Genomic DNA, 915,043 nt, shown 5'->3' with positions numbered 1-915,043 from the left:
AATCCAGGAAATAACTGTTTGCATGACAGTGGACGTCAGGCAGTAAAGGGGCAGTGATCCCTATAGGTGATGGGTAGGTTCACTATATTGTGATGGTTTTTCAGCTATATTTATCAAATTATATCAAGATGTACACTTTAAAATTTTTTTAAATGTTTATTATTTTTGAGAGAGAAAGAGAGCAAGCACGGGAGGGGCAGGGAGAGAGGGAGACACATCGGAAGCAGGCTCCAGGCTCTGAGCTGTCATCACAGAGCCCAAGGCAGGCCTCAAACTCACAGACTGTGAGATCGTGACCTGAGCTGAAGTCGCTGCTTAACCGACTGAGCCACCCAGGCACCCTGTCAAGTTGTACACTTTAATTACTGTTACATCGCTATTAAGCTTACAGTATTCCAAAAACAGTAAGTTCTAGAAATCCAAAAACTGCACCACCACCAAATTAAGGGATATTAAAGATGAAAATAAATGAAAGGATATACATAACTGTCTTGATGATTTTGAAGGTTCATTTCCCCAAAACTGAGTGGTACATTCAGTGCAACCCAATCACCATCTAACAGCAGGTTTTGTTATTGGAAATTAGCAAATCTGAATTTAAAATGTATATTCAGGGGCACCTCGGTGGCTCAGTCAGTTAAGCATCTGACTCTTGATTTTGGCTCTAGTCATGATCTCCTATGGTCATGAGATCAAGCCCCACATCACGCTCTGCGCTGGGTGTGGAGCCTGCTTAAGATTCTCTCTCCCTGTCCCTCTGCCCCTCCCCTGCTCATGCTATCTCTCTCTGTCTCTGTCTCAAAGACATGTATATGCAGATGCAGTGACCATAGCTAAGACAATCAAAATAGAAAAATAAATCTGCAGGACTTAGATTTTGGATATCAACACTGTGGTATAGGCACAAGGATAAACAATGTCCAGAAACAGGCCCCAATATCTTAATATATGACAAAGGTGACACTTTAATATTGTGGTAAAAAGATGGTAATTTTGATAAATGGTGAGTTAGTCAGCTGTGTGTGTGTGTGTGTGTGTGTGTGTGTGTGTGTGTGTAAAGAAACATTTTGACTGTAGCCACCCACTATACACAAAGACTTGTTTTGTGTGGATTGTATATCTAGATGTGAAAGTAACACTTTTAGAAGAAAATATAGGCGAACATCACAGCTTTGGTTAAGACAGCTTAAACAAAAAACAAAAACCATAGATACACTATATATTAACTAACTTGGATTTAAATTTAAAAAAAAACGAAGATAAATTTGAAAACATTAGAATTAAAAATTGCTGTTTGTTCAAAAACAAAAACCAAAAAATACCCAACAACAACAACAAAAAAACATGAGTTAAAAAGCCAGCCACAGCCTGGGAGAAGATAACTGCAATGCATATATCAAACCAAGGACTCTTATAAGGCATATATAAAGAACTCCAACAAATCAGTAAGGAAAGGAAAAGTGAGCAGCAGATTGAACATAATTCACAAAGTGTATTTAAGTGACCAGTAAATGTGGAAAGTTGCTCAATTTCATTAGTCAGCAAGGAAAAGCAAATCATAATGAATATGTGATTACCAGTATACACCAGAATGGCTAAAGTGGTAAAAAGAAAAGACCAACCGATGATGAAGATACGAAGCAGCTGGGACTAATACGAGTTTGGTAGGAATGTAAATTGTACACTGTGGAAAATAGGCTCTTTCTGCTAGAGCTAAACATGTGTGTACATTTGGCTGTGTAATTCTACTTCTAGGCATATATCCAACAGAAATACATGTTTACTGAAAGAATATTCATAGTACTAGAATTCTCAATGGAAGTAGAAACGGCACACATGGCCACAACACTAAAATGAATATATAAACTGTGCTGTTCATTCAGTGCTATACAGCAGTAGGAATGAACGAACCACAATTACACGCATGCAAAGAACACAGAAGACTTAAGTGCTGTATACATGTTTTTCATTCAAAAAGCTGGCAAATCTAATATATGGTGTTAGAATCCAGGTGGTTGCCTGGATGGTAGCAGCTTGCAGAGCCTATTGTGAGGGGGCTCCTCTGGTGCTCATCGTGTTCTTTTTGTCTCAGTATTGATTGTAGGTGTAATCAATTTACAGATGTTGTTACTTGCGAATATTTACATATATATATATATATATATATACATGTTTGAGTGTAAATGTTCCTTAATAAAAGCAGAAAGTCTGACATTGTTCACTCTCTGCTTAGATTCCTCCAACGGCTTCCCCGTCTCATTTAAAAACACAACACAAGATGAATAATTAGGACAACAGCAGTAAGCGTGTGTGAGGGATCGCTGTGTAGTAAGTGCTTATGTATGTGAGTTTACTACAGAAAGTATTTTGTTCCCTTCTCAATGTGCTAAATAACAAAGATACTCCATGTTAAAAGCTAACCAATTTCTCTGTCTTACCTATTCAATAAACATGTTAAGTGAAGTAATATTCCATAGTTTTACCATATATTACACATGTTCTCTCTCAGTTTCCTGGCATATAAAAGTGGATTCGGCCAGTGTTTTGTATTAATTCTTCAATAAAGAATTCAGACACTGTGTTTATGAAGTTGTTATCTGCGTCAGGATCCATCAGTGGGTATAATGAAAATACTGATTACACAAAAGCCAAATCAATTAAAGAAAGCAGATATTAACAGTACTACTTGAGTTCAACACAGTACTGCTTTCCATTATATGAAGAAAATATCCAGCTGAAACATTCAGATGAGGAATCCACTTAGGGATGAGTTGCATAGCCGAAGCGTAACGAACCATGTACATTTGTGTTGTGATGTTGTATATACATATTTTGTCTTATTCCTTTCTTCCCAGTGTAGGGGAGGCCGTAGAATTAGTTACCAGATTGCCTGGGCTCATATGATGTCTGGCCCTGTCACTAGATTTGAGACAAATTACCATCTTTTGTACTCAGACTCATCTGTCAAATGGGGACATTAGTAGTGGCTACTTCATAGGGGCAATTTAATATGAGCTGTGTATGTGTTAACTGTTATTTCTTAAATTAACTTTCAAACAATTGATAGGTTCTTACAGACTCTTAATACCCAACACATTTTTCCCTTGATGGCAGTGCCTTAACTTGTAATTTCTCACCTTGGCCTTGAAAGGTTCAGAGGTAAAGAACAATTATATTAAGCTACTCATGAAAGACACTCCCCTCCAAGATTTGTTTGGGATTGGCCCGTGTTCTAGCTGTCATCAGAGTTGTTTGCAGAAGTGTTCTGGAAACTTCCGGGAAAGGTTTCTTTCTTGCCCAGCTGAAGTGTTTTATGCCTGGACTTGACACTTAGTTCTGTCTTGCAACTTGCAGAGGTAGGTGGTGGTCTGAGGATGGTGGGGCAGAGAGTGAAGGGTTCATGAGGATGTTACTGAGTTGCCTATTCTAATTGTTCTACAGTGAGAACGGATGGAGGTTGTATTCAGTGTAGGCAGAGCATGGAGTAGGTTCCCTGCCCAGGCAGGACCAGTCGACAGGCCTCAAGGCTGGCATATCTTGTTTGAGGAACTAGTCTGGCAGAATTGTAGTCCCAAGTTCCCTGGCCATGTGGGCCAGTGTCCTCAACTCAGCAGATAAGCAGTGCTGCTGGCCATGATCTCCACTCAAGTGCTGTTTCCCTAGGCAGCTTCCCAGGTGCTCAGGTCAGGCTTTTTACCTGGTGGGGTGGGCATCTCTGCACTCAATAGTGGGTGGGGCTTTAAATGAATTCCCCTGACTGGGTGGAAAAGGGAACCAGCAACCAGCCATGCGAGGCTTTGTGTGTGTGGTCTTAGGCTTGTTCTGTGGTGGTGCATAATTCTCTAACAACACTAGTTTAAAATTAAAAACAAAAACAAAAAAACTTAGTAAAAATAACCATAAATACAATAACATTTTATTCAATATACAATATATATAAACTGTAACATCAATAATGAAAATGTGTGAGAGAGGAGAAATAAAAGTGTAAAGCTTAAGAATGCTGTTGGATTTAAGTTATCAGTTTAAAATAGACATAATTTTCATATACTTTATGTAAGTTTCATGGTAACCACAAGGGAAAAACCTATAGCATTTATGCAAAAGAACATGGTAAAGAAGTCAAAGCATGCTCACCAAAAGGCATTAAAACACAAATGGATAAGAAGCAAGGAACAATGGAGCTACAAAAAAGAAAATAACAAAATGCCAATTGTAAGTCCTTATCTGTCAATAATTACTTTAAAGTAAAGAGATTATAGTCTTCAAAGACCTAGAAAGGTTGAATGGATAAAACAATAAAATCCCATGATAGGCCGCCTACAAGAGACTCTAGCATTAAGTTGCATACTGACTGAGAGTGAAAGAATGGAAAAAATATTTCATGCAAATGGTAACCAAAAATAGCAGGGGTAGCTATCCTTATGTCAGACAAAATTGACTTTAAACTAAAAATAGTAAAAGAAAAGTTCATTATATGACAGTAAAAGTGTCAATCCATCGAGAAGATATAACGTTTGTATATATTTATGCACCCATCATTAAAGCAACTAAATATATAAGGTAAAAGTAGCAGAGCTAAAAAGGAAAAATAAACAGCAATGCAATATTTGGGGACTTTAATACTCCTCTTTCAAAAAGGATACATCATTCAGACAGAGAATCAACCAGGAAGTACCGGGTTTGAGCAGCACTGTAGGCCAAAAGGACCTAATGGACATATACACAGAACATCAGAATACACATTCTTCTCAAGCATGCATGGAACACTTTATACAGGAGACCATATGTTCACAAAACAAGTCAGCAAATTCAAGAAGACTGAAGTCATACCAAGTATCTTCGTTGACCACAATGGTATGAAATTAAAAAATCAGTAATGGGAGGATAACTGAAAAACTCCCACTGGAAATTAAACAACACTCCCTCAAAAACAAGTGTATCAAATAATAAATGGGTAAAATAATATCTTGAGACAAATGAAAATGGAAAGACAACATACCACAACATATTGGAATGTAGCAATACTTTCCCTTCTCAAACTATTCCAAAAAACAGAAGAGGAAGGAATACTTCCTGATTCATTCTATGAGGCCAGCATTACCCTGAAACCAAAGCCAGAAAAGGACACTATAACAACAACAAAAAAAACTATAGGCCAATATTTCTGATGAGTATAGATGCAAAAATTCTCAATAAAATACCAACAAGCCTAATTCAGGAGCACATTAAAAGGATCTTTTACTGTATTCAAGTGGGATTTATCCCTGGGATGCAAGGATGGTTCAATATATGCAAATCAATAAAGGTGATACAACACATTAAAAAAAAATCATATGATTGTCTCAGTAGATGCAGAAAAATTCAGTAGCTGAATTATTTATTTATTTTTTTTTATGAATCCGAACATTCATTTTATTAAAGTAAGGCTAGTGAAGCCATGGCATGAAAACCTGCAGTCATTTGGGGCAAGTGGATGATTTTATAAAGCTAAAATCAAAAGACTTAAGACATGAAAAATTCATAAGTAGGAGGAAGTAATAAAATGCAAAGCGACCACAAGAATATATTTAAATATATTTAAATCTCAGACCTGGGAAATGGACACAGCCTTCTAGGTGAGAAGAGAAACACCTTATATGTTCTGACAGCACTGCATCTTTGGCTTGTTTTCAGTGGTTGGCGGAACATGAATAGGAACCACATTGTTGCTTGGAGACATGTCATTTTCACGTCTGTCTGACATTTGCTTTCTGGGAAACAATGCAGTAGATCTGTCAGAATTGTCTGAAGAGCAGCTTCTACGTTTGTAGAGTCTAGAGCAGAAGTCTCAATGAATGACAAACCATTCTTTTCTGCAAAAGCTCTTGCTTCCTTTGTAGGTACTGCCCTGAGATGATGCAAATCACTCTTACTGCCCACAAGCATGATAACAATGTTACTATCAGCATGATCTCTCCGTTCTTTCAGCCATCGTTCTACATTTTCATATGTGAGATGTTTAGCAATGTCATAAATCAATAAGGCACCTCAGTAGATGCATTTGACAAAATTCAACATCTGTTCATGATAAAAACTCATGACAAATTAATTATGGAAGGAACATACCTCAACATAGTAAAAACTGTATATGACAAGCCCACAGCTAATATCATACTCGGTGAAAGTCTGAAAGCTTTCACTTATGATCAGACAGGGGTGTCCCCTGTCACCATTCATATTCAACATAGTCCTGGAAGAGCAGTTAGGCAAGGAAAAGAAATAAAAGGTATCACAATAGGATTGGAAGAGGTAAAATTGTCTATATTTGCAGATGACATGATTTTTATATAGAGAAAATCATAGAGACTCCACCAAAATATTGTTAGAGCTATGATTTCAGGAAAGTTGCAGGACACAAAATTAGCAGCATTTTCATACACTAACAATAAATTTTCAAAAATAAAATTCTGTTCATGGTAGCATCAAGAACAGGAAAATACTTAGGAATAAATTTAACCAAAGAGATCAGAGATCTCTTCACTGAAAACTACAGGATATTGATGAAGGAAATTAAAGAAAACACAAATAAATGGAACGACATTCCATATTCATGGATATAAGAATTAATATTTTTGAAATCTCTATACCAACCAAAGCCATCTATAAATTCAGCGCAATTCCTATCAAGATTCCAGTGGATGGGGCACCTGGGTGGTTCAGTTGGTTAAGCGTCAGACTTTGGCTCAGGTCATGATCTCACCATTTGTGAGTTAAGTCTCCTGTGTTGGACTCTTTGCTAACAGCTCGGAGCCTGGATCCTGCTTTAGATTCTGTGCCTCCCTCTCGCTGCCCCTCCCCCCACTCATGTTCTCTCTCCCCCCCCTCAAATAAATAATAAAACATTAAGTAATTTTTTAAAAGATTCCAGTGGAATTTTTTACAGAAATAGCAAAAAAAAAAAAAAAAAAATTATCCTAAATTTATATGGAACAACTTAAAGACCCTGAACAGCAAAAGCAATCCTGTGAGAGGTTCACACTTCCTGATTTTAAACTGTTATAAAGCTAAGGTGGTCAAAACAGTATGGTACTGGCATAAAACAGACAAATAGATCAATAGAAATAAATTGAGAGCCCAGAAATAAACCCATGCATATACAGTCAACTAATATTTGACAAAACAACCAAGAATGCTCAATGGAGAAAAGACCATCTCTTCAATAAATGGTGCTGGGAAAATTGGACATTCACAAGTGAAAGAATGAAACTTGACCCCTATATTACTCCCCCATAAAAATGAACTCAAAATGGATTAAAGATTTAGATGTCTTTTTTTTTAATGTTTATTTTTGAGAGACAGAAACAAAGCATGAGTGGGGAAGGGGCAGAGAGAGAGGGAGACAATCTGAAGCAAGCTCCAGGCTCTGAGCTGTCAGCACAGAGCCCAATGTGGGGCTCAAACCCACCAACCATGAGATCATGATCTGAGCCAAAGTTGGACATCTAACTGACTGAGCCACCCAGGGGTCCCAACGAGTAGGACTGTCTTGAAATAAAAAGCTCTGCACAGCGAAAGAAATGATCGACAAAAGGAAAAAACAATCTATGGAATGGGGGAAAAATCTGTAAACCATATATTTGATGAAGGGTTAATATCTGGAAGATATAAAGAACTCATGCAACTCAACAGAAAAAAAAAATTTTATTTAAAAATGGGAAAAGATCTGAACAAACATTTTCCAAAGAAGATATTCAAATGGCTAACAGGTACGTGAAAAGGTGCTCAACATCACCAATCACTAAAGAGATGCAAATGAGAACCACAATGAGGAATCTTTTGCTCGTTAGAGTGATGGTTTATTAGAGTGATGGACATGAACAAGGGTGTTGAGAAAAGGGAAACTTGTATTCCTTGTGGGATTGTAACCTGGTGCAGCCACTGTGGAAAATAGTATGAAGTCTTCTCAAAAGATTAAAAATGCAACTACCGTATGATTCCTCTTCTGGGAATACATCCGAAGGAAACAAAATGCCGAAGAGACATCTCCATCCCCTTGTCCATTCCAGCATTATCTACAATAGCTAAGACATGGAAATAACTGAAGTGTTTACCAACAATTGAAGGGAAAGAGGTGTGGTACACACACAGTGGAATACTCATCCACAAAAAGAAGGAAACCCTGCCATTTGTGACAACATAGATGGACTTTGAAGGCATTATGCTAAGTGAAATAAGTGAGGCAGAGAAAGACAAACGCTGTGTGATCTCACTTAAATGTGGAATTTAAAAACCAGAAAGAAACAAAAACAAAAAACAGACTCCTAGCAAAAGAATTCAGGTATGGGGTTACCTGAAGTGGTAGGTGGGGGATGCGAGAATTGCATGGAGGTGATCAAAATGTATAACCTTTAAGTTATAAAATAAATAAATACTGGGTATGTAATGTACAACATTATGACTGTAATTAGCTCTGCTCTATGGTAGATATGAAAATTGTTAAGAGAGTAGATCCTAAGATTTCCCATCACATGGAAAAAAAATTTTTTGTATCTACTTGAGATGATGGACGTTAAGTAAACTTCCTGTAATAATCATTCCATAATACATATGTCAAGTTGTGCTGCACACCTTGAACTTACACCGTACTGTGCACCAATTATATCAATAAAATCCAGGCAAAAACACTTGAAGTAAAGATGTCTATAAAAGTAGAATCTGTATTCTACCACAGAGGAGTGTCATTTAATGGAAAGATTGTGGTAGACATTCTGCAATGCATTTAGAGAAGGACCTAAAACTTATATAATTATTATGGTTCTATTAGGGCACAGGTAACCTGCACTAACAAGAGTGTTAGGGAACAGGTGTGATAGCTGTATCTGTTAACAGGTTAAGAGAATTTTTAAAAAGTAATAAAAATGTTTATACTGCTGGGTGTATATTAGTTTGAGAAGGATGTTGTTTCAAGGAATGGAAGTGATAGCCTTTCAGTATGCATTTAGAGAAGTGTTTGAAACACATGTGATAAAAATGGGTGTAAGAGTGCTATGTATAATGTGACTTGGAGTATGGTGTTGTATTAGGAAATTGATATGTTAGCCATTCTGTAAATTATATGCAGAAGTGTTTAAACAGACATGTAGTAGGGGGCGCCTGGGTGGCTCAGTCAGTTAAGCGTCCGACTTCAGCTCAGGTCACGATCTCGCAGTCCATGAGTTCGAGCCCCGCGTCGGGCTCTGGGATGATGGCTCAGAGCCTGGAGCCTGCTTCCGATTCTGTGTCTCCCTCTCTCTCTGCCCCTCCCCCATTCATGCTCTGTCTCTCTCTGTCTCAAAAATAAATAAAACGTTAAAAAAAAAAAAAAACAGACATGTAGTAAGATGGTCATCGCAGTGATACATGGGTCCATCGTTGAGAGGGTTGTTATTTCAGAGCAGGGGTGTGATGTCCATTTTGCAAGGCATTTGGAGGAGAATTTAAAACCAAATGTAATAGCAATGGCTCGAAGAGCGCTACTTGCATTCTACTTTGAGAAGAGTTATTTCAGGACATGGATGTGATATCTTTTGTATTGAACGTAGAGAAGCGTTTAAAATCACATGCAATAAAGGTGGGTATTGGAGTGCTTATGGCATGAGCCCTGACAGTTGGGTTTTCTCTTTTTCATAATGCAAGCACGTGACTTAAGTCTGATTGCTGAGGGCCCACTTCACAGCTGCTCTTTAAGTAAATACGTAAAGAGCTGGCCTGCACCCCACCCCTGAGGCTCCTTTGTTTTGGAGATCTTGGTAGGTTTGGTAACTGACCCTTTGGGCTACTTGTTCTTTCTCTTCCCAGTCTTGATTTTTCTTTACTTTTTACATTTTTATTTATTTTTATTTTTTCTAACGTTTGTTTATTTTGAGAGACAGAGACAGCACGAGTGGGGTAGGGGCAGAGAGAGAGAGGGAAAGAGAGAGAATCCCAAGCAGGCTCAGTGCTGCCAGCACAGAGCCCAACACAGGGCTCAATCCCACGAAATGGCGACGTCATGACCTGAGAGCCAAACCGGGAGTTGGACACTTAACCAACTGAGCCACCCAGGCGCCCCCTGTCTTCAAATGCTTTAAATTCGACAGTGTTATGTTCAGAATTTACCAATAAAAAGCCTACCAATAAAAAGGCCCCCACTCTCAACTCCAAGAAAAGTAGAACTCTAGCTCCCCTTCTCCCCACCTGCAACCTTCAAGTGTGGCCTCAGGTGTGCATGTCATGTCCAGGACTTGTAAGTAATAAGCCTGGTTTTTGTTTTTGTTTTTGTTTCAAAGTTTCCTGATGGTTACTGCTGAGGGCATCTTGCAATCATACTAAGAGCCACAGAGGCCGGTCCAGCCACACTGGTTATCAACAGGCTGAGCCTGGCACACGAAACAGTGCTCCCGGCAAGCTATCTTTACAAGAGTTCTTACGGGGAACGAATGCTGTAGACATTCTGTAAAACATTTATCAGCATTTAAAAACACACAATAGGGGTGCCTGGGTGGCTCAGTCGGTTAAGCGTCCGACATGGGCTCAGGTCATGATTTCACGGTTCGTGGGTTCGAGCCCTGTGTCGGGCTCTGTGCTGACAGCTCAGAGCCTGGAGTCTGCTTCAGATTCTGTGTCTCTTGCTCTCAAAAATAAATAGACATTAAAAAAATTTATTAAAAAACACACAATAGACATGGTTATGGGAGTATTATGTGGAAGCCAGTGTTATTCCTGGGGATGGGGATGGTTGCTCTTCTGTAGTGCATTTATTTATTTAAAAAATTTTCAATGTTTATTTGAATGAGAGAGAGAGAGAGAGAGAGACAGGAGGGGAGGGGCAGAGAGAGAGGGAGACACAGAATCCGAATCAGGCTCCAGGCTGAGTTGTCAGCACAGAACCTGATGCGGGGCTTGAACCCACAAACTGTGGGATCATGACCTGAGCCGAAGTCAGATGCTTAACCGACTGAGCCCCTTTATGGTAGCCATTCTAACAGATTGTGATTTTGATTTGCATTTCCCTAATAATTAGTGACGTTGAGCAACTTCTTATATACCTGTTAGCTGTATCAGTATCTTCTTTGTAGAAATGTTTATTCAGGATATTTGCCAATTTTTAAATTGATTTTTTTTGCTTTTTTTACTTTTTTTAAAAGTTTATTTATTTATTTTGAGAGAGAGAGAGCACAAAATGTGGAAGGCAGAGAGAGAGAGAGAGAGAGAGAGAGAGAGAGAGAGAGAGAGAATATCCCAAGCAGGCTCCATGTTGTCAGCACAGAACCCGATGTAGGGCTGGATCTCATGAACCGTGAGATCATGACCTGAGCTGAAATCAAGAGTCGGGCGCTTACTGAACCGAGCCACCCAGGTGCCACTTTACATATTCTATTAATCCCTTATCAGATATGTGGTTTGCAAAGTATTTCACCAGTTCTGTAGGCTTCTTTTCCATTTTGTCCATTATTTCTTTCACTGTGCAGAAACGTTTTAGTTTGTGTAGTCCCACTTGTTTATTTTGTATTTTGTTGCTTGTGATGCAGGTGTCACATAAAAAGTATTGTCGCCAAAACCCATGGCAAAACACTTTTTCCCTACGTTTTCTTTCTGGGAGTTTTATGGTTTCAAGCTTGCATTTCAGTCTTCAATCCATTTTGAATTAGTTTTTTGAGTTTTTTAAATCTTTATTTTTGAGAGAGAGAGAGAGAGAAAGTACAAGCAGGGGAGGAACAGAGAGAGAGAGGGAGACACAAAATCCGAAGCAGACTCCAAGCTCTGAGTTGTCAGCACAGAACCTGATGTGGGGCTTGAACCCATGAACCATGAGATCATGACCTGAGCTGATGTCGGACGCTTAACTGACTGAGCCACCCAGGCGCCCCTTGAGTTAATTTTAAGATGGAGAGCTACTTTCATTCTTTTGCACCTGACTACCCAGTTTTCCCATCGCCGTTAAATGGAGAGACTCCACAAGGGAGTGCTTTTGGCTCCCTTATCAAATATTAGTTGACTGTGTATAGGAGGTTTATTTCTGGGTTCTCTTTTGTTCCACTGGTCTCTACGTATCTGTTTTTATGGCAGTCCCATAGTGTCTCAGTTATTACAGCTATGTAAGAATCAGGAAGTGCAATTCCTCCTTTGTTCTTCTTGGCAATGCCATGCATATAATACTTTCTTAAGATCTTATGTATATAATGCTCTATTTCATGCTGGTAGCAATTTAATTTCGATGGCATTCCTAAACTTTCCACTTTTACTTCCTCTCTTCACATTTTAGGTTATTGATATTACAATTTACATAGTTTTATATTATGTATCCGATGGCAAATTATTGCACTTACGTTTATAATACATTTCAAAACCTTAAACTACACTTATAAGTGTTATGTACCATTACAGTATTGAGGGTATTGAGGAATATGGCTTCTATCTATTTACCTTTAACAATGAATTTTACCCATGTGTCCATCTGTTCTTATGATGTTAATTTGCATCCTTTTCTTTCCACTCAAAGAACACCTTTCATCATTTCTTGGAAGGCAGGTGTAATGACAGTGAACTCCTCTGTTTCAGTTCATTTGGGAAAGTCTTTATTTCTCCTTGGTTTTGCCTCTCTGTAGGCCTCGGTTTCCCAGTTGTCCCGTGAGGAATTAGACTCAGAAACTGTATCAGTGTGAACCCAGTGGCCCCAGCTCCCTCTGCCCCGAGTGCTGTGTGGACAGGGTGTTAAATGCCCGTCTAGGCTGCTGAGTACTCACCCCACCCCCTGTGCCACGTCCGCGTCCACATACAGTCCCACTGGCAGCCTTTTCCAGAGTCCCTGAGAAAACCTGGGTGCAGCCAGGGCCCCAACTGTGAGGACACAGTGGGGTTCACACTTGGCTCCACCTTCTTACTGGGATTCTGGGCGAGGCACTGAACCTTCTGGGGCCTTCCCCTCCTCTCCTCAGTGGCTCTCTGCGATCCCCACAGTGGTCACATCCTTGTGTGATTTCCTTCTGTGAGCGTGGACTGGACTTAGTGGCCTCTTTTCCATAGAAGACGGCAAAGCTACGCACGTCACTCCCAAGAGTTGGAAGTGACTTTGAGTAATGTTTCGCCCACTCTTTCTTGTGTTCTGGTCTTCTCCCTCTTTCTCTCTTGCGTCACGTCCCCCGTTGTGAGGCAGAAACAGAAATTGCATTGGTGCGTAGGAGAGGTTCATGCAGTCCACAACTGAGAGACACTGACAGGGGCGTCAGGCCCTCGGTCCACCCCGAGTCCTGCCAGCACCCCCAGTGCACGCGGCTGCAGTCCTGCAGCCTTGGCTGACCAGAGCCCCAGCCTCCCGAGATTTCTTGGGGAAGAGGCTCCCGGGACGAGCTGGATTCCTGGTCCACGCAAACCGTGAGGTAATGCATGTCCGTGGCTGCAAGTCGCCGTGTTTGGGGTAGCTTTTCCACCCAGAGACACATTGTTGACGCGGTCTCCCAGGCCCCAGGCCCCGGGTCCCAGCCCTGCCCTCCTCCTCCCCCGCCCCTCCTCTTCTCCCAGTGACAAGCCAGCCGTGGTCGTGCCTTGCTCGTGGCATCTCTGGCCGCACTCGCTTGTGTCACTTCGTCTCCGAATCGCTGCAGATGAGCCCCCCCCCCCCCCAACACTGTTCCGAGGCGCGTGCAGGGCTGGCCTTGGCCTGTCATCCTGGTCCCGTCATCCACGGCACCTCAGTGTGGCCTGTTCAGACCCGCATCGCCTGTGGCGCCCAGCCCTGTCTCACGGCACCGTGCTTTATTTAAAGACAGCGTTTGGCCTTTGTCTCCCACGTGTATTTGTTTCTGTGCTGTTGTCCATCTGTCCCTCCAGCGTGTGAGCTCCTGGAGGGCAGGGCCTAAACCGGGATGAATGTTCCGGGCACAGTTGCCAGAATGAATAAATGAGCGGATCCAGGAGCCCCATCCCACCTCGGACCAGCTCGGACCGTGTAGATGGACGCCCATAATTGAAGGTGCCTGTTGGGCCGGGGCAGGAGAGTGGCCAGAACGACCTCCGCGCGGATCTGCTCTGGCGCCCCGCTCCTGCCGAGCACGGCGGGCACCGCCTGCCCCCTGGTGGCCAGCACTGGCATTGCCGCCTCAGGCGGGAGAACCTAGAGCAGAACACCTTTGCTGGGGCATTCCAGACAGCAAGAGGGAGGAAAGGAGGAGGACTCAGAGGAGCGTGGCTGTGTGAGCCTCCCCAGAGGCCCACAGAATCCTTCTGCTCACTGTAAGTTGGCCGGGACTTCACGTGGTCACTCTTAGCCGCAAGAGGTGACGAACTAGGTAGAGTCCTTCAGCGTGGTGACTGGTTGCCCTGAATGAAACCGAATCTCTGCTGAGAAAAGTCGAGAAGAGGAGAAGGACGAGGCCAGGGCTCTTTTCCTGCACCAAACTCCGGCAAGAAGGGGGCAGCGGCGCCTTTCTCAGAGGCCCTGGGCGTCCACGTACCTACCACGGGCTCTCATTTCTTGGTTTTGTTTCCAGGGAGAGAGAAAAAGTCTTGGCTTCTAACCAGGATATTTGAGTAGGAAACCTGCTTTCACACAGTACGCCATGGGGACAAGGATGGAAATTACGGAACGGGACCCTCAGGGGTATGTGGTGACGGATGATTCACAAGGTGTGCCTAGAATGAATCGATGGGCAGCCTGCCGGGGAGAAGGACCCAGGTCCAGTGGTTGCTCCCGTGAGAAGCCACGGTCTCTCACCTAACCCAAGCCCCCAAAGACAGTGTTGGACCCGGAGCCCCCAGCCTGAGGGGGAGGCTGGAGCTCCTCGGGTAACGACCCTGCTGTCATCTCAGGTGCCTGCAACGTCTTCTCCCCAGCTGTTGGGGAACATGAGCCAAACGATGTGACAACCGACTGACCCGTGAGCTGAACCTGGGCACTGGGGGGCTCCTCACCCCGTCCCCATCCTTGGAATGTGGGGTCCGCTTACCTTTCCCTCTCCAGGGTCTGCTCGAAGGACAGCATGTTGAGACGGTGATGTGTTGAAAACACCTGCACAGTGTGTGACTGGGTATTTTATTTTATTTTATCCTATTATTTGAGAAAGGGAGAGATAGAGAGTGGGTGCAAGCGGGGAGTAGGGACACACACACACACACAGAGAGAGAGAGAGAGAGAGAGAGAGAGAGAGAGAGAGAGAACCGCAAGCAGGCTCCACGGTCAGCACGGACCCCAACGTAGGGCTCCATCCCATGACCCTGGGATCATGACCTGAGCTAAAATCAAGAGTTGGATGCTCAACTGACAACCACCCAGACGCTCCAGGGCCTTTTTATAAACTTTTAAGATTTGGAGAGTGGGCGCAGGGGGAGGGGACGCATTTTTCTTGCTGCCACCCGAGACAAACCTCGTCTGCAAGTTCCCTTTGCTGTTATTAAAATTGCCACCTACCGGAATGGCTTGCCTTTCTCTTCCGTCTCTCCCCGGCCTCTGGGGGCCAGTCTGAGATTACACCAGGAAAGCTCCTGAGGTTATGAACTGACACCAACCTTCCCCAAGTGTCCCCAAAGCTGCAGACATTTACCAGTGTGACCATACTCTGGGAAAAGGGAAATGCTGCTTTTTCTCAGGACTTACATATCGTAGTTTTGGACATACTCTGATTCCCAAAGATCATACATACCACGCGGCCCATCAGTTGGCATAGGGCTTTGAGGTCTGGGGATAGAAGGAGTCTTAACCCACATTTAACAGTTTGTTTGTTGGGACCTGGACTCTCTCTGTGCGTGTTTCTTCCATCCCAGAGTATAGGGAATAGACACATTAGCAACTGGTGGAATCCTTGCTGTCGTCTCTGGAACCTAGGAGTGAAGGTTTGTAGAGAAGAAAGGGCTAAGTAGACTAGTAGGTCCTCGGGACCGCCTCTCCCTCAGAGTAGACGGCAGGCCAGTCCGCATCCATGGGGGCGGGGGAGAGATGAGTGGCTTCCTCGGGCCCTGGGGGGTTACAGGGTTGGGCCTTTTTACCGTGCTCGTTTTACTCGCCGTGTTGGCCACTGTGAACCCCAGATGGGTCGTGGAGACGATGGTGGGCCTTCACGGACTTCGTGGGATGCAGGAGGCGCCTGCAGCTATGACCCTGCATGTGGGTTCTCTACTGCTCGACTCCCCCAGTTGACCCGAGCCTGCAGAGAATCCAGCCCCAGCAGCTCACTGCTGCGGGAGGGGCGGGAGCTTGGTGTGGGACACAGGAAACCCCCCAGCCCCTCGGCCCCCACGTTAGGCAGCCAGCCCCCACCGGGGCGGTTCGAAACCAGCGCAACTCAACTACCTGGTCTCAGCTCCCCACAGTACGGCCTGGGGGAGGAGGCACCCCCGCTTCTGGACCAAAATCTGTTACCGCAGCTGCTGTACTTGTCTGTAATTTTACGTCAGCGAATTTGGAAATTTGAACCAAACGGACACATTCCTTAGAGGAAAAAAACCTGCGTGACTGGTTGGTGAATTTTTCCTACCCGAAGAAATGTTCAAGAAACGTCAATCTCTTCTCCCTCTCTCACGGAAGCAAGATGAAGTTACTTTATTGTCACAATTGCAAGAGCGCATTTTTTTTTTAATTTTTTTTTTTCAACGTTTATTTGTTTTTGGGACAGAGAGAGACAGAGCATGAACGGGGGAGGGGCAGAGAGAGAGGGGAGAGGGAGACACAGAATCGGAAACAGGCTCCAGGCTCCGAGCCATCCGCCCAGAGCCCGACGCGGGGCTCGAACTCACGGAGCGCGAGATCGTGACCTGGCTGAAGTCGGACGCTTAACCGACTGCGCCACCCAGGCGCCCCACAATTGCAAGAGCGCATTTTAGAGTAACGCTAACGTTCTTTTTCAGCCATCCAAGTACCCGCTGCCATCCCTCCTTCCAGCGTATTTCCAGTTTTCCCCGGGGAGGTGAGGCTACTGCTTTCCATGTTAAGACTCCAGCGACGTTGCCTGGAGAGGAGATGACTCCTGTGTGCTAACGTTTCCTCCAAGAGAGATGCAGCCCGCTGTTCGGAAACATTAGTTGTCCCTTCTGCCCAAGGAGCAGGCACTGGATGTGGCCAAATGACTGAGGCGGAACCTGAGGAATATGACAGGGGTGATGTGGATTGCGTCTGGGCCACGACCGGAAGGTTCAGCCATGCCTGCCCCGTGTCCTCCTCCCTCTTCTGCGGGATGAATTCTGGCCAAATTGGAGAAGTCTTTGTCTGCACACTGCACTGAGGGGGAAAACTGCCTCCCCGAAAAAACAGGAACATCTGTCATGTGGATGAGGCACGAACGTCCATTATGGCAGGCCCCTGAAATGTGGGGGCTCTGGGTGTTAGCATAATACACATGTGAGGGGAGAGGACATAAGGTATTACTGATGTCAGATGACATGAAAATAATTTTGCTAGAGGGGCTCCTGGGTGGTCAGTCAGTTGAGTGTCTGACTCTTTTTATTTATTTATTTTTTTGAGAGAGAGAGAGCATAAGCAGGGGAGGGGCAGAGAGAGAGGGAGAGACAGAGAATCCCAAGCAGGCTCTGCACTGACAGCAGAGCTCAGACTCACAAACCGTGAGATCATGACCTGAGCCAAAACCAAAAAAGTCTGGCACTTAACCGACTGAACCACCCAGGTGCCCCTAGACTAGCTAGGTCCTGATCAGGGTCGTGAGATCGAGCCCTGTGTCTTGGATTCTCTCTCTCTCTCCCTCTGCCCTTCTCCGTCACTCATGCTTGCTCCCCCTCTCCCTCTCTTTCTCTCTCTCAAAATAAGTTAAACATTATAAATAAATAAGTAAATAAATAAAGATATAAAGAAATAAAGTGATTTTGCTAGATAAATCTTCTTAACCAGACATGGCTAAGAGCAGTAGCTTCCCCACTATTCATTGTTTTCGTCTTCCACAGTAATGACATGTCTGATTTTAGCTAGGAGCATGGGGGCTGAGAAAAGAGGTGAAATGACATTTTCCAGTTCCCATTGTGTGCCAGGGGTGTGACCATGTGACTAAAGGTGGCCAAGTGACTAATTCGAGTTAATTGGATGTGAGCTACAACATCACGTGATAGCTGGTAGAATCCTTCCTTAGAAGAGAGAAGCTTTATGCAGTGAGCCCTCTTCTTCTTGATTCTTTTTTCCATTCTGCTCCCTGGAATGCAGATCCAATGGCTGGAGCCCTGACTGCCATCCTGAGTAATGAGGGGTGCCCTAGGGATGGTAGTGTATGGGGTAGAAGGAGCCTAGGCTATGAGGATCTCATGGATTACCTACATTCAGACTTACCTATGAGAGAAAACTTACTTTTGTATAATCACTCTTATTTGGGGGTCTCTATTACATGTAGCTACCGTGAATTTTAGTTGAAAGACTTGAACGGTAAGTAGGAGTTTACCAGGTTCGAAAACTTTGAAAGGACACTGTGTGGGAAGATCAAACTATATTTGCTTAACCCTTGTTGCTAAAAGAAAAAAAAAGTTACCAATTGATCTCCTTAGTAAGTGCAGCCTAAGGAACAAATGAGTCATTCTTACAGATTGGAGAGCCATTGTACTAAAGGTCTACAGCTGTAAAAGTGAAGGTGCAAAAGGTCTGTGTTAACTGAGTGCCATGTTAGTGTCTCAGGGCTTCTGTAACAGAGTTTCGCAAGCTCAGTGGCCTGAACAGCAGAAATGTATTGTCTCCCACTGCTGGGGGCTAGAGGTTCCAGGTCAGTGCATCAGTAGGGTTGGCTCCTTCTGAAGGCTCTGAGGGTGCCTGACCCTGGCCTCTCTCTTAGCTTCTGGTGGTTTGCTGGTGGTCTGCCTGCGGACGTCTCGCCCGGATCTCTGCCTCCTTCCTCCCGTGGCATTTTCCCTGTGAGCATGTTTGCATCCAAATTTCCTCTTTTAGAAGGACTTCAGGGGTTCCTGAGTGGCTCCGTCGGTTAAGCGTCCAATTTCAGCTCCGGTCATGATCTCACAGTTCGTGAGTTAGAGCCCCACGTTGGGCTCTGTGCTGAGAGCTCGGAGCCTGGAGCCTGTTTCGGATTCTGTGTCTCCCTCTCTCTCTGCCCCTCCCCCACTCACACACACTCTCTCTCTCTCAAAAATAAAATGAACATTTAAAAAAACAAAAGGCCATCAGGCATTTTGGGTGAGGGGCCCCTCCTGTTCCAGTGTGATCGCATCTTCACCTAACTAGTTACATCTGTATTGGCCCTATTTCCAAATAAGGTCTTAATCTGAGGTCCCAGGGGTCGGTGTATCAGCGCCTGAATTTGGGAGGGGAACATAATTCAACCCCTGACACGTCCTGACATTGGAAAGTTGATGGACTGCAGATCCTTCCTACTTTGTTTCTCTGACATTGCTAAATGTAGATCGATGACGGCGTCCGTTACTCGAGGGTTGAGGCTAATGATGGATTTACCTGCCACGTGTTTTCTCGGGGGTGAGCGCGTGGCCCACACACGGTGAATGCGAACCAGTCCCCGTGTTCAGGACGGCGTCAGAGGCAGGGCTCCACGCACGATGCGGAAGCAGAGCCCAGGAGCCACCGCCACCAGAGAGCGACCATTGGTGGCGACGGCCGTTGTGGCCTCAGTAGATGGAAGTGACAGGGGGCCCCTCGGAGCTGGGGGAACAGAGGGCATGGATGCGGCCCTTGGTCGGTCTGATGTTTATGCCAGCTTCAGAGAGTCCATGTGGGTGGGAGGCAGGTGAGGTGTGGTGCAGGCTGTTCCCAAAGCTGAATTGAGGGCGAAGGAGCATCATCTCCTCCTCCGTTTTCCATGACCTGTCTTAATAACGTCAGGCAGCCCCGGCGTGGGGCCTCTCACTCTGGCTGCGCGCAGACGCCCTTGGGCGCGGTGCACCCACACCAACACAGAGGTCCGACCCGAGGCCCAGACGTGTCTGTAAAGCAGCCGCTAGGCGGGCTGGATCTTAAGCGCTTTGGGGAACCCTACTTCCCCCGTGGCATTTGGAGTTAGCTAGCACTGCAAGACGGCAAAGGGATGGGACGAGCCACTTTGAATTTGACCGCAAAGTCTGGCAGGTAAGAAACTGGTGATCGGGGCGTCCAGGTGGTTCAGTCGGTTAAGTGTCCACCTCTGGATTTCAGCGCAAGTCATGACCTCAGGGTCGTGAGATCCAGCCCTGAGGCAGCCTCAGTGCTGGGCGTGGAGCCCGCTTGGGTTTCCCTCTCTCCCTCTCCCTCTGCCCCTTCCCTGCTGTCGTGCTCCCTCTCTCTCTCCAAAAAAAAAAAAAAAAAAAAAAAAAAAAAAAAGGAAACTGGTGATCTGAATCATGGAATCGTGGAATCCTGTAATAATAAAGACCTTCTAAACAAGTAGGGGGAAACAGTAAAAGTTTATAGCAAAATATCCCTCTTCGGCTTATTTTGGTTCTCTTTTTTTCTTGGATTTAACTATAACTCATGACACAAAAGGAAAGGCGGTTTTTCTCATATATAAAGTCTGTTAGGTTTTCAGAGATGGAAGGAAAGAAGAGGAGAAAGAGGGAAATTAACATTTAATTGGTACTGATACTTCTGTGCTAGGTGGCTTAAAATTCACTGATTTATTACAAAACAGGGATTACTATTTCAATTTTAAGTAAAAGATGATGAAAAGTTAGAGTAGTTAAAAACGCAATTCTGGAAGACTGAGAAAACCAAAATACTCTTAAAAAGAACAAGGTTGGAGGATCATGTTCCTTGATCCCACGACTACTGGAAATATATAGTAGTCATGAAAGTGTGGTATTATTGTCTAAAGAATAGACATAGAGACCATAGGCACAGAATGGAGCTCAGAGATAGATCCACATTTATACCCTAGTTGTTTCTTGACAAAAATACAGAGACAATTCAGTGATGGGAAGGGGCTTATAATTCATGTACTTTTGTGTCTAATTTTTCCTGCATACCATGATGTTTTTAAAGGCTTACCAGTGTTATTGCATTTATCAGGAGTTCCTTCCTTTTACTGTGAAGTAATATTCTATCACACAAAAATATTATATTTGCATACTGACGCATTCTACTCTTTAAGGATATTTGAGTTGTTTCCAGTTTGGAGCTGTTATGGATAAAATAGTCAGGAACTTTGTGGTAGAAGCTCTCTTTTTGGGCATATGTTTTATTTATCATCGTAAATACTGAGGACTAGTCTTGTTGGATTATAGAACAGGTGCACATGTACTTTTATAAGAAAGCAGGGTGACTGTGCCATTTTACGCTCTAACAACAAGGTGGGAAAGTTCTAGCTGCTTCACATCCTCTCTGATATTTGGTGTCTTTAGTCCTTTTAATTTTTAGCCCTTAGAGTGTTGTGTATTGGCTCCTTTTCACTGTGGTTTTGTGTTTCCCTGATAACTAATCGTATTGAGATTGGGTCCCTATTAATTAACTATTTGTATATTTTCTTTTGTGAAGATCTGTTCAAATATCAGGTTGTTTTCTTTACAGGTGTAGGAGTGCATGATTATATAATATATATTTTTATATAAATTAATGTTATATATAATTTATATAATATATATTATATATATCTTGGATTCAAGGCCTTTAATAGGTAAGACCTTAAACAGAGAAAAAAAGGGCCATTTTTCTCTCTGTTTGATTTTTGGAGAGGGAATGCGTGTGTGTGTGTTATATATAATATGAAGATATGCTCCAAAATTTCCTTCTAAAAATTTCATAATTTTAGATTTCCTACTTGGATGAAATGTGTCCTTATAAAATTAATTTTGGGGAGTGGTAAGTGGTAGGGGGTGTATTTATTTTTCCCCCACACAGATGGTAAAACCAAATTCTGAAAACTTTTACAATCTTTGTAATATAACAATAGTATTGTAATATAATCTTTGTAACCACTGCCCAAATGAAGATATGAAGATACAGAACATTTCTGTCATTCTAGATATTACATATATATATTTACATGTATATTTATACTAGAGGATTAGCTTGGGCTGCTATAACAATGATACCATAGACTGGGTGGTTTACAAAACAAACACTTATTTTTCACGGTTCTGAAAGCTGGGGAGTCCAAGGTCAAGGCACTGGAACATTTGGTATCTAGCGACAGCAGCTTCCTCCTTCACAGATGCCTGCCCGTCACTGTTCACTCCACTCACCCTAGAGAGAGGAAGCAAGCTCTCTGGTGACTCTTCTAAAGGCACTAATCTCGTTCTTGAAGGTGGAGACCTAGGACCTCATCTAACCCTAATTACCTCCCAGAGGCCCCACCTCCTGATACATCGCATTGGGGCTAGGGTTTCAACATTCGGATTTTGAGAGGACACATTCACAGACATGCGTAAATAGATAGATAGGGACATAGGGACATAGGGATATAGACACATATCTAGACAGCTAGATGATAGACCCATGTCTATCTGTCTGCATCTCAAGCTCTCTATGTAGCAAGGAAATGGTGGGGGGGGGGGGGGGCGGTGCTTGTAAATCTGAACTCCCTGTCAGGGCAGGCTGGACTCTCCCGCAGGAGCTCATGCTCCAGGTCGCAGGTGGAATTTCTTCTTCCTCGGAAAACGTCAGTTCTGTTTTAAGGCCCACCCAGATTTTGGAGGATATACTCATTTATTTAAAGTCAACTGACTGTAGATGTTAATCACATTATAGCAACACTTAGTGTTTGGTAGATGAGCACTCTAAGTTGACATGTAACACCAGCTATGGCCCCTTTGTACTTTCTGACGGGATTAACCTGTTCTTGGACTTCAGATAAACGGAATCATGGACAGTACTGTCTTTTGTGCCTGAGTTTGTCCTGGAGTGTGTTTTTACTCAACAAAATGCAAACTGCTGCAGAGAAAGAATTTTAATGGAGGCAATGTCACTTGAGATCTTAAAATTTTAGCCAATATGTTTGTCAGGAAAAGGAGAATGGAGCACAATAAAGAGGAAGTGTGTCCATTTGTAAAATTTAGAGTCATAGGGAAGGAACACATTGAATCATTTGATAAAAATGTGTAGCCCAAATTATAAAAATTATGAGAGGCAAAATATTTGACTTACATTTTACATTCAGTTGCATAATTTTGTGCATTTGGGTCCCATTATAACCTATAATAATCTTATGTAATCTTTTAAAAATAACGTTTATAGTTCTGTTACAGTCTACACTAGACAGAAAGGTTAAACAGCAGACTGCCCAGTTCAAAATCAGACACGTGCTGCCTAGTCATGATGTTAAAAAAGTGTACCAGTCAGCATCTCTCTCCGCAGGGAACAGAAACCGAACCTGTAATCTGAACAGGGATAACTTAATATGATGAATTGCTAAATGGTAAGGTGTAGAACTACTATTTAATAGGGATAAAAAAAATAAAGATAACAAGAATTGCAGCTAGGGTGCAGACTCCACCAATTAGATCTGAATTTTAATTCGAAAGTAAGGTACTGAAGGAAGGAAGCTCTGCATTTTGCTGGAAAAAGTGGATGCAGGAGTGTTAGTTAGGCTTTTGGAAGCATGGAGGCCGCCAGGAACACAGGTCCCGGCGCGGGGAGCAGTTGGAGGAAAGGCTGGAGGTTTGGCGCCACCTTGTGGTTCTGAGGGAAAGAACCACCGGATGCTGGACAATACACAGTTTCGCTGTGCCCGTGTGCCCTTGTCTCCATCAGCTGACCCCCTGGACACCATTCCATGTTCCAGCACTTCCTTGATCTCCATTATTGCCCCTGCCAATGTTTACCTTTTCTGTGTACCTTTTTTAAAAACCATTTTTTTTTTTTTTTTTTTGTCAACGTTTATTTATTTTTGGGACAGAGAGAGACAGAGCATGAACGAGGGAGGGGCAGAGAGAGAGGGAGACACAGAATCAGAAACAGGCTCCAGGCTCCGAGCCATCAGCCCAGAGCCTGACGCGGGGCTCGAACTCACGGACCGCGAGATCGTGACCTGGCTGAAGTCGGACGCTTAACCGACTGCGCCACCCAGGCGCCCCAAAAACCATTTTTTATTCACTTTTCAAAGTACCAACTTTTGTTTGTTGATTTTCTTTTAGGTTTATTGATTTTCCCTAGTGTATTGATTTTGGCTTCTTTTCATTGATTTCTGCTCTTACATGTATAATTTAGCTACTTCTGCCTTCTCGTTGAACTTGCTGTTCTTTCTCGGGCTTCTTGCAGTTGAACCTTAGTTAACTAATTTTCAATAACTCTTCTTTTTTAATATAAGTATTTGAGGCTACAGTTTACCCCCTAAGCAAAATCCACAAGTATTAGTATATTATATTTTTATTACCATTCAGTCCAAAACATTTTATACATTTTACTGTGATGATTCCTTTGGCGCATGAGTCATGTAGAAGAATGTTGCTGCATTTCTGAAGAGTAGGGATTTCCTGGTCCTCTTAATTCTCATCTGTTTTTCACTGTTTTTTCAGAGAACATGCTCAGTGTCACTCCAGTCTTCTGAAATTTGTTGAGACTTGATTTACTGTGTAGCATACAGCCTATTTTGGTGAATTTTCCATTCACGGTGGAAAAGGATGTCTATTCTGCCGTTGTCGTTGGGTGTGGTGTTTCATGAATCAGGTCAAGTTGGTTCATCAGGCTGCTCTGGGTGAATCAAACAAGATTAGTTAACCTGACCTTGATTGGGTCAAGTTGGTTAACCTCACCGTGTCCTGCCCGGTTGTGCCCGTTTGATCCCACAGCTAGTTCCAGAGATGAATAAAATCTCCAACTATGTTTTGGATTTATCTGTTTCTTCCTTTATCTTGAAGGTATATTATTACCTGCATACACATTTAGGATGTTTACGTTGTCCTATTGAGCTGGCCCTTTTAATTATGAAATGTTCATCTTCATCTCTGGTAATAATTCTTCACTTGAAGTCTGCTTTGTTTTATGGTAATAGAACGACACAGTTTTCTTTCCCTTCATGTTTGCACGATCTTTATGTTTCTATCCTTTTATTTTCAAGTTTTTCAGGTCAATCCGTGTGTGCTGCTTGCCAACAGCATATAGTTGAGTCTTGTATTTTATTTCAGTCTGGCAATATTTACACTCAATTTCCTTTTATATACACTTAATTAATGTAATTGTTGATATAGTTGAATTTATGCTCACTGTCTCGCCACTTTATTTCAATATTCTGCCCTTTGTCCCAGTATTCCTCCTTTCTTGCTTTTTTTTGGATTATTTTAATTATTCAATTTTCTCCTCTATTAGCTTTTTAAATTATATCTATGTCATATCTGGGGTGCCCGGGTGGCTCACTCGGGTAAGTGTCTGACTTCGGCTCAGGTCATGAGCTCTCAGTTTGTGGGTTTGAGCCCCGCGTCAGGCTCTGTGCTGACAGCTCAGAGCCTGGATGAAGCCTGCTTTGGATTCTGTCTCCCTCTCTCTCTGCCCCTCCCCCACTCACATTCTGTCTCTCTCTCTCTCTCTCTCTCTCTCTCTCTCTCAAAAATAAATAAACATTAAAAATTTTTTAAAAAGTTATCTATGTCATATCTCCCTATTAATAGTTTAAATTGCTACTAATTTTTTTTTTCTGACTCCCCCTTGAGATTTGGTTCTTTCTTTCTTTTCTTTTGGGCTCATTATTTTTTATAACTCCACTTTTCTCTTCAACTAGCTCTTTAGTTAGGTATGTATCTCTACATTTATATCTATTTCCATCTATGTATACATAGATATATATAGTTATTTTAATTGAATTTGTAGTTACTCTAGAAAGTCAATATTTATACTTATAGTTACATGGCTTATATTACTTTTGTTACTTTTGTTTTTTATTGTAAATAATAAAAACATTTGAAGACTCATTACATTCTTTTATCATCCTTTTTTAAATTTTATTTATTTTTAAAAATTATTTTAACATTTATTTTTGAGAGACAGACACAGAACATGAATGGGGGAGGGACAGAGAGAGAGGGAGACAGAACCTGAAGCAGGCTCCAGGCTCTGAGCTGTTAGCACAGAGCCTGACATGGGGCTCGAACTTACAAGCCGTGTGATCATGACCTGAGCCAAAGTCGGATTCTTAACTGACTGAGGCACCCAGGTGCCCCATCCTTCTTTTTTTTTTTTTTTAAGTTTATTTATTCATTTTGAGAGAGAGAGACAGAGAGGCCATGAGTGGGGAGGGGCAGAGAGAGAGAGAGAGAGAGAGAGAGAAGGAGAGAGAATCACAAGCAGGCTCCATGCTGTTAGCACAGAGCTGGACGCAGGGCTCGAACCCACGAACTGCGAGATCAAGCAGAAATGAAGAGCCAGATGCCCGACTGACCGAGCCACCCAGGTGCCCCTATGATTATTACTTGTTAAAGTCAATGGTAAACATTTTCTTTTTACCTATACACGTATATTTGTTCCTCTTCACATGTGTGTATTTTATACACGCACTCTCTCTTTTCTGCTTCTTTCTGCTTCAAGTAGAAAAAGTTTTCTCCAGCCTGAAGAGTTTCTGTTAGTATTTCTTGTAGTGCAGCTCTAGTGATGAATTGTGTAGGTTTGGTGGAACATAGTTTTCCATGGACTGCTAGTTCAAAAAACTTGTCTTAAAAATAATGAATGAGGGTAAAGGTGGGCATTTTAGGCAAACAAGCAAAATATTGGATAAATACTTTGAATTAGGGGGGAATTTGATTACTTTTCAGATCACACTGGCATGGGCAACAAACTACTTTCTTTGTTCAGATGTCAAATGTATTGGTCACTGCTTGTCGTAATAATTTCTACATTAGCAGTTCTGTTGAAGGTTGTATACATTTCACCCAATAAGATACCAGCTTATTTCACTGCCTTAGTTAATTGATCTTAGCATAAAAGTGCGTGGGTTATGGTGAATGCTCAATAAACATTTGCTGCATGGGTGAACACAAAAAGAGGTTTTTTAAAATAAAAATCGTTACGTTGTAGACCCAAAGATAAATATAAGCATACTCTGCCACGTCAGTTTCCTCAGACTATTTTGATCAGCAAGCGTGCCTAATAAACATCAGTTACATAAGCCAAATGTTGAGCAACAGTGAAGTGTATGACATTTAACAACAGATTTTCTGGTTACAACCGCAGAAGAGATATTTGAGGAAAAACCTTGAATGTCAGAATTTTTTCTTACAATCATGACAAATATCACACACTTTCTATTGGATTTGATGCAGCATTACATTAATATTACATAATTAGAAACATTATAAATCACGAGCCAACTCCCATCCAGATGGAAATGAGTGTATTTATAGGAAATGATCACATATTTATTTCTTGAAATTTAGGAGGAACAAATTTTGTATTTAGGACATTGGTAATTATCGAAGGCATATTCATTTATGCCTGAATTACATTAAAAGGCAAATGAGTCATATCAACATATGTCTCCTTTCACTGATGTGGGTAAATTCTCAAAATTCACCTCCCATCAAATTTGCCTTATGGTCAACATAAACATGTGATGTGTTTGTATGGAGATACATAAAACACAAACGCTCACATTAATGAACCACGTCACAGTTTATTCACTTCAAATAGCTTTTCTTATATTGAGATAGTTTGAGGGACATCTGGGTGGCTCAGTCGATTCACTTTCTGACTCTTGGTTTTGGGTCAGGTCATGATCTCATGGTTCGTGGGATAGAGCCCCATGTCGGTCTCTGTGCTGAATGCACAGAGCCTGCTTGGTATTCTCTCTCCCTCTCTCTCTACCCCTCCCCCGTTCTTGCTGTCTCTCTCACTGTCTCTCAAAAAAAAAAAAAATAGTTCAGTTTTCTATTTGGCGCAAAAGTAGGCAAGGAGTCATATTTTTTCCCCTTCCGAAAACATTAACATAAACTTTAAATCACTATCTCTTGTTTTAGGAAATTATTGTCTATTAACTCTAGTGGCCGTAAAATCAAACATAAAATTCTGTATGTCTCTGAATCTAAGTAACCACTTGTGAGCCCATTGTTTTATTTACCAGAAAACTTCCTTCATTTTACTATTAACCCATGCTTAAAAAAAAAAGAAACTTTTTATTTTAGAACAGTATTAGGTTTACAGAATGTGGAGCTGTTTCGTCATTACTATTGTTATTGTACATTTGGTGACAGCTCTTGGAGACTTTAGGTATGGATTTAAGACGTCTATCTTTTTCATACATGTGGGAAAAAAGGAACTATCAACAAAATAAATTGTTTCAGGCATTCCCAAAGCTTCTTGGTGTCAGTGTTCCGCTTTTCTGACTCGAAGTCCCTGATGTCCACTTTTTCCCCCTACACTCTGCTCTCCAGAACCTTGGTGACGCTACAGCTCTTGAAAGCATCCCTCCCCCACTCTGCCATCTGATTGCTGACATTGTCTTCCTTTTTTATGTTCATTCTGCAAGTTTGACTACTGGTCCCCTCTCTCTGTATCAGGTGTCAAAATGATTTCAGATGATCAGGACGCATATTCCTTTCCTTAAAGGTCCTTCCTTTAAGATTCTGTTGACTCAGATGGCAAGTGGTGGTCATTGTCCAGACAGGTCCCAAGTAGTAACCACCGAAGTCACATGTTTATAGGCAACAATAGCTACGTCACAATCCCAACTGGACGACTGTGTTTTTATGATGCAGTCAATTTCAGATACATGCCAAACTGTGAAAAGCATGTGACTCATAGAATGTATTCAATACATTAATTCTTTTCTCATCATCAACCACCCTCCCCCCACCCCTTACCCCAACTGGGCTGGGTAATAAAACAATGCAACATACCTATAATTTTATTATCCCTATTTTGTTTTATTTTTAATTTCTATTATTTTTTAATGTTTATTTTTGAGAGAGAGCAGGGGAGGGGCAGAGAGAGAGAGGGGGACTGCACTGACAGCAGAGAGCTGTCAAAAGTGGATTTTACTGGTTATGAGCATGACCTAAAGAGCACTGCACAGGAAAAGTAGAGGAAACGAGAGGGGGTTAGGACAAAATGGGCTTAGGAAGTGGGAAAGGACCCACCGACAGAGTCCATGGCATCTTCATGGAACAGGTGCTAACAGCCTTTAGAATCAGACAGACTAATGTCTGAATTCTAGGTCGGCCAATTCATAAATGTGTGATGTCGGGCAAATGACTTTTCTGAGACTCGGTTCCCTTTTCCTGGACTAAATGTCTCCTAGGATTGTAGGCAGAATAAATAGGATATGAATATACTGGCGTAACACCTCACCCATAGCAAGCGTCCAACAAAATGGAGGCTACCCCATGTCACTAATTAAAGAGTATCTGTGAATTTTTGAGGATTCTTTTATGAAAAACTGGCCTTTAGTGGTAAAAACGAACTTATACGGATTTGGGAAGCTCATTATGGCTTTTCAGAGCACACAGACTCTTCAAACTTAATATACGTTCTTTCAGTTAGCAGGAAAATGTACACACATTTCGTATTACAAATCATTACAGAGCAGCTGTGGAAACTAGAATTTGTAATCCTCTGTCCACAATGTCATTGAGATAGACGTTTCTGTATCATTTTTAACACATTGGAAAGACCCCACTCGCTCCTAAGTCCCTCTTTCACACCCAGAGGTCGGCATGCCTTGAGTTCTGTTTTTTAGAAATCAATTTTATAGGCTTTTCTTTTGAAGCACAAACATCTGTCCCTCCTGGGGAGGGTGAAGGACACATTACCACTTCTGTTTGGCAGAATATTGGCCCCCAAAGATGTCCATGTACTAATTCCCAGAGCCTATGAATATGCTTCTTAACATGGCAGAAGGAATTTTAAAGATGTGATTAAGTTAAGGATCTTAAAATGGGGAGATAAGCGTGGATTATCTGGGCAGCCCAATTTAAAATATATTAAAAATTTTTTTTTAATTTATTTTTGAGAGACAGAGAGACAGAGGTAGGAGCAGAGAGAGAGGGAGACAGAGGATCCAAAGGTCTGAGCTGTCAGAGGATCCAGGCTCTGAGCTGTCAGTGTAGAGGCCAGTGTGGGGCCCGAACCCATGAACAGTGAGATCATGACCTGAGCTGAAGTCGGACGCTTAACTGAGTAAGCCACCCAGGTGCCCCTGGGAAGCCCAATTTAATCATAAGAGTCCTTATAAGGGAAAGAGGGAGGCAGAGAATCGGATTCAGAGAAACAGATGTAACAACAGGGGCAGAGGTCCAGGGATGAGATTGTTGGCTTTGAAGGGGGCAGGGGCCACAGGCCAAGGAGTGTGGGCAACATCTAGAACTGGAGAAGGTAAAGCCATATCCTCTGTTCGACCCTCTGGAAGGCATGCAGGCCTTTCAACACCTTGATTTTAATCCAGTGAGATTCATCTTGTTCTTTGACTACAGAGCAAGAAGAATAAATGTATGTTGTCATAAGCCACTAAATTTGTGGGAATTTGGTACAACAGAAATAGTAACTAAAGCACCACTTGTATCTTGTTGTGAAGTAATTTAGTAGGTGTTTCTTCTAGGTCCATACACAATTGGAACAAGAAGGAACTGGGGGAAAAAAGACCAAAGATCCCCCCAACAAAGGGCAATGAAAAAATGGCTGAATATAAATTTTTATATTTTGCATTTCTTTTTCCTTGCCTGGAAATGACCACACAGAACCACCAGATTAAACGGAACAAAAGAAATAAAAAACCAATCCTGAAAACAAACAAACAAGGACCTATTTCAAATGTAAGGCTGGGGCTGCCTGTGCTTGGACTGAGTCAGTGTGATGGATTCATCTGCACACACGTGGCCTTTTCATCCCATTGTCACTTTCAAGGTGTCCAAAGCATTATCTTTCTCGTGTCTTGGCAAAGTGTATTTAAATAACTGGACTTTAGAGGCATCTGGGTGGCTCAGTCGGTTGAGCCTCCTACTCTTGATTTTGGCTCAGGTCATGATCTCACCACAGTCGTGAGATCCGGCCCCGCATCGAGCGTCAGGCTCCTCGCTAGACGTGGAACCTGCTGAAGATTCTCTCTCTCCCTCTGTCTCTGCCCCTCCCCTGCTTGAGTGCACGTTCTATTTCTCTCTCTCAAAAACAAACAAACAAACAAACAAACAAACAAACAAATAATAACTGGATTTTACTTTTTCGGGAAGAAGAGAGAAATAGCTGATTCCCATGTATTCTTCTAGAGTACAAAGGATTTGGGGAATGGTGAGTCAGTGGCCATGAAATATAAGAAAAAGTCTCAGCCAGGGTGGGGAGTGTGGGACACATCAAGTCTTGGGGGATTTAATTGGGACATGTTTCTGGATTCCACCATTGAGGGTTTGGGGGCTCTAGGTGGAAGAGAGAGAGTTATTTTTTTGGAGTAATAACGTACAAGCATAAAGAGAAAATGTGGAGCATGACGTGTGTTTCAGAGATCACTATTGGTTTTGATGTTGAACCAGCTTCAAGCTAGAATAACTCTAAGGCAGAAGAAAGATGAACCATTTGGTGGCCTGTCAAATAGTGCGGAGTTTGAAGGACGAAAGGAAAAAGACAGTAGTACCAAAATTGAGGAATTCAAATATATACATAATATGTATGTAATTATAATTACAGATAAATTATATATTTGTATATATTCAATATATAATTTATATTACCTTCATGTAACATATACATGTTATATAAACATCTGCATATTTATATCTAAAACTATATGTACTTATATATATATATCTATACATAAATCTATGTATATATATGAACAGTCATTAATATATAAATATACTATAGGAACATTTTACATAGTCATGGATAAATTTTCCAACTATGAGTACACTTCCATGTAAAATCTGGAAACAAATGTAAACTGTTACACTAAAGGCCTGAAAATGTATACAGACCATTCAAAACGTCGCATCATTATTGAATATGTGATATTACATATTTCCTAAGCTTTTATTGCAATGAGCTCTTTGTTGTTTCTAGAGCCCTAGAAGTAAGAACAAAAATATGAGAATGGCCCATCCTGCAAAGAAAGGCCCCGACTGGAGAGTGGGGAGCATTGTTCATTTCACTGGCTAGCGTGGAAGGCTGTAGAGCCTATCAAATTTCTCCTTGAGGAGTTATTGATCACACATTAGATAGGAAACTACATATACTGAAAAAAAGAATTCAAATCAATTGAAATGTGGAAGTTTGAAGACATGCTTTTAGATTTTATTCTGTTCATTCACTTAAATACATTGTAAGTACCTGCCTAGCATCAAAATACTTTCCTAGGCTCTTACACATGGCAGGGGCGGGGCGGGGGGGCGCGCGGGAAGAGACAGGAAAAGTAAGCAAACACCCAGTGTCCACAGAGCTTACATCCCAGTGAGGGGAGATAGGTCACAAATGCTTTTAAAAATGTGTAAGGTAGGGGCGCCTGGGTGGCGCAGTCGGTTAAGCGTCTGACTTCAGCCAGGTCACGATCTCGCGGTCTGTGAGTTCGAGCCCCGCGTCAGGCTCTGGGCTGATGGCTCAGAGCCTGGAGCCTGTTTCCGATTCTGTGTCTCCCTCTCTCTCTGCCCCTCCCCCGTTCATGCTCTGTCTCTCTCTGTCCCAAAAATAAATAAACGTTGAAAAAAAAATTTTTTTAAATGTGTAATGTAATAAGTGCTGTGAAGAAACATCCAGAGGGGTAAATAAGTTGAGAATGGGGTGGCAAGGTGCTATTTTGGAAAGACCCTACATGGTAGGGTCGTCATAGGGTCTGTCTCTGAGCAGGTTCTGTAAGAGCAGAGGATACACGCTTTCCCACAAAGCCACCCCCTGGAGAGCTGGGAGGGACATGATCTGGGTAGACATGGCAGTGATGCCATTGGCCAAAGTCATGTGGTCTCAGTTTCACCTGCACCTAAGGAAACCCGTCTATGCTCTTTCTCTCCTGTGGGTGGTGACTAGACAGTTCTGGGCAGCACAGACCCCCAAGTTCATTTGCCACCCAAAGGCCTTATCATCCTAAAACCAGTTTGCCTTTTCTCCTGTTGCTTGACGTGGAACTCTGGACTCTAGAACATCCCCTCTGCGCTCTTCCGTAAAGCCCCCACTGCAAAATCCGAAGACAGGGCACCTATAACCAACCTCCAAAGTGTGGCTTCCACTGTAAACATCTGACAGCATCTGGGACAGTGAGAATTGTGAGGATCTTCCCTTCCCTTCATTCTGAACGGACTTAACTGCACATCTTGTTCCACTATGTAACGTAAGATCCAGCATAAGAAATAAAATTATGGAGCTTTCAGAAAGCTCTGCACTCCCCAGAGAAATATTTGAACACTGTCATCAGTGTGAGTGTCAGGTGCTGGGAGGTGGGGGTGCCTGAGCCGGGAGAGAAGACTATTTTGGGGGCTTTCCCCTCTGCACTGACCTCTGCTCTGTAAAGCAGCAGGAAGCCTTTATCAGAAAGGAAACAGAAACGTCAGGGGTTGAGCTGAAAAGGAGCCAGAGTTTTGAATCGGAAACGAACAAGCAAACAACAACAATGGTCAGCTACCAGCTGAAGAAGCAATACCAGATGAAGACTTCAGGAAAATGTGGCTCTCGGGGGCGCTGTGAAGACTTAGCCATGACCCTGGTCGAGGACCCCGGCTCGGCTGAAGGCGAGAGCCAGTGGAAATTTAAAAAGCAGAGAAGCATGAAGGCTCAGAGGCACATGTCCCTGGGTAGAAACCCAGGGAAGGTCTTAGAATTCCCAGGAACGTTTTTCTTTTCTGTCTCTCTCTGTTACCTTTGAAAGCTATGGCTTAACGACGTCTTTTTCTCCTCTAGGTTGGTTAAAAATCTGCTTGGAAGCTCGGAAGTTCAGAGTTTTGACTCTGTCTCTTTGCATCATCCTTCTCCTTGAGCAGTACTTACAGAAACCATAGGTTCACGTGCAGGATTTGGCCAGGAGTGGGGTTGGGAGTGATGTGGTGCTAATAGGCAAATAGTGGATTAGAAGAAGCGAGGAACGTAACAACCTGTTCCCCTCGCAAAGTCAGAGCCTACGACACGTGTGATGTCACCGTATCTAAAACGCCACTGACTCTAACCACGTCACCAGTGGTCTTGCTTGTGGATGCACGCGTCTTGGTGTAGGTGGGACACACACTCACTTTCCTTCAGCCTCCCTTCTTCCTCCCTTCCTGCTTTTTGGCTCCCTTCTGCTTGTCGACTGTGCCTTGAGGCAGACAGGGTGCCTCTAACACAACGAGATTCGCTGGAGTTAGGGCAAGAAATTACGGTCAAGTCACTCATTGGTTCTTCAGAGGACGGAGCAGCTATTGTTCTCTGAGTGGCTGCTTTTATGTGCACTGTGAGGTTGGACAAGCCAGTTTCGGAGGCTGAGTTATCAGGAGGGCTGGGTGGGGGTGTGAGCTTGATCCCAGGAAAGACAGACGTGGGACTTGCTGGGATCACTCACTCCTTCCCCCCTCAGTGATGCCCTTGACTGTGAACTATGAAGAATGGCTCAGGCCGTCCAGGAGGTTTAAAGTGGAGAGAAAGTGCTGTACAGGAGAAATGAGAATTGTCTTCATATATCCAGGGATATGCCATATGGATGAGGGGAGGTTATTACTCTGTTTTCTGTTTCACTGCTTTCTCCCCCCTCATTTACATAAAAATTGAAAAGCTGTATGCCTCTTGCCTACTTTTTTTTTTTTTAATTTTTTTTTTCAACGTTTATTTATTTTTGGGACAGAGAGAGACAGAGCATGAACAGGGGAGGGGCAGAGAGAGAGGGAGACACAGAATCGGAAACAGGCTCCAGGCTCTGAGCCATCAGCCCAGAGCCTGACGCGGGGCTCGAACTCACGGACCGCGAGATCGTGACCTGGCTGAAATCGGACGCTTAACCGACTGCACCACCCAGGCGCCCCGCTCTTGCCTACTTTTGTTTATAAACAGATTTAATATAAGTTCAAAGGGTGCAGTTTCCTGCATATGCCATATGATCTCTGTTCAATATATCAAAACTTTGTAGTGTAGATTTTTCTTTATCCACCTTATGGAAAATGTATACCTTATAATCCAACTGGCAAAGCCAGCCCTCACTGCGAAATGAATCAACAAAATTCATTTACTTTATGTTACAAAAAACCTGACCTAATGTTCCAGTTTAAATAAATGCGATTATACATGTTCTTATGACAGCTACCTCACCTTTGAATTCTAACTCATAGATTAGTGGATAGATGGATGGACGAATGAGTGGATGGATATATGGATGGATACCATAGAGGCATGGGGCTTTAGTATAGGTTTGTTCTCTGGATAAAATGAGACACTCCACTCTTCAATATTTCTTTGAAGCTCTATTTGCTTTTCTGCTACAAGACACTCTCTGGGGAACTGTGCATTTAAAAAAATTTTTTTTAACGTTTATTAATTTTTGAGACAGAGAGAGACAGAGCATGAACGGGGGAGGGTCAGAGAGAGAGGGAGACACAGAATCGGAAACAGGCTCCAGGCTCTGAGCTGTCAGCCCAGAGCCCGACGCGGGGCTCGAACTCGCGGACCGCGAAATCGTGACCCGAGCCGAAGTTGGATGCCCAACATACGGAGCCACCCAGGCGCCCCGGAACTGTGCATTTTAAAACTGTCCTTTTGTGAGGCACCTGGGTGGCTCAGTCGGTTAAGCATCTGACCCTTGGTTTCAGCTCAGGTCATGATCTCGAGGTTCGTGAGTTTGAGCCCCGTGGCTCTATGCTGACAGCGTGGAGGCTGCTTGGGATTCTCTCTCTCTCCCTCTCTCTCTGCCCCTCTCCTGTACACTCACTCTCTCAGAATAAATAAATAAATTTAACAAAAATAAATAAATAAAACTGTCCTTTTGTTTATTGTCTAGATTGTTTGTGCACACGAGTGAGACTCAGGCCGGGTGAGAGGTGTGTCATGTGAAGTAGCAGAAAGGCAGGTGTGATGGAGGCGATGATCTTCTAGTCAGGTCACCTTTGAGAAGGAGTACCTGTGACAGTTGAGGATCTCACAAATGACTTCCTTAAACTGACCCTACAGTAGTGCTCCCTGGAAAGTCCTCATGTATCCCCACTGATATGCATACACTGTGGAAGATCAGTGCCCTAGAGGGGAAGGCTAGAGCCCGTGGATACAGTGTAGCAGAACAATTAAAACCCTAAATAAAAAGTGGTCCACTTTGTTAATGAGTTTCTTGCCATTGGAATTACTTACACCGCATCTGGGTGGTTCGTGGTCAACAATGCCATAGGAGGAGGGACCCTTGCTTGCATTGATTTGACTGGAGAGTATTTACATTTTTTTAATGTTTATTTTTTGTAAAAGTTTTTTAAGTTTATTTATTTTGAGAGAGAGAGAGAGCAGAGGAGGGGCAGAGAGAGAGGGAGAGAGAGAATCCCAGGCAGGCTCCTTGCTGTCAGTGTAGAGCCCGACGCGGGGCTTGAACTCACGAACCATGAGTTCATGGCCTGAGCTGAAGCTGGATGCTTAACTGAGTCAGCCAGGCGCCCCTTAACTGGAGAATATTTAAAGTTTTGTTGTTTTTCCCCCCCAACTAAAGGATCTATGATACTTTATCCAGGAGTGCTCCAACTTTGTAGTTCAGTAAGATCTTAATCTTATGTTGGAATCTTGAAAGAAAACAAAGGAAGCCATTATCTCTTAATGAACAGCGAGTGTTTATTTTCCTTTTCTTTATCTCTGTATCTCTGTTTTCACACATTGGTTCTATCTTCTGAAGTCAAAGTCACTTCTGTTTGCCAAGCTTAGCTAACACAATGAGAAAGAACTTGCTTACTAGTACACAGAATCATTTTTGTAACGTCAGAGGTGGGAAAGTGTTAAGTCGCGTTACAAAGCATATATGAAGTTTATATACTCGGTGCCAACAAGGTAGGAGTTACTTCTGGGTGTAGGGACACACGGAAGGCATGAGGAAGGGAATTGGGGTGGGCTGGGCAGGGGTAGCAGAGAGAAAGGTTGGTGTATTAACTCCGTTTTCCCACCTTGATAAGGAATCATATGTGCACTTTTTGTTTCTGACAGAGCCAAGAAGGAAATGCAGTTTCAGCAGGTATCCTACCTGGGTTTTCGTGAAGCCTCTAGTGAGTCTGATCTTGAAGCTCGTGGGCGTGTGGATCGGTGGTGGAAGGGGAGGGGTGTGGGGAGCCGTCATGGATCTGACCTCTGCCCCACACGTGCTCCCACTACGGCTGGGAACAGCTAGAGGCGCGTCACTGATTCCACGGCCCGGGTGGCGATGGTTTCTTGCAAAGCTACTGCGAAAATACTTAACCTCTGGCTTAGTGGCAAAGGACTGGCCTTTTGATATTGTTCTGAAGTTAATTTCAGAGGAGGCCCTTCCCTGTGATGTCATAGTTAAAGGTCCTCCCGACAGCTGGTAGGTAGTATTGGGCCTCCTTAATTATCTCTGTTAGTTATGAACTTCCTCCATGTTTGGTTGGAGCCTCTACTGACTCTTTCCATTTCAAGCTAACCTAGATAGTGCGACAATGTAGTCAACTCTTTCTAAATATAGCTATCCCTGCTGGGTGGAATCCATTCAAGTGGTCAGATTTCTAAAGGCACTTTGTGTTCTGGAAGCCAGGGTTAGTGGGGCGGGGCCGGGGGGTGGGATTGTGTCACTTAGAGATCTGTTTGTATCCACGTGCCAACAATTTAATGAAACAGATTATTATTCAAATTTCATTGGCCTTATCGAACTAAATGTTAAAGAATCTTTCCTGTGCTGAGTATGTGAATATATAGTCAGCATTGCTTTCTATCTGTTTTCCTAGCTTGTGAGTGGCTGTCCATAGCAGAAAGACAAATCCCATATTTGTCATCTTTATGAATTAATCGTTTGGGGGAGAATGATTGGACGCAGAAAGGTAAGTTAGTTAAGAGGGGAAGTTAGTATTAGTCATGAGAAAACACTGTGGGATTAAGTCAAACCCATACCCAGCCTACATTGTTATTGCCAATAGTTTCCTCCAAATCCAATAAGTAAAATCACTTAAAAATCAAAATCCCTATTTTTTTATGGAAAAGAACAACCAGTAAAATGAATTAAGGACTAAGTATGATAGGTAACATCATTTACAAACAAGACATTATGAGAGATTTAGTCATTTAGTGAATGCAGAACATTAACATTGACTTTTATTTAAAACATCCCCGCTGTCTAGAAACATTATACTGTCTGGAATGAAGAAAAATGCAATGAAGAGACCCCTGATGTAATGAGTTTTCAGAATTACAGAGACAAAGATGCATATCAGGAAGATGACAGAAATGGATGTAAGCACAATTTTGGTCACTCTTGGCTCAAATGCTGGCTGGCTCATCATATTTGGGGGTTCGCGGGTGCGGAGCACATTCAGGGCAAACTTTGGATCCTCTAAAATATCTATCCTGTGGAAGCATGGAATCCCTTCCTTCCCCAACAGAGATTTGTGATGTCTCAAATATTTTCCAATAGCAAACTGGCAAATGATTTGGTGTCAGAATAGGCCAAGTGGCAGTACAGACGACGGGAATGAATGCAGGACTAAGTGCCATTTCTCCTTCCACTCTGCAGCAAGGTTAAGTTGGTAAATCTCTTATGAGCCAAGGGTAGATACTCTATTCTTAAAGCACATTGCTGTGGAGAGTGCGAGAGAGCTCCCACGGTCTGGGCTCTGATTGCAACAAGATTCTCATCAGTGTCCCCATGTAGCTCGAATGAGAACCCATCTTTCACAGTCACCTTAAAAATTTTTGTTAAATGCTTATTTATTTTTGAAAGAGAAAGAGAGAGAGAGAGAGAGAGAGAGAGAGAGAGAGAGCGCAAGCAGGGGAGGGGCAGAGAGAGAGAGAGACACATACAGAATCCGAAGCAGACTCCAGGCTCTGAGCTGTCAGAACAGAGCCCGATGCGGGGCTTGAACCCACAAACTACAAGATCATGACCTGAGCCAGAGTCGGATGCTTAACTGACTGAGCCACCCAGGTGCCCCCTGACAGTTACTTTTTATTGGTAATTACTTTTGCCTTTTATTGACTCTAATGGGGGTCCTCTGTGCTTCCTGGATTTTGATGTCTGTGTCTTTCCCCAGGTTAGGAAAGTTTTCTGCTATGATTTGCTCACATAACCCTTCTACCCCTATTTCTCTCTCTTCCTCTTCCAGGACCCCTATGATTCTGATGTTGCTCCTTTTTAATGAGTCACTGATTTCTCCAATTCTTAAATCATGCTCTTTTGCCTTAATCTCCCTCTTTTTTTTTTTGCTGATTATTCTCTATAAGTTTGTCCTCTCTATCGCTGATTCTCTGTTCTGCCTCGTCCATCCTTGCCGCCGCTGCATCCGTCCATGATTGCAGCTCAGTTATAGCATTTTTAATTTCATTCTGGCTATTTTTTACTTCTTTTATCTCTGCGGAAAGGGATTCTAATCTATTTTCGACTCCAGCTTGCATTCTTATTATCGTGATTCTAAATTCTGGTTCAGACATGTTGCTTGTATCTGTGTTGGTTAAATCCTTGGCTGTCATTTCTTCATGCTTTTTCCTTTGGGGTGAATTCCTTCATTTTGCCATTTTGAAGGGAGAAAAGGAATTAATGAGGTAGAAAAATTAAAATTAAAAAATTAAGATTAAAGAAATATTAAAATTAAAAAATCAAACACACACACACACAAATCTAATAAATGATGCTAGATCCTAGGTGTGTTTTGGTCTGGGTGTTCAAAGTGGTTTGACAGATTAGAGAAAAAAAAGGGGAGGGGGAGAAAATCGTTTGAGAATTTGAAAAAATGAATACACTGAAGTAGACTAAAATGAGATGATGGGAGTAAAATAGAATTTGAAAAAATTTACACAAAAGTAAAAAATATAGTAGAAAAAATTAAAGAAAAATATTTGTAATAAAAATTAAAAATGAATTTTTTCTCTTTCTGCATTCAAGAAAAAGAAAAGAAACAAGAGAACAAAGAGAGAAAAAAGAAATCGTTTGAAAATTTGAAAAAGTGAATACACTGTAGTAGACTAAAATAAAATGATGGAAGTAAAATAGAATTTGAAAAAAAATTACATAAAAGCAAAAAATATAGTAAAAAAATTAAATTAATTTTTTCTCTTTCTGCATTCAAGAAAAAGAAAAGAAACAAAAAAGAGAAAAAAGAAAAAAAGGAAATCGTTTGAAAATTTGAAAAGGTGAATACACTGGAGTAGACTAAAATAAAATAATGGAAGTAAGATAGAATTTGAAAAAATTTACACAAAAGTAAAAAATACAGTAAAAAAAATTAAAGAAAAATATTTTTAACAAAAATTGAAAATAAAAATGAATTTTTTCTCTCTCTGCTGAATTCTGTGGTTCAGGTTGTGCAGATTGTTGTGTTAACCCTCCAATCAGTTTTCTAGGTGTGTAGGATGGTTTAGTGTTGGTCTGGCTGCGTTTCATGGACGCGAGACGCATGAAAAACTTCCATGCTGTTCCGCCATCTTGGCTCCTCTCCTACTTTGGCCTTTTAACAATGTGAATGCTGTTGGTTAATTCTAGTGGCGAATACACTGACAGGTACACGTGGCATCTCCAAGAAGCGGGAATTAGGGTGAAGGGTGGTGTGCAAAAAATGCCCAAGAAAGACCACAGTCAGACTAAGGAACTTCTGCTCTAAAGAGAAGTTGGCTTCATTCTCTTTACAACTCTGTAAACGCTCTGGATGAGGGGACATCTCTTCCAGAAAAGTGCTATGTGCAGACTTACCTTTGTGAAGTATAATTTCAATAAAAAAAGTGTGCTCATCGTTTAAATAATGTTAAATTCTTACTGCCCTTAAAAAGCATGCTAGATAGTTAAAAAATAGTGATTATTTTCATTAGAAATATATGGCTGCGGTTAGAGAACAGGAAGCATTGAATTCAAGGGTGAAATTCCTCAGTTCAGCCAAATAAAAATTTAATTAATTGTGGGAATATTTAAATCAGTGGAATGGTCAATTACACCCGAATGACTAATCCCATAATTTAAGATTTCGCAAACATTTGTATTACCTAATCCCCTCAGCTTGTAGTGGGTAGTCCCGTTCAGTTACAAGTAATAGGTACTTAGCCCAATGCCTTTAAACTAAAATGCTAAGTTTTACAAATACCCGGGACAGGCAAAATACATCTGAACAACCATGCTTGGGAGAAGTGTGCAGATGCCATTGGGCCTTGGGAAAATCAGGGGTAGATGGCGTCTTTCTCTACTCTCTCTTTGTCTCTGGAATCTGATTCATCTCACTTTTTCCCACATCAGTTTCTGATGTGCTCATACGATGCATATGATACATACGATGTGTTCATGTGACAAGTCACGGCTGCTAGCTCCCGTGTTTCACAATCCTGGGTGCGTGAGATGAGACTGGCTCCAATCTATCCCTCAAATTAAAAATTCTTTGGTTAATTTTTTGATCAGTCCACCTGGGTACCAATCCTTGGATTCATTAACTGAGGTCGAGAGAGCAAAGTTTTGTTTCACAAAATTGCCTCCCATGTAACCATGTAACCTCCCCAAAGATATTTATCAATTTCCTCCGGTGCACCACTCAGTTAAAAATCAACTCTTGCCTGGTTGCTCTTTCCAACATTAACATGTTCTTATGCCTCATTAATTTTCCATAGTCTCAGCCATTTTTTTCTTTCTATAGCTATAGGTTATATCTAGGCAATTTATGTAGCAAATTATGGAAGACTTCAGTACAACAGAAAACTCTTCTTATTCAGTCTCAGTATTAATTTCATATAAAACTGTTATTGGGGTACCTGGGTGGCTCAGACGATCGAGGATCTGACTTCGGCTCTGGTCATGATCTTGCAGTTTGTGAGTTCAAGCCCCGCATCAGGCTCTCTGCTGTCCATGCAGAGCCCACTTTGGATCCTGTCTCCCTCTCTCTGCCCCTCCCCTGCTCGTACTCTCTCAAGAATAAAATGAAAACATTAAAAAACTGCCTGTTATCATAGAGTGTAAGAAAAGTAGTTCATTTCCTGGCAATTTGCATTGATCTCCTTGAGAATCATGACAAAATGGTTCATCAAATCAGACAGAGCTTGCCCTAGAGAGCATATGTCCAAAGGATAAACTAAGAATGAGGATTTAATGACAGATGAAGGAGATAGGAAGAGAGAGAGAGAGAGAGAGAGATTCAGAAAACTGTTTTCTTGGTCTTGCTTACAAGGTGAAAGTTGGGAAGTTTCCACAATGAAGAGGCAGTGTTTGGTTTCTATGGCACGTGCTGTGAAATAGCATAATAGCCACAAATCAATTAAGCAAGACATTAAAAAAACCCCTCACATCCCTTGCCTAGACTGACTTCAGTTTATACCTACACTTGCAGAAAATTTAAAGTCAATGCAGTGAAATATGATGCTTGGTTTTTATTTTCAGGAGGAAAACATTTCTGATGGGTCCAAAAGAAATTAATAAACAATTCTTTAAAAAAGGGGGAGAAAGGGATGCCTGGGTGGCTCAGTCAGTTAAGTGTTCAACTTTGGCTCAGGTCATGATCCCACGGTTTGGGAGTTCGAGCCCCCCTTGGGCTCTGTGCTGACAGCTCAGAGCCTGCTTGGGATTCTGTGTCTCCCTCTCTCTCTGCCCTTCCTCCACCCATGCTCTGTCTCTCAAAAATAAGTAAAAAGTCATTTAAAAAAAGGGGTTGGGAAAGATAAGCATTTCTTTTAAAAGGAGGAAAATAAAACCCCTTGTTCATGGGTTTATCTAGACAGAATTTTTCCTCAGACTCTTGGAATAAGGATTGTGTGTGTAGACACATTTTACACATGCTTAATACACACTCCTAAACACATTATCATATGTGTTTTTGGGTTATGGCGGCAACACTATTGGCTGTTGAAGAAAATTCTAGCGTATATAAAAAAGAGAGAGTAGTCTGTGTGCATAACTGCCTCTTCCAGAAGGAACCTTCCGTGTCTCTGCTCTTAGAGCAAAAAGCCGCAGCTGTGCAGACTTTGGATTAAAAAGCAAGCAAACCACATTCTTTGTTTATTAATAGTTTTATTTCCTTATTTCACTGTTAAACTTAGGGGATAATATCACCACACAGTTGCAGGCATCATTTTATAGTACAGACAATTGACGTATTTTCGGGAGAAAGAATGAACGTGGCATACGGCATACCAAAAATGATCACTGAGGAGGTGAAGGCCACCACCAGGTCAGAAAAACAGGTAAAATTCAGTGCCTTTGGTAAAGATGTGGACACTATTATAGATGCAACTATGATACATGCCTTTTGCTTACAAAGCAAATACGTAGCCATCTCTTCTCGACAGTGGTTTCTCACTATACCTTCATAAACGAGAAGGATATGATGATCACTGGACGCATCGTAGATACTTCCCAGAAAGCTTCTTGCCAACAGAAATCAACTTGGAGGCCCATTTTAATTTGATTATCCTCCATCCTGCACCAACTTAGTTCCCGTGTTAAAAAAAAAAAAAAAAAGAAAGAAAGAAAGGCATTGTTCGCAATGTCGCCTTCGCATAGTCTTCAGTACAAGCCCCGAAGAAGTTTCTCTGAGTGTTGTCTGTAGGAGGCTGAAAATGGCCATGTAGTGGGTGGGGGAGGGAATGTGAGAGAGGGCTTTTGTTTACTGCTTGTGGAACAGAATGGGTCCTCCCCTAACTTTCCACACCCAGCAAAGCTACACACGAAGATGTCTTAAGCCAAATGACAGCTCTCACTTGCACAAACAGAAAACTGACCTTCGCGGACTCTCCAGCCTCCCTCAGTACTCCTCGTACTAGGATGACCAAGGAGAACCAGATGGAGTTGACCAGTCCGGTAAAAAGTCCCCGAGTTCTAGGGATAAAAGAGACAGTTGCTTCCCCTTCCCGCTTTCTGTACTCTTACTTATATCATTTACTTCAAGTCTATTTAAAATATTTCTCCTCGTTGCTTAGCAACATCTTATTAGCTAACCATTATCACATTTTCCTTTAAGTGACTTTTCGCAGCTCCACTGAGCTAACCCCTGACTACTGTAGCAGTGTGGGGCAGGGATGTGCACATAATCCTGATAAATATTTGATATATTAATTCATAAGGAGTATATATTACACATTCAACAACACTTATTGAATATCTACTCTTTGACAAACACGGAACCAGTGACAGGAGACAGATGGATGGATAAGACCCACTTTGTATCATCAAGGAACTCCCAGAATTGATCAAAAGTTTGGGGCTTGGTGTGTGAATTGCAGAGTTGTTAAGGATCTTGGGACTTCCAGAAGGGACAATAATAAACTTATATATTCTGGGGATAATATTTTTTAGGTTAAGATAGGGTTCCTGGGCTCTGATTTGGGTGAGGAACGCGTTATGAATATTTCTCTTTCGTGGAGGCTATGGCCTCGTTTCCCATTTGCCTTTTATGTGGGACGTCTCCTGTGGCTCAGAGGGGAGCCACCTCAGGTCTCAGGGCCCAGCCCAGGCCAGGGTAGGAGGGTCAGAACTCAGTGCTGAGTCTCTGTGGTTCTGCTGTGACCACCACAGACCTAATGTTCTGAAGCCTTGGTTCTACTCAAGCATTTGGTGTCCACTTGTACATGTCTCCAAGCATACTGTCTGTCCTTGTGTGTGTGAGGCTGTGAATGTAACATATGTCCAAGTAAGGTTTGTAGCACCTGTCTGTTTCCGAGCCAGTCAATACAACGTTGTGCTTGCAGGTGCGAACTTCTGCCGAGTAGAGTCGCTTTATTAACTTGTCCCTGTCCATGTTCATTCCCTCAACAGCCTCCTTTCTCAGGCAGTAATGCTAAAGCCAGAAAAATACAATGGAAGTCTCTAGTTCTAGAGAGCCCTGGGTTACCATCCCCAGAACCAGACTGTTAGGTCTGGAATATTTACTCACATAGCGTGAATCCAGGCTGAGATCTACAAAACACAGTCATGAAGACACAAGGAGAGAGAGCACGTGGCCTAAATCTGCAGGGGGAAGCCGTGCGATTTTCCTTGAACCTGAAGTGTGGGCTGGATCGTTCACTGTTGGACCAAGCTCGCCGCACATTTCACTTGGGGAAAAGTGCGCTTTTAGAGGAGGACGTGTGAGGCGGGGTGAAGAAAGGATTACTGTTTTAGGTGCTGTGCTCTGCAGAGTTTTGGTCCCTTTAAGAGGAGAACCACCGTTGTGAACCCCCAAACACCTGCTCCCCAGCAGCTCTATTTGCAAGGCTGTTGGGCCCCAGGCGGGGGTCCCGGACTGGAGTGGTATTTCAAACAGTCCAATTTCAGGTTCACCCACAAAGTGTGAGTTCCTTACATTCCGCTGTTTTGAAATGTAAGGAAATAACTGACGGATATAAAGTTTTCAAGTGTTCATCAGATACACCATTTCACACTCCCCGCTGTTCTCGCTTACCTCCCACCAGGCCTCAGTTTTGATCTGTTTGCGATTCATTAGTTACTACGAGCTTATGGAGATGACCCAGACGGTCTGAGGGTAAGTGACATGCATGGCAGGGGACATGTAAGTCCCTGGTGACAAAACTGAGCCAGGAGCTCCCCCTGCCCCCCCATGCTGGTTTAGTGTTTCTTTGTGCTACCTTCCTTTGCCCCCTGGAGCTGCTGGTGACAGACTGTTCTCAGTGATATGTCCCCATCTGGGTGGGAATCATCTCTGCTCAGGTCACTATGGGACACCCAGGGTAACCCCCGGGCGCTCCCCCTGTTTCTGTAGTCCAGATCAGGCTCCTCCAGCCTGCCTGAGCCCTGGCATTCTTCTTCCGTCCTGAGGTGCACCTGAGGCAGCCCTCTGCCTGACTCTGCCCTCCCACTTCTCTCAGTTGATGCCCAGGGGCTCTCCTCCCTCTCCAGAGCAGTGAACTTGCCCATGTGCGACAAGGGTGCTTGACAAAGTGGATATGCTTCTGGATCTTTACCCACGGAATCTTCTAATGCTTATGCTTTCCTCTTTGTTTTCTCTGTCAGAGTGGAGAACTATTACATGTGAAAGAGTGAACAGAAGTGGGACATATTTAGAGTCAAGGCTGGATTTCTGGCAAGGATGATGCAGGATTCGAAGGAGAACCGGCAGAGACTTCAGGTGGGTCATGGGCTGAAGATAAGAGAGCCAAGGGAAATAGGGGACTGGATAGGTCAGTTCTCTCATTCATCTGGTAAGGCCTGGAGAACAGAGAATAGGATAGGTGTGTGTGTATGTGTGTATATGTGCTTGTGTATATGTATGTGTGTATGTGTGTGTATATATGTGTAGATGCGTGTACATGTATATGTGTGTGTGCATGTATGTGTGCATATGTATATATGTGTATGTATATGCGTGTGTGTGTGTGTGTGTGTGTCGGGGGGTGTTCTTCATGTGTGGTTTATTCTAGGCTTAATTATTTTCCTCTTTCAATTAAAGCAAATAATCGTGAAAGCTCTCTGCAAACCTCACTTCTGTGGAATAAAATGGTTTGAGGATAAAGACACTTTGATCTTATGGAAATGCTGAACCCCTCCTCTCATGACATACCCTTGGAGAGCTGCACGTGTAGCCCTGTCCTGTTAGAAACACTCTTACGGGCCACCTGGGTGGCTCAGTCGGTTGAGCGCCTGAGGTCATGATCTCACAGTTCGTAGCTTCAAGCCCTGCGTCAGGCTCTGTGCTGATAGTTCAGAGCCTGGAGCCTCCTTCAGATTCTGTGTCTCCCTCTCTCTGCCCCTCCCATGCTCATGCACTCTCTCTCTCTCTCTCTCTCAAAAATAAATAAATATTAAAAAAAATCCACTCCTACAGCTTTGACTACATATCCTGATTCCCCGTATTCGAGAGAGTAGAATTTTCCTTCTCTGGAAACAACCTAAGAGTTGGCCATACCTTTCTATAAACACAGTCCACAGATAGCACTGAAAAACAGCTTTCACCCATAAGAGATTTAAAAATTGTAAAGGGGAGCTAGAGTGTTGGGTTTGATTCCTTTCTGCCATTATCAGTGTTAGAGAAAGGCAAGGAGAGAATCATGTTCAAGAAGAACCGTTAGTGACCTTCGCAGCTTGGCCAAAGCTCGGGGGTTTCTCCATTTCTCAAAATCTAATCGTCTCTAATTTTGTTTGAAAAACAGGCTAACAGCCCTTTGGGAAAAAGGCAGGATATCAAAAAGATTCAGAATGATTGAAGTCCTGGGACACTCGAATCTGCATTCACGCATTTATTATTAGTGCCAGGCCAATGGGAGAAGTAAAATATGGATGTGGTTGCTCACTAGACATTTCACAGGTGGATCACAGAACATTCTGTAGTCTGTTCTACACGTTAGAAAATGGTCTCTGGTTTTTCTTGTTCTTTGGTTGAATGTGGGTCAAAACAAAACAAAACAAAACAAAAACCATCATTCTTTCAATGACACTGATCTGCTTTTTAACCCTTGTCATGTGACTTCAGATTTGCTCCGTTCAGGGTCCATCAGGTATCAAGTAAAGAGTGGTTTTCCACACTGACGTTAACGTTACAGTTGGCTTTTGATTGCCCAGGAGTTAGGTACTTGCTGACGCCAACGGGATGGCTGTCTTCTTCTTCCCGGCCTCATGAAAGCCCAGTTCCCTGCACGTGTCGCTCTAGAGGACCTTAAACAGTCTCTTGCAAGGGACACCACGGCTGAAGACTGAAGAGTAATATTTATCAACATTAAATAGACGGGTGGTGAAATATGCATAAATATTTCTTCATAGAAACGTAACACGAAATTAAATAGTTCAGCAACACGCACACCACTGAGTCCACGTCTGCTGATGTTGCTCGTAAACACCAGCTTACACTGAACACAAGCAGCCTCTGTTCTGGCTCTGGGTCCACGACACGGACGCCCTGTACAAGGTGAGGTTTCTCCTCAGTCCCCCCCCACCCACCCCCCCCCCCCCGCTCCCCACACGGCCCCGGCAAAAGGAAGGAGAAGGAGCCCCGACAATTACAGCAGCGACGAAAACAACAGCAACGGTAGCAGCCCTCCCCTCCCCGCCAAATACAACATTTAAGCTTTTGGATCAATTCAAAGGAGATACAAAAATCGTTGTCGCGAAATGTAAGGAGATCAATTGGAAGCGATACTTCCCAGAGTGCTAATGCTTTCTTCAGAGGACACGCGAGTTCCTAAACCCCACCGACGGCTGGGTGAAGGTCACAGAACGAACCAGAAAGCACTGGCCACTGCTAAGTAACACAGGTGTGAGCCCTTTTTTGTTTGGAAGGTGCCAGGTAGCAAGAAATCCAATCCCACGCTCTCCTCCCCTCCTCGCACACCCCACCCCCCCACCCCCCACCCCCCCCACAGTGTCCCTTTTTGCTTTGCCATCTATATTGCTGTGTGTGACATTCAAGCGTGACACTAGTACTGAGTTTCAAGCAGTTTGGATAGCAGACATTTCGTTTGGAAACATTCAGATTTGAATGACTGAATTCAAACAATGTGCATGTGGTTCGTGTTTTGAGCTCAGAGGGGCCCCGGTTGGGTTGAGCTCTGTAGAGAACACCAGCAAAGGACGAGGCTTATGCTCACGAGTCTGGGCAAGCCGTGGCCGCGTAGGACCTGACTCTCAGGGGCTGGCCTCTCTGCTGAATATTCCCCAGGGTGGTTTGTGGACAAAAAGCCCTGGTTTCCAAAACATTACACTGGGTTTATTTCACTTTTATGTTGTGTTAGGATCCTAGAAAACTTCAGTTACCAAAGTACTGAAAACATATTGCAGGAATAATTTGCCAGCTCAGCGATTCCCACTCTATTATATACACTATGTGTGTGTGTGCAGAAGTCTCTCTCTCTCTCTCTCTCTCTCTCTCTCTCTCCCTCCCTCACACACACACACACATATATATATACGTCTATATTTTTATTTTGTACGAGACTGGAACTGCACAAAACAGTACTTGGCAAGAATCAAGTCCACAAATAGAGTTTAACAACACACCAGAGAAGACGGAAGCTCTATTGGGACAAGAAGGTTCAGCTTTGCATGATGTAATTTCAGAACCACGGGGTCACTAGCCTGACGTGTTCCACGTGGAATCCTTGGAAAGGACGTGGCCAAGTGTGTCGGCTAGTTACGCTCATCTGAGATGCCAGCGCTATTGGGAATTACAAGAACCAAGCAGATCAATTTGGGTATGTAATTGCTACGAAACAATTTTTTTTTTCCTTTCTTTAAGAAAAAAACACTTGAAGTCTATTTAAGAATAAATCTCTTTATACTTTATATTCGGTAATACGCTTTTTTTTTTTTTTTTTTTTTTTTTTTTTGCTGAATTGGTATTTGACTTTCTCTATTAAAATGGATTTATTCAATGGGTCAGTGAACAGGCAGCTCCTTCCATATCTGGGTGATAAAAACCATATTCATCATGCCCAGAAATCGCCCCCGCCCTCGCCTCATTCCCTGCTAAGGTCTGTGGGCCGACGTGCGTGCGTTTGGTCACCGCGATTGGTAAGACCCCACTCTACGAGGCCTGCTCGGGCACGCGCTTGTGGAAGATCACCGACTGTCTCTGCTGATACTGCTGCCTGCGCCTCTTGCGTTTGTCGCACTGGCACAAGAGCAGCATCTTGAAAGTGGTTCTGAATGTTTTGTTGCACAGGGCATAGCACACGGGGTTCACGGTGCTGTTGATATAGCACAGCCAGTAGCCCAGATTCCAATAGGTTTTGGGGATGCAGCTGTCACAAAAGGTGTTCACCAGAACCATAATATTGTAGGGGGTCCAGGTGATGATGAAGGCAAGCAAGATGGCGCTGAGGGTCTGGGCCGCCTTCTTCTCCTTGATGAGGGACATCCGCTTCCGCTTGGTGATCTGACTTCTGGTCTTCAGAGCAAACCTCTTGGCCAGAGTGGCTTCCTTGAAGGACAGGGGGAGGGTGGCCGTGGCCTTACCCACTGAGGAGTCGGCCTCAGAGGTCTTGGCTGTGTCCACGGCTGACTCTAACTGGACGGGAAGCTTGGAGAAGCTTTTCTGGAAACTGCCTCCATCGTCCACGCTCTTCTGGGTCTGCAGTTTGCCGGCCTTCCTCTCCAAGTCCGGCGCCCCCAGCTCCTCGTCAGGCACCCGCAGGTTGTCCGATGAGGGTAATTTGGTGGAGTTGAGGATGGTGCTGTGGCCGGGAAGCTTGAGCACGATGGAGTAGATGGCCCTCGTCTCGGAGCCGATGTCCTCCTCGTCGGAGGAGGCCGAGTTTTCCAGGGAGGCAGCAGCGTCGTTGTTGTTCCAGCTGTCGCTGCTGCTGTGGTCTGCGTCCATCTGCTCGGCACTGGGCTTCCAACTCTTGGTGGCGAACCAGAAGTGACAGCGTCCGTACTTCCTCCTGGCCGAGCGTTTCATACTTTGCTGTTGAAGCTCATAGCTGCTGCAGCTTCGAGAGCTGCCCGTGGGGTGGACAAAGTTTTCCGCCTCTGCTTCTGTCCCCGAGGCTTGCAGGCCGGCGAGCTCTTTGGTGCGTTTTTCAGTTTCCTTGTAGATCCTCCAGTATAAAATAGTCATGATGGTGACAGGCATGTAGAAGGCAGCGATGGCCGTGCCGAAGGTGATGGTGGGCTCGCTGAGGAACTGAATGAAGCACTCCCCTGGGGGCACAGTTCTCTTCCCAACAAAGTACTGCCAGAACAAGATGGCGGGGGCCCAAAGGATGAAGGAGATGACCCAAGCCAGACCTATCATCACGCCGGCTCTTTTTGTGGTTCGTTTGGCTCGGTATGTGAGTGGCCGCGTGATGGAAAAGTACCTGTCGAAGCTGATGACCAGAAGATTCATGACCGAGGCGTTGCTGGCCACGTAGTCGATGGAGAGCCAGAGGTCACAGGCCAAGTTCCCTAAAGCCCATCGGTTCATGATGATGTAGGTAGTAAACAGATTCATTGAAATGACCCCAATAATCAGATCAGCACAGGCCAGACTTAAGAGGAAGTAGTTATTGACGGTCTTTAGCTGCTTGTTGACCTTAAAGGCCACTATCACCAGGATGTTGCCGATGATGGTCACTAAGGCCAGCACGCCCGTCAAGAAGGCGATGAAGACCACTTGCCAGATGGTGTGACCTCCCAGAGGGTCATTGGTGGTGCCATTGGGAGAGGAGAAGTTCCCAGCTGCTCGAGAAATGTTGTAGCTGCCAAAGTGGGTGGCCGTTCCTGGGGGCAGCCCTGCATCCGAGGGGCCGTGTACCCAGGGGGAGCTGATGTTTGGAAACAAAGGCGAGGTTGTACTGTTATTGTGCAAGGTCATTGTGATTCTCTGACATAGTCTGGGGAGATAAGAGAGAAAAGACCCGGTTAGGAAAATGTCTGCCTTCGTTTGATTGGTTCTTTGCATCGAGTGAACACTTTAAAAGACATGGAGACCTCTTACAGGATGCTGACCCTCAGGCAGGCTAGAGACACCAAGCCCTTCCTCTTATTTTTAAAGGTGAGGAGTCTAGAGCAGGTAGGCGTTGATTTGTTTGAGCACAGTTAGCTGGAGGCATGCACGGAACATTGTTCTTTCTCTCCACACTGTCCTTACTTTTAAGAGTCTGCCACCTACACTCACACATAATGCTGTTATCCAACAAAATCTTCCTTCTCTTAGTTTAAAGAGAAGGGGGAAAATATTAGATGCTCCTGTGATACTTATCTAGCATAGCTTTATCATCATGCTACTCCAGACCCTGATGTCCCTCATCTGAATTTTCTCCACCCGGGCACTTACCTATCCCGGGCTGCGGACGTAAGCAGCGATAAAGAGGTGCCGAGCACTGAAGCCTCACCAGCCTGAGCAACATCAACCCGGAGCAAGGGATGAGATAAGTGTAAGTGACCTCACATTGTATCCCCTCTTCAAGACACAGATAGGAAATAGCGTACTGGATCCGTGTAGTGGTTGGTAACAGTACGGAAGGCAGCTGCCATATGCTTGATAATAGGCAGGATCTTTACCAGAATATTCGGAACTGCCCAAACTGGTTTTGGAGATTTCCACTATTTGTAGATATTTTAAATTCAGCGATAAAAAGTATTGTAGCACCACGCATGCACATTTGTGTACAAATAGTCGCAAAATTGCAATTAGTTCTTTTGGACACTTGTCACCAAGATATAGAAATGACTAAGAATCATTACAATTAATGCGTCACCAGGAAGACCCCCGTGCTGTCACAGGAAACCTTGGGGGAGACCTGCCCCATCCTCTCGGAGCCTCTGGGGTCGTGAGGCCTACAGATGCTCACGTCACCAGCCACTGTGGACCTGACTCAGTCCATCATTCCTCAGTGGGTGTCATTCTATGAATTCAGTGTTTGCTGATCACAGCAAAATACTACTGGGAACACTTCTGTTGTGTTTAGGCTCTTGATTTAAAAAGCGTTCAACCGGGGGCACCTGCGTGGCTCGGTCGGTTAAGCGTCTGACTCTTGGTTTCGGCTCAGGTCATGATTTCACGGTTCGTGGATTCGAGCCCTGCATCAGGCTCTGAGTGGAGAGAGCACAGAGCATGCTTGGGATTGTCTCTCTCTCCCTCTCTCAATCTCTCTCTCTCTCTCTCTGTCTCTCTCTCCCTGCCCCTCCCTCACTCTCTTGCATGCTCTCTCTCTCTCTCTCTCAAAAATAAACTTAAGAAGAAGTGTTCGGGGCGCCTGGGTGGCGCAGTCGGTTAAGCGTCCGACTTCAGCCAGGTCACGATCTCGCGGTCCGTGAGTTCGAGCCCCGCGTCAGGCTCTGGGCTGATGGCTCAGAGCCTGGAGCCTGTTTCCGATTCTGTGTCTCCCTCTCTCTCTGCCCCTCCCCCGTTCATGCTCTGTCTCTCTCTGTCCCAAAAATAAATAAACGTTGAAAAAAAAAAAAAGAAGAAGTGTTCAACTGTAAACTCTTACATATAAAGATGTGCACACGTCACATGGTAAGAGTCCTGACTCAGGCCTTTAGACACTGCAAGTCAGAGTCTTTCAATGGAGAGCAGTCAGAATGACATGTAGTCTCTTGGGGCGGCCTCAGCCTGTAGCAGGAAGACCTTGTAGTCCCAAAGGCGTAGGTTCAAATCTCAGTTCAACTACTTTCTGGTGGTGGGATCTTGGGTATTTCTTAAAAAAATTTTTTTTAATGTTTATTTATTTTTGAGAGAGAAAGAGAGAGCATGAGCAGGGGAGGGGTAGAGAGAGGGAGAACACAGAACTGGAAGCAGGCTCCACGCTCTGAGCTGTCAGCACAGAGCCCGACATGGGGCTTGAACTCATGAACCATGAGAACGTGACCTGAGCCGAAGTCGGACAGTTAACCTACTGAGCCACCCAGGCGCCCCTGTTTCTTAACTTTTTTTAGTGCCAGTTTCCTCACTGAAAAACAGGAATGAAACATTCTGTACAATGCAATAAACCATTGAGAAATTTAACACAGAATTCCATAGTAAGTGGTCAAAGAAATTTTGTCTCTCATCAAAACATTTTAATACGTGCAAAGAAAGTACTTCATGCAGAGCGTGGCACACAGAACGTGCTACATAAGGGTAGTGTCTAGTGTTACTTTACTCTTCTTTTTTTTTTTTTTTTTAAATTTTTTTTCAACGTTTTTATTTATTTTTGGGACAGAGAGAGACAGAGCATGAACGGGGGAGGGGCAGAGAGAGAGGGAGACACAGAATCGGAAACAGGCTCCAGGCTCCGAGCCGTCAGCCCAGAGCCCGACGCGGGGCTCGAACTCCTGGACCGCGAGATCGTGACCTGGCTGAAGTCGGACGCTTAGCCGACTGCGCCACCCAGGCGCCCCACTTTACTCTTCTTCTTACGAACAATGAGCTCACTTTGCTTTCAGGATGCTCAAAGCTCAATTTAGTGCAATAATAGTGATTAAAACAGAACATATATTGGATACTTCCTATGTGGTACACGTGCAAATTGCCATGTTTTCATCTCGCTTCATCTTTAAAATAATCACATTTTACAAGAAACTGAGACACAGAGAGTTATTTGTCCGAGAATCAAGCTAATGAGCGACGGAGGAGGGGAGCAGAGATTCATTCATACCCAGACAATCTCGAGCCCACCACCTCTGTGTTTCACTGGGATGTTTCTCTGCTTCCCACCAGCCTGTCCCAATGCTGCATACACCTGGCCTGACTAGCTGAAACTCTTGATGAACCTCTTTCAAGTGGAATTAATGTGCATTTAAAGATCAATGAGATACCATTTGTCACCTACGAGGCAAAATATAAGTGATTTGATGCATGGAGTATTGACAACAGTGTGAAGGAAATAATTTCACGGTCTTGGCTGTAGGGTAAACTGGTCAACAATCCGAAAGGTAATTTAGCAGCATGTGTCCAAATAATGCACAAATTCCAAGATTCCGGAAGCTGACAGCGTGTACGTGTAGCATGTATGTACTGTGTGTGTGTGTGTGTGTACTTACACATAAAATACATAAATGGTTGGGCATACAAAAGCATACACATACAATTTTACATGCACTTACATTCATACACATATACACATGTATTTACTTCAGGACTATTTGAAATTGTAAAAAAAAAATTTTAATAGTCTAAATGTTCTAGTGTATTGTTCTATTACAGAGAAGAAGAGTTTAAGAACTCCTGAATACCCAGCAATGACACTACTAGGAATTTATCCGAAAGATACAGGAGTGCTGATGCATAGGGGCACGTGTACCCCAATGTTTATAGCAGTGCTTTCAACAATAGCCAAATTATGGAACGGGCCTAAATGTCCATCAGTTGATGAATGGATAAGGAAGATGTGGTTTGGGGCACCTGGGTGGCTCAGTCGGTTAGGCACCTGACTTCGGCTCAGGTCATGATCTCACAGTTCGTGGGTTCAAGCCCTGCGTCGGGCTCTGTGCTGACAGCTCTGAGCCTGGAGCCTGCTTCGGATTCTGTGTCTCCCTCTCTCTGTCCCTCACCCACTCACACACACACACTCTCTCTCTCTCTCAGGAATAAATAAACATTAAAAAAAAGATGTGGTTTTTATATACAACGGAATACTACTTGGCAATGAGAAAGAATGAAATCCTGCCATTTGCAGCAATATGGATGGAACCAGAAGGTATTATGCTGAGTGGAATAAGTCAGTCAGAGAAAGACAGATATCGTATTTTCACTCACATGTGGAACCTGAGAAACTTAACAGAAGACCATGGGGGAGGGGAAGGGGAAGAATAGTTACAGAGAGGGAAGGAGGCAAACCGTAAGAGACTCAAATACAGAGAACTGATGGCTGATGGAGGCAGTGGGGGAGAGGGGTAAATGGGGGATGGGCCTTGAGGAGGGCGCTTGTTGGGAGGAGCCCTGGGTGTTGTATGTAAGTGATGAATCAAGGGAATCTACCCCCAAAACCAAGAGCACACTATACACACCGTATGTTAGTCACCTTGGCAATAAATTATATTAAAAAAAAGGAACATCTGGGGCGCCTGGGTGGCTCGGTTGGTTGAGCGTCGGACTTCGGCTCAGGTCATGATCTCGCAGTCCGTGGGTTCGAGCCCCACGTCGGGCTCTGTGCTGACAGCTCGGAGCCTGGAGCCTGTTTCGGATTCTGTGTCCCCCTCTCTCTCTGCCCCTCCCCTGTTCATGCTCTGTCTCTCTCTGTCTCAAAAATAAATAAATGTTAAAAAAAAAAATTAAAAAAAAAAAGGAACATCTGAATAACGCATAGATGAAATTACCGCAATGCACTAACTGCCAATCATAGGTGATGGAAGGGGTCCTCTTCCTTACTTATTTTCACCTCTTTGGGTTTTATTTTTTATTTATTTTTTTTTTACACAATTTTTTTAATGTTTATTTACTTTTGAGAGAAAGAGAGAGAGAGAGAGCTGGGGAAGGGGCAGAGAGAGGGAGACACAGAATCGAAGCAGGCTCCAGGCTCTGAGCCATCAGCCCAGAGCCCGACGCGGGGCTCAAGCTCACGGACCATGAGATCGTGACCTGAGCTGAAGTCGGACGCCCAACCGACTGAGCCACCCAGGCGCCCCACCTCTTTGGGTTTTATTAGGTGCGGTCAACTCATCCTTATCTCCAGCTTTCTCTCACCGCGGGATGTCTGTATTCGGGAAGTGAGACTTGCTATTTGGGTACTCTGTTGCATTTACGGTTCCTTCCCAGATCCATATGCAGAAGATCTGTTTCTTCTCCCTCCACCCGGTTCCCAGCTTCCCATAGGATTCCTAAAGGTGTCTGCCCGTCTTCCCCATCACACTCGCACCCATACGGATGGATGAGAACGGATCCGTCTCGAACCAGACACCTCAGCTCAACGTCCTGTCTCTGAGGTTAACAGCCACTTTCTCCTGGGGAGTCGAGGTGCCTGTCCAGTGTCCTCCACTGCATGTGCTCAGATGGGCGTTACTTTTTTCTTCTTCACATCATCACCCGTTGTCATGGATTCCTCTTCTTCCTCACGTACCCCTGCTAATTTTCTACACACTGAGTGGCTTTTATCTCCCCAGCGTCTTCCCTTCCAAAGCCTCCTGGACATAGCAGCAAGGTCCACGCTTGGGTTGCACTACAGCGAACGTCATATTTCTCCCTTCTTCCTACTCGCCCTCCCTACCCCAGCCCCTGCTGTGTGCTCTGAATCCCACATATCCTCTGCAGCACCTTTCAGAATTCTTAAGAACACTAAGTCTCTGTCATCATGTCCCACGGAATTGATCATGTTCTGTACAGTTATTTTCACAGCTTCTGCCATGCTGATGTTCTCATACATCATGATAACGGCCAATAATCCCAGTGCTTTGTATTTGTGCTGATGGCACATCTGTCTTCGTTCATCTTTGTTTCTTCTTACCAATGTCATGCAGAGGCTGTCTACTATGTGTCTCTCCTTCGGCCATTCTTTTAGAAATGGCCTGTCATCCACAGTATGTAATTTCTGGATGACCATCAATCATGTGGTCCTGACTCCTCTACTTCAGCAATGGGCCTGAAGAACATGCAAACAGGAGCAGCAAGAGTAAATTTAGGGAACTGATATGCGTCCTGGAAAAGGAGGGCAATTCTGTGTTCCTGGGGATTTCTAGGTGCCGGTGACCTATTTATATCCACGCGGAAAACCTGAGAAGCAAGCGTAGAGCGGAGATACGGGGGAAGGAGAGAGATGGCAGGCAGTGCGGAGCACAGAGACGGCATGATCATGATGTCTTCTCAAACCTGGATGGAGCCACTCCTGAGGTCAACCCCTCCTCCTTGACCTTGCAGGATATATATGTGAGCCAACCATTATCTTTGTGGCTGGGGCTACCGGAGATAGGTCGCTGTCATCTGCAGCCAAAAGGGTCCCAATTAACATAACTGTCATCCTCAACATCAACACTTCTCATTAAGCCACAACTAGCTTTAGGCCATTATGATTGGTGCCATTGAATTCAATGACTCAGGACTCTCCCCTCCATGGGCTTACCCCCAGATGAGATATGGGATATGAATAAAATAGTTTTTAAAAAGCACAAAGTGTTTCAGGCAATGTCATATTGCTCCCCGCAGGTCATCACATTACGTTTGTAAAAATTCAAGAGCAAATTAATTTGCTCAGTTGACCCATGTTGATGAAGAAACACGTAGGAATTTAAAAAATATGCCTGAGATCAATTCTTTTTGTTTGGCTCACTTCATCCTGTGAATCTGTGGCACACCACAAGTTGTATAATATTCCATTCTAATTATACTTTGTTGGAACACAGGATATAAAAGAAACCAGAATTGAGAGAAGACACCCATGCATAGGGCTATGTCTCTATCCTGGGCTCATTAAATACTCGTTCTGGTGCTGCTGGAGTCTGTGGGCTTCTTGATTAATCACTAGAAACCCTGTGAATCACAAACTATCAGGCGATCTTTGACTTAAGTTCTTTGGCATATCTACCAGTGGCCATTGTTCTCTTTATCATTCAATGCCAATTCAATATCTAATATCCCTTAAAAGTTTCAGATATGTGCTTTTTCTTATTTTAAAAATATTCTAGTCTCTGTCCATCATACCATGGATATAGATTATGAACTGAGCAAAAATTTTACTGTTGCGAAAGAGCCATTCACAGAGAATAACCTGTAGTTACGTGCTCTCCCCCCCCCCCTTGTGATACAACATCTAAAGGACAGTAATTAAAAAGCTAATGGTTAATAATCATGTATTCACTCCCGAAAACTACACTTGTTTCCTTCTAATATCTTCATATGTGAAAGCGAAAACGAAGAATGTGAATCTGGTAGGTGAACAGGTCACTGAGGAGAAGAAAGCCTTTCAAATGGGAGATGGAAAGTAGTGAGCAAAGCAAATTACGAGCGAAAACCTGTTATGACTTCTGCCTCTGAGAGGGAGAAATGTCTAGGAAATCATGGTTGCTCATCTGAGGCCACCACATAATGAGATGCACTAACTGCACTTCTATCAATAAATATGATGCTGTTGTTATCAGTAATAACTTTTCCCTGGAAGGCAGCCAAAGGTAGTTGAAGAAGCATGGTCTTCAGAGCCTGTTTGATTTGGGTTTGAGTTCTGGGCTGGCTGAGAAGGAGTACAAACTTGGCAGAATGCCTCGCTTCTCTGAGACACATTTCTTCCTCTGTCAAGAGGGCTTCCCTATATGGAACCACAAAGGACCCCAGAGAACGAAAACCATCTTGAGAGAGAAGAACGAAGCTAGAGGCAACACAATCCCTGATTTAAAAATACATCACAAAGTTGCAGTAATTAAAGGAGTACGATCCTGGCCTGAAGACAGACATACTGACCCAGGTAACCAGAAAGAGCTCAGAATGCCAAGGACACACAATGAGGAAAGGACAATCTCTTCCACAAACGATGCTGGGAAAACTGGACGGCCACGTGCAAAAGAATGAAACTGGACCCCAGTCTCATGCCATGCACAAAAGTCAACACAAAGCAGACGAAAGCCTTACTGCACATAAGACCTGCAACTACAAAACTCCTAGGAGAAAACAGAGGATGGGCTTCATGACACTGTCCTTGGCAATGATTTCTGGGCATTTATCCAAAAGAACCGAAATTAGCATCTTGAAGCGCTTCAAGCCCTTACTCCAAGCCTTACTTCCTTACCACTGGCCCTTATTTCCTTGTTCATGTAGCACTACTAACAATCGCCAAGATACAGAAACAAACTAAACATCTATGGATGGATGAAGGGATGAAGAAAGTATGGGGGGTACGTAGAGCGGCATAGTTTTCAGCCTTAAAAAAGGAAATGATGCAATATGTGACAGCACGATGAGCCTTGAGGACATTATGCTGAGTGAACTAAGCCAGTCACAGAAGGACAAACACTGCGTTACTCATATGAGGCGTCGGAAATAGCAGAACTCGTAGAAGCAGACAGCAGATTAGCCATGGCGGGTGCAGGGGGAGAGAGGGAATGAGGAGTTACTATTCAATGGGGCACACGTTATGCAAGATGAATGAGTGCTGGTGACCTTCTGCACAACACGGTGTCTGCAGTTAACAACACTGAAGCCCGCACTTAACATTGTCCTAAGGGGGGGGGGGCGCCTGGGTGGCTCAGTTGGTTAAGCGTCCAGCTCTTGACTTCATGATCTCACAGTTCATGAGTTCTAGCCCCACATCGGGCTCTGTGCTGACAGTGTAGAGCCAGTGGGATTCCCTCTCTCTCTCTCTCTCTCTCCCTCTCCCTCACTCATGTGCTCTGTTTCTCTCTCTCTCAAAATAAATATACTTAAAAAAATTTTTTTAAGGAGGTCGATCTCATGTTAAGGGTTCTTATCAGAATAAAAACAAACAAAAACCCTGGCCACCGCCTGCTCTCTGTGGGTCATGAAGAGGGTAAGAAACATGGTGTGACAGGCTAATTCTCGGAAGTATTAACTGATATGCTGCCTGCTTTCCACTAATGCCAACTTCTCGTGTCCTCAGTGCTGGGTTGTGACCGCAGGAACACAAGGAGAAAGAAATCAGACCATGCTCAAAGTGTGCTTTTAAAAGCAGACTTCAAATACTCTGGTAGAGGGGCGCCAGGGTGGCTCAGTCGGTTAAGCATCGGACTCTTGATTTCGGCTCAGGTCATGTTCTCACACTTTGTGAGATGGATCCCGGAGTCGGGCTCTGTGCTGTCAGCTCAGAACCTGCTTGAGATTCTCTCTCTCACCCTCTGTCTACCCCTTCCCCGCTTGTGCTCTGCTTCTCCCTCAAAAATCAATAAACATTAGAAAAACTTTAAAAAAGAAATACTCTGGCTGAAACAGGGCTTTAGGGATAAGTTCTTTTTATCTACAGACATTTAAGTCTTTGGGCACCAGAGAATGGTGTACTGGCCTAATCAAATACGAAAGATCCCTCCTCACCCCGTTAAATCTAAGTAGGTGGACAAAACGGCCACAAAAAGTGATTCAGCAGGATCATGGAAAAAATAGGTGTGCCATGAGCCAGCAATTTAAGTTCTAAGTATCTGTCCTCTAGAAAATCTTGCATATATTCAAGGAGATGTGCATAGGATGTTTGCTGAAGCATTTGTTGGCATGACAACAATTAGGAAAAAAAGAACATCAGTTTGAGAGTGGATTAAGAAAATTTGGTAATACATAAAAGGGAATACAGCAAATAAAAGTTTATCTATCCATGATCTATCAATTTAAAACATTTTAAATGTTTATTTATTTATTTTGAGAGAGAGATAGAGCAAGCTGGGGACGGGCAGAGAGAGAGAGAGAGAGAGAGAGAGGAGAGAGAGAGAGGAGAGAAAGAATCCCAAGCAGGTTCCACACCATCAGAGCCCAATGTGGGGCTCGAACTCACAAACTGTGAGATCGTGACCTGAGCTGAAACCAGGAGCTGGATGCTTAACCGACTAAGCCACACAGGTGCCCCTCATCTATCTATTTAAACATAAGATCTGAAGCTCTAATTCTAGAAGAAAACAAAGAGGATAAGTGAGCTTCATGACCTTGGTCACGGTGATGATTTCATGGCTGGATATATACGAATATAGTTCTAAAAGCTCTAAAAATATATTGTTGAGTAGGAAAAAAATGCGTGTGGGGTGATGAATAAACATGATATGATTCAGGTACCAATAAAACATATACAAAAATAGTATGTACCTTATATAGATGCTTATATGTTTAAAATTGTCATAAAAAGACAGAAAGATGCAAATCCCATAGTAGCAGTGATGTCTCAGTTGGGGAAGATGATGAGGGCGCGGGTGATGGACAAAGGGACTTCAGCCTAATCTGTAACGTTCCTAATGGGAAAAGTATGCGTTTCCAAAGCCAGAGGGAGGCAGGGAAGAGAGTAAAGATGGGAAGATGCTGGAATTTTCCGCCCGCCACCCTGGTGTTGGTTCTCCGTGAGGAGAGGGTCAGGAGAAACCAGGTCTGAGGATGCTGGTGATGCAGGGGTGACGGGGGGCCGCACACGCTCCCTGCCTGGCGCCCGGTGGGAGGTAGGGGGGCGTCTCTGCCTCTGGGTCACGAGGGCAGTAGCTGCGACAGCCTGCACGCACTTGGAGCGGCTGGTCCCTCGGCCTCACAACTCCAGAGCTCAGCTCAGGCCGGCTGACACCCGGGATCTCAGCTTTTAACACCCCGACCCGGGAACCCTGCCACCAGCTGAAATGGCAAATGGGTGTTGTAAGCTGCTGTGTGGCGATTCCCCATGCCGAATGGGGCGTGAAAACGGAGACTGCAGTTGGTGTATACAGATGAGATTCCTTGCTGGCACGGGGCAGCATTCGTGGGTGGAAAAGGTAATACCCACGTTATACGTGAATAGTTAACGTCCTATCTGACACGTGGCAAACCCCAGTTCTCCAGTCAGTCGTGCACCCTGTCTCCCCACGGCTGCGGGGGGCCCTTCTCCCATTTGTTCCTCCGTGGGAACATCCACAGGGGCCATGCATCTTCACAGCACACTGTCTTCTATCCCCAGCCAGGGGAGTGCATTTCCAGCGGCCCCAGACCCTCCACAGCGAGCTGTACCCATTGGATCTAGTAAGGGGGTGTCCGTATGTGGCCAGGAAACAAGGCCTCCTCCTCCTCCAACTTTCACTCAGGTACGGGTACCGGAGACATTTTCCATAACCTTCTCCCCGGCCCCCTGTGCCAGATCCATCTTCTTAAAAGCACCCTCGTGCTCTCGGAGGTTCAGCGATGGAAGTCTTGTTGGTACGACATCAGAGAAACCGATCAGAAGGTCCTAAGGGCTTCCATCAGGACTATCTAGAAAGACTTATTAGACATGAAGTCACCTACTCTCTTTCCGTACATACCCCTGCCGTTCAGAAGTAACATGTAACTTGCTAAGAACCGGGGGTCCTGGGTAAGATCCAAATGAAACGATGATGAACGTGGGGCTCCTGTTTAAGGCCTTTCCCCGAGGAGGGGATGTGATTTTGAGGCTCGGCACTCTTTCTCATCCTGACTCAACAGCCTACACACTGTGGAGCTCGTCCATCAAAAGCCTACATGCTCTAGGGCTTGTTTCGAATCAAGGAAGTTCCTAATCTATGGTCACCGAACTGACGTCCACTGGTGAGGACGTGTGAGGGAAGCCCCGCCTTTTCATGCTCGGGAAGGAACAGGCGGCGGGAACAGAGGTCCCTGCAAGCTAAGTGATCCCAGGCAGAAGGCCTAGGAAGGCGGGCTGCCCAAGGGCAAAGGGGTGGTGAGGCAGGAGCAGAACAGGGATCCAGAGATTTCCGACCCGTCGGGTGGGAGCCGGGGCCCGTGGGGGTTGGTGGGACATTCAGGGCATTGCTATGGAAGTGTCCCAGCCTGCAGACCTCAGGCGAGGCATTCAAAAACAAGCAGGATCCTGCCAGTGGGTGGGGACACGAAGTCCTCCCCCACTATTCCGGGAGGAGCGCCCTATCCCTCCACGTGGATCAGTGACATCTGTGCGTATACAGGTTGGTTCCCGATTTCACCTCTGAGTGTACATTTTTCCAGACCATCTTCACCGCATTGTATTTACGAGCACACACAGAATTGCTTCGCTGAGTTTTTCAAAACAGAAACCAGAAACCAATCAGTGGGCCAACCGGAGAATAAAAAAGACAAGACACAGAATTGAACAGGGCATATCAGAACACATAATAACTGTAAGTACTGTTTCTGAAGACTTCTTTTTAGGACACACATATTCACATACACAGGTACGACATAAAATGTAATTTGTGCTGTCGGTCCTGGTCAGCAATGTTTGAAAGTCACTGCGGTGGATAGTTTGGCCTCTTTTCTTAGTATTTAAAATGAAAAATTGGAACAAAATGTGAACTATTTGAGAGTGCCAAGAGTTGAAAGTAACGTTATGAGAAATGTAATCCCCCTAAGTTATGGGAGAAGTTTTTGGGATTATAAATCTGTAAACTACCTAGATGACGTTTTAAAAACTTAAAAAATGTAAATATCCGATATGAAAACACGTGTAAGAGTGCTTAGAGACACCTAAAAGGCCAATGTAAATGTGAGGCATTTTTTAAATGAATTCCAAGAGACAAAGCCATTTCATTTCCTCTAAGCCATCGTGAAAAAAAAGGATCGGGGGCTGTCAATTTTTAAACCTCCTGAAATGATTAAAAACGTGTAAATTAACTTTTTCTAGAACTTTAATTCCACTTCTGTTGTTGTTATAACTATTACTATTACTATTATTACTATTAAATCACGAAGGGCCAAGGGAAAAAAAAAACAAAAATACCTTTCCGGTTCACAACCATGCTTTTTTCTAAGATCAACTATTCAGCCCTTCCTCCACATTCAGCATCGAGTACGCATCACTTCTCAGGGTTTGCTGTGGGTCTCTCCTCCCCTTCTTTGTTCAGAGGGTCTCTGTGTCCTTATTCGCCAGTCTTCCATGAAAAGGACTTTCCCCAACGCTACGTTGTTCAGATGACAGGCAATTCCAGAGCCGGCCACTAGGTGGCGAAGCAGACCCGGAGAAGCGGCTCGGCGGGCGGGCGCGAGGCTGCAGCCCTTCTCCCCAGGCCGGTGAGCGGGAACCTCCGCGCGGCTCAGTCATGCGGTGCGTGGAGGGACAGCCAAAGGGTCAACAAACCCGCTGCAGTCAAACGTGTCTTTAAAGGGAATCAAACCTTTGCAGACTCGCACAGTCAGAACCAAACTTTGTGAACCCAGCTCTTGTTTCGAGCTGCCAGGAGGAAAGTCGTGCCCTAATATGGTGCAATTGCTCCTGTTGCGAACAGAACATTCCGGAATGCCAAAATGGGAATAAAACGCCACTTCAAAAAGAGAAAGCTTGTTTTTGAAAAGTCGATGGATCATGCCGCCTCCCTTGGTTGCTGCCTCTCATAGGTTTTATGCAATTTGACAACAAAAAGGAAGGCTGCTTGGCAAAGTATTGGCCTCACTACTGTCTATGCACAACAGCTGGCTGCTGAAATAACACGGTGGAGCCTCAAAAACAAACGTCTACATTGGACTAATTATCTGCATCAGCACTCTCGAGCCGCACACCTTTTGTTATTAGAATTTTTAGAGCAACAGCAAGAAGTAGAAAACAGCTCAGAGGGGTTCACTCCCTATCCCTTTACTTACTCGCTTCTGAGGGAAAAGAGAGAGAGAGGGGCCAGCCGGATTCTCTTCTACCGCAAACCTTCAGGATCTAGGATTTACTTCTTATTTTCTCGATATTCTGAAAATTTACTGTTACTTCTTTTGAATACGGTGTGTGCGTTTGTGATGGGTGAGGAATCGTGTCTGTAAACTGACAGAGCTAATGCACTCAGAGAAATAATTCTGATGAAAAATCTAGTGAAAACAGACTTGTGGACTACATATTTTTTTAAATAAAAAATTTTAATGTTTATTATTTATTTTTGAGACAGGGAGACAGAGTATGAGCAGGGGAGGGGCAGAGAGAGAGAGGGAGACACAGAATCCGAAGCAGGCTCCAGGCTCCGAGCGGTCAGCACAGAGCCTGACGCGGGGCTCGAACTCACAGACCGCGAGATCATGACCTGAGCCGAAGTCAGATGCTTAACCACCTGAGTCACCCAGGCGCCCCTGGACCACATGTTTCTAACGTGTCCATTTATATACTACTAGGACACCTGGCAAAGAATGTTCTTTTGACTTCACATTTATGTTTTATGATTGCTTTCAGTTAGACTAGTTATGATTTTTTTCAAGGTCCATATTTATCAGAGTATTTATTTTTGTAGCTGGACGTATTTCATAGATCTGATTTCCTTTGAAACTTTAGCCGATTTGCACCTCCCCATCCCCACGTGCCGGAAGACTGTTTGCAAAGAAGTAGCAGTTACTCGGGGGCGTGCACATAAGGGGAGACTGAGTCCGGCCCGATCCCGTTAGGTCAGCAAACGTACCCCTTCTGCCAGGTGGGCAATCTCCTGAGCACTCTGATCCTGCTTCCTTAACCATAAAATGAGGATTATCCTACTTGAGGATTAGATAGAATGTGTAGAGAACATTCAGCATAGCCTGACGGGTCCAGAGCAGTTTCTTGAGAATGGTTAAGACTATTAAGTTTCTGTGATTGTTCAATTTTACAGAATGGTTTTTTCAAGGCTAAACGAGAGCCAGCCTCTGTGGAGTTCTAAACCCAGGGTGACTCTGCCCTCGGGTGATGTTTGGTAATGTCTGGACCCATTCTTCTTGTCACAACTTGGGGAGAATGTGCTACCAGTGTGTAGCAGGGGCGGTGGGGGGGGGGGCAGAAACGCCGATAAATATCCTACAGCACAGCCCCCGACGACAAAATTATCCGGCCCCAGAGGTCTGTCGTCCAGAGGCTGAGAAACTCCCGTGTATAGACAGATAACAGAGATCCAGAAAAATGGATCCAGTGCCTGGAAAACGTCCTGGCACTCATGAACCTGGCAAGCCGGTTGGCAAAGTCTCTTCAAGAACCAGCTCACGGGGTGCCTGGGTGGCTCAGGTGGTTAAGTGTCTGACTTCGGCTCAGGTCATGACCTCACGGTTGGTGGGTTCGAGCCCCTCGTCGGGCTCTGTGCTGACAGCTCAGGACCTGGAGTCTGCTTTGGATTCTGTGTCTTCCTCTCTCTCTGCCCCCACTCGTGCTCAGTCTCTCTCTCTCAAATAAATAAAACGCTAAAAAAAAAAAAAAAGAATCAGCTCACATCTAATTCCTCTGGAAATCCCACTCCCCACCTACGGGAATCAATCTTGTCATCATTTGATCAACCCTTCAGTCATCATCTGAGACAGTCTGTGCGTTTGAGCGCTTACTGTGGCCTCGGACTGGGGACAGGGTTCTTGCTCCCCAGAAACCACTCCTTAGGGACACCGTTAACTACGGTGAATTGCCGCAAGAGAAGGAGTCCGGTGAATAACCAGCTTTGCTTGAGTCGGCGGGGGTATCTGGCGAGTCTTGAGAAATAAAACCCCAGGCTGCCAAGCAGGAAACAAAGAGCACAGCATTCCAGGTAGAGGGAACAGCCGTTGCAGGGCGTAGCCGGCCGCCCTACACGCTCCCGTCCCTCCGAGCACAGTGTGTTTCAGTTTTTCTCCCTCAATTCACCGCAGGGGAGGCGCCTCCAGGGAAGGTTCCTGCTTCTCCCACTCGCCGTTTTACTCGGAGATCTGCACGACTTCTTTCCCACAGCAGACCCAGAACTGTGGCCTGAGCTCCCGCGTCCCTGGCATCAACACAGCCGCACTTAGGACAGAAGCGCTGATAACGGAAGGGCCCGAGGAGATGCGGGCGCCCAGGGTAAACGGTGGCGGCAGGGAGGCAGAGACCGAGGTCGCATCTGATGAGAGGCCACTGGAAGGGAAGGAGCACAGCGGGCTCCTCCAGAGGCGGCTGCAGGGGGAGGTGGAGAGATCGCCTAGTGCCCTTGGGGCTGGGCTGGTCCAAGAAGATAAGAATTCGGTGGCACCCATGACTTTGGACAGAAAGGAGGTGTGGCTGGGAGAGAGGAGTCCCCATCGTCAAGGGCCTGCCTCAGCCTCTTCCACGGCAGAGAGAGGGAGAGAGAGAGGGGGGTTCTCAACCACCCTGTCCCTCTAGATGTCCCTCCGTGAGGGGCACAAGGCAAAGACAGGCTTGCCTGGGGGAAAGAGCCACACGGAAAACACCATCATCTTGTCATCGTTCTCCGCTGCCCCCTATGCACTCTGGCCCTCACACTGGTGACCCTGGACCCACACCCTGTGCTGGGAGTCCTGTGAGGCGATTGTCCGGGTTTGGGTGCTGCCTTGTCATTTCCTCAGTATCCGCACCAGAAAATGAGCAGGGGTAACACCGTGTGGCTGTTAGGCACATTCAAGGAGATAACAGAGAAAGCGGGGGCACAACCGTCATCACTCAATAGGCGTTTATTTATTAAAAAAAATTTTTTTTAATGTTTATTTGTTTTTGGGACAGAGAGAGACAGAGCATGAAGCAGGGGGCGGGGGTGTCAGAGAGAGGGAGGGAGACACAGAACCTGAAACAGGCTCCAGGCTCTGAGCTGTCAGCACAGACACGGGGCTCAAACCCGCGAACCGTGAGATCATGACCTGAGCCGAGTCAGGCACTTAACTGCCTGAGCCGCCCAGGCACCCCTCAGGAAGCGTTTTATAAGAAGGTGTCGGTCCTCTCTTGCCTGCCATGTGATCACGCCCAGAGCTGGAGTCCCTGGGACGTACCTGGGCCTTCCCCGGTCAGAGATTTGACACATCGCTTTTTGTTTCTACGGATCTTCATCCTCCTGACAGGTTGTAAGCCTCTTGGGGGCAATGAGCAAAGGCATTTTTATCCTTACTTTTTGAGTTTCCAAGTCTGTCTTAGAATTCACAACTCAGGAGGAAAGCGGCCCCTTGGTGGTAACATGTTCAGTAGATTGACCCTTAAGGCATATGGTTTTATTAATAATGTTCACTTTTGGGGCACCCGGGTGGGTGGTTCAGCAGGCTGAGCATCCGACTCTTGATTTCAGCTCAGGTCATGATTCCAGGGTCATGGGATCGAGCCCCACGTCAGGCTCTGGGCTGAGCGTGGAGCCTGCTTGGGATTCTCTCTCTCTCTCTCTCTCTCTCTCTCTCTCCCTCTGCTCCTCTCCCTCCCTCTCTCTCTCTCAAAATAAATAAAATGAAAAAAGTAATACTCACTTTTTCTTATAAAAGCAAATCAGGCAAGAGAAAGATAGAGTAATTGTGATTCCTCCTTGAAAGCAAAAACCCCTCAAGGTTCAAATGAATTCTACTGAAGAAGAGGAAAAAATGGAGAACGGGGAGAATTAATCTCCAGTAACAGGAAAAAAAAAAAAAAATGAACACACTGGCGAGGTGGCTTTGGTACGATCGGCGAAGAATTTACACAGGGCCGAGATATTAAAAGGCTTTGCGGGAAGGAGAAAAAATGGTGGAAATGTAAGCAAGACCCCACAATTTTATTTTGACTTCTATTGTCCTTTGGGGGACACGCCTTCTTGGTTCCTTTCTCGTGATTTTAAAGACAAACACCACGATGACCCCAGGGGCTGCAGGTTTTGATCTCAGTTTCCCTTCCAGTGCTGCCATCGATAACATCTGTCCTCCAGGGACCCGGGCTCTTGCAAGTGCGTGTGTATTAACCCCTGCGGCCTTATAATCATCCCATGAGGTGCGGACAGTCAGGCCTCCCGCCTGCAGCGTGAAGAAGCCGGTGCACTGAGCGCCGTAGACACCTGCCCCGGGTCCCGCAGCTAGCCGCGGCCGGCTCCCCGTCTTTTCCTAACCTCTACCCTGGTGGCGCATCCACCAGGCCCATTGCCAAGCAACACCCAAATGTATGAAGCACCAATGCAGGCCTCTTGCCCTGCCTCTCTCACTCCCATGCCCTAGAGGTAACCACTGGCAACAGTTCACTTGTTAAGTGAATACTTGGTAGAGGAATGGATATGTCCTTCCAAAATCACATATGTACGTATTTAAGCACTCCCTGTGTGCCAGGCACCGTTCTCTATGTTTAAACACATATTAAGCCATTTAATCCTCACGACAATTCTGTGAGTTAAGAGTCTTTCATTTAATGGCCAGATGAGGAAACAAGAGGCACAGAGAGGTTAAGTCACCGGGCCAGGGTCACACAGCTTGTAGGCTGCGGAGATAAGATTTGCACGAAGGACGAAGGCCGTCTAACCCAAGACATTGCTCCCAACCAGCCAATGTGTATTATGCTGTCTACCTTGCTTTTTTTTCATTTAACGGTATATCGTGGACATCCTTCTCCTTCAGCGCCAATAAATGTACGTCACACATGCCTAAAAGGCACCCGGTACCATAAAGAGGGATGGGCCAGGATTCATTAATTAGCACGTTATGTCCTGGACTCCAGCAGGTTTTCACGGCAGGAGAGCGTATGAGACACAGCGTCCCCTGACGATTCTTCCTCCTTTTAAGTGACATGATGCCGAATCAGCGTGAGCGTGGCCAATGCGAATCTCTTCGAACCTCCAAACAAGACAATGACTGGTTTCCAGACTCCTGTTCCGCGCTTGCTCTACTGAAATTCTAGTAAGAAGGCAGAGGGCCATGTCTCCACGTCCTCGGCAGCTGGCCCACATCACAAAGCCGTGTAGAAGTCAAACAAATGAAGAGATACGAAAGGACTGTGATGGAGAAGATGTGGTGGTGGGGGGGTCAACCCTTTTTTGAAAACACTACCCTCCAAGAACGCTCACAGATTTTGATGAAAGAAAATGGACACTAAACTCTCAAACTATGGTAAAGTATAAAAAAGTGACTGTTCAAAGCACTACGCATCTGTTAAAATGAAACAATGAGAGCAGAAACTGTGAGATTTAAATAAAATAATAAAATGTATATTTTGGCACAGCCCTCACAATTAAATATTAGAAAACAATGATCTCTTGTTTTGAATTTCCTGAAACCAAATGGAAAGTAAAGCTCATATCACTATTAATTCTGGCTCCACGGGATTAAAAACAAAGGGCAAAGGAATAAGGTTGAACCGGTCTAACAAAACAGTGCGAATCCTTATTCTAAAACCGCACAGGAGTATGAATGCAAACATTAGATACCAGAAGTATGAAATTAATAAAATGAAAAGATTTATCAGACAGAAAAGAAGAAATTATACTGAGGATTCGGAATAAACGCAAACAAAAAAATAATCATGGGCAGAATACTGAGGTTTGGTGCCCGGAATTATTTTTAGAAATCCCCATCAAACTGCCCTTCCTCTGGGCGATTGGGCACTTGCTGTCGGGGCTTCACTGAGGGACCGTGGCACGGGGGGGCCCTGCCCCGATGAGCTCAGAAGTGTCACATCTCCCCACCTGCCTCTGAACTCCAGAGGGCAAGGAATGGCACTAACACGCATCTGTAACCCAGCAAGGGCACGATTCGGAGCTGCATCCGCATGATCGCATACCTAAGTTGCCTGGGCGGGTGGCTTCACCCTCCGAGTCTTGTGTTTTTCTTTCCTGAGATAAGAAAGGTTAAGCTTCTGATGCAGTGGCCACGATGTGACGTCTCTGTCTGTGGTAGATATTTTTTTAAAGGTTATTTATTTTGAGACAGAGACACTGGGAGTATGAAAGGGGCAGAGAGAGAGAGAGAGAGAGAGAGAGAGAATCCCAAGCTGGTTCTGCACTGTCAGTGCAGATCCTGACGTGGGGTTCAAACTCACGAATGGTGAGATCATGACCTGAGCTGAAATCAAGAGTTGGACACTTAGCTGAGCCACCCAGACGTCTGTGTGGTAGATATTAACTGTATCTCACTGTTGATCTGCGAAGCAGCGAATGCTTCATAGAACTAATAATATACCACAATGGAGTGGCCATGCTTCTGTGAAGGACAAATTTATCAATGGCCAAATCCCAGACCCAAATGATTTTAAAGCCTTTATGATGTCGGCGATTCGACACGTCACATCACATTAATATTGGAGACTGAACCGCACATTGCACAGAGCTGTGCAGAATGCGGGATCGTTATGCTTCAGCAGGTGCAACATGACCCATGACATAACCAATTCTGTGATAACTGGTCATACTGTCATCTATCGAGCGCCTATCTCATATATGGCACATATGTTATGTACATATTCAAAGTATATATTCATTAGGGCAAATCCTTAGAGTAATTCTATAAGGTGGATATTCTTAACATTTTATGTTTGAGAAAACAGAGCCTCAGGGGTTAAGAATTTGCCCAAGAGACATCGGACGTGTCCAATGGGATTATAGACTTTGTGTGTCAGACACTAAACCACAGTCTCCATGGTTTGCTTAACCTACTCTACCAATGGGGTCTTCTTGTAATTGGCATGAAGCACATCGTTAATGTTGTGTTCATTCATTGCTAGTTTGAGAATCGATTCCTCTTTCTCTGTAATAGATGAAGCAGGAAACGGTACGTGGGAGAATCCCAGAATTACAGGGGCAGGCCCTTCCCGAGTTTAAATTTGTACTCTTTGATGCAAGCGTGTCTTATTCATTCTTACCCCCCTCATTATGAGTTATTTTCTCCGGCAGAACCGAATTTTAGAATTGGTTACGTCTCTGACACAGGCTCAGCATATCCCAGTCTGGGACCGAGGGCTGAAATGCCACCCCCATGAGCCACTGATACAGTGACGGGACTGGCTGCCAGTTAGCAGCTGCCCCTGAACACGACAAAGTACTTCGTTGTTCTCCATTGCCGGTGGAGCCTGGTTCAACCAGTCTGCACGGCCTTCGGTAGAGCTGTACAGGGAGGTGAAGTGAGTTCGCGGGGCAGTTGTTACATGACAGAGGAAGCCACCCTAAGATTCCTTCCCTGGCCTGCAGACTTGGGAACCTGGACTAATGACGATTAATCATTCGGGGAAGCTGATTAACGCCCTGCTTGGCTTCTCTGTGAAGGCAGCGACACTTGCATCAGAATAGATCTCTTTATCCAGTCTATTTCTTGTTGCTGTTCCTACTGACACATGAATGTTGGTGTCAGAATGCATTTGTCTCCAGAGGAGAACACCACAGTGACCGTGAGCACCACCGCCTTGATGATAAGAAACCCTTTCCTCTCCAAAAACAGGCTGTGAAAGAAAAGGCTTTCTATACGAGTTGGTATTTCAATATATTCCAATCAGGGGCAGATACAGACTTTGTGGAGACTGAAGCTTCTACAAGTTTACTGTCCCCCTTTAAGAAAATGCATACGAAGTTAGGAGTATAAGATGCCATCACTCTCCTCTCCCCCAGAGGCTTGCATAAAGGGAAAGAGCTTGCCGTTTTAGCTTTACTAGCTTCACAGTAAGTTTTCTCCCAATTCCAACAAAAATTCAGACGATTATGATTGAGGAACTTAAAGTTCTTAAAACTCTATATGCAGCTCACTCAATATGTGTATCTGTAGACTTAGAGGTAATGGAGTCTTCAAAAACACCTCAACAAGCAAATGCAAATACAATGGCTGGAAATTCTGATGCTGTGCAGAAGGAAATTGGAGTTGGCCCAGGTATGATGTATTCCAATGAATTAGGTTTGAGAACGTTTAATTAGCTTCTAAAGTTAAGAACCCATGAGATCCCACTGTATGCCACCAAATGATCACATTCGAAAAAGGGTGGGCAGGGGAGAAGGGAAAAAGGAAGGGTTCCCCCTGCTGGCAGGCTGGTGTCAACGCAGAGCCAGTAGTAAAGGGACCTGTCTGCCAACTCCCAGGAAGCTAGTCACCGAAGCAGTCTTATAAGGACACAAAGGGACAAATTGGGACATGCAAACCTCATATTTGAGGGATTTAGTTTTCCTGAGAATGATAAAAACTGACAGAAAGGAAGTCACTTTGAGTCAATCATATGCCAAAGAAAGGTTTATGGGAAAGTTTCCTCCACGTGTTTGGTACAATGTGGCTCACACAGCGGCCCAGCGATGCTGATTGGAACCAGGCTGGTATACAATTAGCAGATGTGTGACAAATGGTACCCTCTCTGGCTGTAAGCAGGTGTCTACTGGGGTTCCTGAAGGAATGGTAGTTTCAGCCCACTTAAAATTCTTAATTAGAGATCTCGAAATGAACGCTAATGAAATTTTCACGTGATATTCAACTAGCAACTATTGAAAGCACAATATGGAAGTCCACGGGACTGCCTGCAATGTTACAGTTTATTTCAAGAAAGCCTCTGACCAGATAACATGCTATCCATGGCCACAGAAGGTGGAGGACCTACGGAAGGGTTAAGTCGAAACTGATTCCAGGAAATATTTAAATAAGATATGATAATGAGACAGAAGAGCTGGCCCTGAGAAAATGTTTCCATGGGAACGTCTATTTTTTTCTTCCCCGTGATATTTTAAATTAGAATACATATCCATCAGGGTTGGAAGCCCTCATGCGAAAGACCCCAAATCACTGGTCATTAGCACATCCCCTGTGCCATTCTGCTGGCCATCCAACACCGCTCAACACCCATCGTGTGCTGCCTACGACTGTAACCCAGGACTGCCCTCCGCACGTTCTCCAAGGTTTGGGCGCCAGAGAAGATGAAGTCAAGGCTTGGGTTCTGCCTCAAGAAGCATCAGGAACCAGACCTACCTTACTTGCTTCCTCAAAAAACGTCTGTCACGTGACCGGCTCGGAGTACCAAAAGCACATGCAATGGAGAAATCAGGGAGCAGTGTCTGCAGCACTAACCGTCGTAACAGTTTTGTTGATCGATCAGAAATAACTAGGTCGCTTAGCAATAGCTGTGAGAGCCTTTTAGTTGGCCATCCCCTCAACTCTCTGGTCGGGGAATCAGAGCCAGGTTAGCTTCCATATGACCGACCAGAGAAGGAGAGAGGCCGAGGAACGATCTTAACCCAGTGCACTTGGATCGGTTAGCTGTTTCGCGGAGTCACCTTGCCCTCTGTCGAAATGGGCCTGGTAGGAGCTGAAGATTCCCTATGTGGCCTTTGAGGGAAAGGCCACTGTTGGTGTTGCGCTGACGCGGGATTAATGGCTTAGTCACCGTGCGAGTGTGGGAGGCACGAAGCAGATGTGCCCTCTACTTGAAAGCACAATGTGGTTGCTGGAGTGCCCACCACACAGTCATTGTTGCCAAAGTTGTCACCAGATAAACGGATCTGCACTGAAAAATATACTGAGGACTTCAGCACAAAAAGCATCCAGTGGTATTTCTCTCAGGGTACAAGAAATAGTCCCAAGATAACCGCAAGAAGCCAATCAATTTGACTAGATGAGTATATCCTTCCCTCATATAAGCTTCCTAGACTAGTGGTTCTCAAAGTGTGGTCCCCGGACCAGCAGCATCGGCAACTGGTTGCTTGTTAGACGTGCCCATTTTTGGACCCCACGGAAGACATCCTTTTTCAGAAATTCCGCAGCAACGCATGTCTCACCAAGCCTCCCAGGCATTTCTAATACATGGTGAAAGTTTCAGAACCCACTGTCCTCAAGACACCCACCGGGGAGCCTGGGGCTATTCCGGGGACATCAATTATTTTCCATTTCTTCTAAGGCACCTGCCTGTTACAGTTTCTCCAATGATCTCTAAACATTCTCTTCAGGCATTCCTCCCGGTCACCTCCCCGCCCCAATTCTTACCAATCGGATTCTAAACAGACGGCCGACTGCAAGCTCTTTGGCAGCGAGAAGGAACCAAGACCGGCAGCATGATTTCCTGTCTTCTATCTGGTAAGACACCTGCTGCTGGTGGCTAAGTACAGTCCACTTGTTTTCTACCAGCCACTCAGCAAGAATTCACTCTGCACCTACGAATTCAGCCTCCCAAGGCTTTGGGGGATATTTACCAAACTTCAAGGCATGCTTTTAAACTCAAGAAATTAGAGTCCCCTGAAGAGAAGGAAACAATCAGAAGCATTGAAGTCATAGACAGGTTTCCGTTTTACTTTCCCTCCACAGTGCCCGATACAGTGAAGGGCCAGGGCGGACCTTTGGTACAGACCTGCTCACTGCCAAACCAGGACGTGTCATATTTATTTTTTTTTTAACGTTTATTTATTTTTGAGACAGAGAGAGACCGAGCATAAACGGGGAGGGTCATAGAGGGAGACACAGAATCTGAAACAGGCTCCAGGCTCCGAGCTGTCAGCACAGAGCCCGACGCGGGGCTCGAACTCACGGACCGCGAGATCATGACCTGAGCAGAAGTCGGTCGCTTAACCGACTGAGACACCCAGGCGCCCCGGACGAGTCATATTTAAAACTTAGTAGCAAGCACCAGACATGTGTTGGATTTACTCTACAACCATCCACAGCCACGCATAGGAAAGCTAGAGTAACTAAAAGAAAAAAAGAGATTTCAAGATGCCCGAGGCAAGCTGTTTTTCTTACCCTTTATCATTCATTTATACAAGACAAATGAACCAAATCGGTTTCAAAAAGCTTCATTAATGGAACTAATAAGCACCTACTCAATCTTCATAGGTCAGTGTATTAGTTTCCAGTGGCTGCCTTAATAAATTACAACTTGGGTGACTTGAAAACAGCAGAAATTTAGTCTCTTGCTGTTCTAGTGGTTAGACGTCCAAAATCAAGGTGTCTTAGGGCTGCTTGTCCTCCAGAGGCTCTAGGAGAGGGTCCCTCCTGTGCTTTCTTCCACTTTCAGGGGCTCCTGGCACTCCTTGGCTCATGGCTTTCTCTGCCTCCCTGGTCACACTGCCTCCTCCCGCTTTCTCCTCTGTCTTATGAGGATACTTATCACTGGACCCTCATAGATAATCCATGAGATGATCTCATCTCAAGCCCCAAATTACACCTGCAAAGACTCTTTCTCCAACTAAGGTAACAGTCACAGATTCGGGGAGGTGAGGGTGTGGACCTATCTTTTGGGACCTGTTGTGTGCAAACAGAAATCAGGCAAGTTTAGCTTTCTTGAGAATAGAATTTGCATCAAACCAGGGCTGATGTTTGTGTCTGTTGATGGGTTTCTCTTTTCATATGATAAATATATTTCCTTTGGAACTTCAGCTTTGCCAAAGGTTTTTCATTTGCATGCGAAAGATTTTAAGAGGAGAGAAACACTTTCAATAATACTTCAAGAAAAAAAAAAAAAGACCAAGAGATTAGAGGTGGGGATAAATATAGATCAAGATGTAGGAAGTAAAGCCGAGGAGAAAACAGATACAGTGAAGTAGGAGGTATTTCATTCTTTGCTTCTTTCCTGGCATTTTAAAAAAGTTTTTCATATGTCCAGCAGATAAGAATTGAGTGTGTCCATATTTGTTAAAAGGGATGGTTTAAGACAAACCCAGAGCTCGATTCTGTGGGTTCAAACCCGCATACTAGTTTTGTGCCTTTTGACAAGTTACTTGAACTCTCTGGGTGCCTTAATTAATTATTAAATTAATAAAGCACTTAAAATACCGAGCATATAGGGAACAGGTAGTGTTTGCTCAGTAGAGAAAAACAAATGTGTCAGGTTCTGAGCTAGCTTTTGGGAATGAACAAGACAAACGCAAGGTATATATCCTGGTAGAAAAGAGAATCCTTCACAAAATAGACAGACACAATTGAGATGCTGTTGAGGAAATAAACAAGGGTCTGTGGTGGGGTTAAAGGTTATGTCGGATACAGGGGGGGGGGCATTTCAGAAAACGTGGGGCGGGCTCGGAGAAGGTGACCATTAAGCGTCGCACAAAAAAGGAGCCATGCAGAAAGTTGGGGAAAGCAGTATTATAGACTGAGAGATGTGCTTCCTGTTAAGACTAATTGTTTCATACTTTACAAGGATGGGTCAGATAAGAGGGGCACTCATTCTATCGAGTAACTGATTCAGTCATTGTTACCATTTGTATGTTTCAAGAGAAACATACAGAGGGTGGAAATAGGCAGGAAATTCTCCTGAACCACAAGGAAAACATCACACCTGAGGGAAATATTTGGATACGTAGTTCCTAAACTACTCTGGCAAGACGATCCTCCAATAATCTTGAAGTGGCGAATCCTTTCTTTGCAAAAAGTAGCCTTGGAGCTGTCTCCCTGAGTGGAAATCACACCCAAGGGTAAACTTCATCTCACCTGTCCCAGTGGGTGTAGCGAGTGTACCCCACGACAAAGCACGAGGCTACGTGGCCTCATAGTCACAGCCATGTATAGTATAAAGATATGTACATATAGGCAATAATTTAGCGTAGATGAGGCTTTCCTTCACATCTGCCTTCTTGTTGCTCCCAGACCTGTTAACAATTGAGCCATTCTCAAGTTTTCCTACATACGGATGTGAAAGGCTAAGTGACTATGTCTCTCTGTGCCTCAGTTTCCTAGGCAGCAAAGAGGAAATGAAAATAGTTCCTATTTCACATGACTGTGTTGGGATCAAGTGAATTAGTACATGTATTCTGAACAGTGTCTGGCATGTAGTGAAAACCCAGTAAGTGTTAAATGATGATAGTTATTATTACTAGTCTCCCCAGGACACCGTAATTCACCACAAAGTAAAAGCAAACACAATAACTAACAACAATCACATACACACGCAGGAGCAGCTTTGTACGAATTAGCATACGATTTGGGCAAGTAGTTTTTCCCTGTGGGCTTCGAGTTTTCTCCTGGGTAAAACGAGGACAATGAAGGTAATGAGTCGTTCTCTAGCTGCAGCTTTGTAGAACTCTATGTTTCTAAATTCCCCAGTGCTTCTGGCTCTGTTGGGCTTTGCTAATGGTCCAGCTCTTCTGCCTGGCAGGGGAAGAACCATAAAAAGGTTTTCTCCCATTGGTGAAACTCTAGCTCGAAAAACTTACTTTAAATAGTTATTCAAAGGGCATAGGAAGCAGATGGTTGAGTGCGAGTTCCAAGTCAGTGGCTTGGGGAAGAACCCTGGGAAAATTAAGGTAAAATCTGGAGATGTGGATTCTTCTGTCTGATTTAGGACATCGCAAACTTTGGGGAAAATGTCACGGAGGGCAGGGTGAGGCAACTGACGGTTACCCGAACCATAAGCCGGTACATTTATGGATGGAGCCCGAAATAGATTTGCATCTTATTTTTTCCCCCATTTCTTTCATTATTTTCCCCCTTTCACTCTCTTTACCCCTGTGAAAAGTAAGGGAGATGATTCATTTTCAGAAATACCAAATAAAAGCTGGGCTGTCTAGTTAACATATTAGAAATATGTACACACACCTCCCTCCTGGCAGTGGAGTCCCAAATCCTAGACACTTCACTTTCTGGTTCTTCTTCCCCTCTCTTGCCCCGTTTCATGGGCATTTTTTCACAGGCTTTGCAATGAGCACAGGCCAAGGACCTGAAGTCCCTGCCTCACCTCAGGGAATGTACATTTGTTCCAGTCAGAGTACTTTTGGCCTTACATGGGCATAGGTAACTTCCAGGTGAGGCTGTAACCTCTGTAGTACTCAGCCAATGAGGAATCAGGGGAGGGGCTTGTGCGCTAGGAGCCAATGAGGAATCAGGGGAGGGGCTTGTGCGCTAGGAGCCAATGAGGAATCAGGGGAGGGGCTTGCATGCTAGGAGACAAATCGTCTGCTGTAACTGCCCCAGGATGCCTGTCAATCAGACACCTGCTCTTGCAAGAACGTTGATAAGAGCCTCACTTCACTGTGCTAAGTCTCCGTGTCCCTCCATCGATTGGGTTGATGGGTTTATTTCTCACACCCCTCTCCCACTTTCCTCGCTAGACCAGTTGCAGCAGCTTCAGCAATAGGCACTACCCTCTGGTTCCTGTTTTTTTTTTCTCTAGTGCTTGCTTGCTGCTGTTACTACTAAGTAGCTTACCCTCTGCTTCCTCAGCTGAAAACTGGGATTGCTAGTTTCCTCTTCTGAATGCTCAGGCATATACAAATTAGCAGCAATAAGCAGATGTTTGAAATTACCCGTTTTGTTTTCATGGCCCTCAGACACAGATAGACGTCTGTCTAGAGCTACTGATACGACTGCAGAGGGGAGATGTTTCTTGAAACAGTCAGACCCCACAAGAAGCTGGGTGTGAGCCAGGCAGGGTGGGAGGTTGACCACCTTTGGTCTGGACCAGCAGGCCGTTCTCTCGGGTGGCGGGAGGAGGGAGGGGGTGGGGGCAGAAGGGGTGAGAAGCCTTCCTCCAGCCCGTGGCCCTGTGCTGGGACCAGCTGGTTCATCCAGAAGCCTGATTTTCAATCTGATGATTCATGATTCGTGGCTTCCTTGCCAGGGGAATTTTCAGATCGAAAAAAGGAAACTCGGCAGATTTATGACTGTCTTAGCAAACATAAGCAATGCAAAGTTGGTTTCTGAGGTAACACGTGGGTATGAACATCAAATTGATAAAACCTAGAAAGCACAGCCCAGCTGGGATGACCTACAGAGACAGTCCAGCGGGGCTGATCAGAGCTGTTCTTCCCAAGGGTGGTCTAGTGGCACCGGCATCATCGGGAGCCTGCTAGAAATGCTTGCTCTTGGGCCCCACCTGCTGAACCAGAAAGTCCGGGGGTGACACCCACCCAACAGTGGTGTTTTAACCGGCCCTCCCGTGATCCTGATGCACACTTGAGATTGAGGACTTTTGGTTTAAAAGAGTCTAGAATCGGGTCCCCTGGGTGGCTCAGTCAGTTGAGCGTCTGACTCTTCTTGATTTTGGCTCAGGTCGTGATCTCACGGTTTGTGAGATCGAGACCCCTGTCGGGCTCTGTGCTGACAGCGTGGGGCCTGCTTGGCATTCTCTCTCTCCCTCTCTCTCTCTCTCAAAAAAAAAAAATTAAAAAGTAGAAAATCAATAAAAGTCTGGAATCATTCTCTCTGCCATATCCCTGTACTTGCCACCCTCTCGACCTGGAAAATCCTGCCTCACCTTCCGCGGTCACCTGGTCAAGTCCAGGAGGATGCTGCTGGAGCCTCGCTTCCTCAGGCTGGGACAGGTGTCCCTGTGGGGCAGTCACAGAGCACACGACACACATGCTCTCATGGCAATGATGAAACCAACTGTCCTTCAGCTGATTCTTGCCTCCCGTGTCCCTGTGGTTTATCTGAGGGCAGCAGCCTTTCCTGAATGTCTGACAAGCTGCCTGGTACGGAAGCAGTGAATGGACGGACATCCGGTGTGGGGGAGAGGGGAGATAGATTTTATTTTTAAAATCTAACAACTTAAAAAACACTGAGAAGATAGTCATCACATAAAATTTTCTGTTGAAAGAAATTCTGGATTTTCCCCTCCTGGGAAGAAGCGGAATGCAATGAACTGACCCTCGGGGTTTGAATTTTGTCACAAAACGATGTGGCTTTCGGCAGTTCAATTGATCTCTTGTGGACTCAGTGTCTTAATCTATAAAATGGAGAGATTGCATGTCTGCTATAGTTTTGAAAGGGAGAGACAATGTGTAGAAGTACGGGGCACCTAATACCAAAGAAATGGCAAGTGGTAGGGGCGCCTGGGTGGCTCAGTCCGTTAAGCATTCAACTTTGGCTCAGGTCATCATCTCGGGGCTCATGAGTTCGAGCCCCACGCCGGGAATGTGTGCAGCCTGGAGCCTTCTTCGGATTCTGTGTCTCCCTCTCTCTCTCTCTCTGCCCCTCCCCTGCTTGCACTCTCTCTCAAAAATGAATACACATTAAAAAAAAATTAAAAAAAAGGAAGTGGCAACTGGTGTTATCATTCACCAGTGAGACTTCACAGACTGTGTAATTGAAAGCAATGTATTTTATCCTTTTTAAATTATAGGACTGTAGTTACTCAAAGTCTCCAACTTCTTTTAAAGAAAAAAAAATGCCTTTATGTTTCAAAATAAAAATCTTGCAGTTAAATTCCGAAGGAATGATTATGATAGAAACTGTAACTGAAATCAAAATTACCTGAGTACCTTTGATGGATTAAATTTGCAAGCAAACGCAGACTGGTGCGTGCGTGTGTGTGTGTGTGTGTGTGTGTGTGTGTGTGTGTATGTCTTTCTGAGAGAAAGGGAGGGAGAAGGGCAACTTTTTAAAAAAAATTAAAAAAAAATTTCGTGTTTATTTTTGAGAAACAGAGTGTGAGTGGGGGAGGGGCAGAGAGAGAAGGAGACACAGAATCCAAAGCGGGCTCCAGGCTCTGAGCTGTCAGCACAGAGCCTGATGTGGGGCTCGAACCCACCGACTATGAGATCATGACCTGAGCTGAAGTCGGACGCTTAACCGACTGAGCCACCCAGGCGCCCTGTGCAGGGCAATTTTAACATAAATTTGCTGCATTTTCTGTAAACCCCTTCTGATACAGCTCTTCTCCCGACATTACACAGTTGCTTTCTCTGTTGAAGACGTCAACCAGGATGCAGAGAAGGTGAGGACAAAGTGACAGTTCTGTCTTCTCCCGAGGGCTGTTAATAAGCAAGTGTGACTCTTGCCAGCACACTTGGTCTGTGGAACCCCTTGGTGACCCCGAAAGCTGAGCTGAGAAAAGTAAGGGCCGCGAAGCGACGGCTGAATAAACACTATGGGGAACGGACGGTTGGCACAACTGAAGTTACAAAAGAAAATTATACGGTGCACGCCTAGTGTAGAGTAACGTCCCTAAAAATCCTCCGACTTTCCAGTTCCTGCTGTGCAACCTCGTCGTGCTGGTGTGTGTGACTGGCCAGGGCGAAGGGACTGGAGAGGTTGCATGGCATTCTCTCTCCCAGGAATGCATCTTTGGGACCAAGTGGCAGCCAGGAGTGTGTGGGGACCAGTCTGCCGTACAGTGGGGACGCACACTCGGGCTACTGCTGTGTTGCCTTCTGCGTACCATTTACACACACAGAGATGTAGGGTGAGTTTGTCCACAGAGGCCACTAGGGCTCAGATGAAGACACTGTCCTGCTCGGGGTCCCAGTGGCTTTCCAGGTCCCAGTCAGGGCCCCCCCCATCAGCCTGCCCCTTTTCCGGGCTCCCCTGAAATCCCTCATCGTCATATGTGAGTTCTGCTTTGTGCTTACACTGCCTGCAGCTGCCTTCTAAGCTGACCACCGCCTGGGCCGTAAGCAGTGTTGTGTCCACAGCAAATGCAGACCAGTACTTTAACATTCAGAAATCAGACCAATATTAAGGATGCGGGGCTCCTTATCTTTGCACATAACTAAAAGTTAAGTTATGGAAGAAGACCCCTTAAGCAAATAATTCCTGTCTAATCGTGTTCAGGAGAGCTAAACCTGAACATGCGTGGTTTTGCCTCTTCTGTTTGCTTATGAGCAAAAGTGGAGTTATTCAGCAGGATACCAGTGGGAAAGCTGTGGAAATCAGCTTTCTGAAGCCTTCTGTTGCCACAATGTAAGGATTAAGATCTCCTCGATGTCGTCACAATTTAAGGATTAAGATACCGTCAAAAGATTTGTGGTCAAAAGATGTCATCAAGTACCTAGCCCAATCTTCTGGTTACTTCTGCAACACTACATGAATCTACCTCCAAGGGGGAGTTTAGAGAGATGGCTGGGGTGGCAGTAATGCTCTGATTTGGGGACAGAGGGAGCTCTTCAGTGTAAGTTTCTTTTTTTTAATTCATTTGATATTATCTTGGAAGAAACAAGAGGAGAAATCATAAGAAGCGTTAAATAGAAAGATATTAATATACAGTTAATTTCGACCAAGTGCTGGTCATTTCTGCCAACAGGCTAACTCAAATACCAAGAACACCGATGATGTATGCCAGAATGAACATAAATCATCAACGGCTATACAACATCGTCTTAAGATATAGCCTCTTACATCATTCAGCTAGGTCCCGACTGTCATACTGTCCCATAGATCAGGGGTTGACTGTGGACCAAATCTGTCCAGCCTCCTTTTGTAAAGCTGGTGAATTAAGAATGGTTTTTACATTTTTCTTTGAAGAGATGCAGGCTAATATCAGAGGAATAACACTTTGTGATACACAGAAAGTATACGGACTTCACCCTTCAGTGTCTATAAAGTAGTTTACTGGAACACGGCAAGGCCCATTTGTTTATGTGTTGTCTGTTGTCGCTTTCCCGCTACAACAGAGCTGAATAGTGAAATCAGGACTGTGTGATGGCAAGACCTAAAATCTGTACTCCCTGGCCCTTCCCAGAAAAAGTGTGTGGACCCCTGCCACAGAAACATACTGAGCCTTCTTCGTAACACTTATTCACTCTCCAGCGTTACGGGTTCTGAAGGGCAGAAATCACGTCTGTCTTATTACCGCTATTTACCCAGCATGTGACATATGCCTCGCACATACTTGGCATTCAGATATATTCGTCAAATGATTGAACTTCTGGGTGTTTTTCTAGTCAGACACATGCAAAGGTATATGATGTACTGACCCTGCATTGGATTGAACGTGTGGGTTTTGTCCCAACGAACGTTGAGACCCTTGAACAACACGGGTTTGAACTGCATGGGTCTACATATACGCAGATTTTTTTTCAATCGGTACAATATTGTAAATATATTTTCTCTTTCTTATGATTTTGTGGACATTTTCTTTCCTCTAGCTTACTTTATTGTAAGAATACAGTATATAATGCATATGGCATACAAGATACGCGTTTATCAACTGTTTATGTTACTGGTGAGCCTTCCAGTCAGTAGTTAAGTTTCTGGGGAGTCAAAAATATATGTGGATTTTTGACTGTGCTGGGGGGGCGTTGGTGCCCCGTGTTGTTTTTTGGTCAATTGTTTTATGTATATGGCTTAAAACTGAAGTTGCAAGGAAGCTGTGTGAAGGAAGTCTACACTCAGTGAAGTCAAAACTGTCTGAATTCAAAACTAGTTTCCTAGATTGGTGCTGGTGTCTCTGGCCCGTCTCCCGCCCTCCTGGGCCTCACTTTTCTCATCTGTAAGATGGGGATAACGCCTACCTCTCTAGGCTCCTGTGAGGGTAACAACAGAAGATATATGTAACGTACCTAGTTGTGCTGGGCACACGGTGTGCACTAGATAAATGACAGTCCCCATGTGGTGAGAATTCTGTCAACACCGCACAGAGAGCGCCTGGTGGTGGGGCATACCACCGGGAAGGCGAGGGGCACCTTGCCTGGCCTGTGAAGAGCCAGTTCCCGGATCCAAGAGGGCAGGCCACGGTCGGGAGGTGCCTGGCACAGGCAGAGAAGGAAAATGAATCGAGGGTCCAGGCACAGGGAAATGTGAAAAAGACAGAGACCTTCAGGAACAGTGCACCGTGTGGGTCCCCAGTTTGGGAAGTTTTGACTCTTAACTAAAAAGAACAGAGATCTGCTAAAAGGTTTTTTGTTTTTAATTAAACATTTTTTTTAACGTTTACTTATTTTTGAGAGAGAGAGAGACAGAGCATGAATAGGGGAGAGGCGAGAGAGAGGGAGACACAGAACCTGAAGCAGGCTCCAGGCTCTGAGCTGTCAGCACAGAGCCCAACGCGGGGCTCGAACCCATGAACTGTGAGATCATGACCTGAGCTGAAATTGGACGCTTAACTGACTGAGCCACCCAGGTGTCCCTTATTGAAACTTTTTCTAATGTGTATTTATTTTTGAGAGAGACAGAGAGAGCATGAACGGGGGAGAGGTGAGAGAGAGGGAGACACAGAATCTGAAGCAGGCTCCAGGCTCTGAGCTGTCAGCACAGAGCCTGAGCGGGGCTTGAACTCATGAACTGTGAGATCATGACCTGAGCAGAAGTCGGACGCTCAACCGACTGAGCCACCCAGGCGCCCCTAAAAGTTTTTCGACAGGGAGTGGTAGGCCCAAGGGAGTGTGTAGAAAATTCCCCTCACATCATCACCAGTGCAGTGTTTCAGCTTCTGGAGACCCCAGATGTGTCTGCCTGTGTCCATCCAGACTGTACGAGCCTCCTGGTCATGACTTTACAACTAGGTGGGCATCTCACCAAGGGCTGTGCTTCCCTAGCAATCCCTGTCTGGGCATCATTTCAAAAGTGCTTTCTGGAAACAACCATCTTCTGGTCCTAGATTCTACATGCAGTTTAGGAAGAAAAATGCCAACAAACTTTCAAGCTGAACTAGAGGAACTCGGACTAAAAACACAGTTTTGTGCAGGTGGCTACAGGCTCGGAGAGATTCGGAGCCTGCTGAGTTTTGAGGTCTGTTCCTGACATCTATCCCAGCATGTATAGGACTTGAAAAAAACATACCCACGATGCTAAAAATACTCCACAGTCTCCCCTGTCGGCAGGCTGTCAGAATGTTATATTCCGATTTCTATACTTCCTGCTGATATTTGGACATCTTCACAAGTATAGTGTTTACCATTTTTTTTTGGTTTTGTTTTGTTTTTCTCTATAAAAGTAGATGGCGGTGCACTCAGGCTTAGGGAGGGCAGCCTCGGAAAACGATGCTGTGGCCTGTCATTCCGAGTTGCCGCGGGCAAATCACTCATCTGTGGAGTTGATCTCAGGTTTGGGCCCCTCTCGCCATGTGGGGGTGAGTTAGTTCTCTTTGCAGGATTCTCACCACGGCTACACCTCTTCCTGGGCCTGGCCAGGCCCACACATCTGTTGGGTATCACTAGTGCTGTGATTTGTCACAGGGTCTGAGCTGGAGGGCAGTCACCGGCTTGCCAACCTCGACCAGCACGCTGATTGTCACCTCATTTTACAGACATGAAGACCGAGATCTTCAGGGTTCCTGTCTCTGAGTGGAAAGTGGAGATGTGACAAAGGTTCAGATCCTTGGACTCACGGAAAGTCTGCGTTCTGACCGCACTGGCTGGCACGTTTCTAAACACTCACGTGTCCCCTTGACCCCGAGTTCCAACCTGTAGCTTTCAGGTTAGACGGGTCCCGGGACACAGGCCTCGCCAGTATCCTTAACACCAATCGTTCCCAAAGCGACCAGACCAGGGGCGAGGTGTCCTGGCCACCTTACCAAATCTACCAGAACAACCACAGACTAACTGATCTTTGTTTCTGTTTTCAGAATCCAATCCACACAGTTAGTCTAATTAATTAGTGAGAAGTACTGAGACTGCCTATAAACATACGCAGATTTACGGCCTTGATGACTTTTTTTTTTTTTTTTTTTTTACTCTTGGACCCACTTAAAATTCTCAGCGCGTCCCTCATAGTTGGCAATATTTGGGAATGCTGCCTTTTACTGATGAGAAAAGGAGAAACCAGGTTCTGTAAGGCACTTACAGAAACTCCGAAGCAAGCAAGCATTCAAGCTCCGGAATGCCTTCTAGGCTGGGTAGCTCACAGACAGCAAGGATCCAGACAAAATGGGACAACGGGGACGTATGACTACGGAGCAAACCAAAACGAAGCAGAGGGAGACCACTAGCCACGTATTCGGATTCAGGTTTATGGTGGTGCTTCTTTCCATCTGTCCTGTGAATAGATCACAAGCCCACAGGCTAGTCTGCGGTTCATCCCAGCCAGCCTTCCATCTTTCAACCAGAGACGCTCTCTTTCTACAGAATATCACGTGTTCACGGCAGCACTATTCTAACTTTTCACTCTCCTCGATCATCTTCTCTCACTAGTACATTTGGAGTGATTCCGCGGTCCCAACTTTGCAACCCCCCCCCTGGGGGCACATCTTGAAGAGGGGATACTGCTGGGGTGGTCGGACGCTGTACGTTGGCTCAGCATCGCAGCACGCTGACGGGGAGTCTGGACAAGCCAAGGAAGGGAAGGGAAACCCCAAGTCACCCCCGTAGCTGGTTACCGTTTTCTATGCCTGCTCCCTTCCAGTGAAACTATCTGTCAGCAATGCCTCAGGCAAAAACTAACGATTGTCACTGGAGTCAAAAAAGAGGATAAACACGCCCAGCACCTGCGATGATTGCTCAGGTATTTCACACCCCAGTGAGAAGGTATGGAAAGCAGGATCTCCTTGGCGCAGTTAGTTTGCTTTGACCAGATGTGAATACTAAGAAAAGTGGCCAGCGAGGTCAACAGCTCTTCTAGAAGTCTAACCACAGAGTGAATGCCGAGCACAGAAACACGCGGGAGGGAGGCTTTTCCTTCCCAGAACAGCAGGTGGAATTTGGGGGGGGGGGAATAACCAGAGAACAAACAGTGAACCAGCCCGTAAACCCTGAAACTGCTCACCTCTGAGCTCGAGCCACCCGTCAGCTGGTCCCTTTTATGCTTGAATTGTGCGTCTGTCCAGCGCTCCCAGGAAGGGACGGTGTTGTATGTCTGACATTCAACAAACAATATTAATCCTTATCATACGACTTAATTGAAGGCCTGCACAGGAAACTGGAAGACAAGGTTTCCTCTGCCCTCCCTGCCCGGAAGGGAAAATTCTGCTTGTTTGGACAACTGTACGGACCTGGGAGGTGGACAGCCACTCAGTTTTTCACCCCGCGCTTCTTTCCGTGTGCCTGTCTCTACAGAGATGCGACTTCTGGCTCCATTTGCTTCTGTCAGCATTGCATACAAATGCCTACTCTTTCCCTCTTCAGATAATAGACTCCTTGTGTGCAAAGATGGTGCCATTGACACACGTGGAACTTCCCAGGAGCGCCTCGGAGAAGGGACCTCTATCCTATTCATCTTCTAGTACCTAGGAATAACTCAAGAACAAGAACGCCAGAGCGGCCCCTGAACTTGGAGTTCACGTGGCAGTGAAAACAGTAATCCCGTGGGGCGCCTGGCTGGCTGGCTTCGTTAGCAGAGCATTCCATTCTTGATCTCAGGGTTGTAAGTTTGAGCCCTGCGCTGGGTGTAGAGATTACTTAAAAAACGAAACCTTAAGGATGCCTGGGTAGCTGGGTTCAGTGTCCGACTCTCGATTTCGGCTCAGGTAAAGATCTCATGGTTCGTGAGATGGAGCCTCAGGTCAGGCTCGATGTTGACCGCATGGAGCCTGCTGGAGATATTCTCTCTCTCTCTCTCTCTCTCTCTCTCTCTCTGCCCCTCCCCTCTTCTCAAAAATAAATAAACATCGGAAAAAAATTAAAACCTTAAAAACCGCCCAAAACAAACAGTAATCCCAAAATTGCTTGTTCTGAATAGAAGGCAATGTTCACGAAACCAGCCATCAGAGAGTCGGCAGTGCCTCCCGAGTGCTCCTTCTCTTTGCCAACTGTCCCCGTCTTTGTGGCTGCCGGAAATCCCTGGCACCCTACCAGTCAAACAGCAAACATCCCATTGAAAAGTGTTTGCCAAACACCCTCGGAGGAGAAGGCACAGGAAGATGTTCAGACACAGCCCTTCCTTACAGGAATTCACAACTGGGCACATGAAGAGACGATACCTAATAAGAAGCAATAAATTCTAATACCAGGCACACATCCAGCTGGAGAGCTGGAGGAAAGAAACCTTGGGGGCAGGCCGGCCGGGGAAGCGCTCAGCCCAGAGAGTGGGGACCGAGGGCCCCAGGCTGAGCCAGGCCACGGGGGACTTTGTCGTTGAGGCTGTGTCCCCGGGGGGAGGCCCCATAGAGGCTGACCTCCAAAGAGGAAGGACAGGCCTCCAGATCCAGTGCACCCAGTGTCCCACCTAATCGCCTGATCACGCCCCAGGCTTACAAGGCTGTGTCTGACTGCGTGTGGTTTCCAGACGGAGAGGTGAGAGCCAGAAGCCGGACAGCACTGTGGGCCCCCTCCCAGCTGGCCCCTCCATCATGCTGTAGGACTGACTCTCACCTCCTTCACCTCCTTCCAAGCCTGAGCCTTGATCGTATCCCTCCAAATCATACCTGGTCGACGGTCTGTAAGGTATGACATTTTGTGGCTGCTTTTAGTTCACGCTGCTGGTGTGCTGCACAGAACCCCCTGGTACACGGCCCCCCGATGACGAGCAGCCGACACTGGTGGGCCTCCCTACCCCCTAGCCGTGCTGGGCTTTGCTCCACGGTGGGGCCACCTCAGCGGGACCGGCGGGCTCCAGAGCTGTCCTGGAATCAGGCTGAAGCAGTCTCCAGCCCGGACCCATCCTTGCTCAGCTCCTGAGAGCACGCCCCCACCACCGTAGGCACAGTAACCCTTGCCTCAAGCTCTGCTTCCAGGGAACAGGACCTAAGGCTCCAAACGCAATTACACAGGCGTGCTTATTTGAAGTGGGCAGTCTTGAAACTGAGGCTCACGGTCACGAAGTCACAGTGACAGGAGCAGTCTCACTAGGAGCCAGGGCTCCCTCTTGGCATCGAGCATCACAAATTCCTCTCCCCTTCCTGCGGGGCTGAGGGGGGACCCCAGGCTCAGGGGCCCTTCCCTGATCCCTGGATGACTCTGTGGGGGAAGAGAGCACCAGATCTTCTTACATTCAGCTGGGCAAGGAGCGGGGGGGGAGGTGGAGGAGGTTGTTGAATGCCAGATGGCGCTTGAGAAGGACGTGAGAAGCTTCTCGATCGGGGTCATGGACTTGGCTTGAAGCTGTGGGTGAGGGAAAACGGCCCCTGAACGTTCCTAGTGAAGTGGGCTTTGTTTGGGGTGTTTCTTTTGAAATATCTGCACCTATTTCATTTACCACTTAACTTCTGGAACAATGAGAGAGAGAGAGAGAGGGAGAGAGAGAGAGAGAGCGTGTGGTCGCTGGGGGGCACTCTGGCCGTCCGTGTGAGTACACGCAGCATTTAGTGACGGCTGTAAGATAAACATGCCCACGGGAACTGTGCACGGGGTCCCCCCTTGCAGGGTAATCATTTCAGGTCCCGGGAGGTGTCGCCCAGGGACTTGTTCTGGCAGTTCCCTTCTGTTCCCTGGAAGCCCTCAAGGCTGTCGCCGAGCAGTGTAGCGTCCTTCCCGAAACTCCTGCAGAGGTCTGGCTTGTGGATCTCTCTCCAGTGCGTGTCGAAGGCAAGGTGGACTTTGGGGCCGGGCTGCCGTGGGCATGCCATCGGTGGGCGTCCGCCCTGCCTCGTTTTCCTCCGTGGCTCGCCCTGGTCTGGCCACGCTCACGACACATACACGGCAGCAGGCTCCTCTAATGTCCGCGTGGAAGGACACTCATAGCCAAGAGAAATGCGCCCCCATCCCTTCTGGGGACTAGGGACTCTGCCAGATTCCACAGGCAACCTAAGGCCACTCGGAGGGGAGCCGTGCACGGTGTCTGGGCCCACGGGCAGGCCACAGCCGCAGCCGCAGGAATACACCCTATTTCTCTGGTATGCACTTGGTTCCTGCGTCACAGGAGTCACACACTTTATGCGACCTTCCCTGTGTGTTGGCAAATCCCTGCTCCTAGGGGGTATATTCCAATTCTTTACCCTCCGATTAGTGTTCAAATAGGCAGAACGTGCACCTGTTGATGCTGTAAGTACAAGGTCTCCCGTCCTCAGCACAATCTTCACTAAAAAACTATCCTCTCTAGGGATGGTGTCAGGGAAAAGCCATTCTATTTATGCTTTATAACTCTATTTTTTTATGTTTATTTATTTTTGACAGAGAGAGAGAGAGAGAGCATGAGTATGGGGGGTGGGCAGAGAGAGGGAGACACAGAATCAAAAGTAGACTCCAGGATCCAAGCTGTCAGCACAAAGCCCAACACGGGGCTCGAACTCATGAACTGTGAGATCATGACCTGAGCCAAAGTTGGATGCTCAACCGACGGAGCCACCCAGGCTCCCCTATAACTCTATTTTTTAATGTTTATTTATTTTTGAGAGAGAGAGAGAGAGGGAATGAGCTAGGGAGGGGCAGAGAGAGAGGGGGACAGAGGATCTAAAGCAGGCTCCACACTGAAAGCAGACGGCCCGATGTGGGGCTCGAACTCACGAACCGTGAGATCATGACCTCGAACTGGGAGATCATGACCTGAGCCGAAGTCAAGACGCTTAACTGACTGAGCCACCCAGGAGCCCCCTATTTTGATTGGAATAGAGCAATGTCCCTCCGTACTGTGGGTGCCTGATTGAGGCTTTGGGCTAGGACTGATCTGTGCAAACATTCCTGCCCTGAGGTGGGCAGGGAGGGGAGCTGTAGTGGGCAGCCCAGGGCTCCAGCAAAGGCTCCAGACTCAGGTAGATGCAGGTTTGAGCGTGGTCCTACCATGCACTAGCCGTGTGACCTGTGGCAAAGCAGTTTCCATGAGTAATTATTCATTTTTCCGATGTAAAATGCAAGTAGGGATATCTATTTTACCGTACGATTGCTGAGTTTCAATAGCACGGTATATACAAATCCCAGCTAAAGGTTTATTAATCCCTGGTGATTCATAATAATGGATATTTGCTATTTTTATTTTCTTACGTCCATTTATTTTGAGAGAGAGAGTGAGCACTAGTGGGGAGGGGCAGAGACAGAGAGAGGTAGAGAGAGAGAGAGAATCCCAAGCAGGCTCTGTGTGTTGTCAGTGCAGAGCCCAACACGGGACCCAATCCCACAAATCACAAGATAATGACCTGAGCTGAAACTAAATCAGAAGCTTAACCAACTGAGCCACCCAGGTGCCCCTTACTATTTTTAATACATAATTTTTGAAATAAGGCTAGTAGTTATTATTCATCCCATATGCAGTCAAGTGAATTCCTCTGCACACAGTAATTAATAATTTTTGCTCAATGGAAAAAAGCATATGCTACATTATCTCTTCCTTCTCAAACTACTTTCACGTTCGTTACCCTACTCAACTGTAAGGATGTCACCCTAATATTTCCCGGCTCTTGCGTTTCCTCTGAATTTTTGCCTTCCAGTTCACGTCCACTGCCACAATCCTGGTTTACAGAGGCATTTAAATTTTTTTAATATTTATTTTTGAGAGAGAGAGAGACAGAGGTAAATGGGGGAAGGAAAGAGAGAGGGAGACACAGATTCTGAAGCAGGCTCAGGCTCTGAGCTGTCAGCACAGAGCCTGACGCAGGGCTTGAACTCACCAACCGTGAGATCACGACCTGAGCCGAAGTCGGACGCTTAACTGACTGAGCCACCCAGGCGCCCCTAAAACAGAATTTAATATTCTTTAAAAGCAGAGACTATATAGCCAGAGTGCTTGGTGAATCCAGGTTTCACCCTGCCTGGCTGTGACTCTGGGCAAACTTTTAATCAATCCCAGCCTCAATTTCTTCCATCTGTACAATGGGGACAACAGTAGAGCCCCTTCATACAGTTATTGCCAGGATCAAATCAGGCCCTTCATGGAACATGCTAGAAAGGTATCTAGTGTGTGGTAAGTGCTCTAGCTAGCTCTGCCTGGATGCGTGCCTACCAGTCGCTGTTCTATGCAGGGGGGCTAAAGAGCTGAACCAGTGTGAGTTTCTGTGCTCAAGGAACTCACCTGCTGTGCCTGTTCCTTTAAATTCGTTCTCTCTGCTGGTAACAGGTTTTAAGCCCTTAATAGAACAGTTTTGATCACGTCTCTTCTCTAATGAAAAGCCTCTGATGGCTTCCCATTGTCTGCCAGATAAAATGCAGCCCCTTTAAGCCTGGAGCCAATGTCCTCTGCAATGCCACCCCAGTATTTGTACCTTTGATTCTTGCTCTGCTCATTCTGGTGAGACCTGAATTGCTGTTACCCTTTGAATGTCCTCCCCTCCTGCGCTTTCCGGCCCCCACTCCACTCCTGTATTCCCACCACAGACAACGCCCACACTGCTCCTCTCTCCCTCAACCCTTGTCCACATGATGTGCCCTTCTAGCTGCTTGGACTAGATCAGTCTCAATGCAATTCCTGCCACCCCCCCCCGCCCCGCTTTCCCCTTTCTTCCTTAATTTGCACTTTATTCATTTATTTCTTGAGAAGGTAATATATTCAGATGGTTCAAAAGTCAAAAGCTCCAACTGAAAATGTTTCGCTGACATCCTATCCCTCAGACACCCAGCTTTCTGCCTCACAGACATCCAATGCCTTCCGGGTCTCATGACTCCTTTTAGAGGATGTTTTATGCATATCCATGTTTTTACACAAATGGGAACATGCTACATACAACATGAGTTTACTGCAGATACTATTCTCCATCTTGTCCTTTCTCACTTGATAGGACATGGAGGAGAATGGGTCCATGTCCATTCCAAGGAGATTCCTCCTTCCCCGGATGCCTGCATTAGACTTCACCGATGGATCGTGGTGGGTGGATTCGTGGGTCATAATTTAATCAGCTGACGGCCACTTAGGTTTTTTTCTGTTTTTGCTGTTACACGCAATGCTGTAATCTACATTCTTCACTCTACTTATGTAACATGTGCCACTGGTACGTCTACATACTCCCAACAGTGGACTCGATGGTCGAAAGACGTGCACACTTGGGACCGTGACAGAGGTCATCACGGCCTCATTCGGAGAAGACGTATCCCATCAACACCGTGTCAGAGTGCCAGAGCCTTTTCACCCTTGGCCACGTCATGTGTCACGACGCATGTGAGTCTTGTCCGATCGGACAGGTAACAAATGGGATCCCGGAGAGTTTACTTTGCACGTTGAGTCTGTACTTTGAGAATCGCAGAGAATCAACTCGTAACACATTCGTACTTCTGGTTTCGTGTTTGACTGCAGCAACTTCAGGACAATTTTAGTGAGGTGGGGGTAGTGACTGCCCTTGTCTGATTCCTGATTAAACGTATTCCTGATTTCTGCTTCTGGTCTTTCCCCTTTAGGCTCAGTGTTAGTCTCAGAGTTAAGAAGTGGCGTCTATGTAGAAGATCTTATCATTTTTCTCCTTAGATCTCTTGTGTTGAACTATACTAATCAGTTTCATAATGGTAAAACCATCCTTATTTTCCTGGAATAAGCAACACGTGGTCACGGGGCGTTTCCTCCTAATCCCTAATTGCTGCAGTGTTCTGTCTGCTACTGTCATATTAAGGGTTGGTCCATCACTCTTCAAAAATAATACCTGTTTGTGGTTTTTGTCCTTTGCTGAGTTTTATAACATTGGATGCTTGTGTTGGTAGGGTTTCCCCCCTCTCCCCGTCAACTCCACACTGTGTTCTGGAACAGTATTAACAGCACTGGGGAATCTGTTCTTAAAAGGTTTGGTAGAATTCCCCTGGGAAACTGTCTAGATCCTGTGCTCTTCACGTTCCCGTGTCAAGGAGTCACCCCTGATGGTTCCACCTGCCACCCTGACCTGCCACCCTGGCTGCTATGCTTTCTCGGGGTGACACCAAGGAGCTAGAATAAGGTGCTCTGGCCAGAGGTCACCCACACTGTAAAGTGACTCAGGACCTGATGCACTGTGCTCTCGGGGATTCTGCATCCGAGATGCCCACACAGAAGGAACAGAAAGTGGCCAGGGCTGCCCATCATGAAATGACGGCTGGGTGGCTGCAGGCACTATAGTCACAGACTGAATTCAGACCAGCCATTATCTCCATGCTCTCAGAGGAGGGCTGAACGTGTCATTGTGCCTTTAGAGCAACAAGGTCTGAGCTTAGATCTCAAGTGTCTCTTCCTTGAAATAATATAAAAAAAAAAAAAAAGAAATAATATGAAGAACTTAAATAGGGGCGCCTGGGTGGCTCAGTTGGTTGAGCGTCTGACTCGTGATTTCAGCTCAGGTCATGATCTCAAGGTTCGTGAGTTCAAGCCCCGCAAGGAGGGTGGGGATTCTCTCTCCCTCTCTCTCTACTCCTCCCCGCTGCCACATGCATGCATGCTCTATCTCTCACAAAATAGATAAATTAAAAAAAAAAAAAGAATCTAAATAATATGAGAAGATGTGGCTTAGCCATAAGGAGTGCAGGTTTTGGTGCTGAACAGGCCTGGGTTTGAGCTCTGGTCCCATCTCTGTCAGCCTCTCGACGCCCAAGCCAAGACGCCTAACTAGCCTGGAAGGCTCCGCAGGGCAAAAGCCCCTCTTGATATCCTGAGGCTCAAAGACATTTATGAAAATAAATGGATTCTGTAACCTACTGTCCATATTTAATGATTCAAAGTTAGGGGCCTTCTTTTGTAAATCTTTTTTTTTTTTTTTTTCCACAAGCCTTTTGATTTAGAATTGGTAGGCTGAAAATAAATGAGAAAACTGATTGTCTCTGTAAAGTGTCACTGAACTTCACAGGAATGTATGTTTTGACCTACACAGCCGAATGGGAAGAGGGCTGCATTAACGCGAGCAGCACCTGGGTGATTCAGCCCACGAACTCCTACTTTTCCTTTCTGCCGCAACGCAAAGGTTTTCATCATATTTATTTTCACAACATGTTACTAAGTAATAGGCCACTTATAGAAAGCAAATTAATAACTATGAAAACATTACATTTAATGACTAGCCTACATGTTTAAACCTACGCTACCTGAAAATCTCTACTCGAAGTGCTATTTTTAAAATGTCAACCCTATTTTTCTCTCGTGTTCTACCACCTTCTTGGGACTCAGTGAAGAAAAGAAGTAAAAATAACGATGTCACTGGACTTGTCATTTAACGACTTCCAGAGCCTAGTCATCGCTGCTTGGATAAACCTGCCCTTGTCAACGTTCTTCTTTGATGTTATCTGTAAATGAAGTCAAAGGACGATGAACGTCCAAGAAGGTGATGCTCTAGACACGTTACAATTTTCTGACACAGCTTCCTCTTTAATAGCCTGGATTTCTCACGTAAGAGGGAGACAGGCTGGCCTGAGAGTTGTGTTTTCTAGAAGTCTGCATAATTACTGAGACTCATCACGAACTTCCTCTTGTGTTTACATAAGATTATAATACTCCCAATATCCTGAGAGAATTCCCTAGGTTTTAATTTTTTTAAATGTGTATTTATTTTTGAAAGAGAGAGAGAGGTTGAGCGAGCAGGCAAGGGGTAGAGAGAGAGGGAGACACAGAATCTAAAGTAGGCTCCAGGCTCTGAGCTGTCAGCACAGAGCCCAACATGGGGCTTGAACTCACGGACTGAAAGATCATGAGCTGAGCCGAAGTCAGACGCTTAACCAACCAAGCCACCCAGGCGCCCTAAGAATTCCCTAGATTTTAGAAGGCTGGGCAACCTCTTTGATTTTGCAGCCTTCGTTCAAACAAGCGATCCTGTATGAGCTGAGAGTCTGGGTCTAGAGGGAGGCCTGTCGCCGGCTACTGGAAGCCAGGGACAAAGCCTCCTGTATCCTAAACTGTCCTGGCGAGTCTTTGCAATAGCTTCAGCATGGGCTCCACAGACAGTCCCAGAGAGAAGTTAGTTTTGCATCTGCAAAAGTGTTTCTCTCTTCAAAAACCATTCCTGCCTTTCTACTAAAACAGTTCATGTATTTTTTTCGAGAGAAAGAGAGAGCATGAGCAGGGGGAGGGGCAGAGAGACAATCCCAAGCAGGCTCTGCACTGTCAGCGCAGAGCCTGATGCAGGGCTCAAAACCATGAATCATGAGATCATGACCTGAGCTGAAATCAAGAGTTGGACGCTTAACCGACTGAACCACCCAGGTGCCCCTGTTCATACATTTTTCTTAGATTTGATCAGCTTAGTCAATTACTAAAATCACTCGAATTAAGAAATACCGGGACAAGAAAACACATTGAAACAGTGGGCTGGGGGATCTCTATCTGAGTTTCCCAGGGACATTGCCAAAGTCCTCAGAGATGTGCTTTCACGGAGCAAGGCGGCCTCTGGACAGGGGACTAAAGAGTCCATGTGACCTTGAGCACGAGACTCGCACCTGCTCTCCCGCCTCGCCCTACTTGGTCACGGGCACAGTTCTGAGGCCCCGTGTGGCCCCGCTGGCCTCCCCAGCCTCATCTTGGGCCTTTCCCTGCACCCTCCCTGCTCTCCAGCCCCGGCCGTGTTGGTCTTTCCACCCCTACCCTGTTTCTTTTCCCTGCGGTCAGCTCGGACTGTTTCCTCTGCCTGGACCCAGCTTGCTGCCCATTCTTGCTCGGCCATACACAGCCATCCCTCAGCTGTCAACTCCACCTTCTCTTCCTCAGGAAGTCCCGCCCAGTCCCCATCTGCCTCCGCTTCCACTGTGGACCCCATGATTCCCACACGCAAGGGCGTGTCTCCAGTTGTGGCTTCACTCGGTTCTATGGTTCCTGGACCACAGGGCTCCCTCCCCCTTTGCAAGCTCTGCAGAGTCTCTTTGGTTCATCGTGTCCCCGGGGCCTAGCCGAGGGCCCGACCCATAAAATATGCTTGGTAGAATATAAACTGAATGTTATTAATAACAGATATCAGTGACAGGAAGAAAACACAACCTCCTAAATCTTAGTCGCGATTCTCCCACTAAGTGACATATGAGATACTGGTGGCTGCATTTCTTTGCTCTTTAATTTCTCACCCTGTGAATATGCACAATAATAATAGCATTCAAAGGATATTATAAAAACGAAATAATATATTATGGTAACTGCTTGGGATTAATTAAAAAAATTTTTTTAAGTTTATTTTTTGAGAGAGAGAGAGAGAGAGAGAGCATGAGCAGGGGAGGGGCAGAGAGAGAGGGAGACACAGAATCCGAAGCAGGCTCCAGGCTCCGAGCTGTCAGCGCAGGGCCCAATATGGGGCTTGAACTCACAGACCTTGAGATCATGATGTGAGCCAAAGTCAGACGCTCAACCGACTGAGCCACCCAGGTGCCCCTGCTTGGGATTAGGTTAAAGGATATCTGAAATGCTTCAAATTTCTTTGATAAACTATATTACTGGTGTGTCTGATGCCAGGAATTTGAGCTGCATGGACTAATTTCTCACTTCCACCCTATCGGTTTCTATCTGTATATTTAGAAACAATTAACAGACAAGCATATTTGTAATAATTTATAGTTTAAAAGGCTTGTATACCTTTGATACTGTGCTTGCTGCTAAATGCAGAAATGTCAGTATTCATACTTAAAAAAAATTTTATTTTAGAAAGAGAGAGTGTGAGAGCAGGGGAGAGGGGCAAAGGGAGAGAGGGAGAGAATCTTAAGCAGGACCTGTTCTCAGCACAGAACCCCTCATGGGGCTCAGTCCCACCACTGTGGGATCATGACCTGAGCTGAAATCAGGAGTCGGACAGCCACCCAGGCTCCCCGGTATTCACACATTTTAATTAGAATCATCTTTTTGTATAGTGTTTTGTAGTTTACAATGAGCTTTCACAGACATTATTAGGGTTCCATTTCCTGGTTGAGATAATATTAGGCCCAAGATCACGGGCCTAGAGCTGATACTTGAGCTGAGATCTTCTGCCTCGAGTGTGGGGCTCAGCTCAGACTCCCCGAGCATCCCCGCCACCTGCCTGGTTCCTAGGCAGCTTTCCTCTCCTTGCAGCTGCAAACACTAGAGAAGGCGGACTCTTCTTTCCAACTGCTGAGTGTCAGGTTCTTGGGCTACATATTTCAGCCTTGGCATAACTTGAGGCTGGGTTTTAGAGTGTCCCTGAAGCTCTTCTAATGCCCAGCTGGGGTCAGGGCGATTTTGGCCAGGTGCCACCAATAATGGTAAATTCCGGCCACTGTGATGTGTGGGTGCCCGCTCTCTTTCAGATGTTGTCCCGGCTCCTTTTTATCCATTACATGTCATTTTTACAATAATCCTGCAAACTAGGCGTTACTGCATCCGTTTTACGGTAAAGCCGTGGACTTGCCCAAGGTCAGGCTACTTGGTGCTAGCAATAAGAATCGAAATCAAGTCTGTCCAGGTATAATTTCTTCCTAATATCCTCCTGCCTCTTTAACTCATACCAGAGGATCCAAGTACAGAAGACAAAAGAGTGATCTCAGACAAAGTGTGCGTCTGGCTGATACACAGTCGTGGCCACACCGGTGTTCAAGGCCAGAGTCTTTCTTGAGTGTTAGCAGCCCAGCCATGTCTGCTGGTAAATACCTGAATACCGACCTCTGACGTAAGGCACACACTTAGCACCATATCGTTTGCCCACAACCTAACTGGACGTTTCCAAACAATTAGCCGGTGTCCCTGCCAATGCCAAAGCTTCCATTTCTAGCTACTCTAAATGGGCCGTGATAGATGGAATGAGCAAATGTTTGAGTCACATGCAAACACTGAAGGAAGGAAAATAGTCGTGTTCTCAGTCTTTCTCAAAATTATGGGTATGAGAATTAGAGGTGCAGATTTTCTCCCCTAGCAGATTAAAGGGGTGGCTGCTTTCGAGGTAGTTGCTGCTGTGCCCACTCTCCCCTTCCCTCCCTCCTGCTCCCAGCAGTGGAGGTGAGGAGGGGCAGGAGGGCGAGTGCAGCTGAGATCCAGCAGCAGGAGAGGACTGGATCTCACTTCCTCAGCTGACCCTTAGTCATGCTTCCCTGTGTCACATCCCTTCTGTCCTCCCTTTTCCTTTTCCTCCACAGGACTCAGCACCACATGCTACACAATGTATCCATATTTATTATCTGTTTACTGTTTGTTTTCTGCCCTGAGGATGGTGAGCTCCAAAAGGAAGGTCCTCCCCACCCCCCACTTTTTTTTTTTGTTTTTTGTTTTTTGTTTTTTGTAAATTGCTATTACAAAGCGCCTAGAACAGCATCTGGCATATGACAGGCACGATGCGTATTTGTCGAAAGAATGAATGGACAAATGAACATGTAGACAAACTAAGCCTTCTTTCAGGTTTACGTGCAAACAAAACCCTAAAAGCACATCTGGTCTTAAAATCCTCATCGTTGCTGAACTGAAAGCAACAAAGTGGTCATTCTACCTCTGGCATGTTCTGGAATGACGGTGGGGTGGGGGACAACTTCGATATCTTTTGGGTATTCAATGAAAATGTAAATTAATGGTGTAATAAAAAAAGAAGACGTCATGTTCTTTTCTAGGCTTGTTCTCTCTGGTTTTCCATTGTAACTCACATTTATCATTTGCAAAAAGCTTTGCATATAATAATAGTATACCTATTTTGAGATTAAATGATTATACGTGTATGTGTATATATATGTAAAGTACTTAACACAATGTGTGACACATAGTATGTACCATACACATATTATCTATTATTCACTCAATCAATCTTTATTAAAAAAATGATGTGAGGGGGCGCCTGGGTGGCTCAGTCGGTTAAGCGTCCGACTTCAGCTCAAGTCATGATTTGGCGGTTCATGAGTTGAAGCCCCGTGTCAGGTTCTGTGCTGACAGCTCAGAGCCTGGAGCCTGCTTTGGATTCTGGGTCTCCCTCTCTCTCTGCCCCTCCCCTGCTCATACTCTGTCTCTTTCCCTCTCTCTCTCTCAAAAATAAATAAAACATTCAAAAAATGATATGAAGTCAGCAGGAATATGAAAAGATGCTCAGCCTCATTTATTATTAGGGAAATGCGAATAAAAACCACGAAGAGATACCACTTTATGGCCACTGGGGGTTAGGCATGATACAAAATAAAAAGAAAAAAGAAAATAACAACTGTTGACAAGGATACGAAGAAATCAGAACCTTCACACACTTGGTTGGAATGTAAAATGGTGCAGTGAGTTTGGAAAACGGTGTGGTGCTTCTTCAAGTGGTTAAACATAGAGTTTCCATGGGACCCAGTAATTCTATACGAGGTACACACCCAAGAGAAATGAAAACATATGTCCATTCACCAACCTGGACCCAAATGTTCTTAGCAGCATTATTTATAAGAGTCAAAGGGTGGAAACAACCCAAATGTCCATCAGGTGATGAATGTGGTATTTCCATGTAATGGATTATTATTTAGCCATTAAAGGTGATTAAATAATGACACGTGGTACAATGTGGATAACCCCCCACATCATTACGCCATGTGTAAGAAACAGGAAACAAAAGGTCACGCATTGTATAATTCCATTTATATGAAGTGTCTAGAATAAATAGATGGAAAGCAGATTGGTGGTTGCTAAGGGCTGGAGGTAGGGGGATATGGGAAGTGACTGTTTAATGTGTATGCATTTTGCTTTTGGGGTGATGAAAATATCTTGCAACTAGGCAGAGGTGAGTTACCAACATGGTGAATGTACTAAATGTCCCTGAATTAAAATGGTTAGTGGTTAATTTTATGTTTTGTAGGTTATGTAAATTTTACCTCTGTTAAAAAAAAAATCCCCCAGACTGTATGAAGCACACATGATAACATTTCCATTTTTTCAAATGAAACTCCTCAGACACAGGAAGGTTAAGTAACTCATTGCAGGTTTCACAGGGAGTTAACGGAAGAGCCAAAATAGGAAGGTGGGCAGTCTGATTTCAGAACACGCACTCGAACAACTACACGCGAATGCCCCTCTTATTATTCCTTTCTCCTATTCTTTGATTTGACAAGTGACAAGAAAAGCTAAGAGCCAGCTCTGAAGGAGGAAGTATGGAGAAGGAAAGGGATGATCCAATATACACTTAAAGGGAACGCATTCATGTGTGCGATTAAAGAAAAACATCACCTGGTTGTGCAATACTGTGAAATCATGACGGATGTCAGTTCGCGAGAGCTCTTGAAAACTGGTCAAGGAATTTACCTGTTGTCACTTCCAGCCCTCTAATAAAATGACCAGGGCAAAATTAAGTGAGTTACTTTGAAGTCATTTTGCTCTTTGGCAACTGCTGAGAGTTATGATGGACACAGAGTGAGCTATATAATCTCACCTTATATTTACAGCTTTATTTCCAAAAGATAAGCAATTTCAAATAACATCTGTGTCACATAACTGCCTATTTTCCTGAGGGAACACAAGGATAATATCCAAAGCAAGTTCAAATCATGTTATAACTAAGACTTCAGATAGACAGCAATAGTGGCAAAGCATGATTAAAGACCACGGGTAGGGGCGCCTGGGTGGCTCAGTTGGTTAAGTGACCTGACTCTTGGTTTCAGCTCAGGTCACCATCTCACAGTTCATGAGATCGAGCCCCGTGCCTGGTTCTGCACTGACAGCGTGGTACCTGCTTTGGATTCTCTCTCTCTCCCTCTTCCTCTCTCCAGCTCACTCTCACTCTCTCTCTCTCAAAGAAATAAATAAACATAAACAAACAAACCTAAAAAAAAAAAAGACCACAGGTAACTAAACAAACCTTTTGTCAGCTGATAAATTATTTTACCCCTTGTATCCGACTGGTTGAGAAAGTCTGACTGTGCTCTCATCCCTCAGGCTTACCCTGCTGCCTTCCAGGTGTGGTCAAGGTCTTAGACAAAGTAAACAAAAGCGCTTCGAGTGATGGTCCAAATTACTTAAAGCGAACTTCTGGCCACACTAAGTAATTAGAATCACTTAAAAATGATATAAATAGGGGCGCCTGGGTGGCTCAGTCGGTTGAGCGTCCGACTTCGGCTCAGGTCATGATCGCATGGTCTGTGGGTTTGAGCCCCGCGTCAGACTCTGTGCTGACGGCTTGGAGCCTGGAGCCTGTTTCGGATTCTGTGTCTCCCTCTCTCTCTGCCCCTCCCCTGCTCATGCTCTGTCTCTCTCTCTCTGTCAAAAATAAATAAACATTAAAAATTTTTTTAAATGATAAAAATAAATAAAAACAAATGGCACATACTAGGTTCAGTAGCCAGACACCCAGTTTATAACTTCAAAAATATTTTGGAATGATAAGACAAATTTTAGAAAGATGTTCTATTTTTATCTTCATTTTTTATTATTTATATACATATATGCACACACAAGGTTTTCTTTCTTTTTTTGAAATAGTGATTTTCTTTTCTTTTCTTTTAAATATGAAATTTATTGTCAAATTGGTTTCCATACAGCACGGAGTGCTCATCCCAACAGGTGCCCTCCTCAATGCCCATCACCCACCCTCTCCTCCCTCCCACCCCCCCATCAACCCTCAGTTTATTCTCAGTCTTTAAGAGTCTCTTATGGTTTGCCTCCCTCCCTCTCTAACTTTTTTTTTCCCCTTCCCCTTCCCCAAGGTCTTCTGTCAAGTTTGTCAGGATCCACATATGAGTGAAAACATATGGTATTGGTCTTTCTCTGTATGACTTATTTCACTTAGCGTAACACTCTCCAGTTCCATCCATGTTGCTACAAAAGGCCATATTTCATTCTTTCTCATTGTAGTATTCCATTGTATATATAAGCCACAATTTCTTTATCCAAGTAGTATTCCATTGTATATATAAGCCACAATTTCTTTATCCATTCATCAGTTGATGGACACACAGTTTTCTTGATTATTATATATTTTCAATACTTGAAAGCAACAAAACTCTTTTCCTCATTTTTAGGGAGCACCCCAATATTTTGTCTGTTTGTTGGGCTATCATCCATAGATCAGCTTGGGAAGGTACCTTCGTTTTTTTTTTTTATTTTTTAAATTTACATTTATTTATTTTTGATAGAGAGACAGAGCATAAGTGGAGGAGTGGCAGAGATAGAAGGAGACAAAGAATCAGAAGCGGACTCCAAGCTCCGAGCTGTCAGCACAGAGCCTGACGCGGGGCTCAAACTCACAAACCGAGAGATCATGACCTGAGGGGACATCGGACGCCTAACCGACTGAGCCACCAAGGCGCCCCGGTACCTTTGTTTTTATGCTCCAAACAGGAGAGATCCTGGTTCCAAATGGAAATGTCAAAAACATTTCTATTTTAGCTCTCTCTGTATAAGATGTGTGCTGAGACATTTATCACCTTCCTTGTAAACACTGGGATCAGTGACTGAAAGTTATGCATCTGGTTTTCGCTTTGGCAGCTTTCTGTATGTCCCACACTTGTCCCACACTCACTCATCTCTACCCTTGCAGCTTCTATCTGAATCTTAAGTCCTTCAAACAGCCTCCTACGTAATCATCCAAGTTTTAAAAATACTCTTGAATGCTACTTGTCTTCAGGGAGCTTTCCCCAGGCAAGTTTCAGCCACCAAAAATACAAGTGCTCATTGGCCACCTCCACTTTTAATCAATGTGCTAACGAGATTGTGTTCAGTTGAGGGTTTGGTTAAAATTTTCCACTGAGATGAGTCTTACCTACTCTCCTGATGAAATCTCATTCATGTAAGTGTCAGCTTTTCCAAGAAGCCTTCACTTATCATCCTAGGTAATGGCGTCCTTTCCTCCCTTTCCCCCTCTCTCCCTCCCCCTCTTCCCCTCTCTCTCCTTCCATTTTCCTATCCATAATGTTTATTGAGTACCACCTATGTGTCAGACACTGTGTGAAGCGCTTTGTCAACTACCCCTGCCTTTCATGGTTTATAATACTCTGTGGCCATTAACTGTCTTTCTGGTGGTGATTTCATACCACCTGCACAGCTACACGCACCTTGGTTCAAGAACTCTTAACTGATTCATGGCTGCATACACAAGTCTGTGGTACCGGGGAAGGAATAGAGATGGGAGCACAGGCAGGGTTAGGACAATTAGCACCAGGCTCAAGAGAGCAGTCGATGAAGCCAAAAAAGAGAAGGGAGAACACTGGAACTTCACAGAAGCCGGAACAACTGGACTAAAATTCTGAGCAGCTTATGATATTTAAGATCACCTGAAATGATCCCTTCCGCGAAACTTTTACATAAAAATTACTTAATTCCATACATCTGCTGACATATTTAGGGGAACTGATGTCCACAACTAACTTGGAAATGCATTGAATAAATATGATGGCTTGTTGGATGGATAGATGCAGATATGTACTATACCAAGTACAGCACAACACTAATTATTGACTCTAAGAGGTTTGTTTAGGGATGCCAACTGTAAAATTCTTGTTTTTGAGGGCTGAAAAAATTTTATAATCAGTGTTGGAAAAAAGCTAGTTATGACATAAAAAGAGATGACCTCTTCTTTTGCCCACTGGTCAATCTATGAGCAGACATGTTTACCTGTCAATAAAGTCTATGCATGCAAGTGTGTGTGTGTGTGTGTGTGTGTGTGTGTGTTGTGCATCTGAGAAAAGGTCCATCTGTTTGCAAAACCCATTCATGTTGACCGGTTTCACAGGGCATATTGATATATTAAGCTAATGTGCATTCAGTTCATTTATAGTCTTCCTTGTCTTCATATAGTGAACAAAATTCTTGTCTAAAGGAGGGAGTGTTTTGGAAATAGTAATTCGTATGAGACTTACATAAAGATTTCTGTGTAAAACTGAGTTAGGTAGTTTCTGAATAGATTTCACGATGAAGCTGCTAATCAAAAAAGGTCAACTTCAAATCTAAAAACCCCTCCGTAGTTTTTATGTGCGCAGAGATATTTCAGGAATGCGTGAGGACTCATGATCATTTTGACCATTTCAAAGCCATTACTGAAAGGCAAGGATTTATCCAAGGGACACTCATGTTCAAGGAGGCGTCACTAAAGTAACTGGAATATGCTGGAGAGTGTCTGAAACACTTAGTGCTTCTGGATCAATAAAATATATTTCCATCTGCAAAGTCAAGAGTGAAGGGCATTACCAGAAAGAACTGCATAATAAGCCTGTTAAATCTTTGCAGACTTTATGAATGAAGTGACATCTGACACACTGTGAAAGAAGGACCTGACAAAAACTAGGAAGTGGCTTTTACTCTTGAATTTGAGCAATGCAATTTATAAAATGGAGCTATTAACTTTAAAATGTCTTCCACTTATCTGAATTCTTTTGAGTAGCATAGCATTAAGCTTTCAGAGGGAAGGAAACATACTAGTGCTCACAGTAAATTTTCCACGTAAAAATATTTCTGATATCTCTAATAGCCTTAGTGATTTAGAATGAACAGATTGGTAAAACCTTTGGAATTATATTTCTTCTTTGGGAATAATAACGGCAGAGAGCCCATGTTTCATGCTGGATATGATTCCTTAGACATGAAACACAAGGCAACAGGTGGTTTGGAAAGTATTTGGCCTTTTTTATTATGAACCCAGGTGGCGTATGAGTCATGTTTTCTGTAAATCACCTAAAGGCTAAATAGAGCCCATAAAAGTTGAGCACTTTGGCATTTGCCTTATTATCATTTTTTTTAACATGCCCAGTAGAAGCTTTTACACATCGGACAGAACAAATGTAAGCTTAAATGCCTATGAGTCAATATATCTTGACACACGGTCTCATTACAGGGACATGGCCACCATGACAGATGGTGTTGTTTAATGCTTTTGAACCATAGAGATGTCAGAGTTTGTTTAATAAGAAACCAGATGACTTGAACAGACAAAAGTCTTCACATGAAATTATTATTTCTCTAGCTTCTTTACATTTGGACTCCTAGGGTATGGCCAAGAATTTTCCAGGTGCGATCAACAAAGAGATTCATACATAGAATAAAATGTGTATCTCGAGGATAACCAGGGAACAATCCACTTAAGCTTTCATAAATCACTGACTGTTCTGTTCACACGCTGCATGCATTTTTCAAGTGATCAATCAAGTGGGTATTAGGGGCCAGCTCTGTGCCCATTGCTAGGGTGAAATGTAAGAGCCCTAAAAAGCACACAGCATGGCCTTTCAAGAGCTTGTAATCTGGCTGGAAACAATTAGTGAGTGACAAAAGATCCAATATAAAAGAGTATTAAAGACAGTAGCACAGACTATAGAAGTTTATTATTGGTGAGACAAAGAAAGTACACAGAATTGATGCAGTACTTGCTATAAACTCTCCTAACAGTTATCAAGGCACTGCTAACCTTTGTCAAGTTAGATCTCCACAGCACTGGCAGGGTCGAAAGCTCATGGAAGAAAGAGATTCATCTGGGTCAATTCAATTCAATATGCATATTAAATAGCTTACATAGGAAATGTAATTGCTTCCCTTGTCATATTTCCCTTTGGAGGAATATCTCCAGTCTTACACAAAGGAGAGAAAAAGCAGGAATCATGGAATTTAGTTTTCAAATCATCTTTGTAGGTCCTGTATCTTTGATGTCAATTGGAAAGGAACAGCATGTGGATGATTTTAGATTTGCTAATTTACTCTTATGTAACTACATTTCAAACTATTCACAATACACAGCTGGCTCTCAATGCATATCTGTCCTATATTCCCCCTAATAATTATTTGCAAATCTGATCACCTTGTAAAATGACTTCTAAAGTTGCATAGTATGACCCAAAGTAACTTCCATTATAAAAATACTTTGAGCTCTATTTTACAATAGAGTTCACTATTTCACTGTTCCTTACGTAAAAAGGAAATATGAAAACATGAAGCAATGCAATTACAAAGTGGGCAGAGGATCTGAATAAACATTTTCTGAAAGAAGACTTTCAGATACATAAGCAGGTACATGAAAAGGTGCTCAACATCACTTATCATCAGGGAGATGCTAATCCAAACCACAGTGAGATGTCACCTTATACCTGTTAGAATGGCTATCATAAAACAGACAGGCGATCACAAGGGTTGGCAAGGATGTGGCGAAAAGACAACACGCGTATGCCACTGGTAAGAATGTAAGTTGGTGCGACCACCATGAAAAATTCTACAGGGGTCTTCAAAAAATTAAAAATAGAAATACCATATGATCCAGTATTTCCACTACTGGGTATATATCTGAAGGAAAGGAAAACAGTAACTCAATATATGCAACCACATGTTCACTGCAGCGTTATTTACAACGGCCAAGACATGGGAGCCACCTAAGTGTCCACTGATGGATGAGTGGATAAAGAAAGTGTGGTGTACGATTTCACTTTTATGCGGAATCTTAAAAAAAAAATAAGCAATATCAAAAAAGACAAGCTCATAGATACAGACTGGTGATTGCCAGAGGTGGGGGGTGGGTGGGAGATTGGCAAAATGGGTGAAGGAAGTCAAAAGGTACAAAATTCCAGTTATGAAATGAATAAGTCCTGGGGATGTCAGGTGACTACAGTTATAGTATGGTGATTACAGTTGACAATAGTGTATTGTATATTTGAAAGTTTTTAAGACAGTGGATCTTAAAAGTTCTCATAAGAAAGTTGTAGCTACATGTGGCGATGGGTGTTAATTAGACTTCTGGGATAATCATCCTGATATATACAGATATTGAATCATTACATTGTACACCTGAAACTAATATGTTATGTTTCAATCATATCGTAATTAAATTTTTTTAATGTTTATTTATTTTTGAGAGAGAGACAGAATGTGAGTGGGTTAGGGGCAGAGAGAGAAGGAGACACAGAAGCAGAAGCAGGATCCAGGCTCCGAGCTGTCAGCACAGAGCCTGATGCGGGGCTCGAACTCACGAACTGTGAGATCATGACCTGAGCCGAAGTCGGACGCTCAACCGACTGAGCCACCCAGGCGTCCCAATTATATCTTAATTTAAAAAAATAGTAAAAAGCCCCAATTAAAAAAACAAATAATTCAAATCCTTTCCCACATTCTTTCCTCATTTATTCTATATGTATATTGGTTTCCATAACGTGATGTGAATGTGATAAAACCTCTACATAAAGCCTAAAAATACCACATTATAGATTAACTGCATTTATTTATGTCTTGACCCAACATTTATCCATTAAAAAATCATCTTGAAATCATTCTACTCAATAAATCCATGAGTGAGGGAGGGGCAGAGAGCGAGGGAGACACAGAATCTGAAGCAGGCTCCAGGCTCTGAGCTATCAGCACAGAGCCTGATGCAGGGCTCGAACCCATAAACCATGAGATCATGACCTGAGCCAAAGTCGGACATTTAGCCAGCTGAGTCACCCAGGTGCCCCAACTCTTTAGGAATTTAAAGCCACTTTCTCAAATATTCATTTAGTTGTGAAGGAGATGTTTAAATTTAAAAAAACCAAAACCTCACAGGATGAGACCAAAACTTTGTAAGAGACTAATTTTTAGTCATAAATGGTTTTGCTATATTAAGAAAAGCAAAGAAAATAAACATGGTGGGATTCAATTTAAGAAGTTCTAAAAAGAGCAAAGATGAACATCTCAAGGAGCAGAAAGAAAAAAATGTGAAAATAAAGTAATAAATTTATCTTAACACAGAAAAAACGAAAAATAAGTATAGTAACTGTCCAAAAAACCCCAACAAACTATGTTAATTTCTTTTAAGAGGCATTATGAGAAAGCGAAGATACAAGTAAAAATTACCATGTAATAAACACTTGTCAATACGTGAATTAGAATGTGCACAATGCTAGACAAATTTCCTTTAGTAATACTGAGTGCAAACTTGTTTTCATTTCCATTTAATTTCTTGAAAGTAGTTTTTTTCTTATTTTAAAATTTTAATTTATTTTAGGGGCGCCTGGGTGGTTCAGTTGGTTAAGCGTCCGACTTCAGCTCGGGTCATGATCTCAAGGCTCGTGGGTTCGAGCTCCGTGTCGGGCTCTGTGCTGACAGTTCAGAGCCTGGAGCCTGCTTCGGAATCTGTGTCTTCCTCTCTCTCTCTCTCCCCCTCCCCCGCTCATGCTCTGTCCCTCTCTCTCCTTCAAAATAAATAAACATTAAAAATATTTTAAATTTCAAAATATTTTCAACATTTAATACAATATACACAGTATCATGAGGATCATATGCCTACCCTCAGGTATAACAAATTTGCATTTTGCCCTATGTGTTCCAAATTAAATATCGTTATAATTTAAAAAGGAACTATTAAGATACAATTTAAGTTCAGTCCCTCGATTCCATACAGTCTGTCCCAGAGATAACCATCATCCTGAATTCTAATCCTTTTAAATCAGATCTTCTTAGTTGACCAATACATGGATGCATTCATGAATAATGTATAGAACTGTTTTATGAGTTTTAAATACATACATATATATATATATAAATTATCAAAATAGTATGTAGTTTTATAATCTGCTCTAACTATTCAAGATTGTGTTTTTTGCGATTCATACATGATGGAACACAGATCTAGAATGTTCATCCGAGCCACTCTTCAATATCACTGTATGAATAAACCATTCCTTATGAATCCATTATAATCTCGAAAGTATTTTTTAACGTGTTAAGTTACTCATTCATTCTCTTTTGCTCATTCATTCACTGTTCATTTATTTTTTCCAGTTTTATTGAGACAGAATTATCATATGTCATTGCGAAAGCTTAAGGTGTATGGCATAATGATTTGACTTACATAGATTGTGAAACGATCACAAGAGGTTTAGTTAACATCCATCACCTCCTATAGATAGAAAAAAAAGAGAAGAAGAAAAAGAAGAAAAGCACTGTTCTTCCTTGTGATGAGAACTCAGGATCTACTTTCTCAATGACTTCTGAATATACTAGACAGCTGTGCTGGCAATTCCTTGAAAACATTTTATGTCATGATTGGAAGTATTTGCTTAATAATTCTGGAGTATATGAAGAATGAAGAAAATAGGAGCAAGTGGAACAATTGAGATTTGCTGTCCATAATCCAAGCTTCTACGCGCACCTTTTTCATTTACACATTACTTTCTGGAGAATTTACTGGCATTGTGGGTCTGAATGCTGGGTCAAGAGGCCTGGAATCTCATCTTGGCCATTAGCTATGACTTTATGGTCTTTGTTTCAAATGAAAAACTCTCTCTCTGAGGGAGGGAGGCAAACCATAAGAGACTCTTAAATACAGAGAACAAACTGAGGGTTGATGGGGGAGCAGGGGAGAGGGGGAAATGGGGGATGGGGATTGAGGAGGGCACCTGCTGGGAGGAGCACTGGGTGTTGTATGTAAGCGATGAACCACGGGCATCTACCCCCCAAACCAAGAGCACACTGTATACACTGTATGTTAGCCACCTTGACAATAAATTATATTAAAAGTAATAATAACAGGGGCATCTGGGTGGCTCAGTTGGTTAAGCATTTGATTTCAGCTCAGGTCATGATCTCACGGTTCATGAGTTCAAGCCCTGCGTTGGGTGCTCTGTGCTGACAGCTCAGAGCCTGGAGCCTGCTTCGGATTCTGTGTCTCCCTCTCTCTCTCTCTGCCCTTCCACGGCTCGCACTCTGTCTCTCTCCCTCCAAAAACAAACATTAAGACAAATTTAAAAAAATAATAAAAGAAAAGAAAAACTCCCTCTCTGGAAGGACATGATATTACTTATATCTGAAACTGCTCAAAACACTGTAATTGAAGACCTGAATAATATGCCTTGTACATAATCATTATATCAGAAGGGACCCGAGAATCATTTCAAGAGGTGGAAACAGGCTGAGTTGTAACAACTAGACCAGGCTCCCATTACAGTTAAGGGCAGTGTCACATTCACCACGTTTTCAAATTTGTCAGACAGCCTCCCCCTTTCCCCTTCTCTTCTATGAAACAGACATAGATGTAAAAAACAAGCCTTTCCCAAGATACTCAGAGCATGATTCCTTGACTTGGTGAGGAAAAGATCTCCTTTACAACCCTTCAACACATTCAGTGTTAATAAGAATAGAGTGAGTTACTGGGTGTTGAATGGGAGCTAGTGTCATGTGTTTCTGCTCTTATGTGAAGGGTGACAGTGAAGATGACCCAATCAGCACTTCGCAAATGTGAGCATGCCTGCAAAGGAGCTGAGGATTTTTTTTTAAATTTTTCTTTTAACGTTTATTTATTTTTGAGACAGAGAGAGACAGAGCATGAACGGGGGAGGGTCAGAGAGAGAAGAGGGAGACACAGAATCCAAAACAGGCTCCAGGTTCTGAGCTGTCAGCACAGAGCCCGACGCGGGGCTTGAACTCATGAACCGCGAGATCATGACCTGAGCCGAAGTCGGACGCCCAACCGACTGAGCCACCCAGGCGCCCCGAGGATTTTGTTCAAATACATGCTCTGCTCCTGGGGGCTCAGGTTAGGACTTGAGATTCCTCACTTCTTTTTTTTTTTTTTTTTTTAATGTTTATTTATTTATTTTGAGAGAGACAGAGATAGCATGAGTTGGGGAGCGGGGAGAGAGAGAGAGAGGCAGGGAGAGAAATCCCAAGCAGACTCCACACCGTCAGAGCAGAGCCCGGTGAGGGTTCGAACTCACGAACCATGAAATCATGACCTGAGCCGAAACCAAGAGTCAGACGCTCAACTGACTGAGCCACCCACGAGCCCCGAGAATCCTCACTTCTAACGAGCTCCCAAGTGATGCTCATGTTGTCAGTCACTTCGAGAAGTGAACGTCTACCAGATGGAAGGAAAGCCATTTGGGACGAAGCCTTTCATTTAGTCACTAATTTTATGGAGATTCATCTCTAGGGGGAAGGAAATGACACCTTTCCTATGCTAGCTTTATGGAACAGAGCAAAGACTCAGCAGGCAAGCAGATGGCAGCCACACTTCCTTATACACGAAGTTCTAGGCCACTGCTGAGAGCCGCACACGCTTTCTCCATGTCTACATTTCCATGATCCTGGTTCCTGAGAAGGTGTCAAATTTTGCTATTTATTTCCTATTTGGAAAGGACTGTGGGAGTTTAGTATGTTGCAGAAAGGGTTTTTCATCGAATGTGACTAAAATCAAATCTGGATTCCTAAGGAGCTAAATTTCATTTCTTGGACAATTGCATTCGATGGAAAAGCTTCTTCTCAAAGGAGTAAGAAGAGGCTTAAGCCTGTTTTCTACAGTTTTGTTTGCTCCTGCCACAGAATACTGGAAGATAAAAACGCTTTGCTGTGCTCGCTTCGGCAGCACATATACTAAAAACGCTTTGCTTGTAGGTACAGTCATTTAGTAAAGAGACGCTTCTTCTTGAATAAGGAAAAGATGGAAATTATTTTTTTCTTAGAATTTCTGTATTTCGGTGATGGGAATTCCACCTAAACAGCTAGTTGTTTCTTAATGAAGGATTAAAGATCACTAGATTGCTTTCTTGAGTTTTTTTTTACATTTCTGAAATCAATGATTAAATTTGCTAGATAACCATTACTTCTCAACACGAATTGCAATTTTTTTTATTCATTCAGCTCATGTTATGTATTTCACTAGGAAGTCATAGCAGTAAGTTTACCTAATTAATGTTATTTTTCCTAAGCCAGACTTGGTTTTACTCACCTCTTCCAGAACTTCACTGTCTTTTGGGATATAGACTCTGAATCTTAGGGTTTATGACAGATATAAGAATGCCACATGTGTCATAGATGTCCGTAGTCTAGAAAACATGGATGTTGCTTTTCTTCTGCTTGATATAAATATGTGGAATGGTAGAATCACTATTTTTTTCCATTATGGGTAATTCCGTTTATATCTTAACAATGGGAACATACAGCAAATCATATTGTTAGAGGCTGGTATATCCCATACTTGGAAACCTACTCTCCATAGATGGCTTGTTACAACAGATTTCCCACCAATGATGTGAAAGTTTTGAAAAGATTATATACTCCTTAAGTGTTTCCCCAGTAATTCAGCAAATTTATATTAAAAGTGTGTGGTGGGGTGCCTGGGTGGCTCAGTCAGTTGAGCTTCCAACCCTTGATTCTGGCTCAGATCGTGACCCTGGGGTTGTGGGATTGAGTCCCGTATCAGGCTCTGTGCTGAGTATGAAGCCTGCTTGACAGTCTCTCTCTCTCTCTCTCTCTCTCTCTCCCCCTCTGCTCCTCTCCCCTGCTCATGCTCTGTCTCTCTCTCTAAGAAAAAAAAATGTTGAAAAAAAAAGTGTATGGCAAGTGTAGAAAAGGGATCAAATATATTTCGATAAGAAAACTAGGGCTCATGAGTCAAACATAGCAATTACATCTATTACTAACAGCCAGCATCCATTGGGCACTTACTAGCTGTTTTCCTGGTATTCTCTTATTTCTTTTTCTTTTTAAAATTTTAAAGGGTATTTATTTATTTTGAGAAAGAAAGTGCATGTACAAGTTGGGGACGGGCAGAAAGAGAAGGAGGAAGAGAACCCCAAGCAGGCTCTTTGCTGGCAGTGCAGAGCCCGATGTAGGGCTTGAACTCACAAACCCTGAGATAATGACCTCAGCCGAAATCAAGAGTCAGCCCCTTAACTGAACGAGACACCCAGGCGCCCCTATTCTCTTATTTCTTGGACAAACTCTATGAGACAAATGCTGTTGTTATCTCATTTACAAATGAGGAAGTTGAGGAAGGAAGAGTTGAATCTACAAAGTTACACAGCCAGTGAAACAATTAGCTTTATTGATCGAGTCAAAATCAAGCAACTTCAAACGTCTGTGCTTTTAAATACTACCCCAGAATAATTGGGGCGAATGTCAAAATATTTTAATGGGACCTCTCAGTATTTTACTGCATGATAAATATCTGTATTTTACTTCTTGAAAATTTTATCATTTCCTATGACACTTTTTCTAGTATTCAAAGAGATGAAGTCAACAACTCCATTATGCAGTTAGGATTTTGGTTCTGTTTTACGACTCAACCCCGAGCATGCGATGCACCTATAATAGGAAATGTCTGTAGATGGAAGAATGTGGCTGTTGGTCTTAACTTCGTGCTACAATGATACTTGAATCATCACCAGTAATAAAGACTCCGAGGACCGTGAAGCAAATATGCAAAATCAGAATGGTATTCAGCGTTTTCCTCCATTGATGTGTTGGCTTTGCTAAAAACAGCCCAGATTTTGCCTGAATTGTAAACTAAGCAAATATGACTGGAGGGTACACAGGGAACAGATGTTGATTTTTAAAAGACCACTTATCCATCATCACTTTTTTATATAATCAGCTGAAACCAGCATTCAATCCCTTTTCTTAAAATTGTTGAGAGTTTATCTATGAAGACTAAGCCTCAAAGATTATATGGTGAAAATGGAATAATTTCTTTTGAAGACTCTATACTGTAATGATGATTTGGTGAAGTTATTTATAGATGATCAAATTATTTTCAATCTTATTGGGCCAAGAATGTGGGGAATTGTATTCCTGTATGTGCTGTGGGAACACCAAGACAGACATGCACCATAATTAGATTGAGTCAAGGGGCATTTATTTATTTATTTACTTACTTATTTATAGCAAGCCAGGGAGGGACAGAGAGAGAGGGAGAGAGAATTCCAAGCAGGCTCCGCACTTTCAATGCTTTGGCTCGGTGTCAGCAAGTGTGAGATCATGACCTGGGTTCAAATCAAGAGTCCGACACTTAACCGACTGAGCCACCCAGGCACCCCCTACCTATTCTTAATAATAAACAATAGGCGTGTGTTACTCTGTTATAGACACACATGGAATCCTGAGATTCCCTTGCAAAAATAAATTCACATATGTATAAATACTTCTGACCCAGTGAAGAGTCTCTTCCCAAGTTGGAGAAATACAGCATAGGAGGTCAGAAACTAAGACCAAAGCCTGCTCTTATTGCTTCCTAGGTAGGACTATCAGTCAGGTTATTTAGCTTGTCTACACCTTAGCTTCCATTTGAAACATGGAGATAAAATCTCATGAAGAGAAATATTATGACAGACCACTTGACATAATACCCAGCTGTCAGTGAGTTGCAGTGGTTTTCTTTTTTTTTTTAAATTTTTTTTTTCAACGTTTTTTATTTATTTTTGGGACAGAGAGAGACAGAGCATGAACGGGGGAGGGGCAGAGAGAGAGGGAGACACAGAATCGGAAACAGGCTCCAGGCTCTGAGCCATCAGCCCAGAGCCCGACGCGGGGCTCGAACTCACGGACCGCGAGATCGTGACCTGGCTGAAGTCGGACGCGTAACCGACTGCGCCACCCAGGCGCCCCAGTTTTCTATAATTTTTTTGGAGAATCATTAAAATCATATACAGTTGACCCTTGAATGACACGGGTTTGAACTTCACGGGTTCACTTGCACATGGACTTTGTTTTTCAGTAAATACACATACAGTTCTGCAAATGTATTTTCTCTTTCTTACGATTTTCTTAATGTTTTCTTTTCTCTAGCTTACTTTATGGTATGAATATAGTGTGTTATACATAGAACATAAAAAAATGTGTTAATTGACTATTTATATTGTTGGTAAAGCTTCCAGTCAACAGTAGGCTATTAGCAGTTAAGTTTTGGAGGAGTCAGAAATTCTATAGAGATTTTCAACTGTGCAGGGGTCAGTTCCCCTAAACTCTGCGTGGTTCAAAGGTCAACTGTAAAATCAACCTGTGCCCCAGGGTGTTTGGGAAATACTGATGAGTAAAGTATATTGTAATTTGCTATGAGTCTGAACCAAGCAGTGAAAATGACAGAGCGAACCAAGATAATTTTGAGGTCAATCTATTTCCAGAATAATTTCGAATGTCAGAAAAGATTGATCAGAACTCTCTCTCCTCCTTTTTAAAAGCATGGGAGGTGGGTGGGAGATGGGCTAGATGGGTCATGGGAATTAAAGAGGGCACTTGAGGGGCGCCTGGGTGGCGCAGTCGGTTAAGCGTCCGACTTCAGCCAGGTCACGATCTCGCGGTCCGTGAGTTCGAGCCCCGCGTCAGGCTCTGGGCTGATGGCTCGGAGCCTGGAGTCTGTTTCCGATTCTGTGTCTCCCTCTCTCTCTGCCCCTCCCCTGTTCATGCTCTGTCTCTCTCTGTCCCAAAAATAAATAAACGTTGAAAAAAAAAAATTAAAAAAAAAAAATAAAGAGGGCACTTGTGGTGAGCACTGGGTGTTGTATGTAAGTGATGAATCACTGGGTTCCACTTCCGAAACCAGTATTGCACTGTATGTTAACTAAGATACAAAAAATAAAAAAATAGATATTTCCATACACACACATAAGCATTAAGGTAGTGATTGATTCCTTATTTGAGTCAGAGCCAATTCTATTACTGGATAATGAAAATTTTCTGAATTAGGACAATGTCTCCCCAGCCATGGATAGATGGATGTTATCTATTATAATTAGGCAAATTTATGCATAAAAGTCTTAACAAAAAGGTATTTTTAATATGAGGGTAAAGACTGTGTTAAATGGCGGTTATTTCTATTTCTTTAAAAAAATTTTTTTAACGTTTATTTTTGAGAGACAGAGAGACACAGAGCGTGAGTGGGGGATGGGCAGAGACAGAGGGAGACACAGAATCCAAAGCAGGCTCCAGGCTCTGAGCTGTCAGCACAGAGCCCGACGTGGGGCTCAAACTCATGAGTCGCAAAATCGTGACCTGAGCCGAAGTCAGATGCTTAACTGACTGAGGGTGGTTATTTCTGTTTCAAAGAACGAGATCAGCTTCTCACTACCATGAACTCATGTAGTTATTTTTCCTTTACTTGTTTCCCTCACGTAGCTCAATCCTACATCTATTTTTGTTGCTGTTATTATTGGTTCAAGAAATTCATACCAATAAAAAAAATCAAAACCTTTGTAATACTTACACGTATCTAAATCAAATATAAATACTTATGCTATATATTATTTCGATTATCTGTTCAGTGATTTCTGAGTCAGGGCATAGATTCTAACAGTCTGCAAATACTTCTTCTCTCTTTCTGTCTGAAATACACAGATCCTCTCCTTGTAGCCATGCATATGAACACCTCGCTAAAAAGACTTAATTTCCTATCATCCTGGCAGTCAGGACTAAGCTTGGCTAATGAGAAATAAAAGGAAGCATTGAATGTGTTTACAGAAAGTTCCTTTAAAAGAGAGGTGGGATACCATACCTACTTTCATCTTATTTTTGAAACACAGATGTGATGGGTGGAGCTACAGCAGCCACCTTGGATTATAATACCACGGATCAAATTCTATGGTGAACAGAGCCTAACACTGGAGGGAGCATGAGTACTCTATAAAAATAGAGCCATGTCAGTCCCGGCCTGCTTCTAGACTTCTTTTACATGTGAGAGAAACAAGTCATCATTACTCAAGCTTAAAACTCTGTCTCCCACAGCTGAACTTAGCCTTAATCAATGTACAAGGTATTTTTAAAAAAGTTTATTTATTTGAGAGAGACAGTGTGTGTGTGTGTGTGTGTGTGTGTGAGTGGGGGAGGAGCAGAGAGAGAGGGAGAAAGAGAATCCCAAGCAGGCTCCACACAGTCAGCGCAGAGCCCTATGCAGGGTTCAGTCTCCGTCTCACGGACTGTGAGATCATGACCTGAGCCGAAACCAACAGTCAGGCGCTTAAATGACTGAGCCACCCAGGCGCTCCTCAATATATCAGGTATTTTATGTAGGGTGCTCATCCAAAGACATTCTATCGAAAATGGATTTATTTTAGGAATTACTATATGCCATATATCTTCCCTGGGAATTCACCATATTAACATAATAACATACTAAAAACTCAGAGAATCCTATAATAGAAGGAAGATGTTTGACTTCATTAATGCATTGATTCCCAAATGTATATGACCAGAGGTTTTTAAATGTTGGGAACAACACTTACTAATACCCTGGATTATTAGTATTCCTTCCACACAGTGCACTCTGGGAAATGCCGATCCATTTCTGTTGCTGTTCCTCTGAATTAGCATTTGTCATGAATTGTCCATATTGCTCAGTCTTTTGCTCACTTGCTGCTTGGGGGGACCCGTCCCTCAGTTTTGTCTCAGATCTTGGCAAAGCTGGCACTTCTGGACTATTTTTCATCATCTTGTCCGTTGATGCATTAGACTGAGAGTCTTTTCTTTCTGTGACATGGAGGCGATTAGTTTGACTGAATTTAGATCAAGTCTGTTGGATTTTTCTTGAGTTTATAACAACAAACTACTAGGTATATACTAGGAGTAATAATTTTCCTTTACGTCTAGATAAATGTTCAGGCCAATAACTACCGTAGTCCCAAGAATATAATTTTTCTTTTGGGCCCTTCAAGAGAAAGCATTTTCTGGAATTTACTTTAAAAAGGACATTAACACTGCCATCTATGTCAGAAAATTTACAAGGAAACAAAGTGCACATTTATTATATCAACAGGATCCCTGGCCTAGAAAATGTCTATTAAATCATAGCTTTAAAAAAAACTATAAAATTAACTTTAAAATCACTGAGCCTGAGGTAAGTATATCAAGATACATGTTCCTCTTCCACAGTTAAAATTTCATTAGTGTGGATTGAAAAAAATGTTCCCACCTATCTGTCTATTGATCAATTACTTTCTACCAAACCTTTATTCTGTAAAATCAATATAAATTTAAGATGTATTTCCAGAAAGGCAATGCTTAAGATGCTTTTTCTTTTTTTTAGAAAAGCAAAAGGGAAGTAAGGTTAAAATCAGCAAGGATCCATCTGGAAGTATATGGCTGACAGTGATATATAAATGTCCACCCTGGAAGTATGTTTTGGCATGTATCTGTAAAACAGGCCAGAAATTGGAATGTGGTATAGAAGACCTAAGCCTTCAATTGTTTAGTGGATGTTCTTTAGATATATCAAAAGTTTGTTTTCTTTTATGCATAAAGTATGTCCCTTTATGCAAAATTGCTTCAGAAAGAAAATTATGCCTTGTCCATGTAGTGAACTCCAGCAATTTAAAAAGTATTCTTCAGGTTGACGTAAGGGGTGGGGCAGCGCCCAAATGATAAGAGCTGGGTCGATGACATACTGAGTGAAGCAGGCACACTACAAGATGACAGGGCATGATGGGAACCTTCTGGAAACATGGCACTGTTGACCTGTGGATTCAGATCCAGCGGTGCTGGGTTTGTCTCTTCAAGAAAAGCGTGTAACCATCCCGATTTTAAGATACTGGCAACTAACGATTTAAAAAGCAAAAACAGACAAAACCCCCCACAAAAATGAGCAGGGTGAAAAAAAAATCAACCAAAAACTATAGAAAGCCAACAAATTTGTGGTTCAATTCCTAATTTGGCCCAGGGGCTGCAGTTTGCTCCACCTTGTTTATACCGTCCTATTTCCTCAGTCAACACCTCACTGGGGAAGAATTTCCTACAGTTTTCTAGCATTTCTTTCTTAATTGGTCTGTCACAGGCATTATGTAACTTCTATATCCTGCGACTAAATGGAAAATAAGGAAAAACTCACTGTGAACGGACCACAGCCTCTTACCTGTAGATATCAAGCCATTCAGCCTATCTGTGACCTCTGCTATCTTTAAAAGAAACATATTTTAAACAGATTAAATCTCCCCTGAATCTGGAGGTTAGAAAAAAAAAAAATTCCAGAATCGTCTATAAGCACCTTCCCTTTGTTGGCATTGCATTCCATCTACAACTTTCTCAGACCATCTTCTCCCCACCCCTGAACCCTGATTAACAAAACGGGTATCAGGGTCTTGGTTAAGAGCCTTGGCTTTGAAGTCAAACGCATGGGGTGACTTTCTCTTCTGCCACTTTCCAAGTAACTCAGGAGAAATTATTCAGTCTCTTTGCATCTCAATATCCTTATTGGTGAAACAGGCTGGATAATAACATAATCTACTTATGGGAAGGATAGAACCGAATAACAAATCACAGTTCACTCCATTTAATAGTAATTATTAGTAAGGGCAACCCATTTAATGATTACATAGCTGTAATTCTCAGGGAATTCTCCGTGAATTCAAGTTAAAATGGCACCCATTAGCCTCATTGTTTGGGCCTGAGCAATCAAGTTTCATCTTAAATGTAATCTCAGACTGAATGGGTGTAGTTTGTTGCATACAGAGAGGGGATTTCCTCTCACTGCCTTTATTCTAGACACTGCGTTTTCCCCTGTAGTCTGGGATCACCTCTGCCATAGGAAATAATAGGTACACCATACCAATGGCTCACACTGAACTCACTAATACGTCAAATCTTTAAACCTTGATTTTTGTATTCAAGCATAGAACCTCACATCTTATCCCTCTTAGGCCTCAGTGAAAAAATACATAATTTCAGAAAAAACTGGCAGCTAATCTCGTCTAGATATAAATTATCTATCTACGATCTGTTGAAAGAGAAACTAAAGCTAGCATCTTTTAGGTTCTGGTTTTTAAACATTTACCTATTTCATATGGAGTTTCCTTAGAAAATTTAAAATAGAATTACCATATGCACTTGTAATTACACTACTGAGTATTTACCGAAAGAAAATGAAAACAGCAATTTGAAGGGATACATGTACCCCCATGTTTGCTGCAGCGTTATCTACAATAGCCAAATTATGGAAAGAGTCCAAGTGTCCCTCAATTGATGAATGGATAAAGAAGATGTAGGATGTGGTGTGTGTGTGTGTGTGTGTGTGTGTGTGTGTGTGTAAAATGGACTATTACTCAGCCATAAGAAAGAATGAAATCTTGCCATTTGCAACGGCACAGATGGAGTTAGAGAATATTATGCTAAGCGAAATAAGTCAGTCAGAGAAGACAAATACTATATGATTTCAGTCACATGTGAAACTTAAGAAATAAAACAAATGAGCAAAGAAAGAAAGAGACAAACCACAAAACGGACTCTTAACTATAGAGAGGAAACTGATGGTCACCAGAGGGGAGGTGGGTGGGGGGGGATGGGTGACAAAGGTGAAGGGGATTAAGAGGACACTTATCATGATGAACACTGCGTAAAGTATGGAACTGGTGAATCACTGTATTGCCACCTGAAACTAATTTAACATTGTACATCGATTGTCCTGGAGTTAAAAAAAATAATCTTTTATCTGTTTCTTCCTTTCATTGGGAGAGGAATAGGGGCACAGTACTTCTATGTGGACAGTTACAGTTTTTTAGCTGGTAACATGTGGAAATGCTACAGGTGCTGGATTACTATCTTTTAGTGTGGGCTATACTTTTTCTTTTACTGCTCGCAAAATCTTGTGCTGGATTCCTTCCTCTGTCTATATAAGACCACTGCTGAGTCATTCATGCCTTTAGCTAATCTGCTACATCAAGGCTAATAAGGCCTCAAAGGGATGCTAAGAAAAGCGAGAATCCAACAGAGTTTATAGCTTAATGGAGTAGGTAAGAGACATCAATAAATAATTATGACATACATTGTCATGGGTCCCTAGTGCTACAATACCACATTTTACAATTCTGCTGAAGTCTTGGAGGATGGGCAGAATTTAGTAAACAGAGGTAAGGAGTATGGTGATGAGTGTATGGTCAGGAGGATTAACGCAAGCGAAGCCACAAAGTCACCAAAGCATGGTCCTTGTTTTGGGGCAGGACATCTATATTGCCTGGAAAGTAAGAAGTAAAAAGACCTAAAAAGCAACAAAGTAACTAGGAACAAGAAAGCCACATAAGGGGTTTTGTCCTTATTCGGGGAGTGGTGGGATCAGATCGCCTGAAGTTTACAGAGAGGAAGGAGGTGACCACAAAAGTGTAGGCTGTGGTCTAAAGAATGGTTAAAACATGGAGGGTCTAGGGGAAGGAAGACCATTTAAGAAGAGTCTATTGATACAGTCTAGGTGAGGGGTGATGAAGGTCTGAGTCCTGGATGGTAGCCATGAGAATGGAAATCTAACAGTTCCTGAGATATTGGGGCCATTATTTTAACACTTCTCGCCTCCCAATCTGCTGCTATCCCTTATGTTTAGTGTGTGTGTGTGTGTGTGTGTGTGTGTGTGTGTGTGTACATGCATGTGTGTGTTGGGATCTTAGATGATCCATCCAACTTTGGGATTTTATGAAGACATTTGGATTCCTGATAACTCAAAGTGATCAAAATCCAGGCCAAAAAGATGCCTCTAATTCTGTACTCTTGTAATGTGTTGATCAATCCTTCCCCTTTCTTTCCTTTTCTCCCTCAGCTCTCCCCACCCATCATCAACAAAGTAGAAGAAAATGGGATTTAAAGGTGACATATTATAATTCCATGATATACAACAACCATAGGACTTAGACTCAAATTCTAGCTTTGTTTAGTTACGTAACCTTAAATAAATCTTTCAGTATTCCTGAACCTCATTAGTAAAACAAGGGGCAGCCCATTTCAGCATCACCTGGAGATTTTCAAAGTACACAGCCTACCTTACAGGTGTCTCCCCCCTACCCCCAGCAGCTGACAATCCCTAGAGTAAGTGGACTCCAAGTTTCCTTCCAGATATAAAATCTTATTATTCTAGAATTCTATTTTGCACAACTTCTCTCTGGGCTACTTCCTCATTCTACCCGGTTTACTTCCTGTTGTCAGACACTAGAGATGGACACTACTTTCTGGGGCTTCTGAGACTGTCCATCTTCCCATCGAGATGAAAATAAGCCAGTTGTGCTAATGCCTTAAATGGTGCTCTTCAAGAGTCACACATTACTCTGGACTCCAAGTAGAAAACGAAGTGCGTCTAGTCAGCTTCTGTGGCCTTGGTCATCTCTCATTCTTTGAGTTCAGTTTCTACCTTAATAGCCAAAGAATTTAGGATGCCAAGTCCTACAGCCTTTTGGGTTTCTAACCACGTGGAACTTCTCTTCATTGCAGAAAAAACTGGGGTCCTGCACATCTAATGAAGAAAACAGCAGGTCAACAAATAATGGAGTTGTACTCTTTGTTGTCCTCCCTTAGAGAGAGCTGACAGTCTGTGAATCTGCACACAATAGAATTCTACCGTGAATTGTAATCGATCATTGAAGATGAACATCGTTCTCTTTTGTCGAAATGCAACGTAAGGTTCAGACATGCCTCACCAAACCCCGCATTTCTTCCAAATTCATCTCCAGAGCACTCTAGCTCAAGGTTCATACCGAAAGTTCTAGCAAATTGTCCCCCATGTGCCAATATCTAACACATACTACACTGGTATTATTCCAGGAGAGGCTGATTCCATGAGAAAATTCGGCGTTGTGTAAGGAGCTTGATCATACCTAAAGGCATTTCTCAGCCTTTACGGATCAGTAAAAGGCAACACTCATGTTCTCAATGCTTGCTCAGTACTGAAGAAGACACCGCGGGTCAGTTTGTAGCAGACAAGACAGGCAGGGTGTCTTGACGTACAATGTAGGTGGGTGGCTTCTGATCAATCTGTTCTGGTAGCTGGGCCTTTGTAAATGGCCTCAAATTATGACGTTTCCTCCGTGTCTGCTGCTGCCCACACGTGCACCATGAATCAAGAGACAATCACTCCCTATGCCAGGGTGACAGCAATGAATATTAATCACCCCAAAACGGAACAAGCGGTGGCCGTGCTCCATCTCTGAATAGCATACTACACATCGAAACAACCCTCGAAGTCCTGAAGACAAAACACCACAGTAACTCTTTTTCTTATTCGAACTGCTGCTCCTCGAGTTGCCGGAGGAGCACATAGATGCAAGAGTGAGATTTCTGTTGTTCCCAAGATTTTGTGTGATTTGGCTTTTAAAGCCGGATCGTGGAAACTTTTTCTTTCCAATCCCAGAAGAAGTCTGTACCTTGGTCAGCAACAATTCCGAGGTCCTGCCATACGTCAGTGGCGTCCGCTTCCTCTGCCCCCCGAGCCTCTCCTCTGGGCCAGGGGACCACATTTTGACATTAACTGTAACTTACTTGTTTGCATGACTGGAATATTGTTTTGCGTATTACTGTCACTGTCTTCCAAGTATCAGTTTATTAGGAGTTAAACTGGAGGAGCCAGACTGCTTCTTTGGGCATGACTGAGAACAGGAAACCAATGCCGTGTGACATGTCGGAGTGCTACAGACCAGTGATTGGCTCTTAAATGAATTATGAGGCCTAGAGATCATGTTAATGGGGAGAATTCGTTAAGGTACACGCTGTCTTACGGTAACTGACTTCCCATTAATATCTTTAATGGGATGCAAAAAAGAGAGACCACAATCAAAACAGACTGATATGTTTCCAAATGTACATACAGCATAAAGATAAATTTATAGGCAATTATCTGGATGAATATGCCCAAAATTGAGGGAGGAGAAAACTCTCTGGGTAGGAGAGTGAGACTGAGTGCTGGTCAAGGGAGATGACAGTTCCACCTTTCCTGTTTGAAGTTTTTCTTTTTTTAATTGAAAAAATTTTTTGTAATGTTTATTTTTTGAGAGGCAGTGAGCAGGGGAGGGGAGAGAGAGAGGGAGTCACAGAATCCAAAGCAGGCTCCAGGCTCTGAGCTGTCAGCACAGAGCCCGATGCGGGGTTTGGACCCACGGACCGTGAGATCGTGACCTGAGCTGAAGTCGGACACTTAACTGCCTGAGGCACCCAGGCGTCCCTGAAGTTTTTAGAGCAAGAATTCATGCATTATTGTTGAAGTTAAAAATAAATAACACTTGTAACGACTGCATTAATGGATTTAAAAACCGCGGTGTGAGCTAGATTGGGCTCTGCACTGGGGGATGACACTCTTCCTCGTGTGCTGGGAGAAGAGCCTGGGTCTACCTCTTTCCTCTCTCTTTGCTTCAGCTCTGGCTCCAGGAGTGCTATGGAAAAGAACTGTCCACCCCTCCCCCTGAATTCAATATCAAGGTTCCCAAAGCATTTATGGCCCAAGCTGCTTCCCGGTAAGCCACGTCCTCCTTGCCTCTCTGTTTAAGTGATGGATATGAATAAGTGGACCCTCACGAGGTTCTTCTCACTGACTTCAATATTTTAAAGCATATAAATGGTAATGTTCCTAAGCATCCTATTCTGCCTTGGGTAATGCTTCCCAAAGCCCAAAGAAAAATCTATCCCAATAAAACCTAAAAGACACGGTTGACCAGTCCGCAGAACCACTGGAATAAATTATGTATCTCAAACCAAATATACAGTCTGTAACACCTGATTATTAAATCATCTCAAAAGACTTTCATTTGTGAGGCAGATCTAAGGGCAATGAAAGTGGCTTTGAATTAAGAGCTTCAAGAACCACCTGAGTTCCAGTCCCAGTATTCACCAGCATGACCTGATTAATGAGCCTTAATATTCTGATTTACCAAGGAAGGCATAATAATACTTACCATGCCTATCTTAAGGGGTTATTTGGAGAATCAAGTGTTTTGAGAATGCCCTGGAGGGCAAATCAAATGGAAGGGGGTATTTATTTTGCATTCTGTATTTTCAAAGATGAATCTAATGCTCCCTTCTTTTTACGTGACCTCTTAGAAAATCTGTCCCCAACCAAGTTTGAATTTTTTAGATGACATGATGCTTTGCTTGACATCTTCCTTAATCTAATTTGAATTTTCTTGGTTCTCTTCAGAATACATAAAAGAATATCTAGCCGCATTTTTTTCAGAAGTGTCAGTCTCCCAGAAAATAATTTCACATTTCTGCAAGGAGAGCTCTCTTCTTTACCTATGATAATATTTTACACATAAAAGGACCCCATTGTATTTTACAGGGCTCGTGGTTAACAGTCCAATAAGAACTAGGTTCTGGGGACCCTGTCATATATTAGGAGATTCCCTGGATCTGCAGGCAGAAGATTCCAGTGTCCACTTTGTCACGAAACCAGCTATGTGACCAGAAGAAACCTCTTGGGGCATGGTTTTCCTCCCCTACGATGGGCTAAAACATCATAGGCTGGCAGTAAGGAACAAACAAGATCAGGTGCTCGCAAAGTGGGCAATTTTAAAGAGCTTACAAATGTTGAGAGGAGCAATGAAATAAGGAACGCGTTCTGCTTGCCAGTTACAGCCGACACGATACCTATATATTGTGGTGCTATCCCAAACTGGGTGAAAACAGATGGTGTTTGTGGTGGAGCTTGGAATCTTCAACCACACACATCTGTCTCCAATCACATCGCTTCTGTCTGCTCCGACACCTTCCGTGGGTCCCCACCACGTGGACTCAAGTTGACGCTCTGTTGCCTACGCTTGTCTGACTCCACGCTGCCCTTCAACCTCGTGTTCCAGGCTTCCATTTATAGACCCCACTCTTGGTCAAAGTAAACGTCTTCCCATCTGCCAAATATTCCCTGAATTTTCCAACCTCACTGTGTATCCACTGCTAAGAGGGCTCTCTCCCATTTAAAAATTCTTTTTCCTATTTATTTATTTATTTTGAGAGAGAGAGAGAGAGAGAGAGAGAGAGAGAGAGAGGAAGGGGTAGAAAGAGAGAGAGAGAGAGAGAGAATTCCAAGCAGGGTTGGTGCTGTCAGTGCAGAGCCCGATGCAGGGCTCAAACTCTGGAATCATGAGATCATGACCTGAGCCGAGACCAAGAGTCGGATGCTTGACCGTCTGAGCCACCCAGGCGCCCCCTCCCGTTTTTATACATCCTGGTCTTAAGGGCTCAAGCCAAATGTCACTTCCTTCATGATCTTTCTTTGAGTCATATGTTTTGAAGTATGCCCTTCTTTAAAATTCCACGGAGGTTTGCCATTTTACTATTTCTGCCTTTTAAGGTTGTTATCTAGCCACACAACTTATCCTCACAACTGCATTGCAAACTCTTCTAGCCTGAGTCAGCCTGTTTCAGTCTCATAGTACCTGCACAGCTTGGCCTGAGGCATCACACTTAATAGAAACTCAGCAAATGAGGAATGAACGAATGGATGAATGAATGAACGAATGCACGAGTGAGAGGGGCTTCATTCAGTTGATACAGGTAACAGAATATCAAAAAGAGACCCCCACTCTAACCCTCTTTAAGGGACTGGCGATTTTAGATAAACAAGTGAAGTCAGCAATCTATAAACTTCTGAAGGAGAAATGTCTAGCCATCATTACGTAATTGTGTGGTTAGGTGTGTAAGTGCAAAGATATTTTGAGGGCACTGAAATTCACTATTATCAGACAGTTCTGCCTGTAGTGTTTCACCTTAAGCTCTGTGGCGTCTCACGAAAGCTTACATAACATAATGTAGCCATTAGGTCTCTGGAATTAATTGGCTGCAAATGTCTGCTAGGGTCTGTAGTTTTCTAAGGAGGGCAGGGCAAACAGGGGGAGGCGGTGAGGACCAGCACCTGACTCCCTCACCAGGGTCCGTGCCTGCACAAAACTAACCAGTGACGTCAGCTTCAGGAAGATCTGGACACAAGAGGCTGGACTGGACAACCTTCTGTGGATTCGTTCTAATTTTGCAACTCTAGGCCCCCGGATATTTTTCTGGCTCTCTCGAGCTATCATTAAGGATGTGTCGAATGTGTCATTTCATTGGCTCTAAACAGACACTTCAAAGGGCAAGCATGGAAATGAGAGAAAAGTAAGATGTGTTCTCTGCTCATACACCGTGAGGCATGACAGATTCTCAATTCACGGCTTAGCTAGCATTTCAGTGGGTGATCCATGAAGCACGAGGCACAGTACTCAATTTCTTCTCTTTACAACCCTATCTATTATGCGCTTCTGACAGCAGGGAATGATGGTGACTCTATGCTCCAAAGATCCCTTGCCCACTTCTCTCCATCTTACCCTTTAAAGAAACTTTCCCTTTGCGGCTGCTTCCTGTGAACGTCAACAGGGTTCCAGGAATTCTAGGAGGGTCGGCCCTCAGGTGAAAAGGCGCTTTGAGGTTGGTGTTCAGCAACGGTGGGGATGAATTAGGATCCCACACTTCTCTCAGAGCAGGATGTTAAGGACAGAATTGGCTCCTATAGGCAGCTTCCCAGCCAAGAAATATACTGGGATAGGAATAACAATCACAGGGTTTCTTATATTTTTATCAATTGAAATATATGTATATGCTTCTCTTTAAAAAAAGGGGAAGGATTTGACATGGCTTCATTCAGCAAGCACCGTGCCAGGCTCAGACACTCGGCCGGGCACAGAATGAGGAAAGCACACTCCCTCCGAAGCCACACCCTCTCTTGGTCTGAGGATAGGACTTTGTTTTTGAAACAGGTTCGAGAGATGGGCCTAGAGCAGCTTGCGTTTCCCGATGCTGTGTTAAGTGTTCCTATTTCTCACTTAGGAATTTGCTGGATGGGGAGCTGGTCACGCGAGCTCCACCAATTCGAAGCCAATATACTCCTCGGTTGAAACAAGAGGTCACAGCAGGTGACCGTCTGGAAGCTCCGTCCATGAAATACCATCCACGCCTGTGCGTAAATGGCAGTGACCACCTTCTTCTCTACTAATGCATCTCCATCAACCCACAGGACGACCTCCTCTAAACTACCCTGGGTAATCACAGTCTTTTTGCGCAGAATATATTACGGGGGTGTGTGCACCTGTCCTTCTGCGTGGCCTGTACGGGCTATATATGGTATTACTTACTGGGCGTTTATGTAGATGTTTCACGGGGAAAATGCGTGGGTTTCCTGAGACATAGGTGGGGTCTGTAAATCCAAATATGAGACAGAAGAGTCTGGTTTACTCCCTCATCATACTTTGTTCTTAACTAGTTTCAAACTTTGTTGCTAGCATTGGAAGTTACTCTTTTTAAAAAATGTTTATTTTTGAGAGAGAGAGAGAGGGAGAGAGGCAGAGAGACAGAGGATCCAAAGAAGGCTTTGCACTGACAGCAGAGAGCCCAGTGCAGGGTTCGAACCCAGGAACTGCAAGATCATGACCTGAGCTGAAGTCAGATGCTTAACCGACTAGGCCACCCAGGAGCCCAGAAATTATTCTCGAATTGGCTTTTCATTAGGTAGGTTCCCTACAGCCGGGCAATTCCAAAAGCTGTTCTCTACCCAGGTCAGCTTCTGGAACACTTCCTTTGATAACACCAAATAAGCCAGATCATTTTCTCCTCTGCACCTGGTACTTAGCTTTCTTTATTGTGCTCACCGCATTGTTTTGATGGTGATTTAATGCTTTCTTTCCCCCTACCGGACTATAAACCTTTTAAGGGCAAGGACCATGTTTTATACCTCTGTGTTCCCACTGATTAGCACGTGGATGGTTAATCCTTATTTGTTACATTTAATTTGAAAATAAAACTAAAAATTATTAGCTTGAAAATCTTTAAGGCGTTCCTTCAGCTGTTGCAAAAGATAGGTCAGGAATATGGTTGGTTCTTTGTAGAAGACAATACCTGAGCTTTACTCAGACCCATTTAGAGATCCAAAAAAGTGATCTGTATATAAATGTATCTTATATGATATGTATGTAAAATGGCCTCAAGGAAAATATCAAAAGTGATTACCTCTGGGAAGTGAGTTGTACGTCATCTCTCTACATATTTCACTGTAATACGGTGAACGTGTATTATTGTTATAACTGTAATAAAGACAGTAAGTATTAACCATGTGGCAGAAGACATGTGTGAGATCTTTTCATCCGTGTCCTCCTACATGTTATGAATAACAACTGAAACATGGCAGCCAAAGAGTTAGTTCATCAAAGTTCACTACTGCATGAAGGGATGTTTATACAGAGCTCACTGGTCCCGGGAAGGGAGAGAGAGGCAAAGTGGTACAAATATGATTCAGCTGGGGTCGCGTGGATCCTTGACGCTTGTTTGACATTGGATACTCTCATACTTCTCCTCACAACTTTAGTTTCTTACAACCCAGGGGCACCTGGGTGGTTCTCCGTTGAGCGTCCAACTCTTGATTTTGGCTCAGGTCATGATCCCAGGATCATGGGATCGAGCCCTGTGTCGGGCTCCACACTGAGCGTGGAGCCTGCTTTCTTTTCCTCTGCCCCTCCCCTGCTCATGTTCTGTCTCTCTCTCTTTAAAAAAAAAAAATAAATAAAATAATCTCTTACAACCCGAATTGCAGTGACTTATGTACATGGTCATTGGTTCTTCTGAATCAGCGGGCTTCTGACTTTTTTTGTCTTACAGAAGGAAAGACAACCTAGACTGTTATCTGGGGCACACATAGCCACTCTACTGAGCATAAGTCCCATGTGATAATATCTTCGCTTTATGGGAGGTTCTCGGATGCATTCTATTCTGTACTATTCTAAATAAGAATGTGCTTCCTGATCTACTAAATTGATTTCATGTCTTGTAACTTGAAAACCATTGTTTGAAAGTCTAAGGGCTCTGAGGTCGACAACCATGCTTTATTCATCTCTGACTCTTAAAATGCCTTCACACATGAAAGAAAGTCAAGAAATGTTGTTACCTAATTTTTTTTCCTAGTAAAAAGAATAACCTCCTGAACAGCACTGCCCAAATGATCTTTTGATTCCCCGCCCCATGCTTCCTATGGTGCAGAGAACATAGTGGGCATGAGCCAGTTGCTTGCTGAAAGACCACGAAATCTATAAAAGATTCACACTTGAATGTCTTCATTGAAGGGAAGAATAAGGAAAGGGGAAAAAGGAAAGAAAAGCAGAACCAGATCTGTGCGTCCTCAGACAAAAGTTACAGGAATGAGCTGGCACGGAGAATCCCGAAAGAAGGAAGATTTGCTGAGTCTCATGTTGGCCAGAAAGAGTGCCATGTGATTTATATTCAATCATTACTAGACAAAACTTTGCTAAAGGGAAAACACCTTAAATCAAAATGGCAGTTTAAGATAAACTAGTACTTCTCCCTTGATCCCAAGCCCCACCACCAGAATCTAGCAGACTTGTCCTCTGACATCTCCATGTAATGAAAATGAACTAATTAGCCAGAAATCAAAGCTTGCCCATATCTTCATTTGCCTTTCCTGTAGCGTCGACATTAAGCATATAACCTTGTGTATGTGTTAAACTTTAACCTAAAAAGATTTATTTCGAGAACCTTGCCCCTGATGGGACTTGTTCAAGCTGTACTCAGCATGTGTCATTAAGAACTTGGTGCTACCTTTTGGGATGAGCACTGGGTGTTGTATGGAAACCAATTTGACAATAAATTTCATATATTGGAAAAAAAAAGAACTTGGTGCTAGATCATGGCAGGAGAAAGGTAGGTGATACCTGAACACCTCTCGGTCTATCTTGGCAGCCATATCCACAGAAAGCTTTGTACGATACTTCTTTTCTTTAATGTTTATTTATTTATTTTTGACATATATATATATAGAGAGAGAGAGAGGGAAGGAGGGGCAGAGAGAGAGGAGGACAGAGAATTCTAAGCAGGCTCTGTATTGCCAGCTCAGAGCCCAAGGCGGGGCTTCAACCCATGAAATCATGAGATCCTGACCTGAGCCAAAACCAAGAGTTGGACGCTTAACCGACTGAGTCACCCAGGTGCCCCTTTTGCTACCATATTTCAAGCGTAGTACCATAGGTCTGAGTAAAGCGTCATGGATACACAGAGAGGGAGCCCAGCCTTCTGCTGAGTGTAAGAGTCAGTGTGGGGAGGTGGAGGGTTCACAGAGGAGGAGCCATTCGAGCAGGGCTTTGAAGACTGGGCAGGAGTCATCAGAAGTAGAAATTACTGGTATGGGGCATTCGGGTTAGTGGGGACCATGTGAACTTATCTGCCAGCAGCAGGTTAAGTGCAGGACACCTGGGCGACTGGTGAGTGGCTGGGTGTTCTTGTTGCCTAAAGGTTTATGGTCGAGGTGGGGCAGGAATGGGTTGACATCAAGTTGAGAAGGACCTTGAGTATTATGGTGGCGAGTTGAGTGTTGAGCATTTAAACATGTACCACTTTGTCGATTCTCTAATTGTCGAGTGTGTGCAAAGCTTGTCCTCTCCAGTGTTCGTGATGTAGAATTATACAGCTGGAAGGGGACTCAGGTTATTTTATACAAACCACTAATTTTGTACATGAAGAAACAGAAGTATAAGTCATTTGGTTAAAAGGGTCTTTTCCCAGGGCTTGGAGGGAATTCAGCCTATTTGCATATAGACAGAAAGCAATCTTCCTGCTGCTGTTGTATAGACTGGCTCTTAGTCAAAAAGAAAAACAACTCACTGTTTATTTAAATTAAGCAGGAAGGAAGTGTGGGAGCAGGCGGGTATGCCCGATAATCTCACTATTCAGGACAGAGAGGAATTTGGTGTAAAGGTAGCTTTGATTTGGACACGGTCCAAGGGAACTGAGCTACAGAAAGTACCGGAAGGACTTGGTAATGAGGCAGTTTTATGCCGAAAGTAATCACAAGTAAGAGCCTCTCTTGGACTCCACCAAGGCATCTTTTGCATTCAGGCACGAACAACACACATAGGTCATCTCCTTGGGGATTTAAAACAAAGTTCTCCTTAGTGAGAGTACAGAATTCCTCTGTTGGTAAAAGTAAGTTCTGGGATGGAGGCTGAATCCCATGAAGACCTTGGGTCTGAGAGTATCAGCCTCCTTCAGTGGGTCCTGTTCCGACCTCCACTGGGATATAGTGTGAAAATCACAGGACGATGTGACCCAGGAAGAGGCTCTGCAAAGTCACCGCCTGGAGGAATTTGAGAAACCTCTCCTCTCCTCTGGATCTCTCCTTCAGGCCCACTACCTCCTGATTTCCATAGACATCAAGCTCTGGGTTGTAGGGCGCCATCTTGAATCTATGCCATATTCATCATTCATCCTAGAGACAGGACAAGCCTGGTGTTTTTGCATGAGCAATAAGAAGTCTGCTGAGAAAGATCTTATCCTGAGGCAGGACAGAGTCAAGATACTAAGTTCTGTGCCAGGAAAAAGCCTGGTTTCCATGGGGAAACACCAAGTCATTTAACCCTGGTTCAGCCCCAGCCTAGTCCTACAAGACAGACGAACCCCAAATCCAGACAACACAAAAGCAGAGTTTTACTAACTGTCTGGGAGAATGGAGCTACAAGGCTTTGAACCCAGCTGCTGCGTTCTCATTGCTAAGGAAGGCTGGGGTGCCTTCTTAGCATGTCCAAATAAGGAATGGATACAGCGATGGGTGCCTATATCTCCAAGAATGAAGACAAATGCCACAGATTTTGCATTCAAAGTCGAACAAGTAGCCACGGACATCTAGATGTTGTCATAGGCAGCATGGATTCCAGCAGTCTGCTTTTGTCCCAGTTTGACAAAATTATAAGTGAAGGGCAAGAACATGAGAAACGTAACCGGCTGGGAGCCCACCGGTGGAGAATCATCGCTTCCTCCGGAAGTCAGGAGGTCAGCATGACGACAGAGGGACCACAGGTGTTCACACACAGCACTTCCCTCTCAAGCGATTTTACCATAAAACAGTGACAGGCTCTGTCCTAGACCACACGCAGGAAGATTTAATTCTTCTCCTTGTTTCCATAAGGGTCGTGAGCAAACACTGAGCATGAGGGCTGAGCCAAAAGTGTAGTGGTCTTTTCGTAAATATATAAAGCATAAGCATATAGAGAATATCAGTGCTTCTAAGAGGAAAAGAAAAAATATTTCCACTCGCTTTCAAAGTCCTGCTGTTTCATGCCTGGTAAGATATAAAAATATCGCCTTCAACCTATATAACACCTGATTCCATCACGTGGCACTTAGTAAATTGTGCCCCCAGAATATTCTGGTGAAGCATCCCCCACCACCTGCGGGCGCTCTGGGCAGGGCACCTCTGGACCTCATGTTCTGCTGAAATTCGAATGTCATTTTTAGAGAATGGATAGTCAAGCTGATGCTGAAATGAAAACCCATCCCCTTTCCTTAGTGCCTTCTCAACAGCTCCATCAGGGGCCGCTCCTTCTTCTATAACTGGAGACCAAACTGTGGGAGACGAGTTCCCATTTTTCTGCCCAGAACACTTACCATCAGACCGCCAGGGATAGAGATATATTTTTAAAAGTCCAATACAGAGAAAAATAGCTCCTTCCAGGTAGTGTGTTTGTTCCCCCAAGCTGGTCAAGAGGTATTTATAAAAACACTCGGTGACAAAAGACTGCTGGAGAAGGGAACCTCGGACACCCTCAGCCTGCCGCTCCCTCTCCTGGCCCATCTGGGCCCGGAGTGTGACCACTTCTGCATTTCACTTCTCCGATAATTTAATCACAGGGAATCCAAAGGCCTTAGGGAGCATCTCGTTGGATGTCTCCCATGTAGAGCCTAGAGGATGCAGAGATCGACCGATTCACGGCACAGCCTCACCCGTCCCCCTCCTGGCCACGTCCCTCCCCTCGGCAATGCTGCCCTTAGCGCTTTGGGGGACACGTGGAGAAAAACAAAGAATGCAGTGGTGCCCAGTAGCACCATTTCCTACGCGTGCCCTGAAAACACAGAGCCCAGATTAAAAAACAAAAATCCCAAGCACAAAGACAATTGTGAAAACCTCCTTGTGGAGTAAAGGGCTCTTCCCTGTCCTCAGACATCAAGCTCTGGGTTGTAGGGCGCCATCTTGAATCTATGCCATATTCATCATTCATCCTAGAGACAGGACAAGCCTGGTGTTTTGTCCTGTCCCACTCCTGGCCACGTCCCTCCCCTTGGCAATGCTGCCCTTACGTTGCTATACGCAAACGTATAGCGCCAATAAAGGAGCGGGATGGGATTAGCGGAGTTCTTTCTGAGTTGAAAATCTATGGTGTTTCCAAAGGCACGTTTCACAAATCACTGTTCCAGGGCACGGGTATCATTTCACCACTAGAAAGAATTCTTTGAAAGAGATACAGAGATTTTAAGTATCAAGCGTTTTTCAAGTTCTTTAAAAGTAGAGGTGGGTAGAGTATTTGAGTAGAGAGAAGAAATAATAATTATAAGGAACTCCTTTATCAAGCAATGTATCAAGCAATCTCCAAGTGCGTAACAGGCATTAATTTTTGTGGTCCTCAGAGCAATCCTGTGAGGGAGTACTGTTGTTATCTTCATTTTAGAGATGAGCAAACAGAGCACAGAGAGGTTGATTAATTTGCCTGGGATCACACAGCTAGTAAGTAGCAGATCTGGGTTTGAAATGCCAGGAGTCAGGCTCCTGAGACCCTGCTTTAACCACCCTGTTACATGCCATTCTCCAACCTGCAGACAGACTACATGGCTCAGAGGGTTTTTGGTAAGGCTGGTATAGACTAAAATTTACTTGAAAAGAAATGCTTTTTTTTTAAATTTTTTTTTTTAACGTTTATTTTTGAGACAGAGAGAGGCAGAGCATGAACGGGGAAGGGTCAGAGAGAGGGAGACACAGAATCCGAAACAGGCTCCAGGCTCTGAGCTGTCAGCACAGAGCCCAACGTGGGGCTCGAACTCATGGACCGCGAGATCATGACCTGAGCCGAAGTCGGCTGCTTAACCGACTGAGCCACCCAGGCGCCCCAAGAAATGCTTTTTAAATATGGAACGTAAAATATGGTAATGGATAGCAGGTGTTTTAGAACCCCAATGATGGAATAATTCTTCAAAAAATTTTTTTTTGACATTTATTCATTTTTTGAGAGACAGAGAGAGACAGAGTATGAACGGGGGAGGGTCAGAGAGAGAGGGAGACACAGAATCCGAAACAGGCTCCAGGCTCTGAGCTGTCAGCACAGAGCCCGATGCGGGGCTGGGACCCACGCGCCGTGAGATCATGACCTGAGCCGAAGTTGGACGCTTAACCGACTGACTACCCAGGCGCCCCCGTTTCTTGATCTTAATGTAAACCAGGCTAATTAACTTTAAAAATTCTAAAAGTTCTAAAAAAAGAGGAGGGGGAAGAGGAAGAAAGAAAGAAAGAGAAAGCGAGAGAGAAAGAGGGAAAGAAAGAAAGAAAGAAAGAAAGAAAGAAAGAAAGAAAGAAAAAGAAAGAGAGAGAGAAAGAAAAGAACAAACGAATGAATCCATTGAGTCCCCATATCCAAGCAACCGTGGTAAAGTTTGGTGTGGCTGGGAAGCTCTGTGACTGAGCTGCAACGATACCTCTGGTAGAGGAAAGAGGTTTACAGTTTACATACAGCTTATAGTTGGGGAAACCAGGCTCAGAGAGGCCAAGATTTCCACTGCTGGAATCAGACTTGGAACTGTCAGTTCTGCATGTATCCACAGTTCACCCAGATTCATTTATTTCACGAAGAGATGGAGTAAGTTACAACCAAAGCAAACCACAACAAAAACAAAGCGAGCTGACATGAAGGACATTTTGAGAAAGCAAGTTTCTGCACACCTGTTGAGGCAAGTCACATTCGGCGGCGTCCCAGTCAATCGTCACTGGCATCTACAACGCTTACTGCATCCAGCACATCCGCAGACCCCATACTCTCTGCTTAAAATGGACCCAGAATCCTAGTCCAAACTGTGACCATCACACTGTACCCACGGCAGCCAGTGGCACTTGTAAAATATAAATCATATCACTCCCAGGCATAAAATCTCCCCGGTTTCTTCCCATTCACTTAGAACAAATCCGTATTACAGCTCCCAGTTACTTTCTTAAATTTCTCACATACCATTCTTCCCCTGCCCCACTGCTCTCTGGCCTTATATGCTCTCTCTATGCTGGGATAGAGAGATAAAAGCTTGAAACAGGCTTCTACCCCAGGGCCTTTGCACCTCCTGTCCCCTCTTCCCTGAACGGGTCTTTTCCCAGAGACCATCACATCAGTGCATCGTTTACTTAAGTGTCACTGTATCAGCGTCCATCCCTGACTACACTAGATAACCATCCTCTCCATGCAATGCTCTCTGTAATCATTTTCCTTCATGGTCATTATTGTTCCATAACACACACACACACACACACACACACACACACACACACACGTGTGTGTGTGTGTGTTTCCAAACAGGAATATAAGCTCCATGAGAGCAGGGGCTTTGTTCCATTCACCAGTGCATCCCTGTGTCTAGAACACTGCCTGGAACATAACAGGTGCTTAATAGCATTGTGTCTACGGAGGACTGAATAATTTATGATCACAATAGTGAATCTGAAACACAGAGAGAAAGTTAAATTTTCTTCCACACCTTCTGAAAAAAAACTTAAAGAATTATATGGTGTACTTCATAATGATTTTTTAATTTAAAACACATTAAAATTATCCTAGCATTTAATACTTGGGTACCAAAAAAACCCCCCCATCTTTGTAGTTGAAATCACCTAACATTTATGAACAGTTGAGGCTCACTGTTGGGTGAAAACTATGTTGAATTTTTCTGGTGGGGTAAAACTGTGTTTTTAAAGATTTCATATTCTCTATGCACAGTGAAATTTATGATGGTCTCCAAGTATATCTTAGCAAAAGGAATAACTTAACAAAAATAGCGTGAGAAACAGCTGATATTTATTGAGGTATGTTCTTTGTAGGCAGTGGTCTAAACATTTTATCTGTTCCCTTTCATCTAATCCTTTAAAAATCCCTGAGGTAGAAACTATTATTATCCCAAATTTACCAATGAGGAAACTGAGATACACAGAGTTAAAATATCTTAAACAGTCACACAGCTAAAGAGCAGTGGAGTCGGGATACAGTGGCAATTAGCCTACTTCTACTTACTCACCAATTTTTAATGAAAAAAAAAACCCACCTTTTCATAGCTACAATATGGTGGCACTGAGTTAGGTAAGGGGGGGGCACAATATAGTGATGGGACTCCTCCCCTTCCCTGGAACAGAGGTATGAACAAGATGGCGGCCTGCCCAAGAGGCTGACTCCATGTGGGGAGATGCAAAGAAGGAATAGTTCACTGGTCAAGGACTCAGACCCTTCTCCATCTTTATTCCCACTTGTTAAAAAAATGTATTTATTTATTCTGAGAGATAGAGAGGGGGAGGGAAGGGGGATAGAGAGAGGCAGAGAGAGGATCCCAAGCAGGCCCATGCTATTAGGGTAGAGCCTGATGCGGGGCTCGATCTCACGAATCGTGAGCCCATGACCTAAGCCAAAAATCAAGAGTGGGATGCTTTAACTGACTAAGCCACCCAGGCGCCCCCCTTTTTTTTCCCATTTTAATGGTGGAGTCATTGAGCATCACAGAGGGATCCCTCTTGGTTCCCTAGCGTCTTCCACTGAACCCAGAAAAGAATGGGACTATTTGAGCAATGAGTTGCCTAAGGTTTAAGGTTTGGTTCTGGGGGTGGCCTTGAATTTGTAACTTTGCAGCCTGCCACTCTTCCGCACGCTTCATCCAGGTTTTTCCTTGACATCTGAAGAGGCAGTGTCTCTAGAGAGTATATTTCTGTATTTCTCCATATGCTGCTTTTTGTCTCCTTATGTATACTGCCAATAAAACGTGTGAGTTCCACCACAGGCCAGCCCTGCAAACTTGCCTGTGGTGTTGGCCTGGAAAGGAATATATGATTGTTGTTTCCACTGATTTACATCCTTCCCTCTATTGTAGAAATGATACTTTCTTGCATTTTCCCCTCAATGTACTGACGCACTTTCTCTCATCTTATTTTACCCGTATTTCTTTAGAGTACTCACGAGGTTGCTTTTGCTGATGATTGGCCTGCTTCCTCCTTTTATCAAAAATCCATTTAATAAAGTGCCCTGCTTCTATGTTTATCTCAAAGCTTCCTTTGATTACTTATCTGATTCTTTTCATTTTCCAACGCTGTGGATTAAGGTAATTTTTTTGCTTATTTGGTCCTTTGCCACAGTCTTCTCAAAATATCAGTGACATTGACCTTGGTTTAATCAGACTATGGCTGCACATAACATTGAGGTCAGAGAGAGGTCAGGGATGCTTTGATGTTGGAGAAATTTCTCTCTCTCTCTCCTTCCCTGCCTCTCTCCCCCTCCCCATTTCTCCTCTCTCCCTCCCTCCCCATCACCTCCTTCTCTCTCTCTCTCCTTCCCCATCTTTCCCTCTCCTACCCTCCCTCCCCATCTCCCTCCCTCTCCCCTCCCCATCCCCTCCTTCTCTCTCTCTCTCTCTCCTTCCCCAACTCTGCCTCTCCTTCCCTCCCTCCCCATCCCCCTTTCTCTCTCTCTCTGCCCCACATCCTGCATTTTGCAGTCATTCAAGTATGTCTATTGAGCACCTTTGTTTATCTTATGTTTTCAGGGCCTGGAGAACATAACAAATGACACCAGCATTGTAAAACAGCAAAAGGCAAGGACCCTTAAGTTCTTCACAACTGAATGCGGTGGGGAAATGAGCATCAGTAATTTTTAAAAACATATATTTAAGTTGTGGCAAAATACACATATATAAAGATACCACCTCAACTATTTTATTTTTTAAGGATTTTCTTTTTTTTAAAAGTTTATTATTTTGAGAGAGAGAGAGAGAGAGAGAGGAGAGAGCACAAGCTGGTGAAGGGCAGAGAGAAAGAGAGAGGGAGACAGAGAGACTATCAAGCAGGCTTCACGCAGTCAACCCAGAGCCCGACATGGGGCTCAAGCTCACAGAACCGTGAGATCATGACTTGAACTGAAGTCGAGAGTTGGCCCCTGAAATGACAGAGCCACCCAGGTGCCCCAGTATTCATACTGTTTTACAACCATCACGAGAACTCTTTCCATCTTGCAGAACTAAACTCTAAATCCCCATTAAACACTAAGTCTGCATCCTCCGCGCCCCCCGACTGTGCCCGCCATCCCTGACAACCACCCTTCTGTGTTCTGTCTCTAGGATTTGACCCTTTTAGCTACCTGCTACAGGCGGAATCATACAGCGCTTGCCCTGTTGCACCTGCCTTGTGTCACTCAGCACAATGTCCTCAAGGTGCACGCATCTTGCAGCAGGCGTCAGAACGTCCTTCTTCACGGCCGAATAGTACTCCACTGTATATGTATGCCACCCTTCGCTTATTCACTCATCTGTCCACAGACTCTTAGGTTGCTTCTATCCGTGGCTCTCGTGGATAATGCTCTGTGAACATGGATGTGCAATGATCCCTTCAGAGCATGTGTAATTTTATTTTTTTTGTAGGTTTTTTAAATGTTTATTTATTTACAAAATTAGTGTTTATTTATTTATTTTGAGAGAGAGACAGGGAGAGAGGGGAGAACGTGAGTGGGGGGAGAGGCAGAGAGAGAGAGGGGGAGAGAGAATCTCAAGCAGGCTCCGTGCTGTCAGTGCAGAGCCCCGTCTGGGGCTTGAACTGAACTCACGAGCCATGAGATCATGACCTGAGTCAAAATCAGGAGTCGGAGGCTTAACCAACCGAGTCCCCCAGGCACCCCAGGAGCATGTGTAATTTTAAAGGCCCAGGGTTCACGGAACAGCACAGACATGTGATGAACACCTACAGGTGCACACAGTGCCGGGGGCAGGCGTGTATTGCACAGAAAGCATCACAAGAAGGACTAGAGACGGGTGGGGGCTCTAGAAGGGGGCTCTAGAAGGGGGGGGTTGTGAAGTGGCACTTTCAGTGTGTCGAGAGAAAAGGTCTGAAAGGGAAGAGAGCGGGAGGGCACTTGGAATAGCCCTGGGAGCTGGGAGCTGAGTGATGAGGTGGACTGGGGGATGGGGCATTCTCGAAGCTAGAACATACAGTGCTAGCTGCAACGAAGGAGGGGCCTGCTAGAAACTGATATAAAACAGGAACGACTGTGATTGCAATGTTTTCCAAAGAAATCAAGACGACGAAGAAGCTGTGAGCGTCTCAGAACTGAGGAGGCATCCATCAGACGGTGCCTGCTGTGAAGGCAGGTGCAGCCTCTACTGTCATCCAGGGCCCAGCACAGAACTTGCACCGGACATGTGCAGCAAGGACCTGTCAATCAGCCAACCGCAGGGCATGACTGTGGCGGAGAAGATGGGCTAACAGAGAAAGCTGGAGTCGAGGGTTTTGTTTGCAGGGATCAGGGTTGCCGGGCACGGCTGTGTGAAATAACAAAGCTACTGAATCTGAAATACACTAAGAAGGAAGAGTCCGCGGGACAAAACGCTGGCACTCTTGGTTGGGATTTTGTTTATGTCTCTTGTCCATCCCAAAACCGTTGCTCTGTCCTAAGAAAACTCATTTATCACCGGTGGGTATTTAAAAAAAAATTTTAACACTTCTTTTGAGAGACAGAAAACAGAGAGCGAGTGGGGGAGGAACAGAGCGAGAGAGGGAGACACAGAACCGAACCGGCTCCATGCTCCGAGCTGTCAGCACAGAGCCGACGCGGGGGCTCGACACCCACGAGCCACGAGATCATGACCTGAGCCGAAGTTGGATGCTCAACTGACTGAGCCCCCCAGGCGCCCCACTGGTGGGTATTTTGACAGGTGTCAATATCCTTCCTTCTGCCCTGGGTGTGCTCTTAATCATTCATTTTTCTTTACAAGGCTCACTCAATATTCTCACACGCAGTCAATATTTCACATGAAGATACAATGCTGAGGACGCAGAAACACAAACCCGACCCTAATTAATGGATATGCTAATTTCTCAGACCGGCCTATCTTTACTTCTTCCAGGGAAAAAGGAACGATACATTCGTTAATTATCTTCCGTTTACCCACAAACTACAGAGGTTTTTATTTTTCGCACTGGGCTCTGTGATTAGCCAGCGCTAAACGGAATGCCATTGGCATTGGATAAGCACCGAAGGTTGGGATTTGATAGTTTGGCATGTCAGGCGGGAAAGGAGGTCTCGTTCACAGTGGCACGTTGCAACAGCTTCCGCTGAAGGCATGGATCCACCGTGTGCCTTCCCGGACCCTAATGGAAGACGATAATAGGTCTGTTGACTGCTGCTCTCTGTAGTGTCCTCTCACCAGCATGGTGTCTCTGGTGACAAAGTTACAAAGTTTTCAATTCGAGAGTCAGGATACGAAATGAATGGGTGTGTGCTGGAGTGGAGAACAGAGACGTCTGGCACACAGGGCACGAGGGACTGGAGGAAGTGAGGCATCGCCCGCCCGGCCCTCTGCAGGTGCAGGCGGGGCGGGGGGGGGGGCCCTCTACTCCCCAGCAGTTACCAGTCTGGGCTTCGAGCTTTAGGTATTTGCAGAGTTCCCGCCCTCTGATCTAACACCCCCCGGTCTCCTTTACTCCACTTACGTCTCTCAGTGGCTTCTGGCATTCTATCCGCTTGCCCATTTCTCTTCAATCCCTCTGGAAAACGATTTTATTTCCCTAGTTTACTATTTTACTTAAAAAAAAAAAATCACAAGAGTCTGCTGTGTTCTTGAGTTGTCCACTTTTTTTTGCCTTTCCTCTTCGAAACATGCCACATAAGCTCTCGTTATGAGAAAAATATGCTTTCGTTTTATTAAAAATTAAAAAGTTTTTTGGGGCGCCTGGGTGGCGCAGTCGGTTAAGCGTCCGACTTCAGCCAGGTCACGATCTCGCGGTCCGTGAGTTCGAGCCCGCATCGGGCTCTGAGCTGATGGCTCAGAGCCTGGAGCCTGTTTCCGATTCTGTGTCTCCCTCTCTCTCTGCCCCTCCCCCGTTCATGCTCTGTCTCTCTCTGTCCCAAAATAAATAAAAAAAGTTGAAAAAAAATTAAAAAGTTTTTTAACATTTATTTATTTTTGACACAGGAGAGAGAGAGACAGAGCAGGAGTGGGGCAGGTCTGAGATAGAAGGAGACACAGATCTGAAGCAGGGCTCCAGGCTCTGAGCTGTCAGCACAGAGCCCCGATGCAGGGCTTGAACTCACGAACTGTGAGATCATGAGCTGAGCCGATGTTGGCCCCTTAACCAACTGGGCCACCCAGGTGTCCCTATGAGAAAAAATAATTTTTCAGTGTCATGAATTCATAAGTATTTTCTGAATTTTTCTTAAAGATGAGCTGACTCCTCAGTAAGTTATTTAATTGGGAATATTTTGGATAATCAATTGTAACATATTCTTCAGGTGACAGTAACTTGAGGCTGAGAGGGGAGGGAGCAGGAACGCAGGCGTATGGGTTGACACGCTGTGAAACGGGACCCGGAGCAAGTGGGCAGAACCCGGGCATCACACAGGTGGCCTTCCTGCAGCAAGGCTGGGGGATTTATCATCACTGGCTTGTCACCGTCCTGCTTAAAGGCACAAGGCATGAGCATATGGGGCCTCGAGGCTTTTCTTGCCCTATCATTCTGTAAGGTTGTTGGTTTTTACATTCCTAGTTGCATGTGATGAAGTGACTGATTCCAAGCCTCCCTTTCCAGAGAGATGTCATCTGTCTCCCTCATCAAACTGTCTTGATAATCAGATAAGGTGATGCAGGACATGTTGCTTTGAAATTTATAAACAGCTAAACAAACGTTAGAGATTATTACTAGAGATTGGGTGATATATATTGGCCGTGATCTCACTCTGACATAAATCTGTGATAAACTTTCTGCCATTGGTTTGTCATGCCTCAGCCTCAAACTCCGAGCACCTGACAGAACAATTCTTTACGATGTTCATTAAGTAACACATTTTGGGGGAGGGGAAGCCACAGCTCTAGTCTATTTCTTTGCCGCTTTACCTGCGGGTCTGTCCTTTACCTTACCGGGTCTGTCCTTTTTCTCTTTTTCTTTCACTCTGTTTTCCGCGTCATTGCTTCTCCAAGACCCTTGTTACTTGTGTAGTGATCCCAACCTTGCAATTTCCTGGGTTCCTCAAAGGGGTCACTTAATGCAAAACCCCTTTCCATGTTTCATTTATCAACAAAGGTGTTAGTGTCCACAACACAAGTTTACCTCCTATTGATTAATTATATTCCTGGGCGCCTGCGTGGCTCAGTCGATTAAGCATCGACTCTTGATATTGGCTCAGGTCATGATCTGACGGTTCATGAGATGGAGCCTTCCATCGGGCTCTGTGCTGACAGCACAAAGCCTACTTGAGATTCTGTCTCATTCTCTATCCCTCCCCCGCTCATTCTCTCTCTCTCTCTCTCTCTCTCTCTCTCTCAAAATAAATAAGTAAAAAAAAGTCATATTCTTTTGCTTCGCATGTTAAGGTAAAGGTGTAGATAATAGGAATCTCTGTGCGTACCAGGGTTACAATAATTTATTGAAAGATAACCGGATAATTACCTTCCCAGATTGATCCTGAAAAGCAGGATCCGGGTCTCAGTCTAAACTTTTCAGTCGGTGTCGGGAGTTTTTCTAGCTGTAAAAGTTATTTGAAGAAGTGCTGACTGGTTTCTGGAGAATGACAGGTCTTCAACAGGCTCACATTTGTCGCTGGATCAATCACTACCCGTCACGGTGCACCCACCTCTGGATACGCTGAAGCGGATTCTGGTTAAGCAAACGCACCATCTCTAGAAAGGAGCAAAGCTTCTCTCCTGCAACTCCTACTCAGTTTAGTGATCTTTGCACTAGTCTCTAGCACAGACACAAGTTACAGGACACTCTTCGGGAGTGCCAGCATTACAACTAAATTACACGGATCGTTTGTTGGTTATAAAAGAACAACTGTTGTTTAATCATGTTGGCTGTGGTATCATAATTTCTGAATGATGCTATAATTTCACGGATTAGATTTCCATCTAGAAATACCTAACATGAAAGCCTGTCCTTTATCTCTGATGTTTTGAATGCTCACAGAGCAGTTTTAGAAAACTATATTCTGGTTCTGGAATTTAAAAATTCTGTTCCAGCTGAATTTAACCTTCTGCAAAGTAGATCCAAATCTGACCCTTTTTGTTCTTTATTCCATAAGGAACTGAGCACTGGTGTGCAGGTCGAGGGGTAGTTTCTCATTCCAGCGCCCGGGGCCTGGGAGACTGGCAGAGACAAGGCTTGTGTCCCCACCCTCCACCGCCTTGTCCCCTTATCACTCACATCTCCCATGGCTCCTGTCACTTGGTTCCTATTTCCCACCCAGCACTGGGTAGTGCCTGCCCTCTGTTGAGACTAGAAAGCAGGTGCAATCAGAACGTGCACCAGAGGATTTCTGGGAATATCCTGATGACTGATAAGACTGGAGTGTCATCTAAAGACTAAGAGTTACATCAAGGAAATGGCAGCAGAGGGACCCCCTTGCCCTGTTTTCTAGGAGATGCCTCGGATCTTCCCCACATGCTGAAGTGGGTTAAGTGGAGGGGGATCCCGACAGCCACTGTTCTTTTGGATCAGACAGAGATCAATGTTTATGTGGCTGATTAGGGACCCTAACCATAGTATTGCTGCTTTATCCTGCATGATGGAAACACTGCCAACTGAATAAGGTGCATTGAATTGTATTTTATTTACTTTTTAATGTTTACTTACTTTTGAGAGAGAGAGAGAGAGAGAGAGAGAGAGAGAGAGAGAGAGCGCGCGCAGGGGAGGGACAGAGAGAATCCCAAGCGGGGCTCGAACCCATGAACCGTGAGATCATGGCCTGAGCCAAAATCAAGAGCCAGACGCTTAACCAGCTGAGCTACCCAGGTGCACCTGAATTTTAAAGAGAACTGTACTAGTTGTGCTCAGGTGGCTCAGTCAGTTAAGGGTCCGACTTTGGCTTAGGTCATGATCTTGTGGTTCATGGGTTCGAGCCCCGCGTTGGGCTCTGTGCTGACAGTTCAGAGCCCGGAGCTTGCTTTGGATTCTGTGTGTGTGTGTGTGTGTGTGTGTGTGTGTGCCAGCACCCACCCCTCCTTGTGCTCTCTCTCTCTCTCTCTCAAGAATAAATGTAATAAAAACTAAAAACAAATATATCGCGGGTGTGGTCTTCTCAATTTTGGGACGGCCACTGGCCCTGTTAGGTCAGAACATGTGGCTCTTCATGCTCTCCTCCTTGGAAGGTTTGCAGACACATCACAGGATGGTAATAAGCCCACAGAAATCACAACAGGCTGTGACTTTTCCAGCGTGACAGTGTGAAAGAGTATAAGTAAGGAGAGAAAGGAAGAAGTCTCAACTCAGTGCCCCCACGGTGAGTCTCTAACGAGTCACATACAAATCCAGCTATGACCGTTTCTAAATGGCTATTTTCTGAATGGCATTAATGAAATTGTTTAGAGAAACACATAGTTTCTTCCGGAAGGCAGAACAGCAAGGGCATGCCGTTTGGCCACTTGTTTTGTGTCTGTCTTTTTTATTTTTATTTTTTTTTCCATTCATTTATTATTGGGAGACAGAGAGATACAGAGCATGAGCATGAGAGGGGCAGAGAGAGAGAGAGAGAGAGAGAGAGAGAGACAGGATCCAAGGCAGGCTCCAGGCTCCGAGCTGTCACCACAGAGCCCAAGATGGGGCTCAAACTCACAAACCAAAAGATCGTGACTGACCCACCAACTGAGCCACCCAGGCGCCCCTGTTTTATGTCTGTCTTAAGACCAAAGTGGCACCTTCCCACTCAGTGTACTTTAGAACCATTGGTTCTTGTGGGTTCAGGGATTTAAAAATGAATGATCTGAATACCTGAGAGGTCTTATCCACGTACTAACCCCAGGGTGTGGCCTCCCCTGCGTCCTCACTGCCAAGTGGGCACGGGGGCGGACAGCAGTGTCCGGGGCCGCCCCCTAGGCTGTGTCTAGAAAGTGAGGTTGGTGCGTGAACCGTAAGCTGGCCAGGGTGGACGGGGGGTGGAGGATGCCAGATCGGTCTCGGAGCCGGAAGATGACCGGCAGGGAGAAAAGCCCTTCAACACCTCTAGCCCACTCTGTACTTCAAGCCTCGCTGTAAACAGCACATTCACAAGACGATGGCATTTTGATTTAGCAGCCTCGCATATGTCTCCGCTCACGGTATTGGGGGCTCCACCGCCATTTTTTACCGTACAGGTTTCTTCAATGAACGTTTCAGTGTCCCCAGCAACTACGTCCACAGCCACACTATGCCGCCATCTGATCTTTCCATTTATCTTCCCTGCGGCTTTTATACATTGATTTAACTTTCTGATCAGCTTTCCCTGATTATTTACATGTATGCGCAGCTCCACACCTTTCACTAGTTTCCCAGAACTGCCAGGAAATAACAGAAAATCGAGGTCGAGTGTGGGCCGAACGAGGAAGGGGCTATGGACCCAAACATCTGCTATTCTTCTCCCTCAGGAGGGATGACAGGTCCCAAGATGACACCTGATCTCTAGAAATAGTAGAAACTTGCAGCCGTGGACAGTGTTGACCCTACCCCTTCCTATGTGTGTGATGACATTCCTGAGCAGGGACCGCTTACAGGGGACCTAAAATACCCACCTGCAACTTTGGGGTCACCGGCCTCATCTATTTGGGGTGCCACTGGCTGGAGGGAGGGCAGGGCCAGGGTGCAAGGAGGTGAGACAGAGCTCCCACGGGGGCACAGCTACTCGGCTTGGGGGACACCCAGTCAGCCAGGCATGCCCAGCAGCAGAAAGGTGAGGGAATGAATGGCATGGGAACAGGTATCCCAGGATACAACATACTCTCAGGAGCGCAAAGTGCTTGAGCTGCTGGGATGCTGGCCAGGTGCATGAAGCAGGTGCTTGAAGCAGGTGCATGGGACACGTTCATGAAGCAGGGGCCTGAAACAGGGCTATGACTCTACATTAACCGGGCTGCATCTGAAGCCCGGGACTCCAGGGCAAGAGGGACACGTGCACTTGACTTAAAGATGAAAACCCACGTGCTGCCAGGATGTGGGAGAAGCAAGGGAAGAGTGAGCAAATGTCACTTACTGTGCACCTGTGCAAACCTGCCTGGTCAAAACTCTAATGTCGAAGTCCCCCTTCCTGATGTGACCATTTTTGGAGAAAGAGCCTTTAAAGAGGTTAATTTGGGTTAAATGAGGTCGTAAGGGTGAGGCCCTAATCTGGTAGGATTGCTGTCCGTATACATTTTTTTTTAACGCTTTTATTCATTTTTGAGAGAGACAGAGTGCGAGAGGGGAGGGGCAGAGAGAGAGGGAGACACAGAATGTGAAGCAGGCTCCAGGCTCTGAGCTACCAGCACAGATCCCGGCACGGGGCTCGAACCCACGAACCGTGAGACCACGACCCGAGCTGAAGTCAGACACCTAACCGACTGAGCCACCCAGGAGCCCCAGGGTTGGTGTCCTAAGAAGAGGAAGAGACCCCAGAGATCTCTGTCCAGGCGTGCACGGAGAGGCCATGTGAGGACACGGTGAGAAGGCTGTCATCTGCGAACCAGGAAGACAGGTCTCACCAGAAACCAACTCTGCTGGCACCTTGATCTTGAACTTCTGTCCTCCAGAACCATGAGAAAATAAACGTCTGTCGCTGAAGCCTCCCGCCTGTGGTGCGTTACGGCCACCTGAGCAGACTGGGACCACGCACTGCACACCTACTGTTAGCTCACCGGTTTCTCAAAACCTCCGTGCAAGGCAAGCTTCTCACCTCCATTTCATACACACAGAAGAGCCTCAGAAAAAGAAAGTGATTTCTCTGACGTTGCACGGCTGCTAAGCGTCAGCGGACATTTGAACAGGGAAGGGGGTGCAGTAATACAGGAGCTCATTGACTAAATCACAGTTCCCCGAGTCTGGAGAGGGGGGAATCTCTTTAAGATTTAAAGAGCTGTGGGAGTGTGTGGGTGCAGGTGGATGGGTAGTGCTTTTCTCCTGGGGAGGGGATGGGGGTTTTGCATGCATGCACTCCTGTGTCCGGGGAGGCATCGGCTGAGGAGAGCTGAGGGAACAGGGAGGCAGAGGGAAACAAAGGCAGCGCCCCCAGTAGCCTGTGGCAACGTCCACACGCCTTTGAGAGACTGTAGGAGGCCCTAGGGACCCACAGGAGCTCTGTCCCATGGCCATCTCGGTGGGGCTGTGGCCTGTCTTCAATATTTTGGTGGTTCTGCTATCCTATGACCCAGCAATTGCACTACTAGGTATTTATCCAAAGGATACAAAAATGCTGATTTGAAGGAGCACATGTACCCCGATGTTTACAGCAGCACTATCGACAATAGCCAAATTACGGAAAGAGCCCAAATGTCCACTGACTGATGAATGGATAAAGAAGATGTGGTATGTATATAGGATGAAATATTCCTCGGCCATCAAAAAGAATGAAATCTTGCCATTTGCAACAACGTGAATGGAACTACAAAGTATTATGCTAAGCGAAATAAGTCAGTCAGAGGAAGACAAATATCATACGATTTCACTCATATGTGGAATTTAAGACACAACAGATGAATGTAAGGGAAGGGAAGGAAAAAGAAGATAAAAGCAGAGAGGGAGGCAAACCATAAGCGACTCTTAAATACAGAGAACAAACTGAGGGTTGCTAGAGGGGTGTTGGGTGGGGGGCATGAGCTAAATGGGTGATGGGCATTAAGGAGGGCACTCGGGATGAGCACTGGGTGTCATACGTAAGCGATGAATCACTAAATGCTACTAAATTCTACTCCATTAGCACACCATATGTTAACTAACTTGGATTTAAATAAAATTAAAAAAGAATTTGGGTGGTTCTCGAGGTGGGACAGTTAGGGAATGTGACTTCACATCAAACTGACTGAGAAACCCCTATTAGGCAGGGAACAGTAAGGGGAAAAGACTCAGGGAAGGAGACCTTGAGGGAGGGCTGGTGCAGGGGGCTCCATAAGTTCTCTGTGGGTGTCCCTGGCACTCGGTCAACCTCAGGACCTTCAGAGCCTGGTCTCACCGCCCCGGAGAGGGTGACAGGCACTGGTCCAAGTACTGTGCAAAGCTTCAGGCGTACATCCATTCCCACTTGCGTTCTGTGAGGCAGGTACTAATACCCCTAGTTTGGAAGGAAAGAAAGTGAGGCTCAGAGAGGTTGGATGCAGCTTCTCGGGTCGTTCAGCCAGCAAGGAGAACAGGCATTGAGCCCGGGTGGCCCCACTCCCCTGCTCTCGAGCACCAGATTACAGTGCCTGGTGACTCCCCGGAGAACCCCACTTTCCCCCACGCGTCCCGGACCAGGAGCAGGACAGGCAGGCATGGCGGCCAAAGTTCTGAGCGGGGTCTCAGAAGGGCTGACGTTGAACCCTTTCTTACTCCACCTGTGTCTGAGTTTGCCTGGCTTTCAACAGGGTCATTCACTATAGATTTTGCGTACAGACGCGCTGCGCGGGTTAGTGAGCGAGTGCTTAGACATTATGAAGCTCGTCAGGAAAACAGGATTACGTGGATCAAAAAATGCAAAAAAGCAGCCAAGAGCTGGACCAGTAAAGCAAGACTGTATTAGGAAAGACTATCTCTTTGAAGCAAGGCAAACACATTCCCTCAGCCTGAATCAGCCTCACGGGAGTGGGCAGCAGCAAACATCAGTCACGCCGAGGCTCTGCCTTCCCTGCATTCTAGATGCTTCTCTGCGGCCCTGCAGCTCAGCCAGCTACCAGGGCATCTAGATGGTAGCAACTGGTGGGTGAATCCTCCCGAGAGGTGACCGTGGGAGGAGAGTCTGAGAGGAGGAGACTGACATGGCATCCTGGCTCTGCTTTTTGTGTTCCCGAGTGAGAAAGGCTCAGCCAAAACCCAAATCCAAAACCCAACCCGCATGGCATACACGGATAACTGGCAAATGGCAGGGACCTACTGTTCAATTTGTCGCTGAGGTACAAGGGCTTGCATCGATTTGGCTGAACTGCTGTCACTACATAACCTTCAACTCCAGAAGAGTCAGTTAAAAGTGCAATTTAAAGCTACATAAAACCTGATGTATACATAGCATCAGACCATGCACCATGTGCCCCCACGGCACACACGAGCGTCTAGATGGACACGTCTTCCCCTCCCGAAGTCAGTGTATCCCTGGTCAATGTTCCACTAACATCATTTCATTCTACCTTTGACTGCCTGTAGGCTGAGTGGGACCTACCCTGTAGTAAATATTCTAGCATTCTCTTTATACTTGGGTGTGTGAGAGCTCACCTTCTTCCGTTTTTCAGATTATTTTTTTTTTGAAAGAGGTAGGTTTTCAGAAGGATTGTACTTCTGAGCTTACAGGCTTGCTTTTAGTTATGGTAACTTCCAAAATGGGTACTGATTAAATAAAGATACGGGTTAATCCATAGTTTATGGAATGAGAGGCAACGGCAGGAGAGGTCTGAGAGTGTTTTAGACAAACCTCTTCATTTTACAAATAGAGTAACTTGATTACAAATGGAAGAGGGGCGCCTAGGTGGCTCAGTCGGTTAAACACCCGACTTTGGCTCAGGTCGTGATCTCACAGTTCGTGAGTCCGAGGCCCGCGTCGGGCTCTGCGCCGATGGCTTGGAGTCTGGAGCCTGCTTCGGATTCTGTGTCTCCCTCTCCTTCTGCCCCTCCCCCACTCGCTCACTCTGTCTCTCTCTCAAAAATAAATAAATAAAATATTTTGAAAAACGGGAGAGAAAAAGTTGCACAAAACAACATCCAGACAGTTTAAACGCCGAGTTCAAAGTCACACATTCCCTTTACTGGGTGAGTCACGAGAATGGGTACACACGGAACGGCCATGACAATACAGGGAGTCAATACAGGGAGATCTGTCAACACAACTATTTTCAATTTTATTCATGAATCCTTTTCAACTCTTTGACTTGCAAAATTCACTTTATCCCTACCTTCTGGTAACGAGATAAAGAGCTAAAATGTATACAAGGGATCCATGGGTAGGCTGCCAGAGGAGAGAGAAGGAAAAGCAAAAGGCACGGTAACATAAGAAATCAGGAGGGGTTGGGGCGCCTGGGTGGCGCAGTCGGTTGAGCGTCCGACTTCAGCCAGGTCACGATCTCGCGGTCCGTGGGTTCGAGCCCCGCGTCGGGCTCTGGGCTGACGGCTCGGAGCCTGGAGCCTGTTTCCGATTCTGTGTCTCCCTCTCTCTCTGCCCCTCCCCCGTTCATGCTCTGTCTCTCTCTGTCCCAAAAAAAATAAATAAGCGTTAAAAAAAAAAATAAAAAAAAAAAAGAAATCAGGAGGGGCTGAATCCTGCCCCTGTCTCTGAGGCTGGCTGTCAGTCACCCTCAGCAACCACTTGCTATCAATGTTATCATTTACCGGACTTTCGTGTGGTGCTTCCCGTGAACTATCTTCTCACGAGCTCAGTGGCAGGTCGGGGTGCCTCACGCCTGAGACGACTGAATCCGCATTCAAGCCAATTGTCACTAGCTTCCACAATGCCAAGGGTGCCAGCAGGTACATGTGGCAGTTCCCACGGATATGAAAGAAAAACACCACCTCCAAGGGTGGCGGGGGGAGGGAAAGGAGGATTTGGGTGCCTCTGAAAGGGGCCATATTCAAATATTCCTCTCCAGGCAACTTTGATGTGACTCAGGACTGTTTCTCTAGCATGAGGCTAAGAGGAGAAGCAGTCAAGACTGTAAGGCAGAGGGGCGCCCGGGTGGCTCCGTCGGTAGAGCGTCCGACTCGGCTCAGGTCACGATCCTCGTGGTCCGGGAGTTCGAGCCCCGCGTCGGGCTCTGGGCTGACGGCCGGAGCCTGGAGCCTGTTTCCGATTCTGTGTCTCCCTCTCTCTCTGCCCCTCCCCCGTTCATGCTCTGTCTCTCTCGGTCTCAAAAATAAATAATGTTAAAAAAATTAAAAAAAAAAAAAAAAGCCTGTAAGGCAGAGAAGCCTGGGTTCGCTGAGAAGTACATCAAACACAACCCTCTGGCGACCTTCTTAAAATCGAACTTTGTCTCCCCTGAGCAAGGACCTAGATAACACAAACGAATTTTATGACATTGGGACAGGGAGAGCGGGAGGCAGGCAGGGAGAGAGAATCCACATACTAACCTTCCTCTCCACTTTGAGATTAACCGTCTGCTTCTAGTCTATGGATACGCAAAATGACTTAAATTCATTTAAATTTGGACTGAAATAGCCAAAAAAAAAAAAAAAAAATCCCCAATTGGCCTTTTAAGACGGTCTCATCAATGTTTTCTTAAAGAGAGTTCATAACTTCCACCCGATTGTTGGGGAATTGGAGTGAATAAAAAGAAAGGGCTTTGTCAATAGGAAGGCAGTTTACAATTCTAAGTGCGACGGCTGCTGTTACTTTATGTGGTGGGGATTTCCCAATGCCCTCCCCTCCCTCTGGAACAAGACTGGGGAGACGAGGTATTTGCCGAAGCAGCCAAGGAAGATAATATTTGCCAAAGTCAGTTCATGGAAACAGTTCTTTTTTGTTTTTTTGTTTTGTTTTTTGGTCAAACAAGTGATTGAAATGCTGGGTAGTCCAAATCAGGTTCTCCCCCCCATTTTTTAACTGTAAATTTTGCTGCTTAGAATCACTAACCTACTGACACATATTGTGAATCTCTGAACAGGAGAATACAGTGCGCATCCTTGACTAAGTGAGTTTTTTTTAAAAGGGAATTTCACATGGTCAGCTTTCTGCAGAAGCTCTTTTTTCTAATTTTTAATATCTATTTGTTTTTGAGAGAGGGGAGAGACAGAGTGTGAGCGGGGGAGGGGAAGAGAGAGAGAGAGAGAGAGAGAGAGAGAGAGAGAGAGAGAGACACAGAATCCGAGGCAGGCTCCAGGCTCCGAGCTGTCAGCACAGAGCCCGACGCGGGGGCTCGAACTCACCAACTGCGAGGTCATGATCTGAGCTCAAGTCAGACACTTACCGACTGAGCCACCCGGGTGCCCCTCTGCAGAAGCCTCTTTATGAGGTGGGGTGCAGTAATGGAAAGAAGGCAGATTTTGGAAGGCGGTACACTGGAGAGCAGGACCCCGGCTTTTGCCATTTCCCACGTATGTGACCTGGGCGCTTTACTCCGTGAGCCTCTTGTCTCCTCTGCAAAATAAAATACCTGTCCGTCCAGGGTGCTGGGCTGGAGACTGTGTAGTGTGCTTGGCCAAGCCGCCAGCACAGGGAGACACCCAACTAGGTGGTGGTCGCATCACGACCTTCATTTCCGTGATGGACTGATGGCTTGCTCATTACGACCCGGTGGGTTTGCAACTAGGTATTTTTTGCAATTGTAGAGAGATGTGATTTGTGGCCAGCAGCGTCAGCCTTTTATAACCCTATTGTACAAATCCATGTGATGCGGCATCTTGGAAATTAGAGCACCTTCGACAGCACTCCTAATACAATTGTACTTCATTATGCAGAAACCCCGGACTCCTCCTGTGCTCATTTCTCATTTCAAGTAGCCTTTTGAGTTATCCTAGGCAGTACGTGGGGCTATCTTTCTTATTACCTAATTTTGCCGTTGCTCAGGTGGTCTTGGGTTTGCCTCCTCTAAAATATTATCAAATTAATATCTTTTTCCCCCTCTGTGAAATGTTTCACAATATACTCTACAGTTTCTAGGAAGCCCTACCACATGCTACTTATAAGTAAACACGGACATGCTTACAGGAATATTCTCCATTTAACAGAGAAGATTCCAAGAAAAAAGCGGCTAAGGGAATTTCCTCATGTTTCACCATCAGCGCTGGGGGTGGGACCCCAGACCTCGCTGCTCAGCAAACCACCAAGGGGCCTGCCCGTCCCATTGTTATGAGTTTGTCACAAAAGCAGAATCGGATCGCCTTTCCTCTACAAGAAGTGATGGTTTATAGTGATTATAGCAAGAGACTCCAGGGGACAAAAATCTTTCCCCAGGACGGAGGCGATCGGCCAGTTCATGCATGACTGAAATGAAATCAAGCTTTGCTCCTGGTGTTGAGCTGGGGATCTGTGTTGCTGAGTTGGTAGCCATGGTTTCAAGGTCAAGCACACAGCCTAGGTGTGGTCTATATACAGAAGATATCCAAAAGTCGAAGAGATGGGTTGAACACAGCACAGACTCAACTGGAAAGAGATTAGTATTACTATAAATCTCACCCGAGTTCTCTTGGTATAAACCAATCATCTTAAGTAGTATTTAAACGAAGTAGACATCCTTATGTAAAAAGACTTAAATGGGGGCCCCGCTATGGTTTCTGTCCTCAATGTGATATGTCACGTACTGTCCTTCTTCCCTGGAACCAGTGACTTGCTTTGTAGTCTTGGACGCCATTTTATTTTTATTATTATTTTTTAACGTTACTTATTTTTGAGAGACAGACAGAGAGAGAGCGTGCAGGGGAGGGGCAGAGAGAGAGAGGGAGACACAGAAGCTGAAGCAGGTTGCAGGCTCCGAGCTGTCAGCACAGAGCCCGATGTGGGGCTTGAACTCACAAACTGTGAGATTATGGCCTGAGCTGAAGTTGGATGTTTAACCCACTGAGCCACCCAGGCACCCCTATTTTTATTATTTTTTAAAAGTTTATTTATTTTCAGAGTGAGAGAGAGTGAGCCAAGGAGGGGGAGAGAGAGGGAGAGAGAGAATCCCAAGCAGGCTCCATGCTTAGTGAGGAGCCTGACATGAGGCTTGATCCCACGAACCATGAGATCATGACCTGAGCTAGAATCAAGCCACCCAGGCACCCGCCTTTTTATTTTTTGAATTCCACCTGACACATATCAATCAGGCTCTTGACGTGTTTTGTCAAATAGAGAACGAATGCGTACGGGGATATGATTAGAAACCGACCTGTGGCCTTGGACTTTGTCTCATGTTTGCTCACTTGCAAAATCTACCCAGTGGCCACTGAAGAGCTTTTCCTTCTATTCATTCTGGTTGCCTCCTCATTGGTGACACTTTTTTGCTTCTACAAATTGTTTTTCTTCTCCTGTCTTCAAATGGCTTTAAAACATCTTTAAACTGTGCTTAAAATATACAGAAAACTTCCTTCTCCCCCGAAACCTTTCCTTGGAGGGACTCTGACATCGGGTGGTCTGGTAGCCATATAAAACCTGCAAAGCGTGAGCCAACAACATGCAGGTCTCATTCAGGTGCCTCCTTTCCTAACTCATAAAGGTTAGGAGGCCAGTGGAACTAGCCCACGTGAGAGAGAGACTCTGGGTTATGTGTCCTCATTCTGTTTGCTCAACTGTCCTAGTGAAAATGAGGTACCAAACACATCAGACTGTGTCCAAGGAGTCTGAGAATAAACTTGCTTGGCTGAATTAGAGGAGACGGAGGGAGGTCAGGGGAAGGCAGGCGACGACCCACAGTTAGGGAAGCACCCGGCTGTAGCAGCCAGAGGGAGGAAGCTGAGGCTGGCACAAAGGGCTTTAGGAAACAGCGAGAAGCTTCCAGGGCAGGAGTGACAGGATCAAAGTGGCTGGCAAGGAAGACGATTTTCACAGCGGTCTTGGACGGCCTGAATGGGAGACAATAGGTCTCGTGGTCAGCATGCTATCAGCTGCCAACGGAGCCACCACATCACAAGTGCTAAAAGAAATCTAATCACAGACTTCCTTGGAAACAAAAGGCAGAGCCTCCCTGTAGAGTGGGTCTGCTCACGGTTCACAGACAGCATTCTCAATGAAACCCTGAAACGTTACCTGGACTTTGAATCGGGATGGCTTCTACCGACAAAATAAAAATCATGGCCATGTGCGAAATCATACACTGCATCTTGCTTTAAAAGGAAAGAGACTTTTAATTCACACGTATGTATTGAGTATGCTTAGCCACGGACGAGGTAAGGTATCAAGTTTCCTCCGTGCCCTTAGAAGCGAGTGGCACCTGGGTGGCTCAGTCGGTTAAGCGTCCGACTTCGGCTCAGGTCATGATCTCACGGTTCATGAGTTCGAGCCCCGCGTCGGGCTCTGTGCTGACAGCTCAGAGCCGGGAGCCCGTCTCAGATTCTGTGTCTCCCTCTCTTTCTGCCCCTCCCTGCTCGTGCTCTGTCTCTCTCTCTCAAAATAAAGAAAAAGAAAAGAAGCAAAATTTATGGTGGTTCTAAGCATTTCTTTGGAAACTGTGTCTCAGAACCACATGCTGGTACAGGTACTCGGCAGCTAACTTCACGCTTACGGATGGGCGTTTTCAGAAGCACCACCATGGCATATTACAAGGTGTGAACGGTCAGTTGAGGACAGCCCCTTCCCTTAGCCTCGGAGCGCTGATAAGCAGGTGGCGGTGTTTAATCACAACTCAGAGCCGACCCCATCTGTTAGCTCTTACTAACAAATGATGAAGGTGCCTTTGGACTTGACCAAGGATACAGGAACCATAACTATGATTATGCCAAAACTTAACATTTGTCACTTGGCCCTCAAAGATAGCTACCGGGAAATGAAGCTTCCAGTAAATTCCACAGAGATAACACTGGAAATAACTGGTGTGGCTTTAACTTCTGGGATCCTAAGCACCTGATTTGGAAGTCCTCCCCCTTCCTAGTCCGCCAGGCCCGTTCTTCTTGATCCTGGGATGTGTCCCACCAGGCACTGCCTTTTTAAAAAAGTCTCACAGCAGGAGGTCAACATTCCCCTGACCGGCCTCGCTTTCCCCTGAAAGACCATGCAGTCCCGGGGGCCACGGGGAAACTACGGCTGTGCCTTGGCCCCCCATGTGTCCGGGGGTGCCTCGAGCGCTTCCTCAGGATGGCAAAGCATGACCTCAAGTTCTCCCTCATCCCTTTAATAGCCCAGGAATCCAAAGCATCACAGATCCCTTTTTGGTAAGGGAGCTGGCATCTCATCCTGGCCCCCAGTGTTGCAAAAGTATGTTTGGAAGAATAGTCATTACACTGTGGAAGGTACAGAGCACAGAGCAGCGTGGGTCCCCCAGCCCGTGGCTTGGCCCCGGGGCAGAGAAGCACAAGAACAGCAGTGGCCACCTTCTGCACGTGGGCCTCCCGCGAGACCACGGATATTAAGACACAGGAGGGAGCTTTGCTGGTCTCAAGATCAAAAAATGCAGTGGCCACACACCCTGTTCCTCCTTTGTTGAGTGGATGGACCTCACCTTTCCTGGGCCTCTGGACCACCGGGTGCACAAGTGTGCCGACCTCCTCACGAGGCGCAGCAAATTGGCTCACAGGGCAAAAAGGAGCCTTTGGTGAAACAAGAACAGGAAACAGCAATGAGTGGGCAGGAGATTCACTCCCGGGGAGGGACAGGGTGGCGGGGACAGGAATGGAGAAGAGGACTGCAGGGTGAAGACCCCCGGAGAGGCCGACCTTGGAGATACTGCGGGTTTGGTTCCAGATGGCTGCAGAAAAGCTAACATCACAGCGAAGGGAGTCAAGTGAATTTCTTTTTGGCTTCACCGTGCCTATAAAAGTTACGTCTACACCACACTGTGGCCTGTTGGGCGCACAATTAAATCATGTCTAAAAAAAAAACAAGGTGCACACCTTAATGAAAAAAATCCTTTATCGCTGAAAAATGCCACCATCTGAGCTTTCAGTGAGTTGGCATCACTGATCACAGATCACCATAACAAATATAAGAGCAATTAATCATAGAATCTTTGAAATACTGGTTCCATTACCGAAGTGTGCCACAGAGGCACAACGTGAGCAAATGCTTTGGAAAAAGGGGGGAAAAAAACCCCATCAACCCGTGAACTCCCTTATTTCTCCTTTTGTAAAGATTAACACACGATGCTTAACTGGGAACGAGTCAAGACGTTAGTAACAGGAAATTACTATTACAAACAAGCCTTTCAACAAGTGCTTGTCCCCTGCATCAATACAAGCCATCTTTGATGGCTTTCTAGAAGAGTGCTGATGAACTCTTTTTAGAATCAGTGTATTTCTAAGACATAAAACTACTCTGGGCAACTGTCTGGGAGGATTTTAAAGGGTCTACGTAAAGTCTAAGGTGATGAATAACATCAGAGGTTCGCCCTGATTTTTTCTTCATGATCCATTTCGCGTTGTAGGAGACAGGAAGCATGGCAGTCTTATCACACTTGATTCATCAGCCCTATAGACACGGCAAAGACTATCACTAGGCATTTTCGAGGTGATAAATAAGAGGCTGTCTGCTTTATTCCTCTAGATTTGATGCATTACTATACCTAGAAAAGATCACCTGTGTCAGAGTGAAGATGGTTCACACAGCATGTAATTAAGGCAGCATGACACTGCCTCCTGAGCCATAGCACGATTTTAGGGGGAGTTCGCTTGGTCTCCTTTTGTTCAGACATCCCACGCTGAGTTCCCGCCTTCAAGGGGGCAGACGGATCCTGCCCATAACAGAGCCTGGCATGTTACTGACAGAGATCAGGGCTGTATGTATTTTTCATGCCGGGTAGGTCACGTGGAGGGGCAAACGGGAGAGGATCGCGTTTCCTTTCTGCTCCTCTGACTTCAGCTCTGGGTTTTCACGGGTAGGTGCGTGTGTGAGAGCCTTCTCTAAGGCTGCCTTTATGGAGCTCCCACGGAGAAGTCCCTTCAGAGGAGCCTGGTTGCAAGGGGCGATTCTGAGGCTCTTCTGATTTGGGTCAAAGCAGCCAGTGTCTCGAAATGGCAAGAGGTGGGCGATGACTCACGAAGAATTCAAATGATTTTTGGGATAGGTTTCTTTAAAAAACATCTTCATTTTTTATAAGTATCACGCATAGACATTGCAGGACGGCTTGGAAACAGACGAAAGAAAGGAATCAATGAGATCATCCTTAACACCCATGATGCCGCCTCTGAGCACTCGCTAAGTGCTTTTAAGATTCCAGTGTATTTCAGCATTTGGGGAGATGTGTGTGTGTGTGTGTGTGTGTGTGTGTGTGAAACAAAACAAAACAAAACAAAACAGAAACTCGATGGCGTGTGTTTCCAATGCATTATAGCAAATTTGCCTCTCTTACATGTACTGAAAGGTATAAATTATGTCTTTTATTTGGTGAGGCTGATGAGTTAAAATACAACAGAGCGTGTAAAGATCAAAGACAAAGTGAGGAAAGCCAGAAAACATTTCACCTAAATATTTGAATGCAATGCATGATTACTAAGCCAAAGGAAAACTATTTATCTGGCCTGAAGAATGTTATTTAAATCCCAGGCTCATTCATGCTAAACAGAGGCAACATTTTCCATTCACTTCTCCAAGGGTTCTCTTCTCCTGGAAGTGACCCCCTCCTTTCTCCCTCTAGCATTCCTATTTATGGGCTTAATGCCCACAACTCAGAAGGGTAAGTTTAGAAGGTGCTCATTGCCAAAACGATGATGTTTAAGTGTCAGGTCAATTTTAAACAGGGTGATGTTTTTAGGTTGTGCCAACCTATAAACATTTTTCTTGCCATAAAACTATAAACTAAGACCCACTAATAAAAAGGCCAGAAGGATAATTATTTACAATGATGTAGTAACGAGTTTGAGGTACCTTCCCTTTTCCAAAGAAGTAAAAAGGAACTGAATTTTTTAAGATGGAAAAGTCACACCGTCTTCTACCTAAGTGAGCCGTTTGCTCCTTTCCTTATATTTTCAGTGTGTTAGCGGTTAAAACGTGCAGAAAAATGCATTTGTCAAATCTCCCTATCTTGCTAGACACAACCGAATGCTAACGTCAGATAAAAAAAATTTCATTAATAAGAATTTTCATTATCATCGCCATCAAAACTCAAGTGGAGCCACCGTCTTTTAGAATATTCCCTGAGCAGAGACCGTGGGTGCTACTCTCGAAACAGAATACATGCTTCCTTTTGGTTCTTCTGCCAACTATTTATTATCTTGAGGTCTGAAAGATAATGGAAGTGCATCTAATATTACCAGATTTCTTATATTCCTAGCTCTTCTTTCCATGTTTCTCTTTCTTTGCCCAAACTGCCTGTTCTAAACGATGAAAGAAAAAAAAAAAAGCTAAAATATATCTGTATTTTAGAAGGGGAAATAGCATGTAGGTATGTATTTGTTTTCTACAAGGTATTTGTTTCTGCAACTGAACACGGTGATGGTCCATCTCCCAGAGGAGGCCCTGGCAGTCTGGCTTTGCCACACTTGAGGTCACGTGACCTGCAACGCTGTCCGCCATTACTCTGCAGGCCTAATACGTCTGGCTTACTAATTCCCTTACTGCTTTCGGCTTAATTCCCAAAGTCAATCCTATTTTCTTGCTAAGCATGCCATCTGCTCCCGATGGACGCAACAATTATAATCTCTGGCTGTCCACAGATGTGTGTGTGGCATGTCATTCTGCCCCGTATCGCTGGGCCCTGCTTAACACCTGGGCGCAGGTGGTTTTTGGTTTGAGTGAGTGAGGTCAAAGCAATTTGTAGGCATGCAGAATGCCGGAGGAGCAGAAACTCGAGATTTTCAGTTCTCTTGGTCATTAAGTGGTTGCTCGAAGCCAGGCAGAAGGTGTCACTGAACTGGAGGCTGCCGGCTGAGGGCTGATTACAGCATCTCAGAACCTCTCTCAGGGATCTGCAGGCAAGAGTGGGGTGGGGGTGGGGTTTACGTGGGGCTGTGCCAAGGTTTCTGAGCAGACTGGGTTCCCTGATGGCCATGGGAATCAAAAGCTTCCAAAAAACAGATTCAAGCCCCAGGAGATCTCTCTCTCTCTCTTTCTCTCTCTCCCTTAAAATGTGGTACTGAAATGCCAACTTTAAAAAAAATTTTTTTTTAACGTTTATTTAGTTTGAGACAGAGAGAGACAGAGCATGAACGGGGGACGGTCAGAGAGAGAGGGAGACACAGAATCTGAAACAGGCTCCAGGCTCCGAGCGGTCAGCACAGAGCCCGACGCGGGCTCGAACTCACGGACCGCGAGATCGTGACCCGAGCCGAAGTTGGACGCTTAACCGACTGAGCCACCCAGGCGCCCCTGAAATGCCAACTATTAAGATGCCGGAAAGAAACAGTGGAGGTGAACTTCTTTCGAATTGACCAATAAGGGAAATCAAGTGCTTTAAAGTTAGTACCGTTAATAATAATAAAAAATGGTGATGCTAATTACAGTCTCCCTTGGAGCGTGTTTTATACTTTACAAAGCGTTTTAAAGTACCCTAGTTCACACAGTCCTTACAATAACATGAGAGGATATATGACGACGGCGTTCCCATTATCCAAAAAATGTAAACCCAGACATAAATACGTGTATGAAGTGACAGAAGGGATGGAGTTGGGGCTCAGACCCAGGTGTCTGTTCCACCGATGCTCACCCTGCTAGTTAACCACTCACCCTGCTAGTTAACCATTTTCCCTCTTTCTGCTGCTTTCTTTCTTTCTGCTTATTTAATGGTTTCATGATGGATTTGGCATTTTGCGGGGTGATCTTACAGCTGAGGGAAGCGAGCCATCGGAAGGTACCCACTCCACACTCCACAGGGTGACTGTGAACTCCGTAAAAATGTTGTACATTTTGCCTGAAAGCCAACCTTGTGAATTTGTATGCTTAAACCAACTTGACAGCTGAAGAATATATTTATAGTTTTCTTTACTGCAGACACAAATTCCTCCAGCCTTATGGGAAGGGGTGAGCTCAATCATTCCTTGCCCATCCACTGTAAGGCTGTGACTCCTCACCTCACCCCTCGTCAGGCCCCAGATTCCAGGGCCAGAGGCTTTCAAGTCTCAGAAACGTCGATCCTTTTCACATGTTTTTCTTCCCCAGCTACTTCTCTTGACCCGGACTCTTCTCTTCCTCATCCTACTTTGCCACTCTGCCTACCTGAATTTATGAACTGCTTATAACTGCTTAGATATCCAATGTATAATTACTGAAAGGTGTGCAGTAAAAGAAATTTATCTGCATCAAAGGGTACAGGTCAATGAATGGCCCTGAGTGAAACGGTGTAAATATTTATCAAGCTTCACTCCAGGCCTATGAGTTATAGCTCACAATTAAGCAAGCCGTGTCCTTTTTCTGCACACCAGGAGTCAGATAAACAGCACCAGACCGGAAGCTCTGTACGCTGATCATGGTACGAACCTCGTCGAATCTCATCAATTAAAGGGCACGGTGCCAACCTGTCATCTGCAGGGATTAAGTGAGATGTCAAATGTGAAGTGTGTAGCCCAGTGTGTCCTGAAACATAATAGCTTAAAGTACAATCATTACCACTCTCATCATTGTGACTTATTTTAGGTCTAGAAGGCGAATAATGTTAAGACTTAAGGAAATGAGCCACGGGTGACTGCAGAACAGGGAAGGAGCAAGAGGTGGAAATGAGTTAATAATCTTTGGGATAAATGAGGAGAGATTAAATAGAAGTACTAACACAAGGACATGATAAAAGAGAACATTTTCGAGAGAAGAAAAGAGCTTGCACAAGACACGGCCAGGCAGAGAGAAATAAAGGGGAAGATATACACGGTATAAAGTGATGCAGAGAGAAAAGGACTCTTGTGAGAGGAGCAGAAAGAAGATTCAGAAGAATGAGTACCCTGTCTTCTGCTGCCCCCTGAGCCCCAATTAAGAGGAAGGGGCTGCATTTGCCTCAAGCTAAATCCTAAGATTTGGGAGTGAACTTGCACATGGCCCTGTGGACCACTGACTCTCTAGGAAAGATGCTGTGAAGTTCAGAGTCACCATCAACTTGGCTTCCTTAGAAACCCAACTACAAAACAAACTCCTTCAAAAACAAAAGGCAGTTTTGGGCCAAAGGAAGGCAAGACTTGCACCCTTAAGAAGTGGTAGGTGGGTCCTCCACATATGCAGCTCAAAGGCTGGTAACTTTGAGGAACTTCCCCAGGAGAGAATGTCAAACAGCAAACACACAGGTCTTTACCACAGGAAGAGCATTTTCCACAACACGGTCCTTTATGGATAAAGGAAAACAGTGGCTGACATGTGAAGTTGCAATGGGATAAATCAAGGGAGGGGGGAGTCAATTTCCCTTCATGGAAATGACATCTCGTTTATCACCCCTGAGTTTTATTCAGCTTTTACTTCATAATGTGGTTCCTCTTTCCTATGCCACTGCCCTTGGAAATATGTCAAAAGACGGTTGATTTTGTGAAAGTACCTTCCGTGGATTTTCTCAGTAAAATCATAAAGCTGTCATCACTGAGGAGAGATAAATGTTTCCCGAGAGGGGGAATGCTCCTCTCTCCCATTACCACGATGCCTACTGCTTCTGGTGGCCATAAATCCTCTGATCACCAGAGTTTCAAGGTAATCGGCTTGCTTGGCAAGTCTGGCAAATCTTAGAATGGCAAGATACCAGCCTGTCTGAGGCAGGACTGAGAGTTAAATTCAGACAAATGCTAAGGAGATGTAAGGCACTTACCGGGATCTCCAACAGGCCATCCTCACAGGGAGGGGTGAGGCCTTTCTTTTCTGCTTCAATTAATCAGAGTCCCCCTCTGTCTGGCAACGTGGTATATACTCTTAGCCTGTACCATTTAACTTGTTAGTCACGATCACCTGCCTTATGCCTTTCAGATTGGAGTTTAGTGCCTAAGGCTATAATATTCAGACTAAGAAAAAAAAAAGCTGATATTCAAGAATTTGTGATTATCTGACACTGAAATGATAATTTTGAGGATCAGTCAAGTATGGGTAGAGAGATCAGGTACCGCTTGAAATGCAAAGCTCTTTGTGTCAGCTTCAGCTGATACAAAGGGAAAACATTTCCCAGGACTCTTGCCTCATAGTGATATAACACCCTCTCTGGGAAATGTATGTCTTTTTTAAAAAAATTGTTTATTTGTTTTTGAGAGAGATCTGGGGGAGGGACAGAGACAGAGGGAGACAGAGAATCTGAAGCTGGCTCTGTGCGGAGAGCAGAGAGCCGGACGTGGGGCTTGAACTCACGAACCATGAGATCATGACCCGAGATGAAGTCAGACGCGTAATTGACTGAGCCACCCAAATGCCCCAAATGTATGTCTTTTAAAAATAAGTTGGTAAACAGATTCACGTAAACAGATTCACGGTTCTGAAGGCGGTGTGATGATGGACATGCTTGCCTTGTATTTTAAGTACCTCCCCCTTCCATTTTCCTCATCCCAGCCAATGGAGTAAGTGCTGAGAACACACGTACTTCCAATCCACGTGCTCGAAGGAAAGTGTTCTCGGAATTCGCTGCCGTGTGTTGGGCTTTGTGTTGAAATAACGGACCATCAAGATGGGCCAGCACGATGGAGACCTGCCCTCACCAAAACCAGCAAGAAGGTAAGACACGGGGATGCCTCCGTGCCTCCTTGTTCACTGGGGGAAATACAGCTTTCTACTCAGTTACCCTGTGAAAGTTTCTACTCAGTTACCCTGTGAAAGAAGCGTCTAAATGTGTTTTCGCACTACGATGTGAAGGACTCCATGTCACCTTTCTTAGGGACGTTTGTCTTTTCAAACAATGGGATCAGATTGCATATGGTGGACTGTAGGCTCCACTAGAGGAAATAGTTAGCTTCCCAGTGCCTCTCAATCAAATCTCAAATTAAGATTTGGAGACGACTCCATGTGCCATCTGCATGTCTGAGTGCTATGCCTCTCAGCTTCCTCCCCTCCCAAAGGCCAGTGCTGCTTCACTGCCTCTGGGAGACCACAGAGGGCGCTGCTCAGCCATTAGATAGATCGTCAGCAAGGAACTCACAGGGGTGGTATCACTTTGAACTGGTGTTCTCTTAGATTTCTCGCGGAATCAACTGTGCTGAATTTTTACGTATTATCAGCTACTGGTATAAGATAATTTGCAAAATTATGGTACTGTATGGTTCAGAACAATATTTTTCTTGAGGATAAGCCTCTGGGTTATTAGCTTAAGGACCCACACACAAAACTTCAGGGTTCCTGTTGACCCTGGGGTCTAACCGATGGTCTCAGCAACATCAGACTGCATCGTTCCAAAGCAGCTTGACTTTCTCCAAACCTGAACCTCTACAGAGTCTCCCTTAATCGAAAGGATCAAGGTGTCTCACTTAGAAAAGTCAGGGATTCGTGATAGGGAGAAGGAGAAAATTTAGTCTGTTTTTGTGGAACAGAGAGCCATAATGCATAAGAGAATCTGGCCTGCCTGGGGCTACGGCTCCTGCCGCACTTGCCCTTGGCCACCAGGTCAATCTGTGGGCAGCAGGCATGTTCATCCACATCCCAGAATGAGCATGGTGCGTATCTGGAAAGAGTGGTATCACAAGCATGGAGAAATACTACAAATGATCAGCTTGGGGTGGGAGATGATGGGCATTAAGGAGGGCACTTGTTATGATGAGCACTGGGTGTTACATGTGAGTGATGAATCACTAAATAAAAAAAACCCAAAAAACATAGGAAGTAGGAAACAAAAGAAAAAAAAAAGATTGCCTTGTATAGCTTCTAGAATGCAGACTTGAAATGCATAGAAGAGAATTTCTTCTTTATAACACTCAGTGCTACCCTTTTAAATTCCATTTGTGTAAGGAGTGAAACCCATTAACTGTCACCTAGTAATGCAATTTATAAAAACTCATTACAGACCGTCTTTTCCTTTAACTGTGATGGCTGCTTGGCAGAGGCACACATTAGTGAGAAAGTATTGATTGTCTATGAGCCTAGAACCCCGGATCGGATACTGAACAGAAAAGCCAGTCAGTCTGCTGATTGTTACCATGAAAGAACCAGAGGGAGTAAATATCCAGGTTCATACAAGACACATCTCTATGATTTTCAAAGTCACTCTGCCAAATGCATCGACCTGCTTTGTCTCAGCTTCTCCACTGAGTCTTGGACGGGAAGTGAGATGCTCTGGTCCCAGCCCCGGGTCTCCCTTCCTCGGGAGGCTCAGAAACCCTGTGGCTGACAGCAGGGACTTTGACGAAAGATAGATGTGTGCTCTGGGGCAAACCACCTGGCTTCTCTAAGGCCCTGTGTCCTCAGATCCAAGTGGAAACAATCATAATATGTACTTCAGAACACTGCCACGAATACTGGATGTGATAACGTATGTATCGTGCACCATGCCTGGCTCGTACGCAGGAAGAACCCAATAAACGTGAGCTGTTGTCCTCAATGTTGTTGAAAGGCTGACTAGCTATTCAAACCTCCCTGGTCCCCATTTCCTCATTGGGATTATATTAGTGCTTCTGAACCTTTTTCTCTAAGGTACCCCAGCAGCTTCTGATTGAAAGCATCCCCTGGAGGCCAACTGGGAGTGTAGCCTGCAGGGGGTGATCTCCACCACAAAGAAATCCCATATATATACATATATATATATATTGCTCTGTCTCTCATATCCCATATATATATATATATATATATCCCATATTATATATATAATATAATAACAAATATATATTTTTTACAGTTTACATTTTTCCTTGCAATTTTAAAAACCAAATTTTGCATTTGCCATCATAGTAAACCTTTGTTTAAATATTTAAGAAGATACCAGAGTTCGAACTACGTTCAGCCACATTTGACGCTGCAGGAAGAGGAATCTGGATCGTCCTGTGGGTCTATGACAGCGACAGCGGCTGGCGGAACCTGTGGGGGGTGCATTCCACAAAAACCCTGCTGCGTAAGGCGTGGTCTGCAAACCAGCATGTAGGCGCCCCCTTGGAGCTTGTGAGACGTGCGGAATCAGGTCTCGACACAGACCCACAGGGGCAGGACTGCATGTTATCAAGATCCCTGCGTGGTAGTATGCCTATTAATGCCGAGAAGCATCGCATTCGGTTTCCAAGGAACCACTGGTGCTAACCTACTCTGATTAAGTCAGGTGAGGAAATCAGCACACGGTCATTGAGCGTGGGAGGCTGACACTGTGCTAATTAACGTGGGGAACGCAGCGGCGACAATGCCATGCCCCCCCTTGAGGGTTTTCTAGCTGGGAACGGGAAGAGCAACGACCTGGCCCCACAGGAACCTGCCAGCTGCCCCACTGGAAATTTGCTCACCTATTCATTAGAGATTGTCCACCTTTAACGGGAAGTGAAAATAAAGGAGGTTGGTGATCTGAATCTGGAAATCTTAGAGAAATGGCCATCAGCCTCTCGCCTATTCCCCTCTCCACCTCCCTCCCTATCTCCAGCCCTATTAAAATACTCGTTAGTGGTTTTTTTTTTTTTTAACGTTTATTTATTTTTGGGACAGAGACAGAGCATGAACGGGGGAGGGGCAGAGAGAGTGGGAGACGCAGAATCGGAAGCAGGCTCCAGGCTCTGAGCCATCAGCCCAGAGCCCGACGCGGGGCTCGAACTCACGGACCGCGAGATCGTGACCTGAGCTGAAGTCGGACGCTTAACGGACTGAGCCACCCAGGCACCCCTACTCGTTAGTGTTTTAACATATTATTCTTACATCCCTACACATACCGTTAGTGTTGAAAAAATTTAACTCCCTGGTGTGAAGAGGAACTAAAAATCCATTTTGACCAGACTGGCATTAAGTAGTTTTCTTAAGGCAGCTGTTAGGATGCGTAATGAGTTGTCTGTGTATCGCAGACACCTGTTTACAGTCTCAGCTTCTGACACCCTCTCATTTGGCTCTGCCGCTAATAATTCACGGGTTCGTTGAAAGTTGCAAGGGAAGGAGAGCTTTTCTGAATTTTATGGAGCCCTTATGTTCTCCCTGAGACAGGCCTGCACGGAGCAGTTCAAGTCTGATGTCGTGCAGAGTAACATTTTCACCCGGAGACCACAGGATCCGCGCTGTTACGAAAGACTGTCAAGGCAGAAAAAGGAAAAAGTCCAGGGAAGCCCAATCTGATTGTTTCTCTTGACGTCCACATGTGGGACTGTGTCACTAAAAGGGGCAGTGGTGGCAAAGTGTCGTCTGTGGCTCCGGGCTCTTTGGAGAAGAGGAAGATAAGGACAGAACCGGTGGGCTGTTTGGGGGATTCCGTGAGGCGATGCTGGGTTCCTAGGAGTCTGGGTAGGAGTCTGGGTACAGGGAAGGGAGGGAGAGCGTCTACACTGCCCATCAGAAGTGCAGATCCACAAATGCAGTCTCATTCCTCGATGGTATCAATGACGTCTTGATTCTTTCCTGTCTAACGTCACGAAGGTATTACCACGACTAGTGTCCCTCCTTCCCATAGGCTCATTTAAGCCCGTTCCATCTGGCTCACACCTTCCCACTTGAATCCCACAGATTCTGCCCATGACCTCTTAGGCCTCAAGTCCAATGGCTTTCCGAAAGGTCTTCTCCCACTAGATTTTACTCCAATATTTGACACAGTTTGTCTTTTACCATCCTCTCTTCCTTTGGCACCTCATTAATCTGCTTTTTTTCAATGTATCCGGTGTTCTCTTCTGAGTTTCCTTTAATGGCTTGACCCCTGAGCCTGTCTGTTAAACAGCCACTTCCTCAGTCCCAGCCCCCATCTTTCTGAAGCTACGCTCTCGTTTTTAAATATGCATCCACTCCAACAGCTTCAACGGACGTTTCATTGAATACCCCCAGAATACACATATCAACAACTGAGGTCTTTATTTCCCCGGATCGAGTAATAAATGTCCCACCGTCTCCTGGGCATTCGCATATGATTAATAATCTCTCCATCTACCTTTATCAACTCGATACACTACCACCACCCCGGGCTGAGTGTTGGTCTTATTAGTACCATGAAGCCTTCAATGACCTCGAAGCCTAGAACAACCTCTCTCTCCCTACTGAAGTGTGCCAGTTGAGATCTGCATAGTAATATCTGCTCTTTGGTATTTCACAGAGCTATTGTTCTCCCCAGGACAGTGCAGGACTGAGCAGAATGATGTGCAGAGTAAGATTTCTGCCTTGCATCACTCACTTATTTAACAAATATTTATGGAGTGTCTACTGTGTGCCAGGCACTGTTCACACAACTAAGAATAGAGAGGTTACCAAAAAATACTTCGTCTATCCAATGACCCAACAATTGTATTACTAGGTATTTATTAAAAGGATACAAAAATGTTGATTCAAATGGGCATATGCCCCCCCCCCAATGTTTATAGCAGCACTATCGACAATAGTCAAATTATGGAAAGAGCCCAAATGTGCATCAACTGAGGAATGGGTAAAGAAGATGTGGTTTATATATACAGTGGAATATCACTCGGCCATCGAAAAGAATGAAATCTTGCCATTTGCAACAATGTGGATGGAACAAGAATGTATTATGTTAAGTGAAATAAGTCAGTCAGAGAAAGACAAATATACAATTTCACTCATGTGTGTAATTTAAGACCCACAATAGATGAACAGGGGAAGGGAAGGAAAAATAAGATAAAAACACAGAGGGAGGCAAACCATAAGAGACTCTTAAATACAGAGAACAAACTGAGGGCTGCTGGAAGCGTATTGGGTGGGTGTTGGGTGGGGGGATGGGCATGAAGGAGGGCACTTGTTGGGATGAGCACTGGGGATCATATGTAAGTGATGAATCACTGGGTTCTACTCCTAAAACCAATACTATACTGTATGTTAACTAACTTGGATTTAAATAAATAAATAAATAAAAATAATAATAGCAATAATTATTAAATAATAATGAATAATAATTAATAAATAAAAACTAATAATAAAAAACACTTTGCCATCAAGAAGCTTACATTCTAGAATGGGAGGGGGATCTGACCAATCATCTATCTGCCTACCTACCTACCTACCTATTTTAGGTGGTAATAAGCACCATGAAGAAAAATGAGTAAAATTAAGAGGGAAGGAAATGACGTGTTTACAGAGGAGGGCTATTTACTTAGGGTTGTAAAAGGGACCTTTCTGCTGGACTGATATTGAACAGAGACCTAAAGAGAGAGAGAAAGTCATGCACGAAGACATCTGCAGGACGGGCATTCGGTGCCAGGCGCAGAGCACGCTTGCGGTGGACCGGACACGGTGGTGAAGCCAGTGGGGGCCAGGCAGGGAAGGAAGGGGATGGTGGGAGGAGAGGACACTGGAGAAGCAGCAGGGAACACATCACTAAGAGCCTCAGGTTCCAGCAAAGACTTTGGATGAGAGAAGAAGCCATGACAGAGTTCTGAGTAAGAGTGTTCGGGCATGATGAGCCAGCTTGCGTTTTGTAAGAGCTGTTCAGGCTGCCATGCTGAGACCAGGCTGGAAGGACTTTTGTATCCAAAGACAGAGAAGCAAGCGGTGCAGTGAGGCGATGATTAAAATAGTTCAGATGGGGGCTGATGGTGAATTGGGCTGGGAAGTGGTGTGGGGCTGGTAGCACTGAATAGATACTGAATATATATATTTTTAAAAGGAGAGTCAACAGTAGGAGAGAAAGAAAGAAACAAGGAGGACCACGAAATGTCGGGTCTGAAGACCTGGAAAGAAGGAGGTGTCAAAGACAGAGGAGTCGGTTAATGGCCGTTGGAATGTGGAATCTGGCATTGGGCTTTCTGAGTTTGAGGCACGCGCTGGGTAAGGAGGTGAAGAATCAGAAAGGCGGTTTGTTATATATGCCCTAGTTGTCTCACTCTCAGAAGACTAGCGCATTGAAAGCACAGTTTTTCAAATGCTGGGTCGCAAAAAGAAATCGACTCTACAGGGGAAGGGAGGAGGCATATCATACAACCTGCGACCGCTTTTTTGCATGCCACATGCTGAAAACAGCCATCTACCACATGAAGCTGTTTCCATTTCATAATCGAATTACTCCCTCAAACAGGCCTGACCATTTTCATTTTTAAACCATTATTAAAAAAAACACATTATTTTGGGACAATGCAATCCTTCTGTCTTACTCCTACTGCAGAAACTATCAGTGTAGTAGTGGAAGGTGAAATATTGACAGAGTTGTGAATCCGTTAGTTTCCGAACAACAGTGGGTCAGACATTTTCTACTACAACATGGCGCCCGCCCAAGAAGGGATCACGGGGTGATGCCTTTCAACACCTGAAAGCATCTGAAAGGTGGATCAGCCCAGTGCTCCGACCATGGACGTTTGCTAGCACACACACGAGTCTAAAGCGTGTATCTAACTGCGCCAGAATGTACACGGAGTCCGCACAACTGATTTCCAATTTCTACCAGCGATTTAGGAAGTACTGGAAACATCACACCGAAACTCTGCCTCTCTGACAGAGCCTCTGGAGATGTTCATTTTGAGACCTGCATCCCTTCAAAAGTGTAGTGATTCTTCTCTCTCCTGTGACTTATGGGCAAAATCCCTGCTTTCCATTTCTCTTTTTTCTGTGATCCCCCTTCCTTCTCACTTCATCTCACTATACTTTCTTTCTTCAACTCTAAAGGAAAAGACAGAGTACAGAGGAAGGAGGAAACATTAAAATTCCAACATTTATATATACATTCAACCTCGGATGCTCTAGAAAGACGAGGTTCCATCTGGGTGCAAATTCGACATATATTAGTTCAAAGCAGGAGTGTTAACAAAGCCTTAAAACAAACCATAATAACAACACGAATTTCAACATATTGCATTTCTTTGATGAACTTAAAAATACGCTTAGCCAGAAGACTCCACAAAATGTCTCGTTTGTGTTCCCCACGCCAGAATGTAAACGTCACGGAGCATAGTCAATGTGGAAATAACAGCATAAAGTCCCCTTATACCTTATCACATGGAGACCATGGTTTATTTTATACTCAACTCCGACAAAGATGAACTGGTCAGACCTAATGTGCTGCCAGACAAGCAAATAACAATTTCACTTATTTAAAATGTGATCCCTCCAGGGACGCCTGAGTGGCTCGGTCAGTTGAGCATCCAACTTCGGCTCAGGTCATGATCTCACAGTTTGTGGGTTCGAGCCCCACATCAGGCTCTGTGCTGACAGCTCAGAACCTGGAGCCTGCCTCGAATTCTGTCTCCCTCTCTCTGCCCACTCACGCCTCTCTCTCTCTCTCTCTCTCAAAAGTAAATAAAAATTAAAAAATTTTTTAAAAATATGATCCTTCTAAATCTGAGAAGAAAAAAAAGCGACACTGTTCACAAAAATGCAAGGATGATCAACCTTCAATAAAAATGGTGAAGCTTGTCAATATTTTCCCAATTTCTGAAGCTACAGCAAATCCACTCAGGAAGCATATTATTACAGATTAACAAAGCATTGTATAGGATGAAAGAAACAAATGAAATAATTAAGAGAAGGCCTTCATCTTTGTTCTCCTGCCTAACTCCAGTGAGTTTTGAGCACTGTATTTGGACAGTTAACAAAGACTGAAAGCCACGGGGACAGCATGGAGAAGACCCGCTTCACACGGGATTAATCACAAAACAACCCTGGAGTCACTGATGTGCTAACTCACAGCATGAGGGGTTGAAATGACCAGTAGTTACACAGATCACTCCCGATGCAATTAAACTCCACTGGTGAACAAAATTTAAAATCACTTCACTCAAAGGCATAGAGTCTCTCGAAGGATCTTGAAAAAAATTACTTTAAACAACAATAGCAAAATTATGGAAACAGCCTAAATGTCCATCAACTGATGAATGGATAAAGAAATTGTGGTTTATATACACAACGGAATACTACGTGGCAATGAGAAAGAATGAAATATGGCCTTTTGTAGTAATGTGGATGGAACTGGAGAGTGTTATGCTAAGTGAAATAAGTCATACAGAGAAGGACAGATTCCATATGTTTTCACTCTTATGTGGATCCTGAGAAACTTAACAGAAGACCATGGGGGAGGGGAAGAAAAAAAAAAAGAGGTTAGAGAGGGAGGGAGCCAAAACATAACAGACTCTTAAAAACTGGGAACAAACTGAGGGTTGATGGGGGGTGGGAGGGAGGAGAGGGCAGGTGATAGGTATTGAGGAGGGCACCAGTTGGGATGAACACCGGGTGATGTATGGAAACCAATTTGACAATAAATTTCATATTTAAAAAACCCCCACATTTTTAAAGTTTATTTATTTATTTTGAGAGAGAGAGAGTGTGTGCATGCAAGCGAGTGAGCACAAGCAGGGAAGGGGCAAAGAGAGAGGGAGAGAGAGAATCCCAAGCAGGCTCCGTGCCATCGGTGTAGCGCCTGATGAAGGGCTCGATTCCATGAACCATGAGATCACAACCTGAGCCGAAATCAAGATTCAGACGCTCAATGGACTGAGCCACCGGGCACCCTGAGAAAAATTACTTTAAATGATCATCCACAAAAGTAACCATTAAACCCATCTACTTTAGTAAAATTACTCTTAAAGACCATCAGAAAATACCCATTATCTCCCACCTACTTTTTATACCAGCTCACTTTCAAAATACAATTTAACAAAAAAGCAGTCAAAGGACTTTATATAAGTTAACATCAGAGAAGCCAATATTTTCTTAACTTTTGGTCAAAAGAAATGTGGTTGGTGCAGGAAATGTAATAATTTGTTTTTCACACAAAAAAGGGAAAAATAGTTATTAAAGATAATTCTACCCTCTTATGATTAAACAGTACCACAGCTAGATATAATGGAATGAAATTGGACCACTTTCTTACACCATACACAAAAATAAATTCAAAATGGACTAAAGACCTAAATGGGAGACCTGAAACCATAAAAATCATAGAAGAGAACACAGGTAATAATCTCTCTGACATTGGCTGTAGCAACATTTTTCCAGCTATGTCTCCTAAAGTAAGGGAAACAAAAGCAAAAATAAACTATTGGGTTTCCATCAAAAGAAAGCTTTTGCACAGCAAAGGAAACCATCAACAAAACAAAAAGGCAACCTACTGAATGGGAGAAGATATTTTCAAATGATATACCTGACAAAGAGTTAATATCCAATATATATAAAGAACTTGTACAACTTAACACCAAACCCAGAAATAATCCGATTAAAATGGGCAGAGGTTCTGAATAGATAGTTTTCCAAAGAAATGCAGGTGGTCAACAGACTCATGAAAAAGATGCTCAACATCACTCATCATCAGAAAAATGCAAATCAAAACCACAGGGGGATATCACCTCATACCTGTCAGAATGGCTCAAGTTACAAAGAAATAACAAGTGTTGGCAATGGTATGGAGGAAAAGGAGCCTTTGTGCACTGTGGTGGGAATGCAAACCGGTGCAGCCAGTGTGGAAACCGGTAGGGAGTTTCCTCAAAAAATTAAAAATGGTGGGGCGCCTGGGTGGCGCAGTCGGTTAAGCGTCCGACTTCAGCCAGGTCACGGTCTCGCGGTCCGTGAGTCCGAGCCCCGCGTCGGGCTCTGGGCTGACGGCTCGGAGCCTGGAGCCTGTTTCCGATTCTGTGTCTCCCTCTCTCTCTGCCCCTCCCCCGTTCATGCTCTGTCTCTCTCTGTCCCGAAAATAAATAAACGTGGAAAAAAAAATTTTTTAAAAAATTAAAAATGGAAATACGATATGATCCAGTAAGTCCACTATTGGGTGTTTACCCAAAGAAAACAAAAACACTGACTTGAAACCTCTGTGTTTACTGCAGCATTAGTTACAATGGCCAAGATATGAAAACAGCCCAAGTGTCCATCAATAGACGAATGGATAAGGATGATGTGGGGTGTGTGTGTGTGTGTGTGTGTGTGTGTGTGTGTGTGTATGTATAATGGAATATTAGCCATAAAAAAGGATGAGATTGTGCCACCTGCAACAACATGGATGGACCTAGAGGTTATAATATTAAGTGACATAAGTCAGACTAAGACAAATATCATAAGATCTCAGTCATATGTGAAATCTAAAAAACAAAACAAAACCCCAAATGTATAAACAGACAAAAATCAGAATAAGACATATAAAAACAAAGAACAAGGGTGCCCGGGTGGCTCGGTCAGTTAAGCGTCCGACTCTTGATATTGGCTCAGGTCATGATCTCTTGGTCATGAGATCGAGCCACGTGTAGGGCTCTGCACTGAGTGTGGAGCCTGCTTGAGATTCTCTCTCTCCCTCTGCCCCTCCCCTGCTTGTCTACACGGGCTCACTCTCTCTTTTTCTAACAAAACAAAACAGAACAAAACAAAACAAAACCCAAAACAAAGAACTGATGATGGCCAGAGGGAAGGGGGGAGGGGTATGAACAAAACAGGTGAAGGGGCGTGGGGGGTACGGGCTTCCAGTTATGGAATGAGTGAGTCATAGGCTAAAAGGCTCAGCATGAGGAACAGAGTCAGTGCTATTGCAGTGGTGTTTTATGGTGACAGACGGTAGCTACAGCTGTGAGTTGAGCATAATGTACAATCTTGTTGAATCACTCTGTTGTACACCTGAAACTAATGTAACATTGTGTGTCAGCTATTCTCAGATGGGAAAAAATGATGCGCAATGTCATCAAAAATAAGATCAGTTCTATATTGACAGATTTTCAATATCAACAGCTAGTGTGCAAATGTGAGTTAACAGATTAATAATCTGTTCTCATGTATGGATACTATAAACTAATTTGGAAATCATCCAAAATTGGATGTTTACAGAAATGTGATAGCAACTGAATACTGTTATCTGGCCCACAGAATGGTTGTTCTGATATTTAAAAGACATTAAATTTATTGATATGACCAGAAACCTCTTGAAAATGTAAAACGAAAGAAAAAAAATGATGGAATGGGCATACAGCAATGTAATACCAGTTACCTGCTTAATATTAAAAGTGGTTTAATAGCTTATAAAACTTGTAAATTAATAAACGGAAACACTGCTGCTTGTTCAGAGAGAGTGGTAATTAAAAGCACGGAGAGCCGAAACAAGCCTTTGAATTCATACAGCTCACCCAACTCCCACGTTTTTACTGGCAGGAAAATAAAAACACAGGTTGATCAGGTTAAGACAAAGCACAGGATGTATACAGCAGGCCCTCGCCACTCTTCTCGCTCTAATGTCTGAACTCTTGGCTTGGTACTGAAACATCCATTTGAGTTGTTGAATGGTCACACGATCTAATACAAATTACAGGTCAGTCAAAGGGAAAAAGACAAAGAAGGGAACAAGCTTGTAAGTGGGAGAGACAAGGCTCAAGTTGATTCCCAGGCGTGTGCTATCCTGGTGAGGTTTTGCCCTACCCATGTCTATACAGTCACCGCGGCAAATAGCGTACCTCTCATTACTGCATATTCCGTCCCATGTACGGTCAGCAGTGTTAGAGCCGACACCTGTATCTAATTTGTGTTACTGTAATCTGTATATTTTCCATTCAGAAATACTTGCCGTCCAGAAACTAAAAATTTTCTGACCTAAACAGCCGACGGGGGGTAGTCTGGGAGGAAGTACAGGTTAGATTCTCTGAAAGTTACACATCTGCTCGCTTCCGGTGCAGAAGGTTGTGATACAGCGAGAATTCCCCGACGTCCTCAGAAAGCCGAGGCCGTAGGCCAATTTCCAGCCTTACAGTGTTCTGAGTAGTCCAAGCAGACGAGATGTTTTCGCGCTGAGAAGCTCAAAAGATAAGAGCATCTATGACAGCTTTAGATGCAGGACTGCTAATCTGACATGTTTAATTCCTCTGCCTGAGCAGTTAAGTAAAATTTTGGTTGTTTCTAGGAATCCTTTTGTTTCATATTAACGGTCTCACCGCTAACCACCAGTTTTTTAAAAGTCCCTAATGTGGGCGTGTTCCCTCTCATTCTTTTCTGGAATTAGGATAACTTGGTGGATACTCCATGAGGTGACTGTCCTCAAAGGGAAGGCCACTGATCTTGCCGGGACCCTCCTGACAGCTCCATCCCAGCGAAAAACTATAGGGTCATTGTAATTTTATTTATTTAATAATTTTATAAATTACAAACTTATAAATAAATGTATTTACTTATTTAAAAATTTTGTGTATCACTACCAGGAGCAGACAAAATTGTTTTTTTCTACATTTTTTTTAATGTCTATTTATTTTTGAGAGAGAGAGAGAGAGAGAGAGACAGAGTGCGAGCGGGGGAAGGGCAGAGAGAGAGGGAGACACAGAATCCGAAGCAGGCTCCAGGCTCTGAGCGGTCAGCACAGAGCCCGACATGGGGTTCGAACCCATGAACCTGTGAGATCACGCGCTGAGCCAAAGTCAGGCACCTAACCCACTGAGCCACCCAGGTGCCCCAGGAGCGGACAAAATCTCAACCTTTTGAAACAAAAGATAAAACTATATTAAAACAAACAATCCCGAAGGAATCCCTAGAGAATTAAAATAACCAGTGCCACACCATCGTTCAGAATGGATACAGATTTTAAGAGCAGCTCAGTAATTCACATGCTAACGCTGGGAAGGTATCCAAATGTGTGACAAATAACGAGAAATAACTGAAGCCCATTTGTTGTGTTTTCTGAAAAATAACTCAGAGGCTAGTCAAACTGTCTCTAGCCAGGAAGAACAACCAGCAAGTTCAGGATTTGCCTTCCTATTGGTACTTGTTTTATAAAAGATAATCATTTTCTATTGAATGGTATCTGTGGCTAGACCAGTCACAACTACAGGCTAGGTCTTGCTGTAAAATGCAAATCACAGCTGTGTCACTTACTCCTGTCGTAAGTTACCAAAGACCATAGCAACACCACAACTTGGCTAGCAAAGCGTCAAGCTCAGGGTCCAAGGCTTAGGTGTTCTATTGGACTGTGTGGTCCACTATTTGAATGTCCTTAGAAAGAACCAGTTATCCTCTCTGAGCTGTGAACTTCACCATCTTTAAATTCCATTCAAGTTCTAACATCCTGTGGCTTTATACAAACACATTTTGGTTTTCACAGACAGCTAGAAACAACAGGAAAACAATGAATTTGAAAGTCATCTTTATAGTTGGTTGAAGATGAAGACAATCTTATAAAACGATCTCATCCACTTGTGAACATTAAAATGCATGTTAATATTGAAAGTTTCTCAGGAATTGTTTGGCTGGGACCCACACAAGAAAAGGAAGTGGCTTTTTGTTTGTCTGTTCCAAGGCTTTCCCAGAGCCTGCCAGCTAGGCTTTCTTTCTTTTCTTTCTTTTCTTCCTTTTCTTCCTTTTCTTCCTTCCTTTCTTCCTTCCTTTCTTTCTTTCTTTCTTTCTTTCTTTCTTTCTTTCTTTCTTTCTCTTCTTCCTCCCTCCCTCCCTCCCTCCCTCCCTTCCTTCCTTTCTTTAATTTTTTTATCTTTATTTTTGAGAAAGAGAGAGAGAGAGAGAAGGGCAGTGAGAGAGGGAGACACAGAATCTGAAGCAGGCTCCAGGCTCTGAGCTGTCGGCACAGAGCCTGATACAGGGCTCAAACCCACAAACAGTGAGATCATGACCTGAGCCGAAGTCAGACGCCCAACCAACTGAGCCACCCGGGTGCCCCTTTTCTTCTTTTTAAAAAATCAATATTCTGGGGCGCCTGGATGGCTCAGCTGGTTGAGTGTTCAACTTCGGCTCAGGTCATGATCTCACGGTTTGTGAGTTCCAGTTCTGTGTGGGGCTGTGCTCAAAGCTCAGATCCTGCTTGGGATCCTCTGTCCCCCACTCTCTCTCTGTCCCCCCCCCACCCCCTCACTTATACTCTCTCAAAAAAAAACATTAAAAATTTTTAAAAAAAAATCAGTATCCTGAGTAAGAACTGTAAGACTAATGACGTGTATTTATAGACAACATATACATACTACTGTAGACCTCCTTGACACTGTCCACCTATCCAGGGTGCTTCTGGAATCCCCATGCCCCATTTCTTTCTCACTTTTCCAGCTGAATCTGTAGACTTCTGTCCTGTGTCTTCACCCAACTCCATGAGGACCTGCCCCCCCCCCCCCATCATCTTAGTGTCCGTGCCTAATGAAATACATTTGGCTTCCCCCCACTCACGCTCTCAGAGCTGGCAGAGATCATACTGAGCCTTCTGTTTGGCAAATCTTTGGATGGCCAGGAGGATGTGTCATGATCTCAGACATCAAACGATAAAATTGACTAGAAAACCAAAAACACCAATGGTAGCACTTGTATGCCTGGTAAAGATGCAGAGATATCTAGACGTATTTGCTCTTCTTTTTTTTTTTTTCAAAGTTTATTTACTTTTGGGACAGAGAGAGACAGAGCATGAATGGGGGAGGGGCAGAGAGAGAGGGAGACACAGAATCGGAAACAGGCTCCAGGCTCTGAGCCATCAGCCCAGAGCCCGACGCGGGGCTCGAACTCACGGACCGCGAGATCGTGACCTGGCTGAAGTCGGACGCTTAACCGACTGCGCCACCCAGGCGCCCCCGTATTTGCTCTTCTTAATTCATCTTGCTTCAGCACGTCTTTAATTATATTACTGAAACTGTTCAGCCCGCCCCTTTTAAAGAAAGTCTACTGATCTTGACAGACTGTGGGACGTGCCTTTTTTTTTTTTCTTCAGAAGAGACTGCTGCGTATATCTTCCTGTATTTTTGTTTGTGGACTTTTACCAGGTAACGATAATAATCTAACTGTGAATAATTGCATTGTACATTTTTCTTTTAACAGTTCCTTCCACGAAGTCACACCCTTTGTACAGCTGCAGAGTCGATGTGGCTTTGACTGCCAGTGTGACTTTCATGTCAATAGAGGTACGTTTTGAGGCACAAGCCCAGTCTTGGCTCTACTGTGTCTGTGCTCCAGGAGATTAATTGACTTAGAAACCAATACTCTGTGCAGGAGGTCAGGGAACTCACCTTGCGCTTTTCGGTCTGCTATTAACAGCTTTGTGTCTGCCTCTGTTTAGGTTTGCACAATTGCCAGGCTAAAGAAAGGGTATTTATCGTTAAGTAATCCCCAAAAGACTGAGGAAGAATTTTCTCGGGTAATCCTCAAAAGACTAAAATGGAACTAACTGTGTATTTATTCAGTGTGGCTGGGAAGGTGATACTCTGGTTAATAACAGCTGAAATATATGCATTATTTCCTATCACTTACATACTGCGCATTGACTGGCTAATCTTCACATTAATTTTCTCTTCCTCTGGGCATACAGCTAGATAACATTCTCTAGCCTCCTTCATAATTCGGGAGGGTCTGGGGTTACCAATGGGCTACGAGCAGAAGTACTGAGCACCACTCCAAGCCTGGCTCACAGCATCCTCCCCTGAGCAATTTTATATGCTCTTTTTGTCTTCCAAATTGCTGCAGTGGAGACACCCTTACATGATGGAGCCGGAGGATGGGACAATCATCAAATCACTGTTCAGAGAAGAGATGCCTGACCAGGAAAACTCAGAGTGGACTCATGCATGAGCAAAACATATGCTAATACTGTTTTTCTTTTCTTTCTTTCTTTCTTTTTTAGCTTCTTCAAAACTAACTTTCATTTACTTCATGGACGTGAATTGCATCTTAATTTTCAGATTTAAAAATTTGAATTTGTTTTTTGTATTTTACTTCCAGTGCAGTCAACATATAGTGTGTGCAATATAGTGATTCAACAATCCCATACATTACTCAGTGCCCATCATGATAAGTGTCCCTTAATCCTCATCACCTAGTTCACCCATCTCCTCCCTCTGGTAACCATCAATTTGTTCCTTGTAGTTAAGAGTCTGTTTTGGATTTGTCTCTCTCTCTTCCCCCCGCCCCCTTTTGTTTGTTTTGTTTCTTAAATTCCATACACAAGTGAAGTCATATGGCATTTGTTTTTCTCTAGCTGGCTTATCTCACCTAGCATTATACTCTCTAGATCCACCCATGTTATTGCAAATGGGAAGATGCCATTCTTTTTTATGGCTGGGTAATATTCCATTATGTATTCCACCATACACACACACACACACACACACACACACACACACCACACCTCTTTTTGACAGTTGGGCTGCTTCCATACTTTGGCTATTGTAAATAATGCTGCAGTAAACATAGGGATGAATATCCCTTCAAATGAGTATTTTTGTATTCTTTGGGTAAATACCCAGGTGTGTGATTCCTGGATCACAGGGTAGTTCTATTTTTAATTTTTTGAGGAACCTCTACACTGTTTTTCCATTGTACCAGTTTGTATTCCCACCAACAGTGCAAGAGAGTTCCTTTTTCTCCACATCCTCGCCAACACTTGTTGTTTCTTCAGTTTTTGATTTTTAGCGATTCCGACAGGTGTGAGGTGATGTCTCATTGTGGTTTTGATTTGCTTTTCCCTGACGGTGAGTGGTGTTGAGAATCTTTTCATGACTTCAGGTTATATAACAAAGCAGTAGTAATCACAAGGGTATGTACCAGCACAAAAATAGGCACATAGATCAATGGAACAGAATAGAAAGGCCAGAAATAAACTCACAATTATATAGTCAACTAATTTCCAGCAAACGAGGAAATAATATGCAATGGGAACAAGACAGTCTCTTCAACAAATGGTGCTGGGAAAACTGGACAGCTACATGCAAAAGAATGAAACTGGACCACGTTCTTACACCATACACAAAAATAAACTCAAAATGGAGTAACGATCTAAATGTGAAACCTGAAACCATAAAAATCTTAGAAGACAGCCCGGGCAATAATTTCTTTGGTGTCAGCCACAACAACGTCTTTCTAGATCTGTCTCCTGAGGCAAGGGAAACAAAAGCTAAAATAAACTATTGGAACCACATGAAAATAAAAAGCTTCTGCACAGCAAAGGAAATAACAAACAAAACTAAAAGAGAATCTACTGAATGGGAGAAGATAGTTGCAAACGATATATCCGATATATAAGCAACTTATACAACTCAACGCCAAAAAATCAAATAAATAATCCAATTAAAAATGGGCAGAAAACATGAACAGACATTTCTCTAAAGAAGACCTACAGATGGCCAACAAGCCAATACTGTTTTATTCCACTGAGTTTTTGGAATTTATCAATTATATTAGCTAGAATTGTCATAATTAATACGTATTCAATATCCTCTCAAAGAATTAAGGTAGCATAAAAAATACTTCATAATCAAATGAAATTTAATCTTTCTTTGGTGATTTAACATATTCTGCAGAGTCTTTCATTCGGGGTCATCCAAATAAAAAACATAAGAAAGTCTAGTTGCTGAAGCTCAGTGGTTGTCTGATTTCCCAGTATTAAAATATTGGCCCTACTTGGGATTCAGGAGAAAACCCTTGATTATTCAGTCTAAAATTACAGCAAAAATGATAACTATTCTCATTAACAATGTACTTTATATACGTGAATGTACATATTTTTGTGTTATAAACATATAACATTTTATACGTAAAATCTTTTTTATGCATATCGGCACATTTAATCCCTCAAATATTCTTTGAGATACACGGTATTAACTTTACACACTAGAAAGCTGTAGGTATGATATGTGGTCACTTACCTAACGTCGGACAGGCTTGTTCAATGCCAGAGCTACAATCTGAACTCAGTTGTGCTGATCATCACGCTCATTCTTATTAAAGGATGAGTCAGAGAAAGTGGTTCCCACATCCTCTTGCACGGGTCGGCGTGTTCACACTGCAGTCTGGGCTGTGTTTCACCCCACTGACCTACATTCAGGTCACAAAGACCTCTGGCTCACCACATCTGATGCCCCTCTATTGACCACTTCTGCCATTGGAACCTCCTGTCTTGGCTTCTAAGACTTGATTCTCTCTTGGCGTTCTCTCCTCCTCACAAGCTTCTCCGAAGCTTCCACACGGCTTCTGCCCCGTGAAGTTCTCACCCCGCATGTGGGTGGCTTTACTTAACTGCCCGAGTCCCCTGCTTCTACCGGCCACCTTGAGGCGGAACACTTGTCTCCTCACGTTCCAGACACGGCTTTAGCTGCCTGGTGGGTCCACCATGATGTGATGACTCTGGCACTTGAGACTGTGGGCATCCAGCGTCTAAGTTCACAGTCTTTCTTTTCCCACCGGGTCTTACGGCATGCTCTATCTGAATTGGTATCATTGACCTATTTACAAAAGCCAATACCCTAGATCTGAATCTTCTCCTGACATTCTCCCGGGTTTACTGCAATCACCCAGCAATTAGTCTTCCTGCCTTCTGCCTGGCCCCTCTGCCAGCTGTCTCTGCGTTCAGGCCGGAGTGGTCTTTCTGAAAAGCACGTCTTCTCATTGAACTTGCTTGCACAGTGTCCTTTAATGGCTCTCTCTGACTTCGAACTCCCTGGTTCTGCCACAGGATTTCTACAACCTGGCATCCTGTTCACCAAACCCCTCTCCTGCACTCTTCTCACTCGGTTCTCGCCCTGCCTTTCACTGTGCAGTGTGGACACCTCAAGCGGGTGGACCCCACAGAGCTGAGGTTTTGCCTAATTACAGTGTCTACCCACAGGAACGTTGTGAAGTTGAAAGAGGTAGCACATGTAAAGTGATCGGAATGGTATTTGGTGCACAGTACTTCTAAGTGTTGGTGATAGTTATGATTTGCTTTTGCTTCACCGTAGCCTAGCTCAGTGGAGAGAAAATGTTAATATAATGGACCATATACAACTGGGGAGGGGAGTGTTCTTAGAGTGCATTTTAAAAATAAAACTAAATCAGGGGCGCCTGGGTGACTCAGTCGGTTAAGCATCCGACTTCGGCTCAGGTCATGGTCTCGAGGTTTGTGGGTTCGAGCCCCACGTCGGGCTCTGTGCTGACAGCTCAGAGCCTGGAGCCTGCTTTGGATTTTGTGTCTCCCTCTCTCTCCCTGCCCCTTCCCTGCTCGCACTCTGTCCCTCTCTCAAAAATAAATAAACGTTAAAAAAAATAAATAAAATAAAACTAAATCAGACTGCATCTTGATAAAAGCAACACCCAGTCTTCCTGAAACCAAACTGCCATCAGGAGAATGACAGGCTGATGTTATTGTAGGGCAAACAAAAGATGGTTCAAAGTGTAGCTGATGAATCCCTTCACGTACAGTATGGTTGGCCCTCAACCAGCACGGGTTTGAATAGTCCGGGTCCACTTACACATGGATTTTTTTTCCTAATAAATACAGGACAGTACTGTGAATGTATTTTCCTTTCCTTGTAATTGTCTTTATAACATTTTCTTTTCTCCAGCTTACTTTATCAGAAGAACACAAAATAAAATACATATAACATAAAAATATGTATTAATTTACTGTTTATGTGATTCGTAACAATTCCAGCCAATAGCAGGCTATTAGCAGTTATGGTTTTGGGGAGTCCCAAGTTGTAATGTGCAGATTTTCAACCGCGCTGGGGTTGGCGCCCCAACCCCTGTGTTGTTCAAAGGTCGACTGTGTACTCAAACAAGTCACCTGAGATAATGTGTTTAACATATCAGATCTGTTGGGGCACCTGGGTTGCTCAGCTGGTTGAGCGTCTGACCTTTAATTTTGGCTCAGGTCATGATCCCAGGGTCATGGGATCAAGCTCCGCATTGGGCTTCCTGTTGAGAGTGGAGCCTACTTAAGATTCTCACTTTCCCTGCCTCTTTCTCTGCCCCTCCCCTGCTCACGCCCTCTCTACACATGAAACAAAAAAGTATCAGATTTGTTGATATCATGAAAGCACCTGGACCCACTTTCTAAGATTACTTATACCCACATGTGCACGCACACATGCACACTTGACAGGGTTTGTTAAAATGTAATTTTACTCAAAGAAAATATTTACACCTCCTCGTGAAGGAAAGCCTCCTAAGTGCCAGAGAAGGAAGGATCTACAAAGTAATCTTTTCCATGAAGATTAAAATAAAAACCATAGCCCATTGGCCATGGCTGCTTCCATAGTTAGTTCAGTCCCCATGTTTTCATGAAGGAACTAACTCTTGTCAATCCCAGATAATATATGTGGAGTCAGGAGAAATCATTATCCAAGGCGAAAATTAGCTGAGGAAACCACAAGATATCAAGAGATAATAAGAAATTAGAACCTAAAAGAAAGAAGGAGGAAGGAACAAAAGAAGGGAGAAAGGAAGGGAGGGAGAGAGGGAGGGAGGGAGGAAGGGAGGAAGGAAGGAAAGAAGGAAGGAAGGAAAGAAGGAAGGAAGGAGGGAGGGAGGGAGGGAGGGAGGAAGGAAGGAAGGAAGGAAGGGAAGAAGGAAGGAAGGAGGGAGGGAGGGAAGGAGGAAAGAAAGAAGGATGGGCAAGAAAGAAATTTCACACTGAAAGAAGAGAACAGATAAAGGCAAACAAGGACAAGGAGACTGAGGGGCACAGAGAAGTCAGTGCAGCTGCGAAAGAAGAGAGCCTTCCATCTATGTGGTCTCCATGTGGCCAGACAGAAAGCCAAGGGTTTAGGTGATTTATTTTTCTACGTTTGTATCCTCAAATTCTCATTCCAACTAAATTACCAAATCCATTGAAAATAATACAACCTCTATAACCCAGAATATAATTTTAAGAAGTCACATAACCAAGTCACATAAGGTTTCCCTACAGCATTAATTTCACCTTACCTATACAAAAGAAATACTCCTAAATGAAGTTACAGGGGGTTCATCTATGATCATGGGCCACTGGGGATGCTGGCCTCGGGCTGTGTGGCTTTATACGGGAGTGGTCACACTGCGGAGGCTGGAAGGCTTGCCTCTACCTCCCTGGTTCTGACTGTTCTGAGACCCTCAAATCGCACAGAAGGAGCCACAGCCTTGCTGAGCGGTCCCAGAGCTGGCACGTGTGGCCGGCAGAAATCTCGCCAAGTCAGCAAACTGACAGATGACAAATTGGAAAGCGAGCAAGGGGACAGAGGGAACAATGCGAATGCTGGACACCTGTAGGACACAACGCTGTTTGGTTTTAATTAATAATTTGGTATGCAGATCTAGTAAGCAATGGAAGGAGAAACAGGCGAAACCAAAACCACTGAAAAACAGACCTGGGAGAGACATCAAAAATAAGTGAGGACCGCGCCTCCCCCTCGCCCCCGCAAATATTTATCAAGGGAGGAGACACATGTCACAGGACTTGTGTAAGGCTTTGCTGCTGAGAAGTTAGTTTGGTCCCTAAAAAGATGAGCAAATAGAAACAAACAAACCCATACATCAAGGTTGATTAGGATTAGTAAGTGATCACCGTAAATACAGAGAGAGGAAAAAGTGTCCACTTGTCCTTCTGACAAGCGACGAGAAGATAATGATAAGCTACCCTTCTGGAAGGAATAAGAGTGGAAGTGGAACCACAGTCAGAGACATCACCTTGTTGAACCTATAAGTGAGTCTCCTTTAAGGAAAGGGCTTTTTATGGTCATTGTGAGTGTTTATAATCAGGGAGGGAAAAGTTGGACAAAAAAGGCCAAAATGAATAGGATTTGGCATCCCCTGTAATTGTGGCTCGAAGGAGAGGAATGACAGGATCGCGTGTGGGTAACGTCCAAGTCATTTCTGAATCACATCCAAATCCCCTAGCTGCTATCAGGAAAACACTGTGTGCGAACTGACCGGCCCACCATCATCCACCTCGCGGCAAGGGACGCGCAGTCCTGAGGCTGCCCTTCCAGAATCCTACAGTGTTGCTGGAAAGGGGCCAGACAGAGGCGGTGGAAAGGAGGAAGGTCGGGAAGGGGGCTGTGAAGTCTGTATAAATTCTCATCTGCCAGGATGAGTGTGTTCTTACACAACAAGGGATGCACATCTAGAAGATCATGAAGGCGTGGGTAGGGTAAACATGGAACTTTTATAGCCAGATGCTGTGAAAACCCAGAGCTGGGGAGAGGCTGGTGGAGGTGACGCCCTGGAGATGTCTGAAGTAAACTGAGGATAAATCAAAGTATCACTTAATCAGAATATAGTAAACTTCCTTCACTCAGTACTTCAAGAACTGGTAAAGGCTGAAAATACATAGCACTCCAAAGGATGGCTTATGTCATATCAAGTCTAATAGTTCAACCTGATGTTTTGAGAGTATATCCCTATTGGGTTCCCCTGAAGAAAAGAAGCTGGTATCTCATCTAGGTGTCCAAAAATGCGACCTTTCGATGATTTGACGGATTCAAGTGTGTTGCTAATGTCTTTCATCCATCCTAGAATACAGCCTGGTCTCTATGAGCGACTGTTCCTTTGTTCTTTTCTGCACTCATTTGTGTCTGAATAGCACAGATTATTAGGCAGCCTTATGACCTGTGTGCTCAGCGAATAGAAGCCCGTGTCTTCTCGCTTTGTGCACACCCATGCCCTAATCCCTTTAAACAAAACTTTGTGCCTTTCTCAGACTTGGAGCTTACTGTTTACTGAGTTATACGTGATATACTTAATGTTTTCTCGGCCTGAACCTTTGCTGCAATTCTGTTGGTTATAACTATCCCACCTCAAACAGCACAATCCCAGAACAAAGTTTTATGGAATGACATTAGTTCTCTTTGTTATTTGGGATGTCAATGACTGGTCTAATTACACATCCATCTCACTGCATTATTAAGCAATCCATATTTTGTCCCCAATCACAGTGCCTTGAAAAACTGCCAACTGTCTTTCTGAAATCAAGACGCTCTCATCTGAAACCAAGATGCACAATGTTTAAACGTTACCGATCTCTTCTGTCAAATCCGTGATGATGTTGTTGGGGCTTGACTTTTGGTGAGCTCTTGTTCGTCCCACTTCTAGTTATCCATTGTTAACAACAGTGTTTAATAACCTTTTCTAGAATACAAACATTCCAGTGCATTACAGAGACAGCCAAAAGCTTTGGTTGAGGGAGTAAGTGCTCCAGCTCATGGATGAAGGATGTACCATTTTACATTGTACTAGACGGGCAGTCCCCGGTCGTGGACCTCATCTAGCAGATCCTGTCCTAGGGCTGAGTCTTTCTTTCCTGTCCTTCCCTTTCTTAAAATTGTGTGAAGGGGAAAGGGAGACACGGATCATGGCGTCTAGTTTTGAGCGGCAATGTTGAGAGAGACGAGAATGTATCGAACAAGACTTTATAGTATTATCCTACTTAATAACTGGCACTAGTTTGAAAATTTTACTGAAGATACTATGTTTTCGATATGGTTTTTAGGACTTTAGAGTCGTTACTTCATGTAATCTTTCGTAACAACTTTATAATGTAGAAACCAGTATGACCCCCATTTTACAGATGAGAATACTCGGGCTTTTAGACACTCTACTATGCTGCTGCGGAGCTAAGAGGAGACATATCCACAGAGGCTGTATCGTCACGTGACGCCTTTTTCAACAGAGAAGACAGCGCGAACAAAATGAATGGAGAAATGGATAAAGCACACAAGAGAGCCCACATGCACAGAACGGGTCAGACTTCTCGAACTGCAACATGCATAAAACACGTATAACATGCATACAACATGTATGACGAGCCTTCAGGTCTACAAATACCTCTGCAAGGTAAAAGCCTCTCAGGGCTAAGAAGCCACACCAGGGCACCATGGCCAGATCCATCAAATCTCCCTTCTTACAAACTCACTGGGATTGCCCTAAAAACTCCACCTGCCGCCCCCACCCCCCAGCCCTGTCTGCTGTCACTAACACCGGCTGCATTAAACCTCAGGCTTCTCCTCAAATTCGGCTCTGGGATTATCTATTTCTCCTCTCTGTTTTCCACAGATAATACAATGACGGTTGCAATATGCCACAGGTTTGTGGCATATGGTAACATGATATGTTCAACAGTTGGTCTTTCACAATACCTTGTGCTTTTTTCCACCTGAAAACGGAAATCTTGAGCAAACGTGTTACAGGCATTCCCCCAGGTACACAGGCGGCCGGGGACACAGCAACTACTGCTTGGTGAGGATTTCTGGGAAGTTCGGAGTACAAGCTAAAGCTGTACTGAATTTTCTGTGTAAGGGGGCTTGGAACACTTCTTTATTCATGCTATGAAAGATAATATGTGTTTTTAAGGCATTTTTCACGGCAGGATTTTTTAAAAATGTTTTATTTTATTTTTGAGAGAGACAGAGACAGAGACCACGAGTGGGGGAGTGGCAGAGAGAGAGGGAGACACAGAATCTGAAGCAGGCTCCAGGCTCTGAGCTGTCAGCACAGAGCCCGATGTGGGGCTCGAACCCACAAACTGTGAGATCACGACCTGAGCTGAAGTTGGATGCTTAACTGACTGAGCCACCCAGGTGCCCCTCACAGCAGAATTTTTTAAAGGTTTGAAAGTTGAAGAAAATCCCTCCCACCTTGGTAGAAATCCTGAACATTTTTGCAGACAGTCCTTCATGTTTTTTCATTGATTTTTAAAAAACTTTATTTATCTTATTTTGAGAGAGAGAGAGAGAGAGAGAGAGAGAGAGAGGGTGCTGGGTGGGGAGTGGGGTGGGGAGAAGGACACAGAGAGAGGGGGAGAGAGAGAAACCTAAGTAGGCTCTGGGCTGTCAGTATAGAGTCTGATGTGGGGCTCGATCTCACAAACCGTGAGATCAGGACCTGAGCCAAAATCCAGAGTCAAGCACTTAACCAACTGAGCCACCCAGGTGCCCCGGTCCTTTTAGAAAGCTGACTGTATTACATAGAAAAACAGTACCTCGAGTTTCCCAAATAAGTCCTTTTCCGGGAGTAATACTTAGCTGTGCAAGGCTGCAGTTCAAATATGGTTGGAGAAGTAAGTAGGGAAACTTTCAAGCTTCAAACTACTTCTTTAATAATAAATAGAAAAGTGTTACTGGATTATTAACGTGGGCGTCAGACATAAAGTCATTGTTTGATATTTTAGTAATTTGCAAAACTGATCTAAAATCTTTTTTTAACTCACCTAAAGAAATAAAATAAACTTCTTTTAGGCCATGATCCCAAATTGGATCAGACAAGGGAGGCTGTCAGATAAGGGAAGAGTATCAAAGAGCATTTCTTGCAAAGTTTCAGTTCAGTAGAGTTCCAAAAAGGCAGAATTCATATAAAGAATACACGTGAGGTTTTTGGGTTTTTATTTTCAGATCTTCTTTTCCATGAAGCTTGACTTTCTCTCCTTCCCTAAATCTTCCTTTCCTGCATCCCAGACTGGCTATTAGGAAATGCCTGAGTGGTACTTGATGTCCTTTTTTTCTGTGAAGGGAATACCTTCTTGATTCTTTTCATTAGTAGAAATATCTGACAAGGCAGGGATCAGAGAATTCTTGTTTCTAAATTGAGAAACTTCACCCACATTCTTCTATGAGCCAATCAACCCCAGATTTTGGAGAAAGCTGCTGGATAGAAAGTCTGGGTGGAGAACCCCGGAGAGTCAGCACTATTCTGAAACAGGACTCAATCCCTCAGACTTGTATTTTATTTAATGGCATGTCTGTCATGGTGTTTGTTTTTTGGTATGTCTGTCATTCCATTTCATCAAAATATGTCACCCAAGAACTTCGGATTCAAAAGAAATTTTATTTTGCATTGGTCCCTAAATTAAATGTTCTTTTTCTATATCTTGATTGTACAAGTCTTTCTTTACCCCACACTGAAACTATATTTAGTTTTCACGATTAAGCAACATAGGAACCTCTATGCGTTGTAAATACCTCACTTCTCTCTTTTATTATTTTTTATTAAAAAAATTTTTTTTAATGTTTTATTTTTGAGACAGAGAGAGACAGAGCATGAATGGGGGAGGGGCAGAGAGAGAGGGAGACACAGAATCGGAAGCAGGCTCCAGGCTCCGAGCCATCAGCCCAGAGCCTGACGCAGGGCTTGAACTCATGAACCGTGAGATCGTGACCTGAGCTGAAGTCGGACGCTCAACCGACAGAGCCACCCAGGCGCCCCTTATTATTTTTTAATGTTTATTTATTTTTGAGAGAGAAAGAGAGAAAGGGGTAGACACAGAATCTGAAACAGGCTCCAGGCTCCGAACTGTCAGCATAGAGCCCCACGCGGGGCTCGAACCCACAGACCGTGAGATCATGACCTAAGCCAAAGTCGGATGCTTAACCAACTGAGCCACCCAGGCGCCCGTGCCCCACTCCTCTCTTTAAATAAACACATTGCCTAGGTATTCCTACTTTGACTTAGAACTTTAAGAGCGCCTAAATGAGGCGACACAGCCATGACTATTCTAAGAACAATGACACCAGTGGACTCATAGGGAGACGAAAGCTCAAGGGCACCGAAGAATCTACCAAGAGCAATCCCTGCCCCAGAGCAGTAGCGAGGGGCCAGGAGTTGCTGGCATGCAGACCATGTGGCTCCTGGTGCTTGGCCTGAGGCCCACCACCTGGATTCGGTCCTCACAACAATCCCATGAGATACACGGTATTGTCTCCTGTTTCGTAGTTAGGACAAAAAGCCCAGAGAAGTTAAATAATTACCTCAGGTTCCCATAGCTGCTAAATAGTAGACCTAGAATCCTCCTGTCTAACTTCAAATTTCATGATTTTTTTTCTAGTACGTCTGAATCCAGTGATCTACGAATCTGACAGTGCTAATCAACACCGGCACAGACAATCTTCGCTCACCAGACACTCTTCCTCCCTCCTTCTTCCATTCTAACAAAATCCTTACGTCCAGAGGTAATGAGGAGAGATTCCTTTAATTAAAGGAGGCTATACTCATCCCCCCAAGTCTAGGGGTTGACTCACAATCGATGTAGACTAGTTATCTTCATTTCACTGCCCTGGACTAATGATTGAGAGGGAGTGGCCACGGGTAAGGGGACAAGAAAATGTAACGCAAAGACTTCTCTTTCATAATTAAAAGAGCAAGAAGAGAGGTCTTTTGCTTCTATACTTTATTTCCTGCTCCAGTGTGGACGTGATTCTTGGTGACGCATAGCCATCCTGCAACCATGAGGCAACACGCATGAGATAGAAGCCAGCTTGCTAAGAAACAGTGAACGTAAAGATGAAAAGGGCATGTGCCCCTGATGCCAGCAGTGAGCAGGTAACTCACCATCAATACTTGCCTTCCTCCAGACCGCATATCTGAGAACAGGAAGCACTTAATTATCTGGGCCATAAATAGAGGATTCCATTACTTGCAGCTGAATACATTCACTACGAATATAGCCATAAAATCAACATCTTAGAAGGTGCTACTTGACTTCCAATGCAAAAAGCTTTGGGTTGTCTTGGCCACTCAGGTGATGCTGAAAACATCCGAGTCCACAAAGCAATAAGGCAGACCCACATGTGCACCCCTCTCTTACAGATCATTCACGAATAACCCTTTTCTAGATGGGGATATTTAAAACATTTTGCCATACGAATCTGCATTGTAGACTTCACTGAACGTTTTAAAATTTCAGTGTAAAAATCTCCCTATCACATCCCTAAGATTCTTAAAATATTTCCTTAACTAGGAGCCTTCATCTGCACAGATTTAATGAGTGTTTACTGTGCGCTAAGCTGTGTGCTGAGTATGGAGATTCAGAAATGGAGAGACAGAAGCCCTGCCTGAAGAAACCCAGCCTAATGGAGGGTGTGAAAATGGAAACAGTTATATATTAAAATGATGGGAACAGCTTCTGGATGTAGGAGATGGGAAAGATGTGGGCACCAGTGGAGAGATAGAGGCTCAGATTTCAGGAGATTATTCATTATTTCAGTATTTTTCTGTAATGGAAATACAACACATAATCATGTACAAGTTTAAACAATATAGAAGTATATAAAAACATAAAGCACATAAAAACAGAAAATTTCCTTGCCTTTATACCTATCCTCTCTCAGAAGAGCTCTCAGTAATATTTGGTGCATATTCTTCTGGATTTTTCTGTCTTGTGCATGATGTATCATGTATTTGATTTATTTCTATTTGCATTTGTCTCTATCTCCTTCTGTCTGTACACATACATATCTTTTTAACAAAGATTGAAAGGCAAAGAAAGATAGCATAACAAACATAGGATATATCAGTAGTATACTGTTTTCCCTAAGACTATATTGTGGATATCCCTCCGGGTCAGCACATGCAGACTTACTTAATTGTTCTAAATATCCAGTCCGTAATCTACACCAGGGCTTGGGAGCCTACAGGTCTAGGGGCCAAATCAGCATGTCCTTGTTTTTATAAATAAAGTTTTATTGGAACACAGCCATGCTTATTTGTTTATGTATTGCCTGTGGCTACTTTCTTGATATAAGAGCAGAAGTTAGTAAAAATGGTCGAGATCATATGTCCTGCAAAGCCTAAGATACTACTATTTGAACTTCTACAGAAAAAGTTTGTGGACTCCTGGCATCCTATGTATTATGCACTAGAATAAATTTCATTGTATCCATATTGACAGACACTTAGATCACCCAATTGTTTTGTCACAAATAAAATGGTAATAAATGTTTTGAGTATTTCTGTTGAAGAGCCTTCTAGAAGTAGATTTGCTGTATGAACAGATTTTCTTTAGAAATTTTTATTTTCTTCTTTGGAGAGGATCCTGGTGGCAGTATGGAGAAGAGTCTGAGTAAGGAGTCTTGGGGCAAAGGGATTAATTAGAAGGCTATTCCTATCAGCTGGGACAGAGACGAGGGAAACGCAAAGGTTGGAATGGGCAGAACTGATGGGGGGGGTGCCTGGGTGGCTCAGTCAGTTAAGAGAACAACTCCTGATCTCGGCTCATGTCATGATCTGACAGTCTGTGGGTTTGAGCCCCACATCGGGCTCTGCGTTAATGGCGTGCAGCCTGCTTGGAATTCTGTCTCTCCTTCTCTCTGCCCCTCACCACTTGTGCTCTCTCTCCAAATAAATAAATGAACTTAAAAAAATTAAAAAAAACGGGGCACCTGGGTGGCTCAGTTGGTTGAGCGTCTGACTTCGGCTCAGGTCATGATCTCGTGGTCTGTGAGTTCGGGCCCCGTGTCAGGCTCTGTGCTGACAGCTCGGAGCCTGGAGCCTGCTTCGGATTCTGTGTCTCTCTCTCTCTCTGTCCCTCCCTCACTCATGCTCTGTCTCTCTCTCTCTATCAAAAATAAATAAACATTAAAAAAATTTTTTAAATAAAAAAAAAATAACTGAAGGAGGAAATATTGAGAAAACACTGGCTAAAGTCAAGATGCAAGAGGGGGTAAGAAGAGCTTCTGGGGTTAAAATCCTAACTGAAATAAAAAAGTGGGTAACTCATCCCCTGAGAAGAAAGGATGAACACCACCAGAAATGTGAATTTAAGGAAATATATTTTCTTGAACATCACTTTTCTGACAAATCGATGTAAAACTCATGTACACGTTCATGTCGTGATAGGTGACATTGTGAACAGAGATTTGTGATTCTTTATACTGCCAATGTTAGCTGTTTTATTTTATTTTAATTTTTAAATGTTTTTTTAAATATTTTTTTTTGAGACAGAGAGAGACAGAGCACAAGCAGGGGAGGGGCAGAGAGAGAGGGAGACACAGAATCCGAAGCAGGCCCCAGGCTCTGAGCTGTCAGCACAGAGCCCGATGTGGGGCTTGAACCCACGGACTGTGAGATCATGACCTGAGCCAAAGTTGGATGCTTAAACATCTCAGCCACCCAGGCACCATTACTGTTACAATTTTTAAGAGGAAAGGAGCCACCATAATGGGATTTGACTAAAAGAAAGCTAAACGTTGGCCTAAAAGGAATAGATGGATTCCCAGAAAAGAAATGATTCTGGATCCTGAGAAGAAAAAGTGATGGACTTACTGAGTGATCTAGGAGAAGAGTTACAGCAACAAAGCTGATGGCAAAACGTCATGATTCTTTTTGGAACATGGCGTTTATACAACTTTTCCGTATACCGAAGAGGTCAGTAGCCATATGATGAAAGTTCACATTTTTAAGCAAAGAAGATCTGGTGGCTCTCTCTGTCTGCGAGAACCAGAAACCGATACCAGAGTTCTTAGCTCTGAATGACATAATGGCAGCATGGTGCCTTTGCCTGAGACCTCTGAGGTCAGATCCAGGGAACTGGGGTGGGACTCATCAAATCCTGGTTATAATGACCAGTCAAGGGTGCCAGAGGCAGGTGGTGACACACAGCTGTCCTTTGCTACCCTGCTTCCTCCCACACTGGAAGGGAAAAGCAAATAGATCCCCGTCTTCACCACTCCCCCCATAAAGCAACTGAACTAAAGAAGAAGTTCAAAATGCTGATGTGCGGGGCGCCTGGGTGGCTCAGTCGGTTGAGCATCTGACTTGGGCTCAGGTCATGATCTCACGGCTCGTGAGTTCGAGCCCCGCGTCAGGCTCTGTGCTGACAGCTCGGAGCCTGGAGCGTCGGTTGAGCATCTGACTTGGGCTCAGGTCATGATCTCACAGCTCGTGAGTTCGAGCCCCGTGTCAGGCTCTGTGCTGACAGCTCGGAGCCTGGAGCCCGCTTCCGATTCTGTGTCTCCCTCTCTCTGCCCCTCCCCAGCTCATGTTCACACTCTGTCTCTGTCAAAAATAAATAAACTTAAAAAAAAAATCAAAATGCTGATGTGTAAATATCATGCAGGATGTGTTCTGAAGAAAAAAAAAAATCACGGATGTCCTGGCCTGGCCCCCGTGGAGAAGTAAGGAAAGGAAGGAGTTTCTAATAAGGGAAAAGGTTCAATCTGGAAAATGTTCTTAGCTCCTACAGTCTCCATAAACAATCCCTGCAGTGTCTAAGGGCTTCAGTAAAGGAAGCATCAGATACAGGAAAAAAGGAGAATTTGAAACTACTAATAAAGTTTACAATGAGCAATTCCTCCCTCTATTTCTTTCATTTTCTTTTTTTTTTTTTTTTTTTTAAGTTTTGTTAGTTGGTTTGTTCTGACAGAGAGAGAGCAAGTGAGGGAGGGGCAGAGAGAGAGGAAAAGAGAGAGAGAGAATCCCAAGAGGCCCCCTGCTATCAGTGTAGAGCCCGACATGGGGCTTGATCTCATCAACTGTGAGGTCATGACCTGAGCCGAAACCAAGAGTCAGACGCTTAACCGACTGAGCCACCCAGGTGCCCAGCTCCCTTGAGTTCTTACTGCATTTTTCTCAACCTCCATTTAGAATTCATTTAATCCTGCCCTGAAGTTAATTTTTTACACATTTATTTTCACCAAGTTGAGCTCTCCTTGAAGGCACGGGTCCTGCTTTATTCTTTTTTGTATCCCCCCCACCCCGCCCCCGCCATTGCCTTCCCAGCTCCAGTAACTACTAGGCATAATAATGGTTATATAACTTTACCTTATTCTGAACACTGCCAAGTCTTTGTTTTAGTGTCTTCCAGAAAAGGTCAGTCAGCATGATGGAAAGCAGCACTTCTAAAGAGAACCCTAATCCTCAGGTATGCTGGATAGGGAAAAATTTCTATTACCAAACAGATTTGAAAAATAGGATATATGCTCCTCTCCTTTTAGATCACAATGCACATTAACAAATTAAAGGCTACTTTTTTGTTTTGGTCATTTCTAGGGAAATACTCTGGGATTATTGCACTTTACAGCTTTGCTACTCAAAGTGTGGCCAATGGTCATTAGCACTGACATCTGACAGCTTGTTAGAAATACTCAAAAGGATTCACACACACATCAATGTTTGTAGAACATATCTAAGGAAACTCTGGTGTTCTGGAAAGAGCATTCATTAGCTTTGGAACCAGGTAGATCCATCTGATTCCATCAGTTACAAATTGTATGAGCTCCTGCAAGAAAATATATATCTTGTGTGGTCGTTGTAGAGATAATATATAAATCACCTGGCACACAATAAATACTAAATAACTTCTAGGAATTAATATTATGGTTACTATTCATGCTCTATATATACTTCACTCATTAGATATTACATAATATATAATTATAGTTTTTCATTTCAAATGATCACCAGAATTAATTTGTTAACAGTTTTGATTTTAGAAGTACACATTAGTGTAACTAATGTGTACTGTAATGAAAGGGGAATTTCATAATCCTGGAAAGTCCCCTTGGATTCTTCTCCATTGGAATTTTATTTATTTACTTATTTTTAATTTAATTTTTAAATTTCATTTCCAGCACAGTTAACATACAGTGTAGTATTAGCTTCAGGTGTACAATATAGTGATTCAACAATTCCCTACATCACCCTGGGCTCATCACAACAAGTGCCCTCCTTAATCCCCATCACTTATTTCACCCTGTTTTGCCACCTCCCTTCTGGTGACCATCAGTTTGTTCTCTATAGTTAAGAGTCTGTTTCTTGGTTTGTCTCTCTGTGGTCTTGTCCCCTTTGTTTTGTTTCTTAAATTCTACATATGAGTGGGAGCATATGATATTTGTCGTTCTTTGACTTATTTATTTAGCTTAGCACTGTACTTCCTAGCTCTACCTATGCTGTTGCAAATGGCAAGATTTCATTACTTTTATGGCTACATAATACTCCAGTGTGTGTGTGTGTGTGTGTGTGTGTGTGTGTGTGTGTGTATCACCTTTTCTTTATCCATTCATCTATCAATGGACACTAGGGCTCCAGGAGTTGTTTTTATTAGAGGGACCTACACTTTTAGAGGAAAAGGACATTGCTTTATAGAAGTTCTAGAAAGTTCTCTGTGATTGTTTGTTTTTTCCTGCAGGAGAAATGAAGGACACAGTCTTGGAACTTAAGTCTTGAATCTGAAAGGTTTACACTCCTGAGACCCAGATTTTATGCCATTAAATTAATAATCTAATATTTAATTAGCCATTGAACTTCAGTTTATCTTAGGCACATAAACAATATGCATTAAAAAAATTCAGCAGCCTGATTTTCATGTAGCATGTAGCAGACATTTACTGAACTATAATTAGAAAGAAAAATGTTCAAGGGTTGTCTGGGTGGCTCAGTTGGTTGAGCATCCGACTCTTAATTTTGGCTCAGGTCATGATCCCAGGGTCGTGATCCCTGGGATCCCAAACATGGGGTGTGGAGTCTGCTTAGGATTCTCTCTCTCTCTTCCTCTGCCCCTCTCCCCCACTCATACTCTCTCTCTCTCTCTCTCTAAAAGAAAAAAGAAAAAAAAAGTATTCAAGTCAGTTGGGAAAGAGGTGAAATTAAATGAAAAAAATTTGATTAAGAAGCAAAAATCCTTCCTGTCCACATTTCTAGATTTGCTATGTTATTTAATATACACCTTGTGAACCCTGTTTGCATTTTGTACCCACGCAAGCTTTAAACGGCCAACATTGTAATTTTTTCTTAAGATTACAAAGTCCCAGAAATTATGTGTTTCACTCTCTCTCTCTCTCTCTCTGCTATATTTTATGTATAATATGTAACACATATAACACACACATAATATACATTTTTGAAAGCTCGGAATTTAAATCTCGCATTATTTCCAAGAAGTAGAAGAGACACGGCAGTGTTTTTTTTAATAGGGAATTTCAGAGGCCTTGGGGAGCATAAGGGACTTACAAAGGAATACAGTGTTTCGCAAGCAAAGCCAGGATAAGAATTCAGGTTTTCTGTGTGGTTCCTGTTGTTGCTGTTGTTTGTATTCAATTCTGTTTCTAAACCTAGTATTGCATCAACAGTACATCTTCTGGGATATGGTATAAATATAGAATGGAATATTACTCAGCCACAAAAAAGAATGTGATCTTAACAATTGTGACACCACGGATGGACCCAGACGGGATTAGACTACATGAAATAAGTCAGAGAGTGACAAACACCTTATGATTTCACTTCTGTGTGGAGTCTAAAAAAAAACAAACCAAATGAACAAACAAACAAGCAAAAGACAGAAACAGATCCATAAACACAGAGAACAAATTGGTGGTTGCCAGAGGGGACGGGGGTGGGGGGGAGGGGATGGGCAAAAATGGTGAAGGGGAGTTGGAGACAGAGGCTTCCGGTTCTGGAACCAATCAGTCACGGGGATGAAAGGAAGTGTATGAGGAAGGCAGTCCATGTACAGTTGGTAGTTCTACTTGTGAGCACAGCCTAAACTATGGAGATGTCCAATTACTATGTCTCATACCTGGAACTAATGTAACACTGTGTGTCTACTAAAAAAAAAAAAACCCCAACTTCCTCCCCACCCCCCCACCCCCCAGAAACCATTAAGTCTTCTGGAAGTTGGATTCTACCTCGTGGGAGTCTGCACGCTCAGAAAGTGGCTTAGCTGTTGGAAGCTTGACTGCCTTCCTTATGCGAAACCCCCGCCCCATCCACCTGGCCAGGAGGGTGAGTGTGAGACATGACGGGGACAGCATCTTCCCGCTCGACTCTACACGGGATGTCACAAAGACAGAGCGTCTGTGAGCGGGAGGGCAGGGTATTTTATGAACTCTCCACAGTTCCCTGTGCGCGCCTAACACGGGTCAAGCAAAACCACAAATGACATTAATAGTCTACTGTCTCCTAAAGTTGAAGGGGATGATATTTTAAACTTTACTCAGAGTACTGGCAGTCCATATTTACTTATGATGCTTAAAGGAATTTGTTATTCCTCGTGTGTTTCAACAAGCCTCAGAGAGACACTATGCTGTGGTATGCATATTGATTTTTCTCGTTTTCTGTTTATTTTGTTTTCTCTATATGACAACATATCCATTTACAGTAATCCCACATTTGATGATAAGCTCTCAGAATTTCAGTTATTTATGCATACCATTTGTTCTTAGGTATCTCTCCCATTTCCCGCATTTATTTTTGGTAAGAAAATATCCACTCATTTTATTAAGTTCATTTCATTGCCAGTTTGATTCTCGTTTGACCATTTAAATGCAAACTGAATATACTGACTGCTTGAGAGTCTTTCTACTATGGTTCATACATTCTTACATCAAATAAAAGAGGTAAAAGTCAGAAGGTGGGCTCCTCCCCTACAAAGCCGCTTTTGGTGTCAGGTAAGAAGGAGATTTCAATTTTTATGGTCAATCTGACATCAGCGACACCAGGAAATTAAACTACTGGTCTTTTAGCCTCAAAATGTGCCATCAGTTAATTTCTGTCAAATATAGCTGTCGAAATAAGAGTCTCCAGACGTTTCTATTGTCTGTTGCTATAAACTATTGGCATTACAAATGTCATCACTAGAAAATAATAAAGCATTAAATGCACCTGACCCTGAACAGGACTTATTGCCGTAAGGATGAGGATTTAAAAGCAGCCAGCTAAGACCAAGGGCCAGTGGCAGAGGGACATTCACGCTTCCCAGGAGGCAATGGAGAACGGCAGGGTGGGGGGCAGAGAGGGAGTCCCAGGCTTTGTGAATAGACAGAGATCTGTAGAGAGGTTTGTTGGGTTCCACTGTGAAAGATCAACATCTCCCTGGAGAAGCCTGGCCAGCACAACTGCGGCACCACTAGCACCTTCCAGAACATTCCGAGTAAGGCACCCTGTGACTGATACAGTTCCCTCGTCTCTAAAAGGAGGGAACAAAACGATCTCCAGGTTTCTTTTCACTTCCAGATTATTATAAGTTTATGTTTCCAGACAGACCTAGGAATTCTTTTCCCTGGGATATCCTGAGTTCTACAGTATGGCAAAATGGCAGAAAAAGACTTTCTAGAGTCATATAACTTCACCTCAGTGGTGGCCAGTCGGCGGTGTGACTAAATTCCTTCACACGATCACACGTGTCCAACAAAAGGCAATTTCGGGTTTGCTGGACAAGACTCTTTTGAATAGTAGTGTGTAGAGTTAAGTCTTTACCTGTTCAGAATTTGTCAAGCCAGGAGATAATTATGAGGAGAAGAAGTGGCTAGAATAGCCTCTCTTTGCTAAAAATATTCTATTGAGTTCCTGCAGCCTAATTTATCAACCCATTCTGCTATCACTGGACATTCGCAAGCTAGCAGAATCCTTGTGTGTTGTGAAAAACTGCATGCGCATACAGAGAGGACAGGAAGGGATTCTGAGAAGTGGAATTTCCATAGCAGCTGCATAAAGCCCCTTGCATTCACACCCGACTCCACTCTGCCACCTGTCCTGTACCCAAGTTTCATGCCCAATGCACACATTTGTGGACAGCTGATCTGCCCCATGGGCTCACTGAGAAAGCAGTCCACCTCAGCTGGAAATCACTCAAGGTCCACCTACCACACAACCCTCTGTGCTAATTCACTCCTGTCCCCCTCTGTTCAGATGGGAGAGAAGTCTTCCGCATGCAAAGGATAATTCTTCCAAGTCAACATCAATTTTATCCCCCCCACTTTTTTTTTTTTGGTCCAAATTTTCAACATACACTTCAAGAGACCCTGTTATTAACTTATCATTATTTATTTATTTTTTACCCTTTGAGAAAGATACAGAGAGCAAGCAGGGGAGGGGTGCAGAGAGGAGACAGAATCCCAAGCAGGCTCCACGTTGTTAGCCCAGACCCCCACATGGGGCTCGAACTCACGAACCATGACGTCATGACCTGAGTCGAAATCAAGAGTGGGACGCTTAACCGACTGAGCCACCCGGATGCCCCTAACTTCTCATTTTTAAAGAGGAATACAAAACAACCTAAAAATAGATAAATGATCAGAGGTGTCACGGTAACCTACATCACTAACTCAAGCTCAACGGGGAAGGAGCTGGTGGCATCGTCGGCTTACAATATTAACGGTCATCCTACCCCCCAGGAGTAATGAACTAAACGCTCCCTGAGGACAAACGTCTTAGGTTGTCTTTTCAATTCTTAGCGCCACAGTATGGAAAGTGACAATAGGTTTTCTTTTTCCCTGAGAGTGGAAGGAATTCATGGGAATTCACAGCAGCACTTTTTTGGGGAAGATCCAGTCTCCAGACCACAGACACATTTCTCATCTTCCATTTTATAGCATTTTGGTGCCTTCAAAGTACTCCACCATGCATCCAGGCATTTGGGATTACCATTTGTTCGACCCAGTGTTGTAGAAATTTCTGTCTGTGCAGACAGTGCTGTTAATTAGCTACCTGCCTGGAAATGGGATTCATTTCTTTGAGACCACTCAATTTCAGCATCTGCAAAATGGAAATAATATTTCACGAAATGGCTGTGAGGTTTAGATGGTATTATATATTCTTGAGACACTGAGAAAGTCAAAAAAAGCTATTTGGACGTCGGGCTTTCTTCTGCACACCCGCACACGGTTAGCGCAGGGCCTGCTGAAAACCTTTCTGATGTTCATAACAGTTTGTTGTGTTTTTCATTTACTGGCTCCCAATGCTAAGGCTCCTGTTTTGGTTTTGGTTAAAGGCAGTGGTTGTTCTTTTTTGTTTGCATGTTTTCTTTGATACAGCATGCTACTTTTCTGTACACACAACTCGTTCTTACAGAGAGGCAAGAAAGCAAAAAGGGAAAACGGGAATAAGGTTTCTTCGTGGATTCCATTTGCAGGAGTTTAACAGCTTTCTTCTTAAAACCCTATATTTGCTAATGCTCTTAAAATAAAAATAGATCTCAAAAATGCCACAGGATTTTTATATGGGTTGTATAATTATGATTGTGAAAGGATAATTATCTTTGCCACTTTTACAAAGCATCCTATAACAACAGGAAATTTCATTTTTGACGCGTTTTCAGCTTGTGATTCACCACGGCTCTTACAATCTTATGTGGTTCCAACCCTCTCTATCATGGCAGGTGGCTTAATTCCTTTCTAAAACTTAATAGCTTGTAGTTTCATTTAATTTTACTTACTTTGTGATCACTCATCCTACTTGCCAAGGATATAATTAACCCTAATCTTATATTTTGAGATTACGATTCCCTTCGGGTTTGGTATCCTCTACAAATTTAATGAACGTGCTTCTTACTCCCTCCTTCCTGTCACTGGTAAAATTATGCAGAAGGACTGAGGGGAGAAAGCCGAGCAAAGGCAACTATTGGAAAATGTATTTCGTTTTTCTGCAATGTTAAACAGAGGCCCAAATTCTCACGTATTAACTAATGTGAACATATTATAAATGCCTTTGTTCCTTCGCGCTATTGGGCTGTGGGACACACCGTGGACACATTCTGTGATGTGCAGTGGGTGACTTAAAAAAAGGGTGTATCACAGGTACAGTTTATTGAGAGGTCATTTGTAAGCCTCAAGGAGCAACGCAAAATCGACCAGAGAGGTGCTATAATGCTGGAAGAAATGATGAACTGAACCACTGTAGATGAAGTCACAATCAATTCTCCTGGGGAAAAAAAGAGACTCCTAGACTTTCATTAAGGATGTGATGGCTGAAGCAGGGTTTAAGGAGCTGCAAAGAGAGAGGGTTCCGGAAATCCGTCGGGTGTGACTGGCCGGTGCATGTGTAGAAGGAAACTATCTGAGGTTGGGGAATGCATCCCAGGGAAGGAGCAGCAAAGCAATCTTCAGACCACACAGGCCAGGAAGAATTCACATACACACACCTTTACAAGGCACTCTGAAGACACAGTCAGTCATGGGGTCAAAAGTAGCTTTAAACTAAAGACCTTGGGTCTTTCCTGAAAAGCAAGCCTCAAAAAGATTGAAATGTTTCCCACTTAAATGCATCCTACAACAAAGAGAAAACATTTAGAGGGATACAAAACGTCAGGACCCCATAGAATAAAATTCACAATGTCTGGCATCAGATGTTAACATCCTCAGACATGCAAACAAGAAGAAACCCACAATCCCTAGTGAAGAGAGAATCCACAGAAATGGGTCTGGACATGAAATAAAGGGCATCGTTAGTAGACAAGGACATTAAAGGAGCTCACACACACACACACACACACACACACACACACACACACAATGTCTGAGAAAGTAAAGTATGGGCATGGTAACAGAATCACACAAGACATAAAAAGAACCAATCAAACTTCTACAGAAAAAGGGGTGCCTGGGTGGCTCAGTCAGTTAAACATCCAACTTCAGCTCAGGTCATGATCTCGCGGTTTGTGAGTTCAAGCCCCGCGTCAGGCTCTGTGCTGACAGCTCGGAGCCTGGAGCCTGCTTCAGATTGTGTCTCCCTCTCTCTCTGCCCCTCCCCCACTATTGTTCTGTCTCTGTCTCTGTCTCTGTGTCTGTCTAAAAAATAAATAAACATTACAAAATATTTTTTAAAAATGGGATGGTACACTGCACAGTATTTTAGAAACCTTGTCCTGAATAAAGACTAAAGAACTAATTGGTGTGCCAAATTTTTGGTGTGTGTGTAAATATATGAGATTATATACTATATAACAATATTATACATTATAGAAAAAATATAATTATCTTAAATATAAGTATTAAATACAAATATATCAATAGACATTAAAAGGCACATGTTAGAAGGTGGTGGCTCAGTCAGTTAAAAGTCTGATTCTTGGTTTGAAGTTTGAGCCCCATGTCAGGTTCTGCACCAATGGTGTGGAGCCCGCCTGGAATTCTCTCTCTGCCCCTCCCTCTCTCTCTCTCAAAATAAATACATGAAACTTAAACAAAATTGTTCCACTATACCTATATAAAAAAATAATGTTCTTATTCCTTGATCAACTCAGTACTCGACATTTTGTTACAGGAGAAAGAGCAGGGGGCCCACGCTCATTTTCTCTGTGACTTCCCGGCTGTGTAAAAATGCACCACAGAGGGCACAACCACACCCATTTTCCCTTTCCAAAATCTCCTTATTTTACAGTCTCTTTTAAAACAAATTGGAAGCAGCAATATGATTATTGTTGCTATTTTTGTACACAGATTGAAGAACAAATTCAGGCATCTAAAAAGACATGGTCAGTATTATTTCACCTTGGCTCGACAGGCTGCAGTTTAATTGTCTAATCTCTTTGGTCTTGTGGTTACACAGGATTTACTTGGCATACCAAAGGCCTGTGACTACTTGTGCTTATAACTCCTTCCTCAGAGGATGACAGGTATCCATATCTATCGTCACTCGCTCCTTGATACATTAACATAACACAAAAGTCTAGGTAAAATTGAACAGATAATATATTTTAAAAAACTTGTTCCAAAATAGCTTATTTTTACTGAGTTAAAATCCAGCCCAAACTGTGTATGTAAGTATTTTAAAATAGGAGTTTCCTCTCTGCAAAAGCCCACAGACCTGTGGGATATGCCTCTTAAGTGAAACACTGAGTTAGGAGGAAGATGTCGAGGTGCTGATTGGTCCTCCGCCCCTGCTTTTCTGATGTAGGTATGGAGCCATTTAATAAATCAGAACTCTCCATTGCATATACTCTGGGAAACCTACACATTCAAGAACCAAGCACTTGATTATAAGACAATCCATACAGCTCATTCTTTGATTTCTTTTTTTTTAATTTTTAAAAATGTCTTATTTATTTTTGAGAGAGAGAGAGACAGAGTACAAGTGGGGGAGGGGCAGAGAGAGAGAGGGAGACACAATGCAAAGCAGGCTCCAGGCTCTGAGCTATCAGCACAAAGCCCAACACGGGGCTTGAACTCATGAACCGTGAGATCATGACCTGAGCTGAAGTCAGATGCTTAACTGATTGAGCCACCCAGGCACCTCTCATTCCCTGATTTCTTAGAAAAGGCTTTGAGTTTCCTGAAAGGTCTCCTTCAACGGCCAGATGTATGAGCACTGGGGACCACATCAAGTCCAAGCTCTGTTTTGTTTTTTAATTTTTTTAGATGTTTATTTATTTTTGAGAGAGAGAGAGAGAGAGAGAGCGGGGGAGGAGCAGAGAGAGGGAGACACAGAAACTGAAGCAGGCTCCAGGCTCTGAGCTGTCAGTACAGAGCCCAAAGTGGGGCTCGAACCCACTAACTGTGAGATTATGACCTGAGCCGAAGTCAGGAGCTCAACTCAGGTGCACACCCCACCCCCCCAACCCCCGGCTCTGTTATGTGAATGTTTACAAAACAAAGTCATCCGCATCTGAAATTCATCATAACTACAATACGAAAAAACAATATACTCAGGAAGATAAGAGCTTTCCCAAGGGGGAAAAAAACAATAGAATTACAAAATATAATCTTTCCTTTGAGTCAGTTATATTCCAAACTGTTTTTAACAGACACGCCAATTAAAAAAAATTCAAGCATTTAACAATTTCAGTAACCTCAAAATTACGAAGCATGAAGACAACTCCTACAATTTGGATAAAATTGGAATCATTTACATATACGTCTTTACATATTCCTGTTCCAATAAGCAATTGTCAACCATTTTCATGGAAATGTGCTGATTCTCCTACAATGCCATCACCATCATTATATACCACCTTGTTTGTGGGCGTGGCAAGGGGAGACACCATGCAAGGTGCCATTCTCTGACTCATCCAGCATTCATTCCCCAACGGCTATTAGGTGGGGCACAGCCCTAGAAGCTGTGGGAGAATACCAGGGGACAACAAAATATATCTCCTGCCTACCATTTAGCACACAATTATTAAAAATCCTGGATGCAAAAGGTTCTTTCTTAGTTACTATTTTGAAACATTTATTTATTTATTTATTTTTAAAGATTTTTACTTTTAAATAATCTTTACACCCAACATGGGGCTCGAACTTACAACCCTGAGATCAAGAGTCACATGCTCCACCGACTGAGCAGACAGGTGCCCCTTAAGACATTTATTTAAAGTTTCAAGAGCTACAGTCCTTGGAAAGAACTGTTTAAGGCCAACTCAAGCTTTTCCTTATCCCCAGCCTACCCTCAACTGGGGTCTTAAATTTGGATATTTGATTCTCTTTTTTTTTTTTTTTTAATTTTTTTTTTCAACATTTATTTATTTTTGGGACAGAGAGAGACAGAGCATGAACGGGGGAGGGGCAGAGAGAGAGGGAGACACAGAACCGGAAACAGGCTCCAGGCTCCGAGCCATCAGCCCAGAGCCCGACGCGGGGCTCGAACTCACGGACCTCGAGATCGTGACCTGGCTGAAGTCGGACGCTTAACCGACTGCGCCACCCAGGCGCCCCTTGATTCTCTTTTAAAAAAAAAAAAATATTTATTTATTTTGAGAGAAAGAGAGGGGGAGGGGCTAGGAGAGAGAGAGAGAGAGAGAGAGAGAGAGAGAGAATTTTAAGCAGGCTCCTGTCAGCCCAGAGCCTGACTCTGGGCTTAATCTCACAAACGGTGAGATAATGACCTGAGCCGAAACCAAAAGTCAGACACTTAACTGACTGAGCCACCCAGGCATCTCTGAGTCTCTTTATTAAAAAAATCTAAATAGCCAAATTTTTATATTCATATATGGATTTGGGGGGGGGATGGTCAGAGGCTAAAGTTACATTGGTGACACGCAAGAGAAAGTATTCTTCTGCAAGGTGTCAGTCTTGATTATGATGGCCAATGAGACCAGGCCCATGCTAAGTTCAGAAGAGTTACGCGGTAAGATTCGCGGTGTTACAAGCCACTATCAGTAGTTGCTATTTATGCAACAAACTGCTGAGATGTAGCACTGTTGGGTTGGGCAGTGCTGGGAATTATTTAATTCTGCAAATTAACTTGGATTTCTTAACCACACATAAGATGTTTGCAGTTGACTGACTGCTTCTGACCTATGAGTCACTCAGGAAGAGTGAGTGGCACTTAAACATCTTCATTTCACTAGGATTAAGCGCTTAAGTCATTGCTGCTTGTATTAAGGGGACTGCCTCCCTTTGTCTATTTCATGAGATGGGCAAACGGAATGCATTAACATTCAACATTCATTTACCAAATGTTTATTGAGCTTTAAAGTAAGAAAAGCAAAGGATTAAAATGGATTGCTTATATTGAACTTCTACTTTAGATAGCCCCTGGCAAGTACATAAAAAACAACTTTCACATCTACCATCCAGACATTCTTAATAAGGACATCTTCCCTACAGTTATTTTAAAATAGGGTGTGCAGGGGCGCCTGGGTGGCTCAGTCAGTTGAGCCTCTGACTTCGGCTCAGGTCAAGATCTCATGGTTCGTGGACTGGAGCCCTGTGTCGGGCTCTGTGATGACAGCTCAGAGCCTGGAGCCTGCTTCGGAGTCTGTGTCTCCCTCTCTGTCTGCCCCTCCCCTGCTCACGTGCTCTGTGTCTCTCTCAAAAATAACTAAATATTAAAAAATTTAAAAAATGAATAAAAAAATTAAATAGGATGTATATACTGAATGAGGACATATACACTCGTTACTTAGAGGGGATAAGGTAAGAAATGTGAACAGTTGATTTTCAGTATCTCACTCCTTGAATTAACAATCAAAGGAAGTTTGGGATAAATATGAATTTGACACTCATGGATGAGGGAGACAAAGTAAAAATTGTAACAACATTCATTTTGTTCTCAAAAACCTTCAGCACCTTTGTCTTGAAATTCTCAAAGTCCCTCACAAATAATATTCATGACATTGTCATGTGAGGGAAGAAGTAGGAGGCCATAGAAAAGCATGTGGTCTATTTTAAATTCCATTTAATAGACTGTGTATAATTCCAAAACTCTCCAATGATTACAAGTCACTTATCGAATGCTTAAAAATGCAGATTACCTATATCTCAGAATTTCCTCATAAACTAATATGAAAGTCTACAATATTTACCTCTGTGTAGTAAAAGGCCAGAAATATTATGTAAAAAACTCAGGCAAGAATAAGATGAGAAGAGGGGCGCCTGGGTGGCGCAGTCGGTTAAGCGTCCGACTTCAGCCAGGTCACGATCTCGCGGTCCGTGAGTTCGAGCCCCGCGTCGGGCTCTGGGCTGATGGCTCGGAGCCTGGAGCCTGTTTCCGATTCTGTGTCTCCCTCTCTCTCTGCCCCTCCCCCGTTCATGCTCTGTCTCTCTCTGTCCCAAAAATAAATAAACATGGAAAAAAAAAAAAAGAATAAGATGAGAAGAGAGTAAGGACAACGATTTACTTCTGCTGCCCACTGTGGGCACCACAATTTAACCCCAACTGGATGGTTCTACACCTCACAACTTTAGGCAGAGAACAGGTCAGCCCTCCCCCTCCCCACCTTTGCTCTCATAGGATCCAGTTCATTCTCCCATGATTTATCATTATTTCAGTAACTAGTATATTTTTCTTCCCTATTAGACATTGGGTATTAGAACAATAGTGGTCCAATATATACAAACATTTTAGGGCTATGCATTGTACTCTATCTGCATTGGTTAGTCCTTTTCTGGAATAAATCCATAGGCAGGACATACTCCACAAATGCAATTACGCTAATCTAAGGGTTACTAACAAAGAGAGAAGAATCATCTAATCTGTAAGCTTTAATTATTATGAAACACATATTTTCCATTTTGGTAGCATTTGATTTCAGTCCAATTCCTCAATTCTCTTTACCTGTGATGGTGCAAAATGAATAAAAGACGTTCTCTCCCTCAACTTATGTAAGGGGCATTGGAAACTATGGTTTCACCCATGCACCAGCCTGATGACGCAGGCTCTCATGACACTGAGTAACTTTGCATCCCAGTGTGCACTTGAGGCAATCTGTAGGTCAGGAAGACACATGTCCCATGATGGGGGATAAGAGGTACAGAATTTGCTGTGTTCAGTTTCGAATAGTTCCAACTTTCAAAGGTAGATTTCCAAACTGAATTTCCCATACAACCGTCTCATTGATCCAGCTTTATTAGGAAGTAAGATATTCTAAATAAGTGGTGTTTTCCCCCCAGACTGTTACAGTTAGTCTTATAGCCGGCACAATTGTAAAAAAATTACGAATTTGGGAAAAAATTATGAAATTTGAGGGAAACCTTGTAAAAGGGGCTACAAACTTCTCTTGCTTCTTTCTATTTTTTTAAAATTTATGTTTATTTATTTTTGAGAGTGAGAGAGACAGAATGCGAGCAAGGGAGAAGCAGAGAGAGGCAGACAGAGAATCGGAAGCAGGCTCCAGGCTCCGAGCTGTCAGCACAGAACCCGACATGGGGCTCGAACCCACGAACTGTGAGATCATGATCTGAGCCGAAGTCGGACACCAAATGGACTGAGCCACTCAGGCACCCCTCTCGCTTCTTTTCATATGGTTAGTGTGACCACCAGTGTCTACACCTAGGGAACCAGCAGCGTGCTGTAGGAAATGCCTAGCTGGATGGCTTCTCTGAACAAAACACCCTGGTTCCAAACTCACATGGTTTTAGAGTTCCTTTTTTGTCTTCCAATAAAAGTGAGGTACCCTTTGCCTGTACCTTTTCCGTGCCAGGCTATAGGAGGTCCTGCTGCAATCCTTAACCCAAACTAAATAACTCCCTGGCTGTCCATTTTTCAATCTGTCGCGAGCCAGAGAAGCAGATAACAAAACTTCTTACAACGGTGTGTAAATTGAGAATACATCGACTCCCAAGAGAGCCTGAAGTTTCTCATTTTTGGCATAAAAATCGGGCGCTTTGTTGCTTGGGTTACTATATCCTAGATATTCGAGATTCACAGATAAGGCACTTCCTGGTAAGTGAGGTTTTATTGTGTTAACTGAAATAAAACACAATGGTTTACAGAATTCAGCCTGGGGGCTGCCTGACATACCTAAGGGAAATGAAACTTTTCAGAATGTTGATCACAACATCCCCAATGGTTTTGAACAGATTTCCTTTAAAAAAGAGGAGGATAGAGTCAGCTGGAATATTTAACCTGGTTATAAAGCACTGATGAGGAGCTGCTTTGGATTCAGTTTTAAGAGAACAAAGAAAGGATAAATCTCATTAAAATTAAAGAGAATTCTACCTCAATAAAGTAGGAAAGTTCTGTAAGCTTGGCTGGAACAGAAAAGTCCCTTAATCCAATCCATAATCCTTTTAAGACAGGGTAGGACAGCCTTGAGTCTGCACATTTAAAATTCATTAATGTTCTTAACCTGAGAATAAGACTGGGCATTTTTTTCCATCATCAGACAAATTATGAAAGAAAGTCTTCCTTCTTCCTTCTGCCTCTTTCAGCCTCTGGAGGACTAGCCCATAACTCATGGATTTTAAGTTTTTCTTCCTCATTGCCCTCTGGTTGGGGTTACCCCAGGATCACACTTCCCTTCCTGAATGCAGCATTAATTACCACGGATTCTGGTAGAATCCTTTTTGCCCTGTGTTCCAGTGTGTGCATGGTCTGCCCACGCTTAGCCTGAGACAGATACCTAAAGTTGGATCTTCAGAACATAGAAATGGACGAAGACTGACTTGATCTCCCCGCATGCTTCCGGATGGGAAGCCAGTGATAGTCTGGACAGGACGGTCCCCCATGGTACTGAGCTGTCCGTGTGCTGCCAGCATGTAGGGATTTCAGCCTCTGTCCGAGGTGCGCTGTCATTGCGAGAACTGAAAACGCACCAACATATTTGCAAATGCCTCCTAGAGGGGTGGTTCCGGCCCCACGTGAGGACCACTTAGACGCGGTGCTGTGCTGAAATGTCTGCAGAAACCATCACAGCCACCACCATCTCAACAAAACCCATACAGGGGAAAAGTGCTATCTGGTGGCACCAATGAAGAGCCGCTTGAGCCAATGTGCAGAAGATGTTCAGGTTCTAAGTTATTTGTTCACGTAGTACTCAGATATTTATAATCGTGGTTACCAGACACATCTCCTTGGTACCGACCACTGCAACTGAAAGACATTTGTCTGGAGTTTGTCTGCATATACTAACAGCCTGGTATTTGCTTCTGAGCTGTAAGCTCACTGAAGGCAGTCTCGCCTCCCTCGTGTGTCACTATAGTAAGTACTGAAAAGAGAACAAATGAATGAGTAAGCGAATGAACACAGAAAAGCCTCTACCGACCATCCGGGACACCTACAATCCAATGGGCTCTGTCACACAGGATTGACTGCATTAAAAAGGTCAACAGATACACAGGATGGATGATGTTAAAAAGGTTGACAGATGAAACTGTCTTCTATTGAGTTACTTTTCTTACTCTGTCCAAAATGTCTTTTAAAAAAATCCCTTGGGAAATACCCACTGTTGTCTTTTTAGTGACTATGGTCATTTGCCAAATGACACCTTCCCCATCTGCAGGTTTGCTTATACAACCCAGGAGTAAACCGAGGCCTCCCTGCTGCTCAGACTTCTACAATCATCCACTCATTCAACAAAATATGGGAACTTGCCATCTCTATCTATGTCGGTAACTATATCTATATATCTATATTTATATATGTAGCTATATCTATATATTTATATCTATAGTGTCTCAAGCATCCCTCTAAATCCTGGGACTGTACTCTGGTGAACAAGACAGATGTAACTCCTGCCTTCAGGACACTATAATGCAATTTCTGTATTCTAAGTGCCAAATTCCTTGGAAGAGGTTTCTATGCTCACTCTCGTGGATTTCACAAAGAATATAAATCATTCTAATCTTACACATAGTAGACTATGCAGTCTTGCTCTCTACCTTTGGTGGCTTATCAAAGTAGTTCTTCCAGCAAATACTTTTGCTGTCCAAAAGAGATATTTAAAAAAACATCACCTATCTCCTTATGCATAAATATCAATAAAAATAATGCATTATCTTGAAGCTTCACATTCTCTTTACCAAGATAAGAATAAGCTAACACTAACCCTGACCTTAATCCCCTTTTGCTTTGATTTGTTTCTTTTTTTTAATGTTTCATTTTTATTTTTGAGATGGGGGAGGGGCAGAGGGAGAAAGGGAGACAGAGGATCTGAAGTGGGGCTTGAACTCAAGAACTGTAAGATTATAACCTGAGCTGAAGTCAGACATTTAACTGATTGAACCACCCAGGCACTCCTCTCTGAAGCCTAGTGAAAAAATATGTAAAAAATACAGTTATCACATCTAATAGACAATCATAGGAATTTCAGGATTTTCCAATTTAGAAAAACAGCTTAGGAAAACTGGCATAGCTAAACTATTCTATTTGTTTTTAGAAATGTTTGAATGGATAAATTTGGCAGTTGTTTGTCATAAGCTCACTTAATGTTATTTCATATTTGAAAATGGAAAACAAAATAATCCTTACCCTGTATTTTTGTTGGCAATTTTTCAATTAGGAAAATATTTAACCAAAGTGGTGTTTTGCTAAAAGTCAGTAGTCTCTAATTCTCTAATACTGAGAACTGGAAGTTATCTCATAAATGACTTATTCCCATTCCTCATTTAAAAAGAAGAGGGGCTTCTGGGTGGCTCAGTCGGTTAAGCGTCCAACTTCGGCTCAGGTCACGATCTCACGGTTGGTGGGTTTGAGCCCCGTGTCGGGCTCTGTGCTGACAGCTCAGAGCCTGGAGCTGCTTTGGATTCTGTGTCTCCCTCTCTCTCTGCCCCTCCACTCCCCAACCCTTCTCTCTCAAAAATGAATAAATATTAACAAAATTTTTTTTAAAAAAGAAGAAAACCACAGGGGCGTCTGGGTGGCTCAGTTGGTTAAGTGCTCAACTTCCGCTCGGGTCATGATCTCGTGGTTTGTGGGTCTGAGCACCGCGTTGGGCTCTGTGCTGACAGCTCGGAGCCTGAAGCCTGCTTTGGTTCTGTGTCTCCCTCTATCTGCCCCTCCCCCATTCACGCTCTGTCTCTGTCTCTCAAAAATAAAATAAACGTTAAACAAATTTAAAAAAAGAAAACCACAAAACTATACACGTTAGACAGGCTTGACTCACAAACTCTCCACGTAGGCAATTTCCAGGGACCTGTGTGCGCTCTGCCAATCTCCCAACAGAAGACTGACGGCTCAAGGACAATTCATTGTCCTTCTCTTCCACGGGAGCAGAAGTGAGGGCGCCCAGCAGTCGTGTGGAGTTCTGTGATCGTTCCCCCCCCCCCCCCCCCGGTGCAGTCTGATGGACCTGACAGGTGTCACTTCCACGCCCGACCCCTGACCTCCCACATTTGCTGCTCCATGTTCTGTGTCCTTTCCCTGAAATGGACAAAGTAGAGAGACCTTGAAAATGACCTCATGAAGTAGAAACTCACTGACTTGGAACGTCCGTTGAGCGTCTTTAAGCAAACAGTACCTACACTTCTGCATGCCTTCAGCTCTAGAACTATAAGGGATCTTTTGCTACCACGGCATAGCATTCCCTATCTAACACACAGTCTTGATGGACTCTTCCAGACAAATTTGTGTCTTGCCACTTTGCTTTAAAGTAATAATGTGTTATTAGCATGGCTCCTATTTTAAAAAATGCTATTTTAAAAAGTGCTCCACCCAATGTTAAACGCTTGACCCGGGTCATATCATTTATTCACACAAACCCCCTCAGGAGGATTGTATTGTTGCCCCATTTTGTAGATGAGGATATTGAAGGTCCTTGAATAACTTGGTGGAGCTGAGATGAGGGTCCTCGTCTGTCTGACTCCTTATGCTCTTTCTTCTGAGCTGATAATTGCTTGTTTCTATGGAGTTACACTAGCTGGCTATGTTGTAAATGGGCAGCAGCCCATGGTTCCAGCGTCTCAAAGAAAGACGTTGGGAGTAAAAACATTTTGATACAAATGTCCTTAAGAATCCCAGAAATACAAACTTTTTTTTTTTTTTAATTTTTTTTTCAACGTTTATTTGTTTTTGGGACAGAGAGAGACAGAGCATGTACGGGGGAGGGGCAGAGAGAGAGGGAGACACAGAATCTGAAACAGGCTCCAGGCTCCGAGCCATCAGCCCAGAGCCCGACGCGGGGCTCGAACTCACGGACCGAGAGATCGTGACCTGGCTGAAGTCGGACGCTTAACCGACTGCGCCCCCCAGAAGTACAAACTTTATTGAGAGGATTGAAGTCTACTAGCTCTTAGCTCACCAGCACAAGTCAGTTTCAGATGACTGATGTGAATTGCAGATGTACACAGCAGAAATCAAATGGCAGACATCGACAGGTGGTTGGTGCCTTTAGCCCAGAAACCAAACCTCACCCTCATTTCCCTTGGAAGCAACTCAAAAGCTGAAAACAGGAGGTGGCAATGACTCCTCAGTCACATCCCCTCGGAGGATAATTATTTTGTACATCATCATTTGGCATATCATCTCTGTTTAGGGTAAGGTGAAAGAATCCACCAGGAGACATCTGGTGAGAAGAACACTTTTGGGTCACGGCAGAGTAGATTCCTTGAATAAGTCCTCACACAGACATGGAATTTGAAGAGTTGACCGAATGATGGCAGCAACACAAGTCCTTACAGAAAGAAATCTCCAAATGAATTGCAAAAATGCATTTGACAATAAATGCATATCACCGGTGACTTCCTATTCATTCATTATAGGTCTTGCATATGTTTTTTTTCCATTTTCCTTTTCATAGCCTCTGCTGTGTCTTCTTTCAAGCACATTCGTATCTACTTGTCTATCGGTTTTCCATTTATATCCTGCACATATTTACCAAACCCTGTTGCAGCCAGTCCATCAAGAAGGTTGCAAACCTTGATGCTGAGTTACAGGCACAAAGATGGGGGTACATACGGATCAGAACAGTGAGGAAAGTCAGTGCTCCAGAAGGGAGGGGTAAGAAAAGTTGTCACAGGACGGGTGATAGTGAAGATGAAGCTTGATGTTATACAACCAGTACTATCTCCACTAATAAAAATTCAATCTACAAATAACTATTTCTTCAACAGCAGTCATGGACTACCCTAACCCTTAACTGCCACTCAGTGCCACAGTCTTGTGTTCCTTTGTATCCTTCACACAGGCCTTTATAACTCAAGTAGCCTCCTTCCATTTGGGCAAGTAAGTTCTTCGATACCTTCAATAGACATTCTCTAATCTGAGGTCAGGATGTCCTACCTATGTTTTAATTTATTTACAATAAAAACCCTTACCTAACAAATGCCATCACTCTGCTTGGTGATTAAACTGCCCTTGTTCGAATGCTCCCTGAAGCCCGGAGGCTCACACATGATGCAAAGCCACCCCTGAAACTTTGCGCCGAGCACGTCAGAGTTTGGAGTGATAATGAGAACAGGTCTGCTTTCCTGCTTTAGGATTTATCCGGCATAATTCGGCATGCACAGCAGCCTGATCAAAACCAGTCTCCCAAAAGGGGGGGGGGGGGGAGATTCCATTTAAGCTCATTACTGCAAAGTTGTCAAGGGTCAAAAGGTAAAGTTTCACTACTGGTAATGATTCCTCTTTCTTTACCAAAGAGTGCCGAATCCAAACCCACATTTTATTAAAATATAAAACAAATATGGAAGGGGAAAAAAGTATGTCCCTGGCCTTCTGAACCGGTGGGGAACACATCCTGTGGTCTTGGTACCCACACTGCTCATCACCTGGGTTTGCCTCACCTGTACCATAATGAGGAGTCATCTCTCCTGCGCATTTCAGTATCAATGCTCATTTCCATGCCTGTTTTCACAGGGTTGGACCTCTTTCACAGAACTGCCAGTACAATCTCGGTATTCCACAGAAATCGTTTTCCCTCAATAAAGCTATCCACTCCACGTGAAGGTTAAATATCTCAGCCCTGCATAAATCTAGACAAGGCTAACTTACAAAATAGAAGGCACGCTAGAATTTGCATCAACCTCTTTTGTCTTCTGCAAATTGTTCCTTGTTTAATGACGTTGGTGTTTAAGGGCTAATTATATTTACCAAGTGAATTCAATCCATCCATTTTGGACTAATCACACATTCCCTGGCTGTTCCTTCTTTCCTTCCTAATACTGAAGTAACAATGAGACAAGATCTATGCAAATTGATTCCAGTTAATAACTTCATAGTTTAAATTTTTCTGACTTAGAAATTGACTTCTGCACAGAATTTATTACTTAACTGTCCAGACATTTCATTAACTGAAAAACACAGTATACTTAAAAATTCTATGGAATTAAAGAGAGTCAAGGACAGATGGGTATTGTGATTTATCTTTTATGGGAATAATGGCTGAACAAAAGTCCACCATAAAATGGGAGGTTGATCGGGCTGAGAATTAGAAAAAAAGTGCCCATAAAACTCTGTCTACAGAACAAGAGAGAATTGATGTTTGGAAAACCAAAATAAAACAAAAATGAGGAATGTGACTCTTAAGATGAGAATGAATGATAAGTAGTTAATAATACCCAATACATTTTGAAGCAGTGCCTATAATGGGTGAGTGTGTGCACACTTTCTTCTTGGGTGGTGGTTTGAGATACCCCAACAGTTGATAATCTAGTCCAGTTTTACAGAACGGTGAAATCTACAGGTGTCTATTCAAGTTAAAATAACATTATTTCCTTATTCCTATTTTGATAGTGGTCCTTTGCACAGCACTATTTCTGCTGGATTAAAAACACCATTCTACTTATAAAACTGATGTGAAACATTTCACACGTGTAAAATACTGACCAAATTACACATTTTTAAACAGTTTTTACTTAAATTCTGGTTAGTTAACATAGATGGTAAAATTGATCTCAGGAGTAGAATTTAGTGCTTCATCATTTACAACACCCAGTGCTCATCACAACAAGTGCCCTCCTTAATGCTCACCCCCCATCCAGCCCATCTCCCACCCACTTCCCTCCATCAACCCTCAGTTTGTTCTCTCTCCTTGGGTCTCTTGTGGTTTGCTTCCTCTCTCTCTCTTTCTCCTTCCCATATGTTCATCTGTCTGTTTCTTAAATCCCACATATGAGTGAAATCATATGGTATTTATCTTTCTCTGACTGACTTATTTCGCTTAGCATAATACACTTTAGCTCCATCCATGTCGTTCTAAATGGCAAGATTTCATTCTTTTTTATGGATGAGTAATATTCCATTGCATATATACCACATGTTCTTTATCCATTCATCAATCAATGGACTGAAAATTACACATTCTCAAAGAAGAACTCTGTGCCCTGTGTTTTCTCAAGTTGCTCTCCATGTTTGACCAAAAGCTGGGAATTTGATAAGAAAAGTGCAAGAATGGTTTGTAATGGAGGACCAATATATCACCACTTGTTTCCACAAAAGTTTCCCGGTCGCAGTCCTAATCAGAATCCTGTGAATCTTTTAAATCACACAAACGTCCTGGGGTCCTGTGCATCTTCAAACTGTTCCATGGACAATTCTTTTTCTGTTTAATATGTACTTTTAATGTTTATATTTTAGACAGAGAGAGACCGAGTGCAAGTGGGGGAGGGGCAGAGAAAGAGAGGGAGACACAGAATCCGAAGCAGGCTCCAGGCTCCGAGCTGTCAGCACAGAGCCTGAAGCGGGGCTCGAACCTACGAGCTGTGAGATCATGACCTGAGCTGAAGTTCGATGTGGGGCTCGAACTCATCAACCGCGAGATCATGACCTGAGCCGAAGTCGGACGCTTCCCCGACTGAGCCACCCAGGTGCCCCTCCCCCACTTTTAAATTTAAATTTAAACTTAAATTTAAATTTAAATTTATTTAGTAAGGCTTTTCAGTCTGGGAGAGCAAACAAAATCTCTTTACTTAATTTTGTTTATGGACGTTTTGCTCTTCTACCTGCATGTTGACCAGGGAGGGAATGAACTACTTAGAAGGAGAACTGATATTTACCGACGAGATGGATAAATCTTCCTGAGAGCGTTCCAAACTTTCTATGAGAAACAGTATTGGCAGGACCCTTCTACCTGTCGATGTGCATTTTGCTTTACATACCCGAGTACGCTTTCTCGTAACAAGCAAAGCAGAGGCAAGTGGAAATAGCCATCACTTTGGATATGAGGCGTGTATCCAAGTTATTTACATCGCTTTGGAAAAGAGGCATGTATCCTTAGCCAAGTTATTTACATCTCTGAGCCTCAGTACTGTCACTTGTAAAATCACACATGGAACACAGCATTTTAAAAATTAAATAAAAATTCATGTGAGAGTGCCCGGCAAAGAAAAGACACGCAAGAAACGCGGTTTGGTATTCAGTCTCTATGGACACAAAGGATAAGCTTCTGTTGATCCTGGGGAGTTCCCTTCAACAAGCTTTAAGACATGCATATTCCCAGCTCCTCCGGCTTCTGTTTGGGGAAAATGCTGTGCTATTTTTCCAAAATGAAATACTGCAATTTGATCAGTATGATACGGGTAATGGTATTCAGCGATAGAAAATATGAAGGTGTTCTGAATTGTCGCCTTTCTTTTTCATATACTAAATAAAAATGGGATTTAGTCGCAAGGAAGTTGGATCAGTTTCTTCAGGAACTCAGTAAAGAGGGTAATTAACTGTGACACCAGAGGGTCCAGCTCTGTGCAGAGAAATGTGATTGTTTATAAGGTACTCACATTTCAAAATAGATCATCATTTCAGAAGGGAAATTATGTAAGGCCTTCAAGAAAAAGAAGTCATATCATATTATGCTCTAACAAAAATTACAACAATAAGTAACAGTAAACACAGGCCATTATTGTTTCTTTCAGGAGTGTTTTTTCAACATGAAGAGGTATATATCATCTTTGCATAGCACTTGACCTGTCCATTGCGTGACTGTCACTTTCAACCTTGTTGGTAATTATGATGTACACGACTTAAGTCTCCTCCTCTGCAATTTAACCTTCACTGTGCTGCCAGTTACTTTTCTTAATGATGTGTCCGGTCATGTTACATGCCTGCTTCAAAGACTTCCGTGGCTCCCATCTGGTTGCAGAACAAATACTAAATTCCTCGGCATGTCCTATAAAGATGGTCGCAATCTGGCTCTCCAATCTGTTTCTCTAACCTCCCCACCACCCCCTTCCGCCCCCTCAGTGTCTTGTCCTGCAATCCAGCCACATCTGATACCGCTCCCTGAGCGCCAAACCTTCCCTCGCCCGGGGTCCTTGCTCAAGGTCAGTCCCTTCACCTGCAATGTCCTCATCCCCAATTTCTGCTCCTTGATCTAATGCAAGTCCTTCAGGATCCAGCAACTCCTAGTATTCCCTCCCCTGTCTGGGCTGCCACAGCCTGAACCGGTCTATGAACTGAGGAGTCCCACACGGTGTGCCAGTCCAGATGTGCTTCTGACATCCTTCATTCCTGCATCTGTCTATGTGCTTCCTCAACCTCTCCCCTATGGATGTTTAAAAAGCATCTCAAAATGAAAACATCTAAAACAAACCCTCCCCTCCCACCTGTCCTTCCCAGTCTCCGTAAACCTCCTCTTACTGTCTGCCTTCCAGCCACCCGGGCCTCCTTGATCTTTCTGGAACTAGCCATTCACGCTCCTGCCTCCGGACATTTGCACCTTTCCCTCTGCTGGGAACACCCTTCCTCTCTAGCTGCCGGACCCTATCCCAACTCCTCCAGGCCTCTGCTCAGCTGTCGTCTTCTCGGTGAGGCTTTCTTTGACCTCCCTACCTAAAACCACAATCCAGTGACTCCCCATCACTAAGCCCAACCCCCACATACACTCCCTTTTCCTATTTTTTCTACTTTCCCTATAGTACTAATGATCTACTTATATGCTGTATATTATCTTACTTACTTTTGTTGTTGTTCTTGTACCTCTGATCTGAATGTAAGTTTAATAGCAGGAACTAGGCCAGTTTTGGTCACTGCTGAATCCCTAGGGCCTACAGTAGTGCTGAGGACATACAGTGGCTCAATGAATACACATTGAATGAGAGACGTATCAGCTGTATCATTAAAAATGGAAAACACGTATGTTAAGATTTAAATAAATAAAAATAATTTGATTCTTTTTAAAAAAAATTTTTTTTTTCAACGTTTATTTACTTTTGGGACAGAGAGAGACAGAGCATGAACGGGGGAGGGGCAGAGAGAGAGGGAGACACAGAATCGGAAACAGGCTCCAGGCTCTGAGCCATCAGCCCAGAGCCTGACGCGGGGCTCGAACTCACGGACCGAGAGATCGTGACCTGGCTGAAGTCGGACGCTTAACCGACTGCACCACCCAGGCGCCCCAATTTGATTCTTTATATAAAAAAAAAGGAAGGCACTGAGACAGAAAGAAATTGAATGGTCACTTCTGAGTAGTCTGGAAAGGGGATAAAAGTTGGTGGTTAGAAACGTAGGTTTGGATCTGGGTTCTAATCCTGGTTCTACCACATGGTAGCCAGGAGCCCCAAACATGTGGCCAAGCCTCCCTGCCTCGGTTTGCTCTGACGTGAAGTGGGAGCAATGAGACACCTCGTTTGGAGGTCGTGGGGGACACATGTGTAAAGTGCCTGCTAGTGGTCCAGCAGGTCATAACGGTTCCATCAAGGTCAGCTGTTACTGGGATCGCATGCAACTCCCAGGCCTCGTAGTTTCAGACCATCCCCTTTAAGACCACACCACTATTTCCATAGGTCAGTTATCAAGGAACGTTAAGTTGGGTGCTCTGTCAGGGTCTGGGAGCTGAAATGCAAATGAGAAATGGCCCTGTGCTCAAGAGAGAGGACACGTGACCAAGAGGACACTGATGTGTAAAGCAACAAACAGAGCCTGATGGGCTAGAAGTTCAGTTCAGGGAGGCCGACAGAGGAAGTTTGATGGGAGGCGTGATGCCTGCCCTGATTCTAACTGGGGAGTAGGAGTTAGACCTCCCAGCTTCTCATCTACGCTCTGTGCACAGTCTTTACGATCCTCAAGACGCATCTACTGTGACCTGGGATTACAGGGGAGAGCTGACCCAAAGTGCAGTAGGTGTTCAATAAATACTAGGGCAATGGCAGCGGCCATTACCGTTTTCACCACTAGCTAACTGTATACTAGCACGTGGTCAGATGATCTCACCTTTGATGATTCAAACTGACAACCCTCTAAGAAATAAACTTGGAGAGGGGTGCCTAGGTGGCTCAGTTGTTTACGAATTGGAATCTTGATTTGGCTCAGGTCATGATCTCACGGTTGGTGAGTTCAACTCCCACATCGGGCTCTGTGCTGAGAGTGTGGAGCCTGCTTGGGATTCTTTCTCTCCCTCTCTCTCTGTCCCACCCCCTCCCCCAAAAAGAAAGAAACATGGAGGGCTTGTGAAAGAAATCATTGTAGCCTAAATCATGGTTAAAAGCAAAGATACTTCCCCTCCCCCCCTCCCCAAGAAGAGGAAAGAAGAGAAAATTTAGGAAGATAGAGTCAGGATCACTGGTTGAACTGTCCCCACCCTAACTTTGTTTTTTCTTAGGGACCCACCATTTCTAGAAGCTGAAAGTCCTTTTGTATGTGCTGTTAATTAAGGACGCCTTTTCTTTCCAAAACATTCACGGAATAAAGACTTTGGTTAGAAGGACACTGGGGCTGCTACTATACCATCTGCAAATAAAAGCAGGTGGGCTGCAAGAAGAAAAGGAACATACGGAGAAAGCTGCAAAGGGTGAAAGGTTAAAACTGTAAATTACAACAAGGCACAGAGATTTAGTAGGAAAAAAGATACACATGTATTTGTGTTAAAATACCAGCTGAGTACTTGCCAAGTGCTAGACCTGAAGCAAGTTAGCTCGAGGGCACCGAGGCTTGGTTCTTTCATCTGGACCAGGATAGCGACACTTTTTGGACTGATGGCATAGACTGGATTACATTGTAGGATACAAGGAAAGTGTGGTCCTCAGCGCCCCAGCCACGCACACTCTCCACAGAAGTGGCTGAATGAATCAATGACTGTTTGACAGAGCTCCTGGGACTATACTTGGTTATTGCATGGATATAACAGAATGCCCTCTCTCTAACAATATTGTTTGGAATTTTCCAGATTTGAGACAAAATATTCATATTTTTCACAGATTCAAAATGACTTGTAAGCTTCTGTGGTCATAGGTAATACATTTGTAATTGGCCTCTTTATTTGGGTGGTGGGAGTAGGGAAAATTCTTCTCAGGAAAGAAACGTATGCTTTTTAGCTTTATGAAGGAAATTGTGAAATCTTACCGTAAATTTTCCCTACAAATGGAGGAATATGCTATGTTCCTGAGTAAGAATATCATCTTTTGTAGAGACGTCCCTTTTTCCCAAACCATGTCCACCCCCAGCTCTCCTGAAGCACAACTGGCAAATGTATGCTGTCTTTCTATCGGTTGTAGCTGAGATTTGAAGTGATGGGGCTACTTGATGGGTCTCTCACGCACAGCAATCTCATTGCCATGTCTCATAAAAGCGCAGTGTGGATAGGTTCGCGTGAATTTTATTAGGAATTGATTCTCCCCAGCAAGAAAACATCAATGCTAAAATGATTAAAGGGTATTTACGCTTAACTAGAGTTTACTGAAAAAACAAAACAAAACAAAACACCTGGGATACAAGAATAATGAGGAACGGCACCCAATGCTTGCGCTATATTATGTGACGAATTAGAAAACATTGTTTTCTCTGGAAGCCAGTTTCAACTTTGAGTTCAAATTATAAATAAAATGAGTAGTAAAATGGAGCCTTCCTCACTACTTAGACAATTGCTAGGGTTTCCACTTAAATAGAAGTTACTTTTTTAATTGATTTTACTTTGGGCTCCAAGTCATGGCATCTGTTGAATATGACTAGGCATTCAACATATCCCCAGACTGTTTCCCCTTTCGATAAATTATAGAAACTGGTAGCTTTCTAAAAAGACCTGTGCTCAGGAGGTGAGGTTAGTGAAGGCGGACGGTGGTACAGATGAGTCACACAGGCAATAGCCACAGAGATGTTTGGTTTTCTTTCAATTCTCACAGGGTCACGGGTTTCAAGTGAATCTTGTCAGAAGTTTAAAAATGACACCAGACTCTTGTTTCCTTAATATTCAGACTCGCGACATGCTGCTTCTTTCATTTGCGTGTCTACCACTAACGAAATGAATGTGACAAAAATTAAGATAGCAGTAGATTTTAAAAAAATGTTATTTCAACATTTTTCATGTTTATTTTTGAGAGAGAGAGAGCAAGGAAGGGCAGTGACAGAGGGAGACACAGAATCCGAAGCAGCCTCCAGGCTCTGAGCTGTCAGCACAGAGCCCGACACAGGGCTCGAACTCAAGACCTGCGAGATCATGACCTGAGCAGGAGTCCGTGGCTTAACTGACTGAACTACCCAGGCTCCCCAAGATGGTGTAGATTAAACATGGTCACAAATGATTTCTTGTCTTTCCCATCTTGGGAGTGTATTTCTTCAGCCTAGAATCCAGGCTGGACTTGGGACTTGCTTTGACCAAGAAGATGTGAAGGTCCTGACATCGGTGACATCCAAGTGTGGCCCTCGTGAGGCCTGTGTTTCTGCTCCCCCCCTCTCAGACTGGCAAGACCATCATCAGAAGCCTGACTATCCTCTTGGATCAGCCATGCAGAGGGGAACTCAAATACCTGCACACAGTCCTGCCAACTGCCATACAGGTGAGCGAGACAAGCTTGGACCATCGGGCCCCATTTTGGACCCCTAGATGACCTGAGCTGAAGTCAGACATTCAACCGACTGAGCCACCCAGGCGCCCCTAAAATATGTCATTTTAATATAAACTTTCTCTTGTATCAAGTTCAGCCAAAACTATACAAACAGAGAAGGAGTAAAAAAATGTATGCAGACTGCCATGATAAGACAAGACAGGTAACATTTGTTCAGAACAAATACGTACGGCAATTGTTTTGGCTTATCTTTTTATTTTCCCAGAAAAAAAGAGCTGGATTCATTATTTCACTGAAGAAATTCAAAAGTGTACAGGAATTTCTCCAAAGGTGTATTATAAAACCAACACTTATATTAGGTTTCCACTGATTCAAACTATCACGTTCCTTTTTGGTGCCTCGCGGTGTCCTCGGATCCGTGACTCATGAGGCCCAGAATTCATATACGCTTTTACACATGACATGATTAGAAAGCTGTAACGTCCAATTATTTAAGGAATAAACAGTGCAAACTACTGGGGCTTACAGGTCAAAATCGAAGTGCAACCGACCTTTGCAAGACTGAGAGAGAGGCCTGGGGTTGGGAGCCGTGGGCGGAAGCGTTGACTGGCCCCGGGGGCTGGAGGAGATGGTGACGAGGTGAGGGGACCAAGAGATGGGCGGGAGCAAGTAGTGCCATGATGTGTGGGGCCGATTCTGCCTTGAAGGGACATAGGCAGAGATGCGGTTGACCAGCAAGATGGAATTAGATTTACTTTGTGGAAAGAAGTCTTCTTTCGTCTACCACAACTCTCGCTCTGTGAAGTTAAATATAGCTTTGGACGATGACACAGAAATATAAGGGGCGTGTGCGTAGCGTGACTATAAGTATACAGGAGGGGGCGTGGAGCTTTATTGTAAATAGATAAAAAGGCTTTAACTGACTGAATTCAGCCACTACTCAACTGGCTTCAGTGTCAGAATTCCTTTTATTTATTTGTTCAAACCCAGATGTCTTACTAAGAGGATACGAGATTGCTTATAGATCGCATACAAAGGGCTGGGAAGAAAATACACGAATACATCAAGAAAAAAGAAAAACAGGGAATCATAACAAGATTAAGCTGGGGGAAACGCTTTTAAAAACAACGGTGATTTATTTTTACTAAACTTGACCTTCCCCCTCACCTCAGCAAGTATTTGTGAAAACACCCTCAGTGTCAATTTCCTCAGTAGCCAGTGGGACCTCAGAGCAAGGAGCCTGCATGTTTCCTGCTGAAGCTCCTCAGGCTGAGCCTAGAACATCTTGTCAAAATTCCAGACTTCCAGTTTTGAAAACGGGAAAGCAATGGTAATTTAAAAAAAAACAACGTAATTTTTCCTCAAATCCTAGACAAAGCACTTCACAATATTATTTTGAGAAGATTTCCAGTTGTTGTGTTAAATAATAAAACAATAGTTTTCTCAACTTTGGTTGTAGCCTCAAAAATTCCTGGCCTGGAGAACATCCTATTCCCTGACAGGAAGAAGGTTGTATGACAGAAAGTGACCTTACTAGAGACACCCAAATGCCTCAGAGCAGACTAACCCTTTTCTGGCGACAACCCTTCTCACGGTGCTCCACTCTTTCTGGAATACTCCCCCCTTCCCTATTGCCCTTCTGACTTGGAAACCAGCACACTTACTCCGTGAACGCTCACAGAGAAGTGACGTCCCACACAGGCACACACCTCTCTCGATAGCTGTCCCATGTAAAGCAGCTCACAGTCTTGGGAGCTGAGTGGCTCAGTTGGTTGAGCATCTGACATCGGCTCAGGTCACGATCGATCGCTCAGCTCATGAGTTCGAGCCCCACATGGGGCGCTCTTCTGTCAGTGCGGCGACTGCTTCAGATCCTCTGTCCTCTTCTGTCTCTTCCCCTCCCTCGCTCACTCTCTCTGTCTCTCTCAAAATAAATACGCTTAAAAAAAAAAAAAAAAAGCAGCTCACATGAAGCACCAGGACAAAAAGCAAAGTCAACTGGCTTCCAGATGCCAAGCACCCACCAGCTAGCAAAGTATAAGAGAAATCAGTCTCTTTGAAAAAAAAAATATTAGGCTGCTAAGGAAAAGAGACATTGAGTTTTTTGACATCATGTGTACTGTTCTTTGAGATGACTGAGACATGCCCCATTGTACCCAGGACAGTGTTTAAAATATACCTCCTCCCGTGTGACCAATGCTCTCTGGGTACATAATATGATGCTGAACTCTTCACAATCGTACAAAGCCCTGATGCCTGACGTCACAACTGAGCTGGGTGTTTTCCAGACTAAGTAGGGGGATCTCTGCACTCACCATCCTCATTCACTATAAATTCTCTATCTCGGGCACAACGGAAGTATCCTGCCTAAAAGTGACTGTGACTCAGCTCTCCTGACCAAAGTTTTAGCAGCTACGTGATGTTCTGTCCAAAGACCACTACCGTTGGCTTGATTTGTACTGTTTTGGAAGAGAAAGGCTTTCGGATTTTTTTCTTCCAGATGAAAAGGGCAAAACAAGTACGAGATTTGAAGTCCTATTAATAGTCTGTCCAAGTGCCGCAGCAAAGCCCAGTACGCACCCGTTTTCAAGTGCTTCTGAAATGACAGGGAGCTTTCAAACAGAACCGGGCGGTGCATTTTTCCAATGCCTACCCGGGCTGGTGCTGCCGTGCAATGTCAAATACACACTACTGAAAAGCCCAATTGGACACCTATTCGCTGCAATGTTCTTGGCTGTTCTCCACCCATCCTGTCTCAAGATAGAATCTGCTCCGAGCAGCAAGTCTATTCTTAGGTGCTTCCTGTAGTGAGCACTAACAAAACGATTGAAATCGATGGAGGCAGGTAGGGATGGGGAGGAGAGCCAGGAGGAGAGCGAGACTCCCCCCTTCCACAGCCCCGCCCCCGGGAGCAACCTCAAAAAAGACAGAATGTGTAAGACGCTTCCTAGTGTGGATGGGGACTTCTACATCAAAAACGTGTCCTGAATGACACCTATCTTTTCCAGAGCCTTGTGTGGATTTTTCAGTCCTTTCCAAAGAGATCCACCACTCCGTATTTACACGGTGCTCGGCCCAGCGCACAGAGTCCACATTACATACCTTTAGAGAGAGCAGAAAGAGCGCCGAAGTGGTTAATTTTCAGTGTCTGTTCCCAGAGCACAAGAACTAGCAAAAGAAAGTGAGTCGTGGATCTGTCTGGACCAGGCTTTGTCTCTCTCTCTCTCTCTCTCTCTCATTTCATCCCTTATGTCCAAACATCTAGTTCACGCGTTTCTAATACCAAACCGATGTCATTCGCTCGCCAAACATCAGAGCCACACTTGCCTGAGGACAAACGGGTTTGGGGCCATCCTGTCAATGTCTCATTTGCACACAACCCCTGGCCCCCCAAATCTCTCTGAGCCTGACCCTGGGATGATAATCCCCATCTGGCTGGCTGCGATCACCGGCTGTCCCTACCACTAAGCCCCGGTGCTGACCACCAGCCAGGGCTGTACATGTGGGGCGTGGGTGCTCGCGTGCTGAGGATCCAGCTTTTCTCTAATTCTGTACAAACAGAGGTGGATCCTGCAACCACAGATGGCACCAGAATGAGGCGACGAAGGGCACGGGGTCACCGGGGCGGAGGATGGGGCTGAGAGAACGGATCAAAAGCTGTTTCCCAAAATGCAGATATAGAGTATGATTAAAGGAAAGTTCAGTTACACGGATGCTTCCCTGCAAAACCATCATGGAAATAAACCTCATGAACCTCAAACCCTATTAGGTATTCAACCTGCTCCTCTTAATTCTTGCTGGCAACAAAAGAAAGAGGCAAACTAAAGAAGCTATATCCGTGAGTAATTTTTTTAGGAAAAAATTTCAGTTCAAGAATGAACTGACCAAGAGAAATAAATACAATGTTCACATGTGTTCAGAAAGGTCAGTTTACTTGATTTGTTGACTCTTGGCGTGTGATCTCAGATACTTGGACGGGCATCTTTGTAATCCATCATGGTTCTCTCTTTGTCGGAATGTTTTAGAGTTTTCGGAGTTAGCTGTTACTTCAAACAACTCCAAAGAGCAGAGAGAGCAGTGCTGAGCTGTGATGCTCTGTTCTGGAAAACATTGCTCTGCCCCCGGGTGCCCCCCACAGGGCCAGGTTGAGGCTGCAAAAATTAATGATACAAAAATGCAAGAAGAAAGTGGTTGTGTTTTTAAGGGTGAGGAGCAGAGGACATTTCGACAAAAGCTAGCGAGGTCAAAACTACCTGGCAGAGCTCTGGCTTTGAACTATGTGTTTGGGACATTGGTGAATGGTGCTGGACACATCTGAGCACCTATACCTATGGTTAGTCATGTTTTCTGACATCCTTTTTCTCTAAATGATTTGTGGCAACAGTAACATTATTACTTTCTATGACTGATGCTGTAGGTAGTAGTTAGATTCAAGTTCCATTATTTGCTCAGACTTTCTGTGGAAAATTCATTTTGTCTAAGTAGATCATTACAAAGTGGCTATACTCATTACCCACAGCGACAAAGGGTAACAATTAAATTATAAGTTATTTTGTCAAAATGTAGTTAAAAATTGTCATAAATAATATACTAAGATAAAGATGTCCTGGGTGACTAACGATGGTGAGCACTCAGGCACATCATCCTTAATATGTATATAGTACTTCACAGGGACATGGTTGAAGAGATATATATGTGGAAAATTAGGTATTAATTTGTTTTTAATGTTTATTTATTATTGAGGGACAGAGCGAGACAGAACATGAGCATGGGAGGGGTAGACAGAGGAGGAGACACAGAATTTGAAACAGGCTCCAGGCTCTGAGCCGTCAGCACAGAGCCTGACGCGGGGCTCAAACCCACCACCAACTGCAAGATCATGAGCCGAAGTCGGACGCCCAACCGACTGAGCCACCCAGGCGCCCTGAAAATTAAGTATTAAATAAAATACAGACTAATTGTCCAGAAGTTAGTGTTTGGGGGAAAAATTCCTGAAAGGAACCCCACACATTAAACTATTTAGAAATACTTCTGTAAAGACCATGGGGGAAGGGAAAGGGGAAAAAATAGTTACAAGAGAGGGAGGGAGGCAAACCATAAGAGACTTTTAAATACAGAGAACAGGGGCGCCTGGGTGGCTCAGTCGGTTAAGCGTCCGACTTCAGCCAGGTCACGATCTCGCGGTCCGTGAGTTCGAGCCCCGCGTCGGACTCTGGGCTGATGGCTCAGAGCCTGGAGCCTGTTTCCGATTCTGTGTCTCCCTCTCTCTCTGCCCCTCCCCCGTTCATGCTCTGTCTCTCTCTCTGTCCCAAAAATAAATAAATGTTAAAAAAAAAAATTTTAAATACAGAGAACAAACTGAGAGTAGATGGTGGGAGGGGTGGGGAGAAGGGAAAATGGGGGATGGGCATTGAGGAGGGCGCTTGTTGGGATGAGCACTGGGTGTTGTATGTAAGAGATGAACCAGGAGAATCTACCCCAAAAACCAAGAGCACACTTCAGACACACTGTATGTTAGCCAATTTGACAATAAATTATATTAAAAATAAATAAATAAAAATAAAAATAAATAAAAATATTCTGCAGTAGCGGTAATTCCATACAAATATAAATGTTTTATATAAATGTATTCCCACATTTTTGGTAAGACTGAACTTTCACACAAAACTAAATTAAGAGCAGAGAATTGATTTCTGTGATAACCCAATGGATTGTTCTAAGTAGATTCCAAGTTGGAGCCATTTTATAGGCAATTTCTTTACAAGTGACTTTACTATGTTTAAGGAAATAAAACATTAAAAACTGAATGCTGCCAATTTGATGCTGGAAATGTAAATTTTATTGACATCATTTGTTACAGAACCAGTATGAGCAAGATCAGCAATTAAGCTTACAAGATTTTCAAGAACAACAAAAATGAGGGGCGCCTGGGTGGCGCAGTCGGTTAAGCGTCCGACTTCAGCCAGGTCACGATCTCGCGGTCCGTGAGTTAGAGCCCCGCGTCAGGCTCTGGGCTGATGGCTCGGAGCCTGGAGCCTGTTTCCGATTCTGTGTCTCCCTCTCTCTCTGCCCCTCCCCCGTTCATGCTCTGTCTCTCTCTGTCCCAAAAATAAATAAAAACGTTGAAAAAAAAAAATTAAAAAAAAGAACAACAAAAATGAGATCGAATTTCCAATCTACGACAAAGCAAAACTGACAGCATTCAGGGTGAACCCGGCAGTCATTAGGTTCAGTGTCTGATGGTATATCCTAAAACAAATCCTTTATTTTTATACATTCAAATTTTTTTGAACATTTATTTATTGTTGAGAGACAGAGAGAGACAGAGCATGAGCAGGGGAGGGGCAGAGAGAGAGGGAGTCACAGTTTTCAAAGCAGGCTCCGGGCTCTGAGCTGTCAGCACAGAGCTGGACATGGCCTCGAACTCACAAACTGCAAGAACCTGGGCCGAAGTTGGATGCTCAAACGACTGAGCCCCCCAGGCGCCCCTAAAATAAATCCTTTATTTCCAGAGCAATAGCTGTGGACACACCAATGTCTTTATGTATAACACAAATGAGCTTGGTATCTTTTGTGTTCTCGGCAGTATTACGGTCAAGATGGAGTTAAATGATAGAGCAACATTTTTAAATTCTTCTTTTCCTGCACATTCCTGTGTTATTTGGTGGTTGGTTATATTTTTATTTATTTATTTTTAAAGTTTATTTATTTATTTTTCAGAGAGAGAGAGAGAGAATGAGCTGGGAAGGGGCAGAGAGAAAGAGAGGGAGACACAGGCTCTGAGATGTCAGCACAGAGCCCAACTGCGGGGCTTGAATTTACAAACTGTGAGATCACGACCTGAGCCGAAGTTAGATGCTCAACTGACCAAGTCACCCAGGCACCTCTGGTTATGTTTTTAACTACACCTTGTTTTTTTTCCAGCTGATCGTAGTAAGCTATTCACCCTTAGGGAGGCTGTACCGAGTAGAGATGAAAAGTGCAAGGTTGAGCTCAGACTTCAGAGTTCAAATCCTGGTTCTGTCACAGTCCAGCCCATTGGCTTTGGGCAGCTTATCCTATACCACCAGCTCCTCATACGAGATACATGTCTACAGTAATAACATAACCCCTTCCTCACGGAACTGCTGTGAACGGCACACAGGAAGGGTTCAGTTTCTATCCACTGTTGCCATGTAATCGAGAATATAACATTATAGAGTTGGTTTATTTCTCCTTGCCTTCTAGGCTCCAATATCATGAGGGCAGTAGTGATGATGGGTATCAGCACGTCAATAATTTGTCCCCAGTGTTTACAGAAGGAGCCCTCACTGCTCCTTATGCACATTACAGCACAGCACTGCTCCTTATGCACATTACAGCACATCCATGCGTGTCTGAGGAAACCCCCCTGTATGGTCTCAGCTGCTAAATTATTTCAGCGTAACTGCTTTTCTGATGCATTTTATTTGTGCAAATTACATAATGGCGTTAATTTGTCAGCATTCATTTTAGGGGAGGCAGTTTTCTCTGGATGGCAAATTTCAAGGAGAAAAGAAAAGAAGTGACTCAACCAGGTCCTCAGGAAGTAATGACCACTGTAACATAGGTGGTCAGAAAAAGAAATGTGACAGCAATTTATACCTCAAGCCAAATTACTGCTTCATTTACGATTTGTTGTTTTTATTCACTGCTTCAATTTTATTCAGAAGTAATGAGTCTGTGCCTGGGAAAGAAAAAGGTTGACAGTGCCTTGTTTTGACAAAAAACATTCAGAACTACTGTGTGATTTTTTTAAGCTGGAGTTATCATTTTTAAAAGAATAATAAAAGCAGGGGGAAAACGGTCTTTCGTTTTATACTTGTCAGTGACATGAAACATGTTAGTTGCAGCGGATAGACAGGGCTGAACAAGATTATTTGGCAATACAGGAAGCAGACACAGACAGTATGTTCTGAATACCCAATTTCTGCATTAAGCAAATCAGCATCATCTATAAAGCAACGATAGAAACTACTTGGCTTGCTTTGAGAGAAGACCCATAAAGGACCACTGGACTTTGATATCAGTCACATGATCTCAACCAGGGTGATATGAGGGATGATAAACTCATGTTACACTGATTTTATACCAAAGTTTTATGTTTCTGTGTCTGAGCACCTTTATTCTGTTTGCTTTCTTGCCTACACAATGGGTAAATTAGAAGTATGATAATTCTTTCCCTATTCTGACATCACCACCTTTTTTGGGGAGCAGGCGCAAATGCCCTGATGTATTTCAAATGGGTACACCTTATGGAATAAAAAATATCTATTTTTATATTAAATAATGGAAAATTTCCAGTGTACACAAAAGTAGAGATATCGTATTGAGCTCCATCACTCAGTTTTAACAACTGCCAACATACGGCAATCTTATTTCATCTAAATTCCTACCTACTTCTCTCCATCTTGGATTGTATTGAAGCAAATCCCAAGTATATAACCACTATGTCAAAACCACACCTAAAAAATTAACAAACATTCCTTGATGCCCACTAATAGTATTTCTCTCATTATATATGAGTGTTATTTTATGGTTGGTTTGCTCAAAATCTGGATCAAAATAAGGTCCACATATTACATTTGTTTGGCCTTAGTTCTCTTTTAAATCTATGCATGACCCCTCCTCCCCTGCCCTCCTCCTTTGTTGAAAATCCTGATTTATTTATCATGTGTAAGTTTCTCATCAGCTTTTCTGCTAATCGTCTTGACAGTGAATGAGGATTATTGCCCAGATTCATGATTTCATTTACTGGTTAAAAAATAGTGATGTCTGAAGTTTTTCCACTTGTTATATTCTAGTTATTAATTGGAATTCTTCTAAAAGGATAACATTTCCCGCATCAGTTGCTTGGGATAGCCTGAGATCCCGTTTGCAGAGAGGAGGCAGGAGAAACACTTGAGTCCTTGCCTTCAGTTACCAATTTCCAGAATGCTGCGTTGAGTTCCTAACATTCTTCCGAAGCTCAACTCAATCTCCTCTTCGGTCCTCACCCTTTAATTTTACTTCAAATGTTCCCCTGTTAAATGACAATAAATGTGCTTTGTGATAAAACTACAGTACCTCTGTGTGCATCTAAAGAGGTGATAACAAATCAGGGATTTATTGCTAGTCTCTAACTTAAGACTCTTTACCTGGAAAATTACTAACTACTACTACTACTAAAATATTTCTTGGATGCATAGTGTATGCCAAGTATATACCTGCAAATCGCCATGTGACTTACTGTTAATAGAAATTTTTGCTTCAGTTCCTTCCATTTGTTTGTAAGTCTTTGAGACAGCTGGAGAATCCCTGGGGGTCTTTATTTCTGTTCTACTCTGCATCTCTCTTGCCCTTGGAGCCTCCTCCTCCTTTGCATACTCAGGGAGCTGTCCAGATGCTGGTGCTGGACCCAGTCTCCACTTTAGTTCAGGGCTGACTGAGGTAGTTGGTGGTATGGTTCAGGATTACAGGCCACGGAGAAGTAACTCAGACAGATTAGAGAGCTAGGGGGAATGGAAGAATTTGGGGAACTTTATTAAATGCCCAGAAAAATGGATGATGAAAGGGTCAGATGACATAAAATCTTTTTGGAATAAAATGGCATTTAGACACTGGAGACATCTGGAGGGAAAAGATCACTTCTAAGAATGTAAGCAATGTTATAATGACATTTGTTCCTCTTTTTAGATGAAGTTATCCCAATTAATCAAATGAAATGAGATATTAACTATGATTATCTAAATGTGATATGTTTTAGACAACTTCACATGAATCATTGAATTTATCTGTATGTGGATAGAGGGTCAACCAAGTGAAAGAAAGTCTTCTGCTCAAGCCAGCTGTGTCCTATAGTTATGTCACTGAACATTTTCTAGACTCAGACTCAGAGATTTTTCTTTGTTAGAAGGTTTAAATTTAAAGGTTGCTAAATGTGTTTGAACCTGTTTATATTTACTCTTTATATTGTAAAACCATAATCCTCATAAAGCAGTTTAGTTTACATTTTACATTACAATTTAAAATATAAAACACAAGCACATATAGCTAATTACTGGTTAATTTTTCAGTTTTGGACCAGTGTTTCTGCCAGACCATTGAGGCCAGCACAGCAGTAAAGATTTCTAAGTGTTTTAATTTTTTTTAATGTTTATTTATTTTTGAGAGAGAGAGAGAGAGAGAGAGAGAGAGAGAGAAAGAACGAGTGGGGGAGGGGCACAGAGACGCAGACCCTGAAGCAGGCTCTAGGCTCTAAGCTGTCAGCACAGAGCCCAATGTGGGGCTCGAACCCACAAGCTGTGAGATCATGACCTGAGCCGAAGTCGGGTGCTTAACTGACTGAGCCACCCAGTCAAGATTTCTAAGTGTTTCTGAAGGAACAATCTTCATGGCTATTTACAGATCATAAATGGTTGGCAAAAGGTACATTTGAATCTAAACCAAAATTTAAATGTTTTAAATTATCTAAATGCTGCCAGATATTTAACAAGAGTAGATTTGTACTAGAAAGTGTTCAGTTTCCATATACATTCACATTCACTGCACCCCTCCCTCTTTCTCTTTCTCTTCTCACTCTTTTATTCTTACTCATGTGCAAGAATGCATACAGATCTCAACATATATGATAGCATGTGAAAGCCAACTGTGACAGAGAATCAACCACTGAAGTCTTCAGTTGGGATCACCAGCTGGGATGTTCTTTAATCACAATCTCAGGGAAACTGAAGGTTGAAAATGAAACTCTCCTAAGTAACCCAACAGTCACTACAATAGACAACATCATCTGCAGTATAGTTCCTTTTGTCCCATGTAGCTCTTTGACACTGACCCTGCTCTACTCTCGTCCTATGCCTGATGTCTAAGTGATCTCAGCCAGAGCCGTGGAGCCAGTAGGTGTTAACGTTTCTGTATCAATAGCATCCACATCTTTATTTTCAGCCTCTGTGTTTTTCCTAATAGAGGTGGACATTCAAGTGCTCATTGGCTCTCTCCATTTGATGATCTAGTCAATCAACAGCTCAAAATGTTACAATATATCGATCAACGCCATCCTTCTCCAGTTTTTCCCTCATTTTTTCTTTCACGCAAAGAACGGCACCATTGTTATCCAACCACCCAAGCCAAAAACTTAAAGCCATATATTTTTTATCTTCTTCATCATCCTCTGCATTCAGTTAGCTATAAATCTGACCTCACTAACACGGATCAAATCCATCTCTTCATTCTCCCTGCTTCCACCTGCTACTGCCAGTTTTTCTCACTGCCCACAACAGTCTCCAGGGTAGTGCTGGAGTCGGCTTCTTAGGATGGGAATGTTTCTGTTGTTTCTTCCATGGTCAGAACCATGTGCAAGCTATACTGCTCCAGCGTCCACACTGTGGCTCACTCATGCAACCTGAATTTGCAGTTTCCAGAACATAGCATGTTCTCTTACAATCAGTTTCTCTGAACAGTGTGTTCTCTCTACAAGAATGCACGTATTCTCCTTATTGGCTGAATGTGAACTTGAATGTCAAGATTCAGACAAACATCAAGAGTCAGATAAACTTAAAGACTCAGACACATTGTTATGTCCTTTAAGAAGCCTTCCCTGTAGAAGGGAAGGAAAAATAAGATAAAAATAGAGAGGTTGAACATCTTAATGGCTATTTACAGATCATAAATGGTTGGCAAAAGATACATTTGAATATAAACCAAAATTAAGATGTCTTAAATTATCTAAATGCTGCCAGATATTTAAAAAGAGTAGATTTGTACTAGAAAATGTTCAGTTTCCTTATACGTTCACATTCACTGCACCCCTCCCTCTTTCTCTTTCTCTGCAAACCGTAAGAGACTCTTAAATATGGAGAACAAACTGAGGGCTGCTGGAGGGGAGGTGGGTGAGGGGATGGGCTAAATGGGGGATGGGCACTAAGGAGGGCACTTGTTGGGATGAGCACTGGGTGTCATATGTAAGTGATGAATCACTAAATTCTATTCCTGAAGACATTATTACACCAATATGTTAACGAATTTGGATTTAAATAAAATTAAAAATAAATAATAAATAAATAAACAAACAAGCAAGCCTTCCCCATAACTTCTGTGACTTATGAGTCCTGCCTCTCTTCCCATAACCTCCTTACAGAACTTCTATTTCAGTGTCACACGCAAGGGAGTAGCTGAATTGCTCGTTCTACTTCTACTAAATTGTGAAGATGAAGGTTATGGTTTTGAGTCTGCATTGCCCGTATCTAAACCACTGCATCTCGAAATTTTGGGCCTTAGTCCTCTCTAAACCATTAGAATTATTGAGCACACCAAAGACCTTTTGTGTGTGGGGTATGTGTGTATCAATATTTACTATATTAAAAGTTAAAACTGACAGTTTAAAAAAGAATCTAGAAATAAGCCGATTATGTCAACACAAATCATGTATTTTTATTGAAAAGTGGCTGTATTTCCTAAAGCAAAAAATGTATTGGTGAGAATAGTATTCTTTCACATTTTTACAAGTTGCATTAATGTCTGGCTTTATAGGAGACAGCCAGATTCTTGTTTCTGCTCCTGAACTGAATGTATTATGAGAGATGTAGCTTTGGCTGACATACACGAAGAAAATCCAGCTTCACACAAATATATAGTTAGAAGGAGAGTAGTATTTTAATAGCTTCTTCAGATACCTGTGGATATTTTACTTTGAAAATACACTCAAACTCAACAGTGGCAGTTTCTTAAATACGAGATGCAATGCAGAATCCAAAACCATATCTATAGAGTTTTCACGATGTTATATTTGAATCCCTTGTATTTTGACTGAATTTTTACCCATGACTCTTGCATTAAAAAAACAAAAGCAAAAATAAAAACACTGGTCCACTGAATTATGCAGATCTTCCAAATTTCAACATGTTTCATTATATAATACAAAAAAAAATCACATTAATCAATATCACACCATCTCATCAGAAAACTTTTTAAATACCATGAAGCCATCAAACTCACAGTGGTGAATATAGTTTTTTCAAAATTTTAATTTTTGCTTTTCTGAAAACCTAAATTTTGTCATTGGCAACAAGTAGTCAAGTATTTTCCTCAAAGTAACAGATCATTTCATTCATTATTGAGAAAATAGCTGTAAAATACCCAAGTCTTAATAACCCGAGTTTATCTGTTAGTCATTCTTTTAATGGGATTCCCATTCTTTTAATGGGAAATACAAATGGGATCCCATGAAAAAAATGGTTAGTTCAGCTTGCATCTCAAACAAGCACACATGTTCTTCTCTTTTTTTAAGTTCATTTATTTATTTTGGTGGGGCAGAGAGAGAGAGAGAGAGAGAGAGAGAGAGAGAGGCAGAGAATCCCAAGAAAGCTCCATGCCACAGAGCCCAACGTGGGGCTCGAACTCACAAACCATGAGATCATGACCTGAGCCAAAAATCAAGGGTCACACGCTTAACCGACTGAGCCACTCAGGGGCCCCACACATGTTCTTTTAAGACAAACATCACACTTCAGTATGAAACAGAAATTTGTGCATACCTCATACATATTAAAAATATTACATATTTTAAAGTTTTGTGGCTGAAGGATGGAGATTTGGCGACATTAGTTGGCTTTAAAAAAAGAAAAAAAGTTGCTTCACTGCAAATGTTTTTAAGTGAAAATGTGTGGGAAGGGGCAGTGGTGGAGGATGGCAGCAACTAGTACAGTTCTGCATCCCTGCCTGGATTCCTGCTAAGGAACTAGCAGTTTTACATACTATTGACTTAACACCATCAGTGCGAATGTCAACGGAGTGCACATCCTCTTAGTATTATAACCTAATGATTTCTGACCTGGTGCACTCCCTGAGAGAGTCTTGAAAACACACACAGTTCAACAGACCACAGCTTGGAGAAGTGCTGGTCTGAACTCAGTGAGCACTCAGAATATTCCGAATGAATGGATCCATGTTGGTTTCATCTATGAACGATAGTCCTTCTGATGGCTTGAAGGACATATGTGAGTGTGTTGCATCTAAGTGTGTGTGTGTACAGAGAAGACCTTGTCTGTTCGAGGTACAGTTTAGTAGACCCTTGAGTCAAGATTAGAATAAAAGACAGACTTTGTGCCAAAAATTTCCATTCTGATTTGGGGATGTGCTAATGAGAAAGGTCTAGGTTATTCCATTAAACGTGCTGCCTTCAACTACAAGGAAATACAACATTGTTGCTTTGTTTTATATAGACTTGTCAATTAGTGTTATTTTAATTATTTTGAAAAGCAATTTAACCTACATAATCCTTAACTGAACTACTCTTGTGAACTTATAAAATATGGGACAAAGATGGAAAGATTTGAAAGACTCAACCAAATTGAGTCAAGAATATTCACAGATGGACATAGCATGTTCCAGGCGATTTAGCTTCCTCTCCTACCATTGTATCTACATTACTTCCTTTCCTAGAGAGTTGGCCCAAAATATGTATATCTTAATGTTACATGAATCACAAACTTGGGATTTTCACCAGAACCCTTGAGATCTCATTCTGTTACGTCCTAATCTCATTCAAATGGCATGTAACTGTGACCACTAATGTTAAGTTTAGCTTCTGTCAGTGGGGGTGACATGGAGTGTGTGTCCATCCTGAGAGAGGCACAGCGTTTGCTCCACTTAGGGGAAATCCTTATCAGTAAGAGGCAGAGGTGGTGAACTCTATAATCCTGCTGACACTGTGTGAAAAGGAAGTAGGTTATGTAAATTATTTGGCTGGGGGTGTCCCCTCTGTAAGAGAGGGATTTCTTCCTTGTACTCTTGAAGTGACAAGGGTCATCTTAGAAAAGTTCAACAAAGAATCTTGGGAGGCAGCAAGAATTCCCGACAAAATAGTGAGTAAGTGTATTTGGTATCCTGTGTTTGACGTGCCCTGGTCCCAGCATTGTCAAATTTGGGCAGGCGCAAACTTAACGGACGTGGGGTGATGGGCTGTCCACTCTAGGAGAATGCATGTGGTGAACTTGTCTGTCAGTGGAACAGGTTTGCAAATAGCCAACATGGGAGACTCACCATTGGCCTTAATGAAGCATATGCATAATTCAGTGCTGAAAGCAAATGGTAAGGTTGGTTTTTTCTTTTCTTTTTTTTGTTAACCTCCCCCTCTGTATTACTTCCCTCATGTTTTTAAAAAAGTCATTTTGACCCTTGCTGATCTGTGGAGGCAGAGTGCCCAATTAAATTACTTTCATTATAAAAGCACATACAGCCAAATACTTTTTATAGCACATGATTCCAAACCTATAATAAGCATCAAGGAAAAGGAGCACAAAAGCTTTTTAAAATTAAATAGAGACTTTTAAACAATTGGGGATGCCAAAAAAAGGTCAGAGAGAGTGCCTCACTCTCAAGGGTTCAATTGGCAAAGAAATTGTGAAGCTGACATTTTGAAATGAGAGAACATTTTCATACTCATTTCTGGGGGGGTCAGGGGTAAGATACTCAGAATAACAATTATATCCAAACAGAAGATGAAGACCTTCCAGGCAGAATTACATTCAGAACAGGCTAGCCTTCTTCACTTAAGATTTATATATTAAGACATGATAATAACTTACATTTACTGAGAGTTGCCTATGTACCAAGTGCGTTGTTAGAGCTTTATTTGAAATTTACCATTTGATCCTCACCAAAGGTCTATGAAGGGGACACTGTCATTACCCTTCTCATACACATGGCTGCGGCTGTGAGTTTAACTGCAGTTAAACTCTGTGAAAACTGTGACACAGAGTTTCATTAACATGTGTGAAGTGACAAAGGTAGTGAGTGATGGAGCCAGTATCCAAACCCAGGGCTGCTAATTTTAGAGGCTACACTTGTAACTACTGTTCTGGAAGGTTCTCTACTGCAACAGTATTAATTTAGACAATTCAATCTAGATACCAAATACCTGATAAGCACTGCTATCTATCAGGCATTGTGATAATAAGTACGAAATTGATCTTATTTCTTCACAAACACACAGTTTCATGAGCACATGATTTCTTGGAGTTGGCTTGGTAAGACATTTACTGTCATGTCTGTTTCGCAGAAGGAAAACCCAAAGAGAGATTGTCCAGGATTTTACACTGGGTTGGTAATAGAATTCCTGCCCATTGATTTTGGTCAAGTGTTTTTTCCACTAAACATCACTGTGTCTGGTAGAGAATCAGGAAAATAATTTTTGAGGCCATAAAAATGAGTTCTGTCTTCCCAAACCTGGTACATCCTCTTGGTCGGAACTCTCTAGATAAAGAAGCTATTTTAATACTTTAAATTATATGCTAGTCATATTTTTAAAAAGGTAAATCAGAATCATTCAAAGTACAAGAAAATAGAAAAAAAACTAAATGGTTAATAAATGAAGCCTTGTTTAGTAATATGCCCATTAATTCCATGGGTATTATAGATTTACGTAACTTCTAATCCAAAAGTTCAGTACTAATGTGAACATTATTTTACCACATACGTAAAACATAACTACTTATGATGCACCAAAATTATCTATTAATATAACCACATCTAGACAAAAAAACCGTACAACAGCTAATATACTAAATCAGTGGTCAGCAAAATTCTCATTAAAGGGCCTGAGAGCTTCTAGTTTGCAGCCTCTGTTGCAATTAGTAGTCAAGCCTGCCATTTTAGTGCAAAAGCAGCCATGAACAATATGCAAATGAATGAGTGTGGCTGTGTTCCAATAAAACTTTATTTACAAAACAGGCAAGTAGAGCGGGTTTTAGCTGAGGGTTGTATGTGCTACACTATGGGAGTACCAAAAGAGTTTAAAGACATTTACACTAGTGTTTGTAGTAATATTTTCTGATATTGCTTAATACATTTCAAAAAGGGGAAGATGTGCTCGTCTCAATAATCAAGGTATGCATTTGCTCATTTGAATTCAAACTAGCAGCATTAAAAAAAAATCCAGTCCACATTTATCCCCTTGAAATAGTTTGCAAATTCTAGCCTAGATTTTAGGGAAAGGAGTCTTCTTTTTTCTTTTCTTTTTTCTTAAAGTTTATTTATTTATTTTGAGGAAAGGAGGGGCAGAGAGAGACAGAGAGAAAGAATCCCAAGCAAGCTCCATGGTTTCGGTGCAGAGCCCGAGCTAGGGCTCGATCTTATGAATCGTGAGATCATGACCTGAACAGAAATCAAGAATGGGACACCTAACTGACAGAGCCACCCAGGTGCCCCAGAAAGGAGTCTTTTTAAAATGTTTAGCCAGGCAGCAAAACTCTCATAATTTTTTGTTACGTAAGTGAAAATTAATTATCTGACTGTCAATGAGTGAGGCAACAGGCGTTTACAGATTAGTTACAAAGTGTTTTGCCTTTTCTAAGCACAGTGGGAACACACACTTGTAAGAGTTCCTTTGTTGTCAAAAAGCTTAGAATGTAATAGATGAGGCAACTGCATTATTTATGTGGTGAGACATCTGACATAAAAGGAAAAACATCTAGAGAAACAACTTGTACATCCAACAACAAGAAACAAGTACATCAAACTGCGTAGGGTGGAATCACTCCAGTATACAAAGAATTTATACTGTAGTATAGTTTAAAAATTACTGTACTATATCTGCATCCATAGAAGTATAGTCAAGTTTACTTTATGTATGAACATTTCTACCTAATATATTCAAACTTACAATATTTTGAAGACAAATGGTCAGTAATTTATTAATTTTAGGCTCTTTTTTTTTTAAATTTTTTTCAACGTTTTTTTTTTTTTTTTTTTTTTTTATTTTTGGGACAGAGAGAGACAGAGCATGAACGGGGGAGGGGCAGAGAGAGAGGGAGACACAGAATCGGAAACAGGCTCCAGGCTCCGAGCCGTCAGCCCAGAGCCTGACGCGGGGCTCGAACTCACGGACCGCGAGATCGTGACCTGGCTGAAGTCGGACGCTTAACCGACTGTGCCACCCAGGCGCCCCAATTTTAGGCTCTTAATATTCATTTTCCAAGCCTCAATTTCACTGCAATGATAGTAGTAGACAAACAGCATAATTATTTGGTAAAGTATCTTATGTTACACCACAAAAGCAAAGAAAATATAGTGTCATTATTCCCCAGGCAATGGTAAAGCTTGAATTTTTCTAATAGCGAAAGACTGTAAAAACTCCTTTCCTAAGTAACTTCCAAAGTGCAAAGCATGTTGAAGAAGGAAAATATGTAAGAGAGCCAGACAGTAGCTAGATCCAAGAAGATGCCCTCCATTTCCAGGAGGGTGGCACAGGGATCACTGTGTCCATGGGGGACGTGCTGGGGGAGGAGGTGACGAGGGATGTCAGGCAGGACTGCACCTGAGAATAAATGATTGACTGCTTTAGTAATCAGGTCCAGAGATGATAAGGGACTGAAAGAAGGCACTGGTATAAGAATGCAGGAAAGAGAGCAGATTGAGGAATATTTAAAAAATTTTTTTAAAGTTCTATTTATTTATTTTGAGAGAGAGAGTGAGCAGGGGAGGGGCAAAGAGAGGGAAAGAGAGATAATCCCAAGCAGGCTCTGCACTGACCGACACGGGGATTGAACTCCCAAACCGTGAGATCATGACTTGAGCAAAAGTCAAGAGTCGGCTGCTTAACCGACCAAGCCACCCAGGAGCTCCCTAATGAGAAATATTTCGATGGCAAAATCATCAGGCTTTGGTAATTGATGATATGTGGGAGATAAGAAAGAGTAAGCAACGAGAATTCCCAGCCGAGAGGATTTGGTGAAAAGTTGAAATGTGACACAAAGAAATGACTGGATCAGGGGAGGATGAGGAAGGAACTCTATTTGAGATATGTTTGCAGCATCTGCATGGAGAAAATGCCAGATTGGCAACTCATCATCACGAACTATCCTAACACTGGCGTTTACTGAATGTGTTCTTTGTACCAGGGACCGTGCTAAGCCCTTTGCGTGTATAACCTCACTGACTCCTCGCAAAAGCTCTACTGGTGTGCACATCTTACAGGCCGAGGAACAAACGTCTAGTGAGGGTTAGTAACTTCAAAGCATAAACAGTTAAATAAATGGCATACCCTGGACTTTAACTCATTCATTTGCAATCCTAAATTGAGTCTTAACCATTACCACACTGTGATAATAAAGCAACTCCGTCTGAAGAAAACTGCGAGAAATGATTTCCTTCGCCCAGGCCAGCAGCACAGGTGTGCTGTTTGGGCTTTGCCATATGTCTTATCAGCAAATGACTTGATAAAGAGAATTACACTTCCTGCACTCCACCGAGAGCTCAAGACACAATTCTGTAAACTGGGGAGGTTTATAAAAGGACGAGAATGTATTCATATCCTCCTAGGTCAACATTCTTGCCAAAGTGACACTGTTCCAGTGTTCCGACGTCTACAGCATGGCCAACAATGGCAAGCCTTCTGACTTTGGCCAGTACTGATGCACAGAGAGACCAAAAGCCAGATTTGCAAGCTTTCAACCATATTTGAAATACCCAGAGACTGTGCAGCTTGGTTTCAGTGAATATCAACCAAGGGCCAAAATACGCCCATTCATAAAATGGAGTTTGCTTCCTGACTAATATATTTAGTGGTGACAGCCCCTGGATTTTTGGCAAGCTGCACAATTTGACACTCCATTGAATTGTTGTTGTAAGGAAGCAAAATGCTACTGGTCTGTACCCTGGGGCCTCATGTTCTAGAATCAGTAGAATCAGTGGTGTATTAGCCCTAGGTCAGTCACACTGAACAGGGCAATTCCCAATCTAGTTCTAGAAACATCTCATGAAATTTGCCCCAATGGGCAGGGATCATATTTAGCCACTTTACATCTTACGGGACTGGTCTAGTGAGATACAGCATATGATGTACCAAACTCTGCCTGCATACACAAATTGTTCAATACATGTTAGCTATTATCACTACAAGTTGTTAGCTATTATTACTACAAGTTGTTAGCTAAAGTACGGTTTAGTAATAGCAGCCGGGAGCTTAATACGCATTTGCCTAATGGTTGAATTTGCCAGCCCCCACGACCTGTTATGTACTTTAAAGATAAAGTTGAAAATAACATGTCCAAAATGAATTAAAAAAATCATCCCTATTAAGGATAACATAAACTATTGACCTTCCAAAAAATACTGATATATTAAAATTCTTAAAAGTAAAAGCCATAATTCGATTATACTTTAGGGGACACTTAATTTTATTCTCATAATTAAGTACCTATAGAAATCACTGAGGCACTGTTGTATTTAGTATTTAGTACTAAACACTTAATACGTATTTAGTATTTTTGGCAAATAGCTGAGTCATGATGCCTTACATATAGCTTAATAAATTGAGTGATGACCTCTTCCTCATGAAAGCAGATTTAGAGACCACCAACAAGGCAACCCAGCAAAATCTCTCATGAGGAAGTAAGAGAGAGAAAACAGAGGATGTTGAGTAAATTCTTGTCTCCATAACTCCAAAAGCTAACCTAAGTACCATATACACGTCAGTAAGGAACTGTCAGTCTTTATTCAAAACGAATTAACCAGCCAGAACTTAGTTCGACTTTTATTTCCCTCTTGTAGTCACATTTAAGAACCCAAGGTAAAAGAAATATGAAATTCAATAAAGCACAATCATGTTTACAGATGTTCTCACAATCAGTGCGTAGCTTTTCCAGGCAAGAACGCATTCATTTGAATGATCATCTTAAATGCCACGCTTGGTTGCATGGTTGGCTCTAAATTAAATGTATTATCTCTACGAAGTATTTACTACTTTAAACAATGAAGATTCTAACGCCAATGTACTTGCATTGCAGACAATGCATGTACATTTCTCAGTGTGCTTAGTGAGTGAGTGCTCAGTGAGGAAAAACTAAGTTGAAGACACGTTAAATGACTCTACCAAAGTCACCAGTGAAACTGCAAGAGGAAAGATTATGTAGGCCGATAAAAAGAATACTTAAACGGGGGAGAGAGCAGGTAACTATAATGTCTGTTCATGCAACTAACTGGGGGTATGTGAGCGGTTGGGCACATATGGCCAATAGGCACTAAGAAACATGTCTACTGGGTTCTTTTTGTTTTGCTGAAAACTGTCAAGTCAACCTGACTGAAACAAAGGCACATGTCACAAGAGTGGAAGAAAATTGGTTTCAGCCAATCCTGTTAGCATTTTCTAGGCGAGTACATCTTTATAAATCTCCTGGCAAAAACCAAGTGGTTACATTGCTTCACAGACTTTGGCTGGAACATGAAAGAAATGGAATGATTTATGTAGGAAAAGATCAAATAAGTTGCACCGTATCTAAATGCTTGTCCCTTGAACCAAAAGCTGAATGTGAATTGGAAAAGTAATTATTTTTCACCTTTTTTTCCTAGGATTTCATGGCCTGGAATGTCTTTCCCTACCTTCTGTTGAGGGGACAAATTTTGCTCATTTTCAAGGTCCATCGTAAAAATCATTGTCCTGGAAACTCCCCATATCACCGCTGGTCCCCTCCCTCATCTTCTGCGATACTTACTTTTTTCATGCTCCACTGTTACATTTTTTGGGGTCCTGTTTGTATCTTTCTCCAGCCGTTTCACGAGTGCATGTAATACACACGGGGGAATACAATTCCCATGCAGGTTATAGGCACTTCTTGTTTTGTGTTTCCCATACTGTACGGAGATAATGTACATTGAATATCCCACGATGAATTTTCAATGTAGGAACCATTTCAGTGAAATGTTCTTCATTTGAGCTGACGGTATGTAAGAGATCTTTTCCCATTCTTCTGATCTATCAGGGGGTAGTCTTTCTGTATTCCATTAGAATAGAAACTCTTATTTTGACTTTCAGTTTGAAACTCTGTACTGCTTGTTAATGAAATGTGTTTATATCACCCGTGGGTTTCTAATGTTTCAGAAGCCCTGAAAACATGAATGATTATTCGGTATAAACGCCATTGCTAAGGTTCGATGCCATGCCTGTCATTGAAAGGTGCTTCTTCCCACTTGGTCTTAAATACCTGGGGTTGCGATCTAAGCAGAGCCAGTGGGAAAGGTGAGCCCACCTACAAGATGAACCGGAGAAGACAGTTCTTTCCCATCGATCACTAATCTCATCTTCTGTATTCAATGTTCCCTCTAAAGAGAATTTCACTCACAGCGTTAGACAGGAACTCCTTTACTCTGTCTGTTTTAAGACCTAAAACACACTCAGTTCTCTGAGAAACAGGCATCATTTCACTGCACAGAGTTTGGGCTTTTGACACATTTCTCATCCTTCACGCGAGTACTCCTTTAATTGGATAATCTGAATACAATTATAATTATTTTCAATTTCACAATACATAATTTCCACATAATTTTTGGAGACCCTCGTTTAAATAAATAAATGTTCTTCTCACAGATCTATTTCAGTCAAATGTAAGTGAAACAAAAATAAAATTAAAAAGTGCACACTGCCTCTCAAAATCACTCTCTCGCAGGGATGTTTAAAGAAGGAAATTTGATTCACACAGAAAAAACTGCATTCAAATAAACCTAAGGGGCTATCACTTGTTTTTATTTTCATTATATTCCAGGAGATGACCCCTCTGATCATATGTAAAGAGACCTAATAGTCATGATTTCCAACATGAACTACATAAGGCTTTGTTTTCTCTTCAAATTTTTTTAACGTTTATTTATTTTTGAGAGACAGAGACAGAGCGTGAGTGGAGGAGGGACAGAGAGAGAGAGGGAGACACAGAATCTGAAGCAGACTCCAGGCTCTGAGCTGTCAGCACAGAGCCTGATGTGGGGCTCAAACCCATGAACTGCGAGATCATGAACTGAGCCAAAGTTGGACACTCAACCGACGGAGCCACCCAGGTGCCCAGTTTTCTCTTCAAATCATGCCTGTTCCATGCATTTTATAGTAAAGGTTCTGGAGAATTGCATAACAGAAAATCAAACAAAACATAACCCCCCCAAAACCCCACTCAAATTTCCCATATCTCTACAGACAAAGCCCATTAAAGTTTGGGATTAAACCTTTGGAAATATCAGGAGCATTTAAAACATGCTCACGTTTACTTGCAACGTGGAAAGTTCTTGATTTGCACCTTGAGGAAGATGGAGGCAGATGGGCATGGGAGCATTACTAGTTTACTTCAATAATGCAAGCTTCATTAAAAAAAATTTTTTTTTTTTACATTTATTTATTTTTGAGAAACAGAGTGAGACAAAGCGTGAGCGGAGGAGGGGCAGAGAGAGAAGGAGACACAGAACCGGAAGCAGGCTCCAGGCTCTGAGCTGTCAGCACAGAGCCCGACACGGGGCTCGAACCCACGAACTGTGAGATCATGACCTGAGCCGAAGTCCGCTGAAGGACGCTCAACCCACGGAGCCACCCAGGCGCTGCGCAAGCTTCATTTTTAATACAACTTTCATTTCTGCTTTACACTTGTTTTGGGATTGGGCGCTATTCTGCCTCCAAATAAATAACCAAATCATTAATTGCTAGTGGCTTCATGAACATGCTAGGAACAAAACAAGCAAAGAGAAGAAATAGGGAATAGTTTTCGGTTCCAGCAAAACATACGCTCACGTTCTATCTGTTCTGGACGTCCTCACTGGAACAACAAGCAGTAACTCAAAATGTTCCTACAACATGGCTCATTAGTCTGCAGGTTGGATACACGACATGTCAAATCCCTTCCCCTGAACCATAATAATTAGAGTAATAACACGGCTATAACAAAGTTTGCAAGCCCTCGCCCTGCTCTTCAAAACTTAATGCTATCATAAGTCTCCTGTGTATGTATTTTTAGTGCCCACTTCCTAGTTCAGTGTTTAAAAATCCTGCTGATCCTGGAGTTGGAACAAAGCTTTCGGAAGCAATCAACTGCCCTTGCCATCACAGGTGCCAAACACACACACACAATGTCCTTTTATTTATGGAAATACACACAGATCTATTCTGCATGTGCTCAGAGTGCAACACAAATACCACCCCTTTCCCACAGGCAGCAGGAAGGATGTGGTTTGAAGGGACACGCTTGCTTCATCTGAATGTTCAGTTCTTCAAAGACCTCTTGTTTCTGCACTGAGTCGCTGAACTTCTATTTGAATTTGAGAAGATACAACCGGGCCATGCCTGAAATCCCACTTTTATTTAACTGAAATCGGCATTAAGGGAGATCGTGCAATACTCTCCCCCCCCACCCCTTGTGTTCAATGGATGCGTGCTCAAAGTATGTCCATAATCCGAAGGCATTTCTGTGAGCTGGTGACCCAGTAATTCTCTACATATACAGGTCAGCTGCAACAATACAGTACTAAAATCGCCAGACGAAATGGTCAGAATTACCCAGCGGTTTGATAAAATCAGCTTACTTTGAGTCTAATCCAGGGATAAATATACAGAAAGCTCCTAGCAGTGGAAACTGTAAACATTGTAGAACTGCCCGTGAAACTGTGATGCAGGCAGATCCGTCACTGCCAGAGAAATAAATATTTGCTGAATTATAGGGCATTATCTTGGTTTTTACCTGAATGCAAACGAGGGCTAAATAATCACAAGCTGCTGTTTACAGGGGAAAAGTGTTACAAGCAGTACAAGGGACTAATTCCATCCCTCCAATCAACGACGAACTCAGAACATGCAATCCACTAACCCTGATTATTAATTCAACATCTTGCATTCCCGGAGCTCACCGACTTCATCATTTCACTTGCAAAAGGCTGGAGGTCTACGCATGAACATTTAATCCACGGCCCTGCACCCTTTATCTTCTCCGTGATTCTCGTCCTTACCCCTTTCTTATGTGTTCCACAGACGATTTCTTTTGTTGAAGCCCAGCACCTTGCACCTGCCTGTAGTCCCACCTGACCCAGTATTTCTGTGCTCCTAAGAAATATAGAAGTCGTTCAACACTGCAGATTAAGTCTTTTGTGACCTGAATTTACCTTACAAAGGATGTATTGTTAGTTACCAGTTGCTTCTTCATCCTTGCACACAAAGGCTATTCTCCCTTTACGATTCCCCTGCAAAGTTACCAGCTCATGGGAATCTAGACTTTGAGAAAATAGCTTTGGCAAGAAAGTAGGTAAACTGCTACTCATGGTTACTTCTGAATTACTGGACTCTTGTGTTTTCTCTTGGGTTTTCTCATCCCCCCCCCTTTGTTTTCCTAATCAGTTTTACTATGTGCGATACATGAAATTACTTAGAACTACAGAAGCAAGATATCAAGAGAAAGAAAAAATGGAAATATGAGTAAAATATTTTATGGGGAACACCAAACTAAAAACCCCACCTTCTGAGAAAGTGTGCACAACTCCATCTGTCAGGTGGAATATTACTCCTGCCCCAGGGTTTTAAATAAGCATCTACGTTTCCTTTCCCAAATAGAAACAAATTGCTCTTGACCAAATGTCTGAGCCCTGGACTTTCTGAAAACCCTATCTGGCTCTCAGATGCCAGGAAAATTTCACCTAGTGTCATGTTTCATGCTGAGAGTCTTGTACAGCTCTTGTGTAAACCTTGCTCTCGGAGACACATTCCAGGCTGCATTTATTTCGAATTCCCAACCAAGTGTATTCCATCCCACTCACTTAAAATTCCTATTGTGATTGGAAAATATATATTTCATTTACCTTCTGCGCAGCGTTCAATGAACCGCTTGTCAGGTTTCACCCTTGAAAGGTGCATTTCAATCCTGAGTGGGTCTGTCTATCAGTTGATTAAAGCTTTGTTATTACTTGAACGGAACATCATAACATCCACTGTTATCTTTCTCGACAGTTTTTGATACTGTCACATGAGAGTTCTGGCAAAATAATATGGTGGTTGCTACTCTTTCCCCTACACTATACCATTTACTTGTCAGCCCACAAAATCATGTCTCAAATGAAGTAGAAACACGTGTAGAAAATCAACCTCCCTGTCCTGTGAAATCTATGTCACTATATATGCTGACATGATATAAAACGAGATTGCTTGATAAAGTGCTTTAGTTAAACACAGATTACTACCATTTAGCTATAGCAGGATGAGTCATTTCAGGACATGGCCTCAGGGAATGTCAAGTTTAGAGGAGGAAGGATAAAACTCAAGCAAGGGAGCCGGTTCTTTGTTCAGTGGAGGTGAATTTCCCGGACAAAGTTTAAGCCACAAATGACAGGTAGCATAAAAGAGTAAACTACACCTCGAGAAAGGGAATGATATAAGCACTTGACCCCCAGTAAGGTCCACACAAGGTCCTTACTACATAGATCATTTCTCAGATCTGAAGAAACATAATTCTAATCTCTAACCAATGGAGAATAACCATCAACCATGTTTAGTTACTGTTTACTAACAACAGTGAGAAACGTGTGTGCATATATGTCTCTCTCTTTTTTAAAGTTTATTTATTTTGAGAGAGACAGAGACAGAGTGAGTGAGGGAGGGGCAGAGAGCAAGGGAGGGAGAGAATCCCGAGCAGGCTCTGTACCACCAGCACAGAGCCCGATGTGGGGCTTGAAACTGTGAAATCATGACCTGAGTGGAAACCAAGAATCAGACGCTTAACTGACTGAGCCACCCAGGCGCCCTGTGTATATGTCTCTTAAGTTTTGTTTTAGGATTTTCCAGTGGTGATGGAATGGTCTGTTAATAAAATATTTCAATCTGCCCAAGAAATGGCCCTGGCTCCCCTCTGTGACACTGAAATGTCCAGCAAGACTCTGGGTTTTCTTTTCTTCTTCTAATTTAAAAAAATTTTTTTTAATGTTTATTTATTTTTGAAAGAGAGAGAGAGAGAGCAAGGGAGAGGCAGAGAGGGGGGATACAGAATCCGAAGCAGGCTCCAGGCTCTGAGCTGTCAGCACAGAGCCTGATACAGGGCTCAAATTCGTGAACTGCGAGATCATGACCTGAGCCAAAGTCGGACACTCAACCATCTGAGCCACCCCGGTGCCCCAAGGCTCTGGGTTTTCAAAAACAATCTGTTCAATGCTTTCCCAGTGCCAGCATTACAAAATCAATACAACTGACTGCTTTTGAAGTCAGTGGCTATTTCCTTATCAAGCTACAGGTCCAACATGTGTATAAACCTTATTCAGGGTCCCAAAATTCGCAGTTAAGAAATTTACCCAGGGGCGCCTGGGTGGCTCAGTCAGTTGAGTGTCTGACTTCAGCTCAGGTCATGATCTCAGGGTCCATGGGTTAGAGCTCCGCGTCAGGCTCTGTGCTGACAGCTCACAGCTTGGAGCCTGCTTCAGATTGTGTCTCCCTCTCTCTCTGCCCATCCCCCACTGTGCGCTCGCTCTCTCTCTCTCTCTCTCTCTCTCTCTCTCTGTTTCTCAAAAGTAAATAAATAAACATTAAAAAAATGAATCCAAAAATACTTTTTGAGAACCTCATCATTCATCTCGCATCTTACCCCTTAAACTTTCTCTTTTTTATTGGAAGATGTACTCATGGCAACTTTTTCATGCAAGAGAAATGAAGGTGATTAAGAACACCTATGTCTTTCTGAAACTGAAGACATTTCAATTATCGTTCCCGAAAGTGTCACTCCCTATCTTCTGAACAGTCTTCAAATATGCTTGTGTGGATGGTGAAAATCAAAGGAAACTAACAAGCCTAAACCAAGCCAAACAAACATACACACAAACCAACCACAACCCTCCTATGTGTTCTTGTATTCAGAGAGAGCTGCCTTCTCCTGCTTTCCCCCTTAGCTGTACCTGGGCTCTTCTCTGTGTCTACTCACATTTTCTAAAGTTCAGGCTCTTCATTAAAAAAATCCCTATGTTTTGCCTCATAAGAGACTCTTAAATTCAGAGAACAAACTAAGGGTTGCTGGAGGGGAGGTTGGTGGGGGGTGGGCTAAATGGGTGATAGGCATTGAGGAGGGCACTTGCTGGGATGAGCACTGGTTGTTGCATGTAAGAGATGAATCACTAAATTCTATTCCTGAAATCATTTTTACACTGTATGTTAACTAACATGGATTTAAATAAAATTAAAAAATAAAGGAAATATTTAGGAAAAAATTCCTACTCTCTCAGGACCCCTTGGCTAGCTTTCTTCATTACCACCTTAACAAATAATATTTCTTCACTCTCTTGTAACTCATGCTCCCTTCTAAGGAGCACTGTTCAGCTGTACCCCATTTCTCCCTGCAAGTGGCCACAGTCTCAGTGAGCTCCTCCTACATCTAACAAAGACTTTCACACAGGGTTTAAAGTCTTAATATCCAGTACAAGATCCTGGGTGACTTCAGTGTCCTTTTGAATGACTAACACCCTTGCTTATTTGTTGTTATGGTCCCCACCCTCCCTTGGGCTTTGGCCCATCACAGTCATGACCACGCAGGACTTGGTTATCTCTGTACCTGTTTACTCTGTGATATTGTCCAACCTGCACCTCTCAATGTTTCAGCTCTCAACTTCGTATTTCTATTAGATCTGTTCTACAACCTCGTTAAGACTTTCAATCTCTTAGAAGTAGCATTTCTTTTCAGTCTAAAGACTCCCCTTGGCTCTCATTTTTGTTCTTGCTCTTCATCCTAGACACCCTAGCCTATCACTTCAAACATTCTCTTGTCAATAGCCACTGTTTCCCTGAATTCTTGCCCTCCCTCCACATTCTCCAGCAAAATTTCAATCCAAGGACAATGCAATTGTTTGGTTTCTGTGTTCCAGTACCTGTGCTGCTATGTTCTGGAAAAACCCACATGCCCCTGCTAGAGACAGCCCTGTCCATGATATCGGTAGAACCCCAACTAACCTACCACATGGATGTTTCCTTCCAACTTGGACTATTCCTTCCAAACCGGTATTATATACCGACCACAACTTCCCTGCTCTCAGCAAAGCCCTCATTTCCTCATTTTATTTTATAGATAAAATAGCCCAAGAAGCGAGACCTCTTTCAGCTCCCTCTCCTCTCTCTGAATTTGTTCCAACCCCGTTCTGTGTCCCCCAACTCCTTAGAAGCGATGTCTTTTCTCTTGCCCAGCATTGATCTTTCCACTTTTATTCTTGATGCTACCCCTTTCCTCTCTACCTGCTCTATTGCGTATTTCATTCCGCACACAAAGCTCCAGCCACTCCCACTGCGCAGGAGCTGTGGCTGATTCTGTGTCTCTGCTTGTATCTGCACCACTAAGATCACATCGACAGCCTGACGTCAGCCATGGTGGAGAACTGAAACCATGGCAGTGAGCCAAAGCTATAAATCAGGGGTTGGGTTATCAACCCCACCCCGGAGAGAGCTGGTTTATCAGGATGCCACTGCACATAAACCCTGCTCAAAACAAACAAAAATACTGACAAAAAAAAAATCATTGTGTCTAGCCTATGTCCTCTCTTTTTCCTTTTATATTCGACTTAAAAATGTAGTGTGGGGGCGCCTGAGTGGCTCAGTCGCTTAAGTGTATGACTCTTGATTTTGGCTCAGGTCATGATCTCACGGTTCGTGGGATCCAGCCCCCCATCGGGCTCTGTGCTGCAGCCTCTCTTTCCCTCTCTCTGCCCCTCCCCCACTTGTGTGCTCTTGCTTTCTCTCTCTCTCTCAAAATAAATAAGAAAAAACTGTAGTGTGTACTCAGCCTGTAATTTCTTCCTCACCAATTCAAATATGCCTTTAATTCTTACCATTTCCTCACTGAAATTGAAAGTAATAAGTAACCTCCCAGTTGATAAACCTAATGGCTGCTTTGCAGTTGTTACTAACCTAATCTGACCCTATTGGCAACTCCCTCCTTATAATCACTTGCCTCGGCTTCTAGGATATCACATTTTCTTGAATTTGTCCTTACATCTCTTGTCATTTTTTTCTCAGGGTCCTTTTCAGGGACCCTTCATTTATGTTCTTTCCTCAGCCTGCCCCCTCCACATTTATTCAATACAATAATATTTGTTTCTCTCTTTAGATGGTGACCTCTCTGAAGGCCGAGACTGTCCCTTCTTGCTCATAAATACACACCCAGCAGTTTATGTCACGCTCACAGTGTTAGTCCTGTGAATATGTACTGAATGCTTGAGTGCAGGTCCTGGGAATTTCCAAAATTTCTTCAGGTGGGGAAACTGGTAGAATGCTAGATTTCCTACAGACAAGCAGAAAGCAGTTCTAAGCCAGGAAATTAAGGCCTTGACAGAGATATAACCTGATTTAGTAAACATTGCTGGTGAGGCACAGACAAGATGAGTTACTGAAATGACAGCAGAAGAATGTGTCGTCTTCACACCATGTCTCCCCCAAAGATCAAGGTTTAAAACCATAAAGAGCTATACACACTTTTCTAGTTTTATGCTCAGTCTCTCCTCCATATAAAATACGATGGAATATCATGATATATACTCACATAGGGTAACAATACAGTTTTATTCACACCTGGCGTGTTGGTCAGTGACAGGCGGTGATATTAATAATTATGCCAGGACAACAGAGATAAACCGTGGAGCTCTCCAGACAACTGGGATTCATGGTCACCCTAGCGCCAGTTGACAGAGCAGAACAAAATGGGTAAATGCAAAATTCTCTGCCCATGGTGACCCATCACTGGGGTCACAGAAGGACCAAACCCATCACAGAAAAGAGCTTCTTGCAATGTGGTGCTGGTTCTGTGCAAACTGTGGAGTCAGTAGTGTATACGCAGCAGCCATCACACAATTGCAGTAATCATTTGTGTTTTATCCGGAGCTTATGCGGTTTGGCACATTATTTGGTAACCCCCTGCAATAAACCCAGATTCCTCTCAAAACATTTACTGAGCACGGGGACCGTGTGAAGGAAGAACAAGATAGAGACCATCCTTAGAGAAGCTATTGTTTCATTATAAAGCAAGTAGTATCGGGGTGCCTGGGTGGCTCAGTCGGGTTAGCAACCCACTCCTGGTTCTGGCTCAGGTCATGATCTCACGGTTCATGAGATCGAGCCCTGGGTCGGGCTCTGCGCTGACAGTGCAGAGCCTGCTTGGGATCTTCTCTCTCTGTCCCTCAGCTGCTCGCATGCTGTCTCTCTCAAAATAAACATTAAAAACAAAGCAAGCAGTGTTGCCCATATTTACAGATGAAGAAACTGGCGCCCAGAACTCCGAAACGCAGATAATAAATTGCACAGCTGGAATGGTGCCATCAGATCTCTGACTTCCAGTTCAGAGATCGGTTCATTTTGCTAAGCTGCCTCCAAAAATGGAGATGGCATACCTCAAAGTATTTTATGACCTTGTCTGCTACCACACAGAAATGCCCGTAAAGAACATTCACACAATCTTTGCAGAGGCAGACAGTGCCCACGCACAGCGGGCAGTATTTGTGGTGTCTGTGCAGACTTCCTTTTTAGGCACTGAGAACTGGCCCTGCGATGAGGATTTAAAGGGGCTTTAAAATGTCAAAAGCACAATCTCTGATTGGCTTGTCATTGTATCATACCTGTGCTTAAATCCTGGGTAAATTAAAAGGGCAAAAATATGTCCTTTACTGTGCGGTCAAATTTCATACAGGACAATGAAACAGCCCAGCTATGGTCACTCTAGTCTTCTTGACAAGACACCATCTCTACCACACGAAACGTAGGTATTTCGCCAGGATTTGTCCATGAAATATTTCAACCTTGCAGTTAGCAGATGAATTCTTTTTAAAAAATGTCTGTTTATTTTTGAGAGAGAGAGGGAGAGAGAGAGAGAGAGAATGGGCAGGGGAGGGGCAGAGAGAGAGGGAGACACAGAATCCGAAGCAGGCTCCAGGCTCTGAGCTGTCAGCACAGAGCCTGATGTGGGGCTTGAACTCATGAACCTCCAGATCATGACCTGAGCCAAAAAGTTGGGTGCTTAACCGACTGAGCCACCCAGGCGCCCCCAGATGAATTCTAATTTATTGGTGCTTTGGGGTTCCTCTTCAGTCTTTACAAAATAGATCTATCTCTGTTCCCAGGTTCTCAAGGGAAATCGTTTTTGAGATTGCAATTAGGGTGTTAAAGGCAATGTGTCACCATGCTACATTCACCTAAATGCTGGCAAGAGGAACTCATTACAATGTTGAGAGTTTTTGGTAGTCAAATCCCCCCTGTCCCACCCCCACCCCCCAGATACAAAGACCTCTGGGTTTTCATTCATTCCAATGACAGAGTTCTGTTAGTATAAGATCCCAGTAATAAACTCCAAGGTGAATTTTGCTATTTTCTGTTTTTCAGAATAATATATTTCACTTCTTTTAGGAAAATATTTCTTAAGTAAGAGATGGTTTTCACACCATCTTTTTTCTCTTCTGATCTGAGAAGAATTCTGTAAAGGACAAAAGTAAATTAAAATAGCTCACCAATCAATGAAGTCATTCAAATCACAAGCAAGGATAACTAAAATAGAAGGCTTTCAAAATTACCTGAAATTGATCAGGGACTGAGTTAACTGAGACAATAACAATCAATGAAAGTTGTTTTTTTTTTTTTAACATCTGCAAAAATCTTGATCCTATGCTCATGACAGAGATGAATAAGACATATAAGTGAGATAAAAGGAATTATTCTCTTTATGGAATGTCTGAGAGTTTCTCTTAAAAGAAGAACTTTTTGGGGGGTGGGGGAAGGGACATTTCTGAACAAGCTTGCTGGGGATAAAAGCTGAGATAATGAGGAGTCTGCCTAAGAGGGCTTCCCTGAGTGAGGTCTGGGGAGGCACCTGGCTGCAGAGGGGAAAGAGGGAAAAGAAGACAGAGGCAGAGGGAGACTGGCAGGTAACTCAGGATTGGGTGGAAGGAAGTTTGCTGTGTTTTGTTTGAGGATTTTCTCCTGGAAACCCTCAAATCTTTGACAAATCATTAATCATTAGTTCATCAAATTCCAGAGAAAGTTGATACTACTTTCCTGGAAAATTGCGAAGGGACTGAGTGGTGGGTCTGGGCACTGGATCATTGCTAGACACATGGAGGTAGGAACGAACACATCGGTGATACAAAGAAATAAACTCTTGGGGCACCTGGATGGTTCAGTCAGTGAAGCGCCTAACTCTTGATTTCAGCTCAGGTCATGATCTCATGGTTCGTGAGACTGAGCCCCCAGTCGGGCTCTGTGCTGACAGCATGGAGCCTGCTTGGGGTTCTCTGTCTCCCTTGCTCTCTGTCCTTTCCCCGCTCATGTTCTCTCTCTCTCTCTCTCTCTCTCTCAAAAACAAAGAAATAAACTCTTCACTAAATTCCAGGACTTGTAGGGAGAACTCTGGACCATAAGAGGATGCAAAGTTGGATGCAGTGAATACTGCTTACCAAATCTCAGAGGAGCAGGAAAACCCCAACTTAACCATCAGGGTAATAGAGACAATCCATACAGGACCCCAATGCCTCATGGTGTGGAGGGAAAGGCAGGTGGGCAAGCAATGAACAAAACCTCAATACTGTCACCTGTGCCACAGTGGCTGTGTCCACATAACACCATGTGGCCCCAGAGAAGGGCTCCTTTATCTTATCTTAGGACTCAGGGAGGTGTCACCAGGGAGGTGACATTTTTGGTAGGTATTGCAGGATGAGCATGAGTGGCCAAGTAATTTAGAAAACTCAGGACCGTATCCCTTCACTTCCCTCAAATGAAGCCAAACAAAACTGGGAAAGAAGAGGAAGAGCTTTCCAAGCAAAGGATATAGCACAAATGAAGTGGGCCAGGGACACCCACAGGTCATTTGGGGGACAGTCAAAGGTGCTGGGCACATGGCTGAGCAGTGCTCAGAGGCAGCACTTAAAGGCTCTATCTATTGTCCCCATGCTTAGGAAGAAGTGATTTCTCCAGAATGAGACATAGGAAAAATCTATTAAACGACTTAACCCAAACTTGGTATTCAATTATAGTCATCAGATTCTCTGTACTATATCTGGTTAAATAATATTCAGCAAATTATTTTAATTTGCATGCTTACTTGGAGCTTGTTCTGAAGTGAACCCCAGCCCCCTCTTCACGTCTCCCTCCCCTCATGTCACATACACAGACCCAGAACACATCTACCTCTGCAGTTTTAACAATCTTAATCACGTAGAATGCTATGTCATTCTTTGGACTGTCACGATGTATTTTCTTGCATTAACGGCCTTACCTATTGATATGAAATTATTATAACTTTATGAAATGTCTGCCTAACTTAGATAAGGGAATTTTTCAATGATTGATCTTGATATGAATATATAGTTGTATAGGGGGTGCCTGGGTGGCTCAGTCGGTTAAGTATCCAACTCTTGATTTTGGCTCAGGTCATGATCTCATGGTTCTTGAGCTTGAACCCGACATAGGACTCTGTGCTGATAGCGTGGAGTCTGCTTGGTTTTCTGTCTCCCTCTCTCTCTGCCTGTGTGCTATCTCTGTCTCAAAATAAATTTAAAAAATTAAAAAAAAAGAATATAGTTGTAAAGATGATGTATAGATATCAACAGATGGAAAGACTATTTATCTCTTGGTCTTTAGTCGGGCTATTACATTGTCTAATTCACAGTGGTGTATTCCTGGGGTCCCATGACAATCTCAACAACATTAACCAGCCTTCAAGGTCAATGTTGGCAAAAAGAAATTGCCAGTATGAGCTTTTCGATCAGTGCCTTTCTTATCTGATCAGGGTATAAGAGGACTGCAGTTTCTTTTATTAATATCTCATGATACAATGACATTTCATGCCAAATGCCCATTAAAATCATTGTCAACTTATCCCCATGTGGATACTGTTTCGATATATTATAGCAACTTTTTAAAAACACTTAGGCTTTAAAGATAAAGCAAGGTCACCTAGCCATCAAGGAGTATTTGTTAGTAGTGAAGAATTTAGGTGTACCAATGGTTATCTCTTTAAGCTTATTTGGAATTTAGCTACTGAATACAATTTTACAACAAATAATGAATTGCAGAAATAGCCTCATAAGAGGACTCTTAAAAGCCTGTTTCTGACAACATTATTTCCAAAAGCAACTAGTGAACAGGATAAAAGGACTTGTATACTCCTTTAAGCAATTCCATGTCTATAAGAAGGATTTCATTCATTCATTCATTCATTCATTCATTCATTCATTTCAACAAATACAGAGTCTCTACAACACTGGAAGGACTGTTTTAGCTTTGGACATATAGGTAAAGGAGATAAAGTCAGTCATTAAAAGGAATTTTATTCTAATAGGGGAGAAAAAAATTGCACCTGAATTTATATGATACATTAGCTGCTTTGCTGAAGAAATAAAGCAGGGTGTGTGGGTAAAAAGAGCAGTGGAAAAGAAGAGGATGGGCTGGCAAGGGCATGGCCATTTTGGATCCAGTGGCCAGTGAAAGCTGCCTGAGGTGGAGTCACATTGAGCAGACCACTGCTCACCAGAGGGCAGTCTATGAAAGCATTCCAGAAGGTGGAACACAGGGGTGCCCAAGTGGCTCAGTCGGTTAAGTGGCTAAGTTGAGTTCACCTCGGGTCATGATCTCATGGTTGTTGGGTTTGAGCCCCATGTCCATCTCTGCACTGACAGCTCGGAGCCTGGAGCCTGCTTCAGATTCTGTGTCTCCCTCTCTCTCTGCCCCTTCCTTGCTTATTCTCTCTCTCTCTCAAAAATAAATAAATGTTAAAAAAGTTTAGAAGCTGGAACACAGAGAACAAAGGCCTGGGGTGGGAACAAACTTGGCTTGTTTGAGAAGCTGCAAGATCAGTGTGAATGTGTTTGATAAAATCTTTGATAAATACCAAGCTTAGATGAAGAAAATAGGAAGCAAAAGAAAGCATTATATTTCTCAGGATATGTAAATAGCCAGGCAGGACTAGATGGAAAAGACTTATGTTTTGGTAAGCTCTTTTGTTTTTAATGGCAATGTCTTTTTGCCAACGTGGACCTTGAAAGATGGTTAACGTTGTTGAACTTGTCATGGGACCCAAAGAACAAACTACTATGAATGAAACAGTTTAATAGCCCCGTGAGAGACACAGATAAATAACTTAAGTCTACCTTTAGCCTTCAGGTTTGGAAACCATTTTTACACCCCAATTGAGGAACAAGATGGACACTCATAAAAGTTCCTTCATTCATTGACCATTCTAGCCCTCCGCCTCTGAGGAATAGCTATCCTTACATATTCCACAAAAGAAATTTAAAAACGTATCTTACTCATTCATGAACACCGTTTCCAGGACGGAAGAAAAGCTTTCTCAGCCTCTTTTGGCTTAGGCCTACAAAGTAATATCCATTTGGAGATTCCCATTTTTCAGAAAATTAATTTCGTTATTTCTTCATGGAACGTTTAATGCTTACATTGTAGGGGTCTCGGTCCTTCAAACATCCACACACGTTCATAGTGGCTCTACCATGACACTCATGCAATTTGAAATATATTTTCTTTCGTGGTTCTGAGAAGGGACAACCTAAAAATTCCAACCTCAGGAACGGCATTCTAAGGCAATTCAGAGACAATGGATTCTTAGCTATTTAAAAGGGAACTCCCTGCATGGTCACTCATTATGTTGAAAATCTTGAAACACTAAGACTATTATAAATGCCCAACAATAGAAACTTACTCAACTAGGTGGAGAACTATTTTCTGAAATATTACAGATCCGACAAAACGAGAATCATGAATCCAATGAAGCACCAGAAAACTCCACTATTATGAGAAGTTTAATTAAGGTTTGCAGCATGTATGTAAACTTTTATACATAATCTGTTGTAAATAGGGACAAGGAGAAACATGCGAAGAGCTGAGTGAAACGATGAGTATTTGTTTCTATTTTCTAAAAAATTATATAGTGTTACTTTGCTAGTGTTGGATTTTGTTTTATTTCATCTTCTGGTTATGTTTCCTTTTTTAGTTTTTATTTACATTCCAATTAGTTAAAATACAGGGTAATGTTAGTTTCAGGTGTATAATACAGTGACTCCACACTTATCACCCAGTGCTCATCCCGACAAGTGCACTCCTTAATCCCCATCACCTGCTTCACCCATTTCCAACCCATCTCTATTACATAGACTCAAACACCCTGAAGGTCGTATCTTCTCCCATGCTGCAGAATTACTACATTCAGATACTGACACAGTCCTTTTTAAGGAGATGAGTAGGTATTTCATGTAATGAAATATTCCATAGTATTTATTTAGCAGGTTGAAGACAGGTCGAGGGAAACAGCTAAACTAGTGTACATAAAGGCATTTAATGTCTATAAGTGTATAAAAAATTACTCCAAGACCAAAGATGCCCAGTACTTTTCTATATTAAGTTATCCCAAGGTATGTTTATTTTCAGTCCATGCTTAAGTTTAGCTACAGAGTCAGGGATAAAGTAGGATAAGTGAAGGTATTTAATTACTGTTTTCTCTTCTGCATTCTCAACAGAGTAATTGCTGACAAACTCTGTTGCCCAGAAAATGTCGGTTGGAATTATTGAGTACAAAAAAATACAAAAGCAATGAAAAAAGGAGGATGTTTTATTTACATCTTTCTTCAAAACCAGTGCCTCTGTGTGATTAATGTCTTTGTGGGACCAAGATCACACATCTGCATGAGAAGTTAAAATCGTTCCTTGAGTTTTCCTCCAACAAACGTTGGTATATTCATTTGAAAATGTAGATTTTATTTCCTTCTGAAACAAGTATCTCACTATTCAGAACATCTAGGTTTGCAAAACGAAACAAACAGAAGGAAACTTGACACGAGCAATAGTTGCCAGTTTTGCTGAGAATCATCCCAGTCCTACAAGAGCTATGGGTTTTTCCACCGGAGATTCAGATTTATTTTTTTATTGTCCAGCTAGTTTATTTTCACCTTATGAATATGACAGCAAATCAGTCTGTGCATATGCGTGTGTTTAAACCTATAGGCAGAAATGTCTGGAATCTTTTGGTTATGAAAATTATAATTCATGATAATGGAAGAGAGATATAACACTTATTGTATCCTTCATACAGCTCATTTAATCTAATTGTCCAAATGACTATATGACGTATTTGTCCTCTTCTTACATGGCACATTAACCAAAGTTTGTAAGATAGGCTCATATGTCCACAGCCACCTAGAAAATGTTGATGGAGCTCATGTACAAGGCTGCCTGCCAGACTCCAAGGCTTTTGTTTTTAAGTTTATTTGTGTTGAGAGAGAGAAAGACACACACACACACACACACACACACACAGAGAGAGAGAGAGAGAGAGAGAGAGAGAGAGAGAGAGAATGAGTGCGAGCACTGGAGGGGGAAAGAGAGAGGGAGAGACAGAATCCCAAGCAGGCTCCGCAATGTCAGTGCAGAGCCCGATGCAGGGCTCAAACTCACAAACTGTAAGATCACGACCTGAGCCAAAACCGAGAGTCAGACACTTAACCGACTGAGCCACCAACGTGCCCCAAGACTCCAAGACTTTGCTCTTTCTTCTACCATACCCTGCCCTCACTTTTCTCATACAAGTTGAAAAACAGCATTCTCTTTTTCACATTTCCCTGGAAATTACCCATGATAATAAATCGAGTTTTTGTAGTACCTCCTTAGTACTTCCCAAAATCACCCTTATACATGTGTGCTTACCTGTACACGCCTCTGTGTGTGTGCACACACACGTATGGAGGGGATGTGTGAAGAAGAATGGGAGTGAAATTTTTTTCTAGATTTAAGTATCAGGAAGCAGTGGAAACCTCTCCAAATCATGCTTCATGACTAACAAATTCTACCTCTTTGAAATCCGCAAGGAGACAGACGATCTAACCCAGGACACAGGAGGTGGTACCTCGTAACAGTGTTTCAGGTATTTTATATAAAATTTGGAGTGGGCAGATGGTCTGCACATTGGGTCATGGGATGTCCTAGCTGTGTTCAGTGCCTTTAACAGTTCTTGGAAGTTGAATGAAGGTATTCTTTTCCTCAGTTTAATATTCCTTCCATCTCAATAAATTAGCCACCGTCCTTGACATTCAACCCCCTCCTCTCATATGTCAAATATTTAATTATAATTTCTCTTTTATCTCCAATATCATCTACTGCCACCATTCATTTCACAACTTTGCATCCTAATTGTGTACGAAGCTTACTTAGTATCCCAAGGTCACTTAAACACCTTGTACAGATTGCCCACAGAACTCCAATGCTTAGAATAATGTTTATATTTCTTATTTTGAAAATCAGGGCCACTGGATATATACAGTGAATCTCTCAGTCTGTCATTTTCCCTCCTTTAGGTACTCTTGTGGGTTGATTTATGTCCTTCCCAAAAGATGTGTTTAAGTCCTGACCTCAGGACCTCTGAATGTGATCTTATTTGGAGGTAGGATCTTCACAGAGGCAGCTGAGTAAAAACAGGGTCATCAGGGTGGGTCCTAATCCAATGTGACTGGTGTCCCTATAGAAAGTGGGAATTTGGACACAAACGCATGAAAGAAGGCCATGTCAAGCTCAGCCTCCAGAGCTCCAAGACCGTAAATTTCTATTGTTTGAGCCGCTCAGGCTGTGGTGCTTCGTTAAAGCGGTCCTAGCAAAGTAGCAACTCGGGCTGCATTCAAAAAGGGCAATTTGCTTTTCCCCAGCCATGTTCCATACTTCTCCTTTTCCAAAATTCATTTATTTCATATACGCCTAGACAATTCCTCATTATCATTTATGATTAGCCCGAAGATGACTTCTACCGCAAATTCTGCAAAATCGCTAGCTGGCATAAACGAATTTCCTCCAAGCTCCCGGTAGCGCTTTATTTGTATCTTAGTATAAATATTAATAAATTCTACCTTGCTTTGTTGTTACTTGTATATATATCTTCCTCTAATAAATAAACCAAGTTCTTTGTGGCAAGGACTACTTCTTCCTCCTTCTGGTACCGGTTCATGATTCTGCTCACAGCACTCTGCACAGAGAAGGTACTTCGTGTTTATTTTGTTACCTGAATTGCACAAGAGAAGACCAGCTACTTGGGAAAAGGTTGTGGTGAATTGCGTTTCTGCTTCTGTGATAAGAAGCTAAAATACACTTCTGACTGTTTATTCTCTTCTCAGTGTCCTTTCATGGTAGAGCTTCTCCCTGGGTCTGGCGTCCCAGATTTTCCTTTTTTGCAATCAATTCAAAAATCCAAGTCGAAGTTGTGCCAGAAGGTCTTCTTCAACCAATTCATCAGTTCAGTGGAAGAAAGAACTGCAGGTTCTTCATAATTTCCACGGCCAGCATTTCATCTCTTGTTACATCCCACACCTCTCAACGGGGCCAGGTGCAGACCCGCCTTAACAGTTGCAGATGCTTCTGGTTTGCACATACATCTTCCTCTGCCCTTCTTGAGGAATTATTTATCTTCAAAGTTATTTATGCAGAAAGCATAATTATAGAATAGTTTCCAAAAGGTGGGGGAAGGGCATTTCTAAAAATTTTACACCAGCATTTCTTCTTTAAAATGAACAAAACAGGGGGTGACTAGGTGGCTCAGTTGGTTAAGCATCCAACTTCAGCTCAGGTCATGGGTTCAAGCCCCGCGTCAGGCTCTGTGCAGACAGCTCGCAGCCTGGAGCCTGCTTCGGATTCTGTGTCTCCCTCTCTCTCTGCCCCTCCCCTACTTGCACTCTGTCTCTGTCTCTCTCTCAACAATAAATAAACATTAATTTTTTTTTAAATGAACAAAGCTGGATAAAGCCTCTGTGACCTTCATGAAAAGCCTAGAGGCTAAATGCTTATTAGGCAAAGAAGTGCTCCCCCAAAGTTATTTCACTTCTTTCCAGGTGAAATGTCAAAATTGATGAAAAAATGAGTTGCTCTCACATTAGTTAATAAACAAATACATTCTGAATAGGAGGGAACAAATACAAATATTAGGTAGATTCACCAACTCATGCTTACAAGATGACATCATCACTTATTAAAGGGATTCCTAGATCTATCAATTTTCACTTAATTTGATTAAACCATTTCTGGCCTACAGCTTTGAGAACAAGTATATCACACTTGGGACAGGTTCAGTGTAATGCTTATTATGTCATCATCTCACAAAAGCCGTAAGATTTTGCTTGCTTTAACCTGAATAAGAGGACATATATTTGGGGGTAAAAAGAAAAGGACAGATTGCCAAGTAACAGTCATTAGTTGGGTGCCTTTATGAATTTCTTGATTTGTACTGTAGTCATTTCTCACACTTCTACCCCAAACAACAAAGATCATATTAATAAGTATCTGTCGTTTTGTTTTCCTGAACATGGACGCCTCCCAAATGCGACCGAAACCCGACTCCATTTTGCTTTTAGTCCAAAGGCACAGTAGCAGGGAAAGTTAACTCCTCTAGCTAAAGGGATTTCTGTATGTGGGTATATGCAATCTCTAGACAATGTAGAAACTTCCTCTGTCACCCGAGAAACCAGAAACTGATGTAAACTCGTAAGAGAATCAAGCGAAATAGAGTTTCCCAGGAGAGCAAAAATATGGCTCATCCACATTGCTCTTTTTACAGAGCACTGAGCTCAGTGCCATGCCTGCAGGGGCCTTATCAATATATTTCTGCGGTGGTGGTACAACTTTGAATTAATTACAACACAGGATATAGGAGGATGAGACAACACTCAGTCTGTGAAATTTTGGAAGCAGTTTGCAATGGTATCAATCCACATAAGATATCTATTGAAGACTATATGTGAGGCTGACATAGAAACACTGAAAATCGGGACAGACAAAGAAAGTTACCTGTTGCACGCCACTGTTTTGGAATGGAGATTCAGGTCACCATAGGAACTCAATGGATCGAATTCACGTTTTAAGTTACCACGTAGCAAAAGAGATGAATTTTATTCTTGCAAAGGTGAGACTGAATTAATAGATAAGACAAGAAATTTTTACAACGCTTTATAATACTAAAGTTTTTCTTTTGCGTTCCTTTCTGAAATTAAAATGAAAGAAAAAAAGAATAAAAATAAAGACAATGTTGGGGTGCCTGGGTGGCTCAGTCGGTTAAGCGGCCGACTTCGGCTCAGGTCATGATCTCGTGGTCTGTGAATTCGAGCCCCGCGTCGGGCTCTGTGCTGACAGCTCAGAGCCTGGAGCCTGTTTCAGATTCTGTGTCTCCCTCTCTCTGACCCTCCCCTGTTCATGCTCTGTCTCTCCCTGTCTCAAAAATAAATAAAAAAGTTAAAGAAAAATTAAAAAAAAAATAAAGACAACGCTCACTTTTCTAGATGTGAAGTGAAAAATACATGTGATGTACCGTGAATGACATCTGTGAACGTTAGCTCGGAGTAACACCCCATGTTCAGTAAAGGGAAAAATCTGTGGACAAAGTATTTAAAACAAGAACTACTGACATTCACATGAATGCCAGGATTGAATCTGAGATAGCCATGTCTCCGGGGCACACAGAAGGCTCTTCAGAAATACTGTTAGAAGGGTCAGATAGAAATTGCCCCCAAACACTGTCCTCAATCTGAAATTCCATAATCTATCAAGTTAGTTGCACAATGGATCAGTGATAAGTTTAAGCACCACATTCCTTTAAGTGTAAGTGTATCAACTTGAGAGCAACATTCACCAGGCATCCATCATGTGTTTAATACTATTTCAGGAAAAGTATTTAGACAAAGCATTAAAGCACATGGCTGCTTCTCGACGCGCTTACCCTTCAGCCCAGAAATAGGAATAGAACCCAACTGGAACCATTAAAGAAGTGATAGTAGAATCATTAGGAGTTGACTTAACGTTGATTAGTATAGGGTGCCTGGGCGGCTTAAGCATCCAGCTTAGGCTCAGGTCATGATCGTACAGTTTGTGAGTTTGAGCCCCGAGTAGCGCTCTGTGCAGACAGCTCGCAGCCTGGAGCCTGGTTCAGATTCTGTGTTTCCCTCTCTCTCTCTCTGCCCCTCTTCCACTTGTGCTCTTTCTCTCTTTCTCCAAAATAAATAAACATGAAGAGTCTAGGCTGCCCAGGACTCTGGGTGGGTCAGAATGGAATGGGGTCACTGAGGCCATGCCACCCACAGGGAAGAATGTGCATTTCTTAAAACTTTTTTTAATGTTTATTTATTTTTGAGAAAGAGAGAGAAAGAGAGAGACAGAGTGTGAGCAGGGGAGGGGTAGAGAGAGACAGGGAGACTGAGAATTCAAAGCAAACTCCAGGCTCTGAGCTGCCAGCACAGAGCCCAAAGTGGGGCTTGAACCCACCAACTGCGAGATCATGACCCAGTTGGATGCCCAACTACTGAGGCACCCAGGCACCCCGAAGAGTGTGCATTTCTAACTACAATCTATTAAAATATCAAGAGCAGAATAGACATGATGAACGTGATATTTTAGGATAATCATCAGGCAATGCCACACAAGGTGCACTGAAAGTCAGAGTTAAGAGGCAGCTAGCCAAACAAGGCAGGTAATTGCTGGCAAAACCCTAAGCCTAATTTGATGAGGGACAGCTCTTAACCATGAGAATGAAGAGGACAGCCTGGTGGCCATTCTGAAATCAGACCTCCCACACCCTGGTGACAAACTTTGGGGAAGGAGGACAGACTCAGACGAAGAGCAAGGAGCATGTTGAACCCACGGGGAAGAGGAAGGTATACAGCACCCTGCTCGTGGGTCTCTCCTCAGTCGGGTCCTGCTCACCTGTGCACCAGGACATGATAGAGACCACAAGCTTTCCCCAGACAACACAGTCCTGCAAGGGACTGACAGATGCAGGACACAAAAGTTGTCAGTATTCTGCCTTGGTGGACCAGCTCTAGGAAGACATGCTCACTGGTCATGAGTCCGAACTCCTATGCTTCGGTTCAGAAAACCGACTGCACAAGTCAAGGCAGAGAAAGGACTTAACAGGACACCAAACAGTGGAAAAATGTCTTAGGAACTTAAAATGAAGAGTAAACAAAAACCAAGTGTATAAATGGCTGATACCCATTTGGGGAATGTCATTAAAATGAGGGAGATCACAGCTCTCTTTTCCTCCAAGCGGTTCAAATCAGATCTACAGTGCTGTGTTCATTTGAGGGACCTGCCCTTTAAGACAGAGGTCACAAACAGGCGTCCAAAAGTCTGCAGGTAACTTAGATGAGTAATAACTTCAAGAAGTTCAGAAAATTGGGAGGAACATGCCAAACTAAAGAAATAAAGCCCCTCAGATCTTACCTTTTCTTTTTTTTTTTTCCCTCCCAAATACTCAAGGATCAAAAGCCAGCCCGCAGGCTATGGGTTTATGACATCTGCTTTAATAGGAACATGCCCACAATGGAGAGCATTCTGAGGGTGACAGGATGCTAATAGGACTCAAAGCCATATCGCCCAAGGGAAAGGGGATGGACTGATAAGATTTATCCAGGAGAAGGTTTATTTGACAGCTCTTTTCAAATTTCTGAAGGCTTTTGAGTCAAAGTGGAATTAGATTTGTTTGTGATCCCTCCAGAGGATGGATATCAGCAAACGGGACTGACCAGAGAGATGACGAGTTTCCGGTCACTGAAGAGGCTCATACGGAGCTTAAATGAACACTTGGCGAGGATGTGATAGAGGGAATAACACATAGTAGATGGGATGTTGGGATGACAGCCTACGAGATCCTTTGCAAATCTAAAATTCTAACACTGTATGACATCAACGTCTCAGGCGGGAGAGAGCGGAAAGGAACACTGGTCCCTTGACAGAAAGGTAGAGGAGTCGGTGAGGGACAAGCCCAGAGTTTTTGTCCAGCATTTCTGTCATGGGCCTCTATCAGACACCGTATTCCTCCGTGAAAGAGTGAATTAAAAATCTGAAGGCATAGGATCCACGATTCTTTTTCCTTCCAGAACGAAGGAGAAAACAACCCTGCTGAATGGCAGGCATAGGAAAAAGGAACGACGGAAGAAAAGAAACTTAAATTTCTTCCCTATTTTCTTAAGGCTGGTTCCAAACACGGTTCTGATATTCTAACTAATATTTTGAGGGTTTCTGTCACGCATTTCTTTTTAGTGCTGTCAGGCCGAAGACATGCTTTCTCCATATTCCTTTTGGCTATGTAATTTGGTACAACCAATTTATAAACACTTAGCAAGTATTCTTGTCTTTGATCAGATAATTCCACTTCTGAGAATTTGCACCAAGGAAGCAATGTGAACTACAGAAAAATATTTTATGCACAAAGATGTACACCACAGTGACAGAGGTTGCCTGTGGACAATTAGAAATAATCAAACGATATAGGCTGGAGTCACTTGTCCTAGTCAGCTCAGGCTGCTGTAAGGAAATAGCACAGACTAGGTGGCGCAGGCAATGGGAATTTCTCTCTCATGGCTCTCGAGGCCGGGAAGTCCAAGATCAAGGTGCCCACCAATTCAGGCTGGTGAGGGCTCTCTTCTCTTGGCTTTTAGATGGGCATCTTCTCACTGTGTCTTTACATCACCTCCTCTTTGTATTGGCATGAAAAATGAGCTCTCTGGTGTTTCTTCTCCTAAGAGCACTAAACTTTTCAGACCAGCACCCCACTCGTGACGCCCTTTAACCCAAGTATCTCTCGGGGACCCCACCTCCAAATACCATCACACTGGGGGCTTGCGCTCCAACATACGCATTTGGGGAAAGACACAAACATTCACTCCATAACACCACTCACTCAACAATGAGTTTTCCCAAACTATGTAATAACACGGAACATAACTTTTGATACATTAAATAAAAAACAGGATCCAGAAATTATATAATATTACTAAAAGCACACTGAGAAAACCTCAGACATAGGAAAAAAAGTCTTCAAAGTATCAGTGTGCTAGCTGTGGTTGTGTTAGTGTGGTAGAACTAATGAATGGTTTTTATTTTTTTATTTTTCCTTTCTTTTTTTTTAAACCTTTTTATTTTCCAGGCTTCAAGAGAGAAATGTACAACTTGAACACGGTGCTAGAAGAGTTAAGTTTGTGGGAACACTCCTGCTAATCAGTTCATCAACAACTGGATTGAGAGTCTATTACCTTTGTTAGGTAAATGGCCCTGAGGAGCAAGAGAGACCAGAGGGCCAGGACCCTGGCCACCTGGAGATAAAAGGCCCCCACACCGGAATCAGAGCCCATAGGACACAGAGTTGACCCTCAGTAACTGTTCATTGAACTCACTGTTTCTGCAATAAGATAGCGGCTGACCATTCATTATAAGGGCCTTGGGAAGTAAGTGTCACTCTGACAAGCAAGGGTCTGTGTTGTAGTTAATTAGCTTTTCTGTTTGGAAGAATTAAGTTCTGCAAGTTAACTGTATACTTAACGGGAAGTACAGTATATTTATTGTGGGTTTTTTATTTTATATTAAAATTTTTTTTAATGTTTATTTATTTTTTAAGAGACACAGAGAGATAGAGCACAAGCTGGGGAGGGGCACAGAGAGAGAGGGAGACACAGAACCCGAAGCAGGTTCCAGGCTCTGAGCTGTCAGCACAGAGCCTGATATGGAGTTCGAACCCACGGACCGTGAGATCGTGACCTGAGCCGAAGTCGGACGCTCTACCGACTGAGCCACCCAGGTGTCCCTACTGTGTTTTTTAGCTTTTATTTTTATTTTCTGTTTTTTAGAGAGAGAGAGTGCAAGTGGGGCAGGGGCAGAGGGAACAGGAGAGACAGAACCTCAAGCAGGCTCCATGCCCAGTGCAGAGTGCAGAGCCTGACACGGGGCTGGATCTCACTTCCCTCAGATCGAGACCTGAGCTGAAATCAAGCGTCAGATGCTTAACTGGCTGAGCCATCCAAGGGCCCCTATTTATTGTGTTTTAAATCCTACGTTCTAATGGACAATTTAGTAGCCTCATAACAATATGTATTTTATTTCCAAAACAAAACAAAAAAATGCAATTGATTCACATCCTTCTTTGTCAATGAAATAGTGAGTATAATTCCTGAATATGAGGCGTATCAGATAGGCGTGATCCTGCTCTTTGAGGGGTCCACGCCATAAATTAAATTAATGCAGCATGGAAAGAATAAATCTGCTTTAAACTTTTATGCTGTTTTCCTATATGCTACTGAAGTACCTTAAATTTCATTTCAGATTAATGACTTAGAAATAATGACCTTTGAGGAGGAAATGGGAGAGTGATTTCTCGAGATCTGCAATAATCTCTTCTTAATTATGCAGTAATGTCAAATGTAGACGTCGTAGCATTCTTAATGCCTGTCATGGTGCAGTTTCGCAAAATAATAATTACCTCTTAATGCCTGTTTTCACAAAACGAATGTGGCAAACTTGGTGTGTAATTCCTTTCTTAGAATCTTTTTTCTTAATTGCCCCTGTGTATGAATAATTCTCCAGTTCTGTCTGCACAAAGCCAGAGATGTCAAATTTAGTCACTTCTCTTCTCTTCCGGCTTTTCTCTGCGGCCACTTTTCCCTCCCCATCCACCAAGGACAATGGTTTCTGATGTCACAGGTGTGAAGGGAATGATTCAGAGGACTTGGTTTTCTTTTCTTTTCCTATTTTATTTTATTTTTTAGGGAAAACACTGGTAAGTGGTTTAATGTTTTTTTTATTTTTTAAATGTTTCTTTATTGAGAGAGAGAGAGAGAGGGAGGGAGAGTAGGGGAGGAGAGGAGAGGGGCAGGGAGAATCCCAAGTAGGGATTCTCAGCATGGAGCCTGATGAGGGACTCAATCTCACAGTTGTGAGATCATGACCTGAGCCGAAATCAAGAGTCAGGCATTTAACCGACTGAGCCAGGAGCTCCATGGAAAATGGTTTATACGTGTATCTCTTGACCCCCTCCATGTGGCTATGGTCGCATCCCTGCCAGTAGAGTGGTCAAACACTACAGGGGAAATGGTGAAATCAGGGTGATTCTACCCTAAGCAAGGGCATATGTTTTAGTTATTTAAAGTAGTTTTCAGTCCTTATTAACACAACCATAGTTTTGTAAGTCAGTTGTTTCTTTCTCTCATATATTGTACTTCCTGAATTCCTCCCCCTCCACTGGTTTCCATTCTTAGGGACTGGTTTCTCTGCAACCCAAATCCATCCCATTTCTATCCCTACTGTTACTTTTGGTTTTCTCTGAAATTATTTTTGTTCAAGTACTTTTCCATCTGAAGCCTGTTAAATAATGATTCTACCTGGCAATTAGATTGATGGCTGTTTTTCTTTTCTTCTTGCTTTTCTGTACCTTCTGAGAGTTTACAGCAAAGATGTATTATTCAGTTAACAGAAAAATAAGTCTTACAAAACTAAAATAAAAATTCATGTTTTCTTTTTAACACATATCCCACTCTGAGCAGGTAATACCAATGCCAGCTACAAAACTGTGCTAGTATGATGCTGAATATGTGTGTTTTAAAACAAAACAATATGAATTATTATTTATTTTATGCTCATTACCTGCCAGATTTGTCTGTAAGTACTTTGCATGCATTTTCTAGCTTAAACTTCACTTTGCCTTTAGAGGGGAATATCCTCAAAATTCCTAGTTTAAAGATGAAGAAACTGAAGCTCACAAAGGTTCAGGATCTTAACCCAAGTCACAAAATTGTCAGAAATGACTGGAGAGAGATCACCTACACAAGGAGGACACCAGTGTTCATCTGTCAAGCAAGATACCTACACTACTGCCCCCGTGAGAACTTGTATTTTTTAAAAATATTTAATCATGTGTTTTATTTAACCTTATATATCCAAAATCTTGTAATTTCAACATTTAATCGAGTAAAATTTACTAATGAGGTAGTTTACATTGTTTTCCTAGTCTTTAAAATATGGTTTATTTCAGGGGCACCTGGGTGGCTCAGTCGGTTAAGCGGCCGACTTCGGCTCAGGTCATGATCTCGCGGTCCGTGAGTTCAAGCCCCGCGTCGGGCTCTGGGCTGACAGCTCAGAGCCTGGAGCCTGCTTCCGATTCTGTGTCTCCCTCTCTCTCTCTGCCCCTCCCCTGTTCATGCTCTGTCTCTCTCTGTCTCAAAAATAAACGTTAAGGGGCGCCTGGGTGGCGCAGTCGGTTAAGCGTCCGACTTCAGCCAGGTCACGATCTCGCGGTCCGTGAGTTCGAGCCCCGCGTCAGGCTCTGGGCTGATGGCTCGGAGCCTGGAGCCTGTTTCCGATTCTGTGTCTCCCTCTCTCTCTGCCCCTCCCCCGTTCATGCTCTGTCTCTCTCTGTCCCAAAAATAAATAAACGTTGAAAAAAAAAATAAAAAAAAAAATAAACGTTAAAAAAATTTAAAAAAAATATGGTTTATTTCACATGTGTAGTGCATTTCAAGCACTGAATGGTCACAGGTGGTTGGTGGCTGCCATACTAGATACTACAGTTCTACGTACAGATAATTTTTGACACATAATTAAACAAAATTTTTTTAACATTTATTTATTTTTGAGAGACAGAGCATAAGCAGGGGAGGGGCAGAGAGAGAGGAAGACACAGAATCTGAAGGAGGCTCCAGGCTCCGAGCTGTCAGCACAGAGCCCGATGCGGGGCTCGAACCCACGACATGAGACCACGACCTGAGCCAAAGTCAGATGCTTCACCAACTGAGCCACCCAGGCGCCCCTTGACACATAATTTTATATTATTTCCTATAATGCCTGTTTTTGTTACTTACTCTTTTTTATTTTTTTAAAAAATATTTCCGAGTTTACTGAGATATTATTATTGACATAGATGTAAGTTAAAGGTGTGCAGGATGATTATGATACATGCATATACAGCAACATATGACCATACTAAGGTGAATGAACACCTCCCTCCCCATACATAATTACATATTTTTTGTGGTGGAGAGAACATTTACGATCTACTCTCTTAACACCTCTCGACTTCCGATAAAAGTGACAACATACAAGAACTTGCATTTTTTAAAAATGCCAGTATAGTTAACATACAGTGTTATATTATTTTCAGGCATACAATACAGTGATTCAAAAATTCTATACGTTACTCAGTGCTCATGATAAGTGTTCTCTTTTTTTAAAAATTTTTAACGTTTATTTATTATTGAGACAGAGAGACACAGAGCGTGAGTAGGGGAGGGGGAGAGAGAGGGGGAGACACAGAATCTGAAGCAGGCTCCAGGTTCTGAGCTGTCAGCACAGAGCCTGAGACAGGGCTCGAACCCATGAAACATGAGATGATCACCTGAGCCGAAGTCAAAGGCTTAACTGACTGAGCCAGGTAGGTGCCCCTATTTTTATTTTTGGAGGAACCTCCATACAGTTTTCAACAATGTCTGCACTGGTTGACATTCCCACCAATGGTGCACAAGGGTTCCTTTTTCTCCACATCCTCACCAACACTTGTCTTTTCTCCTGTTTTTGATTTTTGTCATTCTGACAGGTGTGAGGTGATATCTCATTGTGGTTTTGATTTGCATTTTCCTGATGATGAGTGATAATGAACACTTTTTTCATGTTTCTGTTGGCCATCTGTCTGTCTTCTTTGTAGAAACATCTGGTCTGGACTTCTGCCCAATTTAAATAATTTGTTTTTTGGGTGTTGAGTTGTGCAAGTTCTTTATATATTTTGAATACCAACCCGTTATCAGGTATGTCCTTTGCAAATATCTTCTCCCATTGAGTAGGCTTTTCGTTTGTTGATTGTTTCCTTCGTTATGCAGAAGCTTTTTATTTTGATGTAGTCCCAACAATTTAATTTTGCTTTTTGTTTCCTCCTGTTGCCTCAGGAGACATATCTAGAAAAAAAGTTGCTATGGCTGATGTCAGAGAAATTACTGTCTGTGCTCTCTTTAAGGGTTTTTATGGTTTTAGGTCTCACATTTAGGTCCTTAATCCACTTTTGGCTTATTTTTGTGTATGGTGTAAGTAAGTGGTCCAGTTTCACTCTTTTGTATGTAGCTCCAGTTTTCCCAACACCATTTGTTGAAGAGACTGTCTTTTTCCCATTATGAATTCTTGCCTTCTTTACGAAGAAGATTAATTGACCACATAACTGTGAGTTTATTTCTGAGCTCTCTATTCTGTTCCATTGATCTGTGTGTCTATTTTTGGGCCAGTACCATACTCTTTGGAGGACTAGGGTTTTGTGGTATGTCTTGAAATCTGAGATTGTGATACCTCCAGTTTTATTCTTCTTTTTCGAGATTGCTTTGGCTATTTGGAGACTTTTATGGTTCCGTACAAATTTCAGGATTATTTGTTCTAGTTCTGTGAAAAACGCTACTGATATTTTGACAGGGATTGCATTAAATTTGTAGATTGCTTTGGGTAGTATGGACCTTTTAACAATACTGGTTCTTCCAATCTATGAGCATGGAATATGTTTCCATTTGTTTATGTTGTCTTCAGTTTCCTTCTTCAGTGTTTTATTATTCTCAGAGTACAGGTTTTTCACCTCCTTGGTTAAGTTTATTCCTGGATATTTTATTATTTTTGATTCAACTCTAAATGGGATTATTTTCTTAATTTCTCTTTTTGCTGCTCCATTATTAGTATATATAAATGCAATGGATTTCTATATATTAATTTTGTATCCTGCAATGTTAATTAATTTATCAGTTCTAGTAGTTTGTGATGGAATCTTCTGGATTTTCTCTATATAGTATCATGTCATCTGCAAATAGTGAAAGTTTTACTTCTTCTGTACCATTCTGGATTCCTTTTATTTCTTTTTGTTGTCTGATTGCTGTGGCTAGGACTTCCAGTACTATGTTGAATAAAAGTGGTGTGAGTGGACATCCTTGTCTTGATCTGAGGGGAAAAGCTCTTAGTTTTTCATCACTGAGTATGATGTCACATGTGGGATGTCTTTCTTTCTTTCTTTCTTTCTTTCTTTCTTTCTTTCTTTCTTTCTTTCTTTCCTCTTTTCTTTTCTTTTCATTCTTTCTAATGTTTATTCATTTTTTGAGAGACAGCATGGGTGGGGAAGGAGCAGACAGAGAGGGGGACAGAGCATTCGAAGCAGGCTCTGCACTGACAGCAGCAAGCCTGATGCAGGGCTCAAATTCAAGAATTGTGAGATCGTGACCTGAGCTGAAGTCAGATGCTCAACTGACTGAGCCACACAGGTGCCCCTAAATGTGGGTTCTCTATATATGGCCTTTATTATGTTGAGGTATATTCCCTCTAAACTTATTTTGTTGAGGGTTTTTATCATGAATCGGTGCTATACTTTGTCAAATGCTTTTTCTGCATCTATTGAGATGGTCATATAGTTTTCATCCTTACTCTTGTTGATGGTGATGTATCACATCGATTGATTTGAGAATAGTGAACCACACTTGATTGTGGTGAATGATTTTTTAAATGTATTGTTGGATTTGGTTTACTAATATTTTGTTAAGCTTTTTGCATCTACGTTCATCAGAGGTATTGACCTGTAGTTCTCTTTTTTTTGTAGTGGCTTTATCTGGTTTTAGTAATGGGGTAATGCTGGTCTCATAGAATGAATTTGGAAGCTTTCCTTCTTCTTCTATTTTTTTGGAATAGTTTGAGAAGAATAGGTATTAATTCTTCTTTAATTTTTTGGTAGAAATCACCTGTGAAGCTGTCTGGCCCTGAACTTTCGTTTGTTAGGAGTTTTTTGATTACTGATTCAATTTCATTGCTGATAACCAGTCTGTTCAAATTTTCTATTTCTTTCTGATTTTGAATCTTGGTTTTGGGAGGTTATATATTTTACATCTTATAATCTTTTGTATTTATGTGGAGTTAGTTGTTATTTCTCCTCTTCATTTCTGATTTTGTTAATTGGAGCCTTTCTCTCTCTCTCTCTCTCTCTGTCTCTCTCTCTCTCTCTCTGTCTCTCTCTCTCTCTTTTTTATTTTTTATTTTTGGTGATGAGTCTAGAGAAAAGTTTATCAATTCTATTCATCTTTTCAAAGAACCAGCTCCTGGTTTCATTGATCTGTTCTAATTTTTTTGGTTTCTATTTTGTTTATTTCTGCCCTAATCTTTATTATGTCCCTCCTTCTACTGGTTTTGGGTTTTGTTCATTCTTCTTTTTCTAAGACCTTGCATTTTTATAGTACTTTATGGTTTATTAGATATAGCACTTATTTGGACATAAGATTTTCATTCAAGCTGCAAGGCAGGTATTATTGTCTCTATTTTAATAGGGCAGAACCTGGAATTTAAGGAAGTTAAGTGTCTTACTCAAGGCCAGACATTTTAACAGATAGCAAAGTCAGGGCCAGAAACCATGTCTTTTGGCTTCAAATCCAGATATGTACTTTCTATACCTAACATGATAAAGATGGTCTACACCCTCACTGTATTGTAAATCAAAGTCTTAAGAGAAAATGCTAGTGCATATGTGGAAAGCATGGAGAAGATACTGGGTTTGGAGGTAACACATATATTATGATGACTACAGAGGTAATCCATTCATTAGAAAAGGAAACAGAAATCAAGATAAATAATTTTGAGGTAATAAGGGCACTTGAGTTGGGCGTATTCTCTAGCATGTTCCCCAACCACTGAATTTAAATAGCTGTGTGAGTCTAGTTCAACATCTAATTAAAGAACAGCAAATCTGAAATAATTCAAAGGTAATGAAAATTCTTTCTCTGCTTCTTAAAAATAATTTTCTAAATGAGTTTTCTTTCCTTTTCATTTCCTCTAACTAGGACTACTCTGAGGGAAAAAGTCATTTCATGTAACTATCATAATAGCTTAAAAATTCTTAGAGCCTAAGTTTGAATTTCAATCACTAAAGCTTATAATGTGCACTAAAGCCTTTCTTGTTTACGATGTAATTTTGCATGTAATGACTGTAGCTGACCACAGAGAGCATAGTGTGATGATTTTAGTCTCTGGTCCCTCAAGATCTTCCAGATTTCTTGTGAAAGTAAGAAAAATTAAATATGTGAGTAATAACAATGTGCCGACATGTCAAAGCAGTAAACTAAATTTTCCCAATTAAAAACAATCTAAAAAAAATAGTAATTTACTTTGCTAGTGGTGTATATAAGGTAAAATACACAAAATACGAATATTTTCCCAAAGGAAAATAGAAGCATCTTTAATAATCAACTCCAATTTTACCCACGTCATTTCTATTGCAATTTTTTTTTGTAGGGTAGTTTTTTGCTCTGCAACATAGATGTCAGTGAAAAACCAATGTATAGGGGCACCTAGGTGTCTCAGTCAGTTAAGTGTCTGACTTCTTCAGCTCAGGACATGGTCTCACAGTCTGTGAGTTTGAGCCCCGTGTCAGGCTCTGTGTTGACAGCTCTGAGCCTGGAGCCTGCTTCAGATTCTGTCTCCCTCTCTCTCTGCCCCTCTCCTGCTTGTGTTCTCTCTCTCTCTCAAAAATAAATAAACATTAAAAAAAATTTTTAAAAAAGAAAAATCAATATGTAACTCCAAAAGGTAAAAATATCTGAAAGTGAAAGTTTTTATTATAAGTAGCTATACATATTAATAAAGGATACCCTTTTGAATACATTGATTATGCAGATCAAGATTAGTATAATTATTTTAGGATGTTAAATTTGTATTAAAATGCAGATGATGACTCAGAATTTTTTCTTCAGTATCATTTTTATATGCTTATTAATGTGTAAGAGAATGGGACATTTTAATTCTTTTGATTTTTAAGCCCAGAGTCTCAAGGTAAAAATGAAATAAAATATTTTTAAAACAGAGAGATGGCAGTCTCTACTATTCTAACACCACTCAGAAAATACAATATTTAACTTACCATCACGCAAGAACAAATTCACATTCCATAAGCACTTTACCCAGGAATGCCAAAGACCTTTTCTTATTTCTTGGAACATCTAAGCTCCTTTGAAAGTCTCAGAACTTGGATGGCCCATTTGCATGAGGCTTGTGGAAGCAGAGACACGGTCGTATGCCCGATTTGTCTGAGCTCCCTTCCTACAACCTGTGACACATGACTTGCGCCTTGTTCTTTCTGACCCAGGGGAGCTCCTATGTGCCCTGGTGGAAAATGAAGCAGACCGTGCCTTCATTGTTTCTTCACATCTTAAGATGATGTTAAGTTATCTTCATTGTAACCATAGGGTTTGGTTCCATACTGATCTCATTCTTTACGATCAGCACAAATTTAAGAGGTGGAGAAGTGTGTGGGTAAGCAGTACCAAGTGCCTGTAGACCAGAACTGCTGACACAGTACACAGGCTAGAAGCACGATGGACCCAGACTGCTGAGGTTCAGCCCCTATCCTGAGACTTGGGCAAGCCGATATTTTCAGCCTTGACTCCCTTATCTGAAAAATGGGCGTGATGATCATAACACCCACCTCAAAGAAGAGCGCTAAGAGGAAAAGAGAAATTAATAATTGCAAAACCCTTTGGAACTTCTGTGGCTCGGTGTAGGCTGGGTCTGATGCTTCTCTAAATCAGCAGATCATACGGAATCCAAAGAGTGTCATAAAGACTACATTTAATTACAAGCTTCTATAGCAAATGTGTGAGTCAGTGCCTAGATTAACATCTACACCTCATGGCAGTCTTTCATTCTGAGCATTCACTCCTTCACTCAAGATATTAACGCGCAACTGTTGTCATCTATATGCATATACAAATGTAAGAACAAAAAGTCTTAAACAGTGATGATGTCCTAGAAGAAAACATGCCTAAGTTCCATCTCTCTGAGTTATCTTCAAAACGTTATTCATAACGATGCCTTTCTTGGCTGAATTCCCATTGTACTGGGAGTAGGTATCGGATCAAAGTCTTCAACTGCCAACTGCCGTCTTAACTGGTTTTGATACGTAATTCTTGTCTCATTGTATTTTGAATTTCTGAGTGTTGACTTCTGTTCTTAATTCTCTTAACCTTCATAAATATGTAAAGGCCTGAAACTTGCATACCATACAAATAGTGTAAAGCTCAATGCACCCCACTACACAGTGTCTAATATATAAATTATCGCTATGTGAAAAGGAATCGAAAATCATCTTCCTGAATGTGGCTGTCTGTCATTTATATATTGGCCAGAGGCTAGCCTGTCTTTTATTCCTAATGGAAGAATAATTCCCACCGTGTATGAAATCAAAGGAAACCCTGTAAGTTTATCTCCTGATCTGTTCACCAAAGTATTAAACAAGTCTGATTTAAAGAGTGTTATGGCACGTCCCAAGTATGGCATAAGTAACCCAAGTCTGTTTTTGTTCTAATGAGAAACCTTCCAAGGTGGACATGCCCTGAGCCTTTCTTCTCCTATCGCCCTCTTCCTGCCCCCACAACCAGAACTCCGCCCTGCCCCTCACCTCTATGGAGATACTTATGAGAAAAGCCTTGTCTAATTTCTAAGGTTTCTGCTAATTAAAGCCAGCTTCAGACAAATGAGATTATGATAGTCGAGCAGCAAACTTTCCTCTTATTAGTCTACTCAGGTTACCACAACCAAATACTATAGACTGGGTGGCTCACAAATACAGACAGCTCATGTTTTTGGAGGTTAAGGAAGTCAAAGATGAAGACAAATTTGGTTCCTAGTGGGAGGGTTCTTTTTTTTTTTTTTTTTTTTTTTTTTTTTTTTTTTGGGACAGAGAGAGACAGAGCATGAACGGGGGAGGGTCAGTGAGAGAGGGAGACACAGAATCGGAAGCAGGCTCCAGGCTCTGAGCCGTCAGCACAGAGCCCGACGCGGGGCTCGAACTCACGGACCGCGAGATCGTGACCTGGCTGAAGTCGGGCGCTTAACCGACTGCGCCACCCAGGCGCCCCGTGAGGGTTCTTTTTATAAGGCTACCAATCCTATGGGATTAGGGCCCATCTTTATGATCTCATGTAACCTTAATTACCTCCTAAAAGCCCTATCTCCAAATAAAATTGCACTGGGGGTTAAGGCTCCAACATATGGGTTTGGGGGCACACAATTCAATCCACAGTGCTCTGAAAAGTCAAAAAGCTATCATAATCCTGTGAAAAAAAAGTAAGTGGCATCTGTTTTGAACTATTGGGTTATGATTGTGTAGAGAGCTGAGGGTAGCAATCACAGTACTTTTCTTAAACACCTGTGTGAAGAAAATGGGGGCAAACAGAGGCGTACACGAATTCAGAGCAGTGATGCCCAAGCTGTGCACCCTCTGACGATCTGATTTCTTACTTGTAAATGCACTTGAGACGTCCTTCTCTGGAGCAATGAAGAAAGTCATAGCAATGCTTAGAAAAGACTAAGGAGTCAATCTGAGGACAGGAGTTACCAAAGCAAAAGCAAGTAGGTGAAAACACATCTTCTCTACACCCTAATTCTTTGAACAACTAAACTTTACAATCTTTTGGTTCCCGCTCCTGCTGTTTCCAAGTTTCACGGTCAAGAAACCAGTTTGGTCCTGGAGTGTAAAAGCCCTTACCCCTAGTTGCGGTCTGTTTGGTCCTGCAGAAAGAACGCAGACGTAACCATCTCTCAAGGGGCTGTTGGTGACTTCAAAGATCACTCAAGTTCTTCTAGAGAAGTTCTTTGCTTTTCATAACTTTTCCTGCTTTTTGTTTTGTTACTCATCTTTGTAATTACCCTTTAAAGCTTCTTCAAAATCTCCACGCTCCTCTGGAGTTATGGAACCAATATACTCATTAGGGTCTTTTCAGTATTGAGCATGACAGCAGGATTATCTCACTGTTTTTGCAAATGGCTGACAACATCTCCAAACAGCCAGGCGCAACGGGTTCCTTATCGTACCTCAACTGCTGTTTCTTTTTTTTTTTTTTAATTTTTTTTCAACGTTTTTTATTTATTTTGGGGACAGAGAGAGACAGAGCGTGAACGGGGGAGGGGCAGAGAGAGAGGGAGACACAGAATCGGAAACAGGCTCCAGGCTCCGAGCCATCAGCCCAGAGCCCGACGCGGGGCTCAAACTCACGGACCGCGAGATCATGACCTGGCTGAAGTCGGACGCTTAACCGACTGCGCCACCCAGGCGCCCCAACAACTGCTGTTTCTTATGTTGTCTTTTTTTGGTCTTATTTTGTCTTTCAAAATTGCAACTAACTCTAGGCCTTCCACTATTTTGACATGCAAATCACCTCTAACTAGAGTTTACATTTCAGAGTGTTGATTCTGGAACCTTAATTCCTCTTCAACTCCATAGACACACTGCCCCCTACAGAATCATTTGGCCTGAGCACATGCAGAATGATCCGGCACCATCATCAAGGCAGATTTCTTCAAAAGACATTCTTTTTTCCTTGCCTGACTGATTCTAGCCTCTGAATATTTATTTCAAAGATATATGTGTTTTGCTCAAGATGCCTAAGAGACAGACCACCTTTCAGACTCAAGAGAAAGAAACTGGAACAGATTCCAGGCAACTAGCCTAGAGGGAACGGACGAGACACTGGTGACATCTAAAGTTGCTAATTCATTTTGAGATACTTTTGTCCCCTAAGGTCTCTTGCCTTAGGATCCTTGTCAAAACACTGAAATAAGTACCCTTTGATTTCATTACTTCACGACTGATCTTTCCAGACACTTGGTCTTGGGGGAAAGTCCTCAAATGATGTGCCTTGGGGAGCTGTAAGCCCGGAGCCTAAAAGTGGACATTCTATTTCACAATAAAATATGGAGAGAGCCATTTAATCCACTATTCATATGCACATCCAAATTGGGAGACATCAGCATGACTGAACAGAAAAGGCGAATACAACGTAAAACGTTTAGAGTTCATTTAAAATTATGATTGACTATTTTCTCCCTAGGAACAATATTTAAAACGTAAAATGGATGAATTACTATATGATGAGATCCCCAGGTGGACACGAGGGACACGGCTTAATGTCACTCTAATCTATCTTCAGATAATTGCTTCGTTGTTACTCCCTCAAGCTGACATTTTATTTAAATTAAACCGAATACATGGACTATATTATCTATGTCTCTTGGCTAAATGATGAAAAGCTTGTAGCCTCTGACCTTTAAAATATTTTCTTTTTCTTTTCTTTTTTTCCTTTTTTTGGTAAGAGTCAGGAAAATTTTCTAACATGTTGAGTAAGGTAAAATTCTTTGAGCAAACACAAGGCAAAGCCAAAACATTTTAAAAAGTTACTCTTGGGGCGCCTGGGTGGCGCAGTCGGTTGGGCGTCCGACTTCAGCCAGGTCACGATCTCGCGGTCCGTGAGTCCGAGCCCCGCGTCGGGCTCTGGGCTGATGGCTCGGAGCCTGGAGCCTGTTTCCGATTCTGTGTCTCCCTCTCTCTCTGCCCCTCCCCCGTTCATGCTCTGTCTCTCTCTGTCCCAAAAATAAATAAACGTTGAAAAAAAAAAAAAGTTACTCTTAGAAGCAAGCCTTCTAAGAAAGTTCTTAATCACATTTACCCATGCCTCTGTTTATAAGACTAATGAGCTCTTCCTACAGGCTTAAAATGAAATCCAACTCTTCCTGAAATTCCTGAGTCAGCCCTTAAAGCCCCTCACTGCCCAGCTCTCACTCTGCCTCTTGGTTTATTCCTCACCCGATCTGCACAATCTCGTGGCTTCTCCAACCCCAGAGTGGCTTCCTCTAGCTGACCCTCAAGGGCTCAGCCCTTAACAACTTCCATCCGAGCCTGGCAAATGTTCCTGAGCGATGCTGGACCAAAGGTTTCTTTCTGCTGCTCTTAGCTGGTATCCAAATGTCATAATTACTTCAACTTTGGACACTTTAAAGCTTTTCATTAGCTGGACTCCTTTCTCTTGGATTCTCTGTCTCTATAGTTATATAACTACATATACACTTAGATATAAAATACTTAAGTATGCATATATATAGGTATATAACTATATATATATACTAATCTAAGAGATATATATGTTTCTTATATATACACTTATCTTATAAATACTTAAGTATATACCTATGTAAATATATATGATATATATTTCCTCTGCTTATAACAAAATGCCTGTAAAATACTTCAGTAAATATGTTTATATAACTCTATATGTAGTAATCCAAGATAAATACATACATATATATATCTTATACATACTTATCTTATAATACCTAAGTAATTATCTACCTAAGTATATACATGCATATTTCATCTGCTTATAACAAAACGCCTAAATATATATATACTTCAAAATTACCAGCTACTACATCTCACAGAAACATTATGAATTTTTAGGAATACTAACACAAACAACCCTATGCAACTTCTTAAAATGATGATCCTCTCCCAGAGCAGACAAAATAATTTACTGTGAATTTGCATATAAGGGGTAATTTTTGAGAAAAACAGTCCTATTTTTAAGTGATTTCACCCTTTAAGATGAGAAAGTACTTTTGCATGAAGTATGTTCAATTTAGGTTAACACAGCCCCCTTGTTTTGATGATTATTCTGCCTTGCTGGGATCATCTTAGGGATTTCAAGTATTATATATGCAAAAGCTTGCACTCACACCGAGTTGGGAGAAATTGGAATGGGAATCCATAGCACTCGGAGTGTTAGGGCAAAAAGGAAATGTGCAGACCCTGAGGAAAAAGAGAAGTCCATCCACCAGCACCTTCTCTCCCTCTGAGGGTGAGGTGACTCTTCACATATGTTCTCAAACCACGCTCAGAAGCAGGGACATCCCTAGGGTTCTTGTCTCTTTCACTTTACATGCTCTTGTTTCCAAGCTTCGAATTGACATATAACAATACAAAAGAACCCCAAATCTTCCCCAACCAAACAACTCCTTTGTGCCCCTCCCAAATATTTCATTGGGGTTCACCTGAGCATCTCGTATTTTTCCTGCACAAACCCTCAGGACTTCCCCTCCACAAACTTGGTCCTTCTACCCCATGTCCTACCTCTGAATGACACCGAAACTGCTCTTTTCACACTTACATCCGTTCTTCCCGTTCTTGTAATAATAAGCCCCTGACTCTCAGCTGGTCACACGGTGACCTTCCTTGCAGCTGGGCGTGGCTGTGCAAGGAGAAATGTTCACATCTGCTCCTCAGACTCCCATCTATTACTGATGGTCTGCAACCCTTTCCCCATCTAGTCTTCTTCACAGAAAAGCCAGAATGATCCTTCCATAAAACCCTTAGATTATGTCACTCCTTCGCTCAAAATCTTCCAAACGCTTCCCAGGTCACTTCGTCTAAAATTCAAAGTCTTATGATGGTCTACTTGGCCTTCCACCAATTTCTGACTTGATTCCATTTTCTCAGCGTTTTCTTCCTCTCCATCCTGAGCTTGTGGTTCTTCCCTGCCTCTCTTCAACGTCTCAAGTATGCTCCTACCTCAGGGCCTTTGCTGATGCTGGTCCCCTGCCTTGGCTTCTTCTGGGGTTTCTCTTCCAATGTGACCTTAACTGAAAAAGGACTCTGAACACTCTCCTTAAAAGAACAATGCACCACATCCCTTTAGTGCCAAGATTCTCTCTTGCCCTAATATGCTTATTAAGATTGATCTCCCTGCACACTCAACATTTGTATGTGTATCTCTGTACTTTCTATCTGCCCCTACTATAACATGACCTCCATAAAGGTACAACCTTTTTGTTTCACTTGCTGTCACAGCCTCAGTGTGTAAGGATGTCTGACCCAAAGTATGTGGTCAGTAAAAATCCCAGTTTTAGGATCTCTCAGAAAGAGGAAACATGTCTGAAGACACGGTGCAAGGCTAATGAAGCACAGGAAATTCCAAATACAAAATAATTTTACATTTAGGGACCATTTTATGTGTTTTAACACACAGCGTTATCAAAAGTCTAATTCATGAGCTCTGCTATAATTCTTTTCACTATTAAAAAACTTCTAGGGGCGCCTGGGTGGCTCAGTCGGTTAAGTGTCCAGCTTCGGCTCAAGTCATGATCTCGCAGTTTGTGAGTTCAAGCCCTGCATCGGGCTCTGTGCTGACAGCTCAGAGCCTGGAGCCTGCTTCGGATTCTGTGTCTCCTCCTCTCTCTCTGCCCCTCCCCTGCTCATGCTCTGTCTCTCTCTTTCTCCCAAGAATAAATAAACTTAAAAAAATTTTTTTTAATTCTAACTAGAAAAATTTACATTTTTATTCATATTCTTATCACCTTCTTATGCAAACATTTACTTACCCTATGCCTGAATGTAAACCTGTCTGTGCACAAAGGAAGTGCTTCAAGTTAAGGCAACAATCGGTCCCATTAATATTTTATTACTTGTCATTCCTCCTGCATCTTTTTTTGTCTTTTTTTATTATTAAATATAATTTATTGTCAAATTGGTTTCCATACAACACCCAGTGCTCATTCCAACAGGTGCCCTCCTCAATGCCCATCACCCACTTTCCCCTCTCCCCCATCTCCCCATCAACCTTCTGTATCTTTGATTTGTGAGGCTTCAATTAGAATCCTCCCCTGGGGGAAAAAGAAAACTAACTGCGAAAAATCTCATTCTGTGTTTTCCAACAAAACAAATTAGTAACATTCAAACAGATCGCATTTTCACTGTAATTGTTATTAAAAACTCCAGTGGAGAGAACTGAGGAGGTTTACTTTATTTTAAAACAAATCAGCATATGGGGCGCCTGGGTGGCGCAGTCGGTTAAGCGTCCGACTTCAGCCAGGTCACGATCTCGCGGTCCGGGAGTTCGAGCCCCGCGTCGGGCTCTGGGCTGATGGCTCAGAGCCTGGAGCCTGTTTCCGATTCTGTGTCTCCCTCTCTCTCTGCCCCTCCCCCGTTCATGCTCTGTCTCTCTCTGTCCCAAAAATAAATAAACGTTGAAAAAAAAATTAAAAAAAAAAATAAAACAAATCAGCATATATATATATATATATATATATATATATATATACACATACATATGTACACATATATATATGTACACAAACTTTGGTTTTCGAGTTAAATATTTTCTAAAAGATTTTATTTTCTAAGTAATCTTTACACCCCAAGTGGGGCTTGAACTCACAACCCTGAGATCAAGAATCACGTGCTCCACTGGCTGAGCCCGCGGGTGCCTTGTGGTTTTTGAATTCTTCAATTGTGATGTTCAATGGTGAATTTATCACAGTACTCGGGTCAAAGTGATACATTTTCTTATTTAAATATCAAAAACAAGAGAAGAAGTAAGACTGCAGTTCCACCTCAACTATCCTAAGGATACACAATAATTTAAAGGACTTCAGAGATATCTGTGCTATTGAAAGTCATGGTGTTCCTTAAGGATCATTCTTCTCTCACTTCCTAACATAGACACCTCAAAAATACCACTGTCCACAGTCCCTGAATTTCAGTTACATTTTATGCATAAAACAAAACAAACAGGGGCGCCTGCCTGGGTGGATCGGTCGGTTAAGCGTCCGACTTCAGCTCAGGTCATGATCTGACAGTTTGTGTGTTGGAGCCCCATGTCAGACTCTGTGCTGACAGCTCAGAGCCTGGAACCTGCTTCAGATTCTGTGTCTCCCTCTCTCTCTGCCCCTCCTCCTGCTCACACTTTGTCCCTCTCTCAAAATAAAATAAAGACATTAAAAAAAAATTAAAAAACAAAACAAACAACTATGTCTCAACTTTTCTTCATTTAGTACACATTAACAAAGTTTTATTTTATTTCAATAAGAGTCTTAAGAAAAAGATAAATATTTTTTAAAGTATTGAGAAAACCAAGTCCAGTTGTTTGTAAGCAAAACAAATGGAGGAAAAAAGCAAAGGAAGAATTTTATATTGCACATGGAAAAGAGGAATAGAAGGAGACCTGAGGATAAAAACCCACCCAAAGGCATATATTCTTTCCAAGACGTTAGTGGCAAGACAATAGTAAGAATAATAACATTTTTATTTCAAAACTTCAGAAGGTTTTTATTAACACTTCCTTCTAGTTATTCAAGTTTATCCATTTGCTCTATCAGTTACGAAACGAATAGATATTGAGTGTCTGTCTATACCAGGCACTCTCTTACATCAATTAAGACAAGATTCTTGCCCTTGGGATGTGATGTAACAGAACCTTAGCAAAAAGACTACCTTCTGCTATACTAGTGTGGCTCAAAGACTCTCAGTGTATTCATCCCTAACTTTAATTTCCCATAGGAATTCTTACAATCACACAATTGTCAAAATTGTCTTTAATTGCATTGTTACCCAGCATTTCTGGAGTGCTTACTATGTTTCAGAACATTGAGGATGTAAAGATCCATCCGGCCCACCAGGAGCTCGGGGCTGGAGGCAGGGCAGGCATGAGGGAAGCCCGCATTCAGGGGCACTCCAAAGCTCCGTGACCTGGAGTCAGATACTTCCCAATCGCTGTGGACATGGCTTTTTCCCTCTATCTCTCCCTTTGACACAAAATTGAACTATTAAAGGCCTTTGTGAGGTCTAAATTCAAATCACTATTCTCTGTACTCTAACCTGCACAGGCACGCAGAAAGTTGTTTAACTTTATACACCCCATCTCATGGAATCCTTACCATGGTCTGTCCATAAAATGGGCCTGATGACCCTCCTTGGCAAAATGGGAAAACGGGGGCTAAGATAAGTCAGGAAACAAGGAAACTCCATGGATAGGTTTTGATGGGGAACTTGAACCCAGAGCTTCTGGGTGCAAAGTTTATGCCCATAACCGCTACACTATGCTTATGGAAGTACTTTTTAACTCGCTGATACATCAACTTACAACATTGTTAGTCTTAGATGGGCATGTGTACAAATAAATATGCACAAATATGCACTTAGTGGACTTGAATAATCTTAGCAAAATACAGAGCATATAAAAAATGAAATTTTGCACTGATAATGCAGTTTGAATAAAGTTAAAAAATAGTCATTAAATCTGTGTTGAAAACTGGTACGGTAACATAGTTTTTAGGAAAAAATCCAGGACAATGCTTCGAAGTCAGCGAGAAATACATATATAAAAAATATATAATATACTATATAATAATAACATATAATTATATACAGTAGCAGTTATACACTAACATATTTATATTGGTGCTTTCTGCAAATAGATCAATGAAAAACACTGCAATATATTACAAGAAAAAGTAAAAGAAGGTACCAAACTCTCCAATTTTTTTTTCATTCTCACAACTATCTTAAGAGAATTTTTATTAAGTTTATTTATTTTGAGAAAGAGAGAGAGCATGCACGTGCGAGAGGGGGCGGGGCAGGGAAAGAGGGAGAGAGGATCCCAAGCAGGCTCCACACTCAGTGCGAGATCACGACCCGAACTGAAATCAAGAGTCAGACGCTGAACTCACTAAATCACCCAGAGGCCACAAGAGCAGAGACTTTTGTACATCAGTGTAAACATCCAGCATGGCGTGATGCATTAATAACAGTGGTATTTGGTAGTGATCAGAATATAGTTATATACTCAAACGCATATACTTCTTGAGTGTATAAACATGTCACATTTATATTAGTAAAGGCAGGTTTTTACAATTTTGCGACATGAAGACCATAAACTTGTTAAATTTGTTCAATGGAATGTAAAAGGAATGGCTTTATGCAGTAAACTAATTGAAAAAATTTTTTTAATGTTTATTTATTTTTGAGAGAAGAGAGAGACAGAACACGAGCAGGGGAGGGGCAGAGAGAGAAGGAGACAAAGAATCTGAAGCAGGTTCCAGGCTCCAAGCTGGAACCCAGCCCCATATGGCGCTTGAACTCACAAACCATTAGATCATGACCTGAGCTGAAGTCCGATGCTCAACTGGGCCACCCAGGTGCCCCTGAAGTGAACTAATTTTTAAAAAGTATATCTAAGTATAAATATGATCTAACTCAGAAAGACATGCTGTAACAATACCACATGATGTTGTTTTTCTGGAATATTCCTGCTCATAAAGTAGAGTAAGGAATAATCTCTGAACCCAGCACCAAGATATATAGGTAACATCAGCTTCCTTTAGAAGGGTTTATTAACAAATAAATTTAAAGTCCTAGATCAAATATAAAACTTGTAGATATCTTCTTAGCACAAGTGAGTCAATTAATTATTCTTGGGCAATAGAGGACACATTTTACATCTCATTCATTTTCTTTTTTTTTTTTTAACGTTTATTTATTTTTGAGACAGAGAGAGACAGAGCATGAACAGGGGAGGGTCAGAGAGAGGGAGACACAGAATCCGAAACAGGCTCCAGGCTCTGAGCTGTCAGCACAGAGCCCGACGCGGGGCTTGAACTCACGGACCGTGAGATCATGACCTGAGCCGAAGTCGGCCGCTCAACCGACTGAGCCACCCAGGCGCCCCTCATTTTCTTTTCTTAAAAATGTTTATTTATTTTTGAGAGAGTGAGAGAGACAGAGCATGAGTGGGGGAGGGACAGAGAGAAAGGGAGACACAGAATCCAAAGGAGGTTCCAGGCTCTGAGCTGTCAGCACACAGAACCCAATGTGGGACTTAAACTCACAAACTGCAAGATCATGACTTGAGCTGAAGTTGGCGCTTAACCTACTGAGCCACCCAGGCGCCCTACATCCCATTAATTTTCAAAAAATAGAACGATTATTATTAAAATATAGTATTAATAGAATAATAATGTTCCAGGCAATCTGGCACATATTCAGCAATCAACACAAATCTGTTGAATGAATGGATGACATCTGTCCTTAAGTGATAGCTTTTTTTCTTGAGAGAACATTATAATACCTTAAACCCTTCCTAAGTACTTATGTTGATAATTTTGAAAGAAACTGGATGACACCACATCTTACAAAAGGTGTTAAAGTCTTAGGAGGTAGGTACATTGCATTTTTCTCTCTCTGCATTTCTTCCCAGCTGAGAAATGGTGGGAGGGTAAAAGCTGAAGTTAATGAAACTCACTGCTAATCTTTTTGGATGCTCCAGAACGTTGGGCAAATTAATTTATTGCACCATTTCCCTAGCTGCAAGGGAATGACAAATTAACAGGGATTCATGGGTCGCTTAGCATTTATTCAACAATAAAGCATGTATTTAGTGGCCGTTATGTACTGCCCTAGGAATACTATGATGAATATGAGGGCGGTCCCAGGGAAATGACCGAGGAAATCAGTAAGTTACGATACAAGGTGCTAAGTGCTGGGTAACTATGAAGGAAGAGTTCTGGGGACACAGCATGGTCAACCTAACTCTGCTTGGGGAAGATGAACCATGGGAAGAGGCATCAGCGAAACAGTGAGATTTAATCAGGGTCTTGAGAAGAATACACACGTGGCAGGCAAGGAGGTTCAGCATACTGCAGGCAGAATGGGGACCGTGTGCAAGCACAGCGTTTGGGTAATTCCCAGTGAACAGTAAGACACCAGCGTGGTAGAACTTACGTAGGATTAATGGAAGGGAGTGGCTCTTAGGAGCTTGCATAAAATTCTCCAATTTCAGTTTGTAGGATAGGCGCCTGTGGGCACCAGGGAGTCAACAGTTTTTTTTTTTTTTTTTTAAACATTTATTTATTTTTTGAGAGATAGAGACTGAGCATGAGCAGGGGAGGGGCAGAAAGAGAGGGAGACACAGAATCGGAAGCAGGCTCCAGGCTCTGAGCCGTCAGCACAGAGCTTGACGCGGGGCTTGAACCCACAAACCGCAAGATCATGACCTGAGCCGAAGTCGGGTGCTTAACGGACTGAGCCACCCAGGAGCCCCTGGAGTCAACAGTTTTTAAGGTAGAAGCGTAACGTTATGCGGCTCATTTAAAAACGTATAGATTATTCTGGAATCAGTACCGAGGAAAGACCGGAGTGAAGTAAAACTGGTGGGAGAGACGTAACTGAAGAAATCGTTAAAGAAGACTTCAGACTCCTTCAGTTGCAGTGACCACGACTCGCACAACAACGGGGGAGGGGTATGTCAAAGACGAACCGATTCTGAGAGCTGGCGAGACCCAGACTAGGGAGGAAGCAGAGCAGAAAGTTTTTATTATTGCTTTTGTTTGTACTGTTTGGGGATGAGAATGGCAGACCACAGAGCACCAGTGGTTAGAACTCTTGTTTTTGTTTTTTTTGAGAAAGCCAATGAAATGCCACTTAACTGAGGAGCTAATAGGATATTTAGAAAGAACTTGCTTTGTAGTAGAGACTCTTTTTTTCCTTACGACAATCCCAGGAAGAAAATACCACTATCTCCATTTTTACAGATAAAGATACCGAAGCTCAGGGAAGTTAAATATCTTCCCTCAGAGTAGATACAGCCATCCAGTTCCCGGCTGGGGTTGTACGCAAGGTACAACTGAAATGCAGATTTGGAGTAAGACAGGGTCCCCCAGTAGGTAGTGGGTCATGACACTTCTTAGAGCTCACATGCCCTGTGGAATCAGAATGAGCAGCAGAGGGGAAACGGCCAAGAAAGTCCAGTGAGATGCTGAGTGAGGCTGGAGCATGAAGAGGGCAGACAGCTTGCCCTGTATTTGAAAGGAAAGAGAGGGGGCGCCTGCGTGGTTCAGTCAGTTAAGCCTCCAACTCTTGGTTTCAGCTCAGGTCATGATCTTACGGTTTTGTGAGTTCGAGCCTCGTGGCAGGCTCTGAGCTGAAAGTGTAGAGCCTGCTTGGGATTCTCTCTTTTTCTCTCTCTCTGTTCCTCCCTTACTTGTGATGTCTCTCTCAAAATAAACCTTAAAAAATGATAAAAAATAAAAAGGAGGAGAAAAGCTCCCTTTCATACATGTTTCCACATGTCTCCTGGCCCCATCCGCAAAGCCTTCCTGCCTCTGACACTCCCCCTCAGCCCCCAGACTCACTCTCCCCAGTGTCCCTGTCAGAATACTCACTTCCTATACACTTTCCTTTTTTATGCACATCTATAGCCTTTCACTAACTACTCAATACTCTCCACAAGGCACTTTTTAAAAATTTATTTATTAAAAGAAATTTTTTTCAATGTTTATTCATTTTTGAGAGACACAGAGCATGAACAGGGGAGGGGCAGAGAGAGAGGGAGACACAATCTGAAGCAGATTCCAGGCTCTGAGCCATCAGCACAGAGCCTGACGCGGGGCTCGAACTCACGGACCGTGAGATTATGACCTGAGCCGAAGTCAGACGCTTAACCGACCAAGCCACCCAGGCGCCCCTATGTTTGTTTATTCTTAAGAGAGAGAGACAGAGCATGAGCGGAGGAGGGGCACAGAGAGAGGGAGCCACAGAATCCGAAGCAGGTTCCAGGCTCCGAGCCGTCAGCACAGAGCCCGACGCGGGGGCTCGATCCCACGAATTGTGCGATCATGACCTAAGCTGAAGTTGGACACTTAACCAATTGAGCCACCCAGGAGCCCCTCACAAGGCACTTTTTTAGAGCAGGGCGTCTCCACCTCAGCACTGCGGACATTTTGATCTGGATAATTCCTTGTTGGGGATACGAGTTCCCTGTGTGTTGCAGGAAGTTTGCATCATCGCTAGCCTCCGCCCAGTAGATGCCAGGGACGCTTCCCCCTGACAACCAAACATGGCTCCATAAACTGCCCAATGTCCCACAGAGGACAACACAACCCTGATGGCGAAGCGCTGATGTAGAGGATAAGAGTTTTGTGCTGAGAAAGCAAAAATTCTGGTTTTCTTGGGTTATCCTTCTTAGTAAGGAGATGGGAATTACTCATGACATAACTTTCCTGTAATACATTTTTGTTTATTACATGCAGAGTGAAGATGATATTACCTATCTCCCAGTGCTGCTCTGAAATCAGGTAATGTGAAGTAATGATATGTGTTAGGGTTCCCACATGGGGACTGGACCATAGCAGTGCTTGGAAAATGGGAAAGAGTCGAGCAGATTAATGGTGATACTCAAGTTTTAACTGCATAGCAGTAAAAATAATCAATTTAATAAAATTTTTAAAAAATGTTTATCTATTTTTGATGGGGGGGGGGAGGGGCAGAGACAGAGGAAGACACAGAATCTGAAACAGGCCTCAGGCTCCAAGCTGTCAGCACAGAGCCCAACATGGGGCTTGAACTCACAAACCACGAGATCATGGCCTGAGTTGAAGTTGGACGCTTAACTGACTGAGCCACATAGGCACCCTCAGAATAATCAATGTAATTAGTTAATTAATTAATTATTATATTTTTAAATGTAATTTATTGTAAAGTTGGCTAACATACAGTGGGTACAGTGTGCTCTTGGTTTTGGGGGTAGATTCCCTTGGTTCATCGCTTACATACAACACCCAGTGCTCATCCCAACAAGTGCCCTCCTCGATGCCCATCACCCATGTTCCCCTTTCCCCCATCTCCCCAGTCAGCCCTCAGTTTGTTCTCTGTATTTAAGAGACTCTTATGGTTTGCCTCTCTCACTCTCTGTTTTTAACTATGTTTCCCCCCTCCTTCCCCCATGGTCTTCTGTTAAGTTTCTCAAGTTCCACATATGAGTGAAAACATGATCTCTGTCTTTCTCTGACTTATTTCACTCAGCGTTAATACCCTCCAGTTCCACCCACATTGCTGCAAATGGCATGACTTCATTCTTTCTCATTGCCAAGTAGTATTCCATTGTATATATAAACCACACCTTCTTGATCCATTCATCAGTTGGTGGACATTTAGGCTCTTCCCATACTTTGGCTATTGTTGAAAGTGCTGCTATAAACATTGGGGTATATGTGCCCCTGTGCATTAGCACTCCTGTATCCTTTGGATAAATTCCTAGTAGTGCAATTGCTGGGTCATAGGGTAATTCTATTTCTAATTTTTTTGAGGAAACTCCACACTGTTTTCCAGAGCAACTGCACCAGTTTGCAAAAATAATCAATTTAATTTAAAATGGTCTTTGTAAGTTGAAAAAATGTCCCAGAAAAACAGCATTCAGTACCACCATGTTGACCTTTTGTTTAATACCTGGAGACAGGCTCTCAAACTTATCTTTTATTCTAAATAGGGAGAACTTATATGGCAGCCACAAGTTAAAAATATGCTCAAAATAACAAAACATAAAAAGGTTGTTAGGAAAAAAAAAAGAATATGCCCAAAGTCATAAGAAATTAGTGGAAGAAGAATATAAATTTCAAATTTTGGCCCCTCATTACTTAATTCTACTTTGTGTTGGTTACAATGCAACATTTGGAAATAAGCTATATGTTAACATAGAAGAGGCGTGTTTTACTGACAATTCATTCTTTCTTATGGATTCATTTCCATTGTTTTTTCCTTATTGAAAGTCGTCCTTTCAATGTTTTAAGACCAGAATTCATGCATAGGGATTCCTAACTCTATCTTATACCATGTGGCTTACATAATATGTGATTCCCTTTTTTTCCTTTTTAAAATGATCCAGTTGTGTGCCATGCTTTTATGAAAATTAATCACAATATTCATATTGCAATAGATTAATGCAGGAAGTTGTTGTTTAGGGAAATATGTAGCAGTTTACTACTCTTTGTTCAATGATCCTAATCAAAAAAATATAAAGACTCATTCATTTTTTTCCCCAAAAGCTTACAGAGTAACAAAATTAAAAATATGTATGTCTGGTATTAGCCAACCTAATAAAAACAGTGTTAGGCGGCCATGTGATTTTATGCCTAATGAAATAAACTAAAGAATTTGAAACAATAAAACTACCTCCACTTTTGTGAGAATCTAGACAGCAATTTTGAAACTATAGATAGCTTCAACCTAATTCCATAAACCATCATTCAAAATTGAATGCTGACAGGGACACCTGGCCGGCTCAGTCAGCGGAGCATGAGACTCTTGATCTCTGGGTTGTGGGTTTGAGCCTCAAATTGGGTGTAGAGGTTGCTTAAAAATAAAATCTTTAAAAAATTTTTAATGTTGACGGTGGTAGAGAACAGAAGATATGATCAAGACCTCTGTGCCCATTGAGGTTAAAAGGTTAATGGAATTCAATATACAAATTCCTGACTTCAATGGATTTCATTCAACCATTAGCTGAAACATGACTTCAAATATAAATAGATGCTGATGATAGATACACACAGTTCAGGATAGCTGTAGCTCATTCCTCCTGTTGTGATGCTTTAATATGAGTTCAATCGTCCCACAGCATCATAAACAATTTCCATTCCTTCAAGTGTGCAATTTCTCTTTTTACAGAATGAATATGATAATGTTAGGCAGTACAGTACTTGCTTTTTGTGAGATTTTTTTTTTTCAGATAACAAAATTGCCTAACTAAATTTTGCTGCCGGGAAACTCAGAGTCAAGCTTAAAGACCAACAGTAGTAACTTCTGGTCCCTAGGGTCTACCTAATTGTGACTGATATTTCTTTCTTTCTTGGTTCTCTGGTTTTAATTACACTTTTTTTCCTCCCCTAATTTTCTTTTTAAAAAAATGTTTATTTACTTATTTTTGAGAGAGAGAGAGAGAGAGAGAGAGAGAGAGAGCAACTGAGCACACTGAGTTGGGGAGGGGCAGAGAGCAAGAATTGCAAACAAGCTGTCAGCAAAGAGCCTGATGTGGGGCTCAATCCCACCAACCACCAGGTCATGGCCTGATCCAAATCAAGAGTCTGACGCTTAACTGACTGAGCCACCCAGGCACCCCTCCCTTAATTTTCTATTTCATTTATAATTATTCTATTTTATTATTGTGCTAAGCCATCTAAAATCTTTTTATTTTATAGGTTAGAAAAGCATAGTAGAGATACACAAGTAAAAACAAGAGTAGATGAAAATGTTTCAGAATATTAATAATGTAAAGAAAAATATGATTGAACATTGAAAAGGCAAAGTCAAATATGGAAGTTCTTTATTTCAAAATACTTAATATCAAAGTTATCTGTTTCTTTCCCAAGGCACTGTGTGTTGTTACACTATGAATGCAGTCTAATTTTGAAATGAAATTTCACTACTATTGAGAAAAATAACTTTCCGTATGAAGGGCTTATAGTATCGTGAAGACCATCATATCCATTTGGACCATCTACTCTTTTTCTAAAATGCAAAAGAGAAGTAATATAAAGTCTATCATCTTTAATTGGGTTTGAACTTTGCCAAGAAAAGTCAGAGATTTAATGGACAGGTAGATGGAAATGTGGAAGACATTCAAGTACTTCCTAGAGTTTACTTGGACAGCATTAAAAGCCACCAAACTCTTCACTAGTGCAGCTATTTCTATACCAGACTAGTATTTATAGCCACTCTGTAGTACTCTACATTTTAATGGTTGTCCACATGACCCTAGAAAAGTTTCAAAAGATAAGGCATCTCAGTTAGGAATCTTCAGGCTAGAACATCTCCTCAACATGGCAGAAAAAAATTAAAGATGAAAATAGTGGTGAAGAAGGAAGTCAACGGCCATGGCCTTAATAAAATCAGGATGAGTTCTTAACCAAAATATTAGCCTTCTTGGCTTTTTTACTTTACCCAAATCCTTTAAAAATGATGTCCATCTCTCTGCTTCAGCGGAGCGTATCAAATATAGTCTCTGATCTGATGAATTACCATTTCCATTGCTCATTATTCTATGTACCAAGTCCGTTCCTAGCTTTGGTATTTCCTCTACTTGTGTCTAATATCAAAATGCATTTGAATTATTCATTATACAAATTCTAAAAATATTTACTAAAATCTAATGTGGAGTCCAAGCATGGAGGATACTGGAAGACTATATGTTTCATTCTAAAATATTCACTCTCAAGAGGGAACATGATTATTCTCAAGAGGTCATGATTATTGTGACCAGTGGGATTTATTCCTGGGCTTTGGGGCTGGTTCAATATTCACAAATCAATCAACATGATACACCACATTAATAAAAGAAAGGGTAAGAATCATATGATCTTCTCAATAGATGCAGAAAAAGCATCTGACAAAATACAGCATTCATTCTTGATAAAAGCCCTCAACAAAGTAGTGATAGATGGAACATACCTCAACATAATAAAGGCCATATAAAAAAGACCCACAGCTAATATCATCCTCAATGGGGAAAAAAAAATAAGTGTGTCTACTCTCTCTGTTGCTATTTAACATAGTACTGGAAGTCTTAGCCTCAGCAATCAGACAACAAAAAGAAATGAAAAGCATGTAAATCAGCAAAGAAGAAGTCAAACTTTCACTATTTGCAGATGACATTATACTGTATGTAGAAAATCCAAAAGACTTCATCAAAAAATTGCTAGAACGGATACATGAAATCTGCAAATTACAGAATATGAAACCAATGTGCAGAAATTTGTTGCATTTCTATACACCAATAATGAAGGAGCAGAAAAAGAAATCAAGGAATCAATCCCATTTGCAACCCAAAACAATAAGGTATCTAGAAATAAACCTAACTAAAGAGGTTAAAAGATCTATACTCTGAAAACTATAGAACACTTATGAAAGAACTTGAAGAGGACACAAAGAAATGGAAAGGCATTCTATGCTTATGGATTTGAAGAACAAATACTGTTAAAATGTCTATACTACCCAAAGCGATTTATACATTTAATGCAACCCTTATCAAAACACCACCAGGATTTTTCACAGAGCTAGAACAAACAATCCCAAAGTTTGTATGGAACCACAAAAGACCCCAAATAGCCAAAACAATCCTGAAAAAGAAAAACAAAACTGGAGGCATCACAATTCTGGATTTTAAGCTCTATTACAAAGCTGTAGTCATCAAGGCAGTATGGTACTGGCACAAAAACAGACACATAGACCAATGGAATGGAATAGAAAACCCAGAAATGGACCCACAACTATATGGTCAACTCATCTTCACAAAGGAGGAGAGAATACCCACTGGAAAAAAGACAGTCTCTTCAACAGATAGTTCTGGGAAAAATGGATGGCTAGATACAGAAGAATGAACCTGGACCACTTTTTTACTCCATACACAAAAACAAGTTCAAAATGGATGAAAGAGCTAAATGTGAGACAGGAAACCATCAAAACCCTAGAGGAAAACACAGGCAGCAACCTCTTTGACCTTTCCACAGCAACTTCTTCCTAGACATGTCACCAAAGACAAGGGAAACAAAAACAAAAAGGAACCACTGGGACTTCATCAAGATAAAAAACTTCTGCACAATGAAGGAAACAATCAACAAAACTAAAGGGCAACCGACAAAATGGAAGAAGACATAATTGCAAAGACATTTCCAATAAAAGGTTAATGTTCAAAATCTATTAAGAACTTATCAAACTCAGTACCCAAAAAACAAATAACTCAGTTAAGGACTGGGCAGAAGACCTGAATAGACACTTTTCCAAAGAAGACATCCAGATGTTAACAGACACCAGAAAAGTTGCTCAATATCACTCATCATCTGGGAAATACAAATCAAAACCATGATGAGATACCACTTTATACCTGTCAGAATGGGTAAAATTAACAACACAAGAAACAATAGGCAATTTGTGAGGATGTGGAGAAAGGGGAACCCTCTTGCACTGTTGGTGGGAATGTAAACTGGTGCAGCCACTATGCAGAACAGTATGGAGGTTTCTCAAGAAACTAAAAATAGAACTATCCTATGACCTAGGAATTGCAATGTTAGGTATTTACCCAAAGGATACAAAAATACAGATTTGAAAGGGTACATGCACCCCAATGTTTACTGCAGCATTATCAACAACAGCCAAACTATGGAGAGAGCCCGAATGTCCATCAACTGATGAATGGATAAAGAAGATGTGGTATATATATATATATATATATATATATATATATACACACACACAATGAAATATTACTCAGTCATCAAAAAGAACGAAATCCTGCCATTTGCAAAGATGTGGTTGGAGCTAGAATGTGTTACGTGAAGCTAAGTTAGTCAATCAGAAAGACAAATACTGTATGATACCACATGATTTCACTCATATGTGGAATTTAAGAAACAAAACAGATAAACATATGCGGTGGAAAAGAGAAGAGTGGGAAACAAACCACAAGAGACCCTTAATGATAGAGAACAAACTATGGGTTGACTAAGGGAGGTGGGTGGGGGATGGGCTAGATGGGGGATGGGTACAAATGAGGGCACTTGTTGGGATGAACACTGGGTGTATGTAAGTGATGAATCACTGATTCTACTCCTGAAATCAATATTGCCCTGTATGTTTACTAAAAAGAATTGAAGTTTAAAAAAAGGTAAAAAAAAAGAACAACGACAAAAAAAGAGTCAACACGAGGTGCTAGAGGAATGACAGTAATAAGAAAAAGTCTGATGCAGTAGTAAATATCTGTGACAAACGTATATTTTTGGAGCCATTTGATATAACAATACAAGATAATATGAATTTTCAGAATGAATTCAGTATTCACAAGCATTCATAGTGTGTCTGCTCTTTAACAAACATAATATGTATTTATCTTTTATATTAGATTTCAAAGATTAATCTGAATCAACTGTATGTGAGTTTTAGGGAGCTCTCTGATTAAAAAGACTTAATAGAAAATGAGCAAAGTAGTAGAAAATACAAAGTGAAGGACGCTTAACACAAGGTTCATTTCAGATGCTATTAATTTCTCCCTCAATAGCTGGTTCATGTGGTCGCAATATGGAAGATTTTATAGAGATTTTAATCTTTCTCTGTCCAGAACCCAGGGACTCGGGGATATAAGGAATTTAGAAAAATGGCTTTATATTATTTGAAAAGCTTTGTCTGTACAAATGTAAAACTCTAAAACACAAGGGGTGTCACTGCCTGAATCCTTTCAAAGAAATTCCTAAAACAGCATGAAAGGAATCTGTGGCCTTATTAAAGCTCTATTCACCACAGAGAATTCCATACAAGACCAATCCACCTTGATCCCAAAAAGAAATGTGTGGGCATCTCATTAGCAAGCAGGGTCCTGTCCAGTGTCTCTTGGGATGGTCCGTGTGTGTGGGTGAGTGTGTGTGTGTATGTGCGCATGCACGCATGTGTGCTTCTCTCCGTATATTTTGTTTTCCATTTTCCCCCAAACTAAACGTTTAGGGGAAGCTTAAAATATCAACTGTTTTCTTAAATGAAGGATAACTCTGCACAGGCATATTATTTGGGCAAATTAGGTCCCCAAACACACTTTAGCTTCACTGATGAAAATAATGTAGGGTAAAGAAGGTAGCCATGCCCCTGGCCTTAATTCAACACCTAGGTAGCTGCATTTATAACCTCTTTACTGGTCTCCATTACCTGAATGTCAAATGCACATTTTTGTCAGGTTCTTAAAGCAGCTCCTTGAACTTTTTAATAATGGAAATGGTGAACTGCAGAAGGTTCTGTATATAAGACAGCATGAAATAAAAGCATGAAATAAAAGTTGATTATGCCACGTGCATGGGGTGCCGACAGGGATCCAAGTTTCCACTCAGCACCAAAGCGGTTTGCATTTACTGGTATCTTTTAAAACTCTGATGAAACAACATCACTATACCTCAAAGAGTGTACTTTTTGATGAAAACCTTATCTTCTGCCCTCCCAGTGGAAAGCGCAACATCTACAGTGATGGGGTGCTTGGAATCTAAAGAAAAGATTTCAGTGGCTGATACAGTGGTCTATAAAATCACGATAACAGTCACATGAGGACAAAATGTCTCCACTGCAGCTCAAATAAATAACTGGATTTACATTATTTATTGGCGAAAAGAAGGACCTACATCTATGAGCTATAGGAAAAAAGATCCTAGCTGCAACCATCATCCCCCGCCCCCCAACAAATACACACCCTTAATTCTGTTATTTTGCCTAAAAATTTACCAATATCATTGTATTTTGCTGGGTGAATCGTGCAACTCTGAGGGAGTGACATTTAATAAACTTTGGTGGCTGTGCCATGAAATTAATCTTATAATAGTGTCACTGACAAATTATGAAATCCCTTTGCTCCTCCTGATGGTCATGGGAGACCAGGACGTGGATTGGGTGGCAATTTGTGGGAAAGGTCAGCACTATTTTTGGCCTCTGGGTCACTGCCTAGAGGAACAGGCCAGCAGAAGATTCGGCCAGAAGCCTGATTTGGGGGGGGTGTGTGTGGAACAAAACTGCCTTGGTATTTTCAGTTATACCTTTTATGCCCTTTCCCCCATTTGTCCTGAAATTCACCACTTCGGTGACTCGGTCTTTCAACAAACCTGAACTTCATCCCACCAAAGCATAAATGATCATTATCCGTGATCTTCATTATTGCTGTTATTACTGAAGAGGCGTAAGCAGGCACTGACCAGATGTTTTTCTATTTACAAACAATCGTTCTGGCTGTTGGGCAGAGAATGGGTTGACTGGGGATCAGAATAGAAGTGAGAAGGTGAATTCAGGACCACTGCAGAGCACTGGTGAGACGGGAAGGTCTCACTTGCGTGGGGGGAGGGTTGGTGGCATTTGACACAGACACGAATGAAGATTTTGGAGCAGTGGCTCTAAACCCCAACTGCACATATGAATCTTTTGAGGAGCTTTTTATTTTTTTTTTTTAAATTTTTTTTTTTTTTTTCAACGTTTATTTATTTTTGGGACAGAGAGAGACAGAGCATGAACGGGCGAGGGGCAGAGAGAGAGGGAGACACAGAATCAGAAACAGGCTCCAGGCTCTGAGCCATCAGCCCAGAGCCCGACGCGGGGCTCGAACTCACAGACCGCGAGATCGTGACCTGGCTGAAGTCGGACGCTTAACCGACTGCGCCACCCAGGCGCCCCTTGAGGAGCTTTTTAAAAAAAATTCTGCCTTCCTTTTCTGGGTGCAACCTGGGAACCAGCATCTTTTCACCATAAGCGTTGAGAACCACAGAGTCAGGGCTGAACTTGGAGAACTTGATGGGGTAGATGTGGAGAGGTTAAGAAGAGGGAAGTCTCTTGTATGGCAACTAGATTTCTTAAATAAGTAACTGGTTTATTGTGTGTCACTGACCAAGAAAGAGAAGACTGGGAACTTAGATTTTTATGTGAACTCTCCTGGGATTTTTGATTTGGTAATTGTTTAAAATACATACGTATCAACTTTGTGTGGGCCAAAAACCAAAACAAAACCTTGTAAAAATAAACAAACGAAGACAGATCTAACATGTAGGTGACCAGCTGCAAATTCTGTTTAAATCAAGCAGTTAAACTCTAATTATGGATTTCAGACTCTCACAGAAGGTAGAAATGAAATTCTTTGGAGACTCTTGGAAACACAATCCTTAATTACCTGATACTTCATTAAGAATAAAAGTGACCTCGTGGACTTCATACATTGTACCTGTGAATTAATTTATTTTCTTCCTCCCATTCAAATTAAGTAATAACACTCTTCCTAAGGAAACATAAAAGATTCTCCTAAGGTAATAGGTTAAGTAGTAAAGCTAGGTCCTCATGTCTCATTAACTCTCAAGTCTGTGCTACTTCTGAAATGTGGTTTTCAACACTTTTTTTCGAGGGGCGGGGCATGGGAGAGTTGTTAGAGTTTTACTTTTGAAAATACAATTTATATAGATGGGACACTTTTCTAAATTTTTGCCAGCATCTCAACAAGCCTACCATCAAATACAAGAAAGCAATGAATCTTATAATGAAATATACCTTAGTGATAATATCTCTCTCTCTCTCTCTCTCTCTCTCTCTCTCACACACACACACACACACACACACACACACACAGTAGTTATCCAAGTAGTCTTAACTGGATCAAATCAAGAGTTACAAGGCTTATACCTTATAAGAATCTAATTATAGAACATTTCCTTCAAAAGAATTCTGTATATAGAAAAACTGTCAGATACTGTATTTTGTGGGTTTTATATCATATTTATATGATGATACACCAAGGGAGTAATTGTCACAAAACCTCAGTGATCCGGGGATGATTAATTAATTCACATGTGCAATTATACAGTCTGTAATTTAGTATTCAGTTTTGTCTAAGCCTGGCCTAATTTTGGGAAAAAAGAAGTTTGTATCTTTCCATTACAGCACTGAACTACAGATATTATACTCATAAACATACCAGAGCATCAGTCATATTTCATATACTTGATGTTCAAAGAGTTGCAGATTAATATTATTTTCAGAATCCTACGAGCATAGAATTTCCTCCCTCTCCTGGAATGACTGTATTCTCAATGTGTATTTATCACACGAGGAAGAAAAGAAAGGCATCTCCGGAGCCTTGCAAGTCGTAAACACATACTTCGAAGCAGAAAAGACAAAGGTCATCTCTGACCCATCAGTTTTACTCCTCATAGCAAATTCCATTCTCAGTGAGCAGGAAGAACAGCAGGAATGGTTCCTGTTGAATCATAACAAGGGTTCAAAACACTAAGTAAGAAAATATTGAAGTTCTACATACCTATTCCAAGTGGGATCATCAAACTAATCCAATTTATCAAGGACTCTGCTGTGTGCTGAATTTCTCTTGTAGAAGGAAAACAGGGGCCATGTTACCACGAAAGCTGAAAATCGAACAAAATAATGAAAGAGGAAGTTAATCTAAACCAAAACAAAAGACAAAATGATACTCGGAAAGCTAAGTTGTGAGATGGCATTTCACTTTCTTCCAGTCCTGTTGAGATACAACTCACATACATCACTGTGTAAGTTTCAGATGTACAGCCTAATAAATTTAATTTACATATATTGTGAAATCATTATTGCTGTAAGTGTAGTTATTAGCATCCATCATCCCATATAGATACAATAAAAACAAAGCAAAAAAGAAAAGAAAAATAATTTCTCCCTCCTTGTGATGAGAGCTCTCAGAATTTATTCTCTTAACTGTTTTCATATATGTCATATGGCAATATTATCCATAGTCATCATGCTGTATATTATATCCCTAGTATTTTTGTATCTTATAACTGGAAGGTTGTTACTTTTTGACCAGCCTTCTCCTACTCCTCCAGAGATGACATTGTAATTAAATGATAAATTTTATAAATAAAGATTTTCCCAGAATTTTCCAAATGTTCTTCAAGAAACTCTATTCTTCTATAATATGTGTTGGTGTCCTGCTGAATGAGTGATTCATGGCAGCTACTGGGGAAACAATGAATTTGTATAACTTACCTCTCCACATAAACATCACGTCTTATGGTCTCTGTCATATGGTCACATGTCCTCGGTTTGAAACTTCAAATAATTGAGAGTATTTTTTAAAGTTTTTTTTTTTTTTTTTTTTTTTTGAGAGAGAGAGAATGCATGAGCAGAGGAGGAGGGGCAGAGAGAGAGAGAGAGAGAGAGAGAGGGAGAGAGAATCCCAAGCAGGCTCCACCTTGTGGAGCCCGATGTGGGGCTCAAACTCTCAAACTGTGAGATCATGACTGGAGGTGGAATCAAGAGTCGACTGAGACACCCAGGAGCCCCGGGAGTATTTTATTAGCTTTCCCCTTTAATATGTACACAAAATGAATATATATGTATACCACTTACAGAAAGCTGAGTGATGAGTTTCCTTCATAAATTTATAGCAAAGAAGCAAAGAATCGCTCACCTGATTAATACAATTGATTTCATGGCACCAAGTATTTGACCTTCACTCACCATTTTGATCAACATTTACTGAGTGAATAACATGAACCAGGTATTGGGGTGAAAACTGAGTAAGACTTGGTTCTGCCTTCGACAAGCTTGGTCCAGTCAAATGGAAGAGACCACACTGGACACAGATCATCCCAATACAGGCAAGTAATTGCCCGACTGTGGTACAGAGAGGGTACAGAGGTGGGCATCACCAGTCAGGAGGTCTTTAAGCTGAGTCTTGAATGCTGAGTAGGAAAGTGGCAGACAGACAAAGGGACATGGGGGTGGAGGGGAGGAGAAGGATATTCAAGCGGCATATTCAAACGCAGGAATCTGTGAGGGAGAACGGCATGTTCTGAAAGCCGCCTTAATTGGTGCACAACAGGGTGAAGAAAGTGGAACATACACAAACAAATGGCAGAACATCTTTTTTCAGATTTAAATTACTGTAAATCAGCCTAACGGCGCTAACAAAAACAACTACCCTGGTAATTGTAGAGAATTTGAACCCTGTTCCAAAATCCTGTATGCACATTATCTCCTTCTAGCTTAATGAACTCTTTGCTGGACAGTGTGACCTTACCTGCACTGTGTAGGGGAAACTGTGGCTAAGGGGACTTGATCAAACCACAAAGTGAGTCATGCAGACTGAGGTTCAAGCTGGGGCCAGTCCTCCGTCAGCCGCAGGGAGAGGCTCAGGATGCCAGGGTTCATGAAGAAGCGCGTGCGATACAGCGATGAACGTGGTGTGGCCATTACAGTCACTGTCCTGTTTCATGTCAACAGCTTTCTTGCTGTGTGCAAGTTGGGCTCTGGGCACAAGTACACCGTTTCTAATATCGCCCTTTCTGGTCCCAGCTTCATGAATGCAAGTGTGGGGCAGAGAAACAATACCGTGATTGTAAGTGCACGTTTCGTTCACCTTGTGAGTTTGGACATTTCAGTGCTAGATGTCTCTGCGCAGGCATATTGCGGGCATGGTGGCTGCTGTGTACCACTCACCAGCAATGGAAAAACCGGTCTTTGTGTCTAAACCCAGCTGTGATCCTTGAATTCCCTTTGTTGATTTAACTATTACACAGGAGCCTCTCTCAGGCTTGGTGGAAATCATCAGTACTTGAACACTTGCTGGTGCAGTGTGCGGATGAAGGGCTTGGATGTGGGTAAGAAGGTAGAATTGTTGCATCTGCTCAGATAGGAAAAGAGGCCAGCATCATGTGTAACATCTAAAAATGGGGAGAGTGGGCACAGAGATGCAGGAAAGCAGGTTTAGCAATGCAAAAATGAAGCCTTGCCTGTGACACATAAAGAGAAGGCTTATGTAAGAAATAAAAAATCGAAAGGAGCCCGTGGCATTCTCTAGAGGATGAGAAATACAGTTGCTGAGGCTGGAAAAGACTGTAGAGAACTCTTCTCCCTTCTTCTCCCTCCTCCCCTTTTGCTCTTTTTAAAATCCCGAAGTGGAACTGCTTAGAACACATCTTACTCAGTTCGATTTCCCGTCATGAAGGTGAAAGATTGGAAAATCTTCTGGTAGACCCCAAACCGCCTTGCCCTCATGGAAGAGGACAGGAATTTACAATCTTGATGCTTTTCCAATTGAGAAACCATATGCTTGCTCACAGGCTTTCTCATACTTTATAATGTATTTGGAATTATTTTGGGTTTAAGGGAGAATGACTGCTTGAAAAGACAGCTCCTGCCACAAAGGTCCTCAAGATGGAAACCAACTCCAGGCAACTGCTGGGGGATAATGCCTGGAAAACACACTAGACGTAAGATGGACAAAATCCAGATGACAGTATCATCTAGAATGCAACGTCTAGCGATCGTCTTGTCTTACGACTGTTTGACCAACTGCACTTGCTACCAGAAGAAGGACGCTTGTTCTCAGGTGGGACACAATAAGTGGAAGATTAAGATAAAGTATTACCCGAAACCAGCACAAAGAGGCAAATAAACAAATAAAAATATCTCTGAAAAGACTAGTGGAAGGAAACTCAGAGAAGAGACATTTAAAAAGAGAAACTGGACTATACACAGAATCCTAAAGTGAGTAATTTATAGAAAGACATTCATACCGAGTGTATTACCCACATGTTTGTGTGAACACTCAAGTGAGTTCACACGTGGTCCAACAGATCTGACTTCAGCGATGTGCAATATAAGTCAGCACTTGCTGGCAAGTCAGAGATCGGTTCTCTAGAGAACGCTGACAAAGAGCTCCCATGGATGTAAACTCTGGAAGGACAAGGCGGGTCCTATAAAACCGTGTACCAAGAGAGCGTGAGTGCATAATCCATGCGAGAGGAAGTCAGGGGCACGAGGGTTGGTAGATGAGATGAGGGAGGCAGAGACAGAGAGAGAAGTAACAATTCCCCATGTGCTGCTAACTCATGAGGCATTGATTAATTCATCCAATCGTTTCAACAACTTTGTAACGCAGGCCTCATTGTCACTAAGTCGTAACTGAAGAAATTATTATTTTTTTTTGAGAGGCTAATTCAGAGTTGGAACTTGAACCTATGCTTGAATGATACTTCAGTGATTTCCCTGATTAAGCTCACTAATAGTAAGGCATGTGTAAAGCAATATGTAAACTTTCAAAATCTGAATGGCAATTAAAGAAATACAAATAAATTTAAAAAGTGACACATATTATGTTAGTTAAAATTATAAGCAAGAAAATATAAATGCAGATGAGGTTACTGGGAAAACAATTGATAAATTCATATAGTTCTGGTGGTACTATACATATATATAGCCCATGGACCCCCCCATCTGATCCATATCTATATTAAGAGTCCCTAAATACATTCATATCTTTGGACTATTAATCTTACAAATTATCCCAAGGGAATAATTCAAAATTAGAAAATGGCATACTTAGGAAAATGTTTATTGCAGCCTTATTCATTATAGTGAATAATGGAAACAATCTGTGTGTCCAACAGGGGAGATTCTAAGAAAATGTTGCTAGATTAACTCCATTAAGTTGCAATATGGAGAGTGATAAAGAAAGCTATATATAAAATTGCATGTTCTGATTATAAGTAGGAACAAACTACATATGTGAGTAAATACTAGCTGGTGACCAGAAAAAGAAAATAGTTGTGCTAGGGGTAGAGTAGGGATGAATACATTTAAGAAATCCTAATCCCCTTCGTACCATATAATTTAAAACTGTACTCATTTAAAGTATCCATTGAATTAAAATATAGACCCACAAACACAATACAGTTGGAGTACGTGTTTATATGGTTAAATGATTTCCATATACACAATATTATTTTGTTACATAATTAACTATTTGATAGTGGAGGAAGAGGGAAGGAGGCACGGTTTGTACGATGCTGGGACAAAATGCACATATTTTAACATAATGGTGTAAACAAATGTTTTTAGTATTATGGCAGCCATTGGAAATTAAGATGAGATTACAAGATTTGTTGACATAATTGCTAATGTATGTGATCTGAAATGGATCTATGATCAGTAGTCTTTCCCACTATGTATTATGCTTTCATCTTCTCACATTCCCTCCATCCCATGTTCTAGGGAAAGTAGGTGGGCTGGAGAATTCTCCCACTGCTTCATCTTCTGCTCTAAGACATCATCCTTGGCCCCAGCAAGGTTTCCTCCATCTTTGGGAAGACATTTTGTCTTTGGCTGGGCAAGAAGAAGGAGCATTTGAAGAAACAAGAGCAAGTCTTGGTGCTTGCTTCTGCCTCGTGTAAGACTAAGGATGAGCAAGCAAGTGCTTAGATGGTGTCATATTCACCCCTGTCCGTTCTTGGTCTCATTCTCGGTTCTAGGCAGTAAAGTCATGGCATTTGCTGCTCCAACACACTCCTTGTCTTCTAGAGATGAATGCAGAGAAACTATTACCCATCTCATGTCAACAGTTCTTGGAAAGCAAAGGCACTTCCTAAGTGTATAAATCTTACAGATCATTAGAAATTCACAAACCGCATCCCTGCCCCTCTGCCTGTATTGTATTTATGCATTTGTGTATAAAAAGAAACACAAAATTAAGTGTAATTCAGGTACCGTTAATCTTTTTTGGACAAGTTAGCATCTCCGTCAACTTCCTCTATTTCTTTTCTAAAGTGTGTGTGTGTGTGTGTGTGTGTGTGTGTGTGTGTGTGTTATGCAGAGTGGAAAGAGGTGTGCCTTCAATAAATTTAGGAACAGGGGCACCTGACTGGCTTAGTTGGTACAGCAGGCAACTCTTGATCTCAGGGTTTTGAGTTCCCAAAACTCAACTCAAGATCTCAGGGTTCTTAAGCCCCATATTGGGCGTAGAGATTACTTTAAAAAGAACAACAGCAAAAGAATAAATCTAGGAACAGAAAAAAGGGTCTCTGTCTCCAGACATGACTTCTCTTATCTGTTCTGACCTACGGGACGGGGCTCCTTATCCATCTGAGTGCTCCCGGCTTTGCGGACTTTACAGTTCAATTCACCACTGGTAGGTATGCCATCTGCTTTTTCTTGCCCTGCTACGGTGGGTAGACGTCTCTATTTAACTCATCCTGCCTCCCGCTGATGATGAAGCCTTTTCTAGGGTGTGGCTGTGATGCAAACTCAGCCCTCGAGTGCTGCGGCCCTCAGGTCAGAAGCACCCTCACCCACGTGATGGAACCCCAGCCCCAGTGACAGGTTCTCCGGCTATCTCGGGGTCCTTTCTGTGCCACACGGGAACCTAAGTTCCAAGGCCTCCCTGTGACCTAGCAGGCTGAACTGCTGAGTTCACTATGCTGCTGCATGGGGCCGCGCGTGAAAAAGCTCCCGTCTTGTGCACACCTCGTTCTCACTGACACACCTCTCTTTTTCTGGGCTAAAACCCCAAGAGAGAAAGTTGGCAGGCACACATTCTACAGCTTTACTTTCCTCCCTGCCACTGTCATTCCTGCTTGGCAGAGTTCCTCAGGCTCAGCAAAGGGGCACGCTTTCCTTTCTCCTTCTTGGTGTCATATTCTTTTACCATCAGACAGTGAGCCCAGAAGTGATAAGTTGAAGGGTTTTTGGTTTTTTTTTTTTTTTTTCCCATACAATATGACTTGAGTTTTCTGGGCTTGGCCCTTGATAAACTAAAACAAAGAATATAGAAAATTGCCGAAAATAACCTGAACTTCTATTTATAACCATGACAGAGTAACGAGGATGGAGAGTAACCTAAATCGTTTGCACACGGCACCGGCCTTCCCCCTTGCCCCCCCAAAAAAGAACCTTAGAAGACTGTGCAAAACAAACGAAATAACTGTTTTCAGGAACCGGACAACAGGTATACAGGACTGTGATGACTGAGGGAAGGGAAACCAATGAGGGAAGACAACATCTGGGCTCCCTGTTTGGAAAAGATTTCTGGAAAGTGGACAGAGGAAGTGGGCAGAGCACAGCTGCCTCACTGAATTGAAAAAGTGACGACCCGAGTTTGAGGAGTCCGGTAAGGCGACGAGTGAGATGCTCAACACCATTAGTAATCAGGACACGCAAAATAAAACCTCCGTGAGAAGCCACCAAGCCCCCACAAGAATGGCTCACATTAAAACGACTGACTATATTCGTGCTGGCCAGACAGGACAGGAAGCCACTCCTGTCTCCATACACTGCTGATGGGAATGTAAGGTGATATGACCACTTTGGAAAACAGGTTTGCAGTTTACTGTATAGTTAAACATGTTTAGTACAAGGCTGTGCAATTAAACTCCTAGTTAGTTTCCCAAGAGAGATAAAAACATGTATCAATACGGAGACTTTTACACCCATGTTCAGAGTAACTTCATTCACAATTATACCAAACTGAGAAAGCAGATGTCCATCAGAGGACACAGAGGAGCAAATCTAGATACCTTCATACAATGGAATAAAAAATGTAATGAAAGGAATGAACTGCTCATATTCACAATACTATGCAGAAACTTCAAAAATATTATGCTAAGCAATAGAAGCCAGGCACAAAAATATATATTGTAGGACTCCATTAAAAAAAATTTTTAATGCTTATTAATCTTTGAGAGACAGAGAGAGACTGCATGAGTGGGGAAGGGGCAGAGAGAGAGAGGGAGACCCAGAATCCGAAGCAGGCTCCAGGCTCCGAGCTGTCAGCACAGAGCCCAATGTGGGGCTCGAACTCACGAACCGTGAGATCATGACCTGAGCTACAGTCAGACGCTCAACCAACTGAGCCATCCAGGCACCCCTCATAGGATTCCATTGTTAGAAAACTCTAGAAAAAGGAAATCTAGAAAGCAGAAAGCACAGCAGTGATCACCTGGGGCTTAAGGTGGGCTGAGGGCGTGTGTCAAGAGACAAAGAAGGGGCATAAAAGGAACAAGGTGTGGTGACGGAAGTGCACTGTTAAGATTTGATTTACTGGTAATAACATGGTTAGATGAATGTGTTTCACCTCATCCAAATATACATTTAAATGGGTGCTTAGTATTGTATATACATTATACCTGACTATAGTTCATTAAACAGAACCTTAACTGGCTTCTTAATTCTTATATAATATCAGAGATGATCTCTTAAAAATTAAATATTTTATTTTTAAAATTAATTTTTAATATTAAAATATCAATTTAGAGACACTTGGAAATATGCATATCTCGCATTTCTTTTAACGTAATCCAGTGCTGGGAGCTACGGTGGCTTAGTCAGTTGCGTGTCTCACTCTTGATTTTGGCTCAGGTCACGATCCCAGGATCATGGGATCGAGCCCTGCGTCAGACTCTGTGCTGAGCATGGAGCTTGCTTAAGATTCTCTCTCTCTCCCTTTGCCCCTCTCTAAATAAATAAATAAGTAAATAAATAAATAAATCCAGTGTTTGTGGGAAAAGAGGGCCATCTACAAGAAACAAGCTGGCCATGTGCCGCTAATTACTGAAGCTAGGCTGTGAGTACAGGTGGTTGGTTATGTTCTGCCTGCTTTTGAGTAAGCCTGTAGTTTTTTTTTTATTTAAAATGTTTTAAACATCTAGAGGACTGCATTTCTTTAAAAGAGTATCATCGATATAGCAGGTGGCATTAGATGTATGTTTTAATGCCCTCCTCTCCACATTCTTCTTCTTGGATTATGTGGTGAAGTCCTTCTGGGTCTTTCTCACATCCTCTTTACTGTCCTTTCCTTATCTCCTTTCATAGCTTAGTCGACCACAGCTCTCAGATGAGAATCAACGTGTGTCACATGTACACGTGAGGTTCTGAATAATTTGAGGAGAAATTGGTTAAGTCAGAGTCTGGTTCTTTGTATTAAACAGTAATGAATTTCAGTAAAGCCTGGCCTGCAGAAGAGAGGTCCTTTTAGGAATAAACTAAGCAAGGTGCAGAGAAACACCCACTTTGTTAAATGAAGGGGAATAATGAGTCTGCTTTCACCAGTTGATCGAAACAAACAGAACCAAGACACCAATTTAACACAACGAACATCAAGAAAGAGCCGGTGCAAAGAATTTTTGTTAAAGGGAATGGAAATTGGCCTTCACTGTTTTCATCTTACTTTTCCCTTTTAAGGCGTTAGAATGCTTGCTAACTTCGGGGAAAGCTGGCTGCAGGCTCGCAGTCACATGAGTGGGGTTTGGGTCCGGAAGTGCTGAGCCCCTTCCTGACTAACAGGAGCGTGAACAGGCTCCATGCTGACAGAGCCTCCTGAATTTTCCAGGGAGATTGAAGCTCAGGATGAGGTCAGTCAGAATAGAAATTGATGAACGATGTAGAAGGTGGTGTTCAGCTATGTAGGCAGGGATGCCCTTTAGAGAAATTAATGTCCCTTTCAGTTTCTCAGTGTTGTATAAAATGGAATATGGCACTTCCTGCTTGATCTGATTATCTCTAGAACTACCCGTTCTTTCTGTGAATAAGACCCCAAACTGTTTTACTAATGAGCAAGAATGGACACAAAAAACATGTACTAATTACCAGCAAAGAACATAAGCTTCTGCAATCACACTCTGATGTGATAAATTAGAATTCTGTTTTCCAGAAGCCAACACATTATGGATGAACTGGGAATTGTTCTTATTGTTGAACTAGAACAATCAAGCACCAGGATATTTAAGAGTGCAAGTTGCATAGAAGTAATGCATAATCTCACTATTTTGGAGCTTTAATTTTCCTGTGGACACCATTTTTTTTTTTAGAAATTGACTTTATCTGCTTGAAAAATGTTTTGTCTTAGTAATAGGAGCTTAAAGGAGTCCAATAGAAAGAGTGTGACTATATAGAACAAAGGTCAGAAAAGTTTTAGAATAGAGACATTACATGTGTTTCTTTTTCAATATGTTCTAGATTTAATTATTCCAAAAAAAACTCAAGTAGAGAGTATGATACACTAGGGATCTAGTGTCTCTGTGGGATATAAAGGAGTGTAAGTCATCATCCTTGCCTTTGGGAAGGTTACACGGTGTTTTCGGCAAAAAGATAATCATGTTGGGAAAATAACAGAAAGTTACATATATGCATACAATGTGTATATTGTGTGTATCTATTTATCTACCTGTCTACCTATCCATCCATCCATCCATCCATCCATCCACCCATCTTCTAATGTGGTGCTCAGCGTTATTGGCAGTGAGTCTTACGGCGCCATGGGAAAGGCGTAGATTCATAAAGAATAAACTAAAAAGGAAGAAAATGCTAGATCTTAAATTCTCAATGTAATTCATAAAATAAGAAGAGGGAAGTGGTTCAGGGATTGGGGGGTGGACAATAAGAAAAAAGGCTCAGAATCAAGAATCAAGATAATATACTGTAACACCAAGGGGAGGATAACACTGAACAGATTTACAGGAATCTAGGCTGGAACCAGACTGAGAAAGTCTTGAATGCTAGTCATTAGGAATTTGTGCTTTATCCTGAGAGCAAAGCAGAGTCACTGAATGTTTTGAGTAGAAGGTTCATGTGATAGAGATGGTCTTTCTGGGAAAAAAGATCTGTAAGCAATGCTTAGTAGATACAAAGAACAAGGGACTAAGGAAGCAGAGGCCAAATTAAATTTGGAAAGTGTATCCTTAAGTGATGAATGAATAACATTTTTAAGTAGCAGTAAACTTCCAATAAAATTAGGTGCTTCAAGTCTGCACATATTGTTGAATTTCACAGCAATTCAACACAAAACACTAACTGCATATTGTGGGAGGAAGACAACAGGGTTTGTGACAGAATTACAAAGCTACATGAACACAGAGAAGGATGAGTTCTGTTCTCATCAGGCATGAGAAGGCAATGGCAGATCTGTGTAGGATCCTGCAAGGTGGGGTAGAGTTTTGCCAGGAAGACATGGGAGACATGGGACTCAGGTACAGAGGAACACAGGAAAATGTCCACAGGCTGCAGCACGGAACATGACAGGTAGCCTTCCTGGTGCATCTATACTTCTGGAAGGTGGCACATGCAAAAGCAAAGAATGAAGCGATGCTTCTTTGAGAAAATTATTTTTCCCTTTTGGGCCTCAGTCTCCTCATGGAGCTCTACGTTTTTATGGCTTGAATTCACACTGAAGACATGTCAAAAAGTTGAACGGTAATCAATCTGTTACAGAGAGGTGAAACAGAGTCACGATGGGAGTCAGTCACACTGGGGATCATGAGAAAGAATGAGGCCTTGGTAGAATCTGGAGAATGATGCCAAGGGTCTAGGCACACAGTGACTGATGCAGGTGCTGAGGCTGGGGTGGAAAATGAAGGACTGAATATGCCAAAAGGCCTCATGAAGGACACAGCTGACTAGGCTTTGGTAGTGCAAGCACCTGACAAGACACTTTTGATCGCTGAGGCTTCCTTTTCAATGACCCCCATCTCAACTCAGCATACCGGCTGTTGTGTGACTGAGATGCTAATAAAACCACCAGATAAGGAGCCAGGCCTCTCCCACGCATGAAGTTCCCCTTCCAGAAAGCCCCGGGGAACCTAGGTAACTGACCACTTGGGTGACCCCACTCTTCCCTTCCTACATTCTAATTCCCACTCTTATGTTTTCAATTTATCAATACTGAACCATGGGCACCCCACCCTTGGACTCCAAAAAAGGCCAAGCCTCAGGCCATGCTCCCTCCCTCTCTCTCTACCTGTGACCTCATTGTGTGGCCCTTAGGTGTGCCTTCCACCTTCCAGAACCTGTGAGGAATAAGTCTTCTTCCTCAAACTTCCCTTACCTTGTTGCTGAGATGTGTTTAGAAATTAGAAGAACCACAAGGCCAGTGCAACCCCAACACAGGCTCTGACGGGAAATGTCAAGGGGGGCTCGATAAGCCCCTGGCTCAATGGCTACAGGTAGGAGGAGCCCAGGTGAGTCCCTCAGGCAGAGATCAACACAGCAACTTCTCAACTAACTGGATATAAAAGAAAAAGGAGATTATTCACATATTTTGATAAGGCCAAGTTACTAGGAGAATAACAATTTCTTTGAGATAAAAAGGAGAAGAAAATGTGTGCGTGTGTGTGTGTGTGTGTGTGTGTGTGTGTAAATTTCAAGAAAAATGGTAAATAGTTCTGTGTTTCAGAAGTGCTGATTTTTACTCATTCAGCCATTTAAACAATTAATAGCACAAGAATTAAGCCTTGGAGAGATAGTTTAAAGATTAAAATATAAAGATGACCTACCTGCCCAACAGCCATGAGAGTTATGTGAATAGAGCACGTAGAATAGGAAGAAAAGCATGTAAGACAGGAGAGGCAGACTCAGTCTTAGGGGATAACTATTTTAGGAGGGCAGGAGGTGGAAAAGAAGACTCCAGCCAAAATCCAGGAACCAACCGGAGAAAGTGGAAAAATACAAGGATTCACAGATCTGACTGATGGCAATGTCAAAAAAATAGGTAACTATGGCCTCAACTTCTGAAAAGTTTTCAGGTAGAAAAGCTGGAGAAAAATAGGTTTAAAAAGAGAAGGGTTCACTGAAAACCTTTAAGACCAATGTTTCTAGATAATGAAGGAGGAGAAGTCAAATGGCAGTGAGCTAAAGAAGAGAGGGGACCGGCAAGGGCAGGTGACACCGTGGAGTAAATATTTACAGACAAAGAGGGTTCTTGGACAAGTGACTGGTGGTCTATTGCTTTCTGATGTCATGAAAATATTTTTTGAATGAAGACTGCATTAGGGTTTTGGTAGCTTTCAATTCCTCATGGGAGCCAGAAGGGACACCCAGAGGGTAAAGCCAACCATCGTGTTTGTAAAACTTGGGTTCACGACTAAGAAAAAAAAATCAGCGAATTTTAAAAAGGGTTACATATATTTTAAAAGCTTTTTGATATTTAAGTAGTTTTCACTTACCACCCAAGATTGCATGCCACTGGTTCCCTACCCTGATGAAATCATCAAAATTCCTTTTCAAGAAGACATTGTTTGCTTGCTTCCTCCCTCCCTCCCTCTCTTTCTTTTCTTTTTCAAAGTTTATTTATTTATTTTGAGAGACAGAGGGAGAGAGCCTGAACTGGGGAGGGGCAGAGCAACAGGGAGAGAGAGAATCCCAAGCAGGCTCTGCACTATCAGTGCAAATCATGAGATCATGACCAGAGCTGAAATCAAGAGTCAGATGCTTAATCAATTGAGCCACCCTGGCACTCCGAAGAAGAAATTCCTCGAAAAGGGAAGATTTCTAGGTACCACGCTTAGAGACTCTAAGTAAAGGGGTGAGGGGCAGGCCACAGGAATATGTATTTTTCAAAAAAGTCTCCAAAGGAATCCCGAAAGAGTTTTCTACTGGTTAGGACTGACTATAATTAATCAGCTGCAAAAAAAATATATTTTGACTGGCATTGTACACATTTTTTTTAATGTTTATTTATTATTTTGAGAGAGAAAGAGAGAGCACAAATGGGGGAGAGGCACAGAGAATTCAAAGTAGCCTCCGGGCTCTGAGCTGTCAGCACAGAGCCCGACGCAGAGTTCGAACCCACAAACTAAGGTCATGACCTGAGCGGAAGTAAGACGCTCAACTGACTGAGCCACCCAGGCACTCCGGAATTGTACAAAATTTAAGAGTAAATTGACATTGCTCAACTACCATCCCAGATGGTTTAGCTTCTTGTTTCATTTGGAGATCCAGTATGTATGGTTCTGGTTTTAGTTATTCCTCCTTAAAAATATAAATAGGTTTAAAGATATTTAGGCAGTAAACAAGAAGTAAATTTACTGTATGTTCTTCCTTTCTCTTATGATTCCACTCCATTGACTATTATGACATTGGTATGTGATGAGATCACCTCCAGCATATTTGCCTCAAGGAGGCATTCGTGTTTCCTCTTCCTGGGGATGTACAGCAAGGAAAAGAAATGTGAGCATGTCGAAAGTGAATTATACAGAGTCCGGGAGTTTGGCACATTGTTGACAAAATTCGGTATGTCCATTCTTTTGATATCCTTGTAAGTGTGTTAAGATGAAAGTCACAGGTCTCATGGTGATCTGTATTGAAAGAGGGGAGGGTGCCTGGGTGGCTCAGTCAGTTAAGTGACCGATTTTGGCTCAGGTCATGATCTCGCGGTTCGTGAGATCGAGCCCCGACTCGGGCTCTGTGCTGACAGCTCAGGGCCTGGAGCCTGCTTCGGAGTCTGTGTCTCCCTTTCCCCGCTCACACTCTGTCTCTCTCTCTCAAAAATAAATAAAGGTTAAAATTTTTTTTTAAAAAAAGAAAGAAGGGGGAAGACAAAGGAAGAGCAAAAGAGGTGAGATTGAAAGCCCTGATGAAGCAAACGGGGCAGAAACTCCTCCTCAGCTCCAACTTGATAGATGTCTCAGCACCATGACAACCCAGCTACTGAATCAAGACCTTCTACTCCCCAAACACATGAATCTATGTGAGATATTTAACAAAAGAAGAAAAAGGAGGGGGGGAGTGGGAAGAGAAGGGGGAGGGGAAAATGGGGTGGGGGAGGGGGGAGGTCCTTGCCTGGAATGTAGCAAAACTTCAATAGATATTCTTGAAAAGGCTGAAGGATTCCAATTTTTCATAGGCTTCATTTTTTTAGAAAAACCCAGATGTGAGCCTCCGAGAATCTATATAGTTTGGTAAGCATAGAGAGGTGGCAGAATAAAACAGTCTGAGGATAAAGTATAATATGAGGCTGGAAAGTAGAAAAGTAAAATTAGCATTTGGAGGATAGTGATGAATTCCATTAAGGCAGAGAATTAGGAGTCAGGATTGAGAAACTTGCACCGGACTGCCTTTTAGAGATGCTGATGACCTTTGCAAATGGTATATATTTGAACTTTGTCTTTCAAGGGGCTGGAAAGGAAGACTTCAGTTACCTTAGCAGAGAGAACAAAGTCCTGACGCCCTCAAGCACCCACTACATGTGCTGATTTAACTTCTCTGCATCTTGGGATAATACCCGCTATGTACTATCCCTGGGAGAATGGAGACGATACATTCAAATAATTTTCTGTATTGTGTGGCTCAGGTGAGGGACTCTGGCTTAGAAAGTCTACCCATTGTCCCATATTGCAGCGATTTGCCCTGTATGACTGCTTTAAATTGAAATTAAATGTGAAGACGTTCCTCAAAAAACTAAAAATAGAACTACCCTACGACCCAGTAACTGCATTACCAGGTATTTATCCAAGGCATACAGGTGTGCCGTTTCGAAGGGACACATGCACCCCAATGTTTATAGTAGCACTATCAACAATAGTCAAAGTATGGAAAGAGCCCAAGTGTCCATCGATGGATGAATGGATAAAGAAGATGTGATATATATATGTGTATATATATATATACACACACACACACACACACACATATATACACACAATGGAGTATTACTCGGCAATCAAAAAGAGTGAAATCTTGCCATTTCCAGCTACGTGGACGGAACTGGAGCGTATTATGCTAAGTGAAATTAGTCAGAGAAAGACAAAAATCATATGACTTCACTCCTATGAGACTTTAAGAGACAAACCGATGAACATAAGGGAAGCGAAGCAAAAATAATATAAAAACCGTGAGGGGGACAAAACATAAGAGACTCACAGATACGGAGAACAAACAGAGGGTTACTGGAGGGGGTGTGGGAGGGGGGATGGGCTAAATGGGTAAGGGGCACTAAGGAATCTACTCCTGAAATCATTGTTGCACTAGATGCTAACTAATTTAGATGTAAATTAAAAAAAATTAAATTAAAAAAAAACACAAAAAATAAAAAAAAATAAAGAGGAAAGAAAATGAAAAAATAAAAAAATATATTCGATATAAATGCACTATACCTTTTTTTAATGGAAATGCCACATTTTTAAAGTTTGACTACACCATTTTAACTGCAATTTGGAAAAGACATTTCAATAAAAAAAGTGAAAAATAAAAAAAAATAAAATGTGTAATTAAAAATAAATAAATAAATAAATAAATAAATAAATAAATAAATGCCAAGAAATCACAGTTCATTTCTTCAAGTTACAGCAGTCACATCTCAACCGTTCAAGAACCACAGGTGCTGAGTGGCCTGGACAGAACAGGCACAGAACATTTCCGTTACTTCAGGAAGTACCTCGAGTGAAAGAAGGTCAGGAGGCCAGAGAGGCACCTGTGAGAGGACAGAAATGATATGGTAGCTGGAAGTGAGGGACAGAGCTAAGTGAAGTGAAGTTTATACTGAAACAGAGAGACTAGTAGATCTTTAAGGAGAGGGAAAGGCTCCAGACAAGAGAAAGACAGGGCAGTTACTACAGATCTTGGGAACAACTGAGGCACAAGATCCCAGGAGGGGCAGGAGAAGCTAAGAGCAGAGCAGGTATATACTTAGAGGTGAAGGAGAGAAGCGCCTTTGCCCCAGAGACATAAGGAGCAGATAGCAGGTACAAAAACAGTGAGTTTGAAATAAAAGACACAGAACTCACACCTGTTTAAAAAATTTTTTTAAATGTTTATTTATTTTTTGAGAGAGGGAGAAGTAGAGTGCAAGCAGGGGAGGGGAAGAGTGGGAGAGGGAGACACAGAACCCAAAGCAGGCTCCAGGCTCTGAGCTGTCAGCACAGAGCCCTATGTGGGACTCTGAACCCACAAACTGTGAGATCATGACCTGAGCCGAGGTCGAACGCTTAACCAACTGAACCACCCAGACACCCCAGAACTCACACCTGTTAACCTTGAACAAACCACCATGGAGGATGAAAGATGTAGACTTTGCTAGTGTTTACACAAAGAGAGCATGGAATAAATGTACTTGCTGAATGAGGACACACAGATATGCTGTACAATTTGGCAACTTTTAGGTGCTAAATATTTGCTTATTTGTCAATCCATTAATTAACCAATCAATCATTATTGCTTACTGGTTCCTAACATACCAGATGCTTTGGGAAAACGTACAACGAAATTGAAAAGTCTGGACTTACAGAAGAAGCTTAGAGAACAACATAAAGATACTAAATTTTAGAGTACAGTTTGAAAATCTTATCTCAAATTGGGCACAACAACACCCTGGCACTCGGGTGCACCTCGTGGTTCCTGTCTTTTGTAGACAGTATGAATCCGTCTTGATATTCTTTCTGGTTGAGCCCAAGGAAGCCTTGGGATGCCTTTCAACACAATATCCATTATTTCTTTAAAAAAACATTTTTTGAATATTTATGTATTTATTGAGAGAGAGAGAGAGAGAGAGAATAAGTGGCGGAGGGGCAGAGACAGAGGGAGACAGAGGATCACCAGCACTGTCAGTGCAGAGCCTGATGCAGGGCTCAATCTCATGAACCTGTGAGATCATGACCTGAGCTGAAACCAAGAGTCGGATGCTTAACCAACTGAGCTCCCACCAGGCGCCCCATAATACCCATTATGGAGCCTGCCACTTAGTATGAGAACTAAAGATTATTTGTAAATCTAGCACAAATAATATTAAAATTGTGTAGTGAGTCACATAAAGGAAGCCCTTGGTGAAGCAACAGCTTCTTTTTCCAATAATAAACTCATCTCATTATTAAAAATCCAAAAGTTAATCACTCACTTGCAATAAAAAAGTCGATCTCAACAGTTGGTCTCACTCTATTAGACATTTAATCCCTAGTCAGGGACTTTTCCTCATTTGAGAGAACCACACACAGAGCATACTAAGAACTGCAAATTAATATTAACAAAGGGGCACATACTAGACCCCTTAAGAATAACCCCAATGAAGTACACTGCATTGTTCTCAGTTTTTCGGTACTTATGCAATAACACAGCTGTCAGAGTAATAACATAAATCTTGTAATTTCTCTCCAAGGACCGTAGAGGGAAGAACATAGACATATTAGCTCTATAAAGGACAAAGGCTCCAAGGGCAGTGGAGACAGATGTTATTCTTAATGGGATTTTGCCTTATTTGAAAAAATTTTTTTAATGTTTTTATTTATTTTTGAGACAGAGAGAGACAGAGCATGAGCAGGGGAGGGGCAGAGAGAGAGGGAGACACAGAATTGGAAGCAGGCTCCAGGCTCTGAGCTGTCAGCACAGAGCCCGACGCGGGGCTCGAACTCACGGAGTGTGAGATCATGACCTGAGCCGAAGTCAGACGCCCAACCGACTGAGCCTCCCAGGCGCCCCGCTTTTGCCTGATTTTAAAAAGCAACCTACCGATGTGAATGTTCTTCTGAGGGCCAATGACTTGCCTGTCCATACTTCAAATCACAGAATCTAGCTAGAGTTAAAATGGCTTTATCATGAGATTTAGTACCTAAAATATATTTCGGACAGCGGGGGGAAAATGACTGAGGATAAAAAGGCAGTGAAAGAAGAGGATTCTCAAATGCCTGTCCGGTACCAACCTTGATGAATCGTTCATATAAGCTGCTGACTTTTCTGTGCTGAATCAGCAGAGTCCTTACCTGCTGAGGCCACCTTGTCAGCCAGTCGCCTGACTCCTGAAATTCTAGGTTCTTCAAGGGGACAATTTTGGCAGGATGTTTGGTTGTACCTTGGTATCTCTCAATTTACCTGGAACGTTCCAAATTGAGCGCAGTAAATATTACGGAGTATTGTTCCATTTTCTTCAATATTCTTGTGCAGAGCTGGGCAATTTTATAGTTACAATGACACAGAGAGAAAATGAGACATTGTAGGCACTCCATCTCCATGTTTCGCTGTAAAATGGCTGTCTCCAAAATAACTTTATTTCACACTAATGTCATTAAATAGAATTTTAATGGATTTGAAATGGTGTATATATGTGTTAATATAGCCCTCATAAAAGTTTGTAAAAATATACCTATTGGCCCTTCTTCTGAAGGGTCCTTTTTGTTCTTAGACCAAGTCCTTTATATTAGTATAGTATTAAAATATCCTTTCCTTTTCTTAAAACTTAACAGCACAAGATTAGTTGCTCTTAAAACATTATTCCATTTTCAAAACCAAAAATTCATAAGAACCGTTACTATAGAATAAAATAATGTGCACAATCACCAAAACGTATCAAAGGATGTGTCTTTTAGAAATAAAACATCAAGAGGCGCCTGGGTGGCTCAGTCAGTTAAGCATCCAACTCTTGATTTCGGCTCAGGTCATGATCCCAAGGTCATGGGATCGAGCTCCACATCGGTCTCCACACTGAGCATGGAGCCTGCTTAAGATTGTCTGTCTCCCTCTTCCTCTACCCTTCCCCTCCCTCACCGAAGCACACTCTGTCTCCCAAAAAAAAAACATCAAAATTATAAAAATGAAGTATGATGGTTATGCTTAGGAAAAAGCCTTTTAAATAATAGATTTTTTTCCCCATCATTGGATGAATGATAAAGAAAATATGGTAGGTATATGTATACATGTATATGATGAAATATTACTCAGCCATAAAAAAGAACAAAATCTTTCTGTTTGTGAAAATACAGATGGACCTTGAGGGTACTGTGCTAAGTGAAATAAGATGGGGAAAGACAAATACCATATGATCTCGATTATATGTGGAATATAAAAAACAGAAAGATGTTACAAAAAAATCCACAAACAAAACCAAGCTCGTAAGTACAGAGAACCGACTGGTAGTTGCCAGAGGTGGGGGTACAGGGTGGGTGAAATGGGTGATGGTGGTCAAAAGGCACCAACTTCCAGTTGTAAAATAAGTAAGTACCCGGATGTAATGTACAGAATGGTGACTATAGTTAATAATACCATACTGCATATATGAACGTAGCTGAGAGTAAATCTTAAAAGTTCCTATGGCAAGAAAACAAAAATTCTGTAAGTAGGTATGGTGATGGACACTAACTAGACTTAATACGGTGATCATTTCACAGTATATACAAATGTTCCATCTTTATGTTACACGCCAGGAACTGACATAACTCATAGGTCACTTATCTCTGTATCTCTAAGAAATGGTTTTCTCATTACAAAGATTTGAAAAGAAAAAATGAAAACATTTTACAAATCACTTACAATCCCGAATCAATATTTTTACGTGGCAGTACTTTTTCTTTGCATTTTCTTAATATTGACTTTTACCAAACAAACAAACAAACAAACAAACAAACAAAAAGAGATCGCATTAAGTTAAATGTTTCATTTCAAACTATTTGGTAAGCCGTTAGAAAGACTGCCCCTATAGAGAAGACATCGAGATGACACTAACATCTAAGATCGAGCCTGATGGGGCAGGTTAACAAACGTCAAGGAAATGACAAGTCAGGTGGGCACCCAGCTCTGAGAGTAAGTGGACGAAGGTGGCTGATCAGTTTCAAGAATTTACACCAAGAAAGAAAGCTGGTCTGTCACCATGTGTATGAGGACATTCGAATTTCGTTTAATTTTGGGTATCTGGAAATATCTGGAAACCAAGGCACTCAAAAAGCCTTTGTTACAAAGACAGGGATATAGATGAAGAGTATGATTATCCCCCATTCAACAGATGGAAAAAACCCAGCTCAGCCAACAGTCCAGGAGGGCAAAGAATGGATGCAAGTTTTTTGATGCAGTCTTGAGATCTATTGTTAGATCTTGCAAATTTTGGTGAGAAACGAGAAACAGTTTGACTTTACTTTGCTTGGCCTTTTGGCCTGCAAAAATACTAAGTCAGGCTGACATTTCGGCTACAGATTTTGCAGCTGTGTAATCACTGGGGTCTGGGAGACCTTACTATAATAGAACTTATAATTAGCAAACTACCATAAGTCTCAGAGTATGACACATCAAAAGAACTCTTCCTTTTTCTCTTTCCTTACACGGGGACATAAAAATAGAACAAGAAACTAGTATATTTGCACTTCTACTCACACTAACTTTAAAATATATTGAAACATGGAAGTTGGTAAGAGCATTGCTCACTATGAAGTGAGTGATTTCTATTTTCCTCTAATACTGATGATTCTTGCTGACAAGGAAGAGTCATGTCACAAAGGCATTTGTTCAAAACTGTCCTTTCCTTTTCATTCCCAGCATTACAAATCCAGCTCAGGGCCTGATTACTTTTCCTGAGCCACTCCAATACAGATTTAGTCTCTCTACTCATTCCCGGTTTAAGCCACATCACACATGGATGCCAAATAAATGTTCTGACACACATCCCTGATCATGTCAGCTCCCAAATCAAGAACAATCTATGACCAGCCGTCGCGCAGAAATTAGGAATCGAACAGTCAGGGTCCTTCACAATCTGATCCCCACCTACCTTCACGACTGATTCTTCCTCTCCAACCCTGTGCAATCTGGAGCCTCCAAATTAGAATCTTCACTCTTCCTTCATGAGCATCAAGCTTTTCTGGCTTGTTCTTCTCATGCTATTTCCTCCAATAAGACTGCAACTCCCTCTCAAGATTCTCTCCATCCCCCAAGGCCAACCATAAAAATCTTCTCTCTCAGAAGCTCTGCTGAGACCCAACCAGATGCAATCATTCCTTCCTCTGATCCTCTTTAGAAACTTTTCCTCTATGCCTACTTCCTTAATTTTGTCTCGCTCTTTTGCTGCTGCTACATAGGTAAAGAGCAAAATACTTAAGTATCCCTTGAAAGTCTACGTTATTTTTTCAAGAACAAACTTCAGAGGCCTCTGTCTCTGAAGACGGAACTAACTCCCTCTCCTCCCCATCTGCCAGTAGAATCCACCTGCTCTCCTCTTATCAAAAGGGAACGCCCTACCATTTATTCCACCCTGCATTACTCTAAAGTGATGTAATTCAGCACCTTCAGTTATTTAGCCTCTCATGGTAAGATGATTCTTTCTTTCTTTCTTTTTTTCTTTCTTTTTTTCTTTCTTTTCTCTTCTCTTCTCTTCTCTTCTCTTCTCTTCTCTTTTCTTCTCTTCTTTTCTCTTTTCTTCTCTTTTCTTTTCAGTAGTCTCCATGCCCAGCGTGGAGCCCAACGCAGGGCTTGAACTTATGACACGGAGATCAAGACCTGAGCTGAGATCAAGAGTCACACGCTTAACTGACTGAGCCACCCGGGCACCCGAGAGGATTCTTTCTAATTGTGAAATCCATTATGCTACCTTCTCCAGACTCGCTCTTTGAACAATGAAAAGAATCTACTGTCTTATGGACCCCTTCACTTTTTTTTTTCCCCACAACTGTGATACAGGCTAATGTGGCCATCCCATGCTACTGGGGAGGACACTGAGGCTCAAAGAGGTTAAGTGACTTGTCCATAGGAATGTAAATAGAAAAAAAAAAAACCTTGTGGTGGCAGAAGGAAACTCTGAGAAACTATCAGATCTGCTTGCAAGTTCCTGCTGAGTCTGGGATTGGGAAAGGAGAGAGTAAGGTCATAGCGAGAACCCTTCCTCACTATTTCCTTTTCTTCCTGCTCTGCATTAGAGAAATAATAAACATAGCTAAGGTTTATTGATTTCTTACTGAAAGACAGGTACTACACAAATTCTTTACGTGTACCTATCTCATTTACAGCAAGATAAGGGTATTTATGACATACCTATAAGTGCAGAGGGCAGATGATAAAACAGTATTATATAACTGGCCTGCCCGAGGAGGAATCAGGATTTGAACTCAGATCTCCTTGCATTAAAGCCCACGTTTCTAATCCCTAGAACAATACGTCTCAAATTTTAATTTAAGATTGAAGCCCACACACCTTGAGAACTTGTTAACGGCAGATTCCAATTCAATAAAGAGTTGCTATGGGGTCTGAGATTCAGCATCTGCAGTAAGTTCCTGGGTGATGCTGATGTTTGTCCATGGATCACACTTTAAGTATCAGTTGCCTTTTTTTTTCAATTTTTTTTCTAATGTTTATTTTTGAGAGAGAGAGAGAGAGAGGCAGAGTGCGAGTAGGGGAGGGGCAGAAGAAGGGAGACACAAAATCTGAAGCAGGCTCCAGCCTCTCAACTGCCAGCACAGAGCCTGATGCAGGGATGGAACTCACGAGCCATGAGATCATGACCTGAGCCGAAGTCGGACACTTTAACCGACTGAGCCACCCGGGTACGAGTTTCTTCATACTCCCAAAGTACCAGTCTCTTCATACTCCCCTCAGAAAGTACTAAGCTAGTCACTCAGGTCACTGACGTTCTCATGCTGGAGACTAGCCTGGGGAAGGGGAAGAAGGAAGGACAGAGAATCCCCAACTCTGTCTTAGCCAGGACTACTATTCAAGCTTCTCTGAACACCCCCTCCCTGTTCCCGTGCTGTGCTGCATCACCGCCAGCTTTAAATCTTGCCTTCCTTGGGGCGCCTGGGTGGCTCAGCTGGTTGTGCATCCGACTTCTGCTCAGGTCATGGTTCACGAGTTTGAGCCCCACGTCAGGATCTCTGCTGTCAGCACAGAGCCCCCTTTGCATCCTCTGTCCCCCACCTCTCTGCCTCTCCCCTGTTAGCACTCTCTCTCTCTCAAAAAATAAGTTAAAAAAATTTAAAATCTTGCCTTCCTTCTTCTCTCATAGGAATGTTTTGATTTTGCAATAAATATAACATTCTTTCAGGTAATACTTTAATGGTATGATTTTGCACCATAAACCTTTTTCCAACTGTCTGGAACACAATCCTACCTACGCTTACATGATATGTACTTCAGAATGCCTTGCCCTTTTCCTTGGATTTGATACATCAACTCATACAAAATTCCTTCATCATAGTGCTTTCTAGCATTAAGCACAATTTTGTGTTGCATTCGTTTGTAAGAATCTAAATAGAATGCATTGGCTATTTTTTCCTAAGATGGAGACCCTCCAATGTAAGCTACGTAGGTTGCAAACAGGGGTTTTATCTGTTCATTTATTCACCCACCACCATCTGGTAGCTACTATGTCCCAGGCACTGTTCTAGATTTGCCCTTGGACACTGGTGGTTCCATCTGGAAATCAAGACACATAATATACACATTTTTAACACCCTGTTTTTATATTATATCCATGATGCTACAGAACAGTATATTTTAGGGGCGCCTGGGTCTGTTGGGCATCCAACTCTTGATCTTAGCTCAGGTCATGATCTCACGATTCATGGGTTTGAGCCCCAAGTCGGGCTCTGCACTGACAGCTCAGAGCCGGCTTGGGATTCTCTTTCTCTGTCTCTCTGTCCCTCCCTGGCTCATGCTCTTTTTCTCTCAAAATAAATAAACATTAAAAAAAACCCAGAGTATTTCAATTAAATAGTTAGTTTACTTAGTTTTAAGTGTTTTGCGTGATGCTCTGATATAACGTGGTAATTAATGTCCTTTCCCAGTACAAAATCTCATTCAATTACAGATACGTGTTTGGAAATGTGCCTGTGCACACACGAAATCTCCCCTGGCCTTTACTGAAGTGAACATGAAGAACTTTTTATTAAATTTATCAGCTTCAAAACAAAAGCGGGGCCTTGCCCACCTCACCAGGCTTTAATCGGCTGCCATTTGGTTAAAAATTAAGTTTTTAAAAACTTTGCCTTCAAACCGTTAATCACTTTCTCTCTCCCCCATTTCTGTTAGGATGTCACCAGTGTCTGGCTGTCCTTTCTCTTTACGCTCTCTTGTTGTGTGCTGGGAAATTTATGTGCAATTTCTTTTTCTTTAAAAAAAAATTTAATGTTTATTTATTTTTTACAGAGAGAGACAGAGAGACAGAGACAGAGCATGAGTGGGGGAGGGGCAGAGAGAGAGGGAGACACAGAATCTGAAGTAGCGGGGCTTGAACTCAGATCATGACCTGAGCTGAAGTCAGACGCTCAACCGACTGAGCCACCCAGGCGCTCCTATAGCAGTGTTCTTATTTGTTGCTCATTTTCACGACCAGCTTTAATCACCATGTTACATGATAAGCGCTGAGGTGGAAAGGGCTAAGTGCCTGGCCCAAGTTGACAGGGACAGTCATGATGGGGCTGGCACAGGAGTCCATTCCAGAGTCCAGACCAACCCAGTCCAGGCCTCACCACCACCAGCCGTGACGAGAGCCCTGAAGCTGAAGGAAGGGGGCAGAGTCAGGACACAGAGGTCTGCCTGAAAACAAGGCCCCTGAGGTCAGTTGCTGGGCACGCGGTGTGCTTTCTCCAGACCTGTTCTTCTAAATCCAGAAGGTTTAAATCTGTACCCCACTTGAACTCAGGGACACAGAGCCCTGTTGCCCAGTCTCTTAGGGTTGGGGAGACAATAAGTGAGAAATGTATTTGCTCTTCCTTATGATTTCCTTAAGAACATTCTCTTTTCTCTAGCTTACTTTACTGTTAGAATACAGCATAGGATACATATAACATATGAAATACGTGGTAATCGACTGTTGTGTTACCGGTAAGGTTCCCAGTCAACGGTAGGCTATTAGTAGTTAAGTTTTTGCAGAGCCAAAAGTTATACATGAATTTTTGACTGCATGGGGCATCAGCACGCTTAACCCCTGTGTTTTCAAGGGTCAGCCGCATATAAAAATGTATATTTATAATATACTATTATACATGGCATTACATCCACAAATACCATAACAAAAAAAACCCTGTAACTCATTAAAACTGTGTGTATATTGTTATATCTCAACTTCCTATATATCACAAATTTATGTATGTTTTGTCCTTTCCTCATTCTTGACACTGAGAGCCTCTCTTTTTTGGAATCTTCTTCCGGAAGATTTTATGCAGAAATAAATCCATCACAGGTCAGCATGAGCTCTCCTTTCTTGCCAGCCACCCCTTCCACTGGGCCCCATGGGCCTCTCCTCCACTGTGAACCATCTACCAGCTGGCTTCCATTTTTCCCCTCACATCTTTGACTTAGCTTTTCCTCAGGATCCTCATATTCCTTTTGCCTTGTCCTCTTCAAACTTTCCCTTTTGCAGCTATCTCAGACTCAGCTGAGGTGAAAGCTGACTCACCCATATTTAGAGCCATTTCTAGGTGCACAATGGCACGGCCAACGGTTATTCTGTTTTGTCCACACCCTATTGGTTATACTTCTCAAAACCACTCCCACCTACAGATAAATAGGACATCCTCTACCACCAAGAAACTGATAGTACAGAGGTAGAGACGAAGATTTGTGCTCGATGGCAACATAGAAGGAACAATCTCTGAGGCAATGGCTTTCCAGAAGCACATGGAGGAAAACTAGTTGAGATCGAAGAGAAAAATGCAAGAAGAGCTAAGCACCTACACTTAAAAAAAAAGTTTATTTATTTTTGAAAGAGAGATAGAGATAGAGATAGCAAGCAGGGGAGGGGGAGAGAGAGAGGGAAACAGAGAATCCCAAGCAGGTTCCGGTCTGTCAACACAGAGCCCAACGTGGGGCTGGAACTCACGAACCATGAGATCATGACCGGAGCCGAAATCAAGAGTCAGACGCTTAGCCAGTTGAGCCACCCAGGCACCCCTACCCACATACACTTTGATGATCAGGGGAAATTATCATGGTTAAGTCATGATCTAATACCAGGAAGAGGCATGCATGAGCTTGGGGGATGGTGGGAAGAGAATGGCACCTTAGAGTGTCTTCTATAAGGGTGGAGAGCAGGGTGGAAGTTGGGAAATGGTGAGAAAGAAGTTTGAGAATTAGGCAAACATCAAATCACATGCTAAGAAAACTAGGGTTTTTTTTTTTTCTTTTCAAGTCTATGGGGAGTCAGATTATTTCAAACAATGCAATAGCTATACGTATTGAGGGCTTACAATGTGCCATTTCTTATCTTCACAGCCCTTCTGTGAGAAAAGTGTTACTATTCTGTCCATTTTATAAATAAGCAAACTGAGAGCCATAGAAGGTAAGTAACGTAGAAGGTCACACAGCCAAGAAGTGGCTCAGTGGAATTAAGATTAGATTTTCACTTGAGAAACAAAGGGTTTATCTAGTTTCTGGGTTGCACTTGTATAACACACACAGCACTAAGACAGAGACACGGAGAAGCAGAGAGTGGAAAGAGGAACAGGGGAGTTCAGTTCTGCCGTTCTGACTTTGGAGCATGTGGTGAAACCCTGTAGAGAGAGTTGTCTCTACAGATACAGTTAGATGTGAACTAGGGAAAGGTGTCTAAGCTAGAGGCACAGATTTGAGGTCATAGTCTAAGCCTGGAAGTTAAATGAAATAAGGAGAATTCTGAACAGAGCTTTGCAGGGGCAGAGGAGAGAATTTGCACTTAGGCAGCTGATAGAAGGAGAGAGAGAGAGAAGGAAGGAAGGAAGGAAGGAAGGAAGGAAGGAAGGAAGGAAGGGAGGGAAGGAGGGAGGGAGGGAGGGAGAATGGCAATGAGGGAAAAAATGGTACAATGAGATTCAAGGAGAGGAAGTTCCTTGCATTCCAAGCAAAGAGAAAATTTCAAAAAGACCAACGGCAGCAAAACTTGCAGAGATGTCAAAAAAGTTGTGGATCAAAAATTCTTGGGATTCATCAACCAGATCTTCGCTCATTTTAGCGACAGTTCCAGTGAGGCAGGGGGACCAGCCACCAGGCTACGGAGGGTTGAGGACTGAGGAGGAGGAAACCTAAGGAAGGAACCAGGGTCACTGGCGGGTTGGAGGAAGAGAAGGAGGGAGAGACAGAAATCAAAAGAGAACCTAGGCAGGGTGTTGTTTGCTTTTTCTTTATGATTTGAACCCATTTGACATGTACATATGAAAGGCAAATCATCAAAAGAACAGAAAGGTGTGAAGACAGGAGAGAGCAAACACCACACCGACTAGAAAAGAAGAAGACAGAGACTTCGCTGTGCTGTTTCTGAATCCAGGCTTTCCTCCCTCCTGGGGGTAGCTTTCTCTTCAGCCTTTGACATTCTGGTTCCTGATTAAAGTCACCCACATATTTTCCCCACTTTCCATCTAGCTCCACATAGTGTTGCCTAATTAATTTTTCTCACGTTATCCCCTAGTTCATATTCTTTCAGTGGTATTCCGTGATTTTTCAGATAAAATCCAAGCTGCTTTAGAATCACAAAGTCCTCTTCATTCTGCTCGTCCCCTTCTCTCGCCATCCTTGAAAAACACTTCCTGCGCACGCGTGCACACTCACACACACACACACACACACACACACACACACACACACACACGGATGATACCTGCATTCCGCCCGGTGATCCTTTTCAATGTTCTCTGGTTTCTTTCTGCCTATGTAAGTCCTACTCTGTCTCCAGCCTCTATATATGTCATCCCTTTTTATTGAGGGGTGTCTCTGTGCCCCTGAAGCCATGAAAAATGTTACCTTTTATTCTGCTTTGGCATGCCATTAACACATCCTTTTCATAAACATGTTCTACGAGCTCACACAGGTCTATCACTGCGAAAAGCATCAAGGATGTAAACACGCTAAGGCTATAGCCCATGACCACAACAGGTCAATGATCTGTTTGGTACTTAAACTACTTAGTTACATTGCTAATACCTGGTCTTGTATTTAACACTTTACAACATTAAAAAAAAAATGTGTATGGCTTCCTGTCTAAACGGAACTGCACGTTCTTTGAGGATAGACCCTGTGTATTAAAGCATTGGTATAGATCATCTAAAATTTCTCTTAGGAACATCCAACAGGAATTGAATAACTCCTTTGCTGTAAAGAAAACTGGATAGAGTTTGCAGTCTTGGAATAATAAGAAACTGTGTAGATGGATTTTCTTTTTTTCTCCCCTCTGACACACTAGAATGTAAATATAGCACTTTGACAGCTTTTGCCTTTGATCACATTATGAGATCTTTTCTTTCCAAGTCATCCTTATACGCACTTTGAATTTATTTCTTCTTATACTTCCATGTACACTGCATGTTGTCTGGTGTGAAGACTGTGGCTTGTGTTTAATGTTCCTTTCTACGGGTTTTAAAAAATTTTTTTTACATTTATTTATTTTTGAGAGACAGAGAGAGACAGAGCATGAGCAGGGGAGGGCAGAGAGAGAGGGAGACACAGAATCCGAAGCAGGCTCCATCCAGGCTCTGAGCTGTCAGCGCAGAGCCCGACTCGGGGCTCAAATTCACGAACCGTGAGATCATGACCTGAGCCGAAGTCAGAGGCTTAACCGACTGAGCCACCCAGGTGCCCCTCTACAATTTTTTTTAAGTTTATTTATTTATTTTGAGAGAGAGATAGAGAGAGAGGAAGAGAGAGAGCGTGTACCAGGGAGGGGCAGAGAGGGAGAGAGAATCCCAAGTAGGCTCTGTGCTGTCAGCACAGAGCCTGATGTGAGGCTTGATCCCAGGAACTGAGATCATGACCCGAGCCAAAATCAAGAGCCGGACGTGTAACTGACTGAGCCACCCAGGAGCCCCTATGATGTTTTTATTCTAATGAGCTCTTTCATTTCTCCTGGAATGTAACTGAATTTCTCCATGTTATGGAATTAATGTCTAAAACCCTCTTTTATTTAAAAAGTATCACCTACTAACTCCAAACTTGGATTTTTATGAAATTAATCACCTTTATTACTTTATCTGATTACTCCAGTTTTCTAGAGCTGCTTTTTTGTTAAAGTTTTTATAGTCATCCCATAATATTTTTTAATTTTTGATTCCCATCTCCCGATACTGTTTGTGTGTTTGTCTTAAACAGGATTCTGTGAGGGGCGCCTTGGTGGCTCAGTCGGTTAAGTGTCTGACTTCAGCTCAGGTCATGATCTCATGGTTCTTGAGTTTGCGCCTGGCATCGGGCTCACTGCTGACAGTGTGGAGCCTGCTTGAGATTCTTGCCTGCTTTGGAATCTCCCTCTCCCTCTCCCTCTCTCTCTCTCCCCCTGCCCCTCCCTTGCTCATACTCATTCTCTCTCTCTCTCTTAAAAATAAATAAACATTAAAAAAAAATTTTAAAGTGGGATTCTGTGATATATTTTGATGATTTAATCAATTGTTGGGTAGCATTTTATTTCTTTTGTATATGGCGTAACACCTATATTTACTTCCCAAATGTTTCTTTTCTAATGTTTATTTATTTTTGAGACAGAGAGTGACAGAGTGTGAGCAGGGAGGGGCAGAGAGAGAGGGACACACAGGATCTGAAGTAGGCTCCAGGCTCTGAGCTGTTAGCACAGAACCCGATGCAGGGTTCGAACTCACAAACCATGAGATCATGACCTGAGCCGAAATTGGACGCTTAACCGACTGAGCCACCCAAGTGCCCCCCAGTGTTTCTTTTCTTTTGTTTTCTTTTGTTCCTAATTTGGATTTTCTTTTCTCTTTGGTTCAAAGGTTCCTCTGAGAACTTAATCATTTTTTTATGCACTGCTTTTATTTGGGTCACTTCTGAAAACTTTCTAATCCAATTTCATATAATGAGGTATAATCTTGCTAGAGAACTATTAGATTTACCACTTCCCCCTAATGTGCCTTTTTGAGCCTGATTGTAGGACTTCCCACAAGCTGGGTGAAGTGCCCCAGGGTGTAAGATAGGCGCATATGCCCTCAGGGACCTGTGTAGTGGTGGTGGGGGGGGGCAATCCCCAGGGGCAGGTGTGCCTGAGCCCGGTCTGGTGCTGAGCTCTCCCTGGCTGCAAGCATGCTGGGGACACCTGGCCTTGCAACACTCTGAGCACACCCAAGGTGGGCTCTGACACCTGGACATCAAGTTCAGTGCCCAGCCCCTGAGTGGGCAGCTGCCCACGTGGACAAGGGGCTGGGAGCTGATGGAGGGACAACTGGTGACACAGGTTGCCAAGGGACATGATATAGAATTGGGCTGGGAGGTCCTGGGGGCGAGGACAGCTGTCTGTGGCAGGCCCATGTCTCTGTGTTCACCCAAAGCAGATACTTCTGTCCAGTACTGCCCTGCGACCCAGACGGTAGGACCCTGGCCTTGACCTTGTGCATCACCGTCTTGCTCCTCAGAGTTTAGTCAGCATCAGCATCAGCCTCACCTGGGAGCATATCAGAAACGCGAAAGCTCGGGCCCACCTCAGCCCTTCTGAATCAGAATCTGTATTTTAACAGGTGCATCCATGTTAGTGTTGGAGAAGTGCTGTATCTGTGTCACTCTGGACTTCCTCTGGCCATGACCCTCTGCATGGGAATTGCCCACAGGGAGTTGGGTTTCTTCTAGACCAGGCTTCATCTCTGCAGGTCCCTAGAATCTCTCACCAAAGGTCTGCTCACTTCTAGGGCTTACGTGGTGGCTTCACCAGATGCATCCTTAGGTGTCCCTGGGACCCCATGGCTGACCAAGGGACAGCTGTGACACAGTGGGGAGGGGGCGTGTTAGACTTTCACAGGGAGTGTCTACATGAATGGTCCCAGAGCGAGGCCCCTGGAAAGACAGGGAAGAGCCAGCGACGGGAAGGGGGTGGGCCCTGGGCCTCCAACTGCACTTTTTCTCCTGGTTCCACAGATAAACTCAAGCCCACTTTGGCCCATTTATGACTGACATGCCCTTTTAGTGGGGTCCAAACTATGTGCAGGGTGATGGCTATAAAAGAATATATGTTTTATACAAACTTAATATACTTGATACTAAAAAGTTAGGTTGGATTCCAAAATCATTTGCCTTACCTTAAGAAACTTCAACTGAACATTCATCAGTGAAAGAAAGTAATAGCTGTTAGATACTTCAAACATAATGTCAGTTACAGGAAACCCTTGAATGGCTATAAAAATAGGTTTCAAATTTTCTATCACCTACTTGTTCTTACAAAGCATCACACAGACAGTGGCTGTCAAGATTTTAGACAGATACTGATCAAAAATTAGAGGTCACTGTTTCCAACATGATACCTGATAAAGAAAAGCTGCATGTAAATTTACACTTCTCATGAAAAACATTTAAAAGTATTTTATTTGAAAATTCGATATAAATTCAATAGTTAGTATTATCCCCAATACTTTTTATTTTCTCTTCTTTCGAGTACTAAGAATATATATTGAATTCTTTTTCTGTAAAATTCCATAGAGATGCTCTCAAATCCTGTCTAATTCACCCAAGTACCATACAAACATTATGTATGCCTAATAAAGTAAAGAAAGGTGAGAAACATGTATCTAGCTAGCCAGAGCTGACTGAGAAAAGATAAGGTTCCCAGAACAGGCGAGGTGAAGAAAGATACTCCCTCATATTACACGCAATATGTCTTTGGGTCACAAGTGTCTATTATTCCTGACTTTTATTAGAAACACATCCTTTAATAAAGTAGATTTCCTTCCTTCGTACAATTTGAAAAAAGCCAGATATTTTTTCCCCTCAACAGATCAGCTTCAGAATTTTTTTAACGTTTTCCTAACATATAATTATCATCTTCCAAAGACCCAAAAGTGTTGTCAATGTGACTGAAATCAGAATGTAAATATTTTATAAACAGCTGTCAAATCTCAATTGGCAGAAAACAAAAAGCCCCCGAATTGCTGTAATCGACCCACGAGGCTACATCATTTAATTGACAGATAAGACATTTTTCTAGTTTCCATTTTCCCATCAGCATTTTAATACGTTACCACGGTATGCCATCCTGGAGAGTCACTGTGACAATTTACTTGAAGATGGAATAAATTCTGAAATGCTCTCAGGGAGATGCCTAGCGCAGTGACCGAATTCTGCTTCATGGAACATTCTTCACACTCAGTGTATTTGGAATGGCTGTTACTAACACGGACTAAATATTGGCATCAAGGGAATGTTATCCTGCCCATTTTTTTAAAAAAAAGGCAAAATGCTCTTAGCAGTTCAATAATTTATTATTTCATTCTTTTGGGCCTTCATTCAACAAACAGTTCTGCTCGTCCACATGTCAGGCTTAGCTAATAAATCTTTGTTAAGATCCAAAGAACTGGCCTCCGCCACCCATCACCACAGATCAGAAATACTGCTCGTAAAAATACCTGAAGCGATCCCTCCCAAAGATTTACTGTTCTTTCCTTGTGCCCTGCTGTCTGTCCCTCTCCCCAGAATTTTTTTTTCATCTTTACTTTTATTTTTCTTTCCCCTTCCTTCCTAAGCAATAGACTCTTCGGGGACATCTGTAAGCACCGCTTAATTTTGGGGGGGATATTTGATCTACGGCGTTTTCTGCCTCTACATTCACTCATTCGCTACATATTTACTAAGCTTCTTGCAGGGACCAGGCATCCTTGTAGGCACTGTGGGCTTTGGCAAGGAAGGAACAGATAAGGCCCTGCCCTCACCGAGCTTAGATCACACTATGGCAAGAGATAATAAACCATAAACAAACATGGCTGCATTCTTCACGTCTGGCCTAAACCCCTTATTTTTCACGTCTCTCCTAGATCCCCTAAGTTCTATGCGTACGTAGTTTTTGCCATACGTGGGTATTTTCGTATCCTTTAGAAAATAAAATTTCTAGTTTTTAAAAGGAATTCAATTTGGGTACCTGGGCTGGCGCTCATATCCAGAGAGTGGTCAGGGAAGGCTGAAGCAGCTGAGATCCGAATTGGAAGGACCAGGGCCACACAATGCAAGCCAGGGGACTATACCGCCAGGGCCCCGGGGGTGTCGGGGGAAAGAACACAAAGACACATTCAAGGAACAGTGAAAAGGACACTTGCTGGAGTTGGGAAGCAAGGAGACAAGTACAGGTAGAAACCGGATCGTATGGGATGTATAGGTCATTGTTGTGCACTGGGGGTTTTGCTCTTAATGTAGAGGAAGGGAGTTGAAGGGTTTGCAACAGGTCTCCAGCAGGAGAGTAATGAGATGTGCTCCGGGCTCCCCAGTCTCCTGGAAGCCAGGAGACCATCGGGAAGCTCACACAGTTGTCCAGGAAAGACAGAATGATGACCTAGGGCAGGGTCGTGACAGAAGAGACACAAAGAAATGAAGAGATTCAGGATCTATTTGAAAGAAAAGAAAGAAAAAGGAAAAGTACTGAGAAATCGTAACTTCAGTGGCCAAAAGGAAAGTTTGACTTTAGTAGATGCCGCGTTTCCCTGCCTTAGCAAAGGAGATCTGACGAAGAAAGCTATTATTTTACACGAAGAGAATATCAGAATATCTAGCACCCTCCATTTACAAATAAAGAACAAAGGTCCAGAGAGGTGAGCTGGCGTTTTTCAAGCCTTTGGAAGAGCTGGCTGTCACCTGCACTTCCCCCCTCGTATTTTCCAGCCCAGAGACTTTTCCATTACAAGCACCTCCTTCCCTGACTCAGCTCAGTACCTTATTCAATATCGTGCATGACTTTCTTTGGAAAGGAGTTCTTTATATAATTTATCTTTTACCTGCATTTTCCCCCGATCCCAACAAGTGCGAGTAAAGGAACAGAGATTGTTGGAAGGAGAATATTTAATATTTGGACCATAGGTTAAAAGCTGAATTGTGGTGGCCTTATTGAGACCATGAGTTCTAAACTTTTACTGCCAAAAAAACCCCAAAAAACAAACAAAAAAAAACACCTTGGAATTAATATTTCCTTCACTTGCTTTCACAGGCAATTCCAATCAAATCTGATCCCCCCAAATTAGAATTTTCTCTCTTCTTCTTCTTCTTTTTTTTTTTTTTTTTAATGTGGAATAGCCTAAGTTCACTTGGTGTTTTTTTTGTTTTTTTTTTAATTTTTTTTTAATTTTTTTTTTATTTTTGGGACAGAGAGAGACAGAGCATGAACGGGGGAGGGGCAGAGAGAGAGGGAGACACAGAATCGGAAACAGGCTCCAGGCTCCGAGCCATCAGCCCAGAGCCCGACGCGGGGCTCGAACTCGCGGACCGCGAGATCGTGACCTGGCCGAAGTCGGACGCTTAACCGACCGAGCCACCCAGGCGCCCCTCACTTGGTTTTATAAGTGGATAATCCAGTGGAAATTCTGGCTTATCGAAGAGCAAGCATTCAAAGGGGTAATGAATTGGCGATGTTGCTGACTAGCCAGCAGATGTGACTACCGAAGGCACAGGCTCCTGGCGTATGCCGTTAGGATAGGCATCAGGGTAACAGAGGACAGGGAAGGGCACCGGAAGGTCCAGCTCAAACCTCAACCTTAACACTCAGTGTGTGAGTTTCCCCATCTGTAGATGGGGATAGTAACACTTACCCTGACTGCACACTACTGCCAAGGTTAAAGACAGGCATGTCTAGCACAACCCCCGGGTACGAACGCCCGTGAATCAGTGCTGTCTGGACTGGGCTCCAAGTGTCAAGAGATCTAGAGAATCAGGGATTTATCGGAGTCATCCCACAGGAGAGCTGATGGTAGGCTCACCGGAGGGCAAGAATGTCATCAAGGAGTCAAGTTCATTTTACCTTCCTGCTCTAACATCTCTGGCTGTGGCTTTCGTCCTTGGGATCTCAAGATGGGGAGGCGGGGGGGGGGGGTTGTGCTGTGTATCAGGCATGTTCTTTCCTTTCTGTATTTTATGATGTTTTGAGATCTTAAAACCTTGCTGCTGAGGGAGAGCCTGCCTCTGTCAAAGCTAGCCAGTTCTTTTCATTTATTTTTATTTTCTAATTTTTTTGAAATAATTTATTGTCAAGTTAGCTAAGATACAGTGTATACAGTGTGCTCTTGGCTTCAGGAGTAGATTCCTAGGTTTCATCGCTTGCATACAACTCCCAGCGCTCATCCCAAGAAGAGGGCTCCCCAGTTCTTAGAGACAGCAAAGGGCGTGGCCCAGAGCACATCCTTCATGTGTAAACCAAGCAACCCTGGATCCACAGTCCCAGTTCTCCTCTAACTCACACACCAAGCCAGTGTTTCCTCAGCCCTAAGTCACCCAGCGGCCAGGGACCACCCTTACAGCCCAGAGCCCCTCACACGGTTTTAACTGGCCAATCCTCAACCGTATGCCCCGCCCTGCACAGCTGTTCCCACAGACACTCCCAGGAGAGACTGTTGACTCAGACTCTCTCCTCTTCCCGTCTTCTGCCTCTTGACCAAACCCGGTGCTTCCTCAGGTGGCCTGGTGGCACAGAGTGGCCCTTCTCTCAGCATATGTAAGGAAGAAATTCTCCTTTCAATGGCATTTACCTCTCCATGTCAACACTCAGTCACCTCCACAAATTAAAATCCGCGGCTACAAATGTTAGAACAGCTTTCCAGGTAAGAAGATGAAGTAATAACAATATTCCCAAAATATTCTGCTCTTGAAGCTCTGATCTTTTAAGTCAAGAAGGGAATGAGTGCAGGAAGGGAATAAATTCAGGAAGAGAAGTCCTCCCTGGGGCCCACCATCCAGGGTCATCAGTGAGAACCAAGTTAGTGGCCTCAGTAAAGGAGTCTGGGAACGTGACGGTATTTAAACAAGGCATTTCACTGCCTTTCAAAATACCAGGATGATGATGATGATGATGATGATGACGATTTTTAGAAGGAAGAAGGGAGAAGGGATATTGACTAGGGCAATAACACTGTCTGCTGAATAGAGAAGGTATTAACAATAACATTGAGAGGAAATGGAGCTTTTTCACAATGTTGCTCTGTCTTTATATTCACTATCAGATTTTGTATGGCGTTTTATATAAGGTGATATCAATCAAGGGATAATATTTAAGCTTCTGTAAATTAGACAAGCTATAAAATTTTATATACGCTAAAAATTCAAACATTTGGCACTAATTTCCAATAACCCCGTCTTGCTACACTTAAGAGACAAATGAGTATTTGAAAGAAAACAACATTTCATATTTTAACCGACATGCTTTCATTGTAATTTTGAGTATTATGAGCAAAAAGCCAAAAAAAAGTATCTGTATTAAGACAAAAATCAAGCACGACTGTGTTATCTATGTTGAGATGCACAGAGAGCAATTATAAATCATACTTGAAAACACCAACTTAGAAATTCCTATTCCTCATTAATCTGTTTCACTGATCAAGCCATACATCCTTTTTTTTTTTTTTTAAACCAAAGAACTCAACCCAGAAAAAGATCTTACCTTATAGTACCTCAGTAGAAGTTCTGAATGTCATTTATTTGGCCTCTGACCAGAACACAGATGCTAGAAGAGAATTAAGAAAATAAGGTTAACATAGAGCCCCGGGACGAAAAAAATCAATAGGTTAAACAAAAGATTTGAGGCAATGTACGAAAATTATGGAACTTTCTAGGGAATGTGATCCTGGTACTGAACCACCACATATCACTGATGAGGATACAGGTGGTCAGAGAGTTAAGATCCCTGTCATTGGCAGAAGAAACACATCTATTGACTTTCTACAAAAGGATCTTTGTATAGTTCCACTCCTCATACCCATCAAAGCCCCCCGTCAGAGTGAAGGGACACAAAGGGAGAAGAACAGAAAACAAAAGATACTGCACATCCCTTCATTTTACAAGTTAGTGATGGTACCCTCCTCTGTTAGCAAGTGGGTTAATAACATCTGCCTTCCTCAGAAGCTTTGGTCCGCTACCTTCTCCAGACACGATAGACATGTATACACGCAGTTAACTCCTGCTTAGGGCCCTTTTCACATTAGGAGAGGGTCAAATCTTAACATCCCCCAACCCTGTTTCAGACACTGACATTCACATTTTTTTTTAAAGTATATTTATTTATTGTGAGACACAGAGAGAGTGCAAGTGGGGGGAGGGGCAGAGAGAAAGGGAGAGAGAGAATTCCAAGCAGGCTTCAAACTTTCAGTGCAGAGCCCCGATGCGGGGCTCAAACTCACAAACCGTGAGATCACGACCTGGGCCGAAATCAAGAGTCAGACACTCAACTAACCGAGTCACTCAGGCACCCTTGACATTCATATATTTAAAGTGCATAGAGCCTGACATTTAGGCTAGAACCTTAGGGAAGCTTTTAGAAGGTTGACTAGAGAAAGAAAAAGAGACACCACGTTCCACGGGGAGAGGTGAAGGAAGTGTGCTCCTGTGAAGGACGTCACAGACAACACAGGGTCGGGAGGGAACCATAAGTGCTATGGCAGAATTGGGGGTGGGGACTGACAAGATGTGGCTGGATTTTTAAAAGGAGAACCTTGCAGTTTCCTGAGAGGTGACAGTGAGGTCAGACCATAGGAGGGGAAGAGGCCGTGAGGTGAGAGGGTGAGGGTTCCCAGGGTGCGCAGGACGAGAGGAGCTCAGGGCAGCCTCTGAGAGTGTGGTCTGCAAGATAAGCCCGGAGACAGAAAGAAATACTTCATTCATAATGAAAAATAGATGCGTGTCTTGTGTGTATCTTTTGTTGAAAGTATCGATCTGCAGAAGATTGGGAAAAAGGAAAAGAAAGAAAAGTCACTGGTGCTGCCTCAGTCTGAGAAGCATTATCCTCGAGAACATTCCTCCTTTGCTGTCTCATTCTCCCTGAGGGCCTCTCACTCTGCTATTGCCTGCAATGGCGGAGCTCTCGATCAAGGAACCTCTCCCACTCTGGGAAAAGGGTCCCGGACCCAAGTGAAGCCTCACACGGTTCCTCTCCCTGCAGCCCCAGCAGAGGAGGGCATCCTCGGGAAGGAACAGCTGAAGCTGATCATCTCCTGAGAGCATGGGTAAACTGAGGCTGTGGCTGTGAGTGAACAGAGGTCACTTGAATCCAGGCTCTCTGGCCTTTTCCACCTATGGCCTTGCTTCTGGTAGATCCCAGCATCTCCTCAGGAAATAATACATGTATTACGGCACTTCAAGGGAATGTGCGGCAGCATTAACACTCCTGTTGTAACTAGAGAAAGTGCTAGGAAAAGCATCAAATAGCATGTCGGTGGGAGGATACAGACATTTCTGACTCTGGTCTCTAACAAACCGGATGTTTTCTGCCAGGTGGGGCATGCCAGGGAGCCTAGACTTCATCTTTCACCGTTGATTCCTTATAGAATCTAGGGAACCCAAGGGCAAGTGGATCTCATTGAGGCCCGTGTCAGTCCTGTCACTGTAACCTGCAAAGTCCCCCACGCACAGTAATTGCTCAATACGTATTTGTCATATGGATTTTATCATTAAAATGAACGGATTTCCAGAACACAGTTGAAGTAGAAGTAGAAGTCCTAACATGCCTATGTATTAGGATTATGATCACTTGAATATGTAAATACATATCTCAATAAAATAAAATTAAGTCACACATTTAATGATAAAATAAACACTATCCAGTCATTCAAGTGTCTGCTAATAAAAATATCTCATTCACTACATGAATCAGAGAACAGTAACTGAGACTGAATACCTCGAAGAATCTCTAAGTTTCTCTAGTGTTAGACTCAGCAAAGCACTCATTGTGAGAACCAGTGAGGGAACTGGCTTCCGTCATAACTTCAAATTACTTCTATCACAAATTAACCGCACATGACATTCATTGAGGGTGAGCGTCAGCTCTCCGAGTGTAGATGACAGGCTCTACCAAATCCCAGTAGACACAGCTCAAAGGGTTATATGATGAAAATATGATTGGCGATTCCAGAGATTGTTGTCGTAATCTTGCAGTAGGCCAAATAAAGAGGAACACAAAGCCAGACACAGAATAATAAGGAAGCACAGATGAGAAGATTCTTTCAATAGCCAGCAAAACATTACTTTTAGGATGTGTAGAGAATAGGCCAACAAAACATTACTTTTAGGATGTGTAGGCTCTTTTGTTAGTGTCTTTAATTGTTTCTTTGTGTCGTATCAGTGGGTATTTACAGAGGTAATGAGATAGCAACAAGGTGGCAGGTCTGGACTTTTAGTATAACCATCTGAACAGTCCCATTTCCTTCAATCTTTTCCAAAAACTCACATTATTTGCCTACTTCCTAATTATTGTGAGCATGCATATTGCTCTGATCTCCTGGGAGACACAGAACACTTGAGCAGATGTTTTGCAATCTAAGTGAGTGATAACTGAACCCACAGCCATCTGATGTTTAAAATTTTTTTTTTAGTTTATTTATTTATTTTGAGAGAGAGAGAGCATGAGAGCAAGCAGGGGAGGGACAGAGAGAGGGAGACAGAGAGGATCCCAAGCAGGCTCCGTGCTGTCAGCACAGAGCCCGACGCGGGGCTCGAACTCATGAACTGTGAGATCATGACCTGAACCAAAATCAAAAGTCATATGTTTAACCGACTGAGCCACCCAGGTGCCCCACAGTCATCTGATTTAGACAGCATCACACCTGCTCACAGCTCCGAAATAAATAAGCTTAATTAACTAATTTAACTTCTGGTATTCAGCTGAAATTAGATCCCAGCCTCTTCGGAAAGATCTAGAATATTCTCCTTTTTAATTTCATGATATAGCTTTAGCTTTTAACTTGCTTATCAAAGACCAAAATAACACGTGTTTTGACAAAGTTGTGTCTGACAGCCTGCTTTATGGGAATAGGATAAATATGGTTCTAAAAATGTATATATTATGCTAAGTCTGGTTTGCATTAAGTTCTTATCTAAACACAGGATTCACTAAGTATCTGCATTCATTCAGATGTTGTGTTGGACCCTCACTAGTTCCTTTCAAAGTCTGTCTTCTCATTTTTAAGCCAGCCTATCCAGAAGAAGGAAAGACAGATAATTAAAACATGAAATTGTTCTTATGAATGAAACGACTCATTCTTTTGTTACTCTTCCCAATTTGCAGATGAGGCTCGGGGATCAAATCACTGTCTCAGAGTTGTCCTGTGAGTGGTGGGTAGAGCTGCTGTCCAAGCTTGGCTCCTTTGCATTTCCAGTCGCACACAGTTGTAGCGGTAACCACAACAGCGACACGTATCTACGAACGCTCACCATGTTGCAGGTGCCATTCCGAGCCCCCTTTTTTTTTTAACGTTTATTTATTTTTGAGACAGAGAGAGACAGAGCATGAACGGGGGAGGGGCAGAGAGAGAGGGAGACACAGAATTGGAAGCAGGCTCCAGGCTCTGAGCCATCAGCCCAGAGCCCTACGCGGGGCTCGAACCCACGGACCGCGAGATCGTGACCTGGCTGAAGTCGGACGCTTAACCGACTGAGCCACCCAGGCGCCCCCCGAGCCCTTTGTATACACCCGGTCATTTAATCACCACAGCCCTAACTATTGTTGTCTACATTTCATAGATAAAGAAACAGCTGCCTGTTTGCTCTGTGTTGGGGCACCACAGCTCCACAGGGATCACTGAGACCAAATTTGGCGTTGCTTCATCTTTTTCCATTTACCATTCCCCTTCTCTGTCCTTTCCTTCTTATTTTACTTCATCCAAGACATATAATTAACACCACTCTCGGTTTGAATGGGTAGAGGTGCAGCAGGTCCAGCAATATCCAAAACATTTTTGAGATGTTGCTTTGCCTGTGCTGACGGTCAATGGATCTTGATCCGGGCAGCACCGTGAGAATTTTTAGTGGATCCTGAGCCCTCTAAGATAGATAGGCTCTACTTTCATTTTCCTGAGAACAGAACACTCTGGAAGGGGAGAGGCAGTAAGTGGGAATGGCATTTGGGAGCTGAAGAAAAGCTCCCACTTTGGGGGTTTGCTGTCCAGGAGAGGATTGCCACACTGCAGTGTCTAAGGAGCCACTGCAAAGCCAAGATGGTGGGCAGTGGGCCCGCTTGATGGGGGACACAGTCTTAGAAGCCTTCAAGGCAGGTTCCGTACTCATCAGGATGGGAGCAGACTCGGTGGCTCATCCGAGCTGACAAGACCTCAGCCAGTGGCTGGGAACACGGGCAAGGTTTAGTAGTCTGGAGTGAGTGCCCTGGTCATAGTGAAGCAGATCCCTGGGTCCCTAGCCTTCAGAGGTGTGTTGAATTGGGGGCTGGGGGCATCTATTTTAAATAAAAATGAGAAGAGCAAACCAGGATTTGAGGATGATGAACCGTAAACACTGGCTCTACCAAGGCCCACCCTGGACCTCTTGGAAGTCACAGGATTCTCAGAAGCTGCCAACTGGAGAGGACGAGTCTGCTCCTTTACTACTCGGGACCTGGGCACGGCTGAGTCTTGGTGGCTGGCAGTGGTCAATTCTCACGGCTCCGGGAGCCTGAGGTCAGTAGGAGTGGCTACTGAGATTCTTATAAAGTCTCATTACACCCAGAGTTCTGGAAATTTGAGGCAGCATCAGCAGACAATTGAATGAAGAGAATTTCAGTTTTGGTAGAAAGCTGTAATGGGAGAAGAAAACTCTCCCACGTTCGTGGAAAAGGACCGCCTGCCAGTCCAATTTTCGCAGACCTAATCTCATACCGTTGAGATAAAGGTTGGAGGCTAGATTCGACTAGACGTACAAAACAGTGTGAAGGGTATTACTCAGACTTTACAATTTCACCTTTCTCCGTCTGTACACAGAAAAGTAACAAAAAGGAGCTTCACCAATAATATTAACGCCTGTCGGCTGGCTCTTTCTGTAATTAGATGTGATTCTTGTGTACTTGTTTGTTTCTATAAATTAGAAGAAAATGTCTTTCATATAAACTAACTAGTGTTTCTACGGGGCCCACGAAATGGCTAGAATGTAATAGGCTAACCAGTGCTTTTCCCAGAAGCTATTTTAAAAGCAAAAGAAATAATTCTAAAGAGGCATCATTTCAAATATCACTTTCAAAAAAGATGTACGTACGTATCTCACATATTATGTTCAATATAAAGACATTTTAACAATGTAATGAAATAATTCATGACCTTCTAAAATTGGACCCTGTAGATTATACCTGCTGGCTGTGGCAAGCTGTTAAATGTCAGTTCAATTTGTTTCTTTTACTAAAAGACACAAAAAACTTAGAAGGGAGAAACTTAGCATAATGTAAAATATACACAAATTTTGTATCCTGTGGTACCCTATGTTTGTTTTTCTCCCTGTTATGGATGAATTTTGTCCCCTTGAAATTCATATGTTGAAGCCCTAAGCCCCAGGTGTGACTGCATTTGGGGATGAAGTCTTTAAAGAGGTAATTAAGGTTAAGTAATGAGGTTAAATAATAAGGGGGGCCCTAATCCAATAGGATTGGTGTTGAGATAAGAAGAGAAAGAGATACCTCAGCTTGACTGTTCTTCTCTTGCTCACTCTCTCTTTCTGCTTAGGTACAGAGAGCACAGCATGTAAGGACACAGTGAGAAAGCCCTGTCAACAAGCCAAGGAGAAAGGCCTCACCAGAAACAAGTTCTTCTGGCCTCTTGGCCACAGACCCTCAGCCTCCAGGACTGTGAGAGCAGGGGCTCCTGGGTGGCTCAGTCAGTTAAGCGTCCGACTTCGGCTCGGGTCATGATCTCACAGTTCGTGAGTTCAAGCCCTGTATCAGGCCCTGTGCTGACAGCTCAGAGCCTGGATCCTGCTTCAGATTCTGTGTCTCCTTCTCTCTCTCTGCCCCTCTTCCACTCATGCTCGCTCTCTCTCTCTCTCTCTCAAAAATAAACATTAAAAGATTTTTAAAAAAGAATAAAAAATAAAACACCCCATCTGGGATATGCCATTACAGCAGCTTGAATAGACTGATACACTTCCATTCAGGTCTCCAGTGAGCAAAAACCTACTGGAGATTATGTCTAGCTTCACCGGTAGTTTTGGCTTTAATTTTTCTTTACAATCATAGAATTCAAGAACTCTGAAGCTGACAAGAATTAAAGGACAATTTAGAGCGAAACTTCCCATTTTTGAATTTTGTCCTTTGGTCACAAGTGGTGGATTTAAAATGAAATTTGAACTTTATGTGGAGTATGTATGATGACAAAACGAAATATCTTCTTCTGCTAGCATCTTTCAGGAGAAGGATAAAAAAAGAAAGTTTAAACATCAGTTCCTTTTGTAACATAATTAATTTGAAGCCAATGCACCACATTGGATATTATGTGTGGCCTACATCTGAATTAAAGAGTGAAAGAGTCATTTATCACATGTGATTCATGATTATTTTTATCTGTTTTTTAAAATATTTATTTATTTTTGGGAGAGTGCAAGCTGGGGAGACGCAGAGAGAGGGGGACAGAGGATCAGAAGGGGACTCTGTGCTGACAAGCTGACAGCAGTGAGATGGATGTGGGGCTTGAACTCACGAACCATGAGATCATGACCTGAGTCAAAGTCAGATGCTCAACCAAGTGAGCCACCAGGTGCCCCTCAACATAGTTCTAAAACTTGTGAGGTAGGTTGGTCGAAAAGTAGTTAATCTGTATTGCTGGTAGAAATGAGGTGAGAAGGGGGCTCCTGGGTGGCTCAGTCAGTTAAGCGTCTGACTTCGGCTCTGGTCATGATCTCACGGTTCGTGAGTTTGAGCCCCGCATCGGGCTCTGTGCTGACAGCTCAGAGCCTGGAGCCTGCTTCAGATTCTGTGTCTCCCTCTCTCTCTGCCCCTCCCCTGTTCATGCTCTGTCTCTGTCTCAAAAATAAATAAAACATTAAAAAAAAAAAGAAATGAGGTGGGAAGGAAAAAGAGCCATGGGTTTGTACATTTCCACTTTTCCTTTTATACAGAAAAACTATTATTTTCCACCTTTTGTTTTTATTTGAGAGAGAGGGAGAGTGACGAGCAAGAAAAGGGGGCAGAGGGAGCGGGAAAGAGAATCCCAGGTAGGTTCCATGCTCAGTGTAGAGTCCGAGGCAAAGCTCGATCCCATGACCCTGGGATCATGACCTGAGCTAAAATCAAGAGTCAGATGCTCAACTGACTGAGACACACAGGTGCCCCAGTTTTCTGCCTTTGTATCCCCATTGGATATAGAGGTATTTATGAGTCGAGACATGTATTTATGGATAAGCCTAGGACAATAACCTATTTATAATTCCAAGGAGTCTATGGAAATTGAGTGGGAAGAATAAGGTGGGGGGCAGGAGGTAGTTTTGTTCACCTGGGTTCCACCATTAACTTTTTGTTCTGGAGCCTTCATCTCGGTCAGCCCAAATTCCAGGCAACCTAACCTCTTAGAAACAGAATTCAATGGCCACTCATGCACAATAATACATAACAAAATGTTGTCTATTTTGTATTTATAAAGGCATAAAGCTCATTTCATAAACCAAAATATACTAGTTACATAAAGAGAGAAAAAAATCAATAAATTTGTCTTTCCCTCATTTTCACTCCCAAATTCAATCCCTTGAATTTACTAGTTTGATGTTTATTGTTCCCTGTGTCTTGTCTTGTCATTCCGTACTATTACTCTAACATTCATGTTACAAAGCATATGCTGTTCCCAGTAATATTCCTCATCAGTGGGTCTAGGTCTAACTCATGCTTTGTAAGAGTTGGTGAACCCACCTCGGCACAAAGTGCCATAATTTATTCAATCCTTTTACTGTTCAAGGGATTAGGAATGTTTCCTTTTTTTCTATTAAAAACAATTTAGCAATAACCATCCTTGTGTATATGTATGTTCATTTTGGTAGTTATATATTCTTAAAGCTATAATTTGTGGATCATACGGTCTTCACGTTTTATGTTTAAGTCAATCATGCCAGTTCCTTATCAAAAAGGTTGTAGCAGTTTTGTTTCCCACTTCCCATAATTGTATATTTATCTCTCTCTATCTTTTGATCAATCAGTAAATCTATCTTATTTTTGGCAAGAAAATCAGTGTTCTCAGTGTTACCTCTTTATTATCTGTTGGGATTCAGAGATAGTTTTGTTCTAGGGGCACCTTTGGCCAATGTTCCAATGTGGTGGCATGAGAGGGAGATAATCCTTGGAAAATGTATCTTAGGAAAAACAACAGGAACTACCATTCAGAGATAGAATTTTTGTACTGAGTGAAAACAAGTAAGTGCTCCATTCAGTGAGTTGCTCTGAATGGAAAAAAAAAACATTCTGATTTAAAAGCCACTGCTATTATTTTCTCCATAAAACTATAATTTTACAAATGCCTAACCCACCCAATGGTTTCCTGTATTCTCTAAAAGTTCAAAAAAATATATAACAAAGGAAAAGGTCCAGTCTTGAAGTTCCTTAATTTTACAAACAATATTATATCTTTAAAATGCTACCCTTCAGCCAGAAATGACTCAGTTCACATGCCTGGAAATGTTAATCACCCTTTTCTTCAGGTAACCTTTCAGGAGTCCTTACTCAGGTGGCTTATAATTATAGCCCTTAAATCTCAGTCTTTCTCTCTGTCTTTGAAGTTAGGTCATAATACAACTGTAAAAGCCAGAAAGGAGTATTTCTTATTTTTGGTCAAACCAGTCTTACAAAGCCGGAGAAAATAATTGTGTTTACCGGGATGAATTTTAAGGGGGAAAATGTACCTAAAGCCTAGATTCTTATAAAGGATATTCTTTTGGGGACTTCCATTAGGCATCTGAGAGACACCCAAAAAGACCACTGGTGAATGTGGAGCCCAAGATTTCTTAGTAGTGGGGCGCCCACACTCACTGACTACACTTTGGAACAGATTTGTGATGAACAATTAGTCATAATGCCAGCTTAGTTTACCACATCTCAGGTAGATAGACTCCTTAAAACATAATAATGAAAATAGACTTTGCTCTATGCCTATTATTTGCTTGTTTGGAGAATAGTTTTTTTTCCCTTTTTTTCCCCCTTCTTTAGTCTACATTTTAGTAGTCAGGAAGTTTCCATGTTCTTGAGCCTGGACTTTGGGCAGGCGCTTGATTCAGTGTTTTGGTTTTCTCACCCACAGCCTGAAGTTAAAAGCATGAACTCAGCTCAGAGAAGTGATAAAAGAACTTGTAAGACAGAGAAGGAAATACTACATCCTAATGACAACATGGCTGTCTTTTGAATAAAGGGAATGTGTGTTCTGTATTCTGTATCACTCTTGTTTTCAACTTCTTTTTTTATAAGCAGGTGCATTTGATGCAAAAGTAATCTGAAACAAATCCTCTGCAATATGAAGCCTGAGTTCACCTTCAAGTCTGACAGGATCTTCCATGCCTGACGCCCTCTCTGCGCTTCCTCTCTTCCCAACATTCCTGCTTTGTGCCGCTCGCTTCATCTGTGGCTACCATGCTGCCTGTAATTAAAAATCAGCCCTACTTCCTATTCTTGTGTCTAGCTCTTCCACAGGATTGTAGATAAGGACCGCATGCACCAAATGTTCCCTTAAGTCGACACTGCTTCTCAGGTAGACATACAGCTAAGACCAGAGGAAACAGTGAAGTCATGCCTGGTAAGTTCTTAATGGCGACACTTCTCAGAGTATACTACAGCTAAGCCAGATTCCTCAGGGATATGGCTGATTAAACGAACAAACAAAAGCAGACGCTTAACAACTGCAGGCAGAGTCTGAGATTTCTAAATGCTTCTATAAGACACAAGAGAAGCACAATACTTAGGGACACGGTACCTGAAATAGTAATAGCGTGGGGATGTAAAAGGGACTATCACAGACTATTCAAATCCAGACACAAAAGGACAAAAGGACCCTCCAGTGGACTGCTACAGTGGTCTTCTTAGCTACAGATTGTTATCCATTTTGTGTGTGTGTGTGTGTGTGTGTGTGTGTGTGTGTGTGGCAAGCAAAGGAAATTAGTATTAGTATATACAGCATACTGTATATAATATACATATAAAAATATAGACCTTTTTTTTTGAGAGAGAGACTGTATAAGCAGGGGAGGTAGGCAGAGGGAGAGAGAGAAAGAATCTTAAGCAGGCTCCACACTGAGTGTGGAGGCTGATGCAAGGCTCAATCCCACGACCCTGGGATCATGACCTGAGCCAAAATCAAGAGACAGATGCTCAACCGACCAAGCCACCAGGGCACCCCTAAAAATATAGACATTTTAACACCACACTGTAGATTCATTTTTTTTTGGCACAAAACTATCTAATTTTTATAAAAATTAACTTGTGCTGGCATTGCTGTAGTGAGCCACCTTAACTGTCTAGATTCTGATACGTGACCAAGAGGATAGTGTTTGGAGTAGACAAAATCAGGCAATCAGAGGACTCTTCACTGGTGTTTACAACCTTTTCTAGACTGCACCTGACATCTAGGAGCTGCACAGTATTTAAAAAAGAGAGCTGCTGCTCAAATAAATTTGGAAATTACTGGGTTAAATACTACATTACCATTATCTTTACAACAGAATCATTCAGAAATTAAAACTGAGGTACACATCATGAATTTCCTAAAGACAGATGCATTCTGATACTTGCTGGTCCAATTTTGTTTGGCCATGTGAAGTTTTCCTAGGAGGACAAGGGCAAATGCTGCATTGCACAGCTCAGGACTCTTTTCTACTTCACTACAGAAAAAGACATCTATTTCTTTTCTAGCCTAGCTTGAAAATGAATTTGCTCTTGAGTCTGGACTGGTATTTTCTCCAAATTCATAGACTCTAGAACATCATGAAAAATAAATTTGTCTTTCTGAAAAGAGAATACTGCCTGCTGTGTTACACAACAAAAACTAATTGATTTGGGATAGGAAAAAAATTCAATAACAATATTCAAAATACATATTTTTAAATGCCACATTTTGAAATGTAACCATGATATTCTAGGATACACTCTTGAAAATCTAATGAGCTCCTGAAACTGTAGTTTGCTAAAATCTCAACCTCTTAAATATTTGGAAAGGTCAATTTTGATGTGATGAATTACAATTTTGGCAATTCCTATTGTACAGCTGTTCTTGGGAAATAGAATACTGTTGGGGGTGCAAGCAACATATTTAATCAGCTCCCCTGGAGCTTTTCTTGTTAAATATCTTTCAGAAAATGCTCAAGTGTTCTGAGTTAGTATGGCTTTTCCCTACTGGATTGAACAGTATCTTTGGTAGGTAAAAGGTTAACACATACCGCCTTCTCATAACCAAGGCTATATTCTTGTCTTTCCAGATCAGAAGCAGCCTGAAGGATCCCCAGAGTCACAACGGTGATGCTTCAAGACTAAGGGAGTTCTTTCATTAGAAAGAAGTGGCATTTCTCCCCAGGGAGCTGGGCAATGGGAGGAGCTTATTCCTGACTGATGGCTGATGGCATGAAGGCATTTGTATTTTTCCCTAGAGAGGGCCATCTGCAGTTCACAGAGATGGTTTCCTTCTAGTAACACCCATTTTATTGAGATCGCCCCCCCAAAACGTGAGCAAGATGGGGGGAGAAGAAAACAATTAGACTGAAATAAAACTACGAGTCATTAAAAAAAAACCCATGAGAATTATTAATTAAGAAATAGTCAACCAACCCTGTGTGTTAACTACACAGGAATTAAAATAATAATTTTTAAAAAGACAAAAAAAAAAGAAATAGTCAACCAAATAATAACTCTTGAAAAAATATATCAACTTTTCCCATATTATGAAGACTAGACAGAAGTGAATACTTTTCAAGCTAATAGAAGGGTATTTTTATTTGAATCTACTATCTTTGTATTCCATTTTGCTTTTCAAAATTCTGTTGATCCTATTATATCTGAGATATTCATTACGTTGAAAAAGATGACATGAATTTTTGGCAATTAAGTACTCAAGTAGGGATTTAAAAATACTCTATATGTAAATGCTTCCGTAATCCATGAAATCATCTCCACCTTTGCATGAATTAAAGCACAGTTTTCCTTCAACCACATGGAGTGCCAGCCATTCTGGGAGAGCACAGGTTTTGCTGGATGAGGGAAAAACTGGACATTTTGACTGCCTGTGTAGACAAGAGGAGTCACTGGGAATCTGGGGTGCAGCAAAAGACAAGACATTTAAACTTAGGTTCAGGATTTATTTTTCTCAAGCCCAGTGTGAGCCTATTCTGTGCATAAGCATTAACATTATAACCATTATTTCTGTGTCTTCCTAGCGGGACTCGACAACCAATCTCCCACATATACAACGTGATGAATCCTTAACTTGGATTTTTATTTGTTTGTATTTTTATTTGAGAGAGAGAGAGAGAGAGCGAGAGAGCATGGGCGATGGAGAGGGGCAGAGGCTTTGTCTCATGAGCCATGAGATCACAACCTGAGCCAAAATTGACAGTTGGATGCTCAACCGACTGAGCCCCACAGGCCCCACCTTGGATTTTTATTTGAAATTTCACATTATAGAGAATACTGTTGTCTTGTATCTTTTGGTTATTCATTCTAATAATGTTATCCAATTGATATTTTTATCTGCTTAGTTGTAAGAAATCAGTAAGATTGCACATACTTTTGAAATAATTAGAAACTTGGTCTTTAAGAAAGTACAGGCCAGACACAGAGGTATTGCAGCCACCTTACTCTTCTTTTTCTCTTAAATGAGATACTGCATACTTCTTGACTACTGCTGTCATGACTTTACATTTCTGATTAGTGATTAGAGTCATTAATGTGGACAGAGTGGGTCTCATTGCCTGTGTGCATGTATGTGTAAAAGAAAGAGACAGCAATAGAGAGTAAGAAACACCCAAGCAGAAAGACTGACAGAGGGAGAGAGACAGACTGACACACAGACAGATGCACACATACCCAATGACTGACATTTGTTTTTATTCTCTTACGGCCCCTTTAGTTTCATTTCTCTTTACCTACAGATCTTTCATCAACTAACATTACTTGTTTTGAGACCTGTAACTCCTTAGGCTTCAACTTTTTGTGCACGTGCACGAGGCTGACCGTGCATAGTGCTGTATTATGTGGTACCTGAGATTGGGAGATTTTTAGAATATATAATCTGTGTGATACTCATTTTTCTATAACTACAAACCCTATGTCTAAATATGCATAAAGATATATGTTGTCTTAATTCTACTTAAAAAAAAATCACAGCACTTTGTTGCTCTGAAATGGCTCGTTCTCCTCCAGCTCACTTGTGGCTCCTTAGCGATGATCAGTAAACTGGCCTTAAGAATGACAGCGCGTTCAGCCTTTGCTTCCTGTGTGCACAGAGGTGTAATCTGCACCTAGCTTGGCAAAAACTTGTGTTTGATGAGCTATCACATCAGCTCTTTGTTGCCTGTCACGTCCTCCCAGCACCACTGGGACAGCCACAGGGAGGATGAGGTGAGGACACCCCAAGTCACATCGGCCTATTTTGTGCTATGCTTTTAGGGCGCATTCTCCTAGTCTCGAGTTCATGGTCAGAGAAGTGGATTAGCTTAGCCGTATAGCATCTGACGTACTCCAGACGGTCCTCAGGAACTACCTCTAATTCTCATAAAAACTCTATGCCAAGGTGCTCTTATCCTCCCTGCCCCTGAGAAGGGAAAATCAAGGTCTGGAAGGGAAGCTTACTCAAGATGACCCAGGTAGTAAGTGCCAGTGGCCGAGTTTGAAGCCGGACCGTGCGGCTCCACGGCTGGGGCGCTCAACTGCTGTGCTATTCCACACCACTGCCAGCTCACAACACAGGGAAACATTCAGTGGGGACAAAGTTCCATAGTGGATCCGGACATTTAATGTGAGACAACGGGCAGCATTTCCTTAAGTGCATCCTGCAGGAAATGGAAAAAAAAATGATGGAGAAGGAAAAAGTAAAACAACTAGAAATCAAACTGCTTGTGAATGATACCCTGTCAGACTGACATTTCTCAGTGTGTAGTGAAGAGTGGGGATGGCAGGCAGTGAGGAATAGGCCGGTTTCTGTTATCGGTGGGTTTGATTGCTTTTTCCTTATCTGTCTGAGGAAGACGGCATGCAATTTATAGAAGAGGGAAAAACATATTTTCTGCTTTAAGGAAGAGTTCTAAATGCAAAATTCAGAAAATGTTGATACCCTTGATTCATCAGAAGTGGCCGTTCAAGACACAAAAATGCTCTCTACAGCTATATGCCAATTAATAAAATCACCTAATAATTAGGCAAGAACTGCTAAATTAGATGTGGTATTATGTCTCGTGACATACTAATTAAAATAAAAATTAAAAATCTGGTCCATGTCTTCTACGAGTCTCCTTTCTAAGAAAGTCAGAGCAGTAGGAATTATGATTATCCCTCTGATACGACAAAACACTCAGATTTATGATTTAAAATAAAGACATGGTGTTTCCATCTCTGAATATCTTTAAGCAGAGAGAGTTTATTGTCAGATTCATGAAGACATGGTAAAGGGAAAGAACCAATTTAGAAACCCATGAGAGCAATCCCACCTCCATGACCCAACGATTAAGTTATTTTACGAATGACTCCATGTGTATAAACTCAATCCTGTAAATTAGAATTTTATAAATTGTACTTAGAATTCTTTAAATCTGTGAGAATTTTCTCTTCATTTTTCATCAACATCAATATCACACATTTAATATTGAGAGAGAGAGAGAGAGAGAGAGAGAATGCATGAGTAGGGTAGGGGCAAAGAGAGAGGGAGAGAGACAATCTCAAGCAGACTCCACACTCAGTGCAGAGCCCCATCAGGGGCTCTATCCCATGACTGTGAGATCACTACATGAGCCAAAATCAAGAGGTGGATGGTTAACCAACTGAGCCACCCAGGCACCCCAATATCACACACTTCTTTTTTTTTTTTAATTTTTTTTTTTCAACGTTTATTTATTTTTGGGACAGAGAGAGACAGAGCATGAACGGGGGAGGGGCAGAGAGAGAGGGAGACACAGCATCGGAAACAGGCTCCAGGCTCTGAGCCATCAGCCCAGAGCCCGACGCGGGGCTCGAACTCACGGACCGCGAGATCGTGACCTGGCTGAAGTCGGACGCTCAACCGACTGCGCCACCCAGGCGCCCCTACACACTTCTTAATTATAACCCATTGACAATAAGTTTTAGTAGACTTGTCTGAATTTGCCATGTTATGAAATTTTGTCTACAGAAATGGTCAATCTTAAATTTTCTCTTGGATGCAAAACATGTCACTTACAAAATTTGGATTTACAGGCGTCTGGTTGGTTCAGTCTCCAGAGCACGCAACTTTTGACACCCGGGTCGTGAGTTTGAGCCCCACCTTAGGCATAATGGTTACTTTGAAAAAATAAAGTCTGGATTTATCCAATGTTTAAAGAATTGTCTATTTATATGATATTATACTACTTCCATTGTCTGTTTATTCTATTTACATGTTAGAAAAATTAGTACATGAGTGCATGATACTCAATGAATTTAATGGATAAGAGCTTGGTTTAGAATTTATAGATTTTTCCAGTAAGCTTAACTTTGTTTTCTTTTCTCCTATATATTTTGATATTTCCACTACTTAGAAAGGGCAACAAAGCTATCACTCAAATTTGTTTATTTTATTTATACAAAGGTTAATTTGGTGACAGAAAAATCATTAACATCCATAGCTTTTTTTAAAAGAAAATTTCCAAGCCTTTAACAGAGATCTAGAGTTTGTACACTCAGACCAGACAGCCCAGATGTGAAGTGAGTCCTAACTCTGCCCCCTACTCATTCGTGACTTTGGGCAAATGTCTTTCTTTTACTAGGTTTTCTCATTTCTAAATGGGGTCACGTTAGTACACTCATGGTGTTGTGAGGACCAAAGTATTTAATGTATGTAAAGACCTTAGAATGATTCAGAATAATGCCTGGCAAGGAAAAGTGCTATTCACTTGTAGCTTTTACCATATCTATATAAAGCTACAAGGTTTTATAAATACATAATAGATCAGGAACAGCATCAAGGAGAACTCGATAACCATGGCATAAAAAAGGGGACAGAAAAACACCATTTCATGAGAAATTGTAATCTAATATATAGAAGACATAGGCATTAAAAAAGAAGAGGCATAAATAATAATAGCACAGTTTTTTTCTGTTTTAGAGAGAGGGAGAGTACAAGTATGCAAGTGTAGAGGAAAGGGGTAGAGAAAGAAAAAGAGAGACAGAGAGAGAGAGAGAGAGAGAGAGAGAGAGAGAGAGAGAGAGAATCTTAAGCAGGCTCCATGCCCAGCACAAAGGTTGACTCAGGGCTTGATCTAACAATCCTGAGAACATGACCTGAGCTGAAATCAAGAGTCAGATGCTTAACCGACTGAGCCACCAGGTGCCTCCTGATACCATAGTGCTTGGAGCATACACAGTAAAACAAGGGGCGCCTGGGTGGCGCAGTCGGTTAAGCGTCCGACTTCAGCCAGGTCACGATCTCGCGGTCCGGGAGTTCGAGCCCCGCGTCGGGCTCTGGGCTGATAGCCCAGAGCCTGGAGCCTGTTTCCGATTCTGTGTCTCCCTCTCTCTCTGCCCCTCCCCCGTTCATGCTCTGTCTCTCTCTGTCCCAAAAATAAATAAACGTTGAAAAAAAAAATTAAAAAAAAAAAAAAAGAGATGATTCATACGTTGAATCAATTTAAAAAGCATTAATTTTAAAAGTTATAGAACTTTGGGGCAGCTGGGTGGCTCAGTTGGTTAAGTGTCCAACTTTGGCTCAGGTCATGAACTCGCGGTCTGTGAGTTTGAGCCCCATGTCGGGCTCTGTGCTGACACCTCGGAGCCTGAAGCCTGCAGCCTGCTTCGGATTCTGTGTCTCCCTCTCTCTGCCCCTCCCCTGCTCATGCTCTGTCTCTCTCTGTCTCTCAAAAATAAATACACGTTAAAAAAAGTTATAGAACTTTAGTTTGATGAATTTATGGATGAAAGTTTAAACAGCATCAAATTAGCTGTAAATTCTAGCTTATAGAACTTTACATGAAATATATGAAGAACTATTAACACTCAATAATAGAATGAACAGCCCGAGAGAAAATATGAACAATACGATAAAAAAGATTTTATCAGACACCTCACTAAAAAAATATATATGAATGGCACATAAGCAACATGAACAGATGCCCAAGGTCATTAGCCATTAGGGAAATGCAAATAAAAATAAATACCAGTATCCATCTGCTAGGAGGACTAAAATGAAAAACACTGACCACAGTGAGCGTTAGCAAAAATGTCGAGCACCTGGGACTTTCATTTGCTACTGGGAATGTAAAATCTATAACCATCTTGAAAAACAGTGTGTCAATTTCCTAAGAAGTTCAACATATACCTACCATATGATCCAGACATTTTGCTTCTGGGTATTAACCTAAGAGAAAAGGAAGCATTTTCTATGCAAAGATATGTACACACCTATTCACAGTAGTTTTTTTTTTAATAGCTCAATGCTGGAAACAACCCAAATGTCTACTAAGAGGTGAATGGATAAATAGTAGAATATCAGCATACTTGAATACTAATAAGCAACAGAAAAGAAGAAACTACTGATGCACATAAAAGTATGACGAAATCTCAAAATAATTATTCTGAGTGAAAGAAGCTAGATCAAAACAGAGTACCCATTATATGATTCCATGTGTATAAAATTCTAGAAAATGCAAACTGAGCTATACTGCCAGAAAGCACATCAGTGGTTGGCTGATGACAGGGAATTAAGGGTGAATGGAGAACGGAAAGATTGCAAAAAATTACATTACAAAACATTACAAAGTGACAAAACATTCTCATTGTCTTGTTTTTGTTGATGGCTTCACAAATGTATATATTATGTCAAAACTTCAACCTGGTTGCTTTAAATATGTGCAGTTCGGAGATTCAATTATGTTTCAATACAGCTGGAAAAAAATAATAAGTCCACTGTATGTTTCAATTTATCGTATTTTCCAATGTCCTGCAATGTATGCAATAGAAAATAAAGAAAAATTGAGGCTCTATAAGAAAAATGATTTTGGCTGAACTGCTGTCTATGTAGTATGTCAAATTTATTTGTGAGGTTAAAATTTTTCTTTAAGCAAACCTTATGCCTAACAGTTTTGTACTAAAAACCTTTGTCCTGGTGAAAATCGCCACATTTTCCCCAGAACTGAGTAATGGGACTAATCAACTTTGACTTTCATTAATGTTTCTGCCCATGTGTTACTGCTTACTGGTACCATGGTCACTATCTGCATTTGCAAGGTGATATTATAAAGTACCAGATGGGGGGGCTGGGTGGCTCAGTCCGTTAAGGGTCCTGACTTCGTCTCAGGTCATGATCTCGCCATTGGAGTTCGAGCCCTGCATGGGGCTCTGTGCTGACAGCCCAGAGCCTGGAGCCTGCTTCCGATTCTGTGTCTCCCACTCTCTCTGCCCCTCCCCTGCTCACACTCTGTCTTTCTCTCAAAAATAAGGAAACATTATGGGGCGCCTGGGTGGCGCAGTCGGTTAAGCGTCCGACTTCAGCTCAGGTCACGATCTTGCGGTCTGTGAGTTCGAGCCCCGCGTCGGGCTCTGGGCTGATGGCTCGGAGCCTGGAGCCTGTTTCCGATTCTGTGTCTCCCTCTCTCTCTGCCCCTCCCCCGTTCATGCTCTGTCTCTCTCTGTCCCAAAAATAAATAAACGTTGAAAAAAAAATTAAAAAAAAAAAAAGGAAACATTAAAAAAAAAAAAAAATAAAGTACCAAACGAACCTGTCCATATTCTAAACCACAGAACTATCAAGGTTTATTATTTTATGGTTTGGCAAGTCAGTTCTGGCACTTTCTTGCAGGTGAAAGTATCTATGTTAGCTCTCTTAGAGTGTACAGAACAATTAAAACAGATGGAAGTATTTAGAAGGACATATTCTTGCCAGCAAGGATTTTGTCAGAGATGCTCTTTTCTGAAGCTCAAAATTATTAAAGTCCACAGAAGTTTATTTAAACAATAAGTATGTGGGGAACATTTTCCAAAACAACCTTTGAACAAAGTAGGTACATGTGATAAGCACGTAAAGCTGGAAGAATTATTTAATCCTGCATTTACCATGATATTTACCAAGAAACTTCAGCCAGTGAGTGATAAATGAGTTTGATTCATTTATAACTAAATGATTTCAAAATATAATTATATATAAACTTCAAAGTTTATCCACAACAAAAATTATATTTAAGTTAAGGTGCAGTTTATTCTCTTTATTATCATACAGAGTGGGGCTTATTAAATAAAGGAACTCAGGACCTCAGAAAGTCTGAAAACTACTTTGTTTATTAATATATACTTGGTCATTTCTTCCAGTGAAAAAGCATCTTCCTTTAAAAGTAAATACATAAACCCTTAGGAGCCCATGGGAAGCCACCTAATGAAAGGTTTCCCCAATTCTAAACACAAATAAAAGAAGGCATAATTATGTTACAATCTTAAAACAGAATGCAGGGAATAATGTGAAGCATGTTTTCATTATCAAGTTAACAGAATAGATACTTTCCTTTGCTGTGTAGAAGCTGTATATGTAGTTCGATGTAGGTCCACTTGTTTATTTTTCCTTTTGTTGCCTTTGCTTTTGGCATCAAATCCAAAAAATCTTTGCCAAGACCAATGTCAAGGAGCTCACCAGCTATGTTTTTCTTCCAGAAGTCTTATGGTTTCAAGTCGTACATGCAATCTTTAATCCATTTTGAGTTGATTTTTGTTTATATGATAGGGCTGTTTCATTCTTTTGCACATGGCTGTCCAGTTTACCAACACCATTTATTGAGACTGTCCTTTCTCCAGTACATTCTCAGCTACTTTTTTGTAAATTAATTCACCACATATGCTTGGGTTTATTTCCCGGTTCTATATTCTATTCCATTGATCTATGCCTGTGTTTTTTTTAATGTTTATAATGTTTATTTATTTATTTTGAGAGCAAGAGAGAAAGAAAGCAGGGAAGGGGCACAGAAAGAGGGAGAGAGAGAATCCCAAGTGGGCTCTGTACTGGCTGCACAAAGCCTGACATGGTGCTTGACCTCATGAACTATTGGATCATGACCTGAGTCAAAATCAAGAGTAGGACGCTTAATCAGCTGAGCCATCCAGGTGCCCCAGATCTATATCTATGTTTTTATGTCAATATCATATTGCTTCGATAACTTAGCTTTGCAATATAGTCTGAAATTTGAAAGTGTGATCTCTCCAACTTTGTCTTCTGTCTCCAGATTGCTTTGGCTACTCAGAGTCTTTTGTGATTCCACACAAATTTTAGCATGGTGTGTTCCATTTTTGGTAAATGCCATTGGAATTCGAATAGGGATTGCACTGAATCTGCAAATTGCTTTGGGTAGTATGAACATTTTAATAATTTTAATTGTTCCATCCCATGAGCACAGAATATCTTTTGCTTGTGTCTTCTACAATTTCTTTCATTCAATGTCTTATAGTTTTCAGTGTATAGATCTTTCACCTCCTTGGTTAAATTTATTCCCAGGTATTTTATTTTTTTAATGCAACTATAAATGGGATTTTTTTTCTTAATTTCGCTCTTAGTTTGTTGTTGGTGTACAGAAAAGCAACTGGGTTTTGTACACTGGTTTTGTATCCTGCAGCTTTACTGATAGAGTTATTAGTTCTGACTTTTTTTTTGGTGGAATCTTTAGGGTTTTCTGTATATCACATCATGTCATCTGCAAATAGAGGCAATTTTATATTTCCCTTTCTTATTTGGATTCCTCTTATTTATTTTTATTGCCTAACTGTTTTGGCTAGGACTTCCAGTACTATGTTGAGTAGAAGTGGTGAGAGTGGGTGTCTTCCTCTTCTTCCTGATCTTCGAGGAAAAACTTTCAGTTTTTTTTCAATGTTGAGAATGATGCTAACTGTGGATTTGTCCTATATGGGCTTTATCATGTTATGATATCTTCCCTGTACACTGAGTTTGTTGAGAGTTTTTATCAGAATGGATCTTGAGTTTTGTCAAATGCTTTTGCTCTGCATTTATTGATATGATCATATGATTTTTATATTTCAGTTTGTTAATGTAGCATATCACATTGAGGGTTGATGAGGTTGAACCATCCTTGCATGCCTGGAATAAATTCCACTTGATCTTATACTTTTAACTTTTACAACCATGACTTGCAGTGAAAGAAAAAATATTTCAAATAAATCTAAGGAACGCATGCTAACTTTTGTGTATTTTTCAGGTCAAGTAATAAATTCCAAAATTAATTTGTGATACACACACATATAACAGAAAGGTTGATTTAAACGGAGTCTTTTTCATTTTAGTTTTTCATATTGGTGGCATTCCACTGAGAAAAATAATTTAAATGGAAAAATAAAATCACTTTCTTGTAACAAAAAGAAGCTGAGTCAGAATTTTATTTTTTTCTGCCAACATTCTAAGTTATTGAAGAAACTGATCCCACCATTAATACAGGTCCTACAGGTACTTCTCTTTTCCTTGGGGACATAAAAGCAAGGGATATAGGCAGCCTCCACCCCAAGAAGCCGTTGTTCCAGCCAGATGCCTATGTATTTGTTAAAGGGAACCGGACAACTCTTTTTTAACAATCAAAATAGATCTAGCACTTGCTGTACAGCTATCTTATGCTAGGCATTATTCTAAGCTCCTTAAATGTATGAATTCATCTCTCACCACCACCTGATGCAGGATTACTGCCTTACTCTTCTCCTTGCACAGGTGAGGCCAGGGGCCCAGAGTGATCCCTGGCTCTAGGGAAAGAATGAGTTTAGCCTGTTGGGCTGGCCCATAGCACATGAACTATTTTTTTTTATCATTCTGCTGATCTGGAAACCTTTTTTTGCTGTTTAAGTTTAGAAAATAATATATTTCCACCTAAACGGAACCTGAGTGGCAAGAGGGAAGAGAGACCAAGTGGATGAGAGTAAGAAGCCAGTGTTCCTTCTCAGAGGGCGTGTGGGATAGGACTGCAGTCAGGAGGCTCACATTTTTGGGTGCAATCCTGTTTATGTAATGGTACATTGTTTGACGGTCTTAAGGACCTCTAGGGTGCATAGAAGAGACTACTTAGAGGTTGACTTTGGATTTAAGAATTAATTTTCTTTTTTTTTTTAACGTTATTCATTTCTGACAGAGAGAGACAGAGCATGAGCGGGGGAGGGGCAGAGAGAGAGGGAGACACAGAATCTGACACAGGCTCCAGCCTCTCAGCTGTCAGCACAGAGCCCGACGTGGGCTTGTGGGCTCAAACTCACGGACTGTGAGATCATGACCTGAGCTGAAGCTGGACACTTAACAAACTGAGACACTCAGGCACCCCAAGATTTAATTTTTGACTCATTAGAGTTACAAATCAAAATCATGGCTTTCTTAGGCATTCTACTTAGCCACCACCTCTACACCCCATGAATGTGGTAACTTTAACAATTAATTTAGAGTAGTCTCAAGGTTGTAGGTTTCAGGATGCGTTTACATGCTCAAAAATAACACCAATCAGCTGTTCTTTATGTTAATTATACCTATAAATATTTACTGTATTAGAAATAAAAACTAGAAATTAAAAAAATTAATTCACTTAAAAACTAAATCGACCCCCCAAATTAGCATGAATGATTTATCTTTCGGTGAAAAATAACTAGACTTTCCAAAGCAAAAAAAATTTCAGTAAAGAAGTGGCATTGTTTTACATTTTTGCAAATCTCTTTAATGCCTGGCTTAACAGAAGACAGCTGGATTCTCCTATTTGCTTCCGAATTTTGTCTGTTGCAGTATCGCACTTGGGGAAGCCTCTGGGCAAGTCCACTGGACGTGCTGAGGCAGCAAGAGTGAAAAGGCAAATAGTCTAAAATTTTAGCAGTGTTATGAAAATAGTTTTGACCATGTGAAATCCCTAATGGACCTGGGGACCCCACAGAATCCCAAGGCACGCCTTGGAAACTCACAGTAGTGATGACCTTGAATGCTGTTTGTTACCACCTGATATGTCTAATCTTTTTTAAGTGTCACAAATGCCCAGATGAGAAACTTCCCTAAGCACATAAGTAGTTCTCATGCATTTAATAAGTTAACCTTATAAATGCCACAAACCTTAAGTTATCTTAAACATTCTAATGAAGAACATAAACTTGGTTGAGATTTCTGACCCAAATCCCAAGTTTAAATGATTATATATTTTAAACTGGAATTATCAGTCTGTAATTATACTAGGGTGACCTTAAAATTACATGTCTGTAAGTTACCAGTTGTTCACAGATTCTCCTTTAAACAAAAATATTAGCATTATGGTTTTGATTCTCTTAAACATTTATATTTTAATTCCCTATCTTCTCAGAGGTGAAAAGTGCTTGCTTTCTAGGGAAGGCAACCATCTTCTCAGTCTCATTGGGATTCCCTTTGACATGTTCCTTTGGCCAATGTTTTCATGGGATTTTGTTAGCTGATCTTATGAGAGGTACTAGACTCCACATGGTCAATATATCAATGGCTCTGTACCATCAAGAAGGAGAAAGAATGTAGCCCATAACCCTACATGGGCATGACCTATTTTTTCCTTCTACTGAAAAGTCTAATACTCTCACACAGGCTGGTGGCTTGATTGGATTTTGAATACGACTGGATCTTAAGCTATGTAAATGTCTTCTTACCTAAGGACCTTTGAATTTGAAAATAATTCATTCATCCACATTATCTGGACTATACAAACGTACAAGTATTTAAACTCATACCTGATAAAATTTTGGATTACTCATGTAGCTCTTCCTGGCATAAAAACCAGTGTTACTCAACCTATATATGATCTCTTGAGATACAGAATTCATCCTAACTTTATAAAAATAGTATTAAATCAAATTTTTCTATTAAAAATCTTAGTCATTAAAGGGAGCACTTTGATTGAAAATAAAGAGACCTTAATGAAATTAACGCATATAATCATAGACTAACAAGGTAAAACGGAAGGAATTCACTGTGCAATTAAACAGTCTAACGATCTTTAAACGGCACAAAAATTTAAAAATATCATTTGGCATTCCATTTTCCCCAACTGTACCATTTCAGAGGAAAATGAGCTGCAAGTCCCTGGATTAAAGGAACAATAAATGTATCCGAATACTCTGAAGCTAAAATATTGTAGAGGACATCTACGTTGGGACCGACTTCTCTGGGACTATTCGTAAGCCACAGAAACCGAGCCTCTGTCTGGAGATCCACAGTCTGTCACTTCATGAGAGGGCAGTTGCTGTCTGACATGCAGAGAGCCAGCCAAGATGCACGTGGCTCTAGACAGGATCTTAGACAAGTAAGCATAATGTTAGACATATTGTCAGAGACTGGAGAGGATCTTTCCATTTTTTAATCATTTCAGTCCTATCTGAAGAGAGGTGGAAATATGTTCAAGAATTCATCAAGCCCGGGAAATACAGGAAGGGGCTAGACGAAGTGAATGTCATGGACAAACACCATGACAGTATTCTGAAGTTGTAATTAGTGAAACTGACTTTGTTCTGGTTGCTTTTCCTTGATTGAAAAAAACAACTAGCCTCAGTTTTCCCAGATGGGCTAAGAGTTTGCTATTCCACTTGAATTTCATTAAGTTTCCAATTTAATAAATGCTACTTCTTAAGGTGCAAATAATCACCATCTTTCATGCACAGAGCACAAAAGCACGGGCAGGAAATATTTAATCCATCATCTGAATCTCTAACTTGAACCACAAAGATGTTTGTTTGTTTGTTTGTTTGTTTGTTTGTTTTTAAAGTTTATTTTTATTTACTTTAAGAGATATAGAGAGCAAGCAGGGGAGGGACAGAGAAAGAGGGAGACAGAATCCCAAGCAGGCTCAACACCACCAGTGCGAGATGGGCCTTGAACCATGAGACCATGACCTGAGCCGAAACCAAGAGTTGGATGCTCAACTGACTGAACCACCCAGGCACCCCTCACAATGTTTAATTCAAAGGAAAAGGATTTTCCCAAGGAGAGAAATTTTTAACACTGTATTTCAATTTAAAAATTTACGTATTATGGATCTTCTTCACTTTTACTAACATATAACTAGGTAACCTGTGGTTCTTATTTGAGTTCATCTTTTACTACATTGTTGAAGCTTCATAATACCATTGAGGAAAATCAAACAGAATTTGGGCCATAAACTACCATCTCCAGTAGCAAATGTCTAAGTTATAGAAAATTACTTATAGTTCTAATTTTCACTCCCAACAGAACTTAATGTAAAGCTATTCATTTTTTATTATGAAATTTATTGTATCTATAGACTGTCCGTAATGTGTTTATATAATGTGTGTGTGTGCATGTGTGTGTGTGTATGTGTGCATGCATGTGTGTTTACATGTGTGTGTGTACGTGTGCATAAAGGTAAAAGAAAAACACCCATGCACCCATAACTCAGCTTACCTTTGAGGTTCCCTATCAGTCTGTCTACATTAATCATATAAGGCTATCTTTCATGGGGAATTAATATATTTTCTCTGGTAAAGAAGAAAGTCAGTTTCTAGATGCAGATTCAAAAAGAACAAAAGAAAAACCATTGGTTATAAGAAGGTCAAACTCAGAGCTCATTGGCTTACTATCCATGCTTACTTACTTACTTAAATTATTTATTTATTTATTGATATAATTCATTGTCAGATTGGTTACATACAACACCCAGGGCTCATCCCAACGAGTGCCCTCCTCAATGCCCATTACCCATTTTCACCTCTCTCCCATCCCCCCTCAGATTGTTCTCTGTATTCAAGAGTCTCTTGTGGTTTGCCTCCCTCCCTCTCTGCTTGTAACTTTTTTTCCCCTTCCCCACCCCCATGGTCTTCTGTTAAGTTTCTCAAGATCCATGCTTACTCTAGTGTAAACTTACCAACAAAGGCTGAGAAAGTCTGAACAATCAACTCCGGTAGAACACGGCAATAGCATGTGCCTTCTTTGTCCAAGCAGACAGAGTGCCTACCAGGATACAGGATAAATGCCCCTATCACTGAATGGTAATAACATTCACATCTGTTCAGAAAAACTCAGTTATTTCTGAAATATTGCCATGTTATTTATTCTTCCTTTACCTATCCATTCCAAAAAGTTAACTTGTCTAAGTTCTTGCCTTTGATTGTAGGAATTCCCTACAAAAACTTGAGATGAAAATAAGAAGCATTATATTTTTAAAAAAACATTTTCTGGGGCGCCTAGGTGGCTCAGTCGGCTAAGTGTCCAATTTCGGCTCATGTCATGATCTCATGGTTGGTGAGTTCGAGCCCCATGTTGGGCACTGCGCTGACAGCTCAGAGCCTGGAACCTGTTTTGCATTCTGTGCCTCCCTGTCTCTCTCTGCTCCTCTCCTGCTCGTGCTCTGTCTCTCTCAAAAATAAAAAATTAAAAAAATTATTAAAAAAATTTAAAAAAACATTGTTTTTATGATAAGGGATTATTAAATATTCTTACTGCTTTTAACAACAAACAATAATAACAAATGAAAGTATTATAATGACTCATTTAAAATTTCTGTGCATTACAGAGCATAAACAACAGAGTGAAAAAGAATGGAGAAAATATTTGTAATTCATAACCTAATAGGAGATTAATGTCGAGAATATATAAATAACTACTACAAGTCAACAACAACAACAAAACAAATTTTAAAATGGGCAAAAGACGTGAATATGTATTTCTCCAAAGAGGACATACAAATGGCCAACGAGCATATGAGAAGATGCTCAATATCACTAATCATTAAGTAAATGCAAATCAAAACCACAATGAAATATCACTTGACACCCATTAAGGTGACTACTATCAAAAAAGAAAATAACAAAAGTTGCTGAGGATGTAGAGAAATAGGAGTGCGCTGTTGGCAGGAATATAAAATGGTGTATCCACCATGGAAAAGAGTATGAAGGCTCTTCAAAAAATTAAAAAAAATAGAATTGCCATATGATCCAGCAACCCCTCTCCTGGGCATATATATGAAAAAGAATTGAAAGAAGAATGTCAAAAAGATATTTGCATACCACGTGCACAGCAGCACTGTGCACAATAGTCAGAAGTTCTGGAAGCAACCAAAGTGCCCATCGATAGATGAATGGAAAAGCAGATGTGGTATATACACGCGATGGAGTACTGTTCAGCCTTCTGACATCTACAATGTGGATGAACCTTGAGGACACTATGCTCGTGACATAAACTAGTCACCAAAACACAAATGCTGTGTGATCCCACTTATATGGGTGGGGTATCTAGAGTAGTCTTTATCAGAGACAGAAAGTAGAAGGGTGGTTTCCAGGGGTTGGGGGTGATAGGGAATTTTTGTTTAGTGGGTATAGGGGTCAATTTTGCAAAGTGGAAAAGTTCCGGAGATTGGTTGCACAGCAATGTGAATGTACTCAACATAACTGAACTGTGTACTTACAAAGGGTAAATGTTTCTCACGTTGCCACTGCAAACAGCTCTAAAAATGAATTGTCCTACAGATGTTTAGGGAAATGCTTCTAGTTTTATATGGACACACTTCCAGCAGGTTTCAAAAATAATTATTTGCACACTAAGCATTAATTAAAAAAATACATATTCAGCTCCTAGTATTTGCCTGTTGTTGAAAATGTTACTTTTATTGCATAAAGAGCTATCAATAGACACTTTCATTAATTTTTCTAGAGTTCAGGATGGGCTTTTCAGCACAGAGAGACTGTCTATTTTCTCTCATCTAAACTCTTCATTAGTTCAGCATTTCACATTCTCAGTTACTCACTTTCTTTTCACACCAAAATCCATGATCTTAAATGGGTACTTCATCTCCAACAATACCTCAAATTGTCTGGGTTTGTTACCAGGATGGGGTTTTTTTTCTAATTATAAAATCATATTCTTAAAGTCCAAAGTGACTCCTCCCACTTAAAAATTTTTTTTTTTTTTAAATAGGGCCAATTTAGTAGCATTGTGGGCATTTATATATTGAAAGTTTTGTGAGAAACAAAAGAAGGAAGGAGGCTACCATGGAAGTCATAAGCTGCCGATCAACATAGTGGAAAACAGTTATTGCACAATGAAGACCGAAGGATAGTGAGTGGATTTCATAAACAGCACAGCAATGGAGCACATGAAAAAGCATAGAAATGTCTAAGCAACAGCAATGAAAGCAGCCACAGGAACACAACAGAAGTCATCATCTATCCATATATTGAGCCCTTATGCTTTGCACTGTATTCAATACTTGATAGGTTATCCGTTGATTTAGTCCTCACAATAAGCACATGTGGGGGGACTGTTGCCCCCATGTTCTAGAAGCATAACTGACAACCAGAGAATTTAAGTAATTTGCCCAATGTCACACAGTTGGTATCCATGAGCCTACCACCCTTTCTCTAATTGGTCTTGGGGTCTATCAAACTGTGATAGAGCTGGACGTTCCTCTGAAATGCGTGTAACTTGATCTGGCTCTAACCTCACTCTTACTCTTTCCCACTTTATTACTCAGTAAGCTCATGCATATTGACATTTCCCTGAAGAAAACACAGTTTAAAAACCACTTCCATCACAGAGGATCAATCAGGTCACAAAGATTATTTGCTTGTTTTATGGATCAGGAAACAACCCCACAGTGCCATCGGTCATGTCACCACGACTCACATCCCGGGCCTCTCTACGGTCTCCCATCAATCACCAAACAGCACAGACCTCAGCGAATTAACCGAGGAAAACATAAGATTTGAGAGCGGAGGATGAGGGAAAGCTGTTCCAGCATGGGATTCAGTCCCTTGGGATAATTAATAATTAGCTTTCCTGAAATATGAAGTTTCACTTAAGGAATGACATAATCCTCTCCACTGGGTTCTTAAAGGCAATATTTCAGATGAGAAAGATGAGTTCAGCCTCCTATCACTGGGATTTAAAATCACTCTCCCCCCCGCCACTCCCTGAGCCCACATACTTCAAAATCAGTGGGTTCAAAAATCTCAAATATACTTCGTACAATGTGGGAAAATGTTCCTTTAATACGTTCAGAGGTCGCTGCACATATGGGAAAATACCTGTCTTGAGCTTCCATGAGTAACCCATCATTTCAAACTTCCTGTCTCTGTTTAAAATAAAATATGCCTCGGGGTGCCTGGGTGGCTCAGTCGGTTAAGCATCCAACTTCGGCTCAGGTCATGATCTCACGGTTCACGAGTTCGAGCCCCGTGTCGGGCTCTGTGCTGACAGCTCAGAGCCTGGAGCCTGCTTCAGATTCTGTGTCTCCATCTATCTCTGTTCATCCCGTACTGGTACTCTGTCTCTCTCTCTCTCTCTCTCTCAAAAATAAATAAACATTAAAAAAATTTTTTTAAACAGAAAGTGCCTTATTTCCAACTTAACAAATTGTGAGGAAACAAGCCATCCATGGGGAAAAACAGTCAAACTTCTTGTTTTCAACTGTTCTTCGCAACATTCACCTAAGTGACACAATCTGAAAAACTCCCTATTGGTTCACATGGTGGTAGCAACACTGGGAGAGGTGAACGAGCAGGTCAAACAGAGCATGGCCAGAGTGTAGAGTCCTCAGAGCTATGGAGCAGGGCTCTCCCTACCAATAAACCTACCACTTTATAAGCACTTATAAAATAAGTGCTTTATAAGCAGGTTTATAAGCACTTAGACTTAGCCAGTTCCACCCTGCAAAGGGCCAAGCAGGGTAGAAGAAGCCTGGAGAGGCAGGAGATCATGGGGGACACTGCCACAGAAACCGCCCTGCCATCCTCATTCTTCAACTGAAGGAAGTCATGGCAGAATTTTAAGTACGTGGATGACAGATTTACAGTTAAACGTTCATTCTGCATAAAAGCATGGAGGATGAACGGGGAAAGGGCAGAGCTGAAGACTGAGACCAGTTAAAAGGTGCATCAGCCCGAGTCCCGGCAGGAAACCCACTGGCACATCCAAACAGAGGTAAAAAACCACTAAGGGTGAAGTGCCCAGGGAAGTTGCCAGCCCAAAGAAGAAGGGGAAGGAGGGACACTGTAACTGGAGGCTGGAGAGAACCAGGGGTGGATGAACAGCTCCCCGGATGAGCCGTATCCTCAGAGGAAGACAACCAAAGCCAGAACCACGGGGACCGATCTCTCCCCTCATGCCCTCTGCCATCTTCTAGGGCCTCCTATGGATTTAGCTCAAGCACAAGAGCCCACATGGAGGTCACTGTCCCAGGACACAATCCCAGATGAAGGGCAGAGAATGTACTGGGGTGGGGGTGGCCGGTGGGAACTAACCATCCAAACAACTCTTGATAGAGTCACAGGACAGATGCCAGGGGCCTGAACAAGGGGAGCGGCAGTGATGACAGACAGGAAGGGGAAGGCAGCAGAGATTATGTGAGAGTTAAAGTCCGTGTGACTCAGTTCTGAATTGGATGTGAGGAGGGAGGAAAGGGAACATTCACAGATGACTCTGGGGTTTCTGGTTTTGGGGGTGGGGGCACTGCTTTTAATCAGAAGAAGGCACATACAGTACAGTGTAAGTTTAGAGGAAAAAATCAGTTCTTCCGGGTGCATGTTAGGTCTGAGGAGCAGCCCAGTGGGCGTAAAGTGTACATTCTTGGCCTTTGCAGTACCCCAGTGTAGGCATGGGTAGGAAATAAGCTTTGGGCATAATCATCAAATGGACAGAAGTTAAAGCCAAGGGAATGGATGCAAAGCCCGTGGATATGACATCAGAAAAGAAAAGCAGGGGGTCAGGGAGGACCCCTGTGGAACATTACTAATGTTTAAGACTCCAAGAAAGGAAAAAGGCCACCAGGAGCCTGCCAAAGAGACTGAGAGAGGATGAAAAGTGGTGGAAACTGTAGAAGGAAGGAGAGGTCTGTGCAGGGCATCACCGTGGAAGATAACTGAAGTAAGAGGGTGTGGGGGCGTCCAGTGGGTTTGCTGAGGAGGCGGTCATGCCGACCTTGGGAAGAGCAGCTATCCGGGGCGACCAAGGGAGAATCCATCGCCATCGGCAGGGCGGAGCATGGGAGACCCAGAAGTGAAAGTGAAAGTCCTCTAACCTTTTGAGAAGGTTGCTGCTGCTGGGCAGCTGTGGAATGCAGGTGCCTGCAGTGGGAGGAGGCAGGACCAAGGGCGGGGGAATGTCTTCTCAAAGTAACAGTTGAGGACAGTCTGCGGAAGGGGGCTAAGAGAGGGGTTGAAAACACAGAGAAGAAATTAGATCCCCAAAGAGATGTCACAAGAGGAGGGAGCAGCTGGGAACAGATGAGGGAAGAGCCAAAACATGAGCAGGAGGTCCATGCAATATCAGGTGACATCCATCATGGGGGGTCGAAGTAGCTCATGCTTGGAGGCCTCTGTGCAGACCCTGATGGTGCATGGGGCTGGGGCTGGGGCTGGGGGCCGGCGGGGGGGGGGGGAGCACAATTAGTCCGTAGTCTCACCTATTCCCGCCCCAGAGCCCACACTCTCCACTTTGGAAAAAGAGAGAGAGGAGAGGGAGAAAGGCAAGAAGCACGTTGGTGTGCAAAGGAGAAAATTTGGTTCAAAACAGTTTGTAGACTTTCAAAATCAGGAAACTCAAAGAAAGTTTGAAACACTGAAACCTTCGTCACTGCTTCCCCAAACGAGTCAGGTGTGAACCCGGCTCTGATTGACCAGTGACTCCACTCGCTCTTTGAACCACAGTTGTGCCTTATCCTTAAATCGGGAACCTTTAATTCAGCAGCCCCACCTTTAAATTGGGGGGCATGGGACACCTGGGTGGCTCAGTCGGTTGAGTGACCAACTTCAGCTCAGATCATGATCTCACGGTTTGTGAGTTCGAGCCCCGTGTCGGGCTCTGTGCTGACAGCTCAGAGCCTGGAGCCTGCTTTGGATTCTGTGTCTCCCTCTCTCTCTGTCCCTCCCGCATTCATGCTCTGTCTCTCTCTGTCTCAGAAATAAATAAACATAAAAAAAAATTTTAAATTGGGGGGCATGGATGAAGCATCTTGGTTTAATGCCACTTCAACCAAAACAGAGTTTCGGAGTCACGTATGTGTCGTGTTCTCCTGAGACAAAGGTGCGATCGAAAGACAGAGCCGAGACGAGAGGCTGAGAATCCGTCTCCCGAGTGCTCGGTCAGCAACCTTTTCATGATACCAGTTTCCGAAGAACACGAAGGTACTGGGTACGGATGTATCTCAGGGCACATTCAAGATGCAAAGAAGCCAAGGAAAACACACTTCTTATTTTCTTTGGCTCAACAAAGATCCAGCTGATCCTGCCAGCCCAGCAGGGAAATTCAAGCAATAACAGTAACACAACCATACCAATCTCAATGATGACTGGGGCCTTTCCAAGGTCCTGGTGTCTCCCATAGAACCAAATCGTGAGGGAGCCCCTAGCCCCCCACCTCTGAGTCCTGCCTGCTGTCCACACTGGCTTTTGCCTTCAAAGCCCCTGGCTCTGTGCCATGATGAGGTACAGGAATTGATTTTACAATTAAGAACCCAGGTCTGAGTCCAGCCTCCTGCTAGAGCATCCTCGGAAGTCTTGCCGTGTCCCCAGGCAATGCCACTGAATTACTCAAGGGACCCCTCTGCTCAGAGATCCCAACTCTCAACGTTGTATTTCAGGGGCAGGGGAGGCTCTGGCAAATCATTTGTGCTCTCTTCCCATTGCCCTCAGAGACCTACAGTAGCAAAAACCCCATCAACAAGTTTAGGCTTTTACAGAAGCCCCGAGATGCTACTGACAAAAAAAAAAAAAAAAAAAAAAAATACACAAACAGAAGGAGACGTAAGGAAATGCTAAAGTATAAATGGCTCTCTGCCCGAAGTGAGGTGAGGGACAGTTGGGTGAATAAACACAAGTCAACACTACAGTCCCTTGCCTTGATTTTCACAGGACATGAAAAAGAACAAATCAAAAGGTATCAGCTAGAAACAAATTATGATGAGAAACGGAACTTCAGTCATGTCATGCAAAAAAAAAAAAAACCCAAGAAAACACCCCACTAGATCAGAAGCTTTAGAGACCACTGTTTTTACAGTGGTTTCGCTTTGCACGTTGGATGAGATCCTTCAGAATCCGCTACAGGTCAGCTACTGACGGTAGTTTTATCGTATGCCATTTTAGCTTTCTGAAATACATCGCCCTCTTGACAAAGTCAGTGAAACGAAACTGAACGTGCCATTATTTTTCTGTAACACACAAAAAAAATCAAAACGTTGGAATCACGGAAAGGCAGGGTGTCCACTCATAGGAAATGTCCCAGGATGCATTTTGATGATGATAACAAGATGGCAGGATGATGAAAGACAGGAATATTCCACCCCCTCCCCCCAAATAAACCGAAGCGAATTATAGTTGAATTTTCATCCATAAAGTCTCTTGGTTTGATTTTATTTACTCAGTTGTGTTTATTTTATTTTATTGTTTTGTTTTGACTCCTCCATTTAAACCGTGAGCTCTCTGGAAAATCAGAACCTAGCTCATTTCTTTGTGAAAAGGTTCGTGTTCTTGGATTCCCCCTCACTCCCTCCTACAGAAGCACAGAGTGAAATGAAGCCTCTTTGGCTTTCTCTGTCCTGAATCTTGCTTTAAAAAAAATTCCGGTCACTTGTGCAGCACTTACACTCACACAAAGTATCTGTATATATGTGCAGACACTCAAAGAAAAACCATTTAGGGGCCTCTTATCCATTAAATTTTAATCTCTTTAAAAAATCAGCAACAGAGATGACATCCGTTTCCTCAGAGACTGCTTCACATTCTGGAACAGCGGCGTGTGCACTGTTGCAAGAAAGGATTCTTCTCAGAATGGGATGATTCGGGCTGGATCCATCTTCCGATTTACGATCAATCAACTTCTTAATTGAAATTAAAATTTATCAGGGGATACACTTGTCTTTGATAGTACAATTTTTATCCATGAAGAAGAAACAGCATAGTTTGGTATGTAGCTTTTTTTTATTTTTTAATGTGTCGTATTCTCTGAGTTTGTTAGTTTTGCTCAGAATTTTTTAAACAATAGACATTCTACTTCAGCTCTCTTAGCGACCTTCCTTACGTACGAGCTGCTGACTGTCTCTCATATTGGCAACAATTCTTTCACTCAAAAAAATAAAATAAAACTTTTAGGGACATATGGCTTTTTTTCCACCTCCAGGTTTCAAATTTACTTGAAAACACCTACACAGAGTTGGAAGTTCCTAAAGTGTCAACAGCTGAAATGTCCCAGGAACTGCGAACGCTTTTCATGTAGAATCAGAGATGGAAAATTACTGGATTTAAAGAATGAAGAAGAAGGTAGGAATTATCTCAACATTGTTTTATTTCTCTGCGACTTCTCACAGTCTAGCGAAACGAGAGATGGAAAAAACAGCCCACATAAAAAATTTCAAACTTTGAATTTTGTAAATCCAGCCAGGTGAAATAACTTTGAGGAGGATTTTTTTTTTTTTTTTCTAATTAAAACTAAGAAGCATAAACTAACACTGATTCTTAGTATAAAGGCACTGAATGTTTTGGGCAATGTTCTGTTTCCTAAACATAACATGAGTCACATATAGTACAACAGACTGGTATAACTTAGTATTCAAAATCATGGGACTACTTGTAAAGACTTTCAGTATTCTAAAAACCAACTCTAAAATTAAGAAAATAGAAAGTAGAAGAATATAGTAGTAAATTTTGGCATTGATGTTTATATCAGAACATATTTCCCCTGGTACACAATTCAATTTTCAAACACCCTGGCACTAACTTGGCCATTTTAGAGTAAAATGGTTAAAATAGATTTAGATTTGTTTGTCTAAAGAAAATTCTAATCTCTGCCACCCAAATGGATAAACATTAAACATTGTTTCAAAAGCCTACAATGTTCAGAGCATTGGAGAATTGAAAAGGGAAGTTTAGAAAATGCTACAACAGGGGCGACTGGGTGGCTCAGACAATTAAGTGTCTGACTCTTGATTTTGGCTCAGGTCGTGGTCTCACGGTTGTGAAATCGAGCCCCGCATCAGGCTCCACGTTGGGCATGGAGGCTCCTTAAGATTTTCTCTCCCTCCCTCTACCCCTCCCCACTCATGCTGGCTCTCTCTGAAAGAAAGAAAGAAAGAAAGAAAGAAAGAAAGAAAGAAAGAAAGAAAGAAAGAGAAAGAAAGAAAGAAAGAAAGAAAGAAAGAAAGAAAGAAAGAAAGAAAGAAAAAGAAAGAGAGAGAAAGAAAGAAAGAAAGAAAGAGAAAGAAAGAAAAAGAAAGAAAGAAAGAAAGAAAGAAAGAAAGAAAGAAATTAAGAAAGAGAGAGAAAGAAAGAAAGAAAGAAAGAAAGAAAGAAAGAAAGAAAGAAAGAAAGAAAGAAAAAGAAAGAGATGCTCTGATTGAACAAAACATCTTGGAAATACATGGTTTTCAAATACTTAAATAAATCCAATGGTTTTGTGCCTTATAAAAATATAAATAAATGATTAAGATAGTAGAGGTCCAGTTGAATACCTTAAGTTATGGGAGATATTTCTGAAGACATACTCTTCTCTCAGTTATCAAAATAATACTATTTCCTGGGGCGCCTGGGTGGCTCAGTCAATTGGGCGGCCGACTTCGGCTCAGGTCGTGATCTCATGGTCCATGAGTTCGAGCCCCGCGTTGGGCTCTGTGCTGACAGCTCAGAGCCTGGAGCCTGTTTCAGATTCTGTCTCCCTCTCTCTGACCCTCCCCCGTTCATGCTCTGTCTCTCTCTGTCTCAAAAATAAATAAACGTTAAAAAAAAGTTAAAAAAATAATACCATTTCCTTTCTTAAAAGTCTTTCTTAAAAGCTACTGGAATTCTATCTACTGAAATTGAAACAGTGAGGATTTGCTCAAACTGAGAAACGGCCACAAATGTATCTGAAGTTATACATTTTCAAAACACCTTAAAAGTCTGAAACACTGAGTTGAACTTAAGTGAACCTTGACACCAATGACAAGTTGATTTTGCAACAGTAAATTCACAGGTACAACAGTACCACTGCTAATATTCACAACAGAGATGTGCCCGTATAGATACAAACACTGCTTCTTATAAACACAAACATCTTGCAAAATGTATTCTTTGCCAATGCATCTCACGATCCATACCAAATATAGAAAATCCAACCATTTGGGGAAAAGCTTTGTTGCTACCACTTTTAGTCTCCTTAAACAAAAGTCAACAAACTCCCCAAGTAGTACAACTGTGCTTATCAAATTTGTCTGGTTTTAGAAATGTACTTTTTATTCCCGTGCTCGTAAATCAAATGAGTCATATTGAAAAGTCTTTCGCTTCTGATTTCCAAATACTTTCTTTTCTTTTTTAAATATTTGTTTATTTTGGGGGAGAGTGCAAGTGGGGGGAGGGGCAGAGAGAGGGGGGCAGAGGATCTGAAGCGGGGTCTGTGCTGACAGCAGTGAGCCCGATGGGGGGCTCGAACTCACAAACTGTGAGATCATGACCTGAGCCGAAGTCAGACGCTCAACTGACTGAGCCACCCAGGTGACCTCTGATTTCCAAATGTTAAAGCTAATAATATCAAGTTATATCATAACACAGAATGCAGAAATAATTTGTGCCTGGCAAAAATAATTTAGACATGAAAAGGGAGAAAAAGCTGATCCACTTACCTGTTTTACAATACTTTCTGACACATCCTGTGCCTGGATAACTGTTAATACGGCTTAAAAGGGGGAAACATATTAATAATATGGAAAATACCTAAGAGCACAATTAAAGTGGTTATATAGAGCAGTAAATGAGGAACTTGCTTATCAGTGGATTTGAACGTCAGGGTTTAATTACAATTCTGAAGATTTATTTACAACTTAATGGCAAGTGCCGCTAAGTAAGGATTACAGGTGCTAAGAATCGCTTTTGAATAAGATTATAATCAACTGCGGTGATATATCAGATGCATTAATGACTTCTGCTTTCCTTGGGCCTGGATGAAGGTCTCCCTTTCAGTGATGCTTGCTTAACCTGGCGGTTCCCTGAGTGTTTGACACTGTATCTTCTGGTGGAGAAATGCTACCTTGCTGGCCTAGTCATAGCGTTCTTCGTCTTTAACCTCAAATCACTGCAGGTTGTGCTTCTGGTAAAATTCTGAGCCTGATAAAGAAGTGTGTATATTCTCTTGGATGAGTTTACAAAGAGGCAACAAGTTTGAAATTGTTACCTTCTGCATAGAAGTTGGTCCATAAGTACACTCTTTGGGAGAAATCAACAGAAATAAGAGAACAGATAAAAACCTGGCCATTTGTCTTTGAAAATGGACAGGGGAAAAGGCTGGGGCAGCTACTGATATTAACATAGTTATTATACTTTCTAATATAAGTTAACACAGTTTTCCTAGGTAGTATGAATTCAATATTGAATTATAACAACCTACTAAACAGATCATAGAATTGATCTCAGGCAAATGAAATAAATTTTATGAGCTTTATTATGTTTTTAAAGGAATGGACTAAAGTAAGAAATAACTCAAGCAAATCCAATTATTACTTTTGTTTGACACCCAAACCGATTTTGGAGACCAAAGGAGAAATCAAGGCCTTCAGGCATTAGAATGAAGATCCAAACACAAACAAAAACAAAAAACTTGACAGTTTCTGGTAAGGAAAAAAAAGTGGCAGGTATATTATGGATGAAGAATAAAATGTTAGTTTTAAGGTCAATCAATCATGGTAGATCACTTTGTGCTCAGATAATTATAAAGAGCACGTTTCTAGATTAGCTATATTTTTGCGAGAAAAAGGCCAAAACCTCTTCACCGCAATGATGCTTTCTGAGAAAAAATTTTCTTTTTCTTTTCGTTTAATTAAAAAAAATTTAATGTTTATTTATTCTGAACTCAGAGCTGATGGTCCATACATTTACTTAAGAGGTTATGAAAACTCCAGAATATTCATTCAGAGTAATCTTTCTGTTCATTTGTTTCAATAAAGACTAGCATGGTAAATGTTGCTACGGCACTTTAAAATGAAAAGAAAGAACACATCTTAAGTAGTAAATGTAAGTCTCTGTTTTCTCCCACTAAGATGGTATAACCATATTCTTTCACCTCTGCTGTGAACTATCTATTGGAGACAAAAGGACAGGATGATTAACACCATGGGCAAGACAGTGAAGTGTGTAAGCCGCCTGTCTCGGGGACCGGGGGATATCAGAAAAGCAGAGGCCCAGGGGAAAGTGTTTTTAAAACAACAACCACCACATTTTCCATCTGGGTGGATGTTCGAGCAGTGGTGTCTAAAATGGATGCATGCCTTAGAAGGAGAGGAGTGTGTCACAGGGAAGGAAGAGTGATTCAGTTTTAGAGAAGTGACTGAAAATTGCTGGGAGTGAAGAACTGACCGAACAATGGAGAGTTGTTACAAACCAGGCCATGTATCACTGGGTAGTACGAGATGCTACACACTCAGAAGCTTGGCAGTTGGTTGAAACTGAAATTCAAGATGGAGGCCAAGGTTACTCCAGAGACATACGTGGGGAGGTCTTCTCCATACAGAGCTTTCAGGTTTTCTGTTATTTTAAATGTGACACACAAAACCAAATGGATTATTTTCCAGCTGTGCTCTGACCAGTGCCTGGGATAATGAGCTTAATACTTACTGTGATATGAAGCCTGTTTCCATAAACAGTAACTGTGGACAAGAGGTTGAGTTGGGATTTCAGCAGCTACATCGTACAATGGGCTTATACTGAAGTTTGCGGTCAGCTAAAATCTTCAGACCTTTTCATTTAAGTCAGTGCTTCTCCTGTCTTTTATCTGTGATAACATTTTTAATTTAAATATAGGATTTTATGTTTATTCCTGTTATATTTAATCTTTTTGGTTTTGATCCAGCAATTCAAATTCAGCCTGCCAAAAATTCAGATTGCTAAATAAGGGATACCAATCAGCAGTTTTCCATCTTCCCTGGAGAAACTAAGGAACTTCAAGTTAAAAATGCATCCTGAAAAATTTTAGTAAGATATAAAGAATTTCTTAAAAGAAGGGTCAGAGAGGCAGAATAGATACAGGGAAAGTTTTTGGTCTCTGCTTTGTAAAAAATGAAATTATCAAGACATTTTTTTAAAGTTTATTTAAGACAGAGCAGGGGAGGAGCAGAAAGAGAAAGAGGTGGGGAGAGAGAATCCCAAGCAGACTCCATGTTGTTAGCACAGAACTTGACACGGGGCTTGAACTCAAGAACCGTGAGGTCATGACCTGAGATGAGACCAAGAGTTGGACACTCAACCCACTGAGACACCTAGGCACCCCTAAAGACATTTTTTTTATTATAAAGTTTCATCTTATGCAAAATGGTTAAAACATAGTTCTTTAAGTAAACTTGTATCCCTGTCTCAAGGAGAATTGGCCACCCTTTCTTTGTGTCCCAAATGTATCTTGTTTTATATGTAGGTCATAATACTGGTAAGATGTATTGCCCATTTTGCCCATTGGTCTACTTTTTATGCTCAACTGTGAGGTCTTGGGGATATTGTATTGGTCTTGAAATCCCTAGACGTATAATGGGCATTTGAAAGATTTTTTTTTAATGTTTATTTATTTTTGAGAGCGAGAGAGAGAGAGAGAAAGAGAGAGCACGAGCGGGGGAGAGGCAGAGAGAGAGGGAGACACAGAATCCGAAGCAGGCTCCAGGCTCCGAGCTGTCGGCACAGAGCCCGATGCGGGGCTCAAACTCACGAACCATGGAATTATGACCTGAGCTGAGGTCGGATGCTTAACCAACTGAGCCACCCAGGCTCCCCTAGATTTTTAATGATTGACTTAATAAATCACTGAATGAACTGAAGGCAAAGTATGAGGTAAAAGGAATCAGTCATTTCATCTACAAACATTCAGCATCTCTGACTGAGCTTGAGATCCTTAGGGACAAGGCCACTGCTTGACCCGAGGAAGTGAGTCAGACAGACCAGATAATCTATGAAGGTGACCTTGAGTCTTGTGGATCCATCATACCCACGAATTTAGGTCTAAGGCCATTTACATACAAATATTATAACATGCCTCAGAGAGAAATATAAAATAATAGAAGATTTAAAAAAAATTAGTGATGCCTAAAATGTGGGTCTTCATATAAAAATCAAAGACCCTATTATTTTATATTTATCACTAAGGTATTTTATGGCACTTGTAAATGAATGGTCTTACTTCTGAAGTCATGGACTTCACAGGGACTTCTATAGAACTTCAGACACAAAGTCAGAAATATATAGTTTTATGTAATTTTCATGTACTAATATATGATTTTTTTTTCATGAACGGTGCTTGCATTTGGTACCTTGAATCATCTTTGGCAGAGAGAGGTCTACAAATGTAGGAGGCTATTTTCACTCAGTTGAGTGAGTTAGTAGATACTAAATTTGGTTCCTCATTGAAATCAGTACATTAACTATTCGTAAGTTAATACACTGTTTGGTTCTCTTATAATGGTGCTTCAAAAACTCAATAAAGTAAGTGTTTTGCTTTTTTGTAACACCTGAAGGTCTATGATGGCTTTATAAACCCACTTCCTTTACTACAAAGTTGTATGGGCACTTGTGAACTATCGTATACATGTGGGTATATGCAATCCACTTCTCTACACAGCTAAAGCCTGTATGTTTGTTTGTTTGTGTTTTCTTTTTTGTAAAATGCTGTTATAAGAAGCATTTCCCCCAGCTTGTACCCTGCTGGCCTTCTGGTTCCTCTGTCGCAGAGCATGACGAGCACAAGAGAGCTAAAAATATATATATGTATTTTTTTAAGTATCCCAGTGCCTTTCCTTTTATTTTCCTTTTGATTTTTTCCTTTTATTTTCCTTTTGATTTTCAAAATCATCCTTTGTTCGCAAAAGTAAGATGATTGTCTACTCACGCCCTGCAATAGAACATCTGAAAATGGAAAATGAAAAGACACGACTGAACACTCCTAGTGGGGGTCTGGTTATAGCCACACATCGAACAGATGATCCTTTACTCAGTCAATAATTGCTTACTGAGCTTCTCTCATACTATGCACTATGCTACCTATTGGAGGTCTATGAATTCTAGAGACAACACTCTGTTAAGGATAATAAAAATACCTCCATCTGGTATATAAGCACTTCCAGACGTAGGACCTTCATCTCCAAAGACCAGTTTCAACCAGACAGTGTGAGGGCTGATCAATATTCTAGATTACAGTTTCATAAATATTGTCCCCAGGCTCATCCACTCCTTGGGAGCTGCAGGAATGGTATTCTAACTAGCAAATGAACCAATCTGCATACATGCTTAAATCAAGTTTGTTTAAAATTAGAAAATGGCATAATGTATTCAAAAGTTTTTATGCAGTATTCACATAGAATTAAAAATATGCCACATGGTTTGCATTAAGAGAGCAGAGATGTGTGGCTCGTCTACGGGTCTAATAGAATGTTCAAAAACCAAACTTCAAGAGACCTTTGTACTTAAGTAAAAATGGAAAAAATAAAACCAGAATGTAGAAGTTTGTTTTACCGGTCTACTAAAAGTACACTTAGCACCTGTGAGAAAGCTATATTGGTGGATCAGATATGTCAAATTTAAGCCAATATGAAGCTTCTTTTGTTGCTTAGCCCCAGAGAAAGTTTCTTTATAAATGAATCTCAGAAAATGTTTCTCTTTGCCAGAACACGCTTTTGTAACTGTGGCTATAATTCCTGAATTAAGCCCTGGAAAAATGACTTTGTTGCTGCTTAGGGGTTAGAGAAATGGAGAGAGGAAGGGAGGAGTGTAGGGCAGAGAGACAGGCAGATAAACAGAAAAATAAAATAAAGACTAGTGTCTGTAGGTAATTTAAACAGTTCTGCCAACCTCACTATTTTAATTGCATAGCTGGCTTAAAATTCCCCAGGGTACTGACTCCAAGGCCACCCTCTGCTTCCTCATGTCCCAACCTGGACTGTAAATGATGGAATTTCTTGATGAGAAGCAAAGTTCTTTCTGGTGTGTGTGTGTGTGTGTGTGTGTGTGTGTGTGTGTGTGTGTGTATGTTTGGGGGTGGGGTGAAGTAGGAGGAGGAGATCCTTCTATCTCGCTTTCCACCATATTTTCCATCAAAAGGGAAAGAGCAGCAGTAAACCGACTGGTAAGAGGCTAATCTCTCTGGTGCATGGTATTTACAGGACGGAGGGCTGAGCTCTCCGCGCAAGTGGGAACTGACCTCCGATCCATGTCTGTCTGTGGCGAGTGTCACAGCCTTGCAGGAAGCAACCGGGACCTAACTGGCTGCTCTGTTGGACACCTGTGGGTAAGGCTGAGGGCACACCTGCCAGAGGGAGGGCCTGGAGGGTCACACCGAGCTCGGGGGCTTGACCCTGGTCTTCCTGTGACAGACCGTGGTGGGTAGAGCTGAGGTCAATCCTCCCCTGGTTCAGGTGAGAGGACATGCTCCAAGCTTTCTCTACAAGCCCAGAAAGGTACAGCCCTCAGAAGTTAGTAGGAGCCCCAGATTTCTCCATTAGTCATATTTTCAAATCCAACTTCACCAAAAAGACCTGTGTTGGGAGATGCCAATATCCACCCTAAATAAAACTTAAGCTTTCACCTTCCTTTTTCTCTTCCTGTCTACCAGACAGAATCTAGAAAGAAGAGGCAATATACCAGCACCACAAACCTCCAGGACCAATCGTAGAACTGGCTGTAGCTCATTATGTATCTCAGAAAGTGCAAGAAAATGATTTTAACTTACTCCAAAAATTTAAGAAGCCTCCTAGCACATTTTTTTTCCTTGAGTGCCAAAGTTATAATCTTCACACAGAAATAAGAAGGAAGCATGAAGCATATCTGCTTTATAACATCCCAAAATATATAATGAAAAGCGTTGAAGTGTTTCTCAAAGAACACCTGAATAATTTCTAAATAAATTAATGGCAAATTTAAGAATAATCTCCCTGAGACATTGAAGAATGGGAAGGGGATTATTTTCTGGCCTTGAATTTTGGTTCTAAGAGGTAACTATAATTTTATTTCTGCCTGTGTTTTGATTCGTATGAGTATCCAAAGCCCTGACATTTGCTTTGAGAAACTTCCATGCTGCAAAAAATAGACTGCAGTCCGAGTTCACCTCGGCAGTTTTTGCATAAAGACCTTGTGGCTGTGTGGACCACAGTTATATATTAATAGGCTTTGGTGTCATTCCAGGGCTGAAATCCACTAAGAAATGGCCACAAAAACAAAACTATATAACTTTCCATCAGTTCTGACTCGGCTTGGCCTCAGATACTGTTTTATGAACAATCGAAACATCTTATCACATCAATTCACAGACAGGGTCTCTGGGCCTGTCTACTTCCTGAGGCACAGCAGTTTAGATAGAAATGATTCCTATGGAGCATGGAGGGTGGAAAGTGGATGGAACGTTGCTTCATCAGATCAAGATTTGCATCACGATTGATTAGCTGAGTTCCCCTAGCAAGACTGTGCCCCTGGGCTTAACTATTCCCATCTCGAAACTGGGAATAATAAATAAAACCGACATCATGGAGGAAAACCTTTTTTTTTTTTTTTTAGAGTGGAAGCAAGGGCACATGAACACTGAGTTCTTTTCCTTTCTCCATGCATCCTGTGCAAGATTTAAAAGGAAGTGGTGACCAGTTTACAGACCGAGTTAATCTTGATGTGGCCGTTTAGAATTCATATTCTGTCTCTTAAAGTACAAGGACTTCTTGAACTACAACTCTCCACTGGCTTTCATAACATTCAGCCTGCAAATCAGGAAAGATTGGCCTGCCAAGCATTTATAGCCACCTTCAACTGTGATCGTTAGATGCAGGCTACACTAGACCCATTGAGCTCAGTGTTTACTCTTGAATATTGCTGCTTAGGGAAAGGCGGACATGGGTGCTTTTGATGACAACATGATCAAAGGCAAGGTGTTTCTCCTACATACCTCCGAACTACTAAGGGCTGCCCGGGTCCCAGTCCATGAATACATCACATCTTATCTTCCTGTAATCGTCTTGGTCTTTGTTTTACTAATGTTAGATATGCTGCTCAAAATCTTTGCCTATTGACCTCAGCTTCCAATCTCTTTCTCCTATCACCAAACAAAATACCCTATAGTCCTGACCAGCCGGTTGACCCTCACAAAGGTCCTGAACACCTGTTTTTTTCTCCCAGACAACACATTTGGATAATCACGAGACAGGAGCCACAGTGACTCTTACTCAAATGACATGTCCAGTTTATCATCCTTTTAGTATCAAAGTTTTTCGGCATTTTCCTGTTAATTTTCGGCATTTTCCTGAAAGTATGCATAGATCTATATATGTACACTGTGTCTCCAATCATGTAGGTCATTTTTCAACTTTTATTGGGTTGATTTCATGAAGAACTATCGCCTCTTATGGCTGTAAGTCATGGGCCTATTTGAATTATTCTAACCAGAACCAAGTGCAAACGTTCACAAAATAATCTGAGCTTAGAATTATAACACTGGTATCTGATATATGAATTCTAGGTCTTAATGAGCTTCTAGACTATCAGAGAAGACAACTTACATATTGCTGGTCAACACAATGCCCACACAACTGACAGACGCTTTTCCAACTGGCATTTTGAACGAATTATGAGGAATGCACCCTGAACTGAGGACAGAAGGTGTCACTACAGGTGACACTTTGTGGGGCTCAATCTGAACAGGAACAAGAATCCTCTAAACCTAGATCTTCCTGACTCTCTTCTCAACACAAGGCTTTACCCCTCTCAGCAGCTTCCGATTTGATGTATATCATAGCATTTTTTTAGACGATTTCATGTTCACCCTTACCTTCTCTCTTCTTCTAGAGGCTCTGAAGCATACTATTAAAATATTTCAATTAAGCTTAACAAAACTATAAAATAATGGTTATTTTTAAAAATCTCAAGAGCCCAAGAATTTGAAATAGACACTAATCATCAGTATTTTTGTGTCTTCCATATCAGATACCCAGATGGCTATTCCAATCAAACCTGAGAGAAACACAGCTTGGCTTTGACATTCTGGTGCTGAGCATGGTCTGGGAGGGGGAAGGAGGGCTCTGGGGCCAGTTGGCAAGGGCAGAAGCAGATCTTGTCTACTACCCAAGGCTTCTTCATCTTCATGGAGTCATAAGGTTTGAGTCTATGGTGTGTCCATTGGGCAGCAAGCTAGGAGGGAACCCATAATTTAAAACATTTTTTTTTCTTTTAAAAAAAATTTTTTTTTAACGTTTATTTATTTTTGAGACAGAGAGAGACAGAGCATGAACGGGGGAGGGTCAGAGAGAGGGAGACACAGAATCTGAAACAGGCTCCAGGCTCTGAGCCATCAGCACAGAGCCCGACGCGGGGCTCGAACTCACGAACCACGAGATCATGACTTGAGCCGAAGCCGGATGCTTAACCGACTGAGTCACCCAGGCGCCCCAAACATTTTATTTTCTAAATAGTCACAAGATTTTTGCAAAACTTCCCCAGCTAGAGTAAATAAAAATGAACGATTAGTAACCATTCTGACAATAAAAATGTGCTGGGTGATAAAAATTAAAACAAAGTCCTCTTATGGTGATTACACTGATGACTTTATACTGTCATGATGCCAAATGAGAGGAATTAAATAAATCTTACGTTACTGCTCAGAAAAGGGGGTGAAAGGGAGGAGAAAGGGAGAGAAGAACAATTCAAAGATTGTGAAATTACGTTCAAAGTAATTCTTGGCTAAGTAATTAACCAGTAAAAATAGATACTGAGACTTAGTACCCCTACACTAAATTGACCTACATTACCATTTCTTTGTGTCTGTGTCCTATCTTCTCAACTACATCGTCCAAAACTTTGAAGACACACACTGTGCCTTATACCTGCTATATTTAGCGCAGTCTGAGGCATAGCAGAGCATTTACTAAATACTTTTTGAACAAATGCATTCTTTCTTATGCCTAGCATTCAGGAAGACTTAGTAAATATAAGCATTTTTGAGACTGATGATATATTCCACTGCTTCCATGTTTTATAAACTCAATGAATCATTCATGATTAAGCTATAAACAAATACATATGCATATTTAATATAAAATACTACAAATAGTATTAACATACTGGTTTCCATATGGTTCATACATACATGAGACCTGCCCTCATAGAATTTCACTCTCCCAGGAAAAATAGGCACTGAACTATGAACTAAAGTGTGGTGAGTGGTGGTGTGGGCAAGTCACATGGTCCATAGTGAGCAGAGGCTCGCTGAAAGGGTGACAGGGGAGAAGCTAGCCAGCCCAGTGAGCCAGCTTGAGTGTAGGCGTGGGTGTGAGTGAGCTCTCATGCCAGAGAAGCCCAGAGACATGCAGCCTCTCGAGAGGTAGCAGGAAAAGACAGAGTGGCTTATGGGGACTCTGGAGAGCTCGCCAGGTAAGGTATCAGAAGGTGTCTTGCAAATCAAATAAAAGCCACAGGACTTGATCCCAATGGAAGACACTCAAGACTTCTGAGAGAACTCACAGCTTGAACCCGTCAGGAAGATCCATGTGATTTTAAAGGTTCCCATTAGTTGCTGTGTAAAGAACAGATTCTAGAGGGGAATGACTTAGTTAGGGGGCAGGCTACAGTGCTGTTTCAGTAACTCAGGTGACAGACCATGATGGCATTGGGGAGATGAATTTCAGAGGCTGGAGGGGGAAAGCATGTTTAGTCTGAGAGGTGGTATGTTTGAGATGCCTGCAGAATGCAAGGGGTGATGTGCAATAAAATGTAGGATGTACTATTCTGGAGCCCAGAACATCTTTATTATCCAGAGAAATTGTTTGAGAGCCAGGGGCACGTGGCTGGTAACCGAAGCCGCACTGTGCATGGGCTCTCAACTGGGAGATTTTCCACTTGAGTGAACAATGATTCTACAGGTAGAAAACCGAGTTTGTGATAAAATAACTCAAATACTCAGGCGCCTGGGTGGCTCAGTCGGTTGAGTGACCGACGACTCTTGATTTTGGCTCAGGTCTTGATCTTGTGGTGCCGGAGTTCGAGACCTGTGTCGGGCTCTGCACTGACAGTGTGGAGCCTGCTTGATATTCTCTTTCTCCCTCTCTCTCTGCCCCATCTCCCGCTCTCGGTCTCTCAAAGTAAATAAATAAACTTAAAAAAAAATTCAAACACTAAAAAGGTAAGTACTATGGACCTCCTTATTTTACACAGAGATGGTTCATTTTTTTGAATGAGACAATATATTGATTAAAAATAAGTGTTTTTAGCAAAGTAAGCCTGCTAATTCTCTAAGCTGATGGTGCAGTCTAAATCCTCTTTAGTATGACATTTTCAGGGTAGTTAGAGCACAGAGGAAAAAGTCACAAAGGTTGGCAGGCTGGCATAATTTATACTACCCAAGAGTATCCTATGTTTGTAGCACACAAATGGTTTCACTCAGCACACAATCTACCTTTACTGTGCTCTCGCTCAAGAAATTCAAAATTTTAGTTATTTAAGTGACATCTACTTGCAAAGCGGTTAGGTTAAAAAGTCCTACAAATATTGGATAGTTATATGTATTCATTTCTATGTATGCTTTTATATTATTGTGACAACATTATGGCAGAGATGAAAAAGGATAAAAAGAAAGATATTATAAACCACTTGTAGAATTTATTTTCTCTGCACTGTATATAGTGAAAAGTATCAAAATGTTTCTCCTAATTTCTTTACAGAATAGCAAACTGAATAGACGCACAGAATAGATGCACAGGCTTTGGAATCAGGCAACCTAAGTCCAAGCCTTGAACTTGAATAACGCCCTAACTTAATCTCCTAAACCTCAGTTCCATCATCTATAGCATGGGATATTACCTAACTTTTAGGGTTACTGTGAGCTTTAAATGAGATCATGTAATTAAAGCATTAGCATAGAGCTGGTCACTCAACACATGGTTAACCATGGTGAATTGTGTTCAGTTAATGATTGTGCCTTCATCATGTCTGTATCCACAAGGTGACCAGTACAGGGAGTCTGGCTTTGCAGGTGCTCAATAAATATTTACCCAATGGAAACTCAGTAAGCATTTGATACACACACTCACACATGCACAGGCATATACACATGCACACGCATGCACAAACAGGCAAGTCTCAGCAGTAACTCTCCTTAAGAAGAGAGTGTTGGTATCAGACAGGCCTGGATTCAAATCCCATCTTTGCCACTGACTAGTTGTGTGATGTTAAGCAACGTCTAACCCTCTAAGCTTTGATTTCTCCCTCTGAAACAGAAGGATAACCATATCTCCTTCATAACAATGCTTTAAAATTTAAATAAGAACTTTTTTTTTTGAGCAGTACAGTTTATTTGGTCAAGGTACCTTTTTCATTGTAAGTCCTCACCATATTCCTCTTCCTCCTCATTACTAATATTCTTGTTCGAGAAACAAAACCACACATACAGAACTACAGGTTCTGTGGAGTTACTACGTGGTTCCTATAATAATTTCTTACCAAACAATCCTTAATTAAAATGAACAGCAAGGGCCATCTTGAGAGGGTTAAAAAAAAGGTGATAAACCACAACTTTGGAGTACTGTGAGGTCTGTGTAAAGGGCCATGTCCCTGGGTCACTGCCAAGTGCTCAGAGTATGACCCCAACGGCCTATGTTTGGTAGTGAAATGCCCTAGAGGTAAGGAACTCTGTTCCAACAGAGAGATACGTTCATCTAAAAAAGCCAATCCAAAGAAGCACATTCACTGAAAACCTCCACATGTTAAAATCATATCAAAGTTCTTAACTTGTGTATAACAAATGTGAACATATATATATAGTATATACATATAAACATATAGTGTATATATATACATAGTATATATATATATAGTATGTAGTATATAAATAGTACATATATTTGGCAAAGCGGTGCATCTAATCTCACATACAGGTAACAACAGGGAGAGAGCACAGGTGGATATTCTGACACTGGGTCTGAAAATCAGAGCAGAAACATTCAACTGTGCTGTCAGGTTTGATAACCTCTCAATGACTACAAATCAATCATTTAACAGTTTTTTCTTTCGTTGAGTGAGAATCTAAGAGTGACTTTCCAACAAGGCATAAACAGTCACTAAACTCTTTGCCAAAATAGAATATTATATAAATAGTCACCAAGTGAGAACAGCAAGGAGGAATTTTAGTTTCCTTCCTTGTTAGATAATAGCATCTTAATAATGTGATTAAAAAAGAAAACATGGAAACTGATCATAATACTCAGTTGAATATATTTATTTAGTCAATTTCGTTTCAACTAACAATGTGTTGGTGTGCACGAGTGCATGTTGTTTCCTGAAGAGCACAGTCTAGTTCCTGGTTCAGAGACTTGGGTTTAAAATATGGGGAGAAAGAATGTCATCTGTGTATTCATAAATCCCCTTAGTGACAGAGGAGGGGTAGGTAATTAACAGAAGCGATGTGGATGCATCCAATAATCTTCACTGAATCCATACAGCACCAAACTATGGACAAAATATATGGACAAAGGGCACATAACTGAGGACAGCATAGTGTCCTCAGCATAGTGGTTAAGAATACTGGGGCTTGTGGGGTGCCTGAGTGGCTCAGTTGGTTGTGCGTCTGACTTCGGCTCAGATCCTGATCTCACAGCTCGTGGGTTTGACCCCCCCATCGAGGTCTGTGCTGACAGCTCTCAGCCTGGAGCCTGGTTCGGATTCTGTGTTTCCCTCTCTCTCTGTCCCTTCCCCTGCTCGCACATTGTCTCTCTCTCTCTCAAAAATAAATAAACATTAAAAAAAATTTTTTTTAAGGAATACTGGAGGTAGGCTGCTTGAATTCAAATCTCAACTCAAATATCTTTGGGCTGTAGGACCCTGGACAAATCACTTAACATCTCTGTGCCTTGGTTTCCTCCTCTACAATATGGTGATAACCACAGTTGCCTACCTCCTAGTGTTTTGGGGAAGATATATAAGTTCATACAGAAGTATAAAATACAGCAATGCCTGCCGTAGAGTGAGGACCAAGTATTAACTATTAGGAAAGACTGATAAAAACAATTTAGAAGATCTAAAATTCAAAATAAGTTATAGGGCACAACTCTCATTAAAGGCAAGAAGAATTATCTCGGGAATAAGAAAGCTCGCACGGACTGCTTCTGGACAATCGGGTTGTGTTACTGGATGAGAAAGTGAAAGTGGAAGAGACTAAAACATCCCCAGCTTTTAACGTATTTTTTTTTTTGTCTTCTCTGTCAAGGAAAATGAGCTCCTAAGTGTATGTGAAAATTGCTAAGATGAAATTCAAAGTCAGCTCCACGAAAGCAGGGATTACACAGGCTGCTCCAAGGGAGAAATCTACTATCCTTGCCTCCGGTGAAATACCTTTATAGGCACTGAAGAATCCACAAGTAAGAATATTTAGCTGTGACTGGTGACCTTTAAAACCATATACGGAACATCAAGAGTTCCAATGGCTCTGGAAAATTATACATGCTGTTCCAATTCCCCCAAAGCAGTGTCATTTCCAAATATTGAGACTAATCTGTTTGATATTCCAGAAATGATTCTATAACAGATTAGCATAGTAAAGGACATCATGAAAAGAGACTGGGGAATCCCTAAGGACCACTATGGGTTTAATAAGATAGTACATGTCAAACTAATTTCAACACTTTCTTTGTTAGGCTTGGAAGATTGGTAATTTAACGAAATGTGGGATAAAATAAAACCTGGGGCCAGAAAAGCATTTAGTAAGGTCTGTCTTGATGCCTTCATTCAGCCACTTCATCATTCATTCAACAGCTATTTCATAAATGCTCAAATTATGCCAGAATAGAATTCAAGTCTCTTACTGGAGACAAGTGGTGAGACATTCATGCTCATAAATATAATAGAGAGACAGTGAGATATTTAAAATGCAAAGTCAATATTACTCAAGAAAACGGGGATGAAAACATCAAAGTCTCTTCAGGTTTCCTGAATGGGGGTAGCTGTACATCAATGGTTCTCAGTAGCCCCCACTGGTGTTGATCTGGAAGCATGGGAATCACTTAGAGAACCAATTTCAACCATGCATTCTGGGTGGGAGACCAGGAAATTCTGGGTCAGGTCTCCAGGCTGAGTCCTGGTGGTCTCTTCGTGTAAAATGCTCTTGAGGTGGTTCTGAAATTTATCTGGGCTTTGGAACTGCTGAAAAGATGGTATTTAGTAAAGAGCTTAACCCAGGATAATGAGATTCGTTTTATAAAACCCTACACACCCCTCCCTATCCATTCTGGTAATTCAGGTCATTTTCAAGATAGTCACATAAGAAGTCATATACTAATGACAAAAACAGTATCATTGAATTAAAATATGAAAGACTGCTTCTGCTGAATGTCCTTCTGATTCCGCAGCATCATCATTTGAATGTTGACCATGCTAGTAGATTCTGACCTTTATTGATGGATTTGACTTTTGGAAAAAGTCCAGTTATTCAGAGTTAAATAATACCAGTAAGGTGCATCATTGACTTTATTTTTTGGAACAAAGTGGTATCACTGAGGTAGATGCACGATATATATATATATATACCAGAAACATTCTCTGAGTTTCACTGATATATATATAGATAGATAGATAGATATTGATATATATTGATATATGTATATTGATATTGATATATATATTGATATATATATTGATACTGGTATATATTGATATATATATTGATATTGGTATATATTGATATATATATATTGATATTGGTATATATTGATATCTGTCTCTTGCTCTTGGTCTCTCTTGCCTCTGCTCTCTTGCTCTTGGTACTCTCTTGCTCTCTCTCTTTGCTCTTGGTCTCTCTTGCTCTTGGTCTCTCTGCTCTCCTTTCATGCTCTGATCTCTTGCTCTTGCTCTCTCCTGCTATCTCTTGCTCTTGGTCCTCGGGGCTCTCTCTGTTGCTCTCTGTCTCGCTTGCTCTTGGTCTCTCTTGCTCTCTCTCTTGCTCTTGGTCCTCTTGCTCTCTCTCTCTATTGCTCTTAGGTCTCTCTTGCTCTCCCTTGCTCTTGGTCTATCTTGCTCTCCCTTGCTCTGGTCTATCTTGCTCTCTCTCTTGCTCTTGCTCTATCTTGCTATCTATATTGATGTTGATATATATATATCAGTGAAACTCAGGGAATGTTTCTGGTAAATATAAAAATATGAAATTTAATTGAAAACATACAAAAATGTGCACAAACATTTCTTGTACCAGGAACTGCAAAGCCACAAGACACAGAGTCAGAAATGTATTTACTATAATTGCACCCATAGATGCGACCGTAAGATACTGTAACTTGTCAAAAGAATTAGCTGGTCTTCCGTAAGGACAACCATCTTTGTGATCTGATTTCAGGGGTATTCCAGAGTTTACATCTTAAAAGAAAAATCTCATTTCTTTGGTCCCTTGCAGATACCCAAAATCCAACCATAAGCGTTCTATTCCTCAGGCCGAAAGCATTGATCGTTATAAAAATGCACATACCCTTGGGAAGAATGACATAATAAGCCTTCTCACATATTAATGTCTTCACATTAATAAGTCTGTCATTTCCTTCATGAACAGGGTTTTGCTAGAACTGTAATGATTCTCCTGAGGGGTCAGAATACCCGTGATGGGCACTTTAGGTGAGTGCCGTTGACAGGAAAGTGCGGATGCTGTAAACGAGACCTGCCTCCTTCGGGATGATGCATGGCTGGGCCACGTTGGAAATGGCAACCAATACATAAATCCGACAGGAAGCACGCTTTGGGCAAAAAAAATTTAGAATGTAACATTCAAACGTGGTGAATTTTATGCAGAATTTTATAACAGAATAGGTACCAATGCCAAAGTTAGTAAACAGTTTGTACTCAGAAGCAATCATTATTGCAAAACCCAAGTGCACGTTGTTAACAGTTTTAAGAATTTGTATAACCCGTCGCTCTTTAACTGTGAGGCAGGGGAGAGGGTGGTGCATGTGGTGGTGACAACACTCGGAACGTGACCCCCTTGCATGAGAAGATCGTGCATCAATCCCAACGGAGCTGGCCTGCAGGTTTGGCCCATCCTTATCTCAGATGTGAGAACTGCATTCATTATGAATATTCTCTAAACAGCTTGTGTTCCACTATGTTTTTCAAGATGTAGATGAACAGGGAACGGTTTCTCATTTTAAAATAAAATTGGGGCACCTGGGTGGCTCAGTCAATTAAGCCTCTGACTTCGGCTCAGGTCATGATCTTGTGGTTTGTGAGTTCGAGCCCCACGTTGGGCTCTGTGCTGACAGCTCAGAGCCTGGAGTCTGTTTCGATTCTGTGTCTCCTCTCTCTGCTCCTCTGCCTCTCATTCTCTCTCTCTCAAAAATAAAAAAAAAAACGTTAAAAAAAATTTTAAAAATAAGATTAAATTAAAAGGGGGCACCTCGGTGGCTTAAGTGTCTGTCTTTGGCTCAGGTCATGATTTCACAGTTCACGAATTGGAGCCCTACATCAGGCTCTTTGCTGTCAGTGCAGAGCCCTCTTTGGATCCTCTGACCTTCTCTCTCTCTGCCCCTCCCCCACCTGAATGCTCTCTTTGATTCAAAAATAAACATTAAAAAATAATTTAGAGGAGGAATCACAAACCAATGAAGTTTCTAATATGTCAGTTTCAATTTAAAGATCTCAAATGGTCTTGAAAATTCTGAACTGTTTGTGATAATTTTTCCCCCTAGAAATGTTTTTATATCGAGAAATAAGTAACTTATCTTTAAAGGTAAAATCTCTATGTGTTTACTCTTTACTCTTTGCTGGTGCGTGTTTGAGAGCACAAGGCGTGTTGTTCAGAGGGTCACAAAGAGGAGGTGTTGGTCTTTTTTTTTTTATTGTTTATTTATTTATTTAGAGAGGGAATATTCACAGGAGGGGCAGAAAGGGAGAGAGAGAATCCCAAAGAGGCTCTGCACTGCCAGTGCAGAGCCTGACTTGGGGCTCGAACTCACGAATTGTGAGATCATGGCCTGAGCCAAAATCAAGAGTTGGACGCTTAACTGCCTGAGCCGCCCAGGTGCCCTGTTGGTCTCTTTGATGAGTCAAAGCACGTGTGGCCCACAGTAACTGTGCAGACACTGTGTACTTTCATTATTCCCTCATCGTGGACCAAACCTCTCACCAGCTACTTCTCTCAACCTTGCTTTAAAATAAGGGTCATTCCAATGTTCTTTCTGGTAACACTTCCCAAAATAATCTCAAGTACCTCTTCTAACCATCACAATTTCACTTATAATTGCCACTAACTACAGACCCTGGGAGGAGGGGCGTAGGATGAGGGGAGAAGTCTAGTCTCCCAGAATGAACGGATAAAGAAAATGTGGTATATCCATACAACGGAATACTACTCAGCTCTAAAAAAGGAAGGAACTTCTGAAACAGGCTACATGGATGAACGGAAAGGACATTAAGCTGAGTAGAATAATCCCATCACAAAAAGGACAAAACCTGTATGTTTCCATTTTTATGAGGTACTTAGACAAGCCAAATTCAGAGATGCAGAGAGTGGAATGGTGGTTGCCAGGGGCTAGGAGGAGGAGGGGATGGGGAGTCACTGTTCAAGGGGTATGGAGCTACAGTTTTGCAGGATGAAAAGTTCTAGAGGTGGGTGGAAAAACAATGTGACTGTACTGGATAAAACTCAACTGGGGGCTCCATGGGGGCTTGGTCAGCTAAAATTCTGACTCTCGGTTACAGCTCAGATCATGATCTCATGGTTTGGGGATCAAGCCCCGTGTGGGGCTCTGCACAGACAGCATGGAGCCTGCTTGGGATTCTCTCTCTCTCTCTCTCTCTCTCTCTCTCTCTCTCTCTCTGTCTCTGCCCTTCCCCTGCTCACACACTCTCTCTCAAAATAAATAAATAAACATTTTTAAAAAACTGAACCATCACATGAAAATAGTTAAGGTGGTAAATTTATTATTATGTGGGTTTTTTGTCACAACAAAAATCATTAAAATGTGTGTGTGTGTGTGTGTGTGTGTGTGTTTAAAAACTGTAAATTGTACACAGCCTGTGGGACTGCACACCCTCTCCTGATTCAGGATGTTATCATGCGGCTGGTGACTAGTGACTGTACATGGGTGTCACTGAGCACAGCTGTCTGAGTCAGACCAGCCACCTTTCTGGCTCTGACAGCCTATAGTTTTTCCAGTCTCTAGAAAGGATGATTTTAGCTTAGAACCCAAACGACTGGCTCACCCTAAGAGAAAACACAAATCCCTTTACAAGACACCACAAAGCATCCAGGACTTGTAATGCACGCCTATGTCTACAGTGACCTAAATCAGAAGTCAGAATTAACTCTGTGTCCTGGGTGTGATGCAAAGCTGATCATTACTCTCAAAGGTGTTCTACTTTCTCTAGAAAATGAGATATGGTGAGATCCAACAAATTCAGAAACCCAGTAAGTCAAAAATACTCTGGTTTCCTCCTCTGACATTCTTATAAAAGATTAGGATTACAATAATATGAATTATTTCAGTTGCCCCTGGGCATTATTAAGACTTGTAATTTCTCTCTCTTCATTCACAACAGACTGATGATGACTTTGGTGAACCAGAGGTGTAAGAACCGTTCCCGCTTTCTGTTCTTTATTCAAAGTATTCCACCTTTTTTAAACAATTTTTTTAAGTTTGTTTAGTTTCTTTCTTTCTTTCTTTCTTTCTCTTTCTTTCTTTCTCTCTTTTTCTTTCTTTCTTTCTTTCTTTCTTTCTTTCTTTCTTTCTGAGAGAGAGAGAGAGAGAGAGAGAGAGAGAGAGAGTTGGAGCATGAGCAGGGGAGGGACAGAGAGAGAGAGAGAAAGAATCCCATGCAGTCTCCATGTTGTCAGCGCAGAGCCCGATACGAAGGTCAATCCTACTGTGAGATTGTGACCTGAGCCGAAATCAAGAGCCAGAAGCTTAACCAAATGAGCCACGCAGGCACCCCTCTACCTTTTTAAAAGAATGAATGCTAATAAACATAGGGAATCTATATGTTTTAATCTGTTTTTATAAAAGGAGAGATTTAATAATATCCCAGTTGGAAAAAAAAAACCCAAAAACTTAGCTCTACTTAATTTAAATCCCTTAATTCTTATCTTTGGACATAATGAGGGCATTAAAGAGTTTCGGGGCTCCTGCGTGGCTCAGTTCGGTTGAGCATCTGACTTCAGCTCAAGTCATGATGTCATGGTCCGTGAGTTTGAGTCCTGTATCGGGCTCTGTGCTGACAGCTCAGAGCTTGGAGCCTGTTTCAGATTCTGTGTGTGTGTATTCTCTCTCTCTTTGCTCCTCCTCCACTTAATGTTCTCTCCCTCTCTCTCTCTCTCTCCCTCTCTCTGTCTCAAAAATAAATAAATAAACATTAAGAAAGTAAAGAGTTTCACTATACTGACATTTATTTGACATCAGAATCAAGGCATAGTTTCTGACACTATAAAATTAGCATTGTAAACTCTGAAATAGTGTCCTGTAGTCTAAGGATAACATTAGGGCCAAGTTGTCAATTGGTGAGATGGGTACTTCCATTCAACAAATATTTTTGAATACACATTATGTGCCAGGCATTGGTCGAGGTGATGCTGTTGCTGCTGCTGGCAACTGTCATAATCATAATCACAAGATGAAAATCACTACACTTACTGGACATAAATTATGGCAGAGGGAATAAGAAAATAAATGAGAAATCAAATAAAAAAAGTTAATTATCAGGGTGCTTGGGTGGCTCAATTGGTTAGGCGTCCGACTTTTGCTCAGGTCATGATCTTGCAGTTCGCCCTTGTCAGGCTCTCTGCTGTCAGCACAGAGCCTGCTTCAGATCCTGTCTCCCTCTCTTTCTGTCCCTCCACCACGTGCACGCGCTCTCTCTTTCTCTCAAAAATAAACAGAAACATTTTATTAAAAAAAGTAAATTATTGGGGCACCTGGGTGGCTCAATTGGTTAAGCATCTGACTTCAGCTCAGGTCATGATCTCACAGTTTGTGAGTTCGAGCCCTGTGTCGGGCTCTGTGCTGACAGCTCAGAGCCTGGAGCCTGCTTCAGATTCTGTGTTTCCCTCTCTTTCTCCTCAACTCGCACTCTCTCTCTCTCAAAAATAAATAAACGTCAAAAAAAGTTTAAAACATTTAAAAAAAAAAAGTAAATTATTTAGAGTGCCAGAAAGTGATAGGAACATGGCAAAAAAAAAAAAAAAAAAAAAAAAAAAGGCATAAGTAGAGTGAGCTGAGAGTGACAGGAAGTGTCCGTTGCGGCTTTGGGGTGGGGGAGGGGGGATAGCCTGTTCTATTCCACAGGACAGTCTGGGCAGGGCTGGTAGAGGAAGTGACATTTCATCAACGACTGGAAGGGAGTGAAGGGGTTGTCTCCGTGCGTATCTGGGTAAGAGTGTTCCGGGCCGAAAGCTGGAGCATGGTCCCAAGGGGGAAGTATGTGTTGCATGTACGAGGACCGGCGGGGCCCATGAGCTAGAAAGTCATGAGAGGCCGAAGCAGGAGGGGAAGTAGATGGGAAACTGACATCCAGCCACGCTGGGCCTTTCAGACTCTGTAAAGACTGCGGCTTTGACTCTGAGTGACATGGGGAGCCACAGCAAGGTGATGAGCAGAGAAGTAGTGTGCTCTGGCTTGTTTTACAGAAACACTTCAACTGCTCTGCTGAGCATCAGCTAAAATGGGGCAAGGAATAGGAAGATCAAATAATCTCTCCCCCATACCCAAAACTAGTTGTGTAGGAATGCAAGACTTTTTTTTTTTTTAATTTTTAACGTTTATTCATTTTTGAGAGACAGAGGGAGACAGAGTGTGAGTAGGGGAGGGGCAGAGAGAGACATACACAGAATCAGAAGCAGGCTCCAGGTTCTGAGCTGTCAGCATATAGCCTGATGTGGGGCTCGAACTCACAAACCATGGGATCATGACCTGAGCCGAAGTTGGATGCTTAACCGACTGAGCCACCCAGGTGCCTCCCAAGACTAACTCTTGATGGACCATCAGGGTGGGCTGGTGTGGACTGCTCTCAGATATGATGACAGCAGGGAAGTCCTGGCATTTTGCAACGAGTGTTAGATCAGGAGACAAGAGACAAGACCCAGCCTCCACCACTCACCGAACCTCTAACTAGGTAGGAGTCATTCTAGGGGGTGGTGGTGACCTGGAGTGGAAGACAAGGTGAAGAATGTTAATGCTCTGGTGAAGGGTTATATGAAAACTGTGTTCAGAAAGGAGAAAGTTAAAAGAAGGACAAGATTAATATATCTATAAAATGGGGATTTCAGCTCAGAGATATGCTTTGAGCAAAACTCAGAGACATTGTTTAGAAGAGAACAGGACAATTACAGAAGGAGGAGATTTAACCGGGGACTGCGGGCCAGGAAAAGGAGATCCTCGGCCAGAAGAGCTCTTACCCACAGGAGAATTAAAGCAGATAAAAAGCATGGTTTATGGGGACCTCTACTGCATTGCTCTATGAGATTACGGGCTTTGACAAGCTACTGTTTTCAATATACGTTATGTGCATTTAATATAATTTTGTTCTTACCCAATAACTCTTCCCTACGTAGTAAAATCATTAAAGGACTTTAGCAATCACTTGGGGGAAGAATATGGCTTAGAGAAGAGAATTTCCGGGACATGCCAGAAAGCCACGGCCAAGTTTTGGCCCTGGGATGTATCGGTGTTAAATTAATCAGAGTAATTTTCTATAGAGAATGTTTTCTTGATGATATTTCAATATAATATTACCCAGAAGCCTCATCTTTTTGAGTTTCATCTCACAGAAGGCACTTAGCAAAACTGCCTGACTAGCTGATCAGCACAACGCTGGAAGGGGGAAAGCAGAGATTGGAAGGGAAAAGGGAAAGTGAAGTCCAATGTTGGGAGAAACTGGCAGCGAAGGGTAGTCAGAGAAGGGATGCCGGACAAGACAAATCTGGTAATGAAAAGAGATACAGAGAAGAAGAAAAAGTATGGGGAGGGGGAGTCTGTGCTCTATATGCCCATGGAGTAGTGAGGATCGCGTCAAAGCCCTCAGAATGCCAGAGAACCCCCGGAAACCTGGCAGGAATGGGAGGGGTAAGCACCACCTGTTAAGTGAAGCAGAAGGTAAGAATGTTCTGGAGAAGAAAGAGTATTGGAAGTGAAAGGTAAACTCAAAGGGGATATGAAGAATCACAGACAAGGAAGGGCTCAGTATAAAGTATGCCAGCTTGTTACTCTCTCTGTATTTCGCATGTTTTGTGTAGTCCTTAACAACATGATTTCATTTCTCTTAAATAAAAATAGTTACTCTAAAGGAAATATGAAACAATGGATATGGGTATGTCACAAACATCCCAGATCACATCCATTAAAGGAATGGCATTCATTGTCACTACTTAGTGATCAGGGGCACAGCAGGACATCAAAACGATGCATAAAAATCAAACAATTCTTGAGAAGAAAGATTTGATGTATTAAGTACCTAATGGAAATAGAAGGCTTCATTTAAATAAACTGGTTTACAAGAGCAGTGTAGACAAATAAAAATGGATGAATTTGCCCATTGCTGATGATGATTAAGTACGATGCATGCTGGCTGAAAAACACGTATATTCTCCTGATACAACTTTATACTGAATTAGGAAATCTCATTCAACATGACCTTCGTCAACATCACATTTCTAACAATAATTTACTGATATACTGTCTAGAAATGATAAGCTTCTACATTTCAGACAGAAAATTAGCAGTATCTCTGATCCACCTAAGAGTCTGGAAGACAGGACTGAATTTATGAAAAGCTTATTCATTGGGATCTCTTCTCCACTTCATCAAGATGGTCCAGGATCTTCAGCAGTCACTGTGGGAATCCCCAAGGGCTCAGAATCATTCTGGGTAAAGGAACATTACCCCCAGCCCCTGTACCTGTACTCCTGCACGCACAAGTGTAAGTCCCAGGTGGCAACTTGCAGGAGATTTGGTCACGAAATGGCTAATCATACAGCCTTAGGTCAAATCCCAGTTAAAATGCAAAACGCTGTAACCTCCATATAGGGTGCTTGTAAAAATAATTTGACATCATATGTAAGTTACTTTGCATGCCTGGCACATAATAGTTTTATAATTAAATGGTGGCTGGCGGGACACACTGGCTGAGCCAGGGCTTGGGAAAAGAAGTTCAAGAAGTCAGCCCTGTTGCAATGCATTGCTCAGTATGGAAAGGTTGAATTCTAGTGGGAAGAAAGGTGCTATTGCCCAATGCCCACATATCTACATGTATTTATGAATTTATGTATTAGTGCACTGATAACTTTCAAGAGAAAGGTAACTGGAGCTTTGGCCACTTCCATTTGGAGTTGAGCATTTTTGAGACCTCTCTGATGGCCTGAGATTGCCCTGACAGAGCAGGAGAGAGTAAGGGATTGTGGTTGATGGAAATCATGGAGAATAAAAGAAGTCTGAAGCAGAAGGGGCCACAGGGAATGTTACCATGGAAAGGGACAACTGATGGTGACCTGGTCTTCACCCAGCCACCCCCAAACGGGCATGTGTCCATGGCGGTTCCTAGGGATGTAATGGAGGACATGTCTCTGAGGTTTCTCTGTACCAAAGAGCAGGGTTCCCAGATGCTCTGAAATTTCACAGTCATGTGCCTCAGTGTCGATCTTAATTCGTTCTGGTGCAGGGCAAGGGCATGCCTCTTCAAACTGGAGACTCTCGGAGTGCCTGGGTGGCTCAATCTGTTAAGTGTCCAACTTTGGCTCAGGTCATGATCTCATGGTTTATGAGTTCGAGCCCCACATTGGGCTCCATGCTAACATTACAAAGTCTGCTTGGGATTCTCTCCCATCCTCCCCCACTAACGTGTTCTTTTTTTTTCTCTCTCAAAATTAAAAAGAAAGAAAGAAAGAAAGAAAGAAAGAAGGAAAGAAAGAAAGAAAGAAAGAAAGAAAGAAAGAAAGAAAGAAAAAGAAAAACTGGAGATTCTTGTCCTTTAGTTTTGAGAAATGTTTTTGCATTGTTTCCTTGTTAAAAATTTTCCCTGCGATTTTCTCTACACTATGTTTCTGGAACACTTCTGTTCGAAGCTTTCCTCAAATAGCTTGTGCTCTGTGGCTGTCTGTCCTTATTAACATGCAAAACCCTAACAAGCTCATTGGAAGGTCTGGTACATAGGGGACGGCTTGTTCACTTCATGGTACAGAGATTTTTAACTGGTGGCCCTTTAATTGTTACGATCTTTAGGTGATTTCTCTGGGTAGAATCAGTATATCCAGAGAAAGGTCCTGCCCTGTTCAGGCAGCTGCTTGTCAACTAGAACTGGGCAGACAAGAGGTTTGGCCCCAGGGTCTCCATTCACTGCAGACTTTCGTGTATATCCCTGAATTTTATCCAGCCCCTGCCCCTCTTGCCATTTTCCGAGTATTATTGGTAGTCGTACCTCCTACTGTCAGAGAAGATGGAGTTTGGGTTTATTTCTTGTTATTTTGAGTTTATCTTGTTATTTTCTTTATTTAAGATGAGAAGGATTGAAAACATCTTCACTCCATCTCAAAGCTAGAGGTTGCCATAATCTGAATATGCCCTGTTCGTTACAGTGACCTCCAGCCGAGTCACTTATCGCTAAGGTGACCTCCAGCCGAGTCACTTACTTCCCTCCAGAGTGTATTTCATATTAACCTACCTCACATTTTTGAGCAAACTATATGATTGAAGGGAACATCCTTTATCTCTGGTTCACCATTTTTATTTAAAAAGCGCCCTCAACTATCAATTATTGGAAAGAATGAGCCTATCAATGTTTGGCCTCAAGAAAATAAAACTGATCTTCAAGTGTTACTAGAGATTCACGTATGCCTGACAAGCTGGCCCTTGGCAAATCGCTGCACCATTTGACATTGGTAGAAACCCAAAGGAAGTGAAAGGAGGAGATTTTCCATGTCTGTGTCAGCCCCTCTCCCCTCTCCCGGGGACAGTGGGAGTTTCTGACGAGTCCATTCGAGAAGCGTCCCCCTGACCTCTCTTTCTTTTGTTCTTGTTTTTTTTAAACGTAAAACATAAATGTCCTCTTTGATTTCCTAGGAAGGTAGCCAATTTTAGACGGATCTTCAGAATTCAGTTAAACTACTGAAATAACACACAGTGGGGGAAATCGTAAACCTACAGAAGTCATCTTAAAATACAAACCTCTTAGGGCTCAAGTGAGCCACCTCTCCGTCCTTCCTCTCTTAATGTTCATATGAACGATTCCACCACCGCGGGGTGGGGGGGGGGGGGCCCGGACTCATCCAGCCCTGCCATCTATTTCTGACTGTCAGTATCGGGAAACCCTCTTCAGTACCCACATCAACCAACGTTCCTCTGCTTTGGCTTTGGGATTTGGGATTCTCTCTGATCGCAAAGATGGGAAAAGACAGGTCAAGATGATGTCTTGTTCTGCCTCCTCTCAATTATTCTTTATTTCTCATTAAAATCAGGACTCATAGTATGAAGGAAAGTAGATTTCTTTTCTTTTAATGTTTATTTTTATTATTTATTTTGACAGAGAGACAGTGTAAGCAGGGGAGGGGCAGAGAAAGAGGGAGAGAGAGAGAGAGGGAGGGAGGGAGAGAGAGAATCCCAAGCAGGCTCTGAGCTGTCCATGGAGAACCCGATGTGGGGCTCGAACCCATGAACCATGAGATCATGAACTAAGCAGAAATCAAGAATCAGACACTTAACTGACTGAGCCATGCAGGTGCTTTGGAAAGTGGATTTCTTAAACAACAATGGATACAATCACTTTCCAAAGGCACAGCTTTGACAAACTGATTGAAATCACTAACCTACCGCCAATACATACATGTACTGCCTAATAATCTGCATTACTATCATATTTACATTTTCTTAGTTTAAAATAAGTACAAGGGCCCTTTTGATAGATTTCCACAGCAGCCATCTGAGTTATTACACAATGAGTTAACTGTGCCTGTTTGAAGTGTCTCTGAGTATAGAGTCAAAGATCATTAGATCTGAATTTAAGGTTCTTAAAGCCCTTACCTGTCATTTCACCTACTAAACCCTGTTTACGACTTAAAAAAAAAAAAAACCTTACAGGGGCACGTGGGTGGCTCAGTTGGTTAGGTGTCTGACTTCGGCTCAGGTCATGATTTCACTGTTTGTGAGTTTCAGCCCCACATCGGGCTCTGTGCTGACAGCTCAGAGCCTGGAGCCTGCTTTGGATTCTGTGTCTCCCTCTCAGTCTGCCCCTCTTCTGCTCTCTCTCTCTTTCTGTCTCTCAAAAATAAATAAACATTAAAAACAAAGCCTTACAGAGTTATCGGCTTTTATAGCTACATCTTAGTGCAAACCGAAGCTTACAGAGTAAAGCAAATTTCTTACAATCATATAGCTGGCAGGTGACAAGACTGTTACATTTACATATGTATATATATATATACACATCACATATATAAATATTGGAGATAATGACTGTAAATATTAAACCAACGTCTTCCTCGCTTTCTCCTTTCTGTCAAGGGTGCAAAAGGCAAAGAACCCGATTCTCTTTAGCAAGAGGCAATGGGAGCCAGGCCTGATACGTGGAGACCAGACGTATTGGTCTGAATTGCTGAATTCCAGCTGCTCTCATTTAGTTCATCAAGAGCTAAGCAGAGGGGTACTTGGATCCCAGGTACCCCGGAGAGTAGAGAGAACACCCCTATTCCTCCTCAGGGATTAATGATTAGGCTTGTATCCAGAAGAAGTATGTGATCCCAGAAAATCTGCCTTCTGTGGTTCCTAGGGAAGAGTGGAGTAAGAAAGGAGGCCGAGCCCAGAAGAGAAAAGGCTAAGAGTGAGGGGTGTTTACTCTCCCATTCTGCTCTTCTCTCTATGTTGTCCATGGGTTGGGAGAGCAGGTTAAAGAAGAGAGCTAAAGCAAAGCAAAGTAGGGCTTTTGACCCACTTCCTTACCTGGAAAGAGGCTGCCCACACCAGCCTGGGGTACAGTCCCACGAATGGGAATTTGGCTGTCCAGCACGGCTGGGTGGGGGAGACCAGGCAAATTCCATTTCACGGCCTGGCTCGGTTCCTAGAGACGGAGACAGGCTCAGAGGTGGCTGAGGGGCTGCCTGAAGATGGCCAATCAGAGCTAAGTGCCAGCCCAGCTGGGGCCGAAGGGGATAAGGTGAAGACCCCATGCGGGCCGAGGGAGAAGCCACCAGCGGGTGCCAGGGAGATGGGGAGTGAGCCGGGGAAAAACAGACCCTGTGCCAAAACAGACCAGCCTCTATGTTACTACTTATCCAGGTTTCATAGATGCCACAGGACAAGTGGGGATGGGGGGTCAGCATCCTGGAGCCCAAAGCAGACCGCCCTGTGCCCACAGATGGGCATCACACGCTCCGTGATATAACGGAAGCCCCACATTCACCTTCGCTCACAGAAGTAATCCTCACCAGCGGACAACTTAAAGATCACGTCCCCTAGACAATGGGCAGTATCTAAGGCACTGCCTAAATTATGGCCCCAAAATAAATCCTGAAAATGTTTTAATCAGTAGTTTAGGATTAAAATAAATAAAATGTATTTTTTTCTGCATATCTGCGTTGCAGTGAGAATGAAAATTTTAACTAAAGCACCAAGAGGATGTCACCAAGTTCTTTATTTAAATTAGAGAGCAATCAGTTTTAATGAGGTCATAGGTAGGCTGGAAGCCCCTAACAGTAGTTCTTAAAAAAATTTTTTTTAATGTTTATTTATTTCTGAGACAGAGAGAGACAGAGCATGAGTGGGGGAGAGGCAGAGAGAGGGAGACACAGAATCCGAAGCAGGCTCCAGGCTCTGAGCTGTCAGCACAGAGCCTGATGCGGGGCTCGAACTCACGGACTGTGAGATCATGACCTGAGCCGAAGTCGGACGCTTAACCCACTGAGCCACCCAGGCACCCCAGCAAAGAATTAATTTTAAGTTCCTGAGATACCTATGAAATGTGTAACTATAGCACATAATCATCCTAATACAATGATGCTTTCCTTAGAATAAGCTCTTCCAGTCACCCTGGAATAAAGATCTCGATCTAGGTAATTTCACCTTGCACAAATTTGGTACATTTCTGCAGAGACTTTTTAATCTATCATTGTGAATGCACTCGCATCGGACACAATTCCTATTTGTGTTTAGTGAAAGGGATCGCATTTGTTACCAAGTGCAGTTGTGCTTTTTGGGGACCTTCCTTCTCTGACCGCCTCTCTGACACCAGACCCTTACTGTTCCGTAAGCGAGGAGCCCGGCTTGCTCTGAAGAGCCTGAAACGTCCTAACTGAATCACCAACATTTCTCTGTGAAATTTGGGTCAAGTGGGAGCAAACGAGACTCCTCAAAGCACCCTGCAAATCCACACTCCTAGGAGAAATGTTCATGTCCCACAAGGAATTCATGTCCCATTGTATTTGACAGCAATTTAGAATTAAAAGTAAATAATCTGGGAGCAACGAATCCTTCAAGGTAATAAACATCCACAGAAGAACTCGAATTAAAAGGGACTGAAACCAGGCATCCAAGTAAAGATGAACAACTCTGATGCAAAAGATAGAGTGTGTTTTAATAAACAGCTTCCCTTTCCATTAGCAGGTATAATTGTTGCCACTTAGGGAACTCATATGTCTCTTCGAGCTCTTATTACTATGATAAATTGTTAGTGAAATGCATTCCAAAGTGAGTAATGTCTTGCTGGACATGGGTAATTCACTTAAGCTAATTAACATAATAACAGATACGATGACCTAACCTCCGGATTCGCGTTAATATCTATAGCTTGGTCTGCTCCGGCAGACACAATGCTGAATCAAAATCAAAGATGCTTGGAATGAAAACAGTGTTTGGCGAAGGTGGTGTTTTAACATGTATCATTTGCTCAGTGGGACGTGCTATAAAAACAAGACCAGATCAGAGCTGTTATGTTGTCTTCTTAATTCCTTTACCGTGATCACAAATTGCCTGAATGTGAGGAGATTGTCATTGGAAAACAGAACAAGAAAAAGGGAGAGTTAACCACCTAACTGTGGAATTTAAAAAAGGCCTAACGGCAGGTATTCTAATCTGCTTCTAATATACATCACCAAGGACCAGTAAGGCAAAATGGGTCGAGGAACTTTGGGAAATAAATTTCTAATAGATGAAATAAATGTGACTCGAACATTTAAAACTTGATTTCTATCATATTTAATTGGCACAGAACAATAGAGCCTTATGGCATGACCTCAGTGATTGAGAACAGATGAAGTACGGGGGGTAAAAAATACTCTGGGTACAAAGCTAGTTTTTTTTTCACCCTATTACAGCTATGATAGCTTTGATTAGTTTTATTTAACTGAAAGTTCTAGTTAACAAATACATTTTAATATATTCCACAGACTACATTAGATTTAAAGCTACTTGAGAATCGGAAACTCCATGTCTCAGCCTGTAGTAGATAAATCATGCCTCCCTTTATTACAGAGATGTCAGGCCCTAATCCCTGGACCCTGCAAATGTGACCTTATTTGGAAAAAGAGTCTCTGCAGATGTGATGAAGTCAAGGATCTTGAGATGGGAAGATTATCCTGGATTATCTAGGTGAGTCCTGAATGTGTTACACAGAGGAAGGCCACACGAGATCTGACCCATTTGGAAGAAGAGGTGATGTGAAGATCCAGACAGAGATAAGAGTGATGTGGCAACAAGCCAAGGAATGCCTGCAGCCACCAGAAACTGGAAGAGTCAAGAATTCTCCCCCAGAGCCTCCCATGGGGGATGAAACCTTACCACCATCTTGATTTTGGACTTATGTCCTTCACAACTGTGAGAGAATAAACAAGTTGGTGGTAATTTTTTTACGCTGGCATTACGAAACTAATACACAGAATTTGATTTTTGTCGCCCACAACCCAAATAAAATCTAGTCAAGAAGACAACAACTCCAGTGAAAAATGCATTTTGTTACTTAGAAATATAGTTGCGGTGGCTAACTACTGCAATAGAACCGTATATCCTAAGATATATATATATATATATATATATATATATCATATATATTATATATATTTCATATATTCATATATGAATATATGTATTCCATATATGAAATATATATATTTCATATATTCATCTTATAACTGGAAGTTTGTACCTTTTAACCAACCCTTTCCTAGTATCCCCCTCCCCCAGCCCCTAGTAAGGAAATATTTTTTATTCTTTTGTTGTTGTTGTTGTGGGAGAGAAGGGCAGGGAATTCATAAAGAGATTCCACTCAAATCTTTTGGAATCATTTTTAAAAATATAATCCTACCTATAGGTTATTAGTTGCATTAAAATATTTTTCCAAATACATTTTTACATTGTATGATTTATATGTTTCCTTCAGTCCTTGTGTCTTCGGGATTCCAACTCCTAATTATGCCAGTCCTAATATTTCTTTATTTGGAACAATTAAGTGCAGTTCTATAAAATGTTAGGTCTCTGGATCGTTTTCTCAATGGTTAGCTAAAATACTCATTATTCTGTAAAACTGATTCTCAGTGTTGAGTTCAATACAGAACACTTTCTATGAATGACATAAGCAGAGAGTTCTTTCCTCTTATCTTTATGCTATTCGAAAAATCTCCATTCTAGTATAATTTCTGAGTAACTAAAATTAGAAATACATGCATTGTCTCATTAAAGAGTCCCCCAAATGGCTAAGAACTGAGCTTCTAAAACTCATTTTTTTGCTATTAAAGTTTTACAGAAATCTGTTAGAGGAAAAGGCAGCATGCTTTTTGAACGATTTCCTGTCCTTGTTCCAGTGCTCATGAAAAAGAGGAACGCTTTAGATAAACCAGCTGCTGGATTGCCTAGAATAGTAAATTACTCTAACACTCCTATTTGATGTGATCCTGTCACACTTTTTTTTTTTCCAGCAGGATTTCCTCATTTTTCACAACTATTTGTTTCTACTTTAAATTAGCTTCCTACAAATAGCCTCTTGTCAAATGTGTACTGAGCAATCTGCACAGAGTTACCATAAATAAAGACACTCTAGTCCACAATGCCCACCTCCCTTTCATTAAAGTGTTGCCTCCTCCCTGCCTTGAGATAGATCACTTCTATAATATAAAAACTTCAAATTCTGCGAACCCATCTGGAATTCTTCATGATTATTGAATTATACTGTGAAATGTTTGGGATTAAAAAAGAACAAAAATGAAAAGGTCATTCATATATCTGAAGAACTAGTCTAAAAGTAATTCGGCCTCTTCCTTTTTTTTAATTTTTATTTTTAGCTTAAGCCATTCTTAACTGTTCTCATTTTATTTACCCAAACATTCGTTATGTTAGTGACATTCTGAGGACTCCTTAGAAGTTAGCTATCTGGGGAACTTGAACAATTGCATGCACACGCCACACTGACCTCATCTTCCTGATTTGAACTAAGCCACCTCTGTGATGATCTGCTTATTCTTAGAAACAAATAAATATTCATAATTGTGATTATATCATCTGAGAGAAAGAGTTTGCACCTGGATGGATCCCTTCCTGGTTTCTTATATGTCGCTCCACGCCAACCTTGGAGTAAAGGACATCTTAACCTTCATAGGAAGGAAGGCAAATCTCTGTGCCTGTAAGCATGTCTAGAATATGATAGAAATCTCATCGGCACCAATTCTGATGACATGATTTTATTAATGCGTAAATAAAAGGTTTGCTGAACTCTCCAGCAGCAGCTTACCATTTCTTTGCTTATATAAATGATGGATTCCAGTCACTTCCAGGTCTCTACCCGTGAAATTTCCCTTTATGTAGTAAAACAGATATGTGAGTCTGTGGAAATCTCCTAAAGGAATGACACCTGTTTCTTTAAAAAATGTTCTGAATAAAGCACTAATATCCAGAATCCACACTAAAACTTAATGGCTATGGCTCAGAAAGCTTGTGTGGTGATGGATATAAACCTTTATGTTTATGATGTCGCATTAACACTTCAGACTTTGGCATCAGCCAGACTTGGGTACAGATTTAAACTATACAACCTGTTAGTTTCCATGAACCATAATCGCTCAGAGAACATCTCTTCATATGAAAATTTCAAAAAGGGATAATATCTATTTTCTAGGGTTACTATGAGGGTCAAATGACTTAAATGTAAATACTTCAATGAAAAACAGCAAGTATATGGTCCCTAACAGACTCTCAATAAATGTGTCCCCATTTGCTTTATCCTTTCCTTCTGGAAGTCTTCAGATTAGATCAGAAGCTTGGATTGGGTCAGAAGTGAGTGAGCTTCAAATGAGAAAGATTTCCAAACTTCTTTGGGCCCCATTAGCAGACACTAATGTGAAAATGAAAACCATTGGTTAAATGTTGTGCACTGAGCTGGCAAAACAATATTATTCATGCAGTGTTGGATGGGGAAGGCGGTGTGGTAAATTTAGCCCTGCCACATGATGGGCGGGGACTAAAGACTGAGAAGCAAAAGGTTAAGAAAAAATTTTTTGACTGAGAAATTCTATTTAATACAAATTATAGTAGTAAATCTTCATGGATTTATTTGTTCACTTGGTAAATATTTAGTCTCCTCCACACAGCACTATTCTTGGTTCTGGGGATAGAGCTGGGAGTAAGACTGAGTTTTCTCTCTGCTTCCACAGAGCTTACATTCTAATGAGTGGATGTATGATAAACAAACATAGGAGTATTTAAGAAATAATGTACATACACAGGAAACAAAATGTGCAGGTCTGTTGGAGGCCTTCTTTCCTACTCGTTGGGCAGGAAGCCACGGAGGGCAATGGCATGTCTGCCGAATCCTGAACAAAAAGGAAGAGGTAGCGGGAGTGTGAGGGGAAGGGATTTTCTACGAGGCAGAAAGAAGCCAGTAGACAAAGCAGGAAGGAGGAAGAAGGTGGTGAAAGATGAGGGAAAGCACGCCTGGTGATGGTCACATGGGGTCCTGGCAGCTGTGGAAGAGTCTGGATTTTATCTGGGTATACCGAAAGCCCCTGCACGATTGCGAGCGAAGGAGAGATGTGACAGGGGCCAAGAGTGGGCTCAGGGAGAGCTGATGGGAAGCGCCAGGTACCAGCTCAGGTGAGACCAGATGGACGCGGCAGTGCTGGAGGAGAGCACATCCGGGATGTGTCATGAAGGCTGATTTAGTAAAATGTACTGGTGAATTACATGTGGGAAATGAAGAAAGAAGAAAAATAACACCTGGGCTTTGCCTGGTTCTCCTGGGAAAGAAGGAAAGTTTGGGGGCCCCTGGGTGGCTCAGTCAGTTAAGTGTCCAACTCTTGATTTCGACTCGGGTCACAGTCTCACAGGTCAGGAGATCGGGCCTCCCATCTGGATCCATGCTGACAGTGTGGAGCCTGCTTGGGATTCTGTCTCTCTCAGCCCCTCCTGTGCTTGTGGGCATTCTCTTTCTCTCTCTCAAAATGCATAAATATGCGTCCGACTTCAGCCAGGTCACGATCTCGCGGTCCGTGAGTTCGAGCCCCGCGTCGGGCTCTGGGCTGACGGCTCGGAGCCTGGAGCCTGTTTCCGATTCTGTGTCTCCCTCTCTCTCTGCCCCTCCCCCGTTCATGCTCTGTCTCTCTCTGTCCCAAAAATAAATAAACGTTGAAAAACAAAATTAAAAAAAAAATGCATAAATAAACTTAAAAAAAAAAAAGCAGTAAAGTTTGAAAAGGGAAACAAGACATTGTGGAGAAGCATGTTTGAGGTGGAATGGGGGAAAATCCATAGTCCAATTCTGCACATGTTAATTTATCACTAACTATCTATTAGGCCCTCACGTGATGATGGCATGTTTGTTACATAGGAATGTATTGTTATACTACTAAGAGGAAAAAGGGAGGAGTTTTGTAATCCCACCGGTTCTGTAAAAGTATGTAAACTTTAGAAGTCTAGAATATAAAAAATATTTGAAGAGTTACTTTGTAGTTTTTCAGTGGTACGGTTTGAGGTGTTTTATATTACTTTTTGTATCTCTTTTTATATTTTTTATATTTTATATTTTTATATTTTATAAAATCTGGAAAAAATAAGGACCATAAAAACTTCAGTTAGCCTATGAGTTACAAGAAAACAGCAGAATATATTAAAGAAAGATTTAGCAAAACCAGTTTAACGGTATTTCATTTCTTAACATTACTATAAATTTATTAATTGAGAAGTAGCATATTGATCTATTTTCTAATTAATGTGCTTATATAATGCTATTGTTTAAAATTTTGTTTTTACAACACAAAACATTTCTCTGTATCTTTTCCCTATTCTTTGTATACATAAATTTTTGGTCCCAGAGAACTGTTGCACACCAGTTAATACACTTCACCATTTGTATCTTTTCTTACAAATAAATGGTATATAGTTAGTCTATCCATCACTCTTAAATCTACTTGGAAAAACAAATTGTGACATCCATTGCTATTCATTCCAAAACAAAAAGGCCATGAAATGTTTTGTTTCCCCTTAACGGTTGATTTGGATGAAGCATGGGAAATGATCAATTGTGTGATCAATTGTGTGAGCTCTGCAATGACAAAAAAGGGGGAAAGTGTGCATAAGACATTTCATAGTCACTGGGACAATGTTATATATATTTATAATTATAGAATCAATGCAATATTTTCCCTTATTAAACATATCCTATCATGGCCAGTGAAATGTAACAAGGTAATCAATTCATGCACGAGAAATGCTGATTAGCTTCCTGCAACTAACAGGAATGTCTTCTTTACTAAATTAAACCAATCAGTGTTCTCTCTTGAAATTCTTCCTCACTTTCCCTGAAGTCTTATGAAGAAAATATTATACTTAAAGCAATCGGCCCCTCAGAATTAGATGTTTAAATCTGATGCGATGGTTAAACGGTCAGTTGTTGACATTCAATGAAAAAAAATTTGACTATAATAAAACAATCAGGGAAAATGTGTTGTATAACACTGTTCAAGATGAAGGGTAAGGTCAAGGGTAAGCTGAAACTCAAGATTTGATTTTAAATTCTCGTGTTGAAATAAGTATTTGTGCCCACATTGGAACATTACTTTAGGATACACACTGTAAAAGCATAAACTGGTGAATCCATGTAAGATGATCTTAACCCAAGTCCAGAGTATCAATGGAATAACGTGAATAATGGAGACATATTGCTTTGCTTATATGACCTTTTCAAAGATTATAAAATCATAGATGGGGTGCTTGGGTGGCTCAGTTGGTTAAGCATCCAACTCTTGATTTCAGCTCAGGTCATGATCTCACAGTCCACAGATTTGAGCCCCACATCGGGCTCCATGCTGTTGGTGCAGAGCCTGCTTAGTTAGGATTCTCTCTCTCTCTCTTTCTCTCTCTGCTCCTCCCCTACTTGCATTGCCTCTGACTCTCTCAAAATAAATAAATAAATTAAAAAAAAAAAAACTCACAGATATAGGGAAAGTGATGGAGAATGGCTATGGTGAATATTATTTTGTGCCATACTTACGAGTCTAGCAAGAATCTGTGTCAGTGGTATAGTGGGAGTGAGAGGATAAGGAAGGCCGTACCAGTAAAAGAGGACTGGCAAATATCTTCAATGATTCTGGCACAAGAGTTCACTCAGCCCATATTCCCTGAGCATCCTTCTAGTGTTCCGCACTGTGACAGCTTCTATCTCTGGTTACAAAGGGAAACTGGCAATACGTATGCAAGAGAAGCTCTGAGTCTAATCAGGGATAGGAAGACGAACATACAGACATTGAGGGATTTCAGTTTCGTAAATAGTTAGCAAGTAATGGCAGAGAAGCTGACTAGGGTGACTCGGAATTCTTACATAAGGCAAAAAACCTGGACCAATATGTTAATGGATGTGTAGGCATTTTCCAGGCATAATAGAAGGTGAAGGCATTGTAGGCAAGGAAAGCATGGGCGAGCCCGATGGTCCAGTCACACAAAAGATTTTAACGTGCTTAATAGCTGAGAATACCGACCTGAGTTCAAATGTTAGGTGTAGAAGTGGGTAGGGCTGGATATGTTTGGAGAATTTCCTGAAGTCACATATTGGAGGGCCTCTTATTCTCACTGAAATGTGTCTGGATTTTAATCTCAAGGCAAAGGGAATGCGGCTATGGGAAATGTTTATGCAAAGAGTGAAATATTCAGGTTTGTGTGTTAGAAAAGATTCCAACGGCAAGAGCAATGACATACCAGAAGGGAGTCAAATAGACTATTGCAATGTTTACTGTAATAGCTTAGGTATAAAATCACAGGGCCAAATAGTAGTCCTGACAAGGTAAAGAATAGGATTGTTTTAAAGGATGTTAGGTGATAGAATCATCTGGATTGATCACTCATTTTGATTAAAGAGGCCGGGGAACTTAGAAAATGACTCAGAAATTCCACTGGGTAAGTGCATGGTTGGTGGTGATTACCACTGGTCATAATAGGGATTAAAGGAGGAAAAGGAGGGTGGGATTAAAAACTAAATTCACAGTTGGACTTACAAAATCGTAACTGCTTTTAAGAATGCCAGTAACTCATTACTTCAAACAACATTACGAGATCACTCCAGTGATCTCTATACTAAGTGTTGGCTATCATGACAGAGATACTGAGGAACTAAGGAGCTGTCTACACTGACAAAAAAAGAGTTAATGAAATGAAAATTTTGAAAATGTATGAGTTAGAAAAGACAAATTAAGAAGACAGAGCTAAGAAGAGAGGGGAGGGGATTAGATAAATAACAGGGGTTTTCTAACTTTTTTTTTTCCACTGTGACCCCCAATAAACACATTGTACCTTTGACCTGGCACATATACATACAGATATAAATGAAACAAAGACTTTATAGAAAGTCATTATGGGATACACTCTGACACTTTTTCCTTTGCTGTGTTGCATTTTAAAATGCTGGTGGCAATCTACCAACCTGATTTTATGATTGATTCGCAGGTCAGCCTTGAAGTATGAGCAAGGCTGACAGAGAACTCAGATGGAAAGACCAGTTTTGTTCAGCAGCTAGCTGAACAAAGAAGTTTTAGTGTCAGAAGAGATGTGATTGAGTTGCCTTTCTCATTAGCAGGCAACAAAGAATCTGAACAAAGGGAGAGGGCTCTCTCCACTAATTAAGTGGCTTTTCCTTAATCTGCACAGCCCCTGAGGATCTCCTAGCCCAAGGCATAAATGAAAGAATGAGATTAAAGTCCATGATCCAATTACTTTTTAAAGTTAAAAAAAAAAAAATAAACACCTTTAGTAATATAGTCTGAGCTTGTAGCCGATCTCTTAAAGAAACTGAAAAGCAGGGGCATCATTCGATTCAACTAACATTTATTTGCTTCCTCCTATGAGCCCCACTTGGTGTGAATTTCCCCCTGAGAGTTACAACAAAACTGAAAAAAACAACCTGGAACTCCTTCTACACAATGAGTTTTTCCTTGTCTTGGGCTTACTAGTTGTATCTTGCAACTTATCTTACATACCTCCTCCCCGAGGAAGCTGGAGACACATCTCCAGCTTAAGGAAGACTGACGTTTCTATAACGTGTCTAATGTATTTTAATAGACAAATGCTAGGAGTATGAGACACTGAAATGCAGTTTTAATTACTCTCCTTATTAGACTGCTACACTCTGCAGGCTGTTAGCACACAGGATGGGAACTTGGTGATAATCACTTTGTCAACAATTTTCACTTTGGCGGAAATTTTTTAGTTTTGTTCTCTATACGGAGTAGTAGGGAAAAGGCAAAATAGCACTGATGAGCTACTCATGGCCCTCCACCTCGGCACTGTTTTTGCCCCATCGTCTAAAAGCCATTAGACATTACCATTTGACTACATTATTTTTTAATCTAGGTTATTTTAAAGAGCTAAATTTAAAAATGCACTCTCAAGAATGGCTGCAAAGTCTTGTGTAGCACTTTTTGCACCAAGCATTGATTTTCACATCAGTGGCATGAGAGTTAAGTGATCTGGAGTTGGGAGAGCCACCAAAACCACGTATTCAGAAAACCTAGAAAGTAGACTAAGTTGTCAAACATGCAACTGGGCTTCATGCAAAGAAAAGAAATATTTTTTTTAAAATGAATGCAGTTATGATGTTTATCATCTCCCCCAAGAGGAATGGGCTATTTTATTTATCACCGCAATCTAAGTAAACAGAGTTTAATATCTACTTACTTGCTGAGCTTAAGAGGTCATTATATGGCATCCAAAAATCACTAAAAATCTCTGACTCACTTTCCTGTTGGAAAGCTGGTTCAGCACAGTGCATGGCTGCCACTTTACCCATTTTTTTTTTTAGTTTTCCTTTTGTCACCAGCTCTACATCAGATACTACATTTCTAATTAGGTGATGGATATCAATCAATGAATGGTTCTGGTTCTATACCCAACTTCCATGGGATTAGGTGATACAAGGGCAACACATCCATGCCACTCCGTGCTTCAGCAGAGAAAGAACTTGAACTTCGACCGAAGTTCCAAAACACTGGAATTGCTTCTCTTCTCTCTGTTATTTTTTCCCTTTTGGGCCTCATGGTGTGCAAGCTATCTGTCCCCCTCAGTCGCTTTTAGCCACTCTCGGTGTAATCTGATGATGTACACAATAGTCTTGAAGTTTTCTCCTTTAGGTTCTGGAGCACCTACAAAATTATCTTACAGTGAGTAAAGAAAACAAGGCAGAAGACACATGAATCATTTTCCAATGAAGACTGAGATAGATTATCAAAATTTTCGTTTCTGGAAGCAATCAAAATAGGAAGTTTTGGTGAGTAAGAATTTCCAAGTTTGTAATCTAAAATTATGCTTTGGAGAGGCGTCTGGGTGGCTCAGTCGGTTGAGCGTCCGACCTCGGCTCAGGTCATGATCTCACGGTTCATGGGTTCAGGTCCCACATCGGGCTCTGCGCTGACAGCTCAGAGCCTGGAACCTACTTTGGATTCTGTGTCTCCCTCTCTCTCTGCTCCTCCCCCACTCATGCTCTTTCTCTCTCTCTCTCTCAAAAATAAGTAAACAGGGGCGCCTGGGTGGCTCAGTTGGTTAAGCGTCCATCTTCAGCTCAGGTCATGATCCCACAGTTTGTGGGTTCGAGCCCTGTGTTGGGCTGTGTGCTAACAGCTCAGAGCCTGGAGCCTGCTTCAGATTCTGTGTCTCCCTTTCTCTCTGCTCCTCCCCCACTCATGCTCTGACTCTCTCTCTCAAAAAGAAATAAACATTAAAAATTTTTTAAAAAAATAAATAAACATTATAAACACATAAATAAAATTATGCTTTGAAGAAAGTTTTTGCTGGTACAAAAAGCAACTGCTTTTATGTAAGCTTAAATTCATTACTATTTGTATATACATATATTTAATGATCTATGTCACTATAGAAAAGGACTTTATATATATGTATACACACACACACACACACACACACACACACACACACACACTCTATTCTCGTCCTCCATGCCTCGTGCTCACCAGTGGCTACCTGGAAAAACTATGAGGACAAGGATTTTGTCTGTTGTTCACAGCGGCAGGCAGGGCTGCATAGAAGGAGGTCTAGAAATATTTGCTGAATGAATAAACAGAATACCTTAGTTCTCCAGCTTCAAATATTTAACTAATGTCATGTAGGGCATGATATTCTTTCCAGATAGTTTAATCCCCTCGAATTTTAAATGACTTCAAAATATTATAATTATCTCCTTTATTTAAAAGCAAGTGTTTCTTCAAAACTCTCTCTGCTTCCCAGGCTTATTTTATTGTATTTTTTTAATTCCATTTAGGTGTTGCTTGCTGGGGTTAACAGATCCGCTGAGTGCGCATCTAAGGGACAGTAAAACACTGTTAATATCTCTCCATCAGAGAGAGAGAGGCAGCATATGACATGAATCCACAAAATTCTTTTCAAGCATAACTGAGCTGAAAGGAGGGAATTAATGTGAAAGCATTTGGTGAGGTGACTGGTGTACAGAAGACAGTTGTTGAGAATAAGAATTTTAGTCTGAATTTTGTGGGAGCAATTAATTATAGTATGAAACACATGCTGATTTCATGGCACTTACACTGACTGTTAATATGAAAAAAAAAAAAGATATAAGAAAACATGTTGAATAAGGATGTCGTTGAACTTTGTGGATAAACTGTCCAGTCTTAAAAATGCATTTCTGATGCATTTTCCTGGAAGACACCTGCTTGTATCTGTTACTGAAGACATGACTGAAATAACTGCAGATTCTCATTTTTATTCATATCGGTTGCTGCAGAAGGATAGAAGGGGAAATCTTTAATTATAATTTTATAAGCTATTGATTCTCCAGGATATGAGAGAAGCATGGCTCAAAACCCGAAGCACATTATATTTTCAACACTAATTTTATTTTAAAAATCAAATTAGTTTTCTAATTTCATAAGATATGATATGCCTCCACACATATGTGCCCCCCTGTAGGGATGAGGCTGTTACAAATTTAGGTTATGTAAGTATGGATGTGAATCAGTGGGGTACAGGGTACAGTACTCATCTCCTTTGCGAAAGGAAGATGATGAGGCCATTGTTGCAGAGTTTTGTGAGGATGACACAATGATGTGACACAACATGAGACCAAAGCCTACTGCACACTTACTAGCTCAGTACATGGCAGTCTTCACTGTCATTGCCAAGTTTCACCACACGCCTGTCAGTTCATTAGCTAAAAAGAATGTCAGGAAATAGTCACTAAGATAGTCGAATCTTGGGGCGCCTGGGTGGCGCAGTCGGTTAAGCATCCGACTTCAGCCAGGTCACGATCTCGCGGTCCGTGAGTTCGAGCCCCGCGTCAGGCTCTGGGCTGATGGCTCAGAGCCTGGAGCCTGTTTCCGATTCTGTGTCTCCCTCTCTCTCTGCCCCTCCCCCGTTCATGCTCTGTCTCTCTCTGTCCCAAAAATAAATAAACGTTGAAAAAAAAAATTAAAAAAATAAAAAAAGATAGTCGAATCTTCAAATACATAAAATAAAGACAAAAAGTTACCAGGAAACAATCTCGAAAATTTTCAAGTGTTGCCTCTGGGAATAACAACAACAACAACAAAATAAAAACCCCTACTTCTTCCGATAATATGTTATTCTTGGCATACCATGATCTACTTATTGGAGCACACTAAAGCTTTAATATTGTGATTACCCGAGCCCTGTATTTCTACATTAGTCGTATATTTCTGCTTATGCAACTGGATGAATATTCATCACTCCTACATTAGTCCTGTATTTCTGCTTACACAACTGGATGAATATTCTTGATACATGATTCATTCAAACATTATCCCTTTTTGCCAGAAGCATGTCAATCTAAAATAGCTCATGCACTGAAAACTGTCAGCCCATTTTCCTCTCTGAAATACGTCTTTACTGGCTCAATGCCTTCCGCTTACCTATCTACAGCCATCTGGAAAGCTGAATGGCTTAAGATACAGTGTGTCACAATTCTACGTTAGCCTGTAGTGACTCCTCTGTGTAAGAGTGATGTACACGAAGTAACAAAGATAAATGTCGAGTGTGAAAATACTAGTTTAGCGGATTTGACGATCTTCCCTGTTAACATGGTACTATTCAAGTATAAATATTAAACTAAACAATTGTTAAGTCCACTACTGTGTCGTATACGGCCACCAAAGTTAAGTTTCAGATAGAACTTCACGCGACTACATCATGAGGGTTTCGTTTATTGACTTGGAGGGAATTTTTTGGTTTGGTTGTTTTTCTCTGTATTTCTTCAAAAACAGCTCAAACCTATAGGAATGCTGACTTACACAAAATATACATTCCACCTTTCCCCACTCAGATTAATAGTAGGTATCTTCCATGGTTTCCATGGGTAAACTATGTTAAAATATCTTACACATTTTAATATATTTTATAATGAATTGAACAAAATCAATTTTAAATATATGTAATAATTACTATAATAAAACAAAACCTTAAGAACTCTTTAATTTTTTTTATATATTAGTAAACTATTAATTAATCTATTAATTCCTTAATTAATATATAAATAATTTCTTACATATTAACTTACATGGAAAAAATCATTTCCATCTCAGTCAAGAAAAGGTCAAATAATTCTCATTATTGTTGAAATGCTGTTCTAAAAATAATACATTTAATAGTAAACCCATAAGGAAGTTAGTAGAATCAGTTTTACGTTTTCAAAACTGTGTTCTGTTTTTCTAAAAGTGTTAAAAATGATACAAATCTCATAATATGTTAAAAGTTGCCAGTTTTCATTTTTCTGGTTATACTTTTTGCAGATCTATATATAATATATAATATTGTAATATATAATATAAAATTATATAATGTATAATATATTATAATATAAAATTATATATATATATGTGTATATATACTTTTTAATGTTTTATTTTATTTTTTGAGAGACAGAGAGAGACAGAGCACGAGCAGGGGAGGGGCAGTGAGAAAGGGAGACACAGAATCCCAAGCAGGCTCGAGGCTCAGAGCTGTCAGCACAGAGCCCGATGTGGGGCTCGATCTCATGAATTGTAAGATCATGACCTGAGCTCAAGTCGGACGCTGAACCGACTGAGCCATTAGGTGCCCCTGCAGATTTATATTAATAACAATTTGAAGTAATATCCATATTGAATAACATTTCGTAGAAATCTTTTGATGTGGCAAATGCAATTATTGCCTCTTCAGTCTGAGGACAGAGAATGGTATTGTTTCTACCATTAATTTAATCAGGAATTAGCTGTTGAGCACTAGACCCTGGACATAAGAGACTGAGTAAGACGAGGAATGCCCTCAACAAGACTGCAACGGGGTAGATGGATACTTGTTATAGACTGACTGTGGACCTCTCACCCAAAACTCAGACGTCACATGCAAATGTCCAGTGTGGTGGCATGTGGAGGGGGGCGGGGTCTTTGGGGAGGTGATTAAGTCATGAGGGTGAAGCCCTCATGAATGGGATTATAGTTACACAAGAATATGTGGGAAACTTATAAAAGGTGCCCCAGAAAACTCCTTTGCCTCTTCCACCATGTGAGGACACGGAAAACATGGCTTTCTAAAGAGCAGACCCTTACCCTACATGAAGTCTGCTGGTGCCTTGATCTCAGAGTGCCCAGGCTCCAGAACAGTGAGGAATAAATTTCTGTTGTTCACAAGCCACTCGGTTGATGGTGAAATGGAAGACAAGTATTGCAGAAGAAGTGAAGAATGTGGTCTCTCACTAGGGCGCGTCCGCAGTACAGAGGTGGAAGGACAGCAGGGGACGGTCCACTTTAAGAGGAGGATGGGGGCAGCTTCCACAGACGGCAGCGAATGCCAAATGAGTCTGGAAGGAAGAACTGGAGTCTGATGGACGGCGAGCACGAGGAGATGGCGACGGGCAGGTGAGACGGGGGTGCCTCCGGGTGGGCGGTCAGCGCCGAGGCTGAGATCTGAAGCCGACAAAAGAGAGGGGGCCTCGTCACGTCCGGGGCGTCTGCGGCTCACCTGAGGCTACTTCTGGTCACTGGGCAGCAGACGCTCGCTGTTCATGAGCTCCTCTTCCGCCTGTCCTGCCGCCCATCCGGCTCACCCGCAACCGCTCCGAGCTTCTCCCGCTCCCTCCCATGAGTGTGTTACGCTTACAGTCACAACCTCTTCTTGAAAGTCCCGCCAAGACAGATTTCATTTCACGTCTGTCTCCGAACGACAGCCGACTTTGGTTCTGGACGCCCCCTACCTCTTCCAAACTCTGGCCCTGTGACAGGGAATGAAATGTCTCTTCGTTTTCAGAGACACGATTTGATGAAGTATTAGCGTGATAACCGACTAGATCAGACCCCTTTAAAAGGACACTTCTAAAGCCACAAATCACTTTTGAGACAAACATCGCGAGTGCGCAATGGCCGCGGCAAGAAGGAGGGCGGAAGGGGGGCGATGTGAGAATCCACTTGTTTGGATGAGCACGACGACTCTGCTTCTTTTTATTACACTCTAACTCCTAATACGAGACTTCAAAACGTGAATGGTGACCATACCGAAGGCCTGAAGCATGCAGCAATGCAGGGCCCTCCGGAAGGAGGTCAGAATGACCAAGGTCATCTCTCACCAAGGGCCCCAAGCAGGGACAGCAAAGCCTATGTCTGCATAGGTGGACATAAGAATGCACTTCCCCGGGGCGCCTGGGGGGGGGCTCAGTCGCTTAAGCGTCGGACTTCAGCTCAGGTCATGATGTCACAGTCTGAGTTTGAGCCCTGCATCGGGCTCTGTGCTGACAGCTCAGAGCCTGGAGCCCGCTCCGGATTCTGTGTCTCCCTCTCTCTCTGCCCTTCCCCCACTCACACTCTGTCTCTCTCTGTCTCTCAGAAATGAATAAACATTAAAAAAAAATGCACTTCCCAAACGTTTACACCCAAAAACCTCCTCTACAACCATGACTGTCCTCATCGTGGGCAAACTCTTAAAGGCTAACGCTGCTGCAAAAATAAACAAGAAGAATAACAGGTGTGTAGAAAGCAACTGTTGATAATATCATTATCTGAATTCTCAACAAGTCAGGTTAAATTTGCATGTGAAAGAGTCTCTGGGTGGTGATACCGAGGGACAGAGATGAAGTGACCAAGCACTGTCACTGTTCCGGACGGTTTATAATTAACACGTGATGGAAAGAGACTTGGTTTTCTGTTCTGAGTCGTACACAGCAGCCAGGCAATTGGCTCTTGGCTCAGATCACTGCCCCAGATTATCAGCATTTCCCACCTTGGGAACAAATAATGACTCATTTGAAATATACCACCCAGTACAAGCACTGAATTTTGTCCAGTATGCTCCCAGAGGACAATACATTAAGTTTATTTATAACAAGAATAAGTATGCAATATGGTTTAGACGAAATGTTCATGGAAGTGAAAAAGCAAACCGTCCTCCACATCGTTTTGTGACATACATTCTGCATTTCCACCTCTTTCCTCTCCCCCACTTTTTTTTTTTTTTAGAAAACAAATCATTTTAAATGTGGTAACAGCCCAATCGTTATAACAAAATAAACACTGAGTTGATATTCCCTGATAGGCTTAAAAAAGGCAACAGATTTTTTTTTTAATCAGGATACCATATTTAAGTTATGTTTGCATTTTTTAATTTGAGTTAAGTTATTCGTTTGTCTTTTTTGAAATTCTGGATCTCACAAAGTAAATCATATAATTGGGCACATTTCTAAAAGTCCCCTAAATATAACATATGGCAAGAAGGACATTTTCAGAATCGGAGTATCTCTGATTTACATTACTTTAAAAATGCATTCTATAATAATTTGTGACTATATTTTCACAACTCTCGATTCAGGTGTTGGCTACCACTGCTTGCCAGATGTTGTGTTAAATCATCCTAACAAAAGCAGTATGGAGTATTTTTAAATTCTTTCTTTCTTTTTTTTTTTTTTTTTCAGAAACTGAGACTTCGAAAGGTTCAGTAACTACTTTAGCTTCCACCGTAACGTAATGAATGGTTTTGGACTTAGGGCTTTCTGATTCCAAAATCTGTGGTGGTTACCATAATCCCTCACTCTGTCCAGTGAATAATAACCATAAATGTTGATTAGTTACGAAGCATCACACAGCACTCCTAAGCACTTGACCCTATTAACTCATGTAATCCACGCAAAAACCCTATGAGATAATCCTGGGTGCTGATATACAGATGGACACAGAGATGCGGTGACCAAGCACTGTCACTGTTCCAAATGGGTTATAACTAACACGTGACAGAAAGAGACTTGGTTTTCTGTTCTGAGTCATACACAGCAGCCAGGCAATTGGCTCTTGGCTCAGATCACCGCCCCAGATTATCAGTATTTCCCATCTTGGGAACAAATGATGACTCATTTGAAATATACCACCCAGTTGCAACCACTGAACTTTGTCCAATGTGAGCCCAATGGACAATACCTTAAGTTTATTTATAACAGGAATAAGTATACAATATGGTTTAGACAAAATGATCGGGGGAAGTGAAAAGCAAACCATCCTCCACATCGTTTTGTGACATACATTCTGCCTTTCCACCTCTTTTCTTACTTTCTCTCTCTCTCTCTTATTTTAGAAAAAGAAATCATTCTTATTATTAGACCCATTTTACAGATGAGCAAACTAAGGCACAGAGAGGTTAAAGGACCTGTCCAACAGTGCAAAGCTGGAAAATGAAACAAATGGGTTGGTTGCAACCCCATAAATCTGACTTTAGATAGCTCCTCCCCCCCCCACCCCCACCCCCACTTAGGGACTATGCGACAATATTAGCAAGTGAATATATATGACCTGTTATTAAAGATTTTGTTTCACCTAAATGCAAACACTTTATTCATGTAATAAGCCATTGCCCCTTCAAAAATAATCATATCCAATTCCTGGAGAATAATCTGCAAACCAGTGTCATTGCATGGTCTTGGTTATATAACAACTTTTAAAATTTTAGTGAAAAGGTCTTTTTCCATCTTACTAAATATATTCGTTAAGATTCTCATTTTCAATCTTTTAAACACACTAACTGTATTCCATTAGCAAAAAAAAAGAATGGCTATATGAGGCACTGAAGAGGTTTCGGTAAAAAGGAATTTAATATATTAAGCTAAATGAACAATATCTGGTTGAATTTCTCCATTATCTCTTAATGTCCTGAAATTAAACTGTATACAAAAAGTATCTAATGTATCTTTTCTCCTCCGAGTGTAAATACCCAAACGTAGTCTAATAAAGTGTATCCAGGAGAACAGAAGCAGATATCCAACACCCATAGTTGGTGGGGACTGGTGTGTACAATATGTGTGAGAAACATGGTTGTTGTTTTTTTTTTTCATGTTTAATTTACACACAATTTTCTCAAATATGAGAAATTTATTTGGTTCATGAATTAAAGTTAAGTATGATTTTATCATTTATATTTTGGGTGAATAACACACAAGATATCAAACAGTATTGACCAATTTAAAAAGCTGAGCACCAAATGTATGGAAGTCCTGAATCACTAAATTGTAGACCTGAATTTAATATTACACTGTATGTTAACTAATTAGAATTGAAATAAAAAAAAACTAAAGAAAAAGCAAAGTATGATCACAACTCTTGTCCAACTCCCTCCTTGAAATATTAATCAGCCACAGATAATATCATTTTTATGGGGTTTGTAGTTAAATAATAACTTCATGTTATTATCTCACTGGACCTATAAAGTAATCTTATGAATTAGGTAAAACAGAAATTCTCTCTCATTTTGCAGATGAGGAAACTGATGCCTGGAGACCTGAGGGTCTGGTCGGATGATCCAATTAGGGTTTTCTGACACAGTATAATTCCTTTTCCATGACACCATAAATATGACAAGTCAATTACCACATGATACTTGTGTAAGTGGACACATGATCAGATATCTTGTTAGTTAAAACGGCAATAAAATTGAACCGTTTCAAAACATCACATTAGGTAAAATTTTTTAGGCTTTCACTGCCAGATTTATATGATGATATTAAAGAGCCAAAGGACAGTGAACATTTCCGGTGACATTATTTTTACTCAGTTAAAAGAGAGGTAAAGTTCTATACTTCTAAACTCTGCTATAGGGATACATATACGCTTCCATACTAATATACACACACATACGCAACAGGTACATTTTAACCTGTTCTTTCATTTTGCAACTGGCTGCCACATAACCAGAATAAATCTAGCCATGTTCATAACCACAACACGAACACAAGTATTCTGCTTCTCTTTCATTATAAATGTAGACTCTGTTGACAATCTCCATATATAGCCACGTAAACAATACTGAATAGAAAATACCTACTAGTGAAGAGGCTTAGCGGCATACATCACGACAGGCATGCTTATCGTTCCGTCGATCCACAGCTCACTGAGCGACTCATAACTGAAATGTGTGCCATCACTGTTCAGATCTAAAAAAGACACACAAAGAGATAGCAACGTCAGTAAAGAGTATTTCGTATCATTCATATAAGAGTATGTTTCCAACCTCCAGCTTGAAAAAATGTTTGGTGATACATCACACTTTTCTGATTTCTCCCACAATGCATAGTGGGACCGCACTGTGCGGTCAATAAATAAGTCTGATTTAGTAGTACATTTAGCAGTAAATCGGTAGGACTTTACTGGAAGGCTATAAATTTATCAATAAAGAACAAAACAAACAAAAGGCAAATTTGACATCCTTGGATGTGGGTGGTTTTTTTAGGGCCTATGTGCTAAACATTTATATCTTGCCCGTGTATGACATTTCTTTTAGTCCTCCTAACAAAGCTCCAACACAGGTAGTCTCCTCGTTTACAGCATTTAGGGTTCAGAATAGTACAGCAGCTGGCTCCAGACTCTGACCTCTAGAGCCATGTCCTTTCACTTATCATGGGCAACGTGTAGGAACACGTGTCGTCCTATGCTTCCTGTGCCCCCTACGTCCTACAATATGAGTGACAGATACCAAGAGATTCAAGGAAAGATGGGTCTCCTTGATCTCTGCCTCCCCTGGGGTTCTTGGGAGACAAACGTGGTCCTCTGCTCATCACTGTATGTAGACCTGCAAAGCGAGAGATCTCGTGTGGGGATGCAGAGTCTGGCACATGTAAATATTTGCTGAGTAAACGAATGAATAAATGGCAACAAAAGTAGGAACTGGCACATATTTTTTGTCTGAGTTCACACTTTTGTTTGATCAACGCTTTCTTTCATTTACTTGCCGACATTACCTTCCTGTCTGCAACACAGTCTCGGGAGAAAAAAAAGCAGAATACATAATCTGAAACATCAAGTGAGCTAAGGTCCAATAGCCCTCATTCAAAGAATTACAAATTCATTAGGAGTCAGTTCAATTTGCTTCAATTGGAGAGGTTCCTGAAGAACAGCAAAAGGTCAATAACAAAGAAATTTTCCAGAGACGGAAAAAGAATTCGGCTTTCACTCCTAGATCAGATATCAGCGTGCTAACAGAACTTAACCACCTTCCCCTGTGGCCAGATCTCTTCATGCAGTCCTTCCCTTGCACAAAGACGGGGGCAAACAGAAATGGCTAAAGACCCTCGGAAGAAACTGCATGACCACAAGGAACTAGGAAAAGCTGGAGAAGCTATAGAGAAAGAGCTACGTCAAAGACCCCGATGGTCAGACCCAATTTACCCCACTGAAGAAGCAGTGAGTGCTGTGGCTGATGTCTGTCTAGAGCAGGGCCTGGCGAAGTTCAGCCTGCCGCCTGTTTTTGAGCTAAGAATGGGTCTTACATTTTTAAATCGCTGAAAGGAATCAAAAGAAGCATGCAGATTATTTGAAATTCAAATTTCAGAGTCTATAAATAAAGTTTTATTGGAACACAGCCACAGCCATTCATTTACATATCGTCTCTGGCGGCTTGGGTGCCACAAGGGCAGAGTCAAGAGGTTGTGACAAACAGCATGACTCCCAACGTCTAAAATACAGACTATCTGACCTTTTATTGAAATGGTCGGTTGGCTTCCGATCTAAAGAATCGCTCTCCTTTTTGGGCGGGGATGATATTAGAGAAAGATGGGTGTTTTCAGGCAAACTAGAGGTAGGGGGTGGGAATCCAATCCTCGCAGAGGATGCAGAACCCCAGGGGCAATGCAACGGCTGCACTGAGTATGGCCAGGCCCCTCTGGGGACAGTGGGGCTTTTCCTTGGAGGAGGCACTGAAAAGGTTATACTCAGCCACACTCAATCCGGCATACAGGTCGTGCCAATGAGGATGGATGAAGAAATCCGGCCGCCAGGATAAACGGGCCACAGTGTTCTCAACTGGCCTTGTCTAAGGATGGATTAAGGGGCGACGGAAATAAACAGACAAAAAAGCATAAAGCCTGTCAACAAGAATCTGCTGTGATGAGCACCAGGTGTTGCACAGAAGTGTTGAATCACTAACCTGTACACCAGAAACTAATATTACACTGTATGTTAACGAACTGCAATTTAAATAAAAACTTTAAAAAAAGTAAAACATAATTTAAAAATCCTATTTAAAAACCAAAAAAAAAAAAAAATCTGCTACAAAGCACAAGGAAACCATGCCGTCTTTATGAAGAGGAAACATTTACATCTGAAAGACACCAAAGAAAGTTAAAGTGTTGTAGAACATTCTTTGGACTCTCAGTGAAGTTTGAGACAACACAGAACAAAATCCCACAGTTTTATCTTTGCAGAAATTAATTAAACCCAAATAAATGAGAAGACATTTAAGTGGCTTCCCATTTAACTACTAATTGCATCTTGGTGAAGAAAAGAGAGGTTCTGATCTCAAAGACATGGCTCTGAACACCAAATCCACCATATTCTTGCTGTATGACCTTGAACAACCTCATAATCAAAGTCTCATTTCCATTACCTCTGAAACAGGGTTATTTTGAAAGTTGTGAGACAAAATACGCCTAAAATGTCCAGGATATTGCCTGTTACATGGGAAGTATGATATTTACTAGCTTGCTACCTTCCTTCTGGTCTAGCCCTGTTCACCTTCCCACCCTCCTGTTCTAAAACTCATCCATCCACCATGACAATTACGACCAAAGGAAAACGTTGCTGGACATGTAAGTCTCACCTGCCTTTGCATTTTCTGCTTTCTTTGCATAGACTATGCTTTCTAACATTGAATCTTTTCTCATCTCACTGGTAAACTGCTATTCACTTAAAAAAAATGTTTAATTCAGAAGTGAATTTTGTAACCATTCTTAATCCCTTGGGCAGAAATATACAGGCACAACCTTTTTGTGCAAAAATCTGTTATTATTAAGTCATAGTGTATTATCTGTTAACATCTGTCTTGCCCAGGACACTGTATCTTGGTCATTTTCATTGGTAAGATATGATGTGATAGCAAAATGACCAACTATAGCCTCCTGGGGAACACAGACATGTAAACACACACACACACACACACACACACACACACACACACACACACACACCACATACATTCCTGCCTGCCTATTACTGGCCTAGTGTTGGAGACCACATCCGAGTCATCTGACACTTACTGAATAGACATCACCTTCCTCATGCCAGCTGCAACCTGAGTGTAATGGCGACTTCAGAAATGTCTGGTGCCCAAACACTGGTTATTTGTTGAAAGAGTAAGTGAAGAATGAGTGCAGGAAGAATGCAACAGCAAACCTAATAAGGATCTGATATGTAAGAAATGGACACTTAGCAAGTTCTCAGTGACACTGACTGCTTAATTACCCTGGAAATCCATCTGGAAATAGACACAAAGTAGTATACATCTCTTCATCTTATAGATTTGGGCAAAAGAGCTTTCGAAGTAGATTTCAATGACAATCTTCCCAATTTCCCAAACATCTACTATGTAACAGACTCCAGTGGGTACAGCCTCTAAGTCAGCTATTTCCATTTTTATTCTTTTTCAGAGGAGGAAGTTGAAGGGGAGCAAAGAGTGGGAAGCTTTTTCTTGACTAAAGTCACACAGTGAGTGGAAACTTAAGTATATCAAAGTCTAGGCATTTCCACATTAAAACTCCTTTTTGGTCTCTACTTTGTTAAAAGATGCTCTTAACGGAAGACTTCTTGTATAAACAGTCAATAAGTGATAGTTGTTGTTACTACAATTATTATAACCCAACAAAAGGGAAACAGTTTATCACTATGCAATGTTATAATGTGAAACTTATATTATGCTTTGTTTGCTGTAAGTATCGAAGTTATGCTAACATAAGGATCTGTGTCCATAAATGCAGAATACGAAAAGCTAAGAAGGCTCATCAAAATTATGAGCAATTTCATGTAGAATAAATAATAAATATTGGAAGACAGTACGGTGAAAGCAAGACCGTGTGATTATAGGTAACTTATTTGAAATTCATCCATTTATTTGAGAAAAGTGCAAACATGCATGAGTTCAAATTTATATTTTAAAAAAGCTGACATGTATACATTTCTAAGAGTGGTGGTAACATGTCAGACTTATCCACATTTGAAATCTCACTTTTTCCCTGAGCAGGAAAATACTTACTGCCATTTTAGTAAGAGCTATTAGTTTGTCTATTTATTTTGCTATTGGAAATGGAAACATTTAGAGGCGGATTTAAAAAACAAGGATTACTGGAGCTAAGTTCTCTCTGAAATGGAGTCATTTAAACTATCTACTCGACTTAAAATAGAGTTTACCTTCACATTTGCCAATTAGGATAAGCAATCAACACAAGATGATACTCACTATGGTACTCCTGCAAAAAAAAAAATATATATATATATATACACACACACACACACAAATGTGTGTGTGTGTGTGTGTGTGTGTGTGTATGCATACCACATATAGGGAGCGTGCTATTTTAACAGAACCACAGCAAAGATAATGATGAAAGTTCTTACCCAAAAAGGGAGACAGTATTGGACAAGAGCAACAGCTGAGGCTCAAAAACATGTTGACGCGTGCTCAGACAGGACCTGATATCCACGCCAGCAGATGCCCAGGTCACAGACCATCTGCATCTCCAACTTTCATCTGAAGGCAGTTCTAACCTGTGTCACTTACTCATGAAACAATTAGTATTCTCTTATGGTCATTGCATTACAACAGAAGAAAGTCACAAAGACTTAAAGAAATCTGTTTGTTTACTAATTTTTGATAGAAAGAGGGGAGGGGGCAGAGGGAGCAGGAGAGACAGAATCTGAAGCAGGCTCCAGGCTCCGAGTTGTCAGCACAGAGCCAATGCGGGGCTTGAACTCACAAACTGCGAGATTATGACCTGAGCTGAAGTTGGACGCTTAACTGACTGAGCCACCCAGCTGGCTGTAAAGAAGTCTGTTTAATCAAAAGCATCTTCTAGGAGGCTCCTGGGTGTCTCAGTTGGTTAAGCGCCCAACTTCAGCTCAGGTCATGATCTCACTGTTCGTGAGGTCAAGCCCCGAGTCAAGTTCTGTGCTGACAGCTCGGAGCCTGGAGCTTGTTTCAGATTCTGTGTCTCCCTTTCTCTCTGCCCTTCCTCTGTTGGCGCTCGGTCTCTCTCTGTCTCAAAAAATAAATAAACATTAAACATTTTTTTAAAAAAGGCATCTTCTACCAAAGAAAGTACAGAAAAGTGATCTTGATTATACAACCATGAAACCTAATCATCCAGGAATCAGGAGCAGCTTCTTCTGTGTGAGTGGGTGGCTTTTCTCCCATACAAATGATTATGCCCAGAGACCTACATGTGATATATACATGGTTTAAGCACACTAATGGTTACACCCAGCGTACATGGTGATATTCTGGATGAAAATACACATTTTTAGCTAGGTTTCCCACTATATAAAGGATAATCTGATGGGTATTTTTCCTTCTCTGTTAAGACTCTAAAATTAATTTTCATGGGAACTATTTTATTTTTCAGTGTTCATTTATTTATTTTGAGAGAGGGAGAGAGAGAGAGAGAGAGCAAGAGAGAGAGAGAGAGAGAGAAAGAGAGAGCAAGCAGAGAAGGGGCAGGGACAGAGGGAGAGGGAGAATCCCAAGCAGGTTCCACACTCAGTGCAGAGCCCGATGCAGGGCTCAAACCCATCAACCATGAGATCATGACCTGAGCCGGAACATTGAGTCGGATGCTTAACCGACTGAGCCACCCAGGTGCACGAATTAACTATTTTAGTAACTGCTGTGGACAGCTACAGTGTTAAGGTAGGAAATAATAAATCAAAAAGAATGATAGCCTTGGCAAGAAAGGCTCAGGCATAGCCAAAGTAGGAGTTATATTTTTATTTCTAAGTTTGTTTTAACTTGCTACTGGGTAGGTTTATATGTGTTTACATTTGTAATGAGGTAACTGTCACTTCATGTTTATATTTATTGGCTATTAAACTTTAAAGACTAGTTGCACTGAAAATTAACTTCCATGCTTATTCGACATTTGCTTTCCTGATGTGCCAATTAGTCTTTATATTAATTTTAAGTAAGGACTGTTAAATTAGCTAGACAAAAATCAGTAGATTTTCTCATATGCCATTTACAAAACAGACAGCAGCTTCTAACTCTATTTAAATTTTAAATCTGACTCCAATATTATCTGATTGGGTGGAGACATCCAGTTTGGCAAGCTGTGGATAAAGGGCTCTCTTATGAATCAAAGCTGTCATGATGGTAGAGAAGTGACCAAGCCTTTTGAAGGAGGGGTGCTGTGGAGGTTAGCTAATGCAGAAAGGCGATCTAAAGTTGGGGCAAAGCACCAATAGAGGGGAGGTGGGAAGCATTTTCTATGGGCATCTTCCTGAAAAGAAAAAGCCTTTCAGAGACTCTCATCGCCCTTTGTAATCACACTGAAGACGAGAGCTAAGGTAAACTGAAGAAAGAGATACTTGGGAAAACCCTCCCCAAAGGCTATCGAACAATGCAGAATCTCCTTATTTGGGCCATTCCAAGCTCCTCCTCTCCTCTCTCTTCCATCCTTCCTCTCCTTCTCCTCTCTTTTCTCGTCTTTCTCCCGGTCCTTTTTAGCAGGAGCAATATCAGTCATTACTCACGAGCCTACTTCTGTGCCAAGCACATTGATGGGTACTTTACGTGCATCTTTGTTTTCTTTTTCAGTTTTCCAAAACTGTTGCTACTGGTATTTCACAGAAGCTGAGCTTCTTCCAGACTGAATTTCACAGCCAAAGAGCCACTGAGTGGCAAAGGTAGAAACCAAACCCCAGCTGAACGGATTCTTTGAGTGAGAAAAGTTAAGAGCTGTGTAAATGCAGAACTCACTGCGACACTGCAGCCCCTGAGCATGTAAGGAATCATGATGGAAACTGGCAGCTGGATTGTTATCCTTCAGAACCTACTTCCACATCAGAGAGCTACTCAATTAAACATTCTTAAATCACAGCAACAGAATAGGTACTTCCAGAGCAAATGGAATTAATGTCTGAATCTTCACGTTAAAAAGGACCATGATCACTACCAACGTTCCAGTTAATTTACGGATGATAAAAGGAAACAAAAATAAAATAATGGTTACCAGACCAAGAGGTGTCTAGACTGGAAGGAGTGGCTAAAATTTAGGGTATTTTTTTTTTTTTTTACCAAACTACAACAAAATTAGCAATCTATGAATATCTCAATCATTTGATATCTGCTAAGGATTCCAGACATAAAGCCCAAGGAAAGCAAACTTCAAAGTCATCTTTGAAGCCCAAGAGACAAAAGAAAAGAAAAAAAACAAAAACAAAACAAGCTTCATTGTCCTCTTAAAACCTCATAGAACCTACTACTGGAATGCGGAAGCTTTCGACTGGAATAGATCAACAGAGACAAAATCTGCATCTCTATCTAAATAAGAAAGGCTTCCTTAGGACTTCTAATGCCGTCTGCTGGAGTGCATGGTAACTTTCCAGGACTGAGAAGCCAGTGCACAAATTTTCCTGAAACCTGGAAAGGCCTTGGTTTCCTGGAGGCACGGTAATGAGGAAGGCAGCCAAGAGAACACAGAAATGATTAAAGTTGGGGTTTTCTCTTTTCGCCTTACCAGCCTGGATAGTTAGATGGCTATCATCATGAATGCCTTTGGACACTTTCCTAGTTTTGCGCTTGAAAGGAAGTGATTTAGGACTCTGAAATCACACAGTTACCTCACATGGATATTACAGTTTTCAAAATGATGACGGTTTACTAGTATTTTGGGTGAAGAGACGTCTCAGGTACATTTTGCAGTCAGAACATTTACACATTTCACAAATGCTCTTGAAGTCTTTGGAAGTGATAACACTTCCCTTAATGTCACGGAAAGACAAATGCATAAGCATTCCTTAGTGCTGATACTCAGCATTCTCTTGACTAAGTAAGGAAGACTACAGCAAACGTTGAGGGCAATAGGATACTGCGCTCTTGGGGCAGAAAGAGGACGTCCTCATGGCTTAAAGTGGCAGCAAGGTTTGCTTATGGCAAAATGTATTCAGGATTTCAGTGTGTGGCTTCACGCAGATGTCTCTGGGCAAAGCCCCTCTCTACCCTACACATTTAAGCAAGGAAAGTATCACTCAAAATGTGGATATAGGAGGGACTTCCAGTATATTAGAGAAAGTAGGTTTCCAGTCCACCTACAAATTGATATCGAGGACAGGATTAAGAAACTAAGGACAAGCAACAGTCCTGTGGTATGGGGCATACAAGCTTTGGAAAGGAACCTCCCCCCATATAAAAATGCACCATATGTGCATATTATTAAGCTGCTCTTAAGCTATGCATTTATACAATGAATACACTCATTAAGATTATCAACCTCTGGGCAGGGATCCGCTGAATTCCACAAGCATACAGCTGGTTGATGAATGCAGAAACACGCTAGTTGGAAGCCTCACCACTAACCGCCAGGGCCAGTGGGTCGAATGCACCTTTTACACATCGCCTTTTCCCCAGTCCATAGCTCCTGAGTATCAATCTCAAAACTATGGTCTCCATCTCAATAGAGACTGCTTGCCATAGGAGGACGATGGCTTTGGCCAAGAGAAAACTAGTAACCACGTCCTCCAGTTAGAACGTGGAAATAAATGATTGAGATTGAATGGAGGGCACACAAACCACCGGCTCCTCAAATACTCTGCATTGTGGGAATTGGAAAACCAAAGCCACGGTGAGAATTTTGGTAATTAATCCAACCAAAGCAAACTTGAAACCATGAGAATACACCGTATAAGTCCAGTGTTAGTCCCGCCTCCTGGACCCCAAGAGTAGAGTGGAATTGGAAGCAACAGACCTCCAGATGCTCACACCATTCTCAGACCCAGTAATGTGAAGATGGAGTCTCAACAGTGTTTCTTCACGTGCGCAGCAGGCTTGCAGCTTGAAAGCACTGAACACTATTCACCTATCCTGCTTAAAATACTCAGTCTCCTTCATTAGCAATTCCAGGGTAGGTGGGATCTCTCTGGGTCAAGGTCAAGCTGCAGCAGCCTGTGCCCAAAGGCCCAGGTGACAGCCAGTTTCACAGTCCTCACCTTTACTGAGGCCTCACAATAGCCCTGCTCTCAACAGCCGACTGACCTCCATGACATTGACTCCTTGATGCTGGGGAACATGCTTCACAAGTATCGACAGCAGCTCCAGGCCACGAATCTGATGGGAGAGATCCCCAAACAGAAAAACAAACGCAGGCAGGAGAGGGAGAAATAATCTTCCCAATTAGACAGGCTACTTTAACCTAAGCCAAAGCCAAGGGCAACACAGGCGCCTGAAGAATTGCCTGACCAGAATGTGAAAGCATTTTCACAAGGAGATCCCACATTCCATATGGTCTGGGGTGCTGGAAACATGGGGCCCAAATGGGAAAAAAGAAATGTAAAGGGCTTAAAATATACCCTAAATGGGAAATAAATATCTACTAAATGGGTTCCACTCAAAGTTCTCAACCTGGTAACATGGCAGCAATATGGTGAACTCTCCCCTTTGGAGAGAGGAGACAAAATGCATTACAAAGAGCTTTTTGCCCCAGATGCGATGAGTGCATAGTGCCAATATTAACTATTAGAAGACTGTTCCCAACTGAGTTTAAGCCCACAGCATGCAGACTCTGGACCACTGGCACCGACGGGTGGGCATCCTCATCAATGCCAAGTTTTAATCTGTCCGTCTTCCTTCCCTCAATGAATACTTGGTGCTGAATGAATTCCAGGACTGAGGTTCTGTTAAAAGTGCAATCACTTGGTGCAAGAAAGTTGCAGAGGCAGAGCAATGTGCACATGCTAAGAGACACGGTAAGCTGCAGGAGAGCAGAGGCTCTTTCTCACTGCTGCATCTCCAGTGCCTGGCACGGAGTCTGACACGTAGTGGGACAGCTCTCGATGGAGGAGTATCCTTACAGAAAGATGCTATCTTCAAAATAAGCCATTACTCAAGTTCAGCAGCCACCAGCAGTGGTAGGACCCTTCAGTTAATGAGAACCTTACTGCAATCAGAGTTTATTGCTTTTATTATACACTATTAGTTACTGAGGTTCTCCCAGGAACTAGACCAAATGCTAATTGTTCCAAATACGGACTGTGCCATTGAGTCTTCCTTACTACCTTGAAAATGTATATTGGCCCCCTTCTACAGATGGGAAAACTGGTGATTCAAACTTAGGTTTGATTATGCCAAATCCCATTGACCCTCCACCTTATGTGGACTTAAGTTTTTGTTTATTTTCTGTTTCAGAGAATGTCCCTGAAGCTGGAAATGATTGGTAGACTTCTAGATGTGAGAGGTGGTAGCTAATTCTGCCCTCAGCACCTAGACATATGATAGTGATCTAGCCTGGGACCCCTTTCCCAATCCATTACGTGGGATCCAATAAAGTAACATGCATGTGAAAAAGTTTTGAAAGTTAAAGACCTAGAAATGCAAATCAGTGTGTGCGCTCACCTGAAATGCGCATCGTCATTTTGATGTGCGTGTAATGGCGCTGAAGGAGGAAGGGATCTCCGGCTGTCTAGTCAAGGCTACTGAGTCAGCCCCATGTTCAGTGGGGCAGCACAGGTGACAACCAGATTAGCCTCATCGTTGATGTACCCATTTACCAACATGGAAAGTTTGGCCTAGTCATGGGGACCTTAGTATATTTTCTTATCATGCTTAGTATATTTTCTTATCATGTTCCCACAAAAATTGAGGAATGGAAGGAATACAATGCTTTTCTTTTCTAAAAACTTGGAGTAATTTGACCTTTTGTTCCCTCCCCTAAAGGAGAATGATAATACATCAAAATATGTTATTTCCATCAGAGTTCCACAAATAGTTAAAGGATACTCCAGAATTATTTAAGGTTTTGATTATGGGGCCTTTTGCAAAACTAAAAAAAAAATCATGAAACAAATGAATTCAAGTGAAAATCAGCTTAAAACCATAAATAATATTTTAAAGTAATCTGCTTCGGTCATTTTTGTTCTCATTTTCTTACAGGTGATTATGTCTAAGTTTGTAGCAAAGATTATATTAAACTTCACCAGTCTTCTTTCTTAATTACCTTCTTTTAGCATATTGTGTTTTTTTTTAAGTTTCTATTTTAATTCCAGTTAGTTAACATACAGTGTTATACTACTTTCATGTGTACAATATAGAGACAATTCCATAAATCACCCAGTGCTCATCACAACAAGTGCACTCCTTAATCTCCATCACCTATGACATCCATCTCCCAACCCTCCTCTGGTAACTATCAATTTTGTTCTCTACAATTAAGAGTCTGTTTCTTTATCTATCTATCATCTATCTATCTATCTATCTATCTATCTATCTATCTATCATCTACTATCTATCTATCTATCTATCTATCTATATCATCATCATCATCATCTATCTTTTACCTTTGCTTTTTTTGTTTTGTAAATTCAATATGAGTGAAATCGTATGGCATTTGTCTTTGTCTGACTCATTTCACTTAGCATTATAATTTCTAGCTTCATCCATGTCATTGCAAATGGCAAGATTTCATTCTTTTTCATGGCTGAGTAATATTCTATATATCTATCTCTCTATATAGATCTATACCCATAGGTACATAGATATACACCACCTCTTCTTTATCCATTCATTAATTGATGGACACTTGGGCTGCTTCCATATTGTAAATAATGCTGCTATAAACACATAGGTGCGTGTAACCCTTTGAACTGGTACTTTTGTACTATTTGGGTAAATAGAAGTGCAACTGCTGGATTGTAGGGTAGACCTATTTTTAACTTGTTGAGGAACCTCTATATGGTCTTCCACAGTGGCTGCACCAGTTTGCCTTCCCACCAACAGTGCACAAGGGTTCCTTTTTCTCCACATCCTCGCCAACACTTGCTGTTTCTTCTGTTTTTGGTTTTAGCCATTTTGACAGGTGTGCTATGGTATCTCACTGTAGTTTTGATTTGCATTTCCCTGATGATGAATGACGTTGAACATCTTTTCATGTGTCTGTTGGCCATCTGCCTTTCTTCTTTGGAGAAATATCTATTCATGTCTTCTGCCCATTTTTAATTGGATTGTTTCTTTGAGTGTTGAGTTTTGTAAGTTCGTTATACATGTTGGATACTAACTCTTTATCAGATATGTCATTTGCAAATATCTTCTCCTATTCTGTAGGTTGCCTTTAGTTTTGTTGATTGTTTCCTTAGCTGTGCAGAAGCTTTTAATTTTGATGAAGTTCCAATAGTTTGTTTTTGCTTTTGTTTCCCTTGCCTCAGGAGACATATCTAGAAAGAAGTTACTGCCTGTGTTCTCTTCTAGTATTTTTATGGCTTCAGGTCTCCCGTTTAGGTCTTAAATCCATTTTGAATTTATTTTCATGCATGGTATAAGAAAGTGGTCCGGTTTATTTCTTTTGTTGCTGTCCAGTTTTCTCAACACCATTTGTTGAAGAGACTGTGCTTTTTTTAAAGGTTTATTTATTTTTGAGAGAGAACAGCATAAGTGGGAAAGGGACACAGACAGAGGGACACAGAATCCAAAGCGGGCTCTGCACTGACAGCAGTGAGCCCAATCCAGGGCTTGAACTCACAAACTGTCAGATATGACCTGAGCTGAAGTCAGACGCTCAACCAACCAAGCCACCAACGTGCCCCAAGACTGTCCTTTTCCTATTGGATATTCTTTCTTGCTTGGTTGAAGATTAATTGACCATATAATTGTGGGTTTGCTCCTGGGTCTTCTACTCTGTTCTATTGATCTATGTGTCTATTTTTGTGCCAGTACTGTATGGTTTCGATTACTAAAGCTTTGTAATATAACTGGAAGTCCAGAATTGTGAAGCCTCCAGTTTTGTTTTTTTTTTTCAAAATTGTTTTGGCTATTCAGGGTCTTTTGTGGTTTCAATTTTAGAATTGTTTGTTCTAGTTCTGTGAAAAATGCTGGAGGTATTTTGATGGGATTGCATTGAATGTGTAGATTGCTTTAGGTAGTATAGACATTTTAACAATATTTGTCCTTCCAATCAATAAGCATGGAATGTTTTCCATTTCTTCGTGTTGTCTTCAATTTCTTTTATTGTTGTTTTATAGTTTTCAGAGTACAAGTCGTTCACCTCTTTGGTTAAGTTTATTTCCAGCTATCTTAATGGTTTTGGTGCAATTGTAAATGGGATTGATTCCTTAATTTTTCTTTCTGATGCTTCACTATTGTTGTGTAGAAATGCAACAGATTCTGTGTGTTGATTTTGTATCCTGCAATTTTACAGACTTCATTTACCAGTTCTAGTAGTTTTTTGGTGGAGTCTTTGCGTTTTTTACGTATATTATCATGTCTTCTGCAAATAGTGAAATCTTTACTCCTTCCTTACATACTTGGATGCCTTTCAATCCTTTTTGTTGTTTGATTGTTGTGGCTAGGACCTCCAGTGCTATGTTGAATGAAAATGGTGCGAGTGGACAGCCTTATCTTGTTCCTGAACTTAGGGGAAAAGCTCTCAGTCTTTCACCATTGAGGATGATGTTAGCAATGGGTTTTATGTTGAGGAATGTTCCCTCTAAACCTACTTTCTTGAGGGTTTGTATCATGAATGAATGTTGTATTTTGTCAACTGCTTTACCTGAATCTACTGAAATGATCATATGGTTCTTTTCCTTCTTCTTATTGATGTGGTGTATCACATTGATTGATTTGTAAATATTGAACCACTTTTGTAAACCAGGGATAAATCCCACTTGATAGTGGTGATATTTTTTAAAATGTATTGTTGAACTTGGTTTGCTAGCATTTTGTTGAGGATTTTTGCAACCATGTTCATCAGAGATATTGGCCTATAGTTCTCTTTCTTAGTGGTGTATTTACTTGGTTTTTGTATCAGGGTAATGCTGGCCTCATAGAATAAATATGGAAGTTTTCCTTCCTTTTCTATTTTTTTGGAATAGTTTGAGAAAAATAAGTATTAACTCTTCTTCAAAATAAGATTCACATGTGAAGCCATCTAGTCTTGGACTTTGGTTTGTTGGTAGTTTTTTGATTACTGATTCAATTTCTTTGCTGGTTATCATTCTGTTCAAATTTTCTATTTCTTCCTGATTTAGTTTTGGTAGGTCATATGTTTCTAGGAATTTATCCATTTCTTCTAGATTGTCCAATTTGTTGGCATATGGATTTTCATAATATTCTCTTATAGTTGTTTGTATTTCTGTGGTGTTGTTATTCCTCCTCTCTCATTTGTGATGTTATTTGAGTCCTTTCTCTTTTTTTCATAATGAGAACCAGTTCTTGGTTTCACTGAGCTGTTCTATTGATTTTTAGTTTCTAAATCATTTATTTCATCTCTAATCTTTATTATTTCCTTCTTTGTGCTGGTCTTAGGGTTTGCTTGTTTTTGTGTTTTTTGGTTTTTTTTTTTCTAGCTCCTTTAGGTGTAAGCATGGGTTATACATTTGAGACTTTTCTTGCTTCTTGAAGTAAGCCTATATTGCTATACACTTCCCTCTTACAACTGCTTTTGCTGCATACCAGAAGTTTTGTCCCATTGTGTTTTCATTTTCATTTGTTTCCATGTACTTTTGTATTTCATCTTTTATTTCCTGGTTGATCCATTTATTGTCTAGTAGCATGTTATTTAATCCCCATTTATTTGTGACTTTTCCAAATTTTGTTTCGTGTGTGTGTGTGTGTGTGTGTGTGTGTGATAATGTGTGTGTGGTTTACTTCTATTATTATAGCTTCATGGTCAGAAAAGATGCATAACATAACTTTGATCTCCTTGAATTTGTAAAGATTTGTTTTGTGGGCTAATGTGTGATCTATTCTGGAGAATGTTGTATGTGCAAAAGAATGTGTATTCTGCTGTTTTAGGATGCAAGGTTCTAAATGTATCTCTTTAAATCCGCCTGTTCCAGTGTGTCATTCCAAGCCATTGTTTCCTTGTTGATTTTCTGTTTAGATGATCTGTCCATTGTTGTAAGTGATGTGTTAAAGTCCTCTACTATTATTGTATTACTATTAGTTCTTTTATGTTTGTTATTAATTGTTTAATGTATTTGAGTGTCCTATGTTGGGTGCATAAATACTTACAACTGTTATAGCTTCTTGTTGAATTGTCTCCTTTGTGATTATATTGTGTCCTTCATTGTTTCTTGTTACACTCTTTGTCTTAAAGTCTATTTTGTCTTATATAAGAATTGCTCCTCTGGCTTTCTTTTGCAATCCGTTATAGATGTTTTTCCATCCCTACACTTTCAGTCTGCAGGTGTCTTTAGGTCTGAATGAGTCTCTTGACTTTTCTATCCATTCTGCCACCTTATTTCTTTTCACTGGAGCATTTAGTCCATTTACATTTGAAGTAATTATTGAGGAATATGTATTTATTGTCACTTCATTACTTGCTTTGTGGTCATTTCTGAAGCTTTTCTCTCATCCTTGTCTTTCTCTTTCACAGTTTGCTGGTTTTATTTAGTGATGTATTTGCTACTTCTTTCCCTTTATTCTTTGAATATTTATTAATAGTTTCTGATTTGTAGTTACCATTAAGTTAGCATCTAACCTCTTCTGCATATAGCAGTGTGTATTAAGTTGATGGTCATTTAGGTTTGAACCCATTCTTTACTCCTCTCCTCCCCACATTTTAGGTATATGTTATTATATTTTATATCCTTTTATTTTGTGAGTTATTTGATTTTTATAGAAATATTCATTTTTCCTACTTTTGTGTTTTCTACCTTTATACTGTCACTTTTGGTTTTCCTTTCCACTCAACGAATCCCCTTTAATATTTAATATTGCAGAGCTAGCTTAGTGGTCACAGACTCTTAGTTTTTGTTTATCTGGGAAACTCTTTATCTCTCTTTCTATTTTGAATGATAGACTTGCTGGATAGAGTATTCTTAGCTGCAAATATTTCCCATTGAGCACTTAGAATATATCATGTCACTCCCTTCTGGCTTAGTATAATCTCTACTACTTCCATGCTTATTAACCTCTCACTTTTCATTACACTGCTTTTGTTTCAAGGTCTTAATGTTAAACTTTATCAAATAGAGTGGAACTCCTACATATCTTGTAAGACGACTTCTTCATCTTAGAAACCAATTCTAGAAATGTTCTTTTCTACAACACAAAGTGAATAACAGATATTTTTTTCTTAGAATTAACCAAGTTCATGATATCTTGAAATACTTAATTCATAATAAATCCATTTTAAGTAGAATGACAAAGAATGCTGCTCTCTAACATTTTAGGAGTACTGACATCATCTAACTATATGATTTATGTTCAGTCCCTAAATACAATTATTGGTTGCCATTAAACTACTTTTAAAAGTTTCTGATCAGATGTTCTCATGATCCTCCAACATTTTTAAATGCAATTTTCCTCATGTAATTCATCATCTCTATCACATATACGTAGTTTTTTCAAACTTGTTTTGGACCTCAAAACTCTTAAAAAAATAGTGGTCAACAGCAATGGCATAAAACAAGTTCTTAAATGAGTCCTATTCTTTTATTATCACTATCAAACACATTAACAGGTTGAGCTTGGTACAAACCATGATTCTAGGCACCATGAGGCTCACAGGCTTTGGCTGCAGAAAATCTTACTCCTTCAAGAGCATATTTAGCAATGCAAAGAGATAAGTCTTGATTTAACTTTACGATGTGAACAAGTAAGACAAATAATTCAATATATAAAAGAAATAACATGTATCCAAATTTGTGTACCTTTTAATGAGAGAGGTTATTGAAGATACTGACATGACATGCATGCCAAACTGGTTTGATTGGTAAAAACTTCCCACAATACATCTGTCTGCGCTTGGACTGAACAACAGAGAAACACAAGAAATGATGGCCTGTTCTGAGCATGGGAGAAAGGTCTTTGTCAGCTAGTCTGGTGTCGGGAACCAAATTCCCTGCACTAGAAAATAAAGTTTGTTGAACAGGATAGGCGAAGGGAAGAGAAATGTACTTCATTCCAGTTTTGTATCTTGGAAATGGCAAAAACAGAAAAGAAAGAAATGAAAAAGCCCTCCACTTTCAGTTGATACTTTCAATATTTTAAGATAAAGGATAAAGAAAATTAATACAAAATTATGAGGCAGTCACATAACTGTTCTAGATGTGTCATTTCCAATAACTGAGAAAAAGTACCAAATTTATTACATGGCAAATATTGCTATTGCATTTTAATGAAGAGAAAATAAGTTTCTCAGTAGGTGGCAAAGCCTAAGTGCACATGCATCACTGTGCTTTGATTCAAAGGCTCATGCCCTTTTCACGAAATTGTCAATATTTGCTAAAATGTAATTATAAATAAATTCAGGATGTTTTCTCTTCAGTTTTAAAGTTGGATTTGTTTAGAAATAATTTTCAAAGAGTAAAATTCACCCCTTTTTTATCATATGGCATGTTGAGTTTTTATAAATGTTCATGGTACAGCAGCCATGCCTAATATCACAAAATACATTTCCATTACGCTAGCCAGTTACCTGTGCCTCTTCGTAGTCAGTGCCCTTCTCCCACTCCAGTCCTGACAACTTCTGCTCTGATTTATATTCTTTTTTTTTTGTTCTTAAGTTTATTTATTTTGAGAGAGAGAGAGAGAGAAAATCCCAAACAGGTTCTGGGCTCTCAGCATGGAGCCTGATGCAGGGCTTGATTCCACAAACCATGAGACCATGACCTACACCCAAACCAAGAGTCAGACGTTTACCTGACTGAGCCACCCAGGCACCCCTGCTCTGATTTCTATTCTTTAAGTTTTTCCAGAAGGCTATACAAATGAAATCATAGAGATAAAAAAGCGTTTTGTATCCAGCTTCTTGTACTTAGCATATATTAAGTAAAATCAATGCTCTACGCATCTGTCTTTAATGCTATCACACTGCTATGATTAATGTAGTTTACATTACATTCTAAAATCAGGAAATATTAAGTCCTCCAACTTTGTTCTTCTCTTCCAAAATCACTGGATTACTTTCAATGCTCAGAATTCCCACATAAATTTTTGGATCAGTTTATCCTTTTTGCAAAGATTCTAGAGGGAAGTTGATAGGACTTTTGAATTTATTGATAAAGTTGGCAAGAACTGCCATATTAGCAATAGTGAGTCTTTCTATCTATGACCATAAAATGTCTCTCCATTTATTTAATCTTCATTAATTTCTCTCAGCTAACCTGTTCTTTCTCTCAGAAAGTTTCTTTTTCTTAGCAGCGCTTTGTAATTTTTGTTGTTTAAGTATTGTACTTCATTGTTAAATTTATTCCTACATATTTATGGGGGGGATGAAATTATTTTAATTTCATTTTCAGAAAATTCATTGACAGTAAATAGATATGCAATTGATTGTGCTTGTTGATAATATATTCTCTGGTATTGCTGAACACTTTTATTAGCTCTAACAGTATTTTTGTCGATTTCTTAGGATTTTCTACACACAGGCTCAATCGTCTGCCAATAAAGCAGTTTACTTCTCTTCTAATCTGGATGCATTTATTTATTTTACTTAAATTTAATTTTTTACCTTACTGCAAGTGATCAGCATGTTCTATACAATGATGAGGAGAACACTGAGATTGGATGTCTCGACTTGTTCCCTGTCATAAGGAGCAAGTATCAATTTCTCATCCTTTTGTATGTTAGCTGTATGTTTTTTGTAGATGCCCTTTAATAGACTAAGAAAGTTCCCTTTTATTTCTAGTTTGTTGAAAGTTTTTTGTTTTCATTTTTGTTTTTATTTTATTTTTGAGAGAGAGAGAGAGAGAGAGAGAGAGAGAGAGAGAGAGAGAGAGAGAGAATCCCAAGCAGGCTCCATGCCTAGCACAAAGCTTGACCTGGGGCTCAATCTCATGACCATGAGATTATGATCTAAGTCAAAATCAAGAGTCCGAAGCTTAACTGACTGAGGCACACGGGTGCCCCTTCATTTTCATTTTTAAATTAGGAATGTGGGGGTGCCTGGGTGGCTCAGTTAAGTGTCTGACTTTGGCTCACATCATGATCTCATGGTTTGTGAGTTGAGCCCTGTGTCAGGCTCTGTGCTGACAGCCTGGAGCCTGTTTCAGATTCTGTAACTCCCTCTATCTCTCTGCCCTTCCCCTGCTCATGCTCTCTCTCTCTCTCTCTCTGAAATAAACATTAAATTTTTTTAAAATTTAAATCAGGAAAGGATATAGGATTTTGTCAAGTGCTTTTTTGTATCTTTTAAGATGATCATGTGTTTTCCCTTTTATTCTATTATTTTGGTGCACTACATTAATTGATTTTGAATATTAAACTGATTTTGTTTTAAAATGACAAATCGCAATTAATTTATACATGTTGGTCAACTGACACATTGATTTGGTTTGTTATTTTGTTGATGATTTTTGCATCTGTATCTATGAGGGATATTGGTCTAGTTTTCTTGTGATGTCTTATCTGGCTTTGGTATGACAGTGATACTGGACTCAAGGAATTATATGGAAAATATTCTCTTTAAATCTTGAAGTGTTTGTAAAAGAATAGTATTATTTCTTCCTAAAATATCTGACAATTCAACAAGGAAGCCACGTAGGCCTGGATTTTCCTTTATGTGAAGATTTTAAATTGTTAATTCTATTTTTTTTTTTAACTTATCACCCATCCAGATTTTCTATTTCTTTTGAGTCAGTTATGGATTTCTATCTTTGTAGGTATTTGTCTATTTCATCAAAATTGTCCATTGATGGCAGAAAATAGTTCAAAGTTTTTTCTTATAATCCCTTTAACTTCTATAGGATTGGTAGTGGTGTCTCTTATGTTCCTGATTTTGACAATTTGTATCTTTTCTCTTTTTTCTTGGTCATTCTAGCTAAAAGTTTGTCCCTTGTTTTGATTTTTTCAAAGAACCAAACTTTGATTTTATTTTCTCTATGTTTTTATTGGTTTTCTTTACTGCCTTTCATTTCATTGATATCCACTGCAATCTTTATTATTTTCTTTCATATTTTATTTTAGTTTGCTCCTCTTTTTCTAGTATGTTATGATGAAGTTTAGATTATTAATTTTCAATTGCATTTTACTATGTTTTGGGCACATAAAAACAAAAATTTCCTATAGCACTGTATTAGCTGCATCTCACAAATTTGGATAAGCTATATTTTCTTTTTCAGTCATTTCAAAATATTTTTAAATTTCCTTTGTGAATTCTTCTGTGACTCCTGGGTTATTTGAAAAGTATTTTGTTCAATTTTTAATTTTTGGAGATTTCCCCAATTTTTGTATTGTTGATTTCTAATTTAATTTTGTTAGGGTGAGGGAACACAGGTTATGTGACTTGAACCCTTTTAAGTTTATTGAATCTTGTTTTATGGGCCTAGCATATGTTTTTTTCTGAAAATTCCCCATCTGCACTTGACAATAATATATATTTTCATGTTCTGGGGTGAAGTGTTCTACACTCCACTTGTTCTTTTATTTTAAGTTAGTTGATAGCGTTGTTCAAGTATTTATATACTTGTTGATTTGGTCTCATTATTCTATCAATTATTAAGGGCAGAAGTCTCAAACTATTTTTGTTGAACTGCTTGTATCTCATTTCAATTTTGTCAGCTTTCACTTCCTATATTTTAGGGTTCTATTGTTAGGTGTCTATATGTTTTCAAATTTCTTATCTTCCTTAATAGACACTTTTGGCATTATAAATATCTTTGTCTCTAGTAAATGTCTATGGTCTTTCTGTTAGTCTGTTTTCAAGTTTTTATCTTTGTTTTTGGCCTTCAACAGTCTGATGATGATGTGTTCAGGCATGGATCTCTTTCTATTGATCTGACTTGGAGTTTGTGGTGATTCCTGGATATGTAGATTGATATTCTTCATAAAACTTGGAAAGTATGGCCATTACTTTTGCAAATATTTTTTTCTATGTTTTCTGCCTTTTTCTGGAACGCCTAATGTTGGTACATCTGATGTTGTACCACAGTTCCTGTGGCTCTGTTCATTCCTTCACTCTTCCTGTTTTTCATGACTTATTCCTTCCTATTCGTAAATCTTCATGTTCACTGATTCTTTCTTCTACCATCCAAGTCTATTTTTTAGTTTGTCTAGTAAATTTTCATTGGGCTTTATTATATAATTTCTTCCTTTTTTTCTGATATTCTTTATTTTGTGATATGTTATTCACATATTTCCCTTTACTTCTTTAAAGCATAGAGTCCTTTCATTCTTTGAACATATTTATCATAGCTCCACTGAAGTCGCTATATGCTAAATTCCACACCTGGCCCTCATATTGACAGCATCTATTAAATGACTCTTTCTTTCTTTTCTTTTCTTTCTTTCTTTCTTTCTTTCTTTCTTTCTTTCTTTCTTTCTTTCAGTATGGACCACACTCTTAAAGTCCCACTTTCCTTAAAATTTGTAATTATTAATTTTTATAGGCACACTACTTAGAGCTGTTCCCTGTCTTAAGGTCAATATAAATTGTACTGGAACAACCAATATAGATAAAAAATACATCAAGTTAGTTTTTGCTCAGATGTTGGGATAGAAATTTGAATTTGAGGAATTAGGAACTTAGTAGCTAATTCAAGTGTGCAATTATTTAACTTGCTGGAGAAGTTTATTATCAAAAGTAATGAAAGACATGATAGCTCGGTAGGGTTGGAGGGTAGGGCTAAGAAAGGAACTTGTTCATAATTTAAAAGTGTTTTTATTAGAAGAATAGGGGTGAGACCAGCACCCGAAGCAGCTACCACTGAACCCGCATGGGGTAATCTCTGACCCAAATGACGACTGGGTTGATGTAAAGATGAATGATAAATGGACAAAAATGAGAAAATGCGCAATTAATCAAGAAAAGTGACAAATAATTAACAAGACATCTCCTAATATACTAGCTATTTAAATTTAAAAAATGAAAGACATTTGGAATTAGAACTTCATATATTTACTTTTCAAACTACCACATCAAAGCAGCTGACAATCACTAAACTGATGATCTGCTATATTCTATGACATGGAATATTCTCCACAAACAAAGCCAAGACCTGCAAGTGTTTCTTCAGTAACAATTTTCCAGTCATATTTTCTTTCTCTACAGGCAACTACGGCCAAGCAAATTGCTCAAAAAGGCATGAGTGTATGAGAAGTGAACGGAAGGTGGGGAAGAGGATCCAACAAATAAAGACTGCTCTTTTTAAAAAAATGTGTGTTAATGTTTATTTATTTTTGAGATAGAGAGAGAGAGAGGCAGAGCATGAGCAGGGGAGGGGCAGAGAGAGAGGGAGACACAGAATCCGAAGCGGGCTCCAGGCTCCGAGCCGTCAGCCCAGAGCCCGACGCGGGGCTCGAACCCACGGACAGCGAGATCGTGACCTGAGCTGAAGTCGGACGCTTAACCGACCGAACCACCCGGGCGCCCCAAGACTGCTCTTTTAAGCTTGACTAGGAAGAGGAATATTCATACTGTTTTGGGGAGTTATTCCAGAAGAAAAGATTTTGTTATGGTTGCCTGCATCCCAAATTAAATGAATGTCCTTTTAGTTCCATCTCCAACCTCTGCTGCTCCAGAATGTGTAGGCTTACTTACAACAGAGATTGCCAGGTACTCTCTTCAAGTCATGTTTTGGAATTTACTGTAGATGAAGTACTAGAATTTACAGGAAAGTACCTTATTTCCTGCACCTTCAAGCAAATGGTCTACCAAAATTCCAGGGCAGAATAGAAAGAATCTATGGAAAGGGTTTATCTTATTGTCAAAAGAGACATTCGGCAAGACTTGCCAGGTCTCTCGCTGATCAATACAATACTTACTCCCTGGACGACTGCAGAACTCAGTCCTGCCGCATATTGGTAAGACAAAGTCTAAAGACTGGTCGTATCCCATCACACAATGAGGTCTATCTAGGAGACAGCTGACACAGACAGCTGTGATTTGCCATCATCTCAGTATAATAAATAGAAACCAGCAGCATAAGAAAGTTTTACTCGCTCCTGAATTCATCCATCCATTTATTCAAACTTATTACATAATGATAGTTGCTGACACTTATTAAAATATTTCCATGCTAATCAGTTTAACATTCTCTCTTAATCCACATATAACCTCATGGGGTCCTCATTATTGACAGCTGGAGGAGTTAGGTAACTTGCAAGAGCTCATAACTTTCTACTGTGTGCTGAGCACTTTACATATTATGGAAATACCAAATATAAATCACTGTGCCCATCCTCACAGAAAGTAATCACGTAGAAAGAGAAAATAGTTTTTTAAGAAATTGTGCTATGAACACTTTCAACAATAGCCAAATTATGGAAAGAGCCTGATCCATCAACTGATGAATGGATAAAGAAACTGTGGTTTATATACACAGTGGAATACTACTTGGCAAGGAGAAAGAATGAAATCTGGCCTTTTGTAGCAACGTGGATGGAACTGGAGAGTGTGATGCTAAGTGAGATAAGTCATACAGAGAAAGACCGATACCATATGCTTTCACTCTTATGTGGATCCTGAGAAACTTAACAGAAGACCACGGGGGGAGGGGAAGGAAAAAAAAGTTAGAGAGGGAGGGGGGCAAACCATAAGAGACTCTTAAAAACTGAGAACAAAATGAGGGTTGATGGGGGGTGGGAGGGAGGGGAGGGTGGGTGATGGGTATTGAGGAGGGCACCTGTGGGGTGAGCACTGGATGTTATATGGAAACCAATTTGACAATAAATTTCATATTAAAAACAGAAAGAAATTGTGCTATGAAGAGATGGTTAATAATAAAAAATATAGTGAGGGGCACCTGGGTGGCTCAGTCAGTTCAGTGACCAACTCGTGATTTCAGCTCAGGTCATGATCTCATGGTTCATGAGATTGAGTCCCACAGTGGGCTCCATGCGCTGCATAGCGCCTGCTTGGGATTTTTTTCTTTCCTTCTCTCTCTGCCCCAACCCCCTGCTCACGTGCTCTCTCTCTCTCTCTCAAAATAAATAAACTTAAAAAAAAAAAGAGGTTGTCTCTCTCCCTCTCTCTCTGACCGTCCCCTTCTCATGCTCTCTCTCTTTCTAAAATAAAATAATAATAATAGTTCATATTTTTTAAAATGCTTACTATACAACATGTTGTTAATATCTTAAATTCTATCTCCTTTTATCCACATAAGACTCTGAGGTGAACCCTCTGATTAACTGAGGAAACGGAGTCTGACAAATGAATCAGCAAAAGTCATTAGCTAGAGGTGCCTGGGTGGGTCAGTCGGTTAAGCATCTGACACTTGATTTCAGCTCAGGTCACGGCCTCATGGTTCCTGGGATCGAGGCCCACGTTGGGCTGTGCACTGACAGTGTGGAGCCTGCCTGAAATTGCTCTCTCCATCTCTCTCTCTGCCTCCCCCCTGCTCGTGCGTTCTCTCTCTCTCTTTCTCTCAAATAAATAAATATTAAAAAAAGTAATTAGCTAGTCAGTGATGAATGCTGTGATTGAGACATTTACCATATGCTGTAAGAACACAGAGAAAAGAGCAAATAACCAATGTGGGAGCTCAGTTGAAGCTTCACATAGAGTCGTTTGACACTTGAACCGAGGTTTGAAATTGTGAGTGGGCGTCCACCTTGAAGGAGGGAGCAAAAGTTTCTGGCTTAAGAAACAAGACGAGGAAAGACACGCCGTTGTCACAGTTGGGGTCAACCAGTAGGTCGGTAGGACTTGAGGAAACGATAAGTGAAGATGACCGTGAGAACACAGAAGTTGGAGAGTCGATTTTTTGAGGATCTTGCATATTTTTTAAGAAGCCCAGGTTTCACAAGACCACGGGTAATTCTCAGGCTCTGGGAACTCATCACTCCTAGGTTGGATCCTCTTAGCTCTGTCATTTATCAAATATGTTACCTTGGTCAAGAAAATTTGTTTCCTCATCTGCAAAATGGGACTGAGTAAAGTAATTTATTTTGTAAGCTGTTACAGCAGCAAATGAGATATAAAAGGTGTAAAAGGCTTATCAGGGTGTGTAGATGTAGAAAGAATCTGATGAAAGTGAATTATTTTCATCATTGTGGTTCTTGTCATTACGGATGAGACAGACTTAGTTTGCAGCTGGTGGAAAATAAAAGTAAAAAAAGGAAAGCCTAATAAATGGAAATGGGCTTTTCTTCCCTGCTCTGCGAGCTGGTCCTATTAAATACGGCAAAAGCTGCTGGATTTCACTTGCACTTAATTGTGGTAAAGGAATCAGAGTAGGAGTGTGTTTGCTGAGGCCAGAAAACGTCTTACTCATTAAAGCTACTGGGAGTCCAACCCAGCCACGGGCCTCTAGCAAGTAGTGGTGCCCAGGCCAGTAGCATTCATATTCATTGCAAAGGTCAAATCCTGTAAGAAGGTATGCCCTAAAACTACTGGGATGAAGTAGGATTGTTGTGGCTCCTGATTAATATAAAAATATCAAGTATCCTCTGGGAATACAACTTCAGCCAGGGTTTGGAGGTTCAGGAAGCAAGATGTAGCTCTGCAGGCAAAGAGTCAGAGAAAAGTGTGCAAGCAGTCAGATGCGGTACCAGTGGGGCTGACAACAGTAAGGAGGGACTATTATAGGGAAGGATACTCAATATGGAGAGACCAGCCAGGCAAGGATGTAAGCAATACGAGGAGATTCAGGGTCAAGGTAGGGTTTGCTTCAGCAGAATGGAACCAAGTAAGACAAGCAACTCTGCTTCATTCTGATTGCCCCAGAAGATGGAACTAAGGCGATTTCTCTTTTTCCAGTCCCCTGTCAAACCCAGAGACAACGTCACAACCAGCTTAGTCCAGTGCTCCCCAAACCCAGCCAAACCTGATTCCAACAGAATCACTTAAGCAGATTTAAAATGTAGGGATGACTGGGCTCCGTTGGTTAAGCGTCTGACTCTTGATTTCCAGCTCAGGTCATGATGTCACCGTTCATGAGATCGAGCCCCACCTCGGGCTCTGTGTGCAGACAGTGTGGAGCCTACTTGAAATAAATAAATGAACTTAAAAAAAATGTACTGATGCCTGAGTTCCACTGGTAAGGACTCTGACTTAAGTGGAATTGGAATTGGGGTGTCCTGAGCATCAGGGTTTCTAAAAGTCCCCCAAGTTAATTGTAATATGCAACCAAGGTGGAGAACCACTGGGCCTGACAGTATGTTATGAACAGTATCTCATTTCCTGCCATAATTAAAAAGCCATAAATTTAATCTTTTAGGCATTAAAACAAAAAATGTAAGCTGTCGTGAGATAGTGGATGAGGGAAGGTGGGGTGGTATAGACACGTATGTTGTCAGTTAATCTGTTCATTTTCTCTAAGAAAAATCTGGGAGGGGATCCTGGGTGGCCCCGCTGGTTGAGTGTCTACTCTTGATTTCGGCTCAGGTTATGATCCTGGAGTGACGGGAACAAACCCCCGGGTTGGGCTGTGCACTGGGTGTGGAGTCTGCTTGGGATTCTTTCTCTCTCTCTCTCCCTCCTTCTGCCCTCTCCCCTCTCTGTAAAAAAAAAAAAAAAAAAAAAAATCTGGGAATGTGTTGTAATTTGTATTATTCAACTTCAGCTGAACTTTTCTATTCAACCCCAAATAAATAGCCTAATCTGTATATAAGTGCTTATACTATATGTGATTTAAAGGTTTTTAAAAAGAGAGAGAAAAGGAAATCAAAATGCTTAGCAAGACAATAGCTGATAATCAAGTTAGGACACAGCAACACTGTATTACGTGGCTAAGAAAGTAAAAATTAGGTGGACTATCTCAAAACACAAAAACTTGTGTAAGAAAAATGAAGCAAAATGCACAATAATATATTCTGGATAGTGTTATATAAGGATGTGCATGTGAACAGACTGGAATGCTTGAATGTGCTCAGTTTTTCACTTTGCAAAACCCAATATGAAAAATTCTTAATTTCTCCAACTAGAGAGGGAATAATTAATTTATTTCCCTAAACAATAACAGGTTTCAGAACAAAGGGTAGTACTGGAAGTAATCTTTGTTGATCAGGCCTCTGACCTGTGCCAGGCTCACACAGAAGGGTGAAGAGACGATAGCTCAAAGAATCCACTTTGCTTTTAATTCCCTTGCCTTTGGGGATGTGTCAAGTAAGAAATTGCTCTTGCACTGTTGGTGGGAATGCAAACTGGTGCAGCCACTTCTGGAAAGCAGTGTGGAGGTTCCTCAGAAAATTAAAAATAGACCTACCCTATGACCCAGCAATAGCATTGCTAGGAATTTACCCAAGGGATACAGGAGTACTGATGCATAGGGGCACATGTACCCCAATGTTGATAGCAGAACTTTCAACAACAGCCATATTATGGAAATAGCCTAAATGTCCATCAACCGATGAATGGATAAAGAAATTGTGGTTTATATACACGATGGAGTACTACATGGCAATGAGAAAGAATGAAATATGGCCCTTTGTAGCAACGTGGATGGAACTGGAGAGTGTGATGCTAAGTGAAATAAGCCATTCAGAGAAAGACAGATACCATATGGTTTCACTCTTATGTGGATCCTGAGAAACTTAACAGAAACCCATGGGGGAGGGGAAGGAAAAAAAAAAAAGAGGTTAGAGAGGAAGAGAGCCAAAGCATAAGAGACTCTTAAAAACTGAGAACAAACTGAGGGTTGATGGGGGGTGGGAGGGAGGGGAGGGTGGGTGATGGGTATTGAGGAGGGCACCTTTTGGGATGAGCACTGGGTGTTGTATGGAAACCAATTTGACAATAAACTTCATATATTGAAAAAAAAAAAGAATCCACTTTGATTTTACCACTGTCTTTTTTCACATTTTTTTGTTTGTTTAGTCATTTAATTTTATGTATATTTATTATTGAGGTAAGACATGGTTCACTTTGATATGAATTTAAAAACGGAAGAGGGGACACCTGGCTGGCTCAGTCGGTGGAGCGTGCGACTCTTTGATCTCGGGGTTGTGAGTTCAAGCCCCGTGTTGGGTGTAGAGATTACTTAAAAATAAAATCTTAAAAAAAAATGGAAAGGAAACCTGATTTTCATGCTCAGGTTATAAATTCAATCTGTGGAATTCACTGATTGGATTTAACAGAAAATCCCCTACGATAACAACGTTCTTAGCTACATTTATCCCATTTTAGCCTGGCATGTGGTTTGCCAACCGTGCTGAAGGACTTGGTAATAAATAATGGAATGCTTTGTCCATGTTTTCAAGAAAACACCCACTGCAGAGATACAGAGCAATTTCATTGGGGTGATACCTCAAGTACTACAAAGTGGAGAATAAGTTGCTTAAATCAAATGACAGATTGTTGAAAAGAACAATGACAAGGAACTGTCTTCTTGAAGAGATAAAAATATATGCTGTCAGTAAAATTTGCATTTATTTAGAAAATCACAGAAGGCCTGTTTTGGGGGGGGAGGCAAATAATTTTATGAGAAACATATATATATATATATATATATATATAGTGCAAATATTGCACTTATTAATTTATTCTTTTATTTCTTCTATTTCCTGAGTTGAGCATGCCTTTTCTGATTGTAACTTCTGTACAAAATCACAGAAAAAAAGCCAAACAACAATGTTTTATTTGACACCACACTGCTTCTTCCCATTAATTCCATCTTACTTTCTGTCATCTCGTTTTTGCATTCAGTCCTTCTGAAACATACTGTTCTACCTAACACACAATAGTCACTTGCTAATTGTCACTGGGGGCCTCTATGGCACCTTAGTTTCTGGTCCTGGCTCTATTTTGATCAAGAAAATAAGCTGAAATCAGAATTTCTGAACTATAATATGATAATAACAGAGAGACACCAAATGGGAATGTAAAAAAAAAAAAAAAAAAGCTAAGCTAACAAAACATTTCCACATATGGGGGACAAAGGATTCAGATTTTATTTTTGTCTTCAACCACATCTGTCACTCCGACTATCTGCATTCATCAGCTTATCTGTAATTTTTAAATGATATTTTCATTTGCAAAGCATCACTGCTGAGAAATTAATTTTTTATTGCACTGCAAGTATCTAGAGTAGTGGCTTATGAGCCAGATGCCTAGTTTGGACAAGTGCTACTAATGCTGGTTAACCTGGACTTAGCTTTGCCTTTAAGATTTGTAACTTCAGCTATTAAATGACAGAGCAGGACTCACAAGATGATAAGGCTACTTTCGTCTTCAGGATTCTAGGATTCAAGAAGTCTCACTGTGCTGCACCTTCCTCGGTGACAAGGAACAGGATATACCAAAAAAATAGATAAATAAAAGTACTAGGTTTATTATGGAATATTAATAATTCTATAGCTGATGAAACACTAGGCTCAAATAAAAGCCAATCATTCATTAATTCACCAAATATCTAATGAATGCCTACTGTGCGCCAAGCCCTCTGCTAAGAGCCCTGGATGGGTCACTGAATACAAAGCACATGGAGTTGACATGCTCGCAGGGAAGACAGACAACACCCAAGTGAACAAATACATCAACAGGGAATCACACAATGACAACCACTACGAAGAAAATAAACAGGAAGATGCAATTAAGCAATGGGGGATGGGGTGGCTTCAGGTGGATAGTTAGGACAGCCTTTCGAGGGGGCAGAGCATCTGTGTGGGATACTGAGGATGCCATTTAGTAAAGTGCAGAGGTGGAGGTTAAGCTTTCCAGCAATGGGAACTTGGACAAGTACACACGCCCATGTATCTGTGTCTCTGGTTCTACATTCACGCCACTGTCCTTTTACTACAAGACCTCACGGAAGGCCCCAGGTCGAAAGTCTCATACATGTGAGCAATAAGGAAACACAACTGGGTCAGAAGAATTGTTCACGATTTCTCAGTAGAATTAGCTGATTGCATTTGATTATGCTGAATGTGTAAAGAGAGTGAGAAACTCCAAATGTAAGCATAATGTACAACTCCTAACTCTTCTAAACATTATCTTCTGATACACCTGGTAAGGTAAATTATGAGACCACAGAAAGCAGTCACGATGGTCTGCCCATCAAACAGCGGGACACATCACTCAACAACATCCCGGTTCTTCCACCACAGAATGCACGTAAGATCGCTGTGACAAATGTCTGGGCAGTGTTTGCATTGCACCGTGTAGACTATCCCTGTTTTTGATATTAAAAAAGTTGACAGTACTTACTCTTATTTGGAATCACTACAGAATGAACTGTTTTTGATCAAATAACGCACTAATAGCCAAACGGGCATTTATAGAGAGATACCCTATTTTCCAATAACTCCATGGCATAAATCCTTTGATAATTCTGCATGAACTTCAGGTCATCATTTAGAATGTCATTACCAATTTCTGCTCAGATAACAGGCACAGCTGTGGAATAAGATGTTGCCTGTGATTCGCTCTCTAAAAGTTAAGCCTAGGTTTTGGAATTACTTTGCCACAGAACTTTTCATTACGTAATTTTGAAATGTGGTCAGTCCCTCCACTGGTATACTCTGACTCAAGACCATTAGGTGCTAGGCACACTTATACTATGGAGTTTTTTAAGTCTTAGAAGAAACTAACAAATACAATTATTTCTTGAGGTCACACGATACACATTTCTGAGGCATAATGGGAAGATTTTAAAATCAGACTGGTTTCAAATTGTAGCTCTGAAATTAGTTGAGGGATGAGCCTACTGCAAATAACTTCTTTATCTTAAGTTTCTTCATCTATAACATATGTAAATAGTCGTCATCAAGATTTTTGAAAGAATTTAAGTAGGTAGCATGCTATTATTCTCTGATTTGAAAATGGTTATTTATTGAATATTGTAAGGGGTCAAAAAATGGTTTAGATACATGCAAGTATATATGTATTGTATATGCTGTGTACCTATATGTTGTGTATATATTGTCAAAAAGAGGGGTGCCTGGGTGCAGTCGGTTGAGCATCCGACTTTGGCTCAGGTCATGATCTCTTGGTTCATGAGTTCAAGCCCCACAACGGGCTCCGTGATGACAGCTCAGAGCTTGTAGCCTGCTTTGGATTCTGTGTCTCCCTCTCTCTCTGCCCCTCCCCAGCTCATACTCTGTCTCTCTCTCTCTCTCAAAAATAAATTAAACATTAAAAAAAAGAAAAAAAAGAAAACCATTATATGCCTGTACATACAACATATATATTATGTACTGTGATGGTTAAGGTTTTATCAACTTGACTGATTACAAGGTGCCAGATATTTGACTAAACATTATTCTACGTGTGTCTGTGAGGATGTTTCTCGAGACTAACATTTTTTTTTAAATTTTTTTTTCCAACGTTTATTTTATTTTTGGGACAGAGAGAGACAGAGCATGAATGAGGGAGGGGCAGAGAGAGAGGGAGACACAGAATCAGAAACAGGCTCCAGGCTCTGAGCCATCAGCCCAGAGCCCGACGCGGGGCTCGAACTCACAGACCGCGAGATTGTGACCTGGCTGAAGTCGGACGCTTAACCGACTGCGCCACCCAGGCGCCCCACGAGACTAACATTTGAATCAGCAGACTTAGTGAAGTCAATTGCTCTCCCCAGTATAGGAAGCCTCATCCAATCCATTGGGACCAGACTAGAAGAGGAAAACGAAGAGTGAGAATTTCCTCTCCCTCCTTGAAGGTCTTGAGCTGGGACATCAGTGTCTTCCTGCCTTTGGATCCAGACTAGAACTTACACCATGGGCTCTCCTGGGTCTCCAGCTTGCCAGCTGCAGATCTTGGGACTTCTCAGCTTCTAGAACTGCATGAGCAAATTTCTTATTATAAATTACTTCCTGTTTCTCTGGAGAACCCTGATTAATACATCTACAGATGCAATCAACTTGATTTTTGTCATTTTTTTTTTCTTTCACTGCTGCTCTCCACGTGAGTTAGATAGGTGGGAAGAGCCCACACAACACCAGCCACGGGGGGTAGATTAATTATGACGTCTGATCTTACAAGGCAAGGCTGGAGCTGACTCAGTCCCTTAAAGCAGGGACTCCCTGGACCCAGGAGTCCGTACAAACCTACAGGGGGAATAACATTTTACACCCAAGAAAGGATTTTGCCAGGTGTGAGAAACTCAAATTTTTTGCTAGCCCACTACTTCTTCTTCTATGGGCTTATATGACCTTTTCAGAAGGACTTAATCTAATAATGTATGAACTTTTGTATGGAAGTGTTTAGAAACACTGAGAGTTCCTACTGCTTAAATCAAGCTCAGCGTCTGCAAGGCCACGTATTTCTTGGAAGGAAAAAGTGGTTTCAAAGCCTAAAGGTCTCTATCCAGAATGTCCCTACAACCTGATTTTCAGCAACCAGAAAGCTCACTACCCCTCATGCACAAAAGCAGAACATATAATGAACCCATATGCCCAACCCAAATCAGTATCTGCAATCTACTGCTATAAAGTAATCACCTCGAAACCAGGTGGCTCCAAACAATATTAGTGGTTATTATTCTTCATGTGGTTTCTGCTGGATGAGAACTTGGGAAAGGTTTGGCTGGGTAGGTCCACTTTCGGGTTTTTCATGTAGCTGTAGTCATGCGTTGGGTAAGCCTGAAGGATCCAGTAAGGGTTTGAGTGAGGCTTAGGCATTAGCTTCCCAGGAGGCTCATTCAAAAGGCTGGCAAGCCAGTGCAGGCTGGGGGCTGAGGGCCTCCATCCATATGGCCCCCCCACCTCCACAGGGTGGTTTCAAGGTCTTCATGACAGGGTGCCCGCCTCCCCAACTGAAACAATCCAAGAGACCAAGATGGATGCTGTAAAGCCTTTCAGGACGTGGCTTCAAGTCAACAATCTTATTCTAAGACCTGAGGTAGCAACGACCATCTGCCCGTGTTCAAGGAATGAGTGCATTTTCTTATCTTTGGATTGGAAATTTTCTGTGTCACACTGTAATGCTAGTACTATGACCAAAACAATACACATCCCTTCCTCAAACAAAGCACAGACTAAACCTGTACGTCCAGCTGTGCAAGGGAATTTCACTATCTTTCTTTAAAACTGATGCAGTGAAAATAATCATTTGGCAATTCAGTATAATTCACATGGCATATTATTTCAATTTCAGAAATGACTTCATTTAGTGAATAACCAAAAAGGGCATAGTGCATATACATTCTACTTATGGGAAACCATTGTAACTATGTCAATACTGGAGAATTTCAGAGAATTATGGAAAGCACAAATCTTCAGTGAATAATTCCTAAGCTGCCTTCCACGAGGATGAGAAAGACCCATTGTCTTGTATTGCTCAGGGACCCAATGTTTTCACAAAGACACCCATGCCTTCATTGGAGCTGTAACTCTTCTAAAAGCCTAATGACCAGGAAAATAGTTTGTGTGCATGTCCTAAGGGAAGTAGGAACAGGGCAATGCTGACCTTAGCAATGACCATCTGCTGACCACCAGAGAGCTTCAAACTGCACTATGTACTGACAACTACAAAGGAGGCTCTTTAGTCTTTGGCTGACAGATGAGGTCTAGGTTAGTTACTGTGATTGGAATTAAAGATAACAGACTTCTGGATGGTGCTACGGCAATGTGGGAGGAACATCTAATCCAATTATTTTTAATACTAATCTGAATAATGAAAAAAATTCTAAAGGATTTCCTGCAAGTCTATTTTTGCACTCTCACTGCCAACCTTGATTCCTTTAAGTTCTTATCGGGTCAAATCTCTGTCTTTTCTGTGCTTTATAATTATGTAACTCCAAAGAGACAGGAGTTTTATTAGGATACATTTGAAACCCTTTTTAAGACTGTACTAACAGTGTGCCATGTATGTACGAATGCTTTGGATTGAAGTTGCCTTTTGAAAGTCAACAAACGCCTCAGCAAATACATGAAAGTGTCCCTAAAACGAGGTCAATATTACATCTGTTCAAAGGAGCTGAATCCTGCAAAGCTTAGAAGAACCAGAAGAACCTGGCTGGGAAATTGTTTCAGTTACTGATTTGACTTGCGTTACGACATACCTGCCTTGCTGTTATGAACCGGAGTTCTAGATGACCGTAAAACATTCCCATGCCCCAAATAGTCCTGATTTCAATTTAATTTCCTGTATGCATTTCTTAGATGCTAGAATATTAAATACACCATGGGGATTAAGCAAAATAATTTTTTTTCTCAGCAATAAGTGAGCACACTTAGAGTTAAACATTTGGTATTCGGATGGGAGACAATATGTTTTGAACTTTAAGAGACAGGGAAAGCAAAAGAATAAGAACCGAGGAGCTAGTTTTTAACCATGTGAATATGGCAAGTGAGTTCAAATGGCAAGGAACATGGGAGAACAATTCTCTTATGGAAGGATATTCAAGAAATCAAAATAAAGTTGATAAACACCAAATATTCTCTCTGTTAAAAATCTCTCTGCTAACAACTATTTAGACATTTCAAAATAGGTGTTGTTTTGATGATAAAAAGAGTATTTGTGCTTACCTGAACCCAATGAATGAACTGCTTAATTTACGAATCACTAACAATTCACATGTGAAACACAGAAAATTGATATTCCTAATATCAATGAAAAAAATCACAAAAATATCTGCTTAATTTTGGTAGGTCTTAGAACATACATGGGGCACCTGGGTGGTTCAGTCAGTTAAGCGTCTGACTTCGGCTCAGGTCATGATCTCGCGGTTCGTGAGTTCGAGCCCCGCGTTGGGCTCTGGGCTGATGGCTCAGAGCCTGGAGCCTGCTTCGGATTCTGTGTCTCCCTCTCTCTCTGCCCCTCCCCCATTCATGCTCTGTCTCTCTCTGTCTCAAAAATAAATAAACGTTAAAAAAAAAAACATACAGAAGACACTATATTTGTTAATATTGTCTTACAAGGGATGGCTTTATTTGAACTGCGATATACAATCTTAAAACCTGAGTTTAAATTACTACAAAGGAAAATCTGTATAAATTTTTACTTATGTAAATAAATGTGTGTACCACATGCTAAATGTTTATACTATTCACACTGAAAAAATTGCATTCAAAGTATCTCTAGATTATACTCAAAGAAAAACGTATGTTGATGACCTCCCAAAGTCAAGTTGTTACGATGCAAAAATCATCAGTCCATTATTCTGTGGCCATAGAAACATTTGTATCAAATATGCACCGGGCTAAATTCAGGGGGAGAAGGAATGAATACAACAGATCACCATAGACAGGAAGGCTGTGCCTTAGCAGCTCAACCACCAGTCCTCTGTCTTTTAGATAAGGAGATACGTGTGGGGGCACCTAGGTGGCTCAATCAGTTTGGCTCAGGTCATGATCTCACGTTCATGAGTTTAAGCCCCATATCAGGCTCTCTGCTGTTAGCTCGGAGCCTGCTTCAAATCCTCTGTACTCCCCACTCTCTGCCCCTTCCCTGCTCAGACTCTCTCTCTTTAGCTCTCTCTCACTCTCTCTCACACTCTCAAAAATAAACAAACATTATTTCTCATTGCCAAGTAGTATTCCATTGTATACATAAACCACACCTTCTTTATCTGTTTATCAGTTGACGGACATTTAGGCTCTTTCCATAATTTAGCTATTGCTGAAAGCACTGCTATAAACATTGGAGTGCATGTGCCCCTGTGAATCAGCACTCCTGGATAAATTCCTACTAGTGCTATTGCTGGGTCATAGGGTAGATCTATTTTTAATTTTTTGAGGAACCTCCACACTTTTCCAGAGCGGCTGCACCAGTTTGCATTCCCACCAACAGTGCAAGAGGGTTCTCGTTTTATATATATGATGGAATACTACTTGGCAATGAGAAAGAATGAAATCATGCCATTTGCAGCAATGTGGATGGAACTGGAAGGTATTATGCTGAATGAAATAAGTCAGTCAGAGAGAGACAGAAATCTTATGTTTTCACTCATATACGGATCTTCAGAAGCTTAACAGAAGACCATGGGGGATGGAAGAGGGGAAAAATATTTACAAACGGGGTGGGGGAGCAAGTCAAAAGAGACTCCTAAATACAGAGAACAAACTGAGGGGTGATGTGGGGGGGTGAAAGGGGGGAAAATGGGTGATGGGCATTGAGGAGGGCACCAGTTGCGATGAGCACTGGGTGTTGTATTTAAGTGATGAATCATGGGAATCTACCCCCAAACCAAGAGCACACTGTATACACTGTATGTTAGCTATTTGACAATAAATTATATTATAAAAAATAAATAAACAAACATTAAAACATTTTTTAAAGGGAGATAAATGTGGAATAAATGCACATAAAGTTTCTCCTCATAAGCACCAGTATATAGGTTTTCCCATCATGACCCTAAATCATGCTATTGCCTTCACTGTATTTAAGTTAATCTCTAACACCAGTTACCTTCCTGGAAACAGCTTCTGCTTTCTGTGTTCCCTCCACCACATCCACACTTCTGATTTTGGAAACCTTCAAACCTATAGCAAATTGAAAGGGCCTTCACTCAGGGTGGCAATTTACATTTGGCCACACGTGCTTTCTCCATCACCCACCATGAGAACCTCATGGGAAGCACCTTTTGTGGACCTCAGTTTGGAAGACTACACAGCGTAATGTCACTGACACCAATCACCTGTCCTTCTATTTATATTATGCATCCAGTCCGGGTGTAAAGTTGAGAATGACTTGGGATAACAGAAGGGGGTAGTGGGGTTCATTGATGACTGAATTGAGACAGGTTCCAATGCACATTCACTTGATTGTCTCTGATACATGGGAGAATGTTTTCACCTATATTTAGTATTCCCCTGCATATATTTAAGGAACTGATTACTTCTGCTTATTAGAGGTAGCCTGGGAAATTTATATGACTGTTTAGTCTTCCCTTGTGCTCTTTAAAAAGCAATTACAGGGGCGCCTGGGTGGCGCAGTCGGTTAAGCGTCCGACTTCAGCCAGGTCACGATCTCGCGGTCCGGGAGTTCGAGCCCCGCGTCAGGCTCTGGGCTGATGGCTCAGAGCCTGGAGCCTGTTTCCGATTCTGTGTCTCCCTCTCTCTCTGCCCCTCCCCCGTTCATGCTCTGTCTCTCTCTGTCCCAAAAATAAATAAACGTTGAAAAAAAAAATTAAAAAAGAAAAAAAAAAAGCAATTACATCAGGGACACCTGGCTGGCTCAGTGAGTAGAGCATGTGACTCTTGATCTCAGGGTCGTGAGTTAGAGCCCCACACTGGGTATAGAGTAGGTGTAGAGATTACTTTCAAAAAAAGAAGTATAAAGATTTTTTTTAAATCAATAAAATTAAAATGTGGGGAAAGTGTCTTTATCTCATCAGATATATTGATTATTTATCCCCAGTCTGCCATAGTTAATTTTAAAGCAGAATATATAAAACAAAGACAATCAAAATAGTGCTTCCTAAAATGTGCCCTTTGAAAATGCTCGTTCCTAAAGATACAAGTAGTCCCTGGAGAAACATAAAAAATAATTTAAACATTACATTTTCTTAAACCCATGACTCTCCTAGAAGATCTGAATGATGCTGTGCCTAGCTGTCGTTAATGCTGCTGATAATTGGCCACCTAATGTATTATACTTCACTGAATTCGGGAACTACTTTATAAGGTATATTATGTCAATGATAAACTCATGTTGTTTATTTATGGTCTAAATGCAAAGCACAACAAAGGCAACAGATGTCAAATCAATGGGAAAGTGAAGATTTTTGAAGTGGGGAGACAAACTCTTTGCTTATCAGCTGAGCAAACTTGGACAAGTTATTTGTCTCTTTTTACCTCAGCTCTCACACCCAGGAATGGAGATAAAGAACAAATCCTAACCCAAAAGCCAGGGTCTGAGGTTTTAAGTGATATATTTTCAAGGTTGTAAGAACTACTTGCAAATAGCATAATTCTTTCAGCTTCTTCCCTTTATTTGATATGTTTGCATAATTGCTTACAATGCTTCCCCTGTTAGCAAGGCCACTCTTTCATATGGTGAAAAGTCCCTCAAAAAAAGAGAAGAAAGTATTGCACCAGAAGGACTAACCTACAAATGGTTCTTGTTAACAAGCAAAAAATAAGCTCTCAGTTTTCTGGCAATCTAGACAGAAAAGGGGGGAAAGCAATGAGTTAGCCAGCTCTTAATGGCTATTAAAAGGAAGATTACTAGGGGTCAGATTACCATGGTCCCATTCAACAACCAAACCAAAGAGCAGCACTCTTAATTTCATAATTCATACTCCCAAAAGTCCCTAAAAGTCATTCTGCACTTCCTTGGCAAAAAGATGACAGTTCAGTGTATTCCATCACATTTTACTCATTTCGGATGCAGATTGCTGCCTGCCCAAAAATATGATGCAAGGAGTTAAATACATTGTCACTTTTCATTTCTCACAATCGTTGTTCGTCTGCCGTGCTTTTGAAGCCATGCAACATGGTTTTAGAAAAGTCAATAATTTAAAGTCCAGAGAAATAATTCCCTCTTTGTTTCTGGCAGAAAACAGGTTTGCAACAGACACTGCTCTTGTTCAAGTATAAATATTGCGAAAAATTTTAACTTAAGATAAAGTATTTCCCCTACCCCATCCTTATTCTAGAATTTTAAAAAGACCTACAAATAATTATAAATTATTCTAGATGTCCCATTAATAGTTGCAATTATATGGCATATTTTCTGCTTTTCATTTGTATATCTATTTTTAACTTACTCAATGCTTACTTGTAAAGTCAATGTGAGATTTTTAAAGTCACAGGGTGGGGTGCCTGCCTGGCTCAGTCAGTTAAGTGCCCAACTTAAGCTCAGGTCGTGATCTCGCAGTTTGTGGGTTCGAGCCCCGCGTAGGGCTCTGTGCTGACAGCTCAGAGCCTGGAGCCTGCTTCGGATTCTGTGTCTCTCCCTCTCTCTGCCCCTCCCCTGCTCACGCTCTGTGTTTCTCTGTCTCTCAATAATAAATAAACGTTATATATATGTTTAAATTATTTTTAAATAAAAATGTTTAAATTATTTTTTATTTTTCTCCAGGGACTAATAATAATATATATTAACATATATATATATATATATATATATATATATGAAAGTCACAGGGAATCTTTATGGGTTTTTAGAAAAAAATCGCATGTATTGTTTTAATAAGCATTTTAAAAGACTTTGAGTTTGAATATCTAGTTTATTTATAGGTAAATATATATAGTTATCAAGCAGTGGCAACATGTTAAGCTTTAAAAACATGACCAATAAATACACGAATTGACAGAGAAAATCAGTGTATTTTTTCTTGTATAGTTCAGCATCACATTTAGTTACATTTCTCTTCTTTCTACAAACGTAGGGAAAGTTATTAGCAAGGGAAAATATTTTTAAGTTCTTAAATATTCAACTAAGTAATTTTAATTTTCACTTCTGTAGTGATGCTTTGATTTAGAGAGGATTTTATGATGGATTGAATCCCAAATTTTTAAAAATTTCTTTCTGCTATGGTCAAACACCTAACAATGAAATGCTTCCACCTGTAAATTTTCTTTTTGCTCAAGTTCAGTGGACAGTAGTCAAGGTGGGGGACTGAAGTAAGTGATGCATGTAAAACACTTAAATTCTGCACAGAAAAAAACCATTCAAAACCAGTAAGCTTAAAAAGGGCACTCAGAGGAGAAACTAGAAGCTTCCCTAATTAGATCAAGAACAAGCCAAGGAAGTCCCCTCTGACCATGCCTTTTCAACATTCTGCTGGAAGTCCTAGCTAATGCAATTAGTAAAGAGAAGAGAAGAGAAGAGAAGAGAAGAGAAGAGAAGAGAAGAGAAGAGAAGAGAAGAAAAAAGAAGGAAGAAAAGAGAGAAGAAGAAAAGAAGAAAGAAAGAAAGAAAGAAAGAGGAAAGAAAAGAGAAGAAAAGGGAAGGAAGAAATAAAATTGTGTTTGTTTACAGAGAACATGAATGTCTATATAGAAACCTGAAAGATTAACTTAACTCTTGAACTAATGCAAAAAAAAAAAAGAAAAGAAAAGAAAAGAAAAAAGTCTAGACATAGACCTAAACCCTTCATGAACTCAAAATGGATCACAGACCTAAATGCAAAATGCAGAACTATAAAATTCTGAAAAGTTAACACAAGAGAGAAAATCTAAATGACCTTGAATAGGGTAATAATTTTTTTAGATAAAACACCAGTGGCATGATCCATAAAAGAAATGATTGATATGCTGGACACTTCATTAAAATTAAAGACTTCTGCTCCGTGAAAGACTGTCAAGAGTATGAAAAGACAAGCTACAGACTGGGGGAAAATATTTACAAAAGCCATGTCTGATAAAGGACTGTTATCTGAAATATATAAAGAAGTCTTAAAGCTCAAGACTAGGACAATGAACAACCAATTTAAAAATGGAAACCACAAGAGACTCTTAAATACAGAGAACAAACTGAGGGTATATGGGGGGGTGGGGTTGGGGAAAGGAAAAATGGGTCATGGGCTTTGAGGAGGGCACTTGTTGGGAGGAGCACTGGGTGTTGCATGTAAGCCAGTTGACAATAAATATATTTTTAAAAAGGCAAAAAAAAAAAAAAAAACCCTAGCTTCCTAATAATAAATAAATAGTAAATAAAAATGGATGAAAGACTTAAGTGACTCCTCACCAAAGATGATATACAGATGGCAAGTAAGCATATGCAAAGATACTCAACATCTCATATGATTAGGGAACTGAAAATCAAAACAAGATACACACCTATATGAATAGTCAAAATCCAAAAACACTGGCAATGCTGACTGATGGTAAGGATATGGAGGAACAGGAACTCTCATTCATTATTGATGAGAGTATACAATGATACAGCCACTTTGGAAGACAGTTAAGTAGTTTCTTACAGAACTGAACATACTCATACCACATAATTCAGTAATTGCCCTCCTTGGTATCTGATCCAAATCAGTGGAAAACTTAAGTCCATACAAAAATCTGCACGCAGATGTTTACAGCAGCTTTATTCATAATTTCTAAAACCTGGAAGCAGTGAAGAGGTCCTTCAGTAGGAAAATGCATCAATAAACTGTGGTCCATCCTGTCAATGGAATTCAGTGGTAGAAAGACAAGAGCTATTAAGCTATGAAAATGCATGGAGGGACCTAAACTATATATTTCTAAGTGCAGGAGGCAACCTGAAAAAGCTATATCCTACATGATTCCAACTGTTAAGACGGTCTCGAAACAGGAGAACAATGGACACAGTGAAAAGATTATTGGTTGTCAGTGGTTAAGATGTCAGTGGTTAGAAGGATGTCAGTGGTTAGAAGGGAGTGAAAGATGGATAGGCAGAGCACAGAAGATTTTTAGGACAGTAAAACTACTCTCTATGATAGCATAATGGTGGATAAATTATGTATTTGTCAAAAACCATAGAATGTATAACCCTAAGAGTAAACCCTAATGTAAACTAAGGACTTGGGGAGACAATGAAGTTCAATGTAGTTTCATGGATTGTAACAAATATACCTCCCTGGTGGGGAATGTGGAGGGGGTGGGGGCATATAGGGACTTTCCCTTCAATTTTACTCTAAACTTGAAACTTCTCAAAAAACTAATGCCCAACTATAAAAACAGGCACTCTGTACATAAGCTGTACTTTAAGGTACAGTTTCTAACAGTATCCAACAGTTTTCTAACACTAAAAACAGTATTATTTTAGTTCACAAAACAGACTCTAGTTGAAACAAGTAAAGAATGTGTTTTTTTTCCAAAAGAAAGTAAGCCCTATGATATCAGGAAGTTTACTGATAACTGACTTTCCAGTGCCTGGAACAGTGTCTGGTCCCTGCCATGAACTGGTCACTTGTTAAATGACTAATTATCTGACTGAATTAGCTAATTAACCTTTCAAATATTAGGAGCATGGCTTATAAAAAGGTAATTAAAAAGCTTAGAATTTGATATATCTAATTTAGAGAAAATGTTTTATTTCCAATTGTTAGAATGTTTATCAAGTTTGTAGGAGAAAAAAATCAAACCAATGCATATATAAATAAACCAAAATGTTATTTTGAAAAATGACAAAATTAAAATATACAGATTTAAACTAACTAAATCAACACCCCCCCAAAAGGGATCAGGTTAAGATGCCAAAAGACTAATAGTATGTCCTTTTTCTCTCTTCTATTATTATGTCTTTACAATACCTATAAAAACATTTAAGATATATTATTGGACACCCAGTTGGCATTGGGCTAATAGCCAAAATCTAGGTTTCTGATATTAGAAATAAGACCTAAAATGTAAAAGCCGTTATGAAAAACATTTCAGTATAAAACGTTTCACTATAAAATGTTTATCAATATCGAGGTGAGGGGCATGAGAACAGGCATTCCTGTAGGCATGGCATACCCCAAAACAACAAGAGAGAAATCGCCAGAGTGAGCTACGAGTGAAGGCGAAGCTGACCAGGTGGACTGGGGAGTTGGCACAGAACCCATAGATACTCTGGGCCATCTGCCAGATGCTCAAACTAAGGTCTTGATTCTTACGGTTTTTCCAAGGGAAAGAGATAAGGACTTGGACTCACACAAAATATGGAACTGAAAGTTTCACATACAGCTAGGTCCTTAGAGGATGGTTACCCATCAAGAAACCAGAGCAACAAAAGAGAATATCCATCAGCAAAGGGTTATGACAAGAAGGAAGGAAGGAAGGAAGGAAGGAAGGAAGGAAGGAAGGAAGGAAGGAAGGAAGGAAGGAAGGAAGGAAGGAAGGAAGGGAGGGAAGAAGGGTAGAAGGATGGAAGAAAGGGAAGAAGGAAGAAAGGGAGGAAGGAAGGGAGGAAGGGAGGGAGGGAGGGAGAGAGGGATAGGAGGGAGGAATGGAGGAAGCAATCACAAGCTTCCAGATACAATAAACAGGCCAAGTGCTCCTAAAAGACAATAACACCCTGAAGTTAATATCAAACTGTGGTGAAGTCAACAAAAGAGACTGGGACAGGAACTCAGGGATACAGTCATGATGCTCAGGCTCTGCTGCTTCCTGTGCCTTTCACCTTTAGCCACTTTCCCATGAGATCTACATAGATGAGGCTTTCATTCAGGTAAAATTAGTTGAATGGAGTTAAAATCCTTCAGGGATCACCCAGAGCTCAGATAGCTCCCCCATTTCTCTGAGCACTCACCTGACTGAAGGCCTGAATTCTACGCTTAGCCTGAGAACCTAGACTTGACTATCCCACTTTTACATCAATGGCTGTCTAAGAGTGAATTGGGGTTTCCACCCAAAGCGTACCCCTACTGGACTGCCCTTTTTCTGGATTCATCTTTCTCTGTTAACTCCTCCTTCTGCAAACTCAATCTTTCACCTCTCACTCTGGTTCCTTCCATCCAGCTGCCATGCCAACGTACTCGCCCAAGCCCTCAACTAGAGTAAGTGGCTCCTTCCATCTTTCTTCTTTCAGTCTTAACCCTCCAATCCGTGTACATATCATAACCAGTTAATAGCCCAATAATATTCCTCTCTCTGCATAAATGAGTTCAACATGCACTTGCAATAATAATGTAAAGTGCTCATTCATTACAATTTCAATTACCTTACAAAAAGCTTATTTTGCTTCCTCGATCTATTGGTTTGGCAACAGTAGGATTTTCACGTTTGTTCTCTTCCCCTTAATTTCCCATGAAACACGTTTCATTCTGATCAAGAAGTAAATCTGAAAATAAGTATCAGCCTGTGCTTCATGGAATTAAACTTAATCAAAAAATAAAGTTTTAATTTGTTACATGTCAGGCAAAAAGTCTCCAAACTCTTCTCCTAAAATAATGTGGTGCAACTTCCAACTAATTGAGCCTGATTTATTTTTTAACTCCCATAGAGTTGAAATCATTTAACAAATTCATGACAAAAATGGAATAGACATATCTAATATTTTTGGAAAGTTATTTTTAAGGAGAAAAATAACCATAGAAATCAGATTTGACACTTTCATTTTTTGAATCTTTTAAAACACTTAATTCTAGCAGAAGAAAGTGAACATTTACTTTAAGTTGCAGTGTAACAAAATTACAACAAATAATAGACCTCACCTTTATAATAACTTGATATTAAATGTATCTACAAGACAACAACTTAGAGAAAACTGGAAACAGTAACCCATAACACATCTACAGATTATTTACTCTGTGTTTAATTAATTTTGAAAAGATATTATCAGCAGTATTGGAAAGTAACATCCATGGTTCTAGCCAGTCTTCACAGTTAATAAAACTGTATGCAATCAATCTGATTAATCTCTCTCTCTGATTTCTTGTATAAGAGTGCATAACCTATAGCCACATAGATGTGATTGATGAATGCTGCTTAGTTCTTTGCATCTGGTACTTTTCTTTAAAGCCCTTGGACATTTCATTCTCTTTTCACGTAAAGGTGTTTCTGTCTTTCTCTAATATTTTATTTCTCTTTATTGCTGTAGTTGCATTGTTTTCTTCTGGACAATTCCATCTCACCCCTAGAGTTTCATTGTCTATTCTGTATCTCTTAAGAGATTTCAAATGTAGATAGGAAAAAACCTCAAACTAGCTAAAACTTATTATCTCATAATACAAAAGTCTGGAGGGTTAGTTTGGGCTTCTGGCACATTCTAATCCAATGATGCTACGAAAGATCCCAGTTCTCCTATCTCTCAGCTGTGCCATTAGCTTCTCAGTGATAATCACAACATGGCAGCCACATTTTCATGCCTCAACATCCAGGGGAAGAAGAGGGAACAATTTTTGCTCATTTCTCTTTCTAATGAACAAGAAAACTCTGCAGAAGTCCCAAGCTGATTCTGCTCATGACTCAGACCTAGATTACTGCACATGCTCTTTCTAGACCAATATTTGCTAGGAAAAAATTGAGATACGACATCTACAAAAAACAAAAACAAAAAACCCAGAGTTACTTTGTTTGGTTTAAACTAATAATCTTGGAGTAAGATATATTTTGAGGCATCAGCCTCCCTGAGAACTACATACAGCTTCTTCTATGGTATCTCAGATTGCTTACATAAGGTAAATAGCTTCTACTTCCTAAAACTTCTCAGTTGTTGACTAAGCAAACAAACAAACGAAAAAACCAAACTCATAAACACACACCAATTCCTAAGGGATGTTCAAAAGGCACAGATAAACATCTTTACACACCGAATTTAGTCTAAAACATGTAAAAACAAACAAACAAACAAACAAACAAACAGAAACCTGTTTCTATCCAGAACCTATAGTATCAACATTGCTATGTAAACAGGCATGGATGGTTTCACAGGATCCCAGAAGCTTTTGAGTTGCTGGCTGGGAACCAACCAACCAGATTACATGGAAATGAACTCCACCTACACCTTGGGGAAAAACATTTCCAAGTATTTCAAACACAGATTTTACCAGAGTAAAAAGCATGAATGCTGCTGGATAGAAATTCCAGGTTAATTTCTTCTTTGTATAAAGGAAAATGGCATATAACTGGGTATTCCCATTGATGGAATTTGATGGAATTTATCTAAAATCACTTCAAGACCTGAACAGGATGTGTAATTACTCAACAGTAAAAATGAAAAATTCTTGTTATAACATATCCAGGAAGAGCAGGTAACAAGAAAGAATATTTCTCCAGAAAAAATATCCATCAAATGTATTTATCCACACCCCTGCACATTTTTGCTGAATGGATGAGTTAAATTAAGAAAAGTATAAAACTGGATAGAGTCTGAAGAATTTGTCCTGGGACTATAGTGAAAATTTCTCTCTCTTTATAATACCTGGTTTAGATAATGTAGTAAATGTTTGCAGGCCTGGAGACACTTCACACTATGTGAGGTGGACCTAGCCCTTCAAATGTTTATCCAGTATATTTATTTGAAACATTTCATTTGAAATAAAGTCCTGCTCCTCCTAGTCTTCTCTACTGCTTACCATTCATGCAAAGGCTGATGTTTTTTCACATTTTCTAAACCATCATCTCACAATACACAGCTGAAAGGGCCCTCAAGATAGTCCAGTAGATACAAAAGCCTAATTTGAAGGAGACTCAATGACTTGGTCCCACGTCACAACACAAGTAGTCACACAGAGAGCTGGAACTAGAACGCAGCTTGCAGGGCGCCTGGGTGGCTCAGTTGGTTAAGCGTCCGACTCAGGTCATGATCTTGCGGTTGGTGAATTGGAGCCCCGCGTCGGGCTCTGTGCTGATAGCTCAGAGCCCGGAGTCTACTTCAGATTCTGTGTCTCCCTCTCTCTCTGACCCTCCCCTGCTCACTCTCTGTCTCTCTCTGTCTCCCAATAATAAATAAACATTTAAAAAAATAAAAATAAATTTTTTTTAGAACAGAGCTAGCTTGACACTTGATTCATGGTTCGGTTAATTAATAATTATATATTGAACACCAACTATGCTGGAAGCTCTTTGCTAAGGTTTAGGGCTGATTCTAGAAGCATCACACATCTGTCTGTGTATTTAAGGAGTTTACAATGTAAATATGGAAAGAATACAAACAAGAAAAAGTATTTTAAAATAAATAAAGGAGCCAGCTGAAATTCACGCAGGATTAATTTGCTACGTGAGTTTGGAAGTCCTTAGGTACGAAAAATTTACAGGTATCTATGGATTAGAGAACTGAGTTCACAGGAAGGAGAAGTTCAGTGAGGCATGCCTAGAAGGGTAACATACACATAGATAAGAGGAGTGTCTGAGCTGGTTATACTGAGCGGGGAAGGGCATCCTCAAAGCCTTCGTGTGTGCACTGTTTCTGGACGTCCCATGTCAGAATTGCCCATTATGCTTATTGGCCTCAACATGAGGCTGTGATTCAGGCGATCTGGAGCGATGCTGAGAAATCTGAATTTTAAACAAGCAGCCCAGGTGACTTTAATAAACATCCAATCTAACGGCACCAAAATGTTTAACTTGTCGACCTTGTCAAGTGTTACATCGCTCAACTCTCCTGGCATCCACTGAAGTATTCCATAAATATTTGTTGGAGGATGGTGGGCACAGGAGATAGATGATTGTAGAAGATGACTGACATAATTCTTGTTGCCTGTGTTCATAAGAGATTCCATACAGTTTAACTTTCATGCTCTAGAAATAAGTACCAATATGGGAAGCATTCTAGTCTTCTCTGTAAGCTTCTAGTCCTTTCCATAAGAATGTACCCATTGGAATTATAAATAGGAAGTTATTAGTGATTATACTTAAGGCAGAAAAGTAAGGGCAGAAGCCAGACTGTAGTGAGTTGAGGAAGAGAATAGAGAGCAAAGATGTAGAGTCACTTTTACCCTAAACCCTAGAAGAGGAAAGAATATCACACGTGTTACATTGTAAACGACAAAAACAAAAGTAATTAGAGCATGGCCAAAATAGAGCTGGTGCTGTAGGTTTTCAAAATGCGAAGAATTCACTTACATTCATATTTGCTGCTTAAACACTTACATTTTAGCGAAGACTTCTGGTATTCCAGAAAACACTGAGGTATATATACAGTTTGAGTTCACTGTACAGAACTGCCCAGCTTCATAATTGCCCTTCCACATTAAACGGTCAACTACTCTTAAACCGAAGATGTATCGCTTCACTTCTCATTTTTCTCTGACTACTAACCTGGGGAGAGCCGATCTAATTCTTTTCTCTGGAAAATAAATTTACATATGATTAATAGTCATTTCCAATGACTTCAAGATTTACAGGAGAAGTGTGTCTGTGAACTCTTCCTGTCCCCCCCCCCGCACCCTGCCTCCGTCAGAGGGAATATTTTCAGCCTCGGGCTCTGTAGCATTGTGCTTGAAATAATTACTACATCCTGCCCTGTATTCTTATCAGCCACATACCATAGAGATTCTCGCCAATTGTGTCTTCAATAGTCACCCAAATCTCTGCTTTTCTCATAAGCACAAATCTCCTATTTTCAGGGACTTCTATATAAGTTTTAGGGATATCCCCCTCATATCCTAAACCCCAGAAGGTCCAAAATAGAATTTCTCGTTTTCACTCGGATGTCTGTTCTTCAACAGTCCAACAAGCACAGCTGTGCTTGACATACAAAAATAAATGAGACCAATTCCCTGAATTCAGTGAGTTTCAGTCTATTCACATAAACAGGCCCATAAATACATCATGGAAAATATAATACAGTAAGCACTTAGCCCAAGTAAAGGTGATCTCTTTATGTTTTTGTCCTGCTCATCAACATTATCAAGAACCACCATCACCAGCTTCATTGTTATTATCACAACAAATAGCTACTGAGTCTTTATATGTCTCAGGCACTTTTCTAGGTGTTAATTCCACTTATTTCTCACAACACTAAGAGGTAAGTACTAATGCGATCCTTAGTCTTAAGGCTGAAGAAACCAAGGCCAACAGATATGAAGAATTTTCCCCAAAAAACAGAACTGGTAAACAGTGAAGTCTTTAGTTATTATTAAGCTATAATTTATTAATATTATCAATTATGATACAGTATTAGCATCAACTGTGTATTAATGTAATGTTACATAAGAAACCATTATACAGTATAAATTATGTACAGAATTATATGTAAGTATAGAATATAGACTATACATGATTATTTGTATATTGATAATATAATTCATCAATAGAGCTAAAACTAGTCATTATTAAACTCCATTTTTAAAAAATTATTTTTGAGAGTGTGTGAGTGGGGAAGGGTCAGAGAGAGGTGGCAGGGGGCAACAGAGGGTCTGAAGCAGGTTCTATGCTGATAGCAGCAAACCTGATGTGGGCTGGAACACATGAACCGTGAGATTATGACCTGAGCCAAAGTCGGACCTGAGCCAACTGAGCCACCCAGGTGCCCTTAAACTCCCTTTTAATGTGGAATTATTAAGCACTAACAACTCACGTTTTGTTCACAGGTCTGCAGTTTGGTCGGGACGCAGTGGGGATGACATTAACCAGTCTTTTTACAATCCTGGGAGAGCTGAATAAAATGGAAAGTCTGAAAAACTGGGGTGTTGAGCCCCTACCCCAAAGCATAAAAAGAACGACCATGGTGATCACCAACATTCGCCCAAAAGTGTTATCATCACCTCACACTCCTTGGGATAACATTTGTCTAAATTTATTCTCCGAAGCCATGATCCAGTTCCCAGATTTGGGAAAGTTAGTGCAGTGATACTTTCTTGGTCTGCCTGGTTATTGTAGCGTATGCCCAACCCCAAATACCCCTCGCTAGAAACAGAAGCATTTACACACGCAGATGAGGAGACTGGCTGGGGAAAGAGGAATTATTCTAAAGCGACAATGAGGCACAGAAAATGGACTTCATAGCAGCCTCTCTTCAGCAGAGAACATCGGTGATTCATGCAAACAGGGTTCCGACTGCCCTGTTTATTAAAAACAAACAAAACAAAAAAATTTTTTAAAAACCTCTGGGCTGTATAATTATGATACACATGAAAAGTTGTGTGAAATTATATTCGAAACACGTCACCCAAGTTGGAGAATTCTGAATATCAACACAAGGAGCTGCTTCAAAAATTCATTGGTGGTATGATCTGGAGATAAAAGGAGACAAGTGTGGTCACTGCAGGAAATTCCTCATCGTACCCTTATTTGTTGAGGCTTGGAAAGTGAAAATAAGCTCGTCAAACTAGCAAACGTAGGACTGGTACTTGGCTAAGTGTGATTCCCACGTGGAAAGCAGGAGTAGTAATACCTGTCCTGCAGAAGCCAGTTCCTGCTAGCTGACCTCCAGATGATGCAATTCTGCATGGTGTTTTCACCTAGCTTGTCCCTTTGGTGATTTCTGCATGTATATACCCAAGAGAGAGATTGTGATGTAGACAGACATCTGAAAATAGAGTGCTTGAGGTATTATTTTGCAGACTGCATGAAAGATGATGAATGTCCTCAGGTTCCAACACAGCACAGACCCGGACGTTAGTTAGCAGTAGACAGGAAACATTGGAACAGAATCCCCGCTCCCTCTCAGCTCCCAGTGACAGTATATACACGTCGTACCCCTTTGCCCTCTTATTCCTAGTTTTGGTATAGGTTGTCAAAAATAGGGACAAAAGGATAAGAAATCAGAAGAAATTATGCTTGCTTTTGAGCAGAGAAGGAAACTCCAAGATGGGGTGTGCAGGAATTAATAAGAACAGTGGCAGTGATAATAATAATAGCTAATATTGGGGTGCCTGGGTGGCTCAGTCGGTTAAACGTCCAACTTTGGCTCAGGTCATGGTCTCATGGTTCATGAGTTCAAGCCCCGCATCCGGCTGTGTGCTGACAGATACGAGCCTGGAGCCTGCTTCGGATTCTGTGTCTCCCTCTCGCTCTGCCTCTCCCCCGCTCGTGCTCTGTCTCTCTCAAAAATAAACATTAAAAAATAATAATAATAGCTAATATTTATTAAGTTGTTACTATGTGTAGGAAACTTGATAGATAGGTTCATTCATTCTTCAGTATCGCAACTGTAATTATCATCCGCATTTTATACGTGAAGATCTGAAGCTGAGCCTCCTGAGGGCTCACGGTTGGTGGAGAGCAGAGCGGTGGTCAAAGGGAGGTGGACTGATCTCAGTGCAACCTGCCTGCTGTTCCTGCAACATCCTCTCCCCCATTCCGCTGTGAGCACAGAGAACATAAATCCAACCTCAGATGCAGAAGTGTTTCACAGGTGGATGGAGAGACTGGTTCACAGAAAAACCAGCCAAATTTGTACCTGGGAGGGAGTGGTACAGAGGGTAGGAAGCTAAAAAGAAAGTTAATTAGAAGAGAGACAGGGCTACAGGTCCACTGTCTGCCTGTTTCTTGGGCTGCTTTCTTGCTCTTCCCTTTGGTGTAGCAGTTGATGGTTTGCATTTTTTTAATGTTTTTATTCATTTTTGAGAGACACAGAGGGACAGAGCATGAGCGGGGGAGGGGCAGAGAGAGAGAGGGAGACACAGAATCAGAAGTAGGTTCTAAGCTCACAGCTGTCAGCACAGAGCCCGATGTGGGGCTCAAACCCACAGACTGTGGGATTATGACCTGAGCCGAAGTTGGACACTTAACCGACTTAGCCACCCAGGCGCCCTGGTTACATGGTTTAATGTGGAGAAAACCCAACCATCTACATGCATTCCCAATGAGTTTCATTCTAAAGATATTGATGTAGGAGTTCCTATGAGTATCCTGGTTGGTAGACAAACCAGTAACCATACCTGAAACAACATAAATACATGTCGAGTCCGGGTCCTAGTAACTGAATTTCGAAAAACTGCCAGCAGATGCACTAAGAATTTTGTCTCCATTAGAGTAACAGCTGTCACATAAGAAGCGGGTGTCCCAATCCGGACAGACACGAAAAATGAAATACTGAAAAATGCTCAATGCTTAGGTACAAAGAAGACCCAGGAGAACCAGGACAAAGGCATTGTTTTATCTACTTGGGAGAAGGAAACAGGACTAAAGATATAAACTATACAAATATTTTTGGCAACTTGTTGAGGTGGCATGTATATAAATATCCACACACATTTTCACTATCAAGTTAACTGTCTACCGAAGTGAACATGAGTATGCAGTTTGTATTTAAGAATGCTCTTGGACAGGCGGTCTTGGGTGGCTCAGTCGGTCGGGCATCTGACTTCGGCTCAGGTCATGATCTCGCAGTTTGTGCTGACAGCTCAGAGCCTGGAGGCTGCTTCGGATTCTGTGTCTCCCTCTCTCTCTGTCCCTCTCCTACTCGTGCTCTGTGGCTATCTCTCAAAAATAAAAAATAAAAAGTAAAAAGTTAAAAAGAAAGAAATGGTGACTCTGGGACACAAAGAGGTTAAGTAACTTGCCTAAAAATTTGCCAGGACTCAACTGTGGCACATTGGCTGGAGTCCATGGTTATAACCACTATGTAATGTAACCCCTATAGACAGCTCTGGCTTGTGTGTTTCATGTTCTGTGTTGCCATGTTATTTCCCAGTGTCTTTCCCCCACGTCTTTTTACTTGAATCACTTTGTTTACATTTAATTATCCAAGGTGGAAAATACAACTTCCCTGATTTCCATTTGCCCTCATTGAGCCTTGGGGATATTACTAATAAGGTCTGACCAAAAAGTTACGAAGGATTTTTTGGGGCACCTGGGTGGCTCAGTTGGTGAAGCAACCGACTTCAGCTCAGGTCATGATCTCGCCATTTCTGAGTTCAAGCCCTGCGTCGGGCTGTCTGCTGATAGCTCAGAGCCTGGAGCCGGTTTCAGATTCTGTGTCTCCCTCTTTCTCTGCCCCTCCCTGGCTCGCGCTCTCTCTCATATGTATAAATAAACATTAAAAAAAACCAAATGATGCTCTTGGACAGTATTGAACAGCAGTACCTGGACTAGTGGACTTTGGCTGGCATGAATAATGTCCAGCGTCTGAATGCCTCTTCCTCCTTACGCACAGTTACAGAGTTGAACCACACTGCAGGTCGGAAATTTTAATTTTCTACTCAGTGGGAACCTATTAACGAAAAGTACAAAGCTTCTAACGTGTATCATTAGCTTTACTGCTTTTGAAATCCCTACTGTGTGTTTGGCATGGTATTCAAATAATTTTTAAAGCTATTTTTGAGCAGAGTTTTCAAGAAACTTCAACCATAAATAAACTTCCATCTTATAAATATGTGATAACAGCAACTTCCCACAGAGATTAATTTAGCCGAGATGTTTTCAGTACAGGATGGACTGAATTTTTTTGAAACACATCTGACGGGGTTGGGATTAAAGGCGACAACGGGCAAGCCCAGCAGTGAGAACACAGCTCCTCAGCTAGTAACTGGGGTCTCCCAGGGGGACCCCATGGTTCTTACTGAGAAACTGCATTGGTCAGCTGGCATGAATCTACATGAAAATACTGATGCATCTGCAGTGTATAACTTCATCACTTGTGTATCTCTGATATTTAATTACATTAAGGTAAACATAATCCCTAAGAGTCCTTTGTTTTTAATATCAGCTTTTCCTTGCAAAATCTTTTGATTGCAACTCTGTGCTCTAGCTTCAGTCCAGCTATTGTCTCAAACTGTCCAAGTTTCATTTCCTGGAACTTCAGCTTCTTTACCCATAACCTGCGAGCCTGCAGTGGTAGGCTGGTGTGGTGCCTAAATAGTGTTGATACTGAGTTCTGAGCAGACTCCATATAAACCAGTGGGCTTCTCCAACAGGTTTCGGACAAATGAAGAGTTAAGACCAAAGGGTCAGCAAATTCCCCCGAGTCTGATCAAAGTTGGCCTGGACCAAGGGGCAGACTGAGATCAGCTTCACTCACCTCGTTGCTGGTAGCCCTGGACCCGGCAGCCCCCCGCCCCCGTCCCAGGGCAGGGACCTCACCCCCATTTTCCCAGCCTGGCCACGGCCACAACAGCCCTGCTCTCTGCAGGCTGGCAGAGAAAAGACAGCACTGCCAGTCAGAAAATTCCAAGTTGTTCTGTCACAATTTCTGCTACGACACTTTTACCATGGGAAGGAGGAAAGAGTGAGGGATGACACAGAGGTCAGGTGTATTTGGGCAAAAGTGCCTTCCAGGAAATCAGGAATAGGAACGTTTTCCTTGAAAAAACTAAGCTGTGATTCCAGACATATCCAGCTATAAATATAAAGCAGGAGGTCCTGTAAACACATAAAGGTTTCGATTACAGTCATGACAGTGTGAGAAGCTGGGTTGTTTCTAACTTATCAAAGTATTTTTCTTGCTCAAAAAAGAGTAGTCAAAAATTGGAGCCTGCCTTTTCTCCAGCAGCAAAGTATCTGGGCAACACGTGATGATCTTTATTTGCAACCAGATTTTTGTTACAAAAAATATCATTAGGTTGGAAACAGGCAGGTATAAGTTTAGATATATATAATATGAATTCCCATGTGACCTCCTAATTTAATATCTAGAAGAAACTACAGGCCTAATTCCTTACCAATTCTTCTGAAACCTTTACGAGCATCAACTGCAAAACAATTTATATAGGAGAAATTATAAACCTAATTATGAACCTATACACAACTTACAGCTTGCTTTCTTCTCACTAGGTATTGAAAATTGTCCTCTATCAGCCTCTACAAAACTAGCTAATTAGTCTGAACAGCTACTCAGGAGCCCAAAATAGGGATTTACCATAATTCAATAATGGTCTCCTATTAATGAATGTTTAGGTGCGACCACTGTAATGTCAATAATACCTTTCACGCCTTTACCAGTTTGTAAGTACAAAATCTTCGTACAAGGGGAATCTGGCTGTTAAGAGGGGTCAGAGTCTATGCACTTCACCTTTTGAAAGTCAGCCTCATGGAGACTGATGGTTCCACACCAGTTTAAACTCTTGCCAAGAGGGCAGGGGGAGTGCCTGAGATTATGTAACTTTAATCTTTGCCAACCTCATAGGCTAAAACATGCCTCGTTTTTTTTTCTTAATATTTATTTATTTTTGAGAGAGACAGAGTGCAAGTGGGAGAGGGGTAGAGAGAAGGAGACACAGAATCTGAAGCAGGCTCCATCTAGGCTCTGAGCTGTCAGCACAGAGCCCAACGCGCAGCTCAAACCCATGGACCGGGAACCATGATCTGAGCTGAAGTCGGATGCTTAACCACTGAGCCACCCAGGCACCCCTAAAACATGCCTTGTCTCAGTGTGCATTTCTCCACTTAGTGATGAGGTGAGCTTCTTTTTTCCCAGATGGTCACTGTCTATTTATGCTTATCTTGGTAACTTTTCTACTGCATGGTTTGTATTTATCTCTGTATTTTAAGGATATTTTCTCTTTGCTCTTTTTTTTTTTTTTTTTTTTTCAAATATTAAATAATCATGTTTTGGTCATTTGGTTTTGTATATTTAGTAGTACAGTTTTTTTTAAAGGATAATATTTCTGTTTTCTAGATTAAGATTTATAGGTTTGATAGGATTGATAAATGTGCTATCATCTTAGGTTTATGTTTCTTGTATCCTTGTAAGTGTTCCCGAGATAGTCTCTTTTGTTATTTTGACAAGGAATTCAATGTAGTTACAGATTAATTCATGGAGAACTGGCATTTTCACAATAACCAAACTTCCTATCTTCCAAACTTCTAAAACTTCCTATCTAAAACCATGCCACGTATTCAGCCATTCCTGTATGCCAAGAGTGGGGTCTGAAGTTCTTCGTGTTGGTCTGACATGTTTCTGACTGAATTTCTTCCTAGACGTGCTTTTTTTGTTGTTGACATTCTACATGGAGGCTCTTCTTCCAATTTTTTTTTTACTTATTTTAAGTTTATTTGTTTATTTTGAGAGAGAGAGACAGAGAGCAAGCGGGGGAGGGGCAGAGAGGGAGGGAGAGAGAGAATCCCAAGGCTCTGCACTGTCAGTGCAGAGCCCGACATGGGGCTTAAACTCATGAACCATGAGATCATGACCTGAGCCGAAACCACATGTCAGACACTTAACCGACTGAGCCACCCAAAAGCCCCTCTTCTTGCAAAATTTAAGTATTTGTTGTGTGTACGGAAAGTTACTTAGATTGAGTTATGTACAATTTCTTTAAAGCAGAACCTTTATTAAATTCTCTTCTTTTTTTGATTTTTCCGTGAGATTTTCAGGCTTACTAGAGACCATGTTATCTGAAAATAATGGTAACATTATAGTCATTTGAAAGACTAACAAGATTATGACAGGGATTCTGAATGTGACTTCAATTATCATGCACAAAAATTAAAGGAAATAGCTTTGTCTTTCTTTTATACTTCAGTGTCTTAAACTAGGGCCATTTTCTCACATTTACTTGGAGTTTATTGACTTCATGGAGTTCAATATATAGATGGTTTCAATTTTCCTTACTGACTTTTATATTTGAAAGGAGAAAAGATTAGCATAAATATGACAAGAATTAGGTCTCCCCTGCATTGTTCTTTATTGCTTTTCTCAGTAAGTTCTATCTACAAGTTGGTATTTGTAATACATATCCAAACCCAGAAACTTCAATGACATAGAGCAAACGGTTCTTCATATTTTCACGTAAATGCTATTCAGTACAGGAGATCCAAAGAAGAACGACACGTGGCCCTCTCCCCCAGGAAGCTGCCATCTTGTTGAGGAGGACACCTCAACAAGAGGTGTTGACTACAGCCTTCCAGGTGTTGACAAGTTGTTGTCCTGAATGGTCATGCTAATTACTCCCCCATTTATGGTGAATAAGAAAGAATTCCTGATTCTTCACATCTTTGCCCAAAGTTTCTATTACCAGACTTTTAATTAGTAAATGTGGTAGCAGTGGTGTCCACAGATCAGAAGCCAGGATTCTTTTCCAGGGGTGATGATGAGAAAGCATCAGAGAGCAGGAAGTTCAGGCACACAGAGGTAGGGGAGGAGATTCTAAGTCAAGGGTTAGTAAACTACAGCCTTTCAGCCTTCTGTTTTGTAAATAAAGTTCTACTGGAACACGCGCTCTCCTTTACATGTTATCTGGCTGGTTCCACCCCACAGCTACTGAGGTGAACGGTTCCAAGGAAGACCATACGGCCTGCAAAGCCGAAAACATTTACTTTCTGGTCCTTTACAGATGGAGTTTGCCAACCCCTATCCCAAACCATGTCCTGACCGAGTTCCCACAGACAGAACAGAACTAGATCTTTTCCGTGGTTTGTGTGTGGGGGAGGGGGTGGGGGATGGCTGGAACTAAACAGGACTGAGAGCAGACTGGGTTTACAGAGAAGCAAGTTGGGAGCCATCATGTCTGCAGTAGGCACCGTGATGCATGAAGGCTGAAGTAAAGGACAGACCACAGCCAGACTGGGTAGAGCCTTGAACGCCAGGCTAAGCAGTTCAGAATGTATTTGGTAGCAAGAGGGATTTATAGATGTTGCTGGAAGGTGGGGCATGATCCATATAGAAACTGAGAAAGATAAACCTGATGTCTGTGCGGGAGTACTTGCAAAAAGGGATGCTGAACGAGAACCAGCGTCGTAGTCCGAGAACATGGTTTTGTGTCCCAGGCAACTCACACAGGGTCTGACACACAGAGTGTAAATTAAACTTCTCTCCTTGAGAGAATAAAAACAGAAAATCTATTGCAGTAATTGGAAGAATGGTCCACACGAGGCCCTGTTCATGCATGGTAGTGACAAGTAGGAGATGTGTAGGAGGTCCCCCTCAGTATAAGCATGGGCCCTGGTATGTTATAATCCACTGTTCCTGATGCTTCCCAACATTGAGGTGTCATTTCAATTAATCGCTGAACTGGAATTTATATTTTCCCTTCATGGAGACACACTATTCCATTCTTACATCAAAAGAAAGAATGAAAAAGGCCAAGATTGCAGCACCTGGGTGGCTCAGTCGATTGAACACCCAACTCTTGTTTTCCACTCAGGTCATGATCTCATGGTTCGTGAGTTCAAGCCCTGCATCAGGCTCCGTGCTGACTATATGGAGCCTGCTTGAGATTCTCTCTCTGTCCTTCCTCTGCCCATGCTTGCTCTCTTTATCTCTCAAAAATAAACAAGCTTAACAAAATAAAAGATAGACCAAGATTGTTACACCTTTCAAGAAAAGAATTGGGAGGTAGCGTATTGTCTGACACTGAAAAGACAAGCCTTGCCAATTTAATAGCAAACTCCTGGCCCACTCTGTGACTCCTGGAGACAGTTGAGACTTTGTACACTAATCCTATTCGTGCAAGACAGAGCAAAAAATTGGGCAATAGCTGGGTCCTCGGGCATTCCAAGATGGCTAAACTAATCTATAAAGTTTTCATAGCTTGATAATACAGATCAAGGCAATAGCTAAAAACTAATAATGCTTTGTTTCAGAATATTAAGAAAATGCTAAGGTCCACTGAGGAACCTGAAGGTCATCATGAAAGGGATCCTGTTTAGCAAAAGCAACTTAATTTCAAGATTGCCATAATGGAGGTCCAGCAAAGGGGGCAGGTGAACGTACAGGTTTCTAGAAATGTATACATTGGGAGTTTACGGATATTTTCTTTTATATAAGGTTTTATGTTCTAGAAGTCTTTGTCATAAGATTCCTTTTAGATTTTATCCTTGCTTTCTCAGAGCACAGCAACCTGAGGATATATCATCTTCACACTGTGAGTTTCACACCATATCTCTGCTTCCTTAATGCAAAATCCCAGCCCTACACGGTGTCCACACCTGTCCCCTACTCCCATGTCTGGCTTTCTTCCATTCTACTAGCTGTGTTCTTCAAGTTGGAATAATATCCTAGAAACATATTCCAATGAAGATCTTTTGGAGATCTTGAAAGGATGTTTCAGAGCTGAAATGCCTACACATTTATTTTGTTGGTAATGTTATGTTATCAACAAAACGTCCACTGCAGTGAATTGGTTTCCTTCTTGTACAAAATAAGCATCCGAGAAAAAAAGAAGTTAAATTAATAGCTGCATTAGAAGTAGACCATATCCTGGTTGTGTTAAAACCTACACTTGCTAAGATACCAAACCATCTTTTCAGCTAATGTAAGGGTGGACAAAAAGTAAGGACAATTGTTTACCCAGAGCCTTCTTATTCAGCCAAGGAAGGGGCATGATTTGCCTCCACTTTGTTCATACCCCCTTCTGTTTACATAGACTCTGTCTCTGAGGTGCTCACATAATTTTTCAGACAGTATCCAATTAATCTCTCGCTACGTAGGTGGCAGCATTTCAGATTAAATTATCTTCCAGTCACTCCCTCAATTAAAAAAAGAAAAAAGATGTCAAGCATGTGACAAAGCATCTTGTCAAAAACAATTTCACAGTTAAAGAAAGCTTTGCAAAAGGAGGGCAAACCACTCCCACTTGCTCCTGTGCAAAGCCGTTTGTGCTGCCACCACCATTTACTCTTTTGAGAGGCTGACCATCTCAGATTACTGGGCTCGGTCTTATTAGGGAAGTCCAGCAGCATATGATTAGTTAATTTCTACAGAAGCCCATGGAAGTACAGTGTAGCATTACAATGAGAGCTTATGACAATGAGAGTTCTCAACAGCTTCTGGAGAGGTGCATTTTTCTACTGGGGCAACATTCTTAAGTCTCAACTTGGTCAGTAAATCTTTTTTTTTTTTTAAATTTTTTTTAACGTTTTATTTGTTTTTGAGACAGAGAGAGACAGAGCATGAACGGGGGAGGGGCAGAGAGAGAGGGAGACACAGAATCGGAAGCAGGCTCCAGGCTCTGAGCCATCAGCCCAGAGCCTGACGCGGGGCTCGAACTCACGGACTGCGAGATTGTGACCTGAGCTGAAGTCGGCTGCTTAACCGACTGAGCCACCCAGGCGCCCCTTGGTCAGTAAATAAATCTTTAATACCTTCTTGTATAATGAAGATTAGGATAATTAGAAGTTAGAAAATGTAGAACAGACATGTAATAGTTGTAAGACATGTGGTACTGACTTGCTGTTGAAGTAGGTTTTTCAAACACTTTAGGCTGTGAATTACTGCTGTGTTAACACTAGCATCCTCAAAGTACTCTTCTTATGTCCTTCAAATTTACTTTGCGAGGGCCATAAACCCAAAGAGGAACCCTTAAAGATCCATTTGATTCAAAAAAAAGCCTTTACAAACATGATTATGAAGTCAGCACAGATTAGGAAATCACCTTCTTTCAAGGTGGTGGGGGGGAAGCAATGTTTTAGAATCGCATGAATACAAAGAATATTGAGGACACCAAAAAAGTTCTGGGGGGGGTTTCAGTTTCATGAAAACAACCATGAAGCACTTCTCTGTTTTTTCTATCACACCATTCATTCATTCATTCATTCATTCATTCATTTTGACAAGAGAGTTTACTACGTTCCAGCTACTAAGCTAGGTACTGGCCATAAAAGATGAATATGACAAAAATGATACAAAGCAGAACGAAATTTATGGCTCAGTGGAGAAGAGAAACAGGGAACTGCACCTCAGTGTCACAACAAAGTGGCACAGTGCAGGGCTAGGAGCAGGAGCTCCTACCCAGGGTAGGAGCAGCCTGGATCTGGGGTGTCAGAGGAAGGCTCCCTGGAGAAAGGGATCTCTGATCTGATATATGAAGGATCAAGGTTTAGCCAGGGGAATCGAGGGTGAGGAGGAGAGGGGGGACCACAAGGGTACTTCAGGCAAAAAGGTTCTCTTGCGTTGCAGAGCAAAGAACCCGTAGTTCAAGTAGGGTACGTAGCTTTCCAAGCTCAGACAAGTTCACGTTTGTGGAAAAGAAACATGAAAACGGTCTTGTTTGGCTTAAGCTCTGTGGGTGTCTATCTCCCTGAGGGGGCCAGTGTTCCCCACCACAGTTACATGTCCACGCGGACAGAGGTTAAGAAAAAAACCAGACATGTAAAAGAAGAGAAAGGCTACAATCATCAGCAATGTGCGAAAATACTTTTTCTATGAGTAAGCAGAGCAGCTGTGAAAAGCACGAGGCTGTCCTTGGGCTGTGACTGCCATGGCCAGGCCGGCACAGACGGGCCAGAAAAAGAGAGAGGAAAGAAAAGGGAAGCGTTGCAAGGACAGGGCGAGAGGGGGCTGGGACAGAAAGGAGAAGAGAATGTGAAAGAAGAGAGTCTTTATAATGGCAAAGAGGGCTGGCTTCAAAAGTTACCTGAAAGAACTTCTTGCCATATTAATTGTCCTAAAGCAGTGTTACGTCTGAGGCTCAGAACCCATCAATGACCCCTCACCCCCACCCCTCAGCCCACAATACAGCACTAACCTACCTTCGCCTGTTCATTATTTCCCAAAAAAGACTGCGCTTCACCAACACGTATCTGCACTTCTCAGCCTCCCCCACCTACGTCTGTATCATTCTTGCCTAAGGTGGTATATATGGTGGAGCTCAGTGATATATGTGATATATCTCAGACCTCAACCCCCAAAATACTGCCCATCCAGTATCTGTTCAACTATTACCTCCTACATTATTCTTCTACGCAGTCCTATGTATTTCTGGGCTTGTCTCATCCCAATATTTCAAAGAATTTTACTCTATCATTACCAACATCCTTTAAATGGAAAGTTCAACAAATAGTAATGGCTTTATGCCAGGGCATCCATTATACTGGGTACAAAGGAAAAATCTAGATTAAAAGAATGGCCTCTGCCCCTAATAAGTTCATGTTGTGAGTCCTCTGCTAGTTTACTACCGCGAAACGAGCAAAACTAGGATTTGTTTAAAAAACTAGGCTTTTCAAAATTGGAGGGAAAGTGCAAGTATGTAGCAAAAATTTTAACACCACCAAAAGAGAGTGTTGAAAAAGTAAGTCTCTCTTTCAGTTCTCACCCTCAAGTTCTAAAGTCCTTCTTAGATTCAAAATCTCTTAGCAGTTCTTTTGTTTTGTTAAGGGCTAGTTTCTCTCTCTACATGTATATGTATAGATGGGCGTTTGTGCACAAAAGCATAGAAATATACACACATATATGTGCATAGGAAAACATGCTATTCTCACTGCATTAATCTGACTTTTCCCACTTAAAATTATGTCATGGATATTGTTCCAGGTCAGCACATTGAGATATATGACCCTTTTTAACAGCTGTATAATATTCCACAGAATGGAAACACCATAAAAAAAGAATGGAAACATCATGGTTTTTTTATTAGTTGCTTCCTGGTAGAATGGAGTTATTTTCTGTATTATGTTTATACAAACAATTTTATAACTTTGTTCATGCATTTGGAGTGTAGAAGAGCTTTGCAACTACGTGGCTGTAGGATGTTAGGCAAATTACTTCAGTCGTCTGAGCCTGAATTTCCTCGTCTATAAAGTAAGGGATATACACCTGACTTTAAATGTGTAAAGTACAATACTTTGCACATAGGATGCACTCGATACATTACATCTCTTATTTTTATAAGATTGTATTAAGTATTATGAGATGCTGTTCACGTGTTATAAATCTCATGGTGTAATGCTATATATAAGCTCTGAGTAGTTAATACGTTTTAAAGATACACATACATACACACGCACACACACACAAACACAAGTATATGTAAACCAAAAGCAGTCCTCTGTTTTATCTACATACTTATCCTTCTTGTTCTTCATTCTTTTCTATGAATCTGGGCTCTCATCTGTTATAACCTAATCATAAACCTTTCAGACTAAATCATTTCCTTTAGTATTTAATTTAGTGTAAGTTGTCTTCATCAAATTATCTTAGCATTTGTCTGCCTGAAATGTTTTATGTAGTCCTTATGTTTGAAGGATATTTTTTTTTCTTGCTGTAGAATCCTAGGTTGACTGGTATTTTTTCAGTGCTTTGAAACATTCCATCATCTTTCCAGCCTCCACTGTATCTTCTGAATAGTTATCTGTTTTTCTTACCTGTGCTCTCCTGTAGATCTTCTAGTCTGGCAGCTTTTAAGATTTCTTTCATTTCGTTGGTTACAGCAGTTGGACTACAATGCATGTTAAGTATGGTTTTCCTTGTATTCACCCCATTTAGATTTACTGAGCTTACTGGGTTTGTAAATGGCAATCTTTAATTTTGAAAAAAAAAGGCCATTACTTATTCAAATATTTCCTCTGCCTCAATCTGTTTCTCCTTTCCTAGAGGGATTCCAGTTACACTAACATAAGATTGTTATTGTCCTATAGTTCTTAGGTATCTATTACATGTTTTCACTCCTTATTTTCTCTTTATGTTTAAGTTTACATAATTTCTACTTATCTATCTTAAAATTCACTGATTCTTTCTTCTGCTGTATCCACTCTGTTGTTAAGTCCATGGAATTCTTCAAATCTTATTTTTTTCTTATTTTTAAATGTTAATTCATTTATTTTGAGAGGGAGAGAGAGAGAGAGAGACATAAAGTGCAAGCAGGGGAGGGCCAGAGAGAGGGAGAGACAGCATCCCAAGCAGGCTCCACACTGTCAGCACAGAGCCTGATACGGGGCTCGAACCCACAGACCGAGAGATCATGACCTAAGCCAAACCAAGAGCTGGTTGCTTAACCTGCTGAGCCACCCAGGCACCCCTTATCTTATAGTTTTCAAGTTCATCATTTCCACTGTTTTTTTTTTTAATATATAGTCTCTATTTGTTCTGCTAAAATTCCACATAGTGATTCACATTGTCTACCTTTTCTAGAACGATACATCTTTTGGAATACACATTACAGGTATTTTTAAATCCTTTGCCTACTAATACTAGCGTTTCTAGGTCTGCATCGATTTGACTGTTCTTGTTTTGACTACCAGTGACCTTTTCTTGCTTCCTCAACACTTTGTCATTATTTTATGCTGAATATTCTGTGCAAAGAACAATCAGGACTGAAGGTAGCAGCATATTCTTCCGAAAAGAGTGCCCCCTTCTTCTGTCAGGCTGCTGGTGTGGAGATAAGTCGCTCTTGTCTAAATTTGACCTTTGTCTGGCCTTTTTATATCTTTATTCAGTTAACCATTGAGGGAAGAATCAGACTTTCCTTTCACCAGGACTTGAGAACTTAACACCAGAAATAGGCTAGAGATTTACTTTCACTTATAGAGCAGCCACCTGGTTTCCACACTGTGGAAGATGTTTCTCTGCTTTATTAACTTTCCTGCCAGCTCTTTGTTTCACTTGTATATATTCCTCACAGACACAACATGGATGGTTTGTTTTAACTTAATTGTTTCTTAACCACACTGTACCCTATTTTGTCAACTTAATTTACTTACCAGTTACATCATCCCATTTTCCTGTTTTGTTGTTTTTCACATAACTTCCTCTTAACTGCATATTTCTATCCGGTATTTTGGCGCCCCCAAACAAATACGTAAGTAAAAATATGGTTTAACCTCATTTTTGTGAGTGGGTGATATCACTGTCTCTGAGTATAACCCCAGTAGTAAGTATTACCAACTTATTTAAATGCCTAGTTTATCTTGTTTGCTGTAAATGTGGTCTAATACTGTAACATTTTATCAGCTTATGATATTCAAAAAAGTTGATGCTTACTACCTCTTAGACTCTAACTAAAAGTAATTTTAGATCATTTTTGGAAGACATCTTTTATCTGTAATGATTAGGTTCTGTGTAGGCATAGCCCATCCCTGCAAGCAAATTGCCATTGATTACATTAGTTCTCAACACTGTCTTTATCTTTTAAAAATTATTTGCTACAGGACACCTGAGTGGCTCAGTAGGTTAAGTGCCCAACTCTTGATTTCCACTCAGGTCACGATCTCATGGTTGTGGGATCCTGAGAGTCTCTCTGTCTTTCTGCCCTTTCACTATTCACATGCATGCATGCTCTCTCTCTCTCTCTCTCTCTCTCTCTGAAAAAAAAAAGAAAAAACTGTATCATTATATTTCCTCAATATATCATTCTACAATAATTCAGTGAGCACAATTAGACATCAGTCAGTATTCCCAGTGCTGGTGACATGGTAACATAAGAGTAAACAAAATAAATCAGCAAAAACATATACATGTAATAGTCTACTCACAGATACACCAACAAACAAAATTACATGTATATATAAATTTATACTTACACATACAATATATATGCAATAGCCACTTTTTCACTTTTTATTGTTGTGATTTTATATATTGCTCATATATCTTGGACTACATCTCTAATTATTTATTTATAACAGAATTAGGGAATTGGAAACAATAACAGGGCAAAAGGCATGAGGCATTAAGTACCACCATGTTAACTTCCAGGACTTTTATGAATTTAGTCACAATGAAGCTTAGGAGGGCTATGTTTCAATATATTTTTGCTGGTTCTTTTTTCTTTTTTTTTTAAAGGCTTTTGTCATTTCATTAAGTAAAAATGACATCTTTAGATTTAGATGTTATCTTTTAAAATAAAATGGAACGCCTTTATATGGATAAAGACTTTTTATTTCTTGTTTTGCATTGTGAAATACTTTGGCAAATCATTCTCTTACACACAGCCTTTCCAAATCTTACTATTTGCTGGTTTGGGTTCTTTTCTAATAAGATAATGATTCTACTGAAGCCCTTTCTGATACCATTTCTTCTTTGTTACTCTCTCAGAGGAACCATGACCTCGAATTTGGTATTACTACAAACATATGTACACATAAATAATACCAGTGTTTTAACAATACTGAAATGGTATAATACCGTAGGTACACCTCTGAAAATTTCTTTACTTATTTAACTTGCTTTTGCTAAATGTATTTAGGAGGTACGTTTATCCACATTGACTTCAGAACACAGGTCCATTCATTTATGTTATTCCACAACATCAGTATACCATAATTTATTTACCTGTTTTGTTATTATCATGTAGATTGTTAACATTTTTTTCATTATTACAAACAATGTGGTCAATAATAGATCAACATCTGGGAATAAAATTGCATTACTATGTATTGTAAAATTACAGTCCAAATTAATTACACAAATGATTCACCCAACATTTCATGAGAGCTCTGCTTGCTTCACATTTTTGCAGCCATTTGGACCATCTCCTACGTGAACTGCCTATTCTTCTCTTTTCTTTATTTCTTTTACTGAGTTATCTTTTTCTTGCTGTATGTAAGAATTTTTTTTATAAAAAGAATTTTCTATATACTGGAGTCTAACTATCCATCCGTGCTTGATAATGTGTGCTGCAGATGTATTTCCCCAATCTGTGACTTGTTTTTAATTTTTTCATGCATCTTTTTAAAAGTTTTGCTTGGATATGCTTACATTCTATTTAAGATTTTCAGCCTTTTTGCTTATGAGATGGTTTTTGCATTCGACTTAAGAATTTACGTATTTCCCTTCATTCACAAAAAGATTCTTGTATATTGTTTTCATATTGTACAATTAGTATTTAATGGACCAAAGATTTACTTTTAAATTGGTTTATTTTTGTCTTTACATACACCCATTTATTCCACCACCATTTTTTAAAAATGTATTCTTTTTATTTTTATTAAAATTTTTTTTAACATTTACTTATTTTCAAGAGAAAGAGACAGAGCGTGAGTGGGAGAAGGGTAGCGAGAGAGGGAGACACAGAATCAGAAGCAAGCTCCAGGCTCTGAGCAAGTCCGCACAGAGCACGACGTGGGGTTCGAACTCACAAGCGGTGAGATCATGACCTGAACTGAAGCCACCCCAGTGCCTCATAAAGTTATGTGTTCTTCTTAAATGCCAATTTATCATACATCAAGAATGTTTTCGTATGTGAGACTATTTCTGATCTTTGTTATTTCCTTGGTTTACTGTTTATAACTGCACCAATGCCGTTGATATTTTCACTAGTCTAGATTCTTAGGTTGATATGTTACCTGCTTTATATTTTTAAAATAAATCTGTCTGGTCTTGGCACTTGGGCCTCCCCCATTTGAAGAGAACTGACCTATTTGTGACACTGCATTTTGCCTGCTGTCAATGAATATGGCCTATCAGTCTGTTCATTCTTTTCAGGAGTTTCTAGCAACGAGGGTTTCCTATAGAGGCAGGCTATGGCAAGCAGGGAGAAAATCATAGAATGTACAATATTAGGTGACCACAAGCACCGAATCCGTAAGAAAAACAGAATCAGTATAGAACCATTTAAGATGAGTGCTAAGAAAAGTTCTCAGTGCCCACACCTGAGGACAAGAAAAGGCCATTCAGGCCTGTCTGGAAGAGGATGGGCCAGGAATGGTGTCATTAGGAGAAGAGCAGAGATGTATAAAAAGCTAGCTTTGCATATGTGGCTCATAAGCTTCCAGTCACTCGTGCTCCTCCCTGAAGTGATGTTGGACCCAGCATGATAAATGCATGCGACTCCAAGGAGCTGTTTGCAGAATATTTGGTTACCTGCCCCCACTCGGCGGGGTGTCCTTCCTACCTGGAAACAACAAAACAAAACAACACCACTTGGGGAACTGGGCTCTTAGTGAAAACCTATGTGTGATTTCTTCAGAACTGACCACAGGCGGTTACGCAGGCTTTCTCTGGCAGATGTCATGGGGGAAAGCTGTCCTCTCCACGCCAGACTTCGTGCACAGACGGTGCGCTCAATGTCTAAAAGAGGGGAGTTACGGTCAAAACTCAGGGCCCCCCAGCCCCTTGCTGGTCATGCTCTTACCCACGTTTGCATATCCAGCCCTGGTGCCTTCATTCCTAGGTCTCTCTGTCTAAGACCCCAGGCAGAGTTTTCCTCAGGTGGCTCTGCCAGGATCTCCTTATGGGGAGGGGGGGAGGGAAACACATGAAGACAACTTGCCCCCACCCTGACTCAGTATCCAGTGCTTTTCCACTACTAGATTTTGCCTGCCTTGTTGTTTTGTGTCCCCGCCCCTGCCAGGGTCCATAAATCCGCCAGAGGCTTTCAATCAAAGCTCTGTCTACAGTGAGACTTCTGTGCTGAACCACCTGACCGTCAACTGGTGCACCATTTCACGGGGAAGGTTGCAATGGGCGAGTTCAGCACCTCCTCCAATATTAGACAGTTGCTTATAGTGACACCTCAGTGATGAAAGGTTTAACTCTTTCATGCTTGGCTTTTTGCCTTCATCAAATATTCCAGCTCCTCCAACACTTGGCAGCCCAGCTTTCTCTCTCCCTCAGCTGAGCTCCTGAACCATTTGCTAGAGAAAGGAAGTCTAGCAACAATGAAACATTAACAAAAATTTAGTTTTGTAAATTCAGAAGTTATTTTGAAATTCTTCAAAGTGCAATTAATGAGTCGTTGAGTTCCCTCATATAATCCATGGTCATGAATTTATGCCCATTTCTTAGGGATATTTAAAAAAAAATTTTAACATTTATTCAGTTTTGAGAGACAAAGAGAGACAGAGCACAAGCAGGGGTGGGGAAGAGAGAGAGGGAGACACAGAATCCGAAGCAGGTTCCAGGCTCTGAGCTGTCAGCACAGAGCCCGACACGGGGCTTGAACCCCCAAACCGTGAGATCATGACCTGAGTTGAAGGTGGATGCTTAACCAACTGAGCCACCCAGGTGCCCCCTCTTAGGACTGTTTATATCCTAACTAAACAGGACTATTTAAACAATTAAAAACATATAGCCTTTACATATAATTATAGGAAATCTTATTGTTTATATAAATGATATATTTGATTCTAGGCGAGGAATTCAGCCCCTAAGATTGTTTCTGCTAAAAACTATTCTATTTCACCAAGAGGTTTTCAGGAAGTGAATTCAGTAAAAATGAAAGCCTTGTTGTAATTCTTCAACTTAATACACACACTGTCTTAGCTAAGTCTTTTACAAAGCAGAGCCTGAAGCAAGTATTAAAATACTGATACTTTTGTTCTGTGAGGTGCAATTCTGTGGAGGTGATGGGGAGGAAGGAAGGAAGCGAGGCAAAGTGAAAACACAAAACAATGCCATGTGATGTTATTACAGTGCTGGCCTCCACGACGAACTGGGGGGAAACGCTGTAGGTAGCTTGGGGAGTGTGATAGGGAGGCGCTTCCCTGGAAAGCATGAAAGAAGAAACCACATAGTGGCATGTTCCAAGAAAGGACGAACAGAGGGGAGCACTTTCTGACTGGCTGCTCCTATTTCCAGCTGGTTCGAGCTATACGGGTGTCATGCATCCACACTTCTGAGATGCTTCCTGAGGACCACTCTGGGATCCAGATCCAAGCCCGTAGGGTAACATTTCCTCTACCAGAATGGAGAGATGTTTATTAGTTTTCTGGGGCTTCCGTGAACGACTACCGTAAACTGTGTGGCTTGAAACAACAGAAATTTATTCTCTCACAGCTCTGGAGGCCAAAAGTCAGAAATCAAGGTATGCTGGCAGGTTGGTTCCTGAGGGAGAATCTGTTCTGAATTTTTGGTGGCTGCTGGCACCTCCTGGCATTCCTTGGCTTGTAGCTGTATTTCTCCATTCTGGGCCTGCACCTGCACATCACCATCTTCTCTGTGTCTATGTGTCTCAAATGTCCCTCCTCTTTTCATGTAAGAACAGCAGTCACGAATTCAGACAGATGATCCCATCTCAAGATCCTTAACTAAATCACATCCACAAAGATGCTATTTCCAAATAAGGTCACAATCACAGGTACCATGGGTTAGAATGTGGACACCACTATTCAATCCTCCACAGGGTGACTGGCACAGGTAAGTCTCAGTGGGTGTGGCGTAAGAGCCACACAGCCCCTGGGTATCACCTCAGACTCCAGCCTACAGAGGGAGCCTGACAAGGGAGGGTGGACACAGTCCCAGGAACAGGTGGGGCTTTTGGAAAGAAGGAGGCCATCGAAGGAATCCAAGAAAGTGCTCAGAGTTTGTATCCAGAACATCCACTAAATTTACTTAGCATCCAGGCTGAAGATTTGCTTATGTAGTCATGATTGTGCAAATAATGCTCATTCCTTCACTCATACGTTTATTAAGAACGTTCACTGTGTCAGGAGCTACAGATACCAAAATGATTCAGATATAGACCTTCAAGAGCGTACAGTCTAACAAAGAGAGAGACATGTCAAATAAATGGGCGGAATTAACTGCATGCACAAGGTATGGGAGGGAGCGGGTCAGAACCCAAGGTACCGTCTGTTTTAGCTAGAAACAGTCAGGAAAGTGCAAAGCACTTTAACATATACTGTATCTGTCTGACCCTCCACAGAAATGCTACAAAACAGGCTAGTTTGAAGGAAGGATACCATGAGACCCAGGCTGAAAAAATTACCCAGATTTCTGTGTAAGATAAATGAGAAGTACTGTCTAGTACTCAGGCCTTTTGACTCTGAGTCTAATTTCTATTTCTCATTACGCCTGACTTTCATTGGAATTAACAACCTCTGGTCTTCCCTTACTCATCTTGGCTTTTATAATCCCAGAATAACTTTTCCTTCTGTAGGAATATGGTAGTTAGATGACATCATTTACTAATAATGGTCTGTTAATGAATTTCCTGGACTTGTATACAGTTATCTCCTGCTTCATTTTGTCTTCTGGCCATTTCTTTCTTAAAGTGGCTAAGACACATCCCCAAAGACAAGGGAATTAAAAGCAAAAATGAACTACTGGGACCTCATGAAGATAAAAAGCTTCTGCACTGCAAAGGAAACAATCAACAAAACTAAAAGGCAACCGACGGAATGGGAAAAGATATTTGCAAATGACATATCGGACAAAGGGCTAGTATCCAAAATCTATAAAGAGCTCACCAAACTCCACACCCGAAAAACAAATAATCTAGTGAAGAAATGGGCAGAAAACATGAATAGACACTTCTCTAAAGAAGACATCCGGATGGCCAACAGGCACATGAAAAGATGTTCAACGTCACTTCTCATCAGGGAAATACAAATCAAAACCACACTGAGGTATCACCTCATGCCAGTCAGAGTGGCTAAAATGAACAAATAAGGAGACTATAGATGCTGGCGAGGATGTGGAGAAACGGGAACCCTCTTGCACTGTTGGTGGGAATACAAACTGGTGCAGCCGCTCTGGAAAACAGTGTGGAGGTCCCTCAAAAAATTAAAAATAGATCTACCCTATAACCCAGCAATAGCACTGCTAGGAATTTACCCAAGGAATACGGGAGTGCTGATGCATAGGGGCACATGTACCCCAATGTTGATAGCAGCACTTTCAACAGTAGCCAAATTATGGAAAGAGCCTAAATGTCCATCAACCGATGAATGGATAAAGAAGTTGTGGGTTATATATACAATGGAATACTACGTGGCAATGAGAAAGAATGAAATCTGGCCTTTTGTAGCAACGTGGATGGAACTGGAGAGTGTTATGCTAAGTGAAATAAGTCATACAGAGAAAGACAGATACCATATGTTTTCACTCTTATGTGGATCCTAAGAAACTTAACAGAAGACCATGGGGGAGGGAAAGGGGGAAAAAAGTTAGAGGGGGGGGGCAAACCATAAGAGTCTCTTAAAAACTGAGAATAAACTGAAAGTTGACGGGGGGTGGGAGGGAGGTAAGGGTGGGTGACGGATATTGAGGAGGCACCTGTTGGGATGAGCACTGGGTGTTGTATGGAAACCAATTTGACAATAAATTTCATATTTAAAAAAAAAGTGGCTAAGAAAAAAAAAGGAGCCACACAGTAGATACATGAGTTTCCTTATTTGAGATCTGTGTCTGAAGGCCTGTTTCAATGTATTTTGCACATGAGAATATATTGTCATTACACATTAATCGCTTAAAACATATCTGGCACTAAATTCTAAGATAAAGTCATAGGAATGATGTCCAATTTTCCTGTTTCTAATTTCAGTACGTCAAATGCTAAATACTAAGATGGCTTTGTTTCAAATAGTTGAGTGCACCACCTAAAGCAAGGAATTTAAAGATCCTCATATAAAGACCGTAGTGCGGTTTCTAGGAGTTGACAAAAATTCCTCCGAAAACAGGAAATTTCAATCGTATAGAATTGGCACCTATCACTTTCACGTTTGCCAGAACCATCATACCAGACATGAACTTCAACGAATTTAATTTACAAAAAAGAAAAACCATACTTTAAAATAAGTTCATACTGAGTCACTATTTATAGAAAAAATATATTTAACGTTTATGTAACGGTAAAAATACATTGCAGGGGTAAAAGCATCTGAGGACTTCTCTTGGTCACCAAAGTCAGAAGAAAATTTGGTAATAATCTTATAATTTGATATACTTTATTTCCCATATCCATAGAGTTACCCACCATGGTCAGCCTTTTCTGGAAGTCTATTAAATCAGCATTTCTCAATGACTGATCCAAAATGGACATTTTGCACTCTGGGAAAAGAGCAGTGAGTCAGAATAGGGAGAAGCAAAGATTTCTTTATGTGTTACTCAAGAATAGCAAAGTATATTCTATTACTAAGCCTAAGTTTTGGATCTTTTTAAAGAAAAAATTATAAGGGGCCATGTGCTTTTTAGCACAATTCCATCTGTTTTACCACTCAGAACTCTTTAACACCCTCAGACTTCGAGGAGACAAATGATCACATTTTGTCATCTTTTCATCTTGGAATAAAGTTGGGAGGGGGTAGGAAACATTGGTGGAGAAAATGATGAGTTCTATTTTAAGGATGGCATTCTGGGAAATACAGAAAATAAAAGTGAGCCAACCCACTAAGCAAGAGTATGTCATTAATCATAATTCTCTTCAACCCAAGCAATAACCTATCTCAGCAAAGGTGTCACGTGCTATTCAATATTAGCACAATAGCGGCATACTTTAAAATGAAGCCAACAGGTAAAACTTGTTTCAATGCCTCCAGATATTTTTTTCTTCCTGTCTGTGCTCTCTTAAGATCTAAAGGCATTTAAACTCATTCACCCATCATTGGAAACTGTTCATCACAGAGAACTTTTTAAAAAACAAAAGGAAAACAAGCACGCACATCTAAGCATGAAATCTGTGTTTCAAGTCCCGAGGGATGTAGTGTTCAACGTGACATGGTCACTTTCTTAATTGCTAAGTGTACTGTGTTGAAGAAAAAAGAAAAATGAAATAACCAGAGGAAAAGATTCGGTATACTTAATCACCTATTTAAAGAGGACAACAATAAAGCACTTGTTTAGTACCTTAAAAACTGCATTACTCTTTCTCCAACGATTGTAAATACCTCCTAGAGAGACTAGGAGAGGCACAGAAAAAGACCCAAACATCTGAACATTAGTCTCAGGCCTGCACCTGCTCCAGTTAGTGACCATGAGAAGCTGATAGAAACCGCCTGCGTCCGGTTTCTCCACCCGGTTATTAGCACAGATGATAGCATCCTCCTGTCCATCTTAGATGTACGTGAACCCAAACGACTGGAGTAGAATTGCAACTTGCAATTTACAGTAATAACTACTACATAATACAAAACTGACTCTGGAAATTAAGACCCCTTTTTCTCAGAAACGTATCTCAGCACCCAGATGGGAAGTTTGCAATTACGCAGGACGACGGGGCGTTACCTGAATCTAAGTTCGCTGCCCCTCCCCGAGGCAGCGGGGACCCAGAAGAATCGAAAGTGACCCTTGACCTTACACACCTCCTGGCTTAGCTGTGGAAGCAAACGCAAGCGCAGTGCTGCATACGAACGGCAAACACAGGCAAGAAGTCCACGGAAGGAACCTGCCGAGCACAGCACCGTCAATGCCATCCTGCTCAACCGCCTGCTTGCCTGCGTCAAAAGCTACTTTCCTCAGCCACAGAGTAACATTTAAACTCCTGGCCTGTCATTCGAGACCTGATACTACACCTCACCCATCCAACGGCCCATTTCCTCTTACACATACCCTGCGCCGTAGCCAGAATGAACAACTCCCTGGCCTACAGATGTCTTAGGTCACGTCCAGATTTTTGCTTTTCTTGATGGCATCCCGTAAGCCTGCAAGGTTCTTTTTGTTACGTCACTTCTCTCCAGAAAGCCCAGAGCACAGCTTTCACTAACGCACTGTGAACTGAGAGACGGGGCCACCCCTTCCCCGATTCTGGAAGGTCGGCACACAGCAGCACAGAGCTGCACTGGCTTATCCTGGGTGTTAAGGATTGAGCAGTCACCGTATAAATAAAGAAAACTTGGGAAACACCACCTCTCCGTTTATAGGCTTTGATATTATTACGAAACATTCGTGGAGAGAAATTTTGTAGGCACCTAAAAAGAAACTGAATTCGATTCTGGGGGAATAAATCAAATTAGAGGCATAACTTTGGAATTCTGCAAGGAGAGGCCTTGGCTCACTGCCTTTTATTTGTGCGTTCTCCCTTTCAGGGACTTGCAACGCTACATCAGCCGTTAATAATTGCTCTTCTTTTAGGAAACACTAGTATGCATATACACACATAGGTTAAAGATGATTAAAATTTTTTTTAACATTTACTTATTTTTGAGAGATGGAGAGACAGAGCACAAGCTGGGGAGGGGCAGGCAGAGAGGGAGACACAGAATCCAAAGCAGCTTCAGGCTCTGAGCTGTCAGCACAGAGCCCGACATGGGGCTTGAACCCACAAACCGTGAAATCATGACCTGGGCTGAAGTCAGACGCTTACCCAACTGAGCCACCCAGGCGCCCCAAAGATGATTTTGATGTTTACAGATTCATAGACTTTGATTTTGTTAACAATTCAACTTTTTCATTAAAAAATATTTATGCACATGCCTCAAATAGGTGTATATTTATACATAAATCACAACCATGTATTACACATTATAATGTCACTAAAATAGAAATGATGCACCTAAGGGAAATTTAAAAATATGCTACAAAAAAAAACATAGTAATGCAAATGATAATATTTACTTCCTACACCTAAGTAGATCGTCTTTTGTACTTTGGAGACCACTGTTTTGGGGAAAGTCTCAAATATAAACATAAGTTAGAGTCAGGAACCCATTATAGTCACTTATTTTTTTTTTATGTTTATTTATTTACTTTGGAAAAACAGAGAGCACGCACACAGGGGAGGGGCAGAGAGAGAGGGAGAGGGAGAGGGAGAGGGAGAGAGAGAGAGAGAGAGAGAGATTCCCAAGCTGACTCTGCACTGTCAGCACAGAGCCCGACATGGAGCTCAAACTCAGAAACTTCAAGATCGTGACCTGAGCCGCAAATCAAGAGTCGGATGCTTAACCAACTGAGCCACCCAGGTACCCTTATAGTCACTTCTTTTTTTTTTTTTTCAACGTTTTTATTTTATTTTTGGGACAGAGAGAGACAGAGCATGAACGGGGGAGGGGCAGAGAGAGAGGGAAACACAGAATCGGAAACAGGCTCCAGGCTCCGATCCATCAGCCCAGAGCCCGACGCGGGGCTCGAACTCACGGACCGCGAGATCGTGACCCGGCTGAAGTCGGACGCTTATCCGACTGCGCCACCCAGGCGCCCCTATAGTCACTTCTTTAGTAAAAGGAAACAGGACCACCTAGGGTAGTCAGACTTTTTAAATAGAGGCTGGGGGAGTGGACAGTGAGTGCTCCAGGAGAAAGGAAGCATAAGCTACCGATCTCTTGAGCCTCAGGAATGGAAATCAACAGTGTCCCTCCTGACATTCTGTGTTAGTCAGAACAGTCCAGGACCTGCCCATGTTCAGGGGTAGGGGACACGGTCATCACATCTCGGCAGGAAGAATGCGCAATAACTTGTGGTCATCTTTAATCCATCACACCCAGAAACAAACCCCAACCGCAAGCATGCCGCTAAAAGCATCGCACAGCTTTGGGGATGAAAAAGAGCACGTTCCGGGCAGAGGGAGAAAGACCCCCCACGGAAAGCAGGGAAGGAATGAGTTCACAGGACTGGGAAGTGAAGTCCAGCACGAGAGGAAGACAAGTCAGACGGAAAGAGAGAATGCATGCCAGTGACAAGTGGGGAAGAAGACACACGGGTTTTTAGATTCTAGCTCTAAGAGCAGATAGGTAAGAGCTAAACTTACATTTGCAGAGAAGAGTCATCGTGGGAGCAGTATTTAAGAAAGATAAATGTGACAGTGACAGATTCAGAAAGCTCTGCTCGGGTGCTCGCACAGAATCAGAGAGCAGAGAAGCACAGGTCCAGGAAAAGAACAAAGGAACGGGCAAGGAGGAACAAGGAGAATCCGAATGGATGTGGTCACGAAAGCCTCTCAGGGCACACCCCAAAATTTATGAAAACTGGATTATACGTGGAAACAAGTTCTGACTTTGGTTGGAAAATAAATTCTCCCAAAATTGCCACACGAATGCAATGGGCTGTTACTTATCTATTTGTTTATTTGCTTCCTAATTGCATACTATCCTCTGTTACATACCATCCCAAGGCTGGTATCATTTCATCTCATCACTGCAATCACTACAGTGTGAATAGTCTCCACTCTGGGAACTACACTGTTCAGTTAATGAAGTCATTATACATAGTCCGGAATAATATAAAATGGGAGTTAGGTATTTTGGCTGCCTAAAAGTGAACTGCTTTTTCTAGGAATCATGACTCATACATTTTCTCTATTCCTCTCATTATGTATTTACTGACTGGCGATCAGAAAATTAATTTTGTCAACCTGAAGTCGAAGAGATGTAGCACTGTCTACGACCGATTCCATAAAATGTCTGAAAAGAGTAAGTTTCATTCGTCGTCTGGAATTTCAAAACACTATGCTAGTAAAATATAACTATCAAGGAAGGAAGCTGGAGAAATAGCTGTCAACTAAACTTGAAATATAAATTCAAAAGCTAGCAAAATCATTTTTGGTGTCAAACACACTATATGTAAAGTTAATCTAAAAGTATTTTACACATTTAAAAAATTATCTCTAATTAGAGCATGTCTGAGTAGCTGAAAATCAATCATCTATTTTGCTATCTTAATCTGCCAGAAAAGTGAACTCGTAGTCAAGTTATTTTTACACATAGCCTGTAAGCAGCTGTAAAAGTGTGAATGTACAAAATGAAAGTCTGTTTTTTATATCCCTGGGATGCATTGTATTATAAAAACAAAACCAAACAAAAGCATTTATGATTTGGCACAAGAGCATAAATTGAGAAAAGTTTTTTGGTTTTCTTTTGACAACTATGGGATTTCAGAATTACAACTTTTGTTTGTTTGTTTTTTTAATTTAATGTTTAGTTTTGAGAGAGAGAAGGAGACAGACAGATAGACTGTGAGTGGAGGAGGGGCAGGGAGACAGGGAGACACAGAACCTGAAGCCGGCTCCAGGCTCTGAGCTGTCAGCACAGAGCCCGATGCGGGGCTCGAACCCACGAACTGTGATATAATGACCTGAGCCGAAGTTGGATGCTCAACAGACCGAGACACCCAGGTGCTCCTAAATCACAACTTTTGAAACAGATCAACTTTGGGTAACAAAAATGGGTTCTTGTATTACCAGATGTACATTATTTACCTACCCAGTGGCATAACACACAATAAACACTTCTGCTCACATAAACCTGCTTGAAGCAAAATAAAATAAATGCCCCTCAGTTCTCAAATATAGTAAATGCCCCTGAATCCCTTTGTTTTCCCTTTGAAGCAAATTTAGCATTCATACATTTCACATTTGAGGACAACCTCTCCCCACCCCACCCCCAATCACAATTATTTACTTGTTTAAATGCATGCAAGAAACAGAAGTTCGACTCATAGCTACATCAAACACAATTTTGAAAATTAAAATTTCTACTCATCTGTGAAAAGAAGTGGTATTACCTGAGGGTGGAGAGGCCAAAAGGCAGGTTCAACATAAGGTTCTTTTTTTCCTGACTTATTCAACTTTTGAAAATGGGAGAGAATCGAGAATGTGGAGGAGAAAGAACTTGCAGGAAGCAAGATGACAAAAAAAAAAATGAAGTCAAGGTGTCATCCACGAAGATGTCCCCAGAGGAGACAGGAGGAGGTGTCATACGTGGGTGGGGTCTTGGCAGCAGTCGGGAGTAGGGGATGGAAGAGGGGCAGAAAATAGTATCAGTTACCTTCCTGGGCAAAGGGTGTATGTTTGCAAGTGCTGGATGGAACCACACCACATTTCAACCAGAAATACCACCTGAAGAGCTCACTTTGTCAAGGGAATTGTATTATTTACTGTGTGTTTATGGAGACAAGCACATTCGCTAAGGTTTGCTTGCAGAGAATCTGCATTTAACATACACAAAACAAGAGGAGCATAGAAGTAAAGGAAGTACGACAGGGTGAGGGAAGCCAATCCTCCCACAGTGTACTTTGTTTTAAAAAAAACAACAGGGGCACCGGGGTGGCTCAGTTGGTTAAGCATCCGACTTTGGCTCAGGTCACAAACTCGTGGCTCATGGGTTCACGCCCTGTGTCGGGCTCTGTGCTGACAGCTCAGAGCCCGGGCTCGGATCTTGTCTTCGGATCCCCTCTGCTGTCCTCTTTCCTCTCTCTCTCTCAAAAAACATGAGGGCGCCTGGGTGCGCCGGTTAGCGTCCGACTTCAGCTTCCTCTCGCTCTTATTCGAGCCCGCGTCAGGCTCTCTATGCTCAGACTGAAACAATGAACTTAAAAAAAAGAAACAGAGCAATGAATTTCATTTTTGTCTTTACTATCAGTATCACAGATACTACTCATCACATGACACGATGTCTCTGCATAAGGAACCATGAAAGTCCTCTATGCCGCATGGGGATGACTACACTCTTCCTATGAGTCTTCTTTAACACAAAGACCACTGCATTTTACTTTATATTTTCCTTTGTGTGTCAACTGATGAGAGACTATAATCCTATTTCTATCCCATCACTTTTAAGCACAGCCAAATTGATGTTAACTTATTGCCCGTTTTTGCTCATTTATTTTTCTATCTTTACTTCCCTTAACAACTTCATTTAATTTTATTGTGTTGTAGTGCAAGTACTTTTGGAAATCACCTTAGATATTTTTGGGGGAAGTGTACAGAATTTTTCTTCTGTGAAGGAATATAGAATAAGAAAGGATCAATAATATATAAACACAGAGAAGAATTGCCCAAAGCAGAAATGAAGAAGAGAAAAGACCATACAAGATCTAACCTTGAGTTGAAACCAACCACTAGTTTCATTGGTTACAAATGACTTTTGAATGGAGTTTGGTAGGAAATCCATCCCCTAACATGAAAAGATTTCACTGGCTTCGATCAAGGATGGCAAGTTCAGGCAGAGATCTCTCCTTACCACTGCAGAGCTTCTCCCCAGTAAGCATCAATGGTTCAGTTATGACTGAAAAATGGGGGTTAGAAGCCCATGCCCAAGAGAGAACAGAGGGGGAAAAGAACATGGAAAATAAATGAAATATATAGGGGCACCTGGGTGGCTCAGTCGGTTAAGCTTCATGACGTGACAGCAGTCCAACTTCGACTCATGTCATGATCTCAAGGATCATGGGCTCGAGCCCCACGTTGGGCTCTGTGCTGACAGCTCAGAGCCTGGAGCCTGCTTCAGCTTCTGCGTCTCCCTCTCTCTGCCCTTCTCCAACTCGTGCTCTGTCTCTCTGTCTCAAAAATAAATAAATGTTTAAAGAAAATTTAAAAAACTAAACAAGGGGCGCCTGGGTGGCGCAGTCGGTTAAGCGTCCGACTTCAGCCAGGTCACGATCTCGCGGTCCGTGAGTTCGAGCCCCGCGTCGGGCTCTGGGCTGATGGCTCAGAGCCTGGAGCCTGTTTCCGATTCTGTGTCTCCCTCTCTCTCTGCCCCTCCCCCGTTCATGCTCTGTCTCTCTCTGTCCCAAAAATAAATAAACGTTGAAAAAAAAAAAAATTTAAAAAACTAAACAAAATATAAAAAATATCTATATTCTAGGGAAAGGTTCCTGTCCACAGGGTATAGAGAAGTTTAAGAAGATTGGGGCGCCTGGGTGGCGCAGTCGGTTAAGCGTCCGACTTCAGCCAGGTCACGATCTCACGGTCCGTGAGTTCGAGCCCCGCGTCGGGCTCTGGGCTGATGGCTCAGAGCCTGGAGCCTGTTTCCGATTCTGTGTCTCCCTCTCTCTTTGCCCCTCCCCCCCGTTCATGCTCTGTCTCTCTCTGTCCCAAAAAAAATAAATAAACGTTGAAAAAAAAAAAAAGAAGATTAAATAGATTCTTACAGACACTTTCAAAGACAGTTTATTTTCATCCATATTATATCATAATCTGAGTAAGTAGAAAAATGAAGGGAAACTAATACAATGATTTTTTTCCTTGGTAAGCTTTATTTCTTTCTTAGTTTTAATTATGACTATCTTATGGAATTAATGGGAAATAGAAAAGATTCAACTCATTTAATAAAAAACATTTAAGGTACTTGCAGAAACAGAGAGAAGAAAATTAATATTTTCTGTTCTCGTAGCCCATTACATTCTCTTCTAGTAACCTCAGTCCATTCAAAAGACTTATTCTTTTTTAAGGCTCTACCCACTTCCAAGAAACTTCTGTTCCGCGTGTAACTTACTGACTATGTTACAGACCATCAGAATTTGGCCAAGTAAAACGGGATATTACATGAAAGTCTTTCCTCCTGCTAGAAAGCTGCCCCATCCCCCTGGCAAGTCCCTCCCTGTCCTGGGATGTCAGCCGCCTGGTCAGGAAGACTCTCCTTGTGTAAGTCCAAATACACGGTGGTCTGAAATAACCGGAGGTGTAAAGGTTATTGTTTAAAAAGTACTTGAGGGGCACCTGGGTGGCTAAGTCGATTAAGTGCCCACTGTGGCTCAGGTCACTATCTGTCGGTTAATAAATTCAAGCCCTGCATCGGGCTTTGTGCTGACAGCTCAGAGCCTGGAGCCTGCTTCAGATTCTGTGTCTCCTTCTCTCTCTGCCCCTCCCATGCTCTCTCTCTCTCTCTGTCCCTCCCCCACTCACACTCTGTGTGTGTGTGTGTGTGTGTGTGTGTGTGTGTGTCTCAAAAATAAACATTAAAAAAAAAGTACTTGATTTTTCTTTTACATTTGGTGGGGGGAGACCCCAGACTCCAGGTGATAAACGTCATCCTGGTTCTTTGGAAATACCACCACCACACCTCTAGTCAATGGCCAACATCACCAAATCCCCTGTCTCTAAAGCTCTCCTGTGCTACAAGAAATCCTGAAATCCTGACACTTAGCAAGAGGAAGAACATCTAATCACAGGGGAAAAACATCTAACTGCAGGGAAAACCATTCTTTTCACATTTATTTATTTTTGAGAGACAGAGACAGAGACAGAGCATGAGCAGGGGAGGGGCAGAGAGAGAAGGAGACACAAAAGCTGAAGCAGGCTCCAGGCTCTGAGCTGTCAGCACAGAGCCTGATGCGTGGCTCGAACTCACAAACTGTGAGATCATGACCTGAGCCGATGTCGGACGTTTAAGTGACTGAGCCACCCAGGCGCCCCAGGAAAACAATTCTTTTAAAGAAATTCTTGACAGCTCTGTTGAACATAATGTGCCATTTCTGCATAAAGGGTATAAATAAGGCCCATATACCCAAAGTACCAAATAGCCAGAAGACTTTGATGGCACTTCTCCCATTTCTTCCTCTTGCATGAAGATTATCTGCAGGGTCTCTTTACTTCACTTCATTTCACTTCACTTAACTTCACCTCACTTCATTTTTATTGTTTTATTTTATTTTATTTTATTTTTTATTTTACATATGTTTTTGAAGTTTAGTTAACACACAATATTATGTTAATTTCAGGTTGTACAATTAAAAATTTTTGAGTCTGTGGTCTTTATTTCCAGAACAGTACCAAGTAATTTCTGACTCTATGTGATGAGGACCTTACAAAAAAAATAAAATAAAATAAAATAATAAAATAAAGTAAAATAAAATAATAACAATGCAGACTAAAAGCAGTCATTGTCTAAATCAAGGGTTTGAAAAATCTGGAAATTCCTTTAAATACATTCAAGAATAAAACCCTTTGAGTTTTAAGGCTTGTATATTTATGATACCTTATGTAATTTAGACATAATATGTATGCCTTATTATTTTAATTATTATGCTACATCTTATTTATTTTCCTTCCAGTTTAATTTTAAATACTATGCTTTTAAATATATTGGTTTAGTACCAACATAGTAGGGACTTCTGTTTGGAAAGCAATATACAGTAAAACTTTGGTTTTCTAGCATACTTCGTTCTGGAAACATGCTTGCCATCCAAAGCACTTGTCTATCAAAGTGAATTTCAAAAACCATTGACTCAGCTGTGATCATGAGATGTTCAGTGTCATGTATGACTCGTATTGCAAGACGCTGCCCATTTATCAAGTTAAAATTTATTTTTTATTTTTAAAAAATTTTTTTAATGTTTTATTTATTCTTGAGAGAAAGAGAGACAGAGCATAAGTGAGGGAGGGGCAGAGAGCAGGATACAGAATCGGAAGCAGGCTCCAGGCTCTGAGCTGTCAGCACAGAGCCCGACGCGGGGCTCGAACTCACGAGTGGTGAGATCATGACCTGAGCTGAAGTCGGACACTCAACTGACTGAGCCACCCAGGCGCCCCTCAAGTTAAAATTTATTAAAAATGTTTGCTCATCTTACAGAATACTCACAGAACAAGTTACTGACAATCCAAGGTTTTACTCTATTTCTTTTTATCTGCAGCTTATTGTATTAGTTAGAACCATAACAATAGAGTCTGGATCATGCATTTAGCTTTGCTTTCCAGCCACACAGAACATCCCTATACCCAGCCAGGCATCTTAAAAATATGGGCCTTTGGATCCAATGGCTTGAATGTGCCTGGAAAAATAGTCACAGTCTATGGTAGGTCTTGTCTTCTTAAACCCAATGGCTTCTCAGCTTTATTTTTCTCCATACATTTATCACCACCCAACATACTATATATGCTACTCTTTCCTTATGTAGTTTCTTACTTTTCTTTTCTCTTTTTTTTTTCTTTTCCCAAATACAATGCAAGCTTCCTGAGAACAGGTTTATTTCTGAGACCCTAATATTCAACTACCATTGTAATATGTAATTTCCTGGACAAAACACAAGGAGAGCATAACGGACCTTAGTTGTCCCCCACAAATGTATCGAATGAGAAGCAATTTCTGTCAACGGCAGGGGCAAGTGATAAAACAGCTTCACCAGTCACTTGGGTTGGGTCCACATGAGAAGCTGTTGTATTCAAACCCACTCTTTATAATCTCTTTCTCAAACAACTGTATTTTTCTTATATTTATCAAGGGCATTCCCAAGTAGATAATTTTATGGTGAGCATTTTTCACAACGCTACAAAGGTAAGAAGACATGTATCATTTTTTCATTAGTAAACCAAGCACCTCTGTGCTGCAGATGTCTTGCCCTCTGTCCTGACAAGTACTGGGGTTCCTTTTATCTGTAAGCCTCACAGCCCTCAATATTTATTTTTGTTCCTCAGAAATATGAAATCATAGTACTCATCACGGAACTTTGATTTGGCTTGCCAATAGACAAAACACCACATTGAAAATCCACAGCATTAGACAAGGTCCTCATTTGGCATTTTGTAGATCTCTGACATCATTTGTTCTACATTTTCCATTAAACTGAAGGATACAATTGGAGCTTTCAAAACAAAGCTCGTCAGCTCAAATGGAAGCATACAGAAACTCAGATATTTCCAGATAAGAGTATGAAACGTATAGATAACAGAAGGATACTCAAAAATTACAGTTACAATGAAAATTGTTAATGTTTTCAGATGCTCGAGGTAAGCCAAGCATCATATTGAGAGGTTTCTATGTGTTCTGTCTTTAAATCCTCTCTTTCAATACTTTATATTTTCCTTCCCAGTTGACAGTTGAGAAAACTGAGGGTTAAAAAGTTAAGTAAATGGGGCATCTGGGTGGCTCAGTTGGTTAAGTGTCTGACTCTTGATTGTGGCTCGTAAGTACAGAAATATTGGAAGCTCTGAATGAAAAATGAAGCAACAGAAATGTCATCTCATCCCTCCGACTCTTTCCAGGGCCAAGAGATTTTTGAATGTCTTCATAGATAGTGACAGAAGACACAAGTACCTACAACCTTACTTAGAATGGCACAGAAAGGGGCCTGGGTGGCTCGGTTGGTTAAGCATCCAGCTCAGGTCATGACCTCATTGTTCATGGGTTCAAGCCCTGCGTTGGGTTCAAGCTGTTAGCGCAGAGCCTATTTGGGATCCGCTCTCTCCCTCTTTCTCTGCCCCTTCCCTGCTCTCTCTCTCTCTCAAAATAAATAAACTTAAAAAAAAAAAGAAGTTAAGTACGCTGCTTATGATCATACAAAGAAAACCAGGTAGAGAGCCAAATCCAGACCCGAAGGACCCCTTGGTTTGAACTCCGAAAGTATGACACAAACCAAAGACACAACAAGACAACATGTTGAACATACTCCCAGTCCTCAGCAAAGGGAGGGCTGAAACTTAGAGACCAGACCACAAAGTGAAGACGTGCATCAGTAACTGGGTATAAAACAAGGTAGAGGTAGATACACTTGCAGGGGCTGTGCGTGTGTAAAGGCAAATTTGTACTTTCTCCATGGTGGTCAGCAAGACAGTCACAGAATTCTGCTCTGGGCTCCCCGCAGCAGACCTCCCTTTGTGGAGGGTCGTCACCTGGCAGCCTCTAGTCCTTGTACTTTTTGATCCACTGTGGCGTTTCTAGCAGGCCACGTGGCCTTCCCCCAGGTCCAACCCCTACCCCCACTCCAGCTGCTCCAAGCCAGTAATCGAGCAATGGCAGACTACCAGACAGAATCAGCTATTCTGGGGGCGCCTGGGTGGCTCAGTCGGTTAAACGTCCAACTTCGACTCAGGTCATGATCTCACGGTTCGTGGGTTCGAGCCCCGTGTTGGGCTCTGTGCTGACAGCACAGATTCTGTGTCTCCCTCTCTTTCTGCCCCTCCCCTGCTTGTGCTCCGTCTCTCTCTCTCTCTCTCTCTCTCTCAAAAATAAATACACATTAAAAAAAAAATTAAGAATCAGCTATTCCGGCCCGACACTTAGGCTCAGAGCCTTTCTCCAAACCGCACTGCCCTCTGAGGCTCCCCCATCCTGAGACTCCTTCCCTGCTCCCTTCACAGATGCCAGACCTGCACTGTGGTCTCAAGCTCTCCCCACTCGTCCCTCCTCTGTCCTTACCTTCACTGGCTTCTCCCCCAGGGAATCTCTCCTACATCTAAATCCATTTTGGTGCCTGCTTCCAAATGGACATATATTTTCTCACGAGAGTAATAATACTTTCACTCTTCTAGAATCTTCACAGTATCTAAGATTATTTAATAGAATGCACAATCAATGTGTTAGTTCGTATAAGGCATAATTTATACCTATGTGCACCCTTCTGTTTTTAATGGCTAAATTTGTTCATTCCTTTTGGAAGATATCTGTGTTCCTTGTGTGGAAATAGAAGTGAGCAAATCTTGTTTATAACATGACATAATGTGTCTGTGTGACAATTTTGTGCAAAATTGTATAAAGATGCACCTTTGTCATTTAAAATGAGAACCCGGATGGTGTGGCAGACATTTGCATACATTTGGATGAAACCACATTAAAGAAGTCGACCTATTCCCCAAGGTAGGCATTTTAGCTTAGCTCTTGCTACAACAACACTTGGGATAGCAACAAACCCGTCTCCATTTATTATTCTGAATTCGCTATAATTTCATACTGACAAACATCGTGAGGTAGGAATAAAAGATCACTAGTTAAAATTCCATTCTCTCTCTCTCGTTTCTCAGAAGCAATGCCGAAATAAAACGGAGAAGTTAAATTATCTTGATGACACCATAGCGGGCCTGAAGTTTTTCAGGCTTCTGGAGCTGTTTCCTCGTTCTCTTGGTCTCTTTTATCAACACTACCCCGCATCAGTTAATTAGAAGCAAGCCTAAATACAGAAGAAGTCTGTGTCAGCTTTTTCACTTTCACTGCTTTCTGGAATCGGAATGACTTTCTTTGTAAATATAACTGTCAGGTATTAATCTAGAGTTCTGCTACAATTTATACTCCCTTTGGGTAACGAATTTGATACATGCATTTATTCTTTGTTGGCTGACATCAGGCACTGGACTCTGATTGATTCTATATTATTACGGGGATCTTACCTCAGTGATGTATCTTGGCTACAGTGGAAATTAGTATTAGAAATATTGGAATATATTTAGTAGCTCGGTGGTTCTTCTGGAAGAGATTCTTAAAATAAGCCCACCTTTCGAATCTGGGCTTAATGAAGCAATTAATTTCCAGAATTCCTGAGGTCTTTTTCTCACTATGGTGTCAACCCCCTGGAAATGGCATCAGTCACTTATTGTTGCAGATATTCATGGATGGGTAATGAGAGTACTGTTAATTATTTAACAGTAAACTATATAAACTTTGTAAAGAAACAAATTGTAACCAGCTTCTATAAAAGGCCAGTGACTTCTGCTACATTTATGGAATCCAAACCCACGCTAAACTAATTCAAATGCACGTATTCACAATTATGTTGACATGTGAATTTTCTTTCCTTCATCTGGCCTAAATCAGGGTAGAATGTAATGTATTTGAATTATAATACGTGGGCATCAGTTTGTGTTGCATAGTTATGGGAAATGGATAAACACCATTTTTTAAAGGATGGGCGTAATATTGTATGGAAAGTATATTTAAGCAAGGATGTCGTGTGACAACAAAAAAGGTACAGGAAAGTGTGTTCAGATTTCACATTCTCTTATTTCAAAATGTACTGCCTGTTAATCAATGAATAATTTTATTTCTAAAATCTAATAGAATAAGTATCCTAAAACGTAACATTCAATTTTAATAGGCAATAGAATTTAGGAAAACAAGATAAAATATTTTATGTATTTAGAGTTCGTTCTGAACACTCTTAGTCATATATTCTGCGGTGTGAAACGTATTTCATTTTTCCATCCCTTTGCTCAGTGTTTTCCTACTGGTTACCAAGTTTATTAAAAATATCTTCTTGGGGCGCCTGGCTGGCTAAGTCAGCGGAGCCTGCGACTCTTGATCTCAGGGTTGTGAGTTTGAGCCCCGTGTTGGGTGTAGAGATTACTTAAAAATAAAATCTTAAAAAAAAATATCTTCCTGAGGTTAACGATCTTGCTTCAGTAGATTCTCTGATTTTTGAAAATGTTCCAGGCACTGTTTAAAGCGCTCCATATCTGTGAATTCGTTTAATCTGTATGAGATCTGTGAAGTGGTACTCTTCTTGTCCCTGTACCCCAGTGAGGAAAGAAGGGTACACAGGTTGAAGAAAGTGGCCTGAGGCCACACGAAGCTGGATCTCAATCCGAGACGTGTCCTCCTGAGCCCGGTCTCTAGATACTCTGAGAGGCCAGCCCTCCACATTCCTGACGTAATCGATCTTTTCTTGCCCACACACTCATTCTTGGCAACAATGTTGGTATTGTACCATATAACTTACAAATTCAATTCTGCAGAATTATAAAAGTCAAATTCAGACTGCTGTGGTGTGCTTCTTAGACTCGCTGAGCAGTTGCTGGCCCTATACTTACAATGCCCACATTTAATATATTGATATTGATGGCTGAACACTGATTTCATCTATCAATTCACTACTGTAATGCGATTTTTAGGATCACATCCACAGACACTCTAATTTTATAAGTAATACTTCAATACTGCCTTGAGAAGTGTCCTTAAAAGATTTAAGAAGAGACACTTAACCACAGATAAATTATTACATCTTATAATTCCACTTGATACAAACCAAACGTGTAACCAACGTGGACATTTATAAGCCTGAGTTACCTGGGACGGTCACACCAGCTGTATGGGATTCCCTTGCATTGTCGAGAAAGTCTATACTTTTTCTCCAAAGATATGTTTATATCTAGCTTCACAGAATCTTTCTGCTAAACACTCATCATCGAAAGTGAAACAGGGGCGCCTGAGTGGCTCCGTCAGTTAAGCGTCTGACTTCGGCTCTAGGTCATGATCTCGCAGTTTGTGAGTTCAAGCCCCACGTGGGCTCTGTACTGACGACTCGGAGCCTGGAGCCTGCTTCGGATTCTGTGTCTCCCTCTCTCTGCCCCTCCCCCCACTCACGCTCTGTCTGTCTCTGTCTCCGTCTCTCTCTCCAAACTAAACATTACAAAATTTTTTTAATAACAAACAAGGAAGTGAAATAGAAACAAACTCACTTTTCATGACCATATTTATTCTCGACACAGCTAACACTGTCTAGGGGAGGAAATCTCCTGTTGCGGGATGTAACAAAGCCCGTCCGAAATGTAACACGTCGAAATCACAGGGTCGTTCAATGAAGTGGCAGAAAAGGCAGCTTCTGCGTATTTTTTAAGATCACTGACGATTAGAATCAAGTACAGAAAACTGTGACAGAGTGCAAACAAAAACCGGAACTGCATAATTCATTCTCCAAATTTTAGCTCCCCACTCACTTTCCTGTGCTAGGTTAGGCTCTGAGCTAGACCCTGGGATTCATAATGAGCAAGACACGGCTCCCGTCACCTAGAAGTCTGCAGTCTCAGAGTGAGCGAGACGAGTAAATAAATTGTGAAAAGACGGCGTGATGAGGGCCGCTGTCACAGGAGGAGCCGTGAAAACAGGCCCCAGAGCGGAGCTCACTGGCAGACGAGCAAAATGCTGCCGTCTCCCGAGGGGCCCGTTTGGCAGTATGTTTCCAGAGTATGAAACGTGTACACATCCCGGAATTCCTTTTCTAGGAATTTGTCCTGCGGAAAGAATATTAGATGCGCACAAGAGTGCTTTGCTTGTCAAAGCAAAATATTCTAAACGGCCTCAATGCACAACAAAGAGAGGAAGCATTACACTAATCACACTCTAACCTGTGTGATGGAATATCGGAAAGGGATTACAACCATGTTTTCTCAGAACACTGAAAGACACGATCTAAGGAGAAGTGGAAAAGAGAATGTAAACATACATGCACATCGGTTCCCAAGTTGGTTTTCTTGCAGTTGTGTATTCTGGAGCGGTTAGAGTCAAATACAAGGTGAGTATACTAAAATAATAATGTTGTGGGATTTGACAAGATAAACTAAACTGAGCTGTCATAAACTCTTCTAACTTATTTATTTATTCATTTATTATTATTTTTTTTAAACGTTTATTTTTGAGAGAGAGACACACACACAAACAGAATCCAAAGCAGGCTCCAGGCTCTGAGCTGTCAGCACAGAGCCCGAAGCAGGGCTCAAACCCATGAACCGCGAGATCATAACCGGAGCTGAAATCAGATGCTGAATGGACTGAATCACCCAGGCGCCCCACTAATTCATTTATTTAAGTGGGTTTGTATAAGGTTAAGTTGGTAAAATTATACTAAAATACTAGGGGTATTTATCTCTTTTCATGGAGTATTGGATCATATTTATTTTCACTTTTTTGTTTCTGTATTTTTATGCAATGTACTTAAATTAATTTTTTCAATTAAAAAATTTTGTAATGTTTATTTACTTTTGAAAGAGAGAGACAAAGCACCAGCAGTTGGGGGGGTGGGCAGAGAAAGAGGGAGACACAGAATCTGAAACAGGCTCCAGGCTCCAAGTTGTTAGCAGAGTCCAATGCAGGGCTTGAACTCACGAGCTGTGAGATCGTGACCTGAGCTGAAGTCAGACGCTCAACTGACTGAGACACCCAGATGCCCTTTAAATTAATTTTAGAAGCCAAAGATGTTTTTAAAACAAAAGAAGAGATAAGTAAAAAGTAATAAGAAAAGCTTTAGAATGGAGGGGGCGTCTAAGATGGGCCCAGAAGGACGACAAGTGCTTACCTAGGAGGGAGCAGGAAGGCATCCTTGACAAAGTCAAGGACTTGTGCAAATGCAGAGCCATGAGATGCTTTAGACAAGTGGGACCTACTTGGTTGGAGGGAAATGTAAAGAATAGTGGCTTGAAAAGGCATAAAATGCATAATTTGCCAAGGTTCCTGTATTATTAATAGGTCCAGGGCACCCATATTTACCATGTAACTCTGAGTTAACAGAGATGAGAGCCTCAACTAAGCCCCCCAGTAATTTAGTTTGCTTAAGTGGTCATCTACAGAAGATGTGGTATACATTTACAATGGAATATTACTCAGCCATGTAAAAGAATGAAGTCTTACCATTTTCAACAATGTGGTCGGAAATAGAGTATTATGCTAACCAAAATAAGTCAGAGAAAGACAAATACCACATGAGTTCACTCATCTGTGGAATTTAAGAAACAAAACAAACAAGCAAAGGGAAATAAAGAGAGAGGCAAACCAAGAAACAGACTCTTAACTATAGAGAACATAATGGCGGTCACCAGAGGGGAAGTGGGTGAGTGGAATGGGTGAAATAGGAATTAAGGAGGGCACTTGTGATGAGCATTGGGTGTTGTATGCAAGTGCTGAATCACTAAATTGTACACCTGAAAGTAACATGACACTAACACTATATATTAACTACAGTTGAATTAAAACAAAAATGTAATTAAAGAAAGTGGTCACCTACCTAACACATGGCTAAGCAGGGACTTGAATTTAGGTCTTCTTACTCCAAACCCATGAATCTTTCCATTCCGTGTTCCTACCCTGCCTCTTTATGTTACAATTTTACACACACACACGCATACACACACACACACACACACGCACACACACACACACACACACTGACAGACCTACACACCCAGAAAATGAAAATTCATCCTAAGTAACAGAAAGCTGAGAAAATTAAGTCTAGTTAAGTGAATAGTATAATGAACTAAATTTCTTGTCTTGGGGTCATCTATTCTAATTACTACAAAAGAGGGGAACCTGGGTGGCTCAGTCGGTTAAGCAACTGACCTCAGCTCAGGTCAAGATCCCATTCACGGTTTGTGGGTTTGAGCCCCACTTTGGGCTCTGTCCTGACAGCTCAGAGCGTGAAACCTGCTTTGGATTCTGTGGCGCCCTCTGTCTCTGCCCCTCCCCCCCCCAAAAAAATAAATAAACATTTAAAAATTTTCTTAAAAATTACTACAGAAGGGGGCGCCTGGGTGGCTCAGTCGGTTGAGCGTCCGACTTCGGCTCAGGTCATGATCTCACAGTCTGTGGATTCAAGCCCCGTGTTGGGCTCTATGCTGACAGCCCAGAGCCTGGAGCCTGCTTTGTATTCTGTGTCTCCCTCTCTCTCTGACCCTCCCCTGTTCATGCTCTGTCTCTCTCTGTCTCAAAAATAAATAAACATTAAAAAAAATTGTTTTTAAATGACTACAGAAGAGCACCTGGAGCTATCTGCAAAATTCCACACCATACGCCCTCCAACTCCTTCATTTCTATCTTGGGTCTAAACATTGGACCCTAGATCAACCTGTAGGAAGGAGAATGAAAAAATATTATTTTAATACATTACACGTCTTTCTGTTTTTAAAATCTCCTTCAAGCTCATATAATGACCTTTATATTCACCTCCTCTGCAAGGATTCTGTATGTTGAATTGTATTGTTCAGGTTTTTGTGCAGCAATTTTATTTTTTTGCTCTCTTTTTCTACATCATCAGCGAAAACATCCTTTCCTTAAAAAAAAAGATGGTTGAGATTGCATTATAAAATACCTATATAAAGTTAAATATGCTAAAATTATACTAATAATGTCTTTGGGGGTTGACCAGATAAACTAAATTGAGCTGTCATAAGCTCTCTTAATTTATTTGCCCAGCAGAATTGTAAATGCAGCAGAAAACAGCTTCCTGTAATGTAAACAGAACTTTCCATGTACTGCGCACAGGACAAGTTTATTTAATGTAATATATTACACTCACCCATCATTGCTACCTTTCAGTTTATACTTTTATGGTAACAAACGGTTATAATAAACAGAGCCGTTGTGTTAAAAAATCAAATAGAAGGGTCAGCGTTCATCCTGTAGTTGAAAAGGATTGGATATTCCTCAACTTTATAATTTGTGATATTAAAGACTCACAGACCAGAGTATTTTAAGACTAGAAAAAGACCCTAAATTCCTGATATTGATCCATAGAGAATGTTGGTCTAGATTTTTTTTAAAACTAGTCTATCCTTTAGTGTCTCTTTCATGGTTTAGCTGAGTGGTAAGCAGGTTGAAAAAAAATAAAGATTTGCCTGTAATAACATTATTCGGGTGTTTGATAGTATTAAGTATTACTAATGCCTCTGTCTTCTTTTAAAATTATCTTGTAACAAAAGTGATATATTAATCATGACAAAGAAATCTGTGAGTGTATCATTTTGAATGTTTATAAAGGAACATTTATTTCCTTTGTAGACAACTTAGGTAACCTTTTCTTGTATGAGGTAAAATTGGGCTCAATATTTGTTACAAACTTGATAAAGTGTTCAAGTTCTAAAAATCAATTACCTTTGATTCACTAAATTTGAGATATCCTTTAATGAAATACCTGCTAGGCTCCAACCTATTAATAATTTACTAAACATATTACTCTATGTGTAATTTAATTTTTAAATTAAAGTGAATGCTTTGACGAAAATGCCTACGACTTTGATCTAGCAAGTGAATTACACAGGACCATCATATCCATCTTTCAGAACCAAGAGCAGAGTAGCCAGTGGCTGCTTTAGGAAGGATGCATTTCTTGAACATGTATTATGTGGTGAATGCTTTGCTAAATCTTACTCCATGTCGTTTCATTTTGTCCCCCCAAATCACTTTTCAAGGCACCTTCTTCAGTTTAAACACAAGGACACAGGGCCTTAGAGAGCTTCATTTGCCCAGGACCTTGTAATGGTGGAATAGCAAAATCTGGACTGGAATCCAGATATGACCGGAACTGCCACTTTTTTTCAAGAACAAAGTGGTGGGTTGGGTCTACCTCCAATGGTGTGGTGGGGATGGAACCAGTATTGAACGACGGCGCACCAAACCCAGTGAAAAAACAAGAGTATATTAAAAGGAGTGCAGGATGCCAAGAAAAACACTCTAATTCACACTGTCAACTCCAATAATGTCATCTCAATAAACAGATTCCAATTCTAAGGCCCTTCTACTTGGACACAAAGCTCCTGGTCTAATACGAAGCATTTGTAAATTTTGTTTTGTTTTGTTTTCCTGGCACTTAGCTGCTTTCAAAGAAAAAAAATGCATGCAATTTTTTCCCTCCAGAACGTCCTCTCTGACCTTCCTTCTCTCTGTCCCCAAATTCTTAGAATATTGTAAGGAAATATATCTAGAAACTAACTTAGAAAACTACTTTTACTTAATCTTTTCCTTCCACATCTTTTTTTTTTGTATAAAGATTCTTAAGAATGGGGCGCCTGGGTGGCGCAGTCGGTTAAGCGTCCGACTTCAGCCAGGTCACGATCTCGCGGTCTGTGAGTTCGAGCCCCGCGTCGGGCTCTGGGCTGATGGCCCGGAGCCTGGAGCCTGTTTCCGATTCTGTGTCTCCCTCTCTCTCTGCCCCTCCCCTGTTCATGCTCTGTCTCTCTCTGTCCCCAAAATAAATAAACGTTGAAAAAAAAAATTTAAAAAAAAAAATAAAAAAAGATTGTTAAGACTTTTTCCAAAATAATATTTTCAATATTGGGCAGTCATGAAATCTTCTTGTTTAATCTCTAAAATATATTGCCAGCCTTATCTAACTTACAAGTCATCCTAAAAAATCAAATGGAAATCATTTAGTGAATATTTTAAAATACTAATTAATGTTAATCTGGTGATGAAAATGATTGCATGCATACATACTCATAAACTAGATTCTAATTAAACATAATTTGTAAAATGTGGAAAACCCGAAAAAAGTCACTTATAGACCTGTGCCCCAAGACCCAATACAACCACAAAAATAGATCCTCTCCATTTTTAATGACCATATTTTTACGTACATAATTTTTGTGACCTGCTTTTTCTTTACTTATTCATTATTGTTATGTGGGTGATTTCCATGGTGTTAAACAAGATTACTAACATCCTTCTAAAAGGCCCCTTAGAACCACTGGTACCTAGTCACTCCCCCTGTCTAAATGAACATTTAGATGATTCCAGTCTTCTCCTACTTTAAATACGCTGAAATTTAGATGCACACTGCTCTCACCATACTTTATTATATTTCACTAGAATGGTCCATTCAGACTTACACATTGCCAGGCTGTTTTTTCAAGGGATTGTACCATTTATACTCTCATTGGTAATGCATGAGTGAGCTCATTTTCCTGCACATTGACAGTCACTGAAAATGTCTTAAAATTTTGTGTCTAGTCTGCAAAGGAAAAGTTAGGTCATAATGACTTTAACTTACATTTCTCTGATTGCTGTTTAAGATGTAGTATTTTTGTTCTTGTTTAGATGTGTTGACGACTCTTTAGCAAATGGCTGGCTATCCACATTGATCACTAATCTGTGAGCTGTCCACTAATTTCCTAACAGTTTAACTGACATTATATACTAAATACAGTTTCCTTTTATTTTGCTACAAGTTACATTCATAGCTTAATCAGCTCCAAATGAGATTTCTTATTTTGCATAAAGGTTATAAATATGAAAGCATTCAATTCTATTTGCCTTTGTTATTTTTTTCTGTCTTCAAGGCTTAGAGAGTGTTTGCCACTTAAGATGCTTGGTAATTAACTCAACTGTTTTTTTAATGGATCAGTACCCTGTAGTTGGCTGTTCTACATTCCTCCCCCCACCGGACTGTTTCTGGCAGGCTCTTTCTTTCATCTCTGAGTTCCCCAGTGTCTAGTAGATAAAACTCCCTATTTCCTGGTTTTATAGATGGATGAATGGATGGATGGATGGACGAGGATGGTAATAACACCGGCTAATGTCATTTGACTTCTTAAGCACTGTTCCAATCATGTTTATAAATACTAACTCCACGATGCATTAAAGTTTCTAGTCTTAACCACACTTATGTAACAATTTTAGAAAGAAACTGAAATCCACCTCTAAGAGCCTGCTCTTCTAACGAAGGGCCATTAGAGAACACTTGTCAAACTTCTACCTCCACCCTGTGTCTTGGATGATGGCTGCACTGTCCACTAGCAACGATAAAATAAAGGTGTACAAAGTGCCACAGCTTCTGTTGTGAATGCATTGTCTCACACTTAAAGCTCAGATGCTTTAGTCTTAGAAACATGTCTGTCATATGGATGATCGCACTCCACTGAGTTTCCGGCATCTTCTTTCCTTCATCAGTAGAAAGAAAATAATGCCGTCTCCTTCACGAGGTTGCTATGGAGAGTAAATGGGACAGTACTTAAGGCAATGCCAGGCACCTTCAAGAACTCCATAACATTTAGCCATCATCATCAACATCATTGTCAGATCAGCTAGCATTACCCAGGTTGTCACTCCTTCTCCTCCGCCAAGCTAGACAAATTTCTGAAAAATAATTATTTCATGACTATACAGTTCAACTTCCCCAACTTTCACATGCTCTTCAACACTGCAATCCGATTTCCATTTGTGAAGACACTGCCTCCAGTGTCCATCATCTCCTTATTGCTAAATCTGCTGGTCTGCTGCACAAAATGAATCACTGATCGCCCTTAACCTTCCAAACCTTCTGTCCTCCCTCTCACTAATGCCAGAGACCTCAGAACCACTCTCGTTCTTTCTCTTTCCACCTGCCCCTACAGGTAAATAATCATCAAACAAATATCCATCAAATCCAATCCTTCCATCTTGGCGAGCTTCCCTTCCTTCCTTTCTCTCTCTTAGCTCCCATCACTCCTAGAGGCCACTGGGAAATATGCAATATTCTCTGCTCTCTTTGATCTGTGTTTTTCTCCAAGAAAAAAAATATATATACATATATATATTCAGAGTTATAATTCTAATTGCATCATCCAATTGACTTTTCCCCTCAAATTCTCTGAAATCAACTAAATTGAAAACACTCCAGGTCTTCTATGATCTAATTTCAATCTCCTTTTCCAGTCTTCCATTTTTCCTTTCCCCATCTGTTCCTCACCCCTCACCTCTCTCCTTGACAAAGTTCTTTTTCTACCCACCTTTCAAATCCCGGCTCCTACAGCAGGGCCTCTAATGAAGTCTTTCTTTTGTATTCTTTCCAGCACAAATTAAGTGCTTTATCTTTTATAAATCTTTAGTAATTTTTATACTCCTCAATTAATCTAAAACATTATTTTTATTTCAGTTGTATAGAAAATGCCTGTCTCTACTATCATATTGTAAAATTCCTTGTTTATCTTTGTGGGACCCATTGTACCCAGGAGAGAGAAAGAGAGAGAGAGAGAGAGAGAGAGAGAGAGAGAGAGAGAGGAAATTGACAGAGTGTCATTTAACTCTTTTAGACCTTATTTTCTTCTTTTTTTAAAAAGAGACAACAATTTGATACACATAGAGAGCAACCAAGTGGAGTAAGAAAATAACGGGCTTTCGTATTTTCATCGGTACATACAAAGTGTGTGACTCTTGAGGAAGACCCATAACCAGCCTGAGGAAACTTCAGTCATCAGTAAAGCAAGAATACTGATAAATAGCTTGAAGGATTCTCCTAAGAACTGGAGAAAACATAAGACATGCCTCGTGTGATGCCTGGCTCTTAGTATTCAAGGTCACAATCGCAATTATTAAAAGCAAATTCCACACAAGCTATTTTTTGGTAGGCATTACATAACACAATAAGTGGAGGAGGGTTTTGACAACTATAAAATATAGAACACATATGTCCCACAAGAGAGCTCAAGTAATAGGAGGACAGGAAGACCTCCACAAAGGTTTAACTGAACCTTCTTTTAGTCTCTCCCAAATTCTCTGTGATGACTGAAGCTTCTTTCACTCAAGCAATTTTGCATGTATCTAGCCTCTGATGAGTCAAAATATTACAATGACTAATTCTCAAACAAAGAAAAATATTTTTCTTCACATTTTTCACTTTCTAAGCATTTCTTCAGATTCTTCACTAAAGTAAGTACTTTCTAAAAAAATACTCTGGATTTATTATAGGCAGCTTTCAACGTGACAGTCACCTTAAACAGCCGGAAAAATCTTATCCTAACAGCAGGTTTTCTTCTCAGACACGTTGATATGATCTTTGCAATTCCAATTCCATTTGTGCTTACATAACTGCAGTCCATCGGCAATTTTTTCCCCAGATTTGATGTTCTCATAATTATTTGTTTAGAAAAACCGATATCAATTTTATGTTCGTAGCACTACAAAATCAGCTTTCTTTAGTAAACTGCAGAAGACTTCAGTACGAGATATTCACTTTAACACCATATTAGGATACATGACTCGTGACAAATTATACAATCATCAGATTATTCCTCAAATACAGGACTATTCCATAAATGACTTTCATCCTCTCTGAACACCAAAAACTGCAAGTCACACGTGGGGGTGGAAGAATACTGTAAATTCATTCTAAAATATCTTTATAAGTGACAGCAATGACCTCAGGCTTTTGTAATTCACTATTAAATGAAATAAAATAAGCTGTGTTATATCACAGTAAATTAACCACATAAAACCATCAAGAAGTAATACTCTGTACAATCAAATGAAAATGTTAAAGATCGGTGGGTCAATTAAAATTGATATTTATCCTTATTTGTAAATACACTTTTGAGAACCTCAGACTCGACAAAACCATAGCCCAAGGATTTGTGCATAATAACAACACAAATACCTATTGCCAGGGAAAAAAGGCAACTAGCACACAGAACTCACCAGGAAAGAAATGACACAAGTTCTAAGTATAAAAAAAAGTATTCTGATTTTCTCTTCCCATGCCTGCTGGCCGTGGGAGAAAGTTTAAGTCTCTGCCACTTCTGGTCCCTTTCTAAACTAAAAAAATAAAACCTGTTGTAGGTTTAATTAACTTTAAAAAGTTCCCTGCTTCTATTTTTTCTTTTTCTTCTTCTGTAATCAGAGCAAAAGCCAACAGTGAGAGCAGGCTGTTAGGGCCATCTTACAGGGTCCGAGCCACATTCCCCATTTCTGCTCAGGTTACCCCTGACGGGTAAGGAAATACAACCGGTGTGTGCCCCACACATTTGTTTCCAAGACAGTTCATAATCTCTCAACCTGAAAAATTCGTTAACCTCAAGAACACAAAAAGAAAAAACAAATGTCTCTATCCATGCATTCATCGAGAACTAGCATTACTTGTTTTTAAAGCTAAATATAATCTGAGACAACTTGATATTCAACCCCTGCTAGCTGAAAGGAAGGACCGGAGACAACATACTTCTATGCCCTTTGGCGATTAATATACGGGCTGTCTCCTTCTAGGTATACAGTAAAATTCAAATAGAATTTTTATGCTAAGAAAAATGATCTATCTGTAATTTTCTTAACTTCTTAATTTCTGTTAAAAAGATTTATTTGTTATCAAGGATTTTAAGATTCTTCATCTGTACATGGCAACAGGCAGCAAGAGTTCAACTAATGACAAGTGTATGAATTCTTAAACATACAAGCAGCTTTCGAAACAAATTGGTCATGGCACAATCTGAAGAAGAATTCTGTTTGACTGAAAATTATTAGCTGCAACTGTGAAAAATAAACAAAAGCTTTAACCACCTGGGAAAGCCTTCCCCTAGTTTCTTGGAAGGACTTATTTGAAAGGACCCTCATTGGGGCAGCAGGGTGGCTCGGTTGAGTGTCCGACTTTGGCTCAGGTCACGATTTCCCGGTTCATGAGTTCAAGCCCCACGTCGGGCTGTGTGCTGACAGTGCAGAGCTCACTTGGGATTCTCTCTCTCCCTCTCTCTGCCCCTCCCCCACGCTCTCTCGCGCTGTCTCTCAAACTATATAAAGAAACTTAAAAAAAAAAAAAAGACACAGAAAGTCATGCAACTTGCTCCAATTTAGGTAACAGTTGTGTTTTTGTTTGCTTTTCTGTTTTGACTTACGTTTTTTTTTAATTTTTTTAATGTTTTTATTTATTTTTGAGACAGAGAGAGACAGAGCATGAGCAGGGGAAGGGCAGAGAGAGGGGGAGACACAGAATCTGAAGCGGGCTTCAGGCTCTGAGCTGTCAGCACAGAGCCCGACGCAGGGCTCAAACTCACAGACTGTGAGATCATGACCTGAGCTGAAGTCGGACGCTTAACCCACTGAGCCACCCAGGCACCCCTGTTTTGTCTTACTTTTGCTTAACTTGCCCAAGAGCCAACAGCTCTAATGTGAACTTTTCCAGTTATAAATGTCCTTTCCCCTTTTCGTTCCCATTTCAGATCTATTCATCAGCAATTGATGACACATGCTTAAAATAATAATCAATACTTCTGGAAAACTGTGTGAAGCCTTCCACCAGTTAAGAACCATTATCAGGAGAGTTTACTTTGCTTATTTTTCTGTTTCTGGCCTCAATCTGCCGGTTTACGAATTTAACTGTTGACACTAGGAGTACTAAGCAGCCAAAAGACTATCAAAGAAAAACACCATCCAGAGTAACGTCTGCCTCACAAGTGAACAGTAAATGCAAATTCGACCGCCCAGGGGAGGCTGAGCTGTTTATGGAGTTGAACCACAAAGATCTGAGCTAGTATCACAGGTTTCCAGGCAAGGATTAAGGGATTATTTAATTAGGTACAATTCTGGGGCCGTTAATTAGTGTGCCATGTTAGTACTCCTGTAAAGGATACATTTGTTAATTGGTTGAAGAGCAACAGGGCGTTGAGACCTGTTCTCTGACAAAAAATAATACAGTCAAGAAATACTGCTATTGATGAGGAGATAGGAATATTCTGAGTGATGGAGCTAAACATTGCTTTGATGATGAATACGCCTTATATTTCTCCACCGTCCAAATTGGAACTGAACCCCCGAGTATAGAGTTAGCCACGCGCTTAACGTTAGTATTGCGCATCGCATACTAATGTATGTATCCTGTATCGTAAACAGGATACATACCTCGTACAAGGTCAGCAGTTCAGCTTCCTAGTTGGATTTTCTGATCTTCTGCCCTTTTTCTTTTCTTTGTGACTCACTTTCAAGAACTACCTTCTAGGGGCACCTGGGTGGTTCAATCGGTTAAGCATCTGACTTCGGCTCAGGTCATGATCTGTAGTTTGTGAGTTCAGGCTCTATGGCGGGCTCTGTGTTGACAGCTCAGCATTAAAGTAATTTTTTAAAGAACTACCTTTTGCACTTTACACTCAATGTCTAAACCCACCGGGTTCCTAGCCCTGCAGTGAGGTCTTTTAAACTTCCTGATATCACCTTCTTGCTCATTATTTCCTAAAATCGAACAGGCTGATGCCATGCCCTAGTGAAAGGTACAAGGACTGACTTCTGCTCCCTACAGAACGTTCTCCACACAGACGGCCCCACTCTGTGTCCTAGACACAAGCAGTCTATACCATTCAGTACAAAGACCCAGGCACAGTGACACTGAAATGACCACAATAGATCATAATAAACTCACGAAGCCCAAATTTTCAGGAGTTTTAACAACTCGTGTTCTTTCTAAGATCAACTTTTTGTAGGATGTTGACTGCCTTCTCCATTATTCTAAGAAAAACTAACAATAATTAGAATTTGTCCAACAAGCCCTTTCTTACCCTTCTTTGGACCCTATTTGGAATTCTCCATTTCACTGCCCTTACAGACTTCCAGGCGTTTAGTGTCCTCTCGCTGCTCCCAGTGCAGTCTGAAGCTGACTGTAGCCTCCCATCAGCTACCCTCCTCACAAGTACCAAAGATGCTAATATTAGTTCTCTTTCCCCAATACTCTTTACCCTTTCCCATGAATGACTAAATAGAAAAGCTACGAAGTGCTATTATTACTATTATTATTAACATCAGCAGAGCCATTCATGTTCATGTCACAGAAGACAGCCACAACTTTGACCTGGCCACCTAGGAAATCCCAGGACTTCCAGTGCAATGTAAACCCAAGGAGCATGTTTTGAACTTGTACCTGTACTAACTAGTGGCCTTCAGTGGAATTGCTAATACAACCAGGGAAATGTGCCTTTTCAGTAAGTGCCATTAACCTATGTGAACCTGTCAATTTTCACACTACGTTTGCCAGGAGAAGGTACTGCTGTTTAAGAACCTGGGTATTCAACTAGGCTCGATTTATACAACTATCTGTTGGGGGAGGGGGCGGGTCACTATGTTCATCAGAGTCAGGGTTACACTTTGATTTTGTATGGAACATTCTTTGCTTCCAAGTCTCTAAGTTACATCAATTTGGTTTTCTATTCTTTGATTACTGGGGCACATTTGTGCAACCTTTTGCTTAGATAACATCAAAATTCTGAAACAGGTTTCAGAAGCACATCACTACTGAAAAATACTGTATATAACAACTATTTTTTTCTTAGATCGCATACTCAATCAGAAAGCCTCAAGGTTCTTTAGAAGAGATTTGTAACTTACAAAAGTAAACATCATCTCTCCTAATGCAGAGGTCTCTTAAAGCTTTTGTGGCTTAGGAAAGCTTCTCGAATCTCAAATATTGAGTCACTATTGTGACTGACACAATAGTTCTACCAAATTTATTGTAATGACAGATTTACTGTAATCCACGTCATATAGACAATATACAAGAAGGAGATTATGTAACAAGCTTTGGTGTATAAAAGTAAAACACAGAAACAGACTGTACCTAAGTCAACATGCCAAGATGTGGCAGCAGAATGCCGTGTTTAGCTTGGCCAAATCGAAGCAGAATCTCGTCCTTTATTAGTTAGCTTATAAAGTGCGACTACATTTTTAAGTTGCATATGGGTTTGAAGTCACATATAGAATTAGCCTTACTTGAATGTGTCTCTGTGTATTTACGTGTGTGTCGAAAATCGGCACCATTTATAGATAACTTCTGTAAAAGTTTCACATCTCAAGACTTTGGCTACAGTTGCTGAAAACATACCTTCCTTACCTATTAAGAAAATACCCTGGGGACCTGGTGTGGGGGCCACAGAGAAACATGACATCCCCGGTGCTAGGTGTGCTCTGAGAACAGCTCATCTGATCCTTGGGGAGATGGGACTGGTCAGGACCAAGTTTCTGGGAGCTGGAACAGAAGCCAAGGCAATGAATATCAGGGGTGGGATGACCAGGGGTATACTCTGTGGCCATGCAACTACCACATACCTAGGATTGTCTGGGCTTAGGACTGTAGTAGGTAGATAAATCCCACACTGCCTCTGCCCATGGGGCTGGGGCCTCTCCATTGCTACCCGACTCCATTCTTGGTAGCCTAAGGCTGAGAGCATTTGAGCCTTTCTGCTGCCAAGAATCGGAGTCTTTAACTGGGCTGAGCTGGGGAAAGTCAGGATAGTTTGCTGCTGCTGTGTGGTACCCTAAACTTGAGGTCACCCTAGTGTGCCCCTAAGATCCAGAGCACTGACATAGAGTCCAAGGTCCTGATGTCTGGTAGACCTAACATCAGTGTTGGGTAATGCTGGATAAGCACTTGACCTCTCTGAGTCTCAGTTTCTATCCTTTAATGGAGTTAGTTTGCCTTGGGTTGTGAGGCATGAGTGAGTCCCCATAATATTTAAAATTGACATTGGGGCGCCTGGGTGGCTCAGTCGGTTGAGCCTCCGACTTCGGCTCAGATCATGATCTCATGGTTCGTGAGTTTGAGCCCCGCGTCGGGCTCTGTGCTGACAGCTCAGAGCCTGGAGCCCGTTTCAGATTCTGTGTCTCCCTCTCTCTCTGACCCTCCCCCGTTCATGGTCTGTCTGTCTCTGTCTCAAAGATAAATAAACATTAAAAAAAAATTTTTTTTAATAAAATTGACATTAAATACAAACAAGAAATTCTTTTTTTATTGTCCCCATTGCTTGCAGGTACTCTGCTATGTTAAAACATTATTTATATGCAAAACCTTTGCTCCATTTTGTACATTTCTGTGCCTCCCCTCTTTAAAAAAATAGGCTCCACTTACCTACATCCTATCAATGCTTTCAGGCTGAGGTCTTTGTTGATGCTAAATCAAGATTTGGGAAAAGAAACATAATTGTTGGTATCTTCCCTCGTGACTTGTCTCTGAACAATTGTTTGCCATTTCATTCATTCAGTAAACTAGTATTAAACTCTTTTAAAAAAAAAGAAAAAAATACCCTGGGGTGGAAATAAGTGTAAATGTACTTAAGATACCATATCGTGAAACATGTTTTGTTCTATTTTAAAATGTAACGTGCGTTTGCCGAAGAAGAAATGCAATGAGCGAGAAGTCATTAATGAACTTTAAGGTCTATTAGAGTTAGAACTTCCATTTCTCTCCATGTGACCTTCACCCTGTGATTCTTCCAGTCTCCATTTCAATTAGCCCAAGGAAGATCTCAACTCCACACTAGGCAAAACATTAAGAACGTTAGGAAGACCTTAAAATTTTGCTAATTAGGGTACGTAATTGGGGTACGTGGGTGGCTCAGTCGGTTAAACGTTCAACTCTTGATTTCAGCTCAAGTCATGATCTCACAGTTCATGAGTTCAAGCCCCCCACTGGGCTCTGCACACTGACAGCGCAGAGCCTGCTTGGGATTCTCTCTCTCTCCCTCTCTCTCTGCCCCTCCCCTGCTTGCACACTCTCTCTCTCTCTTTCTCAAAATAAGTAAACTTAAAAAAATTTGCTGACATTATTCAAAACTGCTTCTAGCTTTATTTAAACAGATAATCTTTATTCTTTTAGTACCAGCTAGACTCTTGATGGTCTCTGGTTTCAGATTTCCTTTCCAGATTCCCTGAGTTGTTTGGTGAACCTTTGGGATTATTTTGTCAATTTTCATCTTCTGCCATTGCTATGGGGTGCACAGGGCCAGTAAGAAAAGCTCTACCTGCCTGGGGTTCCCGAAGGCCATTCAGACAGAGCAGAATCCCACAGCAGAGACTGTGATGTGACTTCAACGCTCTAAAAGGGGCGTTACCAAGCATTAGCAATTACTTAACTGGAAGAGAGATAAAAATTTTCCTTACCCACTAGGTTGTAAACTGTGTGAGGCCACTCATTTAAAAAACAAAAGAGTTTATATGTGAGATATGTTGTGTCTAGCGAGGCATTCATGTGTGGTTCTGGAACTGGAAATCCCATGAGAGGTCACTTCATTGGGGCATCCTTCATGATAAGGTCAAACAAGAAAAGGGCAGGCAAAGGCCTAACTCCCAATAAAGATGGAATAATAGCAACACTCAAGGCAAAGTTTAATCTGGCAGAGGTACTGGGGCGGGGGAAACAAACGAGTCATACAGATAAAACCCTGCATTGCTACTAAAATTAATATGTTTGCCCTAAAAAAATAACTGTGTATCACTCTGAGGTTTCTCAGTAGGAAGCCTTTCAAGGCAGAAAGTTACAAAGTAACAGCATCCAGAAAAGGTATCTGAGCGCAATTAATGAATGTGAGAGCCATTCATAAAGCTCTCCCACTTTTGATCAAAATAAGGGCAAGTGACTAACCCCTGGCTGGTTCCGACAGGTTGGGGAGATGGATGAACAAAAGCAGCAGTGGATGCAAAGGAACAAACAAATCTGTGTTATCTCGGGATTGCACACACCACGGTCAATGCCACGGGCAGAGGCTGCCCACGGTCAATGCCAACGGGCAGAGGCATCCTGCCGATTCATCTCGTAATGGTCTAGTGAGAACAGCACTGGAAGCACAGCTCGGTTTACTGGGAGGAGAACAGGCTCGCGTCGTGCAGTCCTTGCCCCAGAATGCTGGGGACCAACTGTACATCGAGACCTCCGACTTCCACGTGGCTTGTGTCCTCAATCTCTCCAGGTTAGAAATGCCCTAACCCGCCAAGCTATTTGAAATTAATGTGTTTCCAAACTGCTGGGCAATGTCAAAAAAACAAAAAACAAAAAACAACAACAAAACTCCTCCTAACCAACCTCCCTGCCTTTCCGAATACTAAGCTAAATAGCAAAGAATTCTCTTTCTTTCTTATATGCCCATGAGCATACACATAACACGTGCATACACAGATTCATTTTTTAAAAATTTGTCAAATATTATTATTTACAGTATCTTTCGAAATCATTTTTTAAAAATACCACATATCTTAGGGCGCCTGGCTGGCTCACTCGGTAGAGCATGTGACTCGATCTTGGGGTTGTGAGTTCGAGCCCCATGCTCTCGAGTAAAGAGATTACTTAAAAATAAAATCGTTAAAAATATACCACATCTCGTTAATTCTCAACAGAGAAGTGTGATCTTCTGAACCATGCCTTGCATAAAGCCCTCTGCAGTGCAAACTATCACACGATGGACATGTTGAAAAATAAAGGCATAAAATGCTTTTTAGGAGAATCAAAGGTCCATATGAGCTCAAAATTAAATCTCCATAGTCTATAAACATGGTGGAATTCATTACTTCTAAACATTATCTGTCAAACATGGAAAGCACTGAACACATTTTTTACAGTATGGACACTTACTAAAAATAAATAAGAAACTTCTAAATGCCTAGCCTACCTTAGGTATTAATTGGTAGGAAAGTTGCAGATACATTCATTCACTTACTCACTATTTCTTTGGGATAATACCCAGTGGTGATCACACCAATAATAGTGAGAAAAACTTTTATTGCACCCTTAAAAGCACTGAGCATTATTAACTAGTATTTTTATTTCTAAAAAATTAATTGGGCAACTGTTCATATAATTTTTGCTACTCCCAGTTTTATGAAACATTTAACATTTATTAACAGGAAAGAAATGGGAACAATACTGTCTTCCACAGGCAGTAGAGTCCTATAATGAAGTCCTAAAGCAACAAAGAGCATGAAAGAAAACAAAACAAAACAAAGCAAACAAACAAACACTAAGAAACACCACAGACTGACAGACGGCAATCTCAAATTCCCAACAAAAATACCCATTATTGTTTCCTTTCAAAGCGATTCCAATCCCATAATTTAATCTGTGTATCCTTCCATCCTCCCTTCCTTCTTTCTCTGTTCTCTTTCCTTCTCTTTCAATACCAAGCAAATATTATAAGCTAGAATCGAAATTCGTATGTGCAGCGATGTCTGTTTTGTTCACTGATGTGTTACGAGCACTTAGCGCCTAGCATATAGTAGGTGTTCAGTAAGTATCTGTTGCATTGAACTGGATATGCTGGGACAACAGCAGTAAATCAGACACAGTTCCTGCTCTCAAGGAAGTCACTCTATAGCTGAGGAAACAGACAAGAAGATCATATAAACCATGTGTTACATGGTAAATTATAGCAGGCACTGCGCAAAATGTTCTTGGAATGCAGAAGGGCATTCTATTTCTATATAGTAATTCTATTTCTATATAGATGGAGTAGTCCTATGAAATATCCAAGTGAAGATGATGTTTATCTTAAGTTAGGAGACAGAAGCAGGAATTAGCTACACAAACAAGGCAGGAAAGGGCCTTCCAGGTAGAAGAAATAGGGCACATAAAGGAATGAATTATGAGATCACAGGGCACTGCCTGCCCAACTAAGGAGAGGCTTGTGTAGAGGTAAGAAAAGTAAAGTTATCAGGCGTCAAGGCTCAAGTGTAACTCATGGAAACCACTGAAGAATTTCAAACAAAGAAGCAATTTGATCAGATTGTGATCTTCAAAAGCCAGTTTTGAGGGTGGGGAGGAGGAAATGTGTAAAGACTGAAGGGCTAACATCTAAGTGAGGATGAATTACATTTGTTTAGGCCAGAGTGTGGTGGGTAGAGGGGATGAAGGAGGGGACAGAGACGGATAAATAATTGTTGAATTAATAGAAAGACCAAGAATCCTATCCTAAGAAGCCCCAGTATTGGAAAATAAAAGAGCCTATAAACTTGACTGAGAAAGTGATAATTGAATATTAACAGACTTACTATCTTTGGGTAGAAAAATGCATTTGACTGAATTTGACGGTTTCTCTTCAGTTCTGAAGTACCAGAGAAGACTGAATCTTCTCTCTAGATTATTAAATAATACCATGCTTGGTTTTCATACATTCTATTTTCAAACATATCTTGTTGTTTATCACATTGCAGTTTTCACAGGATGAACAGCAAAATCAACTTTTCAAAGGAAACAGCGCAGACGTCCCAGCACAGCACTTACAGGTGACGTACCGTGGGGTCAGCATAAGTAATCCCCAATTAGTCCACTTGTGCAAAGACAGCTCTCCTCACAAGCTACCTACAGAGCATCTTCCCCACTCACTCTTCATATAGCAAACAGCAGCCACACAGCAGCAGCTCATTAGGTAAGATTAAACAAAAGTGAAACCCAGGTGACTAAGGAGGAGGATTAATATATTTCGATATAAATACAGAGTCTGAATGTCATGTCAAATTATATGTGCACAGACCAGCTAATGGAATGTCCCTGAGACATTACCACCCAATAAAAGATGCTCCCAGGAATTTCCCAGGAGGTAACAAAACTGCTTATGAAAACTGAGTAGGTAATCGCCAAACAGACACTTCCAGATGGGATTTTGAATTGGAACATGTCGTTTATCTGTCTCCCCTCCCCCCCTTGACAGTCAACCTCTATAAGCCATCTTGGGGTGGCATGTTCCCCATGCACAACTACTGTGATAGCCACATTCTTCAAGGATGAGGGAGATGGTTACAGAGAAGGAGTGTCGAGGGTTACAGAGAAACGTGTGCTCTCCCCTACAGCGGGGGCTTGCTGGATTTTTATAACTGCTCACAGTACAGTTTTTAGCACTCTAGCAGATTGACCCAAAGCACCAACTTCCTGACTCTTGGGGGAAAGTCTCTAGACCCAGTAAAATCAAAATGGAACTCATTCAGGACTAGAGTCCCACCTCAAAAATCCCTAAAATGGAGGGAGGGGGGGGTTTCCTGTTGGCAAAGTTTCTTCAAAGGATGCCAAACACTGTTCTCTACCTCTCTGTATCTCTCACAGTACTTACGAAGCACTAAATAAATGAAATGAATCGCTCAAGTGGTAACCAACACTATCCTTGACTGTAAATTACAGAGCGTGGCAAAGGCAGGGAACTTCAGGCAATTTACACTGACAGTCAGTCTTCTCTTCAAAAGCCAGGGCCTGACCTTGAACTCTGTCTGGGTTTATTTTGCTCCAACCTAAGTCCACATGTAGTAACTTTGAGGGATAATATTTATTTCCCTGTTGGTAAAGAGACTATTGTGTCATGCAGATCCGCTGAACCTTGTTAATTTCATTATTTGGCATGCCCGGTTATATCCTCAGGCATTTTAATTGCTATTTTATAGCCCTTAAAAATCCTTTTCCTGAAAATGAAAATCAGTGAAGCAGATTTGATAATCTGTGGAGGGTTGATAGAACAAAAAACTGTTGTGTGATCCTTATGTTCCTTATAAATTTATTTCAGAGGGAAAATTAACTAGGTTGCATAGATTTATTATGTAAATTAATCTTTCTCCTTCTGTATCCCAGAGCATTTTATAGGCATAGTAGGTACCTATCAATATGTCATGCACCAGTGAATAAATGAGTTAATTTCATTAGAATTTTTCAATATGGAAGGATTATGAAGGTCACATTCTATCATTCATAGTGAAAGTCTGGCACAGTAGTACAATGTGTGGTTCAGAGGGATTGGTTTAAAAGCAGTTTCGGGGGGCAGCTGGCTGGCTCAATCAGTAGAACATATGACTCTTGATCTTGGGGTCATGGGTTCAACAAGTCCCATGTTGGGTGTAGAGATTACAAATAAATCAATGGAGATTACAATAAATAAATAAATAAATAAATAAATAAATAAATAAATAAATAAATAAAACAAAGAAACAAGAAGCTCTAAGGTCAACTAAAGTTAACAGATGTTATGATTTTCAATATGTTGAAAATACTTTTCTATTATTCACTTAATATTAGAAGTAACAAAGATATTCTTAGCTGTGATCTTTCTCTCAGGCTCTGAAAACTCTTATATAACAAAAAATCTACTTATAGAGAAATCAATATACCAGGCAACGTGTCAAGCAAAAAAAAAATGTTAACAGAAAACCAAAACAGCAAAAAGTTAAACTCCTATCAGCCATTTGATATATGTTTTGGGGAAATGTGTGTGTGTGTGTGTGTGTGTGTGTGTGCATGTTTACCTGTGTGTATGTTTATATATGGGGGATTAAAAGACAGTATGATTTTAGGTATGAAAATTGTGTCCTGTTTTTTTTTTCTTTTTTTAAGTAGACTCCATGCCCAGCACAGAGCCCAACACAGGGCTTGAACTCATGACCCTGAGATCAAGACCTGAGCTGAGATCAAGAGTCTGACACTTAACCAACGGAACCACCCAGACGCCCCTAAAAATTATTATTTTTTTAATTGAATCTGCTCTCTACATCATGTCATCAGGGAAATGTAAATTCAAACAATAATGAGATATCTACCATCACATACTGATTATAATGGGCAAAACCCAGTACAATGACAACGCCAAATGCTGACAAAGGTGTGGAGCAATAGGGACTCTTGTTCACGACCAGTGCGAACACAATATGGTGCAGCCGCTTGGAAAGACAGCTTGGTGGTTTCTTACAAAATGAAGGATACTCTTCCCTCTTACCCACCTCCATGGAATTTTCCCAAAAGAGCTAAAAATTTATTTCCTCACGAAGACATGGATGTTTATAACAGTTTTGGTCATAATTGTCAAAATCTGGAAGCAACCAAGTTGTCCTTCAGTAGCTGAATGAATCAGTGAGCTGTGGTCCATCCAGACATGGAATATTATTCAACGATAACAATAAATGAGCTATTAGAGCACGAAACGACATGGGAGAAACTTAAATGCATATTATTAAGTGAAAGAAGTCAACCTGAAGTGGATAAGTACTATACGATTCCATCTCTAGGACATTCTAGAAAAGGCAAAAACGTGGAGAGAGTAAAAAGACCAGTGGTTTCCAGGAGGTGGGGGCATGACAAGGGGTGAATGGATAGAGCACATAGGGTATGACACTATAACGATGGATACATGTAATCTTTATTTGTCCAAATACATACAATACACAGTAAACACCAAGAGTGAACCATAATATAAACTATGGACTGGGTGCTAGTGATGTGTCAATGTCACATCAGCTATAACAAACATACCCCCCTCTGGTGGGTACATGTTGATCGTGGGGGAGATTATGCATATTTGGGGGCAAGGGGATATATGGGAAATCTCTGTATCTTTCTCCCCACTTTTGCTGTTAACCTACAACTGCTCTAAAAAAAAGTCTTAATTTTAAAACATTGAGTCTACCATGTTTCATGCTTAGCCAGTTATCGATAGTAGTATTTTCCAAAAATTCAGCTAAACATGGTTTTCTTCTGATTATTTTGGCCAATGAGTGGAAAAATATCCAGCAGTCACATGAAAATCATACCTGCTGATTTATAAACGTTGAATTCATCTTAAACAGATGCATTTAGGGGTAGTTTGTGAGAGTCTGTGAAGCTTATATGTATTTTAGGCATTTATTTACTTAATTTAGAATCAAAAGTGAAAAGTTAAAAGATGTGTTAAGTTATGGGTTTTACTTATTTTTATAGAGTGCAAAATATTTACAGGACTGTCTGGGTGTTTATTTACTTGATCAAGTGGTTTTATACCATTTGAGCACATATTTTATTTAATTGCAATGAAAGGTTTAATAAGTTAAGAAGTATGAAGAAGGCAGAACCCATGTGTAGGTAGTTCGGGAAAACATAAAGGAATTACCACTGAGATGTTACAGGAGAAAAACTCATGATAATGAAGATGAACAGAAAATAGTGACAGAAGGGGAAAAATAATTAAATGCAAAGAGAAGAAAAATGCAATCAGACTAACCAGATAAAAACACCAGATATGAAAAAATCAACACATTGTCAGAAGCGTAAAAGAGCAAAGCACAGAAAATATGTGCCATCCACTTGAGTTCTGCAGTGTAAAATCACGGGGCAAGAGTTAAACACATTAAGTAAGCATTGGTATATAACAATCACATCCTAGTTTTATAGCATATGTTACACTGGGTATGAGTAGGTCACAGCTAGCCTTTTGATCTAGTTTGAAGCACTGTAGCAGATGGTAATTGGACTGAAATAAATCACAGATAATGACTTAAGAGTCACGTATTAAAACCTGGGGCACCCGGCTGGCTCAGTTGATTAAGCATCCGACTTCGGCTCAGGTCATGATCTCACAGCTCCTGAGTTCAAGCCCCGCATTGGGCTCTATGCTGACAGCTCATAGCCTGAAGCTTGCTTCAGATTCTGTGTCTCCCTCTCTCTGACTCTCCCATGCTCATTCTCTCTCTCTCTCTCTCTCTCTCTCTCATTCTCTCTCTCAAAAATAAACATTAAAAAAAAGAATCATGTATTAAAATTTACTCACTGGATTTAATCCAGTTTAATAAGTATCCGTCCTTGCGTTCAGGGATGAAGGGTTTTAAGTCCTTTTGTCAACTTCCCTCTTACACAGAGCTACCACTGTTAAGCATTCTGCAGGCCTACACACACAAACCACTAGATTTTACTTAGTTTAGGGAGTTGTTAGATATTAAAGATACTGAAAATGTATTCATTCAAAGGTAAACTTAAGAAACAGTAATATCGGGGCGCCTGGGTGGCGCAGTCGGTTAAGCGTCCGACTTCAGCCAGGTCACGATCTCGCGGTCCGTGAGTTCGAGCCCCGCGTCAGGCTCTGGGCTGATGGCTCAGAGCCTGGAGCCTGTTTCCGATTCTGTGTCTCCCTCTCTCTCTGCCCCTCCCCCGTTCATGCTCTGTCTCTCTCTGTCCCAAAAAATAAATAAACGTTGAAAAAAAAAATTAAAAAAAAAAAAAGAAACAGTAATATCAACGTGCCTTAAATTGCATCAAGATCCATAACAATGTTTCTGCTCTTTGATTTCAGAAAATTCAAAAAAAAATTCCTAAAAACCCAAAACTCAGTGGGTAAAATTCTGGGTTCAAAAACCTCATTATAATATATATTTGTAAGAGTGAAAAACGTGAAAAAAAAACCCCAGTAACAGGACAACAACTAAGAATACAACTAAGAATAACTAAGTATTCTTAGTTGTTGTCCTGTTACTGGGTTTTTTTTTTTTTTTCACGTTTTTCACTCTTACAAATATATATTATCTTTCAAATAGGCTATTTTTCTGCCACTAAAAATGATGACTAGAAGTGAGGTGGAGAATCCCCATTATATAAAGCTGACCCAGGAAGCAGTTAATCCGTAACTGTGTATACAGTAAGTAGAAAAAGGACATAACACAACGATCTAGAAAGAAATTTCTTAAAGTGATAAATATGGTTATGTTGGCACGTTAAAAACTGCTGTTGTAGTTGTGCTGTTAACAGATTTATATTTTGTAACAGGAAAAATAAACTTAAAACAAATAGTGAAAATGTTACTTTGGCTAATCTTTTGGTGAGATGTCGAACAATACAAAATGAGAACTTTTCCTCTACCAAGTATTCTTAGGACTAAATCTGGTAGCATCTCTCCAAGTTTTCCTTTGCTCCATTCAACATACATTTATGGAATGTTTGCTCTGTATTGTGCTGTTCCCTATATGCATTTCACTCACACCTCCAAGGGCCAGTCTCCTGACATTTCATACTAAATACAAGGACTTTTGCCTTTCTTCCTTAACGTGTTCTATGTAACGATTTCTGACTCCCTGTCAATTCACAACCAGGTCATATTTTGTATTCTGAAATACCACTTCAGACTGTGCCAAAGACAAGAACTACTAATCACTTGTGCGAAATAGTCTACTGCCATTTCTGAAATGGAAAACACTGTGTCTGCCACTCCAGGACGCGTGTCAGACTCCAGGGGGTTTCGGAAAGCGGCAGGCCCCTCCTCTCTTGCTGCTGGCAGTTACCACTGCCTTCCCTTCTTGCACAGCATCCTGGTGCACCAAAGTTAATCATTACCCATCTTCCCTCACACATCTTTCAGAGCGTATGCTTGGAGAGACAGGGGCACAGGTGGCACAGGTACAGTCCCACTCTTAAGGGACTCTCCATCCTCTTCATGTTTGATGCAAGAACCAAGGTGCCGAATTTTACAAATATGTTCCTGTGGCCGCCACCAATTTCACAACCTCATTTGTGCACATCACAATGTGAAGTCACAAGAGTCACCAAGGACCCTCAGTGACTAATTTGGTGGACACTCTCTGGAGTTTTGTTATTAGATTTTTCTCCTGTATATGACAGTGTTGATGGTTTCCTCCTTCTTGCAACGTTCTCCTTCCTTCCAGCAAAACCACCCCACCCGTCCCCTTCGGTTTCCATCTAGCCCTTGATGCCCTTACTCAGGCTCCTCCTTCTTACCTGTCTTTTCATGTTGGTGCTTCTCAAGGCTCTGTCTTGCCCCAGCCTCTTCAGATGACCTCACCTGTTGTCTTCCACTCACCATTCCAAGTCCACAATCTCATTATACCTTTCCCTATCCTGCTCTGTGCCCAAGGAAGATGACCTCTAAAGAGCCTCAAAGCATTTCCTTGCCCTTTGGTTTCACTGTGGATTTGGCCAATGGGAGACCAGAGGTCAGAGAGTGGGAAGGGAGAGAGGTCATAATATGTATTCCCCAGCCTGTTGTCCTGCTGGGCCAAGTCTGGCAAGGGCCAAATTCCTCTATTGAAGGCTATAAATACTACTAGGCATTTCTCTCCTACAGCCATATCTACAGATTTCGCTTCTACTTGTCCATGTTCTGGTAAGTGCTCCTTCCCTCTGGCTCTCCAGACCTAATGTGGACAATGGCTCTATTCCGTTGCTGGTCCCAGTGTGTTTTATCAATCCAGTTGGCTTCCTTAAGCCTTCCCATAACCTCCATGAACCATCTTATCATTGAATTCCCCTTAATTACCCCATTTGCACACGACCTCTGTTTCTTGTTGGGATCTTGACTAATACCCCATCTTATTCTCATTCAGCTTTGACTGCCGCCACAGGGTAATGACTTTAAATCACCATCACCCATCTCTTTCCAATTTCCAAGTATATAGTTCAAAGCACCTTCCAAGTATTCTAAAATAACTTCAGATTAACACACCCTAAATTAAATCCATCTCCTTCAAGGACCTCTGCCTGCCCTACCCACGTCTCCCTTGAAGCCATTGCTCTGCCTGTAATTCTCATTTTGGGGACAGAAAACCATTCACCTACCTGCATAATCTGGAAAACCGGCAATTATCTCATTCTCTCTGGCCTGTTATCAAGTATTTTTGGTTGTATCTCCTACATAGTTCTTAAGTCTCTTACTTCTCTTCAACTGCATGGCTTCTACTTCAGTTCAGATTCCATCCTCAATATATTGTACAGGAATCCCTGTCGTCTCTCACCAACTAGGTTGGGATCAATTTGAGGAAAAAGACCCTTGTTTGCTAGAGTCTCCAGTAAATAAATGCATTGCTTGAGTGAGTGAATGAGTGAGGTGCAAACTGAACATGAGAATAACAAAATTTCGCTTTTCCCACAGGCCTTAGAAATAGTCCCGAACCATTTCAATCTGTATGTGCCCGTGCGTGCACACACACACACGCACACACAGCACACATGTGTTTCAGAATTAATGTAATCCATGAATCATGATTTTTTTCTTTGTTTTTTTTTTTGTGTGTGTGCGTTTTGGATTCAAAGCAGTGGTGTGCTAGAAAGTAATTCACAATCAGCTTTCTGAGGGAAAAGGCCAAAGCTCTGATCTGTAGCACTTGCAGTTTCCATGCTGAAAATACGGCCATCACTGCCAATTTCAAGCTACCAAGGCAACATCAGTAAATAGGAGCCAGCAGACAGGGCTCTCCTGAGCTGGAACGAGCTGGTCCAGCATACACTGAGAGGCACGTCTGACATAGGGAAGGTTAGATTCCCCAACTCATCAGAGATTTCCGAAAGAACACAATTGCATGGAATGGAGTGTTTGAAGATTCTACGTGAAAAATCACGTGGATTAACAGTCACTTGCCAGGGAAATAATAAAAATATCACATACAGTTAGGGATATCATCAGAATCTGATCATTTGACCAGATTTAAATGATCATCGTTCAAATTAAACAAAATTTAATTTCGTTTCATGGAAAACTCCCCTCCTTTGTTTTCCTCAGTTTATTTTAACTTGATTAAATAAGCATTTACCACGTGCCTGTATTTTGTGGGTCTCTGTTCCAGTGGGAGGAACCAAATCTGAAAAAGCAGCACTCTGACCACACTACTGATCAAGCAGAATGCCTTACTGCTTGAGAGCTGCGATGTTTCTACCCGGTGGAAAGCTGCTATTTCTAACTGGGAAGACCCACAAAGTGGTCTCGGGAGAACAGGCTTGAGTTGCACTTGGGTAAGAAAAATTACAATAAACTGAGAGACAGAGCAAAGGGAGACTGAGGTTAGCAAGGGTACATGGTTTTGTTTGTGGCACACACAGTAGGCACACAATAAGTATTTATTGAGTGAATGGATGAATATGTAAACGACTCACCTAATAAAAGATGTCATTTGGTTTGGGTTTGACCCATTGGACCTAAGGTTTCAGCTTGCAGCACCTGTCTCAGTATTACCTATTCAACCTTAATTCCTGTTACTCCTAAATCACTTGTAGTGACGTTACCAATCCCTCCTTATCCAAGGTACATCTATCCTAAGTGCGGTCTCCATCAGAAGCACTCGTGGCCAAGCCTCCAAGGGAGTGCAACAACCCTCCAGGCCCTCAACCAGAATCCACTCTGGCCCTTCCCCACAGTATCACCCAGGCCGCAGGCAGAGTCAGCTCTTCGAAATGTCAAAGTGAAAGTCTGATGATTTCTGCCATTCCTTCACTGCTCACGCAAGATTTAAGACCTCTCAGCGGTTTGGGCTGTTCTTACAACAAAGTCAAAGCTCCTTAACATGGCTCACAAGGTCTATCTGATCTGGTACCCACTGCCTTCTTCAGGCCAACACCTTCCCCCCGCCACCGACCCCCTTGTACCGGCCCACAGCCTTCTTTCAGACCATCATGTTGTGTATGCAACACTCCTTTTCGTAGGAGTCCTCTCCCTTCCTCCTGTCACCACATTGCACCTAACACTCTGTCCTCTGCGACTAGGTCAGACGCTTAGAGCTCCACGTACCTTTCCTTTGCGGAATTCATCCCAGCTACAAATGTCTACTTACTGTCATGACCGTTTGATTAATGCCCATCTCTCCCACTAGTCTGTATGTTCCACAGGGAGAAGCTGTATCTGCTTTTACTCAGGGGCTTGGCACCAAAAAGCTGCTTAATAGATGTTTGTTGAATGAATGAATGAAATGGCATGCTCATTTCAATATCCGCATCTTTAAAGATTGTTCCCATTCTTTTCTTTTTTATTTTTTTGATGTTTATTTTTATGTTTATTTAATGTTTATTTTATTTATTTATTTAATGTTTGTTTATTTTCAGAGCATGAGCGGGAAAGGGGTAGAGAGAGGAGACACAGAATCCAAAGCAGGCTCCAGGCTCCCCCAAGCTGTCAGCACAGAGCCTGACTTGGGGCTTGAACCGCGAGATTGTGACCTGAGCAAAGTCGTATGTTTAACCAACTGAGGCACCCAGGCGTCCCAAGATTGTTCCCCTTCCTGAAGAGACTTCACCCATCCCCACCACCATGAACAAAATCCCGCCATGAACAAAAATCGAGTATTTCCTTCATGCCCAGCTCAAACCTGTTATTTAATTCAACAAATATTCATTAACGAATTCTCACGTTCTGGGTCCTGTGTTACAAGGACACGGACTATGCAGTTACACGAGATCTTATCAGCTCCCCTGAGAAATGCCTATTCTACTCAGCAGGATCCCCCACCAATGGTCAGACTATGTGTAAGTGCACTAATACAGGTGTGGTTGAAATCTGTGGATACATGGTGGAGAAATAGGTCGACAGTCTCCGGATATTCAATATGGTTTCACAAAGAAAGAGGCATTGGCTCTGAAGTTACAAAGCTTTCTTCTTGAATGTTTTTCTATTTCTTAGGGGAAAAAAAAAATCACAATAATATATGTAATTTTTAAACCTACTACTTACAGGGCTGCCTGGGTGGCTCAGTCAGTTGGGCGGCCGACTACAGCTCAGGTCATGATCTCACGGTCTATGAGTTCGAGCCCCACGTCGGGCTCTGTCCTGAGTGCTCAGAGCCTAGAGGCTGCTTCCAATTCTGTGTCTCCCTCTCTCTCTGCCCCTTCCCTGCTTGCTCTCTGTCTCTCTGTCTCTCTCTCAAAAATAATAAACAATAAAAAAAATTTAAACCTACTACTTACTGGGTTTCTGCCCTGTGCCAGTCACTCTGATTGAGGCTTTTTATAAATTTACCAATTTAATCCTACTTTATAATCTTTTTGGACTCTACCTTTTAGTAACACTGGTTTACAATAAAAGTCCACTCAAGTATACATTGAATAATTGTTAAATAGTTTTACTGAATGTCCTGGCTTCCCCAAATATGGCTCAAAAGCTGGGATCTGATACTGTATTTCTTCCTCATTCTGACTCTACCCTCCTCCACCAGGGTGCTACCCTAGACACAGGCTAAGTGGTTAATGGATCCCTTCAGATGAGTGGAATCCAGGTGGTCTTTGAGCGTATGTGGTAAAGAGCTGCTATTCCAGTCCAAGTGTTCCATAAACAAGTTATCATAATCATGAGAGTTTTAACTTCTTGATTGCATATGATTTTCTTTTAAATGCAAAAATATGAGGATTAACAGTACACACCTGCCATACCTATTTTTTTTTTTTTGACACGTGTCCTAAAAAGATCAAGAAACACTGAGGAAGAAATAAATTGGAATTTCAATCCATTTCCCAAGAGTTCCCTAGGTACAGGTGCCCTGCAGGTGACTAGCATGCTTTACTTCGCGCTTTGTCCTCCTACAGCCCTTTGAGAGCGATAGTGCTATCTCTGTGTCACAGATAAGAAAACCAAGGATCAAATGAAACTTACGCAACTCAGTGGAGATCAAACAGAACTGGCACCCACGCCTTCTTTTTAATTTTATTTTTAAAAGTAAGCTCTACACCCAACGTGGGGCTTGAACTCATGACTCTGAGATCAAGAGTTGCACGCTCTACTGACTGAGCCAGCCAGGCACCCCAACACCTTCTGATCTTGAGGCCTATCCTCTCCTATCATACTTACATTTCCTTAGATGCAAAGCTGTCCCATAATGACCTGTCCTACGTGATCCCTTGCTTTCCTGCATTAAATGGGTTTTATTCTTGGCAAAGTATTTCATAGACAACTTATTGTCATTACAAAACCTTTGTCTTCTCAATTGTTAAGGCAGTCTTTTATTTATTTTTAATTTTTCAAAGATGGTCTTTTAAAAATAAAAATGTGAAGCTTGCCATAATACAACTTCATTACGCACTCTTCCAATGTTTGTTCTAAAGAAACAAAGTAAACTAAAAAACAGCAGTAACGGCCACAGAGAAAGAAAGCAAACGATGATTTACTGACTTCCCAGAACCTCCCTACTTACATGCACCGGGCCAGGTCACTTTCTCAGGATTTGCACGGCCTAGAACACGAAGTTATTGAACACAGTCAAGCTTCAAACTTCAACAGAAGTCAGCAATGGGAAAAACACAGTCTATGTCCAAATCCTGTGATCCCAACACTTTCTTACGGTAGCATCATTGAAATCGTCACAGGCATTAAATAAAAACGTTTTATGAAGTATAAGAGTAAGATAAACTCCCCTTTTTGGGCCATTATAGATAAGTGGCTTCTGGCCTCATTTATGATCTCTTGGCTAAAGGATCACACAGCCTTCATCCTCCTGGGATGTTATCTGTGTTATAACTTAACAATGGAGACAAGTCACGTACAGAGCAGAATACATCTACGTGCCTTACAATTACTGCATTATGTGCGCTCCATGGTGTAATATGAATTATAACTTTAATTCTTCACAAGATAAAAAGAAATTTAAGCACATTTGTTAGTCCAATAAAAAAAAAACTATCTGGCATCCGTATGGTGTGGTTTGGCAATGAAGACCAGAGACTGTAAAACTAGCCTAATATAGACAAATGGAGAGATAAAGAGCACATTAGAGGTGAAGCATTCCACAGGGTGAGTTTCACACGGATGATTGGAATTTCTCAATAAAAGCATAAGAGCACTTAATATTTCCTGACCTATGTTTTGGAGGTCAGATCAAGAATGACTGGTTAATATATCTGGAGAGCAAATAAATTCTTTTTATAATACCAAGTCACACACGTAAACATATATAAAAGCAATATACAAATGCAAATTTTTAAGTTAACATTATTTACAGGGAACCTGAAAAGGGAGTTTAAGATTTAAAACGTAATTAAATGATAAATATTTATTAACCAAAAGCTAAGCTTATACAATCAAATGCAAATCGATACCTCCCTCCGTCATTTTACTGTAATAAAAGGTCAGTACCCTCCAAATAAAAGACTAATAACATTGTGGTATTTCATACAAGGAAGTCAGAAAATAAAATGGACAAATGAGGCTACTAATTGTGACTAATCACACAATGTTTCCAAGAATTCTTTTTTTTTTTTTAATTGAGTAGGCTCCATACCCAACATGGGGCTCAAGAGTCACATCCTCTACCAACTGAGCCAGCCCAGGTGCTCCAGGAAGAATTCTTTCTAACAACCATTCTAAGGGCGCCTGGGTGGCTCAGTCTGTTGAGCGTCCGACTTCAGCTCAGGTCATGATCTCATGGTTTGTGGGTTTGAGCCCTGTGTCAGGCTCTGTGCTGACAGCTCAGAGCCTGGAGCCTGCTTCGGATTCTGTGTCTCCCTCTCTCTCTGCCCCTCCCCTGCTCACGCTCTGTCTCTCTCTCTCAAAAATAAATAAACGTTATGGGGCGCCTGGGTGGCGCAGTCGGTTAAGCGTCCGACTTCAGCCAGGTCACGATCTCACGGTCCGTGGGTTCGAGCCCCGCGTCGGGCTCTGGGCTGATGGCCCAGAGCCTGGAGCCTGTTTCCGGTTCTGTGTCTCCCTCTGTCTCTGCCCCTCCCCCGTTCATGCTCTGTCTCTCTCTGTCCCAAAAATAAATAAAAAACGTTGAAAAAATAAATAAATAAATAAACAAATAAATAAATAAATAAATAAACGTTAAAAAATTTAACACATGAATTCTTTTTAAAAAGTAGACTAACTTGTAGGAAATTAGATAAAGTTATCAAATGACAGAGCACCAGACCTATGGGTCAAATACGAGAAGAAAAAACTATCTGCATCATGTTCCAATGTCCTAATATCACAGTAGGCTTATCAAAGTTTTATTTTCTTTCTTTCTTCAAAAATAAAGCTAATAAATACATCTAAACTTCAACCATTCACAGAAAACATACTAAACAGAAAAACTGGGGAAGCCAGCATAATTGTCCCAGAGGATTTATACTGAAATCAATACTATTTATCAGTCTTAAAAGATACAGAGTATTTTCAATAACCTTACTCAGAGTGAGGAAAAACCTCACTAAGATTTCTTATTATGAAACTCATTTTTAGACTAAAATTGAAATGTTCCTTAATTAAAGTGTATCAACATTATTAAATTTACAAAACTTAATAAATATCCAGCTTGGTGGCTTTCAACTCTGCTATAAATCAGGATCCCCTGTGAAACTTTTAAAAACCTATTGAATCAAAATCTCTCAGGTAGATTCAGAATGCCTCAATTTCCTTAAAGCTTCACAAGAGCTTTGAGAATTGCAGTCTATGCTTTCATTCTCTGAATCAGGGGCACTTCGGTGGCTCAGTCGGTTAAGTGTCCGACCTCAGCTCGGGTCATAATTTCATGGTTTGTGTGTTCAAGCCCCGCATCAGGCTCTGTGCTGACAATGCAGAGCCTGCTTGGGTTTCTCTCTCTCTCTCCCTCTGTCTCTGCCCCTCCTCCACCCATGCTTTCTCTTTCAAGAATAAATAAATAAATCTTTAAACAAACAAATAAAATAAAAGTTTTCCAAATCGAGTGTTGTGCAATGAGATCACGAAGAATGATAGCATTTGAAATGAAAGACTGAAGTTATCTTACATTTGATCTTCTTAGACAATAAATTGTTCCCCATTTGCATCCTGATGGTTACATGTGAACACTGTTACATCTAATTTTATTAAATTCCGTAACATATGAACAATATGGACCACAGACACCTCAAGTCCAAAAGCTTTAAACACGCACGATCTGATCCTTCTTTTTAGCTATCTTCCTTCAAAACAACAGGCAGATAAAACTTAAAAGTCTTATAAAATCCTTCCTTTGTGATTTCCTAACATCAGATCTTAAATCCAATTGTACATGTTGTTATCACTTAAAATCCAAATGTCAAGATGAGTTATATCTCCACGTGGTTAAAGATATGGAAAGCCTAACACTTTCATCCTAACTCTTCCAAAAGAGTTAATTTATATGGAAAGGTTGGGTGGGAGCTTATGGTACTAAAATTTGTTTGACTCTAATAAGTAGGTACTTACAAAAACCCTTCTGAGAGCTGGATATCTAAAGTCAGATCAAGTCAAACTCACAGATTCATTGAGGCAATACTATGGATTAGGGAAAGAAGGGATTGATGTCTCTGCCTTCAAAAATATGACAAGTCAGGGGCGCCTGGGTGGCTCAGTCGGTTAAGCATCCGACTTTGGCTCAGGTCATGATCTCACGGTTTGTGGGTTCGAGCCCCACGTCAGGCTCTGTGCTGACAGCTCAGAGCCTGGAGCCTGCTTCAGATTCTGTGTCTCCCTCTCTCTCTGCCCCTCCCCTGCTCATGCTCTGTCTCTCTCTGTCTCAAAAATAAATAAACATTAAGAAAAATTAAAACAAATACGACAAGTCAGAGCACATACCAGATAGAGATGAGCAATTCAAGGACCCTTACACTAGAATGTGGCTGTGAGTCTTGTCTTTCACTTCTTTCCTTCCTGCTTTTATCCTATGTCGCAGACAACCTGGGCCAGGTACCCATCCTCCACCCCAAATGTGCCTACGACACATACCAGCATGCCCCTCTCTATAAATACCATTTCTGCTGCAGAAATCCTACAGATCCTTCAAGGTCTATTTAAAAGACATGTTCATGTTTAGCACACACTGGATTTGTTCTTTCCCTCCAATGATTTCCCATCTCATTAAAGAACAAAGTCACCAAGAATGGTGTGCACCAATGTCCCATGAGGCAGCAGTGAGGAAACCACTCATGAAGTGACTGATTATCATGGCCAATACACTCCTTCTCAAGCAATACACTTGTCCTACTGCAGTACCAATGTCAACATAATTTCTCTCTAAGAAACACCCAGGCCAGGAGGACAGATGCGTTCGAGTTTTCAGCTCCTTTATTTAAAGAAACCAGGTTTTGAAGAATATAATTTTTTTTTCAAAATGTTATTTATTTTGAGAGAGAGACAGAGAGAACAGGAGCAGGGGAGGGGCAGAGACAGAATCCCAAGCAGGCTCTGTGCCGTAAGCACAGAGCCCAATGCAGGGCTTGAACTCACGAACTGTGAAATCATGACACGAGCTGAAATCATGAGTTGGACGCTTAACTGACTGAGCCACGTAGGCACCCCAAAGAATGAAATTTTTAGTCATTAAAAACCTTCCAAGCTTTTCGGGGTGCCTGGGGGGCTCAGTCGGTTAAGCGTCCGACATTGGCTAAGGTCAGATCTCAAAGCTTGTGGTTGATTCAAGCCCCGCATCGGTTTCTGTGCTGACAGCTCAGAGCCTGGAGCCTGCTTCGGATTCTGTGTGTCCCTCTCTCTCTGCCCCTCCCCCTCTTCTGCTCTGTGTGTCTGTCTCTCAAAAATAAATAAACATCAAAATTTTTTTTTTAATTTTGAAAAGGAAAAACAAATGTGTTACAATTGGTTATCTGCTCTCAAATAGTTCTAACAAATTTCATGACCCGATTGCTTATTTTCATCATTGCATCCACTTATCTAGGGTTGAAAATTTGCGCTATTTTTCCAAACTATTTTTCCTTAGTCAAGAAGGAAACCTATGGAATTCAAAATTAGTAAGTCCTGTCGACTTCAAAATATAAAATTAGGAATATTTTAAACAGATCTCTTCAGATAGTTCAAAGTAACTTCTGACCCCAAATTATATTCTAAAGAGATATACATGTACATGTAAAATTATGAAAAAAAAGCAAAAATTAAAATGGAATTTTTTAATCTGTACACTGGCTTAAAACCTAGAATTTATGAAGAGTGACTGGGATAATAACCAATTAGCCTATAATTTATTTTAACTTATAATTTATTGTTCATCAGAAGGTTAACCTTCTGTCAGCTTCTGTGGCAATATTCTGAAAAAAGGAGTATGGAGGAATCTCTTTTTCTTTTCTTTGAAGTACTAAATGGAACAAACTTAAAGTTTACCCAGGAACCCAGACTACTTGTTCTAAAATATACCAGACTATATTCTTTATTCTATCATGAAGTCTATGAATTTCACATCTTAAAATTTCCTCCATTCACACATTTTTTTTTCTTTTGAAAACAGCATGTGTGAGCAACACATACTCCCAGCTTAAATTGTTTTCTTCGCATCTTAGAAAAATGATGAAAAGTTCACATGTACCTCTTTTCCCCAAATTCAGAAACAGATGGTAGGGTGATTGTAAAACCAGCTAGTCAGTCTGTTATTAGGTAGCCGCTGATACTGCACAATTCTGTTTTGGCAGACCTTTCTTTTCATTGTACAAACGAACCCCTGGATCCTCACAATAGTTTACCCTTTTGTTTCATACTTTTGATCCATGAATTCCAAAGCAATTCCAGCAATTTCCTTCTTACTGGCTCTCCTTCCTTCAGCCTTATCAACAATGGCATGACCCAGCACCTTGTCTTCCCCAACTACACAACTTCATATCTAAAGAGAGAGTTGGGGCGCCTGGGTGGCTCAGTCGGTTAAGCGTCCAACTCTTGATTTTGACTCAGGTCATGATCTCACAGTTTATGGGACTGAGCCCCGTGTTGGGCTCTGTGCTGACAGCATGGAGGCTGTTTGGGATTCTCTCTCTCCCTCTCCCTCTGCTGCTCTCTGTCTCTCAAAATAAGTAAACATTAAAGAAGGAATGAAGGAAGGAGGAAGGAAGGAAGGAAGGAAGGAAGGAAGGAAGGAAGGAAGGAAGGAAGGAAGGAAAAAAAGAAAGAAAGAAATGAAAAAAGAGTGAGTTTAAAGCAGCTTACTAGCCAGCAGCAATCTGGGCTCTCAAACCATATCCATGGGAGAGGAGGAAGGTTACATACAAACCCTTCGAGAAAGTCTCCTCACCTTCCAACCCTGGAATGAGTGTGAAATGTAAGGGCATATTCCTTGCTCAGTTTTACACACTTCTTTCATTTACGCTTCCCCCCCCCCCCATTGTCTTGACTTATAAACCAGAAGTCCACGAAATCATTTTCTGAAAAGAAGGAAAATATTAATTGGCAGCAAAAGAAGAACACAAAGTTCACAACTGCTTCTGATACCTCATAGTCATTAGTATTGATGGATATATTTTCACCAGAAAGAAGATATAAATATATTTCATTCTGGTTCCTATTCTCGAGGCTTTATCACTCAAAACAGTCAGATCCCATAGAATGTGAAGCAAATGCCCATATGAGGCTCCACTGGTCACCTCAAGAACAACAATACTGTTCTACAGAGAACACCTCTCTTTCGTGGAAGGGGAAATTCTTTTATTTTACTACATAGGCCAATAGTTAGTTTCTGCACTGACAACATCTTGTCATTTTTTTATATAATCTAAACTTTAGGGGAAAATGAATGACAGAGTCAGATAAAAATGAGTCCACAAAACTAAATTATCATTTAACAAAAACCAACCCAGGATCATTGAAGACCAATGTTCAAATGAAGAATGGTCTTTATGATTTTATTTCCTTCAGGTAGATTTTGAGATTCAGATCAACTGTGGTTTCCCCACAATATTTAATTCTGTTCCTGAAGAGCCTTCTAGAACTCTCACCAACTTGAATTATCAAAGAAGCTGAGCACAGTGGCAGAATCACTGATACACGTTCCTATTTGAAAAGTCTGCTCTTCTCCCCTTAAATGTTTACTGTTTGGAAAATCCATATCAAACACAGAAACTGAGTAATTCTATCTGTCATCTTTTATAGCCACAGTGCATTATTTACATAAGATCACTAAATTAGTGTCCAAGTTGCAAAGAGATCATATTGAGAGCAGTAGATGATCCTACTTAGATGAATAAAATAACCTCTTATTGTAACATTATTATGAGTAACTTAAAAAAAATTTTATGTTTTTATTTTTATTTGTGAGAGACAGATACAGAGTGTGAGTGGGGAAGGGGAAGAGAGAAAGTGAGACACAGAATCTGAAGCAGGCTTCAGGCTCTGAGCTGTCAGCACAGAGCCTGACATGGGACTCAGACTCACAAACTGTAAGGTCATGACCTGCACCAAAGTCGGACACTTAACTGCCTAAGCCACCCAGGCGCCTCAATAAGTTTCATTTTTTAGTCCAGAGATTGCAAATACCTTTAACCAAAACCACAGTCATACCTGGACTGGTCAAGTTATTTAACGTATGTGTGGTTTATTATGCTCACCTATTAATCAGAGAGGATACCTACTTTGCAGTATTGTTTTAAGGGCAAATGAGGTATTACAAAGGAAATACTTAGCACTGTTCTAACACTGAGCAAGAACCCAGCATTTTTTGGGTAAATATTAGTGTTTATATTATTGCCAGTGAATCATTCTGTATGACAGGGCCAAGCTTGGGGTGCCTGGTTGGCTCAGTCGGTTAAGCATCCGACTTCGGCTCAGGTCATGATCTCTCTGTCCATGAGTTCGAGCCCCGTGTCGGGCTCTGTGCTGACAGCTCAGAGCCTGGAGCCTGCTTCAGATTCTGTGTCTTCCTCTCTCTCTCTGCCCCTCCCCACTCACTCTCTGTCTCTTTCTCTCAAAAATAAATAAACATTAAAAAAAAAAAAGAAACAAAGGGTCAAGCTGGTTTCCTACAACCTACCACCAGTATTTCCACTACTAGCCATATGTTCCATAAAGGCCAGAGCTCCCAAGAAACTGATCAGAAAATAAAATGCATGTTCAGTTTCTACTCTATATATTGAATCAATCCTCCTTGATCTCAGCTGAATTGAATTTAGGAAAATATATGACATTAAGTGTCCTATCTATGCTAGTCCATTTTTCTGAAATGGATGTTATCTGATCTGAACTATTTTGTTCTGTTCCAGCTGTTTTACTACCTGCTTTGGAACAAACATAAGGTAGAGGCTGATGTTTGTTGAATGTCACATAGCACAGGCAACTTGGAAAGTGTGTTCCAAATAACATCAAACTGTTGGAAACACTTGCCTGAGGTAGATGCAACCTAAGTATTAAAAATTACGTAGGTTCGTTAAAATCGAAGTAAGGAAGGGATGAACCCCTTTTAAAAAAAGGTAAGCCACAGGGGTGCCTGGGTGGCTCAGTCGGTTAAGCCTCCGACTTCAGCTCAGGTCATGATCTCACCATCCGTGAGTTTGAGCCCCGCGTCGGGCTCTGTGCTGACAGCTCAGAGCCTGGAGCCCGCTTCGGATTCTGTGTCTCCCTCTCTCTCTGACCCTCCCCTGTTCATGCTCTGTCTCCCTCTGTGTCGAAAATAAATAAAGGTTAAAAAAAAAAAAAAGGTAAGCCACTTGTGTGATTAATCGTAGAATTATTCTTTTGATTGACGTCAAAGACAAGTATTCAGCTGTCACAAAGCATGTGTGTTCAGTATAAAATTAATTGTGAATAGAAAAGAAACCAAGGATTAGATGAAACAAAGAGCATAGTAGTGAAACAAAACAAAACAAAACAAAAGAAAACATAGCAGTGATGAGGTGAGCCGGTGCCCCACCACCCACTCAAACACATTTGGATTTTCAGCTACAGAGACACAGCAAACTCCGGGATTGCTCACAAAATTACCACAAATGATGAGGTCCTAGGAACATCTAAGTTCAAATTCTTTTTGAACTTCAGAGAGAACATTCTCAGGGAGAACCTGAGACAAGACAAGAACCCTTGTTTCTTGTCACCAAACACTCCCTACCTTGGGTCTGCATTATTCTGGTATCATTCATATGATTTAAAACCACCCAAGTAAACATTTGCAATGGAAATAAGAACAACAGAAAACAAGCTGATGCCTACTTCTTTAGTTTAAAAAAGTGTGTGTCTGGGGCGCCTGGGTGGCGCAGTCGGTTAAGCATCCGACTTCAGCCAGGTCACGATCTCGCGGTCCGTGAGTTCGAGCCCCGCGTCGGGCTCTGGGCTGATGGCTCAGAGCCTGGAGCCTGTTTCCGATTCTGTGTCTCCCTCTCTCTCTGCCCCTCCCCCGTTCATGCTCTGTCTCTCTCTGTCCCAAAAATAAATAAACGTTGGAAAAAAAAAAAAAATTAAAAAAAAAAAAAAAAGTGTGTGTCTATGTGTCTTGTGTATTCTCTACACCCCCAAACCACTCTAACTGCACAGTAACATCTAAATCCACTTATTTTTGAGTCCTTCCCTTTATTAAAAAAATTGTTTTTGATGCTTATTTTTTGAGAGAGAGACAGAGTACAACCTGGGGAGGGGCAGAGAGAGAGGGAGACACAGAATCCAAAGCAAGCTCCAGGCTCCAGGCTCTGAGCTGTCCGCACAGAGCCCGACGCGGGGACTTGAACCCACGAAGCCGTGAGATCATGACCTGAACCGAAGTCAGATGCTTAACCGACTCAGCCACTTAGGTACCCTGAGTCCTTCCCTTTAATTAATTAACTAAATAACCTGTACAAGTGAGTTCTGTGTTTCAACACAGCCATTCATGCTTTTATGTTCTACAGTTTCATTCAAATTAATATTGAAGTAGTTGACTGATGTTCACAAAAAATATAGAAGACTATTAAAAGTCGTGACGGTTTAATTTCAATTCGGATTATGGTTCAGTTCTAACCCTCCCAGGAAATGGGCCTTTCTTTTGAGGGTCAAAGTACAAGCGAGGTCTGGAGAGCAGTGGTCGGCCAGCAACCCTCAGCCGGACTCTCCTCCATGAGGTATCTGCTCTGATTTATCCATGAAAGAAGTCTGCAGTACCATTAATAGTAATTGTAATAATTATGGCTACATAATCATTCTGCAAGACTCTTCACTTATTCTACAATAATCTCTTACTCTACTCACATCATGTCATAGAGACGGTGATGAGACTGGTAAGATAATAATAGAAAAATAACAACAAAACAGTAGATACAGCAGTGATAATAACACTGTTTTTTGGGGCACGTACCACGTGCAAGTTCTACTTAAGGGCTTATGCATATACTCAGTTTAACCTTCCTGATGACCAGAAGAGGCAAGGAATAGTAATTATCCTTCTCCCACTACAGATGGTAAAATTGAGGAACTCTGAAGAAAAGGGGTAATTCAGGGAAGAGTAGAGTGAAGGAATATCTTAAGAGTGCAGATATATGGCAGGTCTAGAGAGCAAACAGTTCTGGAAGGCTCCTAATAAATGAAAGAGGACAGGAAGGAAGGAAGGAAAGGAGGGGGAAGGAAGGAAGGAAGGGAGAAAGGGAGGAAGGAAGGGGGAAGGAAGGAAGGAAGGGAGGAAGGGAGGGAGAATCGTATGAGCTGAAGTCTTACTGCCGTTAAGGCAGGCTTATGCCCCCTTCCGTTTCTCCCCGTGCTTCCTTTCTGTCTCCTTTCGTCCTGGCTTCTTCATTCCTCCTCCTTCCTTCTTTCTTCGGCTTCAGTCCTTCCCCTCTTCAAGGAAGGAAGGAAGAAAGGGAGGGAGAGAGAAAGGGAGAACATGAGACAAGTATTACTTCCTAGAAAATAAAAAAAATACAAAAAGAGAAAATATCATAAGAAGTTCACTAAATGGTTCAGTAGTGAGTAACATTTATATAGTTAAAACATGTTAATATTGAATATTCATATAACCAAAATTTTAATGTGATTTTCTCAGTATAAGGACGGAGGTTTTTCTATCGTAAGAAGTAAATTCTAAAAGCCAGAAAGTAAGGGGTGCCTGGGTGGCTGGCTAGGTTGAGTGGCCAACTTTGGCTCAGGTCATAATCTCGTGGTCTGTGAGTTCAATCCCTGCATCGGGCTCTGTGCGGACAGCTTGGAGCCTGGAGCCTGCTTCGGATTCTGTGTCTCCCTCTCTGTCTGCCCCTCCCCCAATTCATGCTCACTCTGATTCTGTCTCTCAAAAATAAACATTAAAAAGTTATTGAAAAAACTAAAAGCCAAAAAGTAAGACACATCAGTCGAAGCATGGTATTTAGAAATATGAAAGTAAATAAGAGGGGGGAAAAATCAGCCCAAAGAGTTAAAAATGCTCACCTGTCAAGACTGGGAAGCTGGGAGGCCTGGGGCGCTGAGGGCTGCTATAATTTTCTCACAGCCTTGGGAACCACGGGACTTTGTGAAGGACTGAGGTATTACAAAAGCTTCAAAACCCTTTGATGACACAGGAATGCAACAACTGTGTAAATCGTGTAAGAAAACAAAACAGAGTGGCCCTATCTAGGCTTCCCTTTATCTCAAGTGTACTTGGGTGGTGAGAACAGGCGGATTTGCCAGGCAGAACAAAGCAAATTTAAGGACACCCACAGCAGTGGAGCTGGAGAAAAGCAGTAAGAAGCTGGAAAATAAATAAAATCGTGCTTGGATTTTCTTATTGTGCCTCAGAAGAACACACTGACCTTCTCCACTGCTCAAAAACCCAGTATTAAGGGGCCAGAGTGTAGTAGAGGTTCACTGGAAATCCTTTTTTAGGGACAGCAGATGCATCCACTCTAGCACGAGTCCTGAGGGATCAGAGGATTCCAGCAGAGAGATGGTGGGGAAGGGATCCTGCGTGCTTCCATGAGAGAATCATGTCAATGGTACAGGACTTCTCTGGGGAACGGCAAAGGAGACTAAAAACACCATGAAGTGTGAGGGGCCATGGGACCACTTCTGCCTTGATACTGTCCTGGTAAATGGTCAAAGTACGTAAGGGCATACCCAGCCTTTAAAATGGGTTCTTAGAGAGAAAAAAAAAAAAGTTTTAGAGATTGCAATGGTTTCCAAATCTCTGAATGGCCACATTTTACAAACAGCTACACAGTGAATGCACGGTATTAAATTTTCATGGGTTACAGAGATTAGGACCAAAAAAAAGTCCAGATGAGACACACTGAATTAAAAGAATGGTTAAGAGGGAAAATAATGGTGGGAGAGCTTCAGAATGGCAATTGGTAACAATTGAGAAGGACCTTATAATTCTGGGAGAATGACAGCATTTTGTGGTTAAAAACATTTTTAAGGTTGGGATGCCTGGGTGGCTCAGTTGGTTAAGTGCCTGACTCTGGATTTGAGCTCTGGTCATAATCTCACGGTTTGTGAGTTTGAGCCCCACATCAGGCTCCGAACTGACAGTGTGGAGCCCACTTGGGATTCTCTCTCTTTCTCGCTCTGCCCCTCTCTCACACTGGCACTCTCTGTCTCAAAAATAAGAATAAAATAAAAACTTTAAAAAAACTATTAAAAAACAGCAACAACAAAACATTTTAAGGTTAATATCAGCCATCTGATACCATACAGCAAAATGTTCTTTAAAATGTTAGAGCAGCAGATGCCCTCAAATGAAAATTGCTTTAGTATCTAGATCACTGATTTTGTTTTAACAAAAGATATTCTCTATTCAGTGAATCTCTTTTTAAAAAAATTTTTTAATGTTTATTTATTTTTTAGACAGAGAGAGACAGAGCATGAACAGGGGAGGGTCAGAGAGAGAGGGAGACACAGAATCCGAAGCGGGCTCCAGGCTCTGAGCTCTAAGCACAGAGCCTGACACGGGGCTCGAACCCACGGACCGTGAGATCATGACCTGAGCCGAAGTCGGACGCCCAACCGACTGAGCCACCCAGGCGCCCCTCAGTGAATCTCTTGCTACCAATTCCAAGCATCTCACTGTCCTTTTAGAGATCAAGAGGTCAAGCTTGTGACAACCTCACATTCTATTGGACAATAGCTTCCGTGTGATCCCAGTAAAATATTTTCCTAACTTCCAAATACCTGTTTTGAAACCATGCCTGTACAAGCATCGTTTCCCACTTTGATTCAGAGCCCAGACACAAGTTCTCACCTACACATATGGTTTCAAGACCTGAGAGATGGGAAAGATTCAGCCCCAACCGAGTTCTGGGTGCTGCTAAGATGGTTCACACAGTTGAGTGTGTGTGCGTTTTGATCTGCAGGTTCCAGAGAAACAGCGTCTCCAGGGAATGCCTCCTATCCCACCATCATCAGAGCGAAATTTACCATATTAGGAATGTCAATCTCACGGTGATGCCCACGGATCAGCACCCTTCAAGCCAGATCACTTATTATAATATTTATATTATATTTATTATATTCTTATTACCTTTTTAAAGCTACTTTTCAATAGCAAGAACAATTAGTGGATTCACTGAAGCTTGAAGCTCCTCTTGAGGGCAAGACCCTGTCTTTTTTCGGCATCACTGTATCCCTGACGTGGAACAGCATTCTGGCTTGGGCAGTTGCTCAAAAAAAAATCTGATGAATGAAAAAATAGAATACATTATTTTCAAGTATGTTTGGCAATATGTCAAGACCTAGATTTTGCTGTGAAAAACCTAACAGAGTATGATACTTGGTTATTTTTAAGAGCCTCAGAATCACCAAACTGCTAGAAAGCATATTTGCCAAGTAATGTAGAAAATTAAGTATCTTGTGGTACTTTGGGCCAACACACTCGTGATTATGTCACTTTTTGCACAGTGACACATAGTAGGTACTCACTGGTGACTTCCTAATTACGCCACAGAATCAAACTCAGAAAAGTCCTTCGACTTCCCCTTCCATTTTATAACCCAAAGAATTTCTTGACTTCCTTTTTAGTGCATATGCTTATAATTAAGTGAGCACTTATTTAATACATTTTATTTATTTATTTATTTATTTATTATTTATTTATTGTGAGCACAATAAAATTTTAAAAAATTAGAAGGTGGCAAGTTGCTTCTCTCTTATGTAATTCTAATGGGAAAATAGGGGAAATAACATTATTAGAAACAAGGCTAGGCATAATCAAGTAAATCTGAGTGAATGTGCTAGTTTATTTCATTGTTCTGCACATCTATAATCCTATACTTCACTGTAAATGATGCTATGAGTGATGATTTTAATATGAATGTACAAAAGAAAGGGCCATGGCTGAATGGACAATACGGGGTAAGTTTATCGGTGTTTATGTGACAAGAAATGCAGAAGTGGCACTGAGTATTCACTTATTCAGTTAGTGTTTGTTGAGAGCCTATGGTGGGCCAGGCAGTGTTCTAGGAACTGGAGATTTAGCAGTTAAAAAAAAATTAAATTCTTGGTCTCAGAGAGCTCATATTATGTGGATTATAAACAGGCAATAAATGAAAAAATAAATACACATGATGTCAGGTGGTGATAAATACTATGAAGAAAAGGACGAGAGATTGAGGAGACAGTGAATAGTGGAAGAGAATTCATACTATGTCAGATGAGGTGGTCACAAAATGCTGGCCTGATCAAGTGACATTTGGGAAAAACCTAAAGTAAGTGCAGAAGCATGCTGTACAGATTTCCAGAAAGAGTGTTCCAAACGGAATAGCAGGTGCAAAGACTCTGAGATGGAATGTTCCTGATACAGACAAAAAATAGCAGAGTTTCCACATGTAAGGTAAGTTTTGCCTAATTAGTGTACCTTGCATGTCTATTTAAACCTTACCAGTCCTTTAAAGTATCTCTCAAGTGAAATTCCTTTAACTAAGAAGTTCCTGGAATCACTCCAAAAAGATTTGGCTTCCCCACCCTTTAAATCCCAAGAACAACTTGGCTCAGATAATTCTATTTTACAAATTAACACTTTTATAGGTTATAAACACATATCTAAGGGCAAGACTTTGCTACATATTTTTCCCTTCTGAACCTCATTGCCTTAAAACAATTATTTCCAAGCTGCTCTGGAGGTCAAAAACAGCGTCTACAGTTGGTATGGGCTTTCTAAAATTTTAAAGAGTCAGTGGGCACTACTTTATAGCTTGGTCTGGTTTGGACTTGGAAAACACACAAGATGGCGTCTTCAGTCTTCTACAAGACACACTGAATGTCATGCTTTGGTTAGTTATTTCTTTTTTTTTTTTTTAATATTTATTTATTTTTGAAAGAGAGGGAGAGAGAGACAGAGAGAGAGAGAGAGAGAGAGAGAGAGAAGGAGAGAGAGGGATGGGCAGAGAGAGAATCCCAAGCAGGCTCTGTGCACAGAGAGCTCATGACATGAGCCAAAATCAAAAGTCAGACACTTAACCGACTGAGCCACCCAGGAACCCCTGGTTAGTTATTTCTGTGCTAAAAAGAAGATACATTGGTGGGATCTTCATTAGCAGGATCTGGGCCAGCTTTCTACTCTGTAATGGTAATGTTAATCTTGGTTTACACATATGAGTTGCCTGATATAACGTCTGTTTATATTTCATTTTTTTTGGATTCCTATTACCAATGGCAGATAAAATTAATTAGTCAGGCTTAAGGTTTCTAGTATCTTTGTTTCTTCTGTCACCCCCCACCCCAACACACACACACAAATGAAACCTTTGTTTCTCACACATTTGGAATAGTAGTCTACTCCCTAGAGCTACTAAATGTGTTCATCTAGGTTTCAACTTGCAAAGTCTATTTTAATTTTTTTCATATGTAAGAAACACTGGTCAAGGTATGTTAGGGAATTTCTATTCTAGCTAATACCTTATATTTCATATATTTATTATATCATAACTTAGATATTATAAGGTTATTATAAGATATTAGAGATAACGCCTTACATCATAACTCCAGCAATACACGTGACTTTCAACATAGGTTTCAAAAACGGGCTGTCCTGTGTTTGGAAAGAAAGAGCAGATAGCCACATTAAAAACTAAATCCCAACAAAACAAAACAACAAACTAAATGCCAGAGAGTAAAGAATGACCATATTTAAAGCATGAAATCTATGGAATATAACAGCAACTCCTCCCTCTCCCTCACATGGAACTAACAACATTTCCCCATATCAAGTGACTCGTTTTGAACCTCATTTTAATTTTTCAAGACTTGACCCATTCACTGGACACAAATGCTGATGTCTGCCATCTAGTGGCAAAAATCAGAATCGGCAGCCTAATTTTTCTAGAAAACAGTCTATATATATGCATATATACATGCATATATATACACATATATTTTTTTGAGAAAAATTCAATCTAAGCTCTAAGCTTAAAAGATAGAGGAAAAGTCAAACCTAGGAAGGTCACACATCTAAGTGACCATGCTACTGTAATACCCATATCTCTCTGACTTTGACATCAAGTTAAGGAAGGCCTGTGTAAAACCCCTTGGGATCCTATGGAGTCTATGGATTGCTATGGATCCCATGGATTTTCACAAAAACAGAAATTTCATGAAACTTCTAGATCTTATGTCTAGATCCTATGGATTTTCACAAAAACAGAAGTTTCATGAAAGCAGCATCTTGTCCTGTTTATTTCTCTCTTTATCTCTGGCACCTAGAACAGTGCCTGAAACAATTTAGGAACGTGATAAATTTAATGAGCTAGTGAATGGCAGTAGAGGAACTGGAAACAGATCAGAACAGAGTGATTGATAATTTTGTTTAATTGTCTTAGAAATTAATATAATACTTTAAATTTGTGAAGTACTATGAAATGTATTACATACGCTTTTTAAAACTTATTTATTTCTAGATGATCTAGACAGAATGACCTTTAATCAATGAGCAAAATGAATCTATGCTTATTCTATGAATATTTACAATAATTGAATTATTAGGCACATAGGTAGCAGTTCTAGACTATACCGTCTCACTTTCCTGACATTATCTTCTTCATATCAATAATGCATATGATATACTTTCTCAGGAAGGTAATCCTTAAATATAGCATTAAATACATGCAAATATATGGTCTGCGTATAATAGCTCCGTAATATAAATCAAGAAACAAAGAAAAAAATCGTCGAGGACTTCCTGTATTCGAGATCAGAACTTCTGTTTTAATACCACCTATGAACACATATCCGTATTTTTTAAATACAACAATATATTTAGATACAGTGGAGGACATTTGATGGAAACAGTTTCATCTTATTTCTACACCTGAGATCTCAGTCCTTGCTCGATTGTGTTTAAATTCCAGTGGAAAAGAGCACTCCACCCTTCCTCAGAGCCTGAGAAACACCCTAAATCGAATATGACTCATCTTACCAGAGAGAACAGCCTAAGATAATGCACCCCTTGCCAACCAGGCTACTCAGAATCTACACAGAAAAAAAAAAAAAAAAAAAGAAAGAAAGAAAATGTTTCTTTCTCAATTTCTTTCTATGTCTGTCTCCCTCCTGTTCGCTGTTAATCCTCACTAGTGGGTCTTAAAATTGAGCAAGCCTAAGTATCCTTCAAGGCATTTATTTGAAATGCAAACTGACAGAACCTGATTCGGCTGGTCTGGTTTCAATCCCCAAGAATGCATTTTTAACAACCACCCCCAGAGAATTCTGGGGCACTCAATCCTGGGCTATGTATGGCTTTAGAAACATCACCATTTCTAAACCTGTCCGGTGGTTACAAGAATCCCCATGAGAAGCCGCTACTTAGGACGCTCGACCAATAATGACTACTTCAAAAGTACAATCAGCCTTGGCCGGTGAGAGGAGCCTCATCTGGAGGTGGTTCTCTGAAAGGATTATACCTCTCAAAATGTTAGGGTCACCCGCGTAACCATTATATCTACACAGACAACCCTCCAAGCAAGTGACACTCTGGGTCTGGCCTGGGATAATTCTATTATGTTCTGTATGACACTCATCAAGAACTGGTTACTGTTTAAAACATGTCAGCTATTTTGTCATTATTAAGATGCACTGAAAACTGGTAAACCTGAGATTTAATTCAAGCCCCCCCTCCCCGCCCCGCAAGGGGAAAAGTAAGAGGGTATTCACTCAACAACAAGTACATAACGAGAGTCTATTATGTGCCAAGCTCTGTTTTTGGCCCATGGGAGATGTTGGCGAGGAAAACGTAACATAAAAATCTCTGCCCATACAGGGACAGATTTCGAGAGCTTCTCATTTGGACTTTACAGCGTGAAGTCCTAGGCATCGAAAAATAAATAATGGTGGCTCCTGATGAGACACGGAAAATCTAAAGGAAAAGACAGTTATTCACATAACTTATTCTAGCGCAAACATATGTGGCAAATGGGATAGCGGGCATGGGACTAATACACTAAAGGGGCATGGGGACTGAAAAGGTGACTTTTGTCTGGGGAGGCAGGCCTCTAGCATCTGTGGGTCTGCTAACAGTCAGAGCAGGAGTAGAATGTCAGGAAGCATGGGGGGGGGGGTCTCTACAGAAACCCGGAGGGAGGAGAATGGGGGCCAGTGAGAGGGTTCCCCAGCAGGTTGACATGGATCTAAGAGCCGCAGCAGAGGGAGGCAAGGAAGACCGTATGGACAGTTGTGTAGAGCCAAATGTGAATGACTTTGACCTCATTACAGAACAGGGAAAAGCCAAAGCAGAATGAAAGCAGGGAGCCACGTTCGAGGCCATGGGCACTGTGTGAGGGGGAGATGGGAAAGGCAGTGGGAAGGGGAGGGAAGGAATGGATGAGACAGCTCAAGAAAATCTGTTAGGATGTGGAGATTGCATGTGCAGAGTGAGGGTATAAAGGAAATACAGTGGCAAAAGGTCCGAGATCCTAGGGGGACTGATGCAATCAGCTAATATAGGACAAACAGGCAGAATGGTATATTTCAGAGAAAGGTGATGGGTTCCAATGTCCAAACAGGACGTGAGAGGTGCCCGGTGGATATCCTTTGTGGAAATGTCCAGCAGAGTGCCAGAAATGGATGTCCGCACTCAAGGGAACGGACCTGGGTCTGCTGTCACCGAAGCCCTAAGTGCAGCTGAGATCTCCAGGGGCGAGAACACACACAGACAGCAGGCGGGATGACTCTTCCCTGGGAGAACCGAGAAACCCTGATGTGCAGCCCAAAGACCCAGGCTTGTTAAGTTTGTGTCCTTCAGTGAATCACTCAAAGTCTTGGGACCTCATTTTCCTCAAATAGAAGAGATACGATCTAGAAGTGTTCTTCATATAATTTCACAAACTCAGACCACAGCAGCCTCGTACATGTCTAAGTATCAGCCCCTTATTGTCTGGCATTCTGCTTTTAGGTTTTTTCTTCATGAGACATAGCCAGCTTCGATGACAACTGTAGGTTCCCCCTACATACTCCACCTGACCCACTACCCAGGCAAAATGAACTTCCAGAATTCTACCGCAAAACTGATTTTTCAAAAATTGACAAATAACGGTCACAGTAACAAACATTCGTCGTTATTAAGAGCTGTCTCTCCAAAATCCTTACAGGAATTTTGATTTAGACTTCTACAGGAATTTTCTTTTCAATCAATGTCTTACATTGTGCATTCATTTATTGGCATTCTAAAACATAGCTCGTATGACTTTGTGGGTTTTTTTTTTTTTGCCTTTCCTTTCTAAATTGCACTTTTGTTAAATATACAACATGATTTTATTAAATCTTTGTTAAAGATTTTCTGGGAGAAAAAAGATTTTCTGGGCTTTTTTACTCCAAAATTACATTCACTCATGAAACAAAAACTAATATACATTATATGTGTGTCTTCAATAAATATATCCACATTCAGATTTCAACATGAATCATCCGCTTTCCACAGATCTAAAGTATGTGAAAGATTAGGGGCGCCTGGGTGGCTCAGTCAGCTAAGCGTTTGACTTCAGTTCAGGTCATGATCTCATGGTTGGTAAGATCTAGCCCAGCGTCATATCACGCTCTCTGCTGTCAGCCAGGAGCCCGCTTCAGATCCTCTGTCTCCGTCTCTCTCTACCCCTCCCCTACCTGCACGCCAGTTCCCTCTGTCTCTCAAAAACTAAAATATAAACTTAAAAAAAACTATTAAAATATAAAGCATGTGACAGTTTAAATTTCAATATGAAATTCAACTATCTGAAAGTACAGGGCATCAAACATGAGTGGTCACTACATCACCACCAGTCTACGGTCCAACATCAGCCTGAAGGGACGTGAACAGCTTGTGCCCTCTGGGGCAGTATTATGTCTTACTCTCGTAAATCCTAAGTGTCTAATCCTGGGGGCAGAGAAAGTGCTGAATAAAGACATGCTTAACTGATCAGGATTTCAAAGCAAACATATTTCTATACCACTGGGCCATCTTAAGTGGATTGATTTTTATGCAGCGAAATCAGTAGATCTTTTGGAATACATTGCAGATTTTAAAAAAACAGGGAGAGGTAGATTTACATTTAAAGTCAGGTCACAAAAATCTATTATTATCTCAGTTTTGTATAAAATAAACGTGACGATGTATATAGAAAAATATCAAGGGATTGGGGCGCCTGGCTGGCTCAATCAGTAGAGCACATGACTCTTGATCTCGGGGGTCATGAGTTCAAGCCCCACGTTGGGTGCAGAGCTTGCTTTAAAAAAAGCATTAAAGGATTTTGCATCAAATTGTTAACCATGGTTTTTTAGGGGATATTAGGTCACGGTGAACTTTTTGGTTTTACTTTTGACGTCATATACATTGTTGTAATGCTTGATTTTTAGTGTAATCCCTATTAATTACATAATGAGAAAGCAACAAATACAGTATATTTATACAGTTTATAGGTTGATGAGTATACTGAGCATTTGGAGGAAGACTCCACGCAGGGTACTTTAGGGCAATAAAGGACAAATGAGACACGGTGTCCTCAAAGGACTTCACACTCCAGTATTTGAAATAATTTACACACACACACACACACGCACGCACGAGTAAATGTGACCGGTGATGACACTGAATGTCTGATAAAGTACTAGAAGATGAATTCATGGTAAGAAATGTCAGTTCAAGCAATCCTTGACAAACTGCTAAAATCCGAGCCCATGAGGATGTGGAAGAAAGGGCATTTTGTGCAGCACTGAGAACACATGAAAGTCAGGGAAATGGCAGAGCGTATACACAACAGCAAGTGCCAAGGGTACCGTGAGAGGCGACCTTGAGACTTGGGATTGAATTTAAAATGTAAATCCAAGCTATGGAACAAGTGGAATGCTAGTTGAATGCTGATAGAATACATTTAATTGTCATTCAATAATAATAGAAGGGGATGTCAAAGAAGTTTTGTGAGGATAGGAGAAAACAACGATCAGATTGGGTCTTCAATAAAAGTGATCTGTATAAAATGGATGAGAAGAAGAGGGCACAGTCATCTGGGAGGCCCAGAGACTGGATGAACGAGGTGACTCGAATCAGCATTCGCATCACCTGGGCTAGTTAGAACTGCAGATTCTCAGGCCCCAGCCCAGACCTCCCGAATCAGAGTCTGCCTTCTACCAAGATCTCTATGTGATCTGAATGCACAATAAAGTTGGAAAAGCAATAAATCAAGGTGCTGGTGATAGAGAAGAAAAGAAGCCAAGAGGTTTGAGCTATTACTTGGTTGAATTATTACAATTTGGCATCTGACTAAATGTGGGAGGCAATGGAAGGGAATAAATCAAGATTACTCAGACATTTTGAGTTGTACGATGGCCATGCTATTTATAGAAATAGGAAACCGAAGAGGAGCAGGATGAGGAGGAAACAGATGAAGGCTGTGCTGCCCGGCAAACTCATGGAAACACTCCTTCCAGAAGCCAAGCTGGGCGTGGAGACCATGAATGGGTGTGCTCCACACTGGAGGCATTGGAAGCCGTGAAAACAAGTGCAGTTACCAAGGGAGGAGGGGGCGAGGAAGGCATGGGGGTCAACAGAAGAGAAATTCTTGGAGAGTCTCACTCCGCTCAGGAGATGGGGTAGGGAAGCCGGGAGAAGGCAGAGGAACCACAAGAGAGAGAGAGCGAGGGAAATACGATGCTTTGAAAATAAAGAGAGGTACAGGTGTTGCTAAGAGACTAAAGGGGACACCTGGGGAAGGGCTACTTGTTTTATGACTAAGAGGTCAGGGGTGACTTTTGGTAGTGGTTTTACTCCTGGTGAGGAGGGAAGCTAGAGAGCAAAAGGTTAGGGTCGGAGGGTAGTGAAATTGGGGGTGGAGGGAGGTGGCACTGAGCACGAATGAAAAGATTAAGAACGAAAATGAAAATTCTGAAGGGGCATAAGAGACCAGGTTGAATGAACTTTAAACTGTTGAACTTTAAAGATTTGCTTATGGAAAAAAGATCAGAAGTATTCTCATCATAATTCTCAGAATTATTAGGAGGGCAAACAGTAAGAATTAGATTTTTGGCTCAACGTAAGGAGAATCTGCTCAGGGCTCTCTGAAAATGGAAAAGGCCACCTTGTACACATTCATTTCTCAGAGCTCACAGATCACACAATTCAACAGGGAATCACAAGGTAGAATGTGGCTCATCACTGACATCTGTAGCTGGTTGAATGGTGTCCTCTCAAAATATACATCCACATCCTAATTTCCGAAACCTGTAAATACTACTTTATGTGGTAAAAGGTATGATAACATTAAGGCTTTCAGAAGGAGGAGCTTATCCTGGATTTTCTGGGTGGGCCCTAAATGCAATCACATGTATCCCTGTAAGGCAGGAACACAGAGGAGGAGGAACACAGAAAAAGAGGTGCCGATGTGACCACAGAGGCAGAGACTAGAGGCAGTCCGAAGTCAAGGAATGTAGACAGCCATCAGAGGCTGTGGGTGACAAGGAAGGATTCTCCCCTGGAGGCTTTGGAAGGACTGTGCACCTGCCCACACTTTGATTTCAGACTTCTGCTCTCCAGAATTATGAGAGGAAACATTTATTTTGTTTTAAGCCATAGTAAATCAATACGACACCTGACATCACCTTCCAACTCTTAGATTTCTGGAGCTGCTCTCAACACATGCAGATCATAAACTCTTGGAAGGCACAGCCCTGGACTCACCCTCTTGTGAATCCAAAGAAGGATGTCTGTGGTACCCGGCACATTAGATAACACTGAACACTATCAGGGAGAATTACCACAGAGATGTACACCCACACGTGTAAGCGGAACACAGAGATGGATACACAGACACACACAGAGATAATAGACAGATGACTGATAGATAGATAGATAGATAGATAGATAGACAGACAGACAGACAGACACAAAGCAACAGGGAAGGAGAAAGGCAGATGGATAGACTCATTCTACTCAAGCAAGTAAATTAAAATTTATTTATACTCTCATGAAGTTAACTTCATAAATACTACCTGGGTTATCCTCGAATGCCACATTTACTATTCAAGATAGAGGGTACAACCAGAATTTGGAGGAAGGACATGAGGCTTATAGTTGCTTAGACAAGTTTTCTTACTATTACATGAACTAAAGGGTTTAAAATAATTTATCACAAGGAAAACAGAATGATAGCTGCATTCAAGGAAAGTTGAGAGAGGTTGGCTGAGGATTTGGGGGTGAGGAGGGAAGAAAGGAGGACTTCATATGAAGGGATACTGTGGACATTCCAGTTTTCCCAAATGTCTCCCTTCTGACAAGGTAATGCACATGGCACATGTCATTATCACGTGAGGAGTCACCGGCAAACTAGACAGGAGGATCTCTGCATCCATTTCATGTATGAGAACTTCTTTTCAGTGCAGATAATTTGAGGGATTTGCACATGAGAGAAGTTGTGCTTTTAGACTACGTTGAACTGAAAAAATTGAAAATAACAAAAGAATCACTGTGTTCAACACTTCTCAATGAATACACATATACATAAATAGATACACAGACACATAGAACCCAGTAATATTTGAAATTTATGTGGATTCTTGGATTCTGCAAAATACAACTGGATTGGGCCCCACGGGAGGTTAAGAGCCGGCAAGATGAAACTCCAAATGGCCATTGGCAAGAAGTGGTTCTTAGTTGAGTAGTAACGGGGTCTCTCTCCAGACTTGGTTCCGTGGGCAAGTCCAGAGCAAATATCACTACTCTAAAGTGAGAAGTTGAAAAAAAAAAATGGACAAAGGCTGTCCATAGGTCCCTTTCCCTAAAGCTTACTGGCAGGATATTTTGGTGTGAATCTAATTCCATGGCCATAGCTACCTGTGATAAATTAAAAGGCCTTAGCAGAAGAACACCTCACAACCATAAACGCATGGTCCTTTACAGCCTGCTGGCGGTATTTTACTTTGGCTTGATCTTACCTGAATTTTATCTGCACAGCAGTAGTGGGAGGATATCCTGCCTGACCCAGGATGTCTATACTAGCTCTACTTCCTGCAGTAGAGGTGACTGAAGGTAGAATATGTCAGGGCTCAGCTGGTGTGCCAGATTTCAAGGGAACACTGGGGACAGGAAATAAGCTAGGGCTAGGCCAGAACAAATGACCTAATGAAGAATTAATTCTGTAGTGGATAGTCAGCAACTCAAATTACAGTGGCCAGGAGGAGTGTGGAGAACTGAGATTTGATCCTGCCAACAATGACACACAAGGAGAATTTATTTGTCAGGTTGGAACTTGGCAGCACCACTCTTCAGGCAGAAAGGATACACTGTCAGGAGGGTGACTGTGCCTTAGGCCTAGGGGTTTGTCCGCTTTAGGGTTGCATCAGAGACTAAGAAGAGAAAGAATGCAGTCTTGCTCCTGGAGAAAAGTTCTTGGCAAGGGTGAGGCTAACTGCCAAGGTCACAGCTAAAGCCCTTCCAGGCAAGCCTGTAGGACTGAAACTGCAAACATGAGAAAAGCCTAGCCTTGGAAAATATGACAAGAGTAAGAGAAACTGAGGCTAGCTTGGCATGGGAAACACTAGCGCTCACTAGGGTTAGGGCCAGTGAGCCTCACACTCCCTTCTCTGCAGTGCACTGGTTGAAGAGTCCAGAAGCCCAGTCTCCCAGTGTCACACGATGCAGGGCCGGGGAAGGCAAGAGCTCAAAGCCCACATGCGTCAGCCAGCTACTGTTTGTCTAATCGTATTCCCCCATTTCCCCCCCATCGTTGTTTCTCCTCAAAGTGTTCACATTCTAGCTGGCTTCAGGATGAACTGGCACAGTTGGTGAGAAGAAGATGGCAGGAGCTCAAATATTCCTTCTGTTGGCCTGCCATCACCACCGGTGGATCCCGGGGCTCTGTCAATGTGGGGAGCTACAGCCTCGGCAGAGAGAAGTCAAAGAAGGTGCATGCCAGCCGGAGGACTTAGCCTTCAGGAGTGCATGAGCAGGACGTTTCAACAGGTGGGAGAGCAGAAGTGCCAGCCGGAAGGGGACAGCCTGCCAGAGGCCAGGGAGTCTACAAGCCGCCTGAACTTCCAGACAGAAGGGAACGCAAGTGCAGCCAGCTACTTAGCCAGAGGGGAACCTGTACTCTGGCTCTCCGGGCTCCACATCAAATATTATTAAGGGTCCAAATCGTGCGCCGCATTTAATAGTGCTTTAGAGATTGTTCGAAAAGCACTTCCACCAAAGTCATGGCTATGGATGGCCAAAAGCATTCTGCAACGTAGACAGGAAGACTGCTATCCCCTCCACTTGCACATGGGGAAAGAAATGCTGGGGGAGGGCACCCCATTTCCACTGTACGGCCCATTGTGATTCAGTATTTCCAATAGCTTCACTGCAACAAAACTGTCTTCATTTCCTTATTTGATGACAGTGCTAATGCAGGTCTAAGTCGCCCAGGATATGCACTTTTTAGGGAACGGAGAAATCTAATGGAGCACATGGGATGTGGGATTACAACCAAAAGGGGATGCCTTTTGCACCTGCACAGCCCTTCTGTGGCATGCTGGTGGAGAGACAAGGGCCATAACTACTGATTTAGGATTCAGAGTCTTTAATTTGATCTGAACAAGAACCCCTTCCTTAATTTTAAAGATGGAGTCTTGTCAGACATGAGAAATTAACTTCCAATTTGACAGGTTTTGCCTCTTGTCAAATTCATTAGGTGATTTGTTCACCGTTCTCCCCTAAAATCAAAACTTTCCACCGAGGCTACAATTCTATCCCCCAGTTCTGTTCATACTGGCAACTAGGACAGGGATTCCACTGGACTAAATGAGATTGATAGGTTAAAAAAAAAATCCAGTGGACCATTTCATGGCCATCTAGGGAAGCACTGCCATCAAAAATTAAGCATAAGGCACATTTTATTATGCTGATTTTTTTTTTAAATAACCATGGTGGAGGCATTTGCTTAATTTTTTTTATTGGAGCCATACAGGTCTTTTTGATATTCTCCTGTACGAAAAATGTATTTTTCAATTCACAAACATATTGCATAAAGTAAAACATTTCCAGTTACTCACTGATGCTTCAGAACCACAATGTGAGGATAATGCTATGGGTCATAATATATTATGACATAAAAGCAGGTTCCCTAAGTGAATGACAGGTGCATCTCTCAGCATACCCACCAGAGAGTCCGTCTTCATATGATTCACCATTCATTCATCTCATGTCTGAAGTGCCACTAGACCACAGCTGTTCTCAATATAAACTTCCCTGCATTGCAAAGACCCAGTTCCTTAATAGTTACACTGACAATGTCCAGGCCATTTAGGAGTAGGCAAGTAATTCTTCCAATGCTAACAACTCTATTAGGCAAGAACAGTACGTGGGCTCAGGAAATGCTAGAGGAAATTTTAGGTACAAATATGAACAAAATTATTACTTTAGAATTTGCAAATACACAAGGGAATGTTGCTTTTAATTATATCACGGAAATTTCCTTCTATTCAGTGGACTGGTGGGGATGCAAGAAATTTTATATTATTGTGAATTTCATATATCCCCCCCACCCCCACCGCCAGGCTCATTTTCAACAGGTTGCTCTCAATTAAAGCTAAAACACCATTAAAAGAAGTTCACGCTTTTACACACTGTAGCTTAAACAACACACTCTTTCTGCAAGGAAGTAAATCATTTGTCTTTATAAGGAGAAGAAAACGGGTGCATCCTTAAAAAACCCAGTATGCCTAAATAATCTTCAGAAATTGGTAATACTCTTGATGTGATATTTCCCTTTTTTCCCAAAAAGAAAAATGTACAATTCATACATTTCACTAAACTTTAATAGGAAGTTTCCTAAATAAGTTTAAATGTAGGTTTAATGCAAAACTACTCTTATAACACAATCAATCTTTCTCTATATGTTGACCAATTCCACACACGTTTTCCCTTTTCCCGAATTACACTTTCCTCTTACAATAATTTCCCATGCAGTAGATATATACATTGTCAAAGATTCTTTTCAAAATCTTTTTCTCTTTCCTTTTTAAAATATTAAGTCTATTTGCATAAATATTTGCTATTATTTTTAAAAAATGGCATTTCAGTAGTACTATTTTCATTTTGGAAGTCAATGTTATTAGCAACCCCCCCCCAGCCTATAGAAACAGTCTAAATCAGACCTGCAATGTAATTAATTTTAAGTCAGCAATTTAAGCTAAAGGTATATTTCCATATGGAAACCCATTTAAAAATAACATGCTTTCTAATGCAACAATAGCTAATTATACATTAAGCTAATTGAGACAAGCTATGTAAACAAAATCTCAAATAGGCTATTCAGGGATAGGAGCGTATGATCTAAACCACAATTCTGTGGCATGTTGAATGCACACAGAAAAGGCAGGCATGTTCTATATACTGTTCGCAATACCAGCTCCCATAACAAGAGGGTGCACCCAACGCCATATCTATCCCACCACGTTTGGAACAGAAAGACCTCAGTTTTTTTTTTTTTTTTAATTAGTACGTGACTACCACAATCTTGTCTATATGCTGGTATTTGTCCTAGGTTCACCTCTCCCCTTTCTTAAGTGTATATTCTTAGGCAGGGTCTCTTTCTTAAGTAAATACAGGGGCATTGTTTTAAACACAGGAAATAGTGCTGAATGTTTCATGCAATTTAATGATCTCACAATATAAAATTATTTGGGACCGCAAAATCAACAAATACATTTTTTTTTTGGAAAAAAAAATTATTTTTCAAATAGTAACACAGAAAGACCCAAAATGGGGGATCAGGCTATCTGTTTTGTTGGGACTCAGAGGCCAAGAGAGGCATGAAAAGGTCTGTGCAAAACATACAGTGAAATAACCAGTGTCTTTAACAACACAAACGCTTGTATACATACATTTACCTCCTAAGAAGAGCCATCCCGTTCAACATCGCAACACAGCCAGCCTGAGGACAGCATATCCTTACAGCCATCGGACAGGTTCAAATAACACTTGCAGACACATGAATGTTTGCATTCTTGTAATCTGTCCATATGGGTGCAATTCCCAAACCCCTGCTTCCTCTCTCACTTCCAACCTGCGTGCTAGGAGAGTCGCACACATGCACACGCACGCCGAACAGGATCACAATTCCAACACGCACAGCGCGAAAAAGACAAGTGCATTTTGCTGCACGAGTCAACTGTGCCCCCACCCCGCCCCCCACACCACCACGGTTTAAAAACACGCAGAAATTAACCCAGCTGTAAGGAGGCTGTTCTGGGGGAGGGTTCCAGAGAGGAGATCCGGTGCGGTCCAACGGCCACGGCTCCGCGAGTGTAGACTCTCTCTGGGTCAGTAAAGATGCGCACCGGGGCTACCCACCTTCGCCCAGGTGTTACACTAAGTGCCAAATTTGCCTCTTCGCCCCCTGAAATGCAATCCGAACAAGCCACCCTATTTCGAGGTTGGCGGGTGTCTGCTTTAGCTTTCCTAAAAGCGGTAGGAAATCATCTGAGGGAAGCCACACACGCACATCACACAGGCGCGCGCGCACGAGCACACACCAAGCCGAGTAGCTCCTCTTGTCCGGACTCTTGGTGCCTCAAATCCGGCATTCGGGGGAGAGAGGATGCAAGGCGAGGAGAGCCCAGTGGTGCGCCCCCGCTCTCTCCCGGCCACCGCTCCTGTTACTCCCGTCATTTCCCGGCACTTGCGGTGACCCCAGCATTCCCACCCTGGGTCCCAGGCTCCAACTCCGCACAATATCGCGCTCTCTCTAGGTTCAAGTTTCCATCACCCACTCCCCTACTCCCCAAATCGACAGACCAGCTCTCTCCAGCGTCCCCAATACCCTGTTTGCATTCCCCAAAGCAAAGACATTTCCTACCCGGGCCGAAAACTTTTTCCTCCCTTGGCAACGCGATCAGGCAAGAAACCAGGTCAGCCGCTACCTCCACCCGCTTCGCCCAGCGCCCCGGTGGCGAGCACCGTCTTTTACCTGGCCGCTGCGCTCCAGGTGACCGTCCCACGCCGGCCGCCCGCGCCTCCTCGACTCACGGGGGTCGCCGGGTCCCCTGTCCTTTAGTCGCCTCCTGCTCAGCGCTCCGGGAGCGAGTGTCCTAGGACCGCACGCCCATGCCCGGAGCCGCCCTTCGGTTCATCGCGCGTCTTTGCAGAAGCGAGGCTACCGCCGGCGATCTCACCAGCAGCGCGGGGATCCGGAGGCACCGACTTGCCCCGCGGTGTGCGCTCCCGGGTCCGAGAGCGCTCCGCCCGCGGGCAGCTGCGGCCGCGTCACATGCCGCCTCCAGGCAGCGGCCCGGCACCTGCCCAAGCGGCAGCGCTCTTGGCTCCGCACCGCCGCCCCCGCGCCTCGGGCGCCCGGCACGCTCCGGCCCTCTCTGTTCGCGTCTTTTTTTTCTCCCCTCTCTCTCTCTCTCCCTCCTCACTTTTCCCCCTCCTTCTTTCCGTCTCCTCCTTTATCTTGTATTCTGTCTTTCCAAAAGCAGACACAAGGCGCTCCAAGTGGAAGGAGGGTCTCTCCCTCCTCACGAACTCTTTCTCTGCCTGGTGGTGGCGGTCGTGGCTACTGCTCGCCGCTCCTCCTTCTCTTCCTCCCGCGCTCCTCCTCCTCCTCCTCCTTCCCCCAGGACGGCGAGCACGGGTGTAATGCACAAGCTGGCTGCCACAGACCCAAACCTGCCCGGCTTCTGAGCATGCCCAGTGGCTTTGCTGGCGCGCGCTCAGCTCCCGCGTGCGGGCTCCACGGGCTTTCTGCGCCTGGGGGCGGGGGAGCCCGGCGGCGGCGGGAGAGCCCCGCGGCCTCCGGGCTGGGCTCGCTCTGTCCACTCGTGTCCCCAACTCGGGCCCCCGGTGCTTCAAGGACAGATCTTGTGGGTCAGTGTTGCTGTGTTCTCTCCTGAGTCCATTTGCTTGGGCTGCTTGGAAGGATTGAGAGGAAGTGGATTCTTGGGCACAACTTACTGCCGAGAGAACCCCAGCGCGGTTATAATAAACGACTCCGTTGAGAACCTTTCCTTAGAGAGCAGCCTGAGTCTTCCCCGCCCCCTCCCTGATGATAGTCTCTTCATTACAGAACAATGTAATAGAGGACGACCTGGCTTTTCCTCTTCCAGAAGTTGACGCCTTAGTTGTAAAAAAGGTAAACATGCATTAAAAAACCGCGCGCGTGCACACGCACCCAGACCCTTTTTTTTTTTTTTTGTAATCAGAAGATAAAAGATATGATCTTGCTACCCAGGCTTTTATATTGCATAGGTAGCTCAAGAGGAAGGAGAAGTTCAAAAGAGAGAAAGGAGGAAAGAAAAGGAGAGAAGAAGGAGGTGGGGAGAGGGGGAAAATATCTTACTATACTACTTTAAGCTAACTAAATAAGGACAAAGTGGAAAGAGGCCAAAGTTGCAGAGATACCAATGAGGCTGCCCCACAGCGCACTGAAGGTTTATAAAAGATCATGTAAGGAACGATTGCAGGAGAATCCCTTAAGGAAGGAGAAAGGACTCTGGAGGGAAGGGGGGAAAGAATTTAGAGCACAGCATGAAATTAAAGTTTTAATAATATGGGAAGAGAAAAATGATTTTGTTAAATCTATTTGGAGCAAGAAAATAAACAGGAAAAGAGCTCTTCTTTGAGAAAGTAAGTCATGCTAAGAGAGAAATAAAAGTGTACATATTACATTCTGAGTCTATATATTTTCTTCTAGGTATAGCAATCTTCAGGACAGAAGACACTAAACATTGCTTAGAGAGAATTAAGGTCAAAATAGGAAAAAATCTAGTGAGAAAGCATATGCCTACTTAAATTTAAATACCCAAACTCAAATGAATTACATGCAAAATACTAGAATGATGATAACTATTAGTAAGGTAGGCATCTTGTTTGGATACCTCTCAGACTGAAACATAATAGTTGCCTTCAAATATATATCCCTAATCGTCAAAACAAACATAAAAAAAGTATGTTACCCCCATTTAATAATGGACAGAAATTTAAAGGACTAGATAAATACCCATTACACAGCTAGTAAGAGCTAGTAAATTCAAATTTAAAATATCTTTCCATTACACAAAATGCTATTTACTTTTTATAATTTGATATAAAATATATATTTTGGTAACGTTTGGTAAATCCATAAATAACATACAGGAGGCCAGAAGAATGGACATATAGAAATATACCATTTTTTTTTTTTTAGGTAGATTTTCTTATCTATATAGTGATTAAGTGTCAGATGGATTCCTGGCAATACTCTAGAGAAGATCATGAAATAAATCATTTGCCAGTAGTCAGAAAACAACTATAATTTAGTAAAAAATATCTTCCCAGACATTGCTTCATTTATTTCTTTCTTCATTAAACTCATACATGTGGCATTTCCCAATTCCAGTTAAATTTCTCATTATCTTTTTTTTTTTTAATTTTTTTTTCAACGTTTTTTTATTTATTTTTGGGACAGAGAGAGACAGAGCATGAATGGGGGAGGGGCAGAAAGAGAGGGAGACAAAGAATCGGAAACACAAATTTCTCATTATCTTTATGGACAAGGCAAGTGTAAATTGTATGGTCATATTGAACAAAGTGAAACCAACAGTTTGGAGGGTTTCCTGAAGTGTCTTGGTAATTATATTCATGCTAGATCAGAGTAGTGTCTGGTTTTGAGCGTGGTGCCCTATTGTTCAGCAAATTTATCAAATTATATGGCTACTTCTTAGATTTGAGAATGAACCAAATTAGGGGCAGTGATAATTTATAAGACACTAAAAGTCAAATCTAAAGAGTTCTTTATTTTTTTTGTTTTTGTTTTATTTTTTAATTTATTCATTTAAATTCAAGTTAATTAACATACAGTGTAGTATTGATTTCAGGAGTAGAACCCAGTGATTCATCACTTACATGAAACACCCACTTCTTATCCCAACAAGCGCCCTCCTTAATGCCCATCACCCATCCTGCTCATCTTCCAACTCACCTCCCCTCCAGCAACCCTCAGTTTGTTATCTGTATTTAAGAGTCTCTTATGGTTTGTCTCCCTCTCCGTTTTTATCTTATTTTTCCTTCCCTCCATGTTCATCTGTTGTATTTCCTAAATTCCACATATGAGTGAAATGTATTTGTCTTTCTCTGACTTACTTCACTTAGCATAATACACTCTAGTTCCATCCACATTGTTGCAAATGGTAAGATTTTACTTTTTGATCACCAAGTAGTACTCCACTGTGTGTGTTTGTGTGTGTGTGTGCATGCATATACATACATATGTATATTCCACATCTTCTGAATCCATTCATCAGCGAATGGACATTTGGGCTCTTTCCATAATTTGGCTATTGTTGATAGCAGTGCTATATACATTGGGGTGCATGTGCCCCTTCAAATCAGCATTTTGTTATAGGGTAGTTCTACTTTTAATTTTTTGAGGAACTGCCCTGCTCTTTTTCAGGGTGGCTGCACCAGTTTGCATTCCCACCAGCAGTGCAAAAGGGTTCCTCTTTCTCCGCATCCTCTCCAACATCTGTTGTTGCCTGAGTTGTTAATTTTAGCTATTCTGACAGGTGTGAGGTGGTATTTCATTGTGGTTGTGATTTTTATTTCTCTGATAGTGATGTTGAACATCTTTTCCTGTGTCTGTTAGCCATCTGGATGTCTTATTTGGAAAAGTATTCATGTATTCTGCCCATTTTTTCATTGGATTACTTTTTTTGGGTGGGGGGGGGTGTTGAGTTTGATAAGTTCTTTATAGATTTTTGGATACTAACCCTTTATCCCATACGCCATTTGCAGAATGAACTATTGGGACCTCATCAACAGTTCTTTACTTTAGATGTTGATTTATAGCAAAAGGGGTAAACTAGATAAAATACATTCTGAAATCCTGCCTTTTAGGTTCGTTTTTCAAAAATAAAACACAGGGGGTGTGTATAAGATTTATTCATTCATTCAATGAGTCAATTATTAAATAACAAGACAGAAAGCTAGTAGCACACTTACCCTTCTACCATAAAATAACTACACAACGTGGACAACATATGTAAAACTACATTTTTCGGTTATTAACCTGCAACCAACGTAGGGCTGCAATGTTTGAGTAGGGGAGGCACAGGTGGAACCATTTCCACGGATTTTCCCTGTGGGCCATTTTGTTTCTCCAGCAGAAGTGCTAGGCGCCGGGATTCAAGATGGCGACACGGGAAGACCCTAAGCTGCTCTCCTCCCTCAGAACCGCTGAATTCAGTTCTTCATGGAATCATTTCCTCCCAGAAAAACCTTCAGCCCGACAGAGGAAACGCCTTCCCATCAGCAGGCAGGAGGGAAAGCACGCGGCAGCAGGTAGGAAAGACTGAGACATGTCTCACCATGAGGACCACCCCTTGTTCCCCAACCCCAATACGTGGGAGGGAACTCAAAACTTGAGGCTCCTCCCTGAGGGACACCCCAAGTTTAAGACCGGCACCTGAAGGATGAGACCCCAAAACCTGTGGCCTTGCAGCCCAAGGCCACCGGCAAGCAGGAGACGCAGGGCGCTCGTTCATAAAGGGTCTGCGTCCAGGCCTGCCCGCCCAGAGTACCCAGACTTGAGGTGAAAGGGACTCGTTTGGTCATTTCATTTTATCTTTTTTTTTTTTCTTTTTTTTTAATGTTTACTTACTTTTGAGCGAGGGAGAGCTAGCACGAGTGGGGGAGGGGCAGCGAGAGCCGGGTCAGAGGATCCCGCGCTGCCAGCAGGGAGCCCGAGGCGGGGGCTCGAACTCACAAACCCCTAGATTGCAACCTGAGCCAAAGTGCGGCTCTGAACCCACGGAGCCCCCCACCCCCCAGGCGCCCCTTGTGTGGGAGTTTTGAACCCTCCTTGGCCTGGGGCCTCCGCGAGCTGGGGAGGAGCTGGGAAACTCCCCCTGGCGGCGCTGGTGGCGCCATCTCCCCCGCCTCGCCCGAGCCAGCGGGCGCCCTGCCTTTTCCTCTTTTCTCTTTTCTTTTCTTTGTTTCATTTTCTTCTCTTCTTTTCCTTATTTTTTTCTCTTTTCCTTTTTCTTTAGCGGGCGCCATCGTCGCACTCGCTCTCCAGCGGGCTGCAGCCAGTGGGCCCTCGTGGGGCTCTTGGCTCTGGCGCATTTCAGGGCACTGGCCTCTCTCCCGAGGAAGGGTCGGGGGACCCCCGTGTTCATGCCTGGGGCCCTGGGTTTTGCACATTTCTGGGAACAGTATTAAGATATTGTGCCTGATGCTTACTGTGGCGTCTTAATACACTATTATGTCTATTATTGTAATCTCTCGATGAAACTCCTTTCGGAGCGCTGAAAACAGACTCACATAGTCATGAATGTCTTGTTAAATGTGACAGAAGCAAATAGATGGCAGAAGCTGTGATGGGGTTTGGGGGGATGGGGGGGATGTTCAGAGCCCAGGGCCAAGAAAGAATTCTTGAAGATGGCTTTGGTGGAAATGGGTGATTTTATTAAAGCACGGGGACAGGACCCTGGGCAGAAAGAGCTGCACGGGGGTTGTGACAGGTAACTGATTGTATACCCTCAGGTTGGTAGGGGGTCAGGGATAGAGTAAGTCTCTGAGGAATTTTGGAAGCTAGGTTTCCAGTACCTAGAGGGGCTAGCTGTTGCTAGGGAAACACCATTTAGTACCTTTTAGTAAAACCTCAGTCATGAGACCCTTCAGATGGACACCAGGGGCCATAAGCTTGGAGTATGATTGCCAGCCTGCATCTTGGGGGAGTTCAGTTAAAGGAAGTTTCCAAAGGAATTTTTATACGTTGAAGTAGGATCCTTGGCGGTGAGGATAATGTTAGGCCAAGATTCCCTTTTGCCCCAGCAAAGTGTCATCATCAGGGCAGCTCAGGTCCTAGAGGGAGGTCACTCTGCCAGTTTCAAGGACTTGTCAATGGGCTGTGGGCAGTAAGGGAATTTAATTTTTTATTTGCCTTAGTTTCCTGTATCACCATGCAAGCACTTTAACTCCTTTACATCTTGAGGAGGGTGATATTAGGGCTCCAGGAAACGGAGTCTATAGGTTTCTGGAGATTAGGCTCTGGATAAGATTACCTTTCTCTTGCAGTTTACTAAATTATCTGTAAACTGAGGGAGACTCCTGTCCTGCATGACTGTGATCTGTATCAGTCAACCACCTGCTTTCTTTCCTTTCCCTGTTCTTGGGCGGCCAGATGTGTCCGAGGAATATCACACATGTCCCACCTGGGGTGGGGAGGTGGGGGAGGGGTGCTGTTAGCCTATACTTTGCTCTCAGCTTGCCTTTTGCTCCCTCATCAGTTGGGTTCATATTTAGTTTTCCACACCCCCCCCCCCCAACCAAGTCACACAGTGGTGATATCTGCCTACAAATAATATTGCTCTGGTGATGGGACTGTTGTACTTACGTAAAGCAAAATGAAACAAGACTACGCTCCCAAAGCTGGAGCCAATTTAAGGATGCAGTCTTGAGAAATAAAGTATCATTGAAACCAGCTGGACAGCATATGTGACTGAACCCTGTGAAGGCCTCTATACACACTTTTAAGATTCTGGAAAGTGGGTGCAGAGATTTACTGGGTTTGTGGTTGCCCAAGACAAGTTTCATATGTAAATCCCCTTGCTTATTAAACCTGCCATCTACCAATCTGGAGTGGTCTGCCTCTTTCTTTGGACTCTCCTTGCCCTCTGTGTATCGGGGCTAGTTTTGAATTTCACCTGGGGTAATCCCAAGGTTGTCTGTCAACATCAGCCCCTTGGCTCAGGAAAGCTTTCCTAAAAGAAAAGTAATGACTTCTATCAGGCTAACTCAAATGTGCTTTTTGCTTCTAGAGGTCTTGGTCCCTGAATCCAGGCTACTTTGTTTAATGTCCTTGATTTTTTTTTTTTTTTAATCTACAGTTTTTAGTAGTTCTCCTTGGAAAAGTTGGCTTGATTTTTATAGATGTCGATAATGGAGAGTTACATTTGAAGGTTATGTATTCAACAAGTGTAAGGCCATTTTAAATGAAGAGTTATAATTGCAAAGGGGAGGCTAGAGATGAAGTTACATCAACACTTGTCAGTGACAGTGGTGTCTGACTCTGTATTGTGGTCAATATTGTGGTCAATATAGTGGTCAATATTGTGGTCAATTTCTTGACTCTTACTTGGACTTGGTATCCTGTTCTTATATGGATGCTTTTAGGATTAAATTTGATATATATATAAAATAAAACCTCAGATTAACCTCAGTATTAGACCAGATGGAAGCTTATTTATCTCATCTGTAAAAATAATCCAGAAGTATGGTAACACCACACCACAGTCATCAGGGAGGCATGTTCCTTCTAGCTTTCTGTTCCATGAGAAATTTGTAGCGATTATCAAGAGCTCCTCATGGTCTACAATGGCTGCTGGAGTTCCTATAATAATGTCTGTGCTGGAAGCAGGAAAAAGGAGGACATGGTAATAAGACAGGATAAAGGGATAATCTCTAGTCTGGGATTGCCCACTGTAAGGACCCATCTGCCCCTTTATACCTGATTGGCAACTCCATTTGCAAAGGAGGCTATGGAATGGGGTCCTTTGCTCAGAATATGATTGGAGTTTTATAAATAAGAAAAATGAGGAAAATGGATATCAGATAAAAACACTAAAAATCTTTATTACATTTCCCCTTTGTTCTTAAGATTAATATATAACATATTTTGAAGCATTACTACGTTCTAGCCATAAAATAGTCTCCGACTCAGATAAGATAATTTTATAATCCTACTTTTGTAATTCTACTGTAATCATCACTGCCTATATCAGTGTCTTTATAAAATAGATTAATCTGTATAACTACATTGCATTGCTGTATATGCATATCTATACTATCCTAAACAAGCCAGATCTAAGACTGAATTAAACTTAAGTAAAGAACATAGAAAAATAGCTGGTACTAAAGGCATTTGCTTCCTCTAAACTATAGGTTCCTTATAAGCAGAAAAGTGTTTTTATGTACTCTCACAACTTGGTCAAGACTTATTAAATATGAAAACCATGAAATTAGTCAAAATGAATTAAATGAGAACACAAATTAATTGAGAAAGAGCAAAACTTCTCTTTTAGGACTCTCAGAAGTTATGGAGCTTTACTGATAATGGCAACCTGACTTTTATTTTATTTTTATTTCTTTATTTTTAAGTTTTTATTTTTTAATTAAAATTTTTTTTTGAAGTATGCTCCACACCCAGTGTGGGGCTTGAACTCGCAACCCCTAGATCAAGAGTCAGATGCTCCAGTGACTGAGCCAGCCAGGCACCCCTTAAGTGTTTATTTTAATTCAAATTAATTAAAACATAGTGTTATATTCGTTTCAGGTGTACTAGCAACTTGACCTTTAAAACCTTATTAGCTGATTGTTTTTTACCTCCTTTTTTGTACCTTCTGCACAGGACTAGGCATGCTTTTTAACAAGTGTATCTTTTAGTAAGTTTATATGGTTACATACAGTTCTTCTGCTTTTCCTGCATGCCCACATTAAACTTCCTTCAAACCAAAGAAAATGCAAAGTACACAGAGGTATGAAATCAATTCCTTAGCTCCAAACTCTTCGAGCTCAACGAAGGCATACTGTTTCAGGATTCACATGACTATTGGCCTTAGAACTCACCCCACATCATTGCTTCACATTGACTCAAGTTTTTTCTTTAACTTCCTTTAAGTTTGGTATATATCTTCAAGTTGTTTTTAAGGACATTTAAATATCAAGCCTTTACCAACATTTCAACCACTTTTTCATTTCTTGGTCTTTTTTTTTTTTTTTTTTTCTCTACCAATTCCAAAATTCTGTAGCCAGCTTGGTCTTCTGATATAGAAGTCAGCAAGCAAGTAGATAAGTAAGTGAATAAATAAATAAATAAATAAATAATATGAATAACTTAGAATAATGTGTTGTAAATCTTAGCAGACACACAGTAGTTATCCAGAAAAGTAGAATAATAGAATAAGAAAGAGCATTTGAGGCACAGAGGTTAATGGTAACAGAGACATGGTAGCATGATGTGTGTGTAGAACTAAAAGCTGTTTGATGTTAGTAAATGTAGATGTTTGCTAACTAAATAGATGCAGCCAGATATTTGAAGACTTGTGTCTTGATTACTATGATAAGGTGTTTGCATTTCATGTTGTGGTTAATAAAGTACCACACAAGGGTATTCAACTGAAGAGTGAAGTGACAAGCATTGTGTCAAGCATGGGCTTGATGGAGAATTGACTAGAAGCAGAGGGATTACTTAGGGGGCCATTTCTGTTAATTATAAGCAAGAAATAATGAGTGACGAAGTGACTTAAGATAACGCAAGGGTGATTCCCCTGGGGGATAAGTAGGCTCTGATGTTTAAAACTGTTAGTCCTGGAGAACGGCTTTGGTTGAGTGAAGACAATTTCAGTGTTTCCTTTGTTGTATTCACTTTCCTTTGGGAAATGAAAGTGGAAATGTCCATCAAGCATTTGGAAATAATACTCTGAAGATTAGTGTGGGTCTCATGCTAGGGATGTAGATGTGGGCCACCTCTGTCTTTGAGACATTGGGTCAATGGGAATTGAGAACAATATCCAGGAATAATGTTTACTTTTTTAAATGTTTATTTATTTGAGAGAGAAGAGAGAGAGAAGTGGAGGGGCAGAGAGAGGGAGACAGAGGATCTGAAGCAGGCTCTTCGCTGACAGCAGAGAGCCTGATGTGGGGCTCAGACTCATGAATCGTGAGATCATGACCTGAGCTGAAATCAGAGCCTGAACCCACTGAGCTACCCAGGTGCTCCCAGGAATAATGTTTAGCTTGAAGCGGGGTGTCAGTGAAATCCTGAGAAACAACTACAGTTCAGAAATCTGAAGAGAAAGCATAGTACATACAGAAGAAAGACCAGAAACTCAGAGATTGTGATAACAATTAGAATACCACAGTGTCACAGAAGTCAGCAGAGTAAAGGAATTCAAGAAGGTAGAATTATCACAGCAATCAAATGCACTGGAGAGATCTGGTAAAATTAAGGATTTAAAATATATAGATATAGATCGATGGCAACTCAAATATTAATGAAGATCTTATTGAAGCTGTTTCTCTAAAGTGATAAGGATAGAAACCAAATTTTAATGGGTTAAAAGATAAATGGGAGGGGCGCCTGGGTGGCACAGTCGGTTAAGCGTCCGACTTCAGCCAGGTCACGATCTCGCGGTCCGTGAGTTTGAGCCCCGCGTCGGGCTCTGGGCTGATGGCTCAGAGCCTGGAGTCTGTTTCCGATTCTGTGTCTCCCTCTCTCTCTGCCCCTCCCCCGTTCATGCTCTGTCTCTCTCTGTCCCAAAAATAAATAAACATTGAAAAAAAAAATTAAAAAAAAAAAGATAAATGGGAAAGCAAGTGTATGAAAATTTTAATAGATTTACTGAGGTATAACTGACATTAAATAAAATGTACCTATTAAAGTGCACAGTTTGATAAGTTTTGTCGTGTGTGTGTGTGTGTGTGTGTGTGTGTGTGTGTGTATAATCAGATTATGGGGAAAAATGTATATATCTATCTTTTCCCTGGTTCCTGGAGCAGAGCTCCTAAACCTTGCAATTTCCTAAGTAATAAGAGTATTAACAGTATCTTTTGTTCTAATATTTGGTCTTTGATCTGGGTTCCTGACCCAGAACTCCTAACTCCTTTGGAATGTCCTGGGTAATAGGAGTGTCTTTTGTTCTAATGAGGCAACTCTTGGTAGGCTCCTGGATGGGGACTCATCACTGGAAAGACCAAGGCATGATTAGAAGCTTGGGTCTTTCACGATCCTTCCATCCTCATTCTCTAGAGAAGAGGGAGGGGCAGAAAATGGAGTTAATAATCAACCATGTCTACATGATGATGCCTCCATAAAAAACCCTATAGTACAGAGTTTGGACAGCTTCTGGGTTGGTGAACACATGGAGGTGCTGGGAGAGTGGTACCCAGAGAGAGCATGGAAGCTCCATGTCCTGTTCTGTGTGCCATACCCTATGCATCTCTTTATCTGGCTGTGTCCTACCTATCTGTATTCTTTAGTATATCCTTTATCATAAACTAGTAAATTTAGCTCAGCATTTCCTTGACTTCTGTGGACCATTCTAGACTATTGAGTCCACAGAGGGACCTATAAGAACCCCCAATTTATAGCCCATTGCTCAGAACCACAGGTGACATTCTGGGACTTGACATTGACATTCCAAGTGGGGGGCAGTCATGTGAAATTGAAGCCTTAACCTGTGGGATCTGATGCTAACTCCAGATAGCTAGTGTGGCAGAAATGCTTACTATTTGGAAAGCTTACCACTACAAGTGGTGTGAGTGTGCTAGTAGTATGAAAGTAAAGGAGAAGCACAGGAGTGATACACACACACACACACACACACACACACACACACACACACACACTACTTGTTCTTCACCCCCTGTAACCCCCAAGCAACCTCTGATTTGCTTTTTGTCACTATAGATTAGTTTTTCTTTTCTAGAATTGTATATGAACGGACTCCTACATTATATACTCTCTTTTTGGTCTGGCTTCTTTCTTTCTTTCTTTTTTTTTAATGTCTTAATTATTTTTGAGAGGGAGAGCATGAGTAGGGTAGGGGCAGAGATGGGGGGAGGGACAGAGGATCCAAAGTAGGCTCTGTGCTGACAGCAGCAAGCCCAATGCAGGGCTCGAACTCAAGAACCACAAGATCGTGACCTGAGCTGAAGTCAGACACTCAACTGAGCCACCTAGGCACCCCTGGTCTGGCTTCTTTCATCCAGCATGGTGTTGCAGTATTGATCATGATGTAGTTATTTTAAGTCATCAATTTCTTTTTGTTTGGTGCTGAGTATCACAGTTTATCCACTCACGTGTGGGCTTAGACTATTACACGTACAGATTCTGTGAACATTTCTGTACAGATCTTCTTTGGATATATACTTTGACTCCTCTAGGATAAATACCCAGGTGCTGAATGGTTTGATCATGCAAAAAGTACATGTTTATTTTTCTAAAAAAACTACCTAACTGTACCATTTTACATTGCCATGGCAGCCGTGTATGAGAATTCCAGTTCTTGCATAATCTCACCAACACATGATAGGGTCAGTCCTTTTCGTTTTAGCCATAGAGGTGCGTAGTAGTATTTTATAGTGGTTTTAATTTGCATTTCCCTAATGACTATTAATATTGAGGATCTTCTTATGTGCTTACTTTTCACTGGTACAACTTTGGCAAAGTGTCAGTTCAGTTCTTTTGCCCATTAAGAAATTTTTTTTTTCATTACTGAGTTGAGACAATTTTAAAAATGTATTCTGTTTACAAAGGCTGAAGACAGAAATCCTGATGGATAATGTCTTAGAGACAGAAAGACTTCGGTCAAAGGAATAGGTAGCAGGGTTAGTTGAAAAGAGCTGGCATAGTTGTCTTCTACCTGGAGGAGAAAAGGCAAAGACAACCATGGATATAGAAGCATAAATACTCGTCGCATCTCACGATTTTTATTCCATCCCAGGATGGAGTATTTGCTTACTCTGTGTGACTCTCCACAGAGAACTTTTGTGGTGACCCATTGGAAGAGGGCTCCACAGAGAAACTGAGATACCAAGGAAAGACATGGTAATCCTCTCAGAGAGGAAATCCTAGCATATCTGAGTGAGGAAGCCACAGGCAAGTTTTTTTAGAGACCCACACAAAAGAGATCGTCCAGTAGCTGTAATGATTGGTGGAAGTTTGGGAAAGTTTTAGAACATCTTGGCATCTGTATAATCCTGTTAGTACTTCCTCTGGGAATTCAATAAAGATTTCCATCACTCTTCAATGCTTTTGAAATAAAAGTTGTGTTTCTTTTGGATACAAAACTCTTGTACAAGTAACTTAAGGCCAAGACTTACACACTCACACACACACACATACACAGTTTGTAATCAGTGGTGATGAATATGGTCAGAGATCATGCATACTGGGTAAGCCAAGTAGAACTCATGAATTAGAGGATACATTTTCTCTGATAGTGTGGAAGATGGAGTTTGACTAGAGAGTAAAAGGAAGGGAGTAAAGAGTAGAAATCTTTGGAAAAGTCATTGAGGAAGCTGACAGAAGAAGCTGAAAAAAAATGAAGTGAAATTTTTACAGGTTCCCCTGAGGTCTCAGCTAACTTTTAATGCCACAAGATTTTTATGGTTAGGCAGCTATTTGTAGCAACCCTCAGCTTCCAGGGTGTAGGAGCTAAGAAGTTAGATCATCATAATAAATGCACTGAGCCTGGATGGTGGAAAGATAAGACTGCAGAGGAACCAGGGTGGCAGATAAGAGGGGAGACCAGATGTCTCCGCAACAGGCTGCGTAGGAAAGAGAAGAGCAAAGAAGGTGGCAGTTCTGGGAGTACATGATGCTGATACTGGGGTGAGTAAATCTTCCCCTGATCCCTATCCTTCGACTGAGCTTTGACAAGAGACCGCCCAACAGACTCAATCACTCTGTCACCGTCAGAGCCATTGTAACCAAGCATTGGCACACTCATCCTGGCATATTACCAATTCCTGAACGAGCCCTACATGGCACACATGTGCAGTATGCTAGGAATTCAGAGATGCCCAGTACTTGGCCTCGTACTGACGGTGTTCTCAGCTCTTGCACTTCTTTTTACGAACTCTCACATCTCCTGTAGCTTCAAAACAGTCTTATTATATCAACAGCCGATAATCAGGTAGCTGCTAACATTTCTTAAAACGCTTTTTGACTGCTGTTCCCCCTGCACTGCTCACCGCTTCTGTTGTAGGCCTGTTTCTCCACTTTATATTTCTTCTGCCTCAATGAAACAAGATACCTCTTTTGACAAGAAAATGTATAAACATAACAATTTTGGTGCCCTATAAATTGCCCACTGTTTGAAATTCTGTCATGTATTTCTCTATCACTTTTATAGAAGTTACACCTTTAGTTCTTACTCTGTATTTACAGTTGTCTTTCCTTTGTAGTAGTTCACTTACCTTTCCCCAATATTATTACAGCCCTGGGACATAAAAGTGTATTTAATTGCTCCATTAACCTAGTCTTTTGTGCTTGCAAAAATTAGGGCTTCTAGCCAGATATCTTTACCACTCCAGGCATTTATTAATGGGCCAATAAAACATACCTTAAAGTGTCTTCATCTGATAGAAATCATAGCAGACATTTATATAGAGGTTTCCATTCTATGAGATCCAAAGTGCTTGGCAGATTTTTGCCATCAAACTCACCGAATTTATGTGTAGCAGAGTAATAATTGATTAGGCAAGGAAATGTAATGATTTCATGAATACAGAATTCAAAGAGACTGGCTAAAGGGGAAGGGAAAAGAATATCTCTGCCTTTCTTTAATGCACCAAAACAGTGGTATTTATCGTACAGGAAAATGTGGGGTGGAAACAAAATTACGAAAATATGCTATAAAGCGGGCAGTGATGAGTTTGCAAAATAAAAGGAAGGAAAAGAGTGAGTTGGTGAGGTACAAGGAAGTCAAAGGAATATAGGGAGAGAAATGAATGTTTCTGTTCCACATTGTGTGCTCACTTTGACCCTGCCCTCCCTGTTGTGGCAGGTCAGATGCTGGCAGCAAAATAATAATTTCCTGGGCTTATTCAGCTGGTGCAGGCTATGTATGATGCTAAACATATGAGTTCTGAAGTCTGAAGATTCAAAGACCGTAATATCACCCCCCCCATTTTTTTTTTTTTACTTTTACTTGATAAGCATTGAATTGTGATCCTTGTGTTTCTCTTGAAAGGATAATGGAGTTGACATTTGAATTTCGTATTTATGTATGGTATGGGATTTCAGATGCACAAAACAGGCTTCATAATGAATGGGGAAGTCTGTCTCCTAGGTTAATATATGATGCAGGAACAGTTTAAAGGTATCATTGGAAGAAAGAGAAACATTTCTATTTTACCCTTATAAAAAGATGAAGAGTATAAGAATAAAACATAAAATCCAAATTACATTATTCTTCCTTAGACGTGTTGATGGGGTAATTAGTAAATGATGCACACATTATGTTGAAATTAATATAAGTTGAGGTTCACTACTGAGTAGTAGGCAAATTCACATGAACTTTTAAGATAAAGGATAAGGCTTTGGAGAAATTTCATGCTTGTGGCCAAACATTTTGAGCTACATGGTGACCCCTTTCCTCCAAGATACAAATCCACTTTCCTCTATCTTAGGAGGAATTTGCTGGATACGTTTGAGCTTTATTGCTTTAAAAGAACAGGTTGTAAAAGAGTTCTTATAAGACTCTGGCAGCCAGTTTGGAGTTACCAAATTGTTGATAAATCTAATTAATACAATTTGAAAGGTAAAGAATGAGAAAATGGGAAAATGAACCATTTTATTGCAACAAAGCAGTGTTAGTGACTCCATGTAATGGCCTCTAATAAAGCTTGTTTAATCACCTGCTGTGAGCAGGAATTTCCCTTCAGCATTTGTAGAGTCTGAACAAAGGAACTATTTTACTTTCTCCTTTTAATGCCTCCTGCCAGAGCCAGCCTTCGGTGTGGTTGAATTGGCAACCCAGCTCCATGGGATGATTTGCAAAGTTCAGTAAAGCCTTTTCTGCCTCTAAGCTCCGCCCACCCCTGGGTGTCCCTCTCCCTTTTGTCTAGAAACTTCACCATTGGAGTCACTGTTGAGTAACAAATGGTTACTTTGTGTGTTGCTCAAGAATATAAGAAAATATAAGAAAAGAGAAGAACCTGGGGTTAACTGTGATTACACAAATCAAATGTATGCATATTTAAAGCTGCGGGCTACTGGGGCATTGGGAACTATTCATACAAGGGACAGATTTGAATTGGATGCTGGTCGGAAGTTGCTCTAGGCATGGCCACAGGTGCAGGTGACTATGATGTGAACATGACCAACTGCCCACCTGGCAGCATGTCAGATTGACAGCTTCATCCACAGCAGGCCTACCTCTATAATTTATTTCATGGGATCATAAAACCAGTGCCTATGAATAATCTTCTACACCAATTCCTACATTTTAATAAATTGGGAGCTAAGATTTTTAGAGAGATACGGTTGCTTTCATTTAGTCTCACCACTAGTTACTACAAAACCTAAGACTAGAATATGGGTTTTCTGCTTCTTCGTTCAGTGTTCTTTTATGTATCAGTGGTGAATATTCTAAATATAAGTAATCAATGCTAATAAATAAGAAAATACTTAATTTTTAATTATTCATATTTTAAGATAAAGAGATGGAAAAGGTGGGATGCCGCAAATTCTGTGGAGTTAAGAAAAATGAGTAGATAGCAGAGGCACATAACTAGTTAAGTACATGTTTTATATTGATTTTTTCAAAGGCACAACCTGAGAACAGAAATGGGGCATAGGTAAATTATTCAAGGGGAAATTTCAAGGAGCAGAAGTAAAAGATTGGGAAATATGAGAGAAAAAAAGAGGGTAGAGGAGCAAGCTCTGAGTTTTGAGAGTCCAGTTACTCCTGTGAATGAGTGAAGCTCGGTCCTACCATGGACCCTGGTGAGGAGCTGTATCCGACCTCCCTTCTACGGTCTCTGTAGAGGATAGGAAGGCTGGGCATTTATCAAGACTCCTGTCTCCCACTTGTAGAAGATTGTTCTCAAGGGGTTAATTCCCCTACCTCTGCAGGTTGAACCAGGTTCAGTTGAGTGGCCTCCTGTGGCTTAGGAGAAGGCCTTGAAGACCTGCGGCCCTGGCAGTGTGGTTGGAACTGTCCACCTCTCATGGGCTGAAGTCAGCTATGCTCAGGAGAGTTTGCACAATGCATCACAACCATCAACGATAGCCTAATTCCTAACGATGAAAAAAGACGCTCTTATGAGTTTTCTACTAAGTAATTATTCCTGTGAAATTGGAATTGAATCTTCTGGGGCTCTTGTGAAGTAGATTTGTGGGTTCCTTGTAAACTAGATCATTAGATACACATATTATTCACAGAGAGGGTGAAAAACTCCAGGAAGAAGGTAGAATCAGTATCAATAAAAAATGCTTCTTTGAATTTATGTAAACTTTTAACTTTTTCCCCAAATCTAATACATTATCTTGGTTTTGTCCTCTCAAATATCTCATTTTTCTTTGAACATGTTGGTCTCCTTTCTGCTTCCATTCTCTTGTGATATATAATACCCTCTTTTATAAAGGTAGGCAAATCTCTCAAGATACAGATGACATATCAGTTCTCTTATGAAGCCTTCCCTAATTCACCAGGAAAGCTGAATTAGTTGCTTTCCTCTTTGGTTCTAAAGACCTTTCCTCCTTTCTCCCTTCCTTCCTTGCTTCCTTTCTTCTGTTTTTCAGAAAACAGTAACAAGTCTGGGTTTAAGTGTGCAGATTCAAATAAGATGCTACTTTTTCCCCATACTACTTTCATTAATATTTAGAATAGAAGCTAGTACACAGCATGGATATGGGAGTATAGAACGCTGTAAACATTGCTATTAATTTAGAGTTCCTGAAAGACAGTATCTTCAGGAATCTTGACTGTCAAAAGGAACTGTATTATTACCATTGGATTTAAACAGTTTCTCGTATAAGATGGAAACTTAGCAATGTTGCTGCCTCTGCCCATAAGTAGAGACACTGATTTCATCTCTTATTAAATTATGAGAGATCTGTAATTCTGAATTACAATGTGTGAAGATGGAAAGAAAAAGTAGGAATTTAATTATTTATCAAAGTAGAAAGAGATGAGGGGCGCCTGGCTGGCTTGGTCAATGGAGCACGTGACCCTTGATCTCAGGGTTGTTAAGTTCGAGTCCCATGTTGGGTGTAGAGATTGCTTAAAAATAAAATCTTGAAAAAAAAGTAGAGAGAGATGGTATACATGGAAGTCTACAAAGTGGGTTATCCATGAGGAAGAAGCTGATTTGTTCTTTGGATACTAGAAAGACAAAGCTGGGGCACCATAACTACAAAAGGGCAGTTGGAGAAGGCTCTAAGCCTGGGGCAGTTTGGAAGTAAGTTTACATAAGAAGCAGCTGGATTTCCTGCTCTCACCTCCACCTCAGCATTGTTAGAAAACTGTAGCCGCTAGGTTTCCTAGGAATGTGAAGCATGCTCTATGGAGGAACTGAACCAGAGAGGCTTAGATTAAGATAACCAGCTACAGAAGAATGTAGGACGAGGTGCAAGATTAGAAGAGAGCTGTTCGATGGGAGTCCACATACTAATTACATGATGCACTGCCACCCTCCTTCCAACCTCTTTCTGCTACCTGGCTGTATAGACCACCCGCCATCAGGTTTTTGTACAAGATCAATAATGTGAAGCCTCCACCTCTAGATAAATTGAACCGTGCCAGAGAGAAACCTAGATCTTGCCATGTAGTGTTCTCCAAAGGCCACCTGCTCATTTTACAATGCATCTCTCTGGTCAGTGTTCTCTGCCATGCACACAGAGCTTAAAGGCAATTTTTACTATGAACACATGGCTATGTATCTCAAAACTTTTGAGAGAAATCTGTAACATGAAAGGGGAAAACCAACAAACAGATAATACCTGAGAAGCTCAGAAGGGGCAGGAACAACTGAAAGCAAGAAAACTTCAAAGAAACAGTAATTAATGTACCCAGAGTCATTAGATAAGACATTGAACCCATTAAGGAAGAGCCAAATGCTGTGAAGAAGGAATAGAGATCAAAGTAAGAGCTCCAGGAAATTAAAAATTCCATGCCAAAAAAAGCCTTTTTTAAGTTTATTTATTTTTGAGATAGAGAGAGAGAGAGAGGGAGAGAGAGAGGGAATTCCAAACAGGCTCCACATTGCCAGTACGGAGCCCAATGCAGGGCTTGAACCTATGAATTGTGAGATAATGACCTGAGCCGAAACCAACAATCCAACACTTAATCAACTGAGCACCCAGGGTCCCCTAAATTTTTTTTAACCAAAATGGTTTCAGTGTTAAAATTGAGGAATACTACTAGAAGGTAGAACACACAGGCAATAGGCAACCAAGTAGATACTGAGAAATAAAGTTGTGATCATTCCAGGAACAATCCATGGAACATCCAACTAATACAGATTCCAGAAAGAGAGAAAAGGAACATTGGAAAGGAGGAAATAATAAAAATAAATAAATAATACAGAATATTCCCCCAAATGCAGGAAATCAATCTTCAGATTGCAGTGAATCATTGAGCATTCAGAATAATGAATTAAGACTTAACCAAGTCAAATTTTTGGGAGACTTTTAAAAAATATCATATCATAAAAGTTCAAAAAGTTCAAGAAGTTTCAGGTGTACCTCATAGTGATTCAACATCTCTATACGTTAAACACACACACACACACACACACACACACGCGCACACACACACACAGTGAGTTTTCTGTAATGACATTTGAGGCTAGAACACATAGATCTGTGAATTCAAAATTGTGTCTACAAATGTTATAAATTGATAAATTTGATATGGTACAAGCGTTGTAAACACATGAAGGGAGAAAACAATGAGAGAGAGAGAGAGAGAGACTCACCTTTATCTGTTTCATTCATCTACACTATCTTTTTTTCAGATACAATGGATCTATGATACAATGAGATCCTAGTTTCATCAAAAGTCAATCCTGTCTTTGAGATCTGGATCCTGTTCCAACTAGTTCACTCAAGAACCTTGAACAATTATCCTCTGTACTACATCACTTTCTCCTGCTTTGCTGAATAATTCCCTTTAGCACACAAGGGAAGCCCTGATAGGTCGTAACTTTTAAAAGAAGGGCAGATGTCATGTCTTTCCCCAGCTACTATTCTTTTAGTCTGCTTATCTTCACAAAACATTTTTTTGAAATTTTATTTTCTAATTTTATCATCTCTCATTTACTGTTCTATCCACTTCAGTTGAACCTTCACTGTTAACCACCATAAGAAACGGCTCTTACCAAGGTTCATCACATTGCCAGATGTACTGTCTTAATTCTCTGTTCACATTTTCCTTGCCTACTGAACAGAATGTAAAATAGTGAACCACTATTTGCTCTTTGAACCAAGTTATTTACTTGACTTCTGGAACATTGTCATGTACTATTTTCCAGCAGCTTGCTGGCTCATCTTCCTTGGTGTACTCTTCTTCTACTTGATTTCTCTTGTGAAGTTTACTTGGATGTCTAATAGGCATCTCAAAATGTCTCCAACATGTTTCCCCTGCTCTCAAGCATGTTCCTACCCCAGTCTTCACCACCCCATGCAATGGCACCACAATAATTCATTTACGCAGTTGCACAGTAAGTGGGAATCATCTCTTTTTCCTGGAGCTCAACTTTCAAAATAAATTCTGTAACGAGCTTCTTCGTTCCATCTTTATTTATAGTACCCTGGTCTAAATAACCATCAGTAATCTGATGCCTCGTTTCCCTGTTACCATTCTTGTCCTTTCTCAACACAACAACAATGCAATCTCATTAAAGGGTAAATCATATTACAAGCTAACTCTTACCATCTCCTTAGGATCTTCCAAATACTTCTCATTGTACTTAAAAAGCTGCAATTCCTGACTATGACATGCAAGTCTCCATGTTGGTGCTATCTATAAAGGTATAATGTGGGCTGCAGATGCAATCTAAAATTTTCTGGTAACATCTTTAGAAAAAGTAATTAATTTTTTTAGTTGGTTCTAGTTCCTTATATCTGCATTTTTACTTGTTTTAATAGTGTACATGCAAGTATTTATTTACTTTCTTATTTTAATTTTTAATTTGTGTAGTTGACACAAATGCTATGTTAGTTTCAGTTGTACATCACAGTGATTCAACGTCTCTACACATTACGCTACGTTCATCACAAGTGTAGCTACCGTCTGTCACCATTTACCACTATTATAATACACTGACTATATTTCCTATGCTGTTCCTTTCATCCCCATGACTGATTCATTCTGTAACTTGAAGACTGTGCCCCTCCCTGCCTTCATCCACTTTGCCCATTCTCCCAACCCCTTTCCCCTGGCAGCCATCAGTTTGTTCTCTGTATTTATAGATATTATTCTGCTTTTTGCTTGTTTGTTTATTCATTTCTGTAGTGTTTTAGATTCCACACACAAGTAAAGTAACCCCTTTACTTAAGGTAACCATCAGCGGAACAAAAAAGCAACTATGGAATGGGAGAAGATAGTTGCAAATGATATATGCAATAAGGGGTTAATAACCAAAATATGTAAAGAACTTTTACAATTCAACACCAGAAAACCCAGTCAAATTCAATAAAAAGAAATGGACAAATGATCTGAATAGACATTTTCCCAAAGAACAGGTGGCCAACAGATACATGAAAAGATGCTCAACATCACTCATTGTCAGGGAAGTGAAAATGAAAACCATAACCTTTCAAAATGGCTGAAATTAAAAAGACAAGAAATGACAAGTGTTGGGGAGAATGTGAAGAAAAATCAACCCTTGTGCATTTTTGGTGGGAATCTAAATTGGCACAGCCACTGTGGAAAACAGTATGGACATTGTTCAAGAAGTTAAAAATAGAAATACCATATGATCCAATAATTCCGCTGTTGGGTACTTACCTAAAGAAAATGAAAACAATAATTAAAAAAGATATATTCAAGGGTGCCTGGCCAGCTCAGTCAGAGGAATATGTGACTCTTCATCTTGGGATCGTGAGTTTGAACCCCACATTAGGTGTAGAGATTGCTAAAAAATAAATAAACTTTGGGGAGCCTGGGTGGCTCAGTTGGTTAAGCATCCGACTTCAGCTCAGGACTTGATCCTCCCAGTTTGTGAGTTCAAGCCCCGCATTGGGCTCTGTGCTGACAGCTCAGAGCCTAGAGCCTACTTTGGATTCTGTGTCTCCCCCCTCTCTCTGTCCCTCCCATGTTCATGCTCTGTCTCTCTCTGCCTCTCAAAAATACATAAATGTTAAAAAAAATTTAAAAAAATAAACTTTAAAAAGAAATACATGCACTCCTATTTTTATTGCAGAATTCTTTGCAGTAGCCAAGATATGGAAACAACCTCAGTGTCTATCAATAGATGAATGGATAAAGATGATGTGACAATTGTATATATAGAACTTATATAATTTTATTTATGTTATATAATGTATAAATAATTTATATGTAAATGTAAATAAAATACAAAATTATATAAGTAAATATATGTATTATATGTAAAATATATATTATATGTATAACTAAATATTGCACAGCCATAGAAAAGGATGAGATCTTGCTATTTGTGACCATGGATGGACCTAGAAGGTGTTATGCTAAGTGAAGTAAGTCAGACTGAGAAAGACAAATACCATATTTTTTTGCTTAGAAAAAGTAATTTAATAGTAAAACCTAATAAGTCATTTAATAGTAAAAATATATTTCATTTAATCCAATAAGTCCGAAATCATCATTTCAGTATATAATCAATGTAAAATTATTTAATTTTTTTAAGTTTATTATTTATTTTGAGAGAGAGAGCAAGAAGGGAAGGGGCAGAGAGAGAGAGAGAGAGAGAGAGAGAGAGAGAGAGAGAGAAAACAGTAAGCAGGCTCCACGCTGTCAGCACAGAGCCCAACGTGGGGCTCAAACTCAGAAACTGTGAGATCATGACCTGAGCTGAAACCAAGAGTGGGACGCTTCACCAACTGAACCACCTAGGTGCCCCAAGTATAAAAATTATTAATGGGATATATTCTGTTTCTACACTAGACCATCACATCCCGTGTGTATTTCAATTCAGACTAGCTTGATTCAGACTAACTTGATTTCAAGTGCTCAGTAGATACATCTGACTAGTGGCTCCCATATTGGACAGTGCAGCTGTACAAGGCTTACCCCTAATTAATTCTGCTTCTGTTATTATCAGTCCCCACATCTTCAGACTCATCGAACTGACCTCCTTTCATTCTTTAAATATGCTAAGCTTATTCCCATCTTAGGCCTTTTGCACTGACAGTCCCTCTGTCTGGATTTTGATTCCCCAGCTTGTCTCAGGATGAACTACCTCTTATTCAGTTGTCAGCTCAAATGCTACCCCCTTGGTAAGGTCTTGCCTTATCATCCAATGTAAAGTCATGCTCCCTCTTCAGACCCTCTTAGTCCCATTATTCACGTTTGTCTTCTTCATAAAACTTCCGTGTCTCATTATTATCTGGCTCCTGCACTGCAATACTGTTGTCTTGGCCATACAAGTTTTAGGTAGCTTGTTCACAGATGTATCCATAGGACTTAGAACAGCTCCTGGAATGTTTACAGAAAGGATGGATGAATGTATATGTGAAAGAATAAAGGAATCATTAAAACGTGAACAGTAGTGATCGAATATTATTATTTATTCCATTGCTTTTTCTAAGTTTGCTTTAGCAAACACATGTTCCTTTTGGAATAAAAAATAACAATAAAAGCCTTTGTAGTAAACTAGCAAAAAATGTTACAAAGCCACTGGGTGCTAGACTAGGTGGGCAATCAGAAGTACCAAAAGTGTGTTACCTTTCTGGTGAAGTGGATGCAATTTCCTCTAAATGAGAGATGTAGCTGCTTTGCAGTATACGTTCAGTGAATGTTCTGACACTTGAACGTGAGCTGACCAAAAGTACAGTTTATCTCAGATGTTGTGATGGATGGATAATGCTCATTATCTGATTCTGTTCTTGGCATTTGGCATCGGGCCAAATTATAGCACTCATACACTATATACAAGGTCACTGTAGAGAGCGTGGTGGAAAATATTTGAGAGGTACTAAAACCCCTTGCTTTAATCCTAACTATGTAGTTGAGTGTGGTGATGTCACATGTGTTTGCTCCAGGTACATGGTTGTCATTTCCCAGTCTCAGTCTCAGGAGGTTCTCTAAAGCATATGTGTTTAATCTGGTGCCCTGCAAACCTGTATTCCTAAACATTCATTCCAAGAGATTCTGTTGATCTTACTTGGGAAACACAGCCTGAAGTCAAAGATCTCTTCCCTTTTATGGCGCAAGTTCTTCTGAGGGGAACAACCGTGAACAACAGTGAGCTAGTCACGATTTAGAGGATGAGACTTTCAGATCTTTCTACATTGGCAACTTGCTGAAAGCAGACTTTAAGGAGAAAGGGGTAAAGATTTCTGTAGAAGCTGAGGACTGCCTAGGGAGACAGTCTATTATGATAGAGTTTTCTGAGCTGCCAGGGCTCAGATAGCACAAGAATCCTGGGCATAGCTAGTCTGCAAGAAGATGGAAAGGCACCAAAGAGAAGCAGTGTCCATCATACAATTTTTCCAAGATATGCAGTCATTTTGGGGAAAAATCTTCTATACACAGACACACACTCAATTACAAAGAAGAAAGAAGAAAAAATGTTAGGACTTCGGAATATAGGCTATAAGTAGCACCTGCCCAGACCCCTGTTAGAGGCTTGTGTTAGAGATTTACATAACTGAGGTGTGGAAAGATAAATTGTTTGGCATGACACTTCCACATCCTATCGGTGATGAGAAATGAAGACTGAATCAGGGCTCTTAAGGACTCTGAATCACCTGGCTATTCGCCTAAAGTGGAATAAAGAACCCATTCGGTCTCTTCTTTCCCTTTAAACTTTAGGTTTAGTGAACCAGTTTACACCTACTGCTGATGAATCATCTTTCTAAATGACCCTGCTAAATCATACGCAGTTAATTATAAAGATTTTAGTGCTATGTTTTGTGTGTGGGTTGTAGATTACCATTGCCTGACCACATCCTCAGTAAAACTTTCAACTGTCATCAGACTATACATAAAAGAGTGAATTCTTCATTTCCTATAACTGCAGAGGAAGAAAAAAATAAGGGATAAACTCTCGTGACAAAATAAGACTGTAAAGCCTTAGCCCTTTGTCCTCACTGCACACCATTGATGCAGACTGCGTCTGGGACTCTTTGGTACTGTTACTTTAATTATCTGCTTCTTTGTGAAGGAGAGAACCGGTAGAAATAGAACAAACATCTTGTTAAAAAGTAAATAAGTCTCACACCAGGAAAAGGGAATTACATAGGGCAAAAGACAGGTTTGTGGGGCCAGATGATGTGAAGGGCAAATTTTTCTTGTAAGTGATAACTTCGTTGGCAAAGACAGATTCATCTCAGCATAAAATTATTTTTCCGTATCATAAGGAATAAAAGTTATTGGGGTGTGGGGTGTTTAATCCTGGATACCTGAACTGTCTTATTAGCTTGCAGAAAAAAAAATCTGTATTTATAATTGCACTCCTTGGTATTTACCCTAAGCAATTCAAAACGAATGTCCATACAAAACCCTGCACACAAATGTGTAATAGCAGCTTTACTCATAATTGTCAAAACTTGAAAGTCACCAACATGTCCTTTAGTAGGGTGAATGAATAAATAAACTGGTACATCCAGACAATAAAATTCTGTTTCGCACTGAAGACCGAAGAACTATCAAGTCATTAAAAGACAGGGAGAAACCTTGAAAGAATGTTACTAAGTGAAAGAAGTCAATGTGAAAGGGCTTTATACAGTATGATTCCAGCTATATGACATGCTGGAAAAGACAGTGAAAAGATCAGTGGGTGGGGAGGGCCGAATACATGAAGCGCGGAGGATTTTTAGGGCAGTCAAAACCCTCTGTTGATACTAGAAAGATGGATATATGTTATCATATATTTTTCCAAACCCACAGAGTGTACAAGACCAGGAGTGAACCGTATTGTAAACTATGGACTTTGAGTGAAGATGATATATCCATGCGGGTTCCTCCATTCTAGCAAATGTACCCCTCTGGTGGAGGATGTTGATCATTGCGGGGTGGGAGACAAGGTATGTGTGCGGCAAGGGGGTGATGGGAAATCTCTGCAGCTTCAGCTCAGTTTGGCTGTGAACTTAAAACTCCTCTAAAAAAGTAAAATCTTCATAAAAATATGGCTGGCCATAAATTTTACTATTTACCCACAAACCAAGAAGTCACATCAAACATATCAAATTCAGTTATTTCATTTTACATTTTAATACTGAATTAATTTAATGGCAAAAATATATATACTTTTTAAATGCCATTTCCTGTTAAACAGATTTTTAACCTGGCTTGGCACTTAGTTTTGAAATCTTTTTATTGTAGAAAAACCGGAGTTGTTTCCCCCTACTTAACTATAGTAGTAATCCATGTAGAATTTTGGTATTAAGCACAAATATTTCTTAATGATGGGAAGGGAATGTATGAACTCCCAAATCAAAAGTCAACTTGGGGCACCTGGATGGCTCAGTCGGTTGAGCATCCAACTTCGGCTTAGGTCATGATCTCACGGTTCGTGAGTTTGAGCCCCGCATCGGGCTCTGTGCTGACAGCTCAGAGCCTGGAGCCTGCTTCTGATTCTGTGTCTCCCTCTCTCTCTGCCCCTCCCCCACTCATGCTCTGTCTCTCTCTGTCTCAGAAATAAATAAACATAAAAAAATTTTAATAAAAATATTTTTAAAAAGTCAACTTTAGTTATCTGTATGAAAAGAAGCAAAAGACAATACATTAGGAGTCTAATTTTATTTGTCATAGAACAGATAATAAACAGTAGAGCTTTTCTTCTAGAAGAATTCAATTTTTGAAGCTCCTCCCAATTAATTTTATCCTAATATTTATTATTTACTTATTATATTTTGCAGAAAATAATACGTGTTAATTGTAGAAAGATTTTAAGAGTAGGGGCAAAGAGAAAATTTGTTTCATCCACTCTTAGTGGCTATATGATATTCCATTTCTAATTTTTTTTTTAATGTTCATTTATTTTAGAGAGAGAGAGAGAGAGAGAGAGCGCAGGGGAAGGGCAGAGAGCGAGGGAGACACAGAATCCAAACCGGGCCCTAGGCTCTGAGCTGTCAGCACAGAGTCTGTGTGGGGCTTGAACCCACGAACCTCAAGATCATGACCTGAGCCGAAGTTAGATGCTCAACCAACTGAGCCACCCAGGTGCCCCTATAATACTCCATTTCTGATATAGCACTTGTGTGATCAAACCCATAAGTGTTAATTATTTATCCCCAGCTGTTAGCTTCTATAACGAACGTTACAATAAATACTTTTGTTCAAATATTATTTGGCAGCTGAGTGGTCCAGAAATGTTCTCCCACTGTCTAGTGCCATTAACAATGGCTATGAATGATACTTTTTACTCGATACCACAGTTCTCAATGGACTAGTCAATAAAGAAACACAAATCAATGTCTGTATTAATCTGTAATTGTAACTGTTAGTAAAAATGAAATTCTTTTTAATATTCTTACTACCTATTTATGTTCCTTTGCTATGAATTTACCAGGCCATGTCTTAGCCTTTTTTTAAAATACCGGTGATATATTTTGACTTCACGTGTATTGAGTTAATTGTACTCATCAATGGTCTGGCATGATATTATGATTGTTCTTTGCAAAGTACAGTAAGTGCAATTCTGTTGTGTTCTTTGTTTTTGTTTTTTTACTTATTTATATATTCCATTTCTTCTATTGCATTTCTAATCTCCTCCCACACAGATATTCATTCTAAAGTACTTAATGTACATTTTTTGTATATGTTTTCGTTTGTACGTATGTTGTTCTTTATGCACATACGAATTTACGTAAATTTTATATTCTCATTTTTACCATATTAAAAAAAAAGCTCAACCCAGATTATTGGGTTTATGTCTAGTTTATTACTTCTGACTTTTACACAATAATTCTGTGTTCATTAATCTCATTTTGTGAGTCTTGTCTCCCAGGAAAAGTCACACAGATTGCCCGTAATATCCCAGTAGTGAAATAAAATACTTTTACAAATAATCTTTGCTTAATTTTACCTAGGAGTGTGATTTCTATGCTATTGGATAGGCTTACACATTTTGATTGAGCTCTGTTACATGTGTCACAAATATTTCCCCTATTTTGAAATTGACTGATTGATTGATTTGGTTGATTCACTGTGTAGTCAAATCTGTCAATTTACTCATAACTCTTTCCGGTCTTGGCGTCACATTTAGAAGGCCATCCTAATCCACTAGACATATACCATTTGTCTATGTGATTTATTTTATTATAGTCATAACTGTAATGAATCTGGAATTAATTTTGCTAAAAAGAAGAGGTATAAATTTCGCTTAATCTTTTTCAAATGTTTAACCAATATATCAGCCTAATTCATTGAATAGATATTTCTTTTTGCCAATGGTAAACTCATCTGTACTCAATTCTATTTGAATCTGTTTCTGGACTTGCTGTTCACTTTCTTTGATCATTTTGTTCTCATGCATATATAATATCTTTCAATAAATATAGAATTATAGTATGTATTATTATCTTAAGTAGGCTTCATGCCCTGTGTGGAGTCCAGCACAGGCTCAACATGGGGCTTGAACTCACAACCTCATGAGACCAAGACCCGAGCTGAGATCAAGAGTCGGATGCTTAACTGACTGAGCCAGCCAGGCACTCTTTATCATTTTTTTTAAAGTTTATTTTATTTATTTTTAGAGAGAGAGAGAGGCAGAGAGAATGGAGAGAGAGAATCCCAGGCAGGTTCCGCACTGCCAGCATGGAGCTTGACGTGGGGCTCTAGCTCACTAACTGTGCCGAAATCAAGACTCAAACGCTTAACTGACTGAGAGCCACCTAGGCACCCCTCACCCTTTATTATTTTTAAGTTTAGTTTAGAAATAACTGCTTTTTGTTTAAAAAAAATAAAAGTACAATGTGTATAGGAAAAATTATTACTCATAATTTCTTAATTTCTAGAAGTCATCAGTTGTTAACACTTATAAGTCTACCTTGTAATATTTTTCCCTGTCTCATATACATCTCATGTATGTATGTATTTTTCAAAGTTTTTTAAAAAGTAAGATTCTAATATACATATTTTTTACAACTTGCTTTCCCCACTGTTCAGTATATCACGGACATATTTTAAGAACAAAAGTACTTTATATCAGTTATGGTAGGCTGGGTTATGCTTCAGTAATAGTAAATATAATAATAACAGTAATAAACCATTTTTAAATTTCAATGTTTTAAGACAATAAAGGCTTATTTTTTGTTCAACTGCATATTTATTAAAGTTGCTAGGATCTGAACTCTATGTAATATTCTTATTCAGTGTCTTGGAACAAGTTATATTTATGCCAGAGGGAAAGAAAACAAATTATACACAAGCTTCAGCCTAACACAGCAATGTCATTTCATTGGCCAAGGCAAGACACATGGCCACACCAAACTTTAAGAAGGATCCCAAATCTCAAAGTATATTACATGCCCTGAAGAGGATAAATGACATATTTTTGAGCCATTCTTTAAAAAAAATTTTTTTTAATGTTTATTTATTTTTGAGAGAGAGAGAGAGAGGGGGAGAGAGAGAGAGAGGGAGGAATGAGCAGGGGAGGGGCAGAGAGAGCGGGAGACACAGAATCCAAAGCAGGCTCCAGGCTATCAGTTGTCAGCACAGAGCCCGATGTGGGGCTCCAACTCATGAACTGTGAGATCATGACCTGAGTGGAAGTTGGACATTTAATAGACTGAACCACCCAGGTGCCCCTTGAACCATTCTAATAACTACCATAAAGCAGTTTAGTTCATATATAAATATAGTGTCATTTGTTCAGACATTCATTGATACAAACATTCAAAATATTTCCACTTTTCCTTTGACACACTACTGTGAGAAATATAATTTAATATAAGTATTTATTGGAAATATGCTTGTGGATTAAATATTTTTATGAATATACAGTGGGTTTTTAAAAGTTATGTTGCTGGATCAAATAATTATTGTCAAATTGCTTTTTGGAAAGTTCAAGGCAATTTACCATTCAGTGTCATGTGAGCAGATTCATTTCCCTACATCCATGGCAACATTAATTAGATAGTATCAATCTTTTGATATTTTTATTTTGTGTTTTTAATTATCACATTTTTAATAGTAATAAAGTAGAAGATCCATTCACAGGTTTACTAAACTTTTATATTTACTATTTTGTGAATTGCCTAATAATATTTTTTGCCTAATTTAAAATTGCTGTTTATTTATTTATTTTTTTTAATTTTTGTTAACATTTATTTATTTTTGAGACAGAGAGAGAGCATGAACAGGGGAGGGTCAGAGAAAGAGGGAGACACAGAATCTGAAACAGGCTCCAGGCTCTGAGCTGTCAGCACAGAGCCTGATGTGGGGCTTGAACCCACAGACTGTGAGATCATGACCTGAGCCGAAGTCGGACGCTCAACCGACTGAGCCACCCAGGTGCCCCTAAAATTGCTGTTTAAACATAAGTTTATAGTGAAGCCAAAAACCTAGGTACCTAAATATACATCATATTTATCAAAAACTCTTGTGTGTTCCTAAAGTCTTAGTGAAAATATGGCTTTCTTTATTCTTACCCCCTACCATTTCAAAACACGTGATTATATTATTTTACTGGTTTTACAAAATTCTTTGGCTAGGGTTAGATTTATTTTTTTCCTTAATGCTATTCATAGCATCAACTACAAGGAGAATGTGGGGAATAGTTTACGTAAATACTGTATCCTGAGAGTGATCAACCAACAGCCTGTTTTTAACTAAATTGTCAAAAGAGAAGAACTAGATTTTATTTTGTTTTTTTTGCTTTGTCCCCTGCACAGTGATTGCCATGTATTTTATTAGCAGTATCATCAATAGTGTTTGATGAGACATGTGAATGTATTACTGGGAAAGTCCAGGCATTTATTTATATCATGGTACTTGACTTTTTAGATCGTTCAACTACAACTCCATAAATACTACACATATATCCTTTTTTTTTTTAAGACAGAGAAATGTTTGTTTAAGTTCCCAAGGATTAAACTCTGGGGTTATGGAACATGTTTGTTCTCTTTCCTCTCAATCAGGATGACAGTAAATCGAAAAGAATTTAGGGAACCTGCTCTGAGGGCCAGGGACCCTGTAGCGTCATTGCTCTTGATAACCCAATTATGGCAGGTGGTGAATCAGGTAAATCTCCCAGAGCTTCTGAGGGCTCCACAGCTACAAAGAGATGTAAGGCAGGAGGGGTTTACAAGGAAGTTTATATGAGTGCCAGTTATATTGCTGTGCAAATAAACACCTTCCTACATTATTACTATGTCTAATCATTAACATGTAGGCATAAACTTTCCAGTTGTTCACACCTCATTCAGTTCACGACTCAAGGAGACTGGGATTCACCTTCTCTTTCTTTATCTACCAGCCTTTGCTTGGGAAATAATCTGTGCCCGTGTCTCTCAAAACTTTTCTATTTTCTTCTCTACCAACAAAACTTCTGAAGACACTTCTGCCTAAAATAAACAATAAAAAACTAACAAGTTGACAAATCATCTCTAATGTTGCTGCCTCTTCTCACATTGGCCCGTTTCTCCTCTTTCTTTTGCCAGTACAGGACTTCAAGAGGAGAACATAGCCCCCCTCCATTTGCTCTCCTTATAGTTTTTAATTAAAAAATTTTTTTCAATCTGGGTTTGCCCCACTCTTATTCCTAAAACTTGTCTCTAAGTACCAATCCAGTGACCTTTTTCTCAGTCTTCATCCTTTCTAAACTTTTTTTTTTTTTCCCCCAGCCAATGGCAATGTGGTCTATGTCCTCTGGGGTAGATTGTTGCAATAATGGAGCCGAATGACTCATGTCTGCCTCCTTTCTCAAGCACATGTGGTCCTTTCCCACGTTCTGTCAGTGCTTGGCCAATAGAGCCAATGGATTCTTGAAAAGACTTTCTTCCCAGACTAGAGAACATGCTTCCTCTTGAAACATAATTTCTTTAGCTTAATGTCATGGTATCCTATGCTCCTGGTTCTTTATATTACTGTGTCAGTGCTCAACCTCTCTCCTCCTCCTCCCCTTCTTATTCTTCTGTCTTCTCTTCTTTTTTTTTTTCTTCTTCTCCAAATGTAGTAAGAAGTGGGATGTACCAACTTTAGTGAAACTAGGTCACAAAGTAGAAATAAAGATCACGAATATGCAGGCAATTTGTATCAATACCCATCCCTATGGAAAAATGCAAATGAGCGGTGGCTTTTGGATAGTAAGAAAACCACTCTTCTTTGCGTCCAAAGCTTGCCAGTGGTGGTTATCATTACCTGTATGCTGCTTATGAACATTAGACCTTCCTAATATTCCTTTGAATGAAATCACAAAGGTTTTAATGTATGATCTGTGTGAATTATCGATGCTATGCTATATCAAGAAAAAGTGAATCATTTGGTTTTTGATTTCCCACATGTATTTTTCATCATTTGTTGCTATTAAAATGGCAAATGTACATATATTCTGTGCATAATCAAAGGTTATTTATATACCCACAGTGAATCACTATATAGCATATTTAATTACTTATGCAGTCTTCTTTATGGTTATTTATGTGCAATAGTAAAAGCCAGAGCTTTGTATGTTAAATAATGGTTTAGTGTGGACATATACTTGATGAACTGGATATTTAATTAAACAGGAAGAATGTTTCCTTCCACTCCGAGTGCTGTGTCACATTTCTGAGTTCAGTAAAATCGGATGACAAAATGAAATAATATTCTTGTAAGTAGATCTGCCTATATATCTTTTCAGGTATGAAGTAGACCTACACTAAGGCCTTCCTGTTGGTTACCCCAGTTAGCATTTATTCCTGACATCATCTTATGCTGAATTGAAGATATGGAAGGATTACTCTTTGGCTGGCCCACCTGAAAATACTTTATGATCATTATAAAACTACTAACTGCATCAAGGTATGCCCACTTCCTTCGTATTCCCCTTAGTTTATTAAGTACTGACAAAGCTTCTGAGTTATTCTTCCAGTAAACAAAATACAATATTTATAAATTACAGAATAATAGCTTGGTTCTATTAAAAAATCATCGCTCATTTAGTTTTTCTCTAATATATGCCTGCATGCAGGACAAAAGAACATGTTTTAGCTTGTATGCATAAGGAATAGTAAACCCAATTAAAAAAAAAGTCATTGAATAGGAAATGTGTTTAATTTCCTATGAGTTATTGTGATACATTGGGTAGAAGGTATTTAGGGGAATTCAGTTGTATGTCCTGAACCTTTAAAGCTCTGCATATCCAGTCGTTCAGGGAGAACTACCTTGATGGTATTCATCGTAAGCCAAGGATAATACAAATGCTTTTAGCATGAAATATATTTTATTTCACCAAATCAAAAATACATTCATGAGACTTTTTTTTCTTAGTCCTTTGGACTTCAACATTTAAATGTTTTTGGTTCCCTTTTTTCCTCCAATAAAAGCAAAAATAAATACATACATACATACATAGATACGTACAAAGTTAAGCAGTAAAAACCCCAAGTCTTGGACTAGTCATATAGTCTTTCCTTGTCATCTATGACTATTCCTGAACATATGATTCTTTTTTTTTTTTTAATTTTTTTTTTCAACGTTTATTTATTTTTGGGACAGAGAGAGACAGAGCATGAACGGGGGAGGGGCAGAGAGAGAGGGAGACACAGAATCAGAAACAGGCTCCAGGCTCCGAGCCATCAGCCCAGAGCCTGAGGCGGGGCTCGAACTCACGGACCGCGAGATCGTGACCTGGCTGAAGTCGGACGCTTAACCGACTGCGCCACCCAGGCGCCCCCTGAACATATGATTCTTATTTTCATTGAATTTTTTAGTCTTTAAGGATGTCTTTTTTTCTTCATTACAGGCCTGGCCTGAATAATGTGATTTCTTCAGAATCATTTTTTGCAGCTATTTTTACTGTATCAACTTGTTTTCTTTGTCCAATTTCAATAGAAGCAGTTGGAAATAAAACTAGAAATAAAGCTTATTTTTTTTGGTATAATTTTTTTCCCTCTTTAGATTTGAAATAGTTAGTTTCCAGAAAAGACATGGAAACATAAGTAGAATTCTAACCTGAGCCCTTGAATTAGTGATTGACCAATATGGATTCTTGAATTAAAAGCATAATGTCAAATATTCTTTATAAATGTAAGCAAGTTTGAGATAGTTTGAATTGTGTTCTTTTTCAGATTTATAAAGGAGATATTCTGTTGATTATATTAGAAAGTCCAAAGAAACAAAACCTGAATAATTAGGTGTTTATAAAAAGTTCTTACAACCATACATTTTGGAATTATTTTAAAATTAATTTTCTAGTTGTGATATATTTATGAAAAGAAGTCAAACTGTATTTTAAAAGCCATAATGGGGGTGCCTTGGTGGCTCAGTTGGTTGAGTGTCAGACTCTTGATTTGGCCTCAGGTCATAATCGTAGGGTCATGGGATCAAGACCTGTGTCAGGTTCCAGGCTGAGTGTGGAGCCTGCTTGAGATTCTCTCTCTTTTTTCTCTCTCTGCCTTTCCCCCAGCCCCGCTCATGCTCTCTCTCTCTCAAATAACTAAAATGAAAAAAAGTTAAAAACCATATTGTCACAAAACACTTCTTATCACTTCTTTCCCCTCAAAAATAATAAAAGTTGGGGCACCTGGGTGGCTCAGTCGGTTAAGCATCCAACTCTTGGTTTCAGCTCAGGTCATCATCTCATGATTTGGTTCGTGGTTTCAATCCCCACCCCCCGCCCCCTTGCCACTGGGTGATTCTCTCTCTCTCTCTCTCTGTCTCTGCCCTCCCCCCATGCCCTCTCTCATGCTCTATCTCTGTCAAAATAAGTATACATTATAAATACATAAATAAATGTCAACATACTCATTTCTTTTTTTTTAAGTTTATTTTACTCTTAACTTAGAATACCAACTTCAGAGTTACCCTGCTGTGAAGGTGAAAAGTAGTATTCAGGCCTTGAAATGCTGATATTTGCTGAAGCTGCCCACTATAGCCTAATCAGTGGTCATTCTAGAATTTGATCCTGAGTGCCTGGGTTTGTATCCTGACATTCTCATGTAGTTGTGTGACATTTGGAGTTATTTGCTCCTCTGTTTTTTGACTGTTAAGTGAGCTATGAGTACCAAATATGTCAACATGAATGGACCATTGGTCCAAACATGGTAAGGAGTATGGAGCTCATTGTTTTGCTATTATTTCTATTTTGTCTGATGATTTAAGATGAGCTCTTATAAATAGTAAACTAAAAAACAAGTTTATCAATGACTTTGAGGGAATATTCTTATTTCTAAGGAAAGAACATAGAAATGAAAGACTGAATCACTAATATGAGCTGTGTAGGTCTCCACTGTATCAGAAAGGTCCAAAATAGAGTTATAACTCTATTAAATTGAAAAAAATGTTATTTCCTTGCATGATCACATAATGGTTGAAGGCTTCAGTAATAGTGATACAAAGTACAGAAGGGAAGTCAACATCCATAAACTAAACTATTCACTACAAAGTATGTGCTGCTTGCTTTTTTCTTGCTGTTTTGGATGATAAAGAAGTATGGTTTCAATTATATATTATATTGCATTCTGTAACAAAGAATGATTACTTAATCAGCAGATAAAGTAATGAAAGAAGTAAGGCTTTAGATGAATTTAGGGAAGGGAAACTTCTCTTTTAATTCAATTCTCTTATGTAATTAAAAAGATATTATGGAAGTTTATAAAATAGAAAAATATCAAGTCAGAGTTCTCACTGAAACCCATATCATTTAAACCACCAAGAATTATAGAAAATTCTAATCACCATTTACCTTACTCCTGGGATATTCACTAATACCTACAGTTATATATCCAGTCTAATATATGAGGTGAATCCTGTTAGTCTGGTTAGCCGTCAAGAATTAAGTTTATTGTCATCAGTGGTTAAGTTAGAAACATGCCAGCCTCCATATTTAAGGATGGTCTGAACCACTGCAGTAAGAAATAGTCCCTAGATTAATATTCTAGTAATGGAAATAGATTTGATTTTGTGCAAATGGATTCTGTTGTCCAATGTTCCTCTTAACCAATGGTGAAATATTAAAGTTATTCTGGTTGAGCTGAGAGATTCTGGTTGCAAAGGGTGCTCATAAAGGCTCCAATGAATCAACATTTAGTGATTGAGTCCCAAATGTATTCAATATTATCAAAAAGATAATACTAATCAAATGTATAATAGTAAGTAGATCACTGGGTGTTATATGTAAGTGATGAATCACTAAATTCTACTTCTGAAACCAATATTACACTCTATGTGAACTAAATAGAATTTAAATAAAAACTTTAAAAAAATCATATAAAAAATAAAATAGGGGTGCCTGGGTGGCTCAGTTGGTTAAGCATCTGACTCTGGATTTCAGCTCAGGTCGTGATCTCATGGTTCCGGAGTTCAAGCCCCATGTTGGGTTCCACATTGGCAGTGTGGGCCCTGCTTGAGATTCATTCTCTTTCTCTGCCCCTCCCAGCTCATTTCCTTTCTTTCTCTTTCTCAAAATAAATAAATAAACTTAAAATAAAATAAATGAAAATAGTTGTATGGGAACAGTTTTGAAACACAAGAAAAGTAGAACCTTTGGGGCTCTGGGGTGGTTCAGTAGGTTGAGCGACTGACTTTGACTCTGGTCATGATCTCTTGATCCATGGGTTCGAGCCCCTCTTTAGCCTCTGTGATGACGGCTCAGGTCCTGGAGCTTGCCTTGGATTCTGTGTCTCCGTCTCTCTCTCTGTCCCTCCCCTCCTCACGCTCTGTCTCTCTGTCTCTCAAAAATAAATAAATGTTTAAAAAAATAATTTAAAAAACAACAGCAAAGAAAAGTAGAACCTTTTATAATAAACATTTGTGTATCTTCTTCTGTAATTTTAAGATATGTTTCATTATTTTATGTTTTTAATGTCTATTTATTATTTTTGAGAGAGAGTGAGCCACCCAGGTACCCCTATGTTTAATTATTTTAATTTTTGAAAAATAAAAGATAACAGATAAAAAATAAAATAAAAAACTAAATAATACCACCTCTAATACTAATATTAAAAGATAATGTTCATTGATTCAGTTTTTTTCCATTTCAATTGCTACCTTTGTTTACTAAATTTTGTTATAATTATCATACAATCAAAATTTTATTTTCATTAACTTTTCATTAACTATTTTCCCTATTAATTTTCCTTAAACTCCTTAAATCATGCTCAGGGAGCACTGACGTCTCTCCTTGAAACAATTTTAGAAACATCTACAGCATTATCTTAAGAGAAAATTATCCCTAAATCCTCAAGATGTCAGTTCTGTTCTCAGAGGGTAAAATTTATGGAATTATTATGATTTTCCCCTCATTTTACTTCAGCTTTCCTTTGAATTTTAATTAGCTGCAGAAATGGGTTTATACTTTGGGAAGAAGTCTTTGACTCTTACAAATTCTTTTTTTGTAAATTGTTTTACTATAGACGGTGAGTCTCAGTGCTTTGGTGACTAATTCATCAGCTTTTTCCCCTATGCTGTCAGTCATATAATGTCTTTTTCTGAATGGCATTCACCACTGATAGGAGCAGATTTGTCCAAGAAAACCACTGAATCTACAAAAAGAAAAATACTTATCCTGAAACAGGTGCTATTTTGGTTGTTCCTTTGCCCCAATCAAATATGAAATTTAGCATGTCTTATAATTTACCTTTCTCATCTTCCAATTTATTTTCCTCATCAGAAGGGGAAACAATTCCAGTGCTCTGAACAACACTCACTGTTTGACATCTCTGTATACTTGTTTCAGCGTTCTGCATTTATTAGATTATAATGAATCCCTATGTGGGAGGTAGGGACCCTTTATTCAAGAAGTATTTATTAAACATCTAAGCAAAACATAATAGAGATGCATATCTAGAAGGAGATCTGTTAGCTTCCTAAATGACTACTTAGTGATATTGTAGCTTGTTAGAGATCTTTTAATCAGAGTCCTTCATTGTTTCAGTGAATATTCTTAAGGCCAGTCCAGGGAAGTGACCTTTCCGGAGCCACACAAATACCTCTCCAGTTAAGACAAAATCAGCAATAAATGCAGGAAGGGATGGAGAACTGAAGCATTTGACACATTTTTCTTTCTAACCTTTCTGTTGACTCCACCACTGAGAGACTTGCAAAGCATTTCCTTCATTATGTTCCCCTTCAGGTCAGCCTGGCCCTGATCTCGTTATTACCATCAAACATACCCTTATGTTTATAACTTGAGTTCGGTTTATTCCAGTGCTTACTATTGGGGGTCTTTGTCTGTTTTCCGGTACTGATTCCAAGGCTTCTCAACCGTGTGCTGAGGCACCCTGAAGACCTTCAGTCAACCCAGGGGGTGGAGTGGGAGCGTCATAGTTTTGCTTATGTTCAGCTCCACTTAGAATGTTTTCTATATCTTCTATCTGTTAAGGGCTCAATTTAGTCCTGGGTGACCAACCCATCTCTGTCATTCTTTTGATGTGATAGCATTCACTGTAAATATGTCTCATGGTTAATGAGAAAAAAGGCAGGACTGCCTCCAACAGACTGGTCTCAGATGTCAGCTCTATTATTTCTAACTCTGTAGCCTTAGGCAAACTATATAACCTCTTTGAGGTTGTGTCTTCATCTGGGTCATGGGAATAAAAGGCATATATTTTTTAAAGGTAGAGGTGAGGATTGGACAATATAATTTTTTTTAAAGTTTACTTATTTTGAGAGAGAAGGAAAGAGAGCAAGCGGGAGTGGGAGAGGAACATAGAGAGAGGGAGAGAGAGAATCAGGCTCTAAGCTGTCAGTGCAGAGCCAGACATGGAGGTCAATCTCACAACAGTGAGATCACGACCTGAGCCGAAATCAAGAGTCACATGCTGAACCATCTGAGCCACCAGGCGCCTAGAAGAATTTAGTATCTTAAAAACATCTCGAACCACCTATTTCATAGAAGGCACACCAAAATTAAAGTTATCTTTTACATTATTACTTCTTGGTATCATTATATTTTTCTTTATATGGATGCATTTTCTCCAAACTTGAGTCTAAAATTCAGAGGATTTATATAAGTTTCTGTATTTTCACTATTTGAAGCTGGGGATTGGATAAGAACAAAACAAAATGAAAACAAAACAAAGCAAACAAAACCATGAATTTGGGGGATAGAATAAAATACTAAATTTCTTTTTTTTTTTTTTTAAGGGAATGTATTTAATGTTTATTTATTTTTGGGACAGAGAGAGACAGAGCATGAACGGGGGAGGGGCAGAGAGAGAGGGAGACACAGAATCGGAAACAGGCTCCAGGCTCCGAGCCGTCAGCCCAGAGCCTGACGCGGGGCTCGAACTCACGGACCGCGAGATCGTGACCTGGCTGAAGTCGGACGCTTAACCGACTGCGCCACCCAGGCGCCCCAAAATACTAAATTTCTAATTTTAGTAGTTCTGAATTAAAATTTTCACTTTTGGGTCATCTGAGTGGCTCATTCGGTTAAGCGTCTGACTTTGGGTTTTGGCTCAGGTCATGATCTCATAGTTTGGTGAGTTCAGGCCCCACATTGGGCTCTGTGCTGGCAGTGAGGAGCCTGCTTGGGATTCTCTCTCTCCCTCTCTCTGCCCCTTCCCTACTCAAGTTGTCTCTCTCTCTCAAATAAATAAATAAAATTCAAACAATTAAAAAATTTGAAAAAATTCACTTTTACTTTGAGCTGGTTTACCTCAAGTATGATTTGGTTGCCCAGCTAAGAAAATTATTTTATGAACATATTTTCAGGAAAAAAAATTTTTAATTTAAATCCAACTCAGTTAACATATAGTGTAATAATGAATTTAGGAATAGAATTTAGTGATTTATCACTTACATGTAATAACACCCAGTGCTCATCCTAACAAGTGCCCTCCTTAATGCCCATCACCCATTTAGCCCATCCCACCACCCACCTCCCCTCCAGTAACCCTCATTGTGTTCTCTGTATTTATGAGTCTCTTATCATTTGTTTTCTTTCTGTTTTTATCTTATTCTGCTTCTCTTCCCCTATGTTCATCTGTTTTGTTTCTTAAATTCCACATATAAGTGAAATCATATGATGTTTATCTTTCTCTGACTTACTTTGCTTAGCATAATACACTCTTATTTCTATCCATGTTGTTGCAAATGGTAAGATTTTTGATCGCTGAGTAATATTCCATTGTATATATACCACATCTTCTTTTTCCATTCATCAGTCAACGGACTTTAGGGCTGTTTCCATAATTTGGCTATTGTAGATAGGGCTGCTATAAACATTAGGGTGCATGTGCTCCTTCAAATCAGCATTTTTGTATCCTTTGGATAAATTCCTAGTAGTGCAGTTGCTGGGTTGTAGGGTAGTTCTATTTTTAATTTTTTGAGGAACCTCCATACAGTTTTCCAGAGTGGCTGCACCAGTTTGCATTCCCACCAGCAGTGCAAAAGGGTTCCCCTTTCTCTGCATCCTCACCAACATCTGTTGTTAACTGAGTTGTTAATGTTAGCCATTCTGATGGGTGTGAGGTGTTATCTGAGTGTGGTTTTGACTTGTATTTCCCTGATGATGAGTGATGTTGAGCATCTTTTCATGTGTCTGTTAGCCATCTGGATGTCTTGCTTGAAAAAGTGTCTATTCATGTTATCTGCCCATTTCTTCATTGGTTTGTTTTTTGGGTGTTGAGTTTGATATGTTCTTCATAGATTTTGGATACTAATCCTTTATCTTATATGTCATTTGCAAATATCTCCCATTCCATAGGTTGCCTTTTAGTTTTGCTGACTGTTTTCTTCACTCTGCAGAAGCTTTTTATCTTGATGAGGTCTCAGTGGTTCATTTTTGCTTTTGTTTCCCTTGCCTTCAGAGACATGTCAAGTAAGAAGTTGTTGAGGCTGAGGTCAAAAAGGTTGTTGCCCATTTCTCATCTAGGATTTTGATGGCAGGAAAAATTGTAATTACATCATTTTTATTTTAAGATGATTACAGTTGCAAAGAATTCTTAGAGCCATAATGACTACATTTTAACTGCAGTTCCGATATCAACTATAGTCTTGGCAACAATCTCTATGACTTTGGATAACATTACACCAGTCTCTTGCCAATCCTGTAAGATGTACGTAAGCACTGTTGTGCCTCCTGCCCCCTCACAAGAGAATGTGAGAATTATTAATTCTATGTAAAAGTGTTTGAGTCTTGAATGCAAACAGGTCTGAGCCAATATTGAAAGCATGTGGGTTTCAGATTGTTGAATGCCAGGAATGTGCATCATGTTCTATTCCTAAATCTCAGAGTAGAATTGAGTAGGCGTTTTTCTTTCTTTCTTTTGAACTTCTTAGTTTAGGAATTGGCCAATATTGGGACATCTATGATTATAATGTCTTATGTCTAGTCTTCAGCATAAAACTTAGTTCCTAGGACACATTGATCCTTTTCACGTCCATTTCCCCACATTGCACACAAGCTTTGAAGGTGCGATGCATGGCATAAGTTCTCTTTTCAGCTTGAATGCTGAAAGTACTGGTGTTTATAAAGTGCTGGAGAAATGTTTGAAGAATGTTTTACTTCCTTCCTCTGTTACTTAGAATGAGACAGTCCACTCAATTACAGCGTAATCTTACATCTTCAGTTTTGAACAAGTTTTGCTTCAAATATTTAGCAAAAACACTTACCTAGAGTGTGATACTTTACTAAATGAAAAAAACTTGTGATGTTTATATCTTGCAAAAGAATTAATCTGCTTTCAAAAATAACATCAGGTTTTAGGGTGTGAAAAGCAATAGAATTTTTTTTTTTATTTAATTTTTGAGAGAGAGAGCAAGCGAGCAGAGGAGGGGCAGAGAGAGAAGGAGACACAGAATCTGAAGCAGGCTCCAGGCTCTGAGGTGTCAGCACAGAGCCCGATGCACGACTGGAACTCATGAGCGGTGAGATCATGACCTGAGCCGAAGTTGGACGCTTAACCAACTGAGCCACTCAGGTGCCCCCAAAAAAGAAATAGAACTTTTTGCCAAAATACATAGAAAGAGATATATGGAAGATCTCTCTGTCTATTCTTGCTTTCCTCTTGCTCTCAATTCTTATAATAACCCTGCAGGGTAGGTATTATACCATGTCAAAGATGAGAATGTTGAACCTCACAGAGGTGGAGTGATATGCTCAGGGTCTTGGAGCTTATTACTGACAAACTTGATATTTCAATTCAATCCTCTGATAATAAATTCAATTCCTATATTGCTTCATAATTAATAAGGGTGTTTAAACTGTTTTGCCATTCTCTTGCTCATTACTCATACACCATTTTTGATAAAAATTGTGTTAAACTAGTTTGAATGCCATTACGTGCTCTACAAACATGTTACTGAAAATGTTTGTTTTTCCCATTCTGTAGGACATGTGTAACGTAAGTCTAAGAGGTTAAGGGATTTTGTGCCTTCCTATATCTCCAAAGGGGGGATAATAACTTCACTAGAAAACCTATTTTAGAGGCGCCTGGGTGCTTAGTCATTTAAGTGTCAGACTCTTGATTTCAGCTCAGGTCATGATCTCGTGGTTCTCCATCTAACACCTTGTTCTGCTCAGCACGGAGGGCAGAGCCTGCTTGGGATTCTCTCTCTCTCCTCCTCCTCCTCCTCCTCTCTCTCTGCCCCTCTCTAGCTCATGCTTTCTCTCGAAAGAAAGAAAGAAAGAAAGAAAGAAAGAAAGAAAGAAAGAAAGAAAGAAAGAAAAGGAAACCTATTTTAATCACTTATTGGGCAAGAACTTGAACTTAAACTTGGCACAGTGTTAATGGAAACTGTACTATAAACTATTTTGCAGTATATGCTAGGAAGCAAACATGCTGGGAAGCTCTGTGTAGCAACTTTTTTCATGAGTCAGTGCTCAGTTCAAATCCTAACTGCATTTAGAAATGTCTCATCTTTAGTTTTCTCATCTCCTTTTGCAAGCTGCTTTTAGTATTTTTCCCTATAGTATATGTCACATTGTAATTTATGCTTTAATGTCTCATTTAGACTGTGAAATTCTTGGGGCCAAGGTCCAGTCTTGCTATCTTTCCCCATCAACAGCATTTATTAGAGCATTAGGCACAGAATAGGTGTTCGATGGGTGTTTATTCAAATGAATAAACAGACTTTTATAATATAAATTGTTTCTCAGGAAAGTTAAATTTCTAAGGTCATTGATCTAAAATTCACTTAGGTTCTCTTTACTCTGACAGAGTCCCATTAGTTATCTAAACTGTACTCCATAACTTAACGATAATCAGTGACACCCATGTCCCAGGTGTCGTGTGCTTTGCTGTGTGAATCTCATCTCAGTGTTCTTCCAGGGGTCTGGATGTACTAACCAATCCTATACCCATTTTGAGTTTTCACATTTACCTCCTTCTCACAACTGGTAAATACTCAAGACAACTCTATTTCTGTTGTCACACTAATTTTTTTTTTCAAATTCAAATGTATCTCAAATGCAAGCTTAATGGATCCTAATATAAAAATAGATATGGGGGCACCTATGTGGCTCAGCGGGTTAAACATCCAACTTCAGCTCAGGCCATGATCTTACAGTTTGTGGGTTCGAGCCCAGAGTTGGGCTCTGTGTTGACAGCTTGGAGTCTGAAGCCTGCTTCAGATTCTGTGTCTTCTTCTCTCTCTGCCCTTCCCCCACTTGTGCTCCCCCTCCTCTCGAAAATAAATAAATAAATATGTTTAAGAAAAGAGATCTGTGCTAAGTTTTCTTTAGAGAGAGAGCTGAACTGTGGAGAGGGGTCAAGGGAGAGAGAGAGAATCCCCACACGGGGCTTGATCTCATGACCGTAAGATCATGACCTGAGCCGAAATTAAGTCAGACCGTTAACAGACTGAGCCACTCAGGCACCCCGATGTGTGCTAGTTTTATACCAAGTTAAGGATAAGAATGGAATGTGGAGAGAAGATAAAAAAGTCTCTCAACAACAAAAAATTTCCTAAGGACTTTATTTACATGTATGTTTATATGCATGTGCATATAAGTACACGTGCACATACACAGACACACATTTTTGAATCATTATTATATTTAATTCCAAATGTTTTTTAAATGTTTATTTACTTTTGAGAGAGAGAGAGAGAGAGAGAGAGAGAGAGCAGGGGAGCGGCAGAGAGAGAGGGAGACACAGGATCCCAAGCAAGCTCTGCGATGACAGCAGTGAGCCTGATCTGATGCAGGGCTCCAATTCACAAACCATGAGATCGTGACCTGAGCCGAAGTGCAGCTCTCAACCCATTGAGCCACCCAGGTGCCCCGAATCCCAAATGTTTTTAACTTAAATTTTATCAAGTGAGATAAATAAATCTTTCCCAGATTAAACCATATCTTAATTCTGCACTTACGAATTCTCAGGCAACAGTTTTTATTTTTCCCACTCCTTTCTTCATGGTTTAGAACAGTGGTTTACTGTAAACGGATGAGTTTACCCAACGTGTGTGACAAGACCAAAGTACTACTATATTGTCCAATAAGTCGTGAACTGACACAGACTTCACTTGTGAAATATTGGAAATGTTGCATCATCTCAGATGTGGGAACTTCCTACTACTGATTGCATTGTACCACTATGTTTAAGTGTGGTCTCTGAGAAAAAAGTTTCAAGTACTTGAATTGCACTCTATATCTCCCCTGCTCCCTACAAAGTCATAGAGCTGGTGACAATTTCTAAAGGGTGAGTACTTTCTGAGGCTCTTTACTAGCTCAATTAACAAGTTAAAGCCTGGGCTTTAGAGTAAGGCTGATTTGGAGCCAGGTCTTGGCTTCCACACTTAATCACTGTGTAAATTTGAGTTAATGACTGAATCCCACAGAACCTTATTGTTTTCAACCATAAATTTGGAAAAATATTAACAGTTTTCCTAGTTTTGGAAGCAACTGTCGCTAATATGTGTGATCCACTCAATAGATGAGTGACAAATGATAGACACAAGAGATATGGCCTGGCCCTGGGATGCCTGTAGGAAACTGGGAAGTGTTCACTCACCCACATGAAGCAGTTAGCAAACCATACAGGGTCACAAATATATACATGAAATCTAAGATGTGAAGTCTAAGGTCTTAACAATAATAATTATCTGTGATATGTAGATCATTAGTTGAATAGGATTTCAGAAAAGAGTGAAATGATTAATAATATGGATCATTCCTAGAAGACTTCATGGAGAAAGAGGTTTTCAAATAGGCAATTTAGTTGTTTATAGGATATTGGACGAAAATTTCTAAGAGGAGACTGTATAAGCAAAGCTATGAGCAAAAAGGGCAAACGTGATTTTTTTTTCTCAAGCATTTAGGGAATTGGGTTTAGAAGTGCAGAGAGTAAAAGAGAGTGGTAGAGAATGTTCTTGACAGGTACGCTAAGCCCAGATTATAAAGAGTACCGAATGCAAGAAAACAGAAGTTAATCTCAATATCTTAAGTAAAACAAAGTTAATCAAATTTTCAGAAGAGCCAAATACTGTGATAAAAACTGTATTTAATGAAAACAAGACAGATGGGAGACTGTATAGTCATGGAAGTGTCCACAGGAGTGGAAGAAGGAATGACCAACTGAAGAGGACAAAGTTAGGAAAAGAAAGAGGAAATGGTTGGTTTTAATCATACTGACTTGAAAACAACAGAACCGTGGAACAAGGAGTGAAAATGGTCACAAGGAAGGATCTAAGATGCAGATTTCAGTAGCTAGTGAATCTTTTGGAACAGTTGCCTTAAAGAAAACTATTCGTTGGCAAACGAAAAATTGAGATCTGGAGAAGTTGAGAAATTGGCCTGTGGATGGGGACATGACCTGGCTCCCAGTCCAGCACCATTTCCACCAAAATGTGAGAATGAATATGCTCCCCAAAAGGCAAAGAGAGGAGGCTTACAAGTGCAGAATGCAAATGTTTAGAGCAAATATGTGAGTACTCCGTGAGTGCTAAGTGAGCGAGACCAAGTCCGTGAGGAACATCACAGGTGGTCAGAGATGGAGGCAGGGTCAGCAATATTATAGCTCGTGGGAAGGAATGGAAGGGAGGAAGACATTCTGTGGGGAGGATGATGTTCACCTGCTTCCTGATTCCAAGAAGCACAGCAAATGGAAAACAAGCATGGAAAACGTGAGGGCAGAGGCCTAGGGTCTAAGTGAGAGGGAGAACTCACAGTAGCTGTGGAGACAGATACCCTTAAGGATGGGAACAAAGGACATCAACACCAGTTAGCTTTAGCCAACTAAAGGGGGGCGTTTATTTCAAGACTCACGGGAGGAATAAGAGAATACATATAATACAAAACATAACTGTTAAACTAGAAATAAGTAAACACATATCAAATGTATTCATTTATTGGTTTGTTGGGGGTAGACTAAAAGTCAAACTCACTTACATACATAAGGAGGCCATGAGGGTGGTGAGTTGTACTTTGAGAAAGAGTAGAATTGAGGGGCACCTGACTGGCTCAGTCTGTAGAGCACGTGACTCTTAATCTCAGGGTTATGAGTTTGAGCCCCGTGATGGGTGTAGAGATTACTTAAAAATAGACTCTTAAAAAAAAAGGTAGAATTCATTCAAAAGTTGGTATGTGGCAAGTAGAATTAAAGGGAGTAATAAAGATATTGTATTAGCAATGTGTTGGGATGAAAATAACAACATAGCTAAGTAACTGCGACTTTAGATAGTTAGATATCTGTGATTATAAGAAATGTAGAGAGAGGTAGTTCTCGAATTGGCTCAACACTCAATAATATCAGAGTGTTGTGTCAGCTGCTGTAGATTTTTCTTGGCTTTTCTGCCGTCCCAATGGCTGTACATTCATAGGACAAAAAAAGGTGGTGTGAAAATAGAATGTCTCCTCGTGCACCTTTTTCTCTATTATTAGAAATAAAATGTTGATCTTGTTCTAGTGAAACGTGTTTTATCTACGTCATGTGAAATAACTGAGGTGAAAGAATGAGTTAAAGCTGGGTGGTTGCCAGGTGCGGAGGGTGGGGTGGGGGTGCTGGTGAGGGACTTGTATGAAAGTTACCAGAACAGACAAACTTGCAGTTGTAAAGTGAGTGTGACTGTGGGGATGGAACGTACAGCATGGTGACTGTAGCAATCCTCTATTGTATGTTCGAAAGTTGCTAAAAGAATAAATCTAAATAATTCTCATCACAAGGGAAAAACGGTAATTATGTGAGATAATGGAGGTTAAGTAAACTTATTTGGGAATCACTTCACAATGTTTACATAAATCAAATCATTATTTGTACACCTAAAATGAATACATGTCAAAATATGTCAATTGAGTCTCAAAAAAACCAAAACAAAACAAAAAACAGAAACAGGAAAAAAGAGGTAATTCGAGGAGGTAGTCTACATCTGTTGGTGTATATATGGCTCAATAAACTTGGGCTAGTTAGTCTCTCTCTCTCTCTCTCTCTCTCTCTCTCTCTCTCTCTCTCTCTATATATATATATATATATATATCAATCTCCCTCTCTCTCTCTCTCTATGTATATATATATATATTTTTGACATAGTATTCAAATAGTATGACAAACACTGCAAATCAGCCAGATTTCTCCTAATACTGAAAATGAAGAAACGTTTGCAATTGAAATTCTATCTGCAGAATGGTATTCACATGAAGGTTCTAAACAGTAGACATGTTGCATTGATTTAAAAGTGTTTTGCAGGGGGCAGGGGTGGTGCCTGGGTGGCTCAGTTGGTTAAGCATCCAACTCTTGCTTTCAGCTCAGGTCATGATCTCATGGTTGTGAGACTGAGCCCTGGCCCACGGGCATGGAGCCTGCTTAAGATTCTCTCTGTCTCTCTGTCTCTGTCTCTGTCTCTCTCTCCCTCCCCCCACTCTCTTTCTCAAAAAAAAAAAAAGTGGTCTGCAGTGATAAATGGTCATTCTGGTTTTCTTTATTATCATTACTTAGATCCCCTAGTAAACAGAAAAAATTTCCTGGCATTGGTATTGGGGGTACTGGTATTAGTGAATTGCATCAGCGATTATAAAACCACAAAAGAGCCTCAACAGAATGCATACTTTATTTGAACTCCTAATGGAATAAATAAATACAAATATATTTGATCAAGTCTTTACTAAAGTGTTTTTACGTTACTCTGAAATGATACATGGCAAGATTCAACATGCTATCCTGTCTCTGTAATCCATGTGAGAGATGCGGGGTTATCAATTTTCTACAAAGATCAGAATTGGATATGTGGTTCTTCTTGTTTATGCAGACTCTGTCACAGAAAGGAAGTAATACTCATATTATATACCCTGAACAACAGAAGGACCGAATATTTGTTGAATAAGGACAGCTGGGTTAACAAATACCTGGGTTCCAGACCCAGCTTTGCCTCTGTGCAAATTCGTAGTTGCTTACACTTTCTGAACCTTAGTTTCTTTATCTGTAAAATGGGAATAATCACAGTAATTCAGTGACACGATACATACAAAATACTTTACGTGGTATTTGCATGTTCTAAGTAATCGGTAATTGTGAACTGTTAATACTATTAATTTATTATTAGCTTTACACATTTTTTTTTTAAATTTTTTTTTTTCAACGTTTATTTATTTTTGGGACAGAGAGAGACAGAGCATGAACGGGGGAGGGGCAGAGAGAGAGGGAGACACAGAATCGGAAACAGGCTCCAGGCTCTGAGCCATCAGCCCAGAGCCCGATGCGGGGCTCGAACTCACGGACCGCGAGATCGTGACCTGGCTGAAGTCGGACACTCAACCGACTGCGCCACCCAGGCGCCCCTAGTTTTACACATTTTTAAAGCATGTATTTCTTTTAAAAAAATTGCTTTAGAAGAATCAAAAACAGCTTCCGTAAGAGCCCACATTTCACCTATATAGCAAATTAATGCAAGAAGTCAGTAAAAAAAGAACAATACAAAAATTCTTCTATCTCATTTAACTGATATGATGCCTCTGGAAGAAAGATGTTCTACGTAATCAACTATTACAGAACAATTGACCTGTTAAGGTAGGGCCAGAGAGGGGCCTGCTTCAGTACTTCCTGCTTCACTGCAAAATATAATCTGAAACGTCCTTATTTCCTGTTTTTTTTTTTTCTTCTTCTTAGTTTCCTGGTGCCCCTCTCCAGTCCATCTCCACCGCCCATAAAAAACTATGTTGTGATTTCTGTCCTCATAGATTGGTTTTGCCTGTTCTGAGCTTTATATGGTCTGTACCTTTAGGGTCTGGCTTCTTTCACTCAGCGTAATAATGACTTTCATCCATGCTGTGTGCCTCAGTGTAGCTTTTTTGAAAACTTTTTTAAAGATACGTGAAAGTTGCAAGAATGAAGGGATTTCTGCATACTATTCATCCAAGGTGCTAACTGTTCATATTTTACCACATTGGCTTTCTCTTTCCCTTTCTGAGTCATTTGGTGCAAGTTGTAGACTTTATGCCTCATTAACCCTAAATATTTCCTGTGCGTTTCCTCAAAACAGCATTCTCTTGCAGAACATTAGTGTAATTATTAAAGTCAGAATATCAACATTGATTTAATACTAACATCCAATCCAGACACCTTATTAAAACTCTACCAGATGTCCCAATATTTTCCTATATAGATGGGAAAAATAGTGGTTTTTGGCTCTTTTTGTTTGTCGTTTGCTTGTTTGTTTTTGGTTCAGGATCCAATCCAGGATCAAGTATTACATTTACTTTTGAGGTCTCTTTGGGATCTTTTAATTAGGAACAGTTCCTCAGTCTGACATTTTCTTTCATAACCTTGACATTTTTGAAGAGTCAGAGGCATTGTATAATATCCTTGAATTTGGGTTTGTCTGATATTTCCTTATTATTAGATTTGGGCTATGCATTTTTTGACAGGAATAGCATAGGAGTGATGATGTATCTTTCTCAGTGCATCCTATCAGGAGGCTCATAATGTTGTTTTGACCTATTAGTTGTGATGTTTACATTGGATACCTGGTTAAGATGATGTCTGCCAGTTTTTTTTCTTCTGAAAAGTTATTGTTTTTACCTTTGTTATTAAGAAACGCTTTGAGGGGCGCCTGGGTGGCTCAGTCGGTTGAGTATCCAACTTCGACTCAGGTCATGATCTCGCAGTCCATGAGTTCGAGCCCCGTGTCGGGCCCTGTGCTGACAGCTCGGAGCCTGGAGCCTGCTTCGGATTCTGTGTCTCCCTCTTTCTGACCCTCCCCCGTTCATGCTCTGTCTCTCTCTGTCTCAAAAATAAATAAACATTTTTGAAAAATTTTTTAAAAAAGAAACACTTCGAAGAGAGTTAATTTATCGTATTTGAGTTTTTAATTTTTTTTAAGTAATCCCTATACCCAGCATCAGGCTGGAACTCACAACCTGAGATCGAGTTACATCCTCTACTGACTGAGCCAGGCAGGCACCCCAATTTATTTTTTAAAACTAAATATTCTCATCCCACAAATGTCCAATTTATTAATCCATGTGTCTGTTAATGGGAATTGAATTGCTTCCAGTTTTGAGTTATTATGAATCTGCTACGAGCATTCTTGTGCAGTTGTTTCTGTGGACGTACATTTCCATTTCTCTGTGTGGATACTAAGAATCAAATTGTGGGATCATGTGGTAAAAAGTGTACATTCTTTTGAAGAAAGAAAAGTGTCCTCCCTCCCTCCCTCCTTTCTTTCTTTCTTGCTTTCTTTCTTTCTCTCCTTTTCCTTTCCTTTCCTTTCCTTTCCTTTCCTTTCCTTTTCCTTTCCTTTCCTTTCCTTTCCTTTCCTTTCCTTTCCTTTCCTTTCCTTTCCTTTCCTTTCCTTTCCTTTCCTTTTCCTTTCCTTTCCTTTCCTTTCCTTTCCTTTCCTTTCCTTTTCTTCATTTTTTAAGTAAGCCCTATGCCCAATGTGGGGCTTGAACTCATGCCCCTGAGACTGAGTTGCCTGCTGTACTGACAGAACCAGCCAGGTGCCCCTGGTAGATGTGTATTTCATTAACACACACACACACACACACACACACACACGCATGCGTGCGCACACACACGCACACACACACGAATGGACAGAAAGTTTTCCAAACTGGCTGAACCAGTTAACATTTCCCTCAGCAGTCTAAACATGTTCCTGTTGCTTCACATCTTTGCAATATTTGGCATTGACCTCGTTTTAAATTTTAGCCATTTGAGTGGTTGACAAGGCATCTCATTTTGATTTTAATTTTAATTTCCCTTATGACTAATAATGTTGGACATTTTAATGTGCTTACTGGCCACTTATATATCTTCTTTTGTGAAATGTCTTTTGAAATGTTTTGCCCACTTTACATAAGGGTTATTTTCCTGTTGATTATTGTTTTGTAGGAAATCTTTATATATTCTGGATACAAATTTTTCTTTTATTATTTTTTACAAGTTCTTTGTATATTCTTTGTCATTGATTGTCTATATTTTCTTCCAGCCTGTTGCTTGCCATTTCATTTTTAAAATGGGGTCTTTTGATTAGGAGAAGTTTTGATTTTATTGAAATCAAATTTTCATGAAAGATATTTTTTTTAACGTTTATTTATTTTTGAGACAGAGAGAGAGCATGAACGGGGGAGGGGCAGAGAGAGAGGGAGACACAGAATCAGAAGCAGGCTCCAGGCTCTGAGCCATCAGCCCAGAGCCCGACGCGGGGCTCGAACTCACAGACCGCGACGCGAGATCGTGACCTGAGCTGAAGTCAGATGCTTAACCGACTGAGCTACCCAGGCGCCCCTTGAACATCTTTTTTAAATTGAATCCTAAATGTTTTATATATTTTATGCTATTCTAGGTGGATTTGTTTTAAAATCCACTTTTCAGGGCGCCTGGGTGGCTCAGTCAGTTAAGCATCCAACTTAAGCTCAGGTCATGATCTTGTGGTTCAGCTGGAGTCGGGCTCTGTGCTGACAATTCAGAGCTTAGAGCCTGCTTCGGATTCTGTATCTCCCTCTCTCTCTGCCCCTCCTGCTTGTGTTCTGTCTCTCCCCATCTCTCAAAAATGAATAAACGTTAAAAAAAATAAAAAAATAGAATAAAATCCACTTTTCAACTTTTATTGCTTTATTGAGATGCAATTGATTATTTTGTAAATTGGAGTTGCGTCCTGTAGCAATTTTCCATTGGGTATGAACTTAGCTATATTTTTTTCCTGGATGCCCTTTCCTGGATGCTGATAAATACCTTACCATTTTTAGTTTGTTATGGAGTTCTTTTTTTAATCTTTAATGAGTATCAAACTCAGTCCCCTGCTTTATCTGATAATCAGTGTTTAATCCTTTATTCAGTCATGGTGGTGAAGTAAATGATTGATTTTTCTAATGTGAAACTAAATTTATATTTCTGGAATTAACCTCACTTGGTCATGAAGTGCTTCCTTTTTATATATTGCTTGTTTGGGGTTTTTAGCTAACATTTTAAAGGGGTTTTGCATGTATGTTTCTGAGAGATACTTATGTACTGTTTTTTTTTAATGCTACCAAATACTTGTCTTCATTTGGTATCAGGGTAGTTCCAGCATCATAAAATGACTTGAGAGGTATTCTTTCTTCCTTTATTTCCTGGAAGAGTTTGTCTAAGTCTGTATGTTTGACGGAACCAGTAGGAAAACTGTTTGTGCCTCAGGTTTTCTTTGCGATAAGATATTAGCTATTCATTTACATTTTTTAACCTAGTATAAGGCTATTTAAATTTCTTAGTTCTTCCTTTTCTGGCTTTACATTTTACATTTTTCAAAGAATGTGTCCATTATAGTGTGAAATTTATTGACATAAAGTTGTTTTAGTGTTGACTTTATCTTTTTAATGCTTATACAGTTGAGCCTTGAACAATATAATCCACTTATACATGGATATTTTGTACAGTACATTACTGTGAATGTATTTTCTCTTCCTTATGATTTCCTTAACATTTTTTCCTCTAGCTTACTTTATTGTAAAATACAATGTGTAATATATTCAACATACAAAATGTGTGTTAATTGTTTATGTTATCGGTAAGCCTTCTGGTCAACAGCAGGCAATAGTTAAGGTTTGGGGGAGTCAGTTATATGTGGAGTTTTACCTGTGCAGGGGTCAGCGCCTCAACCCCTGCATTATTCAGAGGCCAGCTGTAGTGTATTCGGAGTTGAATTGTGCCCTCCCAGAAGATAATGTTGAAGTCCTGTGAATGTGACCTTATCTAGAAATAGGGTCACTACAGATATAATTAGTCAGGTTAAGGTGAGTTCATATTGCAGTAAGGTGGCCCTTAATCCAGTATGACTTTGTAAAAAGAAGAGAGACACGGAGAGGAGAGCACTCTGTGAGGACATAGAGACACGCAAGGAAAAGATGGCCGTGTGAAGTGGGAGGCACAGACGTCACCCGTGCTTGTACCCGGGGAATATGCTGGGGCCCTCAGAAGCCAGAGACATGCAAAGAAGGAGCCTCCCTAGAGGCTTCTGGTTTTGTAATTCTGTGCTCCAGAGAATAAATTTCTGTTATTTAAGCCACAAAGTATGTGGTCCTTTGTTATTGCAGTCTTAGGCCACGAATATGAAATTATATCCACTCTTCAGTTCAAATACTGGCAATTTCTGTCTTGCTTTCTTTTGCAGGCGGAAGACTCTTATGAGAAGTTTATTAGTCTTTTCAGAGAAATTAATTTTGATATTGTTTACTTTTCTACTGTTTTTCTGGTTTTTATTCATTGGAATTTGTTCTCATCCTCAAACTTTTTTTTCTTTCTACTTACTTTATTTTCAATTTGCTCTTTATTTTCTAGATTCTTTTTTTTATTAAGGTTTTAAATTTTAATTCCAGTGTAGTTAACAGAGTGTTATATTAGTTCCAGGTGTGCAATATAGTGATTCAGCAATTTCATACATTACTCAGTGCTCATCGAGATGAGCGTCCTCTTAATCCCCTTCACCTACTTCACCCATCCCCCCACCCACCTCCCCTGTGGTAACCATCAGCTTGTTCTCTGTTTTTTGTCTCTCTTTTTTCCTTTGCTTGTTTATTATGGTCTTTTTCTGACAGACTTACTTCACTTAGCATTATACTCTCTAGCTCCATCCATGTTGTTACAAATGGCAAGATTTCATTCTTTTTATATAGAATAGTATTCTATTATGTGTTTGTGTATTACATATATAGTATATATATTATTATAATATAGTAATATTTATTATACAATTTATTACTTATTATTTTTTATATATTTATTTACTTTTTTATTACTTATATATTATATAAGTAACTATATTTATTTATTACTTATTTATTATATATTTATTATATATTTATTACTTATTTGTTACTTATTTTTCTTATGGTTCTGGAAGTCAAGAGTTTAGAAAGGAGTGTCAGCAGGACTATATTATACTAAGGGGTCCAGGGGAGAGCCTGTTTCTGTGCCTTTTCCAGTTTCTCAGGGCCATCTGCACTCGTGGGTGCCAGAATGCTTCCTCTAACTTGCAAGTGCCTCACTCCAGACCCGGACTCCATTTTTGCATCTCTTGTTCTGACTCTGGCCCTCTTGCCTCCCTCCTAGAAGGTTCCCTATGATTACTTTGGTCCATGTGATAATCTAGGGTAATGTTTCTATCTCAAGAATCTACCAACCCTTAATTTAATCACATCTGCAAAGTTCTTTTCCATTTACAGCAATGTTTTTATGGATTCCAGGGATTACAATGTGGACTTTTTGGGGAGGCCATTATTCTGTTAACTATATTGAATATAAACATTATATATATTAATATATATTATTTTATTATTATATTTTATTAATATATTATATTTATTATTTATTATATATTAACTTATTTATATATTAATATATATTAATTTATTTACTTGTTTATTTGGTTGTTTATTCTTAAAGCTTATTCAATTCTGTAGCCTTCATGGGTTTGTGCAGAAGGCATGAAGAGGCTATGGGATGACCTGGTCTGGAAAGAAGAATATACAAGGAAAGTTATCTGGGCTGGTGTTCAGGGAGAGTATACCTTAAAGTTGACCTTTAAAGAGGGTAAGCATCAGTACCAATTGCAAAACTTTTAAGGGGATGATTTGGGTTCCAAGACAGCCCATCTAGTTATCTGATGAGGGAAAAAGAGTTGAGGTACTTGGTTTTAATTCACCATCAGGTGCAACAGATAGAGACCCATGGCAAGAAATGGCAATGTGTCATCTCACGGGACCAGTCCCATTGGGGATTCATTATGCAGATAGGGAGTCAGAACAGCAGTACAATTTGGAAGTTTTGACATTGAATCCAGAGGGGAAGCATATGGATTCATACCAGGTTTGGGGCAGGATGACTCTGTGGATCTCATTTGAAGGTGAGACTTAGTATGAATTCATTGAAGTCACAGAATTGCTTCTTAACTGCTTGAGGATTAGCATGGGCTGTGTTTCCTGGCTTCAGGTTTTCAGTAATCACAAATGTGCAGTCCTGGGACAGTGAGAATTTAATAATCAACAAATATAACCAGTATTAACCAACTTCTGTTTGTTGCATAATGGACAGCAACGGATGAAGCTCTGGGCAAAGCTTTACATGGTATAAATGGTTAACAATATTCATGTTGTGAAGATTAAGCATAGACCCCACGCACTGCTTGTTTTCAGCCTAATCCTTAAACATAGTAGGGGCTCATAGTGCACTATCAGTATTGGTCTTATTATTAGCTTTCTGTGTTATGTGACACCTCTTTCCTGCCTTATCTCCTACCTGAGCCAACAGAACACATGTTTCAGCCAGACCAGCCACCCCCTGATCCTCAGATTGGGCTTTTCACCATCTCCTTGTGTTGGCACAGGCTGGAACTTCCATTGCCTTGCAAACTCTTTTCATCTTTAAATCTACTCTGTGTACCTGTTTCTCCGACTTTCTTAAGTAAGGTTTGCCCTTCTCTTTCCCCACAGACTTTTCTATGTCCCATAGAACCCTCGTCACATTGACTACAATTGTCTGTGTCTTTGCCACTAGACAACAAGGCCATTCACCAACCATATGTGTTCCCCAGGAGCTAGAATCTAATAGTGGTGCTTGGCACCTGCTTGGTGACTATTTATTTATTTATTTATTTATTTATTTATTTATTTACGTTTCATTTATTTTGGTTTCTAAGGAATCTCTACACCCAACGTGAGGCTCGAACTCACAACCTCAAGATCAAGAGTCCCATACTGTACTGATTGAGCAAGCCAGGAGCCCTTGGTGGTACTTAAAAAAAATTTTTTTTTAATGTTTATTTTTGAGAAAGAGACAGAGCATGATAGGGAAGGGGCAGAGAGAGAGGGAGACACAGAACTTGAAACACACTCCAGGCTCTAAGCTGTCAGCACGAGCCTGATGTGGGACTTGAACTCATGAGCCTCGAGATCGTGACTTAAGCTGAAGTTGGATGTTTTACCGACTGAGCCCCCCAGGCCTCCATTACATTTAAGTAGTTCTTATATGCTACATGACAAATCTTTGATGCAGTATTTCATTATCTAGTAGCAGTTGTAGTAATTGCATTAGTTTTAATGTAATTAATATATTAGCAAAGTAGTTAAAAAATTTAAAAGCCTCTACCAAGTTTCAGTGTTAAGTGCCACTGATACAGAAATGTTGATCAGAGACAAACTAAAGTACACTGCTTATACACTTAAGCCATTTACAATTGAACTGGTGACTCCTGGGGAGTAATTAGCAGGTTGTGTTGTAACTTGCTCCAGCTGGCCATTCTGGTAGCCTTTCTCCATCCACCACCTTACCTTGGACCCAATAGCGCTTTCTCACAAGAAATATTCCCAGTGCTCAAGGTCTGGTCCAAGTGGCTCCCCACTGTGAACCCCCAGGATGATCCGGCCCCCGTCTCTGTGATTGTAATCAGCACATTGTGTTATAATTGTCTGCTTCAGTCATCCATTCAGTTGTAAATGCCTTAAAGCATAAGCAGTGTGTTTAATTCCTTTTCTTAATCATTCATTGTTGTTGTGTTTAAGAAGTAAGTACACTCCCTATCATGCCTGGTAACCACACTAAAAGTGCATGGTTTCTTGGGAGACAGCATGCAGCAGGAATAAAAGACAGAATTCCGAAGGAATGCTCCACACTGGCGTCCGGAAGCCTATGGTTCAAATCAAATATGAATGAGGCAAAATTAATTTTTTATTTATTTTTATTTTTGTTTTTTTAGTTTATTACAACAAGAGATAAAAAGACAATTTAGCTGGGGAAAGAGAGAAGCAGTAGAGAGGAAAGTTGAAGACTGGACTTTTCTTGGTCCCTTTGGTGGAGGCTGTGTACTCAACCTGTCTCTGCTTGAAAATGGGGGCCACTAGGGTCATTGCTGGACCTTGGGGAGGCCATTCTGGGCACAGGGGACTAGAGTTTAGGGGTGTCTGCTTGTCAGTAAAAGCAGCCTAGAGACAAGTGCAGTGATTTGGCAGTGTGGGTAGTAGAGTTTGGGGAGCGACAGAACTTGGTAGGAGAAGGCAAGGACGAGCCCCAAATTCCCTCAAAGCTGAGTTTGATTCACCAGTTGCCAATAGGCCTAGAGTCGCCTGTGAAAAAATCTGGAAGGGCGAGCCCTTTCCCCAGCATCACACGGGGCCACCCATGGCAGTAAGAGAGCTCTGTCACCAGAGGGTCTGCCTGGAACCCCCTCTACAGCGGATTTTGAGGGGGGCAGCCATGCTTCCCTGCACTGGAGTCCCGCGGGGGACCCACACACATGGAATGCTTCATATGCTGAGCCCAGCTTCAGACGCTGTCCAGGCTGAAACAGACAGTTCCAGGGATGGATTGAGGTTTGACAGCAGCAGTAGAAGGCAAAGGACCACCCAGACCAGACATGTGGTGTCTCTCCTGAGGGACAATCCCATCAGCCCACTCCCCTTTTCCCACCTGCAGCTCTAACAGAGAGGCACCAGCATCTGGAGAAAAGGAAGTAAGAGCGGGAGGTGAAGGCCACAAGACAGGGGGAAGTAAGGCGCTGTGGATAGTGATGGAAATAATAATACTTGAATTTGACTGAATATTTACCCAAAGGAAGTGAAGTTTTAAACTAAAAGAAAAAAGAATACCTGGAAATGTCATGATTTTGTTAACCCTTGGCCACTGAGAAAGAACGAGGCCTTGAGAAAGGAAACCCGTTTTATATCAAAACAAAGAGATTTTTTTCCCCCTGCAAACATTTGATTTTGCTGTCGAATTCGTACCTGTAAAGAATCTCAGTCATGCACTCCTTTGATACTCAAGGAACATTCCCAGGGAACCAACAAGCTTTCCCTCTTGTGACTTGTAACATGAATAGCAATCAATGAATACTGTAGTCATGGTCTATTATATTATTTTAACTTGACAATAACTGAAATGGGAAGGATAGAATTAATATTTGTTAGTTTGAATAAACAGCCTTAGACAAGTTGTGACTTCTGACATACAGGTCGATGATTATTCTGCTGGCCCAAGCTGCTTACTAAAGATCAGTGATAAGAATTCTCCAGGCTAGGGCGCCTGGGTGGCTCAGTCGGTTGAGCATCTGACTTTTGGCTCAGGTCGTGATCTCATAGTTTGGGAGTTTGAGTCTCACACTGGGCTCTGCTGACAGGTAGCAGCCTGCTTGCTGATTGGGATTCTCTCTCTTTCTCTCTCTCTCTCTCTCTCTCTCTTTCTCTCTCCCCCCCAACTGCCCCTCCCCCGTTTATGTGTGTGCTTTCTCTTTGTCTCTCAAAAATAAATAATAAACTTAAAAAAAAAAAAAGAATTCTCAAGGCTTCATCCAGGAACTCTCTGCATCAGAACCAATTGGGATATTTGTTAAAAGTGGAGATTCTTGGCCACACATCTGATCTAAGGAATCAGAATATATAGGAGTGAAGCCTAGGAAAACAGCATCTTAACTATTGCCCAGATTATTTGATGCTGCTAAAATTTGAGCACTACTGAAGACCACATTGCTTCTCTAACTGATGTGTCATCTTGAAATGACATTAGGGTTTGGTTTTGAATAGGGCTGAAAATACATCATATTCTGTTTTTGACCTTTGTAATTAAGGATGCATTTAAAAACCCTTTCCTTTTACCTGTAAAACATGCATGTTAAAATAAAATTAAAGTCCAAGACCTCAGAGACAGGAAATTGTGATTAAATCGTTCATGCTCTGAAATGCTGTAGGTGACAACTTTGATTTGTGCACGCAGAAGTCTCTGTGAAGCAGAATGTGCAGATGACTTTTCCTCTACTTGTTGGGTCATTAGTTTTCCTGTTGGTTATTCTCAGCTTCTGTTCGTCCTTAGCATCAGACGTTTAAGCTGTTCGGTATCTGGCAGGAAATAACTTTGTACTTTCTTCATGTACTGCTTCTAGTAACCCCTGCTATTTATTCACATGTGTGATAAGTGGTTCCCTGGAGTCCTGTCCTGTTTCACTTTTGGTTTTATGAATGTTTCTTCATTTGCAAGTTAAAAAACACTGCAAATATCTTGAGACAATAAAAGAACGGGGAGGCTTATGATATGAGAGCCCGTGTGTACATGAATTAAACACACACACTCACACACACTCACACACACTCACACACACACAGGGATTCTCAGACCTGTGCACAGTCGGCCATGCATCTGGGCTTCAGAACAGGTTGGAAGTAGGAACTCAACATGGCAAGGGGCTGACTTTCTTAGGCTCTTTCTTTTTGGAGGCACGCGGTCTCTTTACCGTTCCTTCTCTTTGGACATCAGTTATATTCTTTCTATTTTGTGGATGATGGGCACGCAAGACTTACTATGATTGAATCTTGGTCCTCCTTTGAGCCCTTCTCTTACATCATTTTTTTTTTTTTTTTGGTTTCATCAAAATAGGTAGCTTCCTAGTGACTTATGACAGCCTGTGTTTTCCTTACTCTGGTCCCTCTCTTTGCTTTGGATTCTTAGCCTTTAATCTCCCATGTGGAAGGCCTAAACATCCTCTCCCTCAAATACCATATCCTTGGGGAATCTTCTTCAGATCTGCTATCTAGGAGATACCTTTTCCTCCTCTTGGAAGAGGGTATGTTATGTTTCGGGTCAGAAGCAAAGTGTTTGTGTCTCTAGTTTATTTTCCATGATAGGTGACATGTTCACTGAGGTTATATACTTTGTGCACTTCAGCGTCCCTGGTCGGTCCTGTATATACAGTAGCTACCCAGTAAATATTTGAAAATGAACAACAGGGAAGAAGACCAACTGTGCTTAAAAAAACAACACCAACACAAATGAACCGTTCATCATACATCCAAGATGCACCATGCAGCTTCATGTTCACTTTTGTCACATTGTCACATGATGCTTTTCAGTGTAAAGGAAAGGGTGATTGTCAAATAGTTACAATTAGATTACCAATGCGCTCTGGAGAGTACTTTTAATAAGATAGTACACAGCACTGAAACGCCTCGTGGAGTAGAAAATCGTTAGGGCGAGTAGTCAGTACTTTTGTATAGCAGCTGTTTTTCAAAGTTACATGGTCTGTTTTACAAAAGGCATTATTTAAATATAAGAAAAAGCTTTTGCTTGTAGAAATCAGTAACTAAAAAAAGATTATTCTCAAAAACATCCTTCCTTTTGCCGCTCTTAGGGAAAAAAAAAAGACAACTTAAAATAAATAAAATGTCATCCAGCTTCCCCTCAAACATGCATAGCAGTTAAAAAAAAAAAAAATCGGAGAACAAATGTGGATGGAGCCAGAGCCAAATTGAACCAAATGCAAATGGGAATGCTTTCCTAATAATACCCTTCCTGATAATCCCTCCAGAATGGCCTCCCGGTGAACTTGTTGACATATCATTTTGTTACCAGGGCCTCGTATTTCGTTACTAGGGCCAATATAGGTGCCAACTGTGAAATGTCACTATGTAAGAAATGAGAGAATGAGAGAGAGAAAGAGGAGAGAGCGAGCGAGAGAGAGAGGGAGAAGGAGGGAGAGTTGGGCATGTGCCGACACACACACATGCACACCGGCAGACTTTAGAGGAGAGCCGATAAAAACTGCCAGATCAGTGGCATCTAATTGAATGTAACTGCTCTTATGGTATTGGTAACGGAGCCACAAAGTAGGTCATGCAGCCCATTTGACTTCTTTCCTGGGATCAATCAGCCTGAAGCTTTTGCATTCCTTGAACAAAAAGGGAGGAAAATGATCAAGGCAGACATCTGAACAAACACACGCTGTGTATATAGCGCAGGGTGGCTTCTAGAACTGATCCTTACCTGATTTGGCATATCAGTTATTTGTACCCTACTGCCTCTTACGTAAACTCAAAGCTGTGCCTTGCCTTGCTGATTTCCTCTGATAAGGTCTCACGGCCTGCCTTTAGCAGCAGTTTGCACAACCTTGGGTAATTCATTCGCCTAGGGTCCATATCTGACCGACTGTACATCAGACACAGTAAATTACAACACTGAGTCCTCAAATATGGTTTCATGTGTTCCAAAATACAAGTGAAGGACCACTGGTAATTTAGAGCAATCAATCAATGAAAGATTAAAAAAACCTGATCGATAACAAATGGAGACATAAGTAATTTGGTATATTTCCATGTATACTGTAACTTATAATGTATCTAAAAATTAAAGCAGGGATAATTCTTACAAATCAAAACAAAAAAAACACTCAGGTAATACTAAACCACTCTCTTAACTGCATGTTTCAGATTTTCTTTCACGAAAACAGATCGGTTGCCAATAGAGAGATTCATTTGGGTCACAGAATGTACGCAAAAAGCCTTCGGCAACATTATAAATAATAATTACCATCACTGATAGCACACAAAATGTATTACTATAGATTCGGTTGTAATAAAGAGAGTCAGAAATTTTAGTAGGAGGGAAACCTTGACATTCTATATCAACAAGCACATTGTATAGAAAACACAGTCACTGGACAGAGTCTGGATTAATATCCGGATACTAGTTCCCTTTATGTCACTGTCCTGTTTAGATTTCTGTTTTACTTTAATATAAAAAGCTGCAGCTCTGATAACAGAAATAAAGTAGCTCGTGGTGAAATGCATTGATGATGTTTGACTTGCTTTGTCGTGCAAATAAATGTGTATATGTGAAAGCACGCTAGTTCTCACACTGTAGGTGTGTAATAAAAGTTTGTTGAGGGGCGCCTGGGTGGCGCAGTCGGTTAAGCGTCCGACTTCAGCCAGGTCACGATCTCGCGGTCCGTGAGTTCGAGCCCCGCGTCGGGCTCTGGGCTGATGGCTCAGAGCCTGGAGCCTGTTTCCGATTCTGTGTCTCCCTCTCTCTCTGCCCCTCCCCCGTTCATGCTCTGTCTCTCTCTGTCCCAAAAATAAATAAACGTTGAAAAAAAAAAATTAAAAAAAAAAAAAAAAGTTTGTTGAATGAATATGATAAATCAGTATATCTTAAACTATAATTCAGTTATCACTTTCAGAACACAAATGACCAATTCCTCACAGGGAAGTCAGCCATTCAGCGGAAATTATTTTATTGGAAGATGGATTTAAAGCACTATAGATATAGAGTCAGTATTTCATGAATGCCTGCAGTTCTAGAAATATGGTCATTGTTGATTTAGTGCAGCTCAGATTATTTATATTTAAAATTACACCTATTTTTTTCTCTGTACATAGTATTAGAGAGGCAAATTGAGGAAATCACACTTTAGTAAAAAACCATAAAAATAAATTATGAGTGGAGAGTGTTTGTGTTTTTAGTTTGTTGAATGTAATTTTACTAATAGTATACTTAAAATTATTCAATGTGGCTCAGTCAGTTAAGCATCCGACTCTTGGTTTTGGCTCAAATCATGATCTCACGGTTTGTGGGGTCGGGCCCCATGTCGGGCTCTGTGCTGACAGTGTAGAGCCTGCTTGGGATTCTCTCTCTCCCTCTCCCTCTCTGCCCCTTTCTGCTCTCTTTCTCTCTCTCTCTCTCAAATAAATAAGTAAACTTAAAATACATTCAATGTCTAAGCACAGGGATGACACTGTTTTGGACTTACGTTTAAAATTTTTTTAACTTTTGTGATTTAATCCACAGCTAAGCCTATTGCATAGTGACTCTTTGGGATTTTAGAAGGCCATTTTATTCCCCCACGTTTCTCACATATATGAGAATTTCTCATCATCAGAGTACATCGTTCCCCACTTCCATTCCCGTCCTCATCAAGTGGCATTGTAGTAGGTGGCTCTTCCCACTCGAGCAGTTCCTACTTCACACACTTGTGTCTCCTAACAAAGCCTTCTTGACTTTTGTCCTGTGACTTTTCACCTCCCGTTGATAGGTCTGGCCTTAGCTGTCAACTCAGGTCATTTCTCTACTCATGTTCATTACATCATGGCCAGGACTCATTGATGAGGTTGAGTGAAGCAAGCATGCAATTATTTGGGTAATTGAAGCCACCACCATGCTTTGTCTCTATTACCTGGACAATTGACTTGCTAGGAGGTCAGTAGTGAAGAGATTATTAACTTGCAATTATTCAGGCAATTCAAGTCAGAGTAATGTTTTTGCTTGAATTATCCAGATAATTGCTTCAAATCTATATTTTGCTTTGCTAATTGAGAGTTAACCTTGGGAAGCATGATTTAGCAGCAAGTAGCCTCAGAGATTCCAGTTCAAACTTTCATCCCTGGGACTTCTATTGGTAGCTGATTTCATTATATTTTTATAAGGTGAATACAACATCTAAGTTCATAGATAAGGAACAGGTAGTTAAAGTGCCTTGTGTGACTTATGGATAAACATGAAACTGCATGAGCCTCATAGACGATTAACAGAACTCTGCCACTTAACCTATAGTCGCCCTTCCTGTCAAAAGCGAAAGAAGACTATGGATGATGTTCCATGGTCTGTAGTTCTTAGCCCATATTTAGGCAGATTATGTCATGGTTTTCTTGGGATCAAGGAAATGTGGTCTACCTCAGTGCCTAAAGAAACTCGGGATTTATTTTTAAGACACACAAAGGCTGGAGCTGAATTGGGAAGGTGGTCTCTTCTCTATGTCCCTCCTAGGACTCTCCTGGAAGATCGCCAGGGAATCTCGGCATCGCTCAGCACATTTGCTTGTCATCCTACTCTTTGTCTTTTGCTTGCAAAACACCTAGAATGGCTGTCTTGCTTTCAGTTTCTTAAAATCATCCAGCTCTGTTCATTATTTCCATCTCAAACTTTCCTATCTCTAAACTCTCAAGAGATGAATATGATTGGTTCTGTCCAGTGTTCCAAGGAGGTGGTGTCTGTGGGCTGACCGTGAATCTATTGACCACAGGTAAGCCAGTAGGCTGGGGCAGGCCATTGGGTTCATGCAGAACAGAACGTTGTTCTGGAGGCTCACCTGCAGGGATGTAGACACGGATTCCCCCGGGAATGTGTGCGGTGGGTCAGGTAGCGACTCACTTCTCTAATGCTAAACGTATGCCTGAGCAGTATGGTTGAAAAACTGCAGGATTCAGTTAGTCTTCTTCTTCAAATGATGGTAATATATAAAAATCACGAATACCAAATGCATACTGTCTTGATTAAAAAGTAGGGCTCTGGAGACTAATAAGCATTAAATGCAAACATCTATCTAGTGTCCATTATACTCCAGGCCCTGGTGCTTGGAACACAGTAGTAAGACAGATGGCATGTCCCATGCCACTTAATTTGTAACAGGGGGAGACATACTACAGGCAAATACACAAGTGCTACAAAAGGCAGGGTCTGCAATGATAATTGCAATGAAGAAAAATAAAGCTTGGTAACGGAACAGAGAATGCTTAAAGTTAATATTTAGATGAGATGGCAGAGAAGACTTTTCTGAAGGGGTGACATTTGAACGGAAACAGGAAGGAAACACGTGACTGTTTAGGGGATGGGTGTGCCAAATAGGAGGAAGAGGAAGTGCAAAAGCTCCCCCCGCCTCACATTGGGAATGTGTTGTCTGGTGTTTTCCAGGAATATATGAGGGAGGCCACTGCGGCTGGAGAGCAGGGAGCTAAGGGGCAAATAGTCATAGAAGAGGTGAGGTAAGGGAGGACGGTAAGGGCTGAGATCATGTCATTCTTTAGGTCATGGGATGGAGTTTGGAATTTATTCTAAGTGAAACTGCAGGCCTTTGAGCAAGAGAGTAGCACTAACTTTTTTATGTTTTAAGAGAGTAATTTTCTGTACTGTTTGGATTATAGACGGTGGAGAGTGAGAGAAAGCATGGCGGCCATGTAAGAGGCTGTTGGAATTTGTCAGTGTGACTAGCACTGTAGAGTAGGAATGGTGAGAAAAGGTACATTCAGTTTTAGGAAATATTTTGATAGGTAAGCTGATAGAATTTGCTGATGGTTTGATTTGGGTTGTAAGTGAAGCAAAGGAGTTGAAAATGATTCCAAGCATGTTCACCTAACTGAAGAGTGAAAGGTGGTGACGTTTCCTGAGATGAAGAAGACTTGAGGCAGCAAGGACTTGGGTGCAGGGGGGCAGAAGTTCATTCCTGGACACATTAACTTAGAGCCTTGACTTATATTAGCCATGCAAATGTGGATGCTGAAGAATTCGTTGTCTAATTCTAGAGTTGAAAGATTAGACTGGAGAATAGATGAAAAGCTATCTTTAAAGTGAAGCAAAGATCACCTCTTTGAGATGGTTGTGTGGAAAAGAGCTACCTCTTATTCAGTTCCTAGATTGCCTTACCTCTTTTTCTTAGGTCTATATACAGAAGAATTTCCAACTTCATCATCATCACAAATACTGACCCTAATTGTGATCCTTTAGTTACTGTCTAATTCTTTGCACTTTATCATTACAGTTCCCTGCTTATAATTACTCCTGCCATTTTTAATTTTGCCAATGCTCTTTGCCTTATGTTGTCTTCCCCACCAAATTATGAAGTTCTACTTCTCACCTTTTGAAGAAATTACTTTAATACTCACTTTCTCCATTAGTTTTATGAGGCTCTGGCTCACCCTTTATTCTGTACCCACATTCCACTGTGTTCCATTTGTAGCATATTGATTTTATATTTGATTCAATAAATGCTGTTGAAGAATTATATGCTAAGAATTGTGATCTTATGCTTTATAAATGTTCTGATTCTTTTTAATATCCATTACAATGTTTAGAGCAGCATCTTATAAATAATAATGTTGACATTTGTAATCATAATAATCTATAATGTATAAGCAGTGCTTTACTTTTTAAAAAAATTAATTTATTTAAGTTCTAGTACTTAACATAGGCAATCATAGTGCAACATTGATTTCAGGAGTAGAATTCAGTGATTCATCACTTACATACAACACACCCAGTGCTCATCCCAACAAGCTCCCTCCTAATACCCATCACCCATCTAGCCCATCACACACCCACGTCCCTCTGTCAACCCTCAGTTTGTTCTGCTTCATTAAGAATCTCTTGTGGTTTGGGGCACCTGGGTGGCTCAGCCAGTTATGTGGCTGACTTGATTTCCTCTTGGTCATTGTCTCATGGTTCGTGGGTTCGAGCCCCATGTCGGGCTGTGTGCTGACAGTTCAGAGCCTGGAGCCTGCTTTGGATTCTGTGCTTCCCTCTCTCTCTGCCCCTACCCTGCTTGTGCTCTTTCTCTCTCTCAAAAATAAGTAAATAAACATTAAAAAAAATCTCCTGTGGTTTGTTTCCCTCTCTTCTCTTTTTTTGTTGCCCCCTTCCCGTATGTTCATCTGTTTTGTTTCTTAAATTCCACATATGAGTGGAATCATATGGTTTTGTTTTCTCTGACTTATTTTGCTTAGTGTAATACATTGTAGCTCCATCCACATCATTGCAAATGGCAAGATTTCATTCTTTTTGATGAGTGAGTAATATTCCAGTGTGTGTGTGTGTGTGTGTGTGTGTGTGTGTGTGTGTGTGTATCGCATCTTCTTTATCCGTTCATCAGTTGATGAGCATTTGTGCATTCTCCATAGCTGGGCTCTTGTTAATAATGCTACTGTAAACATTGGGGTGCATGTGCCCCTTTGAATCTGTATTTTTGTATCCTTTGGGTAAATACCTAGTAGGGCAATAGCTGGTGAGCAGGGTAGTAGTGCTTTACTGTTTACAAAGAGTTGTCATGTATCATACCTCACTTAAACTTCTCGATAAGACTATGAGGGTGACATTACTGTTATCTCTGTTTTATAGGTATTTATATTGAATATCTATTATGGCACCTGCTCCAGGAAATAAAGAAGATGTAGAGAAGGGTGGGAAGATGACACCTCATTCCATTGGCTTATAATGTGAAATAATATTTACATTTAATTAGATAGAAAATGAAAACAGATCAAAGGTACAGTTGTGCAGCAATTAGAGGTGCAGTGGCCTGTGTCATATGAGCAAACACCATTTACTGTGAGGAGAAGAGACGATGTCCAGCAGCTCCAAAGCCGTAGTTGTCTTAGGAGCCCACTAAATACATTGCCAGTCACTTTCTTCTCATTGTCATTTTTTTTTAATTTTTTTTAACGTTTATTTATTTTTGAGACAGAGACAGAGCATGAATGGGGGAGGGTCAGAGAGAGGGAGACACAGAATCTGAAACAGGCTCCAGGCTCTGAGCTGTCAGCACAGAGCCCGACGCGGGGCTCGAACTCACGGACCGCGAGATCATGACCTGAGCTGAAGTCGGCCGCTTAACCGACTGAGCCACCCAGGCGCCCCTCATTGTCATTTTCGAATATAAAAATGAGTGTGAAATGCTGCCGGAAGTTGGATTATACCATTTTGAATTATTTAAGTCAACATACACAGAGTCCTTGGCTACAGAGAAAACAAAACAAACCAAAACATTACTCTTTTATTAGTTGACTGGATGGTTGAGGAGTCAAGAGAAACAAAAATACTCTATTTTTTTCTGTATTTGACATTCTCAAATGAGGCAACAAAAGGCTACATAAAAGTACAAACCATGGGGATTTTCTCTTCCTCTTCCTCTTTCTCTTTCTCTTTTTATCATTGTCATGAGCGCTCTCCTTGTGTGGTGGCTTCCAACAAGGGTTTAATGTGCTTTGTCCGCTCAAAACGTTCCCTCCTCATTATGAGAAACTGCATGAAGGAAGGAAGGGGCCCTGTAGATTCCTTCGTCTTCTATATTAAGAAATTATTTTAACGTACTTTAATGTCTTACGACCAGAACGTGCTGGTTTTGTTCCATGTGAGTTTCCTTAGGCTAATACATTGATTTTGATGAGCAACCAGGAACCAAGCTGTGTAACTTTAAGTAAATCACCTAATTCTTTAGTCCTTAATTGCCCTACCTATGAAGTGAGGGAATTGAACTATGTGATGTCTGTTCTTCTTACTTTAAAATTTTTGTGGGTCTACAACATGCATAAGAAACTCAGTATAACACCCCGCCTGTCCTGGAGCTTGTGGTGTCCTTCTGCAAACTTCCATTCTGGTCTGTCTGTTGTCTGGGAACCATTGTATATAGTCTCAAGGATTTAATACCACAAGAATGTTGATTACTTCCAAACACAGATCTATAGCCCAGCTTCCCCAAGTCATGTTTGTGGGACATTAGTGTTCCTCAAGATAGTAATAGTAATTTATTCAAAAACAGTTCCAGTGGATGTAATTTTTAGTATTCTGCTTACTCTATTCCCAACTGGGAGATAAACAAAGCACATAGAGCATCAAGTTCAGTAAAACTTTGGTTGGCGAATACAGTGCCTTCTAGAAACATGCTTGTAATCCAAAGCACTTGTATATCAAAGTGAATTTCAAGAACTATTGGCTCAGTTGTGATCATGTGACATTCCACGTCAAGTGCGACTCATATTGCAAGACATCGCTCGTTTATCAAGTTAAAATTTATTAGAAAGGTGTGCTCGTCTCGCAGAACTCGCAGAACAAGTTACTCGCAATCCGAGGTTTTACTTGTACTTTGAAAACTGTTGCGGTGTGGAAGGTTGCTTAGGACAATGTCTCAAGACCTGTTTGGGGTACCAGCAGATGCCTTTGTTTACTTGTCTTCTCTGGAGCCCTGCAAATCCTCGGTAAGCACAGAACATACAGGTTCTGGTGCTTTGAATAAGTCATTTGAGGTTAGACTCCTTTCATGTTTGCTTATGTGAGTCATTGAAAGACTAAGATCTCACGTTTTTATTTCTCAGAATTCAAATATGGTTTTTTTTGCATTCATATTTTCTGCAGTGAAAAAATCAGTATAGTACAAAATATCTAATTGATCAGAATCTGGATGATTGCTCAAGTCAGACAAATAAAAAAAAGGAAAGAAAGGAAAAGGATGCATCAGATTGTGCATTTCCATTTGCTCATCAAACAAATGCTGCAGTATTTATGATTTTCCTTCTACTTCAATGGCAGAAAGCACAGATGTTTAGCATGGTTGGAAATCCTTAAATGAATACTTACTGTAGAATGCAAAAAGCAATGGATTGTTCGGATGTACAAGCTTTTGAAAGCCAAATATTTCAGATATGACATGAAATTTAAAAGATAGTGTTCCTGAAATCATATCACAAAGACTTTTTTGAGCTCATATAAGGAAGTAAGTCAGATGATATTATTTTATGAAATCCAACCATGTAAAATAAACTTCACAATGACTGATTCTGTCACTGAAAAATAAAATTTCTTGTAAATATTGGAATAAAGTTGGTGAACACCGTAATTTTTGTGTGCACACATATATTAGGGCATATGCAGAGCTTATTCTAAGCCTAGCGCTACCTAAACCTCACTGCTCACCTGTGAACTGTATTCTTAAACAAGGTCATTCTTATCACAAGGCACAATTGCAGCTTACCTTAGTTAATTGTTAATAGCTCCGACCTGTGGCTTTCAGTAACCAAGTTATCAGGTCAGTGCCATGTGGGACAGTTACCTGCAGTGCAACTAATTCCTCACTATCTTTATTCTGGGCATTAGACAAATTATCTTTCATGAGATAAAGTTAAATGCATAAATTTAAGTGTCGGAAGCATATCTTATTCCTTGTGAAGATAATAACAGTGGTCTAAGAAAACAGTGTTATATCTTCAAACATTATTTATAGTAGATATTCTCCATCTGCATTCTATGGCTACAGTTTTGGTTTAACTCTGAGAGGAGATTTTGTCATTCCATTAGTTTCCCTGATTCTTTAATCTTTTCCAAAAAAATGAGATTTGTACAAGGAGAAAGTTTAAGAAAAGCAAATAAGATGTCTATGCTTGTTAATAAACAAAAATGAGACATTTAAATAAATTGAGCTTTTTCAGTCTTAATCCAACAAATTCCCCCAAACGAGGTTAGCATTAAAGATTAATTTGGCCAGAGGAAAGAATTAACAACAGGAAACCAAGTAAAATATACTGTAGCTGTCCAGCCAAATAATTGTATCATAATTTCTTTTCTCTTCTCCCAAATATATGCCTAAGTGGTAAATCTTATGTAGGAAATATGCTGAGTTCTTATAATTTTTATTTTTTATTCATTAAAGTTTATTTATTTTGAGAGAGAGAATGCAGTGTGCAAGCAGGGGAGGGGCAGAGAGGGAAGGAGAGAGAATCCCAAGCAGGCTCCATGCTGTCAGCTCAGATACTGATGTGGGGTTCGAACTCATGAACTGTGAGATCATGACCTGAGCGGAAATCAAGAGTCGGATGTTCAACCAGCTGAACAGCCCAGGAGCCCCAGGTTCTTATAATTTTTAAAATTCTCTTGCAGCTCTTCTCACTTGGCTTCAGAGGTATGGAGAACACGTTCTTCTTCTTCCTCAGACATGACTCTCACCTTCTCTAAAAGTCCCAGCTTTGTTTAAATTTCTGGGTCGGGGTGATGTGGAATTTAACTTGGCTCATTCTTTCAATTCTAAGTAAGCTCTTCATATGTCAAATTCCAATTTGAGGCAATCTGTTTAAAATGTGGGAATGCCTAACACTTCTTTAAACTCCATTTGGGACCCATTAAAACTTCCTGAAAATCCGAAAAGTGTTCATTTAGCATCTTGCTGCATAGGCTGTTGATATCAATCCTGCTAATAGTGGGGACTATGGGTTCCAAAGAAAGAAAGCTTAACAGTTACAATCTAGTTTAAAGTGAGAAATGCTTGTGGTTTGTCTTGAGGTTTCTCTCAACCCTCAGCACTCTGGTTTCTTGATTTATTTTGGAAGCTGTTGATGGTGGGGGTTGTAATAGAAATTAAACAAGTAGTGAGAGCATCCTCCCAGTTTCCTCAATCTCTTGCTCTAAACACCTCCCTCCCCAGTCTGAGCCATACTTCAGCTCCTGGTATTGTGGTTGGCACTGATGAAGAAATGACTGTCTGGAATGACCACAAGCCTGTTGCTTCTTGCATGATGAGCTCAGCTCCACTTTGGGAGGGACGCTAAGATAGTGCTATACTGACCCTGCGAAGGCCAAGCTCCAGGATGTGGGCAGGGCTCCTCCCAGTGTCTATGGGAACATGGGCAATTTTTTGAGAAGTCTTTGTAATGACTTTATAAATGAAATTCATGGGTCCATGTAAGGTATATCAATTTATAGTTTTAGTTTTAGGCTCAGAAGAATGGGTAGAGAAGAGGTACCCAAGCATTTATCATCCAACCGGTTTATGAACCAGAGGATCAGAGGATCCTTTCTGATATTTAAGCACTGTCATCTTCTGTTCAGATCTAGGAACTATCTCTTCATGGACTTTATTACCAAATGCACTTTCCTGGCAAATTTTATATGTCCACCACCATGAAAAGGCAGCAATTCTGTTACTGCTTAAAATGGCACGGCTCCTTGGAATCTGTTTCTATTGAAACAATATAGATATTCTTGCCTTATATCCTTTATCTAATGCTAATTACATTGATACTCATGACACTATCTTTTCCACTGAGTCTTCTGTGAATATTAGATACTGTCTAATCATAGCTTGTTACTGTGCTTTGCTGAGAATGAGCTCAGGTGAAAATCTTATCCAGAATATTCAGAATAATGTGAAAAATAATTCACTCTTGTCGTGTTAAGTTTATTGTGAGGAGTTTGTGGTGGAAACACAGTTCAACACATCTTCAAACCACGTCTTCTCTTGAACTCTTTAGGCCATGCTCACTGTATTCCTCTTGCAATGTTGTCCCTGCCCTCCACATACCAACACAAGTGGGGAGGGTAGTTGAGGGGCAAAGTAAGAAAAGCGGTCCTATTTGCACAAGGAATGTCAGTCCCTCATCTGGCATGGCTTCCTAATCACCAACAAGAGCACAACATCGCCGTATCTGTTGGAGGCAAGAGAAGACAATGATTAGTATGGCCCATTTCTGTTGTACAGCAATAATTTCAAAATCCCTGAAAAAGAATACACACAGTGGAGGAGGTGGTCGACTGCATCTGGGGCTGGTGGCATGGAGAGCACAGGGTAAGGGAATTCTGCCATTACTCCACTACTCTCAGGTACCAACCAGAAGCAGTGATGGATGGGTGAGAAGCAATTAACCATCCTGCACATGGCTCAGGCCCAAGGGTCAGTGGTCCTCTGGTAGCCCATATCCATGGTAGCCTTCTATTTCCTCCATGGGTCAAAATCATCCCAAATCGGCATGTAGGCATGATTCTGGCAGCACGGTCTTGCATTATCCTGTAAAAGAAATACCATACAATCCAGTGGGAGTAATCTGTTTACCAGACTCTTCTTCTAGAAGTAGGGACTTAACTCAAGGTCCTGGGGTAACCCCAAAGGCATGAATCCTACATCTCCTCCTTGAGGCATCTGTAGAGCAGGTATGGGAGAGATGAGTTAATGGGATAGGGTTGGAGAGTTCCCCGAAAGGGAGAAATGGGGACTAGGGCCAAGCAGTCCAGGCCTGGGGCCCCCTGACACGATGATGGTGTTGGCCCACAACACAGGAAGGATCTAAAGACATTTTCAGGAAGACATTCCAGAGTGGACATAAGGACCCTACTTGGCCAGGTCTAGCAGTGGTACTGCCTATGCCTGGCATGGATAAGGGTTGGCCAGTGTGTGCCATCTCATGAGTGAATATCACATCGTTACTATCTGGAAAAATTGTCCTTTAGGACTCAGATCGTCTATTTTAACTCTGATAAGAATGACTGTTAGCAATTTCCGCCTGTTTTATCTCAGATGGGATGAGATGGTCTGTCAACACTATGTTCTCTGAAGCCCTCTTGTACCAGATCGTAGGTGAATTTGATGTTAAGGTTTTACCTTCCCTTCTCCTGGATGTGTCTAGACTAAGTCTGAGATCTCTGTGTGTTACTGATCCTCAGAGGCCCTTTCTTTCTTTGCTCTAGTCACCCATGTACACATGATCCAAATCGTTGGCCTTTATCTTTTTTCTGAGTGGAGTCTCTAGACACAGATGGCTAGGATCCTGACTAGTCCCAGTCAGCTGGCTGATTTCCCTCAAGTTTTTGAGTGAGTTGGGCAGAAGAGAAACTGTAGGATAAAATTAACCATATCTGGGGCTCTGGCTTCCAATTTTTATAAAATCTACTTTATGGGATTGGAACACAGTACATGTGACTCTGAGGAATTCCTCTGACTGGACCAGAGACACACCTATGCTTCCTGCCCCATTGTTTCTCTTCCTGTCTCTCACCCCCGTTCCCACCTGGTGGCTCTAAAGAGATGAGCACTAGATAGCATGTCAAGCAGGAAGGACAACTGTACCAGACCAGACAGGAGAAGAAACCGAAGCAATCCCCAAAACCCAGCCCAAAGAAGGAAAAAAGAATTACAGAAGAGAGGACTGAAAGAGGTCGATCCCCAAAGTGGTGATCCTAAGAAGAACATCCTGAAAAAGATTTCCAACTGGGCATAATTGCTTTTAGAAGCATCATCCTACCCCTACCTACCCCCAAACCGTGCACTCCAGCACCAGTGGTGTGTTTGCTATCGCTCCAAGCCGGCAGCCCGTGTCCTGTTAAGAAAGGTGAAGAGGGGAAGGAAGGCGGGGAATCTGCACCCTGGTCCAGAGCAGGGAGCGTGCTTTCCACCTGGAAAAGGTGGGGGCAGGCACACTGCCTCATGAGCCTTCATTCCTAGGCCACCGTGAATATATGGAACTTACTCTTTATTTTATCTTCTCACAACATGAAGGTTTTTTTGTATTTTTTGTTTGTTTTGGCTACAAATCAAGAGATAGAAAAGGAAAAAAAAAAGTCACAAGTTCCCCTGAATTTTTCTCTCAAAAGCTCTTCAAGCCTGCTGCTGTTCGTGGAGAAAACAAAGTGTGAAAATAAATCATGGAGACTTTTTGGAAAAGATTAGTTTATAGGAAAAAAAAAATTAGGGCACCTGAAATATCAAAATAAAACTGACTCACAAACCAGAACTCTGATTAACAGGGTATTATGTAATGTGTTATTAAGACCTGGCCAATAACAGAGTACATTATATGAAACAACATTAATGGGAATAAATATAATCAACCAGTCCCTCCCTCTTAAAAATCTGTACCACTATTTTAATTTTTCAGGCAAAATTTATTTTTTTGACTGAAGTTGTTCCTTGGTACAAAAAGCGATGAATTAAGATATTGCCAAGGTATTAGAACTTGCTATATTCAAGTGATATATATGTTTTCCAATTCTCTGAATATTTAATAATTTGATTGGAAAAGATACTTCTAGATATCTGTTGAAAGTGATAAGGGAAATTAGAGCTCGGCTACGTTTCTACAATATAAAAAATTAAACCAGTTGCTCGAGCATTTGGACAATAGCATTACTTTGTCTAGGTAAAGTTATGTTGCTTGAAACTAAATATTATAAGAGAAGCATGTTTATATGTGTTTTCAGATATGCTTTTCCTTAGCCATTTATATATGTAGTTTCACAATAATTTAAACTATTTTAAATGCAAAAAAGATGGCTTTCAATTTTATTTATTTTTATTATTTTTCAAAAATTTTTAATGTTTATTTATTTTTGAGAGAGAGAGGGAGACACAGAGCGCCAGTGGGGAAGGGGCAGAGAGAGAGGGAGACACTCCATGCTCTGAGCTGTTAGCACAGAGCCTAACATGGCCCTGAGATCACTGACTGAGCCACCCCGTGCCCAGCTTTCAATTTTAAATACAGAAAGAGTTTATTTCAATGAGCATATATCCCTTCTTGGGAATTTATCACAGATTTTTCAAAGCAAATTTGTATCTCAATGTTCCCATTAGCACTGTTTCTTTAGGACAGTTTGTTGTAGAACTTAGTTTTTCCAAACCAAAAACGGCATCCTTGTACTTCAAGAGTAATGAGTTCATTGCCCTGTGACAATGGGCTGTTTTGCATTCTTTGAGCACTTATCTACTGAGCACCTTAGGCAGGCACAGGGGACAACAGGAAGTTTCCTGCCCACAAGAAACCTGGGATCTTGGTCAGAAAATACGTCTTGACACGAATATTCATAATGAAAACAAAGAGTAAAGCCTAAGAGAGTCTCAAATGAAACCCTACAGAATTATAAAGCATGGAATAAAAACATTTTGTATAAAATCTTTTTTTCTTTTTTTTGCCTTTTTTTTGAGACAAGGAATAAAGACATTTTAGCCAGAGAGAACAAAATGGGCAAGTTGTGTTTAGGAAATGGCCCATAACTCATTTTGTCTGAAGCATGGAATAACATAGGGACCAAATGGTATGAGGAGTTTGCAGCTGATGGTGAAGAAATCGGAGTCTGAGTCTTTGGAGGAGACATGTAGGAAGACACAACTGCAGGCAGCTGGAAGGGGGACCTGGGAATATGGGAGAAGAGTAGCTGGGCATTCAGATCCTGAAGTCCTCTGCACAGAGGAGAGAGGCGGGGCTACCAGAGGGCATGACTTCAGAGGACTGGAAATCAAGAAGACAGGGAACAAACTTAGGGTTGTTGATGGGGTGTTGGGTGAGGGGATGGGGAATGGGCACGAAGGAGGGCACTTGTTGGGATGAGCACTGAGTGTTATCTATGTGATGAATCACGGAGTTCTATTCTTGAAATCATGATTATCCTATATGTCAACTAACGTGGATATAATTTTAAAAAGTGAAGAAAAAATGATAAAATAATAAAAAATAAAGTAAATATGAAAAAAAAGACAAAAGGTGGTGGAAAGATCCCAGGACCCTACTCCTCAGGGGATGTTTGGAGAAACAAGAAGGACTGGAAGGAGAGAGAAAGCACCCGTGGGGGTAAGTCAAGCAAAGAATAATCAACAGGGGCAAATGTTGTGAAAACCTGATGAAGGCGTAGCCTGAAAAGGTGATAGGGTTTGGAGATGAGGTGATTTTTGAGCTAAGAATTCAGCTGATGGTTCTGGCAGAAACACTTAATATGTATCCATTTAAAATGCAACAGTTATTTCTGAAATGATTCCTCTGTGGCATGAAAGAGTTGCTGCGTTTTTTTTAAAGGACACAATGTACATTGTAGCATAACCTGGACCCTGAAAAATCCCCTCTTCATGTCTGGCATTAACCACCCCCAAAAATCCTGCACAGGCGGTCAAGACAATGGAAGTGATGGTAAACTCATGCCCTTGAGGTTTTATAAAGAAATCGAAATCGAAATTAGTAGGCTGAGGTATGTATAACTATGCAGAGAGAGACAAGTTCTGCAAAGCTAGATGTTAAATAAACCTCAAACAGATGAACTTTTAACTTCTTTCTTAAGTTTCATTACAAAAATGAACATGTGTTCCCAGGAAACAAATGCAACGGACTCCAGATGAAAAACAAAAACTTAACCAAGGATAAAGTCAAAGATTTAAATAGGAGGAAAACAGTAGTTTTCTTTTAAAAAGTTAAGAAATGTAATGCAAACAAAGGTGCATATTCTTGGAGATGGAGTCTTATCTGGGATAAGCATTCTTTAAAAGCCAAACGTACAAGTTAAAAGCAGCTGGCTTCTCTACTCCTTTTGGTTCTTTGTTCTTTACTGTAAATATACTGATTGTTCATCTGTTTAACTAAGGTCCGCAGGGCTGAGAGAACATTAAAGGTATTTGCCGCCCTTGATTTGTCATGAGCCACAGATCTGTACACAAGTAAGGGACTGCTTGGACTTGGACCAGAATATATACACATATTATCTTTTTTCCTTATGTGGTGGTTTTTCAAAATGACGTTTTCCAAAATGAGGCATACCTTTGTGAGATTTACAACTTTTCAAGGAAGTAGTATGAATATGCTTCCCTAAATAGCCCTAGAATTGGGTAGAGACTGCATTATTAAAGCACACTGTTCTGATCTCAGCGTTGGAATATTTCTTTTATTTTTTTGTTTTTAATGTTTATTCATTTTTGAGAGAGACAGAGCATGAGCAGGGGAGGAGCAGAGAGAGAGGGAGACACAGAATTCGAAGGAAGCTCCAGGCTGTGGACTGTCAGCACAGAACCCGACACGGGACTCGAACCCACAGACTGTGAGATCATGACCTGAGCCAAAGTTGGCCATCCAACCAGCTGAGCCACTCAGGTGCCCCAGTGTTGGAATATTTCTAAGGTTAAAAGAAGTATTATATGAATTTAGTGGTATAGATCTTTTCAACCCTGAGATTATGCATGTAATAAAAATAAGCAAAAGTGTCTAGCTTGAAGAAAGCATTATTTTTTTAATCTAATATAATAATAGGTTCTTCTATATTTTGAATGCTGCAAATAAAATCACTTATATCACCAACAAGATGATTAAGTGGCCTTTTGCCATTTGCTCTTCACATCTTTCTTTTTTTTTTTAATTTTTTTTTTTTACATTTTATTTATTTTTGAGAGAGAGAGAGAGAGAGACAGAGCAAAAGCAGGGGAGAGGCGGAGAGAGAGGGAGAAACAGAATCCAAAGCAGGCTCCAGGCTCTGAGCTGTCAGCACAGAGCCCAACATGGGGCTCGAACTCACAAACCGTGAGATCATGACCTGAGCTGAAGTCGGACACTTAACCGACCGAACCACCCAGGCCCCAGGTCTTCACATCTTTCTAAGGTTAAGCTATAATTTTTCTGAGCTTAATACAGCGATTCATACTTTTGTTTCTGAGTATATACCTAAGTTTTCTCACATGCAGGAAAGGTAAAGAAAATGTCATATCATAAGAGGGCTAAAGGAAGGAGGACAATTGCATAGCTAAAAAGTTAATGTTTCTAACTGTGATATAACTCACAAACCAAGAACTGGGAACTCTATGGTATTAAACATTTTCTATTTAAAACCTGGTGACATTTATCCATTTTTTAGAATCTTTGAGGTGGGTTGTATTTAATCTGTTACTTAGCAACTCTATAAATTTAGTAAATATCTTATCATCCAGGATCCAAGTAAATGTATTATTCTGAGTCAATCGGAATTATTATAAGTTTGTTGGTAACAAATATTAATCATAAAATGGTGTTTTATCCTGTTTCATTCATAGCGAGTAAAACCAAAAATCAATGTGGTTTGCTTGAGGAATATATGTTTTCTACATATGTATATGTGTTTCCAATTTAACCACTCTCAACGATATTAATATATCGTGGTTGTCCTCTAAGGAAGGAATTCAATAGTTGCCTACAGTAGTTTAGGATTCAAGCAGATTTTGCTCAAATCTGAACTCGGTATGTGATCTTGGCTAAGTTGCTTTCCTTTGTGAGTCTCTCCCCTTTTCCAAGATGAGCATAATATACCAGATTCATAGTTCAGAGGTGATTAAGTAATGTCAGACCCAATAGCTTAATACCTTTTTGTAACTTAAAACTTACCAGCACATAGTCACCTCCCCGCCCCCATTTTTGCATGTAGGACCAAAGTCTTTTATTTCTATCGATGCCCGCAGACAGATGCCTCTGAGTCCTTCTTGAGTAAACCATAAACATAAGACTTTGACTAAAGTTGCAGTTCTTAATGTTTAATTTCAGACGGTAGCATATAAACAAGCACTGATGAAGCACATTCAGGAAAGTCAGTATGTTTACATTCTTAACTCATATTTTATGGTTATTTATCCTGCACCTAATTCCACACATGGTTTGGGGGCTAGGGTCAAGGGGCATCCACTTGCCTTAACTGAGTTTCCAGCTATTTGGCTTACTTTACTTTGTACGACTGTGTGTGACTGCTGTCTGTTACTGTTCCTGTTTTCTGCTGTCTAATAAAAAGGCATGGTGAACATAAGGAGTGAAGGTATAAACAGAAGAAATCAGAAAGCCCCCTGCATCAGGTGACTAGGCCCATATTGGTATTTTTACAGGGAGAATGGAGAACCCCTGGTAATTCCAAAGCAACAGCATGTAAGTTAAAACTCTTCTGCAGTATGAATGATCTCAAGCCATCTTCATACACGTTTATCAAAGCAAAGCCATAGCCTAATATTTTACACAATCTACATGATAAGGAAAGCTGTCCTGATTATTGCATGGGCACAGACACTAAATTCCTCTTGCTATCTTTCACAGTATTTTTGTACTCAGTGCACAGAGTGGAAGCACGGTGCGTCGACCCCTTTCTGCCGTGGAGACTCTCCTTACTGTCTGTGGCCTATTTTTTCTAACTCTGTGTCGGGGGGATAGCTAGGTGGAAAGTTATGAGCTGGGGAAAGATGCTGGGGATGTTTCTCTGAGAGTCATGAAGCCCACATAAGAAGGTCACATCACAAGGACCTGCCATATTCTTCCTTCCTTCCTTCCTTCCTTCCTTCCTTCCTTCCTTCCTTCCTTCCTTCCTTCCTTCCTCCTCCCTTCCTTCCTTCTTTCTTTCTTTCTTTCTTTCTTTCTTTCTTTCTTCTTTCTTTCTTTCTTTCTTCTTCTTTCTTTCTTTTCTTCCTTCCTTCCTTCCTTCCTTCCCTCCCTCCCTCCCTCCCTCCCTCCCTCCCTCCATGCATCTATCATCTATCAATCCATCCACTCATCCATCCACCCATGCATCTATCATCTATCCATCCATCATCCATCCATACATCTGTGTACTTATCATCTATCTATCCATCCATCCATCCATCCATCCATGCATCTATCATCTATCAATCCATCCACTCATCCATCCACCCATGCATTTATCATCTATCCATCCATCCATGCATCTATCATCTATCTATTCATCCATCCATCCATACACTCATGCATCTATCATCTATCCATCCATGATCCATCCATCCATCCATCCATGCACACATGCATCTATCATCCATCCATACATCTATGTATTTATCATCTATCTATCCATCCATCCATCCATCCATCCATGCATCTGTCCATCTATCATCTATCTATCTAGTGTGGTCAGAGTGGATAGAGTTGAGATTTTGGTTTCATGGATGCTTTGTTTGTACAAAACCATACTGTTCTTCCATAACATATTTGCTCATTTCCTCCTTAAATTTCACATTCAAGTGATATCTAATTCAATATTTTAAATTTAAATTTGAATGCCTGTGTGACTCAGTCAATTAAGTGACAACTCTTGATTTTGACTCAGGTCATGATCTCACAGTTCATGAGTTTGAGCCCCGCATCAGGGTCTGTGCTGACAGTGTGGCGCCTGCTTGGGATTCTGTCTCTCTGTCTGTCTGTCTGTCTGTCTCTCTCTCTCTCTCTGTCCCTCCCCCACTCGCTCTCCATCTCTCTCTCAAAATAAATAAAAATAAATTAAAAAAACAAATTTAATTTGAACAGCTTTTAAAACTTAAATTTTGATTATTTTTAATAGTTCAAATGTCACGTTTTGTTATTTTAGAGTTATCCATTTTAGTTAATGTGTATACAATTTACTAGCCACTAAATTTAAAGCTCTACACATCAATCAGTACATTTTCAAAATTTATCTATTTCATGTGTCCTGACTCCTAATGGCTATGGTCCTGATGATTGTGCTGCTCGTAAGTTTGTCCATAAAGACAAGGATTTAAAATGGGGTTAAAGTCTACCATTTTCATCCTGTTAGAATTCAGAAAAGCTCATGCGTATCTGGCTCAAATATTATGGGCACTTGCTGGCATTATAAAATTCACTAGGTTAGACTGTGTGTATTGTAATAGTTAGGACTGTGTTCAGCTACAGGCAATAGAAAATCAAATGAAAAATCACTTCAACCAGGCAGGGGTTTTATAGGTTTATTTGTTTTTTTCAACATATCAAGTATTCCAGAGTAGGCTGCCCAAGACTGGTGGTGTGGCCGCACGACTCGGCTTGGGATTCAGCCGCCCTTCACGTGTTATACTTGTCACCTCTGATTGGCCTCCAGGGTCGCACTGAGTTTCAGGCAGGAAGAAGAAATAAAAAAGCCAAAGGGCACATGTCTGCTGAATCTCCCCGATTGAAAAGAAGTTTCCCTGAAGCTCTGCTCAGTGTCATTAGGTACCTGTCATTAGCCACATTCAGTTATCTCTAATTGCAACGGAGCCTATACGTTGAAACTTAAAAAAATTTTTTTTTAATGTTTATTTATTTTTGAGAGAGGCAGAGAGGGAGAGAATGCAAGCAGGGGAGGGGCAGAGGGAGACACACACACACACACACACACACAGAATTGGAAGCAGTCTCCAGGCTGAGCACAGAGCTGACGTGGGGCTTGAACTCACAAACCTTGAGATCATGACCTGAGCTGAAGTCAGGTGCTTAACCAACTGAGCCACCCAGGCGCCCCTATATGTTGAAACTTTTTATCTGAATGTGTTGTAGTCCTGAACAAGTGGGAGCCTTTTGGTTCCAAGGAAAGGAAGACTAAATACTGCATAGACTGACATCGATCAGCATCTTGCACAAGGCACTAAGATCCGTGTGCTTCTGCATCATAGAGGTCTCCGAAAAACTGCAGTGTGAGGTTTGTTTCCCCTCTGCGTCCATGTGTGTTGAGATGGAAAGTGAGGAAGGGTTAGCAGGGAGGTGCTACATTCTGACATGTTCTCAGGTTTGAAGCAGAGCCTCGGAAATCCCAAGTTCTGTGCTTCTGAGCAGGAATAGTCTGCTAAATGACAGAAAGTGTGTTATACTTTAACACCGCTGTGACACCAAGGAGTGAAGCTGGGAATAGGGGCAGATGTTGGGTAGACAGTTACTCCCCAAGGAATCTGGGAGAAATAATTTGCAGTTTGGTGATAGTATTATCAAATTTTGAGAAAATAGCCAATCCGCCATCATACAAAATTTTAAAAATAAAATGCCCATATTTTCACGCTTCATCCTTTGAGTCTTGCAGCCTAGGCTTAACTGGTCCCGTAGATGTTACAATGTAATCTACACTTTCAATATGTGCACTTAAAATGTTGTAAACTTTTTACGTCGCCAAATGTGTAATGTTTTAACTCCATAGTCGGTGATAAACATTAAAAAAAAAATCACATGTGAAATCCATAAGAAAGAAAGAAGTTTCACATAATATGATAGTTTTGAAATACCTGTGATATATTTTTATGAGAAGAAATGTGTTATATAATAGCATATTCTCTTTTTTTCATAGCATGACTTCAAGTGAGTAATTTCCTATTTACAGATATATTCTAACTTTGTGTCCATTTGGAGTGAGATCCTAAAGGTCACTATATTTTTTTAATTTTTTAAAGTTAATTAATTAATTAACTAATTGAGGCAGAGAGAGACAGAGCATGAGTGGGGGAGGGGCAGACACACACACACACACACACACACACACACACACACACACACACACAGAATCTGAAGCAGGCTCAAGGCTCTAAGCTGTCAGCACAGAGCTTGACGCAGAGCTCGACGCAGAGCTCGACGCAGGGCTCGACGCAGGGCTCGAACCCACGGATGGTGAGATCATGACCTGAGCCCCAGTCAGATGCTTAACCGACTGAGCCATCCAGGCGCCCCCTAAAGCTCACTATTTAAAAGTGTGGTATTTGGGGGCACCTGGATGGCTCAGTTGGTTAAGCATCGAACTCTTGGTTTCAGCTCAGGTCATGATCTCATGGTTTATGAGATCAAGCCCCATGTTGGGGTCTGTGTGGACAGCATTGAGGTTGCTTGGGATTCTCTCTTTCTACCTCTCCCCCACTTGCACTCTCTCTCAAATAAATAGTCTTTAAAAAATTAAAAAAAAAAGTATGCTATTTTTAAGACAGTATAAATGAAATTTATTGAAAGTATTTTTTTAAAGATTTTATTTTTAAGTAACCTGTATACTCAACATGGGGCTTGAACTCACAACCCCAAGATCAAGAGTCACATGCTCCATGCACTGAGCTGGCCAGGTGTCCCTAAAAGATACATTTTCTAAGAAATTGTACCTCTGCTTTGATTTTTGCCAGGATACTGTAGATCCCAGGCTAAAAAAACTTCCTATGACTTTAAAAAGCATTCAGTGCAGCTTGAAGCTGGACAAAATGCAAAATGTTTATAAACTAAAGTTTTCATATGTGCCTTAGCCAAAATTCAATTTTAGTTCCTCATTTTCCTATTTCTAATCATACCTACAAGAAAAACAAAGACTAGTTCTGTGCATATAATAGCACAAATTCAATTATCTTTTGAAACTAGGTTTCTCTCTTTGTAAATTGTATTAGTTATAACCTCATCATTTGTGAAAGGAAATAAAATTGTTTATAAGGAAAATAGTTTTTTTTTTTTTAGTTTTTAGTTTTTCAAAGGTTGTCTCTTGGTATTCTTATATTTTGATGAAATTGTGTGTATATTCAACTTTCTACAAAACTTAAGAAAAAAAAATCATTGTTAACTTTCTCTTCTTCCAGTACTTCCCTACCTGTAGACACCTGGAATTCTCCTCAAGTTCTGAGAGTGTCGTCTAAATGAGTACCGGGCTGTGCTTTCTCACAGTACTACTTTGCCTCAGGCTTGTCTCTTCCTTTTTACCCAAACTTGCTTATCTCATGTTCTAACATGACAGACATGCTGTTATTCACACCCACCCCAGGCAGTTTATTAGAGATTCCCAACACATTAATGTATCTTAGTGCAAATTTATACAAGGTCTTTCTGAGAGAGTGTTATCGTCTGGTATTTTATCAGCTGGCGTGTGAGTAACAATCCCGCCGACAGATGTTGATACGTGCCCCATTCAAAATATAAAAACATTTCAGAAATAGTGCATTGCAAGCGTGCTCTCTGTGCTCCATTTTCTTCAGTTAATTTTAATCCAATCTGATTGGAATGGAGAAAACATTCTTTTATAGCATTTGTACAAGTGTGTAGGTATTTGTATATACCTACATATAGTTTCCTTGTAATTCCCACTAGGGAAATGCTGGCTTAACCCTATGGTATAATTCTAAAAGGGACAATTTAAAGTGGCACCACTGTAGCCGGGAAGGTAGACACATGGACCTTTGAGAAGGACGGAGGAAGAAACCAAAGAACTTCAGTGTTCACAAGACAAACAGAGAAGGAGAGAGAGGAGTTGAGAAGGAGCAGAGAGAGGTTGGTGTCACACAAAACCAAGGGACGACAGAGAAGTCTAAGGTGGTGACGTAGTGCATAGGCTGGTAAGATTTATAAGGAAGTTAATTGACACGTGCCTAGAGATGATGGAAGCGTCAGCTGTTGTGGGAAGAGAGGGCACAAACCAGATGAGGCAGAGCAAGACGAGACAGATGAGAAAGTGTGACTTTAAGTAACCTTCCATGAAGTTTGGGTGTGGAGGTAAACATTTTGTGCAAGGGTGGAAAAGACGTGGGCTTTTCTTAAGCTGAGGGGATGAATAAAAATGGGAGAATCCTAGAGAGAGCCAGGCTGAGCGTGTTCAATTGGGGCAGGTGGGTTCTGAGCACAGGTGAGGTGGGGCAGGTGAGCTGTTTCAGGACCCGTTGTGTGTGGGCAGTAGGGAACTGAAGACCTTGACCTGTGATCAATTCGTGTGTGTGTGTATGTGTGTGTGTGTGTGTGTGTAGTAAGAGAGGGAACAACAACAACAACAACAACAAAACCCCACAAAACTATGCTAACCATGAAAGTGGTTCTTTTAGGACAGAAGACTTAAAACTTTAAAAGTAAGAATGATCATTGAGGAAGACGATATGAGACTAACCAGTGATGTGTAAAGACTTTATTTTGCATCCAGCTAAGTGTAACTTCAGGTTAACATTCCCTTCCACCTCCTCTCCCAGCCGACTGCCTTACAGAATTTCTAAGAAGATATTTAAGAGCTACAGAAAACACCGATTATATTGCATTCATTGTTAAAAATGTACCAGGATTTGTTTTTTGTTTTTGTTTCATTGTTTTTTGATTTTTTATTTATTTTCCAGAGAGAGAGAGAGAGAGTGAGCGAGAGAGAGAGAGCAGGAGAGGGGCAGAGAAAGAGGGAGACACAGAATCTAAAGCAGACTCCAGGTTCTGAGCTGTGAGCACAGAACCCAACGTGGGGCTCAAACCCATGAACTGAGATCATGACCTGAGCTGATGTAGAGAGTTGGACGCTAAACCAACTGAGCCACCCAGGCACCCCCCGGCCCCCCCCCAAAATGCACCAAGATTTGTTTTAATCAGATATGGTAAGACACACAGACAATGAAATGACTGTCATGAAGAAAGACTTTTTTTTTTTTTTTTAATTTTTTTTTTTCAACATTTATTTATTTTTTGGGACAGAGAGAGACAGAGCATGAATGGGGGAGGGGCAGAGAGAGAGAGAGACACAGAATTGGAAACAGGCTCCAGGCTCTGAGCCATCAGCCCAGAGCCTGACGCGGGGCTTGAACTCACGGACCGCAAGATCGTGACCTGGCTGAAGCCGGACGCTTAACCGACTGCGCCACCCAGGCGCCCCAAGAAAGACATTTTTATGCTCGAAGATCCCTCGAAGCAGGAGTCATGGGAGGTCATGCAGGGCCACATGAGGAAGCGGTAGGGGCAGTCAGGAGGCAGGAGTAAGAGGAAAATTTGGACAAAAGCCTTTATCATGGTTTCTGTGAGAAGGAATGTGTGAGGCGGTGAAAACAGACATAGCATTGGCTAGTTGGAATAGTGTCCGTGGGCTCTGAAGTGTAGGGACCACCCCAGCTTGTCTGATAGCTGGCCGTGGGGTGATCAGGGCAGCTGGATGGTAGCTACGAGTGTGAAAGTTCTAGAAAGGAGGTGGTTGGCCTATGTAGGCTTTGGATGGTTTAGTTTGCATGTGAAAGGCGTGCTCCACAGAGGAATTGTTTGCTATCTCTAAGAACTGGCTAGCCCAGGAAGGGTAGCCTCATTAGTCGGTGAGGCTTCAGATGTCAGAGTATCAGAAATGTAGAAAAAAAATGAGGGGCACCTAGGTGGTTCAGTCGGTTAAGCAACACTTGGTTTGGGCTCAGCTCATGATCTCACAGTTTTGTGGGTTCAAAACCTGCGTTGGGCTCTGCACTGACAGTGCAAAGTCGGCTTGGGATTCTCTGTCTCCCTCTCTCTGCCCCTCCCGAACTCGTACTGTCTCTCTCTCTGTCTCAAAATAAACAAATACACTTTGAACGAAAAAGAGACATATAGAAAAATTATATATATAATTATAATACATAAAATTACATAAAATATACACAATTTTTTTTCTATATTTCCCTTTTTAAAAATATTTTATATAGGGGCACTTGGGTGGCTCAGTCGGTTGGGCGGCCAACTTCGGCTCAGGTCATGATCTCACAATTCATGAGTTCAAGCCCCACGTCGGGCTCTGTGCTGACCCGCTCAGAGCCTGGAGCCTGTTTCGGATTCTGTGTCTCCCTCTCTCTGCCCCTCCCCCGTTCATGCTCTGTCTCTCTCTGTCTCAAAAATAAATAAACGTTAAAAAAATTTAAAAAAATAAAAAAAAATATTTTATATATAAATATAAAATGAACAGAGCCATCAGAGCTGTATTTGCTGGGTGGAGAAAACAATTGGTGATCTGTTTCAATATTGTCCTCTTCCGTGCCCTAACAACACCAACCAAGAAGGAGGTGGAAAGATTCAACTCGATCCACAACCTGTGAATCAGTGTCCACCAGCAAAACAGAAGCGACCCTGGTTCCTTCTGACTGTAATAGTGTAATTCAAACAACCGGCCACACAGGTGGGGAGTGGCTGACAAGATAGAGACAGCATGGCGTCCTGAACTTCGCTACCGTGTGAAGCCACGATCTGCCTAGGACTGCAGGAGCAAGAGATGGGGTTAACAGAGCTCAGACGCCAAGGGATGAGGGCAGGAGCGGAAACCAGGCATTTGGCTCCCTCCCTGCTGGAAGCTATGAGATAAAGGAAGGTCCTATGGAGTGGGAGCTGAAGCTACTGAGCAGATGTCTGGAGGCCGAGGGGGCGGAGACGGACAGTTCAGCCCTGCTTCCCGTGGACTCAGAAATGCCCAGAAGCCAGAGGACAAGGGAGCGTGGAAAATACTGTCCTGAGGTGAGGGGCAGGCAGGAGACTGTCGGGAAAGGATCCGAGAGCAAGCAGGGCATATCCTGCAATGCAGAGACCAGGCTCAGAGCGACTAGAACGACAGGAAGCCTCCCGGGTGCTTATTTCCGAGCAGCTACGTCCAGGTTGCCCAGCTGCTCTCCTCACATCTGTTATGAGAACGTGGAGCCAGAAGGAGAATAGGGGCAGAGTTCCATGCCCCGCAGAACCCCTGACCCTCAGTCTTCCACGCCGCAGACGCGGACGGGGTGACAAGGGCCTGTCAGGAGGCAGAATTCCTCAGCTGGATCCCTCAAGGGAAACCCCTTCTTCAGTCTTAACAGCAGGCTCCTCTGTGCAGCCTGGTTGTTTTTGCAGGACAGACTGTCCTCATCAGTTCCCATTGTGAGAACTGAAATGCAGCCTCTTGTAAGCTTCCTTTGACTCTGCTAAAGCTTGTTTAAAATGTGCGTTTTAGACTGCATTGCCTGTGAACGACTTTGTCCATAGGTGGGAAGGAAGGGTGGTTTATACACTGCCCTGTGGCTTCACATGAGCATCAATTGTCCTCTGATCCCTGTGTTAGCAGAAAACATACTAAATTAGCTGTTTCCCTTCCCGTTCTTTCCTAACGAGATTGATTTGGTCTAGGACTCCAGACTCAGGGCAGAAAGAAGCTCTGTGCTCTCTCAGTGGGAGTTGAAAGGCAACCTCTGTTTCATGTGGGTTACAGTAGTATGACTGTATTGTTATTATTATTATTATTATTACTATTACTGTTACTCTAGAGGGGAGGAGGGGCAGAGGGAGAGAGCGTATCTTAAGCAGGCTCCATGTTCTCTGTGAATCTGAATACCATAACCCCACGTGTGGGTCTGAGAATTCTGCCGGATCATTCCCTTCTTGGAGGCACGGGGTCTGCTCAATAAATAATTGCTGATTAACTAGTAATTTTCTTTAGTGCTGTGACAGTGTCTTCAAACCGTAGCCGAATGGGGAACAGCTAATTACACAAATTACAATGTCCACCTAGTTCTAGAAAAAAGCAAGAGTTTTGCATACACCATGCCTCTCAAAATGGAGAGTGACCGTTGTACTGATAGCATGAGTCTCCACTGACCACAGTGAATAGGCACAGATGAATTCATCTTCAGTTTTATCCAGTTCGAACCCTCATAAACCGACTTCCATGAAGCGAGAGAAAACATCAGGAAATGTTCCTGACATACCTTGGCCAAAGTGGTATTATATATAAAAGTAAAAAGAAGAAATATGTACATAGACCATAGTTACGTTTCCACTAACATCTAAACTTTTTTTTTTTTTTTTTTTTACTTTTATTCCCCGAGAACCAAAGTACAGTCTCTGCCTGAAAGGAACTGACATATTCTTTTTGACTTATTTAGTGGTTTTAAATCAGAATGTCTTCTCAGCATGGGAGGGTAGGTCAAACAGCAAAATAAGATTGGAACAAAGGTCAGGATATCTGACAGAAGCCAACCGTGTAGGTGGACCATCATTATTTACAAACATAAAGAAAGTAGGTGGCAGGAAACTTGAAAAGGAAAATTCAATGCTTGTGCTAAAATAAAGAGCAGCCCAAGCTGTCCAAAACAATTCTCCTTTTTCTAAATGAAATGTGAAGACCAGAAAAGAAAATGATATTGTACAGTCCTGCTGCCTTTCTCTTTGTCTTCATTGTCCTTTCTCATTTTAACTTTGTCCTATCTGCCCAAGCTTTCCTTTTCACTTCCATAAACGTTCTCTGTGTTAGTGATCCATCATAGAAACGAGGTTAGGTCATGCAAAATATTCATTCGTTCTTTCATTCACTTATTCCCTTGTTTCGTACTTTTGCACATACATTTTCTGCACATACTTTTTTTTAATGTTTATTTATTTTTAGAGACAGAGAGAGAGAAAGAGACAGAGTGTGAGCAGGGGGAGGGGCAGAGAGAGAGGGAGACACAGAATCCAAAGCAGGCTGGAGGCTCTGAGCTGTCAGCACAGAGCCTGATGTGAGGCTTGAATCCACGAGCCACAAGATCGTGACCTGAGCCAAAGCTGGACGCTTAACCGACTTAGCCATGCAGGCACCCCTCTGCACATGTTTTTTGAGTACCTTCTGTGTATTAGGCACCAAGTGCTGAGAAAGCAGTGGTGAGCAAAACAGACAAGATCCCTGCCCTCTGGGTTTTACATTCTAGTGAGGGGCGAGAGGCAATCAATTAATTAAATAACTAAAATATATAATAGACTGCATGGGTGGTAAGTTTTAGGAAAAAGATAAAGCGGGAAGGGGGATAGAGGTGGTCATGGAAATTTCACCTTAGAGGGGATCAAGGGGGCTGCTCTAGGAAGCGAACATTTGAGTCAAAACCCGAGAGAGGTGAGAGAATGAGCCATGTGGATATTTGGGAGAAGAGTGTTCCGGGCCAAGGGAACAGCCAGTACAAATACAAAAGGCTTTGCCTGGGGAATTCCAACAACAGCAAAGATGCCATCGTGAATCCAAGTGAGCAGGGGAGGAGCGAGTAGGTGTAGTGGGCTGTGGGGTGACAAATCCCAAGAAACCCTTGGCCCGTGGCAGTAAGTTTGTCTTCTACAGTGAGAAGTGAAGCCATGGATTCTTTGAGCTGCCATATTGAGAAGAGGCTGAAGAGAGCGAGGGTATCAGTTGGGAGACAGGCTCGGAAGCTGCTACAACAATCCAGGTAGGGGGTGATTGTGGTGTGAGCCAGGGTGGTAGCCGAAGAGGAGGTGAGAAGTGTGTGGGTTCTAAATAATATGCTGAAGATCGAGGTAAAAGAATTTGTTGATGGACCGGCTCTAGGGTAGGAGACAAATGAGCAGAGCCAGAGATGACTCCAAGGGTTTTAGCCTGAGCAGTGGGAGGCAAGGGATTGTCCCCACTGAACGTGAAAGCCTGTGTTAAGAAAGGATTTGGGAGCAGGGAAAAGTCGAGGCTCATTTTAGGACAGGCTAGGACTTGGATGTCTAACAGATATGCAAGTGGAAATGTCAGATAGGCAGATCGATACAAGAGGTTGGAGTTCATGGAGGAGTGTGTGGCTAGAGAGAAAAATGCAGGGGTTGTCAACGTACAGATGCTTTTGAAGGCCACAGAACTGGGCAAGATAGTGGAAAGATTTAAAGTAAAAGGAATGTAAATGTTCAAAGGATTGGGCCAAGGGCACAACCATGGGCTGCAGGACTCCTTTAGGGAGGGACTCATGAGCAGAAAGAGGCAGAGAAGCAGGGCCAGTGCAGGCACAGGAGAGCTGAGAGTGCGGTGACCTGACGGCCGAACACAACAGTGGCTTCAAGGAAGAAGAGCCCACTGTGCCAAACGCTAAGTGTTCTAATAAACTGAGGACTCAGCAGAAATCACCGATGGCTTTGTGATACAAAAGAAGTAGGACACGGCCGTTCCCTGGGGATGATTCAGAGTCTCGCAGACTCCCAACAGGCCAAGTTTTACAGCACAGCTCTATGCAAAGTGCCAGGAAGTACAGAGGGGTAGGTAGGTAGCCGCTCTGACAGAAGGCGGTGGGAAAGAGTGGAGGGGAAAATGTGACATAACCACGCAAGTGTTGACAGGAGAAACTGTTAAGAGCTAAGGCAAGTATTTGAAGATATTATGCAGTAAGTGACCAAGAATAAATCATTTCTGTTCAGTGGACTTCTCTTAGTGAAAGCTGGTCTGGAAGATGTTCCTCTCCTGTTGTAACTAGGGCTGACCTCCCGCCCTGAGCAATCCTGTTTTGGATGCTTCTGAAGGCATTTCAGGTAAACAAACACACCTGACGCTAAGCATGCGGCAGAAGAAGCCTTGGAAAGTTTTGTATCACAGACTCTTGTGCAGGGGCAGCCAGAGACAGGGACGCCTGCAATGGTGTAAACGCACTTGAGGCAAGATGTATTTTAGGATCTGGACTTTAGCAGAGATGTAAAACTCTGTGAAATCGGTTTAGCAGTGCAACTACTAAAAAGAGTTCATTCTATCACTTACTTGTAAGAGAAGAGAAAAACACTTAGGACGTAATGTAGAATATAAATGGAGGGGCACCTAGGAGGCTCAGCTGACCTTCGGCTCACGGTTTGTGGGATCGATCCTCATGTTGGGCTCTGTGCTGACGGTGTGGAACCTGCTTGGGATTCTCTTTCTTCCCCTCTCTGTCTCTCTCTGTCTCTCTCTCTGTCTCTGCCCCTCCCCCAGTCCCGCTCATGTGTCTGTGCTCTCTCTCTCTCTCAAAATAAGTAATCATTTAAAAATAAAATTAAAAAAATAATAGTAAATGGGAAGTTGGTAAGATCTGTAAAAAAACCAAGACAGAGAAACTTGGCTGGATGTTTTGCCGCTTGCTCAGCGAAGTGGTTTTAGAAATTCCGACCAGAACCGCAGCGTGTGCCAGTCGTAATTCATTGTAAAGATGAATGACAGGGTGTCGAGAACAAGAGCGCTTTCTGAATTTGCACTACTTTGCTTGAAATTCCAGCATTCTAAGTCACTAACTTTGAGACTTTTGGAAAGCTAACTTAACTCGTTATAGTGAAAATAACAAAAAATGTGTGACTAATACGATTTTTCTGCATTAAATGAGATAATACATTATAGTGTCCAGGGCAAGATAATCACTCAATACAATGTATCTATTATTAACAGGGTGTGTATGCCTAATGTAATTCTCTAGTAAACTCCTACCATTCCCTCCAATGTTTGATTAGTCATTCTCGACTAATATTTTCTTGCCTTTATAGGTTCCAGAGTAAAGAACGCTTGAGATTTGGTTATTAATTGGTTAGACTTCCATTGGTTTTTGACAATAAGATTTTGTCACTCTCTAAGTAAACTGAATAAGACATACCCAACAAATATTATTTCCTTATTTTTGTTGTTTCGGTTGCACTGTGGTATCAATGGCATTTGAATTGTATTTTGAAGTATATTTAGGTATTTTTCAAGGATAAAGTCTGCTCTAGAAAGAAATTCTTGATATTAAAGCATGGTGACGTGACAAGGGTTCTTAGAGCACAGTAGTGGTACAACGTTGATTGCAGGATGGGATCCAGGCATATGGCAGGTAGGAATTAAGGCAATGCATGTAAGAGCACTTTTCATAATATGCGGAAGAACTTGCACATTGAATTACAGTTTTTTTTCACAGAGGTTTAATTAATGTACAATGAACTGTACATATTTAGAGTATACACTTTGACAAATGACCTTTTTTAGGCCTAGTAATATTCTTCGCTCTGAAAGATACTTTGGCTATAGCAACTATAGCTTACTTTGGATTAGTGTTAGTATGCTATGTATCTTTCCATCTTTTACTTTTAACTCTCTGTAGCTTTATACTTAAAACTGGGTTACTTATTGGTAGCATATGGGTTATTTGTTGGCAGAAAGTTTGGTCTTATTTTTTTTTAATGCAATCTGAAAGTCTGTTCTTTAATTGCAATATGTAGACCCTTTACACATCATGTGAATATTCATATCTGTGTCCTATTTAGTCCTATGTGTTCTGTGTTCAATTTTTCTTTTTTTTAAATATCTTTTGAATTCACTGACTATTTTTTAATGTTTCTATTTTATGCACTGTCTTGGCTTTTGAACTATAACTCTTTGTTACTATATAAAGGTATATATATATATAAGGTAACAAGAATATGTTTCTAGTTATCTCATCCTGTCTTTTTTTGTTTGTTTTGTTTTGTTTTTTTGGTTATACATTCTACTTCTGACAAATTTACGGGTCCTACAGTACACTGTTGTTACTTTTGCCTTCAACAATCAATTACCATATAAAGAGATTTAATTAGTAAGAAAAAAGCCTTTTGTATTTACCCATGCTATCACTATTGCTGGTGCTTTACATTTCTTGGTGTAGGTTCAAATTCATAGCCTCTGACGTCTTCTTTTCTTCTGGAGACCTTTCTTCAGTGTAGATTACAGTGCTGGTCTACTGACGGTGAGTTCTTTCAGCTCTTCTTGGCCTAAAACAGTCTTTATTTTGCCTTTTCTTTAGAATGTTAATTTTCGTCAAATTTACAATACTGATTGGTGGATTTTTTTTTCCTTTCCATGTTTTAAGATTTTGCTTTACTGTCTTTTGGCTTAACTTGTTTCCAGTGAGAAATCTGCCATCATCCATACTTTTGTTCCATTGTGTGTAATTCGACTTCTTCTCAAGTGATATTATGATTTACTCTTCATCTCTTTATCAGTTTTTTTCCCTGCCCTCTCCCATCCTCTTGGGACTATAATTAAATATATACTAGGCCATTGAAGACTTCAGGATTTTTACAATTTTTTTAATGTTTATTTATTTTTAAGAGAGAGAGAGACAGAGTGGAAGTGGGGGAGGGACAGAGAAAGAGGGAGACACAGAATCTGAAGCAGGCTCCAGGCTCTGAGCTGTCAGCACAGAGCCCGATGTGGGGCTCGAACTCACAAACCATGAGATCATGCCCTGAGGAGAAGTTGGAAGCTTAACCAACTGAGCCGCCCAGACACCCCAGGATTTTTACAATTTATAAAGTATTTTTTAAAATGTTAGGTTTTAGGGGCGCCTAGGTGGCTCAGTCGGTTGGGCTTCTGATTTGGGCTCAGGTCATGATCTCGCAGTTCATGAGTTTGAGTCTGACATTGGGCTCTGTGCTGACAGCTCAGAGCCTAGAGCCTGCTTTGGATTCTGTCTGTCTGTCTGTCTGTCTCTCTCTTTCTCTGCCCCTCCCCCACTCGTACTCTTTCTTTCTCAAACATAAATAAACATTAAAACAAAATTTAAAAGTGTTCGTGAAAAATACTGATGCCCTAAATGTAAGCAGTGGAAAAGAAGTACAACCAATGGAATGATATGTACAAAGTAGAATTTACTGTTCGGGACATTGGGTTAATGAGGCACACAGAAAAATCTAGAAAGAGTCATTTGCCTCTAGTTTGGACATTTGAGGGCTATTTAGTTCACTAAGCAACACACAGAAAAGCATTAGCAATAGATTTGAGGGTGTAAGAGAGATGATGATTCTAGATGTCCATCCGAGTGTCATGCAGGGTATTCGGGTTGAAATGCACATTTGTCAGCTGATATGCTTGGCAGGCGAGTTTGATGGGGAGACAGCAGCAGAGAGGAAATTATTCATGTTGTGACAACTTATAACATTGCTCTCTTAAGGTAGATAGAGTGCAAATGAGACAAAGAAAGGGGTGCGGGAACATACTCTTATAGAAGTAGGAGCTAAAAGTAGGGCAGCCAATGAAGGAGACAGAGACTCACCATGTTAGAAGGAGAAAATAGTATTGTGTCGTCCAGGCCCTGAAGGTAAGATTTGCCAGGAGGTTGGAGAAGTGGGATGGGTCCTGCACAAACTGGTCACTGTTAATCTTGCCAACAGAAGTTTCAGTAGCAGAGCTGGGGGTTGAGTCATCTTCTTGCAGCTAGAAGGACGCACGGAAAGCTGAGGAGATAGGGACAGGAGAAACATATTGGGCCATGTGGTTAGACGTCAAAGAGAAGTAGTAAGGAAAGCACCTTTAAGTTTAGGATAAAGGAGGTAAGGGTGTGATTGGGGTAAAAACAGAATAAAAATAGGAAAATGAGAGGCTGAAGATGTTAGAAATGAGAAGGAAAAGAATTGTGTCTCATTGAGGAGCTACTAAGAGACAAAGACAATTAAATTTAAGACAGTAAAAGATGCAGACAAAGAACGCCAACATTTTTTTAGGGCCTGTATGTTGCTAGTTCCTTGACACGTATTATATAATCTATAATGTTTGTAACCATGAGTCTCTAAGGTAGTACTTATTATTTCCCTCTTACAATTGAAAAAGAAAAGACTCAGGCAAATTTAATAACCCACTGTGCTGTGGTTAATACGTGATAGAGCTGGGATTCATATTGAAGTTTTAAAATCAGGTATATCTAATATTCTTTTTACTCCACTGAGCCCAAGTTGGAGACGGCTTTAAAAACATTTTTTTAACGTTTTATTTTATTTTTGAGACAGAAAGAGAGCGAGCAGGTAAGGGAGAGGGGAAGAGAGAGAGGGAGACACAGAATCTAAAGCCAGCAGGCTCCAGGCTCTGAGCTGTCAGCCCAGAGCCCGACACGGGGCTTGAACCCACAAACTCTGAGATCATGACCTGAGTCGAAGTCGGACATTCGGCTCAACCGACTGAGCCACCCAGGTGCCCCTAAAAGAAGGCTTCGAGTTTGAAAATGGGATACTTTCTTTGGTCTTTCACAGGAGGAAAAGAAGTAAATATAAGTGAATAGACAGATCTTTGTGACTGGAGGCAGAGGGAAATGCAAATGTTGATGTCTGATGTCCCTTTTTGTCTATAGATGTCTGTCCTTGCAGGTGTATACCTGGGGACCTGGGGTGAGCAATAAAGATTTAGATTGTCTGGGGCACTTGCCTGGCTCAATCAGTACAGCCTACAACGCTTGTTCTCAGGGCTGTGAGCTCAAGCCCCACGTTGGGAGTAGAGATTACTTAAAAATAAAATCTTTAAAATTTTTTAGATCATTTATTATGGGAAATAGAAAAGATGACAGACAAGAAATAAATCAAGAAATTATGTTTGTTCAACTTCTAAATGTATTTAGGAGAATTTCTTTGAGGTTTCATCGGTATTTCTATTATTAGAAAATGAAGCATATGAAGTTCTTAGTAAGAAATTAACACTTCTGACTATCATTGGAAAAGTAGATGCAAACCATAATTTGTTATAATTTTGGATTAGCACTCTATTTTTGGGTATAAACTATTTTAAATTTATTAGAACTATCCTGGAAGTCATTGAATTTATTGCACTTTTAAATTTATAAATCTTCTGAAAAAACAGCAGATAACCCATCCATTTGGATCAGGTATACAGATTTTTTTCATCGAATTCAGTAACTTCTTTCCTTAGAACTTTCTTTTGGATGATAAAGAAATAAATTATGGTACAGTAAAAAAATGAACATTTTGAAGTCTCTTGAAAAGACAAATGACTTGAAAAAATACATGTGATATTTTCTCCTCTCTTCATGAAGACCAATGATCATGACAAAGAAGATTGCTTTTTAAAAAAAATTTTTTTTTTTTAACGTTTATTTATTTTTGGGACAGAGAGAGACAGAGCATGAACGGGGAGGGGCAGAGAGAGAGAGGGAGACACAGAATCGGAAACAGGCTCCAGGCTCTGAGCCATCAGCCCAGAGCCTGACGCGGGGCTCGAACTCACGGACCGCGAAATCGTGACCTGGCTGAAGTCGGACGCTTAACCGACTGCGCCACCTAGGCGCCCCGAAGATTGCTTTTTTAAAAAAATTTTAATGTTTATTTATTATTGAGAGACAGAGAGAGACAGAGCATGAGCGGGGGAGGGGCCGAGAGGGGAAGACACAGCGAAGCAGGCTCCAGGCTCCGAGCTGTCAGCACAGAGCCTGATGCAGAGCTCAAATTCGTGAACCCTGAGATCATGACTTGGGCTGAAGCTGGATGCTTTCACTGACTGAGCCACCCAGGCGCCCCAAAGAAGATTGTTTTAATCAAATGTTTTAAATAAATATTTTAAATAAATTGAAAGAGTGAGAATTAACTCCACTTATTTGGAGAAAAATAAATTTAACCATAAATGAAGTGGCTCTAAGAAGGTATTAGAAAAATTCATGATGGGGGCACATGGGTGGCTCAATTGGTTGAGCATCTGACCCCTGATTTTGGCTCAGATCATGATCCGAGGGTCGTGGGAATGAGCCCCACGCTGAGTTCCATGCTAAGTGAGGAGCCTGCTTGAGATTTTCTCTTTCTCTTTCTCTCTCTCTCTCTCTCTCTCTCTCTCTCTCTTCCTCTCTCCCTCTCCCCTGCTCATGCTCTCTGTCTCTCTCTCTCTAAAATGAAGAAAAAAATCATATGATTCTTTAGTGTGTGTTATAAAATGAAATCATAAACAAAGCAAGTATTGAAGTGTTTACTAAGTGAACAGAATGAAAGAAATTACTCATGTTTGTGAATTATGTTGGGGAAGGACAAGGTAAGTGGAGATATAAGGAAGGGCTTGGTACAAGACCTAGCATTTGCCTGAAGCCGTGGAGCACAGTTAGGATTCACCAGCTATTGACAGAGAAAGATGCTGATACAGAATGAAAAAGAAATAGTAGCAAACACCTGTGTAATGGTTAGTACGTGTCAGGTTCTTCCCAGAGACGCTAGATATACCTAACATAGGCACTGTTGTTACTGTTTTAGTTGAAGAAACTGAGGCTTAGGGAAGTTAAGTAACTTGCACACGTTTTCATAGCTAGTATATGATGTAAACATAAAACATGAAAGGATGAATAACATTCTTCTAAAATATTCCTGGAGGAAAAGTTTCAGATAATGAGGCATTAAATCTAAACATAAAGCAACAGTCTGTGAGATAGACAGGGTAGATGTTATTCTCAGATTATATAATCTCATATCAGAAGCAGAACTGAAACAAGAATTCTAGTTTCAAGATCAGTGTTCATTCTCTTTTATTTGAGTGTTGACCACGTGCCGCTCAGCAATCATTTATTTGGCCAACAAATATTTATCTTGAATTTATTATGTTCCAGATATTCTCCTAGGAACTGGGAATTCAATGAAGAATGAAGCTTTCCTTTTTTTAAGGACAATAAATAAATATATAACGAAATATAAACCACGTAAACAAAAATGTATGATGGTGATAATTCTGGGAGGAAAATAAAACAGAGTACTACAGGGTGACTGGGCAAATTTAGACTGGATGGTCAGGGCAGGCTTCTCTGAGGACGCGATGCTTGCTCGGAGAGATGGAAGAGGAGAAAACACAGATAAGCTGAGCAGTGCAGGCAGGGAGAACACGAGTGAGGAGGCCCTGAGACAGAGATGAGCTAAGTGTGGTCAAAGGGTAGAAAGCAAGTCCGTGCTGTTAGAGGTAGCAAAGGGGGGATGGGGAGAGTGGAAAGAAATGGGGGAACAGAGTTATTCTTCCGGATTATGTGTAGCATGGAGACCACTGGAAGGAGTTCAGGGGTTTTAAAATGTGAGTGGGGACACTGGAAATTTACCATTTAGTGTGCAAGTATAAGCCACCATTTCCAAAAGCATACATGCTGAGTTTCATGTAATCAGTGTAAACTCTTTTTTTTTTTCTGGCAGTATTCTTTATAGACTTCTCTTCCTATAAATATTCAGAAAATTCCAGAGTGATTCACGTATCATTGTATTCAGGATACAGAATCTAAGAAACCCAAACGTAGCTAGTGGGGGACTGGAAAAATTCTAGCAGAGCATCTAGCAGGAAAGCACTACACAGTAATACAGATGGGAATACTTCTGGAAATAGAGAAGGATTTCAGGCTCTAGTATACTGTGTGGCTATAGATTCATAGAATCATAATGTTAGAACCGGAGTGGAGCTCAGTGATCATCTCATTTTATAAATGAAGAAATTGGAGCCCAGCCAAGGTATTCACTTGCCCAGGGTCATAAAACTCATTAAGCAGAGCCAGAATGAAATTATTCCTGTAAGTAAGATGCCGAAGAAGGGAAATAGAAAAATCTCTCTTTCATATTCATTGACTTTGCCAAAGCATTTCATTCTGGACTATAGTAATTCACTGAGGTTGAAGCCAGTATTTTGTGCGACTCAGTGATGGCCCCATCGACAATGCTTTTGTGTCCTTCCTCTTGCCCTAAGGAGACCGACCATGTCCTCATTTGTTTACTCACTGGAAACCAGAGATGGTGCTGCTATAGCCTACGTGGGATGTGTTTGTATGTGTCCCACCTCACCTTCCCTCACCTACCTCTTTACACTGGGTTTGTGTGGCTACCACTGTTTAGTTGTGACCCAAAATACTGGGCCTTAACTCAATCACATATTTCTTACTTTTGGCCCTGAGAATTCTCTATTGCCCTCACCCCTGGCCCCCATGGGCACCTTAAGGGATCCGCTTGCCATTCTGATGTAAGATAAACCAGGAAGATTGAGGAAACCCTTGACCAATGAGGAGGGGGTATTGATGGATAAGTACACCATTTTTCATGGTTCCCCAGAGTCCCCAGTGGAACTGGTCCCATGCTGTCCATAGCAGTAATCATTTAGCCTTGAATTCTTCTTCTGTCTTTCCCTGCTTCATGCTTCCCTGTCCTGCACCTTTGTCCCTTGAAATTACTTCCCCAAATAAGTGACCTGAGGGCCATCCTTTGTTGAGGGGACTCACACTATGGTATCACCCATATGTTCACACTGCAGTTAGATGAAAACTCAGGTGAGAGATAGCATTAAATAATTTCAAATGATCCCTGTTATTTATAAAATTATATTTTAATTTATAAACAAGTATAACCAGTTTATGGAATATGGGGTCAATGGAGAAAAAGAACAAAAATGACATATGAATCTTAGCATCCAAACATAACTTCTTTCAGAATATTAATGTATTTCAATCTAAGCTTCTATTGTAAGCCTATTTATTTTATATACATGTAATCATAGTTTGCTAATGTTTTTGGATCTGTGTTTAAGCAATTACTATATTAGTACATAGTATTTATTAGAACAGTAATAATGATTGGGGCGTCTGGGTGGTTCAGTCGGTTAAGGGCCGACTTCGGCTCAGGTCACGATTTCGCAGTCCGTGAGTTCGAGCCCCACGTCGGGCTCTGTGCTGACAGCTCAGAGCCTGAAGCCTGCTTTAGGTTCTGTGTCTCCCTCTCTCTTCCCCTTTCCTTCTCATGCTCTGTTTTGGTCTCTCTCTCTTTCAAATATAAGTAAACATTAAAAAAAAAGAATAGTAATAATGATTATATAACCAGTTGGCTTATGGGGTGTCTTAACTGCTTTGGGGATGTGAACATAAATTTTTTTTATTTTTGTTTCAGTCATTGCTTCCAAATTACTATGTCAAATCTCTTTTCCTGGCTGCATTTCAAGCACCTGATGACATCTAGATCTGATTGTAACTCTTCTGTCATTTTTTATCATTGAAATTAGTTCTCTCATTTAAAATTCTAATTTCATATCCAATTCAAAGCCCTGCTCCCTCCCTTGTGAGGGCTAGTTCGCAATGCATGGAATGGGGTGGGAACTTGGCATCATCTTGAGAAGTCCCTTTCTTTTTGGTGCTAAAGTCCTTCCAGTCCTGGGGGTCACGGAAGAGGGTTTGGAAGGAGCAGATGTCTCTGTAGAATGAGTGAAGTCCAGTCCTTTGCCTGGTGGTTGTCTCTGCTCCTCCAGTCGATATTGACACGCTCTGTGTAGCAGATGCTGGAATGGCAGCTCCAGTACGGAATCTGGCTCTGTCTCTGTTTCCTTCCACCTTGTTTCATCTCCGATGCCTGAATTCTGCTGCTGGCTGGATCTCCTTGCCATGTGGGTAGCGTTCTTAGTTGGGTTATGAAAAATCAGTTGAAGCTCTACTATGTGAAAACATTTTAAAGGCAAAACTTCAAAACCAATTCTTCTAAATATACGGTGCTGATCGTGAGGAACACAGTTAGTTACAAATTGACCTCTCCAGCTCTATCAGCTTAAAACCTTTGGCTGGAATAAACCCTGTATTTTAGAGGGAAGTAGATTACCTAATTTGCATGCATACATGAACAATTTCATGATATCAAAGTCCAGATTGAATGAGGTTCATGGGGAAGAGGGCAATGATGTGTTTGCTCTGATATTGTAGAGTCAAGACCCTTGAACAGGTAGCAGGGAACAAAGTTGCTGTACTGTTAAAGGCCTGTATTATATCATGGGCAGGGAGAGAATCTGAGGTTGCATAGAGCTGAGGCTCCTCTGACCATCCTGAGACCCCAGTCATAGATCACAGGGAAGAGAAGATCAAGTGTGATGGTGTCCTTTATTCCCTGCTGGAGGGAAAGCTAATGATAGTAATAGCTACCATTTATGGAATACCATGTACCAGGCACGTTATGCACATAATTGTTAAATTATTGAGCAAAATGGATATCATTTGCATTTCATTGATGATGCTCAGCGTTAAATTGTTCAAGGCTACAAAGCTAATAAGAGCCTTTAATGTTTCCTTCTCAGAGACAACACGATCTGGGGAAGAAAAAGTCTTGTAATTGTTGTCGATGCTTAGCTTTCCCTTTACCCAAATTTCAAGACCCGTTTAAAGGAAGAGATGATAAACATGTGTATTGAAAAATAAATGTACCTTCAAAATGTTTTGGAAGGTGTAATATTTAGGGCAAACACATTTGGTTCTCTGTCAAAGAGAATAATTGAAGGTTCAGGCAGCTGAAGCAGAATGCATGGCCTCTGAGGAAAGCGGGCTAGACTTGGTGCCTTTTCACTTGAAAGAACAGAGGCAGAGCTTGTGGAGAGATGAATGTGCTGAGGGAAGCAGGTGGTCTGTCCTCCAAGGCCAGGGTCAAGGTGATGCAAAAGACACCGAAGGCCCAGGAGATGGAGTCCTGCCCAGCCACACTGCTGAATTCAGACACACAAGTTAAGCCATGGGCGGGAGAGGGGAAAGATGCAGAAAAGAACCGTGACGAGAAATTCCTTTTGGAAATGTGCACAGCCAGGTTTGACATTAGTCTAAGATCAATTACCTGCCTTTTTTTTTTTTTTTAAACAAGGTTAGCGGCTGCTTTTCTTTCTTCTGACATCCTCCACTGTGGCTTGAATATTCAAACAGCAAAACTGACATTTCAAGAGAATAAACCATTGACAGGTTGTTTTAATCTCCCCAAGGGGCAGTAGAGAGGGGGTTGTTTGGTTGAGGTAGTTGACTGAGTGTTTTGAAATCACAGAGAAAAACTAAGGTTTTCAGTACATCTGAACAAGTGAATCATTTATGGTTACCAAAAGTCTACTAAATGCTTCGTGTGAGGGTTAGCAGTTCATAACTGAGTAAAAATGATTGAGAAGTTTTGTTAATGACGTTATTGTTCCCACATGAGTTTATCAACTATCTACCTAAAATTATCTTCCCCTCTCTGTATACTTGCATCTATGAAGATATGTGCCCATAAACTAACCCGCACAGATGTGAATTGAGAGAATATTTATAAAATGAGGTAGTTCTCTTAATATAGACTCATACATAAAGCCACCTTTCTATAGTAATGTCAGAAATTCAAAACAGTGGATTCATAATAGAGTAAAACAGACCAAGATCCTCTTTATTTTCTTGTGATCTGTCCTACTTTATTACTGTTTTTTTAAAGTAGGCTCCATGCCCATGTGGGGCTTGACCTCATGACCCCGGGATCAAGAGTCACATGCTCCACCAACTGAGCCAGCCGGGTGGGTACCCTTGTCCTACTTTAAACCAAATTCACTATTGGTTTTAAAAGTACTGATCATTTTGTTCATAATTTTGATTTTTGTTTTTGATGTTCAAGAATTGGGGGTTGTATCAGTTAGGGTTCCGTTAGAGAAATGGAATTATATATGCACATGCGTGCACACACACACACACACACACACACGTACACATTTTTTTCAAGGAATTGGTGAATGTACTTGTGGAGTCTGGCTGGGTAAATCTGATATCAGAAGGTCAGAACAACAGGCTGGAAACCCTCCAGCAGGATCAGGGGATGCTTTTGAGAGGTGGGATTTCTTCTTTCTCAGGAAAATCTTCAGTTATGCTCTTAAGGACTTTCAGATGATTGGGTGAGGCTCACCCACATTATTGAGGGTAATCTAGTTAAAGTCAACTGACTATAGGCGTTAACCACATCGACAAAACACCCTCACAGCAATATCTAGATTAGTGTTTGAATTACTGGGTACTAAGCTGTAGCCAAATTGGCACACGAAACTCGCCATCACAGTGGTTGACCCAAATTTACATTTAGAATTTGACTTCAAGTTTCCATAAAAGCATAATGTAGAAATTGAACAAAGAGACATTTAAGGATACAATATATCTTTAGAGGTCTTTGGAAAGTCTCATGTATAGGAAGAAGGGAAATAGAATACAGTTTGACATGAGAATTCTTCCTGTTTCACTGTTGAGTTTAAAAGTTTGGTGTTCCTCAAGTGCATAGATTTGAATTTGTGTACTCCTCAATTCAAAGCACACTGTTTCATTAGTTTGTGCAAAGATGTTGGTTTGCCATTTTATTTTTCCCTGGCTTACTTTGTTTTGTCTGTTTTCACTAGGACCACCTTTTACCCTTCCTCCCATTACGCTATGTTACACTACACTACTATAATGTACAGTGTTGTGCTATGTAATAGCATGCTAATGTCCTTAATACACATATTATGTTAGATATACATACATCCTTTAATAATGATGTATCATTTCTATATGTATATATTTTAACATATATTAAATTACGCTATGCATTTCATTCTGTTTTCTACTTCTATTACTCATTGCTATGCATGGAGTTCTACCCATGATGCTGTGCATTCATCACATTCAATCCTTCATTCTACTGGACAGTTTCCCCTTGACTGCATCCACCATATTTTATTTTTCAGTGTTTCCATTTATGGACACTTGTGTTGCTACCAAACCATCACTAATCTACATGCAAAAAATAGAGTGATGAAGTTTAAGTACATGTCTCCTTTTGGATCTTTGCAGACATTTTCTGGTAAATATAGACCCCAGCAGTTAAAGCAATTTGCAAATGTAATTGTCACATGAGCAGACAAAAGAGAACACCATGTATTTTGTTCAATGCATATAAAACACAGATAAAATTCAATACATATTTTGGTTAAAAGCTCTTGAGTGTCATGGATAACTTTTTAAACATATTTAATATTTTTAAACTATAATTCTAAGTGCAATGAACTGATAGTTTACTTCTTGCAGTCTTCTTATTGTGGTTTTGACATCAAGTTTACGTAAGTCTTAGAAAATGGATTAAGCAGATTTGTCTGTCTCCATTCCTTGAAATTTTGGCATAATTCATCTGGTCAGGGGTATTTCAGGGAAGAATGGAAATTATTGTTTATTACTCTTATTGCTCAACTTTCAAGGATATTTGTTCCTTTAGGATTTTATTTCTTTTCTCACCAACTTTGTTGTTTTGTAAATTTTTTCAGAAATCCATCAACTTGGTTTAGGCTATTGAGTATATATCTGATCGATACTATTCTCTTGTTCCATTAACCTCCCTGAATCTAAAATTATCCTTTTCTTCTTGTATGTATTTTGTTTGTATGCAATTATTTTTTTTTGTTTGTTTGTTTTCTATATTGCTAGAGGTTTCACCATCATGTTGATCTTTTCAGTGAATCAGAATTCCAATATCTTGTTATTGTATCCACTTTTGGTTGTCTGATATGTATGTTTTGATCTTATAATTATTTTTCTTTCATCTTATTACTAAAGGAGTTGCTACATTTCTTTTAATCCAGGTTCTTAATTTGAGTGCTCAGTTCTATATTTTAAATATTTCTTGTTTTCTGATAAGTACATTTAGAGCTATATATCAAGACATAAATATTACTTTAGAACCATCTCACAAATATCAGTGTATAGTGTTTTCATTGACAATTACTTTTATGTACACTTCCCTTTATGTGACTGTCTTTAACAAAATTAATTAGCAATATGTTATGAATTCATAAAGCAATTTCATTTTGAGGTATTCTTTGGTAATTGATTTATTTTCTAAACATTTTTAAAAGTTTATTTATTTATTTTGAGAGAGAAAAAGAGAGAGCAAGGGAGGGGCAGAGAGAGAGAGAGAGAGAGAGAGAGAGAGAGAGAGAGAATCCCAACCAGGCTCCACACTCTCAGTGTAGAATTCTACCTGGGGTTAAATCTCAGGAACCGTAAAATCATGACCTGAGCCGAAATCAAGAGTCAAACAAACAGTTAACCAACTGAGGCACCCAAGTGCCCTTGGTAATTGATTTTTAATTTTATTGTATTGTGGCTAGGGAAAAAAGACTACATTATGTTGATTCTTTGCATTTTATTGAGACTTGAGACTGTTTTTTGAGAACTGGTTCATAGTAAAATTGGTGAGTGTTCCAGGTGTAGCAGAAAAACACACAACTGTTGTGAAGTTCTCTGCCTATTTATCTGTTCTGTCAGTTTCTGAGAGTGTGCCTCCATAGTCTGCCAGTTGGTGCTGTATTTACTTGAAATTATTATATTTTGCACACATATGTTATAAAATATAGGTTTATTGTTATTGAGGTATGGAAAGGTCAACAGATCAGGAAATGACCACCATTGAAACGATTGTTATGCTCACAGATTGTACAAGAAGGGGGCAGGCCATTCTGTGGGGGCAGGCACACAGGGAGGCATGAGAGTCAGTCAGCAGGCAGAAAGAGGGAGACGAAAATGTGGGCCGGACCTTTTATGTGCTTTCTATGGAAAGAGTGAGTTCATGCAGAGTAAACCGTTTGGGATTGGCTAAATTGAAGAACTTCAGTAGGCTCTGGGGCATAAGGGTCATCCCTGGTTGTCTGGTACCTGGCCCCCGTGGTGATTAGTGCAGGGGACTCTTGGCTGGGAATGTGAAAGCCTGATAAAGGACTGGTTGGGGTATTGTTTGATTTGCATATGAAAGATGCACTGGGGAGGAAGGGCAATGCTGGTGAGTCCATTCATTAATATGTCTAGGAATTGGCTGACACTGGGAGGGGCAGTCTGTCCAATGTCAGCAAGGTCCCAGATGTCAAAGCATTAAAAATATAGAATATAAAAGTACATATATATATATACACATATATATAAAATTATAGAATTAAAAATATAGCATTAAAATGTAGAATATAAAGGTATATAAATATATATAATTATAGAATTAAAAATATAGCATGAATATATTGAACATAAAGTATGTAAATATCTGAATATACATATATATAAATATATAAATATGTATAATCATGTTTCCATTATGCCTTTGCCACCATAGATATGTTCTTCCTTATACTGTGTCATTTTTTTAAATACTACTATTGCCTGATATTAAAATTGTTTTCTGCATAATATAGTACTATAGGTATCCAGGTGATGTAATACCTTAAAGTTAATTAAAAAAAAACCCAAAACTGGAACATTATATTTTCCTTCCTACCCTTTCTTCTACTCTGTGTTTCCGCTCAGCTCAGTAAATCAGAACCCCATATTTTCCAGCTGCTCAGACCAAACACTTGGATTTCTCCTGAACTCTTTTCTTTCTGGAGCACCCACATCTAGTGATGTGCATCCATGATCCCCCCCCCCCCCCCCCCCCCGGATAATGCAGCAGAGAATGAAGAACACAGATCAAACCTTGTCACCTAGCCGTGTATCCTGAGTTTGGCATCAGGCCTTTCTCTGCTCAGAGCCACCATTTTTTGTCTCCACACTAGACCATAACTGATGTCATTATCAAGGGTTCTGATGGGTTGTCATTGGTTAGTTGGTTTGATTTTTCTTTGGCTTGTCAGAACTATATATATTCCTTTTATTTATGTGGCTTCTTCTGGGTTTGTCCAGTAATAGGAGCCAATGTCACTTTACCGTCTTGTCAAGAGCCAAGGTTTCTTTTTTAATAAATTGTTTTTAAGTTAGCCAAGTGTATTATAGTAGGAAGGAATATCTTCTCAAGTAGACAAATCTACTTAAAACATTTTTTTTAAATATTTATTTATTTTTGAGAGTGGGGGAGGGGCAGAGAGAGAGGGAGACACAGAATCCGAAGCAGGCTCCAGGCTCTGAGCTGTCAGCACAGAGCCTGACGTGGGGCTAGAATTCACGGACTGCAAGATCATGACCTGAGCCGAAGTCGGACGCTTAACCGATTGAGCCACCCAGGTGCCCCATAGACAAATCTACTTTTATCCCTACTCTAGTAGGATCACTTGTGGTATCTTGCGAAAGCCATTTAAATTCCTTGAACCTTGATTTCCTCTACTGTGAAAAGAGAACAATACTCTTTCCCTTGCAGGGGTGTTTAAGTGTGCGAAATTCTCTTATGTTAAGTGCCTGCCTTATAGTAGGCACTCCTTAATGACTATTCTCTTATGTATATCTGTTGTTTGTTGAGTCTTGTCTGCTTCTTGCCTGAAGTTGGTAAATCACCTTAGCTGCAAATTCTCAAAGCCAGTGAAATTGTCTCAAGGACAAATAATTTTTCCAACACTGCATGTTTCCCAGTATTAATACTTCCTCTGATCAGTGCTGAACTACTGCCATTCTTGGAGTGTTTAATAAGGACATGTTTTTAGGAGAAAACTCCCTCCTCTTTCTCTCTCTTCCTCTCTGTCTCTGTTTTTCTCTCTCTAGCTAAACCTGGATGCTGCCATGAATCCTTCCCCATTAACTCTGACAAATTTCTCAACACTTGTCTTCCTCAGATCAGCGAAGGCCCAGAACCTTTTGTCTCACTCCAGCCCATTTCTTGAAACAATCATAAAAAGGTAGGAAGTACACAAAGAGCTTTACCTTAGCAATAAACGGAACTTGAAATTAGGCTTATGTATAGTGTTCAATGATCAGGGCTGATATTTACAGAACAAAAATATCCACTGAGTTTTCTAACTTATTTTAACTCTGGGACAAATTTGTTTCCGCCTTGGTTTTCACTCAACTTCTTTGGGAACTTCTCCAAACCTCAGCCTACCTGACAAAGGCCCTTAGAACATACTGATTCTTGCTAGCCCCTATTCTCAAAGTTGGGAAACTGGTTGAATCCCATCCAAACCTGAACGAAGTTGCTGGTAATACTGTGGGGCATATCTGGAGACTCGAGCTTCATCAAATGTACCCCTCATTCACCAAATGTACCCTTTTCTCTCCCCACTACACTTATACATACCAATAATTCCTTTGCTTTATTGTGCATAATAATTATAGAGTGAAGAAGAGTGCTTAGTTTTAAATGCATACTTTCTTCTTTGTCTGGATTCTGATATACAATATGTCTTGGTTGGGACCTGGGGATCAAACTTTTAGTAAGCAGACCGACTGATTCTGACAGTCATGGTCCGAGGAAGCCGCTTTAAGAAGCATTGATACATCCAGGCGTGGATAACTAGTTTCTGAAAGTCAGCTCTGTAGTGATGGTTTATGTCTGTCTTCCTGCTGACGACCCTCAGTGCCAAGAGCATCCCCTGTCATTCATCTGGTTCAATATTTGTTCAAAGACCGATGCCTGTTGAGGTCAATGTGAGCAAGGGAAGTTAGGAGGCCTCAGTAGCCATAACAATCTGCAATAATAACCAAGGGAGCTTGGGAAAGGATTAATAAAGCACCACGTGCACAGGGCAACATAGGTGGGTATCCAGTACAGGTGCTGGTTAACATATATGAAATAAAAGGCGAGAATGGAGGAGCGGAGGCTGACGGTGGTCACTCAGACTAAAGGTCAATAATGTGGAAGGGCGTCTGGGTGGCTCAGTTGGTTAAGTGTCTGACTCTTGATTTTGGCTCAGGTCGTGATCTCATGATTCGTGGGGTCCGAGCCCCATGTCGATGTTGGGATTCTCTGTCTCTCTCCCTCTCTCTCTCTGCCTCTCCCCACTGCTTGTGCTCTCTCTCTTTCTCTCAAAATAATAAATAAACTTTTAAAAGAGTCAATAATGTTGACTGACTACCAAAAGAGATAATCATTGTAGGCAAGGGAAACTCTTAAGCCAAAGCATCTAATAGTACCTATTGGAATAGAGTACCTCTATCACCAGTAACGTTTTTCAAACTGGTGAATGATTTGTGATTCATTTAACCAGTCTGCAAGGTTGTTTAATTAGGGTGGCCTAGATGCTGTGGAGACTGCCTGTTAATTGGTTTCTGCTTATATCTGATGTTTTTTTTCATATCTCATTATTTCAGTGAATTGGGATGAGAGAAAAAAATTGTTTAAAAATGTTGTCATGGAGTATGGTTCAGGATCTCGTTTCCCCATGAGAAACTGTAGTTTTACTTCTCTAACTGGAAGGCTTGTACATTTCCATAGCCTTTGGAAATAGTATATCCTGCTACTGCCCTGTAGGTTGGACAGGAGAAGAAAGTAGGCTTTCACTCTATTATTCTGTCTAAGAGGGCTGCCGGCTTTCCACCTGAGTGAATCCTGTTAGACCTACTGGGCATGGTGACTAATTCTGAGCAGATGTCAGGGTGACTTAAATGAGTCAGGCACACAATACCAGGGGACTTAAGACCCAAAGTAGCTAAATTCTAATGAAGGAAAACGTATGTGGGGAATTTGAAATCTGTAACGTTTCTCACTATGTTGGCCAAATAGGCAATTGCTACTTTGCTCTCTTAGAACACTTGTTACCATGTTGACATGGTATTAGTTTAAAGCCAGGAGATTTGGTTACTATATTCCAAGAATTTTTCTTGTAAAACAGGTAAATCCAAAGTCTTTTTGTTCTTTCCAATGATAGAGGAAATTTATATTGATTGGAAAGAAGTTTTACTCTTAACTATCTGGTTGGATGTAAAAAAAAAAAATAAATGGAAAAATAAAACCATAGTGATTTCACTACCATTTGCTTTGTGTTATTTCATTACATTTTCTGATTATTCTTCTCATCTTAGCACAGATATAGGTAATCTATTTAATATTAGAAGCCAGTGCTCCATAGGGAAATTAATAAGGCTACATAAGAAAAAAAACACCCAAATATTTAGAATACACACACACACCACACCACAAGAGTTTCACAGATGGGGAGAGAGTCCTTGGACATACAAAAATGGAGTAATAAAATAAAGGCAGCTAAGGAAAAAGGCAGGGACTATACTTGTGTGTGTACTTCATAAAATTATATCCATGTACATATTTGCATATATATTTAATATTTGCAAAATATTTAAATGGCTTTACATAATATTACCTAATGCTTTGTATTTTTAAGAACATTCTTTAGGGACAAGAGCCCCAAGGAAAAAAGGGAATAAGGATCCTCACTTTCAATAGAGTCCAGCTTTTGATATTACAACAGATATCATCTTTTTTTTTTTTGAAGTATAGTTGCCACACAACATTACATTAGTTTCAGGTGTACAACATAGTGACTCCACAACTCTGTGTGTTGTGATATGCTCACTACCTGTGTAGCTATCACATGTTTAAATAGGGTCTTGCTTACAAGATATGGCACTTGGTGATGCTGTGCGGTCGCACTGTTTAACTATCATTGCTTTAAGTTGCCTGCGTGCTTGTGCTTGTCAATAGCCAGCACATATCAAGGTTAGTGCTATCCCTACCACCACATCTACATGGGTCTCACCTTGAACTCTGGATCCGCTGTATCCTTTAATCGGCCAGGAGCTATGACTTCACCTTATTTACAGTTTCTCAATTCGTTATGTTTTTCCTTCTTGGGAAATAACATTTTATTTTGAAAACAGCCATAACCAGACTACTTAGTTCAGGGCATAGAGAAAAATAACAGGGACATCTTACAACACTATTTCTATTTGCAAACATTTCAAGAAAGAGCTAGCTAGGTATCCCAGACTCCCTGTAGTAGAGAGTAGGTACATATATGTCTTGACATTTACTACAAGCGAAGGAAAATCGTAACCTCTTTTCTCTGTACCCACATTATATGCAAATTCATTGAAAAGTAAAAAGAATTTTAAAATGTTAGATAGTTTGTGGGGAAAGAAGAGGAGAGAATAAAAAAGCCCATAACTTCATCACTCTGAGAAACTGTGATGATATTTGTGGATTTCTTCCAACTTTTTTCCTAAATAATATACCTTACATGGTTAAATGAAATTAGATTAGATTAATATTGAATTTGGTATTGAAATATTACTAATTTTATACAAAATTCCCTTTTTCGTTTAGTGGTATCAATTTTGGCCATAATATCATTTTATAGCATATTTTAAAATACTTCTTTATAATAACATTAATAGAAATTAAAATACACAAATATGTATTTTAATGCCTACTTATAACCAAATTAGGAATTATTCTAAATTTTTTAATGTTTTTAAATTTATTTTGAAGGAGAGACAGAGAGAATGAGCAGGGGAGGAGCAGAGAGAGGAGGGAGACACAGAATTCGAAACAGGCTCCAGGCTCTGAGCTGTCCGCACAGAGCCCAACACGGGGCTCGAACTCACGAGCTGTGAGATCATAACCTGAGGTGAAGTCAGATGCTTAACAGACTGAGACACCCAGGTGCCCCAAATTAGAAATTATTCTAAAAATGGAACTATAACTATAAACCATAAGCCACACCCAGATACTCAAATAGAAAGACTGATAAATAAGATTACAATGGCTGTATTGCAAAAAAAAAAAAAAAAAAAAAACAAAATAGCTTAAACAAACTGAAAAGAGATATAACCCAATAGGAACATATTTTCTAATTTCCTCTGTTCTAAATAACAATAGAAATCTGGGCAGGGGTGCCTAGGTAGTTCAATGGGTTGAATGCCCAACTCTTGAATTTGACTCAGGTCATGATCTCATGGTTTGTGAGATCAAGCCCTGCATCAGGCTCAGTGCTGAGCTTGCTTGGGACTCCTCACCCTCTCTCTTTGCCCTGTCCTCCCACCTCTCAAAATAAATAAATAAACATAAAAAAAAAATAGAAATCTGGGCAAAGACATGACCTAGAATTTTAAAGAGGGAAATAAATACAGAATGTGATGAATAAATTCATCTTATTGAACCTTATAAAACTTATAAAATATTAATATTACCCTAAAATTTAAGGAACCTAAATAAGTTAGAGTGCTCTTTTTAAAAACAAAGACTTGGGAGCCAGACTATCAGACAATCTGTATACGAATGTCAATTCTGAAACCTGGCTGGTCATGTGACCTTAGACTAGACACGTAACCTTGCTGTGCTTCAGTTTCCTTATCTGCAAAATGGGGATAGTAGCAATTCCTAGTGTTGTTTTGGGGGATAATAAGCTAACCAATATAAGCATTCACACGTGATGTCTTGAAAAAAAAAAAGAATTCTCATGGGAGAGGAGGGCCGTAGGAATTAGGACCTCAGGGTGGCTTCTAGAAAAAGAGTGGCCCCAGCTAGCAGCACCAAGAAAATGGAAAACATGGTCCTGCAATCCCAAGGACCTGAATTCTGACAAGCAGGGGCCCCTGAGGGGAACCCAGCCCCCACCGACATGTTGATTTCAGACCGGTGGGCTCCTGAGCAGGGGCACCGGCTGACTGGCACCCACCGTCGGGGCCCACAGAAACTGTGAAGTGAATAAGTTTGTGCTGTTTTAAGCTGCTAAATTTGTGATAATTTGTTACACAGCATCTTCTCATTCACTGAAGGTCACAGGGTCTAGTCGAGTATATGTAGAAATTTGTGAATAAATGTTTCTTCAGGCAATAAATAAATAAGTGACCAACTCTGGCTTTTAACTGGCTTTTGAATATTTTATAATAAAATATAGAATCCTTTTAGCGAAGTCTTTCCTATGATTCATAAGCCAAAAAATTCCATTAAAATCAGTACTTACAGCCAAGGTGAAAAAAAGAATAAAGAATAAAAGTAAAATACTGAGATTCATTCCATAATCATCTGAGAATTTCTTTTCTTTCTTTTTTTTCCCTTCATTGTATTATAGTCATACCAAATATTTGGAAAGGAATGGAGAAATGATTATGAAATATATCCTTGGTTGATGAAATAGGAGAGAGCATCAGTAAATTAAATGACACCTTTACAACAAACTGAAGCTTATTTTGCTTGTAGTAATATCCAGTAGGGTAATAAAATGAAATAAAACTCCTTGTTTCTTGATAACAACTAAAACCAAAACATGAACTCTCTCCCTTCTTAGGGTTGCACATTGACCTAGAAAATTCCTAAATCCCCCTCTGTCACACTCTAGCATGAGAACCTGTTTAATTTTTAATCATTTATTCAGGCATCTCCATACAATGAATATGAACAAGAAAAGGCTTTGTTTGTTCTAATCATTGCTCCCCACCTGTCCCATATGGAACCCTATTTCTGTTCAGTACTAGATTGCGCAGTAACATCTTGACAAAATTTCAGAACTTTTCTCCTATTTTAATATTTGGATATTTTCATTAGGGTATTCAAAGTCACTGAATATGTCCTCACGTGGTGGAAGGGTGTAGGAAAGCTTGGTGGGACATCTCTGATAGGGCACTAATACCAGCCATGAGGGTCTCACATTCATGACTTCATCACCTCCGAATACCATCGCATTGGGGTTAGGGTTTATGGATTTTGAGAGGATGTAAACATTCAGTCTATAGCAGGACTTCAAATGAAACCAACCTGAGGCTCAGCCACTGACTTAATAATCAAGGAATGCTCTTTTTCTCTGTCTATCCAGAGTATTATTGGCTCCATAAATTTAGGCAGAATATTGCCCATGGATATAGCATATTAATGTATTTTTACTACTACTACTAGCTATTAAATATTGTGGTTACGGAACACTCTCACCTTCATTATTCTTTGAGGAACTAATAGTAATTACTGCAAAATTAATTGTTTATTACTGAATTTATCTATTTATTTTAAGAATTTTTTTAAAAAGTGATCTCCACATCCAACATGGGGCTCCACTCATGACGCTGAGATCAAGAGTTGCATATTCCACCAACTAAGTCAGCCAGGTGCCCCCTTTTTTACTGAATTTAAATATAAATCCATAACCCTCATACCTAAGATAAGATAACCAAGGCTCAATTTCATATTTACCTGGTGAGTTTTGCTCTGTTATCTGCAGGAGATATATTACCTCTTTGTTATGCATGATTATTTTGAGTTGTCAGCCATATTGCCAAGGACTGATAGAAAATCATTGTTGCTTGCCTGAGTGGCTCAGTTGGTTTAACATTTGACTCTCGATTTTGTCTCACGTGATCCCAGGGGTGTAGGATCAAGCCCCACGTGGGGTTCCATGCTGAGTGTGAAGCCTGCTTAAAATTCTCTCTATCCTTCTGCCTCTCTCCTTTGCTCCTGTCCTCTCTCTCTCAAAAAAAAAAAAAAAAAAAAAAAGAAATAAAAAAGAAGATCATCGCTATGTCAAAAATCTCAATGGTACATGTGTTGTTGCTTTAATGGATGTTTTCCTTTGACCTGGAATTACTATGCTGAATGCCCATGCAACTTCACTATCACTTACTTGTGACTCTCTGCTTTGGATAATATACGAAGAGCTTGTCACCTCTATGCATTTGAATTTATCCAAACTTTCCCTCCATGCTACAAAAATAAAAATATATGTTATATAACTATCTCAAGGAGGTGGAGCCCATATTGTCTCTGAGGGATTTTCCCTGCTAGGAAAAGATAGTGCAGCAATGTGAGAATGAAGCACATGGTTCTTTGAAATGGCAGACATGGAGAGAAGATAAAAAGGCTTTCAGAAATAATATCTTTGATGTTTACCAGCAGCCCAGAAACACGAGGACAGCACCCTCTCTAACAAATCTATTAAATTGTTTTGGCCAAGGTGGCAATTTTTTAAAAAGTGCCTCTTATGTTCGTATTTTTTTTTTATTGAATACATGTCAACTTTTACCATTTTTATCCTCTCAGGAGTGTTTTAAGAAGTTGATTACTGAAGGAAGTTAGTTTAATAATGGATACAACCTCTCCTGTCAACCCAGTCATCTGTCGTGTTGCCAGCAAAGCCGTGCATTATTTCAAGTCCAGGAAATAAAAGAACAGGTAAGATGTGATTAAATTGGCTGTTATGAAATTTGGCTAAAGCCTGGGAATATACGCCTTCACCTTTTTTTTTATTAAGTGCCAGAGGACTTGGAAAATAATAAGTTTATTGCCTTGAATGTAACATAGCATAAAAAGATACAACTCTGAGAAATTACTTTACCATTCATTCATATTGAGGAATAATATTTATCTCTCCAAATTCATTTTTACCCTGTTCTGATCTATTCCCCACATAGCAGCAATAATTAACTTAAAAATGATTGGGAAAATGTACGGTATTTTCAAATTCGTAGACTCAGCTAAAACTCCTACTTAAAAATACCTAGGAGCACTGGGTAAATTATAACCACACAGAAAATAAGGGCAGGAAGTGTCCAGGTGACAGAGATGGGAAGACAGATAGAAAGCTAGAACAATAGTAGATGAACTGATGCAGTTATGGGGGCCTGAGGGACAGGTAGAGATAATCTGACCAGGAGCCAGGAAGAAAGACGAAGCCTTGTATACTCGTTAGTTCTGAATTTACCTGTGACCCTTGTTTTAATGTGAGACCCTGTGGATGCTGCACCCTCAGTAAAACGAAACCATTTAATAGTCCAGGGAATTAACAAGTTGCTTGGGTATTGAGCATGAAAAGAAAAAAAAAAGGATCTTGTGAACAATAGAATCATGTGTTTTTTGTAGATTTAGAGTAAATTTCAGCAAACCATGTATCAGGATTCTCTAAAATCAAAAGTGAGTGTAAGTTCTTTAATATCCGTGACAACTTTGGTGCCCGTGATAGAAAGAAACACAAAACTAGTCTGAGAGATCTTTCAAACACCAGACTTAGGATATCTCCAGGAAAGAACACAAGCCCTACTTTAGATAAATAATACAATTTCAGAGAACATAAGTAAAATAAAACATTATACAAATGTGATCGACTGACCCAACACATAGGCAGTAAGAGACTTAAAAAAGACAAGCAAACAGTGACAACAAAAACAATAACAAACTGTAGCAACAACAATGGGGGGTGGGGAAGAATCTTATTTCAAGAGTTGTATATTATTTTAAAAATCCAATTTCACACACATAAATTTATGTGAAATACAAAGATAAAGAAAACTGTGGCTACATACAGGTAAAAAAAACCAGCTAATAGAAACTGCTCCTGAGGTACAGTGAGGCTGGACTTACCAAACAGACTTTAAGTAAGCTATTAAAAAATCTTAAAACAAAGGAAACCGTATCTCAAAAATGAAAGGAAAACATGTGAATGATATCCCTATTAAATAGAAAATGTCAACAAAGATAAAGGAATTGCCATCACCATCAAGCATCTCAATATATACATCATGTGAGTCCCAGAAGGAAAGGAGAAAGAAAAAAGAGGGAAGAATAAAGAATAATGGCTGAAAACTTGCCAGATTCATGATAACGTAAACCAGCATCCAAGAAATTCAGCAAACTCCTAATAGGATAAACTTAAAGAAGTCCGCAGCTTGATACATCATTATTAAATTATTGAAAGACCAAAAAACAAAACAAAACAAAAAAACAGAGAATCTTGACTTTAGCAATGGTAAAACAACTCATGTTGTAGGTAGGTGTCCTTGACATGATTAACTGATGACTTCTAATCAGAAACATGGAGGTCAGAAGGCAGTGGAATGATACATTTAAAGAATTGGAGGGACAGCTGGGTGGCTCAGTCAGTTAAATGTCCAACTTCGGCTCAGGTCATGATCTCACAGTTCATGGGTTCGAGCCCTGCATCGGGCTCTGGGCTGACAGCTTAGAGCCTGGAGCCTGCTTTGGATTCTGTCTCCTTCTCTCTCTGCCCCTCCCCACTTGTGCTCTGTCTCTCTCTGCCTCTCAAAAATAAAGAAACGTAATAAAAAAAATTTTTTAAAGGACTAGAAAAAAAAAAAAAAAGGCTCCCAACAAGAATCCTGCATCTAAAAAATCTCTCCTTCAAAAATGAGGGAAACTTAAGACATTCCCAAATAAACAAAAACTGAGAGAATCTGTTGCTAGGAGATCAGCTTAACAAAAATTACTAAAGGGAATTTTTTGGTCTGAAATGAGAGAACACTCAACAGTAACTCAAATCTCCACAGAGAAATAAAGAAAACCAATAAAGATAACTATGTGGATAAATATAAAATACAATACCAATGTATTTTTTATTGTAACACTTATCTTCTACCTGATTTAAAAGACAGAGGGCTTATAATGCATAAACAGGTAACGTATATGAAAATAATAGCTCCAAGGATGAGGAGGGAACAGAGCTATATTGGAGCAAATCTTTTTATGTTATTGAAATTAACTTGGTGCTAAAATGAAATGGATTTTGTTAAGGTTTTAATTATGATTCCCAAGTAAACTACTAAAAACATAACTCAAAAATAGTCAGTAAAAGAGACAACAGAGATTTACAACGGTATACTAGAGGGGCACCTGGCTGGCTCACTCTAAAGAGCCTGTGACTCTTGATCACTGTGTTGTGAGTTCAAAACCCACACTGGGTGTAGAGATTACCAAAAAAATAAATAAACAATAACAACAAAAAATATTTAGCTAACACAAAATAAGTCAGTAATGAAAGTAGTAAACAAAGAGAAAGATGGCAGATAATGCATTCTACCTTATCAATAATTACATTAAAAATGAATGGCTCATCAGAGCACCTGGAAGCTCAGTTGGTTGAGCATTAGACTTTGGCTCAGGTTATGATCTCACGGTTTGTGAGTTTGAGCCCCACATTGGACTAGCTGCTGTCGGTACAGAGCCCATTCAGGATCCTCTGCCCCCCTCTCTCTGCCCCTCCCCTGCTCATGCTCTCTCTCTTTCTCTCTCTCAAAAATAAACATTAAAAAAATAAAAAATAATCTTACAAAAATGAATGGATCAAGCATTCCAATTAAAATGTGGAGATTGGAAGAATGGATAAAGATATATGATTCACCTATATTCTGCCTGTAGGAGACATGTTTTAGACTCAAAGACACAAAGAGATTAAAAGCAAAATGATATAAAAATATGCCATGTAAAAATAACCAAAAGAGAGCTAGCATAGCTATAATCATCCCATGAAAATACACCTTAAGAGAAAAATTATTATTAGAGAAAATGAAGAATATAAAGAAGAACAAAACAATAGGAGTATCAACAAAAAGAAAGTTGGTTCTTTGAAAAGATCAGCAAAATTTAGCTAGGTTGCCCAAGAAAAAAAAAGAGAAGATTCATTTTGGTAAAATCAGTCATGCATGAAGGGACAATACTATTGACCTTACAGGAATAAAAAAAGATTATAAGAGAATGCTATAGTCAACTATATGTTAACTAACTAGAAAACTGGATTAAATGGACAAATTCTGAGGATGAGACAAAGTACTGACTCTGCATGAAGAAGAGATAGAAGGTCAGAGTAGACTTGTAATAATAAAAAGAAATTGAAATCGTAATTAAAACATCCCACACAGGAAAATACAAGATAAAATGGCTTCAATGGTGATTTCTCCCATAAGTTTAAGAAAGAGTTAGTATCATCCCTTTACAACCATGTCAAAAGAATGAAAGTGGAAGGAACAATGCCCGACTCATTCTATGAAGCCAGCATTACTCTGATACCAAAACTAGACAAAGATATCTCAAGAAAACAATAGGCCAGTACCTCTTATTAAAACATAGGCAAAAATCCTCAAAACTATTACCAAACCAAATCCAAGAATGTGTAAAAACGATTATATATGCTAATGAAGTGGGATTTAATAAATAAGAAGCCTGGTTTAAATATCTGAAAATCAATCAGTGTTGACAAATTCAACAGCACTTTGTAATTAAAAAAAGAATCAACCTGAACAAAATTAGTGGTAACTTATTCAACTTGATAGATGGTATCTACATGCCAAAGATAGCATTGAATCTATGATAAGAGACTGAATGCTGTTTCCCTAACGTAAGGAACAAGACAAGGATGTCTTCTCTTGCCCCCTCCATTCACCATTGTACTGAAAATTTCAGCCATGGTGATTAGGCAAGAAAATGAAACAAATGGCATTCATATTGGAAAGGAAAAAGCATGGCTTTGTTTGTAGATGCCATCATCTTATACGGAAAGCCCTGAGGACCACACACACAAAGTATTAGAACTAATAAATGTGGTAAGCAAGCCTGCAGGATAACAAGATCTATACATCCCAAAGATCAATTGTGTTTCTACATATCAACAGTGAACAATCAGAAAATGTAATTAAAAAGGAAAAAGTTATAGGGGCACCTGTCTGGCTCAGTCGGAAGAGCATGTGACTCTTCATCTGGGGGTTGTGAGTTTGAGGCTCATGTTGTAGAGATTTACTAAACAATAAGTAAACTTAAGAAATTCCATTAATAATAACAAGAAATAAACTAAAATACTTAGAGATGAATTTAACAAAATATGTGAAGCCTTATGTGTTGAAAGTTACAAAAAAACCATTAAAAGAAATTAAAGATGGTGAAAGTAAGTGGGAAGACCATCCATACTCATGGATGGGGTGACTTAATATTGTTATCATGATATTACTCCCCTAATTGGTCTACAGATTCAATACTTCTCTCATCAAAAAATACAAGGAACTCAGAATAGCCATAGTAATTTGGAAAAAGAAGAAAATGTTGGAGGACTCAACCTTCCTGATAACAAACTTACTAAAATACTACAGTAATTAGTAATCAAGACAGTGAGTTATGAATATTCAAATATATATCAATGAAATAGCACTGAGATTAACACATATTTGAGGTCAATTACTTTTTGATAAGGGTTCCAACTATTCAATGTTGGGAAAGCAGGGTTTTTAAGAAATGATGCTGGGAAAACTGGATATCCATATTCAAATAAGTGAAGTTTTACTCCTTTCTCACAACATACACAAAAACAAACTCAAAATAGATTAAAAATACCCCTAAACGTGAGTGCTAAAACTATAAACATTTTTAGAGAAAACACAAGTACATCAAATGCTAAATTCTTAAAGTATGGTCCCTCATCACAACAAAATTAAAGCAGAAATCAGTAACAATAGCATATTTGGAAAATCTCAAATATTGGAAAATAGACAACAAACATCTTAGAAACCCAAAAGACAAACAAGCAGATGATTCAGATGATTATAATCTGAATGGTAATGAAAATAAAATTTATCAGAATTTGTGGAATACAGCAAAATCTGTGTTTTGTAAGAAATTTATAGCTTAATGTATGTATTGTTTTACTCAAAGATCTGAATTTCCACTATTAGAAGTTTGAAAACATAATAGTAAGAGTTAAAGTAAGTGGACAGCAGAAAATAATAAAGGAAGAAACAATAGAATTAAAAAATGATAAGTAATAGACACAATTAACAAAGTTCAAAATGGATTTTTTGGAAATATTAATAAAGTTGATAACCTGGTGAATGGGTGAACCAGAAGAGGCCAGACCAGAAAATATTAATAGTAATGACCAAAGGGCGAGCATGCATGGTGCTGCCTTGTCTTCTGAGAGCCCTTCTGTCTTGTAAATCCTCCCGTCTTCTGACACATGTTGCCTGCTGACCGAGCGGCTCTTGATCTGGTGTAAGTGAAACTGTCAGTAAGGACTTTGGAAGTTTCAGCTCCGAAAGCTTTATGCCTTCAGTGGCCGAAAATAATTATGGCTACCGTTTCTTGGTTACCGTCTAGCCAAGGGAGCCTGTCAAATTGTGTATGATTTGTTGAGTCCTTGGCAAGATGAGACAGGTGTGAGGAAGGGAACTACTCATTTGTCGCTTAATCACAGAATGAAAGAGTTGAAAAAGGAAGAGTAAATAGTTGGGACAAGATGGGCAGTGGATGCCCCACAGCTCATAAAGATTTACCATGTTGTATTGATCCTGTGTGTGGGTGTATGTGTACTATGATGCTAATAACCTGAATGAGCCCCGGATGAGTAGATTCAGAACTGCTGTGGTATCTCTAGAATAAAAGGAGAGCAAAGCAACACTTTTGGTGCTTTCTACACCCATCCCGTGTCTTCTTCCCTTTAAAACAAACGTCCTGGGGCACATGGGTGGTTCAGTCGGTTAAACGCCTGACTTCCATTCAGCTCATGGTCTCTGGGTTGGTGAGTCCAAGCCCTGCATCGAGGTCTGTGCTGACAGCTCGGAGCCTGGAGCCAGTTTCAGATTCTGTCTGTCTTGTCTGTCTCTCTCTCTCTCAAAAGTAAATAAACGTTAAAAAAAAAATAACAAAAATAAAAATAAAACAAATGTCCTTTAAAAATGACTTGGCTATTAACAAAACTGAGAATTGATTGTTTGAAAGATAAATGAAATTGATACAAAGAAAACCAAAACACTGTATTGAAAAGATACCTGCACCCACGTTTCAGAATATATGGAAGTCAAATAATTATGCAGGATACCTTAAACTTACACAGTGTTGTATGCCACTTATATTTCAATAAAACTTGGAAAAAAGAAAAAAACAATGACTTGGCTATGCTTATGAATCATCACCTCCCAGTCTTAGATTACTTCCTTCATTATCTTCATTGAGATCCCTATCACTTTTGTCTTGGCTACAGATTTATAAATAGAATACATAATTCTAAATTGCCATCTTACTTGATGTCTCAGAAGCCTGCAAATTGTCTTTGTCTTTCTTGAGACGTTTTTACTCCAGGACAACCGCTTCCCTGTTTTGTTTTGTCTTGTTTTTAATGCAGTGTTGGTCCTTTTCACCCTCCTTTGTTTATTCTTCCTCATCCTTCTGACTACTTTCTAGTGCCCTAGTGATCAGGCATTAGACATCTCATCTTATCTATACTGACCCGATATTTTCACCCAATCCCATGATGTTACTTACAATCCATTTTCTAACATGACCAAATTTTGTATCTCTCTTGAGTCCAAACACATATACCTCGCCACAGACTGAAACTTTCCTGTTGGATTTGAAACAGGCATTTCAAACTTAATGCATTTAATCTCTGCCTTTCTCCAAATTTGCTGTTCTTGAGATTTTTCCAGTAAGTGGTGCCTTAATTCCTCCTTTACATGCAGCATCTAGTCCACCAAAAACTTCCTGGCATTTCCATTAAAATAGATCCATAACACAAATACTTCTCTCTACCTTCTCTCTTGCATCACGGTCCCAAACGGCCATGCTTCTCTCCTTTCTCACCTGAACCTTTTTCTGCAAAAGCCTCCTGATTGGTTTTCTGGTCACCCCTGGAGAGCGACAGAGTTAATTTTCTACATGGAAGGCTGTATGAGTGTTTGAATATGCAAATCAGATGATGCCATTTTTTTCCAAATCCCTCCGTGGCTCTCCATAACATGTAGAATAATATTTTCAGTCTTTACTATGGCTTACATAATCCGGACATCTTACTTCTCTGATCTCATTTTCTTTCATTATTGCTCGTGTTCACCCTGATACAGAGATACCTGTCTTGTTGATGTCTCTTGAATAAATATATCAAGCATATTTTTCATCAAAGATATGCTTCTTCTTCTATTCCCTCTCCCTAGAGGGCGCCATGACTGACTCACTACATGTGAGAGAATGTACCCTTCCCCTTCTCCATTGCTATATGATTTGCAGTACTTGTCTCAGGGAGGAGAACCCATTCCTGCCCCAGTGACAGTAAGATTAACCCTGTGATTTGGTCTTTCTAGTGGAATGAGAGCAGAAGCAATAAATGCCACTTTTATAGAATCACTGAGAGCTGTGGTTTTGTTTTGTGTGTGTGTGTGTGTGTGTGTGTGTTTATTTTTGTTAAGGACTATGCATACCTACAGTTGAGCTTATTTTTATAAGTGCCTCTATCTTACTTACGTTCTCAGGGAAACACCTATGTAAATTCTGGAAGGAGATTAAGGAATTGGACTGGGTTTCCATCTATAGAATTTACAATAAGGACTAGATGAGAAATATGTTGAAATTGAGCAAATTCAGCAGAGATGGGAGCTTAAAATCAGAGGTATCCCTGAGAATATAAGGGCTACCCTCCTTCAGCCCAGTTACTTCACAGAAATTTGAGGGAAGGCATTGGGCTTTTCTCTAATCAATAAATGTGGGTCTGAATGAATCTTGTCCAGATCTTAGGGAAAAGAGTGTACCTGTTTATATCTAGGGCACAGTTAGAGAAAACTTATATGAACTCCCAATTTTATCTATTAAATATAATTATTAATTAGAAATATTTTTAGTTTTTCTTTTTTTTTTAAGTTTTATTTATTTATTTATTTTGAGAGAGAGAAAGACAGAGAGTGCGAGCAGGGGAGGGGCAGAGAGAGGGAGAGAGAAGATCCCAAGAAGGCTCTGTGCTGTCAGCACAGAGCCCAATGTGGGGTCAATCTCACAAACCATGAGATAATGACCTGGGCTGAAATCAAGAGTCGGAAACTGGCTAAGCCACCCAGGTGCCCCTGGATTTTCATTCTTAAAAATAAGATAGTTACACATTTGTAAGTATCCTGTATGCAGACCTACTTTATAAAGCAGAATCCAAATTTAAATGAAGCAAATTGAAGATCATTTGAATATCTCCATCTCCAGTCATATAAAATTACACCAAGAGGACTGCATAACTGAGTTTGCTTTTATCACAGTTATCCAGAGGTCAGAAAAGAGAGCTGAATTAGACTGAAAGATTGGTTTCTGAGTTCACTGGTTTGTGGGTATCTAGTATTACGTAATAAATGACCGCCAAACTTAGTGGCCTCAGTTATTATCCCTTTTGGTTTTGTGCACTGCTGAGCTCAGCCATATGGTTCTCCCTTGGGATCTCTCATGTGGTGGATGAAGTTGCAATTAGCCGAACCCTTGCTTACTGGCTACATTTTGAATGGCTCCCTTATATGACTGAAATTTGATGCTGTCTCTAGGCTGGGAGCTCAGCTGTAGTTATTCATTGGCATGTCTACACAAGGGCTCACCTTGTGGCATGGGATTCTACAACATGACAGGTGGATTCTCAGAAGAGTTCCAAGAACAGTCATTCCAAAAGAACCAAGCAGGAGATGTTATGATTCATATGATGCAGCCTCGGAAATCATGCAATGTTATTTAGTTTTGCTTTTTATCAGTCAAGTGAATCATAGGGTCCATCCAGATTTAAGGGGAAGGAAACTAGACTCCATCTCTTGATGGAACTAAGAATTTGCAGCCACCTATAATCTACTATATGCTATGAGTTTTCATTTGCATCTGTGGTTAGACAAGGGATACATGCACCAATCGGTATTAATATCTAATATCACAAAACAGATCATAAGTAGGCTTCTAAGAGGATCCATGAAGTGATTAAGCTGTTGGAAAGACACACACACACATATTCTCACTGCTAATGGAATACTACTAAGGTTGAATGAGGGCCAGCCTTGTGAGTCAGTTTTCTTTCCCCCCTCACTGAAGTTAAAGAGCACTTTAAGAAATGAGAAATAATTTCAAAAGCATTCCTATAAACTGCTTCTCCATTAATTGACTCTTCTGTGATAAATTTATTAGATATGCTTACCCTAAAATGTTCACAGTTACTGGAATAATTGAGATGAATGAGTTGGTAAGTTTACCCATCATTATGATACAATCATATTTTGAAAGTATGCTTGAAACAGCATATTGTCACTTAAAGGCAAGGATCTAAAGGAGGTGTTCATCAGGCAACAGTTGACTTATACCTAAAAGAGGAGCTACTAGGAAGGACTTGGTATATATTAAACTTGAAACAGAATTGCCTGTCAGTTTTCCAGAGTAGTTACACTATTTTACACTCCCTCCAAAAATATGTGAAAGTTCCCAATGCTTCATACCCTAAATTCCAGCTGGTACTGGCTGGTTTTTATTGTTTCCATTCTTGTTCGTGTGAAGGAGCATGTCCTTGTAGAGTTAATTTGAGTTTCTCTGACGCCTAATGGTATTGGACACCTTCTTCTGACTTATTACCCATCGAGGTATCTTCTCTTGGGAAGGGTCTGCTCATGTCTCCTTCCAGTTTCCATTAGGGTTTTGGCTCTATGTTACTAAGTTGTTGGAGTTCTTTGTGTAATTTTTGTTAGTCTTTTGTTAGACATATGGATTATGAATAGTTTCTCCCGATCTATGGTTTTTTCTTTTACTGATTGGCATCTATTTATGGGCAATGTTTCAGTTTGTTGTTTCTTTCTGTTGTCATTGGGACTTTCTGTGATGTGTCTGAGAAATATGTGTACCCCAAGTTGAGGAAATGATTTCCTGTGTGTGCTTTTAGAAGCTTTATGGTTGAATTTTTGTTCAGGTCTATGATACCTTTGGAATTAATTTTTGACTAGTATGAAGTAGAGCCAGGGTTCACTGCTCCACTTGGTCAACCCCATTAATTGCAAAGACTTCTGTGTCCCCACTGAATTGCATTGGCTCCTATGACTCTCTTTTCTGTTGCATTGATCTGTTTGCCTCTTTCTGTCAATACCATGCCGTCAAAATTAATGTAGGTCTATTGTAAGCTTTATAATTAGGGAGTAAGTGTATCTTATGATGGAGTATGTTACCCTGAAACCAAGTACTGAAAGCCCTCTAAAATTGTTTTTCTTTTTCTAGATTGTCTGTGGCTATACCAGATCCCTTTCAATTTCACATAAATTTATTTTATTTTATTTTATTTTATTTTATTTTATTTTATTTTATTTTATTTTATTTATTTTATTTTATTTTATTATTTTACTTTACTTTACTTTACTTTTATTTTATTTTATTATTTCATTTTTGTCTAGTCTAATTTATTTATTTTGGGGGAGAGAGAGAGAGAATCCCAAGCAGGCTGCACACCGCCAGCACGGAGCCCAATATGGGGCTTGACCTCATGAACCCTGAGATCATGACCTGAGCTGAAACCAAGAGTCAGATGCTTAGCTGACTGAGCCCACCCAGGCACCCCTCAATTTCACATAACTTTTAGAAGCACCTTATATTTCTACCAAAAAACCCAAACAATCTAGGATTTTGATCTCAATAGCATTGAATCCCTAGTTAAATCAGAAAGTGAATATCTTAACACTACTGATTTCACTTTATGAATAATTCATACCTAGTAATTCTTGCAACTCATCATTAATATCTCTCAAAATTTTTTTTTAATGTTTAGTGGTAGAGTTCTTGCATATCTTTCAATAAATTTATTTTTAAGTGTTTTAATTTTGGTACTCTGTTATTCTTAAAAATTTCATTTTCTTGGGGTGCCTGGGTGGCTCATTTGGTTAAGTGTCTGACTCTTGGCTTCAGCCCAGGTCATGATCTCAAGGTTAATGAGATCGAGTCACAGGTTGGGCTCTGTGTTGATAGCATGGAGCCTGCATGGGATTCTCTCTCTCTCCCTCTCTCTCTGCCTCTCCCCTGCTCATGCTCTCTATCTCTCAAAATAAATAAATAAACTTAAAAGATATTTTGCTGAAAATTGAATGAAGGGTTGTATTTTTCTTCTTTTGTGCATTAAAATTATCGTTTTGTTGTCTACCAGCTTTTGTTGTATCTAATGAGAAGTCAATTATCGTTATCATTCTTATCATTCTTTCAGGATTTTAAAATTATTTTAGGGGTATCTGACTGACTCAGTCAATATAGGATGTGACACTCGCTCTAAGGATTGTAAGTTTAAACCTCACATTGGGTGTGGAGCCTACTTAAAATAAAAATTAAAAAACAGTGATAAAATGATTTTGGATTGGATTGTCAGTAGTTTGGTTTTGTTGTGTCTAAGGGTGGTTATTTATGCCCTGGTTCAGTTTAGACTTGCTATGCTACTCGGACATGTATATTGGTGCTGTAAATAAATATGGGCATTTTCGCCTTTATTTCATGAATTCTTTTTTCTGTTATATTCTTTCTCTTCTCTTTTTTGACTGTAATTATAATAGGTTAGAGATTTGATGTTTTCCTACAGGTCCCTTTTTGTTGTTTTATTTTTTTAATTTATTTTTGCCTCTACTTTAATTTGCATAGTTTCTATCAATCTGTATAAGGATCACTAACCCTTTCTTCTGTTGTGTCTGAGCTATGTCCAAAATTATCACCTAGGATGGGGGAGGGAAATTGATTTGCACTACTTTAAGTTTCTTATTTTTCAGATATATTTTTTAATGTTTGCTTATTTATTTTTCAAGGGGAGGGATAGAGAGAGAAGGGGAACAGAACCCCACATGGGGCTTGATCCCACAAACTATGAGATCATGACCTAAGCCAAAATCAAGAGTCAGATGCTCAACCTGCTGAGCCACCCAGGAGCCCCAAAGTTTATTTGATTTAAGTTTAATTTATTTTAAATAAATATTTAAGATATGGTGTATTTGAGTTTGAGTTTTTGTTTCATTTATATAGTTTCCTTTTTTATTCCGTAATTCTCCCTTTCTTCTCCCAATCTGTCCTTTTTCTGGGTTCGTTTTGTGTTTTTGTTTTGTTTTGTTTTTTGTAATTCTTTAACATTTTTATCATAGTCCTTTTAAACCTCTTCCTGCTGATTGCAATATCTGGATCTCCTGCTGCTCAGCCTGTGTTGACTATCTTTTCTCAAAATTATGTAACATTCCCTGTTCTCTGCATATCTTTACATTAAATAGAGTGGAGATTAGATCTGTAATTTTTTTTGTTGTTATCATGTTGTATCTTTTTTCCCCCTAGGGATTTCAAGTAGTATTTCTCTCTGTAGGGGTGAGTAGTATAAAGGAAGGGGTTTTCAGATTCCATGAAGAGTTTGGTTGAGTTGTTTGGCCTGTTACCATTAATAGATTGCATTCATTCACTTGGTGTTTCAAATTGGGTTCAGACCCTCTCTTTACTCTCCCGCTAATCTCTTTGATCTTGTCAGGGATCGGGTTGGAAGTGGTTCAGATGGCAGTTTTAGGTAGTCTTGATTCACTTTTCGATCCTACTCTTGCTGATTCCTGGAATGCGAAGCATTACGGAGCTGTGCAAATCTGCGCAAAGACTGCTTTTCGTTCTCACCTCTGTTGTCTTTACTCAGCAATACTCTACAAAGGGAAGTGAAGATTGACAAGTTAAGATATTTAATTTTTCTGTTACTGATTTTCTGTGTTCTGTCATTGGCTGATTTTACAGTGTCTCTGCAAGCTCTTTGTCTTTGACAGGCCCACTTTTCTACTTACCTATTCCCACACTAGGCCCTTGATCCCAGGTGTGGAAATGGCACTTTGATAACCTATGAAGGGCTCATCTCTATCCAGAACTCAGTTCATTAAGACATCTTTGTGTTCAGTGCCCTTCAATAGCTTTATAAAAATTATGCATGTTAGCATATCTATTTTCGTCTTGCTGCTACCATGGGAGTGAAATTCTTTCATGTATTCCTACATCCTAATTGGAAGTAGAAATCCAATTAACCTTTTCCAAAACACATAAAACTCTAACTTGTATTAACACCTTCCGTGTGTAGACTGTAATATCTTCTGCAGTCGTCAGGTTGTATTTACATAGATTTTGCCTCATTTGTTTGTCCATCTCGAAAGTGTCCGTATTTGTTAATGATACCATCAGCCACATTACTGATTGCAGGAGAGCAATGTGGGACTTCTTTTGAGAGTACGTGTTTTGGTGTTGAGAGACTTGGGTTTGAATCCAACACTGGCATTTGTCAGTGATCTGAGTTTGCCTCATCTGAAGACGGTGATACACAATAGCAGTTTCTTCCTTTAGTTGTTACAAGAATTAAACGTTATTGCACATGAAATGTACATGTCTGGCGCATAGTAAACACTCAGTAATAAAATCTATTATTGTTCTATGTTATCATAAATGTCTTTTGTTTTCTCATCACCCTCCCTGTTTCACTTTCCAGTTAATCTAATTAGAATTTAGATGTGTTCTGGTGGGTGGTCTGGGAACTTCTTTGCATATCAGAGTACAGGGAACTCAACTTTGACAGACATACAGAAAAAAAGACAACTGAGAAAATGGTTACAATGCGTAAGAAATTTTTTACACATAGTTACTTTATTTCTCTGTCAAAACTGTGGTTTAATGAATCATACATATGATGATTTAATAAATGAATTAATCAACTCTTCAGATAATGTAACCAACAATCAGTGATTTCAGGTGATTATTTTAGAGACAAATGTATTTAAATTTCTACATGTTGCCAAGGCAAATTATTGAAATGATAACATTTGTAAATGGGAAGAACATACCATATGATGATGACTTTATACTTGTAACTGCCATATTGATGTAATATGCTTAACACTCATAATACATTGTTCCGAGCTGCTACACATGTTGCTTAAGGTAAGTTATGAAATTTATTTTGATATTTGCTGAATCTCTACGTTGCATCTTCAGAAGAAGTTAGCGGACTTTATAAAGAAAAAAATATTCTAATTCTTTATTATTTTTGAATATTGACAAGATTGCTTGTCAGTATTATATATTGCCAGGCAATTTAGTAAAAGCTTGCATGGGTATTCTTTTTGCCTTCATCTTAAGGCCCAAATAAGATGTTGGCCAGGGAAACTCCCTCCATGCCAGCTTCCTTGTAAACCACAGTGGCTATAAACATCATTTTCTTTAGGCCAGGAGCAAAGCTTGCCTAAACTAATTTCTAGTACATTGGGCTTTTGTATTGTGACCATTGGTTTACCTTCCAAGTGTAAGGACACCTGCAGGCAAAAGTAATCTGCAGGCCACCTTATCATAACTAGAGCAGGAGAAGAAAGGAACAAAAAACACAAGAAGGAAGAACGTTCAGACCTTTTTTGGTTATCACCCCTAAAGCCCCACCCACTGGCACACTGATTAAGCTTTCAGCATTTCCAACTTTGCCTTGAGCCCTTTCTCCCTGAGGATGAAATGAAATGAGCTCCCCCAAGAGGTTAGAAGGTGACCTACAATCCAACATCTTGCTTTTATTGAGATGAATTTTTGTTTTTAAAGCGTATTATTAGAATTGCTTTTGGTTTTTGTCTCCAGGATTATTTAATCTGCATTGGGATGCTATGCAGATTTTTCCACATTAAAGTCCGCTAATTATTTAAAGTTCTGTTCTTTAGGCTAAAGATCCTTAATTTCCCCAGAGACCTCTCCGAGCTTACTAACAAATATGGTTGCCTTATATGGACAAATCATGGTTTCTGCAATTTAATTTCCACCGCACTTGTGAAAATATTGTGTGCTACCATCCCTTCTCAAACCATTTTGTCATTAAAAAATCATACCTTTACGGAGCGTCTGGGTGGCTCAGTCAGTTAAGTGTCAGACTCTTGATTTTGGCTCAGGTCACGATCTCATGGTTTGTGAGTTTGAGCCCCACATTGGGCTCTGCGCTGACCACGTGGAACCTGCTTGGGTTTCTCACTCTCCTTCTCTCTCTGCCCCTTCCCAGCTTACTCTCCATCTCTCTCTCAAAATAAATAAAAATAAAGTTAAAAAAATCATACATTTACATTTAAAATATTAAACATATTTGTAATATGTTAAAAATATAATAAACCAACTTAGAATATATGAAACATGGGTTCAAATTTTGATACGTCAGATTCATGAATAAATAGTTGAGGGTAAAAAACTATATAAATGGGATTGTTTTATACTTAATGAGAATATCATGGCTAATCTTCATTAAATTTTCTTTTTACTCCATAGGCTTGTATTTTCTTTAACATTTCCTCTAAGAGAATAGTTGCTTGCATTATTTATTGAAAATGAAAATATCACTTGCAAAAGACCAGTTTTGTTTGCTTCTTTCGTGGTTCTGGTGATGATTTAAAGAATGCATATACTCCAACCTGTGTAAGGGTAGCCTTTAGGGATAAACTGAGTGGACAGGCTTCTGAACTCTGGTGGCCAGTGTAAAAATTGTAAAACCATGTTTTCTTAACTGCTGTCTTGATATGATTGCTTGCAAATTCCACGCTCACCAGTAGAACCTTCAATATTCCCTGTATTACTAAGAATTCTGCATTTGGCTCTCATAGCTAATGAGAGATCACGGTGGTGTCTGATTCTGGGGCAACAACAGTATGAGTTAAAGTTAAAAATGCAAGCAGAGAAGTGGCCTTCCATTATGTAAGGTGGAGAGAAACTGAAATTCAGATTTCTAAATGCACAGAAGAAAAACCGAATGTCACTTCAAGGTCAGAACCTCTGCTAATGTAGATTAGAGCCTCTTCAAAAGACTAAAAGCTTTTAAGGAAATTATAAATATTTCTCTTTACGAGTCTTGAGTCCAGGCACAAAATCTTTCTTCGTCATATTCTTTTAGTTGAATCTCAAGGTTTATTTGATCTCTGTGGCAGCATTCATGATGGTTAGAGATTCTAGTACTTGAAAGCCAAAATAAGTGTACAAGTTTCCGAATGTTCTGTTGATTAAAAACAAAAAACAACTTTTTTTTTTCCTTTTCTTCAAACTTGGCTCTACCATTTATTAGGTATGTGATCTTGGGCATGGTTTTTATACTTGTTGAGACTAAGTTATATCATCAATAAAACTGTTTAAAAGGGCACTTATGTGAATAATTTAGAAAATGCCTAATTGCCCAGCAAATGCTAAATGCTGTTGTTATTTGTTATTGTTATTTGTTTGTGTATTGTATGTTACCTCACCAGTCCTGACAAAATAGGCAGAATCCTATTTGGAATTGAGAATCATCTCAGCTCCATAAATAGAGGTTATGCATCCGAGGTTATTTCGTTGAAGCCAGGACAAAATTGGGTTCAGGTCATTTTCGTGCAGTTGACTGAGCCATTCTGCCTCAGCTTTCTGGCTTGTATTCCTTTATCTTTCAATGATGAGGTTCCTGGAATGAGCTTTAGACCAGTACTCCTTATGCTTTAATGTGCACAGATCCCATGATCTGAGTAGGGCCCAAGTGTCTCCATTTCTAGAAACTTGCAGGTGATGTCAATGCTGCTGATTCATGGACCACACTTGGAGTAGCAGGGCTCTGGCGTAGCACTGCCCAGATGATGGGAAGTTTCCGTATCTGTGCCGTCCAGTAGGTGTGCCAATGTGGTGAGTGCTACGGTGGGACTCCAACTTTAAATTTACCTATTTTAAAACATTTGCATTCACCTGTAGCTAGCAGCTACTGTATTGGACGATATAGCGATAGATAATTTGCTGATCCTGCTCTTCTGTTTCAACATTCTTTTTGTATTACCGGGCTCTGGGTGGGTTCTGTTCTGACACAAATGACAACTGGTACGCACAACCCTTATTAAGGATTGTCACTGCCCAGAGATCTCTGATCCTCTATTTCATGTAATGGATAAGACCTCCTAGAATCTGACCAGGGCTGGTGTTAGGCCACCTGACTGGCTGCTGAGTCCGGAAGTCATCAGAGTGTTCTGGATGAACACTCCCATCTGTCTACCTTTCTGACTTCCTGCTAAGAGTTGTTTGAGGCTCAGTACCTCTGGGGGTTGAGTTGATATGAAATTCGGCAGTAAGGAGTATTTCTGCTTTCTTTCTTTTTTTTTTTTTTTTTTAACTTGGTGATTCATTGCTTTGCTCATTTTGGATCCGAATTATACTTGTGCTTCGTCTACCTAATGAATCACAGTTTTTATAGAGAGGTGCTTAATGTTGCTAATGGACAGATGTTTAAAGAGATAGAGACGGAAGAGGGAAGTGATCTCACTGGAATTATACAGTCTGAAGGATTGTAATTGCATCTTAAACTCATATCTTTCCTCATGATCAACAAAGCAAAGGAATGTAAAAATCACGTATTTATGTAGCATTTTGTGGGTTTTGCTTATTTTTATTTATTTCACTGGAGTTTAGCCTCTATTCAAAACCTCATTCATTCTCTTAAATAATGTGCCCTATTAGTTTACGGTTCCTCACTTTCACTTGCTTCTTTGCTCTTGATTTCCAACGTGTACAACCTTGAAGATGTGAAAATACTGAATAAATGCTAAGAAAAGCTTGACATATACACATACTAGTGTTTGACACAGCTACATCAATATATTAAAGGAGAACTACTGAAATAATGCCATCGATCTGGTAAATATTTAACTCAAAGCAGTTATTGAAATGAATCTTTGATGAGGACAAATTCTGTCAAGATTTTCTGTCACATTACCCAAGTCAAATGGTTGGTTCTTAAGCAATACTTCAGTTGAAAAATATATTTCTTCTGTTGCTGTTGAAGTTACTTGGTGTTCCAGTGACTTTATCTTTCTTTTGAATCAAATAAACTGTTAGGACACTTATTTTCCTAATTCTTATTTTACCTTTGCAATGGGAAATACCTGATAGATAGAAATACAACATAACGTATGCAACATATGCAACATAAATGCATATGAAGCAATGGGAAATACCTGATAGATAGAAATACAACATAAATGCATATGGATTGTCTTTTTCATGTGGATTAGAGAACAGAAATCAATCTCAGATGTGATTATTAGTTGTGTCATATTCTGACTCCATTTCTTACATTTGTTTCCTAGACATCCCTGGAAACTGTACTCTTGTTAATGAATGAGACACGCTGGAACAAACATTTAACAAAAGAGGAGGAAAAATAGATTTTTTTCAGTGTGAAAAATACCCTAAGAATTAGAGGAAGTGTTTGAAAATGAATGGAGACCACGATCTTTTAAGAGAACAAAGCTAAAAATGTTGGTCTGGAGTTACAGGAAAGAAAAAAAACTGCCATGATAGATTTGGTGGGGGGGGGGGGGGGAGATATTTTTTTCTAAAAAAATTTTTAAACGTTTATTTACTATTTAGAGACAGAGAGACACAGAGTGTGAGCAGGGGAGGGGCAGAGAGAGGGGGAGACACAGAATCTGAAGCAGGCTCCAGGCTCTGAGCTGTCAGCACAGAGCCCGGCGCGGGGCTCGAACCCACAAACCGCGAGATCATGACCTGAGTTGAAGTCAGACGCTTAACCGACTGAGCCACGCAGGCGCTTTTATTATTTTAATTCTAAGAATAAAATATTATAATTAGAAATCAAGAGTAATCCTATGCGTTCTAAAGGTGGAGCTACAGACGTCTGTGCAAATGTGGCAGGAGTAATGTAGCTAAGAGCTCACCTGGAAACCATGATGGGGGGAGGTAGGTTGACTTTCTTACTAAATTCCTTACTGATAGACAAAGCCAGGGAAGAACCCAGCCCCCAGTTTCTCCACTCACCCCACGCATTGTTGGGAGGAAACCAAGGTTCATCCTTACAAGGCTCATTCCAACATTTGTGACCTGGAAGCCATTTCCTGTTGCTTCCTGCATTGTGTTCTTCCTGGTGGTCTGCACCATCCATCTGTATCCTAACTGATCTGGGTAACGTTTCATGGGTTCATTCTTGCCCTTCAATCTCACCCCACTCTTTCCTTCCATCTCCACGTTTTTCAGATTAGCTTGAAATAGATATTCAATTTCTTCATCACCTACTTACCCATTTTTTAAAATTAAGAACTAATTCTACCATACCTGAAAGTATAGAGAAGAATATCATAAACATCCATGTAGCTACTACCCAGCTTAAAAATAAAACTTACCATATGGCTACTTGTGTTTCAAAGCATTCATAGATTCAGTTGACAATACTTGTCCTTAGCACCATTTCATTCCCTCCCCTCTCTTCCCAAATAACCTGTATTTTGAATTTAGTATTTATCATGCCACATCTGTTTTTTTAAAAATTATTATTTATTTATTTTGAGAGAGAGTGTGTGTGTGAGCAGTGGGAGGGCCAGAAGGAGAGGGAGAATCTCAAGCAGGTTCCATGCTCAACAGAGTCCATCATGGGGCTTGATCATGACCCAAGCTGAAATCAGGAGTCGGATGCTCAACAGACTGAGCCACCCATGGCCCCATGCCACATGGGTTTTTATACTTTGAAAAATTTGTGTGTATCCAGATGCATTTGTGTGCATCATATTTTTATGACGGTAGTAAATACTTATGCTCATATGTCGATGTGCAATTGTGTGAGTCTCTTTAGTACTTACATCCTGATTTAACAACTATGCACAGTTGCAACTTTATTGTTTCTGTATTTTTAATTTTTTCAATATGATTTATTGCCAGATTGGCTAACATACAGTGTGTCAAGTGTGCTCTTGGGTTTTGGTGTAGATTCCTGTGGTTCATCGCTTACATACAACTCCCAGTGTTCATCCCAACAGGTGCCCTCCTCAATGCCCATCACCCATTTCCCCCTCTCCTGCCACCACCCATCAACCCTCAGATTATTCTCTGTATTTAAGAATCTTTTATGGTTTGCCTCCCTCCCTCTCTGTTTGTAACTATTTTTCCCCCTTTCCCTTCCCCCATGGTCTTCACGTATGAGTGAAAAACATATGATATCTGTCTTTCTCTGACAGACTTATTTCAGTTAGCATAATACCCTCAAGTTTCATCCATGTTGCTACAAATGGCATGATTTCATTCTTTCTCATTGCCAAGTAGTATTCCATTCTATATATAAACCACATCTTCTTTATCCATTCATCAGTTGATGGACATTTAAGCTCTTTCCATAATTTGGCTATTTTTGGAAGCGTTGCTATAGACATTGGGGTACATGTGCCCCCTATGAATCAGCACTCCTGTATTGTTGCAACCTTAATACATATTGCCTAAATTCTCTTCAAAGTGGCTGGACAGATTTCTATTCTTACAGTCAACGTATATTTATTCCCATTGGTCAGTATCCTTTTGTAACACTAGGTATTATCAGACTTTTACATTTTTACCCACTTGATGGGTGTGAAATAATGTCATACTTTTGCTTTACTTTTAATTTTTCTAAGGTCAATTTCTTTAATCCTTACTGAGGTCTTTTATGTGCTTAGCCATTTGCAGTTTATAATTCTGTAAATAATCTCTTCCTGTCATTTGTCTTTTGAGTTGCATTAGGTAACATGTTGTTTCATTTGTCTGCATGCTAATATGTTATTATTATATATCCTTATCCTTCTACAGTGCCTTTATGTATGTAGGTAGGTAGGTATGTACGTATGTATTTATAAAATAGGCTCCATGTTCAACATTGGACTTGAACTCATGACCCTGAGATCAAGAGTCCCATGCTCTACCAGCTGAGCCAGTCGGGCACCCTTACCCTGTTCATTTTTATATGTAGTAAGTTTTCTATAAACTTGTCATGAATTCTTCAAAATTATCCTATGGAATTCTAATACATTTCTGATAAAATAATCTATTGATTTCATTAAGAAATTGAATTTACAACCCCCTTCTGGGGGGACTCTGGTCTCCTATTCATATCTGGACTGATTGCTTTCTAGTCTAAGGACACATCTGTTCCCTAACTCTGCCTGTCATTCACATCCTGGGAAGTCCCTTTGCTTGAATTCCATGTTGGGTCCTCTCTTTCTTGGATTCTATGTAATCTTCTTGACACATTGTTTATTTTAGTGGAGTTAATTTTTTATTGCTGTCATGAGAATAAGTGTGGTGCCCATGAGGATAATTTTTGAGAACTGTTAGATCTGAACATCTGTTTATTATATCATCTCATATGATCTTTTGTTTCCCATCTTTCTTTTCGATGTATTTTTGGAAGATTTTCTCAACAATAGCTTCATATTTCATACTTAATTTTTAAGTTCTAATTATCATATTTTTAATTTAATAAAATTCTCTTGTTATCTATTCCCCTTCATTATTTTTCTTCCTCTGTAATGTGAAAATTATCTTCTCTAATGGCTATGAAGATATTAATTCTAACTTTTAAAACTTTTCTTCTTGCGCTGCCATTGTCTCTTCGGAAATCTTCTTTGATCTGTGTTATTTGATCTCACAGATTTTCCTCAAATGTTTGTTTTCTTGGTTTCAAGCATTATCAGGATTGAAACTGTGTGTTCATATATGGGACATGTCAACTGATGGACTTCTTTATAACGAATAGGATGGTGATCTGGGCTTTTCTTTCTTTGTAGGTGTATTTTAATCAGAGTACTCCAGAGAAACAGATTCAGTAGGGTGTGTATGCACATTTGTGTGTGTGTGTGTGTGTGTGTGTGTGTGTGTGAGAGAGAGAGAGAGAGAGAGATTTTAAGGAATTGTCTCATGAGATTATGGAGGCTGACAAGCCCCAAATATGCAGGGTGGGCTGACAGGTTGGAGACCCAGGGAAGAGCCACTGCTACAGTTCAAATCTAAAGGCCTTCTCCTGGGATGCTTGGGTGACTCAGTCAGTTAAGCCTCTCTTGGTTTTGGCTCAGGTCAAGATCTCATGGTCTGTGAGTTTGAACCCTTAATCGTGTTCTGTGCTGACAGTGTGGAGCCTGCTTAGGAATTTCTGTCTCCCTCTCTCTCCCCTTACCCTGCTAGCTCTCTGTGTCTCTCAAAATAAATAAATAAACATTAAAAAAAATAAAGACTTAGCACAATTCCCTTTTGTTCAGCGGAGGCCAATATTTTGTTCTGTTTAAACCTTCATGATTGTATGAGGCCCACCCACGTTATGGAAGAAAATGTGCTTTATTCAAAGTCCACCAATGTAAATGTTAGTTTAATGCAGGCTACCTTCACAGAAACATCCAGAATAATGTTTGATCAAATATCTGAGCACTCTGGCCCAGCCAATTTGACACATGAAATTAAACATCACAGTGGGATACCTAAATATAAGTAAGAGTAAGTATTCTTTTTTATCCCAGAGGATTTCAAGAGGATCTCTAATCCTTTGCCCTAAGATAATTAACAAGCATTCCAGCAATCTGGGAACAAATGACGGAATTAGGGCTGGGGAAGAGGTTATCACCAGCATTGTATAGCATGCCTCTTTATCTTCCTGCTTCAGTCATGCTCTCTGCACTGACTTACGTCTAGAACCTCTTGGTTCAAGTTCTCCAAAAACTAAATGCCAGTCTCTGCTGGGGTATGAGAAGGAACTTGGAACTCTAACTGGTGCTTTATACAGACATCCAAAAAATGATCCTGTGTTCACTGCCCGGTTCACCTATGCCTGCTGGGGTAACTTGGTGCTCCTATTCTCCATCATCATTTAGGTCTTAGGGTATGAATTAGTATGCCTCTTTTTATCACTCCTTTAGCAAGTCCGTAGATTTCAACTCTTTTTATTCTGCTAACTTAGTTGCCAGTCTTTTGTCAGACACTCAACTTCCAAAAATTTGTTGCCCAAGTTCATCCATCAATATCTTTTCTGTTCTCTTTATTTTCAGGTGTTTATACTTTTTAAAAGTGTGTGTGTGTGTGTGTGTGTGTGTGTGTGTGTGTGTGTATTTATTTATTTATTTAATTATTTATTTATTTATTTATTTATTTTGAGAGAGAAAGCGGGTAGAGAGAGAGGGAGAGGGAGAGTCCTGAGTAAGCTGAGTGCTGTCAGGTCTTGATTCCCTCTATTGATTTTTTTTAACTTCTCCCATGATACTCTTTAAATTTAGAATTTCTGCATGATTATATATGTATATATATGTGTGTGTGTGTATGTGTATATATATGCATATATATATATACAGAGAGAGAATATTAATATATTTATATATAAACAAATTATATAATATAAATATATAACTAAAGTATATAAATGTTTATATATAAATTATATCTTTATATGTTTCTATGTCTTTGTTGGTAATCTCTATTTGGCGGGACATTTTTCTTATACACATCTTGGTTTCTTTGAACTCTTTTAAGCATTTTTAAAATAGCTGATTTAAAGTCTTAGTGCAGTAAGTCTAACACCTGGGCATCCTTACAAATTGTTTCTCTTTGTTGATATGGGCCATACTTGTTTCTTTCCATGCCTTATGTATTTTTGTCGTTGGTGTTGATAACTGGAAATGTTCAATAGTATGGTGTGGTAACTCTAGAAATAAGATTCTCTCCCTTTCCAACATCTGCTGTTGTTGCTGTTTGTCTTATTTGTTTCATCATTCAGTGCCTTTTTTAAAAATGTTTTTTTTTTATTTATTTTTGAGACAGAGGGAGACAGAGCATGAGCAGGGGAGGGGCAGAGAGAGTGGGAGACACAGAATCTGAAGTGGGCTCCAGGCTCTGAGCCATCAGCACAGAGCCTGACGCAGTGCTGCAACTCATGGAGTGTGAGATCATGACCTGAGCTGAAGTCGGACGCTTAACCGACTGAGCCACCCAGGTGCCCCATCATTCAGTGCCTTTTGAAGTAATTCTGTGAAGTCAGTAGCCTTTCTTCTAAGTGGTCACGGAAATCTCTACTCTGTTTGCTTAGTTTTGGCTTACCTAATGGTTGGATGGATGTTTACTTATACACCAGAAACCAGTCAATCCCTGGTTTTGTTGAGGGACCTTGTGTTTATATCCAGGCACATTTCCAGCACTCAGTGGAGCAGTTAACAGTTCTGTCCTTTCCTTTACTTCATCCTTAGGTAGAGCTTCGAAGTCACCTAGAACTGAGAGCTTATGGCTCTCTCAAATTTGTTCTGTTCAAGTGTACGTGTGTATGACCTTCTAGAAACTCAGAACGGGTCACAACTTTTCTTTGCGTGTTTGTGTGTATGTGTGTGTGTGATAACTTTTCAAAAATCATATGGGCATCTCATTTCTCAGCTTTTCCTTTTAATATTTTTGGTCAGTATTCTGTTTGTACCAAATATTACCCTCCATTACAAAAAGCAATGGAAGGTTAAAACACTTGCCTTTAATTGCTTTTGACAAATGCCTCCTAGGTGAAGAATTTTTGCTTTGGGTGAGCTTCTAATTACGTTGAATGCAGACAGCCTTATAAGTGGGGTCTTCAGGGAATGACCAGCAGGTCAAATAATACCAACAGGTTCATTGGGAACGAGGCTGTGAGCATGACCCAGTCCTATTTCACCACCTCCAGTGGCTGGTCCAGCTGCGTCACGGTGGTGGGCTGCTGTTTTTCAAGGCTGCCACCGAGCTGGAGAGCAGAGGGTGGGACGAAGGCAAGTGAAAATGCCACAAAAGTTGCTGCCTTCACTGAGGTCCCACTGATTGTCTTGAATAAATTCTGCCTGGATTACTGTAAACCTTTAGTGGATTTTCAGAGTTCTGATAATGAAAATTCTGTCAGTTAAAAAAAATTCCTGTTATGGAGGAGCTCATTCTCAGAGGTCCGTGCTTTGCCATTTTTGCAGATGTCACTCTGTCATTGGTATTTTGGTGACCGAACTTGAGACTTCTGGAGAGTTATTTATGATGACATCGTCTAGTCTATGAAGGGTCAGCTGCCTGATAAGGCCCACAACTAGCCAACTTTTTCATTTGATGTGGTCTGGTCTAAGAGCGCATATATTCCAGTCTACAGTTTTTGTCATTGCATCTGCTCTAATCCGTGGACATGATTGTTTTTCCTCCCTTGACTAGGGAATGTGGAACAATGAATTTCATATCCAGACATGATTAACATGTAACCATACTGCCTGGAGTTTTGAGAAATATAACCCTTATGCTCTCCAGGGCCAGGAAACTCAACTTCCTCCTCCATTGGTCTAGGGTGCAGAGAAATAGTAATGAAAATGTTTCAATTTAAAAAGTCTCTGTTTAAGGGTCACTTTTGTTAGAGGAAAGGAACCAGCTGTTAGTTTTATCTTTGATACTAAAGAGTAAGCACATTTTTTTCTTTAAGCATATTAACCTTATGCTTAACCTTCAGCTGCCCAACAAGCTACGAGAGGAAAACGATTAATGTGGTACCACCATGCTTACTTTAAGTGGGGACATCTATTATGGATTCCTCCAGGTTGGTTCCTCCAGGACCAACATTAGTTGGGATAATAGCCTTAAGTTTTACTATGTTCTAGATTCTCTGGTCTCTGGATTGCTAACCATACTTGTTCAGCTCAGGAGACAGGGGTGATTATTTTGCCCTCCATAAGACTTCTTACCCCACCTGTGAATGGAAGATGGCTGTCTATGTCATTCCCCAAAGTTTCCACAAGAGGGAGTTTACCCAAAACACGCTCAGGTAATTTATGTTGATGGCACTTAATGGACACTTCTCTATTTGCTTTTGTGACTGTGCTTCCGGTATTACCTCTAGCCCTGTTGAGAAGTAACCACTTTCCTCAGTCATAGAAAAGGCTTAGATCAACTTCTCGCTTTCGTGCCCAGGTCTTCATGAGCTGCCCGTGCTGTTCTGTTGTTCTCCCTGTCTGTGTAAGAGTCCTGTGACCAGCTAAGCATAAAATTGGCAGGTATGTATCCCGGCTTGACTAGTACCACTACCAGTGGCTTACAACTGATCAACTCCCTGACACCCTCTGTGGTCTTTCTCTCTTTTTCATACGCTATTTTTTTTTTTTAAGTTCTTGATATCCCAGAAACAAGTCAAGAAGCCTGTGGTACAGGAGACAAGAAGATTCCTAAGGTTTGCTTTCTGAATTCCTTTCACTTTCCTGTATCTTCTTTCCCTCATTGAGAAGGGGCCCTTTACTGGATGGCATGTGCTTGACATTGTTAGTTGCTCTGACACTGCTTTGGGCTGCCTATGAAAGACTCCCTTAGCAAGACCAGTGATATTCCTTGCTACCTGCCCAAGGTATTCAGTGGGTTCTTCCTACGATGGGTTGTCATATCTGCTCCTGCAGCTTTCACAGTTGGAGGGAGATTATATAAACACATGTGCTGTGCCAAATTGAACATCACAGTCCTGATCAGAAGCTCCCTGCCAGGACTGGGACTTTGGTTTGAATCAGTGGTGGGGATGTTCTAGCAAGCCTGCTTCATCCTCTGTCATTATGGGAGTCAGGAGTATTCGGGTCCCTAGGAACCCTTTACAGGCTTGTAATGATACTCTCCTTTTATTGTTTTCCTGTCGCCAGTAGTGAGGCAAAGGTAACAAACCTGTTAACAAGGACTGAACCATAACCATGCAGCTCTGTAACAGAACACATCTGCGTACAGGCAGAAACCTGGCCATAATCCCAGATTTGGGTGGCATGACTCCTGACACCAGCAACCTACTGGCTCAAAGTCATTATGTAAAGGCCAGCTCCTTGTTTCTTGGCTTTAGTGGTATGGATGATTCAGACACCAGTTCAGGGGGAACTGGCTTGACCCAAGAAAGCCTCTGCATCATCTGAACAGAGTGCATATGGCCTCATATAACCCAGAAACTAGGGTAATAGTACCTGTATCAGTCTCCCAGGGCTGCCATAACCTAGTACCACAGGCTGGGTGGCTGACAGAACAGAAGTTCATTTTCTCACAACTCTCAAGGCTAAAAGTCTGAGGTCCACGTGTTGGTAGGGTTGGTTTCTTCTGAGGCTTCTCTCCTTGGCTTGTAGATGGCCACCTTCTCCCTGTCGTCTTCACATTATCTTCCTCCTGTATCTTTCTATAAGGATGCCAGTCAGAGTGGATGAGGGCCCACTCCAAAGGCCTCATTTTTAAAGTAATTATGTCTGTAGGGACCCTGTCTCCAAACGCTGTCACATTCGGAGGTATGAGGATCAGGACTTCACCATGTGAGTTGTAGAGAATGTAATCCATGTCATAACAGTGGCCCTTCTGGAACATTTTATTAACCCAGATCTATTCTGTTCCCTGAGAAAATCCTTATCTGACCATTGTCAGAAAGTATGAATATCCAGGGGCGCCTGGGTGGCTCAGTTGGTTAAGTGTCCGACTTCGGCTCAGATCATGATCTCACAGTTCATGAGTTCGAGCCCAGCATCGGGCTCTGTGCTGACAGCTCAGAGCTTGGAGCCTGCTTCACATTCTGTGTCTCCCTCTCTCTCTGCCCCTTCCCTGCTCATGCTCTGTCTCTCTCTGTCTCAAAAATAAATAAACATTAAAAAAAGAAAGTATGAATATCCATTCTCATTCTCAGTAAGATCACCTATAGCAGCCATTGTGTATACATTTGAGGCTCTGATTTGAGCCTGTTGTCTAAATCGGTGTCACACGCATGTAAGAAGATGTTTGAAATTGGCTTCTCCCAAACAGCACACCTTACTCTAAGTTGATAAGTTGCTTGTCAACTAACTTACTGAAAACCTGCTGTGTGCATGTCTGCCCTGCATGTGACCTGCCAGACAGCTCTCCAACACAGTGAACCATGAGGAACCCCCACAGCAGTCTTCCTTAGGGAGTCTACTCTTAAGATCTCAACTATATGAAAGGTTTCCTTTTCACTTTTTTAATGTTTATTTATTTTTGAAAGAGAGAGACAGAGCACGGGCAGGGAAGGGGCAGAGACAGAGGGAGACACAGAATCTGAAGCTGTCAGCGCAGAGTCTGATGCAGGGCTCAAACTCACAAACCACGAGACAATGACCTGAGCCGCAGTTGGACGCTTAACCGACTGAGCTGCCCAGGCTCCCGTAAAAGTTCCCTTTTAGAATGAGCATTTATTACTTGTGTAATATTATAAGTCATCCATTACTTTTTTAATATCTGGGCCATAGTTATTTATAAGAGAATATCCACAGGGATTTAAGAAGACCAAGCAAGGAAAACAGCTTCACAGTGTTCCAAGGAAGACCTTAGTACATGAGGCAGCTCCTGAGAGGTACCTTTCTTTGTTAGTTTGCTCTTCAGAATGTGTGAAATAACACACACGTGGCTGGCCTGATCCTCACATGTGGGAGAAGCTAACTAGTGTCTCCTGACGGAGTGAGCATGTGACGGTCAACCGTAAGCAATCTCCGTCCGAAAGGTCTTGACTAAGTGATCAAACTCTGTGCTTACAGAATATCAAAAGAGAGCTTTGCCCTTTCACTTCATTTTTCCACACTGTTCCTTCTGCACCTTCTTAGCATTCTTTACTGGACGAAGAGAGATAAGGTGCTAGATGGTTTCTGTGTTCTCCTCATCCCTCCCCCACCCGTAACACCCGTAGCCATGACCTGTATCAGCAGGGCTGAGCCCTCTCTGCCTTTTTTTTTTTTTTTAAACTAATAACCGTTTTGGGTTATATATGATGTTCCTCTCTTCAACAAGGCTTTTAAACTACAGAAGAAAGTTATCAACGAGTCTGGTGTCCCTTGTCTTCTCCCAATGTCCCTCTAAATATGTGAAGCGGCCTGGGGCAGGTCCTCCCTTTGGATCTCGACTCACAGTCTGCTCAGTTATGTCCAGTGGTGTCCAGGTATAGACGTAATCTGGTTTTCTTATCTAAGTGAGCCTTAAATTCTGCTTACAGTATAATAATTTTATTTTTATGTACAGTTTTAAGAAACCTAATAATTTGGTAGCTTTCTTGGCAGTATTTTGATAGAGGAGTGTGTATATGTATGTGAAACCACTTATTTTAAACTACTTTTATTTTACAAGCTAATGCGAGTAAATAATGGTAGAATCTTGTGATCTATTTCACTCTGTGTAAATGCATAATAATCACTACCTATTTTAGGATAGTAATTTTTTGGCAGCGATATCTTGCAAAAAAGTGTCAGTAAAGTATTTTCATTTGAAATACAATAAATACTATGCACTAGGGACACAAGAGGAAACGGACAGGTATTTAAGTGTCCCTGAAAGCAAGTATTAACAGATCTAATAATTATCCAGTGTGCTGTTTGAATTTCAAGTTCTAAACTTTTAGAGCTGAACATCTGGAGTACTTTCACAAAAGCCCAGTTTTCTTTCAGCTTTCAACCATCCTGAGAATAATGCAAGTGAACTAATAACTCCCACAGATCAAATGGTGATGCATATGGTTGGACAAGATGGTTATACAAATAAACCTTGACATGAATGAGTCTGTTGTCAACTCAGTGTAAGTGAACATCTGCTGATCATGTAGTATGTTAATAAAACCCATGTAGAATGACTGACTCACTCAGAACATTGGCAAAAAAGGGATAAAACCCTAAAACTCTGGGCAACTGGCACTCAATTGTCTAACAATGGAAATTAACCATTGTAGTATTTTCTACTTCTGTACTTTTATTAATATTTGCTAAGGGCTTGTTAACCAAAAGCTTTCTACTGAGTACTATAGGTGTAGGTCATTTTTAAGGTCATATATAAGCTAGAGCACTTCTCTCAGAAATTTTATTACCACGTTTAGACAAGAGCTAGACACACAGAAACTGAGCATATTAATATGGGACATATGGGCGAAAAAAAAGATGTATGCTCTTCTTTGAGGGGAAGTCCCACTTTTCAGTGGCAAGCAAGTATAAACTCTAGGATAGATTGCAAAAGATGGAAGGAAGCCCTTCCCTGTGGAGGTGGTCGTGGTTGTTGAGCACAAGCACAGTTAAATCACAATCAGGAAATGAATACATTTGTAAAATAATGAGAATCTACAGAAAAGGACAACCATGAGATCAGATTTAGAAGGTTTAATGTGGTCGCAAGAGCAAGGAGAGGGTAGTGATGAATTTTTAAATTATGTTTACCATATGGTGAGTTGTGGATCCAACATTTGCTCACCTAATCTAAACAGTCACCTCTAATATGAAGATCAAGGTGTTAGTCAGTTTTTACAATGTTTTACAAAAGATAACTTTCTAGCAGGCATTCATTCACTACTGATTATTACTATGTATAAAATGCCATGTTAGGTACATGTAAAAAAGGCATGGGTCTTCGTGGAAGTTTAAAATCTCCAAGAGTACCCAGGCAAGTATGTGATATCTATAATAAATGTAGACTGTGGTAAGGCTCATAAATGTAATAAATGCTCTGGGAGTTCAATTACAAAGAGATTGATTCCAAAAGGGGGTGAGAAGGCCTTCTATGTCACTGTCACTGAACAGAAGAAATTATGCCATCAGCTTAATGTCATGCAAAATATGATATAAAAAGGACTTAGAATCCTGGATCCCACATTCACCTGTGTGACTTTAAGTTGTGTTATTTAATATCTTTAATTACTTGTGTGTTACTTAATATCTTTAAGTATCAGTTGTTTTAATTTGTAAAGTAAGGATACTAACGCTAACTTTGTTTGCCTGAGAGTGAACTGAAATCATTCATAAAAATCATATACTCAGGGGCACCTGGGCAGCTAAGTCGGTTAAGCGTCTGACTTCAGCTCAGGTCATGATCTTGTGGTTCATGAGTTCAAGCCCTATGTCGGGCTGTGTGCTGACAGCTCAGAGCCTGGAGCCTGCTTCGGATTCTGTGTCTTCTCTCTCCCTGCCCCTTCCCTGCTCGCGCTCTATCTCTCTCTCTGAAAAAAATGAATAAACATTGAAAAAATTTTAAAAATCATATATTCCAAGAAAGGCACTTGTGAGTACCCATTAATGGTGGATTTTTCAGATGGTTTTACCTTATGCATTAGCCAAAGAAAATAAGATTGCTTTTTCTGCTTTCTTTGAAATTATTTTCACAGAAATTCTCAAGGTTTTATTCCTTTGAAGGGTTAGAGTAAGATTACTTTTACAGAGCCATTTGTATCCTACACCTAAATGATACTGGGCAAGGTTTCCTATTTTGATTGCATTCAGAATTTAGAATATCATAGGCTGTTTGATACTGATCATAGTTTAGCAGTACCTCAGATATTTATTACTTAAAGAGGGCACTGAGTTGATATTGTTAAGGGATTTCATTTGTAAAAGAACAATACATGATAGAATAAAGAGAAATCTACTTAAAATACAGGAGACCAAGAACCAAATATTCTTAATTGTAGGCTTGTCAGCACTCAGATTCTTTTCATTAGACAAGACAGTCAAACTGCATTCCTGTGTGTCAAATGGGGCTCTCTAATTAAGACTCACAGTGTTTTTGCATGTTTGGGGGTTACTTAATGATGGAAAGCAATGTAAAAGTTAAAAAAATTTTTTTAAATCTCTTGGTATTTTACTCATTTGGCCTTTCCTTAAGAGTTTACATATAACTCTTCTCTAGACAGTCGTGAGAAATACATTTTGGGGGGTTCTCTTCAGAAAGTAAAGTGAAACGTTTATAAATAGCTGTTGTAATAGGTGAGCTGTATAATCATGCAATATTAGAATAAATGTGTAAGGAGAAATCGTAATAATAGGACATGATTCTTAATCATTAGTGTGGGGAATTTAGGAAAAAATTAAAATCTTGTTTACTGCATTTCAATCTGTTAGCATTTGGAAGTAACCTCCCCCCCCCCCCCCCCCGCCCGCCGGAATCTCTGACTTTAAACATTCAGTTTTAACTTTTGAGGATGTAAACCAGGAATCATTTACGACAAATGTAAAAGGTGAGCCTTAACCATTTATCAACAGAACAGAAGACCGCCAATGGCTTCTTTCCTCTTATTCTCCCAAAAAGGACAAATGGTCATCCTTCTTTCCAACTCCTCTGTTCTCCGTGGTTGTATAAAATTCTACTTCTGGTGGCTGAGTGGCCTCCCCTACCGACCAAAAGAATATGTCTGGCAGGTGTCCCAGCTGCCTTTTTCCCAACACAAGGCTAAGATAAGTGTCAGCATCCTAACATGTCCTGCCAGATCTGGCTCCATTGCCTCCCCAGTGGTCTTGGTACCCAGTGGCCAAAATCCTACTACGGAAGAATCCCCAGGGAAAAGGTAAATGCCAGCGGAGTGACTCCTGGGAAGACAGAAGAGGTTCTATTTCACTCCAAGTCATCTGCTTAGAAAGAAGGGTATTTTATGCTGTAGCAGTGTTTCATCGTCAATTGATGGAAAATGTTTTTCTCTAAGTGCTGGCAACGGTTTTTCCTTATCTAATCAGTGTTCACAGTAGCAGTTCCATAAAAAATGAAATTGGTTTTGGTGGCCACATTCAAGTATTTCTGCCAATTTTTCTTGCATTGCTGAAGCTTACAGGAGTCATGCATATATGTCTTTCACCATGAATGAGGGAGTCTTTGTTCCTTTGTGAGCTTTTTCTCGTTGGCTATGCTGTTGTGACCACAGTCACATGAACTGGTCTGAGCCTTTATCTTCAGAGACTTTGATAAAGTTAATCTCTTATACAAACTGGACTTGTGCCAGTATTCATAAGTCTCAACAACAGAACAGCCTGTTATGACAAAGCACACAGCAATATTTTCAGCCAATTGATCACAAAGCATATGGATATTTTCCCCTTCTTGGGAAAATTTTCTGAGGATGGCAGAGTGCTCATTTGGAACATTTTATTTTGGACCATAACACTCCTTTCAATACCTTATAAGTTTAGTTGTGGCAAGTGATATTATCCAGGTATTACAAAACTTGGTAGAATTGAGACAGCATTCTTAGCACTGTATTTCTGATACTGGGTTAACTGGTACAGATATAAAGAGGACAAGGTTGTAGGGCAAATGCATGATCCCAAGATTTAATAAATTTGGCAATCTAGACAGAGAAAAGTTTAGAGCTTTTAAAAAGTTGCGTCTAATTTCCTTTTGCATTTGTGCTTATCATGGGATCAGAGGAGACTCACTTTCTCATTATTCCCAGATGGGGTCCAATGTCAGTTTTTTTATATGGAAAAATATATTGTCTTTTTTTCTGTATTTTCCAAGCACTATTATCTTTCATGCTAACATGAGTATGCTAACATACTCAAATTGGCAGATGTTAAGTACTTCGAGATTTACCCAATATACCAACTAATGCCTTTTGCTCTTAACTTGGTGGTTAATTCCACTTATTTCATAATACCTAGTAAATAGAACTACTAGAAGTCTATACTTAGAAGTGTATCTAGGAACAATATTTTCATTGAACACTGGGGTGAAATACTGATGATATATGCTCCTTCCTACTGTTTTGTGTTACGTCATCAGTGAAAACAACAGAATGATGGAGTTAAAATGGTGAGCTTTAAAAACGTTTTTAGGTCCTGTTAAAATTGAATGAGGCTTATCAAGTTTTTTTTTTTTAATGTTAATTTATTTTTGAGAGAAAGAGCGCAAGCAGGGGAGGGGCGGAAAGGGACAGAGGATCTGAAGCAGGTTTTGCACTGACAGCAGGGAGCCCGATGTGGGGCTCAAACTCACAAATCGCGAGATCATGACCCGAGCTGAAGTCAGATGGTCAACGGACTGAGCCACCCAGGTGCCCCAGGATTACCAAGTTTTAAATATTAAAATATTGGTGCTCTGGGGTGCCTGGGTGACTCTGTTGGTTGAGTATTTGACTCTTGATTTCTGCTCAGCTCATGATCTCCTGGTTCATGGGATGGAGCCCTAGGTAGGGCTCTGTGCTGACATCACAGAGCCTGTTCAGAATTCTTTCTCTTCCTCTCTCTCTGGCCTTCCCCCAGTCTGTCTGTCTGTCTGTCTGTCTGTCTGTCTCTCTCTCTCTCTCTCTCTCTCAAGATAAATAAATAAACATTAAAAAATGTTGGCGCTGCATACATTTTTATATAGTTCATAGATTTTGCAGAGCCCTTAGCTTGGAACTAATGTTCAGTATTTGAATGAATTCATGAAACAAGCTGCTGTGAAAGAGCTATAGATTTGCAATGATATATGGATCCATTTTATCTTCCATTTCAATCTGACATACACATTTGCTGAGTGGAAGCTTGCTTTATATTCAGGAATTCATCCTTGGGGAAAGAGTTGTGAAATGTTAGTAGGATATTTCAAATATTTACAAACATTTTGTCTCAGTTGTGTAGACTGAGATGCTTTTATTATAAATTTTTCGGTTTTCATGAGTATCAGTTGGTTTTTAAAAATTATATTGCCACAGCTCATGCCAATTGCATTAACCTCTTTTTTCTTACTTGCTTTGTTGGGTGGAAGGGAGCAGGGTGTCTGGACAGAACAGTACAACTCAGAATTTGTGTTTCAAGAATGCTGAGCCAATAGCATAATCATGGTTTATGAAAGTTGCATCTATCTTCCAGGGATGGAAACTTCCTAGTGGGGAAAGAACAGTATTACATGATCCAGATTCGCGACTCTTTTTCTTGCCATTTACCATGTGTTTGAATCTCATTGAATCTCATCTCTGAAGGGAATAAAACAATGTCTTTCTCACAGGTACACTGAAAGAAATGGATGATGTGATGTATTTGAAAGCATTTTTAAATGTTAGGAAGTATTAACATCCACGCCTTTTAGTAGGTGGATATTTGGTTCTGGTTTTGAGAATACTATCTATTATTCTGTATTCACTCAAGGAAAACCTGGATGAATAATATCACTGGGTGTGGTTTCTTGATTTTGTGTGTGGCTTGTATTTTCGTGATACGCGGTAATCTTTTGAATAATAGAAAACAGTTCCTAAACTGTGGTTGGAGGCACTGAAAGTACAAAGTCGAAGTCTAACAAGAGCAGTATGGCTATTTGAGTAATTTTCCTATCTTAAAATATCATTTCTGATTTATGTGTGTTGACTTCAGTATTGTGTTTAATTTAGGAATTATGAGGTTTGCCAAGAATAACTTGGGTAAGGAAGCTCAACGTGTGTGGCTAAAAGACTCTTGTTACACTCTTACACTAGTTACAGTACACGTCCCTATCCAGGACTTCTATCTCACGCCTCTGGAAGATTCATCTCCATTTCCTCTGTGGTCACGTTGTTGGCCCTGGCTCACTCTAATATTGTTAAAAATCAGGAAATTTTATTTTATTTTGTGTTACGTTTTAATGGAGATGTAATTGACACACAACAGGGTATTAGTTTTAGGTGTACAACATAACGATTGGATATTTGTATATATTGCAAAATTATCACCACAGTCATTCCAGTTACATCCATCCTCATACATAATTACATAATTGTGTGTGTGTGTGCGTGTGATGAGAACTTTTACATTCTCTTAGCAGCTTTGACATAAGCACTACAGTGTTATTAACTATAGTCACCATGCTGTACCTCACACCTCCATGACTTATTTATCGGGTAGCTGGAAGTTTGTACCTTTTGACCCCTTTCATCTATTTCGGCCACCCTCCCACCCTCCACCTGTGGCAATACCAATGTATGCTGTGTATCTGATGAGTTTTTTAAATTACACATATAAGTAAGGTCATATGGTTTTGTCTTTCTCTGACTTATTTCACATAGCATATTATCCCCTAGATCCATCCACATGGTCGCAAATAGCAAGACTTCTTTTTTTCTTTTTTAAAATTAATTGATTTAATTAAAAATTTAATTAATTAATTAATTAAATTTTAATAATTAAATTTTATTAATTAAAAATTTTAATTCCAGTGCAAGTTAAAGTACAGTGCTGTATTAGTCTCAGGTGTACAATATAGTCATCTAACAGTTCCCTGGCACAGCCACTGGGGAAAACAGTAGGGAGGATTCTCAAAAAAATTAAAAATAGAACTACCCTGTGATCCCCTAATTGCGCTACTGGGTATTTAAACAAAAAATGTGAAACCACCAATTTCAAGGGATGTATGCACCCCTGTGTTTATTGAAGCATTATCACAATAGCCAAAGTATGGAAGCAGCCCAAGTGCCCATCAATACATGAATGGATAAAGAAGATGTGAGATGCACATACACACATGCATACACACAATGGAAAAGAGCAATTTCTTGCCATTTGCAACAACATAGAAGGGTATTTTCTTTCTTTTTATGGCTTAATAGTATTCTATTATAACATGTATGAGTATATACACAGACCTTCTCTTTATTCAGCATCCGTAGACATTTAGGTTGTTTTCATATCTTGGCTATTATTTATTTTAAATCATGCTGCAGTGAACATGGGGGTGGGTATCTAAACTTACATTTTAATTATAAGTTTCTGTGGTCAAATTATAGGATTTAAGTGACTTTGAAATTTCAACATAATTTAACTTCCATTGTAAGTGAAAAAGTTCAGTGTTATGAAATAAGCCTGCAAAAGGGGGGGGGGGAGCGAGTGTGAAGTTGATTTGGAGTACTCATGATGTATCTTGTAGTCAACATGCCAGTGGAGATGAGTGGTCTGGGTGTGTAGGGAATCCAAGATTTCTAGTACAAAATTTGGCATAGCCAGGCCCATTAGTTTCTTAGTACCTCTTCTTGTAAGGAAATTGAGGGTCTGGTTCCAACGTGCTAAACTGAATCTATAGGAGAATCAGGCTTCTATTTCCTTTCAATTTACCTTCCAACACCCTGGCTATTCCTAAAAAATTCATAATGCTGGCAAATGATCAGAAAGATCATACTGAATACACAAAATGTGTAAAGCAATGATTCCAGGAGGTATATTCCAGCCTTTTTCATTATTGGCAAATTCACAACCAGATGCTTATAGCAGATTGGTTTGTAAAGTTAATGAGACTGAACAGCTTCCCAGTGTCATTTGCAGCAATGCCATGGAAAGGTACTCCCTTAGCCAGCGTGAGATGACATTGATTATATTCAATCTTCTTGCCCCATTTTTTAAAACTTTGGCTGAAAAGCAAAGAAAAGCAGAAGATCTTCCTGAGGGATAAGGAAATGGCGATTGAAGTGTTATTATTGTTATTGTTATTATTATTATTATTATTATTGTTATTATTCTCTCTTTATAAGTAAGTCTACAGACCATTCCAATCCCACTGGGAAGGAGATGTTTTGGGTAGGCAAACATCAATAAATATTTAATATTAGAGTAGAATCTCATCAATTTATCATTCAATAAAACATATTCAAAAAGCATGAAGTGGAAATGAAATTCTGTATTGCGCTATTTGAATGCATCTCCTTGCAGCGCTCACTATACTTGCAAGGCATGACCAGAATGTCTGTTGAAACAGATAAGGTGGCACTCACAAAAATCTCTCCAGGTGTTGCCTTAGCCTGTTCAGGCTGCTATAGCACAATACTACAGACTGAGTGGCTCATCAACAACGGAAGTTTATTTCTCGCAGTTCTGGAGGCCGGGAAGTCCAAGATCATGGCACAGGCAGATTCAGAGACTGGTGAGGACTTCCTGGCTCATAGGTGGCAGTTTTTTCACCGTGTGTCATATAGTGGAAGGGGAAGGGAGCACAGTCAGGTCTCTCTTCCAAGGGCACTGAACCTGCCCCTCCCCCCCCACCATGGGGGCTCCACCCTCATGACCTAATCTCCTCTCAGTGGCTCCCTTCCTAAAACCATCACTTTGGGGTTAGCATTTCAGCGTAAGAATTTTAGGGGGATGCCAACATTCAGACCATAGCAGTTATATCAGTATAATTTTTTTCTAGGAAGAAGTTTGACGGCTTCCCTAGGTCAGGGGGCCCATGGATAAGTTAGTCATCATCTGTTACAGTCAGCATATATTATTTGTGTTATTTATAGTATTAGTAAGCTGAACTTCCACAATTTAAGTTTTCAGCCCCGAGTTTGATCTGAACTTAAGACACATTTATGCAATTGCTTATATAACCTTTCCACTTAATTTCATATTTATTAATTGGAAAAGAAGTTGTTTTGCATTCCTTTCCTTTTTCATAGGAATCATTCCTTATTCCTCTGTTTTCCTAAATACTCACATCCAGAGGCACCTGGGTGGCTTAGTTGGTTAAGAGTCTGACTCTTGATTTCAGCTCAGGTCATGATCTCACAGTTCCTGAGATGGAGCCCCACGCCGGGCTCTCGGCTGACAGCGTGGAGCCTGAGTGGGACTCTCATTCTCTCTCTCTCTCTCTCTCTCTCTCTCTCTCTCTCTCTCTCTCTCTCCTCCTTTGGCCCTCCCCCACTCACTCTCTCTCTTAAAATAAATAAACATTTAAAAATCCATTCAAATCCATCAACATGCCCCTTTATGCTATACTTTTAAAATATGCTCCCAACCTGTCTCCTTGACACCAGCCTTTGCTTTCCCATTATTCCCACACAGTCTCACCTGTCTCTCGCATTATGGCAGTCCCACTGGTCCCAGCAGTCCTTCTGTCCCACTAGTGATCCAACAGTGCAGTCCTGAGCAGACGGTGCAGGTGATCATTTTATTTTTGAAAATTTTAATTCCAACACAGTTAACGTACAGTGTTAATCCAAATGATCATTTTATGTATGTATGTATGTATGTATGTATGTATGTATGTATTTATTTATTTATTTTGAGAGAGAGAGAGAGTGAGAATGGGGCAGAGTCAGAGAAAGAGGGAGAGAGAGACTCCCAAGCAGCCTCCATGCGCTGTCAGCGCAAAGCACTGCATGGGGCTCAAACTCACTGTGAGATCATGACCTGAGCAGAAATCAAGAGTTGGCTGCTTAACTGACTGAGCCACCCAGGCGCCCCCAAGTGGTCATTTAAATAATAAATTCATTCATGCCATTCATATGCTCAGAACACTCCAATGGCTTCTCCTCACATAGAAGAAAAGAAAAATCAACTGTCTTCCTCCTGGGCTTCCAAGGCCTACATGACTGGCCTAAATTTCTGTACACATTTCCCTCCATTTCTCCTTTTATAAATGTGCTCTGGCTCACTGGTTCCTCGCTCATCCTTGAGCAAGCCTGTGTGCTTCACTCTCATCATTCGGTTGTCTGTTCAAATTTCATCTCCTTAGATAGGCTTCCTTGATTCTGCTTGCTAAATTAGGTCTTTTGTCTGGTGTTCTGAAGTTCCACTATGATGTGTGAGGCGTAGACTCTATTTTTCCTTCTTTGTGTACATTGAGCTTCTTGTGTTCATTCGTCTATATCTGTCATTAAAGGGTTTATGTCCTTCATTAAATATAAACAATCTTGAGGCATTGTCTTAGTCAGTTTGGGCTGCTGTAACAAAATGCCATCAACGGAGTCGCTGACACAAACATTCATTTCTCAGTTCTGGAGACAGTGAGGTCTGAGATCAGGATGCCGACACGATTGGGTTTTTGGTGAAGACTGTCATCGTGGCTTGCAGAAGGCTGCCTTTTTGTTGTGTCCTCATGTGACAGAGAGAGAGAGAGAGAGAGAGAGAGAGAGAGAGAGTGAGTTTGGGAGACAGATTAATTGCCAGAGGTGGGGGGAGAGGGAACACTCTGGTCTCTTCCTCTTCTTATAATGACACTGATCTCATCATGGAACCTCACTTTCATGACTTCATTTAACTCTGATTACCTCCCAAAGGCTTCACCTTCCAATACCATCACACTGGGGAGTAAGACTTCAACATATCAATTTGGGATGGGGGGAAACAAACATTTAGTCCATGGTAGGCATTATTTTTATAAATACTGTCTCTCTTACATTATCCCTATTCTCTTCTTTATAATTATGACTAGTTGCCTCTTCATCTCCCTTGTTTTCTATAAAACTATTATTGGTAAGAACCTTGAATTCCCATTTAAAACAATTAAGATGACAGTGTCACAGCAAAGAAGAAGTTTTAATGATTTTTACTCCCACACTGAACTAATAATTGAATATTCATATTGGGTACTACAAAGATGAGTTCTTCCTAACAAATAAAATTGTATATTAAATGTGATAGAAATCTATATATCAATTAAAAAATGTAATATTCTGAAGTCTAACAGATACAAAATGAACTACCCAAAACATAACTGTGGATGGAGCTCAATAAGATGTAAGGGCACCTGGGTGGCTCAGTCGGTTAAACGTTTGACTCTTGGTTTCCGTTCCGGTCATGATCTCATGGTTTTGTGTGTTCTAGCCCCACATCGGGCTCTGTGCTGACAGCATGGAGCCTGCTTGGGATTGTCTCCCTCTCTCTCTTCCCCTCCTCTACTTGCTCTGTCTCTCTCAAAATAAATAAACTTTAAAAATTAACAAGAAAAAAAACAAGATATGAACTGTGTCAAGACTTTCAGATCAAGAGCCAGAATGTTGCCGGCATTAAAGTTCCGAACAAATAAAATGTAATTATTACAAGTTTTACTAAACGCTCTGAAGAAGCAAATGAAGTACTGTGATTTAGAACAAGAGGGGCCTCTACTCTAGCAGGTAGATACAGGTGCATATCTATATGCTGGGGGAGTGATGGGCAAGGCAGGAGGAAGAGAAGATCACATGTGGCCTTGAGAAGAAGGTAATGTGTAGAGTTCTGAGTAGATTTTCTAGGGGTAGCATTGACAGAAGGATGAGTACTGTCTGCATTAAATTAGGAAAGAAGAGGGAGAAAATGGGCACAAGAAAGTATGTTTGTAGGTTTATTGGTAAAAGTTCTCATCTATGAGGTTCTTCTATGAGGTCAGTTTGTCTCCTGAATATGGAGATATGGAAGGAGTCTAAATGTTTTAAAGACATAGGAGAAAATAAAGGAATGATGCTGTTATGATGGTTTCAATGATAGGAAAGTTGGCCTGGAAGGACAGCTGTAGGGTGAGGAGGGCCCCACTGAATTTAGGCACCATTGGTTTAAAATACCATCAGCTGATCTGATTCAGTATTTTTAATATTTTCTCCCCTCTGAGTGGTGGATCTGTGAAGGTAAAGCTACGGGGAAGGTGGGCAGTAGGATTCATTCAACTTTAGCATTTTGACTCCTGAGTGTAATGGAAGAAAATAATAATAAGGAAATTAAATGTTTTGCAAAAGACCATCAATACGTTGTAAAGTCAACCTACTGAGTGGGGGAAGATATTTGTAACTGATATATCTGAAAAGGGTTAACATTCAAAATTTATAAAGAATTTGTAAAACTCAATAGCAAAACCCACCAAAGAATCTGTTTTGAAAATGGGCAGAGGAACTGAAGAGACATATTTCTTTTCATAAATATCTTCCTCTTGTTCCTTTCCTTTCCTTTCTTGCCTTGTTCCCTCTTACTAGTTTTTGGTGTTCTCATATTGTCTCAAGGACTAAATATATATGCATATAAAGTTAATATAGTGTAGATGTTGGTTTTGGTTTCAACAGTCCAGGAAGCTCTTTATAGCCAGAGGTTTGTATGTTAGACATCTTTTTATCTTTAATATCTCGTATATTGCTTCAAATTTAGTAAGCACTCAATCATTGTGAAATCAATAAATGGGTGAATGAATATGTTGGGCATATTGTCGAAGATATTGGATGTCAGGACAAGGTGAATGGATTTTGTCCTTCTTGTTTTGTTTTGTGTTAGGTCATGACAGTTCTGGATTGCCAAATTCAGGGAAGTTACGTGAGAAGGAGTGATATCTAAGTAGGGCTTTGCCAGGTAGACAAGATGCTTGCCAAACAGACAAGAAAGAGAGAATGGCATTCCTGGCATAGGAAACAGCCCGTGACAAGGTGCAGAGTCAAGAAACAATAAGTGTGTCTGCATTCTAAGTGGCTATAGTGTTGGAGCACAGTTGTCAGGTGGTGTAGGTGAGGTTGAGTTGAAGAGGTAGGTGGGAGCAGGAGAGAAGTAACACCATTTTAGGCAGAAAGCCTTGTAATTTGAAGCCTCAACAGCCTGCAGCATCCCTGCCGCCAGCTCATCTTTATAGAGCTTTCTACACGAATAGGCAATGACCTGCCAAGACAAGCGTGGAACCCAACCAGAGGGCAAAACAAAGCAAAGTCAGCCAGGCCCTGGCCCGGTCTGAGAGCTGTCTTCTGGCGAGTCACAGAAGACTTAATGAATCCTCAGTTCAGAGAGCTTGGCGGGAAGCAAGGAAACAACTAGGTGACGTATACTTTGTCATTAGTTATATCTGTGTCTGTCAAGTTTAACAGTTCAGGAAGCAGACCTATAACTCAAATAGAGGTGCATTGAAGTTCCTCACCATGTGTTGCTTGTTATTGCCAGAAGTGTAGAATAACGACGAGTATTGTGGAATTATTAAACAAACAAATCCAGAACCTGAAATAGGACGTGTCTGAGCAGCTGTCCATCACAGTGTTCACCTGGGTGAGTCGACCAGCTACCAGGGAGCTCACTTGTACAAACTCTTTGCTGAGCTGTTCCATTAAGCTAGGTACCACCTACACAGCCATAAGGAAGATGCAGTTCTTGACCTTGAAGAGCTGACCGAGTTTACAGATGCTGACTAATCCACATGGTTTCTGAATGGGGACTGTCTCTGATTTTGGTATCACCTGGGAAGAACAGGCAAGTAGTGTAGGCAGTGATAACATTGAAGAACAGAGACATGTTAGGAAATGGGACCTGTCACAAACCTTTAAACTACACAGATTCGTTATTAAGTGACACACAAACACACACAAAATAACAGAAAGTAAGACATAGCCAGTGCGCCTCAGAAATGTTTACCATTTTTTATTTTTTATTTTTTAAAAATTTTTTAAAAGTTTGTTTTTGAGAGAAAGAGAGAGAGAGAGACAGAGCATGAGAGGGGAGGGGCAGAGAGAGAGAGGGAGATACAGAACTGAAAGCAGGCTCTGGGCTCTGTGCTGTCAGTACAAAGCCCTACATGGGCTCGAACTCACGAACGGTGAGATCATGACCTGAGCCGAAGTCAGACGCTCAACTGACTGAGTCACCCAGGCGCCCAGAAATGATTACTGTTTTTTAAAAGCCTATTCTATTACAGATGAAATTGAAGCCACCTGCCAAATTTCATTCACTTTTATGTCCTCCTAGATACATAATAAATCAAATTTGCTGTTTATCCTTTCCATTTGTGTTTTTATACTTTTTCTACATATGTATGCATCTGTAACTAATATATAGTATTTCTACTGTTTTAAAATTTTACAAAAGGCAACATATATTGTAATTTCCTTTACAGTGCTGTTTAGTGGTCCACTTGTCAGTATATCACAATTTAATTACTCAATCTGTGGTGGATGGGATTTTAAGTTGTATCTTCACTCCTTTCCTCCGTCCTTCCCTCCCTTCCCTCCCTTCCACCCTTCCTCCCTCCCTCCATTCCTTCCTCCCTTCCTCCCTTCCTTCCTTCCTTCCTTCCTTCCTTCCTTCCTTCCTTCCTTCCTTCCTTTTCTCCTCCCTTCCAAATAGCATTCTAGTAAACATTCTTTTATACATGTATGGGTATTTCTACAGTGTATATACCCAGAAGTGGAAATTCTTGACCTAAGATATTCACATCTTTTTAAAAATTGTTACTTTTGAAAGGGGGGGGGCAGAAGGGGGGGGGACAGAGGATCCAAAGTGGGCACTGTGCTGACAGCAGTGAGCCTCATGCGGGGTTCGAATGCACAAGCAAAACTGTGAGATCATGAGCTGAGACGAAGTTGGACTAACTTAACTGACTAGGCCATTCACGTGCCCCTATTCACACCTTTGTTAAATTGGCCTCACATTGGGGAATTGCTTTCCAAAGTGGTGTTGAACTAATGCACACTCATGTGAGAACTATCAGAGCATTCCCTTTTTCCCATATAAGCATCAGAACTTGGTATTATAAGATGTCCAGTATTTATGCCAATTTGTTACCTGTGAAATTGCATCTCAGTTTTAATTTGTCTAAAAACTGACAGCTAGTGAGGGTTGAGCCTCTTTTCGTGTTTATTAGCCACATGAATTTTCTCTTTTGAAAACTGTCGGCCAGGTGACATGTTGGTCGGGAATCTCGGGGAGAAAAAACACCTGTGAGCTGACTCTTACTGGTAGAATTCAGTTCATTGTGGTCGTAGGACTGAGTTTCCCATTTCATTACTGGATGTCAGTCAGGGGCCCTTGTCAGTTTCAAGGGGACACATACATACCTTGCCACATGGTCCCACCCACACTTAAGCCAGCAATAACATGCTTACCCTTCTCCTGCTTTGAGTCTGTGACTTTCACCTCTCCTAGACTGATCCAGATTTAAAGGTCTGGTGTGATTAGGTCAATCTCACCTGCATAATGTCCCTATTTAAAATTTTTTTTAATGTTTATTCATTTTCAGATAGAGAGAGAGAGACAGAGCACAAGCAGGGGAGGGGCAGAGAGAGAGGCAGATATAGAATCCAAAACAGGCTCCAGGTTCTGAGCTGTCAGCACAGAGCCCAACATGGGGCCCAAACCCACAAGCTATGAGATCATGATCTGAGCTGAAGTCAGACACTTAATCTACTGAGCCACCCAGGCGCCCCATAATTTCCCTATCTTAAAGTAAACTGAAATGTGACTTTAATTTCATCTCTAAAATCCCTTTTGTTATACAATGTAACATAACCACAGAAGTTACTTTTCATCATATATACAGATTCTTCCCACATTCATGGGGAGGGGATTATACAAGGGTGAGGGCCATTGACTATTGTCTCCCACAGGCCTGCATGGGAACGACTAGAAAATATTACTGTGAGAAATTAAGAAGACACGAAGAAAATCAAAGGAATAGATTATATCCACAAGCGGAAAAGAATCTGTATCACAGGTCTGTCTGTTCTTTCAAACCGATCTGCAGTTCAATCACAAAGTCACATCAAAGAATAGAAAACAAAAGATTCACTTGAAAACGTACCTATAAATATGAATACATAAGAAGAGCCAAAAATTATGGGGCACCTAGGTGACTCAGTCAGTTAAATGTCCAACTTTGGCTCTGGTCATGATCTCATGGTCTGTGAGTTCGAGTGAGTTTGGGCCCCACGTCGGGTTCCTTGCTGACAGTTCACAGCCTGGAGCCTGCTTCGGATTCTGTGTCTGCCTCTCTCTCTGCCCCTCCCCTGCTCATACTCTCTCTCTCAAAAATATATAAACATTAAAAAAATCTTTAATAAAGAATAGCCAAAAATTAATCTTAAAAAACAAAGCTGGAGAACTTACACCAGCAGAAAACTTAACTTATTCCAAAGCTATACTAATACAAGGCTGATAGGAAAATAGACCAATGAATACAATAGATGGTTCAACAATATTTCCACACATACTTTAGATATTTGATGTACAATAAAGATGATCTGTAGGATGAGGAAATAACAGCATCTATAAAACAGTGCCGTGTAACTTGGATATCTATATGAAAAAAATAAACACACAACTGATTTTGACCGTTTCATCACATCATACAGTAGAATCTATTTCAGGTGGGTTGTAGTTTTGGTGGGGATATGGAATATCATCATTTGTGGAAAAAGTTGTTAAATCCCTTTAGAAAATTGGCAGCATTTAGTAAAGTTGAACATCTGCCTCACCTATGTTTGAGCTGGGGTACTGCTGCCTGAGAAAACGTCCGCAGACATGTGTCTACGGGGGGCACGTATGAATATGTTCACAGCAACATTATCAAGAGAGTTCCATGCTGAAAACGACCAAGTAATCCATCAACATTAGAGTGGGTAAGCGAGTTGTAGGATATCCACAAAATAACAAAACGTTATATCGCAGTAAGAATAAACCAACGTGTGCACAAAACAATGTGAATGACTCTCAAATACATGAAGTTAGAGGAAATAGCCCAGTCATTAAAGACCGTGTACTGTGTAGCACTACCCTGATTTTACTGCAGATACTGAGCTGAAGAATGGTGATCCGCATTGATATTTATAATTTCTAATAATAGGCATGGTGTTGCACCGTGGGGATTCAGTAGCAATAAGTGGCTGGACGTGTGTGTTTGGCTTTTGCTCCCTAACCTAAGATATTGATCGCTAGACTTCCTCCCCAAAGAAAGTGATTGTGAAATAATTAAATATACATATAAGTATAAAATAGAAAAACTACATATCTCTGACATTTCCTTACTTCTCTGATCACCATGTATAGGTTACATCCAAAAGGTGATTCCTCTTGGGGCATCTGGGTGGCTCATTCTGTTAAGCGTCTGGCCTCAGCTCAGGTCATGATCTCGTGGTTCATGAGTTCGAGACCCGCGTCGGTCTCTGTGCTGACAGCTCAGAGCCTGGCGCCTGCTTCGGATTCTGTGTCTCCCTGTCTCTTCTCCTCCTCTGCTCGCACTCTGTCTCTCTCTCAAAAGTAAATAAACATTAAAAAGTGATTCCTCCTTCATAATAAAAAAAATACTGAATAATTCATGTTGCTTGGAGATGTATGTAAGTGTGTAAAGTAACAGTTTGTGAGGAATATAGGAGACAAGTACGTTGGGAGATGTATTTTACTCAATGGAAAGGAGAGACATTTGAAATGCTTCAACCCTTCTCAAGTTCCCTTACATATTTATTACAGTCCTGATCAAAACTGGCACAATACTTTTAAAGAATTATTAATTTGACAGAACGCAAAGTTTAGACGACGTGACTATTGAGATGTGAAAGGCGAAGGTGATGGTAAAAGCACATGAACACATGTCACAATATAATCAAGAACAACATATAATATCGAGTGTTTCTGAGACACAGGAAGATATTGCAGTGTGTAAAAATTGTTGAATAGGGGCACCTGGGTGGCTCAGTCGGTTGAGCGTCCAACTTCGTCTCAGGTCATGATCTCATGGTCCATGGGTTCTAGCCCCGCGTCGGGCTCTGTGCCGACAGCTCAGAGCCCGGAGCCTGCTTCGGATTCTGTGTCTCCCTCTCTCTCTGCCCCACCCCCACTCATGCTCTGTCTCTCTCTGTCTCAAAAATAAATAAACATTAAAAGAATTTAAAAAAAATGTTGAATAAATGTAAAGATATAAATTTCTGGATAAACGAATCAATTTGATATGTATTATGTAAGGAGATCTGAAAACAAACAGGGATAATGGGTTCCAAGGACTTTGATGTGTGAAAATATAATGAAAACACCAATTGTTTTGGTTGTAAGAGTTGAAAGGGAATTATACTATGTAGAATTTTAGTTTTCACAGGTATAAGATGGGCATGAATTTATCGCTGTTCAGTGTTGCCCAGAAAATTTGAAAATGGACAAATTAATATATTGCATCGATCTTCATAAAGAAAATTGTTTGTATTGTAGTCCAGAAAAAGATTAAAAAAAAATAGTATGCATTACATGGTGATATGGAGGAGATTCAAAACCAATCATGTCATAGATTGCCTGAAGTGAATTCTCAGAAAAATCTAACATTTTAGGTAATTTAGACCTTCCAGTTCCCTTGTGACCACAACAACTAGAAATTACCTGGCTTATTTCACTAAAAAAGAAACTTTGTCAATCTTATTTTTAATCAGTTAAGACATGCCCAGTACAAGTGTCCTAGGTCAGAAATCAAGACATTGAAGAGTTGATGGTTCTAAATAAGTCCTTTAATATCTGTATTTTGGTTTCCTAATCTGTAATTAATGGAGACGGATTTGTGTTTTTCTACCTGTTAAATACTGATATGGGCTGGCCAAAGACAGGTGACCCGGCAACATTTGAGCATACTTTGAACCCTTATGGGACTTTTTTTAGCCTCATTGGAGTTTGGTTTGCTTTCCTGTGAAATGAAGCAATTGGAATAAATGATGTTTAAGATTTTTTCCACCTTTCATACTCCACGTCTCTATTCTGCTGCTTCTAACTGACAGGTGATTTATGATATAATCACTCAAGTAGTTTTTTGACATTCCGGGATCAAAAAGCTATGAAGGCGTAACTAATATAACATCTTAAAACATGATCATTTCTTAATGTCTTTCCTTCTCTTATCCTTCCCTCAAGTTTGTAGCCAAAGGCATTTTTCTCACCTAGGCAATTTTATGCCCTTACATCATACTGAACCAGAAAAGAAATAGCCCTTTCCAAAATATAAATACATTGAATAGGTCTTTCTCTTGTTTCTCCTTTGTCAGGCTGTTAAACGGTTTATATCATCTTAAAACACAGGCATTAAATTATTGATGTGTGAAACTGTCCATAAAGCACAAAGGAGTTTTAATTTTAATTTTCTCCACAGAGATTGTTTGGATTCTGGGCGAATTCTTACATACTTTGTAGGTTTTTGCTGATGTTGCTGTTGTAAGTAGTACCTAATTTCCATTGCTCTAGGGTGGGGCGCGGGGAAGGCTTGTAAAGGGGTCCCCGATAAATCATTGTGGCATAAAAATTATTTTGAACTGAAGGCATTTGAGTTCCTGAAATCCCTAGCTGCCTACAGGTAGAGCCTCCAGAAAGAACTCAATTGTCTTAAATTCCTTCCCCAGAGCAACTCTAATCTCTTCTCAGAGAGGAGCAGCAGGCTACACACACAAAAGACATTGTCACAGAACTGTCATATCTCCCTTCTATTCCCCTAAGGGCCCATTTTCTTCCCAGAATCCACTTGTTTTTCTATGAGTGCCCTTTCTCCCCCCCCCCCCCCCACCTCTTCAAATAAGTCATTTGATTTCCTGGAAGTACCTCTCTGTACCTCCTCGTCCCCTGTTAAGATGGTATCTAAGTCCCAAATTCTAATGTCCTCTTTGAGTCACGTTTTTCTTTGGTGATTTAGCTTTTGTCAGTTTAATTTGCAGGTTCCCAGAAAAGAACATAACAGAGTGGAGGAAAAGTTTGTTCACAACACTTGCTACCCTGTGGGTTTCTTGCTTATCACACAATAACTTGTGATCTCAGTACATAAAGGTCATTTCTTTGGGAACTTTCAGTGTCTTGAGAAAAGAATCCTCAAATCTCAGGTCTTAAGTCATGTCCTAGAGAGGGAGAAGGTGCAAAACCTCTCACCGTTCACTAGTGCGTCTTTCTCTTAATCCTCCCGTTTTCATTTCTGGGCTAACCCTCTTCCATCAAGTGCTGAGCCTGGAGCCTTTCTGGTTAAATTTCTATAAAATTTAAAGGGCGGATGAATCTCCTTAGGGAGGCAAAGGTTACTGGGATTACACACTGCTCTTTGTAGGATGCCACTAGCTTTCTGGTGGTCCGATTTTCTGCACGGACATTCTCTTTATGTTTGAGGGAGGAAGTCCCTCCCATTTCATTTCTGCATTGTAATTTAGTGAGGTTTCAGAGGGATAGGAGGTACATATTTGTTAGGATTCCTTTAAGTTTATTGTCTGTGGTTATCTCAGTCAAGTTAGTCAACTCCTCCTCCTTTTATCGTTCTTTAAAATTCAGTGTTATTTGGGGCGCCTGGGTGGCTCAGTCGGTTAAGCGTCTGACTTCGCTCAGGTCATGATCTCACTGTCTGTGGGTTTGAGCCCCGCATCCGGCTCTGGGCCAACAGCTCGGAGCCTGGAGCCTGTTTCGGATTCTGTGTCTCCCTTTTTCTCTGACCCTCCCCTGTTCATGCTCTCTCTCTCTCTGTCTCAAAAATAAATAAATGTTAAAAAAAATTTTTTTTAAATAAAATTCAGTGTTATTAATTAAGTAAAATTAGAGAATTTAGGGAAAAAGAGTGAAAGACTTGAAAATGCATGAAAAGATCACTGGGAGTCTTTAAAGTAAAACTAGGATGGGGTGCCTGGGTGGCTCAGGTGGTTAAGCTCAGGTCATGATCTCACGGTTTGTGAGTTTGAGGCCTGCGTTGGGCTCCGTGCTGACAGCTCAGAGCCTGGAGCCTGCTTCAGATTCTGTCTCTCTCTCTCTGCCCCTCTCCCACTCACACTCTGTCTCTCTGTCTCTCTCTCAAAAATAAATAAACGTTAAAAAAAAAATAAAGGTAGGCGTTGAGTTTGTGATCCTGTGGAATCTCTGTGCCTTTCATTGTCTTTGAGCTCTTCTGTAAATTGTCAAATACTGATATTAATACAAATGACTTGACCATAGGAATGTAAATTTCCTTGGAGATAGGGACAATTATTGCCTTGTTAATATTGGCCAGTTCTGCATCTATTAAGGGGATTTATGTCAGTCTTTATTTCTTCTTACATATGTACGTGCTCTTCGGATTCTCCTTCGAAACCCTTGTAACATCTTACTGGTCCCCACATTAATGAGTTAATGTTTGACATGTGTCCATTTCAAATTGATAAGAGACATTATTTTACCTTTTAAATATGATTCTTTTAAATATTAAGTTTATCAATGTGAAGTCCTGGAAAAGTAGTTTTTATTTCATAAAAATGGTTTCATAAGAGTGAAATTACAGTTTATAATTTCAATTTGCAAAGAGAGAACATTATTTAAGAAATAGGGAATTATGGAAGGACTCACATAAGTGAAACTGATGAAGGTTTAAGAGAACATATGGAAGCAGCTTTGTCATGGACACATTAGGTCACTGTTCTGAACTTGGTTACCAGATGTGCATTGTTTTAAACGTAAACTTCACTAGTTACACTGAGTGACCCTGGAGGGCCATCTTCTTACGTATCCGTTTTCATAAGTGCAAAATAAAGATGATAATAAAAATCACTTCAGATTGTTGTGAGAAGTAAATAAAATAATCTCTCTAAATTAGCAGAATGCCTGTTATGCGATAAGCATTAAATATATCAGATACTAGATATCTGTGCTCAGAGATATGGGAAATTAATAGAATTATTGTAAATAGTCACAGTCCATTTTAAAGGTAAACGTATTTAAAAATGTCTTCTGTCAAGAAAGTATGATGAATGACATTTTATTTTTTTAATTTTTTTATTTTTCTAAATTTTTTTTTTCAACGTTTATTTATTTTTGGGACAGAGAGAGACAGAGCATGAACGGGGGAGGGGCAGAGAGAGAGGGAGACACAGAATCGGAAACAGGCTCCAGGAGCCATCAGCCCAGAGCCCGACGCGGGTCTCGAACTCACGGACCGCGAGATCGTGACCTGGCTGAAGTCGGACGCCTAACCGACTGTGCCACCCAGGCGCCCCTGACATTTTATACTTCTGCATTATCAAAATGATATGAGTATTTCACATCAACAGGAAATTAACTATTATGTTGAGTTTTCTTTCCCCTCTTGGAATGTCAGCCATCAGAACATTCATTAGTTTAAAAAGTAATTATTATTATAAACTTCTTTTGATATTTTCAATCATTTCCATGAAAGATTATATAAATTTACTACTTTTGCACAAGGCCCTTGAACATTTTTTTCTCTTCTCTTACAAACTCTTCACATTCTGTCCTCTCAGTTTCTACTTTCTTTTCTGTATGTTGACCTTGAACAATGATAATAGCTACTGCTTATGAGAGGAGAAGTACCTAAATTAGCCTTTCTTTTGGCTGAAACGATTTTTGATGCTGCTGTTGGAGATAATAGTCGTGAAGGTGTTTTGGCTAATGAAGCATGGTCACAAACATACCACAAGATGTTTTTGTACTGGTTCCTGAAAAACAGGTTGCTCTTAATTATTAAAAATTCATTTCCTGTTGTTCGTAATTCAAACACTTTTTTTTTACCTCTTTTCCTAAAAGTGTCTGAATTCTTTTGTAATACTTTACAGCTTTAACGTAGGGTCAGAAGGGATCTGGGGAAAAGAGGAGAGGAATGGAAAGGAGAGAAATTTGTCATATTTTTACTTGTTCCTTCTTGATAAATGGTCTGTTTTGGAGGGAGGTTGTAACAAGGAATGTAATGGGTTGCTACTTAAGGTTTCTATTGTTTTTATGTCACTGGTTGTTCCCATTAACATAAATAGGACAAAATGGACCATTTTCCCTCTGTCCTGATGTTATGGATTTTGAAAAAGAAAAACCAAAAAAAAAAAAAAAAAAAAGGTGAAGGACAATCCGAAGGGACAGTGAAAATGCTAGCATTATCTGTAACACACATTTTACTTAGAGCGGTGGTAAAATGATTGTTACCCTGAATGGTTCTTGGAGGACTGAAGAAAAGCTAGACTGGCTAGGGACACAAACAAAATATCAGTTTTATATTCAAGAAAGAAAGGAGGCTAAGGTCTTAAAATGACTGCTGTCAGACACATTGTCCCTATGTTATCTTGCTCAGTGTTTACATTAGAAAGTATTCTCCACCCCACCTCCTTTTTCCTTTTTGATAAGACCAGGACACGGAATATTTAAAAGACTTGCTTCAGGTAACCCAGCTAATAAATGGCAGAGCTGATATTTGAACACAGCGCTGTATGCCTTCCAAGACCATGTTCTTCCTAGAGCGCCAAGTCAATTTAAGAAGGCAAAAGAAACGAAGGCAAGCCGCAAGCTTGGCTTGAGAAAGCAAGACCTGAAAACACAAGAATGAGTGAGGTGTCTAATCTTTAGTTTTGTTTGAGCTTTGAACAGGAGGATTAAGTATTATTTTTTCATGATATTCTTTTCTGAGACTGGTTAAAACAAATATTCTGTTCTTCATTGATGAAAACGGAAGGCATCTTTTATCTGGTGCGTAACCAGTCATTTTCAGGCTCTCTGCCTGGCAGGGAGATTACTTTTTTCTGATAACTCCTGAAGAATATGAGCTCCTTGTCTCTGACCGGAGCGATTTCAACCGTCAGAAATGACTAGACTTTCCCCTTTATTTTCTTCTAGAAATTTTATGGTCTTTGCTTTTGTGTATAAATCTATGATCCTTTATGAGCTAAGTTTAGGGATATTGTTCGGTAGAGGTCAAGGTTAAAATAATTTCTTACTTGTTTCATCCTTTGACAAATTGTTTTGGAGGTAGGTTTTCACATAGAAGGTAATGTGTTAGAGACTTTGGAAGGTTAGATAACTTTTCAAAAACCATAGTGCTATTAAGTGGTGGAGTCAGCATTCATTGTAGAAAGTCTTTGCTTATACTCTGTGCTCTAGGCCACTGTGACCCTACCTTTTTTCATTGGATTATTGATTTATGATGAATAATTCATTTTTCCTACATTGTTACAAATGTCACTCTATTCTTTAGTAAACTCATATACTCTTACCTATTTCTAGAATTTCACTGATTTACTTATCTCTAACCAATACTCAACTGCTTATTTTTTTAAAATGGTGGAAGAGGGGCGCCTGGGTGGCTCAGTCGGTTAAGCGTCCAACTTCGGCTCAGGTCATGATCTCGTGGTCCGTGAGTTCGAGTCCTGCGTCAGGCTCTGTGCTCACAGCTCAGAGCCTGGAGCCTGTTTCAGATTCTGTGTCTCCCTCTCTCTCTGACCCTCCCCCGTTCATGCTCTGTCTCTCTCTGTCTTAAAAATAAATAAACGTTAAAAAAAAAATAAAAATAAATAAAATGGTGGAAGAAATACTATTTATTTATTTTTGCCAGCTTTCATAAGGTAGAGCTGACATACAATAATCTGAATTTTCCATTCCCTTTCATCTCTGTCCTGTTCTGAAGCAACCATTGATCTGCTCTGTGTTACCATAAATTAGTTCCCATTTTCACTCTGGAATGAAAATGGAATCTTATAGAAATGGAATCGTGCAGTATGTACTCTCTTTTATGTGACTTCTTTTACTCCAACTCATTATTTTGAGATTCATCAATAGTTTATTCTTTTCATTGCTGAATTATGTTCAGTTGTATCAGTGTACCACGACCTGTTGGTTGTGCAACATAAACTTGTCAACACTTAGAATGGTCAGATATTTGTTTATTTATCTATTACATTAAGGAGTGTGTTTTATTTTACCAGGTGCATTTTGATATCTCATTGTGATTTTAATTTTCATTTCCTTAGTGAAGGAATGATGTTGAGGACCTTTTTAATGTGCTAATTTGTCGCCATTTTTGGCGAAATGGCTTTTCAAATCTTCTTCTGCCCTCTTTCTCCTTATTGAATTTCAAAGGCTCTTTATATGTACTGGGTTCAAGTCCTTTATCAAGTAAATGATGTGCAAACATTTACTCTTAATCTCTGGCTTGTCTTTTCATTATTCTTTGAAAAGAAGAATTTCTTAACTTGGAAAAGTCCAGTTTACCAAATTTTCCTTTTATTGGTTGTACTTTTGATGTTGATCTAAGAAATCTTTGGCAAAACCAAGGTTGTAAAGACTTTCTCCATTTAGTTCTAGTTTTGCATTTAGGCTATGATCCAATTTAAGTTAATTTTTATATACAGTTTGAAGTATGAAGTTATTTTTTAAAATCTTTTTAGTGTTTATTTTATTTTTGAGAGGGAGAAAGAGAGAAAGAGAGAGAGCAGGTGAGAGGCAGAGAGAGAGGGAGACACAAAATTTGAAGCAGGCTGCAGGTTCTGAGCTGTCAGCACAGAGCCCAAGGTGGGGCTCGAACCCACGAATCGAGAGATCATTACCTGAGCTGAAGTCGGATGCTCAACTGACTGAGCTACCCAGGTGCCCCATGAAGTTACAGTTTTAATGGATTTCTAACTTCTAGTGTCTTTTGTTGAAAAGACTAGCCTTTCTCTGTTGAATTGTGTGAACCTTTGTCAACAATGAATTGACTGTGTATTTTCTGGTCTGTTTCTGTACTCTTTTTCTAACCCATTGATACATTTGTCTAGCTTGAGACCAATACCACACTGTCTTGGTGACTAACTTTAAAATAATTTCTAAGTTGATCTGGCTTTTCTTGATCCTTTGTATTTCCATAAGAATTTTAAATTTTTTTTTTTTTCAACGTTTATTTATTTTTGGGACAGAGAGAGACAGAGCATGAACGGGGGAGGGGCAGAGAGAGAGGGAGACACAGCATCGGAAACAGGCTCCAGGCTCTGAGCCATCAGCCCAGAGCCCGACGCGGGGCTCGAACTCCCGGACCGCGAGATCGTGACCTGGCTGAAGTCGGACGCTTAACCGACTGCGCCACCCAGGCGCCCCTCCATAAGAATTTTAGAAACAACTTGTCAACTGTTTAAAAATGCTTGCTTTCATCATGATTATGATTGTACCATATCTATAGATCAATTTGAGGTTTGTTATTTTAACAGTATCAATTTGTCTGATCCATGACAGAAAAGTATATCTCTTCACTTATTTACATATTCCTTAATTTCTCTCAGGAATGATGTGTAGTTTTCCGTCAAGAGATCTTTCTCACATGTAACCCAAACTATTTCATATTTTCTTAAAATATTTTTTAAATGTTTATTTATTTTTGAAACAGAGCATAAGCCGGGAAGGGGCAGAGAGGGAGGGAGACACAGAATCCGAAGCAGGTTCCAGGCTCTGAGCTGTCAGCACAGAGCCCAGCACAGGGCTTGAACTCACAAACTGAGACATCGTGACCTGAGCCCAAGTCAGATGCTTAACTGACTGAGCCACCTGGGCACCCCTCATGTTTTTGATGCCATTTTAAAAGTTACTGCTTTTTAATTTCAATTTCTTATTGTGCATTGCTAATGTACAGAAATAAAATCCATTTTCATATTGATCTTTTATCCTGAGACCTTGTTGAATCATTTCTGTTAGTTTTTAAATAGATTCCACAGGGTTTTCCACACAAAAAAGTGTGTCTTCTATGAATAAAGACAATTTACTTATATTTACTCTCTGAACACCTTTTTAAAAAATATTTTTTTGGGGCACCTGGGTGGCTCAGTCGGTTAAGCGTCCGACTTCGGCTCAGGTCATGATCTCGCGGTCCGTGAGTTCGAGCCCCGCGTCGGGCTGTGTGCTGACAGCTCAGAGCCTGGAGCCTGTTTCGGATTCTGTGTCTCCCTCTCTCTCTGACCCTCCCCCGTTCATGCTCTGTCTCTCTCTGTCTCAAAAATGAATAAATGTTAAAAAAAAATTAAAAAAAATATTTTTTTGGTGCCTAATTACACACTGGCTAGAACCTCCTTTAAAATACTGAAGAGAAGTGGTAAAAGCAGGCATCCTTGCCTCTTTTTTTGTTATTGGGGGAAAAGTATATCATCTGTTACCATTAAATATCATGTTAATTGTACGTTTTCCATAGATGCCCTTTGTCACACTGAGGAATTTCTCTTCCTTCTTTGAAAGTTTTGTCGTAACCAGGTGTGGGATTGGTTAAATCATTTTCTACATCTGTTGTACATCTATTACGTTAATTGATTTTCAGATGTTAAAACAACTTTTTATCACTAGAATAACCCCCACTTAATCATGTGTTGTAATCCTTTTTACATGCTGATGAATTTGGTTGGCTAACTCTTTTTCAAAGACTTTTGTATTTACATTAATGAGGGAAATGTGTTCATGGTGTGCTTGTACTGTCTTTCTCTGGTGTTGGTATTACTTGGCTACTTTGGATATGGTTTAAAGGCTTTTCCCCCTCCTCATTTCCTGAAAGAGCTTGTGAATATTTTTTTTTCTCCTTTAATGTTTTTTAGATATTACCAGTGAAATCATATGATCCCTGGTTTTGCTTTGTGGGGAGATTTTTAATTACTAATTGAATTTATTTTACTTATTATAGTTTTGTCAGGATTTTCTAGTTCTTCGTGAATTACTTTTGGTAATTTGTTTGTCCCTAAGAATTTGTCCCCTTCATGAATGTTGTCTAAATTTAATTGTGTAAGATTGATCATAATATTTCCTTATAATCTGTAAAGTTGGTGGTAAGGTTCCCTCTTTCATTCCTGATTTGGGTCATTTTCTTCAGTATTTTTCCTTGGTCAGTCTGGTAAAAAAAAAAAATTGTCAATCTAGTTCATCTTTTCTGGAAACCAAACTTTGGTATCCTTATTTTTTTTTTTTTCTGTTGTTTTTGTTTTCTATTTCCATGATTTCTGCACACATCTTTATTGTTTCTTTTATCTGCTTGCTTTGTATTTATTTTGCTCTCCTTTTTATAGTTCATTAGGTGGAAGATTTTAAGTTTATTATTTAATACCTTTTAAAAATTTTTTAGATGTTTATTTATTTTGGGAAGAGAGAGAGAGAGAGAGAGAGAGAGAGAGAGAGCACGAGTAAGCATGAGCAGGGAAGGGCTAGAGAAAGAGAGGAAGACACAGAATCTGAGGCAGGCTCTGAGTTGTCAGCACAGAGCCCAGTGCGGGATTTGAACCTACAAGCAGTAAGATCATGTCCTGAGTTGAAGTCAGACACTTAACCAACTGAGCCACCCAGATGCCCCTGTTTAATACCCTTTTACTTCTCTAGTGTAGGCTGTTAAAATTTCTGTGTTCCATAAACTTTGATATCAGTTTACAAACATATTTTATTCAATTCACATATTTTACGATGTTTCTTGTGAAATCTACTCTGCCCTATTGGTTTCCAGAAGTTTGTTAATTGACTGATTTGCTTTTGGTGTCACGACTAAGAACTTACTGCCTGGTTCGTGACCATCATGACTTACAGCAATGTTTTCATCTAAGAACTTTAACATTTTAGCCCTTACATTTTGTTCTCCAATACATTTTAATTTTTTTATATGATATGAGATATGGGTCAAAATTCTTTTCTTTTTCTTTTTGCATAAAGATGTACAGTTGTTCAAGCAGCATTTGTTAAAAAGACTAATCCCACCCCCACCCCCACCCCCACCCCCATTGAATTATCTTGGCATTCTTGTAGAAAATCATTTTTTTTTCTGGACTTGTGATTCCATTTTGCTGATGTATATGTCTATTCTTATGCCAGTATTTATTATATGCCTTGCTCACTGTAACTGAGTAGTAAGTGTTGAAATCAAGATGTGTGAGCTCTTGGGGCGCCTGGGTGGCGCAGTCGGTTAAGCGTCCGACTTCAGCCAGGTCACGATCTCGCGGTCCGTGAGTTCGAGCCCCGCGTCAGGCTCTGGGCTGATTGCTCAGAGCCTGGAGCCTGTTTCCGATTCTGTGTCTCCCTCTCTCTCTCCCCCTCCCCCGTTCATGCTCTGTCTCTCTCTGTCCCAAAAATAAATAAACGTTGAAAAAAAAAAATTAAAAAAAAAAAAAAAGATGTGTGAGCTCTTCAGATTGGCTCGATTGCATACAAAACTTTGTTCTTTTGTAAATTCATTCCCTCTGCTTACTTTGTACTAGTATTGTTACATAATGTACATTTTGTGCCCACTAACACAGATTTGTAATGATTGCTTTATACGGTTGTGTTTTAAATCAGATAGGAATTCAAAAACATATTCATACTTTCTTTTTTATATTTACCTATGCAGGTGTCTTTGGTGGGGTTCTTTAGTGTTTCATGTAGATTCAAGTTAATATCTAGCCTCCTTTCATTTCAGACTGAAGGACTCTTAGAATAAATTTCTTCTAGAGACTTACTTTCTCAGTTTTTGCGTACCTGTGAATGACTTAATATTTCCTTCAAACTTGAAGCACAATTTTGCTGGACATAAAGTTTCTGATACATACATATACATATATATATATATATATATATATATATATATAGTATATAAATATACTATATATATACATAATAATATAATATTTTTCTTTCAGTACTTTTATTATGTGTTTCATCTACCTTCTGGCCTCCATGGTTAATCATGAAAAATCAGCATTTACTATGACTGAGAATTCCTAGTATGTGAAGAGTCACTTTTTCTTGCTGCTTTTATATTTCTGTCTTTTCCTTTGGTTTTCAACTATTGAATTTGCTGCATCTAGGTGTATATGTCTTTGAATTTATCCTACTTAGAATTCATTGACTTCTTGGATGTACAGGTTAGTGTTTTTCATTATGTTTAGAAGTTTCCAGTCATTATTTATTCAAACGTTCTTTCTGCCTTTTTCTCCCCTCTTTTTCTAGGATTTCTGTTACGCTGATGTTGGTAATGTGTGATGGTGCCCAAAGGACTTTTAAGCTTTTTTTCCTTTTTAAAAAAATTTTTAAAGGTTTATTTTTGAAAGAGAGAGAGAGACAGAGCATGAGCAGGGGAGGGGCAGAGAGAGGGAGACAGAATCCAAAGCAGGCTCCAGGCTCTGAGCTGTCAGCACAGAGCCCGACATGGGGCTCGAACCCACGAACCGTGAGGTCGTGACCTGAGCCGAAGTTGGACACTTATCCCAGGCACCCAAAGGCTTTTTTTCTTTATTTATGTTTGGTTTTTTTTTTTCTGTTCCTCAGACTAGATAAGTTCAACTGGTCTATGGGAAAGTTTGTTGGTTCTTCATTGTTCCTGTTCAAATCTTCTGTTGAGGACTCCCAGTGAATTTTTAATTTCACCTTTTCATTCCAGAATTTTAATTCATTATCTAAATAATTGCTACTTCTTCATTTCTATTCTATATACAGTGAGACATTATTCACACATTTTTCCTTATCTCTTTAGACATGGCTCCTTTTAATTTGGGGCACATATATGAAATAACTGAAGTCTTTGTCTAGGAATTCCAATGTCTGGGTTTCTTCAGGGACAGTTTCTACTTATTTTCTTGTGTAAAGGTGGTACTTTCTTGGTTCTTCGTTAATTTTTGTTAAAATCAGACATATTCATTAACACTGTGTGGCAACCCTGCCACTGTGTGGCAACTCCCACTGCGTCCTCTCAGAGTTTACTGCTTTTGTTGTTTGTTGCCATAGTTTTTGTTTGGTTAGTGGCTTTTCTGATATAATTCTGCAAAGTCCACATTGTCATGCGTGGCCATGGGAGTCTTTGCTTGGTTAGCGTAGAGGTGTGTCAATAATGGCATAGACAGTTTCTTCAGTGAACAGCCAGTGCATCTCCGTATTTGCTGAGGGGCTCTGAAGGCACGTTGGTTGTGTGTTTTCAGTGTTTAGCTAGCCACTTGACTGCTCTGCCTCAGATTCTGCTTTCTTTTGCACAGAGCCTCGAGGTCAGCCAGAGGGGAGAGTTCGGGGCCCTTTCAGATCTTTCCTGAGTGTGTGCACAACCCCGGGCATGTCTACCCACGGCCTTCCAGATTCCCAGCGTCAAGTCCGAGCTTTTAAAATCTCCTGTGAACATCTTGTGACCCAGATGTTCCTCTTAAGCTCCCTGATTTGTTTGCCTCAGCCCCGGCAGCTTTTCACCACCTAAGAAAGATACTGAGTTACTCAATTGCCTGGAATATTTTTGAAAAATCACTCCGGAGGAAAAAGCTTTTCACGTGGAGCAATCTCCACGTCAGGCAAACACAGGCAGCCTTGCGAATGCGGCGTTTCAGGAAGCCGCCAGAAACGGCCAGATAGTGACCACCCCCTAGGCATGGAGCTTTGGAGGCACTCCTTGAGTGTGGGCTGTTCTTTTACAAGGCCACCACAGAGCTGGAGGGCAGGGGATGTGACAGAGGCAGATAAAATGCCACAAAGCTTGCATTCTCACTGAGATTCAGCCACTTTCCCTCAACAAAGACTCCCTGGGTAGTTTCAAGCCTTTGCTTAATTTCTAAGGTTCAGAAAAAGTTGATTCTAACTTAGTTTTTTTGCTAGTTTTCGTATTGCTTTTATGGAGGAGTGAATTTTGGAGGTCTTTTTGTGTCACTTAAAAAGTAGGTACATACATATATATATGTATGTGTGTGTGTATGTATATATATACACACATATACATATATATGTATGTATACGTATACATACATGTATATGTATACATGTATGTATACGTATACATACACATGTGTATGTGTATATATATATATACACACACACATACATATATATGTATGTCTTTCACCTTTTAAATTTCAACCCATTAGTATACCTGAAACTTTAGTGTGTCCAGTATGTATTTGGATATTATTTTTTATTCCGGTCTGATAATCTCTGTGTTTTGATTGGAGTGCTTAGTCCATTCCCATTTAATGTAATATGTTTTTTTAAGTTTATTTATTTATTTTGAGAGAGAGAGAAAGCACAAGTCTGGAGGGACAGAGAGAGAGAGAGAGAGAGAGAGAGAGAATCCCAAGCAGGTGCCAAGCTGTCAGCATGGAACCAAACTCAAGGCTCAGTCTCACAAACTGCGAGATCATGACCTGAGTCGAAATCAAGAGTCAGACATTTAACCCACTGAGCCACCCAGGTGGCCCAGTGTAATATTTATATGGTTGGAATTATGTCTACATAATTTTGCTATTTGTTTTATATATATATTTCAAGTGTATTCTGTTCCTTTGTGTCTCGTGTATGTTTTAAATTATGTATACACACATACATTTTCTTGTTAAGATACATATATATGTATTTATGTATATATGTATATGTATATTTAGAATCCTATTTAACTTCTCTGTTCATTTTTTTACAGTAGTGTACTGTATAACGTATCTACTATATTTTAAATTATTTTCTTATTTCTTGCCCTGCACTTCCCAGAACAGATCTGCGTGAATATTCCCAGAATGTGCAGTTATTCACTGAGCGCAGCCCTTGTGAAATGTGTCCTCCGTGCGAACATATCAGTAGATTTCTGGGGGCAGGGCTAGGGCCTTCGCTCCGACCCTTGCAGTCGGAGATCTGAGAGGTGTATTCACTTGTCTTACAGACTTCCAACCTCACCTCTGTATCACAGTCTAAGAAATAGCTAGAGGGAGAAAGGGATGGTTTTACAGAATGAACGTTTATGTTCCCCTCAAATTCACATGTTGAAACCCCACCCCCTGATGTGACTGTACTTGCAAATAAGGCCTAGATTGAGGTAACTAAGGTTAAACTAGGTCATAAGGGTGGAGCCTTGATTCAGTACGAGAAAAGACGCTAGAGACCTCTCTCTTTCTGACATGTGAGGTCACAGCGAGAAGGCAGCCATCTGCAAACCAACAGGAGGGTCCTCACCAGGAGCCACATCAGTGGGCACCTTGATCCGGGACTTCTACTCCCGACTGTGAGAAAGTGAATTACTGGGGCCTAGGCCACCCAGTCTTTGGTATTTTGTTATGGAGACTTGAGCAGACTAAGACACAGGATTTGCCTCATTTGTTTCTCTTCTCTTCGGGGATCCTGTCATTCCTGTCTCCTGTCCAATGTCTGCTAATGACATTTTTCATATACTTTGCCCAGGTTTCTAGCTTCATGTGTGTGTGTGGCTAAAGGACATGCCCAGTCCCAGTGATTTAATCGTAGCTGTAGGTAGAATCTTTTAGTAAAGTATCTGCTTCTGCTTTGGGGTTGGACAATATCCACTGAAGCCGGAGGACTTGGGCCACTCCTTCCAGTTTTAGAATCCATTGCCTCTTCTTCTGGCCCACAGCATTAACTTTCCTTAAAGACTGTCCACCTACAGGAAGCCCTAAGATACTTCTTGGCATATGTCCTTCCTGTCCCTCTTTGTACATCCTCCCCACATTCCTATTTATAGGTTCGTTGGAATGCTTCCCATAGCACATACTCCAACTCGATATATCCATAAGGATTCATGAAAACAGACTTAGGCTAAATATTTTGAGAAATCTATGCTGTCATTCCTTCTTGGTTGTTCAGAATGCAAGTTAGCATATCTGCAGCCATGAAAACTCTTTTTCTTCGACTTCCCATTTTTCTTTGTTATGGATGATGAATGGTGTCCAGGTTCTATGGAATCTTTGCTTTGAAGAATGCTATTTGAGAAATACTACCCATCTCTGCGGAAAACTTTAGAGGTGACGCAGTTACTTTAACATCCCCTATTCAGCACATAGTAGTTCTTGGACGAATGTCACAGTGAACTTTTAGAACTTCAGTATTTCGCCTAAATTACAAAGCTGTCATCGTTCGAATCAAATGAAGTGATGCGTGCCTGACTCATAAGGAGACACTTCCTCTTATTCCACATTATTTGTCAAATATAAGAAATTAAAAAAAAATTAAAGCTATGAAATATATTATCCAAATGTCCTATACTTCTGTGTCATTAAAAAAAAAAAAAAATCTGTGGCTCTGACCAAAGAGGGCCTTTCTCTCTTGTGTTGGCTTTTGGTGCGATCAGTGCCTGGCAGCACGTCTGTGCGATGCAGCAAATAAATGCTTTAGTGAATATTTGCTCTAAAATCAAGCAGCACCATCCACTGCATTTGATATTTATCGCTCTATTCCTGAACGATAAGTTTGGAAAGAAGTGTAACTATAGAAATGTTCCCTTTTACGAAAAGAAATTGTAATTGATCTCTATCTCAGATTCTATGGAATTTGAACAAGTGTCGGAGCTGAATATAACCTAATACAGGAGGCTCATTAGAGCCATCGAATAAATTTGCTGCCCACATACCTGTGAGACGTCAGCGTGTGCTCCAGCAGGCCACCAGTGGAGGAAATCCCGCGGTTTATAGTGATGACCCTGTACGGGTAGGGACACGGGCCAGTCCCCATCCCACGGAACCAAACACACTCTGCTGGTGACCCCACAGTCCTCCCCTAAGAATTCCAGAAAAGATCAGAAATATTTTACTTTCTCCCCTTTCTGTTTCATCATTTGCATATTTAATTCAACATCTTTTGAGACCCATGGGGCAGGAGTGCTGCTTTAGTTTGTTTCTTTTCCGAGGGTATAATACAGGGCTTGATGAGAAGAGGATATTTAGTAAATGATGTTAATTTATTTTTTTTATTTTTTATTTAAAAAAAATTTTTTTAACTTTTATTTATTTTTGAGACAGAGACAGAGCATGAGCAGGGGAGGAGCAGAGAGAGAGGGAGACACAGAATCTGAAACAGGCTCCAGGCTCTGAGCTGTCAGCACAGAGCCCGACGCGGGGCTCGAGCTCACGGACCGTGAGATCATGACCTGAGCCAAAGTCGGACGCTTTACCAAGCCACCCAGGCGCCCCCGATATTAATTTAAACATTGGTCTGCTCCCTGTCACATCAAGACTAGCATTTGGCGTTAAAACTTTGTCTCAGCTTTGCATTCGGTTTGCTCCAAGTAGAAAGTTGAGATCCAAATAATAATAAAAATTAATTTTAGGGGCCCCTGGGTGGCTCAGTCGGTTAAGTGTCTGACTCTTGATTTCGGCTCAGGTCATGATGTCATGGTTGGTGGGATGGAGTCCCATGTCAGGCTCGGCACTGGCAGCATGGAGCCTACTCAGGATTCTCTGTCTCTGTCTCTGTCTCTCTCAAAATAAATAAATAAACTTAAAAACATAATTTTCCTGTGCAATATCCATTGCAAGTTAACTGAGAACAGCAACTATGTCAATGTATTTCCCTAGCAATGGAATAATGTATTTCATATCGTTGATAGTAAGCCTTTGTTGAACTGTGACATTAAAATTTTAGAGAAGCCTGTACTCTATGTTAATATATTTCAGTTTTGAAAGATATGAAAGAAGCAAGCATTTTAAATAAACATCACATTGGGGCGCCTGGGTGGCGCAGTCGGTTAAGCGTCCGACTTCAGCCAGGTCACGATCTCGCGGTCCGTGAGTTCGAGCCCCACGTCGGGCTCTGGGCTCATGGCTCAGAGCCTGGAGCCTGTTTCCGATTCTGTGTCTCCCTCTCTCTCTGCCCCTCGCCCGTTCATGCTCTGTCTCTCTCTGTCCCAAAAATAAATAAACGTTGAAAAAAAAAATTTAAAAAAATAAATAAACATCACAGTTAAGGGATTATATTATGCTAAGGTTTTTTTTTAATGCTTATTTATTTTTGAGGGGGGAGGGGCAGAGAGAGAGAGAGAGAGGGAGAGACTGAGAATCCCACGCAGGCTCTGCATCCGCACAGAGCCCCACATGGGGTTCCAGCTCATAAACCGTGAGATCACAACCTGAGACAAAATCAAGAGTCAGATGCTTAATCAACTGAGCCACCCAGGTGACCCACGTGCTAAAGTTTTATATTTAAATTTCATTTTTCTCTTCAACATTCTTCCAATTTTGAGGGATAAATTACTTTTATTATGTTTAGAAACTTACATTGATTTTTAAATTCTTTTTCAGACCTTGCAATTTCACTTCTGCAAATTATTATTAAAATTTTCATAGCACTTTATTTTCAAAATGCTTTTGTTTTTCCTTTCACTTTCAGGGCACACAATAATCCTAAGCAAAAGCTCAATATCATCTCCAATATAAGGAGGTGAACAGAGGTGAAAATAATTTTAAAATGACTTGTATTTGTTTTCATAATGAGTCAGATACACCTGGACTCCATCCCAAACTATTACTAGGTCCTGATCCAGAGTGCCTCACTCCTGGAAATGAAGGCTGCAGCTCTCAGCCAAGTGTTTTTAGATGAGCTTTTCAAATATGCAGGCTAATTATTTTTCCCCATTGTGCTCATCTTCCCTCTAAATATAATTTTTTGTTGTTGTTAGAAGTTTCAAGTGGATTTTAAGCAGACTGATTTGAGAATAATTGTGTGTGCTTAGTATTGTTGATGACTATATTAGTAAAGGCACTCTGTTCATAGGGAAGTATTATGATACCATCTTCGTGGGTAAATATGTTACCTTGAAAGGCACTTGCATACATCCTGAGAGATGATGCTTAAATTTGTCTATTCAAAGTTTTCCGGGGCGCCCGGGTGGCTCAGTTGGTTGAGTTTGACTTTGGCTCAGGTCATGATCTCGCGGTTCACGAGTTCGAGCCCCACGTCGGGCTCTGTGCTGACAGCTCAGACCCTGGAGCCTACTTCGGACTCTGTCTGTCTCTCTTCCCCTCTTCTGCCTCATACTCTGTCTCTCGCTTTCTCTTCTCAAATATAAAATAAAACATAAACAAAAAATTTGTTTTATTTAAAGTTTTCTAACAGCAACTTGATTTGCACTTAATGCTGGTTCATGGGTCTTATGAAATATGACAGCTTAAGATCATCTAGTACCTGAAATATTTTTGTTGAAGACTATCTTATTTTTATGAATTATACATTAATTCTGGCAAAAACATTTTTGTAGATACAGTGGAAAGCTGTATAGATAATACACATGTAGTGTAGAAATTCCTTAACTCTGTTACCCACTTTCACTTAACTGACATGCTAGATTGCTACACTCTCTTCTCTCAGTAAAATAAAATTATGACTGCACATAGCACCTCCTTTTAAAAAACGCTTTTGTTACAGATGTCACACTTAGGGCTGTATGGAAGGCTCAGAATTAGTAGGAAGTTGATTAGTGTCTCTGTATTTTTATGCTTCTAATTGATTTGCCAATGGTCAGTTAATTGCGTTTTCACAAAACTTATTTTTAAATAATCTTATTTAATATGGTGATAATTTTTGTTTGTATGAAAATGAAGTTGACTTCTGTGAGAAGAATCAATAATGGTGACTTACTAAAAAATCACAGTCAGGTTAGGGGCGCCTGGGTGGCGCAGTCGGTTAAGCGTCCGACTTCAGCCAGGTCACGATCTCGCGGTCCGTGAGTTCGAGCCCCGCGTCGAGCTCTGGGCTGATGGCTCGGAGCCTGGAGCCTGTTTCCGATTCTGTGTCTCCCTCTCTCTCTGCCCCTCCCCCGTTCATGCTCTGTCTCTCTCTGTCCCAAAAATAAATAAACATTGAAAAAAAAAATTTAAAAAAAAAAATCACAGTCAGGTTAAGAGTGAGTGAGACAACTCTAAGAGTTTGGGAAAATGTTCTGCAAATACAAATCCAGAAGTCTTTGGCACTTAATTTGCAAAGCTTGTGAGGCTGTTGTAATTTCACTGAACCTGAAAATCATGGACAATCCCTTTCAAATATGTTTATTTTTAAACAATAATGCTAAAATAAATCTCAAACCAGAGAACTTCAAAGAAAAGAAAAAAAAATCTTTATCCTTATCAAAAAATGTACAAAGCACATATACTTGTTTTAGATTAAAATAATACATTTAAAGTACATTAAGAAAAAACTTACAAGTTTAGCAAAATTTTTTGATTGCCCAGGTTCAGGTCGCCATATTTTGGCAGGGGACTTTTTTTGGTCTTTTCCCTGAAAAGTATTTGCAAGTTTCTGAGGATGTTTTGAGGCTTTTTGTGTTATTTCAGCACAAACTTCTTCTTTGTCTGTCTTACAAGCTCAACAATGAATGCAGAAGTTGTAACATTCAATGTCACATGGGCTCCAAGGGCACTCTGGAGAAGGGTATGGATGCCTTTCCAAGATAAATTTATTAAATGCATAGGACACAAAGGAAACTATCAGTTATACATCTGTATTTAAATCTGACTTTATAGCCATCTCTTTATGTTAATTCATGTGTACATATACATGTGTAAATACATTTGGGATATAATAATACATGTGTTTATAAACCCATTAATGGAACTGTCTTGTACATCAGAAATGTAATTGTGGACCTACTCAACATAAATTCAAGGTGATGAGTATACATATTGATTTTAGGATATTTCCAGCAGCTGTAATGTCACAAGAATATGCGCGTGCTTCTATCTGTGACAAATCCACATTCACTGCTATTACTACTCTGCTTTGTTGACCGATTTACAAGTGACAGAAATGATGAATTTTGGTTACACGTCAGTGAAAATGACCCATCCATATTCATGAGCCTACTGACATCTAATTATTGGACCTTAGGTTAATAGTGTTGTAATGGATCAGGGTGGCTACATGGCTCAGTCGGTTAAGTGTCCCACTCTTGCTTTCAACTTAGGTCGTGATCTCACAGTTCGTGAGTCTGAGCCCCACATTGGGTTCTGTGCTGACACCATGGAATCTGCTTGGGGTTCTCTCTTTCCCTCTCTCTCTGCCCCTCTCCTGCTCATGCGCGCGCTCTCTCTCTCTCTCTCTCTCTCTCTGTCAAAAATAAATAAACATAAAAAATGAATGTTGTAATAGATCAAATGAGGATGGGTGCAGTTGGGAATGTGATATGGTTAGCACCTACTAAGCTAAATATCCCATTGGTTTCCCTTGAGATTGCTCAACATAGGCAGTGGGGATTTTAAACAATTAATAAATGTAACAACAGCCCAAAACATGCAAAAAATACATTGCTTTCCTTGAAAAAAATCTATTAAATTAATGATAGAACACTTTTATCTGAATATTAGCATGAAAATTGGTAAGTAATCACAAGCAACTTATTGACCAGGAGAAACTACAGCAGCAGTTATTTGAGGCATTGTCTAGAAAACTTAGTAGAAGCTGTGATCCTCACTAGAGAGATCTGGCTTTGTCCTCTCGTGTTACAACATAAAGATGTCTTTAAGAGTGCTGGCCCCCAATCACATGTATTTTACAAACTTCCAGAGGATAGAATGGGATCAATTTCATTCTCAATTACAACCCAAAATGCAGGCTAATTTAATTGTACTAAGGGTTTACTCATTTAAGTATTTCGTGGGTGGCATGATTTCTCCTAAAATATGTTCCAATCATTGCCATATAAAGGAAGATTAAGATAAAAACTTTTTTTTTTGTTTTTGTTCACTGTCAAAAGTGACTTTGAGGGAAATCAGTGTAGTGAGCGTGGCCTTTTTATTATTCTAAGTGCACAGGATAAAATACTAATAGAAGGTAAAATTATATTTTATTTTTAATTTGAATTACATGCTTTCTAACAGAAAATAAACTATGCTATATTTAGTGCTATAATTAGGAACTAAATTATTATCTTTTCTTAGTGATTTTGATGCAAGGTTCCTTGCCGCAAAAAGAAGAAAGTGCCTCAGTTAAAATCTGCTATGAGATTCTTCCTTTAACACTGCTTTTTGGTCCTCATTTTGCAAATTATCACTCTTTATACACACAAAATAAATGCTTTTCTTTACCACGTAGAAACATGAGAAAAGTAGCCATTTGTTGTTAGAAGACACAATAGGGATAGAACAATTAATTATTTCAATGTTCAGTGAGTTGACTTCTACAATTTTCAAATGTATTACTGCAAATTATTAGGTAGATAAGATACTAATATTAAATATAAATAATAGAATCTGTTAAAAAACAATATTTATCTGCCTCCCGCTGCCGATGCTTTCCTGAAAGTGTTAAGCAAAGGTCAAATATCAAATGGAACTACCTTATAAATCAAAGCAAATATGGGAAAATGAAAGGAGAAATGCTGGGCAGAATACAAAAATGTCTCCAACATTTCACACGTGAAGCCTTTAAAGAAAGACCTTGACTAATGTCTCAGAACCTCCACTGCATGTCCAACCATGGAGCTAGGTAAGGACACCGTTTTTACCTCCAAGAGACATACAGCCCGGCTGGGAAAGTAAACATACCAACATGGACACAGTTTTGCTTCTGGGCTGTCCTTACTAAATAGAAGATCAGCACTGAGGAATGGGGACATGATACCAGGAATCAGAAAAATATCTGGTGTCAGAGGAGATATACAATAGTATGCATGGAATGTATAAAACAAGAAATTATCCATGACTCCAATTTTAAGGCAAGACAGAGCCCAGATTCTGGAGCTGGTCAAATGCCCTACTTTCAGAGCTAACCAAGTTCCCTGACCTGCCATGTTCATTCATTCATTCATTCATTCATCCAATAGTTCTTTTATTCATGCCATCACATATACACTCAGATATGTGCTCAGACACAGTGAGGAAGACAAAGTCTGTGACCCGATGAACGGGGGATGGAAAAAGACAAAATAAGTAATAGTAAATATGCGATCTACAAAATTAGACAATTCATATGCTAAGATTTCTAAGAGGTGAGTTTCAATCTCATAGAGGGAAGCAAATATTAATTTAGTTTTCAAATTCTTGGGTATTAAGGCCACATGAAAAAGATTTTATATAAATGAACAGAGCAGGAAGTATCACATTCTTTGTATTCTGAATTGCCATTTTCTGTGTGATAATGAGGTCTCCCTGCAAGTTGCTGAAAAGCCATAACACTAACTTTACAGCTGTTTTTTTTTTTTTAAGGCCTTCCTTCATACTCAGATGTCCTTTACAAATATTATGGTGAAAAAGAAAAAATGGAGTGTGAAGAAATATGGGGGAAACGAATTGATCTGATAACTACAATGATGTTACATTGATGAAACCATGAAACTGATGGTTTCTCTCATGGAGAGGGATAAACTGTCGTTTCAGTTGGTACCAACTTCCCCCCAGTAGCTACTGGAGATGGACATTTGAGCTTTCTTGATTAAAATACATTAATCTTCCTACCATTCTCTGAGGAGTGAATTTGAGCAGAGTTCCTAACTTTGGGTTTTGAAAGTAGAGAAACTTAAAGTCATGGAAATTAATTACCTTGTTCCTACATTGCCCAGCCCGATTCTGGTAGACTTATTTATCTTGCCAGAACAGATACTACAGTATACATTTTCCTTATAAATCTTTAGGCTCTTCCTTTTCCTAAACCAGCATTCCTGAAATATGTTTCTCATAAACCAAGGCCTTTTCCAGAATCCAAAAACTTAATGATCATTACATTCTTCCAATCACCCAGAATAAAAATGGAGTTACTATTTTCCCTCTGATCACCATATTTATCTATTGCCTACTCATGCAGAGCTCATACCTGCAATATTTATATAATTATACCCATTATTTTAATACCTGTTTATTGCTTCTTTTAAAAATTTTTTTTCAACGTTTTTTATTTATTTTTGGGACAGAGAGAGACAGAGCATGAACGGGGGAGGGGCAGAGAGAGAGGGAGACACAGAATCGGAAACAGGCTCCAGGCTCTGAGCCATCAGCCCAGAGCCTGACGCGGGGCTCGAACTCACGGACCGCGAGATCATGACCTGGCTGAAGTCGGACACTTAGCCGACTGCGCCACCCAGGCGCCCCACCTGTTTATTGCTTCTTACAGCTATAATCTCTATATTAGTGCTTCCTAATATATAACAAGGAAAGTATAGAAAAAGTACATAAGAACACAAGCATTACAGGAAGATTTTTGGGTGAGAAACGTAGATGCCAAAACTAGAACTTGGTGATTAAGAGGTAGACATGCGCATCAGAAGTCAAGTGACAGAATGAGGCTCAAATGTTGGCTCTTCCATTTACTGGTTTTGTGACTTTGAACGATTTAACCTCTTTGATCCTTAATATCTTCATCCCTATACTTGACAATGATGAAAAGAATGCCTATTTCAGAGAGCTGTTGGAAGAGTAAAGGGGAGAAGGTATGTTGGTTGCTTAGCATTCATGTTGACATTTAGAAAGAACTTAAGGGGGCGCCTGGGTGGTTCAGCTGGTTGAGCGTCCAACTTCGGCTCAGATCATGATCTTACAGCTTGTGAATTCCAGCCCTGCATCGGGCTCTGTGCCGACAGCTCAGAGCCTGGAGCCTCCTTCAGATTCTGTGCTTCCCTCTCTCTCTTTGCCCCTCCCTCGCTCACACACTGTCTCTGTCTCTCAAAAGTAAATCAACATTAAATTTTTTAATTAAAAAAATTTTTTTAATATATGAAATTTATTGTCAAATTGGTTTCCATACAACACCCAGTGCTCGTCCCAAAAGGTGCCCACTTCAATGCCTATCACCTCCCCTCCCCTCCCTCCCACACCCCATCAACCCTCAGTTTGTTCTCAGTGTTTAAGAGTCTCTTATGCTTTGGCTCTCTCCCACTCTAACCTTTTTTTTTTTTTTAATTTTTTTAAGAAAGAAAGAACTTAAAATACTAGCTATTGTTATTATACACAAATAGCAGGTTGACCTGGAGCCTGCTCACACAGGCTCTTCCAACTCTTAATTCAGTGACTTCTTATTGGTAGCTCAAAATTGGAAGGGGAAAGGGTATTTACACCATAGAAATTGGCAAACAATACAAACCAGTTTTGTTTTTGTTTTCATTTTTCCAGAGAGCCTACTGCTCAACACTTATTAGCATATCACTGATGTTGGGTTGTCAGTGTTGTGCTTTGATATAGTTATCCTAAAAAGGTCAGAGATAAAACAGTGAACGAGTGAACAGAATGAGTTCATCCTGTTTAAGTTGGCCAGGATATGAAGTAGGTCCTCAAGTAGTAAGCTAGAACTGAAAGATGACACTTGGACATTATCTCAGTATCTAGGTGGTTGTATACTTCCTTTGACTTGGAGTGGATTCAGATGTGTGCCACTCTGGTGATTATCAGGAATCTACTAAGCTGCAGTAGCCTTGAGCTTGGTCTTCTTCTGTGGGTCATCAGCCAAACATGGTACCATATTTTATATGCCATGTCATCCAGATTTTACACTTTGGATCAACTTGCAGAGTGGTCTTCAGTAAATTATTTTTTGTTGTTCCAGTTCTGTCTCTGCTCTGCTGGGGGCTGTGGAGAAGAAAACTCAGGTGTCCATTCTTGGTTCAGAAAAGAGAGAGAGTGCAGTGGCACCATAGCTATGGGCGTGGTGAGCACAAAATTCCCAAAGGGAAGGTGAATATTGGGGAGGTAGTTTTGGCTTAGTCATCCTTGTGTCTCTTTGAACAAGAAGATTCTATTTCAAATACCAACTTATGTTTTATGCTTTAGTTTTTACTAAGTATTTTTTTCTTATACTAACAACACTTTAATTCAGGCTGTTAATTTTTCATATTGTTTTGTGTTTTACAATCTCTTTCTTAAGTATATTTTCAGCCTTCTAATATTTTTCGGTTTTAATTCTTCCTGTGCCATCTTCCAAAAGAAAGAAGGTGGGGCGCCTGAGTGGCTCAGTCGGTTGAGCGTCCGACTTCGGCTCAGGTCATGATCTCACGGTTCATGGATTTGAGCCCCACTGCGGTCTCTGTGCTGACAGCTCAGACCTTGGAGCCTGCTTCGGATTCTGTGTCTCCCTCTGTCTCTGCTCCTCCCCCACTTGTGCTCTGTCTCTCTCTGTCTATCAAAAAAATAAATAAATAAATAAAGAACGTAAAAAAAAATTTAAAAGAAAGAAGGAAAGAAAGAAACTTCTCATTAATTTGCATTGTCTAAAATATTTTGTACAAATTCACTTGTCTGATGTTCAAGATTTTTCCCAATGTGGTTTTAACCTTTTCATCTCCTTGTCTCCATTAGTCTCTCCTATACCATGCAGAGAAACCAAACCAGGTTATTTTTTTCGGTACATGATTTGGATTTGTTAAAAAAATAAAATTCAACTGAGTCAAATTGAAGGATCTCATTGGCTTTATTCAACAGTTCATGAGTTAGGCAGTGTCCAATCTGGCAGACAGAAAAGAGCTCTGAGGAGCCGTATAAAATGAAAGACTTTAGGGGCGCCTGGGTGGCGCAGTCAGTTAAGCCTCCGACTTCAGCCAGGTCACGATCTCGCGGTCCGAGCCCCGCGTCGGGCTCTGGGCTGATGGCTCAGAGCCTGGAGCCTGTTTCCGATTCTGTGTCTCCCTCTCTCTCTGCCCCTCCCCCGTTCATGCTCTGTCTCTCTCTGTCCCAAAAATAAATAAACATTGATAAAATGAAAGACTTTCATAAAAGTCTTTGGCTATTGCAAGATTACTTTTCCTTTAGAGGACGGCAGATGACCTAACTAGTGCCAGTGAGGTAGTTCCTGACTTCCTGGCTTAATACTCCATTTTTGGGAGATCCCAAAACTGTAATTAAGTGAAGTCTCTGTTTAGTGATATGGAGCTTAGCGCAAGCGACTCCCATTTGGGTCTCTCGCCATGTTGTTAACAGACTTTTGTGCCCCATGCAGTTTGTTAAGGCTATTTCTTTTACTAGCATACTCTTCTCTACAATCTCTGCTTGTCACAGAATTTTAAAGCTTGTACTACACGTTTCATGGTCCAAAGTACTTCTCGTCATTTTTTATAGTGAGCAATTCTACTTAATCTCTGAATACACTTAGCACTTTATAAACATTTGGTGATTGTTACATTTGATTTTGTATTATAATTATTGGGAGAATGATTACATTTGGACAGAGAGATATGAGACAAGATGAGGGAGCCAGCACAATTCCCTTTAAGACTAGAGAACTGTTAAGGAAAGGAATGAAATTGACTGCAGACCTTGAGGACAGCTGGATGTCTGGACACAGGGCTCAGAGCAGGTGGAATGTGCAGATGAAATTCAGACCGTAGTTGGTGCCAGAATTTTTAAATGGGAGTGGAGTAGGGCATGTAGTGTGTGACATTGAGGATCCAAGATAAGACAATGTTGAAGAAGTGAATTATCATCAGAAAAAACTCAGGACACAACTCCTCCCATAGAGGGGTCATAGAAGAACCAGGCCAAATGTCTGGGTGGAAATCAAAGTACACTCCATATAATTTCTGTGTTTGGGCAAGTATGACGTCAGAGAAGGAGGACCAGGTGAGCCTTGACTAATGTAAGCACTCAAGGATAATTCCTGGGGGTATATCTGGCTTCGGTTCTTAGCAAGACCTAGCACTGTTGCCTGAGCTCAGATATGAGATGTTAACTCAAGACACCCCAGAATAAAGGGGGAAACAGAAGGAGGAACTGGATCTGAAGCTTTAATGTACACACTGCCTCTATCAAGATTAGCTCAAGAACAGAAAAATATTGAACCCACTGATGTAGATGCTGGAGGCATCTAGGCAGCAGACCCTCAGGCCGTAACACTTTCTGAGTGGCAGATTCTATAGGGGTAGGGTTGTGATGCTTGATCTTCATTTACCTCTGTTTTGAACCTACAGAGAGTAGCAGCTTGCCTCAATAACATGTCTGTTGCTTGACATGTCTAAGACCTTGCATATAGAAGCTTCTCAAAAATATAAGAATTAGTCACAGTACAGGGCATTCTGGCAGAACATCTTTGTCATAGGTGAAGCACAAAGTCTAAGTCCTATGCCTCTATTGTCTCATCTCTAAAATGTGGATAATAATGCTTATGTTGTAGTGTTATTGAGAGGATTACATGAGATAATTCATATAACAAAATGAAAATGTCTGTTAATGTCACCATCATCCATTTTTTTTTTTCAATTCTTAGGCTTTAAAGTTAGACCAGTTAACAATAAAGATGAGATGTCCCTATTGTATTTTCTGTTCCACAGAGTGAGGATAAGATTGCTATTAATTATTCATAGCAAATCTACACTTCAATCAAAATTGTGGTTATTTCTTTGAGTTGCTTATAATATACAACCTACATAGATTACAGAAGAGTCCAACATTTCATGTTTGTTTTTAATAGATGCTCATATTCAGTGTTAAAACAGGACATCTACATTGAATGTGGCATTATTTTCAATTAAAGAAGAAAAAAGTATAACATTTAAAGGTCATATTGTTTGTATCCCTAATAAATACAGTAAAATAAAATGCCAATCTGAATATTTCATTAAGTAGCTAAGTTTGCTAGGCTGTCATGCTCAGAATTTAATTTAGAAGAAAACATCCACATTTGTCTTGGATGTTATCTCTTAGAAATACTGACTGCAGCAAGTCAATTTAATACAGAAAACTAGTTAGAAAGCATAGTGTTATTGTTCCTGAAGGGTGACAGGTCTGTGACAAGGAAATACATTGAAAAATAAATCTTGTGTGGACTAGAGTCAATGGCCACCGGAACCTGGGGTTTAGCCAAATCTTTTGGATGATCTTTCACCTGTGAGAGAATTTCTAAATTTTGACATTTATAGCTGAACAGTATTCCCATATGCATGTAATTTATCCATGTTCCCTGAGTTGGGCAAAACTACCAGCATATTGCCAAATGTAAATAAGCAGTTAATAATATACTTCTATATATAAATGCATTCTTGTTAACAGTGCTATTTAGTTTTCAGAGGTCAACAAAAACTTCCAGACCAGTCTCCTCAGATGCCCCCTGTATTGTCAGTACACTTGAGACAATTCACTCATAATTTGTTCAGAGGTTTGGCCTCAGAAACAAACATCTTTCAGTCCACTGAAAGTTTTATGTTGAAAAGTCTTGTCAAAGTCTGGAAGAGTAGTTGTATCTCCTTGAATGTGATGCTATTCATGCAATTACTGACTTATAAAAATTATAATAGTAATAAAAGGTATTAATGTGTATGACAATGTTGATGATTTTTTAATTTGAATGCTTACGTAGACCAGGCTTTGTGTTGAATGCTTTTTTGTGCATTATTGCCTTTATTTGAATTCCTACAATATTTTGGGGGAGTAACATTATTATTAATTTATTTAACAACATTCACTGAGTGCCTAAATACCTCATTGTATTTGGAGGTGAAAAAATATGCAGATTCCCTCCCTTTATAGCGCATGTATCCTTGGGTAAGTTAACGCTGAGAGTTTAAATTTTATTATTTGTATATAATTAGGCTTCTGAAGCTTTTTTTTTTCTTCCTTTTTTTGGTTTCAGGAGCAGAATTTAGTGATTCCTCACTTACACACAACACCCAGTGCTCATTCCAACAAGTGCCGTCTTTAATGCCCATCACCTATTTTAGGCTTCGGAAGCTCTTAAAGGTTAGATATCCAAAGTTGCACACCATGTCTGGTTTTCAGTGCCCTCCTTCCATTGTACTTAAGATCGCCTTGGTTACAATTAGTATGAACAGTGAAAGGTGTTTTTCTCCCCTTAACTGAGATGCTGTAATAATGGGCCCTGTATCTCATAGCCTCTTCCTTTTTTTCCCATTAATCAATTAGATTTTAACTTTGCCTTATTCTGATTTTAGGGAATTCATGATACCTTCCCCACTAAATGTGAAATTTGGTGGGATACATTTGGTGGGTTTTTGTTTTATTTTTGTCTTTTGTAAAGATTTGTTTCATTTAATTTTTTAAGTGTTTATCTGTTTTGAGAGAGAGAGTGCATGTGTGAGCAGGGAAGGGGAAGAGAGAGGAGAGAGAGAATTCCAAGCAGGCTGTGCCCTGTTAGCGTACAGCGTGATGTGGGGCTCCAGCCCCTGAACCGTGAAATCAGGACCTGAGCCTAAATCAAGAGTTGGACTGAGCCACCCAGGTGCTCACTACCAGACACCACTACCAAAGACTCAGCTCACATCTCTGAAGTATGAGGATATTATCCTACAGCTTCATGGTATCATCATGCCTTAGAGAACTAACAATAATTCTATAACATTATACAATATCTAGTCTATAGTTTTTCATTCTCTCAAATATTTTCCCCTGCCCCTCAAATCAGGAGCAAATCAAGATTCTTCCATTGTCTTTTTCAACATAAAAAATTTTTTTTCATTTTTCACATTAATGTCTTATACTGAAGATAGTGGGAATTTAAATTCATATACAATCATGATACCGACTCACATCCTAGGCCAGAGGTCAACTTCCATTCATTGATCATTAAGTGGAGTTTTCTTCTATTCTCTTCTTTACAGACAATTCTGCTATCCTTGTCTCCAAGATTTATATAGAAAATGCATTTCCAGGTTATTTTGATAATGGATCTGCCTCTAAAGTGGCATCACCTGTGTTTGTGAGGACCATTCAGATTGCTCCAAAGGCTTAAATACAGTGCTGATATCTACATGAAACTTTTGGCTTGATCTGATCACCAACATTTGCGTGCCCCCTTCCTTGAGGAAGCCTTCATGATTTTCCTTTTTTTTTTCTGGGATTCACCCAAATAATTTTTAATTTTTAAATATTTTATCCAATACTTAATTGTGTTTGTAGTGGGGGAAAATACTTGATTTTTTCACCATAGTCTGCTATATTTTGTGTAGAATTCTATTTTCTGTTCTATTAAACATCAGATTTATGAATAACAAGTAGATACCCTTTGGTTAAAACAATATTAATTGCAACAGGGACTTCATGGATTAAGATCTGTGAAAGAATGAAAAATAATTAGGGAACAAAGCACCAAACAAACACTTAGATGCTTCCATGTCAATGACAAGGGAAATTATGGAAATGATTTTTTAATTAGCTCTTTGATGATTTGAATCCTATTTACAGCAAGAAATCTAACCTATATTAGGATTTAGCATTTGAAGTTTCCGTACTTATGTTTGTATACATATTTACACATATATTTGCACATGCATATTAAATTCTTTCCATCCTAATTTATCTGAATTCTAAATAATTTTTTTACTTCACTGAGATTCATCCAAAGTTTGGCACACTTCCATCTGATTGAGAGGTCACTATAAGGAGTTTGTCCTAGACCCTGCATGTTTTTATGTAAGTACTCTATAATTGCTATGTATAAAATTTTTTTTTGGAAGAAAAGTAACAATCTTAGCAAAGATTTACTGATAATAGAGACACATTTGCACATCAGGTTAGCATTTCATTGGATCACTTTCTCATATGAATACAAATGAGGTCAGACGTGTCAAATGGATTATCTTCATAATTTTATGTATCTCCTAGCACACTACTTTCTTTTAAAAGAGGATTTGCCAAATTTTCTAAATTATTTTTTCTTTTAAATTCACTACCTTCTACATAAGTATTGTGCAGGGGAATGGAAATGATATTCTAAGGTCAAAAAATAAACAATGTACTTTAAGGACATGGGAAGAATAGATCATATCCCAAACACTGAATACATAAAGATATAATTTTATTGCGATAACCCCAAAGAGTAATTTGGGGGAAAGAATAGCACAAGGTTGTGTATGAAAGATTATTTCCTCTCAGGGCTTAGCCAAGGTAAAACTAAAGTAAAAAGTAGAGTAGCTAAAGTAAACAGTATATAAAAAATCCATGAAAGCAATAAATATCTTCAAGTACAGTATCCCTAATGTGTCATAGGGAAAATAAAACAAACAAAAAGAACAAGGATGATATGAGCAAAAATTATCCAAGTACTTCCACCAACTGAAATTGCTCTCCCTTGACTGACCATCATTCTACTTCCCAAATCGAGTCCCCCAATCTTCTCACAGTAGATGAATATACTCTACAGGAATCATCCATCATGAAAATGATTGTGTTTATTTAAGCTCTGAATGTAAGAAAAGGGACATATGGCATCTAATCTCATTCCATATCACTCAACTCTGAAATTAACGCTAAAAAACAAAACTGCTCAGCCAGCCATTATGATCTTAACTGAATTTTGAAGAAAGCAGCTTGAAATTACACCTTTCAGCTCTTTGAAGTTATTTTAAGGTAAAGAGTTCACTACAGATTCAAACAGAAGCATACTTAACTATATAAGAAAAGTTACGTATTTTTCACATATTTTTCTAGAGAATTAACAACATGGTATGAAATAATTCCAAACTATTCAAAATTCTACTTTATTTAAAGAAGTAAACCATAACAATTCAAATTAAAATAAATCTCCTCACTCAAAGCATGGCTAGATTCCCTTTTTTAAGCCTCGGAATGGACTGCATATATATTTATAGGGGTATTTATCAGTGGAATCACTTTATCAATGACTTTTTTTCAAAAAATATCCAATAATTAATTTAGATTATACAGATAATTTAAATTTCGTACAGATTACATTTTAGAAATTGCGTAAGGGTTATAAAATTGCTTTATCACATGTACAATATTAAAATTCTCTATTTCTTCCATGAATGTATTTTATTATTTATTTATGATTTATTTGAGAGAGAAGAGAGGAGCATGAACAGGGGAGGGGCAAAGGAAGAAAGAGAATCTTAAGCAGGCTCCATGATCAGTGGCAGGAATCAGTTGCCAGGCTAGATCTACCAACCATGAGATTGTGACCTGAGTTGAAATCAAGAGTTGGATGCTTAACAGACTGAGCCACTCAGGTGCCTTTCTGTGAGAATATTGTAATCACCAAATTGCCCTTACTTTTAAGTTCTCATATCTGCCTTTTATTTTTTAGTTTAATTAACTTTGCCTCTCACCTGTTAAAACAGTGAATTCTAAGGTGATCCAGTTATAAAATGTAATTATTAAGAAGTTACAAGCTGGGGCTACTGGGTGGCTCAGTTGGTTAAGCGTCTTGGCTCAGGTACATGATCTTGCAGTTCGTGGGAATCAGGCTCTGAGGTGACAGCACGGAGCCTGCTTTGGATTCTCTCTCTCCCTCTCTCTGCCTCTTCTCCCCTCAAAATAAATAAGCTTAAAAAAAAAAGTTAAGGCCAGTATTAAAACATTTGATTCCTAAGTATGTCCTAAAATTACACTAAACTTTAGAGGTAAGAACTATGCACATCTTATACCATAGTGTTAATGAACAAATTAACTCTTATACTATGATATAAAGACAAGGATCTTTCTTTTGACAGTTGCTAGTAGTAATATTTATGTGATCACAGAATAAGCTGCTTTTTTTTAAGTTTACTTATTTATTTTGAGAGAGAGCAGGCAAGGGGCAGAGAGAAAGTGAGAGAAGAATCTCAAGTAGGTTACACTCTGTCAGCGCAGAGCCCAACTTGGGGCTCCATCTCACAAATCATGAAATCATAACCTGAGCCTAAATCAAGTCAGTCACTTAACCCGACTGAGCCATCTAAGTGCCCCCAGAATGAAACTGCTTTAAATCACGCAGAAATTTGTGGTCACACAGTACTATTTTTCACGATTGTCCTCTATTCACTCATTTAAAATATAATTTACCTAAACAGATCCAATGGGGTATGTACCTTGCCAGGCACTGTAGCTATAAACACAAGAAAGCTAAGGATCATAATTGGGTGACAGGCACACAGGAAGTCAGTGGTCGTCTTGGTCAGTACTATGATCATCTCAGTGCCCTGTTCAGTGGCAATATACAGGAGGGTCTAACTTCGTCTTAACAAGTCAACATAGGATCTTCAGAGGATATGCTACCTTCACTGAGACTAAAATATCTTTTACAGTATGTCTCTGGTGTGTGCATGTATGCATATGTTTTAATGCTCTCAATTACAACTTAAATGAAAACCTAGAAGTAAATCTTCTCTGAAAAACAAAACAAAGCAACTGGCAGTATTTATGATGATTCCAATGACTAAGAATGACCATAGATGTTATTTAATGGAGAATACTCAGATATTCTAAACCCATGTAATAAGAATTGATAATATAAAAGACATTGATGAGAATTGAATAACACTGTTATTCATTCCTCCCATTATCACAACCACAAGTTCAGTAAAATTCTAATTACTGATTTTTAAAATTATTTTTATTTTTACCCCTACAATTAATTTGAAGGAGAATTTGTTTGGAACTTTGATTATATGCTTTTAGCTAGTCATGTTATGCTGTGGAAAAGCATAACAGTTTTTACCTTGAGCTAGGACATTTCTGCATACTAAAGCAATATGGTTAAGAATCACATAGATAATGGGCTGTGAAGAAAGAAATAAATTAAATTTAATGATGCTTTTACTCTTAATGGTCTATAATCACTTCTTATACTTTTTTTCACTTACTAAAATAAATTTCACTGACTACTACAATCAGTGTGTTAATGCCAGGTGAATGAATGGACAAATGGACAAGGCCTTGATATTTACATCAGAATTCTCTAATTTGTATAAACTGCAATTTGGATCTGGTGACAAGTATACTAAGCAACTTCACTTAATTGTACCTCTTCTTTTTGTTTTGGTTTTGAACATGTGATAAAAATAAGCCTTGGAAACAACAAATCTCATCAGAATGTTCCTCATGACGCTTTCCGCATGACCAGAATGGAAGTATACCTACTCTGTGACATGATACAGACATTTGATACTGACATGAACCCAAAACAATTGCCCTTAAAATGGTCTAATTGATGTGGGTTTGTTTTCTGTTTTTTGTGTTTTTTTTGGTCAAAAACCAGATTAAAAATTAAATCAGGAATGTTAAATGTAGTCTTGAGAGGCATGCCTATTAAAATAAATGGTTAAGAAATTTGTTAATTTGCAGTTCTTGTTTTGTTGACCAAGAAAGGTCATTACATCTTTTTCACAAACTAATAAGCCTTTATTTTTTTCCCTAAGAAGATTGTTATGAGAACAGATGACTAGTGAATTCAAGTGTTATGAAACATTTTTTTATATATCAATGTATTGATGCCACTATTTCTGTAAGAACTTTGCATTTCTTATAGAATATATATTTCCCTGAGCTTATAGTGATTAATAGATTTTTACCTGGAAGAGAACTTACCGCTTATTTGCCTACTCCCCTAATTTGCCACCCGAGGAAACTGAAGTATAGCAGTGTGGCTTGTGCTGGGTCACAAAGCTAATTAATTAATGGCCTATAGCAAGAGAGGTTTCCAGGACTCTTGACTCCTTATCAAGTGATCCTCTGAAGGCCAACCTGTGTCAAATAATAGAAGTTCATTCTTTAAGAATTCACTGTTAGCATGAAAAATGAAATATAGATGAAAAAGATTTCCTTGTTTAAACAATGTGCACCACACTATCAACAAAATATTCTAGCTGGAAACCTGTTCAGTGATTCTCCTGCCATATGATGAGGTCTTTATTTTGCAAATTCAACTAAAGTCCCAAGTAGCTGTGTAATTCCATCTATAAAAGCAGTAGGCATGTCCTTCTTCGCTAAGGTTCAAAATATTTTGTGATGTGAACTGTTTATGGTATATTATAAGTGCCAGTAAGTCCTCCCCATTCCTGGCATTCAACAACCTTTTCTTTACCAAGGAATAAGTTTCCCTCCTAACTTCCCATTCTGTACCTTCTCGCTCAAAGCCATGGAAAACATCACTAATCAGCCTTGGCCCTCTTTTTGACTTAGTCTAGATGTAGCTCCACACCTCTTAGCCACGCAGTGCTCTGGGAAGTCCCTGAGAATGAAATGGAGTTGCCAAATGAAATCAAGCTTGTTTAACATCAGGATGTTAATCCCTAATGCTTATTCCCTGACATTTATTACTTTCTTTCTGCCCTCTTCATCTCTATTTACCTGAAAGGGACTGAAAATTTAATACCGTGGACTTTCTTAGAATGTACAGAAACATATTATTTTTTTTGGACACGACTATTTACAGAGCCATCGTAGTATAGTGTGGCAATAGAATTCTACATTTCTTAGTTCCTTTTGTTCTGTTCATTGTTCTGTCTTCATTTCTCCTGCTATGAGTGATCTGGCAACAATAGTTGATTCTTCCTGTGGTGTGTGCCAGTCATCCTTCAGATCTCTGCTTCTAATTTCCCTTTTCAGATATTGTAAACTGAAAAGCAGCAAACTAAACATGTTGTAGTTTTTACTAACCAGGTAAAGGAAGTATCCATATCATTGTGGACGGTCCAGGTAGAAAGATGCATGGACTTTGGGACTGCTGATATAGAGGCTCAAAGTCTCTTCTTTTAAAACCTGGGTATAAGTTGGGTTGTGGTGCATGGCACAGAGGATTAGGCCAGATTAAATGGAACCCCTCAATTCTGTCTGTTTCCTGCACGTGTCTATTCGTTATAATTCAAACATGATTCTCCTGAGAGCAGAAACCAGAGGTTGATCTTCCCCAGTGACCACAGGTCAACATAGCTCAGGTCAGAATTATAAGAGATATGTGGGTTGGCCTCGATGTGTATACAGCGATAATGGCCAAATCAAATCCCCAATCTATTTTCAAGAGGAGAAGCCCAACATTGGTTGAGCTAATATCTGAAAGCGGGGGTGAGGAGCGGACAGGACTCGGGGAGCAGCCTCTGGTGGGAACAGTGTTTCAGCTGTCGTCCAGAAGGTCTCTCAGTAACCAGAAGATTTCAAAGGTGGGGGTTTGATATAAAGGTGTTACCCCAGGATATTCCTTACAGGGTCCTATTATGTATCAGCAGAGTCGGTTTCATGGTTAGCTTGCAGTTCTGCTGTGGTTTTCCCAGATTGGAGGCAGTAGTCCTGGAGTCTTTGTCAGCACTAGCCTTGAACTGCTAAGTGCCTTAATCCTTGCCAGCACTGATCAGGATTAAGGGGCTGGGCCGAGCAGTTCTCAGTCTGCCCGCACCGTCGTCTGACTTTGGGTTTTCCACTGAAAGTCAGCAAGTTGTTGGGGCTGGCTTTCTCTGAGTTACATTCTTACTTGGAATGATCTTTGATTTCAAATTAATTAATGAGCCCTACGATGTAGCCACTCAAAATATCTCCCTGGAAAGCTGTCAGTGCTGACCATGAGTAATAAAAGTGTTGCCATCTTGAAATTCCTTATCCAACGTGAAGCTCCTAGCCGCCTCCTCTCTGCTGTTATCATGATATCCATGGGCTATTTGCCGCTTGTTTTGAGAAAATGCTAGCAGTCACTCTGATTTTTCAGCCCTCTTTTGATAATCGCCATCATCTTAAATATTATATTTCATATAAAGTTGTGAATATTGGTTCTGTTTCCCTGAAAATGCTTCCACTGCCTTTTTAAGAGCATGGATGGGCACGTTTGGTGAAGCACCTTTATTACTCTAAGTCACAGAACGGGGGCTCCTCCTTGAAATGCAGTGTCTTCTTAGATGCTTCCAGATCTTTCCTGTTTGTTTACTTTTATACGGTATAAATGGAGATATGAACAATATCAGTGGTGGCTTTAGAATGATTCTGAGTAGAAAATGGGTATCTCTGCTCTGTGTAGAGACAGCCGGTACTGAGTGCGTTCTTGAGTATCTTGCAAGTTGAAGGCATCTCTTAACTGGGGCTCGCATCTGTTCACTGTCAGGTCAGTGCCCTGTTTTCTTGGCCAGACTGACATCAGGGACTGCGTAGGACAGGTTTGGTTAGACACTGCAGTCATGGACTGATGAAAAGGCTGCAGAGTGGTTTATAGTGGAGCAGACAGCAATTTAGAGCTGGGAATATGAGTGATGCACATTTTAGGGCACAAGGACTAAATTTTAATAATTTGGGATATTTAATGTCTTCCCAGATGATCCCCCTATCTGCACTTTAAAAGTCTCAATAATGCCATATGACACCTCATTCCCCCTCTCCATAGAGTTTTGCTTTCTTTTCATCTTTTTCATTCCAGTCTTAACACAGATGCTAGGCAATACAAGACAAAGCTTGGACAACTAGGTTCTAGATCGAGTGGGCATATATGGTCTGCAAAATCCCAGAATTGACTCCACGGTATTGTTTACCTTCTTAGCAATTCCTGTGTTGTAACTTCAAAGGGATAGTTTTTACTCTTCAGGAGGATAAGCGATAAAAGAAAGATGGTCTTTTAGGGAGGCATTGCTCTAAGATATCCTACCAAGCACCCTGTGCTCAGGAAGCAGAATGTTACTCTCTGTAGCAGTCTACCTGCTTCTCATGAGAACCGTTTCTTCATGGCTCCTGGCCCTTCCCTTCCCAAACATCCACAGCAGGGAGAAAAGCCCAGACCAGGGAGAAAGGTGGCATTCTTCAGACCAGACAAGAGAACGTACAGGAATACACTGCACCAAAGGACCAAGGTGATTCCTGGCTAGAGCTCTGTTCTCTGACTAAATTGTGGCTCCTTTCTTATACTGACCCTCTCAGCTGTGCTGTCTGCCCCTCCTTCTGCCTTGAGCAGCTTCCCAGGACTGAGACCCCCTTTGCCTTTCTTGACCCGCCCCTAGGCTCTGCTCTAGACTTTCACTGCCGCAGCCTCTTGCTGACCATTGCTGCGTGGCTGAGGATACCCCTGGACAGTATGAGGAACAGACACTCAAATTGCTGTGACACATTAATCACCTGTTCCTTTGCTAACACGAATTCCCCTCTGTCCACCCCAGCAATACCACCAAATTAATCAGGATCGAAACCTTATCTTAGAAGGGATACCATTTGCCAAGTTGGGCAAACTGTTAATGTGCCAACACGCAGTCCTTGATCACAGACAAAATTTCTTTAGGGAAAGAGTAGTCGTATCTTCTCCAATATTTTCATACAAGAGCAGTGCTTTCGCTCTGGTGATTTTACAGCTCGTGGGGGATGTATTTAAAACTTGAAAACAATACTCAGGGAGAAAAGAGGGACTGCATTCTTATTGCTGTCATTAAAAATAATAATGTTTTTAGTTATGTATTGTAATGACTCTAATTCAGGGTCTTGTAAGCTGCTTTAGTTGAGTTGCCTCTAAAAATACATATGGAATGTATTTGATGCTGTTTATTTCATATTTTTGGTAATATTTTGTGACTGTTCGCCAGACTTCATGCTGTTACAAGCAGAGGTATTTTGTGTTTCTCAAGACCAACAAAGTACCTTTGCTTCAGGGACATTCTAATCCCCCTTGAGAGAATTTGGCCATACAAATTCTCTTATTTTGGTGAGGTACCCTTTCTAAATTATTTTGTTTATTGCACTGTGCCAATTTTATGCAGTCTAAGTACCAATTAGTTTTAGAGTGAATTCCTTTGCTCTTAGTTATTTTTGAAATGTTACAATAAAAAAAAATACGGAAACTTCATTGAATTGCACACTTCCAAAGAAGGTAAAATGCATTTCTTATTGCTATTTTATTTTCCTACTAATGGATATTAACTTAGGTTCTCTAACTGGTGCCTTGTATGATTGACTAACAAAGAATAACAAATTGACTTAATTTGGGGACAACTGTCATGGACAGAGCAATCGATGAGAATTTTAAAAAACGCTTGTGATGTAAATTAGGAGAGGGGGCAGTGAGGACCCTAGAAGGGACAGATTTGTTGGGCCAGAGAAGGAAAGATTTGGTAATGTGTGAGGGGTATTTGATTACTGTGGAGATTTAAACCAACGTGATAAGAGATCAAATATTTGCTTCAAGAAACTTCTCTGTTTAAGTAGGGGAATCTACTTAACCTTTTGAGGCAAAATTGTTTGTAAATTCACCTGAAACCAATAAAAAGATATTCTTCTCATACTGTAAGCCAAATACATTCGAGATTTTTAAAAAATTTTTGAAAGAGGCGGCACCTGGGTGGCTCAGTCGGTTAAGCCTCCACCTCTTGACTTCAGCTCAGGTCATGAACTCAGGGTTCATGAGTTCGAGCCCTGTGTCAGGCTCTGTGCTGTCACCATGGAGCCTGCTTACGATTCTCTCTCTTCTCTCTCTCTCTGCCCCTCCCCCGCTGGTGCTCGCTTGCTCTCTCTCTCTCAAAATAAATAAATAAACTTTAAAAAATATTTGGAAGAGAAAAACAAAAATAAAAGAACTGCTGAAGGAAATATAAGTGAACGATAATACGACTGTATGGTAACAATGGAGTATCTAGGTACAACAACAAAAAATCTAGCATATAGTAGGTTCTCAATAAATATTCCTTGCCATTGAAATGAATGTTTCAAGAGCTCATTATGAAAGAGTAGATGAAGGATATGAACCAGTAATTACACACACACACACACACACACACACACACACACACACACAAAGTGCCCAGAGACACTTGTGACATTTCAATAATAATCAAATAGAAGTTAAATCATATTAATGTACATCTCAGTTGTCTATAATTGTGTGTGTGTGTGTGTGTGTGTGTGTGTAATCTTTGTCAGAATACCTAAGAAAATGAATAACGTCATTAATGGCCTGTGAGGGTGTGATAAAACAGGTAGCTCATACACCGTTTGTGGCAAACATTTCAATTGGTACAGATTCTCTGTAAAACTGAATGCTGTTCACACAGAATTTTATCTTATGAAAATAATTTGTTGGGGCACCTGGGTGGCTCAGTTGGTTGACTGAGCTGGACAAACTCTTGATTTTGGCTCAGGTCATGATCCCAGGATTGTGGGACGGAGCCCTGTGCTCAGGCTTTGTGCTGAGTGTGGAGCCTGCTTGTGCGTGCTCTCTGTCTCTGTCTCTGTCTCTCTCTCAAAATAAAAAAAAGAAAAAAAGAGAAAAGAATTTGTTTAATGGAACAAGGATGCATATAGAAAGTTAAACTTCTGATGACAGTGTTTTGTAAGAGTTCAAAACTGAAAATAAACTAATGTTTATTTGTCAGTAAGACACATCGGGGTGCCTGCTGGCTCCATTGGTTAAGCATCTGACTTTGGCTCAGGTCATGATCTCGCAATCCTTGAGTTCGAGCTCTGAGTCACACTGTGCTGCCAGCTCAGAGTCTGGAGCCTGCTTCAGATTCTGGGTCTCCCTCTCTCTCTGTCCCGCCCTCACTTGCACTCTTTCTCTCTCAAAAATAAATAAACATGAAAATTTTTTTTAAAAATAAGACACATGTGTATTTATCTGCATGTATGTGTGTGTATATATATGATAGTAAAACCCCATTTTTGTAAAAATGCATTATAAATGCATAAATTTTGAATATCTAAGAAAAATTCTGAAAAGTATGCCCAACATATTAAAAGTATGCTATGTCTTGGTATTTATTAGCATATTACACTAATTATCCATTGATCTATGCTTTCCCTCAGTCTAACTGTTTTGGGATAAGTTATAAGGTCCCTAAGAAGGATGGGTTGTCCGGATAGAAATTTAACCAGACAGGGGCATCTGGGTGGTTCAGTCCATTAAGCGTCCCGACTTTGGCTCAGGCCATGATCTCACAATTCCTGAGTTCAAGCTCTGCATCGTGTTCTGTGCTGACAGCTCAGAACCTGGAACCTGCTTGGGATTCTGTGTCTCCCTCCTCTCCCTGCCCGTTTCCTGCTCATGCTCTATCTCTCTGTCTCTCTCAAAAATGAATAAACATACCAAAAAAAAAAAAAAAAAAAAAGTGTTAACCAGACAAATCAACTGACATAATGAGACATGAAGGTATAGACTCTCCTCCTCTAGTACAGGAGGGGAGAGAGCGAGGAAGAAAAGGAGAGAAAAGAAGAGAAGAAGAGGAGAAGAGGCAGCAGGGAGCTCCTTGTCCCTCAGAATCACCGACTCCTCCTCTCCTCCTCCTCCTCCTTCTCCTCCTCCTTCTCCTTCTCCTTCTTTTTGGTTTTTCTCCCAAAAGCAGAACTTGAGAGAAAAAATGTATGTGCCTGTGGTTGGTTCTGGAACACTGTTCCTAGAGAAAGCATTAAGGACAGGGGTGTGAAGCAGGGAAAGAGATAAAATCCGTTAAAGACTACATTATCAATTTGACTGCCACTTTGGTGACTAGCTGCTTGATTTCATGGGCTTCGGAGGTAAAATTAATTTCATCTGCCTTGTGGCAGATGAAAAGTCTGACTTTCTTGTTCTCCCTGTGCACACCCATCTCTGTGGGGCTCAGGAGCTTAGGAACCAAGTTCTGCCAGGTGGATGTGACTGAGCTATTTAGAAGGAAATAACGAGAAAAAATGCAAATAATTATTGCAGTTGCTAATTTTGGAGGGAACATTGTTGTGATCATAAAATCCTAGCAATACAATTAGGCTTCAAAGCATTCCTTTGGGAATATTAGTTACTCCTTGGGAGAATTTCCTCAGCAATCCACAACAGTTGTAGCTGATACTGTTGAAGGCAGAGAAAACCCACACAAGGAAAGCTGCATTCAGTCTTTCCTGAGTTTCTAGCATGAATTACTAAGACTTCAGAAGAGACATTAGCCCCACTTCAGAAATGAAATCTAAAGAGCAGATACCTTTTTTGGGTTGCTAAAGAGAAGGGATTGCAGTGTAAACAAAGCAGGGGAGTGTTCTGATAAGCACACCTCTACAATTAGGGATGCATTTGTACCCAGAAAATGTTTTTAATTCCTGAGCCCTGATAAGGAGTTGATAACTGAGGTCAACCATACTGAGAATGGTTTTTATTAAGGATTGAAGGGGAGAAGTGCGTCTGGGTGGCTCAGTGGTTGAACGTCTGATTTTGGCTCAGGTTCACGATCTCACAGTTGTTAGATGGAGCCCTGTGTTGGGCTCTGCACAGAGTGTGGAGCCCGCTTCATTAAGATATGTCTCTCCCTCTGCCCCGCTCCCCCACTAGTGCGCTCTCTCTCTCTCTCTCTCAAATAAATAAATAAATAAAATGAAAAAAATAAGATAAACTTTTTGAATCAAGAATTTATTTTTGAAGATAACATTGGAATGCAATTTGTTTAGTTTTGGATAGCACAGTAGAGGTGGCTTATGCACTAATTAAATATGCTTACCTTGAAGAGCAGATCTATTTGCATGTAGAAAATGTGAACAGACAGGAATGGGAACTAGCATTATAAATGAGTAACTTTCATTTATGCATGTAGATGAATGAATCTGAGGTTTAAAAATAAATGAATCTTACTAGGCCCATGCTCTTACAATTGAAAAGTTAGTATCATTGAAATTCTGGTTAAATTAGAAATGTTCTAAAATGGGACTAATTGCCTTTCCAAATGAAGAACAGTGTGGAGGTGAGCCCTTTTTTCTTTCTTTTTTATTAAGGCATAGTCATTCATTTCAACTATTTTATATTTAGTTTGGCATAATTCAATTAATAGGAACGTGATCCAGTGGTAAAGGAGAAAAGCTGGAATAATTTGCGTAGTGCTGTTCCAACTGTATCACGATTGGCCATTCGCTAGGCCAGTTCTTCCAAAGGAATGTGGGATGCTTGGCCAGAAAGGAGTCTATTAAGTCGTTCTGCTCTAAGGGAGAGACTTTGAAATAAAGGGTATTTACTTCTGCCAGCTTTAATTTTTCTCAAGTCTCCAACCCATTATATTTTTTAATTGGAGAAATTGATATCCATTCGATGAGTTAATTGTCTCTGTACACTGCTCAAAATGCATGTCTTTCTCTTTCTAAGGAACTAGAATCTTCATCTTGGGGGGAACACTTGTGGCCATCCATCTTTTGCTTTAATTTCCTTGCCAACCTGTTCTTCTGACCTTTTCAGCCCCTACTAATTTCCATACCTTCCTCTACTGGTTATTTCAGTAGTGTTTGCTGGAAATGTTACCGAAACACCAAGAAGTTTTCTGACATCCTTCACTTTGCCTTAAATGTCTGCTGTGGCATTAAACATTGGATTGTTTGGCTCTCAATCTGTCACTTTAAGGTTTTCCGTTAAGTGAGCAAACTATCCCTCACCCATTGATCTTGTACTGGCCGTGGCATTTGCTTTGTCCAACAGAATATGGGCAGAGTAGTGACTTGTCTGTTCCATGCTGAGGCCTCAGTGTCCCTTGCTGTTTTCCTGCTCAGGCGCTTGTCCTCTGTCATCCAGTGACCGCTTGCCTCAAGTCGCCATGGCTCCAGGGAAAGGGAAGAGATTCCTAGAACAGATCGAACTCCAGGGAAAGGGAAGAGATTCCTAGAACAGATCGAACCCAACTCAAAGTCTAGAAGCAAATCCAGGTGATCTGTAGGCTGAAGCAGAACAGCCCTGGACAAACCTGTGCGTAAGAAAAATGAATGTTTGCACTTGTCAGCCACTGACTTTTAGGATGGCTTGTAATGGAGCATGGTTATGGTGATGAATGACCTCAACCTATTCCTTTTACCCACTCGGATGAACTGAAACCCAACAACATGCACCCCTCTATCTTCACCTAGCTAAAAATTGCTATTTTACCTATGTCACTTTAAAGCGATCGAATCCGTTTGGAGAAGTATGACTGTTCTGGAGTGTAAGCTGACATCATCGATTCAAATTAAAACTAAGCCTCTCCTACAACCATGCACTCCTGGGTATACATTCAAAAGAAACGCTCACCCAGGCCCACAGAGGAGCATCCACGAAATTGTTCACTTAGGAGTGATGTGCTGCAGGGAGTTTGTTAGAACTGGAGTGCAGTCAGTAGCAGGTAAAGGGTTCATTGGGTTTAAATAGATGAATAGGCGGTCAAACTAATCAATAACAAAACAGATTCTCTGTCGTCTCTCATTCAAGAGATAACAGATATCTATAAACCATCCATCCATTTACAGTGATCATCAAGTAATCAGACCATGAAACCAAATCCTCAGTGGCTGTCACCAATGGGGAATAATAATTATCCTCCTGTAACAAACCAAGAGCAAAATCACTCCCAGCCCGTCTACCGTGGAGAATCACGCAGCAGTTTGAGGCGACGTTGTATTTGTACACATGGCAGCCTGTGGAGTTTTAAAAGCACAGTATCCAATGTGTGTGCGTGGGGTGGGGGACAAGGAGCTAGACTAGGATAGCTGTCACGTGTGCACACACGAACACATGGAAAATAGCAACATTTAAAAACATCACAATAGGGGCGCCTGGGTGGCGCAGTCGGTTAAGCGTCCCACTTCAGCCAGGTCACGATCTCGCGGTCCATGAGTTCGAGCCCCGCGTCGGGCTCTGGGCTGATGGCTCGGAGCCTGGAGCCTGTTTCCGATTCTGTGTCTCCCTCTCTCTCTGCCCCTCCCCCGTTCATGCTCTGTCTCTTTCTGTCCCAAAAAATAAATAAACGTTGAAAAAAAATTTTAAAAACATCACAATAATTCTCTAGAAGGGAAGCAGGAAGAGAGTGCGGCATGAGATGAACGTTAGCACGTTAAAAAACGTGGCAAGGGGAGAGCCTAGGAGGGATCCAGGATGAGAGTATACCATGGACCGGGAGCATCACAGAATCAAATCTGCCATCTGAGTTAAAAAACAAACAAAACAAAACAAACAAATAGGTTATTAAAGTCTTGCCACGGACAGCATAAAATAGTCATCTTATTTTTTTTCTCTGGGAGCTATTAAAATGATTGATTTTTCTCATTTCGTCTTTTGATGTACTTGAACTTGCTTATACTAGATAGCATAAAAGTATGATTTAATTTTATTTTCTCTCCAAATAACTAAATCTCTCAGTCTTTTATGGAATAATCCTTATTTTTTTTCCATCTGTGATTCCTCTGTTAAGATAAATTATTCTATGTCCTCTATGGACTTAAGGCTACTTCATGTTGTATTGAATTGTTTGCCTATTTTCCATATTACTATTTCAATACTTCAATATTGTAACTTTATATGATTTTAGATGTCTTCCCCTGAGACATTCAGTGGATTCACCTGACAGAACTGGATAAACTTCCTCTCTGGAGACGTGGGGAACCTCATGCCCAGGGTAAGTCTCAGTATGATGAATCCAAAGTGGCAGTAGAAAAATTAATTTCTCCTCTTCAGTAATTTTTTGTTTTGCTGTGTTGTGCTTTTGGTTTGTTTAAGGGAGATAAATTAAGATCCACTGGTGTCAGCACGATTGGTAATTTGCTTTATGGTCTGATGGCTTGCTGATCTCCATAAATGGATTAATGGTTTATTGAGATATTCTATCTCTTGAGCACAAGATGATGGAGAATCTGCTTTGTTACTCCAATTTATTTGATTGCCTATTTATCAATTTGATTGCAAATCAATTATAAATTTTATGACCAATGGGAAGGAGGAAAAATCCTTTAATATCTAGACTTGTGGATTTTTGTGTTTCCATGTTTATTCTTGGCAATATTGTAGAAACAGCCTCTATATTTATGTGTCTACGCCTCGTAATTTAGAACCGCCTTTACCTCTTATGATTGTGTAGTGTTTTCCTGTTTCTCAAGAGTATTAATGATTCAGGGACACCTATCTGGCTCAGTCGGTTAAGCCTCTGATTTTGGCTCAGGTCATGATCTCACAGCTCGTTGGTTCAAGCCCCATGTTGGGCTCTGTACTGACAGCTCAGAACTTGGAGCCTGCTTTGGATTCTGTGTCTTCCTCTCTCTTTGCCCCTCTCCCGCTGTGTGCACTCTCACTCTCTCTTTCTCTAAGATAAATAAACACTAAAAAAGAATTTTTTTAAAGAGTACTAATGATTTAGATTTAAAAGATCCAGTTTTGAGAGGTATGGATGTAAGCAAAGGGGCTATGTTTACCCATAAAACTGGGTATCCAGCCCAAAGTGGGAGAGCATTAAGTCCCTGTATAATTTCTCCAGGTAGAAATTACTGGCCATGGTGAAGCTAACCACATCTTAAAACATTTTTTTAAACGTTTATTCATTTTTGAGAGACAGGGAGAGACCGAGCATGAGCAGGGTAGGGACAGAGAAAGAGGGAGACACAGAATCCGAAGAAGGCTCCAGGCTCTGAGCTGTCAGCACAGAGCCCGATGCGGGGCTTGAACCCCTGAACTACGAGATCATGACCTGAGCTGAAGTAGGAGGCTTAACCCGAATGAGCCACCCTAGTGTCCCTAAAACATTTTTCTTTTTTTTAGGCAGGGTAATGATTGCAGTGCTCTCTGCTGTTTTGTAGCACCAGTGTTACAAATTTGGGTAGATATTTCTCAGATGAATTTTATATGCATTCCATATTCCATTCTAAGTCATATGAAATTTGTATTTCTTTTTCTTTTAAGTTTATTTATTTATTTTGGGAGAGAGAGAAAGAGAGAGAGAGAGAGAGAGAGAGGGAGAGAGAGTGCTATTAGTGCATGTGCAATTGGGGGGAGAGTAGAGAGAGAGAGGGAGAGAGAGAGAATCCCAAGCAGGCTCTGAGCTATCAGCACAGAGCCCGACTCGGGTCTCAAACTCACGAACCGTGAAATCGTGACCTGAGTCGAAGTCAAGAGTCCAACACTTAACCAACTGAGCCATCTAGGCACCCCAAAAGTTTTATTTCTGAGAAAGATGCACAGAGATGTTCATATGGCATAGCTGAGATCGATAGTTAATAGTCACAATTTATTATGATTATGATTTTCCCAAGAGGAAAAGGAGAAAATCATGAGAAGTTTGGAAGGTGTTTGGATACTTCAGGATTGGCCCAGTGCGTCACCTGAAATACCCAGTGCAAACACACGCACAGCCACACACGTGGAGCTCCCCACACCCAGAAGCATGTCCCCAAGGGTCTATGTTGGGTTTTACTGAGAGCTCAGAGATGAGCAAGGGCATTTCCGTAGCCCAGACAGAAACAAGTCAAAGTTCAGTTTTAAATATTCCTCTTCTCTTTCCCTCCTTTTTTAGGAGACAGAAATAACAATTAATGGGAAAACAAATTCCCCTCATTTTCTAATTCAGAGAAATGTTGTTCTATCTCAGACCTCCAAAACCAGCTCTGAGACTCCCTAGTCCTACATCGTGCAAAAGCTAGTTAAATTGCTTCGCTGTACAGAGAGCCATCCTTTCAAGGCCCCTCCCTCCCCTCCTCCTTTGCACCAAGGCTTTGAAGGTGGTGGAAAGATAGTAGACCTCTCCTCACAAACAGGTTCCGTCACCCAGGCCAAAAGGGCACTATGGCTGACATTGCAAATCTCTTCTTTTGCCTACATCAGTGCAGTCTGATATTTGTATTTCTGTTTCTCTTCCCCCTCCATTTATGTGGTAATTGTTTTCCTTTCCCTTATTTATTTTTAAACATTCCGTACATTTCAGAAGTGTTTCTTATAACTGGCAGATAGGTGGATTCAGTTATGTAAAATAATTTATATTTTCATTTTTTTCTTTTCTTTCTTTTGTGTCTACTCCATTCCCACCCTCATTTTTAAAAAATTTTACATGTCAGTTTTTACATTTTTTTACTTTTACATGTATATTTCAAAAGCATTTAGTATAATTGGCAGTTAGTTGGATATCATTATGTAAACTAATTTGAGGGCTGTCTCAGTTTATCAGGATGTGATCATCTTGTAACCATTGTGCCTCATTCTTGGATTCTGAGGATAGCATTTTTCTGCCTAATCTGACGCTCTAAGCTTTCTCTTAGATTGTAAGCAAAATGTAGGAAACACTTCAGATTCCTGATGCGTCACTCCCGAAACGACACTGACTTCTCATCCAGATGAGATCCACCCCTGAATCCTATTTCTCACCTTTTTAATGAAAAGCAAAGGCAGGAAACTAGGAGCCCAGTGAGAGAGAAAGTAAGGCATCTTGAAGAAGTGGCTTCATCTCTCGTATTTTCCTATTTCCTCTACCGGCAGATCAATATTAGTACCTGCCTCCTGAGTTTTGGGTTAGAATTAACTGAGATAATACATTGTAAAATTCCTGGCATAGTGCTTGCCACAGAGCAAATAAAATCGTATGTATATACTTACTGTAATCACTATTATTATTATCAGTCAATCAGTATGGCTGGTTTTTAAGCACCTTCATTCCTTGGGCTGAAACATATGGAGCTTCCCCAGCAGGTACTGGAGGTACTTGGGGCACCAATTACCATCACCAGGGTGCAGGAGGGATAAGGCTGAGTGTGAAGAGACTTAGGGCAGATACAAGTCAGGAGATGTTACCATAGTTGAGGCAAATCAAGATGACTGCCTCCTTCTTGCTTGCAGTCCTGAAAGGAAGCATCACATTGGTGACGGGACAGAATATTTGCGGGGGGGGGGGTTCCTTCACAGTTTTGTCACTTCCCTTTGTGAAAGTTGGGGAAAAATTTCACTTCGGGCAGCCTAAGTGCCCCTGATCATTAAAGTGGGTAATGACAGTATCTCTCTCGTGAGTTACTTTGGAGTGCTCAGGCAGATAGTACCCACGAAGTGGTTTCATAACCAGAAAGCACTATTCAAATTTCAATTATTTAAGTAAAGAGCTTCCAGAATGTCAAACTCAATGCTGCAAACAAAAGCTAAATCTGAGATCTTGGAAAGTCTGGTACAGGGCAAGAAATAATTTTCACATCCCTTCCCCCCCAACCCCCCTCATAGAAGAACTTCCTGGATGTTTATTTTCCTTCTTAAATAGATACTTCCTTTCTATCTAATTTTGCAGCATCGTACAGCTTCATCAGCTATCAGCAAAATCAAGCTGTCCTCACTTGACTTAGAATATCATAGAAATGATAAACTGAACAGCTTAGAATAGCACAAATGGAGAGCATAATGCAAGCGTTTGAAGTTCAGAGTCTTAACCGTTATACACAGGCTGTATGTGTTAGCTTTCCAGAGCTGATTAAAGCCACACAAGTTCAATGGTGCCATTGTTTGCATTACACAGCATTTGCTACGTTCTCATTAGCGTGTGGTTTTCATCGCAACAGTGTAAGCCGTACGTTAAATTTAAAGTGTGGCTTTAAAAATGCCTTCAACACTGATGTCAAAAACAAAAATCTGCCCATCTCCAGGCTTTGAACATAACTTGTACAGTTTGAGAATAACTTACTCCTCAGCGTCTCAATATTTACGCTTTAATGGCCATGTCTCCCTGAGAAGAAAGATGTTTATCAAGAATCACATTTTAAAAATGTGAGAAAGATCACTTTTCTGCTATTTTAAAACAGTCTTCAGAATGAGCATAATGCACTCTCTCAGACAACTTTTGGGCTTCCATTATGAGCATTTTCTTCTGTAAGCCTTGAAGAATGTGATTTCTGAAGACACAGACATGTAAATATTTAAAGACTTGGGATGCCCCGCCCTCTTCCTGAGGGTGCGGACCACTTCCTATCCATCACTTCTTTGAAGGAAGGGTTGCCTGAGCTTTCTCTAAGATGTCTCATTTAGGCCCAAAGTGGTAGGAGTCATTCAGATTCGCAAAGCACATTGAATTCTCATCCGTGTACCATCCAAGGAGGTAACTCTCCAATCTAGCTCTATATCTCTCTGTCCTTAGCCACAACCAGCCCAACTCCCAAGGCCGAGCTGGTCTGCAAGATCCTAGGAAGGTCCATCCAGACTGAAATGGGTGCCTGTGGTGTGAAATCACGCTTCCTAGACAGAGAAGAGTTGGTTGCATTCGGTGAACATTGAAAAGAATCTCTAGAGCTCCCCCATTGCTTTATGAGGCACTCTGTCCACTACCTTACCTTCGTGAGGGTGAGTCCGCAGTTCCCAGCCCATAATTAAGGAAACTCCCCTCCCACTGGCATTTTCACGAAAACTTTGCACTGTCGCAACAGACGTTCATGCTATAGGGGCAGGACGTGACAAGTCCACAAATGATCATTTGGCTAATTCCGTATGCACGTATGACTCACGACTCAAAGCATCACCGTCAAGCTGCCTTTGTGAGAGCGGACAGCTGCTTTAATTAAGCATCATTATGAAACAGCTTTTCCTTATAGAAGATGTGCAGAGGAATAATTTCTTTGTCTTAAAACAGGGTTGAGAAGACCAGATTGAGCAAGGTCTCCGTATTTCCTGGCAGGATCATAAACTCTGACACTGGCTCCCTTTGCCCCCTCGGGGAAGGGAAAGGCAGTGTGGAGCAAAGCAGTTAAGAGGCGTGGCCCCATTTTTAGTTTCATTTGCTCACCACTAGCTGGATGTCTTTAGGGCCTTTGATTCAGATGTTTTCCAGGTTAACCGTGAGCCTCATGGAAATGTATTTCTTTCTATATGCTGAGCACTTTTTTCTGTTTTTTTTCTCCGATGTCCAGGGATTTTATCAGATTTTCAACAGAGTCTGATTCCCAGCAGGTTAAGAACTACTCTTAATATGTAGTGAGTCTCATAATGGGGTTTCATTTCATGGATCTTTTCATTTCTCTCCCAATCTCATTAACGATGATCAGAATAACAGATCATGACCAAAAGGAGAAGGCTTTTTTTTCATTAAAAAATGCACAAATCCAGATCTACATTGCAAAAGATTATATTTTCACTTACTCTGAACAAGGCTAAATTTTGGGTCAGTCACGGAGAAGGAAAATTATTTTGCTGATGGTACATAGTGGAATTTACTACACTAATGGACTTTAGAATTTTATTTTGACTTGTGGAAGTCTGCTTTCTGCTTGGTGCTTTTTAAAACCAAAGGGAAACCATCAAGTGGAAGTTTAATTATCTTATTTATTATAATAACAATTAAAGTTGTCCTCCTTTTCATCTCTTAAGCATGTTACTGCTAACTTATGCGGGTATCAGGAAATCCACACCTTAAATCTTAATCTGCCCTTAATCTAGAGAGTTGGTTACTTCCATAGCTCTCCCCTCAGGGTGGCCTGTACACGGTCACTGATGAGTGCTCTGTACGCGGTCATTCCAGCTACCAGTCTGCATGTCCCTACGGGCAGGTTAGGTATGAAGTGCTTACTGTCCTTTCCAGTGTCCCCAGATTAAGTCAGCTATCGATCAGATGTCACCCATGTCTCACTGAAGAATCAGATGTTTTGTGGTTGTTTTTTAAGATCAAACAATGAGAAGGATAGAGGCTCTAACTTTAACAAATTTACTTCCTTTTCCCACATTAGGATTAGGGACCTTTTCCGTGTTAGGATTAAATACCCTTCTATCTGGATATTTAAACATTACTTTCTTTTTCCAGAGGTGACTTTAAGCTTTCCAATACCATGCTTTCTCTGCTTCCAGTGAACGTTCATTCTTCTCTGAAGAAGGAAGAGTTTCTCTCCCCAGAATGGCTCAGATCTCCCCTGATGCTAATCACAACCCTCCCTCCAGAGTCTCCCCCAGACTCCAGCAGTCCACTCACCATTGCTCTTGGATGGCTGGCTGGTGCCTTGGTCTTAAGATGCTCCAAACTGACCTCATAATCTTCTTTCCCTAAACAGTTCTTCCTCCAGTCTTTCCCCACTGCCTTCTCCTCTCTCTCTCTCTCTCTCTCTCTCTCTCTCTCTCTCTCTGTCTGCCTCCTCTCACTCACTTTCTCACCTACTTCCTACCCCTTTTCTCTTGGCTCACTCCCCTCTGGCCACCCTGCCTCCTTGCTATTCTTCCAACACAAAGCACACGACCAGACACACTGGAGACATTTGCTGTTGCTCTGAATGATCCCTCAGGTAGTTTGTGGTCTTTGCTCAACCTACACCCTTCAGGTCTTTGCTCAAATGTGTCTTCTAAGTGCAGATTTCTCAGGACACACTGTTTAAAGTTACCACCCCTCTGCCTATGTCCCTGGTCCCCTTCTCTGCTTTATTCCTCCCTGTAGCACTTATGTCCTTGAGTCATAACATATAGTTTACCGACATATTTCTTTGTGGACTGTGTCCCCCAAATCCAACTAAAAGGTAACCTCCATAAGGGCAGGGATTTTGTCTCTGATGGTCACTGCTGTATCCACTGCACCTGGAATAGTGCTTGTCACAGTTTTTAGGCTCTCAGTAAGTGTTTGTTGAATGAAGTTATGAAAGAATAAAACTAGCATTATATTTAGAATAGCCATTTACCTTGGGAGTTTAAAATCTGTAATCTTAGTGAGAAACTGGCCATTTATGGGTGGACTTCTTTGTATTGGAGTGAAGAAAAGTCCTTTATTAGACATTTACAGCTATTGTGGTCCAACTAAAGAAATACCCAAGCTCGGGACCCAGCACAAAGGTTTCAACGTCGGATTGAGGTAGCCAATATGTTTGATGTTATATGGCAACTTGGATTGATTCATCAATCAAAGTACGTATATAAAGGCATACAATTAGGACTTGACATCAGTTAGGATTAGGAGAATCTCCAGAAGTTTCCATTTTCAAATAAAATTTTACGAATCAATTCTGTATTCAACTTCACATTTTATTTTTCTTAAAAATGGTGTTCATCACAAAGATGAAGTAAAGAGCACTGTTTATTAAATATCTTTTTAAAAATGTAGCCAAGAAAAACTATTTAGTTTTAATTTTTTTAAGATAAAAAATACTGGTGATAGGAAACAAAGCATGACTATTAACTATGGATTTCTTTTTAATTTACAAAAGCACTGGAAAGTAAATCACATTTCTCTCTTCCAACCCACACCCAACATTGGCTTCGAATCAGTTGTGAAAATACAGGTGTGTCATTTTATAGATCCCCAACTTCAGAATAATGGTGGATGAATTTATGGTCACTCTGGATTTTCACGTAATTAACCTACATAAAAATTGATGGTACCTCATGCCGTATGACATATATTTAGCATTTGCTTTTATTTTGCCCAAGGCAGAATACCCATGGTTGAACTGTATTTGGGGGTTGAGCAGCGATGGAGCTGGATTTTATCTCCTCAAACGTTTGGTTAATCATTTCATTTTTTACATAAAGGGAAAAAAATGCATCCAGTGGAGTTCCTGGCACAGGGAAGGCATGCTATGATTGCATCTGTGTGTGCGATTAGAAACAGGCAGTTGGTTGTGTTGGTTTTTATATGAAATTATAATTGCTCTAAAAATTGTATTCAATATAAAAACAATTGAGAATAACTTTTAGAGGTAATGCTAAAGTCCAGTCCCATTCTTTCACAGTGAATTATGTTGAATTTATCAGTAAACCATTTTTACAGGAGTTCAGGACTCAGATGACTTTAAAACGTGGTGAAAATTCATGACCTGTGTCATGAAAAAGAAACCCCAAAAACCCAGATTGTCTGTTTTTTAGTGATATTCAAAGGTCAGCACAATTCATCATTATCTTCTGTGGCAAAAGGTAAAAATTAAGGTAATAAAATGGTTTCAAAAAATTAGCACACGTTCCCTAGTGGTAACCGGCTGCTTGAAATTGCAAACACAAGAAGGGTTTGTAGGACATCCGTGGTGGTTCCATCTATTTTGGGAGAACCAGTCTGTGGCACCAAGTGGATACTTCTAGAATAGTGGAAACATTCGATTTCATGCACAGACTTATTTATTTAATTTACATATCTGTGCTCAAAATCCAGCGTCCTAAGAGCAAGTGGGAATTAAATGTCCACAGGCCACCTGAATAAGATGCAGGGGAGTCTGCTTTGACGTGCTGCTAATTCATGCTCAGCCCTCACTGGGAAGAGCAGCAAAAAGCTTTGCCTGGCTTCTCGGGGAAGGGATTTACCTGGGCACCCGGGGAGGTGCAGAGCTCATGACTGATGCAACTTATGCTTGACTGCTCATCTCTGTCTTGTGGTCAAAGGGCAAGTTTTTGTTTGTCTCACCCAATCTCCTCACCTTTGCTCTTCTGTGTAACAAGCCCAAGCTGACTTGCTAGCAAGGGAATCATCTTTTCTCAGATGTGTAAGGGGTTGTATATGGGCACATCGAATCCATCGTCATCTTCTCTCCTTCCATCACTGCATTTTATTTTTGCAGGTGAGGTCTCTGCTATCCATACAGTTCTACTCGGGGAAAAAAAATCAGATTGAATGAAACAAACCAAAACAGAAGTAACACTTTTATTTTCATTTCATTTCCTCTGTCTTAAATAGCCTGGTTTCCATGTGGAGATACTGCTTAATTCCTACACCCTTATTTTGTATTTCTAACTAACATACCGTTTTCACTTTGATTGTCTACTCTTAAACTGCTCTTTTCTAGAGAAGACGATAACCATTTGCCATTTGTGTAGGTAGACATTGTCCTAATACTTTAACGTAAGCATGGATTTTTTTCACTTTCTCTCTGCTATTAAACCTGTGAGGCAGAAATTATTATTCCCATTTTATGGATGAGGAAATGGAGGTTCAAGAGGTTAAGTAATTTGCCCAACATCCTAGACTCAAAAATTTCAGGTATGGGATTTAATCCAAGGTCTGTGTTTCTTACCATTACTATGCAGCCAGGATACATGAGCAAATCTACTGGTTTCAAGACTACAAATGAGACTAAAAGAGTGTAGAATGACTTAAATTCTAAATCAGCTTTCAGTCCAACTTTCTCTCCATTTCCAGCACCATTTGCTCTTTCTAATTCCTTCTTAAAGGGCTTTGTGTTTTCCATCTTTTTTCTGTCAAATTTGCTCTTCCCACAGATGCTAGACATGTCTTTCAAATGTAAATCTGATAGTATTATTTTCTTCCTTAAGCTTCTTTGGTGTTTCCCTTCACCTACACTAGCAGTTTTCCAACTGTTATTGCACGCAGGTGCTCTAGTGATTCAGCAAACGCTCGATTATGTTTTAGTTTGAAATAGTTGTAATCTTCTATACTGTTTCAAGAGATCAAGTGTGTTTAAATGAAATTTATTTTTAACCTTTTGAAACTGGTGTGGGATTAAGGGGCAGTCTACCAGCTGATTGCTCACAATGCCTGAGGAGAAGAGGCATGGAAACCTCCCTAATAAGAATAGGTGTTTATATATAATATATATATATATATATAATATAATAATATAATATAAAATATATATATATATATTATAAATAAATATATATATATTTTAATTTTGGAAAGACAGAGAGAGAGAGAGAGGGAGAGGAGAGAATCTTAAGCAGGCTCCATGCTCAGTGTGGAGCCTGACGTAGGGTTCGATCCCACGACCCTGGGATCATGACCTGAGCTGAAATCAAGAGTCGGACACTCAACTGACTGAACCACCCAGACCACCCTCCCCCCAAAAATAGGTATTTTTAATGCCAATAAACTCAGATTTCTATGAGGCACCTTTAACATCATCAGCAGAATGTAAATTTGTTCTTCCCTCGAAGTATTTAGTGCTCTCAAACAAAAATAAACAAAATAAATCCATAACAAAAAAACCCCGTAATTTTTACTGGTGCTGACCTACATTTGCTAAATATTTTACAGCTGGCACAGACTAAATGCATACCCCAATCCCAGTCCTGTTGCAAACTGATGTAGCCGATGTGGTTATTCTGAATTATCAGTTCTTTTTGATGGATATGGGCACTGGCTAATTTTTAGAGATAGCTGAGGTCTGTAGGTTTCCAAGCCTACAGCTGTGCCGTGATAGGAGCCGTTAAAATGATGGTTCAATCTCAGACCGACTCCTACCACACATACAAACCATCTATTAGCAAGAAATTACAAAAAGTTGTAGTATCACTTCTGAAAATTTGAAGTCCCAGCTCTCTGTCCTTGCACTTTACATAGAACATTCACTCAAGCCAGATGTGACAGCGTTTTAGCAGCCAGTTTTCTGGTCAAGGGAAGGAAATATTTTTCTGATGATGCGCTGCAGAATCGCAAGCTTAGAGCTTTGCTTTGTAAGGTATAGGACGTTGAGCTCATTGGATTCTTGGGTGGATTTCTTACAAATTTCTAGTCAGTGGGCATACCTTGATAAATGTTAAGATCCATTATGCTACTTAACACAGTGTCCTCTGTAGCTGATGGAGAAAGCATTAGCACTTACAGTAGCTATATTTATTTGAACTACGAGTTTGTAAATAATAGACTTCTAAAGGATAACTAAGACTGGAGTTGTTTACTTACCACCTGTAAGTTACGGAGTGAAACAACTTGAACCCCAGCCTCACTAGAATGAAGTAAATGGACTCCAAAAATTCACTCATGTAACACACAGGTGATCTTGGGATATGGGGCCTAGAGAACATGGGGGAGGCTGCCTGATCCTCCAAAGGGTAAGAACTACTGGACATTGGCAGAACATTGGAGAATAAGGACTGGTCAGGTGATGGGAGACAGTCCCAACCAATTCATGATTAAATGTGAGGTTTCATGGGATATTTTTTGGCATATATCAAACTGTCTCTGTTGAAGTATTTCAAGACAAACTGCAAACCATAGAAGACCTCACTAGCAATCAAGTGAAATGCCTACCAAGAGTCCCTTGAAGTTGACTGTCCCAGTAACCATGAGCTCTAACCTAAGTAAACGGTCACCCACTAGTCTTTATTAGGAATGTGTTTTATTTTGTACCTCTGTATTTTAAAAATCTTTAAGATGTGTTTCAGGAAAATGTTTAATTTGGAAAATTACAAAAGAGCATTGAAGGGGCACCTCGGTGGCTCAGTCAGCTGAGTGTCCGACTCTCAATTTCTGCTCAGGTCATGATCTCCGTTTGTGGGATCGAGCCCCACATTGGGCTCTGTGCTGACTGTGCGGAGCCTGCTTGGGATTCTCTCTCTCTCCCTCTCTCTCTGCCCCTCCCCACTCTCACGCTCTCACTTCCTCTCTCTCTCTCTTTCTCTCTCTCAAAATAAGTAAATAAACTTTAAAAAAGAACATCAAAGAGAAAGTAAAAATAATAGAATATTAGGAAATGTTTTCCCACATAAAACACTGCAAAGATCAAATATATTTTAAAGAAAATTTGAGAACTATTAGCCAGTGTACTTCAGGGGTTTGTGTAGCCAATGTTAACTAGTTAGGAGTGATGAACAACTTGAAAAATAATTCCAAAAATTATATTTAGTGTATAGAATGTCTTCATTTTTCATGCAGAAATAGTTGTTATCAATTTTAGTTTGCAGGCCCTTGTGATAAATGTAGCATATAAGCTGCAAAATGGGCTCTGGAGATAGATGGCCTGGATTTGGAACCTGGCTCTTCTCTTTATTTACTGTACAATTCTGTTGTTTAATTTCAAGCTTTATTTTTTTAAATTTTATTTGAGGGAGAGAGAGAGGGAGTGCGTGCACATGTGCTCGAGAGTGAGCAGGGGAGGGGCAGAGGGGGAGAGAGAGGATCCCAAGCAGGCTCCACTCTCAGCGTGGAGCCGGACCCATGACAGGGTCCCATGACCCTGGGATCATGACCTGAGCTCGAATCAAGAATCGGATGTTCAACCAACTGGGCCACCCAGGCAACCCTGTTTAATTTCACCGTTTCCTACTCCCTTGTGAGTAAAATGGGATAATGTTAGTACCTACTACATAGGGTGATGTGAGGATAAAATGAGTTGAATATGTAAAATGCTATGACTATTGCCTGGCTCATAGGAAGTGTTTTAAATTAAGCTTTTTTTTTTTTTCCTGAACGTCTAAACTATCTGATATACTCTGACTTACCCACTGACTTGCCCTCCCTAAACATGTTTGAGAGTCTTATAATAAAGAAATTTCAAGGAATGACTATTCCTGAAGTTCAGTCCATGTTGGTAGTAACGTCTGTTGTCAGAATAATGATGTCCTATAAAAGTGGATGTTTCTCTGACTCTATGCCAATTTCAGGCATTTTCCTGTTGTAATCACAGGAAAGGTCACCAAAGACCAACCACCTTAGGTTACCAATCTGTTGTTTATGAATTCCCTGCGGTGTTGGGGAAAGAACAGGTAATGAGCCCCTGCTATTCACAGAATGCGTAATACTCTCATTCCCTTCGGAGTTGCAAGGGAGAACCCTGGCGATCTCTTTCCTCAGTGACGGACTGACTTCTACAGTCTAAACTTGATGCATAAGCTCGTGTTCTCATTGGCAGCCACCATTGCTCAACCTGCGACTCCAGAAGCTGCAGAGAAAAGTTCCTTCTTCTCCCTGTCCCCAGAGAGTCAGGGATGGGCTCAGGATCTGAGCTCAGCTGAAAGGACATTGATGACCAAGGTAGGGTAGGAATCACTCATGAAGCCACTGCAGTGTCCCCGCAGTGGAGATGGTGTCCTGCTGCACACAGATGCGTCCTAGCTGGATTGTCCCTGCTGAAGGTTGAGTTGCCATCATCCTTGATTTGGGAAGTTCAAGGTTGTCTCAGTTCCCGTGCACTTTCTTTTTTTTTTTTTTTTCAACGTTTATTTATTTTTGGGACAGAGAGAGACAGAGCATGAACTGGGGGAGGGGCAGAGAGAGAAGGAAACACAGAATCGGAAACAGGCTCCAGGCTCTGAGCCATCAGCCCAGAGCCTGACGCGGGGCTCGAACTCACAGACCGCGAGATCGTGACCTGGCTGAAGTCGGACGCTTAACCGACTGCGCCACCCAGGCGCCCCAGTTCCCGTGCACTTTCTAAGCTGTGTCTCCCGTTGCCAACGCTCTGAGCCCCCATACTTTCCAGTAATCTGTCCTGCTTGTCTCAATATCCAGACTTGGGAATTTCTTACTTGGTAATGAAAGTTTTTGAATACTTATTTATTTTGAGAGAGAGAGAGAGAGCATCCAAGCAGAGGAGGGGCAGAGAGAGAGGGAGAGAGAGAATCCAAAGCAGGCTCCATGCTTAGTGCTCAGCTCGGAGCCCAGTGCAGGGCTCGATCCCACGACCATGAGATCATGACCTGAGCTGAAATCAAGACTCAGATGCTCAACCAACTGAGTCACTCGGCACTTGGTAATGACAAATTTTGGATACAAAGAAGAAAACTGTTTCCTAAAAGAACTCCAACCCTATCTCTGTCTGTAGTAAATGTTAAGCAAGTATTAAGGCTTTTGGTGAAAGGACTATAAATCCTTAGCCAGTCCTGGGGGCTCCCCTGAAGGACCCATCCCTGGTCAGTTTATTAACCCCTTCTTCAGGTTTGCTGGCACACAGGCTCTCCCTTTGTCCATCAAGGTCCCAGAATAAGGCTTCTTTTGCCACTTCTGCTTAACAAAAGTTGTTGAATGACTATTTGCAAAAATTTCTCTCTATGACTTAAGAGTTATTTGGCTAATATGCAACCGAAATTCAATTTAGAAATAAATATGCTGAGGGTGTGATTGGTGGGGTTCACTGAAGTGGCCTCATTGCCCTTGATGCTTGACTATTTAAGTTGATGTCACCAACTATAGCTTGTGTAATTATACTAATAAGGGACTAAGTTTTTTTCATGTTTTATTAAACTGGATCTGTGGGTAGCTATTGTTGGAATAAGGGGTTAATCCGCCTCAAAAGACTGAAAAGCGATGCCCTGCAGAATATGCTTCAAAGTATTTAGCAAAGGGTTAGAAAGCCCTCTATGATTTGGGCCCAACTACACTCTTCAGCCTCATTTCTGTCTACATAATGACTCATTCTGAAAACGTTCTGACAACTGCTCAGCTTGTAGTCCCGCTTTTTCCCTCCCACACAGTGTGTTGTTTTTGCCTCATGTTTTGCCTTCTGCCTGCAATGCTTTCTCCTCTCCTGTGAGTTGGTTAAGTGCTGCTACCCCTTAGGACTCAATCATTAGCAGCGGTGTCCTTCCTGCTCATATCTGTGTGGCCGGTGTAGGATCCCTTTAAGGTGGCTCCCTCGTACCACAAGGAAAGAGATCATAAGAAATATATATTTCTTATTTCTTATATATCTCCGTCCCTATTTCTGGCACAGAGCAACTAAAACCCCTGTAAATTCCTAAGTGATAAGAGCACTAGTAACCTTTTTTGTTCTAGTATTTGGACTTCCATCTGAGTTCCTGACATAGGACTCTTGACACCCTTGAAACTTCCTGGGTGACAGCAGTGTCTTTCGTTCCAATGAGGTGACTCTGGGTGGATTCTTGGATGAAGGCTGGTTACCAGAAAGACCATGCCGTGAGTTAGAAGCTTGGAATTTTCAGTGCTTGCCCCCCGACTCCATTCTTTTTTTTTAAAAAACAATTTTATTTTTTATTTTTTTTCATATATGAAATTTATTGTCAAATTGGTTTCCACACAACACCCAGTGCTCATCCCAAAAGGTGCCCTCCTCAATACCCATCACCCACCCTCCCCTCCCTCCCACCCCTCCCACCCCCCCATCACCCTCAGTTTGGTTCTCAGTTTTTAAGAGTCTCTTATGCTTTTGCTGTCTCCCACTCTAACCTCTTTTTTTTTTTCCTTCCCCTCCCCACGGGTTTCTGTTAAGTTTCTCAGGATCCACATAAGAGTTGAAACCTATGGTATCTGTCTTTCTCTGAATGGCTTATTTCACTTAGCATCACACTCTCCAGTTCCATCCATGTTGCTACAAAGGGCCATATTTCAGTCTTTCTCATTGCCACGTAGGTACATCCATTGTGTATATAAACCACAATTTCTTAATTTCTTTATCCATTCATCAGTTGATGGACATTTAGGCTCTTTCCATAATTTGGCTAGTGTTGAGAAGTGCTGCTATAACATTGGGGTACAAGTGCCCCTATGCATCAGTACTCCTGTATCCCTTGGTAAATTCCTAGCCGTGCTATTGCTGGGTCCTGGGTAGGTCTATTTTTAATTTTCTGAGGAACCTCCACACTGTTTATCCAGAGTGGCTGCAACAGTTGGCATTCCCACCAACAGTGCAAGAGGGTTCCCGTTTCTCCACATCCTCTCCAGCATCTATAGTCTCCTGATTTGTTCATTTTGGCCACTCTGACTGGCGTGAGGTGATATCTGAGTGTGGTTTTGATTCACTATCCATTCTTTAAGAAAGGAGAAGCGCTGAAAATGGAGGTGATGAGGATCATGTCTACGTGATAAGCTGTGTAAAATTCCAAAGGTACAGAGTGTGAAGATCTTCCGCGTCATGAACCACAAGGAGGTGTGGAGACAGTGCACACCCGAGATGATGTGGAGGCTTCCCGCCCTTCCCAGTACTGTGTCCTAAGCATCCTTCCACCTGGATGTTCATCTGTGGTCCTTTATCATATTCTTTAATATAGACTGGTAATGCTAAGTAAACAGCTTTCCGGAATTCGTGCACTGCTCTAGCGAATAATTCAAGACTGAGAGCGAGACGGTGGGAATCTCAGATTTATAGCTGATTGGTCAGGAGCATAGGTGACAGTCAGAACTTGCCACTGACATCTGGAGAAGGGGGGTCGGATGCAGTCTTGTGGGATGAGCCCTTAAGCTGTGGGATGCTGATGGTACCCCAGCTAGACAGTGTCAGAATTGAGTGAAATTGTAGGACACCCGTTAGGTGTCAGAACACCGCATTGGTGTTGGTGGGGAAAATGCAATCTCCCCCCCATTTCGCATTGGTTCCAGAACACCCTTTTAGACCTCCATGAATGTTAATACGTGTCATGATAGCGTCACGTTTAAAACAGCTAACACGTCAAATTTTCCGCATTTTTGTTTGGCACTGCATACATACACGTTAAAAAAAAATGGGAATGTGCTTAATATTCTCTAACTTAACCTGCTTCTCCTGCTTTTGTTTTCCCAGTTGAACTCTAGTTTGAGAGGTTTGCAATGGTTTTTCCTAATTCAGTTAACACTGACTGTGGTATTGCAGATAAGAACCACAAAGCCGTTGTGGTTCTCTTTCCTTTGTAAACCTGGGTTTTTTGTTTGTTTGTTTGCTGTTTTTGTTTATCTTGGTGCTCTGTTTTGTGCATGTGTACAATGTGTGTATCTGGACACTCATGGGAAGTCAAAAGTTCTAGTAGGATGTGTGTGTGTGTGTGTGTGTGTGTATGTGTGTGTGTGTGTTTTCCCAAAGTGTTTTCATCAGCTATGGAAATTTGTCATACATAATTTGATTATTAATTTCCGTATTTTTTCCTTTGTTTAAAGTGTGTTGGCGTCCTAGATTTACCAAACACGTATTTTACCTTGTATGTGTTGGATCTTTTCACTTTTCCATCGTTTTAATACAGTTGATCTTCACCAAATTGAGTTTCTAGAGCTTGCATTTTGTTCTTGATTATTATGGGGTGGATGGATTTTTCATTCACGCTTTCCATTTCTAAGAGCTCTTCCTGCAATCTGATTGCCTCTCTTTGCAACTTGTTCTTGTTCTTATCGCTGCCATTCTCGTGAATCTGGCTGAGAATACTAATTAGATATTTGCAAAGACCTCTCTGATTCCTTTCACGAATTCTGTTTTCTTTCATAGTTTTTGTTCTCGTTTTCGAGTGCGAAGTTATCGTTTCTGGCTGCTCTTTTCCTCACATGCCCAGTGTTGTGTATTGATTGCTCATGTTTAAGCAAAAATGAAAAGGTAGCTCCTTGTTTGGAGAGCTGGTGCTGGTTCCTCCAGGGATCCTGTGGCCCAGTGATAATCTTTCAGCAGGCGCTGTGGCCGCAGGTCTGTCTCCACTTCCTTCTCGCATCTTTTGTATTTGTATCGGGCACCATGGTGGCAGCAACACAGGGAGAGGATTCAGAATCCGACTCTTCTGTGTTCAGATGTTTGCTGGAGATCCTAGAGAACTGATTTTTCCCCACTAAAAAGTATAGTTAATTGATTCTACACTATTTTTGATTGACTTCATTCTCAGGTCTTTGCAATGGAAAGGCAATTATGTACTCAATTCAGATAAATAAGAATAAATAAGAATATAAATAGAAATTCTTATAAATAAGAACCCTGAGTTGTCTCCAGAAACACAATCCATTGAAGTTTTTACTAATATTTTTGCATAAGTAACCTGTTGTTTTAAGGTCCTTCTTACCTCTTCTTATTAAATATCTTAGCTATTTGGCCATTTATGATTTCACAGAATTTGCACTCTCCTTGGGAGTCCAAATTAAACCTCTTGAGGTTTAGTTGAAATTATACAAAATTATTTCTTTGAAGAATTAGCATCTGCAAAATTTCCTTCCACCTGTACAGGCACATATTTCTATATTGTTATATGTGATGCATATTTCCTGTTAAAAAAAATTCCTACGAACTTTGTATTTTATATTTATTTTGAATGTAATTTTTTCCATTACACATCCTCACTGGTTAAAATGGTGCCTAAGAAACAGTTGATGTTTCATATTATCATTTGCAAGTGTTCATCTTACACGTTTTTTTTTTCCTATTTCTATTAGGCTTTCAGGTAACTTTATTGTATTTTTTTATTTAAAGAAGACATATTTCAGGGGCGCCTGGGTGGCTCAGTTGGTTAAGCGTCTGACTTCAGCTTAGGTCATGATCTCACAGTTTGTGGGTTTGAGCCCCTCGTCGGGCTCTGTGCTGACAGCTCAGAGCCTGGAGCCTGCTTCAGATTCTGTGTCTCCCTCTCTCTCTGCCCCTTCCCCGCTTATGCTCTGTCTTTCTGTCTCTCTCTCTCTCTCTCTGTGTCAAAAAATAAATAAATAATTAAAAAAATAAAGGAGACACTTCAAACACATAAATGATATAACAAACATTTGTATCCATCTCTTAAAAATAATATTTAGCTATATTTATTTTTTATATTTAAAAGTTATATAGGTGTAATTAAATAAAGTGATTGAAAATCCTTTTACAATGCCTCTTCTCAATCTTGTTACCTCCCTTCATTATGAGAAGAAAGCATGATCATGAATTGGTTGATTATCCTTCCTATCTGTGATTTAATAATTTTACTATCTATAAATTTATCTGTGAACAAAGCACAGTATTATTTTAAATGGTTTAAAATGTGCATAAATTATAATATACTGCATATATGGTTCTATATATTTCCAAAATTTTTTCACATGACCAACCCTATATTCAAAGGGAAGTGAAATAGAGCACAATTCTTGAAAAAGTTGCTACAAAAGACTTTGGCCATTAAAAAGCAAACCAACAACCAATCAACCAAAAAACCTACTACAATACAAAGAATTAGAAACAACATAACAGTTATCCAAATATTAAGATATAATTTGATTTTTAAAACATGATAATTATAATTGTATAATATTTTGCTTCTTGGCTATTCTAAATTTTTTTCTACCATTTTTCTTAAAAATTTTTTTTTAATGTTTGTTTATTTTTGAGAGAGAGAGAGATTTTTCAGAGCATGAGCAGGGGAGGGGCAGAGAGAGAGGGAGACACAGAATCCAAGGCAGGCTCCAGGCTCTGAGCCGTCAGCACAGAGCCTGACGTGGGGCTCAAACTCACAAACTGTGAGATCATGACCTGAGTCTAAGTCAGACGCCTAACCGACTGAGCTACCCAGGCATCCCATTTTTTCTACCATTTTTCTATCATTGTATATCTAAATTATGTATTTTGGTTTTTTCCCAAGAGGCCTTTGTGTAAATAAATTTTTGTGTTTATTTCTAATTATTTCTTTATGATAGATCTGCGAATTGAAAATACCTCCAAAATGCATGGTTTATTTAAAAATATTTTTTCCTAATAAGTAACTTTTATTTGCCGTCTATAAAAATTGTGGGCTTTTTTTTTCTCTGCCACCAGCAGATAATTAAGATGGTTTACTTCAGTCAGGGTCCTTCAGAGAAATAAAACCAATAGGATGCATAGAATATATGCATATGTATATAAACATATTTGTCTATCTGTCTATCTGTCTATCTTCTGTCTATCTACATATCTATTTATTTGTCTGTCTTCTTTCCTTTCATCTGTAGAAAGACATTAATTTATTATAAAGAAATGGCAAACTGGGGACCCAGGAAGGCCAGAGTCCAAAGGCCTGACAACATACCTGAGTTTTGATGGTGTAAGTTCCTGTTTGAAAACCAATAGACTGGAGACTCAAGAAAAGTCAGTATTCAGTTCAAGTTCAAAGGAGGAAAGAGATCAGTGTTCTTGCTCAAGCATTCAGGCAAGAGAGGTTCCTGCTTACTCAGCATTTTTGTTCTGTTCAGGTCTTCACTTGATTGAATGACACCTGCTCACATTACAGAGGACAATCTGCTTTACTCTGTCTCCTGATACATGTGAATCTCATCCAGAAACACCCTCACAGAAAGCCCCAGAATGATGTTTGACCAAATGTCTGGGCATCTTAATGGCCCCATCAAGTTAACACCTAAAATTAACCATCGGATGAATATATTTGTTATTGCCCTATGGACTCCTATCTTCTATTCATCATCATATCTCATATGGACAGCCACTTAACATCTTTACTATTTGCCAAACGGAAAAAAATAATTACAAAACATCTCTTTAGAAGAATATATTAAAGACCGTGTGTAAAATTTTACTCTTTGGAATCTTTTTATGTTTTATGTGCTCTATGCACTTAATTTTAGTGATAGGAAAACTTATCAAGGACATTCTTGTCCATAATTTAGAGCTTAAAATTCAAGAGATTTATTTCCTTGGAATAAGTCTCAGCTCACAAAGAAGACTGGACATATTTGAATAAGAACATGGAAAGTGGATGCCTACGGGGTTGATTTGACCCCTGACTGTCCACTTTGGCCAGTGTCCTTGGGCCGCAGAGAGGCTCAATAAATGTTTCTTGAGCGAAAAATGAGTCAGTAGAATTTAGCATTCTATTTTACATTTAAACTGTTGTAAAGATTAAGTAAACTTAAATGCGAATATATACAGAAATCCTGGCAGGCAGTAGTAATTTGATAAATGGTAATAATAATTGTTGTTATGGTGGTGGTGGCTTTTATTACCCTGAAGCTGACATTGGCCTTTTGACCACAGGTAGTAGACACAAATATCTGCATTGATATGATTGCCTGAGGAGACTGAAAGCCTTATTCAAGTGAACCTAAAAGCTGCACCTACAGTATATTCCCTATCAATAGATAGCATGTATTTTAGCACTTAAGAAATTTTTTGTAATAATGGTAAAATGACAAGTTGATACATATTCTGAGACATTTTCACAACTTACATACATGATTTAAAACGTAACAGGGCTATTTTAGCCATACATATATATTTTTATGGACTTAAAATTATATGCTTGAAAAACAATTTAGTTAATATAGGAGAGAGCATAAAAAGTAATAGTAAATAGAAGAAACCAATTGTAAAACAATGTATCTAAAATGAGAGATGATCAGGGGCCTCTGGGTGGCTCAGTCAGTTAAGTGTCCGACTTCAGCCCAGGTCATGATCTCATGGTTCATGAGTTCGAGCCCCGCATCTGGCTCTTGTGCTGACAGCTCAGAGCCTGGAGCCTATTTCAGATTCTGTGACTCCCTCTGTCTCTGCCCCTCCGCTGCTCATTCTTTCAATCTCTCTCTCTCTCTCTCTCTCTCAAAAATAAACATTAAAAAAAGAATTTAAAAAAATTAAAAAAATTAAATGAGAGATTAGCAGATTGATTTGCATTTTCTTAGAAATAAGACTTGTCTATTTCTTCTTTCACTGCCCAAAACCATTATGAATTCAAATTCTATTGGGGCAATATTTGTCAGACATTTATCAGGATGGAAACGGAGAGACTGAATACAAATGGACAACAGCCAGACCACATGTAAAAATAGAGCTCTCATCCGCAGTCCACAGCAACCAGAGCAGGGAGCCAAACCACAACCTCTGTAGCAATCAGTCCAAAATGGAAGTGATCAATAACTGCCAGCTTCCCTAATTTTTGCTCCCACCTCTAACTTCTGCCCAACCAAAGAAAGCCAGATATGCTTCCCTAACCATTCACTCAGAATGCCTTACTTCTAACTAGCCTGTCCCCAGTTTCCACATGCCAGCAGCCCCCAATCAGAGCAGACCTGAAACCTTCCATTTTTTCCCCAGCTGTAAAGCTGTCTCACTCTTCTGTCTGCCTGTGAGTCTCTGCCAGGCACAAGTGGTGGTGACTGACTCTTGTTACAGCAAGCTCTGGACAAAGCCTTTTGTTCTCATTTGGATGGGCTTTGTATATTTCCACAGAACAGAAAAAGGCAATTTCATGTAAAGGATTCTATGAAATCATTTCATATAAAGGATTCATATCATCCTTATAAAAAGGATTTCAAGCAATGAATAATTCTAAAGATTTACATGCATCATGTTAATTAGTTACTACCATGTGATTTTGTTTACCTTGCTTTTATGATGCCCTGGTTGTTTTACTGCTCTCCTTTCAACTACATTAACTTCCCTTTGTAATACCTAGAGTGGCAAGTTTACTAGCTGTTAAGCTCTCTCCCATTGTTAGCAGTATAGTTAAGTATTACCGTGATAATCTCAGAGATAGCTTCTTATGTGTAAAGCATGGATTGTGATAATTTTTCCTGGAACAGTTAATGTTTAATGGATACTTGCAGCAGCTGGCTGTGTTTAGTTTGCGCACTGTTTTTAGAAAGCTTTTGAAGAAAGAGTGTACTTACAGAGTGTACTCTATGACTACCTAGGTGTCAAAGTCCTTCTTAGGCTATGTGCAGCAAACAAGTTCAAAATTACTCCTTAACTAATAAAATGATTGCTAACTTGCTGTGCACATAAACATTTATAATAACAGTGAAGTATATTGCAAACTTGTTGTGCTTGGCTATGACACCGGATTAATTTCAAACTGAATAGAAGAAGGTCTAGGACAAGGAAAATACAAAATCTGTGATGGGTATTGCTATGGATTGAACTGTGTCCCATTCACATGTTGAGGCCCTAACCCCCAATGTGACGTAATCTGAAGTAGGACCTTTAGGAGATAATTAAGTTTAGATGAGGCTATGAGGATGGAACAATCATGATGGGATTAAGGTTTTCATAAGAAGGTAAAGAGACCAAAGCTCTCTATTTCTTTCTGCCATGTATGGAAGGATACAGGGAGAAGGCAGCTGTCTTCAAGTCAGGAAGAGAGCCCTCACTGGGGATAGATTGGGTGGCATACTGACCTTGAACTTCCCATCTTGCCAGAACTGTGAGAAATAGATTCCTGTTTATTTTTATTTAAAAAAAATTAAAGTTTATTTTGTATTTATTTATTGAGAGAGAGACAGACAGAGAGAGAGAGAGAGAGAGAGACAGAGAGGGAGAGAGAGAGAAAGAGAGAAGAAAATACCAAGCAGGCTGTTCTTTCAGCACAGAGCCTGACTTGGGGACTGAACTCACGAACCATGAGATCATGACCTGAGCCGAAATCAAGAGTTGGTTACTTAACTGAGTGAGCCACCCAGGCACCCCAGATTCTCATTGTTTTAGCCATCTAGTCCGTGGTGTTTTGGTATAACAACCCAAGCTGATTATTACAGGTTTTAAAAATTCACCAAATTATCCAGTAATTTCACATGCTCTTATTTTAACATTTTAATGAATGTTTCAGTTTTCACCCAATAACCTACAGTGTTGAGTATTTTCTAGTAGTTTTTTTTCTTTTGCTTTAAGAGAAGACTTCTATTGAAATTATTCAATTGAGGGGACAGATTAAATGTAGATATCAAAATGAGTGAAAACCATGAATCTTAAAAGATAGGTTGAATTAGATTCAAAATAAAGTATTAAAATTGTGTTTTCATCATGAGAAATTTCAGCTATCAATTGTTTTCTTTATAATTGTTTTCTTTAATAATTAAAGCATTTAAGGCAATACCATTTTTCCACTTAGTTTTGCTAGACTGTATGGGCTTTGGCATGATGTATTCTTTCCACACCTTTCCAAAGGGTGTACATTTTCTATTTTGATCCAAGAGTTATCGTGGACTATTATGCTTAATTTCTAACTAGGTAATATTACGTTAGTATGGTTTTTGTAATTTATTTCCAATTTCATTGGTTTCTGATAGGAATGGGATCTGTATTTCTTTCTGTTTAATAAATATCTTGCATGGGTGTTCAACGTTGTTGATTACTTATTCAATTGTTTTCCTCCTTTTTATTTATTTGTGCTATAAGAGGTCTGTTTCTTTGCGGTTTATTTTCTCTTTCTCCTTAAATGCTTTTTTTAAAAGAATCAAACAAGTTGTATTTCTTTTTCTTGGAGCCTTTATTTCATCAGTAGTTTCATCTCTGGCTGGGCTGTCACCACCATGCTCATGTTTCACTACTATGCTTGGGGACAAGTCACCAGTCCTGCCCTCATGAGGACTTTACCTCCTGCTCTCTAGAACCCTTCTCCACAAGCTGAGGTTTTTAGAACATATTATTTCCTTACTCTCCTTTCTCACCACAATCTGAAAAAGACTTTCTTGTTTTGTTTTCTTTTCTCTCTCTCTCCTTTACCACACTCTAATGCAGAATTTTAATTGGCATTCTATATTTTCAATCCCAGATCCTTTTTATTTTTTATTTATTTTTAATTGTTTATTTTTTAATTTTTTTAAATGTTTTTTATTTATTTTTGAGACAGAGAGAGACAGAGCATGAACGGGGGAGGGGCAGAGAGAGAGGGAGACACAGAATCGGAAGCAGGCTCCAGGCTCCGAGCCGTCAGCCCAGAGCCTGACGCGGGGCTCGAACTCACGGACCGCGAAATCGTGACCTGAGCCGAAGTCGGACGCTTAACCGACTGAGCCACCCAGGCACCCCTTTAATTGTTTTTTTAATGTGTGTGTGTGTGTGAGAGAGAGACAGAGCTCCAGCGGGGGGAGGGCAGAGAGAGAGGGAGACACAGAATCCGAAGCAGGCTCTAGGCTCTAAGATGTCAGCACAGAGCCCAAGGCAGGGCTTGAACCCATGGACTACAAGATCATGACCTGAAATGAAGCCAGACACTCAGCCAACTGAACCACCCAGGCACCCCTCCAGTTAGCCTTATAAGGAAAATTTGTTTTTTTGGTAAATACGTTAAATGACGTTCAAAACCGAGTAAATGTTGCTGAGTACGGCAGGATGCCACCATTTTGATGTGCACACAATTTCTATAAATATCTCTTGTTTTAGATTAAGCATAGTAGGGAGGAGAGTGAAAATCATGCGAATAACAGTGGCACTCCCACATGTGTTGTAAACACTCCATGATTAAATCCAGCATCTATGGGACAAGGAAAGCCGTGAGGGTCTTACTCACTTCCCTTTGCAATTCCTAAGGAGAATAATATATTATAAAACACTTCTCTGCTAAAAGAATGTTATTATGTAGCTTTATTTTATGTCGCTTCCTTATGTAACTTTAGAGAATAGATCCAAGATCTTAGCGAAAGCTTTTTCTGTAAATTTTGTGTAATGTCATATTTTCTGAATTTCTTTCTGAGGCTGGATAATGATGACCTGAATAGGACATTCAAAGAAAAATATACAATCCTAGGAGCATGAACATCTTATTGATGTATCAGTGAAGTTATGAAAATATTCTAGAACTCTTTTATGTGCTTGCTGGTATAAGAGTGAAACCAAGAATTCCACTTAAAATGAGAAGTTAAAATTTTATGTACAAAAAACAAACAAACAAACAAAAAAACAGGGGCCTGCCCATTAGCCATAGTTTATCATTTTGTTTCTTTGAAAATATTGCATTAATAATATAATTCATCTGGGGGCGCCTGGGTGGCTCAGTCGGTTAAGCATCTGACTTTGGCTCAGTTCATGATCTCACCTTTCTTGCGTTCAAGCCCCTCATCGGGCTCTGTGCTGATGGCTGAGAGCCTGGATCCTGCTTCGGATTGTGTCTCCCTCTTTCTGTCCCACCCCTGCTTATGCTGTGTTTCTCTCTATCTCTCTCAAAATAAATAAACATTAAAAAAATTAAAAAATATATAATTTATCTGAAAGCTTTTACTCTAAGATCAGGAATAGGACAAGGATGACCACTCTTGACAATTTAATTCAACTTAGTATTGGAAGTCCTAGCCAGAGCAATTAAGCAAGAAACACAAACTAACAAAAAGGCTTCCAAAAACAGAGAGGAAGAAGTGAAACTGTTTTTATTTGCAGATGAAATCATATTATATTTTTTTAAAAACCCTAAAGATTCCATCAAAAAAAAAAAAAAAACCTAACACCTGTTAGAAGTAATAAATTCAGTAAAGTTGCAGGATACAAAATCAATATACTAAAGCAAGTTGTGTTTCTTACACTAATAATGAAGCATCAGAAAGAGGAGTTAAGAAATCAGTCCCATTTACAGTTGCACCCAAAAGAATAAAACACCTAGTAATAAATTTAACCAAGGAGGTGAAAGACCTGTACCTTGAAAACTAAGTCACTGACGAAGGAAATTGAAGAAGATGCAAGTAAATGAAAAGGTATTTCATGCTCATGGATTGGAAGAATTGATATTGTTAAAATGTCCATACCACCGAAAGCAAACCTTATCACAATTCAAGTAGCATTTTTCACACAGAAATAGAACAAAAAAATTTTGAAAGTTGTATGAAACCACAAAAGACCCTAACCAGCGAAAGCAATCTTGAGAAAGAAGAAGTAAGCTGGAGGCATCACATTTCCTGATTTCAAACTATATTACAAAGCTGTAGTAATCCAAACAGTGTAATATTAGCATAAAAACAGACACATAGATCAATGGAACAGAATAGAGACCCAACACATAAACCCACACATATATGATCAATTAATTTATGACACAGGAGGCAAGATTATACATTGGGGAAAGGACAGTCTCTTCAATAAATGAAATTGGGAGATCATGACCTGAGCCAAAACCAAGAGTTGGGTGCTCAACAGACTGAGCCACGCAGGCTCTCCAAAAGGTGACTTTATTGAACACTGACTTTATGCATTACAACACATACTCCATGGAACACTCCTGTGGGGGAGGGTTTGTAGTCCCACTTTACTCCAAGGAAACTGAGGCTCAGAGAAGTTAAGAAGTAAATGCAGTCTCTGGAAACTGGCTCCAAGCATATCTGTCAGATGTCACTTAATCTCCTGGAGCCTCAGGTTCCTTTCAAGTAAAATCAATACATTTGTTGTTGCTGCTGTTGTTTTTACTGTCATGTAATTGGCCAAAGGTCAGAAGCTAATGGGAGGCATGTCTGGCTGCGACTAAACTCACAGAATTCCTTCCTTCAGAGGCTTGGCCTTGACCCTAGTTGGGTGGGAGCATTAAGGGAAAGGATATCTATTTACTTCTCTGTGACAGCTTTTGAAATACCACAGATACCATTTTCAAAATGTATCATGGCCTTGACCTTTCCCATCCGTTGAGCTAGCTCAGGGAAATGGCAGCTGGAATAGCTCCCTGGGTCCCAGAAGTGTAGCCACAGGGAGTCCTGACGTCTGCACCTGCTGTCCAGCCAAGTTTGGCCAACAATGTTATTAACACCTCTTCTTTTATTTTTTTAAGTATTTATTTATCTATTTATCTATTTGTTTATTTATTTATTCATTTATTTATTTATATTTAGAGACAGCGGGGGAGGGGCAGAGAACGAGAGAGAGAGAGAGAGAGAGAGAGAGAGAGAGTCTCAAGCTTAATTGGGGGATCATGAACTGTGAGATCATGACCTGAGCTGAGATGGAGAAGGATGCTTAACCAACTGAGCCACCTAGGCACCCCAATCCCAGATTCCTTTTAAAGGTTTCCTTTCGATGTCAGTTCTCTTGAATTTCGATAATTTACATTCATTGGATTTCAAGGATTTCTCTTTAATCGTGAGCATCCTTGTGATCATTTGATTGCATTCACTTCAGTTATATGTATATGAAATAGGAGATCCATCCCTCCTGTCCTCTCCTGGTCCCCCCTTTACCTTCCCATCTCTTGAGGTTTTTCCTTGATACAGTTTTGCTGGTTAGTTGAGGAAGAAAAATAGTATATTTCCTGTAGGGTAGCATATCCACATATATCTTTCTTTTTTCCCTGTCAGGGATTAGTGTCTTGACTAGGAATGGAATGATCAGGCTATAATGCTCACTTCTCAATATTCTGTGGGTGGTCTTCTGCTGCTTTGTTGTTGCCAGTGTGGCAGAAAACTTGCCTGTGGCTGGTCAGATCCACTTTCATTTTTAGGCAATTTGTTTCTTCTCTCTGGAAGCTTGTAAGTATTTTCTCCTTTTCTTTGAAGTTCTGGAATTCTTCCAAACATTTCTTTTTAATCATTAACTTTGCCTGGGTTGTCTAATGAATAATTTTAATCTGAAGGCTTGGCTCTTTATTCAGCTAAAGTGAAAAAAATACATGTTTATTTTATTTCATTTCCTGTCTTCTGTTTCTGTCCCTCCCTCCAGAACTGTAGAAAATTCATGTGTAATTCTGTCAGCTCTCTCCTCCAAATTCTCATGTTCCCAGTATGGTTTTCTGTCTCTTTATATTTTTGACTCTGTGCTTTAAGATACTTCTTACACTGTATAATCTAGGTCACCAATTCTGATCTCACCAGTAGCTGTCCTATTTTCCAACATCTATTAAACATTTTTAGTTTTATATTTCTATAAAGTATTCTGTACCATGATTGAAACTCCTTAAATGCTCACTATTCATGATCTTACCTGTCTCATTTAGTAGTTTTATTTTGATATTTTTGGGGTGCTTAATCTAGGCTTGTTTTCTCTCTCTCTCTCTCTCTCTCTCTCTCTCTCTCTCTCTCTCTGCTTGCTTGGCTGTATTAGATGTGTTAGTATTGTTCTTTCCATGCTTACTGATGTTCTGACTTACCTTCCAGGGCACCTCCAGAGGAAATTGTCACATTAGTGGCAGAATTAACAGGATTTTTTGCTTACGGTCTAGTAGGTGAGCAGCAGCAAGTTCTCAATCCCCCATTACAACATGCAGAGTTGACACTTTGTTCTTCTATCTCTTCTCCCTCTTTTATCTGTAAAAGGGATTGAGACAGCCTTGTGGCTTCTCAGCAATTTAAGATTGAGAAGACCAACTCATACCAGCAGATGGACACATTTTCCCTTGGAGTGCACAGAGCTGTTTTCACTAGGGTAAACTATGTTAAGAGTCTCTCCTTGGGTATCTCCACCACCAGTCTCCAGGTTCTTCTATGGCCCAAATATAAGATAGTCACATATCAGTTATTTTGGTCACATCTCTCTTATATAGTCCAGGTACCAGCAGATACTTGACTCCAAAGAGGTATTTATACCTTGGATATAACTGGAATCAAACTTGATTTAACTTGAATAAAATAACATGGTTTGGTGCTATATACACTTTTATTTATGTATCTTCCACTGTATACATAGCCTCTGTCTTGTGGTTCCCAGAGGATCCTAGACGTCCTCAGAACCAGTTCATTTTTCTCCTTCCATGGAGCCTTTCCTACCCAGTGTTCTTTCCTCTGACTGTGTCTTGTGTTCACACCCTCTTCCTTTTGACATAAAGTTTGAAGACTTTATGTATTTTGTTTACTGGCTCTGACATTGTATGACACATAGGAGTAACTCAATACATATACATTTAATGAATAAATAAGTGGATGAATTCATGCTAACAAGAGTATTTTTAATGCAAGATCAAATATGGAAAACGTATATATGTCACAGCATATGCTACACTTAATAGTTAAAAAAATAGTATTTGTGGAGTATTCTGTAAGAAGCAGGAAGTCGCTGGTCACTGGGAATCTGTTAGTGCTCTCTCATATCAGTACATTTGTATAATTTTACTAAAATATCATTGGCAAAATGTATAGACTAAATGGGTTGGAATCACCTCAGATCAAATACTAGGTCTTTTTCCATAAGTTTATTTATTTATTTTGAAAGAGAGAGTGAAGGAGAGAGAGAATACCAAGCAGGCTCTGTGCTGTCAGCACAGATCCCGACGCGGGGCTCAGTCTCACAAACTGTGAGATAATGACCTTAGCTAAAATCCAAAGTAGGATGCTTAACCAATCAAGCCACCCAGGTGCCCCTCAAATACTGTATCTAAATCACCATCTTATCTCCAGACCTTAGTCAGGGCAGACCTCCGATTGACAAATGTTAGTGTGCGTAAGAATAACCCAGAGGCCCTAGTGGGGTGAAGCCTCCTTTGTCCCCTCGAACTAATTCAGTAGGGGTGAGGTGGATCCCCAATTTCTCCATCTTTATAAAGTGCCCAGGTGATTCTGTTTAGGTCATGCGAACTCCACAGTTGGAGACATACTGGTTAAATGTCTCAATAAATATTTCTTGAAATGAATTAAAGAGCTGAATCATTTCATAATATATGATTCTTTGAAAAATGAGTAAAGAATTCTTCTCCTAAAAATTAAAAAAAAAAAAAAAAGATTCAGAGAACAGATTGGTGGTTGCCAGAAGCAGAGGGTGGGGGTATGGGAAAATGGGTGAAGGGGGTCAAAATTTATAAACGTCCAGTTATGAAATAAATGAGTCCGGGGGCTATAATGTACAGCATGGTGACTGTAGTTAATAATACTGAATTGCATCTTTCAAGTTTGCTAAGAGAGCTCATCTAAAAAATCCTCATCACAAGAGGAAAAATAATTGTGTGATTATGCGTTGTGACAGATGTTAACTAGATTTATTGTGATGACCATTTAGCAATATATAAAATATGAAATCATTATGTTGTACACCTGAAATTAATACAATGTTATATGTCAGTTATACATCAAATAATAAAAAAAGGAAAAGAAGAGATTTTTAACATATAATTTCTCTATAGAGATATAACTCTGATTTAAAAGCCCAAGCGAGGGGCGCCTGGGTGGCTCAGGCGGTTAAGCGGCTGACTTAGGCTCAGGTCACAAACTCGCGGTCCGTGAGTTCAAGCCCCGCGTCGGGCTCTGTGCTGACAGCTCAGAGCTTGGAGCCTGTTTCAGATTCTGTGTCTCCCTCTCTCTCTGCCCCTCCCCTGTTCATGCTCTGTCTCTCTCTGTCTCAAAAATAAATAAACGTTAAAAAAAAAAAGCCCAAGTGAAACATGCCATGTGACTAGTGTTGAGAAAAATCTATGTAAGTGGGTAACAGACAAGGAGCGATGTGAAATGTCATGTCTGGAAGAGATAAATTCATGGAGTCAGAAAGTAGATTAGTGGTTTCCAGGGGCTGCAAAGAGAGTGACTGTTAATGAGAATGGAGTTTTTTGGGATGGAAATTGTTCTAAAACGAGGTAGTAGTGATGGAACAACTCTGGGAATATACTAAAAACTGTTGAATTGTGACCTTTAAGAGGATGAATTTTATAATATGTAAGTTATAATTCACTTACCCTATCTTATAGTCTCAATAAAGCTATTATTTAAGAAGAATATGAATGAGGGGCCCCTGGGTGGCTCAGTTGGTTACGCATCTGACTTCGGCTCAGGTCATGATCTCATGGTTCGTGAGTTCAAACCCCATGTTGGGGTCACTGCTGTCAGCACAGAGCCTGCTTGGGATCCTCTGTCCCCCTCTCTCTGTCCCTCCCCTGCTCATTCTCTCCCCCCCCGAAATAAATAAATAAACTTAAAAGAATAGGAATGAGTCCAGTTATATAAAGATTAATAAGTCAGGTGCCTGTGTGGCTCAGTCTGTTGGGTGACCGACTTCACTCAGGTCATGATCTCACAGATCGTGAGTTCGAGCCCCGCGTGGGGCTCTGTGCTGACAGCTCAGAGCCTGGAGCCTGCTTCCGATTCTGTGTCTCCCTCTCTCTCTGCCCCTCCCCCACTCATGTTCTGTCTCTCTCCTTCAAAAATAAATAAACATTAAAATTTTTTTAAAAAAAGATCAATAAGTCAAGTGAAAAACAAAAGACCAGCTGTGCACTTATGTCTGACTTCTTTTAGTCATAAGACTGACACCTTTGTGGAAGACATTCATATAAAGAACTCTTGTGGGTGTCCAGGGAACTTTATATTCAAACCTGACTTATTTGGAGAGAGAGAGAGAGAGAGAGAGAGAGCGAAAGCCAGGGAGGGGCAGAGAGTGAGGGAGAGAGAGAATCCCAAGCAGGCTCCACACTGTCAGTTGTCATCTTTTTAAAGTAAAGTCATACATAGCAAAGGGTCTTAACCCTCGCTGAACAAACTCTGTCAGTAGAGCTCAAATATTTAGTCAGATTTTGTACATGGGATCAGAAAGAAGAATTGTATTTACCATCAGAATAAGCCACACGTACACACACACACACACACACACACACACACTATGATGTGTTATTGCTCTCATGGTCCTACAGAGAAATACAGCAATAAATCCCATGCAATTGCTCTATCTAGAGATAAAAACTGAAGTTAGCCTGTTAATATTACTATTAATATTTTCTTTTGGTTTACTTGATTTTTTTTCCCTGCTTTTTAAAGGGCAAGCGTCTACCTTCACGTGCCCTTAGCATTAACAAAAGATTCAGAAACCCGTAGCTGCTATTGTATCTTGATAGCGAGCAGCAGAAGGAGCAGAAAGGATGTTTTCAGGCAAGGACTGAGGAACGGTAACCGTTTCCTTTGTTACCAGGCGGCCTCATAGGCAAGGAGGTTTGTTTGTTTATTTATTTCTCTTTTGTGTGAATGTGAGAGAAGGCCAGCCATGTCCTAAAAGGACTAGATACTCCTTAGATTGATTTATTTTTCAAAATCGGTAAAAAACATTCAAAAGATGCCACAAGCCATTCAAAATGAGTGAGTGAGAGGGCAAGAGAAGAGACCTGCTAGATTTTGTTTAAAGCTCTGATTTTTCTTACAAAGCAAGCACAATAATGAATATTTTTAAAATTGCCTGCCTGCAGATAATATAAAATTTGCTACTGTTCTTTACATAATTTATAATAGAACAAACTTTAAAAGTGGAAGTGGATTATTTTTATTGCTATAATTATCCTAGAAAGATGATAGTGTATTAAGTAGGTAGTTGTTGTTGTCCCTCCTTGGTGTGTAGGAATTAGTGAATTTACAAGAGTGTTTCTTCAACATGGGCAGAAAATTAATGCCTAATGAACTTTTATTAGATGCTCAATTTATCTCTTGAGGAAGGCATAGAAACTGCCGGTTCTGTTTTTAGAAATGTTGACTAACATATCCTCAGAGTGATAGCTGGGAACTGACAACATTTTAATGTGAATAACTTGGTTGACCACTCTTCCAGGATTGCTGTGTGCTAGCAAATGGAGCAGATGAGTTCTGGAATGCATAGTTACACGATGTGTGAGTCTTTAGGTGGAGTAACAAACTGCATATTGGTATATATCCTCTCTATGCCATTGGGAGATATACACATACTTTGTGGCATCATGTTATTTTTGTATGCTTTGAGTATCAAATCTACACCGTAGTACAAATAGTTTTATTCAGTTTCATAGGTTTGGTTAAATAAAGGCATTTGCATACTTAGCTAGGAAATTGCAACAGACATAGAAAGGATCAGAGATTTCCTCTACTCTTTTTTTGTTTGTTTGTTTATGTATTTATTTTTGAGAGAGAGAGAGAGAGCAAGCAAGCATGAACAGGGGAGGGACAGAGAGAGAGAGAGGGAAATACAGAATTTGAAGTAAGCTCCAGGCTCTGAGCCCATTGTGGGGCTTGAACTCACAAACTGTGAGATCACGACCTGAGCCGAAATCAAGAGTCAGATGCTTAACCGACTGAGCCATCCAGGCGCCTCTATAATGAGGAGTTTTTAAATAATATATTTAATTTTTAGAACATTATTATTTTTTAAAAAAAATCTTTATTTATTTTGAGGGAGAGAGAGAGCACACGTGTGAGTAGGAGACAGAAGGAGAGAGAGAGAGACAGAGAAAAAAAGAGAGAATCCCAAGCAGGCTCAGCGCTGACAGCCCCTGCTGATGTGGGGCTCGACCTCACGAACTGAGAGATCCTGACCTGAGCCGAAATACAGAGTCCGACGCTTAACTGACTGAGCCATGCAGGTGCCCTTCAGAGTTCTTTATTTTTAATTTTGTTTTTAATTTACAGAAAAATTGATATGGTAGTATTATAATTCCCATATACCCATAAGCCTGGCATCCACTTTCCCCTATAATTAACATCTTATGTTTGTATGATATATTTGTTACCGTTAATGGATAGATATTGGTACATTCTTATTAATCATAGTTTATTCAGATTCCTCATTCTTAGCTAATGTCGTTTTCTGTTCCAGGATCCCATTTCAAGATACTGCACTGTATTCGGTTTTCTTGTCTCCTTGGTCTCTTCTTGGTTGGGATAGTGTCTCAAAATTTCTTTTTTTTCTTTTCTTTTTTTCAACCATGATAGTTTTGAGGAGTACTAGTTATGTATTTTGTAGGATTTCCCTATATTTGGATTTACCTGATATTTGCTTCATGATTAGACTGGGATTATGGGTTTTTCGGAGAAAGACCACAGAGGCCAGGTACCATGTTAATATCATATCAAGGGTATGTGCTATCACTCTTGGTATTGACCTTGACCATCTGGCTGACGTAGTTTTTGTTAGTTTTCTCTACTGTAAAGTTTGTATTTTCCTCCCTTTTTCATATACACTTTTGTAGGTAAGAAGGAAGTCACTGTGTGTGGTTCATACTGTTAAAAAAAGAGATAACAGACCTCAAATGGAGTGGTTTACGCTAAGCCCATGTTCCAAATCAGGACTTAATATATCTAACATAATTGCACTATTAGCCTCTTCAAGGAGTGTAATCCTAAATAATCAATCAGGAATTACCTGGTCAAAACTAATAGGGTTATATGCCTGATAGATTCCTGTTGTCCCTCAAAGAAAGGTAACCTTGCCTGAAGCAATCAACTCTGAGTAGAAATACCTTTTTTTAAAAAAAATTAATTAGTTATTAATTTTTATTTTTTTAACTTTTTGTTTTAATCACCTAGTGCTCATCACAACAAATACACTCCTAAATCCCCATCACTTTTTTCACCCATCCCCCCCCATACCCCCCTCCTCTGGTAACCAACCACTAGTGTGTGCTCTATAGTTAAGAGTTTGTTCTTGTTTTTTTTTTTTTCCTCTCTTTTCCCCTTTGCCCAATTTGTTTTACTTCTTAAACTCCACATTATGAGTGAAGTCATACGGTATTTGTGCTTTTCTGACTGTCTCATTTCACTTAGCATTACATTTTCTAGCTCTACCTATGTCATTGCAAATGGCAATATCTCATTCTTTTTTTAACATTTCATTGTACCTATATATATATATACACACACACATACATAAATGCATATATACATATACATATACACCACATCTTCTTTATCCATTCATTGATCAGTGGACACTTGGGCTGCTTCCGTATCTTGGCTATTGTAAAATAATTCTGCTATAAACATTGAGGTGCATGTATCTCTTTGAATTCGTGTTTTTGTATCTTTGGGTAAACATCTAGTAGTACAGTTGCTGGATCATAAGGTAGTTCTATCTTTACCTTTTTCAGGAAACTATACCGTTTTCCAGAGTGACTGTACCAGTTTGCATTCCCACCAACAGTGCATGAGGGTTTCTTTTTCTTCACAGGTGTGAAGAACACAGGTGTGTTTCTTGGCAACACCTATTGTTTCTTGTGTTTTTGATTTTAGCCATTCTGAGAGGCATCAGAATGAGATGATATTTCATTTTAGCTTTGATTTGCATTTTCCTGATGATAAGTGATGATGAGCATCTTTTCATGTGTCTGTTGGCCATCTGGATGTCTTCTTTGGAGAAATGTCTGTTCATGTCTTCTGCCCATTAATTGGATGATTTGTTTTGAGGGTATTCAGTTTTGTAAGTTCTTTATATATTTAGGATACTAACCCTTTATCAGATATATCATTTGCAAATATCTTCTCCAATTTTGTACGTTGCCTTTTAGTTTTGTGGATTGTTTCCTTTGCTGTGCAGAAGCCTTTTATTTTGATGTAGGCCCAATAGTTTATTTTTGCTTTACTGGTAACTTCTTTATCTAGCCTCCTTCTGCCTGTAAACATCTCTTATTTTGTACAGTTCTTTGGAGCTTTTTTCTATCTGCAATATGGGATGCTGCCCAATTCATGAATTATTGAATAAAGCCAATAAGATCTTTAAAATATATTCAGCTGAATTTTGTTTTTTGGTAATACTTAACGAGGTGGGGGAGTGGTTGTGCTCTCCCTCTGAAGAAAGAGTATATAAATTATGCAGAATTCTACAATGGAAATTTGTCTCTTTTCTTCCTTTTATTTATGTATCCAGTCACTTATTTATATCATGTGTTTGTCACAATTATTTATATCACATTTGTAACTGTTTTCTATTTGTTGTACTTCTTTGTTTATTTTTTTAAGATTTTATTTTTAAGTAACCTCTCCACCCAACATGGCGCTCGAATTTATAACTCCCGAAATCAAGAGTCGCATGCTCTACTGACTGAGCCAGCCAGGCACCCCTCTTTGTTTCTTTTTAAAAAAATCATCCAGATGGTCAACAGACACACGAAAAGAGGCTCAACGTCACTCCTTATCAGGGAAATACAAATCAAAAACACACTGAGATACCACCTCACGCTGGTCGGAGTGGCTAAAATGAACAAATCAAGAGACTATAGATGCTGGCGAGGATGTAGAGAAACGGGAACCCTCTTGCACTGTTGGTGGGAATGCAAACTGGTGCAGCCGCTCTGGAAAACAGTGTGGAGGTTCCTCAAAAAATTAAAAATAGATCTACCCTATGACTCAGCAATAGCACTGTTAGGAATTTACCCAAGGGATACAGGAGTTCTGATGCATAGGGGCACTTGTACCCCAATGTTTATAGCAACACTTTCAACAAAAAACAGCCAAATTATGGAAAGAGCCTAAATGTCCATCAAGTGACGAATGGATAAAGAAGAAATGGTTTATATATACAATGGAATACTAGTTGGCAATGACAAAGAATGAAATCTGGCCATTTGCAGCAATGCGGATGGAACTGGAGAGTATTATGCTAAGTGAAATAAGTCAGGCAGAGAAAGACAGATACCATATGTTTTCACTCATATGTGGATCTTGAGAAACTTAACAGAAGACCATGAGAATCTTGAAGGATCTTGAGAAGACCTTAACAGAAGAGGGGAAGGGGAAAAATTACAGAGAGGGAGAGAGGCAAACCATAAGAGACTCTTAAATACTGAGAACAAACTGAGGGTTGATGGGGGGTGGGAGAGAGGGAAAGTGGGTGATGGGCATTGAGGAGGACACCTGTTGGGATGAGCAGTGTGTATTGTATGGAAACCAATTTGACAATAAGTTATATTTAATATGAAAAAAACCTTTTCTTTTTATGCCTTCTCTAGCTTTGAATATGTATTCATTCATTCATTTATTCATTCATTCATTTTTTAAGTTTATTTTTATTTATTTTTTTTTTTGAGAAAGATACAGAGAGCAAGTGGGGGAGGGACAGAGAGAGGAGATAGGATCCTAAGCAGGCTCCACATTATCTGTGCAGAGCCCAATGTGGGGCTCAAACTCGGGAGCTATGAGATCATGACCTGAGCCAAAATCTAGAGTTGGAGGCTTAACCAACTGAACCACCCAGGCACCCCATTTAGTCGAGTAATTTTATGACCTTATTTTTCTCTCCCCCTTTGCATATTATATCTCTTTTTGATTTTTTAAATTATAGATTGCCTTGTAGCTTACAGTATACACTAACAACTAATCTAAATCCACTTTCAAATTCTATTATACCTCTTCATAGATAGTGCAGATTACTTATAACACAGTATTTTCAATGCTTTCCTCCCATTCCTTGTAATATTGCTACAGTTCATTTCACTTATCCACACAGTACATCACCATTATCATTATCTTGAGCAGAAAGTTACCTACTATATCAATTAAGAATGCACAAATATTTTATTTGACTACTTTATCCTTTTTCTGACTATTTTTCTTTTTTATGCAGATCCCAGTTTCTGACCTGGATGACACTTATTTTCCTTTCACATTTGAAGTGTAACTTTTTGGATATGTAGAATTCTAGATTGGTGGATGTTGCTTTGAACACTCAATATGTCACTCCGTTCTTCTCTTGTTTGCACGGTTTTTGACGAAGAGTGGGCAGTATGTCTTATTTTTTTCTTGTAGATGAGGTATGTTTTGCCTCTAGCTTATTTCAAAACTTTCTCTTTGCTTTTGGTTTTCTATACTTTGAATAGTGCATGACTAGGTGTAGGTGTTTTTTTTGTTTGTTTTTGTCTTTGTTTGTTTCTTATTTTGTATTCTGAGCTTCCTAGATCTGTAGATAGGTGTATGTCATTAATTTTGGAAATTTTTAAGCTGTTATTACTTCATATATTTCTTCTGCTCTATTTTCTGTTCCTTTGGTACCCCAATTACATGGGTATTATACCTTTTGAAATTTTCTCATAGTTCCAGGGTGTTTATTTTCTTTTTTTCCATTTGTTTTCTCTTTGTATTTCAGTGTGTGAAGTTTCTATATCTTTAAGTTCACTAATACTCTTTTTAAAAAAAATTTTAATGTTTATTTATTCTTGAGAGAGAGAGAGAGAGAGAGAGAGAGAGAGAATGAGAGCAGGAGAGGGGTAGAGAGAGAGGGAGGCACAGAATCTGAAACAGGCTCCAGGCTCTGAGCTGTCAGCACAGAGCCTTATGAGGGGCTCAAACCCAAGAAATGTGGTATCATGATCTGAGCTGACATGAGAAGCCCAACCAACTGAGCCACCCAGGTGCCCCAAGTTCACTAATACTCTTCATGAACACATCAAAGGCATCCTTCATTTCTGTTAGTATTTTTACTTTAGCCTTTCTGTTTATCCTTTCTTAGAGTTTCTATCTTTTTGCTTATATTACCCATCTATTATTGTATGTTACCTACTTTTTCCATTAGAATTCTTATAGTAATTATAGTTATTTTAAAATGATAATTCCAACTTTCATGTCATATATGAGTCTGGATCTAATGCTTTGTCTCATTAGATTGCATTTTTGTTGCTTATTAAAATGTCTTGTAATTTTATTGAAAATGGACGTAACATATTGAGTAATAAGAAGGAGGTCAATGAGGGGTGTCTGGGTGGCTTAGTCAGTTAAGCATCAACTTCGGCTCAGGTCATGATCTCCTAGTTCGTGGGTTTGAGCCCCATGTCTGGTTCCACACTGACAGTGTGGACACTGCTTGGGATTTTCTGTCTCTCTCCTCTCTCTTTGCTGCTGCCCCCCAACTTGTGCTTTTTCTGTCTCTCTCAAAAGTGAATAAGTAAACTTTAAAAAAAGAATGAGGTCAGTGAATGTGAAGTCTTACATTAATTGAGCCAGGAGTTGGATGGTGTGTAATATTTGCTATTGATGCAGTTTCCAGGGTCTTCAGATGCCTCTAGTATCTTTGTCTTTTATGTTGTCTTTGATTTTCCCCAAGAACTTCCTAAGGTTGTGCCTTGCCATTCATTCAGCTGCATCCGCTGTTTTTATCCCAGAGTCTTTGATGTGGTGGTAAGAAGTAGGGGATGGGAAGTATCCTGTCCTCTTTTGATTAAATCTCCGTCTCTTAGTAGCTTGTGTGCCTGGGATATGACTTTCCTAAGTGTATCTTGGCTTTTGTTTTCCTTTCCCACTCTGGGTGAGACAGGAAGCCTAGAGGGGCCACCAGGTGGGTAAATTGCCCTTACTTCTAGGTGAACTAAGGTATTTATTTATTTATTTATTGGAGAGCAAGCTGTCCTCATGGAAAACATTCTGGGCATATTTTTGAATGGCTGCTTCTCCCTACCAGAGCCATGAGGGGCTTTCTTGCCTCTTCACCATGAGAATTCTGTGGGGCTCATGGAGGCATAACCCACAGAAAACTAAAGCCTTCGGGATTTTTTTGCTCTTAAGCTGGTCCACATTCAGGCTTTGGTTGTTTGCGAATATTACCATTTTAGTGTTCCTACCTGTGTCTGGATTTCTGCTCCAGTTAAGCTGATCGGGTCTGTGATTCTCTGATCTGGGGCACATAAGGAATCTTCCTGCTCCCTCAGAATTCTGGGAGAATATTTTCCATATGACCTCAATTCTCTGATGGGTTTAAGAAAAGCCATTACCTTTGTTTAGTTTATTTTCTTTTTGTAAAAATGGGACTCATGCCTCTCAAGCTCTTCATGTGACTGATCTGAAACCAGAAATATGGATAAGAGATTTACTAAATAGCCATCACATTTGGGTTGGAAGAACAGCATAGACAATACTTACCTGATTCATGATTACAGTTTTACTTTAAAGTTATATATTGTCTTGCAATCACATCGATATAGTAAAGTGAATTTGTAGAGCTCTCACAGCTAATTCAATTAAGTTGATCCCCAAATCTCAAATACTGACATTCTGATACTACTCAACATACCTAGCTTGATTCTTGGATCTTCCAAATTAGGGGTAATTATTACTTAGCTTCATTTGATAGTTTATACTACAGGCATACATATGTAGCCTCCAAAATATTTAAAATAACACACTATTCTGTGCTTGTTCCAGGGTGTATATGACCCATCTCCGTTTCTGTTGTTACACAACGGAGAAAAAATCATTAACCTGGCCTGTCGTGAAGAACAGCTGGTAACCTTGTCTGCCAAATACGCCACAGATAAAAGTGGCTAAGGACAGCTTTTGACCAAATAAGTTGTAACTTCCAACAAATACATAATACACTCTCTGTGCTGAATAAATACCCATGTTCTTATTTCTATTTATACCCCATTCACTTAGCAACACTTTCATTACCCATCTGAATTCATTGGAGATTTGATTGAACGTTCTATTCTTAAATTGTAAGCAGTAACCTAATGTCAAACTCAGAAATGCGGGGTGAGGGGCGCCTGGATGGCTCAGTCAATTAAGCGTCTGACTTCGGCTCAGGTCATGATCTTGCAGCCCGTGAGTTCGAGCCCCACGTCGAGCTCTGTGCTGACAGCTCAGAGCCTGGAGCCTGCTTAGGATTCTGTGTCTCCCTCTCTCTCTGCCCCTCCCCTGCTTGCACTCTGTTTCTCTCTCTCTCTCTCAAAAATAAATAAACATTAAAATATTTAACAAAGAAACATTAAAAAAAATGCAGGGTGAGTAGAAAAGTCATTACCAAAAGTAAGATTTGCATCTGTTTTGCAGTGTTGCTCCCGCAGTCAGACTCTGACAATTCACCCTATACTTGATCTTCTCTCTCATCCAAGGCAATTGTCCATCTGCTCCCATAGCTTTTGCTTTAAGATAACACAAATGGTATTTCTTAAATGTGTATACTGCTTTGTATTCTATGCCATATTGCAGAACATGTACAGTGCACTTATCTACAACGGATGAGTAAAATATACACCATGGCCTGGCCTGGGACCTGTAGTTTACTTTTCATTCATACACACAAAAAAGATGTGAGTGCAGTTTGCTCTTTTATCATTTTTAGTTTAAGTGTGATGAGTAAGACACCTTCAGCCTGAAGGTAATCGGGAACTAGGCTCCCAGACTGTGTTTCGGTTTTCACATTTGTTCATAGGACACATACGCGATAGCCCACAGTGACAGAATAGAGTCATTTATGGAATTATTCTTATTTTTAAATTCATAGTCTCATAGCAGGCAGTGTTTTAGCAAATTTTGACATGAATATTTTGGAGGTATAGGTGATACTTAACACCAATCTTGATGCCAAGATTAGGAAAGGTTTTTTTTAATGTTTATTTATTTATTTTGAGAGAAAGAGAAAGAGACAGATGGAGAGAGAGAGAGACAGAGAGCACTCAAGCGGCAGAGGGGCAGAAAGAGAGGGAAAGAGAGAATCCCAAGAAGGCTCTGTGCTGTCAGCGTGGAGCCCAAGATGGGCTCAAACTCACAAACTGTGAAATTATGACCTGAACAGAAACCCAGAGTCCAAAATCAAGAGTCTGACACTTAACCGACTGAGTCACCCAAGAGCCCCAACATTAGGGAAAGTTTTGAGCAGGATGACCTAGAAGATGGTTCCTCTGGTTTACCTGCTGCCTAAGGTAGGGGTACGTTGGATTGAGTACTCAGTTACTTGCTCTATTTAGCCTACTCTGGAAACTTCCTGTAATTGTTTTGGCACATAAGCCTTATTTCCTGGGTCAAAAGATGTAACACTCTTTTGGGGTAAATGTACAGAATGCTTTAGCCATTTTACTCATCTTCTTAGGAAGAACTTAACTCTGGAAAACTTATTTTGGTGATCGTACAATTAAGAAAATAAAAGGTTCCATAGAAGAAGGTAAAATAATCTGAAGGCAAACAACTCTGATGTTTTGCTGAGTAGCACCAAAAAATGTCAAGGAAGCTACTTGATAGTATTTGTGAAATGTTCAGAAAACTTTAAATCATTCCTATGTATAACATGCCAGAATGTATTTATTACTCTTACCTTTTTGAAGTCTCCCCTTTGCTAAAGGAAGGTAAGCTCTGGGAACTGTTTTTCTTTGAATTACTTTCCAGCAGTATTCCACTTGGATTTTGTTAGTAAGAGGCATTTGGCATTTAAGCAAGATGTAAAGATGAAAGACAAAGGGAAGCTATTAAGCTCTGATTTTTACACTGTAACTGATTTGATTAACGGATCATATTCTGCAATCCACAGCATCACATAGGTGTATGAAATGAGAGAGAGTAGGTTCCTTTCCCTGGATATTTACATCAAAAATAATGAATTTTCAGGGGCTCCTGGGTGGCACAGTCGGTTAAGCGTCCGACTTCAGCTCAGGTCATGATCTCACAGTTGGTGGGTTCGAGCCTTGGAGCCTGCTTGGGATTCTGAGTCTTCCTCTCTCTGCCCCTCCTCCACTTGCTCTCTCTCTCTCTCTCTCAAAAATAAATAAACTTTAAAAAAATAATGCATTGTCAGAAATTGTGAGCTTATGTTATGCATAGGTGGGTACATTTGTTCATTGTAAGATCCTTGAAAATATAAGTGAAACTAGTGAAGTTTAGAATTGCCAAAGGTAGTCAGAATCTTCCAAATGCCTGCGAGAATCTGGCTCTCTACCTAGAGCTGAAGCTCTCCCAGGAAACAAAACTACAGCTGGAATCATGACTGGGGATGACCCCCGACTACTGTTCATGATCAATAGTTAATTGACTTTAGTCTCTGGTACCAGAAACAGTGAAGGTATAGTGATAATTCTTTTGTTTGAGCTGCCATTTGAAATGTGTTACTGAAGGGGATCTGAATATGCCTTAAATTTGCCACTTTGGAATGTGAATTATTTTGAGCTGATGGCAATTGAGAATTAGCAGGCTCAGAAAGGAGTCTTCTCAGAGCTTCCCTTATCTGATGAGAAGCAGAAATTTCTGAGGAATGAAGACTGTCATAAATCCCCTCTCCAGAGGACTTTTATGGCCATAGAGAAGACACAAAACAGTGAAATGATTCTGCACAAACAAAGCTTCATAAAGTCACCCTTATTTTACATTAGTTTCACCATATACTTACCCTCCCACAATGTATTGTCCATAGGAGCCCCCAACCCCCCTTTCCTTTATCTAGTTACTTCTCCAGAATTTATCGCCCTTTGTTAAAATGGTATGTAAGCTCTCAGGTCTCACCACCTCTTTGGATTTTCACTTCTTTTCTGTGAAATCCCCTTGCATAAAAAAAAACATTAACATCAACGAAATTTGAGTGCCCTTTATTCTGTTAATCTGTCTTTTGTCAATTTATTTCATAGGCTCTGGTCATTAACATTAATAGGATTAGAGGAGAGGTTTTCCTTCCATTTATTACCCCATAGAAAGAAATGAGTAATAATATTTTTCTCTTTGCAAGATGAAAAATTATAAGATGAGACAAAATGACATTACAAGATTTTTAAAGAGTTGGGAATAAAATTATTCATGAAATGTTAAAAAAAAACCCTTATTTTCTAAATCTTTAGTTGATTCAAGAATCCAGTCTTGACCATATAATCCTTATTCTTCCATATATTCTCATTTCTGGATTTTTATGAAATGGGATAAAGGCATGGGTGCCCTAATTCAAAGCAGACTATGAAGGAGTGGCAGAAGGGAAACACTATTGGAAATATTTTTGTGCCAGCTCAGACAAGATTTGAAAATTTAACCTTGATACTCACTATTTAGTGTGTCTCATTTTACCTTATTTTATTGTTTTTCTGGGAAAGCATAATTTAAAACATATTTGCCTCTATTACAGTCAGTTACAATAACCAATCAACTTTGAAAACAAAAATCAACCCAAACTTGCATAATAGCTGAGTGAATTTTTTCCCCTTGGGATATATATTTGAAGTGTTCTATGATTATTGCTATCTAACAGGTAGAAGTAAACATTGTCTTGCCAAAAAACAAAAAAAAAATTTTTTTATCTTTCTGCAAATTCTGATCTGAACCTTCAGTTTCTAATCTTTTTCCTTCATCCAAAACAAAGCAAAATCAAAAACCCATAACAATGCTAAACGCACAGCAGTGGTTCAATAAATACCCAATTGTTTATCTTTAGTATAAAATTTAAATTATTTTAATGCTGATGTACCTTCATTTTTATTTTTTGCAACTGCCTTTATTGCTTTGATATACTAGTCACTCAAACATGTATTTTGAATTGGAATAAATTACGATTTCTTTAGCTAAGCACATCCTAATCTATTACTTAAGAAACATTTAATATTCATATGAATATGTCCTTTTTGTGAATTTGCAGTTTTATATGTATTTTTCTTTCTTCATTTGAATGTACTGCTATATTCATCAGGACAACTGCTGAGGGGTGCCTGGATGGCTCAGTCAGTTGAGCGTTGACTCTTGATTTCAGTTCTGGTGATAATCTCATGGTCATGAGATTGAGCCCTGCATGAGGGCTCTGCACTGAGAGTGGAGCCTGCTTGGAACTATCTCTCTCCCACTCTCTCTGCCCCTTCCTCACTCTCTCTCTCTCTTTCTTTCAAAACAAATAAGTAAACATTAAAAAAAAAAAAAAGAACAGCTGCTGATTTTTAAAGGGAAGGGACCTTTGTATGTATATTATTGACTGAGAAAGCTTTTATTTAAAATAGGAATACCTGGGGCGCCTGGGTGGCGCAGTCGGTTAAGCGTCCGACTTCAGCCAGGTCACGATCTCGCAGTCCGTGAGTTCGAGCCCCGCGTCAGGCTCTGGGCGGATGGCTCAGAGCCTGGAGCCTGTTTCCGATTCTGTGTCTCCCTCTCTCTCTGCCCCTCCCCCGTTCATGCTCTGTCTCTCTCTGTCCCAAAAATAAATAAACGTTGAAAAAAAAAATTAAAAAAAAAAATAAAATAGGAATACCTAAGTGAAAATGGAAGAAATAATAGTAATAAACACCTCCAGATGATCTCGGACATTTAAGAAAATACATTGCAATTGCTTCACTTTACTTATGTCAAGACTGGATGACTAAAGAATATGATCTGGAGTCTGTTCAAGGAAAAGAAAAATCTCTTGTGTCAAACATTTTTCTAACCTTTGTATTTTTCAGTATAGGTACCTAGACTATATTGCCTTTTGTTTTCCATCTATGGTCTTTGGATGTTCAAGGATACTTGCTTTGGGGAAATGGAGAGCTAAACTGCTAATAGTTTGGAGCTGGCATCCACAAAAAAGTGATGGAAAGGTACAGAGAAGAATGTAGAAAATAAGAAACCAAGAGGAATGTGGCCACATAGAATTCCCATAGTAGTAAATGGTCAGTGATTTTGAAAATAGTGAACTCCTTGAGGTCAGGCGTTACATCTTAATTATCTCTTTTCCTCTAGTTCTTAACCAAGTACTGGCCTTTGTCTAGGACCTAAATAAATGTTGAAATGAGTCAACCAAGTTAGCTTATTGCATTTATACAATGGCCTTATTTGTTCAATAGTATTTCCTATTTACAAATGATGATATCAAGGCTCAAAGATTTAATTAACAGAGGCAGGACTGGGAAGGATTGGGATTTAAACATAGTCTCCAGAAATCTGAAAACTCATAATATTTCCACTATAACAAGATTTTCGAAACATGTCTTCAGTCCTATGGTAAAGTTGAAAAAGGAACAGTTCTGTTGGGGAAATTTTTTTCCTCTACCTTTCCAGATTCTTTGATCTAATAATTAAATTGGCATGAGACAGATCAACAGGTGGAAAACAAAACTTCAATGATATGTGTATTTCCTGTATACATGAAAGAGACCCAGGAAATGAGTAACAGCTCAAACTGACCAAAGCCATCACCTTAAATACCAACGTACTTAAATTTGTCAGCTAAAGACAAAAGAAGACATTGGAGGTGGGGTGTTAGTTATGGGAGGCTACCAGGAAAAGCATAGTCAACAATGGTAAGGTTGTTGCATAGATTGAAGTCATTGCCTTCTCCATAGATAAATTTCTATACATTGAGTCATTCCCTTTTCCAGGTATAGTGGGGGAGACATCCTTACAACTGGAGATTTCTCTTATAAATGTATTTTTCTTTTAACAAAAGTGTGACTTCTACTCAGTTTTCAGAGCTTCTCTTGTGTCTGCAGTTTCTTAAAAATAACCAGCTTAAGGGGCGCCTAGCTGGTCAGTAGGTAGAACATGCAGCTCTTTATCTCAGGATCATGAGTTCAAGCCCCAGGTTGGATGTAGAGCTCACTTAGAAAACAATAACCAGCTTAAAATAATCAGTATGCCAAAGAGACATATCTTGGGGTGGAAAATTTTCTGTCCTTCCGTTCCATGTTTATAATTTTTCAGGAAATCCTGTACAGAGTGTTGTCCCTTCTGAAATTTCATAAGGCATATTAAAATATTAAAATCTCTAATAAAACTTTATTATTTATTTATTTATTTATTTATTTATTTATTTATTTATTTAAAAGATACAATCTATTCATATCCTGATTAGACTATTACGTTTAGCAATTAATACCATGGGTGCAAAAATAAATCTATATTAAAACCCTTTGTTGGAAAGCTTTACACTTTCCACAGAATAGAAACTAAAATGTCCTATTATACGGTTAGTCACAAATACAGTCCTCAAGTTTTGTGCCCGTATACAGGAGTACTGTCTAAGACATGTCTTCTTTGTAGCAGCTAGGCCTCGCCACCACTATGTTCGGCTGGGCCCACAGATCTGTTGTGACCTGTAGCTTCTCTGTCACTTCTCTGGCTCTCCTCTCCTGCTAAGTTTTGTTTCCTGGCAGTAATTAAAACCTTCGGCTTCTGACATAGCTGCTACTGCTGCTAGAACCGCCACAGCCACCTTGGTTTTGTGGTTTGGCAAAGTATTGGCCTCCACCACCCAAGGGGCCGGAACCTCTGCCTCCAAAATCTCCTCTTTTCATGGGTCCAAAATTTGAAGAGTGATTGCTGTCATTTCCAAAATCATTATAGCCTCTGCCATCTCTAGAGTTGCTTCCAGCATTACCAAATCTGGTATAGCCATCCCCATTGCCACCATATCCACCACCACCTCAACTGCCACCAAAGCCACCCTGCCCTCTGAAGTTTCCTCTTTGACCACAGTTGTCATACTCACCCAAACCACCACCATGACCACCATCCAAGTTTCCAGAACCACTTCAACCTCTTTGCCGGGATGAAGCAGCGGTCATCTCCTGCTTAGGTAGAGCTCTCCTTACTTCACAGTTGTGGTCATCCACAGTATGGTATTTTTGAATGGCAGTCTTGTCTATGGAGTCATGGACATCAAATAGTACAAAAGAAAAGCCTTTCTTCTTGCTGCTACCTTGGTCACTTACGATTTCAACGGCGTCAGTTTTCCCATATGTCAAAATAACCTTTTAGATGATGTTCTTCAGTGTCTTCTTTAATGCCACCAACAAAAATCTTTTCCACGGTTAAGTGGACACTGGGTCGTTGAGAGTCTTCTCTTGAGAGAGCCTTCTTTGGTTCCACAGCTCTTCCATCTACCTTGGGTGGCCTTGCATTCATGGCCGTATCCACCTCCTCCACAATGGCGTAGTTGACAAATCCAAAGCCTCTGGGGCACTTGGATCTCTCATTACCACATAGTCTGTGAGCGTTCCTCCTTGATCAAAATGGCTCCTCAGACTCTCATCAGTTTCTTCAAAGCTCAAACCTCCAATGAAGAGCTTCTACAGCTGTTTGGGCTCTTCGGGAGACTCTAACTTAGATATGTTGGCAGTGGGAGGGGAGACTTCAAGGTTGCTTACACAGCATCATCCACAGGCAGAAAACTCTGATGAAGCTTTTAGTTAAGCAATTGCTCAAACTTTGTTTCTGTCAGAATTTCTCAAAGGTGATTTATTATAGTTTTTATGTCTTTTTTAGATGGCTTATTGTTTTGAAAGGCAGGAGGAAAATGGCAGGAGATGTTTACTATCCATAATAGTAAAAGAAATTATTTACTGGCAAGAAAAAAAAAGATGAAATATCATAGTATTGACATTCTGGAAGAAAATAAGCTTAGATTACAGGAAGCTATTGAGAGAACTGATAGTTTTTAAATTCTCGGTACTTGTAAGGGTATTTTTCTGAGCTTAATCAGCTATCTATGTCCATATTTCCTGGAATAATAGGACCTATAATTGGAAACATCCATTTTTAGCATATTCTACTTCCCTGAAATAAAATGTATGGAAGAAATGGATTATTTTACCTTCATTTGTTCAAATATTTGTCATTCAATTTAATTACAAACTTCTATGGGCGCTTGGGTGGCTCAGTGGATTAAGTGTCTGACTTCGGCTCATGTCATGATCTCACAGTTCGTGGGTTCGATCCCAGAGTAGGGCTCTGTGCCAACAGCTCAGAGCCTGGAGCCTGCTTCGGATTCTGTGTCTCCCTCTCTCTCTGCCCCTCCACCACTCTCTCTCTTTCTCTGTCTCAAAAATAAATAAACATTAAAAAAAAAACTACAGACTTCTGTATTTGGAATTACAAAATCGTTCATTTAGGGAGTTTATTCTGAGTGTTGTATCATTAATGGCTGCTTCCAATCTTTACTTGGTAAACCTGAAAATAAAAAGCCACAATGAGAGACAAATGAGTGTTTATTTGCAGTTAAAGTATGGAAATTTAGGGAGCTCAGATTCAGGTGGTTACCCAAATAGTGCTCCTGCTTCTAGGGTGGAGGCAAGGGTGTTTTATGAGTTAAAGAAAGGGGGGGCAAAATCACATAAGTTGAAGAAAAGAAAAAAAGAAAAAAAAACGTTTCTCTGGATGGTAACAAGTTAACTCTGGGTTAGGCATTGACTACCGATTTTATCTTTTGAAACTCCACAACCATCAGTCTTGTGACCAGAATGTCCCTTGTCTCATATTGACTTCTCAAGCAATCACTTAAAACAATTGCCATTTTGCTCAGTCCAAAGGTTTTGACCCAGTTCAAACAAAGGTGAGTAAGGCGGTTTCTCTGCAGTGGTTGCTCCGATTCTGTTTTAAAATGGCTGTAGTCATGTCAACCTTTCACACTTCAAGTTCAAAGAGATCAAGCTGTAGATGAAGTTAGAAATACTGCAGTCTTGAAAGGAGGTGGGTGGAAGCAAATTAATTGATTCCTAAGTAAATTGGTGAGCTGTAGAAATGGTACCTTATAAATGGTTAGTTACCTGTAAGATGCTAACCTAAAGTATTCTCTTTTATAAATAAGGTGTTTGACAACCATAGGCATATATCCCCTTTATTAATAGGCTTATGAGAAAGAAATAAGTAATGTATACTTGTAAGGAAGTGTTAACATAGCTAGCTCACTTAATGTTAACACCAAAGTGCTGATGCTTTATTCTGGATTTAGTCTGAATTCTTATTCTGTTAAGTTGATTTGGAATAAGGCAAGCCATACTAATAAAGATAGGCAAATCAGACAAAATCTGTATTAAGTTTCTGGAATTTTCATTGTACCATATACATATTTTTCCATAGAAACCCTATAATTTTTATAAAACGTCCTAAATTAGAGAGAAAATGCTTACTCACTTTGCCTTCAGGGGAGGTACATAATGCACATAAATATGTACATTATATGTTTAATATGTGCACAGTTACTCTATTGCAGGAATTGAACAGTAAATAAGGGAAATTAATAAACAAGTATTCACTGAGCAGCTACTACTTTTTAGGTTGATGCATTTACTTTTGGGATGCAAAAGTCCCATTTGAAACATACCAAAGAGGTTTGGTTGCAGAAACAGTATCTGACCATGTTACAAATTCAATCCATCACTGTTGACAGATGAAACATAAAAACATGAAAACAGCACATTATGTACTCTTCTGACAACATAAGCATGTGTAGAATCATTACTAAGGAATTCAGAATAGTGATCTATGAATGTGGGTTGTATAACAGGAGAAAACCTCGAATCAAAATGGGGCTTAACTTGGATGTCGAAGGCAAGAGTATTTTTTTTTCATGTGGGAAGTATGGGCAGGGACAAATGCTTAAGACGGAAGCATTCAGAGATATGAACGAATGTGGCGTGTTGGGGTAGGATCCAGAGATGGTAAAGATGCCCGCTGGCTTGATGGGAGAGAAGGATACAGAGACAGAAACAGATTACAAGTATAAATTGTAGAAGCTCTTCTCGAGGAGGTTAAATGAGAGGGAAAATCTAATTGGATGTGAATTTTACCCATTGAACATTTTTTTTTTAATTTTTTTTTTCAACGTTTTTTTTTATTTTTGGGACAGAGAGAGACAGAGCATGAACGGGGGAGGGGCAGAGAGAGAGGGAGACACAGAATCGGAAACAGGCTCCAGGCTCCGAGCCATCCGCCCAGAGCCCGATGCGGGGCTCGAACCCCCGGACCGCGAGATCGTGACCTGGCTGAAGTCGGACGCTTAACCGACTGCGCCACCCAGGCGCCCCTGAACATTTTTTTAAATTAGGGAATAAGGCCCATTTTATTCATTAAGAAGTTCTGTATGGGCTAGATTAGGGTTTATTGAGCAGTAGACCATAGATAGATTTGAGAAGATATTCTGGAAATTCAGTCTTGATGTAATGGGGGCCTGGGGTAAGAAAGTACTACTGTGTGCAGGCTGGATGGGCATGAAGAAGGAACAGATGCGAGAAGACTTCCAAGAGAAACTCTGCAGGACTTACATACCATTAGTAAAATAGCAAATATACTGAAAGGAATGGCAATATTAAATAATGAACTTCGTTTCTCCTTCGTTTCTCCAAAGAAAAATTTTACCTAGCAGAGCAAGGACAGAAGAATCCGAAAGTACCAAAGATTATACCTGAATGCTATTAGAAGCTTGTAAACAGTACTCAACAAAAAGTCTATTTTGCATAGTAAAAACTATAAGTACCTATGAATATATATGACAAAGTTATTTAGAGCTTTATGGAGAAAATTGGGAAGCTTCGATGAAAGATGGTAAATAAGGTGCACCTGGGTGGTTCAGTCGGTTGAGTGTCCGACTTTGGCTCAGGTCACGATCTTGCAGTTCATGAGTTCGAGCCCCACATTGGGCCCAGTGCTGTCAGCGCAAAGCCTGCTTCAGATCCTCTGTCTGCCTCCTCTCTGTCACTCCTCTGCTTGCAGTCTCTCTCTCAAAAATAAATAAAAATATTAAAAAAAAAAGAAAGATGATAAATAAGATTGAAATGGACTGAAGAGATATAAAATGCTCATTAGGTGTCATAACTTTGTCATTGTTTATGAAAACATTACATCAGTTCTGTGTAATTCCAACAACAATGAGAATTATATATACATTTTTTTTTCAATTTGAAAAGGTGATTCTAAAATGTATATTTAACAGTGAGTAGGGGGAGCATTTGTACTTGGTGTGTGTGTGTATTTGTAGCAATTAAGGCAGTATGCTTTCGGTTAAATGATAAGAAAAGTGAAAATGGAACGGAAAAAAACCCAAAATCAGATTCATGGACACATATGAATGAGATGATATTGCAGATCAATAGTTACTGGGCAGACTTTTCAAGAATAATACTCAAGGGGAAAAAAGAATAGCATTCTAAAAGAATTATTTAATGGGGAGCCACCTGGATGGCTCAGTCGGTTAAGCATCTGACTTTGGCTCAGGTCATGATCTTACAGTTTATAGTTTGATACCCATGTCAGGCTCTGTGCTGACAGCTAAGAGCCTGGAGACTGCTTCAGATTTTGGGTTTCCCTCTCTCTCTGTCCCTCCCCGATTCATGCTCTGTCTCTCAAAAATAAATAAACATAAAAATTCCTATAAAAAAAGAATTATTTATGGGGCGCTTGGCTAACCGACTTCGGCTCAGGTCATGATCTCACAGCTCATGAGTTTGAGCCCCGCATTGGGCTCTATGCTGATGGCTCGGAGCCTGGAGCCTGCTTCGGATCCTGTGTCTCCCTCTTTCTCTGCCCCTGACCCACTTGCATTTTGTCTCTGTCTCTCTCAAAAAATAAATAAACATTAAAAAAAATTAAAAAGAGAATTATTTAGTGGGATCTTTATTTCAAACAATTCACAAAAATAAATTCCAGATAGGTTAAAGACAAATGTAAAGAACAGAATTTAAAAATTTTATCAGAAAATTATTCTTGGGGGAGTGTGGGATTCTCTAGACTATATAAAGAAGCATAACAAATTAAGAGAATCTTTGAAAAATTAATAACATTCAAACTAAAACTTCTTTTCATTCAACCAAAAAAACTATTAGAACTAACCAGCGAGTTCAGTAAAGTTGAAGACTTGAATTAATTATTAATTATGTACAGAAATCAGTTGCGTGAACTAGCAGAAAGAGAAATTAAATAAACAACCCCTCTTACAATTGTATCGCAAAGAATAAGATGCCTAGGAATAAATTTTAGCAAGGAGGTGAAGGGCCTGTACCCTGTAACTATAAGACATTGATGAAAGAAATTGAAGATGACACAGAAAATGGAAAGATATACCATACTCATGAATTGGAATAATTTATATTGTTAAAATGTCTAATTCGACTCTACTGTACTATCATTCTCAGATTATCATTTCATATTTTTGTTTGATTGTTTACTTGTATGTTATTTCTTTTTTTAAAAAAAAATTAATGTTTATTTATTTTTGAGAGAGAGAAAGCATGCGCAGTGAGTGGGGGAGGGCCAAGAGAGAGGGAGACCCAGAATCTGAAGCAAGCTCCAGACTCTGAGCTGTCAGCACAGAGCCCGATGCGGGGCTCAAACTTATGAACCGTGAGACCATGACCTGAGCTTAATCGACTGAGCCACTGAGGCACCCTCTTGTATGTTATTTCTTTCTTCCTCTAGACAGTAAACTCTAACAAAGAATATGTCTGTTTCATCTGCAATTGAATACCTAAATCAAAGCCTATGTATGGTCATTTCTAAATATACACTTGTTAAATAAGTGAATGGGGACTGTGAACCAACCAAAACTGGAGAGAAAACAGACAACTTCTCACCTCTATATGACAGAGAGAGCAAGGCCTGGCTAATTTCCTGAAGGCTGATATTTTTTCTCAGTGAGATAGATGAGCCTTTGTATGATGGGTGATCCAGGACCTGTTGGTTCAAGGATTAGACATCAGCCACATCTGACTGCTCCCTTGATTGCTGTACCTCTTGTGGACTGAGGTTAGAGGTTCATTCTTTGGGATCATGCATAAACAATAGGGTCACTCAAAGTATTCTTTTGTCATGACTTCACCAGAATTGCTAACACTTCAATACCTTCTTCTTTTCAAGTATAAGGTCAGAACATTGGATTCCATATTGCTTCACATTTGCTCTCTTTTTCCATTAATACATGTGCATTCTTACTTCTCTGGGCCCTCAGGCCAGGTCAGTCCATTAGCCATGCCTCAGACTGTCACAAGACATTAATTTGTATCTGCACTGGGGCCTCAGTGGCCACAGTCCTGAGCATCAAACCCATAATTTCCCTAAGTGTAGCAAATTCACTTTTCAAATAAAAAAGCAGATCATACTCCTATCACTGTATTTCTCCCATCTGTTTCAGAGAGGAAAAACACCAACCTTAAGGAATTCATCGGGACTTGTTCTCACACATATGGGGAAGTGAAAAGTTATCTCTTTGCTCTCAGCCATTGGTCAGGTCATCGTGGTCTTCATTCATCAGATTGCTTACATTCCTCCAGTGAACTCCCTTTACCTGCTACCCAAACTTGTGTCCTTTTTAAAAAAAAAAAAATTTTTAATGTTTATTTATTTCTGAGACAGAGAGAGACAGAACATGAGTGGGGAAGGGGCAGAGAGAGAGGGAGACACAGAATCTGAAGCAGGCTCCAGGCTCCTAGCTATCAGCACAGAGCCTGATGTGGGGCTTGAACTCAGAAACCATGAGATCATGACCTGAGCCGAAGTCGGTCGCTCAACGGACTGAGCCACCCAGGCGCCCCAAACTTGTGCCCTTTTATGGATCTATTGTGTTGTACAAGGGAATAGAGGTACTACTAACTTAGACTATTATGGTAAATATCCCATATGACTAGAAAGATCACATCAGAAATTTTCAAACTCAAAATGTGCCTTGAACATCGTAATAGAATTCACAAACAACTATTTTAACTTTACTGTCCCATGGAGAGATCATTATAGATATTTATAAAATGAACCTCCAAAGATTTTAAAAATTAAAAAAATACTATCTTTTTCTTTCCTTCCTCCCTTCCTTCTTCCTTCCTCCCTTCCTGCCTTCATTCTTTCCTTCCTTCCTTCGTCCTTTCCTTTGTTCCTTCCTTCCTTCCTTCCTTCCTTCCTTCCTCCCTCCCTCCCTTCCTCCCTCCCTCCCTCTCTCACTCCCTCGCTCCCTCGCTCCCTCGCTCCCTCCCTTCTTTGCTCAGCCAATTCTATAGAATAAAAATGGGTTGTATGTCTTCCCTAGGCTTTCCATCCTGGAGAGAGATGAGGGGTAGTGAAGTCATTTGCTGTACTGTCTTTAAAATTTTGACAAATGGTTTGCACTTGCCTGTGCATTTGATTATACAAAAATGTAATTCAAGCAACTTGTTTCGGCGATAAAGTCCAATTATTTATTATTTTTTCAACTTATTGCAATAGATACACAAAATTTGATGTAATCCTAGAAATATTTTGGTTTGCATTCCATTCATTTAGGGTAACACCAAGCAACAAAAAAACGTTTCACCAAATATATGCATACTAGACAAAGCTGGGGTATGACAGTTGCTCAATAACATTAATTGACTACCTTTCTAATAATGACTTCATTTTCCTTGATTTTGATAGCTAGTTTCTACATTACTAAAGTTTTATCTCAGGATAATATGACCACTTTATAGGTAAGGAGATGGAATTGTATAGAGGTAACTAATGTGCCTCAATCATACACAGTTAATTATAATTTGAGCTACTATATAAAGCCAGATCTGTAAGCTTCAGAGTTTGCACATTTATCCAATAGATTATGTAACAATCAATAAGTCTTTGTTTAATTTAAGTGAGTTTTGCTACCTGAGAATCGAAGTGCCAAATTAAAGGTTGAATGGGTTAAGCAAGTGAATTCAGAATTTGAGGGAATGGCAGAATGATTATAATGAAACCTGTATCTTGTAGAAAATGCTGGCCATGTTATCTGTGTATATGGGATGGTGTGTGTGTGTGTGTGTGTGTGTGTGTGTGTGTGTGTGTGTGTCTTTATATTTGGTGGTGCCCAATATTCAGGGACTTTTTCAATAAATATTATAAAAGACAATGATGAAAATTGTAACTGGCAAGGCAAAAAAAATTTGGTGCTCCATAATTACAAAAGGCGAAGAAAGCAAATTATTTCAAAAGGAAAATACTCACATCCTTTAAATCTGTTCTCCCAGTTCCCAAACAGGCTAATAATTTGCTTGATTTCTTTCTTTTATGCTAACACTACTGATGAATTGATTGAAAATTGTGTATAATACAGCAGGTGTTTCTTGTTTTTGTTTGGGGATAATACTCATAAGGAGGCAGTGAAAAGCAGTACGGAATGAGAATAATCAGAGAATAACAGGTGGAGCTCTTTCTCTAGTAGCTGAGGGCTCTATTTTCAAAAAGTCATTATAGTTGCATGAACCACACACTGGGAAAACAAAAATCTGGGAATAAGCTAATATTAAAGTATGTATTTTACAACACCTAACTTGATGAAAGCAATATATTTATTTCTTTTATTCCATTTACTTGAAATTTTCTGTTTGGGGTTTCCAATTTCAAATTCTTAGTTCATCTTAATCTTTCTGTGATAATCATATTATCCCATGCCAAAAAATGTATCCTTACCTTACCCCAAAGCATACAAGCCAGTCTCTCATGCAAATGCACATGTAGACACACACACACACACACACACACACACACACACACACACACCCCTACAAACACATACAAATAAACACAACTCATACATACACACACATGCTCACTCAGATTAGGAAAATCACCTTGATGTAGCTATGTTTTATAATTCAGCTTTGTATTTCAAAAGTACAACTACTCCAGCAAATGATAAAAGGAGGCTACCAAATAAAATTTTTTTAAATGTTTTTCAGAATGTTTGTCTGTATACCTTTTTTAAATGAAAAATTGACACACAGTAAAACAAATGAAATCCAAATGTAGGCTTTATGAGTTATTATAAGGGAAACATTTGTCTAAACTCCATCAGGATCAAGAAAGAGAATATTTGTAGAATCCCTGAAGCCTTGATTCTTTCTTGATTCTTTCTTCTCCTTATAAGTAACAACACCTTTGAAATTTCTTTAGAGTTTCGCCTCCTGTGAATATCTGGCTAATAATGACAGTTTAATATGTTTGGGATGTTTTGCGAGTGTGTTCATAGAGTATGTATCCCCTTATGTATGTCTCCCTCTCCTCAGTTTTATGTCGGTATGATTCACTGTTGTTGCATTGTTTTATTTTCATTAGTAGTATAGCAATCTATAACAAACTATATTCATCCTTCTAGTTTTGAGCAATTGGATTCCCCCCACCCCGAGTTTTACTGAGAAATGACTGACACACATCACTGTATAAGTTTGTAACATGATGACTAAATTTACACATATTGTGAGATGCTTCAGCCAACATTCAACATCTCGTATGGATACAATTTAAAAGACAGAAAGAATAAAAGAAAAAAGGAAAAAAAAAGTTTCACCTGTGATGAGAACTCTTAGGATTTACTCTCCAAACAACTTTCCTGTATATCATACAATTCAAGCAATTGGATTGTTTTTTATTTTAACCTCATAATGTAGCTGTGAACATCTTTGAATCTATCACTTGGTGTTTCTGTGCATGAATTCTTCTGGGTAAATAATAAGAATGACATTAGTCATAGGCAGTATTACTATGTAAGTTATTATAGACACTGGGACACTTGGAAAGTTAAAGGTGTCCTAAAACAAATAACATTGTATCATTTTAAGTTTTGTGACATTTATTGACTGACAGATTGGTTATAGTACATTAGTTGACTAATTAAATAGTCCTGTCTTAAATGGTTTTTAGAAACAAATTAGTTCTGAAGAATAAGGATAATATCTGTGTAGAATGAATAAAATTGAAAAATGCCTTTATATTTATATTTAAGCACTTAAATGGATTTTGCAAAATAATCTTATATTTAGGTAAAACAATATTAAAAATTTCATTAATCAGTCACTATTTGCATGTTGAATATAGTCTTAGTATTTTCAGATTTCTTCCACAATTGCTATGTGTTCCTTGAAATTTTATTTATAAATCTAAATTTTCCACTCTTCTGTATAATTGATATGATTAATAATTAGTTAATTTAGTTAATGTATCTAAATTTTACACTCTTCTGTATAAGTGATACAAGATATTCTATCTGAAAGGACTAACATAAATCTAAACTCAGAACAACTTTTGGTGACTGGAGGATATTTTGTATTGGAAAATTTCAATATTATACACTAAATATTTCACAGATATTGTTTTTGGTGCTCTACTAAGAATCTTTTCCTATTTCCAGATAGTTTGATTAGGAAAAAAAACCCTCACATTGTTTATGTTGCAAAATTATAGGCCTTCTTAATTCCATTCCTTTCTAGTAAAAAAGATACATATGTATCCTGTTAAAAGTAGAAACTCCATGAAACATTTCCTCCTGCAAGGCGATATTTTATAGAAAGGAATTATATATAATTTAAAAATGAGATTTTATGAATAGGTAGATGCTCTTTGTTTCATTTATTCATTTTCTCTCTTGATCTTATTATGTGTTTTTGTTTGTGTAGATCTTCTTTGACTTACGATGGGATTATGTTCTGATAAACCCACAAGTTGAAAATATCATGAGTCAAAAATGCATTTAATACACCTAACTAATCAAACATCATAGCTTAGCCCAGCCTACCTTAAACACACTCAGAACACTTACATTAGTCTACAGTTGGCCTAAATATCTAACACAAAGCTGGTATTATAATCAAGTGATGCGTATCTCACGTGACATATTAAATATTGTACTGAAAGTGAAGAACAGAACGGCTTTATGAGTGCACAATGGTCAAGTGTAACAATCGATCACCCTCGTGATGGTGTGGCTGCCTGCCAGATGTCGTCACTCGGCATCACGAGAGGGTTTCATGCCACATGTCACTCACCGGGGAAAGGATCAAAATTCAAAATTTGAAGTATGTTTTTTATTGAATGCATATCACTTTCACACCATCACAAAGTCAAAAAATTATAAGCCAAACTATCATAAATTAGGGATTGTCTGTACACTTTGTTTTCAATAACTAATTCAGCAAAAGTTTCCAAGATTTTTGATACTAAATTTATTAAATAATTTAATTGAATACTTTTACTGGCGTTAGAAAAACAAGGCTCCCTAACTTCAGAGGACCCGTTTACAAAAAACGTTCATGGTAGTATACTTAGGTTGATTTACCAACTAACGCGTCAAAGTCTAGACATTTCTAAAATAACTGTGTGGTGCATACTGTGGTGCCAAAAGATGTTTTTGGTTTTCAACGTCAAGAATATTATGAAGACTTTATAGTTAATTTACTCAAATCACGTATGTTGTAAAATTTGACAACCACAGCTTCCGTCTAGGGCATTGGGATATTACAATTTGTTTAGATGCAGTTATGAATTTTGTATGCATCACAGATCCGAGAACATTTATGCTATCCAGGCTTGTTAATTTCGCAAGAATTTTGTGTTTACCATGATACAAATGTTTGTTCCATCAAAATTTGTATTTCTGTTATCACCATAAAGCAATCAGTTTTATCTTTAGTGTTAAACTTTTTTTTTAATATTTACTTAATTTATTTTGAGAGCGAGAAAGCAAGTGGGGAAGGGGCAGAGAGAGAGAGGGAGAGAGAGAATCTCAAGCAGGCTCCATGCTCACCACACGGAACCCAGCTTGGGGCTCGAATCCTCGAACTGTGAGATCATGACCTGAGCCAAAAGCAGGAGTTGGATGCTCAACTGATTTTGCCACCCAGGCACCCCTAGTGTTAAACTTTTAATAAACTCCCAAAAGGATTTATTATAAAGTTGACTGTCTTATCATTGTCAGAATGAATTTCTAAACTCTTTGACTCCTTAAATTCAATGATAAATATACTATGGGAATTAACTGGTTTCTATTTGAAGTATCTGATGAAACTTCTGGAATCATCACATTAACAGGTGCCAATTAATTTTGTAATTACTCACCATAACTCCTTGATACAGAAAAAGTTTATTTAAGTGTTTAGCCATTTGATCTGAATGAAGAGTTATGCTTCACAGGCGTATGTGTTTTACCTGTAAATGCATCTTCCTCAGTTTTGTATGATAAATCACCATTTTTGGGGTAGTTGTGTTAAATGTACTAACTTACATATTTTATTCATTCATTCATTCATTTATTTATTAAAAAATCTTTTCTAATGTGTATTTATTTTTGAGAGAGAGACAGAGAGAGAGAACATGAGTCAGGGAGGGGCAGAGAGGGACTGAGACACAGAATCTGAAGCAGGCTATAGGCTCTGAGCTGTCAGCATAGAGCCCGACACAGGGTTTGAACTCAGGAACCATGAGATCGTCACCTGAGCCGAAGTTGGATGCTCAACTGACTGAGCCACCCAGGTGCCCCTGAATTTACTAACTTTTAAAGTGGATATTGATTATCCTTCCACAGGATTATCTTATATCGTTTTTTAAAAAAAATACTGATAACAGTATCACTTTAACATGTAAGGAAATCATAAATACTGTAAACAGTTTATAAAATGTTTGTACATTTCAGCTTTCTAAGAAATGAAAATCCCATAGTTCACTTTTCAGTTTACATTACTTGCATTTTATATGTAACTTTTGACTCTTGAGCCATTTATTCTGAAAGGGGTTCTTTCAAAATAAAAATAGTAGCATCAAACAACCGAATAAAGTAGTTTATAGATGTACAGTTTATGATAAGTGCCAAACGTACCGTAGCAAAAGCATTCAGATGATTACTTAGAAATTCTCTGGCAGGATGGCTCAGCCTCTTTTTTATGTATATTTCATATCTATTTTAACTATAACTTCTTTCATTTCCACTGACCCACTAATTGGTGGCCTGATCGCTTTTACGTGTTGCAGACTGCATGCTGGTATAGGAACAGCTGGCTGGTAAGCCAAGTGGCTGGCAAGGGCAATGATGGTGAATAATCCTCTGGTCAGTACTCTAGACCATTAGTACTAAATGGAACAGGATGCTAGAACAATAGGTAAATTAGGACTGTTTTGGAAAAATTATGATCACGTTCATCATCAGGTCAGTAGATAATGCCAGATTATTCCAAGTGTATGTATAAATGGTTCCATCGTTTCATATTGTCTTTGATGTAGTAGAATGGGGCTTGTCTCATTCGATGTTTTGTTTTTTAAGTTCATTAAATGACATATATTTTATTTTTATTCTTCATCTCATCCCCCAAGAGTTTCATCTTCTTTAACAAAGAAAAACACACATTTTAAAAATTCAAATTCATCAATATAGAATACACGGCATTAAGATATGCCAAGGAATGGGGATGCCTGGGTGGCTCAGTGGGTTAAGTGTCCCACTTCAGCTCAGCTCATGACCTCACAGTTCACAAGTTCGAGCCTGCATCGGGCTCTGTTCTGACAGCTCAGAGGCTGGAACTTGCTTCAGATTCTGTCCCCCTCTCTCTCTGCCCCTCTCCCACTCATACTCTGTCTTTCTCTCTCTCAAAAATAAATAAAACATTAAAAGAAAGCAAAGAAAGATATGCTGGCGAATGCAATGTTTAAAAGTGGGCAAAATTATCAATATTACCCCTTGTTGAAAAAGTGTGTAAATTATAACAGCCTCTTTGGAAGATATTTTCACAATATATGCTCAGATTGAAAATATGTATATCTTTCATACAAAGACTAGGGTTCTTCCTGTGCATCCCAGAGAAATATTTACCTGTTAACAACAACGCTGGCAAAAATTTTACTCAAGCTACAATATGACGACTTAACACAAAAGTTATATGCAATATTTTAAATAAATTATGTGAGCTGTATATTATTTTGCAGTGAAAATATATCCCATGTAAATGTTTCAGTGAAAAAAGAGGAAGTCGCTGTATTTATAGACAGGTAGGTTTACCACAGAGCAAAGGAAGCGTAAGAAGCAAGCACTTCAGAGACACATGGATGGCTCAGTCGGCTGAGCACCAACTTTGGCTCAGGTCATGATCTCGTGGTTTGTGTGTGTGTGTGGGTTCAAGCCCGGTGTTGGGCTCTGTGCTGACAGCTCAGAGCCTGGAGCCTGCTTCAGATTCTGTGTCTTCCCCTCTCTCTCTTGCCCCTTCCCTGCTTGTTCTCTCTCTCAAAAACAAAATAAATGTTAAAAAAAAAAAAAAAAAAGCAGAGCACTTCACTTGCATGGGGGGGGGGGGCTGTCCAATTCTTGGATCTGCCCCCCCAAGATATGTACTTTATAATTTACATGTGTAAAAAAAGGTTTTCATAAAACAAAAATGTGTTTCTATATGTTCATGTATATATACATTATTCTAGCAAACTCTAAATACATAAAGATGAATATACTCTAAATATACTCTAATTGGGAATTAGCATTCAGAGTCCGGGTAGAGGCAGGAGAAGCTGGAAGATGATTTCACTTTATGTACATCACAAGACTTCTGTAGATTGAGAATATATTATTGTATGAGTAATGCAATTGAAATAAATCTGTTAATTTTATATATCCAAAAAGTAGGAAAAAATACTTCGTAGAATTTCATTTTCTTTTCAGGTATAGAAAAGGGATATGGAGTCAATAGAAAAATTATGAAAAATAAAATTGGGGCTTGGAGTATAATTCGACAGTCTGCAACAGATTTTTTGTTTTAATTTTTTTTTCAACGTTTTTTATTTATTTTTGGGACAGAGAGAGACAGAGCATGAACGGGGGAGGGGCAGAGAGAGAGGGAGACACAGAATCGGAAACAGGCTCCAGGCTCTGAGCCATCAGCCCAGAGCCCGACGCGGGGCTCGAACTCACGGACCGCGAGATCGTGACCTGGCTGAAGTCGGACGCTTAACCGACTGCGCCACCCAGGCGCCCCTGCAACAGATTTCTAAAGAAAGCTACAGAGGATGAAAAGAGAGGGAATGGAAATGATACTCTAAAGGATGAAGTCTGAGAATATTTATACTAAAGTGGGCAGGAGGGTTTTCAGTTTGGGAATAACCTACAGGATTATGGTGGAATGAATTCTAGTCCCCTTATTGAAACCTTCCCTTTGTCGTGCTGTATAGTCCCTCCGCTTAGGAGAAAAGTCTACCTCTGCACTTCTTGACTCTGTATTTGATCGCACGACTGGCTTCAGCCTGCCGTGTGTGGGCTGTTATATATTGTGACAGTATTGTATCTTGGTCCAGACTGTAGTGGGCGCTAGCTACATCTTGCCAAGTCCCGTTAGGTCAGTTAACCCCAAGACGAGCTGTAGCTGCATGAGTGTCCGTGAGTGATGTTGAAAACCACCGGGTCTTTTTGTACAGTAACTGGCTAATGCAAGTGCCGTGTAGGGTAGATAAAATAGACCCACACATGGACATAATGCGGTGAAATATTACAATATCAAGGATAAAAATAGAAAATTCTTAAAAGCTACCAGAAAAAAAGGATTATCTTCAGATTCACAGCAATTATAGTATTAGCAGACTTGACATTCAAGGAAAACAGAATTATATTTTTAATCTAGAAATGTATACCCAGGTAAAATACTCTTTAATAATGCAGGCGGAGCAAAAGAGATCAACATGTCCAAATACCTTCACCTAAAACTCGGTGCTGCTAAAATAAAGGCACCAATCAACGGATGCCCTGTGCCCAGTGTCCCTGGATGGAGTTATTACCTTGATCAAGGCAGCTCCCTTTGGCCCGAGGCCCTTACCCAGAGAGGGACTCACCAGCTGAAGAATGAGTGTCTTGATGCTGAGGAGGGGATTGGCCAGTGCAACAGCCAATATGGCTGCTTACCAATCTGTAGTTTCTTTTTTTTTTTTTTAAGTTCATTTATTTATTATTTTGAGAGAGAGAGAGAGAGCATGTACACAAGTGGGGGAGGGGCAGAGAGAGAGAGAGGGAGAGACAGAAGCCCAAGCAGGATCCACGCAGTCAACACAGAGCCCATGGCGGGGCTCAAACTCACCAAGGGTGAGATCATGACCTGAGGTGAAATCAAGAATCAGACGCTTAACCGACTGAGCCACCCAGGTGCCCCATAGTTTCAAGCAGAGGTGATAAATAGTATTTATCCTTTTGTGCGTCTCACCATTCCAGAGATGTTACTCCTCTCCTACTGTGAAAAACTGCTGTGCTTAATGGTTCCTTACAGTCCGCCAAGGCTTAGGCATCATTCTCATCTCTTCTGAAGGTGCTTTCTTTCCAACTGCATCTTGTATAGTCTCCTCAATGTAGGACTTCCTACTTCTCTGAACTGTGCTGTGCTTTGGTTCTTTATTTATAATACGAGGCGACCCAAAGCCAGAAAATCAAAGTTTTTATCCCATGAAAAGCAATGCATCTGTTAATACAAGGAACACCTATTCCACCACACTCATGTTTATCCTGCCCGGCTGCTAGCAGTTTTCCTGAGGGTTGGAAACTTTAGTTGTCCACAGCGCCCTGAGCTGTACAGTTGGTATTTTTTATTACTTGGTTGTGGTGGGGTCATAGGGAAGGGGTCAGATGACAGAAGATTCTAGACAGCAGCTTCCCCTGAGCTCCTGCTCTGAGTAGCAAGCGACCCTCCCAGCAAGCTGCAAGAGTGTTCTAACCTTTATTTCCATGGCTTTGAGCATAAATTGTCGATCCCTGAAGAAATGAAATGTCAGCATTGTTTTGACCAATTCTGGATGCTAAGGCAGAGTTCTTCCTTCTCTCTACACATGGAAAAACAAAGAAGCAGAATTCTTTTTTTTTTTAATTTTTTTTTCAACGTTTATTTATTTTTGGGACAGAGAGAGACAGAGCATGAACGGGGGAGGGGCAGAGAGAGAGGGAGACACAGAATCGGAAACAGGCTCCAGGCTCTGAGCCATCAGCCCAGAGCCCGACGCGGGGCTCGAACTCACGGACCGCGAGATCGTGACCTGGCTGAAGTCGGACGCTTAACCGACTGCGCCACCCAGGTGCCCCAAGAAGCAGAATTCTTAAATGAAGGGTTTCAGTGAGGGGATAGTGTTCATCCTCTGTGACTGTAAATAGGACTCGGCTGATGTGAAATTTTCATAGCTTGCTTGCTAAAAGTTGTCCTTCTTCCCATTTGTTTCATACGCACCTTTAAAAAGGATATCTCATTTACATGTTTGTGTCCAGAGTGTCAGGCCCGATTTTTGTCTTTTTCTAAGCACCCCCCCGTAGCATATCACCAGGAAAAAAATCTCTCTATCTTTTTTGTGTTCGTATAACAGTCGTGATCTTGACTCAGTGTTTTGTGTCAGTAAGAGGAATCTGCTGGTCCGCAGAAAGCTTGAGTGTGAGTTGGGGCTCTACCAGTTCTTTCTTATTTGGTTTGAGCAAGATAATATAGGAGAAGATTAACCAGGCCATTTTAAACATGAGCCTTTATTTGTAATAATTTGGCATGAGAGCTCTGAGGTAGTGTTTTACCTTGGGAAAGAAAGGTGGAGTTTTTACAGAGCGTTAGCCAGAGGCATAACCTGAAATTCAGCTCGTTTTAGGAATAGTAGATCAAAATGGTTTTTGGAAGAGGGAAGAATCACTCTTGCAGTTGGCAGTTGCTGGTTGGACAGTTTAGGTGTAAGGTGGAGTAGGAAATGTAACAGGGGCTAAATTCATTTCTAGAAATGATGGGAAGAAAAAGCTCCGGGGGTCAAAATAATGCTAGTGCCACCGTAGAAATTCTTAGTCTTTCAGGCTCTCTTCCGGGCTGTCCTCTGGGTCAACAGGGAGACTGTTGCTCTAATCTGACCTCTGAAATAGCTACCTCTCTTGGGTCCATTGTGATCTCAGACTAACTGGGTGCAACTGCTGTCAGGACTCCTTGCCGCTTTTGTCATTGTAAGTGGAATTCCAATCACTAGTTGAGTGAGTAGCCGTGCAAAAGCATTTAGGAATCAGGAGAAAACACAGTGAACTGTGATAAAAACAAGCATGGGCATGACAATTATTAGAAGGCTTGGGATCATGCCTCTCAGACCAGATTCTGTCCCAGCTGCAGTCAAGTCAGCCAGGAGAATATATCCCAGCCCTTCTAGAGTCTATAGATGAGTCAGGCTTGATACCCATGCATTTGTGTGCCTTCTCTAGATTTGCCTACACAACCGGGGTTAGGAGAAGAAACTTGCAGAACTTCATTCTAGCAATCAAAAACTTTAATGCAAGAGAGAGGGGGGAAAAGGTGACAGACAATGGTGAAAAGACTAAATAAATAGGCTGGTGGTCAGAGGCCTGAAGTGTGGGGGTCTCAGTCTAAAGGTGTTGGGTCAAAGCCATCTGTTGTCTACTTGGACAGTGGATTCGGAGTTTTGGGGAGAGCTGCCTCCTTTCTGATGAAGTTTGACTCTGGAGAATCCTGAGAGATTCTGTCCATGTGGATATTTAGGAGGTCAGTGTAGGAAATCCCTTATACTTTGAAACAAGAAAGAGTGGAAACTAAAAAATAAAATTGAATACTATATGATACTTTATTAAATAAAACAAATAAAATCCCAGCTATTGAATTGAAGTAATGGGTGGGGGTGCTAAGAGCTATGCTATCGTTAGTCCTCTCCAGGCCTCCACCTTCCCTTAAAGTAACCCCCGTCTCCTCCTACTGGATCCTATGAACAAAGCTTTAAAGTGGTATTATGGAGAACACAACATAAATTTACGTATGTGTGTATATGCGTGTGTGTAATGCAAGCTAGAACACACGAAATGCAGCAATATTTTGGAGCAAATTTTACAGCTTTTCAGGATGGAAGCAGTATCACTACCTATTCATAGGCATAATGTAAACACAAAAAATCTCAAAATGATGCTGGTAATAGACCAATGGCAGGGTCCTGTTTAGGGAGGAATAGACAGTGAACGAAAAGGTTTACTGAAAGGCAGTTGGAAAACAGTTTTTGGACAGTCTGCTATGTTATGCTAATGAGTTATCTTGTAGGCAAAGGGGAGTCCCTTCCGAGTGTTTGATCTGGGAGAGAAGGGAGTAAAGTTCCTATGGCAACGGTGTGTGGCTTGGCTCCGAGAGAGCCTAAAGGCAAGAGTACAAGTTATAAGTTACTGGAATAGTCCAGATAGGTAATAGGATTTAAACCAGGTGGCAAGCATATATATACTATATATATGTGTGTGTATGTGTGTGTGTATATATATATATTATATATATATATATATATATATATATATATATATAATATATATAATCAGAGATATCTTAGAAATAGTATTTTTTAACCTATAACGGCTTTGTGACCAACCAGATTTTGAAGGGATAAGGGAGAGAAGAATTTAATTGAAGCACAGTTTTGAGGTTTAAAGCTTGAATATCTAGAAGGATAATGGTCCTATTAACAGAAATAAAAGCAACAGCAGTACAATCAGGTTTGGTGTGGCTGGCAGATATACCAAGGATTTGATTTGGGACATCATGAGACTTGTCACCTTGGTCACTCATTCTCAGTCGTATCATATTATTAGATATTAAATCAGTCCTTTTGATGAAGCTACATTTGCAAAATGACTAATAGGCCTGAAGGGTGCGTAGCATTATCTTCTCACAGTTTATAATTTAAAAATCAATTTTTCAGTAGCCTTTTGATGACCATTGAGGCAATCTCCACTGTATAATAAGTTTACAAAGCCATTTATCATAATGAATTTTTACACTCGGAAAGGTCGAAAAGTCCCTTGTGTGTATGTTAGGAAATCAACTGCGTAACACAGAAGCACGTGCAGTACTGCTGGGGAATTGACAGCTTATTTTGGTACAATAATAAATGGACAACTCCAATGGAGAAATGTTCCTCAGATATTATCACAGATGCCTAACAGAACACCAATATGGCTCAGACAGACATGAAAAGCTCTTCTCCAATTTAAGCTCTCCAGTGTACCAATGGCACAGTTTCTTGCCTTCCTAATGTGGAATAAATTCTCTTAGCACTGGCCACTGCTTTTGTGTGTATTGATTCTTTCTCTACAGGTGCAATTGAATACGTGACAGACACCCAGCAGATTTGTTGTGGATTCTATGGTGGGACATTTAAGAGAGGGGACTTGTCCTTTTTTAGGCCCAAAAGGAAGGCTGGGTATTTTAAACCTCAAGGCAAACAACTTAAAACATTCTCCTTCATCATTACTAATTTGCAAAACGAAAGCTCTCCCTGTCTTTTTGTAACTCATGAACTTGTTAAAAATGTGTGTCTATTGAGAGAAAAAGTAGGATTTGTATGCTTTATGGAGGAAAGTCGGAGCCTCCAAGCCATTATCCTAAAACACAGATGTGCATACAATAATTCTTCATCTGAGTAGGGCTATCTGAAAGAAACATTGACAACTCCACGTCAACACCTGCATAACATGTCCCAAATGAAGCTTTAATCTCCCCAACCCCCTCCACCTCTCACCAAGACTGTACCTCAGTGACACTGATGCCATCTTTCCCCAGATCATGCTTTTTATCCTTCTGTTTTTCTACATGACACTCTTACATATAAATTTATCTTCTAATTTACCTAGAAAACATGTATGTATTCTTTGAGACTAAATTCAAATGTTATGTTTTCTCTTATCTTACTGGAATTTCTCTAGGTGACATTAGATTTAAAATAACTATTATCCTGTCCTATTTTGTTTTCCGTTTGAACACTTAGCACATTAGTGTGTTTTTGTATATTTATGTTAATTGTTCAGTTGTTCTGTCTGTTCTGCTTCATTATATGCTTCCAATTCATGGATCCCACAGAAGTCCAATTGCATGCATGTCTTATTTTATTACCTTCACCTTATGACGTTTTGCAGATCTTGTGTTTGTTACAAATTGAAGGTTTGTGGCGACCCTGTAGCCGAGCAAGTCTACTGGTGCCATTTTTCCAACAGCGTTTGCTCCCTTTGTGTCTCTGCATCACAGCTTGGTAATTATCACAATATTTCAAAGTTTTTCATTATTACTATATTTGAATTACAGCGATGTCAGGATAAAACTGTGACAGATGAGGAGTTGCTTCTTATGGATGAGCAAAGAAAGTGATTTCTTGAGCTGGAACCTAGTTCTGGTGAAGGTGGTGTGGACATTATTGAAATGACAATGAAGGATTTAGAACGTGACATAAACTTAGTTGATAAAGCAGCGGCAGGGTTTGAGAAGATGGATTCCAACTGTGAAAGAAGTTCTACTGTGGGTAAAATGCTACCAAAAAGCATCCCATGCTACAGAGAAATCATTGAGTCAATAGATGTTGCAAACTTTATTGGTGCCTTATTTTATGAAATTGGCACAGCCACCCCAACCTTCAGCAACCACCGCCCTGATCAGTAGTGGCCATCGACATGGAGGCAGGACCCTCTACCAGCATAAAGATTACAGCTCCCTGAAATCTCAGATAATAATTAGTATTCTTAGCAATAAATTACTTTTTAAAATTTAAGACACATTCATTACTTTATGAATTATTGCAATAATCATTTTTATTTTTTAGCAATAAATTATTTCTTTAAATTAAGATATGTTCATTGCTTTGTGAATTATTGCAGTAATTCTTTTGCACACTTAAAAGGCTACAGTATGTTTAAATATAACTTTTATATGCGCTGAGAAACTAAAAAATTCATTTGACTCACTTAATTGCAGTATTTGCTTTATTGTGGTGGTCTAAACATGAACCCAGAATATCTCCAAAGCATGAAAAATAAAAGACTCTACATAACAATTATTATTGACAGTTTATTATGTATCAGAAGTTGTATTCACATTATCTCATCTAACCTTAGAGCAACATTCTATGTGGTAAGAATTATCCTTAATTTACAGATGAAATGGAGGTCCCAGAGAAGCCTAGTAACTTGTCCAAGATCACACAGCTAGAGAACAATTAAGGAATCAAACCCTGGTTTACCTGACTCCAAAGACTTTTCTTCTCAACACAGTAGTAGATGTTTCCTTTGAGGTGATCTTACTTCTGGAGAGTTATTAAATTATACATGTCTTTGATCAGTTTCTAATGTACCTTTTTGAAAATACAGCTACGGTTCCCAAGCTTAGTATGGAACATTCATACTGAAGTTCAGGATGAAGCCTGCTCCACTACCAAGACTCCTGAAAAATCCTACGTGGAAACATTCATTTTCAATCACTGTCTTAGCCACTGAGAAGAGCTTATTGAGATGAGTAGTGAATGAATTATGAAACACATTGCTTGCTATAAACCGACTCTCAATAAATTATTGTTGAATTCAGTAAAATGGATGAATTATGCATTGGGATGTGAGTTAAAACTTTTTTCCTTTTTCCCCAAACCACTTCTTATATATAAATATTGCATAGCTGAATCTGTAGTGTGCATTTAATTAATACGTAGTATTGATTGCTTCAAGTATTTTATCTGGGCTTCTCTGGTAAAGACAGAGGGTAATAATCACTTAAATAGATCATACTCAAATTCTCAAAAGTACTCAACTAGCAGATACTTCTGATCATTGGAAGCTAAAACAAAAACTGCCTCTGGGTATAAGGGTAAGTAGATAAGTACATGGGAGGACTTTCTAAATTGCAAGAACTTGGGCTGCCTGGGTGGCTCAGTCATTTAAGCGCCAGTCTCTGGATTTCAGCTCAGGTCATGCTCTCATGGTCTGCTGATATTGCAGACTGTTTTTGATTCTCTCTCTCCTCTCTCTCTGCCCCTGCGCTGCTTGCTCTCTCTCTTTCTCTCTCAAAATAAATAAATAAACTTAAAACATAAATAAATTGCAAGAACTTTCTTCTTTCTTTTTTTAATGTTTATTTGAGAGAGACAGAGCATGAGTGGGGGAGGGGCAGAGAGAGAGGGAGACACAGAATCTGAAGCAGGCTCTAGGCTCTGAGCTGTCAGCACAGAGCCCAACGCGGGGCTCGAACTCACGAACTGTGAGATCATCACCTGAGCCAAAACCAAGAGTCGGACGCTTAACTAACTGAGCCACCCAGGTGCCCCAGAACTTTCTTCTTTCTTTCTTATGTGATGTACTTGAGGCTTCTGCTTGAAAGATGTTGGTACTGACAATGATTCTGTCTTTGACCAAATTCTAGCCAGGCTTCTCTGAGCTCTTTCCTCTACGAAGTCTAAACTCTGCCCAACATAGTTTCCAGTAGCTCAAGGTCACATCCCTAGAGTGACCCCAGCCACCTTGAAGTTGGCCTGACAAAGCTCAGGACCAGTAGAAGAATGGGCCATTCTGGCCAACACCTGAGAATACATCCCTGGTCATACATTCTTGAAGCATTTAGTCAAAAGGGCTGGCAAGTGGGAATCCTTCATTTGACTCTTTGAGATATATATGTATCTGCTACCATTTAGGAGTGTCTTTCTCAAGGATCTGAAAGCCATCCTTTCAAATATAATAATCAGGAAGGATATGTCTTCTGTCTCCCAATCACTGTGGGTTGATGGAATCCTAACCAGCTAGCAGACACAGCTGGCAGAACTGCGTCTACACTAAGCAATCCTTGGTGATTCGTCACTTCCCAGATTCTACTGAGCACCCACTTGCCCTCCTCTCTGCTCCCGTCATCTCTACAAATCAAAGTGAAATTCAGTGCAGGATGCACTCTTTTCCCCATTGCAATAGTTACTACTGATTAGAATCTGTCCTTATCACTTTAACTGGTGTCCGGCTTGGTTTATCTTTGACAGTAGCTCAGCGAACACTTGAAGTCATTAAACTTAGATCTTGGGAAACTGAATCAACATTAGTCAACATTATGCGATGAGATATCAACATCCATGTAAAATAATAGATTGCTAAAAGAAAAAAATGATTTGCGCCATACTGAAATTAAGATAATGTAAAGAATACCAGCAGTGATCTGTACTTTGGCTAGCGAGAATGGACACAACCTAAAATACATTTATTGCGTGAAATGTTACCTCTAAGAGGCCAAACATTTTTGTTTTGCAATTCCACTGCATATAACAATGCTCAACTTTCTATGTAAATAGTCTTTGTTTATGACAAACTTAATGTTTGTTCTTTGGAAAATACAGACCTTATCAATAAGTGGAAAATCTTACAAGTGGAAACTTATAAGTGGAAAATATTCACCACCTTTAGTTAGCCACTGTTAACATATTGTAGTATTTCTGCTAAGCATTTTCTGTTTTCTTACAATTAACATTATATCACAAAAAAGTCCCTTATGTCATTAACAATTCTCAAAAACCTGTATTTAATGCCTACATGTTATATCAATATATGCATGTATGTAGCACAGTTAATATAACACCCCTAATCTATATTGGTTCTGATATACTTACTGTAGAATAGTGCAGAAAGAATACCTGGATAGACAAATAATGTTTTCATTGAATTATTTTTTAGGCTTCATTTGTGGATGCGACATTATGGATTCAAGGCACAGAAACACATTATGCTTTTGACATACATTACCAATTTACTTTCTTTCCCACGAGTCTGTCCCAATTTACAACCTCTTTGGAAATATAAGAAATTGTTGTTTATACACATTCTTAAAAAAAATTATTCCTTTTAAGTTCTTTTCTCATCTGACAGACGAAAATTAGTCTTTTATATGGGCATTCGTTTATTTCTTTGATTACTGACGAAGCTGAACTAAATACCCCAAAGAGGAGACATTTTAGGATGAAAGTGAGGCTGAGGAATATAGCATGAAAGCCATGATGAATTCTTCCTTTCTGGACAGCTATCTATCTATCTATCTATCTATCTATCTATCTATCTATGAAAATAAATTAGCGGGAGAGGGGCAGAGGGATAGAAAGAAATTCCAAGCAGGCTCCATGCTCAGTGTGGAGCCTGAGTGGGGCTTGATCCCATGACCCTGAGATCATGACCTGGGCCCAAATCAAGAGTTGGATGGATACTCAGCTGAGTGACCCACTCAAGTGCCCCTCCTGGACACCTTTTAAAATAGAGCGATGTTTATATCCCTTGAAAGGTTTCATCTAACGCCACCTGACAAAAAGAAACATCACATTCCTAGGGCATCGCCTTTTGTAGTTCACTAAACCAGTGGATCTCAAATTGTTCTTCAGTTTGGCAATCCTCAGCTCAAGAGCAATTTGATGCAGACTTCCCGGAGAGAATGGTTGCTCAGGTTGAAGCAGAGTGAAGGCGACAGGCTTCACAGTTTGGGGTGCTCCCATTCAGAGAAATGCCTGAGTGGACTCTAGGCAACGCGGGATATGGTTAAAGAACCATAAAGAACAGGGGAGCCTGGGTGGCTCAGTCGGTTAAGTGTCTGACCTCGGGTCAGGTCATGGTCTCACAGTTTGTGAGTTCGAGCCCCATATCGGGCTCTGTGCTGACAGCTCAGAGCCTGAAGCCTGCTTCGAATTCCGTGTCTCCCTCTCTATCTGCCCTCCCCCACTTGTGCTCTGTCTCTCTCTCTCTCTCTCTCAAAAATAAATAAACATTAAAAAAAAGAAACATAAAGAACAAACAAAATGGAGGAACAGAGAGATTATACAATTTGTCAAATGTCGCACAGCTCTTAGCAATACATCCAAAACGTCTCACAAGATTTTGCAGAATTATATATACCATGTATATGCTCTCACTTTTTCTCTCTTCTACACCCCTATTGTCCCTGTTCTATTTGGCAAGAGGGAGGTTTCCTAAAAATGCGCCATCCTGTATGTTGACAATATATGCTTCAGATGTTACTTGTGCCTAACTTCACAGCTGTGGATTTCATGAAGCTCTTCTTATAATCCGGGTTTTCTTTGTTCCTAAAACACACTCATACGCAAGTATTGAAGAACAGAGAAATAAAAAGACAAACTAAAGAAATGAGTGAAAATGGACAGAATTTTAATGTTGCAGAAGTTGCTGCATTAAAAAAAAACGTGAACATCCTGTGTTTGCATGAAAGGAAGAAGCGCGGAAAGTGTGTTGGTTTCTTTCTAGCCATTTACAGAACATTGGTAGCTTTCTGGTAGAGTTCATGTCAAGGCGCTATTTTTTTTTCCACACGGGAGTAGTAGTTTTCACTACTGATTTGGCAACTTTTTCAGACGCTTCAAATATTGAGATCGCTGTTGTGGTCAAAACAATCTTTCTTCCACGTGAAAACAATGAAAGTACATTTTTCCTTCTTATCAATTAATCCTATTTCCTCTCTTTTTAAATGGTATCACCTATGATTTGCAATAAGACACATTTCAAGAAATACATAATTTATTGCTTTTTGAGTCTTTAATTGGGTCTCTGTCAGCTAAGTAACTAGACTGTGACATCCTGGGTCAACTCATTTAGCTCAACTGGGTTAAAGTTCTGGGCAGTTGCACGTAATTCTCTCACTTAGTCATGTATGTTTGTATCAAATTCCACAGCTCAGAAAAACAGTCCTGACTCATGGTGACCTCTGGGTCTTTGTGTGCCCAATTAGCCATTAAATATTTAACAATCCTTTTCCTTTTCAATATTGCCGCTTACATAATAGGGCCTAGAATCCTGGTAACTCCATTTCTCAGAACCTCTGCCAGCACTCGGAGGCATCAATTAGAGTCACTTGTATGAGATTTGGGAGGTGGAAAACAAACAGAAGGCATGATGCCTCCTGGCAGGTTGGGGCAGGAGTGTGGGCCTTGGCTTTCGAAGCCAAGAAGCATTTCCAGTGATCCAAGGCATCCCCCAGTGAGCCACACGTGCAGGATGGTGGGCAGCTGAACTCACTGACGGTTGTCTCCTGCAGTTTCTGATTTCCTAAACATCAGTAGAGTTTTCCTGACCTTGGTTGCTAGGTCTCCAAATTTTTTTTTTAAATTTTATTTATTTTGAGAGAAAGAGAGAGCATGAGCAGGGGAGGAGGAAAGAGGAAGAGCGAGAGAATCCCAAGCAGGCTCCCTGCTATCAGTGCAGAAACCTACATGGGGTTTGAACTCATGAACCTCGAAATCATGACCTGAACCCAAACCAAGAGTTGGATGTTTACCCAACTCAGCCACCCGGGCACCCCATTCAAAGCTGTTTTGAGAGCTGTTAGTTTTCTGCATTGGATACCTTCCTTCTTGAAATAACTGCTGTAATGTCCATTTTCCTAATGAAACACTGAAACACTAATTTTCTTCATTTCTGAAGAAAACTGATCTCAAATTTCATGCTAGAATAAAATTTATTGCTAAGTCAGATGAGGCCTTGTATTTTTTTGTTTGTTTCTTTCTTTCTGAGAGAGAGACAGAGAGAGAGAGAGAGAGAGAGAGAGAACGAGAGAGAGAGCAGGGGAGGGGCAGAGAAAGAGGGAGAGAATCCCAAGCAGACTCCGCATGGTCAGTGCAGAATCTGATGAGGGACATGGGGCTCAAACTCACGAGCTGTCAGATCATGACCTGAGCCCAAACCAAGAGTCAGACACTCAACCGACTGAGACACCCAGGCGCTCCAGACAAGGCCTTATTTTATTCACTTCTCAATTTCATGTGACATACATACTTCTCTAGCTGCCATAGTGTGTGTGTACTTTTTATGAAGAGCATTGCCTGTGGTACTCATGAAGCATAAAGTTAAATAAGATTCAGAAGCTTGAAAAACACATGCTGGAAGAGAAAAAGCACACAGCTTCTGTGAAATGATCTGAGAGGCATAATGGAAGCAATTCAAATAGAAATTAAAAATACTTGAACTAGGGAGGTTTCGGAAAGTTTCTTAAAGGACATGGAATTTATGTTACAAAGCTGGCAAAGGTTACAGTTAGAATTTAGTAAAAGGAGGGGCGCCTGGGTGGCTCAGTCAGTTAAGCGTCCGACTCTTGAATTTGGCTCAGGTCATGAACTCAGGATTTGTGAGTTCGAGCCCCATGTTGGACTCTGAACTGACAATGTGGAGCCTGCTTGTGATTCTCTCTTTCTCCCCCTCTCTCTGCCCCTCCTCCTCTTGGCTCTTTTGCGCTCGCACTCTCTCTCTCTGTTGCTCTCTAAATACATAAATAAGCTTAAAAATAATCTAATAAAAGAAAAGGGATAGTGTCACGGAGGTGTTTGAAATAGTTGTAAAATAATGTGAATTTCCATGGGGGGTTGAGGGTATGTTGGCAGACAGAAGGAGGTTGGGGCCACTTGGTAGATGGCTTTGAATGCCTTGCCAAGGACTTTGTTCTGTATTTTATAGCGAGGAGACTTTCAATAATCCTTGAGCATGGTGGTGACATAATTCTATTGGTCTTTACATCACGGGACTGTTTAGGAGAGCACAGTGAGCCGTATCTATACTTAGGAGACAAGTAGAGGAAGAGCCACCATCAACAGAAAGGTAGTCTGAGAGTTGGAGACGTAGATAAGGGGTGCTCCAGGTGTCTGGAGAAGAGATTAAAAAGTTGAGGCTGAACACGGCACTTACTTGTTATTTCTTTCTGCTCATCTCAGGTGGAAGGAGTCCAGAAATTTTACTATGTATGCCAGCTACCCTGTATCTTTGATAAATGCAAAGTACGTGAAAGGAACTGCTCGCTTCTTTACTCTTTGCTATTCTGCTCTCAAACGTTATTACCAAATCTCATTTATCCGGGGAAGAAAGGAGGCAAAGAGAGCCACTGCAGGGGACCGTCACTCACTGGCAAGAAGGGAATGGATCTCAAATGCAATGTTTCATCCAGTAGACGGCTTTCTTGTTCAATTAGCCTAAACTCAAACACCAACACTTAACCTCTACCCTCCTGTCAGCTTTTGTACTCAGCTTAGAGTAGGGCTACTTCTTAGGGAATAAAAACAGGGTTTCATAGACACTCACAAATATACTACTGAAGGCATGATGGAGTGGGTTGACAAACTGGAGATATAGAACTCTCGTATTTAAAGAATTATTTACAAGAAAGGAGACTGACCTTCCAAGAATCACGATGAAAAGAAACACACAGTGATTCTAGTTAATGTCATGAAGGCAGAGCCTGGGGAGAGTAATTTGTTTTTCATAGCTGGCAAGGTTGGATCCAGGGCACTGGGAGTTTTGGAAAAATTACATTCATTTTCTTGTAGCAATGCATAGTCAGCGTGGTCCTAGCAAGCCGCTATCACTCACGATTGGAAGGAGCACTCCTAAAGAGACGAGGTGTGGAAGAGTAAATGAATCATGAATGACACAATCAGGAGACTGGGGTTCCAGGGCCCCCTCTGAAACCGGCTTATTATGTGATTTGAGAAGTTGATTTATCTCTGCTGGTCACTTGTTTAAATTGATAAAGTTGAACTGAGGGGGCTTATCTTGAATTTTAAGTTCTCAAAAATTCTATCACTGCCATGGGAAAAAAAATAGTGAACTCTTGTGTGTGTTCCTTTATTTTAGAGTATTTTTTTTTAATTTCCAAAGACTTAATTGCTAAATTTCTGATGGGGAAAAGCTTTTGATGGGGAAAATATTTCTGAAAATATTTCACAGACCATTTTTGTTTCTGAAAGACGCTTCAAGATACTGGATAGTGAGTGAGGGGGGAGGTGGAGGGAATAATATGAGCAAGTTTGCCAAAGACATTAGTACAGGAATTGGAGGTACTTGGTATGTGTTCAAATTAAATTTTATATCAGCTGGCAAGTGTTTGAATAGTTTAACAGGAAGGATAGTTGCAAATAAAATGGGAACCATGCTTGTGCAGATAATGGACATCAAGCCAAGTCTTTTTTGCTTTTTGGTTTTTTGTTTTGTTTTTCTTTTTGGTGAATTTCCATTTTTTTTATCACCTGCAATTCACATGCAAATGGGAAGACATTTTACTTTGACAGAAATAGCATCACCATTTTATTTTTACTCTGATTGCCTATTTTTTAATATCTTACCCTATTCATCAACTTTAAAGTTGACAAAAATTTATGGAATTCCCATTTGTGTGGAAGGTATGCTCTATCAATTACACAGGGGAGAAACCATTTGGCTTTGTACTATTTATAGGAACCATTGTATTCGATTAATATGTTTTCAGTATGTTTTTCATGCTTATATATTTTCCCTGTCCCTTTCATTCATTTGCAATGATCCTTAACTTTTCATGAATAAGATCCTGAGTTTTCTCCATACCATCAAGCAGATGACTCAATCTAAAGGAGAATTTTTTCTTTGTTTTTTTTACTATATTAGGGTGTCTTATATCTCTTTCTGAATTGTTGAAAGCCGTACTGTTTGAGACCTTTTCTCCAGGATTTGCCAGCCTGTTATAGAAAGTAAACTCCAATTTGAAAAAATATCATAAGCAGTTGAAAACACCTTGCACACAAGAAACAGATAAACAGTATTTGTTTGCATTTCACATGATGATACTGGGATATCCAGGGAAAGTCCTCCCTGTAGTAACTTACAATGTCAGCCCTGTGATAGTACTGTGGCCATCTTGAGTATTTGCAGTGAAAAGATCCAGAAATCTTTTTGTTGTTAGGACCAACTTAATAAAACCAAACCAAAAGCTATTCAACTAGATAATGCATCTCTGAGGAAGTTGGGGTGAGTATATAGAAAACTGATTTTCATACCTCCATAAATAATGATTCTCTGGCTAGGTTCCTATTCTCTGTCCCATCATCAGTCCTTCAGGCTTTTATTTTTAAATTGTTTTTCAATGTTGATTTATTTCTGAGAGAGTGAGAGAGCATGAGCAGGGGAGGGGCAGAGAGAGAGGGAGACACAGAATCCAAAGCAGGCTCCAGGTTCTGATCTGTCAGCACAGAACCCCATGCAGGGCTTGAACCCATGGGCAGTGAGATCATGACCTGAGCTGAAGCAGGACACTTAGTGTCGCTTAACCGACTGAGCCACCCAGGTGCCCCAGTCCTTCAAGACTTTGATGTCATGCTTTTAATAATCAGATACTTCTTTCTTTTTCTTGGGTTGCTTTCTTTAATTTGTTTTAATGTTTATTTATTTTTGAGAGAGAGAGAGAGAGACAGAGCACAAGCGGGGGAGGAGCAGACACACACACACACACACACACACACACACACACACACACACACATACATACACACACAGAATCGGAAGCAGGCTCCAGGCTCTGAGCTGTCAGCACCAAGCCTGACGTGAGGCTCGAACCCACAAACCTCGAGATCGTGACCTGAGCCAAAGTCAGACGCTTAACCGACTGAGCCACCCAGACGTCCAGGCATCCTTTCTTTAAAAGCAACTTTTCTTAAAACATAGTAAACATTCCAGTAGTGTACAGGTTAACAAAATTTTCACAAACTGCTCACATCTTTATAAATAGCATAGAGATAAAGAAACAAAGCACAAACTCTCCTTTCGTCCAGTGACTTTTTCTGCCAACAGCAGCTACTGTCCTGATTTCTAACAGCATTGAATAGTTTTGCCTGTTTTTCCGATATTTTTAGGAATAGAATTATGCACCATGTACTCCTTTTTTTTTTTTTTTTTGGTCTGGATTCTTTCACTCAACTCTTTCACTCCAATTCATTGCATATAGTTGAAGAGTATTCATTGTCTATGTTTTATAGAAATCCAGTGTCTGATTACACTATAGGCTACTTTCTCACTCAACTCTTGATGAGCATTTTTGTTTGTGTCTAGTTCTTTTATTTTTACAGTGAGTCTTTACCTGAACATTTTTGTGTTTGTCTTCTGGTAAATGCAAGTGCCTACCTTTCAGATGTATCCCGAGGGGTGGAATTGCTGGGTCTTAGGCATTGTATGTATTTAGCTTTATTTAGTCACTCTCAGATAGCTTTCCAAAGTGAATACATCAATATACCACCAGTAATATACAAAGAGTCATACTTTTACTACATTGTCACCTAAAATGGTATGTATTTTCATCTCCTTTTCCTTCATCTTTTTTCAGACTGTATCTATTCTTAGAGGAATATAATTGTATGGCATAATATTTGCATTTTCCCAATGTCTAAGAGGCTGAGCACACATTATGGTTCTTGGCCATTTGAAGATACTTGAATGAATTTCCTGAAAAATTTTTTGGGGCAGTATTTAAATTTTATCTTGTCTTCATATCACCTTGTAAAAATTCTTTATATTGTGGGTTTAAGCCCTTTGTCAGATACCATAAATATTTTCTCCAATTTTATTGAGGTGAAAATGTTGCAGAACAAGTTACTCACAATCCAAGGTGTAACTATACATGGACTCTATGGATTGGTTTGGGGAGAATTTCCACTTTTACTATCTTGAATTTCCCTAAACATGCAATATTTTTTAGTATATTGATCTTGCATTTTTCAATAATTTCTCAAATATTTTGATGTTATTATAAATGGAATTGTTTTTATTTTCTAATTGTTCATTGCTACTGTATATGAATACTAATTATATTTGTATATTTATCTTGTATTCTGTGAAGTTGCCCAGCTTACATTTTAATTCTAGTAATTATTATTATTTTTTTGGTAATTAAGAACTTCTACCCGTTTGAGCATGTCACTTCAAGGGTTTTACTTTTCCTTCCAAATGTTTATGGAATTTCTTTCTCTTTCTTTTTTTTCTCTTTATTTTCTTACTGCATTGTTTAGGGACTTCAGAACAATATTGAATAGAAGTGTTGAAAGCAGATATTCTTGATTTGATCCTGGAATATCTATTGCAGTGATTATGTATGTTTTCTCTTTATTCCATTAACATTTATTCCATTACATTTGATTATTTTAACGGTTATAAAGACTTTAGTTTCTGAAACAAGCCTTATGTGGTCATAATCTATTGTTATTTTTATATTGTGGAATTCATTTTACTAAAACTTTGTTAAATATTTTTTACCTATCTTCATGAGGAATAATTATCTGTAGCTTTCTTTCTACTATATTAAAATTAAAAAAATGTTTTTAATGTTTATTTACTTTGAAGGAGAAAGAGAGAGAGCATGAGGGGGGGAGGAGCAGCAATAGAGAGAGACACAGAATCCGAAATGGGCTTCAGGCTCTGAGCTGTCAACACAGAGCCCAGTGTGGGGCTTGAACTCACTAGCTGTGAGATCATGACTCGAGCCGAAGTCGGCCACTTAACTGACTGAGCCACCCATTGACCCCCCCCAATTTTTTTTAATGTTTATTTTTGAGGGGTGGAGGGGCAGAGAGAGAGAGGGAGACATAGAATCGAAAGCAGGCTCCAGACACTGAACTGTCAGCACAGAGTCCGACTCTGGGCTAGAACTCATGGACTGTGAGATCATGACCTGAGCTGAAGTCATATGCTTAACCGACTGAGCCACCCAGGAGCCCCTCTTCTTTCTATCTTTGATTGGTTTGGTATCATGGTAATAATGGCCTCCTAAAATGAGATGTGAACCATTCCTTTTCTATTTCCTGAAAGTTTCTGCTAAAATAGTAATAATTCTGCCTAAAACATTTGGGAGAACACAACAATATAGCCATAATCAAATTTTCTTTGAGGAAGGTATAATATTTTGGATTGCATATTTTTGTATTGATAGAAACCTTTATAGGTTTTCTCTGTTTTTTAAAAAAATTTTAAATTTACATCCAAGTTAGTTAGCATATAGTGCAACAATGATTTCAGGAGTAGATTCCTTAATGCCCTTTACCCATTTAGCCCATCACCCCTCCCACAACCTCTCCAGTAACCCTCTGTTTGTTCTCCATATTTAAAAGTCTCTTATGTTTTGTCCCCCTCCCTGTTTTTATATTAGTTTTTCTTCTCTTCCCGTGTGTTCATCTGTTTTGTATCTAAAGTCCTGATATGAGTGAAGTCATGTGTTTGTCTTTCTCTCACTGACTAATTTCAATTAGCATAATACCCTTCTAGTTCCATCCACGTAGTTGAAAATAGCAAGATTTCATTCCTTTTGATTCCATTGTGTATATATACCACATATTTTTTATCCATTCATCCATTGATGGACTTTTGGGCTCTTTCCATACTTTGGCTCTTGTTGATAGTGCTGCTATAAACATTGGGGTGCATGTGTCCCTTCGAAACAGCACACCTGTATCCCTTGGATAAATATCTAAGTAGTGCAATTGCTGATTCATAGGGTAGTTCTATTTTTAGCTTTTTGAGGAACCTCCATACTGTTTTCCAGAGTGTCTGCACCAGTTTGTATTTCCACCAACAATGCAAAAGAGATCCTCTTTCTCCGCATCCTCACCAACATCTGTTGTTGCCTGAGTAGTTAGTGTTAGCCATTCTGATAGGTGTCAGGTGGTATCTCACTGTGGTTTTAATTTGTATTTCCCTGATGATGAGTGATGTTGAGCATTTTTTCATGTGTCAATTGGCCATCTGGATGTCTTCTTTGGAGAAGTTTGTATCTTTTGTGTCTATTTATGTCTTTTGTCCATTTCTTCACTGGATTATTATTATTATTATTATTATTATTATTTGGGTGTTGAGTTTGATAAGTTCTTGATAGATTTTGGATACTAACCCTTTATCTGATATGTCATTTGCAAATATCTTCCCCCATTCTGTCAGTTGCCTTTTAGTTTTGCTGATTGTTTCCTTCACTGTACAGAAACTTTTTATTTTGATGAGGCCCCATTAGTTCATTTTTGCTTTTGTTTCCCTTGCCTCTGGAGACGTGTTGAGTAAGAAGTTGCTGCGGCCAAGATCAAAAAGGTTTTTTGCCTGCTTTTTCCTCAAGGATTTTGATGGCTTCCTGTCTTATGTTTAGGTCTTTCATCGATTTTGAGTTTATTTTTGTGTAGGGTATAAGAAAGTGGTCCAGGTTCATTTTTTGCCTGTCACTGTTCAGTTTTCCCAGCACCACTTGCTGAAGAGACTGACTTTATTCCATTAGATATTCTTTCCTGCTTTGTCAAAGATTAGTTGGCCATATGGTTTGTGGGTCCATTTCTGGATTCTCTGTTCTGTTCCATTGATCTGAGTGTTCTTGTGCCAGTACCATACTGTCTTGATGATTACAGCTTTGTCATACATATTGAAGTCTGGGATTGTGATGCCTCCTGATTTGTTTTTCTTTTTCAAGATCGCTTTGGCTATTTGGTGTCTTTTCTGGTCCCATATAAATTTTAGGATTGTTTGTTCTAGCTCTGTGAAGAATCCTGTTGTCATTTTCATAGGAATTGCATTGAATATGTAGATTTCTTTGGGTAAATCCACATTTTAATAATATTTGTTCTTGTCCTCGCTTTGGCAGCACATATACTAAAATAATATTTGTTCTTCCTATCCAGGAGCATGGAATATTTTTCCATTTTTCTGTGTCTCCTTTAATTTCTTTCATAAGCTTTCTATAATTTTCAGTGTATAGATTTTTTACCTCTTTAGTTGTATTTATTCCTAGGTATTTTATGGTTTTTGGTGCAATTGTAAATGGGATAGATTCCTTGATTTCTCTTTCTGTTGCTTCATTATTGGTGTATAGGAATGCAACTGATTTCTGTTCATTGATTTTATATTCTGCAACTTTGCCGAACTCATGTATCAGTTCTAGCTGTTTTTTTCATGGAATCTTTTGGGTTTTCCACATAGAGTATCGTGTCATCTGCGAAGAGTGAAAGTTTGACCTATTCATGACCGATTTGGATGCCTTTTATTTCTTTGGGTTGTCTGATTGCTGAGGCTAAGACTTCCAATACTATGTTGAATAACAGTGGTGAGAGCGGACATCCCTGTCTTGTTCATGACCTTAGGGGGAAAGCCATCTGGCCTTGGACTATTGTTTTTTGGGAGATTTTTGATTGCTAATTCAATTTCCTTACTGGTTATGGGTCTGTTCACATTTTCTGTTTCTTCCCTTTTCAGTTTTGATAGTTTACGTATTTCTACGAATTTGTCCATTTCTTCCAGATTGACCATTTTATTGGTGTATAATTGCTCATAATATTCTCTTATTATTGTTCTTATTTCTGCTCTGTTGGTTGTGATCTCTCCTCTTTCATTCTTGAGTTAATTTATTTGGGTCCTTAAGTTTTTCTTTTTCATCCAACTGGCTAGAGGTTTATCAATTTTGTTAATTCTTTCAAAGAACCAGCTTCTGGTTTCATTGATCTGTTCTATTTTTTTTTTTTTTTTCATTTCAGTAGCATTGATTTCTTCTCTAATCTTTGTTATTTCCTGTCTTCTTCTGGTTCTGGGTTTTATTTGATGTTCTTTTTCCAGCTCATTAAGGCATAAGGTTAGGTTATATATCTGAGACCTTTCTTCCTCCTTTAGGAGGTCTGGATTGCTATATACTCTCCTCTTATGACCGCCTTTGCTGCATCCCAGAGGTTTGGGGTTGTGGTGTTATCATTTTCATCAGCTTCCAAGTACTTTTTTTTTTTATTTTTTTTTTTATTTTTTTTTTTTATTTTTTTTTTCAACGTTTATTTATTTTTTTGGGACAGAGAGAGACAGAGCATGAACGGGGGAGGGGCAGAGAGAGAGGGAGACACAGAATCGGAAACAGGCTCCAGGCTCTGAGCCATCAGCCCAGAGCCCGACGCGGGGCTCGAACTCACAGACCGCGAGATCGTGACCTGGCTGAAGTCGGACGCTTAACCGACTGCGCCACCCAGGCGCCCCAACTTCCAAGTACTTTTTACATTTCCTCTTTAACTTCTTGGTTAGTCCATTCATTCTTTAGTAGGATGGTCTTTAGTCTCCAAGTATTTGTTAGCTTTCCAAATTTTTTATTGTGGTTGATCTCAAGTTTCATAACGTTGTGGTATGAAAATATGCACAGTGTGATCTTGATCTTTTTGTACTTGTTGAGGGCTGATTTGTGTCCCAGTATGTGGTCCATTTTGGAGAACGTTACATGTACACTGGAGAAGAATGTATATTCCCTGCTTTAGGATGCAATGTTCTGAATATATCTGTTAAATCCATCTGGTCCAGTGTGTCATTCAAAACCATTGTTTCCTTGTTGATTTTCTGATTAGATGGTCTGTCCATTGTTGTAAGTGAGGTATTGAAGTCCCCTACTATTATGGTATTATTATCAATGAGTTTCTTTATGTTTATGATTAATTGATTTATATATTTGGGTGCTCTCACATTTGGAGCATAAATGTTTACAATTGTTAGGTCTTCTTGGTGGTTGGCCCCTTTAATTATGATATAATGCCCTTCTTCACCTTTTGTTACAACCTTTATTTTAAAGTCTAGGTTATCTGATATAAGTATGGCTACTTTGGCTTTCTTTTGTTGACCATTAGGATGATAGATGATTCTCCATCCCTTTACTTTCAATCTGAAGGTGTCTTTAGGTCTCAAGTGGGTCTCTTGTAAACAGCATATAGATGGATCTTGTTTTCTTATCCATTCTGTTACCTTATGTCTTTTGATTGGAGCATTGAGTCCATTGTCTTTTAGAGTGAGTACTGAAATATGAATTTATTTCCATTTTGTTGCTTGTAGATTTGGAGCTTCTGGTGGTGTTCTCTGGTCCTTTCTATTCATTGTTGCTTTTGGTCTTGTTATTTTTCCTTTTGTCTTTTCTCCCCTCATAGAGTCCCCCTTAAAATTTCTTGCAGGGCTGGTTTAGTGGTCACAAACTCCTTTAATTTTTGTTTGTCTGGGAAACTTTTTATCTCTCCTGTTTTGAATGATAGCCTTGCAGGATAAAGAATTCTTGGATGCATATTTTTTCCAATTCAGCAGATTGAATATATCCTGCCACTCCTTTCTGACTTGCTCAGTTTCTGTGGATAGGTCTGATGCAAACCTGATCTGTCTTCCCTTGTAGGTTAAGGACTTTTTTTTCCCTTGCTGCCTTCATGATTCTTTCCTTACCTGAGTATTTTGTGAATTTGACTATGAGATGCCTTGTTGAACGTCGGTTTTTGTTGAATCTAATGGGAATCCTCTGTGCTTCCTGGATTTTGATGTCTGTGTCTTTCCCCACATTAGGAAAGTTTTCTGCTATGACTTGCTCACATAACCTTTCTACTCCTTTTTCTCTACCTTCATCTTCTGGGACCCTTATGATTCTGATATTGTTCCTTTTTAATGAGTCACTGATTTCTGTAATTCTTAAATCTTACTCTTTTGCCTTAGTCTCCCTCTTTTTTTCTGCTTCATTACTCTTCATAAGCTTGTCCTCTATATTGCTGATTTACTGCTCTGCCTCATCCATCCTTGCAGCCATGGCCACCATTAGAGATTGCAGCTTGGTTATAGTATTTTTTATTTCATCCTGACTAGCTTTTACTTCTTTTATTTCTGCAGGAAGGGATTCTATTCTATTTTCTTTAATTTTTTTAATGTTTATCTATTTTTGAAGAGAGACAGAACATGAGTAGGGGAGGGGAAGATAGAGAGGGAGACACAGAATCTGAAGCATGCTCCAGGCTCTGAGCTGTCAGCACAGAGCCTGATGTGGGGCTCAAACCATGAGATCATGACCTGAGACAGAGTTGGACGCTCAATTGTCTGAGCCATCCAGGCACTCCGATTCTAATTTATTTTCAACCCCTGGTAGTATTGTTATTATCGTGATTCTAAATTCTGGTTCAGACATCTTGCTTGTATCTGTGTTGATTAAGTCCCTGGCTGTCACTTCTTCCTGCTCTTTGTTTTGGGGTGAATTCCTTCGTTTCATCATTTTGAAGGGAGAAAAGGAATTAGTGAGGTAAAAAAAAATAAAATTAAAAAGTTAAAAACAACACACACACAAAATCAAATAAACTATGTGAAATCCTAGGTGTGTTTTGGTTGGTTGTTGAAAGGAACTTGATAGATTAGAGAAAAAAGGGAAAGGGACTCACTTCTAAGGGACTACGGCTTTGACCCACTCAGACCTTCTGGGGGAGGGTTTCACCAAGCAATGGCTGGGTGCCAGCTGCACCTAGGAATGTTTGCGGGACCATGCTGCTGCTGATGTGCAGAGACTATGGCTGGGTGCTAGACCACTCCAGAAAAAGTTCACATGATCATGTAGCAGCAGCATTTCAGGGATTAGGGAAAATTATAACACACATCTGGCACCAGGCTTCACCCTTAATATCCTTGTTCCAGTACCAGGGAATGTGGTTGTTCTTTGGGGTCTGTTGGGACCTTGGCCTGTGGGGTGGCTGCACAGCCTTTACCTAATGTCCTCCCAGCAGGGCAACTGCCTCTCCTCTTGTGGCCCACGGACCCCCGGACCTCACTCTCTGCTCCTGGGAATTTGCCCTTCCCATCAGAGCACCTCCAGGTATCAGGCTGCAGCATTTTAGACTCTGCACTCCCCCCGTTTATAAAGTCTTAATGGAATTTAAACCCACTCCTTTCTCCTTTTTTTGTTCAGTCCCTACGGCTGTTTCCACTTTTCCACTTTCTCTCCAATGCTTTTCCCGTACTCTCCCCCATCTCTGTCCTCTCTCTGCTAGCAAAAAGAGCTCCCTGCTTTCCGTGGCTTCTTTTTCCCCTAGTTCACCTCTCCACGCCATGTACCTGCTGAGTTCTGTGGTTCAGGTTGTGAAGATTGTTGTGTTTAATCCTCCGATCAGTTTTCTAGGTGTGCAGGAGGTTTTAGTGTAGATCTGGCTGTATTTCATGGACGTGAGACGCCAAAAAAATTTCCATGCTGCTCCACCATCTTGGCCCCTCCCCCTCCCAAATGAGTTTTGAGTCTCTTTGGTTTTTCCCCCAAATTTGTCTTCTTTGTGGCTTGATGGCAGCTAGGTTTTCTCTCTTTTAAATTCAGTTTTGGTAAGTTTTTCCTTTTGAGGAATGCGTCCATTGTATCTATGTTGTCAAATTTATTGGGTTATATTTTAATAATACTCTGAATAATACTATACCAGTTCATACAAAACATAGGAAACCTTGTAATTATATATTGCCATGACTATCCCCTATTTTTCATGTTTTAATTGTTATATGTATTATATCCACATTGATTATAAACAATACAAGAAAATGTTATATTTTTTTCTTGATCAGTTATATGATTTATACAGAACTGAAGAAGAATTTATTTTTCACTTTTTTTGTTTACTTTGACATTTACCATTTTTAGTATGCTTTGGCTTATTCTATGCATCTGAGTTTTTGTCTGCTATAATTTCATTCTAAAGAACTTCTCTTTTTAATGTTTATTTATTTTTGAGAGAGAGAGAGAGAGAGAAAGAGAGAGAAAGAGAGAGAGCATGAGAGACAGCATGAGGGAGGGAGGGGCAGAGAAAGAGGCAGACACGGAATCCAAAGCAAGCTTTGTGCTGCTATTGCAAAGCCTGGCTTAAGGATTGATGTGGGGCTTGATGTGGGGCTCGAACCCACAAACCTAGAGATCATAACTGGAGCTGAAGTCAATGCTCAACTGACTGAGCCACCCAGGCACCCCCATCTTGAAGAACTTCTCTTATCATCTCATATGAAACAGATCTGCTGGCAAAGAATTTTGTCAGGTTTCTTTTATCTGAAAAAATTGTTTATTTTGCCTTAATTTTTGAAGAATATTTTCATTAAAATATAGAATTCTGGGTAGATTTCTTTTAGAATTAAAAATTAAATAATTAATTAATTAATTAATTTTAAGGAGGGTCCATGTCCAATGTGGGGCTTGAACTCATGACCCTGAGAGTTGTACACTCTACTGACTGAGCCAGCCAGGTGCCCCTCTTTTATTGTTTTTTCTTAAACCATTAAAAATAAACTAATGCTTATTTAATTTTGAGAGAAAGAGAGACAAAGTGCAAGAGGGGGAGGGGTGGAGAGAGAATGAGACACAGAATCTGAAGCAGGCTTCAGGCTCTGAGCTCTCAGCCCAGAGCCCGACATGGGGCTCGAACTCATGAACCATGAGATCATAACCTGAGTTGAAGTTGAATGCTCTACTAACGAAGCCACTCAGGCACCGCCCCCCCCCTTTTAGTATTTTATAGTTGTTCTACTCTAACCTAATATCCATGGCTATTTATGAAGAATAAGCCACTAATTTGCTCATGGTTCCTGTTTGTAGTGTTACGTTTTTCCCTTGCTGCTTTCAAGATTTGCCCTTTATTTTGGCTTTCAGTAGTTGAATAATGAGAAAATCTGAGAAACCAACCAGGTCTAGCCACTTTAGATGGGACACAGTGGAAAAGATTGCAAAGAGGACTAGCGAAACCATTGTCTTTGTATAGCTGCTTCCCCTGTAGGCACAAGTCCAAGGGTCTGGTGGAGAACCTGGGACTGTTCTTGGTCAATAGGTATAGAAGGTGGAAGGTCAAAATGTACATGGAACAGAGAAGAGGGAATGAACTGAGGCCTGCTGGACACCTTTGCTTTTGTTTGTCACCCTATCTGACCCATTATGATTTCTTTTTTTTTTTTAATGCTTATTTATTTTATTTTTGAGGGAAAGAGAGCAAACATGAGCAGGGGAGGGGCAGAGAGAGAGGGAGACAGAGAATGCCAAGCAGACTCCACATTGTCAGTGCAGAGCCCGACATGGGGCTTGATCTAACAAACCCGTGAGATCATGACCTGGGCAGAGGTCAAGAGTCAGACGCTTAATTGACTGAGCCACCCAGATGACTCCTGACCCACTGTGATTTCCTAAGAGCAATGACTTGTATTCTCCAACTTTCACTCAGGATTAATTAGAAGCAATTCAGGTGTTTAAGCACTCATGAGGGCGTTGTTTCATAGGTATTACTCTGGCTTCATTGTGGAGAATGGCTTGGAAGAGAGCAGCCATTCTACAGCACAACTGTACAAGCAAAAGAGATTAAGAGCTAAGACAAGGAATGTGACTGTGTAGGTGGCATGAGGAACATGTCAATGAGGCACATGCTAGAGCTAGGTCCAATCTAGCAGTAGATTGGATGTGAAAAGAGGGGGTGTGTGTCAAAGTTGATTCAAGAATAAATGAGTAGGTGGTGTAGGATGGGAGTAGTGAAGACGGAGCTGATGTGGAAACAGAGCGAAGAGGGAACTGACTTGAGGGCAGAAAGCCTTAGGTTTCTGGTGTCACATACACATCGAAATGTGCACCAAGCTGTTGGATATATGCTCCAGCATCTCCAGGCACTGAGCAGAGATGAGAATCTTGATCTGAGAGCCAACAGCAAGCTGACCACGGTTGAAATCCCTATATATATATATATATATATATGATATCCTAGAAGAGTGGCAACCCAGCACTAGGATAGAAGAGATGGCATTGGGAGAAGAGCCCACTACTGGGCCTGAAAAGATGGTTATCTGTCACACACAGCATATATATATATATATATATATATATATATATATATATATATATTGTCATGATGGTAACAGTTCGGAAATCATACCCTGACTGTTTCTTAATGTGTTAAAAGACAGATGTGATGCAATACAGAGGTTCTTCTTTCTCTGGGTTTATGTTGTCCATTCCATTTTTTATTTCACTTCAATACAAATTACATAAAGCATCTTACCAATAACCTATATCATGCATGTTTCACAAGTCTGTATGACTGTCATCTCAACACAGATGACCTGTCAGCATTTCACTCTGGGTGTTCTAATTACATGTTTTCTACTTATGATGCAAATTGTACTCTACAGCTTTTCCCCAACTGCAATCTTAGTTTAAATTGCTACCATTTTTTTTTCTTTTCCAGTGGAAAGGAGAGACTGCATTAAAAAAAAAAAAAGTACAAATGACTAGCATTCTTGACTTCTACATTATGGTAACTTGGGTGGTAAACAGTATTACCACCATGTCTAGTTAGATACTTACTAAATATAATAATATTATTTGAACACTTAAAGATTAAATTCTATAAATTTCTATTTCATTGAAACAAAGGTGATAGTGACCGTCCCTTAGGTAGTTGCTTAAGATTTTAATTTGTATCTTGTCTATTGTCATTTATAGCTCAAACTTTAAATTTAAGCAGTGATCAGGATTCACTAAATTAAATATCAATGGTCTGTCTCCCTGAAGAATTTTCCTTCAGAGAATTTCATTATGCTGCGATGTTGATGCTCTATCTCTCCCCTTTTCAAAAATTATCCTATTATGAAACAAAAGGTCTGAAGTACAATCATCCAGTGACTTTGTCTGCCTCTGTAGGATAGTTGTGTAAAAAATAACATTCAGAGAAGCAGGTTAATTCAGATACTATGTGGAATGATTACCTTGAAGTAGTGCCTTGTCACTGGCAAAATCATTAAGGATACAACTGTGAACATAAAACTTGTTAAATTAAAATACAAAATGCTATTGTCATCAATATTTGTGTAAGATAAAAGTCTTTATCAACAGTAGTCTCTTGTAGGTAGTCAGGTGGTTGTCTTTACGTTCTCATGAAGGAAACAACCTGTTGATGCTCTTTATCTTATTTTGTTGTACAAACCCATGAATTAGAAGAAGTCGAAGGAAGTGCTTTTTTAGAAGAAACAGGGAAGAAAGTGCTTTCGATATCTTTTGCTCTTTTTTTCCCCTCATGTTGCTTTCCTTAAAAAATTGTGTATGATAACTGGCTTTAACCTTTGTTGAGCATCTGGATTTGTCATTTTTGTGATGATTTCCTCATGTGGGACCTTCTCAGTGTCCATTTGAAAACGCATTCTTATGTTTCAGACTGATTATTACTATTATTATTAATGTGTCAACACACAAATCCTATTAATATGGCATCTTCCAGAATAAATTAGTTGATATGGGGTATGATAAGCTAGTGTCAGGGGTCACAAATTAGCCAGGAAGGAGCCTGGCTAATTTCACATTCTTTCCAGAGAAGTGTTTCTTTGGTCTGCATAATCCATGCATGGACATTTTTATTGAAATGGTTATTTGTGCTCATTTAAATCCAGTTCTCAATCATAGTCATAAAAACTCATCATAAATAAAAGAAGGAATTGAAAACACCTATCGACACAAATGCTGATGTTGGAGTGAGAACTTGATATGCTTTATATTTTATGGCTAATTGTAATTTTGCACAAACATTTAAAATAATATAGAGATAGTCCTGTCTTAACATAATGTTTCCTATCAAGAAATTGGCTAAAGCAATATTATGTAGGGAGTGGGTTGCTTCTGTGTTATTCTGACATCCAAATACAGTTGCTTCTCTTCGGAGTGTTGCATGTTGTTTGTGTTCTCATCAGACTGACCAGTACTGTCTTTTCTTAGTAAAAATAGCATTATTTACGGTCTATAGAGATGTCTTATGTTGCACACGTCATTACTCAAACTTACAGTTTTTCAATGTTGCTTCCTCTTGAATTACGTTATTTCACAGTCATGACATTTGTCAAATCCTGGATGCTATCTATCCACTGCCTGAAGGTGTTTCTCTTGTGGGCCTCCCCACTCTGGTCTTTCTCTTCCTCCACAACACGCCTCCTGCTGCTGCCGTGGTCTATGGTCTGATCCTGGCAGTGGGTGAAATTTAAATTAGTAGGAAAAGCAGGAAAAGTAAACTAGTAGGAAAAGTAAACTGAAAGCTGATTTAAAGCTGAAAAGGACCCCCCACTGAGAGCACTGATTCTGTGGCAATTTAGATACCCTTCTGGCTATAGCCATTTGGTTTCACTCTTGTCTGGAATTCTATAGAATTCAGTTATTGTGTTTGAGGTAGGGTTAAACTAGTCTTCTAATATATTAGTAATTTCATTTAAATGTCAGATAATACTTCCATTAAATGGAATTTATTTAATTGCAAAATAAAAACAATCTTCAAACTTAGACAAATATCACTTAACACATAGTAGGTCTGAAAGGAAGTATTACAGATTGCAGTTGGATTTCGCTGATTTGGCTTATTTGCTTGAGATATATATATATATATATATATATATATATACACATATACACACACACATATGTGTGGATATATATGTGTGGATATATATGTATACATATATATTAATAATGTATCTCTATATATATTAATATTAAGACTGTCATATGTGGGGTGCTATCTATATGCTTGTACCGGGTTACTCAGATATTTGGGCTGGACCTGGTAAGTAAAGAGCAGGATGTAAGCCACAGTTTCTCAGTGAGGCCGGCAGCCTGCAGAAGTCATATAGGAGCAAAATCTCAGTGTTGGTAGAAAAAGCCACAACTGTTACTTCACTGGGTTCAGATCTGACGAATCAGGGTAGTCGGCTGAGGCTGTGGGTGAATGAAAGGCAGGGTCCCATTTGGTCCCAAAGAAGGAAGGCATGGAACTTAAGATAGCTGTCAGTTGCTGCTTTCAACTGTGTAGCTGAAGGTTGCCCCACATCAGTGCCAACAGACCTGGTTTGAAAAGAGGACTGTTTGGTGTTGCTATTTCTTACCATATTCCAATTTTCTAGATTTCTCATGAGGTGCTCCCTAGATTCTCCCTCAGTGAGTGATGGAGCAGGGTTCCCTTAGTGTCACAGACTACGAGTCTGGAGTTCTCTCTTGTCCAGCAAGAGAGCAGATGCAGAATTGAATATGAGAGAGGCTAATATCCAGGAGGAAACTAGAGCCCCAAACACAGATCTCGTCTTTGTATTTATTGAGCACTCAAGATCCTATGTGGTGAATGTGAAGAAAACAAGATCTTACACACGTGGTGAATGTGGAGAAAGCAGTCAGATAGTAATCGATAACTTGTATGTGTAAGAAGCAAAGGGTCTGGGGGGCAAGTGGAGTTTGTGATCAAAGTAAAATGGTATATTGGCACCAGATGGAAAGTAATTTCCTGCAGGTGATATAACAACTTACTCATGATCCCATTACAATATCTTGCTAGCTAACCTCGGGTGCTTCCGCTCCATGATGGTGGATTTCCACCCTAAGCTTTTTGTTAAACCATTTGTGTAAGTAGAACCTATTCCCTGACACCTTACTGCATGTTATTTCCTTTGTGGTTAACGCACACATCATATACTCCTGGACATGGATTCTGCATGGACAGTTGTGTAGAAATGCATACAAACTCTTTTTGAGTAATCAACTAATCGGCTATCTTTCTCACTGAATATTACAACACATTAGAGTTAACTATCGTTATAGACTGTGGTGTCAGGCCAACAAGTTCAAATGGCGTTTCTTCCACACACTGCTATATAACTATGGCAAATAAATTGTTTGAGTCTTAAGATTATTTTCTTGGGGAAAATTTTCCGTACTCCCTAAGGCAGATCAGGTCATCTTTATACCTGCTTTTGTCATATCTTCTAGCCAGGAGACTGTACCAGTGCTCTTCACCAAAAGACCCTTGGAAGTTAGCACCATGCCCAGTCCATGAGACTTTTTGGGTAACTGACTTAGTGAGAGTTGGAATAAATGATGCCTATTTCCTTATCTTTGAATTGGAGAGAATATAATGCTTAACTACAAGATTGTTCTGAGAGTTAAGTGACAGAATATGTTAACACTTCCTGGTTCTTAGTAGATGTTCAGTATGTGCTAATTAACTTCCTTTCTCTGAGCAAACTGTACGCATAGGAGGAGAACTTACTTTTACTGAATTTATAAGGTATTTTTAAAATATACTTACTTATTTTACAGAAGTGTTTCAGTAATGTGCTTTTGAAAAAGTGCTCTAATGAATCCCTGACTCTGACTTCTACCTGTCTGGATTTGACAATAACCCTAGCTGAATCTAACAGCAAAATATTTTTTTTCCCACTAATGCCGCATTCACTAACCTAGTTTAGGAGTGTTCACAGGAAAAGGTATATTGTCTTCATAAGAGAATGTATTACTTATCTCTTAGCTTCTGTCAACCTGATATATTAGTCTATCTCCCTGGGCAGACTATCCTTCAGTGCAGAGCATGGTTCAAATTCTTGTACAGTCACCATCCATTACAGGACAACACTCTTTTCCTCTCTCATTTAAACTCAGTGCACAGAGTTTAATCCATAACACAATTTTTCATTTCAACAGAAAAACATTAGCATTTTATAGAAACAGTTGTGTCATATAGGAGAAACCCTACCAAAGGAATGGAAGTATAAGCAGTATTTTTAACACCGAAGAAATGCAAAGTTGGCGAATTGGGCCCAGGAACTCAGTACTATGTCTCTGTCTGTGGGATTGAACCCCACACTATAGAATTATTTGAAGGGTTTTAGCATGACTCACACTTGGAATTGTTTCTAAATCATCCTACATTTAAAAAATTGTCTATTTGTGTGGTGGGGCATGTGAATCTTTTTTTCCTATGAACTTTGACTTTATAAATGTCAAGAATCTTATCTTGCCTCTTTCAGAAACTGAACTGCAATAATTTCACTACCTATTCATGACCTACACTTTCCTTTAAGTTATGGAATCTTTTTTTAGACTTAGTGTTGAAGAATGCCCGTTTTTCAAATATTTAAAAAATTTCTTATATGATTCTCTGTTAACAGTATTCATAATTTTTATACATCACTATTTCCTTTTATTCTATGAAAAATTTTTAAGTTTATTTATTTATTTTGAGAGAGAGAGAGAGAGTGCTTGAGCAGGGTAGGGGCAGAGAGAGAGGGAGAGAGAGAGAGAATATCAAACAGGCTCCTCACTGTCAGCACAGAGCCTGATGCTGGGCTCGAACTCACAAAAGATGAGATCATGACCTGAACGGAAATCAAGAGTCAGAAGCTCGACCTACTGAGCCTCCCGGGTTCCCTTATAAGCTTTGTCTCTGTGGATAGAAAGGTTTCTCTATCGTAGTCTTTTTGTCACTGTTACTGTTTTTAGTGCTGCAAAAATCCTGATACTTGATGATTATAGGCTCCTTCTTTGCATGTCTTCTGGCTCCGTTAAAATTTTGTGACTGTTTGGCAGTAGGTGTGGCGTATGGTATTCCATTTCCAAACGTCAAGTGTGTTATGAATTGTTTTTCTATCTTTCCTTGTAAGAGCATTCTGAATGGTGGTAAATTTATTTCCAATGGAAAATTTTGTATTGTGATCAAATTGGTCTTAGGAAATTTTGAGTTTAGGACTGTACTTCAGGAAGTACTTTTCAGATGCATTTGTCCTTAAGGTAATTTCTTCTTTGTACCTTAGTATTTAGACAAATTCATTTGCTGTTTACTGCTGAAGATTCTTCCAGACCAAGTGCCACTTTACAGATCCTGTTAATGTTTAGGTAGGACATGAATCTGGTCATACTGTAAGGTATTTAATTTTTCCTCAGTGAAAGGCCATTTGCTTTTGTTTTGTTTTATACTTTTACCATCAAAAATTGGTTTCATAACTGTGATCAAGAAACAAATAAGAAGGAGGTTGTTGTATTGGTTTCGATGCAGGCTTACTCAGAGTATAAAGGAATATCAATTGGTTAGTACACAGAAAACAAGTATACTTAAAGTTAATATACACACAGATAAAAACATAAAATGAATATATATATATGTTATATATATATTTAATATATATATGTTATATATGTTATATATATTATGTATATGTGTTATATATATTATGTATATATGTTTTATATATTATATATGTTATATCATATATATTACATATGATATATATTATATATGTTATATATATATATATACACATACACACACATATATGTTTGCATTTTATATACACATACTGACATTATTGCTAGATAGAAAATATAATTTCCCTTGTTATTTTGATGCCAATTTTATGTCTGCATTCTTAGAAATTTAAATTCATTCTGATGATAAACTGTAGATTATATTGAATTAAGAAACATTTTAAGAGCCATTTATTTTGTCTGATATGTCAGATTTTAAAATGTTCTCATTTTATTAATTACTATTTTTCTTAAAGTTTCTTGAAAACTGATTTCTGAATAACATTCAATATAATACAGTAAAATAAGGTAGTCTTTTGCTATACTTTCTTCAAAAGACATTAGAAACTGCCTTTTCCCAGTGAATTATTAATTGGAATTTGAAGAGACAATTAAGAACATTTTCTAAACCTTAAAAGTTTAGTAATTTTTTCATTGATCTCTTGTAACCAAGTGAATACACATACCTTTGTGATGATTAAACCTTGTCTTCTTATTGTTTTTACTCTGAGATTGACAATCCTATTCACAAGTACTTATACAGTAATTAAAATAAAGCCAACAATGGTATTTCAACTCAATTAAAAACTCTAAAAACACACTTACAAGTTTTATTTAATTTTGTTATGCCAGATTCCATTGATTTTCATTTTCTCTCCTTTTTTTTTTTTTTTTTTTTTTTGTTAAGCTATGATTCATCTCTCTATGTTCAGTTTGAGTGTCATCTCCTCAGAGGACCCTTCTTAGACCCCAGACTCATCTTTTATAAGCTATGATTATGCACCATATTCTTCTTTCCCACTTACTGCATTTGATTATTTACTTATTTGTTCTATTTTTTTTTCTTGGCATAGGTTGTAAGTTCTAAGAAAAGGAGACCCCTTGTGTTCTTTTCACCATTTTACCCTCAACTCCGTGATGGTGCCTTGCACATAGTACATGGTAAATTACTGCTGGGGAAGATCTGTGGGCCAAAAAAGAATCACTTATTGACCTCCATACTGAATGTGGTAGAACACCTATCTTGGAATTTCAATTCCATGATCTCACCATTGGGAACATTGCTTTGTTATCAATAGCCAGAAACCAGTCAGCATATACTAACCAGTAAAGAAGATCTCCTGAGAGTGTTGACCATCTTTCGATTCTGAATGGACTCTTGCAGAAATCTGAGAGGATTTAACTAGCATATATAACCACAGGAATGTATTTCTCAAAAATGGCATTGGTGTTTCAAGAAATTTGAATAAATGACGATGATATTTTGTAATTTTTAATATATAAGTAATCAAACCAATGAAAGACTTTAAAAAAATAACCCATTGATGAAAAGGCTTCAAAAAAAAAGATACAACTCTGGTTAGATTCTTGGGTATAATTTTGAACTGTGAGGGTGGTCCAGGTGAACTGTGTATGAAAAGTATTGAATGGAAGCAAAACTAGTCAGATTCATTTTGCCTAAGTCAGACAGGATTAAATAATCAGGGAGAGAGAGAGAGAGAGAGAGGAGACAGAGTGAGTTTCTTTGTTGGTTTTAGTTTTAGTAAGCCTGGTGGACTTCATGTTTAAGCTCAAGGGTGTTAAAACTGGAAAGAACATAACTCCCAGTCTTATGACAAGGAAAATGCTGGATAAATCACACATTAATGCCTTTTCTCGAACCCTTCGGAGAACAGGGATTGCAGAGCAAGCAGTCTGGAGAGACAGGTGCCTAAGGAGAGACACAGGACCCTAGCATTTGTGCGTGCGTGGGGCGGACATTTGCAAACCATCGAAGCTGCTAAAAAGATTAGTCTAGAAAAACGAAAAGAAAATGTGAGAGTAAGCCATGGAATTTTCAGGATCATTGCTTGTCAAACACGTGTACTATGTGGCAAAATCTTAAAGGAACATTCTGTTTCTAAAACACTTTTTCAGGGTGACCGCCTTTTTTTGGATTGCAGCTCTTCTGATTGCTCTAAGTCTCATGAAAGGCAAAAAATATGTATTTTATTCATTCTCCCTTTAGGGCAATTACTAACTCAATTTCTCAGTCTAAAACCTTTTCATATGTTACAGATTTTCTCATATTAATTCAAGAGGATGTTCCCTCAATTTGTATTTTATAATCAGAAGTTTTTTATTATTTTATTTTCTTGAAATGTGCATCCCCAGACTGTGTGACAAAGTGCCCTGGGGCATCATGACAAACTCACGTGGCACCATGGAATATATTTAAATTTTAAAGTATCAGGGGCACCTGAGTGGTTCACTCAGTTAAGCCTCTGACTGTTGGATTCTGCTCAGGTCATGATCTCATGGTTTGTGAGATGGAACCCCACATTGGGCTCAGTGCTGGCAGGTGCAGAGCTTGCTTGGGATTCTCTCCCCCCCCACAATAAATAAATAAACTTAAAAAAAAAGAATCACAGTGATACTAGCCATGTTGAGAACTGTATGAACTACTAGCTTGAGCTAGTTAAAAATTTGAACATTAGAATGTGCTACATTCCAGTCTGATTCTGAGGTTTGAGAAGTTGCGAATGCCCCCACAGATGCCCACATCTCACAACTCAGTAATTGGGATTTGTTCAGAGTGAAAACAAAATATTATCTTGTGTTTAATTCATCTGTATATATTTTTAAATACTTACTAAATTGTTAAGACATAAATATTATTGAGCTGTTTAGTGTTATCTACTTAATAAAGAAACAGATGTTTGCTTTGCTGTAGGGCTTCTGTGAAACAATTACTGAGATGCTAAGGGAGCCATAAAATAAGAATGTATGAGACCCTCTGTACTATGACTTTCTCTCAATTGGCCACAACAGTGGAAGTAGTAACAATGTTATATATAATACATACATATATATGTATATGTATGTATTATATATATGTATATATGTATTATATATATGGTATTATATATGTATCATATATGTATTATATATATATGCATCTTCTTTTTCATTAGTATTATATGTCATATTTCTCATGCATTCTATAAAATTATAATGTTAAAACCTTTTCAAGCTTCAGAAAGTTGAACCTTCTTCCCCTTAACTGCATAGTTATTAAGCGACAGGCAGGACTATGTTTTAAACCTGTCTGGAGATGATAAAGCTATTTATCATCTTTTTTCATGACTAAAAGAAAATGACATATGATATAATAATTACCCAAATCTCATGAGTTAGAAAGTTGAGTTTCTTTCTTTACTAAAAAACTTATTTCCACGTTAAAAGTGAAGAGAGGGTCGCCTGGGTGGCTCAGCTGGTTAAGCATCCATCTTTGGCTCAGGTCATGATATCACAGTTCATGAGTTCGAGCCCCACGTCAGGCTCTGTGCTGACAGCTCAGAGCCTGGAGCCCGGCTGCTTTAGATTCTGTGTCACCTTCTCTTTCTGCCCCTCCCCTGCTCATGCTGTGTCTTTCTCTCCTTCAAAAATAAATAAACATTAGAAAATAAATAAATAAATAAATAAATAAATAAATAAAAGTGAAAGAGAATGGAAAAGAAACTATTGTTGAGGGCTGGTCTTCTGTAGCTTCCAGATCCCTATTCATCCACTTCAAATTACCAACATCTTTGGTCATTTTACATTTGGTATTACCTCCACTTTTTATTCAGTCGCATACTTTGTGTTATGTAAGAACTGACAAATGAAACTGCATTAAGTTTAAGGCAACTGCCTACTTACTGAGATCTATGTAACATGTCTAAAAAAGGTTTGAGGTAGTGAAATGTGGTAGGAATTAAAATATAATAAATCTTTGTTATACCAATTAAAAAAGCACTACCTTGTTAACTTGAACTCCAGAACTAATGCAATAATCTGAATTAATAGAATACAGAAATACAGATTTTATTTTTAAAAATTTACTTTCATTAACGTCAAATACATTAGTGGCTTATTAGAGACTGTTCCAGCATTATCAAACAGAGACCCTTTACTTCATTATTTCAACTGAAGATTTGTGAAACACATTAGCTATAAAAATGTGTCCAATTTAGATTTTGCCAAATAAAAAAAAAGGATTCACTAATAACGAGATTATTCAAAACTACTCTGATTTACTATACTGTTTCCAATCTCAGTGTTTTAATAATTAAAGCAAGTGATTATGGAATGAAAAAATAGTTCATTGAATTTAATTTTCCTGAGAAGAAACCAACAAAAAGAAATATACACTAATTTCTGGAATTAAAAATCATGCATAGTTACAGAGCAAAGTGCAGAGATCCTGAGTGTAGACTTTGATGAGTTTGGCAAATAATTACACTTGTCTCACTCTTGACTCTTTCCAAGACACAGAACATTGTTGTCACCACAGAAATCCTCTGTGATTCCTTCTAAACTATCCCCTTCACCTTGAGATCCAACAGTTATCCTAATTTTTACCCACATAGATGAGGTCTGCCCTCTAGACCTTCATAGATGGAATTACATAATACATTCATTTTTATATGGGGATTCTTTTATTTAATACAGTGATTGTGAGATTTGGCTATGCTCTTACGTGTATCATTAATTCATCTTTTAAAAATCCAAGTAGTTCATTTTATAAATATACCACAATTTATAAATTCCATTGATGGAGATTTGTATTGTTTCAGTTATTTTGTTATTATGAACATAGATAGCGCATTTTTGTGCAAGACTTTTGTGGGCATATTTTTTAATTTCTTCTGGGTTAATACCTAGGAGTTGACTTGGGGAGCCTGGGTGGTTCAGTCAGTTAAGCAGTTGATTTTGGCTCAGATCATGATCTCGTGGTTCATTAGTTCAAGCCCCACACTGGGCTCTGTACTGACAGCTCAGAGCCTGGAGCCTGCTTCAGATTCTTGTCTCCCTTTCTCTGCTCCGCCCCTGCTCATACTCTGTCTCTCTCTCTGTCTCTCTCTCAAAAATAAATTTTCAAAAACGTTAAAAAAATGCCTAGGAGTTGCCTTGCTGGTAGATAAGTAGGTGTACTTTATAAGAAGCTTCCAAATAGTTAATCAAAGTAGCATTAGGGGCGCCTGGGTGGCGCAGTCGGTTAAGCGTCCGACTTCAGCCAGGTCACGATCTCACGGTCCGTGAGTTCGAGCCCCGCGTCGGGCTCTGGGCTGATGATGGCCCAGAGCCTGGAGCCTGCTTCCGATTCTGTGTCTCCCTCTCTCTCTGACCCTCCCCCGTTCATGCTCTGCCTCCCTCTGTCTCAAAAATAAATAAATAAACGTTAAAAAAAAAAAAAGTAGCATTATATGTCCTAACCAATGATATATGAGTTGGACCACTTGATATTGCACCACAGATCTTTGAGGCTATATTCCTCTTCATTCAGTCTTTTCTCCATCTGGTTTTTGGGGTGTGTGTGTGGAGGGGGGCAGGGGAAATACATCATTTCTATTTATCTGTCTTCAAGTTCATTGATTCTTTTTTCTCTTATCTCAAATCTGCTCCTGAGCCTACCTAATGAACTTTATATTTCAGATGTTATGCTTTCAAGTTCTTGAATATCCATTTCAATGTTTTAAAAAATATTTTTCTTGTTCTTTTGGCATTGTTTGAATAACAAACATATTTTCTTTTAATTTATGCTAATAATGGCTGCTTTGAAGGCTTTGGCAACTAAGTCCATCATTTGAAACTATTCAGTGTCTTTTCTTATCAGCTGTTTTTCTTAGAATGGTTTACATTTTCCTCCTTTTTTCCATATCTTGTGATTTGGGGGTAAAAAGCAGACGTTATAAATAATAGAAATCTCTGGAATCTGTTTTTCTTATTTGACAATTATTGTTTTCAGTTCTAGGAGGCAGTTATTTTGGACTCAAGCTGTGAATTGAGTCCCATGCAATGTATAGCAACGCTTTTGCTTGCTGTCACTGTGTAACAAATTATCTTAAAATTTAATGGCTCAAAACTATCATTTTATTATGATTATGGATGTTGTGGGTTAGTAATTTAAGAAAATCAAGTCAGGATGGCTTGTATCTGCTCCACTGGGACTGGTTCTTTATCTGTGAAGACTCAAATATTTCTATGACTTGTTGGCTACAAGCTGGATTTAGTCAAGGAGCATTTATTGCACTGGGCCTGGGATAACTGAGACCCTAGAGTTGCTGATGAAATGTCTAGATGTGGATTTTCCAGAAGGCTTGTGTTTCTGACACCATAGAAGTCTTAGGGTGGTGAGACTGTTTTTTGGCAGCTTAGAGTTCCACAGATGAGTGGCCCAGCCAACACGGCAGAAGCTTCCGCCTTTTCTGTCCCACCTTTACAAGTTATGCAGCATCACTGCTATCACATTCTATTGAGAGTGAAGAGCAGCTTTCCAAGATTCAAGTCAAAAGGAAGAGATTTTACCTTTGGATGGGAAGAGTGTCAAGGTCACATTATAGAAAATAATGGAAGAGGGGCTCCAGGGTGCCTCAGTCGTTAAGTGTCCGACTCTTGATTTTGGCTCAGGTCATGATCTCGCAGTTTGTGAGTTCAAGGCCTATATTACTATGCTGACAGTGTGGAACCTGCTTGGGATTCTCTCTCTGTCTCTGTCTCTCTCTCTCTCTCTCTCTGCTCCTCCCCCACTTACATACATGCACACTCTCTCAAAAATAAACAAATGAATAAAAAAAAGTTATAAAAAAAGATAAAATGATGGAAGATATTCCTGTGTCTGGGTTATTGTAGTTTAGTTTTTGTGATTTTTTGTTGTACATTCTTTCTTTTCTTAGCATATTTGTATTCTTTACATAGTTCATCATATTTGATACTATAGAGTACTGTGTTTAAAAAATAGTAGAGGGACGCCTGGGTGGCTCAGTCAGTTAAGCGTCCGACTTCAGCTCAGGTCACAATCTCGCGGTCCATGAGTTCGAGCCCCGCATCGGGCTCTGGGCTGATGGCTCAGAGCCTGGAGCCTGCTTCTGATTCTGTGTCTCCCTCTTTCTCTGCCCCTCCCCCGTTCATGCTCTGTCTCTCTCTGTCTCAAAAATAAATTAAAAAAACGTTAAAAAAAATTAAAAAAAATAGTAGAGGTTGAAGTAGACTACAACTTTGCTTTTTATTTTTTCCAAACAGTGTAATTATTTTTCTGAATATGTGGAAGATAAAGGGAGATGATGATCTTTCAGATTTTACCAAACTTTTATTTTATTGAGGACTGGCTGCAGCTTTAAAAATATTGAGCTACGTGAGTTCATTTTATTTTACAATCTCAGTTGCTTGCTCTTTTCCTCAGCAAAAGTCAGATGTGGTTGTAGGGGAAAATAATTGTAACGCTATCCTAAGAAAGTGGCATTTAGGAGTCTTTCAGACTCTAATCCCCTTCCCATTGCCAGTGGGTCATATGTCTCTTTGTACATGCAGGATTTCTAATTACTTTGATTACAGAACCCAATTTTTGTAGAGTTTTGGGAAAGCAGTGTTCTCAGAAAACACTTTGAAAAATATTACATAGGAATTCTGAGAATAGAAAAATACTTCTGAGCTGAGGTCATCAACGGGAATTCCCAAAAGAAGTGGAACTTCAAGTAAACTCTAAGAAGGTAGAGAGGTCAGAAGAGAGGTTACGACAATTCCAGAAAAATTCTGTGGGGGATGGAACATCTTAGCAAGAGGGAGCAGGTACATCGGTATGAGCTTGGGCTTGGAATTTGGGTTCACCTGGATTGGATGCAAGTTTTGTCTCTTAAGTGGTTTAATTCACTGAGACTGAGTTTTTGTTCTGTGAAATTGGCACTTCACTCTCCTCCTAGACTGTGGTGTGGTTTAAATTAGATCTCAGTGTTTGGTTGGAACAAAACTTAGCATGTGGGGACACTCACAATGTTGGTTTCCTTCTCTCACCAGTGAAACAAAGAAGCACAATATGAGCAAGGTGAATATGAGGAGGTGAAATTAGTTTAGGAATTTTGTTATTCCTTTCTTTAGAAAAAAAAAATTGCCACTGTTAACTCATGTCTGAGGCCTTATGACCATTGACATATTACAGAAAGAACAATCTAGTCATTCTTTTCTCAAGTCTGTAACAGTGCTTTAATTATGTCACTCCTCTGCCCAGTATGCTTACAGAACAAATATTAATGATGCTTAAATTCTAATGTTTACCCTGAAATGAACCCTGTCTACTCTACCAGGAATACATGCCTCAAACCAAACCTGGTTCTTTGGTTAATTTCTGATCATCTCCACCTAACCTGTGCTTCCTATGTCTATTCTCCTCTTTACAGCAGTCTTAATACTTAATACTTATACCCCCCTGTTCTCCCTCTGCCTTCAAATTCTTTCTTTACCTTAATGGATCCCTTTGCCTCTCTGGGTGACTTCATCCACTCTGGTGGTTTCAACTATATAAGGATCTCTCTAGAATTCATGTTTCAGTCATCAGCTTTTAAGTTTTATACCTAGCTTTCCAATTTATACCAGAAATCCTCAGCTGCAAAACAGAGGGGGCACCCCACATGTTTATATTTTGAATTTATGATCCACAGTCTTCCTTTCCCTCTGTAGCCAGGTCAGGACCTGATTCTATTCTGCCTTAGTGAATAGCAATATTACCCACCTGTAGCTCAAGCTAGAATGCTGAAAATCATTCATAACTTTCCTCTTTCATTCCTACCCTTGCCACTAAGCATGAAGTCCTTTTGATTCTACTATCTCGACACTTCTTGAGTTTATCCGTGTGAAGATGGACATGAAGGCAAAGATTTACTGGAAGTATCTCGAGTTCGTCACGACATTGAAGACCCTAGTTTTCCATGTTGAGGGCTCAGAGACATTATCTTCTCCGTAGTCAGTCAGCAAAACCATGAGAAACGTAGACAGAAAGGGGAACTAACCAGTGGAACGGACTATTAATAAATCCACAATGAGAAAATACTTATGCCTTTTTTTCCTCTTGTGCTCTTTGGATAACTTCTTTTGTTATTTATTTTTTTTTCCCTTTCGGGGTATTCATAACATGCTTTATTTTTATAATGTATTCATATCATAACAAAGCCTAACATGCTAGTAAGGGCAGGCTGCATAATGCTACATCCTATTGACAGACTCAGGAGTGATTATTTTGTCACACAAGTTATTATTTAGGCCAGTGGGTTTTGAACTGACCAAATTCTTCCACTGTGTGTTACTTTCATAATTTAAATATCAAAGAGAAATCTATTTTTCCTCATTTTAAAAACATTAAAAATCCTTATTTATTTTTGAGCGAGAGAGAAACAGAGTGCAAATGGGGGACGAACAGACACAGAGAGAGGGAGACACAGAATCCAAAGCAGGCTCCAGGCTCTGAGCGGTCAGCACAGAGCCTGACGGGGGGCTCGAACTCACAAACTGGGAGATCTTGACCTGAGCTGAATGAAGTTGGACACTTAACTGACAGAGCCACCCAGGTGCCCCTATTTTTTTCTCATTTAAAAGGATTTTTCAGACAGCATGCAACGTCCTCACGTTTCACAGTAATATTATAACATTGCTGCTATCTGATTTCTATACAACATCCTATCAGATCTCCCTCTGAAAAACCTTGCCACTCTCCAACAATTTTTTTCTTCTTCCACCAGCATGAACTTTCTAAAATGCAAATCTGTCTGTGTGATATCCTCCTGAAACCTCTTTAATTGTTTCCTATTACCTTAGTGATAAAGTCTGCCCAGCTTAGAATGCCCCAGGGGCCCTTTGGGATCAGCCCTCTGTCTTCTCTCCCATCCACACTCACGGATGTGTGTTTTTCCTCACTAAGACATGTACATGCTGCCACAAATGTTTCATTTTATCTTTGCCTCTGGTCCTTTCAATGCAATAACTCTTTTTGGTTTGAACGCCCTGATCTCTTAAGAAGGATAGTTCAGGGCGCCTGCGTGGCTCAGTTGGTTTAGCGTCCAACTTCCGCTCAGGTCATGATCTCACGGTTCGTGATTTCGAGCCCCATGTATCCGGTTAATCATTCAACACATAAATAAAAAGAAACCACTCATATCTTTACCCTTCTAAGTAGGAATTTGTTTTCCCTGACTATGAGTCTGCCTCCAAAAATATGTCTGAGGTTCCTGGGTGGTGGCTCAGTTCGTTAAGCGTCTTTCAATTTCGGCTCAGGTCGTGATCTCGCTGTCTGTGGGATGGAGCCCTGCATCAGGCTCAGCACAGAGTGGGGATCCTGCTTGGGATTCTCTCTCTCCTTCTCTCTCTCTCTCTCTACCCCTGCCAGGGTTGCACGCTCTCTCTCTCTTTCAAAATAAATAAATAAAAACTTAAAAAAACATGTCTTGTATCCCTTTTATATCTTTGACAATGCCTAGCATACTGGTGAGCAAGCAGTAAGTGCTTAAAAATCATTTCCAATAGATAGATCACATTCTATAGTTTTCCTAGTTAACATTATTTTGTAGTTGTGTATATGTATTTAATTTATACTGTGTTTCCAAGACTAGTAATAAAAATATAAACATATCCAAAGTGATTACAAGCCTGAAAGATTGTTCTTAATTAATGTGCTGTTTTTCATAATCAAGGGCCCTGAATTTCAAGTCTTCTACAGCCATTTAAATCATACCTTTTTTGCACTTAATCTCTTCATTCAAAAGGGAAGAACAATTGTGAAATGCATGAATGATTTTTATCGATAATAAAATCCCCTAGGTCAATATTCCTTTAAGCCAAGCTTTATATTTTGATGAAAGGCCAGAGATTATGAGATATTTGTGTGAGGTGGAAACTATAAAATGAAAGCCTGCTTACGAAATTCAAATGTGCTTCATCAGTGAATTCTAATGGACTCACTTAAAAATGAAACTCTCAGAAAGCAAGATTAAATTGTAAGTAGCTCTTTCGGATCTTACAGTAAAAATAAAATAGGACAAAACAAGGGGCTTTAGATCAAATACACAAAAGCCTGCTTGCCAGGATGTAGTGCCCTTTGATAATTTCCGTATTTTCTGTTGGTGGTTTATCACCACAAATTTTGTGGCTTAAAACAACAGATTTATCATCTCACAGTTTATGTAAGTCAAGGGTGGGTTGGACTGGGTCTTCTGCTTAGGGGCTGAAATCAAGGCTGCAATCAAGACTCTGGGGAAGTAACTGTGTGCAAGTTCATTCAGGTTGATGGCAGAATTCAGGTCCAGGCAGTTGTTGGGCCATCATCCCATTTCCTTGCTGGCTGTCAGCCAGGCTTTGACTCCTTCTCATGCTTTGCATATGTCCTGCAATGGTCGGTCAAGTTCCTCGCACACTTTGAAACTCTTTGACTTCCCTTCTGTCACATGTGCCTTGAATCCAGCTCGAGAAAGTTCTCTGCCTTGAAGAGGTCATTCAATTAGATTCAGCATTCCTGGATAATCCAGGATGATCTCTCAGTTTTAAGATCCATATACCTAATGACATTTACAAATCCCCTTTTGTATTGTAGTGAAACAATTTAAAGATTCCAGAGATTAAGGTGTGGACATCTTCAGGCAGCCATTTTTTTTTAACCAAGTAATCTAGGATATAAGAATAGGAAAAGAGGGGCGCCTGGGTGGCTCAGTCAGTTAAGCGGCCGACTTCGGCTCAGGTCATGATCTCGCGGTCCGTGAGTTCGAGCCCCGCGTCGGGCTCTGTGCTGACCGCTCAGAGCCTGGAGCCTGTTTCGGATTCTGTGTCTCCCTCTCTCTCTGACCCTCCCCCATTCATGCTCTGTCTCTCTCTGTCTCAAAAATAAATAAACGTTAAAAAAAAAAAAAGAATAGGAATAGAAATCTTCACCACAACCCAAACTCTTAGGGCTTGGGAGATTTGGTGATAGAGCCAGTGAATTATCTCAATTGATGTTTTTTTGAGGAATACATATTTAATTTTGGTCCATCATTTTTATTAGCATCTCCATTTAAGTACTTAGTTTATAGATTTTTAACATTGAAACTAAGAATTTCAATAAGTTATTTTCATATATAATTATTTTAATTAAAAATATTAAAATTTTAATATCATAAATTTAATAAGATGAATTGAAACAGTCTATATTTCACTGAGACTCACTTCGTGTTGACTGGCTCCACTTTTAAGAAATGCAGGGGAATACTGAAATGGCCAAAAAAAAAAGTTAGCACCAAAACATGCTGACATCCTATGATTGAACAGGTGGTATCCAAATCATTGAGAGCTAGTTGGAGCTCTTCTGAGAAGTCTGTGGGTTTCTGGAGAAGAGATGGGATTGTATCGCAAATTATTTTCGAGATAAATTTTACTAAAGAAACAATAGCTTGAAGAAGATCCCTGAAGGAAGCAATTAACCTAAGTTTTTCTTGATATATGGTTTTCATAAGTTGCAACTTAAAGTACTTAGAAATATTTGAATATAGAAAAATGACAATCTACAGATTTTTACAATGTTCAGTCTTAAGGGAATTGAAGATATGTGATAAATTTAGGTTATAATTTGGTGGAAATCATATAATGTGTGCAAATAGCCCAGCAGGAAATGCTAATACCCTTTTCTTACTATTTGTCGATCTTTCTAAAGAAAACTTGGCCATAATGTAGCGGGTGTAGTAAGCTTGCTTCTGATGTGCTACACATGGTCTCCCCACTTTCATGTTTTAACCTTGGATGGCAACTCTACCCCTACCACATCATTGAGAGCCTTTTAGAATCATCCAAACTACACAAATCACTGAAAACAGCTTGTTGGAGGTGATTTGGGTTATTAAATATAAACTTGAATGTGAGACTTTTTTTCTGAAATGTGTATCAGATATTTTACACTGTGCTACCATGGACCTACGATGAAATGGGATAATATCTACTGTTCTTTGATTTCCAAAGCTTGCAAAGTATTGCTAAGTGTGAATGTAACATTTTCTTAAGAGGGGCCAAGCAAATTAGATTAAAAAAATTGTCATTGAAGGCAATAAAGAGTGTAATCAAGTACTCTTAGTCAACAGTGGGAAAGGACAGGAAACACCAACTTAGTCAAAAGTAGGAAAGGGCAGGAGATACCATTACAAATGTCAAATATTCTTTTGAGGTCTTCTTGGAAAGCTGGCTGGTTAATATTCAATATTTTATAATTTTCGTTACACAGAAAATTTGAAGTAAGGCCTGAGGAACAAAGAAATAGTAAAGTAAGCGAAAGGAAAAAAACCCAACATGCAGTGTCAGACCCCTAAGATAACTTTATTAATAAATTATACTTTGCTTATATATGTATGTATTCCTGTGCCAGCTTTAGGCATTAAGATTATTTTATACTAACATGAAAGCTAAAATACGATTTTATTCTTTAAATTACATTCTTTGCAACATATGTTTATGGAAATACCTTTTTATGTTTTTTGACCACTTGCGTTTCTTCTTTCATGACAGATTTATCCAATTGCCTATGTTTCTATTGGGCCCTTGTTTTTTCCTTAAATTTGTATGATCTCTTGATTTATTGGGGTCTTTAGATTTTATCCATGACATATGAAACAAATGCTTTTCACCAGGAGCCTATTTGTGTTTTGGTTTTATTTATGGGGTTTTAAACTGAACAAATTTCATAATCTTATTCATTTCTAGCTTTTAAAACATACTCAAAAAGACGTTTATATCATAATATTTAAAAATCCACATATATTTATTTCTGCTTTTATGTCTTCATATTTTGCATATAAATATTCAGTCTATCTGGGTAATACTTTGGTGTTGGAGATGTATTTTCTGAAATAGTGTAACTAAACACTATTAATTAAATATACTGATAAATTTATCAATTCCTTTGATTCCAAAATGATGACTTACTGTAGACTAAAATTTATATACTCTTGAATCTGCTTCCTGACTTTGTTTATCGATCTATTTTCCTGTTATGAGCCTAGAACATATTCTTTTGCTTAATTAGCTTTCTACTTTAAAAAAGTGATAGGGCTCATTCTCTGTTATGTAAGCTAAAATTCATAAATTTCTTGACTTTTCTTTCATGTTTATTCTTTCACATAAATTTAATCTGTATTTTTTAAGGTCCATCAAAATTAGAATGATATTATAACTGGAATTATCTTAAATTTTTAGATTTATTTTGAAGAGTCTCTGTCTTCGGTACTCCCTTCTTTCTGAGAAACACCCCACTTTCTATTGGGAGACATTTTTTCATAAATATCATTCATAATATCATAGACTGTATGTCTATCCTGGTCATATTTTTTGATTTAGGATAGGTCTACTGGCATCTACCCTTGTAAAGAAATCTGAAAATACTTTTACTCTTTTTAGTCTCCATATTTAACAGATTTTCTCTTTACCTCAGTCATTCTGTTGGTTCTTGAAGCCAAATATTTTATTAATTATTAAATTATAATCTAGATGCTACCTGCTGATGAATAATTTTATACAATGAACTCCTTTGAGGTTATAGTTTAGGAAGATTTATGTTTCTAATATTGCTCTTTATATTGTTAATTTTACATTTGGCCTTCCCTTTTCTTCAAGAAAACTTGTATCTACATATTAGCCTTTCATTGCTTGTAATCTTTCATTAATGTCTTCTCTATAATGGATCCCACATCTTTCTTACTTTCCTCTGTATGCATGTGATTTTCTCAATGCCATTCTCCTCATCATTGGTCCAGATTTTGACACTACTGATTTTACTCTTTACTTCTTTTTTTAAATATATTTTTAAAAGTTTATTTATTTATTTTCAGAGAGAGAAAGGGAGAGTGCATGAGTCGGAGAGAGAGAAAAGGAGAGAGAGAATCCCAGGCAGACTCGTGCTAACCGCGATGTGGGGCTTGATCTCATGAACCGTGAGACCATGACCTGAGCCAAAATCAAGAGTCAGACACTTAACTAAGCCACTCAGGTGTCCCCTCTTCACTTCTTATATGTTATTTTCTTCCATTATATTTTTCTAGTTTTAAATTAATCTCATATTTCACTATGTTCTGTTTTAAAACATTATGTACTAGGATTCAGACCACCTCCACATAATTTTTTTCACATATCACAGAAAATATTGACTTGCATTTCCCCTTATAACTATGCTTTAAATATTTTCATAAATGCTTTCTTAGTTCTTCAGGGGAAAAATTAGCCAGATAAATTCATGTGCTATAACCGTGAAATCAACAGTATATTCTAAAAGAACAGAAGATGATGATCTTTCATTATCATGTGTACTGATAATGCAATAGTACTCAATTAAATATAGAGATATAAATGAATCAAAGATTCTTAAACATATCACCCTTTTCTCCTACACATCTATCAAAATGTCAGTTAAACTTCAGAATCTATATTTAGTTCACAGAAAATAATGAGTTGCCATAATTATATCTAGCACAATTCATTCATCTACATAGAACATTTTACCATAATGGCAGAAATCGTCACATCCCCTGGCTTGTTACATTGACATCATGCTTCAGGCTTAGAATCTGCCATAAAGAAATCATCTTATAGAGTAGTTGCATACTTTAAAAAATATAAGTAAATTTTTTTATAAAATTTAACATACAGAAACAAAAGTACATACATTACCTCATTTGACTTAGTCTTGAAAAAACCAAAATGGGCCTTATTGCAATTTTATCAACCCTGTTTGTGATGGTTAATTTTACAGGTTATAGATCATGGGACTCCTCAGCCTGCATAATCACATGAAATAATTACTTACAATAAATCTCTTTATATATCTATGACTATGTCTATTTATCTGTCTCTATTTATAAATTATATATATATATATAAATTATATATATACATATATAAAGTACACACACACACACACACACACACACGTGTATATGTATTTCTGTTTCTCTGGGGAACCAAGACTAATACTCTTTCTTTCACAATATTAAAGGTAAGCTCAAATTGTATGTATCTTAGGTTACTCAGACAGTTTAGAGATGGTATTAGTCCTCAAACAAATGTCTTTAGACTCTGAAATAATGACCCTTTCCATTGTAGTATGGTGCCTCTCCACAAAGGTGATGCTCCCAGCTTTTATAAGTTATGGAAGATTACAGTTTTTACAGATGGAAAGAGAATATATTTGAGCAAATGCACTAACACTCTGTCCCTTATGACTAAATATTCTATTTTCTCTGTAGGCAGCTGAGATTGGAGACTATAGCAAAGTAGAAAAATAACTGGATCCCAAAAAAACCTTAACCTTGGCTTCATCAGTCCCATGCTTTAACTGAAATAAGTAACAGCCAGTAGTATCTTGGTTTTTGACTCAGCAAAAAGTGGAGAATAGAACAGTTATGCCTAGTCAGATTTTAAAATTGCATTTGTGCTTATATCATTTTTTTTGGTTCTAGGTCATTTCGAATTCCTCACTTTGAACTTCAAATCTTTGTGGGGAAGAGTTTTTAATTTTCAGAGCTAAAACAATGAGTTTACAGAGTTCAAATTTGAGTTACTACCCTGCTAACCTCTAGTAGAAGTTTTCCATAAGGTCTCACTCAAACAAAAATGTAAATACCACAGTAACATCCTAATTTCTGACCTAAATGCAACTTGCAGAGCTTTCTGAAGCTTTTGTTCTTAAAAGACTCAAGCAAGGTCAGCTGACATGGAAAGCAATCCAACAGGGCAAAGACAGCTGGAATGATTAGATTAGAACTGACAGGACGACGCAGTAAAAACAAACCAGAAACCTCAAAATATCTTAGGAGTATTTTCCTAACTAAGTTCTAACACCAAATTACACCTTACTCTTTAAGGAAAATTGAAGATGAGTTATTTATGTAATGTTTTACATTTTGTTTTTTGAACTGCTTTTAAAATAATTCAGTATTCTAACGTGGAGTTTTTAAATGTGTGGAAAACTTGGTCATCCAAACATAAACCACTAAAATATACCAGCGACTGAGGTAAATTAATTTGACTTAATTGGTTAAATTAGTATTGATTATTGATTTTCCTAAGTTAAAAATCATTGGCTAAGGGAGGTAATGCAATTTCTTAGAAAAGCCTGAGGAAAATAGGATTCTAAGGCAAAATCACGCATACCAGGCAATTTGGATTGGTTTTCCTGAAGTTGTTGGCTTTCTAATGCTTCCTATTCTAGAATTTCATTGTTGAATTCCAAAATAAAGAAAACCTTTTTTCCAGTTAGAATCAGGTTCTAGATAAAGATTTTCTAGGCTCATGGTGGAAAAAAGAAATCCATGTCTGTTGGGCTAGATCATTTTATCTACCTATCACCTAACTGCGTCTACATAGGCACAGATATATATATATATATATATATACACACACACACACACACACACACATACACACATATATATAATATATTATATATATAATATATATGTGTGTATATATATATATATATCTTTCTATCTATGTCATATTGTATATATGTAGGGGTGTGAATGTCTGTGTGTGTGCGTGTGTGTGTATAAAGTTATGTTAAGACATCTAAGAAATTTTTCCAAATATTTCCAAAGAGTAGAGATTGTTTCCCATCATAGAACTTTTTTGCAGTGACTGTAAGCACGTGAGTCATTTTTTTATAGTTATGCTCTACAACATGCTCCCTCACTTATACTTCCTGGAGCCCCTTAAAGTACATCCTAAGAGCACGCTACCTATAGTATTAAATCAGTAATAATGATTAATACATGACAAACTAAGCAGTGATTATGTTTTGAAGATCTAATTGTAAATAGAAAGCATACATTACATCGATGCAAAGATTTTTATTTTCTTTCTTTAAAAAAATTTCTTTTTACATTTATTCATTTTTGAGAGACAGAGATAGAGCACAAGCGGGCGGAGGGGCAGAGATAGAGGGAGGCACAGAATCCGAAGCAGGCTCCAAGCTATCAGCACAGAGCCTGACACGGGGCTCAAACTCACAAAGCAGGATATCGCAACGTGAGTGGAAGTCATGCTCAAGGGAATGAGCCACCCAGGCGCCCCAAAGATTTTTATTTTCAATGATAAAATATATTTTCCCCACTCTTTTTTCCTTTAAAAATTAGTGAAGTATATTTGGCACACAATGTTCTGTTAGTTTCAGGTGTACAATGTATTGATTCAACAATTCTCTATATTACTCCCTGCTTTCTATAGTTACCAGCGGTCATCATACAACATTTTTGACTATATTTCCTATGCTGTGCTTTTTAATCACCATGATTTATTTACTTTATGACTGAAATTTTGTCCCTTTTAATCCCCTATATCTATTTTGCCTATTTCCCACTACGCCCCTCCCCCGCCTACTGTCCCTCTGGACACCATGTTTGTTCTCTGTATTTAAGAGTGTGGTTTTTTTCTTTATTTGTTTTGTTTTTCAAATTCCACTTATAAGTGCAATAATTTGTTGTTTGCCTTTCTCTGATTTATTTTACTTAGTATTATACCCTCTAGGTTCACTCATGTTGTCACAAATGTCAAGATCCATTCTTTTTTATGGCTGAGTAATATTCCATTACATATATATCATAAATATATATGTATATATTTATACCACATTTTCTTTATCAGTTCATTTGTCAGTGGACATTTGGGCTGCTTCCATATCATGGCTATTGTAAATTATGCTGCAGTAAATATAAAGGTATATGTATCTGTTTTAGTTAGTATTTTGATTTTCTTTGGGTAAATATCCAGTAATGGAATTATTGGAATTACTGGATCATATGATATTTCTATTTTTAATTTTTTGAAGAACATCCATATTGTTTCCATTGTGGCTGCACGAATTTACATTCCCATAAACAATGTATGAGGACCTTTTTTTCCCCACATCCTCACCAACACTTTTTATTTCTTGTCTTTTTGATACTAACCATTCTGACTGCTATGGAGGCGATATCTCACGCTTCCCCAGTTATTTTTAAAAAGCTGAAAAGACTGCCAGGCAACACACACAAGGCCTTAGTTAGACACTTGTTGCTTTAAAACCAGTTTGATAGAACACGGCCTCGTCTCCAACAAAAGAGAATAACAAAAAACCCAGCGTGTAATGTTTATAATTTCCTTTTTATTTTCCCTGTGATATATTTTTTGTCACTAGAAAAGTAAATACAAGCTGTTTTAATAAGTTGAATTATATATATACATTTAATAAATCAATATGTATTAAATATATAAAATGGAATATGCATATATGAATCTTACTTTTGCCCTTAGTTAATTTTTCATATTAGGAGTTTATTTGTATCATTCCATGCAATATATTTTCCAAATATGTACACATTCTATAAATTTACTACTTTATGCTTTTTAAAGTATTTTCAAATATATAGAAGTCAATGTATATGTATTTGTGTGTACATAGACTCACAAACATGTACAGCTTAATTTTTGTAATAGTAGCTCTATTTTACAATTCTGGTTACTGACTTGAGAAACAGATCCAATTTTGTTTTGGAGAATGGCAGACAATAGTAAAAAAAAAATCCTTCTGTCAGAAAATGTAAAATATACGTGGCCCAAAATGACAGAGGTGCTAATACACTATGTAAATGCAGGCTATGAACAGAGAATATAGTTTTCTTTTCTACAATTCTTTCCCACAAAAGTACTCACTATCACACAGAGGAACACTCCTTTTGCACCATTTCAAATTCTCTCATGCTTTGAAGCTTTCCTTGTCTGATGTGTTGAATAGGAGAACAGTTCCTATTCAACTCCCTCCCTTTGCAGTCAGGTGGGCACAATATTCAAGAGGGGGGGGGTGGAGGTAAAAACCACAGGGGGTGGTGCTTGATCAAAGAAGACAGGAACCAATAGATAAAGTTCCTTCCTTTCTCTTTCCAAGAATCTGGTCCAAAACAGGTGGCATGTGATCAGCAATCAATCACCTATTGGTCAGATTCTAATATTATATTCTAATATAACTTGATAACACATACTTGTACTGGCTCGTTCTTTTTTCCTGTTTCCATCCCTTTGTTCCTGACTCCAGATACTAGATGGCATTTGCAAATAAAATATCCACAGTAAACGTTTTCCTTAGGCTCTGACTTAGGAGAAATGAAGTTTCCTGACATATTGTAAAATTTGGATATGAACCAATAAGGATAGAATATAAATTCATTGATTTTAATACTATTTTACTTAAAAAAAAAAACAGATTCTCTACATTTTTACATAGTATCCTTTGCCATAAAAAATCCTGGAAATAGGGGCGCCTGGGTGGCGCAGTCGGTTAAGCGTCCGACTTCAGCCAGGTCACGATCTCGCGGTCCGTGAGTTCGAGCCCCGCGTCGGGCTCTGGGCTGATGGCTCAGAGCCTGGAGCCTGTTTCCGATTCTGTGTCTCCCTCTCTCTCTGCCCCTCCCCCGTTCATGCTCTGTCTCTCTCTGTCCCAAAAATAAATAAACGTTGAAAAAAAAATTAAAAAAAAAAAATCCTGGAAATAGGTTTTGATTAAAAACCTACATAGGAAGAGGAATGAAAACAAGATTGTAGAAAGGCTGACTCTTTCCCATGTTAGCCGTCAATATAAAATTCACCTCTAGATATAAAATACTAAGCTATAAAAGTCTGATTTCCTAGATGAACAGAAGATTATAATTGAATTGGTATTTTTAAGATTAAAGTTATTCATTTATTTAATTTTTAAAGTTTATTTATTTTGAGAGAGACATAGACAGCATGAGCCAGAGAGGGAGAGAGAGAAAATATCAAGCAGGTTCTATGCTGTCAGCAACCGAGCCCCATGTGGGGCTCGAACCCACGAGGCCGCGAGATCATGACCTGAGCCGAAACTAAGAGTCAGACGTTTAACCGACTGAGCCACCCAAGCACCCCAAGTTTAAAGTAATTTAAACAAACTAGTTATAATGAAAAGACGTGTCATATGACGCAGCCAGTGGGGCCCCTCCTATGTGTAATTCCATAAGACAAAGTAATCACATTTACCTGGAAACATGTCCTTTATAAATATCATGAAAAGGTGGGTAAAATATAATAATTAACATTTAAATGCATATCAAAACTCAGAGGAGGCATCTACTGACAATGAAGGAGAAAGCTAAGACCAGAACAATGAATGGAAGCTTCATTGTGTCACTGATAACACCCCAGCTGCAGAGTAGCGTGCATAATTATATGTATAATGAATGATTTAAAAAGCCATTCTAATGCATTTATAAATGCAAGTTAAATGGTCAATGATCCAGACAATGGATACCAGGCCAGGGTGCCCATCACGAGCTCTAATATTAGATTGAAAGGTTGTTGAACATATGGTTTCCTCTGGTATGACTTACAAGTCAGAATCTTCTGATAATCTGCACTTTTTATGAGTTTTCCAGGTGACTATTATGCATTCAACTCAACGGTTGACTATAGACCAAAGTATGGGCATCAGTACTTTAGAGAAACATATACCATTAAAATTTATTCGAGAATCTCAGGAGAATCAAGATCAAATCTCAGAATCTGACACAAATTCAAGAAATTTTCAAGGAATAACCTCTAATAAGTAGTTCTGGAATCCAAACCAGAAACATTGCAGGTAAATTTATGACAATTTTAAAGAACAGAAACAGGTTTTTGTAAACTAATTTGTAAGTACAGAAAATAATAAAGGCCCTTTTAGATTCTTTTTATAAAGCTATTAAAGTCTTATTATCAAATTTCAGTAATTTCCTCTTTAAATCACATTTGATAAATAGCTACATTCCTATAGATAGAGATTTAAAAACAAAAATAAGAACATTGGACCCTGATAGCAAGAAAGACTTCAAATTTTTCAGAAAAAAAAAATCAACAAGACATGTATAGGACTCTAGGAAAAAAACTATACACTATGCTGAATGATAAGAAGACAAATAACTGGGTGGCTCAGTCAATTAAGCATCCCACTTTTGATTTTTGCTCGGGTCATGATCTTAAGATTCATGAGTTTAAGCTCTTCTTTGGGCTCTGTGCTAGCAGTATGGAGCCTCTCTCTCTTGCTCTCTCTCTCTCTCTCTCTCTGTCCCTCCCACACGCACTCTTGCTCTCTCTCCCAATATAAATAAATAAATTTTAAAAAAAATAACTGGGGACTTTTAAAAGTACAATGGTAGTTGCCAAGGGCTGGAGGGGTAGAGGAAATGGGAAGATGTTGGTCAGAGTATGAATTTTTACTTATTAAGATGAACAAAGTCTGGGAGTTAATGTACAAAATGGCGATTATAGTTAATACTGTATTGCATACTTGAAATTTGCTAAAATTGTCGATCTCAAGTTGTCTCACCACACACACACAAAAATGGTAAGTGTGTGAGGTGACGGATGTGCTAATTTGTAATGTGTATGTCTATTAAATCAACACACTGCACACCTTTTAAAAAATCACATTGCACAACTTACATATAAACAATTTTTACTTTTCCATAATACCCAAAAAAAGCGATAAAAAATTTTTTAATTAAATAAAAAAATTTAAAAAGTCGATGTGGGAAGAAAATTAGGACAATTTAGACAATATAAAAGTGGAAGAAAGGGGGCGCCTACTGGCTCTGTCTGTGTGTTCTGCAACTCCTGATCTTGGGGTTGTAAATCAGGCCCTACTTGGGTGAAGAGATTACTTAAAAATAAAATCTTATAAAAAAGCACAAAAAGGGATTGTACTTTCATACATTACAGTACAGATACTCAACATTTGTACTATTGATAAGAATAAACAAAATTATTAGAAAAGAAAATCTGAAACGGGATAAAGTTTATCATTCAAGTTAATATGATTTGGAAATGTATAAATAATAAAAAAATTCTCTATTAGATGATAAACACCAAAAGAATATGGATTCGATCACTAAGTGTCAAAATGGAACTTTTGAGCACATGGAATGATTATATATCAGGCCACAACATATATTAGTGTATACTGAAATATTGATTTATAAAAATATATGTTTCAGCATTCAGATTAATAGTGATTCCACAACAAAATATCAAATCTATAACTAGATATTTACCTTAAATAGGCCTTCATTATTACCCAGAGTTAATCTTTTTTTTTTTTTTTTTTTTTTTTTTTTTTTTTTTTTTTTTTTTTTTAGATAATAAAACTGGATCATTCTCTTGAGTTCTATTGGGTGTCAGCAGACTCTGTTGTATCATCCTCTCATGAAGCAATGGCACCTAAAACAGCACATCCAAACCTGAACTTGTGATCCCCAATTAACTTTCAATTTAATCTTTTCTTCTCAATTTTCCCACCTCAGAAACTGTCACCCCATTGACACAATTGTCCATGGCTGTGATGAGTCTGTGATAACTGGCTCGTCATCATCCTTCAGATCCCATCTAATATGAAGGTCTAGCCAGTGACCTCTGAAATTTAATTTTCATTGAATCCAAGATGTCCTCTTTAAAAAAAATCACAAGTAACATATGTATCCTTAAGAGAGATTAAAATTAAACAAACAAACAAACCCCACTAACTATACTATGGCACATCTTAAATTTTAGATACGTCTTAATTTCAGAGATCTTAATACTTGCCAAGTTCTCAACTGGAACTTGGTGGAAGCTTCTCTGTAACTCATGATGCCCCAGATGTGTACCTGTAAGTAAGTCATACTTTCATGATTCTTTTTTTCGTGTGTCTAACTTACTCCCTTGCCCTCTCTTTCTACTCAACCTCTCTAATCTTGTTAATATTTTGGGATTCAGTCTTTTCTTCCTTCGGACGAGGTAAATGTCTCTTGTTTTAGACTCTAATGTTTTTGTGCCTGTCACAGAACTTCATAAAACTACATAGAAATATCACTGTAGTCGCTGAATCATTGGATGATGCATATAATTAAATTTGAACTTTTATTGCATTGTAGCACACATACCAAAAAGAAATAAAATGTAATGTACAGTTAAAAAGATTACCAAAAAGGAAACACTCATGTAACCACCACCATCAAGAAAGAGAACACTAAGGACATGATAGAATGTCCACCTGACATGTCTATCTCAATAGCTACCCTCCCCGCCCCCCCCCCCCCCCCGCCAATGATTTCAGCTAGTCACTTTTCTTTTTATACCACAGTTTAGGTATGATTGTCTTGAACTTTTCAAATTTACAGTCTCTTTTATTTTGTGTTTATTTTTATGCCTAACATTATTATTGGGTTATTTATCAGTTGTGTAAGCTTTTCTTTCTCACTGCTATAAAAAAAATTATCCAATCTTCTATTTTTGACTAGAACACACATAACATTATATCAGAAAATTTGATGAAATATAGAAAATAACACATTATATTAGTTTTAGGTATATAGCATAATGATTTGACCTTTGTATGTATTATAGACTATCACTACAATAAGTTAACATCCATCATAACACATAATTACTTTTTTCATCTTGTGATGAGATCTACTCTCTTATCAACTCACAAATGCACAACACAGCATTATTAACTATAATTATGCCTTTTTAAAAGATATTTCCCTCCTCTGGGGCTCCTGGGTGGCTCAGTCAGTTGAGCATCTGACTCTTGGTTTTGGTTCAGGTCATGATCTCCTGGTTCCTGGGATCAAGCCCCGCATTGGGCTCTGCCCTGACAGCATGGAGCCTGCTTGGGATTCTCACTCTCATTTCTCTGCCCCTCCCCTTCTCATGTTCTCTCTCTGTCTCTTTCTCTATCAAAATAAATAAACTTAAAAAAAGGTATTTCCCTCCTCCACTTCACAATATTCTTACATACTATATTTAAGGAGGTTCCTTTTTTCCATTTCTGTTTAGTGCTGTAATTCATCTAATACTCATTTTTGAGATTTTCATATATGCTCCAGTATTACCCAGTCATAAATCATATATCCATATAGGTGGATCTGTTTCTGTAATTTATATTCTGTTGTATTGGTTTATTTATCTAACATTGCTTCAATAGGATACTCTCTTAAATACTGTACTTTCAAAATAATATTTAGTAAAGAATCTGCTCCCACTTTATACATCTTACTTAAGAACATTTCTCATTTTTGGTCTTTTAAACTTCCACATAAATTGTAGACTGAGTTCATTAAGTTAAAAAGAAACCTGATATTTTCATGCAACTGCATTTGTTTGTTTATTATTTATCTTTTCTTATGGGACTTTTAGTTGATTGCAAAATATATGAAAAAGCTTCAGAGATAATTTGCAGATAATCATAATTTGTAGGATCTTACTATTTTCCATTTGTCATGACTTAAGTCTGACTTTTAAAGGTAGCCATCGATGCTAGAAATGCATTCTTACTTTAATCCAATAACAAAGAATAATATGATTAAGCTTTATTTCCTTTTAAGTCTAGTATATTTCTTTTTTTTTTTTAATTTTTTTTCAACGTTTATTTATTTTTGGGACAGAGAGAGACAGAGCATGAATGGGGGAGGGGCAGAGAGAGAGGGAGACACAGAATCGGAAACAGGCTCCAGGCTCTGAGCCATCAGCCCAGAGCCTGACGCGGGGCTCGAACTCCCGGACTGCGAGATCGTGACCTGGCTGAAGTCGGACGCTTAACCGACTGCGCCACCCAGGCGCCCCTAAGTCTAGTATATTTCTGCCTCATGCTTTCTTCATGGCAGAGGTTTGCAGACTACAGACTGTGTGTCAAATATGGCCTGCTGCTTGTTTGTATAAATAAGGTTTTATGAAATACAGTGATGTTCATCTATTAATATTGTCAATGATGATGCATTTTTACTACAAAATCAGAACTAAGTAGTTGCTACCAACAGCATAACCTACAAAACCTAAAATATCTAGTGCCTAGCCCTTTACAGAAAAAACTTGCTGACCTCTATTTCAGGATATAGTGCTTTATGGTCTACACAAAGAATGGGGGTCAAAAAGGATTTCCCTCTTTGGCATGGTCTGGACTCCATTTGTGCTCTCTAGCCCCTGGAGCTTGCCCCAATCACTTCTCAGTATCTCATCCTCTTCTCTCTTAAATGGCAGATGTCCCTTATAGAAAAGATGTCCCAGATGCTAAGTTCAACTACTTGTGTTTTCTTCTCTTATTTTATTGCTTTATATTCTTCATTATGCTGCAGCATTGCTATGTCTTCAAAAGCATTTTAAAAACATATTTTCCAGTATGTCTCTCCATTCTCAGTAAAAAGGTTGGTACACATTCCATAATATGCCATCAATAGAGGCAGAATACTCTGTATTTAAAAACATATATATATATATATATATATATATATATATATATATATATATATATATATATATCTTCTCTAGGACATCAGCTTCATGAAATTCCGGATTGTATTCCTGTTCTTTCTAGAAATGTACCTCTAGACTCTACTGTAGAATTTGCACTGTGTTAAATTAATGACTGGAGTCATACCTAACTGTAGAACTCAGGTGCATTCTTATCCCAAGGCTCTTGTTGCACAGGGCATCACTTCCCCAAATTGAACTGTCTGCCATCAGTGGAAGCAAGAACGGGCAAGAACTTGATAACTACTATTTATGATATGAAATATTAATAATCCTGAGCTGCAACAAAATGGTACTTTATGAGCAATGTAAAGCTGAACTTTATTGGTTAAACACTTGAATTTATTGAACGGCTTGTGGATGTTAAAACCAAAGAACTTGTTTTCAACTTTGGAAAAGTGCCTTTTCTCCTTCTGGGAATAGATCTTTCAGATAAATAATAAGTAGGCTCAATGCTTCCCCTCAGAGAGAAGACCCAGATGTCTGCAGAATAGAGCTTTAGTCCCAAATAAGATTCATTTTTCTGAGGGCCTCTAATTGTAATTCAAGAGCTTTTGAGATGATTCCATACTGGAATGAAGAGAGGGTCTTATAAATAGAATCTTTTTAAAGACTTTAATTTATATGAAGTGGTCATTCATGTTGTAGGGTCAATTAACCAATCTGTGATTTACAAGAACTATCACATGTGCGATCACCTTTTCAGGAGAGTTCTGAAGAGCATGGTATGACTTTGATGATATATGCTAACATGGCTCGTCCAGCTACACATATTAAAGAAAGTAGTACAGATAATGAATGTAATTTGTAATGAATGAATGTCATTACAAAATCACATTCGTTTTAAATTTTTTTCTGTTAATGACATGATCAGTACATCCAATGACGATGGGAAAAACATTCACAAAATCAAAAAGAACCTATTTTATTTTTCATTTTACTTTGACTCCTGAACTTAAAGAGATTCTCTAGGTGACTGTTTTGCTGTGTTAGAGGGTTAGGGTTCCAGACCTCTTCTGTCCCCTCACTTTCTTCTTTAATAGAGTACTGGTATGTATGGGAGAAGGATCTGCTTGTGATCTCATGGCAGCTGAGAAAAGACCAGATCTTAAAGAGCCCTGTACTGTTTGCTGGATCTTCTCGGGGCTGCTGTGGAGCTAGACTGATCTACCACTCGATATTCTGAACATGGTGGAGCGATCCCTTTGGATCCCTGGCTTGGTTATACCGGTTCCATTACTGCAAATGAGATTTAACCTCTGGTCCAACAGTCCTGCGGTCTACAAGCGTTCAGGTGTGCTCCTACCTAGCACTACCTCGGTGCCACCCGATGGGCAATTTCCAGGATCCTTGTGCCCTATGTACAAGCATTATGGAACCAAGGATCCTATCTTAGTTCATTTACGTACTTTCCTTCTGCTAACACTTTCATGTCATATCTTTTATGGTGTCATCAATGATTTACTTATATATATATATATCTTGAACTAAAATGTTTAAGTGCCTCCTATATACAGGTTGGTGCTATACATATATATTTATATATAGCTAAACACCTAGAAGCATGCACATAATGCTAATGGTGTCTATGCATAATCTAGTTCTATCTTGCTTCAGATTCTGTGCCTCCTTCTCTCTGCCCCTCACCTGCTCTCTCTCTCAAAAGTGAATACACATTAAAATTAAAGAAAAATAAATAAATAAAAGGAGCTCCAATAATTTTGGTATCTTCATGTTTAGGTTAAACAATTGATCGTGTGGAATGAAACTTCACAACTCCTATTTGATAGATTCTGGCACATTAGCCAACCCTCAAAAATTAATATGAAGAGAAAATTTCCTAAAAGGATCCTTTCCCTTTGTAGAATTTTATTTCAAAGGAAAGTTTTTCAGACACACAAAATTATCTTCTCTCTGGTTTGCTGTTCTTAAAAGCCAAATGTATTTCTTTCCTTTTAATGAGAAATACTTCAGGAAGATGAATCTTGAAGAATGTCTAACACCATATAAATAAAAAGAACAAATTTTCTATCAAATTTGAACTTATTTATTAACATATTTCTCTGAAGTTACTTTCTTTAGAGAGATAGAATCCCTGGGCTCATAATTTGTAAGACTAATAGTGTACTAGGGTATAGTTTAGAAAGCCATCGTACCACTGAGATAAAATACCATTCTGGCACAAGTTTGTAATAAAGGTTACACTAAAGAAAATAAATATTCTGATGTTCTAACATTGTTTCAGAAAGTGGGAACGTTTGAGCATTGTTTGAGGATGAACAAAAATAAAACCTGAATATGGCTCAAAAAATATCTTGGGAACATAGTTGCTCATAAATCTTTAAATAAGATTACTTCAAGATTCCTGAGCAAGAGCTGGAAGTTGGAGCTTTGTCTTGTTTGCCATAGAACAAAGCAATACTATAAAATAAAATATAAAACAAAATAAACTTCTTCTATTTTGACATTATGTTTGGATCAGATCAAAGGTCTTGGGAGAATGTTGATTTTCATTTCAAATCTTAGGTAACTAGTTTCATTAATTGAATGGATTTACATTGGCATTGATCGTTTACTGGAAGGGACCCAACCATTCTTAAATGATATAGTATCCTAACCAAATTATTTTTGATTATGTAAGAAGGATGATACTTGGTTTATATATTTTAATATTTATATACATAATAAATTAATATATTTTAATATTAATTTCAAAATTAATATTTAAATACATACTCATTTAAGTAAAAGGTCATTTAAGTAAAGCTTCTTTTCTCCAGGAAATAGCTTATGATTGTTTTATTAGTTTATATTTCTGTATTTATATAGGAAATAATTAAATGAATTTTTTTCATAATAGTAAATTTACATTCACTGAAATTCTTTCCCTATAAAATATGATTGTAAGATCTGATAAATTGCGAGATTTGATTTTTAATGGATTACCATAACATAGTAGCATAATTACTTAAACAACATTGCAGATTTTTTTTGCTTGTGATATATGATGTGTGTGTGTGTGTGTGTGTGTGTGTGTGTGTTTTCTTTGTTTTGATTTACATACATATTCAAAAAGAATTGGTTAGAAAAATACCCAGGAGGTGTGACTAAGAGAACTCCCCCTTATGATGTTGATCGTGATCTCTCCTCTTTCATTCATGATCTTATTTATTTGGGTCCTTTCTCTTATCTTTTTGCTAAGTACAGCTAGGGTGTTATCAGTTTTGCTAATTCTTTCAAAGAACAGGCTTCTAGTTTCGTTGATCTGTTCTACCTTTTATGTTGTTGTTTGGTTGGTTTTTTTTTTTTTGTTTCTTTATTATTTATTTCTGCCCTAATCTTTATTATTTCCCATGTTCTGCTGGTTTTAGGCTTCACTTGCTGTTATTTTTCTAGTTCCTTTAGGTGTAAGGTTCGATTGTGTACTTGAGACTTTTATTGCTTCTCGACAAGGCTGTAGTGCTATATACTTCCCTCTTATGGACCGCCTTTGCTCCATAGGTTTTTTTGGATTGTCATGTTTTCATTTTCATTTGCTCCCACATTTTTTTTGTTTCTTCTTTAATTTCCTGGTTAACCCATTCATTATTTAGTAGCATGTTCTCTAACCTCCATGTATTTGTGGTCTTTCCAAATTTGTTCTTGTAGTTGGCTTCAAGTTTTATAGCCTTGTGGTCTGAAAATATGCATGGTATGGCTTAAATCTTTTTGTACTGGTTGAGGCTTGATTTGTGGCTCAGTATGTGTTCTGGAGAATGTTTAATATGAAATCAAAAAGAATATGTATTCTGCTGCTTTAGGATGAAATGCCCTGAATATAACTGTTAAGTCCATCTGGTCCAGTGTGTCATTCAAAATAATTGTTTCCTTGTTTATCTTCTGCTTAGATGATCTGTCCATTGCTCTGATTGAGATGTTAAAGTCCCCTAATATTATTGTATTATTATCAATGAGTGTCTTTGTTATTAATTGATTTATATATTTGAGTTCTTCCAAGTGGGGGCATAAATATTTACAATTGTTAGATCTTCTTGTTGGGTAGATTCCTTTATTATGATATAGTGTTTTTCTTCATCTCTTATTACAGTCTTTGTTTTAAAATCTAGTTTGTCTGATATAAGTATGGCTACTCCAGCTTCTTTTGATGCTCATTAGCATGATAAATGGCTCTCCATCCCCTCACTTTCAATCTTTGGGTCTAAAGTGAATCTCTTGTAAGCAGTATATTGATGAGTCTTGTTTTATTTTTTTAATCCATTTTGATACCCTTTGTCTTTTTATTGGACCATTCAGTCCATTTACATTCAGAGTAATTATTGACAGGAATTTAGTGCCATTGTATTACATGTAAAGTCACTTTTCTGTGGACTGTCTGTTCCTTTCTAGTCCTTGTGGTTTTTGGTCTCTCTTTCCCCTTCAAAGTGTCCCTTTGAATAAGTCTTCCAGAGCTGGTTTAGTGTTCACAAACTCCTTTAGTTTTTGCTTGTCTTGAAAACTTTTTATCTCTCCTTCTATTCTGAATGACAGCCTTTCTGGATGAAGTGTTCTTGGTTGCATATTTTTTCCAATAGCACATTGAACATATCATGCCACTCCCTTTTGGCCTGCCAAGTTTATGTGGACAGGTATGCGGCTAACCTTATGTGTGTACCCTTGTGGGTTAAGGACCTTTTGTCCTTAGCTGCTTTCAGAATTTTTTCCTTATCTTTGCATTTTGCAAGTCTTACTATATGTTTTGGTGTTGACCTGTTTTTGTTGATTTTGAGAGGAGTTCTCTGTGCCCCTTGGACCTGAATTCCTGTTTCCTTCTCAAGATTAGGGAAGTTCTAAGCTATAATTTGTTCAAATAAACCTTCTGCCCTTTTTCCCTGCTCTTCTTCTTCTGGGACTCCTATGACACAGATATTATTGCACTTTATGGGGTCTCTGAGTTTCCTACGTCTACATTTGTTATCTAATAGTTTTATTTCCCTCTTCTTTTCAGTTGTATTATTTTCCATAATTTTATATTCTATATAACCTATTCTTTCCTCTGCTTCTTCCATTCTCATTGTGATTATAGTAATCAGTTTTGCATCTCAGTTATGGCATTTTCCATTTCAGCCTGATTAGTTTTTAGGTCTTTTGTCTCTGCAGCAAGGGTTTCTCTGGTGTCTTCTACACTTCTTTCAAACCCAGCTAGAATCCTTATGATAGCTGTTCTAAATTCTTACTCAGATACATTACATACATCTGTTTTGAGCAAGTGCCTGGCTGTGATTTCTTCTTGATCTTTCTTTTGGGGAGAATTCCTCTGTTTTGTCATTTTGTCTAGTTTTCGGTCTTCTGCATGTTATGAAACTTGTTATGTTTCTTGCTCCTGAGACTAATGCTGTATTAAGAAGGGGTCATACACTGTCCAGGGCTAGCACTTCAGGAACTGTTTCCAGTGTATGCCATGTGCACAGTGCTCTTGTGTTTTAGCTGCTCTCTGCCACAGGTCAGTCCTCTAAAGAGCTCCTCCTTGCTTGCAGTCGGGAGTGTTTGAAATTTTAGCTAGGTATGCTTGGATTCATTTGTTAAAATAAGTGTTATACCTGCTATGTTCTCCTCCTCCAATTGTGCAGATTGTTCCTTAATTCTCAGATCGATCTCCTAGGTGTTCAAAAATGATGTGATGTTAATCTAGACATATTCAAGGGACGAGGCAAGCTCAGGGTCCCCCTCCAACTCTGCCATCTTAACTCCCTCTCCATTCCATTTTCCAGAGCGTCTGCACCAGTTTGCTTTCCTATCAACTGTGCAAGAGGATTCCCCTTTCTCCATATCTTTGCCAACACTTGTTGTTTCTGGTGTTGTTGATTTTAGCTATTCTCACAGGTGTGAGGTGATACCTCATTCCAGTTTAAATTTGAATTTCCCTGATGACCAGTGATATTGAACATTTTCATGTATGTGTCTATTGGCCATCTGGAAGTCTTTTTTGTAGAAATGTCTATTCATGTTTTCCACCCATTTTTTAAATTAGATTATTCATTTTTGGTTGTTGAGATTTAAATTAGATAATTAATACAAAGTTTTTAACATTGATGTGAGATATCCAATATCCAATAATTATTACATTGTTATAGGTAATTATTACGTTGTTACATATTAATTATTACATGTAATAATTATTCCATTATTATTACATTGTTAGCAGCTCTTATTGTAGAATAAAACACAAAATGTGGGGGCGCCTGGGTGGCGCAGTCGGTTAAGCGTCCGACTTCAGCCAGGTCACGATCTCGCGGTCCGTGAGTTCGAGCCCCGCGTCAGGCTCTGGGCTGATGGCTCAGAGCCTGGAGCCTGTTTCCGATTCTGTGTCTCCCTCTCTCTCTGCCCCTCCCCCGTTCATGCTCTGTCTCTCTCTGTCCCAAAAAATAAATAAACGTTGAAAAAAAAATTTAAAAAAAAAACACAAAATGTGCATGACTGAGAAATAATTGAATAAATAAATATCATGTGCATTTATTCTATCTGTAACTATGGTCACACTCTCTTTGCTTTTCAACTTTATTCCACCCTCATTGGAGGGTGGAATGACTTCCCTATGAACAGATCAGTGATTTTCTTTATCATTGTGTATCATATCAAGAGTTATTTCTGTAATGATTAGTTTGGATTTATAGTAATTTTGGATTCACAGAAAAAAAAAATCTATCTTGAATGGTTTCACTAATTCATGTCACTTTACTCTTATTCTGGCCTGTGAGGGATTTTGAGAAAAGTAACTCACCTCCTGGCAAAGGAAAATGAAGAAGATTAAGGCAACAGGAAAACAGAAAACAAAACAAAACCAAACAAAACATTATCTGTATCACATAATCTTTTCCTGCCTGTCATTTAAATCAAAGCCTGACTATGGATTGGTGACAATGTCTTTAAATTTTTCATGTTTTTGACACTTTGTTTATCATCTCCAGCTCCAACAAAATGAGTTTTGTTGAACTCATTTAAATGATTTGGGGAGGTGGGGTTTCTGAGGTGAAGTTAGTTCAAACAGGGGAAAGACCAAAGGTGCATATAAGGATAAGACTGAAATTCAAAAATATTCCCCCCAAATCCTAATTCATCCATTAGTTTCATATATCTACTGTTTCTTCTCTCATTAGCTTGTTATGAGTAAGTGATGTGCTTTACCAATAGAACTCTGTGTGTTTCCTCTTTTCCCCTACCAGCCTGTACAGGCCTTTGCATAAGATGCTGGGCTAACAGGAGGGTTTTGGACTAACGATTTGTGAAGTATTTTACTTCCAGCTGGGAGCGAATGTCTCATATCTTGTGGCATACAATTACATTTATAAGAATGATTTATCGTCTTTCATTTAGACAGTAAGAATCATGACATCCTTGTGTTCATACCAAAGCGCATGGAATTCAGTAAGGGTGTCTGGAGATGTTACAGTTTCAGCTGTGATCGTTCTTGTGCACAGAGATGGAGAAAGCCTGTGAAGCAGTTGATGTGCCTTAATGCGGACTCTGGGGCTGCGCTTTGGAGCGACTGCAAGTCCCCACGGAAATGGCATTAGTAAGTCTCTGCGCACTCCCAAGAAGATGAGATGGCGGCCTGCCATCGCCTCGGTGCTCACTTTCCACTGAGTCACTCTGATCTCTCCTGAACTCACCCACTCTTCCCTAAAATCCTGCATCTCAAAATACGGGGTACACTGTGGAGCCTACCCTGAGTGAAATAAATAGGCATCTGCAAACTAAAAATAATAGATAATATGGCATGGTAATTGTCAGCCTACTCCATCTTCTCTGTTCTCCATGGCTCTCGTGTGTGTGTGTGTGTGTGTGTGTGTGTGTGTGTGATGGTTTTTCTTTCTGCCATCTGCGCTAGTCCAGTAAGAGCATTTCCTGCTGTGCTTCTCCTGCTCCTGCAAGTCCTCCCATGCCGGCTCTCTGACATTCTTTCAGATCCTTCGGCATAGCTCCTTTTTGTTCTCCGGTGCATCTTCTCTCCTCTTTCACGGCTTAGCATCACCAACCCACGCTCCCCGCGTTGCAGAGGTGTCCAGTGTTTTCAGGATTTGCTACTGGCATAATCCGATAGTTACACCACCAAGCTGGTACGTTGTTGATAATAAAATAGGATTATCAGGCAAAAAAAAAAAAAAAAAAAAAAAGCAAAACAGCAAACGGGAGTTAAAAAGTAAGATGCCAAACCAAAAAATGAAAGTAAAATTGTAAATTGTATTAGTCACAAAGGCGGTAGAAAGCATTGGCCTGTGTAATTGCTCTTCTGGAAAAGTTTTCTGGTCTCCCCACTCATGGGCTCAGGTGTCCCTGTTTTTTTTTTTCTTTTTTTCTTTTTTTTAATGAAATTTATTGTCAAATTGGTTTCCATACAACACCCAGGGCTCATCCCAACAGGTGCCCTTCTCAATGCCCATCACCCACTTTCTCCTCTCCCCACCCCCCATCAACCCTCAGTTTGTTCTCAGTTTTTAAGAGTCTCTTATGATTTGGCTCCCTCGTTCTCTACCTTTTTTTTCCCCCATTAGACTCCCTGTACACATATCTGTTATAATATTTATCACACAGACATGTTCTTGAAGGTTTATTTATATCTCTCTTTTATTAGAGTGCAAGTTTACTGTGAGTAGAATCCCTTTATTCATCGTTGGTGCTAGTACATAAGACATATCCAGTATATGTTTTTACAATGAAATAAATTACAGGAGACTATTTAATTCTTCTTTAAAAATTTTTTAATGTTCATTTATTTTTTTTAAATGCTTTTTTTAACATTTATTTATTTTTGAGACAGAGAGAGACAGAGCACGAACGGGGGAGGGTCAGAGAGAGAGGGAGACACAGAATCGGAAGCAGCCTCCAGGCTCTGAGCCATCAGCCCAGAGCCTGACGCGGGGCTCGAACTCACGGACCGCGAGATCGTGACCTGGCTGAAGTCGGACGCTTAACCGACTGAGCCACCCAGGCGCCCCAATGTTCATTTATTTTTGAGAAAGAGAGAGACAGAGCATGGGTGGAGGAGGGGCATAGAAAGAGGGAGACACAGAATCCGAAGCAGGCTCCAGGCTCTGAGCTGTCAGCACAGAACAGAGCTCAACGCGGGGTTCATACCCACAAACTATGAGATCATGTCCTGAACTCAAGTTGGACGCTTAACCAACTGAGCCACCCAGATGCCCGAGGAGACTATTTCATTCTTGATGTAATGTGTGGAAGAAGAGAAGTATATAATACAAGTTAACTTTATCTCAGGTTTAAAAATTCTACTACTGATATAAAAATGGTTAATAAACTTATGAGGTAAAAAAGTAAATAAGAATTTTTTTCCCATTATATGCACTAGCACATAACAAGTCTACCACCTGCCACTTACATCTTTCCTGGAACCTGATAAATTTAGATGCCTGTTCTTGGTAAAAAGGAATTATATAGAAATTATCGCAGAGTTGATTTCTTAGTTCTAAAATACTTACTGCCAATTGACTAAACTGAGGTATGTCCTCAACTTGATTGCTCTCTGATATGAAAGTCTTTTGTACTTAAATTTTACTATCTTAGATGTCAAGTTGTCTCATTTTGTGAAAATAAAATTAACAGGGGAAGTTTTGTATAGGATAAATTCTTAGTTGATTTTTAAATGATGAGTATGAAATGACCTATTTTCTTAAAAATAATTAGTAGTTTTAGTAACAAGTTTTTTTTTTAAAGTTCAAAAACTACAAAGGGTATACAAAGAAAAGTATGACTTCTCACCTCAGAAAGGTCCTATTCTCTCTTCAGAGATACCCACCCTCTTTTATTTATTGTATTCATATCATAGATGTTCTACACACATTAAAGCATATATTTATGTACAGTACTATGTTAGCCATTGTTAAATAACACATAAATCTGCAGCTTAAAACAATTCACGTTTATTATTTCACAGTTTCTATGTGTCAGGAATCTGGAGATGGCTTAGCTGAACCTGCTGATGTAAGACTTCCCACAAGGCTACCATAAGTGTGTAGGTCAGGGTTGAGGTCTCATCTGAAGGCTCAAATGGTGAAGGACATTTCTTTTTTTTTTTAAGTTTATTTATTTTGAGAGAGAGAAAGAGAGAGCATGCACAAGTGGGGGCGGGGGGGCAGAGAGAGAATCTCAAGCAGGTTTCACACTCAGTGCAGAGCCCAATGTGGGGCTTGATCCCACCACCATGATATCACCACCTGAGCCCAAAATCAAAAGTCAGATGCTTAACAGGCTGAGCCACACAGGCGCCCCTGGTGAAGGACATTTCTAACCTCACATCTGTTGGTTGGATTTAGTTTCTTAAGGGCTATGGGACTGAGAGTATCAGTCCCTCGCTGGTAGTATTGAGAAGCCACCCTCAGTTCCTTGTCACATGGACATCTCTAAGACGGCAATAGGGAGAGTCTGTGACTACAATAGAAGTTGAAATCTTATGAAATTCTAATCTTGGAAGTTATAACCCCAGAACTCTGTGGCACTCTATTGGTTAGAAACAAGTTACTTAAGGGCAGGGGTTTCCACAAGTGTATGAGCAGCTGTCATAGAAACCTGTCAAAGTCTGTACCCTGACTCTGAAGTATGCACATCACTTTCCCATGCCAAACACATTAACCTTTCCATCCCAAAAAAGTCCTTAAGGCCTATTACAGAATTTGCTCCAAGTCTAAAATCTCATCTTAGGGATCAGATTCAGGTGCAGACGAGTGTAGTCTGTTAAGTAGAGCTCTTGGAACACGATTTCTCTTGATCTGACTTGTGAAATCAAAGCGACAAGTAATCTCCTGCCTGTCTTACCAGTATACAGTGGTGAGTGAGGTGAAAGGGAGCAACTACACAGCCCTTTTCCAAAAGGCGCAAATTGGGGAGGAAATAAGAATCCATAAAAATTTGGAAATCCAGCTGACCAAATGTTGGAAGGTCCTTGATTATGTTCAAGGCTTGGGAGTAATCCTTTGAAACTGGGTTGTTGGTTTTGTTGTTTTGTTTGTTTGTTTTTCATTATTTTTTAGCGATTGATGCATCCAGTTTTGAATTTATTTTTTTTCCCAGGAGTTGTTCAAAGATGTTAATTGCTGTACTACATTTAGTACCTTTCAAAATCCCAATAGCAAATTTAGAAGGGGGAAAAAATAACGACTAGTGAATGGCTTTTTGGCTTTCAATTGGCCATCTCTTTAAGATATATCCCCAAAGCTAAGACAGCTTATGGGATACACACACCTTTGCAGTTTTGAAGCTAGTCAAAGACTTCATTTCTGCCTCTAAAAACCTCCATCTGTGCCAGTAGGAGAAGTGACAGTCATTTACAGGCCACCTTCTGATTGAATCCTTTTACATCCATTCTAGACGAGATGAGTATATACTTGTGAGTATGAACTTTAACACAGTGTTAAATACTGCTCTTACAATGATGGGTATATGGGGCCCAAGTGCAGAATGCAAGTCTTCCATAGGTGTGTTTATTTCTTCTGGTCTTAGTTTTGAGGGCTCCTGGTTCTGTGTTCTGCACTCCTGTTTTGGTCCTTCAACTCTCCCTGCTTTTCTTTGTGAAAAATAGCATGTGTTTTTCACTGTGTGAGAACTCACAGTTCTCTCAGTGTGCTCACTGCCAGTAGAAATTTAGGGGAGACCAGCAGTGTCTTTTCATTTTATATTCTCTTTGTTTCTTTTAGTTAAAACTGCCAGTGTTTTTGGTGCCAAGATTTTCTTAAAAGTTTGTGGGCCTTCTGTGAATTTAATTGGGATTCAATCCATTAGGCAAAAGCCGCACCCCAAATGTCTTCTAGATAAGCCCTCTTCTACCTTGGGCTCCTGTAGAGGCTGAAGAACAATGCTCTGAAGGTCCCAAATGCCTTATGGTTAGGCATACCATTAATCTCTCTAAATGACTCATGTTTGGTGACCGACTACTCTGATAATTCATCTTTTGAAGTTTTAACAAAGACACTCAACTTTACCTCTAGACCAGGCCTTACTTCTAGAATACATCCTTCTGAGAGTGCCTAGAAGTCATTTCTCAATGTTAGCATCTTTTACCATCTGAAGAGGCTGAAGACTTTGCAAATCATCAGTTCTGGTTCCTTTTTTGTCTGGCAATTCATCCTCAGTTTTTCCCTCTTGCACTTTACTATAAATAGCACAAAGGAACGAGGTGGCATATTCAATAGCTTGCTTGGACATTTTCTTAGCTAGATAACCAAGTTTATCATGTAAATGCTTTCCACATAACTGAGATAAAAATTTTGTTAAGCTTTCTACCACTACATAATAAGGATCCTCCTCCTTCCAGTCTCCAGTAACATGTCACTCACTTCTTTTGAGCCATCATCAGCAGTGTCCTTATTGTTTACATTTCTACTAACAGCCTGCTCAAGAGAATTTAGGTTTTCTCTATCTTTCTTTTCCAAATCCTTTAGCCTTCAACTACTGTCTGGTTGCAAAACCACTTCTTCCCTTTGTCATGGGTGCATCCCACTACCAGGTGTCAAAATATGTATTGGTTATCTATTGCTGGATAACAAAACATCACTTATTAAGCAGCTTAAAACAATGCATATTCAGTACCTTAGTTTTTCTTGGTCAGGTGCTCAGACATAGCCTCACCGGGTCCTCTGCTTCTGGACTATTCAGAGACTTTAATCAAGGGGTCATCCAAGCATGGGTTCTCTTCTGAACACTCAGCTGGGAATGAATCCATGTATAAGCTCTCTTCATGGGCTGTTGGATTTAGGGATTCAGTTCCCAGCTGACTGTTGACCCAAGGCTGCCCTCAGTTCCTTCCCATAAGGACATCTCCAACAAGGCTACTTGCTCTATCAAAGCATATAAGCCAAGGAAACAATTTGCTAGCTAGATGGACATTCTTATGTAACCTAAATTTTGGTCATCTCCCATCACCTTTCTCATAGTTTAAAAACAAGTCAGTTTCCATGAGACTCAAGGTGTGGAGGTTACATAAGGGTGTAATTACTGGAGGCAAGAATCTTTGGGGACATCTTAGAGTCAGCCCGCTACAAATTCTCTCCATCATTTTCTTCCCACTATATATATAACCTGACAATTATTTCATATAAGTGTATACAGACATATTTCTTTCTTTAAATGGCTTCTTATTATTTTTATCTACAAATAAGTCTTTCTGTATATTATATCCTTGACTGGTGTTATTTTATAAAGGAAATGCGATGTGAAATGAAAATCATATAAATCTATTATGAGTAGGCTTCATAATTCTATAATATGCAAGTGGGCATATTTTACTGAATTTATTCCTTTTTTCAGAAATTCTTACGGTCTTCTCCATTCTAAAATCCATAGAGCAGTAAAAGTGACAAGCCCTTTGTTACTTGTCATTTATTATGTCTTTTCTCCCAAACTGTGATTCATCCTAGTGGAAAGAATTGAAATATTGGCAGTATTCTCAGCTTGATTTGTAGCTTTCTAAAGGCTTAATCTTATGACCACAATGAAGTCAAACCTGAAAATGATAATAATTGTATTAATCTAACAGAACTATTAGGTACTGTGAATCTAAATGTAGAACAGGTGTCACTTAGCAATGAAAAGAACATGTAGAAATTTCTGTTGATCAAATATATTTTTTAAATGTTTATTTATTTTTGAGAGAGAGAGAGAGAGAGACAGAGCACGGGTGAGGGAGAGGCAGAGAGAGAGGGAGACACAGAATCTGAAGTAGGCTCGAGACTCTGAGCTGTCAGCACATAGCCCGATGTGAGGCATGAACCCATGAACTGTGAGATCATGACTTGAGCTGAAGTCAGACATTTAACCAACTGAGCCACCCAGGTGCTCCATGTGGGTCAAATGTTTGAGTCAAATCTCTTTGAAACTATGATAAGGGGAGACAGAAAGCATTGTACTTTGAATACTTTGTTGATTCATTTTATGTAGAAACCTATTTCTGTATCACTGCGGTTTTTTGATCATCTGATTTCCAGGCTCTAAACCTTTGTATGACCACTTGTTTCAAAAACATTCCTATTAAATTAGGTAGAAAAAGATGACATTTAAGACATTTTATTTCAAGACTTTCTTCCTGAATCTGGAAAAATTATATTTGACTCAGAATCAGGGAATTTAATAAATTCCCAATATCACATATCACCCTCCAATAATCATCCTTCAGTAATAGAAAATGGTGTCTGGTAAATAGAAATGTTGAAGAGAATCTCTAACGTGTAAAAATGACACCTTTGAAAACAAACGTTCATTGGATGTAGGGGGACTGTTTAGTCCCATGAATTTCCAAGAAAATCTGCCTGTTGATAGATATAATAAAATTTCAAAGGAAGTTACCCTGCGTTTTCTTTAATTTGCTCAGTTGGTTTACCTCAACTTGTGGGTTTTCTCCTCCAAGGAACACTATGAAGTAAGAATGGGAGACACAGAAATGAGCTCTGAGGGTAGACTACCACACTGATATTTCTGCAGAAGATGGGTGTATAGTTGGATATTTCGATTTCTCCTATTTAATCAGCATATGGGTGTTTCAAAATTCTATTATATTCATATCTGCATAATCCAGTGGTGGAACACTACAGAAAAACTGTCATGTATGTTGTTGCTTCAAATCAGTTTCATTAATTGTTTCCTAGTTTTCAATAAAATAATTTCATTCCTTTTCAAGCAATGCTTTTTGTTCTCCTTTTCTCTTTCTCTCTCTCCTGCCCTCCCCCCACCATTTTTGGATGATTTTGGCCAGTGATACAATATAAATCATCTTGCCTTTATTTGGCTATTTTTGTGCTATTTTTTAATTTGTTTTTTGTCCAGAAATGAGATTTAATGTTTAGAGGTATGGGGTGCTGCTGGTTTTGTTAGTGGTTGTAAGCAACTACAAAAATAGCAGACACTTATGTTAACAGTTCTTATATGCTAGTACTGTTCCAAGGACTTTAGATATATTAATACACATAATCCTCACAATAACTGTATAAAGTAGGTATTATAATTATAATGCTGATCTTACAGGTGAGGAGATTGAATCACAGTATTTTTTTTTACATTATCAATATGGTATACATGCAAATGGTAATGTGTTTTACAAGTGTTACAAAGCTGCAATATGTTCAGTCCTAATTTCTGGTAATTGCTTATATTTCACTCCAGAAGATAGTTGCTCGGCAAACGTTTTCTCTGTAAAGATTCTGACAGTAAATATTTCAAGCGTAACTGGCCACATGATCTGTTACAACTAATGAACTTTGTCATTGAAAATATGTAAATGAATATATGTGCCTATATTTCAATAAAACTTTATAAAATAGGGGGGCAGATTTAGTCCGTGGCCCATAATTTACCAATTTCTGATCCAAAGTATTTTTAAAAATCCTTTATGTATTCATATATTCTGAAATTGAAAAAAAAATTTACCAAGCTTCTACTTCATGTGATGAATAGACTCCTTTTCTGTAGAGAATATTTCAAGAATCTCTTTAAGGGAATTACTTGCCTTAAAAATAAAA

General features: G+C 40.5%; 1 protein-coding gene and 1 pseudogene across 1 annotated transcript; both read right to left on the bottom strand.

Annotated features, from left to right (window-relative positions):
- Positions 1-49,096: 49,096 nt before the first annotated feature.
- Positions 49,097-571,102, bottom strand: CHRM3 (cholinergic receptor muscarinic 3). Its single transcript, XM_030334501.1, has 5 exons — positions 570,815-571,102; positions 424,555-424,663; positions 339,419-339,481; positions 303,161-303,263; positions 49,097-51,106 (listed from the first exon to the last, which is right to left on the bottom strand). Exon 5 carries the CDS (start codon positions 51,085-51,087, stop codon positions 49,315-49,317), a length of 1,773 nt encoding a protein of 590 aa, XP_030190361.1. The 5' UTR covers positions 51,088-51,106; positions 303,161-303,263; positions 339,419-339,481; positions 424,555-424,663; positions 570,815-571,102; the 3' UTR covers positions 49,097-49,314.
- A 253,544-nt stretch (positions 571,103-824,646) lies between these two features.
- Positions 824,647-825,707, bottom strand: LOC115527645 (annotated as a pseudogene).
- Positions 825,708-915,043: the final 89,336 nt, after the last annotated feature.

The sequence above is a fragment of the Lynx canadensis genome, chromosome D2, assembly GCF_007474595.2.
Source record: "Lynx canadensis isolate LIC74 chromosome D2, mLynCan4.pri.v2, whole genome shotgun sequence".
NCBI lineage: Eukaryota > Metazoa > Chordata > Mammalia > Carnivora > Felidae > Lynx > Lynx canadensis.
This window is presented reverse-complemented; position numbering and strand designations above follow the sequence as displayed.

What these genes read in the sequence shown, in the direction of transcription:
- CHRM3 (XM_030334501.1), bottom strand. Translation starts at nt 51,087, where the DNA reads ATGACCTTGCACAATAACAGTACAACCTCGCCTTTGTTTCCAAACATC.